The 1,153,433-nt window shown below is 49.2% G+C and overlaps 1 protein-coding gene across 3 annotated transcripts; it reads left to right on the forward strand.

Moving 5' to 3' along the window:
* The first annotated feature begins 193,082 nt into the window (after positions 1 to 193,082).
* On the forward strand, positions 193,083 to 904,404 carry LOC140385218 (coiled-coil domain-containing protein 102A-like). Of its 3 annotated transcripts, none has more exons than XM_072467126.1 (9): positions 193,083 to 193,181; positions 335,598 to 336,287; positions 339,117 to 339,340; positions 365,223 to 365,331; positions 453,711 to 453,827; positions 517,813 to 518,022; positions 602,757 to 602,927; positions 668,963 to 669,066; positions 899,279 to 904,404. In XM_072467126.1, the coding sequence occupies exons 2-9, from the start codon at positions 335,667 to 335,669 to the stop codon at positions 899,394 to 899,396; spliced, it is 1,674 nt and encodes a 557-aa protein (XP_072323227.1). In that variant the 5' UTR covers positions 193,083 to 193,181; positions 335,598 to 335,666; the 3' UTR covers positions 899,397 to 904,404. The 3 variants fall into 3 exon arrangements, with proteins under 3 accessions (XP_072323227.1, XP_072323226.1, XP_072323228.1); XM_072467125.1 differs by lacking the exon at positions 193,083 to 193,181 and adding an exon at positions 193,764 to 193,883; XM_072467127.1 differs by lacking the exons at positions 193,083 to 193,181; positions 899,279 to 904,404 and adding an exon at positions 193,764 to 193,883 and having other exon boundaries at positions 668,963 to 669,070.
* Positions 904,405 to 1,153,433: the final 249,029 nt, after the last annotated feature.

The following is a 1,153,433-nucleotide window of genomic DNA, read 5'->3' on the forward strand; positions in this document are numbered from 1 at the left end:
CGGTCGCTGTGGATATAAGCAGGGAAACCGAACAGGGTGAAGATGCTGTGCAGTGCCTTAATCACCGTGGCTGAGGTCATGTCGGTGCAGGGAATGGCGAATGGGAAACGGGAGAAATCATCGATCACGGTGAGGAAATAGGCATAACGGTTGGTGGACGGGAGGGGCCCCTTGAAGTCCATGCCCAGTCGCTCAAAGGGGTCCCAGGCCTTCACGAGCCGAACCTTGTCTGGCCGATAGAAGTGCGGTTTGCACTCTGCACAGACCTGGCAGGCCCTGACCATGGCCTTGACCTCCTTGGTTGAGTAAGGTAGGTTGCGGGACTTGATGAAATGGACGAGCCGGGTAACCCCCGGGTGGCAGAGGTCATTGTGGATGGCTTGCAGGCGGTCCTCCTGCGCGTTGGCGCATGTGCTGCGGGACAGGGCATCTGGGGGCTCGTTGAGCTCCCCTGGACGATACTTGATATCGTACGAGTAGGTGGAGAGTTCGATCCTCCACCTCAAAATTTTATCGTTTTTTATTTTGCCCCGTTGCGTGTTATCGAACATATAGACGACCGGCCGTTGGTCGGTGACCAGGGTAAACCTCCTACCGGCGAGGTAGTGTCTCCAGCACCGCACAGCCTCCACAATGGCTTGTGCCTCCTTTTCGACTGCAGAGTGTCGAATCTCGGAGGCGGTGAGGGTTCGGGAGAAGAACGCTACTGGTCTGCCTCCTTGATTGAGGGTAGCAGCCAGGGCGATGTCTGATGCATCGCTCTCTACCTGGAAAGGGATGGTTTCGTCCACTGCGTGCATGGCGGCCTTGGTGATGTCGGCCTTGATGCGGTTGAAGTCCAATTGAGCCTCAGCCGAGAGGGGAAAAGTGGTGGTCTTTAGGAGTGGGCGGGCTTTGTCCGCATACTTGGGGACCCACTGGGCGTAATAAGAGAAAAGCCCCAAGCACCGTTTGAGGGCCTTGAGGCTGCGGGGGAGACGGAATTCCTTAAGGGGGCGCATGCGGTCGGGGACGGGACCTAGGACCCCGTCTTCCACGACATAGCCGAGGATGGCCAGCCGGGTGGTGTGGAAAAAGCATTTGCCCTCGTTATAGGTCAGGTTAAGGGCTCGGGCGGTCTGAAGGAACCTTTTGAGGTTAGCGTCATGGTCCTGCTGATCATGGCCGCAGATGGTGACATTGTCCAAGTACGGGTATGTAGCCCGCAAACCGTACTGGTCCACCATTTGGTCCATCGCCCTTTGAAAGATGGAGACCCCATTTGTGACACCAAAGGGGACCCTGAGGAAGTGGAAGAGCCAGCCGGCTGCTTCGAAGGCAGTATAGGGGCGGTCTTTTGGTCGGATGGGGAGCTGGTGGTAGGCAGATTTGAGGTCGACCGTGGAAAAGTCTCGGTATTGGGCGATCCGATTTACCATTTCCGCGATGCGAGGAAGGGGGTACGCATCAAGCTGCGTGAATCGGTTTATGGTCTGGCTATAATCCACGACCATCCGTTTCTTCTCCCCGGACCGGACTACCACCACTTGCGCTCTCCAAGGGCTGTTGCTAGCCTCGATGACCCCCTCTCCCAGTAAACGCTGGACCTCTGACTTGATAAAAGCCATATCTTGGGCACTGTAGCGCCGGCTCCTGGTGGCGACGGGCTTACAGTCGGGAGTGAGGTTAGCGAATAGCGAGGGGGGTGCGACTTTCAGTGTCGCAAGGCAGCACACCGTGAGGGGGGGCAAGGGTCCGCCGAACTTCAGTGTCAGGCTTCGGTGGCTGCACTGGAAATCCAGTCCGAGCAGCAGGGGGGCACAGAGGTGAGGGAGGATATAAAATTTAAAATGGGTGTATTTGGCACCCTGGATCGAGAGATCCGCAATACAGTACCCCGTGATTTGTACCGAGTGGGACCCAGATGCGAGGGCTATGGTTTGGGATGCGGGATGGGTGCGTAGGGAGCAGCGCCTTACCGTTTCAGGGTGGATAAAGCTCTCCGTGCTCCCGGAGTCGAAGAGGCATGCAGTGTCGTGCCCGTTGACCTGGACCTGCATAATGGAGTTCTGCAGGTGTTTTGGCCGAGTTTGATCGAGGGTGATCGCACCCAGTCGCGGGTAGTCGGAGTCGTCAGCCGAGTCGGACTCGTAAAATGGCCGCTGCCGTCGGTCGCACGTGTCGGGTTGAGAAGATGGCCGTCGACCAGATGGCCGCTCCCATGATTCGCATGAGGCTGATGATGCGTCAGAAGAGGGCGTGTCAGGTCGGTGCGCAGCAGCATTGCGAGGCCTGCGGGCCTGAGAGCCTGATTTTCGGGCCGGCTGTTCTTTGTTTTTCTGGCCCCTGGGTCTGGCCAGGCAGACCCTCGCAAAGTGCCCTTTCTTCCCACAGACGCTGCAGATCGCGGAGCGGGCTGGGCAGCGTGGGCATGGGTGCTGGCCCTGCCCGCAGAAGTAGCAAGGTGTGCCCCCATGGTGAGCCGGTCGCCGCGTGGCGCAGGCCTGTAATACGGGTGAGTCTGAGGAAGTCCGGGCGGGGGTATGCAGAGTCCGCGGGGTACGTACCCAAGTTATGTCGGGCCACCTCCAGTGAGGAGGCGAGCGTTAGCATCTCCTGGAGGTCTTTTGCCCCGTTTTCGAGCAGCCGCTGCCGGGTGTAGGTCGAGCGGATTCCGGACACGAAAGCATCCCTGATGTGCAGGTTCATATGGACTTCCCCTGTCACATCCTGATGGTCACAGTCCCTGGAAAGCGCGGTGAGTTTCTCAACAAACTCGTCGAGCGATTCCCCCGAGCGCTGCCGGCAGGTAGAGAGCAGATGCCGGGCGTGCACCTCATTGACGGGTTTGACAAACCGCTTGCGGAGCAACTCAATCGCTTCCTCAAAGGTCGTCGCCTTTTCGAGCGTGGCGGAGATTCTGTGACTCACCCGGGCGTGGAGTAGACGCAGCTTGCGTGGCCCCAGGATGGGAGTCTCTGAGGAGTCCAGGTAGGCCTCGAAGCGCCGCAGCCAGTATTAAAAAATTTCCTTTGCCTCCGGCATTCGTGCTTCCAGATTGAGCTTCTCTGGTTTAGGCCTGCGTCCATCCTGAATCTAGTTTAGTCTAATAAATTGAGGTACCCTCAATAATGATACTTAGAGATTAAACTGTAAAGAAGGCTTTATTAGACTATTAACTATGCTACAGCTATGGACGAGAGTTGACTGCTATACAGACCATGAGGCAGGCCTTTATGTATGGCTCCCAGATGGGCGGAGCCAGAGGCGGAGTCCCCAGGGTTCCAAGCCCGGTCTTAAAGGGGACATCACCTTACATGATGATAAGGCAGTAACCGTTCATCACACCAATTTACATATAGGAGGGCAGTATGTTCAAAGGATGCATGTGACCGACTGATGGCTGGAGTGTGAGGGGCATGTCAGGTGATGAAACCTCCAAGAATACATTCAATCGCAGTTGGCAATCCTACTTGCTGTGCTGTTTTTCGCCAATGTTTTCAGGTTTAGAGGTGTTGACATTTGATACAGCAAACTTCCCACTGAAATTTTTGATCGGAAAATGAGTAACAAAGTTTACGGAAACAAAATATTGAGGATGTCGGAAATCTGAAATAAATACTGCAAATCAGCACTCCTGGCAGCATCTGTGGAGAGGGGAACAAAATTAACATTCGAGATCTTTCATCAGAGCTGGGAAAACTGAGCAAATGAAGTGAAGAAACCTTTTTGTCATTTAATCTCTGCAGCCCTCCGCTTTGTCAGACCTTTCCTTTTGTTTCTTCCCATCCTTCCACACAATTGCTTCACAGCTCAATTCCCGGCTTGGGTCACTGCACGTTCTCACTGTGTGTGCGTGGATTTCCTCCAGGTGCTCTGGTTTCCTCCCACAGTCCAAAGATGTGCAGGTTAGGTGGATTGGCCATGCTAAATTGCCCTCAGTGTCCAAAATTGCCCTTAGTGTTGGGTGGGGTTACTGGGTTGGGGGGACAGGATGGAGGTGTGGGCTTGGATGGGGTGCTCCTTCTAAGAGCCGGTGCAGACTCGATGGGCTGAATGACCTCCTTCTGCACTGTAAATTCTATGATTCTATACTCAAAACCTATTACATTTCTAACTTTTTCCAGTTCTGATGAAAGATGACATACCAGAAATGTTAACTCTGTTTTTCTGTCCACATATTCTGCCAGACTTATTGAGTGTTTCCAGCATTTTAAGTTATTGTCGGAATATGGAATGATTTACTATCTGGAACTCCTCATTCCAATCCAAGTCTGACCACATTTTTTGGAGATTTCAGCTAACACAGGGACATATACTGTTTTATTACCCTCTGATTTTTCTGCCTTCCCTCCTTTTTCAATTTCACCTCTACATTAACTTCTGCGAGGTTATTCATGAAGGCCCCGGCTTCTCAACCTTGACCCTCGCCTGAGGTGTGATGATCCTCAGGTTAAATCACCACCAGTCAGGGGAGAGCAGCCTATGGTCATCTGGGACTAAGGCGACTTCACTTTTACTTTATAAAGCCTTACAATGAGATGAGTATAAGTTACGACTTGGGAACAGACCATTTGGCCTAACTTGTTCATGGCAATATTTATCCTACACGTGAGCAAATACTTTGAATCACATTTAACTCATCTTGTTCCCTTATTCCTTCAACTTATTTTCCTTCATTCACCAAACTGACTCAACTTTGAAAGTTAATGAAATTTCTGCCTCAACCACAAATCCTGAAAGTAAATTTACATTCGTGAAAATGCATTACTGATACTTTCTGTACAAATATTCTTTTATGCACTACTTTATCCATTGCCTCTCGTTCTTGATCCCTCAAAGCACTAACCTCAGAAACTGGCACAAGCTGGTCAGCAACTCCAAAAAGCTGATACAACCCCAAAAAAGCTTTATATTTTAGGAATTACTGTTGGCCAGAATGTGAGAAGAATTGTTTGCTCTCCTTTGACTATTACATTTCACACTATTTCTGTAGTTCACTGAAATGTCAGCCTCCATTATGTCTTCTGTGGTGAGACTTGAATCAATAACCTAACCCAAATGTGAGGGTGCCACCAACTGAGCAAACTAAATAGAGATCAGTGAAGACAAATACCAAAAATGCGGTTGAACATGGGCTTACATTAATTAATCTAAGTATTCAACATTTATGTATTCTTAATAGTGGATTGCATTATTTTTACAACAGGAAAAAACCTAATGTTCATCAGTGGCAAACTTAAAATTCATTGAATGGAAGGTCTGATTGCAAAGGACAAGAGATTTACAATACTGGTGATTGTTACAAAGGACTGGTATCCCCAAAACATTTTAATTGCTGATGTTTTATTTGATGCATCTGACACTTTGGAAATTACTGTGCCTTTTAAAGCAGAAAATATTTTTTTCCTGGAAGGTTACAAATATCTTCGATATGAAAATAAAGCAGTTTCAGGAACTTCAATAGAACTTTTCAAAGTACAGTGAATCTGATCTCAGGTATATCATATTAATTTGTAAACTAAAACCTTATAATGACCCTGAACAACAATGCATTATATATTAACAAGCCAAAGCTGATTCACTGTGGCATCTGTCCTGGCCACAAGGCAGCCCAGAGGCAGGTGTGGGATTACATGTAATGAGACTGCTAATCTACCTATTTTAAATAAACAACTTTTATTTTTAAGTAGTTTATGAAGGATAAGAGTCTGTCAGTAATTGAAACAAATTTGTAGAATTGAGTTCCTAATGGGGCACATCTATACATAATCTTTATTATTGTCACAAGTAGGTTTACATCAACACTACAATGAAGTTACCGAAATTTGCCTGTCTTTTCCTTTTTTAGATGCTAATCATAATGCTGCACATTTCAAACAATTTCTGACATTTGAAGTTGTAGATGATAGCAGATGAATATTTAATATAGTCATCTGACATTATGCTGTCTGCAATTGTGAGAGGGGGTTCATCAATTTAAAATAAATGCCTTAATTTATTCCATTAAAATAGCAGAAAGGGGTCACTTGAACATGTTAAGCATTTGTTTGCTATTATTAGCAATACTGAATGCGATTTAACATTAAAAAAACAGTTCTGTTTTGGGCACGAAGAGCCTGCAGCGCCGAGAATGCCCTTGCTATGAAACGGGACTTTGGGTTTTTTGGCCTCAATCGGGAATGCACCACCAAGGCTGCACTAACCTCACTTCCCATCAGTGCAGGAAGAGATTGGGGCACCATTTTTAAATGCCTCCCCGATATCTCCAGCCCCTCAGCCACCCCACCATAGCCTCCGGACCCCCACCAACCTACCTCTTAGGGGGTCCCCATGCCGCTCTCACCCCACCTCTTAAGGGCAGGGCACCCCTAGGTCCGATCCCTGGCAGGGGAAATTTGACACCTGAGCACCTTGGCACTGCCAGCCTTGTACCCTGGCAGTGACATATAGGCACCCAGGCAAGGTGGCACTGCCAGTGTGCCCGGGTGGCAATAGGAGTGCCAGAGTATGACCCTGCCCAGAGCTCGACCAACCTGTGGCCTATGATTGCCTGGGAGACTCCCCAGGTGCCATTACATCTAGTTGATTTTTGTGTAGACCAGTGCTAAATGGCGTCTCGGAGAGGTCTCCCAGGCTTGGGCGATCAGTCCTGGGCCTCGGGGGATAATTGGTGAAGATATACTTAAATGAGCCATTTAAATATGTTAATCTGGATCTCGCCCAGCGAGGGCAAGATTCAGATCACAATTTCTCGCGCAATCTCATTAGATCTCACGAGGCGCTCCGAGCGTTGCAAATCTTGCGAGTGGCCTTTCACGAGATTTAACGGCCTTGACGTGTCACCGGGTCGGGCGCGACATGGCCATTCGATCGTGCCCACTATGTTTTGGTGTATATTCCTATTTTGACTCTGGAAAAGAGTTATTTTCTTGTTTGAGAAATCACTTCAAAAGTACCCGATAATAATACCAGACATAATTTGTTAAACATTAAAATATGATTTTGAGGAGTAGGAGGGGCTGAACCTTGTCCCCAAGTGGACTTGATTGGTTGTTTCCAATTGATTGTTCATTACGTGCCTCAAGGATGCTGACCACTCTTATATGGCTCTTTCTATGATTTCCAAAAAGCATTCCATAAGGTTCCACAGTCCACAAATGAAATTCTTATTAATGGAATTGGAGGTAACTTAATTGATATGGGGAGAGAATTAATATAGTAATTGGCAGTATGTGACTTTAGGTATCCCCCAGGGATGGAATCCATCAAATTTCTACGGTGCAGGATGATGCCATTTGGCCCATCGAGTCTGCACGAACCATTCGAAAGAGCACTCTACCTAGGCTCACTCCCCCGCCCTATCTCCATAATCCCACGCCAATCCACCTAACCTGCACATCCTTGGACTGTGGAAGGAAACCGGAGCACCCGGAGGAAATCCATGTGGACACGGGGAGAACGTGCAAGCTCCCCACAGACAGTCACCCAAGCCCTGAATCGATCCCAGGTCTCTGGTGCTGTGGGGCAGCAGTACTCACCACTGTGCAACCCTGGATCTGGACTAGTGGCTCAGTTTTTTACTATATTTATCAATGACTTAGATGAAGGAAAAACAGGTCCATACATTCAAGTTTGCTTACAATATTAAGTTAGGTGGCACAGTAAGTAATGTAGAAAGGAGCAGAAAATTGGAAAGGGACATTGACCGAATAAGTGAGTGGGGAAAACTATGGCAGGTCTGGAAGTGTGAGGTCGTCCACTTTAGACCCAGAAAGGTATTTGTTATAACCTGCCTACTTACCATTGGCTGGGGACTAATGACAATCCCACAATCCTGTGGGAGTATGAGCTTCCCCAATGAGGGGGGCGGAGAAACCATTAGTAAACTCCTAGTATAAATAAAGCTGGCCAGTTTAGGAACCAGCAGGAAGGAGTGTGCAGCAAGGGAAGTTGCTGCTGCTGCTGTTATATATATATATATATATAGGCCCGCATACGTTTGGGGTGATTAGGAGCCTTACGTACCCAGCTGCGCCGGACACCAAAACCTTTGATGAACTTGTGAATATAGTGGGGCAACCCCGTCCATGATAGTCCAGTGTTACCGGTTTAATACCGCTGAGAGGACCCCTGGAGAATCCCTTGCCGATTTTCTATCCAGGCTACGCAGGAATGCGGAGTACTGTGACTATGGTGAGACCTTGTCAGAAATGTTACGCGACAACTTCCGGGTGCGGCGATGACCAGCTGAGTCGCACGTTTCAGCAGCTCCCGGTGAAACGGACTTTTGGGCTCTTGATAGGAGCCCCAACGGCAATTTTGACGGCTAAAAACACTGTGCGGTAAACCAGAAGGGAATCCCCCCTGGATACGGATGAAAAAAGGAGGAGAAAGTGGCCGGATTGCAGTGGATCCTTTAGAACAGCGGCAAGGAAGGCAAGCAAAAACCAAGATGGCGTCGGAAGGTGGCAGTTTAACATGGGGCCCTGAACAACAAGAGTTCTTGAAATGCTGTGTGGAAGAGCTCAAAAAGGAAATGAAGAAAGAGCTGTTGGCCCCGATACTACAGGCGATCGAAGGGCTAAAGGAGGAACAAAAGACCCAGGAGCGGGAGCTTCGGGTCGTGAAGGCAAAGGCAGCCGAGAATGAGGACGACATACAGGGCCTGGTGGTGAAGACGGAGACGCATGAGGCACATCAGAAACGATGTGTGGAAAGGTTGGAGGCACTGGAGAACAACGCAAGGAGGAACAACCTGAGGATTCTTGGTCTTCCTGAAGGTGCGGAGGGAGCGGACGTCGGGGCATATGTGAGCACGATGCTGCACTCGTTAATGGGAGCGGAGGCCCCGGCGGGTTCGTTGGAGGTGGAGGGAGCATACCGAGTGATGGCGCGAGGACCGAGAGCAGGAGAAATTCCCAGAGCCATAGTGGTGAGATTCCTCCGTTTTAAGGATAGAGAAATGGTCCTTAGATGGGCAAAGAAAACTCGGAGCAGTAAATGGGAGAACGCGGTGATCCGCGTTTATCAAGACTGGAGTGCGGAGGTGGCGAGAAGGAGGGCGAGCTTTAATCGGGCCAAGGCGGTGCTTCATAAAAAGAAGATAAAATTTGGAATGCTGCAACCGGCAAGACTGTGGGTCACATATCGAGGGAGGCACCACTACTTTGAGACGGCGGATGAAGCGTGGACTTTTATTGTGGAAGAAAAACTGGAATGAGCGGGTTATTAAAAAGAACGTTTGAACAAAGTGGTGGGGCGAATGTGGGGGGCGAAGAGGGGGGTTAAAAAGGGGGGAAAGAGGAGTTTTATGTACTAATCCTGCGATGTGGTAACTTTTCTCTCTTCCACAGATGGTGATGGGGGGAGGAGGGGAGGTGGAGGAGATGGGGCGTTGGCCATTGGGGGCGGGGCCAAGGGAGAAGTGCGGGCTTGGTTCCCGCGCTATGATAATCATGGCGGGAATAGAGAAGCAGGAAGGAGGGGGCGTCGCACGGTGCGAGCCGAGGTCACGGGGGGAAGCCGAGGTCGGCCAGAGTTTGCTGACTTCTGGGAGCAACATGGGGGGAGTAATTATGCTAGCGGGGGATCTAGCGGGGGGGGGGGGTGGGAGGGGGGAATTACTGGGTTGCTGCTGCTGGGGAGAGGGGGGAGCTGGTATGGGAGGGGATGGACGGGGGGGCACCGCCTGGGGGAGATACAGCTGCGTGGGAACCGGGTGAGGAGCTGGAAAAAGGGGATGGCTAATCGACAAGGGGGTGGGGGGTAGGAAGCCCCCCAACCCGGCTGATCACGTGGAACGTGAGAGGGCTGTACGGGCCGATAAAGAGGGCACGGGTACTCGCACACCTTAAGAAACTTAAGGCAGATGTGGTTATGTTACAGGAAACGCACCTGAAACTGATAGACCAGGTTAGGCTACGCAAAGGATGGGTGGGGCAGGTGTTCCATTCGGGGCTAGATGCGAAAAACAGGGGGGTGGCTATATTAGTGGGGAAGCGGGTAATGTTCGAGGCAAAGACTATAGTGGCGGATAACGGGGGCAGATACGTGATGGTGAGTGGCAAACTACAGGGGGAGACGGTGGTTTTGGTAAACGTATATGCCCCGAACTGGGATGATGCCAATTTTATGAGGCGGATGCTAGGACGCATTCCGGACCTAGAGATGGGAAAGCTGATAATGGGGGGAGATTTTAATACGGTGTTGGAACCAGGGCTGGATAGGTCGAAGTCCAGGACTGGAAGGAGGCCGGCAGCAGCCAAGGTACTTAAAGATTTTATGGAGCAGATGGGAGGTGTAGACCCGTGGAGATTTAGCAGACCTAGGAGTAAGGAGTTCTCGTTTTTCTCCTATGTCCATAAAGTCTACTCGCGAATAGACTTTTTTGTGCTGGGAAGGGCGTTGATCCCGAAGGTGAGGGGAACGGAGTATACGGCTATAGCCATTTCGGATCACGCTCCACACTGGGTAGACTTGGAGATAGGGGAGGAAACAGGAGGGCGCCCACCCTGGAGAATGGACATGGGACTAATGGCAGATGAGGGGGTGTGTCTAAGGGTGAGGGGGTGCATTGAAAAGTACTTGGAACTCAATGATAATGGGGAGGTCCAGGTGGGAGTGGTCTGGGAGGCGTTGAAGGCGGTGGTTAGAGGGGATCTGATATCAATAAGGGCACATAAAGGGAAGCAGGAGAGTAAGGAACGGGAGCGGTTGCTGCAAGAACTTTTGAGGGTGGACAGACAATATGCGGAAGCACTGGAGGAGGGACTGTACAGGGAAAGGCAAAGGCTACATGTAGAATTTGACTTGCTGACTACGGGCACTGCAGAGGCACAATGGAGGAAGGCACAGGGTGTACAGTACGAATATGGGGAGAAGGCGAGCAGGTTGCTGGCACACCAATTGAGGAAAAGGGGAGCAGCGAGGGAAATAGGGGGAGTGAGGGATGAGGAAGGAGAGATGGAGCGGGGTGCGGAGAGAGTGAATGGAGTGTTCAAGACATTTTATAAAAAATTATATGAAGCGCAACCCCCGGATGGGAGGGAGAGAATGATGGGCTTTTTGGATCGGCTGGAATTTCCCAAGGTGGAAGAGCAGGAAAGGGTGGGACTGGGAGCACAGATCGAGGTAGAAGAAGTGGTGAAAGGAATTAGGAGCATGCAGGCGGGAAAGGCCCCGGGACCGGATGGATTCCCAGTCGAATTCTATAGAAAATATGTGGACTTGCTCGCCCCGGTATTGACGAGGACCTTTAATGAGGCAAAGGAAAGGGGACAACTGCCCCCGACTATGTCTGAAGCAACGATATCGCTTCTCTTAAAGAAGGAAAAGGACCCGCTACAATGCGGGTCCTATAGACCTATTTCCCTCCTAAATGTAAATGCCAAGATCCTGGCCAAGGTAATGGCAATGAGAATAGAGGAATGTGTCCCGGGGGTGGTCCACGAGGACCAAACTGGGTTTGTGAAGGGGAGACAGCTGAACACGAATATACGGAGGCTGTTAGGGGTAATGATGATGGCCCCACCAGAGGGGGAAACGGAGATAGTAGTGGCGATGGATGCCGAGAAATCATTTGATAGAGTGGAGTGGGATTATTTGTGGGAGGTGTTGAGGAGATTTGGTTTTGGAGAGGGGTATGTTAGATGGGTGCAGCTGTTGTATAGGGCCCCGATGGCGAGCGTGGTCACGAATGGACGGGGATCTGCATATTTTCGGCTCCATAGAGGGACAAGGCAGGGATGCCCTCTGTCCCCATTATTGTTTGCACTGGCGATTGAGCCCCTGGCGATAGCGTTGAGGGGTTCCAAGAAGTGGAGGGGAGTACTTAGAGGAGGAGAAGAACACCGGGTATCTTTGTATGCGGACGATTTGCTACTATACGTGGCAGACCCGGCGGAGGGGATGCCAGAAATAATGCGGATACTTGGGGAGTTTGGGGATTTTTCAGGGTATAAATTGAACATGGGGAAAAGTGAGTTGTTTGTGGTGCATCCAGGGGAGCAGAGTAGAGAAATAGAGGACCTACCGTTGAGGAAGGTAACAAGGGACTTTCGTTACCTGGGGATCCAGATAGCCAAGAATTGGGGCACATTGCATAGGTTAAATTTAACGCGGTTGGTGGAACAAATGGAGGAGGATTTCAAGAGATGGGATATGGTATCCCTGTCACTGGCAGGGAGGGTGCAGGCGGTTAAGATGGTGGTCCTCCCGAGATTCCTCTTTGTGTTTCAGTGCCTCCCGGTGGTGATCACGAAGGCTTTTTTTAAAAGGATTGAAAAGAGCATCATGGGTTTTGTATGGGCCGGGAAGACCCCGAGAGTGAGGAAGGGATTCTTACAGCGTAGCAGGGATAGGGGGGGGCTGGCACTACCGAGCCTAAGTGAGTATTATTGGGCCGCTAATATTTCAATGGTGAGTAAGTGGATGGGAGAGGAGGAGGGAGCGGCGTGGAAGAGATTAGAGAGGGCGTCCTGTAGGGGGACTAGCCTACAGGCTATGGTGACAGCCCCATTGCCGTTCTCACCGAGGAACTACACCACAAGCCCGGTGGTGGTGGCTACACTGAAGATTTGGGGACAGTGGAGACGGCATAGGGGAAAGACTGGAGCCTTGGGGGGGTCCCCGATAAGAAACAACCATAGGTTTGCCCCGGGGGGAATGGATTGGGGATATGGAATGTGGCAAAGAGCAGGAATAACGCAACTGAAAGATCTGTTTGTGGATGGGAAGTTCGCGAGTCTGGGAGCGCTGACCGAGAAATATGGGTTGCCCCAAGGGAATGCATTCAGGTATATACAACTGAGGGCTTTTGCGAGGCAACAGGTGAGGGAATTTCCGCAGCTCCCGACACAAGAGGTGCAGGACAGAGTGATCTCAAAGACATGGGTGGGGGATGGTAAGGTGCCAGATATGTATAGGGAAATGAGGGACGAAGGGGAGACTATGGTAGATGAACTAAAAGGGAAATGGGAAGAAGAGCTGGGGGAGGAGATCGAGGAGGGGCTGTGGGCAGATGCCCTAAGCAGGGTAAACTCGTCGTCCTCGTGTGCCAGGCTAAGCCTGATTCAGTTTAAGGTATTACACAGGGCGCATATAACTGGAGCACGGCTCAGTAAATTTTTTGGGGTGGAGGATAGGTGTGCGAGGTGCTCGAGAAGCCCAGCGAATCATACCCATATGTTTTGGTCATGCCCGGCACTACAGGGGTTTTGGATGGGGGTGACAAAGGTGTTTTCAAAAGTAGTGGGGGTCCGGGTCGAACCAAGCTGGGGGTTGGCTATATTTGGGGTTGCACAAGAGCCGGGAGTGCAGGAGGCGAGAGAGGCCGATGTTTTGGCCTTTGCGTCCCTAGTAGCCCGACGCAGGATATTGTTAATGTGGAAAGAAGCCAAGCCCCCGGGGGTGGAGACCTGGATAAATGACATGGCAGGGTTTATAAAGCTGGAGCGGATTAAGTTCGTTCTAAGGGGGTCGGCTCAAGGGTTCACCAGGCGGTGGCAACCGTTCGTCGAATACCTCGCAGAAAGATAGATGGAATGGAAGAAAGAAGGCAGCAGCAGCAGCCCAGGATCGGGGGGGGGGGGGGGGGGGGCGGGGGGGGGGGGGAGGAGGAACCAGAAGGACTCTCAGGGTTGTTAATATATACTGTATAATATGTATAGGTCGTTGCTACAGGTAATTATATATTGGACTGTTAAATTATATTTTTGGAGAGTGTTACTTGTGATAAGGCAGTTGCCAATTAGGGTTAGTTTTCATTTTTGTTATTTATTATTTATTCATTTTTTTTGTTTTTTTTTGTTTATAAAATAGGTCATTGTTATTTGTGTTGTTATAATATTGTGTAAAGGATGCACAATGTACTGTGTTGGTTGACCAAAAATTTTCAATAAAATATTTATTAAAAAAAAAGAAATGTTACGCGACCGTTTGGTTTGCGGTATTAACAATGCGGCCACCCAGAGAAAGCTGTCAGCTGAGCCAACATTGACTTTTCAACAGGCCATTCAAATAGTATTGTTCCGAGAGAGCGCAGAACGAGGAGTGCAGGAGCTACAGGGAATGGAAGTGCATGTCTTGGGGCGCAACCCCTTCCGTCCGAAAACGTCCCCCCGCACTCCTGCGGTACCTTGGGCGAGGCAACGTCCGGACCGACGCCAGTGGCCGTCGGACATTCCTCCCCGAAGGGAGCCTTCTCCAGAACCAATGGATGAGGATCCATGTCCGTGTCAGACTTGTAGGCGCCGACCCCGTCGCGGACGGCGGTCCTGGGAGCGCCAGAGGCGCCGTCGTTCTGACCAAAACTGGGACCAGCCCAGGGGCCGTAACTGGGAACAGCCCAGGGGCCGTACATTCCATGTGGATGAACCTGCGGCGACTACTCCTGAGGACGTGGAGACGGAGGACGACTGCCTGCAGTTGCATTGTGTGGCAGCTCCCCGTGTGGCCCCCATTAAGGTGACAGTACGGGTCAATGGCCACCCGCTTGAGTTGGAGTTGGACACTGGTGCAGCGGTCTCCGTGATCGCCCAGAGGACATTCGATCGCATCAAGCAGGGTATACAGATCCTCACATTAACCGACTCACAGGCCAGGTTGGCCACCTACACGGGGGAACCATTGGACATTGCAGGAACTACAATGACCCCTGTTGTTTATGGACGCCAGGAGGGGCGTTTCCCACTTATCGTGGTGCGCGGACATGGGCCCAGCCTGTTGGGTCGGGACTGGTTGCGCCATTTGTGGTTGCAATGGCAGCACATCCTCCAAACAGTTTCTGAAGGGTTGACTGTGGTGCTAGGACGATACCCAGATGTATTCCAGCCTGGTATTCCAGCCCGTATCCAAGTCGAACCAGGAGCCACGCCGCACTATTTCCGGGCGCGCCCGGTGCCTTACGCCTTGCTCGAGAAGCTAGAAGGGGAGCTCACTCGTTTGGAGAGTTTGGGTATTATCAGGCCCGTCCGTTTTGCTGACTGGGCAGCACCAATTGTACCTGTAATGAAGCCAGATGCCACAGTTCGCTTGTGTGGCGACTATAAACTTACAGTGAATACGGCTTCCCGACTCGACCGATATCCAATGCCTCGCATAGAGGATCTCTACGCGAAGCTTGCAGGTGGACTCTCGTTCACAAAATTAGATATGAGTCACGCTTAGCTGCAGTTGGAGCTGGACCCTGCCTCCCGACCAGAATATACACGGTTGCCCTTTGGAGTATCCTCTGCCTGCGCAATTTTTCAACGTGTTATGGAGGGCATTTTGAGAGGTTTACCACGTGTTACTGTCTACTTAGATGACGTTTTGATTACAGGGACGTCGGAGCAGGAACATTTGGAAAATCTGGAGGCTGTCCTTATACGCCTTTCGGAGGCTGGAGTCCGTTTACGTCGCACAAAGTGCGTATTTCAGGCAAAGGAAGTAGTCTACCTAGGTTATCGGGTGGACCGCGAAGGTTTGCACCCCGTCGCAGAGAAGGTGCGTGCAATTCAACAGGCCCCCGCCCCGACTGACACTTCGCATCTTCGTTCTTTTCTCGGTCTCGTAAACTATTACGGGAAGTTCCTCCCCAATCTGGCAACTACGCTGGCCCCTTTGCACCTTCTGCTAAAGAAAAATCACACCTGGGTTTGGGGTCAGCCGCAAGAAACCGCTTTCCGGCGGGTAAAGCAACAATTGTCGTCGTCTGGGTTACTAACCCACTATGAACCTGGAAAGCCTTTGCTCGTCACATGTGATGCATCCCCGTATGGTATTGGGGCCGTCCTGTCCCACAAGATGGCGAACAGGGCCGAGCGACCGATAGCTTTCTCCTCCTGCACATTGACTGCAGCGGAGAAAAAGTACGCGCAGATCGAGAAGGAGGGCCTGGCAGTGGTTTTTGCGGTGAAACGCTTCCACCAGTACGTGTATGGCCGCCATTTCACTATCGTGACTGATCATAAGCCTCTGCTGGGACTTTTCAGAGAGGATAAGCCAATACCGCCATTGCTTCCGCACGGATCCAGCGCTGGGCTTTGTTGCTTGCTGCATACGAGTATTCTCTGGAGCACAAACCAGGTACGCAGCTAGCAAATGCCGACGCACTGAGCCGATTGCCTTTATCGACCGGCCCCATGTCGACCCCCACGACCGGTGAGGTGGTTGCAACCCTAAATTTTATGGACACCTTGCCTGTCACGGTATCACAGATCCGTGAGTGGACCCAGACGGAGCCAGTCCTGTCAAAGGTTCGGCACATAGTCCTGTATGGTGGGCAGCATAGACAGCTCCCAGGCGAGTTGCGGGCATTTTCCTCCAAGCTGTCAGAATTCAGCGTGGAAGATGGCATCCTCTTGTGGGGGACACGTGTGATTGTCCCGGAAAAAGGCCAGGAGCTGATACTAACAGACTTGCACAATGGGCATCCAGGTGTAACCAAAATGACAATGTTGGCCCGGAGTTATGTCTGGTGGCCAGGCCTCGACACCGACATTGAGAAGGTGGCCCAAAACTGCTCCATTTGCCAACAGCATCAGAAGCTTCCGCCGGCCGCACCCCTACATCACTGGGAATGGCCAGGGCGGCCTTGGGCACGCTTGCATGCAGATTTCGCAGGCCCTTTTCAAGGATCCATGTTCCTTCTATTAATTGACGCCCAGTCTAAATGGCTAGAGGTGCATAAGATGCAGGGGACAACGCCCTGCGCAACAATTGAAAAGATGCGTTTGTCGTTTAGTACGCATGGCCTCCCCAAGGTGCTGGTCACAGATAACGGCACTCCATTCTCGAGCGAGGAGTTTGCGAGGTTCACGAAGATGAACGGCATATGCCATATCCGCACTGCCCCTTACCACCCGGCTTCAAATGGGTTGGCAGAGCGTGCAGTGCAGACATTCAAAAGAGGCCTAAAGAAGCAGTCGTCCGGATCAATGGACACGAGACTGGCTCGCTTTTTGTTTACGTATAGGACCACCCCCCATGCGGTGACTGGGGTAGCTCCCGCAAAACTCCTAATGGGCCGGAGACTTCGCAGCCGCCTTAGTATGGTTTTCCCGGACATTGGCACAAAAGTACGCCGCACACAAGAACGGCAGGGACAGGAATTTTCTCGGCATCGGCCGATTCGGCAGTTTGCGCCCGGTGACCCAGTGTTCGTTCGGAATTTTGATGGTGGTGTCCAGTGGGTTCCTGGTGTAATGTTTCACCAAACGGGCCCTATATCTTACCAGGTGCAAGCCCAGGGTCGTCTCCAGCGCAAACATGTAGACCAAGTTCGGTCCAGAAGACTATCCCCTCAAACGATTCCCCGCCCCTGGAGCTCATTTCTACAGCCGCAGAGACCAGAGACAAGGGAAGGTAGTCCTCACAATCTTCCACTGGTGCCTCACTCTAAGCCTGCGCAGGTCGTTACAGAACCGAATGGAGACAGAGACGCTGACATGACGGAGGCAGCAGACTCTGACTCCGAGATGGAGACACAGGATGCATCAGAGGGGGAATCCTCGGGTCCACGGGCCGTGGATGTACAACCGTTGCGCCGTTCATCACGGAAGTGCCGGTCTCCGTCTCGTTACACGCCGCCTGATCCAGCGCCGCGTGCAAATGGTGTCCGGCCTGCAGCAAAACGAGTCCGACGCCCTCCTTCGCCAGGGTCTTCGGTGGATTCCTTGAACTTTCGGGGGGAGGGATGTTATAACCTGCCTACTTACCATTGGCTGGGGACTAATGACAATCCCACAATCCTGTGGGAGTATGAGCTTCCCAAATGAGGGGGGCGGAGAAACCATTAGTAAACTCCTAGTATAAATAAAGCTGCCCAGTTTAGGAACCAGCAGGAAGGAGTGTGCAGCAAGGGAAGTTGCTGCTGCTGTTATATATATATATGTTATTGTAAATAAATGTTATTACTTTGTATCCTTAAAACTCGTGCTGGATTCTTCGTGGCCCTCACAAAAGTATTTTTCTAAATGGTGAGAAGCTAGGAACTGTGGAGGGGCAGAATGATTTGGGGGCCCCTGTACAAATATTGGTGGACAGGTGCAAATAATAAGCAGAACAACTAATGGTATGTTAGCTTTATCTCAATGGCGCTCAAATGCAAATGGTAGCAGTTGTGCTACAGCTCCCTAAAGTTCTGGTGAAACTGCATCTGTGGTACTGCCATCAGTTCTGGGTGTTGCACTTCAGGAAGGATGCCCTGGCCGTGGAAGCATAGATACGGCAGAATGATACTGGGCCTAGAAGGGTTCAATTAAGAGAACAGGTTGCATAGACGCGGCTTGTATTCTCTTGAGTATATAAGATTAATGGTCTAATCCTGTGCTAGTGATGATTTAAAGATTTCATAGAATAGGTAAAAATAAACTATTTCAAAACTGAGAATTTTGTCTGACAATTGTATTAAATGATATGGAACCAAGGCAAGTCCATAGTCTTGAGATCAGCCATTATCTAATCAAATGGAAGAACAAGCTTGAGGGATTGAATTGCCTACATTCCTGGTTGCTGTATAGTGACTAAGGGACCTCCATCACTGGTGCATAAACACATTGCCCACAAAATGCTTTCTAGGATACTCAAGGCCAAGTACTACAGTTAACTTAAAAACAAACTGATGGTCCACATCACATAACATAGTTGTTAACTGTGATAAAATGCAAAATTAAGGAATCTCAGTGTAATTCTTTTAAATAAAACGCACCACACTTCATTCTAACTATTTTATTTTCCTGGCAGTTCATACTCAAATAAAGCTGGGAACTGTATGCACAGCAGGAATAACTTCCTTATTACAAGAACGCATCTGGAACTATTCTTGAAGAAACCTTCTCATTGGCCCTGCTTGAGAAAGTTCCCTTGAGAATGTTTTTTTTAAAATTACGTAACAGGCTACTTATATATAACCGCCTTGGGGACACGCAAAATAGTAGAACACTTGCAATTTGAACTTTCAGAAACCATTAAATCATCTGAAAACATTTCTCTCTCATGCTCATATGCTGCTAACAGTGGGAAACATTTGATGAGTTTTCAGTCCCACCATCCAACCAATCGGATATTAGCAATCTCCTATTCCAATGAAGAAAAGCTGAAAAATGCTGACAAACTGACATATGGGCAAAATAACTTAATTGCCCAACATCCCCAATACAATTATTTACTCACCTCTTCCTCATTCATATATTCTACCCTGCTCAAGCCCTACCACTCCTACGTTTTGCCCCTGGAAAATACTAACGCGGATAGCAAAGAACTGATTTAAATATCACCATGGGACTGACTGGATTGTTCTACAGAGGCCTGGCATGGACTCAATAGACTAAATTGACCATTCCCTTGCAGTTAATGGCTCCCAAGACCTTACACGTAATAAACGTTCCAAGATGCTTCACTAAGACGTAAGGGAGGGGGGGTGGGGGGGGGGGTGGGGGGGGGGGGAGCTGCAGTGGTGTTATTGAAATATAAATGTTGCATTTGAATGATCTAATAATCTCTTGTGAGTGGGCTGGTTTAGCACAGGGCTAAATAGCTGGCTTTGAAACCAGACCAAGGCAGGCCAGCAGCACGGTTCAATTCCTGTACCAGCCTCCCCGAACAGGAGCCGGAATGTGGCGACTGGGGGCTTTTCACAGTAACTTCATTTGAAGCCTACTTGTGACAATAAGCGATTTTCATAATTTTCGCTCAAAATTGGTGAAACGCCACCCAATTTTGGACCTCCCAGCGAAAACCTGGCATGAGAGTGTGTGAGAGTTACTAAAACTGGATAAACAGGGATCTTAGATACATCACCCTAGATTGGGTGCCTTGGTTTGCAAGGAGATGATCCAGCACATTTTATTTGGTCTTATCATCTTATTATGAGGTTTTATATAACTTTATCCTGGATGGAGGAACTAGGGGGAGGTGCAGTGAAACAACAACCACAGGGGTCTTAGTAATTACCAGTAAGTAGGCCTCTCGGAAGACAGCGGGCAAGTTGGGCTGTTTCTGGAAGCCCATACCCAGCACAGAACGTCTACAGCCAAAGTCTAACCTTTTTAAAATTAACACTACTGGATCCTTTCAGTCAGTTACAGGGGACATCGGACAAATCTTACATTCTGCAGTACACTACTATGCTAAGAAGATGCCAGATTAGTCTTGGAAGAACAGTAACTCACCTTGTCAATGACCATAACAATCAACAGAACCAAGAGAGTTTAAGACTATTAGCAGTGGCTGATTTCCCGTACTTCTAGGATATCATCAACAGTACATATATTGCCATCAGGGTACGGGAACAGCAATGAGTGGCATATGTGAAGAGGAAAGGATACCACTTCATCAGTGTACCTATAGTGGCCAGTCATCCAGGATTTGAATACAGAGCAAGGATGTCTTACTGCACCTGTACTACACCTTGAAGAGACCACACCTGGACTATTGTGTGCAGTTTTACCTAAGGAAGGATATGCTTGCCTTAGAGGAAGTGCAGCAAAGGTTCACCAGGCTAATTCCTAGGATGGCAGAATTGTCATATGAGGAGAGATTGGGTCAACCGGGCCTATATTCCCTGGAGTTTGGAAGAACGAGAAAGGATCTTATTGACATGTATAAAATTCTGAAAAGGTTGGACAAACTGGATGTAGGGATGATGCTTCCTTTGGCTGGGGAGTTCAGGAACAAGGGGTCACCGTCACAGGATACAGGTTAGGCCATTTAGGACTGAATTGAGGAGAAAACTCTTCACTCACTGGGTGGTGGACCTGTGGACTTCTCTACCACATCAGGCTGCGGAGGCTAAGCCACTGAATATAAGTAGGAAATAGATAGATTTCTGTCAAGGTCTCTATAGCATAGGGCAGCATGATAGCACAATGGTTAGCACAGCTGCTTCACAGCTCCAGGGTCCCAGGATCGATTCCCGGCTTGATCACTGTCTGTGCGGAGTCTGCACGTTCTCCCCGTGTCTGCTTGGGTTTCCTCCAGGTGCTCTGGTTTCCTCCCTCAGTCCAAAGATGTGCGGGTTAGGTAGATTGGCCATGCTAAATTGTCCTTGGTGTACCAAAAGGTTAAGTGGGGTTACTGGGTTACGGGGATAGGGTGGAGGCATGGGCTTGAGTAGGGTGTTCTTTCCAAGGGCCTGTGCAGACTCGATGGGCCAAATGGCCTCCTTCATAGACTATGTAAATTCTATGAGAAGTTTGGGTCTGCGGAGAGCGAAGGAGTATGGCGTTGAGATGGAGGATCAACCATGGTGATATAGAATGGCGGAGCAGGCTCGAGGGGCCGAATTCCCTACTCGCTCCTATTTTTTATGTTTCTATGTCTGTGTAAGATAACCAGGGAATTGCCTCAGTGCATTTTCTGTAAAATCTGCCATCACACTGATACTTGACCCTGTGTGGTAGTACCAGGTATTGCGGTACCTAAGAGGCTGATGACCATTGGTTAGACCCAGGAGTCTACCATTGACTGTTATATGTAGCTCCGTCCTGACAGGCGGAGTATAAGAAACGGTGCCATCCCAGGAGCCTTCACTTACTGTATCGATGCTGCTGGGGAAAGAGTTCTAGTGGATTGAAGCCTTCAGTTATGAAATCACTTTGTCTTGAGTGTAATTGATTGCGCATCACCCTGTGAGGAATGTTATAGGGTGGCTGCGGGATACAAGGGGATCTCTACACAGAAATAAAACAGAAAATGCTCAACAGGTCAGGTAGCATCTGCAAAGAGAGAATCAGGGTCAGCATTTCAGGTCCCTGACTCTTTTGTATGAATTCTGAATATCACCAGCATTTCCTGTTTACATAGCATGTTCCGAGCATCTGCAGTATTTTGGTTTTGTAATCCCTCTTCAGACCTGGCTAATGATGCCTGCACAACCCCACTTTTCCCCAGCAACACAGGTATAACTAAAGACAAGGAACCAGCAAGATCATTGTATCATCCACCACAAATATGCTGAAGTAGATCTTCAAGGTTCTCAATGGGTTGTTGGGAGGAGGGGGGCTGATGGACCCTGCAATTTGTCTTGGAGAGAGTCTCCTGCAATTTTGTGGTGTGCTACATAACATTGCATTACAGAGAGGTCTGCATTTCGATTAGGCAGAGCAATACCAGGTACCCTCATTAAATATGGAAAACCAGAGTGAAATGAGAAGCAGCAAAATAGGGAGGACCTGCTCATTACCTTGCAGCATGAAACAAGAAAGATCAGCTCACTGCTCAGCTATTTTTCTGAGATAGCCTTAAAACTTAGAGTGCCCCTGCCTTTCACTCCTTGATACATTCTTGACTACCCCCTTAATCCTGCATAAATAAAACAAACTACTCAACCAACTTCTGTAGCAATGACATGCCAATGAAGAGCTCAGAAGCTGCTATTAAACCACTCCAGCCAAAAGTGATAAAGGTGATTGATGGCAAATATAATAATTGCTATTCAGTCAATTCTTGGGGCAGACATAGAAAAAAAGTGCTTGGTATGGGGAAGGGAAATATACATAGAGAACAAAAAAGGGAAATGATCCGGGACTATCTCAGTTGTGATATTAAGGAAGGGGGTAGAGAGGCCATGTAAGTTGACAACATAAGGGGGTGACTGTGCATGTGGATAGGAATGTTTATGGGCGGGATTCTCCAATCCCACGGCAGAGTGTCCAAGGCGTCGTAAACGCCGTTGCATTTTACGACGGCGTGAACGGGCCGCTCCGATGTCTAATTCTGGCCCCTATAGGGGACCAGCACGGGGCTGGAGCGGTTTGTGCAGCTCCAGCTGCAGATCCCGGAGTGAACTGGGCGCCGCGGGATCCGCGAATGCGCAGTTGCGCCGGCGCCAATGTGTGCATGCACAGTGGCCTCCTTCAACGCGCTGGCCCCAACGTAACATGGCGCAGGGCCACAGGGGCCGGCGCGTAGGAAAGGAGGACCCAGCTACAGAGGCCGGCCCGCCGATCGGTGGGTCCCGATCGGCCGAGGTGGGATGCACTTTCAGAGGGTCAGTGGAGACTCGATGGGCAAAATGGTTTCCTTCCGCACTGTAGGGATTCTATGAGAGAGCAGCAAAGCCAGAGTCTCTGCTGATTTTACTTAATAGCAGTTGGATCTCAGTGATGATGGCCTGGCTGCAAAGGGGCCTGTGGGCTCCCGTCTATCTCAGTGTTGCCATAATTGGAAAGGTTGGGTGGCTGAGTGAGTATTGTTAGAGTCCACTATGCTGATGTAGCAACTGTACCAACTGAACAAATGCAACATACTGGTACCCAGAGATTAAGCTATTTTTTGAATTACAAATGACCTGCTACTGCTTCCTTAATATATGGATTCCAGACCCTTTGATGCTCTAGTTACCCATAAAACCATTCCAACCTCCCACCTTGGTGCGTCCCTCAGCTTTTCTCCTTTAAGTTGAAGGGACATGGATTTGAACAGATATAGTGGAAAATTGGTTTAGCCATTCAACACTAGCTCTGCCTGGAGCACATAAAGTACAACTGGATTCTGCTCACAATTCAACAATTATCCTATAATGTAAAAATAAACCCAGTTTCCTTCTGTAATGCAAATCGACTTGAACCCACTTTTCCTCTATTTCCTCTGCTTTTACTCCAACAAGAAGCTCAAGGAGCTCATTCTTTGTCACCAAAATTGAGATCATTTGTTCAGATGCCTCTCTTGGAGAGACATCTTCCTGATAAGATTATCATAGAATTTACAGTGCAGAAGGAGGCCATTCAGCCCATCGAGTCTGCACCGGCTCTTGGAAAGAGCACCCTACCCAAGGTCAACACCGCCACCCTATCCCCATAACCCAGTAACCCCACCCAACACTAAGGGCAATTTTGGACACTAAGGGCAATTTATCATGGCCAATCCACCTAACCCGCACATCTTTGGACTGTGGGAGGAAACCGGAGCACCCGGAGGAAACCCACGCACACACGGGGAGGATGTGCAGACTCCGCACAGACAGTGACCCAAGCCAGAATCGAACCTGGGACCCTGGAGCTGTGAAGCAATTGTGCTATCCACAAGGCTACCGTGCTAGTGGATGCAGATTCATCAGCTTTCAAAATAATTGGATAAATACTTGGAGAATACACATGTAGAGATATAAGGAAAGAGCAGGGAATTGGGACTAATTGTGTAGCTGCTTGAAAGAGCTGGCACAGGCCTGATGGACGAAATGGCTTTCTTCTGTGCCATACTAATCTATGATTCTTTGGGTTTCCAGGTCTGTTTTTGGTTGGTTTGCAATGGAAATGTTATCCATTGTGTTATAAAGTCTGCATCCCTGCTATATTTGGGGACAAATGTTGACAAAACCTGGACAAACTTCTTGATCTTTTCTTCTTCATCACCAAAAACGTATCTGCCAGTGGGGAAGAGGTGTTGGGAAGAAGGCCACCAAGTTAGTGAGTAAGGGAGGGGGTTTGAGAAGAGAATGTATTGACTAAGTGAATTGGAGGGGGATGGGAAGAGGAGCTGCTGAGATTGGATTTGTATTCAGTTATATGCAAGTGAGGGACTTTGCGCGTAAGGTATGGAGAGGTGTAGCCATCTAAAATGGCCACCTGCAAAGGACCATGGGAATTGTGGTCAATTTGGACACAGACAAGTTCACAGCCTCTGTGTATTGTGCAAGGAAGCCAGACCTGACCGAAACTTGCACCCATTAAAAGTCAATCACCATTTCCCCCAGGACAATAGAGTTTGAATCAAGGAGCTACAACAGTAGCAGACTAACCGCCGCCACTTCCCCTTATTTGGAAAGGCCTACGTGCCTGGAACAATAACAGCTATGACTCGCCCAGCCACCGAGGTATCCGCCCCTTAAGTGGCCAGGATCAATGAGGGTGATCGAAGCCCTATTGATCCATTGGATCTGGAGTTAGGACCGCCCAAAAAGGCCCGGAAGAGAAGAAGGATAAGAGGCCCTGCGCACTAGGACCTCTTTTGGACCGGCCTGTGTGTGATCAATTGCAGCGTATCAACCAGCCAAGTTCAAGGACCCGCGATCGCTACCTGAAGGATGAGCCCAGCCGAGGCGGACCTAAAGACTTCCAACCGACCCACGTGGACACGGATAAAGGCCTTATCTCCCGCACAGAGCCGGTCACCCCGAAGTTAAGTAAAGGTCATCTTAGTTATTAGGTTTAGTTTAGGGCGTAGCCGTGTGTTTGTTAATAAACTGTCTTTTGAACTAATATACTGGTTGTGTGGTCATTCGGTCAATATAAGAAACAGCTTGTGGTTCACATAGAAATAAAGAAGTCAACCGACGGTTTCCCAAGCTGCCGAAATATCCAGACACGAAGGGGAAGGTAGGATCGGGGACATATATGTGTGGCTGGGGGAGGGGAGGGGGGGGGGGGCGGTGATCGTCAGTAGTGATGCCACTGATGGACAATGAAGGTCCCTGTCTCCAGAATATTTTATATGCCCTTGGTTAATGCTTCTTCCACGCGGTGTTTGACATGAAAGGAGTACTGAAACCTCAGCTGAGGGTGTTAAAGAAGCAGAGACAGAAATATTTAGGGATTTAGGCGAATGAAGGCATCTGGTGATCATTGTTTAGATCATGTTTGAATTGATAGCCTGAGAACTTCATGGGGTCTGCAGAAGGTAATTTCTTCCTGACTGTGTACCACCGTGTACCCCCCCCCCCCCACCGTGTACCCCCCCCCCCCCCCGCTCAGGACACACTCAGAGATGGCAGTGAAGAGTTTCAGGAACCCTGATTAGTAGGTGTTATTCTGTGAGGATGACTAGGTCACAAAGCCACTCGATTGGTTTATGGAAAAGCTCTCCCAGGTTTGGTGCAAGGGGCAGCATGGTGGTGCAGTGGTTAGCGTTGCTGCCTCATGGCGCCGAGGACCCGGGTTTGATCCCGGCCCCGGGTTACTGTCCATGTGGAGTTTGCACATTTTCCCCATGCCTGCGTGGGTTTCACCCCCACAAGCCATAGATGTGCAGGCTAGGTGGATTGGCTGCTCTAAATTGCCCTTAATTGGAAAAAAATAATTGGATACTCTAAATTTATTTTAAAAAAGGTTTGGTGCAAGTGCCCAGAGATTTGTCAGGAAGACCTTTCAAATTGACTGGACTTGCGTGAGTCTTTATCATGTTCAAATCCAATACCTAGGACAATATCAACCTGACCGAAAGGAGATCCTCCTTCAGAGAGGCCGGCCCACCGATTGGTGGGCACCGATCGCGGGCCAGACTCTTTTTGAGCCCCCCCCCCCCCCGGTGCAGGAACCGCCCTCGCCCCCCCCACCGGCCGCCCCCCCCCCCCCCCCAGCGTTCCCGCACTGTTCCTGCCGGCAGCAACCAGGTGTGGATGGCGCCGGCGGGAACCTGTCGTGTTGGGCAGGCCGCTCGGCCCATCCGGGCCGGAGAATCGCCGCTCGTCCATTACCAACGGCAAGCGGCGATTCTCCCAGCGGCCAGCCGTGATTCGCACCGCGCCGGTTTGGGGGGGGTGGGAGAATTGCGTGCGGGAGTCGGGGCGGCGTGGCGGGACTCGTGCGTCGCCCGGGCGATTCTCCCACCCGGCGTGGGGGGGGGGGAGAATTCCGCCCATGGTCTCAAGAGTAAACTAAACGCAACAAAGGAGGTTCTGACACCACTGGCAGAGCTCAGTTTGGAGGGCAATCTCATAGAAAACTGGAAGACATTCCGTCAGCGTATCGGCCTGTACCTGACAAATAGTATTCTTCTGGTACTTTTTTGAAGGCATTTTGATACAATTTTGTGGCTTGCTAGGTCATTCAGAATGGATCCAGAGTCATATATGTCATGATAATAGGGCGATCACGGTAGTGGATTCCAGCATGTATTCATGTTCTGAAAATGCATTAGTAATGAAGTTAATTTGGTGATGGTCATCCTGTATCATAAAAACAAGACATGGGGGGCAATTCTCCCATCGGGAGCCTAAGTCCCGACGCCGGAGTGAAAACCGGAGTGTTTCACTCCGGCGTCGGAGGCTGTTCCCAGCCCCCTATTCTCCCGCCCCCGGGGGGCTAGGATCGGCGCCGCGTCATTTACGCGCGCCGGGCCTTGGCGCCGTGTAAAAGCGGTGCCGCGTAAGACGTGACTGGTGCCGCGTAAATGACGTCACTCGCGCATGCGCGGTTGCCGTCCACCCCGAGGCTGCCCCGTAAGACTATGTCGGATGAATCTTGCGGGGCAGCGGAGGAAAGGAGATCCTCCTTCAGAGAGGCCGGCCCACCGATTGGTGGGCACCGATCGCGGGCCAGACTCTTTTTGAGCCCCCCCCCCGGTGCAGGAACCGCCCTCGCCCCCCCCCACCGGCCGCCCCCCCCCCCCCCCCCCCAGCGTTCCCGCACTGTTCCTGCCGGCAGCAACCAGGTGTGGATGGCGCCGGCGGGAACCTGTCGTGTTGGGCAGGCCGCTCGGCCCATCCGGGCCGGAGAATCGCCGCTCGTCCATTACCAACGGCAAGCGGTGATTCTCCCAGCGGCCAGCCGTGATTCGCACCGCGCCGGTTTGGGGGGGGTGGGAGAATCGCGTGCGGGAGTCGGGGCGGCGTGGCGGGACTCGTGCGTCGCCCGGGCGATTCTCCCACCCGGCGTGGGGGGGGGGGGAGAATTCCGCCCATGGTCTCAAGAGTAAACTAAACGCAACAAAGGAGGTTCTGACACCACTGGCAGAGCTCAGTTTGGAGGGCAATCTCATAGAAAACTGGAAGACATTCCGTCAGCGTATCGGCCTGTACCTCACAGCGACTGGCAGTGATAAGAAAGACCTATAGGTGTAATGTCTTCCACCTTTCTTCAGGCATGATGTGGAGATGCCGGCGTTAGACTGGGATGAGCATATTAAGAAGTCTTACAACGCCAGGTTAAAATCCAACAGGTTTGTTTCAAACACTAGCTTTCGGAGCACTGCTCCTTCCTCAGGTGAATGAAGAGGTATGTTCCAGAAACAAACATATAGACAAATTCAAAGATGCAAGACAATACCTAGAATGCGAGCATTTGCAGGTAATTAAGTCTTTACAGATCCAGAGATAGGGGTAACCCCAGGTTAAAGAGGTGTGAATTGTCTCAAGCCACGGTAGGCACAGGAGCAATAGAAGGTGAGAGCATTGAGGGAGAACTAGGGAATAGGGACAGTGTGGCTCTGAGGCAGAGCAGACAGGGAGAAGTTGCTGAACACAGCGGGTCTGGTGGCCTGAAGTGCATATGTTTTAATGCAAGAAGTATTACGGGGAAGGCAGATGAACTTAGAGCTTGGATTAATACTTGGAACTATGATGTTGTTGCCATTACAGAGACCTGGTTGAGGGAAGGGCAGGATTGGCAGCGAAACGTTCCAGGATTTAAATGTTTCAGGCGGGATAGAGGGGGATGTAAAAGGGGTGGCGGAGTTGCGCTTCTGGTTAGGGAGAATATCACAGCTGTACTACGGGAGGACACCTCAGAGGGCAGTGAGGCTATATGGGTAGAGATAAGGAATAAGAAAGGTGCAGTCACAATGTTGGGGGTTTACTACAGGCCTCCCAACAGCCAGCGGGAGCTAGAGGAGCAGATAGGTAGACAGATTTTGGAAAAGAGTCAAAACAACAGGGTTGTGGTGATGGGAGACTTCAACTTCCCCAATATTGACTGGGACTCACTTAGTGCCAGGGGCTTAGAGGGGGCAGAGTTTGTAAGGAGCATCCAGGAGGGCTTCTTAAAACAATATGTAGACAGTCGAATTAGGGAAGGGGCAGTACTGGACCTGGTATTGGGGTATGAGCCCAGCCAGGTGGTAGAAGTTTCAGTTGGGGACCATTTCGGGAACAGTGACCACAATTCAGTAAGTTTTAAAGTGCTGGTGGACAAGGATAAGAGTGGTCCTAGGATGAATGTGCTAAATTGAGGGAAGGCTAATTATAACAATATTAGGCGGGAACTGAAGAACCTAGATTGGGGGCGGATGTTTGAGGGCAAATCAACGTCTGACATAGAACATAGAACGATACAGCGCAGTACAGGCCCTTCGGCCCACGATGTTGCACCGAAACAAAAGCCATCTAACCTACACTATGCCATTATCATCCATATGTTTATCCAATAAACTTTTAAATGCCCTCAATGTTGGCGAGTTCACTACTGTTGCAGGTAGGGCATTCCACGGCCTCACTACTCTTTGCGTAAAGAACCTACCTCTGACCTCTGTCCTATACCTATTACCCCTCAGTTTAAAGCTATGTCCCCTCGTGCCAGCCATTTCCATCCGCGGGAGAAGGCTCTCACTGTCCACCCTATCTAACCCCCTGATCATTTTGTATGCCTCTATTAAGTCTCCTCTTAACCTTCTTCTCTCCAACGAAAACAACCTCAAGTCCATCAGCCTTTCCTCATAAGATTTTCCCCCCATACCAGGCAACATCCTGGTAAATCTCCTCTGCACCCGCTCCAAAGCCTCCACGTCCTTCCTATAATGCGGTGACCAGAACTGCACGCAATACTCCAAATGCGGCCGCACCAGAGTTTTGTACAGCTGCAACATGACCTCCTGACTCCGGAACTCAATCCCTCTACCAATAAAGGCCAACACTCCATAGGCCTTCTTCACAACCCTATCAACCTGGGTGGCAACTTTCAGGGATCTATGTACATGGACACCTAGATCCCTCTGCTCATCCACACTTCCAAGAACTTTACCATTAGCCAAATATTCCGCATTCCTGTTATTCCTTCCAAAGTGAATCACCTCACACTTCTCCACATTAAACTCCATTTGCCACCTCTCAGCCCAGCTCTGCAGCTTATCTATATCCCTCTGTAACCTGCTACATCCTTCCACACTGTCAACAACACCACCGACTTTAGTGGCGTCTGCAAATTTACTCACCCACCCTTCTGCGCCTTCCTCTAGGTCATTGATAAAAATGACAAACAGCAACGGCCCCAGAATAGATCCTTGTGGTACTCCACTTGTAACTGAACTCCATTCTGAACATTTCCCATCAACCACCACCCTCTGTCTTCTTTCAGCTAGCCAATTTCTGATCCACATCTCTAAATCACCCTCAATCCCCAGCCTCCGTATTTTCTGCAATAGCCTACCGTGGGGAACCTTATCAAACGCTTTACTGAAATCCATATACACCACATCAACTGCTCTACCCTCGTCTACCTGTTCAGTCACCTTCTTAAAGAACTCGATAAGGTTTGTGAGGCATGACCTACCCTTCACAAAGCCATGCTGACTATCCCTGATCATATTATTCCTATCTAGATGATTATAAATCTTGTCTCTTATAATCCCCTCCAAGACTTTACCCACTACAGACGTGAGGCTCACTGGTCTATAGTTGCTGGGGTTGTCTCTGTTCCCCTTTTTGAACAAAGGGACCACATTTGCTATCCTCCAGTCCTCTGGCACTATTTCTGTAGCCAATGATGACATAAAAATCAAAGCCAAAGGTCCAGCAATCTCTTCCCTGGCCTCCCAGAGAATCCTAGGATAAATCCCATCAGGCCCCGGGGACTTATCCATTTTCAGTCTGTCCAGAATTGCCAACACCTCTTCCCTACGTACCTCAATGCCATCTATTCTAATAGCCTGGGTCTCAGCATTCTCCTCCACAACATTATCTTTTTCCTTATGTGACACTTAAGCCATGTGGGAGGCTTTCAAGTGTCAGTTGAAAGGAATTCAGGACCGGCATGTTCCTGTGAGGAAGAAGGATAAATACGGCAATTTTCAGGAACCTTGGATAACGAGAGATATTGTAGGCCTCGTCAAAAAGAAAAAGGAGGCATTTGTCAGGGCTAAAAGGCTGGGAACAGACGAAGCCTGTGTGGAATATAAGGAAAGTAGGAAGGAACTTAAGCAAGGAGTCAGGAGGGCTAAAAGGGGTCACGAAAAGTCATTGGCAAATAGGATTAAGGAAAATCCCAAGGCTTTTTACACGGACATAAAAAGCAAGAGGGTAGCCAGGGAAAGGGTTGGCCCACTGAAGAATAGGCAAGGGGATCTATGTGTGGAGCCAGAGGAAATGGGCGAGGTACTAAATGAATACTTTGCATCAGTATTCACCAAAGAGAAGGAATTGGTAGATGTTGAGTATGGAGAAGGGTGTGTAGATAGCCTGGGTCACATTGAGATCCAAAAAGACGAGGTGTTGGGTGTCTTAAAAAATATTAAGGTAGATAGGTCCTCAGGGCCTGATGGGATCTACCCCAGAATACTGAAGGAGGCTGGAGAGGAAATTGCTGAGGCCTTGACGGAAACCTTTGGATCCTCACTGTCGGAGAACTGGAGAATAGCCAATGTTGTTCCTCTGTTTAAGAAGGGTAGCAAGGATAATCCAGGGAACTACAGGCCGGTGAGCCTTACTTCAGTGGTAGGGAAATTACTGGAGAGAATTCTTCGAGACAGGATCTACTCCCATTTGGAAGCAAATGGACGTATTAGTGAGAGGCAGCATGGTTTTGTGAAGGGGAGGTCATGTCTCACTAAATTGAGTTTTTCGAGGAGGTCACAAAGATGATTGATGCAGGTAGGGCAGTGGATGTTGTCTATATGGACTTCAGTAAGGCCTTTGACAAGGTCCCTCATGGTAGACTAGTACAAAAGGTGAAGTCACACGGAATCAGGGGTGAGCTGGCAAGGTGGATACAGAACTGGCTAGGTCATAGAAGGCAGAGAGTAGCAATGGAAGGATGCTTTTCTAATTGGAGGGCTGTGACCAGTGGTGTTCCACAGGGATCAGTGTTGGGACCTTTGCTGTTTGTAGTATATATAAATGATTTGGAGGAAAATGTAACTGGTCTGATTAATAAGTTTGCAGACGACACAAAGGTTGGTGGAATTGCGGATAGCGATGAGGACTGTCAGAGGATACAGCAGGATTTAGATTGTTTGGAGACTTGGGCGGAGTTTAATCAGGACAAATGTGACGTAATGCATTTTGGAAGGTCTAATGCAGGTAGGGAATCTACAATGAATGGTAGAACCCTCAAGAGTATTGAAAGTCAGAGAGACCTAGGAGTACAGGTCCACAGGTCACTGAAAGGTGCAACACAGGTGGAGAAGGTAGTCAAGAATTCATACGGCATGCTTGCCTTCATTGGCCGGGGCATTGAGTATAAGAATTGGCAAGTCATGTTGTAGCTGTATAGAACCTTAGTTAGGCCACACATGGAGTATAGTGTTCAATTCTGGTCGCCACACTACCAGAAGGATGTGGAGGCTTTAGAGAGGGTGCAGAAGAGATTTACCAGAATGTTGCCTGGTATGGAGGGCATTAGCTATGAGGAGCGGTTGAATAAACTCGGTTTGTTCTCACTGGAACGAAGGAGGTTGAGGGGCGACCTGATAGAGGTCTACAAAATTTCGAGGGGCATAGACAGAGTGGATAGTCAGAGGCTATTCCCCGGGGTAGAGGGGTCAATTACTAGGGGGCATAGGTTTAAGGTGAGAGGGGCAAGGTTTAGAGTAGATGTACTGTAGCGCACAAAGACTCCATGAGACGAATAGCGTGAAGTCGATGAGGCTTTATTAAGCGTGTCTGTTCTCCCGCAGCTCGATAGTAAACTGGCCTGCGGGGGAAGACTCCGGCGTCTTATACTCCGCCTTCAGGGCGGAGCTTGAGGTCAACGGCCAACCAAGACCCGGGATCTGTCAGCCAATGACATTAGGGCTTCCAGTCCCACATGACCCCCAATACATACTACCACATTCACCCCTTGTCAAAAATGAACCCGGCGGGGTGATGCTTCGTATGGTGGTAAGGGTTTACAGGACTGGTCCTGGGAGGACAAAACATTCACATGGCAATACAGTATTGGACAATTTTGTCCTGTTGCAACTATTTACAGAGGGTATAGGAAGAAAAGCAAAATGTTCTTGTGAACAGTCCATATTTGTTTTACATTGACGCCACGAGTCGGTCGGGCGGTCTGGTCGTCCGTGTCGATCGCCTCGGCCCCGGCGGTGGTGGTGGTGCTTGTACCAGTGTTGTCGCCTCCAGGAGCCGTACGGTTTCAGCTTGGGCTTGATTCTTGGTCGGAGCTGAGGGGAGGGGGACCGATCCTCCTGGGAAAGGGGCGGTCGCGGGGTGCGGCGGTGGCAGGAAGGGGGGGGTTGGGTTGATGTTGTCGGGGGGGTGTGCGTGTTGCCGGCGGGCGCCAGATCCCGCAGGGAGACCGTGTCCTGTCGGCCGTCGGGGTACTCCACGTAGGCGTACTGGGGGTTCGCGTGGAGGAGGTGAACCCTTTCGACCAACGGGTCCGCCTTATGTGCCCGCACATGCTTTCGGAGCAGGATGGGTCCTGGGGCCGCCAGCCAGGTCGGCAGCGATGTTCCAGAGGAGGACCTCCTAGGGAAGACAAGGAGACGCTCATGTGGCGTTTGATTAGTGCTCGTACATAATAACGACCGGATGGAATGGAGAGCGTCCGGGAGGACCTCCTGCCACCGTGAAACTGGGAGGTCCCTGGACCGTAGGGCCAGTAGGACGGCCTTCCAGACCGTGCCGTTCTCCATTTCTACTTGCCCGTTCCTCCGGGGGTTGTAGCTGGTCGTCCTGCTTGAGGCTATGCCCTTGCTGAGCAGGAACTGGCGCAGCTCGTCACTCATGAAAGAGGACCCCCTGTCGCTGTGGACGTATGCGGGGTAACCGAACAGTGTGAAGATGCTGTTCAGGGCTCTAATGACTGTGGCCGCGGTCATGTCAGAACAGGGAATGGCAAAAGGGAAGCGGGAGTATTCGTCCACTACATTATGAAAATATGCGTTGCGGTCGGTGGAGGGGAGGGGCCCTTTGAAATCGAGACTGAGGCGTTCAAAGGGGCGGGAAGCCTTAATCAGGTGCGCTCCATCTGGCCTGAAGAAATGCGGCTTGCATTCTGCGCAGATGTGGCAGTCCCTTGTGACTGTACGGACCTCCTCTAAAGAGTATGGGAGATTGCGGGACTTGATGAAGTGGTAAAACCGAGTGACCCCCGGGTGGCAGAGGTCCTCGTGGAGGGTTTGGAGGCGGTTAATTTGTGCGTTGGCACATGTGCCGCGGGATAGGGCATCGGACGGCTCGTTCAGCTTTCCGGGACGATACAAAATCTCATAGTTGAAGGTGGAGAGCTCGATGCTCCACCTTAAGATTTTGTCGTTTTTGATTTTGCCCCGCTGTGCATTATCGAGCATGAAGGCTACCGACCGTTGGTCCGTGAGGAGAGTGAATCTCCTGCCAGCCAGGTAATGCCTCCAATGTCGCACAGCTTCCACTATGGCTTGGGCTTCCTTTTCTACTGAAGAGTGGCGGATTTCTGAGGCGTGGAGGGTCTGGGAGAAAAAGGCCACGGGTCTGCCCGCTTGGTTAAGGGTGGCCGCTAGAGCTACGTCGGAGGCGTCGCTCTCGACCTGGAAGGGGAGGGACTCGTCGATGGCGCGCATCGTGGCCTTTGCGATATCCGCTTTGATGCGGCTGAAGGCCTGGCAAGCCTCTGTCGACAGAGGGAAGGTCGTGGTCTGTATTAGGGGGCGGGCCTTGTCTGCGTACTGGGGGACCCACTGGGCGTAGTATGAAAAGAACCCCAAGCAGCGTTTCAGGGCTTTTGGGCAGTGCGGGAGGGGAAATTCCATGAGTGCGCGCATACGTTCGGGGTCGGGGCCTATTATCCCATTGCGCACTACGTAGCCCAGAATGGCTAGCCGGTCGGTGCTAAAAACGCACTTGTCCTCGTTGTACGTGAGGTTCAAGGCTTTGGCGGTCTGGAGGAATTTTTGGAGGTTGGCGTCGTGGTCCTGCTGATCGTGGCCGTAGATGGTTACATTGTCGAGGTACGGGAACGTGGCCCGCAACCCATGTTGATCAACCATTCGGTCCATCTCCCGTTGGAAGACCGAGACCCCGTTTGTGACGCCAAAAGGGACCCATAGGAAATGGTATAATCGCCCGTCTGCCTCGAAGGCTGTGTACTTGCGGTCACTTGGGCGGATGGGGAGCTGATGGTAGGCGGACTTGAGGTCCACGGTGGAGAAGACTTTATACTGGGCAATCCGATTGACCATGTCGGATATGCGGGGGAGAGGGTACGCGTCTAGTTGTGTGTACCTGTTGATGGTCTGGCTATAGTCTATGACCATCCTTTGTTTCTCCCCTGTCTTCACTACTACCACCTGCGCTCTCCAGGGACTATTGCTGGCTTGGATTATGCCCTCCTTTAGTAGCCGCTGGACTTCGGACCGAATGAAGGTCCGGCCTGGGCGCTGTGCCGTCTGCTCCTAGTGGCGATGGGTTTGCAATCCGGGGTGAGGTTCGCAAACAAGGACGGGGGTTGCACCTTGAGCGTAGCGAGGCCGCAGATAGTGAGTGGGGGTATGGGGCCGCCGAATTTGAACGTAAGGCTCTGTAGATTGCATTGGAAATCTAATCCCAGCAAGGTGGGGGCACAGAGTTGGGGAAGGACGTTTAGTTTGTAGTTTTTGAACTCCCTCCCCTGCACCGTTAGGGGAACTATTCAGAATCCCTGGATCTGTACGGAGTGGGATCCTGCAGCTAGGCAAATCTTTTGTGCGCTGGGATAGGTGGTTAAGGAACAGCGTCTTACCGTGTCGGGGTGTATAAAGCTTTCCGTGCTCCCGGAGTCGACTAGGCATGGCGTCTCGTGGCCGTTTATTAGTACCCTTGTCGTCGTCGTCTGGAGTGTCCGGGGCTGAGCTTGATCGAGCGTAATTGAAGCGAGCCGTGGTTGTAGTAGTGGAGTGGGGTCCGTTGTTGCCGTCCAAGATGGCGTCGGGGATGAACAAAATGGCCGCCCCCATACATTGCACGTGGCTGGGGGGTCACAAGATGGCGGCAGGGGTGGACAAAATGGCCACCCCCACGCGTCGTACAGGTCTGGGGCGGTCCAAGATGGCGGCGCCCCTCCTCCCCTCGTGGTGGCCGGGACCCAAAATGGCGGCGTCTGCGGGTCGCACATCGGCGCCCCTCCTCCCCTCGTGGTGGCCGGGACCCAAAATGGCGGCGTCTGCGCGTCTGCATGGTGTGCTGGGGGGGCTGGGGAGCGCTAGGACCGCGAGCGCTAGGACCGCGAGCGCTAGGACCGCGCGGAGCTCCCTCACCGCGAGCGCTAGGACCGCGAGCGCTAGGACCGCGCGGAGCTCCCTCACCGGGGACAGCGGTGGTCGGGGCCCAAGTCGGCGGCGCCGGCGGGTCAGGCGTGGGGCCGCGAGCGCTAGGACCGCGCGGAGCTCCCTCACCGGGGACAGCGGTGGTCGGGGCCCAGGTCGGCGGCGCTGGCGGGTCAGGCGTGGGGCCGCGAGCGCTAGGACCGCGCGGAGCTCCCTCACCGGGGACAGCGGTGGTCGGGGCCCAAGTAGGTGGCGCCAGCGGGTCAGGCGTGGGGCGCGCGGTGGGGGTTAGGGTGGCGTTAGGGACGTGGAAAACTCCCTCCTCTCCGTGGAGAGTGTTGGCCGGGACCCAAAGCGGTAGCGCCGGCGGCGGGTCATACACGGGCTGCGGGGAGGGGGGTTGGGGGGGCGTCGGCGGCGTGCAGAGCTCCCAGTTCTCCCGGGACCGCGGTGGTCGGGACCCAGAGCGGCTGCGGCTGCGGGTCGCACATGGCGTGCTGGGGGGGTTAGGGCATGTAAACTGCTTGCAGGGCTCCCTGTGCTCCCGGGACGGCGGCGACCTCGCGGGACCGGCACACAACCGCATAATGGCCCTTTTTCCCGCAGCTTTTGCAGATTGCTGCGCGGGCTGGGCAGCGCTGCCGGGGGTGTTTCGCCTGGCCGCAGAAATAACAGCGGGTGCCCCCGGTGCGACTCGGCGTTTGGACCGCGCAAGCATGTGGGGGGGGTTAGGGGGTTTGCCGCGACGGGTACGTACGGGGCCCAATGGGTTGCCGCGCGGTCGGGGCCGTAGGCGCGGGTATTACGCGCGGCCACGTCTAGGGAGGCTGCTAGGGCCCGTGCCTCTGAGAGTCCTAGCGACTCTTTTTCTAGAAGTCTTTGGCGGATTTGGGAGGATTGCATACCTGCCACAAAAGCATCGCGCATTAACATGTCTGTGTGTTCGTTTGCGTTCACCGACGGGCAGCTGCAGGCTCGTCCCAAAATCAGCAGCGCGGCATAGAACTCGTCCATCGATTCTCCGGGAGCTTGCCGTCTCGTCGCGAGCTGGTAGCGAGCGTAGATTTGGTAAACTGGGCGAACGTAGAGACTTTTCAGTGCTGCGAACGCCGTCTGGAAATCGTCCGAGTCTTCGATGAGGGAGAAAATCTCCGTGCTCACCCTCGAGTGCAGGACCTGCAGTTTTTGGTCTTCTGAGACTCGGCCGGTGGTCGTTCTGAGGTAGGCCTCGAAGCAAGTCTGCCAGTGCTTGAAGGCTGCTGCCGCGTTCACTGCGTGGGGGCTGATCCTCAGGCATTCCGGAATGATCCTGAGCTCCATAGTCCTTTTTTTTTAGGCACGCTTAATAAATTGTAGCGCACAAAGACTCCATGAGACGAATAGAGTGAAGTCAATGAGGCTTTATTAACCGTGTCTGTTCCCCCGCAGCTCGATAGTAAACTGGCCTGCGGGGGAAGACTCTGGCTTCTTATACTCCGCCTTCAGGGCGGAGCTTGAGGTCAACGGCCAACCAGGACGCGGGATCTGTCAGCCAATGACATTAGGGCTTCCAGTCCCACATGACCCCCAATACATACTACCACATGTACGAGGCAAGTTTTTTACACAGAGTGTAGTGGGTGCCTGGAACTCGCTACCGGAGGAGGTGGTGGAAGCAGGGACGATAGTGACATTTAAGGGACATCTTGACAAACACATGAATAGGATGGGAATAGAGGGATACGGACCCAGGAAGTGTAGAAGATTGTAGTTTAGTCGGGCAGCATGGTCGGCACGGGCTTGGAGGGCCGTAGGGCCTGTTCCTGTGCTGTACATTTCTTTGTTCTTTGTTCTAGGACAGTTGGTAGGATTTTGCAAGCCCAGGCCAGATGGTGGGGGATGAATGTCATGCGACATGAATCCCAGGTCCCGGTTGAGGCCTACCAACTGTCCTGGCTTGAGACAATTCACACACACCTCTTTAACCTGGGGTTACCCCTATCTCTGGATATGTAAACACTTAATTAACTGCAAATGCCCGCATTCTAAGCATTGTCTTGAATCTCTGAATTTGTCTCTATATATGTTTCTGGAACATACCTCTTCATTCACCTGAGGAAGCTCCGAAAGCTAGTGTTTGAAACAAACCTGTTGGACTTTAACCTGGTGTTGTAAGACTTCTTACTGTACTTTCTGCAGGCAGCAAGGGAAGAAACCCGAGAGGTTTCTAACACATTCATGTTTTAAAGTGATGAGAAACAAAATGACTTGAAAGAAATGAACAGAAAAATTTGAAGCTTACTGCAGTCCTGAGAAAAGCATCATGCATGAAAGGGCATCATTGTTTTATGTGCACACAGGGCAGTGTGACAACATTAGTCAGTACATAACTGATCTAAGGAAATGAGTTAAATCATGTGAAGTTTGAGAACTTGAAGAATCACTGATCTGAGATAAAATAATTTGCGGGATTGCAAATGATTCTCTGAGCGATCACGCGGATCACGCGCAGGAAAAAGCAAATATCTACAGAGCGAAATAGCTACACAACAAAATGCCAGATTAAACAGGTGACAGAAGGTGCAATGCTGCACATGCTCAAGCAGTTAAGATACAGTTAAACAAGCGGTTTGCTGGGGAAAAACAAATAGACAGCCTAAAGGTAAAATGATTACAACTGGTATTAAAATATTAAAATACAGTCAATGCGAAACAAAGCACTTACTACATGGTTGTCCAGCATTAAAAAGCAGTGTAACCACTGTGATTAACTAAATCACTTTGCTAAGATGTGTAAATGGAAGAAAGTGCACGATGGTGCAGACATTGAATCTGAACTTTTCATTGGTGCAGTAACAGCAAATTCAAAAGCAGATGAATGGAAATTTGGTTTAAAAGTTGCCAATGTGAAGGTGAATTTCAAGCTTAATACGGGTGTTCACAAGTAAATGTCATTCCCATAAGCCTGTGTCGTACGATAAGAAAAGGAAAACAGCTCACTGAAACCAAAAGTGAATGTGCCTTCTTACACGTTGAAGAAATTGCTGTAGAAAGCCAATGCACAGTTAAAGTGAGCTACAATAAACCGCCTCAAGCACTTCCATCGATCGTGGTGAAAAATGAAGCACCACCCATTCTTGGAATCAAAGCTCGTGGAAATCTGAAGTTAATCAAAAGAATGATGACTCACCTTTGATGACATCCTGAGTGAGTATAAAGATGTGTTCAAAGGGAGAACAAGATTGACGAAACCGTGACACCCAAAATACGCCCGCCCAGGAAAGTACCAGTAATGCTGAGAGGCCGACTGAAAGGAGAGCTGGACAGAACGGAGAAACTTCACGTCATCATGAAAATTGAAGAGCCGACAAAGTGGGCTAATCCCATTGTAATTGTCGAAAAATCAGATGGGAATCTGCAAGTCTGTCTGGATCCCAGACGGACAAAAGTAGCATTATCAGTTGTCCACAGTAGAAAGGAATCATGTGTAAAGCTGGCTGATGTTAAATATTATTCACTCTTGGATGCGAGTTCAGGCTTCTGACAGGTCAAGCTGGATGAACACAGCTCCCGTCTCTGCACCTTCAATACACCATTTTAGCCTTACAGGTTTTTATCTTTACATTTTGGTATTAATTCAGCTCCTGAGGTGATCCACAGAACAGTGAAGCAGCTATTTTAAGGGCTAGGGGGTGTGGAAACCAGTGTCACCGATGTGCTGGTCTGGGGAGCCACACGAGAAGAACATGGCCACAGACTGAGGCAGGTGCTGGCAGTAGCTAGAGACAGGAACTTCAAGCTGAAGAAGGAAAAGTGCAAGATAGGTCTTTATGAAATCAAATACTTGGGACATGTGCTAAGAAGTGAGGGACTTGAAGCCAGACCAAGAGTAAAATAGAAGCAGTCGTGAACATGCCACCCCCAGAATGTAAGAAAGACTTGGAGAGGTTGTTTGGATTTGGAGATTCACCTTGGGAAATTCATTTCCAACGTGGCAGACCTGATTAGTACATTCAGAGAACTTCTACAAAATGATGTGGAATGGTTCGGGGAACAATGTCACCAAGAAACATTGACCAGTCTAGCAATTGTGTTTCGCCTAGAAAGCTTCTACCAATTTGTCTATGGCAAAGACATGGGGGTGGAGCCTGATCATCAGACATATGAAGCTACACTTTAAAAGCACCTGAACTCTGCACTATCAGGAATCCAAATATTTAAAAAAAAAATTTGGTGATAGGATTTGGGCATCGCAGGCTGTGCCAGCATTTATTGCCCATCCCTAATTACCCTTGAGGGGGCAGTTAAGAGTCGACCATGTGGTCTGGAGTCACATGTAGGTCAGGCCAGGTAAGGAGGGCAGACTTCCTTCCCTAAAGGACATTAGTGAACAACCGACAATGGTTTCATGGTCATCATTAGACTTTAAAAAAATTCTAGATAGTTTAAAAAAAATATATATTTATTAAAGTTTTTTAACACAATTTTTCTCCCTGACAAACAAACCCTCGTAACAAAAAAGAACAAAAACTGCAGTCGGTCAAAATGGTGGTCTTTCCGAGGTTTCTGTTTATGTTTCAGTGCCTTCCCATCGTGATCACGAAGGCCTTTTTTAAGAGAGTAGGCAGGAGTATTATGGGGTTTGTGTGGGCGAATAAGACCCCGAGAGTAAGGAGAGGGTTCCTGGAACGCAGTAGGGACCGAGGAGGGTTGGCGCTGCCAAACCTGGGGACTACTACTGGGCAGCAAATGTGGTGATGATCCGCAAGTGGGTTATGGAGGGAGAGGGGGCGGCATGGAAGAGGATGGAGTGGCGTCCTGTAAACGAACGAGCCTGGGGGCGTTGGTGACGGCACCGCTGCCGCTCTTGCCGACAAAGTATACCACGAGCGCGGTGGTGGCGGCAACGCTAAGGATCTGGGGCCAGTGGAGACGGCACCGGGGTGCATTGGGAGCATCTGTGTGGTCCCCGATCAGGGGTAACCACCGGTTTGTCCCGGGGAAGATGGACGGGGGGTTCCAGAGCTGGCATCGGGCGGGGATTGGAAGAATGGGGGACCTGTTCATCGACGGGACATTTGCGAGCCTAGGGGCACTGGAGGGGAAGTTCGAGTTACCCCCGGGAAATGCCTTTAGATATATGCAGGTGAGGGCTTTTGTGAGGCGACAGGTGAGGGAATTCCCGTTACTCCCGGCACAAGAAGTTCAAGATAGGGTGATCTCGGGTGTATGGGTCGGGGAGGGCAAGGTGTCGGAAATACACCAGGAGTGGAAAGAAAAGGGGGAAGCGCTGGGAGAAGAGTTGAAGGGTAAATGGGAGGAGAAGCTGGGGGAGGAGATCGAGGAAGGTCTGTGGGCTGATGCCCTAGGTAGAGTTAATTCCTCCTCCTCGCTCCCGCCACTCCTCTCCAGAACCCCTCTCCTTACTCTCGGGGTCTTATGCGCCCACACAAACCCCATAATACTCCTGCCTACTCTCTTAAAAAAGGCCTTAGTGATCACGATGGGAAGGCACTGAAACACAAACAGAAACCTCGGAAGGACCACCATTTTGACCGACTGCACTCTACCCGCCAGCGAGAGCGGTAACATGTCCCATCTTTTGAAATCCTCCTCCATTTGCTCCACCAACCTCATCAGATTCAGTTTATGTAGGGTCCCCCAACTCCTGGCTATCTGGATCCCCAGATACCGAAAGCTCCCCTCCGCCCTCCTCAGCGGTAGGTCCCCTATCCCTCTTTCTTGGTCCCCCGCCTGTAATACAAAGAGCTCACTCTTCCCTACATGGGCTTATAGCCCGAAAACTCCCCAAACTCCCTTAGAGTCTGCATGACCTCCACCATCCCCTCCATTGGATCCGCCACGTACAGCAACAGGTCATCTGCATATAGCGACACCCGATGCTCTTCTCCCCCTCGGACCACCCCCCTCCATTTATTAGACTCCCTCAATGACATGGCCAATGGTTCGATCGCCAATGCGAACAACAGGGGGGACAGGGGGCACCCCTGCCTCATCCCTCGGTACAGTCGAAAGTACTCCGACCTCCGCCGGTTCGTCACTACACTCGCCATCGGGGCTCTGTAAAGGAGCTTAACCCAATTGATAAACCCTACCCCGAACCCAAACCTACGCAGCACCTCCCAGAGGTACTCCCACTCTACTCGGTCAAAGGCCTTCTCCGCGTCCATAGCTGCCACTATCTCCGCCTCTCCCTCCTCCGATGGCATCATTATCACGTTTAAGAGCCGCCGCACATTGGTGTTTAGTTGCCTGCCCTTTACAAATCCCGTCTGGTCCTCGTGGATTACTCCCGGGACACAGTCCTCGATCCTCGTGGCCAGCACTTTTGCCAGCAACTTAGCATCCACATTGAGGAGCGAGATCGGCCTGTACGATCCACATTGCAGTGGATCCTTGTCCCGCTTTAGGATCAAAGAAATTGTCGCTTCCGACATTGTCGGGGGCAGGGGCCCCTCCTCTCTTGCCTCATTAAACGTCCTCACCAGTAGCGGGGCCAACAGGTCTGCGTACTTCCTGTAGAACTCCACCGGGAATCCGTCAGGTCCCAGGGCCTTCCCCGCCTGCATGCTCCCCAAACCCTTGCTCAGATCCTCCAACCCAATTGGTGCCCCCAAACCAGCCACCTCTTGCTCCTCCACCCTCGGGAATCTTAGCTGATCTAGGAATCGTCTCATCCCCTCTTCCCCCCTGGGGGCTGGGATCTATACAGCTCTTCCTAAAAGGCCTTGAATACCTCGTTTATTTTCGTCGCACTCCGAACCGTGGCTCCCCTTCCATCTTTGGCTCCCCCTATTTCCCTCGCTGCCATCCTCTTACGGAGCTGGTGTGCCAGCATCCAACTAGCCTTTTCCCCATACTCGTAGGTCGCCCCCTGCGCTTTCCTCCACTGTGCCTCCGCCTTCCCTGTGGTGAACAGGTCAAACTCCGTCTGGAGCCGTCGTCTTTCCCCAAGTAATCTTTCCTCCGGGGCCTCTGCGTATCTCCTGTCCACTCTCAAAATCTCCCCCACTAATCTCTCCCTTTCCATACCCTCTGTCTTCTCCCTATGAGCCCTAATGGAAATCAGCTCTCCCCTGATCACCGCCTTCAACGCCTCCCATACCACCCCCACCCGCACATTCCCGTTGTCGTTGGCCTCCAAGTACCTTTCGATACATCCCTCTCCTCTCCCAGCTCCAGTGCGGGGCATGGTCCGAAACGGCTATAGCCGAATACTCCGTCCCCTCCACCCTAGGGATGAGCGCCCTACCCAGAACAAAGAAATCTATCCGGGAGTAGGCTTTGGTTACATGGGAGAAGAAAGAAAATTCCCTGGCCTGCGGCCTTGCAAACCGCCATGGGTCCACTCCCCCCATCTGATCCATAAACCCCCTAAGTACCTTGGCCGCCGCCGGCCTCTTTCCAGTCCTTGATTTGGAGCGGTCCAGTGCTGGATCCAACACTGTATTGAAGTCCCCTCCCGTTATCAGGCCTCCTATCTCCAGGTCCGGAACGCGCCCCAACATGCGCTTCATGAATCCTGCATCATCCCAGTTTGGGGCGTATACGTTTACCAACACCACCCACGTCCCTTGCAGCCTACCGCTCACCATTACATATCGCCCTCCATTGTCCGCTATAATAGTCTTGGCCTCAAATGACACCTGCTTTCCCACCAATATTGCCACCCCTCTATTCTTCGTGTCCAGTCCCGAGTGGAATACCTATCCTACCCATCCCTTTCTTAGCCTGACCTGGTCCGCCACCTTCAGGTGTGTCTCTTGGAGCATGGCCACGTCCGCCTTCAGTCCCTTTAAGTGCGTGAACACTCGAGCCCTCTTCACCTGCCCATTCAGGCCCCTGACATTCCACGTTATCAGCCGGATTGGAGGGGCTCTCACCCCCCCCACGCCCCGCCGACTAGCCATCACCTTTTCTGGGCCATTCCCGTGTCCACGCCTCCCTCACCCTCCAGTCCCCCCGACCACCTCTTCTGTGTCCCATTCCCTTTCGGCCAGTGCAGCAGCAACCCTTCCCCCCCCCTCCCCCCCCCTCCTTTCCCCCTCCCCTCCCCCCCGCTAGACCCCTGTCTAGCTTTTTTGCTCCCCCCATGTCACTCCCGTAAGTCAGCTGACGCCTGCTGACCCCGGCTTCCCCCGCCGTCCCATTGACCTCTCCGCGTGGGAGTCTTCCAATCCATATGCATTCCTTTGTTCCCCTTCCCGCCTTTCCAAAGCCCGCTCCGCCCCCTCTGGCGCAGCTCCTGTCGCGGCCTTGTCTCTCTCCCCCAGCCCATGTAACATTTCCTGCGCGTGATTGACCCCCTATAAACCATCACACATCAAACCCCAAAACATCCCCCCCACCCTCACAAACCCTCAGTTAGAGTCCAACTTTTCGGCTTGTACAAAGGTCCACGCCTCTTCAGGCGTTTCGAAGTAATCGTGTTGGCCCTTGTATGTGACCCACAGTCGCGCTGGCTGCAGCATTCCGAATTTCACTTCTTTCTGGTACAACGCCACTTTGGCCCGGTTGAAACCCGCTCTCCGCTTTGCAATCTCCGTGCTCCAGTCCGGGTATATTCGGATCTCTGCATTGTCCCACTTACTGCTCCGCTCCTTCTTGGCCCATCTCAGGACCCACTCTCTGTCCGTGAACCGGTGGAACCTCACCACCATCGCCCTTGGCGGCTCATTTGCCTGGGGCTTCTTCGCCAGCACCCGATGTGCCCCGTCCAACTCAAGCGGCCTCGAAGGGGCCTTCGTGCCCATCATCGCCTCGAGCATCGTGCTCGCGTATGCCCCGGCATCAGCCCCCTCCACTCCCTCAGGGAGACCCAGGATTCGCAGATTCTTTCTCCTCGACCTGTTCTCCAGGTCTTCGAGTCTGCCCGCCCACCTCTTGTGTAGCGCCTCGTTCTGCTCCACTCTCACCGCCAGGCCCACGAGCTCGTCCTCGTTCTGACTGACTCTTTTCTGTACCTCCTGGATCTTAGCTTCGTGGGCCTTCTGGGTGATCCCGAGTCCTTCAATTGCCAAAAGCATAGGCACCAACATCTCCTTGCGCATCTCCTCGCGCTGCTCCTCGAAGCAGCGCTTGATGAACGCCTGCAGCTCCCCTTTGTCCCTGGCCACCGCCATTTTGTTTTCTTCCCCTCGCTTCTCCTGTTGCTCCAGTGCCGCTCCTTTGGCCGTTACACTTCAGGTCCGTTTCATAGAAGTTGGAGGGGGGCCTCTCTCTTCCCTTCCCCACGGGCTGCGTCAAAAAAAACAAAAAAAGTTCAGTTGGGGCTCCTCTAACGAGCCCGATAGTCCGTGGTAGCGGGAGCTGCCGAATTGTGTGGCTTAGCGCCGCATAGCCGCAACCGGAAGTCGAGAGGGAATCCTTTTGCCAGTGTTTGCTTCACCAGTCTGCCCCAAAAAGTCTATGGAAACTCCTGAAAAAGGTCTGGGAGTCCATTCCAGACGGGAGCTGCCGAATGTGCGACCTACTCCTCCATGGCCGCCACCGGAAGCCTCGTCCCTGCTTCTTCAATGGCCTTGGTAGATCTTTTCACAGTTGTTCCCTCTGCTGCTAGAATTCACCTTTGATAGAGTCAAGTCAAATTGCACCTTTAAGCTTGCCCTTCCCCGCCTGCATGCTGGAATGCTGCAGCCAAATCTTTTACTGTTTCTGCCGGGTCTGGCAGCCAGAAGACACAACATTCCTGGGGGACACCGTCAGGGGAATGCTGCAGTCTTCTTCCCACACCGGGAAATGTCAAACAAATGCCGTGGGGGCCCTGTAAAAGAGCCCAAAAGTCCGTTCCAAGCGGGAGCTATCGAATATGCGACCTAGCTCTGCATAGCCGCACCCCAAAGTCAAAATTCTAGATAGTTTATTGAGTTTAAATTCCATTACCTGCCGTGGTGGGATTCAAACCCGGGTCTCCAGATCATTAGCCTGGGTTTCTGGATTATTAGTCCAACGACAATACCACTGTGCGCCCGCCTCCCCAATGTGTCTGCAGAAGTACCAGGTCAGAGTTAAATACAAACATCGCAAACATTCTGTCACATACAAACCTACCCATCAGGGAAAAAATCGACAAAGAAACAGAAGCGCGGTTTCACATGCTGATAAAGAACTTCCTGTGGCTGTAACCAAACTGGATAAGATCAAGGAAGTGACCAAGAACAATGTCATCCTGAGGAAACTGCAGCAAATTGTGCAAAATGGCTGGGCCCCCAGGTCAGCGAGGAGACCCTTCTGCTGTCCAGGAGTCCAGGAACTATTGTGAGGAACTTCATGTAGTAGAGGGGATACTTTTCAAGTGAGAAAAGATAATGGGTAAAATTTAGCGGACTTGAGTTAAAGTCCGCTGAACGGCCCGTTTAGCATTTCTTGGCGCTTGCAATGCCGAGAAAGACCCTGCTATTCAACGCACTTTGCCATTATTTTTGACCATGGTGAGGAACTCCCCGTCGTCGAGGCCACTCTTTAAGTCATTTCCTACACTGGCAAGCTCAACTCGCTAGTGCGGATTGGGGCGCCTTTGTTAAAGGCAGCCCCGATATTTTGATTCCCGCACCGCGGTCTTCGGACTCGCCCACTTCACCCAACGTACCTTTGCCTGCGTCCTCGAGACCTCACTCACTCCACCTCTTATGAGCAAGGCCACCCGCCTGGGCCGACCTTTGGCACTGGCACCTGGGCACTGCCATCATTACACCCAGGCAGTGTCCCTGCCAGCCTGGCACCACCATGGTGCCTGGGTGGCAGTGGCAAGATGCCAGGCTGGCAGTACCAAGATGCCCAGCTGCCAGAGGGGGTGCCACCCTGCCCTGTCCCCAACCACCCATGGGTCTCCAATGGCTTGGGAGACCCCCTCAGGTGGCGTTATGACTGGTCCACCTATGTGCGGAGACCAGTGCCAAACGGCACCCTGGCGAGGTCATCCAGGAGAGGCTGGTGAATCCAGGGTGCCAGGTGATTCCGGTGAACATATATTTAAATGAATCTAATGGCTCATTTGCACCTGGATGTCGCCTAGCAAGAGCATTGCAAGATTCCATTGAATCTGGCAAGATGTTTTGAGAGTCGCGAATCTTGATCCAGGCCTCCCGCGAGATTCAAAGGCCTCATCCCAACACCAAGTCGGGTGCGACGAGGCTGCTGAATCGCAGCCAATAATTCCTGCAACTCCGAGCAAAGAAATGTTGCAACACAGACATGAAAGTCACCTTGGGGGGGGGGGGGGGGGGCAGCACGGTGGCGCAATGGTAGCGCTGCAGTCTCACGGCGCCGAGGTCCCTGGTTCGATCCCGGCTCTGGGTCACTGTCCGTGTGGAGTTTGCACATTCTCCCCGTGTTTGCGTGGGTTTCACCCCCACAACCCAAAGATGTGCAAGGTAGGTGGATTGGACATGCTAAATTGCCCCTGAATTGGAAAAATTGGATTGGGTACTCTAAATTTATTTTTAAGAAATGAAAGTCACCTTGGCACAGAAGCATGCAGGGGAGGAGCTGGAGGTGTAATTTATTTACTTGGAATGGGAGCACAAATGGGTGAAATCGTGACTGCGTGTACAATGTGCCAAATGTACAGCAAATCACAACAGAATGAACCGTCTCAACCACACAGTGTTCCAGAGAGGCCCTGTCAAAGAATCGGAGTGGACTTGTTCACATTTGGCAACAGTACTTACTAGCAGTCGATTATTACTCAAAGCTTTTTTGAGTCTGTTTCTGAGAAAGAATAGTAAGAGCATCACTGTAGTAAATAATTTGAAATCAATTTTTGCGGGTAGGTGATTTGGTCACGCTAAATCGCCCCTTAATTGGAAAAAAAGAATTGGAAAATCTAAATGTATAAAAAAAAGAAATCAGTTTTTGCTCACCTTGGCGTACCTGAAGTTCTCATCTCAGACAGCGGTCCACAATTCGCTGGCACTGAGTTTCACAAATTACACGGGACTGGGTGATTTGCCAAACTGCGTCAAGTCCCAAATATCCACAGTCTAACGGAATGGTGGAACGTACCGTGCAGACCTTACAAAACCCGTGGAAGAAGGCCAAAGGTGAACAGAAGAGACTCCAACCTGGCCCTGGTGGATTTCAGGATCATCTCCAGCACAGCTCCTGATGGGGAGGAGACTAGAAGAACAAAGCTTCCAAATGCGCCCCAACTATTTCCACAGTCAGTGAGTGACATGGTGCAGCACTGCTCAAATTGACACGCAGGAGCAGAAACAGTACTGCGATCAAGAAGCCCGACCTCTGTCTGAAATGAACGTGGGAGAGATAATGAGGATTCAGCAGGAAGGTATCAGGAATCCTGCTGTGGTCACAGGAATCACAGGAGAACCAAGGTCTTACAAAGTGCAGACTTCAAACGGACAACAGTAGAAGAGAAACTGGAAATTCCTACGGAAAACAAATAAAACGCAGCCCTGCTCTTAAACAGAAAGTGTAGCTGAAGATCAAGAACCAGAATCCGCCAGCGAGGCAATTGACAAGCAGACAAAACCTGAGATCCCAAAAACCGGCCAAGAAGAGAAAGTGGCACAGAGCCGGAGAAAGCCACTTGTCCTTCAAAATCACCTCTGTCACCAATCAGCACATCTAGTGTAATAATTGTGAAAAACAACAGAGGTATAGAGATGAGTAAAAGACAAAACATAGTGTGAAAGAATAAATAAGAGACTGTGTACTTGAGTCGGCTATGCTCACAGCCTATTTTTTTCTAAAATAAACTCGTCTGAAGTTTATTGTTCAAAAAAAGGAAATGTCATGATAATAAGGTGATTGTGGTAGTGGCCTCCAGTATTATATACAATATGATACACGCTGTGATGTGTTGGGTGTTCTGGATCACAAACAGGTCACCAACACTGGAAGTGGTGCAACTCTATTTTATTATAAGGTTAACAATATTAACATACTTGAACTGTGGATAAATGCAATACCAGCTTTAACTGTTGACCCTTGCCTAGTCCGAACCAGGTGATGCACTCAGCACATGGCGAATGTCTGTGTTGCAGGCTGTGAGCTCTGTGCTCCAAGCTGGCTGCTACTAGAATGAGTGGGAACTCTCCTGTCCCCTGTCTTTATAGTGCGTGTGCTCTCACTGGTGATTGGCTGCGGTGTTGTGTATGCTGATTGGTCCCACTGCATGTCCATCAGTGTGTGTGTGTGTGTCTGCACCATGATATACTGGTGTATATTATGACATCCCCCCTTTTATATAAAGAACATGTGCCTGCGGGACAATAAATATCGTGTAGTGAATGTACCTGACTATGTGTGTGCGTGTTATTTACATGACTCTGTACATGAGGCTAATCTATTTACACAGGAAGGTGCCTGGTGCAGAGAAATAGGGTGCCAACAACGAAATTAACATTATATCCAACCTACTGGAACAATGAAACAAGATAACAGAACAGATCAAAGAGTCCAACATTGTAAAACTCATAAGTCAAGTCTCTGAGGTGGGCGACGAATTCTGGTTGACCGCCTCAAGGGTGGGTCAGGAGCCACCGGCTGAGGAACGGGCTGGGCCACGGCAGAGTGAGGAGGATGCAGAGTATTTGGAATCTCCACATAGTCCAGGTTGGGGACAACAGGAGGGCGTGGCACCGGTGGAGGATCACGTAGTGAGCGTGGAACTGATTGCGGCGGCGAATGGAACTATTGGCAGACGAACCTGGAACGAGCGGGGAGACACCTGCCGAAGAACCACAGCAGTTGCAGACTAGCCATCTTCCGGAAGATGGATGCGGACGTTGTCATCCGGCGCCAGAGCAGGGAGATCAGTCGCCCGAGCGTCATGCGCCGCCTTGTGTTGTGCACGAGACTGTTGCATCCGCTGAAGGACCGGAACGTGGTCGAGGTCTGGGATGTGAATGGACGGTACCATGGTCCTGAGGGTGCGACCCATGAGCAGCTGGGCTGGCGACAGGCCCGTGGAGAGTGGGGCTGAACGATAGGCCAGCAAGGCGAGGTAGAAGTCGGATCCTTCATCGGCAGCCTTGCAGAGGAGTCGTTTGACGATGTGGATTCCCTTTTCCACTTTGCCGTTGGATTGCGGGCGCAGGGTACTGGATGTCACATGCACAAAGTTGTACCCGCTGGCAAAGTTGGACCATTCCTGGCTCGCGAAGCAGGGGCCAGTGTCCGACATCACAGTGAGTGGGATGCCGTGACGAGCAAAGGTCTCCTTGCAGGCACGGATGACCGCCTATGATGTGATGTCGTGCAGGCGTACGACCTCCGGGTAGTTCGAAAAATAGTCTACATAGTCCCTGCCGAGCGCATGGAACAGGTCAACGTCTATCTTAGACCAAGGGGACGTGACAAACTCATGGGGCTGTAGGGTCTCACGTGGTTGGGCCGGCTGGAACCGCTGACAGGTGGGGCAGTTGAGCACTGTGTTGGCGATGTCCTCATTGATGCCAGGCCAGTACACAGCCTCTTGGGCCCTCCGTCAGCACTTCTCCACGCCAAGATGGCCCTCGTGTAGCTGTTCCAAAACGAGCTAGCGCATGCTGTACGGGATCACGATGCGGTCCAGCTTCAGGACCATCGACTACTGCCAGATCGTCCCTGATATTGTAGAACTGCGGGCATTGGCCCTTGAGCCACCCGTCCGTCATGTGGCGCATGACACGCTGTAGTAGGGGGTCAGCCGCAGTCTTGCGGCGAATGTGGATACGGCGTTCATCCGTGGCCGGCAGATTGGAGGCCGTGAAGGCCACATGGGCGTCAACCTGGCAGACGAACCCCTCTGGGTCACAAGGGTTGTTGACTGCCCTGGACAGAGCGTCAGCTATGATCAGGTCCTTGCCCGGGGTGTATAGGAGCCGGAAATCGTACCGCCGGAGTTTAAGCAGAATGCGCTGGAGGCGAGGGGTCATATCATTCAGGTCTTTTTGTATAATGTTGACAAGCGGGTGATAGTCAGTCTTGACAGTGAATTGGGGGAGGCCGTACACGTAATCATGAAATTTGTCGACCCCAGTCAACAGGCCCAGGCACTCCTTTTCGATCTGCGCGTAGCGCTGTTCTGTGGGGGTCATGGCACGTGACGCATATGCAACGGGGGCCCATGATGAGGCCTCATTGCGTTGCAGGAGCACCGCCCCAATGCCGGATTGGCTGGCATCCGTTGAAATTTTTGTTTCCTTCGTGGGATCAAAAAATGCCAATACCAGGGCCGTGGTAAGCTTGGTCTTAAGCGCCTCCCATTCGTGCTCGTGAGCGGGAAGCCATTGAAAGTCTGTTAGTCTTCCTGACCAGGTTCCGGAGAGCTGAGCTATGGGAGGCAAGGTTGGGAATGAACTTCCCCAGGAAGTTGACCATGCCCATAAATCGGAGGACTGCCTTCTTATCCGCTGGCTTCTGCATGGCCGTGATGGCTGCCACCTTGTCCGCATCCGGCCGCACATCCAACCGGGAGATGTGGTCCCCTAGGAACTTGAGTTCCGTCTGGCTGAAGGAACATTTGGCTCTGTTGAGGCGAAGGCCTTGGTCCCGTATTCGTTTGAAAACGCGCTGGAGGCGACTGATATGCTCCTGCGGGGTGGTGGACCAAATGATGATGACGTCAACATAGACGCGCACACCCTCAATGCCCTCCATCATTTGCTCCATGATCCGGTGGAATACTTCTGATGCCGATATAATCCCAAACGGCATCCTGTTGTAGCAGTATCTGCCAAACGGGGTATTAAAGGTACACAGCTTTCTGCTGGACCCGTCTAGTTGAATTTGCCAGAATCCTTTCGAGGCATCAAGTTTGGTGAAGATGTTGGCCCGAGCCATCTCGCACGTGATCTCCTCGCGCTTGGGGATAGGGTAATGCTCCCTCATTATGTTGCAATTCAGATCCTTTGGGTCAATGCAGATCCGGAGCTCGCCGGAAGGCATCTTTACGCACACCATGGAACTGACCCAGTCAGTTGGTTCCGTCACTCTGGAGAGAACTCCTTAGTCCTGGAGGTCCTGCAGCTGCTGCTTGAGGCGGTCCTTGAGGGGTGCTGGGACTCTGCGAGGTGCATGAACCACAGGCGTGGCGTCTTGTTTGAGCAGGATTTTGTAAGTGTATGGAAGCGTGCCCATGCCTTCAAAAACGTTGCGGTGCTGGTCGATGATGGCATTGAGTTGCGCCCTGAAGTCCGCATCCTGGAAGGCAGACGTGTTCTCTGGAGAGAGAGAGTGTACTCGTTGAATGAGGTTTAGGAGTTTGCACGCCTGTGCGCCTAGCAGAGAGTCCTTTGAGGAGCCCACGATCTTGAAGGGAAGGATGGCTTTTCGCGAGTTGTGCGTCACTTCGAGTTGGCATGAACCGGTAGCAGGAATGACGTTGCCATTGTAGTCCACTAGTTGGCAGGTCGACGGAAGAATGGTTGGTTTCACCCCAAGGGTCTGAAAGTCTGACCACGCTATGAGATTAGCGGAAGCACCAGTGTCCAGGCGGAATCGTATCTGGGATCGGTTGACCGTCAGGGTGGCACACCACTCGTCATCTGGATCAATGCTGTGCACCGACAGCGGCTGGTGGTTTTGATTCGGGGACAGCCTGTTCTTTGTTATAACAGTGACTCGAAAAGGCTCCCTCGGGTCCTCGGTGTCATTGATCTGCGGGAAGTCGGAATCAGACTCGGTGAACGTGGGTTGAATTGCCCGAACGTTCCTGCGAGGCTGGCTGAAGCGATGCGAATTGGCAGGCTGGGCTGCTCGACAGCAGGCAGCATAGTGGCCAAGTCTGCCACATCGTAGGCATTGTCGTGATTTTGCAGGACATTGCCGCCTTAAATGGGCGGAGCCACAGTTGCCGCACGTCGTGACGTCAGTATGCTCGTTGCGCCACCGCGCATGCGCGGTGCAGTCCTGCGTGGTCCTGCGCATCACGTTCCTCCACATCACTGTCCCCTCGTTTGGCGCGTACAAGCGCGGGAGGCCGCAAAAAGCACGCAAAACGGCCTTGGAGGTGTTCAATTGTTTGGACCCGTTCCGCCTCGTGGGGACCTTGTCGCGCCGTTTCAGCCGCCTGTATGTGGGAGTACCCGCTGGTGGCATTTTCATGCAGGACACATGTCTCAATGGCAGTCGCTAGGGTGAGTTGCTTAATTTTGAGGAGCTGCTGACACAGGGGGTCCGACAGAACACCAAATACAATCTGGTCGCGTATCATGGAGTCGGAGGTGGGCCCGTAGCGGCAGGACTGCGCAAGGATGCGGAGGTGTGTTGAAAAGGAATGGAAAGGCTTGACATTACCCTGCAAGTGCTGCTGGAATAGGTATCTTTCGAAGCTTTCATTGACCTCTATGCTGAAGTGGGTATCGAATTTGAGGAGAACCGTCTTGTACTTTGTCTTGTCCTCGTCGTCTGCGAATGTGAGGGAGTTGAAGATGTGGATGGTGTGTTGCCCGGCCGTGGAGAGGAGCAGAGCAATCTTCCTGGTGTCCGAGGCGTTCTCCCTGTCCGTGGCTTTGAGGAAGAGCTGGAAGCGCTGTTTAAAAATCTTCCAATTGACCCCGAGATTGCCGGCGATGCGGAGCGGCGGCGGCGGGTTGATGTTCTCCATACTTCAGGATGCCGGAATGCTGATTAGTTACAGGTGGCTCTCAGAAGTGCTAGTATGCAACCACTCCTTGTACCATGATGTGTTGGGTGTTCTGGATCACAAACAGGTCACCAACACTGGAAGTGGTGCAACTCTATTTTATTATCAGGTTAACAATATTAACATACTTGAACTGCGGGTAAATGCGATACCAGCTTTAACTGTTGACCCTTGCCTAGTCCTAACCAGGTGATGCACTCAGCACATGGTGAATGTCTGTGTTGCAGGCTGTGAGCTCTGTGCTCCGAGCTGGCTGCTACTAGAATGAGCGGGAACTCTCCTGTCCCCTGTCTTTATAGTGCGTGTGCTCTCACTGGTGATTGGCTGCGGTGTTGTGTATGCTGATTGGTCCCACTGCATGTCCATCAGTGTGTGTGTGTCTGCACCATAATATACTGGTGTATATTATGACACACTGCACAACACAGGGTCACCTGACCTGAACGTGTAAGGGAAGATTGTAACAAGGCTGCAGATGCCTTGCAGTTGTGTGTTCATGATCTAAAAATATATTTGTAATAAAGTTAGTTTACGGCAATGGTGTCAGTCATTCTGCATCATTAAAAACAAGATAACATAAAGACCAGATTGGTCGAAGAATGGCAAATTTCCGAAACAATATTGGTTATGTTTATACGACAATCTGATTAGTTTCATGGTCACCATTACTGATAATTTACACCAGGTTTTCAGAGTTTTATTTAGCTTGGTTTTTGACCTATTGTTTCGCCTCTCCCAGGAAATAAGACAATTTTGGGTTGAGCTGGAGAAGTCGATATATTTTGGTGCACAACGAACATATTGCTGTTATTAGGGACAGACTGGATGACAGGCAGGATCATTTTCTGGCCATAATTTTTTTGGATGTTCCTCTGTTTTATTTCAAAGACTTCATGTGGGAAGTTTAAGATCTGGAAATAAACATGGAAGAATATTGACTAACTTTTGTGTGGTCTGATTTGTGCACAGATCCAAGTGAGAAACAAATAGGGGAAGAGTTGAATTCTCGAATGGGGAAATACAGTCTAGGTATTGTGGGTTCAGACACTAACTGGGCAAACTCTGAGTCACACACCCAGAAAGGGCCCAGATAAAATGCACAGTCTGCACATGGGGCTGGGTTTTTATCCTCAAAGAGGGTAGCGTGAGTTGGGAAGACTCCTGGCTCAGGCTACTTGTCTCAGGCAAAAGAGCCCACCAGGACAGGGTTTTTATTGGAGAGGGGGGGGGGGGAGGTGTGTGTGTGTGTGGGGGGGGGGGGGGGGCTGTTGTCGAGCAAATCAACCCAGGAAAGTGTTTGGAAACACCATACAGAGCCCGCTGAGTATCAAGGTGGGCTGTTTTAAAGGCTCACCTCAGTGCTGCGGGACCTCATCCGAGTTAACAAAAAGGCCTTCTAGCCCTCACTCTGCCATGGCATCTCATGCACCCTGCCCATCCCCTGTGGCACTCCATGCCCCCCATGCCAAACTCCATGGCACCTCAATGCTCATTCTTGCACTGTACAACATATAAAATGACAGTGCGATGTGTAAAAATATAAAAGCAAATTACTGCGGATGCTGGAATCTGAATCAAAACCAAAGAAAACTGGACAATCTCAACAGGAAAACTGGCGTCAAAAGGCCACAGATTTACAGCCCTGCAAGGGGCGAGCAGGGAGCCATCATGAAGCTCCCAGCTCCAGCTGCGTCCGGGTCAGAGGCCACGCATGCGCACGGCGGCGGCCTCCAGCGGCCGCGCCATGCCACATGTCGGAATCAGACCGTGGAGCTGGACCACAGCTAACGCTCCCGCGCCGCCCGGAGATGTAATTTCCACGCCAGCTGGCGGGGCACCAAAGGCCTTTTCCGCCAGCTGGCGGGGCGGAAATTCGTCCGGCACGGGCCTAGCCCCTTAAGGTTGGGGCTCGGCCCCCAAAGATGCAGAGCATTCCGCACCTTTGAGGCGGCGCGATGCCCGACTGATTTGCGCCGTTTTGGGCGCCAGTCGGCGGACATCGCGCTGATACCGGAGAATTTCGCCCCTTATGTTGGGAGGAAGGTCATTGATGAAGCAGCTGAAGGTGGTTGGGCTTAGGATACTACCCTGAGGAACTTCTGCAGTGATATCCAGGGACTGAGGTCACTGACCTCCAGACATACAAAGAAAAGAGAAGCAGGGGTAGATCATTCGGCCTTTTGAGCCGTTTTAATACCCTGATCTCGCTTTCCACCTGTATCCATTGATCCCTTTAACCCCAAGAGCAATATTGAATTCCTTCTTGAAATCACACAACGTTTTGGCTTCAACTACTTCCTATGGTAGTGAATTCCACGGATTCACCACTCTCTGGGTGAAGAAAGTTCTCCTCACCTCAGTCCTAAAAGGTTACCCCTTATCCTCAAACTATGACCCCTAGTTCTGGACTCCCCCACCATCGGGTACATTCTTTCTGAATGTACCCCGTGTAATCCTGTTAGAATTTTATGAGTTTCTATGCCCCTCTCACTCTTCTAAACTCCAATGAACATAATCCCAACCGATTTAGTCTCTCCTCATATGACAGTCATGTCATCCCAGGAATCAGCCTGGTAAATCTTTGCTGCACTCCCTCCACAGTAAGAACATTCTTCCTCAGATAAGGACACCAAACCTGCACACACTACTCCAGGTGTGGCCTCACCAATGCCCTAGACAATTGCAGTAACACATCTCTATTCCTATATTCAAATCCTCTCGCTATGAAGGCCAACATATCATTTGTCTTCTTTCCTGCTGCCTGTACCTGTGCCCTTACTTTCAGCGACTGATGCACGAGGATACTAAGAGTATCCACCTCTCTCAATTTACACCCATTCACACGATAATCTGCCTTCCTATTTTTGCTACCAATGCGGATAACCTCACATTTATTCACATTATACTGCATATGCCCACTCACTCACTCAACCCGTCCAAATCCTGCTGAAGCATCTCTGCATCCTCCTCACAGTTCACCCACTCCCCCAACTTTGTATCTTCTGCAAATTTGGAGACAATACATTTAGTTCCCTCATCCAAATCATTAATATATAATGTGAATGGTTGGGGGTCCTAGCACAGAGCCCTGTGGTATCCCTCTAGTCACTACCTGCCAATTTAATTTGCCACTGCCAAAAGACCCATTTATTCCAACTCTTTGCTTCCTCTCTGCTAACCAGCTTTCTATCTCAAGACACTACCCACAATTTCATGCACATTAACTTTACATGGTAATCTGCTTTGTGAGCCAGTGTCAAAAGCATTCTGAAAGTCTAAATAAACCACATCCACCGGTTCTAGTTGGTCAACTCTACTAGTTACATCTTCAAAGAATTCCAGTAGATTTTCGGTATAAAGGTGGCTGTCCTCCGGCCCTGCCCCAGTTCGGGATCAGTGGCCAGGAGGCTTTCTGTTTAGCTTATTAAAGCCACAGTTTCGTTCACACTCGTCTTGTGATTAATTGATGGCACATCAAAATGTAAATTGCAGGTATCTCCTTGGGGTCCACCATAACTCTGTTGCAATTATGCCTTGGATTAGTATAGGGTAAGTTCACAAAACTATTCCTCATAATGTGAGTTGCTAATCTCAGCTGTGGGAAGCTGAAATGTTTGTCCGAAGGGCTAGAGTGTTGGTACATCTTGCCTGTCCTTGCACATCTCTTGGTGACTGGCTAGTAAATTAATTTGACATAAGTATTAGATCAGGATCTTTGACCTAACTTTTAGTCAGGCAATGGGGTCATTGTGAGAGTGGAAGTAGACAATAATTAAATATAATTTCTTACTGTTTCTCTTTCTCTTGATCTTTTGTTTTGGTTCAGGTTTATTTTGCTTTTGAAGTAATCTTTGTTATTTTTCATTTCATTCCATTTTCCAGTCTTCTACCTACATACTACGTACAAATTAGGAGCAAATTAGGACCTTTTCAAATGTTGTTTTTTAACATCGTTTATCTCTCTCCACTCCACTCCACTCCAATTCAGTAACAATCACTGTCAGCACTTTTCTCCACTGTGTCTCTTATACTGTGCCTCAACTCTAGTTATTCTGTTGCTGTGCACTCAATGAAAAGATACATGGACGAGCCCTTCTATCAGCTTGTGACATTGCAACTTAATCGCGGAGACATTGGGTGGAATTTACTGCCCTCTCCCGTGGTGGGTTTGGTGGCAGGGAATTGGTTAAGCAGGTAGAAAGATGGCGTGGGGATCTTTGCGCCTCCACCCCGACTAAATCCGTGGTGGAAAGGCCTTGGATGACTTCCTGCCCTGCGACCAATTAAGGCCCTTAACTGGGCAATTAATGCCCACTTAAAGACGTCGCCCCACTACCATTGGTATTTAGCCTGGGGAGGGTCGGATGTTGGCCTGGAGCACTACAAGCGAACCCATGTGAGGTTGCTTGCCGACTCCTGGACGGAGAGGAGGAGCAATTGTTCAAAGGCACTCAGTACCTGAACATCAGGGAACCTGAAATTGGACAGGGGTGAGAACTAACCCCTGCCTTTGCTGTTGATCCCTCCTTCCACGCAACCCCCCTCTCCCCCAATCACTCACCTTTGGCCTGGAATCCAATGATTCTGTCTCCCTGGTGTTATTGGGCGGCATGGTAGCATAGTGGTTAGCACAATTGCTTCAGACGGCCATGGACCTGGGTTCGATTCCCGGCTTGGGTCACTGTCTGTGCGGAGTCTGCGCGTTCTCCCCATGCCGGCATGGGTTTCCTACGGGTGCTCCGGTTTCCTCCCACAAGTCCTGAAAGATGTTCGGTGAATTGGACATTCTGAATTCTCCCTCAGTGTACCCGAACAGGCATCGGAGTGTGGCGACCAGGGTTTCTTCACAGTAACTCCATTGCAGCGTTAATGTAAGCCTACTTGTGACACTAATAAATATTATTTTTATTGTTGTTCAATAGATCTGCTGGCTTCTGCCTGGCAGCTCTCAGTGTTATGTTCGTCTTTTCAAAATGATACTGATTGGTAAACACTTATATGTGTTCTTTATTTGAAGATAAATCTATACACAAGTGATGCATTTGGCTCTACAGTTGTTGCTTGCTGACTGACTAAAAGCCAGGCACTAATACATCACATCTTGTTGAGGTGGTAATAATTGACAGCAATCTGAGATACGCCATCGTAAAGGTACATGAAGTTCATAGCGCAGCATCTACCTTTTTTCTAAATTAAGTGTTTACCTTCAAAGAATGAAACTATTTACATGAAAGCGAAAGAGGGTAACGTTGGGTGGGATTTTCTGGCCCTACCGTGGCGTGTTTTCTGGCAGTGGAGGTGGCTCACCATTGGCTGCCGACAGGATCTTCCAGTCCCGGTGATGTCTACAGTGTTTTCTTAAATCCATCGAATCCCTGTAGTGCACAAGGAGGCCTTTTGGCCCATCGGGTCTACACTGACCCTCTGAAAGACTATCTAGGCTCACTCCCCCGCACTATCCCTGTCACCTCACCCAACGTGCACATCTTTGAACTGCAGGAGGAAACTGAAGCACCCGGAGGAAACCCACGCAGGCACGGGGAAAAAGTGCACACTCCACCCAGACAGTCACTGAAGGTCGGGATTGAACCCAGGTCCCTGGTGCTGCGAGGCAGCGGTACGAACCACTGTGCCACCGTGCCGCCCATTTTGTGTGGCTCACCCGTCCTGCTGCTGGGGAACCTGCCATGGGGAGTCATCTCAGGCGGGAATGGCTGGAATATCCCGCCCATTGCGTCGAAATGAACCATTATATAAAGCAAACATTTACAAGTCTCTGAAACATGTCAGTGGTTGGCTTATCCGTCCAGACCTAGTTATGGTTATTTTTGCTGGTGACTGTTGTACATTTCCAGAATGCTGGTTCAGCTACTTTGTTTATGTTGCGTTTTAGGCTATGTTATGTTAGCAGTAGGATTTCTCGGCATTTCTGCTTGTGGTATTATGAATTTGCCGTCTGTTTCGTCTCATGCCATTTGAAGTTCTTTGTTGATACGATCATGGTTCACAACCTCTGCTGGATTCCACATTACATCAGTTGGATGTTGTACTCAAACCTGTTGTCTGATCTTCATATTGGGTACTTTGTTACCCACATGTCAGTCGTGGGCATTTTCCATCTTCCCCTGTTTTTCAAGCAATACTGGGAGCATTGATGTGTGACAACTGGGGAGGGTTCTCCACCCTTGTCTGCTAAATAGCAATTCTACATTGGTTATAGTGACAATTGACTATAATGGATCCCAAGGATGCAATTTCTTACATGATGAGTAGTTGGTTGGATCATCACGTGCCACTTCTGCAGGAACATATATTCCAGTGTGGAAAGTAAAGGGATGTTTGCACCTGCACTAATATCCAGTTTTGCATATAGGCTATGCTGACCCTTTATCAATGGGCATGTAGTATTGAATGCTTCTGTTGATACCACTGTGCCAATACATTCACCGTGCTGAATATCAGTTCACATTTTTGTGTCGATTGTCTGGCCATTCTCTTTTTAAAAAAATAGATATTTTATTCAAATTTTTTGGCCAAACAAAACAATACAAAGGTTTTCCTTTTTACAACAGTAAAACAGTATAAATAACAGTGGCCGTTTTTAACAAATAAATAAATAATATATAAACTAAATGGCAACTGCCATATCAAAAATAATAACTCTCCAAAAATAAAATCAAACAATCCAATATACATAGCCTAAGACAGATATCTATACAAAAACACCCCTGAGGACCCGCCCCCCCCCCCCCCGCCCCCCCCCCGCCCCCCCCCCCCCCCCCCCGGTTGCTGCTGTTACCTTCCCATTTCCTTTATCGTTCTGCGAGGTAGTCAATGAACGGTTGCCACCGCCTGGTGAACCCTTGAGCCGAACCCCTTAGTGCGAACTTTATCCGTTCTAGTTTTATAAACCCTGCCATGTCGTTTATCCGGGTCTCCACGCCCGGGGGTTTGGCTTCCTTCCACGTCAGCAATATCCTTCGCCGGGCTACTAGGGACGCAAAGGCCAAGACATCAGCCTCTTTCGCCTCCTGCACTCCCGGCTCTTCTGCAACCCCGAATATAGCCAACCCCCAGCCTGGCTCGACCCGGACCCCCACCACCTTCGAAAGCACCTTTGCCACCCCCACCCAGAACCCCTGTAGTGCCGGACATAACCAAAACATGTGGGTGTGGTTTGCTGGGCTTCTCGAGCATCTCCCACACCTATCCTCTATCCCGGAAAATTTACTGAGCCGTGCTCCAGTCATATGCGCCCTGTGTAAAACCTTGAATTGTATCAGGCTTAGCCTGGCGCACGAGGACGACGAGTTTACCCTACGTAGGGCATCAGCCCACAGCCCCTCCTCAATCTCTTCCCCCAGCTCTTCTTCCCATTTCCCCTTCAGCTCATCCACCATGATCTCCCCCTCATCCCTCATTTCCCTGTATATAGCTGACACCCTACCATCCCCCACCCATGTCCCTGAGATCACTCTATCCTGAACCTCCTGCGTCGGGAGCTGCCGGAATTCCCTCACCTGTTGCCTCACAAAAGCCCTCAGTTGCATGTACCGAAATGCATTCCCTTGGGGCAACCCATATTTTTCCGTCAGCACTCCCAGACTCGCAAACGTCCCGTCTACGAACAGATCTCTCAGTTGCACAACCCCAGCTCTTTGCCATGCTCCAAATCCCCCATCCATTCTCCCCGGGACAAACCTATGGTTATTTCTTATCGGGGACCGCACCGAGGCTCCCGTCCTTCCCCTATGTCGTCTCCACTGCCCCCAAATTTTTAGTGTTGCCACCACCACTGGACTTGTGGTGTATTTTTTCGGGGAGAACGGCAACGGCGCCGTCACCATTGCTTGTAGGCTGGTTCCCATGCAGGACGCCATCTCCAATCTCTTCCATGCCGCTCCCTCCCCTTCTCCCATCCACTTACACACCATTGAGATATTGGCGGCCCAGTAATATTCACTTAGGCTCGGTAGTGTCAGCCCCTCCCTATCCCTGCTACGCTGCAAGAACCCCCTCCTCACTCTTGGGGTCTTCCCGGCCCACACAAAACTCATGACACTTTTCTCAATTCTCTTGAAAAAAGCCTTCATGACCATCACCGGAAGGCACTGAAACACAAAGAGGAATCTCGGAAGGACTACCATTTTGACCGCTTGCACCCTACCCACCAGTGACAGGGGCACCATGTCCCATCTCTTAAAATCCTCTTCCATCTGTTCCACCAATCTTGTTAAATTAAGTCGGTGTAAGGTTCCCCAACTCCTGGCTATTTTAATCCCTAAGTACCGGAAATCTTCCTCAGCGGTATGTCATCTATTCCCCTGCTCTGCTCCCCCGGATGCACCACAAACAACTCACTCTTACCCATGTTCAATTTGTACCCCGAAAATTCCCCAAACTCCCTGAGTGTCTGCATTATCTCAGGCATCCCCTCCACTGGGTCCGCAACATACAGCAATAAATCATCTGCAGACAAGGATACCCGGTGTTCTTCTCCTCCCCTGAGCACTCCCCTCCACTTCCTGCAGCCCCTCAGTGCTATGGCCAGGGGCTCAATCGCCAATGCAAACAGTAACGGAGACAGGGGACACCCCTGCCTCGTCCCTCTATGAAGACGGAAGTAATCAGACCTCGGTCTGTTCGTGACCACGCTCGCCACCGGGGCCCTATACAGCAGCTGTACCCATCCGATATACCCTTCTCCAAAACCAAATCTCCTCAGCACCTCCCACAGATAATCCCACTCCACTCTGTCGAATGCTTTCTCGGCATCCATAGCCACCACTATCTCCGCCTCCCCCTCTGGTGGGGGCATCATCATTACCCCTAGCAACCTCCGTATGTTCATGTTCAGCTGTCTCCCCTTAACGAACCCAGTTTGATCCTCGTGGACCACCCCCGGGACACAGTCCTCTATCCTCGTCGCCATCACCTTGGCCAGGATCTTAGCATCTACATTTAAAAGGGAATTGGGCCTGTAGGACCCACACTGCAGCGGGTCTATTTCCTTCTTCAAAAGGAGCGATATCGTTGCCTCCGACATAGTCGGGGGCAGCTGCCCCCTTTCCCTAGCCTCATTAAAGGTTCTCGTCAAAAGCGGGGCCAGTAAGTCCATATACTTCCTATAAAATTCCACCGGGAATCCGTCCGGTCCCGGGGCCTTCCCCGCATGCTCCCAATCCCTTTTACCACCTCCTCTATCTCAATCTGTGCTCCCAGTCCTGCCCTCTCCTGCTCCTCCACCTTAGGGAATTCCAGCTGATCCAAGAAACACATCATTCCCTCCTTCTGGGGGCTGAGCCTTATATAACCTCTCATGAAATGCCTTGAACACCCCGTTCACTCTCTCCGCTCCCCGTTCCATTTCTCCCTCCTCATCTCTCACCCCACCTATCTCCCTCGCTGCTCCCCTCTTCCTCAATTGGTGGGCCAGTAGCCGACTCGCCTTCTCTCCATACTCATACTGTACACCCTGTGCCCTCCTCCACTGTGCCTCTGCCTTACCCGTGGTCAGCAGGTCAAATTCCACATGTAGCCTTTGTCTTTCCCTGCACAGTCCCTCCTCCGGTGCCTCCGCATATTGCCTGTCCACCCTCAAAAGTTCTTTCAGCAATCGCTCCCTTTCTTTACCCTCTAGCTTCCCTTTATGTGCCCTTATGGATATCAGTTCCCTCTAACCACCGCCTTCAACGCCTCCCAGACCACTCCCACCTGAACCTCTCCATTGTCATTAAGCTCCAAGTATCTTTCGATGCACCCCCTCACCCTTAAACATACCCCCTCATCCGCCAATAAGCCCATATCCATTCTCCAGAGTGGGTGCTGTTCTTTTTCCTCTCCTACCTCCAGGTCTACCCAATGTGGAGCGTGGTCCGAAATAGCTATGGCCGTATATTCCGTCCCTGTCACCTTCGGAATCAGTGCCCTTCCCAAGACAAAAAAGTCTATCCGTGAGTATACTTTGTGGACATGGGAGAAAAATGAGAACTCCTTACTCCTAGGCCTACTAAATCTCCAGGGGTCTACCCCTCCCATCTGCTCCATGAAGTCCTTGAGCACCCTGGCCGCTCCCGGCCTCCACCCGGTCCTGGACCTCGATCGATCCAGCCCTGGATCAAGCACCGTATTGAAGTCTCCCCCCATTACCAACTTTCCCGCCTCCAGGTCCGGGATACATCCCAACATACGCCTCATAAAATTTGCATCATCCCAGTTCGGGGCATATACGTTCATCAGAACCACCGCCTCCCCTTGCAATCTGCCACTCACCATCACGTATCTACCCCCACTATCCGCCACTATGGTCTTTGCCTCAAACAGTACCCGTTTCCCCACTAAGATAGCCACCCCCCTGTTCTTCGCATCCAAACCCGAATGAAACACCTGCCCCATCCATCCTTTACGTAGTCTGACCTGGTCTATCAGTTTCAGATGCGTCTCCTGCAACATAACCACATCTGCCTTTAATTTCTTTAGGTGTGCGAGTACCCGTGCCCTTTTAATCGGCCCGTTCAGCCCTCTCACGTTCCACGTGATCAGCCGGGTTGAGGGGCTCTTTACCCCCCCCTGTCGACTAGCCATCCCCTTTTTTAACCCAGCTCCTCACCCGGTTCCCACGTACCCGTGTATCCCCCCGACGGCGCCCTCCCGCCTCGACCACCCCATCCCATAACAGCTCCCCCTTCTCCTTAGCAGCAGCAACCCAGTTAACCCCCCCCCTCCCCCCCCTCCGCTAGATCCCTTTCTAGCGTAGTTGCACACCCCATGTTGCTCCCAGAAGTCAGCGAACTCTGGCTGACCTCGGCTTCCCCCCTTGTCCTCGGCCCCCACTGTGCGAGGCCCCCTCCTTCCTGCGTCCCTGTTCCCGCCATAATTACCATAGCGCGGGAACAATGCCCGCGTTTCCCACTCGGCCCCGCCCTTAATGGCCGGCGCCCACAGTTCCTCATACTCCCCCCCCCTCCCCCCCCCCCCCCACATGGGGAAGAGAGAAAACTTACAGGATCGCAAGATTAACAAATTGAAAAATCACCCTCCGCCCCCCTTTTTCCTCGCCCCACATAATCACCCCACCACTTTGTCCCAAAAGTTCTTTCTCTCGCCAGACTATTCCAGCTTCTCGTCCACAATGAATGTCCACTCCTCTTCTGCCGTCTCAAAGTAGTGGTGCTTCCCTTGGTGTGTGACCCACAATCTCGCCGGTTGTAACATTCCAAACTGGATCTTCTTTTTGTGAAGCACCGCCTTAGCCCGATTAAAACTTGCCCTCCTTCTCGCCACCTCCGCACTCCAATCCTGGTATATGCGGATCACCGCGTTCTCCCACCTGCAGCTCCGAGTTTTCTTCGCCCATCTGAGGACCGTCTCTCTGTCATTATAGTGGAGAAACCTCACCACTATAGCTCGGGGTATTTCTCCAGCCCTCGGTCTTCGCGCCAAAACTCGATAAGCTCCCTCCACCTCCAAAGGGCCCGTCGGGGCCTCCGATCCCATTAGCGAGTGAAGCATCGTGCTCACATATGTCCTGACGTCCGCCCATCTGCGCCTTCGGGAAGACCCAGAACCCTTAAATTCTTCCTCCTCGAATTATTCTCAAGTACTTCCAGCCTTTCCACACACCTTTTGTGCTGTGCCTCTTGCGTCTCTGTCTTCACCACCAGGCCCTGTATTTCGTCTTCATTTTCAGCAGCCTTTGCCTTCATGACCCGAAGCTCCTGCTCTTGGGTTGTCTGCTCCTCCTTTAGCCCTTCAATCGCCTGTAATATCGGGACCAACAGCTCCTTCTTCAACTCCTTTTTCAGCTCTTCCACACAGCGCCGCAGGAACTCTTGTTGGTCTGGGCCCCATAACAAACGGCCACCTTCCGACGCCATCTTGCTTTGAGCTTGCCTTCCTTGCCGCTGCTCCAGAGGATCCTCCGCAATCCGGCCGCTATCCTCTCCCTTATCCATGCGTGTCCGGGGGGATTCCCTTCTGGTTTACCGCACAGTGTTTTTGGCCATTTAAATTGCCGTTGGGGCTCCTATTAAGAGCCCAAAAGTCCGTTCCACCGGGAGCTGCCGAAACGTGCGACTTAGCTGGTCATCGCCGCACCCGGACCTCTCTGGCCATTCTCATCAGCCGACCATATATCTTGGCTATACATTGTGGATTGTGTACTGACTTTATTTGCTACATGCTTTGCGTTGTTTAGAATGCCGTGCCTGTGTGGAGTTTGGTTGTGGCTTCTCATAATGTTGAACCTATAGTTCCAGCCTTTCCTTTCTACACTGGCGCTTCCAGTGTCCTCTGGTGTCACTTGCCTTGCATATAGTGTTGAAAGCTGGGCTATTTCTGAGTGCATGCACGAGGCTTCACTGTCCCCATTGCACACTCGGCTTGCCTGTATTGACTATCGTGCCAATAGTGGATGAATTACGCAAAGCCCGTAGACTCTGTCTACCCAGCAGTATAGCTTTGTCCTTATGTCCGCTTTGTAATAGCGCTTCCATGGTGTAGCACCTGAGTTGGTCCAAGAGGACATTTTGGAATGCTTCCACTGGGGTAAATGTTTGATTATGATGTCTACTAGCTCTGCTGCATTAAAGTTGCAATATGTCCCTTCCCTCTGCATGAATTGGCCAATGGTCTCCGTTGGTTATTGCTTAAAGAACATGAATTGGAGATGGCATATTCTGAAGTTGAGCTTCACGAGTAATTGATATTCGACTATTAACTTTATTTTTCTCTGGATTTTGAAGACGCCCGTCAGACAGACCTGACGCGTTCAGCCTGAGGCCTTCATTACCCATAGCAATTTTAATGGCTTGTTTTATCTAGTTTGGAAACAGTGAGGTCCAGAAAAGATAGCTTTACGCATTGTGGGAACAAACTAAACTAAGATCGGAGGTCTGCTGCCTTCCAACTGAGTGTTGGAATTTCAATATAAACTCTTAGCTTGCTGCAAGGTTGTTAGGATCTTGTTTGAAACTGGACAGCTATCCAGATTTTCTTTCATAGCTCTGCCAAGCTGATGTTTACTTAGTTGCAGTACCTTTAGCAGCCATTGTTTTAGCTGGCCAGAGGTTACTGCTTGACTGCAATTGTGATGCTGTTGGAATCTCTGGGGCGAAATTCTCCGGAAACGGCGCGATGTCCGCCGACTGGCGCCCAAAACGGCGCAAATCAGTCGGGCATCGCGCCGCCCCAAAGGTGTGGAATGCTCCGCATCTTGGGGGGCTGAGCCCCAACCTTAAGGGGCTAGGCCCGCGCCGGACTAATTTCTGCCCCGCCAGCTGGCGGAAAAGGCCTTTGGTGCCCCGCCAGCTGGCGCGGAAATGACATCTCCGGGCGGCGCATGCGCGGGAGCGTCAGCGGCCGCTCACAGCATCCCCACGCATGCGCAGTGGAGGGAGTCTCTTCCGCCTCCGCCATGGTGGAGACCGTGGCGAAGGCAGAAGGAATAGAGTGCCCCCACGGCACAAGCCCGCCCGCGGATTGGTGGGCCCCGATCGCGGGCCAGGCACCCCCCGGGGCCCGCCCGCGCCACCTTGTCCCGCCAGTAAGAGAGGTTGTTTAATCCATGCCGACGGGACAGGCATTTTAGCGACAGGACTTCGGCCCATTCGGGCCGGAGAATCGCGGGGGTGGGCCCGCCAACCGGCGTGGCGCGCTTCCCGCCCCCGCCGAATATCCGGTGGTGGAGAATTCGGCAACCGGCGGGGGCGGGATTCACGCCAGCCCCCGGCGATTCTCCGACCCGGCGGGGGGTCGGAGAATCTCGCCCCTGATTCCCCCACCCTTCCAGGCATTATTAAAGTCCATCCACAAAGCAATGGCTTAGGCCTGAATAGGAACTGCAGTCTTCAAAAGTGAAATAAAACAGTGAAAATGCTTTTTTTTTGAAAGGCTTCTTCTGGTAGCTAGGAGCTGTTACTGGATAGATGCTCCTTCCTAGCTGACTCTGCAGTAATTTAACTTCTAAAGACCTCCTGTAGGAGCAGTATGCAGCAGTAATGGAAAGTCCCCTGTCTGTGAGTTTTGAATAAAGTTAGAACTTCCAGAGTCGGGGACTTCCAGTGGCACAATGTAAGGGGAAGACCCGCAAGAGGTGACGCCCGCTAGAGCACTGATTTTCTTTTTGCCCTTTTTCTTGGTGCTCGTGAAAGCTATCATGGTAGAGTTCTCTATTTGCTGAGGTGCAAGAAGAAAACAAATCCAAGAATGTTTTGAGCAGAAACTTGTCGACAGAGTCTGAAGCCTCTCGGGACTCAACGAGAGGTCCGATGGCGGAGTCGGAGTCTTCCTCTTTGCTCCACTAACGACCGAGGCTCTCACTAATATTTTGGCCAAAGGGTTTGAGAAACACCGAAAAAGCGTGTGCGAGGATCTTAAAAGAGCAATTGAAGAGGCCTTGGCCCAATTTGTGAGGTTCTGGAAAATACTAGTAAGACCGTCAAAGTCCATGGAGTCACAATTAAGAGCATGGAGGTGGCTTTATCGGATCAGTGATTGGGTTGCTACGCTGGAGTCCGATCTGACTTCGGTGGCTGAAACATATAAGTCGTTCAGAACCAAGCTGAAGGACCTGGAAGACAGATCTAGGAGGCAGAACATCTGGACTATGGGGTTGCCAGAGGGAATCGAGGGTCATAACCCCAAGGAATATTTCTCATACATGTTCCTCAAAATGTTGGGCGAGTGTGGATTTGCATCTCCACCTGAATTAGACTTAGCCCATCGCTCACTTCGACCGACGACTTGTTCTGAAGATCCACTGCGATTTACAGAAAAGGAAAGGGCTCTGCGATGGGCAAGGGAGCACTGTGATCTCAAGTGGGAAGGCCATTCCATTAGGCTGTGGCAGGACAGAGTGCGGAGTTCGCGAAAAAAACGAGCCATGTTTAATGGAGGGAAGGCCGCCCATTACAAGAGTGGAGTCTGGTTCGGGATGGTTTATCCAGCTCGCCTTAGAGTCACGTTTGAGGAAAAAGACTATTTTTCTGATATGCCGGGCGATATGAATTCTTTTGTTAAAAGCCAGAAGTTGTGCGTTGTGTAATCTGGTCTATGGCTCTATTGATGGGCATGTGGTATTGTTTGTATTTTTGTGTTTTGTTGTTCTTGGTTGGGTTGTGTTCTTAATGCCTTTGATTAGATTTGAGGTTCTCTCCCACTTGTTTTTTTGTTACATTAATACATGATTCCCTTTTTTAAATGTTGTTTGGCGTGATGTTTAGTCACTAGTGGGGCATTACAAGTTAAATGGGGCTTTGTTAATTCAACAAAAATTATCTGCAATTGGGAGTCTCCCTGCTAACTAGAGAGTGAATCAACGGGAGTGGTTTGGAGGGTTCACTGTGCTCATTATATTAGTTTTTTAGAAAATGAGCTTAGAGTTTTTGTTTTGTTTTGTTTTGTTAAATGTTGTTTTTAGCTTTGGGATAAGTGTTTGTTTGCCACACTTTTATTTTCTTTTGCGTATGGTTACATTCAACAGTGATGCCGTTTTTGGGATGGGGAGGGGGAGGGTAGGGTGGGTGTTGGGGTTAGTCTGTTGACGGTGTCTGCTGGTTTTCATAGAATCTACAGTGCAGAAGGAGGCCATTTGGCCCATTGAGTCTGCACCAGCCGACCTAAACCCTATCCCCGTAACCCATTTACCCCACCTAACCTTTTTGGACACTAAGGGCAATTTATCATGGCCAATCCACCTAACCCGCACATCTTTGGAAGGAAATCGGAGCACCCGGAGGAAACCGACGCAGACACAGAGAGAACGTGCAGACTCCACACGGCCAGTGACCCAAGCCGGGAATTGAACCTGGGACCCTGGAGCGGTGAAGCAATTGTGCTAACCACTGTGCTACCGTGCCCCCCTTTGTCCAGCCTTCTGGCTTGGCTTTGTGGCCATCTTGGATGGATCTTTTTGCTTTATCTTTTCGGTGGCCCTTGGTTGATTCCTCTTTGGTGGGAATGGTTGACTCTGGATTGAGGGTAGGTGGGAGACCTCCAATCCGTTTGGTCACCTGGAATGTTAGAGGTTTGAATTGCCCAGTAAAAAGGTTGAGGGCCTTTGCCCATCTTAAGAGTTTCAACGCTGAAGTTATTTTCTTGTAGGAGACCCCTCAGGGATCAGACCAGACTGCGCCAGCGGTGGATTGGGCAGGTTTTTCATTCCGGTTTCAATGGCAGGGCCAGGGGGGCGGCGATTTTAATCAATAAAAGAGTTCAGTTTTCCTCCTCTCAGATTATAGCCTACCCCAATAGTTGATATGTTATTGTTTGTGGTTTCTTGTTGAACATCTCGGTAGTCATGGTAAATGCTTATGCCCACAAACCGGGATGATACAAATTTTATTGACCTCCTTGACTCACGTCAGCTTAATTTAGGTGTGACCTGAACTGTGTTTTGGACCCTAGATGGGGCTGTTCCAAACATAAATCTCTTATTCTATCAGGAAATCCAGGGTTTTGTCTTCTTTTTTGACTCAGATGGGAGGGGGGGGGGGGAATTTGCGGAGGTGGGGGTGGGGGTGGGGGTGGGGGTGGGGGGGGGGGTGGGGGGCGGTGAATCCTTCGTACTTTTTGCACCGGGACTTTTTTTTCACATGTCCACCATGTGTATCCCCGTATTGATCTTTTTATTTTGGATAGGACTCTTCACCCTTCAGTGATGGTGGCTGAGTACTAGACAATTGTTATTTCTGACCATGCCCTGCGCTTTACTGATTTGTCTGGACCCACCCGACGTCCACCCTGGAGATTAGATACTACATCATTGGCTGGTAAAAAAACTTTGTGAGAGTGTGTCCACCTACATAGGTGACTATATAAAATCGAACTAGTCCGATTCAATCTCACCTTCCACCCTGCGGGAGGCTCCTAAGGCAGTCCTTAAGGGGGTAATTATCTTTTACGGAGCATTTGTGTTGAAGACAGAGTTGGAGCAGCAGAGGCTGGGGGATTCCATTCTGGAGATGAATCACCAGTACTTGCTGGATCCTACTCCAGAGCTATTAGAACATACGGTGCGGAAGGAGGCCATTCGGCCCATTGAGTCTGCACCGACCCACTTAAACCCTCACTTCCACCTTAGCCCCATAACCCGATAACCCCTCCTCGCCTTTTTGGTCACTAAGGGAAATTTATCATGGCCAATCCACCTAACCTGCACATCTTTGGACTGTGGGAGGAGGCCGCAGCACCCGGAGGAAACTCATGCAGACACGGGGAGAACGTGCAGACTCCGCACAGACAGTGACCCAGCAGGGAATCGAACCTGGGACCCTGGCACTGTGAAGCAACTGCGCTAACCACTGTGCTACCGTGCTTCCAATAATGTTATTAAAATGTTGTATGTTATCAAGGTGGTAATGACTGACAGCAGTGTGAGATATGCCCTCTTAAGGGTTCATGAGTATCACAGCACTTGGTGGACAGGACCTTTGCCCCCCACCATCCCCGAATTACATGATCCTGGGTAAGGCCCGCCACTGTCCAGTTAAGTGCTTGAATGCTACTTAATTTGGAGGCACTTCATTAAAAGAGGCGACTCGGGATTTTTGCCGGTTCCCCAGCCAGCGGGTGAGGCCCCGTCACCTCCAAATGCCGCCCGCTGAAACAGCTTTGCATTGACATTTTCTCAGCTGGTTGCTCCTAGAATCTATGGCCATTGCTATTCTGGTCTAACTGATAGCAACTTGTGCCGAAATTCCCTTACTATATGGCGGAGCTGAAATATGCATAGCAAAACTGAGCAGAAATCGGAAACAAGAGAAGCACAGAACATATGACGTCTTCCGCGAAGTCCCTCTTTATCTTATTTATGTAATCAAATTATATTTTGAAGCCATCAAATCAGTTTTGCACATTCAGCACAAAATATTTCAGAAATTGCAAACCCTACATTTCACTTTTTAATATAACATATTCCGATACAATAAAACATTAATAAATATACATAATATAGTGCAGGTCTCAGTGAAGAGATATGAAGAACAATTGCTCAAAAATGTGCTATAAAACACCAGGAATAGTCATGTCTCCTGCGGTGCTTAACATCGTCAGCATAAATTTATTCATTCAGGCGTACATTCAGGAATCTTGATCTCTCTGTTTGTTATTTTGCATGGTGGCGGTGGATATATGTTAATGAACTAAGTGGGATTTCAACAGACTCAGAAGCAGTGTGAATGATTGAGAAAATTCACAGGTCGTGGAGTTTGGATATAAAAACCAAGGAAATTCACTAAAATGGAAACTTCCTCCGATCAAAATGGTACGTTATGGCTCCTACCCTGCTGCAGCGCCAGAGATTATGAGGAAATTCCGGGATGTGGCTGGGGCGAATAATATTTAAATAAACAGTTACTATAAAAGTATGCATTGTAATTGTACATTAATGAATTGATTGCATTAGATTCAAAGTAGGGACATCTACTATCAATGGCCAACAGGGGGCACTTTTACACTATGGTTGTTGAAGGTGGAAGAGGCAGATGACACATGTGATGCGAAGCATTGTAGTACGGCATGGCTTATAATATTACATGTTAACTGGTTGTATCCATCTACTTTCAAAATGCTTTTTTTGTTTCACAATTATTATCTCAAATGCTTGAACATGAAAGGGGAAAATCCAAGATGTGCTGCGGATGTCTGTCCTGTATTAGAGATGGAAAATACTGCTATTATATTTACTGAGCTGGGGCTGTGCAACATATTGGCCGTTCAGCCACCTGCTGTGTCCGCCCCCGTCATAAGATATATATATACCCATATAAAAGCAAAATAGTGCGGATGCTGGAGGTCTGAAATATAAACAGAAAATTGGTGGAAAGACCATGGAGAGAGAAACAGGATTAATGTTTGGTGTTCGATAGGACTCTTCTTTGGAACTTCTGCCAGACCAGCTGGGTTTTCCAGCACTTTCTGTTTTTATTTCAGATATGTATGGCGCATGTTCTGCAAAAAAAAAATAGTGGTGTGTGACAGTTAACTCAGAGAGTCTGAGTTAATTAATTAATTTAAAAAAATATTTCGAGTACCCAATTATTTTTTGTTCCAATTAAGGGTCAATTTAGCCTGGCCAATCCACCTCACCCGCACATCTTTGGGTTGTAGGGGTGACACGGGGAGAATGTGCAAACTCCACACGGACAGTGACCCAGGGCCAGGGGGGGATTCAAACCCTGGTCCTCAGCGCCACAGGCAGCAGTGCTAACCACTGTGCCACATGCCGCCCCCAGAGAGTCTGAGTTACTGTGGGGCAACATGCAGACTGTCGTCTCAAGTCACAGATAGGTAGAGGATAGCAACACTCGTTCCATCACAACACAGCTGGCCAGGAATCTCTCTCACTCTTAGTGCCTGCCATTGCCGTGTTGATACATTTGCAGGTTGATACTCAACCCTTTTGTCTACATTACGAACGCACCCATGGTTGGTGTGGTGGTATGTATTAGGGGTAATACGGTACACCATGATGCCGACAGGCTATTGGTAGATAGATACTGGGTCCTGATTGGATCTGCCGTCTACTGGGCTCCACCCAGAAATGCGGGTATAAGAACCCAGGTTTCTCCCAGCAGCTGCATTCTGTAACCGAGCTGCTGGGGAACAAGTTCTGCTCAATAAAGCCTTGATTGATGTTACCTCAACCTGCCTTGCGTCATATTGATGGTCCTACAATTTATTGAGCAGACTTTAAAAACCAAAAAGTAGGAATATGGAGCTCCGGATCACCCCAGAGTGCCTGCGAATCGTGCCCCAAGCAGCTAACTCTACCTCTATTTTTAAACACTGGCTGGCGTGTTTTGAGGGCTCCCTCCGAACGGCCCCTGGCAAACCAACGGACAAACAGAAGTTGCAAGTCCTCCATTCCAGGGTGAGTCCCGACGTCTACTCACTCATTGAGGACGAGAACGATTTCCCCGCGGCCATCGCCACGCTGAAAGACATCTACATCCTGCCCGCCAACCAGGTCTTTGCACGCTACCAGCTCGCGACACGACGACAACTTCCCGGAGAATCACTGGACGAGTTCTACAATGCTCTGCAGATCCTGGGAAGAAGCTGCAACTGCCCGGCGGTAACGGCGAACGAATACACGGAGCTCCTGGTCCGCGATGTGTATGTGGCAGGTTTGTCTTCATCCCACAGCCGCCAGAGACTTTTGGAGAAAGAATATCTGGGACTCACAGAAGCTCGGGCCCTGGCGGCATCCCTCGATGTGGCCTCGCGAAACGCCCATGCCTACGCCCCCGACAGCACTGCAGCCCCTTGGGCTCCGTGGACCCCTGCTGCGATCGACTCTCCGGCACCACCCCCCAGCCCCGCAAACCTGCGCGGCCAGAACCCCAGACAACCCGGGGGGGGCCCCGCTGCTATTGTTGCGGCCAACCGAAACACCCCCGGCAGCGCTGCCCGGCCCGCTCGGCTACCTGTAAAAGCTGCGGGAAAAAGGGCCACTACGCCGCGGTGTGCCAGTCCCGGGGGGTCGCTGCGATCTCCGGGGAAGAAACGGGACCACCGACTCAGCCCCCCCCAGCGAGCCACGTGTGGCCAATGAACGCCGCCATTTTGGGCCCCGGACGCCACGAGGAAGAGATGGGCGCCTCAATTTTGTCCATCCCAGACCGCGTGCGATCCGTGGATGCCGCCATCTTGGTTGACAGGAAAGGACCCCGACACAGACGGCCCCATACTACCTGACAACAATGATCTGCTGCAACAACCACACTTGGCATCGATGACCCTGGACCAGTCACGGCCCCGGACACTCCAGACAGCAACGACTAGAGTGCTGGTGAATGGGTATGAGACGCCGTGTTTAATCGACTCTGGGAGCACGGAGCGTTTTATTCATCCGGACACGGTAAGACGCTGTTCCCTTGTAATTCGTCCAAGCACCCAGAAAATGTTCCTGGCGGCGGGGTCCCACTCCGTGGGAATCAAAGGGTTCTGCATCGCAAACCTAACGGTGCAGGGGAGGGAGTTCAAAAATTACCGGCTGTATGTCCTCCCCCATCTCTGCGCGCCCACACTCCTGGGGTTGGACTTCCAATGCAACCTCCAGAGCTTAACATTTAAATTTGGCAGCCCTTTACCCCCACTGACTGTCTGCGGCCTCGCGACCCTCAAGGTTGAACCATCTTCCTTGTTTGCGAACCTTACCCCGGATTGCAAGCCCGTCGCCACCAGGAGCAGACGGTACAGCGCCCAGGACCGGACCTTCATTCAGTCTGAATTCCAGAGGCTGCTGAAGGAAGGCATCATCCAGGCTAGCAACAGTCCCTGGAGAGTCCAGGTGGTAGTCGTAAAGACCGGGGAGAAGCAGAGGATGGTCATCGACTATAGTCAGACCATCAACAGGTACACTCAGCTAGATGCGTACCCTCTCCCCCGCATATCCGACATGGTCAATCGGATTGCACAGTACAAGGTTCTTTCCACCGTGGACCTCAAGTCCGCATACCACCAGCTCCCCATCCGCCCCAGTGACCGCAAGTACACTGCCTTCGAAGCAGATGGGCGGCTATACCACTTTTTAAGGGTTCCATTCGGCGTCACGAACGGAGTCTCGGTCTTCCAACGAGAGATGGACCGAATGGTTGACCAGCACGGTTTACGGGCCAGGTTCCTGTACCTCAACAACGTCACCATCTGCGGCCACGACCAGCAGGACCACGACGCCAACCTCCGCAAATTCCTCCAGACCGCTAACGCCCACGACCTCACCTACAACAGGGAAAAATGCGTGTTCAGCACCGACCGTCTAGCCATCCTGGGCTACGTAGTGCGTAATGGAGTGATAGACCCCGACCCTGAACGCATGCGCCCCCTCATGGAGTTCCCTCTCCCCCACTGTGCCAAAGCCCTGAAACGCTGCCTGGGCTTCTTTTCTTACTACGCCCAGTGGGTTCCCCAATACGCCGACAAGGCCCGTTCACTAATCCAGTCCACTACTTTTCCCCTGTCGACAGAGGCATGCCAGGCCTTCAGCCGCATCAAGGCGGATATCGCAAAGGCCACGATGCGCGCCATCGACGAGTCCCTCCCCTTCCAAGTCGAGAGCGACGCATCAGATGTAGCTCTGGCGGCCACCCTCAACCAAGCGGGCAGACCCGTGGCTTTCTTCTCCCGAACCCTCCACGCTTCAGAAATTCGCCACTTCTCAGTGGAAAAGGAGGCACAAGCCATAGTGGATGCTGTGATACATTGGAGGCATTACCTGGCCGGTAGGAGATTCACTCTCCTCACTGACGAATGGTTGGTTGCCTTCATGTTCGATAATGCACAGCGGGGCAAGATCAAAGACGTCAAGATCTTGCGGTGGAGGATCGAACTCTCCACCTATAATTATGAGATCTTGTACCGTCCCGGAAAGCTGAACGAGCTGTCCGATGCCACCGCACAAGTGGACCTTCTACAAGCCCTCCACGAGGACCTCTGCCACCCGGGGGTCACTCGTTTCTACCATTTCCTCAAGGCCCGCAACCCCCTTTACTCCGTCGAGGACGTCCGAACAGTCACCAGGAACTGCCAGATCTGAGCAGAGTGCAAACCGCACTTTTTCAGGCCAGATAGAGCACACCTGATAAAGGCCTCCCGACCCTTTGAACGCCTCAGTTTGGATTTCAAAGGCCCCCTCCCCTCCACCGATCGCAACACGTACTTTCTGAACGTCGTTGACGAATACTCCCGTTTCCCCTTCGCCATTCCCTGCCCCGACATGACCGCGGCCACGGTCATTAAAGCCCTCTGCACCATTTTTACACTGTTCTGTTTCCCCGCCTACATCCATAGCGATAGGGGGTCCTCCTTCATGAGTGACGAACTGCGTCAATTCCTGCTCAGCAAGGGCATAGCGTCGAGCAGGACAACCAGTTACAACCCCCGGGGGAATGGGCAGGTAGAAAGGGAGAATGGAACGGCCTGGAAGGCCATCCTACTGGCCCTCCGGTCTAGGAGTCTCCCAATTTCTCGCTGGCAAGAAGTCCTCCCGGATGCCCTTCACTCTATCCGGTCCCTGCTGTGCACCACGACGAACCAAACGCCTCACGAGCGCCTCCTTGTTTTCCCTAGGAAGTCCTCCTCTGGAACGCCACTTCCGACCTGGCTGGCAGCCCCGGGACCCATCCTGCTCCGGAAACATGTGCGGGCGCACAAACCAGACCCATTGGTGGAAAGGGTGCATCTCCTCCACGCGAACCCGCAATATGCCTACATGGCGTACCCCGATGGCCGACAGGACACGGTCTCCCTGCGGGACCTGGCGCCCGCCGGAGCTCCCCACACCCCCCAACACCAATCACCCCGTCACACCCGCCGGCGCATCCCGCAGCCACTCCCTTCCCGGGGGGATCGGTTCTCCTCAGGAGTAAGGAAACAGGGGACAGCGCTACGCTCCCAGAGACGACAGGACTCGAGCCAGCACCATCACCACCACCTGGCCTGAGACGATCGGAAAGGACGACCAGGGCATCCACCCGGCTCATCGAATCGCTTTAAGTCATGTCAATGTTTCAGTAGCCCAGTAAAAGCGGCATTATTGTACATAGTTTATAGTTATGGCACAATGCCGACCCTGTTTGGCCCAGTTAAAGCGGCATTCTTGTATATAGTTCATAGTTACGGCACAACACCGACCCTGTAAACCCCTACCACCATGCGACCCACCATCCCACCGGGTTCCTTTTTACCAAGGGGTGAATGTGGTGGTATGTATTAGGGGTAATACGGTACACCATGATGCCGACAGGCTATTTGTAGATAGATACTGGGTCCTGATAGGATCTGCCGTCTACTGGGCTCCACCCAGAAATGCCGGTATAAGAACCCAGGTTTCTCCCAGCAGCTGCATTCTGTAACCGAGCTGCTGGGGAACAGGTTCTGCTCAATAAAGCCTTGATTGATGTTACCTCAACCTGCCTTGCGTCATATTGATGGTCCTACAGTTGGCAAGTCCTGGAGTCCTGGAGCGGGACCCGGACCTGGAGTTTCTGGATCAAGAGGCCAAGATGCTACCCACTGCACCATAAATCACTGAGGGCCTAATCTCAATTGTGGACCAGAAGCATGTATATGATTGCAAGTGTTTTGGAGGGAAAAGAAACAGAAGTATCCTATGCCGCTCTCAATCACCGGGGGAATAGATGGTTATGAGTAAAATTGTGGGGCCTTCTGGGTAGGTCACCTACTTCACGTTGGAACCAGGGTTGGTATGTTGTGAAGAATGACTACAGAAGGAAAAATATAAAGAAAATGACATTTTAAAAAACATTAGTGGGATTCAGAACTCACAAGATACAATCTCAAAATACTTTTGACCGCTTATGATTTTAATTACACAAGCAATTTATATCACCCCAGTGTAAAATGTTTATTTTAAAACTGGCGTTCAGGTGCAGCAAGGGAAATTGTTATTACCACGACCACACATTTAAGTCGCTCATGGTGTGACAGTGAAGGCTGACTTAAGAATGCGTATCAAAGGACAGAGCTAAAACCACATTATAGCTGCATTACTCAGTGCTGAGAAATTCAGTTGTTCTGAATTCTGCTGGCTCTCCGAATTCCATTCTCCTTCCTCACAAAAGCGATTACCAAGATGTTCGCCATTCATTTCCAGAGAGAGAGGCGACTTGCCTAATCCGCTGGGAGGTATTGAATTGCCCTCCGTATTTGTTGAACTAGGTGAGTGTTACATTCCCACTGCACCTCGGGCCTTTTGCATCTGCTATTGCTCGGTGATGGCGAGGAATTGGTGGAAACCTGGGGCAAGTCACCCAGCTTCCCTTCCCCGGCAGAGATGGTTCTGGCACAGGAGAACTGGAACAAGAAAGGCAGGGAAATAAGAGATCTTGGACAGAGAGAAAATACATAATGGGGATTACCAGATCTCTTCATTGTGGCACAAGTGATTTATTCCTCAAGTTCCATGTTTATATATAATAAACGTGAACTGAAATGTGAATCACCATCATTCAGATGATCTGAGAAGATGAATTACTGACATGTGTAAGGCCTAGTGCTGATTTTGGCGTTGTTTTCAGTTAACTGTGCCCAAAAGGATACTAAACAAAATACTGAGGTGACATTTCTCGGGTTGGGGGGGGGGGGGGGGGTGGAATTTGTCAATGGTTGTCCCCTGAGTTTCACAAGTGTTCCCAGACTTTGGCTTTGTGCTTTAGAACATATGCTCCCAAGTGAGAACAACATGTTCTGTGAAAACAGAGAGCTCAAGTAGTTTTTTCCTCTTGTGCTGATTGACAGGCATTAGTACTATAGAAACATACATCCCAGAAATATGAAAAATGAAAATTGCTTATTGTCACAAGTAGGCTTCAAATGAAGTTACTGTAAAACGCCTCTAGTTGTCACATCCCGGCGCCTGTTTGGGGAGGCTGGTACGGGAATTGAACCCGGGCTACTGGCCTTGGTCTGCCTTCCAAGCCAGCTATTGAGCCCACTGTGCTAAACCAGCCATTCAGCTCATCTTTACTTTGGACCCATGGCGAAGAATCACTGAAACGACTACACGATGACATTAATAAGTTCCATCCAACCGTCAGACTCACCATGGACTACTCTCCAAAATCAGTTGCATTCTTGGACACACTCATCTCCATCAAAGACGGTCACCTCAGCACTTCGCTTTACCGCAAACCCACGGATAACCTCACGATGCTCCACTTCTCCAGCTTCCACCCTAAACACATTAACACCTATGGACAAGCTCTCCGTATACACAGCATCTGCTCAGACGAGGAGGAGCGTAACAGACATCTACAGACGTTGAAAGATGCCCTCGTACGAACGGGATATGGCACTCGACTCATCGATCGACAGTTCCAATGCGCCACAGCGAAAAACCGCACCGACCTCCTCAGAAGACAAACATGGGACACAACCGACAGAATGCCCTTCGTCGTCCAGTACTTCCCCGGAGCGGAGAAACTACGACATCTTCTTCACAGCCTTCAACACGTCATTGATGAAGATGAACATCTTGCCAAGGTCATCCCCACACCCCCACTACTTGCCTTCAAACAACCGCGCAACCTCAAACAAACCATTGTTTGCAACAAACTACCCAGTCTTCAGAACAGTGACCACGACACCACACAACCCTGCCATGGCAATCTCTGCAAGACGTGCCAGATCATCGACATGGATACCACCATTACACGTGAGAACACCACCCACCAGGTACGCAGTACATACTCGTGCGACTCGGCCAACGTTGTCTACCTCATACGCTGCAGGAAAGGATGTCCCGAAGCGTGGTACATTGGCGAGACCATGCAGACGCTGCGACAACGAATGAATGGACATCATGCGACAATCACCAGGCAGGAATGTTCCCTTCCAGTCGGGGAACACTTCAGCAATCAAGGGCATTCAGCCTCTGATCTCTGGGTAAGCGTTCTCCAAGGCGGCCTTCAGGACACGCGACAACGCAGAATCGCCGAGCAGAAACTTATAGCCAAGTTCTGCACACATGAGTCCGGCCTCAACCGGGACCTGGGATTCATGTCGCATTACATTCATCCCCCACCATCTGGCCTGCGAAATCCTACCAACTGTCCTGGCTTGACACGATTCACACCTCTTTAACCTGAGGTTACCCCATCTCTGGATCTGTAAAGATTTAACCACCTGCTAATGCTCGCATTCCAAGCATTGTCTCGCATCTTTGAATTTGTCTATACATTTGTTTCTGGAACATACCTCTTCATTCACCTGAGGAAGGAGCAGCGCTCTGAAAGCTTGTGACATCGAAACAAACCTGTTGGACTTTAACCTGGTGTTATAAGACTTCGTACTCATCTTTACTGGCTCAGCGATCCAAAACAAACCCCAGTGCATTGCATCTCCACATATCCCAGGCTGTATAATTCTCTATTTTAGATATTCATCCAATTCTTCCTCTTTACACATGCGCTGGTGTGTGATTCAAGCAAAATCTCTCTCCTCACTCTCTTGGTGACAATTTTAAATGATAACCCCTCATCATGGATGAGCAATCGGGAAAACCTTTTGTTCCCATCGGAACTGTGGCATTAGGGAGCCCGAGCAAAACTGAAGACAATAGGAATCGGGGAAGACTCTCTGCTGGTTGGAGTCATACCTTGCATAAAGGAAGATGGGTGTGGTTGCTGGAGGTCAGTCATCTCAGCTCCAGGTCATCACTGCAGCAGTTCTTCAGTGTAATATCCTAGGTCCTACTATCTTCAGCTGCTTCGTCAATGATCTTCCTTCCATCATGTCAGAGGTTTGATATTCGCAAATGTTCAGCACCACTCGATACTGAAGTGGTCCATGTCAATATGCAGCAATATGGACAATATCCAGGCCTGTCTGAAGTGTTGTAGGTTATATTCATGCCATAAGACCATAAGACATAGGAGCAGAATTAGGCCACACGGCCCATCGAGTCTGCTCCGCCATTCAATCATGGCTGATGTGTTTCTCATCCCCATTCACCTGCCTTCTCCCCATTACCCCTGGTCTCCTTAGTCATCAAGAACCTATCTATCTCTGTCTTAATGTCACTCAGTGATTTGGCCTCCACAGCCTCCTGCGGCAAAGGGTTTCACAGATTGAGCACCAACTGGCTGAAGAAATTCCTCCTCGTCTCAGTTTTTAAGGATCGTCCCTTCAGTCTGAGGCTGTGTCTAGTTTCTTCTACTGGTGGAAACATCCTCTCCATGTTCACTCTATCTAGGCCTCTCAGTATCCTGTATCCTGCCAAACAATGACCATCTCCGACAAGAGCAAATTCAACCATTTCCCCTTCACATTGAATGGCATTACCATCGCTGAATCCTCCACTGTGATAACCTGAGGCAGGAGCCAGTTTGTTGCAAACAAACGTAAACTTTATTTGGAACACACATGGAGATGTTTACAGGCTTGTCACCATCTTATTAGCCAGAGGCACAGGACTGGTGCTGCCCACCGGTTGATTGGCAGGACAGAGGGGCGACCACTCCCAATACCACATCCATTGTCAACATCCTACCGTTGACCTAGAAATTGAACTGGATTAGCTATACAAATACTGTGGCAACAAGAGCAGGTTAGAGACTTGGAATTCCAAGGTGAGTAACTCACATCCTGGCTCCCCAAAGCCTGTCTACCATCCACAAAGCACAAGTCAGGAGAGTGATGGAATTCTCTCCACTTACCTGGCTGAATGCACCAACAACACTCAAGCAGCACGATACCATCCGGGACAAAGCAGCCCACTTGATTGACACCCCATCTACCACCTTCAACATTCACTTCCTCCATCACCAATGCACACAATGGCAGCAGTGTGTAGCAACTCCAAGATGCACTGCAGCAATCTATCAAGGCTCTCTTGACAACACCTTCCAAACCTGTGACCTCTGCCACCTAGAAGAACAAGGGGAGAAGATGCATGGTAATACTGGCACCTGTAAGTTCCTCTCCAAGCAACACACCATTCTGACTTCGGAACTATATTGTCCTTCCTTCATTGTCATTGAGCCAAAATCCTGAAATTTTCTTCCCATCAGCTTTGTGGATGTGTCTACACCAAATGGACAGCAGTAGTTCAAGAAGGCGGCTCACAACCAACATAAGAGCAACTACGAATGGTTAATAAATGCTGGCCTAACCAGCAACTCTCACATCCCGTGAAAGGGCGGCACGGTAACACTGTGGTTAGCACTGTTGCTTCACAGCTCCAGGGACCTGGGTTCGATTCCTGGCTGGGTCACTGTCTGTGCGGAGTCTGCACGTTCTCCCCGTGTCTGCGTGGGTTTCCTCCGGGTGCACCGGTTTCCTCCCACAAGTCACGAAAAGATGTGCTTGTTAGGCGAATTAGACATTCTGAATTCTCCCTCAGTGTACCCAAACAGGGACCAGAGTGTGGCGACTAGAGGCTTTCCACGATAACTTCATTGCAGTGTTAATGTAAGCCCACTTGTGACATCAATAAAGATTATTATTATTAGAACAAAGTAAACTCTTGTTAAGGTAAAAAAACCTCCATATGGTAAATGTATCTTTTGCAGCATTTGAAAGGGTTGTCGTAAACAGCAGCGGGATTCTCCGACCCACCGCCGGGTAGGAGAATACCCGGGGGGCGGTGCGAATCGTGCACCGCCGCCCCGACACCAGCTGCCCTATTCTCCGGTGCTGGTTTTCGGGCGGGGGCGGAGTTCACGCCACACCGATCGGGGGCCGTTGGCAGCCGTCTATTTCTGGCCAATTCTCTGGGCCCAGATGGGCCGAGCAGCCGTCTATTTCTGGCCAGTCCCACCAGCGTGGATTAGACATGGTCCCACACGGCGGGACCTGGCAGGTAAGTCGGCTGGGGCGGTCCTCGGGGGGGGGGTGGGGGCGCGGGTGGATACGACCCCAGGGGGGCCCCCAAGGAGGCCTGGGCCCACGATTGAGGCCCACCGATCTGCGGGCGGGCCTGTGCCATGGGGGTACTTCTTCCTTCCGCGCCGGCCCCTGTAGGGCCCCGCCATGGCCGGCGCGGAGAAGACAACGGCGCCAACCCCTCCGGTGTCCACCTAGCCCCCGGAAGTGAGGAGAATTCTGCACTTTCGGGGGGCTGTGGACGCTGGAGTGGTTCGCGCCGGTTTTCCCACCGGCGTGTGGACTTAGTCCCGTGAAAGGAGAATCCCGCCCCTGGGTCAGACTCTTTACTCATCTCAATTGGATGATCACTCCCCAGAATTTGTTGGAAATTGGTAAAGCAGGTGGTGGGCCTGCTACACTTAGGATTCTTCAGTGGTTGCCAATGTAAAGGAAATGGATTTTCTTTTAAAATCTATCAATAATCGCTGCAATGGAGTTAGGAAGGCCAGGGACGTTCCCCGTCCTCCATTGGATTGGACTGGATTAGTTTATTGTCACGTGTACCGCGGTACAGTGAAAAGTATTTTTCTGCGAGCAGCTCAACAGATCATTAAGTACATGGAAAGAAAAGGGAATAAAAGAAAATACATAATAGGGCAACACAACATATACAATGTAACTACATAAGCACTGGCATCGGATGAAGCATACAGGGTGTAATGTTAATGAGGTCAGTCCATAAGAGGGTCATTTAGGAGTCTTGTAACAGCGGGGAAGAAGCTGTTTTTGAGTCTGTTCGTGCGTGTTCTCAGACTTCTGTATCTCCTGCCCGATGGAAGAAGTTGGAAGAGTGAGTAATCCGGGTGGGAGGGGTCTTTGATTATACTGCCCGCTTTCCCCAGGCAGCGGGAGGTGTAGATGGAGTCAATGGATGGGAGGCAGGTTTGTGTGATGGACTGGGCGGTGTTCACGACTTTCTGAAGTTTCTTGCGGTCCTGGGCCGAGCAGTTGCCACACCAGGCTGTGATGCAGCCCGATAGGATGCTTTCTATGGTGCATCTATAAAAGTTGGTAAGGGTTAATGTGGACATGCCGAATTTCTTTAGTTTCCTGAGGAATTATAGGCGCTGTTGTGCTTTCTTGGTGGTAGCGTCGACGTGGGTGGACCAGGACAGATTTTTGGAGATGTGCACCCCTAGGAATTTGAAACTGCTAACCATCTCCACCTCGGCCCCGTTGATGCTGACAGGGGTGTGTACAGTACTTTGCTTCCTGAAGTCAATGACCAGCTCTTTAGTTTTGCTGGCATTGAGGGAGATTGTTGTCGCTACACCACTCCACTAGGTTCTCTATCTCCCTCCTGTATTCTGACTCGTCGTTATTCGAGATCCGGCCCACTATGGTCGTATCATCAGCAAACCTGTAGACGGAGTTGGAATCATGTTTTGCCACGCAGTCGTGTGTGTACAGGGAGTAGAGTAGGGGGCTAAGTACGCAGCCTTGCGGGCCCCGGTGTTGAGGACTATTGTGGAGGAGGTGTTGTTATTCATTCTTACTGATTGTGGTCTGTTGGTCAGAAAATCGAGGATCCAGTTGCAGAGTGGGGAGCCAAGTCCTAGGTTTTGGAGCTTTGATATGAGCTTGGCTGGGATTATGGTGTTGAAGGCGGAGCTTTAGTCAATAAATAGGAGTCTGATGTAGGAGTGCTTGTTTTCGAGATGCTCTAGGGATGAGTGTAGGGCCAGGGAAATGGCGTCTGACCGGTTGCAACGGTATGCGAATTGCATGGATCAAGGCGTTCTGGGAGTATGGAGGTGATGCGCTTCATGATCAACCTCTCGAAGCACTTCATTACGACTGAAGTCAGGGCCACCGGATGATAGTCATTGAGGCATGTTGTCTGGTTCTTCTTTGGTACCAGTATGATGGTGGTCTTCTTGAAGCAGGTGGGACCTCTGAGTGGAGTAGGGACAGGTTAAAGAAGTCCGCGGATACCTCTGCCAGCTGGTCCACGCAGGCTCTGAGTGCACGACCAGGGGTCCCATCTGGGCCCGTCGCCTTTCGAGGGTTCACTTTCAGGAAGGCCGATCTGACTTCGGAAGCTGTGATGGTGGGTATGGGTGAATTATGGGCTGCTGGGGCACTCGACAGCGGATTGTTGGTTACCTGCTCGAACCGAGCATAGAATGCATTGAGTTCATCGGGGAGTGGTGCGCTGCTGCCAAAGATACTATTCGGCTTCGCTTTGTAGCCCTTTATGTTGTTTAGTCCTTGCCACAACTGCCGAGAATCTGTCTGTGACTCTAGCTTGGTTTGATATTCTCTCTTGGCATCTCGGATGGCTTTGCGGAGGTCGTACCTGGATTTCCTATATGGGTCAGGGTCGTCTGTCTTGAACGCCTCAGATCTGTCCTTCAGTAGGGAGTCAATCTCGCGATTGAGCCATGGTTTCCGGTTGGGGAACATACGTACTGCTTTCTTTGGCACGCAGTCGTCCACACATTTGCTGATGAAGTCTATGATGGTGGTGGCATACTCATTTAAGTTGGTCGCTGAGTTCTTAAATATGGACCAGTCCACTGTCTCTAAGCAGTCATGTAAGAGCTCTTCTGTCTCCTCGGACCAGCACTGCACAAACTTCTTAGCTGGATTCTCCCGCTTGGGCTTCTGCTTGTATGCCGGAAGAAGGAGCACTGTCTTATGGTCTGATTTCCCAAAGTGCGGTCAGGGGATGGAACGCTAGGCGCCCTTCATTTTTGAATAGCAGTGGTCAAGAGTGTTGTCGCCCCTGGTGGGACAGGAGATGTGCTGGTGGAATTTTGGCAGCACACTCTTGAGGTTGGCCTTGTTGAAGTCTCCAGCCACAATGAACAAGGCTTCCGGATGTTCTGTTTCGTAGTTGTTTATAACTGTGTATAGTTCGTCCAGTGCCTTCCTCACTTCTGCCTGGGGTGGGATGTAGACCGCTGTGATAATGGCTGAAGTGAACTCACGTGGAAGATAATATGGGCGGCACTTCACGGTCAGGTATTCCAGGTCTGGGAGCAGTAGGTCGCCAGGGTCGCCACATCCAAGCACCAGGAGGAGTTGATGAGGAGGCAAACCCCTCCACCCGTCGCTTTGCCTGATGATGCCGTGCGGTCCGCCCGGTGAATTGAGAAGCCTTCAGGTTGTACGGCGCAGTCCGGTGAGGCGGGGGTGAGCCATGTCTCTGTGAAACAGAGCACACAGCAGTCTCTTACTTCCCTCTGAGAGGTAAGTCTGGCGTTAAGTTCATCCAGCTTGTTTTCGATCGCTTGGACATTTGCCAAGAGTATGCTGGGGAGAGGGGTCTTGAAGCAGCGTTGCTTCAGTCTAACCTGCAGACCACCGCGTTTCCCTCGCTTCCTCCATCGGCGGCTGCTGCTGGATGATCCGATGGAGATGTCAGCCCTTGTGGAAGGTAGTTAGTTGCGTCTGACGGGGTCCAGGGCGCTGGCAGGGACCAGGGCGCTGTTTACGTATCCGGGGTCATGTCTGGCAGGGTCCCGGGCGCTGGTTGAGGTACAGGGGTTGCGAGGGGGGCATGTTTGCGATCTGGATGGGTCCCGTCCCGGCATTCTGCGGGCGTGGGAATACCTTGCAGCACGTTCGGGTCCTCGCGCGGGGTCTTCGCCGTTTCGGGGGTCCTGGGTCATGGGCAGGGGCTTCCTGAGGCAGGTTGGGCTGGGTCCCATGGTCTGTTCCCTCCCTGGGCGCTCCTGGGGTCGGATCTTGAAGTATGCCCGGTCGGGCCTCCAAGTGGATTTTTCTTTCTTCCATCACCAGGTAGGTCGGGTTGTTGGGCGGGCCTCTCCGGGTCGGGGCTCTCAGGGTCGTGTTGGGCCGGGTCTTGCCGTCGGAGGTCGGGTCAGGAGCTCCGGGGACTGGGCCAGGCGATCCGGGGGCTGGCGTCGGTAGTTAGGCCGGGTTGGGAGCTCCGAGGTCCGGATCGCCTCCAAATCAAGGTCGGGGCTTCACTTCCGGTTTGGGTCCGATCTTCTTCCAGGTCGCGGAGGTCAGGTCGGGTCGGGTCAAAAGGTCTCCAAGGGCCTCGGAGGATATTCAAGCGTGCAAGAGAAGATAAAAGAGATAAAAGATAAAAGAGAGAGGTTAGTAATAATGTTAGTTTTAGAATTAATTTTTAAAAGATTAGAACGAGTATAAGTTAAGTAAAAAGTGGATTTGTTGGGGAGAGCGCGCAGAGAGTCGCATCGCTCCGGCGCCATCTTGGATGCATGTTTGTGCCCACAGCTTTAATTGGCAGCAAATCCAATTGCTGTTTAATTTCACCCACCAACCCCATCTCACCAACTCAAACTCAAACCCGGGACTTCATTTCATCAAATGGTCGAGTTGCCTGGAGGTGCAGCAGGTCAGTGAATGAGCCTAATTGATGAAAACGAGGCTCAAAGCTCAATCTTCGGCCAACCTCCTTAACCTGCCGTGTAGCTGTGATTCTGGGCTCCAAAAAGGTCCCATGAGAGTTTGTATCTCCTCAGATCACTCTTCATAACTCTAGTTTCCATCATAGAAAACAATACAGAAAGTAGTAATAGCTGCTGTGGTATTATCATAACTGTAAGAACTGCAAGCATTAATGAAGTGTATAGAGTGGCTACTAGAGGGAGCTACAGTTACAACTATATAAGGCAGTGATGCTAAGCCTTGGGGGAGAGGGTGTGCAGGAGTTAGCTAGAAAGAGTCAGGAGTACAAATAAAGTAAGTGAGAGCAGATCATAATTTATATCAGTATTAAGATTAGCTGTAGATGAGAGTAGTTTAAATGTTATTAATCAACTGTGCATTCTTTAGGCGTACGTGTCGAATCCAAATTAGTAGTGTTAATAAATTTATAGCTTTATTTAAGCTCAGGCTATTTTGCAGATGAAGACGCAAACACAATGGTGGAACACTGGCTAGAATTGGAGAAACTCAAAGATCTTGGAAGGTAATAGGGCTGGATGAGGTAACAGAGGCAGGGAGAGGCGAAGGCACTCATTACCGCAAACTGCCTTTAACAGATTGTTTACAGTCTACTAAAGTTTTGTTTACAGAATGTAATACACCTTTGTACTCTGGAGATTAACATTGTTCAGAATCGTGGGCGGCACGGTGGCGCAGTGGTTAGCACTGCTGCTTCACGGCGCTGAGGACCCGGGTTCGATCCCGGGCCCGGGCCACTGTCCGTGTGGAGTTGGCACATTCCTCCCCGTGTCTGCGTGGGGTCTCACCCCCACAACCCAAAAAAGATGTGCCGGGTAGGTGAATTGGCCACGCTAAATTGTCCCTTAATTGAAAAATAAATAATTGGGTACTCTAAATTTATATTAAAAAAATCATTGTCCAGAATCCCCTTGTCCCTCAGTGCCCGGTGCAGACATGGCCACTTTTGAACCTGTATGTCTCCCACACTTGGATTGACCTTATTGATTTTTGGTCACCAGGGTCATCTTGAAAGTGTTGAGTCCAGCAGGTTGTTGGCACTTGTTTCCTCTGTTCGTCTGAGGATCTCTCTGACCAACACTGACTGCTCCTAGGCTTCTCTCTTACTTGTTGCTCTCCCTCTCCAGGTGCCTTCAAGGCTCTGCTATCTCTCCTGGCTGCTCCAATGCAGCACTGGCTTCTCTGCAGTCCTCTGTAGCTCAGCACTCCAGTCTTCATGCCATTTCCCCAGATATGTCTCACTTTGGATTTTGAATCTCCTACTTCAAATAGGTCTCCTACCAATTCATGCAGCACTACTTCTGCTCAGCAATCTCTTCGACTCCTCCCCCAACTTTGACGTTCCTGCTTTCATTCTCCCACATAATAATAATAATCTTTATTGTCACAAGTAGGCTGAAATTAACACTGCAATGAAGTTACTGTGAAAAGCCCCTTGTCGCCACATTCCGGTGCCCGTAGGGAGAATTAAGAATGTTCAAATTATCTAACAGCACGTCTTTTGGGACTTGTGGGAGGAAACCGGAGCACCCGGAAGGGGGGGGGGGGGGGGTGGAATCCGTAGTCCCAAACTCAGATCTAAATAATTATCACTCAGAAATGAAATTGTTCTTCATTCTCCTCAGCTACAAGTGTTGGTCCTTTGGAATTAAAACCAGTGGGTTATGAAAAATAAAATCTTAACCACGAACAAATGGATGCCTTTATTGTCGCATTGTAAATCGTCCACTTCTGCAGGAAAAAAAATGATAATCACTGTGTTTGTAAATGAAGGTCTTTTTGCTTAATCTGCTATATTTTGGTTGTGCACGCAAATGCACCAAAGCCCCTGAGCTCTTTTTTTCATCTGATAAAATCATTATCAAGCAACTATCTTGCTGCGGTCCCAAGCTGCAGTTCTCAGCCACATTGCTGTTCCAAAAGGGCATCCAGCTTTGTCGAATATCTAAGTCTCTGTCTGCGGTGTCTCTACTTCCTTGCTGTCTGTTATTACGCTTATCTTGGCAAAGCGGATATTCGTTAAGAAAAGGGATTCAATCGGGAAAGTTATTTATTTGTTTATTTTAGCTTTTTGAAACTAAAGGAATCCCAGTTTGTAATTGTTGGCATAAGGTTATTTTGAGCATTGCAAAGATTCCATATGGCTGGTGGCCAGAGGCTAAAACGCGAATACATCTGTTCCTCATCAGAGCTTCCTGGATCCATCAGCAATCGGACAGTGAGGAATACAAGGGAAATTGTTGTAACTGTCTATCATTGTATCCTCATTGGGGATGCAATGCAGGCAAGTGTCCTTTCTGCTGCCAGTCAGACACCTCACCCAGCACTCAGCTCCATTGAAGTTGATGAGAATATTGGGTGGGGTGGAAGATGTGATACCGTCTGTTTTTACAACCTTCCCACAATAAAGAATTTCACTCCAGCAGAGCCTTTTAAATATTTAAACCATTAATAAATTTAATAGACTAATTTCTACTCCCACAAAGTATAATCTCAGTCAGCAGTGTGAAATAGTCGTGCTGTGAATTGGCAGCTTATTTTACCCTGTGTTAATTTTCTTCCCGCTGAAGTTCTCAGAGCGATTATTTCAAGCTCCTTTTAAGAGACTCGTTTCCTCGTGTCGATGTCACTTCTTACTTTGAGTGAAAGTAAAGCCCTTGCCAATGTTTTCCAAGACAATGGAGCATTAAAGCAGGTACTGTGGAAGAGACTGTTTGCCAATTTGTTATGAGGCTGTTTATCTGGCTGAGGTTAGCCCAGTTTCGTCCGGGGGCGGATTTACAATGAAACACACCGTGCCTTGGCACATGGTCCTTACCAACAGGGTGGGTGGGGGTGAGGGTGGTGGGGGGGGGGGGGGGGGGGGGGTGGAGAGTGGGCTCTCCGTCAGACACCCTGTTGTTCCGCCAGACCTGGGAAGAGCCAACTCAGCTGGGACCAGAGAGTTAGGGCATCCAATCAGCAGCAAATGCAGTGCGAAATCAGACTCTGATTGGATGAGAACCAAAGAGCGGGAAGGTAGGTAATGGTTGGCGGAAGGCGCGTGGGCACGTGTGGTCACGCGATAAGGGAGAGGCATGGCGGCTGGCCATGATGAGGGAAGCTGAGGTTTGCGCTGGCAGAAGAGAGGACCCCATGCCCCAGGCCAGCAACAGGCGGGCAAGCAGTGAGAAACAGAGTGGAGGTTTCAGGTCCATAGCCCTTCACCAGGCTCTTTGATTCGGTGGTTTGCTCAGTTCTTTCTGGAAAGACGTTGTTCCGGCCTCTTTTGGTATTTGATATGAATTTGCTCAGATGTGTTTGTGCGTAACATTGGAGAGACACAAGGCGGCTGGTGCCCTACCTGCTTGTTGAACATATTGTGTGATATGAAAATGAAATTCATGTTGGGCTGTTTTCAAAGCAGTGCAAGCCCACTCCCCTGACTTTGTCGCCACAATGTTGGGCACGGCAGGCGGGTTAGCACAGCTGTAACACTGGATGTTCTAACATAACACTCGAAGACAAACCGTGATCCATTTCAGTGCCAGTTGCTTTATAAGGTAATATTGTGAATGTTTCCAGACAGTTCATGCATCCTCCAGTTTAAGGCGTACAAATGCCTTGTTTGCAGAAACCGTCTTGTTTGGATACTGCACCTCATCCTGGCCTCTTGAATGTCCCCAATTTCGACCCATCACAAGAGCTCGCCATGCCTTCAGCTTCCTGGGACCGAGCTCTTGAATTCTCTCTCAACCTCTTTGCATCTCTCTGCCTCACTTTTATTCTTTAAAATATTCCCTAAATCATATTCCAATAGCCACTGTTTTTTCCATCTGATACATTTCCTCACATATCTCGGTGACATATTTCATTTCATAAAGTTTCATTGAGGCTCCTTGGGATGATTCTGTTTGTTAAGGACTTATTTAAATATAAGTTATTGTTGTCTTGTCATAATTGGGTAGATTTTTCCATCCAGATCTTTCATTCCCAGCATGGTTTATGTGGAGTGCCAATGACCCTGTCATCTAACTACAGGGCACCAAGGGAAAGGCTCTGCTTAATAGATGGGTGGTTGGCACTCATCATTCGTGTATGATGGTCCTGGTCTTTCTACGGGCGCGATTTAACAGAAAGATTTCTAAGTGTCATTTTGGGTGCGATAGCCAGGGTGTTTCTCAACGGGCGGGTTGGTGAGATCGTGGCCATATTTAGTGTCACTTAATGTCGAAAATGAGCCCCTCGCAAGCGTCTCCCCATTACTGGCTCTCTCGCCGTCTCATTCGCGAGACTCGCACCTCAGTGTCTTACCACGAACAAGGGGGAGCTGCTTTTAAACGCTCCCTCACCACTCACTCCCAGTCAACACACAAGCCTGCATCACACACACCTGCTCCTTGTTTTGGGGATGCCGACATGGACAGGCTTCTGGATGTCGTTGATGTGAGACTATCATAGATTATCATAGAATTTACAGTGCAGAAGGAGGCCATTCGGCCCAGCGAGTCTGCACCGGCTCTTGGAAAGAGCACCCTACCCAAGGTCCATACCTCCACCCTATCCCCATAACCCAGTAACCCCACCCAACACTAAGGGCAATTTATCATGGCCAATCTACCGAATTAGAACATCCTGTTCCCCTGAGGGGGTTGGAGGGCCAACAGCAGGGTCACCAATACACCTGGGAGACAGTCAGTGCGGGCATCTTGACCAGGACGACCAGCGTCCAATGTCATAAGAAGACCAACAACCTCCAGCGAGCTGCAAGGGCAAGTTACCACCTCTCTCCTGGCATCAGGTCCAGCTGCCACTCTTCAAATTCTGACCCCCCCCCCCCCCCAAATCACTGACTGACACCTTGCACCCTCCCTACATCCGATCTTCGTGCTTCTTCCTCAGCACTTCCTGGCACCTACTAGAAAACCCCTTCATGTCCACATGAGCTGCCCACACAGGCCACCTTCTATAGGCCCCCTGACCCATCAAGCGCCAGGCTCACAAAGCCCTCTATTTGTCCCTGCGGGAGAAGATAGCCCATAATAAGTGGGACAGGGCCAAGACGGGGGACAGATACCAGAGAACTGAGTCCTCACTCTTAATGAGGGACGGGCTCTGGAACGCGCAGGGTTGTCCGAGGAGAGAGCAGTCACCGATGCTGAGGTTGACCTGCAATGTTGAGGTGAGGATCCACTGCCTCCTCAGCCAGATGACCTGTCATATCAGACAAAATGATCCTTCCCTCTCACTGACCACATATCCATACTGTTGAAGATCACCATCTGATGGGGCTGGGCCATCCGGAGTCGCCCCCCCCCCACCCCCCGCCACCCAAGAGACCACCTTGGAAGAGAGCTCTGAGGGGACCACCATTGATGCATCACAGCTATCACCCCCACCTTCCACCAGCGCAGTGACGCACACCTCGGTTGGCGACAATGGTGGACAAGCTTCTGGGGCACAATCTGGTGAGCACCGCTCAGCTGCTGTTGCACATCGGTGGAGGCAGGAACATCCAAGAGAGTCAGCAGTCAAAGGTCTGCTGGATTCCAGGACACACTTGCCTCCCAGTCAGATGCCGAGCCTCTGGGCAAGGATATTCCTCAAAGGGGAAAGTAAGCTACGGACTATGGCGACTTTACTTACTTACTTTAGTCCTGTGTTGTGGCTTCAGTAGATTGACATCTCATTTATCGGCATGCCTACCTCTGCCCCTGGCATGCTCTTTTACACTCCTCAATGAACCAGGACTAATCCCCTGGCTTGATGGCAACGGTTGAATGAGGATTACGTTCAACCCTGAGGTAACAGGTTGTGGTGAAATACAATTTTGCTGCTGTTCGCTCACCACACCTCCTGGATGCCCATGTTTGAGCTGTTATATCTGCTCTGAACCGCATCCGTTTGGCAGGATGGTTAGGCCGCCTAACACATTGGAGGATGTCCTCAGTGTGAAGATGGGACTTGGTTTTGTTGAGAATTGTGCGGAGGTTAATCCAACCAAAACTATGGTGAATGGTTGCACCTGCAACAAGTAGATTGGTGAATATGTGGTCAGAGTTTCTCATGTTTATTCTCTAACCATCTGCCGTAGACCTGGCCTCTCAACAATGTACTTCCAGATTCTGCCAGATCAGTCACAAATGGAGCTACTGAGTCACTTTTGACATTGCAGTTCCTGACCCAGAGTGGTTTCTGGTGCCTTTCCTGCCCTTAGTGCTTCTCCTAATACTCCTACATCGAGTACTGATTCATCAGCTGGCAATGGTGGTGGTGGTGGTGGTGGTGGTGGTGGGGGGGGGGATTATGATGGACACGTTTGAGACATTGGGTGAAAGACCTGATTCTGGAGTATGACTTAGTCAAGCGTTTGCGTGACTATTCTGTGCACTGCTCTCCCAATTTCATCACAAGCTCCCACGCTTTAATGAGGTGGACCTTGTAGGGTTGACTGGGCAGATATGTATCCCGTGCCGAGGTCGATGCTGGGTGATTTGTTCAGTTTTATTCTTCTTTCATCTTTTCGTGGTTGGTATGATACAACTGAGTGACGTTCAAGGTCATTTCCGAGGGGGGTTAAGAGTCAACCGCATTCCTGTGGGTCTGGAGTCACATGTAGACCACACCAGGTAAGGACACGAGTGAACCAGATGGTTTTTTATGACAATTCCTGACTTGCATGGTCAGCATTACAGAACCCAGCTTTTTTATTCTAGAGTTATTTAATTTTATTGAATATAAATTCACAGCTTCCATGATGGGTTTTGAGCTCATATTTCTGGAGTACTAGTCCAGGCCTTTGAATTACTAGCCCAGTAACATAAACACTTTGTTATTGTTTCCATCAGCCTCGTTGTTCAGCTGACTGGCAGGACCATTGAGTTGGAGATTTGGGCAGTCCAACCTATGGCCAGGGAGGTGCCAAGAGTTTTGGCCGGCATGGATTGGTGAGTATGAAAAATGCATCCAACGTGGAGATTGTGCTTGCTTGACCTGATTAAGTAAAGTGCCTTCCCATTCATTCCACAAATTCTAACAGGGTCGGTGTTGGAGGACACCTGAATGTAATGACTGGAAGCAGGATTGTAAGGAAAATTTGTAATTTCTTTAAAATGTCTGTGGAATCTGTAAATGTTTATAAGAATGTTTATCTGAAGAGGACTTTTAAATGTTTGCATCAATTGTAAAAGAGATCAGTTGTCATTTTCTTGGATAATAGGAAATACTGGTCCATGTGCTCTGGCAATCCTTGACAAAGAAGCAGCTTCAAACAGGGAAGAGGTTAAGAAAGAAGCCACATAGCTGACAAACACAAAGGAGAGCTGCAGACGGAAAGGGAAGCTACATGCAGGAGAGCTGGAGGATGAATGCGATCAGCACTTCTGGTGCAGACATGCAGAGAAAGCAGACAGAGGCAGAACGAAGAACACAATTCTTGTGAGGGAAAGAAGTAAATCATTCTCAGCCAGTTCTCTGTTTGGCAGGAAAGAAGACGGCTGCTTGTGGAGCTACTGTGCTTGCTGGCTTAAAAAGATCTAAAACCCAGAAAGTGGTGTAAATAGCTCGGAAGTGCTAGAGCTGGGCATTTTCCATGAAGAAGGCTAAACCGTGAGCCAGGGTGACATAGGTGCTTCAGTTGAAAAAGAACTACAGATAGCTACATGTCAGAACCGTCATGACCCAAGGAAAAGAGGGTTTTTAGAAGTGCGCTTTGCTGATGATAACTGAACCTGTGAAACGTGGCGGTGAAAACTGTTGTCAGATAGAAATCCAGACCTACCCTGCACGTATAAAGAGTAGCGCATTGTGGAACCGTGTAGCTACGTAGTACCAGATGTCCGTGGGGAGTGATATGATGACACGTGGTTGTGTAATGTGTACCTTTGTGTCCTGCGTTCGTTCCGACTCTTGTTAATGTAAAAGTTACAAAAAGTGAAATCATGTTGGTAATTTCTTCATTTGGGGTTCAGTTTCCAGTTTCCCCACTCATAGCAAGATAGCCAGGATAACAGCGGAAATGTCAAAATCATGACCTGACGGATTTTGGGTCCATTATATAGAGTGTTGAAATGAGCCAATGTACATAGTTTTAATGAAAGATCCCAATCAACTTTCTGGTTGTTGCAATTTTCTTCCTTAACTGCAATCTTTCACCATGGTTGAATTCAGAGCAGCCCTGGCCTTAATTGTAAATGCATAGGCCATGTGATGGAATTCTTCTTACATGTATTATTGCTAGTGAACCTCTCGAGTTGTTCCTGTCGGGAAATCAAACACCACTCTAGAAGGGCAGGAGTAATGTTTAATTTGTTAAAAGTCCCCCTAAAAGTCTGACAGCTGATTTGATTGCTGATCCTGAAGGAGCTAGACAGATAATGAGACCATGAGAAGTTATTCCACCTGGCCTAGAACAGTAGAAGCCTAAGGTGCTTGATTGGGGTGGGGCGTGTTAATTCAAAACTGTGCAAGTAATATGGAGAATTTTGACTCTTTTCCCCCAACCACCCTCACCCAGGGAGCAGGATAAGGTTATTCCCAAATGTGAGAATCTGCTATCAATTTGCCTGGCTGCTAGGTGATCATGGAACAAATTATGGTCAGGCTGCTTAATTCTTCGGGAGCTCCATGTCAATGTCCCTCTAATCTGCATGGGCGCGTAGCTGCACAGCAAATGGGATTGCGCCACACACAGGGGAGACCATGATGTAGTGGTATTGTGGCTGGACGGGTAATCCAGAGATCCAGGATAATGCTCTGGAGACCCGGGTTCGAATCCCATCACGGCAGATGGTGAAATTTGAATTCAATAAAAATCTGCTAGATGGTCTGAGGGACGTCTTTGATGAGTGGAGTGGAGAGCCTTAAAACAGGCATGGAGGGAGCAGGGATAGTGATAGACATGGGTGGCTGACTAGGTGTGCTAAAAATCCATACTAGGCTGGAGTAGGTGATAAACAAATTGTAACAACTGAAAGCTTGTGCGGAGATCATTTGTGCACATAATTCTTTCACTGGACAGCACGGTAGCATTGTGGATAGCACAATTGCTTCACAGCTCCAGGGTCCCAGGTTCGGTTCCGGCTTGGGTCACTCTCTGTGCGGAGTCCGCACATCCTCCCCTTGTGTGCATGGGTTTCCTCCCACAGTCCAAAGATGTGCAGGTTAGGTGGATTGGCCATGCTAAATTGCCCTTCGTGTCCCAAATTGCCCATAGTGTTGGGTGGGGTTGCTGGGTTATGGGGATAGGGTGGAGGTGTGAACCTTGAGTAGGGTGCTCTTTCCAAGAGCTGGTGCAGATGCGATGGGCCGAATGGCCTCCTTCTGCACTGTAAATTCTATGATTTAATGATAGGGGGTGACAACATTCCATCTATGTAAGAGGTATCCTGGGGGAGCACTCTTGAATGCATCTTGTCGGCTCCAATGAAAGTTCTCATGACAGAAACCTTCTGTGGTGGAGAGCAGGTACAGGTGCCCACGCGGTGTGGGCTGGCTGGAAAGATATCCTGGGACCAAATCATCCATTCCAGAATGGTTGTAGTCTTAGTGCAGATAACAGTTTTCGGGGCAGAAACGCACAGGTCGTATCGTGTCAGAGCAGGTAATGCATGCCGCCAGTTGTGAAGAAGCTCTTCAGGATTTGAACCAACACAGTTGGTCATCTTCAAGTTTGACAACTATGCTCTCCGCTTGAAGATCACCTAGGATACAGCATTTCAATTACTCCAAAGGCAATTTCAGATCCAGGCATGTCCATGGCAGATCGAGTTTATACACAAACACACTTGTTGGATGTGACCACTCCTCAGTATTTCATGGGAGATTGCGTTCATGAAATCTGGTGAAAGGTATTGGTCAGATCTGTTGCACTGATGCATTTCCAACAGGCAATCTTGCATAGGGCTGAGCCAATATCTGGCATGAGTGAAGGTTGAGACTTACTGTCGCGCCCAACATTGGCGAATGCTGGGACAAGTCAAAGACCCTCATTTGACTTCTTAATGAGAAATGATGGGTTAAGGTACTCCACGGTGACCCCACATCTTCAAGTTGAGCAAAGACTCCAAGGCTTTCAGTGTCATCAAATTATTGTTGCGACTCAACATGTTTGTCTCTGGTATACTGGGGGAGGTCATTTTTTTCATTGTGGAGGTTGTATGGGCCCCATGTCACTCTAGCCTTGAAGGGTCTGGCCTTGCCATTGGAAGCTGAGAATGCTGGATCAAAGATATCGTCATTCTCCTGAAGGAGGCAGTGGAAGTGAGAATGTGGATTCTGAGGCAGGGTGTGATCCAGATCCAGAGGAACAGATTCTGAAAACAACCGATGGCGCTTACATTTAAGTTGCTTGGGAAGCGGTTGTGCTATGTCATCCTGAGAAAGTTGAGAATCTTAGTTGCTGGAGGTGAAGACAGGACGTGACCGAGCAAAATGTTTATTGCGAGACAGGACTTGCAATTCAAGGGAAATGTTTGTGATGCAAAACTTGTCAGCAACACTCATCCAAATATTTGGTGGAGGCCACGTGGTGGGTGGCTTTGTACTGAAGGTCCAATTGCAAATGTCTGCGGTCTAAAAGATCAGCAGGGAGGATCATCTCGGTCAAATCCCCTGGCCACCTTGTTGTTGACCTTGAGGGTGCACAAAGTACATGGGCTTGTCACCCTCTGCATGGCTGGTGGATGGATGAATTGGAGTCTCCAACTAACACTCAGTGTTTGGCCAGTTGAATTGACATGTCACAGATTTTTTTAAAAACAAGAACCTAAACATTAAGGTTCTCCATGATCAGGCCTTCAAAGGCAAGGTTGTGATGTCTCTGGAGAGAGAGAAGTGAATTTCACTACCGCATGTAATGGTGACAAACTACCTGTCTGGTGAGCAGATTGGGATGAATTCTAGCTTGGGACACTGAGTCTCTTGGCTGTGGAAACACAAATCACATTGCCAGTGGATCCATTGCCAATGATGACTTGAATAGCACGGTGCTCAATAAATGTGCCTACATAGGTTGATTGATGGATATGTACATAGAGTACAGCTGATTCTAACCAGACGTTAGCAGGTTCCTCACCCCCTTCTTCTAAAGGAACGTCCATGACAAAAGCATTATCATCCAAGACAGCAGCAGCTTTAATCAGCTTTTAACCGTGTACATGTCGGTTTTGATCTGGCAGAAAATTACATCTGAGAAAATGTTTATCCGGTCAGTCTGCTTTCTTACATACTGGGCTAGACACCCGGTATTTACGTGTGGAAGGGCAGTCATGGAATCTGATCTTGTTAGGTGAAGGTGAAACAGCCTGATGCTCCTGGAGGGAGGAGGCAGCCTTGCGGAGATCATTGGACTTCAGAGGGTGCGTGAAACACATCCAACAGTGAATCCAAGGTTGGAGATCTCAGACTTGATGGATGCCAGGGTGAGTGTTATAACCTGCCTGCTTACCATTGGCTGGGGACTAATGACAATCCCACAATCCTGTGGGAGTATGAGCTTCCCCAATGAGGGGGGTGGAGAAATCATTAGCAGACTCCCTGTATAAATAACGCCGGCCAGTTTGGAACCAGCAGGAAGGAGTAAGCAGTAAGAGAGGTTGCTGCTGTTGTGTATAGATATGTTATTGTAAATAAATGTTATTTCTTTGTATCCTTGAAACTTGTGCTGGATTCTTCGTGGCCCTCACAAAAGTGAGTGATCTGAGCTTACTGCCACATCTCTGCTTCACAGGATGTGGTAGGCTAGGGTGAAAGAGTTAAAAAAAAAACCTTCCCAATTACGGAGCAATTTAGCGTGGCCAATCCACCTATCCTGCACATCTGTGGATTGTGGGAGGGTGAGACACACGCAGACACGGGGAGAATGTGCAAACTACACAGGGGCAGTGACCCAAGGCCGGGATAGAACCTGGGTCCTCAGCACCGTGAGGCAGCAGTGCTAACCACTGCACCATTGTGCCGCCCCCTAGGGTGAATGATTTGTCGCCAAGGTGGATCCATTATGTTTTCCAGTGAATGTGATATTTCCTCATCCTCATTGTGATACCTGAGCCCCCCATTTCAACGAGATATTATCTTCAAAGAAGGCCAGCAGACATTGTGATCTGATGAAAAACACGAGGATCTGAATCAATCTGAAACCAGCCAATTGTAAGAGGTGGACGCCCATATCCTGGAAACAATAATGCAGGTGGATACTCTGCTATGTTGAAGCAATTGATGAAGATGCTTTAATAATAGAGTTGTATCAGAGAATCATAGAATTTACAGTGCAGAAGGAGGCCATTCAGCCCATCGAGTCTGCACCGGACCTTGGAAAGAGCACCCCACTTAAGCCCACGCCTCAACCCTATCCCCGTAACCCAGTAACCCCACCTAACCTCTTTGGCCACTAAGGTCAATTTATCATGGCCAATCCACCTAACCTGCACATCTTTGGATTGTGGGAGGAAACCGGAGCACCCGGAGGAAACCTGGGAGGGGGGGGAGGGAGGGTAAATCATGGTCAACCCTTTGTCTTCTGTGTCACTGAATTCTTGGTTCTCTCTCAAGTGAAACCATCAATGAGCATGTGGACAATGTTCGGGTCTGACAGCAATGTTCCAATGAATTGTCTTGGCTCGATCTTAAGCACCATTCGGTGCCGTATGCACGGCCACTAGAGTTTGGCTGTTACATTACTGTAATATTCTGGACTAAATAAAGGTCAATATCCAAGGATAAGTGCTAAATAATTACTTTGAAGAGGGGCGTGAAAATGATCTGATGCTGCTACCACGCCAGTGGACAATGTTTGTCTTCAGCTGGGAACATATACAGGATCACAATAGCAACAGCGTTGAGGTGAAAATGTTGAACTTTAATGCAGCCACAAAACAGCAGTACACAGCAATGGGACAAGATGGCCACCTCCTCAAGGGAACCCGGGTTCTTAGTTACCAGAGGACAATAACATATAGCGGCACTCCAAACTGCCATTTTCTTCACATCCTGTGTGGGACCGTTGTGGACTAATTGATTGAGATTGCTTGCTATGATTATTAAACAACTCCATAATCTTTGTATCTTGCAACAAGCAGAATGTTAGAAGGGAAACTAAATGGACCTTGGATTATTTTGTCTAGCAATTTCTGTGTTCCTGTGTCTAATGGTTAAGTAAACAGAGCCTCAGATAAATTGGAGTTTAACTATTGTTTGGTTTGGCAGATTGGAAAGCCAATTGTAAATTTCAGGCTCAAGGCCAAAAAGCCTGGCATTAAGTGACCGGCTTGCCTTTGTTAAAGGTTGCTTTATAACTCTAACAAAAGGTGACATTTGGGAATGTGAATTCCGGAGGCCGATTTCAATTTACCGTGGTCATTGGGCTCCCTCTGCCATGCTCAAACATGATGGAAAGGCCTGATGGTCAGGCCTCATTGCGAAATGGCCATTGGGTGTTGTTAGGGGAGGCATTGCACATACCTGATAATAGGCAGGAGATTTTTGTTTTGTCATGGTTAGGAAGGACAATCTTGCTCCTTCTAAAAATAAAAGAGACACCTCAGGCGGTCAGTGATGAGGACTTTTTTGTTTGAAGTTTGTTTGTCCACCGCCCCATTTTCAATCACAATGGGTCAAATCTTCCAATCTTCAGATCATCGGGGACGGGATATATAACTGAAGGTATGTGTCAATGCCCTGTGGAGGTCCTGGGCCATTGACCATCGAGGACGGGATATATAACTGAAGATATGTGTCAATGCCCTGTGGAGGTCCTGGGCCATTGACCTATGTGTGAGTTGCCTGGGATGTTTGAACTTCCAATGGGCATCACTTCTGCTCTCCGAGACTCCCCACCCCCGACAAATGTGTTTGAGTTAAAATCGGAAACCTTGGACAGTTCTGCGGTGCTTGCATGAATTGTTACACAGGACATGTTAAATTAAAACCAAGGCTAACATATAACGCTCCAATCACTCATACTGACCACCTCCCCTCCCCACCAACCGAACTACCCCATCCTGAGTCGAATACCCCGTTAATCCAACTCCAACTCACCTTTGTAGCCACCCACCAACTTCACTTATTAATTACCTACCTAATCAGCATCCTACCACCTAATTCACTCACCCATCTCACCAACCTTACCCACTTGCCCACTTACCTCACACATCTCACCCATCCTGCTGACCCTACCACTTACTCAGCAACCTGACCACCCACTGACACAGAACCGGATTACGCTTCACCTTCACAATATTGTCCATTTTCCCATTCCCCATTCAGCCCATCAGCCTCTTTGGCCTGTCATCTTCTACCACTCTTTGCAAACTCTGCTCAAACAACGACCCCAGGTTCCCAGTTTACATCTGTAACCAGCTCATTTCGCAAATTGAAAAAAGAAGTTAACCCACGAACCGAAATTCGGCACAAACTGCTGCAATCAATTAGCTGAAGAAATGATTGCGTAAAATAAGTTCCCCCTGACAGAGCAAGGAACTAGTTAGCTAAGAACTAATTGTTATGTGTGAGTGTTCCAGGGGGCTACCTTTCACAGCTACACGTGAGTCATGGGATGTGCAACAGCCAATTCAAACTGGCTCATTTATTGTGCAAGGCAGCATGCACTGAAAACCAAAACAAAACAAATTAAAGCTTACGAGAGTGACTCCAACAGCTGAGGCTGAGGAAGGCCTCGTGAGGAAGTACACGTTATGGTCAGCGGAGGGGAGGGGCCCTTTGAAGTCCATGCTGAGGCGCTCAAAAGGGCGGTAGGCCTTTGCCGGATGTGCTCTGTCTGGCCGATAGAAGTGCGGTTTGCACTCCGCACAGACCTGGCAGTCCCTGGTCACGGACCTGACCTCCTCGATGGAGGAGGGCAGGTTGCGAACCTTGATGAAGAGGCCTTCTTAACCTTGTGATACACCATCAAATATAGACGACGAGTGATAAACGTAACTGAGGCTTTAATACACTAAACAGCAAGCCTCCTGTCTCTGGACCTGAACTGGGTCCGGAGGCGGAGACTTGTCATTTTTATACAGAAGCCCTGAGGGGAGGAGCCACAGGTGGAGCCAGCCTGGATAAGCCCAGGCATGTACAACACAGCACAGTGAATATAATACAATGAACACAATAACGTGGTTTACCACATTCACCCCCTGTTTTAAAAAAAGTCTGGCGGGGATGAAGTGGTGTTAAAGGTCAAGTCTGTCCGGGGGCCTTGACCTTCCGCTGTGACTGCCTCAGTCCCGGCTGTGGTGTTGGCGCCGGCATCGAGACCTGCGCGTCCGGGAGCGTGTTGTCATCTTCTTCACCCAGATGTTGAGTCGGCGAAGGGGGGGGGGGGCGGTGTATGGGCGGGGGTGGTGGTGCTTGTCCTTGGTGGGCCTGCGGGAGTCAGTTTGTGAGGGAGGTGGGCGGAGGTGGGGGAGGCGGTGAAGGGTGGGGTGTGGTGGTGATTACCGCCGGGGAGCCTGCAGGAGCCAAATCCCTAAGGGAGACCGTGTCTTGCCGCCCGTCCTGGTGTGTCACGTAGGCATATTGGGGGTTTGTATGGAGCAGCAGGACCTTCTCGACGAGGGGGTCGGTTTTATGGCTCCTCGCATGCTTGCGGAGAAGAACGGGCCCCGGGACTGTCAGCCAGGACGGAAGCGTGACCCTGGAGGTGGACTTCCTGGGGAAGGCAAACATACGCTCATGAGGAGTCTGGTAAGTGGCCATACATAGAAGCGACCGGATGGAGTGGAGCGCATTGGGGAGGACCTCCTGCCAACGGGAGACTGGGAGACGTTTCGACCGCAGGGTCAGGAGGACGGCCTTCCAGACTGACGTGTTCTCCCTCTCCACCTGTCTGTTTCCCCGGGGGTTATAGCTGGTCGTCCTGCTGGAGGCGATGCCTTTGCTGAGCAGGAACTGACGCAACACGTCGCTCATAAAGGAGGAGCCCCGATCACTGTGGATATAGGCAGGGAACCCGAACAGGGTGAAAAGGCTGTGCAGGGCCTTGATAATGGAGGCAGAGGTCATGTCAGAGCAAGGGATGGCAAAGGGGAATCTGGAGTACTCATCAACGATGTTGAGGAAGTACGCGTTACGGTCAGTGCAGGGGAGGGGCCCTTTGAAGTCCATGCTGAGGCGCTCAAAAGTGCGGGAGGCCTTTACCAGATGTGCTCTGTCTGGCCAATAGAAGTGCGGTTTGCACTCCGCGCAGACTTGGCAGTCCCTGGTCAAGGACCTGACCTCCTTGATGGAGTCGGGCAGGTTGCGAGCCTTGATAAAGTGGAAAAAGCGGGTGACAGAGGTCGTTGTGGAGGGCCCTGAGTCGGTCTACTTGTGCGCTGGCACATGTACCACGGGAGAGGGCATCTGGGGGCTCATTGAGCTTCCCGGGCCAGGTGTCATAGCTGTAGGTGGAGAGCTCGATCCTCCACCTCAGGATCTTGTCGTTCTTGATTTTGCCCCGCTGTGTATTGTTAAACATGAAGGCAACCGACCATTGGTCAGTGAGGAGAATGAATCGCCTGCCGGCCAGGTAATGCCTCCAATGTCTCACAGCTTCTACTATGGCTTGGGCCTCTTTTTCGATGGAGGAGTGTCAAATTCCAGAGGCATGGAGAGTACGGGAGAAGAAAGCCACGGGCCTGCCCGCCTGGTTGAGTGTAGCGGCCAGAGCAAAGTCCGACGCATCGCTCTCCACTTGGAAAGGGATGGACTCGTCCACAGCGTTCATCGCGGCTTTGGCGATGTCTGCTTTGATGCGATCGAAGGCCAGTCGGGCCTCAGTCGCCAGGGGAAACGTGGTGGACTTGATCAGTGGGTGGGCCTTGTCCACGTAGTTGGGGACCCACTGGGCATAGTAAGAGAAGAACCCCAGGCATCTCTTCAGGGCCTTGGGACAGTGGGGAAGGGGGCGTTCCAGGTGGGGGCACATGCGGTCGGGGTCGGGCCCTAGGACTCCGTGTTCCATGACGTAGCCGAGGATGGCCAGGCGGGTTGTGCGAAAGACGCATTTCTCTCTATTAGAAGTGAGGTTCAGGAGTTTCGCGGTGTGGAGGAATCGCCGGAGGTTCTCGTCATGGTCCTGCTGGTCACGGCCGCAGATGGTGATGTTTTCTAGGTACGGGAACATGGCCCGCAGCCCATACTTGTCAACCATTCGGTCCATTTCCCTTTGGAAGACCGAGACCCCGTTGGTGACGCTGAAGGGAACCCTGAGGAAGTGATAGAGGTGGCCATCTGCCTCGAAGACAGTATATTGGCGGTCCTCCGGGCGGATAGGGAGCTGGTGGTACGCAGACTTCAAGTCGACTGTAGAGAAGACTCGATACTGCGCAATCTGATTGACCATGTCAGATATGGGGCAGCACGGTAGCCTTGTGGATAGCACAATTGCTTCACAGCTCCAGGGTCCCAGGTTCGATTCTGGCTTGGGTCACTGTCTGTGCGGAGTCTGCACATCCTCCCCGTGTGTGCGTGGGTTACCTCCGGGTGCTCCGGTTTCCTCCCACAGTCCAAAGATGTGCGGGTTAGGTGGATTGGCCATGATAAATTGCCCTTCGTGTCCAAAATTGCCCTTAATGTTGGGTGGGGTTACTGGGTTATGGGGATAGGGTGGCGGTGTTGACCTTGGGTAGGGTGCTCTTTCCAAGAGCCGGTGCAGACTCGATGGGCCGAATGGCCTCCTTCTGCTCTGTAAATTCTATGATATGCGGGGGTGGGGGTACGCATCGAGCTGCGTGTACCGGTTGATGGTCTGGCTATAATCGATGATCATCCGGTGCTTCTCCCCAGTCTTGACGACCACCACTTGGGCTCTCCAGGGACTGTTACTAGCCTCAATGATCCCCTCTCGCAGGAGTCGCTGGACCTCTGACCTGACGAAGGCCCTGTCATGGGCACTGTATCGTCTGCTTCTGGTAGCGACGGGCTTACAGTCCGGGGTGAGGTTTGCGAAGGGGGAGGGTGGGGCGACCTTAAGGATCGCGAGGCTACAGATGGTGAGGGGCGGGGGCAGAGGTCCGTTGAACTTTACGGTAAGGCTCTGGAGGTGGCACTGGAAATCGAGCCCCAGTAATAGGGCAGCGCAGAGACGGGGGAGAATGTAGAGCCTAAAGTTGGTGTACTCTACGCCTTGCACAGTGAGGGTCGCGACACAGTACCCCCGGATCTCCACCGCGTGGGATCCGGAAGCCAGGGAGATTTTGTGGGTCGCGGGTAGAATGGGGAGGGAGCAGCGCCTTACCGTATCTGGGTGTATGAAGCTATCCGTGCTCCCGGAGTCGAAAAGGCAGGCCGTCTCGAAACCGTTGATCCGGACGGTCATCGTAGACTTCGCGAGGTGGTTACGGCCGGGACTGGTCCAATGTGACGGAGGCGAGTGTCGGAAGATGGTTGGCGGACCGGTTGGCAGTAGCGGCAGCCAGCTGGGTTCCTGGGAGGCAGCAGAGGGGTCCCAAGATGGCGGCCCCCATGGGTCGCACGTGGCGGGCGAGGTGTAAGGTGGTGTCCAAGATGGCGGCCCCCGTGGGTCGCACGTGTCGGCTGAGATTAAAGATGGCAGCGCCCACAGGTCGCACATGGCGGGTGGCGTGGTGGCTGGGGGTGGCCCTGACTGGCAGCAGGCAGCGCTGCTGGGCCTAGAAGATTTAGGGGGGGGGTCGGGCCTGGCAGGCTTTTGCGAAGTGGCCCTTCTTCCCACAGCCGTTACAAGTAGCGTTCCGTGCCGGGCAGCATTGTCGGGGGTGAGTATCCTGGCAACAGAAGTAGCACTTCGGGCCTCTGGCGTTGCCGGGCTGCTGCGCAGCGGAGGCTTGCATCGCACCTGGGTTGGTTGATGGCTGCGTCCACGAGGCCCACGAGGGTGCCGCGCGGTCGGAGGTGTACGCCCCCATGTTCTGGGAGGCCACCTCCAGTGAGTTGGAGAGCTGGACTGTCTCTGCGAGGCCGAGTGTCCCCCCTTCTAATAAACGCTGGCGGATATAGTTTGAGTGCATGCCCGCGACATAGACGGTGTAGGCCCCCATGTAGGCCTCCCTCCCCATCCTACCTGTGACCCAGATACGGTAAGGCGCTGCTTCTTCTGGAGGTCCGTGAAGTCTTCGTTGAAAGATGCGAGGTAGGCCTCGAAGCAGCTTAGCCAGTGTTCAAAAGTCTCAGTAGCGTCAGCTGCTTGTGGGTCCAGGTGCAAGCGATCAGGCTTGAGTGAGGAGTTCATCTTGAGTGAAGAGTCCATCTTTAGAAGTTTAGTGTATTAAATTGATACACCATCAATAATAGACGACGAGTGATAAACGCAACTGAGGCTTTAATACACTAAACAGCAAGCCTCCTGCCACTGGACCCGAACTGGGTCTGGAGGCGGAGACTTGTCATTTTTATACAGAAGCCCTGAGGGGAGGAGCCACAGGCGGAGCCAGCCTGGACAAGCCCAGGCATGTACAACACAGCACAGTGAATATAATACAATGAACACAATAACGTGGTTTACCACACCTTGTTCCCCACCTGAGGTGTGGCGATCTTCAGGTTAAATCACTGCCAGTTAGCTCTCTCTCTCTCTCAAAGAGCAGGGCAACCTATGGGACTATGGTGACTTTCTTTCTATTCACTTAAAACTTGTCAACTCTTCAATTTTAAGCATTTTCTCTTTTTATTTAAAGTTTGAGAACTTTAATTAGAACCTCCCATCAAACCTGAAAAACAAGCAATCCTTCCCAGAATTCTTTGGATTGGTCATTTTTAAGTTCTTTCTGAGGTAAGTATGAATCAAATAGATTTGCGACTGATCATTTAAGAGTACGCTACAAAATATAAATAATCGGAGGAGGAGGCTGAGAAAGAGCGTGCACTTGGCACTTCTGGCTGAAGATGGCCGTAAACAATCCAGTCTAATCTTTCGCACTCACGGGCCAGGCGCTGCCACCATTGAGGATAGCAATGTTCAAGGAGGCTCCCCCATCCATCTCCCTCAATAGTTGCTTCATTCTCACCACCGGTTAGAGCATAGAGCTGCTACTCTCAATTTGACAGGCATGTAGGAGGGGTACGACAGCATTCTAAACAGTTCGTGTCTCCGGACCAGGGCGGAGGGATGGGGGGGGGGACGGGATGGTGGGGGGGGGGGGGAGTGATGGGATGGTGGGTGGGGGGGAGATAAACCAATCACTTGTAGGCAGCACGGTTGCACAAGTGGCTAGCACTGTGGCTTCACAGTGCCAGGGTCCAAGTTCGATTCCCCGCTGGGTCACTATCTGTGCGGAGTCTGCACGTTCTCCCCGTGTCTGCGTGGGTTTCCTCCGGGTGCTCCGGTTTCCTCCCACCTTCCATAGACGTGCAGGTTAGGTGGATTGGCCGTGATGAATTGCCCCTAGTGACCAAAAACGTTAGGAGGGGTTACAGGGATAGGGTGGAAGTGAGGGCTTAAGTGGTTCGGTGCAGACTCGATGGGCTGAATGGCCTCCTTCTGCACAGGATGTTCTATGTTCTATGTACAGCAAAGAGACCCAAAACAGAGTTAGCAATCACCGAAAGATATTGAGCTCTAACTTGCATTTGATGAAGGAACAGCCAGGAGCTTGAACAGTTCAAATGGGAAAAGACATAACTCCAACAGCTCATCTTGAAGAGTGTAGCGATCTGTTTCATGCTCTCACTTGCACGTGAAACCTACACTGTACAGAAAACAAACGTATCAATGAATTCCAACGAAAAATAATCTTTCTAGTGATTACCATGTACATGTAATGCAGTAACTTAATACAAGTTCAAAATACTGTGGCTGCTAGAAATCTGAAATAAAAACAGACAATGCTGGAAATTCTCAGCAGGTCAATGGCTTCCGTGGAGAGAAAATCAGAGTTAGCATCTCAGATTAACAACCTTTGGTTCAGAAGTGCCTGACCTGCTGAATGTTTCTGAATTTTCCACTGTTCATGCAGTAACTTGTCAGATCCAAAAAGATTCCACTGTTGGGTCCTTTAATGAAAGAAAATATCCTGACATTCACACACTTTAAATAAATCCAGAGTTTCCAATGTCTTCAGGCACCATAATATTGCCTCGCTTTCGGTTGAGTGACATGAATGGGATGAATCAGAGGGGAATTTGATTGAATGGAAAGAGAAATTAATATCCATTGTTTTATTCTTTCAAGGGATGTGGGCAGGCTTGAGGCCAACATTTGTTGCCCACCTCTAATTACCCTTGAGAAGGTGGTGGTGGTGAACTTTCTTCTTAGGTTACTCCAGTCAATTCCAGTGCTGTTGGGGAAGGAGTTTCAGGATTTTGACCCAGTGAAGGGATTGTAGTGATCTCTATATGTGCATGTACACAAGAGATTAATGTGTAATCAGTAGCACCACATGATCACTAGAGGGCCAGACCAACAGGGGTATAAAAGGCAACCACATTGGGTCTCTCTCTCTCTCTCTCTTGGGTGCACTGTGACCAGAGCAATAGCAGACTAGTTCAGACGGCTAGTGGAGTTACGTATAGTTACCGTAGATAGATTTTGTTAACCTTATCACTAGTATCAAAGTTAAAGTAAAGAACCCATGCAATTATTGTTGTAGTTACTCAATAAACCTTTTGTTACTACTGGACGAGTTTGAATCTTCTTCATCGAGATTCGGAATACCTCATCACTAACCAAGGATTGAGTAGCACGTGCTACCTACCACACAGGTAACAAAACATGGTACCAGGTGAATGGCTTTAACATGACTAGTTAGATTTGGTCAGACAAAAAGAGAAGAAAAAGGGAAGATTGGACACTCAACTGTGGAAGACTTCGCAGCAAATGGATCCTCGATGACTAACTATGTGATTCATTGGACCTCTAGGGCAGCGGGAAACAACCGGTAATTTAAGTTATGACTGGAAAAGATTTGAACAGATATTCCAAATATTTATCGCAGTTAATGATTTAAGCAAAGTCTCTGATGCAACAAAAATAGCATTACTACTCTCAATAGGAGGGCATGAAGCTAGAGAAATCTATAATTGCTTTAATTACTTAGAAGGTGAAGACAAAACCAAAATAGAAGCAATACTCAAAAAATTTGATGAACACTGTAAGAGTCAGTCTGGTGAGATGCTGGAAAGATTTAACAATTATCATAAATGGCAGAGAAACGGAGGCCCATCACTGATTTTATTACAAATCTCAAGTTAATACCACAAGGCTGTGATTATGCTGATTACAGAGACACTGTGATAATGAATCAATTAATTTCTGGACTGTCTGATAACAATTTGAGGGAAGAACTTTCCCAAAATAAATATCTAACTCTTGATATCGTTATGCAAAAATGCCTTGCTTATGAACAAAAACAAAATCAAAAAGAAGGAAAACAGCAAAATACACTTGCGCGCATATACGAAAAGCCACGTATGCGCAGTTGCGCAAAGAGTGCACAGTTAAGGAAACTCGAATTGCGCATGCGCATTCAATTCCTACGCATGACGTCACAAGCATCATGACGTCAGAGGACCCCCATGCCCACTTAAAAGTGAAATGCACGAAAATGAACAAAAATAAATTTAAAGCTGCAAAACCCAATTTTCTCACCTCAAAAGACAGAACAATGACCGAACTTACACCAGCAGTTGAAAATAACTTTCACAACACCCTGGAACAAGCAGTCTGAACCATCCAAAGTGAAGAGCACAATGCCAACTCCGAAACAAAAGAGATGACTTGTCTACCGAACAATACACACAATACTTCTCAGACGTGGCTGAGTTATTCGGATATGCTGATCACAGCATCAGCAACACGATTGAAAAGCTCAATACGACTCTTCTCATGGTAGATGAATCCAATACCATGGTGCCATGGCAGATCGTCGATACATTGGATGACAGCAATACCCAAGAAGAAGACGATGCCACACAGAGAGCACAGAACGACTCCATTGAGAGAGCACAGATCGACTCTACAGCGAGAACACTGCACAACTCCACTGAGAGCGCGATGACAGACTCCACAGAGAGAGCGATGAAGGACTCCACAGAGCAAGCGATGAAAGACTCCACAGCAAGAGCGATGAAAGACTCCAGAGAGAGAGCGACGAAAGACTCCACAGAGAGAGCGACATAAGCCTCCACAGACAGCTCGGTGACAGACTCAAAAATGGAAGCAAGCAAACATTCCATAGCGAACGCCATGCATGAACAAGACTATGAAAGTCTACCAAGCTCACGTGAACACCAAAAAGACTATGACAGTCTACCCAACTTATTTGAGCCATCAGAACCCAGCTCATTTAACCAACAAGCAGACAGTCTACCTAGTTTATTTGACCCACCAGAAGAAGACTATGAAAGTCTACCCAGCTCATTTAACCAACAAGAAGACACTGAATGTCTACTCACTGTATTTGAGCCAAGTGACAAAGAAATCACAATTCCCATACAGGATGTGTAGGATCACAGCGAGACTGACAGATCGCAGCTCGTCTGCACAGAAGCACTCAATAATCAGAGGAGGGCTACTCATGAGTCCAGAAAGACCACGTCAAATGAAATCGTGAAGATTTTGACTCCAGAAGAGGAGCACCAAGAGTCCAGAGAGGCCACGTCAATTGAAATCTTGAAGATTTTGAATCCAGAAGAGGAGCACCAAGAAACCAAAGATGATTCAAGTGAGCCAGAAATGACTCTAGAAGAGGAGTACCAAGGAAGCAAAGAAGAGGAATCAAATCCACCACAAATGACTGATGTCACCAACATCAATGCAACATCAGATCATTCTCACAATTCTCAAGAAGAAACGCTCAATCTAACAGATACCACAAAGGACACTGACACCAATAACTGTGACAATGACTCACATCATCAACACGGAACACTCATTGAACACAACAGGAACAACAAAAACCGCAAGAAGCACAGCAGAAACAGGAACAACAAAAACCGCAAGAAACACAGCAGAAACAAGAACAACAACAGCAATACCAAAAGCAACATGCAGCGCAACAAGAGCAACAACAAGAAGAAGCACTGCAGAAACAAGAACAACGACAGCAACATCAAAAACTACAAGAACAACAACAAAAACAACAAGAAGCATAACAAAAAACAGAAACAACAAGCACGACAAAAACAACAACAAGAACGACAACAACAAGAATGACAACAAAAACGATCAAGACAGAAACGACAACAATGAAACAATGACCTGTACAACGTGGTACAACTCTGCACATGAAGGACAATGCCACAGCACACTGCAAAAAAGGGCAAGAGTACAAACATGCCATGGCATGGCAACAAATCTCACAAATTCACATTTGCTCCACAACAAACAAGCAAACCAGCTTTCAAGAAAGATGACATACAGAATCAATACCAAAAACACAGGAAAAAGTCCAAGTCAGACAACAAAGATGACATACAGAATCAATACCACAAACACAGGAAAAGGTACAGGCCAGACAACAACGATGTAACACAGAATCGCTACCGCAAGCAGAAAAAAAAGCATAAATCAGACAATAAAGTGATTCGACCATTCAAATACCTCATTGATGACTTCTTGGTTACTTAAACACTGGAACACTGACGACGTTTACAAAGAAATAACACCATCAACATCACCACTTCAACAACAGAAGAAGAAAGCAACTCGACCGAACAAACTCATAAAGTATGCACTCACAAATTTTAAAAAAAAATTAAGATTGGACTCATAAATATTAATTGGCTTGGTATAATCATCATCACAACTTGTACATAACATCATTTGTCTACCTATTTCATGCAAGCAAAAAAAGCTAAGAGACTAAATGTATTCACATTTGACGGACTAACTCATTGATTTTATGTAATGCATTTGCAAACTGCATCCATTATGTTTGTTTAATTTTCTTTACAACATACAGAAAATATGTAACACAAAAAAAAGGTGGATGTAGTGATCCCTATATGAAATGAAAATGAAATGAAAATCGCTTATTGTCACAAGTAGGCTTCAATGAAGTTACTGTGAAAAGCCCCTAGTCACCACATTCCGGCGCCTGGTTCGGGAATTGAACCGTGCTGCTGGCCTGCTTGGTCTGCTTTAAAAGCCAGCGATTTAGCCCAATGTGCTAAACCAGCCCCTGTGCATGTACACAAGGGGTTAATGTGTAATCAGTAGCACTACATGATCACTAGAGGGTCGGACCAACAGGGGTATAAAAGGCAGGCACATTGGGTCTCTCTCTCTCTCTTGGGTGCACTGTGACCAGGGCAACAGCAGACTAATCAGATGGCTAGTGGAGTTATGGCTAGTGGAGTTATGTATAGTTACCGTAGTTAGATCTTGTTAACCTTATTACTAGTATCAAAGTTAAAGTAAAGAACTCATGCAATTATTGTTGTAGTTACTCAATAAACCATTTGTTACTACTGGACAAGTTCGAATCTTCTTCATCGAGATTCAGAATATCTCATCACTAAGCAAGGATTGAGGAGCACATGTTACCTACCACACAGGTAACAAAACAGGGATAGCAATATAATTCCAAGCCAGGATGGTGTGTGGCTTGGAGGGGAATTTATGGTGTTCCCATGTACCTGCTGCCCTTGTCCTTCCAAGTGGTAGAGATTTCTGGTTCAGAAGGCTCAGCTGAGGGCACATTGGTGAGTCTGTGCTTTGGTGGTGGAGGGCGTGAATGTTGAAGTTGGCTCGGGGGATGCCGATCAAGCGGACTGCTTTGCCCTGGATGGCGTTAACCTTTTTGTTGGAGCTTTACTCATCCTGGCAAGCGGAGAGGCACTCTCTTGACTTGTTCCTTGTAGATAATTAACAGGCTTTAGGAAGCTGCAGAATTCCCAGCCTCTGGCATGCTATTTTGGCTACAGTGTTTATGTGGCTGGTCCAGTTTAGTTTCTGGTCAACGGCAACACTCAGGATGTTGGTAGTGGGGGATTCAGCGATCGTAATTGTCATAGCCCACATGGGGTCTACGGGTTTTTTTTAACATACATAGCACTTACAGTGCAGAAGGAGGCCATTCGGCCCATCGAGACTGCACCGGCTCTTGGAAAGAGCACCCTACCCAATTTTGGACACTAAGGGCAATTTAGCGTGGCCAATCCACCTAACCTGCACATCTTTGGACTGTGGGAGGAAACCGGAGCACCCGGAGGAAACCCACGCACACACGGGGAGGATGTGCAGACTCCGCACAGTGACCCAAGCCGGAATCGAACCTGGGACCCTGGAGCTGTGAAGCAATTGTGCTAACCGTGCTGGGTTGAAATGAATATTTTCCCCGTGGCCCTTGTGGAAAACGAGCTCCCTCGCTCCTAGGGCGGGGTGGGGGGGGGGGGGGGTTGGGTGTTGGGGGGGGTGGCATCTCTGTTAACCTCTGTATAAAAGGTGAACCAGTAAGGTACCAACCAAAGAAGGAATTTGGTAGGAATCTACTGGGCTATGTATATATTGCACTGTAAATAAAACCTTTGAGCTGGATCCTGCGCCGTCGGGATTCTCCGTTGTGTCGGCAGTGCACTCACGTCCGAGGGTTTCCCAGCAGCGTGGGGTGGCCACAATAGTAAATCCCATTGGAAGGTGGCGGGAATGGAGAATCCCGCTGCCGGCGAGGGTGCGCCGTCCAGGAAAACATGACTCGGGGACCGGAGAATTCCGGCCTTTGTTTCTTCATTTTCATGGGGTGGGATTCTCCGACCCCCCGCCGGGTCAGAGAATTGCCGGGGGCTGGAGTGCATTCCGCCTCCGCCAGTTGCCGAATTCTCCGGCACCGGATAGTTGGCGGGGGTGGGAATCACGCTGCACCGGTCGGCGAGCCCCCCCCGCCCCGGCGATACTCCGGCCCGCGATGGGCCGAAGTCCCGCTGCTGGAAAGTCTGTTCCGCCGGCGAGAATCAAACCACCTCTCTTCCCAGCGGGACTAGGCGGCGTGGGCGGGCTCCGGGGTCCTGGGGGGGGGGGGCGCAGGGCGATCTGGCCCGCGATCGGGGCCCACCGATCTGTGGGAGGGCCTGTGCGTGGGGGCACTCTTTTCCCTCCACCTCGGCCACAGTCTTCACCATGGCCGACGCGGAAGAGACACCCCCCCTTGCGCATGCGCGGGGATGACGTCAGCAGCCACTTACGCTTCCGCGCATGCGCAGAATTCCACCGCCCGGCGCAGTCCTTTCGGCCCCGGCTGGCGTGGCGCCAAAGGCCTTCCACGCCGGTTGGCGGCACGCCAACCACTCCGCCGCGCGGCGAGCCCCTCATGGTGAGGGCTTGGCCCCTAAATGTGCGGAGAAATCCGCACCTTTGGGGCGTCCAGACGCCGGAGTGGTTCACGCCACTCCATCCTGCCGGCCCCCCCCCCCCACCCCGCCGGGTAGGGGAGAACCCCGGCCATGGTGTGAACTTATTAAACGACCAAGGAGAATGGGATTCAGTTGAAGAAGGACATGGGGAGTCGACACCAAGTAAAATAATGAAACGCCGTTTTTATTTACAGTACCATATATCCACTGCCCGGTAGATCCCTACTGGGTTCCTTTTTTGGTCGATGATTTACTGGCCGACTTTTATGCAGAGGTTAATAGAGATCCCCTGCCCCTAGCGGGGGAGCTCATACTTCGTACGGGCCACGGGGAAGATAATCATCCCCACCCCAGAGAACCTTTGCGGACTATAACAGTGATGCCATTGAATGTCAAGGAACGATGGGTTAGATTCCCTCTTGTCGGAGATGGTCATTGCCTGGCACTTGTGTGGTGCAAATGTTACTTGCCATTTATCAGCCCAAGCCTGAATGTTGACTAGGTCTTGTTGCGTATGGACATGGGTGTCTGATGTGACCATCAATTCATGCGAGGCAGAGAGTTGAAGTGAACAGTGGCTTTAATCGACTAGAACAATGCCTGCCTGCGACTGCTCTGCTAGTGAGAGCCGCCTGCAGGGCAGCTGCTCTTTATACCTCCCCTCAGGGGGGCGGAGTCCACAGGGGCACCAACATGACACATTCCGTGTAGTACAGTGCAATGGTCCATAGGTGGAGCCCACATGGGCAACAGCGTGATACAATGTAATACAGTGGTGATTGGTTAGTACAATACGTTCACCAGTGTCTTCAGTATCCGAGGAGTTGCAGACGGTGCTGAATATTGAACAGGGAGTTAGCAGCTATGATCTATGTATTGACCTGCAGCACAAGCGTAAAGCAAGGATGAATTGAGGAATGTATAAAGGAATATAATTCAAAACGATCAGAGATTCTGAGTTCCTTTCACTCACAAGGGGGCTGCCAGTCTATAACAGGCATACTTAAACTTCAGTATTTTCCAGGAAAACCCACATCAAATTTCCAGCTACAGGGCCGTGGCACAATAATGTACGCAAAGGCTGTCTGCAGAAGTGTTCTGCTATTCTCATTGTCACTGCCGTCAGATTTTAAAAGTGCAGTTGTAGATGTGCTGGAATGCATGATTGTGCTTTGCGCCATTCACTAGATCAGGAAAGCAGAGTATTAAGCCAAGCCAGAGACCATTATCCGGTTCTGGGATTCTGGATTCCCAGTTGATGTCAAGGATGAGAGCAATCCAAGGAAACACACGGAACAGTTAAAGGAAGTCATCGGTGAATGCATATCTGTTGTCTGCATCTCATACAATCGAAGCACTGAAAAACCTTCTGGTGGAGAAAAATGACGTTGAAATGTTGATAACCGAAACAAAGGTTTCTGCTCAATTCACTGGCAAACAAATGAATGTGTATCAGCTTGAAGCTATGAACATGAGGTTGATTATAGTCAGGACATTTCTCATGAAGCCATGATGGCTTTTTAAAGCTCTTCAGTTAAAGCATAACGGTATTGCAGTGACAAATATTAGCCATTGTTTTGTAAATTCACTCACGGTACTTAGGGAGTTAAGAAACAGCTATCCTCACAAAAACCATTGCCCTGAATTTAACTTCAGGCTAGTTTCCACTGGATGAGTAGCAGCGTGAATTAGAAACTCACCCGCTGCTTCAGAAATTAGCTTGCAATACTTTAAATCCTGGGCCTCATTTCATTTCCGCTGGCTGAGCTCCCATCCACTTCAGACGGGGAGTCGATGCGAAGTGGCATTAAAATCACACAGCCTGGAAGCTGTCCGCTGACACCCGGTAAGGCTGTCATGGGTACGCCGTGGCGGCCTGGTGAAGGGATGGGTCCTCGGAAGAGGAGGCCTGAAGCTTCCTCTGTGTCCCGGAGGAGCAGTGTTGCGATTCTCACCACTGCAAGGAAAGGAAGAACAAACAAAATTCTTCCTGGCCTCTTCTGGCCTTGTTCAGCTTTCCTGCTGAATTGACCTTGGGGGGGGGCTCACTGAGATTTCGCACTAAGGCCACAGAGTTAAATTGGACTCATACTCCGGTTACATCATTTTGACTAGACATGTGTACGTAAAAAAGGAACTTGCTGATATTGGATTGGTGTCCTTGCTGACTGATCAGTTGAGCAGGTTAAAATCCCAATTGCGGTTGGCATCAAGGCAAGCAAGTAACCTGTCCGATTTTAACTGCTCGCTGCCTGGTTTCTGCTGGGTGTGTCATGTTAAAATCACTTCCCTGGCACTGCACTGTCTTTATCGCTGGTCGTGGGGAAGTTTGCTTTGAGGGAGGGGAGCCTAGCCATGCAGTTCAAACACAAACGTGGGGCTGAATTTTCCATGCAGGGTGTAGCGCACAATGACTTACGAGAGAGATGAGTAGAGATGAAGTCGATGAGGCTTTATTGAGCGAGACTTGTCCCAGCAGTTCAGCAACAGAATGGAGCGGCGGGGAGAAGCTCGGGTTCTTATACTCCGCCTTCAGGGTGGAGCCAGGAGTCAACAGCCAACCAGGACCCGGGATCTGTCAGCCAATAGCATCACGGCTTCACAGTCCCACATGACCCCTAATACATACTACCACATTCACCCCTTGTTAAAAATGAACCCGGCGGGGTGGTGGTTCGCATGGTGGTAGGGGTTTACAAGGCTGGTCCTGGGAGGAAAATTTCGGGCATGTCATTACAGTTTTCGCCCTACACTGGGCTATGTACACGGTTTGTGAAACTATTTACAATATTAGTAAGAGAAAAATGTTTTTGTTACAGTCCAACAACATTCTTGGTGTCACGCCGATGCCACGAGTCGAGCGGGCGGTCTGGTCTTCCTTGTCGATCGCCTCAACCCCCGTGGTGGTGCAGGTGCTTGTTCCGGCGTTGTCGTCTCCGGGAGCGTTTCGGTGTTTGTTCCTGTTTCACTCCTGGGCGGACACGGGAGGAGGACCGATCCTCCCGGGAAGGGGGTGGTCGCGGGGTGCGCCGGTGGCAGGGAGGGGATGATCGGTGTCGGGGGGGGTGTGTGTGTTGCCGGTGGGCGCCAGGTCTCGCAGGGAGACCGTGTCCTGTCGGCCGTCAGGGTACGCCACGTAGGCGTACTGCGGGTTCGCGTGGAGGAGGTGAACCCTCTCGACCAACGGGTCCGACTTGTGCACCCGCACATGTTTCCGGAGCAAGATGGGTCCTGGGGCCGCCAGCCAGGTCGGCAGCGACGTTCCGGAGGAGGACTTCCTGGGGAAGACAAGGAGGCGCTCATGAGGCGTTTGGTTAGTGGTGGTACACAGCAGCGACCGGATGGAGTGGAGAGCGTCCGGGAGGACCTCCTGCCACCGGGAAACTGGGAGATCCCTGGACCGTAGGGCCAGTAGGACGGTCTTCCAGACCGTGCCGTTCTCCCTCTCTACTTGCCCGTTCCCCCGGGGGTTGTAGCTGGTCGTCCTGCTCGAGGCTATGCCCTTGCTGAGCAGGAACTGGCGCAGCTCGTCACTCATGAACGAGGACCCCCTGTCGCTATGGATATATGCAGGGCAACCGAACAGTGTGAATATGGTGCCAAGGGTTTTAATGACTGTGGCCGCTGTCATGGCGGGGCAGGGGATGGCGAAGGGGAAACGGGAGTACTCGTCCACGTTCAGGAAGTATGTGTTGCGGTTGGTGGAGGGGAGGGGCCCTTTGAAATCGAGACTGAGGCGTTCAAAGGGGCGGGAAGCCTTGATCAGGTGCGCTCTATCCGGCCTGAAAAAGTGCGGTTTGCACTCCGCGCAGATGTGGCAGTTCCTGGTGACTGTACGGACCTCCTCCACAGAGTAGGGGAGGTTGCGGGACTTTATAAAATGGTAGAACCGAGTGACCCCCGGGTGGCAGAGGTCCTCGTGGAGGGTTTGGAGACGGTCTATTTGTGCGTTGGCACATGTGCCGCGGGATAGGGCATCGGACGGCTCGTTCAGCTTTCCGGGACGGTACAAGATCTCGTAGTTGAAGGTGGAGAGCTCGATCCTCCACCTTAAGACCTTGTCATTTTAAATTTTGCCCCGCTGTGCATTATCGAACATGAAGGCTACCGACCGTTGGTCGGTGAGGAGAGTGAATCTCCTGCCGGCCAGGTAATGCCTCCAATGTCGCACAGCTTCCACTATGGCTTGGGCTTCCTTTTCCACTGAGGAGTGGCGGATTTCTGAGGCGTGGAGGGTTCGGGAGAAAAAGGCCACGTGTCTGCCCGCTTGGTTAAGGGTGGCCGCCAGAGCTACGTCGGATGCATCGCTCTCGACCTGGAAGGGGAGGGACTCGTCGATGGCGCGCATCGTGGCCTTTGCGATATCCGCTTTGATGCGGCTGAAGGCCTGGCGAGCCTCTGTCGACAGGGGGAAGGTAGTGGTCTGTATTAGCGGGCGGGCCTTTTCTGCATACTGGGGGACCCACTGGGCGTAATATGAAAAGAACCCCGGGCAACATTTCAGGGCTTTGGAGCAGTGGGGGAGGGGAAATTCCATGAGGGGGCGCATGCGTTCGGGGTCGGGGCCTATTATCCCATTGCGCACTACGTATGCCAGGATGGCCAACTGGTTTGTGCTAAAGACGCACTTTTCCTCGTTGTATGTGAGGTTCAAGGCGTTAGCGGTCTGGAGGAATTTTTGGAGGTTGGCGTCGTGGTCCTGCTGATCGTGGCTGCAGATGGTTACGTTATCGAGATACGGGAACGTGGCCTGCAACCCGTGCTGGTCAACCATTCGGTCCATCTCCCGTTGGAAGACCGAGACCCCGTTCGTGACACCAAATGGGACCCTTAGGAAGTGGTATAGACGCCCGTCTGCCTTGAAGGCTGTGTACTTGCGGTCACCTGGGCGGATGGGGAGCTGGTGGTAGGCGGACTTGAGGTCCACGGTGGCGAAAACCTTATACTGGGCAATCCGATTTACCATGTCGGATATGCGGGGGAGAGGGTACGCATCTAGCTGTGTGTACCTGTTGATGGTCTGGCGATAGTCTATGACCATCCTTTGCTTCTTCCCAGTCTTTACTACTACCACCTGGGCTCTCCAGGGACTATTGCTGGCCTGGATTATGCCTTCCTTCAGCAACCGCTGGACTTCAGACCGAATAAATATCCGGTCCTGGGCACTGTACCGTCTGCTCCTAGTGACGACGGGTTTGCAATCCGGGGTGAGGTTTGCAAACAAGGACGGCGGTTCAACCTTGAGGGTTGCGAGGCCGCAGATAGTGAGTGGGGGTATTGGGCCGCCGAATTGAAATGTTAGGCTCTGAAGGTTACACTGGAAATCTAATCCCAGTAATGTGGGCGCGCAGAGTTGGGGAAGGACGTAGAGCCTGTAGTTTTTAAACTCCCTTCCTTGCACCGTTAGGTTCGCGATGCAGAACCCTTTGATCTCTACGGAGTGGGATCCTGCAGCTAGGGAAATCTTTTGCGTACTTGGATGGATGGTCAGAAAACAGCGTCTTACCGTGTCGGGGTGAATGAAACTTTCGGTGCTCCCGGAGTCGATCAGGCATGATGTCTCATGTCCGTTGATCAGCTCCGTTGTTGTCGTCGTCTGGAGCGTCCGGGGCCGTGGTTGATCCAGCGTCACCGAAGCCAGTCGTGGTCGTAGTGTCTCGGCGTCTTCTTCGGACCCCGTGGAGCTGTCATGCTGGGGTCCTTTGTTGTCATCCAAGATGGCGGCGTCCATGAATCGCACGCGGCCGGGGGTGGACAAAATGGCCGCCCCCATGGATCGCACGTGGTCAGGGGTGGACAAAATGGCCGTCCCCATGAATCGCACGTGGCTGGGGAGTCACAAGATGGCGGCGCCCATCCCCCCCTCGTGGTGGCCGGGACCCAAAATGGCGGCGCCCGCGGGTCGCACATGGGGTGCTGGGGGGGTTGGGGAGCGTTTGGGATGCTCTGGGCTCGTTCTTCTCCGGGGATTGCGGCGACCCCCCGGGACCGGCACACAGCCGCGTAATGGCCCTTCTTGCCGCAGCTTTTGCAAATAGCTGCGCTTGCCGGGCAGCGCTGCCGGGGGTGTTTCACGTGCCCGCAGAAATAGCAGCGGGCCCCCCTGGGATGATCTGGCGCTTTAACCGCGCAAGCCTGTGAGGGAGGGGGGGGGTTTGTCGCGACGGGGGTCCACGGAGCCCAAGGGGCTGCCGCGCGGTCGGGGCCGTAGATGCGGGCGTTTTGCGAGGCCACATCTAGGGAAGCTGCAATGGCCCGTGCCTCTGAGAGTCCTAGCGACTCTTTTTCTAAAAGTCTTTGGCGGATTTGGGGAGAGTTCATACCTGCCACAAACGCATCGCGAATTAGCATGTCCGTGTGTTCAATCGCGTTCACCGGCGGGCAACTGCAGCCCCGTCCCAAAATTAGCAGCGCGGCGTAGAATTCCTCTAACGATTCTCCGGGACTTTGCCGTCTCGTTGCGAGTTGGTAGCGTGCGTAGACCTGGTTCACGGGGCAAACGTAAATGCTCTTCAGTGCTGCGAGCGCCGTCGGGAAATCCTCTGCGTCTTCTATGAGAGGGTAAATTTCCGGGCTTACCCTCGAATGCAGGACCTGCATTTTCTGGTCTTCTGTGATCCGGCCGGGGGCCGTTCGGAGGTAGCCTTCGAAACAAGCTTGCTAGTGTTTAAAAACTGCTGCCGAGTTCGCTGCGTGGGGGCTGATCCGCAGGCATTCCGGGGCGATCCAGAGTTCCATAGTCCTTTAAACTCGCTCAATAAATTGTAGCGCACAATGACTTACGAGAGAGACGAGTAGAGATGAAGTCGATGAGGCTTTATTGAGCGAGACTTGTCCCCAGCAGTTCAGCAACAGAATGGAGCGGCGGGGAGAAGCTCGGGTTCTTATACTCCGCCTTCAGGGCGGAGCCAGGAGTCAACAGACAACCAGGACCCGGGATCTGTCAGCCAATAGCTTTACGGCTTCACAGTGCCACATGACCCCTAATACATACTACCACACAGGGTTTGAGTGCTGGTAGCGGCCCTGGTACCAGGCGGCACTGCTGCACGAGTGGAATGTGGCTGGCTGACTGTAATCACATGGCGGCTGGCCAATTAATGGCCCGGAGCTGCGGGGTCCATCCAATGGGAAAGCAACGGCGGACAAAGAGGCATCAATCTTGGCGACATCTGCTGGGGATTTGGTACCATGGGCTGTCAGCTTTGCAGGCGGTGTTGTCTTCTTCCTCAGGATTGCCTCAGCAAACAGTGCTGAAGACCCCTTTGTCCCCAGTCTGGAAGCCCCCACTGCTGTGACTGCGCCAAAGATCCCTGAACCCTAGAGGTCAACCGAGGGCCCAGGAGTGGGCTAACAGCCAAGATGACAGAGGAAAGACACCTGTGTGTGGCCGCACAGTTTAATGATGCAGGTTCACCTCCATTCCACAAGAAAAAGGTGGGAGGCCCTGGGCGAAATTCTCCGGTATCGACGCGATGTCCGCCGACTGGCGCCCAAAACGGCGCAAATCAGTCGGGCATCGTGCCGCCCAAAGGTCGCCAGCTGGCGGAAAAGGCCTTTGGTGCCCCGCCAGCTGGCACGGAAATGACATCTCCGGGTGGCGCATGCGCGGGAGCGTTAGCGGCCACTGACGGCATTCCCGCGCATGCGCAGTGGACGGAGTCTCTTCCGCCTCCGCCATGGTGGAGACCGTGGCGAAGGCAGAAGGAAACGAGTGCCCCCACGGCACAGGCCTGCCTGTGGATCGGTGGGCCCCGATTGCGGGCCAGGCCACCGTGGGGGCACTCCCCGGGGCCAGATAGCCCCGCGGCCCCCCCAAGGACTCTGGAGCCCGCCCGCGTCGCCTTGTTCCGCTGGTAAGGTAGGTGGTTTAATCTACGCCGGTGGGACAGGCATTTTAGCAGCGGGACTTCGGCCCATCCGGGCCGGAGAATCGCGGGGGGGGGCTCGCCAATCGGTGCGGCACGATTCCCGCCCCCGCCGAATATCCGGCGCCGGAGAATTCGGCAACCGGCGGGGACGGGATTCACGCCAGCCCCTGGCGATTCTCCGACCCGGCGGGGGGCCGGAGAATCTCGCCCCCTGTTCCCAAAGGACGGCAGGAGCAGATCCTACAACTTGATGAAGCAGCAAGCCTGGTCAGAGATTGTACAGAGGACCAGCAGCTGTGGGGTCACCTCCCTGTCCTGGGTGCAATGGCACAAGTGGGTCAATGAAGGACTGACATTATATTCTCAAGTAAGGTTGGTGTGGAAATGCCAGCTGAATTCCAGAGATGAGGTGAAAGGAGACTTCAAGGTTGCATTTGACTGGCGCGATGAGAGTGTCCTCTGTGTGAAGACAAGACTTTTTCTCATACGCCGTGGCAATACTGCTACGTGTAGTTTGATGAGGAAGAGATCAAGTAGACTATTCTCTCGTGTTGATGCACTCACCAATTGTTGCAGGCCCAAACTGGAGCCAGGCCCTTCAGGATTCGGTCAGCAGTGGAGCTACCAAGTCATTCTTGGCAATGGGCATTGAAGTCCCCCATGTCGAGTATATTCCAAGCCCTTGTTACCCTTAGCGCTTTTTCCAAGTGGTGCTCAACATGGAGGAGTACCTCTTCATCAGCTGAGCGATGACAATAGGTGGTAATCAGCAAGGGGTTTCTTTGGTCATGTTTGGCCTGAGACCATTGGGTGAAGTGGGGTCCAGAAACAAAGTTGAGGGCTCCATGGACCATTCCTTCCTAATTATCACCACCTCTGGTGAGTGTGTCCTGCCGCTGGGATATGTCATAGCCCGGGATAGTAATGGATGAATCTGGCACACTGGGCTGGATTCTCCGGTCCCACAGCCACGTGTTTCTCGGAGGCGCGGTGTTCGCCGGTTGCGGAATTGTGCCTTCCCTCCGCTTGCAGATATCCCACTGAAGCCACCCCACACTGCCAGGAAACCCGTGGGTGGCGATGCACTGCCGGTGGGAAAAGTGAATCGCAACAGCTGGGGAATTCCGGCCATTGTCTGCAAGCTCAGTGAGTAGGCCGATGTCAGGCTGTTCTCCCAATTTTGTCACAAGTCCCCAGATATTAATGAGGAGGGCTTTGCAGGGTGGGCTGGGTTTGGTTCTGTTGCATCCAAATCGAGTGCCTGCGTCCAATATCCTTCTTCTTATAGATTTTCATAGCTGTTGGATACAAACGTGTGGCTTGTGAGATCATTTTGGAGTCAGTCTCAGTGCACTGTGTCTGGAGTCACAAATCAGCGAGCAGATTTCTTTCCCCTTTTAAAGGATATGAGTGAATCAGATGGGTTTAATAATTCGGTAGTTTCATTGTCACCATTTTATAGCTTTTTATTCCAAAATTATTTAATTAACTGAATTTAAATTCCCCAGCTGCTGTGGTAGGTGTCATGATATGCAGACATGCACATAATGAGTTACAGACAGGCAGCTAATGAACACAGAGAACAGGACATAACCAATCAACAGGCAGCACACTTGCGGGTGGTTGTCCACTATAAAAGGCACGAGGCACTCACACTCCGCCTCTTTCCACTGGGGACATCTACAGAGTGAATCCGGTGTATATATCACATAACACCTACAGCACGTGGCTAAGAGCTAGTCTGGTTCAGTCAGACAGAGTAATCACACTTAGGTTAGCAGAGAGTCGAACTCACAGAGAACTGAGCTAACTGTGTGACAGGTTCAATAAATCAAATTGAACTAACTTCAAGGTCTGGAGTATCTTTCAGTTAAAGCTGCATCCAGTTGCAGCCCGTGTTATCTCAGTGTGCTTAACATGACATGGTACCAGAAGACTGCTATCCCTAGGTGGTTTACCTCAATCTGTTCCGTGATGACCAGCAAATGTATCCCGGCACCATGGAGAAGATCCAGGGTCCTCAACAGCTGCGGACCTCCGGCAATCTCAGTGCCAGCTGGCGGAATTTCAAGCAAAGGTTTCTGCTGTACATCGAAGCCTCAGACCTCGAGGGTGCGTCTGATACAAGAAAGATTGTGCTTATCCTCTCAACTGCGGGGGATCAAGCCATCCAACTCTTCAACTCATTTAACTTCACCGAAGGCCAGGCCAAGCCAAAGTTTCAGACCATCCTGGACAAGTTTGATAGTCATTGTGAAGTGGACACCAATGAAATCTTCGAGCGCTACATATTCAAACAACGTCTTCAAGGTAAAGATGAATCTTTCAACTCCTTCTTAACTAATCTCCGTCTACTAACGCTGTCCTGCAACTTTGGTGATATTGCTGACTCCATGATCAGAGACCAAATCGTTTTTGGCGTGCGCTCTAATCCTCTGAGAGAGCAGCTTTTAAAAATCAAGCATATGACCCTATCAGTCGCGATTGAAACATGTACTGTGCATGAGCACGGCAAAAATCGGTATTCCCAATACAAACCGGCTGAAAATGAGAAACTTGCCTCCCACGAGGCAGAGTGTGTGCAGGCCATCGCCCGGATGCAGCGCCTCAGCATTGATGAAAGCTGCCATTTTGTGCGCTCTTCCCGGAGCCCCACGCATACGCGATGAGAATGGGATAACGAAGCGGCAGAGCACCACACTGCGCAGGTGCGAATGTCTGCCGACCGCACTGCGCATGTGCTACGACGCACGGAGCATAACAACATCATGACGTGCCCGAACTGCGGCACCGCCCACTTAAAGAAACACCGCCCTGCAAGATGCAGGCGATGTTTACATTGCGGAAAGCCTGGACACTATGCAGCCCTGTGCAGGTCTGCACCACCAGTCAAGGGCCAGCGTTCCCACCTCCAATGCAGGCACGTTCGGAGTGTACAACAAGGTTTACAGGATTCTGATCCTGGCAGTATAACGGATCCAGAGGACGATTGCCTGGAGTTCCCCTGCCATGTGGGCATTATTACCACATGTGAACATGCCTCACCGACATCATCACAAAGCCTGTCCATCCTCACTGTGGATTCTCCGGACGAATGGCGTGCGGTGGTACAAGTAAATCAATGCTCTATCCAGTTCAAGTTGGTGCTTCTGCCAATCTCCTTTCACAGGCAGATTTCAACCGCATCAGGAAGCCACCCAAGCTCCTTCCAGCAGCCTGCCAGCTCCTGGACTATAATGCCAATGCCATCACAGCACTGGGATCCTGCCATCTGCTCGTCTCCAACAAGGGCATTCGTGCAAGGCTAAAGTTTGAAATCGTCAAGCCAGACAGGGCCTCCCTGCTCGGCGCACGTGCATGCAAGCAGCTAAGCCTTGTGCTGCGGGTCTACACGATGACCTCCCCCAACGTGGATCTTCAAGCCAGCATTGACGACATCCTCTCTCAGTATCCGGATGTGTTTGGGCACTCTGCCATATCGGTACAAGATCCTGCTACGGCCTGATGCCACGCCTGTGGTCCACGCATCACGCCGGGTCCCGGCTCTACTGAAGAAGCGCCTGAAGACACAGCTCAAGGATCTTCAGGACCAGGGCATCATTTCCAAAGTTACAGAACCGACTGACTGGGTCAGCTCGATGGTATGCATAAAAAAGCCTTCGGGAAAGCTGCGCATCTGCATTGATCCCAAGGATCTCAACCAGAATGTAATGTGGGAACACTAACCCATCCCGAAGCGGGAGGAACTCACAAGTGAGATGGCACACACCCGGTTTTTCACAACGTTAGATGCGTCACATGGATTCTGGCAAATCCTGCTAGATGAGTCCAGCAGAAGGCTCTGCACCTTCAACACACCGTTTGGCAGGTACTGCTATAATCGTATGCTGTTCGGCATTGTCACGGCCTCGGAGATCTTCCATAGAATCATGGAGCAGATGATGGAGGGGATTGAAGGGGTTCGTGTGTATGTGGACGACGTTATAATATGGTCCATGACCCCCGAAGAGCACATCTCTCGTCTCCAGCAGGTATTCCGCCGTGTCCATGCCAATGGCCTCAAGCTGAACAGGGCCAAGTGTTGCTTTGGCATGTCAACACTTAAGTTCTTAGGTGACCAGATATCTTAGTAGGATGTGCGCTTGGACACAGACAAGGTCAAGGCCATCGAAGCCATGAAGACCCCTGAAGACAAGAAGGCGGTGCTGCGCTTCCTGGGCATGGTTAACTTTTGGGCAAGTTTATCCCAAACCAGGCCTCACACACCACGGCCCTCAGACACCTGGTGAAAAAGTCCAGTGCCTTTAAGTGGCAGGCAGCTCATCAAGCAGAGTGGTTGGAGCTGAAAGCCAAGCTCACCACTGCATCTGTATTGGCATTTTCTGACCTGACAGGGAAACGGAAATCTCGACAGATGCGAGCCAGGATGGCATTGGTATGGTGTTGCTCCAGCGCGATGACATCTCATCCTGGGCACCGGTTGCCTACGCATCACGGGCGATGACACCCACCGAGCAGCGGTGCGCCCAAATGGAAAAGGAATGCCTGGGCCTTCTCACTGGAATTGCCAAGTTCCACGACTATGTCTACGGCCTGCCGACGTTCACTGTCGAGACGGACCACAGGCCTCTGGTCCACATTATCCACAGGGACCTGAACAACATGACGCCCCGGCTGCAGCGCATCCTCCTCAGACTCAGAAGGTACAAGTTTGAACTAGTGTACACGCCGGGCAAGGAGCTCATTATTGCAGATGCCTGTCCCGCTCCATAACCTTGCCTGCCAACCCGCCGGCATTCATCCAACAGATTGAATCACAGGTACAGCTGTGGGCCAGCAACCTCCCGGTGTCGGATGAACAGATGATTCGCATTCGTGACGAGACAGCCAAAGACCCTATTCTGCAGCGTGTCATGCACCACCTCGCCAATGGCTGGCAAAAAGGACAGTGCCCTCAATTCTTCAATGTGAAGGACAACATGCCGGTGGTTGATGGTATCCTCCTCAAGTGGGACTGCATTGTCATTCCACTCAGTCTCCAGAGCTTGGTGCTCCGGCAAATCCACAAGGGACATCTGGGTGTCGAGAAGGGCAGGCGCAGAGCCAGGCAACCTGTCTACTGGCTTGGGATTAGTCAGGACATCTCGAATATGGTCCTCAACTGTCCGACCTGTCAACGCTTCCAGCCAGCACAGAGCAAGGAGACGCTTCAGCAGCACGGAATCGTGACCTCCCCGTGGTCCAAGGTAGGCATCCACCTCTTTCACGCCAATGGTCGTGATTATGTGTTAATCATTGATTATTTTTCCAACTACCCAGAAGTCGTGAAGCTCTCGGACCTCACATCCAAGACCGTCATCAAGGCCTGTAAGGAGACGTTCTCCAGGCAGGGTGTTCCACTCACTGTCATGAGTGACAACTGTCCTTGCTTCAGCAGCCAAAAGTGGTCAAGATTTGCCCAGTCATATCAGTTGAACCACGTTACTTCCAGCCCACATTACCTGCAGTCCAACGGGAAGGTTGAGAAAGGGGTGCACATAGTGAAGCAGCTCATCTGCAAGGCCACGGATTCTGCTTCTGACGTCAACCTTGCGCTGCTTGCGTACAGGGCAACCCCTCTGTCTACCGGCAGTCACTGGCTCAACTCCTAATGAACAGGGACCTGCGGACGACTCTTCCAGCCATACACTTGCCTGATCTGGATCACCTCCCGGTGCTGCAGAAGTTGCAGAAACTCAGGGACCAGCAAAAACAGGGCTCTGATGCTCATGCCACCGATTTGCCTGTGCTATCCCCGGCGGATGCTGTTCGGATCAAGTTACCAGATGGAGACTGGTCAGCTCCAGCTGTTGTTGTTCGACCGGCTGCTCCTCGATCGTATGTTGTGCGTAGGGCTGATGGTTCTGTTGTGCGGCGAAACAGACGGGCACTGCGCACAGTTGCCCGCCCGCAACCATATTCTTCGTTGTTTCCATCTGTTATTGTGTCACCTCCTCATACCTCAACCCACGAGGCCACCAGTCAGGCTTCGATCCCGCCTGTCAAGGCGCCGTCGTCCCCACCACCACCTCTCCGGCGGTCGACCAGGATCAGACGCAAGCCCCAGAGACTGGACTTATGAACATTTGTTTTGTTTGCTATGTTCTGTTTCGCACATTAGACACCTGTTTTCACATGTACATATGTTCTCATCTGCCATAGTATGTAAATAGTTAGTTTTTCGGCCTACACATGTAAAACTTTCACATATGCTGCAGAAAAACATATCAAAAGGGGAGATGTCATGATATGCAGACATGCACATAACGAGATACAGGCAGCGAATGAACACAGAGAACAGGACATAACCAATCAGCAGGCAGAACACTTGGGCGTGGTTTCCACTATAAAAGACAAGAGGCACACACACACCACCTCTTTCCACTGGGGACATCCACAGAGTGAGTCAGGTGTATATATCACATAACACCTCCAGCACGTGGCTAAGAGCTAGTCTGGTTCAGTCAGACAGAGTAATCACACTTAGGTTAGCAGAGAGTCGAACTCACAGAGAACTGTGCTAACTGTGTGACAGGTTCAATAAATCAAACTGAACGAACTTCAAGGTCTGGAGTATCTTTCAGTTAAAGATGCATCCAGTTGCAGCCTGTGTTATCTCAGTGTGCTGAAAACGACTGTAGGTCGTAAAGTTATGACTCTGAGTTATCAGTCCAGGCCTCTGGATTACCAATACGGCCACATAACCACCAAACTACTGGACGCCAAGCGAAACTACTGTACCTCAAGGTAAACTACTATACCCCATGTAAATTACTGTACCCCATGCTAAACTACTGTACCTCAAGCTAAACTACTGTACCCCAAGGTAAACTACTATACCCCATGTAAATTACTGTACCCCATGCTAAACTACTGTACCTCAAGCTAAACTACTGTACCTCAAGGTAAACTACTGTACCTCAAGGTAAACTACTGCACCCATGCTAAACTACTGCACCCATGCTAAACTACTGTACCTCAAGGTAAACTACTGTACCCCAAGATAAACTACTGTACCCCAAGGTAGACTACTGTACCCCAAGCTAAAGTACTGTACCCCAAGCTAAACTACTGTATGCCATGCTGAACTACTGAACCCCAAGGTAAACTACTGTACCCCATGGTAAACTACTGTACCCCAAGGTAAACTACTGTATCCCAAGAAAAACTACTGTACCCCAAGATAAACTACTGTATCCCCAAGCTAACCTACTGTACCCAAGGTAAATTACTGTACCCAAGATAAACTACTGTGCCCCATGCTAAACTACGGGACCCCAAGGTAAACTACTGCACACCAAGATAAACTGCTGTATCCCAAGATAAACTACTGTATCCCAAGGTAAACTACTGCACCCCAAGGTAAACTACTGTACCCCAAGATAATCTACTGTACCCCCAAGCTAAACTACTGTACCCCAAGGTAAACTACTGTATCCCAAGATAAACTACGGTACCCCATGCCAGACTACTGTACCCCTTGGTAAACTACTGTACCCCAAGGTAAAACATCTGTACCCCAAGCTAAACTACTGTACCCCCAGGTAAACTACTCTACCCCATGCTAAACTATTGTACCCCATGATAAACTACTGTACCCTAAGGTAAATAATTGTACCCCAAGATAAACTACTGTATCCCATGCTAAACTACTGTACCCCAAGTTAACTGCTGTACACCCAAGCTAAACTACTGTACCCCAAGCTAAACTACTGTATCCCATGCAAAACTACTGTACCCCTAGGTAAACTACTGTACCCCAAGATAAATTACTGTACCCCAAGCTAAACTACTGTATCCCAAGTTAAACTACTGTACCCCAAGATAAACTACTGTACCCCAAGATAATTTACTGTACCCAATGCTAAACTACTATGCCCCAAGGGAAACTACTGTATCCCAAGAAAAGCTACTGTACCTCCCAAGCTAAACTACGGTACCCCAAGGTAAAACTTCTGTACCCCATGCTAAAGTACTGTAACCCAGGTAACCTATTGTACATCAAGGTAAAGTACTGTACCTCAAGATAAACTACTGCACCCCAAGGTAAACTACTGTACCCCAAGCTAAACTATTGTACCCCATGCTAAACTACTGTACCCAAAGGTAAGCTACTGTACCCCATGCTAAAATACTGTACCCCAAGTTAACAACTGTAACCCAAAGCTAAACTACTGTACCCCTGCTAAACTACTGTAACCCAAGGTAAACGACTGTACACCAAGGTGAATTACTGTACACCAAGCTAAATTACTGTACCCCAAAGTAAACTACAGTACCCCATGCTAAGCTACTATTCCCCAAGGTAAGCTACTGCACCCAATGCTAAACTACTGTACCCCCAAGATAAACTACCATACCCCCAAGCTAATCTACTGAACCCCAAGGAAAACTACTGTACCCCAAGATAAACTATTGTACCCCCAAGCTAAACTACTGTACCCTAAGGTAAACTATTGTACCACATGCTAGACTACTGTACCCCAAGGTAAACTACTGCACTCAAAGATAAACTACTGTACCTCAAGGTAAACTACTGTACCTAAAGGTAAACTACTGTACCCCAGGCTAACCTACTGTACACCAAGCTAAACTACTGTGCACCAAAATAAGCTACTGTACCCCAAGGAAAGCTATTGCACACCAAAATAAACTACTGTACCCCCTAACCAAACTACTGTACACCAAGGTAAACTATTGCATCCCATGCTAAACTACTGTACCCCAAGATAAACTACTGTATCCCAAGCAAACTACTGTACACCAAGCTAAACTACTGTACCCCAAGCTAAACCATTGTACCCAAAGGTAAACTACTGTACCCCAAGATAAACTACGGTACCCCAAGATAAACTACTGTCCCCAAGCTAAACTATTGTATCCCAAGGAAAACTACAGTACACCAAGATAACCAACTGTACCCCCAAGCTAAACTACTGTATCCCAAGGCAAACCACTGTACCCCAATATCAACTACTGTACCCCAAGCTAACCTACTGTACCCCAAGATAAACTTCTGTACCCCAAGATAACCAACTGTACCCCATGCTGAACTACTGTACCCTAAGATAAACTACTGTACCCCAACCTAAAGTACTGTTCCCCAAGGTAAACTATTGTGCCCCATGCTAAACTACTGTATCCAAGATAAACTACTGTACCCCAAGGTAACCAACTGTACCCCATGCTGAACTACTGTACCCATGATAAACTACTGTACCCCAACCTAAACTGCTGTTCCCCAAGGTAAACTATTGTACCCCATGCTAAACTACTGCATCCCAAGATAAACTACTGTACCTCATTGTAACCACTGTACCCCAAGGAAAACTATTTGATCCCAAGTCAAACTACTGTACCCCAAGGCAAACTACTGTACCCCAAGGTAAACTACTGTACCCCATGCTAAACTACTGTACCCCAAGATAAACTACTATACCCCAAGATAAACTACTGTACCCCAAGATAAACTACTGTACCCCCAAGCTAAACTACTATACACCAAGCTAAACTACTGTGCCCCAAGATAAACTACTGTAACCCAAGGCAAACTATTGCACACCAAGTTAAACTACTGTACCTCCAAGCTAAACTACTGTACACCAAGCTAAACTACTGTACCCCAAGGTAAACTACTATACCCCAAGCTAAACTATTGTCCCCCAAGGTAAACTACTATACCCCAAGGTAAACTACCATACCCCAAGATAAACTACTGTACCCCCAAAAAACAACTGTAACCCCAAGCTAAACTACTGAACCCCAGCTAAACTACTGTACCCCAAGGTAAACTACTGTACCCTATGCTAAATTACTGTACCACAAGGTAAACTACTGTACCCCAAGGTAAACTACTGTACCCCAAGCTAAACTATTGTCCCCTAAGGTAAACTACTATACCCCAAGGTAAACTACCATACCCCAAGATAAACTACTGTACCACAAGATAAACTACTGTAACCCCAAGCTAAACTACTGAACCCCAGCTAAACTACTGTACCCCAAGGTAAACTACTGTACCCTATGCTAAATTACTGTACCCCAAGGTAAACTACTGTACCCTATGCTAAATTACTGTACCCCAAGATAAACTACTGTTCCCTAAGATAAACTACTGTACCCCCAAGTTAAACAACTGTACCCCAAGATAAACTACTGTACCACAAGATAAACATCTGTACCCCCAAGCTAAACTACTGTACCCCAAGCTAAACTACTGTACCCCGAGCTAAACTATTGTACCCTAAGGTAAACTACTGTACCCCATGCTAAATTACTGTACTCCAAGGTAAACTACTGTACCCCCAAGCTAATCTACTGTACCCAAAGCTAAACTACTGTACCCCAAGGTAAACGACTGTACCCCAACCTAAACTACTGTACCCCAAGGTAAGCCACTGTACCCCAAGATAACCAACTGTACCCCATGCTGAACTACTGTACCCTAAGGTAAACTACTGTACCCCAACCTAAACTACTGTACCCCAAGGTAAACTATTGTACTCAATGCTAATCTACTGTATCCAAAGGTAAACTACTGTACCCCATGCTAATCTACCTTACCTCAAGGAAAACTATTTGATCCCAAGTCAAACTACTGTACCCCAATGCAAACTATTGTACCCCAAGTTAAACTCCTGTACCACATGCTAGACTACTGTACACCAAGCGAAACTATTGTACCCCATGCTAAACTACTGTACCCCAAGGTAAACTATTTGATCCGGAGTCAAACTACTGTACCCCAAGGAAAATTACTTTACTCCAAGGTAAACAACTGTGCCCCATGCTAGACTACTGTACACCAAGCTAAACTATTATATCCTAAGCTTAACGATTGTACCCCAAGGTAAATTACTGTACTCCAAGGGAAATTACTGTATCCGAAGCTAAACTATTGTACCCCAAGCTAAACTACTGTACCCCAAGTTAACTACTGTAACCCAAAGCTAAACTACTTTCCCCCAAGGTAAACTACTGTACCACTGCTAAACTACTGTAACCCAAGCTAAACTACTGTACACCAAGGCAAATTACTGTACCCCAAGCTCAATTACAGTACCCCAAGTTAACTACTGTACCCCATGCTAAGGTACTCTACCCCAAGGTAAACTAGTGTATCCCAAGGTAAACTACTGTACCCCACGATAAACTACTGTACCCCCAAGCTAAAGTACTGTACCCCAAGCTATACTACTGTATGCCATGCTGAACTACTGAACCCCAAGGTAAACTACTGTACCCCATGGTAAACTACTGTCCCCCAAGGTAAACTACTGTATCCCAAGAAAAACTACTGTACCCCAAGATAAACTACTGTATCCCCAAGCTAAACTACTGTACCCGAGGTAAACTACTGTACCCAAGATAAACTACTGTGCCCCATGCTAAACTATGGTACCCCAAGGTAAATTACTGCACACCAAGGTAAACTGCTGTACCCCATGGTAAACTACTGTACCCCAAGGGAAACTACTGTATCCCAAGAAATACTACTGTACCCCAAGATAAACTACTGTACCCCCAAGCTAAACTACTGTACCCCTTGGTAATCTACTGTACCCCAAGGTAAAACTTCTGTACCCCAAGCTAAACTACTGTACCCCCAGGTAAACTACTCTACCCCATGCTAAACTATTGTACCCCAAGATAAACTACTGTACCCTAAGGTAAACTACTGTACCCCAAGATAAACTACTGTATCCCATGCTAAGCTACTGTACCCCAAGTTAACTACTGTACCCCCAAGCTAAACTACTGTACCCCAAGCTAAACTACTGTATCCATGCAAAACTACTGTACCCCTAGGTAAACTACTGTACCCCACGATAAATTACTGTACCCCAAGCTAAACTACTGTTTCCCAAGGTAAACTACTGTACTCCAAGATAAACTTCTGTACCCCAAGATAATTTACTGTACCCAATGCTAAACTACTATGCCCCAAGGGAAACTACTGTATCCCAAGATAAACTACTGTACCTCCCAAGCTAAACTACGGTACCCCAAGATAAAATACTGTACCCCATGCAAGACTACTGTACACCAAGGTAAACTACTGGACCCCAAGGTAAAACTTCTGTACCCCATGCTAAAGTAATGTAACCCAGGTAACCTACTATACATCAAGGTAAAGTACTGTACCTCAAGATAAACTACTGCACCCCAAGGTAAACTACAGTACCCCAAGCTAAACTATTGTACCCCATGCTAAACTACTGTACCCAAAGGTAAGCTACTGTATCCCATGCTAAAATACTGTACCCCAAGTTAACAACTGTAACCCAAAGCTAAACTACTGTACCCCTGCTAAACTACTGTAACCCAAGGTAAACTACTGTACACCAAGGTGAATTACTGTACACCAAGCTAAATTACTGTACCTCATGCTAAGCTACTATACTCCATGCTAAGCTACTATACCCCAAGGTAAACGACTGCACCCAATGCTAAACTACTGTACCCCCAAGATAAACTACCATACCCCCAAGCTAATCTACTGAACCCCAAGGAAAACGACTGTACCCCAAGATAAACTACTGTCTCCCCAAGCTAAACTACTGTACCCTAAGGTAAACTATTGTACCACATGCTAGACTACTGTACCCCAAGGTAAACTACTGCACTCAAAGATAAACTACTGTACCTCAAGGTAAACTACTGTACCTCAAGGTAAACTACTGTACCTAAAGGTAAACTACTGTACCCCAGGCTAAACTAATGTACACCAAGCTAAACTACTGTGCACCAAAATAAGCTACTGTACCCCAAGGAAAGCTATTGCACACCAAAATAAACTACTGTACCCCCAAACTAAACTACTGTACACCAAGGTAAACTATTGCATCCCATGCTAAACTACTGTACCCCAAGATAAACTACTGTATCCCAAGCAAACTACTGTACACCAAGCTAAACTACTGTACCGCAAGCTAAACTATTGTACCCCAAGGTAAACTACTGTACCCCAAGATAAACTACGGCACCCCAAGATAAACTACTGTACCCCAAGATAAACTATTGTACCCCCAAGCTAAACTACTGTACCCCAAGGTAAACTACTGTATCCCAAGATGAACTACGGTACCCCATGCCAGACTACTGTACTCCTTGGTAAACTACTGTAACCCAAGGTAAAACTTCTGTACGCCAAGCTAAACTACTGTACCCCCAGGTAAACTACTCTACCCCATGCTAAACTATTGTACCCCAAGATAAACTACTGTACTCTAAGGTAAACTACTGTACCCCAAGATAAACTACTGCATCCCATGCTAAACTACTGTACCCCAAGTTAACTACTGTACCCAAAGGGTAATTACTGTACCCAAAAGTAAACTAACATACCCGAAGAAAAACTACTATACCCCAAGATAAACGTCTGTACCCCAAGCTAAACTACTGTACCCCAGGTAAACCACTGTACTCCAAGATAAACTACTGAGCCCCAAGATAAACTACTGTACCCCAAGGAAAACTACTGTACACCAAGATAACCTACTGTATCCCCAAGCTAAACTACTGTATCCCAAGACAAACCACTGTACCCCAAGATCAACTACTGTACCCCAAGCTAACCTATAGTACCCCAAGATAAACTTCTGTACCCCAAGCTAAACTACTGCACCTCAAGGTAAATGACTGTACCCCAAGGTAAACTACTGTACCCCAAGATAACCAACTGTACCCCATGCTGAACTACTGTACCCTAAGATAAATTACTGTACCTCATTGTAACCACTGTACCCCAAGAAAACTATTTGATCCCAAGTCAAACTACTGTACCCCAAGGCAAACTACTGTACCCCAAGGTAAACTACTGTACCCCATGCTAAACTACTGTACCCCAAGATAAACTACTGTACCCCAAGATAAACTACTGTAACCCAAGGCAAACTATTGCACACCAAGAAAAATTACTGTTCCTCCAAGCTAAACTACTGTACCCCAAGTAAACTACTGTACCCCAAGATAAACATCTGTCCCACAAGCTAACCTTCTGTACCCCAAGATAAACTACTGTACCTGAAGCTAAACTACTGTACCCCAAGGTAAACAACAGTACCCCAAGCTAAACTACGGTACCCCAAGGTGAGCCACTGTACCCCAAGATAACCAACTGTACCCCATGCTGAACTACTGTACCCTAAGGTAAACTACTGTACCCCAACCTAAACTGCTGTACCCCAAGGTAAACTATTGTACCCCATGCTAAACTACTGTATCCCAAGGTCAACTACTGTACCCCATGCTAAACTACCATACCTCAAGGAAAACTATTTGATCCCAAGTCAAACTAAAGTACCCCAAGGCAAACTATTGTACCCCAAGGTAAACTCCTGTACCACATGCTAGACTACTGTACACCAAGCTAAACTACTGTATGCCAGGCTAAACTACTGAACCCCAAGGTAAACTACTGTACCCCATGGTAAACTAATGTACCCCAAGGTAAACTACTGTACCCCAAGGTAAACTACTGTATCCCAACATAAACTACTGTACCCTAAGATAAACTAATGTACCCCCATGCTAAACAACTGTACCCCAAGATAAACTTCTGTACCCCAAGATAAACATCTGTACCCTCAAGCTAAACTACTGTACCCCAAGCTAAACTACTGTACCCCAAGCTAAACTATTGTCCCCCAAGGTAAACTACCATACCCCAAGATAAACTACTGTACCCCAAGATAAACTACTGTAACCCCAAGCTAAACTACTGAACCCCAGCTAAACTACTGTACCCTGAGCTAAACTATTGTACCCCAAGGAAAACCACTGTACCCATGCTAAATTACTGTACTACAAGGTAAACGACTGTACCCCAAGGTAAACTACCATACCCCAAGATAAACTACTGTACCCTAAGATAAACTACTGTACCCCCAAGCTAAACAACTGTGCCCCAAGATAAACTATTGTACCCCAAGATAAATTACTGTACCCCATGCTAAATTACTGTACCCCAAGGTAAACTACTGGACCCCAAGGTAAACTACTATACCCCAAGATAAACTACTGTACCCCAAGATAAACTACTGTACTCCAAGCTAAACTACTGTACCCGAAGCTAAACTACTGTACCCCAAGGTAAGCCACTGTACCCCAAGATAACCAACTGTACCCCATGCTGAACTACTGTACCCTAAGATAACCAACTGTACCCCAACCTAAACTACTGTACCCCAAGGTAAACTACTATACCCCAAAATAAACTACTGTACCCCAAGATAAACTACTATACCCCCAAGCTAAACTACTGTACCCCAAGTAAACTACTGTACCCCAAGATAAACGTCTGTCCCACGAGCTAACCTACTGTACCCCAAGCTAAACTACTGTACCCCAAGGTAAGCCACTGTACCCCAAGATAACCAACTGTACCCCATGCTGAACTACTGTACCCTAAGATAACCAACTGTACCCCAACCTAAACTACTGTACCCCAAGGTAAACTATTGTACCCCATGCTAAACTACTGTATCGCAAGGTAAACTGTTGTACCCCATGCTAAACTACTGAACCCCAAGGTAAACTACTGTACCCCATGGTAAACTACTGTACCCCAAGGTAAACTACTGTATCCCAACATAAACTACTGTACCCTAAGATAAACTACTGTACCCCCAAGCTAAACAACTGTACCCCAAGATAAACTTCTGTACCCCAAGATAAACATCTGTACCCTCAAGCTAAACTACTGTACCCCAAGCTAAACTACTGTACCCCAAGATAAACTATTGTAGCCCAAGGAAAACTACTGTACCCCATGCTAAATTACTGTACCCCAAGGTAAACTCCTGTACCCCAAGGTAAACTACTATACCCCAAGATAAACTACTGTACCCCAAGATAAACTACTATACCCCCAAGCTAAACTACTGTACCCCAAGTAAACTACTGTACCCCAAGATAAACGTCTGTCCCACGAGCTAACCTACTGTACCCCAAGATAAACTACTGTACCTGAAGCTAAACTACTGTACCACAAGGTAAACGACTGTACCCCAAGCAAAACTACTGTACCCCAAGCTGAGCCACTGTACCCCAAGATAACCAACTGTATCCCATGCTGAACTACTGTACCCTAAGGTAAACTACTGTACCCCAACCTAAACTACTGTACCCCAAGGTAAACTATTGTACCCCATGCTTAACTACTGTATCCCAAGGTCAACTACTGTACCCCATGCTAAACTACCATACCTCAAGGAAAACTATTTGATCCCAAGTCAAACTACTTTACCCCAAGGCAAACTATTGTACCCCAAGGTAAACTCCTGTACCACATGCTAGGCTACTGTACACCAAGCGAAACTATTGTACCCCATGCTAAACTACTGTACCCCAAGGTAAACCTGCTGTACCCCAAGCCAAACTACTGTACCCCAAGGTAAACTACTGTACCCCATGTGAACGACTGTAACCCAAGTAAATTACTGTACCCGAAGGTAAACGACTGTACCCCAAGCTAAATTACTGTACCGCAAGCTAAACTACTGTATGCCAGGCTAATCTACTGAACCCCAAGGTAAACTACTGTACCCCATGGTAAACTACTGTACCCCAAGGTAAACTACTGTACCCCATGGTAAACTACTGTACCCCAAGGTAAACTACTGCATCCCAACATAAACTACTGTACCCTAAGATAAACTACTGTACCCCCAAGCTAAACAACTGTACCCCAAGATAAACTTCTGTACCCCAAGATAAACATCTGTAACCTCAAGCTAAACTATTGTACCCCAAGCTAAACTACTGTACCCCGAGCTAAACTATTGTACCCCAAGGTAAACTACTGTACCCCATGCTAAATTACTGTACCACAAGGTAAACTACTGTACCCCAAGGTAAACTACCATACCCCAAGATAAACTACTGTACCCTAAGATAAACTACTGTACCTCCAAGCTAAACAACTGTACCCCAAGATAAACTACTGTACCACAAGATAAACATCTGTACCCCCAAGCTAAACTACTGTACCCCAAGCTAAACTACTGTACCCCAAGCTAAACTATTGTACCCCAATGTAAACTACTGTACCCCATGCTAAATTACTGTACTCCAAGGTAAACTACTGGACCCCAAGGTAAACTACTATACCCCAAGATAAACTACTGTACCCCAAGTTAAACTAATGTACCCCAAGCTAAACTATTGTACCCCAATGTAAACTACTGTACCCCATGCTAAATTACTGTACTCCAAGGTAAACTACTGTACCCCCAAGCTAAACTACTGTACCCGAAGCTAAACTACTGCACCCCAAGGTAAACGACTGTACCCCAAGCTAAACTACTGTACCCCAAGGTAAGCCACTGTACCCCAAGATAACTAACTGTACCCCATGCTGAACTACTGTACCCTAAGATAACCAACTGTATCCCAACCTAAACTACTGTACCCCAAGGTAAACTATTGTACCTCATGCTAAACTACTGTATCCCAAGGTAAACTACTGTACCCCATTCTAAACTACCATACCTCAAGGAAAACAATTTGATCCCAAGTCAAACTACTGTACCCCAATGCAAACTATTGTACCCCAAGTTAAACTCCTGTACCACATGCTAGACTACTGTACACCAAGGTAAACTATTGTACCCAATGCTAAACTACTGTACCCCACGGTAAACCTGCTGTACCCCAAGCTAAACTACTGTACCCCAAGGTAAACTATTTGATCCGAAGTCAAACTACTGTACCCCAAGGAAAACTACTTTACCCCAAGGTAAACAACTGTACCCCATGCTAGACTACTGTACACCAAGCTAAACTATTGTATCCTAAACTGAACGATTGTACCCCAAGATAAACTACTATACCCCCAAGCTCAATTACTGTACCCCAAGGTACAGTACTACTGTACCACATGCTAGACTACTGTACTCCAAGATAAACTACTGTACCCGAAGGTAAACTACTGCACCCCAAGCTAAACTACTGTACCCCAAGCTAAACTACTGTGCCCCAAGATAAACTACTGTACCCCAAGGAAAACTATTGCACACCAAGTTAAACTACAGTACCCCACGTTAACTACTATATCCGCAAACTAAACTACTGTACCCCAAGGTAAACTACTGTACCCCATGTGAACGACTGTAATGCAAGGTAAATTACTGTACCCCAAGGTAAACTACTGTACCCTAAGCTAAATTACTGTACCGCAAGCTAAACTACTGTATGCCATGCTAAGCTACTGTACCCCAAGGTAAACTACTGCATCCCAAGAAAAACTACTGTACCCAAGGTAAGCTGCTGTACCCAAGATAAGCTACTGTACCCCATGCTAGACTACGGTACCCCAAGGTAAACTACAGTACACCAAGATAAACGACTGTATCCCAAGATAAACTACTGTACCCCAAGATAAACTACTGTATGCCAAGGTAAACTACTACACCCCAAGGTAAACTACTGGACTGCAAGATAAACTACTGTACCCCCAAGCTAAACTACTGTACCCCAAGATAAACTACTGTACCCCAAGCTAAACTATTGTCCCCCAAGGTACACTACCATACCCCAAGATAAACTACTGTACCCCAAGATAAACTACTGTAACCCCAAGCTAAACTACTGAACCCCAGCTAAACTACTGTACCCTGAGCTAAACTATTGTACCCCAAGGAAAACCACTGTACCCCATGCTAAATTACTGTACCACAAGGTAAACGACTGTACCCCAAGGTAAACTACCATACCCCAAGATAAACTACTGTACCCTAAGATAAACTACTGTACCCCCAAGCTAAACAACTGTGCCCCAAGATAAACATCTGTACCCCCAAGCTAAACTACTGTACCCCAAGCTAAACTACTGTACCCCAAGCTAAACTATTGTACCCCAAGATAAATTACTGTACCCCATGCTAAATTACTGTACCCCAAGGTAAACTACTGGACCCCAAGGTAAACTACTATACCCCAAGATAAACTACTGTACCCCAAGATGAACTACTGTACCCCAAGCTAAACTACTGTACCCGAAGCTAAACTACTGTACCCCAAGGTAAGCCACTGTACCCCAAGATAACCAACTGTACCCCATGCTGAACTACTGTACCCTAAGATAACCAACTGTACCCCAACCTAAACTACTGTACCCCAAGGTAAACTATTGTACCCCATGCTAAACTACTGTATCGCAAGGTAAACTGTTGTACCCCATGCTAAACTACTGAACCCCAAGGTAAACTACTGTACCCCATGGTAAACTACTGTACCCCAAGGTAAACTACTGTATCCCAACATAAACTACTGTACCCTAAGATAAACTACTGTACCCCCAAGCTAAACAACTGTACCCCAAGATAAACTTCTGTACCCCAAGATTAACATCTGTACCCTCAAGCTAAACTACTGTACCCCAAGCTCAACTACTGTACCCCAAGCTAAACTATTGTAGCCCAAGGAAAACTACTGTACCCCATGCTAAATTACTGTACCCCAAGGTAAACCACTGTACCCCAAGGTAAACTACTATACCCCAAGATAAACTACTGTACCCCAAGATAAACGACTATACCCCCAAGCTAAACTACTGTACCCCAAGTAAACTACTGTACCCCAAGATAAACGTCTGTCCCACGAGCTAACCTACTGTACCCCAAGATAAACTACTGTCCCTGAAGCTAAACTATTGTACCACAAGGTAAACGACTGTACCCCAAGCTAAACTACTGTACCCCAAGGTGAGCCACTGTACCCCAAGATAACCAACTGTACCCCATGCTGAACTACTGTACCCTAAGGTAAACTACTGTACCCCAACCTAAACTACTGTACCCCAAGGTAAACTATTGTACCCCATGCTAAACTACTGTATCCCAAGGTCAACTACTGTACCCCATGCTAAACTACCATACCTCAAGGAAAACTATTTGATCCCAAGTCAAACTAAAGTACCCCAAGGCAAACTATTGTAACCCAAGGTAAACTCCTGTACCACATGCTAGACTACTGTACACCAAGCTAAACTACTGTATGCCAGGCTAAACTACTGAACCCCAAGGTAAACTACTGTACCCCATGGTAAACTAATGTACCCCAAGGTAAACTACTGTACCCCAAGGTAAACTACTGTATCCCAACATAAACTACTGTACCCTAAGATAAACTAATGTACCCCCATGCTAAACAACTGTACCCCAAGATAAACTTCTGTACCCCAAGATAAACATCTGTACCGTCAAGCTAAACTACTGTACCCCAAGCTAAACTATTGTCCCCCAAGGTAAACTACCATACCCCAAGATAAACTACTGTACCCCAAGATAAACTACTGTAACCCCAAACTTAACTACTGAACCCCAGCTAAACTACTGTACCCTGAGCTAAACTATTGTACCCCAAGGAAAACCACTGTACCCATGCTAAATTACTGTACCACAAGGTAAACGACTGTACCCCAAGGTAAACTACCATACCCCAAGATAAACTACTGTACCCTAAGATAAACTACTGTACCCCCAAGCTAAACAACTGTGCCCCAAGATAAACTACTGTACCACAAGATAAACATCTGTACCCCCAAGCTAAGCTACTGTACCCCAAGCTAAACTACTGTACCCCAAGCTAAACTATTGTACCCCAAGATAAATTACTGTACCCCATGCTAAATTACTGTACCCCAAGGTAAACTACTGGACCCCAAGGTAAACTACTATACCCCAAGATAAACTACTGTACCCCAAGATAAACTACTGTACTCCAAGCTAAACTACTGTACCCGAAGCTAAACTACTGTACCCCAAGGTAAGCCACTGTACCCCAAGATAACCAACTGTACCCCATGCTGAACTACTGTACCCTAAGATAACCAACTGTACCCCAACCTAAACTACTGTACCCCAAGGTAAACTACTATACCCCAAGATAAACTACTGTACCCCAAGATAAACTACTATACCCCCAAGCTAAACTACTGTACCCCAAGTAAACTACTGTACCCCAAGATAAACGTCTGTCCCACGAGCTAACCTACTGTACCCCAAGCTAAACTACTGTACCCCAAGGTAAGCCACTGTACCCCAATATAACCAACTGTACCCCATGCTGAGCTACTGTACCCTAAGCTAACCAACTGTACCCCAACCTAAACTACTGTACCCCAAGGTAAACTATTGTACCCCATGCTAAACTACTGTATCGCAAGGTAAACTGTTGTACCCCATGCTAAACTACTGAACCCCAAGGTAAACTACTGTACCCCATGGTAAACTACTGTACCCCAAGGTAAACTACTGTTTCCCAACATAAACTACTGTACCCTAAGATAAACTACTGTACCCCCAAGCTAAACAACTGTACCCCAAGATAAACTTCTGTACCCCAAGATAAACATCTGTACCCTCAAGCTAAACTACTGTACCCCAAGCTAAACTACTGTACCCCAAGATAAACTATTGTAGCCCAAGGAAAACTACTGTACCCCATGCTAAATTACTGTACCCCAAGGTAAACTCCTGTACCCCAAGGTAAACTACTATACCCCAAGATAAACTACTGTACCCCAAGATAAACTACTATACCCCCAAGCTAAACTACTGTACCCCAAGTAAACTACTGTACCCCAAGATAGACGTCTGTCCCACGAGCTAACCTACTGTACCCCAAGATAAACTACTGTACCTGAAGCTAAACTACTGTACCACAAGGTAAACGACTGTACCCCAAGCAAAACTACTGTACCCCAAGGTGAGCCACTGTACCCCAAGATAACCAACTGTACCCCATGCTGAACTACTGTACCCTAAGGTAAACTACTGTACCCCAACCTAAACTACTGTACCCCAAGGTAAACTATTGTACCCCATGCTTAACTACTGTATCCCAAGGTCAACTACTGTACCCCATGCTAAACTACCATACCTCAAGGAAAACTATTTGATCCCAAGTCAAACTACTTTACCCCAAGGCAAACTATTGTACCCCAAGGTAAACTCCTGTACCACATGCTAGACTACTGTACACCAAGCGAAACTATTGTACCCCATGCTAAACTACTGTACCCCAAGGTAAACCTGCTGTACCCCAAGCCAAACTACTGTACCCCAAGGTAAACTACTGTACCCCATGTGAACGACTGTAACCCAAGTAAATTACTGTACCCGAAGGTAAACGACTGTACCCCAAGCTAAATTACTGTACCGCAAGCTAAACTACTGTATGCCAGGCTAATCTACTGAACCCCAAGGTAAACTACTGTACCCCATGGTAAACTACTGTACCCCAAGGTAAACTACTGTACCCCATGGTAAACTACTGTACCCCAAGGTAAACTACTGCATCCCAACATAAACTACTGTACCCTAAGATAAACTACTGTACCCCCAAGCTAAACAACTGTACCCCAAGATAAACTTCTGTACCCCAAGATAAACATCTGTACCCTCAAGCTAAACTATTGTACCCCAAGCTAAACTACTGTACCCCGAGCTAAACTATTGTACCCCAAGGTAAACTACTGTACCCCATGCTAAATTACTGTACCACAAGGTAAACTACTGTACCCCAAGGTAAACTACCATACCCCAAGATAAACTACTGTACCCTAAGATAAACTACTGTACCTCCAAGCTAAACAACTGTACCCCAAGATAAACTACTGTACCACAAGATAAACATCTGTACCCCCAAGCTAAACTACTGTACCCCAAGCTAAACTACTGTACCCCAAGCTAAACTATTGTACCCCAATGTAAACTACTGTACCCCATGCTAAATTACTGTACTCCAAGGTAAACTACTGGACCCCAAGGTAAACTACTATACCCCAAGATAAACTACTGTACCCCAAGTTAAACTACTGTACCCCCAAGCTAAACTACTGTACCCGAAGCTAAACTACTGTACCCCAAGGTAAACGACTGTACCCCAAGCTAAACTACTGTACCCCAATGTAAGCCACTGTACCCCAAGATAACTAACTGTACCCCATGCTGAACTACTGTACCCTAAGATAACCAACTGTATCCCAACCTAAACTACTGTACCCCAAGGTAAACTATTGTACCTCATGCTAAATTACTGTACTCCAAGGTAAACTATTGTACCCCATGCTAAACTACTGTATCCCAAGGTCAACTACTGTACCCCATGCTAAACTACCATACCTCAAGGAAAACTATTTGATCCCAAGTCAAACTAAAGTACCCCAAGGCAAACTATTGTACCCCAAGGTAAACTCCTGTACCACATGCTAGACTACTGTACACCAAGCTAAACTACTGTATGCCAGGCTAAACTACTGAACCCCAAGGTAAACTACTGTACCCCATGGTAAACTAATGTACCCCAAGGTAAACTACTGTACCCCAAGGTAAACTACTGTATCCCAACATAAATTACTGTACCCTAAGATAAACTAATGTACCCCCATGCTAAACAACTGTACCCCAAGATAAACTTCTGTACCCCAAGATAAACATCTGTACCGTCAAGCTAAACTACTGTACCCCAAGCTAAACTACTGTACCCCAAGCTAAACTATTGTCCCCCAAGGTAAACTACCATACCCCAAGATAAACTACTGTACCCCAAGATAAACTACTGTAACCCCAAGCTAAACTACTGAACCCCAGCTAAACTACTGTACCCTGAGCTAAACTATTGTACCCCAAGGAAAACCACTGTACCCATGCTAAATTACTGTACCACAAGGTAAACGACTGTACCACAAGGTAAACTACCATACCCCAAGATAAACTACTGTACCCTAAGATAAACTACTGTACCCCCAAGCTAAACAACTGTGCCCCAAGATAAACTACTGTACCACAAGATAAACATCTGTACCCCCAAGCTAAGCTACTGTACCCCAAGCTAAACTACTGTACCCCAAGCTAAACTATTGTACCCCAAGATAAATTACTGTACCCCATGCTAAATTACTGTACCCCAAGGTAAACTACTGGACCCCAAGGTAAACTACTATACCCCAAGATAAACTACTGTACCCCAAGATAAACTACTGTACTCCAAGCTAAACTACTGTACCCGAAGCTAAACTACTGTACCCCAAGGTAAGCCACTGTACCCCAAGATAACCAACTGTACCCCATGCTGAACTACTGTACCCTAAGATAACCAACTGTACCCCAACCTAAACTACTGTACCCCAAGGTAAACTACTATACCCCAAGATAAACTACTGTACCCCAAGATAAACTACTATACCCCCAAGCTAAACTACTGTACCCCAAGTAAACTACTGTACCCCAAGATAAACGTCTGTCCCACGAGCTAACCTACTGTACCCCAAGCTAAACTACTGTACCCCAAGGTAAGCCACTGTACCCCAAGATAACCAACTGTACCCCATGCTGAGCTACTGTACCCTAAGCTAACCAACTGTACCCCAACCTAAACTACTGTACCCCAAGGTAAACTATTGTACCCCATGCTAAACTACTGTATCGCAAGGTAAACTGTTGTACCCCATGCTAAACTACTGAACCCCAAGGTAAACTACTGTACCCCATGGTAAACTACTGTACCCCAAGGTAAACTACTGTTTCCCAACATAAACTACTGTACCCTAAGATAAACTACTGTACCCCCAAGCTAAACAACTGTACCCCAAGATAAACCTCTGTACCCCAAGATAAACATCTGTACCCTCAAGCTAAACTACTGTACCCCAAGCTAAACTACTGTACCCCAAGATAAACTATTGTAGCCCAAGGAAAACTACTGTACCCCATGCTAAATTACTGTACCCCAAGGTAAACTCCTGTACCCCAAGGTAAACTACTATACCCCAAGATAAACTACTGTACCCCAAGATAAACTACTATACCCCCAAGCTAAACTACTGTACCCCAAGTAAACTACTGTACCCCAAGATAAACGTCTGTCCCACGAGCTAACCTACTGTACCCCAAGATAAACTACTGTACCTGAAGCTAAACTACTGTACCACAAGGTAAACGACTGTACCCCAAGCAAAACTACTGTACCCCAAGGTGAGCCACTGTACCCCAAGATAACCAACTGTACCCCATGCTGAACTACTGTACCCTAAGGTAAACTACTGTACCCCAACCTAAACTACTGTACCCCAAGGTAAACTATTGTACCCCATGCTTAACTACTGTATCCCAAGGTCAACTACTGTACCCCATGCTAAACTACCATACCTCAAGGAAAACTATTTGATCCCAAGTCAAACTACTTTACCCCAAGGCAAACTATTGTACCCCAAGGTAAACTCCTGTACCACATGCTAGACTACTGTACACCAAGCGAAACTATTGTACCCCATGCTAAACTACTGTACCCCAAGGTAAACCTGCTGTACCCCAAGCCAAACTACTGTACCCCAAGGTAAACTACTGTACCCCATGTGAACGACTGTAACCCAAGTAAATTACTGTACCCGAAGGTAAACGACTGTACCCCAAGCTAAATTACTGTACCGCAAGCTAAACTACTGTATGCCAGGCTAATCTACTGAACCCCAAGGTAAACTACTGTACCCCATGGTAAACTACTGTACCCCAAGGTAAACTACTGTACCCCATGGTAAACTACTGTACCCCAAGGTAAACTACTGCATCCCAACATAAACTACTGTACCCTAAGATAAACTATTGTACCCCCAAGCTAAACAACTGTACCCCAAGATAAACTTCTGTACCCCAAGATAAACATCTGTACCCTCAAGCTAAACTATTGTACCCCAAGCTAAACTACTGTACCCCGAGCTAAACTATTGTACCCCAAGGTAAACTACTGTACCCATGCTAAATTACTGTACCACAAGGTAAACTACTGTACCCCAAGGTAAACTACCATACCCCAAGATAAACTACTGTACCCTAAGATAAACTACTGTACCTCCAAGCTAAACAACTGTACCCCAAGATAAACTACTGTACCACAAGATAAACATCTGTACCCCCAAGCTAAACTACTGTACCCCAAGCTAAACTACTGTACCCCAAGCTAAACTATTGTACCCCAATGTAAACTACTGTACCCCATGCTAAATTACTGTACTCCAAGGTAAACTACTGGACCCCAAGGTAAACTACTATACCCCAAGATAAACTACTGTACCCCAAGTTAAACTACTGTACCCCCAAGCTAAACTACTGTACCCGAAGCTAAACTACTGTACCCCAAGGTAAACGACTGTACCCCAAGTAAACTACTGTACCCCAAGATAAACGTCTGTCCCACGAGCTAACCTACTGTACCCCAAGATAAACTACTGTCCCTGAAGCTAAACTATTGTACCACAAGGTAAACGACTGTACCCCAAGCTAAACTACTGTACCCCAAGGTGAGCCACTGTACCCCAAGATAACCAACTGTACCCCATGCTGAACTACTGTACCCTAAGGTAAACTACTGTACCCCAACCTAAACTACTGTACCCCAAGGTAAACTATTGTACCCCATGCTAAACTACTGTATCCCAAGGTCAACTACTGTACCCCATGCTAAACTACCATACCTCAAGGAAAACTATTTGATCCCAAGTCAAACTAAAGTACCCCAAGGCAAACTATTGTAACCCAAGGTAAACTCCTGTACCACATGCTAGACTACTGTACACCAAGCTAAACTACTGTATGCCAGGCTAAACTACTGAACCCCAAGGTAAACTACTGTACCCCATGGTAAACTAATGTACCCCAAGGTAAACTACTGTACCCCAAGGTAAACTACTGTATCCCAACATAAACTACTGTACCCTAAGATAAACTAATGTACCCCCATGCTAAACAACTGTACCCCAAGATAAACTTCTGTACCCCAAGATAAACATCTGTACCGTCAAGCTAAACTACTGTACCCCAAGCTAAACTACTGTACCCCAAGCTAAACTATTGTCCCCCAAGGTAAACTACCATACCCCAAGATAAACTACTGTACCCCAAGATAAACTACTGTAACCCCAAGCTAAACTACTGAACCCCAGCTAAACTACTGTACCCTGAGCTAAACTATTGTACCCCAAGGAAAACCACTGTACCCATGCTAAATTACTGTACCACAAGGTAAACGACTGTACCCCAAGGTAAACTACCATACCCCAAGATAAACTACTGTACCCTAAGATAAACTACTGTACCCCCAAGCTAAACAACTGTGCCCCAAGATAAACTACTGTACCACAAGATAAACATCTGTACCCCCAAGCTAAGCTACTGTACCCCAAGCTAAACTACTGTACCCCAAGCTAAACTATTGTACCCCAAGATAAATTACTGTACCCCATGCTAAATTACTGTACCCCAAGGTAAACTACTGGACCCCAAGGTAAACTACTATACCCCAAGATAAACTACTGTACCCCAAGATAAACTACTGTACTCCAAGCTAAACTACTGTACCCGAAGCTAAACTACTGTACCCCAAGGTAAGCCACTGTACCCCAAGATAACCAACTGTACCCCATGCTGAACTACTGTACCCTAAGATAACCAACTGTACCCCAACCTAAACTACTGTACCCCAAGGTAAACTACTATACCCCAAGATAAACTACTGTACCCCAAGATAAACTACTATACCCCCAAGCTAAACTACTGTACCCCAAGTAAACTACTGTACCCCAAGATAAACGTCTGTCCCACGAGCTAACCTACTGTACCCCAAGCTAAACTACTGTACCCCAAGGTAAGCCACTGTACCCCAATATAACCAACTGTACCCCATGCTGAGCTACTGTACCCTAAGCTAACCAACTGTACCCCAACCTAAACTACTGTACCCCAAGGTAAACTATTGTACCCCATGCTAAACTACTGTATCGCAAGGTAAACTGTTGTACCCCATGCTAAACTACTGAACCCCAAGGTAAACTACTGTACCCCATGGTAAACTACTGTACCCCAAGGTAAACTACTGTTTCCCAACATAAACTACTGTACCCTAAGATAAACTACTGTACCCCCAAGCTAAACAACTGTACCCCAAGATAAACTTCTGTACCCCAAGATAAACATCTGTACCCTCAAGCTAAACTACTGTACCCCAAGCTAAACTACTGTACCCCAAGATAAACTATTGTAGCCCAAGGAAAACTACTGTACCCCATGCTAAATTACTGTACCCCAAGGTAAACTCCTGTACCCCAAGGTAAACTACTATACCCCAAGATAAACTACTGTACCCCAAGATAAACTACTATACCCCCAAGCTAAACTACTGTACCCCAAGTAAACTACTGTACCCCAAGATAGACGTCTGTCCCACGAGCTAACCTACTGTACCCCAAGATAAACTACTGTACCTGAAGCTAAACTACTGTACCACAAGGTAAACGACTGTACCCCAAGCAAAACTACTGTACCCCAAGGTGAGCCACTGTACCCCAAGATAACCAACTGTACCCCATGCTGAACTACTGTACCCTAAGGTAAACTACTGTACCCCAACCTAAACTACTGTACCCCAAGGTAAACTATTGTACCCCATGCTTAACTACTGTATCCCAAGGTCAACTACTGTACCCCATGCTAAACTACCATACCTCAAGGAAAACTATTTGATCCCAAGTCAAACTACTTTACCCCAAGGCAAACTATTGTACCCCAAGGTAAACTCCTGTACCACATGCTAGACTACTGTACACCAAGCGAAACTATTGTACCCCATGCTAAACTACTGTACCCCAAGGTAAACCTGCTGTACCCCAAGCCAAACTACTGTACCCCAAGGTAAACTACTGTACCCCATGTGAACGACTGTAACCCAAGTAAATTACTGTACCCGAAGGTAAACGACTGTACCCCAAGCTAAATTACTGTACCGCAAGCTAAACTACTGTATGCCAGGCTAATCTACTGAACCCCAAGGTAAACTACTGTACCCCATGGTAAACTACTGTACCCCAAGGTAAACTACTGTACCCCATGGTAAACTACTGTACCCCAAGGTAAACTACTGCATCCCAACATAAACTACTGTACCCTAAGATAAACTACTGTACCCCCAAGCTAAACAACTGTACCCCAAGATAAACTTCTGTACCCCAAGATAAACATCTGTACCCTCAAGCTAAACTATTGTACCCCAAGCTAAACTACTGTACCCCGAGCTAAACTATTGTACCCCAAGGTAAACTACTGTACCCCATGCTAAATTACTGTACCACAAGGTAAACTACTGTACCCCAAGGTAAACTACCATACCCCAAGATAAACTACTGTACCCTAAGATAAACTACTGTACCTCCAAGCTAAACAACTGTACCCCAAGATAAACTACTGTACCACAAGATAAACATCTGTACCCCCAAGCTAAACTACTGTACCCCAAGCTAAACTACTGTACCCCAAGCTAAACTATTGTACCCCAATGTAAACTACTGTACCCCATGCTAAATTACTGTACTCCAAGGTAAACTACTGGACCCCAAGGTAAACTACTATACCCCAAGATAAACTACTGTACCCCAAGTTAAACTACTGTACCCCCAAGCTAAACTACTGTACCCGAAGCTAAACTACTGTACCCCAAGGTAAACGACTGTACCCCAAGCTAAACTACTGTACCCCAATGTAAGCCACTGTACCCCAAGATAACTAACTGTACCCCATGCTGAACTACTGTACCCTAAGATAACCAACTGTATCCCAACCTAAACTACTGTACCCCAAGGTAAACTATTGTACCTCATGCTAAATTACTGTACTCCAAGGTAAACTATTGTACCCCATGCTAAACTACTGTATCCCAAGGTCAACTACTGTACCCCATGCTAAACTACCATACCTCAAGGAAAACTATTTGATCCCAAGTCAAACTAAAGTACCCCAAGGCAAACTATTGTACCCCAAGGTAAACTCCTGTACCACATGCTAGACTACTGTACACCAAGCTAAACTACTGTATGCCAGGCTAAACTACTGAACCCCAAGGTAAACTACTGTACCCCATGGTAAACTAATGTACCCCAAGGTAAACTACTGTACCCCAAGGTAAACTACTGTATCCCAACATAAATTACTGTACCCTAAGATAAACTAATGTACCCCCATGCTAAACAACTGTACCCCAAGATAAACTTCTGTACCCCAAGATAAACATCTGTACCGTCAAGCTAAACTACTGTACCCCAAGCTAAACTACTGTACCCCAAGCTAAACTATTGTCCCCCAAGGTAAACTACCATACCCCAAGATAAACTACTGTACCCCAAGATAAACTACTGTAACCCCAAGCTAAACTACTGAACCCCAGCTAAACTACTGTACCCTGAGCTAAACTATTGTACCCCAAGGAAAACCACTGTACCCATGCTAAATTACTGTACCACAAGGTAAACGACTGTACCCCAAGGTAAACTACCATACCCCAAGATAAACTACTGTACCCTAAGATAAACTACTGTACCCCCAAGCTAAACAACTGTGCCCCAAGATAAACTACTGTACCACAAGATAAACATCTGTACCCCCAAGCTAAGCTACTGTACCCCAAGCTAAACTACTGTACCCCAAGCTAAACTATTGTACCCCAAGATAAATTACTGTACCCCATGCTAAATTACTGTACCCCAAGGTAAACTACTGGACCCCAAGGTAAACTACTATACCCCAAGATAAACTACTGTACCCCAAGATAAACTACTGTACTCCAAGCTAAACTACTGTACCCGAAGCTAAACTACTGTACCCCAAGGTAAGCCACTGTACCCCAAGATAACCAACTGTACCCCATGCTGAACTACTGTACCCTAAGATAACCAACTGTACCCCAACCTAAACTACTGTACCCCAAGGTAAACTACTATACCCCAAGATAAACTACTGTACCCCAAGATAAACTACTATACCCCCAAGCTAAACTACTGTACCCCAAGTAAACTACTGTACCCCAAGATAAACGTCTGTCCCACGAGCTAACCTACTGTACCCCAAGCTAAACTACTGTACCCCAAGGTAAGCCACTGTACCCCAAGATAACCAACTGTACCCCATGCTGAGCTACTGTACCCTAAGCTAACCAACTGTTCCCCAACCTAAACTACTGTACCCCAAGGTAAACTATTGTACCCCATGCTAAACTACTGTATCGCAAGGTAAACTGTTGTACCCCATGCTAAACTACTGAACCCCAAGGTAAACTACTGTACCCCATGGTAAACTACTGTACCCCAAGGTAAACTACTGTTTCCCAACATAAACTACTGTACCCTAAGATAAACTACTGTACCCCCAAGCTAAACAACTGTACCCCAAGATAAACCTCTGTACCCCAAGATAAACATCTGTACCCTCAAGCTAAACTACTGTACCCCAAGCTAAACTACTGTACCCCAAGATAAACTATTGTAGCCCAAGGAAAACTACTGTACCCCATGCTAAATTACTGTACCCCAAGGTAAACTCCTGTACCCCAAGGTAAACTACTATACCCCAAGATAAACTACTGTACCCCAAGATAAACTACTATACCCCCAAGCTAAACTACTGTACCCCAAGTAAACTACTGTACCCCAAGATAAACGTCTGTCCCACGAGCTAACCTACTGTACCCCAAGATAAACTACTGTACCTGAAGCTAAACTACTGTACCACAAGGTAAACGACTGTACCCCAAGCAAAACTACTGTACCCCAAGGTGAGCCACTGTACCCCAAGATAACCAACTGTACCCCATGCTGAACTACTGTACCCTAAGGTAAACTACTGTACCCCAACCTAAACTACTGTACCCCAAGGTAAACTATTGTACCCCATGCTTAACTACTGTATCCCAAGGTCAACTACTGTACCCCATGCTAAACTACCATACCTCAAGGAAAACTATTTGATCCCAAGTCAAACTACTTTACCCCAAGGCAAACTATTGTACCCCAAGGTAAACTCCTGTACCACATGCTAGACTACTGTACACCAAGCGAAACTATTGTACCCCATGCTAAACTACTGTACCCCAAGGTAAACCTGCTGTACCCCAAGCCAAACTACTGTACCCCAAGGTAAACTACTGTACCCCATGTGAACGACTGTAACCCAAGTAAATTACTGTACCCGAAGGTAAACGACTGTACCCCAAGCTAAATTACTGTACCGCAAGCTAAACTACTGTATGCCAGGCTAATCTACTGAACCCCAAGGTAAACTACTGTACCCCATGGTAAACTACTGTACCCCAAGGTAAACTACTGTACCCCATGGTAAACTACTGTACCCCAAGGTAAACTACTGCATCCCAACATAAACTACTGTACCCTAAGATAAACTATTGTACCCCCAAGCTAAACAACTGTACCCCAAGATAAACTTCTGTACCCCAAGATAAACATCTGTACCCTCAAGCTAAACTATTGTACCCCAAGCTAAACTACTGTACCCCGAGCTAAACTATTGTACCCCAAGGTAAACTACTGTACCCATGCTAAATTACTGTACCACAAGGTAAACTACTGTACCCCAAGATAAACTACCATACCCCAAGATAAACTACTGTACCCTAAGATAAACTACTGTACCTCCAAGCTAAACAACTGTACCCCAAGATAAACTACTGTACCACAAGATAAACATCTGTACCCCCAAGCTAAACTACTGTACCCCAAGCTAAACTACTGTACCCCAAGCTAAACTATTGTACCCCAATGTAAACTACTGTACCCCATGCTAAATTACTGTACTCCAAGGTAAACTACTGGACCCCAAGGTAAACTACTATACCCCAAGATAAACTACTGTACCCCAAGTTAAACTACTGTACCCCCAAGCTAAACTACTGTACCCGAAGCTAAACTACTGTACCCCAAGGTAAACGACTGTACCCCAAGCTAAACTACTGTACCCCAAGGTAAGCCACTGTACCCCAAGATAACTAACTGTACCCCATGCTGAACTACTGTACCCTAAGATAACCAACTGTATCCCAACCTAAACTACTGTACCCCAAGGTAAACTATTGTACCTCATGCTAAACTACTGTATCCCAAGGTAAACTACTGTACCCCATTCTAAACTACCATACCTCAAGGAAAACAATTTGATCCCAAGTCAAACTACTGTACCCCAATGCAAACTATTGTACCCCAAGTTAAACTCCTGTACCACATGCTAGACTACTGTACACCAAGGTAAACTATTGTACCCAATGCTAAACTACTGTACCCCACGGTAAACCTGCTGTACCCCAAGCTAAACTACTGTACCCCAAGGTAAACTATTTGATCCGAAGTCAAACTACTGTACCCCAAGGAAAACTACTTTACCCCAAGGTAAACAACTGTACCCCATGCTAGACTACTGTACACCAAGCTAAACTATTGTATCCTAAACTGAACGATTGTACCCCAAGATAAACTACTATACCCCCAAGCTCAATTACTGTACCCCAAGGTACAGTACTACTGTACCACATGCTAGACTACTGTACTCCAAGATAAACTACTGTACCCGAAGGTAAACTACTGCACCCCAAGCTAAACTACTGTACCCCAAGCTAAACTACTGTGCCCCAAGATAAACTACTGTACCCCAAGGAAAACTATTGCACACCAAGTTAAACTACAGTACCCCACGTTAACTACTATATCCGCAAACTAAACTACTGTACCCCAAGGTAAACTACTGTACCCCATGTGAACGACTGTAATGCAAGGTAAATTACTGTACCCCAAGGTAAACTACTGTACCCTAAGCTAAATTACTGTACCGCAAGCTAAACTACTGTATGCCATGCTAAGCTACTGTACCCCAAGGTAAACTACTGCATCCCAAGAAAAACTACTGTACCCAAGGTAAGCTGCTGTACCCAAGATAAGCTACTGTACCCCATGCTGGACTACGGTACCCCAAGGTAAACTACTGTACACCAAGATAAACGACTGTATCCCAAGATAAACTACTGTACCCCAAGATAAACTACTGTATGCCAAGGTAAACTACTACACCCCAAGGTAAACTACTGGACTGCAAGATAAACTACTGTACCCCCAAGCTAAACTACTGTACCCCAAGATAAACTACTGTACCCCAAGCTAAACTATTGTCCCCCAAGGTAAACTACCATACCCCAAGATAAACTACTGTACACCAAGATAAACTACTGTAACCCCAAGCTAAACTAGTGAACCCCAGCTAAACTACTGTACCCTGAGCTAAACTATTGTACCCCAAGGAAAACCACTGTACCCCATGCTAAATTACTGTACCACAAGGTAAACGACTGTACCCCAAGGTAAACTACCATACCCCAAGATAAACTACTGTACCCTAAGATAAACTACTGTACCCCCAAGCTAAACAACTGTGCCCCAAGATAAACTACTGTACCACAAGATAAACATCTGTACCCCCAAGCTAAACTACTGTACCCCAAGCTAAACTACTGTACCCCAAGCTAAACTATTGTACCCCAAGATAAATTACTGTACCCCATGCTAAATTACTGTACCCCAAGGTAAACTACTGGACCCCAAGGTAAACTACTATACCCCAAGATAAACTACTGTACCCCAAGATGAACTACTGTACCCCAAGCTAAACTACTGTACCCGAAGCTAAACTACTGTACCCCAAGGTAAGCCACTGTACCCCAAGATAACCAACTGTACCCCATGCTGAACTACTGTACCCTAAGATAACCAACTGTACCCCAACCTAAACTACTGTACCCCAAGGTAAACTATTGTACCCCATGCTAAACTACTGTATCGCAAGGTAAACTGTTGTACCCCATGCTAAACTACTGAACCCCAAGGTAAACTACTGTACCCCATGGTAAACTACTGTACCCCAAGGTAAACTACTGTATCCCAACATAAACTACTGTACCCTAAGATAAACTACTGTACCCCCAAGCTAAACAACTGTACCCCAAGATAAACTTCTGTACCCCAAGATTAACATCTGTACCCTCAAGCTAAACTACTGTACCCCAAGCTCAACTACTGTACCCCAAGCTAAACTATTGTAGCCCAAGGAAAACTACTGTACCCCATGCTAAATTACTGTACCCCAAGGTAAACCACTGTACCCCAAGGTAAACTACTATACCCCAAGATAAACTACTGTACCCCAAGATAAACGACTATACCCCCAAGCTAAACTACTGTACCCCAAGTAAACTACTGTACCCCAAGATAAACGTCTGTCCCACGAGCTAACCTACTGTACCCCAAGATAAACTACTGTCCCTGAAGCTAAACTATTGTACCACAAGGTAAACGACTGTACCCCAAGCTAAACTACTGTACCCCAAGGTGAGCCACTGTACCCCAAGATAACCAACTGTACCCCATGCTGAACTACTGTACCCTAAGGTAAACTACTGTACCCCAACCTAAACTACTGTACCCCAAGGTAAACTATTGTACCCCATGCTTAACTACTGTATCCCAAGGTCAACTACTGTACCCCATGCTAAACTACCATACCTCAAGGAAAACTATTTGATCCCAAGTCAAACTACTTTACCCCAAGGCAAACTATTGTACCCCAAGGTGAACTCCTGTACCACATGCTAAACTACTGTACACCAAGCTAAAGTATTGTACCCCATGCTAAACTACTGTACACCAAGGTAAACCTGCTGTACCCCAAGCTAAACTACTGTACCCCAAGGTAAACTACTGTACCCCATGTGAACGACTGTAACCCAAGTAAATTACTGTACCCGAAGGTAAACGACTGTACCCCAAGCAAAATTACTGTACCGCAAGCTAAACTACTGTATGCCAGGCTAAACTACTGAACCCCAAGGTAAACTACTGTACCCCATGGTAAACTACTGTACCCCAAGGTAAACTACTGCATCCCAACATAAACTACTGTACCCTAAGATAAACTACTGTACCCCCAAGCTAAACAACTGTACCCCAAGATAAACTTCTGTACCCCAAGATAAACATCTGTACCCTCAAGCTAAACTATTGTACCCCAAGCTAAACTACTGTACCCCGAGCTAAACTATTGTACCCCAAGGTAAACTACTGTACCCCATGCTAAATTACTGTACCACAAGTTCAACTACTGTACCCCAAGGTAAACTACCATACCCCAAGATAAACTACTGTACCCTAAGATAAACTACTGTACCTCCAAGCTAAACAACTGTACCCCAAGATAAACTACTGTACCACAAGATAAACATCTGTACCCCCAAGCTAAACTACTGTACCCCAAGCTAAACTACTGTACCCCAAGCTAAACTATTGTACCCCAAGCTAAACTACTGTACCCGAAGCTAAACTACTGTACCCCAAGGTAAACGACTGTACCCCAAGCTAAACTACTGTACCCCAAGGTAAACTACTGGACCCCAAGGTAAACTACTATACCCCAAGATAAATTACTGTACCCCAAGTTAAACTACTGTACCCCCAAGCTAAACTACTGTACCCGAAGCTAAACTACTGTACCCCAAGGTAAACGACTGTACCCCAAGCTAAACTACTGTACCCCAAGGTAAGCTACTGTACCCCAAGATAACTAACTGTACCCCATGCTGAACTACTGTACCCTAAGATAACCAACTGTACCCCAACCTAAACTACTGTACCCCAAGGTAAACTATTGTACCTCATGCTAAACTACTGTATCCCAAGGTAAACTACTGTACCCCATGCTAAACTACCATACCTCAAGGAAAACAATTTGATCCAAGTCAAACTACTGTACCCCAATGCAAACTATTGTACCCCAAGTTAAACTCCTGTACCACATGCTAGACTACTGTACACCAAGCTAAACTATTGTACCCAATGCTAAACTACTGTACCCCACGGAAAACCTGCTGGACCCCAAGCTAAACTACTGTACCCCAAGGTAAACTATTTGATCCGAAGTCAAACTACTGTACCCCAAGGAAAACTACTTTACCCCAAGGTAAACAACTGTACCCCATGCTAGACTACTGTACACCAAGCTAAACTATTGTATCCTAAACTGAACGATTGTACCCCAAGATAAACTACTATACCCCCAAGCTCAAATACTGTACCCCAAGGTAAACTACTGTACCACATGCTAGACTACTGTACACCAAGATAAACTACTGTACCCGAAGGTAAACTACTGCACCCCAAGCTAAACTACTGTACCCCAAGCTGAACTACTGTGCCCCAAGATAAACTACTGTACCCCAAGGAAAACTATTGCACACCAAGTTAAACTACAGTACCCCACGTTAACTACTATATCCGCAAACTAAACTACTGTACCCCAAGGTAAACTACTGTACCCCATGTGAACGACTGTAATGCAAGGTAAATTACTGTACCCCAAGGTAAACAACTGTACCCCATGCTAGACTACTGTACACCAAGCTAAACTATTGTATCCTAAACTGAACGATTGTACCCCAAGATAAACTACTATACCCCCAAGCTCAATTACTGTACCCCAAGGTAAACTACTGTACCACATGCTAGACTACTGTACACCAAGATAAACTACTGTACCCGAAGGTAAACTACTGCACCCCAAGCTAAACTACTGTACCCCAAGCTGAACTACTGTGCCCCAAGATAAACTACTGTACCCCAAGGAAAACTATTGCACACCAAGTTAAACTACAGTACCCCACGTTAACTACTATATCCGCAAACTAAACTACTGTACCCCAAGGTAAACTACTGTACCCCATGTGAACGACTGTAATGCAAGGTAAATTACTGTACCCCAAGGGAAACTACTGTACCCTAAGCTAAATTACTGTACCGCAAGCTAAACTACTGTATGCCATGCTAAGCTACTGTACCCCAAGGTAAACTACTGCATCCCAAGAAAAACTACTGTACCCAAGGTAAGCTGCTGTACCCAAGATAAGCTACTGTACCCCATGTTAGACTACGGTACCCCAAGGTAAACTACTGTACACCAAGATAAACTACTCTATCCCAAGATAAACTACTGTACCCCAAGATAAACTACTGTATGCCAAGGTAAACTACTACACCCCAAGGTAAACTACTGGACCGCAAGATAAACTACTGTATCCCCAAGCTAAACTACTGTACCCCAAGATAAACTACTGTACCCCATGCAAGAATACTCTACTCCATGCTAAAATACAGTACCCCAAGATAAACTACTGTATCCCAAGATATACTACGGTACCCCATGCCAGACAACCGTACGCCTTGGTAAACTACTGTACCCCAAGGTAAAACTTCTGTACCCCATACTAAACTACTGTACCCCCAGGTAAACTACTCTGCCCCATGTTAAACTATTGTACCCCAAGATAAACTACTGTACCCTAAGGTAAACTACTGTACACCAAGATAAACTACTGTATCCCATGCTAAACTACTGTACCCCAAGTTAACTACAGTACCCCCAAGCTAAACTACTGTACCCCAAGCTAAACTACTGTATCCCATGTAAAACTACTGTACCCCAAGGTAAACTACTGCGCCCCAAGGCAAACTTCTGTACCCCATGGTAAACTCCTGTACCACATGCTATACTACTGTACACCAAGCTAAACTATTTCCCCCCAAGGTAAACTTCTGTATCCCAAGGTAAACTACCATACCCCAAGATAAACTACTGTACCCCAAGCTAAACTACTGTTCCCCGAGCTAAACTATTGTACCCCAAGGTAAATTACTGTACCCCATGCTAAATTACTGTACCCCAAGGTAAATTACCATACCCCAAGATAAACTACTGTACCCCAAGATAAACTACTCTACCCCCAAGCTAAACTACTGTACCCCACGGTAAACCTGCTGTACCCCAAGCTAAACTACTGTACCCCAAGGTAAACTACTTGATCCGAAGTCAAACTACTGTACCCCAAGGAAAACTACTTTACCCCAAGGTAAACAACTGTACCCCATGCTAGACTACTGTACACCAAGCTAAACTATTGTATCCTAAACTGAACGATTGTACCCCAAGATAAACTACTATACCCCCAAGCTCAATTACTGTACCCCAAGGTAAACTACTGTACCACATGCTAGACTACTGTACACCAAGATAAACTACTGTACCCGAAGGTAAACTACTGCACCCCAAGCTAAACTACTGTACCCCAAGCTGAACTACTGTGCCCCAAGATAAACTACTGTACCCCAAGGAAAACTATTGCACACCAAGTTAAACTACAGTACCCCACGTTAACTACTATATCCGCAAACTAAACTACTGTACCCCAAGGTAAACTACTGTACCCCATGTGAACGACTGTAATGCAAGGTAAATTACTGTACCCCAAGGTAAACTACTGTACCCTAAGCTAAATTACTGTACCGCAAGCTAAACTACTGTATGCCATGCTAAGCTACTGTACCCCAAGGTAAACTACTGCATCCCAAGAAAAACTACTGTACCCAAGGTAAGCTGCTGTACCCAAGATAAGCTACTGTACCCCATGTTAGACTACGGTACCCCAAGGTAAACTACTGTACACCAAGATAAACTACTCTATCCCAAGATAAACTACTGTACCCCAAGATAAACTACTGTATGCCAAGGTAAACTACTACACCCCAAGGTAAACTACTGGACCGCAAGATAAACTACTGTATCCCCAAGCTAAACTACTGTACCCCAAGATAAACTACTGTACCCCATGCAAGAATACTCTACCCCATGCTAAAATACAGTACCCCAAGATAAACTACTGTATCCCAAGATATACTACGGTACCCCATGCCAGACAACCGTACGCCTTGGTAAACTACTGTACCCCAAGGTAAAACTTCTGTACCCCATACTAAACTACTGTACCCCCAGGTAAACTACTCTACCCCATGTTAAACTATTGTACCCCAAGATAAACTACTGTACCCTAAGGTAAACTACTGTACACCAAGATAAACTACTGTATCCCATGCTAAACTACTGTACCCCAAGTTAACTACAGTACCCCCAAGCTAAACTACTGTACCCCAAGCTAAACTACTGTATCCCATGCAAAACTACTGTACCCCAAGGTAAACTACTGCGCCCCAAGGCAAACTTCTGTACCCCATGGTAAACTCCTGTACCACATGCTATACTACTGTACACCAAGCTAAACTATTTCCCCCCAAGGTAAACTTCTGTACCCCAAGGTAAACTACCATACCCCAAGATAAACTACTGTACCCCAAGCTAAACTACTGTTCCCCGAGCTAAACTATTGTACCCCAAGGTAAATTACTGTACCCCATGCTAAATTACTGTACCCCAAGGTAAATTACCACACCCCAAGATAAACTACTGTACCCCAAGATAAACTACTCTACCCCCAAGCTAAACAACTGTACCCCAAGATAAACTACTGTACCCCAAGATAAACACCTGTACACCCAAGCTATACTACTGTGCCCTGAGCTAAACTATTGAACTCCAAGGTAAACTACTTTACCTCATGCTAAATTACTGTACCCCAAGGTAAACTACCATACCCCAAGATAAACTATTGTAACCAAAATAAATGTCTGTACACTGAGCTAACCTACTGTACCCCAAGATAAACTACTGTACCCCAAGCTAAAGTACTGTACCCCAACGTAAACGACTGTACCCCAAGCTAAACTACTGTACCCCAAGGCAAACCACTGTACCCCAAGATAACCAACTGTACCAAAAAAACTACTGTACCCAAGGTAAGCTGCTGTACCCAAGATAAGCTACTGTACCCCATGTTAGACTACGGTACCCCAAGGTACCGTATGCTGAACTACTGTACCCTAAGGTAAACTACTGTACCCAACCTACACTACTGTACCCCAAGGTAAACTATTGTACCACATGCTAAACTACTGTATCCCAAGGTAAACTACTGTACCCCATGCTAATCTACCGTACCCCAAGGAAAACTATTTGATCCCAAGTCAAACTACTCTACCCCAAGGCAAACTTCTGTACCCCAAGGTAAACTCCTGTACCACATGCTATACTACTGTACACCAAGCTAAACTATTGTACCCCAAGGTAAACTACTGTACTCCAAGGAAAATTATTTGATCCCAAGTCAAACTACTGTACCCCAAGGTAAACCCCTGTACGCCATGCTAGACTACTGTACACCAAGCTAAATTACTGTACCCCAAGGTAAACTACTGTACCTGAAGCTAAACTACTGTACCCCAAGGTAAACTATTTGATCCCAAGTCAAACTACTGCACCCCAAGGAAAACTACTTTACCCCAAGGTAAGCTACTGTACCCCATGCTAGACTATTGTACCCCAAGGTAAACTATTGTACCCCAAGGTAAACTACTGCATACCAATGGATAAAACTGTACCCTAAGGCAAACTACTGCACCCCAAGGTAAATTACTGTACCCCATAGGGAAACTACAGTATCCGAAGCTAAACTGTAACCCAAGCTAAACTACTGTGCACCAAGGTAAATTACTGTACCCCAAGGTAAATTACTGTACCCCATGCTAAGCTACTCTACCCCAAGGTAAACTATTGTTCCACATGGTAGACTACTGTACGCCAAGAAAAACTACTGTACCTGATGGTAATGTACCCCAAGCTAAACTACTTTACCCTAAGCTAAACTACTGTACACCAAGCTAAACTACTGTGCCCCAAGATAAACTACTGTACCCCAAGGGAAACTGTTGCACACCAAGATAAACTACTGTACACCAAGCTAAACTACTGTACCCCAAGGTAAACTACTGTACCCCAAGGTAAACCATTGTATCCCATGCTAAGCTACTGTACCCCAAGATAAACTACTGTATCCCAAGGCAAACTATTGTACCCCAAGCTAAACTACTGTACCCAAAGCTAAACTAGTGTACCCCAAGTTAAACTATTGTCCCCCAAGGTAAACTACTGTACCCCAAGGTAAACTACCCTATACCAAGATAAACTACTGTACCCCAAGCTAAACTACTGTACCCCACATTAAACTATTGTACCCCAAGGTAAACTACTGTACCCTATGCTAAGTTACTGTACCCCAAGGTAAACTACTGTACCCAAGGTAGACTAACATACCCGAAGATAAACTACTGTACCCCAAGATAAACTACTGTACCCCCAAGCTAAACTACTGTACCCCAAGCTAAACTACTGTACCCCAAGGTAAACTACTGTACCCCAAGATAACCCTCTGTACTCCCAAGCTAACCTACTGTACCTCAAGGTAAACGACTGTACCCCGAGCTAAACTACTGTACCCCAACCTAAACTACTGTACCCCAAGGTAAACAATTTACCCCATGCTAAACTACTGAATCCCAAGGTAAACTACTGTACCCCATGCTAAACTACTGTACCCCAAGGAAAACTATTTGATCCCAAGTCAAACTACTGTACCCCAAGGCAAACTATTGTACCCCAAGGTAAACTCCTGTACCACATGCTAGACTACTGAAACCCAAGCTAAACTATTGTACCCCATGCTAAACTACTGTACTCCAAGGTAAACTACTGTACACCCAAGGTAAACTACTGTACCCCAAGGTAAACTATTTAATCTCAAGTCAAGCTACTGTACCCCAAGGAAAACTACTTTACCCCAAGGTAAACCACTGTACCCCAAGGTAACCAACTGTACCCCATTCTGAACTACTGTACCCTAAGGTAAACTATTGTACCCCAACCTAAACTACTGTACCCCAAGGTAAACAATTTACCCCATGCTAAACTACTGAATCCCAAGGTAAACTACTGTACCCCATGCTAAACTACTGTACCCCAAGGAAAACTATTTGATCCCAAGTCAAACTACTGTACCCCAAGGCAAACTATTGTACCCCAAGGTAAACTCCTGTACCACATGCTAGACTACTGAAACCCAAGCTAAACTATTGTACCCCATGCTAAACTACTGTACTCCAAGGTAAACTACTGTACACCCAAGGTAAACTACTGTACCCCAAGGTAAACTATTTAATCTCAAGTCAAGCTACTGTACCCCAAGGAAAACTACTTTACCCCAAGGTAAGCTACTGTACCCTATGCTAAATTACTGTACCCCAAGCTAAACAATTGTAGCCGAAGGTAAACTATTGTACCCCAAGCTAAACTATTGTATCCCAAGGGTAAACTACTGCATACCAAGGGATAATACTATACCCTAAGGCAAACTACTGTACCCCAAGGTAAATTACTGTACCCCAAGGGAAACTCCTGTATCCACAGCTAAACTACTGTACCCCAAAGTAAACTATTGTACCCCAAGCTAAACTATTATACCCCATGCTAAACTATTGTACCCCACGATAAACTACTGTACCCCAAGATAAACGACCGTACCCCAAGATAAACTACTGTACTCCAAGATAAACTACTGTACCCCATGGTAAACAACTGTGCACCAAGGGAAACTACTGTACCCCAAGTTTAAGTAAAATCTGGGACACAAGTCTGGACCTTTCCCAGAAGATGACTAAGGGCTGGATTCTCGTGCCCCGTCCGCCGCAAGAAATTGACGGGCGAGCCGCGTACAATGGAGAACTCCATTTACCTCAGGCGGGATTCTCCGGTTTTCGATCGGGGGTGGTCGGAGAATCCCATCAAGTGTCATTTTAGGTGTGCAATTCGGTGCGAGTCACACTTGCACTGGCAGAGCGATCGAGATCTTCAGGCGTTTAGTCAAATGTTTTTCTCCCACGTGAACCCGCCAGGCGTCTCACTCGATCACCGCGGGCATCAGCTGAGCATTGCAATCATTGCATTTAAACGGATCCTCAGCACTCACTTTCAGTCAAGCCGGGAGCCTGGCAGCAAGAAGACCCAGACTTAGGTTCTCACCAGACGTCTCGATAACGTGGAAGAGTGGCGGGCCACGATATACCCATGTGTTGGTAGGAGACCCCCGAACAAGGTCACCAATCCCGCCTGGGACACAGTGGCAACGATAGTGAGTACAAGCATGATGACCAGGAGGACAGGGGACTAATGCCGAAAGACGGTGAATGACCTCTTAACCACTGCAAGCGTGGGTCCCCAACCCTCTCCCCCTGGCATTATTACTGTCCATCACCCACGAATGTCAACGCTAACCTATTTGCTGCCACCTTGCGGCCCCCCAGCATCATCCTCAAATGCCCACCCACAGTCCCCCACATCACAACACCTTTGTGCCGAGGTACAGTGCTCACACATGCCAGCTGTCCTCCACCCCAGACCTGCCAGGGTCTGGCTCACAATGTCCCCTTTGTGTTCCCACAGGAGAAGATAGTGTCGCCACCTGGGATGGCCACTTTCAGTATATAAAATGGACACTCGCAGAGCATACAGGGAAAAATGGACAATGCAAAGCAACAAGCAGGTGCAGAGCCTAAATGTATATTTGGAAGGCAGTCTGCAGATGGAACCAAAACTCTGGGTCGATTTACATATTGATGACCCATCTCCGAGGAACAAAGAACTAGTGCTCAGGTAGCCGATACTGTCCCAGACATTCCGGCGCCACTACCCCAACCAGAAGACACAAACAAAGTAAGGCCAACGGCCACTTAGGACATGCCCAGCCATCTAAGCACCTGCCCCTTTATTGGCTTAGAGCAATGGCAGTGATCAAGAAGCTGCCCAAATAATTGGGACCAAGTTTAAGGCCCGCGAGGCGGAACGGGTGCAGGCCATTGCACAAATGCAGGGCCTAAGCATCGAGAAGAGTGGCCGTTTCGCGCGCTTTTCCCTGCGCATGCGTGCCACGACCGAGTGGACGACGAGCCCGACAACCCGACTGCGCAGGTGCGTACATCGACCGACCGCACTGCGCATGCGCGATGGTGCACGGAATGCGCTGACGACGGCGTCATGCCATGTCCAAATTGTGGCTCCGCCCATTTAAAGCGGCAATGTCCGGCAAAAGGACGGCGGTGTCTACAGTGTGGCAAGTTTGACCACTACCAGCCCTTTGCCGATCTGCTCCACCGCTCAGCAGCCACCGATCCCAGCTGCGGCGCAGAAGTGTCTGCTCAATACAATAAGGCATGCCAGATTCCGATCCCGACAGTCCAACAGACCCTGATGCTGAGTGCCTCAAGTCCCCATACCGGGTGGGCATCATAACTACACATGCGCTGCTTTCCACCACAACGGTGAAACGCCTCTCGATCCTCAATGTGGATCCCGACGACGTGTAGTGTGCTGTCCTCACAGTTAACAAGTCTCGCATCCGATTTAAACTGGACACCGGCGCATCAGCGAATCTCATCTCAAAATCCAACCTGCGCCAGACCAAGCATTCTTCCACCAGCCTGCCAGCTCCTTGACTACAATGGCAATGCCATAGCTGCCAGTGGCTCCTGTCAACTAGGGGTATCCAACAAGGTGATCAAGGCAACACTGCGGTTTGAGATCGTCGGGCCTGACAGAGCGTCCCTGCTCGGTGCTCGCGTCTGCAAGCTCCTGAACCTGGTTCAGCGAGTCCACACCATGTCATCACCACCGGCGACGGCCTCGCCTGATGGAAACTTGTAAGCCGACATAGATGACATTATCACGCAGTACCACAGCGTATTCGATGGAATGGGCACGCTCCCATACCTATATAAAGTCCTGCTCAAGCCGAACGCCACCCCTGTAATTCATGCACCACGCCGGGTGCCGGCACCCCTCAAGGGTCATCTGAAGAAACAACTACAGGACCTCCAAGACAAGGGCATCATATCGAAGGTCACAGAGCCAACAGACTGGGTCAGCTCCATGGTCTGCATTAAGAAGCCGTCAGGGGAGCTTCGCATTTGCATTGATCCTAAGGATCTAAACCGCAACATCATGCGGGAGCATTACCCGATACCAAAACAGGAAGAGTTGACCAGTGAGATGGCTCATGCCGGATTCTTTACTAAGCTGGACGCCTCCAAGGGTTTTTGGCAAATACAGCTGGACACGTCCAGTCGCAAGCTGCGCACATTCAACACCCCGTTCGGTCGCTACTGCTACAACCGGATGCCTTTTGGGATCATATCTGCCTCCGAAGTATTTCACCGCATCATGGAGCAGATGATGGAGGGCATTGAGGGGGTGCGAGTATACGTTGACGATGTAATTATCTGGTCCACAATGCCCCAGGAACACATCGCTCGCCTCAAGAAGGTATTCCAGAGAATTCATGAACATGGTCTCCAGCTCAACAGGGCCAAGTGCTCATTTGGTCAATCGGATATTAAGTTCCTGAGTGACCACATCTCTCAGCAGGGCGTGTGCCAGATGCCGACAAGGTCTCGGCAATCAACGCCATGAAGACCCAGGAGGACAAGAAGGCCGCTTCCTCGGGATGGTCAACTTCCTCGGGAAATTCATTCCCAATATGGCATCCCACACCACGGCCCTCCGCCAAGAGCTGATCGTTGCAGATGCCCTATTCAGGTCCATTACCACGCCGTGTGAACAAAGTGACTTCATCTGCCACATAGTAGCGCAAGTGCAGTTGTGTGCCACCAACCTTCCGGCCTCTGACGAACGGGTGGCCAAGGATCCTCTGCTGCAACATGTGATGCAGCACCTTACCAATGGCTGGCAGAAGGGACAATGTCTCCAGTTCTATAACGTAAAAGGCGACCTGACGGTGGTGGAGGGAATCCTTCTGAAACTCGACAGGATCGTAATTCCTCAGAGCATGCGGGCTATGTGCTGGGCCAACTCCATGAGGGTTACCTTGGGGTTGAGAAATGCCGACGCAGAGCTCGGAAGGCGGTCTATTGTCGGGGCATCAGCCAGGACATTGCCGACACAGTCCTCAACTGCCCTACCTGTCAGAAGTTTCAACCAGCTCAACCCAAGGAAACGCTGCAACAGTATGAGATCGTGATGGCTCCGTGGTCCAAAGTAGGTATAGACCTTTTCCACGCCAAGGGGCGTGACTACGTACTCCTGGTCGACTACTTCTCCAGTTACCCAGAAGTGTGAAACTGTCCGACCTCACGTCGAAGGCGGTAATCAAAGCCTGCAAAGAAACGTTCGCCAGGCATGGGATTCGGCTCACGGTAATGAGCGACAACAGTCCTTGTCTTTACAGCCAGGAATGGTCTGATTTTGCACAGTCCTACAACTTCCGTCACGTAACCTCCAGTCCCCACTACCCGCAGTCAAATGGAAGGCCGAGAAAGGGGTCCATATTGTCAAGCGGTTGCTGTGCAAAGCTGCAGACTCAGGTTCCAATTTCAACCTGGCACTGCTGGCATGCAGGGCAACCCCACTGTCCACCGGGTTGTCTCCAGCGCAGATGCTCATGAATCGCACTCTGAGGACCACAGTTCCAGCCATCGATGTTCCAGACCTTGACCACCTCACGGTCTTACAGAAAATGCAGCAGTCACGGGCCCAACAGAAGTCTACATACTATGCTCATGCCACGGATCTACCCGAGCTGGCCCCAACTGATCATGTTCGTGTCCAGTTGCCTGAGGGAGGCTGGTCAGCCACAGCTGTTGTGATAAAACAAGTGGCCCACAAGATCGTTCCTTGTCCGCATGGCTGATGGCTCCCTGCTAAGGCGCAACAGACGGGCACTGCGAAGAGTTCCACGCCCGCTACCTGACCGAAGTGCCCCGCCGCCTACGATGCTTCCTCCGGATGTACCTTGCCACGAGGCCACCGATTTACCAGCAATCCTGCCGGCCCATGCGAATACCGCGATGGCAGCGATCCCGCCTAACCACGTGCAGCCGGCTCCTGATCCACCTCTGCGGCGATCGACAAGAATTCGTCGCCCACCACAAAGACTGAATCTGTAGACTGAACTTTTGTACATTTTGTGACTTCATCGATTTAACCTCTGTAAATATTGTTTTGTTTGCCATGTATCTGCACCATCGACACCTTCCTATGTATATACATTCATTTAGACACCTTTTGTATATAGTCAGGCATATATATATATATATATATATATATGCACGCAAACCTTAGTATTTATTTATCTAAAAAACAAAAAAAAGTGAGATGTCACAATATCCACTCATGTATATAATGAGATGCAGACAGGCAGTGATTGACACACAGGATGACCAGTAAGCACACAACACAGTGCAGCCAATCACCAGACAGGACACTACCACTATAAAGCCAGAGGGCACTAGGTTTCCTGTTCTCTCGGGACCCAGCCACTGAGACAGTCAGAGTCCACGAGCTAGCAAGTGCAAACACCATGCGGTAGCTAGTAAGTCTGGTCAGGCTACTACAAGGTCTCCAGTCAGTTCAGTATAGTGTCGACCCACAGCTGAATATGTATATCAGTTCTATCGTTGAATAAAACAGTGTTGGATCTTCTCCAGTGTTAGACGTCTGTTTCTATCTTCCCTGCATTGAGTGCAGTCCACATCGAACCTGCCTGCCTAACATATCAGGGCAGACATTGTAAAACATTTGTACGTGTGTAAAACTCTTATTTACCATATCTCGAGTTTGCTGTGGAGTTATTAATAGAAGATTGGATCTCTCCTAAACAGACGTCTTGGGGAAAATAAACCACCACTTATAAAGTGGGAAATCAAAAAGACCTTTTTGTTTACGGCTGGTGTTGAGAGGGGAAATCAGGGCTGTTTAAATTAACCCCCCTACTGTCTGTAACACTAGCCTAATTGCACCTCTTTAAACATTTATTATGGCCCAGCCGTCTATATTATGGTCAGTCAGGGTGGTATCACGGATGTCCATAATGGACGGGTAGCATGGTATATGTAAACAAAGTGTCAGTGAAGTTTAATTTCAATGTAAAACAATCTCCCCATAGAGATGTATAATTTCATTCATTCGGGGTAGATATCTGAACTTATTTTATGATTAGTGCAAAATGGAGCAGAAAGTTCAAATAAAATATTTAAAATAAAAATCTAAGAAAACTAAAGTGCAACTGAAAAAGATGAAAATATTTTACAGATACTGATGCTTAGTGTCATCACTATAATTGTGAATTTGGTGGGTTCGCACCTGCAAGTTTAGCCGGTTAGCTCAGTTGGGTGGGCGGCTGGTTCGCGATGCAGAGCGAGGCCAGCAGTGTGGGTTCAATTCCCCGCACCGGCAGCGGTTATTGATGAAGGCTCCACCTTCTCAACCTTGCTCCTCGTCTGAGATGTGGTGACCCTCAGGCTAAATCACCACCAGTCAGCTCTCTGCCTCAAAGGGGAAAGCAGCCCATGCTCATCTGAGGCTATAGCGACTTACTTACTTCTTACAGTTGCAAGTCAGGTACAATTTCTCCAAATCATGAAGTGTTTCTGACATTATAATTAAAATTAGATCTGGATACAGAGGTAATGAGAAGATTCCACATTAACATTAGCCTGATAGAATGAACTGTGACCTCATATAGCTAGCAGAACACATACATTCAAATAAAATGAGAACGCTCACCTTTTTGACTTCCAGAAAGGGCTACAGGGTAATAATTTGGAGTAGGAATCATGGCCAATATTCCTCTCCTGTAAAACAGTGCATTAAAGTCAATTGTAGGATCCTAAATATTATTTCAACTGCGCTCAACTAATTTAGCAGAGTTTGGAGACTGAGTGTGAGACTTTTTGGCTCAAATCATAGAATCGACAGTGCAGAAGGAGGCCATTTGGCCCATCGAGTCTGCACCGGCCATTGGAAATAGCACCCACTTAAGCTCACACCTCTAACCCAGTAACCCCACCTAACCTTTTTTGGACACTAAGGGAAATTTAGCGCGGTCAATCCAGCTAACCTGCACATCTTTGGACTGTGGGAGGAAAACGGAGCACCCGGAGGAAACCCACGCAGACACGGGGAGAACGTGCAAACTCCACACAGACAGTTACCCAAGGCTGGAATTGAACCCGGGATCCTGGCACTGTGAGGCAGCAGTGCCAACCACTGTGCCACAAAGTAGAAGGAACCAATTTTTACCTGTGATTTCTTTCAGTTAACAATTGCAGTTTTATAATCATGGCCAAATAATATGCTGCGGCTCGGTTTTACCCATCAGGATGGGGGGAACTAGATCAGACACTGGGTTAACTGAAAGTCCTGGAACTCCTAGTGACCTTTTACATGATGGCAAAATCTTTGGTTTGGGTGTGGGGAGTTCGGTCTGCGTCGTTTGGCCTCGTTTGGGTGATATATGTGCCAGGGAAACAACGAAAAGGGGGAAAAAAACTCAAGAATTGGTTGCCAATTGAACAATCCTTTTATACTGGTGACACCCCAAACTTGGTGAAAACCACAAATAGTACAATTGGAATCACTTTAATTAGACGACCATAAGACATATGAACAGAATTAGGCCACTCAGCCCATCGAATCTGCTCCGCCGTTCAATCATGGCTGATATAATTATAATAATTGCTTATTGTCTCAAGTAGGCTTCAATGAAGTTACTGTGAAAAGCCCCTAGTCGCCACATTCAGGCGCCTGTTCGGGGAGGCCGGTACGGGAATTGAACCCGTGCTGCTGGCATTATTTTGCATTACAAGCCAGCTATTTAGCCCACTGTGCTAAACCAGCCCATTTTTCTCACCCCCATTCTCCTGCCTTCTCCCCATAACCGCTGATTCCCTTATTGATCAAAACCGTATCTATCTCTGTCTTAAAGACACTCAGTGATTTGGCCTCCACAGCCTTCTGCGGCAAAGGGTTCCACAGATTCACCATCCTCTGACTGAAGAAATTCCTCCTCATCTCCGTTTTAAAGGATCGTCTTAGACTAGTCTGGGATTGTGTCCTCTGCTTCTAGTTTTTCCTACAAGTGGAAACATCCTCTCCACGTCCACTCTATCCAGGCCACGCAGTATCCTGTAATTATAGTATATTACTAATATGATTTCCCCCCAGGTTTGACCATTTTCAGTAATCCAATTATCAGAATAAAACAACAAGCTACCTTTAATGAAACCATGATTTCATGTCATTTGGCCACAAATAACCTTAACAGGTTAAAATTTCATCCACATCAGAACTTCTCAAGTTGGTCTGCCATAGTTAATGAGACAAGTGAAAAGAGTGTTTCAGCTCTGAGCTTTCGAGGGGACAAAGAAGTCTGGCTTTTTACAAGAAATTGGAGCAGAACTAATTAAAGTTTCTTGTTGTTTGGCCTAATTGAGGCCATAAAATTGTGGCTGCAACCAATTTCTCTGCCCAGTGCTGCAGTTGCGTGCAATTTGAAGTGTTAGAGGCCCGATTTTCAGCAAGAAGAATCCTGTTAATTCGTTAATTTGATTAACCCTTGAGGACTCGAGTCGGTCTTTCTTTCCTGTAAATCAAAGATGGGAGTATTTTTGTGGGAGATTCCTATGTATTGATAGCTTTATTGAAATCTACTGGAGATTGCGGAGGGGGAGTTAATAGGGTTCAAATTGGGAAAATAACCAGGAAGTAACAGAGGAACAGGAGAAAGCCATTCAGCCCATCCAGTTGCTTCGTTATTTAATGAGATGATCTGTGTCTGGTCACTGCAAAACTTTCAGGTTACTTTTTCGTATAAATGCCATCTTTGGGAACTCTGATGCAGAAGAATAAAAGGAAAATTACAGCTTTGAAACTTAAAATAATAAGGTTAGAATAGGCAGAAAATAGTCTTTTTTTAATGAAATTGTCAATGAAAGTTAATATAAAAATATAGACAAGAGGAAAAAGGAAATTAGTTTTGCTTAATAATGGAATTACAATATTAGTGTTACTAATTGTGTGAACTGATGGAACAAGCAGTGGTTTCACCGAGCTGAGTTAAGGGTTAATATGTTTTATACACAGGGCAGCAGTTTGCATGTCAGTACAACTTTATAGGTCTGTGTGTGAGCATAATATTTTGGCATTATCTAAATTCTAACTATATATTGTTATTGCCAAATGTAGGAATGTTAAAATTGAGAAATCTTTAATGGAGGCTTACTTTGAGGGTAAAATAAGTCATCAAATTAAGGTATTTTTGCAGTGGTGGTGTGGTGGCATGCAGTGCTGATAGATAGTGTGATTGATCAGTGGGTTGAAGATGGATACTTTTTACATCCACAAAGTGACAACAGAAACCATATTGTTCACCTATTAAAAAAAGGCTTCTGGGAGACAGCAATGCAAGTTAGCAGCTCTGTGCCACTGTTGGCAATTTACAAAAGGTCAGACATCCAACTTGTCGTGTTGGGTGTTCTGGTGTACAAACGACCCAACACGGCTGGAGATGGTGTAACTCAATTTTATTTATTTTATTTTATTTTTTTAATAAATATTTTATTGAAAATTTTTGGTCAACCAACACAGTACATTGTGCATCCTTTACACAACATTATAACAATACAGATAATAATGACCTTTTTTATTTAAACAAGAAAAAAAAAAAACCAACAACAAATAAATAAATATTAAATAACAAAAATAAAAACTAGCCCTAATTGGCAACTGCCTTGTCTCAGGCCACCCCCCCCCCCCCACACCCCCCCCCCCCCCATCCCTCCCCCCCCCAAGTCCTGGGCTGCTGCTGCTGCCTTCTTTTTCCCCCATCTATCTTTCCGCAAGATATTCGACGAACGGTTGCCACCGCCTGGTGAACCCTTGAGCCGACCCCCTTAGGACGAACTTAATCCGCTCTAACTTTATGAACCCCGCCATATCATTTATCCAGGTCTCCACCCCCGGGGGCTTGGCTTCTTTCCACATTAGCAATATCCTGCGCCGGGCTACTAGGGACGCAAAGGCCAAAACATCGGCCTCTCTCGCCTCCTGCACTCCCGGCTCTTGTGCAACCCCAAATATAGCCAACCCCCAGCTTGGTTCGACCCGGACTCCTACTACTTTCGAAAGCACCTTTGTCACCCCCATCCAAAACCCCTGTAGTGCCGGGCATGACCAAAACATATGGGTATGATTCGCTGGGCTTCTCGAGCACCTCGCACACCTATCCTCCACCCCAAAAAATTTACTGAGCCGTGTTCCAGTCATATGTGCTCTGTGTAATACCTTAAACTGAATCAGGCTTAGCCTGGCGCACGAGGACGACGAGTTTACCCTGTTTAGGGCATCTGCCCACAGCCCCTCCTCGATCTCCTCCCCTAGCTCTTCTTCCCATTTCCCTTTTAGTTCGTCCACCATAGTCTCCCCTTCGTCCCTCATTTCCCTATATATATCCGACACCTTACCATCCCCCACCCATTTCTTTGAGATGACTCTGTCCTGCACCTCTTGTGTCGGGAGCTGCGGGAATTCCCTCACCTGTTGCCTCGCAAAAGCCCTCAATTGCATGTACCTGAATGCATTCCCTTGGGGCAACCCATATTTCTCGGTCAGCGCTCCCAGACTCGCGAACTTCCCATCCACAAATAGATCTTTCAATTGCGTTATTCCTGCTCTTTGCCACATTCCATATCCCCCATCCATTCCCCCCGGGGCAAACCTATGGTTGTTTCTTATCGGGGACCTCCCCAATGCTCCGGTCTTTCCCCTATGTCGTCTCCACTGTCCCCAAATCTTCAGTGTAGCTACCACCACCGGACTCGTGGTATAGTTCCTCGGTGAGAACGGCAATGGGGCTGTCACCATAGCCTGCAGGCTGGTCCCCCTACAGGGCGCCCTCTCTAATCTCTTCCACGCCGCTCCTTCCTCCTCTCCCATCCACTTACTCACCATTGAAATATTAGCGGCCCAATAATACTCACTTAGGCTCGGTAGTGCCAGCCCCCCCCTATCCCTACTACGCTGTAAGAATCCCTTCCTCACTCTCGGAGTCTTCCCGGCCCAAACAAAACCCATGATGCTCTTTTCTATCCTTTTGAAAAAAGCCTTCGTGATCACCACCGGGAGGCACTGAAACACAAAGAGGAATCTCGGGAGGACCACCATCTTAACCGCCTGCACCTTCCCTGCCATTGACAGTGCTACCGTATCCCATCTCTTGAAATCTTCCTCCATCTGTTCCACCAACCGCGTCAAATTTAGCCTGTGCAATGTGCCCCAATTCTTAGCTATCTGGATCCCCAGATAACGAAAGTCTCTTGTTACCTTCCTCAACGGTAGGTCTTCTATTTCTCTACTCTGCTCCCCTGGATGCACCACAAATAGCTCACTCTTCCCCATGTTCAATTTATACCCTGAAAAATCCCCAAACTCCCCAAGTATCCGCATTATTTCTGGCATCCCCTCCGCTGGATCCGCCACATATAGTAGCAGATCATCCGCATATAAAGATACCCGGTGTTCTTCTCCTCCCCTAAGTATTCCCCTCCATCTCTTGGAACCTCTCAGCGCTATCGCCAGGGGCTCAATCGCCAGTGCAAACAGTAATGGGGACAGAGGACATCCCTGCCTTGTCCCTCTATGGAGCCGAAAATATGCCGATCCCCGTCCATTCGTGACCACACTTGCCACTGGGGCCCTATACAACAGCTGCACCCATCTAACATACGCCTCTCCAAAACCAAATCTCCTCAACACCTCCCACAGATAATCCCATTCCACTCTATCAAATGCTTTCTCGGCATCCATCGCCACTACTATCTCCGTTTCACCCTCTGGTGGGGCCATCATCATTACCCCTAACAGCCTCCGTATATTCGTGTTCAGCTGTCTCCCCTTCACAAACCCAGTTTGGTCCTCATGAACCACCCCCGGGACACATTCCTCTATTCTCATTGCCATTACCTTGGCCAGGACCTTGGCATCCACATTTAGGAGGGAAATTGGTCTGTAGGACCCGCATTGTAGCGGATCCTTTTCCTTCTTTAAGAGAAGCGATATCGTTGCTTCTGACATAGTCGGGGGCAGTTGTCCCCTTTCCTTTGCCTCGTTAAAGGTCCTCGTCAGTAGCGGGGCGAGCAAGTCCAAATATTTTCTGTAAAATTCAACTGGGAATCCGTCCGGTCCCGGGGCCTTTCCCGTCTGCATGTTCCTAATTCCTTTCACCACTTCTTCTACCGTGATCTGTGCTCCCAGTCCCACCCTTTCCTGCTCTTCCACCTTGGGAATTTCCAGCCGATCCAAAAAATCCATCATTCTCTCCCTCCCATCCGGGGGTTGAGCTTCATACAATTTTTTATAAAATGTCTTGAACACTTCATTCACTCTCTCCGCTCCCCGCTCCGTCTCTCCTTCCTCGTCCCTCACCCCCCCTATTTCCCTCGCTGCTCCCCTTTTCCTCAATTGGTGTGCCAGCAATCTGCTCGCCTTCTCTCCATATTCATACTGTACACCCTGCGCCTTCCTCCATTGTGCCTCTGCAGTGCCTGTAGTCAGCAAGTCAAATTCCACATGCAGCCTTTGCCTTTCCCTGTACAGTCCCTCCTCCGGTGCTTCCGCATATTGTCTGTCCACCCTCAAAAGTTCTTGCAGCAACCGCTCCCGTTCCTTACTCTCCTGCTTCCCTTTATGTGTCCTTATTGATATCAGCTCCCCCCTCACCACCGCCTTCAACGCCTCCCAGACCACTCCCACCTGAACCTCCCCATTGTCATTGAGTTCCAAGTACTTTTCAATGCATCCCCTCACCCTTAGGCACACCCCCTCATCCGCCATTAGTCCCATGTCCATTCTCCAGGGTGGGCGCCCTCTTGTTTCCTCCCCTATCTCCAAGTCTACCCAGTGTGGGGCATGATCCGAAATGGCTATAGCCGTATATTCCGTTCCCCTCACCCTCGGGATCAATGCCCTACCCAACACAAAAAAGTCTATGCGCGAATAGACTTTATGGACATAGGAGAAAAACGAGAACTCCTTACTCCTAGGTCTACTGAATCGCCACGGGTCCACCCCTCCCATCTGCTCCATAAAATCCTTAAGCACCTTGGCTGCTGCCGGCCTCCTACCAGTCCTGGACTTCGACCTATCCAGCCTTGGTTCCAGCACCGTGTTAAAGTCTCCCCCCATTATCAGCTTTCCCGTCTCTAGGTCCGGGATGCGTCCTAGCATTCGCCTCATAAAGTTGGCATCGTCCCAGTTCGGGGCATACACGTTTACCAAAACCACCATCTCTCCCTGTAATTTGCCACTCACCATCACGTATCTGCCCCCGTTATCCGCCACTATAGTCTTTGCCTCGAACATTACCCGCTTCCCCACTAGTATAGCCACCCCCCTGTTTTTCGCATCCAGCCCCGAATGGAACACCTGCCCCACCCATCCTTTGCGCAGCCTAACCTGGTCTATCAGTTTCAGGTGCGTTTCCTGTAACATAACCACATCTGCTTTAAGTTTCTTAAGGTGTGCGAGTACTCGTGCCCTCTTTATCGGCCCGTTAAGCCCTCTCACGTTCCACGTGATCAGCCGAGTTGGGGGGCTTCCCACCCCCCCCCCCCCTTGCCGGTTAGCCATCATCTTTTTCCAGCTTCTCACCCAGTTCCCACGCAGCTGTATCTCCCCCAGGCGGTGCCCCCCCGCCCATCCTTTCCCGTACCCACTCCCCCCTTTCCCCAGCAGCAGCAACCCAGTAATTCCCCCCTCCCACCCCCCCCGCTAGACCCCCCGCTAGCGTAATTACTCCCCCCATGTTGCTCCCAGAAGTCAGCAAACTCTGGCTGACCTCGGCTTCCCCCCGTGATCACGGCTCGCACCGTGCGACGCCCCCTCCTTCCTGCTTCTCTATTCCCGCCATAATTATCATAGCGCGGGAACCAAGCCCGCGCCTCTCCCTCGGCCCCGCCTCCCATGGCCAACGCCCCATCTCCTCTCCCTCCCCACCTCCCCCCCTCACCACCTGTGGGAGAAAGAAAAGTTACCATACCGCAGGATTAAAACATAAAACCCCTCTTCGCCCCCCCCCATTCGCCCCACCACTGTGTCCAAACGTTCATTTTCATAATCCACTCATTCCAATTTTTCTTCTACAATAAAAGTCCACGCTTCATCCGCCGTCTCAAAGTAGTGGTGCCTCCCTTGATATGTGACCCACAGTCTTGCCGGTTGCAGCATTCCAAATTTTATCTTCCTTTTGTGAAGTACCGCCTTGGCCCGATTAAAGCTCGCCCTCCTTCTCGCCACCTCCGCACTCCAATCTTGATAAACGCGGATCACCGCGTTCTCCCATTTACTGCACCGAGTTTTCTTCGCCCATCTAAGGACCATTTCTCTATCCTTAAAACGGAGGAATCTCACCACTATGGCTCTGGGAGTTTCTCCTGCTCTCGATCCTCGCACCATAACTCGATATGCTCCCTCCACCTCCAACGGACCCGTCGGGGCCTCCGCTCCCATTAACGAGTGCAGCATCGTGCTCACATATGCCCCGACGTCCGCCCCCTCCACACCTTCAGGAAGGCCAAGAATCCTCAAGTTGTTCCTCCTTGCGTTGTTTTCCAGTGCCTCCAACCTCTCCACGCATCGTTTCTGGTGTGCCTCCTGTATCTCCGACTTCACCACCAGGTGTATATCGTTCTCATTCTCGGCTGCTTTCGCCTTCACGACCCGAAGCTCCTGCTCCTGGGTCTTTTGTTCCTCTTTCAGCCCTTCAATCGCCTGTAATATCGGGGCCAACAACTCTTTCTTCATTTCCTTTTTTATCTCCTCCACGCAGCATTTCAAGAACTCTTGTTGTTCAGGGCCCCATATGAAACTGCCACCTTCCGACGCCATCTTGGTTTCTGCTTGCCTTCCTTGCCGTTGTTCCAAAGGATCCGCTGCAATCCGGCACTTTCCTCTCCTTTTTCCATCCGTGTCCAGGGGGAACACCCTTCTGGTTTACCGCACGGTGTTTTTAGCCATTAAAATTGCCGTTGGGGCTCCTATCAAGAGCCCAAAAGTCCGTTCCACCGGGAGCTGCCGAAACGTGCGACTTAGCTGGTCATCGCCGCACCCGGAAGTCTAACTCAATTTTATTAACTACTCAACTGTAACAGCACACTGCTAACTTGGGTACGTGCATAACCACCTAATCTGTGGACCCTGTCCTATTACTATCTGGGTGAGGCACTCAGCACATGGTGAATGTCTGAGTGGTAGGCTCTGAGCTCGGTGCTCTGAGCTGGCTGCTGCTGGAATGAACGGGAACTGTAGTGTCCCCTATTTTTATAGTGCGTGTGCTCTCACTGGTGATTGGCTGCGATGTTGTGTGTGTGTTGGTTGGTCCTACTGCATGTCCATCAGTGTGTGTGTGATTGCACCATGATATGCTGATCTAAATTTCATGACATCCCTCCTTTTCGCAAAGAATATGTGCCTACATGATAATAAATAAAGAAGTGTGGTGAGTGCATCTAATCATGTGTGTGCAATATTTACAACAATATGTGCATGTGGCTATACTCTATACACAGGAAGGTGCCAGGTGCAGAAACTAATTATATTACACCAAGAACGAAATCAATGTAATTAACAAACAATAACAAAATCTTAAACAGTATGGCAAAAAGTCTGAAACAGTATGTCAGAACAAGTCAGTGAGTCCAATATGAAAAGGTTCATAAATTAAGTCTCTCAGGTGGGTGACGAATTCGGGTTGACCGCCTCAAGGGTGGGTCAGGATCCACCGGCTGAGGAGCGGGCCGGGCGACGGACGAGTGAGGAGGATGCAGGGTGTCCCGAAGGTCAACAAAGTCCATTGCAGGGACAACAGGAGGGTGTGGCACCGGTGCAGGATCACTTAGCGAGCGTGGAACCAGACGAAGGGCGCGCCGATTGCGGCGGCGAATAGAGCCATCAGGCAGACGAACCAGGAACGAGCGGGGAGCTATCTGTCGGAGAACATCAGCGGTTATTGACCAGCAGCCCTCCGGTGTATGCGAACATTATCTCCAGGTGCCAGGGCAGGAAGATCAGTCGCCCGAGCATCATGTGTTGTAGCCACCTGGGTTGGCCACTTCCCGACTTAAGATAGAGATCCGCAAAGAATGCAGGGAAATTCAGTCAAGCCAGGAAAAACTAGCAGGTGCAAATTTTCCTGTGTATTAGAACTTGCAGAAACCCAGTCAGCACTGAAACTAGCAACCATCCGCATATTAATGAGTGATCCCCGGGAACAATTGGAACATTTAAGGTAAACAAGGCCAAGCCAGACTCCTCGGCGCCAGCAGGAGCCAAGACAAAGGAAGGCCAACGGACACTTAGGAACCGCCCAGTGATCAGGGAACAACTCCAGTATTGGAGAAATCGATCCAAGTGATCAGAACATTTAGTCCAATCACTTGGAACAGGTACGGGGTCCGCCCCGAATGGTGCAAAGTCCCTGGGGACTATAAAGTAGAGTCCCCAAGTTCAATTCGTCCTTCTTGGCAGGGTCACTCAGCAGCTTGAAACAATCCTTGACAGTGACCTGCCTAGCCGCTCCATCAACCAAGTAAGTCTCCAGTCAACGCACGCTGCGAGATAGGCGCTCCTAGCTACCAGACTATATCAGCTTTGGATCCTGCAGACTCAGAATCGAGCGAAAGGCCATTTGTTCCCCTGACCTGGTGGGCCAGTTCCAAAGCTAAGTATAGGCCTTTTAGTGTGAGAGATAGTCTAGTAAGTAGAGTTTTATGCATGAGTAGTGATTGACTGTGTATAATAAATGTGTTTTGATTTGAATCTTACTAAATGGTGTATTGAGTTATTGATCAGCACTTGAACTTGAACCTCGTGGTGGTATCATAAAGATACCTGGCGACTCTAGAGCAAAGGTTATAGAAACAGAGCAAATTAAGTAAAGACACAACGAGCAACATTTAAGAGCCAACCAAAAGTTAGCAACAGTGTCACCTTTTGTTTCTCACGCTGCTGCTGCATCCGCCGAAGTACTCCGGAGCATGGTCGAGGTCTGGGACGTGAATGGATGGCACAGTGTTCCTGGGGGTGCGACCCATAAGAAGCTGGGCCGGCGATAGGCCCGTGGACAGTGGGGCCGAGCGATAGGTCAGCAAGGCAAGGGAGAAGTCAGATCCTGCATCAGCAGCCTTGTAGAGGAGCTTTTTAACGATATGGACGCCCTTTTCTGCTTTGCCATTCGACTGAGGATGCAAAGGACTGGACGTCACGTGTGTGAAGTTGCTTGAGCTGGCGAAGGAAGACCATTCCTGACTCGCAAAGCAGGGGCCACTGTCTGACATCACGGTGAGCGGAATGCCGTGGCGAGCAAAGGTCTCTTTGCAGGCCCGGATGACAGCCGATTACGTGGTGTCGTGCAGGCGTATGACCCCTGGATAGCTGGAAAAGTAGTCGATGATGATGATGTAGTCCCTGTCGAGTGCATGGAACAGGTCCACGTCCACCTTCGACCAGGGGGACGTGACCAACTCATGGGGCTGAAAGGTCTCACGGGGTTGTGCCGGCTGGAACCGCTGACAGGTGGGGCAATTGAGCACAGTGTTAGCAATGTCCCGGCCAGTACACAGCCTCTCGGGCCCTCTGCCGGCACTTCTCAACGCCGAGATGGCCTTCGTGCAGTTGTTCTAAGACAAGCCGGTGCATGCTGTGTGGGATCACGATGCGGTCCAGCTTCAGGAGGACACCATCAACGACTGCCAAGTCGTCCCGAACATTGTAAAACTGTGGGCATTGTCCAATGAGCCACCTGTCCATCATGTGGCACATCACACGTTGCAGAAGGGGGTCGGCTGCAGTCACACGTCGAATGTGGGCCAGGAGTGCATCAGTGGCCGGCAGATTGGCAGAAGTGAAGGCTACATGTGCATCGACTTGGCAAACAAACCCCTCAGGGTCGGACGGTGTGTTGACTGCCCTGGACAGAGCGTCTGCTATGAGGAGGTCCTTACCCTGGGTGTAGACAAGTTGAAAGTCATACCTCCGGAGTTTGAGCAGAATGCGCTGGAGGCGAGGGGTCATATCATTGAGGGTCCTTTTGAATGATGCCAACCAGCGGGCGATGGTCAGTCTCCACGGTGAACTGGGGAAGGCCATATACATAGTCGTGGAACTTGTCAACGGCAGTCAACAGGCCTAGGCACTCCTTTTCAATCTGCGCATAACGCTGCTCTGTGGGGGTCATGGCCCGTGACGCATCGGCGACTGGGGCCCATGATGAGGCGTCATCCTGTTGCAGGAGGACCGCCCCAATGCCGGATTGGCTGGCGTCAGTCGAGATCTTCGTCTCCCTTGCAGGATCGAAGAACGCCAGTACCGGGGTGGTGGTGAGCTTGACCTTGAGGTCCTCCCATTCACGCTGGTGGGTGGGAAGCCACTGGAATTCAGTTGTCTTCCTGACAAGGTGCCGGAGAGCTGTAGTGTGGGAAGCAAGGTTGGGAATGAACTTCCCTAGGAAGTTGACCATTCCGAGAAAGCGTAGCACCGCCTTCTTGTCTGTAGGCTTCTGCATGGCCATGATGGCTGCCACCTTATCGGCATCCGGCCGCACCCCCAACTGGGGGTCCCCCAGGAACTTCAGCTCGGTTTGTCCAAAAGAGCATTTGGCTCGGTTAAGACGCAGGCCCTGGTCCCGTATCTGTTTAAAGACACGCTGGAGGCGACTGATGTGCTCCTGCGGAGCGGTGGACCAAATAATGACGTCGTCTACATAGACGCGCACCCCTTCGATGCCCTCCATCATCTGTTCCATGATGCGATGGAACACTTCAGAGGCCGATATGATGCCAAATGGCATCCTATTGTAGCAGTATCAGCCAAATGGCGTGTTGAAGGTGCACAGCTTCCTGCTGGACTGATCCAATTGAATTTGCCAGAAGCCCTTTGAGGTATCAAGTTTGGTGAATATTTTTGCCCGAGCCATCTCGCACGTGATCTCCTCACGTTTGGGTATGGGGTAGTGTTCCCTCATTATGTTGTGATTTAAGTCTTTTGGGTCTATACAGATCCGAAGCTCGCCGGAAGGCTTCTTGACGCACACCATGGAGCTGACCCATGGAGTCGGCTCCGTTACCCGGGAAAGCACTCCTTGGTCCTGAAGGTCCTGCAGCTGCTGCTTGAGGCGGTCCTTGAGGGGTGCTGGGACCCTGCGAGGTGCGTGAACTACCGGGGTGGCATCCTGTTTAAGCCGGATTTTGTACGTGTAGGGCAGTGTGCCCATGCCCTCGAAAACATCCTGGTTGTGCGTGAGGATTGAGTTGAGTTGTGCCCTAAAGTCCGCATCTGGGAAATCGGACGTGCCTTCTGGAGAGAGTGTACACGCCGAATGAGGTGGAGGATTTTGCACGCCTGCGCGCCAAGCAGAGTGTCCTTTGAGGAGCCCACGATTTTGAATGGTAGTGTGGCTTTACGTGATTTGTGTGTCACTTCGAGCTGGCACGACCCCGTGGCGGGGATGATGTTGCCATTATAGTCAGTTGGATGGCAGAATAGGTGGTTTAACCTTCAAGGTCTGGAATGCTGACCATGCGAGGAGATTGGCGGAGGCACCAGTGTCCAGGCGGAATCTGATCTGGGATCGGTTGACCGTCAGGGTGGCACACCACTCGTCGCCCGGATCAATGCTGTGCACTGACAGCGGCTGGTGCATTCGACTCGGGGACAGCTTGTTCTTGTTGATGACAGCAACGCGGAAGGGCTCCCTGTCCTCAGTGTCATTGGTCTGTGTGACGTCGGGATCGGACTCGGTGAACGTGGGTTGAATTGCCCGAACGTTTCTGCGGGTTAAACGGGTACGAGTTGGCAGGCTGAGGCGCTTGACAGCAGGCAGTGTAGTGGCCCAACCTGCCACAGCGTAGGCATTGTCGCACTTTGGCAGGACATTGCCGCTTTAAATGGGCGGAGCCACAGTTGCCGCACGTCGTGACGTCAGTGCGTTCGTTGTGCCACCGCGCATGAGTGGTGCAGTCTTGCATAGTGCGCGCCTGCGCATCGTGTTCCTCTGCGTCAGCATCCCCTCTTTTGGCGCGTACAAGCGCGGGAGTCCTCGGAAAGCGCGTGAAATGGCCGGCCTCCTCCAGGCTGCGGCCCGAGAGGCACTCGATCGTCTGGACCCGCTCCGCCTCGTGGGGCCCGTGCTGCGCCGTTTCAGCCGCCTGGATGTGTGAGTACCGGCTGGTGGCGTTCTCATGCAGGACGCAGGTCTCGATGGCAATCGCCAGGGTGAGTTGCTTGACCCGAAGGAGCTGCTGGCGTAGGGTGTCCGACATGACTCCGAAAACTATCTGGTCGCTATCATGGAGTCAGAGGTGGTCCCATAGCCGCAGGACTGCGCGAGGATGCGGAGGTGTGTTAAGTAAGACTGGAAAGGTTCATCCTTACCCTGCAGGTTCTGCTGGAACAGGTACCTCTCGAAGCTCTCGTTTACTTCAACACTGAAGTGTTCGTCGAACTTCAGGAGCACCGTCTTGTGTTTGGTTTTGTCCTTGCCATCCGCAAATGTAAGGGAGTTAAAGATGTGGATGGCGTGTTGCCCCGCCATGGAGAGGAGAAGGGCAATCTTCCTGGTGTTCGATGCATTCTCCCTGTCTGTGGCCTCGAGGGAGAGCTGGAAACGTTGCTTGAACAGTTTCCAATTGACCCCGAGATTGCCAGCGATTCGGAGCGGCGGCGGCGGGTTGATGTTCTCCATGGTGCAGGATGGCGGATTGCTGATACGTTGCAGGTAGGTCTCACAGGCGCTGGCTTACGTCCACTTCTGGTATCATGTCGTGTTGGGTATTCTGATCTACAAACGATCCAACACGGCTGGAGATGGTATAACTCAATTTTATTTACTACTTAACTATAACAGCACACTGCTAACTTGGGTACGTGCATTACCAGCTAATCTGTGGACCCTGTCCTATCACTATCTGGGTGAGGCACTCAGCACATGGTGAATGTCTGAGTGGCAGGCTCTGAGCTCGGTGCTCTGAGCTGGCTGCTGCTGGGATGAATGGGAACTGTAGTGTCCCCTGTTTTTATAGTGCGTGTGCTCTTACTGGTGATTGGCTGCGATGTGGTGTGTGTGTTGGTTGGTTCTACTGCATGTCCATCAGTGTGTGTGTGATTGCACCATGATATGCTGATCTAAATATCATGACATAACTGTTCACTCAATAGAAAGAACACAGATCTCATGGAGTGACTTTCTTTAATAGAATTAGAGGCTGAAATTTCACTTTTACTAGAAAATGAAGAAAAATATTTCCCTCTGCCTCATTGAAGTGTTTGGAACACATATTTTTGAAATAGGTGATATTAATATGCGTTGTTAATTGTGAATATGATTTTTTGCCATTCATAAGACCATAAGACATAGGAGCAGAATTAGGCCATTCGGCCCATAATAATAATCTTTATTGTCACAAGTAAGTTTACATAAACACTGCAATGAAGTTACTGTGAAAAGCCCCTAGTCGGCACATTCCGACGCCTGTTTGTGTACACGGAGGGAGAATTCAGAATGTCCAAATTGCCTAACAGCACATCTTTCGGGCCGTGTGGGAGGAAACCAGAGCACTCGCAGGAAACCCACACAGACACAGAGAGAATGTGCAGACGCCACAGACAGTGACCCAAGCCGGGAATTGAACCCGGGACCCTGGGGTTGTGAAGCAACAGTGCTAACCACTGTGCTACTGTGCCGCCCATTGAGTCGGCTCCACCATTCGACCATGGCTGAAATGTTTCTCATCCCCATTCTCCTGTCTTCTCCATGTAACCCCTGATCCCCGTATTAATCAAGAACCTATCTATCTCTGTCTTAAAGACACTCAGTGATTTAGCCTTCTGCGGCAATGAGTTCCACAGACGCACCACCCTCTGGCTGAAGAAATTCCTCCTCATCTCTGTTTTAAAGGATCGTCCCTTTCAGTTTGAGGCTATGCCCCCGGATTCTAGTTTAAAGAGGAGTCTCACTCTCTGTTGAGCACACACGATGTTTATCAAGAAACTATAGTTTGTTTCTTTTAAGTTATATTGGTTTCCGATGATATTGTTCACTGGTAACCTAAGGTCTGGAGCACAGATGAGACCTTAAGTTGAAATATGGAGCTGTACTTAGCTGGCTGCTGCTAGATGCTCAATCTGGGAAAGTGGTTTAATTGGGCACATCTAGAGGTCGAGAGTGAGAAATTTCTGAAATGATTAGCTTATGGACAATCCTCAGCTGTTGCCTCTGCAAAAAGACCAGGCTATCAAAACCAAACTATCATTCTGTTTTTCCTTTCACATTTGACAGGTTGAGCTGTGGTATCTCGAGTTTTAATCCAGTATTAGTACAGCAGACATTTTTCCTGTATCAATAAATTTGAAAAGCAAAAGACATGAGCTTGACGCACAGCAAAGGTTATTTGAAATTTGATGGATTAAGATGGGAGCCTTTTAACTTTCCCTTTACATATTCCTTTTACACATGGAACCAACCAAAGGGAACAGCTGGCAAACCTATTTGGTCTCATATTTGAGATTTTTAACGAGCGCTTAATCCAAAATAGTTTTAACTTCCACTTCTCAACTTGTGATCCCATTCTTAGCTCTATATGGCTAGGCTTGGCAATTCTTAGACTTGCCTTAAAAGGGCTGTTTGCACCTTTTTAAAAGGAAAATGTCAGTAATTCCTCAAGGAACCACAAAGACCGGAAGCACCAGCTGACCAGCTATCTGAATTCCGCCAAAGCTTCACGGCCACATTATTCGTCTGCTTCGTCTTGTTCCTTTTAGATACTTGCTTCAAATTAATCAACTTTTGTGCTCAAAGTAATCAAATTAGTGTGGGGTGGGGTTACTGGGTTATGGGGATAGGATGGAGGTGTTGACCTTGGGTAGGGTGCTCTTTCCAAGAGCCGGTGCAGACTCGATGGGCCGAATGGCCTCCTTCTGCACTGTAAATTCTATAATTCTAGGAAATTTGGGGTCAAAGCCAAATCGAATACCCTCCCAGTACCTGTAGCCTTCAACATAACAAGAAACCAGTTTACTTGCTCCGCAAAGAGACAGATTAAAGAATTTTCAACGTTGAGAATTTTCATAAACCCCGCAATTCATTTTCAGTCTTTGTAAACCAATTGGAGAACGAGAAACGACTGCAGCAACTGTGAATGGAGTGGCTTCATTGATTTGTTTCACACGCATCTCTAAATTTAATGGGTTATATAAGAATGAAAACGCTGGAAAATAAAATGCATCCCGGCTTGCTTCTGCTGGAAAGTGAGGCAAAATACTTCACACTTTATCAGCTAGAGTTTTTCAAACCGTCCACTGATTTCACTTCAACCCGTCTCCACGTTACTAAGTTTTGTCTCATGGCATCTGTTCATATAATGAAAAGGCTGCTTTTAAATAAATGCCGTGGAGATAAATAATATTTTTTGCCCCACCGCAAATTTCTGAGATAAATGAAAGAAAACGTGTGAGCCGCATTATAGCGCTCAGTGTCCAGCCGAAGCCAAAGTTGATTCCAGTAAGATACCTCATGATTCCAACCCACTAATTATATTGCATGTGACAGTCTGGAAGTTTAAATTGACAACAGTCATAGTTTCTACGAATGATTCCCATTAAGGGAGATGACGGCTGTTATGATATTTCTGTCAGTCTTCATCCTCCAGGGTAGCTCAATTTTCTGTCTTCAATTTATTAAATGAAATGTTCTCAATTAAGTTCCTCCTAATTTTGCCTGCAGGAAGCTGTTACAACTGCGTATTATATATTCAGGATATGCACAAAGTCTTCACACAGACATGGTTTATATGTCTCTGCATTACTGAATTGTACAAGGCTCAGCAAGCGAGAAGCATCTGTTCTACTTTTTTGTGGCGATTACTGCAAGATAATTCAGAATCTTTTGAGACGACAGAATCAAAGGGGATAAACTTCAACCCTATCCTCACAGCAGGAAACTATAACAAGATCAGATGGGGCTTTCACACTGCCTGACTTTACCAAGTCAATACTTTCCCATTGGGCGGGTTAGATTAACGTTACCCTTTAAACAAGCACCATCATACCGCATATTCTCACTTTTGTTTTCGCTGCTGAGTGAGGTGCTCCATGGCACCAGTGCTGTGGAAGGCTTTGCAGATTCTAGGTCGACATCACGAGCCAAAATCAATCAGTCAAGAGCTAGCCACGAACCCCATCACCCACGGCAAATGCAGATATCCCAGTTCTGATAAAGCATTCACGTTTTAGAGTGGTTTGAAAATAAGGGAACTTTACTGAAAAGGCGCTGCCATGCAGCCATGATCTTGATTTTCTATTTAGTGTGGTTATCGTGCATGCGCCAGCTGTTAGGCACGTGTTTTGGTGGTCACAGCATCCCGTAATTCTTCATCTGAGCTTTGGTATTCAGTGCACTTTTAGTCAGTTATGACTTGCAGCACGGTGGCACAATGGTTAGCACTGCTTGCCTCACAGCACCAGGGACTGGGTTCAATTCTGACCTCTGCTCACTGTCTGTGTGGAGTTTGTACCTTCCCCCCCCTGTCTGGGTGGGTTTCCTCCGGGTGCTCCGGTTTCCTCCCACAATCCAAAGATGTTCAGGTTAGGTGGATCAGCCGTACTAAATTGCCTCTTAGTGTCCAGGGATGTGTAGGTTAGGATGCAGGGTTGGGGGTATAGGGTGGAGTGGATAGGTGCAGACTTGATGGGCTGAATGGCCTCCTTCTGCACTGGAGGGATTCTATGATTATATGATACTTATTTGTGTGTTTCTTTGTTTAGTAAATACATAAATTACATTAAGTGCATAAACTTAATGCATGAAAATAGGTGTTTAATCCAAACATTACAGGTCAAAAACTTAGCTTGCCCTTGTTATATACTTTCTTATGGAAAAGTTATTTTCATTTAGCACATTATTGTTTTGCATGCCCCTTTTTCGGAACACATTGGCCATGCTGAATGAGGAATAGCAGCGAGGAATGGCACTTAGTCCTGACATGTAAATGATTGTCTTGGCCAGTGGTTCCCACCATGCCATGAAGACCTCCCGAAAGTGCTGCGAAAAAAGATTCAAAATTCATGTAATTAAACTAAAACTGACCTTCGTCTTCAGCGCTGCGGTTGGCATCTCCAAGACCTGACAAATCTTGGGCTTCCTGGGAATGCACCGGCTGGGAAGAGCCGCACGTGCTTGGTTTAGATTTCTTATGTTGCTCAGGCCCATGTTCATGACCAACGGGACTTGGAGCTGGAGAATAAGGTCCCATTTGCACTTGCACAAAAAGCGAAAACTCAAAAAAGGGTGCACAAACCCTGGGAGTAGCAAAAGAAACAGGGAGAGGCAAAAAAAAGAGAGGACAGGGAGAAGTAAAGTTCCCAGTCAGGGAAGATGGCAGAGAAAATACAAGGTGTTCCTCAAAGTTATTTTTGTAGTATAGAGGTGTGCCATGACATATAAGAGATTGTGAACCACTGCTCTAGCCATGGTCTTCTCTTTCTGGTATTGCTGTTTTACTGACCTGATATTAAATAATAACGTGGTAATCAAAATGTTCCACATTGCCGAATATTAAAGCTGTATTTGGGCTGAGATCGGAAGTAGTGGAGCAAGAGACAGAAACTGGCGTAGGTGTGTTTTTATGTGCCATATAGACGTGCTTGGAGACCCCAAATCAGTAGAGGAGGTTGGCAAAAGGAGGGAGAAATTGTGGTGTAGGAAGATATCTAGGAAAGCTGGAAAGAGGCAGTGGCAAAGTGGTAATGTCACCAGACTAGTAATCCAGTGACCCAGGATAAAGATCTATGGTCCCCAGTTCAAATCCGCCATGGCAGATGCCGAAATTTGTATTCAATAAAAATTAGAACCCTAATGATGACCATGAAACCGTTGTTGATTGTCAGAAAAAAGCATCTGTTTAACTAATGCCCTTTAGCGTAGACTTTACTGCAGGTTTCCTACCCAAAGCATCTGTTCAACTAGTGCCTTCCTTACCTGGTCTGGTCGACTCCAGACCCACATCTGGTTGATGCTTAACTGTCCCTTCAAGGGCAATTAGGGATGGGCAATAAATGCTGGGCCAGCTGGTGCCGCCCACATCCCATGAATGAATACATTTTTAAAAAGGATTGGGCAAAATGGTCTTCTTCGGGAGGAGGGCCGAGCAACAACAATGGGAGCCGGGAGGTCGAAGAGAGAGGGGAAAACAGGCGGGGATTGATACACAGGGGACCACACGGCTACAGCAAAGGATGCGAGGAAAAGACAAAAGAACGGAAAGAAGAAACAGTGAAACATCCATGTAAATAGTTGTCATGATATCCACATTAGCATATCATGGTGCAATCACACACACACTGATGGACAGGTAGTAGGACCAACCAACACACACACAACATCGCAGCCAATCACCAGTGAGAGCACACGCACTATAAAACAGGGAACACCACAGTTCCCGCTCATTTCTACGAGGAGATAGCTCAGAGCACAGAGCTCACAACGTGCCACTCAGACATACACCATGTGCTGAGTGCCTCACCAAGATAGTGAAAGGGCTGGGTCCACAGGTTAGCTGGTGAAGTACGAACCTCAGCCAGCAGTTATTAGTTCTTATTGTTTAAGACAAAAAAACATAGTTGTACCATCTACAACCGTGTTGGATCATTTGTGTATCGGAACACCCAACACGACATGGTACCAGGAGTGGGGTGATCTTTCTGGTGCATTCTCCCTGTCTGTGGCTTCTAGGAAGAGCTGGAAGCGCTGTTTAAACAGCTTCCAGTTGACGCCAAGATTTCCAGCGATTCGGAGCGGCTGGCTGATGTTCTCCATGGAGCAGGATGGCGGCTGTCTGAAAGGGTGCAGGTAGGTCTCACAATCGCTGGCTAGCTTCCACTACTGCTTCCATAATTCTTTTTATAAATAGCAGAGGTAACTCCCCCTTCTACCTCCAAGACCATCAACAGTTCCCCCTGCAAATGAGAAGGGTATAACATTGGGAACGTAGGTTCTTAAAGCGACATCCTTTGGTAAAACCTCTGAGCGGGTCCCCCTGCTGGCAAGTGCCTGCTTGGGACCTGCCCTGAAATCAAGGTCTTGAAAGCCTTGTAAAACCCAGGCCTAGTTTTCAATCTCTATCTGAATGAAAGAGCTTGTTAATTATTTGCCGCAGTTTATTTATCCAGCAAGCTGATTTAAAAAAATAAATTTAGAGTACCCAATTGTTTTTTTCCCCAATTAAGGGGCAATTTAGCGTGGCTAATCCCCCTACCCTGCACATCTTTGGGTTATAGGGGTGAGACCCATGCAGACACGGGGAGAATGTGCAAACTCCACACGGACAGTGACTCGGGGCCGGATCAAACCCGGGTCTTTGGCGCCGTGAGGCAGCAGTGCTAACCACTGCGCCACCATGCCGCCCCATCCAGCAGGCTGATTAAAAAAGAAATTAAAAAGCAGCATTGTGGAGATAAATGTTTAAAAATGACAACTTCGAATTTTATGGAGCAAGCTTATCGATCAATCAGTACTCGCTGAGCTATGGTTCCATTCGAATATTAGAGAGATGTTTTTGCAGTACTGGAACAACATTATCAGTTACAGCATATACATTCTATGCATTTTAAAATGTACATCAGATATGCAGATATTAAAGAAGGACTGGTGAAAGATGCACGCTGGTTGGAAGCTATTGCTGTGAAACACACATTCTCAACACTAAATAGAAAGGAATGGGTAAAAGTTAGGTTGCTCTCTGCTGCGGTGATCATTCCACGGCCCAGGTCAAATAGGTTCTGCAAAATGGTAAATCTTTGATCCACTAAATGCTTCAATTTCAAAATGGTGTCATCTAATTAAATACATCTGTGACACTGTGAATAATAGGAAGAGTGCATGGAAATAATTAGTGCTTCCTGTGCCCTGATGTTTTATGTGCCATCTGACTCTTTTCCTGCTGACTTTATGAAGTGGCTGTCCCTACTTTTCAGCCAGATGTTAGTATGTGAAAGTCTTAACAGAGTAAGGCCGTGCAGAAGTGTCTGTGCAGCTGGCTCATCCTTAACCGGTGACCAATGTAGTATTTTGCAGAGGTAAGCTGATATTGGAATACAAGATGCAATTTATTGTTTGTAATTGCACTTTATCACTACATTAGTACAGTGTGCTTGATTGGATCCGTAGCAATGATGAATTGTATCAAGCATAATTCCCTATGCAGACGGAGTGCTGGTATAGATTCAACTCCCTCTTCCGCACTTTGACCGGTGATGATAATTTGAAACATAACTGGGAAATATTATTTACTGTTGTCGGAAGTTCAAATTCACTGTAGACTAAAGATTGCTCGAGTGCAAGATGACGTCAGGATGTTTGCGTTAAGACTTTGGGGGAGAAAGTCTTTCCATGGTTCGGAAAAGAGCTGCAGGAAGCTCTTTACATTTGCCGTTTGCCTGTTTACTGAATGAGGCTGGGTAACAACATTTTGTTGTCAATGAGTCTGGGCGATAATCCTTGCTTTTGGCAGCAAAATGTGCTTACAACTTAGTTTAAAAGCGAAACAAACAGAATGATTTGGAGCAAACTGCATTCACAAAAGCGGCTTATTGTATAGTTTTTTTTTTGTGTCCACAATTGTACATCATTGTTTTCAGGCAGTAACAGGAAGGATGCAGTATTCCTGCCTCGTTGGCTGACTTGCAGCTGTAGCGATGGAATGTATTGCTAAAGTCAAGCTGTGGGTGAGGAGAAACAGAAGCTCTTCAGGAAATAAAAAGACCGGGAAATTGACCCACGTAAGCTGTTTAACTAGTTGTTTCGAGTCAAATTGAAAGTTGCCTCGCTGATCTAGTTAGCCATATGTTTTGGGTGGATTTTACACTGCCGGTCAAGAAATAGGGATACAATGCAGTAAGTTTTGGAATGGACTGTGTATGATTCTGCAGTAGGATGATCAGCTTGTGAAATAGCATTGATTGGTTTAACTGGGCTAGTCTGGCTAGTCTAAGAAGAAAGTGGTCTGTCGTGACTAAAGCAATCATACGTATATTTGAGTGCACAGATATGTTTTTATTAAAACCGAGGCGTGTGTGCACAAGGCAATATCAGTTTTAGAACTGTATTGGATATTGACCATTTTGTGAAGGTACAGCAGAAATTCAGCTACAAGTCTATCTTTGTCGTCTGTATGTGCTCAGCTTCGCTTAGTTGGTAGGATTCTCACCATAGAATCGAAATGTTCCGAATTGAATCCTTGAGTATACATCCGTGCTTATAGTTGAGTGGAGTACTGTGATTACCTTGCACTGCCAGTGACTACATGTTCTGGTTTGTCTGGACGTCAAAAATCCTATGACACGGTAGCACAGTGGTTAGCACTGTTGCTTCAGAGCGCTAGGGTCCCAGGTTCGATTCCCGGCTGGGTCACTGTCTGTGCGGAGCCTGCACGTTCTCCCCGTGTCTGCGTGGGTTTCCTCCGGGTGCTCCGGTTTCCTCCCACAAGTCCCTAAAGACGTGCTTGTTAGGTGAATTGGACTTTCTGAATTCTCCCTCTGCGTACCCGAACAGGCGCCGGAGTGTGGCGACCAGGGGATTTTCACAGTAACTTCATTGCAGGGTTAATGTAAGCCTACTTGTGGCAATAATAAAGATTATTATTATTGAGGAAGGTCGGGGAGTCACTCCGATGCTCTGACCAACAATCCAATCTCAGATCAACATGAGCAAAATAGATTACTCAGCTCACTGCTGCTTCAGCGTGGGAGGCCAGAAAAGTTTCGGTTTGTGTGCGGTTGACCTGAAAAGGGACAGCAAGTCAGCTGTTTGATACAAAACTGCGTTCCCCTCCTCAACAGAAATGTCTGCGTTTCTAAATGGCAAATAGGATGCGATAACATGAACACTATTGTAGGTACATAGGAGTTTTGACAATGGAATGATAGCTACATTTAAACAATCAATGCTTTTGAATTAACTTATGGTTTATAAAGCATTTGGAGATATTCTGAGAGGTGTTACATGGCACTAAATAAATGCAAATCTCTGACTGCGTTTGAGTTGCGGTGGAAATGTATGTTTTATGATTTGGTAGATCTGCCGTTGCGAGAGGCCAAACTATCCGGATAGTTCATCAGCTTTCCAGGACTGGTTAATATTTATTTCACTTCTGGTGCTTTTTTGTGATGTAAAGGCAGCGCTACAGATTGTGCAATTCTCAAATTGAGTTGCTGACAGAACTACAGGTTCTCACAGCAATGCACTATTCATTGTCCTTTTATTGTATACAAATCACAGCTGTCAACAGTGGGAATTGAGAATAACATGTCTGATCCAAAAGATCTGGACAAGTTAAAAACATATGGAGCTGTCCTTTAAAACATCTTTATAATCATCCAATTCTGACTGAGCGTATACTGGCTGATCGTAAATCAGTAAAGTGAAGCCCAGGTAATTACCGATAAATGGTTTGCTGAAATGTTTAAAACCTAGCAACATAAATGACTTCCTCATGGCTACCCAATAACATTAAGATAGGTACAATTTTAAAACTGCAAATTATCCCTTTCACACTAAGCGAGAGAAATTTCACCGGCGGGATTCTCCGTGAGCCGACAGCAAAATCGAGAAAGCCGATTGGGCGGAGAATCGGTTCTGGTGCCGAAATCGCGGCAGGCATCAATTTGACGGCAAATCGCAATGCTCCAGCACCTCGAACGTGGCGTCAATTAATTTCGGAACACACGTACAGTAGACATCGTTGGCATATCATTAACGAGCCCGACCCGGTATTCTCCGAGCACTCAGTGATTCTCCACTTCCGATATGCCGACGGCATGGTTCACTAGTATTTTGTACAATCGTGAAACCGACTTGGCGGCTGCTGAGGGTGAGAGGGGGGACGGAAAGTGCCCAACATCACCATAGTTTGCTGACAGTTGTGCCGCTGGCTGGTGGGCTTCTGCCATGGCCGGGGGGGCGGGGGAGGGGGTGGGGGGAGTAGTGGGGGATGGCCAGGAGGTGGGCTGTGGGGTCGGGATCGATGGACACGGAACACCATTGCCGCAGCCGGCAAGGCAGCCATGCAGCTGCGCACACCGCTAACAGCCCACTTTGAACTTAGTGGCACGGGCCGTATAGATGTCCCCCCAGGAGGACTTCAAGAGGTGGGACATGCAGCCTCTATCGCTGGCGGGCAGGGTGCAAGCAATTAAGATGATGGTCCTCCCGAGGTTCTTATTTGTATTTCAATGTCTCCCTATACTAATCACCAAGACCTTTTTTAATAAAATAGACAGGAGCATCACGAGCTTCGTGTGGGCAGGGAAAGTTCCGAGAGTAAGGAGGGGGTTCCTTCAGCGTAGTAGGGACAGAGGAGGATTGGCACTACCGAACTTGGGCGATTACTATTGGGCCGCCAATGTGGCAATGATACGTAAATGGATGATGGAGGGTGAGGGAGCGGCGTGGAAAAGACTGGAGAGAAAGTCCTGTAAAGGGACGAGTTTAGAGGTGCTGGTGACAGCGCCGCTACCGATCTCACCTAAAACGTTTACCACGAACCCGGTGGTGGCGGCAACATTGAATATCTGGGGACAGTGGAGGCGACAGAGAGGGGTGCGGGGAGCCCTGGTGGGGTCCTCAATCAGGAACAACCATAGGTTCGCCCCAGGAAGAATGGATGGAGGATTTCAGAGCTGGTACCAGTTGGGAATTAGGAGGGTGGGAGATTTATTTATAGATGGGACTTTTGCGAGCTTGGGAGCATTGGAGGAAAAGTATAAGTTGCCCCGGGGAAATTTCTTGAGATATATGCAGGGGAGGGCGTTTACTAGACAACAGGTGAGGGAATTTCCGTTGCTCCCGACACAGGGGATACAGGACAGGGAGCTTTCAGGGGTGTGGGTCGGAGAGGGCAAGGTGTCAGAGATTTACCGAGAGATGAGGGAAGAGGCGGAGGAGTCGGTGGGCGAACTAAAAGTAAAGTGGGAAGAAGAACTAGGGGAGGAGATAGAGGAGGGTATGTGGGCTGATGCCCTAAGCAGGGTAAATTCCTCTTCCTCATGCGCCAGGCTTAGCCTGATTCAATTTAAGGTGCTACATAGAGCACACATAACGGGAGCAAGATTGAGCAGGTTCTTTGGAGTGGAGGACAAATGTGGGAGGTGTGGCAGGAGCCCGGCAAACCACGCACATATGTTTTGGGCGTGCTCGGCACTGGAACGGTATTGGAAGGGAGTGACGGGAGTGATTTCGCGGGTGGTGAAGGCCCGGGTCAAACCAGGCTGGGGGTTAGCTCTATTTGGAGTTGCGGAAGAGCCGGGAGTGCAGGAGGCGAAAGAGGCCGACGTTGTGGCCTTTGCGTCCCTAGTAGCCCGGCGCAGGATCCTACTCATGTGGAAGGAGGCGAAACCCCCCGGACTGGAGGCCTGGGTAAATGATATGGCGGGGTTCATTAAACTGGAGCAGATAAAGTTTGCCCTGAGAGGATCGGCTCAAGGGTTCACCAGGCGGTGGCAGCCATTTCTCGACTACCTAGGGGAACGTTAGAGGGAAGACAGATGACCAGCAGCAGCAACCCAGGGGGAAGGGGGGGAGGGGGGAGGGGGGGGGTTAGTTTAGTTTAGGTCAAAGATAAAGGGGTTTTGTTACTTGTGTATTGTTAAAAATTTCTGTATTGTTATTTTTGCGTTTGCTTTGTAAGAGGGGAAAAATTGTTGTTTGGGAAAAAAGTTTCAATAAAACATATAAAAAAAAAAAAATAGATGTCCCCCCAGGCCACCTCCCCTGGGTACCATTTGGCCCCAGCTGACCCATCAGCTGTATGGGCACACTCCAGTGCAACCAGTGCTAACTTGTTGGCTGGGATGAGTGTGTGTGGGGAGTGTGTTGGCTGGGATGAGTGTGTGTGGGGAGTGTGTTGGCTGGGATGAGTATGTGTGGGGAGTGTGTTGGCTGGGATGAGTGTGTGTGGGGAGTGTGATGGCTGGGATGAGTGTGTGTGGGGAGTGTGATGGCTGGGATGAGTGTGTGTGGGGAGTGTGTTGGCTGGGATGAGTGTGTGTGGGGAGTGTGATGGCTGGGATGAGTGTGTGTGGGGAGTGTGTTGGCTGGGATGAGTGTGTGTGGGGAGTGTGATGGCTGGGATGTGTGTGTGTGGGGAGTGTGTTGGCTGGGATGTGTGTGTGTGGGGAGTGTGTTGGCTGGGATGAGTGTGTGTGGGGAGCGTGTTGGCTGGGATGAGTGTGTGTGGGGAGTGTGTTGGCTGGGATGAGTGTGTGGGGGGAGCGTGTTGGCTGGGATATGTGTGTGTGGGGAGTGTGTTGGCTGGGATGAGTGTGTGTGGGGAGTGTGTTGGCTGGGATGAGTGTGTGTGGGGAGTGTGTTGGCTGGGATGAGTGTGTGTGGGGAATGTGTTGGCTGGGATGAGTGTGTGTGGGGAGTGTGTTGGCTGGGTTGAGTGTGTGTGGGGAGTGTGTTGGCTGGGATGAGTGTGTGTGGGGACTGTGTTGGCTGCGATGTGTGTGTGTGGGGAGTGTGTTGGCTGGGATGAGTGTGTGTGGGGAGTGTGTTGGCTGGGATGTGTGTGTGTGGGGAGTGTGTTGGCTGGGATGTGTGTGTGTGGGGAGTGTGTTGGCTGGGATGAGTGTGCGTGGGGAGTGTAATGGCTGGGATGAGTGTGTGTGGGGAGTATGTTGGCTGGGATGTGCGTGTGTGGGGAGTGTGTTGGCTGGGATGAGTGTGTGTGGGGAGTGTAATGGCTGGGAGGAGTGTGTGTGGGGAGTGTGTTGGCTGGGATGAGTGTGTGTGGGGAGTGTAATGGCTGGGATGAGTGTGTGTGGGGAGTATGTTGGCTGGGATGAGTGTGTGTGGGGAGCGTGTTGGCTGGGATGTGTGTGTGTGGGGAGCATGTTGGCTGGGATGTGTGTGTGGGGAGTGTGATGGCTGGGATGAGTGTGTGTGGGGAGTATGTTGGCTGGGATGAGTGTGTGTGGGGAGCGTGTTGGCTGGGATGTGTGTGTGTGGGGAGTGTGTTGGCTGGGATGAGTGTGTGTGGGGAGTGTGTTGGCTGGGATGAGTGTGTGTGGGGAGTGTGTTGGCTGGGATGAGTGTGTGTGGGGAGTGTGTTGGCTGGGATGAGTGTGTGTGGGGAGTGTGTTGGCTGGGATGAGTGTGTGTGGGGAGTGTGTTGGCTGGGATGAGTGTGTGTGTGGAGTGTGTTGGCTGGGATGAGTGTGTGTGGGGAGTGTGTTGGCTGGGATGAGTGTGTGTGGGGAGTGTGATGGCTGGGATGAGTGTGTGTGGGGAGTGTGTTGGCTGGGATGAGTGTGTGTGGGGAGTGTGTTGGCTGGGATGAGTGTGTGTGGGGAGTGTGTTGGCTGGGATGAGTGTGTGTGGGGAGTGTGTTGGCTGGGATGAGTGTGTGTGGGGAGTGTGATGGCTGGGATGAGTGTGTGTGGGGAGTGTGTTGGCTGGGATGAGTGTGTGTGGGGAGTGTGTTGGCTGGGATGAGTGTGTGTGGGGAGTGTGATGGCTGGGATGAGTGTGTGTGGGGAGTGTGTTGGCTGGGATGAGTGTGTGTGGGGAGCGTGTTGGCTGGGATGAGTGTGTGTGGGGAGTGTGTTGGCTGGGATGTGTGTCTGTGGGGAGTGTGTTGGCTGGGATGAGTGTGTGTGGGGAGTGTGTTGGCTGGGATGTGTGTGTGTGGGGAGCGTGTTGGCTGGGATGTGTGTGTGTGGGGAGTGTGTTGGCTGGGATGAGTGTCTGTGGGGAGTGTGTTGGCTGGGATGAGTGTGTGTGGGGAGTGTGTTGGCTGGGATGAGTGTGTGTGGGGAGTGTGTTGGCTGGGATGAGTGTGTGTGGGGAGTGTGTTGGCTGGGATGAGTGTGTGTGGGGAGTGTGATGGCTGGGATGAGTGTGTGTGGGGAGTGGGATGGCTGGGATGAGTGTGTGTGGGGAGTGTGTTGGCTGGGATGAGTGTGTGTGGGGAGTGTGATGGCTGGGATGAGTGTGTGTGGGGAGTGTGTTGGCTGGGATGAGTGTGTGTGGGGAGTGTGTTGGCTGGAATGAGTGTGTGTGGGGAGTGTGTTGGCTGGGATGAGTGTGTGTGGGGAGTGTGTTGGCTGGGATGAGTGTGTGTGGGGAGTGTGATGGCTGGGATGAGTGTGTGTGGGGAGTGTGTTGGCTGGGATGAGTGTGTGTGGGGAGTGTGTTGGCTGGGATGAGTGTGTGTGGGGAGTGTGATGGCTGGGATGAGTGTGTGTGGGGAGTGTGTTGGCTGGGATGAGTGTGTGTGGGGAGTGTGTTGGCTGGGATGAGTGTGTGTGGGGAGTGTGTTGGCTGGAATGAGTGTGTGTGGGGAGTGTGTTGGCTGGGATGTGTGTGTGTGGGGAGCGTGTTGGCTGGGATGAGTGTGTGTGGGGAGTGTGTTGGCTGGGATGAGTGTGTGTGGGGAGTGTGTAGGCTGGAATAAGTGTGTGTGGGGAGTGTGTTGGCTGGGATGAGTGTGTGTGGGGAGTGTGATGGCTGGGATGAGTGTGTGTGGGGAGTGTGTTGGCTGGGATGAGTGTGTGTGGGGAGTGTGTTGGCTGGGATGAGTGTGTGTGGGGAGTGTGTTGGCTGGGATGTGTGTGTGTGGGGAGTGTGTTGGCTGGGATGAGTGTGTGTGGGGAGTGTGTTGGCTGGGATGAGTGTGTGTGGGGAGTGTGTTGGCTGGGATGTGTGTGTGTGGGGAGTGTGTTGGCTGGGATGAGTGTGTGTGGGGAGTGTGTTGGCTGGGATGTGTGTGTGTGGGGAGTGTGTTGGCTGGGATGAGTGTGTGTGGGGAGTGTGTTGGCTGGGATGAGTGTGTGTGGGGAGTGTGTTGGCTGGGATGTGTGTGTGTGGGGAGTGTGTTGGCTGGGATGTGTGTGTGTGGGGAGTGTGTTGGCTGGGATGAGTGTGTGTGGGGAGTGTGTTGGCTGGGATGTGTGTGTGTGGGGAGTGTGTTGGCTGGGATGTGTGTGTGTGGGGAGTGTGTTGGCTGGGATGAGTGTGTGTGGGGAGTGTGTTGGCTGGGATGAGTGTGTGTGGGGAGTGTGTTGGCTGGGATGTGTGTGTGTGGGGAGTGTGTTTGCTGGGATGAGTGTGTGTGGGGAGTGTGTTGGCTGGGATGAGTGTGTGTGGGGAGTGTGTTGGCTGGGATGAGTGTGTGTGGGGAGTGTGTTGGCTGGGATGTGTGTGTGTGGGGAGTGTGTTGGCTGGGATGAGTGTGTGTGGGGAGTGTGTTGGCTGGGATGTGTGTGTGTGGGGAGTGTGTTGGCTGGGATGTGTGTGTGTGGGGAGTGTGTTGGCTGGGATGAGTGTGTGTGGGGAGTGTGTTGGCTGGGATGTGTGTGTGTGGGGAGTGTGTTGGCTGGGATGAGTGTGTGTGGGGAGTGTGTTGGCTGGGATGAGTGTGTGTGGGGAGTGTGTTGGCTGGGATGTGTGTGTGTGGGGAGTGTGATGGCTGGGATGAGTGTGTGTGGGGAGTGTGTTGGCTGGGATGAGTGTGTGTGGGGAGTGTGTTGGCTGGGATGAGTGTGTGTGGGGAGTGTGTTGGCTGGGATGAGTGTGTGTGGGGAGTGTGTTGGCTGGGATGAGTGTGTGTGGGGAGTGTGTTGGCTGGGATGAGTGTGTGTGGGGAGTGTGTTGGCTGGGATGAGTGTGTGTGGGGAGTGTGTTGGCTGGGATGAGTGTGTGTGGGGAGTGTGATGTGCATATGCGCTGGAGCTTGCCAGCCTCCCGAGTGTCAATCACGGACCCGGCGAATACCGCACTGTTTTACATTGGAATCGATTGTGTTCCACGCGGCACCGGTGCTAGCCCCTCAACGGTGGCGGAATCAGTCTAGGTGCATCGCCGGTCTTTCTGCCGTAAAAGTCCACGGATTCTGAGTTGACGTCAACTCTTCGTCTCAGAAATGGAGAATCCTGCCCCAGAGATCTGGATAATCAGCAAGCACCTGGTGGCTGCATGGCAGAGGCTAATAAAACCCAATGCAGGTTGATTGACAGTGTGAACGCCGGTGACATTAGTGTTTGCACTATCGAATGCCAATTGAGCAGGTAGGCCTACAAATGACCAATATGTAAACCCATGTGAAACCACGAATGGTGTACGGCAGCGGAGGTACAGTCATGACCCGCAGGCCTACTATTTTTATAGAGGTCACATGGGGAGGCTGGGAAAGCAATGTACATGCAGCCTATCCCATACACTCCACATGTAACTATTCCATTCTAACGTAATGTTTCAACCCATGAGGCAGCATGTCAATGTTACATAAGGAAATTCAACTTTTCTCACTGGAACTGTACTTGCCAGTATCAGCCAAGGAAATGAATCTGTAGCTCATTGGAAGAAATGGTGTCAGTTAAGAGGTGTAAGTGAAACCTCTTAGAACTAATGAATAATAGCTAATTCAGTGTTGATTTCTCCGACTGTTGGCTGTACTCAAGGTGTGGTGAATGTATTCTCCTGAATATGAGCTGTCTGTACTGTGACCTATGGCCAGGAAATGGTAATACGATCTACTTCCAGGTATTGTACTAGAAGCCCAGTGGGCTCCGCCCCCCCAGGGCGATATATAGACTTGCCACCTGTGGGAGGCACTCATTTGTACAGCATACACTGACAGGCAAGTTCCTGGATAATAAAGCCTTATGTTCACTCGTTCTCGTAGTCTCGCAGTGAATTGATGGTATATCACAAGGGAAGGTTTAAGATGAGCTGATGGTTTCAGCGAGTTGAAGATGTGGGTTTATTTGTGGTGGCGTTTGTCTCTCAATAGGTTATATCCTGAAAATGAGCTACTAAAATACAACTTTAAATATGCTATAAGTGATGTTCTTTGGAGCACGCCTAGCTGTTGATTAATATAGAGTGAAACTTTCTGAACAACTGCACTTTAGAGAAAAAGAAGATAATTTTTTGGCACAATATATTTCATCTGAACATTGCTGCTACTGTATTTGCAATGCAACGTTTGGGAAATAAAATAGTGATCAGTTTTAATTAATTACAAAAAGTACACCTTTTAGACCTTGCAAGAGTTTACTGTTATGATATGTGTGCCTATTCACGTTCTATAATTTTGGTGACGCATTTTCTGTCTGCATGCTTGTGGTAGGGGTGCTTTTGTTCGTCAGACAGAACTAGGGGAAAACCCACACTCTTCATATTAGAATGGTCAAGATCCACAGGGAAACAGGAGTGAACAAATTAATAAACAAGAGTTGCGGGGCCTCTGGCAGCAGGTGGTGATGTTAGGGAGAGCACCGAGCAGGGGAACTGGTCGACCCTGCAGGCAGCATTGTATGTTAAAAAAATAGGGGCAGCGCCAAATGTCATGAGGTAAGGGTGAAAGCAGCAACGACTCATTCAGGGTTTGTGAGTGGCAGCGTGGCAGGAGTTTAGGGCAGCTTGAATCCCCCGTGGGTGACTCAGGAGCCAGGAAGGGGATTAGAAACCTAGTCAAACCCCCCAGTGTGGGCCACGTGATGAGGGCAAGAATGAGACCGGGCAGGACTGCAGCCAGGAGCTGGGCAGCGGACAAAGCCTGAACAAGCCCGGTGAATGACTCGGCTGTGGAGCCGAGGCCCTGAATTAGACAGCGATCTGGGGCATCGGCAGTGAATATTCTCTGTAAGTTACTACTGGGAGTTACACTTTCACTCGAGGGTGATGACCACTTTGGTGGCAGTGAAATAAGCAAACCTTGCTTTGTAACCTTTGTGCAGCCCACGTGCTTAAATCGCATGTTACCTGTGATGAACGGTTACTGTACTACTGTACCCTTGTCATCATGTAAGGTGATATCCCCTTTAAGACTGGGCTTGGAACCCTGGGGGACTCCGCCTCCGGCTCCGCCCACCTGGGAGCCGTATATAAGGGGCCGCCTTGTGGGCGTCACCCAGTTAGCACCCGTCTCGGCACCAGGCTAGTTCTTAGCTTATTAAAGCCTTCTTTACCGTTTTACTCTCTAAGCGTCATTATTGAGGGTACAACATTGCCTAAGGCTACATTCAGGCCCCAATCCCACTTTGCATTTGTGTTGTGGTGTAAATCAGTCTGAATTGGAGTCAGGGCCCAACCCATCCGTACCTGAAAGGAAGCAGACTTAGGGCAGCATTTTCTGGCCCTTCCCTCTGTTGGGATCTTTCTATCCCGCCGAAGGTGACCTCCCGTGAAAGGTCTCCCGGCGGCGTGGCCGGTGGGCAATGCAAACGGCCATGGATTTATGCAGAAGTGGTAGATCCTGCCGGCGGCCAATGGTGAACTGCTTTCGCCACGAGAAAACCTGCTACGAGGAAGCCAGAAAAATCCCAGCATTGGTCTCACTGGAGGAGGTTGTCTCACTCTGCTTTGCTTCAATTCAGACCTTGGCACCTATTGACACTTGGCAAATTCAGTGTGACTACAAATCCATTGGAAATTTTACCTCATAGTGACAGTGTGCAATAAAGGTTATAACATAGAACCATTGAATTCTTACAGTGCAGAAGGAAGCCATTCGGCCACACCGAGTCTGCGCGGACCCTCTGAAAGAGCACCCGACCCTGGTCCACTCCCCTGCCCTATCTCCGTAACCTAACCTGAACTTCCCCGGACACTAAGGGACAATTTTAGCATGGCCAATCCACCTAACCTGCACATCCTTGGACTGTGGGAGGAAACCGGAGCACCCGGAAGAAACCCACACAGACACAGGGAGAAAGTGCAATAGTCCCCCGAGGCCGGAATTGAACGAGGCTTCCAGGTACTGTGAGGCAGCAGTGCTAACCACTGCGCCGCCATGCTGCCCTTGGAAATAACATCTTGGAAACGCAAGATTATGTGATGTGTATCGGATAGCATTCAGCATGCAATATAGAGATTCTTTTTGCCTGCAAATCATATTATTTGGACTTAAGTTTTAAAAAAAATGAAATGCAATGTGAGCTGATTTTTATTTCCAGTACAATAAAACTAACCCTTTTGACAGAGTAAAAACAATTACATATGCAAGCAATTGGTGTTGTCATAATAAACTTTAATATGTTTGTAAAACATTTCTCTGTCTACTGTTTTAGTGGAGGCTTAATCATTGCATTTTGAATGGGGTTAACCACTGTTAAATTAGCAGGTAGATTATATACGCTGAACATTACATATATCACAAATGTATTGAAGCACCTTAAGAGTGCAAGTTGATCTCTATGGAAAACTTGAATATCATTGCACTTGTGATGGCCCTCTAGGAGTACTTGTAATCTTCTTTCAGATATGTTCCGAATAAAGCATATTTTTGCAGCAAAAAGGAAGCAGCTAGATTATTATCACCAGCAGTCATTAATAGGATTAGGGGTAGCAAATTTAAATCAGAGATGTGGAAAAGCTACTTCTCCCAAAGGGTCGTGAATCTGTGGAATTCGCTACCCCAGAGTGTGGTGGATGCATGGGGCAAATGAGGTGTTGGACAGATTTTTAATTAGTAATGGGATGAAGAGTTATGGAGAACGGGCAGGATGGTGGAGATGAGGCCTTGATGCGATTAGCCATGATTGTATTGGACAGTGGAGCAGGCTCGAGAGGCTAAATTGCCTACTCCTGCTTCTAGTCCTTATGTTCTAAGAAAGGTCTATTCTGTTTAATTCCACCTTCCAGCTCTTGGTCTGCAGCCCTGTAGGTAACAGCAGCTCTAGCACAAATCTGGGGCGGGATTCTCCGACCCCCCGCCGGGTCTGAGAATCGCCGGGAGCTGGCGTGAATCCCGCCCCCGCCGGTTGGCGAATTCTCCGGCACCGGATATTCGGCGGGGGGTGGGAATCGTGCCGCGCCGGTTGACGGGCCCCCACCTGGCGATTCTCCAGCCCGCGATGGGCCGAAGTCCCGCTGCTGGAATGCCTGTCCCGCCGGCGAAAATCAAACCACCTCTCTTACCGGCGGGACAAGGCAGCGCGGGTGGGCTCCGGGGTCCTGGAGGGGGGGGGGGGGCGTGGGGCGATCAGGCCCCGGGGGGTGCCCCCACGGTGGCCTGGCCCGCGATCGGGGCCCACCGATCCGCGGGCGGGCCTGTGCCGTGGGGGCACTCTTTTCCTTCCGCCTTCGCCACGGTCTCCACTATGGCAGAGGCAGAAGAGACCCCCTCCACTGCGCATGCGCGGGGATGCCGTGAGCGGCCGCTGACGCTCCCGCGCATGCGCCGCACGGCAAAGTCATTTCCGTGCCAGCTGGCGGGGCACCAAAGGCCTTTGCCGCCAGCTGGCGGGGCGGAAATCAGTCCGGCGCGGGCCTAGCCCCTTAAGGTTGGGGCTCAGCCCCCAAAGATGCATTCCGCACCTTTGGGGCGGCGCGATGCCGGACTGATTCGCGCCGTTTTTGTCGCCGGTCGGCAGACATCGCGCCGATTGCGGAGAATCCCGCCCATGGTGTTCTTGATTAATAAGGGGATTTTCTGATTAATAAGCGGATCAGGAAGAAGGCAGGAAAATGGGGATGAGAAACATATCAGCCGTGATTGAAAGGCGGAACCGACTCAATGGGTCGAATGGCCTCATTCTGCTCCGATATCTTATGGTCTCAATAGTCATACATTTTAAGAATTTAAAAATGGGGCATGTTTGATGTGAAAAATAGGTTGGTTGATAGCTGATAATTGGATCCGAGGTTTAACCGGAACTCCAACGTTTTGTTTCAATAATGGTTACTTCCCTCTTATCCTTCCTGAAACTGGCATAAAGCTACATTTAAAATTAACACACACTTGAAACAAGCAATGTCTTCCTTGACTCAAAGTGGATTTCCCAGAACAGGCTGCTAGTCTGTCACTAGCAGGTAGCTTGAGGGGCGCCACTCCACATCCGGCATGGCTGGCCAGGAGTCTCTCCCGCTCTTACCATCAGCCATTACCTTGTTTGGAAGGATTTTTCAGGTTGACATTCAAACTGTTTGACTGCGCTACGAACATAACTTCCACTGTCATCAGGTCCTGGGGTGAGACTCAAACCCAGAGCTTCCAGCTCAGAGACAGGAACTCGACCCACTGCGCCACACGGCCTCCCATATTGCAGTAGGTGCTTATTGTAAAAAGTTTAATTTCACAATTTAGTGTGATGCATCCGGGTTAGTTCCCCAGTGAAAGGAACTGGGTCCTGAAATTATTACTGAAGTCCCTCCAACTACTTTTGACATTTAACACATCCTTGACAGGAGGTCTTTTGGCAATTTGGGATTCTGGTGGACAACAGGACAAACAGCTGACCTCCTTAACCAATGAGATCCAAGGAATGTGACATAAACAGAGGAGGGTGGGTGAATTCAATTTCAAATCAGGTACAGGAAAATAAATCAAGTGAGGAAAAGAAAGACAAGATTTTTTTTAATTAAAATTTTTTTTTTTAAATTCTCCTCCTTTTTCACATTTTCTCCCACATTTACATCCATCAACAATAAACAATAATCAGCAAGATATGTCAGTCCCCATAATAACAACGATCCCATCTACCCACCAACCCCCAAACCTCAACCCGCATGTTTACATAAACAAATGGCAAAAAGGAATCAGGGATTACCCGTAGTCACCCTTAATCTTACACAGCTCCCCCCCCCCCCCCACCCCCCCCCCCCACCCCCCCCCCCCCCCCCCCCCCCCCCCCCCCACCCCCCAACCGCAGGTCTCCAGCTCCTCCTGTCCACTGCCTCTTGTAAAACTCCTCCTCCCAACCTCGGTTCCTTCCCCCCAACTTTCCACCCCGGCTAGACCACTCGGACCCTGTTCTGCCAGGCTCCGATGGCCGCAGCCCCTCCCCCCACCTCACTCCCGTTCACTGGCCGGCACAAACCGGCCAGCGTGGAGGCCCCCGCCCGGGTCCCTTTCCCACTTGCCCGGCCCTAGGAAAGCCCAAAGATCCCCTTTTAGCACACAAACCCCGCATATCCACCTACACCCCAAAGAACTCTCATTTCGAGTGAAAGTCCCGTCCCTTCCCTTGTCCAAATATATACCACATTGGCTCCTTTAGTCTCTACACCCGCGCACAGTGATACAAAAAAGAAGAAAATACAGTCATGAGGTTAAATCGGCACATGGCCATTCCTCAATTTGTCAGTTCTGCCACAGTCCTTCTGCTTTCGCAAATTCCTCCCCTGCTTCCGCCGTTCCAAAATAAAAGTCCGTGCGCTTGTAAGTCACCCTCAGCTTCGCTGGATATACAATGCCGCACCGCACCTTGCTAATGTACAGTGCCCTCTTCACCCGGTTGAAGGCAGCCCGCCTCCTTGTCAGCTCCACCATAAAGTCCTGGTATACACGTATACCAGCTCCAGCCCACTGCACCACCCGCTTCTGCTTGGCCCAGCTCAGGACCTTCTCCTTCACCCTGTACCTACAGAAGCACAGAGTCACTGCCCTTGGCGGCTCACTCGCCTTTGGTACAGGCCTCCACGACCGATGAGCCCGATCCAGTTCATATCGGGAGGGATCCTCCCCCTCCCCCAATAATTTTGCCAGCATCGCGGCAAAATACTCAGTCGGCCTCGGTCCTTCAACTCCTTCGGGCATCCCCACAATCCTCAAATTCTGTCGCCTGGATCTGTTTTCCAGCACTTCCATTTTTCCTCGCAGATCCTTGTTAATATCCATCACCTTCCGCATCTCTTTCCCCATTGAGGCAAGTTGATCACCGTGCTGCGATAACGTCTCCTCCACTTCCTTCTGCGCCTCCCCTTGCTCTCGCACCTCCACCACTGCGCTCGCCACTTCCGTCCTCACCGGGGAAACCGCCTCCTCCACCAGCACACTCAAAACCTCCCTCATCTCCTTCCTCACCGTCTCCATGCATTTCGCAATCTGCGCCAACTGCTTTTCAAGAAAGACAAGATTAAGAGACAGCGAGAGGGAGAAAGAAGAGCCAGAAAGGAAATGGAAGTTCAGTAAAATGTGAAAGAAAATTAGCAGGTTAAAATCTCGAATAACAATTCACAACCCGAAATTCACAACATCGGTGGAATTTTACCATAAAATGACCAAGTGTCTGTTCCGGTGACAAAAGTGGGGCAAATAGTCGACGGGATTGCTCACGGAATTCTGTCCCTCTTTGCCAAAAACGAATGGGTAGGTGAGATGAACGGTTACTGTAACACTGTACCCTTGTCATCATGTAAGGTGATGTCCCCTTTAAGACCGGGCTTGGAACCCTGGGGAACTCCGCCTCCGGCTCCGCCCATCTGGGAGCCGTATATAAGGAGCCGCCTTGTGGGCAGTGCAGCAGTCAGCACACGTCTCAGCTCTAGTCTAGTTCTTAGTTTATTAAAGCCTTCTTTACTGTTTACACTCTAAGCATCGTTATTGAGGGTACCACAATTTAATAAACTAAACTACAGCAGGATGGACGCAGGCCTAAAACCCGAGAAGCTCAACCTGGAAGCACGGACACCGGAGGCAAAGGAAATTTTTAAATACTGGCTTCGAAGCTTCGAGGCTTACCTGGACTCCTCAGAGACTCCCATTCTGGGGCCACGCAAGCTGCGCCTACTCAACGGCCGGGTGAGTCACAGAATATCCACTACGCTTGAGAAGGCGATGACTTATGAAGAGGCGGTCGAGCTACTCCGCAAGCGGTTCGTTAAGCCTATCAACGAGGTGCACGCCAGGCATCTGCTCTCTACCTGCCGGCAGCGCTCGGGGGAATCGCTGGACGAATTTGTCGAGAAACTCACCGTGCTTGCCAGGGACTGTGACCACCAGGATGTGACAGGGGAGGTCCATATGAACCTGCACATCAGAGACGCTTTCGTGTCCGGCATCCGCTCGACCTATATTCGGCAGCGGCTGCTCGAAAAGGGGGAAAAAGACCTCCAGGACACGCTGACGCTCGCCTCCTCGCTGGAGGTGGCCCAACATAACTTGGGTACGTACCCCGCGGACTCTGCGAGCCCCCCCCCTCGGACCTCCTCAGACTCAGCCATATTACAGGCCTGCACCACGCGGCGACCCGCTCATCATGGGGGCACACCGTGCTACTTCTGCAGGCAGGGCCAGCACCCACGCCCACGCTGCCCAGCCTGCTCCGCGATCTGCAGCGACTGCGGGAAGAAGGGGTATTTTGCGAGGGTCTGCCTGGCCAGGCCCAGGGACAAGAAGAACAAAGAACAGCCGGCCTGAAAATCAGGCTCTCAGGCCCGCAGGCCTCGCAATGCGGCTGCGCACCGACCCGACATGCCCCCTTCTGATGCGTCATCAGCCTCGTGCGAATCATGGGAGCGGCCATCTTGTCGGCGGCCATCTTCTCGACCCGACACACGCAGCCGGTGGCGGCCATTTTACGAGTCCGACTCGGCTGAGGACTCCGACTACCCACCAGTGGGAGCGATCAAACTCGGCCAAAACACCTGCAGAACTCTATGATGCAGGTCCAGGTCAACGGGCGTGACACTGCATGCCTCTTCGACTCCGGGAGCACGGAGAGCTTTTTCCATCCTGAAACGGTAAGGCGCTGCTCCCTGCGCACCCATCCCACGTCCCAAACCATAGCCCTCGCATCCGGGGCCCACTCGGTACAAATCATGGGGTACTGTATCGCGGATCTCTCGATCCAGGGCGCCAAGTACACCCGTTTCAAATTTTAGATCCTTCCCCACCTCTGTGCCCCCCTGCTGCTCGGACTGGATTTCCAGATCAGCCACCGAAGCCTGACACTGAAGTTCGGCGGACCCTTGCCCCCCCTCACGGTATGCTGCCTTGCGACACTGAAAGTCGCACCCCCCTCGCTATTCGCGAACCTCACCCCCGACTGTAAGACAGTTGCCACCAGGACCAGGCGCTACAGTGCCCAAGATATGACTTTTATCAAGTCAGTGGTCCAGCGTTTACTGGGAGAGGGGGTCATCGAGGCTAGCAACAGCCCTTGGAGAGCACAAGTGGTGGTAGTCCGGTCTGGGGATAAGAAACGGATGGTCGTGGATTATAGCCAGACCATAAACCGATTCACGCAGCTTGATGCGTACTCCCTTCCCCGCATCGCGTAAATGGTAAATCGGATCGCCCAATACCGAGTGTTTTCCACGGTCGACCTCCAATCCGCCTACCACCAGCTCCCCATCCGACCAAAAGACCGCCCCTATACTGCCTTCGAAGCAGCCGGCCGGCTCTTCCACTTCCTCAGGGTGCCCTTCGGCGTCACGAATGGGGTCTCCGTCTTTCAAAGGGCGATGGATCAAATGGTGGACCAGTACGGTTTGCGGGCTACATACCCGTAATTGGACAATGTCACCATCTGCGGCCATGATCAGCAGGACCATGACGCAAACCTCAAAGTTCCTCCGTATTGCCCGAGCCCTTAACCTGACCTATAATGAGGAAAAATGCGTTTTACACACAACCCGGCTAGCCATCCTCAGCTATGTCGTGGAATGTGGGGTTCTAGGTCCCGACCCCGACTGCATGCACCCCCTTAAGGAACTCCCCCTCCCTGCAGCCTCAAGGCCCTCAAACGGTGCTTGGGGCTCTTCTCCTACTACGCCCAGTGGGTCCCCAAGTATGCGGACAAAGCCCGCCCACTCCTAAAGACCACCACTTTTCCCCTCTCGGCTGAGGCTCAATTGGCCTTCAACCGCATCAAGGCCGACACCATCAAGGCCGCCATGCACGAGGTGGACGAAACCATCCCTTTCCAGGTAGAGAGCGATGCATCAGACATCGCCCTGGCTGCTACCCTCAATCAAGGAGGCAGACCAGTAGCGTTCTTCTCCCGAACCCTCACCGCCTCCGAGATTCGACACTCTGCAGTCGAAAAGGAGGCACAAGCCATTGTGGAGGCTGTGCGGCGCTGGTGGCACTACCTAGCCGGTAGGAGGTTCACCCTCGTCACCGACCAACGGTCAGTCGCCTATATGTTTGATAACACGCAATGGGGCAAAATAAAAAATGACAAAGGATCGAACTCTCCACCTACACGTACGATATCAAGTATCGTCCAGGGGAGCTCAATGAGCCCCAGATGCCCTGTCCCGCGGCACATGCGCCAACGCGCAGGACGACCGCCTGCAAGCCATCCACAATGACCTCTTCCACCCGGGGGTTACCCGGCTCGTCCATTTTATCAAGTCCCTCAACCTTCCTTACTCAACCAAGGAGGTCAAGGCCATGATCAGGGCCTGCCAGATCTGTGCGTAGTGCAAACCGCACTTCTTCCGGCCGGACAAGGTTCGGCTCGTGAAGGCCTCAGGGCCCTTTGAGCGACTGAGCGTGGACTTCAAGGGGCCCCTCCTGTCCACCAATCGTAATACCTATTTTCTCACCGTGATCGACGAGTTCTCCCGTTTCCCATTCGCCATTCCCTGCCCCGACATGACCTCAGCCACCGTGATTGAGGCACTGCACAGCATCTTCACTCTGTTCGGTTTCCCCGCTTATATCCACAGCGATCGGGGTACATCGTTCATGAGCGATGAACTGCGTCAGTATCTGCTCAGCAAAGGCATCGCCTCGAGCAGAACGACCAGTTATAACCCGCGGGGAAACGGGCAAGTGGAGAGGGAGAACGCGACAGTGTGGAAGGCTGTCCTTCTGGCCCTACGGTCGAGAAATCTCCCACCTACCCTCTGGCAGGAGGTACTGCACGGCCTCCTCTGCACGGCCACGAATGAGACCCCTCACAACCGATTGTTTGTCTTCCCCAGGAAGTCTACCTCCGGGGTCTCGCTTCCACCTTGGCTGATGGCTCCGGGACCTGTTCTTCTCCTCACTACAACACACCCCCTCCCGGCCCCACCCCCCCATTGGTGAGTACCTACCACGCGCCCCCCCTAGCGCCCCCCCCTTTACACATCCCGCCGGCGCCGGCACCGCTACCCCCGGCCCCGCCTATTCTCCCTGCGCCCTGTACCCCTGCCCCGACCTGGACCGAAGCTCCGACCGCCGTGCTCCCGGACGTACCCTCAACCAGGATGTCCGTGTCCGCCGCACCACCGGCAGCCGCACCACCACCCGAACTGAGGAGGTCAATGAGGACGATCCGGCCACCAAGACGGATGGACCTATGATGGCACTTCACTCCCGCCGGACTCTTTTTTTAAACAGGGGGTGAATGTGATGAACGGTTACTGTTACACTGTACCCTTTTCATCATGTAAGGTGATGTCCCCTTTAAGACCGGGCTTGGAACCCTGGGGAACTCCGCCTCCAGCTCCACCCATCTGGGAGCCGTATATAAGGAGCCCGCCTTGTGGGCAGTGCAGCAGTTAGCACACGTCTCAGCTCTAGTCTAGTTCTTAGTTTATTAAAGCCTTCTTTACTGTTTACACTCTAAGCGTCATTATTGAGGGTACCACAGTAGGCATGGTTTTCGCCGTCACTCTTAGAGCTGTGAACCAACTCCAAACAGAGCGGGGAGCCATCTTTGAAGGGCGCTCTGACTAGCGCTGCAGCCGAACGGTCCCCAGTCCACATCCAAAAGGTCTTGGGGACGCCTCCCCCCTGACATTCAGCCCCCCCCCCGCCTCCCAGGACCCTTGACACTGCTGCCCGGCACAGGGCAATCTACCACAAATTTGCTAGCATTGGGAAACTATGGAAACTGAAGCAAGAGCAGACTAAGAGATGTATTTTAAAAAATTATTATTAAGAGCTTTGATGAAGATGAAGAGAGAAAGATGACTTCCTTTGGTTGGGATGTCCGTGCCATGGGTCATCAAATTAAAGTAGTAAAAAAAAAGAGCAAGGAATATTTTTGTGCAAGGGTTTGTTGAGCTTGGCATGGTTTGAGGAAATAGTTGAGGCAGAGACCATTGGGTCTTTTGAGAGGAAATGGCTAAATAATTGAGGCAGAGGATATAGGGCTATGGGGAGAGAGCAGAGAAGTGCGGTTAGGTTTAGATTACTCTGGCTAACAGCATGGATGCAATAGACCAAATGACCTCCCCCTGCTCTGTAAACCTCTATTATTCTATGGAAATAACCTCCACCTTCGATGCAATGCAATTTAGATTAACACCCACTGATTGTCGCTAATTTGAAGGCACGTTGGGATAGATTTTCCGCTACGTTGTGTGGGTCACAATCTGGTGGAGTGGATTGCCTGCCTTTTACAGAACTCGCTTGAATTTTATTCCAGGGCTTTCATTAGAATGAAAATTGGACAGCTTCTTCAATGGGTGGGTGGTCGTTTCACCAGATAACTGTTCATGCGGCAAAAATGAAAATTGACCCCATTACATGAGAAGCAAAAAATGGTTGTAAATATGTTAGAAATCTGTAACACTCTGAGGGGGTTTGGTGAGGTCATAAACCATAGCAACAAGTGTCAACTAGTTTACAGAGTTACTGGGTCCCAAGTGTGTATTAAATCCTTAGTCATACCCCTAAGTGGCGTTTTATTTTCAAATTGTATCCGAGTTTATATTTTTTTACCCTTTTTGTAATTTCCCATTGGAATTTTCATTTTTAAATACACATCTCTCATTACCAATGTTATCTGCTGCTATTATATTTTCTGTGCATCATGTGACAGGAAAAGGGCGTTTTACATTGTAATGCTAGAATGGGGTTAAATGACAGGAAGACTTTTTACTAAGAACAAATGTGCCCTGTTTTATAGAGACTTAGCACTTCTCTGTTATACACCATAAAGCCACTTTCTTTTACATATGAATGATACTTTTCAGCATGTGACTTAATGAGACAGTCTAGTAAAGAATCGAGTTACATAGAGCTACACAGGGTATTAAATTAGTTAAGACCCGAAAACAGGCACGGGGATTGTGGTGTGTGATTAACCCTGCCTGATCATTGTGCTGCAGGCAATCCTGTAAATTCAAATTGGCTGCTGTTTAACAGGATTACTGCCTGTAGCTAATGCTGCCCAGGTTGTTCATTGCCTGCAAACATTGGCAGGGGGGCCCTGACCTTGGAAGTGGTTATGATACTTAAAGGCAGCTTCCACCTCTTAAAGAAGAGCTTCATTGTGCTTACGAGAAGTAATGGAAGTTAGTCAAAAACTGATTCTGTGCTTTGATACTTTGAGCAGTGGCTAACTTGAGAGAGCAGGCACCAACCTTTTCAGATATTGCACTTGGTCTTGGTAGAAGAGGTGAAATGGAAGACAGATATCTTGTCTGAGGGGGCAAGGTAGCCTCCAGAGAAATGGACAGGGGCAGGGGGAAGAAGTAGTAACAGAGATCAATGTCAGCAGTGTTAATCCAAGAACACGTGGAGTGCAGGAAGAAGTTTAATGATCTCATATGAGTTGTCAAGGTCATTGAGTTCAGATTCAAATTCCATGACCATGCTCCACTGCTGTATTTGCCACACATCCAAGACCCACCTATCAACGGTCTTTATCAATCAGTTCTTAACCCTAAAATTCATGGGCGGAATTCTCTGTTCCTGAGACTAAGTGTTGACGCCGGTGCACCTGGACCGGTTAAGCGACCGTTGAGGGGCTAGCACCGGTGCCACGTGGAACACAAACGATTCCAATGCAAAATAGTGTGGAATTCACCGGATTCGTGATTGACACTCAGGAGGCCGACAAGCTGCAGCCGCATATACACACTTCACTCCCCACAGACCCTCATCCCAGCCAACAAGATGGCACTGGTTGTGCTGGAGTGCACCCATTCTGCTGATGGGTTGGCCGTGGCCCGTGGGCACCTAGGGGAGTGGCCTGGGGGACACACCCATACGCCCCATGGCCCTAAGTTCACAGTGTGCAGTCAGCGGTGTGCACAGCTGAATGGCTGCTGTTAAGGCTGCTGCATTGGTGTTCCGTGCCCGTCCACACTGACCCCGCAGCACACCTCCTGGCCACCCCTTGCTACTTCCCCTGGCCCTGGCAGAAGCCCCCCGGCACGACTGTCAGCAAACTATAGCAATGTTGGACTCTTTCCGTACCCCCTCTCTTTCCCTCAGAAGCCACGGCGCCTGTTTCCTGATTTTTAAAAGCACAAGTGAACCGCGCCACGGGAAACTCCCCCCAGTGGAGGTGGAGAATCGCGGAGGCCCTGGTGAATACCAGGTCAGACCCGCTAATGATATGTCAATGGCGTTTACTGTACGTATGGAGTGGGACGCATTGACACTGCTGTTGAGGCACTGGAGAATTGGGATTTGTAGTGAAACCGGCGCCTGCCATAATTTTGCAGTTAAAACTGATTCTCTGCCCAATTGCGTTTCCCAATTCCGGCGGCAGCCAACGGAGAATTTTGCCCCCCGTGCTTTACATCGTATCAAATAAATCTCGATCCATGTTGGGATGAAACAATATAAAGTTCTATAAAATGAAGTTCCAAGTGTCTATTGCAGAGCTTAAAAAACACACTCTTTCACAAAAAACACATTTACTCCACTCACATTCCTGTAACTACATAATCCCATATAAACACAACCATTTATTTCAAGTGCATGATCCCTTATAAAAACAAGCATGGGAATACGTAGCCCACTTCATAGAGTCTATAATCATTTGGAGTTGTTAAGTAAAACTGTGAAATGGCAGGCATAATGGTACATTGCAAAATCAGTCATGCAGAACCTTTGACAGTTCATCTTGACAATGGCATTTGATACTTTTGACAGCTCCTCGACTGTTTTGCTAGACAGCTCTCTCAACAGTTCCAATTAGTTTATGCACTTTTTTTTAACCACATTCATGTCCATTGTTAACAATCCCAAAGGGCACCTTACCTCTCCCAAAGGTGTCCTAGGAACATATCCTACTTTTCCAAAAGGGCACCCACCTCTCCAAAGAACTCTGCAAAGTTTAGATCTGCTCCACCACTCCTGGATGATGAAAATCAGACTTGGCTGGAGGCAGCCAAAGTTTTATATGGACAGGTACTGCGTTTAATAGGCATATGCAAATCCCACTGAAATGGTAGGTGCTGAGTTCGAGGGTGGAACTTTCGGATTTCAGCCCGTCCTCCCGTTGCCACAGTGATGAAGAGGTTCTCGTTCGTTGCGAATGTTCAGATCTTATTTGCCCATTTTTATTTTTATTTGATTAAGAAAGTCATGGAGCAAGTGCAATGGTACATCACTGAGATTTTCAACTCTATTTTGTACCTTTGGTGAACTCTTGCACTCTCTGGAGACCTAGAGTTGCAATATGTTTTCCACAGATGAGAGGACCTTGAACTTGCTTTATACCTATAATTCACGACCTGATTATTGCTGAAAAAAATATATTTTGTTGAAGATTTTCATCTTACACTGATCAGGACAATCACAAGAATACCAATGTTGGGGGAAATAACAACTTTATACATATGAGAAGAGAGTGCTGATTGGTTGGCAAGCAGAGTGATTGGTAGAGATGCTGCCATGGAGAATGCACCAGTTAATGATGACTGACAGTCAACTGCCAAGCATTGTTTTAAAAGCAGGTAACTTAACCCTGGTCAAGATGGTGCTCTGTGGAATGAACCAACAAATGGTTATTGCTTATTTTGTTTAGCTGAAGCAGGTGCAATGTATGTACATGTTCCTTCTGCCTGCAAAGGACAGGACCCTGAATGTTGATCTATGTAGCTACTAGTGCACACAAATGCGCTTCCCTGTGAGCCTGACTGACAATCTTAAATTGAATGTTAGCGTAATTTTTAGCACACTCAGGATTATTTAGCAATGTTGTCTAATTGTAGAATCACAACTAGTGTTGGACACTGTTTTGAGTTTTGCAAGCACTGGCTGGTTCGGTACCCACCTACCCAATTACGCTAACAACCAATTTAAGATTGTCAGTCAGGCTCATAGTGTGGCACATTTGCATTTACTGGAAGTTACATTGTTAATAAACAAGGCCCCATTCTTTGCAAACAGAAAGAACATGTACACACATTGCACCTGTTTCAGCTAAACAAAATAAGTGATTACAATTCACTGGTTCATTCCACAGGAAAATGTCGTGACCAATCAAAGTCAAGTTTTCTGCTTTAAATTTTCAAACAATGCTTGGCAGTTAACTGTCAGTCACCATTAACTGGTGAATTTGCCATGGCAACACCTCTACCAACCAGAGACCACTTGCCAACTAATCAGTATTTTGTTCTCATATGGTATAAAGTTGTCGTTTCCGCTGATATTGGAATTCTTGTGACTATCTTGATAGGTGCAGGATGAAATGTTTTGACAAAATTTCTTTTTCAGCAATACATAAATTCAATACTACCAAACAACTATCGTGTCATTAATTTCCACCAGTTCTGATGAAAACTCATTAACCTAAAATGCTAACAACGGGAGTGGATTTTCCACCCTTGACTTGGTTGGTGGGAAGGTCGGAGGGGACGGAGAATCAATATGTTTTTTACACCGGCGGGACTTCCTATTGAGATTGTCCCCATACCCCCGTCAATGATGTAATAGAGTTCCTGACCTGGGATTCCTGATGTTAGCATACATCATCTTCCACTTAGCGGGTCTCCACACTTGGCGGGTTTTACTATAGGTCTTGATTAGCAGATACATAGCGAATACCTGCTGGGGGGGCACAGATAAGTACAGCTCCCAAGGAGGAGCTGGTTATGCCCTGGCAGTACCTCCTGCAGTGTCAGGGGACAGTACAGGTGGCCTTCCATTGGGGTGTGTTGATGCCCAATGTGGGGCATCGACTATGACAGACAAATATAAATGCTCATTACAAATTTTATTTAATGCTGCTTTTTTTCTTTAACTCAGACTTTAACGATGTGTTTACTTAAACAGTTTCATAAGTTTCAAGACTCACAACTTGAACAAAATTACTACCCGCTAGAGAGAATTACTACCCGCTAGAGCTAGCCAGGCTCACTCTGGAGGGTGAGCACTTGTGAGCTTCCAATCTCAGGTCCTGTCTCACGAATGTTGATCCTGGAGTTATCGCCCGTGAAATCTCAAAACTGCTGCTTTTTATAAGGTTTAAGTTAAACAGTCCTGTCGCATATCGGCATCATTCGACCTTGTGAGAATCTTGTTCTCGAAGTTCCAAAACAAAGTGTTTTCAGTTAAATGTCCAGCTACAAGTCGCCATTCTGTCTGTTCCCATAAAAACCATTCTGCTTAAGCTGCAATTTCCACACACACACTGTGGGGAGAATGGCCAGGTCCCGGGCCGCCCCCCACTACTCCCCCCAGCCCTATCAGAATCCCCCCGGCCAGCGGCACAGAACTCGGTCGAGTGTGGTGACGCCGGACATCGTCCGCAGTCGGCACACCAGGCTCACGACCACTGGGACGACACGTGGCCCACACCATCGGGAAATCGGCCTATCGGAGGTGGAGCATCGTGGGTGCGGCGGCTGATGACGTGCCAACAGCGTTGCGACTGCGCGCATCCTGATGACACCAATTGGGAGGGGGTGGAGAATCGCCAACCAGTGTCAAACCGGCACCTGCCCTGATTTTAGCATCGGGAGCCATTCTCCGCCCGATCGCTGTTCTCGATTTTGGCGTCGGGCTACGGAGAATCCTGCCCATTACGTCCATTCATGATCCCGATTGCATTCATTCTTCATTCTGATTTGTTGGTTCTCGATCCTGACCTCACTTACTCTTTACAATAATTGGATCGCTGTTCCACCAGCTCTAATCAACTTCTGCTAGACTTTTACCTCTGTCTCAAGCATAAATCTCACTAACTACCTTAACTTGCGAACCAAAATCAGAATTACGCTTAAGGATGTTGGTCACGTTGCATAGATTGTTTGGATTATCCCAAACATTAATTTTCCATTGTGCTGCTTTGAATACATAACTATAGAATTGTAGTATTGATTAAATCACCAAGAAATAATATGCCACAGTAATGTGAAATGCCCTGTCCTGGATTTTATGTTGCATTATTTGGTGTCCTGATTATGATCAGAGTCCCGTGATTGGGACAATAAAAGGATATTCTTTCTCTTCTGTCCTTCAGCCACTTCTAATTAATCTCTGAATATCAAATGTAATTCCCTTCGCTGTTCAAGCACAGTTGTGAGTGTAACATAGAATCAGCCATACTTGCAAGCCATGGAGCAGAATGTTTATGTAGCAATTAGTTCTGTAAACTTAGTGAATTGTGGAGCAAAGTGTACCATAACATAATTGAAATCTTCATTAAGAGCATAACTGGGGAAAAATGTACCGTTTACAAATGGGCTCATGTCTTGTTGAATTGTTAACGGCAGCTGGATGAAAGGGGGGCTGTCTACTCATGCTCAGTGTGAGGGTTGTCAGGGACAATGGGGGAGAAAGTAACTTTGGGTGTTCTGTGCTATTGGCTGATTATAGAATGGCTACAGTAGACAAAAGGAGACAAGTTGATCCACCGTTTCCGTACAAAATACAAATATTACTCTTCAGCGACATGTCGAGCTCATAAAATGTTTTTTTTTACTGATCTGCAAAGTGGAGGCAGCAGTTTCTTGCAAAGCAGATACAAGGAGAAAACGTGCTGCGGAACCCTGAGATACTGCGTTACAGTGTGGGAAAAAGTAAGAGTCTTCGGAGACTTAATGACAGAGTATAAGTAAAGTTGGATAAATGGTTTGTTTTGTGTGAGGCATTCTGTGGTTTATTATAAAAGAGTCATGGGTGATTTAATCTCAACAGTTGAGCTCTTCCATTGAAACGCTACAGATAATTTGAGGCTGAGAATGTTACTGTTGGCCAAGGCCGCAAATCCATGCAAATCATAAAAAGGTGCAAGGAATTTGCATGTTTCTATGCGTACATATGTCTGATTTATTCATAGGAACAACCTTGGCACCAGTCTGAAGGTTAATTATATGCAACAGATTTGCGGTTTATATCCTATACACTTTGACCGATTTTTGGTAGTCCACCTCTTTTTATAGGTGTAAGATTTACATTGGCTGTATTCGGATAGACAGGCATTTGGAATCAACAGCAAAAAGGAACCAATTTTGCAAATAGTTTGCCATTGCTATTCAGCTGTAATATAGGCCAGTAACCATTGTGCATTTGGGGATCTACTTCTTCCTTTGCTAGCATGAAGATGAGTGTTTAATGAAGCAAGCTAGATAGCTGTTGATGGAATACAAGCCTCTAATGGAACCTAACTGCTGGGAAAATGTTGTATAATTCTAATGCATAGTCATTAAACTATAAGGCCTCCAACCCTCTTGTCATACAGAAGTATGAAGCATCAAAGGGGGCTAAATCGGACAACCCTCAAAAACAAGCACGGGAATTGTGATGTGTGATTAACCTGCAGGCAGCATAAAAAACATCACACTGCCTGCTAATTTGCAGATTTTCTGCCTGAAGCGAACGCTAAGCATATTGTTGGATGGCTGCACGTCTCAGCACGGCGCCCAGGTTCGTGTGAAGCTAGCACCACTTAAAGCTAGCCTGTACTGCTTAAAGCAAGCCTGCCCTTCTTAAAGGGAAGGTGCGTTTGGGTGGGGTAGGAGCAGGAATTGCAAAAGAGTCTGAGAAGGAAGATGAGTGAACAACAGCACAGTGGGGGAGAGAACGTGTTCCAAGGTTCGCTGCACCGAACACCTTGGTAGAAGAGGTGTGACCTTTCCACAGGAGGCCAGCAGGCCCACCAGAACAACCATGTGAAACAGTGGAACCAGATAGTTGCCGAGGTCAATACCAAGCTTCTAGCTGTGGACACGTAGGTATGCAATACCACAAAAAGTTCAATGAGCTCACATAAATGGCCAATATCAGTGAATGTATCTTCAAATACCAAATCCCATCAATTGGACTTCTTGCCTCGTATATTACACTCCCCATCACTCACCTACCAACAATTTCTGTCAGTATCGACTCATACTTAACATTCATAGCATCAGCTGAGCCTCATACACTTGGCACTGCTGTAAGCCTCACTGCCACCATCTCACAGCTTGCACACCACCATGACAACCGCTCAACATGGCATCCACATCAGCCAAACGCGCGACACCACATTCACTGACACACTTCGCTCTGCCTCGAAGGACAAGTAGATGCATACCTGAGGGCAGGAGGACCTAACTGGTGGGTGAAAGACAGGGCTTTGTTTCATTGCTTCGATGGAGTGGCCATGGCTATGGCTGTGATCAGCATTGGGGCACAAATGATAGAAGGATGAGGCGACTGGGTTGAAACATATAAGATCCTGAGAGGTCTTGACAGGGTGGATGGGGAGAGGTTGCTATCTCTTGTGGGAGAATCTAGAATTAGGGATCACTATTTAAAAATAAGGGTTCACCCATTTAAAATGGAAATGAGGTGAAATTATTTTCTATCGTGAGTCTTTGCAACTCTCTTCCTGAAAATTTGGTGGAAGCAGGGTCTGTGAATATTTTTATATTCCTTTTGGAGGGGGTTCTATTTTGCTTTTATCACCTTCACCTTTGAAGATGGCCTTGAATTTTAAGCAGTTTGCTGTATTGTCATGTGAGAGTACCCTTAAGAAATGGATGTTTAAGCAATGTACCTTTAAGAAAGGCAGTGATGTCAGAGTGTGGATGGAGCTGGGCTTCAGCTCAGCCATTTTGAAGTTTTAGTTTCAGTTTTGAGAGAGAGCAGCTAAAAAGTGCCTGGCTGTTTTGCTGTGAGCTGCTTGAAAGGAGAAAGCCAGTTTGAAGAACGCTTGGGTGTGGCTGTGAGGTGCATTGCTGGTGATCACTGCCATGAAGGACTATCTCTTAATCCTTTGGTGAAATCGGATTTGTAAAAAGGTTTCAGTATTGAATATAAATCTAATGTGCTTCTGTTTGAAGGATTTGTTAAGTCTTTTGGATTTGTAAAGGAACAGTTTGCAGGATTAGGCAGTGTTGTATTATTTTTGGGGTTATCTTTGAAGTAAGGGGTGTTAAGAGATCCAATGTTTATTTAAAAGGTTAATTTGAGTTAATGGAATAAACATTGTTTTGTTTTAAAAACCACTCGTCCATAATTGTAATACTACACCTGGGGAACAAGTCGTGTGCTTCAAAAGCAACAATCCATTAAAGGTGGGAGTTGGGTGAACTCCATGATACATTTTGGGGTTTTGAAAACACCTCTCCCATAACGGTATCATTGGTTAAAGTACCAAATTTCCAGTCAGTTAATAGTTAAAAATTTTTTTTTTCGAAAATAAAGAGGCATTGCCGTGACAATATGTCATAAGTCATTGAAGGTGGCAGGAAAGGTTGAGAGAGCAGTAATGCATACAATACCCTGACTCTATTAATAGGGGCATAGAGTACAAGAGGCAGGAGATTATGTTGAACTTGTACAACATGCTAGTTCAGCCTCACTTGGAGTATTGAGTCCACATCCGGGTGCCCTGCTTTAGGTAAGTTGTGATGGCATTGGAGGGAATGAATTCACGTGTATCGTTCCCAGGACGAGGAACGTCGATGATGAATATATATGGGAGAAGGTTGCACTGTTTTCCTTGGAGGAAAGAAACCTGAGAGGGGATTTGAGAGGCGTATTCAAAATCCTGAGGAGTCTGGGCAGAGAAGAGTGGGAGAAACTGCCCGCACTCGTGCAAGGATTGAGAACAAGGGCGGTCACAGATTGAAGATAATTTGCAAAGGCGACGTTAGAAAAACCTTTTCCTACAGTGAGTGTCGAGGGTTTGGAATGCGCTGCCTGAGGTGTAGTGTCCGTTCAATTGAGGCAGCCAAAATGGAATTACAGTTGTATTTGAGAAGGGAGAAAGTGCAGGATTACTGGGAGAAGCCTGAGGAATGACACCAAGTAAATTGCCCATTTGGAGAGCTGGTGCAGACTCGATGGGCCGAATTCCTCCTTCTGCCTCATAAAATGTCTGTGGTTCTGTGAGATCACATAGTGTACATTAAGATCTATCAATCACTCAGCCTCTTTCACCCAGCAGACAGTAAAACTGATCATTAAAGCATCAAAACTTTGGATAGAACAATAATGTTAAGATATAATGTAACACTATTTAATTCTGGAATTCACAACCCTCATAATTTAATAACAGATGTGTTCAAGATGTCAACCCAGCCACCAGTCTGCGTCTCCTGCCAGAAATGTGAAGAAGGAATGATTGCTGCCTCAGGGATAACTAATGCCCAGAGCAAACCAATAATTACTTGGTGCAATAAACAGGCAGCGTCAGTAATAGCTTCAAAGACTATGGGTGCAATTCTTTGGCCGTGTTGTGTCCTGCGCCGATCCTGCAATTCCCAGTGGATAGCGGGAGAGCCCCAAGCGGATTTTGTGCCGGATGCCAAAGCGAGCGTGATGCTACTGACCCGTGGCGCCCAACGCGATCCGCATCACACCCTCTCTGGGCGTGCTCCAGATCAGCACATTTAAATGAGTTTTAAAACTCATTTGAATATGCGCAGCCCGGTGGAGGCTCGAGTCTCCCGGCCCCCCTGGATTCATCGGCCCCACCGACACAGCATGAGGCTGATGCGAATCAGTACTGGTCTCCATCAAGGGAGACCAAACGTGGTGACCACGCCAGGGGGCCGGAAGGCCATTGGAGCCCCTGCGTGGTCAGGGACAGGGCACTGTCCCTGGCATCCAGGCAGTGCCAATGTGTCACCCTGGCACTGCCGAGGCACTGTGGTGCTGCAGGCTGTCAAGAGGCACTGCCAGGGTGCCAAGGGGCACCGCCAAGCAACGGGGCCTGAGGGGGCCATGGCCATACAATGGGTACATAAAGGGAGGGACTTAAGGGGGAGGTCTGAAGAGGTTTCTGAAGGGTGGGGGCATGAAAGGGGGAATGAAGGCTGGGTGATGAATTGGGGCCTGAGGCAGGCGCATGAGTGGTCTGAAAAGGGGGTTCGCCTTAAAGATGGGTCCCTCAGCGGCCCCCGCAGCAGGGTATGCTCACTTGAGGGAGGGTGGGCGATGTCCCGATGTCAATGACGATGAATGGCATGGGGCCAGGTCACCCTCATGCCTGGGTAGTGTGAGGGGGGGGGTGGTGTGACGCAGATATTTAGTGATGGGTGAGGACGTGGCCACTCCAGGGTAGTGTGTTGGGGGTGTTGCCCATGTCTGCGAGGGGTTGCGATGTCTTTGGGGCGGGTGGAGAGTGCGGGGTGGGCAGGGATCGGGTGTGAGGGACCGTCAACTTAACTTTGAGATCTGGGCACCTTTAAATGGGCACCCCGATTTCTGAGGAGCCGATCTTGCCGGCAATTTTAGTTTCCCGATGTAGAAAAAATTCTGTCCGGGATTCTCCGAGCCTCCATGCCACAATCATGCTCGGCGCAGGGGCAGAGAATGGGGTATCAGACCCGCGATCGGGTCCGACGCCTTTGCGCGATTCTCCGGGATCAAGGATCAGAGGCCAGTTGTGGCCCCTAAACCGCAGCTCAAACTCCTAACTCAGCGCAGAGCAATAACTGATCTGGAGCTGATCATCTTTTTTGCTCAATGAATTTAGTAGCACCGTTACCCGCTTAGTTTAGCATGGAGCAGCCTCACCGACATGCAGTGCTTCACTAATCAATCTATCTGAACTTTGACAACATTAATTGAAGCTGAATAGTTAAACTGGACTGACAGTTAACCAAAAGGATAACGACCATTCGGGCTGGGGCAATTAAGTACACAGAATAATGTAAGAGATCGCCATGGTTTCTGGACACTCTGGCAGGAAATTGGGAGAACGCTGCAGATATTCTCCCTCAACATACATAACCACTTGATCCACCCCAAATCTGCAGAGAACAATTGCTGTCGTAATGGTTGGTAACAGGGTAATTAACCTAACAACCGAGGAGCTCAGTGATTAGGCCTCAGCATTTGGCTGGAGAGTTCAGAGGTTTTCTTCGGAGCGGATTGTACTGAGGTAACAGCCACACGTCATTAGGCATAACATTCAACTTTTGACTGAGGTGAGCGGACTGTGGCGGTTTGGTTGCCTGTTATAGATCCTGCCATTAGAGTCAATCAGTGTGAAATTGGGCTGGATGTATAATGGGCAGTCTATCCTCTATTTTTAGTTTTATATTCCTGGTTAAGTTGAAAGTGCCACCTTCACAGGTTGCTGTGCAAGAAAACCACCTAGTTGGATGGATACTGGTTTCATACCCAATCTAATCTCTAATGACTTCAGTGGAGAGTAAAATTAAACAGGATGGAAAACCAACATTTAGCCATATCCTGTTGGTTTTCCCAATGGTTAGCTTAAAATTGTTCCCATCATGTTTTAGGGGAGCACCTGGAGGAAACCCCACGCTGACACAGGAAGGAAGTGAGAACTCCACACATGCAGTCATCCAAGGCCGGACTGTGAGGCAGCAGTGCCACTGTGCCACCTTCCACTGTGCCACCATGCTGCCCTGCGTTCTGGCACTACTGGGATTGCTAGAGCTGCCAGCCAATCGGATTGCCAGCAGCTGCTCGAAGTTGGGCCGTTCTGCAACTCCTGGCGTGCTATCGCTGCTGTTTGAAAGTCAATCTGTTTGAAGCCGACTTTTTTTCTTCGAGTGCGAGTAGTACACCCACACCCCCTCCCCTAAATCTGAGCCCCGTGTGTTTATATAGTTATAGAGCATCTGTGCTCATCATCTGAAATACTCCTTGTGGTAATGAGGTCTGCATTCTCAGCAATTGATGTTCCCTCATGGAATTACTTGTGACTATCTTATATTTATGGCACTGGTTCTGATCGCTCCAGCAGAAGCATTTTCTCTACCCCACAAAACACTTCATTATCTTGAAATCGTCTATCAGGTCACCTCTCCGTCTTCTCTTTCTTTCAAAAAAGAGTTCTGGCCTGTTCAAACTTTCTCATTTCTGGTATCATTCTGGTGAATAATCTGTGGACCTTGTCCTGTGGCTCTATTTCATCTTTACAATAGGGGGATTGAGCTATGGAGATCAACAACTTCTGACTGTGAACTCTCACCTTCACCTAATTTTTCTTTACATCAATTCAGTTTCATTTCTTCCATCAATCCGCTTTTCCCTCACCATTGTCCCCTCCACGTCGCCCCCCCCCCCCCCCCCCCCCCCCCCCCCCACACGACCCCACTAGGGCCATCTGTTCCCTGTTCCAGGCTGTCCTTTGACACACTGCTGACCTTCATTCTGCCATTAGCACATTCTGATCTCTTAATGTGCCACTATCAGCACCCTTCTTGGTCATTATCTCCACCATTTACATTCCTTTTGTCTTTCTGTCCACCATGTGGGGGGGGAAGCACAGCAGCACAGTGGTTAGCACAGTTGCTTCACAGCTCCAGGATCCCAGGTTCGATTCCCGGCTTGGGTCACTGTCTGTGCGGAGTCTGCACATCCTCCCCGTGTGTGCGTGGGTTTCCTCCCACAGTCCAAAGATGTGCAGGTTAGGTGGATTGGCCATGCTAAATTGCCCTTAGTGTCCAAAAAGGTTAAGTGGGGTTACTGGGTTACGGGGATAGGGTGGAGGCATGGGCTGAAGTAGAGTGCTCTTTCCAAGAGCTGGTGCAGACTCGATGGGCCGAATAGCCTTCTTCTGCACTGTAACATCTGTGATGTCTTTGTCATTCTCCACCAATTGCTGGTTCTCTATCCAGCCCCACAGCTCCACCTCCCCCACCCCCCCCCCCCCCCCCCCCCCCCGCCCGCCCTCACACACAACTGTATAAATCCATCCTATTTCCAGTCCCCTCCAGCTTTGACAATGAGTCATTCGGACTTGAAACATTGGCTCCCTTCTCTCTCCACAGATGCTGTCAGAACTGCTGCGATTGTCCAATATTTTGTGTTTTTGTTTCAGAACTGTTCACAGTACTCCTACTATGGTCAAACCAAGGTTCTATACAAGTTCAAAATCTCTCTCCTCTGCTTTTCATTTCTAACTGTCTCGAAATAAACCCCAGTGCTTTGTTTGCTTTTTTATAGCATTATTAACCTGTGTTGCTACTTTTAGTGATTGAGTAACTGTACTCCCAGTTCCCTCTGGGGCTGCTTTAACCCCCTCCACCCAAAACAGGTGGGCTGAAGTTGGGTGAAATGTAAAAATCTTCAAAGTCACAAAAGCGACCCAGACCAGCCTACGATTGAGGTGACACACAGGGCAAGAAAGCAACTTACTCCCAGGAGGTGCGTTGGGTATCTAAATATTATAATCAGCCTTTGTGCCTCAGATTGAATTTATCTCCCAAGTCTGCTTGAGACAATTCACACCTCTTTAACCTGGGGTTGCCCCTATCTCTGGATCTGTAAAGACTTAATTACCTGCAAATGCTCACATTCTAAGCATTGTCTTGCATCTTTGAATTTGTCTATATATATGTTTCTGGAACATACCTCTTCATTCACCTGAGGAAGGTGCAGTGCTCCGAAAGCTAGTGACATCGAAACAAACCTGTTGGACTTTAACCTGGTGTTGTAAGACTTCTTACTGGGCTCACCCCAGTCCGACGCCGGCATCTCCACATCTTATCTTCCAAGGTTAACCATGGTTTGCAGGTTTCACAGGCTGCAGGTTGCTAGGTAAAGGGAGGCGAGGACTGCTTCATGGAAGTAACTTTGCAACAGGCAGCCCCTGAGGTTGGGCCTTTATGTCGCCTGAGCGTGTTAATGCTGCGGGACTGGCGGTCTATAAATCAGTGCCTGGGGGACCAAGTTTTCTTCTGGGGGTTGGGTGTGGGGGTAGTGACAGAAAATACGGTCCCATCTACACAATGTTTATTTGCTATCCCCTTAAATGCATCTGTGTGACTTGCGTCATCTTCAAATTCAGAAATTGTGCTTCCAATTCCAAATCCAAATTGTTTATTTAAGTGTTGAACAACGCGATGATCCCAACATTGATCACACAACACCACTTCTCATCTTTTGCCAGTCTGAATAACAACCATTAACCTTTACTCTGTCTGTTGTTTGTAGTCAGCTTACTATCCATTCTGCTACTGGTCCCCCTGACGGGCACATGTTCTTACCTTCGTCACACATCTACTATTTGGGGGGCAAGGTTTAAAAATAGGAGGTTTCCCTTTTATGACGGAGAATTTTCTTTTTCCCTGAGGCTCGTTAATCGGTGGAATTCTGTTCCTCAGGAAACAATGGAGACAGGGCCATTGAATTTATTCAAGGCTGTGCTAAGCAGATTTTGGATGGGCAAGAGAGTCAAGGGTCATGGCTGGCAGACAGGAAAATGGAGTGAGGACCACAATCCGATCGGTCATGGTCTTATCGAATGGCAGAGCGGGCTCAAAAGGTCAAATGACCTACTCTTGTTCTTACGTCCTACGCTCTTAATATGCAGTGTCTCACTGAAAGCCCTTTGAAAATCCAACTGTTCGGATCAGCTGATTACTCTTATTTCCCCTTTCCGATAATCCTTCAAGAGATTCAATATGTATGGTCAAACATGACCTTCCCTTCTGAAATTCGTGCTGACTGCTCTTTATTATATTTTCAGTTTCTAGATATTTTCCATCTTTATGGAGGATTCTATGAGAGGTCAAACATGAGACAGTCATCAGTAAGCATCTTGAGTCAGTTAGGTTTCAGTCATCCACAGGAACAATCCGTCGGGCTGATTTTTACTGCCGGTGTATATGTTTTTTAGTCCGTAGTATTTGTAGTTTTAAAATTAATTGGCAAAGTTAAAAACAATGGTTTTCGTAACTGGCTGTTTGAGAAGTAATAGTTTTGGACACAAACCCTAAAGTTTGGCGAGCTCAGTAATGTGTGAACCACGTTTGAGGAAATGTCTGGCGCTTTTCCCGGATTGAGATTAATTAAAGAAAATTAAGCGAATGGCAGAGGTGCGAGCTACATTATGTTACACTATTAAATGCCACTGGTCCACGTTTATACATGCAGTGCTCTTTTAACTTAGGTCACCCGTTTGGTAAACAAGATTCTAATTCCCACAAACAATGACTGGCAAGCTTATCTTTAACTTGATAAACAAATTGAACCTCTGTATGGTAATGTAGGGCTGGAAATGATGAGAGTGACTATACTTTACTGGTGATTTGTGTGGCAGGGCTTTCTGCCCATGAGCAGGGAGAGTCTGGGACTGCAGCAGGCCAGACTTTTATTGCAGGCTCTGGAGAAGGACTTTTTTTCTAGGCCCCGTAGAAATACCTGTCACATTTACCTGAGGAGATGTGCACGGACATTCTAGATTTTACTGACTTGAGCACCAGAGAGGGTGCTCCTCTCAGTAGGCTGTTAGGTTTGCTTGGCGGTCCTCATAGGACTTCAGTTTAAACTTAACTGGACAGATCCCGAACTACCCACAAAAACAGGGAACTAAATTTGACGCGGGACAATAAAAGAGTTGGAAATGTAGCACTTGGATTTTAACTTCCCTTCCACCCAGTTCTCACTGGGTGGATTAGAGATGAATTCCACACATGCAGTGCGATGTTAGCATCGACATGAAGTTCCTTTATTTGTTATTTTAGCGAAATCATGTTGTTTAAACTAAAGCAGGACAAAAATAATTGTCTACAAATGTTCGTATTCTAATATTGCACAGATGTTACGTTGTTGAATTGAGGCTTTAGTACGTGTCCTTGGCGAATAATGAAGACATCTTGGACAAGTCACACTACCAAATGAAGGGGTGCTAGTAACATTTGAGAGCCTAAGAATGTTGCTGGTCCACTTCAGGGGGAGACAGTTGGTTCCTTGGGGACATAATTCAGGGAATCTAATATGATTCAGGGAGTATAATGCTGATGGGAAAGATCGATGGTGAACGAGATCAAGGTAGACAAAGAATGACTCTTTTAAAGAACCTTGCCAACTGGATGTAAGTACTACCAGCGAAGATGATTCCCACCTCAAGAGCAAGGTTAACATGGAGGTCCGTGGTCGCCAACACTCTCTCAAGACGTGGTTTCTGAAGAGAGGGAACGTGTGTTTATTTGGAGTTGTTTGAGACATGACCCTGGCATGTCATTTCTCATTTTGCAAAAATATATATTTTTCTGAGAGTTTTATAAATTTTTTCTCACAGAAAACACAATAAATTTTCAAAATACAACTAATACAGTACAGAACAAATATTTCTGCAGATGTAAGAACAGAGAGAGACAGACCATCAGTCCTTAAGAACTAGTGTCTCTTTCGATTGGATCATTCAGAGAATGGGTGGGGCATGGTTCATAGAGTCGTAGAACCATACAGCACAGAACAGGCCCTTCTGCCCATCGCATCTGCTCCATTTAAAAACAACCACCTAACCACTCTAATCTCATTTTCCAGCACTTGGTCCCTAGCCTTGTATGCCCTCGGATCGCAAGTGCCCATCTAAATGCTTCTTAAATGCTATCAGGGTCTCTGTCTCCACAACCCTTTCAGGCAGTGAGTTCCAAACCCCCTCCGGGTAAAAAAAAAATTCCTCACATCTCCTCTAAACCTCCTGTCCCTTACCTATGCCCCCTGGTCATTGACCCCTCCACCAAAAGGGAAAGTTTGTTCCTGTCTACTCTAACTATGCCCCTCATAATTTTATATATCCCAATCATGTCTCCCCTCAGTCTCCTCTGCTCCAAGGAAAACAATCCAAGTGTATCCATTCTCTTTTCATAACTAACACTCTCCAGTTCAGGCAACACCCTGGTAAATCTCCTCTGCGCCCTTTGCAGTGCTATCACTGGAAGAGGATAAGGGCAAATAAACATGATAGGCTAACATATCAAGATGCACAACTTTATGTAAAGTGAGATCACGACTTGCAATATAGTGCATGGGAAACCTGGCAGGAGTAGGGCAGACAAAGCGGAGACTATTAATTTGAGATAGGGATCCCACATTTTACGGAACGTATCAGACTTAGAACAGATCACAGACATCAGGAATTCCATAGGGATACACTCCATGACTATTTTACGCCAGTTTTGAATTGAAGACTACTTGTCACTGATCCAGGAGCAGAGGATATTTTACAACCTGCAAAAGTTAGGGTGTTGTACAGACTTTTTTCATTAACATTAATAATTCTCCTTTCTGGAAGAGCCATAATTAGGAACAAGGGATCATATTCTAAGGCCCCTTCAAATATCCTTGCAAGCTCATTAACTACACTAGACAAATTGGATTGAATCTTGATGGAGGTCCATATGCAGAGTATATAATTACCTTCGACTACCAGGCACTTTAGGCACATCGGTGACATAGCAGGATCAAACCTGTGTCTCAAACTCAGAGCACTATGCAAACAATGCAGTATCTTGAACTGAATCCCCTTCATTCCATTGCATACCAAAATTCTATTGGCGTAATCCCATATTCTACCCCATGTCTCCTCATCAGCATTAGTTGTCAAGTCTCTTTCCCAAGACTGTAGGCATCCAATGTACTAACACAGGACCTAGAACACAGAGTATCATAAAATGTGCTAATTAACTGTCTAGGCTCTGGAGAAATCAGGATTTTTTTCCAGCAGGGAAATAGCAGTCAAGACGCAAAGTTTTCTTGTTAAGGATAAAGTCTTTAAGTTGCAGATATTTAATAAAGGAGTGTTGCCAGATGTTAAAATGTTGGCAAAGCTGCTCAAAGGATGACAAGGAAGGACCACTAAACATATGTCCTAGCCTAAAAATGCCTCTATATCTCCAAGTATCAAACCCATGGCCCATAAGAGCTGGTGGGAAGTCCAGGTGCCATGGATGAGCGAGTGAGCGGAAGTCAGTTTAGATCTCCCTTCCAATTGACAGGACATCCTCCACGCTTTAAGAGTATTAATAATAATAGGATTTTTGCACTGAGTAGATCACAACCTAAAGCCACCATAAAATAACTACACCTGCAAAGGGAAAGCTGAATTGTTTGTTTCAATATCAAGCCAAATGGAGGTGGGGTCCTTTTGAACCCAGTCTCTTGTAAATCTAAGATGAGAGGCCAATTTCAGTCTAATATTTGGGACCCCCCAGACCTCCAGACCCCCTGGGAGGCTGATAGCTGCTGCTTGGTGAACATTAGACAGGGCTGCTTTTAATTTCAAATAAATGAGCTAATCATTCCATTGATCTCCTTTAAGGCTCCAGCATGTTGCCTTTTTTACCTGCTATAAATATGGCAGTCAATAAGGTTGCTCTTCTTTCTTTAGATATCGATATTACATTGCTCAGAGTCGCCAGGTATCAAATGATACCACCACAAGGTTCAACCGGATATCGATCAAAGAGCCAAACACCAGTTAGTTAGTTCAAGATCAATTTATTTACACACAAGATTAATCATGCAACATAAACACCACTAGTTAAACTATACCTATCAACTATGACAACCTGTACTTAACTTCAGACACCCGGCTTGGGTAAGAGGAACAGTGGGCTTTGATCTACTGGGTCTGGAGAAGTAACTGCTGCTCAGCTGGGCTCATCCGTCTGGTAGCGAGCGTTGAACTTGAACTTGCTTCTGGTGGTGCTGCAGTTGGAGGTGGACGTTGCCGGAGCGCCAGGTTCAAGAGAGATCAAACACATGGCAGTGTCTCTCGATCCTTGGGGAATTTTGCGCTCTTTTGGGCGGTCCTTAGGTTTGGACCCCATTAATTGGGTAGTTCTCGATCACTGTATTCGATTTGAGCCAATAAAGGGGCGGGTGCCTTGATGGCCGGGCGTGCCCTAAGCTGTCATTAACCCTGTTGTTGCTGCTTCCTGAGTACAGGGAGTGGTGCCGAAATGTCTGGGATTGTATCGGTTACTCAAGTATCAGTCCTTTGTCTTACGGAGATGGGCCATCAAAATACTAATCGGTTGGGGGTTTCGATGCTGTCTGGATTCGTTGCTCACAAATATACATTCAGGCTCTGAGCCTGCCTGAAACTTGTCCATATTTCCCATTAGGCTTTGTGAACGTCCATGTTTCTTGTTGTAAGTGGCCATCCCAGATGGCTACAAGCAGAGAACACGATTGACAACATCTGTAAGGGATATAGTAATCTAGATAACACATTAATCTTAATCGAAGCAATCCTACCCAGCCACAATACCGGCAGGGAGGATCAACGAGTCGAGCCCCATCTAATAGATGCAATTAATTAAGGAAAATTGGCCCCATATCGTTGTTTGAAAAATGGGGTAATTGCAACACCCAGATAAGTGAACCCTGATGGAGACTACCTAAAAGGAAAATTAACAAGGAGAGGGGGGGGTTTACCCCTCAACCCTCCCACTGGCATAGCTCCTGGCTTTGTGAAATTAATCTTATAACTGGAGAATGCATTTAATTTATCTACCACGTCAATGATAGCAGAAACTGAAACATCCGGCTTTGACACAAACAGCAGCACATCGTCAGCATAAATGCTGCTTCCCCCCACAACACAGCCCAGATATCAAGGGATCTTGCCTAATAGCCTCCACCAAAGGCTCTATAGCCAGGGTGAACAACAAGGGGACAGGGGGAAGCCCTGTCTAGTTCCTTTCTGAAGATCAAAATTCTCACAAATATAACTATTTCTGAGCACTGCCACCAAAGGCCTATGGTACAACATCTGAATCCAGTTAACATGTTCCTCGCCCAGCCCACATCGCCACACTGTATAAATTAAGCCATTCCACTCCACCCTGTCAAAAGCTTTCTCTGCATCCAAGGAGATCACTAACCCTTCGAACGCCCACTTCTGGAAAACTTGGATCACATTCAGTAACCTTCTGACATTACTGGTAGAAAACCGACCCTCTGTGAGCACCACCTGGTCCTCCTGAATGATCATCGGGAGAATTCCCTCCAACGTGTTGAGGTACCCTCAATAATGATGCTTAGAGATTAAACTGTAAAGAAGGCTTTATTAGGCTAATAACTATGCTACAGATTTGGACGAGAGCTGACTGCTATACAGACCATGAGGCAGGCCTTTATGTATGGCTCCCAGATGGGCGGAGCCAGAGGCGGAGTCCCCAGGGCTCCAAGCCTGGTCTTAAAGGGGACATCACCTTACATGATGATAAGGCAGTAACCGTTCATCACATTCACCCCCTGTTTAAAAAGGAGTCCGGCGGGGGTGAAGTGACATCATAGGTCCATCCATCTCGGCGGCCGGATCGTCCTCCTCGATCTCCTCAGTTCGGGCGGTGGTGCGGCGGGCACGGACGTCCCGGTTGAGGGCACATCCGGGAGCACAGCGGTCGGAGCTTCGGTCCGGGTCGGGGCAGAGGAACTAGGCAGGGCCGGGGGTAGCGGAGCCGGCGCCAGCGGGGTGTGTAAAGGGGGCGACGGGTCCTGCAGGGGAGCGGCGCGGGAAGGGGCGTCTGTGGTGGAGGATCCAGCGGGCGCCAGATCCCGGAGGGAAACCGTATCTTGCCTGCCGTCGGAGTACTCCACGTAGGCGTAACTGGGGTTGGCGTGGAGCAGTCGGACCTTTTCAACTAGGGGGTCCGTTTTATGGCTCCTCGCGTGCCTCCAGAGAAAAACAGGTCCCGGAGCCGTCAGCCAAGGTGGAAGCGAGACCCCGGAGGTAGACGTCCTGGGGAAGAGAAACAATCGCTCATGAGGGGTCTCATTTGTAGCCGTGCAGAGGAGTGACCTAATGGAGTGTAGGGCATCGGGTAGGACCTCCTGCCAGCGGGTGGTTGGGAGATTTCTCGACCGCAGGGCCAGAAGGACAGCCCTCCACACGGTCGCGTTCTCCCTCTCCACCTGCCCGTTTCCCCGTGGGTTATAGCTGGTCGTTCTGCTCGAGGCGATGCCTTTGCTGAGCAGATACTGACGCAGTTCATCGCTCATGAATGATGTACCCCGGTCGCTGTGGATATAAGCAGGGAAACCGAACAGGGTGAAGATGCTGTGCAGTGCCTTAATCACCGTGGCTGAGGTCATGTCGGTGCAGGGAATGGCGAATGGGAAACGGGAGAACTCATCGATCACGGTGAGGAAATAGGCATAACGGTTGGTGGACGGGAGGGGCCCCTTGAAGTCCACGCTCAGTCGCTCAAAGGGTCCTGAGGCCTTCACGAGCCGAACCTTGTCTGGCCGATAGAAGTGCGGTTTTCACGCCGCACAGACCTGGCAGGCCCTGACCATGGCCTTGACCTCCTTGGTTGAGTAAGGTAGGTTGCGGGACTTGATGAAATGGACGAGCCGGGTAACCCCCGGGTGGCAGAGGTCATTGTGGATGGCTTGCAGGCGGTCCTCCTGCGCGTTGGCGCATGTGCCGCGGGACAGGGCATCTGGGGGCTCGTTGAGCTCCCCTGGACGATACTTGATATCGTACATGTAGGTGGAGAGTTCGATCCTTTGTCATTTTTTATTTTGCCCCATTGCGTGTTATCAAACATATAGGCGACTGACCGTTGGTCGGTGACGAGGGTGAACCTCCTACCGGCTAGGTAGTGCCACCAGCGCCGCACAGCCTCCACAATGGCTTGTGCCTCCTTTTCGACTGCAGAGTGTCGAATCTCGGAGGCGGTGAGGGTTCGGGAGAAGAACGCTACTGGTCTGCCTCCTTGATTGAGGGGAGCAGCCAGGGCGATGTCTGATGCATCGCTCTCTACCTGGAAAGGGATGGTTTCGTCCACCGCGTGCATGGCGGCCTTGATGGTGTCGGCCTTGATGCGGTTGAAGGCCAATTGAGCCTCAGCCGAGAGGGGAAAAGTGGTGGTCTTTAGGAGTGGGCGGGCTTTGTCCGCATACTTGGGGACCCACTGGGCGTAATAGGAGAAAAGCCCCAAGCACCGTTTGAGGGCCTTGAGGCTGCGGGGGAGAGGGAGTTCCTTAAGGGGGCGCATGCGGTCGGGGTCGGGACCTAGGACCCCGTCTTCCACGACATAGCCAAGGATGGCCAGCCGGGTGGTGTGGAAAGCGCATTTGCCCTCGTTATAGGTCAGGTTAAGGGCTCGGGCGGTCTGGAGGAACTTTTTGAGGTTAGCGTCATGGTCCTGCTGATCATGGCCGCAGATGGTGACATTGTCCAAGTACGGGTATGTAGCCCGCAAACCGTACTGGTCCACCGTTTGGTCCGTCGCCCTTTGAAAGACGGAGACCCCATTTGTGACACCAAAGGGGACCCTGAGGAAGTGGAAGAGCCGGCCGGCTGCTTCGAAGGCAGTATAGAGGCGGTCTTTTGGTCGGATGGGGAGCTGGTGGTAGGCAGATTTGAGGTCGACCGTGGAAAAGACTCGGTATTGGGCGATCCGATTTACCATTTCCGCGATGCGAGGAAGGGGGTACGCATCAAGCTGCGTGAATCGGTTTATGGTCTGGCTATAATCCACGACCATCTGTTTCTTCTCCCCGGACCGGACTACCACCACTTGCGCTCTCCAAGGGCTGTTGCTAGCCTCGATGACCCCCTCTCCCAGTAAACGCTGGACCTCTGACTTGATAAAAGCCATATCTTGGGCACTGTAGCGCCAGCTCCTGGTGGCGACGGGCTTACAGTCGGGAGTGAGGTTAGCGAATAGCGAGGGGGGTGCGACTTTCAGTGTCGCAAGGCAGCACACTGTGAGGGGGGGGCAAGGGTCCGCCGAACTTCAGTGTCAGGCTTCGGTGGCTGCACTGGAAATCCAGTCCGAGCAGCAGGGGGGCACAGAGGTGAGGGAGGATATAAAATTTGAAACGGGTGTATTTGGCACCCTGGATCGAGAGATCCGCAATACAGTACCCCGTGATTTGTACCGAGTTGGACCCAGATGCGAGGGCTATGGTTTGGGATGTGGGATGGGTGCGTAGGGAGCAGCGCCTTACCGTTTCAGGGTGGATAAAGCTCTCCGTGCTCCCGGAGTCGAAGAGGCATGCAGTGTCGTGCCCGTTGACCTGGACCTGCATCATGGAGTTCTGCAGGTGTTTTGGCCGAGTTTGATCGAGGGTGATCGCACCCAGTCGCAGGTAGTCGGAGTCGTAAAATGGCCGCTGCCGTTGGTCGCACGTGTCGGGTCGAGAAGATGGCCGCCGACCAGATGGCTGCTCCCATGATTCGCACGAGGCTGATGACGCGTCAGAAGAGGACGTGTCGGGTTGGTGCGCAGCAGCATTGCGAGGCCTGCGGGCCTGAGAGCCTGATTTTTGGGCCGGCTGTTCTTTGTTTTTCTGGCCCCTGGGTCTGGCCAGGCAGACCCTCGCAAAGTGCCCTTTCTTCCCGCAGTCGCTGCAGATCGCGGAGTGGGCTGGGCAGCATGGGCGTGGGTGCTGGCCCTGCCCGCAGAAGTAGCAAGGTGTGCCCCCATGGTGAGCGGGTCGCCGCGTGGCACAGGCCTGTAATACGGGCGAGTCTGAGGAAGTCCGGGGGGGGGGCTGGCAGAGTCTGCGGGGTACGTACCCAAGTTATGTCGGGCCACCTCCAGCGAGGAGGCGAGCGTTAGCGTCTCCTGGAGGTCTTTTGCCCCGTTTCCGAGCAATCGCTGCCGGATGTAGGTTGAGCGGATGCCGGACACGAAAGAATCTCTGATGTGCAGGTTCATATGGACTTCCCCTGTCACATCCTGATGGTCACAGTCCCTGGCCAGCGCGGAGAGTTTCTCAACAAACTCGTCGAGCGATTCCCCCGAGCGCTGCCGGCAGGTAGAGAGCAGATGCCGGGCGTGCACTTCATTGACGGGTTTGACAAACCGCTTGCGGAGCAACTCAATCGCTTCCTCATAAATCATCGCCTTTTCGAGCGTGGCGGAGATTCTGTGACTCACCCGGGCGTGGAGTAGACGCAGCTTGCGTGGCCCCAGGTTGGGAGTCTCTGCGGAATCCAGGTAGGCCTCGAAGCGCCGCAGCCAGTATTTAAAAATTTCCTTTGCCTCCGGCGTTCGTGCTTCCAGATTGAGCTTCTCTGGTTTTAGGCCTGCTTCCATCCTGAATCTAGTTTAGCCTAATAAATTGAGGTACCCTCAATAATGATGCTTAGAGATTAAACTGTAAAGAAGGCTTTATTAGGCTAATAACTATGCTACAGATGTGGACGAGAGCTGACTGCTATACAGACCATGAGGCAGGCCTTTATGTATGGCTCCCAGATGGGCGGAGCCAGAGGTGGAGTCCCCAGGGTTCCAAGCCTGGTCTTAAAGGGGACATCACCTTACATGATGATAAGGCAGTAACCATTCATCACACGTGTCATCAAGACCCCTCTCCCCAGCATACTCCTGGCAAAAGTCCAAGCGATCGAAAACAAGCTGTATGAACTTAATGCTAGACTTACCTCTCAGGGGGAAGTAAGAGACTGCTGTGTGCTCTGTTTCACAGAGACATGGCTCACCCCCGCCTCACCGGACTGTGCCATACAACCTGAAGGCTTCTCAATTCACCGGGTGGACCTCACCGCGTCATCAGGCAAAGCGAAGGGTGGAAGGGTTTGCCTCCTCATCAACTCCTCTTGGTGCTTGGGTGTGGCGACCCTGGCAACCTACTGCTCCCCAGACCTGGAATACCTGACCGTGAAGTGCCGCCCATACTATCTTCCACGTGAGTTCACTTCAGCCATTATCACAGCGGTCTACATCCCACCCCAGGCAGAAGTGAGGAAGGCACTGGCCGAACTATACACAGTTATAAACAACAATGAAACAGAACACCCGGAGGCCTTGTTCATTGTGGCCGGAGACTTCAACAAGGCCAACCTCAAGAGTGTACTGCCAAAATTCCACCAGCACATCTCCTGTCCCACCAGGGGAGACAACACTCTTGACCACTGCTACTCAAAAATGAAGGGCGCCTACCGTTCCATCCCCCGACCGCACTTTGGGAAATCAGACCATAAGACGGTGCTCCTTCTCTCAGCATACAAGCAGAAACTCAAGCGGGAGAATCCAGCTAAGAAGGTTGTGCAGTGCTGGTCCGAGGAAACTGAAGAGCTCTTACGTGACTGCTTAGAGACAGTGGACTGGTCCATACTTAAGAACTCAGCGACCAACTTAAATGAGTATGCCACCACCGTCACAGACTTCATCAGCAAATGTGTGGACGGCTACGTGCCAAAGAAAGCAGTACGTACGTTCCCCAACCGGAAACCATGGCTCAATCGCGAGATTGACTCCCTACTGAAAGACAGATCTGAGGCATTCAAGTCAGACGATCCTGACCTATACAAGAAATCCAGGTACGACCTCCGTAAAGCCATCCCGAGATGCCAAGAGAGAATATCAGACCAAGCTAGAGTCACAGACAGACTCTCGGCGGTTGTGGCAAGGACTAAACAACATAACGAGCTACAAAGCGAAGCCGAGCAGTATCTCCGGCAGCAGCCCCTCCCCGATGAACTCAATACATTCTATGCTCGGTTTGAGCAGGTAACCAACAATCTGCTGTCGAGTGCCCCAGCAGCCCATAACTCGCCCATACCCACCATCACAGCTACCGAAGTCAGGTCGGGCTTCCTGAAAGTGAACCCTTGGAAGGCGACGGGCCCGGACAGGATCCCTGGTCATGCACTCAGAGCCTGCGCAGACCAGCTGGCAGAGGTGTTCGCAGACATCTTTAACCTGTCCCTACTCCACTCCGAGGTCCCCACCTGCTTCAAGACGACCACCTCATATCGGTGCCAAGGAAGAACCAGGCAACGTGCCTCAATAACTACCGTCCGGTGGCTCTGACTTCAGTCGTAATGAAGTGCTTCGAGAGGTTGATCATGAAGCGCATCACCTCCATACTCCCAGAACGCCTTGATCCACTGCAATTCGCATACCGTCGCAACCGGTCCACAGCAGACGCCATTTCCCTGGCCCTACACTCATCCTAGAGCATCTCGACAACAAGGACTCCTACATCAGACTCCTATTTATTGACTCCAGCTCCGCCTTCAACATCATAATCCCAGCCAAGCTCATATCAAAGCTCCAAAACCTAGGACTTGGCTCCCCACTCTGCAACTGGATCCTCGATTTTCTGACCAACAGACCACAATCAGTAAGAATGAACAACACCACCTCCTCCACAATAGTCCTTATACCGGGGCCCCACAAGGCTGCATACTTAACCCCCTACTCTACTCCCTGTACACACACGACTGCGTGGCAAAATTTGGTTCCAACTCCATCTACATGTTTGCTGACGATACGACCATAGTGGGCTGGATCTCGAATAACGACGAGTCAGAATACAAGAGGGAGATAGAGAACCTAGTGGAATGGTGCAGCGACAACAATCTCTCCCTCAATGCCAGCAAAACTAAAGAGCTGGTAATTGACTTCAGGAAGCAAAGTACTGTACACACCCCTGTCAACATCAACGGGGCCGAGGTGGAGATGGTTAGCAGTTTCAAATTCCTAGGGGTGCACATCTCCAAAAATCTGTCCTGGTCCACCCACGCCGACGCCACCACCAAGAAAGCACAACAGCGCTTAGACTTCCTCAGGAAACTAAGGAAATTCGGCATTTCCACATTAACTCTTACCAACTTTTACAGATGTACCACAGAAAGCATCCTATCTGGCTGCATCACAGCCTGGCATGGCAACTGCTCGGCCCAGGACCGCAAGAAACTTCAGAGAGTCGTGAACACCGCCCAGTCCATCACACAAACCTGCCTCCCATCCATTGACTCCATCTACACCACCCGCTGCCTGGGGAAAGCGGGCAGCATAATCAAAGACCCCTCCCACCTGGCTTACTCACTCTTCCAACTTCTTCCATCGGACAGGAGATACAGAAGTCTGAGAACATGCACGAACAGACTCAAAAACAGCTTTTTCCCTGCTGTTACCAGACTCCTAAATGACCCTCTTATGTACTGACCTCATTAACACTACACCCCTGTATGCTTCATCTGTGCCGGTGCTTATGTAGTTACATTGTATACCTTGTGTTGCCCTATTATGTATTTTCTTTTATTCACGTTTTTTTCCCATGTACTTAATGATCTGTTGAGCTTCTTGCAGAAAAATACTTTTCACTGTACCTCGGTACACGTGACAATAAACAAATCCAAATCCACATCCAAATCCAACCGGCCGGCCAACATCTTAGACAACAATTTAAAATCAACATTCAAAAGTGAGATTGGCCTATAGGAAGCACACTCCTCCGGGTTCTTGCCTGCCATCAAAATCAGAGAAATATTTGCTTCGCGGAACATGGGTGGTAGCAGACCTGCCTCAAAGGAATGACAGTACATACCAACTAATAGATCTGTTAATAGGTCTTTAAATTCTCTGTAAAACTCATACCCCAAAACCACCTGGTCCAGGGGCCTTGGTGCTCTCTAATGGCCACAGCCATCTCACAGTTAGAGATAGGAGCATTAAGAGCCGAACGTTGATCCTCTGAAGCCACAGGAAGCTCAAGGGGAGAGAAGATGCGCTCCATACATGTCAACACATCGCCAGGCTAGCCCGGCAATTCAACATAAAAATCCCTAAATGCCCGATTAATATCTTCAGTTTTAATTAATCTATTGCCGCGTGAATCACGCACAGAGGGATTACCCTCTTCTTAGTCACAAAAGCCAAGTAGTTACTCAACTTGGTCCCAAATTCATACAATTTAGTCTCCTCACGGCCCGCTGGGTCAGCAGGGAATCAAAATCCACCCGAGCTGCGTTAACCTCCCTCCACAGTTGCTCCTTGGACTCCTCCTATACTCTTCCTCCACTTTAGCCAATCTAGCCTCCAAGCGGCATGGGGGCTTTCCAGGATTTGATGCCTTTCGTTAACTGTATAAGGAGTAACCAACACCCGAGCGTAAGCCTTACGGGTCTCCCACAACATAGAGTGGGTCACATCAGAAAGGGAATGGACTGAGTAAAAGAGCTCAAACTCTTAAGGTATGCAGTAAAGGATTTATCCCTAAACAGAGACACATCAAATGACACAACCTAGATCGAAGGGGTAAGGTCTTGAGTAAAAAAGTCAAGAAAGGCAGGAGCATAATCAGAGATCACGATCCTACCTATAGAACAGGAGGATATCAAATTGCATTAGGCATAAAGAAATAGTCCACACTAGTATGACATTGATGAGGGGCTGATACCCCTAGGATATTAGGTTTTCCATACGTCCAAGAATCCCACCTCCTCACACACTGACGCCGACGCCTTTGCCTGCAGGGTGCGGGAATTTCTGAGAGCTTATCCATCAAAGGATTCAAATTACAATTAAAGTCCCCACTCTCAAAAGAATTGGTCAAAGCCAGGCCCGTGAAGATTTTGGAACAAACTCCGGGGAGTGATTAGGAGGGCCATACATTCATTATCAAGATTCTCCGTGTACAAGTCCCTTAATAAACAAGTCCCTTAATAAACAAATATCTCCTTCCCTTATCCTTCACACAATTTTCCACTTTATAGGAAACATTTTTGTTGACCAAAATTGCTACTCCCCTGTTGCTAGTTGAGAACGAAGCAAAAAAGACCTGCCCCACCCAGTCGCGCTTTACCTTTAAGTGCTCCTTATCATCCAAATGAGTCTCCTGTAACAAGGCTACATCCACTGTCTCCTTTTTAAGAAAAGTAAGCAGGCGGGATTCTCCATCCAGCGAGACCAGGGGCGTCATTCTCCGACCCCCCGCCGGGTCGGAGAATGGCCGTTGGCCGCCGTGAATCCCGCCCCCGCCCCCGCCGAAGTCTCCGCTCCCGGAGATTGGGCGGGGGCGGGAATCCAGCCGCGCCGGTTGGCGGGACCCCCCGCTGGATTCTCCGGCCCGAATGGGCCGAAGTCCCGCCCAGGAATTGCCTGTCCCGCCGACGTAAATCAAACCTGGTATTTACCGGCGGGACCAGGCAGCGTGGGCGGGCTCCGGGGTCCTGGGGGGGGGCGCGGGGCGATCTGACCCCGGGGGGTGCCCCCACGGTGGCCTGGCCCGCGATCGGGGCCCACCGATCCGCGGGCGGGCCTGTGCCGTGGGGGCACTCTTTCCCTTCCGCCTCCGCTACGGCCTCCACCATGGCGGAGGCGGAAGAGACTCTCCCCACTGCGCATGCGCGGGAAACGTTCGGCGGCCGCTGATGCTCCCGCGCATGCGCGGGGAAACTGACAGCGGCCGCTGACGCTCCCGCGCATGCGCCGCATTTCCGCGCCAGCTGGCGGGGCAACAAACGCCATTTCCGCCAGCTGGCGGGGCGGAAATCCCTCCGGCGTCGGCCTAGCCCCTCAATGTTGGGGCTAGGCCGCCAAAGATGCGGAGACTTCCGCACCTTTTTGCCGGCGCGATGCCCGTCTGATTTGCGCCGGCTTTGGCGCCAGTCGGCGGGCATCCCGCCGTTGGGGGAGAATTTCGCCCCAGAATCGGGAAACGCGATTGGGGGGAGAATATATCAGCCGAATATAGAGGCTGGCAGCGGGTGCCCGACAGAATGCCACGCTCCGGTACTTCAACAGTGGCAGGAATGCATTCCACACCACACGCTGGCGTGGGCATGCAAATTGTACAGTAAACGCTGTTGGTATATCATTAACGGGCCCGACCCGGCAATTTCTGGGCCCCCACGATGCTCTGCATCCGTCAGGAGGAATTCCCGAGAGCAAGGTTCGCTTGTGGTATTTAAAACTGGAAACTGACACCATGGCTGCTGAGGGAGAGAGAGGGGGCATGAAAAGTGTCCAACATCACCATAGTGTGCTGACCAGTTGTGCCGCTGGCTGGGGTGGCGTCTGCCAGGGCCGAGGGAGTAGCAGGGGGCGGCCAGGAGGTAGACCATGGAGTCGGGGTGGGCTGGCACGGACCACCTTTGCCATAGCTTGCAAGGCAGCTATATGGCTGCGCATGCTGCTGACTGCCCACTGGGAACTTAACGGTATGGGTCATATAGGTGCTTCCCCAGGTCACCCCCCTAGGTGCCCTTTGGCCCCAGCTGACCCATCAACTGGATGGGCCCGCTCCAACGTAACCAGTGCCTTCTTCCTGGTTGGGGAGTGGAGTGCCTACATGCATCTCCTCCTTGCCAGGCTCTCGAGTGCCGACCCTGACTCCGGCGAATCACATCCCAGTGCTCGGTGGAATTGCACTAGCTTCACGTGGTGCTAGCCCATTAAGATGTCCTGACTCGCTCGGGGACCGGCGCCGCTTTCAGGGTCGTAAAACGCACGCGATTCAGTCAGCACTTAGTCTCTGATACGGAGAATTCTGGCCAGGATCTTTTACTTTTTGATAGGATGATAAATTCCCCGTATATTCCAGGAACGTAGTTTAAAATTAACTACCACCACTGCACGGCTCACCAGAAGAAAAATAAAATAGAATTTCCAGGCCACATTCGGGTGTGCACCAAAACACACCTCCCCTATCTCAATTTACACCAGAGGCGGGGCAGCAAGGTGGCGCAGTGGGTTAGCCCTGTTGCCTCACGGCACCGAAGTCCCAGGTTCGATCCCGGCTCTGGGTCACTGTCCGTGTGGAGTTTGCACATTCTCCCCGTGTTTGCGTGGGTTTTGCCCCCACAACCCAAAGATGTGCAGGGTAGGTGGGTTGGCCATGCTAAAATTGCCCCTTAATTGGAAAAAATGAATTGGGAACTCTAAATTTATTTTAAAAGAAAAAAAAAAAATTTACACTAGAGGCATCAAACATCCTTATAGTATTATTTTTGCGGGTAAGAGACCAGTCTGTACAAATACAGGATTCACTTCAGCAACATACAAACCCCAACACAACAAAAATACAAACAAATCACAACCGTAGTAGTTCTAAGAGGATAATCTTCAACACAAGCAAGGATCTGTCAGGCTAACCCTCCAACCATACCATTATTACCATCCTCGTCAGAGAGGTGATGAAAAGAGTCAACAAGGCAATGGGAACCAAATGCCCCTCCTGCATTTTGGAGCCAACCATGAAGACCTAAACCCTTCAACCACCTCCCAGCGATGGTGACACTCAATTCTGTCATGATTAAAGGAAGGATACCAAACAACCAGTGGTACCATCATAAAGAGAAAACAACAGATAATTAGCATACGGCACAGTTAGCGTGAATAAAAGTCCCTAAGATTCTTCAGGGTATGCTCAAACTTTAATACCTCCCAATAACAGGATATGTGACAAAATAAAATCAGACAAAAAACAGTATAGCAGGGAGAAAGTCAAAAATTCAAATTTCAATGAGTTGCAGATCGTCAGTCCAAGTGTTCGCCTTCTATAAACTTTACAAAGGCCAAGGCACTCATTGGATTATCAAAAGACTCAACGGAGTCGTCGGATATTGCCCTCAGGGTCGCAGGATAAAGAGGGGTGTAATTCACTCCAGCTGCCTTGAGCTGTTTTCTAACTTCATCAAAGCCGCCACCTTTTAGTTGTGTCACCGCTGAAGTGTCCTGGGAAAACGAGATCCTCGCTCCCTCATGAAGCCAGGTCACACCACGCCTCACCACTTGCAGAGTTTTGGGCGATCTTTGAAGTTATGAAAGCGAATGATTACGGGCCTAGGACATCGATTGTTCAATGACAGGATACGATGTGCGCTTTCCAACTTGAAACGCACAGCCTTCACACCCAGCTTAACGAAACGTGGTAGCCAGCTCTCAAAGAACTTAACAAGAGTCTTACCGTTCACTCCTTCTGGCAGACCGACGACACGGACTGTCTTCCTCCGGTCTCAGTTCTCCCAGATCTTCCAGGATTTCTGACATACCACATAGCTTGATTTCCGAGGATTGAGTGCGCTCTTCAGCTGAGGAAGCAACTTTTTCAACATTTAGGATTCTTTCCTCCGTTTCATTTGTATTCTGCCGCTTGGTCTCATGAGCATGTTGATTCTGTGCCAACAAGCCGTTTTTGCCATCAAGCACCCTGGTATTAGAGTTGGGAGAGGATATGGAGGAAGGGCTCTGGTGTGAGGTGTTCCGGAGAGTGAATGCCTCCACCTCATGCGTGAGGTTGGAGCTGATACAGCTGAAGGTGGTATACAGAGCACACCTCACGAGGGCGAGGATGAGCCGATTCTTTGAAGGAGTAGAAGATGTGTGTGAACGTTGTGCGGGAGGTGGGGGGGGGGGGGGGGGGGGGGCGAGGGGGCGCTAATCACGTTCATATGTTTTGGGCCTGTCCAAAGCTGGAGGATTACTGGAAGGAGGTTTTTAGGATAATTTCTAAAGTGGTGCATGTGAAACTGGACCCGGGCCCCCGGGAGGCCATACTCGGGGTGTCGGACCAGCCAGGGTTGGAAAAGGGTGTGGAGGCAGATGTTGTAGCCTTCGCCTCATTGATCGCCCGAAGGCGGATCCTGATAGGTTGGAGAGCAACCTCTTCACCCTGTGCCCTGGCGTGGCGGGGTGGGGGGGCTGTTGGAATTCTTGACTCTTGAGAAGGTGAAGTTTGAACTGAGGGGAAGGATCGAGGGGTTCTACAATTCATGGGCATTATTCATTATGCACTTTCAAGAACTGGATAACATCGAACATTAGTTGTAGCGTGTGGGTGGGAGAGTTGGGGGGAGGGGGGCTGTGTGTGTTAATGGCGACTATAGGTGATCCCTAATTCCTTTTTGTCATTTGTTTGTGTGAACATGTGGGCTAATGTTTGGGGTTTGGTGGGAGGATGGGATTGTTGTTATTGATATGGGGATTGACATATTTGTTACTGATTATTGTTTATTGTTGGTGGGTGTAAATTTGGGAGAAAATGTGAAAAAGGAGGAGAATAAAAATATTTATTTTTAAAAAAGTACTCTGGTATTGGTGATAATGTTTGCAGTCATTGTTTTCAGCGCATTACCTAGCGCCGAGTAAAGAGCCCACTCGTGGATCAGATCGCCAGTTAGGAAAGGCAGCTCCAGCCCCATTGCACCCGACTGCTCCCTTTTATCACCAGATTTCTTGGGATTCCTCGTCACTTTTTTCTCCAATCCTAATCTAAAAATCTTCCAAGGACATACTACAGAGTATTAACGCCTGGATCTGTCAAGTATATGCCGTGCAAACAGGATAAAAGAAGGATTGCAAAAAGAATGCCCCAGATCCCACGGAAATGCTGTTATTCCCGCACCCACATCACGTGGTCCCTGTTTCTCATCATTTTTAGTTGCACAAACATGCTTCTGTTTTTGCCTTTCCAGTTTTGAGTTTATTTAGAATTTCTGTTTATTGTTAGCTTGTTCTGCTACGACCCCCCCCTCCGAGACAAATAGGGTTTGGTACTTGCTTCATCCTACAATCCAATTTCGCACAAAACTACATTTCATGGCCCAGTATTACTGATCTGCATATTGTTATGTAAGGAAGTATATTTAACCTTCAGTTGTTGTCTTCGGTATCTTTTCATTGAAGAAGATAGAGACCTCAGGATGGAGGATGTGATAGTGGAGTGAATGAGAGTGGAGGAACAGAGTTGAAAAGAGGGGCTCTAGATGAGAGTTTGCGATGAAGCAGAAGAGGTTTAAGAAGAATCACGCGAGCTGGGTATCGCGGGCAAGGCCAACACTTATTCTCTTTGAAGAGATGGTGGTAAGCCACATGTTGGAATTCAATTAAGTGGTTTGCTCGGCCATGGAAGATAGTTAACAGACTGCGTAGTTCAAAAAATTTCCTTTGCTAAAAATATTAGTGAATCGGTGGTTTCAGGGTCACTATTATTAACACTATGGGCGCGTGTCAACAGTCTCGTCGCGCATGTCGTGGTGTGGGGACAAGGCCATCGAACCTTGTGCTAGGCCTCATGCATGATTCGCGATGCTTGAAACGTCTTGCGTGATTCAACGGAATCTTGCGAGTTGTCGTGATCTGGATCTTGCTCTCGCTATTAGACTCATTTAACTTTGCATTTGGCAGATTCTCTTGGGGCCTGGGATTCACCAGCTGCGACCTGGAGATCTCACCAGGGCGCAGTTTAGTACTGGTCCATACAAAATGGACCAGTCACAGCAGCAACCCGGCACATAGCGGGTCTTTCGCGGCGCTGCAGGTGCGGAGAAACACCCCGGGAAATGCACCCAAAACCTGACATAGAAATGTGTTGTTTGAATTGTGCCCTCTGACTTTACCGAGTGGTCGGGCATTGGGCAGTGTAGCACCCTGGCACTCCCGCTGGCACCTGGGCACCCTGGCACTGCCACTCTGACATCCTGGCAGTGCCACCTTGGCATTGCCAAGGTGGCACTGCCAGGCTGCTGGGGGCACTGCCTCGGGTGCCAGGTGCCAGGTTACCCACATCAGGGGTAGGGCCCGGGGTGCCTTTCCCAGGAGAGATGGGGTGAAGAGGGCTCGAGGACCCCGAAAGAGGTACATTGGATGAGGTTGGAGGGCGGTCTGGAGACTGCAGCGGGGTTACTGAGGGAGGGGCGGCGAATGCGGTGACCAGATCAGCAAGTAGTTTTCCTGCGATTGCCAGTGCGGTAAATGATTTAAGTGCAGCCTCGACGGGATGTTCCTCGCCGATGCCAAAAAAGGGCAAAGTGCCGTTGGATAGCAGGTCTTTCTCTGCGCTGCAGGCGCGGAAAACACCCTGCTAAATGCACCCAAAACCTGACACAGTTATGTTTCGGTTGAATTGTGCCCTCTGGCTTTATATTCCATGTGGTGAATGTATAATTACTGATGATTCACCAGTGCACTGTGTTATGTTATTAACCCTGTGGGCTCTACCTATGGGCCATTGTGTGGCTTCACCCACGGGGGATATGTTGGGCATGTACGGGCTCCGCCCATGGCTCCATCCCCTTTACAGGAAGTATAAGAGCTGCTGACCTGCGGGGCCGCCTTCAGTGTTGTACCGGTCACAGGCAGGCTCAGTTCTAAGCTGATTAAAACCACGGTTTAATTCTCCACGTGTCTTCGAGTGAATTGATGGTTGCATCATTTCAGATTTATTTAATGAATTGAATTTGAATTCCCCAGCTACCATGATAAGATTCAAACTCCTATCTCCCGATTAGCAGCCTCGGCTTCACTAGTCCAGTAACCTAACCATGGTGCTTTCATAATCTCTTGGGATGGTAAAATGGTAAAGCCACGAACATAGAAAATAAAATTCCTCTTTCAGAACAGACAGCAGCATTAGTCTAGCACAGAAATGGACACAGAACTTCCCAATGGGTAGGTTGAAGAACGCCTCCCTTACCACAAAGGAGTACAAGAGCAACCTCCGCTGGCTGGCCATCTGATTTCCCCACTGATCTTGACGGTTATGTGCCTAACCTCCCCTTGCCACCATCTCACTGTGACAGAATTGAGGTCAGGGGCTTGCTGTATGGAAGGTTGCAAGGTGCAGTTAACAGCCACATTTCTGAGCTGGAAAATCGGCAGATTGTAAAAATGGACTGCTAATTTGTTGGCGCCTTTTCTGTGCTACTGCACAACACCAATTTCAACCCCATGTTGTTTCATTCGAGAAACTCAAGCTCTATATGCAAAATTTAAAAAAATATTTATTTTTCTATTCGGGGGCAATTTAGTGCAGCCAATCCACCTACCTGCATATCTTCAGGTTGACAAATATTGTGTCCTGCGATGTAACAGTCTTTAATAACAATTATCTGATGAAGATCCCATTGCTGAAACCACACCGCCGGGGCTGGCGGGGGTGGGGGGGGTGGGGCGGGGGTGGGGGGAGTGGGAATGGGGGAGGTGGAATGACAGGCGGGGTGGAAAATCCCACCCTGTCCCTTTAACAGGACTTGAACATTGTGCTTTATCAGTCAAAAACAACTTGTAAAATAAAGAAAACTGATTTTCTAATCATCCTGCCATCCAATGCTTACTCTCCTGCAAATATACATTTCAACTCGTATTCTCAGGGTTACATTCCTGGGGTGAAGAGGCCATAAAAAAAATCCAAATGTCACTAAGAATTTCCTACAATGTAACATCTGTGATTCCAATTTAGAATAAATCCAGCCTTTGAATTCAATTGTCTTTGGTTCAATTTATTTAAGTAAATGCTTTCTTGTATGTTACCCTTGTCTGACAAGACATCTGCAACGAATTAGCTGAAGCCATTTGCGTAGTTTCTGTCTTTGCCACGTTGAGAGGGGGTAAATTGGATTTCTATCTATTTAAACAATTAAAATGTTTCCTTTGAAGTATCCCGAGACTTATAGTCACTGAAATTGTCTATAGACTGGGGTGCCCTCAGTGTAACCTCAAAAGGTCAGGAGTAAAAGAGTGGATGGATGTATTTTGTAGAAAGGGGCAATTTTGACAAAGTTATTAGCATGCTAAATGGCTAACTGTCTTTAAAAGGACATGAGGCGGGCAAAACAGTTTATATGTTTGAAGAGGAATAGCTACAAGACTTTATTTATTGCTGGCAACAGTAGGAACAGTACACACTAATTTGACACCATGTGGAAAAAGTGAGTATTTAAAACTTTCCTGGACGTTGGTGTTTTAAAATAGAAGTTAAATAAAATATGCTTTAGGAATGGAAAATACCCAGTTGCAAGCCTAATTTTTGTGGCTAGTATAATTGTTTCTACTTAAATGCATATTTAATATATTTCTAGAAAGCCCAAAATAGCGTTCTGTTTTAAAATCTAAGGAATTCTGTTGTGTAAGCTGTATATTAAATACATTTTTTTTTTTACCAACCTCACCTTTTTACTTCTTCAAATCTTAAGTTGCCATCTACTTTTCATTGATTCAGCGTTTGACTTTTTGCCATCTGCCAGAGTTTTCCTGGTGCAGGTATGTTTGAAAATCTTATTCAATTAATTTTCAAAATGCTATATATGACTTAATCTGTTTCAGTTCGCCTCTGATGTAAACCCTTACTATATGGCTGCGAAATTGGACTCGTACTATGGATGCAATTTTTGTCTTCTTCTTCGGTGATCACTCCCTAATGAGTATGATTGCCCACCTAAGATACTCCATACTAGTCGTGGGTTCTGTGGGTCCATGCGTGGCTGATGAGCCCGACCCTAGGGCTGCATCTTTGACCGCACACTTGGCAGGTGTTTCTGGAATCGATCCTTGAATTCTTGAGTCCTACTCTTGCCGTCAGGTGTCCTCGAGGAATTGTGCCCCTTCAATCAGGAGGTTCCTCCAAGTAGGACTCTTCTGAGCAAGGGTCTCTCAGGCATTGACTCGGTGTTACATTTCTTGAGGTAAGCCTTCAGGGTGTCTTTGAAGCACTTCCTTTGTCCTCCTCTTGTTCGGGAACCTTCCAAGAGCTTGGCGAAGAAGATTTACTTTGGCAGTCGGGACTCTGACATCCTAAGCACGTGGCCGGTCAGCAGAGTTGGTTGTGGATGATCATGGCCTCGATGCTGGTGCTCTTGGCTCCTTCAAAGACACTGGTTAGTACGCCTGTCCTCCCAGTTGATCTGAAGAATTCGCCTCAGACAGCGTTGATGGTACCTCTCCAGGGCTTTGAGGTGGTGTCTGTATATAGTGCATGTTCTGAGCCGTATCGATGAGTTGGGAGGACGACAGCCTTGTACACGAGGATTTTGGGATCAGCACGGATGTCACGGTTGTGGAAGACTCTCGTCCTTAGGCATCCAAAGGTGGTGCTCATGGATTGTATACGATGTTGGATCGCCGTATCGATGTTAGCCTTAGATGAGAGTTGGTTCTGGGTAGAGGGAACATTCCATGTTTTGGAGAGTTTCTCCATTGAGCTTGGGGCCTTCTACTTTGTGGCACGCTGGCACTGTGGTTAGCACTGTTGCTTCATAGCTTCAGGGTACCAGGTTCGAATCCCAGCTTAGGTCACTGTCTGTGCGGAGTCTGCGTGTTCTCCCCATGTCTGCTAGGATGTCCTCTGGGTGTTCCAGTTTCCTCCCAGAGTCCAAGATGTGCAGGTTAGGTGGATTGGCCCTTAGGGACCAAAAAGGTCAGGCAGGGTTACTCGGTTACAGGGATAGGGTGGAAGTGTGGGCTTACGTAGGGCGCTCTTTCCAAGGGCCGGGGTAGTTTTAATGGGCCAAATGGCCTCCTTCTGCACTGTAAATTCTATGATCTTGATAGAGGGAGACCGGGGGATGGGGGGGGGGGGGATTCTCCGGTTGCCAAAGTCAAAATCGCGTTTGCCGATCGGCTTAAGAACCAAAGATTCCGACCAAATCGGCGGTGGCGCCGCTTTCGCGATGCTCTGCCACCTTCAAAGCGACGTATCGACGGCCTCAGGACGTTGCCTGCGGCCCGTGCCCCGACGCTCCGCCCCCGACCGGCCGAGTTTTTGACGGCATGGATCTCTCATGGTCCCATCCGCCAGGAACTCAGCATGGCGGCTGCGGACTTAATCCAGCGCCGCCACAGTCGGGGAGGGCCGATCTGCGGGCAGTGGGGACTTTATCAGGGGCTGGGGGCACTGTTGGGGGGTGGTCTGGGGCACGTGAGCCGGCCAAAGGGAGGGGGGGGGGCACTATTTCGCAGGCCAGGTCGGCGAGCAGTCAGGGCCATGTTGCGCGGTGCGGCTGCTGCAGGCCGTCACCGTGCACATGTGCAGCCACGGACACGGCAATTCTCTGGGCCGTATTGGCAGCTAGAGCCGGGGGCTCTATGCTACTCAGCTGCTAGCCCCCAGCCAAACGGAGGATCGGTGGTCGTTTTACGTCTTTTTGTCTGTCGAAAACGTCACCGTTGCCACGCCGGCGTGGGGACATAGCCTCAAAATCAGAGAATCCAGCCCCGGATCTTTCTCTGGGGTGAGTTGGTAAAGGACTTAAGTCTACTTGAGGTTGAGGCTGAGACTAATTCTTTGGTAAGTATCCGCAAAGGTGTCAAGTATGGCTTAGGGGTTCTCTTCTGAGACCGCGAAGGTGCCAATGTTATTCATATATTGAAGTTCACTGGCGATGTCGTTTTCTTGTTGGATTTCAACCTGTTGAGGTCAAAAAGGTTTCCATCCATCTTGAGGACGCTTGTTTTTGATAAGGTGAAGGATGGTGGCGATGAAGATGGAGAAAAGGGTGGGGGCAATGACACAGACCTGCTTTGTAAAAAAAACTTAGAGTACCCAATTATTTTTTTTCCAATTAAAGGACAATTTAGCGTGGCCTACCCTGCACATCTTTGGGTTGTAGGGGTGAGACCCATGCAGTCACGGCGAGAATGTGCAAACTCCACACGGACAGTGATCCGGGGTCAAACCCAGGTCCTTGGCGCAGTGAGGCAGCAGTGCTAACCACTACACCACTGTGCTGCCGACGCAGCCCAGCTTGATTCCAGTCCTGACCTTGAAGGTTTCCGTCTTATTTCCGTTGGTGAGGATGGCCGCCGACATCTTGGGCGCGATTCTCCGACCTCCCGCCGGGTCGGAGAATTGCCGGGGGCTGGCGTGAATTCCGCCCCCGCCGTGTCCCGAATTCTCCACTACCAGAGAATCGGCGGGGGCGGGAATCGCGCCGCGCCGGTCGGCGGGCTCCCCCCGGCGATTCTCCGGCCCGCGATGGGCCGAAGTCCCGCCGCTGTCAACCCTCGCCAGCCGGCGTGGATTGAACCACCTACCTTACCGGCGGGAGCAGATGGCGTGGGCGGGCTCCGGGGTCCTGGGGGGGCGCGCGAGGTGATCTGGCCCCGGGGGGTGCCCCCACAGTGGCCTGGCCCACGATCGGGGCCCACCGTTCCGCGCGCGGGCCTGTGCCGTGGGGGCACTCTTTTTCTTCACTATGGCGGAGGCGGAAGAGACCCCCTCCACTGTGCATGCGCGGGGATGCCGTGAGCAGCTGCTGACGCACCCGCGCATGCGTCGCCCGGCGAAGTCCTTTCGGCGCCGGCTGGCGTGGCGCCAAAGGCCTTTCCCGCCAGCCGGCGGGGCGGAAATCACTCCGGCGCGGGCCTAGCCCCTCAAGGTGAGGGCTTGGCCCCTAAAGGTGCGGAATTCTGCGCACCTTTGGGGCGGCCCGACACCGGACTGGTTCCCGCCACTCCATCACGCCGGAACCCCCCGCCCCGCCGGGTAGGGGAGAATCCCGGCCCTTGTCATGGAGGAGAAGGAGGATGTTGATGAACTTCTTTGGACAGCCGGACTTTTACAGGGGCTTCCCGATTGAATGAGTTAAAAGTCTTGGTCAGATCGATGAAGACCATGGAGGGTGGTTGATGTTGCTCCTGGCAATCAGGTGCAATCATTGATGGAGATTGTTGGCAAGCAAGTACATGAGCAAACTGAATTAAGCATTGTGTGAGGCAGAGCGTTCCATTGTAAGGATATGACATTTGAAAATGAATTCACTGACCTTGGCTACTCCTATGAGGTCATTAAACATCTTGGGGCACTGCAGCCATGTCCTTAGTGGTGACATAGTTTCCATTCACCTGGGTGGCTGGCTGCTCCCATTCCCTTTTAAGTGCTTGACCAGACAGTCTCCTATCGCTTGTAGACACAGGGCACCTCTTTCCTGTGCACCTCACGCATCATGGCACAAGTGTTGCACCAGAAAATCTAGAAGCCATGTTGCACCATCTTCACTCTTCCACCAGGACTTGCTGCAACCTGAATGCACCTCCCCTTTAAGAGGGGCAGGCCGGCTTTAAGTAGCGTCAGCTAGATTTAAGTGGCGCCAGCCTTTCCGCAAACTTGGACCTCCTGCTGAGCCCTGCACATTGAGCGCTGGATAGCATGCCACCATCATTTAAATTATGAGGCAGCTCGAAGTTTATGGCCAGGGGTTTAGGGCCCCTCCTGCCCAGTGGGATATTACGGCTCCACCGAAGCTAACGGCAATTTAAAGGGCCTGCCGCATCCACTGGTGGAGCGTGGGTGGGACTCGTGCCATGGCGGGACTCTGAAATCCTGGCCCACGTGCTGCCCGCTTTACTTTACATGGTCACGGGCTAATTGCAGAACACTTGTGTCCGTATTCGGGAGCAGTCGACCTTTTAGTCCGAGGCATCTGAAAAAAGTCACAGAATATCAGCTTTGTTAACTTTGCCTCACGTACAGATTGTTTACTACTTAAACATTGCATGCTCTAATGAGGTAGAAAGAAATAATCACTAAACAATGGCCAGGGCAGGAGAGGAAAGGTGCCAGGACAATGTCTAACCATCATAAATTTGGCCAGTGCCATCAGGGAAAACAGAAATGTGCTTTCCTTTCCCCCATTTAAGTTTGGAATGATTCGGAAATTTTCCACTTACAACATGGAAATAAACTTAAGCTGAAGAATAGTTAAGTGCAGTTTTCACATTGTCATCGAGTTAGTGGAAAGAAGGAGTATTGGGTATTAAATTGGATCCGACTCAAGTTTTAAAGGCTTGTCTGAGTTCAGATCAAACCAAAGGGACTGAAAGCTTGTAGACTGATTAACCTTTCCTGACATCATCTGGTGACCTAATAAAGAAATAGACAAAAGATTCTAAAAGTCTCTTTGTGTAATCCTTTAATAGAGAAGGTAACTTTATTGGAAAAGCTGTTATTGAAATGTACTTATCATAGAGAGAAGTTCCTAGTTTTTTTTATATTTCTGCATAAAACTGCCCTTGTGTGTTCCTCTGATGGCTCGCTGTATAAATGTGTCACAGTTTATTTTTATTCATTCAAGGGATAGGGGCGTCACTGGCGAGGCCAGCATTTATTGCCCATCCCTAATTGCCCTTGAGAAGGTAGTGGTGAGCTGCCTTCTTGAACCGCTGCATAGAATCATAGAATTTACCGTGCAGAGGAGGCCATTCGGCCCATCGAGTCTGCACCGGCCCTTGTAAAGTGGACCCTACTGAAGCCCACACCTCCACCCTATCCCCGTAACCCAGTAACGCCACCTAACCTTTTTTGGACACTAAGGGCAATTTAGCCTGGCCCAATCCACCTAACCTGCACGTCTTTGGACTGTGGGAGGAAACCGGAGCGCCCGGAGGAAACCCACGCAGACACGGGGAGAACGTGCAGAGTCCGCACAGACAGCGACCCAAGCGGGAATTGAACCTGGGACCCTGGCGCTGTGAAGCAATAGTGCTAACCACTGTGTTACCGTGCAGTCCATGTAGTGTAGGTATACCTACAGTGCTGTTGGGGAGAGAGTTCCAGGTCTTTGGCTCAGCGACAGTGAAGGAACGGCGAGATATTTCCAAGTCAGGATGGTGAGTGGCAAAATTCCACCCCATATTATAGAAGCTTAGCAAATTCTTTTGGTGCAAATATATATCCATTAGCAAAGCTGGGAGGAGAAATCAATGTTGTCATGATTTTGACCATTGAATGAAAGGGTCCTGTGTTACGCCACTTTGCTGGTCCTCCCTGCCTGCTTGGTGTTATTTGTAGCCACCCTGAAGTGACCCCCCACCCCCCCCCCACCCACCCACCCCCCCCCCCCCCCCTCCAAAATGGTGCCCCGGCTGGTGTGGCGGGTTTTTTTATTTTAAAGGTTAATAAAAGTTGGAGGGAAGGCACCACAAAATGGAGGTGCTCTTTCTGTTTACCTGGAAAGGTAGCCTGCTGTTTTTATTGTCCCTCCAGATTTGAGAGTGTTCCCACAATCTGTTAATTTGGGGCAAATACACAGCCGGCTGACTGTTTCCCCATGTCGCAGGCTTCTGACTCCCATTTGCCCATGATGGTTGGATTCCAAAGCCTGCAGAGAAAGCCCTACCCCCATCTTGACCATCATGAAGGCTCTTTCGTACCTGAACTAACTGGGAAAAATTTGCCCCTTTAGACAACAGAATTTATCCTCAGTTGAGAAATAGATGGAATGAAAGATGCCTCAGGTCTTTAAAACGTTGAAAAGGATGAATAATTTAGACAAAAACATGCTCTCTGCAAATGTAGAACTGGAGATTCTAAGTTCAAAGTAACAAGCGTCAAACAGTTTTACAGGCCTCTAAATTGACACAGGTTGGTTTTACAATTGTCTGAAAACTGCTACTATTCCCAAATTATGGGTGTGATATTCAGTTTATACCCCTGTGCTTACGCAATTTGACAGTTGAAATGTCTGAACAAATTCTGGGTATCATTGTTGCAATTCCATCAGCAAGCTAAGGGCACCACATGGGGCAGGTTATCAGCTGGTTGGGGTTGGGGGTTAGGTAGGGGTGGGTACTGGTGGTTGCAAGAATGGAACGGTAGCATTCCTTAGCTCTTTGGAAAAGCCGCAAGTGGTCCTTACAGGATGTACAATTAGGCCTCTCAAAGGCCTGGAGAAATGGAAGTGTTCAATGGTTTAATTGCTCTGTGTTTGATTATGTGAGTCTGGTAACTGATCTATGTTCACTGTGCTTGATTGGCTAAGCCTGGGTGTTGACTCAGAGCTTGAGTAAACCGAGAAGCTGCACAAGGCTAAAGTTGGGAACAGCATGATTGCACATATTTTGTGATTACACAGATATTTTCAAACATTGTAAATCAGTTGTAGTCTTAGAAATTCAGAGATGACACTAGTTTCTGAGGTAAACTAAGTAAATAAAATAGACAAAAAACTGACAAAATACACCACTGGCGATATTTATTTGAACTTTAGTTTTTAGTGGCAGGGAAGATTGAATGAAGGTAGATAGAATGTGATTTCTGTTTTCCCTAAACCCAATTCAGTGTTACCTGTGTCAATACATGTGATACATTTCTGTCAATGGATGTTCACTGAATAAGGTTCCCCCCAAACTATAGCAATGCTGTTAAATATGAAAGAAAAGAAAAACACTTCAACATTTATCAAAGCAATGTATCGCTTGATGGTTTGTTCTTATTCATTTATTTTTCTTTATTACTTCATTGTTCAATTCAGATATATTTAATGCTATTATACAAGATATACATAGGTCGCGATTATAGTTGAAATGCTAGATCTTGGCCGGCATTCTCTGGCCTTTGCCATTCTCTTTTCCTACCGGCAGCGCACCACTACCCATGACGTTCCCAGGAAATCCCATTTACAAGGGGTAGGAGTAGAAACCTCACCGCCAGCGAACAGCGCGCCGCTAAGAAACATGCAGCTGGGGAATGGATAAGTCTATCTTGCACCATTGGCTGTTCTGCAGGTTTGAAGTATAACTTTAAGAATGACAGAGGAAACCAATTTAAGATGATTCGTCGGGCATGGCTGGAAGCCACATATGGGGCCCTGTCCTTTGCAGACAGAAGGAGAATGCCCATGTTGAAGACCTTTTCCTATGAAGCAAAGGTTTGGGGGACAACCATTCCCTGGTTCATTCCTCATAGCAATGCCCTGGCCAATCAGCGTCGACCTTCCTGGTTTGATTTTGAAACAAAAACTTGGCAGTTAACTGCTCTCTGTTGCAATCTCCATGACAGCGTCTCAACCAGTCAGTGTCCACTTACCAACCAGTCAGCACTCTCTTCTTATGCAGCATAAATTGTTGTTCTCTTTACTGTTGCTATAACTTGTGTAGCTGTCCTGATAAGTGCAAGACAAAAAACTTCCACAGTGTGTCTCTTTTTCCCCAGAAATATTCAAATATAACTTTAGGCAGATCAAGAGACTGGATAGTCTTTCACATAATTGGAATATAGTATATGTAGAAATAGCTTGTCAGATAAAGCAAAGGATTGGAGAAATATGCTTCATAATGGGATAAAAAATTACAAGAATAGACACAGATAATGAATTCCTGCATGGAACACAGTTGCTGCAGCAGTTGACTAATCATCTGTGGAATGCAATTGGTTAGAGTCGTGTGATCTGTAAGAATCTGAAGTATCACTCAATTGCCTCCGGGGTTGGTGGAGAAATTACACACATTTAATTTTGTGAGGTTTGCCTTCTCTCTCAAGGGGTTGAGTGCATCTGGAAAAGTCCGTGAGTGTGAAGACTAAGAGTCAAGACTCTACATGGCTCATCAAAATCGTTTCGTTTGCAAAGTAAAAGATCTTTTCTTGTTCCAAATATTCTTGTGCAGCAATTATTTAAAAAGATATTTATTGTTGAAGTAAGGCAATCAAAATACTATAAAAACGCAGCAGTAATTCTAATGTGGATAACTTGCGATTCTGGCATTTTAAGCGAACATTATTTATAATCTTTGAGTGCAAATTGGTATGAATATAGCCTTGTCAGGAAATATGAAAAAGTTGTTCAATAACAGCTATCAATTAATATTATTGAACGGCATATTTTATATGCTCATATCATGGGTGGGATTCTCCGTGGGACGAAGGCGAAATCGGGGAAGGCGATTGGGTGGAGAATCGGCCGTGAATCCAAAATTGTGCCGGGCGCCTGGCACATGTCAATTTTCAATGCCCCGGTGCCTTGACAGCGGCGTTTTTCTCTGCACATACAGTAAACTCCATTTGCATATCATTAGCAGGCCTGACCCGGTATTCTCCGGGGCCTCCGCTATACTGCGCCTCCGCGGAGGGAATTCCCAGCGGCGAGTGTCATTTGTGCTTTCACAAATTGGGAAACAGGTGCCGTGGCAGATGAGGGAGCGATAAGAGGTAGGACACGCAGAGGCTGCCAGTCCTGGCGCTGGCAGGGCAGGCGGAAGGTAGGTGGAAGGCAGGGGGCCTCCATCAAGCCTGGGGGGAAGTGGGGAGTAATGGGAGAGGTGGGCCTTGGGGTCTAGGTGACCCTCCAAGGGACCGGAGTGTCTCAGCATGGACCGCCATTGCTGCGGCCTGCAAGGCAGCCACCTTTCTGCGCACCCCACTGACTGCACACTGTGGCCCCTGGTTGTGCAGAATGATACCGGCTGTATGGGTGCCCACACCCGACCACTCCCGCACCCCAGCTCCCTTAAATTCATCCCTAACCTCGCCTCTCATACCACGGCTCTCAGGAACCTGGTCAGGAAGACGACAGACTTCCAATGGCTCCCTGCCCACGAGCGCAAATGGAGGGAACTCAAGGCAAAACTGACCACGGCCCCAGTCTTAGCTTTCTTTGATCCAGCAAAGGAGACCAAATTTCAACCGATGCCAGTCAATTCGGCATTGTGGCGGTGCTCCTGCAACGTGATGATGCCTCATCATGGGCCCCCGTTGCATATGCGTCACGTGCGATGACTCCCACGGAACAGCGCTACGCGCAGATAGAGAAGGAGTGCCTGGGCCTTCTGACCGGTGTTGTTAAGTTTCACGATTATGTCTACGGACTTCCTCAATTCACTGTCGAGACCGACCATCGCCCGCTGGTCAATATAATACAGAAAGACTTGAACGACATGATGCCTCGCCTCCAGTGTATTCTTCTCAAGCTCCGGTGATACGACTTCCAGCTGGTATACACCCCAAGCAAGGACCTCATCATTGCTAACGCTCTCTCCAGGGCAGTCAACACTCCATGTGACCCAGCGGGATTTGTCTGCCAGGTTGACGCCCTGTGGCATTCGCGGCCTCCAATCTACCTGCCTCGGATGAACGCCTCGTCCAAATTCGCCGCGAGACGGTGGCTAACCCCTTGCTACAGCGTGTCATGCGCCACCTAATGGATGGGTGGCTCAAGGGCCAATGCCCTCAATTCTATAATGTCAGAGATGATCTGGCGGTAGTAGACGGGGTTCTTCTAAAACTGGACCGCATTGTCATCCCGCATAGCATGCGCCAGCTTGTCCTGGAACAACTACATGAGGGCAACCTTGGCATGGAAAAGTGCCGCCAACGGGCCCGAGAGGCAGTGTACTGGCCCGGCATTAATGAGGACATAGCCAACACAGTGCTCAACTGCCCCACTTGTCAATGCTTCCAGCCGGCCCAACCACGTGAGATCCTGCACCCCATGAGTTGGTCACGTCACCATGGACCAAGGTGGGCATCGACCTGTTCCACGTGCTGGGTAGAGACTATGTCCTGATTGTGGACTACTTTTCGAATTACCCGGAGGTGATGCGGTTGCACGACCTCACCTCGTCTGCAGTCATTCGTGCATGTAAAGAAACCTTTGCTCGACACGGCATCCCGCTCACGGTTATGTCAGACAATGGCCCCTGCTTTGTCAGCCAAGAATGGTCCAACTTTGCCAGGCGGTACAATTTTGCCCATGTGACGTCCAGTCCCCTGTACCCCCAATGCAATGGCAAAGCAGAGAATGAAGTACATATCGTCAAACGGCTCCTATGCAAGGCGGCCGATGCTGGGTCTGATTTCTACCTTGCCTTGCTGGCCTATCGCTCTGCCCCACTGTCCACTGGCCTGTCGCCAGCCCAGTTACTCATAAGTCACACCCTGAGGACAACGGTGCCGTCCATCCATGTCCCAGACCTCGACCACGTTCCGGTCCTTCGCCGGATGCAGCTGTCTCGTGCACAGCAGAAGGCGGCTCATGACTCCCGTGCAGCTGATCTCTCTGCTTTGGCTCCAGATGACAACGTCCACGTCCATCTTCCGGATGATGTCTGGTCTGCAATCTCTGGTGTCCTTCGGCAGGTGGCCCCCCGCTCGTTCCTGGTTCGTCTACCGGATGGCTCTATTCTGCGCCGCAATTGACGCGCCCTTTGTCTCGTTCCACGCTCGCCACGTGATCCTCCAGTGTCACCTCGCCCTCCTGCTGACCCTGCCATGGACTATACAGAGCTCCCTGTCACTCTGCCTCCCCCTAACTTTGACGCAGTCCAGCCCGCTCCTGAACCAGCGGCTCTCGACCCACCCTTGAGGCGGTCAACCAGAATTCGTCGCCCACCTCAGAGACAAAATTTATGAACTATTCGAATTTATGGGCTTTCTGAATTGTTTTGTTGCTTTCTTTGATCGTTTCCCTGGTTTGTATATAGTGTTGATCTCGTTACTCTTGTTGCACACTGCTTCTCTGCACCAGGAACCTTCCCATGTAAATAGCTTGGTTCTCATGTACGTAGTCCTGTAAATATGTCTTCGCACCCCACACGTAATTAGGAACATTCTCACCACACATTATTTATTGCCACACACATATATTTTTTTGTAAAAGGGGGGAATGTCATAATATAGACCAGTATATCATGGTGCAGACACACAAACTGATGAACACACAGCAAGACCGATCAACACACACAACACCGCAGCCAATCACCAGTTAGAGCACGCTCACTATAAGGACAGAGGGCATCAGAGTTCCCGCTCATTCGGGATGCAGCCTCTCAGAAGGACAGAGCTGACAGCTTACAGCACAGATCTTCACCATGTGCTGAGTGCATAGACTGGTTAGGACAGGCATAGGTCTTTAGTTTAATCTAACATCGTGTTAGCCCACAGTGAAAGTATGTTCAACAGTTTCTAGCTTAATAAAATAGTGTTGTACTATTTTAAGTGTTGGTGGCTTGTATGTCTTCCACGGATCCAGAGCACCCAATACATCACCCCCCCCCCCCCCCCCCCCCCCTGCAACCCCCTCTGTGGAACCTACCTGCCTCACTATGGGGTGTGCAGGTCTGGCCCATGGGGTGGAGGATGATGACAACAGCACTGGGATGAGCTCTGGTGCTCTGCATTATTCCACGATGTCTGACTTCTGCCCACCGTAGCACTTTCCATCGTCCACCTGAGTGATCCCTGCATGCGAACTGCTCTTTCCATCTCATGGTCCCATCCAATCCCTGGGGTGGCAGAGATAGGGACGGTGAGGTGGGGGTTGGGGGGGGGGGGGGGGGATGGAGTGGGACACTAGAATCCAACCTGCCATGATTCCCGCCCTGTGACCTGGGTCCCCGTTGGTGGCCGTCTTCTGGGGCAATTGGACCTGGATGAGCCCGGCTGCTGCCTGAGTGTCCCAGGTGACATGGTGCCAATCTGTCCTGCCTGCTGCCCACCTGATGTGCCAGGGAAAGGACGGAGGCAGTCCGAGGTGCTGTGCTGTTCTGGTACCACCCTTGCGGGAGTCACTGGCACGGGCCCAGCACCTCCTCCGCCCTCCGAGTGCCATGGGATGGGGGTGTGAGGGGAGCTACTCCTGAGTCTCCCCTGCCACCTGCGCTGCCAGTCCTGAAGCCCATGCCCACCCCAACCAGGGTCTTGATGCTCGCAGTCATAGAGACAGGGAGTGGACCACCTCCCTCTGGGACTGCGCCTCATAACGCTGCGACTGCAGACACCGCCTTTCAGGTCTGTGCCACATCACTCAGTGACTACACCACCTCCCTCTGGGTCTGTGCCACGTCAGCCAGAACATAGAACATAGAACATTACAGCGCAGTACAGGCCCTTTGGCCCTCAATGTTGCGCCGACCTGTGAAACCACTCTAAAGCCCATCTACACTATTCCCTTATCGTCCATATGTCTATCCAATGACCATTTGAATGTCCTTAGTGTTGGCGAATCCACTACTGTTGCAGGCAGGGCATTCCACACCCTTACTACTCTCTGAGTAAAGAACCTACCTCTGACATCTGTCTTATATCTATCGCCCCTCAATTTAAAGCTATGCCCCCTCATGCTAGACATTACCATCCGAGGAAGAAGGCTCTCACAGTCCACCCTATCCAATTCTCTGATCATCTTGTATGCCTCAATTAAGTCACCTTTAACCTTCTTCTCTCTAATGAAAACAGCCTCAAGTCCCTCAGCCTTTCCTCATAAGATCTTCCCTCCATAACAGGCAACATTCTGGTAAATCTCCTCTGCACCCTTTCCAATGTTTCCACATCCTTCCTATAATTCGGCGACCAGAATTGCACGCAATACTCCAAATGCGGCCTCACCAGAGATTTGTACAGCTGCAACATGACCTCATGGCTCCGAAACTCAATCCTAACAAAGCTAACACACCGTACCCCTTCTTAACAACCCTCTCAACCTGGGTGGCAACTTTCAGGGATCTATGTACATGGACACCGAGATCTCTCTGCTCCTCCACACTGCCAAGAATCTTACCATTAGCCCAGTACTCTGTCTTCCTGTTGTTCCTTCCAAAATGAATCACCTCACACTTTTGTGCATTAAACTCCATTTGCCACCTCTCAGCCCAGCGCTGCAGCTTACCTATGTCCCTCTGTAACTTGTAACATCCGTCCGCACTGTCCACAACTCCACCGACTTTAGTGTCATCTGCAAATTTACTCACCCATCCTTCTACGCCCTCCTCCAGGTCATTTATAAAAATGACAAACAGCAGTGGCCCCAAAACAGATCCTTGTGGTACACCACTAGTAACTGGACTCCAGTCTGAACATTTCCCATCAACCACCACCCTTTGTCTTCTTCCAGCTAGACAATTTCTGATCCAAACTGCTCAATCACTCTGAATCCCATGCCTCCGTATTTTCTGCAGTAGCCTACCGTGTGGACAATGTCGCCGGTGCCCTCAGCCATGGCCCGTTGTGACTGGGCCATGCTCAGGTGCGCCGCTGCAATGTCCAGGTGGTCCTGGCACATGGCTGATAGGGTAGCCCTGTCCTGAGCCTTGGCCACTGCCAGCACAGAGCACTCAGGGCCTTGGACATCTTGACCCATGTCTGAAATCTTAGCCCCAAGGCCTCCACTGCAGATGCCACCCATGTGGAGTTGGCTGGGTGGCACGCATGGTCGGAATCATCTCCTGTTCCTTCAGGCGATTGAACTCTACCAGGTAGAGTGCTCGTGCTCGATGGTCGCCGACATCCCCTCATGTGGTCCCTGGCTTTGCGACTGCATCTCAACAATAGATGGGACAGCCCTTTCCAGAAGCCCAAAACCCATCAGGACAGCAGCTAGTCCCTGGGGTCGGGCCGCCCTTCGACCGTTCCCCCCCTCAGAGGTTCCTACCTCCACCTGCTGCACCACAGTTGCACCAGATAGTGCCCCAGGAGCCTCTTCACTAAGGCGTCCAACCGAGGTGAGTGTGTCTGGGATGGTGGAGGGTGTTGGGGACAGCTGGGACGGAACGTCAGTGTCGTCTCCGACTGGTGCTCCGGGATGTCTCTGGCTGCGGGTCGAGGACTCCTGTTCATGTCTGTGTCCTCCTGCTCCTCGCTACTCTCCTCATGGGGTTGTGGTTCTGGTTGGGGTGCGGGGACACCAGAAGGGCCCACCTCATCGCCAGGTGACCCTGCAAGGCGCAAGATAAGACGCATGATTGGACTGCAGGCTGGTGTGGCGGGTGGTGCTGGAGGGGGCCTGGGTGGCACGGTAGCACAGTGGTTAACACTGTTGTTTCATAGCTCCAGGGTCCCAGGTTCGATTCCTGGCTTGAGTCACTGTCTGTGCGGAGTTTGCACGTTCTCCCCGTATCCACGTGGATTTCTTCCGTGTGCTCCGGTTTCTCCCCACAATCCAAAGATGTGCGGGTTAGGTGGATTGGCCACGCTAAATTGCCCTTAGTGTCCAAAAAGGTTAGGTGGGGTCACTGGGTTATGGTGATAGGGTGGAGATGTCAGGGTGTGTGTGAGGGTGAGTGTGTCTGAGTGTGTGAGAGAGTGTGTGTGAGGGTGTGTGTGTGTGTGTGAGGGTGTGTGTGTGTGTGTGAGGGGGTGTATGATGGCATGTATATGAGAGAGTGTGTGTGTGAGTGTGTCTGAGTGTGTGAGAGAGTGTGTGTGAGAAAGTGTGTGAGGGTGTGTGTGTGAGGGTGTGTGTGTGTGTGTGAGGGGGTGTATGAGGGCATGTGTATGAGAGAGGGTGTGTGTGAGGGTGTCTGTGTGTGTGAGGGTGTGTGTATGTGAACGTGTGTGTGAGGGTGTGTGTATGTGAACGTGTGTGTGAGGGTGTGTGTGAACATGTGTGTGAGGGTGGCTGTGTGTGAGGGTGTGTGTATGAGGGTGTGTGTGTGAACGTGTCTGTGTGAATGTGTGTATGAGGGTGTGTATGAGGGTGTGTGTGTGAACGGGTGTGTGTGAACGTGTGTGTGAGGGTGTGTGTGAGGGTGTGTGTGAGGGTGTGTGTGCCTTTGTGTAAAATAACCAGTTTCCAGCTGTGCAATTTTATTTCTTACTTTTTTCTGGGTGGGGACGTGGATTAATGATTCATCCTTTATTAAATCCTTTTAGTGTTTTGTTTTCTAAATTTAAAACATAAGGACCTTTGTTGGAAAAATAAATCTCACATGGAATTTAACAGAAGTGAAAAGTTGATCTGGAAAGATTTATTCAAAGACCTGTATCTCTGTTGGATGCTTTAAGGGTAGTTTATCTTTCACATTCTTTTCCGATAAATAAATTTGAAAAGGACTAAAATTCTTAGTTTCTCAAACTTAAACCTTCCTTCTTCCTGGATTTGGTCTGCTTCCAAGTAGTTCAGAGGTGGAATTCGAAGTTTGGGATTAATTGTACAGCTCCTGGAAACCTAAATAAAATTGCCAAAGGCTGCTACAGATTTTGAGCGTCTTAAGAATTATTAGGGATAGGAAGACGGGATAACTGCATTCCCGTATTTTGGGCAAAAGCAAAAGATCCCACCCTTCCTAAATTTATTCTGACTGTTGACTTAACCTTTGCAGCTCAATTGTGTGGGAAAGGAAACAAAATCTCTACAAATCATGTGCACATGTATACCGTCACACACACACATAGATACACAAGACATTATGGTTCTCAACAATACCCAGCTACACCATCTCCACAAATTCAAGATTGTTAATGAAATGCATTGCTCCCTCATTGTTCAAACAATATGCTGGTGACATTTCTCCATTGGAAAAGTTTATTGTAAAAATACACATTTCTAAAAAGCACTAAAATCTGAGGACAAAGTAGCAATGAAATATTCATCCATGTTTAACGATAATGTAACTTCTCCTACTATTTAAAAAAAATTAAGTTGTGAATCTTAATGGAAACATTGATGGAATAACTGAGTTTTTTGGTTAGGTGGTGGTATGTTACAGATCACTCAGCGGATACCAGTTGCTATGGCAACGTGTACATGTTGCAGGCTGTCATAATATCCACTCGTGTATATAGTGAGATGACAGATAGGATGACCAGTAAGCACACAACACAGCACGGCCAATCACCAGACAGGACACTACCACCATAAAGCCAGAGTGCACCAGGTTTCCCGCTCTCTCTGGACCCAGCCACTGAGACAGTCAGAGTCCACGAGCTAGCACAGTGCAAACACCATGCGGCAGCTGGTAAGTCTGTCAGGCTACTACAACGTCACTAGTCAGATCAGTATAGTGTTGACCCACAGTTGAATATGTACAGCAGTTCATCTAGTTGAATAAAACAGTGTTGGATCTTCTCCTGTGTTAGACATCTGTTTCTAACTTCCCTGCATCGAGTGCAGTCCACATCGAACCACCCTGCCTAACACATCATGGTACCAGAGTGATACTGATCTTGACGGACCTGCCTCGAGTGAATCAGCATCGACCAGCAAGTAGCCATCCAGCGAAATGGAAAACATCCAGCCTCCTCCGCAGCTCCGCATCTCCGGCAACCTCGGCGCCAATTGGAAAATCTTCAAGCAAAAGTTCCTCTTGTACATCGAGGCCTCCGACCTTGAAGCAGCATCGGATGCCAGGAAGATCGCGCTATTTCTCTCCAGCATGGGGGACCATGCCATCCACATCTACAACTCCCTTACGTTCGCTGATGGCGAAGACAAAACAAAATTCAAAACAGTCCTGCTGAAGTTCGACAGCCACTGCAACATTGAGGTGAATGAGAGCTTTGAATGGTACATCTTCCAGCAGAGGCTTCAGGGTAAGGATGAACCTTTTCAGTCCTTCTTGACCCATCTCCGCATCCTAGCGCAGTCATGTAACTATGACTCGACGGCTGATTCCATGATCCGGGATCAGATCGTTTTCGGGGTCCACTCCGACTCCCGGCGGCAGCAGCTCCTTAAAATCAAACAGTTGACCCTCTCTGTCGTTATCGAGACGTGCGTTGTCCATGAGCATGCCAAGAATCGTTACTCCCACATCAGGGCGGCAGAAACTGCAAAGCTGGCCTCCCACGAGGCAGAATGGGTGCAGGCCATTGCACAGATGCAGGGCCTGAGCATCGAGGAGAGTGGCCGTTTCGCGCACTTTTCTCGGATCCCTGTGCAACAGTCGACCGAGTGGACGACGAGACCGAAAACCCGACTGCGCAGGTGCAAGGGTCCCGCTGATGTCAGCGCCATGACGTGTCTGAATTGTGGCTCCGCTCACTTAAAGTGGCAATGTATGGCAAGAGGACGCCGATGTCTCCAGTGTGGCAAGTTTGGCCACTACGCAGCCCTCTGCAGATCTGCTCCACCGCTCAGCAGCCAGCGATCCCAGCTGCGGCGCAGAAGAATCCGCTCAATACACCAAGGCATTCCAGATTCTGACCCCACCACCCAACGGACCCTGATGCTGACTACCTCAAGTCTCCATATCGGTTGGGCATCATAACCACACATGAGCTGGCCTCCATCACACCTGCGCAATGCCTCTCGATCCTCAGTGTGGATCCCGATGACGAGTGGTGTGCTGTCCTCACAGTTAACAAGGCTCGCATCAGATTTAAACTGGACACCGGTGCGACTGCGAACCTCATCTCACAATCCGACCTCGACACCATCCGGGCCCGACCAAACATTCTTCCACCGGCCTGCCAGCTCCTTGACTACAATGGCAATGCCATAGCTGCCAGTGGCTCGTGTCAACTAGGGGTATCCAACAAGGTGGTCAAGGCAACACTGCGGTTTTAAATCGTCGGGCCTGACAGAGCGTCCCTGCTCGGTGCTCGCGTCTGCAAGCTCCTGAACCTGGTTCAGCGAGTCCACACCATGTCATCGTCACTGGCGACGGCCTCGACCGATGGAAATTTTCAAGCCGACATAGACAACATTATCACGCAGTACCACAGTGTATTTGATGGGATGGGAACGCTCCCGTACCGATACAAAATACTGCTCAAGCCGGCCGCCATCCTTATAATTCATGCGCCACGCCGGGTGCCGGCGCGCCTCAAGGATCATCTGAAAAAGCAACTACAGGACCTCCAAGACCAGGGCATCATCTCGAAGGTCACAGAGCCAACAGACTGGGTCAGCTCCATGGTCTGTGTAAAGAAGCCATCAGGGGAGCTCCGCATTTGCATTGATGCCAAGGATCTAAACCGTAACATCATGCGGGAGCACTACCCGATCCCGAAGCGTGAAGAGTTAACCAGTGAGATGGCTCATGCCAAATTCTTCACTAAGCTGGATGCCTCCCGGGTTTTTTGGCAAATACAGCTGGACGCATCCAGTCGCAAGCTGTGCACGTTCAACACCCCATTCGGCCGCTACTGTTACAACCGCATGCCTTTCGGTATCATATCTGCCTCCGAAGTGTTTCATCTCATCATGAAGCAGATGATGGAGGGCATCGAGGGGGCACGAGTATACGTGGACGACGTGATCATCTGGTCCACAACACCCCAGGAACACATCGCCCCCCTCAAGCAGGTCTTCCAGCGAATTCATGAATATGGTCTCCAGCTCAACAGGGCCAAGTGCTCATTTGGTCAATCTGATATAAAGTTTCTAGGCGACCACATCTCGCGGCAGGGTGTGCAGCCAGACGTCGACAAGGTCTTGGCGATCACCGCCATGAAGACCCCGGAGGACAAGAAGGCGGTCCTCCGCTTCCTCGGAATGGTCAACCTTCTCTGGAAATTCATTCCCAATATGGCATCCCACACCACGGCCCTCCGCCATCTCGTCAAGAAGTCAATGGAATTCCAGTGGCTGCCCACACATGAAGCGGAATGGCGTGAGCTGAAGGCAAAGCTCAACACTGCCGCAGTTCTAGTGTTCTTTGCCCAACCAAGGAAACCAAGATATCAACTGATGCAAGCCAGGACGGCATTGGGGCGGTGCTCCTCCAGCGAGATGACTCCTCGTCCTGGGCTCCAGTGGCATATGCCACCAGGGCCATGATGCCCACTGAGCAATTGTATGCCCAGATCGAAAAGGAGTGTCTGGGTCTCCTGACAGGAATAGTCAAGTTTCATGACTACGTTTATGGCCTGCCGAAATTCACGGTGGAAACGGACCACAGGCCTCTAGTCCAAATAACCCAGAAGGATTTAAATGACGTGACACCTCGGTTACAGCGAATTCTTCTTCGACTCCACCGCTATGACTTCGAACTTGTCTACACGCCAGGCAAAGAGCTGATCATTGCAGATGCCCTATCCCGGTCCATCACCACACCATGTAAACAAGGTGACTTCATCTGCCACATAGAACCGCAAGTGCAATTGTGTGCCACCAACCTCCCAGCCTCTGAAGAACGGGTGGTCCAAATCCGTGAGGAAATGGCCAAGGATCCTTTACTGTAGCGTGTGATGCCGCACCTTATCCATGGATGGCAGAAGGGACAATGTCCCCAATTCTTTAATGTTAAAGACGAGCTGATGGTTGTGGAGGGAATTCTTCTGAAACTCGACAGGATCGTTAGTCCTCAAAGCATGCAGGCTATGGTGCTGGGTCAACTCCATGAGGGTCACCTTGGAGTCGAGAAATGCCGACGCAGAGCTCGGGAGGCGGTTTACTGGCCGGCATTAACCAGGATATTGCCAACACGGTCCTCAACTGCCCCACCTGTCAGAAGTTTCAACTGGCTCAACCCAAGGAAACACTGCAACAGCACGAGATCGTGATCTCTCCGTGATCCAAAGTAGGTGTAGACCTTTTTCACGCCAAGGGGCATGACTACATACTCCTGATCGACTACTTCTCCAGTTACCCAGAAGTGGTGAAACTGTCCGACCTCACGTCGAATGCGGTAATCAAAGCCTGCAAAGAAACGTTTGCCAGGCACGGGATACTGCTCACGGTAATGAGCAACAACGGTCCATGCTTTTACAGCCAAGATTGGTCTGATTTTGCACAGTCCTCCAACTTCCGTCATGTTACCTCCAGTCCCCAATACCCGCAATCAAACGGGAAGGCTGTGAATGGGGTCCATATTGTCAAGCGGCTGCTGTGCAAAGCTGCAGCCTCAGACTCCGACTTCAACCTGGCGATGCTGACATACAGGGCAATCCCACTGTCCACTGGGTTGTCTCCAGCGCAGATGCTCATGAATCACACTCTGAGGACCACAGTTCCAGCCATCCATGTTCCAGACCTTGACCATCTCACGGTACTACAAAAAGTGCAGCAGTCCCGGGCCCAACAGAAGGCCACTTGTGATGCTCATGCCATGGATTTACCTGAGCTGGCTCCAGCCGATCATGTTCGCGTCCAGTTTCCTGAGGGCAGTTGGTCAGCAACAGCTGTTGTTGTCAAACAAGTTGCCCTGGGGTCTTTCATTGTTCGCATGGCTGATGGCTCCCTGCTACGGCGTAACAAACGGGCATTGCGAAGAGTTCCACGCCCACCACCTGACCGCAGTGCTCCGCCGGCTATCATGCTTCCTCCGGACGTACCCTGCCACGATGCCACTGATCTGCCAGCGATCTTGCCGGCCCTCGCGACCATTGCAATGGCAGCGATCCCACCTCTCCACGTGCAGGCGGCTCCTGATCCACCTCTGCGGCAATCGACAAGAATTCATCGCCCGCCACAAAGATTGAACCTGTAGACTTAACTTTTATAAATTTTTGTGACTGAATCCATCGACTTAACTCTTGTAAATATTGCTTAGTTTGCCATGTATCTGCACTATTGACACCTTCCCATTTTTATACGTTTGTTCAATCACCGTTTGTATATAGTCAGGCATATATATATATATATATATACACCTCAGTATTTATTTAACTCAAAACAAAAAAGGGGGGGAGATGTCATAATATCCACTCATGTATATAGTGAGATGCAGACAGGCAGCGATTGACACACAGGATGACCAGTAAGCATACAACACAGCACAGCCAATCACCAGACAGGACACCACCACTACAAAGCCAGAGGGCACCAGGTTTCCCGCTCTCTCGGGACCCAGGTACCGAGACAGTCAGAGTTCACGAGCTAGCAAGGACAAACACCATGCGGCAGCTGGTAAGTCTGGTCAGGCTACTACAAGGTCACGAGTCAGATCAGTATCGTGTCGACCTATGTACAGCAGTTCATCTAGTTGAATAAAGCAGTGTTGGATCTTCTCCTGTGTTAGACGTCTGTTTCTAACTTCCCTGCATCAAGTGCAGTCCACATCGAACCAACCTGCCTAACACATCACAGGCTGGAGCTTTAGATAGCGATGGTAGCGTCTTTACATCTTTCTTTCCATCACATGGCTGACCAGGAATCTCTGTCCCGCTCATACCACCTGCCATTGGCAGGTTTTAATCAGATAGCATTCTGCAAGTGTGCATTCGGATCAAAGAGTGAACATTTTTCGACCATCTCAGGCCTGGCATTAAATGAGCAACTTATCAGTCAACCCTGTACATTAGAATGTGCAGAAGGTGGCAAAGAGTATTGAATGTTAGCAATTAAACTATCTGGCAACTTGTTGGTTCTTTTATTAAACTTCAACAACTGACCCTAGTGGCAGGTGCAGACATTTCTGAAGATGCAAGAATTATTTTACAGAGGTGTATGTTGCATATGTCCCTCAAGTTGGAAATTATGATATTGTTTTGAAGATGAGTTGGGGATTTTCGTTGTAACCATAGAAACAAAGTATTCCTGCAGCACAGAAGGAGCACATTCGGCCCATCGAATCCACACGACCATCCTAAAATGCACTCTACCTAGGCGCAATCCACAGCCCTATCCCCATAGCGCGTTAACTCCACCTAACCTTTGGCCACTGAGGGGCAATTTACCATGGCCAATCTACCTAACCTGCACATCTTTGGACTGTGGATGGAAACCACAGCCTTTGGAGGAAACCCACGCAGACATGGAGCGAACGTGCAAACTCCACACACAGTCACCCGAGGTCGTAATCGATCCTAGGTCCCTGGCGCTGTGAAGCAGCAGTGGTAACCGCTGTGCCACCGTGCCGCCCAGTTGAGTAGCAATTCATTGCCCTAAGTTTGGACACCATTTTGGGAATCAGTGGCTGTTACATTATATCATTGTGGATTCTACATGCATTGCAGGTGACACCTATCTTCGCTCTTGCTCTTGAGCTGTGGATTCTGCTGGACCTATTGGTAACATACCTGGTCAAAGTAGTTCTGAAGCACCTTAACACTGCAGTCACAACTTAGAGATTGAAGAAGAAGTGCCACACTGTTCTTGTTTGGAACTTAGTACATCCTTTGTCAAGGAACAAAATCCATGTTTTGCCCACATTGCAGTGTTCCCTTCTCTACTGCATCCAAGTTCCATTACTAAAGAGCTGCAGCTTAAAGTCAAAAGTGAACGCATGTTTTTGTGTTGTTGGAGAATGTAGGTCAGATGAAAGAAGAGCGGGAATGCTATTTGAGAATGTTACCCGTGAGATGTTTCCCCAAGAGGTACAGCAAAGGAGGTGCCTTATATTTGTGTTTTTTTACAGAGGTCTTCATTCATTACGTGGAGATGCCGTCATTGGACTGGGGTGAGCACAGTAAGAAGTCTTACAACACCAGGTTAAAGTCCAACATGTTTGTTTCAAACACTAGCTTTCGGAGCACTGCTCCTTCACCTGAGGAAGGAGCAGTGCTCCGAAAGCTAGTGCTTGAAACAAACCTGTTGGACTTTAACCTGGTGTTGTAAGACTTCTTACTTCATTCATTACAATAAGCCTTTACCTCCCCAATACTTCAGTAAATGCAGGGAGACCGAAGGGCCAATTAGAGAACACACTGTCTTGAATTTAGAGTTAGGATTAATGGTAAGGTGCTACAACCAGTGCTCACAGTTATTGGACTGCAATGTCTAGAGTCTATAAGGGCAGAAATCAGGGATGTTGGTTTCTGTGTTGCCCTGTGTTTACACAAACGTTGCTGTGCTTTTTCCTTGTCAAGAAACCTGAGCTTGAAACACACAAAGGGTGTGTTGAAGTACTTATCCAATAGATAACCACCAAACATCCCAGAAAATGTTAGGGCTGGTCCTGGAGCACTGAAATGACTTAGGATGTTCGTTGTATGTTAGGGGTTTTATACAAATTTCAGTCATTGTTGTTCAACAGTTCGTTCCCTGTAGCTTATGGTTGGCTATAATGCTTATTTTTCACTACATAGTTTCCTTGTGTTTTAATTTCATCTTCCTTTTGCATTTGCCCAATATTTTGGGTGCTGTAGAGCCCAGAGTTTATGTCCGTGACTTGCCGACAACTACAGTCGATGTTGCTGCGGACATAGCTCCAAAGATGGCGAACCACTCCCGTACGATTTTCTCTTTGTTAGTTTTGACGAAGGCCATGGAGGAATTTGAACACAGGAATAAGAACCTTAAAATCAAGCAGCCGGTGGGCCGGGGGCTAATGTAGGTCAGCGAGCTGAGGGCTGATGGGCGACTGGGGCTTAAGGGTAGCAGAATTTTAGGTAAGCTTCGGGTTTATCGGTCATGAAGTGTGGGAAGTCGGTTAAGAGAAAACTGGAATAGTCGAGTCTGGAGGTAACAAATGCAAAAGTATTAAAGGCACTCACTTTTGATTGTGCACTCCTCAAAGTTGACTGGTCCGGGTCTCCAGCACTCATTTAAAATAGGTACTTAATGACAGTAAGTAAGTAAAGTCACCCTCGTCCCAGATGACCATAGGCTGCTTTCCCCTATGAGGGGAAGAGCTGACTGGTGGTGATTTAACCTGAGGGCCACCACACCTCAGACGAGGGGGCAAGGTTGAGAGAGTGGGTCCTTCACGAATAACCTCAGCCGGTATGGGAATCAAACCTGCACTTTTGGCCTACGCTCTGCTTCACAAACCAGTTGTCCAGCCAACTGAGCTAAACAGGCCACCAGTATATTCCTGCTGAGGTACCCTGGGCAGCATGGTAGCACAGTGGTTAGCACAGTTGCTTCACAGCTCCAGGGTCCCAGGCTCGATTCTCGGCTTGGGTCACTGTCTGTGCGGAGTCTGCACGTTCTCCTCATGTGTGCGTGGGTTTCCTCCGGGTGCTCCGGTTTCCTCCCACAGTCCAAGATGTGCAAGTTAGGTGGATTGGCCATGATAAATTGCCTTAGTGTCCAAAAAGGTTAGGTGGGGTTACTGGATTACGGGGATAGGGTGGGGACATGGGCTTAAGTCGGGTGTTCTTTCCAAGGTCCGGTGCAGACTCGATGGGCCGAATGACCTCCTTCCGCACTGTACATTTTATGAAAAAATAAACCAGGAAATTATGCCACCAGTTATTTTGCATGCACTGTAAGTCTCTCTTTGGGCAATAGTTAGGGCTGGGCATGAAACACAAAATACCTCTCTAAGCACAAAATGGCCACTCAGCAAAAATTGACGCTCTCAGGAAAATGTGCATTTGAGGGGAAAATCCACGCTGATGTCACACCATCTGCAAGATCGACCTTTCAACAGTGAAAGGTTATTGTCCTGAAACTTCAGTTTCAGTGTCCACCGATGCAGCCTGACCTGCTACTTTTATCCTGCATTTCCTGTTTTATTTCAGATTCTCAACGTCCATAGTATTTTGTTTTTCTATCTATGTGTCTTAACTGACTTGTTTACGCAACAGCAATTGCTGCACTGCAAGACTAGTTAACTCGGCAAAATATTGGGCGGGATTTCCCGGTCCCCCCAGCAGAGGGCATCATCGTGGGAGTTACTTGAAAATTTTGAGAGCGACTGAAAGGCAACTGACTGGAAAATCACAACCGTTGACATGTTTTATTCGTGGGATTAGATTGCGTGAAAGTAAAAAGAAATATGTATTTTTTATTTCTATTATATTATGTTCTATTGTTTGCGCTGACAACCAGGATGGGGGCAACATCATGACATTGTGGTTGGCACTGCTGCCTCACAGCGCCAGGGACCTGGCCTCAATTCCGGCCTTGGGCGACTGTATAAAATTTGCACTTTCTCCCTGTGTCTGTGCCGGTTTCCTCCGGGTGCTCCGGTTTCCTCCTGCAGTCCAAAGGTGTGCAGGTTAGGTGGATCGGCCATTCTAAATTGCCCCTTAGTGTCCCCGAAGATGTGTAGGTTAGGTGGGAATAGGGCGGGGAGGTGGGACTAGGTAGCAGAGGGTCAGTGCAGACCTGATGGGCCGAATGGCCTCCTTCTGCACTGTAGAGGTTCTATGGCAACGGGACCTAAGTGATTGGACTGCTGGCTGTCTTACTGTCGAGTTCTCGTCCACCCCTATGCGACCACCATGCTGGTGGGTGGTGCACATTCAGGAACGGGTGGGGGAGGACGGGGGCTCTCAAACATGTGCTCATGAAGTAATTAAAACCCCTGACAGCATTCCTGACTCCGCCCACAAAACCATGGCGGTAGGAATTAGGGGGTGAGCTGGATGGAGGTCTGGAAAACATTTCTTTGACAGGCAGTTCTGGGCTTTGAGCTTTTAATGACTAATAAATTCAGGGAATTAACGTCTGTGAATTCTGCCCGTGAGCTGCTGCTTCTTTTCATTTCTAACACAATTCCCCCTCCACTTTAATCTGCTGCTGATGTTTTCACATCTGGTCACCCCACCTGAATTTTTTTCCAAGATCCGGATCACCTGTCTCCATATTGAGCAGACGCTTTGCACTGGAAACGCGCTGACTGTATTCTATTTAGAACACCGGCTCAGCGTTATTTGATTCCCACGTCGACTGCTCCTGGCAGCTGCCACGTTTGCTTTTCCCACTCTCTCTCGCTCGGTTTAATTCTGCAGGGAATGGCTGAATTGAAACCCCTGTTTAGTAATGTGCTGGTGGGTGGGCCCTGGTTGCTCATATAGCGAAGGCCTTGAAGTTAGCCACCAATTTTCAATAAATACGACTTCTGAATTATTTAGCATTATATTTACTGCAAAATGTGAAGTTGCCCCAAATCTCTGTGAACCTTGTGAATAATTAATTTAACATAAAATTGTCAGGGGCTCGACTGCATTGCCGGTGTGTTAGCTGTGTTGATCCGTATGCAACCCTCTGACACAAAGCATCCAATTTGTGCCCGATTCCTTCATGGCCATAGCAAAGCACCCTTAGCTTTAGCAATCTGCTAGTAGAGAACATGAGTATTGCTGAAAAAAGAGACATGCTGTCAAAACTTTCCACTTTGCACTCATCAGGACAGATTCACAAGAATATCAAGTGGAAAGGGAACAACAATTTATCTTGCATGAAAAGAGACTGATGATTAGTTGGCTTTCTTCAGCAATACCTTTAGTGTTATATCATCCACATGTCATGGAAACGCTCAATGTTCTCTCAAAAATGTATTCCTCAAATCACTTCATTTTTAAAAGCTATCTTAGCCTTGACTTTCACCACTGTTTTGGTGGAACATTCTTTGCTTCAACGACCCCTTGCCACTCTTCGTAACTGATACGCGGGCAAACTTTCCACTTTATCAAAGCTCCCCTTAATTTTGGAAAGCTCAATCGGATCTGCCCTCAATCTTCCATCATCCAACATAAAGAGGCCCATTGTAAGAGGTACATGCTCCTGTTTACTCTTACTGTCGGTTTTTGACATTACAAATTTATAAAGGACAAACTTACACAGACACAGACTTTTAGCCTCAACCACAAACATTTTTATTAACAGAAAAAACCCTCTTAATTCCTCATACAAGAACATTAGACTAGTGTAATAGCATTGCACAACACTCGAAATGACTTATTAATAAAAGCCTCCACGAAAAGAAACGCAGGAAAAAACCCACATTTCTGCCCAAAACCTTAACTCAAATTCTCTCAGGATTTAAGCAAATTACTGTGGTTGCTGAAACAAAAACAGAAAATACAGGACCATCTCAGCAGGTCTGCCAGCATCTGTGGAGAGAGAAAGGAGCTAATGTTTGGAGTCTGGATGAGTTAACGTCTCCCTTCACTCTCCACAGATGCTGTCAGCCCTGCTGAGATTGCTCAGTATTTTCTGTCTTTTTTTGTTCCTCTCAGGATTTAGTTGCTACCTTTAAACTATTTTTAAAGCTCAGCCCCAATATCCCTCAGATATGGCTGATACTTACAACTCTATACAGGGTTGGCCCTTCCGGTAGGAACCATAGACTATGATGACTGTTACTGGCCATCCTTCGTGACTGCAGCCCAAGAATCAAACTTCTTGCCCTTTTTGTTCCGAAAACTTTATCAAAGCATGTTCTGCAGACATCCGGTTTGGATAGTCAGCACTTCGCACACTTAAAATCTATTTTAGTCTGGCTCTTGCCTTAGTCCAGACAAACCATTCATCACAATGTTGTTTGCACGACCAAAACAATGGAACTCATTCAGATCTAATGTCTCCGGCTCCCAAATTGATAAGTATGTGATACTGTCCATTTCTCCTTGAGCTGTTGTTGATGCTTGTCGTGGCCATTGTCTGAGGCCAGCAGCTTTGATGGTCTCCCAGTTTCTTTAATTGCATTATCTGATAGCCACTGTCTTGTCTTTGAGATGGGAATGTACCAGTGCCTTGGTTTCGGTATTGGCTTGTTTTGAAGATTAACCCCTGAAAGTACAGCTGTGGGATTCTCTGCCAGCAGGATCCTCCACTTTGGCGGCAGTGCATCCCGCCCATGGGTTTCCCAATGGTGTGGGGTGGCCACAATAGGAAACCCCATTGGCCGGCTGCGGGAACAGTTGTTTGCAATATTAGGGCCTCGCGAATCGCGCCACGCCGCCCGACCCCCGCGCGCGCTTCTCCCACCCCCCCAAAACCAGCGCGCGCGAATCGCGCTGGGCCGCTTGGAGAATCACCGCAAACAGCGAGCGCCGATTCTCCGGCCCAGATGGGCCGAGCGGCCGGCGAAAGAAATGACGGCCCCGCCGGCGCCATTCTAACCTGCTCTCGGGCCGGCGGGACCTGGGGCTTCAAGGGTCGGGAGCGGGGTTCCGACCCCGCGATTGGGACCCACCGATCGGCGGGCCGGCCTCTCTGTCGGCGGGCCTCCTTTCTTCCGCCGGCAAGCCTGGATCCATGCGCCATTTTTGTGCGGGGCGGCCTGGGGGAGGACGGCCACCGCGCATGCGCTAGTTGGCGCCGGCCCAACTACGCATGCGCGGGACCAAAGGCCAAAGGTCTTTTACTCCGCGCCGGGTCTCTGACGCCGCGCCGAAGCCCCGCCCCTGTAAACCGCGCAACGCCCCTGCTAGTCCCACGGAGGGCAGAGAATAGGGGTCTGGGAACGGGTGCCGACGCCGGAGCAAAACACTCCGGTTTTTACTCCGGCGTCGGCACTTAGACTCCCGTTGGGAGAATCCCGCCCTTTATGTCCATGAAGCTTTGGGGGTTTTATATTTAATAAAAGCCCAGTTGAGGGAGATTCTTATCTACTCATTTTCTCTCTCACTGCAAATAAAATGTCTCATTTCCAGGCATCATTCCAGTAAATCTCTTTGTTAGCTCCTCCATAGCACTGACATCTCTTCTACAGTCTGATGCACATAGCTGGGTGTCAAGAACCCCATTGATGATAAATGCAAAGGTATCCTAAAACCCAAATGGTAACTTGGAACCCTGGTTCCCCGTGGTGTATATTTTCAGTTCGGTATACTATGAGAAAAATATGCGAATCAGGGAGGAATAGTCCAGTTGTAGTGTGATCAATTAATAAAGAATATTTATTAACTTAAAAAGAAAACAAAAACAAAAGAAGGACTGTAATACATCACTTAATTACATTGATGTCTATACACACACAGTATTACATGAAGTTACCCATGGTCCCAACTACCTATATTTCGTAAACTCTGAGACAGTCCTTTAGTCCCAATTAACACTCAATAGCATACAACTCTATGAGCTACATCCAGCAGATAGTTACCACACACAGGTTATTTGCCAAGTTGGGGAAAACCATCTTCAGTTTCAACGAAGCTGAAATCTGTTACTTCTTTTTGGGAGTCCCTTTCTGCAGCTGGGTGTGGCTGTGATGGTAGCTATGTCTATGTCCCTTTCCCCAGTCACCATGCTATGGATATATCATTCTTTCCCTTTGATGTTCTCCCGCCTGTGGAGTTGGCTTTAAGCATATACACATCAATTTCCTTATCTCCCAACTTTGAAGTTACCTCTTCTACACCCCATTGTTTTCCTCCAGTCACATAGGTAAGCATTTGCTTTTCTCTCTGATGTGTCAATTTGCATTTCAAAATCTCTTCAGAGAGTTACCCATATCAACTCCCTGTTTATTTGATTTATTGGATTTGATTTATTGTCACATGTACCTAGGTACAGTGAAAAGTATTGTTCTGCATACAGTTCAGACAGATTGTTCTGGACTGTAGCATAGTGGTTAGCACAGTTGCTTCACAGCTCCAGGGTCCCAGGTTCGATTCTCAGCTTGGGTCACTGTTTGTGTGAAAATGAACTGAAATGAAATGAAAACCGCTTATTGTCACAAATAGGCTTCAAATGAAGTTACTGTGAAAAGCCCCTAGTCCCCATATTCTGGCGCCTGTTCGGGGAGGCTGGTACGGGAATTGAACCGTGCTGCTGGCCTGCCTTGGTCTGCTTTCAAAGCCAGCGATTTAGCCCTGTGCTAAACCAGCCCCTAACGTGGAGGCTGCACGTTCTCCTTGAGCATGCATGGCTTTCCTCTGGGTGCTCCGGTTTCCTCCCACAGTTCAAAGATGTGCAGATTAGGTGGATTGGCCATTCTAGATTGCCCTTAGTGTCCAAAAAGGTTAGCCTGTGTTACGGGGTTAAAGAGGATAGGGTAAAGGTGAGGCGTGGGACTTACGTGGGGTCCTCTTTCCAAGGGCCGGTGCAGACTCGATGGGCTGAATGGCCTCTTTTTGCACTGTAAATTCTATGATTCTATTCTATGATTCCATACATGAAAACACATGGGACATACATGGTACACAATGTAAATGCATAGACACAGGCATCGGGTGAAGCATGCAGAGTGTAGATCTACTCAGTAAAGAAGATGTGTGAAGAATAGAATAGAATAGAATAGAACAATACAGCGCAGTACAGGCCCTTCGGCCCACGATGTTGCACCGAAACAAAAGCCATCTAACCTACACTATGCCATTATCATCCATATGTTTATGAGGTCAGTTCAGTTCATAAGAGGGTCATTCAGGAGTCTTGTAACAGCGGGGAAGATGCTATTTTTGAACCTGATAGTGCGTGTTCTCAGACTTTTGTACCTCCTGCCCGATGGAAGACGTATTTTATTCCAATTCCATTTTTAAATCTTAATCTTCTGCAATTCTCAAATATTTCAAACGTAATATTGCAGATTTAGCATTACCTCAATGCTTCTTTACGCATTTATGAAATCTAGGGTTCATCAACCATATTTTCATCTTTATGTTTAATTTGCTCCCCTGTCTATAAAGAATTCTGAACCCCTAAGACACCTTGTTCTTTAGTGCTTACATCCGCTCATTGTTGTACCTCCCAAAATATACTACGTCATACTTCACCTCCATAAAATCCATCTGACATTTTATTGGCACACTCTATTAACTGGTATATGTTCTACCAAAGTCATCTACAGTCCTCCTCTCAAGCGAACCACCTTGCCATGTTTGTGCCTCCAAATGTGGATATTGTGCCCCCATCTGCAGATATATATAGTATATATATATATATATATATAATGAGCAATAGTGCTAACATTTCTCCCTGGTAGCCACTACTGTTTCCCTTTTCCCAATCTGAAAAATATCCAGCTCTGTTTGCTTTCTTTCATGTAGCCAACCTTCTATCCATGGTGCCAGATTTCTCTCTTCGCATAAGACCATAAGACATTGGAGCAAAATTAGGCCACACGGCCCATCGAGTCTGCTCCGCCATTCAATCATGACTGATATTTTTCTCATCCCCATTATCCTGCCTTCTCCCCATAACCCCTGATCACCTTATTAATCAAGAACCTATCTATCTCTGACTTAAAGACCCTCAGTGATTTGGCCTCCACAGCCTTCTGTGGCAAAGAGTTCCACAGATTCACCACCCTCTGGCTGCAGAAATTCGTCCTCATCTCTGTTTTAAAGGATCGTCCCTTTAGTCTGAGATTGCGTCTTCTGGCTCTAGTTTTTCCTACAAGTGGAAACATCCTCTCCACGTCTACTCTAGGCCTCGCAGTATCCTGTACGTAAGATCCCCCCTCATCCTTCTAAACTCCAATGAGTACAGACCCAGAGTCCCCAACCATTCCTCATACGACAAGCTCTTCATTTGAGCGATCATTCTTGTGAACCTCCTCTGGACCTTTTCCATGCTCCTCAACCATCAACAAACTTGCTGTGCACCTCATTGATAATCACAGTATCCACTGCATTGGCTTTACCCAGTATTCTTTGTTGCTTAACATGACCTCATGTCAGTCATAGGGAAAATAGCGATGACCCACTGACCTTTAACTGAGTGTTCATTCTGAGAGACCAATCCATGAACTTCGAGTGTCAGTTTGAACATTGAAAAGGACATTTGAAATTCTGTGTTGTTCCGACCTCCTGGGCAGGTGCTCGGTCAGTTCCAGCCCCACTCCACCCAGAGTCGCAACACAATTGAAATTGGTAACTAATTCTGAGAAAAACACCCAAAGTCTTAGGTGCTTAGCTGCCCAATAACTGCAGTCACCAGGTTTGTAACTTTAAACACAATTAAGTTTATTGATGACAATAACTTCAATTAAATATGCAGCAAATACAACAGGTTAATTATTATCTAATTCATTACCATCCCTCCCCCCCTTGCTTAAGCTCGTCCCACCCTCCACACACACACACACACACAAGGCAGACAAATGCAAGTTGGAAGAGAGAAGGGTAAAATAATGATGAAAGTGAAAAAATAAATCTTTGTTTCAGATGGTTGTTTTTAGCACACCTTGCTTCAATGGGGGCAGTCGGTTTGAGATTTCTGTTTCCAGTCTGCAATGGTTTCCCCTGGAGATTAATTCAGGTCTCTGCATTTTTCAGAAATACCGCAGGTTTGCAGCTTTCCTGGGGAGAAACAAGGGAGAAAGAGTGAGCAGGTCATGTCCTCTGAACATCCAGCTCTCCAACTGCTTTTCCCCTGGCTCTCTGAAAATGATTCCGCTCAAGCAGGACCCAGTCACCGCTTGTTGCTGGGCAGAGTACAGCCTTTTGGCCAATTCATTGGCCACCAGTCAACCGATCTCTCAGGTGCTGAAAAGTCTGAGTTCTGCTGTCCAAAGCCAGCACAGTGAACTAGGCTGTAACTTTTGAGGTGCTCATTTCCCCCGCTTGATTTAAAGACATATGTCCGTTATGCATCAAAATGAAAACCGCAAAAGTAAAGATTGGAATAAAAGGGAATCAACAGGGAGGGCCCTTACAATGTAAAAATGCCATTGATCTGGACATTTGAGATTTTGTGTAAAAATGGTTAACTGTGTCACAGGATCCAATTTGCAGGTAATCACGAGGCCCCCATCCGTCTCTGTTGGGTGCCCTGGTAACTCCGAAAACTGCACAGTCAAGGTGCAAGCCATAAATACTCTATCACTATTTTAACCATTAGCCTATCTTAGTCTCCTCATGGGCAGGTTTAAATCAGCTCTAGAGAATTTTAAGGATTAAGAGGAAGAATTTCCATGGGGGTTTCTTGACCACTATAATGTCAATGATGGATCAGCACACTTAACTCCACCCTTTCAATTAAAAGCTAAAAACGATTGCTAACAATTAACACTTGAACTTGTATATCAAAATATTATGCATTTAGATTTACACCTTTCTAAACTTAATCATTTCATAGATTTCATAGAATTTGCAGTGCAGGAGGCCATTCGGCCCATCGAGTCTGCACTGGCTCTTGGAAAGAGCGCCCTACCCAAGGTCCACACCTCCACCCTATCCCCATAACCCAGTAACCCCACCCAACACTAAGGGCAATTTTGGACACTAAGGACAATTTATCATGGCCAATCCACCTAACCTGCACATCTTTGGACTGTGGGCGGAAACCGGTGCACCCGGAGGAAGCCCACGCACACACGGGGAGGATGTGCAGACTCCGCACAGACAGTGACCCAAGCCGGAATCGAACCTGGGACCCTGGAGCTGTGAAGCAATTGTGCTATCCACAATGCTACCGTGCTGCCCACAATCACACTCATGTCTCAGTACAGGTTCTTCAAAGTTGTTAAATGTTTGGAGGAAAGTATCGGCGCTGGTACCTGTTAAAATGTTATACATGGCAACACCATTTTGGTTTAAAAACCTTTTAAAATCAGCTGCCAGAATTCTCCGTCATCGGGATTCTCTTTTCCCACTGGCAGCGCATCCCAGCCAGTGGGTTTCCGGGTGGCGTGGGGTAGTTTCAATGGGAAATGCCATTGACGAGCGGTGGGAAGTTAGAATGCTGTCGCCAATGAACGGCGTGCTGCCAACGAACACGTGGCTGCAGGGTTGGAGACTCAAGCCCAACATTTCCCCTTAGTTCACCACCAGATACCACAAAATGTCACTATTCTGGGAACTATGTTGATGGTAACTAAGGTTTGTGATCTTTAAGAGTTCAGATACCATAAACCTCAGAGTCTCTTAAAGCCAATGTTATGTAATTTCTAGCTTTCCAGGAACACAGATGTTAACGCAGAATTGGAAAAATAAGTTTGAAGGTGTAGCATGGTCAAGCGAGTTTGGAACCCATTTATTGGTGACATCATTTCTGCAATTCTAGTAAAATAAACTTTTATAGTTTAGCAGGAAGTTGGCAGGAGCTTACCAAGGCACGGGATGCAGATCAGAGAGCCTTGAATTAAGTTTGTGTCTTGTGCAAATATAGATGTTGGAATGGGGAAGGTTGTTGAAAGCTTCCCATGGCTGGGAACAACGGAGGCTGAGACAGCAGGCTGTCCTGTTGCTCTGAACCCCCTGAAGGAAAAAAATATTTTAAATTTATCGTACGAGGCCCCGCTGCCTTAATGACTGGTTTGCCTGGCTGTGATGGGTGTTCAAAGCGGAATCTCATGTATGCCATGGGACCCCAATTTGCAATAGGGGAGCTATCCCCAGTGCCCTGCTGCTGTGGCGACTTCTCAAGTTGGACAAGTGAACTTCATTTACAAGGTTGCCTCATTGGCTGCATGCTTCGAGCTAGCCCATAGTACACTCTTTCTCACCAGCAAACCTTCTCCCCTTAGCGAGATTCCCCTCGCTCGATGTTGATTGGTTGTTCAGACCACGTGCGCCTTATTTCAGCAAGGCTGGTCTTAAAAATGACAATCTGTCCAATATTTATCGCTCCATTAACAATCACAAATATGGCCGCTATTCTGTTCTCCTTGGAGAGGTGAAGGCTAAGAGGGGATTTGAGAGAGATGTTCAAAATCATGAGGGGACTGGACAGAGTAGACGGGGAGAAAAAGGACCGAGAACGAGAGGGCGCAGATTTGAAATGATTTGCAAAAGAAGCAAATGTGACGTGAGAAGAAAACTTCTTCCCGCAATGAATGGTTCGGGTCTGGAGTGCACTGCCTGGAAGTTCGATGGAGGCAGGTTTATGCAAGGCATTAAAGAGGGCATGAGATGATTATCTGAATAAAAACAATGTTCAGGGGCACGGGGAAGAGGCAGGGGGAGTGGCACCAAGCCAGGATCCTCATTTAGAGAGCTGGTGTAGACATGATCGGCCAAATGGCCTCTGTCAACGCTGTAACAATTCAGTGATTCTGCGATTATTGCATTGTGGTATGTGGGAGTTTGCTGTGCGCAAACTGGCTGCCAATTTTCCTACATTCCAACAGTGGCTACGCTTGAAAAAGTACTTCAGGCTGCACTTCAAAAATACTTTGTGACTGTAAAGTGTTTTGAGAAGTCCAGTGACCATCACTACAGTACAGTGTTAACGTTTGAGCACATTATGAGCTTTAGTCCCACAGAAATGATAGCATCTTCCGAGCTTTAATTTAGCATGTCCACTTCAGTTGACTAAAATCGTTGTTAGATTGGACACAACAATTGCACATCCTATCAGCAACTTCGATGAGTCGGACGTTCCCGGTGCTCTTAGTCACATTTTTCTTTCTTTCATCGTTTTTCCCTTTTTTCACATTAAAAAAAAACTCTACATCACAACTTAAAGTTTCATTCGCCACATGAAAAGCCATTTCTTCTTCAAACAGAGGGAATTACAGCATGCCAGTGTGCCCAGAATTCTCATTCACCTGGCTGAAAGAAAGCAAAGATGCTTTTCAGAAGTCTGAATAAAGGTCATTTTGTTGAATAATGGTCCACAGTTTAACTTTTAAATCTACAAAATGTATCTCGCTGCAAAATAGTTTAAAGTGTGGTTTACATTAGCTTTAGGCTAGGTTTAAATTTGATCCAGATTGAAATTCCGGATACAGCCAGCTATTTGCAGAAAAATTAGAGGAAATACATTGGACTTATAGCCATTCTTTGTTGTATGTACAAAAGTGAAGTTTTCAATTGGTGTCGTCGTGAATCCTGGTAGCTGCAGAGAGGACCACTTACCTGAGTCTCTCCGAGCAATCTCGCTTCCGACAGTCAAGGTTCAATCATTTTAATTTTGAGCTATTTAGACTAGAATTGTTTTGTGCAATGAAAACATTGTGCAAAATTTACCGTGCTCCTTATCTATTTCATGCTTGTGGGGGAGACTAGTCGATTCAGTTATATGGTAAAAATATCCTTTTATTTCATATCACTCTCCCTCCCTATGGGATTGTGCAAAACTGCCATTATTTCCATCGACAGACCCGAACCTGTAAGTGCTTTAAGGCGTTGAAGCTCGTCTGTGTTATTGCTCTGATGCAAATTGTAATTCCATGTGACTTGAGCCAAAACAAAGGATCCCATTCATCCACGGGATGTAAAGAAATGCAAAACATTAGTAACAATTAATTGAGTAATTTCGATACACTTCCGGTCCGCATTTGCAAACTGCCGTTCTGCAATACCTTGAGGAAGAGATGGTCCTCCATGTGACAAAGGGAGCAATGTCTGTTGGCTTTTTTACTCCAGAGGAGATGCTGTTTCAGGTAATGGTCTTTCCTTCAAAACTTGTATCTACATAGCTAACTATTTACAAGTGTCGAGAACGTTAGGACATGGCTACAGCTCCTCTCTTAGGTGCTTCTCACTCTTCCTCTCTCAGAGGAGAACATCACTATGACATAGCTCCTTACGCACATGCTCAGTAGTGATCATTAGAGTTAACCCCTTCCTCTACATCGCCCCCCAAATCTATATACACATCCTGTATTATTATATACACATCCTCCTGAACCACCTCCTCCTCCACTCCCAAGTATCTGCTTTAAATGGATAATTCCCTTGGTTGTTTCACTAGTCTCCCGAAACAAGCACGGAGTTCTTTCTGAGGGTGTCGAGGGTCTGTTCACCCTGAACACATTCCCTGAGGGTTCTCACTCCTTGTTTCTCTTTCTTTTGTGGCTCTGTATGTGTGACATTTTCCTGAGGATCACGGTATTCAGCCCATCCTGCTAATGGTTCCTGCCCATTGAAATCAAGGCACTGCTGTTCCTCCAGATGCATAGGACATAGAACATAGAACACACAGTGCAGAAGGAGGCCACCCAGCCCATCGAGTCTGCACCGACCCACCCAAGCCCCCACTTCCACCCCATCCCCGTAACCCAACAACCCCCCAACCCTTTTGGACACTAAGGGCAATTTAGCATGGCCAATCCACCTAACCTGAACGACTTTGGACTGTGGGAAGAAACCGGAGCACCCGGAGGAAACCCACGCAGACATGGGGAGAACATGCAGACTCCGCACAGACAGTGACCCAGCAGGGAATCGAACCTGGGACCCTGGCGCTGTGAAGCCACAGTGCTATTTACTTGTGCTACCGTGCGGCCTGTTAGTGTCTGGACCATATACGATCTCGGTTGTCTTTGCTTCTCTATTACCATACCTTCTAGTAGCTGGTCTGTGATGCGCACCAGCTCTCCCCTTTCAAGTGTGGGCAGGTTGTGAGTCCTGTGTCGTTGGTTGAAAGTACGGGCTTGATTTGCCCTGTAACGTTCTACTGGCTGGACCATGGTCTTCTACTGTAATATTTAATATCAATGTGTGGAGAAGGAAAGGACATTGTGTTCTTATCTGTGGCCTTTCAAAAGCTCAAATGGGATGACGCTATTCTACACTGTAGGGCAATAATTGAGCAAGGCTAGCTCAAAGTCTTTCATTTTTTTTCCTAGCCGGTCTTTTATAGTATAGACTCCTCTCTCCGTCACTTTGTTGGACCGAGAGTACTTTGGTGAACCTGTGACGGACAAATTCACATGATGCTGCAATGGACAGGAAACAACCATTGGCAAATTGTGGCCCATTGTCAGAGATGATAATGTCTGGAATGCTGTGTATGGAAAACACACTCTTCAGAGAGGTAATAATGGCCTCAGTCCTTTGCAATAATAGTCTACTACTATGAGAAATACTTTCCCTTTGAATCCAAATAGGTTCATACCAAGGTATTCTCAAGGCCTGGATGGGTAGGAAAAGGTCAGGATTGGCTCTTTCTGCACCTGTCTGTAAATGGCGCAATTGGAGACTATGGGCGTGATTTAATGGAAACGTTTCTAAGTGTGGCAGTGAGTGGCCGACCTGGTGAGGCCGCCACCGGCTCCTAACGTTAATTAGGGCGCTTAATGATGTCCCACGGGCTTCACGTTGGAAAAGACTGACCTGCCAGCTGATTCACCTGGATCGTGCTCGGCAGCTCCCCGTTAACGCGGGGGAGCAGCTCTTAAGCAAACCCCAGACAGCACGCAACCATGACACCGCGCAGTCCGGCACCATCATTCGTAGATGCCGACCTGGCCAGGCTACTGGACTACTGGACACGGTGGAGTCCAGGTGGGATAGCAGGGGCTCGGAGGGTTAGCCACAGGGCAGCCGATGCCGTCAGGGAGACAGTGGCAGCAGCCGTCAGCGCATTGAATGTTACCAGGAGGACCCCCACCCAGTGCTGCAAGAAGCTAAATGACCTCTAGCGAGCCGGCCGGGTGAGTTGGCATCGTTCCCAGTCACCGGTCCCTCCTGCCAACCCCACCCGACCCTATGGTTGGCACCGCACTACCTCCGCCCCAGCACAATATCGTGCCTGTTCCCCAGCACACACTGGCACCCACCTGCGCACTCCACCCATGTCCAGCGTTGCCCAAGCTTGACCATGCCATAGACCCCCCACCCCACGATGCATGAAGCGTGCGGTTCACGATGCCTTCGCTCTGTCCACACAGAAGAAGTTGGCACATAACAGACGGGAAAGAGCCCAGATGGGCAGCGGGATGCCAGGCATCAGAGTCCTCACCTCCTATGAGGAACTGGCTCTGTGATTGTGGGGGTGGCAGAGGACAGATCGGTCTCTGATGTCGAGATTGGCCTGGGCTGCAGAGGTGAAAATTCATTGGCCCCCACCCAGATGACCTGTGTGTTGTTCATGCCAGACAGAATGATCCTTCCCTCCCACTGACCACAACGTCCATTCTCCCGCAGGATACCCATCCAATGGTGCTAGCCCATCCAGGATGGGTCCCGCACCCGCCTCCTATGAGGACACCTTGGAGGAGAGCTCCGAGGATGCCACCATCGATGCATCATGGCTGTTTACCAGTGCTGTGACATAGACCTTGGTGGGCGAAAGTAGTAGACAGGCTTCTGGGGTACAATCTGGTGATCACTATACAGTTGCTGATGCACATCTGGCGAAGGCAGGAACATCCAGAGTGAAACAGCAGTCAGAGGTCTGCTGGATCCCAGGACTCAGCTGGGTCCCAGTCAGTTGCTGAGCCTCTGGACCAGGTTATACCAGTGCTGATGCAGACACTAAGGTGCGGATGTGATATACAGAAGAGGAAGTCAGTGACCTCCAGTGGGTTCATAGCCAATTGGAGGAGTCTCCAAGGCTACGGGCTCAGGAGATGGCGCTGGAAATGCGTGGCACCGAGGCCAACATTGCTCGGGAGGCGACCGCAGTGGAGAGCCTGGACACGACATCAGCACCATTAGTGAAGGTGTCCAAGGCGTTGCTCAGTCAATGACGGCCATGGCTGAGGGCCTCGACTGCGTGTTCCGCTCGCTGGGGGATGCCTGCGACATGGCACACCAGCCCAGGGGTATCCACTTGGGAGCTGTGAAGTACTAACATTACTAACATTGCCAATTTCCAATTAGCGATAGCCTTCAGCTGAGCAGCCATACGCTGTCACGATCAGGGCGGTTAAAGTGACCTGCACCATAAGACCATGGACAGGTAGACAGGGCTCTGCCCAGGGGTGTTTGGTGGGACGGACAGGCAGACGCTGTAGTCGCTCTGATATGGATATGCACAATCCGGGGGATGGCAAGTCTGTGGCCTCTGCCCCCCCCCCCCCCGCCCCCCCCTGCCGAAGTCCATGGGCGACCCTCCCACCGGTGACAACCAACATTCCTGACCGGGCCCGACCACCCCCTAGGGGCTACCCCCTCGCTTCCTCTCCACCCTCCCGAGCAATGGGGCGGTAGCCCCAGTGCCCCTGGGCTGACTGTCCGTTTACCAAGATGGCTACTCACCTCCTCCGACCCCCACAGCAGCCATTTTGCTAGTTCACGTTTTTAATTAGGTGTGTTAAACAACCCCTGCGTGACCGCTCACTGGGATGCTGCTTAGATCACTGCAGGCCATTAGATAGGGGGTCTTGTATTATTCCTTGTGTCTGAATAAAGCTTGTAGTCCTACAGTTGAAGTAGATGCTTTATTGTGTGAGTTTGTTGTCTCTCCAACGCTTATACTAGATGTTACATCTGAGCTGTCTGTCTGTGTCCTGCTCACTAGCTGCCGTTCCTGTGAAGAGTGCCCCTTGACTTCCTGTTTGTTGATTATATACATCTCTGGTGCTCCCTCTAGTGGTTACTTAGTTGTAGTGTATTTACATTAACCCCTTGTGTATATACAGTGATGCATATCACTACATCCTCCCTTTTTGCTTTTTACATATTTTCTCTACTTTGTTAAAGAAAATTGTGCAAAACAGATAGATAAATGATGATATGTATAAGTTGTGATGATATTGATGATTATACAAAGCCAATTAATATTTACCAGTCCAACCTTAACAAACAAATTTGAGTCCAACTTTATGAATTTATTCGGTTGAGTTTTTTTTTCTTCTTCTGTTGTTGACATGGTGATGTTGATATTGTAATTTCTTTGGGCATAGAGGGGCATATGAGGGGCATAGACAGAGTGGATAGTCAGAGGCTTTTCCCCAGGGTAGAGGGGTCAATTACTAGGGGGCATAGGTTTAAGGTGCGAGGGGCAAGGTTTAGTGTAGATGTACGAGGCAAGTTTTTTACACAGAGGGTAGTGGGTGCCTGGAACTCGCTACCGGAGGAGGTGGTGGAGGCAGGGACGATAGTGACATTTAAGGGGCATCTTGACAAATACATGAATAGGATGGGAATAGAGGGATACGGACCCAGGAAGTGTAGAAGATTGTAGTTTAGTCGGGCAGCATGGTCGGCACGGGCTTGGAGGGCCGAAGGGCCTGTTCCTGTGCTGTACTTTTCTTTGTTCTTTGTTCTTTGTGAATGTCGTCAGTGTTCTTGTGTTTAAGTAACCAACAAGTCATCATGAGGTGTTTGAATGGTCAAACCACTGCTGTTGACTGACGTGGACTTCTTTCTGTGCTTGTGGTATAGATGTAGTGTGTCATCTGCCTTGAAAGCTGGTGTACTAAATGTGAATTTGTGAGATTTGTTGCCATGCCATGGTATGTTTGTACTCTTGTCATTGTTTTGGAGTGTGCTGTTGCATTGTCCTTCATGTGCAGAGTTGTACAATGTTGTATAGGTCGTTGTTTCATTGTTGTTGTTTCTGTCGTTTCTGTCTTTGTTGTTTTCTTTGTTGTTCTTGTTGTTGTTTTTGTCGTGCTTGTTGGTTCTGTTTTTGTTGTTTTTGTTGTGGTTCTTGTTATTTTTGTCAAGCTTGTTGTTGCTGGTGTTGTCTTTGTTATGCTTCTTGCTGTCGGTCTTGTAGTTTTTGTTGTTGTGCTTGTTGTGCTTCTTGTTGTTTTTGTTGTTGCTGTTGTTGTTCTTGTTTCTGTTGTGCTTCTTGTGGTTTTTGTTGTTCTTGTTGTGCTCAATGACTGTTCTGTGTGGATAATTTGAGTCATTCTCAAAGTTATTGGTGTCAGTGTCCTTTGTGGTATCTGATGTTTCATTGAGCGTTTCTTCTTGAGGATTGTGAGAATGATCTGATGTTGCATTGATCTTGGTGACATCAGTCATTTGTGGTTGATTTTATTCCTCTTTGCTTCCTTGGTGCACCTCTTCTGGAGTCATTTTTGGTTCATTTGAATGGTATCATGTATTATTCCTTGTGTCTGAATAAAGCTCGTAGTCTTACAGTTGAAGTAGACGCTTTATTGGGTGAGCTTGTTCTCTCTCCAGCGCTTATACTAGATGTTACATCTGAGCTGTCTGTCTGTGTCCTGCTCACTCGCTGTCATTCCTGTGAAGAGTGCCCCTTGACTTCCTGTTTGTCTATCATATACATCTCTGGTGCTCCCTCTAATGGTTACTTAGTTGTAGTGTATTTACATTAACCCCTTGTGCATATACACTGATGCAGATCACTACAGGTCTTTCTTGTTAACGGGACGGAGATTGCCTAAATTGGTGATTATCGATTTCTTGCCACGCTGCAGCACGATCGCGATCTCAAATGGGAGCAGGCCGGTTAGATCAGAAACCAATACGGTGCCTGGCGCACTTCCCGATTTCGGAATTTCCCATAATCCAACCAGCCTGCTCGAATTTGGCTCTGGCGCACCATATGGCTTTGAGAGAGTGTGAGATACCTGGCCACCATATGGACTGTTGTGCTCTGTCCCGACACTTGGGAATGCCGAGGTGTCCTTGGTGAATCTTCTGGAAGACTGTCAGATCGAGAGCTCATGGTATCACCAATCATTCGTCACAGATCCATAGGTTCTCTGTGAAGCTAATATGGTGACGTTGTTCAAAGTACTGCCTTAGCACGGGATTACTCAGAAAGTACTGTGGCCGTCCATCAAAGCAATACATTCAAATCTACATACATTCTTCATCTTGCCTTTGAGTATCTCGAAATTCTGGCAACTTCCGCTCTGTTGCTGGCAGGTATTGAATGGTTAAGGTTGTGAAGACCTTAACTTCCTCAATGAAGACTTTAGCTCCCTATTCTGGATAGTTAGTGGGTATCCATGACAATATGTTGGCAGTAGCCTTGTATTTGCCCTACACATATCCTGCAGTAGCTTCGTGTCGCATGAACCTCAATCTAAATCCCTGGGTTTGGGGTAGCATCTTTGCAATTTCTTTCATGCTCAACAAGGTTGCCAGCAGCTTGTGGGCTGTTTCAATCTAAAACTGTAGGCCCAAGACACAATTAGAAAATATCTCACATGCCCAAGTCACCGTGAGGGCTTCCTTTTCTATGACAACATAGTCAGTCCTGCTTAAGGACCATGATACCTAACAGTCAGGCCTTCTTGTCCCATTACTTTAAACCTGGAATATTACTGCTCCCAGTCCTTTTGCTGGTGCATCCGCGGCTAAAATACTTGGAAATTTGGGATCATTGTGAGCTAAGGGGCACGATCCAACCACTGCGGTGGGCTCGGCGTGGATCAAGGCCAAAATCGAGAATTACGCCAGGCGCGAACCAGTGTGCAATTCACCTGGCCCGCTCTCGATCACGAGTTCCGGGTCTCGACCAGAGGCGGTGAGAATATCATTAACCCTCATTTGCATTCATTTCAATCTCATTCGTGAGATTGAAGTCGAATGCAGTGGCCTCCTGGGAATTACCCGACCCGCCAGCGAGAAGCCACGTGGGCGATGTTTAGTACTTCTTTTTAAAAGTGTGAAGCGGGCGCAAGAGGAAGTGAGGAGGTGAGTGTCCATTTCCATTTTCTGGTATAGAAACACAGAAACATAGGCCGGGATTCTCCGCTGGGGGCGATTCTCCGTTATGCTGGCGCTCGGGAGTTCCCCGACGGCGTGGGACTGCCCCACAATGGGAAACCCCATTGACCGGCTGCGTAACGGAGCATCGGCGGAACCAAGCTGTGCTCACTTAAGTAGGTCTTAAACCTACAAAGGCCTACTCGCCCAGGATCTACCGGCATTCCGGCATCCTCAGCCGGGTGCAGTTTTGTTCGGTCCCACACAAACGTTGACCAGGCGGAACGACATTTGGGGGGTCTTGCAAGCCATCAGAGGCCCGTGCGTTGTCAGGGTGAGTGCAGGGTGGCCCCCTGGCCCTCTCCCTGGAGTGTGGGCAGCTTGGCACCGCCACCTTGACACTGCTACACTAGCACCCATGCCCATGAAAGGAGGGTAGAGGGGAGTATGAAGGGTGGGGGGATGCCGAGCAGGGAGCAGGTAAGAAGGGGCCTCTGGGAGGTTGGGGGGGGGGATTGCGGGTGGGGATCCTGGAAGGGGGGGCCTGTAAGTGGGCTTGGGGGAAGCCTGAAATGGGGGGGCTCCCAGGGACCCCATGGCGGGGTGTCCTCAATTGGAGGGGGTAATGCCGATATGTGTGGGGGTAACATTGACCATGGGTGGGGGCTGTGGGGGACCCACAAGCTCCCTTAGAGATCAGGGCACCATTTCAAAATAGCAGCCCAAACTCTAAGTTCTGAGGAACAAGCTTGTGTTGGGGGCGGGGCGGGGGGGGGGGGGGGGGGGGGGGGGGGGTGGGAGGGGGGCGAGGGGGGGGTGCAGGGTGACAATCAGTGATCATTTGGGGTGGGGTTTGGGAACCTGAGGCACGGCAGGCGAATTGATGCCAGGACAGAGGTGGTAACTTGCCCGAGCAGCTCATTGGTCTTCTTCTGACATTGGAAGGAGGTCCTCCTGGTCATGCTGCCAACACTGCCAACCGTTGCCACTGCCTCCCGGGCAGCATTACTCGAGGGACCACGATGTCCCCCCTCGCATCCACAGCATCGAGAAGCTTGGCCAGGTCGCCATCACCAAGGCGAGGGGCTGGTCTGCGTGCTGCCATACTTGTGTGTTGACTGGGAATGAGTGGGGTGGGGGCGTTTAAAAGCAGCCCTGTCTTGAGGCTCTGAGGCATAAGTCAGGCATAACAGACGGCCAGCCAGCCAGGAATGGCCAGGAGCTCTTGGGGGCTCATTTGTGGTACAAAGTGCCTTTGAATATGGGCCGCGATCTTGCCAATGCGGCCATCGAGAAACACCCCGCCAAACACGCCCAAAGTGACAAAATGTTTTTGTTGAATTGCACCCGGGACCTCCAAAAATGTTAACATTGTTTTCAATTGTTCAAATGATTGCTGCTAAAGCTCTGCCCAGCCTCGTCTTGTTGCAGAAGTTGTCTTAGAGGTTTATTTACTTGAGCGAAATGAGATAGGAATTTTCCCAGTTGGTGCACCATCCCCGGAGTTCGGGGATATTCCTGGGAATTCTTTTTTGGCTTTTGCCTTCTCTGGGTCTGCGTGGTTCCTGATGCCTGAATAATGGCCAAGGAATTTTATTGTGGGTTTGGAAACCTGAGTGTCAAGCCAGCATTTTGCAATGTTCCTAAGACTTCTCTTACCCTCTTGTCATGTTGTTCCTTTGTTGAACCATGGTTTAAAACATCGTCCATATGACATAAGATGCCATCAATGCCCTCCAGTATGTTGCACATCGTCTGTTGGAACATTTCCAGCACAGACGTGATGCCAAAAGGCAAATGATTTAAACAGTAATGTCCGAAGGGAGTTCTGAAGGTGAGGGGTGGCATAGTAGTGCAATGGTTATCACTTTGCTTCACAAATTTGACTCCCAGATTTGACTCCCGCTTGGGCCACCGTCTGTGCGGAGTCTGCACATTCTCTCCTTGTCTGCGTGGGTTTCCTCCGGGTTCTCCTGTTTCCTCCCACAAGTCCTGAAAGACGTGCTTGTTCGGTGAATTGGACATTCTGAATTCTCCCTCAGTGTACCCGAACAGGCGCCGGAGTGTGGCGAGGTGAGCGTGTGTGTGAGGGAGAAATGTGTGTGTGAGGGAGAGAGAGGTGAGTATGTTTGTGAGGGAGAGAGAGATATGTGTGTGTGTGTGTGTGAGAGAGAGAGAGGTGAGTCTGTGTGTGAGGGAGAGGTGAGTGTGTGTGTGTGTGAGGGAGGTGAGTGTGTGTGAGGGAGAATGAGGTAAGTGTGTGTGTGTGAGAGAGAGAGAGAGAGAGGTGAGTGTGTGTGTGTGTGAGGGAGAGGGAGGTGATTGTGTGTGAGGGAGAATGAGGTAAGTGTGTGTGTGAGAGAGAGAGAGGTGAGTCTGTGTGTGAGGGAGAGAGGTGAACGTATGTGTGTGAGAGAGAGGTGAGTGTGTGTATGTGTGAGGGAGAGAGGTGAGTGTGTGTATGTGAGAGATGGGTCTGTGTGAGGGAACGAGGTGAGTGTGTGAGGGAGAGTGAGGTGAGTGTGTGTGTGAGGGAGAGAGGTGAGTGTGTGAGAGGGAGAGAGAGGTGAGTATGTGTGTGAGGGAGAGAGGTGAATGTATGTGTGTGAGAGAGAGGTGAGTGTGTGTATGTGAGAGATGGGTCTGTGTGAGGGAACGAGGTGAGTGTGTGAGGGAGAGTGAGGTGAGTGTGTGTGTGAGGGAGAGAGGTGAGTGTGTGAGGGAGATAGGTGAGTGTGTGAGGGGGAGAGAGAGGTGAGTATGTGTGTGAGGGAGAGAGGTGAATATATGTGTGTGAGAGAGAGGTGTGTGTGTGTATGTGTGAGGGAGAGAGGTGAGTGTGTATGTGGGAGGTGAGTATGTGTGAGGGAGAGAGTGTGCGAGGCTTAAATATCTTTTTAATATGGAAACGTTTTAGATGACCTATCCCTAAAGTGGGTACAACTCCAGGATTTAATGTTAAGGAGCCATGGGAAGGTAACTTGGCCAGGGGTTAATGTGAAGGGGGCCATGTAGCTGGTGAATGTATTTGTTACTGTGTCCCTCTTCCTAATTCCTAATATCTCTACAGATATAGCTAAAAAAGACTTGTTCACATTTGATTTCTGTATTTGCACTTATTTTGCAGCAAAAATGAGCGTCAACATTATGAGAATGCTTGGGGTTCCCCGATGCACTTGGGAGGTCACTATGGTCTGCAGCTCAAAACGTTTGGAAACTCTGGGTGGAAACAATCAACAACAGTCCAAATAAAACAACCCACAGCATCCTTAAAAAAAAGTCAATTTGCCCTCCCTCCCAATGTTAATGGGCTCTTAAAAATGCCAAGATCTGAATTCACAGTTCCATGAAAAGCTAATTAGTTCTTCCTTGGACCATTCCCAATCTGTACATCAAGTTTTATTCAAATCTGCCCATTTGTTTTTGAGATATTTGGGGTGGGATTCAACGGGACAAAAACAGAGTCCTGATTTGGTTGTGTCTAGCGGGGTATGCCGAGAAACATCGCACTATTTAATGGGATTTTGCCGGGGGGGTTTTTTTGGCCTCGCTGAGGCCACACTGACCTCATTTTCTGCACTGATGAGCTCATGTGTCATTACGACTGGCCCACGTTTGTGGAAACCAGTGCTAAACGGTGCCATGGTCTCCCAGGCGCTTGGGTCACTGTCTGTGCAGAGTCTGCACGTTCTCCCCGTGTCTGCGTGGGTTTCCTCCGGGTGCTCCGGTTTCTTCCTCCAGATCCTGAAAGACGTGCTTGTTAGGTGAATTGGACATTCTGAATTCTCCCTCTGTGTACCCGAGCAGGCGCCGGAGTGTGTGTGTGTATGTGTGAGGGAGAGAGGTGAGTGTGTGTATGTGAGAGATGGGTCTGTGTGAGGGAACGAGGTGAGTGTGTGAGGGAGAGTGAGGTGAGTGTGTGTGTGAGGGAGAGAGGTGAGTGTGTGAGAGGGAGAGAGAGGTGAGTATGTGTGTGAGGGAGAGAGGTGAATGTATGTGTGTGAGAGAGAGGTGTGTGTGTGTATGTGTCACACATACATACACAGCGAGGGCGAGATCCAGATCCCGACGTCTCAGGAGATCTTGTTAAATCCTGCGAGGTGTTTTGAGCATCGCAAATCTTGTCAGAGGTCTCTCACAAAGTTCAACAGCCTCGTTGCTTGGCCAAGACGCGTGCAACGAGGCTGTTAAATCGCGCCCATTGTTTACAGGCAAAGAGACTAATAAATGGGGGTACAGACCTTGGGCGGGATTCTCCGCCGGCGGGATGCCTGGATTTTGCCGGCAATTCGGAGGTTTCCCGACGGCGTGGGGCTGCCTCACAATGGGAAACCCCATTGACCGGCCGGCGTAACGGAGCATCCCGCTGGCTGGGTGAAGCAGAAATGTGGAGCGGCGGGGCTGGGAATCCCGTCCATTAACTCTGCCCACCATCAGTGGCTTCTTTAAAGAAACGTAGAGATCCAGCTGAAAGCCAAGGGCCCTGGAGCACATGACACCTAATAGGATGCAAAAATACATAAGAGCATCCTGCATAAATCGGATAGCGATAAGGGTATGCCAAACTTGAGTTTAGAAATTCCTTAGATTGGAGGGGTAAGGAAAGGCTATTTTAGAGAGTTGCACACAGAGGAATTCTGGAAAAGAGTAAATTAGAGTAACTGGAGTGAAGCTTGTACAACCCAAATGTAAGTTTATGCTCAGAAAATGGTCACAGAGAACTGCTTTACATTTGTGCCACCTGCCATGCTGCACCACATTATGGTGCTGGAATTTGATTGTTTGGAAGTGTGCATTGTTAGGTATGCTGGCTGGCTACTAGTACAATATGGTTTCATGCGCTGAACACAGATGATGAGAGAGATGATGAAAACTGTAATCATTATCATTATCCTGTGATCATTCCTTGGCATGTCATGTCATGGAGAGCATTTCAGGAAAGGCTATACTTTCTGTGCAGTTCAAAGATTTTTTAAAAACGCGACTGCTTAATAATCCTAGAACCTGGAATCCCTACAGTGCAGAAGGAGGCCATTCGAGTGGGCCCATCGAGTCTGCACCGACTCTCTGAAAAAGCACCCTATCTAGGCCCACTCCCCTGCCCTTTCCCCGTAACCCCACCTAACCTTTGGGCACTAAGGGGCAATTCAGCATGGCCAAAACCACCTGACCTGCACATCTTTGGACTGTGGGAGGAAAGTGGAGCACCCGGAGGAAACCCACGCAGACACGGGGAGAAAGTGCAAACTCCACCCAAAGCGGAATTGAACCCAGTCCCTTGCGCTTTGAGGCAGTGTGCTAACCACTGTGTCACTGTGCACCTGTTGTGTTATGGACTCTGGGATAACACGGGCTGCAACTGGATGCAGCTTTAACCAAAAGACACTCCAGACCTTGAAGTTAGTTCAATCTGATTTATTGAACCAGTAGCACAATTAGCACAGTTCTCTATGAGTTTGACTCTCTGCTAACCTAAGTGTGGTTACTCTGTCTGATTGAACCAGACTAGCCCTTAGCCACATGCTGGAGGTGTGATACTGTACATACACCCTGACTCACTCTGTAGATGTTCATCAGTGGAAAGAGGCAGAGTGTAGGTGCCTCGTGCCTTTTATAGTGAGATACTATCCCTGAGTGTCGTGCCTGCCCATTGGTCATGTCCTGTTCTCTGTGTTCATTAGCTGCCTGTCTGTGCCTTTCTGGATATCATTATCTGCATGTCTGCATATCATGACACCACCCTGTTAATTTACTAATCTGAATATGGAGCTTAGCTGGATGAGAAGATGATTTCGAGCAGTCATTATGCTTTTCTCTTAGCATAAAACTTGCTATAAAATTGGGCTTGTATAAATATCAGACAATGAAAAGTCTCAGAATGCAATGCCCGTTAGCACTTTCCACTCTTGTGCAATCCAAGAAATACTTCTTCATACATGTTTTAGAGCTTTTATGACCCAACAACGCATATGCCAACATTTCATTATTAATGTTTTGAAAATTTTGCCAAAGATCATTAGCTCCATGGTCGTAAACCTACAGAGGCTAAAACCACAGCCTAGTAGAATACATCTTTTCTGTTCACATTAGGAATTCCTGAGCACAGTGGGCCATGGGAGGAAATAAATTGTGGAAATCGGCCATGTTTCCTAAGGAAGGGGGATACCATCACACGGAAACACAGCCCATTCCACTTTCGTATGGCCCTTGAGAAATGCACTGCCCTTTCCTGGGCACTGGATGTAAATCCAATGCGGTTTGTTAGAGAATTGCTTAAAATTTTGCTGGAAAAATAGTGGTTTGTTCATCACGTGCTCCACTTAATCTGCAACGCGACCAGCAAATCCAGGGGATTAAGACAGCTGCTGTGAGGTGCGAATATCCGGAACATCATGGCTGATTTAGTTGCCATGCTCCGCCATTTGCTTTGAATAAATTGCACCTTGGCCTTACCCTCCTCATTAGTTTTAAGGATTTTCTGGACTCACATATTAATTGTCCATTGTGCACATCGCTTAAGGTTAGGGTAATGATTACAGTTGTGAGTAACCTTTTAACAACGTGGCAAGTGTGAATGCAATGCCTGTCAATCTCACTGGGCCAGATAGGGACCAATTCAAGCAGTTGAATCTCATTCCTGCAGGCTGCAAATTCATCTTAGGGCTTTTAAAAAAAGGCAAATGTGTTTTATTTTTTTCTAAGTCTTCCTTTCTCTCTTTTAATCCAATATTTATTTCCCTCTCTTTATTTCTCTTCCTGTATTTGACTGGACATTGGATTCAACCTCCATCTCTGTTTCTTTCTCTATCCTTACATTTTATTGGTTAAGAAGATACATTTTTGGGTCCATCATTCCTTAAGGTTCCTGATGGCTGCTGTTGCCCTCATTATGCCATTGTCAGCTCTCACTGCCAGCAAGTTACCTGCAATTTTTTTAAAAGCTGAATGACGGTAAACATTCTGATTATTGGTTACACTATGAAATGCGGTACTGCAGCAAGATTCAATCCATTTGTCCTTCTACAGTGGTAGAGGTCACAGGTTCGTAAGGCGCTGTTGAAGTACCCTTGGTGAGTTGCTGCAGTGCATCTTATAGATGGCGCACACTGCTGCATGTCGGTGGCCGATGGAGTGAATGCTTAAGGTTGTGGATGGTGTGCCAGTAAAGTGGGCTGTTTTGTCCTGAATGGTGTTCTTGTGTTTTGTTGGAGCTGCACTTATCCGGGCAAGTGGAGAGTATTCTATCACACCCCTGACTTGTATCTTGTAAATGATGGACAGGCCTTGGGAAGTCAGGAGGGGAGTTACGCCCCACAGAATTCTGAATCTCCGACCAGCTCTTGTAGCCACAATATGTCTGGTCCAGTTCACGTTCTGGTTAATGTTCAAAGCGATACCCATGTCATTGATGGTTAGATTCTCTTTTGCTGGAGATCATTGCTCACCACTTGTGTGGTGTGAATGTTATTTGTCACTTATCAGCCTAAGTCTGAATGTTGCCCAAGTCTTGCTGCATTTGGACGCAGGCTTCTTTCGCACCTGAGGAGTTGTGAATGGTGCAGAATTTTGGGGAACCGTCAGTAGCAACAAAATGATGTGCTGAAACCCAGGGTGAATTGGCAAGAGATCAGTAAGAAAATAAACAGCTAAAAGAACAGTTGAGTGTCTTTCAAGATCAAATGCGAAAGGAATGCGTAACCATTCAGCCACATGGGGAAATGAAAACTGTCTTAAACAGCAAAATGGAAGCGGAGCAGGACAAACCTGAAAAGACTCTACCGAATTGCAGGAAAGTCCAAGATGAAGCAAGCGAGCTTCACAAAGAAAAGGAAAACCCGTTGGAAGATCTTCACTCGTCACGAGAATCCCTCCGGCCAACATCTTTTCCACTGGAAAATTACAAGGAGAAGGAAAATGAACATAACGTCACTGTGAACAAACTGATAATGGCAGAGAAGACTCAGCAATGTACCACATCCCAGGAGGAAGCCAAATGATACAAGGAGAAGACTGAAGAGTCCGCTGAATGAATAAAAGGACAAAGTTCTGCTGCAGACAGAGGAAGAAAAGATCAAAATAAGATTGGAAAAAGTAAATCCAACACTGAAGCGCAAGGAACTGGAAGATGAAAAAGCACTGGATGTTTCAAATGTGCTGAACGATAAGATTCATAAGTTTGCAAAACGATTTGAAAGTAAAACAGCAAACACATGTCTGGCTAAAAGTGTGAAACAAGTGGAAACAAAGGTTCCATTAATGACACTTAATCATTCAACAAGAACATGGCGGACATCATGGGGAAAGAGAATTCCAGTCGGCCCAAAGAATGAATGGAGTGCACGTCCCCTTCGGAAGGAACGGGATGAACCCATAGGCCGGGGTTCTCCGGTATCCGGCGGGGCGGGCTGTACCGGCGCCAAAGAGTGGTGTGAACCACTCCGGTGTCGGGCCGCTCGGAAGGTACGGAATCCTCTGCACCTTCGGGGGCTAGGCCGGCGCTGGAGTGGTCGGACGGCACGAGTTGGCGCATGCGCGGGAGCGGCAGCGTGTTCTGGCGCATGCGCAGGGGGTTTCTTCTCCGCCACGGCCATAGCGGAGCTTTACAGCAGCCGGTGCGAAGGGAAAGAATGCCCCCACAGCACAGACCTTCCCGCAGATCGGTCTGCCCCGATCGCGGGCCAGGCCACCGTGGGGGCCCCCCCTGGGGTCGGATCCCCATGTGCCCCCCCGAGGACTCCGTAGGCCGCCCTCAGAGCCAGGTCCCGCTGGTATGGACTGGGTCTAATCCACGCCGGTGGGACAGGCCGAAAACGGGTGGCCTCGGCCCATCGCGGAGCGGAGAATCGCTGGGGGGGGGGGCGCTGCCAACAGCTACCGACCGGCGCAACGCGATTCCCGCCTCCTCCAAAAAAACCAGCGCTGGAGAATTCGTCAGCCGGCGTCGGGGCGGCGGAGCAGGATTCACGCCGCCCCCCGGCGATTCTCCGACCCAGCGGGAGGTCGGAGAATCCTGCCCCCAATCTCTGGAAAATGTCAGAGAGTTTTTAATAAAAAGAAACACAATTTGAAGGTGCGCAGAAAACAAATTGAATGGAGATAACCGAGTATCGGAAACACAACGTATTAGTACCATTCCTCCGAATGTGACAGTTGTCAATGTATTGCTAATCAGTGTAGCAATCTCCTAGTTAAGAGATTTACCAGCACAACCTGTGGCATTGAGTGTATTCTAAATAGAGACCGCTCCTTGTAAGCCAACAGCTCTGTGGAAGAGAGTCTGCAATAAAAGAGCTTGAACCGAAAGACCAGTCCAGAGTGATTCTTATACCACACTCGCCCATTGTGAGTAAGAATGGTAACAGAGGATGGACTTTAAGCTTAGTGATTGACTGCTGTGTGTGAAGCCTGGGCTTCAGACACAATGGGCTTAAATGGCCTCCTTCTGTGCCTTAACAAATCTCTTTTTCTGTGATTCAATTTGGTCTCATTGGCAGGTTGGTCAGTAAAATATTTTAAGGAAGCTGCGAGCCTTTGTTTTTACAGAGGTTTTATTTGTTCCCCATTTTGGTTCAGTTTCTTTGGACTTGGAAAACTCAGCAGGTAAAAGGAGGTAAGCAGGGCCAGATCCTTAAAGGTAAATGCATTTGCAGCACAGCTTGTGGGCTAGGAGGAGAAGGTAAGTTCACTCCAGGTCCAACAAGCTTACTTGCTCCCCTTCCAACAATTGGCTGACCTCTCACTGTCATGATGACCAAACCTGACGTGACCAACTTGATGATCTACAACTCCCGTGTTCTCCTCTCGAACATGATCACTCCGCTGTCCTGGGTGATCCCCCCGATTCACGGGTACTGGGCTGCCGAAACTGCGCTCGGCGCAGGGGCGGAGAATCCAACTTCACGCCGGAATTGGGCCCGGCGTTGGTCCCGTGATTCTCCGGGACTCGGGAATCGGTGTGATCGTGGAGTACTCCGCGTTGCTGGGTGCCCATTGCCAGAGGCCAGCCCAGCGATCCTCCGCTCCCGACCGGCCGAGTTCCCGACGGTGTGGAACGAACCTGGTATTGTTGGTCCGGATGCTCACGTGGCGGCTGCGGACTCAGTCCGCGGCCACCCTGGTGGGGGGGGGGCCGGGTGTTCGGACACCCGGGGGGGGGGGGGGGCCTTATAGGCGGCCGTCGGACAGATCGGCGTGGTCAGATCTTCGGACACGCGGCTGATCGGGAGGCTCTGATGTCTGTGTCTGCCTCCGCGGTCTGAGTCCACCATGCGTTCGTCGCGGCTGCTGGGGGACGCTACCGTGTGTATGTGCAGACTCAAAACCGGAAGTGCGGGGGCCCGTATCCGCAGCTAAAGCCGCGTGAATCACTCTGGGGCCCTGCTAGCCCCCTGCAGGTCATTGAATCGGCTCCACTTTTTCCCAGGAATCTTCAGAGTAAAACACTAGCGTTCTAACACCAGCGTGGGGACATGGTCCCATTTTGGGAGAATCAAGCCCACCATCTCTCTCCCTGACCAGAAAGTTCCCTGACCAAAATACCCCAAACCATGGTTTCTCTCCCCTTAGCCAGAAACCGTTCTTTAACTATGTCTATTTTCATGACCAGAAGTCTCCTCCGTTACCACCTGCCTGTGACATTTATTGCTCTTGTATCTGCTGCCTGATGCGACCATCAATTCACACGAGACGGAGAGTTGAAGTGAACAGTGGCTTTAATCAGCTAGAACTGTGCCTGCCTGCGACTGCTCTGCACTGAGAGCCGCCTGCAGGGCAGCAGCTCTATATACCTCCCCCAAGGGGGGCGGAGCCAGGGGCAGAGCCCACAAGGGCACCAACATGATACAATGCGGTGTAATACAATACCATGGTCCATAGGTAGAGCCCACAAGGGCAACAACATAGTACAATGCAATACAGTGGTGGATGGCACATAATACATTCACCACATTCACCCCCTGTTAAAAATCTGAAGTCCAGCGGGGGTGAAGTGGCTCACAGGTTGAGTCTGTCTGGCGCCCTGATCGTGCGCTGCGATTGCCTGAGCTTTGGTTTCGCTGCGGGCACGGGTGTTGAACTCGTCGGTGCTGGCACGGGTGTGGAGTCCGGGAGCGTGTCTTCTAGAGCTTCATCCATGTAGGTCGGCGATGGGGGGAGAGGGTATAGGAGGGGTGGGGGGGGGGGGTGGAGGCCATGTAGGGGCGGGGGCGCTGTTCGGTGTAGTTTGGTGGGGTAGGTGATGGTCATAGGGGATCCTGCGGGTGCCAGGTCCCGGAGTGGGACTGTATCTTGTCGGCCGTCGTGGTGCGCCATGTAGACATACTGGGAGTTGGCGTGAAGGAGCTGGACCCTCTCGACCAGGGGGTCGGACTTATGGCTCCTCACGTGTTTTCGGAGCAGGACGGGCCCCGGTGTCGTCAGCCAGGCTGGAAGCGGGGCCCCGGAGGTGGATTTCCTGGGGAAAACAATTAGGCGGTCATGAGGGGTCTCGTTCGTGGCTGTGCAAAGAAGTGACCTAATGGAGTGGAGCGCGTCAGGCAGGACCTCCTGCCAGTGGGAAACTGGGAGACTCCTAGACCGTAGGGCCAGGAAGACGGCCTTCCATAACCGTCGCATTCTCCCTCTCCACCTGTTTGTTTCCCCAGGGGTTATAACTGGTAGTCCTGCTCGAGGTGATGCCCTTACCGAGCAGGTACTGACGCAGTTCGTCGCTCATAAACGAGGAGCCCCGGTTACTGTGGACATAAGTGGGGAAACCGAACAAGGTGAAGATACTATGCAGGGCCTTAATGACGGTGGCCGCGGTCATGTCGGGGCAGGGGTTGCAAAGGGGAAGAGGAAGTACGCGTCAACAAAGTTGAGGAAATACATGTTGCGGTTGGTAGAGGGGAGGTGCCCTTTGAAGTCGATGCTGAGGCGCTCGAAGGGCCGGGATGCCTTCACCAGATGGGCCTTATCTGGTCGATAGAAGTGCGGCTTACATTCCGCGCAGATTTGGCAGTCCCTGGTCATGGCCCTGACCTCCTCGGTGGAGTAGAGCAAGTTGCGGGCCTTGATGTAGTGGAGAAGCCGGGTGACCCCCCGGGTGGCAGAGGTTGTTGTGGATGGCCCGGAGTCGGACATCTTGCCGCGGGACGGGGCATCTGGGGGCTCATTGAGCTTCCCAGGACGATACACGATATCGTAATTATAGGTGGAGAGTTCGATCCTCCACCTCAAGATTTTATCGTTCTTGATCTTGCCCCGCTGTGTGTTGTCGAACATTGTGATGAATAGTTACTCTGTTACTGTTGCCTTATCATCATGTAAGGTGATGTCACCTTTAAGACCAGGCTTGGAACCTTGGGGGACTCCGCCTCTGGCTCCGCCCACCAGGGAGTTGTATATAAAGGGCCGCCCTGTAGGCGGCACCAAGTAAGCACCCGTCTCGGCATCAGGCTAGTTCTCAGCTTATTAAAGCCTTCTTTACCGTTCTACTCTCTTGCGTCGTTATTGAGGGTACTACAATTTAATAAGCTGAACTACGTTAGGATGGACGCAGGGCTCAAGCCAGAGAAGCTCAACCTGGAAGCATGGACACCGGAGGCAAAATACATTTTTAAGTACTGGCTCTGCTGCTTCGAGGCCTACCTAGACTCCTCGGAGACTCCCGTCCTAGGGCCACGCAAGCTGCGCCTACTCCACGCCCGGGTGAGCCACAGAATCTACGCCACGATCAAGAAGGCGACTACTTATGATGAGGCGATCGAGAACCTACGCATGCTGTTCGTCAAACCCATAAACGAGGTACATGCCCGGCATCTGCTCTCTACCTGCCGGCAGCACTCAGGGGAAACGCTAGACGAATTCGTGGAAAAGCTCACCGAGCTCGCCAGGAACTGCAATCAACAGGATGTGACGGGAGAAGTCCATGTGAACCTGCACATCCGAGATGCTTTCGTGTCCGGCATCCGGTCGACCTATATCCGGCAGCGACTCCTCGAAAATGGAGCAAAAGACCTCCAGGACACGGTAACGCTCGCCACCTCGCTGGAAGTGGCCCGCCACAATCTAGGCACGTACCCCGCGGACCCTGCGAGCCCCCCCTCGGACCTCCCCAGACTTGGCCACGCTACGGGCCTGCGGCGCGCAGCGATCCGCCCAGACCGGGGGCACACCGTGTTATTTCTCTGGGCAGGGCCAGCACCCATGTCCACGTTGCCCAGCCCACTCTAGCATCTGCAGCGACTGCGGGAAGAAGGGGCATTTCGCGAAGGTCTGCCTGTCCAGGCCCAAGGCCCAGAAACAAAAAGATCATCAGTCCCGAAAATCAGGCTCACAGGCCCGCAGGCCTCGCAACGCGGCTGCGCACCGACCGGACACGCCCCCTTCTGATGCGTCACCTGCCTCGTGCGAATCATGGGGGCGGCCATCTTGGTGGCGGCCATCTTCTCGACCCGACACGTGTGACCGACGGCGGCGGCCGTTTTGTGAATCCGACTCGGCTGAGGACTCGGACTACCCGCAACTGGGAGCGATCACCATCGACCAAACGCGGCCAAAGCACCTGCAGAATTCCATGATGCAGATCCAGGTCAACGGGCGCGACACTCCCTGCCTCTTCGACTCTGGGAGCACGGAGAGCTTTATCCACCCAGAAACAGTAAGGCGCTGCTCCTTGTGCACCCATCCCGCGTCCCAAACCATAGCCTCTGGGTCCCACTCAGTCCAAATCACAGGGTATTGTATTGTGGACCTCTCAATCCAGGGCGCCGAATACACTCGTTTCAAACTGTATACCTCCCTCACATCTGCGCCCCCCTGATGCTCAGGATGGATTTCCAATGCAGCCACCGAAGCCTGACACTGAAGTTCGACGGACCCTTGCCCCCCTCACGGTATGCAGCCTTGCGACACTGAATGTCGCACCCCCCTCTCTATTCGTGAATCTCACTCCCGACTGTAAGCCCGTCGCCACCAGGAGCCGGCGGTACAGTGCCCAAGACATGACTTTTATCATGTCAGAGGTCCAGCGTTTACTGGGAGAGCGGGTCATCTAGGCTAGCAACAGCTCTTGGAGAACGCAAGTGGTGGCAGTACGGTCAGGGGATAAGAAATGGATGGTCGTGGACTATAGCCAGACTATAAACCGCTTCACGCAACTCGATGCGTACCCCCTTCCTCCGCATAGCAGAAATGGTCAATCGGATCGCTCAATACCGGGTATTTTCCACTGTCGATCTTAAATCCGCCTACCTCCAGCTCCCTATCCAACCGAAAGACCGCCCCTATACTGCTTTTGAAGCAGCCGGCTGGCTCTTCCACTTCCTCAGGGTCCCCTTCGACGTCACAAATGGGGTCTTCGTCTTCCAGAGGGCGATGGACCAAATGGTGGACCAGTACGGCTTGCGGGCTACATACCCGTATTTGGACAATGTCACCATCTACGGCCATGACCAGCAGAACCATGACGCGAACCTTGAAAAGTTCCTCCAGACCGCCCGAGCCGTTAACCTGACCTATAACAAGGAAAAATACGTTTTCCACATCCTCGGCTACGTCGTGGAAAACGGGGTCTTAGGTCCCGACCCCGACCGCATGCGCCCTTAAGGACCTTCCCACCCCTCGTAGCTTCAAGGCCCTCAAATGGTGCTTGTGGCTTTTCTCCTATTCTCCTATCTCTGCCTTTCCAGGTAGAGAGCGATGCGTCAGACATCGCCCTGGCTGCTACCCTCAACCCTCGTCAAACATGAAGGCTATCGACCGATGGTTGGTGACTAGGGTGAACCTCCTTCCAGCGAGGTAGTGCCTCCAATGCCGTCCAGCTGCCGCCATGGCTTGAGCTTCTTTTTCCACTGAGGAATGTCGAATCTCGGAGGCGTTGAGGGTACGGGAGACAGCCAATCACAGACAAGAGCAGACACAGTATAAGACAAGAAACACGACACTTCCTGGGCAGTCCATCTGGAGACAGGACAAGGCCAGGACCTCATTAACAAGACACTCACACAGTCACTACGTGCTGAGTACCAAGTCAGATGTGTAAATAACTAGTTGGAATAAAACTGCGTTGTACCAATCGCAACCGTGTTGGTTCGTCTGTACCTCAGAGCACCCAACACCACATGGTACCAGTGAGTGAATCGATACTTACCGGCAAATCTGCCATCCTGAGCCATGGACACCCACAACAAACCGCAGCTGTTGCAAGTCGCTGGGAACCTGGGCACCAATTGGAAGCTCTTCAAGCAGCGATTCGAACTGTTCATGCAAGCCAACGAAAAACACGGCGCCTCAGACGAAACAAAGATTGCCATGCTCCTCACTACCGCAGGTCAGCACGCCATCGATGTATACAACTCCTTGGTGTTCGCGGAAGGCGACAACAAATCTAAATATGACACGGTCCTCCTCAAGCTCGACCAGCACTTCAACGTTGAGGTCAATGAAAGCTTTGAGAGTTATATCTTTCAGCAGCGCCTACAAGATAAGGATGAGCTCTTTCAGCCCTTCCTGACGCACCTCCGCACACTTACGCAGTCCTGCGGTTACGGCACCACCTCAGAGTCCATGATCCGGGACCAGATCGTTTTTGGCGTTGCCTCCAGTGGCCTACGCCAGCAGCTTCTAAAAATTAAAGGCCTGACCTTAGCATCTGCAGTTGAAGCCTGTGTCCTGCATGAAAATGCGACCAGCCGTTATGCCCAATTTCAGGCGACCGAATCAGCACGGAGGGGGTCCCAAGCGATCGAATCGGCAAGCCAGGCCGCCCACGAGGCCGAACGCATCCAGGCAATCGAGTTTCTCCCGGCCCGCGGCCCGGACGAGGGCGGCCGTTTCGCGCGCTTTTTGAGGCCTCCCGCGTTTGTGCGCGTCAAAACCTACGGCAACACTGAGGGACGTGCTGCGCAGGCGCGCCCGACGCAAGACCGAACTGCGCATGCGCAGTGGCGTAACGAACACCATGACGTCATGACGTGCGGCAACTGTGGAGCTGCACATTTAAAAGGGCAATGTCCTGCAAAAACCCGACAATGCCTACGCTGTGGCAAGATGGGCCACTACGCTGCCTACTGTCGAGCGGCTCAACCTGTGGATCTTCCACATCTCCGACAACCTCGCAGACACGTGCGGACCATCCAGCCTCCACATCACGACTTCCAAACCGAGGACACAGATGACCAAGACGCCTTCCGGGTTGCGGTCATTGATGTGAACCGGGTCAACACCATCAATCCGGCCGATGAATGGAGTGCCACCCTGACGGTCAACCGATCGCCGATCACTTTCCGCCTGGACACTGGCGCCTCCGCCAACCTCATTGCATGGTCAGAATTCTATGCCATGAAGGTCAGACCACCAATCCAGCCATCCCGGTGCAAGATGGTCGACTACAACGGGAACGTTATCCCGGCCATGGGATCCTGCCAGCTCCAGGTGACACACAAAACACACACGGCCACACTCTCGTTCGAGATAGTTGGCTCATCGAAGGACTCCCTGCTGGGCGCACAGGCATGTAAGGCTATCCACCTTGTGCAACAAATTCTCTCTCTCTCTCTCCAGACGGCACGTCTGACTTCCCGGATGAAGAGTTCAACGCACAGCTCCAATCGCTCCTCGCCCACAACCAGGAGGCATTCGAAGGCATGGGAACACTGCCATACACCTACCGAATTCGCCTCAAACCGGACGCCATCCCAGTCGTTCACGCACCTCGCAGGGTTCCTGCGCCACTTAAAGACCGCCTCAAGCTGCAGCTGCAGGATCTCCAGGACCAAGGGGTCCTATCCAGGGTCACGGAGCCCATGCCATGGGTCAGCTCCATGGTGTGTGTCAAGAAGCCCTCTGGCGAGCTCCGCATCTGTCTTGACCCCAAAGACCTCAATAATAATATTATGAGGGAACATTATCCCATACCCAAACAGGAGGAGATCACCAGTGAAATGGCCCAAGCGAAGATATTCACGAAACTGGATGCTTCTAAAGGATTTTGGCAGATCCAACTGGACCCGTCCAGCCGAAAGCTATGTACCTTCAACACCCCTTTCGGCAGATTCTGTTACAACCGGATGCCATTTGGCATCATCTCGGCATCCGAGGTCTTCCACAGAATCATGGAGCCGATGATAGAACACCACAGTGACGTTGTCCAAGTACGGAAATGTGGCCCGCAGCCTGTACTGGTCCACCATTCGGTCCATCGGTCTTTGGAAGACCGTGACCCCGTTGGTGACGCCGAAGAAGACCCAGTGGAAGTGGAAGAGACGACTGTCTGCCTCAAAGGCCGTGTAGTGGCAGTCCTCCGGGCGGATGGGGAGCTGGTGGTATGGGGACTTCAGATGTACCGTGGAGAACACCCGGTAGTGTGCAATCTGATTCACCATGTCCGCTATCCGGGGGAGGGGGTACGCATCGAGGTGCGTGTACCGGTTTATGGTTTGGCTGTAGTCCACAACCATCCGGTTCTTTTCCCCGGTCCTGACGACCACCACCTGGGCTCTCCGGGGGCTATTGCTGCCTCGATGATCCCCTCCCTCAAGAGCCGCTGGACCTCGGACTTGATAAAAGTCCTGTCCTGGAAACTGTACTGCCTGCTCCTGGTGGCGACGGGTTTACAGTCAGCGGTGAGGTTCGCGAAGAGCGAGGGAGGGGTGACCTTAAGAGTCGCGTGGCTACATACGGTGAGGGGGGGTTGGGGCCCGCCGAACTTCAGGGTTAGACTCCTGAAGTTGCACTGGAAGTCCAGTCCCAACAGGACAGAGGCGCAGAGATTGGGACGTACATACAGTTTGAAATTTGTGTACTCGGCGCGAGATTCACGACACAGCACCCCCGGATCAGCACCGAATGCGATCCGGAAGCGAGGGAGATTGTTTGAGATGCTGGGGAGATTTGGAGAGAACAGCACCTTACCATGTCTGGGTGTACGAAGCTCTCCGTGCTCCCGGAGTCAAACAGGCAGGGCGTTTCGTGCCCATTGACCCGGACGGTCATCTTCGAGTTCCTGAGGTGCTTTGGGCGTGACTGGTTGAGGGTGACCGTGCCGAGTTGCGGGTAGCCAGTGTGGTCAGATGTGGTCCCAAGATGGCTGCCCCTGTCGGTCGCACGTGTCGGGCGGCGGCCAAGTTGGCGGCCCCCATGAGTTGTACATGTCGGGCCGTGTGGGGGACGGTGGCCAAGATGGTGGCCTCCGTGAGTCGCACGTGTTAGGTAGAGTCAAAGATGGCTGCCCCCACGGACAGCACGAGCCAGATGACGCGTCTGAAGGGGGTGCCACGCTGCGGGGTCTGCGGGCCTGTGAGTCTGAGACTCGGGCCTGTGATTTGGAGGCCTTGGACCTGGCCAGGCAAGCTTTGGCAAAGTGTCCTTTCTTGCCGCAGTCGCTACAGGTCGCGTTCCGAGCCGGGCAACGGTGCCTGGGGTGTTGGTGCTGGCCGCAGAAATAGCAGGGTAGCCTCCCCGGGCAGCCGCGCGGCACAGGCCTGGGGTACTCTCTGGTCGGGTGTCCATGAGGGGGTTGCGTGGTCGGAGGGGAAAGCGTTGAGGCTCTGGAACGCTACTTCTAGGGAGGTGGCTAGTTTTACCGTCTCTTCTAGGTCAAGGGCGCCCTTCTCGAGCAGGCGCTGTCTGACGTGGTTGGACCGGACCCCAGCCACATAGGCGTCCCGGACGGCGAGTTCCATATGGTGCGAGGCCGTGATGTCCTTGCAGTTGCAGTTTCGCGCTAGTACCTTCTTCCAGCGATTCCCCGGGGAATTGACGACGAGTGGTGAGGAGATGCCGCGCGAACATTTCGTTCAACGGCCTCACATATTGCCGCTTCAGGGTCGCGACCGCGTCTGCGTATGTGGTCGCTTCCTCAATTTGCACGGAGATTCGATGGCTCACCCGGGCGTGGAGGAGACTCAGCTTCTGTTCGTCGGTGACGGAGGCCGAGGAGGAGGCGGCGAGGTAGGCCTCAAAACAGCAGAGCCAGTGTGAAAAAATCCCTTTGGCTTCAGCGGCCTGTGGATCGAGTTCCAGTCGGTCAGGTTTGAGGGCTGCTTCCATCGCGATGTTGTAGCTGATTAAATTGATGCGACCATCAATTCACACGAGATGGAGAGTTGAAGTGAACAGTGGCTTTAATCAGCTAGAACTGTGCCTGCCTGCGACTGCTCTGCACTGAGAGCCGCCTGCAGGGCAGCAGCTCTATATACCTCCCCCAAGGAGGGCAGAGCCCACAAGGACCCCAACATGATACAATGCGGTGTAATACAATACCACGGTCCATAGGTGGAGCCCACAAGGGCAACAACATAGTACAATGCAATACAGTGGTGAATGGCTGCCATTATATATTCACCACACTGCCCAACTTTGGCCTTGTGCCACAGGCTTTCTTGCCTCACAGACCTGGTCAATTTGCTGAAAATTTTAAAATGTGTCTGGGCTTAAGAGGACAGCCGAGAAACGTGCACTTTTGGGTTTCCCGTTCTTTCCACGTAAACACTGGAGCCTTTGATTCATGCAGAACACACAGCTTTTTATTTCACAGTGAAAGCTGCGATCTGTAAATTATAGAATGCCTTCTCAGTCACCATGAAAACAGATTCTGCTGATATAACGATACCCTGAATAAATATTTTGCTGGCTCAGCAACCTTCTACTGCAATATTACAAAATCAACTATTTCCAAGTGGTTTCAAGGACGGCAACATAAAATGATTTCTCTTGTAATACCTTCCGATCGGAAAGTCAAACAGATGCCATGTAGCATCGCAGATGTGCTTGGATATCATTAACTATGGGTAATAATGAAATTAGTCTAACAAATATGTTTGAACCAATTGAAAGAAAACTGCTTCAAAATGAAACGTTAGCCTGGAGTTAAGATTCACTGTTTCACTGTTAATCAAAATGTTATCAAAAAAATTCATGTTCCTAATCTTTTATTTAAATTTAGAGTACCCAAATTAATTTTTTCCAATTAAGGGGCAGTTTAGCGTGGCCAATCCACCTACCCTGCACATCTTTGGGTTGTGGGGGAGAAACCCTTGCAGACACGGGGAGAATGTGCAAACTCCACACGGACAGTGACCCAGAGCCGGGATCGAACCTGGGACCTCGGCGCCGTGAGACAACAGGGCTAACCCACTGCACCACCGTGCTGCCTGTTCCTAATCTTTTGTAGCACACCTTGGGCTGGATTCTCAAAAAATGCGGCTATGTCCCCACGCCAGCGTCAATGGCCCCCTACCCGCGCCGCGTAGATCGCGCACGAGGAAATCCTGAGCGATTCTCCAGGGACTGGAGAATCGTTTCAGCGGCGCCAGACCCGATGTCCGGGTAAACGGCCATTCTCCGCCCCCGCGGTTTCGGCACGGAGGCTCAGAGAATCCAGCCCCATGACTCTGCGTTAACAATCAGCTTTTGCCAATGGCTTCAGATCAGCAGACCTCTACAAATACTTGTAGTTCTTTTTTGAGATAATAGGAACAGGAGTAGGCCATACAGCCCATCGAGCCTGCCCACCATTCAGTACGATCAATACTGATCGCACACTTCAATGACTTCTACCCACATTACCCTCATAACCCTTTACGTTATTGTTAATTATTGTTAATCAGAAATCTTCCAATCTCTGCTTTAAATATACTCAATGACTGATTCTGTGGACTCACAATCCTTTGCATAAAGAAATTACTCCTCATCTCGCTCCTAAGAGGCACCCCACCCCTTATTTTGAAATTATGCCCCCTGGTTCTAGACTCCCCAACCAAGGGAAATATCTTACCTGCAGCTACCTGTCTATTCCTTTAGCTATTTTGTAGTTTTCATAGAACTCCTACAGTGCAGAAGGAGGCCATTCAGCCCATTGAGTCTGCAGTGACCCTGCAAAGGAGCATTCTATCCAGACCCACGTTCCCACGCTGTGTGTGGGCAGCACGGTAGCATAATGGTTAGCACTATGGCTTCACAGCGCCAGGGTCCCAGGTTCGATTCTTGGCTTGGGTCACTGTCTGTGTGGAGTCCGCATATTCTTCCTGTGCCTGCGTGGGTTTCCTCCAGGTGCTCCGGTTTCCTCCCACAAGTCCCGAAAGATGTGCTATTAGGTAATTTGGACATTCTGAATTCTCCCTCCGCGTACCCAAACATGCGGCGGAATATGGCGACGAGAGGCTTTTCACAGTAACTTCATTGCAGTGTTAATGAAAGTCTACTTGTGACAATAAAGATTATTATCCCCGTAACCCAGCGACGCCACCTATGGGACAATTTAGCAATCCACCTACCTGCACATCTTTGGACTGTGGGAGGAAACCGGAGCACCAGATGGAAACTCCACACAGACATTCGACCGAAGCCGGAATTGAACCCTGGTCCCTGGCTCTGTGAAGCAGCCGTGCTAACCGCTGTGCCACCATGCTGCCCCCTTTCAATGAGATCACCTCTTGTTCTTCGAAACGCCAGAGAAAACAGGCCCAGTTTGCCCAACCTCGCTTCATGAGACAGTCCTGCCATCCCTAGAACAAGTCAAAAGACAACATCAAATGGTGCTGGTATTCGGACGAAGAAGGTAAAGGATTTCCTCTTATCAGCTTGGAGAAATGAATGTGAGTACCGACAGTCTGATCAGCAGTAGATTGGGAATATCTGGCATAGTCACACCTACATAGCAATAGTGGGCGGGATTTACTGACCTTGCCCGCTGGCAGGGCCTTCCAATGGTCTTTTGGCTGGCTTGCCACGTCCACCACAGCGTGATGTGCCATCCCGTGGCCGGGAAATCCCGGCTAGCATTTGGGGATGGGTAAAGATTGGGTGAAGGGGTGGGGAGGTGGCAATTTTACCAGACACTTGTAGATGGGTTTGAAGGCAGGGGTGGAGGAAAATGAAAAAAAGAAAAGACATGTCCTCCTGCTTTTTCCAGAGGTGGCTTCTGTGCTTTGAAGGCAACCGAGCCGGCAGTGGCCGAATCCGATTGAGGCTGTTAAAGAGGACAATGGAATTTTACAGGTGGCGCACAGGCTCCCTCCAGTGCCTGCGGCTTGGTCACTGATGCACAATAAATTGAACAAAGACTAGAGTTGGATACAACTGAGGCTTTATTGCTCTAAGATGTGTGGCCTCCCACAGCAGCTGCCGAAATGGCTGCTGAATGGAGGACACGCATATATATACTCCGCCTACTGGGCGGAGCCAGCAGGCAGGGACTACCGGCGAACGTGTAGTACAGGTCCTACCTTATATCACCTAATAAAGGTGTAACAGTGGTTTACCACATTCACCCCCTGTTAAAATTGAGTCCGGTGGGGGTGGTGGAGAACTATATACAGCAATGAATCTATATTTACAGTATTTGAGCAGAAAAAAATGTCTTTTGAAGTCCGGCGGACCAGTTAGAGGTTTAACCGATCCGGTGCCTTCATGTTCCGCTGGGAGCGACGTAGTGGTGGCGGCGATGTCGATGCTGGCCTGATGTTCGGTGTCTCTGGGAGCGTGACGAAATCCTCTTCATCCTCGGGCGTGGGCAGGGGAAGGACGAATGGTCCTGGTGGGGTTAATGCTGGGAGCGTCGGGGGAGGGGAGGGTGGCGCCGGGTCGGAGGGGTGTGTGTGTGTGGAACCTGCTGGTGCCAGGTCCCTGAGGGAGACAGTATCCTGGTGGCCGCCAGGGTACGCCACGTAGGCATACTTGGGGTTTGCATGGAGCAATTGCACCCTCTCCACCAACGGGTCACCTTGTGGAGTCGGACGTGCCTACGGAGCAGGACTGGTCCTGGAGCTGCGAGCCAAGTCGGGAGCGATACCCCGGATGTGGGCTTCCTGGGGAAGGTAAAAAGACGTTCATGGGGTGTGTTGTTAGTGGCGTTGCACAGCAGTGACCGAATGAAGTGGAGTGCATCAGGGAGGACCTCCTGCCAGCGAGATGCTGGGAGGTTCCTGGACCGTAGGGCCAGTTGGATTGCCCTCCATACCGTCCCATTCTCCCTCTCTACCTGCCCATTTCCCCAGGGGTGAAAGCTGGTCATCCTGCTGGAGGCGATACCCCTGCTGAGCAGGAACTGACGCAGCTCATCGCTCATGAATGAGGATCCCCTATCACTGTGGATGTAGGCGGGGAAACCGAACCGAGCGAAGATAGTGTTTAGGGCTTTGATGACGGTGGCAGACGTCATATCGGGCCATGGGATGGGAAAGGGGAATCTGGAGTACTCATCGACCACACTGAGAATATACGTGTTTCGGTCGGTGGAGGGGAGGGGCCCTTTGAAATCCACGCTGAGGCGTTCAAAGGGGTGGGAGGCCTTCACCAGGCATGCACGGTCAGGCCGCTAGAAGTGCGGCTTGCACTCCGCACAGACCTGGCAGTCCCTGGTGATTGTCCGTACTTCCTCGACGGAGTAAGGCAGATTGCGAGCCTTGACAAAATGGTACAACCGTGTGACTCCCGGGTGACAAAGGCTGTCGTGCAGCCTTAATGTTCAGTGGCCGTATCGGCCTGACAGTCACAGTCCCTGACGAGTGGGATTAGGGCCCGCCAGAAGTCTTCTATAGACTCACCAGGGAGTTGAGATGATTTTCGCAAGCTGCTGTGGGAGGCCACACATCTTAGAGCAATAAATTGATGCACGATCAATTGAACAAAGACTAGAGTTGGATACAACTGAGGCTTTATTGCTCTAAGATGTGTGGCCTCCCACAGCAGCTGGTGAAATGGCTGCTGAATGGAGGACACACATAGTTATACTCCGCCTACTGGGCAGAGCCAGCAGACAGGGACTACCGGCGAACCTGTAGTACAGGTCCTACCTTATATCACCTAATTAAGGTGTAACAGTGATTTACCACAGTAACTCACAGGCAGGAAGTGCACTGCTGGAGGTTGCGTCATCATGAAAATAACATGCAATCAGCGTCTTGAAGTGACAAGTCAGCCAGTCTGAGGCTTGCCATTGCATAATTATCACTTGCAGACCGGCGTCACGGATGGTACTGGACCCGAAAATGGTTCCTCCATCCACAAAAAACCCGAGGTGGAAAAATTCAGGTCCCTATCTCTGACATTCACTGCGGCAGTAAGAGTCTCAGATTGACGAAGACGTATGATCACAATGCAAACAGTTTTACGGCAATGCAGCCACCTAGACGACAGTGTAAAGCAATGGGTCAAGATGGCAGCACCCGTGAAGAAACACATGGCTCCCAGCCACCAGAGGGCGATACCTATAGTGGTGCTGGAGATTTTACCGGACTTCTGCCATAACTCTGACTAAACCCAAAGAAAAACACCATACACAACCATCCATAGCCATTTACACTTTTTCCCTGGCAGGAGACAGATAGAACTTGTAATTTTCACGATCCCCGTGGCATCTTTTGAAGGACAACAAAGAGTTTTAGTGTCCTGCTCAACCCATCATATTTGATACTGCAGAGGTCACTGTTGTGTTATGCTGCTTCGGATAACACAGGCTGCTACTTGATGCAGTCTTAACTAAAGGATGCTCCAGACTCTGAAATGAGTTCAACGTGTTTATTGAACTATTAACACAGTTCTCAGATGAGTTCGACTCTGCTAATCTAACTGCAGTAACTCAGTCTAACTGTACCAGCTTGCTCTAAGCCACGTGCTGGGGTGTGATGCTGCTGATCAACCCTGTCCAACTCTCTAGATGTCTGTCTGTGGAAAGAGGCAGGGTGTGAGTGCCTCATCCCTTTTATAGTGTTTATGTTATGCCCCATTGTGCCACCTCTGAGTGTCCTGACTGCCCATTGGTTGTGTCCTATTCTGAGTGTTCATTGGTTGCATGTTTGCATATCATGACAGTCACTGCACAATTATGTTAACCAGCTCAACAGAAGCAAGATACCCAGGGTGGTGAATACGATTGCTTTCATGTAGCGCTATGCACCCCCAGGTGACGGACAGGCCTCCTCACTTCAGTTACAGAAAGAGTTTTCACTCCCACTAGTGCGCAACTAATCTGTGATTCACAGCATCAGTTTGATGTACCATCAATGACCACGAGACGAATGGTGAACTATTGAGGCTTTGTTGTGCTAGATGTAAAGCCTCCTGCAGCTGGACCCATGCATGGGGGCAGCGCAGGAGAGCGTACACTTTTATACAGAGCCTGCTGGGTGGAGCCAGCAGGCCGGGATTTACCGTATTAACTGGAGTACAATGACAGTGTACCGTAATACATGTAATGTATGATCAGTGGTTTACCACATTCACCCCCTGTTTAAAAAAGAGTCCAGCGGGGGTGAAACGAAGTTACAGGTCGAGTCTGTCGGGGGCTCTGACCTTCCGCCGTGACCGCCACAGCCCCGGCTGTGGTTCGGGCGCCAATGTGGGTACCTGCGACTCCAGGAGCGTGTTGTCCTCTCCTTCTTCACCCAGTAGTTGAGCCGGTGGGGGGACGGGCGCTGCCGGGGCGGGGGTGGCGGTGGTAGTCGCTGGTGGGGGCGGGGGGGGAACGGCGCCGGGGTGGGAGTGGCGGTGGTCGCCACCGGAGGGGGAGGAGGCGGTACCAGGTCGGGGGTGGTGGTGATGGTGGATGGGGAACCAGCGGGTGCCAGGTCCCGGAGGGAGACTGTGTCCTGCCGCCCGTCATGGTGTGCCACGTAGGCGTACTGTGGGTTCGCATGGAGGAGGAAGACTTTTTCGACGAGGGGGTCTGTTTTATGGCTCCTCGCATGCTTCCGGAGGAGGACGGGCCCAGGAAATGTTAGCCAGGTCAGGAGCGAGACCCTGGCGATGGATTTTCTGAGGAAGGCAAACACACGTTCGTGAGAGGTCTCATTGGTGGCAGTGCACAGGAGTGACTGGATGGAGTGGAGCGCATCGTGGAGGACCTCTTGCCAGCGGGAGACTGGGAGACTTCTAGACCAAAGGGCCAGCAGGACGGCATTCCAGACCGTCGTGTTCTCCCTCTCCACCTGTCCGTTTCCCCGGAGGTTGTAGCTGGTCGCCCTGCTCGAGGCGATGCCTTTGCTGAGCAGGAACTGACGCAGCTCATCGCTCATGAAGGAGGAGCCCCGATCACTGTGGATGTAGGTGGGGAAACCGTGCAAGGTGAAGAGACTGTGTAGGGCCTTGATGACCGTGGCAGAAGTCATGTCAGGGCATGGGATGGCGAAAGGGAACCGGGAGTACTCATCAATGATGTTGAGGAAGTACACGTTGCGGTCAGTGGAGGGGAGGGGCCTCTTTGAAATCGATGCTGAGCCGCTCAAAGGGTGGGAGGCCTTCACCAGATGTGCTCTGTCCGGCCGGTAGAAACGCGGTTTGGACTCCGCACAGACCTGGTAGTCCCTGGTCACGGTCTTGACCTCCTCGATGGAGTAAGGCAGGTTGCGGGCCTTGATAAAGTGGAAGAACCAGATGACTGATGCACGATCAATTACACAAAGATGAGAGTAGGATGTAATCGAGGCTTTATTACACTGAGATGTGTGGCCTCCTACAGCAGCTGACGAAATGGCTGCTGTACTGGGAGCACACATATTTATACTCCGCCTGGGCGGAGCTAGCAGGTAGAGATCAACCCCCGTACCTGTAGTACAGGGGCCTTACCGTAAAGCACCTATATCAACATCCTATATATACAATATACACATTAGTGGTGACTACCACATTCACCCCCTGTTAAAAAAAATGACTCCGGTGGGGATGGTGAAGAACTATATACAGAAAGTTGTGTTTTAAAAGTACAGATAATATTACAAATTCAGCTGGTCTGGTGCCTTGATCTGTCGTTGAGAGCGCCGCAGTGCTGGTGGTGACTCCGGCGGCGGCTTGGTCTTCGGTGACTCCTGGAGCGTGTCGAAAACTTCTTCTTCCCCGTGTGTGAGCAAGGGGAGGATGGATTGTCCTGGAGTGGGGGCTGCGGTGGGGTGTGCTGGGGGGTGGAGGGTGGAGCCGGGTCGGAGCGGGGTGTGTGTGTGGAACCAGCTGGTGCCAGATCCCTGAGGGAGACTGTGTCTTGGCGGCCGTCGGGGTACACTATGTAGGCATACTGCGGGTTAGCGTGAAGTAGCTGTACCCTCTCAACCAACAGGTCCGCCTTGTGGAGTCGAACGTGTCTATGGAGGAGAACGGGTCCCGGAGCTGCCAGCCATGTCGGGAGCGAAACCCCGGAGGTGGACCTCCTAGGGAAGGCAAAGAGACGTTCATGGAGGGTTTCATTAGTCGCGGTGCACAGGAGCGACCGAATGGAGTGAAGTGCGTCGGAGGGACCTCCTGCCAGCTGGAGGCCGGGAGATTTCTGGACCGTAGGGCCAGCTGGACGGCCCTCCAGACCGTCCCATTCTCCCTCTCCACCTGCCCGTTTCCTCTGGGGTTGTAGCTGGTCATCCTGCTCGAGGCAATGCCCCTGTTGAGCAGGTACTGGCGCAGCTCATCGCTCATGAATGAGGATCCCCAGTCGCTGTGGACGTAGGCGGGGAAGCCGAACAGAGCAAAGATTGTGTTGAGGGCTTTGATGACGGTGGCAGACGTTATATCGGGGCTTGGGATGGCGAAGTGGAATCTGGAATATTCATCGACCATAGTGAGGAAGTACGTGTTGCGGTCGGTGGAGGGGAGGGGCCCTTTGAAGTCCACGCTGAAGCGTTCAAAGGGGCGGGAGGCCTTCACCAGGCGCGCACGGTCTGGCCGGTAGAAGTGAGGTTTACACTCTGCACAGACCTGGCAGTCACTGGTGATCGCCCTGACTTCCTCGATGGAGTAGGGCAGGTTGCGGGCCTTGATGAAATGGTAAAAACGTGTGACCCCTGGGTGCCAGAGGTTGTCGTGCAGGGTCCGGAGTCGGTCCACTTGTGTGCTGGCAAATGTACCTCGGGACAGGGCATCGGGAGGCATGTTGAGCTTACTGGGACGATACAAAATCCCGTAAGTGTAGGTGGAGAGCTCGATCCTTCACCTCAAGATTTTATCGTTTTTGATCTTGCCCCGCTGTGTGTTATTAAACATGAAGGCAACCGACCATTGGTCAGTGAGAAGAGTGAATCTCCTGCCGGCCAGGTAATGCCTCCAATGCCGCACAGCTTTAACGATGGCTTGGGCCTCTCTTTCGACGGAGGAGTGCCAAATTTCGAAGGCATGGAGGGTGCGGGAAAAGAATGCTATGGGCCTGCCTGCCTGGTCGAGGGTGGCGGCCAGAGCGACGTTTGATGCATCGCTCTCGACTTGGAAGGGGAGTGTCTCGTCGACCGCGTGCATCGCGGCCTTGGCGATATCGGCCTTGATACAGTTAAAGGCCTGGTGAGCCTCGGCCGTCAGAGGAAAAACAGTGGATTGAATGAGTGGGCGTGCCTTGTCCGCATAGTTTGGGACCCACTGGGCGTAATACGAAAAGAACCCCAGGCAACGTTTGAGGGCTTTGGGGCAGTAGGGGAGGGGGAGTTCCATGAGGGGGCGCATGTGATCGGGGTCGGGCCCCAGAACTCTGTTCTGGACCACATAGCCGAGGATGGCTAAGCGGTTCATGCTGAACACGCACTTTTCCTTGTTATACGTGAGGTTGAGGAGAGTGGCGGTGTGGAGAAATTTGGCAAGGTTGGCGTCACGATCCTGCTGATCGTGGCTGCAGATGATGACATTTTCCAGGTAAGGGAAAGTGGCCCGCAGCCCGTACCGGTCAACCATTTGGTCCATCTCCCATTGGAAGACCGAGACCCGGTTGGTGAAGCCGAAGGGAACCCTAAGAAAGTGGTAAAGGTGGCCGTCTGCCTCGAACGCAGTGTATGGGCGGTCCGCCTTGCGGATGGGGAACTAGTGGTAGGCGGATTTCAGGTCTACTGTCGAGAAGACCCAGTACTGTGCAATCTGATTGACCATATCAGACATCCGTGGGAGGGGGTACTCGTCGAGCTGCGTGTACCGATTGATGGTCTGACTGTAGTCAATGACCATCCTGTGTTTCTCCCCAGTTTTGACCACTACCACTTGGGCTCTCCAGGGGCTGTTGCTGGCCTCGATGATGCCTTCCCGAAGCAGCCGCTGGACTTCAGACCTGATGAAGGTCCTGTCCTGGGCGCTGTACCATCTGCTCCTGGTGGCGACGGGTTTGCAATCCAGGGTGAGGTTTGCAAAAAGGGAAAGTGGGTCGGCCTTAAGGGCTGTGAGGCTGCACACAGTAAGGGGTGGTAGGGGCCTGCCGAATTTCAGGGTTAGGCTCTGGAGGTTGCACTGGAAGTCCAGGCCGAGTAGCAAGGCCGCGCAGAGGTTGGGAAGGACGTAGAGATGGAAGCCACTGAACTCCACGCCCTGGACAGTGAGAGTGGTGATGCAGTACCCCTGGATCACCACGGAGTGGGACCCAGAGGCCAGGGAGATTCTCTAGTTAGCGGGGTGTACCGCGAGGGAGCAGCGCCTTACCGTATCGGGGTGAATGAAGCTCTCAGTGTTCCCGGAGTCCAGCAGGCAGGAGATCTCGTGCCCATTGACCTTCACTTTAGTTGAAGCAGTCGCGAGGTTGTGTGGTCGAGACTGGTCAATCGTGACCGAGGCGAGACGTGGCTGGTCGTTGGCGGTTCCAGACGATGAGCGGCCGGATGAGGTGGGGAAAGCAAGATGGCAGCGCCCGTTGGTTCTGGGAGGAACACGATGGCGGCGCCCATGGGCTGCACTTGTTGCGAGTTGAGCAAGATGGCGCCGTCCACTGGCCGCACGTGGTCCTAGGAGGGGACGATTGCGGCGCCCACTGGCTGCACGTGGGGGGTGCCGGGACAATGGCGGCGATTGAGCAGGCCTGGCACACTGCAGCGAAATGTCCCTTCTTGCCACAGGCTTTGCAGAGGGCGCTCCGCGCCAGGCAGCGCTGTCGGGGGTGCTTGGACTGCCCACAGAAGTATCATTTGGCCCCCCGGGGTTGGTTGGCTGCTGCGCGGCACAGGCATGGGATTAGCTGAGGGCGGTCGCTAATGGGGTCCATGACGGCGTGGCCGTCTGTGGAGTCCACGATGCACAGGGGGGGAGGGCTGCGTGGTCGGGGGCATAGGCCTGAATGTTGCGTGATGCAACCGTAAGTGAAAGCGCTTGTTCTTTGGTCGCCGCGAGCTCGAGCGTGGCCCCCTCTAAGAGGCGCTGGCGGATGTAGTCAGACCCTATGCTCGTAACAAATGCGTCTCTCATTAGCAAATTCGAGTGTTCCGTGGCCGAAACGGCCTGACAGTCACAGTCTCTAACCAGGGGGAGCAGGGTGCGCCAGGAATCTTCCACCGACTCACCGGGAAGTTGATGCGCGTGGAGAGGAGGTGCCTGGCGTAGAGTGTGTAAGTCCACTGAGCGTAGTTTTCCTTCAGTAGCGCCATGGCCTCTGCGTAGGTCGGCGCGTCCTGGACAAGTGGAAAGACGTTGGAGCTCAGCCGCGTGGAAAGGATCTGGAGCTTCTGTGCTTCTGGAATTCCGTCTGCCGCAGACCCGATGTGCGCTTCAAAACAGGCTCGCCAATGTTCAAAGTCCTTTTTGGCGTTATCTGCTTGTGAATGCAGCTGCAGGAGATCCGGCTTGATGCGGAGGTCCATCTTCTGAAAAACTAAGTGTAATAAATTGATGCACCATCAATTACACGAAGACGAGAGTAAGATGTAATTGAGGCTTTATTACACTGAGATGTGTGGCCTCCTACAGCAGCTGACAAAATGTCTGCTGTACTGGGAGCACACATGGTTATACTCCGCCTACTGGGCGGAGCCAGCAGGCAGCGATCTACCCCCGTACCTGTAGTACAGGGGCCTTACCGTAAAGCACCTATATCAACATCCTGTATATACAATATATACATCAGTGGTGACTACCACAGTGACCCCCGGGTGACAGAGGTCGTGTGGAGAGTCCGAAGTCGGTCTACTTGTGCGCTGGCACATGTACCACTGGACAGGGCATCTGGGGGCTCATTGAGCTTCCCAGGGTGATACAAGATCTCGTAGTTATAGGTGGAGAGTTCGATCCTCCACCTCAAGATCTTGTTCTTAATCTTGCCCCGCTGTGTGTTACTAAACATGAAGGCAACCGACCGTTGGTCAGTAAGGAGAGTGAATCGCCTGCCGGCCAGGTAATGCCTCCAATGCTGCACAGCTTCCACAATGGCTTGGGCTTCCTTTTCGACAGAGGAGTCCCGAATTTCAAAGGCATGAAGGGTATGGGAGGAGAAAGCCACGGGCCTGCCCGCCTGGTTGAGGGTGGCGGCCAGAGCCACGTCTGATGCGTCGCTCTCCACCTGAAATGGAAGGGGCTCGTCGACTGCGTGCATCGTGGCTTTGGCATTGTCCGCCTTGGTGTGGATGAAGACCCAGCGGGCCTCAGCTGCCGGGGCGAAATGGTGGACTTGATGAGTGGGCGGGCCTTGTCCGCATAATTAGGGACCCACTGAGCATAATATGAGAAGAACCCCAGGCATCGCTTCAGAGCCTTGGGACAGTGAGGGAGGTGGAGTTCCAGGAGGGGGCGGATGTGGCCTGGGTCGGGCCCTAGGACTCCATTTTCCACAATGTAGCCAAGAATGGCTAGGCGGGTTGTGCGGAAAACGCATTTCTCCTCATCATAGTTAAGGTTAAGGAGATTAGCGGTGCGGAGGAATTTCTGGAGATTCGCGTCATGGTCCTGCTGGTCGTGGCCGCAGATGGTGACGTTATCCAGATATGGGAATGTGGCCCGCAGCCCGTACTGGTCAACCATTCGGTCCATTTCTCGCTGGAAGACCGAGACTCCATTGGTGACGCCGAAGGGAACCCTAAGGAAATGGTAGAGGCGGCCTCTGCTTCGAATGCAGTGGATTGGCGGTTCTCTGGAGCTGGTGGTACGCGGGTTTCAAGTCAACAGTGGAGAAGACTCGATATTGCGCAATCTGGTTGACCATGTCAGATATGCGTAGGAGGGGGTACGCATCGAGCTGCGTGTACCGGTTGATCGTCTGACTGTAGTCGATGACCATCCGGTGCTTCTCCCCAGTTTTAACGACCACCACTTGAGCTCTCCAGGGGCTGTTACTGGCCTCAATGACCCCCTCCCGCAGAGGTCATTGGTCCTTCGACCTGATAAAGGTCTTGTTCTGGGCACTGCATTGTCTGCTCCTCGTGGCGACGGGCTTACAGTCCGGGGTGAAATTCGCAAAGAGTGAGGGTGCATCGACCTTAAGGGTCGTGAGGCCACAGGCGGTGAGGGGGGGGCAGGGGTCCGCCGAACTTTAGGATAAGGCTTGGAGGTGGCACTGGAAGTCGAGACCCAGTAACAGGGCAGCGCAGAGATGGGGGAGGACGTAGAGTCTGAAGTTACTGTGCTCTACGCCCTGTACTGAGAGGGTCACGACGCAGTAGCCCCGGATCTGTACGGAATGGGATCCGGAGGCCAGGGAGATTTTCTGGGTCACAGGGAGAACCGGGAGGGAGCAGTGCTTTACCGTAGCTGGGTGTATGAAACTCTCTGTGCTCCCGGAATCGAAGAGGCAGGCCGTCTCGTGCCCGTTGATCCGTACGGTTGTTGTAGCGGTCGCGAGGTTGCGAGGCCGAAACTGGTCAAGGGTGATGGAGGCGAGCTGCGGAAGGTGGTGGGAGGGCCGGTCGGCGGTGGCGGAGGTATCGGCAGCCAGCGTACGGCGAGGCGAGCAGGAGTCCTGGGGTGCGTTCCAAGATAGCGCCGAAGATGGCGCCGCCCACTGGGCGCACATGGTGGGCGACATCCAAGATGGCGGCACCCACGGGCTGCACGTGGCGGGTGGTGACGAAGACGGCGGTGCCCCTGGATTGCACATGGGGGATGTTGTGGTAGCGATGCTGGGCCTAGAAACGGCCGATCGGGCCTGGCAAACGGTGACAAAGTGGCCCTTTTTGCCACACCCGTTGCAGTTCGCGCTCCGTGCAAGGCAGCGTTGTCTAGGGTGCTTGTTCTGGCCACAAAAGTAGCATTTGGGGCCTCCGGAGTTAGCTGGCTGCACATGCGTGCGGTGCACCCGGGTTGGATGATGGAGGGATCCATGACGCCCACGAGGGTGCCGTGTGGTCGGAGGTGTAGGACTCCGGGTTGCGGGAGGCCACTTCTAAGGAGTTCGCGAGCTGTACTGTCTCTGTGAGGCTGAGTGTACCCCCTTCTAATATGCGCTGGCGGACGTAGTTGGACTTAATGCCCGTGACATAGGCGTCCCTGATCAGCAGCTCTGTGTTTTGGACTGTCGACACCGCCTGGCAACCACAGTTTCTGTCAAGTATCTGCAAGGCACGCAGGAAATCGTCCTGAGACTCCCCCGGGAGTTGCTGTCTCGTGGCCAGGTGGTGCCTGGCGAACACCTGATTAACAGTCCTGATATATTGTCCTTTCAGTAGTTCTGTCGCCTCCGTGTAGGTGGGAGCGTACCGAATGAGGAGGAAGACTTGTGGGCTCACCTGTGCATAGAGTAGTTGGAGCTTCTGTGGGTCTGAGATGACTTCGGTGGATGCTTCGAGATATCCTTCAAAGCAGGCTAGCCAGTGCTCAAAAGTCGCTGTGGCGTCGGCTGCGTGAGGGTTCAGCTCCAGGCGACCCGGCTTGAGTAAGACGTTCATCTTCAAAATTCTAGCACAATAAATTGATGCACCATCAATGACTACGAGATGAATGTGGCTTTATTGTGCTAGATGTAAAGCCTCCTGCAGCTGGACCCAAGAATGGGGGCAGTGCTGGAGAGCGTACACTTTTATACAGAGCCTGCTGGGTGGAGCCAGCAGGCTAGGATTTACCATAAGAACTGGAGTACAATGGCAGTGTACCGTAATACATGTAATGTATGATCAGTGGTTTACCACACAGTTCCTTGACACCTTCCAAGCATAAAGGCTGCCGTTCTGCTGCATTTATAGTCCAGCAGTCAGGCATTTGTGCGATGCTTTCGAGTGAAGCACAAATGGCAGGAAGGCTGCTTTGAGCCGAATGATAACTGAGGTACCCTCAATAATGATGCTTAGAGATTAAACTGTAAGAAGGCTTTATTAGGCTAATAACTATGCTACAGATTTGGACGAGAGCTGACTGCTATACAGACCATGAGGCAGGCCTTTATGTATGGCTCCCAGATGGGCGGAGCCAGAGGCGGAGTCCCCAGGGTTCCAAGCCTGGTCTTAAAGGGGACATCACCTTACATGATGATAAGGCAGTAACCGTTCATCACATTCACCCCCTGTTTAAAAAGGAGTCCGGCGGGGGTGAAGTGCCATCATAGGTCCATCCGTCTCGGCGGCCGGATCGTCCTCCTCGATCTCCTCAGTTCGGGTGGTGGTGCGGCGGGCATGGACGTCCCGGTTGAGGGCACATCCGGGAGCACAGCGGTCGGAGCTTCGGTCCGGGTCGGGGCAGAGGAACTAGGCAGGGCCGGGGATAGTGGAGCCGGGGCAGAGGAACTAGGCAGGGCCGGGGGTAGCGGAGCCGCGCCGGCGGGGTGTGTAAAGGGGGGGCGCACGGTAGGAGCTCACCAACGGGTGGTAGGGCCGGAAGGGGGTGTGTTGTAGGGGGCGATGGGTCCTGCAGGGGAGCGGCGCGGGAAGGGGCGTCTGTGGTGGAGGATCCAGCGGGCGCCAGATCCCGGAGGGAAACCGTATCTTGCCTGCCGTCGGAGTACTCCACGTAGGCGTAACTGGGGTTGGCGTGGAGCAGTCGGACCTTTTCAACTAGGGGGTCCGTTTTATGGCTCCTCGCGTGCCTCCAGAGAAAAACAGGTCCCGGAGCCGTCAGCCAGGGTGGAAGCGGGACCCCGGAGGTAGACTTCCTGGGGAAGCGAAACAATCGCTCATGAGGGGTCTCATTTGTGGCCGTGCAGAGGAGTGACCTAATGGAGTGTAGGGCATCGGGTAGGAACTCCTGCCAGCGGGTGGTTGGGAGATTTCTCGACCGCAGGGCCAGAAGGACAGCCTTCCACACGGTCCCGTTCTCCCTCTCCATCTGCCCGTTTTCCCGTGGGTTATAGCTGGTCGTTCTGCTCGAGGCGATGCCTTTGCTGAGCAGATACTGACGCAGTTCATCGCTCATGAACGATGTACCCCGGTCGCTGTGGATATAAGCAGGGAAACCGAACAGGGTGAAGATGCTGTGCAGTGCCTTAATCACCGTGGCTAAGGTCATGTTGGTGCAGGGAATGGTGAATGGGAAACGGGAGAAATCATCGATCACGGTGATGAAATAGGCATAACGGTTGGTGGACGGGAGGGGCCCCTTGAAGTCCACGCTCAGTCGCTCAAAGGGGCCCGAGGCCTTCACGAGCCGAACCTTGTCTGGCCGATAGAAGTGCGGTTTGCACTCCGCACAGACCTGGCAGGCCCTGACCATGGCCTTGACCTCCTTGGTTGAGTAAGGTAGGTTGCGGGACTTGATGAACTGGACGAGCCGGGTAACCCCCGGGTGGCAGAGGTCATTGTGGATGGCTTGCAGGCGGTCCTCCTGCGCGTTGGCGCATGTGCCGCGGGACAGGGCATCTGGGGGCTCGTTGAGCTCCCCTGGACGATACTTGATATCGTACGAGTAGGTGGAGAGTTCGATCCTCCACCTCAAAATTTTATCGTTCTTTATTTTGCCCCGTTGCGTGTTATCGAACATATAGGCGACCGACCGTTGGTCGGTGACGAGGGTAAACCTCCTACCGGCGAGGTAGTGTCTCCAGCGCCGCACAGCCTCCACAATGGCTTGTGCCTCCTTTTCGACTGCAGAGTGTCGAATCTCGGAGGCGGTGAGGGTTCGGGAGAAGAACGCTACTGGTCTGCCTCCTTGATTGAGGGTAGCAGCCAGGGCGATGTCTGATGCATCGCTCTCTACCTGGAAAGGGATGGTTTCGTCCTCCGCGTGCATGGCGGCCTTGATGATGTCGGCCTTGCTGCGGTTGAAGGCCAATTGGGCCTCAGCCGAGAGGGGAAAAGTGGTGGTCTTTAGGAGTGGGCGGGCTTTGTCCGCATACTTGGGGACCCACTGGGCGTAATAGGAGAAAAGCCCCAAGCACCGTTTGAGGGCCTTGAGGCTGCGGGGGAGAGGGAGTTCCTTAAGGGGGCGCATGCGGTCGGGGTCGGGACCTAGGACCCCGTCTTCCACGACATAGCCGAGGATGGCCAGCCGGGTGGTGTGGAAAACGCATTTGCCCTCGTTATAGGTCAGGTTAAGGGCTCGGGCGGTCTGGAGGAACTTTTTGAGGTTAGTGTCATGGTCCTGCTGATCATGGCCGCAGATGGTGACATTGTCCAAGTACGGGTATGTAGCCCGCAAACCATACTGGTCCACCATTTGGTCCATCGCCCTTTGAAAGACGGAGACCCCATTTGTGACACCAAAGGGGACCCTGAGGAAGTGGAAGAGCCGGCCGGCTGCTTCGAAGGCAGTATAGGGGCGGTCTTTTGGTCGGATGGGGAGCTGGTGGTAGGCAGATTTGAGGTCGACCGTGGAAAAGACTCGGTATTGGGCGATCCGATTTACCATTTCCGCGATGCGAGGAAGGGGGTACGCATCAAGCTGCGTGAATCGGTTTATGGTCTGGCTATAATCCACGACCATCCGTTTCTTCTCCCTGGACCGGACTACCACCACTTGCGCTCTCCAAGGGCTGTTGCTAGCCTCGATGACCCCCTCTCCCAGTAAACGCTGGACCTCTGACTTGATAAAAGCCATATCTTGGGCACTGTAGCGCCGGCTCCTGGTGGCGACGGGCTTACAGTCAGGTGTGAGGTTAGCGAATAGCGAGGGGGGTGCGACTTTCAGTGTCGCAAGGCAGCACACCGTAAGGGGGGGGCAAGGGTCCGCCGAACTTCAGTGTCAGGCTTCGGTGGCTGCACTGGAAATCCAGTCCGAGCAGCAGGGGGGCACAGAGGTGAGGGAGGATATAAAATTTGAAACGGGTGTATTTGGCACCCTGGATCGAGAGATCCGCAATACAGTACCCCGTGATTTGTACCGAGTGGGACCCAGATGCGAGGGCTATGGTTTGGGATGTGGGATGGGTGCGTCGGGAGCAGCGCCTTACCGTTTCAGGGTGGATAAAGCTCTCCGTGCTCCCGGAGTCGAAGAGGCATGCAGTGTCGTGCCCGTTGACCTGGACCTGCATCATGGAGTCCTGCAGGTGTTTTAGCCGAGTTTGATCGAGGGTGATCGCACCCAGTCGCGAGTAGTCGGAGTAGTAAAATGGCCGCTGCCGTTGGTCGCACGTGTCGGGTCGAGAAGATGGCCGCTCCCATGATTCGCACAAGGCTGATGACGCGTCAGAAGAGGACGTGTCGGGTCGGTGCGCAGCAGCATTGCGAGGCCTGCGGGCCTGGGAGCCTGATTTTCGGGCCGGCTGTTCTTTGTTTTTCTGGCCCCTGGGTCTGGCCAGGCAGACCCTCGCAAAGTGCCCTTTCTTCCCGCAGTCGCTGCAGATCGCGGAGCGGGCTGGGCAGCGTGGGCGTGGGTGCTGGCCCTGCCCGCAGAAGTAGCACGGTGTGCCCCCATGGTGAGCGGGTCGCCGCGTGGCGCAGGCCTGTAATACGGGCGAGTCTGAGGAAGTCCGGGGGGGCTGGCAGAGTCCGCGGGGTACGTACCCAAGTTGTGTCGGGCCACCTCCAGCGAGGAGGTGAGCGTTAGCGTCTCCTGGAGGTCTTTTGCCCCATTTTCGAGCAGTCGCTGCCGGATGTAGGTCGAGCGGATGCCGGACACGAAAGAATCTCTGATGTGCAGGTTCATATGGACTTCCCCTGTCACACCCTGATGGTCACAGTCCCTGGCCAGCGCGGTGAGTTTCTCAACAAACTCGTTGAGCGATTCCCCCGAGCGCTGCCGGCAGGTAGAGAGCAGATGCCGGGCGTGCACCTCATTGACGGGTTTGACAAACCGCTTGCGGAGCAACTCAATCGCTTCCTCATAAATCGTCGCCTTTTCGAGCGTGGCGGAGATTCTGTGACTCACCCGGGCGTGGAGTAGGCGCAGCTTGCGTGGCCCCAGGATGGGAGTCTCTGAGGAGTCCAGGTAGGCCTCGAAGCACCGCAGCCAGTATTTAAAAATTTCCTTTGCCTCCGGCGTTCGTGCTTCCAGATTGAGCTTCTCTGGTTTTAGGCCTGCGTCCATCCTGAATCTAGTTTAGCCTAATAAATTGAGGTACCCTCAATAATGATGCTTAGAGATTAAACTGTAAGAAGGCTTTATTAGGCTAATAACTATGCTACAGATTTGGACGAGAGCTGACTGCTATACAGACCATGAGGCAGGCCTTTATGTATGGCTCCCAGATGGGCGGAGCCAGAGGCGGAGTCCCCAGGGTTCCAAGCCTGGTCTTAAAGGGGACATCACCTTACATGATGATAAGGCAGTAACCGTTCATCACAATAACCTCTTCTGTCATGACTACTAATAATACTACGCAGGCCCACCAGTGGAGCTGAGCAGTATAGAATTGTCATTTGAGAATAGGTAATCAGGAATCAAACGGGAAGATGCAGAGCTCTGGTTAGGGCTCGGGGTGATATTTGTATATGCTCCGGGGCTTCCGTCAAGAATTGTGACGTCTTCTTGTGTCTCCAAAATCTTTTGATTTGATGGATATACTGGAGGAAGGAGGGGAGAGGAAGAACTTGCAGGTTAAAGATCACTCCACAAGAAGATGGCACAGCAGAGGCCCTGAGTTACAGCAGCAAGAGTGTTGCAATTGAGACATTCCTGTCACAATCAGCCAGACCTAAGCCCCTCTTTGCTAGCGGTGTCTGCCTGCCGATACTTTTTGAATGCAACCTTGTCTGGGAAGCAACAAAAAAAAAAACCAACACATTAGCGCAATCAAAAGGAGACAAAAACATGCCAAACTTTCCAAAGATGTTCATCCAGCATCACCATAAGGCAGTGCCACAGAGAAACAAGCTCAGGAGACACGGTCTCACTCCTGCAGTGCTTTTAGTATACATGGCTGCCACTTTCACTTTGGATCCACGCGATTATTGGGGCTGCTGTTCTGTGAAGCGGAGCGACGCCAATGGTGCGGGTTATTAGCTGAGGTTATTTATGAAGGCCCCTCCTTCCCTACCTTGCCCCCCGCCAGAGGTGCAGTGACCCTCAGGTTAAATCACCACCAGTCAACTCTCAAAGGGGAGAGAAGCCTATGGTTGTCTGGGACAATGGCGGCATTTACTTTTTTACAATGAATGACGGAGTGCCACACGCATACAGAGACCGCAGGGAATGGTCCTAGAGTTTACCTTTGTTGTTACTGGTATGTTAAATTTATTCCTGCATTGAAAACTAATCCTGGCCTTCAAGGAGTCAGAAATCATTGGCTCCCCTTGTCACAGACTGACCATCTATATCCTTCCATTCTGGCCTCTCCAATCGGATATAATCACGGTCTGGCTCTTCACTTCGATCTGTCTGATTTTCTTGTCACCGAGGTTTCCAGCTTCCTTCACTGCTATTGTAGACACTTTAAGCAGCAGCCGGTTTTGCATAATTCTGCCGCCCAGGTTTCTGATTGTCCTCTAAGTATTTTTCAGTTTCATCTCCTCCCTCCTCCTCCCACATCTGCTTGTGAACCTTCTGTGGTAGTCACCACTGTTTGTATATATGACGTATATGAGAAGTAATACGGTAAGGCTCCTGTACTACAGGTACGGGGGTAGATCCCATCCTGCTGGCTCCGTCGTAATTGAGTGCATCGCCTTCCGTCCTCCTATCCTCTCCTGTTACTGTCTCCTGACAGTCCTCCAGCTTCCTCTTCCTCTGTCCAGCCAGCAGACCCCAGCCACCTACCATCCTGCCCAGCTCCACCCTAAATCCCACTCCCGGCCTTTCAACTTAATACTCCATCCCTATACTGTTTTAAAAAAGAGGCTGGACGGGAATAAACAGTCACTCAGGCAGCATCGGTTGAAGACTGAAATAAAGTTAATGGACTGGATATTCCATTTGGGATCGGGACACCAATATCGGGATCAAATGAGGTCCCAGCCCAACACCTATCCACTCTTCCCCCCCCCACATCCACCCACCCCATGCCCCTCACCTGCTCAGGTACCCCTGTTTCCTGCCTGTACTCCCACAGGCTGTGTTTGGCCGCAGTGTGGGACCCTCCTGATTCCAATTGGTATGGAAGAGGGGCTTTAATATGTCCCCCAGTTGGCTACCTCCCTCTTGCCTTTCAATCCCTGACCCAGATCTCTTGTAAATGGTGCCAGCAAACCGGCATGCCAGCCGGCAATGGGCAATTCCGGATCTGCCCACATCTGGTCATGCCGCCATTGTCTTTCGAAAATCCTGTCCAATGTCGCAGCTCATTGATCTTTAACCAGAATTTGCAAAAATCAAGAAATGTAATGGGGCTTAAAAAAAGTTCAGAGCAAAGGGATTGCGGGAGGATGACAAAGAACAGAGGGAAGTTCTGTGATGGGGGTGGGGGAAAGGCAGGAGGGATTAAATGGCAGAAGGATTGAGGCTACAAGGTGAAAGGTGGTGGTAACGGGAAAAATAAATTTAAGCAATAGGTGAGCCCAGAATTGCCTTAAATTTAGAAAGACTCCCTCTCTCTCACTCCAGAAGATGTCTGGCAACAACTTTGAAAATCACAACCTGTCAAAGTTTGAAACTTGTTTTGCATTTACAATTTAGATTTGCAGAGGAAATTAACAGTGCGGGAAGGAGCTCATTCAGAAAATACTGTGCATGAAACTTATTTTGGTGATGGAAGATGGAACTGATCAGTCCGTATACTGAGATTTCATATTTGCTCAGTGTGGTGCTATGCATCACTGTAAATACACAAGGGGGTTATGTAAATAGACTAAGACTAAATAAACACTAGAGGGAGCACCAGAGACATCATGACACACAGACATTCAACCAATAGGTCAGTAAGATAGGACACGACCAATGGGCAGTCAAGACACTCAGAGGTGACACTGCCACAAGGGGCAACCCATATAAATGGACAGGGCACAAAAGCTCTTCCTCTTTTCCACAGGCGACATCAAGAGTGAAGGACAGGGGCAGATCGGAAGCATCACACCCACCGCATGGCTTAGAGCAGACTGGTTAGTTAGACTGAGTTACTATAGCAAGATTAGCAGGAGAATCAAACTCAAGTAGGAGAATTGTTAACTGTTCAATAAATGTGTTGAACCTATCTCCAAGTCTGAATCTTCCTTTGTCAGAGCATACATCAAGGAAGCAGCTTATGCTACATGACAAAGCATAACACAACAGTCAATTGTGATTAAAGTCTACTCTACTGAGGGTGGTGCTCAAATGATCACAAAAAGCATAGCATCTTAAAGGCTTCATTGAAAATGGAGTTAGAGTCTATTCTCTCTTTTTAATGTCATCAATCATTTGCTTCTTTTTGCAGGGAATCGAAGATGGAAAGATTTAGCAAGTGGAAAAGGAGTTGAGGAGATTTACTTTTGAGAAAGTGATCATGAGTTCGAACCCCATTGCCAAGCGAGGAGAAGGGGCGCAGAACCCAAATGTTCAACAGTCTCCTGCGAGGGAACTCTACGGTCAGTTTGGGCAAGGAAACCAGTCCGAGGGAGTGTTGAGCGCCGATTCATCCGTTCACAGGTTCCAGGCCCCATCGCAATCTGCGTTACCGCAGCAACTGAGCCAGCATGCGGGCATTTGCAGTGACTGGGATAGCATTGAAGGGCTGTACCATCGGGAGTTGGAAGAGGTCCGGGCCAGGGCGGCTCAGATGGAAAAGACCATGCGCTGGTGGTCCGACTGCACGGCCAACTGGCGAGAGAAATGGAGCAAAGTGAGGGCGGAGAGAAACAAGGCCCGCGAGGAAGTGCGACAGATGCGGCAGAAGCTGGAGTCGGTCATGAAGGAGCTAGCTGCCCTGAAAAGAGAAAAGCAGGAATTATTGAACGAAAACGAGAAAGTGAGAAGAGAAGCCAAACCGACAGAAGGTCAGTCAGAGGCCTCCGTGGTCAGGCCGGAGGAATATGAACTCAATGCTCTGGAACAGGAACCTGTCAAAGATGTGGAAAGTAAAGACGATCCCCCATCTCCAAATCAATTAACTTGCTCGCCAAAGAAGGTAAGTGAGACAAAAATCCCTTTTTAGGCATAAAATGGCGATGCAAAAGTCATGTGTGAATAACAATACTGTAGAATGTTGTGAACTACTTTTTCTCCCCCCACCTCCCATTCCCTTCCACACGAAAGCACCCCCAGTTTACTCTCTTCCCCCCTCCCCCGTGAGCACTAACATACCTGAGCATGAGCACTGATTACCCTGGGCTGTGAGTGCTGATCACACTTGATCCATGGGGACATCCGAGACAAGTCATGTATGTGCCTGATTTTGTTCCCCTTGGCTCAGGGGATTCAGACAGTTATGCATGTGACTCAGCACAAACCTGAATCTGAACCTGGAACCTCAACCTCACAGTGTGAGCACTGGAAGCAATTTTCCCGAAATGTAACCGGTGATAAACTAAAGCTTAGAGTGCACAAGAGTCAGAGGATGCTGGGATTTCTCTATCAAGCAGAACCATCTAACTATGCGGGAGATATATGGGGCGGCATCGGGGCACCCTGGGACTGCCAGCCTGACAGGGTGGCAGTCCCAGGGTGCCAGGCTGGTAATTCCAAGGTGTCTAGATGCCAGAGGGAGTGCCAGGAGTCCTGCCCAGTCCCCAGCCACCTGGAGGGCTCCAATGTCCTGGGGGTCTCCAATGTCCTGGGGGGTCTCCAATGACCTTGGAGACCCCCCCCCCACACTCCACCAGGTGCCATTACTCCTGGTTCACGTTTGTGTGGCCCAGTACGAAACATTGCCCTGGCGAGGTCTCCCAGGCGCCGGGTGAATCCGGCTTTTGGGTATTTAAATGAGCCGGGAGGATCTGGGCGAAATCCAGATTGCGGCAGGTGGAGTGATTTGGGCTCTCGTGTGATTCACCCGTTGATTCTGGATCCACGCCGGGCACAACAGGGCGCTGAATCGCGCCTAGGTTTTCTCATTACACAGTCTAATTGGCACTTGAATTATTCAGAGTGTATGCTTCATGACCCAATAGTCTTCAATTCAATGGTGATTTAGTAATTTCACTTCGTCTCTTTCCTGTATTCTCAGCGCTCGGTGGCCATCCCAGCAATGTGATCCTCCAAACTATGTAAAAAATCTTTGCCCGATTTTCACTGTCATTATTATTTCAGCGACCCAGTTTATGAAAAGTAGTTATTAGTTTAATGTGAACTTTAATATTCTTTCAGATATTTGTAGATTCTTAAACATATAATGATATATCCAAATATATGTGAACATGATCAAGTAGATACTAATTAAGTCACATTGTAATGTACAGGGTTCAATATTTGCCACCATATTAGAGATAAGGTGTAGAATTCTTAACGGATGTTTAGAGAAGAACAATTCTGAGCTATGTAGAAAGGTTGTCTATACTGGAACTTCATTCTCTCCAATGGAGCTATGACAGGATACTATATGGGGACAAACATCAAAGTCCTGCATAAATGCTGGAATCGGAAATGAACACTGGGAACACTCGGCAGGACTGGTAGTGCATTGGGGTCAATTTGAACCAAATCCGTTGGAAGCTGATTGAATTGGGTGCAGTGGTTTTATCTTCCACCCAATTTAGCTCCCCATTTAAGTAATGTTGAGTGAGGTGTAAAAGCTGCCTTTTAACCCTGGTTTCACAATGGGTGGGTTAGGGTAACATTACCCCCAATCTTTTGAGTCAATACCTTATTGGGCGGCACGGTAGCACAGTGGTTAGCACCGTTGCTTCACAACATCAGGGTCCCAGGTTTGATTCCCGGCTTGGGTGACTGTCTGTGGGGAGTCTGCACGTTCTCCCCGTGTCTGCGTGGGTTTCCTCCGGGCGCACCGGTTTCCTCCCACAAGTCCCGAAAGACGTGCTGTTAGGTGAATTGGACATTCTGAATTCTTTCTGAGTGCATCCGAACAGGCGCCGGAATGTGGCGACTAGGGGCTTTCCACAGTAACTTAATTGCAGTGTTAATGTAAGCCTACGTGTGACAATAAAGATTATTATTATTTAATCAGAACTCAACACGAAAGAGGTTTTTAAGATGTATATGGAATAGAGGGATAAAATAAGAACCTCTTCTTTTTAGCAGAGAATTTGTAGGCCAAGGGTCCTGGTTTACAATTGAGGGGGTAAATCGGAAATTTAAGCAACATTTTCTTTCGCATGGAAGTAATAGAATTGGTGCAACATGTACATAACCAGTGGGTGAGGTGGTACGAGGGCCAGGGTAAAGAACAAACATTGGAATTTCTGTTCGTAAAAGGCATACAAAACCTGCTGATTCTTATATTTGATTTTTGAATTAATTTGATTACATAATCAAGTCTATGTTTTTGTAAATTTGCCAGAATTATTGTAGAAGTACGAAGCTAAATGTGGACATCTGACACAGGGTAAAGAGCCCCTCAGAAGTTTCACCTTGTTTCTCCAGTCTCCAAGTCTGTCATTCTAAGTGACACCACATTAAGGTCTTGTTTGCCGTGCTCATTCTCCTCAGCTTTCTCTTCCTCAAAGTGAACATTTGGCAACAGGCAAATATTTTTTGCAGTCGTTTCTCATTCTGACGCGGTAATCGCAAGGGACCGTGGCGGACATTTTGAGGACCATAATTTAGCGGAGGCTGAATTATTGACAAGGTCCCTCAAACAATGGGACACACATGGTGCACTTTATGAAGTCATTTCCTGAGCCTAAACAAAATCAAAGTGTAACAAGTTCTTGGAAATGTTCCTTTGCAGTACTTGGGAAAACGTCCAGCAAAGCTGTATTATTTAAAAATACAGATGTCTGCATTACTCATGTCACATGTGTCTTTAACATTTTAAAGATTTGATGTGGTCTATCCCCAGGGTTTTGACATTATTGAAAATATGCTGAGAGATAAGCAACGTGGAGGAGGACGAAGTCTGGAGTCTTCTGCCACCTTGAGTTTGTGTAACTCTGCCGTTTGTTCTGAAAGATCCAAGCTTCTGTTGGAAGATACCATGCAAGCCTTTGAAAACGATTCCATGAAATCCGTGGCCTTACAGTTTCGCCTGGATGAGTCGCAAAAAATACTTCAGAAGGAAAGAGAGTAGGTGAAATATTTAGTAATATTATTACTGTGTATTCTCAGCTTTCTGACTGTGTGGTGAGAATTGAACCTCCACGAAACTCCAGGCAAAGGGACAACATTTCAATTTTTGCACATCAGATTGAGAACTCCTGGATAAAAAATAAGTGGAGGTAGGGTGAGTTAGTCAACCGAATAACCAGAGAATCCAAACCTGGGACCAGAATGTCATGGCTGGGTTGCTTTTATAGCTCCACGATCGGATTGGACCGTGTTAAGCATGTGATGGATGATATCCATTGTTAAGCCTGAACTAATCAAAAAGTCAGAAGAACCTGTATATTTGATTGGATAAAGGCAAAGGGCCGGTTTCCCACAGAGTCAGGTGGACTCTGCGGATCCAGATGTGTAAGTCCTGCTCCTACTTCTGACAGATCCCGCTTTTACCATTCGGGGAAAAGGGGTGATTCACATGGGAAGGAGGCCCAAACTCAGAAGGGCCATTCAAACAGGCCCCAATTTAGCTTTGAAAAGATCTCAATCTGCAGTGTGGGAGACACAAATTAACAGAGGAGATGTAAATGCTCTTAAAGAGGTTTGTCTACCTGACGGGATCTGAGGTTCTTTTTAAAATCCCCTGCTCTTTAAACTATGAAAGAAAATTGGCTCCAGCTGTGAGTGATAGCTTAAGAAAATCTCTTTTGGGCTGATTTGATTGACAGACCAACTAGTGTAGTAGCAGTTCAAGTTTCAATAGAGTTATTTATTGACAGTTCCCCAATGCCTATTTTGTATGAATGCTTTGCTGAGTTTCAAAAGCTTCAATTATCTCAGCAGGGGACTTCTGAGTTCACAGTTTTATTGACAGCTTAAAGAAGCTAGTTAAGGATTAACAATATGATTGGAAATCTGTTTTTATAGGAGATTAACCACTTGAGGAAGTTTAAAAGCATTGAAGCTTTCATGCATGGGAGTTTTTTTTAACTATGAAGTCTTTATGATAGTGAGAGCTGCGTTAGATTTTTAGAAGTTCTTTTCCAACTTTACGTGGCTCTGAAAGTCTGCCCATGGTGAAAACTGATTGAGTGCGGGCATTGAGTTGGCAAGGGGAATATGAGGGGCTAAGGTGGGTGAGAGGCAGATGTGTGGTGAGGACTAGAAAGCTTGAAATTGTCAAAAACAACTACCTCCCCTTGACATTCAATGGTATTACCATTGCTGAATCCTCCCATTATCAAAATCCAGGTAGTGACCTTTGACCAGAAATTGAACCTGACCAGCCACATAAATACTGTGGCTACAAGAACAGGTCAGTGGTTTGCAATTCTGTGGCACGTAACTCATCACCTGACCCCCCCGAAGCCTATCCACCATCTACAAGACACAAGATGGAATACTCTTCGCTTGCCTGGATGAGTGCGGTTTCAACAGGACTCAAGAAGCTCACCACCATCCAAGACAGAACAACCAGCATGATTGGCACTCCATCCACCACCTTCAACATTTTTTGCCTCCACCACCAGTGGGCAGTAACAGCAGTGTGCACTATATACACTGCTGTTACTGCGCACGGCTGGAGCTCCCTTGTTGACACCTTCAACAGCACCTTCAAAACCCATGACGTCTACAGTCCAGAAGGGCAAGGGAATACTACCACCTGCAAGTTACACTCCAGGCCTCATACCATCCTGACTTGGAAATATATCACCATTCCTTCACTGTTGCTGGGGCAAGATCTTGGAAATCCCTCCCTAACTGCACTGTGAATACACCTACAACACATGGACAGTAGTGGTTCAAGCTACCCTCTCAAGGGCAATTATGGATGTGAAATAAATGCTGGCCTAGCCAGGGATGCCTGTGAAAGAATAAAATTAATATTAAATTGAGCTACATGATGACTTTCCTCAGATTTGCCTTTATGTGTGCAATATACGTGTGAGTTGGGAGGTTCATCTATGCTCAGGGGGCAGATTAAATTAATTATACGTGCATGAGAGAGACTTTACAAAGCTTATAGGACGCAATCTACTGGCTGCGTCCCGCTGGAATCAGACCGGGACACGGGCGGTAAATGCCGGGAGAGGCCTCCCCTGGGATCCCCTATGGCTGCAAGGCCTCGCAAGACCTAACCAGATTTTGCGAGATGTTGCGATCTGGGTCCCGCCCAATGGGACCCAGTCTCGCACAGGTAAATGGTTTTAAGAAACCACTTAACTGTGCTGACGCCAGATCTAACCGACTCCCGACATCCATCAGCCTCCCCAAAGAGATCCCAGCTGGCCGCCAATTAGTACTGGTACACACAAACATGGACCAGGCAGAATGGCACCTGGCTGGGTGGGGGGGTCTCCCAGGCCATTGGAGGCCCCTGGGTGGTCAGGGACAAGGTAGGGTGGCACCCTGGCTCTTGCCCTGGCATTAGGACAACTTGGCACTGCCATGCTGGCACATTTTCACTACCACCCCCAAGGTGCCCGGGTGGCAGCGCCAGGCTGGCAGGAGGGACAGGTAGTATTGAGAAAGCAGGGGGTTGAAGAAGGACTTAGACAGGCTAGAAGAGTGGGCAAAGAAGTGGCAGATGGAATACAATGTGGAGAAGTATAGGGTAGTGTAAGGTCACTTTTGAAGGAGGAATGGAGGCATGGACTATTTTCTCAATGGGGAAATGCTTAGGAAATCAGGAGCACAGAGGGACTTGGGAGTCCTTGTTCACGATTCTCTTGAGGTTAACGTGCAGGTTCAGTCGGCAGTGAAGAAGACAATGTTAGCATTCATGTCCAGAGGGGTAGAATACAAGAGCAGGGGTGTACTTCTGAGGCTGTATAAGGCTTTGGTCAGACTCCATTTGGAATATTGATTCAGAATCTATTCCGATGACGGAAATGGGGCCAGCGCCGGTTTGATGCCAGTTTGCGAGTCTCCGCCCCCACCAAACCAGCAGCGTCGTGAGGCGCACCGTGCGCAGTCGCAATGCCGTTGGTGCCTCATCGGCTGGCCCACTCGCGATGCCCCGCCCCCGCTGGGCTGAATTCCCAATTGCGTGGGACACGTGTCCTCGCACAAATCGTGAACCCGGCATGGCGGCTGCCGACCATGTCCAGCGTTGCCACACTGGGTTCCGTGCCGTTGGCTGGAGAGGGGGCTACAGCGAGGACTGGGGGACTGGTGGGGGGTGGCCAGGGGGTGGGTTGTGGGGTCACAGTTTGCGGGTAGGGTCCGCGCACGGCCAGAGCCATGTTGCACGGTGCGACCACTGCAGGCTGTCAGCTGTGCGCAAGCGCGGCCCGTGACCCGGCAATTCTCCGGCCGTTTTCGGCGTGGGAGGCAGGTGTTTTGGTCGGTGCCGGTACTTGCCCCTCATCGGTACCGGAATCGGTGAGAGGTTCGCGCCGGTATTTTACGCATAGACCTTCCGCGGATTCTCCATTCGAGCCATCACTTAGACACAGGAACGGATAATCCCGCCCATTGAATCTCCACAGCACAGAGGAGGCCATTCAGCCCATCGAGTCTGCACCGGAAGAGCACTCTACCTAGGCCCACTCCCCCGCCCTATCCCGGTTACCTCATAACTCTACTTAATCTGCACATCATTTGGCCACTAAGAGGCAATTTAGCAAGTCCTGAGGTGGGACTGGAAGCTGGAGCTCCTGCCCCTGGAGGCAGGAACATGGTCCATTGCACCACAACACCTCCTATAATAAAACATTGTGAGATAGAAAAGCATAGCATAGCTCCTGGTGAGAAATTAAAAAGACAGCCAAGAAAATCACTGTCCAACGTCAGAAATAAAGACTGAGACCTGTTCCAAGAAGGAATCTGCTGATAAACTATAAATATACTCATGGATTCACACTTATGTCAGTTCAGAAATGAAGTAAATTCAGAAAACCTGCATCCCCTAGCCTTTCGGATGGGAAGCAGAGGTTTGTAAATGAGCTTGACGGAGTTTCCCGGGAGCGGCTCAAATGATCCAAGAAGTTCGATTATCGCGAGTCTTCAGAGAAAAATCATTGCAAGTTGCTTGCACACAGACTTTCTTGGAAATAATTGGGAGAAACATGGCTCTTTTGCTGTTGCTGGTTGTGGTGAGCCACGTATGGCCACGTAAGGCTGTTGTATTTATATGTTCACTATTGTTCTACTGTTCTATTAGTATCGTTATCTCCACTGTTTTATATACTTATTGTTATTGCTGTTCTGTTATTGCTTGTTGCTGTTGTACTGTTGGAATGTTATTATTGGTGCTGCTGTTGGCTCCGCCTGTGGCTCCGCCCCTCTGTGGAGGTATAAAGCCTGTTGACCTGGGTCATCCCTGCAGTGCGGGAGGAGCTACAGGCCGGCACATATTTAGCTTATTAAAGCATCGGTTCACTGCTTCTCAGCGTCTCGTCTGAATTGATGTCTATCGCTGATATGAATATCACAAGAATATTCACTGGCAGTAGCTTAATCAAAAGTGGATTAATTGCCCGGAATTTATTGTCCTTCTGGTGGTGAGTTTAATCAGGTGGGAGGGTAACAAGCTGGAACCCCACCACCATCCTGCCAATACCCTGATTAAGTCTATGGCTTGAAGGTCCATGGACGATCTTCTCACCTGGTAGTCAATTGATCCCACTGCCCCTTTTATTCACCAAGGCAGGAGACTCGCCATGCGATGAGCCCAAAAACCAAACCCTGGCATGTTTGCTTGCAGGCTTCCATGGGTCCCTCATTTAAAAGCATTTAACCAAAGGGCCCCCAGTATTGGGAATGGGTGGCCCCAATGAGAGGCAACCTCTTGCCCTTTCTCCCAATCCCCCTCCCACCCTTCGCCCCGTCATTCTCCCTTCCGCCATTGCCCACTTGAGCAGAGGTGCATCGGCGATCCTAGGCCTCAGGTGGGTGAGGTGTTGGCGGCATCCTCTGCCTCCCCTGGTGGCGCTGCTGATCAGTGAAGGACTGTGAACCTCTGATTTGCCAGTAGCTCCTGGTGAGCGAGACGTACACCCCTAGTGTTCCTTGATCCCGGGAGAGGCCTGTCGCTGCCCAGTTAAGTGCCTGGCTAGCGCTTAATGCAGTTGGGCCTTCCCTAAAGGAGGTGATCTAGAACTCACACTGGCTCGCCAGCTAGTGGGTGAGTCCCCCATCATCTACATTAAATACTAACCATTGAGTGTATTGCACCACAGAGAAATGTGTAGGGGAAAATATCAATATTAATGGGGAAAAGAATATAAATAAAGAATATGAATATAACTAGATCATTTGTATTCACTTATGCTTTGAACTAAATTTAATCATCCCAGACTTCATGATCCAGCCCACAAAAGGTTTCTCCCCTGCATATTATCACCAAATTCATTGGCTTTGTGCCTGTTAAATTTTGTGTGGGTTTGTCCTGAAGAAGAGAGAAATAACACAAGAATGAATTATGCAGCACCTACTAACATAGCTGAGGGGTTTTCAGCCCCCCAGCCTGTGAAGCCCATCTTTGTGGCCGCTGGTTTTCAAAATGCCCGTCAAACAGGGAATGGAAGCTTCTGTGTGGAGCATCAGTGAACCTATCAGCAGCAAATATAGGAGAGACGCGCGGAGCAGCGAATACTAGTAGTGCTGAGTTTGGTATTCAGGAAGCTGAGGCCCAGGATCCGAGGGCCAGGGGGCCAAGAAACAGGGCCCAGGGAGCTGAGGCCTGGGAAGTCAAAGGCTGGGGAACCGAGATGCGGAGCCCTGAGGGCCAAGGAGCAGAGCCTGGGGTGCCGAAACCCTGGGAGCTGAGGAGTGTGGCCCATGTAGCAATGGACTGGGAAGCCAAGGAGCAGGCCCAGGGACCTTAAGACTGGTGGGAGAGGCCCAGGGAGCGGGGTGCCGGAGAGCAGGGTCCAAGCTTCAGGAAAGGGACCCAGATGGGCCAGAGTGGGGCTCAGGCACGCCAGAGCACAACACTTGGCAGCAGTAGCGGGGCCCACTGGTGTCTGAGTAAGGAAGTGACTGGGGATTGTGTGAATGAAAGAGAGAGATTGTGAGGTTGGTAGAGAGTGTCAGGGGAGAGACTATGCGGTGGAGGAGAGGGTGTGAGGGGGAGAGAGTGTGGGGAGGAGGGAGCTTGTGTACGGGGACTGTGTGTGCAGGGTCAGAGTTTGTCCATTAGCCTGACTTACTCCCAGTATCAGGGTTCTCACTCATTATATTGAGTGAGGATGAGTGAGTGAACACACGCACTCTCACCCTATGACACTCTAATACTCGTCTTTAATTACTCCTTTTTTTCGCCCAGCAAGTTGTTTTTTTTCAAACCTGTTTTTAAAAAAATCATGTTTAATGTTGTGCCAAACTTTATCCAGCTGAAATTTGCTCATCAGCCCCTTGAGTGAGAAGAAATTGAAACGTGGGCCCCGCCACTCGGGAATCTCAAACAAGCTTGATTGAAACAATGTGGTCTTTAAAAATAAATGTCAGAAAGCTACCGCAAACAGCTTGTGCGACATTTCGATGGAGGTCCAAATGCATTTTATTTGATTTCTATCAGACATCTAGCCCACAGAGAGATGGAATCTTGTGTTTTGGGATTTTCTTTCGTCATGTTACTCCGGGCAATCAAGAAATTTCCCAAATTGAAGTACCTGTCTCAGAAACAAAATCCAACCTTTATTTTCTGTTAGAACTGTCAGGTTTTGTAAATGGCTATTTTTGAAACTATCTATTTCATTCCAAAGTAGAATGGAGTTGGAGGTCTAGAAGATACCTAATTAGCATTCCTACATGGGCACTAGGCGCATGTGCCCTGGAGATGGGCTTTGGGAAGGGAAGATTCCATAGCAAGCCATTGTAGTATAATGAGGGTTTCATAAGATATCATCACAACCACAAGTCAGTTTGCAAGAACCTGAGAGAGCAAGAGATAAAAGCAACTAGTCCTGCACCTGAAACCAGAGAAAATGCTGACCCTATTGTTCACCATGTGGAATGTGGGTGGGAGCTTATGTTCAGATGGAAGATACCAAGTCCATAAGGAGTTAAAGGAGTTAAAGGAGGCTGGAAGATTCACCTGGCTTGGGCTTGAAGGAAGGAATCTGCAGCATAGACCTCACAGTGAAAGTCAGTTCTGGAATTGGAAGATATCGGCTGAGAAATAAAAGAGGGAGCAGACCATAGAGAACAGAGAATAGCTTTGGACTGGCTCCAGAAAAATAAACTGTCCACTTAAGGGGCAGTGAATGTATAACTGTGGCAGGGCATTGTCAGTTGTGTGAACAGTCACATGGGAGATCTATCTGTACTTTCAAGTTATAAGTTGCCGAGTAAATACTGGTTAATTAATGTTATTTTCAGTTGCTTGTTACAGTTAAGGTCTTAAAACTTGAAATGTTGCTGTGTGACCCTTTCCGACAGTCACTGGGAATTCAAATATCTTTTAAAAAGTTAATAGCCTTTACAGAGATTGTAACACATTGGGCAGGAGTTTAACTCATTCAAAGCCTACACATTTGTATTGATTTAAAATTGAGCCCTTGAACTCTATAACTCTCCCTGCATAGGTTGCCAGACCTGCTGAGAATTTCCAGTTATTGCTTTTCTAACTCCTGATCTTAGTTTTGCTGTGTGGCATGTGGGTGAAGTCTGTGAACTTTGAAATTTCTGTTTTATAAAGGGAAACATTTTGTTCCTTTAATATTCATCACTCACAAAGTTGCTTTTCATGTTTTCTTACCAAGTGCACTGGAAGTCAGAAGCAGGCATGGACTATAAGTTAAATAGTGTTTTTTCTTATTCATTCTTGAGATGTTGATGTTGCTGACTAGCCCAGCATTTATTGCCCATTCCTAATTGTCCTTGGCCAGAATTTTGCACTCCCCCTGATGGGTTCTGAGGTGGGGCGGAGCGCAAAATTGCAAAGTCAGGATTCCCTCTGGGTTCCTGCCCTCCCTAACCCTGCGATTTTGCGCTGGGGCGGGGAGGGCCTTCGATGGGAAGCTCGCCCTTTCCTCAATTAAGGCTCTTAAATTATTGGCCAATCAAAGGCCTTTTCCCATCCAGCCTCAATGTTTGGGAAAATGATGGACATTTCCAACTAGATGCTTTGACCAATAAGAAGTTTAGCATCCATGGCCAAAATTTTCAGGCCTTTCCCGGCATAGGGATCTTACAATGCCACCGATGGCGCCCCTCGCGTCGTGATCCCTGTCGGCGGAGGGTGTGGGGCACACAAAATTAAAATTGTTTGTTTCACACATACATAGAGATCAGGAAAAATCAAATCAATCGAAAAAATGTTCCTCCCTGTCATATTCTGGGCTTATCCTTGATAGGTCATCCTCTCCCAAACATGTTTTGAGATCTGAGCACTGATGAATGAACTTGTCACAATTTTTAAACAAGTATTTAATTCACACAATTAGTGAGCAGGAAAGTGCAGCAAAGGTTTGACATTTTTTATTTTTTTTACAGCACCTCACAGCACCAGGGACCCGGGTTCAAATCCAGACTTGGGTGACTGTGTAGAGTTTGCACATTCTCCCCGTGTCTGCACGGGTTTCCTCCGGGTGCTCCGGATTCCTCCTAGAATCCAAAGATGTGCAGGTTAGGTGGAGATAGGGCGGGGGAGTGGGCCATGTAGGGTGCTCTTTCACAGGGTCGGTGCAGTCTCGATGGGCCAAATGGCCTCCTTCTCCACTGTAGGGGTCGAATGATCCTATGATTCTTATTTTTCTAATAAAATGAATAATAAAAGCTCGGGAAAAAGGTCTCAATAAGAGGACACTAATTGGAAATGTTAACTCTGTTTCTCTCTTCACAGGTGCTGCCAGATTTGTGGCACATCTCCGGTGTTTTCTGTTTTTGTTTCAGATTTCCAGTGTTTTCAAGTATTGACTATTCTTTGAACAAATTCTCAAGGACAATGTCAACGTGGTTTTCCTCAAATAACATTTGTTTGACAGTTCAATGGCGTCACTATTGACGTCACTTGATTGATTGTAGGCACCCATGATCAATAACGTGGGGAATGGTGCAATTAGCGGCTGGTGACTATGTCCTTATTCCAGAATTCAAATAAGAGCTGATTTCAGTCAAAGAGACTGATGACTTTCACAATGTCTCATCACTTGAAAGGAGCAACCATCACCATGAGCAATAATATTCCAGACTGCTTCTGGATATCTGTGCTAAATAAGTGGCACTGTATTATTGTCTGGGCGGCACACATCCTGCCCAGGTCAAAGTTCATACAGCTGAACCATGTGACCATGATGTCCTGTTGAAAAAAGGACATTTTTTTCAATGGCCTATTAGTGACAAAATGAAGCATATTAAAAATGAATCTTTAATTTGGAGCATACAAAATATGGAGTAAGTGTCCCTCTCAAATTGGTGTATTTATATTACCTCAGATTAATATCTTGGGATGGACATGGACTACAATAAATTGGGAGTCCAGCTACATTATTAAGGGAAGCACAATCGTGTGCTGATCCTCACAGGGCTCAATGTGGCTTCATTCCAGGCATATCACACAAAGCAATTTCCTGATTTCCGCTATTTCTTCAGGCGTGGCGCCAAATGCATGTCAGGTTCCCCAGCACAGGTGAAGAGAGCAAATTAGCAGGGGGATTTGCCCCAAATTGCACTGGATTTCCTCCTGGTGGCTGCTGGCGGTAATGTGGGCAGAGCCCTGCAAGCCAGGCTGGAGTTGTGGAATACTGGCTGCACTGTCATAAGCGGAACGAATGAACGAAAGGAAGGGACAAAAGGAGTGGTTGAACGACGCATCACAGACCAGGAAGGTCTCTGTTAGTTCAATTCCCAGTCTCTGCTGTTTTCGTTAATCTCAGCCAATGAGGCGCGAGAGAAGCTCACATTGGCACCAGTGTCGCTGGGCTAAGGAAAGAGAAAATAATAAAATAATAATCTTTATTGTCACAAGTAGGCTTACATAAACACTGCAATGAAGTTACTGTGAAAAGCCCCTAGTCGCCACATTGCGGCGCCTGTCCGGGTAAACGGAGGGAGAATTCAGAATGTCCAAACTACCTAATAGCACGTCTTTCAGGACTTGTGGAAGGAAACCGGAGCACCCGGAAGAAACCCATGCAGACACTGGGAGAACGTGCAGACTCCGCACAGACAGTGACCCAAGACAAAATCAAACCTGGGACTCTGGCGCTGTGAAGCCATAGTGCTAACCACTATGCTACCGTGCCGCCCTTATGTGGACCGGCCTTCGCACCCCTAAGTAGCCTTTGTTGCATGAGGCAAATCGCCATGGAAAAACCTGTGGGTTAAGTAAGACAAAGAGTCGTTTAATTAAACATCGTAAGAGTCAAAATTTGTGGATCACAGAATATTCATCTCCTTTTATGGATGATGGATAGTTCTGCACTCCCTGTGGGAAACAATTCTTGAAAAGAGAATGTCTCAGGTTTCCTTAATGAATAGAAACTCACCAGGGGTATAAATCCGTGATTTTCTGAAATTACATTGGATCATGGCATCACCCGTATCATCTCAGATTAGGGATATTACTGATTCCTGTCATTAGCAGTAGAAAGGTGGTCCATAAACGGAATAAAAACATCCATCAATATGTCAGCCAGGATTTGCATGTGAAAAGAATTGACCTCGGTGAATGAGTTTGAGGCTGTGCCGAATTTTAGTCTTTATCAGTTTACAAATTGCCTCAGCTCTGTTTTAATAGTGTGTTATGACATCCAAATCCCTGCAAGAGATGTTTTATAATCGCTCTGAGGCAGCCACTCTTCCCGGTAAACCTTTTTGCTGCACAATGCACCAGATGTGGATTTCCAGTCATGTAGCTGTGAAAATACTAGTCACTCTTTCAATGTGTCGGTCAGTCTGATTTCTTGAGTCCGTTAAGCACTGCTTGTTCAGGCCTGAGGGACGCACTCCAATTCCTCCGTTGAGAGTTGTGATGCAAAGTGTCATGGTAACAGCTTAAGTACCACTTCTTGCAATGCTAACATCAAAAATGCAGCGACAGAGGGTTTCCAAAAGCTGCAGACCATTATCATACTGAAGGTGGTGTTTAACGCTTTTATATCATGTTTTCTCTTTCAGTTAAAATAGCAGGCAAGGGAATGCATTTTGTATTATTCATTATTAGTCATTTATGGGGAAGTACTCCTGAGTTTAATGTGGAAGCTCCTAGACAAAATTCACAGTAATTTGAGATGATTGGAAGGTGGAAAGTGTCATTTTCTGACTTGATGTTACTGACCGGGAGACGGTAATGTATTACGGAATGACCCCTGTGCATCACTTGCCAACTATTCAAATCAATGGTCAGCCAATCAGGTTCAGTGTTTGCCTGAAATACTTAAAAAAACTTTTTTTTAAGAGTATCTAATTCCTTTTTTTTCCAAATACGGGGCAATTTAGCTTGGCCTATCCAACTACCCTGCACATCTCTGGGCTGTGGGGGTGAGACCCATGGAATCACGGGAAGAATGTGCAAATTCCACACGGACAGTGACCCGGGGCTGGAACCGAACCCCAGTCCTTGGTGCAGTCAGGCAGCAGTGCTAACCACTGTGCCACCGTGCCACTCTTGCCGGAAATACTTACATATACTTACATGGTAGGTTTGCAAAATTAGCAAGTAACATCGCTTGTGTATTTGCCCTGTGTATTTGTTGGGCATAGTCTGAAGTGAGATTTTAATCTCGTAACATCTGCTGGCCACGCGTTTGGAGTGACATTGAGTTTTCTGTTTCAAACAAAATTTTTTATTAAGGAATTTATGATTTTTTAACAACAAATACAAATGTAAACATAATTCCGTAAATAACTCCCCCCCCCCCCCCAATCAACAATCATACACAGCCAACATGGCTTATACACACAATTCCCCAGTCCCTCCTCCTCTCGATGATCCTGCCTGAACTAAACTATCTCCCCCTACCCCCCCTCGTTCCCTAACCCCCCTTCCCACCTATTGTATCTGCTAACAGCTTAATTTTCCCCAAAGAAATCGGTAAATGGCTGCCACCTCTGGACAAACACTAATGTTGATCCTCTCAGGGCGAACTTGACGTTCTCAAGCCTGAGAAACCCAGCCATGTCACTAACCCATACCCCTGATTTGGCAAAGGCCAAAACGTCAGCCTCTCTCGCCCCCTGGACTCCCGGGTCTTCCAACACTCCAAAAATCGTCACCTCTGGACTCGGTGCCACCCTTGTGGCATTGACTTTTCTGCCTAACAGCACAGTGAACCAACATTTATACCCTGTGAAGTTGAATTAACCCTATTACCTAGCAACTAGTTTCTTGTGCTTATTGTTTCCACATTTTGATCTCTTCTCATGGCCGAACCAGCAAGTGCTCACCAGGGGCATATCACTGGTCTGGCGATTAGGGCGGCATGCTGGCACAGTGGTTAGCACTGCTGCCTCACAGCTCCAGGGACCTGGGTTCAATTCAGACCTCGGGTGATTGTCTGTGTGGAGTTTGCAACTTTCCCTCCGTGTCTGCGTGGGTTTCCTCCGGGTGCTCCGGTTTCTTCCCACAGTCCAGAGATGTGCAGGTTAGGTGGATTGACCAAGGTAAATTGCCCCTTAGTGTCCAAAAGGTTAGGTAGGGTTACGGGGAATAGGGTGGAGGTATGGGCTTAAGCAGGGTGCTCTTTCCAAGGGCCGGTGCAGAATTGATGGGCCGAATTGCCTCAGTCTTCATTGTAGGGATTCTTTGATTGCCTGTTTTGCAGTGCTACTAAAGCTCAATTTCTCCGGCGTCGTATCCTAATTTTGCCCCTGGGTTCTCATTGGACTAAAACACCAACACTGTTTTGTTTTCAGCAGTAATTGAGAGGCACTCGCTGTCCAGTATGCTTACAACTGCCTACAGACTTTTTGCATGGCAACTTATGGGCATCCTGAGTCTGAAAGAGCAGCTCGATATCGGATCCGGGATCTATGTGAACAGGGAAGCACCAGCATGTATTTCTACCCATTTGACCGAAGAATCCTTACTGAGGCACGCAGAGTCTAAACTAGCAAGTGTAAATTCTACTTAAAATAATGAGCGGGAAGCAAAATAAAAAGATAAATGCAAGGTACTCTACTTTGCAAGCAGAAAGAATAAGCGGGATTCTCCGAGCCCCGCGCCGGGCCGGAGAATCGCCGCAACCGCGTCACACCGCCCTGATGATGGCACGTGATTCTCCGGAGCGGAGAATCCGCGCCATTTGCGCCGGCGTGTTTGGCGCGGCGCCGGTCGCGGGCTGCTGTCTGCGGCCGGGCCGCTGATTCTCCGGCCTTGATGGGCCAAGTGGCCGCGTGGAAAGGCCAGAGTCCCGCCGGCGCCATCCACACCTGCTCGCAGCCGGCGGGAAATCTGCGTGCAGGGTCGGGGGGCGGCCTGTGGGGGGGGGCCCTTCGATGGGGCCTGGCCTGCGATTGGGGCGCACCGATCGGCGGGCCGGCCTCTCCAGCCCCAGCCCTATTTTGTTACGTGGTCGGCCCCTGAACCCCCGTGCCATGTTGCGTCGGGGCCGGCGCGTTGAGGAAGTCCCCCGCGCATGCGCAGGTTGGCGCGGCGCCCAGTTGGCACCGGAAGGGAGGCTGGAGCAGCGTGAACTGCTCCAGCGTCGTGCTGGCCCCCTATGGGGGCCAGAATCGGTAGTGCCCGCGTCGTCATGAAACGCGATGGTGTTCACGACGGCACGAACACTCTGCCTCCATTTCGGAGAATCCCGCCCCATATGTCCAGGCCCTGCGTATTTTTCAATTCAACATTTTGGGGGACAGCTGTTCCCTGGTGAATTTCCCCATGGCAATGTCTCAATGAATCAGAGTTGACTTGCCTGGTTTGAATTTAAACAAAAGCTTGGGGGATAACAGTTCCCTGTGTATTCTCCATGGAAAAAAACTATACCAATCAATGCCCACTTGCCAACCAATCAGCACCTTTTTCTCATTGTTATACCTCTGTTCTACAGATATCAAAGCTCATAACTTGGACCCAAATATCACCCATTAAGAGGTGAGGTGATCAGACTCCCTCTTGGTGGGTCCCGATGTCCTCTCTGGGTCCCGGACTTAGGGCATGGATTCTTATGATGATTATTCCTGCAGTTTTTGCTTCAGAAGTCTCTTTGTCTCTCCTTTGTATCTAGATCTTGCTTCCAGTCACACACTGACAGGACAGCACTAATTAATGGATGTCCTTGAGTCACGAATGCTCAAAGAGTCGTGACTCTCTCAGGGGTCATAATTCTCTCAGGAGCATGATACACAGGGATCTGTGATTAATTACTGTCTGTCCAAGGCACAGCAACAGCCATTGTCCAATCAGCTCTTGTGCTCACTCCCTGACTGTACATCATGTTCTTTACTGTTTATGCTGATACAGAGTTAGCCTTTTCAACCATCAGGCTTTGCTGGTGTCTTCACCTTGCTGGTGTCTTTATGAATACCCATCAGGCTACATGCAGTATGAATTGTTGATCGCTTTGAAATTTGATATTGAGCAATACTCAAAATAAAAGAGGAAGAGTTAAAAGAGAGGGATAAAAGAGACAGCAAGGAAAAGTTTTAAAACATTTTAAAAAACTTTTTCAATATCTCCAACAACGGTTAAGATCTGAAGGAATGAGACCCCATAATTTAAAAAGGACACTTTCAGTGCCAGAGAAGATTTTTTTGGCTGATTAAAATTTCACCTTATGCTTGAATGGACAAGCTCTAACCTGTTCTGGCGTGTCTAGTGGGTGTCTATTGGGTAAGCAGCACAACTTCACCACCTTAATGTATTTGAATGCTGAGGCGCAGCATTTCACCAATGGGACAAAGCTTGTGGAGGAACGGGACAAACTTGATTTTCGCATTCAACTACTCATCTGTGCCATCCAGATTGCCCAATTTACTCCGTAGGTAATGGTGACGCTCGTAACCTCGTCACAAAATCCGGGGCAGCATGCCAAGTACATCAGTGAAGGTTGTCAGTTTAAGTTCCACTGGTGGAGTGAGTTCATGTTCTGGACTGGCACTCTCGCCTTGTCCTGAGGCAGTGCTGCTTTATTACATTCTGCTTTACACCAACCCCTATCTGCTTCAATCAGTGAGTTTGGTTGACACTCCTTAAAGACGATGTGGGCCGGTTTAGCTCAGTTGGCTAGGCAGCTGGTTCATGATGCAGAGCGAGGCCAGCAACGTGGTTTCAATTCCCGTAGCGGCTGAGCTTATTCATGAAGGTGCTCTTCCTAATCCACCTTCCTGCACCCGGTCTGTAGCACATCTGCCCACTGCTTTTGAAAATGACTTGTGGCGCTGAAGCCCTTTGAAACATTTCAGGGAAACACTAAAATGTTATCGAAATTCATGTCTTTCTTTTAAGTTCTGCCCTTTAAGTTGCCTTGTGGTAATCTCAACTATGAGCAGGTTGTGAGCATTGGTTATGTTGCATTACGCAAATGTTTTTGTGTGACATGTTTGGGCAGTGTAATGCCTGTGGTAATGGTAGCATCAAGTGGAACAAATGTTCCTGTGTTTAGACGATGGATTCGAAAACATTAAAAAAAATCACAAATGATAAAGTTCCGCGTGAAAGAATTTATAGAATCATAGAATCCCTACAGTGCATAAGGAGGCCATTCAGCCCATCGAGTAAGCACCAGCCCTTGGAAAAAACACCCTACTTAAGCCCACACCTCCACACTATCCCTGTAACCCACCTAACCTTTTGGAAACTAAGGGGCAATTTACCATGGCCAATCCACCTAACCTGCACATCTATGGACTGTGGGAGGAAACTGGAGCAACCAGAGGAAACCCACGCAGACACGGGGGAAAAGTGCAAACTGCACACAGACAGTCACCCAAGGCTGGAATTGAACCTGGGACTCTGGAACTGCGAGGCAGCACTGCTAACCACTGTGCTACCGTGCTTCCCAAGTGTCAAATATTAATCATAGTAAAAGGATTGTCATGGTATATTCTGATTGCAATATGCATTAAAAGTGCAAATCTGACAGCTTGACCAGTTAATTGGAAAATCTAACAGGTGGAAGTTGAATAATTGGATGAAGTGATGTACTTTGTGAACTGTAATGTAACACATAAACATTATATTAACTCTTAGTTTGCCAATATGTTTGTCAAATTTCCTTCTCCTGGAATCAATTTTTATAGGAAAATTTAGTCCTTATATCTAGATGCTAAATTCCTTACGTCTTCGAAAAGTCAGCTTATATGCTGTGTATCAAACTGCAACGTTCAAACAAAGAGAAATCTATAGAATCAATAGAATCTCTACCCGTGGAGCTGCGTGAGTTAAGTGCCTCTCTACCTCTGGTCCTGCCCTGGTTTGGTAGTCAGCAGAGATCTCTTCAGTTGCTTACCGTCAATGGGCACCTGTGCTACCGGAGACATATCTCGGCTTCCGCCATTTCAGCAATGCCAGAATTTCTGGAGTAGATGGTCCAGATGGTGGTGTTGGGGCCCATCTAGAATTTACCGGGGGATTTCCCTGGCCTGTTCTCTGCGGGTGAAAATCCCGTGAGAGGGCCATAGCAGGATTTGCACCGGGCAGATTACAGAATGAGACCTTCCCCGCCTCCTGCTGGTGACATAATCAGTTTCATGCACATTGAGGGTGTGAATCTGATTACCACCAATTTGCATGAATTTAATTATACCTTTTAAAAAAAATTTAGCATACCCAATTATTTTTTTTTCAATTAAGGGACAATTTAGAGTGGCCAATCTACCTAACCTGCACATCTTTGGGTTGTGGGGGTGAAACCCACGCAGACTTGGGGAGAATGTGCAAACTCCACACGGACAGTGACCCAGGGCCGGGATTTGAACCCGGGTCTTCAGCGGCGCAGTCCCAGTGCTAACCACTGCGCCACATGTTGCCCATGAATTTAATTATACCTAAATGGCATAATGCCATATCTTCCGGGGGCATCAGAAGTCCCCTCCCCGCCAGCATGATGTCACGGCGATGGGAATCACTACTGCTCTCCAGCAGGGAGATGACTACCCAGTGCCAACCTGGCAGTGCCCTGAAATGTTGTTGCTGCTACGTCGGTACTGCCAGGTTGGCAGTGCCGGAGCGGGTCCAGTGTCAGGGCCTCCAGAGAACTCCATCGGGGGATGTGCCCACTATGGAGGTATGCCGCCAATGGCGATGATGGTGGGGGGGGGGAGGCACTGAACCCCAATTCTGCCGATGGTGGAGGGGGCTTTACTTTCACTTTGAGAGGTCGCCTGATCTCTGCAGAACCAGGTTTGCTGGATCTCAGAGGCCCCGCCTCACCTGGCTGTTTCTCTGGGGAGCAACGCGCCGTTTTTTTTGCCAAACCTGACACTTTGCCATTTCTGGGGGAAAGGAGGGTGTTTTAAAATGTTCAAATTAAAACCAAATCATTGAGCACCCCTCGTGCATCAGGAATGAATTAGGGACTCAGTATATATGCTGAGTGTGGTATTATAGGTATTCCGGTACCTGATAGGCTAAAGCACCATTGGTGGAAACTGTATGCTTTCTATTGGTTAGAGTGTATGATAGCTCCGCCCTGATAGGCGGGGTATAAGAGCCCGTGCCGCCCCAGCAGCCTTCATTCTGTACCTGAGCTGCTGGGGGAAACATCTAGCTGATTAAAGCCTTCAGTTGGACTACAACCTGGCTGTTGTGGTCATTGATCGTGCATCACTGAGCTTTGTTGCCAATGTTGCTCAATTCACAAACTTCTAGAGATTATTATTTAATGAAATCCTGTATTTTTCGTCATTTAATAACGGAAACAAATTCAGTGCCGGAAGATAAAAGCAAATAACTGCAGATGCTGGAATCTGAAACAAAAATGGAAAATGCTGCACACTCTCAGCAGGTCTTACAGCCTCTGTGGAGAGCGAATAGAGCGAACGTTTCGAATCTGGATGACACTTCGTCAAAGTGGATGACAGCTTTGACACAGAGTCATCCAAACTCAAAACGTCAGCTCCATTCTCTCCCCGCAGATGCTGTCAGACCTGCTAAGACTGTCCAGTGTTTTCTGTTTCTGTTTCAGTGCCTCAAGAAGCCTTCTAAGTCTAGAGGAAGCAGAGTTTGGCATCAGTGATGGAATATTAACACACCTGCTTCAGAGAGCACTGACAAAGGATTTGAGCAGCATCGGGTTTGGATCCCAAGTTGAGGAGAATGAAGAAGGTGGTAGTCCTCATTGTGCAAGGCTAGATGAAGCACGGGAACAGCAGGAGCACAAAGAGGGGAAAGATGGTATTACGATCCTGGACCAGACCCCAATAAGATCCAGGACAGAAACCCCAACATTTAATTTTAATTTTATAAGACTGTGAGGAAAGTATACTTCATTCCAGGAGCGATTCATGAATAAATAGGGATATGGTATTTTAAAACAAACTTTATCACTAACACATTATTAAAATATCTTTTACATCACGCAAGAAAATAGCTTACAATTACCCCTTAAACAATGACAATCAATTCAGTGACACAATACCCCTTAACTGCTATCTTTACTTCAACTCAAACAACAGAATCCACTTTTAAATACAGTTTGCAGACCCAGGCATACTTGCTTAAGAGATGTTCTTTGAGACTGTTTTAAGTGATAGACCTGAATCCTGTGAGAACCAGGCAGGATCTCGAGCTGAAGTCTTCATGGTTTGACTTCCATCTCTAAACTGCCCGGCCTGCTTGTCTGCAAAATGCCTGGTCATCTCCCATCATCTTACCAAGTTGAAACACAATGGGGCAAATTCTCCACTGGCAGGTTTCTTCATTTCGCCAGCTGCGCACCCCTGCCCGTGGGTTTCCTGGCAGCGAGGAATGGCCACAATGGAAAATCCCATTGGGCGGCTGCTGCAATGGAGAAACATTTGGTTTTGAAGGCGGAGATTTTACTGCAACGTCTCTAATTAAATACAGAGACTTCTCTTCATCCAAACAAAAGTCCATCAGCCCAAGCTTTTACAATGCTTTAATTACACCCAAAAAAAGGCTAGCCATCTTCAAAACCTGGATTTTTAGAAACATTACTGCAGCAGTCTAGCACACAGTAATCCAGGCTTTTAACCCTTACTGCACCAAATATAGTACAATATATCACAGATGGACTACCTAATTTCTCTGTCGAGAATGTTTTTCAAATGCGGAATTATCCAGCCATTCCTGCCAGCAGGGTCATCCGATCCCACCGATGGAAACCCCTGCTGTGGGTTCCCTGGTGGCGGAGGGTGTGAACAATGAGGATTCCTGTTGTCAGCGGCAGGAGGAGAAGGTCCCACCATCGGCGAATGGGTGGGTGCCTCCACTGCTGGGTAGGGGCGGGGGTGGGGGAAAATCCTGCCCTTGGATTTCATAACTGGAACCAAGATTTCACCCCAAACTGTTTCCCTGTGCTCTTCCCTCCTCCACTCTTGCTAACAGAGAGAAAATTTAAGCTGATGGAGCACCCGAGTGGCAGCAGGCTGTTTATTGCAATCCATGTGGAATATTTCTGCCAGATGCAGCAACCGATGCGCGGGATCACCCGCCCACCGGAAGTCAATAGACTTTAGGATTGGTCACCGCATCCGCTTCACGCAGGACCCGCCATGGCGTTGTCGGAAGTCCCGGTTGTGGTTTTCCTCCAACTTTACTCATGCGAATTGGATCAAGAGTAACAGACACAAGGAGCGGAATTTTACCAAAGATTGTCAGAGAACCATCTCTCCAGATGTACAGCCGGGTTTTCAGACCAGATTTTCTGGCACTCAGTGAACTGAGTGGTTTGCGCCGTCACTCTGGTGGAGTGGGGCCTGATAGAGCTGGATATGTCGTCTCCGCAGGAGGGCGCCCCGATCTGCGCTGAAAATATACTTCCCCCCTCACTACCCCACGGACACTGAGGATCCCCCCAACAAGACACTGAGGGACCCCTCACCACGGCAGAATCAGGAACACTCTTCTGCCCCCCCCCCCCCACCCCCGCCAATCCAGCAAGAATCGAGGGAACGCTCCAGCCCCATGACAGGTATCAGCCCTCCCCCCAAAACAAAGCCCTCCCCCATGTGCTCCCCAGAGGGCTCATCCCTGGTACTGCCCCCAGGCACAGGCTGGCACTGCCAGGTTGACACTACCAGCAGCACAGCCATAGCACAGTCTGTGAATGTCTTTCCCCCCCCCCCTCCTCCTCACCTCCCAGGGGGCTATGCCTACCTTGGCGCTCCTGGCAGGTTCCCTTCGACTGATTTGTATTATTATATAGCTGTTGTAAACCTCACCAACGTGACATCACATCAGGTAGGAATATTTAGTGAGAGGGGAATCACATGGGCTGGATGATCTTTAGTAACATGTATCAAAATTTATTGAAATGAGGTTCCTGCCCGAACCAGCATGGGGCGGGGAAAATCGGGAAATGGATTCTCGCTGGCGAGAATCAGGGGCGCGATTCTCCGACCCCCCACCAGGTCGGAGAATCGCCGGGGGCCGGCGTGAATCCCGCCCCAGCCATGTCCCGAATTCTCCGCCACCGGAAATTCGGCGGGGGCGGGAATCGCGGCGTGCCGGTCGGCGGAAATTGCGCCGATCGGCGGGCCCATCCCCGGCGATTCTCCGGTCCGCGATGGGCCGAAGTCCCGCCGCTGTCAACCGACTCCGGCGTGGATTAAACCACCTTTCGAACGGCGGGACAAGGCGGCGCGGGCGGGCTCCGGGGTCCTGGGGGGGGGCACGGGGCGATCTGGCCCCGGGGGGGTGCCCCCACGGGGGCCTGGCCTGCGACCGGGGCCCACCAATCCGTGGGCGGGCCTGTGCTGTGGGGGCACTCTTTTCCTTCCGCCTTCGCCATGGTCTTCACTATGGCGGAGGCGGAAGAGACCCCCTCCACTGCGCATGCGCGGGGATGCCGTGAGCGTCCGCTGACGCTCCCGGCATGCGTCGCACGGCAAAGGCCTTTCCCGCCAGCCGGCGGGCGGAAATCACTCCGGCGCGGGCCTAGCCCCTCAAGGTGAGGGCTCAGCCCCGCAAGATGCGGAGAATTCCGCACCTTTGGGGCGGTGCGATGCCGGACTGATTCGCGCCGTTTTTGGCGCTGGTTGGCGGACATCGCGCCGATTGCGGAGAATCCCGCCCCATGTTTCCCGGCTTTCGCAGGACTTTGGGCCTGTGTCGTCATTTCTGCTGACGGCTAACGCGGGCTGAAAATCACCAAGCCTACCGATAACAATTGAAATAATCTACCCTCTGTATCCTTAATACATTCAATTTAGTCATTGACCAGAGTCATCTAATTTGCTTTTTGAGTTATCCAAGGTAACTTTCGCTGCTTGTGATAGGATTATATACCATTGAAGATATTGTACAGATTGCTGGTGTTAAAATGATTATTTTCTTGCTTTTCAAACTTTGTCCTTATTCAGAGACCTGCGGTGTGTTAATCTACAGAATTATGGAGTGTTATCACACATTTCATCGAGCTTGATCGTGATTTATTTCGGAAATGATCATTTACGTATTATTTTCGAAAGCATACTGCGATAGTTTAATCCGACTTGCAGAGGTGGCACCATAACTAACATTCATTGCTTGAAAAGTGCTATCAAGACCTGGCATTTATTAGTTATTCATAAACCGCTGCAGACCTTTGGAATTGAGTATTGAGCCGAGACTGCCTGCAGGCTGTGACTTCTACACGGTGCAACGGAGTTGCAAATCTTTCTGCCTCAAGGTGGGAGGTGGCTTCACACATTTGCCGAGAAAGGCCGGAGGACCTGTCTGTTAACGCGGGGCTACCTTCTAGAAATGAAAAGACCATCTCGTTAGGAGGTTGATGAAACAGGCAGTGCCAAACTCCCCTAATGAGCTCAGGAGGGACCGCAAGATCATCACGGCTGCTGGAAGTCGTTTGTGCCTCGATGCTTAAAGGTCACGCTGGCAATGAGCATTATTGGTTCCGGCTGATTTCCTTCGCCTGCAGGAGCCACATCCAGATGTCCACACAACGTTGGTTGTCTCAGGTCATTGCATCTATTGTCGAGTTAGGGCACCTTGATATTTGCTCACTTGGACAGTATGTCAGAGAGGCAGGTGAAGCATGACTTCTACCAATTAGTTTGCTTTTGAAATGCCATCAGGTCAGTGTAGCTTCGTATGAAACTCACAGTACAGCTTGCAGAAGAGTTGTCTATACCATTAGTTAAAAAGGAAGGTAGACTGGGAGACAAATGCAGAATTACATTTTCAAGTCCATCTGATTTTTCTTTCTCCATATTAGAATGTGGTGACCCATGCTGCGTCGGTTTGCCTGACAATATTCCCAGTAACTGCAGCTTTGATTAATTGCCTGGGCGGTGCTGGGCGTCTACACTTCAGATTTGGAAAATTATGCTGCTGTCTTCCCACCCCAGGGTCAGATTTGCAGTCAGGAATATTTGATATAGATTTAGATATAGCTTTAGATTATTTCTTTCCCTTTCTCATTTTATTTAATCTTTCAAATCCCCCAAAAAACAACCCAAACTGTATGAAATGTGAGAGAGGATGGTTCGTTCACAGATCACCAATGAAATAGATGTTCTTTTATTCGCTTGGTAGCACAGTATTGCTGAAAAAAAAGACATTTTTGGTCGAAGCTTTTCATCTTGCACTCATCAGAACAAATGCAAGAAAACCAAATTTCAAAGGGAACAACAACTTATACTACATGAGAAAAGAATGCTGACTGGTTGGCCAAGATGTTGCTATGCGGATAGACAAGTGGGCTATTGTTCTGTTCCCCCATGCTTTTGTTTATCCAAAAACGCAGCAATGCTTGGATATATTTTCTTTGCCTTCAAAGGAAAGGTCCCTGCATATGAATACATGTTGCTTCTCGCAAGCGCAAGCGTTCTACATTGTGAGCCCAACCAATAAGTCCCGAAAGACGTGCTGTTAGGTGAATTGGACATTCTGAATTCTCCCTCCGTGTACCCGAACAGGCGCCAGAGTGTGGCGACTAGCGGATTTTCACAGTAACTTCATTGCAGTGTTAACGTAAGCTGACTTGTGACAATAATAACGATTATTATTATCTTAAATTGCTTGTTGGTGTAATTCTTAGCACACTCGGGATTGCTCAGCAAGTTCGCTCCAATTGCGGAATCACACCTAACGTGAGACGTTATGTTCTAGGTTTTGCAAGCACGGGTTGTTTGAGTCAGCACTGTGCCTATTGCGAACAGCTGAAGGGGCACTTTGTTTGATACAATCTGCCTGTCATTGGGATGCGCATCCCGTGTACCTAGCATTACTCCAGCACTGAAATTCATATACCACACTGCTCATTTGTGCGGGAGGCAGAATATCTTTATTGGGTTGGTTGCAGCACCCTGTTAGTGGAAAACACCACTCGTGTTGCTGCTGCAAAGTAACAGCGTGAAATGGCGAGTTTGATCGGTTACATAAATGTTTGAGATACTTTAGCCGTACAAAATTCTAACAGGATTAGACATAATAGATTCAGAAAGAATGTACGCGATGGTGGGGGAATTCAGAACTATGGGTCAGAGTTTGAGGATAAGGGGTAAACCTTTTAGGACTGAGGTGAGGAGAAATTTCTTCACCCAGAGAGTGGTGAATCGGTGGAATTCGCTACCACAGAAAGTAGTTGAGGCTAAAACGGTGTGTAATTTCAAGAAGGAATTAGATATAGCTCTTGGGGCTAAAGGAATCAAGGGATATGGGGGGAAGGCGGGATCAGGGTATTGAACTTGATGACCAGCCATGATCATAATGAATGGTGGAGCAGCTTGAAGGGCCGAATGGCCTCCAACAGCTTCTATTTTCTATGCTTCTATTTTTTTGTTAAAACCAACTACATAAGTATGAGACGACAGCTGGCTAATGTTGATTGGGTAAATCGACTAAAAGGTCTGGCAGTAAACAAACAGTGAAAAATATTTAAAGAAGCAGCTCAAAATGTTCAACAAAAAGTATTAGAATCTTTTTTTTTAAAACTCAGTGAGAAAGATCCAACTGTGTCTTAGAATGTTGTGAAGAATACCAGTAATTCTGAGGATTGGGAGAGTTTTAGCGAAGGGAATCCAAGAAGTTTGTAATACAGGAAACAATTAGAATATGAAAGTAAACCAGCAAGGAATATAAAAAGCAAATTATATGAGCTTTTGAAAGGGTATGAAAAGCAGAATGGTTAAAGTAAATGTTGGTCTCTTGGAGGCAGAGACAAGAGGAATTATCATGGGAAAGAAGGGAGTAGCAGATATGTTTGACAAATGTTTTGTATCGGTCTTCAAAGTTTTTAAAGTCTGGGGAGACATACATCTGCTTAAAACTGTCAATAGCGATAACTGAGCAGTTTGCTGCTGTCTTCTGTATAAGCAGAAGAGGATGACAGAACTTGTTACAGTCAGCATGCAGGAATGTATTATCCCCAAAGGTTTCATGGACTTTGGGATTAACACATTAGATGCAGCATTGGATAATGGACAGGAAGCAAAGAGTCAAATTAAACAGATCAGTTGGCAGGCTCTAACTGGTCGACTACTGCAAGTACCAGTGCTGGGCCCGAAGCCATTTACAATCTGCTTTCAGGTAGAGTGACTCAAAACTAGTAGCCTTGGGAATGAGTCTGAGCTGGATTTTAGGTCTTGCCAGATTTCAGATCAGGCGGTCTGGACCAGGTTGAGTCGGGCAGAACGGGTTAAGCCGGTTTAGTTGTTGTCAAGGGTTGTTTGAAATCTCAAAGCGCAGGAAACGGCGGCATGCAGAGCTGGTAACTGGTCGGGTGTGCCACTGTGTTGATGCAATACCTAGCTGAACATGGCAATAAGTTATTTTACTCATTTATTAAGATGGAAATTTCATGCATGGCAGTTTATGAGAATGTCAGACATCCTCAGTTTTGGGGTAAGTGGATTTGAGACATTGTACCTGTAATGACTTAGATGACAAGATCTAGAGTAAGTTTGCTGATGATAAAAGCTAGGTGGAATGTGAGATGTAAGGAGGACAAAAAGAGACTGCAAAGAAAGTAGGCAGCAAGGTTGCAGATGGATTAGAATATGGGGAGGTCTGAGGTTATTCAATTTGGTAGCAAGTCGAGAAAAATACAATATTTTTTAAAAGGCGTGAATCTTTGAAATATTGATGTCCAGAGAGATTGGGGCGTGCTTGTAAAGGGCCGATCATTTCGGACTTGTTCCCTCAGAAGATTGTGAAACTTTGGAATTCTGTATTGGGCTCTATTTAGAATTGGGACCTATTGCATTGTGGAAATGAAATGAAAATCGCTTATTGTCACGAGTAGGCTTCAATGAAGTTACTGTGAAAAGCCCCTAGTCGCCACATTCCGGCGCCTGTTCGGGATGATCCACCATTGAGTATACTAAGGCAAGGATAGACCGATAGTTGATCTCTCAAGGGATATAAGAAAAGTGAAGTTGAGGCCGCAGATGAGCCACGATTGTTTTGAATGGTGAGGAAGGCTCAAGGGGCCATATGTCCTCCCCATGATCCTATTCCTTATGTTCTTAATCAGCCCACTGTACCTGAGCCAACACTTTGAGTTATCCAGTTAATCCCACTCATCAGCTCGTCCAGTTACAGTGTTCCAAATGATTTAATGTGTTGTCAAGTGTTTTGGAACTGCCTAAAATTGTGAAAGGCCCCATGCAAAAGCAAGCCCTTTGTATATTCAGCACCGTGTCAAATTGGTTGGTTAATTGATGCATGGAAAATATAGTTCATAAGAGGAGCCTTTCTAAATGGCAAATAGTGAAATATTGACACTGAGTGAAATACTAGGCCAGCTACAAGTTGCTCATACCATATCGTTACCTGGTAACTTCATCAGTGCGCTAAGATTCGTTTTGAACATTCCTTTCCCAATTGTTTGTGAATTGTAAGTACATCACCTTCAACCAATGGACATTTATTGTGTTTTTCACACAGGGACAAAGCCACGCTTGGAAGGCAGATTGAAAAACTGGAAGCGGATGTGTCTCAGTGGAAAGTTAAATATGAAGACCTGAGCAAATCCAAGCAGGAAATCCTTAAACAGGTGTGAAACCGGGAAAAAAATGAATATAAAGTGCAGTTAGCCTGTTTCCCAGGTCACTGGGTATTTTTGTTGGCTTGGTTAATTTCCTGGGACTTTTGAGGGTCATTACGTCTCAAGAAATTGTGATACAAAATTCAGGTAAGATGGCAGGATTTTCCGTCCCCGCGCACCCCCGAAACCAGAAATTCCCGCCCGAACTGAACAAACCTTTCGATGGTCTATCAAATTGTCCGTCCCTGCTATGGGTGGAACTGGAAAATCTATCCCAATATCTTATTTTCTGGCTTAAACCTGAGGACACGTGACAAACTCGTATAATGGCAACATTCACATCAAATGTTTATGAGGAGATTGTGTTTCCATCATTCCTAGTTAATTGAGGAGTAATATATCTGTACCGAACTTGAGCTAAGTTTCTTGTCAGGCTCTCATTACATGTACCAGTTGGTTTAGCTCAGTTGGCTAGGCGGTTGGTTGTGAGGCAGAGCAAGACCAACAGCGCGGGTTCAATCCCCGCACTGGCTGAGTCTATTCAGGAAGGCCTCGTCCCTCCTCAACCTTGCCCCTCGCTTGAGGTGCGGTGGCCCTCAGGTTAAATCACCATCAGTCAGTCAGCTCTCCCCCTGAAAGGGGAAAGCAGTCTATGGTCATCTGGGACTATGGTGACTTTACTTACTTTACCAGCCTTTCATGGCAATGCCTTTGGAAGGTGTCCTCTTCAGTGAATGTGAAAAGGGAGCTGACAGGGTGTAGAGACAGGTGACATTATCTTGAGAAATAAGGACACGGCAGAGACATTGAACAACAGCTTTTGCGTTGGTCTCCATGGTGAAGACACAAAGAAAATGTCAGAAATAATAGGGTCTAGGAAGAATGAGGAACTTAGAAAGAAATCTGTATAAATAATGAAATAGAGTGGAGAAATTAACAGGGACGAAGGACAACAAATCTCCTGGATCTGCCAACCATTGTAAAGAGGTAACTGCAGAGATAGTGGGATTTTCCATGCATTTCACCACGTGTTCGTGGTGGCAAAGTGGCCCACCATTGGCTGGCAGCGGAATCTTCTGGTCCCACCATTGGCACGGGGTTTTCTTTTGAATGATCCTCTCACCGTCGGGAAACCCGCGGTGGTAGCTCGCCATCGACGGGACCGGAAGATCCTGATGGCGTGAACTGTTGGAAAATTCCAGTCAGCGAATCTATTTTTTGATCTTCTGGAATTCCTTAAATTCAAGAGCAGTTCCCAAGGATTAGAAGGTAGCAAACACAACCCTCCTATTTAAGAAAGGAGGGAAATGGGCAACTATTGGCCAGTTAGCCTAACACCAGTAATAGGCAAAATGATAGAATCTATTATAAGGGAAACAGTAACAGAGCATTTCGAAATTTATCAAGCAATTATGCTGAATCAATATCAATTTATGGATGGGATATCATATTTGACAAGTTTATTAGAGCTTTTAAGGGTATATCTCCAGGATGAATAAAAGTGAACCAGTGGATGTAGTGGATTTGGATTTTCAAAGACGATTTATTAATGTTCTGTACAAGAGGTTATTACAAAAAGCTAGGACTCATTGGACTGGAGGTGATATCTTAGCATGGAATGAGATTTAGCTGATGGACAGAAACCAGAGATTTGTAATAAATGGGACATTTTCTGGTTTGCAGGCTGTAACTAGCAGGGTACCTCAAGGCTTACTACTTAGGCCTCAGTTATTTACAATGTGCCATTACGTCTGAATATCACTGGAAATGGTGGTGGTGGGCTTTGGAGGTCGGGGTCGGAGGTGAGGGGAGTCCATGGGTCGGGGGCGGGGGGATGGAGGAGGGATCCGGTCAGGTCTGCGGGTCGTGTTGAGAAAGGGTGTTGGGTCATCTCCACAGTCGAGTCCGCGCATCAAGGAGGGGGGTCACGTCAGTGGAGGAAACCTTGAGAGGAGGTAGTCAGTGGTGCAGGGGGAGTCCTGTGTTGTTCGGAGGTTGTGGGTTGAGTGCTGTGAGGGGAGTGATCTGTGTGTTTACAATACTAAATTGGTGGGGTCCAAGAGACTGGGAAGATTGGGCGGCATTTTAAAATGGTGCGGGGGTCTCGTCCTCGAGCTGAGCTCGTCAGTGCAGGAAATTACGGTAAGTGCAGCCTCGATGGGGCGTTCCTCGCCGAGGCTAATGAGATAATAGCGGGGTTGTTTTTGGCACAGCAGGCGCTAAGAAACACTGCACTAAACGCACCAAATGGAGTCCCATTAAATTGTACCCAATGTTTCCAAGTTTGCTGACAATAGAGAAGCTAGGTGGTGAAATAAGTGATCAGGAGGATGCAAAGAACCTGCAGAAGATACTGACAGGTTAAGTGATTGGGCAAGAACATGGCAGATGGAATACTTTGTAGCCACATGTGAAATTATCTACTTCAATCGGTAAATTTTGTGAAAGACTGGAAACATTTGCATTGAAGCGACTTTGGTATTTTTGTACATGAATCCACAGCATGTTGGCATGTAGGTATAGCGCGTAATTGAAAAGCCAAATACAATGTTAGCTTTTGTTAGAAAGCGATTGGAATCAAAGACTAAAGAAGTACTCCAAGAAGTACATTGCCGAGGCTACATCTGGAGTATTGGATCAGATTTGGTCTCCCTCCCAAAGGAAGACCCTTCATGTCCGAGAGGGAGTGCTATGAAGATTCATCAGTCTGTTCCCTGGGATGAGAAGATTGCCCCTGATCTCATTGGTAAAGCAGTTTGACAGGATAGACGCTGAGGAAATGTTTCCCTTGGTTGGGGAATCTAGAACACACGGTCCCAGTGTCAGAATATGGGGTCGGCCATTTAGGACTGAGGTAATGAGAAATTTCTTCAGTCAAAGGTTGTGAAGTGTTAGAATTCTCTGCAACAGAGAGCTGTGTATGCTCAGTTGTCGAGTATACTCGTGGGCACTAAGGAATTAAGAAACATGGAGATCATTTGGGAAGGTGGAGTTGAGGCAGAAGATGGGTCAATGAATTTGTTAAATGGCGGAGAAGGCTTGGAGGGTCAAATGGGCTACGCCAGCTCTGATTTCTTATGTGCTTATGTTTCTTGAAGCGAACATTTCAAGCTGGGGCCAATGTCAAGGCTGGCCTCTATTTGTGTTAACCACCTGTTTGAGCCGGCAAGGTTGGATGCTATGTTTGGGGTGTGGAAGGGAAAGGAACTGGAGAGAGTGTCTGATCTATTCCTGGAGGGGCAGTTTGTCAGCCTGGAAGAATTGAAAGAGAAATTTGGGCGCTTGGGCTCAGACCTGTTTAGGTACCTCCAAGAACGAAATTTAGTTAAACAGATATTTCTGGCAATCCCGGTGGCGCCGCCATCTTCCTTGCTGGAGGGGATCATTTCCTGTTCAGGGTTGGAAGAGGGGAGTACTTCCAGCATATATAGACGGATTTTGGGGGAGGATTCGGTCTTGGTGGAGCGGGTAAAGGCCAAATGGAGGAGGAGCTGGGGCCTATATTGGAGGGAGAGGTGTGTAGTGAGACCCTTCATGGGGTGAACCCTATGTCCTCGTGTGCGAGGCGGAGCCTGATCCAGCTCAAGGTGGTTTTTGGGGTGAACCTACTAAAGCCAGAATGAGTTGTTTCCTTGCGGGGGTTGAGGATAGGTGCGAGCACTGTTCGAGGGAGGTTGCTAATCACGGACATACGTTCTGGTCCTATCCCAGGCTTGTCGGATTTTGGGTCTCTTTCAGCACCGTGTCGGTGATCCTGAACATTGAGCTGGAGTCCTGACCTTTAGCAGTTATAATTAGGGTCTTGGATGTGCCGGAGCCGGGAAGGGTGCGGGGGCAGATGTCCTGACCTTCACATCGTTGGTTTCTCGGAGACCCGTTCTGTTGAGTTGGAGGACGCCACCTAGTCACTCGGTGTGGCTAGGGGACTTAATGGAGTTTTTGCACCATGAGGGGTCAATTGAAGGGTTTTACCAGAGATGGCAACCGTTTATACTATATTTCAAGGAATTGATGCTGTTAGCTGCTAGAGGGGGCTTGGAGGGAGGTGGGGGGGGGGGGGGGGGGGGGGAGGGTGTGCATGTTTATGGAAGGGTCTTGGTGTAGATTAGTTTATTGTTCCTTTTAGTTTACGGTTACTGTTGTTGGTTGTATTTTTGTATAAAGTGACAAAAGCTTAATAAAAATATTTTTACACAGATGTTCCCTGAAGCTGATGATACGGCTCCGCATCTCCCTCCCTTCTGAGCTAGGCCCTGAAAAGAAAGATCATTACTCTCCTTTCTAAGATATGTGTGCTTGGTGGAATCTTGGTAAACGCCGTGATGAATGAATGCTTCCTTTCATGCAATGCAACATGAGGCTTGACAGAAAATAATAGTTGCCTGGGCATTCGCACAGCAATGCGATGGCGTGTGACGTCTGCTGGTACAGCTGTCTTTGCGAGGAGGTGCCTACACCAACACAACATCTACCAAAGTGGGATCACTTGGTTCCACTGGTCCCAGTAGAAGGACATGGACCACCTCTCGAGCTGCTCGATATCCTTCTGTAGTTCCTTTGTTTCTTCCAAGCAGTTTTGAGTATTAGAACCCATTTGGAAATCCTGTTTTAAAAAATTAATATATGTAGCCTGGAAGTGACGTGAAGCACTCCCCTTTTCACCCGCTACCCTCTTAAGTTCCTCAGAAATGTTCCTATTGAAATCCTATGGTTGACCCATGTCTAAATTCCCCTCAATCTCACCATGTATTCCACTGCCAGGTCTGCCCGAGCAACTCTGCAAGCCAGGTTTTTCCAGTGTGAGTTATACTTGGGTGTCCTACACCTCTGTATGTCAGGGAATTACATGCATGATATGCCTAACCCGCCTTAACATGTATGTAAAGCTCCTGCCTGCTTTGAACAGAAACATTTACTATTTACCCCTCGTGTGACCAGGAAAGCCACAGGGCCAGTAGTAAGTGGAGATCGGGTGGAACAGTTTTCTGTCTGATTTATTGCTCTGCTGGTTCCCATCTGTGCCTGTTTGCAGGGTAAATGGAGATGAAAATCTGCTCATTGACTCATACCCAAGAACAGTTCCACAGGCAAACTGTGAACTTGGGCAAATGGCTGTTCTTTCCCTGTCAGTTGAGGCAATGAAAGTCAGCGAGCTATGTTATCATCCCGTTTGTACAGACCATTGGCAAATGCACACTTTCTAAACAGAAGGGAAACCTCTGGCGAGTTAGTTCCTCATTCTATTCTGGAGGTGTTGAGGCTACTTGCAGAATTCCCACTGGAACTCCAATTGATATTATCTAACACAGCACAGATTGTGGACTCAGTTTGGCAGCTCCCTAATCTGTATGGCTGCGATATTGTTGCAAATCTTATTCATTCTGGTTGAACCTTTTTTTTGACTTTCAGTATAACTGTAGCTGTGCGAATGTATTCCGCTGCTTTTCCATTAGATCCAGAATTATACCCAAGAATATAATCCACCTGCATGGATAGCTTAGCCCCGTTATCCCCAGATAACAGCCAATAGAGGTTAGGGAGAGTGAGGGGTAGGGGGTCAGGGTGGTGGGGTGCAAAAGGGAGATTTAAAGAAACGTATGGGGAACATGCCACCAAGCTTCTATGTGAGGATCCTTTGCCATTTTGCACTAGCAGATTTTGTGCTGTTCACGTGCGCCAACTCATGGGAATTCAATTGAGAGCCTATTTGATTTTAAACATTTCCATGCACACCAGGGATTGGGAATCCCAGCAGGGAAAAGGGGGCGGTAGCATCTGGCTGAAGAAGGTACGTGCCGTTTATTGCACAACCTTGTGGGCGGGGAAGAGCAAGGCACTGTTGCTTCACAGCGCCAGGGTCCCAGGTTCGATTCCTGGCTTGGGTCACTGTCTGTGCGGAGTCTGCACATTCTCCCTATGTCTCCGTGGGTTCCCCCCCCGGGTGCTCCGGTTTCCTCCTGCAAGTCCTGAAAGACGTGCTCGCGAGGTGAATTGGACATTCTGAATTCTCCCTCAGTGTACCCGAACAGGCGCCGGAGTGTGGCTACGAGGGGCTTTTCACAGTAACTTCATTGCAGTGTTAATGTAAGCTTACTTGCTGATGGCGCTGTGGTGGGGGCTGAGAGCCCCGATGCTGATGGTGATGGGTGGGGATGGAGGGAGAGCCGCTGATGCTTTTGGGGAGTCCCTTGTATCCATGGCGGGAGGGGGGGGGGGGTCAGGTGCTGGGGGTTGCTATGCTGATCAGGGCATCCTGACCTCTGTGGAGCTGGCCTTGCTGGATCCATCAGGCCCACCCCCGCCCTGCCACAGTGACGGTGTAAACCACACCTCCGAATTTTATCAGCGAGGCTCAAAATCCTGACTTAAAAACCCGGCTGTGCAACTGACACTCTGGAAAAAATCTGGGAAAATTCCGCCCTCAGACTCCAGCAGCCATCTCACCTCTTTTCCAAAACCCTTATCATCTACTACATTTTCAAGTTCCCCGCCTTTCTCCTTGAGGTAACCTGTGCTATTCTTCCGATTTTAACCTTTACGTACGTTTTTTTCATCTCCTCTGCTTTGATTTCTTAAATCAATCTCGACACCATTAAGAATTTGTATATTTAGTGTTTTTTGTTCACAACCAGTTTAAAATACGTATCAGTGTGAGCTAAGCGAAGCACTTATTGCTGCTCATCTGCTGATTTTGCTTCTGTGTAGATGTATTTATTGGAATAAACCACAACTGTAATTTTAGCCTGTATTGCTGATATTACAGAGTTGTTTTGGTCATCTATTAAAAATGCTATGAATGATTGGTGATCATCCCATACACCTACAGTGAACATTATTAGCAGATGAAGTATTCTATTCAAGTACATGCTCTAAAGATGTTGATTTTGGCTCATAGAGAATGTGGATCTACCTATTGACACTTTGATTCACCATTGAGATAAACAGGGCTGCAAATTGTAACACATCAGCCCTATACATTTCCCTCTTTAGTCACTGTTTTGTTTGTAATTGTTTGTCTTGGTTGCTTAAAATCAAGCGGATGTACAGGGTGACAACCTGGTTGAGTTATTTACCTCATTGAAAGATCTTCTGCATTTTGTTAAATACTTGAGCATTTTCAACGCTTCACATTGATAGTCTTAGTTTCTTCTCCTATTTCAAGCTCCCATGTTTCATTCATATGTGATGTGGAGATGCCGGCGTTGGACTGGGGTGAGCACAGTAAGAAGTCTTACAAAACCAGGTTAAAGTCCAACAGGTTTGTTTCAAATCACTAGCTTTCGGAGCACTGCTCCTTCCTCAGGTGAATGAAGAGGTAGGTTCCAGAAACATATAGAAAGACAAAGTCAAAGGTGCAAGACAATACTTCGAATGCGAGCCTTTGCAGGTAATTAAGTCTTTACAGAGCCAGAGAGAGAGGTAACCCCAGGTTAAAGAGGTGAGAATTGTCTCAAGCCAGGACAGTTGGTAGGATTTTGCAAGCACAGGCCAGATGGTGGGGGATGAATGTAATGTGACATGAATCCAAGGTCCCGGTAGAGACCGTACTCATGTGTGCGTAACTTGGCTATAAGTTTCTGCTCGGCGATTCTGCGTTATCGCGTGTCCTGAAGGCCGCCTTGGAGAACGCTTACCTGAAGATCAGAGGCTGAATGCCCTTGATTGCTGAAGTGTTCCCCGACTGGAAGGGAACATTCCTGCCTAGCGTCTGCATGGTCTCGCTATGTGTGGCAGCGGTGAAATCCTTTGAAGAATAAAACTGTTTTATTTTGAAAGTATGTTTTAGACAAAATACAATGGCCTTATCTGGATCATTCTGACTGAACCTGATCTCTTTCACAGTTTGAGATGATGACTCGTTTAAAAACCTTACAATTTGATTTTTCTGCATGACTTAACCCGATCTCTTCAACTAACATCTTTTACAAATGAGTTCCTGCATTTATCTGCAACAATGGCTGGTGAAATGTCAAATGATATGTTAAATGATCATGACATTTACAGGAAATTTAAAATTGCATCAATGCAATCTGTTGCAAAAGTTCTGTTTTGACATCAGATTTAATTGCACCTCAAATTTAAACACTCCAATATAAATTGAGGTTCCCTGAGGTTCTGAACTGTAGGGATTCTATGCTTCTACAGTATGTGGAGGTGTTTTTTTTCCCACTGCTTTGCAAAAGCTGCTGGTTTTTGAAGAAATTAGAATTGTGAAATGCCATAGAAACAGGCCTTTTGGCCCATCAAGACTCTCCTAGTGCATTCTCCCCATGAGCTACCTAGTCAAATCCAAATCTTCCTTCTGCTTCCTATGGCCTTTCAGACTTTTTTTCAGCGACAATCTAATTACCTTTTTCATGGTTAATTCGAGCCGAGTATTGAAAAAGCAGCGCCAGTCTTACACGTCGACCGGACGCCATTAAATGATGATTTGAAATTATATTGTTATGTTAATTGACGATTCCAAACCTTCTCCCACACCTCGCGGTGCACTAAGGCAGACTTTCGTCTGTTCCCATAGCTAATAGCTCTTGTAACAGGTCATTAGCCTGTTGCCAGGGCGACATAGCTTGTGGGGGTATCACTCCACATCAAGCGTGGAGTCTCTCCCGCTCTTACCGCCAGCCATTGGCGTGTTTGGAAGGATTTGCAGGTTGACACACTCAACCTGTTTGGCCGTGTTATGAACGTGTCTTTCCTTGGCCATCAAGTCCTGGGGTGGGACTCGAACCCGAAGCTTCTGGCTCAGAGGCAGGGACGCTACCCACTGCGCCACAAGACTTCCTAAACTCCAGAGTAGGAAAGTTATTGTTCACTGTGTTCTATTACATTCACTATGTACTCTCTGATGGGAGTGTACTGTCTGTTCGAAGCCGCCATATTTGTTTAAATGAGCATGTGCAATGCCCGGCTTGCAAAATCGAACGGTCAGGAGGTTGTTCCGGCAGCGGAGTGCGCTCCTGAGTCTGTTCCGAATGAGCAATTGACATCTGGCACTGGAGGAATTTTTATTTGGAGCAGCCAGTGGGTCAGGGAGTACGATGGGGGCGTGAACTGGTCAACGTGCCAGGAAACTGGGCTGAGCCACTGGTTCCTTTTTAACACGGGTTTTGGGGTTTATCTGTGGGTGCGTGGGTTGCTCGAGCTTCCCGGAACTTGCCAATGAACGCAAGGTTGGATTGGATTGGATTTGTTTATTGTCACGTGTACCGCGGTACAGTGAAAAGTATTTTTCTGCGAGCAGCTCAACAGATCATTAAGTACATGGGAAGAAAAGAAAATACATAATAGGGCAACACAACATATACAATGTAACTACATAAGCACCGGCATCGGATGAAGCATACAGGGTGTAGTGTTAATGAGGTCAGTCCATAAGAGGGTCATTTAGGAGTCTGGTGACAGTGGGGAAGAAGCTGTTTTTGAGTCTGTTCGTGCGTGTTCTCAGACTTCTGTATCTCCTGCCCGATGGAAGAAGTGGGAAGGTGGGAAAAGAGCTGCAGTTTGAGTGGCCTGCAGGAACGACAGGAAGGAATTCTCACAGGTACTGAAACATCGCACTTCGCCTCACTGTGTGAAAAGCTGTTGTTCTCAGCACTTGTTCCAACAATTTGCTTCCACCACTTTACAGATTACTCTCATTGTTTGGGGAGGTATTTTGCGTTTTATCCCTCCCCCCACTTTGCAGCTGTGATCCATCATGATCAGCATGTCTGCTGCCCAGGCGGACCAACTCCCAGATGGAAAATAAATAAGAAATAAGAACGCTGGTCTGAACTGTTTTTTTTCCTCCTGGGCTTGGACCTCCGATGAGGAATAGGATGACCAGCAGCGTCAACAGAACCAGCAACAGCAGCAATAGCACCAGCAGGAGCATCAACGGTCGCCTTCTCGCAGACCAGCTGCTCTACAGGAGAGAGGGGATGAGCACGGAGGTGCAGTCTGCAGGCGGTAATCCATTTGGAAAGGCAGAGATTCTGCTTCATGAATGTGTCGCCATGCCAGTGCCCTGGGAGGCTCAGGGTCACCATTCATCGCAAGTGGAAAAGTCAGGAAACGGCCAACGTGAGTAAATAAATATTTATGTCAGCCAAAAAATGAAGCGGAAACTGATCAATTGAGCATTATGTAACACTCGAGTTATAAACCCTTGAGTGACTCCAAATCCTTACTCTTCCTTGTTCCAATCACTTCTGCATGTTACAACCCTTGTGGTTTCAACAGAGGTAGAGGCACATTACTCACACCCCTCTGACTGCTGAGATGCTCTTGGCTGGCGTCCTCTGGGTTTTGGAGCTCACGAGAGCCTCCCCAAAGATTGTTCCATCTGGCCACCGGGCCACGAGGTGACGTGGAGTATTGTTTGAGCGAGTATGGCAACAGGCGGGACTCCCGTTGAAGCATTTCAAGCTGAGTTCCTACTTACAGGCCCCCCTTTCACATCATCTATCTCATGGCCAACCCACACTGCCCTGCTGGCAATGTGCTGGAGATCACGTCGCTGCTTATCCATAAGGCAATGAATGGACAAGCGCTGGATTCTCCGATTTTGAGGCCATGTCCGGAGGAAGTGTCTAGTTTTACGATAGTTGAATAATCCACCATACTCACCTTTCCTGCATTGATTGGGCCACTAAATCGCTTTGGCACCACACTCCTGCTGCTCACCTCTTGCTTTCAATAGTGTACTTCTCCCTCCCATCGATAGGGGATAGCATCTTCCTGCGGCCCTTCACAGCCCCCCCCCCCCCCCCCGGATCACAGCCCCCAGGATCACATCCAGGGAAGCACCAGCAAAGTGAGGTGTCAAACTAGGAACGTTCATTCGGGCAAATTCTTTATTCTGTGCTCCCACCTCCAGAATCCATCGGCTGCTGACTTTGCGGTATCCCTTTAAGCACTGAAGTTGAAATCCACTAATGTGGGTGTCATCCCGCCAGCTTAATCTAATTGGTCAGGAAATCCGGAGGACGCAAAAGCGATGACTGGGAATATTGTGCATGCATCCCTGGTGTAGGTTGACTTCCCAGCAACCGGAAATGTGGGAAGAAAATCAGATTCTGTGACCTGTGTCAGCAGTAATCTGAATCTGTGGAATTCACGACCCCAAAGTGTGGTGGATGCTGGGACAGTGAGTAAATTTAAGGGGAGTTTGACAGATTTTGAAATGGTAAGGAGTTGAAGGGTTATGGAGAAGGGTGGGACGGCGAGGTCAAAGCCAGGGTGAGATCTGCCATGAACGAATGGCGGAGCAGACTTGATGGGCAAAATGGCCCAATTCTGCTCCTATATCTTCTGAATTTATAATCGCCAAAGCAGTTTCCACTTGCTGTCTAAAAACAGCAGCCACAAAGCTTCCGGCTACAATACGGGGAAGGGAGGCCACTTAACTCTTCCTTGGTCTGGTTAGCTGATCCTGTCAGACTCTCTGGCCTGTGGGACGCCAGTCGCAAACGTTAGTGTCCACTTCTTTCATCCCTGGTCAAATGGACCTCCAACTGGCAAATCCAGTGGAAAAGGAAGCAGCAAGTATTGTCCGAAACACCCCTCCTCATTGCTGTACAATTTCAATGCCTATTTGAAAGTGCAAGTGCTCCACACCATCCATCAGCCAAGCGCATGCTCTGTAAATCTTGGGCAACATAGACGTCTGGCACCACAGGCCTCTGTCTCTTGCTCCATTGGAGCTGAGATTTGAGTGTCCCCCAGGCAGATAATGCAGGGATAGTGGGTTTTCTACTCAAAGTCAGTCTTCATCAGTATCTCCAATTCTGTTGACCCTCCCTCAATCTTCTTACCATTCTTCAGGCTTTTTAAATATGGTGTCATCCACTTGCTGCTACCTGATCTACCTTTTTACCCTCTGTGGCATTGAAAGGCACTGGGTATATCCCGATTTTGGCCGTTCCCCTTTTGCATCTGCAGAAGCGGCAAACAGCTGCAGCGTCAGACTGATGGGGTTTTCTTTTTGTATCTGCCTGTCGACCTATGCATACGCACAAAGGAGAGTATGGGGCCGTTTAGACATCTCTAGAATATTCCTGATAGCCTCTGGGAAAGCCTGAGTCAATGGACTTTTTTTTTTGGTCACTAAGGGCAATTTATCATGGCCAATCTACCTAACCTGCACGTCTGTGGACTGTGGGAGGAAACCGGAGCACCCGGAGGAAACCCACGCAGACACGGGGAGAACGTGCAGACTCCGCACAGACAGTGACCCAAGCCGGGAATCGAACCTGGGACCCTGGTGCTGTGAAGCCACAGTGCTATCCACTTGTGCTACCATGCTGCCCGAACGAATACATTTAAAAAAAACTACCTCACGAAGTTGATAGGACTGAACACCCTTATGAGGGTCCACATTAAAACACTCCCCAAAATGGAAATGGGAGAGTGCTGGAGGGGTTTAAATCGGGGAATGCACCTCTAAGTCATTGCTTCCAGGCCGGATCTGATTTAAATTTAACAGCTGCGGTCTGGCTTCCCAGGACTCAGGGAAACTGGGACCTGATGGGAGATAGGAGATACAAGAGTTACTAAGCGGAGCAAACATCTTACAAAGCCGAGTCATTTGCTCCAAAAAATGATTTCAACGGCAGCAATGCACTCTTGGTTAACAGATTGAGTAATATTTTTGACAGAATATTTAGGGCCGATTTTGTGTTATCTCCTGATACCGCCTGTCGAAGCTGATCTGCCATTCAATATGATCGCGGCTGATCTTGGGTGTCAACCCGATTTTCCTGCCCATTCCCCATTTGTCTATCCCAGCCATAATTAAACTCAACAATGGAGAATCTACAGCTATCTGAGGCAGAAAATTCCAGAGATTCCCAACCCTTTGGGTAGAGGAACTTCTCCTCAACTCAGTCCTAAATGATTGCTTCACTGTGGTAGTCGGTATTAGGGGTATTGCGGTACCCAGGTTGATGCTGTAAGACCATTGGTGTGGGAGGTACCTGAGACGGCAATGTCATTGGTGAAGCCTGCCTGCTGGTTCCGCCTAGTAAGGCGGAGTATAAGAGCCTGTGTCACCCTAGCAGCTGCATTCTGTACCTGCGCTGCTGGGGGAAACATCTAGTCCAATAAAGCCTTCAATTGTCATCCAATCTCGCTTCTGGAGTTATTGATCGAGCATCATCCACCCCCCCCATGTTTGTGACTCCCCAGCCAGTGGACACAACTCATCAGAATCACAGACTGGTACAGGAGGCCATTTGGCCCATCGTGTCTGTACCAGCTCTCAGAATTTACTTGGCGCCATTCCCCCACCTTCTCTCCTTAACCCTGTGTACTGCTCCTCTTCACATAACAGTTTAGTTCGCTTTTAAATGCCTTGATTGAATCTGCCTCCACCATACTCTCCAGAAGGCCATGTTAAGCCCCTTTAGAATCTCCTATGTTTCCATGTGATCACCTCTCAACCTTCTAAAGTCCAGTCGAGGCCCAACCTATTCAGCCTCCCATCAGAGGACAACCCTGTCATCCCCGGGACTAATCTAGCAAAGTTCACTGCACCGTCTCCAATGCAAGTATACCCTTTCCTAAATACGTATACCAAAATTATACACGGTATTCCAGGGTGTGGTCTCACCAAAGCCCTGTACAGTTGTAGCAAGACTTCTTTATTCATGTACTCCAATTCCCTTTACATAATGGCCAACTTATCCTTCGCCTTCTGGATTCTTGCTTGCTAACCTTGACTTTCTAGTACAAGTCCGCCCAGATCTCTCTGAACATCAACACTTGCAAGTTTCATGACTTTAAAAAAGTATTCTGCTTAACTATTGTTAGAAATAAAGTGACTAACCTCACATTTCCCCACATTGTACTCCATCTGCCAACCTGTTGTCCTCTCTCTTAACCAAAGGTAGCCAGAGCAACCAGCTAAGTGCTTTATAGAGCACAGTTTGCCAGGCAGGGGTAGCAGTAGAGCTTCCTGCACCCCTCAAGCACACCTTCGGCCTCCATTTTGCCGATCACGACTTGCTGCAATTATTGAGCCTTCCTCCTACAGCCCCTTGCCACGGCATCGCCCTCCCCTGCCAACCAAGCTCTGATTTCCCTGTCCTCTGTTTACTCAGTTCCTATCTCCTCTTCCCTTCCTCCCGCCAACCAAAACCTTGTCAAACGTCAATCTGCTGGAACCGCCTGGCCCGCGGTGGTTCTGACGCATCCCGCCCCCGATGGTGAACTCTAACCTTTTGCTCCCCATTGCAGACCCCAGTGACCCCCGTATACATCCTCCCTGTTTTGCACCTTCCAAACCAGTGTGTATACGATGGACAAATGACCACAAGTTGTTTAATACAATAATATTTTATTGCACACACAAAGTTAATATTAGTCAATCACACACACATACAAGTTGAACTCTAAACTAATGCACGAGAAATACCTTAACTTAACTTCCAGGTGACTAGCAAGTACAGAGCAGACATGGCCTCATCTGGAATCCTGTTGTCTGGCAGTGCTGGATGTCTGTTGCTGGTCGTCTGTCTCCTTGGCTGAGGTCCCTCTGTGGATGGCGTAGATGGTCTTCCTCTTGGCCGGTGAAGGGTTCACCGTTGTTGTTGGCTGTTGAAAGCTGCAGTCGAGAGATCGAGTGCTGGGCTGCGCAGCACCTTTTACCCCTTGGGCATTTTGCTCGCTTTTGGGTGGTCCCAAGTGAAGGTCCAATGGATCGATCAGGGCTCGATCACCCCGATTGATCTCAACCAATTGGGGGCGGACACTTTGATGGCTGGGCGGGTCCCGTTCGGCCATGGTAGTCGGTGTCCGAAGCCCGTAGGCCTTCCCAAATAAGGAAAGCAGGCGCTGCCGAGTCTGACACTTATTGTCAGTTTCTACCTGGAACCCATTGTCTCAGTGTCAGTTTCTGCATAAGTCTGAGCTGCCGCTTTTGTATATTTGCAGGCTGCAGCCTGGCTGTGCTGTAACCTTGGCTAAATTTCCCATCGGTCCCTGCGGGCGGCCATTTTAGGTGGCCACACTGTCTGGTAGCCAGTTAGGCTCTGCATCTGGCTGCCTGCTGGGTGGGATGTGGAAAGAGAGAATGATAATGACATCCCGGCTAGATTTGGCAGGATTTCTACATCTCCCAGATTTCTGGGCTGTCCCCCCCCCCCCCCCCCCCCCCACCCCACCATCCCTTCTCCACCGCCCCGAAAGCCTTTGTCCTCAACTACACCCTGTAAATATTGGAAGGTATCGCAGCTTCAGCACTCCAATCCCTTTTGCACCATGGTGACTGTCCACGGTGAATGTTACCCCATGTTGTATCAGGATTCCTGAAAATGCCTTGCAAATAAATATATATATGAAACTGTGTAACATAAAGTTGGCATTATATTAACCACTGTAAAATTTGTTGAGCATATTTAAAATGTGCGAATGCACGCGTGGAAGGAAATAACCCATTTCTTTTGTAATATATAAAATAAAACTGTGCTGCAGTGATGTGTTGCCTGCAGAGGGCAGTGTAGACACACTTTTACGTAATCTGACCAGCATAAGAACATCAGAACAAGGAACAGGATTAGGCCATCGAGCTCCTCGAGCCTTCACCGTTCAGTATGGTCATGACCGACCTCACCTCGGCTTCAACTCCACTTTCCTGACTATTCTGCATAACCCTTCAACCCATTACTAGTTAAAAATCTGTCCATCGCTTCCTTAAATTTACTCAGTGTCCCAGCATCCACCGCACTCTGGGGTAGTGAATTCCACAGATTAACGATCATTTGAGAGAAGTAATTTCTCCTCATCTCTGTTTTAAATCTGCTGCCCTTTATCCTAAAACTATGACCACATGTTCTAGATTGCTCCACAAGAGGAAACATCCGCCCTTTGTCTACTTTATCCATACTTTTATACCTCATCTTATATACCTCAATTAGATCTCCTCGCATTGTTCTAAACTCGAGAGAGTATGGGCCTAAACTGTTCAATTTCTCTTCATAAAACAAACCCTTCACCTCTGGAATCAACCTATGTGGGTTTCCTCCAGTTTCCTCCCACAGTTCAAAGATGTGCAGGTTAGGTAGATTGGCCGTGCTAAATTGCCACTTAGTGTGTCCAAAAGGTTAGGTGGGGTTACGGGGTTGCAGGGGAGTGGGCCTAGGTAAGGTGCTCTTTCAGAGGGTCGGTGCAGACTCGATGGGCTGAATGGCCTCCTTCTGCAATGTAGTGATTCTATGATTCTATGAATCTATGTAACCTCCTCTGAACTGCCTTCAATGTAACTACATTCCTCCTCAGATAGGGGGATCAAAACTGCACACAGTACTCTAGGTGCGGTCTCATCAATGCCTTGTACAGTTGCAGCAACACTTCCCTACTTTTATATTCTATTCCTTTAGTTATAATGGCCAAAATTCCATTTGTCTTCCTTATTACCTGCTGTACCTGCATACTTATCAAATGCCTTTTGGAAGTCCAGATATACTACATCTACAGGACCCCCCATTATCCACTTTGCTTGTTACATCTTTGAAGAATCTAGCTAATCAGTCAAACGTGACTTACACTTCATAAAAACTTCTGACTCTGAGAGATTGTGTTTTGACTTTCCAAATGTCCTGTTATTCCTTCCTTAATTATGGATTCTCATAATTTCTCAACAGCAGATGTTAAACTAACCGGTCTATAGTTTCCTATTTTTTTCCCCTCCCTCTCTTTTTGAAAAAGTTGCTACATTAATATTTTCCAAACCACTAGAACCTTTCCCACATCCAGGGAATTTTGGAATATTATTACCCCAATGGATCCACTATCTCCACCGCCACTTCCTTTAATGCCCTAGGATGTAGGCCATCAGGCCCTGGGGTCTTGTCTGCTTTCAATCCCAATAGTTTTTAAAAATACATTTTCCCTTTCTATTACCTCTGCATTACTTGTTACTATTGGGATGGTACTACCGTCCTCCACTATGAAAACTGAGGCAAAATATTGATTGAGTGTCTCTGCAATTTCCATTTTCCCCACTATTAACTCCCCGGTCTCATCCTCCAAGGAACCAACATTCACTTTAGCTACTCTCTTCCCTTTTGTATACTTCTAGAAGCTTTTGCTATCCTTTTTTATATTCTGTGCTAATTTTTGTTCATAACTTACCTTTGCTCTTTTTATTACTTTTTTAGTAACTTTTTGATCATCTTCAAATGTTTCCCAATCTTCCAGCCTGCCACTGACCTTTGCAATAGGTCTGCTTTTGGCTTTATGTTGTTACAATCCCTTGGGCTAGTGCGTGGTCAATTACAGCTCCACTTGACCCAGGTTCACAACACAAGTGAATTAATCAATAATACTTAGCAAAATACCCAATGTATTACAGTCACCTGGTTTGTAAATGTAAATACAATTTATTAATAACAAGAACTGGAATGAAATATGTAGCAAATATAACTGGTCAACAATGACCTAATTCCCAACTTTAACTTTCCCCCCACCCTTTACACACACACAAGACAGACAAACACAGAGGGGAAGAAAGGGGTAAAAATATCATAAGCAAAAGGGGAAAAGATCCCTTATTTCAGGTTGTTTCCAACATCTTACTCCTCTTCAAACTCTGCTTCCAATCCAAGGCTTTACTGTTGATTCATTCAGGTTCTCTGCAGTTCCCAAAATACAGCACTCGCAGCCTTTCTGGAGAAAACACAGAGGAGAGAGAAACAGTCCTCGTCCCTGTGCTTCCCGACGTCAAGCTGAGCTCTTTGGGACTCTGAAAATAATTCCACTGGGCTAGGTTCCAATCATCACCTGCTAGCAGCCAGAGTACGGCCTTTTGGGCCAAATCGCTAGCCAATCAATCAAACCGAGTCCCACCCCATCTCTTTCTCTCTGGTGTCAAAATGTCTGAAGCTTCTGTTCAAACTAGCAGAAAATAGCAGAGTGTTCTCCCCTGCAACTTCTGAATTCCTCATTTTCTCTGCTGCTTGATGTAAAGATACATGTCCATCAATCACCCACGGATCAAAAATGCTAACGGCAAAATAAAAGAAAGAGGAAATAAGGGAACAAACAAGAACCACCCTCACAACTTTATCTTGAACTTTCTTTCTTAGCCATGGCTGTTTTTCCCCCCTCTGACAATCTTTCTTCCTCTCTGGAATATATTTTAGTTGGGCAGAGTAGAATAGCTCCTTGAACATCTGCCAGTGCCCATCAACAGCCCCACCTTTTTGTCTTCCAGCCCGATCCACGAGGGCCAAGTCTGTTGCACGTTGTGTTTTCACAGTGTTTTCGTGTTCCTTCACAAGCAGCCTTGTAACAACAGGGGCACTTTAGGAGAAAGATTGCATGGTGTCGTCAGCCGTTTCATGGGCAAACAGGCACTCTGTAACATCTTAACCTGTAGTGTTAATGCCGTCTAAATAGAGCCCACACTTCTGTTGTTGCTAACTTTTGGTTGGCTCTTAATTTGGCTCTATTTAATCACGTTTTGTCAAGAGTCGCCAGGTATCTTTCGACACCGCCACAAGGTTCAGAACCGAATACTGATCAATGACTCGATACACCAGTTAGTAATTTCAAAAGCAATGCTTATTTATTTACACACAGTCAAATCTACTCATGCATAAACTCTACAAATTAAACTACTACTATTACTAAGGCCTATACTTAGCTTCAGCCGCCCACTCAGTCAGAGGAACAATGGCCGTTGCTCGGTTCTGAGGCTGCTGGGTTGAGCTGTTTACAGGGTAGCAACGAGGAGCATCTATCTCATAGCGTGCGTTGACTTGGGACTTACTTGGTCTGATGCAGCCGCTAGGCAGGCCTCTCTCTTCGGTGAGAGCCAAAACCAAAGGAGAGCGTTTCTCCCTTGGGGGATACCTTTTATACGGAAAAGGGCTTCGCACGCTTTTGGGCAGGCCTTGAACTTGGCCTCAACTAATTGGGTCTTTCCCAATCATCTGTATCAATTTTCCTCCAATAGAGGGGTGGTTCCCTGATCGCTGGGCGTGTCCTGGTGACTGTCAGTCTGTTTCATTAGTATATAGATTGTTTGGTAGTTTCTGTCCTGTCTGAGAGTTGAAGGTTCTAATCAACAGACAGAGCTTGCACCTGCTTGTTTCTTAGCATTGTCCAATTTTCCCTGCATTCTTTGCGGGTGTCCATTTGTAATTGGACCGTGCCCATCCCAGATGGCTACACTGTTGAACCTCCAAAGCCTGCAGAGGCAAACTACAATCCATTACACCGCAAAATTGCCTCCCAAATGCTAACGATTTGGGGCTGGATTCTCCCAAAATGGGACTATGTCTCCACGTCGGCGTAAAAACGGTGGAGTTTTACTCCAGAAATACCAATAAAGAAGTTGAGCTAATTCAACTGCCCTGCAGGAGCTGGCAGGGACCCAGAGTAAATCTCGTAACTTTAGCTGCGGTTGCGGGACCCCGCACTTCTGGTTTGGAGTCCGTGCATGCGCACGGCGGCCGAGCTCCATGCCGAACTCGGACCACTGAGCCACACACAGAAAGGAGACACCCCGATCGGCCGTGCGCCCGGAAAGCTAACTGCATGGATCTAATCCCCGGTCGCCTATAAGGCCCCCCCCGGTGTCCGATCCCCCCGTCCCCGGCCAGGGCGGCCGCGGACTGAGTCCGCAGACGCCATGCCAACATCCCGACTGGCAGTACCTGGTTAATTCCACGCCTTCGGGAACTCGGCTGGTCGGGAGCGGAGGATCACTGGGTGGACCTCTGTCAACGGGCCCTCAACCACGCGGTGCACTCCGCGATCACGCCGATTTTCGGGTCCCGGAGAATCGGCGAACCGGCGCCAGACCTGATTACGGTGTGAAAGTGGATTCTCCGGACCCGCGTCGGCCACGATTCCGGCGCGGGGCTACGGAGAATCCAGCCCTTGCTCTATCTTTAGAGGGCTGCTTTAACATATCACTGAGTTTCAACTGTGATTTAATTAATCTGTGTTTTCCGGACTGTCATGATATTCAAGTGAACATCACAACACATACATGATGATAGACAGAGCAACGGACCAATTAGCACACATAACACGACAGCCAATCACAGACAAGAGCAGACACAGTACAAAACAAGAAACACGACACTTCCTGGGCAGTCCATCAGGAGACAGCACAGGGCCAGGACCTCAAAGCCAGACACTCACACAGTCGCCATGTGCTGAGTACCAAGTTAATTGTATAAATAGTTTAACAGAATAAAACTGCGTTGTAACAATCGCAACCGTGTTGGTTCGTCTGTATCTCAGAGCACCCAACACTTCATGGTACCAGGAGTGAATCGAGACCTATCCGCAAATCTGCCATCCTGTGCCATGGACACCCTCAACAAACCACAGCCGTTGCAAGTCGCTGGGAACCTGGGCATAAATTGGACGCTCTTCAAGCAGCGCTTCGAACTCTTCATGCAAGCCAATGAAAAACAGGGCGCCTCGGACAAAACGAAGATTGCCATCCTCCTCACTACCGCAGGTCAGCACGCCATCCATGTATACAACTCCCTGGTGTTCGCGGAAGACGAGGACAAAGCTAAGTATGACACGGTCCTCCTCAAGCTCGACCAACACTTCAACATTGAGGTCAACGAGAGCTTTGAGAGGTATGTCTTCCAGCAGCACCTGCAAGGTAAGGATGAGCTCTTTCAGTCCTTCCTGCCGCATCTCCGCATACTCGCGCAGTCCTGCGGTTACGACACCATCTCAGAGTCCATGATCCAAGACCAGATCATTTTTGGGGTTGCCTCCGGCAGCCTACGCCAGCAGCTTCTAAAAATAAAAGGCCTGACCTTAGCATCTGCAGTTGAAGCCTGTGTCCTGCATGAGAACGCGACTAGCCGCTATGCCCAATTTCAGGCGACCGAATCGACGGGGAGGGTGTCCTACGTGACCGGATCGGCGAGCCAGGCGACCCACGAGGCCGAATGGGTCCAGGCGATCGAGTTTCTCCCGGCCCGCGGCCCGGACGAGGGCGTCCGTTTTGCGTGCTTTTCGAGGCCTCCCGCGTTTGTGCGCGCCAAAACCTACGGCAACACTGAGGGACGTGATGCGCAGGCGTGCCTGACGCAAGACCGAACTGCGCATGCGCAGTGGCGTAACGAACGCCATGATGTCACGACGTGCGGCAACTGTGGAGCTGCACATTTAAAAGGGCAATGTCCTGCAAAAACCCGACAATGCCTACGCTGAGGCAAGGTGGGCCGCTACGCTGCTTACTGTCGAGCGGCTCAACCTGTTGATCTTCTGCATCTCCGACAACCTCGCAGGAACGTGCGGACCATTCAGCTTCCACATCACGGCATCCAAACCGATGACACAGATGACCAAGACGCCTTCCGGGTTGCGGTCATTGATGGGAACCGGGTCAACACCATCAATCCGGGTGATGAATGGTGGGCCACCCTGACGGTCAACCGATCGCCGATCACTTTCCGCCTGGACACTGGCGCCTCCGCCAACCTCATAGCATGGTCAGCCTTCTACGCCATGAAGGTCAGACCACCAATCCGGCCGTCCCGGTGCAGGATGGTCGACTACAACGGGAACGTTATCCCGGCCATGGGATCCTGCCAGCTCCAGGTGACACACAACACACACACGGCCACACTATCGTTCGAGATAGTCGGCTCATCGAAGGACTCCCTGCTGGGCGCACAGGCATACAAGGCTCTCCACCTCGTGCAACGAGTCCACTCTCTCTCTCCAGAAGGCACATCTGACTTCCCGGATGCAGAGTTCAACACACAGCTCCAATCGCTCCTCGCCCACAACCAGGAGGCATTCGAGGGCATGGGAACACTGCCATACACCTACCGAATTCGCCTCAAACCGGACGCCATCCCGGTCGTTCACGCACCTCGCAGGGTTCCGGCGCCACTTAAAGACCGCCTCAAGCAGCAGCTGCAGGATCTCCAGGACCAAGGGGTCCTATCCAGGGTCACGGAGCCCACGCCGTGGGTCAGCTCCATGGTGTGTGTCAAGAAGCCCTCCGGCAAGCTCCGTATCTGTATTGACCCCAAAGACCTCAATAATAATATCATGAGGGAACATTATCCCATACCCAAACGGGAGGAGATCACCAGTGAAATGGCCCAGGCGAAGATATTCACGAAACTGGATGCTTCTGAGGGGTTTTGGCAGATCCAACCCGATCCCTCCAGCCGAAAGCTATGCCCCTTCAACACCCCTTTCGGCAGGTTCTGCTACAACCAGATGCCATTTGGCATCATCTCGGCATCCAAGGTCTTTCATAGGATCATGGAGCAGATGATGGAATGCATCAAAGGGGTGCGCGTATATGTGGACGACGTCATCATCTGGTCCACCACACCGCAGGAGCACATATATCGTCTCCAACGCGTTTTTGCACGCTTATGGGAAAACGGCCTGCGCCTCAATCGAGCCAAGTGTTCCTTTGGCCAGACCGAGTTGAAGTTCCTGGGGGACCATATCTCCGGGTCAGGGGTCCGTCCGGATGCAGACAAGGTGAGCGCCATCACAGCTATGCCGCAGCCGGCCGACAAGAAAGCAGTGCTACGCTTCCTTGGCATGGTCAACTTCCTGGGGAAGTTCATTCCCAACCTTGCCTCCCACACGACGACTCTCCGCCACCTCGTCAGAAAATCCACAGAGTTCCAGTGGCAACACACACACCAGCTGGAATGGGAGGAGCTCAAACTCAAACTCACCACTGCACCGGTATTGGCGTTTTTTGACACGTCTCGTGCCACCAAAATCTCAACTGATGCCAGCCAATCCGGCATTGGAGCAGTGCTCCTGCAGCGGGATGACACGGTATCATGGGCCCCAGTTGCCTATGCATCGCGGGCCATGACCCCCACAGAGCAGCGCTACGCGCAGATCGAAAAAGAGTGCCTGGGCTTGCTAACCGGTTTAGACAAGTTCCATGATTACGTATATGGTCTTCCCCGGTTCACGGTCGAAACTGACCACCACCCCCTGGTCAGCATAATAAACAAGGACCTGAACGAGATGACCCCTCGCCTCCAGCGCATCCTACTTAAACTCAGGAGGTACGACTTCCAACTGGTCTACACTCCAGGGAAGGAACTCATTGTTGCGGATGCCCTATCCAGAGCAGTGAGCACGCCGCCAGATTCGGAGGGGTTCGTATGTCAGGTCGAGGCACAGGTGGCTTTCACATCGGCAAATCTGCTGGCTGACGACTCCAGTCTGGCCCGTATGCGCCGAGAGACTGCGGCCGACCCCCTTCTGCAGCGTGTGATGCGCCACATGATGGGAGGGTGGCTCAAAGGGCAGTGCCCGCAGTTCTACAATGTCCGAGACGACCTGGCCGTCATTGATGGTGTTCTTCTGAAGCTGGACCGGATTGTGATTCCGCACAGCATGCGCCAGCTGGTTCTCGATCAACTACACGAAGGCCACTTGGGGGTCGAGAAGTGAAGACAGAGGGCCCGAGGGGCGGTATATTGGCCGGGCATCAGTGACGATATTGCCAACATGGTGCTCAACTGTACAACCTGCCAAAGGTTTCAGCCGGCGCAACCTCCTGAAACGCTTCTGCCCCATGAGCTGGTGACGTCCCCCTGGGCGAAGGTGGGTGTAGACCTGTTTCACGCGCTCGGCAGGGACTATGTCATCATAGTTGACTACTTCTCAAACTACCCTGAAGTCATACGCCTGCACAATTTGACGTCATCTGCTGTCATCAGGGCCGGCAAAGACACCTTTGCTCGCGACGGCATTCCGATGACTGTCATGTCGGACAATGGGCCCTGTTTCGCCAGCCAGGAATGGTCATTGTTTGCTGCCTCGTATGGCTTCACACACGTGACGTCCAGCCCTCTGCATCCCCAGTCCAATGGAAAGGCGGAGAAGGGCGTTCACATTGCCAAGCGGCTCCTCTGCAAGGCTGCTGCTGCCGGGTCGGACTTCTGCCTCGCCCTGCTGGCCTATCGCTCGGCCCCACTAGCCACTGGTCTCTCACCAGCACAGCTGCTGATGGGTCGCGCCCTCAGAACCACTGTGCCTTCCATCCTGGCACCAACAATAGACCATGCTCCGGTACTGCATAGGATGCAACTGCAGTGCGGTCGCCAGAAGAGATCGTATGACACACGGGCAACTGAGCTTCCCGCACTGGCCCCTGGAGACGACGTCCGCATCCACCTACCAGAAGGTGGCTGGTCAGCACCTGCCGAAGTTTTCCGACGCGTGGCTCCCCGCTCGTTCCTGGTACGCATGCCTGATGGATCCGTGCGTAGGCGCAATCGCCAGGCTCTTCGCCTGCTTCCACGCTCGCAACGGGACCTTCCACTAACGCCGTGTCCTCCACTGGTTCCTGATAGCGACTTCGTGGAGCTGCCTTCTACCATGCCCCTTCCGTCGCCGCCCGTGGCCAGGCCCGCACCTCAGCCGGTGGTTCCCGACCCACCCTTGAGGCGGGAAACCCAAATTCGTCGCCCACCTACTAGACTGGACTTATGAGACTGTTTACACGTTGAACCTTTGCAACCACTGTTTTAACATGTCTATGTTTTTCTCGTTACAGGCATTCGTTTTATCATTCCAAATTTCCACGTTGTTTTTCTTTTTGTTATGGTACAACCTCGTTAGCATGTCACACCCGACATCGCCCCTTGTATATAGTTAAGCCCCATGTACATGCTGTAAATATTACGCACACACACACATTTAGCTGCACTCAGGACACATTTATATTTATAACCACGTAGGCACATAATCTTGTAAAAAAGGGGGGATGTCATAATATTCAAGTGAACATCACAACACATACATAATGATAGACAGAGCAATGGACCAATTAGCACACATAACACGACAGCCAATCACAGACAAGAGCAGACATAGTACAAAACAAGAAACACAACACTTCCTGGCCAGTCCATCAGGAGACGGCACAGGGCCAGGATCTCAAAGCAAGACACTCACACAGTCACCATGTGCTGAGTACCAAGTTCATTGTATAAATAGTTTAACAGAATAAAACTGAGTTGTACCAATCGCAACCGTATTAGTTCGTCTGTATCTCAGAGCACCCAACACTTCACGGACTTGTGTCCATCGTGTAACACAATGTAGCAAAAGTTGTGTCTTTTACCAAAGCTTTTGACCACATCTGCCAGCTAGACAGTTTCAGTCTGAAATTATGGCAGAATTATCTTAAAAAGAATGTCTCGGAAATTCAATGCGGTTTCTCCTCACTTGCTCTGAATTTACTCGGAATGGCTGTTCGAACTCTCAACAAAGCTATTACAACCGGACTCCCTGAGTATTTCCCCGGGGCCATCGGGAGCGGTGCTGTTGCTAGCGCCGTCAATCCCGACCCCCTACACAAACTCTCCTCCATTCTGACCCACTGGGAATCAACCCCTCTGACCCAGCTCCATACCTTCTCCACATTCGCCGCCCAGTAGTAATACATCAGGTTCGGAAGACCCAAACCCCCTGCCTGCCATCCCCTCTAGCAGCACCTTTCTAACTCTGGCCACCTTCCCTCCCCATATGAACAAGGTAATCATTCCTTCAATCTCTCTAAAAAATGCCTTTGGCAGCAAGATTGGCAGGCATTGGAAAATAAACAGCAATCGCGGCAACACGTTCATTTTAATCACCTCTACCCGACCCGCCAGCGACAGAGGGAGACCATCCCACCTTGCCAGATCAGCTTTCACTCTCCCCACCAATCTAGAAATGCTGTACCTACGGAGCCCCCGCCCCCCCAATCCCGAGCAACCTGCACCCCCAGATATCTAAAGTGAGTCCCTACCCTACGGAATGGCAGCCCCCCCACCCCTGCCTCCACCCCCGGCCGAGTTACCACAAAATACTCACTCTTGTCTGGATTTAATTTGCACCCAAACACCCGAAGCAGCTTCAATATTCCCCCTATTGACATACTAGGTTCCGACATATATAACCTCAAATCATCCGCATCTAACAACACCCTATGCTCTAAGCCCCCCCCCCTCCCCTCCCCACCCCGACACTATCCCTTTCCATACCCCCGAACGTCTTAATGTGATGGCCAACGGCTCAATGCAAGACAAGACAGAGTACAGGAATGAGATAGAGAATCTGGTGAACTGGTGCGACGACAATAATCTCTCCCTCAATGTCAACAAAACGAAGGAGATTGTCATCGACTTCAGGAAACGTAGTGGAGAACATGCTCCTGTCTCCATCAATGGGAACGAAGTAGAAAGGGTCGAGAACTTCAAGTTTTCAGGTGTACAGATCACCAATAATCTGTCCTGGTCCCCCAATGCCGACACTATAGTTAAGGAAGCCCACCAACGACTCTACTTTCTCAGGAGACAAAGGAAATTTGGCATGTCAGCTACGACTCTCACCAACTTTTACAGATACACCATCGAAGGCATTCTTTCTGGTTGTATCACAGCTTGGTATGGAGCCTGCTCTGTCCAAGACCGCAGGAAACTACAAAAGGTCGTGAATGTAGCCCAGTTCATCATGCAAACCAGCCTCCCGTCCATTGACTCGGAAAGGCAGCCAGCATAATTAAGGACCCCATGCACCCCGGACATACTCTCTTCCACCTTCTTCCGTCAGGAAAAAGATACCAAAGTTTGAGGTCACCGACTCAAGAACAGCTTTTTCCCTGCTGCCATCAGACTTTTGAATGGACCTACCTCGTATTAAGTTGATCTTTTCTCGACACCTTGCTATAACTGAAACATTATATTCTGCAGGCTCTCCTTCCTTCTCTATGTACGGTATGCATTGTTTGTACAGCATGCAAGAAACAATACCTTTCACTGTATACTAATACATGTGACAATAAATCAAATCAAATCAAAGTGCAAACAACAGGGGGGGACATAGGACATCCCTGTCTAGTCCCATGGTGGAGAGAAAAATACCCTGTGCGGCCACTCACCGTCGGCTCCTTATACAGTAGCTTTACCCAGTCCACAAATCGTGGTCCAATCCCAAACCGCTTCAGAACTGGGATCAAGTACCCCATTATACCCGGTCAAACGCTTTCTCGGTGTCCAATGCCACAACCACCACAATCCCCCCCCCCCAACCACCACAATCCCCCCCCCCCCCCCCCCGCCGGTGCCATAACCATGTTCAATACCGTCCTAGTTTGAAAAGAGCTGCCTCCCTCTCACAAACCCCATCTGATCCTCACCTTTCACCTTTGGGAGGCACTCCTCCAACCTGCCTGCCAGTACCTTCGGCAACACCTTTGCGTCCACATTTGAAAGTGATATGAGCCTATACGACCCACACTTCGTTGGATCCTTATCCTTCTTAAGCAACAGGGAAATCGATGTCTGCCCCAAACCTTGTGGTAACACCCCCTTCCCTATCGCCTCCTCAAATATCCCCCACCATCAGCGGTGCCAGCTGATCCTTGAATTTTTTATAATATTCCACTGGAAATCTATCCGGCCCTGCCACCTTCCCCGACTGCATCCTCCCAATCGCATCTTTTATCTCCTGCTCCACTATCGCCCCTTCCAATGTAGCCCTGTCTCCCCTCCCCTAACCTCGGGTACTCCAGCCCATCTAGAAATTCCTGCATCTCCCGATAATATTCATTATTAACATCCAAAAGAAAAACAGGTTTCTGATTGGCGATTAAACAGTTTAAAAAAATAAAGAAAGGTCTTTGAGCTTACTTTCCCATCTGCTTCTCGAATTCCATTTACTAATAAAGTTAACACTCAGTGGCTTACACATTTATTCACAAAGTCCTTGGGAGAGAAGCTTTCAGAAGGCAGTCTGAGAGACACACCTCCTCTCCTCAGAAAACAGAGCAGAACTCTAAAAATTTAATTAAAAACAACAGACAGAGGGCAGGGCTAAAAACAAAACTAAAAACAGACCCAACCTCTCCCGTGAGTGACATCACAGCCGACTGAGCTGTTAATTCCTTAATCACAGCTTCAGCAGACATATAATCTGGATAACTTCATCTAAGTTATTTTAATAACACGACTGTAACAGACATGTGGTGGCAGGTTACATAATTACTCTGGAGACACAAGGGGATTGATTCTCCGTTTCAGGGACAATGTCCCCACGCTGTCGTGAAAACTGTGGCCTTTTACTCCAGAAAAACTGGTGTCCAAAGGCCACATATTCACAGCCCTGCAGAGGGTGAGCAGGGAGCCGTCATGAGGCACGCAGCTCCAGCTGCAGATATGGCCCCCCCGCACGTCCGGGTCAGAGGCTGCGCAGGCGCACAGCGGTGGCCTCCAGCGGCCGCGCCGTGCTCCATAACCGTAGAGCTGGACCGCGCAAATAGTGCCCCCGATCGGCCGCGCTCCTGATCGGGACAGCCCGCTCGAAAATACCCCGGTCCTGTATAAGCCCCCCACTGCCCCCTGATGGGCACGCTCCGGTCATGGCGGCCGTGGACTGAGTCCGCAGCCGCCAGGCGAGGATCCCGAATGGCAGGACCATGAGTGGTCCACGCCGTCGGGACTTCGGCCGGTCATGGGCGGGGAATAGCGGGGTGGGCATCTGGCAATGGCCGCAGGTAGGGGTTACTCCCCGAGTACGCCGCTTCCCGGGGGCCGGAGAATCGAGGAACTGGTGCACGCCCCGGCACCGGACGTGACTTTGGTGTTGGGGCGTGGAGAATCCAGCCTAAGATGTTCACAGACCTTGAAAGGAAGGATTGCATCAGAGGTTATATTATGCACTTTACTAAGAGCAGGCTCAATTATTTTGAAATCAATTGCCATGATGTGGGCGTGGCTGGTTAGGCCAGCATTTATTGCCCATCCCCAGTTGACCCTCAGAAGATCGTAGTGATCGTAATTGAAATGTTTCCAATTAAGGGGCAATTTTGCGTGGCCAATCCAACTACCCAACAACATCTTTGGGTTGTGGGGTTGAGACCTACGCAAACACGGGGAGAATGTGCAAACTCCACAAGCACAGTGACCCGGGATTGAACCTGGGACCTCTGCGCCGTGAGGCCGCAATGCTAACCTCTGCGCCACCGTGCTGCCCGGTGAGTTGCCTTCTTGGACTGCCTAATGTCCCTGGAAACTCTATGGGGGGGGGGGGGATTTTCTGACCCCAGTTTTCCATGGGCGTGAAGGCCAGTGGGGGCGGAGCACCCAGCAGGCATGAAAAACTGTTTTTACGCAAGCAGGATTTCCGTTGAAATTCTCCCCGAACATCCCCCACTTCCCCTCTATCAATGACAGAATGGGGCTCCTGCCATAAAAGATCGGGAAGCTGATTAGCATGCAGTATCATCCCCCATGTGGGAATGTCCCTGCACATCGATGAGGTTTATGACAGGTGTTGACAAACGGGGAACTGGTGAACAGTACCTGCTGGGGCGCACAGGTAAGTACAGCCCCCAGATGGGAGAGGATCATGCCTGTGTAGTACTCTGCAGTGCCCAAGCTGCCTGGCAATTCCCCTTGCAGGGCCCGGGCACTATCTCCAGCACTGTGGGCCTGACCAGGGGATCTACTGGGGGGGGGGGCTTCCATTGTGGAGGTTCGGGGTGGGCACGGTTCCCTGCTGGGGTGGTGGGGGGCGGTGTCCGTGGGAAGGAAGGCTCCATGTCTACGGTTGGCAGGCTTTCTTATTTTTATTTTTTGATCGGGTGCCCTGATCCGTCGGGAGCTGTGGTTCCTGAGCCCGCCCTGCCAGCATGACGTTGTGCCTCTTCCATTTCTTCACCAAGTGTTTAAAAATGCAGTTGGAAAACCCGGCAAGGAAGCGGGCGGACCGCGTTCCGCTTTTCCCTCCCGAGACAACACTTCGAAACAAAATCGAAAAATTCCACTCAATTAGTCATCTCTTCTACCCTTCTCCAATCTCAGCAAAAAAAAAAAGGTTGCCGTGCATAAACACCAACTGACAGTAAATAGAAACTGGTAGAGGATTGATCTTAACCAAAAATGGCGTGACAGAAATTCGCACAAAGTGGGAGAAAAGCAGCTCTTGTAAAGGTGTTGTTAAAGATCAAGCAGGAATTATTCCATGCACAGCTGTGACAGGAGTCAATAGCACAGATGAGCTTTGTGCTCCAGAGGATGAGTAAAATCCTTGTTGGTAAATTCTGCGCATAGCAGCAGAGATCAGCAACTCAGGACGCGCATAAAGTTCAGCTGGCATTAACCCAGGCAATACGTCTAGCATAACAATAGACTCTCAGCAATCTAGGCACAGCAAAGCAGGGGCTGTTACTGCTAGGCGTCACAGAATTATGGGATGGTTGCAGCGCAGAAGGAGGCCATTCTGCCCGTCATGTCTGTGCCAACTCTCTGCAAGAGCAACTATGCCAGTCCCACACCAGCAGCCCCCCCCCCCGTCCCGCCTCCCCCTTGCCCTTTCCAATGTGACCGTTTCTCTTTTCAGGAAATGTTTCCAATTCCCGTGTGAAAATCCAAAATGAAATCTTCCCCCCCACATTCTTAGACAGTGCATCCCAGGTCCTAACCGCTTGCTAAATGAAACAGTTTTTGCTCATGTCGCGACTGTTTCTTTTCCAGGACCATAAACCAATGCCCTCTGGTCCTCAACACTTCTGTCAGTGATAACAGTTCCTTCCCATCTGACCCGTTTAGACCCTGCATCATTTTGAATACCTCTGTCAAATATCCCAGATGAGAACATAAGAGATAAGAGCAGGAGGAGGCATTTGTAGGAATATCTGGAGGAGGTCACTTGGAGGAGGATCGGCAGTGTTATAACCTGCCCGAATCCTATTGGCTGGGGACAATTGGTTACCCCATGATTGGGGAGTGTGAGCACCCCCAATGAGGGGGACGGGGCAATCACTAGTAGTTGTAGCTGTATAAATAGAGCTGGCCAGTGTTGTACCGGTTAGAGAAGGAACCAGTAGTGAACTACTGCTGCTGTGTACATATTGTCGTAAATAAAGTTACTTTCTGCTTGACTCTCCAAACTCGTGCTGAATTCTTCGTGGCCCTCTGTAGCGCACAATGACTTACGAGAGAGACGAGTAGTGACGAAGTCGATGAGGCTTTATTAAGCGAGACTTGTCCCCAGCAGTTCAGCAACAGAATGAAGCGGCGGGGAGAAGCTTGGGTTCTTATACTCCGCCTTCAGGGCGGAGCCAGGAGTCAACAGCCAACCAGGACCCGGGATCTGTCAGCCAATAGCATCACGGCTTCACAGTCCCACATGACCCCTATTACATACCACCACATTCACCCCTTGTTAAAAAGGATCCCGGCGGGGTGGTGGTTCACATGGTGGTAGGGGTTTACAAGGCTGGTCCTGGGAGGAAAGTTTTGGGCATGTTACTACAGTTTTAGCCCTACACTGGGCGATGTACAAAGTTTGTGAAACTATTTACAATATTAGTAAGAGAAAATTTTTTTTGTTACAGTCCGACAACATTCTTGGTGTCACGCCGATGCCACGAGTCGAGCGGGCGGTCTGGTCTTCCTCGTCGATCGCCTGAGCCCCGGTGGTGGTGCAGGTGCTTGCTTGGGCGTTGTCGTCTCCGGGAGCGTTTTGGTGTTCGTTCCTGTTTCACTCCTGGGCGGGCACGGGAGGAGGACCGATCCTCCCGGGAAGGGGGCGGTCGCGGGGTGCGCCGGTGGTAGGGAGGGGATGATCGGTGTCGGGAGGGGGGGGGGGGGGTGTGTGTTGCCAGCGGGCGCCAGGTCCCGCAGGGAGACCGTGTCCTGTAGGCGTACTGCGGGTTCGCGTGGAGAAGGTGAACCCTCTCGACCAACGGGTCCGACTTGTGCGCCCGCACATGTTTCCGGAGCAAGATGGGTCCTGGGGCCGCCAGCCAGGTCGGCAGCGACGTTCCGGAGGAGGACTTCCTGGGGAAGACAAGGAGGCGCTCATGAGGCGTTTGGTTAGTGGTGGTACACAGCAGCGACCGGATGGAGTGGAGAGCATCCGGGAGTATCTCCTGCCACCGGGAAACTGGGAGATCCCTGGACCGTAGGGCCAGCAGGACGATCTTCCAGACCGTGCCGTTCTCCCTCTCTACTTGCCCGTTCCCCCGGGGGTTGTAGCTGGTCGTCCTGCTCGAGGCTATGCCCTTGCTGAGCAGGAACTGGCGCAGCTCGTCACTCATGAAGGAGGACCCCCTGTCGCTATGGATATATGCGGGGCAACCGAACAGTGTGAATATGGTGCCAAGGGCTTTAATGACTGTGGCCGCTGTCATGTCGGGGCAGGGGATGGCGAAGGGGAAACGAGAGTACTCGTCCACCACGTTCAGGAAGTATGCGTTGCGGTCGGTGGAGGGGAGGGGCCCTTTGAAATCCAGACTGAGGCGTTCAAAGGGGCGGGAAGCCTTGATCAGGTGCGCTCTATCCGGCCTGAAAAAGTGCGGTTTGCACTCCGCGCAGATGTGGCAGTTCCTGGTGACTGTACGGACCTCCTCCACAGAGTAGGGGAGGTTGCGGGACTTTATGAAATGGTAGAACCGAATGACTCCCGGGTGGCAGAGGTCCTCGTGGAGGGCTTGGAGACGGTCTATTTGTGCGTTGGCACATGTGCCGCGGGATAGGGCATCGGACGGCTCGTTCAGCTTTCCGGGACGGTACAAGATCTCGTAGTTAAAGGTGGAGAGCTCGATCCTCCACCTTAAGATCTTGTCATTTTTAATTTTGCCCCGCTGTGCATTATCGAACATGAAGGCTACCGACCGTTGGTCAGTGAGGAGAGTGAATCTCCTGCCGGCCAGGTAATGCCTCCAATGTCGCACAGCTTCCACTATGGCTTGGGCTTCCTTTTCCACTGAGGAGTGGCGGATTTCTGAGGCGTGGAGGGTTCGGGAGAAAAAGGCCACGGGTCTGCCCGCTTGGTTAAGGGTGGCCGCCAGAGCTACGTCGGATGCGTCGCTCTCGACCTGGAAGGGGAGGGACTCGTCGATGGCGCGCATCGTGGCCTTTGCGATATCCGCTTTGATGTGGCTGAAGGCCTGGCGAGCCTCTGTCGACAGGGGGAAGGTAGTGGTCTGTATTAGCGGGCGGGCCTTGTCTGCATACTGGGGGACCCACTGGGCGTAATATGAAAAGAACCCCAGGCAACGTTTCAGGGCTTTTGGGCAGTGGGGGAGGGGAAATTCCATAAGGGGGCGCATACGTTCGGGGTCGGGGCCTATTATCCCATTGCGCACTACGTATCCCAGGATGGCCAACCAGTTTGTGCTAAAAACGCACTTTTCCTCGTTGTATGTGAGGTTCAAGGCGTTAGCGGTCTGGAGGAATTTTTGGAGGTTGGCGTCGTGGTCCTGCTGATCGTGGCCGCAGATGGTTACGTTGTCGAGATACGGGAACGTGGCCTGCAACCCGTGCTGGTCAACCATTCGGTCCATCTCCCGTTGGAAGACTGAGACCCCGTTCGTGACACCAAATGGGACCCTTAGGAAGTGGTATAGACGCCTGTCTGCCTCAAAGGCTGTGTACTTGCGGTCACCCGGGCGGATGGGGAGCTGGTGGTAGGCGGACTTGAGGTCCACGGTGGAGAAAACCTTATACTGGGCAATCCGATTTACCATGTCGGATATGCGGGGGAGAGGGTACGCATCTAGCTGTGTGTACCTGTTGATGGTCTGGCTATAGTCTATGACCATCCTTTGCTTCTCCCCGGTCTTTACTACTACCACCTGGGATCTCCAGGGACTATTGCTGGCCTGGATTATGCCTTCCTTCAGCAACCGCTGGACTTCAGACCGAATAAATATCCGGTCCTGGGCGCTGTACCGTCTGCTCCTAGTGGCAACGGGTTTGCAATCCAGGGTGAGGTTTGCACGTCCTCCCCGTGTCTGCGTGGGTTTCCTCCGGGTGCTCCGGTTTCCTCCCACAATCCAAAGATGTGCGGGTTAGGTGAATTGGCCAATGATAAATTGCCCTTAATGTCCAAATTGCCCTTGGTGTTGGGTGGAGGTGTTGAGTTTGGGTAGGGTGCTCTTTCCAAGAGCCGGTGCAGACTCAAAGGGCCGAATGGCCTCCTTCTGCACTGTAAATTCAATGATAATCTATGATTAATCTAGGACAAAGGTTCGGCACAACATCGTGGGCCGAAGGGCCTGTTCTGTGCTGTATTTTCTATGTTCTATGTCCTATGTTCAAACAAGGACGGCGGTTCAACCTTGAGAGTTGCGAGGCCGCAGATAGTGAGTGGGGGTTTTGGGCCGCCGAATTGAAATGTTAGGCTCTGCAGGTTACACTGGAAATCTAATCCCAGTAATGTGGGCGCGCAGAGCTGGGGAAGGACGTAGAGCCTATAGTTTTTAAACTCCCTCCCTTGCACCATTAGGTTCGCGATGCAGAACCCTTTGATCTCTACGGAGTGGGATCCTGCAGCTAGGGAAATCTTTTGCGTACTTGGATGGATGGTCAGAAAACAGCGTCTTACTGTGTCGGGGTGAATGAAACTTTTGGTGCTCCCGGAGTCGATCAAGCATGATGTCTCGTGTCCGTTGATCAGCACCGTTGTTGTCGTCGTCTGGAGCGTCCGGGGCAGTGATTGATCCAGAGTCACCGAAGCCAGTCGTGGTCGTAGTGTCTCGGCGTCTTCTTCGGACCCCGTGGAGCCGTCGATGCTGGGGTCCTTTGTTGTCATCCAAGATGGCGGCGTCCATGAATTGCACGCGGCCGGGGTTGGACAAAATAGCCGCCCCCATGGATCGCACGTGGTCGGGGGTGGACAAAATGGCCGCCCCCATGAATCGCACGTGGCTGGGGGGGTCACAAGATGGCGGCGCCCATCCTCCCCTTGTGGTGTCCGGTACCCAAAATGGCGGCGCCCGCGGGTCGCACATGGGGCGCTGGGGGGGTTGGGGGGCGTTTGGGATGCGCTGGGCTCGTTCTTCTCCGGGGATTGCGGCGACCCCCTGGGTCCGGCACACAGCCGCGTAATGGCCCTTCTTGCCGCAGCTTTTGCAAATAGCTGCGCGGGCCGGGCAGCGCTGCCGGGGGTGTTTCGCTTGCCCGCAGAAATCGCAGCGGGCCCCCCCGGGATGGTCTGGCGCTTTAACCGTGCAAGCCTGTGAGGGAGGGGGGGGGTTTGTCGCGATGGGGGTCCACGGAGCCCAAGGGGCTGCCGCGCGGTCGGGACCGTAGGCGCGGGCGTTTTGCGAGGCCACATCTAGGGAAGCTGCAATGGTCCGTGCCTCTGAGAGTCCTAGCGACTCTCTTTCTAAAAGTCTTTGGCGGATTTGGGGAGAGTTCATACCTGCCACAAACGCATCGCGAATTAGCATGTCCGTGTGTTCGATCGCGTTCACCGGCGGGCAGCTGCAGCCCCGTCCCAAAATTAGCAGCGCGGCGTAGAATTCTTCTAGCGATTTTCCGGGACTTTGCCCTCTCGTTGCGAGTTGGTAGCGCGCGTAGACCTGGTTCACGGGGCGAACGTAGATGCTCTTCAGTAATGTGAGCGCCGTCGGGAAATCCTCTGCGTCTTCTATGAGAGGGTAAATTTCCGGGCTTACCCTTGAATGCAGGACCTGCATTTTCTGGTCTTCTGTGATCCGGCCGGGGGCCCTTCGGAGGTAGCCTTCAAAACATGCTTGCCAGTGTTTAAATACTGCTGCCGAGTTCGCTGCGTGGGGGTCTGATCCGCAGGCATTCCGGGGCGATCCGGTGCTCCATAGTCCTTTAAGCTCGCTTAATAAATTGTAGCGCACAATGACTTACGAGAGAGACGAGTAGTGACGAAGTCGATGAGGCTTTATTAAGCGAGACTTGTCCCCAGCAGTTCAGCAACAGAATGAAGCGGCGGGGAGAAGCTCGGGTTCTTATACTCCGCCTTCAGGGCGGAGCCAGGAGTCAACAGCCAACCAGGACCCGGGATCTGTCAGCCAATAGCATCACGGCTTCACAGTCCCACATGACCCCTAATACATACCACCACACCCTCACAAAAGGGAGGAGGCCGTTTGGAGGATGAGCTGGAGGAGGCCGTTTGGAGGACGAGCTGGTGGTGGCCATTTGGAGGATGAGCTGGAGGAGGCCGTTTGGAGGATGAGCTGGAGGAGGCCGTTTGGTGGAAGATCTGGAGGAGGCCGTTTGGAGGAAGATCTGGAGGAGGCCGTTTGGAGGAAGAGCTGGAGGAGGCCGTTTGGAAGAAGAGCTGGAGGAGGCCGTTTGGAGGACGAGCTGGAGGAGGCCGTTTGGAAGAAGAGCTGGAGGAGGCCGTTTGGAGGAAGATCTGGAGGAGGCCGTTTGGAGGATGAGCTGGAGGAGGTCGTTTGGAGGATGAGTTGGAGGAGGCCGTTTGGGGGAAGAGCTGGAGGAGGCCGTTTGGAGGAAGAGGCGGAGGAGGCCGTTTGGAGGAAGGGCTGGAGGAGGCCGTTTGGAGGAAGAGCTGGAGGAGGCCGTTTGGAGGAAGAGCTGGAGGAGGCCGTTTGGAGGATGAGCTGGAGGAGGCCGTTTGGAAGAAGAGCTGGAGGAGGCCGTTTGGAGGAAGGGCTGGAGGAGGCCGCTTGGAAGAAGAGCTGGAGGAGGCCGTTTGGAGGATGAGCTGGAGGAGGCCGTTTGGAGGAAGATCTGGAGGAGGCCGTTTGGAGGAAGAGCTCGAGGAGGCCGTTTGGAGGAAGAGCTGGAGGAGGCCGTTTGGAGGAAGGGCTGGAGGAGGCCGTTTGGAGGAAGAGCTGGAGGAGGCCGTTTGGAGGAGGAGCTGGAGGAGGCCGTTTGGAGGATGAGCTGGAGGAGGCCGTTTGGAAGAAGAGCTGGAGGAGGCCGTTTGGAAGAAGAGCTGGAGGAGGCCATTTGGAGGAAGAGCTGGAGGAGGCCGTTTGGAAGAAGAGCTGGAGGAGGCCGTTTGGAAGAAGAGCTGGAGGAGGCCGTTTGGAGGAAGGGCTGGAGGAGGCCGCTTGGAGGAGGCCGTTTGGAGGAAGAGCTGGAGGAGGCCGTTTGGAAGAAGAGCTGGAGGAGGCCGTTTGGAGGAAGAGCTGGACGAGGCCGTTTGGGGGAAGAGCTGGAGGAGGCCGTTTGGCGGAAGAGCTGGAGGAGGCCGTTTGGAGGAAGAGCTGGAGGAGGCCGTTTGGAGGAAGGGCTGGAGGAGGCTGTTTGGAGGAAGGGCTGGAGGAGGCCATTTGGAGGAAGAGCTGGAGGAGGCCGTTTGGAAGAAGATCTGGAGGAGGCCGTTTGGAGGAAGGGCTGGAGAAGGCCGTTTGGAAGAAGAGCGGGAGGAGGCCAGTTGGAGGAGGCCGTTTGGAGGAAGAGATGGGGGTGGCCATTTGGAGGAAGAGCTGGAGGAGGCCGTTTGGTGGAAGAGCTGGAGGAGGCCGTTTGGAAGAAGAGCGGGAGGAGGCGGAGCCTGCTCTGCTAATCAGCATGGTCATGGCTGATCTGATCTTGGCCTCAATTGCACATTCCTACCTGCTCCTGTCAGTCTTAATTACCCAAGAGTTCAACAGTCTTTCTATCCCTGCCTTGAAAATATTAGCCATGATGTGGAGATGCCGGTGTTGGACTGGGGTGGGCACAGCAAGAAGTCTTACAACAGCAGGTTAAAGTCCAACAGGTTTGTTTCAAATCACTAGCTTTCGGAGCACTGCTCCTTCCTCAGGTGAATGCTTACCCGAAGATCAGAGGCTGAATGCCCTTGACTGCTGAAGGGCGTTCAGCCTCTGATCTCCGGGTAAGCGTTCTCCAAGGCAGCCTTCAAGACGCGCGACAACGCAAAATCTCCGAGCAGAAACTTATAGCCAAGTTCCGCACACATGAATACGGCCTCAACCGGGACCTTGGATTCATGTCGCATTACATTCACCCCCCACCATCTGGCCTGGGCTTGCAAAATCCTACCAACTGTCCTGGCTTGAGACAATTCACACCTCTTTTACCTGGGGTTTCCCCTCTCTCTGGCTCTGTAAAGACTTAATTACCTGCAAATGCTCACATTCAAAGTATCGTCTTGCATCTTTGGCTAAATATATGTTTCTGGAACCTACCTCTTCATTCACCTGAGGAAGGAGCAGTGCTCCGAAAGCTACTCACAACCATTTGAGAGAAGAAATTCCTTCTCACTTTCATCTTTCTGATTCCTCCACCAGGGCAAAGCATCCTGTCGGCCCTACCCTCTCAAGCTCACTCAGAATTGTTAATGTGTCAAAAAAATCACCTCTCATTATTCTGAACTCCAATAAGTATCGCCCCTACTTTCTCAATCATTCCTCATAAGACATCCCTTCACAGGAATTACCCAAATGAATCTGCGCTAAACCGCTTCCAAGGCAGGTATGTCCTTCGTTAATTTCAAGAAACCGAAACTGTACACAGTAGTTGAGGGTATCCCAGGCCATTATTGACCCCCAGGTGGTGGGAGATATGTGGCAGCGTGGCACTCCCTCTCGCACTCGAGCACCGTGGCATTGCCAATCCGGCACCTTGAAAGTGCCAGTCTGCCACTGCCAGGTTGTCTGGGTAGCACTGCCAAGCTGGCAGGGGCACTTCACGGTGCCAGGATGGCAGTGCCAGGGTCCCCAGGTGCCAGGTTGCTAGGGATTTCGCTGCGGGGGACGGCCTTACCAAATGGAGGAGGGGGCGGTGAGTGAGAGTTCCCGGGGGCCTCCCTGACATTAGAGCGGGGGGGGGGGGATGAAGGGGGGTGGGGTAAAAATCAGGGAGGGGGTGCTGAAAGGGAGTGGGGGAAGATCGTCAACCAGAAAAAATGGTGCCCTGATCTGCGAGGAGCATTGAAGCTCGCCAGCAGGAAATGACTGAGTCGGCCACGACGGACTGCAACTCCCCAAGGCCAAATATATCGCCAAAGTGCCGTTAAATGGCAGTGTGTTTCTTGGCACTGTAGCCCCTGAGAAACACCCCGCTAAATGCACTCAAAACCAGACATAGACTTTTTCCAGTTAAATCGCGCCCAATATCTCTTTACAGCCTTTGGGCTAGATTTGCTCTTTGGAGGCGGGAAACGGAAATTGAGACTGTTTCCAGGTCCTGAATCTGTTCACAGTGGGAAGCAAGTTACTCGTTAGTTGTCAGCACAATTTGCTTTTCCAACTATGCTTGTATTGTCAGCATATTTTGCTGCGATACACTTGGACCCTGCCTCCGAGTCACTCGTAAAAAATAGTGATGGAATTTTGGAAGATCACAGTCGATGGATCCACTAGGCCGGATTTCTCCAGCCGTTCCTGCCAGCAGGATCTTCAGGTTCCGCTGGCCGCGAACCCCCGGCCCCAGCAGTTGGAGGCGTGTGCAACAGGAAACTCCACTGACGGCGACAAGACCAGAAGGTCCCGCTGCCGGCAATGGTGGGCCGTCTTCTCCACAGCGAAATGAGCCACTATCTCTGCCGCCAGTTCCTTTAAGAGCCTAGACCACCAGTCCCCGGGAGAGGGGGGGGGAGGGGTGGAGGGCGGTGGTTTAGCCTTCTGATCCATATGTTTCCTTGTATATTTCCTCTGGTGATAGTGATTGTTTGAAGTTCCTCCCTCCCTGATTGTCTACCGTCATTGGGATGCCTTTTGCGTTCCCTATCAGGAAGACAAAATATTTGTTGAAAGTCTCATTCATTTCATTGTTTACCATTCGTAATTCCCTCGTCTCATCCTCCAGAAGATCAATGCTGACTTTAGCTTTCAATTCCTTTTTGTATACCAGCAGAAACACTGACTGTCTGTTTTATGTTCCTTGCTATTTAATTCTCTTCATATTCTTTCTTTTACAGACAACCTGTGCTGATTTCTCAGATTTTCTCCACCTCCTGGGCTACCGCTAATCTTCACAATATTGTATGTCTTTCCCCTCAATGTGATGCCATCCTTAATTTCTTCAGTTAGCCGCAGGTTGTTATCTTCACGTCCTTCTCGTAGAGTTCGCTTTGTAAATGAAATCAATCGTCTCACACTTCTCTTGCCTAAGGAGGGGAGGGGGAGGGGGTGCAGGAACTGAGGGAGGCATGGGTAATATGTGATGCGCTATCAATTACGACGAGACAAGAGTAGAGAGTAATCGAGGCTTTATTACACAGAGATGTGTGGCCTCCTATAGCTGCTGCCGAAATGGCTGCAGTTCGGAGAGCACACACATTTATACTCTGCCTACTGGGCGGAGCCAGCAGCCAGGGATCTACCCCCGTGCCTGTAGTACAGGGGCCTTACCGTAATACCCTCGTATGCAGTGCAGTATATACAATATAATACAACAGTGGTGACTACCACATTCACCCCCTGTTAAAAATGAGTCCAGCGGGAGCGGGTGAAAACTATTTACATACAGGTTGTCATTAAAATTTCAGAGAAGGTTACAAATTTAGACGGTCGGGCGCCTTGATCCGTCGTTGAGAGCGCCGCAGTGCTGGTGGCGAGTCAGGCGTCGGTTCGCTCATCGGTGACTCCGGGAGCGTGTCGACATTCTCTTCATCCCTGGGTGGGACCAAGGGGAGGACGGATTGTCCTGGAGCGGGGGCTGTGGTGGGGTGCGCTGGGGGAAGGGAGGGTGGCGCCGGGGCAGAGGGGGGGGGGTTGTGGGGATCCAGCTGGTGCCAGGTCCCTGAAGGAGACTGTGTCTTGGCGGCCGTCGGGGTAGAAGTGCGGTTTACACTCCGCGCAGACCTGGCAGTCTCTGGTGACAGCCCTGACTTCCTCGATGGAGTAGGGCAGATTTTGGGCCTTAATGAAGTGATAAAAGCGGGTGACCCCTGGGTGACAGAGATCATCGTGCAGGGTCCGGAGTCGGTCCACTTGTGCGCTGGCACATGTACGTTGGGATAGGGAAGCCACTGAACTCTACGCCCTGGATGGTAAGGGTGGCGATGCAGTACCCCCGGATCGCCACGGAGTGGGATCTGGAGGCCAGGGAGATTCTTTGGTGAATGGGGTGTACCGCGAGGGACCAGCGCCTTACCGTATTGAGGTGGATGAAACTCTGCGTGCTCCCAGAGTCCAGAAGGCAGGATATCTCATGCCCGTCGACCTTCACCTTTGTCGACGCGGTCGCGAGGTTGTGCGGTCGGGAGGTTGTGCGGTCGGGACTGGTCGATCGCGATGGAGGCGAGATGCGGCTGGTCATCGACGGTTGCAGGCGAGGAGTGGCCCGATGTGGTGCCCGACGGGCAGGGGTCCTGAGGCGGGGAAGATGGCGGCGCCCCCGGGCTGCAGGTCCAGGTCCGCGGGGCTGAGTCCGCCATGGAGCACAGCTGCAGGCCACCGGCGTGCACATGCGCGCCCTCTGAACCGGAAGTGCTGAGGGCCGTATCGGCAGCTGGAGCTGCGAGCTCTACGCTGCCTCCTTACTAGTCCCCAGCAAAATGGGGAATCGGTGGCCGTTTAATGCCAGTTTCCTGGCTTAAAGGACCTCCGTTTTCACGCCGGCGTGGGGACCTGTTTCTGAGTCAGAAGCTCCGGGTTCGAATCCCACCCCAGGACTTGATGGCCAAGTAAGGAGCGTTCAAAACGCGGCCAAACAGGTTGAGCGTGTCAACCTGCAAATCCTTCCAACAAGACAGCAGGCAGTAAGATTGGGAGAATTTCCTTGTCAGCCATGATTGGTGCAGAGTTGCGCCCCTCAAGCTATGAGCCTCTAGTGACAGGCAAATGACCTATTCCAGGAAGAAATGTCACTATGGGAACAGGGGAAAGTCTGCCCAGTGCATCATTAGGTGAGGGAAGTGAGTAAAAAAAAAATGAAAGAAGTTATGATGAGCTTTTATGATGAACCTCAACTGAATATTCTGCCCAATTCTGGGCCCCAACGTTTGTGAAGGATACAGAAAAGATCTCTGCGATTGGTTCCAAGAATGAGCGACGTCAGGTCCACAGGTAGACTGGAGAAGCTGGAGCTGTTTTCCTGAGAGAGGGGAAGGTTGGGAGGAGAGTTGATGGAGAGGTTTACGATGAAGAGTCAAGTAGCCTGATAAGATTGCAATAAACAGGAGTGGATGTGGGCCATTCAGCCCATCAATCTTGCTCCACCATTTGATAAAATCATGGCTGGTCTGATCGTGGCCTTAACCCCACCTTTCTGTCTTTCCCCCATAGCCCTTGTCTCCCTTGTCAATCAGAAATCCCTCTAACTCAGCCTGGAACATATTCAATGACCCAGCCTCCACTACTCTCTGGGAAAGAGAATTCCAAAGATTAATGCCCCGCTGAGAGAAGAGATTGCTCCTCATCTCCGTCTTAACTGGGAGGTCCTTTATTTTTAAACAGTGCCCCCTAGTTCTAGACTCCTCCACAACCTCCCAGCATCCACCCTGTCGAGCCCCCTCAGAGCTTGACATGTTTCAATAAGGCCGCCTCTCATTCTTTTAAACCCCAATTCTGATTGGCTCAACCTGCTCAACCTTTCCTCATGAGGTAATGCATCGTCCCAGGAATGAACCTCATGGACCTTCTCTGAACTGCTTCCAATGCAAGAACATGCTCCTTGAATAAGGAGACCAAAACAGTACCCAGTAATCGAAGCCCTGTACAGTTCAACACATGCTCCATGGCGGACTCGGATCGCGGAGCTGGACCCTAAAAAGAAACCCCCCCGATCGGCCGCATGCCTGACCCTCAACGCCCCGCACAAGCATTTACAGGCCACCTGTAAGCCCCCCCGGGCCCTGCGATCGGCCTGTCCCTGACCAGGGCGGCCGTGGACTGAGTCCACAGCCACCATGCGAATTTCCCGACCGGCTGGAGCACATTTGTTCCACGCCATCGGGACTTCAGCCGGTCGGGGATGGAGAAAATGCAGAGCAGGCCTCCGGCAATGGTCCAGGTAGGTCCCAGGCAGCGCGGTGGCCTGCAGAATCGGGGGACCTGCGGCAGTACCGATTTCTTGCGGGAAAATGGATTCACCACCCCCCCCCGTGCCGGCCGTGATTTCGGCGTCGGGGTGCGGAGGATCCAGCCCAAGATTCAGAAACCAGTCGAATATCTTTGCTACACCTCTTCAGTTTGGGAATGTTGAAGATACTTGCAGAGAGCCGACTGCAGCCTTGGCTGACATCGACTAATTCAGCATCAGGTTGGTTGGTGACTGAACCATGGGGCACTTGTGGCCTGCATTGCTCTGCTCTCCTCTAGGCGGTGAGGTGGCGAGGGGATTAAAGCTCGTTATTCTAAAGCTATTTTAAAACCTGGTCATTCAGAAATTCAGGAGGCGCGTTTGTTCCGCGTGGGACTGAAAGTTTTATAAACAAAACCTTTATCTCTAATCTACCGGGCAATCGCTGCAAATTGCCGATTACCAAACCTCTGGCTGCAGGGGGATTATTATCTCGATGCTGTGATTCTTTGCAAGCTGAAATGTCAGTCGGGAAAATTAAAAAAAAGAATGAAAAGACACAATTTGCTTGCAATCTTGCTTGCAGTGCCGGGCCTCGGTGAGTTGAATTTGAATTGCAAAGCAAAACCCTGACCTATTCTGCTGTTCAAAAATAAACTCGTCCAATTACATTGGCGGCAGCCTTTTCTTTTTACAATGATTGAGACACGAGATTACATCTTTTGTGGTTGTTTTGTCATTCGATATTCCACAGCAGAATACATGCTTGGGCCTGATTTAGCGGTCTCGTCGCGCCCGACTTGGTGTCAGGATGAGGCCGTTGAATCTCGCAAGAGGTGGCGCTGCGGCACAGTAGTTAGCAGTGCTGCCTCTCAGCGCCAGGGACCCGGGTTCGATTCCAACCTCGGGTGACTGTGTGGAGTTTGCACATTCTCCCCGTGCCTGCCTCGGTTTTCTCCAGATACTCCGGTTTCCCCCCCGAAGATGTGCAGGTGAGGTGGATCGGTCATGTTAAACTTCCCCTTAGGGTGGAGTTAAAGGACGGGGGATTGGGCCTAGGTAGGGTGGTCCTTCGAAGGGTTGGTGCAGAATCGATGGGTTGAATGGCCTCTTTTTGCACTGCAGGGATTCTACGATTCTATTCTACTATTCAAGGCTTCTCGTGAGATTTGCAACGCTCAAAATGTCTCGGGAGATTCACCAGAATTTGGTGAGACGTCGCGACCTGGAGCTCGCTCTTACTGGGTGCGACCCAGAGCAGCATATTTAAATGAGCCATACGTGAATGCCGTGATCCACCCGGCGGCGGTACTCATCGCAGCCCCTGCAAGGCCTCTCCAGGGTGCCATTTAGTACCGATCCACACGAATATGGCCAGACATAACAGTACCTTGGGGGTGGGGGGTCTACCAGGGCCTTAGAGACTCCCAGGTGGTAGAGGACAGGGCAGGGTGGCACCTTGGCTCTCCCTCTGGCACCCGAGCACCTTGACACTGCCGGCCTGGCACCCTGGCAGTGCCACCCTGGCACTACCAGGGTGCCTGGGTGGCAGTGCCAGGCTGACAAGTGTACAGCCAGGTTGCCAGGCTAGCAATGCCAGGTGCCCAGGTGCCAGGTTGGCAATGCCAGGGTTTGGGCCAGGGGGGTCTTACCAGGTAGAGGGGGTGAGGGGCAGTTCCTGGGGGACTCTCAAGGTTTGGGGGGAAGGGGGGACGAGGGATTAAAAATAGGGGACGTGAAAGAGGGGGGGGGGGGGAGATTGGGCCAGCTTTCCAAAATGTCGGCCCGATATGTGAGGAGGCTTTCATGCTCTCGCCAGTGTTTTGTTATGCTCTTGACGTAGCATAAGCTGCTTCCTTGATGTGCACTCTGACAAATGTTCAATCAACCCTGTGTCTGTACTCACTGAGAATCTCCACTGAAAAGAGACTGAGCATGTGTGATGTGTCCTTTTATATGGGTTGGTGTAATGCCCTCCTGTGGTAGTGTCACCTCTGTGTGTATCGTGAATGTCCATTGGTCATGTCCTATCTTACTGACCTATTGGTTGACTGTCTGTGTGTCATGTCTCTGGTGTTGCCTCTAGTGTCTAGCTAGGTGTAGTGTATGTACATTAACCCTTTGTGTACTTACAGTGATGTATATCACCACAGCCAGCAGGAAATCACTCTAAGTGTGGCCTCGGCACAGGGAATCTCCCCGAGCTCAGAAAAACCGGCAAAGTGCCGTTGAACAACGAGATGTTTCTTGTTGCTGCCGCCGACAAGAAACACCCTGCCAAACATGCCCGAAACCAGACATAGAACATTTTCAGGTGAATTGCGCCCACAATCTTTCTCAGAGAAGTGCGTTTTTTTTAAGGAGGTAGATATTAAGCCGCTAACGGTAACGGGCTCTGTCTACACTTCATCCTGTTAAAGATCTGTCTTAAGAACAAAGAACAAAGAAAATTACAGCACAGGAACAGGCCCTTCGGCCCTCCCAGCCTGCGCCGATCCAGATCCTTTATCTAAACCTGTCTTCTATTTTCCAAGGATCTACTTCCCTCTGTTCCCCGCACGTTCATATATCTGTCTAGATGCATCTTAAATGATGCTATCGTGCCCGCCTCTACCACCTCCGCTGGCAAAGCGTTCCAGGCACCCACCAGCCTCTGCGAAAAAACGTTCCACGCACATCTCCCTTAAACCTTCTCCCTCTCACCTTGAAATTGTGACCCCTTGTAATTGACACCCCCACTCTTGGAAAAAGCTTGTTGCTATCCACCCTGTCCATACCTCTCATAATTTTGTAGACCTCAATCAGGTCCTCCTTCAACCTCCGTCTTTCCAACGAAACCATTCCTAATCTACTCAAACTTTCTTCATAGCTAGCACCCTCCATACCAGGCAACATCCTGGTGAACCTCCTCTGCACCCTCTCTAAAGCATCCACATCTTTCTGGTAATGTGGCGACAAGAACTGCACGCAGTATTCCAAATGTGGCCGAACCAAAGTCATATACAACTGTAACATGACCTGCCAACTCTTGTACTCAATACCCCGTCCGATGAAGGCAAGCATGCTGTATGCATTCTTGACCACTCTATCGACCTGCGTTGCCACCTTCAGGGTACAATGGACCTGAACTCCCAGATCTCTCTGTACATCAATTTTCCCCAGGACTCTTCCATTGACTGTATAGTCCGCTCTTGAATTAGATCTTCCAAAATGCATCACCTCGCATTTGCCTGGATTGAACTCCATCTGCCATTTCTCTGCCCAACTTTCCAATCTATCTATATTTTGCTGTATTCTCTGACAGTCCTCCTCGCTATCTGCAACTCCACCAATCTTAGTATCATCTTCAAACTTGCTAATCAGACCACCTATACCTTCGTCCAGATCATTTATGTATATCACAAACAACAGTGGTCCGAGCACGTATCCCTGTGGAACACCACTAGTCACCTTTCTCCATTTTGAGACACTCCCTTCCACCCCTACTCTCTGCCTCCTGTTGCCCAGCCAGTTCTTTATCCATCTAGCTAGTACACCCTGAACCCCATACAACTTCACCTTTTCCATCAACCTGCCATGGGAAACTTTATCAAACGCCTTACTGAAGTCCATGTATATGACATCTACAGCCCTTCCCTCATCAATTAACTTTGTCACTTCCTCAAAGAATTCTATTAGGTTTGTAAGACATGACCTTCCCTGCACAAAACCATGCTGCCTATCACTGATAAGCCCATTTTCTTCCAAATGGGAATAGATCCTATCCCTCAGTATCTTCTCCAACAGTTTGCATGCCACTGACGTCAAGCTCACAGGTCTATAATTCCCTGGATTATCCCTGCTACCCTTCTTAAACAAAGGGACAACATTAGCAATTATCCAGTTCTCCGGGACCTCACCCGTGTCAAGGATGCTGCAGATATCTGTTAAGGCCCCAGCTATTTCGTCCCTCGCTTCCCTCAGTAACCTGGGATAGATCCAATCCCGACCTGGGGACTTGTCCACCTTAATGCCTTTTAGAATACCCAAAACTTCCCCCTTCCTTATGCCGACTTGACCTAGAGTATTTAAACATCCATTCCTAGCCTCAACATCCGTCATGTCCCTCTCCTTGGTGAATACAGATGCAAAGTACTCATTAAGAATCTCACCCATTTCCTCTGACTCCACGCATAAATTCCCTCTTTTGTCTTTGAGTGGGCCAATCCTTTCTCTAGTTACCCTCTTGCTCCTTATATACGAATAAAAGGCTTTGGGATTTTCCTTAACCCTGTTGGCCAAAGATATTTCATGACCCCTTTTAGCCCTCTTTATTGCGCGTTTGAGATTTGTCCTACTTTCCCAATATTGCTCCAAAGCTTCATCAGTTTTAAGTCGCCTAGATCTTATGTATGCTTCCTTTTTCATCGTAGCTAGTCTCACAATTTCACCCGTCATCCATGGTTCCCTAATCTTGCCTTTTCTATCCCTCATTTTCACAGGGACATGTCTGTCCTGCACTCTAATCAACCTTTCCTTAAAAGACTCCCACATTTCAAATTTGGATTTACCCTTAAACAGCTGCTCCCAATCCACATTCCCCAGCTCCTGCCGAATTTTGTTATACTTGGTCTTTCCCCAATTTAGCACTCTTCCTTTAGGACCATTCCACGAGTATTTTAAAACTTACGGAATTGTGATCGCTATTCCCAAAGTAATCACCGACTGAAACTTCAACTACCTGGCCGGGATCATTCCCCAATACCAGGTCCAGTATGGCCCCTTCCCGAGTTGGACTGTTTACATACTGCTCTAAAAAACTCTCCTGGATGCTCCTTACAAATTCTGCTCCATCTGGGCCTCCAACGCTACATGAGTCCCATTCAATGTTGGGGAAGTTAAAATCTCCCATCATGACCACCCTATTGCTCCTACACTTTTCTATAATCTGTCTACATATTTGTACTTCCACTTCACGTTCGCTTTTGGGAGGCCTGTAGTAAAGTCCCAACAATGTTACTGCACCCTTCCTATTTCTTAGCTCTACCCATATTGCCTCAGTGCTCGAATCCTCCATCGTGCCCTCCTTAATCACAGCTGTGATATCATCTCTGACCAGTAATCCAACTCCTCCACCCCTTTTACCTCCCTCTCTATCCCCCTGAAGCATCTATACCCTGGGATATTTAGTTGACAGTCTTGCCCTTCCCTCAACCAAGTCTCAGTCATACCAATAACATCATATTCCCAGGTACTAATCCAAGCCCTAAGTTCATCTGCCTTACCTGCTACACTTCTCGCATTGAACCAAATGCACCTCAGACCAGAAGCTGGAAGTCTTCCCTATCATATACATAATATTTCACTTTGGATTTTCTAACTTCCCCAGAAATGACAGCAGCAATTTTCCTGAACTGAATGCACCCCCGGCGCTGTATAAAAGGCCCTGCCACTTACCCTCAATATGTGGGTGACCCTTGCCCCCCCCCATCGCCTGAAAACTTTCAGAAGCAAAATCCTGCAGATATCGGGAAACTGAAATAAAATGGGAAAAAGCTGGAAATACTCAGTGGGTCAGACAGCAGCTGTGCAAGCGAGAAACGGGCAGGTGTGGAAGTGGATGAATAGAGGGAAGCCACTCCGATTTAGCATTCCTGTCGGTATGTTTGCTTCCTTGAGGCACGACCTTTGCCCCTATCTCGGAATGAAGTCCTGACTCTCGGGGCTGCCAGCCAGTTGGAACACTGGCAACACTTTAGGCCCAACAGCGCCACCAGGGGCAGTGGTCGCTAACTGGGACTGCATCCAGTCCCTCGCCATGTTCGCCACTGAAGTTGGATATAAGGTAAATGGTGGTCACTGGGGGCAGGTCGCCTAGCCCTGGAGAGGGGACAAGGGGGAATCAGGAGTCAGAGTGGATAGGGGACAGACGGAGGGGAAATGTGGGGGTGTCTGGAATTAGGGGGATGGCACCTCCGACTGAAAAGCTGACCGTAAAGCAGACACCCTCCCTTTCCGGCCCGAAGCTGGATCAGTGTTACCTGCTGGGTTTCTAACCTGCCACCAGTCTCGGCCTGCCGACTGTGAACGAGTGCCGGTGGGGTTACTGGTTTCTTAAGGGCCTCAACTGGCATAAGACCATAAGACATAGGAGCAAAATTAGGCCACTTGGCCCATCGAGTCTGCTCCGCCATTCAATCATGGCTGATATTTTTCTCATCCCCATTCTCCTGCCTTTTCCCGATAACCCCCGATCCCCTTATTAATCAAGAAGCTATCTACCTCGGTCTTAAAGACACTCAGTGATTTGGGCTCCACAGCCTTCTGTGGCAAAGAGTTCCACAGATTCACCACCCTCTGGCTGAAGAAATTCCTCCTCATCTCTGTTTTAAAGGATCGTCCCTTTAGTCTGAGATTGTGTCCTCTGTTTCCTGTTTTTCTGACAAGTGGAAACATCCTCTCCACGTCCACTCTATCCAGGCCTCGCAGTATCCTGTAAGTTTCAATAAGATCCCCCCTCATCCTTCTAAACTCCAATTCAGTAAGTTTTAAAGTGATGGTGGACAAGGATAAGAGTGGTCCTAGGGTGAATGTGCTAAATTGGGGGAAGGCTAATTATAGCAATATTAGGCGGGAACTGAAGAACCTAGATTGGGGGCGGATGTTTGAGGGCAAATCAACATCTGACATGTGGGAGGCTTTCAAGTGTCAGTTGAAAGGAATTCAGGACCGGCATGTTCCTGTGAGGAAGAAGGATAAATACGGCAATTTTCGGGAACCTTGGACAATGAGAGATATTGTAAGCCTCGTCAAAAAGAAAAAGGAGGCATTTGTCAGGGGTAAAAGGCTGGGAACAGATGAAGCCTGTGTGGAATATAAGGAAAGTAGGAAGGAACTTAAGCAAGGAGTCAGGATGGCTAGAAGGGGTCACGAAAAGTAATTGGCAAATAGGGTTAAGGAAAATTCCAATGCTTTTTACACGTACATAAAAAGCAAGAGGGTAGCCAGGGAAAGGGTTGGCCCACTGAAGGATAGGCAAGGGAACCTATCTGTGGAGCCAGAGGAAATGGGCGAGGTACTAAATGAATACTTTGCATCAGTATTCACCAAAGAGAAGGAATTGGTAGATGTTGAGTCTGGAGAAGGGTGTGTAGATCGCCTGGGTCACATTGAGATCCAAAAAGACGAGGTGTTGGGCGTCTTAAAAAATATTAAGGTAGATAAGTCCCCAGGGCCTGATGGGATCTACCCCAGAATACTGAAGGAGGCTGGAGAGGAAATTTCTGAGGCCTTGACAGAAATCTTTGGATCCTCACTGTCTTCAGGTGATGTCCCGGAGGACTGGAGAATAGCCAATGTTGTTCCTCTGATTAAGAAGGGTAGCAAGGATAATCCAGGGAACTACAGGCCGGTGAGCCTTACTTCAGTGGTAGGGAAATTACTGGAGAGAATTCTTCGAGACAGGATCTCCTCCCATTTGGAAGCAAATGGACGTATTAGTGAGAGGCAGCATGGTTTTGTGAAGGGGAGGTCGTGTCTCACTAACTTGATAGAGTTTTTCGAGGAGGTCACAAAGATGATTGATGCAGGTAGGGCAGTGGATGTTGTCTATATGGACTTCAGTAAGGCCTTTGACAAGGTCCCTCATGGTAGACTAGTACAAAAGGTGAAGTCACACGGGATCAGGGGTGAGCTGGCAAGGTGGATACAGAACTGGCTAGGTCATAGAAGGCAGAAAGTAGCAATGGAAGGATGCTTTTCTAATTGGAGGGCTGTGACCAGTGGTGTTCCGCAGGGATCAGTGCTGGGACCTTTGCTGTTTGTAGTATATATAAATGATTTGGAGGAAAATGTAACTGGTCTGATTAGTAAGTTTGCAGACGACACAAAGATTAGTGGAATTGCGGATAGCGATGAGGACTGTCAGAGGATACAGCAGGATTTAGATTGTTTGGAGACTTTGGGCGGAGAGATGGCAGATGGAGTTTAATCCAGACAAATGTGAGGTAATGCATTTTTGAAGGTCTAATGCAGGTAGGGAATATACAGTGAATGGTAGAACCCTCAAGAGTATTGAAAGTCAGAGAGATCTAGGTGTACAGATCCACAGGTCACTGAAAGGGGCAACACAGGTGGAGAAGGTAGTCAAGACGGCATACGGCATGCTTGCCTTCATTGGCCAGGGCATTGAGTATAAGAATTGGCAAGTCATGTTGCAACTGTATAGAACCTTAGTTAGGCCACACTTGGAGTATAGTGTTCAATTCTGGTCGCCACACTACCAGAAGGATGTGGAGGCTTTAGAGAGGGTGCAGAAGAGATTTACCAGAATGTTGCCTGGTATGGAGGGCATTAGCTATGAGGAACGGTTGAATAAACTCGGTTTGTTCTCACTGGAACGACGGAGGTTGAGGGGCGACCTGATAGAGGTCTACAAAATTATGAGGGGCATAGACAGAGTGGATAGTCAGAGGCTTTTCCCCAGGGTAGAGGGGTCAATTACTAGGAGGCATAGGTTTAAGGTGAGAGGGGCAAGGTTTAGAGTAGATGTACGAGGCAAGTTTTTTTACACAGAGAGTAGTGGGTGCCTGGAACTTGCTACCGGAGGAGGTGGTGGAAGCAGGGACGATAGTGACATTTAAGGGGCATCTTGACAAATACATGAATAGGATGGAAATAGAGGGATACGGACCCAGGAAGTGTAGAAGATTGTAGTTTAGTCGGGCAGCATGGTCGGCACGGGCTTGGCGGGCCGAAGGGCCTGTTCCTGTGCTGTACATTTCTTTGTTCTTTGTTCTTTGAGTATAGGCCCAGAATCCTCAACTGTTCCGACAAGCTATTCATTCCAGGGATCATTCTTGTGAACATCCTAGGTGTGCTCAAGACACTAGAGTAGGACTCAAAACTCACAACCTTCTGACTCAGAAGAGAGTACTCCCATTGAGCCCTGGCTGAAACGATGGACATTTCAGCCTTCAGAATGGCGGAGGAACCTATGCAAGATAGCTTATATCAGAACAGCCCCTTGATGTTCTAGACATCCCACTCCAACTTTGGACACCTTGATTATTCATTATTTGTTGATTAATCTAGGTTCTTATGGGGGGGATCTTGTGTCTATCGTATGTGGGGGGGGTTGGTGTTTACTCACTCACGCAGCCCAATGTAGGTCGTTGACCTTTTATTGGCACTGGAGGCCAGTCCTCCTGATCACACTCCCGGAGCTTCCAGCCACCTCCACCGCCACCTCATCCCAGGCAGCACTGGCTGCCCTGTGGCTCACTCTCTGGGACCCTTGGGGAAACAGGACATTCATCCTGGCCTCAACCTCATCGAGGAGCCTCCCCAGGTCTGTATCCCTGAATCTTGGGGCCGGTCTCCTCGACGCCAATGCTATGAGCTGGTTGGGGTTGGCTGAGCAAGTGCTGTTTAAGTGCTGCTCGACCTTGTTAGCGGGGGGGGGCTGGCGAGCGAGGTGCTGGCGAATCGGCTGGCAAGCCTTCATTTGTGGCGAGAAGCCCGTGGGGTCTCATTAAGTGGACCAATTAACAATGAATAGTGTTGCCGGCCTTGCTGAGCCAAGCGCCGGGAGGCCTGCGGCAGTTCACGCTCGCTATCACACTTTCCGGAGAATCGGCCCGATATTTATTCTCCTGGAATGAGCCCAGTGTATCTGCATAGTGGGGCAAAGCTTTCTGTGATTCTGTTCTGTTAAATTTGTTGTTGCTTCTGTTTTATAATTAAATATCTGTAAATAATCTGTAAAACAAATATTATTATGATTTAATTGGCTCTTCACAGGCTCACATTCAGCGGTGTGTAAAAATGTATGCATATGAATCTTACATTTCTATCCGCTTGTTATGCACCACATAAAACATTGAATCATTTATGTGGAATTGGATGCATGAAATTTGTGCTTGAAAAACACATCCAGGGCTGGCATTCAGTGTGCTCCTTCTGGGCCTCTTTTCAGTGGGTGGATGGGCAGTGCGGATAAAATAGGTTGGGGTGGTGGTCCCCCACCTTCCCAATCTGATTGGCCAGCAGCTCTCAAGGGCGAGACTTCCTCCCACTGAGGGGCGTGCAAGTCCCATTCTCAAGCGATTTAGCGCATCCCTCAGCTACGGGACGGGCTTGCTCAGGTTGTGTTCACTTCTGTCTGCATTTCCTTCCCAAGGTGGGGGGTGTTGGGGGAATGGGGCGGGGGTTTGGGGGAAGGGTGTGTGTGCAGGAGTGGAGCACTCTACCTCAGTGAAATCGGACCCCAGACCCCTGTTTGTGAACTTTATCTAGCCAAGTTTTCTTTTCAGTTGTCTTATCTCACAGAGAACGTTTTGTGCTATAGAGAGCAAAATATTTCTCCAACTCCACCTCAGATACATATTTTAAAACATTTGTTTTGGATTTGCTGTCAACATTGGATCTTTTTAAATCCACTTTGATGTTTGCTGTGATCTTCAACTAATTCAGGGCAGAGTTTTCACAGAAATAGGTAGAGTGGCACAACGGGCAGGGAAAACGGCGATGAAGCCGTTGGCCCCAAAGGGGACTTTCCCCGCTGTACCGTTCGGTTCATCGCTGAAAAATAATGAAGGGGTGGATTCCAGTAGGTCACGCTGGCGGAGCGGACTCTGATTGAGTCTGCCCCACTTGCAACTTTGGTTTTAAAAGCTGATGAGAGTAGGTTGAAGGACGTGTTGGATTTTACATCAATGAAGGTGTGCATCTCAGCATTCTAAATTAGCTGAGCTTTGCAAAAGCTGAATGTTGAAAGGCTGCCAAGGCGCACATTTAAAAGGCCAATTCTTGAAATCATGGAGGCATGAATGAGGATTCCAGCAGCAAAGTGGGCTACAAGCAGATATAGTACTGACAGTTCAAATGTGAAGCATATAACTCAGTTCGGAATCAAGGTTGCACACTATTGAGCAAGAAGAAAGGGGATGGTGAGCATGAAGTCAAAGGCATGGAGCTTTGACTTGAGAACCAAACAGAACAGGTCACATTTTGCTGATGTTGAACTCGAGGACGTTTTGACTTATTCGGTCTTGCTGTTGGACAGACATTAGTACAGAAACAACTTGGCCAATGGAGGTAGCAGAGAGGCCAAGTTGGCAATCATGGAGAACCTCACCGTAGGCGGGTGATAACTCTCTGCGGGGTGGCACGAGTTACAATTAAAAGAGGCATATGAGAGTTTGGCAGACCTGCATGGGGGAAGAAAACATTGGAAGAGACAGTTAAGAGAGATGACCACATAGGAGGAATGTTGGAGGAAAATGAAATGGTCAGAAATGTTGAAAGAGCGATCAAGCAGAACAGAGAGGATAGAGAGCTAAGATAGTCATAGAATATCATCATAGAATATCATAGAATTTACAGTCAGAAGGAAGCCATTTGGCCCATCGAGTCTGCACTGGCCCTTGGAAAGAGCACCCTACCCAAGCCCACACCTCCACCCTATCCCCGTAACCCAGTTACCCCACCCTTTTTTGGACACTAGGGCCAATTTAGCATGGACAATCCACCTAACCTGCACATCTTTGGACTGTGGGAGGAAACCGGAGCACCCGGACGAAACCCACGCAGGCACGGGGAGAACGTGCAGACTCCGCACAGACAGTGAATCGAACCTGGGACCCTGGAGCTGTGAAGCAACAGTGCTAACCACGGTGCTACCATGCCATGTGACACATTACTGTTGAATACATGTAGAGGAGGGAGGTTATTTAACTTACCCTACCATAACCAGCCACTGTGCCCCCCCAGGATTAAGCCAGGACAGCCAATGTTCTTAATTTTTTTTCTCTAAAATTGGCCTTTGCAGGAAGCTTGATGCCAATGTAAGGGTCGTATCTAAGACGAGAGTTCCACTGAAATCAGAAAGGTTAGTCTTCATGATCCTAGTGTTGGAAGAGTGCATTACACTGCCCTGCCAAAACATACTAATCCTTAACTTTTTCACAACTAACCACCTAAAATTAAAACTATTAAATTGAAGAATGCCTGGGAAAATTCTTAATTAAAATACAGTATTATAAAATTACAGGTGGCATGGTGGCATTATAAGGTCAGAAGTGAAAATGTTTGTTGACGATTGCATGGTGTTGAGTTACATTTGTAGTTCCTCAGATAATGACACATCCATACCCACAGGTAATAATACAACATTCAGGCACATCTAAGGTGGATTGCAGATTATACACAGGTTAGAGCTGTTGCCAGTTCTGCTAATCTTTTATTTCAGATCCCTTCCTGATAATGACTCCACGTAGATCCCTCTCTTGATCAAAGACATTCTCACTTCATCCATCGGTTTTACAAACTGACCATATTTATTTGATAGATTGGCTGTAGCTTTATAATCCACAACGACAGATCTCCCCTTGACTGTCTGTGTGGAGTTTGCACTTTCTCCCCGTGTCTGCGTGGGTTTCCTCCGGATGCTCCGGTTTCCTCCCACAGTCCAAATATGTGCAGGTTAGGTGGATTGGCCATGATAAATTGACCCTGAGGGTCCAAAAGGTTAGGTGGGGTTTGGGGTTTGCGGGGGTGTTGGCCTAGGTAGGGTGCTCTTTCAGTGGGTCACTGCAGACTCGATGGGCCGAATGGCTTCCTTCTGCACTGTAGGGATTCTATGAAAAGATATCTTCCATAAATAGGAAAACTGATCCATATAAGTTGAGCCACTTGGAAAGCCTGCATCTTATCTGCATCAAATAACAAGTTAGAACTTTAGTTAATAAATTTGCTGAATTGCAGGTACAACTGCTCCCAGACTATTTATAACATATATTGTACACAATTTTATATTTGCCCATTTATATGCTGTGCTCTGGTGGGACATCAAATTGCCAGGAAATAAAAGTGCTATCACCCAAGTACCAATTAATTCTGCTGGAACGGTGTGATATTAATACTCACCTCGAACATGTCATGATATTCAGGTAAACATCATGGTACAAACATACATACATACTGATGGACAGATCAACGGACCAATCAACACACACACAACACCACAGCCAATCACAGGCAAAAGCATACACACTACAAAACAGGGAACACGACACTTCCCGGGCACTCCAGCAGGAGACAGCTCAGGGCACAGAGCTCACAGCAAGCCACTTAGACACCCACCATGTGCTGAGTGCCTCTCCAAGATAGTATTAGGAATAGGTCCACAGATTCTAGGGTTATGATCGAACCTCAGTAACCAGTTTACCACTGTAAATACATGTTAGTAATAAAACTGAGTTGTACCATTCGCAACCGTGTTGGTTCGTCTGTGTAGCAGAGTACCCAACACATCAGAACATAGACATACCTTGAGGGGGACATGGGGGGGGGGACATGGGGGGAACATGGGGGGACATTTCACTGGCTTTATAAATAGAGGCACAGAGTATTTAAGCAAGAAAGTTATTCTAAATCTTTGCATAACATCGGTTTGGCCTCAACTGGAATTTTTCCAATCCTGCCAGCGACAGATTACATAGCAAGGCGGGAGTGGAAAACTCAGCAGGGAAATCAGCGGCGGAATTTTCTCTTTTATGCACAGAGTGCTGGCTGAGACGGGAAAACCGGTGCTCAGCTCGCCATCTGCACAGCTGGCTTTTCTCGCCATCCTGTGCAGAACTCTGTGCAAAGAAAAATAAGGGGGTGGCCCGCGCCATCAAGCTGGCGGGGCGGGAATGGAAAAAACCGGCAATGACGGAAATCCCGAGATTGAAGAGCGCCCCGATCTCCAATTGAAAAATAAACAGGGAGCCTCCCCACGCACAACGGGGACCCCACTGGCCCAGCAGCGCACTAACATGTGGAAACCCCCCCAATGGAGCTCCTAGAGGGCTCCAGGCATTGCCCCTTGCCCCTGCCCCCTGGCATTACCACTGTCACTGCCAGGGGACAGTGCTAGGGGCAGTGTCGGGGGATGGAGACAGAGGGTCAATGGGCTATGGTGCATTTGGAGAGGGCTCCGTGGAAGACAGAGGGCAGGCCAAGACCTGGGAAGCTGAAGCCTGACATGCAAGACTAGGACACAGACATAGAAGGGGGTGGATGGTAAGTGAACTGTATGAATGGGAAAGGATACACACAGACTCCGGATACGAAGGAGGGGTGGTTTTGTAGTGTGACGCAGGATAGATGGATTTCACAGAAACTCATGGAGCAAGTCTCTGTTGTCATCAGTAAATAGAATTAATTGTCCCTGGTCTGGGACAAAGAGGTCGGGACGAAAGGTTAAAGGTCTGGGGCTTTGAGGCCCATTTTACAGCGGCTTGTCATAGTCCCACACCAGGGAGGGGCAAGGCGTTTGTGCTCAATATGGATCAGACACAACTTGGCACGCAGAGCATAGCCCTGGGGGACGATTTTGAGCCCGTCAGCGCCAATGGAGACACAGGCCCGAAATCCCACGAATATTGGGAAACAAGAACCTTGCCAGCAAAATCTCATTTTCCGATTTCCCACGCCCCTCACCGGTGAGGTAATGAGATTACAGAGTGCCAGAGATTCTGGAGAGAAAGCTCATCTGTGCAGCTGGAGAGATACACGCTGGTTTTCACACTGAAACTGACACTGAAAAAATATCAGGAGATTTTTCCCACAGTCAGTAGCCATGGGGTTGTCTGGCTGTTACTCAGTTGCAGTTGGGATGGTCATGGGATAGGGAAGGCATCGGCAACCTGTAAATGGGAATAAAGAGATGGGTATTCAAACTCTCTTGGGGGGCGGGGGGGGGGACTTCTCCTCTTTACGTGACTGTGCACACAGTCTCAATTCGGGAGGGGTGACGTCCACATGGGGCATGGGGACGTCAACAGTGATGGGTTCACCGGTGAGGACTGGAGTGTCCACAAAGATGACCATAAGATCCTGGATTACTGGGGGAGGTTGGAGAATAACCTAAGAGAAATCGACCTGGTGACATTCTAGGAAAATTAGATGGACCCGAACACTAACACACAAGGGTCAAAGCTTGTCCCAAAACAAAAATGCAGCACGACCATCCTGAAACCCTAAAGTTGTTGTGCAGTTTGAAATTGAAACTGGAATAGAATCTGCATGGGAGGAGTCTGAATCAGTGTGGACTCAGGGACCCTGTCAGGGGGCACCCTCAAACTGGTTGGAGTCCCAAGATTGAAGTAGAATCAGAGCTGAGGGAAAAGAGGAAGACTTTCTTGAGAAGGTGCAACCAATGCCTTTTGTTGCGCTTTCATGAGAAACTGCAGAAGTCATCGGCTTCATAGTTGCTCATTTGAGCGTTAATGGAAATTTTGTGTGAAACTATGTGAGAATGGAAAATGTAGGCAACCGTTAACGCAGCACAACTGTTGCATATCTGCTATCTGCAAATCATCAGTGAAAGCCTTTAATGAGCATTATCCAATCGGAATGGATCACAGGCCAAAGGGCACCCAATCATTGTTCATGTGTAAGCTGAGCTCAATCAATATATGAGATCATAGATTGCAGACGTGCCTGTGTTAAGGTGGTGTATTTTATCAATGTGTCCAAACCTCTTCCAAAATCTGTGGGATCTTGGGTTGGCATTTGGTCAGCTCCATCTTTTAGCCCAGTATTCATTAATCTGTCGCATTTGTCAGTCCAAAGGGAGAGGATGAGAAGGAATAATGGAACCTCTGCTCAATGCTGCATTCTTGCTGGCAATGGCCTAGTTGAGGAGCTGGGCTGGAGAGAGGCACTATGTGTGTACAGGTGGCATTTAAATATGGTGGGCAGACGTATGACCCCCCCATTAGTTAATGGCAGGGAGGATGAATCAGTTCCCACCCTGCCGTGTGATTCGGAAAGGTACTCGCCCATTGATAGTTAATGAGCTTCAGAGCGTGAAATAAGATACGAGCTCCTGCCATGATGCCCAGCGGAAAAAGGTCTGCGAAACCCGTCCGCAACTGCATTTCACCTCCAAATTGGAAAAGTCCATCAATTATGTCGCCTTCTGGTCAACCACACTATAGGAGATACATCAAGATCTTGGAGAGGGTACAAAGAACATTTATTGGAATTGTAGGAAGAATGCAGGGCTTCAGTTACCTGGTGGGACTAGAGAAGCTGTGATTCACCTTGGAATAGAGGAAATTAAGGATATTTAAATTGATGTTTGAATTGATGGCGAGTTTTGAGTTAATAATTATGGGGAGCACCCGTAACCCCGGTAGCATGGTTGTTAGCACTGTGGCTTCACAGCACCAGGGTCCCAGGTTCGATTCCTGGCTTGGGTCACTGTCTGTGCGGAGTATGCACGTTCTCCCTGTGTCTGTGTGGGTTTCCTCCGGGTGCTCCGGTTTCCTCCCACAAGTCCCAAAAGACGTGCTGTTAGGTAATTTGGGCATTCTGAATTCCCCCTCCGTGTACCCGAACAAGCGCCGGAATGTGGTGACTAGGGGCTTTTCCCAGTAACTTCATTGCAGTGTTAAAGTAAGCCTTCTTGTGACAATAAAGATTATTATTATAACCAAAGCGCACAGATTTAAGGTAACTGCAAAAACACCCCGAGTGATTGTGAGAATTATTTTTATGGAGAGGGTTGCTATGGACAAAAAATTACTGCCTGAAAAGTTGGTGGAAGCAGATTCAGGGGTAACTTTCGCTAGAAAATTGGAAATGAAGTTGAAATGGAAACATTTGCAGAGTGATAAGGAAGAGTAAAGGAGGTCTTTCAAAATGTTGTGACAAGCTGCCTTCTTCTGTGCTGCATGATTCTATGATTCCTTTCCAAATTTTTTATTGTGGAAAAATGGCCAAAATCCTGAACTTCTATTTGAAATGAATGCTTGGATTTTCTGCACCCCCTCCCCCCCCCCTCCCTCCCGGCCTACCGCACTCCGCTATGGCATGTTTTCCAGTGGTAGAGGTGTCTCACCATTGGCAGGCTGCAGAATCTTCCGGGTCCCACCAATGTCAACAGCGTATTGCGTGGTTTGCCGCTTGGGCAGCTGGGAAACCTGCAGGGGGGGGGTCACCATCGGTGGGACCTGAAGATCCTGTCGGCAGGAAGGGATGGAAAATTCTGCCCTTTCCCTTTAAATTGCTACCAAAAATGGGTGTAAGGAATGGAAAGCTGAGAATGGATTGGAAGGGGTTTAAAAATGAAAACATGAGTATTTGTGACGTCAAGACAGGACAGAGTTCCTGAGCCTAGTACACCACATAATATTCTGCATTCAAATTCATTGATTATTTATTTTAAATATTATCCTTGCACCATTATTACATCCTAAGCTTGCTAATCTATCATGTTAATTATTCGCCAATCACGCTCGGAAAGAACAGCTTATTTTTTTGCTATTGACTTCTTGTCATATGAGTCTTCAAACATTCTATTTGAAGCCACCAGCGGCAGGGCTAAATTTAGTTACTATCCTGCTGGGAAGTGTGCATTGCTATCTGCACTTACTAAAAGTATGAAAGTATTTAAATTGTTGAGAGTAATGGATTTTTATTCCCAATTACTGTCCTTGCATGGTGATGGACTGCTGGTTGAATGAAAATTTTATCTTGGTAAGTTTCCATATGTTTTAATGTCTGAAAATTCATCAGCGAATCTGGATGTATTTCCGCTAGTTTCTTCAGAGATATTTAATTTAATTTATTTATTGCCATGTGAACTAAGGTACACTGAAACGTATTGTTCTGCATACAGTCCAGACAGATCATTTCATACATGATTACATCGAACATATTATAACAATTAATAATTATAGAACATACTATAATAACGGTTAATAAAGATGTAGGACGAGAATCTATAGAGGACAGCTCGCAGAGTCGCCACTCTCCGGCGCCATCTTGGAAAAAAATTACAAACATTTTTGAAATCCAGCTGCAGCTTGTTGTTTTTTGTTATGTCCGATGTCAGTCAGGAAGAGGAAGGTCCAATTCCTTTGTATTTGGCCTCCTTGGCTCAGGGACTGGTGTTTGGAGAAATGCTCGATCAGCTCTCCGATCTCTTCACCCCTGCTTCCCAGTCCAGGCCCGGTCAGGCTGCCCTGCTGTCACATTGCGCAGACCTCACTCCACTCCATGATCCGCACCACTCCTCAGAAGCCAGGGGACTCCACTTCCCCGGTTGACCCGCCTGGGCCCGGCATCTGGGCCCCACACCGCCGCACCTGCTGCCTCAGCTGGGACTTGCTGCTCTGGCTACCACGCCTGTACCCCGCACAGTCACTCCAGCTGCCTCCTCTGCGCCCTGCATCTGGGTCCTGCACCGCTGGTCTGTTTTCCTTAGCTGGGCCGTGCTGCTCTCTCTGTCTCACCTGGGCACATAATGCACCTTAAGGTTTTTTGTATCTAGCTGCCAGCACCAGACACCATGGTGCATAAACAAAAGAGGTAGATTAAAGATTATCGTGGTTTTATATTATTTTTAAAGTTTTTTGGGTACTGCTTTGAAAACAATATGAAAGAATATGCAAAAGGACGGTCTGGGAAATGAACCTTTGACCTGTACATTTTCCCTTATGAAATACTGTGAATTGGAATTCACCATGTAAGGAATTATGATCACAAAACCATTTATCTGGTAAAAGCTTCACCACTAACCACTGCATTGCTGCATCTTGCCCCCATTGTTGGGAATTGGGCTCAAAGTGAACAATTGCTCAAATATCAGGAATCAGAGCAAGGGAATAACACCAATCACTCATCTAATCGTTTTGCACATTAGGTATTCCTGGTTCCCAAAAAGGCCCGAGGAAACAGACACGGGGTCGCGGAGATGGAGGAAAATTGAACTTCCTCCAAAAATAAATCAATGTGTGGCCATTCACACGCCAGACCGGTTCTCCGCGCCCAGCTAAAGATTCGGCCTGAGGTCTTGAGAATGAATCAACTATCTGCTAAATTTTACAATTGCTGGGGGATGCAAGATGCGCAAGGGAATAAAATCAACCAGTCTGAGTCCTTGATTGTGACAGTCATCTTATTAGAGTGGTCACTTCTCCATATATTTCACCTGGGAGAGGGAACCAAATCCAAGGAACTACAGACCAATCAATGGTGCCGGTGGGGAAAACAATGGAATCCTTACTCAAAAATGTAACATACAAAATCTAGAAACTGAAACTGTAATAAAAAGCAGTTAGTACAGACTTCAAAAGAGGAAATCATGCTTGATCAACCTTATTCAATTCTTTGAAGAAGTAACAGCAAGGTGGGAACAAGTGTAATGTAACCAATGACTTTCGAAAAGCCTTTGTAAAGATACCACATTGTAAACATATGACTAAATACAAAACATATAAATAAACCGAAGTACAAAACAGTCCAAAGACGTGCAGGTTAGGTGGATTGGCCATGCCAAATTGACCCTCAGTGGCCAAAAGGTTAAGCGGGGTTACGGGATACGGCGTGGGAGTGGACCTAGGTAGAGTGCTCTTTGGGAGGGTCGGTACAGAATCGATGGGCCGAATGGTCTCCTTCTGCACTGTAGGGATTCTATGATTCCTGCATGGAGCTACCCTTCCTTTACTTGTTTACAATGTTAGAGATTAAAGTTGAGAAATAGACAGGACTGTTTACCAGTTAGATTCACTTTATCACCTCCAACCTGAGACTCAATTCTCTTTCCCTGCTTTTCCAATCCAAATATTGATGTTTTCTATGCAATTTTGGTGCCATAATATTAAGCAATCCTAGGTCATCGTGATAGGAGATGTTATCGGAGGTGGGTAAAGCGTTATGGAAGCAAAAGACATAATTTATTACAGCATAAATGAGGTTGTCATAAAAACAAGGGGGGAGACATCGTAAGGAGTAAATAGACATGAACTGGCAATAAAATCTTGTATTTTCTTAACGTTGGCCATGAGTACATGAGCCAATCAGCCTTACTTTCTGCTTATTTAAATTGACTTTGTTGGACCAAAAACATGGCTGCTAAGGGTCACATGGAGCGGGATTCTCCGCAATTGGCGCAATTTCCGCCGACAGGCGCCGAAAACGGCGCGAATCAGTCCTGCATCGCGCCGCCCCAAAGGTGCGGAATCCTCCGCATCTTGAGGGGCCGAGCCCTCACCTTGAGGGGCTAGGCCCGCGCCGGACTGATTTCCGCCCCGCCAGCTGGCGGGAAAGTCCTTTGGTGCCCCGCCAGCTGGCGCGGAAATGACTTTGCCGTGTGGCGCATGCGTGGGAGGGTCAGCGCCGCTCACGGCATCCCCGCGCATGCGCAGTGGAGGGGGTCTCTTCCGCCTCCGCCACAGTGGAGACCATGGCGAAGGCGGAAGGAAAAGAGCGCCCCCACGGCACAGGCCTGCCCGTGGATCGGTGGGCCGTGATCGCGGGCCAGGCCACCGTGGGGGTACCCCCCGGGGCCAGATCGCCCCACGCCCCCCCCCCCCCCCCCAGGACCCCGGAGCCTGCCCGCGCCGCCTTGTCCCGTCGGTAAGAGAGGTGGTTTGATTCTCGCCGGCAGGACAGGTATTCCAGCAGCGGGACTTCAGCCCATCACGGGCCGGAGAATCGCCGGGGGGGGGGGGGGGTCCGCCAACCGGCGCGGCGCGATTCCCACCCCTGCCGAATATCCGGTGCCGGAGAATTCGGCAACTGGCGGGGGCGGGATTCACGTCAGCCCCCGGCGATTCTCCGACCCAGTGGGGGGTCGGAGAATCCCGCCCATGATTTGCAAGTTGCCCACAATCCTGAAAAGGTCCAATAGTTCAACCCTCATCCTGCCGGAATCTCGCACCTGTCATTGTGGGCATCCATTACAATCAACGAAACAAGGGAACGGCAGATTTGTGTCTTTTCACCCTAGACTTATAACAAAGAAAGAGCCATTGGAACTTGTTTTGCCAGTAGAGTCGGCAATAGCCACCATTTAAACCTAAGGTGGGTGTGAGGGTGGTGTGCTGGACTCAGGCCGCCGGCCCAGAAAGCGTTCGGAGGCAGGCACAAGGGGAGGGAATTCTCCACTTCTTGCCGTGAAGATCGGGAATGTCGATCGGATGGAGAATTCTACTTCAACACAAAAATGGGATCAGCGCCGAGAGACAGACCCATCTCCAGTCTCTGTTCCCGCCCACGGGCCATAGCGGGCGTCCTGCCCCGCATTGGCGGGAACATGTAAGCAGCTCACATGCATTCATTTGAATGTGATTTACGGGCTGGAAGCCCGAAACTCCACCCCTGTTATGCTCCACCCCTCCCAGCCGGGAGTCACACGGGTGTGACTTGGTGCAAATATTTCCAAGTGGGGTCCTGATGCCTTAGCCTTTGAGGGGGAGCAAGGAGGTAAATACATTTGCCATTCTCTTTGGGCAAACTGGCGGTGCATGCCTGGAGCTCTGGGTCTAGTGGGGACTGACTTGGTGGCAAGGGTGTGGACGTGGGTGACACCCTCAGGATTGGGGTGCCGTGGCTGAACCTCCCATTGATGGTTTGAGTGTTTAAATCTCACGCCCACCCCGGGGAACTGGAACAACCCAGGCTCCATCACGCTACAGCCAAGCTCCCAGCAAAGGCACTGTTATAACCCCCACGAGAACCACGCAGAAACCATTGTTGATCTCCCCTTCGGACTCTTGGAGTACGAGCTTCCCAGATAGGGGGCGGAGGTCACAAAGCTGGAGCTTGTTGCAAACGAACACAAAAGCCGGCCCAAAGCAGGGCCTGGTGTGGTTAGTTCCCCCAGCAAGAACTGTACTGGGAGCGAGTTGCTGCCTTGAGCAGAATAGTGTATGAAGTTAAATAAACCTCTGTTCTCTTACCGATGGCTTCCTCAACTTACTAAACAGGCGACAAAGAAAAAAAGAAACCTTGTCTTGCTCGTGGATCGCCTAGCCGCCCAGTAATTTGCTATCCCGGAGCGTAGGGATGTAACAGTTCAGGATGCCGCTATTACGGCAATTGGAAACCTTTGATGCCGGCCTCGAAGACTGGAATCAGTATTCGTAGCGCATGAGGTATTTCCTCGAAGCGTATGGGATTTTGGGGGAAGACCATCAGAAAGTCCCCTTCCCCCAGGCTAAGTATGTTCTACTACATCCATGCCAATGTATGTGTCATCGAACTTCCTGATTTTCAGTTGCCTCCTGTTGCTTCTCGGTGTCCGCCAGACTGCACATAGGAGTGGAGGCGGCCTGCTGCTTGCCTCACCCTCTGCCCTGTGATGTCCTTGGCATTCGTGATCTGGAGGACCTGGACCTCGATGCACCTGGCTTACTTTTGGGCGTATCACCCTGTTCTGCCCGCAACCCAGCAGATGCATCAGTGTCAGGAGAGGAGAATTCAGAAGGGCTGCAGTGTTCTAAGGTCTCCCTTGAGGGAGGCCTTTGGATGGGCCCAATGCCTTCCTCAACCCTTGGTGTGCTCTCTGGCCCCTGGGCTACTCCATCGGATGGTGGGGCAACCGGAGTGAGCTCCAGAGGTCTGAGTGTCATCTGGCACTGCCAGTCCAGGAGGCCCGCCCTTGTCTGAACCATGGCATCTAGTCCCTTACCTATGGTGCCCTGTGACTGGGACCTGTCCCTCAGCGAGTGCGCCAACTGCCTCATTGCCTTGGTCATGTCCCTCTGTGGCTGTCCAAGGTGAGCCAGCGACCAACCAATTCTCCTAATGCCCTCAGCCATGACCCTTTGTGAGTGGGCCAAGCTCTGGAGCACCGCAGCAATGTCCATCTGCACCTGGGACATGTCCGTCTGTGACTGGGCCCTCCTGTCCTGCACCTCAGCTGTGGACAGCACAGTGTGCCCCAGGTCTTGGACGTCCTGACACGTGGCTCTGATGTTTCACCCCAAGCCTTCCACTGTGGATGCCACCCTTTCAGTGTTGGCCTGAGTGCAATGCTTTTTCGGCACCCTCTCCTGCACCTGAAGGTGGTTAAACCCGCCCAGCCCGACCTGCAGGCACTGGAATGTAGCTGACACCCCTCCTGTAAATTCTGCCCCTGAATCTGCATCTGCACCAGTGATGGGATCATCTTTTCCAGAGGTGTGACATCTGTCTTGGGGGTGCTATTCTCTGGGATCGGGCAGCCCTCCGACCGGCCACTCCCTCGGGAGGCACTGCCTCCACCTGATGTGCTGAATCATGTGTATGACCCAGGAGCCTGACTGCTAACATTTCCCACCGAGGTGCTCGTCTCTGTTCTGGTTGATGGTGTTGGTGAAAGCAGTGCCGAGAGGTTGATGTATTCCCAGAGTTCTGCTCCGGGTATTCTGAGGGTCTGGAGGGCGGGGCTGCGACCTTAGACAGCCAGGCCTCTACTGGTGGGGAGCCTGGAAGACAAAGAACATGGGGTTAGCTGTTGGGAAGGACAGGACTGTGGGAGAAGAACGACTCACTTGAGATAGAACATCTGGATAAAGTTGCATTGAACTCTCACTTACCCGCCGCATAATGTTGCCAATCAGAATACTATAATAATGTTGCTCTTCAGAGTCACCAATATGATACTGAGGCTTCTTTTATGATATGATGTTATGTCCCAACAGCGTCCCCAGTACTGTGGGTGTTTCTATTTCTCTTACTGTGATGAACGGTTATTGTATTACTGTACCCTTATCATCATGTAAGGTGATGTCCTCTTTAAGACCGGGCATTGAACACTGGGGGACTCCGCCTCCTGCTCCGCCCACCTGGGAGTCGTTATATAAGGGGCCGCCTTGCAGGCGGCACCCAGTAAGCACCCGTCTCGGCACAAGGCTAGTTCTTAGCTTATTAAAGCCTTCTTGACCGTTTTATTCTCTTGCGTTGTTATTGAGGGTACATCAATTTAATAAGCTAAACTACATCAGGATGGACACAGGCCTAAAACCAGAGAAGCTCAATCTGGAAGCACGGACACTGGAGGCAAAGGAAATTTTTAAATACTGGCTCCAATGCTTCGAGGCCTACCTGGACTCCTCAGAGACTCCCATCCTGGGGCCACACAAGCTGCGCCTACTCCACGCCCGGGTGAGTTAAAAAAACTCTGCCACGCTCGACAAGGTGACTACCTACGAAGAGGCGGTCGAGATACTTTGCAAGCGGTTTGTCAAACCCATCAACGAGGCACATGCCCGGCATCTGCTCTCCACCTGCCGGCAGGGCTCGGGGGAAACGCTAGACGAATTCGTAGAAAAACTCACCGCGCTTGCCAGGAACTGTGACCATCAGGATATGACGGGGGAAATCCATATGAACCTGCATATCAGAGACGCTTTCATGTCCGGCATCCGCCCGACCTACATCCGGCAGCGACTACTTGAAAACAGGCAAAAGACCTCCAGGACACGCTAACGCTCGCCACCTCGCTGGAAGTGGCCCAACATAATTTAGGCACGTACCCCGCGGACCCTGCAAGCCCCCCTCGGACTTCCCCAGACTCAGCCACGTTACGGGCCTGTGCCACGCGGCGATCCGCCCAGACCAGAGGCACGCCGTGCTATTTCTGTGGGCAGGGCCAGCACGCACGCCCACGCTGCCCAGCCTGCTCCGCCATCTGCAGCGACTGCGGGAAGAAGGGGCATTTTGCGAGGGTCTGCCTGGCCAGGCCCAAGGGCCAGAAACACAAAGAACAGCAGGCCTGAAAATCAGGCTCACTGGCCCGCAGGCCTCGCAATGCGGCTGTGCATCGACCTGGCACGCCCCCTTTCTGACGCGTTAACTGCCTCGTGTGAATCATGGGGACGGCCATCTTGGCGGTGGCCAGCTTCTCAACCCGTCAAGTGCGACCGACGGCGGCGGCCATTTTACGAATCCGACTCGGCTGGTGACTCGGACTACCCGCAACTGGGAGCGATCACCCTCGAGTAAACGCGGCCAAAACACCTGCAGAACTCAATGATGCAGGTCCAGGTCAACGGGCGCGACACTCCCTGCCTCTTCGACTCTGGGAGCACGGAGAGCTTTATCCACCCAGAAACAGTAAGGCGCTGCTCCTTGCGCACCCTTCCCGTGTCCCAAACCATTGCCCTCGCATCCGGGTCCCACTCAGTCCAAATCAAGGGGTATTGTATTGCGGATCTCTCGATCCAGGGCGCCGAATACACCCGTTTCAAACTGTATATCCTCCCTCACCTCTGCGACCCCCTGCTGCTCGGACTGGATTTCCAGTGCAGCCATCGAAGCCTGACACTGAAGTGCGGCGGACCCTTGCCCCCCCTCACGGTATGCAGCCTTGTGACACTGAAAGTCGCACCCCCCTCTCTATTCGTGAATCTCACTCCCGACTGTAAGCCCGTCGACACCAGGAGCCGGCGGTACAGTGCCCAAGATATGACTTTATCAAGTCAGATGTCCAGCGTTTACTGGGAGAGGGGGTCATCGAGGCTAGAACCAACCCCTAGAGAGCACAAGTGGTGGTAGTCCGGTCCAGGGAAAAGAAACGGATGGTCGTGGATTATAGCCAGACCATAAACCGCTTCACGCAGCTCGATGCGTACCCCCCTTCCTCGCATCGCGGAAATGGTAAATCGGATCGGCCAATACCGGGTATTTTCCACGGTCGATCTCAAATCCGCCTACCCCCAGGTCCCTATCCGACCAAAAGACTGCCCCTATACAGCCTTCGAAACGGTAAAGAAGGTTTTACCGTTTTATTCTATAGCGTCGTTATTGAGGGTCCAACACTTACTGAACCACAAAGCTTGCCTGTTTAATGGTCAAATGACCACACAACCAGTTAGTCAGTTCAAGTTCAAAGATGGTTTATTTACACACAAGGGTTACTTCGACATGCAAGCACAATATACTACGAGTTGAACTACACTTATCAACTACAATAACCTATACTTAACTTCAGGCGACCGATAAGGCCTTTATCTTGATTACGTGGCTGGTTTGAAGAAGTGGTTCTGTCTCTGCCGGGCTCATCCATCAGGTTGCGGTCGTTGGTCTTGAACTTGGCTGTCTGGTCATTATGCTGCAGTTGGGCTGGCACAGGCCGGATCCAAAAGAGGCCGAACACATGGCTGTGTCCCCTTTTATCCCTCTCGGATTTCGTGCTCTTTGGGGCGGTCCTTGATCTTGGACCCAATAATTCGACAGGCTTCGATCACTGCCTTCGATTTTGGCCAATAAAGGGGCGACTGCCTTCGATTTTGGCCAATAAAGGGGCGGGTGCCTGGTGGCTGGGCGGGGTCCTTAGCGGTCATTGACCTTGGCGGTTGGGCTCTCTGAGTAAAGGGGGGTGGCGCCGATCAGTCTGTGGCTGTATCGGTTTCTTGAGTGCAGTCCTATTGGTCTGGGGAATGGGCCATTAGAATGCAAACGAGCGGGGTTTTCCATCAGGTCTAGCTATCTGCGTTTCAAATGCACAGAAGCTCTGTATCTGTCTGAGTCCTGGGTTGGCCATAATTCCCATGGTCCTTTGCAGGTGGCCATCTCAGATGGTTACATCGCTGAACTCTACGTCAGCCACAGCTCACTCCTTGGCCTCCCCTGCGAGTTCCACGGCCCTTTCTTCAAAGGGGATGTGGACCCGTATGACAGGCATGTCGCCACCTGTCCTTCTGACGCTCCCTTCCATTATGGACTGCTTTATCCTTGGGGACATAGAATGGACATAACAAGACGCCACCTCGCAGTTTTGTGGAGGAGTTTCTAGCTGGTGGCATATGTGGGCAAAGCGCCAGGCCTAAGAGGGTAGAGCATGTGTTGGGGGTTCCTGGATGGGGGTTGTGAGGGTCATGCTGGTAGATAGTGTGTTACTGGTATATAAGGGTTTAAGTTCTGATATCAGGGGTTAAGAACCTGAGTGATGCCAGGGTCACACAGGTGGTTACTCACCCAAGCTGCTCGAAGAAAGTCATTCATCTTCTGCTTACATTGCATGCCGGCCCTCTTGGTGAGGCTGCCAGCATCCACTGCGCCTGCTGTTGTCTCTGCCCCTCTCTGGGAAAGAGGATGTCCCTCCTCTCCTCAACAACTTCAACATACCGTGGATGTCTGCATCAAGGAAGCGAGGTGCAGGTCTTCTTGCAGCCCTCTTCTTGGCTGGACTGAGCGTCTGGGGTGAGTGGAGCGCTGAAATGATGTTCCAGTTTTTCAGCCTGTCAATGGGATTCCCGGCCCCAGCGAATCACACCGCTGGGGAATCGGGACTGGGGCAGGAAGCATGTCGGCAGCATGCAGGTCCCTTTGCACAGATGGAATCGTGCTTCCATAGCACTCCTAGCCGCACTGCATAAATGTTCCGCTACTCCGCTGGCAGGAGCACTTAGGGCGGGGATCCTCCGTTGCCCGATGCTGATATCGTAATCGGCGATTGGGCGGAGAATCCCTGTTTACAACCGAATTGGAGGCGGCGCCTGTTTTTGGATGCTCCACCCCCTCCAAAATCATCGATAAGTACGCCGCGCTCCGTTGGGACGGCCTCAGGAGGCTCCCCCCAATGCTCCGCCCCCGATGGGCCGAGTCCCGTGTGCTCTCAGTTTTCGTTGACCCGGCGTGGCGGCTGCGGACTGTGTCGGGGGGGGGGGGGGGGGGTAGCTGTGCTGCTGGCCAGGGCTGGAGGGCACTGGTGGGGGGGGTGGCAAGGGGGTGTCCAGGGGAGCACTATCTGGCAGGTCGGCTCTGCGTGCGCCCGGCGCCATGTTGTACGGCACGACCGCTGCAGATTGTCGCCATGCGCATGCGCGGCCATGGGCCCAGCAATTCTCCAGGCATTTATATCGGGAAGGCCATGCATTTTACGTGGCGCGGCGTCTAGCCCCTCACCGGTTGGAGGATTGGTGCTGGTGCCTCGCCGGTTTTTCCGTTGTAAAACCAGATACTTCCTCCGGTCATAGCCTCAAAATTGGAGAATCCAGCCCTTAGACTCTGGAAGGGAGAATCCTGCCCAAGATCTGCCAAGTGTGGAGCCAGGTTGATTAAATTACCCATGTCCACTCCTTGCGTACCAATGTCCCTTCACCCACCCGCCATGGCCCCACATACCCTTCATGCTAATCTGTGCTGTAGTTCTCTCATTTTATTTCTCTCCGAAACTGGCCGCACCAATTGACAAAATAAATAAGGGATTTTTAAATATTCATTTATGGGACGTGTCACTGGCAAAGCCGGAGTTTACTGCCCATCCCTAGTGCCCATCCCTAGTGCCCATCCCTAGTGCCCGTCCCTCGTGCCCATCCCTCGTTGCTCTTGAGAAGGTGGTGGTGAGCTGCCTTCTTGAACCACGGCAGTCCCTGAGGTGTAGGTACATCCATAGTGCTGTTAGGGAGGGAGTTCCAGGATTTTGACCCAGCGACAGCGACAACCCCCACAAAGCCCATGTGCTCATTCCTCCTGCTTCCCTGGCGAGAGAGGGGAATGTATTCGCCGGCTCACTTTGGAATATTGAGCTGCAATGACTTTCCTTCGGAAAGCGCGGACAGCAAACTGGGAGATGTTGGAAATATTACCTGGTCCAGCATGGAACAAACCCTAATTATAAAAGTTCATGGCCACATTCATTGTCCACTGGCAATGTGATCCTTGGCCTGCTCTGAGGCTGCAGTTGTGGCTGCAACAAATGGGAGGTTTCGGTGAGGCCATCATCGCAGAAGCAGAGACATCTCACACACTGCTCCTCACTGGCGCTCAGGTCAGAGAATTGCCCTCTGAGCTGTCTGGACAGCTATGTCCTCCCACTGAGAGCCCTCCTCCCCCTATTCACTCTTTCTCTTCCAACAGCTTGTTTTGTTCTGTATTCCCACTGCTCATTCCCCCTGTTCTGCTGTAACCCAAGGGGAAAATGTTCGAGAGCATGTGGTTTGTGTAGAATCCATGAAGTTAGGACCACGCCTTTCAGCGCACACCACGCCACTCGCTGGAGGATAGCGCAACTTTAGAAATTATCGAACACTTCTACAATCGCAACCCAAACCAGTGAAAATCAATGAGCAGTTAACCTGGAAGTCCCTTTAACCAGTGCAGGTAGGAATTCTTTATTCTTTCCCATGGCTGAAGACATATTCAGCTCTGAGTGTATAAGAGTTGACATTAGCTGAAGTGCTGAGCTCCAAAATAACAGCTCTTGTGTCAAATCATACCAAGATTTACCTACTTTGCATACTTCCTATGAACGGTCCCCAAACATGCATTAATGCTTTCACCAAAACCTGCCTGCCATGGCTCACCACAAAAGTGTGCATGGGCACTGTGGATGCCATTTTTGGTGGCCAAACTATACTCATAGTGCCAAAAAAGGATCTATATTTTACAGCCAAGGATAGAGCAGCATTGGTAGCTGGTAGGATAACAGACAGAGAACAGGCTGTTAAGGTTAATTTGGGTTTCTCAGACTGGAGAAAGTTTGGAAGGGGTGAACCACTGGGATCAGTGCTTGGTTCACCATTGTCCCTGATGTACGTAAATTTTATATTGGCCCATGAAGCCATAATGAGAATGTGCCTTTGAGCAGCCCGCTTTCCCGGGTTTTGGTTTTGGAAAGGAAAAATCAGAGATTCCTCAATACCGTGGGTATCTTAGGAACCAGGGGCGTTATTCTCCGACCCCCCAGAGGGGCGGAGAATGGCCGTTGGCCGCCGTGAATCCCGCCCCCGCCGGTTGCCGAAGTCTCCGAAGGGAGAAAAGTCGGCGGGGCGTTAATGTCGCCGCTGCCGCGGAGAATGTCACGGGTCTGCGCAAGGCAGCCGATTTTCGGCCTGCCGATATTCTCCCTTCCGGATGGGCCGAAGTCCCGTCGACGTGATGACCGTTCACGTCGACGTAAATTAAACCTCCTTTTCATCGGCGTGACCCTGGAGCACAGGGTGGAGGTGAGTGACGGCCTGGGGGGTTGGCTCTGGGCAGGCGATGGCGTGGCCGCAGTCTGAATGCGTGAGGAGAGGTGTGTCTCGGGTTGTGTGTGTGTGTGCGGCGGGGGGGGGGGGGTGGTTAGAGTGGGCTGGGCTCCGGGGGAGTGCCGGGAGGGGGGTCCGTGCCGGGGAGGGGGATTGGGGGGGTCCGTGCCGGGGAGGGGGATGGGGGGTCCGTGCCGGGGTGGAGGTTGGGGGTCCGTGCCGGGGTGGAGGTTGGGGGGGGGGTCCGTGCCGGGGAGGGGGATGGGGGGGGTCCGTGCTGGGGAGGGCGATGGGGGGGTCCGTGCCAGGGTGGAGATTGGGGGGGGGGGGTCCGTGCCGGGGAGGGGGATGGGGGGGGGGGTCCGGGCTGGGGAGGGGGATGGGGGGGTCTGTGCCGGGGTGGAGGTTGGGGGGGGGGGGGGTCCGTGCCGGGGAGGGGGATGGGGGGGTGGGTCCGTGCTGGGGAGGGGGATGGGGGGGTCTGTGCCGGGGTGGAGGTTGGGGGGGGTCCGTGCCGGGGAGGGGGAGGGGGATGGGGGGGGGTGTCCGTGCTGGGGAGGGGGATGGGGGTTCCGTGCCGGGGTGGAGGTTGGGGGGGGTCCGTGCCGGGGAGGGGGATGAAGGGGTTCGTGCCGGGGTGGAGGTTGGGGGGGGTGGGGGGGGGGTCCGTGCCGGGGAGTGGGATGGGGGGGTCCGTGCCGGGGTGAAGGTTGGGGGAGGTCCGTGCCGGGGAGGGGGATGGGGGGGGGTCCGTGCTGGGGAGGGGGATGGGGGAGTCCGTGCCGGGGTGGAGGTTGGGGGGGGTCCGTGCCGGGGAGGGGGATGGGGGGGGTCCGTGCTGGGTAGGGGGATGGGGTGTCCGTGCCGGGGTGAGGTTGGGGGGGGTCCGTGCCGGGGAGGGGGATGGGGGGGGGTCCGTGCTGGGGAGGGGGAATGGGGGGGTCCGTGCCGGGGTGGGGGATGGGGGTTCCGTGCCGGGGTGGAGGTTGGGGGGGGGGTCAGTGCCAGGGTGGAGGTTGCGGGGGGGGGCGTGCTGGGGAGGGGGATGGGAGGGCAAGTGAGTTGGTCCACCTGCGCAGGTGCCAGCCTCAACAGTTGGACCCATGCGGTCCATGCCATCTGGGCTGGGGGGAGGAGGGGATATGGGCAATGATGACATGCTCGTCGTTCCCTCCCCCCACCAGGCCGTCATGTTTTCAGATCATCCAGCGATATTGGCCGCCGTGGCGGCAGCCGCTCATGTCTATGTTGCCCTGGATGAGGAGGAGGAGGAGGAGGAGAAGCGTGCCAGAGAGGCGGCGCAGGGCTGCTGCAGAGGGGCAGGCGGCAGCCCGCCAGGCTGGAGGGACACCTGACCGACAGGACGAGGAGGGGGGAGGAGGACGTCGCGGCCCCACGGCAACGGAGGCACCCGAGGGCGCCCCCGTGTGTACCCGGCCCAGGCAGTCATACCAGGACCTCGCGGACCGGGAATGCAGGAGGAGACTCCGGATGAGCCGGGAAACCGTGGCACACATCTGCCAACCTGCTGGCACACCTGGTCACCGCGTGGCACTGGCGGGGGACACCCTCTCCCCGTGTCCGTCAAGGTTACGGTGGCCCTGAGCTTTTATGCAACGGGGGTCATTCCAGGCACCGAGTGGGGACCTGTCCGGCATATCGCAGACATCGGTGCACCGGTGCATCCGGGCAGTGACAGATGCCCTATATGCCATGGCGCACCGCTACATCCGCTTCCCCGTGGACCGGGCCAGCCAAGATGCCCGGGCCGTGGGCTTCTCTGCCGTGGCCGGGTTCCCCATGGTCCAGGGCGCGATCGATGGGATGCACGTCGCCGTGCAGCCACCTGCAGATAACAGGGCCGTGTTCACTAATAGGAAGGGGGACCTATTCGATGAACGTACAGGTGGTCTGCGACCACCGCATTATGATCCTGCACGTCTGCGCCCGTCACCCAGGCAGTGTACACGACTCATTCGTGTTGTCGCGGTCATCCATCCCCGGCATGTACGAGGGACGCCATCCCGGCTGAGGGGCTGGTTGCTGGGCGACAGGGGCTACCCATTGCGATCGTGGCTGATGACGCCTATACGGAGGCCACGCAATGAGGCGGAGAACCGCTACAATGATGCCCAAGTAGCGACAAGGGGAGTGATAGAGAGGTGCTTTGGCGTGCTGAAGATGCGTTTCAGGTGCCTGGACCTCTCTGGGGGCGCCCTCCAGTATCGGTCAGATAGGGTCGGCCGCATCATTGTGGTGTGCTGCGTCCTGCACAACATAGCCCAACAGAGGGGCGATGTGCCGCAGGCAGAGGAGGGCGGAGTGGAGGGGCAGCAGGAAGAGGCGCAGTCCTCCCCAGATGAGGGGGATGGGGGGTAATGGTCAGGGCAGACGGGGTAGACACAGGCGGGGTGGCTGTCCACCGTTACCGGCTGGCCCAGCGGGCATGGGACAGACTGATAGACGCCCACTTCACTGACTAGATGGGCGTGGGAATCGGGTAGTATGGCCACAGACCGCACACCATGGCAACAGCCGACCACCCACACCCCCCACCCATCCACCCACCCAGCACCCTCACCCCCCTCCCCAACCCCACCCACCCCACCCGCATGCACACCACCCCCCCCCATTGCCGATCCACCTGCGGCACAACGGGCCGGGCTCACACAGTTGCGGGTGGACGCGTGTCTATCGCAGGCCATGGAGGATGATGACAACCCGCCCTGCGGTGAGCTCCTGGCTCTACATCGTTGGACTATGTCTGACCCATGGCCACAGTACCACCATCCACCCAGACCATCCCTGCATGCGGCTGTGACACTGCAGCGCACGGTCCCGTCCTCTGCCCGGGGGATGTTGATGGCGGCCCATGGGGGAAGGGGGCAGACTCACCTGGGGCTGAGGTAAGACCACCCCTCACACACACACTTGCGCTCAACGTACATGACACCCCCGCACACTTTAGACAGAGCACAAAGGCAGCTTCTGTAGGTGTAACATTGACTTTAATAACCAAAGGAGTTCATGCACGTGCCCTAGCCCCTAAAACTCATCTGTGCACTGCAACCGTGCCAACTTACTCAGTGTCTAATTGTTTGGCCTTCTGGGCCCTTTGACTACGTCTACGTGGTCCCCAGACGGTACAGCAGAACTGGAGGTGGACTCCTGTGATTCCTGCCCTCTGACACTGGATCCCTTTGGCGGCCGTTTCCTGGGGCGTCCTGGCCTAGATGGGCCAGGCTGCGGCCCGGGCGACTGGGATGGCGAGCTGCCAGCCTGTCCTGCCCGTTGCCACCCGATGCACCTGGGACGGAAGGGGGGGGAGTCCGAGGTGTCGCGGTGTACCGGGACCTCCCACAGAGGGAGCCGGGACGGACCACACCACCTCCTCCTCCCTCGGGGTGCCCGATGGCCCCCAGGCCTCTACATGGGTGGGGGGATGCGAACGGACTGGCCATCCGACGCCCCCCCGACATCTGGCGCTGCCAGTCCTGGAGGCCCGTGCTGGTATCGACAGGGGTCTGCAGGTTTGCAGCCATGGAGCCCAGGGGGTTGGCAAACCCTGTCTGTGACAGTGCGACGCCGGCTCGCACATGGCCACTGGCGCCGATGCCCTCAGCGATGGCCTGCAGAGACTGGGCCATGGCCTGCTGAGACTGGGCCATGGCCTGCAGAGACTGGGCCATGGCCTGCTGAGACTGGGCCATGGCCTGCTGAGACTGGGCTAAGACGTTGAGCGCCTCTGCCATCTGCCGCTGGCACTGGCTCATGGCCTCTGTGAGAGGGCAGCCATTTCCTGGGCCACAGACGCCGCCTGCACGGAAAGCCCCAGGCATCGCAAAACCGTTCCTCATGTCTGACACCGTCGCACCCATTGCCTCCACCGCGGATGCCACCCGTGCAGTGTCGGCCTGGGTGGCACGCATGACCGGCACCCACTCCCAGCTGCTGACGCGGGTGGACTCCTCCACCTGCGACCGCAGCCGCTGCAAGCTGCCCGTCACCCTCTTCGCTCGTCTCCGGTCGGTGGTTGCATCGGATCTATGTGTGGGTGTGGTAACTCCAGGAACCCGGGATCCATCTGGGCGGCAGATGTTCGCTTGGGCTGGGCTGCCCTCCGACCGCCCGGCCCCTCTGCTGCTCCTACCTCCACCTGCTGTACCGGGACGGCTGTGTTGTGCGCACCAGTGAGTGTACCAGACGCCTCATCACTAAAGTGCCCAACTGTGGTGAGTGTTCTGCGATGGTGGAGGGTGTTGGTGACAGCAGTGGCGTTGTTTCGTGCTCTTCGTCCCACTCTGAGTCCATGGCACTTTGGGGTGGGGGTTCGTCTCCACCCATCCACTCTGAGTCACTGTCCGGTATTTCGTCTTCCTGGGTAGTGCTGTCCCGGGTAGGGTTGTCCTGGCAGTGCTGTCCCGGGTAGTGGTGTCCCGGGTAGTGGTGTCCTGGGTAGTGGTGTCCTGGGTAGTGGTGTCCTGGGTAGTGGGTGTCCTGGGTAGTGCTGTCCCGGGTAGTGGTGTCCCGGGTAGTGGTGGTCCTGGGTAGTGGTGTCCCGGGTAGTGGTGCCCTGGGTAGTGGAGTCCTGGGTAGTGGTGTCCTGGGTAGTGGTGTCCTGGCTCAGATGTGACGGGGGCCTGTGGCTGCCCCCCTCGTCGCTGGGTGGTCCCTCTCGCACGTGACGGGGGTGTCGTCTCCCTGTTGCTCCAGGTCTCTCCGTCTCCCGTGGTGTGCGAGGGGCATCCTGCGGGCGTCGCATGCTGGAGGGTGCGGGTCTCTCTGTCTCCCGTGGTGTGCGAGGGGCATCCTGCGGGCGTCGCATGCTGGAGGGTGCGGGTCTCTCCGTCTCCCGTGGTCTCCGAGGGGCATCCTGCGGGCGTCGCATGCTGGAGGGTGCGGGTCTCTCCGTCTCCCGTGGCCTCCGAGGGGCATCCTGCGGGCGGTCTGCATCTGCGGGGATGGGTGCCTGGACGTTTGATCCTGCGATACACAATGAAGCATGCATGGTTAGACATCAGGCAGTGATCAGGTGATACGGGGAGGGGGATATGGGGGAGGGGGGATATGGGGACGGGCTGTCGGTGGCTCACTTGCTACTACGCCCCCGACCTCTGCATCAGCAACCTCCCGGTCCTCAGGTCCGCCAGCCAGTTCCAGGGCCCTTTCCTGGTGTTCGGTCAGTGGCCTCTCATCAGCGGGGCCTCCTCCAGTCCTCACATGCTCCCTATTGTTGTGTGCGCGCTTCTCCTGTGGGGGTGGGGGTGGCAGGGGTAAAAGGCAACACTGTTAGGCAGGTATATGAATGCAAGCCATCGGTTGCGCGTGCATTGCAGAGGTTAAGGTTAGGGCTGGATTCACTTGGGGATATGGGAGATATGGGGGAGGGGGGATATGGGGGAGCGGGGATATGGGGGAGGGGGATATGGGGGAGGGGGATATGGGGGAGGGGGGATATGGGGGAGGGGGGGAGGGGGGATATGGGGGATGGGGAATATGGGGGAGGGGGGATATGGGGGGGATATGGGGGAGGGGGGATATGGGGGATATGGAGGAGGGGGGATATGGGGGAGGGGGGATATGGGGGAGGGGGATATGGGGAGGGGGATATGGGGAGGGGGGATATGGGGAGGGGGGATGTGGGGGAGGGGGGATATGGGGGATATGGAGGAGGGGGGATATGGGGGATATGGAGGAGGGGGGATATGGGGGAGGGGGGAGGGGGGATATGGGGGAGGGGGGATATGGGGGAGGGGGGATATGGGGGAGGGGGGCATATGGGGAGGGGGGGTATGGGGGAGGGGGGATATGGAGAATATGGGGGAGGGGGGATATGGGGAGGGGGGTATGGGGGAGGGGGGGATATGGGGGAGGGCGAGATATGGGGAGGGGGGATATGGGGGAGGGGGGATATGGGGAGGGGGGGATATGGGGGAGGGGGGATATGGGGGAGGGGGGATATGGGGGAGGGGGGGATATGGGGAGGGGGATATGGGGGAGGGGGGATATGGGGGATGGGGGGATATGGGGGAGGGGTAGCCTCAGTAGCCATGGCGCCTGCTTCACAATTTTTAAAAGCTCAAGTGAACCTCGCCGTCAGGAATTACCCCCATTGGAGGGGGTGAATCGCTGATGCCCTGGAGAATACCGGGTCAGGCCCGATATTGATATGCAAATGCCGTTTATTGTACGTGCGTTCTAGAACGCATTGACAGCACTGTTGAGGCACCGGAGAATTGCGATTTGGTGTGAAACTGGCGGCGGCCACGATTTCAGCGTCAAAGCCGATTCTCCGCCCTATTGCGTTTTGTGATTCCGGCGTTGGCTGACGGTGAATCCCTTCCATGACGTTCCAAACGTCAGTGTGTAAATGCTTCCTGAGGCATTTTTCTAATAAATTTCTGTGGTCCGAGCCGATGCAGTGGTACACATCACTTGGCTTCTTCTGGTTTACCCTCTGGTCCGTGGTTACCCTGTCAATCTGGCAGCAACAATCTAACCCCAAAATACAACAGTAGCACAGACCAAAAACAATGCTGACAGAAGCGAGACCCAGAGCTAGACCGCGTTAGAACTGTTCCTTCTGGTTTGGATCACAATAAATAGAGATCTCTGCTGGTTCTCAATAGAAAGCCTGAAGGACGTATTATCCACTACAATCAGGACGTACTTCACCCTTTCCAGCCATTTATTTAGAAATAGTCAGAGCTGCCAAGGGCTTCGGGCATTGAAGTTCCTTTTGTTATTATTATTTACACTGATAAAATCATTTTATTGTTGTTTACACTGATACCAATTAAATTCCTTCCAGCATCGATTAACGTTGATATTTAGTTGTTGCATCTTTGTGTTAAAGTCTATATATGACTGGATGGAGTCATAGCTGAGATGTAGTGAACTGCCTTTGTTATATAATCAACTGACCTTCTCTGCACAGATCAGTGATGGTGTTAACAGGCCTTTTTGCAATGATTGGAGAGCAGTCTGGCAGGATTGTTGGTGCCATAGTATGGCACTTATAGCTGCTGTTGTACCTCGAGTTAGAATCTGGCTCTATTCCTTCCTATGGTTTAATAATAATCTTTATTATTGCCACAAGTAGGCTTACATTGACACTGCAATGAAGTTACTGTGCAAATCCTCATAGTCGCCACACTCATGCGCCTGTTCGGGTACACTGAGGGAGAATTCAGAATGCCCAATTCACCTAACAGTACGTCTTTCGGGACTTGTGGGGTGAAACCGGAGCACCCGGAGGAAACCCACACAGACACAAGGAGAACATGCAGACTCCGCACAGACAGTGACCCAAGCGGGAGTCGAACCTGGGTCCCTGGCGCTGTGAAGCAACAGTGCTACCCACTGTGCTGCCTTGACGCTAGTTTCCATCTCAAGTGTTAATGATCCTTGTAAGTTTTCTATGAAAGTAACGGCAATAACTTATATTTGTACAGCGCCTTCACATAATAAAACAGCCCGGGGTGCTTCACAGGAGCAGTATAAAACAAAATATGACACCGGGTCATATCAGGAGTGCTGAATCTTAATAAAGGGAACTATGAAGATATGAGGCGTGAGTTGGCCTTGATAGATTGGGGAGAGTTACTTAAAGGGATGACAGTGGATAGGCAATGGCAAACATTCAAGGAAGGCATGGGGGAACTACAGCAACTGTTCATTCCTGTCTGGCACAATAGCAAAGAGGGTAAGAGGGCCAATCCAGGGCTTACAAAGGAAATTAGAAATAGTATCCGATCCACGGAAGAAGCATACAGATTGGCCAAGAAAAATAATAGGTCTGAGGATTGGGAGCAGTTTAGAATTCAGCAAGGAAGGACGAAGGGATTGATTAAGAAGGGGAAAGTACAGTACGAAAGAAAGCTTGCAGGGAACATAAAGACTGACACTAAGGGCGCGATTCTCTGATCGCGGGACAGAGTGTCCGCGCCGTCGTGAACGCCGTTGTATTTCACGACGGCGTGAAACGGGCGCGGGCACTAGTGATTCTGTCCCCCACAGGGGGCCAGCATGGCGCTGGAGTGGTTCACGCTGCTCCAGCCTCACTTCCTGGCGCACACTGGGGGCGGCGCCAACCCACGCATGCGCAGTGGCAATGTGCCAACCCGCGCGGTGGCTTTATGGAAGGCGCCGGCCCCGACGCAACATGGCGCGGGGGTTCTGGGGCCTGACGCCCAACAAAGTAGGCCCGAGGGGGAGGGGGGAGAGGCCGGCCCGCTGATCGGTGGGCCCCGATCGTGGGCCAGACCCCATTGGAGGCCCCCCCCGGGGACGGAGCCCCTATCCCCCCCCACAGGCCGTCCTCCGACCCTTGGCACAGAGTTCCCGCCGGCAACGACCAGGTGTGCATGGCGCTGGTGGGGCTCTGCTTTTTCCGCACGGCCGCTCGGCCCATGCGGGCCGGAGAATCGGCGGCCCGGCCTCGTATTGCGGGCCGCGATCAGCGCCACGCCAAACGCGCCGGCGCGTTGGGGCGGTGTGGCGCGGTTGCGGCGATTCTCCGGCCCGCCCAGTGAGTTTCTATAGATATGTGAAGAGAAAGAGAAATGTAGGCCCCCTACAGACAGAAACAGGGGAATGCAGAATACGGGACAAAGAAATGGCTGAGCAATTGAATACATACTTTGGTTCTGTCTTCACAAAAGCCGACACAAATCAGATACCAGAAATGTTGGAGAAAGGTTTAGTGAGAGGGAAGAACTGTGAGAAATCAACATTAGTCGAGAAATGTTGCTGGGAAAATAGATGGGATTGAAGACGGATAAATCCCTGAGAATCTGCATCCCAGAGTGCTTAAGGAGGTGGCTCTGGAAATAGTGGATGCATTGGTGGTCATCTTCCGGGATTCTATAGACTCTGGAACTGTCCCTGCAGATTGGAGGGTAGCTCACGTCACTCCGATATTCAAAAAGGGAGAAAGCAGGGAATTATAGACCAGTAAGCCTGACATCGGTAGTGGGGAAAATTCTTGAATCCATTATCAAGGACTTTATAGTAGAACATTTAGAAAGCAGTGGCAGGATCAGTCAGAGTCAGCATGGATTTATGACGGGAAAATCATGCTTGACAAATCTGTTGGAATTCTTTGAAGATGTAACCAGTACAGTTCACAAGGGGGAGCCAGTCGATGTGGTATATTTGGACTTTCGGAAGGCAGTTGACAAAGTCCCGCATAAGAGATTATTGTGCAAAATTAAAGCACATGGGATTGGGGGAAATGTATTGAGGTGGATAGAAAACTGGTTGGCAAAGACTAGGGATTAATGGGTCCTTTTCAGAATTGGCAGGCAGTAACTAGTGGGGTACCACAGGGATCGGTGCTGGGACCCCAGCTATTCACAATATATATTAATGATTTGGATGAGGGAAGAAAATGTAACATCTCAAAGTTTGCAGACGATACCAAGTTGGGTGGGAGGGTGAACTGTGATGAGGATGCAAGGATCCGGAGCATGATCTGGACAGGTTGGGCAAGTGGGCAAATCAATGGCAGATGCAGTATAATTTGGATAAGTGTGAGGTTATTCACTTTGGAAGCAAAAACAGGGAGACAGATTATTACCTGAATGGTTGTAAATTGGGAGAGGGGCGTGTGCAGCGGGACCTGGGTGTCCTTATGCACCAGTCACTGAAGGTAAGCATGCAGGTGCATTTGGCGGTAAAGAAGGCTAATGTTATGTTGCCCTTCATTGCGAGAGATTTTGAGTATAGAAGCAGGGATGTGTTGCTGCAATTATCCAGGGCCTTGGTGAGGCCACACCTGGAGTACTGTGTGCAGTTTTGGTCTCCGTCTCTGAGGAAGGATGTTCTTGCTCTCGAGAAGTGCAGCGAAGGTTTACCAGACTGATTCCAGGGATGGCGGGACTGTCATATGAGGAAAGATTGACTAGGTTGGGATTGTTCTCGCTGGAGTTCAGAAGAATGAGGGGGGGTCTCATAGAGACTTATAAAATTCTAACGGGACTAGACAGTGTAGCTGGAGGGAAGATGTTACCAATGATAGGTGTGTCCAGAACCAGGGGTCACAGTTTGAGGATTCAGGGTAAACCATTTCGGACAGAGATAAGGAGACATTTCTTCACACAAAGAGTGGTGAGCCTGTGGAATTCATTACCACAGGAAGTAGTTGATGCTAAATCATTGAATATGTTTAAGAGGCAGCTAGATATAGCACTTGGGGAGAATGGGATCAAAGGCTATGGGGAGAAAGCAGGATTAGGCTATTGAGTTGGATGATCAGCCATGATTGTGATGAATCGATCCTATCTTCTATGTATCTATATATAATGGTTAGGATTTTCCTGGCCCTCTGGGATGGTGGGTAGGGAGAGGGATGGGGACAGGGAGTTAGCTGGGAGTTGAGAGCGCTGCAGTGCCCACCTATGAAATTGCCCAGCAGGAGGACTGGACACAGCAGGTTTCAAATAATTGAAGGCCATTATTCGGGCGAATTTTCCTGGAGTCACTCCCCCAACTTCGTGGAGATGGCCTCCCTGAAGTCACCGTGGGGGCCATCGAAGGCAGAGGTTTCATGCCCCTCAGGCAGGGAAAGCCACTCCCACAGCCCTGTTGGGCCATCCAGAGGAACTCATCTGCCTACTTTATCCCGCTAATTTTAAATATTTACCTACCTCTCTATAGGCTGTAAAAATGGAGAATGTTCTAAATTCCCAAGCTGTTCCAGCAGTGCCCTCTGCTCCTGGCAAAGAAACATGTACAGTGAGGGACTCCCTAAAGAGCCAACTGCCCAGGAGCCATCTTGCAGTCAGTTCTATGCGTTTCTTATAAGACAGATCTAGTGTATCTGGAACTAGGGATCACTGTTTCAAAATAAGGGATCGCTCATTTTAAGACAGAGATGATGAGAATATTTTGCTCTCAGAGGGTCACGATTCTCTGGAACTCCCTTCTTCAAAAGGCAGTGGAATAATAATAATAGTCATTATTGTCACAAGTAGGCTTCCATGAAGTTACTGTGAAAAGCCCCTAGTCGCCACATTCCAGCGCCTGTTCGGGGAGGCCAGGAATTGAACCCGCGCTGCTGGCCTTGTTGTGCATTAGAAGCCAGCTGTTTAGCCAACTGTGCTGAACCAGCCCCAGGGTCTTTGAATATTTTTAAGGCAGAACTAGATAGATTCTTGATCAACAAGGTGGTTAGCGGGGGTAGGCAGGAATGTGGGGTTGAGAAGACAATCAGATCGGCCACGATCTGATTGAATGGCGTAGCAGGCTCAAAGGGCCTTTCTGCTCCTAATTTGTGCGTTTGTATGAGATCCATTATTATTCCTATTAAAATCTCCTTGGCAATAAAATCCAGTTTCTTTCCATCTGTGATCATTCACTTCTTTTCCTCAGTGACAGAAAACTGGTGACTGTTTCGAAATAAAATTTGAAAAATGTGGCGCAAGTGCTTCTTTTGTGTATTTTAATTTCTGGCCTAGCTCCTGCATTCCTCTGTTCATTGTTGCATCAGCATAATTGGTTTATGCCAGATCCTTTTTGAGGGTATGTGGATGAAGCAAGTTTTGCTTTGTCACATTTGATGAGTCCGTTGTGACTGAGTTTTGACAGGAGACTGACTGGGAGAATTCCTTGTGAAAATTATGGGGTGACGTCTTTAAGTTGACTGTACGTGCAACATATCCACTGCAGTTAGTTTCTAGGAAGAAAATTGGGGAAAACATTATAAAGGTTTTCAGTACTTGTTGGCAAGGTGAATGTTAATGACTCCTAATAGTTACCAAATCACAATGGCATCACATGTTTTAAAATGTCGGTGATACTTTCTGACTGGATATTTGCCGAGCAGAGCATTAAATACTATTTCAGATTTGTCTTCATTTGCACAAAAATACAATATGCAACAAATACATTGGATTGTTTGTCATGTCTGTCCTTTGATGGGCAGTTCAGTTGGTATTTTAATTTTGGCAGTATTTTATTTATTGCAATCAACATTATTGCAGTGATAACAATTTAGGATGCAGCTTTTTTATGGTCAGAACAAGGCAGATGTTTTTGTTGTTGGATAATTAATCGTCCAATTTAAGATCATATTTCTTTGCATTGACTTCATTCCTTAATCACTCCACTTGCCTCATTAGATGGTCTCTCCAGTAAACAGTGGCTATGGAACCCTACCGCCCTTTCTGGCAGCGTATTCCAGGTCATAAAATAATTTCTCCTCACTTGCCCCTGAAGAGTCCTCATTCAGACGCCATGACTTTTGCTTTGTAGTCTTGAGTATATTAACAGCTGGTCTTTATTATGTTTGGAAAACAAAGGTAGTTTTAAGGGATTTATGTCTGTACTGGGAAACATTAGAAATAAGAATCACAGAAAAATACAGTGCAGTCTGCATTACCACATGAAAGGCACCTGATCTGCCAATCATAATCCCATTTGCCAGCACTGGTCATCCATGGTTCTCTGGGCTTGTTACACCTTCCTATTACCCTAGAGGGAACATATTGGGCCTGTACCCTCCCATTTTCTCTTTGAACACCCCCCCCCCCCCCCCCCCCCCACTGCTCTTCTATAGATCTCACCACCAGTAACTTGTTCCAATCTACCTTGGCCAGATCCTGCCTTATTTTACTAAAGTCTGCTCTCCCCCCAGTCCAAGACCTTTTTCTGCAATTTGTCTATTTCCTTGTCCATAACAATCTTAAATTGCACCATGTTGTGGTCGCTATCACTAAAATGCTCCCCCACCATCAGATCAACCACCTGTCCGGCTTCATTCCCCCGAATTAGGTCCAGCACTGCACCATCCCTTGTTGGACCCTCCATGTGTTGAGCTAAAAAGTTCTCTTGTATATATTTTATGAACTCTGATCCATCTAAGCACTGAACACAATGACTATCCCTGTTAATGTTGGGAAGGTTGAAATCACCCACAATAACTATCCTATTATTATTTTTATACACTTCTGCAAATTGCTCCTCAATTACACGCTGATTATCTGGGGGTCTGTAATAAACGCCTAGCAATGTGGCTGTCCCTATTTTATTCCTAAGCTCTACCCACAAAACTTCATTTAATGCCTCCCCAAGATATCATCTCTCCTTTGTGCAGTAATTGATTCCTTAACTAGTAGTGCAATGCCTACCCCACTTTTGCCCCCTTCCTTGTCCCTCCTGAAGATTGTACCCCGGGATGTTAAGCTGCCAATCCTAACCCTCCCTCAACCACATCTCCATGACGGTTACTATATCATAATTCCACGTGTCAAACCTCACCCTTAACTCATCCATTTTACTGTAATACTCCGGCATTAAAGTAGAGGCCATTCAGCCTTGTCTTACTCTCCTGAAACCTACTACCAGTGTATTCCCTCTGACCTGATTACTTTTCTATGTTATACTGTGTCCCTATTCTGCTTAAAAATTACATGGTCAAGATAGCTTATTATGACTGGGAAAATTAGTATTTCTCTCTCTTGATGCGAAGATTGTCGGCTGGTTTCTCCGTTCCTGGGACAAAATGTTGACGCAGGGACGGTATTCGTGGACTTCCATGACAGAAAAACTGGCGCAGTACCTGGACCGATTCAGTGACTGTTAAGGTGGAACACAATTGATTCCAATGAGAAACGGTGCCAGATTTGCTGGATTCGCAAGTAACACTGACAAGCTGCAGCCTCATACACACGCTTCACTCCCCACATACATCATCCCAGCCAACAAGATAGCACTGTTTGTGCTGGTTGGTTGGCTGGGGCAAGAGGGCACCTGTTGGCTTGGGCAGGACACCCATACTACCCGTGGCCCTAAGTTCCCAGTGGGCAGTCAGCGGCGTGCGCAAATACATGGCTGCCTTGCCGGCTGCGGTAATAGTGTTCATCCCGTGCAGTTATAACATCAACTGGGATCGTAACAATTAACAACACATAACTATATACATATATATAGTCGGGGGTGCAAGAATAGAGCTGACTTCATCTAGCTCCTTACATACCTCTATCCATCTCTAGATTGACCTTGGCTCTGTGTCATGTGCCTTCTTACCTCACTGGGCGGTAATGTACTCAGTCCCATATTAACCCTGTATGTACCAGACCCCACTATTACAACTCCAGCCCTTTGGCCAATTGCCTTAAAACTATGACCTCTGATTATTGGCCCACCCGCCAGAGGAAACAGCCTTACTCTGATCTACATTATCAAAATGATAATAATTTTGAACAACTCTGTTTACTCGCTCCTCACCGTTCCCTGCTCCAAGGGGAACAATTCCAGCCTCCCTAGTCTCTCCGCTGAAGACTCTCATCCATGGTACCTTTCTTTCAATCGCCCCTGGACCATTTCCAAGGCATTGACACCTTTTCTAAAGTCTGATGGCCACAATTAGTCTCAATCCTCCAGCTGAGGCTTAGCCTGCATTTTATAAAAGTTCAGCATAGCTTCGGGGTCTCTACACGCTGTTATTTACAAAGCCAAAGATCCTTCCCATATGCTTTATTGACAGTCGGGTCATCTTATTATGTCTCCTTCCAAAATCTGTGGAAACAACCCCCCCCAAGGTCTCTGCTCCTTCATCAGCTTTAAAATTGCACCATTTGGTTTATATTACCTCCCCTCATCATTCTTTCCAAAATGCTTCTCCCAGGGATAATAATAATCTTTATTAGTGTCACAAGTAGGCTTACATTAACACTGCAATGAAGTTACTGTGAAAAGCCCATTGTCGCCACATTCCGGCGCCTGTTCGGGTACACGGAGGGAGAATTCAGAATGTCCAATTCACCTATCAGCACGTCTTACGAGACATTGTGGGAGGAAACCGGAGCACCCGGAGGAAACCCCCGCAGACACAGGGAGAACGTGAAGACTCCGCTCAGACAGTGACCAAGCCGGGCCCTGGCGCTGTGAAGCAACAGTGCTAGGAACTGTGCTACCGTGCCACTTCACCCCTCACCCTTCCTTTTCTCCTCCCCCTCTCATTACCCATCACATCTCTAATTCCTTTCTACTCCCTCAAACCCACCGCACCATTTCCTAATATCCAACCACTACCCCCATGCCCCCCCCCCCACCACCTTATTGGACAGCAGTATCAGTAGGTGACCAAATAGAGAGTTGAATGGTAACTTTGATGTGTGGTGGGTTATTCAGGCGTTATTATATTTTCTCATACCTTTCAGGAGTTTCATAATGTCCTTGACAGGTTTTCTCATTTAAACTTCCAGCTGCGTGACAAAAATAACTTGGTTAATTAAAAGCATTTTTATTTTCTCAATTTTTGTTTATATTGTGATTTCCATCTGATGGAATAGGTAAGAAGCAGCAAAATAGTTCAGTGGCCAAGTTAAAAAAAAATTAATTCATTAACACTCCCTCGTCGAAACAGTTCAAAATGGTTGGTGTGTTCTGTTGGCAGGCAGTGTCACGCCCCCCCCCCCCCCCCAAAAAAAAAAACCCCGAATGATCTAGAGTCGGAATGCCTGTTAATTGTCTCATCATCATTGGCTGGGTGCCTCGTCTCTGGCCAGTGTCAAGTCAAGTCTGACAGCTTGAAGTTAATCCGAATCCAATCAACTTCGGCAACTTGCTGGTTAGAGGAAACCTGAGTGTTCCTGTTAATCAGGGCTGTGATCGCCCATGCACGAAGACACTATGGGGCGGCCACTGCAAAACTTACATTCCTTTCTTCCCTTGTGATATTTGTTTTCACATTGTTATCTCCTTTCAATATAGATCTCGCGCCGTTATTGCACTTTTACCCATTGCCAATTGTAACAAAAAAAGAAAATCACAAAATGTCTGATTTTAATCACAATTGAAAAGCTGTATTTTGCAAAAGTAGGAAAGTTGAATGTTTTACATATTTGGGTAGGGAAAACTCAATGTGTGTGCAGGAAACCATCTGCGATTGCTTTGGGGAATTGTATGATAAATGTTCAGAAAATTCTCCTCCAAAACGTAATTAATTGAGGCAAACTCCGGTCACTGTATTAACAAGTATGTTGTCATTATTTCTGCAACTCAGTTGACTCTCCTCCGTGATGTTCATCAGAATGAGCTTGGGAGGATCTCGGAAGATCTGGAAGATGAAGTTGGTGCTCGATCGAATATGGATAGAAAATTGGCTGACCTACGCACTGAGGTAATGCTACAGATTTGTCTTCATGCCTTGTCTGGTGCCTTGGGATAGGGGCTGGTGACAGAACACATTTTTTACATCAGCATGTGATATCCGTCTGCAAATAAGCCTTGCTTTCTATTGCCACATTTGTGTTAACTTTTCCCAAACACAAATTCCTCTCTCCCTATAATGGAAACTGTGTATAAATTTGTCACGCTGAAATCATAAACTCCCAATAGCGGTGGGACTGTAGCGGGTCAGTTTGGCACATCCTAGATCCTCAACCTGTCTGACCACCGGTCTGTGGTGTTCTTTGTGTTTCTTGTACTCAGGATGGATTTCGTGGTGTTCACAAAAACCACACAAGCTAAGTTCAATAACAAAGCTAACATTTATTACCCTACTTAATATACAGCTCGACCACTTACTCCTATAGCAAGCAATAATCTAGTAAGTTACAATCTACACTATACCAATACTTGTCTCATGCACTCTGTCTTAAATGGTACTCTGCTTTCTCCTACACTCTCTCCCAGAAGCCCGAGAGTCAGTCATTTTTATAGGTCTGTTCCCAGCTCCATCTAGTGGTTAGATATGATATTACATTAACACTTTATTTCCTAGATATTCTACATAATGTCACATGGTTAACCCATTGCTTTCATGGTTCCTGCTTCTTTTCTTCTTTCAACAAAAAGGGTAAAAGGCGACACAATGAGTAGTCCTCCCACCAGTAGTTATTGTTCTGAGATTGTCCTCCTTACCGGAAGATTCTAGGCGTGTTACTTGGTTACGGGACAGACTGCCATCTTTCTCTGATACTTGCCGAACACTTATTTATGACTATTGCATCGACATATGAGACAGAGCAGGTATGTTGCTCCTGAGCATGGTGTTATGACCTCTCCCGCTCTCTCTCTCTCTCTCGATCGAGAGTCTACGTGCAGAGGTGTGGGGAAAGGGCAGGGAAATGGCACTTCGCCATGAGGCTCGTTTGGAGAGTCGGTGTAGACTCAATGGGCCAAATAGCCTCCTTAAGCGTTGTAACAGTTCTGTGATTCTGTGAACACAATACTGACTGATGTCAATGATGCATGATCATCTAAATTATACATTAGCATATGCGTTCTGTTAACCATTTACACCAGTCATTTTTAAACCCAGCGTTGCAACACGTGGGTGGGTCACGGACAGGTGTCGGGAGGGTTGTGTGGCCACGCGTCGTGGCATTGACCTCTCAACTCTCTGCTGGGCTGTAAAATCTTGGCCTATGCCTTTAACGATTTACATCGCATTTTTATAACTCCTGTTTACAAGTACAGAAACTACTCAATCCAAATCCTACTCTTCCCCCTCTCCAAGTCAAAGTTGTGAAAGATTCCGTCCCCCACAGTATTATTGGCTCTTAGGGAAGACATCTTGAAGACATGCGGGGTTCCTTCTTTGTCTTCGTGGACATCCCCATCAGCAGAATGGGGCCGCCATTTTGCGGCATTCCTGGGAAGACGAGTGTCGGTTTCAGGACTACTGAACTGCAAGGAGAACAAGGACTTTTCAGTGAAAGACTGATCCAGGAGAGAAGACTGAAGGGCATCAACGTTTGGACTCTGGGACTAGACGAGAAGAAATCAAGGACCCACGAAGCACACAGGGAAAGACTTTCAGAAGAGGAACAATCTTCAACGCCAGGGAGGACCCGCACAGATGTATCATTCATCACTGCATTGAAGACTGAAAAGGTATTGAAGATCGAAAATTCCAAGAATCTGGACAAAAAGGGAAAATTGACAAAATTGCTGACTGCCTTTCAGGAAAAGAAAAGAGGATTTCCTGATGACATTTCGGGAGGACCGTCTACCTTCTGTGGGCAGTGGTAAGAGAGCTACACTTCTCCCTGTGTGCAGCTCCTCTCTGGGCAATGGAAGGAAATGCTGAGGATACAGAGACATAACAGTCCAATGTTCTGCAATGGGATGAATTTCGATGACAAAATAAAGACAGATTTCCTATAGATGAATAATTTGGTGATAAGATTACTGTACAGGATTTTGCAGCTTTGGAAGTGCTAAAGGTACTTGCCCAGTTTCTGCGCTGTCCTCCTGCTCTGGGGGGTGAGGGGACTTTCAGGTGGGACTGTCACTTGACTTTCACCTTGGAAAAGTTCCAGTTCTTTAGCTGTGTGATCCTTAGATAATTTACCCCATTGCTACGTAATGCATTGGTAAGTCCAGTGGAACAAATATTTGAATGCTGCCCAGCTGCTAGACACATCTGACTCCTCAGAAAAAGCCGTCCGAGATTAATGTAGTGCGACTATTAATTGGAAAGACGGACCAACCTCGAGGACCTCCGCCATCCATTGATCAATCAATGGCAATAGCTTCTTCCTCATTATTTTCTTCTGGAAATTCAGGTCCAGAAGGTTTTCATGCGGATGGTCACTGTCTGCCACAGTGTCTTCTGTTTCTGCAATCTCAGGCCTAACTTACTAAAGAACTGAGGGATTCGTAACTTCAATCTCTGCCCGTGGTGCAAGAAATAAGTGATTGAATAAACTTCCTCAGCTTCTGAAGGCTGACGTTTCACTGCTTCGAAATAAAAGCTTGAAGATTGTTATATGAACAACATTGAGTTGTTCAAATGCTGGGTTTGCATCTTCCTTTTTCCATAACTCCCAGAAGTATGCCAACATCACCACTCAATAAGCATGTGCATTGATTGTGGACAACAATCAACAGTGGAGAGAATCAACAATCTGTCTTCCCTTGTATCGAAGAGGAGCAATAATCCTATCTTTAATTGGAAGGTCTGGACCTTGTAATTTGATATCCGATGGATGAGGAGGTATTGACTGAAGCCAGTCGAGATCATCTGCTCGTATCGCCAGCTTCAGCATTAATTGTAAAGATGGTATCAAAGCCTTTAACTTGCACTGCAACTAACCAATAGTCTCAACTAAGATTGTTAACTTGTCCTTGGAATGCTGTCATTTCGGCCGATTTCTCCATTCCGGAGTCTAAGTGCTCCAGCCAGCAGAGAATTGGGACTTGTCCCCACTGCCATGAGGAGCCATGCCAGATGTGCCATTCTATGGCACTTGGAAATATTTCCCTGTAAATCGGGCTTTCTGTGCCACGCCATGGCACGCCGGGATCCGCACTACAACTGAGAGGGACGGGACATAACCTCTCGGACAGATCCCTTACCTCTGAGATCAGAGCACCAATTTAAATTATGCTCCGATCTCCATTGGCTCCTGCAGATGTCCCCACCCCTCCCATCCCCCTTTCCCACCTCCCCAGACAGGGAACCAAGCCACCCTAATTACTGGCAAGACCCCTCCCTCAGAACTCCTCTTCAGCCCATCCAGACTCCCCATTCAGCCCCCACCTCACCGCCCCCCGGACCGCTCTTCAGCCTCCTTTTCCCCCTTTTAGGCCCCACCCCTTGACAGTGCCAACCTGGCACCTTGCAGTCCAAGGATTAGCAAGGCGGCAAGTAACTGCCAGGGTGCCGAGGAGGGTCTTTCCTGGGAGGTGTGTTTCGGGGGGGCTTGTGCTTGGCTGGAGGGGCTCAGGTTTGGGTTATTCCCTGGGGTGGGGCTCCTTTGGCTGATCTCCCCAACTGCAGCCCTTAAAACCCATTCAACAGTCGGCCAGTTTGTAAAAGTTAAACTTTTCCCATAATAAAGTGAAAATGTGCTCACCTGCACCCCTAAACCTCCTTGTTCTCGTGGAACGAATAGGGGGGTGGGGGTGCTCCTTCACTTTCTGTGAAGCACTCGAGAGCAAAGAGATAGACTCATATAAAATATTGCGACTGTGTGGAAACCACTTCAAAGGTTTCCACCACTTTAGACCAGCATTTATTGCCCATCCTAAGTTGCCCTTCAGAAGGTGGGGGCGAGTTGTCTTCTTGAACTGCTGCAGTCCTTCAGGTGTACACCCACTGTGTTGTGAGGGAGGGAGTTCCAGGATTTTGTCCCAGTGACAGCAAAGGAACGGCGATATATTTCCATGTCAGGATGGTGAGTGACTTGGAGGGGAACCTCCAGGTGGTGGGGTTCCCAGGTGTCTGCTGCTCTTGTCCTTTTAGATGGTATTGCTCGTGGGTTTGGAAGGTACTGTCGAAGGAACCTTTGTGAGTTACTGCCGTGCATCTTGTGGATGGTACACATGGATGCCACTGTTCGTCGGTGGTGGAGGGTTCGAATGTTTGTGGAAAGAGGAGCAATCAAGCGGGCTTCTTTGTCCGGGATAGTGTCGAGCTTCTTGAGTGTTGTTGGAGCTGCACTCATCCAGGCAAGTGGAGAGTATTCCATTACACTCCTGACTTGTGCCTTGTAGATGGTGGACAGGCTTTGGGGGGTCAGGAGGTGAGTTACTCGCCGTAGGACTCCTAGCCTTTGACCTGCCCTGGTAGTCACAGCATTAATGTGGCTAGTCCAGTTCGGTTTCTGATCAATGGTAACCCCTAGCATGTTTATTCTTTATTATTAGTGATGTGTATTCATGAGATGATGAGTGACTGTGTGAATGGTATCGGTTTGCAGGTTAGGTTTACGTGATACCTTTTGGAGGGTTAAGAGAGTTACAACGGTAACTGAATAGCCAGACACATTACAGATTCTTATAACTGAGGAGACGTCTTGGGCGGGATTCCCTGTTGGCCTTTGCTGAAATCGCAAAGCGTGATTGAGTAGAGAGTCGGTCCAGACTGGGGCGGGCGCTGATTTAATGCCAAATGGCAATTCTCCGTCACCTCGACAGCGGCGCCAATGCGTTCCGGAATGCACATTCAGTAGACACCGTTTGCATGTCATTAGCGGGCCTGACCCGGTGTTCTCCGGGGCCTCCGCCATTCTCCGTCTCCGATGGGCTGAGTTCCTGACGGCACGGTTCACTTGTGCTTAAAAAAATCATGAAACCGAAATTGTGGCTGATGAGGGAGAGAGAGAGGAGGGAGGACACAGAGAGATGCGACCAGGGGCTGCCGGGCTGGACACTGGCCGGGCTAGCTGGAAGGGGGGAGGGCCCAGCCAGGGCGTTGGTGGGGGGGGGGGGGGGTGACGGGACGAAAGGGCCCATTGGCCGGGGTGACCCCCCTCCCCCCCATGGGTCTGGGGCGGTGTCCAGTCACGGACCGCAATTGCCGCGGCCTGCAAAGCAGCCATCCTGCTGCACATCCCACTGACCATCCACCTTAGCCCCTGGTTCTGCAGAGTGACACCACCACCCCCACAACCCCCGCCCCCACCATCCTAACCCAAAGGCCCCCTCCGAAGGGGCATCAGTTGGCCCACCCAGGGCAATGCCCACTGTGGCCCCTATAGACTAGTAGACTATTCTAACACTGCTGGAGAAAACATGCATACTCACAGTGCATTCTGAATGTTTCAATAAGAGAAAAATCACTTTGTAAAAAACACCACAGGCATCTAACCTATCTTTATCATTTAATATTTAGCACTTTTAAGTACTCCCCTCACTTTCTATTACAAGTAACCTATCCTGCCACCTATACAGAACCTATTCCTTCCATTATATTGAAATCACAATCGCGTCACCTCAAGGTTTATGCCTCTCCATTAAAAAAAAAGGCCCAGTTCCCTGAGCCAATGCTGAGAACTGGGACTGAGAATTATCCTGGTATCTGTCCAGATTTGTTGCAGTTTTGACCCTGAGTCACAAGGTTGTGAGTTCAAGCCCTGCTACAGAGGCATGAGCATGAAATCTAGGCTGAAACTCCAGCACAATACTGAAAGAATGCCGTACTGCCATTAAGACATGTTAAACTGAGGTCCCATCTTCTCTGACAGATGGACTTAAAAGATGTAGGTTGAAGAGGAACAAGCAAGTTGACCCCAGTGTTCATACTTACCCCTCAACCAACATCAAGAGTAGGAAATGCGGCCATTTCCTTATTGTTGTGCATGACCTTGCTGATCATAGACTTAGGATAAGAGGTAGCAAATTTTAAACGGAGTTGAGGAGAAACTACTTCTCCCAAAGGGTTGTGAATCTGTGGAATTTGCTACTCCAGAGTGTGGAGGATTGCCCGTGATTGGGGCCCACCGATCTGCGGGCGGGCCTGTGCCGTGGGCGCACTCTTTCCCTCCGTGCCAGCCTCTGTAAGGCTCCGCCTTGGCCAGCGCGGAGAAGAAACCCCCTGCGCATGTGCAGGAAACACGCCAGCGGTTCTGCGCATGCGCCAACTCGCGCCGGCCCACGGTGGCCCTTCGGCGCCGGTTGGAGCGGCGCCAACCTCACCGGCGCTGGCCTAGCCCCTGGAAATGCGGAGGATTCCGCAACTTCTGGGCGGCCCGACGCCGGAGTGGTTGGCGTCAGGCCGTCCCGCCAATTGCGGGAGGATCCCGGCCCATATCTCCAAATCTGCAGATGACACTCAGTGTGTGCTGTGAGGAGGATGCAAAGAGGCTGCAGGGTGACTTGGACAGGCTGGTTGAATGGGCAAATACTTGGCAAATGCAATATAATGTGGGTAACTGTGAGGTTATCCACTTTGGTGGCAAAAATAGGAAGGCAGATTATTATCTGAATGGTGGCAGTCTAGGAGACTGGGAAGTGCAACGAGGCCTGGGTGCCCTGGTGGAACAGTCGCTGAAGGTTGGCACGCAGGTACAGCAGGCAGTGAGGAAAGCTAATGGCATGCTGGCCTTCATAGCGAGACGATTTGAGTTTCGGAGTAGGGATAACTTGCTGCTGTTATCTTTTCATTGGTATATATATATATTTTTTTTTTCTTCATTGTTTATTTATTTAGTTAAATTTTGGGGGGGGAAATTGAAATTGTTCAAGTTAACCGAAGGTTTAAGACATGGCAGGAGATCTCAGACCCTTGTCATGCTCCTCGTGTGCGATGTGGGAGCTCAGGGTCACGTCCACTGTCCCTGGCTCCTTCACGTGCAAGAAGTGTGTCCAGTTGCAGCTCCTGTTAGACCGCTTGACGGTTCTGGAGCTGCGGATGGACTCACTTTGGAGCATTCGCGATGCTGAGGACGTCGTGGATAGCACGTTTAGCGAGTTGGTCACACCGCAGGTGAAAGGTACTGAGGGAAATAGTAAATGGGTGACCAAAAGACAGAGCAAGAGTAGGAAGGCAGTGCAGGTGTCCTCTGCGGTCATCTCCCTGCAAAACAGATATACCGCTTTGGATACTGTTGAGGGAGATGGCTCACCAGGGGAAGGCGGCAGCAGCCAGGTTCATGGCACCGTGGCTGGCTCTGCTGCGCAGCTGGGCAGGAAGAAGAATGGCAGGGCTATAGTGATAGGGGACTCAATTGTAAGGGGAATAGACAGGCGGTTCTGCGGACGAAATCGAGACTCCAGGATGGTATGTTGCCTCCCTGGTGCAAGGGTCAAGGATGTCTCGGAGCGGCTGCAGGACATTCTGGGGGGGGGGGGAGGGTGAACAGCCAGCTGTCGTGGTGCACGTAGGCACCAACGATATAGGTAAAAAACGGGACGAGGTCCTACAAGCTGAATTTACGGGGCTAGGAGTTAAAATAAAAAGTAGGACCTCAAAGGTAGTAATCTCAGGATTGCTACCAGTGCCACGAGCTAGTCAGAGTAGGAATGTCAGGATAGAGAGGATGAATACGTGGCTCGAGAGATGGTGCAAGAGGGAGGGATTCAAATTCCTGGGACATTGGAACCGATTCTGGGGGAGGTGGGACCAGTACAAACCGGACGGTCTGCACCTGGGCAGGACTGGAACCGATGTCCTAGGGGGGGTGTTTGCTAGAGCTGTTGGGGAGAGTTTAAACTAAGGTGGCAGGGGGATGGGAACCGATGCAGGAAGTTGGAAGGTAGTAAAACAGGGACAGAAATAAAAGGCAGTAAGGGGGAAAGTGTAAGGCAGAGAAGCCATAGTCAAAAATCAAAAAGGGCGACAGTACAAGGTACAGTGACTGAGGGGAGCTCAGTGAATAGGACCAGGAATACTAAAAGAAATAAAACGGGAAGTGAAAACAATAATGGTAAGCGATGCGGCAGGTTGTTACAGGAAGATGTGGGTTCGACGACAAGGAAAATTAGGAGAAAGGTTAAGAGGAAATATAACTTAGGAGAGGTTACTGATCGAGGTGTTAAGATTAAGAACAGAGGTAAAAAAGCCAACATAAGTGTACTTTACCTGAATGCTCGTAGTATTCGGAATAAGGTAAATGAGTTGATGGCGCAAATCATCGTGAATGACTATGATTTAGTGGCCATTACTGAAACATGGTTAAAGGATGGTCACGACTGGGAGTTAAATATCCAAGGGTATCAAACTTTTCGGAAGGACAGAGTGGATGGTAAGGGAGGTGGTGTAGCTCTGTTATTTAAGGATGACATCCGGGCAACAGTAAGGGATGACATCGGCGCTATGGAGGATAAGGTTGAATCCATTTGGGTGGAAATCAGGAATAGTAAGGCGAAAAAGTCACTGATAGGAGTAATCTATAGGCCACCAAATAGTAACATTATGGTGGGGCAGGCTATAAACAAAGAAATAACAGATGCATGTAGAAATGGTACAGCAGTTATCATGGGGGATTTTAATCTACATGTTGATTGGTTTAACCAGGTCGGTCAAGGCAGCCTTGAGGAGGAGTTTATAGAATGTATCCGCGATAGTTTCCTCGAACAGTATGTAATGGAACCTACGAGGGAACAAGCGGTCCTAGATCTGGTCCTGTGTAATGAGACAGGATTGATTCAGGATCTCATAGTTAGGGATCCTCTCGGAAGGAGCGATCACAATATGGTGGAATTTAAAATACAGGTGGAGGGTGAGAAGGTAAAATCAAGCACTAGTGTTTTGTGCATAAACAAAGGAGATTACAATGGGATGAGAGAAGAACTAGCTAAGGTAGACTGGGAGCAAAGACTTTATGGTGAAACAGTTGAGGAACAGTGGAGAACCTTCCAAGTGATATCCAATCAACCGTGGATATCTAAGGAAATAAGGGAGAGTATCAAATTGAAGGAAAAAACATACAAAGTAGCAAAGATCAGTGGGAGACTAGAGGACTGGGAAATCTTTAGGGGGCAACAGAAAGCTACTAAAAAAGCTATAAAGAAGAGTAACATAGATTATGAGAGTAAACTTGCTCAGAATATAAAAACAGATAGTAAAAGTTTCTACAAATACATAAAACAAAAAAGAGTGGCTCAGGTAAATATTGGTCCTTTAGAGGATGAGAAGGGAGATTTAATAATGGGAGATGAGGAAATGGCTGAGGAACTGAACAGGTTTTTTGGGTCGGTCTTCACAGTGGAAGACACAAATAACATGCCAGTGACTGATGGAAATGAGGCTATGACAGGTGAGGACCTTGAGAGGATTGATATCACCAAGGAGGTAGTGATGGGCAAGCTAATGGGGCTAAAGGTAGACAAGTCTCCTGGCCCTGATGGAATGCATCCCAGAGTGCTAAAAGAGATGGCTAGGGAAATTGCAAATGCACTAGTGATAATTTACCAAAATTCACTAGACTCTGGGGTGGTCCCGGCGGATTGGAAATTAGCAAACGTGACACCACTGTTTAAAAAAGGAGGTAGGCAGAAAGTGGGTAATTATAGGCCAGTGAGCTTAACTTCGGTAGTAGGGAAGATGCTGGAATCTATCATCAAGGAAGAAATAGCGAGGCATCTGGATGGAAATTGTCCCATTGGACAGACGCAGCATGGGTTCATAAAGGGCAGGTCGTGCCTAACTAATTTAGTGGAATTTTTTGAGGACATTAACAGTGCGGTAGATAACGGGGAGCCAATGGATGTGGTATATCTGGATTTCCAGAAAGCCTTTGACAAGGTGCCACACAAAAGGTTGTTGCATAAGATAAAGATGCATGGCATTAAGGGGAAAGTAGGAGCATGGATAGAGGATTGGTTAATTAATAGAAAGCAAAGAGTGGGGATTAATGGGTGTTTCTCTGGTTGGCAATCAGTAGCTAGTGGTGTCCCTCAGGGATCAGTGTTGGGCCCACAACTGTTCACAATTTACATAGATGATTTGGAGTTGGGGACCAAGGGCAATGTGTCCAAGTTTGCAGACGACACTAAGATAAGTGGTAAAGCAAAAAGTGCAGAGGATACTGGAAGTCTGCAGAGGGATTTGGACAGGCTAAGTGAATGGGCTAGGGTCTGGCAGATGGAATACAATGTTGAAAAATGTGAGGTTATCCATTTTGGTAAGAATAACGGCAAAAGGGATTATTATTTAAATGATAAAATATTAAAACATGCTGCTGTGCAGAGAGACCTGGGTGTGCTCGTGCATGAGTCGCAGAAAGTTGGTTTTCAGGTGCAACAGGTGATTAAGAAGGCAAATGGAATTTTGTCCTTCATTGCTAGGGGGATGGAGTTTAAGACTAGGGAGGTTATGCTGCAATTGTATAAGGTGTTAGTGAGGCCACACCTGGAGTATTGTGTTCAGTTTTGGTCTCCTTACTTGAGAAAGGACGTGCTGGCACTGGAGGGTGTGCAGAGGAGATTCACTCGGTTAATCCCAGAGCTGAAGGGGTTGGATTACGAGGAGAGGTTGAGTAGACTGGGACTGTACTCGTTGGAATTTAGAAGGATGAGGGGGGATCTTATGGAAACATATAAAATTATGAAGGGAATCGATAGGATAGATGCGGGCAGGTTGTTTCCACTGGCGGGTGAAAGCAGAACTAGGGGGCATAGCCTCAAAATAAGGGGAAGTAGATTTAGGACTGAGTTTAGGAGGAACGTCTTCACCCAAAGGGTTGTGAATCTATGGAATTCCTTGCCCAGTGAAGCAGTAGAGGCTCCTTCATTAAATGTTTTTACGATAAAGATAGATCGTTTTTTGAAGAATAAAGGGATTAAGGTTTATGGTGTTCGGGTCAGAAAGTGGAGCTGAGTCCACAAAAGATCAGCCATGATCTCATTGAATGGCGGAGCAGGCTCGAGGGGCCAGATGGCCTACTCCTGCTCCTAGTTCTTATGTTATACAGGGCCTTGGTGAGGCCACACCTTGAGTATTGTGTGCAGTTTTGGTCTCCTAGTTTGAGGAAGAACATTCTCGCTATTAAGGGTGCCTGTGAAGGTTCACCAGACTAATTCCTGGGATGGCAGGACTGACATATGAAAAAAGACTGGACCGATTGGGCTTGTACTCACTGGAGTTTAGAAGAATGAGTGGGGATCTCGTAGAAACACATAAAATCCTGATGGGACTGGACAGGCTAGATGCGGGAAGAATGTTCCTGATGTTGGTACGTACAGAACTTGGGGTCGCTGCCTAAGAATAAGGGGTAAACCATTCAGGACTGCGATGAGGAAGAACTTTTTCTCTCAGAGAGTTGTGAACTTGTGGAATTCTCTCCCACAGAAAGCTATTGGGCCCAGTTTGTTGGATATATCCAAGAGGGAGCTGGACGTGGCCCTTGCGGCTAAAGGGATCAAGGGATATGGAGAGAACGCGGGAGTGGGATACTGAATTTGCATGATCAGCCATGATCATACTGAATGGTGATACAGGCTCGATGGGCCGAATGGCCTACTCCTGCACCTATTTTCTATGATTCTATGTTAACCCTGGTCCAAACTACCAAGCCTGCTTCATTTACCACACATCATGTCTCAAATTACTTATACACTGTATTCCGAAAAATTATTTCCTGAAATGAATCTATCTAATTTGCATTGAATGAATCAACACTGCCTGCTTCCACAATCTCCCTCGGGAGCTTATTCCATTGATTTACCATTTGCTCACAGCAGCCTATTTATTTGATCTAATATCCCAACTCCCCCATACAACTTTGCGTCATAAGAATACTTAATTGTTCACCTGACTCTTTTATCTAAATATTGACAAATGCGGTGAAGAGCAATGGCTCTAATGTGGATCCCTAAGGGATTCCAGTGGCAATCAGAAGCCGTGCAGAGCTGTTACCACTGATTGCTATGTTCTGTCTATTCGAATGCTACACAGCACAAAGTGTTTCTGCCAATCCTACAGGATGCAATCTTTCCTCATACAAAAGTTCCTGTCTAACATCTGAGGGAGGCGCGGTGGCACAGTGGTTAGCACTGCTGCCTCACAGCACCAGGGACCCGGGTTCGATTCCGACCTTAGATGACTGTGTGGAGTTTGCACTTTCTCCCCGCGGCTGTTTGGGTTTCCTCCGGATGTTCCGGTTTCCTTCCACAGCGCATTGGCCCTGCTAAATTGGCCATTCGCGTCCAAAGGTTACGGGGATAGGTTGGGGGAGTGGTCTAGGTTAGGGTGCTCTTTCAGAGGGTGGGCGCACACTCGATGGGCCAAATGGCCTCCTTCAGCACTGTAGGGATTCTATGATCTTAAAATAGTTTTTTGTGACAAATCAGGATGAACACTAATTTCCTGGCTACCATCATCCTCTTCCAAAGACTGAACCAAATTTGACACGGCATCAGTTTCCAAAGCCGAAAATTGTGTTTTTCAAGTGACCATACGGTGCAGCTCCACAAATTTTCGTTTGATCCTGAGAAAGAATTGAACTCAAACTACCGGTAATTCCGTATTCTCACCCATCATCCTTCCTAAAAGAGGACATCATATGGGCCTCTCCTAGTCCATGGAAACATTCCCAACCGAAATGAGTTTGTAAATATATCAATCGGCAGCTCACGTGACACAGTAATTGTTTGTCAGGATGCATGTGATAGTTGATCCCATCGCTCCTGTTAACATTGCCGAGGGATAGTGTGGAAATGAGGAGGAGGAGGGGGGGCTATTGGTTACGGTACTGGTGATTAAGCAGACATGGAAAGAATCCACTGGAGATGATGTCCTATTGGAGTGCAATAGGTAGGAGTGGAACCAAGAAAGAATCATATCACGGTGTCCTTACCTGAGGAAGGATGTTCTTGCTATGGAGAGAGGACAGCAAAGGTTTACCAGGCTGATTCCTGAGATGGCGGGACTGTCATATGAGGAGAGACTAAGTCAATTATATTATACTCCAATTATACTTAATGGAGTTTAGAAGAATGAGAGGGGATCTCACAAAAACTTATAACAGGATTAGACTGGGTAGATTCAGAAAGAATGTTCCCGATGGTGGGGGAGTCCAGAACTAGTTTGAGGATAAGGTGTAACTATTCCAGGACTGAGGTGAGGAGAAATTTCTCCACCTAGAGAGTGGTGAATCTGTGCAATTCGCTACCACTGAAAGTAATTCAGGCCAAAACTTTGCATAATTTCAAGAAGAAATTAGATATAGCTCTTGGGGGCTAAAGGGATCAAGGGATATGGGGGGAATGCGGAATCAGTGCATTGAACTTGATGATCAGCCATGATCATAATGAATGGCAGAGCAGGCTCGAAGGGCCGAATGGCCTCCTCCTGCTTGTATTTTCTATGTATGTTTCTATGGGTTTCTTCCATCCTTACCTGGTCGGGTCTACAATGTGGTTGACTCTTAACCATCACCTGAAATGGTCCCGCAAGCAGCTCAGTTCAAGGGTAACTGGGGATGGGCAACAATGAATGGGCAAAGAATGCTGGTCTTATTGCCAGTGGCACCCATATTCCAGGAAAGAATGAGACAAAAAGAAAAACGATTAATTTGTAAAACGTCACCTAAATGAGCTGGTTCACCATGCGAGATTTACGTTTGTGATATTGCCTATTTTAAATACCCCGAATTCCTTAGGATCACTACAGTACAGGTTTTATGCATCTGCAGTATTTTACTTTCGGATCCATTTTAGGTGTTTTATCTCTCCATGTGCCAATTAAATTCCTGCCTATGTCCAATGGGATTATATGAACTACTCAAAGTACATGAAGGATAATATCATCCAAAGAACGAAGTGACCCTATAGTTGTGTAATCAACCTTTGTCGGAGATTAGGCAAAGGTATTAGGAGGGTACACACTGTCAATTAATTTTTTGCAGTTCATCTTTAAGATGTTAGTCTATTAAAAAAATAACTTCACTGAAAAAGTACATGATGAATTAATTCATTCTACTTTGGAATTAATGGAAATTGCTTTCTAGATGTGAATTATAAAACATCTATTACTCAAGAGATTTTCCGCATAAATTATTTGCCCCTTGAAATTTAGTGTGGTGCCACTTGAATTTAAGCAATTAATAAAGTGTTTTAATATTGTTGGATATTTAGGTTCACAGGGAGCTTCCTTCCTCACTTATGATGACCAATCTTTCATGTATACCTAACCAGAATCCAGAGACTTATGTACAACCGCCCCTGATATTTATACAATAATATACTAAGGGGAAATAGTTATTTCTGAAGCTTTGTAAAAAGGTTAGGTATGAAGGATGGCATAATAATGGAGAAAATGTCAACAGTTCAATCGTGCATGAGGTAGTCATTCCTGTCCTTCACAAAAGGATTCAGCATGTTACGAAAAGTCGAAAGAAAGGACTTTTTGACTTAAAATCACTGGTCTGGATTTTGCCGTCCCAAAACTTTTAAAGCTGCCCATTGATGTTTTGTGGGCTTTATAGCAGCAGCTTGTGGTTAGGGGTGATCCGTCTCTCCAGATAGAATCATATAATCCACAGTGCAGAAGGAGGCCATTCAGCCCATTGATTCTGTACCGGCCCTTGGAAAGAGCACCCTACTTCGGGTTTCAATGAGCAGGACGGCGTGTCTCTTCGACCTATCAGATTGAAGAATCCTCACTGAGCCATGCAGCGCTTAAACCTGAAAGCACCAATTAGAAAACACGACATAGGGGAGCTGTCTGTAAATCCAAATCTACAACACTACCTGCCGATCGTTTTTATCTTTTGATTGGAGTACGTTGGCATCTTGTAAACTGGCCACTCTACAGCTCAGAATCAGGTCACCTCACATGATATGAAATTCTATTTATTTTGACCGCCAAGCCCACATTCCTGATGTTTTTGTCTCTCCTTTAATTGGAGGAGGGTGAAATCCGTTGCTTTACCAACCTTCATTTTGCTCAGGAATGTTTTTTGGGGGCGATCAGATGTAAACTTCACCACTGATTACAGGGGAGAATATCCTCACAGGACTTGAGTTTACTTAAGAAGGATGTGTACGTGGCAGGTGTATGAAAGGGGCAGATGTGTGAAAAGGGCAGGTGTGTGTGAAAGGGGCAGGTGTGTGAAAAGGGCAGATGTGTGAAAGGGGAAAGTGTGTGAATGGGACAGGTGTGTGAAAGGGGCAGGTGTGTGGAAAGGGCAGGTGTGTGGAAAGGGCAGGTGTGTGAAAAGTGCAAGTGTGTGAATGGGGCAGGTGCGTGAAAGGGGCAGGTGTGTGAAAGGGGAAGGTGCTTGAAAGGGAACGGTGTGTGACAATGGCAGATGTGTGAAGGGGCAGGTGTGTGAATGGGACAGGTGTGTGAAAAGTGCAGGTGTGTGAAAGAGGCAGGTGTGTGAAAGAGGCAGGTGTGTCAAAAGAACAGATGTGTGAATAGGACAGGTGTGTGAAAGGGGCAGGCACATGAAAGGGGCAGGAATGTGAAAAGGGCAGATGTGTGAAAGGGGGAAGTGTGTGAATGGGACAGGTGTGTGAAAGGGGCAGGTGTGTGAAAGGGGCAGGTGTGTGAAAGGGGCAGGTGTGTGAAAGGGGCAGGTGTGTGAAAAGTGCAGGTGTGTGAAAGAGGCAGGTGTGTCAAAAGAACAGATGTGTGAATAGGACAGGTGTGTGAAAGGGGCAGGTACATGAAAGGGGCAGGAATGTGAAAAGAGCAGACGTGTGAAAGGGGGAAATGTGTGAATGGGACAGGTGTGTGAAAGGGGCAGGTGTGTGAAAGGGGCAGGTGTGTGAAAGGGGCAGTTGTGTGAAAGGGGCAGGTGTGTGAAAGGGACAGATGTGTGAAAGGGGCAGGTGTGTGAAAGGGGGAGGTGTGTGAAAGGGGGAGGTGTGTGAAAAGGGGCCTAGCCTAGGCCCAGCAATAATACTGCAAGGTCGGGGAAGGTGGGAAAGACACTTGCAGCATTTTACACCCACCCCCCTCCTCACCTCTAAATCCACATGAGGGGGACTGTAAAATTCTGCAGAATGTGCATAGTTGAAGACCCATCGCAGAGGCCTTTTGGATACCACTAGTCACGTCCTGCCAAGTTTTGGGTTTTCTGTTACTCTGACCGGAAATTTCCGTCCGTCCACTTGGTGGGACCTTTCATTCCCGGCAACGTTACGCCACCGCAGCAGGTTTCCTGGCAGCGGGAGGTTCATTCAATGAGAAACCCTGTTGACAACGGCGGGCCCGGAAGTTCCCGCTACCGCCAATGGTGGGCCGCCTCTGCTGCCACAAAACACGTGGCGGATTGCGTGGAAAACTCCGCCCTCTATCTTTAATCATGGACTCTGGCAATTTCTCGACAGTGGACGTCAGGGCAGGAAGGCCCATCAGAAGACTAGAAAATCAGCTAATTTCGAGTAATTGTGGCTGAGGAATGGATTGCTGAATTTGGAGCTGGAAGTGACTGAGATTCCAGGAGCCGGTGTCATGGGACAATGATGACTTTTCCTCTAATGTTAATGAGCCTGGTCCAGGACCTGCACTGGAACACGGTAGTCGATGGTGATTTCAGCTTGGCCTACTATCTCGTAGCTCTGTGGCTGGTGAGATATTTCCAGCACCTATTCTCGGACCATGTTTCAACGTAAATGAAAGAAAACACAAGCGGTCAAATCATTGCCCTTCTGAATCTATCTCCCTGGGCTTCTCCTCTCTGAAGTAAAAACTGAGGGTTGGATATCACTGCGAATCTGACATCCCACCTGATAAACTCGTTAAACTGCATCTGCAATTTTATTTGGAGAAGTAAAGACACTCAGGAATCTACTTGCTTTGTGAGGGAAAGTTCACTCACATTTGTGCTGAGAGAATCACACTGAGGTCTCTGGAAAATTCTTCACATTTCAGCCACTTAGCCGGTTGATTCATGCGAAGTGCAGGGGCAGAATTTGACGCTCCTCCGCCGGTGGCTTTGCAGATTTTTGGGGGGAGGGGCCATAAGATTCTTCGGACGGCCTCCCCACCAGGCCCCTGCCCCGATCGCTCCACACTTTGAAGGTGGGACGGGCGAGGCCTAGGCTAGCCCACTCATCCTTTGCCCCAATTGGGGAGCTAATTAATGAGCACTTCACCCTCCCAGCCTCAATTTTCAGACTGAAGGAGGTGGTCGGGGCAGGGGTACAGCTCGAAAATTGCTCCTGCCAACGGGTCAGGTGGGAAGTGAGGGGAGTCTCCTTTCAACATCGGATGCCACCCCTTTGTGGGTGCTCCTCCCCGCCCAAACCATCACCCCCCCAGCCTCTCGGCCACCCCCATGGCCTCCCTCCCTTCATCGATCCGAGACCTCTGCACGGGGGAATGCTTGCAGTCCCAGTCCTGTCCACAGCAGCTTCCGGCACTACTGGGACCAGAGAGCTGCCAGTCAATTAGATTGGATTTCCTCCCGACTGAAGAGCAGAAGTCCTGGCTGGGATTCTCCAAAATCCCGGCCAAATGCTGACGCCGGAGTAAACACCGGAGTGGTGTTCGCCGGCTTCAATGAACCTCCTTACCCAGCAATTCTCCAGTACTTAGGGGGCTAGCATGGCGCCGGAGTACCGCGCTGCTCCGACACTGAAAGACGGCCCTGCACGGCCGGCACGGGTCCGCGCATGCGCGCCACAGCCGGTGCGGGTCCGCGAAAGCATACGCCGGCCGTCACCGCGCCGGCGCATGCGTGTGGTTTCCGTCTCCACGCTGGCGCGGAGCAACATGTTGGGGACTGAGCAGCGGGCCCGCGCGGAAAGAGGTAGGCCACCTCCAGATCGCGGCCGCCCGCCGATCGGAAGCTCCCGATGGCAGGCCTTGACCCCGTGGAGGCCCCCCCCGGAGTCAGATCCCCCCGTCCCCTCCACCAGGATGTCCACAGCGGCCATGGGTCCGAGCTCCCGCCTGGTGGTACCAGGTTTGAACCACGCCGGCTGGACTCGGCGTGAGTTCGGCCCGTTGTCCGCGGAGAATCGCTGCGGGGGGCCTATTTCAGCGGCCCCCGACCGGCGCTGCGGTGACTGTGAGGGCACGACCGGAGAATCGGCGGCCCAGTGTCGGAGCGGCGTGGCAGGAATCTCGCGTGCCCTCGACGATTCTGCGACTCGGCGTGGGCTCGGAGAATCCTGTCCCCCATCTCTATTCAATGAATGCTTGTTGGAGCGTTAAATGTCTGTGGGGTAGCCATTATCAGTGGGGATGCATTTACTGTCTACTCCTAAATGGCTGGAAGGGAAAGCCCGCCATCCTAAAAATCCTGCCCAAGGTTAGCACAAGTGGAATTGGTAACTACATTCGGACATGGTTTCATCTCCTGTGTAACTGCCTGGGATGCCTGCCCTTTCAACTGACGTGCTCTTTCAACAGACCTTTGAATTATAGAACATAGAAAGATACAGCACAGAACAGGCCCTTCGGCCCACGATGTTGTGCCGAACTTTTGTCCTAGATTAAGAACAAATTAATCTACACTCCATGATTCTACCATAATCCATGTACCTATCCAATAGCCGCTTTAAGGTTCCGAATGTTTCTGACTCAACTACTTCCACAGGCAGTGCACTCCATGCCCCCACTACTCTCTGGGTAAAGAACCTACCTCTGGCATCCCCCCTATATCTTCCACCATTCACCCTAAATTTATGCCCCCTTGTAATGGTTTGTTCCACCTGGGGAAAAAGTCTCTGACTGTCTACTCTATCTATTCCCCTGATCATCTTATAAACCTCTATCAAGTCGCCCCTCATCCTTCTCCGTTCTAATGAGAAAAGGCCTAGCATCCTCAACCTTTCCTCATAAGGCCTACTCTCCATTCCAGGCAACATCCTGATAAATCTCCTTTGCACCTTTTCCAAAGCTTCCACATCCTTCCTAAAATGAGGCGACCAGAACTGTACACAGTACTCCAAATGTGGCCTCACCAAGGTTTTGTACAGTTGCGTCATCACCTCTCGGCTCTTAAATTCAATCCCTTTGCTAATGAACGCTAGCACACCGTAGGCCTTCTTCACAGTTCTATTCACTTGAGTAGCAACTTTCAAAGATCTATGAACATAGACCCCAAGATCTCTCTGCTCCTCCACATTGCCAAGAACCCTACTGTTAACCCTGTATCCATATTCATATTTGTCCTTCCAAAATGGACAACCTCACACTTTTCAGGGTTAAAATCCATCTGCCACTTCTCAGCCCAGCTCTGCATCCTATCTGTCTCTTTGCAGCCAACAACAGCCCTCCTCACTATCCACAACTCCACCAATCTTCGTATTGTCTGCACATTTACTGACCCACCCTTCAACTCCCTCATCCAAGTCATTAATGAAAATCACAAACAGCAGAGGGCCCAGAAATTATCCCTGCAATACGCCACTGGTATCTGGGCTCCAGGCTGAATATTTGCCATCCACCACCTCTTTGACTTCTATCGGTTAGCCAGTTCGTTATCCAATTGGCCAAATTTCCCACTATCCCATGCCTCCTTACTTTCTGCATAAGCCTACCACGGGGAACCTGATCAAATGCCTTACTAAAATCCATGTACACTACAACCACTGCTTTACCTTCATCCACGTGCTTGGTCACCTCCTCAAAGAATTCAATAAGACTTGTGAGGCAAGACCTACCCCATACAAATCCATGATGACTATCCCTAATTAAGCAGTATCTTTCCAGATGCTCAGAAACCCTATCCCTCAGTACCCTTTCCATTACTTTGCCTACTACCAAAGTAAGACTAACTGGCCTGTAATTCTCAGGGTTATCCCTATTCCCTTTTTTGAACAGGGGCATGACATTTGCCACTTTCCAATCCCCTGGTACCACCCCTGTTGACAGTGAGGACGAAAAGATCATTGCCAATGACTCTGCAATTTCATCTCTTGCTTCCCATAGAATCCTTGGATATATCCCGTCAGGCCCGGGGGACTTGTCTATCGTCAAGTTTTTCAAAATGTCCAACACATCTTCCTTCCGAACAAGTTTTCCTCGAGCTTACCAGTCTGTTTCACACTGTCCTCTCCAACAATATGGCCCTCTCATTCGTAAATGCTGAAGAAAAGTACTTGTTCAAGACCTGTCCTATCTCTTCAGACTCAATACACAATCTCTCGCTACTGTCCTTGATCGGACTTACCCTCGCTCTAGTCACTCTCATATTTCTCACATATGTGTAAAAGGCCTTGGGATTTTCCTTGATCTGGGTTCTGAGGAATGTGGAGGAACAGAGAGATCTTGGGGTTCATGTCCACAGATCTCTGAAGGTTGCCACTCAAGAGGATAGAGCCGTGAAGAAGGCTTATAGTGTGTTTGAGTTTATTAACAGGGGGCTTGAGTTTAAGAGCCGCGGGGTTATGCTGCAACTATACATGACCCTGGTGAGACCACATTTGGAGTATTGTGTGCAGTTCTGGTCACCTCATTATAGGAAGGATGTGGAAGCATTGGAAAGGGTGCAAAGGAGATTTATCAGGATGCTGCCTGGTTTGCAGGATAGGTCTTATGAGGAAAGATTGAGGGAGCTAGGGCTTTTCTCTTTGGAGCGGAGGAGGATGAGAGGCGACTTAATAGAAGTTTATAAGATAATGAGGGGGATAGATAGAGTGGACGTTCAGAGACTATTTTCTCGGGTTGATGTAGCTGTTACAAGGGGGCATAACTATAAGATTCAGGGTGGGAGACATAGGAGGGATGTCCGAGGTAGGTTCTTTACTCAGAGAGTAGTTCGGGTATGGAATGTACTGCCTGCTGTGATAGTGGAGTCGGACACTTTAGGAACTTTCAAGCGGTTATTGGATAGGCACACGGAGCACACCAGAATGACAGGGAGTGGGATAGCTTGATCTTGGTTTCGGCAATGCTCGGCACAACATCGAGGGCCGAAGGGCCTGTTCTGTGCTGTACTGTTCTATGTTCCATGTATCCACCAAAGATTTTTCATGCCCTCTCTTAGCTCTCCTAATCCCTTTCTTCAGTTCCCTCCTGGCTATCTTGTATAGCTCCACTGTCTCAATTATGTAGTTGCTTATCTATTTATACATGCTGAATGATTACAATATGCTTTTGTGCAGTATCCATATAATAGACTTTGGCCCCAGGCTTGCCACACAACTTTAAGCTTGAATTTTGCAAGTTTTAGTTGAGAGAACAATTGAACCTAATGATTTTGATGGAGAAGGTGGGGGTTAAGCAAGCCTCACAGAGAGTAACTTGACTCAGCCAAGGGAGACAGGTCGTTTGACACAGATGAATTAGCTTCCGTCCAGAATTTTGGATGGGGACTAGCTTGGGTACCCAGGAAGGTTATTGCGAGGACCGGTCAAGTGTTTCTAATGTCGTTGACCTCCAGGGCCTCCAAGTGCGGAAGCATGTAGACCTTATGAGAAGGCGGAAAGCTGCTGCCCCCACAGAGAGGCGTGTGGACCCAGTAGTAGTTACCAGTGTATGAGCCGCAGAGTCGGCGGTGGTAGAACCAAGGGTTTCCCAAGTGGAATCTTGTGCGTCAGCAGGAGAAGCAGAGGAGGGTGTCAGCTCCTGCCCATCTTCAGAATCTGTAAAATTGCCCGTCACTGATGTGGACTTTGAGTCCCCTGATAGGCTGACCTTATGAACTTTGCCCATTGGGCTCCCGTACTGAGAACTCTGTTTAACTGTACACAGTTTTGTAATTGTGAGGTTTATTTGTGTAATTGTAAGGGAATTTAAGGGGGGAGGAATGTGATAGCATGGCCCCTTTAAGGGGCGATCCGTTGTGGGCTACGTGACCCACCAGGAACCTAATAGGACAGAGCGCACAAACCTGGGCCTATCGGGTGCCAGGGCATGGGCCCGGGGAGTAGGGAATCATCAGAGATAGCCCTGGTGGGACGAGACTTGTGTTGGAGTTGTGTTGATCTGGATAAAGTTCTTCAGTTGCTAATAAATCACCGTTGTGATTTAATTCTGCCTCGTTATAATACCTTGCACGATAAGGGAAGGATAGCTGAGTAGTGATGTACATTGTGTGTTGACCTCTCAGGGGGACATCTCAGTTCAAATTCCAGGCTTATTCTCACATTCACTGTGAGGCCTTCCCTGACGTTTCAGTCGAAGTAAAAATCACTGTAAAAGGGGGCCTCTGCCCCAGTTGCTCAAGTCGAACATTCACAACTCATCACCAAAGATAATGGGCCAAATCCTGCTGTCAATATAATAATGTGTTAATAATGTACGCTGTTAATAATGTGCAGATAGGTCTGTAAACTCAGGGGATTAAGTTGCGCTATGAGAATTTGCTGGTTGATTTCAGCTTCTCTATGGTTTACTTTGCAAAAATTGCATTTTTAAACAACCCTTTTAAAGATAGTGATCATTGTTAATGATCAAAACCCACCAAATTATCTGGCCCAGAAAAGGAACAATTTAAACTGTTCAGTCTCATTCCCTCTGGTAGTCAATTCTTTTTAGAGCTTATAAACATTTCAAATTTTTCCTTTCAGTCTCTTTTCTCTCCCTTAATCCAGTCTTTCTATCCCCTTTCTTATCTCTCTGCCCGAACCTGTAATTCACCCCATCTAATTCATTTACGCATGAAATTACAATAGAATTCTGGGGCGAAATTCTCCCCCAACGGCGCAATATCCGCCGACTAGCGCCAAACACGGCGCCAATCAGACGGGCATCGCGCCGGCCCAAAGGTGCGGAATGCTCCGCATCTTTGGCGGCCTAGCCCCAACATTGAGGGGCTAGGCTGACGGCGGAGGGATTTCCGCCCCGCCAGCTGGCGGAAATGGCGTTTGTTGTCCTGCCAGCTGGCGCGGAAATGCGGCGCATGCGCGGGAGCGTCAGCGGCCACTGACAGTTTCCCGGCGCATGCGCGGGAGCGTCAGCGGCCGCTGTCAGTTTCCCGCGCATGCGCAGTGGGGCGAGTCTCTTCCGCCTCCGCCATGGTGGAGGCCGCAGCGGAGGCGGAAGGGAAAGAGTGCCCCCACGGCACAGGCCCGCCCGCGGATCGGTGGGCCCCGATCGCTGGCCAGGCCACCGTGGGGGCACCCCCCGGGGTCAGATCGCCCCGCGCCCCCCCAGGACCCCGGAGCCCACCCACGGCGCCTAGTCCTGCCGGTAAATACCAGGTTTGATTTACGCCGGCGGGACAGGCAATTCCTGGGCGGGACTTCGGCCCATCCGGGCCGGAGAATCCAGCGGGGGGTCCCGCCAACCGGCGCGGCCCGATTCCCGCCCCCGCCCAATCTCCGGTGCCGGAGACTTCGGCGGGGGCGGGGCGGGATTCACGGCGGCCTACGGCCATTCTCCGACCCGGCGGGGGGGTCGGAGAATGACGCCCCTGAAATCTCAGGACATTTCGCAGGGATTCTAAACAACCGATGATAAAGAGGCGGCTCATTCACAAGTATACGCACTTCGGTCTGGAATTTCATCTTCAAGTTGCTAATCGCAAATTGAGTCTTTTCCTAACTTTGTGATACTGGGCTGGATTCTCCGTTTCTGAGGCTATGTGTCGATGTCAATGGAGAACCCGTGGTGTTTCACGATGGGAAAATCGGCGCGAACCCCTCACCGATACCAGTGAGGGACTAGCACCGGTGCCGTGTGAAACACCCGCAGATCGCGCGGAGAATGGCCGAGAATCGCTGGGTCCCGGGCCGCGCATACGCAGGGCTGACACGTTGTAGCCGTGCGTGCCTACACCCCCACTGGTTGCGCCAGAAAACATGGCGCCGGCCGTGCTGGACTGCGTACCCGCCCACCCCCAACCCCCACCACTCCTCCCCCAGCCCTAGCAGAAGTCCTCCGGCCAGCGGCATGGACCGCAGATGAGTGTGGCGATGCTGGACACTGTCCACTGCCAGCATGCCAGGTTCCTGACCGTTGGGACCACACCTGGCCCGCACCATCAGGAACCCAGCCCACCGGAGTTGGGCATCACAGGTGGGGCGGTTGATGACATACCAACGGGGTTGCGACTGCGTGTGGTGTGCATCCCGATGACGCTGAATTGGAGGGAGCGGAGCATCACGAACCGGCATCGAACTGGCGCCTGCACCGATTCCAGTGTCGGGAGCCATTCTTCGCCTGATCGGCGTTCACGATTTTGCTGTCGGGCAACGGAGAATTCCGCCCATTGTCTCCTATCTGGCAGCGCCTGCCCATGCTATTTTCATGATGGGGTGGTGGGATGGGGTGGAGTTGGTGCTGCTGCCTCTAGAAGTAAACCTCAGGTGGCATCAGAGGCGGGAAGATGCTGCGGCAGGCTGGATAATAGGACTACTTCTCTTTACTGGGTTATCCACCCATTTCTGTACATGCACCTTAGCCCTCATCCCAATCAGGTCTTCTCTTAACCAATCATATCCCCCATATTCCCATGCCCCCTCAGAGCGTCCCATGCCAAATTAGGACCTTATAAAGCTGTCGAACAAAACAAATCTCACAGTCCTCTAGGCAGCTGCATTAAAACCCCTGCTGAGAAGAATCAATTAGTTGATTTTCGGAACTCATGAAACATTATAACTTGGTCAGCCATCTCTTCAGCTACTTCAAAGGCACAACAGATGGCTGGGCTGTCAATCAATGTAAAAGTCAAAGAACGGTGTCCAATTGATGCATTGAAATTTGAATCTCAAGACTGTTGAATGCAGAGGAGTACTTTATTTACTGGATAAATTAATCTAACTCATGTCGTGGTGTTTCCACCCTCACGATGCTGGGCAATTTAACAGTCACTTAACTTTACTAAAAAAAGCCCTATTATCAATCATTGTATTGAAAACATACCCAAAATATCATACAGCATCTACTTATGACATGCAAATTAGTCAACACCTTTCGATCTTATTTGCCAAAAGGTTCCTGACTCTAGACTAGGGTTACCTCATGGTTCATGACACCCCTGAGATGCTGTGAACCGCGTTGCCTACCAAGATGGGCCTGACTTCATGAAAATAGCAGAGTTGGGTTGGTTTAAAATGGCCACTCCCACAATGGAGTAGCAAGGATGGGATTGTGGTGTGCGAGCTTGTTCCCCATGCCCTAAAAATCCCACACAAAGAGAATCCACATAGACGGATACATGGAAATCCAGCCCTGAGTTATAAATTATTGGCTCCAGTTCCTGCATGCGCTTTGCTGTACATTTCAGGAAATACATTTGTGGGGTGAAATTACTTAATACTGACTGGTAGCGAATTGGCATCATACTTCAACCATTTTCTTTTTATTTAAAGTCAACAGGGAACAAAATGAGCTGCAGTGTAAGGTATGCTGATTTTCTATCAGTCCAGTTCATACCAGTTGTGGTTATCAATTTCATTGCTTATATTTTTTCCTGGTCTACACACTATATGTTATTTCTTGACAGCAGTAAAATTGAAATTTACTTGGGCCCATATCAATAAACACTTTCTTGACAGCAGGGATAAATGAGTGCTATTGGCACTGTCTTAATTTGTTTATCTTATCCAAAAAATTCCATTTAGCAAGGCAAGTATTGATCAAAATATCAGAATTGTTTGGATTATCTCCTGAAATAATGTGACACAATTGAAGCTTGATACTCGTGTTGGAATGCTTAAGGCAAGAGGGATGATTTTAGCTTCTGACGAAAAGTGGATGGCAAGCAGCGCACCTGTGATTGAGAGCGCTGGCAGATTTGAACTCCCTGACCTTGCTCAAATCCCATCGGTCGGCTGATGGCCTACTTTTGGTGGAAAGTGGCAACTGGTTAATGTGACCAAAAGTACACCATGTGATTTTTGCCAGCAGCAAGTGAAGCTTGTGGGTGAGGGATGTTGGTCGGGGGATGTTCTGAGGGCCCTGTGGCTAGGAAGAGTTGGAGCGGGCAGGAGGGGAGTGAGGGGTGGGGAAAACCCACAGAAGCACAGACTCGAGATTTCCTAGTGTGCTTGGATGGGGGAAACATTTCCAGGCTCCTTTGAGGCAAGTCGCATGTTTTGAAAGGTTCCCCTGTAGGGGACAGCCAATTAACACTCTTTTTTTAATCATGCAGTGTAAATGATTGTGTCCTTTACAGTTGATACAATCGGTATTCTTGCAGCTGTCCTGATGAGTCTAAGATAAAAAGCTTCAACAACATGTCCTTTTTTCTCAGGAATACTCAAGTCCTGTCATGCCAAATGATTAACTGAGAAAATTAATGGAACTAAGGTCTGACAAATCCCCAGGACCTGATGGCTTGCATCTTAGGGTCTTAAAAGAAGTGGCTGCTGAGAACTAGATTTTGGAAAGGTCCCGTCAAATTGGAAAATAGTGAATGTAACTCCTCTCTTCAAGCAAGAGGAGGTTGGGAAGAGGGGGTGGACAAAAAGCTGGAAACTACAGGCCAGTTAGCTTAACATTAGTTATAGGGAAAATGCTTAAACCTAATATTAAGGTTGTAGAAGGGCACTGAGAAAGTCAGGATGAAATCAGGCAGAGTCAACATGGTTTTGTGAAGGGGAAATTGTGTTTGACTAATATATTAGAGTTCTTTCAGACAGTAGCAAGCAACATGGATAAAGGGAAACCTGTAGATGTAATTTAGTTGGATTTCGAAGAAGAATTTGATATGGTGCCAGATCAAAGGTTACTATGCAAAATAAGAGTTCATGGTGTAGGGGGTTAATACAGTAGCATGGATAGACGATTAGTTAGCTAACAGAAAGCAAAGGATAGGGACAATAGGTCATTTTTGGGCTTGCAAGCTGTAACTAGTGTTAGGATGCCAGACCAGACCCAAAATGTGTAAAACTGATACTAAAAAGGATACTTCATCCCAGGACTGATGACTCTGACCAATAGGTACCTTTTATGTAAAAACAAACTTTAATTTAAACACAGAATTAACATCAAAGAAATAGATTTGCAATTAGCGGTTAAACATTTCTTAAATATAAGGAAAGAAAATAATTAATGCCCTACACCTTCACTATAAATATTCCAACCAAGGAACCCCAATATAGTTCAAATGCCACTTATAAATAAAGTGAACACAACAGGTTTACTTGCAGTCTTCTGTGTAGAGAATTTCCGAAGGAGACCCTTTCAAGAACAGATCCAGTACACTGCTGTCTTGTCAGACCGTTCGGCTCAACCTAACATATGACAAAAGTGCAAACTACTGCACTGGATCCTCCCATTAATTACATTATCTGCATATGACAAAGATGTCCCATCACCTGCTAAGCTAGAACTAAATACAGACCTCAAATTATCCATACCCCAGGGAAGCTCCTGTAATCAAAACAATGTTTCATTAGCCACCTCTGTATAAACAAGTAAATGGTTGGAATGAATGATTATCTCACATTTTGCGACACCTTTGTAGCTTTAGTAGACACACTGCATGTATCTATTATAAAGCTGGGTTTTTGATAACATTACTGCCACAAATAGGAAATACAATATATACCAATTTCTACATTTACCATGCTAGTGGAGCGCCACAGGGATCAGTGCTGGAAGCATCGGTGGAGAGAGATATAGAGTTAACGTTTCAAGTCCAATGTGACTCTTCTTTGGAACTGATGAGAGGTAGACATGTGTTAGGTTTTAAATTGTTGAAAAAGGGAGCAGGTGTGTCAGGTGGAACAAAGGGATGGTCAGGGATGGGGGTAAAGGTTTGTGAGATTATATACCAAAGAGTCATGGAGCAAAAGGCAAAGGAGAGGCAATGGTAGTTGTAAAGAAACAAAGCATTGGTCCAGTGTAGGTGTTAAAGGCAGAATAAAGGTCAGGGGCGAGATTCTCCCCTACCCGGTGGGGCGGGGGGTCCCGGCGGGATGGAGTGGCGTGAACCACTCCGACGTCGGGCCGCCCCAAAGGTGCGGATTTCTCCTCACCTTTAGGGGCCAAGCCCTCACCTTTAGGAGCTAGGCCTGCGTCGGAGTGGTTGCCGTCCCGCCGGCTGGTGTGGAAGGCCTTTGGCGCCACGCCAGCCGGGGCCGGGGAGGGTCACCTACGCATCGGCCATCGCGGAGACCTACACGGCCGACGCATAGTAAAAGAATGTCCCTACGGCACAGGCCCGCCCGTGGATTGGTGGGCTCCGATCGCGGGCCCGGTCACCATTGGGGCACCCCCTTAGGCCCGATCGCTCCGTGCCCCCCCTAAGACCCCGGAGTCCACTCGCGCCGTCTGGTCCCGCCGGTAAGGGAGGTGGTTTAATTCATGCTGGTGGGATCAGCATTACAGCAGTGGGACTTCAGCCCATCGTGGGCCGGAGAATCGCCGGGGGGGGGCCCGCCGACCGGCGTGGCACGATTCCCGCCCACGCTGAATCTCCGGTGCCCCAGCTCTGAAAGAAAAATCATGAAAACAATTTTTAAAACTGGCACTTGTGGTGACACTAAAATCAAAATGGAGGGCAGAGTTCATGGGCGTCATTCTCCGACCCCCCAGCGGGTCGGAGAATGGCCGTTGGCCGCCGTGAATCCCGCCCCCGCCGAAGTCTCCGGTACCGGAGATTGGGCGGGGGCGGGAATCGGGCCGCGCCGGTTGGCGGGACCCCCCGCTCAATTCTCCGGCCCGGATGGGCCGAAGTCCCGCCCAGAAATTGCCTGTCCCGCCGGCGTAAATTAAAGTTGGTATTTACCGGCGGGACCAGGCGGCGTGGGCGGGCTCCGGGGTCCTGAGGGGGGCGCGGGGCGATCTGACCCCGGGGGTGCCCCCACGGTGGCCTGGCCCGCGATCGGGGCCCACCGATCCGCGGGCGGGCCTGTGCCGTGGGGGCACTCTTTCCCTTCCGCCTCCGCCACGGTCTCCACCATGGCGGAGGCGGAAGTGACTCTCCCCACTGCGCATGCGCGGGGAACTGTCAGCGGCCGCTGACGCTCCCGCGCATGCGCCGCCCGGAGATGTCATTTCCGCGCCAGCTGGCGGGGCAACAAACGCCATTTCCGCCAGCTGGCGGGGCGGAAATCCCTCCGGCGCCGGCCTAGCCCCTCAATGTTGGGGCTCGGCCCCCAAAGGTGCGGAGCATTCCGCACCTTTGAGGCGGCGCGATGCCCGTCTGGCGCCGTTTTGGGCGCCAGTCGACGGACATCGCGCCGTTGGGGGAGAATGTCGCCCCATGTTCTGAAGTGGCTGAACACAGTGTTGAGTCCAGAAGGTTGTAAAGTGTCGAAGCGGAAGGTGAACTTCTGCTCCTCCATCTTGCGTTAGGCTTCACTAGGATGTTGCAGCAGGCCGAGGACGGGATTGTGAGGCCGAGAGCAAGATGGTGAATTGAAACTGTAAGTGACTGGAAGCCAGGAGTCATGCTTGCGGACTGAGTGGAAGGTGTTCTGCAAAGTGATCACCCAGCCTGTGTTTAGTCTCCCCAATGTAGAGAAGACCGCATTGTGACCAATGAATATAGTAGATTAAATTGAAAGAAGTACAAGTAAATTGCTGCTTCTCCTGGGAGGAGTGTTTGGGGCCTTGGGCTGTGAGGAGTGAGGAGGTGTAGGGGCAGCCGCTACACCTCCTGCTATTGCATGAGACGTTGCAGGGGCAAGGGGATGAGGCTTGGAGGGTGACAGAGGAGTAGGACCATTGTGTCGCAGAGGGAGCAGTTCCTTCAGAATGCTGACCATGGAGGGGAAGGGAAGATGGTGACATGACGCTGGAGATGGCAAAAGTGGTCGAGGATGATCCTTTGAATAGGGAAAAATTAGGACAGTGAGCCCGATCATGGTTCTGGAGGGAGGGGAAGTGATGAGGGCAGAAGTATGGGAAATGGGTTTTTAAAAATGAATTTTTATAGGATGTGGGCTTCTCTGACAAGGCCAGAATTTGTTGCCCATCCCTAATTGCCCTTGAGAAGGTGGGGGTGAGCTGCCTTCTTGAACCGCTGCAGTCCATGTGGTGTAGGTACACCCACTGTGATATTAGGGAGGGAGTTCCAGGATTTTGTCCCAGCGACAGTGAAGGAACGGCAATATATTTCCAAGTCAGGATGGTGATGCCTTGAAGGGAACTTCCAGGTGGTGGGATACCCAGGTTTCTGCTGCTCTTGTCCTTCCAGAAGGTAGTGGTCGTGGGTTTGGAATGTGCTGCCTAAGGATGCCCCTCTCCCTTTTTTCAACAGTATAAAACCAACCACATTTATACCCCTCATTAGTTCCTGTAGAGCATTTTGTAGATGGTGCATGCTGCTGCTACTGTGCATCGGTGGTGGAGGGAGTGAATGTTTGTGGAAGTGGTGCCAATCAGGTGAGCTGCTTTGTCCTGGATGATATCGAGCTTCTTGAGCGTTGTTGGCGCTGCACTCATCCAGGCAAGTGGAGAGTATTCCATTACACTCCTGACCTGTGCCTTGTAGGTGGCGGACAGGCTTTGGGGAGTGAGGAGATGAGTTACTCGCACATGATTCCAAGCCTCTGACCTGCTCTTATAGCCACTGTAGTGATCTCTGTATTTGTATGTACATAAAGGGTTAATGTGCAGTCAGTACAGTCAGATGATCACTAGAGGGCAACACTAGCAGGGGGTATAAATATAAGCTCAATCTGGTTTCCCGCTCTCTTCGGGTGTGTTGTGACTAGTGAACAGAAGTGTAGAGTTAGCTCAGAGTGCAAGTATAATATTTATAGCTTAATCTAATTCCATCTGTTTTAATTTAATTGCTAGTAAAAGTATTAAAGAATCAAACTCACAAGTTAATTGATTAGTTACTCAATAAATTATTTGTTATCACTGGACGACTTCGAGTATTTATCATCATCAAAGATAAGAACTTCTCGGCATAAACAAATGAGTAACACATATTACTTCAAGCAATATAACAGCCACAGTATTTATTTCGAGAGTTCAATTCAGTTTCTGGTCAATGGTAACCCTCAGGATGTTGACGATTCAGCGATGATAATGCCATTGAATGTCAATAAGGTTCTCTCTTATTGGAGATGGTCATTGCCTGGCACTTGTGTGGCATGAATATTACTTGCCACTTGCCAGCCCAAGTATTGGTAATGTCAAGGTCCTGCTGCAGTTGCACATGGACTACTTCAGTGTCCGAGGAGTCATGAGTGGTGCTGAAAATTGTGCAATCATCAGCGAGTATCCCCACATCTGCCCTTATGTTGGAAGGAAGGTCATTGATGAAGCAGCCGAAGATGGTTGACCACATCAGAAGCAGTAAAGTATTTTGAGAGCACTTAACTGCATTTGATGAGGTAAGAGCTGTCAATCATTGCTAGATGTTTATAAACATTATGGTTCCTTCACAGAAGCCTACTTGAAATCCATTCGAGCTTAAAGACAGCTGACTGTGTGGAAGCTGTCAATCACAACCCAGTACAAGCAATTTACTATTGATGTGAATGAAAGCCTTGCAGATCAAAGATCCGAGGGAGTTTAAACCCTAAAGATGTGGGGCTGCTGGCGGGATTCTCTGTTGCGCCAGCAGCACACCCATGACTGGGAATTTCCCAATGGCGGGGGCTACCCATAATGGGAAACCCCATTGTCTGGCTGGAGGGATGGAGAATCCCGCTGCCGGCGGGGGTTTGCCACACCAGAAAACTGGTGCGGCGGGATGGAGAATTCCGCCTGTGGTTTTGGCATTTGAGGAATTTGCAGCTGTTGCCTTCTCTTCCTGAGGCAGCAGGTGTAAGTCACAGGTATGTATAAAAGCAGTGAGTTTTTACACTGTCCCTGTCTGGAGTCCTTTCTGGCATCCAGGCAGGGGTCTCTGTTATGGGGATCGTCTTTGGTGGGGGGTTTATTATGGGGGTCTCTGGTGTGGGTCTCTGCAATGGGGGTCTCTAATGGGGGGTTGGGTCACCCTCTTACTGTGGGGGGGTGACCAAGCAAATCCCATTGCAGGCGGATGGAATTGTGTTGTGGAGGGGGCCAGCCACTGGGCCTTGTTATCAGGCCACCTACTCAAATGGTGGCCCGATGGCGGGATTCATGCCGAAATCCGCCATGGATACATTTGCATGGAAAGGGATAGTGAATCGCCTCTAGGCACTGGTCCCGGCGCAAGCGCGAATCAGTCTCCCAAATGAAGAATCCTGCCCAAGAAGTCATGCAGGAGGAAATTAGCGCATGTATGTACAAGCGAGGACTGGGCGCCATGGCTGTTGAAGGGGAGCGAGAGGCTAATAAAACTCTCACAAATGCCAGACTTCCTGGGGACTGGCTGCCTGGACTGGGGGCAGTAGTGGGGAATGACCTGGTGCCAAATCCATGAACTGGGGTGTCCCCCTTGGGCTCAGACCGCCATTGCTGCAGTCTGTGATTTGATTTATTTATTGTAACGTGTACCGAGGTACAGTGAAAAGTATTGTTCTGCGTACAGTCCAGACAGATCGTTCCATATATGAAAAAACATAGGACATCCATAAATACACAATGTAAATACAGAGACACAGGCATCGGGTGAAGCATTCAGAGTGTAGTACTATTCAGCAGAGAAGATCCCCTCTGCTGCTACTTACAGGCTCATGGCTGCTCAGTGTGTCCTGTAAATGTTCAGGGAGCCTCTGGTCATGTGGGAGCCCACCCAGGCCGCACTACTGGAGATCTACAAACCCTAGCTGTATCATCAAGGCGATAGACGTGGCCAAGCTCAATCACCAGCCCACCAGGTGTTGTCACTCCTCAGAAGTGCTGCCCCACTGCAGAGGAAGCAGAGCTCACCCCAACCAGAGGACATCTGCACCGTGGCCTCTGGAACTCTCTCAGGCACACTGCCCATTTCAGGGCAGAGGCCTCACCAGTGGCACTCACCCCTCAGGACCATGAGCTGCCTCCTCCTGGTGAGGCTGGCAGCACTGACTGACTGCCTCTGCAACCTTCTCCCAGGTGCTGTTCAGCTGCACGGGTTTGAATCTTCTGCCCACTCTGGGGAAGAGGGCATTGCTGCTCTCCTCATTGGCATCGAGCAGTGGGTCCACTTCAGGCTTCTGAAATCGTAGGACAAGTCTTCCCTGAACCATCTTTGAGGTTACAATGAGTGTGTGGTGAGTGGAGTGTTTAAAAACGAGCTTGTCAAGCTCTTTAATATAGAAACAGAAAATGCTGGATCAATCAGCAGGTCTGCAGCATCTATGGAGAGAGAAACATAGTAAACGCCCGGAATTCACCAGCATTTTGCCGACGACAGGATTCTCCTGTCCGCTGGTGGTGGGATTCTTTCGTGTCACCAGCAGCGCACTCCCGCCCGTGGATTTTCCGACGGCATGATGTGGTTTCAATGGGAAATCTCATTGACCGCGACGGGATCAGAGAATCCCGCCGACCGTGAACGGCGCGTCGCCTCCCGGCGCCGAGAAACACGTGGCTGGGAGGCTGGGGAATCCCGCCCAGCGTTTTGAGTCCACATGACTCATCTTCACACCTTATATAATCTTACACTTATCTACTTTTCCTGTCAAAGTCACCTCAGATAAAGCTCAGGCGTTTGTGCTTTGCGTTATTTTGATGTCACTATGAGAAATCTAATTGACTACACACCTTTGTGCTTTTGATGTTTTCTATTGTGAGCCAGCTGAAAACGAGGGGCGTGGAGTACAAAGAGCAAGTCCGATATTCTGCGCGAATGTCAGGTCCCAGGCCTGGAGCTGAGAAAGAACAAGTTCTGGCATGCTTTGCAAATGATTAGTCTTTCTGCGATTTCAAACATGACCTTCTGCAAGTCCCCAGGCGGATTCATTCATCTGCGCACAGTATGCTGTGAGGTATTAAGACCTACTATCGCCAGTGCCTGTTCCCCATGTCAGATGAGCAGCTGAAGGAAAGGTGCCTGAAAGGATATGGAAAGACTTGTGAAAGAGGGACTGCTTCTTGTGGGACTGGGTGGGGGGGGTGTTGTTGAGGAAGGACGTGGGGAGGGTTCAGTGGGAAAGGAGGGGGGGGCTGCTTGAGCCAAATAGCCTGTAGCTGTGCTGCAATTTCTGTGTAACTCTGAGACTGGGTACCTTAAAAAAGAAGAAGATAGAGAAGTTTATTTTTAAGTTCCTGTGAAGAGATTGCTGATGCAGTTAGAAAATCCACCGATACTTTTTTCTAAATAGGAATGAAGCCATCCAGTACTTGCCCAGCACTTGTGGGCGGATTTCTAGCCATTTTAAAACGCTGCATCAAAAATAAAAAAACACATTAGTGACTAATGTGCAACTATTAGAAAAATATTGAAATAAAATAAATGCTAACATTTTAACAACTTGCTGCTAAAAGGCTGTTGATGCAACATGTTTTAGGTTAACCTTCCTGGAATTTGCTGAATGCAGTTTTGAGCTGTTTTGCTTTTAAGCTAATTGAGAAAGAGAATTGTAGAATGAACAATGTGTTGTTCATGCCCAAAGTCATTTTGGAATGCATTAATTTTTCTGAGTAGTCTTTTCAGCTGAATATATCCGCCCTTGGCAATGAGCGGAGCGAAGTACAATCTAATTACACTGAGTCTCCTTGTCATGCAGAAGCACCTTTCTACATTTGGCCCAATTTGTTTTGCACAGCCACCAGACAAAGATGTTAATGACTTTCTGTGGGACTTCATCCCCTTATCATCATATTCACATGCTTTAAGCACCCCAGTATTTTTCTTTAGCCTTCCAAAGCACTGAAGCCATTTTATCTGAAGATAATCGTCGAAAGGGAACCTGTTTGAAAATTTGTTTGAGAAACTTTAACGTAACTTCTTACAATTAGTCTGAAGCGCAATGCCTTGGATGCTGGTGATCTGAACTAAAAACAGAAAATATTGGCAGAAAGCAGCAGGTCAGGCAACATCTGTGGAGGCAGGAAGAGGAGTAATGGGTAGAATTTTGCATTGCAGTGGGTGTGGAATTTCAGACAGGACATCCATAAGACAACTTGGTTTTCGGAACTGGCCCTCCGGTCAAGTCGGGAGAATCTAGGATGAGCCACAGGAGGAACTGGGGTCTGATTCATAATCCAGATGGGGGCAGAGAGTTGTGATCCGAGGGGGAGTTGTGATCCCACCCACGGGATGGGAGCAAGCACTATCCCTGTGATTCTCGCTGAATACGAGCTCCCCCGCTCAGGGGGCGGGGAGCTGGCATCAATCATGGTTAAGTTCAATACAAAGTCGGCCAGCGATGGAACCGACAGGACAAGCCCGGCTGCGAGCTCATATATATTGTAAATACCTTTAAGTTGCAATAAACCAAAACTGCTTTTGTATCAACTTGGTTCGGAATAATCTGTGGTCTCCAAAAGATCTCCGATGAGGGGTGAGAGGAGGTTTTGGGGGAAGAGGGTAGGTGGGACCTAACCTTGGGTATTGGCCGAACCCCTGACCCTTGAGTGTAGCTGTGCCCTGATTTCCTGACCTGGGAATTTCTAGACAGGGAGGCATCTTTTGGGGATGGAGCGTACCGGGCAAGGAGGGGTGGGATGGTGCGAGAAACACTCCTGCTCCCTGACCCACGAGCAGCGCCTTAAAGGGATTTTCCGTCTCCCCAAAGCTGTCCTCCGTTTTCTTCTGTTGCTGGTTTTCCTGAGTCTGGAAAACCAGGCTGGCCACAGTTAAATATGCTAGGTAAGTTTGATTTGAGGGCTGCCTGGCTCATTAAAATATTTAATTTGCCAAACCACCACCTGGGAGCTCTGAGCATGTGGGATGGCTTTGCACCCTGTGTCCTACCACCAATAAACGAGGAAGTTGGGGGGGTTAGGGTCATGTTAGAGATTTGAAATCCCTAGCTTCTGCCCAGTCTGATGAAAGGTCATCAATCTGAATTATTAGCTCTGTTTCTCTTTCCACAGATGCTACCTACCTAATAGCATTTTCAACATGATATAAAGAAGCACCTTGATGTTTCACAGGAGTGTCTTTTAAGTTCCTTTTACAAATTTTAATTTGAGTTTGTCGGATGAAGCAAAATATTTCCAGATTTAGTGACCCTTTGTTTAACTGAGAAATTAGAAGCAATTCAATTATATGAATAAACTTCCATCAGTTACAGTCTACCTTTTTAATAAGGGGCGGGATTCTCCGCAATCGGCGCGACGTCCGCCGACCGGCGCCCAAAACGGTCCGTCATCAGAATCATCGCGCCGCCCCAAAGGTGTGGAATTCTCCGCATCTTGAGGGGCCGAGCCCTCACCTTGAGGGGCTACGCCCGCGCCGGACTGATTTCAGCCCCGCTAGCTGGCGTGAAAGGCCTTTGGTGCCCCGCCAGCTGGTGCGGAAATGGCTTTGCCGTGTGGCGCATGCGCGGGACGTCAGCGGGCGTTCACGGCATCCCCGCGCATGCGCAGTGGAGGGGGTCTCTTCCGCCTCCGCCATAGGGGAGACCATGGCGAAGGCGGAAGGAAAAGAATGCCCCCACGGCACAGGCCCGCCCGCAGATCGTGGTCCCCAATCACGGGCTAGGCCACCATGGGGGCACCCCCCGGGGCCAGTTCGCCCCGCGCCCCCCCCCAGGACCCCGGAGCCCGCCCGCGCCACCTTGTCCCGCTGGTAAGAGAGGTGGTTTGATTCTCGCCGGCGGGACAGGCATTCCAGCAGCGGGACTTCGGCCCATCGTGGGCCGGAGAATCGCCGGGGGGCACCCGCCAAGTGGCGCGCCACGATTCCCACCCCCGCTGAGTATCCGGTGCCGGAGAATTCGGCAACGGGCGGGGGCGGGATTCACGCCAGCCCCCGGCGATTCTCCGACCCGGCGGGGGGTCGGAGAATCCCGCCCAAGGTTTCATATTATTTTCCCATTTCTTATATGTAAAAATGCAACAGGTTTGCGGAATAAATAACTCATTTCGTGGACCAAAGTTATGAAAAGAACCTGTAATTTTACAGGTCTTATCAAGTGTGTCAGTTGTCAGGTTGACTGTCACTTCTGGCTCTTGAGTCTGGAGGTTCAAGCCTTACTTCAGGACTGTAGAACAAATGTCAATGCTGTCACTACAGTGCTGAGGGAATGTCATACTGTGGGAGGTGCTGCCACATTGTTGATCCTTGAGGGAGTCAAGGGTGATGGGACAGGCAGATAGGTAGGTGGAGCTAAGGCCATAAGCAGATGAGCCATGATCCTATTGGCTGATGGAGCAGGTTTGAAGGGCCGAATGGCCCACTCCTCTTTCCTATGATCCGATGGTCATTTGATTATATGGCGGCATGGTAGCACAGTGGTTAGCACCGTTGCTTCACAGCGCCAGGGTACCAGGTTCGATTCCCGGCTTGGGTCACTGTCTGCATGTTCTCCCCGTGGCTGCGTGGTTTCCTCCGAGTGCTCCGGTCTCCTCCCACAAGTCCAAAAAGACATGCTTGTTAAGTGAATTGGGCATTTCGAATTCTCCCTCTGTGTACCCGAACATGCGCTGGAGTGTGGTGACTAGGGGATTGTTACAGTAACTTCATTGCAATGTTAATGTAAGCTTACTTGTGACAATAATATAGATTATTATATTCACCACTTTGAAAGTGAAGAAACATTGTTCAGGCTGTGAGACTGGTTTTAGAATCATAGAGAGACACAGCACTGAAGGAGGCCATTCAGCCCATCATATGTGTGCCAGCTCTCTGAAAGAACTACCCAATTAGTCTGACAATATGCATATCCTTGGATCTTTTTGTTCCTACACGCTCATTAAAATTTTACTGTTTCTTTTAATTTGTCTCTCCTAATTTATCCTACCAAAGTTGCATCAATTACATCTTCCCTGTCTCACCACTTGTTACGTATTGCAACCGATGCCCGCTGTGCAGTGTGTCACATGATTACATGGTGACATCATCAAAGGCACTTGGGAGATTTTCCTTCTCTTCCATCTTAGACTGTGAGTAAGCAACACCTCTGTAAGTAAAGTCTGACAACTGATTAAGTAATCTGAAGTGTGGCAATCTGGTTATATTTTGTTCTTTCGGAAGTAAAAGTAATGCCCTTTAAAATATAACAGTAAAAGGAAAATCTGGCGATGAGGATATTTTGTGTGGCAAAACTGCTCATCGGGAACTGGGTTTTTCGACTTGCTAAGAATACATTTTAATTTTAGAAGTGATCGGAAGCCCTCAGGAATGTTCCTTAAATTCTTACTATGCGATCGCAACCCAGGAGCGCTCGGAGGGTTAGAGGCAGGAAAAGAAAAATTATTTTCAGCCAGAGTGTCAACTGGTGCCAGTCGATTTGTACAATCGGAGGGCTCAGAAAAAAAACCTCTCCTAGATAAGACAAAGTCTGGAAATAAGGAGGTAGGCTGTAAAAGAATGAGTTATGCAGCAAGCTGGAGAGTTTTTCAATCTGTGCACCTTCGCATGTGGTGGGCTACAGCGTCCGATCCTCAAACTAGGAGAGAGGGAGAGAGAGAGACAGACTTGCTATTGGGAAGTAACTGCCCAAAAGGAAAAATACAGCGATAGTCATCAACATTAAACTGGATTAAAGTTGAAATATACATTTTTAAAAAGATTGGTGTTTTTTTCAGTCCTATCAAGAAAATAATTTTCTTTAAAGAAACAACAAAAGGAGTAATACAGCTTAAATTTGAAAAAAGAAATTAGAGGGGAGGAAAATTTAAAGGAAGAACAGGTAACTGTGATGGCGGGAAATGGTGGCGCTATGGAATAATTCAATGTGAATTCGGATTCATGGAGTTCCTATTTAGAGAGATTTCAATATTACCCTGCTGCAAACAGGCTACCAGGTGGGGAATTGGTGTAGAGAAAACAAATGTCATAACTGTGGCAAGAAAAGTCACATAACAAAGGCAAGTTGGGCCAGACAAAATTCTCAAACCTTGAAATGGGTAAATGCAAGAATGCACCAAAATCCATACAAAGAGTCTACAGAATGACTGATGTTGGTGAAAATTGCCAGGAAAACATGAAGATTAAAGATCTAAAACTTGGTGATACACAGAGATTTTGGATCTATCCAAAACTAAAGGGGAACTAAATTAAAATGGAAGTAGGAGTCACTGTCTCTCTCATCTCAGAATATGTATATCAACAAAATCTCAATAAAATACCATTAAAACCGCCTGATATAATCTTGAGGACATACAAGGACGACGTGTTACAGTTAAGCATTATATCTTGGTGCAAGTCAAAGTAAATGGTCAGTCTGAAAAATTGCCATTACATGCGATAAAAGGACATTTTCCTGCACTTTTCGGAAGAACATGGTACATCAAAATCAAACCAAATTGAAAACTGTGAATCAACTGGTTGATGGTAAGGACACATTACAGAAACTCCTAGAAGTACAAGAAGATATTTGAAAAACTTTCAGGAGAAATGACCGTAGTCGAGGCACGACTTAAGGTAAAATATGATAACACCGTTAACTGCTTAACGGCAAGAACTGTACCACATACTATCAAGCCAAAAGTCAAAGTGGAACTTGAAAATTGATCAAATGTGGAGTGATCGAGAGTGTGACGACAAGCGATTGGGCAACTCCAATTGTTCCAGTTATCAAGCCAAATTGCTCACTAAGAATCTGCAGCGGCTTTAAAATGATGATCAATCCAGTGTTGTGTGTTGACCAGTACCCTTACCATTATTAATAGAGGACTTATTTGCTGGATTATCAGATGGACAACGGTTCAGTAAGATAGATTTGTCCCAAGCATACCTGCAAATGAAGGTAGCAGCTGAGTCGCAACCTCTTCAAACAATTGTGACAAACAAAGGACTGTTCGGGAAAGAGCACCTACCATTCAGAATAACATCAGCATTGGCCCTAGTCCAAAAGTCCATGGACCAAATCCTTAGTGCCTCAACAGTGTGCAATGTCATTTGAACGTAATTTAATCTTGAAAGACCCGGTGTGGGATTCTCTGCCAGCCGACGGCAGAATCAGGAAATGCGATTGGGCGGAGAATCGGTCCCGACGCCGAAATCCCAGCGGGCGCCGATTTCACAACAAATCGCAATTCTCCGTCGCCTAAACAGCAGCGTCAATGCAATCAAGAACGCACGTACATTAAACGCCATTGGCATATAATTACCGGGTCTGACCCGGTATTCTCCATGGCCTTCGCAATTCTTCACCTCCAATGGGCTGAATTCTCAATGGCGAGGTTCACTTGTGCTTTAAAAATCGTGAAACAGGCACCGTGGCTGCAGAGGGAGAGAGAGTGTCCACATCATCATAGTTTGCTGACAGTTGTGATGCTGGCCGGGTGCTTCTGCCAGGGCCGGGGGTAGTAGCGAGGGGTGGCCAAGAGGTGGGTTGTGGGGTCGGAGTGGACGGGGATGGAACACCATTGCCGCAGCCTGCAAGGCTGCCATACAGTTGCGCATGCCACTGACTGCCCACTGCCACTGTGAACTTAGGGCCGGGTCGTATGGGTGTCCCTCGAGGCCACCCCACTAGGTGCCCTCTGGCTCCAGCTGACCCATCAGCGGGATGGGTTACTCCAGTGCAACCAGGGCCATCTTGTTGGCTGGGATGGTGTGTGTGGGGAGTGAAGTGTGTGTATGAGGCTGCAGCTTGTCATCCTCCTGAGTGTTGATCGTGTATACGGCGAATCCGGCATCATTTCCCATTGGAATCAATTGTGTTCCATGTGGCGTTGGTGCTAGCACCTTAACAGTCACTGAATTGATCCAGGTACGATGCCAATTTTGCTGTCATGGAAGTCCACGAATCTGCCCTGGCGTCAACACTTAATCTCAGGAATGTAGACACCAGCTGACAATCTTCGTGTCAAGAGGCAGAAATGCTAATTTTCCCAATCATAAATAAGCTGTCTTGACCATGTAATTGATAAGGACAGGCTGCACAAGGAACCTAAGAAGTTGACTGCCATTTTAGATGCACCAAGGCCGCAGAATATATCGCAACTGAAATCTTTTTGGGGACTCATCAATTACTATGCAAAATACATTCCAAATCTCGCTACCATATGAAAACCACATCATACATTATTATGTGTGAACCAACAACAGATTTGGACAGGAGACTGCAAAAAGGCATAGACTGAAATCAAGAATGTGCTGAAGAAATGGGAAGCCTTAGTTCATTTCGATCCTGAGGCACAATCAATTTGGCTGGAGACGAAGTTGAATTCAAACTGAGGCTTTATTAGTATCAGATGTGTGGCCTCCTACAGCAGCTGACGAAATGGCTGTGAGCTGGAGGCCACGCATATTTATAACCCGGCTCCTGGGCGGAGCTAGCATGCAGGGGCCTAGGCGAACCTGTAGTGCAAGTTCTACCGTACAACCCTTAATATAAGGACACAGTGGTATAACACAGACCCTAAGTTAAAATTACAACTTGCTCGTGACGCATCGCCCTATGGGGTAGGTGCAGCTGTCTCTCATGAAATGGCAAATGGAGACGAAAGGCCAATAGCTTTTGCTTCGGGAAGGCTGACAAGTATTGAGCAGAATTCTGCTCAGTTGGAAAATGAAGGCTTGAGTGTAATATTTGGAGTCAAACAATTTAATCATGACTTGTATGGAAGAGATTTTACCTTGTCAACTACCACAGACCTTTGATAATGATTTTTGGTCCATTTCAAGGAATAACATCTCTAGCTGAGAGTCGTTTTCAGATGGTCCCTCATCTTATCAGTGTATACTTATGAGATTAAATACAGAAGTTCGGAATATCATGCGGATGTCAATTCTCTATCACATTTATAAATGCGGGCAAAGCTGAATCACAGGAGAACTATATAAACTATGTGTACTTTTCCCAGGTGGATAGTGTATCTATTACTGCATCTCAAGTGCAAAGACACACGGGGTCGGATCCGGTGATGGGGAAGGTCATGGGCATCATTTTGAAGGTAAACCACCGGATAAACAGGAGGAATCCGGAATTCAAGCCATACTGCACAAAGGAACTTGAGTTAATGGTACAAAATGTTATACTTATATGGGGGTTTCGAGTCATCATTCCTCCATGCTTGCAGAGTCGTTTGCTGGATCAACTCCATGAAGGACATCCAGGAATTGTATGAATGAAAGCATTCGCAAGGAGTTATTTCCGATGACTGGGAGTAGACTCACAGATTGAAGAAAGAGGAGGTTGTTGTCAGTCCTGTGCTAGGATACGAAATACTCCACCTTTTCAACCACTTCACTCTTGGGGTTGGCCAAGCAATCATGAAAAAGAGTACATATCGATTTTGAGGGACCAATTAAAGGATATGTGTTTCTTGTCCTGGTGGATGCACATTCTAAATGGCCCAAAATAATGATAATGAAGTCAAAGCTATGGAAAAGACAATCGAGCGATTGGACAAAGTATTTGCATGGTTTGGCAAACCGGAACAATTAGTTAGCGATAACGGGACTCAGTTCATGTCAAAGAAATTTGTGGACTACCTTAGGAACAATGGCAGACAACATATAAAAATTGTGCCTTAATATCATTCCACAAACAGATTGGTGGAGAGGTTGGTACAGCCATTGAAGAATGTCACCAATTTATTCAAAGGACGAAGGACCGTTTGCTAAAAGTGTAAACAATTTCCTCATATCCAAAACAAACAATGCCCAGGCGACAACCCAAACTCGCCGGCAATATTGTTTTTAAAAAGGAAGTTGAGAACCCAAGTTTGATTTGCTCTTACCGCCTGACACTTCTACCATTGTAGAGCAGCAACAACAAACCAAAATTAGTTGTCATGAACAGACATCAAAAGCAATCAGTTTTGATCAAGGATAATGAGTTTTAACAAGAAACTACTCTTCACCTGAGAAGTGGGTGCCTCCCACAATACTGGCGAAGACGGGGCCTATTTCTTATATAGCGCAAACAGATGACAAGCGAGTTTGGAGGAGACACACCAATCAAATCCTCGCTTCAAAAAGAGAGTTTGTGGAGTCGGTATCTAAAAGGCCAACGTCTGATACTCAAGGTTTGGAAATCCCTGATCACAACTGACTCGAATTCAGATTCTACAACAGTTGAACCAACAGCATCTGTAGAAACTGAAGAAGAACCAACTTTATCAGATGATGCGCCTGAGCCAAATGTGGAACAGACTCCCGAGAGTGTGAAAACAAAGGCTCCCTAATGACGGATTCTGCCTAAGCGGAACCGATGTCCACTGCAAAGATTCTCATACTGTATAATTCTATAATAATAATGCTTGGTTAAATATTCACTGTTCACCACGATTAAAATTATTATTAGTTGTTGCACTATGTGAGGAAAGGGGGAGGGGTGTTATGTATTGGAACCAATGCCCTTCTGTATAGTGTGTCACATGGTTATGTGGTGACATCATCAGAGGCACGAGGGAGATTTTTCCTCTTTCCATCTTAGACTGTGAGCAAGGAATACCTCTGCAATAAACTCAGGCATCTGGTTAAGTAACCTCCTGTGTGGCAACCTGGTTATCCTTTGTCTCTCTGGGAGGCAAAAGCAAAATCCCTTAAAACATAACATCACTTCACCAAACTTTCTATGTCTTGTTGAAGTCTGCTCCTATTCTCCTCAATGTTTACTACATTTCTAAGTTTTGCCTCAACTGCAAACAGTGCAACTGTGCCCTGTGCACTCAAGTCCGGGTCATTAAGTATAAAAAAAGAGCAAAGGTCCTAATACTGCCCTCTGGCTACAATTCCCTGCCGCCTAAAAAAACAATCATTCACCTCTTTGCTTTCTCTCTGCCCATCAACATCTGTCCTTTTAATCGCACGAGCTTCAGTTTTGATACCAGCTTTATTATGTGGTACTGTACCAAACACCTTTTGAAAGTCAATCTTATTTCTTAACTTACTAATGCGAGGCACATGATGAGGCATTACACGGGAGCGACAGGACCGGGAAAACAAACAGAGGTAGAATAAAGAGGGTTCAGAAATAGAATGGATCAGATAGCGAAGAAATGAAAAACAGCCAAAGTCCCCATGTGAAATTGCATAGATCATGGTAAATTAGGTTGGTGAACCACATGGGATTATGATACAGTGGCAATAATTCAGGCCTGGTTCAAAACAAGAAGGGGATTGGGAACTTATTATTCCTGGCTACAAGGTATTCAGGAAAGATGGGGAAAATATAAAGTAGGAAGTGGAGTCGCATGGCTACTACAGCACAGGAATTGGATCATATATTTGAGAGCTCAAAGACTTAGGCTAGGATTTTCGTGGAGTCATGATTACTCCAGGGATCTTTAAAAATGGCAGGGGGTGACCTAGATCTGGAAGTCCTGCCCCTATTTCTGACAGGTCCTGTTTTCACTGGGGGGTGGGGGAGGGAGAGGGGAGGAAACCAGAGCAGGAATTGACTCCCACATGTAGGAAACTTGAACTCAGCAGGATCATTTGAACTCCGTATTTAGTCCAAAACATTTCTCTCTCTCATTGGAGCAAGAACCATATCCCACAGTGTGTGAGTTATGAATTTTTAGAGTAGACACAAATGTTCTGGAGGGGCGGATGGGTTCTATAGAACTGTCAAATTGTCAGGTTATTTAAAAAGTCCTTTAGAAATTGAAAAACAAACCTGCCTGCCTGAGGTGATAAAATATGTTTCATCATTTTCAATAGCTGGTTGTTGACATAACCCGGAGTGGAATCATTATATCATAATTGGTGTTTGACTGCTTTCCACAACCTATCATTATAATATGGGAGATTTGAAATTCACAATTTGATTGACAGCATAAATGAGTTTATTAAATTATTAGCTGTAATTGATGTGAGGTTATGAGTACAACTGTTTGTTTTTAAAGGGATTGGGTACTTGTTTGGATTTAAATATATTAATTGGGCTTTTATCAATAAGTGTTTTTTTTATGTAGTGTTGTCTGTAATCGATATTTAGAACTTTATCTCACCTCAGCATGGGTCCTGAGTCTGCCCATTGTAGATACTGGCTGATTCTGCATGGGAGGTGTAAGGGCAAAGGATGGAGGGTGATGAGTTGGCATAGGGGCGATAAGGAGCCCGGGGCTTTGGTTGGGGAATGGGTTGGTGCAAAGTAGGTGGAGGGGCTGTAAGGAGTGGGTGGGGGGGGGGGGGGGGAGGTGGGGGCATGATTGGCATACATTGACATGGGGAATGGTTTTAATGGTGTGAATTAGAGAGCTGCATGTTAAAGAAAACAACTGGGACAAAGTCCCAGAAAGCTGAGATGTGCTTTTTACCAGCCTACCTTGGCACTTGGCATCCCCTCTGGCTGCCTCGGATCTGAATCCAGGGGTGGTGGGCCTGACTCCACGCCAGACCATCCCCCAGAATGAAGATCCCACCATTCAGAACATTTTTTCATGAGGCAAATGCAGTGGGTTGGGGTTCAGTCCAGGGGAGGGACTTGAACCTGGAGCTTTTGGCCTGCAAGTTAGAATGCTACCACTGCACCAAGGGATTTGCCCACTGGATATATACTCGTGACCACCAAATTGTTAAATATGGATAGTGAAGCAGATTTTCAATTGCCGAAAGATGCAGGAACAATAGAGTTGTGTTAATGGAATATTTTCAGTATGCCACTATTGACTGGGAAAGTAACAATGTAAAAAGCAGTAAGTATGTGGAACTCCTGAATTGCTTACGCGTTAAGCTTTGTGATCAGTGCCGCGTCTAGTTCTGGCGAATGAAGTGGAGCATGTCACCATGGGAAAACATTTGGGAAATAATGATCACAATGTCATTAAGTTTAGAGTTTTTATGAGTCTGTAGAAAGAGGGGTTTTGGACCAATCAGGTTCAAGGCAACAATAGGTTTTAACTGTAAAGGAAACAAGAAAGGAATCAAACCCATCCTTCTTATATGCTTTTTTATGGGGAATGGATTTTCATTCAGCACTCCAATTCTTTAGGAACACATTAGGAGTGCTAAACGAGGGTAGCTGTATATCAAAGCAATTATGTTATTCTAAACCTTTGTAAAATACGAGCCTTAGCTGAAATATTGGCCAGGTTTCTCCGAGCCTCCACTCAGGTTTTCTCTGAGTCATCTTGGTGGCTGCAGTGAGTGTGTGGTACGTGGAGCACTTAAAAACACCTCCAGTTGTCAGGCTCTTTGGCACGAGAATGCCCTCTGGGCAGGAATTGCTTGGAATTCGTGCCAGCGGAGTGCTGGCTCATTAGCAGGTTCTGAATTTCTTCACAAATAGCGCCCCCAGTGGGAAAGCGAACTACATGCAATTCAGTCCCGGCGTCAGCATTTAGTTTCACAAATGGAGAATTTCACTCAACTCGTCAACTTCAAGACCTTCACCTCAGACAACACAACATCTCAACCTCAAAACATATCAGGACTGCAATGAGTGCAAAGTAAACCTGATTCACATTTGTAAGTATTGTATTGCCTTCATTTGTAACTAATGTTTGTGTGTGTATGTGTTAGTAACTACCTTTTCTTCAACAATTTCCAGAGCAATAGTGTGAAATAAACTAACTGTGGTGATGTGCATCAATGTAAATGCATGTAGGCTAGCTAGACACTAGAGGGAGCACAAGTGACATCACACACACACACAACCAATGGATCAAGTAGATAGGACACGACCAATAGACATTCACGATACACACGGAGGTGACACGACCACAGGGGGGCATTACACCAACCCATATATAAAGGACACCACACACATGATCTGGCTCTTTCCAGTGGAGACAGTCAGTGAGTACAGACACAGGGTTGATTCAATATTACACCCACCACGTGATTGCAGCTGCTGGTTAGTCAGTCTGGGTAGCTGTAGTAGGATTAGCAGTAGTGTCGAACCCGAGTAATAGAAGTGTAAATAGTTTAATAAACGTGTTGAAGTTATCTCCACGTCTGAACCTTCCTTTGTCAATGCACCACAAGGAAGCCGCTTATGTTATACCTACAACATAACAAATCACTAACCTTGTCATTTTTAGGTGAAATAAAAGGCTTTGCCACAGAGTTATTTTAAATTGAATTACACACTTCAAGGGTAAAATATGCACACACACACACACAAAAACAAACACAATATTCATGAGTGACTTTGGGGAAGCACCTTTTACAGCATCCATGACAGATTTTTCTGAACAAACTTGCCAGTACAATGTTAGAGGTTGTTCCTTCCCATAAAAGCACTCTTTTAATTGCGAGGTAAGTCTTAATTATTGCCAGACAACCTCTCTGGCAGTGAAAATAAATTTAAAAAGAATGGAGTTTCATTCTTTTAGGTTTTAATTATTGTGAGAGATTTAAGGCAATTACAAAAGTTAACTGACTTCTTTTACTTTCCATTTCTGTTTTTTTCTGTCCCTCTCTCTCTTTATTCCAATCTTTTCTCTCTCTCACTGAACATTGAATTTTGTACCTGATTTGAAACTTGTTTAATTATTTTAACTGACAACTGTTTGCTGAGATTTTATGATGTCCATTCACAATTATTCAACCTGACCGGTTCAGGAGATGCACAGTTGCTTGCCCCGGTCACACAGGTTGCTGTGGAGGGCAACCGTCATGGCTGACAAGGTCCTCCAGTACAAGAGCCCATAATTAGCTGGTGAGCAAGTGCAATAAAATGCTGCCACTGTTTCTTTTGATTGCAAAACCTGGCCTCATGTCAATTAGGATCCTGTGATAGCTCCTCACAAAATAACCTGGTTGGCAAGAAGCAGGGGGCTTCAGAGGGATACGTAGACATTATTGCGGTGAGCTGCGCAAGAACTTAGGATTACTGGCACGCCATGCTGTTACGCGTTCTCTGCTTGCAAAACCCTACCAAAGGGTCAGCACGGTAGCATAGTGGTTAGCACAATTGCTCCACAGATCCAGGGTCCCAGGTTCGATTCCCGGCTTGGGTCACTGTCTGTGCGGAGTCTGCACATCCTCCCAGTGTGTGCGTGGGTTTCCTCCAGGTGCTCCGGTTTCCTCCCACAGTCCAAAGATGTGCAGGTTAGGTGGATTGGTCATGATAAATTGCCCTTAGTGACCAAAATTGGCTTTAGTGTTGGGTTGGGTTACTGGGTTATGGGGATAGGGTGAAGGTGTGGGCTTGGGTAGGGCGCTCTTTCCAAGAGCCGGTGCAGACCCGATGGGCTGAATGGCCTCCTTCTGCACTGTAAATTCTATGATAAATGACTTGACCTGAGCTGCAGCCGCTTGGTATTTGTTAGCCAGGGCACTGCCAGGGCATGTCCCTCACCCATCAGAGGCTGTACCTACCTGTGTGACCCCGGCGGGTTCCCTTTACCTGGTTGACGTTTTTGAAAACCTGGTCTACGTGACGTCACATCGGCGAGGGGGGAGGCCTTAATGTGGGGGAGAATGATACGACGTGGATGCCCTATAACGATGTCTTAATGCATTTAAAAGAGATTACCAACCTTCCTGGGTGGGAACCTCATTATATCAATGACAGGGGAGCAGTGGTAGGGGGATGGGGGGGGGGGGACGCCTGCGAGATTCTCATTTTTTGACTCTCGTGGGATTTTGCATCCACATCGCCGTTTGCGCCCATGTTTCCGGCCATATCCTTTCCCAGCGATGCAGACAAATGAAACGTGCAGTTCTTCACTTCTGGAGTTTATTTAAATGATATATGATGCCCAAAAGAGTTTTCCGCAATTAACATCGCAGCATATTTGCAACTGACAGAAAAACTGGCAGCACAGTGGAACAGGAAACCCAGTAAAGGGCACAGTTGTGCATCGCCTTCCTGCGAACATTGCTGCAAATGAATAAATTCATTTGGCCGATTGTAATCTGAACAAGTTTGGCCCCGAATCCCACAGAATTAACAATTGTTTCAAATCAATTCCAGTTAAATCAATGTGTGCAATCTCCTCCTACACTTTCTCAAGAATCTAGACAACTGAATTTATCTATGTTGCATTAACAAGCCTTAATAGCTCGGCAGATTTGTTAATTAAATGTTTCTGATTTATTAAGGCGTTGGAAAACCTCCCAAAATAAGGAAATTCTGAAGTTTAAAAAAATGTGAGGATGCTTCGTTTCACTCTGACTGCCAACACCAATTGCACTGACAATGTATCAAGTGCAGATATTAAGAAATTAAATTGACAGTTGAAGGTCTTTCGCAGGCCAGGGGGTCTCTTCAAACTCAGTGGGAAAGAAAACTCATTAGCTACCAGACAAGCAACCTGAACTCCTAAATGAGTGCAATATATTTAACTCGGTTCTCACGCACAGATTATTTTACATTCCTTTTCCTTTCTCCTGTTCTAGAGTTCAGGGTAGACGGATACCCTTGTGCATATCCCTGAAGAGACAGGAGAGGGGAGGCTGTAGAGGCACCTGACAGCAAACATAAGAATTTTGTCATAATATCCACTCATGTAGTCAGTCAGAGTCCACGAGCTAGCAAACACCATGCGGTAGCTAGTAAGTCTGGTCAGGCTACTACAAGGTCTCCAGTCAGTTCAGTATAGTGTTGACCCACAGCTGAATATGTATATCAGTTCTATCATTGAATAAAACAGTGTTGGATCTTCTCCAGTGTTAGACGTCTATTTCTTGCTTCCCCGCATCGAGTGCAGTCCACATCGAACCTACCTACCTAACACATCATGGTACCAGAGTGATACTGATCTTGATGGACCTACCTCGAGTGAATCAGCATTGACCAGCAAGCAGCCATCCGGTGAAATGGAAAACGTCCAGCCTCCTCCGCAGCTCCGCATCTCTGGCAACCTCGCCGCCAATTGGAAAATCTTCAAGCAAAAGTTCCTCTTGTACATCGAGGCCTCCGACCTCGAAGCAGCATCGGATGCCAGGAAGATCGCGCTATTTCTCTCCACCGCGGGGGACCACGCCATCCACATCTACAACTCCCTTACGTTCGCTGATGGCGAAGACAAAACAAAATTCAAAACAGTCCTGCTGAAGTTTGACAACCACTGCAACATTGAGATGAATGAGAGCTCTGAACGGTACGTTTTCCAGCAGAGGCTTCAGGGTAAGGATGAACCTTTTCAGTCCTTCTTGATCCATCTCTGCATCCTAGCGCAGTCATGTAACTATGACTCGACGGCTGATTCCATGATCCGGGATTAGATCGTTTTCGGGGTCCACTCTGACTCCCTTTGGCAGCAGCTCCTGAAAGTCAAACAGTTGACCCATCCTGTCGCTATCGAGACCTGCGTTGTCCATGAGCATGCTAAGAATCGTTACTCCCACATCAGGGCGGAAGAAACTGCAAAGCTGGCCTCCCATGAGGCGGAACGGGTGCAGGCCTTGCACAGATGCAGGGCCTGAGCATCGAGGAGAGTGGCCGTTTCACATGCTTTTCCCAGGTCCCTGCGCACGCGCGCCACAACCGAGTGGACGACGAGCCCGACAACCTGACTGCGCAGGTGCGTACGTCAACCGACCGTACTGCGCATGCGCGATGGTGCACGGAACGCGCTGACGTAGGCGTCATGACGTGTCCAAATTGTGGCTCCGCCCATTTAAAGCGGTAATGTCCGGCAAAAGGACGCCGGTGTCTACAGTGTGGCAAGCTTGGCCACTGCGCAGCCCTTTGCAGATCTGCTTTACCGCTCAGCAGCCAGCGATCCCAGCTGCGGCGCAGAAGTGTCCGTTCAATACAACAAGGCATGCCAGATTCAGATCCTGACAGCCCAACAGACCCTGATGCTGAGTGCCTCAAGTCCCCATACCGGGTGGGCATCATAACTACACACGCGCTGCCTTCCACCACAATGACGAAACACCTCTCGATCCTCAGTGTGGATCCCGATGACGAGTGGTGTGCTGTCCTCACAGTTAACAAGGCTCACATCCGATTTAAACTGGATACCGGCGCATCAGCGAACCTCATCTCAAAATCCGACCTCGACACCATCCGTGCCAGACCAAGCATTCTTCCACCGGCCTGCCAGCTCCTTGACTACAATGGCAATGCCATAGCTGCCAGTGGCTCCTGTTAACTAGGGGTATCCAACAAGGTGGTCAAGGCAACACTGCGGTTTGAGATCGTCGGGCCTGACAGAGCGTCCCTGCTCGGTGCTCGAGCCTGCAAGCTCCTGAACCTGGTTCAGCGAGTCCACACCATGTCATCATCAGGCCTCGCCTGATAGAAACTTGCAAGCCGACATAGATTTTTAAAAAAAAATTTAGAGTACCCAATTAATTTATTCCAATTAAGGGGCAATTTAGCATGTTCAATCCACCTACTCTGCACATCTTTGGGTTGTGGGGGCGAAACCCACGCAAACACGGGGAGAATGTGCAAACTCCACACGGACAGTGACCCAGGGCCGGGATCGAACCTGGGACCTCGGCGCCGTGAGACTGCAGTGCTACCACTGCGCCACCGTGCTGCTTTTCAAGCCGACATAGATGACATTATCACGCAGTACCACAGTGTATTCGATGGAATGGGCACACTCCCGTACCGATATAAAATCCTGCTCAAGCCGAACGCCACCCTTGTAATCCATGCACCACGTCGGGTGCCGGCACCCCTCAAGGATCGTCTGAAGAAGCAATAACAGGACATCCAAGACCAGGGTATCATATCGAAGGTCACAGAGCCAACAGACTGGGTCAGCTCCATGGTCTGCGTGAAGAAGCCATCAGGGGAGCTTCGCATTTGCATTGACCCTAAGGATCTAAACCGCAACATCATGCGGGAGCATTGCCCGATACCAAAACGTGAAGAGTTGACCAGTGAGATGGCTCATGCCAGATTCTTTACTAAGCTGGACGCCGCCAAGGGTTTTTGGCAAATACAGCTGGACGTATCCAGTCGCAAGCTGCGCACGTTCAACACCCCGTTCGGTCGCTACTGCTACAACCGGATGCCTTTTGGGATCATATCTGCCTCCGAAGTATTTCACCGCATCATGGAGCAGATGATGGAGGGCATCGAGGGGGTGCGTGTATATGTTGACGACGTAATTATCTGGTCCACAGCGCCCCAGGAACACATCGCTCGCCTCAAGAAGGTATTCCAGAGAATTCATGAACATGGTCTCCAGCTCAACAGGGAAAAGTGCTAATTTGGTCAATCGGATATTAAGTTCCTGGGTGACCACGTCTCACAGCAGGGCGTGCGGCCAGATGCCGACAAGGTCTCGGCGATCAATGCCATGAAGATCCCGAAGTCAAGAAGGCGGTTCTCTGCTTCCTCGGGATGGTCAACTTCCTGGGGAAATTCAATCCTAATATGGCATCCCACACCACGGCCCTCCGCCATATCGTTAAGAAGTCAACGGAATTCCAATGGCTGTCCACGCATGAAGAGGAGTGGCTTGAGCTGAAAGCAAAGCTCACCACAGCCCCGGTTCTAGCATTCTTCGACCCAGCCAAGGAAACCAAGATACCGACTGATATAAGCCAGGACGGCATTGGGCGGTGCTCCTTCAGCGAGATGATTCCTCGTCCTGGGCTCCAGCGGCGTATGTCTCCAGGGCCATGATGCCCACTGAGCAACTGTACGCTCAGATTGAGAAGGAGTGTCCGGGCCTCCTGACAGGGATAGTCAAGTTTCACGACTACATTTACGGCCTGCCAAAATTCACTGTAGAAACGGACCACAGGCCTCTAGTCCATATAATCCAGAAGGATTTAAATGACGTGACACCTCGGTTACAGTGAATTCTTCTTAAACTACGCCGCTACGACTTCAAACTTGTCTACACGCCAGGCAAAGAGCTGATCGTTGCAGATGCCCTATCCAGGTCCATTACTACACCGTGTGAACAAAGTGACTTCATTGCCACATAGAAGCGCAAGTGTAGTTGTGTGCCACCAACCTTCCGGCCTCTGACGAACGGGTGGTCCAAATTTGTGAGGAGCCAGCCAAGGATCCTTTACTGCAGCGTGTGATGCAGCACCTTACCAATGGCTGGCAGAAGGGACAATGTCCCCAGTTCTATGACGTAAAAGACGACCTGACGGTGGTGGAGGGAATCCTTCTGAAACTCTACTGGATCGTAATTACTCAGAGCATGCGGGCTATGGTGCTGGGCCAACTCCATGAGGGTTACCTTGGGGTCAAGAAATGCCGACGCAGAGCTCGGGAGGCGGTCTATTGGCCGGGCATCAGCCAGGACATTGCTGACACAGTCCTCAACTGCCCTACCTGTCAGAAGTTTCAACCAGCTCAACCCAAGGAAATGCTGCAACAGCACGAGATCATGACCTCTCCGTGGTCCAAAATAGGTGTAGACCTTTTCCACGCCAAGGGGCGTGACTACGTACTCTTGGTCGACTACTTCTCCAGTTACCCAGAAGTGGTGAAACTGTCCGACCTCACGTCAAAGGCGGTAATCAAAGCCTGCAAAGAAACGTTTGCCTGGCATGGGATTCCGCTCACGGTAATGAGCGACAACGGTCCGTGCTTTTACAGCCAGGAATGGTCTGATTTTGCACAGTCCTACAACTTCCGTCACATAACCTCCAGTCCCCACCACCCACAGTCGAATGGGAAGGCCGAGAAAGGGGTCCATATTGTAAAGCGGTTGCTGTGCAAAGCTGCAGACTCAGGCTCCGACTTCAACCTGGCGATGCTGGCATACAGGGCAACCCCACTGTCCATTGGGTTGTCTCCAGCGCAGATGCTCATGAATCGCACTCTGAGGACCACAGTTCCAGCCATCCATGTTCCAGACCTTGACCACCTCACGGTCTTACGGTAAATGCAGCAGTCACGGGCCCAACAGAAGGCTACATACGATGCTCATGCCACGGATCTACCCGAGCTGGCCCCAGCTGATCATGTTCGTGTCCAGTTGCCTGAGGGCGGCTGGTCAGCCACAGTTGTTGTGATCAAACAAGTGGCCCCGAGATCATTCCTTGTCCGCATGGCTGATGGCTCCCTGCTACGGCACAACAGACGGGCACTGCGAAGAGTTCCACGCCCGCTACCTGACCGAAGTGGCCCGCCGCCTACGATGCTTCCTCCGGATATACCCTGCCACGAGGCCACCGATCTACCAGCAATCCTGCTGGCCCATGCGACCACTGCGATGGCATCGATCCCGCCTATCCACGCGCAGGCGGCACCTGATCCACCTCTGCGGCGATCGACAAGAACTCGTCGCCTACCACAAAGACTGAATCTGTAGACTGAACTTTTGTACATTTTGTGACTTCATCGATTTAACCTCTGTAAATACTGTTTTGTTTGCCATGTATCTGCACTATCGACACCTTCCTATGTATATACGTTCATTTAGACACCAGGGGCCCCCCACCAGGTCGGAGAATCGCCGGGGGCCGGCATGAATCCCGCCCCCGCCGAATCCCGAATTCTCCGCCACCGGGGTTTCGGCAGGGGTGGGAATCGCGCTGCGCCGGTCGGTAGAAATCGCACCGGTTGGCGGGCCCACCCCCGGCGATTCTCCGGTCCGTAATGGGCCAAAGTCCCGCCGCTGTCAACCCACGCCAGCCAGCGTGGACTGAACCACCTTTCTTATCGGCGGGAGCAGGCGGTGGCCTGGCCTGCGATCGGTGCCCACCGATCCGCGGGCGGGCCTGTGCTGTGGGGGCACTATTTTCCTTCCGCCTTCGCCATGGTCTTCACTATGGCGGAGGCGGAAGAGACCCCCTTTACTGCGCATGCGGGGGATGCCGTGAGCGGCCCCTGACGCTCCCGCGCATGCGTTGCCCGGCGAAGTCATTTCCACACCAGCTAGCGGGGTGAAATCAGTCCAGCTCGGGCCTAGCCCCTCAAGGTGAGGGCTCGGCCCCTCAAGATGCGGAGAATTCCACACCTTTGGACTGATTCGCGCTGTTTTTGGCGCCGGTCGGCGGACATCGCGCCGATTGCAGAGAATCCCGCCCCTTTTGTATATCGTCAGGCATACATATATATATATACGCACGCACACCTTAGTATTTATTTATCTTAAAAAAAAAAGGGGAGATGTCATAATATCCACTCATGTATATAATTAGATGCAGACAGGCAGTGATTGACACACAGGATGACCAGTAAGCACACAGAACAGAGCAGCCAATCACCAGACAGAACACTAGCACTATAAAGCCAGAGGGCACTAGGTTTCCTGCTCTCTCTGGACCCAGCCACTGAGAGAGTCAGAGTCCACGACCTAGCAAGTGCAAACACCATGCGGTAACTAGTAAGTCTGGTCAGGCTACTACAAGGTCTCCAATCAGTTCAGTATAGTGTCGACCCATATCGAACCTACCTGCCTAACACATCAAATTTAAAGCCAAATGCACTGATGAACAGAAAACAAGCAATAATAGGCACTTCAGATATCACACAGGATAGAAGTCAGTTCAAAGATTTCTGACTGAGTCGGGACTTCGTAGCGGTGGAACCAGCAGAGGCCCTGCAGAGAGTACCTGCAGAGAGTATGTTAGAGAAATTAATTCTCAAGTCAGGCACTAAAGTTGGCCACCCGTGGGTTGAATCTAAGCGAATTACCGAGAGAGGTGGATTTGCCCCCCAATGCACACTGCCGAGGTTGGGATGGTTTATTCTCTGCCCAGACGGCATTCTCGTGCCAAAGAGCCTGACAACTGGAGCTGTTTTTAAGTGCTCCACTTACCACACACTCACTGCAGCCACCAAGATGACTCACAGAAAACCTGGCCCCCCGAGGTCGGCGGTCCAAGGTGGACCCGCATGTAGGGATTTGAAAACAAGGTTGAGAATTTTAAAGTCACGATGTTGCTTGACTGGGAGCCAGTGTAAGCCAACAAACACAGGAGTGATACAGGAACTGAACCTTCTGTGAGTTAAGGCTTGTGCCTCTGTGTTCTGTATGACCTCCTGTGTCACCAAAGTGGAAAACAGACTTGCTTAACCTCAGCCTGCTGCTAGGGATAGGGATGGAGTTTGTGAACGCTAGAGAACGGTGTTTGCAGCCAGGACAGGAAACAATGACTTCAGTCTTCCCTATACTTAAATGGAGGGAATTTCATTTCATCCAGTACTGGGTGTCGGGTAGGCAACCTGATAATTTAGCAACGATGAAGGAACTGAGAGAGGTGGAGCTGGGCGTTGTTAGGGAACATGAGAACACCAATGCTTTCCCTTTGTAGTTTGTTGTTGAGGAGCAAATATGTTGATGAGAGATAGGAGGGAACCATGGATAGGTCTTTGGGCAACTCCAGAGGTAGTGGTCTTAGAGCAGGAAGGGAAGCCATTGCAAGTGAGTCTCTGGTTACAGTTAGATAAATAAGAATGGAATGCGGTGATAGCAGTTCCACCCAGCTGGATGATAGTGGATACGTGTTGGAGGGCGGTGCGGTCAACTGTGTCAAAGCTGCCGGCAGGACGAGAAGGACGAGGAGGGCAAGTGTAGAGAATAACAGAATCAGAAAAGTACAGTGCAGAGGAGGCCCTTCGGCCCATCGAGTCTGCACCGACACCTTTGCTACAGTCACATGGAATGCCAATCATGAACTTGATAAGAATTTTCAATACTGAGGCGATTCGAAATCTGATTGGAGGAATTCAGACATGGAGAGCGAGATTCTGTGATCCTGAGGCTAAGTGTGGACGCCGTCGGAAACGTCGTCGCGTTTCTCGACGGCATCAACCCGGCCTCAGGATCAGTCACGGCACTGGGGCGGTTCACGCCACTCCAGCTGCTGATCCCGGTGCGAACTGGGCGCTGCGGGATCCACGTATGCGCAATGGCGCCGGCGCCAACCCGCGCATGCGCAGTGGCTTCCTTCAATGTGCCGGCCCTGACACAACATGGCGCAGGACTACAGGGGCTGGCGCAGAAGAAAGGAGGCCGCCAGCCAGAGTGGCCAGTGGGCCACGATCGCGGGCCATGCCACATGGGCGGGTCGTACCCCCCCTCCCCCCCCACAGGCCACCCCCTGACACTTCCACGCCGATTTCCCACCGGGGATTCGCGGGGATTCTTCGGCCCAGCCCCGGGCTGAGAGAATCCCACCTGGAGTTCCGGGCAACTTGAGTTTGAATTTGGGAGGCGATTACATTGTCATGGACTTTGGATTGGAAGGGAGGTTGGAGATTGGACAGTGGTTTGCAGGGATGGTGTTTTAATGAGAGGAGGGATGGCGGCTGATTTACAGGCGAGAGGGACAACACTGATGTGAGAAGAACAATTTAAAATATTGGCTCACACAGGGCCAGGAGGAGAGGTTGGTTGATTGGCAGGTTAGCGGGAATGGGATCAAAGAAAAAGAGGAGATGCGAGTCCAGGACTAAGGCCATTTGGTCAGGTGGGCTAGAGAAATGGTGGGACATGCCAGAGGCAGCTGCTCTGATTGACTCAATCTTAGTGTCAAAGATGCCCATGAGTCCTTTGCAAGGATGTGAGGGTGAAGGGGACAAGGGAGAAGAGTTTAAGAATATGGGGCGGGATGCCCTGTTTTGCCGTCAGCTCGGGGGTTTCCCAACAGCCTGGGGTTGCCCCACAATGGGAAACCCCATTGACCAGCCGGCGTAACGTGGCATCCTGCCGGCGGGGTGAAACAGAAATGCGGGATGGTGGGGTGGAGAATCCCGCCCCATGGTTTGCAATAAAGAGTCCAGGGGTTATCCTTGCCCCCAGGATGATCCTGGAATATTGAACAGCTTTTGCGGAGGAGAGTAAGACCTGATAATGTTTCAAGTTATTCAGACAGACCTGGCAGTGGATAGACAAACAAATTCTCTGCCATATCCTTTCAAATCTGCATCCCCTTGGGCTTAAAGGAGTGGAGAAGGGAGCTGTGCAAGGGGGAACAGGCAGGATGAGAGAGGATAATGGGTTTACTGGTGACAATTAAAGTAAGTAAAGTCTGCATAGTCCCAGATGCCAATCAGCTGCTTTCCCTTTTGAGGGGGAGAGCTGACTGGTGGCGATTTAACCTGAGGATCACCACAGGCGAGGGACAAGGTTGAGAAGGCGGGGCCTTCTGGAATACCCTCAGCCAGTACGGGAATCATACCCCTTCTTTTGACCTCGCTCTGCGTCACAAAGGAGCAGTCCAGCCAACTGAGCGAAACAGGCCCCCATGTCAAGGACATCAGTGGTGACGCTAAGCGTTCAGTTGTCCGAGCCTCTGTATTACTAGACTAAGAATACAATCATTCTGCTATTCGGCAATCTGTATGCATTTATACCTCCATTCCAGCACTGTCAAACCAATGAAATAAACAAATTATTTTCCAAAAACGTAATTATTTGTGATGTTGTTGAATTATGGTGATGAATTTGGACTCAAGTCTATTTGCAATAAAATCATCCTGTGGAAGAAAGTGACAACCACAATTTCTGGTACAAAAGCCAATGATGAACTGATATTTCATTCAACTGCATTATTGCTGATTTGATTTTTGTCAAGTGTATTTTGAATTAATTATTAAGAAAATATCATACAAACTTTTACATTAAAAGGAAGAATTGGTTGCAGTGTAGCCTTTCTTCAAAGTCAATGAGTATAAACATGCTCCAGCAGATTCATCTAACAAATATATATGATATATTGTGTTCCAGTTATATCACTGAGTGCGATCGACATATTTTGAATCATTTTGCTTAGTTATAGTTTGGTTGGTGTGCTGTACCCATCATTATATTTTTACTGTAGCATTGTTCAGGGTGAAAATATTCTTAAAGGGGAAGCTCGGTAAGTATGCAAGGGAGGAAGGGGAAGAAGGAAAAGTCATAGAAACATCACATCCCTGCTGGTTGAGGAAGTGTTGAATCCCACTTTCCAGCTCTAGGTTATGGCATCTTAAGTGCTTATCCAACTGTTTTTTTTTAATGTATGAGAGAGGTCAAGACACTCACCACCCTCTGGAGAAAAGATTACCCTTCAGCTCCTCTATATCCTCACACTGGCCTCTTATCCACCCTCTTATTCTCCCTCGGTCTTTCTCTCTATGCGAGAGAGCCTACCCATATTCTCGAGCACCCCTTTGACCTGCCATCTCATGTGGCCTTTCTAGTCCCATTGTACCAAGCACGGACAAGGCTATCTATGATCACTTCCTTTTATCACTGCTTACCCACATCCCCCTTCCACACCCCGACCCTCCTTCCTTCTGTACTCGTCCTTCGAACGATTGTACCCCAATTCACTTATAATTACACTTGCAAAATCCCAACTATCTCGAGTCTGCGGGCCTCTGTTCATCGCAACATTTCTGCAGCTACTGATTTACTCAACTGCACCCTCAAAGCTGCCTTTGATGTCCTCATTCCCAATAAAACCATTATTTTCCCTCACCCCAAACATTCCTCCTGGTATAGGCCTCTTCTCTGCCCCCGTAAATCCATGTGATCTCATAGGATCACATAAAGCACTATTGGGTCTTGCTCTCATCTGCTAATACCGCTCGCCATTCCAGGATTATTCTGGAATGCAAAGATAACTCTCGGCTTCTTTTTCCCATGTTCATAAAAACCCTCTCCACCTTTCCCCTGTCTCCACCAACCTCACCTCTAACAAGACGTGTGAGGAGATTGTAGATTTCTTTGTCACTCGGATTGAGGCCATCTGATCAGCGGAAGAACTGAACACCAGGGAAGAGGTGAAAGTGACTGGCCTTGACATCAAGGCAGCATTTGATCGAGTGTGACATCAAGGAGCCCCAGCAAAACTGGAGTCAATGGGAATCGGGGGAAAACTCCCCTCCCGGCCAGAGTCATAGCTAGCACAAAGGAAGATGATTGTAATTTCTGGAGGTCAATCATCCCAGTCACAGGACATCGCTGCAGGAGTTCCTCAGGATAGTGTCCTCGGCCCAACCACCTTCAGCTGCTTCATCAGTGACCTTTTCCTCCACCATAAGTTCAGATTGGGAATGCTCACGGATGATTGCACAATGTCCAACACAATTCGTGACTCCTCGGATGCTAAAGCAGCTCGTGTCCATATGCACCAAGATCTGCACAATATCAAGGCTTGGGCTGACAAGTGGCAAGGAACATTTGTACCACACAAATGCCAGGCAATGGCCAACTCCTACAAAAGAGGATCTAACCACCGCCCCTTGACATTCAATGGCATTACCATCGCTGAATACCCCACAATCAACATCCTGGGGTTTACCATGACCAGAAGCTGAGCTGAACTAGCCATATAAATACTGTGACCAAGAGAGCAGTTCACAGATTCAGACTTCTGTGCAGAGTAACTCATCTACTGTCTTCTCAACGTCTACCATCTGCAAGGTACAAGTCAGGAGTGTGGTGGAATACTCTCAACTTGCCTGGATGAATGTGACTTAAACAACACTCATGAAGCTCAATACCATTCAGGGAAAAGCAGCCCATTTGGCACCCCATCTACCATCTTCAACATTCACTCCCTCCACCACCGATGCATAGTAGCAGCCTAGTGTACCATCTACAAGGTGCACTGCAGCAATTCAGCAAGGCTGCTTTGACAGCACCTTCCAAACCCATGGCTTCTACCACCCAGAAGGACAAGGGCAGCAGATTTACGTTAACACCACCACCTGGAAGTTCCCATCCAAGCCATATACCATTCTGACTTGGAAATATATCATCGTTCCTTCACTGTTACTGGGTCAAAATCCTGGAACTCCTTCGCTAACAGCACTATGGGTGTACCTACACCACATGGACTGCAGCGGTTCACGAGTGCAGCTCACCACTACCTTCTCATGGGCAATTAGGGTTGGGCAATAAATGCTGACATAGCCAGCGACACCAACATCCTGTGAGAGAATGAGTTTTAAAAGTACAAATTTCCCTCCTGGTTCCCATGTTAAACAATATTGTTCACAATTCTCTCTCTTCGTGTGTTATCCTGCTCGTTTTAAAATCCGCTGTCATCGCCCTCTCCTCAGAAAACTAACCCTCGATCCCACCGTCTTGGTAACAATTGCCCACCTCCAACCTCCCCTTCCAAAGTCCCGAAAGTTGTCACCTTCCAAATCTGCACTCTTCTTTCCCGGAATGTGATTCTTTAATTCCTCCAGTTGGGATTCTGACATTTTCACAGTATCCAAGTCACAAATGACAGCCTATGTGACAGTAACAAAGGTTAGCTATCCCTCCTCACCCTTCTCGACCAGTCTGTAGCTTTGACGTAGTTGATCACACCATCCTTCTGTCCAGCTGGGTGGTGCTACCCTTGCCTTGTTCCATTCTTATCTATCCAATCCTAGCCAGAGTATCACTTGCAATGGCTTTTTTTCCTGTTCCCCGACAATAAATCTGGCGGCCCCCAGGGATCCATCCTGGGTCTCCTCCTTGATGATAATCATTCGAAAGTACAGCCTCAGTTTTCACTTGTACACTTGACACCCAGTTTTATTTCTCCAGGATGTCTCTTGACTCCGCCATTGTTGCTAATACTCATCTGATATCCAGCGCTGCATGAGCAGATATTTCCTCCGCTCAGTGCACTGGGAAAACCGAAGCCGTTGTTTTTGGTGCCCGCTCCAACTCCAGTTGCTAGCTACTGACTCTATCCCTCTCCCTGCCAACCGCCTTGAGCCCAAACCCGCCTGTTCACCACATTGCTATGATATTTGACCCAAGGTGAGCTTCCAATCCCAGATTTGTGCCACCACTAGGGCTGCCTATTTCCAGCTCCATACTGTTGCTTAAGTTCATCCATATTTGAGCTTATCTACTGCTGAAACCCTCATTTGTGCCTCTTTTACCTCTAGATTTGACTATTACGATGCTCTCCTAGCTGGCCTCCAGCAATCAACCCACTGTAAACTTGACGTTATCTGAAACTAAGTAGCCTGTGTCTCAACTCCCACCAAATATCACGCACCCATCACCACTGTGCTCACTGACCTACGTTGGCTAGCTGGGCAAGCAACGTCTTGATCTTTAAAATTCACATCCTTGTTTTCCAATCGCTCCATCTCTCTCTCTCCCCCCCCCCATGCCCCCCACCCGCCGCGCCCCCCACCCCGTGCCCCCCACCCACCCCGCAATCTTTTTTCAGCCTCACATCCTTCTGAGATGTCTGTGCTCTTCTAATTCTGGCCTCTTGAACATTCCTGATTTCAATTGCTCCACCATTGGTTGCCAGGCCTTCAGTTACCTTGACCCTAAACTCTGGGATTCACTACTTAAATCTCTCCATCCCCTCTACCTTGCTTTCCTTCTTTGCCCGCTCTGACAAAGGCATTCATCATCTGACCTAATATCTCCTTGTGTTTCTGTCGGCATCATATTTTCCTTACGGTGATCCTGTGAAGCACCTTAGGATATTATAAGCAGTATATTAATATTAGTTGCTGCTGTGGTTCTAATCCTTCTACCAATTACTTTAAATCAATGGCCCCTGGTTATTAGCCTCTCTGCTGAGGAAAATAAGGGAAATAGATCCTATCCACTCTGCCCAAGCCACTCAATTTTGTACATCTCAATTAAATTTTCCTGCCGCCTCCTCCACTCCAGAGAAAACAATCTCAGCCTCTCCAATCTTCCCTAATTGCTAAAATTCTCTATTCCTGGCAACATCCTGGCAGCACGGTAGCATAGTGGCTAGCACAGTTGCATCACAGCTCCAGGGTCCCAGGTTCGATTCCCGGCTTGGGTCATTGTCAGTGCGGAGTTTACACGTTCTCCCCGTGTGTGCGTGGGTTTCCTCCGGGTGCTTTGGTTTCCTCCCACAGTCCAAAGATGTGCAGGTTAGGTGGATTGGCCATGCTAAATTGCCCCTCGTTTCCAAAAGAGTTGGGTTGGGTGGGTGGGGTCACTGGGTTACAGGGATAGGGTGGAGGTGTGGACTTGGGTAGGGTGCTCTTTCCAAGGGCCGGTGCAGACTCGATGGGCTGAATGGCCTCCTTCTGCACTGTACATTCTATGATAACTATGATGATATCCTCATAAACCTCCTGTTCACCTTCTCTGGTGCTCTCCCATAATGAGGTGACCAGAATTGTAAGCACTACCCTAACAGGGGTCTACTTAGTTTTTTTTTCACAGTTCTAGCATTACCTCTGGTTCTTATATTCTAAGCATCGGTCAATAAAGGAAAGTATCCCGTATGCCTTCCTAACCAGTTTATCTGCCTGTCCTGCTACCTTCAGTGATCTGTGAACAGGTACTCCAAGGCCCCTCTGTTCCTCTACATGTATACTGCCTTATTTGCTCTCGCCAGTTGCAAATAGTTTTGCTAAAATCTGGGCAAGCAGAGGCTTATGTGGAGCGTGCTCACCAGCATGGATCAGTAGGGCTGAATGGCCTGTTTCTGTACTCGAAATTGGATCGAAAAATTCTAAAGGTGGCCTAATCTGTGTCAATAATGTTCTTGCAGAGATGTCGGAATGGATTTTAACTTCCCAAAATTTATGGATTATTGGGGCTGGTTCTGATGTTAAACCCAGTCCCAACCCAACATTTCTGTATTCATTAGGAACAGGTCAGGGGAGAGGCAACCAATCAACTCCCAGGAGGCAGGTTGCCAATTTAAATATTTTAATGAGGTTAGGCGCCTCAGATTTAACCATCTTTGCTGTTATAACTGTGACCAGCAAGATTTCCTGGACCTTGGGAAAGTTGACAGCTGAAAGGAGGCAAAGATAGCCTCAGGGAGAAGGTAAGCGCCTTTACAGCACTGCTTGTGGGCCAGGGCAGAAGGAGTGCTTTCCCCCAATTCAGACTGTATCCCATACAAAGGCCCCCCTGGCCATGCACCCCTCCCTTTAAGAATTCCATTTCCCAGGAAAGGTAGTATATCTTTAAGAAAGTGTTAAAGGTTGTTAAGGTCAATCAGGAATGGCTCCCCCTCCAGTGTGTTCGAAGGCAGCTTGATAAAAGGTTGGAGAGGAAGTAGTTGAGACTGCCAAGGTGTATACTGGAAGGTAATCCCTGGTACTGCTTTGTTAGACGCTACACTTAAAGACATCCTTCCTTGGTTGAATAAACTTGACTTGTAAGATGCTGGTTTTAGTGTCTAATTGATCACATGGCCTGCTTTGGTCTGTCCCAATGTGGAATAAGGTCAGGAGAGAAGCTTGGCAATGAGATCTCCATGGTTAGTAACCTGCTAGCCATAGCTGTCCAGAGTCACACATGAAAAGTTAACACTGGGTAAGACACCAGAGCTACTGACATTCGGTGAGCATGACCTCAGAAATGGTTTGTGCCTTCAAGCGAGGTGGGGAGGGGAAGACCCCGGCAAAAAAAAGCAAGCAAAGACCAACTTATTCTAAATGAGGAATAACAGATCTATATCTGTTGTCAACTTTGATTTCTTCATGTTCTGCTCAGTGACTAACTGCTGGATTCTTTTTGTTTGCAGTTGGAGAGACTTCAGGCTGAAAACACTGCTGAATGGGGGAAACGAGAACGGTTAGAAACAGAGAAACTTGGGCTGGAGAGGGACAACAAAAAGTTAAAAGCCCAGATTGAAGAGCTGGAGAAACTGCTGGCAAAGAGGAGTCAACACAGCACAAACGTCATCGACTCAGACTTCAAGGCAATGCAGTGTGAGCTCTTTGAGAAAAATAAGGTAAGGTTCGCCTGGACTGTAAACTTTCGCTGATTACATTAAAGTGGTAGAATTTGTAATATGCGGTTGAACAAATGAAGGGGAGACAATCTATGCGACGAGCAAGCCTGGAAATCATCATGATTTACGAACAGGCTACATATGAGATACAATAAGGTCGGGTTATAATATCAATACTGCACCTTCAGCTGAAAAAACTACTGTCCAGTTCAAGGAAATTTCAAGTGTTTCTGGTGGGTAAGATACTGTTGAGCAAGTAACTGCATATCGGACAATGGAACAAAATTGGAATGTCTGCCTAAGTAATATCTATATTTATAGCAACCTGTACATCTGCTGGAAACATGTTGCACCACCTGCTGAACAATTTGACAGCGAAGTTATTTCTCCAAGGACCAGTTGCAATACTTTGTGCAAGTGCATTAATCAGATCATCGTGTGCAGTTCGCACGAGGGAGAAGTTAATAGCTGACTTGAGTTTCCTACTGCCTTACTTCTGTTCCCAACATCTAATGCAGGGAGAGCATCCATTCGGTTACATATTTCTCATAAAATTGGAAGGTATCTCCAGCCAAGCAGTGTCAAATTTCGTATGCACGTACGACAGGCAAAGTGTTTACTTTTACTTTATTTTAAAAAAGTTTTTATTTAAAAATTCTTTTTTACGAGTACCCAATTCATTTTTCCAATTAAGGGGCAATTTAGTGTGGCCAATCCACGTACCCTGCACATCTTTGGGTTGTGGGGAGAAACCCACGCAAACACGGGGAGAATGTGCAAACTCCACACGGACAGTGACCCAGAACCGGGATTGAACCTTGGACCTCGGCGCCGTGAGGCAGCAGTGCTAACCACTGCACCACCATGCTGCCCATTCGCTTTTAGTTCATGCGTTGTGTTCGGCAGTCATTGACTATCTCCACGACTATCATGCTTGACAAATCTATTAGGGTGGAGTTTTACACAGACGGGACTTTACGTTCCAGCCGAAGTCAGTCGACTTTTGTCACGTTTGCTGCATTTTGTGGCCCTGCCCCCACCGCATTGGGGCCATGAAATTCCGGCCTTTTTAAGAGTTTTTTAAGGATGCAACTCGTAAGTTAGACAAAAGGAAGTAAGCTGATGTGACATGCTTGCACTTCCAATAGGCATTTGATAAGGTGCCACGCAAAACATTAACACTCAAGACAAGGGCTGCAATGAATCATGGAATCTTAGAATCCCTACATTGCAGAAGGAGGTCAATCGGCCCATCAGGTCTATACCAGCCCTCCGAAAGAGCACCCTACCTAGGCTAAGAAATAGGGAAAGGTCACGTTTGGCAGCAAGGTGGCAGATGGAGTATGATATGGCTACATGTGAGGTTATTCACTTTTGTAATCGGAATAGAAAAGCAGAATTTCTTTAAAAGGCGTGTCATTTTTACATGTTGCCGCCCATGTGGGTGTACTCGTGCCAGAAAGTTGGCATTCAGGTAGGTACAGCAAACAACTTGGCAAGTCAATGGTGTGGCCATTTTATTGCCAGGGCTCTAAAGTACAAGAACAAGGAAGTCTTGCTGCAATTGCATTGGACTTTTGGGAGACCACAACTGGAGCACTGCACAGTTTTGGTCTCCGCACCTAAGGCTGGTGAAGGATCTCTTATTTTTAAAATAAGAGATGAGTGCATGGTGGTAGTTCAAGATTGAGTTTTATTGCAGAAATCTAGTTAGTACACTTCAAAAACGACAAGAATACAAAACAAAAGAAGCAAAAGTCTAGCAGGGCATAAGGAGGAAAACAACTGGCAAAAGAACAAATGCGAAGAAAGAGAGCAACACGTATGCCAGTAACCTTATACCTCTTTGCCACCTATTGGTTTACAAGTGTTGTGACTTCTGAATAGGTCTTTACCATCACTCACATTGATGTCTAACATACTGGCCGTACACCCTTTGCAGTCTAGCTGGGAGGCTGGTGTAAGGTTTCACCGCCAATCTGCAAATCTATAATCTGACCTTGACTCAAAACACTACAAGCTTGTGTTTCAACTGCAGTTACAATATTTAAAAAACTTGATTGTTAGCTATTTCCCTACAGCTGTATATAGTTGCCTTGGAAGCAGTACAGTCAAAGTTTTCCAAACTGGTACCTGGGATGAGAGGGTTGTCCTCTGTTGCGACAAAATTAAGTAAAAGTAAAATGAAGCCGATGCTCTCGGGAGTTCAGAAGAATGAGAGGCGATCCCGTTGAAACGTACAAGATTGTGAAGGGGAATGACATGGTGGATACCGATGTTGTTTCCCCTGGCTGGGGAAGCTACAGTCTCAGGGTCAGGGTCAGTTTAGGACTGAGACGAGGGGAAGTATCTTCACTCCGAGGTCGACGAATATTTATAATTCTCCAGCCCGGAGAGTTTTGGATGCTCCATCATTGAATATACTCAAGGCTAGGTTAGGAATATGTTTGATCTCTCTGGGAATCGAGATATATGGGGAGTGGGCAGGAAAGTGGATCTGAAGCAAAAGATCAGCCATTATTGTATTTAATAGCAGAGGAGTCTCAAGGCCTCATGTGGCCTACTCTTCCTCCTACTTCTGATGTTTGTACTTCACCCAAACCATGTTGCTCAATTTTTCCCTCTCTTGACCCAATTTTGCACAACCCATAGCCTGGTCCTTCATTCATTAAATTAAGGTGCTGAATACAGAGTTATCGTGGAGTCTTGCGATCAAAACTCAATTACTGCTAAGAATACGGAAACTGAAAACAAAGAGATTTGAAATCACAATTACATTCTGGTTTAAGTTCCAGTTTTGGTGGGCTAGCTGTAGACACTCGCTTACCATATTACTAAAGAACCTCCATAACTGCTCAATGCGTGGAGTGAGAGGTTTCTCTCTGTCCACTATAGGGATGAAAATTCTTTGCTGTAGGGACACCCATCACTTTCCTAAGCCAAGCCAGCCTGAGTGCAGGTTGGTAGGTGTTGAAAGGTCTTTTGGTTTAGCACACTGGGCTAAATCGCTGGCTTTTAAAGCAGACCAAGCAGGCCAGCAGCACGGTTCAAATCCCGTACCAGCCTCCCCGAGCAGGCGCCGGAATGTGGCGACTAGGGGCTTTTCACAGTAACTTCATTGAAGCCTACTTGTGACAATAAGCGATTTCCATTTCATTTTAATTTCATTTCGGTGTGTTTGGGGTGTTTCTAGATGTTAATCAGCTGAATTCGCACTGCAAATTACTTGTGCATTTAAACCCGCAAAGCAACTTTCCATTAATGAAACCTATATGGTGGCAGTGTGTTAGTTAGTTTGCTTAGGACATCTGAATTGCCATGGGAACATGCATTTTTACATGCATGGTGTAGTCCGGAGCTATAGGTAGTGATGGTCACGGCTCCAACTCTCTATCCATCACATGGCTGAACAGAAATCTCTCCCGCCCTTACTGCCAGCCATTGGTGTGTGTTGGAAGGATTTTGCAGGTTGACACGAAACCTGTTTGGTCACATCATGGACGCACCTCCCTTGGTCATCAAGCCCTGGGGTGGGACTTGAACCCAGAGATTCTGGCCTAGAGGCAGAGATGCTACCCACCATACCAGAAGAGATCCTTGAAGTATAGATAACATATTCAGAAATACAACTGCATTATCTGAAGCAAAGTAAGGGCCAGGAAGAAACATACATAGTGGGCGCCATCTACTGGGCACATTGCGCCCGAAAGGCAGCGCAGCCAGTTGATGCCGGGAGATCCCTCTTCTGGGATCTACCTGGCTTGCCACGCCGCCCGAGATCTAATACAATCTTGCAAGATGTCGTGATCTGTATCCCGCCCATTGCACATCTGCATATTAGAATGAGAGGGTACTTTGGGGGAGGCCCCCAGGTGCTTGCCCTCTGGGCAGGGTAGCACCCTGGCATTACTGATGCCACCCGGGTACCTTAGTACTGCCATCCTGGAACCTTGGCATTGCCATCTGGATGCCAGCCTGGCATTGCCAAGGTGCCCAGGTGGAAATGTCAGCTGGCAGGGACGTGACCAGGGTGCCAGGATAGGAGTGCCAAGCTGGCATTTTTCCCGTGACGGGATTGAGCCCGGGGGTGCTGTGCGGTGGGGTGCGGGGTGGGGGGGGGGGGCGGGGGTGACGAGGACCCCCTTATAGGTGAGTTGGGGGTTCAGGGGTTGGGCCAATGGGTCGAGAGAGACCGGGACGCGATTTAAAAATGGTGTCCCGACCTCCTCCTACACTGAGGAGTTCCGGCGAGCAGAGCTCCTCAGTGCAGGAAATGGGACTAATAGCGGCCTCGTCGGAGCATTCTCCACTGTGGCCCCGAATAGAACCAGAGTCCCAATAGCGTGGTGTTTCTCGGAATGCGAGCGCCAGGAAACTCCCGACTAAACGCGCTCATTTTGGAATCTGTTCCCATTAGGTTAGATCGGCCCATTGTCTCACGGTGGACTAAACATCCTTTTGCACATCCCAGAAACTGCTCATCCCAGAAACCAATACCCACTTCCGTTCTGTGCTGGAACAAAAGATATAGCATCTGGCTTTCACAGCCTTTCCCAACCCATGTGCAGCCAGGAAGAGTAACCCTTGCCCTTTCCCACTCTCTGTGGCCCTCGGAACTGAGCTTTGTGTGTCCTGCTACAGATAAGGTCTAAAAGGGCTGTCAGAATGTGGTACAAATTACGTAGCGTGCTTGTTGTTTGTAACTGTGTTGATCTTTGGAGTTGTGCATATGATGCTGGTGTCCTTAAAAGTTTTTATTTCTACTGAGGTGGACAGGCAGGCTCCGAAGAATTGTCTGTCGGTGATCTCTGCCACCCTCCTGGATTTCCATGGCAGGTTTACCCTCCCACCCAGGATATTGTCTCAAAGGCAATGAGCCAAATCTTTTGCTGGGGCAGGGTATTCTGCCAGTCATTAGTCTTGTCTTTGATGATTTCGATTTTCTTTCTATTTTGGGCTAGCTGTGTGAGCTGATAATGTCACAGTGTGGGAAATGGGGTAATTGGAACCTGAATGAACAGAACAAGCAGCTGTATATCTCCTTAACCCTTCAGATTGAAGGATTGTGAAATAAACAGGGAAGACTGAAAGGGAAGAATACATTAGAGTAGGTGAATTCAGAGTAATAGAGAATCGAAAAAAGATTGGATTAAGTAGGGAAAAAAGAGAGGGCTTGATTTAACGACTGTGTTACACGTTTCGCGGATCGGGGCAAGCCGGTTAGATCGCGGGAGAGGCTTAAATCAGGAGCCTTGCCTGGTGCTGAATGGTTTGCGATCTAACCGGCTCACTCCTGTTGGCAGATTCAGGATCCTGCCTAGATGTGGCGAGAAAACAATAATCACCAATTAAGAACAATGTCCACCTCATTAATGAGACTCGCGCCCTATCTAACTGCTTCCTGGGATCTCCAGTGTATTTGGATACAGAATTGGCTGGGGCACAGAAGACAGAGGGTAGCAGTAGAAGGGTGCTTTTCTGAATGGAAGGCTGTGACTAGCAGCGTCCACAGGGATCAGTTCTGGGGCCTTTGTTGTCCGCGGTGTATATAAATGATTTAGAAGAAAATGTAGCTGGTCTGATTAGTAAGTTCACAGACAACACAAAAATTGGTGGAGTTGCGGATAGTGAAGAGGATTGTCAGAGGATACAGTAGGATATAAACTGGTTGGAGTCTTGGGCGGAGAAATGGCAGATGGAGTTTAATCAGGACAAGTGTGAGGTAATGCACTTTAGAAGGTCCATCGTATGTAGGAATTACACAATAAATGGTAGAACTCTTGCGAGTACTGACAGGCAGAGAGATCTGGGCGTGCATGTCCACCGATCACTGAAAGTGGCAACGCCTGTGGATAAGGTGGTCAAGAAGGCATACGGCATGCTGGCCTTCATCGGTCAGGGCATTGAATATAAGAATTGGCAAGTCATGTTGCAACAACTAAGTTAGGCCTCATTTGGAATATTGTGTACAATTCTGGTCGCCACACTACCAGAAGGATGTGGATGCTTTGGAGAGGGTACAGAAGCGGTTTACTAGGATGTTTCCTTGTATGGAGGCATTAGCTATGAGGAGAGGTTAGATAAACTCAGTCTGTTCTCACTGAAACGACGGAGGTTCATCACGGCGAGATCACGTTCCCTTTTTTCCAGACCCCTCGCCGAAGATGTGACGAAAATCCTGCCACCGAAGGTCGGGAATCTCATTTAAATACATCAGCATCTTGTTAGCGAGCCCTCCCGCCGGGACTTCCCCCCCTGCCCCCTTCACTGAATAGTCATCGGTTGCCGATGTGACATCATACCACGCCATTTACAACAGTTGTATAAAAACGCGAACCTGGTAACCTCACCTCTGAAGGGGACATCAGAGGTGAGCACTTGGATCGCTATCACTCTCCAAGGTGCCAATTGTCGAGGGGGCACCAAAGAGGACGCAGGGGACCCAGATAAGTGTAACTCAGAGCTGGGTAGGGGGGGTTTCCAGCCTTGGCATCTTGGCACACAGATCTTTGCAGCCGTTCATGGCTGTGGGCCTCTTGGTTTAAAGGGGTCTGGCGGCTGGTTTGTAGGCAGCGCTTCCAGTGTCCTCCACTCTGAGCTTGTGTGGTATCACCACAGAGGGGTTGCCCTTCCAGAGTGGCAGCTGGAAAACGGGTGGGAGCAGGTGAATCTGCAGCGTCAGCACTGGGGGTTGAGTAGGGACCTCTGACCAGGGTAGTTCCCACCTCATGAAGGCTGAAGACCCTCACACAGTGGGGAGGACGAGTACAGTCAGAATTAACACCCATATCCAGGCTGAACTGAAGCCTGAGGGCATGTGTTATCTGGAAGTTCAAGACTCCTGGTTAGGGAGGCCAGGCTGTCAGGGATTGTGCCTGGGCGGCTGGCTGTTCAAGTTGGAAGGTTTGTTTCAGCTGCAGCCCATGAGAACTGGAGGAATGGGGGTGCCACCTGAGGGTGAAGCTGACTGTAAATTACAGTCTTCACATGCCACAAGGGGGAGCCAGTTGCCTAATCAATTCCCTGACCCTTCCTTGATGAGTCAATTGTGCCAATTTAGTCAGCATTGCAATGCATGAATGTACATCCAATAGTCAGGGAATGAAAGGAAATTACTGTGGATGCTGGAATCTGAAACCAAAAGGGAAAATGCTGGAAAATCTCAGCAGGTCTGGCAGCATCTGTAAGGAGAGAAAAGAGCTAACATTTCAAGTCCAAAGGGTCATCTGGACTCGAAACGCTAGTTCGTTTCTCTCCCTACAGATGCTGCCAGATCTGCTGAGATTTTCTAGCATTTTCTCTTTTGGTGTCAGGGAATGAAGGTTTGTGGCTATCCACCAAACTATTAAATTATTTAAATGAATTCCTAATGGAAACAGTGGAGTGAGAGTTGCCAATCAAAATAGTTGGAAGCCGAACCCCAAGCATTGACCTCCAAGGCTAATACTCACATGTCCATAACAGAGAGGTAACACAGATGTGGCCTTCAATGCAAGGCATTCTGGTGAAGGCTCTAATCAGCCACCCTGTTCAGGTGATGATGGGTGGCAGTGTCTCGTACCCCCGTGAGGTGAGAATGTAGCTCCATTAAATGCAATCAATTGCCTTCCTTCTTCACCCTCTCAAGTGTCGAAGCTCTTCATTCAGATGGAGTTGAGTGGGGACGTGGCAATTGTTGGACAGGGGAGGGAGTGAGGCTCATTGGAAAGGCACTTTCCAACTCGGGGTAAGTGCATGGGTGGATGTCCCAGATCCTGAGAGCGCTGAGGGTCAGCGCATTGTCAGGACTCTTCATCGCTCAATTTGATGTTCTTTTCCTTTCAGTTTTTGATTCATGGAGCCAGTTAAACTGGCAATTCTTTTGAGCAGCAGCAGTGACTTGGATGTGCTGCTGCATACGGCCAGGACTAGCGCCCCGCAGATGAGGCGGAAGCAGAGCCTGTTGATCTTCCAAGAGCAGTGCCACAGATGGTGGAGCCTTGGAGGAGACACTATCAGCCACGGATATACTGCCGTAGAATTTCCTACCTCCAGATGCCAGAGTAAGACTGCGTCTGTCCCAGGGGGGACAGCGGACCAACTCTGCCAGGTGTTGCAAGAGTTGGCACCACATGGACCGGGGGGTTACCCTTTACCTGTGGCCGTGAAAGTTACTGCCGCTCTGAACCTCTATGCCAGTGGCTCATTTCAGGCTGCACAGGTGATCTGTGCGGCATTTCCCAGTCAGCGGAACACAAGTGCATTAGGGAGATTACAGATGCGCTACTTGCGAGAGTTGACATGTCGATCAACTTGGACCATGACCAGGTGAACCAGGACGTCATGGCCAAGAGCTTCACCCGCATGGCGGGCCTGCCCCAGGTTCAGGGTGCCATCTACCGAACCCATGTGGCTCTGCATGGCAGCATGGGGCACTATTTGTGAACCTCATGTGATACCACTTCCTCAACATGCAGATGGTTTGTGACCATGCAATGTGCATCATGTAGATGTGTGCCCGTTTCCAGGGGACCCTTCATGACAGTTACCTTTTGGAATGCTGCAAGTCCCAGTGTTTTTGAGGGAAAGCAGCGGCTGGAGTGGTGACTCCTCAGGGAGAAAGGGTACCCCCTCAAAAGGTGGCTGATGATGTCAGTGCAGAGGCCCCAAACACCCGCAGAGACTTGCTGCAGCGCGCACATGTGTCAATCCGTGTGCTGGTCGAGCGGGTGATTGGACTGCTTAAAATGTGGTTCCGGGAACCCTCCAATACAGCCCCCAGAGGGAGCCCCACACCATTGTGGTCTGCTGCACTCCACACAGCCTGGAACTGTAGCGGAGCGAGCAGCTGGACCAGGAGGAGATGGGAGTGCAACGTGTCTCCTAAGATGGGAATGAGATTGAGGAGCGCTGCGAGGGGCAACCCCTGGAGGCGGTGGAGGAAGGACCTCGGGCGATGGCCAGAGCCCGCATGGGGCACAGGGCTAGAGACACCCTCATAGTCTCTTGGTTTGGGGACCACTAGGACGAGGGTGTCATGACCTCTCCCACCATGAGATGTTACATCATCTCATCACTGTGCAGCCTGCAGGAGGTCATCATGATGGTGGTCACATTCATGGGCAGGGTGCAAAAGTGGCAGACTAGGTGTTGCAGGAGAATGATGGTGACTTGCAGTGAGGACGGAGCGATGCTCCTCTTATCCTCCGTGAAATGTCTGACACCTGCCTGACAGAGAGCTGAACGTGACCTGCCAATGAGTGGGGTGCTCAGAGAGGCTGAATGACGCACATCAACTGCCACTGCAAGTAAGTTATTAGAATGGAGACTTATCTCTTCTCGAGCCAGGGTTAACCCGTGCCCACTCGGGCCTATCGTTTCTTACTTTTGCTCGCCCTCCCACTACTTCCAGATATTTCCTCAGGATCCATAGCTGAGGTTGAGGTGGCCTGCTGACTTCCACACCCTGTTCTCTGAGACGGCCATGGCGGGCGTTCCCTGGGGGACGGGCCTGCTTTCGGGCAGCATGGATGTTGCAGTGCTTCCCTCCTCACTGTGCGCGGCTGGAGGTGTGCCGCTCACAGGCACAGGGATGTCAGGTGGCTGGGCACCACCGGGGTTCTGTGGGCGGAAGGCCCCAGGTTGAGATCCTACTGATCCAGTTCCCTTTGGGTGCACGGGGAGGCCCAGAGCTCCTCTATGGGATGGAGGGGCAGCTGGAGTGAGATTCAGAAGCTCCACCGTCCTCTGGCGCTAACACTTGTAGATTCCCACCAGTGCCTGCACCATGCAATTGAAGCCTGGCATCATGGAGCTCATGCCCTCAGCCATGGAGGTCATGAGCTGAATCATGCTGCGAATATCCCCGCAACAGAGTGCAGGTCCTGCACCAAGGTCTCCAGCGCGTACCCCACCCTCGCAGTGTTGGCCTCATTGTGTCAGAGTAACGGCACCATCTCGCAGGGCGGATGGAGATGGGACTCCTCCAGTTGGCCTTGCAGTCCAAGGAGGGACTTTTCCTGATGCTCGCAACTCTGCCTTTGTAACTCCAGTAGCTCTGGGACCACCGTACCCAGGGGGTATCTGCACTGTTGCAGGATGCAAGTGACAGGTGTGACACCTCTTCAGTGCTGGTCTCTGAGATGTCTCCCTTAGAGCTGCTTGGATCTGTGGTGTCCAGCAGCAACCAGGATGGTCTGGGTTGGTCTGTTGACTGACCTGCAATGGAAGGGAGGTGACATTTGTGCGAGACAGAGGAACATTGATCGGAGAAAGGTTGTTCACCATGGCTGGATGTATTGAGGGTTCTCACTTGTATCTTTAGCCCCTCACCTCACCATCAGCACAGGAGAGATGCTGCTCCTCACCAGCAAGCTCAAGCGCTCATTGCTGAAATGAGGTTAGGGTCTTGAACTTTGACATCACTCCGGCTGGCTGTGCCCGCTCACACCTGTTGTGCTGGAGTTTGTCCTGCAATGAGACAGATGGGAAGAGTGTAAGCGGGAGTCGTACCGCGTCCGATGGGAATGTGTGGGAGGTGAGTAGGAGTGGGTATGTGAGGGACATCAGAGCTACTGGGGGGATTATGGGGAGGGGAGGAGGGGGGGAGAGACACAGAACAAGTGCTGAGACCCCACGAGCTGGGTAGGAGTGAGATCACCGTGGAGATGTGAGGGGTGGTGCGGAAGACATAAAGAGGCAGACTTACATTGGCTGCATGAAGAAGGTTACTGACCACCTTCCGGCACTGTTGCCCTGTCCTAGTATAGAGTGAGCTGGTGCTGACTATCGTGGCCACAGCCTTCCCAGTTGGGGTTGGTCACTTTGCTGCCCGATCGTGGGTAGATTGTTTCCCACATCTGTTCGACCCCCATCGAGAGGTTTGTTGAGGCCTTTGCCTGTAAAACATGATGCAATATTCTGGCAGCCACCCCCACCCCCCCCCCCCCCCCTCCTCCCCATCCCCCACCTCTCTTGTAAAAGTGTTGGAAAATTCCACCCTGTGTGTTTTTGATGACAGCTGCACAGAAAATGGCGCTGGTCAAATGCTGCTGAGGTCACGACCTTTTTCTCAGGCGTGGCAAATGCAGCAGCCGATCGATAGTAACTGCGTCGGAAATTACCTACTAAATACCCCATCTAATATTGCTGCTGATTCGAGAACATTGTGCTGTGGGTAACATTAATTACTGGCTGATCAATACAAGTGGGATGAATTATTTAAATGCATTCATCACAAAATACTTTGCCTTTCAAATTCGGAGGGAACATTGCTCGCCTTTACATTCATGTGTAAACCAGTGACTATTAAAACACTGCTATTTAGAATTTTTCCCCCTTTTAAATCCATATAATCTACCTCATGGTGATATGATGAACCCCCATCTTATGTACTATACTGTCCAGTACAATATCCTTTTTCAACCCTGCCCTCAATGGGGCTGAGAGGGTGAGGTAATATATTCTGGATTGATGTTATCAATCTTTTAACCACAATGGAAATAGCTTTTTAAATTGATTTGGTATTAATTGCTTTCATCTTTTTGGTCTCCCCAGGAGACATAGTCAGTCCATCTCGGCCAAGCAATCTGATTTTAGGTTGTGGCAATGATGTGTGGTGGTTGGCTGCTAATCTGCATTATATTAGCTGGAAAGCCAGCTAAAACTGGCCAACAGCTTCAGAATAATGGACAGAACCACAGCAAGAATGGTCCGAGTTATAATCATTGACATTGGAAAACAAGTAATGACACGGGTTTTGTCACTGAAGGTGCAGGTCTGGGCACGGCTCCTTTATTATACGAGGGGGAAACGGAATTTGAGAACAAAATGTTGCTGTCCTGATGAGGGGAAAACTCATATCGGGCAGGGCAAAAGGAAGCAGGGGGGAGGGTCACAATTCCAGGATTCTTGACCACATTCCTTCCCTCTGATATTTTCTTTTTTTTAATAAACATTTTATTGAGGTATTTATGATTTTCTAACAATAACAGAAGAAACAGTGTACATACAAATACAAACATAGTGCAAAGGCCGTCTACCTCCCTCACAGGTCCCACCTTTCTTACACACTAATGTAAGCTAAACTAAACCCCACCCCCCCCTCTGCTGGCGGTTGTTTTCCCCAAAGAAGTCGACGAACGGCTACCACCTCTGGACGAACCCTAACATTGACCCTCTCAGTGCGAACTTGATTTTCTCCAGACAGAGAGAGCTAGCCATGTCAGTCAGCCAGGTCTCTGACTTCGGGGACTTTGAGTCCCTCCAAGCTAATGATATCCGTCTCCGGGCTACCAGGGAAGCAAAGGCCAGAACGTCTGCCTCTTTCTCCTCCTGGATTCCCGGATCTTCCGACACCCCAAAAATCGCCACCTCTGGACTCGGTGCCACCCTTGTTTTTAACACCTTGGACATGATATCTGCAAACCCCTGCTAGAATCCCCTAAGCTTCGGGCATGTCCAGAACATATGAACATGGTTCGCTGGTCCTCCTGCACGCCTTGCGCAGCTGTCTTTTATCCCAAAGAACCTGCTCATCCGGGCCACTGTCACGTGAGGCCGGTGAACGACCTTAAACTGTATCAGGCAGAGCCTGGCACATGTTGCGGATGCGTTGACTCTACTCAACACATCCGCCCAGAGACTATCCTCTATCTCTCCACCTAACACCTCTTCCCACTTGCGTTTCAACTCCTCGGTCTGCGTTTCCTCTGACCCCATTACTTCTTTATAAATGTCTGAAACCCTCCCATCTCCCACCCACATTCTGGAAACTACCCTGTCCTGTATCCCCCCAGGCGGTAAGAGCGGGAAGGTTGAGACCTGCCTGCGTAGGAAATCTCACACCTGCAGGTACCTGCACACATTTTCACCCGTCAATTCAAATTTCTCCTCCAGCTCCCTCAGGCTGGGAAAGCTCCCCTCTATAAGCAGATCTCCCATCCTCTCGATCCCTGTTCTTTGCCATCCCCGAAACCCTCCATCCAGCCTCCCCGGGGCAAACCCACGGTTATTGCAGATTGGAGACCAGGCCGATGCTCCCTCCGCTCCCACATGTTTCCTCCATTGCCCCCAGACTCTCAGGGCCGCCACCACCACGGGGCTGGTGGAGTACCGTGCCGGCGGGAACGTCAGAGGCGCCGTTACCAATGCCCCAAACCCGTGCCCTTACATGATGCTGCGTCTACTCGCTCCCACACCGACACCCCCCCGCCCCCCCCACTTCCTAATCATGGCTATATTTGAGGCCCACTAATAATTACTAAAGTTTGGCAGCACTAGCCTGCCCTCCCCCCCGGCTACATCATCCCCTTTTGTACTCGTGGGGCCTTACCCGTCCATACAAAGCCAGAAATCATCTTGTTGACCCGTTTAAAGAAGGTCCATGGAATAAAAATGGGGAGACACTGAAACACAAACAGGAATCTCGGGAGGACCGTCACTTTCACTGTCTGTACCCTCCCAGCCAGTGACAGCGGGAGCACGTCCCACCTTCGGAAATATTCCTTCATTTGGTCTATTCGTCGGGTCAAATTTAACTTATGTAGCCGTTCCCATTCCCGTGCCACCTGGATGCCTAGGTACCGAAAGCTACCCCTTTCCACTCTAAACGGCAGCTCCCCCAGTCGCCTCTCCTGCACCCTTGCCTAGATCGCGAACATCTCACTTTTCTCCATGTTCAATTTATAACCCGAAAACCGTCCAAATTCCCCCAGAATCCTCATAATTTCTTCCATCCCTTCTAGTGGGTCCCAAACATATAGGAGCAGGTCATCTGTGTCTAGCGAGATTCTGTGTTCCACCCCTCCTCGAACCAGCCCCTTCCAGCCCCTTGAGGCTCTCAGCGCAATTGCCAGCGGTTCCATGGCCAACGCAAACAGCAGTGGGAAGAGGGGGCATCCCTGCGTCGTCCCCCGGTGCAGCCTAAAATAGCCCAATGTCAACCTGTTCTCCGTACAAGCACCACGGGAGCCTGATACAGCAGTCTAACCCAGTCGATGAAGCCCCGTCCAAATCCAAACCGCTCAGCACCTCCCACAGATAGGTCCATTCTACCCGATTCATTGAATTTACAGTGCAGAAGGAGGCCATTCGGCCCATCGAGTCTGCACCGGCTCTTGGAGAGAGCACCCTACCCAAGGTCAACACCTCCACCCTATCCCCATAACCCAGTAACCCCACCCAACACTAAGGGCAATTTTGGTCACTAAGGGCAATTTACCATGGCCAATCCACCTACCCTGCACATCTTTGGACTGTGGGAGGAAACCGGAGCACCCGGAGGAAACCCACGCAGACACGGGGAGGATGTGCAGACTCCGCACAGGCAGTGACCCAAGTCGGAATCGAACCTGGGACCCTGGAGCTGTGAAGCAATTGTGCTAACCACCATGCTGCCGTGCTGCCCGATTAAATGCCTTCTCTGCGTCCATTGCGACCACTACATCTACGTCCCTATGCTATGGGTGCATCATATGATCACATTCAGCAACATTCATACATTGGCCGCCAACTGCCTGTCATAATATCCACTCATGTATATAATGAGATGCAGACAGGCAGCGATTGACACACAGGATAACCAATGAACACACACGACACATAACAACCAATCACCAGACAGGACACCACCACTATAAAGCCCACAGGGCATTAAGACTCTCCCTTTCTCACAGGACACAGCTACTGAGATAGTAAGAGTGCACAAGCCAGTGAGCACTATCACCATGAGGTAGAGAGTTAGTCTGGTCAAGCCAGTAGGAGGTTATCAGTTAGATTGATAGAGTGTCAACTCACAGCAGACTATGTACAGCAATCAGCAAGTTCAATAAAACAGTGTTGGACCATCTCCTGTGTCGGAAGCCTGTTTCTTGTTTCACTGCATCCAGTTGCAGTCAACGTTGAACCAACTCACATAACACATCATGGTACCAGGGAGCTATTAATCCTAACAAACCTACCTCGAGTGAATCTGCAAAGACCAGCAAGCAACCATCCAGCGGCATGGAAAAGATCCAACCTCCTCCGCAACTCCGGATCCCCGGCAACCTTGGTGCCAATGGGAAAGTCTTCAAACAGAAGTTCCTCCTGTATATCGAGGCCTCCGACCTCGAGGCTGCATCAGATGCCAGAAAGATCGTGCTGTTCCTGTCGACTGCGGGGGATCAAGCCATCTACATCTATAACTCGCTCACGTTTGCTGATGGCGAAGACAAGGCGAAGTTCAAGACAGTTATGCTGAAATTCGACAGCCACTGCAAAATTGAATGAGAGCTTTGAACGGTACATCTTCCAGCAGAGGCTTCAGGGTAAGGATGAACCTTTTCAGTCCTTCTTGACCCATCTCCGCATCCTAGCGCAGTCATGTAACTATGACTCGACGGCTGATTCCATGATCCGAGATCAGATCGTTTTTGGGGTCCAGTCCGACTCCCTGCAGGAGCAGCTCCTCAAAATCAAACAGTTGACCCTCTCCGTCGCCATCGAAACATGCGTTGTCCATGAGCATGCCAAAAATCGTTACTCCCACATCAGGGCGGCAGAAACTGCAAAACTGGCCTCCCACGAGACAGAAAGGGTGCAGGCCATCGCAAAAATGCAAGGCCTGAGCATCGAGGAGAGTGGCCGTTTTGTGCGCTTTTCCCAGGTCCCTACGCATGCGCGCCATGACCTGGTGGACGATGAGGCCGAAGACCCTAATACGTATGTGCGAACGTCGGCTGACCGCACTGCGCAAGCGCGATGGTGCACAGAACGCGCTGACGTCAGCGTCCTGACGTGTCCAAATTGTGGTTCCGCCCATTTAAAGCGGCCATGTCCAGCCAAAGGAAGACGATGTCTGAAGTGCGGAAAGCCTGGGCATTACGTGGCCTTCTGCAGGTCCGCTCCACTGAGCAACAGCCAGCGATCCCAGCTGCAGCGCAGACGTGTCCGCTGCGTACAACAAGGCATGCAGGATTCTGATCCAGACAGCCCAATGGACCCCGATGCTGACTGCCTCAAGTCTCCATATCGGGTGGGCATCATCACCACACGCGAGCTGGTCTCCACCGCGCCTGCAAACCGCCTTTCGACCCTCAGTGTGGATCCTGACGACGAGTGGTGTGCTGTCATCACGGTCAACCAGTCTCGCATCCGATTTAAATTGGACACTGGCGCGTCTGCAAACGTCATATCACAGTCGGACCTCGACAGCATCCGAGACCAACCTAGCATTCTTCCACCAGCCTGCCAGCTCCTTGACTACAATGGTAATGCCATAGCTGCCAGTGGATCGTGTCAGCTAGATTTATCTCACAAGGCAATCAAGGCGACGTTGAGATTCGAGATCGTCCGGCCTGACAAGGCATCCCTGCTCGGTGCTCGCGCATGCAAACTCCTAAATCTGGTCCAGCGAGTCCATGCCATGTCCTCGACACCGGCGACGTCCTCGCCCAATGCGAATCTCCAGGCTGAGTTGGACGACGTTCTCACACAATACCACCATGTGTTTGATGGGATGGGCATGCTCCCATATCGCTACAAGATATTGCTCAAGCCGAATGCCACCCCAGTCATCCATGCACCATGCCGGGTGCCGGCTCCCCTCAAGGATCGTCTGGAAACGCAGCTACAAGAGCTACAAGTCCAGGGCATCATCTCAAAGGCCACGGAACCCACAGACTGGGTCAGCTCCATGGTCTGCGTCAAGAAACCCTCTGGTGAACTCCGCATTTGCATTGATCCCAAAGACCTGAATCGCAACATAATGCGAGAGCACTACCCGATCCCGAAGCGTGAAGAATTAACCTGTGAGATGGCTCATGCCAAATTCTTTACCAAGCTGGACGCCTCCCGCGGTTTCTGGCGGATACAGCTGGATGAGTCCAGTCAGAAGCTGTGCACATTTAACACTCCGTTTGGCAGGTATTGCTACAATCGCATGCCTTTTGGTATCATCTCAGCTTCCGAAGTATTTCATCGCATAATGGAGCAAATGATGGAGGGCATCGAGGGGGTGCGAGTCTATGTGGATGACGTGATCATCTGGTCCACAACGCCCAAGGATCACATCGCTCGCCTCAAACAGATTTTCCAGAGGATTCATGAAAATGGCCTCCAGCTCAACAGGGCCAAATGCTCATTTGGTCGGTCCGCTATCAAGTTTCTGGGTGACCACATTTCACAGCAAGGTGTGCAACCTGACGCCGACAAGGTGCTGGCAATCAATGCCATGAAGACCCCAGAGGACAAAAAGGCGGTCCTCCGTTTCCTCAGGATGCTAAATTTTCTCAGAAAATTCATTCCCAACATGGCATCCCACACCACGGCCCTCCGGCATCTCGTTAAAAAGTTGACAGTGTTCCAGTGGCTTCCCGCACATCAAGCGGAGTGGCTTGAGCTGAAGGCGAAGCTCACCACAGCCCCAGTATTGGTGTTCTTTGACCCGACCAAAGATACCAAGATATCCACAGACGCAAGCCAGAACGGCATTGGGGTGGTGCTCCTCCAGCGAGACAACTCCCCGTCCTGGTCTCCAGTGGCATATGCATCCTGGGCCATGACCCCGACCGAACAACGGTATGCCCAGATCGAAAAGGAGTGCTTGGGTCTCCTGACAGGAATAGTCAAGTTTCATGACTACGTATACGGTCTGCCAAAGTTCACGGTGGAAACAGACCACAGGCCTCTAGTCCACATAATCCAGGAGGATTTAAATGACATGACACCTTGGCTGCAGCGAATTCTTCTTCGGCTCCGCCGATATGACTTCGAACTCATCTACACACCGGGATAAGGAGCTGATCATCGCGGATGCCCTATCCCGATCCATCACCACGCCGTGTGAACAGGGCGACTTCATTCGCCACATTGAGGCACAGGTGCAGTTGTGTGCCAGAAACCTCCCAGCCACTGATGAATGAGTTGTCCAGATACGCGAAGAAACTGCCAAAGATCCTCTACTGCAGCGCGTGATGCAACACCTCGCCCATGGCTGGCAAAAGGGGCAGTGCCCCCAGTTCTTCAACGTTAAGAATGAGTTAACGGTTGTTGAGGGGATCCTTCTTAAATTAGATAGAATCGTCATTCCCCAAAGCATGCAAGCCATGGTGCTCAGAAAGATCCATGAGGGTCACCTTGGGGTCGAGAAATATTGACGCAGAGCTCGGCAGGCAGTTCACTGGCCTGGCATCAGCCAGGACATTGCCAACACGGTCCTCAACTGCACAACATGCCAGAAATTTCAACCAGCTCAGCCCAAGGAAACACTGCAACAGCACGAGATTGTGACTTCTCCGTGGTCCAAGGTGGGGATAGACTGCTTTCACGCAAATGGGTGTGATTACATGCTCTTGGTCGACTACTTCTCCAGCTACCCGAGAGTGGTGAAACTGTCGGACCTCATGTCCAAGTCAGTCATCAAAGCCTGCAAAGAGACGTTTGCCAGGCACAGGATAACAACAGTCCATGTTTCTACAGCCAAGAGTGGTCCGACTTTGCACGATCCTACCACTTCAGGCATATCACATCCAGTCCTCATTACCGCAATCAAACGGGAAGGCCAAAAAAGGGATCCATATTGTCAAGCGGTTGCTGTGCAAGGCTGCAGGCTCAGCCTCGGATTTCAACCTGGCGCTGTTGGCATACAGGGCAACCCCTCTGTCGACTGGTTTGTCTCTGGCGCAGCTGCTCATGAACCGCAACCTGAGGATGGCTGTTCCAGCCATCCATGTTCCAGACCTTGACCACCTCACGGCGCTGCAGAATGTGCAGCGATCCAGGGACCAGCAGAAGATCACGTATGATGCTCATGCCACGGATCTGCCTGCGCTGGCTCCAGAAGATGTTATTCGCGTCCAGTTGCCTGAGGGAGGCTGGTCAGCCCCAGATGTTGTCGTCAGACAGGCCGCCCCCAGGACTTTCATTGTTCAACTTGCTGATTGCTCCATTTTACGGCGCAACAGGAGGGCGCTGCGCAAAGTTGCCTGCCCACCACCTGATCGCACTTCTCCACATGTCATCATGTTGCCTCAGGACATCTCGCCCCACATGGCCACCGATCTGGCAGCGATCCCGCCTGTCCACGAGGCCACCGAAATGGCAGCAATCCCGCCTGTACAGGTGCCGGCGATTCCCCTCCACCTCTGAGGCGATCGACAAGAATTTGTCGCCCGCCACAAAGACTGAATCTATAGACTTAAATCTTGTAAATTTTGTTCAGTTTGCTCTGTATCTGCACGATAGACATCTTCCCATGTACATATGTTCATTCATTCACCACTTGTACATAGCCATGCATGTATATACCGCCACGTTCCAAAATTTATTTTAAAAAGGGGAGATGTCATAATATCCACTCATGTACATAATGAGATGCAGACAGGCAGTGATTGGCACACAGGATAACCAATGAACACACACGACACAGAACAACCAATCACCAGACAGGACACCACCACTATAAAGCCCACAGGGCATTAAGACTCTCCCTTTCTCACAGGACACAGCTACTGAGATAGTTAGAGTGCACAAGCCAGTGAGCACTATCACCATGAGGTAGAGAGCTAGTCTGGTCAAGCCAGTAGGAGGTTATCAGTTTAGATTAATAGAGTGTCATCCCACAGCAGATTATGTACAGCAAACAGCAAGTTCAATAAAACAGTGTTGGACCACCTCCTGTGTCGGAAGCCTGTTTATAGTTTCACTGCATCCAGTTGCAGTCAACGTTGAACCAACTCACATAACACATCACTGCCTACCCTTAACGAATCCCATTTGGTCCTCCCCAATCATGTCCGGAACGCAGTCTTCAATCCTAGAGGACAAGATTTTGGCCAACAGTTTGCGTCCACATTTAATAAGGAGATCGGTCTGTAGGACCCGCGTAGCTTCGGGTCCTTATCCCGCTTCAAGATCAGTGAGATCATGGCCTGTGATATCGTCGGGGGAAGCACCCCTCTCTCCCTTGCCTCATTAAGCAGTGACCCCAGCATCCCAGAGAACATTTTATAAAACACCACAGGGTACCCATCCAGTCCCGGGGCTTTACCCGACTGCATGGCCTTCAGCCCTTCTGCTATTTCTCCCATCCCGATCGGGGCCCCCAGCCCTTCGACCAACCCTTCATCCACCTTCGGGAACCACAGCCCCCCTAAGAATTGCCTCATCCCCTCCGGCCCAGCTGGGGGTTCCAACTCATACAGCCTGCTATAAAACTCCTTAAATGCCTTATTAACCCGTGCTGAATCTCTGACCAGGTTCCCATCCGTGTCCCGTACTTTCCAGAGCTCCCTGGCTGCCTCCATCTTTCTTAGCTGCTGCGCAAACATTCTGCTGGCCTTCTCTCCATATTCATAAATCGCCCCCCTCGCCTTCCTCAGCTGATCCACTGCATTCCCTGTAGTTAACAAGCCAAACTCCGCCTGTAGCCTCCGTCGTTCTCTTAAAAGCCCTGCCTCTGGGATCTCCGCATATCTCCTGTCGACCTGAAGTATTCCCCTTATCAGTCGGTTCGTCTCTGCTCTGTCTCCCTTCTCCCTGTGGGCCCGTATCGAGATCAGCTCCCCTCTGACCACTGCCTTCAGCACCTCCCAGACCACTGCAGCGGAGACTTCCCCCTTGTCATTAACTTCCAGATAGTTCTGGATACATTTCCTCACCCGCCCACACACCTCCTCATCCGCTAACAGTCTGACATCCAATCTCCAATGCGGGCGTTGGCTACCCTCCTTACTCACCTGTAGATCCACCCAGTGCTGGGCATGATTCGAGACCGTGATCGCTGAATACTCAGTGTCCACTACCCCTGTCAGTAAAGCCCTGTTCAAGATGAAAAACTCGATCCGGGAGTACACTTTATGCACGTGTGAGTAGAAGGAGAACTCCTTCACTCTCGGCCGCCCAAACCTCCATGGGTCTGCCCCCCACATCTGCTCCATAAACCCCTTTAGCTCCTTTGCCATTGCTGGCACTCTGCCTGTCCTTGAGCTCGACCGGTCTAGCCTTGGGTCAGTGACTGTGTTGAAGACCCCCCCATGACCAACGTATGCAAATCCAGGTCCGGGATCTTCCTCAATATCCTCGTAATGAACTTCACATCATCCCAATTTGGCGCATACACATTCACGAGTACCACCGGCAGCCCTTCCAGCTTCCCACTCACCATGATGTAACGGCCTCCCACATTCGCAACTATTCTTCCCGCCTCCAATGACACTCGCTTATCAATCAGGATTGCGACCCCTCTAGTCTTAGAGTCCAGCTCCGAGTGAAATACCCGTCCGACCCATCCCTTCCTTAATCTAATCTGATCGATTACCCTGATCGGTCTCCTGCAACATTGCCACGTCCGTCTTCAATCCCCTCAAATGCTCGAACACGCGTGTCCTCTTAACCGGCCCATTTAGCCTTATAACATTCCATGTGATCAGCCTGGTTGGGGGGCTTCTTGTCACCCCCCCCACACCCACCGCCAATCAGCCATCACCATTCTTGGGCCAGTCTCCAGCTGGTGCCCCGCGCATCTACATGCCCACCCCCAGGCAGCCTCTGTCCCTGACCTCCTTTTTGTCCCCCATCAGCAGAACAGTTCCCCCCTTCCCCCCCCCAATAACAGCACTGTGCAAACCGCTCCCTTCAACAAGCACAACATCTGCTCACCCCCCACTGCGCTTCCGTGTGCCAGCCCACCCAGCTAGCTTGGTAGCCCCCGCCCATGGCGCCAGACATTTTCCCACCTATTGTATCCCTCTCCCTCCCCTGCTCGGCCACACATATGCAAAAGAAAACAATCCCAGGTCAGTTGACTAAAAGAAACACAAAGAAAAGCAAAAACCCCACATTGAAAATTCACACCTCCATCCCCCATCAGAACAAATGCAAACTTTAACTTACACAAATATGCGGCAGCCCCAACATCAATACAGAAGGCATTACAGATATAGTCCAAAAGCAAAAACTTTTTTAACATGAACGCTGCTTCAAACCAGGCCTTCTCTGTTCACCTATTTCTTCGGACTCCTGGTCCGCCACTCCATGCACTGATGTAGGATTCTTCCTCACAATTACGTCCACCATCAATTTTCCGAGTAAAATCTGAGAAAAAATCGGGTAAAAGGTCCAAAAGTCCGACCTGAGCGGGAGCCACCAAAAGTGCGACCTACTCCTTCATGGTCGCCACCGGAAGTCCCCTCTGTTATTTTCAGGGGCTCGGAATAAGGGTTTGGGTTGCGAACCCCTTACTGAGTCATCCTAGCATGGATTTGTGTGGCTTGGGAACGCTTCAAAAGGCATTATAGTTCACGATAGGTCAGAGGGGTTTCTAGCTAGTTGGGTACCCTGTTCTAGAATCGGAAACTTTGATGCTGGATGATAATTTAGGTATATTTTTAACGCAGTGATTGATGGTTGGGCCTTGTTCGTAGAATCATAGAATCATAAAATCATAGAGTAACTACAGTGCGTAAGGAGGCCATTTGGCCCATGGAGTTAAGAAACAGCAAAGGGTAGCGGACATTAGTTGGAGTCACTTATAGGCCACCTAATACTAATGGTAATGTCGGGCATGGTATTGATCAGGAGATGAGAGAAGCATATAGCATGGGCAATACAGTAATCATGGGTGACTTCAATCTGCACATAGACTGGTTAAACACTTTCAAACATAATGGCAGAGGCTGTGGAAGACGGATTTCTGAAGTGTGTTAGGGATGGGTTTCTAGAGCAGTATGTTGAGGAGCCAACTAGAGCTCAGGCAATTCTAGATCTCAGGGGCGAGATTCTCCGAACCCCCGCTGGGTCGGAGAATCGCCGGGGCCTGGCGTGAATCCCGCCCCCGCCGGTTGCCGAATTCTCCTGCACCGGAGATTCGGCGGGGGCGGGAATCGCGCCGCACCGGTTGGCGGGCCCCCCCCTCGGCGATTCTCCGACCCGGATGGGCCGAAGTCCCGCTGCTGGAATGCCTGTCCCGCCGGCGTGGATTAAACCACCTCTCTTACCGGCGGGACAAGGAGGCGCGGGTGGGTTCCGGGGCCCTGGGGGGGGGGGGGGCGTGGGGCGATCTGGCCCCGGGGGGTGCCCCCACGGTGGCCTGGCCCGCGATCGGGGCCCACCGATCCGCGGGCGGGCCTGTGCCGTGGGGGCACTCTTTTCCTTCCGCCTTCTCCATGGTTTCCACCATGGCGGAGGCGGAAGAGACCCCCTCCACTGCACATGCGCGGGGATGCCGTGAGCGGCCGCTAACGCTCCCGCGCATGCGCCGCCCGGCAATGTCATTTCTGCGCCAGCTGGCGGGGCACCAAAGGCCTTTCCCGCCAGCTGGCGGGGCGGAAATCAGTCCGGCGCGGGCCTAGCCCCTCAAGGTTAGGGCTCGGCCGGTCAAGATGAGGAGGATTCCGCACCTTTGGGGCGGCGCGATGCCGGACTGTTTTGCGCCGTTTTTGGCGCTGGTCGGCGGACATGGCGCCGATTATGGAGAATTTTGCCTCAGATCATGTAATTAAAAAGGGCCAATTAATAATCGAGTTTCAAAAAAACCTTTAGGGAAGAGTGAACACAATATTATAGAATGTTACATCGGCCGGAATTCCCCAGCCATTGCAACCCTCCCGTGGGTATCCCGGTGGCATGGGTTGCCTCGATGGGAATTTTCATTGACAGCGGCAGGAGCAGAGAATCCCGCCACCAGTGAGCAGTGAGTCACCTTCTGCTGCCGAGAAGCACGTGGCTGGGAGGCCGGAGAATCCCACCCATTATATTTGAAAGTGAAAAGTTTCAGTGTGAAGCCAAAGTGTTAAAGTTCAATAAAGAAAATTATGAGAGCATGAGAACAAATTGACAGAGATGGATTAGGATGACACATTGAAAGTTATGGCTGTGTTTCAGCAATGGGCAGTCTTCAAAGAACTATACATTCCTTCAACCATGGCTGACAAAGCAAGTTAAGGGGCTGGATTCCCCGCCGGCGGGATGCTCTGTTTAGCCGGCATCCCGGAGGTTTCCCGATGGCGTGAGGCTGCCCAACAATGGGTAACCCCATTGACCAGCCGGCGAAACGGAGCATCCCGCCGACGGGGTAAAAACGAAATGTGGCCACTGGAGAATGCAGCCCAAAGACTGTATAAGATTAAAAGGCTCATAAAGTTGCCAGAAATAGGAGCAAACCTGAGGGTTGGGAGGTTTTTAGAATACAGCGAAGGAAGGCTAAGAAACTGATAAAGAAAGGGAGATCAGAATATGAAATGTAATGAAATGAAAATGAAATGAAATGAAATGAAAATTGCTTATTGTCACAAGTAGGCTTCAAATGAAGTTACTGAATGCAATCTAGAATATAACATAAAAATGGACCCTGATAGCCTCTATATGTATGTAAAAAGGAAATGTTTGGCTAAGACAAGTGGGGTCCATTAAAGGCAACGTCAGAAGAATTCATAATGGAGTGTAGAGAAATGACAGCAAAGCTAAATGATTACTTTGTGTCTGTTTTCACTACGGAATATACAAGAAATCTTCCAGATTTAGAGAGCCAAGGGACTAGCTTGGGGAAGATGTAAAGTAGCGGCACAGTGGTTAGCACTGCTGCCTCACAGTGCCAGGGAGCTGGCTTCAATTCCAGCCTTGGGTGACTATCTGTGTGGAGTTTGCACTTTCTCCCCGTGTCTGCGTGGGTTTCCTCCGGGTGCTCGAGTTTCCTCCCAGAGTCCAAAGATGTGCGGGTTAGGTGGATTGGCTGTGATAAATTGCCCCTTAGTGTACAAAGATGTTCAAGTTAGGTAGGGTTACAGAGATAGGGCGGGGGTGTGGGCTTAGGTAGAGTGCTTTATCGCAAGAGAATTTTAGTACAGGAGTAGTAAGGGCTTGCTTCAATTGTATAAAAGCTTGGTTAGACCGCACCTGGAGGCCTATGTCTCTTACCTCAGAAAGGATATTATTGCCATAGAGGGAGTGCAACAAAGGTTTACCAGACCTATTCCAGAGATGGCGGGGCTGTCTTGTGAAGAGTGCTTGGGCTATCTGGACTGGTATTCTCTCGCGTTTTGAAAAATCAGAGCTGATATAATTGAAACTGACAAAATAGTTCAAGGAGTAAACAGGATGCAGGTAAGATGTTTCCTTTGTTTGGGGAGTCTAGAATCAGAGGCACAGCTTCAAAAAAAGGGGGATGCCACCTGGACTGAGATGAGGAGCAATTGCTTTACACAGAGTGTTGTAAATCTTTGGAATTATCTACCCCAGAGGGCTGTGGAAGCTCAGTCATTGAGTATGTTTAAAGCAGAGATTGATAGATTTCTGATTCACAGTAACATAAAGGGCCATGGGGCTAAAGTGTAAAAGGCATTGAAATGCCCAATCAGCTATGATCATAATGAATGACTGAGCAAGCTCGACGGGCTGAATGGCCTCCTCCTGTTCCTATGTTCCTATGATAGCACAGCTCAGCTTGATTAGTTTTTCTACATTAGGAATCACAACCCAGTCACCACTTCAGCATTACACCCCTAATCTGCAGCTGGTGACTAACGCTGACAAGTTTTATTCTGGGCGTGAGTAATTTTCTCATGCCTCACTAGAACATTTATTCTGATTGGGATTTTCCAGACGCCCGCTGTGGGACTAGAAATTCTCAGCCAAAGTCAACTGACCTTTGGCTGGTCCGTCTGTTTTTCCCTCCCCACCCGTAGGCTTTACCAGAAAACCATAGTCTCTTTATGTGTGATCCTAGTCAATAAACGTTACTGGGCTATATAACAACGGGGATCTTCATAGACTAGGTCAACGATGTTTCCCTTCACATCTGTGCGATGCACGTTTACCAGCAATGGCGAAGAGTATCAGGAACTGGGTGACTGGTTTATTTTTTCTCTTGTCACTTGGAAAGACCTACCATTGTACTTTCAATGATTTTATACAGAGTCACTGATAAATTCCAAAGGGAATTATGGAGAATCTTAGTTGACTAGAGTGTGGTTAAAATGTCCATGTACACAATATCAACTATATTGCCTTCAACCTACCTCTGTGTTCCTTTATCAGATAACACAAACACAATTTGCCTTCAACAAACCTATACTGTTTTTTTTTTATTGACTGCTATTTCCAAATACCAGTTACTTTCACCCCAAATTAATGGAGCGGATTTTGGTGGATTTGGAAAGACTCCACGGACGTTATAAAATGCACCTAGATGAGGAAGTCCATCTCCTTTATTCGATAAATCCAATTTTTACCAGCCGGGGAAAGAGATAGTGAAATCTCATAGCCTGAAAACCAAAACACAGCAGGGTAATTTGTCTCGTTGCTTAGTTCAAATACACCCTATTTTGACTGGTGCAATGCCTCAAGCTGCAGTGTCGGAATCATAAATTGATGGAGAAGATGTAAATGCTCATGAAGTGTGGGTAGGATCTGTTTGCCATGATCTGAAGTTTTACAAATGTCCTGATTTTATGAAAAGATAGGCTGCAAATGTTAATGGGAGTTAACCTCTGCTGGACTGATTTGATTAACAGGCCATCAGCTATAAGTTAGTAAAAACATTAGCATGCGTTCATGTAGTTTGAATAGGGTTCTATGTTGGCATTTCCCCAAGGGTTATTATTATGTCATTATGAATACTTGGCTGAGTTTCAAAAGCTACAGTTATTTCAGCAAGAGGTTCTGAATTCACCATTTGACTGTCAGTTTAAGAATCATAGACTATAATCACTACACCGGAGAAGGAGGCTCTTTGGCCCATCGAGTCTGCACCAACCCACTGAAAGAGAACCCTATCTAGGCCCATGCCCCCACTCTATCCCTGTAACCCAGTAGCCCGCTTAACCTTTTGGACATTAAGGGTCAATTTACCAAGGGTAATCCACCTAACCTGCACACCTTTGGACTGTGGCAGGAAGCCAGAGAACCTGGAGGAAATCCATGTAGACACGGGGAGAAAGTGCAGACTCCACACAGACAGTCACCCAAGGTCCAAATTGAACCTAGGTCCCTGGTGCTGTGAGGCAGCATTTCTTGCCACTGTGTTGCCCTAAAGAAGCTATTACAGGATTAGCTGCCTTTGATGTGGTATCTGAATAAAAGTATATTTAGATTTAAAATAAATTAGCCCAGTTAAGGGGATATAAAAGCTTTGAATCAACTTCATGAATGGGAGATTTTTAAGTATCCTGTGTGCATAAGTGAGAGCTGTATTAGATGTTTCAAAGTTTATTTTTTCTCAACTCTATTTGGCCCCTGAGCTTTGTCCATGCTTTATACTGTCTGAGTGACTAGGGAGGAGCCGTGGGAGCTATGAGAGAGGCATGATTTGGCATTGAGTTGGCATGGGGCTGTTGATGGGGGTCCTTGTGGGTGGTTGTGGTCATGAGTAGGCATTCAGTTGGCATAGAGGGTATGAGGGATCTTGGAGGGGGTTGAGGAGATGTGAGAAATGAGAGCTAAAGAGTCTAATAACTTGTAAAACAGCTAGAATGAAGTTCCAGAGAATGGAGATGGGCCTTCTATCAGACCCACCTCGGAACTCACCTGCCCCCTTGGTCGCCTACACTCTGCTTCTGGGGTTGGAGGATTAGAAGATTGTGACCAGATTCTCCTCAAATACCGCCCCTTACTTCCCTCAGTAACCTACAAAGCAGTCCCCCCCTGGACTGGCTGACTTTTCTGCTTCGAGCACTGCCACCATTGCTCATCCTTCCTGATCATCTATTCTTACGTAACCCATTTTCTCCACTATTTCCTGTCCTGATGCATTGACAGAATCCTTTTCATCAGTGAACAAACAAACAAAGAACAAAGAAAAGTACAGCACAGGAACAGGCCCTTCGGCCCTCCAAGCCTGCGCCAACCATGCTGCCCGACTAAACTAAAATCTTCTACACTTCCGAGGTCCGTATCCCTCCATTCCCATCCTATTCATGTATTTGTCAAGATGCCCCTTAAACGTCACTATCGTCCCTGCTTCCACCACCTCCTCCGGCAGCGAGTTCCAGGCACCCACTACTCTCTGTGTAAAATACTTGCCTTGTACATCTCCTCTGAACCTTGCCCCTCGCACCTTAAACCTATGTCCCCTAGTAATTGACCCCTCTACCCTGGAAAAAAGTCTCTGACTATCCACCCTATCTATGCCCCTCATAATTTTGTAGACAGCTGTAAGTATAATACTCTAAATTTGGTACCCTGAGCAGATTGCACCTTGATGACGATGTTAAGTTCTATTTCCAAGGCACAAAGAAGATTGTTAAACCAGGATTTTTCTATAGTTACCCTCCAAGGCACTATTCTTCCCCACTTACTGGCATTTCCCAGAGCTGCCATGAGTAACATGGTGGTAGGCTCCAGGAGATGTCTGTAAACACCCACCATGGTGAAAGACAGACTTATAGCGGCCTCCCTTAATCTCAGTAAGACTGCGATTGAGATCTTTTGCAGTGCCTCAGACACTTTACGGTCTGTTGCCAGTTCATCGACAGTAGCAGTTGCATGCGCAAGACCCAAGATCATCGTACTTTTCCCTCTTTCACCTGCCTGCCTGACTCTTAAATAAAACAAGTTCCACAGGTATCAACACAAGTGCATAACACAGAACTGTCCATAATCCAACAGTGTTTGAAAAACTCATAAGAATGCAGCAACACAAGGCTGGCTTTATATCTGAACTCTATAGATGGGCTATGATTTGTCTGGGGTTAAAATCATTCAAGCTCATGGTAATCATCAAATTTAGGTTGAAGCACATGAATCCCAAAGTCAGCTCCTTTTGACCTGAACAAAAGTCAGGGTTTGACAGACATCGTACCTGCCCATTGAGGGAATAATGATGCACTGTTTATCAAACAGCAGATAAAATTCACTTTTTGCTTCTGAATACAGGTAAAATACCAAAAGACTGGATGAAATGAAAATCTCTTATTGTCACAAGTAGGCTTCAAATGAAGTTACTGTGAAAAGCCCCTAGTCGCCACATTCAGGCACCTGTTCGGGTAGGCTGGAATGGGAATTGAACCATGCTGCTGGCCTGTCTTGGTCTGCTTTCAAAGCCAGCGATTTAGCCCTGTGCTAAACCAGGCCCTAGTTGAAGTTGGACTATTCTGTGCCAATTCTATTCTCCACAAATATAAACGAGATATGACTGCGCGTGCTAGCCTCAGCAAAATTATGTTAATAGCAGCACTGTAGGAGTTCAATGGCTGAAGGAAACCCTCCATGTTGATGGAGTAACACAAGGCAGATTCTCCCATCTGACGAATAGGTCCTGCGGTGGGAATGGGAACGTGGAGTGTTTCCCGCTGCAGAGGCCGGTGGGAAAACACACCAAATCATCCGGACCCCGACCTCATTAATTATGCATCTGGATGTTTTGTACCATATTCCATGACCTGTTGGTGCATAGACCGCCTTCCTATCTGGGCACCATCTTAAAAAGGGCACCCGACATCACTGACTCACTATTTAAGAAAGAACGTGGTCCTCCTGAAAACGAAAATGGGTCACCGGGAGCACCCTGAGACCAAACGATGGACCTCCTGAGAAAGATGATGGAATTCCAGGAACATTCTGAGGCTGGAAGATGGACCCCCCCTCCAGGACACCGGATCTGGAAATTCCACCTGTAGATGCCGCCCCCCCCCCCCCCCCCCCCCCACCCCCGACCCCCCGACCCAATGCTGTGGTGTTCCAGGGTCCAGAGTTGCTGGCGACGTCCATCTTAAACTCTGGATGCCGGTCCAGGCATTGCCCAGATGAGTCCTGAAACCTGCGTGCCGCATCGTTCCAGATGTATTTCTCACCATCCTGTTTTCCTGCCAGCGCCATGGAGAATCGTGCGTGGGAGGTCAAGGCCTTCATCCACATTTCATTAGCAGGATGCAAGTGAGTTTCACACCGTTCTACAGCGAGTTTCCCGATCCGCTATGGTGGGCACCAACAGAGGACATATAAAATTATGAAGGGAATAGATAGGATAGATGCGGGCAGGTTGTTTCCACTGGTCGGGGAAAGCAGAACTAGGGGGCATAGCCTCAAAATAAGGGGAGGTAGATTTAGGACGGAGTGTAGGAGGAACTTCTTCACCCAAAGGGTTGTGAATCTCTGGAATTCCTTGCCCAGTGAAGCAGTTGAGGCTCCTTCTTTAAACGTTTTTAAGAAAAAGATAGATGCCTTTCTAAAGAATAAAGGGATTTGGGGATATGGTGTAAGGGCCGGAGAGTGGAGCTGAGCCCACAAAGATCAGCCATGATCTCATTAAATGGCGGAGCAGGCTCGAGGGGCCAGATGGCCTACTCCTGTTCCTAGTTCTTATGTTCTTATGATCCCACTGTAAATTCATACTGGTGCAAAACCAGTATCTTGAGGCCCCTGCCGAATTCTTCCCTCTGCTTGCCCTTTAACCCGCCAATGGAGACCTAGGGGAATTCCACCCACGGTCGATACTTAAAGAATAGTTTAGCTCAGTTGGCTAGACAGCTGGTTTGTGTTGCAGAACAAGCCAGCAGCGTGGGTTCAATTCCCGTACCAGCTTACCCGAACAGGCGCTGTAATGTGGCGACTCGGGGCTTTTCACTGTAACTTCATATTTGTGGCAATAAAAGGTTATTATTATTATACTTTCCATGAATCAAAACAGATTGGAGGGATTGTCAATGGAAAACCTTTCTTCAGCCCTATCAGGTTTTCTATTGAAACAAGAACAGAGGATGCTGGAAAAACTCAGCAGGTCTGGCAGCATCTGTAAGGAGAGAAAGCAGACTTAATGCTTAGAGTCCTTAGGCTCTTCATCAGAACTGAAGGGAGGGAGAAGTGTTAGAGCTGTGAGAGATTGCAACGAAAAGTAGCAAATTCAAGAACAAAAGACAGATGGCAGTATGGGAGTTGTGGGGGGTTGGCATTGAGGCAATAAATATATGGGATATTTTTTAAAAGGGGTTTAAGATGGAGGAGAAAGGTCATAATCTAAAGCTGCCGAACCCAACGTTCAGTCCCTGCGGGCTGCAATGTGCCCAACCAGAAGATGATGCGCTGCTCCTCCAGCTTGCGCTAGGCTTTATTGAGCATTGCAGCAGGCCAAGGATGGACATGTGGGCATGTGAGCAAGATGTTGAGTTAAAATGGCGAGTAACAGGAAGGTTGGGGCCATGGTTACACACTGAGTGAAGGTGTCCCGCAAAGCGATCCCCCAGTCTGCATTTAGTCTCCCTACTCTAGAAGAGACTGCATAATCTGACCTAATGTTAACAGAAATCATTATTTGATTTACTTTTGACATGCTCTATCTTTATAATTCTATTCATAGATATCATAGAATTTACAGTGCAGAATGAGGTCATTCAGCCCATCGAGTCTGCACCGGCCCTTGGAAAGAGCACCCTTCTTAATCCCACGCCTCCCCGTAACCCAGTAACCCCACGTAACCGTTTTGGACACTAAGAGCAATTTAGCATGGCCAGTCCACCTAACCTGCACATCTTTGGACTGTGGGAGGCAACCGGAGCACCCGGAGGAAACCCACGCAGACACGGGAAGAACGCGCAGACTCTGCACAGACCCTGGAGCGGTGAAGCGACTGTGCTAACCACTGTGCTACCGTGCTGCCCAATTGAACATCACTCTCGTAGACATTAAACATAAATAAAGATGTATCTTGTTGCTTATTGAGTTTAGTGGTCTCTGATGTAACCCTTCCTACTTTAAGTGACAGATGGAGGCACTTGCTTCCAGTTATTCATCAGCGTGAATCAAATTATAGGCTTGACAGCTTAATGATGTTTTCCTCAAACTTTTTTTGACAATTACTTATAATCTAAAAAATGTAGCTATTGTGTCTGTTTTGTAAAGAGAGAGGAACGAGGTTCTCATCAGTCACAATAGCAGACGTCTGCCTCGTTACTGATCCGTGGCTCCTCTGGGGTGTGGTCCTTGGATCAGGAGGATAGAAATTACTGTCATGTCGTGTCCATGCTCAGTGATTCACTCTGTTATGGAATCTGACAATGTAAGCCCCTGAGGTCATTCTGAGATGCTTTGCACCAGTGAATGTCAAGGTTGCACAAATGCCCCCGACATCCAGCCTGAATAAGCCCTAATCATCATAGAATCATAGAATTTACAGCGCAGAAGGAGGCTATTCGGCCATTCGAGTCTGCACTGGCCCTTGGAAGGTGCATCCTACTTAAGCCCACGCCTCCACCCTATCCCCGGAACTCAGTAAACCCCAGCTAACCTTTTGGACACTGAGGGGCAATTTAGCAGGGCCAATCCACCTAACCTGCACATCTTTGGACTGTGGGAGGAAACCGGAGCACCCGGAGGAAACCCACGCAGACACGGGGAGAAAGTGCAAACTCCACAGACAGTCACCCGAGGCCGGAACTGAACCTGGGACCCTGGTGCTGTGAAGCAACAGTGCTAACCACTGTGCCACCGTGCCGCCCCTAAATATGGAAAAGATGCCTTTTGCACATGCAACAAACCTTTGTGGGAAAAATAAATGTGAACAGTGTGACAGTGGAAGGGTGAGGACGCCGGCTGAAACTCTTCTCGAGCAATGTATCTCCCCAACTTAGCCTGTGGAGAAATTGGGCCTGGCATGCCTTCATGGATGATTATTATAGAGAAGGTATGCATGCATCAAACATTTTTATTGGAAATGCATCATTGGCTTCAATATTTACTGAGCTAGGCATTTGGAGCAGGACCAGAAGTTACGGATGGAAGAACTGCAAGCATATTTTTCCCCCAGTATATTGGTCACCAACATCCTCTCCCTCGTCTTGTCCTGCTGGTCTATTTCCATTGAAACTAATAAGTAGGCAGGTTCAAGGCGCATTCGGTGTTGTTTGAAACTTTGCTAAATTTCAACTTTCTTACCCAACTCAGCGGTTTTAGGAGGGGTAAAATTACTTCCATTTGTGTCAGATGCTTGCGATGTTGCTGTGTGCACGGTGCCTCTTACCTCCTCCACACACAAGCGGATTTATTGAACGGCACCAGTAAAACACGTGTCCTTTTTATATTTGTCTTTGCAGAATTTGTTTAGTAATCAGCCTTGGGTTGTACTTATTTCTGTGGGTGAAATTATAATGTTGTGCAGAGGAATACGCATGAAGCTGCACCCCATGGACGCATTACATCTTATTATTTTTTACCAAGAGCTTTTCAGTGTCACACTGGATGACTTTTGTTGCACTGTCAGCTGAACCGTGACAAAACTAATGAATAATTATGAAGGCCAAAAGTACTATAAACCCCATTGTTGGCATCAGATATGGGTTTCTGACAACCTTCTGTGCAAAAAATGAACATTCCTTTCCAATATAAATGAAATCTTGTAATAGCTATTGTCATGATATTTAGATCAGCATATCATGGTGCAATCACACACACACTGATGGACATGCAGTAGGAGCAACCAACACACACACAATTGTAGCCAATCACCAGTGAGAGCACACGCACTATAAAAACAGGGGACACTACAGTTCCCGCTCATTCCAGCAGCAGCCAGCTCAGAGCACCTTGCTCAGAGCCTGCCACTCAGACATTCACCATGTGCTGAGTGCCTCACCCAGATAGTGATAGGACAGGGTCCACAGATTAGCTGGTAATGCACGTACCCAAGTTAGCAGTGTGCTGTTACAGTTGAGTAGTTAATAAAATTGAGTTATACCATCTCCAGCTGTGTTGGATCGTTTGTACATCAGAACACCCAATACAACATGATACCAAAAGTGGAAGCAAACCAGCACCTGTGAGACATACCTGCAACGTATCAGCAATCCGCCATCCTGCACCATGGGGAACATCAACCCGCCGCCGCCGCTCCGAATCGCTGGCAATCTCGGGGTCAATTGGAATCTGTTCAAGCAACGTTTCCAGCTCTTCCTCGAGGCCACAGACAGGGAGAATGCATCAGACACCAGGAAGATTGCCCTTCTTCTCTCCACGGCGGGGCAACACGCCATCCACATCTTTAACACCCTTACATTTGCGGATGGAGAGGACAAAACCAAATACAAGACGGTGCTCCTGAAGTTTGACGAACACTTCAGCGTTGAAGTAAACGAAAGCTTCGAAGGGTACCTGTTCCAGCAGCACCTGCAGGTTAAGGACAAACCTTTCCAGTCTTATTTAACACACCTCCGCATCCTCGCGCAGTCCTGCGGCTATGGGACCACCTCTGCCTCCATGATACGCGACCAGATAGTTTTCGGAGTCATGTCGGACACCCTGCGCCAGCAGCTCCTTCGGGTCAAGCAACTCACCCTGGCAACTGCCATCGAGACCTGCGTCCTGCATGAGAACGCCACCAGCCAGTACTCACACATCGAGGCGGCCGAAACGGCACGGCACGGGCCCCACGAGGCGGAGCGGGTCCAGACGATCGAGTGCCTCTCGGGCCGCGGCCTGGAGGAGGCCGGCCATTTCGCGCACTTTCCAAGGACTCCCGCGCTTGTACGTGCCACAAGAGGGGACGCTGACGCAGAGGAACACGATGCGCAGGCGCGCACTATGCAAGACCGCACCGCGCATGCACGGTGGCGCAACGAACGCACTGACGTCATGACATGCGGCAACTGTGGCTCCGCCCATTTAAAGCGGCAATGTCCTGTCAAAGCGCTACAATGCCTACGCTGTGGCAGGTTGGGCCACTATGCTGCCTGCTATCGAGCAGCTCAGCTCGTACGAACCAACTCGTACCCGTTTAACAAGCCTCGCAGAAACGTTCGGGCAATTCAACCCACGTTCACCGAGTCCGATTCCGACATCACACAGACCAGTTACACTGAGGACAGGGAGCCCTTCCGCGTTGCTGTCATCAACAAGAACATCCCCGAGTCGAAAGCACCAGCCGCTGTCAGTGCACAGCATTGATCCGGACGACGAGTGCTGTGCCACCCTGACGGTCAACCCGAATTCATCGCCCACCTGAAAGACTTAATTTATGAACCTTTTCATATTGGACTCACTGACTTGTTCTGACATACTGTTTCAGACATTTTTCCATACTGTTTAAGATTTTGTTATTGTTTGTTAATGACATTGGTTTCGTTCTTGGTGTAACATAGTTAGATTCTGCACCTGGCACCTTCCTGTGTATATAGTATAGCCACATGTACATATTGTTGTAAATATTGCACACACATGATTAGATGCACTAACCACACTTCTTTATTTATTATCATGTAGGCACAAATTCTTTGCGAAAAGGGGGGAATGTCATGATATTTAGATCAGCATATCATGGTGCAATCATACACACACTGATGGACATGCAGTAGGACCAACCAACACACACACACACAACATCGCAGCCAATCACCAGTGAGAGCACACGCACTATTAAAACAGGGGACACTACAGTTCCCGCTCATTCCAGCAGCAGCCAGCTCAGAGCACCGAGCTCAGAGCCTGCCACTCAGACATTCACCATGTGCTGAGTGCCTCACCCAGATAGTGATAGGACAGGGTCCACAGATTAGCTGGTAATGCACGTACCCAAGTTAGCAGTGTGCTGTTACAGTTGAGTAGTTAATAAAATTGAGTTACACCATCTCCAGCCGTGTTGGATCATTTGTACATTGGAACACCCAACACGACAGCTATTGCCAATGTTATACCAAAGAGCCAAAAAGATTCCCAGAATTCTTTGTGGAGGTCATGATATCAGAAAGGAAATCCTACATTTGTATGATCGCTGATGGAGTAAAATTGAATTTCAGAGTACTTGAGGAGCTGACCCAATAGCCATTGTAGTATAAGGCTCTACTTCTTCACTTCTTTGTCCAAAGGCAGGTCGTCAGCTATTGTTCAGAAAACCACATCACCATTATTTCAGATACCTCAGCCAGAACAGCGACAGTTCTTTTAGTGTTAATCTGGTTCACCCATAAGCCAACAGGGCTCGCCAGTCGCCCAATAGTTGAACATGGGGCTCCAACCTGAAGGTTCAAATTTCCATTTATTGAGAACGAATTTGCAATAGCCCCATGCCATGTTATCATTAAGATGTTCCAAAACACTTTATTGGCAATTAATTACTTTTGAAGTTCCTTCACATGTTGTTCCATCAGAAAATATGCAGCCCCACGGTGCTCCTGCAAGCAGTAGGAAATGGCCAATACATTTAGTTTTACTGATTTGCTCTTGAAAGGTACATTGGTGAACACAACTCATCCATCTTCAATAGCTACCTTGGGACTTTTCACATCTGCTTGAACTGTCAGGGTGTCAGTTGTCATCTGAAAGGCAGCACTTCTGACAATGCGCTATTCTCTCAGCACTACACTGACGTGTCAGCTTGTAGATATATTCAAGTGTTGGAATGGGATTTGAACCCAAGAATGTTTGCTTTGGAAGTGAGAATGCTACGAATTAATCCAAGTTTGCACTCTGTAGTTCTCCTAAGAACTCTCTTCTCGCTAGCTGGATGACTAGAATGGAGCATTTTGTCATTTGAAAGTGCTCCTCTTGTGAGGAGAGGAAAACCAGTGAGACTGGGGCCATTAGAATCATAGAATCCCTACAGCGCAGAAGGAGGCCATTCAGCCCATCAAACCTGCACCGACCCTCCAAGATCACCCCACCCAAGTCTGCTCTAACCCAATAATCCCTTAACATTTTTGGACATTAAGGGGCAAATTTAGCATGGCCAATCCACCTGACTTGCAAATCTTTGGGCAGTAGGAGGAAACCGGAGCCACCCGGGCGAAACCCACGCAGGGACAGGGAGAAAGTGCAAACCCCACACAGACAGTCACTCGAGGCCGGAATTGAACCCGGGTCTCTGGCGCTATGAGGCAGCAGTGATAACCACTGTGCCACCGCACCACCACCGTGATTAGATCATGAAGTCATGGACTGTGGGAGGTGCTCGTGTTCCAAACTATCTTCACTACCAACAAATCAGGGGCTACAGCAGAGGAAAAAGTAGGATTATTTTTTTCCCTGTGGATTTAGCAATTCATGACTTATCTAATAATTTATTTTAAATCTAAAGAATGTTTAAACTCAATTTCCATGATTCCATTTCTAATTTATCCTAGTTTGATTTCCTACTTATCAAATAGAAAGATCAGCTAGATTGGGACTGTTCAAACACAGTTGCATATCATCACAGCTGGTTGCACATGCTGTATTTGTAACATACCACAATGAACGATATTTGGTAGACACGCTCAGATATATAGATCCAAAAGGATTAATTCTCCACACCCTGGGTCTGTAAGTTAGCATTTGCTAATTATTGAATTTCTGGATAAGGGAATGGCCAAGGCACTTGAAGATATATTCTGGCGACAAGGTGTCCTGCAGTGGGATTTTTATTCAGGTTGTTTTCAAATCATTAGGTGTTTCGGCACCAAATCTATTATGACAGTCTGTTAACCTGCGGGTTGATCTTAATCAATAAGTGTGTGTTTTAAATATTTTATTAGCCTTCACTGCTCTGCTGCTTACATTTACAGATAACAGGAGATCAGTAATCCCTTTGCACACGTTAAGTTTTTTTAAAAAATTCACCATATTTCCGATACTGAAATCTCTGTGTCATTCCAGTCAACGCGCAAAGTTTCACTTCAAGAAAATGGCAACGGCAAAATACTTACTCATTTTAAAAAAATGTAACAGTTTTATGTTATCGACTAATTATTTCCTAGAATAGTAAGTATAAGCATTTTTTTAAAATGAAGCCAATGTTTATCGCTTATCCAAAATGGATGGTGAGCATTGGTGAAGTGTGTTTCCAGGGATAAATTGTAATTGTACCTCAGTACCACCAAGGCGTCTGTGAATTTGTACCACCAGAGCTGTACTTGAAAATAGTTTCTGATTAAACTATATTTTATCATGACTACTGCATTCAAATTTTTTTGACATATGCAGGGTGGCACGGTAGAAAAGTTGTTTCAAGCTCCAGGGTCCCAAGTTCGATTCCCAGCTTGGGTCACTGTCTGTGTGGAGTCTGCATGTTCTCCCCGTGTCTGCGTGGGTTTCCTCTGGGTGCTCCGGTTTCCTCCCACAATCCAAAACTGTGCAGGTTAGGTGGACAGGCCATGCTAAATTGCCCTTAGTGTCCAAAAAGGTTACGTGGGGTTACTGGTTTACGGGCATAGGGTGGAGGCTTAAGTTTCCAAGGGCTGGTGCAAACTCAGTGGGCCGAATAGCCTACTTCTGCACTGTAATTTCTAGGATTTCTATGATGAGTCTGATTTAAATGACACCAGTGAGGTGTATCTTTGTCAGGGATGAGGATACAGTCTCAGGTTAGGACATTTAATTCAATTTGAACCAACCAAAACTCATTAAATTTGCGACCAAACACTCCTAAACTAGGACTACAATTTCAAAAGGGCTGAGTGGTTCTGGCGACGTAACAATCTTGGCAAAGGACAATGCTGTACAACACCATAATAAATCATGCCACAAAACGTACAGCTACACAACACTTGAAGACAGGTTGCACAATAAAATAAAATATGCCACTGGTAGCTTTAACAGGCCTACAATGATAAATGTATCCCTAATTTAGTGCAAACTTTAGCAGTTGCTACTTTTAATCCATGGCCATTGGTTCTTGTTCAGCTCATTTGTTTCAATTACTTAATTTTGGCAGTGGGTAACATTGACCCAAAATCCCTTTTTTTGTAACTTGTTAATAAAGCACTCTGACTAAACTGATATTTCATATTTGCCTCTCACTGTTACTGGCGAAGTACCTACCGTAATGGCCCGTGAGCCTTTGGGGGAAAACCTATATTTGATGGTGGGTGATGATCCTTTTAAGGACTAGATGATTCCTCGTGAAGCGCGCGGCTTCCAGTAGCTGATCATGTGACCACGTTGCCTGGGAATTAAACGGTCAAAAAAAACTAAACCAGAAGTTAATTATGGGGGTGAGTAGGTGCCTGGCCATTGTTCTGTATTCAAGCAGTTTGGAATTTTGTTATAGTTTGGAACAAGTTGGCTAGTGGGAACATTTGTTCCAAGTAGGATCCGGTTGAAATGATGGCTGGAAATCTGTTTAACTGAAGGACTCAGTAGAGTTCAACTTCTGGGATAGCCGTGCTGAGGATATAGACTGGAAGAGGGGGAGTTTGATATGCAAACTGCCTAGTTAAAGAATACTAGCACAAGGAGAGTTCTCACCGCAGGGGCTACGCTTAAAATGCTAGCAACATCTGTGGTGAATGGAGAGTATACAATGGTGGGATGATTGAATACAATTTGAAGGTATAAGCTTGGCTAAAGTAGGCCGTAGGCCCAATAAATCTCATCCCTTATATGAATCATTAAAGCAGTACTCAAACCAAGTGGTTAATCTTCTAATTTCTGATAAGTATCTGGGGGTGTAGGCCAAATGGGTAGAGAAGGAAAGTTGAGTTAAGAGTTTTAGTTTAAAGTACAAGCCTCTGTGTTCATTACACTTTTAATATCTTTAACATAACTGACTACCAAAGGTAGAGTGTAATTATTCATGTTCTTTGATTTTTGCGGAGTATGCTTTTGATTTAAAACATGAACCTGTGGCTTCATTCTTTTAATAATTTGCTGGGTTTCGGATTCTTAAAAAAAATGAAAAGAGGTTAATGGTGTTTCCTGAGATCATAACACTCCTGCGAAGCCAAAGCAACATCATGAATTCACCCAAGTCCATCTTGTAGTGATCTGCATATCTGTATGTACACAAGGGATTAATGTGTAGACATAACAGCCAAGTAGTCACGAGAGGGCAGCACCAGAGGTGGGTATAAAAGACAGACTCAAGCCAAGATCCGCCTCTTCGTAAGGACAGGGACTAGTGACCAGTGGTAGACAAAGACAGGTATAGCTAATCATAAGTATTTCTTATTTAATCTTGTTCATGTAACGTCTAGCTTAAGCATTGGAGAGGGAACAAACTCACAGTTAATTTGTCAACGTTACTCAATAAAGTATTTGCTCTAATTGGAAGACTACGGGTGAGTAACAAATGATGCACAAAGCAATATAACATTACTATCAGAAGTAGTATATAATACATCTATTGCTATTTTGTAGTAATGCAAGCACCAATATTCTCTGTTCCAAACAATCCTTTCCCCTATGGTAGCATTACAGCATCTGAGGAAAGTATCAGTTTATTCTTGTTTTAGGTTGAATAAGCCTGACAATGATTCAAGGTCATTTATCGGAACAAAATGACTTTTGAAAAGCAAGTTACTGCAATTCTGTCTTCTGACTATACTGCCCATCATGGAGTCATCAAATCTGATCGGTATAGAATTCATACATTGCAGAAGGAGGCCATTCGGAGAGTCCGCACGACCCTCTGAAAGAGCACTCACCTAGGCCATACGCCCATTCCCCTGCCCTATCCCCTTAACTCCACCTGCACATCTTTGGACTGCGGGAGGAAACCGGGGCATCTGGGAAAAATTCCGCAATCACGGGAAGAACATACAAACTTCATACAGATGGTCATCCAAGGTTGGAATTGAATCCGGGTCCCTGGCACTGAGAGGCTACAGTGCTAACCACTGTGCCACCATACCGCCAGTATGACAAGAAACATTTAATGAGATATACTTGCCCGAAACACTAGTATAAATAACGTAGTAGTTGGCATGGAATTTTAACGGACGTTATCAAATAACAATAATCATGCATTTATTTAAAGAGATCAAAGTGGTAAGTGAAGTCAGAGTTGTGGGAACAGAAGGAGGCTATTCAGCCTTTCGAGTCTGTTGAATGAGATCATGGTTGATCGTGGCAGGGGGTCTGCATATGAATGGCTCGCAAAAATCTGTTTTCGTCCCATTGAAATTGATTCATTGAGCCAGAATATACTGCTTTTTGTAGGAGTAAATTCCGCAGTAAGTATCTTTCTCCTCATGCTCAAATCCACACCCAAAACCTGCAAATGCAGATTAATCACTCGATAAAGGCACTGGGGCTGCTAGTCCCGTGAAGCCATATTCAAAAATAAATGATCACCTTCAGGAGAAGAGGCACAAAAGTCAAGAAAAGAGCACAGAAAGGGCAAGAGCTTCAGAAAATGACAAAATGGTAACTTTCTATGGCATCTACCATCCATTAATGTTTGGTATTGAAGATGATTTTTCAGATGCGACATGTAAAGAAGAGAATTACTTTCTAGCACTGAAAATGAACTCTATTCCTTTATATTATTTTGATGTCTGTATAGACTGTTGAAGGGACTAGCTGGCATAGCTATAGTTTGTGTGTGTAAAGGTCCGGGGGAATATTTTATCGGTTTTGTTTGCAGTAACTGTAAATACCAATCATTTTAGGACGGGTAGAGTATATGTCAAATGCTCATTAGTCTTCAATTAATCAATCTCCAAAATGTGTCTCAGACATATTTTCAGAAGCACAACTTTGACTGCATCAGTTTCCATTTCATATAACAACCAACCTAACGGTCTCAAACAAAGAACAAAGAACAAAGAAATGTACAGCACAGGAACAGGCCCTTCGGCCCTCCAAGCCCGTGCCGACCATGCTGCCCGACTAAACTACAATCTTAAATTGTCTCCTTGATTGCTTGTTCTTGAAAATGAATGAGAATGAAAATCGCTTATTGTCACAAGTAGGCTTCAAATGAAGTTTCTGTGAAAAGCCCCTAGTCGCCACATTCCGGCACCTGTTCGGGGAGGCTGGTACGGGAATTGAACCGTGCTGCTGGCCTGCCTTGGTCTGCTTTCAAAGCCAGCGATTTAGCCCTGTGCTGAACCAGCTTTGTGGTTTGTTTTGTGCTACGGGTCAATGCCTGGAAGGAACTGCCTTAAGACATGTCGCACCAGTCAATCCTGCCTTAAAAACATTTGTAAGGACTTGTAACTTTGACGAACAATAAAATCAACTTACTGTGCAGATTGGTATCTTGCCCCTTGCATTGCAATGTGAAATGACTTCCAATCGTGTCATCTTTCTTACCGTTGTTCATCATTCACCCCACCAGAAATGGCTGAGGCTTTGTCATGATAGAATCATCCATTTGTCGAAACTAGTTTTTACTGTGTTGTTACAAAATTCAGTCAATGACCTTGTATATTACTGTCACACTGAGGGGTTACACGATCAGTCAGGAGGAAGAATCTCTGATGGAGAAGGAAGTTTTTTTAAAAGTGAAATGGAGGGTTATTGGACAATTTGGAATTCCAGAGGGAGGGGTCTGGGTAGCCAGGCGCATCAATGATTGTGAAAAGTGCTGAATGCTGTTCTGCATATGCTTACAAACTGAGAAAGTCCAACATACGGGTAGCCTGATCTCTTGAGCTGGAATAGTCTCTGCAATCTTGGCAGAGAAGAAGAAAACTCTGCTGTTCGCCCTCTGTCCTTATCACCTGTACACCATTTCCTCCAGGGGGAGTTGTGATTTATGTGTGTGTGTATTTTTCATCCAACTTAGACTATTCTGGGTGGAAGCACTATTAGCTACCAGCATTCATTGACCTTTTTGGCCTGTAGAACCACGATACTGAAGGCCATCGATGTACCTGTGAACCTTGTAAAATCTGCCCTTGCTTTCCTGGCATGAGTCCAACAATGAAACCAATGAGGAGAGTAGATAGGGAGAAATTGTTCCTGCTTCTAAAAGGATCGAGAACAAGAGCGTAAAGTTGCTGGGTTGTGTAGGAATGATGACCAAGGACTACAACCTAAATGGTTTACTGTAAGATCTTTAGCAGCGCTTACACACTATGCCTGTAGCCACACTGGTGAGATCTCCCACGCTACCGAAACGTCCCTTGCTGTGTACAGGTCATGGAAATACAGACGCATTCTACAAAGAGGGCATAGATCTAAAGTGATTTTCAAAAGATTGCAGAGACTATTCCAGCTCAGGAGACCTGGCTGTCCTTGTGTTAGACTTTCTCAGTTTGTAAGCATATACAGAACAGCATTCAGCAGCGGAGTACACTGGGAGTGTGGTGGAGGCAGGTTCCACTGAGGCATTCAGGAGGGCATGAGGTGACGATTTGAATTGAAACAATGTGCAAGATTACAGGGAAAAAGCAGGAGAATGGCACAAGTCGTAATGCTCATTCGGAGAGCAGATGCCGACACGATGGACCGAATTGCCGTCTTTTGGCGAAGTAACAACCCTGTGATTCTGTGAATATGCTTGGAGGGGTCTGACTTGAGCACCATTAATACGCCAGATGTTACAAACATTCTTCTGCTGATCGTTCCATGACTGGAAGTCTTCCTTTCTGGAGTGTTTATAGGATAAGTCACAGTTGTTACCATTAGTAGCAATGAAACTGCTTGTAGTGCTGCAAATGCAGAGCAGGAGGTGGAGCAAGGAAAGGGGGAGGGCCGATAAAAGGGGTACATGTACAATTGTACATAAGAAACATCCTATTCTGTAAATATTATGTGTTTTATATGTCTAATTGTTAAATTGTTAAAATTGGAAAATGCCAATAAAAATACTTTAAAAATAAATCAATGTTGACTACATCTGATGCGCTACCCTCAACTCGTTTCCTGGTTAAATTTTCAAAAAAATTCAATTGAGTTAGTCAGGTGCAACTTTCCCTTGATTAGCAAATCAATGCAGACTGCCCTTGATTAAGCTGCGCTTCTCGAAATGCCAATTAATGCTGTCCCTCAGAATTCCTTTCAACAATTTTCCCACCACTGTGGTGAGGCTGACTGGCCTCGTCAGCTTACTTGAAGTGACTGGTGTGAATGGCCACCAAAGAAATAACTTTTGAAATAAAATAGTTCCTCCTAGCAGTGTTCCTCCCAGCCCTACAATAGCCACTCAGGAAATGGCTGCAGTCAGCTTGGCTCGGATCCAACTGGATCCCTGCCGTACCGCCCCCCCCCCCCTCCCCCCGCACTCTCCACCGCCCCCCCCCCCCCAGGTCAGTACCTCCCCTTCTTCATGATCACCTGCCTCCCTTCCCCCACTACCCTGACTCATCTGAGGCTCACAGCCAGCGGACAGCCAATGACTATGTGCCGCGATCAAATCAGTGAGCTGCCTCTGCATTCCCGACCGGCATCCACAGCTCACCAGAAATGTACTGATTCCCCCAGGCCCACATTTGGGGGGGTATCCAACTTTTGCTTTCTGCATTCCCAGCGCAATGCCTCAATCAAGCCCGAAGGTCGGACGTAAAGGCTTTCCGTTCTATGACAGGGCGGCATGGCGGCACAGTGGTTAGCACTGCTGCCTCACAGCGCCAGGGACTGGGATTCAATTCCGGCCTCGGGTGACTGTCTGTGTGGCGTTTGCACTTTCTCCCCATGTCTGCGTGGGTTTCCTGCGGGTGCTCCGGTTTCCTCCCACAGTCGCAAAGATGCGCAGGTTCGGTGGATTGGCCATGATAAATTGCCCCTCAGTGTCCCAAAGGTTTGGTGGGGATAAAGTGGGAATTTGGGCCTAGGTAGGATGCTCTTTCAGAGTGTTGGTGCAGACTCCATGGGCCGAATGGCCTCCTTCTGCACTGTAGGGATTCTATGGCACCAAAATTAAATTTCAAACAGAGTTTATACAGGCAATAATTGAACAAATCCCAAAAGACTGCGCCTCTTTGATAATCCACACATTTAAGTGGCTTTCAGAGAAAAATAAATTACCATATTAGAACACTGAAGAAGCTTTAAACCATCTTGTTGCTTTGATATCTTTATTCATTTGTCACGAATTTTTGCATTCGTTAGCCCTTTTGTGTGTGCAAACCACTTCATTCAAAATTGTGTTTTTCCAACGCGTATTATTATACTGATGCTTGAAACATTCATTTGCCAACAAAGCACTTTGAGCTTCAATAAAAAGTAGAATGTATAATATGAACATCAATTTGTATGTTTGAAGCCCCTCTTTCACGTGCAGAATGTATGAAGACACATTGCAGAGTAATAGTAAGAAGAACAAAAAAGCTCAGTTTACTAACGCTGATTGGTACATAAGTGAAAAGCTCGATTTTTAAGAGGTTGTAAAAGACTGATCTGGCGTGGAGACATGGAAGGTTTAGGAAGGCACTCCAGAGAACAAGGCTTAGCCAACTTAAAGCAGACACACGGGAACACAACCACCATGGAGGTTCCCGTCCAAATCACTGGCTTGGAAATATGTCGTCGTTCCTCACTGCCGCTGGGTCAAATTCCTGGAACTCCACCTCTAACAGCAATGTGAGTGTCCCCACAAAACATGGACGGCAGCAGCTCAAGAAGGCAGCTTGCAACCACCTTCTCAAGGGCAATTAGGGATGGGCAATGAATGATGGGTCCAGCCCGCGAAACCCACATCTCGTAAATGAAAAAAAGAAATCAAAATATTGAGATTCCATTGGGTTTGATGATCTACAAAGGCAAAGGGTTTGATGATGGAAGGTATTTTCTGTGAAGAGGCTTCAACAAGAAGAGGGCTGTGTCTCAACATTCCTTTCAATTGCTCTGTCTGTGACTAGTACAATTCTTGTACAGACTCCAACAGATTTTAATGTCATATGGGAAATCACCAGGTTAAGTCTTCTCTAGTTTTAGAAAGTGTCTTAGAAATCTGCAGCTTGGATTTATTTTATGCATGGTTTTAATATGCGCTGGGTCAAAGGGAACCTGTGTTGTCGGGGCTTTTCACCCCTTTCTGTTCTGGGTGCTAAACTTTTATTACGATCCCAGGCCAGCCCCCAACAGTGGCCAGGATACTACACCAAAATCCCAATATTTCATTTTAATTTTCTAAGACTGTGAGGAAAGGATACTTCTCCCCCCCCCTCCCCCAGGAGTGATTGGAAGAAGAAATAGGGATTTGATATTTTAAAACAAAACTTTAATACCAACACAATATTAAAATCTTTAATAGCCCAATGGAATAGAAGGATACTTGCTTTACAGAGTTATTCTTTGAGAGAGAGATCTCTTGATGCTGCATTATAGAACAGATCTGACACCAGTCCGAACCCCTGCAGAAACTCTGGCTACATGTCTTCAAAAGCTGTTTTCAACTGGCTTGGCTTCAGCTCCCCCTTGTCCTTGGACAAGTCGGCACTGCTTTAAATACAGTTACTCGCTTCTAACTAACCTAGAGTGAGAACAAACTGTCTAAATTGGTCTCAGCTTCAGCCAGAATCAGAACTTTCTCAAAATGCCTGATGCTTTAGCTTCACCCAGCAATGACATCATCTCACCAAGCTGCAAATAAATTAACTCTCCAGGAATCCCCTCAATCAAAACAAAATTGCTTTAGCCCAAGCTTTTAAGGTGGTGTTAATTGCACCTCAGGCTCCTAAAAACGTTGTTGTCTTTCAAAAAACATGAGTGCAGCAGTCAGGCACACTCTGAACTAGGCTTTTAACTCTTATTTCACCAAATACTTATAATCCAATATATCTAAAATTTGATATTCATCATACTTGGGTCAGGGAGAGGGTCTTCCTTGACATACCTACACTCCATTCTGATGCTATATTTGGAGGTAGACTGCATAATGTCAAATTCCCCAGGAATTTGCAGGACTCCTGTCCAGTTTTTGGCCATTAAGCAGACAGAGTGACTGTAATTGGTGTCATGGCAGCATATATCATCAATCTGAGAGTTAGATTGTCAGCATTGAACAGTACAAAAGCTATGAATTAGACAGATTTTGAAATCATTACAGTTAAGCCAGGCAGAGCAGCATGTTGACACAGTGCTAGGGATCAGGATTCGATTCTAGTCTTGGGTGGCTGCCGGTGTGAGCCTAAAAGCTTTGAACTGCATTGTTTACATTCAATTTCATGGTCCATTACCTTTTACAAGCCTCTTGATTGACAGGACCAGGCTTTTTCATGAAAGATTAGCTTTGTTTGTTTTTATAGCTCTTCACCATCCATTAACTCTGAAGTACTTCCTAAGGATTAGGGTTAGGGATCGTGGATGAGTAAACACACTGGCAGGGCCTAAATACACCGGCAATGCAGTTCAAAGCTTTTAGGCTTTCTAGCATGGAAGAGCCTTGAAAAAGTTAAAAGGGAAAGATATTAACTGTGAAACAAATCATTTCAAAGATTTCCTACACATCAATGGGAAGATTTTCACCATCATCTGACAGATCAATAAACTTGAAATGCTGGGAGAGAAAGACTACCAAGGGTTATAACAAATCAGAGGGAAGACTTTTAACTACGACTTCATATGCTGAATGATTTTCAAAGCTACAGAGGGGAGACCTGCTACATGACCCCCTCCCCCCTCCTGTGAATAACTGTTGACCTGAGCCCCTCTAACCCAGCCCAAGCATCCCCGACTTCCACCTTCCCGAAGGACCCCTTCGGCACCCTGGAGGTACATGTAGAAGGTACTCATACCTTTGCTCCCCCTTGGTGTCCATGGGGATTCCGGAATTGGCCCTCACTCCTAATTCAACAGGCCATCGGGACAGAATTGCACCCCCTATATCTTGGATCTCAGTAGCATTTATCATGAACTCTGAACTTTGCAAGATGTTTGTGTTTGAAATATACCTTTCACTTAACCGTATAATAGAGAATTCTGGATCAACTTCTCAGCCCAATGACATGCCTATGTGATCCGTTTGCCATGGGAAGAGACATTCAAATAGAACCGCATTAAAATGTGATGGCCTTTGACCCAGGAGCATAACAGTAAGGCAACATTTAATGACTCTAAAATGTTTGGGAATTTGGAATTGTTTCCCGCTCGAGCGCAAACCTCTGCGGCATTTCCAAAGTGACAGCCCTCAAGTGCAGCCTTGAGGTCACGGATGCCCTGTATGACCGGGCAGCTGACGATATCAAATTTGATCTGGACCAAGCCGACCAAGATGCCTGGGTTGCAGGATTCTCCGCCATCACCGGGATGCCCAGGTCCAAGGGGTAATTCATGGCACGCACATTGCCTTGCGCGCACCAGGGCATCAGGGAGTGCCCTTCATTAACAGGGAGAGGTTTCATTCCTTGAATGTTCAACTCTTGTGCAACCACTGCCTCCGGATCATGTACCTGTCTGCATGCTTCCCAGGGAGCGTGCATGACAGCTACATCCTGGGAAACCCGGAGATTCCCAGCTTCTTCGAGGACCACCTCAGGATGCCGGGTTGGCTCTTGGGGGATAAGGGATAACCGCTGAGGTCCTGGCTAATGAGGCTTGTGCAGAGGCCAGAGACTGAGGCCTATGTTGCCACCCGTGCTATCATTGTGCTGTTTATTGGACTGCTCAAAATGTGACTCCGATGCCTGGACCACCCTGGGTGTGCACTGCAGTACACTCCCCAGAGGGTTTCTTGCTTTGTGGTGGTCTGCTGTACCCTCCACAACCTGGCATAGCAGTGGGGCAACATACTGGAGGAAGAGGAGGAGGGACATGCGGCCTCGTCTGAGGAGGAGAAGACGGTGAGTAAATTTGCAGATGACACTAAAGTCGGTGGAGTTGTGGACAGTGCGGAAGGATGTTACAAGTTACAGAGGGACATAGATAAGCTGCAGCGCTGGGCTGAGAGGTGGCAAATGGAGTTTAATGCAGAAAAGTGTGAGGTGATTCATTTTGGAAGGAATAACAGGAAGACTGAGTACTGGGCTAATGGTAAGATTCTTGGCAGTGTGGATGAGCAGAGTGATCTCTGTGTCCATGTACATAGATCCCTGAAAGTTGCCACCCAGGTTGAGAGGCATGTTAAGAAGGCGTATGGTATGTTAGCTTTTATTGGTAGAGGGATTGAGATTAGGAGCCATGAGGTCATGTTGCAGCTATACAAAACTCTGGTGCGGCCGCATTTGGAATATTGCGTGCAATTCTGGTCGCCGCATTATAGGAAGGATGTGGAAGCATTGGAAAGGGTGCAGAGGAGATTTACCAGAATGTGCCTGGTATGGAGGGAAGATCTTATGAGGAAAGGCTGAGGGACTTAAGGCTGTTTTCGTTAGAGAGAAGAAGGTTAAGAGGTGACTTAATTGAGGCATACAAGATGATCAGAGGATTGGATAGGGTGGACAGTGAGAGCCTTTTTCCTCGGATGGTTATGTCTAGCATATGAGGGGACATACCTCTAAATTAAGGGGAGATAGATATAAGACAGGTGTCAGAGATAGGTTCTTTACTCAGAGAGTAGTAAGGGTGTGGAATGCCCTGCCTGCAACAGTAGTGGACTCGCCAACACTAAGGACATTCAAATGGTCATTGGGTAGACATATGGACAATAAGGGAATAGTGTAGATTGGCTTTAGAGTGGTTTCACAGGTCGGCGCAACATCGAGGGCCGAAGGGTCTGTACTGCACTGTAATGTTCTATGTTCTATGTACCAGAGAGGATGGTGGACGAGCCTGGGAAGGGGATCACAGGAGGAGCTTGAGGATGGAGGCCAGGTGGCGACGAGGGTCCGGCATGCCTGGAGGACTAGAGAGGCCATCATCCTCATCCATTCTCATAGGATGAGGCTTTGACTGGCATCTTAACCTCTCCCATGCCTCGCCCCCATTCCCCTCCTTCCTACCGCCCACGCCCCCAAACCCTCGACTATGCCGTTTCACCCTCCCAGGTTTTATTTAACATCAGTTCAGGGTGATGGGCCTGTGTTGGCCCTGTCTGCCGGTCAAAATACAAGGCAGGAGAGTGATGATAACTCACTGTGAGGTAAGCTCTGGTGCTCTTCAGTTTATGCCAAAGTCTGACTCCAGTCTTTCTTCTCACGGAGTGCTCACACCCATCCTCTGAACGGGATCTGCAGCGGTGGGTGGGGGTGGGGGGGGGTAATTGGAGGTCAACAGGGGCTGGAGGTTCAGGCAGGCACGCTGTGAAGATTAACGTGAGAGGCTTCACATCTATCAGATGTAACATGTTTTAATTGTGAATATTGGACATTTCCATTCCCCCTGGCTACAGATAGTGACACCTTCCAGTGGCCAGTGATCCTCAGTCTTCTTGATTTTACATGGTCTACTGTTGGGTATAGGTCTGCCCCCAGGATGCACGTCAGAGGTAGAGCCTGCTGCTTTTCAAAGCTTGTTGCCTTTGATGCCATAAGCGGACGTCTTATGGGCAGCACGGTAGCACAAGTTACTAGCACTGTGACTTCACAGCGCCAGGGTCCCAGGTTCGATTCCCCGCTGGGTCACTGTCTGTGAAGAGGCTGCACGTTCTCCCTGTGTCTGCGTGGGTTTCGTCCGGGTGCTCCGGTTTCCTCCCACAGTCCAAAGACGTGTAGATTAGGTGGATTGACCATGCTAAATTGCCCTTAGTGACCAAAAAGGTTAGGAGGAGTTATTGGGTTACGGGGATAGGGTGGAAGTGAGGACTTAAGTGGGTTGGTGCAGACTCGATGGGCCAAATGGTCTCCTTCTGCACTGTATGTTGTATGTTCTATGTCCTCTGGATGGCCTGGAGCCAGAGAGCCCCCCTGACTTACCGGTGTCACTGGCTTTGCCGTGCCGCCCTATTCTGCCCGCTGCCCTTGAGATGCGCTGGTGTCAGGAGGGGGAATTCGGAAGAACTGGAGACCGCCATTGTCTCCTTGGTGGCAGGCCTCGGGTTGGCCTCCAGCACTTCCTCCTCCCTGACTGTGCCTGTATGGCTCTGAGGGTCTCCATGGGATGGAGGGACAGCTGGAGTGCGCTCCAGAGGCCTCTGCGCCATCTGGCTCTGCCAGTCCTGGTGCCTTCCTGTTGTCTGCACCATGGTGTCGACGCCCTCGGCGATGCTCCTCAGTGACTGGGCTGCACTCTGCAGTGACTCAGCAATGTCCACCTGCATATAGAATCATAGACTTTACAGTGCAGAAGGAGACCATTCGGTCCATTGAATCTGCACCGGCCCTTGGAAAGAGCACCCTACTTAAGCCCACATCTCTAGCCTATCCCAGTAACCCAGTAACCCCACCTAACCTTTTTGACACTAAGGGGCAATTTAGCATGGCCAATCCATCTAACCTGCACATCTTTGGACTGTGGGGGGAAACCGGAGCACCCGGAGGAAACCCAAGGCAGTCACGGGGTGAAAGTGCAAACTACACATAGACAGTCACTCGAGGCCGGAAATGAACCCGGGACCCTGGAGCTGTGAGGCAGCAGTGCGAAGCACTATGCCACCGTGCCACCATGGGACATGTCCCTCAGTGACTGGGACATAATGTTGAGGCCCTCAGCCACAGCCAGACTGAGCCATGCTGTGGACACCACCACTCAAGATGCTTACCTCATGCTCCAAGCTTTCCACTGCGGTCGCCAACCTAGCAGTGTTGGTCTGGGTACCATGCATTGTGAGCATCTTCTCCTGCGCCTGTCGCCTTTGGGATTCCTCCAATCAGCTATGCACTTGCTGGAATCCCCATCTGAATCTCACGGCCGTATCCTAGCATCTGCATCAGCTCTGGGATAACCTTGTCCAGAGGCTCGGCATCTGACTGGGACTCAGCTGAGCCCTGGGGTCCAGCAGGACCTCCGACTGCTGTCTCCCTTGGATGTTCTTGACTACACCTTATGTGCATCAGCAACTGTGTGGAGCTCACCTGATTGTGCCCCAGAGGCCTGTCCACTAATGTTGCCAGCCGAGCTGTGTGTCTCTGTGCTGGTGGAAGGTGGGGATGATTGCCGTGGCTCAATGGTGCTCTCCTCCGAGCTCTCCTCCAAGCTGGTCTCTTGGGTGGCGGGGAGAGGATGACTCTGGATGAACCGGCCCCGTCAGATGGGGATCCTGTGAGAGAATGGACATGTGGTCAGTGAGAGAGAAGGATCATTTTGTCATGACATGGACAACTCACTGGAGGCAGGTCACCTGGGAGAAGGGGCGGAGGATCCTCACCTCTGTGGCACAGACCAACCTCGCTGTCAGTGATTCTGCTCTCCTCGCTCAAGCCCGCGATTTCCAGAGCCCGTTCCTCATCGGGGGTGAAAACTCGGATCTCTGGTACTATCCGTCACCTACCCCCCCGCCCCGGTTTTGGCCCATTCCCCTTATTATGGGCTATTTTCTCCTGCGGAGACAAAAAGAGGGCATTATGAGCCACGAGACTGATGGATCATATAGCAGGTTGCATGTGTGGGCACCGTCACTGGACATGAACGGGTTCTGCATGTGTATACCAGGGGGTTATGAGAAACAAGCAGGAAGATCAGATGTGGGGAGGGTCGATTTGTCAACCTGAGATTTGTGGGGATGGGGGTTGGAAATTTGAGGGGTGTCAGGTGGAACTGATGCCAGGAGAGAGGTCGTTGGCCTACTTCTGACATTGGCTGCTGGTCCTCCTGGTCATGCCGCCCGCACTGACAGCTGCTGCCACTGCCTTCCAGGCGGTATTGGTGGCCCTGCTGCTGTCCCTCCAACCCCCTCGGGGGAACAGGATGCCCCGTCTCTCATTGAGAGGGTCGAGAACCCTGTTCAGGTCGGCATTCCCAAATCGAGGAGGAGGTCTACGCGCTGCCATGCTTGTGTGTTGACTGGGAGTGGGTGGTGAGGGAGTGCTTAAAAGCTGCTCCACCTTGTTAGTGGCAGGACGCTGAGGCGTGAGTCTGGTGCATGAGATGGCGAGATAGCCAGTAATGGCAAGATGCTCGTGCAGGCTCTTTTTTGGCACTAAGTGCCGTTACACACGAGCCACGATCTCGCCAACCCGATCGGTGAGATACACCCCACCAATCGCGCCCAAAATGACGCTTAAAAATGTTCCCACTAAATCGCGCCCAGAATCTTTACAAAGCAGAGGGAGGCTATTCTGCCCATCAAGTCTGTACTGACTCACTGAACCAGCATTCTACCTAATCTCAGTCCCCTGCCTTATCCCCATAGCCTTGCACATAATTTATTTGCAGATAGCAATCCACTTCATTTCTCATTGAGGAGCCATTTGGTAAGTTTGGTTATTTTGCATTCTGGGTCACCACGGGCGATCGTAATGATGGGAGAGATGGATGTTGAAAAATAAGCTGAAATCATCAGCATTTTTATATTCCTTCTGCATAATTCAATGTCTTCTGCACAACAGAGTAATTGAAATTGGTAACTAAATTGTTTTGTGGGAGGGGGGGGCGGGGTCTACCGTTATTTGTTCAAGCCTCTTAAAGCATTGTTAATGAGTTTTCAGGGAGAGATACAGCAGTTACTGCTGGGCAAAATTAAAATGAGCAGGTAGTGTAATAGCCCACCCACTGAACAATGGGTAATTAAATTCTCTGATTTTGTCTTCAATCTGGAGTTTATTGCAGTTGTTATATCAGTGTACAGGAGTAGAGGCAGCGCATGAGTATAAACAACCACCTCCAATTGCAATTCAAACTGCTATGTTGCAGTTCACCAACAATTCAATCAATTTAACTGGCTGGAGGTACAGGAACAATAAGCCATTACAAATCTCTGATACAATCGCTCAGTTGCATATTTAATATTCCCTCACACCAAATCAAAAATTTCAAAGTTTGGACAATGAAATCATTGCAAGGTGCTGCAGCTGATCTTTATGAATGGGAATTTTGAGCACTTTCCACTTACTCTCCTCTCCCCCCCCCACCCCAACCCCACACACCCTTTCTTGATAAGCTATCCATTCAAATAAATTAATAGAAAATCACAGGGCCGCATCTATAATGCCGGTGATTTGCTTCCAGCGCACACAGCAATTTGCTCGGAATACCAGAGCCAAAAGCCTACCCCCGGTTTAAAATAGAAGTTACACCAGTAAATGATGCTCACAATTTAAATACCCAGCGCTTCCCATCTTATCTGGAGTCTGTCTGGGGGTTTGCGCTTGCGTGATTCGCGGAGGCAACTTTAAACTAAGAGCTGCCTCCGCTGAAAAGGGGCTTCGGAAGAACAGGAGTGTGGTTTCTGGAGTGTGCAGATTTGAACAGCTAAGAAGAGAATCAATGGATCATTAGGGTACCCTTTTGGAGAGATAAGATGGCCCTTTGTGCACCTTTAGGAGGGGTACAGCACCCTTTGGGAGAGGCAAAGCACTCTTTGTGATTGTTGAAAGCGAACATAATTATACACTTCTTAGCGCACAAACTCATTGGAATTGTTAAGGTGTAAAAAATCTGTCCAGCAGTTGGGGAGCTATTCAGGAGCTATCCAACTAACAAGGAAATGTCCAGTGTTAAAGAAATGTTAACAGCTGTCCAGTAGTCAAGGGAATGTTAAAGAGCTGTCAAAACTATTCTAGCTATCCAGGAAGCGTCTACGTGGTCAAATATACCCATGAAGTGTCAAAGCTGTCAAGGAACAGCCCAAGCAAACTAAGTGAGTTGGCATGGGGGGGGGGGGGTAAGGAAAAGAGTTGGTGGGGCATGGGTTGGCGTGAGTTGGCACAAAGTTGGCATGGAGGTAAAGAGGCCATAGGGGTGGGTGGAAGGTAACTAGATTGGCATGAGGAGGGGAGCCCAGGGTTGGTATAAATTAGCATGGATGGGGCACGGGGAGTGTACAGCACTGGTGAAAGAGGTGAAGGGTGTGGTCGGGAGGGACTTTATTTGTATTAACATTATTTTCTATTCAATTCATTGTAGAGGCAGGCCTCATGCCTAGCCTGCATCCACACACCCAAATTCAGCAACTGTGCATTCATTTTGGGGTCATTTGTCCAAACTCATTTTGCAGCCACCCCCCACCCCCCCCCCCCCGACTGAAACTCCCTCTTTGGGTGGCCATTTTTAAAGGTCCGATTTGCCAAGCCATTAAATCTACCAACTCTGTTACCAACTCTGTGCACCAATCCTGGGGAGGAACATCTGGGCTGCTGAATAACATTCTACAATTTTCTACTCACTGGAACTGCATTGACAGTCCTGACTATTTACTCAACTAATTAAATGGCTGTTAAACAACTTGATACGGATAAAATTATTATTACAGGAAAGTTCTTATTGACCAAATGGCTGTTGGTAAGGCTAGTAAAGTTCTACTGAAGATTTCATCTGACAGAAGTGTTTAAAGCACTCAGAGGTGCATGATGGAGTAGGGCCCACCAACCCTGGAAATAGATCCTAGGCAGCCACAGGGGTGAGTTTTAAGGTGGACATGTTACAAGGCCCATCTAGTTTCTCTTGGGCTTCATCCCGGTTGTCATAAAAGCTATTCGGCCTTACAGCCATCACCCCTCAAACCACCTCATTCCCCCACCAGCTGCTCACCATGCCCTTCATACCCTACATGCCAACACAATGCCAACTCATGTCTCCAGCAATTCCTCATGGTGCATCATAGTCTCCATGCCAACACGACTCCAATTCATGTCCCTACCATGATCATTCACTCACTATACACCCTGTACACCCATCTAGATGGCCTTTCCACCTGTCCACTTTGTGCATGCTTAGCTGAGAGCCCAGGCCGAAAAATGCATTAGCTCAGAAAGCAATCTGGTTTGACAAGGAATGAGAATTGTTGACTTTGCTTGATTGACACATTTAAATGGTTGTAATAATTTGCTTTTTCAGTGGTCTCTTTTGTCACTGTCTCAATGTTCATTTTGATAAGATTATGAGGTATGATGTGTTTGAAGCCTCTGTTATTGGTGCCTTAATGGTCTGCCTGATTAATACTTTTATAAGGTTGAAGGAACAGCAGCACTCCTTTCAATAAATATTTCTGAATGGGTGTATTTCCACCACATTTGCCTTTGGTATTATACAGCTCATTGGCTATGTACATGGTGTTATACTGGATGAATGGGCATGAGTTGTGATTGAGTTGGCATGCAGCTATATGGGTCCATTGCGAGTGACTCGGGGCACGAGTTGGAATTGAGTTGACATGGAGGGTAAAGGAGCCATGGGGAGTGACTGGGGGCATGGGTGAGACCTTATAAACTTATCTTCCAAAAGGTTGCTGGATCTAGACCCTGAATCACAACTCTTTGGGGGGCCATGAACTATGATTCATGGAGAAGCTGGCCTGCTGCCCTGAAAAATGCGGGGTTCCAGTAGATGCCTATCTCCACAATGGAGGCGGCCAGATCGAGGGTTCTGGGTGTGGTCTCACTATCCTCACCCTTGCCCTACACTGACAAAAATTGCCGGTGCCGAGATTGGGGAGGCGGTATTTCTGGAACCTGGCCACCCCCCCCCCATCATTTATAAATTGTTCCTGAGTCATCCTGACTGCATGGAAACTCAGGCCTATCTCTTTACTAGAATGTCTTTTTGTCTACTTGTGTCACACTTTTTCCATTCATTCTCATGTGGTAAATATTTCTTAACTCAGGCATCTTGTGCTCCCAGCAATGAGGTACCCAAAGCATCAATTCTCCAATACGTGTCTCTTCGGGCCCCTCTCAAAACTTCAGTAGATCTGCCTACGAATGTTAGGTAAGTGGGCTCCCCAGCATGACTGATTCTTTAATTAATTTTCGTCATTGCCTCTTATTAAGGTGGCTGAGACTGGAAGCTCACTCTGTGGGGAACCTTGATTGCTAATCCAAATATTGAATCTGTGTCATCCTAACTTGCTACATAAGCGTGTACTCTGATCATGTAATTCTCCTTTCTCTGCTTCCTCAATCAGTCCATTACTCCATCTTCAAATTCCCCAAACTTAACTCTTCCCAGGTACCTTCCCCGTCCATCATTTTACTCGCAAGTGCATTCTGATTATCTCTCCAGGCCGGAAAGCTTAAATGTGATACTTGCCAACAACAAACCCGTGCTCAAAGCTGTATGTTTGAACAGAAGAGTAGAGGGAATCGGAGCAGGAGGCTACCATATGGCCCATCGGGCCTCCTCCACTACTCAATACGATTATATTTAATATTCAGTTTCAACTCTCCGTATCCCTTGATTACATGAGAGACCAAGGGCGGGATTCTCCGACCCCCCGCCGGGTCGGAGAATCGCCGGGGGCCGACGTGAATCCCGCCCCTGCCGGTTGCCAAATTCTCCGGCACCGGATATTCGGCGGGGGGTGGGAATCGGGCCCCTCCCCCGGCGATTCTCCGGCCCGCGATGGGCCGAAGTCCCGCTGCTGGAATGCCTGTCCCGCCGGTGAGAATCAAACCACCTCTCTTACCGGCGGGACAAGGCGGTGCGGGCGGGCTCCAGGGTCCTGGGGGGGGGCGCGGGGCGATCTGGCCCTGGGGGGTGCCCCCACGGTGGCCTGGCCCACGATCGGGACCCGCCGATCCGCGGGCGGGCCTGTGCCGTGGGGGCACTCTTTTCCTTCTCCCTTCGCTGTGGTCTCCGCTATGGCAGAGGCGGAAGAGACCCCCTCCACTGCGCATGCGTGGGGATGCGGTGAGTGGCCGCTGACGCTCCCGCGCATGCGCCGCACGGCAAAGTCATTTCCGCACCAGCTGGCACGGCACCAAAGGCCTTTCCCGCCAGCTGGCGGGGTGGAAATCAGTCTGGCGCGGGCCTAGCCCCTCAAGGTGAGGGCTCGGCCACTCAAGGTGCGGAGGATTCCGCACCTTTGGGGCGGCGCGATGCCGGACTGATTCGCGCCGTTTCTGGCGCCGGTCGGCGGACATCGCGCCGATTGCGGAGAATCCCGCCCCAAAGATCTGTCCATCTCAGCCTTAAATATATTCAATGATGGAGCATCAAAAGACCTCTGAAATAGAATTTCAAATACTTAACAACCCTTTTAGTGAAGAAGGAAATTTCTCCGCATCGCACTTCTAAATGATTGCCCACTTATCCTGAGATCGTACGCCCCTGGGTTCCAGTTTTACCAGACAGGGGAAACAACCCCTTAGTGTGTCAAGCCCCTTCAAGATCTTGTGGGCGGGATTCTCTGTTGGCTGACAGCGAATTCGCGAATCGCAGTTGGACAACGAATAGGTTCCGATGCCCAAATCGCGGCATACGCCATTTTGACGCCAAATCGCAATTCTCCGGAAACAGTGTGGAGGCAGCCACAGGGGCTCCCGGGTGCTGAGGTGGGCTGGTTAACAGGCACATCTCTGTGCTCTGGGATGTTGCCCTACTTATGATAAAAACAAGAAACCTCCCCCCCTGCAATGCACTCCTCGTACCACCTCTACGCACACCCGTGAACATTTGTACCCTCCAGGCCAACCTATGGCATGGTGGCCCTTTATAGCCCATATGTCCAGGTAGTGCCAACTCATTCCCCCTCCCCCCCCCTCCCCCCGCCCCACTACCACCACCAATTTCATCTGCGTGGTCCTTTCTGACACCATTGTCAGAAGAATTCTCCCTGGGTGTCACTGGCTAGGCCAACACCAATTTCCCATACTTAAATACCCTCGAGAAGTTGGTAGTGAATCACCGCCTTGAACCGTTGCAGTCCATGTAGTGTAGGTACAAGCATATTGCTGTTAGGAAGGTAGTTCCAGGATATTGACCCTGTGACAGCGGAGGGGTGTTGCTCTTGTTCCAAGTCAGGATAGTATGTGGCTTGGAGGGGAACCTGCAGCTGGTGTCCCCACAAATTTGTCGACTATGTCCTTCTAAGTTATAGAGGCATTGGTTTGGAGGGTGCTTTTGAAGGAGCCTTGGTGAGTTGCTGCAGTGCATCTTTGTAGATGGAAACACAGTGCTGCCACTGTGTGTTGTTGATGGAGGGAGGGAATGTTTAAGTTGGTGGATAGGGTGCCAATCAAGCAGCTGCTTTGCTCTCCATGGCTTCAAGCTTTGAACGTTTTTAGAGCTGTACTCATCCAGGTAAGAGAATATTCCATCACACTCCTGCCTTGTGCCTTGAAGTTGGTGGACAGGCTTTGGGGAGTCAGGAGGTGAGTTACTGGCCACAGGATTCCTTGCCTCTGAGTTACTCTTGCAGCCATAGTATTTATATGGTGGGCCCAGTCCAGTTTCTGGTCAATGGTATGATGCCAATGTCACTTCCCACTTGTCAGTCCAAGCATGCCTGTTGTCCAGGACTTGCTATATATGGACACAGATTCCTCAGTACCTAAGGAGTCATGAATGGTGCTGGGCATTTTGCAATCATCAATGAACTTTCCCACTTCTGACCTTATGGTGGAGGGAAGGCCGGTGATGAAGCAGCTGTGGGAGGTCGGGCCTAGGACGCTATCCTGAGGAACTCCTGCGACCCCCATGATCCCATGGCAATTTATAACCCCATGCAAACCTCATGTCAACTTGTGCCCCCATACACCAACCTTTGCTTTTACACCCTCCTAGTATCCACCATGGATAGACCTCAGGAGCCATGTTGAGATTAAATAAAATCAAAGTTTTAATTGCCTATTGTAGACCTCGCACTTTAAAAAAAAAATACGACTTAAGATGGCATATGCTATACTTGCCTTTATTAGCCGAAGCATAGAGTTTAAGAGCAGGAAGGTTATGCTGAACTGTATAAAATGTTGGTTAGGCTACAGTTAGAGTATTGTGTGCAGTTCTGGAATCTACATTATAGGAGGGAACATCCTGGCAAATCTCCTTTGCACTGGAAAGGGTGCAGAGGATATTTACCAGGATGTTCCTGGGCTGTAGCGTTTTAGTTATAAAGAGAGGTTGTTTTCCTTGGTAAGATTTAAGGGAAAGAGGTTTAGAGGGGATGTGAGGAAAAACATTTTTACCCAGATGGTGGTAGGAGTTTTGAACTCGCTGCCTGAAAGGGTGGTGGAGGAAGAAGCACTCATAACATTTAAGAAATATTTAGATATGCACTTGCGATCCCAAGGCATACAAGGCAATGAGCTGGAAAATGGGTCAGAAGGGCCTATTCTGTGCTGTAGGGCTCAATGACTCTTCTAAAAACCCATTCACAGAATTTAATTTCTATCAAGTAATTAATCGCCTATGAAAATAAAAATTTCCTTCAAGCACTTAATCCTTGATGAAAAAAAAAATTGTATTCATTGTCCCACATCAAAGGTTTTATAACCAGTTGGAGCTGTCAATCAAACTGCGAATTTACAAGATCCTCACTGAGAATGATGGTTTGGGCATGAGTTATGCAGTCTGCATCCTAAAACGAAAGCCCCCATGCTTATGCCAACAGGCAGTTAGTCAAATTGCAAGCAGCCATGGCAGGCAGTGTTTTCTTAAATTAAAGGGCTTGGAGATTTAAATAACTTGACAGCTTGACACTTTGGCTGAACTTATCCACTTTTCAACGCACATTTATGTCTACACTTAACAATACCAAAGGGCCACCGAACTTCTCCCAAACGACACCTCGCCTATAAAAAAGGATATTGTACTTCTCCAAATAACTCTGGCAGCTTCAGACCAATCCTTCAATCGTCTAAAGTCCATGAGTTGAGTTTTAGATATCCTAGTTACCAAAAAGTCATCATTTTACATGTGCAATTGCCTACATGAACTATGGATATACAAGCTACAATCCGCCTCTGTTGTCCCTCCAGTGAAAATGGTGGCTGCCGGGTTTGGGGATGCGGCATCTGGAATTGGGGATCGGGTGCCATTTTGACTATGGCGCAGAGCAGATTGGAATTTGTGAAAATTCCGGCCTGAGTCTAAGCCAAGCCATTTTACAAAACGTATTAGAAAAAGAAATATCTTGACCATTGAGCATTTACCCTCTAAAATGAGCAAGTAAATTTAACTTGAACCAAATCATTTGCAATAATTGAAAAGTAGTTTAAAAAAATCATTACAAATAAAACATTAAAATCTGAAATGACTTTGAGAAGTCATTGGGAATGTATAAGCCGCACAGTTATAATGGCTTTATAATCATTGCTGTGGAAGTAATTACATTTTCTAAAATGTCATAATAAATTTTCCAGCAATATCTGAGTCATGAGTATTTCATAATCGCATTAGTGAGCTGACCAGCTGTTCTATATATTTCATTGTCAAATGAATAATAAATACAACTTTCTATAATACCAATCCTATTTCACCTTTTGAATGCACTTTGCTCATATGATATTTATGGAGAATTTCTTTTCAATCAGGTGGTACGAGTTGATGTCAAGTATGTTTAAAATCCGTAACTAAGTTGCATGCATTTTCACTGATTACTTTTAATATTTAATTCTCTAAGAATGGCATTCAGGCAGCCGAGGAAAGTATGTCTTCATTTTTCTCCTAGTCATTTCAACAGAAAGATTACTATTGAAAGGAAATGTATTGTTTCTGTTGCCTGTGTTTGCCGATTAGGAGAATAAAAAGGCAATGCAGTGGGACTGCTTTGCAATAGTAACAAATAGGAAAGGGTTTCAAAGGGGTGGAACAGTGATTGGCCATAGATGATGAAGCCGCTCATTAAAACTGTGCCTCATAACAACATGGGTCGCAGCTCGGTGAATCTCAAGATCCATAACTAATAATTTAATAATTTTTATTGTCACAAGTAAGCTTATATTAACACTGCAATGAAGTTACTGTGAAAAGCCCCTAGTCGTCACATTCCGGCGCCTGTTCGGGTACACGGAGGGAGAATTCAGAATGTCCAAATTACCTAACGGCACGTCTTTCGGGACTTGTGGAAGGAAACCGGAGCACCCGGAGGAAACCCACGCAGACAGGGGGGAGACTGTGCGGACTCCGCACCGACAGTGACCCAGGCTGGGAATTGAACCTGGGATCCTGGAACTGTGAAGCAACAGTGCTAACCACTGTGCTACCGTGCCGCCCACACTGGGTCAATACAAGTCATTTTATATTAAAAAAAGATTTTGATCTGATTGGTTGACATGCAGGGTCCCCCGAGTAAATCTAGTACATGCACAGCCCCACTATTTGCAGTTTTCTTTCTTCTGTCATACAAACTGTGATATTAATGGCAGTTCACTGAAAGGGTACACTTGAACAAGACCTGGAGGACTGATTTTAACTCCTGACAAGAGTGAGTAGGCATCCTGCATGGTAGCATGAATTGCAAGCCCATCAGATAAAAGATGTCCAGCCTCATTAAAAATTCTGGTGTCAGCTACTCACCCTTCAGCAGAAATAGGAAAGCAGATTATTATCTGAATGCGTGTAAATTGAGAGAGGTGGATACTCAGCAAGACCTCAGTGTCCTCATGCATCAGTCGCTGAAAGTAAGCGTGCACATGCAGCAGGCAGTAAAGAAGGCAAATGGTATGCTGGCCTTCATAGCGAGAAGATTTGAGTATAGAAATAAGGGGGCGGGATTCTCCGATAATGGGGATAAGTGTTGACTCCGTCGTAAACGCCGGAGCGTTTAGTCATCGCCGAGGCATAGTAGGCTTTGGACCAAGTGCTGGTAAATGGGATTAGTATAGATTGGCATTTGATGGCCAGCATAGACATGGTGGGTTGAAGGGTCTGTTTCTATGCTGGATGACTATGACTCTATCCATGGGCGGGATTTTCCCCTACCCGGCGGGGCGGGGGGGGCCGGCAGGATGGAGTGGCGTGAACCACTCCGGCGTCGGGCCGCCCCAAAGGTGCGGATTTCTCCACACCTTTAGGGGCCAAGCCCTCACCTTTAGGGGCGAGGCCCGCGCCGGAGTGGTTGCCGTCCCGCCGGCTGGCATGGAAGGCCTTTGGCGCCACGCCAGCCGGGGTCAAAGGGACTCCACCGGCCGGCGGAATCGGCGCATGCGCGGGGGTGTCAGCGGCTGCTGACGTTATCCCCGCGCATGCGCAGGGGAGGTCACCTACGCGTCGGCCATCGCGGAGACCTACACGGCTGACGCGTAGTAAAAGAGTGCCCCCACGGCACAGGCCCGCCCGCGGATCGGTGGGCCCCGATCGCGGGCCAGGCCACCGTGGGGGCACCCCCCTGGGGACAGATCACCCCGCGCCCCCCCAGGACCCCGGAGCCCGCTCACGCCACCAGGTCCCGCCGGTAAATACCTGGTTCAATTCACGCCGGCGGGACTGGCATAGCAGCAGTGGGACTTCGGCCCATCGTGGGCCGGAGAATCGGGGGGGGGGGGGGGGGGGGTGGGGGCCGCCGACCGGCGCGGCGCGATTCCCGCCCCCGCCGAATATCCGGTGCCGGAGAATTCGGCGGCCGGCGGGGGCGGGATTCACGCCAGCCGCCCTCTGACCCGGCGGGGGGTCGGAGAATCCCGCCCCTGATATCTAGGTGTTTATTCTGTGTTTTGAATCAGCGAAAAATTGTACAGCCAGGGATTTAAAACTTCAATTAAAATTAAAAACTGTTCCTGTTGTATTATGCTGATATAACCGACAGCCCACCACTGCCACCATGTTATAACATAGCTTCATTGGATGTCTCAGTGAGGATATCGTGTGACTTGTATGTTCAAATAGGAACCATTTTTTGGTAGTCTTTAACTATTTGCAGATCCCAGGTTGCTGCCATGCATGGAGCGTCTTCCATGCAGGTTGGCTGTTTCTTACAGTGCTCTCTCTAGACTGTTCTCTCAGAGTCTATTACCATGTGACTCTGTACATCATACTGTGGGCAGGTTCTCCAGTCCCACATTAACCCTTGTTCTGCCAAGCACTCTTACATTACAATAGCATGCAAACACATAACACAAGAGTTTTATCATAATGGAAAGATGCACTATTACATGCACATTGTATTCTGGAGCTATGAATGATGATGTAGAGGCTTCAACTTTCTCACCATGAATTGGCTGACCAGGAATCTCTCCCACTCTTACCACTTGCCATTGTTGTATGTTGGATACTCAACCTGTTCGGCCAAGTCATGAATGAACTTTCCTTGGCCATCAAGTCATGTGCCTGGATTTTATGCAGAGTCGAGATAACTCAGGATCACTTTAAAAATGGTGGACAGGTCCTGACACTGATATTCTTGATCCCATTTCTGGGTGTGCAATTTTCAGGAGTGCCTTTTAATGGTGCTGGATGATTCAGATCACCGGCTCACACCCAGCACTCCAGACCTGCCCATTGAACCGCTGTACACTGTATAAAAACAATGAACCCTATAGTGACAATAGGATGTGTAAAATAAAGATTTTAAAAGTGTTTTCACTCTAGCCGAATAATAGTGTCAATCATTCAAAACCTTTAAAGCATCAATAACAGAACCCACAGTTACTTGAAACCTCTTAACCCTTGTGTAAATAAACATTGTGCAATTGACTGCAGAGATCAGAGAACTAGGGATGTCAATCAAGCAGTGTTTTCTCATGGGATCAGGTGTTTTAGTAGTCTAATTGATGTCTGGACTCTTGGCCAAGAATGCATAATGAGGCTTAGTTAAGAGCCCAGATATCCATTATTCTGTTGAACCAAAGCTTTTCATGTTTCTACAGTCATATGTTCTTGGCGGTGGTGGTGCCACAAACAAACTTGATGCTATCTCCTCACTCAACACTGAGATATATCTTCTACCAGCAAGGATATCTAGATTTTGATTTGGCACAGGAGTTTTCTTTTTCCTGAGGGCTGATATAGTGTTCTTACTGCTGCTTTAGGCGAATTCAATGTCCATGTTAAACGTGCTGTGATGTTGCCAGTGGCTGGAGATTGCAATAGGTGAGTTGGACTTCTCTCAGTTCAATAACTCACAGTTGTTCAGATACAACATGAAGGTGAATGTTTCTCTACAGGTCTTAAAACACTCATTAAAACAGAAAGAGGGAAATAAACACCGAGCTCTTCCTTGATCTGAGCTTCACAGACAGTTCTGCATGCAGCCTGTCTCTCCACTCTGCAAGACAGCCTCCTCTCATGATGTCTAGCATTTTGAATATCGTTCAGCTTACCTTTATAAAGAGCAACAGTAATATTAAGTTTGACATCCAATAACCCAACTCTCGAGAAGCACCATACTATGACTCCTGGGTTACATCTGTTGGGATTTACCTTTATCAATCTTTTATTGCATTCAGTATTTTGTGATAAGAAATGTAAAGCAGGTTCGTCCCTTTCCTTTTGTACTATTGTCACTGGAAAATGTGCAGACTTTCAAAATCACGGTATGACTTTCAATTAATCAAAAAGCACCTACAGTAATTAGTCACAGAGACTTAAAACAATTGAAAAGCGGTTCATGCAAATCAAGGGGCGTGACGGTAGCACAGCGGTTAGCACTGTTGCTTCACAGCGCCAGGGACCTGGGTTTGATTTCCTGCTTGGGTCACTGTCGGTGCGGAGTGTGCACGTCATCCCCATGTCTGCGTGGGCTTCCTCCGGGTGCTCCGGTTTCCTCCCACAGTCCAAAGGTGTGCCGGTTAGGTGGATTGGTCAGGCTAAATTATCCTGCAGTGTCCTAAAGTTAAGTGGGGTTGCTGGATTACAGGGATAGGGTGGAGGTGTGGGCTTAGGTAGAGTGCTCTTTCAGGGGCCGGTGTAGACTCGATGGGCCGAATGGCCGCCTTCTGCACCGTAAATTCTATGACTAATTCTGATGCATGGAGAGAACGTTCGCTATCAAACTGTGTCCTATTTTGAACCAATCACATCCTTCTAATTGTGTTTGCTCACTTGTGATGGCTTAGCGCTATCATATTTGAATAGCCTTCTGTTTTTTGCTCTTCCCACCAAGGTCAATCACTGTCAATTGATGCTGTGGAAATGGGAGCTGGCAGCTTGGTTGTGCAGTTGTCAGGTTAGCTCCTCAAGCAGCGGAGCAACTGTACAAAGCTCCGAGGAGCGTGTGGTGTCAGGTAGTCCATTTCCACTTGTCAGCTTTGCTTTCTCTCGCTTTATTTGGTTGCACATCTGGGAGCCAAAGGTCAAAGCAAATAGGCTTCCTGTTGAGGCACCTGGGAAGAATAACCATATTTGCAACGCGGCTCCAATCAAGGCCAAATGGGAGCACAACAGAACGAGAAAACACAATAATATCGGCAACAAAATGATTTTGAGAAAACCCAACCGCACTAAAATATTTGTTGACGCACATCTGTCCCAAACATTGCCTTCATCAGTAATTTCTTGTTTATTCTCTGTTGCAAACATTTAAAAAGCAAATGGTCCAATTCACTAGCAGTGCAATAGGTCAGAAGCACAAAAATTGAGACCCATGCAATACTGAAATGATGTTACAGAGGGAAGTATTATGGCATTTCTTCTCTTCACAAAGTACATTCCATTATTCTACTTGTGTGGAATGATGTGAATTACAAGAATTGCTCATATTGCCAAACAGTGCCCGAGGCTGAACATTAACCACCTTTGAATGGAGTCTCTTTAATATCTGCCTGGAAGGGCTGCAATGTAATAGTCAAATTCAACATTTGCCTCTCGATAAGATGACCCAAATCGATTGCAAGTCAGCAATTCGGTGAATGTATGATGTATCAGCTGTGACAAGAGTTAGATTGAAATTTTGATTTTTTTTTTTATTCAGCAGATTGGAAAGTACATTCAGCTGAAGGTTATCTCATAGAATTGAGTTTAACCCCTTAACTATCAAATATTGTTGTGCTGCCGACAATTGTTGTTTATGCCAGCCTGGAGTATGCGCTCAAATATTTTTGTTCTCCTTTAATTATTATTTTTAAAAAAATATATATTTTATTCAAAAATTTTTGGCCAAACAAAACAATACAAAGGTTTCCCTTTTTTCGACAATAAAACAGTATAAATAACAGTGGCCATTTTAACAAATAAATAAATAATATGTAAACTAAGTGGCAACTGCCAGATCAAAAATAATAACTCTCCAAAAATAAAATCGAGCAATCCAATATACATAACCTGGTACAAATATCTATACACAAACATCCCTGAGGACCCGCCCGGGCCCCCCCCCCCCCCCCGCCCCCCCCCCGGGTTGCTGCTGCTACCTTCCCATTTCCTTTATCGTTCTGCGAGGTAGTCAATGAACGGTTGCCACCGCCTGGTGAACCCTTGAGCCAAACCCCTTAGTGCAAACTTTATCCGTTCTAGTTTTATAAACACTGCCATGTCATTTGTCCAGGTCTCCACGCCCGGGGGTTTGGCTTCCTTCCACATAAGCAATATCCTTCGCCGGGCTACTAGGGACGCAAAGGCCAAGGCATCAGCCTCTTCCGCCTCCTGCACTCCCGGCTCTTCTGCAACCCCGAATATAGCCAACCCCCAGCCCGGCTCGACCCGGACCCCCACCACCTTCGAAAGCACCTTTGCCACCCCCACCCAGAACCCCTGCAGTACTGGACATGACCAAAACATGTGGGTGTGGTTTGCTGGGCTTCTCGAGCATCTCCCACACCTATCCTCTACCCCAAAAAATTTACTGAGCCTTGCTCCGGTTATATGCGCCCTGTGTAAAACCTTGAATTGTATCAGGCTTAGCCTGGCGCACGAGGACGAAGAGTTTACCCTACGTAGGGCATCTGCCCACAGCCCCTCTTCAATCTCTTCCCCCAGCTCTTCTTCCCATTTTCCCTTCAGCTCATCCACCATGATCTCCCCCTCGTCCCTCATTTCCCTGTATATATCCGACACCCTACCATCCCCCACCCATGTCCCTGAGATCACTCTATCCTGAACCTCCTTCGTCGGGAGCTGCGGGAATTCCCTCACATGTTGCCTCGCAAAAGCCCTCAGTTGCATGTACCGAAATGCATTCCCTTGGGGCAACCAATATTTTTCCGTCAGCGCTCCCAGACTCGCAAACGTCCCGTCTACGAACAGATCTCTCAGTTGCACAACCCCAGCTCTCCGCCATGCTCCAAATCCCCCATCTATTCTCCCCGGGACAAACCTATGATTATTTCTTATCGGGGACCACACCGAGTCTCCCGTCCTTCCCCTATGTCATCTCCACTGCCCCCAAATTTTTAGTGTTGCCACCACCACTGGACTTGTGGTGTATTTCTTCGGGGAGAACGGCAACGGCGCCGTCACCATTGCCTGTAGGCTGGTTCCCTTGCAGGATGCCATCTCCAATCTCTTCCACGCCTCTCCCTCCCCTTCTCCCATCCACTTACACACCGTTGAGATATTGGCGGCCCAGTAGTATTCACTTAGGCTCGGTAGTGCCAGCCCCCCCCCTATCCCTGCTACGCTGCAAGAACCCCCTCCTCACTCTCGGGGTCTTCAGGCCCACACAAAACTCATGACACTTTTCTCAATTCTCTTGAAAAAAGCCTTCGTGACCATCACCGGAAGGCACTGAAACACAAAGAGGAATCTCGGGAGGACTACCATTTTGACCGCCTGCACCGTACCCACCAGTGACAGGGGCACCATGTTCCATCTCTTAAAATCCTCCTCCATCTGTTCCACCAATCTTGTTAAATTAAGCCGGTGTAAGGTTCCCCAACTCCTGGCTATCTGAATCCCTAAGTACCGGAAATCTCTTGTTACCTTCCTCAGCGGTAAGTCATCTATTCCCCTGCTCTGCTCCCCCGGATGCACCACAAACAACTCACTCTTACCCATATTCAATTTGTACCCCGAAAATTCCCCAAACTCCCTAGGTGTCTGCATTATCTCAGGCATCCCCTCCACTGGGTCCGTAACATACAGCAATAAATCATCTGCATACAAGGATACCCGGTATTCTTCTCCTCCCCTGAGCACTCCCCTCCACTTCCTGGAGCCCCTCAGTGCTATGGCCAGGGGCTCAATCACCAATGCAAACAGTAACGGAGACAGGGGACACCCCTGCCTCATCCCTCTATGAAGACGGAAGTAATCAGACCTCTGTCTGTTCGTGGCCACGCTCGCCACCAGGGCCCTATTCAGCAGCTGTACCCATCCGATATACCCTTCTCCAAAACCAAATCTCCTCAGCACCTCCCACAGATAATCCCACTCCACTCTGTCGAATGCTTTCTCGGCGTCCATCGCCACCACTATCTCCGCCTCCCCCTCTGGTGGGGGCATCATCATTACCCCTAGCAACCTCCGTATGTTCGTGTTCAGCTGTCTCCCCTTAACGAACCCAGTTTGATCCTCGTGGACCACCCCTGGGACACAGTCCTCTATCCTCGTCGCCATCACCTTGGCCAGGAGCTTAGCATCTACATTTAAAAGGGAAATGGGCCTGTAGGACCCACACTGCAGCGGGTCTTTTTCCTTCTTCAAAAGGAGCGATATCGTTGCCTCCGACATAGTCGGGGGCAGCTGCCCCCTTTCCCTAGCCTCATTAAAGGTTCTCGTCAAAAGCGGGGCCAGTAAGTCCATATACTTCCTATAAAATTCCACCGGGAATCCATCCGGTCCCGGGGCCTTCCCCGCCTGCATGCTCCCAATCCCTTTTACCACCTCCTCCATCTCAATCTGTGCTCCCAGTCCCGCCCTCTCCTGCTCCTCCACCTTAGGGAATTCCAGCTGATCCAAGAAACACATCATTCCCTCCTTCCCTTCCGGGGGCTGAGCCTTATATAACCTCTCATAAAATGCCTTGAACACCCCGTTCACTCTCTCCGCTCCCCGTTCCATCTCTCCCTCCTCATCTCTCACCCCACCTATCTCCCTCGCTGCTCCCCTCTTCCTCAATTGGTGGGCCAGTAGCCGACTCGCCTTCTCTCCATACTCATACTGTACACCCTGTGCCCTCCTCCACTGTGCCTCTGCCTTACCCGTGGTCAGCAGGTCAAATTCTACATGTAACCTTTGTCTTTCCCTGTACAGTCCCTCCTCCGGTGCCTCCGCATATTGCCTGTCCACCCTCAAAAGTTCTTTCAGCAATCGCTCCCTTTCTTTACCTTCTTGCTTCCCTTTATGTGCCCTTATGGATATCAGTTCCCCTCTAACCACCGTCTTCAACGCCCCCCAGACCACTCCCACCTGAACCTCTCCATTGTCATTAAGCTCCAAGTACCTTTCGATGCACCCCCTCACCCTTAAACATACCCCCTCATCCGCCAATAAGCCCATATCCATTCTCCAGAGTGGGTGCTGTTCTTTTTCCTCTCCTACCTCCAGGTCTACCCAATGTGGAGCGTGGTCCGAAATAGCTATGGCCGTATATTCCGTCCCTGTCACCTTCGGAATCAGTGCCCTTCCCAAGACAAAAAAGTCTATCCGTGAGTATACTTTGTGGACATGGGAGAAAAATGAGAACTCCTTACTCCTAGGCCTACTAAATCTCCAGGGGTCTACCCCTCCCATCTGCTCCATGAAGTCCTTGAGCACCCTGGCCGCTGCCGGCCTCCTCCCGGTCCTGGACCTCGATCGGTCCAGCCCTGGATCAAGCACCATATTGAAGTCTCCCCCCATTACCAACTTTCCCGCCACCAGGTCCAGGATACGTCCCAACATACGCCTCATAAAAGTTGCATCATCCCAGTTCGGGGCATATACGTTCACCAGAACCACTGCCTCCCCTTGCAATCTGCCACTCACCATCACATATCTACCCCCACTATCCGCCACTATGGTCTTTGCCTCAAACAGTACCCGTTTCCCCACTAAGATAGCCACCCCCCTGTTCTTCGCATCCAAACCCGAATGAAACATCTGCCCCACCCATCCTTTACGTAGTCTGACCTGGTCTATCAGCTTCAGATGCGTCTCCTGCAACATAACCACATCTGCCTTTAATTTCTTTAGGTGTGCGAGTACCCGTGCCCTTTTAATCGGCCCGTTCAGCCCTCTCACGTTCCACGTGATCAGCCGGGTTGGGGGGCTCTTTACCACCACCCCCCCTTGTCGACTAGCCATCCCCTTTTTTAACCCAGCTCCTCACCCGGTTCCCACGTACCCGTGTATCCCCCCGACGGCGCCCTCCCGCCTCGACCACCCCATCCCATAACAGCTCCCCCTTCTCCTTAGCAGCAGCAACCCAGTTAACCCCCCCCCCTCCGCTAGATCCCCCTCTAGCGTAGTTGCACCCCCCATGTTGCTCCCAGAAGTCAGCGAACTCTGGCTGACCTGGGCTTCCCCCCTTGTCCTCGGCCCCCACTGTGCGAGGCCCCCTCCTTCCTGCGTCCCTGTTCCCGCCATAATTACCATAGCGCGGGAACAAGGCCCGCGTTTCCCACTCGACCCCGCCCCTAATGGCCGGCGCCCACAGTTCCTCATACTCCCCCCCCCCCACCCCCAACATGAGGAAGAGAGAAAAGTTACAGGATCGCAAGATTAACAAATTGAAAAATCATCCCCCCCCCTTTTTTCCTCGCCCCACATAATCACCCCACCACTTTGTCCCAAAAGTTCTTTCTCTCGCCAGACTATTCCAGCTTCTCGTCCACAATTAATGTCCACGCCTCTTCTGCCGTCTCAAAGTAGTGGTGCTTCCCTTGGTGTGTGACCCACAATCTCGCCGGTTGTAACATTCCAAACTGGATCTTCTTTTTGTGAAGCACCGCCTTAGCCCGATTAAAACTTGCCCTCCTTCTCACCACCTCCGCACTCCAATCCTGGTATACACAGATCACCGCGTTCTCCCACCTACAGCTCCGAATTTTCTTCGCCCATCTGAGGACCGTCTCTCTGTCATTATAGCGGAGAAACCTCACCACTATAGCTCGAGGTATTTCTCCAGCCCTCGGTCTTCGCGCCAAAACTCGATAAGCTCCCTCCACCTCCAAAGGCCCGTCAGGGCCTCCGATCCCATTAGCGAGTGAAGCATCGTGCTCACATATGTCCTGACGTCCGCCTCTTCAGCGCCTTCGGGAAGACCCAGAACCCTTAAATTCTTCCTCCTCGAATTATTCTCCAGTACTTCCAGCCTTTCCACACACCTTTTGTGCTGTGCCTCTTGCGTCTCTGTCTTCACCACCCGGCCCTGTATTTCGTCTTCATTTTCAGCAGCTTTTGCCTTCACGACCCGAAGCTCCTGCTCCTGGGTCTTCTGCTCCTCCTTTAGCCCTTCAATCGCCTGTAATATCGGGGCCAACAGCTCCTTCTTCAACTCCTTTCTCAGCTCTTCCACACAGCGCCGCAGGAACTCCTGTTGGTCCGGGCCCCATAACAAACGGCCACCTTCCGACGCCATCTTGCTTTGAGCTTGCCTTCCTTGCCGCTGCTCCAGAGGATCCTGCACAATCCGGCCGCTATCCTCTCCCTTATCCATGCGTGTCCGGGGGGATTCCCTTCTGGTTTACCGCACATGTTTTTGGCCGTTTAAATTGCCGTTGGGGCTCCTATTAAGAGCCCAAAAGTCCGTTCAACCGGGAGCTGCCGAAACGTGCGACTTAGCTGGTCATCGCCGCACCCGGAAGTGTTCTCCTTTAATTATTAACACGGCACAGTGGTTACCACACAGTTGGCCATGCTAAATTGCCCCTCAGTGTCCAAAGTTCGGGTGGGGTTACGGGGATAGGGCAGGGGAGTGGGCCGAGGTAGGGTGCTCTTTCAGGGGGTTGGTGCAGACTCAATGGGCCGAATGGCCTCCTTCTGCATTGAACGAATTTTAACAGCAGTCATTATAGTTGTTCTTAAGTCACTTGAATGTCCTACTTATTCAGGATAATGCTTAAAGTAGAATAGAGTAAACAAATGTACTGTGCAGTTTCACTTCTGGAAAAAATACCAAATTCTTTCACGAATTCGCCAGAACGTGTTGTTTTGGAATATGGTGACACCAAAAATTCAAAGTGATCATGCCAAGAAAATATTTCACAGATCAAATGACAATTCCTATCTCTTTCAAAGTCTTTACCGAATATATGTCTTAGTTGGCATTAAAAAAAACCATTAATTTCAATACAGGGACTGCAGTCTAAGGAATTTGGTCAGTGTTGTAAGCTATGTAATTACTTTCAGGTCCATTCACGAGGCAGCAAAATAGGAAAAGGCGAATTTCACCAAATTTGCAGATGACACTAAAATAGGTGGGATAGTAAGTTACAATGCGGAAATAAGAAATTTACAAATGGATATAGACAGGTCAGGTGAGTGGGCCAAAATCTGGCAGTTGGAGTTTAGCATGCATAAGTGTGAGGTTGTCTATTTTGGTTGGAAAAATGGAAAGGCAACTTATTACCTAAATGCAGAGAAACTTCAGAGTGCAGAGGGATCTGCGTGTCTTTATGCATGAATCGCAGAAAACGAGTATGCAGGTACAGCAGCTAATAAGGAAGATTTTGTAAGGGCCACGAAGAATCCAGCACGAGTTTTAAGGATACAAAGTAATAACATTTATTTACTATAACATATATACATAACAGTGGCAGTAACCTCCCTTGCTACATACTCCTTCCTGCTGGTTCCTGAACTGGCCAGCTTTATTTATACGAGGAGTTTACTAACGGTTTCTCCGCCCCCCTCATTGGGGAAGCTCATACTCCCACAGGATTGTGGGATAGTCATTAGTCCCCAGCCAATGGTAAGTAGGCAGGTTATAACATCCCTCCCCCCCAAAGTCCAAGGAATCCACCGAAGACCCTGGCGAAGGAGGGCGTCGGACTCGTTTGGCCGCAGGCCGGGCACCATTTGCACGCGGCGCTGGATCAGGCGGCGTGTAACGAGATGGAGACCGGCGCTTCCGTGATGAACGGCGCAACGGTTGTACATCCACGGCCCGTGGACCCGAGGATTCCCCCTCTGATGTGTCTCCATCTCGGAGTCAGAGTCTGCTGCCTCCGTCATGTCAGCGTCTCTGTCTCCATTTGGTCCCGTAACGACCTGCGCAGGCTTCGAGCGAGGCACCAATGGAAGATTGTGAGGACTACCTTCCCTTGTCTCTGGTCTCTGCGGCTGTTGAAATGAGCTCCGGGGGTGGGGAATCTTTTGAGGGGATGGTCTTCTGGACCGAACGTGGTCTACATGTTTTCGCTGGAGACGACCCTGGGCTTGCACCTGGTAAGATATAGGGCCCGTTTGGCGAATGATTACACCAGGAACCCATTGGGCACCACCAGCAAAATTTCGAACAAACACTGGGTCACCGGGCGCAAACTGCCGAATCGGCCGATGCCGAGAAAATCCCTGTCCCTGCCGTTCTTGTGTGCGGCGTACTTTTGCGCCAATGTCCGGGAAAACCATACTAAGGCGGGTACGAAGTCTCCGGCCCATTAGGAGTTCTGTGGGAGCTACCCCAGTCACTGCATGGGGGGTGGTCCTGTACGTAAACAAAAAGCGAGCCAGTCTCGTGTCCATTGATCCGGAAGACTGCTTCTTTAGGCCTCTTTTGAATGTCTGCACTGCGCGCTCTGTCAACCCATTTGAAGCCGGGTGGTAAGGGGCAGTGCGGATATGGCGGATGCCGTTCATCTTCGTGAACCTCGCAGACTCCTCACTCGTGAATGGAGTGCCGTTATCCGTGACCAGCACCTCGGGGAGGCCATGCGTACTAAACGATAAACGCATCTTTTCAATTGTTGCGCAGGACGTTGTCCCCTGCATCTTATGCACCTCTAGCCATTTAGACTGGGCGTCAATTAGTAGAAGGAACATGGATCCTTGAAAAGGGCCTGCGAAATCTGCATGCAAGCGTGCCCAAGGCCGCCCTGGCCATTCCCAGTGATGTAGGGGCGCGGCCGGCGGAAGCTTCTGATGCTCCTGGCAAATGGAGCAGTTTTGGGCCACCTTCTCAATGTCGGTGTCGAGGCCTGGCCACCAGACATAACTCCGGGCCAACATTTTCATTTTGGTCGCGCCTGGATGCCCATTGTGCAAGTCTGATAATATCAGCTCCTGGCCTTTTTCCGGGACAATCCCACGCATCCCCCACAAGAGGATGCCGTCTTCCACGCTGAATTCTGACAGCTTGGAGGAAAATGCCCGCAACTCGCCTGGGAGCTGTCTATGCTGCCCACCATACAGGACTATGTGCCGAACCTTTGACAGGACTGGCTCCGTCTGGGTCCACTCACGGATCTGTGATGCCGTGACAGGCAAGGTGTCCATAAAATTTAGGGTTGCAACCACCTCACCGGTCGTGGGGGTCGACATGGGGCCGGTCGATAAAGGCAATCGGCTCAGTGCGTCGGCATTTGCTATCTGCGTACCTGGTTTGTGCTCCAGAGAATACTCGTATGCAGCAAGCAACAAAGCCCAGCGCTGGATCCGTGCAGAAGCAATGGGCGGTATTGGCTTATCCTCTCTGAAAAGTCCCAGCAGGGGCTTATGATCAGTCACAATAGTGAAATGGCGGCTGTACACGTACTGGTGGAAGCGTTTCACCGCAAAAACCACTGCCAGGCCCTCCTTCTCGATCTGCGCGTACTTTTTCTCCACTGCAGTCAATGTGCGGGAGGCGAAAGCTATCGGTCGTTCGGCCCCGTTCTCCATCTTGTGGGACAGGACGGCCCCAATACCATACGGGGATGCATCACATGTGACGAGCAAAGGCTTTCCAGGATCATAGTGGGTTAGTAACCCAGACGACGACAATTGTTGCTTTACCTGCCGGAAAGCGGTTTCTTGCGGCTGACCCCAAACCCAGGTGTGATTTTTCTTTAGCAGAAGGTGCAAAGCGGCCAGCGTAGTTGCCAGATTGGGGAGGAACTTCCCGTAATAGTTTACGAGACCGAGAAAAGAACGAAGATGCGAAGTGTCAGTCGGGGCGGGGGCATGTTGAATTGCACGCACTTTCTCTGCGACGGGGTGCAGACCTTCGTGGTCCACCCGATAACCTAGGTAGACTACTTCCTTTGCCTGAAATACGCACTTTGTGCGACGTAAACAGACTCCAGCCTCCGAAAGGCGTCTAAGGACAGACTCCAGATTTTCCAAATGTTCCTGCTCCGACGTCCCTGTAATCAAAACGTCATCTAGGTAGACAGCCACACGTGGTAAACCTCTCAAAATGCCCTCCATAACACGTTGAAAAATTGCGCAGGCAGAGGATACTCCAAAGGGCAACCGTGTATATTCATACAGGCCCCGGTACCAGTGTATTAATCGTTACATATGGTCGGGAGGCAGGGTCCAGCTCCAACTGCAGGCAGGCGTGACTCATATCTAATTTTGTGAACGAGAGTCCACCTGCAAGTTTCGCGTAGAGATCCTCTATGTGAGACATTGGATATCGGTCGAGTCGGGAAACCATATTCACTGTAAGTTTATAGTCGCCACACAAGCGAACTGTGGCATCTGGCTTCATTACAGGTACAATTGGTGCTGCCCAGTCAGCAAAACGGACGGGCCTGATAATATCCAAACTCTCCAAACGGGTTAGCTCCCCTTCTACCTTCTCGAGCAAGGCGTAAGGCACTGGGCGCGCCCGGAAATAGCGCGGCGTGGCTCCTGGTTCAATTTGGATACGGGCTACGGCCCCTTTTATTTTCCCCAAACCAGGCTGGAATACATCTGGGTATCGTCCTAGCACCTCAGTCAACCCTTCAGAAACTGTTTGGAGGATGTGCTGCCATTGCAACCGCAAATGGCGCAACCAGTCCCGACCCAACAGGCTGGGCCCATGGCCGCGCACCACGATAAGTGGGAAACGCCCCTCCTGGCGTCCATAGACAACAGGGGTCATTGTAGTTCCTGCAATGTCCAGTGGTTCCCCCGTGTAGGTGGCCAACCTGGCCTGTGAGTCGGTTAATGTAAGGGTCTGTATACCCTGCTTGATGCGGTCGAATGTCTTCTGGGCGATCACGGAGACCACTGCACCAGTATCCAACTCCATCTCAAGCGGGTGGCCATTGACCCGTACTGTCACCTTAATGGGGGCCACACGGGGAGCTGCCACACAATGCAGCTGCAGGCAGTCGTCCTCCGTCTCCACGTCCTCAGGAGTAGTCGCCGCAGGTTCATCCACATGGAAGGTACGGCCTCTGGGCTGGTCCCAGTTACGGCCCCTGGGCTGGTCCCAGTTTCGGTCGGAACGACAGCACCTCTGGCGCCCCCAGGACCGGCGTCCGCGACGGGGTCGGCCCCTACAAGTCTGACACGGACATGGCTCCTCATCCATTGGCTCTGGAGAAGGCGCCCTTCGGGGAGGAATGTCCGACGGCCACTGGCGTCGGTCCGGACGTTGCCTCGCCCAAGGTACCACAGGAGTGCGGGGGGACATTTTCGGACGGAAGGGATTGCGCCCCAAGGCATGCACTTCCATTCCCTGTAGCTCCTGTACTCCTCGCTCTGCGCTCTCTCGGGACAATACTATTTGAATGGCCTGTTGAAAAGTCAATGTTGGCTCCGCTAACAACTTTCTCTGGGTGGCCGCATTGTTAGTACCGCAAACCAAACGGTCGCGTAACATTTCTGACAAGGTCTCACCATAGTCACAGTACTCCGCAATCCTGCGTAGCCTGGATAGAAAATCGGCAAGGGATTCTCCAGGGGTCCTCTCAGCAGTATTAAACCGGTAACGCTGGACTATCGTGGACGGGGTTGGGTTAAAATGTTGCCCCACTATATTCACAAGTTCATCAAACGTTTTGGTGTCCGGCACAGCTGGGTACGTAAGGCTCCTAATCACCCCAAACGTATACGGGCCGCAGGCGGTGAGCAATATGACCACCTGGCGCTCGTTTTCGGTGATATTGTTTGCCCGGAAATAGTAACGCATCCGTTGTGTGTACTGGTTCCAGCTTTCCAGTGCAGCATCAAAAACATCCAAACGTCCGTACAGAGGCATGGTATAATAGGAAACAACTTCCAACCTGTGTCCATCAAAAATCCAGGGAGGTGGCTTCAGCAGTGTAGACAGCTATTCACTTTAACCTTTGTCGCCAGTTTTGTAAGGGCCACGAAGAATCCAGCACGAGTTTTAAGGATACAAAGTAATAACATTTATTTACTATAACATATATACATAACAGTAGCAGTAACTTCCCTTGCTACATACTCCTTCCTGCTGGTTCCTGAACTGGCCAGCTTTATTTATACCAGGAGTTTACTAGTGGTTTCTCCGCCCCCCTCATTGGGGAAGCTCATACTCCCACAGGATTGTGGGATAGTCATTCGTGCCCAGCCAATGGTAAGTAGGCAGGTTATAACAGAAGACAAATGGAATTTTGGCCATTATAACTAAAGGAATAGAATATAAAAGTAGGGAAGTGTTTATGTAACTGTACAAGGCATTGGTGAGACCGCACCTGGAGTGCTGTGTACAGTTTTGGTGAGGGATGTTGTTGCATTAGGAGGTGCACTGGATCAGCCTGGTATGGCAACTGCTCAGCCAAGACCGCAAGAAATTTCAGAGAGTCGTGAACACAGCTCACTCCATCACACGAACCTGCCTCCCATCCATTGACTCCATCTACACCTCCCACTGCCTGGGGAAAGCAGGCAGCATAATCAAAGACCCCTCCCACCCAGCTTACTCACTCTTCCAACTTCTTCCATCGGGCAGGAGATACAGAAGTCTGAGAACACGCACAAATAGACTCAAAAACAGTTTCTTCCCCGCTGTTACCAAACTCCTAAACGACCCTCTTATGGACTGACCTCATTAACACTCCACCCCTGTATGCTTCACCCGATGCCGGTGTTTATATAGTTACATTGTGTACCTTGTGTTGCCCTATTATGTGTTTTCTTTTCTATTATTTTATCTTCATGTACTTAATGAGCTGCTCGCGGAAAAATACTTTTCACTGTACCTCGGTACACATGACAATAAACAAATCCAATCCAATCCAAGATTGATTCCTGAGATTGTCTTATGAAGAGAAATCAAGCAATTTAGGCCTACACCCTCCTGAGGTATATCAGATGATTATCATAGATTATCATAGAATTTACAGTGCAGAAGGAGGCCATTCGGCCCATCGAGTCTGCACCGGCTCTTGGAAAGAGCACCCTACCCAAGGTCAACACCTCCACCCTATCCCCATAACCCAGTAACCCCACCCAACACTAAGGGCAATTTTGGACACTAAGGGCAATTTATCATGGCCAATCCACCTAACCTGCACATCTTTGGACTGTGGGAGGAAACCGGAGCACCCGGAGGAAACCCACGCACACATGGGGAGGATGTGCAGACTCCGCACAGACAGTGACCCAAGCCGGAATCGAACCTGAGACCCTGGAGCTGTGAAGCAATTGTGCTATCCACAATGCTACCGTGCTGATAAAAGGCATTGACCAAGTAGGCATAGAGCGGATGTTTCCCCTTGTGGGGCAATCTAGAACAAGAGATCATGGGTGGGAATCTCCGTCAGATTTGGCACACAGATTTCTGGTGCGCGCACCCCCGGGATTCTCCGTCTCGTTAGTCGGCCAATGAGATTCCCCATTGTGGGCAGCCCCATGCCGTCGGGAAATCCCCGGGATGCCAGCGCAAAAGAGAATCCCGACAGCGGAAAATCCAGCCCCATAGTTTCAGGATAAGGGTTGGCAGATTTAAAACAGAGATGAGGAAAATTACTTCTCTCAAAGGGTCAAGAATCTGTGGAATTCACTACCCCAGTTGCAGTGAATGCGGGACATTGAGTAAATTTAAGGAGGAGATGGGAAGATTTTTTATTAGTAATGAGTTGAAGGGTTATGGAGAACAACAGGAAAGTGGAGTTGTAGCCAAGAGGAAATGAGCCATTATTGTATTGAGCGGGTTGGATGGGGATGAATTGTCTAATCCTACTCCCAGTTCTATGTTCTCAGAATGAGCCAGGGCAGCAGCTGAGAAGTTACAGGAGGCTGCCATGCCCCTGGGTGGGGTGAAGGAAGCCAGTCAGAATTCCCACTTCTGATCATTATCCTGTGCATGTTTACCACAATGATGCAATGTGTTGTCATACAATGTGCAGTGCTGCATTTAGGATAAAAGTGCAATTTCTAAACAGCAAGCTATTAACCTTGTCAGGCCTTTAGAGGGTTGAGGGAGAGAAAAGCAACGCATTTTGCACTTTTGCATTCCAAGTAATCAATTATGAGATGGACGTCAATAGCAAGAGTAGGGATTCTGAGTCAGGAAATTAGGTTAAAGGCACGCTGGAGGGAATCTAAACAGGAGTATAAAGATTATCAAACGAGGAGAAACATGGTCCCTTTGCTCTTCACAAGATTATGATATAAATAGCCTGAGCCCTATGTTTGGAATCAACACAAGAAGTGTTGTGAAAAGAAACTCATACAGTAAAGAACCAAATGAGAATATAGTCAATGTAAACAAGGTGTAACTGTATGCACTTCTTAACCAGAGAACAGTGAGCATTGTGTACTTTATTGAAGTATGGAACATGCTAAATATTAATCATCTTGACTTTACAGTAGGTTGTAAATCCATATGAATGTTATTGTGATTTGGATGATATGCATGGCTAGTTAAGCAACCTGATTTGTATTTTTGGAAAACAGAATCACAGAATTGTTACAACGCGGAGAGTGGCCATTTGGTCAATCGTGTCTACGTTGACTCTCCAAATTTAGTGTCATTCCCCTGCCTTTTCCAGTACCTCTGCACATTTTATTCAAACAATCATCCAATTCCCACTTGAATGCCTCGATTGAAACTGCCTCCACCACACTTCAAGGCAGTGCATTCCAGACCAAGCCACTCACTGATCTTTTTATTCCTTGACACTCTTTCTTTTTCTCTCGCTCTGATTTCAATATGCCATGCACCAAACCAGATTGAAAGACAGACGTTGGGTGACTCGCTGCCGGCTCCGCCATCCGTCTCACTCTTTGATGAGACACCAAGAGATCTACGAGGTTGGTCTGGAAATGTCTTCCTCCGATTGGGGGACACTCGTATAATTGATAACCGCAATGGAGGAATGAAACTGTTGTTTTCTTCACTCTGATTTGTTGTGGCGGAAATCCTGGAAATGACTGAAAATTTAAATTCCACCTTGGAACCTGTATTTCCCACCCTTGCAGGGGAAGAACTACTGCCAGGCCAGATTCACACATGCACAGTTTGCGGGGGCAGCTGGTCATTTAAATCACCAGCTGCTTCCATTGAGGGCGAACTTTGGAAGGCCTGGCGTTTAGAGATTAGAACTGGTAAAAGGAGGTGTAAACTTGGTGAATTCATTTTGATATCCCAAGTAGTTCTTTATAGAGGTAAGGCACCCATTGGGATTGTTAAAATGAAATATCATTATGTGCTTTTCATGCATAGCCCAATTGGAACTATACAGCTGTCAAGGAATTGTCCAGCTTTCAAGAAACTGTGCAGCTGTCAAGGAACTGTGCAGCTGTCAAGGAATTGTCCAGTTGACAATTAATTGCCCAGGAACTGCCCGGCTGTCAAGAAACTGTCCCACTGTCAAGGAATTGTCCAGCTGTCAAGGAACTGGCAACATAATGTCCAGCTGTGAAAGAACTGTCAAAGCTGTTAAGGAGTTAGCATGCAGGTTGTAAGGGCAAAGGTGAGCAAAGGAGCATGGGTTGGCATAGGCTGACATGGATGGGGCATAGGAAATGTGTTGGGGATGAGGGCTGGAAGGCTATGGCTTGTTTTCAACTGTTTTTATTTATTTAAATGGTGCACATAAACAGGCCTCTGCCCAGCCAAGCTCCTCACCCAGCAGCCCACATACCTTTTCCGGGATCATCTGTCTTGACCTTGATTTCAGCCCACACCCTGCGCCTGCACCCGCCCCACCCCAGCCCTATATGCACACACACAAACTAAGCTGCGACAGTTTCTATCATTACTCTGGTTTGAGAAGATTCATCAGAAGCAATCATATTCCATCATATGGAACAGGCGAATGTAAAAATAGTGTGCAGCTGTGCATGCTTCAATGTAGCCCATAAACAATGGCAGCCAGTCTCTTATGCCTCACATTAATCTATCACATATAGTTCAGCTGTCCTTTGCGGATAGTTTGTGGGATATTATACACCTTTGAGAAAGTTGTTTTAGCACTGCGCTCTAAAAATATGGGCAACATTTTAAAATAGCAAATGCTTTCTGAAGACTAGCAGATGTGAAAGAAAGTTGACCTATTTCTTTGCTTGTTATACCTGGGAATACTTTCTTAAAGATTTAATCTGACTAACTTAATGCACTAAGTATAAAAGAAAGGAGAGGGCCTGTGTATATACAGGAGTCAATCAAATCCTTAAGATATCCCAAAGTGCTTTCTTAAACGTGCCATCACTATTTTTACGCAGGTGAACATGACATCCAGTTTGTACACAGCAAAAATTTATAAACGGCAAATGAGAATGTGTACTTCAGTTAATTTGGTTTTTCATAGTATTGATTCAGGGAGCAATGTTGGCCAGGACATCAATAGAACTCTCTTCAACTCGAAATGGTATCCTGACATCTTTACCATTCACCTGAATGGTGAAACAGAGCCTAGTCTAATATCTCCCCAAAAACATCCAGCATCCCTGACAATGCTGAGTTCCTCAGTGTAGCACTGAAATAGTGAGCTGGATTCTCCGATTCTGGGGCTATGTCCCCACGCCGGCGTGGAAACGGTCAGAACAATTGGCCCAAAACGTCCACTGATGCCCGTTTTGCAGGGGGCTAGCATCGACGGCAGCGTAGAGCACCCGGCTCTAGCTGCCGACAAGGCCCGGAAAATTGCCGGGTCCATGGCTGCGCCATGCTCTAGCTGCCGACACGCCCCGGAAAATTGCCGGGTCCATGGCTGCGCCATGCGGAACCGGCCCGCAAAATAGTCCCCCTCCCACCGCCCGCGGATCGGCCCTCCCCTGACTGTGGCACCGCCGGAGTGAGTCCGCAGCTAGCAACGCCGAGTTCCAGACGGCTGAGACCACACGTGTCCCACGCCGTCGGGACCTCGGCCGGCCGGGGGCGGAGCATCGGGGAGTGGACCTCAGGCAATGTTCTGAGGCTGTTGATATGCTATGGAGGGGGCGGGGCATTGCAGAAACGGCGCCACCCCTGATTTGGTCGGGAACTCGGATTCTCCGGCTGGTCGGCGAATGCGACCAGATAATCCAGCTCAGGAACCCGAAGGGCGTGGTCTACAGACCACGTCGCACCCAACCGAGAACACAATTTGGCCGGTAGATGCCAGGAGAAGCCGCTCACAGGCTTCCCAGCAGCCACGATGCCTCTCGGGATCTACCCAAGACCTGTGAGGCGATGGAACTAGAATCCCGCCCACAGTGAGCAGGACCAGACCGCACGTACTTAGGTAGGTTTTAAACCTTCGTGCCATGCCCATGAAGGGAGGGTGGTGGGGTGCAGCGACGGTAAGAAGGAGCCTCTGGGATGTGGGAGGGAGTGACAAGTGGGATCCTGGAAGGGGGGTTAGGGTTAGGCTCAGGGACTGGAGGGTCCCGGGATGGAACACATTGCTGGTTGTCAGTCCCACACACTCTCCCAATTATTTATAGATATTGAATGCTATGGACGACACTTTGGACTCTGGGGAACTTGCTATAGTGATGCTGATGGCAGGCCAGGTGGCCAGATGCCAGAGAAGGCGGTGGCAGCAATGTCGACATGTGCAGGGCCCAGCCCCACAGCCTGAGCACCCGACCACCCATCAGGCCAGGAGGGACCCAAAGGGGGAAGCCGCCAATGACCCAATGTGTTCAGGCTTCGCTGGTCCTTCGAATGGATGACGGATAGCGCATGCCGCAGGATGCTGCGCCTCAACAAAGGTACGGTGCGGCTCCTGTGCCATGTCCTTGTGGACTTGGCACCACGTGGAGGAGGAGGATACCCGCTCCTGGTGGCCGTCAAGGTCACCGCAGACCTGAACCTCTATGGCTCAGGATCATCCCAGTGTTCGAGCGGGGTGTCAGCTGGCAATGCCAGGGTACCCAGGTGGCGCTGGAAGTGCCAGGGTAGCATCCTGCACAGAGGGCATGCACCTGGGTGCCTCCTATCTGCTGGGAGATCCCCACGAGTGCCGTACCATCTCCTCCCGCTTTGTGGAGCCCAGTGCTGAATGGCGCCCGAGTCTCCAAGACGAAGGGGATAAACCGCAACACCTTGGTTACCTCAGCGAACTGCATATTAAAGTGAGATTAGCTGTCTCACTCTAATATGCAGATTTGCCAAAAAGTGATCCTGCCCACAATGGGCAGGCTTCACATAGTGGTGTCTCGCAATATCACTATAGAGCTTGCGAGGCGTGGCAAGCCGCAGCGAGCAAGGTAGATCCTGGGAGCGGAATCCCCCATCATTTACCGGCCATGTTACGCCATGACACATTGCTTTTCGGGCGCTGTGCGGCCGGTAGATCGCACCCAGTGACTAAGTGTCGTTAGATAGCGGTGGGGAACTCGCTGGCAAGAGCTGGCGGGAAACTCCCAGTGAAACCCGCCACAAATAACACTTACAAACATTTGCATTAGATTGTGCCCTGGATTATGTACTCAACTCCTGAAATCAGTCATGAAGCCACAGCATTCAGGCTCAGAGATACAATGCTACCAACTGAACCAAACTCAAATGAACTAATCAAACGATAAAGGGTAGATTCCTGATCAAGGTGGTGGAAGAAGGGTGACTTAAAATGATCCATTTGGGTACATGATTTTGTCAATATTTGTTCTTGTGACATGGGACGTGCAGGCATTTACTGTCCATTCCTCATTGATCTGACTGCTGAGTGATTAACTGGATGAGCTCAGAGTGCGTTAAAAGTCACACATAGGTCAGATTAGGAAGGAGTGACAAAGTTATTCTCCCTGAAAGTCTGTTGTGAGCCAGTCAATTTTGATGGCAATCTCTCTACTTTGTGGTGACATAAATAACCAGATTTATTGAACCCAATGTTACAATTTATGAGTGTGGGAATTAAAGTAACACTGACTACGTTTCTTTTCCATTATCATAACTACTTTACTATGGTAACAGGCAGGGCACTGAGCATTGGATAAAACAAGTGTAATTCATTCAAGAACATCAAGGCTATAGAATGACTTACTTCCATTAGTCAGCACTTTGTTTTACAACCAGCAGATTTGTTTTAAGTTCAAGCTTAACATTATTAAAGCATTGCTCGGGCAGCACGGTGGCGCAGTGGGCCGCCGAGGTCCCAGGTTCGATCCCGGCTCTGGGTCACTGTCCGTGTGGAGTTTGCACATTCTCCCCGTGTTTGCGTGGGTTTCGCCCCCACAACCCAAAGATGTGCAGGTAGGTGGATTGGCCACGCTAAATTGCGCCTAAATTGGAAAAAATAAATTGGGTACTCTAAATTTATTTTTTAAAATTAAAGCATTGTTCGTTGATTTCCCTTGTATTCTATTATTCTCTTAGTGGTGTCTGGGGTCATGGACCTTAGCATGGATTTAATGAGCAAAACAAAACTAAATATACTTCAGAAAATAACTTGATTTTTAAAAAAATTTTGGAACCGTAGGAACTTTCTGACCTTCGACATGCCCACAATAAACTAAAGAAGCAGCACCAAGACAAGATGGCAGAACTCACGCATTCCAGTCGAAGAATTGAACAACATGAAGCGGAGGTGAAGAAGTTAAGACTGCGAGTGGAAGAACTGAAGAAGGAACTGGCACAAGCAGAAGATGAGGTATGTATTTACAAATGAAAATATATATTTTTTTATGATCCCCGCAGAGACTGATAATTTTTAAGAAGAGGTATGAATTTCCCAATGACCGATGGAAAGATTCATACAACACAATTGCAAGTATTAAGACTTTAACTGCAGCAACCAACTAAAAGCAACACAGACTAAACATTACTTACTAGACGCCTAATGTACCAAATAACAGAAAAGGTACTTCCCCATTAATTAATTAACTCAACCAAAAATACTTTGTGACTCATTTGCCCATTACGCTATTTTCTCAGTAAATACATAGTCTAGTAGATTAACTCCCACACCCCTCCAAGCCTTTTGGCAGGATCCCTTCTCCCTGCTACAAAAGGGTGAGTCTTCCAGTGTCCTTTAAAAGTCCCATCATTCTTCTCAGTATCCTCGAACTGACTTCCAGCAGCAAGGCCTATTCTGACTATTCCTTAGCCCTTAAATCAACCAAGTGCTGCCCCTTTGAACATAACATTAGTTCTCCTCAACATTCTGCTTGGTGGCTAACACCAAACAGTCTTTTCCTTTGCTTTGCACAGAAGCAGCAGTTTCTGGTTTCCCTCTCCTGGTCTCTTGAGCCTGAGAGTCTGAGTCCAGAAAGACTAGTTGCCCATCATTTTGCCCATCATTTGAACACAATGCCAAGGTCAAACCGATCCCAGTTTCCTTGGAGTGAGGGCCTGATCCTGCAGTGTGATATGGTTTTTTGGGGGGTAGATGTAAATGCTCATACATTTCAAATAGGGTCTGTGAAACTGTCAAGCTGTCAAGTTATTTAAATAGCTAGCTATTTAAATTTTCAAAACAAAACAGTCTGCTTGTGTCTGTGAGTCGAAAGAAATGGTTCTTGCAGTTTCCATAGAATGTTTTTGACAGAACTCTAAGTGGCATTATAACATTATTACTGCTTGACTGCTTCCACTGCGAGGTTGGAGACTGTATGTTCACGGATTTATTGACCGCACCAAGGAGTTATTAAAGGATTAGTTGTCTTTGATGTGGAGTTATAAATACAACTCTTTGTTCTTATCATGTAGTTGCAAGGATTTAAGTACACCAAATGAGCTTTTATCAATGAAATAACGAAACTGTAATAGTTACTTAGAACTTTATTTTCATTCATCTCAGCATGGCTCCAGAGGTCTGCCGATGGTGGATACTGTGTGAGTTGGCATAGAGGGTATAAGGGCAAAAAGCAGTGGGTGTGCGTCATAGGTTGGGATGAGATGACACCAAGTTGGAAGAGGGCTATAAAGGGCCATGGGGTGGGCGGAGAGACATGGGCTGGCAAGGATAGGGAATGGGTACAGGCTGGAGAGGTGTGAAAGGTGAGGACTAGAGAGCCAAATATCTAACGATACAAGTGGCAAGAAATTCCAGAACACCGGGACAGACCTTCTAACCAGCATGCCTTGAAACTCGTCAGTATCTGAGGCTGCCTTCAATCTGTATTTGACGCTGGTGTGCCTGACTCCATCTTGCACCCGGTCTCACCCCATCCTAAAAAAGGAAGATCCTGCCATTTGGAACATTAGTCCCAAGATGGGTGCAGTGAGCTGGAACATTACCCGACTCTGCGTACCTTCCTTGGGAGCCAAAATCTGGACTTTTGTGTCAAGTGTAAAAATTGGCATTTGATTTTCTATGGGTTTCAGCTGGGCCATGACAACCAAATCACATCAGCCCTTTTCTGGTAGGAGTCTAGTATTATTTCACCATCCCTCATTCCAGGACATTCCACTTTATCTTAAATTTGAAGAGACAGTTTAAAACACAACCATCTTATAAAGTTGAGCATTAGTTACAATTAATTTATGATGGGTGATCAAGGATGAATTTTTAATGTGACTGTCATTATATTTCAGTTTTTATGCATAAGCATTCCTACAGTTATGGCTAAAACCAGTAATTGACCTTAATTAATACCTTGACTTTACATATTCATATGAGACTGAAAAAGACCATTTGAACTATCAAGCCTATGCCAGCTCTTTGAAGGAGCTATTTCCTTAAGTGGAATTTACACCCCCTCTGATCCAGACAGTACATTTTTCCTGCTTTAATTACATTAGAATCAAACAGCTATTCATCAATATTACTAGGATTTGGCAATGATGAAGATGTAATGCTTCCAGATCAATTGAACAATAACTACTTTAGATAACTCATTGTGTTCATCCAGAATCCTACGCCATGTCAAAGCCTCACCAGCCATTTGCCTCGTTTGATATTTACTTTTGATAAATATCTACGTGGCTTTGCATGTTCTCTTCTGTGCTATTTCTGGAAGTACAAATTATCAGTTGCCGAAATGTCACATTAAAAGTAGACTTATGGCACATATAATATTTTGCATTCACTTCCCATTTAATGGACCATTGGAGGAATTCTGGGAGGTGTGAGAGCTGACAACATGGTGGGGGGAGAGATTGGGAGGGGAGACTGATGTTTTTCCACTGCTATGGCATAGAGCCAGTGGTGGGAATCTCAGCAGGCCAGCTGTCCACTGGAAAGCCAATTTAGTCAATTGGTGGCCCAATTAAAGGTGGTCTCCATTGGTTTTCCGGGGGGATGGGGGACTCTCCTTAATGGGGCTCCATGGCTCATGAAGATTCCCCCTGGCAGAAATGGCTTCCTGAAGTTTTCCTAGCCCCAGCTACCCTAAACAAGACCCACCAGTCTTCAAGGGAGCCTCAGCATCGAGGTACCCACATCTTCGAGCTACAAGATCATCAGTGGCCTGTGCTAGCTGCGGCGTCGCAGAACTTGCTGAGGTGCCAACTCTCAGATTAGGCAGCAGTTCTTGGGCATGTGATGCCATTTCAAATTGGGTCCCGCCACCCACTAAAAGAGGGTCAATTCCTGATTTCAGCCCTGGTGCTTCCAATGAAAAATCCAACCCCCAAAAGTCATCCCTGTCCCACGGGCTTTTCTTAATATCAGTTTTTTAATGCGCTACACCAAAGGTTATTAATTTCTTGCTGGGATTCAGTTGAGAGGTATTGGTTGTTCTCTGCTTGAATAAGTGGCCATTTCATATGTGTGAATGTTGGTCGGATATTTGAACACATAAGGCATTAGAGTTAAGCAGAGTCAGTCATGTCCTCACTGGATACCCACAGGTGCAAACCTCCAGCAGAGTCACTGCATACTCAACAGGGATGCAAACCCCATCTAATTTTCCTTTCTCTAATCTGAATCTGCTGTGATCAAATGTGGTTTTCTGACTATCACAGTGTTGCAGGTCACCTAGCTCAGTATGGACCAGGGAGTGGATCCTCCTTCGAGAGGCAGAACATTGCATTAACAGGTTTGAATCTCACTGTGCGATCAATTTAGCCAGCAACCAAGAGGAAATTGAAAGAAAAAGATATGATAATGAGGCATTGCAGTTATATTATGTCCTGACCTCCACACGTTCTCCAGCAGTCTTCATCATTTCCTCATTCCCCCAAAATATCAAGGTCTTACATATTAGAATATGAAAATAAATAAAATGCAAAGAGAAGGAGGAAAGAATTGACTCAATTTGAAGCCTGAAGCAGGCCTTAACAGCCCCTGATTAGTGATGCGCAACATCCTCTAAAAATCGCCTGATTTACTCTGATATGACCCATTCCTTGAATGTGTTTGTCCTAACTTTCTCTACCTAACTTTGATACACTAACAGTTCAAATTGAAATATTAGAAGGGTCCAAATATAATTGGAAATTTTAATTGCCACACATCACCTTCTTCACATTGATTTCCTTGTAGTTGACACAGCCCCATTAAACCCTATATCCTGAAGGTGTTTGCTTTTCAATAGGCCATCATCACAAAACCTACCCATCTATCTGCACTGCCTGACATTTTTAACTGCAAGATAATGACGCCTTTGAAATAGTGTCACCATAATCCTATGACACAGACTTTTTAACATCTCTTTAATAGTGAGATTTTGGTTTTGAAAGCCGAAAGTTGAGATAAGAGAAGGTAATAACCACTGTTCCCTGTAAACTGCACTGTGCAGCAACCCAGTAGGTACCCACACGCTGAACATAAGTTGTCCCCTTTAATGCGACTGCACAATACAAGTAAGAGTACAGTACATTCAAATTAAGAGGCTGTGCACAATATAATAAAAAGAGCAACATTGGCAATAGTTCTTCTTTTAACTCCGGCATCAATGCAACATATATGGAATAAAGCAAGTGACAAAGGATCTTTATCTCCAATTGTCGCTTGAATGATTGAAATTGGGAAGCACTCCGAGTAGGAGCAGGATTCTGGACCTCACAAGGCCACTGCTGAGGATCTGAGGGAACGGTTATGGGCGTGAGAAATGTGTTCAGGGAAGGGGTTAGAACCATAGAACCAGAAAAGTTACAGCACAGAAGGAGGCCATTCGGCCTAACTCGTCCATGCCAGCCTGAGGCCCCCAGGTGCCCTTTCTAATCACACCATCCTGCACCCGGTCATAGCCATGTAGCTTACAACACTTCAGGTGCAGATCCAGGTACTTTTTAAAAGAGTTGAGGGTCTTTGCCTCCACCACCAACTCAGGCAGCGAATTCCAGACTCCCACTACCTTTTGCATAAAAAAGTTATGTCCCCCCTACACCTTCTGCCACTTATCTTGAATCTATGTCCCCTGGTTCTAGAATTCTCCACCAAGGGAAACTATTTTATTCTGTCCGCTCTATCACTTCCCCTCATAATTTTGTACACCTCGATTAAGGCACCCCTCAGCCTTCGTTGTTCCAAAGAAAATAACCCCAACCTATCCAATCTCTCCTCGTAGCTACACTTTTCTAGCCCTGGCAACGTTCTTGTAAACCTCCTCTGCACTCTCTCCAGAGCAATTACTTCCTTCCTGCAATGTGGTGACCAGAGCAGCACACAATACATCAGTTGTGACCTCACCCAGTGATTTATACAATTCCAACATTATATCCTTACATTTATATTCTCCTCCTCTGCCAATGAAGGAGAGCATTCCATGTGCGTTCTTTCCAATTTTGTCTCCATGAACTGCTGCCTGAAGGGACCTGTGTACCTGTACGCCAAGATCTCTCACTTTATCTACCTCTCTTGGTATATTCCCATTTGTTGCAGCTGGTTTAGCACAGTGGGCTGCTGACTTGTAAAGCAGAACAATGCCAGCAGCGCAGGTTCAGTTCCCGTACCGGCCTCCCCGAACAGGCGCCGGACTGTGACGACTAGGGGCTTTTCACAGTAACTTCATTTGAAGCCTACTTGTGACAATAAGCAATTATTATTATTATTGTGTACTCCTTATGACTTTTTGACCTCTCTAAATGCATGACCACACACTTCTCTGGTGTTAAATTCCATCTACCACTTTATCGCCCGCTCCACCAATCCATCTACATGTCCACCACTCGGCCAATCTTTGTGTCATCTGCAAATTCCTGGGGAAGGAGCAGGAAGCCCAGGGCTGTCGAGCCCAAGATTACCTCGTGGGGTTCTGCGGCCCATAATTAAGCATTCAAAAAAGAAATAAAACATGAAACTTGCATTGATCTGTTCTGGCCACAATGAAGCCTGCCACCAGGCTAGGCACAGAGTATCATTGCCACGTCTAACAGTTAAGGTTGCTTCAGCATCCGCATGATGCCATCAGTCCTTAACTTTTACAATTTATCAGGTTTCCACCTGGGCAGTCCCAAGTTGTTGTAAATCTGACGGTAATAATGGCAACAGGCACGAACAACTTCGAGCACAAAGATTTCCAGTAGCTATTCGATTAAGTTCCCTCTTAGAAGCTGTTGGTTAAAATTAAATCTGAGAACAAATTATGGACCTGGTCAGGAGATTGACTACCTAGTGGGAGAAAGAGAGTAGGCATAATGAGAACGAAGCGACTAGTATTCCCCTTGCATACCGGGGCTCACTATTTACTATATGTATTATTGAATTGGATAACACAATGGAGAACCATACATTCAAGTTTGCTGCTGACACAATGATTGATGGCATAGTAGGAAGTGTAGACAGAAGCATGAAATTGTAAAGACATTGATAGATTAAGTGAGTGGGCAAAACTGTGGCAGATGAATTTCAGTGCTGGTAAGTGTGAGGTCATTCATTGTGGGCCAGAATTTTTTTTTTAAATGATGAAAAGCCAGGAACAGTGGCGGTCCAAGAGATTGATGTAGTCAAGTACAAAATAAAAATCAAAAAGATTAATGGGATGTTAACCTTTATAAGTAGAGCCCTAGATTATTAAGGGGCGGAGGTTTTCCTACAGTTGTGTACATTTCTGGATGCTGCGTCTATAAAAAAATAGCAGTCATGCAGTGCAGATTCACCAGGATGCGAAGGGTGAGATTATGCGGAAGGTTCACACGAACGTTATAGTCCAGGAAACACTGGTTAAGGGGTGATTTGACTAAGGAGATTTCAGCCCAGTGTCAGGAAGCTATTCCCTCGTTTTACACATCACAAACTGGCGATATGAGGTGACACGCACTTCTCACCATCCTTCTTGAAGTGAGCAATGCCATGGGAGATTGATTTTCTTTAAGGGGAATTTACTCTGACGCAGATCCATAAGATCTGTGACAGCACGGTAGCACAGTGGTTAGCACTGCTGCCTCATGGCACCAGCGACCCGGGTTCAATTCTGGCTTCGGGTGACTGTCTGTGTGGAGTATGTACGTCCTCCCCGTGTCTGCGTGGGTTTCCTCCGGGTGATCCGGTTTCCTCTCACGGTCCAAATCTGTGCAGGTCAGGTGGATTGGCCATGCTAAGATTTCTCCTTAGTGTCCAAAAGGTTAGGTGGGATTACGGGGATAGGGTGGGGGAGTGGGCCTAGCTCTTTCGGAGCAGATTATTTGGGCCAAATGGCCTCCTTCTGCATTATAGGGATTCTATGATCTGTTTGAATGTGTTCTTGTTTAGAAAAACCTAAAAATGTATTATTTTGCTATGTAGTGGTCACTATCTGATAATATATCATATCAGGCAACTTTTAGGTGTTTTTGACTTGCCACCTGACAGGAGTGGGGGCTGAATTACAGTATTTAAATAAAGAACTTAATTTGGAATTTTGCTCCAAAGTCTGGTGTGCAGAGTCAGGTAATTTCCCCACTCCGTGAACCCGATTCGGGAGAAATTGCCCCAAACTGCCAGATATTTGCTCTGGGGGGATGGATATGTACTGACGTAGAGCCAGCCAACCCCAGAAACAATGTGTCATACCCAATTAGTGCCACCTCATGCCCTGCCCATCCGCTCCCGACCCCTCATATCCTCCATGCCAACTTTACCCATTCCTATGGCCTCTTACTGCCCCTATGACAACTTAGTGCCAACTCATGCCCCCACCCACCATCCTTTGCCCTCAATATCCCACATGGGCATACCTCAGGAGCCCTGCTGAGATGAAATAAAATATAGTCCTAAGTATCAATTAAAGACTTTACTATATTTATAAACAAAGTACTCAAATTGATAAATGCCCATAAAATATATTTAAACCCATTAAATACTTAGTCCCTTATAAACACAAACAGATATAATCATAGCCCCACATCAAAGACAGCTAATCCATGTTTAACGACTTGGAGCTATCAATTTATGCATGTCCTATGTTTTTTCATGTATGGAATGATCTGTTTGGGCTGTACGCAGAATAATACTTTTCACTGTACCTTGGAACACGGGACAATAAATCACACTCAATTCAATTCAATTCAATCAAACTGTGAACATAGTGGACCCCCCACTGTGATAATGATAGGTTATGGAAGCAGTCAAGCAGTAAAAATACTGTCATGATATCTCTTAGGCAGGTGTCAACAAATGACCATTGAAATTTTCCACATTGATGAGGGTCACAGATTCTTTTCAAAATTTAAAGGACAGCTGATTTAAATAGCTTGACAGTTCTGCAGACCTGTGTCCCCTTTTTAGACATATCCAAGCCTACTCTCAACAGAGTTTGAACTCAGAACTGAGTTTAAATGCCCTGTCTAGGTTTGAGTTCACCATATCTGTGAATCACACTCCATCCCTTTTCCCACAAACTTAATGAAAATAGCATCCGTCAAAATGGAAATGTGACACCTGGATCCGGGGTACCAGTGCAATTTTGGCTAGGCATGAAGCCTTTCCATCTCCTAATATCTGGGCACTTATGCCTGTTTAATGACCTTCTTGAGATATTATTGTGCAGCAGCACCAAGTTGGTTCATTCTTAGGTTTGCCCAGATAACCATGGCAGGAATAGTTTCAAACAGGGTGATTTGGTGATATTTAAAGGGATGCCGACCTCCATTCAATTAAGAACAATGAACAAGACAGTACAGGAACAGGCCCTTTGGCCCTTCAAGCCTGCGCTGACCACGGTACCTGCCTAAACTAAAACCATATGCACTTACGGAGCCCGTCATCCTCCCATTCCCACCCTATTAGTATATTTTTTTTAATGCCCCCTAAATGCTGCTTTCATACCTGCTCCCACCACCTCACCAGGTGAGCCTTTATCGGCTGCTGAAGTGCTCATTGGGCAATCTTATGGCACTCAGGAGGTGGGGAGAAGGAGGGGGAGTGGGCTAGGGGGGAGTGGGTGCAATCCTGCCTGACTGGATGTTTAGCTACGTGGAAGATGTGCAGAGTTATGGGAATTGAGGAGATGAGAATCTGACCACTCTGACATCACTGAATTTATGCCAATCCTTGGATTTCCAGTGGAAAGAGAGAGATTGCGGGAAATATTCCAGATGCTCAAGATTTTCTCTGAGTCGCTTCTCAGATGCAAATTCAGTCGTGGAGCAAGCTGCTCTGTTGGGATAGAGGGTCATCTGTTGGAGATGCACATTAGTAACAATGAGCAAGCCAGCATGTTCAAATGATATGCATGCTGTGGAAATAATGGAAGAAAATCAGTGACCATATGAGGGAATTACTTGACATCAGTAAATATTCAGGGTAGTTCTGTTAGAGGTTCCACAGCGGATGCCGGCGAAATGCAAAAAGCTGACTCATCAGGTGAAAATTTCCAATTTTTATCAAAAATTTGATATTTTTGTAAAAAGTGCCCAGATTTCAGAGAACGTCTTCACAATGGTTGACTGGACCCGTTCCCTTAAACAATCAGCTTTGCATTCAGGAGAATGCAGTTCGAAGAGCTACACAGCAACATCAATTCTGCTGCCACCTACAGGCAGAACAGATACTGCAGGCAAATGTGGACACTTCAAACTTTCCTAATAGGTATGGGATGGGATTCTCTGTCCTGCAGCACCCGTTTTCTGGTGTGGTGCACCCACTCCGGCGGTGGGATCATCCGTCCCGCCAGCCGGCCAATGGGGTTTCCCATTGTGAGCACCTGCGGGCGCGGGTCTGCTGCCGGCGAAGTGGATGATCCCGCTGACGGAGAATCGAGCCCATGGTCTCGCAATTCTGGTATCATGCTAATAAATCTTCTTTGCAATTTCTCCATCCCTTTATGTCCTGTTTCAATGAAGACCAAAACTATTCGCAGTATTCCAAATGTAGTTTAAACAAGCTTAACCTAGCTTCTCTGCTTTTCATTTTTGTCCCTTCAGAAATGAAGCACACTGCTTTTGTCCAAACTCTTTTTATGGTCTAATTAATCTCCACCGATACTTTTCTTCAACAATGCCCACCTCTCTGTGGCCTCCATCTTTGAACAAACATCAGTAACCTCCAAGTTCCTCCTCATTTCTCACGCCATGCTGGTTTGGCTATATTTGGCCGTTCTTTATCATTGGGTCGATCAATAGTCTGGAATTTCTCAATCAATCAGCATCATTGGCACAAGCACTGGTGCCTCAAACCGCCAGGGACCCGGGTTCTATTCCGGCCTTGGGTGACTGCCTGTGTGGAATTTACGCTTTCTCCCCATGTCTGCGTGGGTTTGCTCTGGATGCTCCCGTTTCCTCCCGCAGTCCAAAGCTGTGCAGGTTAGGTGGATTGGCCATGCTAAAATTGCCCCTTAGTGTCCAAAAGATGTGCAGGTTAGGTGGGGTTACGGGGATAGGACGGGGGAGTGGGCCTAGGTAGGGTTCTCTTTCAGTGGGTCTGTGCAGACTTGATGTGCCGAATGGCCTCTTTCTGCAATGTAGGGATTCTATGGAAGAGAGTACAAGGAGTGCAAGGACTATGCTGCATACAGGGAGGTGGCCCAACATCGGTACATCAGGATAGCTGAGCTTGGCAGCAAGTACAACCTCTCTCAGCAGTGTCCACATCTGCAGAGCAAAGAGTAAAAGCACAAAAATGCAAAGGAAAAATCAACTCATAATAATGCCTAAGATCATTTAATTTCAAATACCCATGCACTACGGAATACAGCAAAGCACAACTTGGGAATTTATTATTAAATAATTGCCAAGAGAGCATAAGGCTTTGGTATGAGCCAATACTTCCTCACCAACTAAGTTTTTGGTACAGGACGATAATGCAGAGAAGCCTAAATAACCAGTCCCAGCATTGTGGCTTCACACAGCACAAATAGAAATAAATAAGAACATATTTATCCCCCTTCACTAACATTAATGAAAGTCCCTTGGTTTTTTTTCTGCGTGCTCAGGGAAGATTAATACGCCAAGTTAATCTCTGGATACCTAGGTCATGTAATATTGCTGAAAAGAGAGACATGTTGCTGAAGCTTTTCATCCTGCACTCATCAGGCCAAACCCGAGAATGTCAAATTTCAAACGATCCAAACAATTTATACTGCAGGAGAAAAGGCTGTTGATTAGTTGGCAGGTCAACTCTGATTGGCTGAGGTGTTGCCATGGAGAAAGCAATGGGGAACTGTAGGCTCCTCAAGCTCCTGGGTAATCTAAGCAAAGCACATGGCTTGAACATATTCCTTTTGTTTGCAGGGGACAGCTTCTTGCATGTGAATATATGTCACTTCCAAACCTATGAGTTTGTTCTGATAAGAATGCGAGGCAAAAAAGCGTTGGCAACATGCCTCTCTTTTCAGTGATATTCAAGTTCCCAAGTGACTAATGCAATATCTTTCAAAGCAGGGGATGGGTCAGCCTTTGCCGATGCTTATAAGGGAAACAATAATCTTTAGCTGATACAGTATAACCTCTGTCGACCCTGAGGAAAAATGTGTTTAATTTACTTGATTGCTTTCCCAAGGTTCTGACGTGGGTGGAAGAGTTAGCATTTCAATCAATAATTAAAATCAATATTATTTATTTGGAAGAAAAACACGTTTCTCCCACTTCTGCCCTTCCTTCAAGAGGTTATGAACCATTATATATTTGAATAGCTATTCAGACACCAGCTTTAAAAACAATAAATTGATCCTGGAAGGACTTGGTCCAAAAAAGTGCCACGGGAGAATCCTCCAGTAAATAATTGCAAAAAGACTTCAGCCTGTTAATTTGCTTGCTGGATCTTTTTTTTTGACACACAGATTTTATTGAGAGGTTGAATCACATCCATCACTGTGAGACCTGATGGCACTGTGCTTATTCAGCAGTGGAGAACAATGTATTGATGTTTTATTCTGGCACTGAAGTAAGGTTCTTCGCACTTTTCTGACAGGTTCTGCTTGTTAGATTTAGATCCCAGCCAAACTCAAATTTAGTTGGTAAATAGGTAGCCTCTCCAAGATCTGCACAATATAAGTAATATTACTTTGGATTGCTGGTGTTTGGACAGATTCCTAAAGGTAATATATGCCACATAAAAAGCTGTGCTGCACTTTGGGTTTTTTTGTGTGTTTCAGACTCTATCCCTAATAATAGCCATAACACATGGTAAATATAACACTGTTTTGTTGAGCTGTGTTGCTTGGAGATTAATGGCCTTTCATGCTTGCCATAAATCAGTGCTCTACTCTTCACTGATCAATCTTGTCGGACCATGAAAAGGCCAGCATTGGCACTCAACAAGATGGTGTCACGTTTCAGGGGCAACTCGGACTAATCGATCAGTGTTCAGTTATGATGCTGGAAATATTGAAGGGCCTGGGGCTTTCCGTTTACTTGCCTTAGTGTCTTGTCGCGATTCACCAACCACCAGCAATACCGTCACCCAAGACCGCGGAGCTGTGAACGCCAAGTAAATTCACCGTAAATTGAGATTCCGCAATCTTTAGCCCTAATTTGAGATACATTCTCCCAGAACCGACCCACAAAGCCAACATTCCCCCAGATCAAACTGACCACTGGGGATATTTCCACCAATTGTGCCTGTTTGAGTGCCTTTGAAGATCAAGCTTCCTTTGGCGGTGCGTACAAGGGCATTAGGCAGCTTTTGAATATTATTTTCTGTTGTTTGCTAAGAATCTGAGAAGTGCTGAATTCTCTGGCCCTTCCCGTTGGCTGGATCTTCCGGTCCCCCCGAAGGCAACCCCCCCGCTCCCCCCTGCGTGGCAGGTTCCCCGGTGCCGCGGCCAGCCGGCAACGCAAATGGCGATTGGCTTCGGCGGGAGCGGAGGATCGCAGCCAAATGCTACAATAACTAGTAGATGGTTCTGTCTCGAAGTTTTAAAAGCATTTTCAGTTCCTTAACCAAAACAGAGAATACTGGACAATCTCAGCAGGTCTGACAGCATCTGTGGGGAGAGAAGGGAGCCAACGTTTCGAGGCTGTGTGACTCTTTGCCAAAGCTTAATGTTGTGTTAATCCTAGGTGGCGGACTATGGGCACTGATTAAAGTGCTTATTTTTTATGATTATCATATTTTAAAAATCATTTTCAGCTGTATTGAGCAAACTGCACAAGGTTACCAATTAAAAATATATAAAGGAATAATTTTAAAGCAAAATTTGTTTTTAGAAATTACATTCCAAAATGTTGCCTGATTGCAATGCTTCACAGCAGGTTTTACATTCCTGGATAGCAAATGAGTTTGAGTGGAAACTCACGGGAAAATAATACTTGTCAAAACTGTTGCGTTCTTTTTATTGCAAATGTATCAATTATACAACAAGATCTGGTAAAACAATAACGTGGGTTCTTTATTTGAAGATAACGCTGTATATAGACAATGGTAACTGGGGCACATCAGACCTGTAGCACTGCTGCTTTGTTCTGTCCATAGAGTCGTGGGATTAGATATCATCCTGTCTTGGAGTGGATAGTGATTGACAGCAGTTTCAGGTATGCTCCCTTAAAAGGTACAAGAATATCACACCGCAATAAAAATGTGTCAGAATTAATGCAATTTTGGCCACAATTCATACCTGGAATACTAATTGTACCCAAAACTGTAGCCCTCCCCACCCCCCTCCCAACGCCCCCGATCTTTAACTTTCTTTTGCGTCCTTGTCCTCAATTCAACCTTCCCACCTTGAAGCTGTTCGCTTCTGTCGCATTGTAGTTCTACGGGGAGAGGTTCTCTTGAATAGTGAATATCTTCATGCTGAAATCAGTGAGCAGGGCAGACTGGCAATTGAACTGTGACCCCTCTGCTGTTCATGCCTCAGTCACAACCTGTGATTACCAAATGAACAATCAGGGAGCCAGTTATGATATTTTCTGACACCATGTGGAGGCACTTAACCCTTAACACATCCTTGGTCAGGGATCCTCCACAGTCCAGTCCAATCAAACCAAAGGATGATCAGTTCTAGAAGGCGCAGTTAAGTTTTTAAAATTTTTTAGAGTATCCAATTATTTTTTTCCAATTACGGGGCAATTTAGCGTGGCCAATCAACCTACCCTGCACATCTTTGAATTGTGGGGGTGAAACCCACGTAGACACGGGGAGAATGTGCAAACTCCACATGGACAGTGACCTGGGGCCGGGATCGAACCCTGGTTGGATTGGATTTGTTTATTGTCACGTGTACCGAGGTACAGTGAAAAGTATTTTTCTGCGAGCAGCTCAAACAGATCATTTAGTACATGAATATAAAAATAAAACAAAACGAAAATACATAAAAGGGCAACACATGGTCCACAATGTAAATGCATAGACACCGGCATCGGGTGAAGCATACAGGAGTGTAGTATTAATCAGGTCAGTCCATAAGATGGTCGTTTAGGAGTCTGGTAACAGCAGGAAAGAAGCTGTTTTTGAATCTGTTCGTGTGTGTTCTCAGACTTTTGTATCTCCGGCCCGATGGAAGAATTTGGAAGAGTGAGTAAGCCGGGTGGGAGAGATCTTTGATTATGTTGCCCGCTTTCCCCAGGCAATGGGTGGTGTAGACAGAGTCAATGGATGGGAGGCAGGTTTGTGTGATAGACTGGGCTGTGTTCGCGACTCTCTGAAGTTTCTTGCGGTATTTGGCCGAGCAGTTGCCATACCAGGCTGTGATGCAGCCAGATAGGATGCTTTCTATGGGTCCTGAGCACCGGAGCCAGCCGTGCTATCCACTGCATCGCCGTGCCACCTTAGGTGCAGTTAAGTTGAGAGAAAGCGCTGCCAATCCAAAGAGAAGTTTGATTTATCAATCGTTTGAAAGTTAAGTTATAAAAAATGAACTATTCTCACTAAGTTGAAAGTCGCTTCACCATGGAGGTATTGCAGTCTTCAGCTCAAAGCATATATTCCCATGTATTACAAGGCATTAATTATTGAGAGTATTATTTGAGGTTGGGCAATGAATCTTCTATTTGTTAGAGTGGCAGCGATAATTTACAATTTCCCTGACATATTTCCCTGAATTTGTGAAGAGTTTAAACATAAAGACGAGTTCTTGACCTCCTGCAGTGATGAAGCTGCTTGATAGTCGCTCTGGTAATTACTCAAAAAGGTACCGACTGCCTACATCCCCCGGAAACCCAGATTAAAGAGATGCCAGAGTTAATGAAGGGTAACATATGGATTCTTGTCGAGGACCTTTGGGGGTGTCTTTATCAATGATACAAGCCAGCTTTGATGAAATAATTTGCATTTGAAATTAGGGAAACTTGTGGTGTGGTTAAAATTTTTAGCCAGAACAAAATGATATAATTCAAAGACAATTGGGCGGCTGGAATATGAGATGAGAGAAATTAAGGTCATAAATTGTTGCGTCAAAGATCTGAAGTACGTGGAAATACAGACTAATTGCTGCCGTTTTAAATATGAGGACAAGTAATTAGCTGCTTCAGCTCGTTATTTTGCATCTCAGTTTATTGTGAACAACCCAGTTCAGTGACTGCAGTCTGCAAAATTATTTCATTGCCAGACTGATCCAAGGGCAGAAAGCAAAGCAACAGCACTTAAGTTAATGTCTTCAAATGTCTCTTTCACTTTCCCTTCAAACTTAAGCTAAAGGAATAGTTCAAATTAGCCATTTTTCCCCAAATACTGAAATTTAATTGCTGTCTGTAGTTTTTTTTCCTAATTGCTGTCTCCAGGCTTTTTACTTAGGAGAGAAATGATTGGATTTGTTTCAAATTTAAAATGATTTGTTTCAGCGCTCCATCGAATGGCAGGATCAGCTCAGGCTCTAAGCCGTTGCAATCCATAGAACCCGCACGGTGCAGAAGGAGGCCGTTCGGCCCATTGTGATTGCAACCTCCCTCTGAAAGAGTACCCTACCTCGGCCCTATCCCCGTAACCCCACCCTATCTCCTCACCTAAAAGGCAATTTAGCATCGCTAATCCACCTAACCCGCACATCTTTGGACTGGGGGGGGGGAACTGGAGCACCTGGGGGGAAACTCACGCAGACATGGGGAAAACGTACAAACTTCGCACAGCCAGTCACCCAAGGCCGGAACCGAACCTGGGTCCCTGGTGCTGTGAGGCAGCAGTATTAACCACCATGCCGTCATTTGATGTTTTTAGTTAATTTGAGTAAAGGAAATGTTAATGCGTTTTAATGCTCTACTCGCCGCCTAACATCTTCCATAAACCTGTGCTCAATCAAATCACTGCCGCCCATCATCCTACCTTGTGCCAGATTCCATTCATCCCTCACTGCTGAACTGCCTGATCGACATGGACTCCCAGATTTTTAAGTGATCATCCTTTTGTTCAAATATCTCCTCTGACCAGGGGCGTCATTCTCCGACCCCCCAGCGGGTCGGAGAATGGCCGTTGGCCACCGTGAATCCCGCCCCCGCCGGTTGCCGAAGTCTCCGGTACCGGATATTCGGCGGGGGCGGGAATCGGGCCCCCCCGCTCGATTCTCCGGCCCGGATGGGCCGAAGTCCCGCCGATAAATTGCCTGTCCCGCCGCCGTAAATTAGAGCACCTATTTACCGGCGGGACAAGGCGGTGTGGGTGGGCTCCGGGGTCCTGGGGTGGGCACGGGGCGATCTGACCCCGGGGGGTGCCCCCACGGTGGCCTGGCCCGCGATCGGGGCCCACCGATCTGTGGACGGGCCTGTGCCATGGGGGCACTCTTTCCCTTCTGCCTCCGCAACTGTCTCCACCATGGCGGAGGCGGAAGAGACTCTCCCCACTGCGCATGCGCGGGAAACTGTCAGCGGCCGCTGACTCTCCCGCGCATGCGCCGCCCCAAAATGTCATTTCCGCGCCAGCTGGCGGGGCAACAAAGGCCGTTTCCGCCAGCTGGCGGGGCGGAAATCCCTCCGGTGCCGGCATAGCCCCTCAATGTTGGGGCTCGGCCCCCAAAGATGCGGAGCATTCTGCACCTTTGGGGCGGCGCGATGCCCGTCTGATTGGCGCCGTTTCGGGTGCCAGTCAGCGGACATCGCGCCGTTTGGGGAGAATTTCACCTTGGCCTTTCCTGGGTGCAATTCTCCCATTGGGAGACTAAGTCCCGATGCCACAGTGAAAACCGGAGTGTTTCACTCCGGCGTCGGAGGTCGTTCCCAGCCTCCTATTCTCCCGCCCCCGGGGGGCTAGGAGCGGCACCGCATCATTTACGCGCAGCGGGCCTTGGCGCCGCGTAAAAGCGGCGCCGCGCAAATGATGTCACCCGCGCATGCGTGGTTGCCGTCCTCCCCGTGGCTGCCCCGCAAGAAGGTGGCGGATCAATCTTGCGGGGCAGCGGAGGAAAGGATGTCCTCCTTCAGAGATGCTGGCCCACCAATCGGTGGGCACCAATCGCGGGCCAGACCCCTTTTGAGCCCCCCCGGTCCAGCAGGAACCACCCTCGCCCCCCCCACAGGCCGCCCCCCCCCCCCCGCGTTCCCACGCTGTTCCCGCCGGCAGCGACCAGGTGTGGATGGCGCCGGTGGGAACCTGTCGTGTTGGGCAGGCCGCTCGGCCCATTCGGGCCGAAGAATCGACACTCGCCCATTACCAACAGCAAGCGGCGATTCTCCCAGCGGCCAGCCATGATTCGCGCCACGCCAGTTTGGGGGGGGGGAGAATCGCGTGCGGGCTTCGGGACGGGACTCGCGCGGCGCCTTCTGCCGATTCTCCCACCCGGCATGGGGGGGGGAGAATTCCGCTCCCTGTTTCTGCAACCACCTCAACCCTCACCCTCTGAGAGCTCTGGCCCGGATTTTACGCACCGTCCCCCAGCGTGGTTTTCAGTAGCAGAGGCAGCTTGCCATCGGCCAGCGGTGAGATCTTTCTGTCGTACCGAAGTCTATGGCATTTTGGATGGCTTGCCTGCTCCTGCTGTCTGGAAACCAGCTGCAGGGATGGGGCGGGGGTGGAGAGGGGGAGGGGACCTTCGGCGGGACCAGATGATCTCTCTATCTGTGTTACTTCAACTCTGCTCTCTTTGTGCACTCCCGATTTCCTTTGTCCATCCATTGACCGCCGTGCCTCAGCACTAAGCTGTGAAATTCTATCTCTAAATATCATTGTTCCTCTATCCTCTCCCTGCTGCTATAAGACATGCCTTAAAACCTGTCTCCTTGATCGTATTGTGGAAGGCTGATTTCCTAATGTGGCTCCCACAGCCGCAAAATATAATATGTTCTGTCTGTGATTATATATATTGGTGTCTCCCTCAAATGATTTTGTTCAAATCATCAAAGGGAATATCTGGAAGCTTAACATTGAAAGATTTGGCTAGTTCGAGTGTGTGGTGTGAATAGCAGTTCTGCGAAGTGCACACCAGAGGAGCACTTGGATTATGTTATCCAGAGCTTACTGAACATCCTGCTCTATTGATACTGAGACAATCCTATCTGCAGGCACTTCCAAAGTTATCCTCTGTATATTAGCATGACTCTGCAACTGGTTCCTTTTTGCAAGACAAGAGAGAGATTTTGATTCACGCATGAGAGGCCTTTGCAGTTTCATATCTAGAGAAATGTTTCGTTATTTATAAAACCACGTAAAATTCCAGCCTTGTAGATTTTTTTTAAAACTTGGAGGCAGTAGCCCCGCCTTTCAATTGAAAGGTCAGAGGGCAAGCCTCCGCCAGCCCTGGAAGCCATGAGCGGATTTTACGGTGGCCAGGCAATTCGTTGTCCGAGATTGGGACTTCCGCACCCATGAGGCAGGAATTCGCATCTCGAAGAGCTGATGGCCAATAAGGTGGCTGACAGCACTTCAGTCCCAGCAGTGACACTGCTGTGTCTGCAGTCAGTACACAACCAGGGGAAGAGGGTGAGTGGGGTGGCCTTGTCAGGGCCAATCAGGTAGGTGAGTGCGTTGGGGGGGGGGGGTTGGATGGGCGGAGGGGTGGGGGGTTGCGTGAATGGTGTTCAAGAGGATGATGGCCATATCTGCTGAGGGGGCCCTCTGTAGGTCACAGCGTGAACAATACCATCGGTGGTGTGAAGAGGCCGTTAAGGGCCCATTAATTAATTATTTAAGGGTCCAAATTGGCCCAAGTTTGGCTCAGCCACACAACACCTCACCTGCCACTGGTATAATTCCAGCAGAACAGGGTAAGCAAATGGCATGACGACCAACCAGCCCCAGCCCACCTCCCTGTCGTCCCACCCAATTTGACGCCTGTCACTGCTTTCACAGGAGGGTGGTGCTAAATTCTTGCACATGTATGTTGACAAAAGATAAAGACTAGAAACCTCAGGCGGGATTTTCCTGTGCGTGGACCAAGGCCCCACGCCGGCAGGAAAACCGGCGCGAACCACTCCGGAGCCAAAGGGTTAGCGCATGCGCCGAAGGGCCGGTGTGATCTCACGCATGCGCAGAACCGCCGGCCTGTTTCCGCGCATGCGCAGACCGGCCGGCATATTCTGGTGCATGCGCAGGGGGTTCTCTTCTCTGCGCCGGCCAAGGCGGAGCTCTCCTGGGGCCGGCGCGGAAGGAAGGAGTGCCCGCACGGCACAGGCCCGCCCACAGATTGGTGAGCCCTGATCGCGGGGCCAGGCTACCGTGGGGGCCCTCCGGGGTCGGATCCCCCCCGCGCCCCCCCCCCGAGGACCGCACCAGCCGACTTACCTGCCAGGTCCCGCCATGTGGGACCATGTCTAATCCACGCCGGTGGGACTGGCCAGAAACGGACGGCCGCTCGGCCCATCGGGGCCCGAAGAATTGCCGGGGGGGGGGGCCACTGCCAATGGCCCCCGACCGGCGTGGCATGATCCCCGCCCCCGCCCAAAAACCGGCCCTGGAGAATACGTCGGGGCAGGATTCGCACCGCCCCCCGGGGATTTTCCGACCCAGCGGGGGCTGGAGAATCCCGCCCCTCATGTCAAGGCATATTTTAGGAAAGCCTCCTTTGGCCATTGGTCACAGGTTCAGCAAAATATTCATCTGTGCCTGTCAAGTAACATCTGTCATGATATTCAAACACACACATCATGATAGACACACCAACAGACAAATCAGAACACACAACACCACAACCAATGACAGAAAGATATAAAAGCACAGACACGACCCCCGGTGGTCAGTATTAGCTGCAGAGGAGAACCAGGACACATCTATTGCCAAACACACTCAGGGAGACAGCACGTGCAGAGTATCCAGAACGAACTATTATAAGAGTTATAATAAAATAGAGTTGTACCACATACAACTGTGTTGGCTCATCTGTGCACCAGAGCACCCAACACCACATGGTACAGGAGTGGATCGATACCTGCCGGCATACCTCAGTGTACACAGACAACCAGCAGTGCCCAGGCATGGTGTACGAGCTCCCGGTTCCGCAGGCGCTCCAGTGCCACGGCGACCTCCGCGAAAACTGGCGGCGATTCCGGCAAATGTTCGAATTGTTCCTGGTGGCAGCTGAACTCAAAGACCTGGATGATAGGGAAAAAATTGAATTTCTCCTCACCATCGCCGGTGCAAGGGCAAGAGAAATATTCAGAAGGTTCAGGTTCTTCAGGAGGCAGCAAAGGTACGATTACCAGGCAGTCCTGGGCAAATTCTCCAAGTACTGTGAAGAAAACGCAATCCAATCGGCACATAAAGGTAAGAAAAGCTGCAGTACTCACCTCGTGGCTGGGATCCCGGAGCCCGAATTCCCAGAGGCCGAAATGCCGGGCCTGAGAGAAGGCTGGGTCGAGGTCGGCGGCCATCTTGCTAAAGGTATAACGCTAGCACAGTTGCGCGAGCAGTGCGCAGAACCGGAAGTTTCGTTTGCGCATGCGCGAGATGCTGCGCATGCGCAGTCAAGAAAACGGCCATCGGTAAAGGAACAGCGATCTGAGCATGCGCAGTCGCTTCCTACGTGCTACATACCGAGCGTCAGGATGTCAGAGGCCCCAGACTGCACCAATTTAAAAGGGAAACGTCCCAAATCCAATTTAAAAGGGAAACGTCCCAAATCAAAAAAACAAAAATCTGTTAAAGCTGTAAAACAACCTTCCCTCACCTGGAATGACAGCACAGTGCCGCAAATTGACCCAGGAGATGAATTTGACCTCCGAAGAACCCTCCGACAAGCAGTTACCTACGCACAAGCCGATGATTCCGACCTTGAATACTTCGATGATGATCTTTACAGTGTTTCCGGACCTCGCGAGCCCAATGATAGCTCCGTGGTCCTATATGACTATGACTCGGACGAACCTTTCGTGTTGCACATTGGCGGCCCCCACATTGAATCCGACGCAGATGCGGATTCATTTTTCGGATTTGAGGATCTTCAATCCAGCAGATATGACGTTCCAACTTATCAGTACCGGATGATGCTGCAGCCTGACATTAACAGACAGGGAGCGGTGCAAGCACACGGAGAGTGCCCTGCTGCCACACAGAGCGTGGTCCACGTCCCGCTCAACGTTCCCGACTCTATGAAAGAAGACATGCAAGACTCCAGAGTGCAGTCCTCGCATGAACCAGAAGTGACTCCAGTGTCACAAGCTTCCACAGCAAGCTCGTGGACAGACTCCACAATTGCAGAAATGCAAGACTCCAGAGCGCAGTCCTTGCACGAACAAGAAGTGACTCCAGTGTCACAAGCCTCCACAGAGAGCTCGTGGACAGCCTCCACGATAGAAGCAACGCAAGACTCCAGAGCGCAGTCCTTGCACGAACAAGAAGTGACTCCAGTGTCACAAGCCTCCACAGAGAGCTCGTGGACAGCCTCCACGATAGAAGCAACGCAAGACTCCAGAGCGCAGTCCTTGCACGAACAAGAAGTGACTCCAGTGTCACAAGCCTCCACAGAGAGCTCGTGGACGGACTCCACGATGGAAGGAACGCAAGACTCCAGAGCGCAGTCCTTGCAGGAACAAGACCATGAGGGTCTAGCAACCTCTCCTGACCAACCAGCGGCAGACGATGCAAGTCTGCCATGCTCACATGAACAGCAAGAAGGCTATAACAGCCTACCATGCTCCACTACACAGCAGCATGAACATGACGGTCTCTCATGCTACAATGAAGGGCACAGCGCTGAAGACTGTTCAAGCCCAACTGAAGACAAGCCAAAGGAATCGCCTCGTCCAAGCCCGAAGAAAAAAGGTTTATGCGCTGACCTTCAGGATCATTATAGCCGAACAGAGATTAATAATGCTGCACGGCCACAGAAGGATGCTGAGGATTTGCTAACAAAATTAATTGAATGTTTAACTTGCAAGGAGCAGACTGAGAATTGCCAGTGTTTTAGTACGGATCGAAAAAATGGACAAGACATTGATCCTCAGGTAATGGAAATAACACAACCTGAATCATATCTACAGCAGGGACAAATGTCTCCCTTCAACACAACACCGCAAAATCCCAACTTCGGAGACCAGCAGTTAGTCAGTAATGACTCTTCAAACCTTGAGGGGAACATTAATTGCATTGAACCTATACACGCTCCACTGATTGTTGAGCAGAACATTGGAGCAAGAATCCTGAGGACACCGACATCGAGTAGCCAGATAACGAATTTAAAACCCACAGCAATGTCAAGTGAACCAAGTGTGCTTTCCACTAATGGTGAAGATGCAGATAAGGTCGACCCGATTATCCATTGTACCACACTAACCCCAGTGATTAAGCAGTTATGTATGGGGAGTATAAGGTGGGCAATTGAGAACAGTAAAAGAGAGACTGTGACCATGCCAGTCCCAGCAAAATCAGACCCAGAGACCATGAAGGCATGTACATTAGACAAAGATACACATGAGGCACCTGAGAAGAAAAGTGAAACGGAATGTTCTTTGGAAAATAGTACAATGTCGATAGAAACATTGGATCCTATATTCGAGACCATACCTATGGGAGAATTTGGGGGTAATAAACAAGGTTCTGCAATGTCTGGGGGAAGATTTAAAATTCCAAAGAAGAAAAGCCCAAATGAAGGACAACGGCAAGACAATGACAGTCCACCGACATGGTGTGCACCACCAGATGAAAACTCTGACAATTTACCCAACCCTAGTGAACAGCAAGCTGCTAATGAGGATCTATCCACGGGATGTGAGACGAGTGACGACAGCATCCCACTTCCCATGCAAAAGGTGCAAGGTGACAGACCTCGCCTAGTGCGTACCGAGGCACTCGACGATCACGGTGGGACCACTGACGACTGCGGTGGCGGCGCACCGCTTCCACCCTCGATGGCTCGACCCTCTCCACTGGTTGGTGCATTCCTGCATGTTCCGACTCCAGAAGTGCAGCTTCAGGGAATCTCGGCTGCCTCCAGTGAACCTGTTGGGACTCCGGACGGAGGGCATCGACGGAAGGCAGACCGGACTCCAGATGGGGAGCAGCCAAGCGCCGACTCTGATTCGCGCACGCCTGACCTTGCTCCGGACGGGCGGTGTCGCGGCCTCGGTGATGGCACGCTCAGGGTGACGGCGGATGCCACGGCGACAGGGAATGGATCGCGTGGCAGTCCCACTGGGTCGGCAGTGGCAACCAGCACCGGCGGTCCAAGATGGACACACCAATTCGCGCCATCGCCAGACGTTGATGCGAGCAACAATTCTCTCTCCAAGGCGACATGCTTCGACGTTTCTCTGCGGAGTCGCCCTTCCGGCACAGCAGGTGGCCGGAACCAGCGTACACGGTCTCGGCCAACTTCCACATCTGGCACAGTCATCGCCTTGCATGATATTAGTGCTGGTGCTACTTCGATGGCAACGACCCATCGGCTACAAGATGCCGTCCACCACAAACATAAAAAGAAAAAGACTCCACCTTGTTCCTGGCATGCAGGGCGGATGGATTGGTGCGTAGGCGCAATCAGCGAGCTTTGCGCCGCCTTCCACGCTCGCAACTGAACCGTACGCACACGCCGGATCCTCCACTGGTTCCCAAGGATGACTTCGTGGAGATGCCACGGATCATGCCCCTTCCATCGCCACCAGAACCAAATCTCCACAGCTGAACCGGCTTGAGGACCAGCCCATTCTTGAGGCGGTCACCCATTAGACTGGACTTATAACGCTGTTCATACGTTCAAAAAGTCAAACACTTCTGTATTATAACCTGTTGTTGTTTATTGTTCCAGATATCGTCTGACCAGACCAATGTTCAAGTTTTTTTTTTCCTCTCGCATCCAAGTTTTGTTATGGTACAACCTTGTTAGTGTGACGCACCCAACATCGCCCCATGTAAATAGTTACGTCATATACACACGCTGTACATAACACACACACACACTCTTCGATGCACTCACGACACAATTATATTTATAACCACGTAGGCACATATCTTTGTAAAAAGGGGGGATGTCATGATATTCAAACACACACATCATGATAGACACACCAACAGACAAATCAGAACACACAACACCACAACCAATGACAGAAAGATATAAAAGCACAGACACGACCCCCGGTGGTCAGTATTAGCTGCAGAGGAGAACCAGGACACATCTATTGCCAAACACACTCAGGGAGACAGCACGTGCAGAGTATCCAGAACGAACTGTATTATAAGAGTTATAATAAAATAGAGTTGTACCACATACAACTGTGTTGGCTCATCTGTGCAGCAGAGCACCCAACACCACAACATCATCATCACAGACCATTGGATTTCCAAACGTTGAAAGGCATTTGCAGCCAAAGCCAATGCTGGATCTGTATTGTGTACAATCAACATTAACAAACTACTGGAGGCACAACAACAGTATATTCCTGCTTATAAAAATTACCTGCTTTACTAAAAAGTATAAAGACAGCTGTCGGTGATTTAACAAAAAAAAGACATAGTCCCGTTTTGGGAGCGAACAGTGGGGTGTTTCCTGTCACTGAACGACCCCGCTATCAAACGGGACTTTGTTTGTTGGGGCCTCAGCAAGGAAAGCCCCATCGAACTGCACTTACCTCGCTTCCTAAATCGGAAAGGCATCGAGGCACCATTTTTAAATGCCACACTGATCTCTTGACCCCTCAGCTACCCCACCATAGCGGCCAGAGCTTCCCCAACTTACATCTCAGGGGGTCCTTGAGACACCCCCCCCTCCCCCCCACCTCAGCCCACCTCTTAAGGGCAGGGCACCCCTGGGCCTGATCCTCGGCATGGGTAACCTGGCACCTGGGCACCTTTGCACTGTCAGCCTGGCACCCAGTGTCAGGCTGGCACTACCAGGGTGCCTGGGTAGCACTGCTGGCTGTACCAAAATGCCCAGGTGGCAGCAGGAGTGCCAGGGCACCACCCTGCCCAGAATCCAACCAGCCGGTGCCCTCCGATAGCTTGGGAGACCTCCCCCCCAGTGCTGTTACACCTGGTCCACCTTTGTGTGGACCAGTGCTAAACAGCGCCATGGTGAACTCTGCCAGGCGCGGGTGTCATTCCCAGTCCTTGGGATAATCAGGCGGGGACATATTTAAATGGGCGATTGGCTCATTATATCTGTTGACATGGATCTCGCCCAGCGAGAGCGAGACCTATATTGCGACATCTCATCAGATTGCGCGAGGCGTTCCGAGTGTCGCAATTCTCGCGAGTGGTATCTCTCAAGATTTAACGGCCTCGCCGCGTCACCGAGTCGGATGCGACGATGCCTCATTTTGTGCAATTTTATCCAGCAAATATTTTTCATTATTTGATGGTGCCATTAAGTGATTGAGTGTTGGAATTGAAGTCTTGGCTCTCTTTTCTTTTATTGAAAGAAGAGGAATAATTTTTGACTTCTATTGCCTGGTGAAAAACAAACGGCTGGATTCTCCGTTCCTGAGACGAAGTGTTGATGCCAGGGCAGGATTCGTGGAGTTCTTTAATAATCTTTATTGTCACAAGTAGGCTTACATTAACACTGCAATGAAGTTACTGTGAAAAGCCCCGAGTCGCCACATTCCGGCGCCTGTTCGGGTACACGGAGGGAGAATTCAGAATGTCCAATTCACCTAACAGCACGTCTTTAGCAAAACTGGCGTTGCAGCTGGACTGATTCAGCGACCGTTGAGGGGCTCACACTGGCGCCACGCGGAACATGATCGATTCCAATGGAAAATGGTGTTGGATTCGTCGGGGTCGGTATTGACACTCAAGAGACTGACAAGCTGCAGCCGCATATTAGCACTCCATTCCCTACACACACTCATCCCAGCCAACAAGATGGCACTGGTTGCGCTGAAGCGCCCATCATGTTGATGGTTTGGCTGGGGCCAGAGGGTACTTAGGAGGAGTGGCTTGGGAGGTGACATATACGACCTATGGCGCGAGGTTCAGAGTGGGCAGTCAGCGGTGTGCGCAGCTGCATGGTTGCCTGGCAGGCTGCAGCAATTCTGTTCCAAGCCCGACCACCCCAACCCCGTGGCCCACCTCATGGACGACCCCTGCTACTCCCCCCAGCCTTGGCAGATGCCCCCAGGCCAGCGGCATGCTACGGCGATGTTAGACACTTTCTGGACCCCCTGTCTCACCCTCAACAGCCACGGCGGCTGTATCACGATTTTTAAAGCACAAGTGAACCTCGTCATTGGTAATTCCCCCAGTGGGGGCGGAGCATCATGGGGTCAGACTCGCTAATGATAGGCGAACAGCGTTTCCTGTACGTGCGGAGTGGAACGCATTGACGACGCTGTCGAGGCACCGGAGAGTTGCGATTTGGCGTGAAATCATAGCTGGCCACGATTTCGGCATCAAACCCAATCGCCTTCCCGATTTTGGCGTTGCCCGACAGAGAAACCAGCCCAAAGTGTTAGAGACCACCCATTTAATGGTGGTCTCATTTTCATTTCCTTTGAGTTTAGCCCACTGTAACTAAAGTGGAAAATTTCCTGTACTCTTGAGTTTCTTCTCAATGTTGCTCCTCTTAATTCGCAAACTGTCTTTTTAAAGAAAGTACCACGGATCGCGTGCTGAAAAATTGACTTCTAATCCTTTGGCTCTGGGTGAAATATATTGGAAAGAACCCAGTCTACTCCATGCATCTGACATTTTTATTCTGGATGAATGCATTTGTTTAAAGTCATTGCTTAGGGCAAAAAGAAGACTAGAGGGCATACTACAAAGGATAAAGCACCAGTCAGGGCCAACGACAGGACAGACAGCAGAGGCTGACTGGCCAAATAAAATACACAAACAACAAAGAGAGACGAAGCAGGCAACTGTAACTATGTACAGCGGACCTAGACTGTCCGCACTCGGGTGAACCTGTTAGACTTTCTTCTTTTTTCTCTTTATTTTCAATGTTAAATTTCTTTGTTTTCTTGTGACTTATATCTCTTTTATTGTTTTTCCTTCTCTTGTATAAACTGGAACCACAGCCTAATTACTTTCTGTAATATACCACTCGCGGGTACGACACCCATAACTTAAAGCTCAAGCTAAAAATATGTAAATGAAGACGAATTGTCAAATATAAAACGTGAAAATCCAATAAAAACATTTTTAAAAAAATCGTTGCTTCCAGAATGTGGATGTAATCAATGAGTACTAGATCATGTCATAATCTAATCAGAATAGCGTGGATGGCCCTTTTCTGATGCTGTTATGTATGCGTTGTGAAACGTGAAGTTCATTGTTAAAGTGAAGTGTTTCTGCCTTTCAAATTGCCTGCTTGGGCTGAATGAATACGCACTGTCACAGTTGGCAGACTGTTTTCAAGTTAAACACCACCATGAAAGTTAATGACTGCATGTGCGGCCAAGGTCCAATGCTAACTTGAATTGCCATTGTGCTATCATAACCTCGATCTTGTTTTCCAGTTGTTTCTTTTCTCCTTTTACACAAACCGTGCCCCCGAATAGCAGTTTGTTTCCTTAGTGATTTCTCTAAATCGTCACACTGCATCTATACTTTCCCTGTCCTTGGTTCAATATTGATTTCCTTGGGATGTCTGGCAAGTTGATCGCCACCTCCGCGGTAAATGCAAATGCAGGATTCAGCATGCCCACCATTTCCTCTTTTATTGAGGTCATCACTGTTATCAATTTTCAAGCGGTTGGCTTTGCCCCGATCCACCCTTCCCAAAGGTGTGCGCTCTTTTGGAGAGTCGGTGCTGACTAGATGGGCCGAATGGCCTCCCCCTCTACCATAGGGATTCTATGGTCCTCTTTTTAAGATATATTTTGGCTTGGTATTGATATCCAAGGTTCTGTCAGTTTTGGACCACTTACTATCTGTTTCGTCATCCATTGTTTTCCTGTTATCTTTCCAGTTTGCCAGCATCGATGCTATTTTTTTCGATTTTATATGCTTGCTTTCTTAGTTTTACCGTACCTCTTGAGTTGTTCATGGCAGGTTTTCCCCCTTACTCCTGCGAGGAATAAACTGACTCTGTGCGTTATGGAATTCATTTTTCTGAAAACCTCCCACTGATCACCTGTTGGTTTATCCAATCGCAGATTTGTCTAATCCCATTGAAATCTTTGGTTCCCAAATTTACCAAAATCTAAAATATTAGCTGCTGTTTGACATTCCATTACATCACTGGCTGTCAGACACACCATTAGATTGTTATCTAAATGTGGCTCATTACTAAATACAATGTGGAATGACCCCTTTTTGGTTCTGGTAAATATCGCTGAGGAAACTCTCCCAGACAGACTCAAGGGCCATGACTTTCACCCCCCGCGCCCCCCCCTCCTTCCCCCACCTCCATGATGGCTTTACCCACAGCAGAGGTGACTTGCCATTGGCCACTGGAGGGATCTTTCAGTCCTGCTGGATCAATGGGCCGTTTGGGGGGGGGGGGGGGGGGGGTGATCGACCTTGACTGGAAAGAATGGAAAATCATGGTGAATCACCTCCACAGCTGGAAATTCTCGGCCTATATTGTATATGTGTATACAATCTACTACTCCACAGCTGTTCTCTGGTAGCACACGCATAACTCCCACTACAGTTGTGAACTATTTTCTATTTTGTAATTCTACCCATTAAGTCTCCATTGCCTTCTGATGTACAGAGAGGCCTTCTCTAAATATATAAATATCCACATCAGTGGTTAGCACTAATGCATCACAGTTCCAGGAACCCCGGTTCAATGTTGGCTTCGGGTAACTTAGTGGAGTTTGCACGTTCTCCCCGTGTCTGCATGGGTCTCCGCCGGGTGCTCCAGTTTCCTCCCACGGTCCAAAGATATGCAGGTTAGGTGGATTGGCTGTGCTAAATTGCCCCTTAGTGTCCAAAGATGTACAGGTTAGGTGGATTGGCCATGATCAATGCGCAGGGTTACGGGCAAAGGGTGTGCGAGTCAACCATTATCGATGATTTTCCCCTTGATGAACTAAGTGATAGTGTATGGCAGACGCACTGTGGAACCCCTCAGAAGTCCCAACGCAAAGGCTCTGTGGGAATTTCTAAGGATATAACTTCCAATGGGCAACTCCCCACTCCCCAAAACTCTAAACAAAAGTCTCAACTCTGAGTTAGACATTAGATGGTTCCCATTTATTTATCTGGATAGTTACCCAATAAACGTTGGACTGAAAAATTGTAATCTAACTCCTGTGTGACTATAGGACTGACCCCTGAATCACTCAAACTGACCCCCGACTACAGCCCCCAAATCCCCGACTACCACCTCTGATCCCCCGAATATTCATCCTAAACCTCCTATTACTCCGACCCGGCCTCACTAGCCTCCCCGAGCTGATTATCCCCCAACTCCCTCCCAATCAGTCCTGACCAGCCCGTGCTTTGAAAACCCCTCCTGTCCTGACTCTGCCACGTGACCAGACCCCACCACCCAACACCTCCCTTAGTTTCCCTGACCAGAGCTGACTACCCCCACCCAAACTGACTAGCCTCTATCATCCGAATACCCCTGACACCAAACCCAACCGCACTAGCCCCCACCATCTCAGATCATTCCCCCCCACTCTATTTGAATACCCTCGGAGCTGACCCGACTTCCCCAATTCAACCTGACTACCCCCAATCCACCTGACACCCATCCCCTTCACACACATACCCATCTCGCCTACCTACCACCTTACCCCTTACCCACTCTAGCCCCTTAACTACGTACCTTACCTACCCAACCTACCTTACCCCTCAGATCTTCCACCCTCCACCTTTACCCATCTTACCCCAATGCCCACTTACCTTACCCACCCTACCTCATTACCCACACTACACCCATTATCCATTTACGTTCCCTCCCGAACTTTACAAAGCAACTTTGGGACATATAAACTCTCTACTTACTGAAATATGACCGCTAATTTGTGGATTCTGCTCAAATTCTCTCCAAGGTTTGCTGTACTGAGTCGGTTCTGAAGAATCCGCCATCAGAAAATAGCTCAGAAAAATTGGAAGAAGACGAGTGTGATCTTTCGTCTGATCAGGGTTTCCAATCCTGATCGGAAGGTCAGGACCCAGCTTCACAATACAGCTGATGATGCAGAAATGCTAGCTTCAGATGATTTGCTTCTCACAGGAGGGTGTCATGTCTTCGTGTTCCCAGAGTTTGAAATAATCCAGTGTATTTCTCGCTGCTCTCCATGTGGCCGGCAGACCGCTGGATTGTTCCATGACTGCAGTACGACAGTGAATGTGGCACCCCGGGATACACATTCACCCGTCAATTAGTTCCTAGCCCTTTAGGAATGATACAATAATAATCTTTATTATTGTCACAAGTAGGCTTACATTAACACTGCAATAAAGTTACTGTGAAAATCCCCTAGTCGCCACACTACGGCGCCTGTTCGGGTACACGGAAGGAGAATTCAGAATGTCGAAATAACCTAACAGCACGTCTTTCGGTGCTTGTGGGAGGAAACCGGAGCCCCCGCAGGAAACCCACGAAGACACGGGGAGAATGTGCAGACTCCACACAGACAGTGACCCAGCAGGGAATCGAACCTGGGACCCTGGCGCTGTGAAGCAACAGTGCTAACCACTGTGCTACCGTGCCGCCCACACCATATTAGCGTGTAACAAGCGGGAATTCTATTTTATGTGGGAGTTGAACAAATTCAGTTAGCTCGAATTGTGACTTACAAACTTCCAAACTGGTCATTTATCTCAGCCAGGCGTTTTGCCAACTTAGTTTTTCTTAAGCGGATTGCTAGCTCTGTACACTTCGCCTCCCCCTTTCATATTGATTGCAATAGCTGAGAATGAAACCTGCTGGAACATTCACTATAGCCCTTTTAATTACTGATTTCCATTGCCACGTCTCACGACAAGACGCTTGCTATCAAACAGGGGGTGTTGTGAGTGCAGGCCGAAGACTGGTTGGGATGGAATCTTCTGTTAAGTGGTTCAGGGTAAGCTATCAATGTGGGACTCATTAATGGCCAGAGCTTCCTTCAGAATTCCTTCTGATCAGGTTATTTTCCTGCCGCAAAGTGAATAGAGGAAAAGAAACGCCTGTGAAAAGTTTGGATCAAACTCTGAAACATGTGCAGTATTCCAATTGTGAAAGAAGTATTTTTTCAGATCGCAAATGACAGCCCCGCCTGCTCTCATTATAAATTACCTCTGTTTGTTCCAGACATATTCAGGCCACGAGTGCATGGCTCACTCGCTACATATTTTATCGCGGAAACTTGATATTAAAAAAAAGTCAAGTAGCTGCTTCCATTTAGCAGTTCAAATTTCGATTGTTGCCAGTGGGTGAACAATTAAAATGAGATGGATGCAAATGGCACAGTCATGTCACTTAGCTCTAATTGATGTATTACTTACCAGCATTGAAGCCAAGCCTCAGGTGCCTGAAAGCTTGACATGTGTTGTGCTGCAAACATTAGGACTGAAATTGATCTCAAGGTAGATTTGTGTGAAATGCAAATGTTTGAGATGAGGGACGGGATTCTCCAACCCCCCGCGATGGGTCGGCCCCCCCCCCCCCGGCGATTCTCCGCCCCGCGATGGGCCGAAGTCCCGCCGCTGTCAACCCTCTCCAGCCGGCGTGGATTAAACCACTTACCTTACCGGCGGGAGCAGGCGGCGGGAGCGGGCTCCGGGGTCCTGGGGGGGGGGCGCAGGGCGATCTGGCCCCGGGGGGGTGCCCCCACGGTGGCCTGGCCCACGATCGGGGCCCACCGATCGGCGGGCATGCCTGCGCCGTGGGGGCACTCTTTTTCTTCCACCTTCACCATGGTCTTCACCATGGCGGAGGCGGAAGAGACCCCCTCCCCTGCGCATGCGCGGGGATGATGTCAGCAGCCGCTGACGCTCCCGCACATGCGCGAACTTCCGCCGACCGGCGAGGTCCCTTCGGCCCCGGCTGGCGTGGCGCCAAAGGCCGTACACGCCAGCCAGCGGAGCGCCAACCACTCCGGCGCGAGCCTAGTCCCTCAAGGTGAGGGCTTGGCCCCTAAATGTGCGGGACCCCCGCCCCGTCGGGTAGGGGAGAATCCTGCCCGAGGATTCAGTGACTTGAGGGATTGAGAGGTGCGTACTGATGCGCAATCAATTACTCTCAAGGCAAAGTGATTCATAACTGAAGGCTTTAATCTGCTAGAACTCTTCCCCAGCAGCTTTGACACAGAAAGTGAAGGCTGCTGGGACGGCACCATTTCTTATACTCCGCCTCTCAGGGCGGAGCTATGTACATCAGCCAATGGTAGACTCCTGGGTCTAACCAATGGTCATCCACCTCTCAGGTACCACAATACCTGGTATTACCGCATTCACCCCCTGTTAAAAAAGAGCCCGGTGGGGTGATGGCCAGCGTTAATAGTCGCCTTTCGCATGGTATGACCAGGTATGGAAGTACCGTGATATTGAGGGTATTAACAAAGTGTTCATAGTGCAGCAATCAGTCGATCGGGTGGCCTGATCGTCCTTCTGGAGCATCTGGGCCTCGTTGGTGATTTTGATGAGGGTCCCGGCGGTTGTGACTCCGGGAGCGTGATGTCGTCCTCCCTGGCAGCTTCGTCACCCCTGGGCGGCGTTGTTGGGGCAAAAGGTGGACAGGGGGGGAAAGCGCCTGTAGGGGGCGTCGGTGTGTGTTCGGGCCGAGGCAGGAGCGGCGGGAGTACTGACCCTCCAGTTAGGTGCTGTGGGGAGTGTGCGGGTGGGGGCAATGGTTCGGGTGCGCGTGGGGATCCGGCGGGCGGCAGGTCCCGAAGGGAGACTGTGCCTTGGCGGCCGTCAGGGAACGCTATGTAGGCGTACTTGGGATTGGCGTGCAGCAGGTGGACCTTCTGAACCAACGGGTCCGACTTGTGCGCCCTCACATGTTTCCGAAGCAGGATGGGTCCGGGTGTCGCTAGCCAAGTACATTCTTGCAATTCTCTAATTTCTTTTTGATTCTTTATTGGGATGTGAACGTCGCTGGCTTGGCCGGCATTTATTGCCCATCCCTAATTGCCCTTGAGAAGGTGGTGGTGAGCTGCCTTCAAGAACCGCTGTGGCCAATGTGGTGTAGGTTCACCCGCTATTCTGTTAGGGAGGGAATTGCAGGATTTTAACCCAGCGACAGTGATGGAACAGCAATATTGTTCCAAGTCAGGATGGTGTGTGGCTCGGAGGGGAACTGGCAGGAGATGGTATCCTCATATAGGCTGCTCTTGTCCTTCTAGATGATAGAAGTAATGGGTTTGATATTCGGGGTTGCAGAAGAGCCGGGAGTACAGGAGGCGAGAGAGGCTGATGTTTTGGCCTTTGCGTCCCTAGTAGCCCGACGCAGGATACTGCTTATGTGGAAGGAAGCCAAACCCCCGGGTGTGGAGACCTGGATAAACGACATGGCAGGGTTTATAAAGTTAGAACAGATCAAGTTCGTATTAAGGGGTTCGGCTCAAGGGTTCACCAGGCGGTGGCAACCGTTCGTCGACTACCTCACAGAAAGATAGAGGGAATGGAAAAGAAGAAGACAACAGCAGCAACCCAGCCGGGGGGGGGGGGGGGGGGGGGGGAGGAACCGGACGGGATGTCATTGTATATGTATAGACACTTGTTATAAGTAATGTATATTGGATTGTTGGATTGTATCTTTGGAGAGTAACTATTTTTGACAAGGCAGTTGCCACTCAGTTTTGTTTTTGTTTATAGATTATTTATTTATTTGTTTAAAACTGGCCACGGGTATTTATATTGTTTTGTTGTTCAAAAGAAAAACTATGTACTGTTATGTTTGGCCACAAAATTTTGAATAAAATATATTTTAAAAAAAAAAGAAGTAATGGGTTTGGAAGGTGCTGTTGAAGAAGGCCTGGTGTGTTGCTGCAGTGCATCATGTATTTGGCAAATATTGCTGCCACTGTGTGTCTGTGCTGGAGGGAATGAATGACTGTGGATGCTGGCCAAGTGGGTTGCTTTGTCCTGGCTGGTGTTGAGCTTCTTGAGTGTTGTTAGTGCTATATTCATCCATACAAGAGGAGAGAGTGTGCCATCATACTCTTGACGTATGCCTTGTAGATGGTGGACAGGTTTTGGGGCGGACAAGAATGAGTTAATCACTGCAGAATTGCTGGCTTTTGACCAGCTCTTGTAACCACGTTATTTCTATAGCCCAGCTATGTTTTTGGTCAATGGCAACCCACCAGGATGTTGATGGTGGGAGTTCACCAATATTGAGTAGCAAGGGGAGATGGTTAGATTTTCTCTTCTTGGAGATGGTCATTGCCTGGCATTTGAGTGGCATTTATGTTATGTTATGACATAACATAACAGGCAAGGTTCCCCACATTTGTTGGCCCAGACGAGATCCCTCAGTTTGTTAACATCTGGCTAGGATACTCATCTATTGTTATGCCCCGGGTGGGGAGGGATGAACTGACTCCCTTTCTTTAATCAACCCCCGCCCTGCTGCAGCCAACAATATTAGTCTTAACAAACCATCCCTCCATTCTCGGATCCTTTTTCCCAATCCCAATATTGATGTTTTAAAAGGAGCCATTTAACCAGGCTTTCTTCAGTTAAAGATACCTTGAGCGGGATTCGCCGGTCTCCGACGGCGAAATTGCATTTGGCGATCGGCCGGAGAATCTCCGTTGGTGCCGAAATCGGGGGCAGCGCCGCTTTTGCAATGCACCGGCCCCTCCAAAATGGTGTACTCGCGCCACATGCTGTTGGGATGGCCTCAGAACATTACCGGGGGCCATCCCCCAATGCTCCACCCCCGATGGGTTCCCGACGCCGTGGGGAGCATGTGCTATTTTTTTTCCGGAACCCAGATGGCGGCTGGCGGGGGTGGAGGGGGGGGGGCACACTCGACTGGCGGGGGGGGCTTTGGCGGGATCTGGCGGCGGGGTGGTCCAGGGGTGGCGAGCTCGGCCAAAAGGGGGCACTCCAGCCCAGTGAGTTCATTAACTACTAAAGGCAAGACAATGATAAAACGCAAGCATATATATTCATTCAGGTTATAAATGAGAATGGAGTCCAAAGTAAGAAAGTAAAAAAAATATACAAAACAGTGAGTGGAGCTCTCCAGTGTACAAAACGGGGCTAGGGGCTATGTGCGGTCTCGGCTGTGCGTTCCCCGCTGAGGCGCCTTATACATCGCGAGTTGCGTTGAATAGCCATTTGTTTCTCAGTACTGCGAGTGCCGGGAAGCATGCAGCTAAATGCACTCGCTATGGGACATTGTTCCCAATTACTTGAATCGAGTCAACTGTTTCGAGCCGAATATCACTGCTCTTCAGAACTGAAGAAGAATCCTGCTAGACTTGAAGCACTAGCCGGAATTTTCCAGCCATTCCCACCGCGGGTTTCCCGGCTGCGAGGCGGCAAACCCGTTGACAGCAGCGGGACCAGAAGATCCCGGCGCTGGCCAATGGCGGGCTGCCTTTGAGGCGGGTTGCATGAAAGATCCTGCCCACTAACTCTGTTTCTCTCTCCAAAGATTCCACCAGACCGGCTGAGAAATATTACTCGCCTCTCCTATTCAATAGGTGATTGATGGACTCTTAGGGCAGGATTCTCCCATTCGGCGGCAGAGTGTCCACGCAGTCGGAAATGCAGTCGGATTTCACGACGCGTGAATGGGCCACTGGAAGTACTGATTCTGGCCCCTACAGGGGGCCAGCACAGCGCTGGAGCGGTTCACGCCGCTGCAGCCTCCCATCCCGGTGCGAACTGTGCGCCACAGGATCCGTGCATGCACAGTGGCGCCGGCGCCAATCGGCGCATGCGCGGTGGCCTCCCTCAACGCGCCGGCCCGGACGGAACATGGCGCGGGGGTTCGGGGGCTGGCACGGATGAAAATAGGCCCGGGGAGCGAGAGGCCGGCCCGCTGGTCGGCGAGCCCCGAAAGCGGGCCAGGCCCCATCGGAGGCCCCCCACCGGGTTCGGAGCCCCCCTCTCCCGACCCACAGGCCACCCCCCGACCCTGCGCGCAGAGATCCCGCCGGCTGCGACCAGGTGTGGACGGCGCTGGCGGGCCTCTGCCTTTTTAGAGCGGCTGCTCAGCCCATCTGTACAGCGGCCCCCGACCGGCGCCGCGCCAAACGCGCCGGCGCCAATGACGCCGATTCTCCGCTCCGTGGAGAATGGCGTGCCGGCGTTGGTGCGCCGTGGCCCGGTAGCGGGGATTCTCCGGCCCAGCCCCGGGCTGGGACAATCCCGCCCTTAATCTTTTTACTCCACTCGCCTCCCCATGCCCGTTCTGCATGTTTTATGTGAAGGAGTTCTCTGTGCTGCCTGCTGTGTGTTCTTGCTGTCTTTTGGATCCCACATGTTGATGATAATCACATTTTAAGCTTGGAAAGATCACAACTCTTTATCTTTAACGTGCCATGCTGCCTTGTTCAATAGAAGAGTGGTTTCAACCGGTTCTGGTGCACGTCACATCCGTCTCTAGTGCCTTTGTGAAAATGTGGCCCGGAACACTAAGACATAACAACGAGTTCCTAGCTAATTCGTTCCTATATTTACAGATAATACACCACCCTGTTCTACTTTTGCCAGGTTGAGCCTACGCTTCCCTGTCCTATGCCATCAATATCTTTCATACTACATACACACAAACAGATCAATTAGGATCTTATTGATTCGCAGAGCAGGATCGAGGGACACGATGGCCTACTTCTGCTCCTATGTCTCACGTTCATACGTTCTCTCAGGTCCACCCTGAATGACCATCTTTCAAAGCCAGGGAGCCACATTTTCTCGCCTCTAACCTTTCTGATTAGTCCTCTGATTCAGAGATTATGTTGGTGGCTCTGCACACTGCGAACCATTTCTTCAGCATTCTGAGGGTACGTTCTGACTTTCCTTTCCAGTATCTGCATCTTTCTGCACTTGTTGCTGCTAACTAAGTGGTGAGATGACTTATTAAGTTACACTTGTAAAATGAGTCAGCGTTTGACGCAGAACATTTCATAATGCATTGAATGCGTGGATGTCTTATAGTTTTAATGAAATATTCATGGCATGGCATTGTGCGTGCATGCAATAAATTGTACGTTAATTGTTATCTGACGGTAGCCTGGAGGAAAATAAAGCAACAATTCTACATTATTTTCAAGAAAGCAAGAGACTTGCATTTACATATCGCACTTCACAACCTTAGACTTTTCGGTGTCCTGAAGCATTTTACAGCCAATAAGTATTTTTGAAGTGTAGCTACTGTTGCAATGGGTGACATTTTAAGCCCTCCCAAGTGGCAAGTTTGGAGATAGGAGGGCATTTAAATCGAATAGGATAGTAGTGAGTGGGGATTTAATGGTGGGCAGGTGGGCTGGTCACTACATGGGGAAGAAACAAGCAATCCTGTTGGGGGGTAGGGGGGGGGGTCCCTTGTTAAAAGCCACTCAGTGCCTGATCAGGGACCCGACATCAGGAGGAAGGGGGTGAGCCAACTGAGAGCTATCCTCTTTTCCCTTCTGCCGACCCCTTGCACCCTGTGAAACTGCTCCTGCCATCACTTACCTCTCGCCTGAGTCAATCCGTGATCCTGGACAGCCAATGGAACTCATTCCAGCAACAGTCACCGCCTCCCCAGTGGGCACTGTTGAGCAGCTCTTTTCAGGTAGGACTTCCTGCCCCCGGGGCCTTGATGCCAGCAAAGGCCTGTGTTAATGTCTTGTCAATTACATTGCTGAGGTTTTCAAATGTTATTGTTAGGGTTGAGAGAAGCAGGTGATAGGTATTAATTGTCTTTGAGCACATGTCCTTCCATGGCCGCAGGACTGGGGTGCATCTTCACTCTCGGGAATGATATTTTAGTTTGATTAATTAAGCTTCCTTTGATATTTTTGATTTACGTTACACTGCTCCACCACAGGCTCTCGCCCCTAGTCAGTTTTTTTTTGTTTAATATACTGATTTTTAGTTCTATTGAAAAGGAGCATAAATAGGGATGCCCGTTTAAAAAAAAAAAATTTAGAGTACCCAATTATTATTTTTGCCCCAATTAAGGGGCAATTTGGCATGGCCAATCCACCTAAACCTGCACGTCTCTGGGTTGTGGGAATGAGACCCACGCAGACATGGGGAGAATGTGCAATCCACACGGACAGTGACCCAGAGCCGGGATTCGAACCTGGGACCTCAGCGCCGCAGTCCCAGTGCTAACCACTGCGCCACATGCCGCCCGGGGATGCCCGTTTAAGGGGTTGTTCTCCCCCTCCCTGATTGATTTTATTTTGGTTAATTCTGTTAATTATGGGTTAAAAGGCAGCACGGTGGTGCAGTGGGTTAGCCCTGCTGCCTCACGGCGCCGAGGTTGCAGGTTCGATCCCGGCTCTGGGTCACTGTCCGTGTGGAGTTTGCACATTTTCCCCGTGTTTGCGTGGGTTTCACCTGCACAACACAAAGATGTGCAGGATAGGTGGATTGGCCACGCTAAATTGCCCCTTAATTGGAAAAAAATGAATTGGGTACTCTAAATTTATTTTACAAAATAAAAAAATTATGGGTTAAAACAGAATAAATAGGGGAGGACTGTACCAGGAGTTGTCAATTTTCTAACTAGTTCAGTTATTTGCTAAAGAGTATTAATAGAGGATATCTGGGACACTGGGCTGAGTGGGTGAAGAGCTGTGAGACTGAACAAGTCAATCAACTCTCTCAATTAAAGAGAATCTCTGTGTCTTGGCTCCAACACTCGTCTTGGATCCCACAAACTGCACTAAAGTGGCCGGTTAATTGGCTGATCAGCTCATAATTCAGCAGGCTTTCACAGAAGAGGTGATGTGGGTCTCTTGCCAGCTCCCCAGTCGACAGCTGAGACCCCCATTGCCCTGATTAAAATACCTCTCAATATAGTAAATGGGGCAGTCAATCAGGATATAGCAAGTTCCACCAACAACAATGTCACATTAACCTGAAAATCTCTCTTCGTGAGGTGAATTTAAATGTTTGTTGAGAGATTAGCATTGGTGAGGAAACCGGGGAAATCTCCCTGCTCTTCACCATATGATGATTTTTTTGCTGATGATTGTGATGTGTATCCGCTCAGAATGTAGATGCGTACTGAAGCGTTTCTACATTTCCGTATTATTCATTGTTACAAAAAGTGTGGGCCAAATCAAGAGGGGCTCCCGCCGGTGGCCACTATTTGCAGCGCTTTCGGGGGTTTCCCCGATTCTTCGCGCTCCCCCCCCCCCCCCCCGATTATTGTCGGGCTTTGGGGTCATCCCGGGCATCAAGCAGGGCCGGTTCGAAAACCGGCGAGGAACCCCGCGCAGGTGTCGGCCGGCTGGTGCTGAGGCGCCGGGCCCAGCGCGCGCGGAGGTCGGAGCAGCGGGGGCGGAGCCAAACGGAGGTCGAGGCAGCAGGCCCGAAGCCAGGGACTTGGCGGTGGAGTTGGCAAAAAGGCGAGCGGTGTTCGGACGAGTGAAGGGGGCACTGTACAAAAAGGGGGTGCGATTTGGTATGGTATACCCAGCGAAGCTGAGGGTGACGTATGGTGCCAAAGACTTTTATTTCGAGACAGCGAAGGGGGCTGAGGCGTTCGTGAGGGCAGAAGGCTTGGGACAGACGTGAGGAGCGGAGCTGGAAGAGAGACTGTGGACTGTGATTGGGGAGCTGGAAAATGTATAAATGCTATAGCTTTCTTTTTTACTGACGTGTATTGGAATTCACTTCTCTTCACATTGTTACAGAGTTCAAGTTATTGGTTGGGTTGATTGGCATTCTGTACTGCGATGGTTATATCTTATTTTAGTGAACTGTATGGGTTGGATTGTTGTTTTTGTTTCTTCTTTCTCTGGGACTGGGTGGGAGGGGACGGTATACCTTGGCGGGGGGAGCCACCCGCGCTAGCTAACTAAAGTCGGCTCGTGAACGGAGGTGAGGTGAGAGGAGGGCTGCAGACATTGGAGCCTGGTTAGCAGGTTTCGATGGGCCTACGAGGTGAGCGTGGGGGGGAAAGGATTGATGCTGGGAGATGTTTCTTCGAGAGGAAATGTAGGGGGGGGTTTTGGGATGGGGGGGAAGGGGTTCGATGTTAATAATGGATAGGGGCAGGTCAGGCTCATGGGACAGGGCCTGGTGGTGTGATGATGGTGGATAAGAAGGGTGGGGGGGGGGGGGGCGAGTGACCCCCAGTTAGGATAATCACGTGGAACGTGAGGGGTTAGGAGGTCTGGTCAAGAGGTCAAGGGTGCTTGCGCATCTTAAAAGTTTGAAAGCCGATGTAGCAATGCTGCAGGAGACTCACTTGAGGGTGAAGGACCAGGTGAGACTTAAAAAGGGCTGGGTTAGCCAAGTGTTTCACTCCGGATTTGACGGAAGGGCTCGAGAGGAGCGGTAATGGTCAGCAAAAGAGTACGCTTCCAGATGGAGAAGGTGGTGGCAGATCAGGGGGGGTAGATATGTGATTGTGACAGGGGTGCTGGAGGGGAGATTAGTGGCGCTGTTAAGTGTATATGGTCCCAATTGGGACGATGTGGGATTCGCAAAGAAGGTGTTTGGGGCCATCCCCGACTTGGACACACACGAACTGATAGTGGGGGGCGACTGGAAATTGGTGCAGGAGCCAAGGTTGGACAGGTCACAGCCGCGCTCGCTGGTCCCATCAGGGGGGGGCGAAGGCGTTGGCTGGGCTAATGGTGGAAATGGGAGGGGTGGACCCTTGGAGGTTTCTGCACCCGAGGGAACGGGAATACTCGTTTTTCTCAGCAGTTCATAAGGTATACTCGCGGGTCGACTTTTTCGTGGTGGGGAAGGCTTTGCTGGCTGGGGTTAAGGGGTTGGAATACTCGGCAATTGCAGTGTCAGATCATGCTCTGCATTGGGTGGATATGGTACTGGAGAAGGGGGTAGCGCAGAGGCCGGAGTGGAAATTAGATGTGGGACTTTTGGGGTACCAAGGGTTCTGTAACAAAATTTAAAAGGTAATTGAGGAATATGTAGGTTTCAACTGTACGGGTGAGGTGTTGAAGGCAGTTGTCTGGGAGGCTCTAAAGGCGGTGGTGAGGGGTGAGGTGATTTTATTTAAGGCCAGGGTGGACAAAGAGGAGAGGTTGGAGCGGCAGTGGGTAATAGATGAGATGTTGGAGGTAGATAGGAGTTATGCAGAAGATGGGGACCCAGCGAACCTGGAAAAGAGGAAGGAACTACAGGCGAGCTTTGACCGACTATCTACCAGGAAGGCGGTGCGCCAACTGAGACGAGCACGGGGTACAGTTTACGAACATGGAGATAAGGCAGGTCATGCCAGGGAGGCAGCGGTAAGGAAAATTGTTCAGGTGAGGGATAGGGCAGGGAAGCTGGTGGTGGCTCCGGATCTGATTAACAAGGTTTTTGAGGAATTTTATGGGAGGTTGTACAGGTCAGAGCCACATGGGGGAGAAAGTGGGATGCAGGAATTTCCAGATGGGTTGTGTCGTAATATACACCAGTATATCATGGTGCAGACACACGCTGATGAGACACACAGTTGGACCAATCAACATACACAACACAGCAACCAATCACCAGTGAGAGCACACGCACTATAAACACAGGGGACATCAGAGTTCCCGCTCATTCGAGTAGCAGCTAGCTAGGAGCACAGAGCTCACAGCCTGCAACACAGACATTCACCATGTGCTGAGTGCATCAACTGGTTAGGACAAGGCAAAGGTCTTTAGTTAAAGCTGGTATCGTATTTACCTGCAGTTCAAGTATGTTTAAATAGTTAATCTTTTAATAAAATAATGTTGCACTACTTCAAGTGTTGGTGACCTGTATGTGATCATGAACACCCAACAAATCATGCTACCAGGTGTGGTTGCATACTAGCACTTCTTAGACCTCCCTGCAAGTGTTCTGCCTTCCGCCAGCATTCCGTCATCCTGCAACATGGACAACATCAGCCCGCCACCGCCGCTCCGCATCGCCGGCAACCTCGGGGCCAACTGGAAGATTTTCAAACTGCGCTTCCAGCTCTTCCTCGAAGCCATGGACAGGGAGGGTGCCTCGGACACCAGAAAGATTGCTCTTCTCCTCTCCACGGCCGGGGTCCATGCCATCCACATTTTCAACTCTCTCACCTTTGCAGATGACGCAGACAAGACGAAGTTCAAGACGGTTTTCCTCAAATTTGACACTCACTGCAGTGTAGAGGTGAATGAAAGTTTTAAACGCTACGTGTTCCAGCAGCGTTTGCTGGGTAAGGACGAACCTTTCCAATCCTTTCTTACGCACCTCCGCATCCTTGCTCAATCTTGCAGCTACGGGCCCACCTCCGACTCCATGATACGCGACCAGATCGTTTTCAGTGTTCAGTCGGACCCCCTACGTCTGCAGCTCCTCAAAGTAAAGCAACTCACCCTAGCGACCGCCATCGAGACCTGTGTCCTACATGAAAACGCCACGAGTCGGGATTCCCATATACAAGTGGCTGAAACGGCGCGGCAAGGTCACCACGAGGCAGAATGGGTCCAAGTGATTGATCACCTCCAGGGCCTCAGCCTGGATGAGGGCAGCCATTTTGCGCGCTTTTCGTGGACTCCCGCGCTTGTACGCACCAAACGAGGGGACGGCGACGTGGAAGAACGTAATGCGCAGGCGCGCACCATGCATGACCGCACCACGCATGCGCGGTGGCGCAGCGAACGTGCTGATGTCACGACGTGCGGCAACTGTGGCTCCTCCCATTTAAAGCGGCAATGCACCGCAAAATCTCAACAATGCCTACAATGTGGAAGACTTGGCCACTATGCTGCCTGATCTCGAGCAGCTCAGCCTACCAATTCATATCGCTTCAGCCAGCCTCGCAGGAATGTTCGGGCTATTCGACCTACGGTCACCGAGTCCGATTCGGACCTCCCACACAGCAGTGTGGTCCTGAAGGCGCCTTTTCGAGTCGGTGTTGTAACGAAAAGCAGGCTGTCCCCGAAGCAAAGACACCAGCCGCTGTCGGTATACAGCATCGATCCAGACGATGAGTGGTGTGCCACCCTGTCTCTCAACCGGTCCCAAATACGATTCCGCCTGGACACTGGTGCCTCCGCCAATCTCATGGCGTGGTCTTTCCAAAGCCTTCGTGTCAAACCAACCATTCTTCCATTGGCCTGCCAGCTATTGGACTACAATGGCAACATCATTCCTGCTACCGGCTCATGCCAACTCGAAGTGACGCACAAGTCACGAAAAGCCATCCTTCCTTTTGAGATCGTGGGCTCCTCAAAGGACTCTCTGCTTGGCGCACAGGCTTGCAAGCTGCTAAACCTCGTTCAAAGAGTTCACTCTCTCTCTCCGGATGACACGTCTGCCTTCCAGGATGCTGACTTCAGGGCGCAACTCAACGCCATCATCGACCAGCACCTCGACGTCTTCGAAGGCATGGGCACGCTCCCATATACTTACAAGATCCTACTCAAATAGAACGCCATGCCTGTGGTGCCCCTCGCAGAGTCCCAGCACCCCTCAAGGACCGCTTCAAGCAGCAGCTGCAGGACCTCCAAGACCAAGGAGTGATCTCCAGAGTTACGGAACCAACCGACTGGGTCAGTTCCATGGTGTGCATAGAAAAGCCTTCCGGCGAGCTCAGAATCTGCATTGATCCCAAAGGATCTGAATCGCAACATAATGAGGGAGCATTATCCGATTCCCAAGCGCGAAGAGATCACATGCACGATGGCTCGCTCCAAGCTCTTCACCAAACTTGACGCTTCGAAAGGATTCTGGCAAATCCAACTAGACAGATCCAGCAGGAAACTGTGTACCTTTAACACCCCTTTTGGCAGATATTGTTACAACAGGATGCCGTTTGGGATCATATCAGCTTCATAAGTGTTCCACAGGATCATGGAACAAATGATGGAAGGCATTGAAGGTGTTTGCGTCAATGTCGACGACATAATAATTTGGTCCACCACCCCGCAGGAGCATGTCAGTCGACTCCAGCGCGTGTTCAAAAGCATACGGGAGCAGGGCCTACGCCTCAACAGAGCCAAATGCTCCTTCGGCCAGACGGAACTCAAGTTCCTGGGGGACCACATCTCCCAGTTGGGTGTGCGGCCGGATGCGGACAAGGTGGCTGCCATCACAGCCATGAAAAAGCTAGAGGACAAGAAGGTGGTCCTCCGATTTCTGGGCATGATCAACGTCCTAGGGAAGTTCATCCCTAACCTCGCCTCTCATACCACAGCTCTCAGGAACCTGGTCAGGAAGACGACAGACTTCCAATGGCTTCCTGCCCACGAGTGCGAATGGAGAGAACTTAAAACCAAACTTACCACGGCCCCGGTATTTTGCCTTTTTTGATCCAGCGAAAGAGACAAAAATTTCGACCGATGCCAGCCAATCTGGCATTGGGGCAGTGCTCCTGCAACGCGATGAGGCCTCATCATGGGCCCCCGTATCATATGCGTCACGCGCCATGACCCCAACGGAACAGCGCTACGTGCAGATAGAAAAGGTGTGCCTGGGCCTTTTGACCGGTGTCGTCAAGTTTCATGATTATGTGTACGGCCTTCCCCAATTCACCGTCGAGACTGACCATCGCCCGCTGGTCAATATAAATACAGAAAGACTTGAACGACATGATGTTCCTCCAGCACGTTCTGCTCAAATTCCGGCGATACGACTTCCAGCTCGTATGCACCCCGGGCAAAGACCTGATCATAGCCAACGCTCTGTCCAGGGCAGTCAACACCCCGTGTGACCCAGCGGGATTCGTCTGCCAGGTTAACGCCCATGTGGCCTTCATGGCCTCCAATCTACCTGCCACGGATGAACGCCTCGTCCAAATTCGCCGCGAGACAGCGGCTGACCCCCTGCTACAGCGTGTCATGTGCCACCTAACAGACGGGTGGCTCAAGGGCCAATGCCCACAGTTCTACAACATCAGAGACGATCTGGCGGTAGTTGAATGTGTTCTCCTGAAGCTGGACCGCATTGTTATCCCGCACAGCATGCGCCAGCTCGTCTTGGAACAGCTACACGAGGACCATTTTGGCGTGGAGAAGTGCCGCCGACGGGCCCGGGAGGCAGTGTACTGGCCCGGCATCAATGACAACACCGCCAACACAGTGCTCAACTGCCCCACCTGTCAGTGGTTCCAGCCGGCCCAACCATGTGAGACCCTGCAGCCCCATGAGTTGGTCACGTCCCCTTGGTCCCAGGTCGGCATTGACCTGTTCCACGCGCTGGGCAGGGACTATGTTTTGATTGTAGACTATTTTTCTAACTACCCGGAGGTGGTACGTTTGCACGACATCACATCGTCTGCAGTCATCCGTGCCTGTAAGGACACCTTTGCTCGTCACGGCATCCCACTCACTGTGATGTCGGACAATGGTCCCTGCTTTGCAAGCCAGGAATGGTCCAACTTTGCCAGGAGGTACAACTTTGTGCATGTGACACCCAGTCCCCTGTACCCCCAATCCAATGGCAAAGCGGAGAAGGGCGTCCACATAGTCAAACGGCTCCTCTGCAAGGCTGCCGATGCGGGATCCGACTTCTACCTCAGCCTGCTAGCCTACCGCTCGGCCCCACTGTCCACTGGCCTGTCGCAAGCCCAGCTGCTCATGGGTCGCATCCTGATTGCTTCATTGAGAATTTGGAGTCAGTTTCGCCAACACTTCGGGTTGGGGGCAGGGTGAAGGGAAATGCCGATTCGGGGGAACCACAAATTTGAGCCAGGGAGGTGGGATGGAAATTTTCGGAAATGGGAGGAGAAGGGGATTAAGACGCTAAAAGATTTGTTTCTTAGGGGTCGGTTTGCAGGATTGAAGGAGCTGGAACGAAGCGTGGGCTAGAGCAAGGGGACATTTTTAGATACATGCAGGTTTGAGATTTTGCCAGAAAAGGATAAAGAGCTTCCCGGTGGAGCCGGCCTCCAGATTGCTGGAGGAGCTGCTGACGACAAGGAGACTGGAGAAGGGGGTAGTGTCAGCGGTTTACGGGGCTATTTTGGAAGAGGAGAAGGCACCACTGGAAGGGATCAAAGCAAAGTGGGAGGAAGAGTTGGGAGAGGATATGGAGGAGGGGTTCTGGTGTGAGGTGCTCCAGAGAGTGAATGCCTCCACCTCGTGCGCGAGGTTGGGGTTGATACAGCTGAAGGTGGTACATAGAGCACACCTCATGAGGGTGAGGATGAGCCGATTCTTTGAAGGAGTAGAAGATATGTGTGAACGTTGCGGGAGGGGACCCGCTAATCACGTTCATATGTTTTGGTCCTGTCCAAAGCTAGAGGATTACTGGAAGGAGGTTTTTAGGGTAATTTCTAAAGTGGTGCACGTGAAACTGGACCCGGACCCCCGGGAGGCCACATTCGGGGTGTCGGACCAGCCAGGGTTGGAAACGGGAGCGGAGGCAGATGTTGTAGCCTTCGCCTCGTTGATTGCCCAAAGGCGGATCCTGATAGGTTGGAGAGCAACCTCTCCACCCTGTGCCCTGGCGTGGCGGGGTGGGGGGGCTGTTGGAATTCTTGACTCTTGAGAAGGTTAAGTTTGAACTGAGGGGAAGGACGAAGGGGTTCTACAATTCAAGAGCATTATTCATTATGCACTTTCAAGAACTGGATAACATCGAACATTAGTTGTGGCATGTGGGTGGGAGGGTTGGGGGGAGGGGGGGCTGTGTGTGTTAATGGCGACTATGGGTGATCCCTAATTCCTTTTTGTCATTTGTTTGTGTGAACATGCAGGCTAATGTTTGGGGTTTGGTGGGAGGATGAGATCGTTGTTATTGATATGGGGATTGACATATTTGTTACTGATTATTGTTTATTGTTGGTGGGTTAAATTTGGAAGTAAATGTGAAAAAGGAGAATAAAAAAATATTTTTTTAAAAATGTTACAAAAAGTGTGGCGTACAAGCAGCTAACATTTATTGCATGCATGCACAATGCCATTCCTCGAAAAAGTGATATATATTTAAAGAAGATTCCCATCTGTTACTTAAAGGAATGCTGGCTGTCCATGCTGAGGCTCACTCAAATATCACATCATCCATCTCTCAGTTGCAAACTAGGCGGGGATTTATTATTCGAATGTAACCAATGTTAATGGGGCAGTAGGCAGGCAGAAATGTGCTCCATTATCTCCTTTCCTTTCCACTGCAGTGAATCAATACGCTCCTCACAGTTAGGAGTGGACGACCTGTATATATCTCTATGAGCAATGAATTGAAACCAGCTACTGGGAGGTATGCAAGGGCAAATTGGGATGACTCTTCCTTGGTTCACACTGCTTCTTGGAAATGATTGACCTCTGCTCAGTAACTATCTATGGTGTAGAGGAGTGTGGTTATTAATGTGTGTTTTACCACACTCCAGTACGGCTAACATTGGGACTTAAGTGATTTGCAAAAGAAGCAAATGTGGGGCGAAATTCTCCGGTATCGGCGCGATGTCCGCCGACTGGCGCCCAAAGCGGCGCAAATCAGTCGGGCATCGCGCCGCCCCAAAGGTGGGGTCGGAGAATCTCATCCGTGATGTGAGAATTTGTTTTTCACGCAATGCGTGGTTGGGGTCTGAAATGCGTTGCTTGGGAGTTTGGTGGAGGCAGGTTCAATCAAGGCATTCAAGAGAGCATTGGATGAGTACTTGAATAAAAATAATATGCAGGGGTACGAGGAAATGGCAGAAGGATGGCATTAAGCCATGATGTTCATTTGGAAGTGATGCAGAGGCAAATGGCCTCCTGCGCGGTAATGATTCTGCGATTGTGATACTGTGGCAATGGAAATTATTGCAAACAGATAGGAGACAGATCATCTTCCCTTTGTCCCAATCATATATGAAAAATTAGAACATTAATATTGTTGAATACCAGCCAACTCCGCTCCCTTCACCCACAACAAGAAAAAGAAAACAACGTCAAATTTTCTGTTATAGAAATGAAACATCTGTAGTTCCATGATTTTGGCTCCAGTCGAGGTGAAATCTCGATCAGTGCACCTTCCAAACTGGAGCACGCACCTCGCTTACTGAAACTAGTCAATCTTCATTTTTTCCCTCATGTTTTAAGTTCACACTAAGTAGATTTTTATGCCAGTAGATGAGACTTACGTCTGAGTAAATGCATTTGTTGTTATAGTCACATTTGTCATAATGTTTTGTATTGTTCAATGCAAAAACCATTCTCTAAGAATATATCTGAGAGGCCTGACATTATTAAGGATTGAGCCACAGAGGAAAAACCTTACCAGAGGAAAATTAATCACATTATAACTAAGAGTTTCAATTATTTACATAAGAATTACATTCTTCTGAATAAGATCACAGAAAAAAAAGAATGTTGTTGATGACTAGAATGCAAAATTATCACCTAATAAAATGCAAATGTACATTGTCAAGTTTAAATCATAGTTCAGTCATCCACAGTGCAAATGATTTTAATTTGTCCCTTTTTTCAGTAAATATGCAGATTTGTACAGAATGTCCTGAATGGCTCAGCTGTTAAAGGCAGGTTGTATCTAAGCTGTACCAAGCAAGAACATCTGAGATTCAATGCCCAGTTTGTGTTAATGTGGTTTAGCAATGCTACAATTACACTCAGTGCCCTGCAGTTGTAGAGGAAAGTGTGCCCTGGTCTGCGATATTAGTCAGTCACCCTTGCTGGGACGTTTGCAGGTGTGACTACCTTGTGGACAGATCCGATTCAGTTTGGATATCGTAAAGTAAAGCCACCATAGTCCCAGATGACCAGAGGCTGCTTTCCCCATTCAGGGAGGAGAGCTGATTGGTGGTGATTTAACCCGAGGATCACCACACCTCAGGCGAGCGACAAGATTGAGAAGGTGGGGCCTTCATGAATAACCTCAGCCGATACGGGAATTGAACCTGTGCTGTTGGCCTTGCCCTACATCACAAACCAGCCGTTCAGCCAACTAAGCTAAACCAACCCCAGGGTTTGGATATGCATTGCAGTCAAATAAATGGACCAATACTCACCGTCCATGGTTACACATGCAGAATGTTCACCTGAGTAGACATTGGACCATGACTGACATCTGAGGTTATTAGCAGAGGTGCTCATGTCCTACACTCTTTATTTTATCATATATACTGTGCTGAATCAGAGTTTGTTAATAAAACACCTTACCTATCCCTTCCTTACACATTGTTGCTGTTGTTTTCGGTCTTAATGCTGAGTGTCATACCTTTGATTTTGCACGTACGATGTCTACCCTTCCTATTGGATCCAATTCTTTTATCACACCGCTCTCATCACCATTGTTCTTGTGTCTTTTTCTCTTTCTCTTCTTGACTCATCATTCAAATGTCTGCATTTCAGCTTGCCACCTTCAGAAATGGAGAGTTAGAAAGGTGCTTTATCAATAAATCTAGATGAAAGAAGAAAATAAATGGAGGGAGCATGTTGAAGAGTTACACACAAAAAAATGAAAACCCGAAATGATTGATCTACAAGAAGAGAATAATGCTGACATTGAATTCATTGGATCAGGAATACTAGAGTTTGAGATAAGAGCAGCAAAATATGAGCTAAATCTGGAAAATCAGCTGTAATGATGAAATGCCTACATGGTTGATTAAAATAATGGGCAATAACTTAATATCCAAATGTACGAAGCTGTTCAAATATATTTACTTATCAGGGGAATGGCTGGAGAGCTTCATGCAGACAATAATGATCACTCGAAGAAAGAAGACAAAGACATGCTGATGTTTTGACTTTTGTACAATTAATCTGATTGTCCATGCAGTTTGTGATGAGAATTGTAGCAAAGGGAGTGAGTGGGAAAGTGCAGAACTACATCAGAGGTAACCAGCTTCGATTCCAGGGAGGAAGAAGGACAAGAGAAGCAATCGACTGAAAAGATTAATGAGTGAATGCAGTTTGGAGTTCTCAGGGTGTATATGTTTGTTTTGTGGATTGTGAAAAATCGTTCGATTGGATTACCTGGATTAAGCTCTTGACAGAGCTGAAAGAGATTGGAGGAGGCTGGACAGATAGAGGACTGATAAGGAAACTGTACATGGCATAAACAGCAACTGTGGGACTGATCGATGGGGTGTCGGAACTATGTGTAATTGGAAGAGGAGTTCGGCGAGTGTTTATCACCAGTGCCCCCCAATCTCTATGCAGAAGCAATGATTAAATAAGCATTTAAAGACATGGCATTAAATTTGCGGGTGGGGGTGGGGGTTCGGATGATATCATCAGATTTGCAGATTAGTCTTGCACTTGTAGCAATCACAGAAGAAGCAACAGAAGAACCGGTTTCCTCCCACAATCCAAAGATGTGCAGGTTAAGTGGATTGGCCATGATCAATTTCCCTTAGGTTAGGTGGGGTTGCTGGGTTACGGGATAGGGTGGAGGTGTGACCTTAAGTAGGGTGCTCTTTCTAAGAACCGGTGCAGACTCAATGGGCCGAATGGCCTCCTTCTGCACTGTAAATTCTATGATTCTATTTGACTAGTGACGACAGGCATGAACTTTGGAATGGAAGTGAACATCATCAAAACCAAGAAATATTCATAAGGAAAGAAAATTGAACAGGTGCAACAAATCAAATATTTGGAAGCATAACATCTGCAGATATTTATCAAAGATTATGGGCGCAATTCTCCCATCGGGAGACTAAGTCTCGACGCTGGAGTGAAAACCGGAGTGTTTCACTCCGGCGTCGGAGGCCGTTCCCAGCCCCCTATTCGCTCGCCCCCGGGGGGCTAGGAGCGGCGCCGCGTCATTTACGGGTGCCGGGCCTTGGCGCCGTGTGAAAGCGGCGCCGCGTAAATGACGTCACCCGCGCATGCGCGGATTGGCCGGCGTCAACCCGCACATGCGCGGTTGCCGTCCTCCCCGCGGCTGCCCCGCAAGAAGATCGCGGATCGATCTTGCGGGGCTGCGGAGGAAAGGAGGTCCTCCTTCAGAGAGGCCGGCCTGCCGATCGGTGGGCACCGATTGCGGGCCAGACCCCTTTTGAGCCGCCCCCCGGTGCAGGAACCCCCCTCGCCCCCCCCAGCGTTCCCGCGCTGTTCCCACCGGCAGCGACCTGGTGTGGATGGCGCCGGCGGGAACCTGTTGTGTTGGGCAGGCCGCTGGGCCCATCCGGGCCGGAGAATCACCGCTCGTCCATTACCAACGGCAAGCGGCGATTCTCCCAGCGGCCAGCCGTGATTCGCGCCGCGCCGGTTTGGGGGGGTGGGAGAATCGCGTGCGGGCGTCAGGACGGTGTGGCGGGACTCGCGTGGCGCCGAGGCGATTCTCCCTCCCAGCGTGGGGGGGGGGAGAATTCCGCCCTATATACCTGCTGGTGAAGTGTCACGAGATCTGTAGTGATGTCAGCAGAGTGTGTTTACGTGGGTTTCAGTTCTGGTAGCACATCCGCCATCAGATCAAATGTCAAACGCTCGTCTAAACAGGAGGCATTGAACCAGTTGCTTGGGCAACACCAATATTCCCTGTTATGATATTGGAGCTGTCTTTGCAGGTCCCAATTTCCCATTGGTGGTGTAGCTTCTGGCTAGCCCTCACTCTCCATGAATGAACACTCACTTTTTTAGAGTTTTGTTCCTTCCTAGCAATCTGTGCTTGTTGGTTTGGCAATCTCTAAAGTATCAGGTGGCAGAAATAAATCAAACGGTGTTCTCAGTTTCCTCTGGAAGAGCAGCACTGTTGGGGAATTCTGCGTTGTTTCGTGTGCGGTGTTCTGTTAAGCTAGAAAGAACTTGTTTACTCTTCTTGCCAATGTACCTTGGTCGTTCGATGCCTTGATGGAATGTTTCAATGGTTGAACAAATCATTCGGCCAACCCATTCACTGCAGGGTGGTACGGAGCTGACTTTATGGGCTGTATACTGTTCCCTCTTAAGCACCTTTGAAGTAACTTGAGTGCCATTGTCACTAATGACCAGTGTACCAAACCCTGCGAATATTTCATCTTGCCTCAACCATCTTCAGCTGCTTCATCAAGACTTTCCATCCAAAAAAAAGTTAGATGTGGAGATGCCCGCTGGCTGCTGATTGCACAATGCTCAGCACCATTCGTGACTCCTCAGGCATTGAAAGAGTCCACGTGCAAATCTAGCAAGACTTGGAACATATCCAGGCTTGTACTGACAAGTGGCAAGTAACATTTGCGCCACACAAGTGCCAGGCAATGACCATCTCCGATAAGAGACAACCAAATCATTGCCCCTTGACATTCAATGGCATTACCATCACTGAATCCCCCACTATCAACATCCAGGGCATCACCATTGACTAGAAATTGAACTGGACTAGCCATATAAATACTGTGGCTACAAGAGCAAGTCAGAGGCTAGGAATCCTGTAGCGAGTAACTCACCTCCTGACTCCCCAAAACCTATCCATCATTAGGATTAGGGTTAGGGCACAAGTCAGAAGTGTGATGGAATACAACCCACTTGCCTGGATGAGTATAGCTCCAACAACACTTAAGAAGCTCGACACCATCCAAGACAAAGCAGCCCGCTTAATTGGCACTCCTACCACTAACATTCACTCCTTCCACCCCCAATGAGGTGCTCACTCCTTCCAACCCCAATGAGGTGTGTACCATCTACAAGCTGTACCACAGGAACTCATCAAGGTTCTTTAGGTAGCACCATCCAAATCCATGATCACTATCATCTAGGAGGACAAGAGCAGCAGATACCTGGGAACTCCACCACCTGGAGGTTCCCCATCCAAGCTGCTCACCATCCTGACTCATAGAACCTACAGTGCAGAAGAAGGCCATTCGGCCCATCGAGTCTGCACCGACCCACTTAAGCCCTCACTTCCACCCTATCTCCATACCCCAATAACCCCTCCTAACCTTTTTGGACACTAAGAGCAATTTAGCATGGCCAATCCACCTAACCTGCACATCTTTGGACTGTGGGAGGAAACCGGAGCACCCGGAGGAAACCCACGCACACACGGGGAGAACGTGCAGACTCCGCATTGACAGTGTCCCAGCGGGGAATCGAACCTGGGACCCTGGCGCTGTGAAGCCACAGTGCTAACCACTTGTGCAACCGTGCTGCCCACTCGGAAATATATCGCCGTTCCTTCACTGTTGCTGGGTCAAAATCCTGGAGCTCCCTCCCTAATAGCACAGTGGGTGTACCTACACCCCATGGGCTGCAGTGATTCAAGAAGGCAGCCCACCACCATCTTCTCAAGGGCAATTAGGGATGGACAACAAATGCTGTCCCAGCCAGCACAGCCCACATCCTGTAAAAATGAATGAAAAATAAATGAATAAAAAACAGTAAGATTGGCATTCTGGCTTGCACTTAATTTAGAAGAGGCCACAGTGCTCCTGATATCCTTTTCGTATAAATATTCAATCGGAATTATGCCTTCATTTGACATTGTTGAATTGCTACTATTGTCAAAACATGCAAAATAAAAGGTACATAATTTAACAAATTCGATTCCAAGAGGTTTGATCTATCTACAGCCTAACGCTCAATGTTAGCACGCACACCACCCCACCCCCACCACATTCCTCCCCCCCCCCCCCCCCCCCCCACAACCATTCCATTTTTTTCTCATAATATAATTATCATTATTGCCACACGTAGGCTTACATTAACACTGCAATGAAGTTACTTGTGAAAATCCTGCGATGAAGATCAATACAGTCATCTCACTGGAGATTCTTGGTCTTTAAGCAATTTTTAAAGACAAACTTTCAATTATATAGCACCTTTCACATCCACCTGACGTCCTAAAGTGCCAATTTTGGAGATGTCGGAAATGCAGCGGCTAATCTGCCTCAAACTCTCACAAGAGCAATATAACAATGACCAGTGTGGTATTATCAGGTATTGCAGTACCCAAGAGGCCGAAGACCATTGGTTAAACCTAGGAGTTTACCATTGGCTGTTGGTATGTAGCTCCGCCTTGACAGGCGGGGTATAAGAACCGGTGCCGTCCCAGCAGCCCTCACTTTCTGTACCGAAGCTGCTGGGGAACAGTTCTAGCCGATTAAAGCCTTCAGTTATGTTACAACCTCGTCTTTGAGTGTAATTGATCGTGCATCAACCAGGTAATTTGTTTCTGTGACGTTGGTTAAGGGGTAAATATTAGCTAGTGTGTCAGGAATAGGTCCCCTGCTCTCTGTTCAGTTAATGCCATGGGATCTTTGTACATCCACCCAAGGAGGCGGATGGGGCTTTTGTTTACCGTCTCATTTGGACGCTGGCACTGCCCAAGCACTGCAGTGCCCCCTCAGCACTGGAGTGTCAACCTTGACTTTCGTGCTCAAGCGCTGGAATGAGGCCTGAACCGGGAACCTTACGATTCAAGGGCAAGTGCACTGCCAACTGAGTCACAACTGAAATGGTAGGATGTGGAGGGCTAGGGTGCTTTGCCAACTTTAATCAAAGCAGAACTGAGAAACGTCTCTAAGCATGGGGTAAACAATGATAATATGGAACAAAGACCAGTAATTCAGTCTGCAGGGGGTGCATCAGCATGGGATCTGTCTGTTAATTATTCCTAATGTGTTCAGCAAGCTTCTATAAAACTTAAAGCAGAAGTGTTTCTCCGGGCACAGCCTTCAGCAGTCACAATAGCTGGAGTTTTCTGCTGTCAGAGTTAATAGTCTTTATAATTAACAGATAAATCAATATAAAGTGTGTGCAGATACTGCTAACCTGTGCACCCATCAAAAGGTCTTATTGTTTCAAAAATAAAGTTCAATTGCAACCAAAAGGAATCTTTTTTGTGACAGAAGATGACCACTGACCAATCCTGATTGCTCATCGAATTAACCCCTTTCTTGCTGTAGCTTTAGCTCTATAATTTATGAAACTTAATAACCAACTTATTGTTTGCTTTTCAGCATATCCCTGACCCAAATATATAAAATCAACTTTAATTTTGGTTTGAATTTACATCTACCTGACATTGTTCCTATTGCAGGTTCACAATCCCTTCTGCTATGTAAACGTGCAGCTAATAAACATGAGCACTGCCATCCCAACCGTTCCTCAGTTAGCTTGCTATCCCGCGAGGTTTATATTTATCAAGATAACTTCGTTGTTCTGCTGCTTGTTTTTGTACTGGTGGGAAAATAGCGAGGTGGTGATGGAGGAGGGAGGTGGTGTTGGGGAGGGTGGAGGGGTAGCGACTCCATCTCCCCATTTACACCACATGTCGCGATGCTGGCCCAGGTCGCACCCCAAAGGTGGATCTGAGTTTGAGGATTTGAAGCAGTTCAGCATCTGAAGCTGTTTGAATTGGTTTGTGAATTCTGCATTCCCTTTGGATAGCATATAACGTGTGGGTTGGTACAGTACTTAGATGAGCATTTGAAATGCCATTCCATACAAGGCTACGGAACAAGTGTTGGAAAATGGGATTAGAATAGATAGGTGCGTGATGGCCGACACAGACACGATGGGCTGAAGGGCCTCCTTCTGTGCTGTAAAACTCTCTGGGCCTGATCTAAAGGCCTTGTCGTTCCCGGCTCAGGATGCTCGATACACCTCGCAAGATCTAACGAGATCTAACGAGGCGTGGCGATCTGAATCCTGCCCTCAATGTGTGGGATCCAGATTTTCATATTAAAGTGTGAGGAGTTAGTCTCACTTAATATGTCTATGCCGGAGTCACCCAAGGCACGGGATCGAATGGCCTCACCTCGGAGACCCAGAGCGGGCCCCTTTTAGCACTGGTTTCCACAATTACCAGCACTTGGGAAGGGAGGGTCGGATCTCCCAGGCAAATGGGGTCCCCGTGTGGTCAGGCTCTGGGCAGGGTGGTACCCTGGCACTCCCAAAGCCACTGGGTACCAAGGCGCTGGCACCCTGGCAGTGCCACCCAGGCACCCTGGCTGTGCCTCCTGGGTGCCATCCTGGCACTACCAGGCTGGCAGGGGCACTGTCAGGATGCCAGGCTGACAGTGCCAAGGTGCCCAGGCGGCATCTTGCCCGTGCTGGGGATTGGGCCCTGGGTGCCCTTTGAGGAGGGGGGGGGGGTGCGGGAGGCTTGAAGACCCCCAATTGGTAAGTTAGGATGTTCCTGCACTGGCAAGCTGAGCTCGTTAGTGCAGGAAATGAGCCAAAGTGTGGCCTTGGTGGGGCATGCTTCACTGAGGCCCGAAAATAAAGCAGAGTCCCGTTTAATAGTGGGGTCTTCTCGGCGCTGCAAGCAAAACACCCCACTAAAAACGCCCAAAGCGGGACTCTTTCATTTCCGTTAAATCGCGCCGTTTGACTCTGATGTCAGAGCAGGATTATTACAAGTTGAGCTATGTCAAGCATAGGAGGCTCCATACAATAAAAAATACTTTATTATTCTCATAGAAAGAACATCGAAAATATAAATATGAAAACTTCATGGGCGTCATTCTCCGACCCCCCAGAGGGTCGGAGAATGGCCGTTGGCCGCCGTGAATCCCGCCCCCGCCGGTTGCCGAAGTCTCCGAAGGGAGAAAAGTCGGCGGGGCGTTAATGTCGCCGCTGCCGCGGAGAATGTCACGGGTCTGCGCAAGGCAGCCGATTTTCGGCCTGCCAATATTCTCCCTTCCGGATGGGCCGAAGTCCCGTCGACGTGATGACCGTTCACGTCGACGTAAATTAAACCTCCTTTTCATCGGCGTGACCCTGTGCTCCAGGTTCACGTCGACCAGCGTGGAGGTGAGTGACGGCCTGGGGGGTTGGCTCTGGGCAGGCGATGGCGTGGCCGCAGTCTGAATGCGTGAGGAGAGGTGTGTCTCGGGTTGTGTGTGTGTGTGTGTGGCGGGGGGGGGGGGTGGGGGGGTGGTTAGAGTAGGCTGGGTTCCGGGGGAGTGCCGGGAGGGGGTCCGTGCCGGGGAGGGGGGTGGGGGTGTCCGTGCCGGGGTGGAGGTTGGGGGGGGGGTCCGTGCCGGGGAGGGGGATGGGGGTGTCCGTGCCGGGGTGGAGGTTGGGGGGGTTGTCCGTGCCGGGGTGGAGGTTGGGGGGGGTCCCTGCTGGGGAGGGGGATGGGAGGGCAAGTGAGTTGGTCCACCTGGCCAGGTGCCAGCCTCCAACAGTTGGACCCATGCGGTCCATGCCACCTGGCTGGGGGGAGGAGGGGATATGGGCAATGATGACATGTCGTCGTTCCCCTCCCCCCACCAGGCCGTCATGTTTTCAGATCATCCAGCGATGCTGGCCGCCGTGGCGGCAGCTGCTCATGTCTATGTTGCCCTGGATGAGGAGGAGGAGGAGGAGGAGGAGGAGCGTGCCAGAGAGGCGGCGCAGGCTGCTGCAGAGGGGCAGGCGGCGTCCGCCCAGGCTGGAGGGACACCCGACCGACAGGACGAGGAGGGGGAGGAGGACGTCGCGGCCCCACGGCAACGGAGGCACCCAAGGGCGCCCCGTGTGTACCGGCCCAGGCAGTCATACCAGGACCTCACGGACCGGGAATGCAGGAGGAGACTCCGGATGAGCTGGGAAACCGTGGCACACATCTGCCACCTGCTGGCACACCTGTCACTGCGTGGCACTGGCGGGGGACACCCTCTCCCCGTGTCCGTCAAGGTTACGGTGGCCCTGAACTTTTATGCAACGGGGTCATTCCAGGCACCGAGTGGGGACCTGTCCGGCATATCGCAGACATCGGTGCACCGGTGCATCCGGGCAGTGACAGATGCCCTATATGCCATGGCGCACCGCTACATCCGCTTCCCCGTGGACCGGGCCAGCCAAGATGCCCGGGCCGTAGGCTTCTCTGCCGTGGCCGGGTTCCCCATGGTCCAGGGCGCGATCGATGGGATGCACGTCGCCGTGTGGCCACCTGCAGATAACAGGGCCATGTTCACTAATAGGAAGGGGACCTATTCGATGAACGTACAGGTGGTCTGCGACCACCGCATGATGATCCTGCACGTCTGCGCCCGTCACCCAGGCAGTGTACACGACTCATTCGTGTTGTCGAGGTCATCCATCCCCGGCATGTACGAGGGACGCCATCCCCAGCTGAGGGGCTGGTTGCTGGGCGACAGGGGCTACCCATTGCGATCGTGGCTGATGACGCCTGTACGGAGGCCACGCAATGAGGCGGAGAACCGCTACAATGATGCCCATGTAGCGACAAGGGGAGTGATAGAGAGGTGCTTTGGCGTGCTGAAGATGCGTTTCAGGTGCCTGGACCTCTCTGGGGGCGCCCTCCAGTATCGGTCAGATAGGGTCGGCCGCATCATTGTGGTGTGCTGCGTCCTGCACAACATAGCCCAACAGAGGGGCGATGTGCCGCAGGCAGAGGAGGGCGGAGTGGAGGAGCAGCAGGAAGAGGCGCAGTCCTCCCCAGATGAGGGGATGGGGGTAATGGTCAGGGCAGACGGGGTATACACAGGCGGGTGGCTGTCCACCGTTACCGGCTGGCCCAGCGGGCACGGGACAGACTGATGGACGCCTGCTTCACTGACTAGATGGGCGTGGGAATCGGGTAGTATGGCCACAGACCGCACACCATGGCAACAGCCGACCACACCCCCCCCCCACCCATCCACCCACCCAGCACCCTCACCCCCCTCCCCAACCCCACCCACCCCACCCGCAAGGCACACCACCCCCCCCCTCATTGCCGATCCACCTGCGGCACAACGGGCCGGGCTCACACAGTTGCGGGTGGACGCGTGTCTATCGCAGGCCATGGAGGATGATGACAACCCGCCCTGCGGTGAGCTCCTGGCTCTACATCGTTGGACTATGTCTGACCCATGGCCACAGTACCACCATCCACCCGGACCATCCCTGCATGCGGCTGTGACACTGCAGCGCACGGTCCCGTCCTCTGCCCGGGGGATGTTGATGGCGGCCCAGGGGGAAGGGGGCAGGCTCACTTGGGGCTGAAGTAAGACCACCCCTCACACACACACTTGCGCTCAACGTACATGACACTCCCGCACACTTTGGACAGAGCACAAAGGCAGCTTCTGTAGGTGTAACATTGACTTTAATAACCAAAGGAGTTCATGCACGTGCCCTAGCCCCTAAAACTCATCTGTGCCCTGCAACCGAGCCAACTTACTCAGTGTCTAATTGTTTGGCCTTACGGGCCCTTTGACTACGTCTACGTGGTTCCCCAGATGGTACAGCAGAACTGGAGGTGGACTCCTGTGATTCCTGCCCTCTGACACTGGATCCCTTTGGCGGCCGTTTCCTGGGGCGTCCTGGCCTAGATGGGCCAGGCTGCGGCCCGGGCGACTGGGATGGCGAGCTGCCAGCCTGTCCTGCCCGTTGCCCACCCGATGCACCTGGGACGGAAGGGGGGGAGTCCGAGGTGTCGCGGTGTACCGGGACCTCCCCTACAGAGGGAGCCGGGACGGACCACACCACCTCCTCCTCCCTCGGGGTGCCCGACGGCCCCCAGGCCTCTCCATGGGTGGGGGATGCGAACGGACTGGCCATCCGACGCCCCCCCCGACATCTGGCGCTGCCAGTCCTGGAGGCCCGTGCTGGTATCGACAGGGGTCTGCAGGTTTGCAGCCATGGAGTCCAGGGGGTTGGCAAACCCTGTCTGTGACAGTGTGATGCCGGCTCGCACATGGCCACTGGCGCCGATGCCCTCAGCGATGGCCTGCAGAGACTGGGCTATGGCGTTGAGCGCCTCTGCCATCTGGTGCTGGCACTGGCTCATGGCCTCGTGTGAGAGGGCAGCCATTTCCTGGGCCACAGACGCTGCCTGCACGGAAAGCCCCAGGTCTCGCAAACCGTTCCCCATGTCTGACACCGTCGCACCCATTGCCTCCACCGCGGACGCCACCCGTGCGGTGTCGGCCTGGGTGGCACGCATGACCGGCACCACTTCCAGCTCCTGGACGTGGGTGGACTCCTCCACCTGCGACCGCAGCCGCCGCAAGCCGCCCGTCACCCTCTTCGCTTGTCTCCGGGTCGGTGGTTGCATCGGATCTATGTGTGGGTGTGGTAACTCCAGGAACCCGGGATCCATCTGGGCGGCAGATGTTCGCTTGGGCTGGGCTGCCCTCCGACCGCCCGGCCCCTCTGCTGCTCCTACCTCCACCTGCTGTACCGGGACGGCTGTGTTGTGCGCACCAGTGAGTGTACCAGATGCCTCATCACTAAAGTGGCCAACCGAGGTGAGTGTTTCTGCGATGGTGGAGGGTGTTGGTGACAGCAGTGGCGTTGTGTCGTGCTCTTCGTCCCACTCTGAGTCCATGGCACTTTGGGGTGGGGGTTCGTCTCCACCCATCCACTCTGAGTCACTGTCCGGTATTTCGTCTTCCTGGGTAGTGCTGTCCCGGGTAGTGGTGTCCCGGGTAGTGGTGTCCCGGGTAGTGGTGTCCCGGGTAGTGGTGTCCTGGGTAGTGGTGTCCTGGGTAGTGGTGTCCTGGCTCAGATGTGACGGGGGCCTGTGGCTGCCCCCCTCATCGCTGGGTGGTCGCTCCCGCACGTGACGGGGGTGTCGTCTCCCTGTTGCTCCAGGTCTCTCCGTCTCCCGTGGTGTGCGAGAGGCATCCTGCGGGCGTCACATGCTGGAGGGTGCGGGTCTCTCCGTCTCCCGTGGTCTCCGAGGGGCATCCTGCGGGCGTCGCATGCCGGAGGGTGCGGGTCTCTCCGTCTCCCGTGGCCTCCGAGGGGCATCCTGCGGGCGTCGAATGCCGGAGGGTCCGGGTCTCTCCGTCTCCCGTGGCCTCCGAGGGGCATCCTGCGGGCGGTCTGCATCTGTGGGGATGGGTGTCTGGACATTTGGTCCTGCGATACACAATGAAGCATGCATGGTTAGACATCAGGCAGTGATCAGGTGATACGGGGGAGGGGGATATAGGGGAGGGGGGATATGGGGACGGGCTGTCGGTGGCTCACTTGCTACTAAGCCCCCGACCTCTGCATCAGCAACCTCCCGGTCCTCAGGTCCACCAGCCAGTTCCAGGGCCCTTTCCTGGTGTTCGGTCAGTGGCCTCTCATCAGCGGGGCCTCCTCCAGTCCTCACATGCTCCCTATTGTTGTGTGCGCGCTTCTTCTGTGGGGGGGGGGGGGGTGGTAGGGGTAAAAGGCAAGACTGTTAGGCAGGTATATGAATGCACGCCATCGGTTGCGCGTGCATTGCAGAGGTTATGGGGGAGGGGTGATATGGGGGAGGGGGGGATATGAGGGAGGGGGGATATGGGGGAGGGGGGATATGGGGGAGGGGGGATATGGGGGAGGGGGGATATGGGGGAGGGGGGGATATGGGGGAGGGGGAGATATGGGGGGGGGGAGATATGGGGGAGGCTCACCCTGCCTGCTCTGACGAGGTCGTTCACCTTCTTGTGGCACTGGGTGCCTGTCCGTGGTGTCAGGGCCACAGCGGTGACGGCCTCTGCCACCTCCCTCCACAGACGCCGGCTGTGGCGTGGGGCAATTCTGCGGCTGTGCCCGGGATACAGGGCGTCCCTCCTTTGCTCCACCGCGTCCAGGAGCGCCTCCACATCGCGTGACTCGAACCTCGGGGCTGAGCGGCGGCCAGCCATCCAGTCGGGTGTTGCGGTCGGGTGGGGGGGAGCAGCGCGGCCTTATGAGCCGTCACGCCGTGCGGCGTGTATGACATTGCACGGCGTGAACCACTGCGCAAGCACGGATCCCGTTACGTCGCTGCTAGCCCATTTCGGGCCGGAGACTTTCGACCCATTTTTCCGACGTGACGCAAGTCGGATTTGCGCCGTTTTTTGCGCCGATCGGCGGACTTTCCGCCGATAACGGAGAATTTCGCCCCATGTTTGCAGATATACAAAGGCACAAAGAAAAAATTATAACCTAACCAAAATACATCTGACAAAACACCTGTTTGCATTGTACAATACTGACAAATTAAAATACTTTCATGATTTTATTATATATGAAAACGTTTTTCTCAACACCAACAGAAAAACTGTTCGACAAATCTTTCGTTTACTAGATGGAGGTAGTGATACAAGGTGCAGCATGTCTTTCTGCACAGCACATATAGTTAAAAATTTAAAACATTTTCTTTCACAATATTGTAGAGCAAAGTCATTGATGATGTCCTCAAATGATAAGCGATGAAGTTTATCACTTTTGCTGCACATAATGCTTCGGGCAGATAGCTTTCCTTGCAACAATGTTGTTCGCAGTTCATTCTTGATGTTTTTCAGTCGTGAAAACGACCTTTCCCCTGAGCAGTTTGTCACCATTAGACTCGGAAATAGCCACAATGTTGTTTCTACATTAGGGGATACCAACTGAATGATGATGATTGGTTGACAACTTGATACGGATCCTGGTGGCTTAAGTGTCCTTTAACTACACAATTTTCCTCAATATAAGCATGGAATGTTGTGTTTGGTCTTCTATATCTGACGAAGGAATCCACCAAACACCTCGATTTGTCCAAACCAGAATCTTTTATTGAGTCTCGTGTGGTAAGATAACAATATGTTACAGAGCACGTTATCATGGAGTCTGCTTATTACTCCTCTGGACTCTGCACCTAGCACCGACCATTCACTTGTATGTCTTATCACCCTCTCGATCTTCTTCTGAAGATGGCCGGATGTGTCTCCCCTTATAAGTGAGCCACTGGTCACATGACCTTGGCCTTGAGACCGCATGGTGTGTCTGCACTGCCACCTGCTGGTTGGAGGTCGCACCCCATCAATCTGTGATGTAGCCCAGAGGCATATCACCACATGGCTATCCTTCATTCCCCCCCCGCAATGAGGTTAGCATCAACATCTTCAGGATAACCATTCATCAGACGTTTTACATTTCCACATCGCCCTGTCTGCAAGAAATCTAAATCAACCAAAAAAGGAAAATTGTTTCCAACATTCTTGTGCACAATTTATCTTTTCTTCAACATATGAACTTGGAGCAGAGGGAGGCTATTTGATCCTTCGAGCCTGCTCTGCTTTGGTAAGATATCTGGCTCACCCAATTGTGGTTTCTACTTTCCTAACTACCCCTTAGACCCTTCGACTCCCCGTCAATCAATAATCTAACTAATTCAGCCTTAAAAATGTCCAATGAACCTGCCTCCGCCGAAATGAACGCTCAGAATGACAACCATGGGCGTCATTCTCCGACCCCCCGCCGGGTTGGAGAATCGCCGGGGGCTGCCGTGAATCCCGCCCCCGCCGGTTGCCGAAGTGTCCGGTACCGGATATTCGGCGGGGGGCGGGAATCGGGCCGCGCCGGTTGGCGGGCCCCCCCGCTGGATTCTCCGGCCCGAATGGGCCGAAGTCCCGCCGATAAATTGCCTGTCCCGCCGGCGTGGATTAAACCACCTTTTGAATGGCGGGACAAGGCGGCGTGGGCGGGCTCCGGGGTCCTGGGGGGCGGTGCTGGGCGATCTGGCCCCAGGGGGTGCCCCCACAGTGGCCTGGCCCGCGATCGGGGCCCACCGATCCGTGGGCGGGCCTGTGCCGTGGGGGCACTCTTTCCCTTCCGCCTCCACCATGGCGGAGGCGGAAGAGACTCCCTCCACTGCGCATGCGTGGGAAACTTTCAGCGGCCGCTGACGCTCCCGCGCATGCGCCGCCCCGACATGTCATTTCCGCGCCAGCTGGCGGGGCAACAAAGGCCATTTCCGCCAGTTGGCGGGGCGGAAATTCCTCCGGCGTCGGCCTAACCCCTCAATGTTGTGGCTCGGCCCCCAAAGATGCGGAGCAGTCCGCACCTTTGGGGCGGCGCGATGCCCGTCTGATTGGCGCCGTTTTGGACGCCAGTCGGCGGACATTGCGCCGTTTCGGGAGAATTTCGCCCCAAATCTCAAGCAGTTCATACAAGTCAACCTGGGGCACAACAGTAATTAGTCGGGGAGATAGATGATAAATTTGGACTCACAGGTGAGTGCACTAGTCAATCCCAGGGCAAATTTAACAATGCGTTGGCCTATGTTTAAAAGAAAAAGCCAGGACCCAGTTTACCAAAACCATTGCCAAAGAGTTTTGCATTATTTATTTTTGCAAACTGCCAAGACCAGCCAGCGTGAGTATAGAGCGACTTTCAAAAACGGTTTTGCACTTTTGAACTTCTGGAGCAATCACTATTTCAGAACAGAAATCGGAAAGGTAGAAAAGCATGCTTACAAACATCTGGGGCGAGATTCTCCGACCCCCCGCTGGGTCGGAGAATCGCCGGGGGCTGGCGTGAATCCCGCCCCCGCCGGTTGCCGAAGCCTCCGGCACCGGATATTCGGCGGGGGTGGGAATCGCGGCGGTTGGTGGGCCCCCCCGCGCGATTCTCCGGCCCGGATGGGCCGAAGTCCCGCCGCTAAAATGCCTGCCCCGCCGGCGTAGATTAAACCACCTACCTTACCGGCGGGACAAGGCGGCGCGGGCGGGCTCCGGGGTCCTGGGGGGGGGGCGCGGGGCGATCTGGCCCCGGGGGTGCCCCCACGGTGGCCTGGCCCGCGATCGGGGCCCACTGATCCACGGGCGGGCCTGTGCCGTGGGGGCACTCTTCCCCTTCTGCCTCTGCCGCGGTCTCCACCATGGCGGAGGCAGAAGACACTCCCTCCACTGCGCATGCGCGGGAATGTCGTCAGCACCCGCGCATGGGCCGCCCGGAGATGTCATTTCCACGCCAGCTGGCGGGGCCCCAAAGGCCTTTTCCGTCAGCTGGCGGGGCGGAAATCCGTCCGGCGCCGACCTAGACTCTTAAGGTTGGGGCTCGGCCCCCAAAGATGCAGAGCATTCCGCACCTTTGGGGCGGCGCGATGCCCGACTGATTTGCGCCGTTTTGGGCGCCAGTCGGCGGACATCGCGCCGTTTCCGGAGAATTTCGCCCCTGTTTCTCTAGGTAGTTTTGGTTTCAATAACTCACCGTATCAGGTAATTCTCAAATAAACACATCCATCACAAGATTACATGACCAGGTTTAAACAGCATCTTAAATCCCACTGGTGGCATACAATACATTTTGAAGTGAAGCCATCAATATGCAACAGCCATTTTGACGAATTAGCGATAACAGAGATGAATGACCAGTCACATTTCCGGCAATGAAAATGGTTGAACAAGAACTCCCGCTTTAAAATACCAGTCTGAACCTATGGGTGGCACGGTAGCACAGTGGTTAGCACTGTGGCTTCACAGCGCCAGGGTCCCTGCTTTGATTCCCGTTTTGCGTCACTGCCTGTGTGGAGTCTGCGCGTTCTCCCTGTGTCTGCGTGGGTTTCCTCCCGGGTTCCTCCCACAGGTCCCGAAAGACATGCTTGTCAGGTGAATTGGACATTTGACAAACCAGCCACAGATCCATTAACTTCAGCCAGGAATTTCCAGCCTCGCAGTGAGTGGGATTGAAAAACCCCGGCCAATAATTCTGTGGCTCACAGTCAGGAGTAACTGAACAAAATATTTCACTTTATCTGACTTCAATATTTTCCAATAAACTTTCGTGAAATTTTGAGATGTATTATTGTTATATCTGTATAAATCTATGAACTCAAAATGACTAATAACTGTGTTATCATTTATATGAATATTATTGTCATATTAGAATGAAAAGTTCATATTAAGAGAGTAATTTTCTCATTATCTTATTTAGCAATCAATAGTGGTCAAATTTGATATTTGAGTCCGATTGTTTGCTTATTTAGTGACCCCTCATTTTGTGAGGCCTTTAGCAGTAGCTTAATTAATTTAAGCTTAAATCTGGTACCAGTGCACCTCGAGTTTTAATTAATAAAAGGAACATTATTATCTTCAGAAAAGATACCTGTCAAGTCATTTTGGTTGACTGCCAGATTGTTCAGCACTGTAAAGGTTCTGGGTGAAAGATAGTACTTGATAGGACCCATTTTATAAGTGCCCTATGATGCCCTTGGAGTTCCAAAATGACTTCCACAGTAGACGGGCATCTTTCTGATGTGAAGCATGCCAGATGCCATCTTGGTAAAGAGGTTGGTGCAAAGATGCACTTAACCTTTCCCAGAAATATGCAGAGCAGGCAGATCCGTGCTCCAGTTCTGCCAGTTTTACCCTGAAAGAGTCAGAAGGAATAAAGAATCGCTTCTACCTCCAGAGTAACTGTTTAAAAACCCAGACTAAGCCTCGCACGAGACATCTTGCACGCACATGACCCTCCCAGCGGGTGCCCCACACCCCACCCCACCCGACCCCTCCTCTCCTGACCTGGAGATTGTCACTCTGTGGAAGTCACGGGCATATTTGCTTCGTGACATATGTCCTTGTGCCTCAGTTTCTGTTCCAAACACACAAATGCTCCTTTCTTATGCTTTTTATTTCTATTATTCAGCTGGATGACTCACTGAACCAGATCAGGAAATTGCAGCGTTCCTTAGATGAACAGACGGAATTGAATGACAACCTTCAAGTGCAATTTGATCACTTGCAGACCAGGTAGGTCATCAAGAGCAAACAAGGGCTAAAGGACTGATAGCTTCAGCCACTCAGCGTCATTAGATCAATTAAGCCTGTGCAGTCGAGGTTAAGGGTCATGGGGAAGAAATTGTGGCTTTTGTCACTGAACATGTTGGGTGACAAGACTGTAATGTGCAAAGAAAGGACAGCAGAGCCAAAGGCCGATGACCAAGCTATTTAGCACCTTGATAGGAAGTTGAATGTAATCCAACATACTCAGTCACTGAGAAGGTTTCATGTAATATTTTTAATGCATTAATATTTTAATGCATTGTTTCCCAAGTTCCCTGTTGCGATACAAATGTATACCCACAATCCAATGCCATTGAGTTCCTGATCGCAGTCATCCCACTGTGGGGAAATAGCACCTTTTCGCTATGGGAAGAACACAAAATGGAAGATTTGCCTCACATTGTACCATACTCTGAATGGCCTAGGCTGGATATGTACACTTTGTGATTGTGACACAGCTCAGGAACTAACTGGAGGCAAAAGTTTAGTGAAAAAGGGGAACTACTTCAATATTTTGTCAGGTAAATTGTAATCAGAAAAGCTTTAACTTATAGATATTTATCTCAGATGGTTAAAATTGGGCATAATATTGAGGGTTACTGCTTTACTAAAAGAGACTATGATTTGAGTTTGGATCAAACTTCAGTGATTGATCAAAATCATAGAACAAAATCCTGTTACTCGTCATGGCAGAAAGAGAAAATATGTTTAGTTCCCAATCTGCAGATCTTACACAAGTCGGGAACAACACATCGGAAGGTACTTTTAACTCTCTGGGGTGAGGCTTGGAGCAGAGCCTTGCCGAAGGCTGTGCTCTTAAATTAACGCCAGAATATTGGGAACACCTTGACCTGGATGCCTGACATCAATATCCGACAGTCCGCTCTGCACTTATGTTTTGTGAGGCTCTGCTTTAGGCATTTCCATCTCTCACACTTATCACGTCGGCCAACATTTCAAAAGTTGGGGCATGCTCTCAACCCAGCAGTGCGTAAAATTGCGTGAGAAGATGTCGAACATTATTCGTGGATGTGGTAACGTTATGAATGGATTCAAAATGCCAGAGATTATTGTGGGTGAAATTCTCCATCTGGCCCCACCGGTGGCAGCTACCGAAAAGGCAGAGACCCCCTAAATAAAGAGACCACCCAGAGCCCCCCTAAATAAAGAGACCCCCTAAATAAGGACCCCCCACCGAGACCTCCTAAATAAATACACCTCCAGAAACCCGAGACCCCTAAATGAATTACTCCCCACAGACCCCCCCCAGAAAATTAAGCCCTGTCAGGAAGCCGCCTAGAAAAGAGATCCCTGTCAGGAAGTCACCCAGAAAACAGACCCCTGTTTGGAAGCTAGAGAGCAGTCCAGACAGAGGCACTGAAAAAGAATCTCTGCTTTGACACTCACCTAGGCAATACACCTACTGGTTCTGACACAGAAAGCAGCACCTGTCAATTCCTGGAAAGAGAGCCAGTCAGCTGGGTTCAAACCCTTTCTGTTCTTTGATCTGCAAACCAATCATTCATTTCTCTTTGACATTAATTTTACTAGGCTGTGATTGACAGCTTCCACCCCCACCCCCCAGCTGTCAGCATTGTTCCAATCACCTCCCTTCACAGTTGAGTGATTTTGAAGTGGTCAGCTAGAAATTGACAAAGCGGTCCAGGAGCTGTCAGTTAAACATTGCAAAGAGGAGCTAAAAATGCATTTCCTTCAGGAAGTGCATGACTCACTACATTTAAAAAAAATGTTTTGGCCTGATTGGTTTGAGGAAAAATGTGTTTTGAAACTTGATGTACTTTGACAGGTTAATCAGCGATCCACATATTCCCTGCTCACATCACTGCAGGTAGACCTTTACTTCAGAATGAATTGAATATTCCAATTTATTCACCACAAGGGAAATGACAATGTTTTTACCGACAGTGCATGTGACTTAATGGATACCCAAATTAATAGGTGAGATATGAAAGGTCACATTTCATATCTTGCTTTGATGACTTTGCAGTAGTGGTAAATAGCATGGGCACATTTTGCTCCAGCGTAATGTAACTTAAAACTAGCTACAATTGCATTGTGCTGTGATATATTTTAGCCCTTAAAACAGGAAGGAATGTTTGATTGCATACACACACCAGAAATCTAGGATTCATTTTGTATAGCATTGCATTTTACCTTATTAAACATTACTGATTTCAAAAGAAAATATGTCTTTTGGAAATTGATCCATTTCTCATTTGTTTTCAAAAATGCAAAATTGAGCTCCTCTTTCAGCACAGGAAGCTAATGAACTGAACCGTAGAGATGCAGAAGGCCTTAGGTTAAAATTGTGGACCTGAATTTGTTGAAAAATTAACGGCTGAAGAACGACGTACAGAGTTATTAATATGCAAATCAGTCATTAACTTATGGTAAGGAAGAGATATCTTGCGAATCGCTTTGTGAAACAGGCATCTCATCCTTAACCTCATCGTGGTTGTCATGTGGCTGTGCAGTTATCCATTTATTTTCTGTTAAACCCTCAACAGGATGTCCAAAAACTAATCGATATTCCTTTAAGCTGATATATGTTAATAACTATGAATCAATCGTTCTGGCCCTGAATGTGTACAATCCAAAGTTTTGAATCTCAATCCTACATGTGTAATTTTTTGGAACTATTAAATATGCCAAATTTTATTTTATTTTTCTCACTTTCCATGGGGTATTTCAACTGGTCGCTGCGGGCGGAAATGGCAGTGCCGGTGGAAAGTGCCCCTAGACCGCAGGCGGGACCCTCCTTTAAATGCATTGGGAGGTGCCAGATGGGCAGTGCCCGGGCACTGCCAGGGTACTGCCTGGGAATGACCCTCTCCTGCCTGGGGGCTGTACATATCTGTGCACTACCCTGGCAGATTATGCTCCCCTCTTCCCCATTATACAAATCCTGACGTCAACACTGCCGATATGACGTCACGCCGGCAGGAGTGGGAATCCCTTTCTTGGGATGATACAGCGGTGAGGCCCGCTAAGTATATGGCAGCATATCATAACGGGACTCCCGTCATCACTTGGCGGGAACCCCGTTACATCGCTGGTGGAGGGGGGCAGGGACTATCGATCGGGGAAATCCCGCCAGCGTAAAAGCCCTTTTCGGACTCCCCTTCAATTCTCTGCCCCTGCCTCCATTCTCGCCTGCCAAAATCATGAGCAGAAATTCCCCTCCATAATTAAGATGCAGAAATGCTGAATTGCAGCAGTTAATAAAAATTCTGAACTATAAGCATTATTTACATTTACACGTTGAATAATTCACTGGATATTTGTCCTGAACCTTCTCAGATATTATTTGCCTTTTCAAGCTCTCTCTGAAAGCTGCATCCCCCTAGGTCTAAGGGTGGAGGGTCAAACATGCCGTAAAGTAAAATAAAAAGTTTAAGATTGGAATTACTCAGGGACTTCCAAATCAGGTGACAAGAAGCCATCTTCTTGCAGTTGCATCTTCCATATCGCCTGCAATAAAACAGACTGTTAGTCCATCGGACCTGCAGATGCCAGGAGCCAAAGCCTTAATGAATGATGAATTTATCCTTTAGCTGTGAGCCTTATTCCACAGTCGCTCTGGTATCTCAATACCATCTGGCAGTTTTACCTATAAGTACGTAAGACGTAGGAGCAGAAGTAGGCCATTCGGCCCATCATGGCTGATCTCAACTGATCATCCTCAAATCCACTTCCCTGCTTCCACAATTATCCCGATAACTCTTGATTCCTTTACTGATTACAAATCAGCCAATCTCAGCCTTGAGATTACTTAACGACCCAGCTTTTGCATCCCTCTGCGGTAAAGAATTCCTCAGATTCACTACCCTCTGAGAGAAGAAATTTCTCCTCATCTCTGACTCACATGGGTGTCCCCTTACTCTGAGATTAGTCCCCCTGATTCTAGACTATCCCACAAGGGGAAACAACCTCCCAACATCTACCCTGTCACGCCCCCTGAGAATCCTAAATGCCTCAAAAGTTTGCCTCTCATTCTTCTAAACTCTAATGATTACAGGCCCAACGCACTTAACCTCTCCTCATAAAAAAATCCCTCCATACCTGGGATCAACCCAGTGAACCTTCTCTGGACCGCCTCCAATGCCAGTATATCTTTCCTGAGATAAAGGGACCAAAACTGTTCACAGTATTCCAGGTGTGACCTATCTAGGACGTTAGCTGGACTTCCCTATTTTTATACTCCGTTCCCTTTGAAATAAAGTCCAACATTCCATTTGCCTTCCCTGTTACAAAGAAAGAACAAAGAAAAATTACAGCACAGGAACAAGTCCTTCGGCCCTCCAAGCCTGTGCCGATCCAGATCCTCTATCTAAAACTGTCGCCTATTTTCTAAGGATCTGTATCCCTCTGCTCCCTGCCCATTCACGTATCTGTCTAGATACATCTTAAATGACTCTATCGTGCCCGCCTTACCTGCTGAACTTGCTTGCTAGCTTTTTGTGATATATGCACGTGGACCCCCGAATCCATCTTTCTGCACGCTTTCTCCATTTAAATAATATTCAGCTCCTTTATTCTTCCTACCTGAGTACAATCAGGAACATGTTCTGTATCCTACATGTAAAAGATAATACAGAACCAGATTAACGACAGACTCCATGTGAAGTTATTCAACAGTTCACTATTGTGGATGACAAATTTACCACTGTGCCTTCTGTCATAATGGTTCGTCACTTTTTGCTGGAACCTGTCAATTACAGTGTACAACTGCTCACCGGTCTCTTCATGCTCCTTATAAGGGGCTTGCTGATTCTACCTGGATGGTGTTGGGGGTGCCAATGAGTATGTTCAACATTCATTCCTTGTATGGTAGTCAAGGAGGAGTCTGGAAAGGAGAATCAAGAGAAGGTTGATTTCCAACCCGTGGTTTAGGAAATGTATATACAAGCAACAGTCCAAGTGCCAGCTAAGACTATTCTAGAACCCCGACTCCTACCTGGGGAGCTCATACTCCACGAGGCCCATGGGAAGATGACATCGGAGTGGTGGATGACATCAGATGGACGTCCAGCCACTTGGAGTGGGTGTCTACCACGAGTGAAAATATGGAACCATGGAAAGGCCCGGCAAAATCGACGTGCAGGCGCACCGAGGCCCGGCCGTTCCCATGGCTGTAATGGAGAGATTGGTGAAAGTCTCTGTCTCGCCATTCAGGCCTGGCCACCATACGTCCACCATTCTGTCCAGCATCTTCATTTTCGACACCCCTGGGTGTCCATTGTGCAAGTCCTGGCATATGGCCCATCTGCCCTGGCTTGGGATCACGACGCAAGCCCCCCATAGGAGGATGCCATCTTCCACATTGAGCTCTTCCATCTTGGTGTCAAAGGCCTGTAGTCCTTGGGCAGCTTCCCTTGCTGGCCCCCATGCAAGAAAATGTGGCACAGTTTAGCCAATACACAGTCCTTTTCAGTCACGTATCTGGGCGTGGCGGTGACTGACCAGCTGTCTATAAAGTCCAGCTTTGAATCAACCTCATCAACCATTGGTGGGGTTGGGAGGGGATGGGGCCGGCACGTGTGTTGGTAATGGGAGCCGGCACAGCACGTCCGCATTCGTGATCAGTATGCCTGAGCAATGCTCGAATACGCACTCGTTAGCAATAGGGGCCATTGCTGTAGCCGGGCAGACTCTATTGGCAGGATCGTCTGTCCTCTTTAAAAGCCTGTAACAATGGCTCGTGGCCCGACACAATGGTGAATCGATGCCCATATACGTATTGATGAAATTTCTTCACCGCAAAGATGGTGGCTTTCCTTCTTTTTCGATTTGGGTGTAATTGCGTTACCCTGCAGCCAAAGTCCATGATGCGAATACTATTGGCCTCTCTCATCCATCCTCCATGCGGTGGGATAATACTGCCCCAATGCCATAAGGCGAGGGGCGCATGTCACCAAAAGGGCTCGGCGGTATCGTAATGGGTCAACAACTCCGACAATGATAGCAGCAGCTTCACCCTGGCAAAGGCTTCCTCCTGAGGTGCTCTCCACACACATTCTTGGTGCTTCTTTATCAATGCTTGTAGCGGTGCGACCATGGCTATCAGGTTAGGAATAAATTTCCCGTAGTAGTTTTCGAGACCTATGATCAACCGCAACTCTGTCACATTTTCTGGAGTGGGGCTTGTCTTATCGCCCGCACCTTCTCCTCAACCGGGTGTAGGCCGTCACGATCAAATAAATACCCGAAGTACATGACTTGCCTGGTGTGGAAAATGCATTTTCCCCTCTTGAGATGGCCCATCTCAGAAAACCGATGGAGGCATTCCTCCAGGTTGCTCAGGCGCCCCCTTTGCATGGCTCCTGTGACCATGACATTGTCCAAGTGGACCTCTACATGTGGTAGCTCTCTGCGATGTTCTCCATGATGCACTGGAAAATTGGGCATGCCAATGATACTCCAAATGGCAACCTCATATATTCATAGAGGTCCCTGTGGGTATTGTTGGTCACGTAACATCTGGAATCACAATCCAACTTTAATTGGAGGTAGGTGTGACTTATATCAAGATTGGAAAAGGAATGACCCACAGCTAGTTTCGCATAAAGGTCTTCTATCCATGGCATTGGGTACCTGCCCAGATGAGAGGTCCTGTTTACAGTCAAGCAATAGCTTGGCCAACAATGTCTGTTGGGCCGCCATATTATTTATCCCACATACAAGGCGATCCCATAGCATTTCGGGCAGAGAACCATGGTCGCAATACTCTGCCAGTTTGCACAATCACGCCAGAAATTCCTGAACTACCTGGGGTTCTCTTGGCCATGTTAAATTGGTGTCTTCACACAATTACCATTGGCTTGGGGTCGTAGTGGTTTGCCACGAGCTCCACTAACTCTTTGAACGTCTTGGAGTCTGGGGCTGCAGGGTATGTTAGGCTCATTATGACGCTGAAGGTGGGGGCCCCACAGGTGGTCAGAAGAATTACCATCTGGTGATAATCCCCAATGATAGTGTTCGCCTGAAGAAAATAACGGATACGTTTTGTGTCTTAAGCCCAGTCATCAACCCCGCATTGAATACATTGGCCGGGATTCTCCGATCCAGCGCCCCGCGGCCCCGCGCTGGCTTCCCTATTCTCGGGCACCGTTGTTCGGGCCCCCTGTGGGATCGTAACCACGCCAGTTGGGGACAGCAGCCCTCCCGGCGATTCTCCGGGCGCCGATGGGCCGAGTTGCCGACGAGTTTGGCCGAGTCCCGCAGGCGTGGATTACTCAGCTCCCACAAGGCGGGACCTGGAAGGTGAGTGTGCGGGTCCCGTCCTGGAGAGGGGGCGGTGGAATCCGACCCTGGATGGAGGGGGGGGGTGGCCCACACGGTGGCCTGGTCCACGATCGGGGCCTACCAATCGGCTGGTGGGCTGGTTCCGTGGGGTCTTCTGTAGGGCTCCGCCACATTGCCCGGGGGCCGGCGCGGAGAAGGGACCCCCCGCGTATGCGTGGAAGTACGCCGGCAGTTCCGCACCGGCTGCAGCTGCGGGGACCACTCCGGCGCCAACCTAGCTCCCTAGGAAGGTGACAATTCCTAACCTTCGGGGGCCATTGACCCCGGAGTCGGTGACGCCGGTTTTCACGCCGGAGTGGGGACATGGCCCCATTATTAGAGAATCCCGCCCCTGAGTCTGCCAAAGAGCAGCATTTTCAAAATGGTGCAAACGTTGGGCGGGTTTCTGCGACCCTTCGCGTGGAAATCCGGTTCACGCCGGAAATCCGGTGCGACGGTCCTTCCGCGGAGCCACCAGGCACGAGCGCGCGGAAGACGAGGCACCAGCCGGGGCCGTTGAAAGCGGCCCCCACGGCGATTCTCCGCGCTCGAGGGGCCGAGTGCCCGCCGAGTATAGCCGGCGTGGTTCACCTGTGGTCCCACCCGGCGGGATCTCAGCGTTCTGGCTGCGGGGGCCGTCCTGATGGGGGGATGGGGGGATCTGACTCCTGAGGGGGCCTCCGCGATCTGGCTACCAATCGGCGGGCACGTTCATTCCGTGGGGGGCCTATGTTCCTCTGCGTATGGCGGCCGGCCTCGGGCCCACTCATGGGCGCGGCGGCCGTCTTCATGCTGGCCCCTGCGCAACATAGTGGAGCCCTACAGGGGCCCGGCGCGAAGTCGGCGCTGTGCCCATGCGTGGGCCCGAGGCCTGCCGCCATGCGCATTCACGGACACGCGTACGGCCGCCTGCTAGTCCGATTGAAGACGGAGAATCACCCCGGACTTTCTAAGAAAAAGACTTCGTCCCCAGAAGGGAGAATTCCGCCCAAGCTTCCTTCGCAAAGAGAGGTGGCTGTACCTCCAAGTGGCTAGCAGCGCCAACCCTGGTTCCGCTTTAACCTCAACACCAATATGCGAGTCAAAGAGGAGTCCGGAATGTGGAGTCCAAAAAGGTTTATTTCCAACCTTGGTTTAGGAAAAGTATATACAAGCAATAGTCCAAGTCCCAGTTGGGATTATTCTGAAAACGCGGCTCCTGCCTAGGTGGGGTTTGGTCCTGTGGAATTAATGAGCCCGCTGATGAAACTCCGCCCCTCAGCGAGGGAGCTCGAACTCCACGAGGCTCACAGGGAGATTAATCGGGTCATCCCTGTAGGTTTCCTGGAGATTATAATACCTTGCATGGTGCAGGTAGTGCATCAACACCATGGTAAAAAATAACTTGTATCATTAATATATTAGAGTTGGGAGGCCATTGCATAAATCCAACTCACTATCGTTTGTTTCCAATTCGACAGAGCTTCGTGAGTCAGGAATGGGTGTAGTAAGAGGTGTGCTGTGGCAAAAGATTGAAACCCCTCGCGTCTGTAAATTCAGTAATAAAGATTCTTTATTCAAGCATGCTCGGGAGACGCAGCCTGACTCTTCAGGGTGTCTCTCAGATACAAAGGCTACGTAACATAGTTATATTTTCGGGCTATCATATTTCACAAGATGAGCAGGATTATACAGGTTGCAGATGCTCCCTGTTATCTCACTGGGTGGGGGGGGGGGGGGTTGTACACTGTCACCACTCACTGCTGCTCTCCTCGACTGTGCTGTCCACAATCTTGGGCAGCCTGAACCGGGGGCTGTTCTGTACCTTCCATCTTGGGCTGGATTCGCCATCGCTCACCACTGATAGCGGAGTTCCCGATGCAGCGGAGAATCCAGTGTCGAGCCAGAGGGTGTATTGTACAGGTGAGTTTTAAAGCAATGATTTTTTTTTTCACTGTCTCTGTCTCGACTGTTTTCTAGCTTCCAGACAGGGGTTTGTTTAATGGGGGGGGGGGGAGGATCTCTGGTGGGGGTCCCTGTAATAGGGGTGGGGGTTTTTATGGTGGGGTATCTCCAATGGGTGTCTCTCTTTGGGAGAGAGGGTTTTGGTGGGTGTCTCTCTTCTGGGGGTCTCTGGTGGGGCTCTCTTTTATAGAGGGTGGTCTCTTTTGGGGAGTATATCTGCTGGGGGATCGGTTGGGATCTTGGCCACCAACACACTGTCGGGAGGGAGAGGTGACCCAGCAAATCCCATGGTGGGGGCGGGATTGCGTTGTGAGGGTGGTCAGCCGCCAGAGCTTGCTATCGAGCCGACCGCTCAAAATGGCAACCCAATAGAAGGATTCGTGGCGGAATCCCTCGCAATCCCTGCCATGCATAAATGTGCATGGCAAGGCATAATGACTCCCCTCCGGATTCCCGCTCCCAGTGTGACTGCAAAGCCGAGGCTCTTCATCTCCGGCGGGATAGCCTCCCAAAAGGAGAATTGAGCCCATTATCTCGTCACAGGTGTCTAAGGATCAAGAGCAATTTAACAGTGTTCCACGGCACATTTTAAATTCACCTGCCTTGTTGTTTGGGGCATTCTAACAGAAAAATGGTTTCCAAGTGCTGTAAGATTCACCAATGTTCTCACCTGTTTTGGTGAAAAGGAAATTTCCTCATATCTTCGAAATCTACCTGAGAGCATGCGGTGAGCTTAGAACGCGGAACTGACTTTCTACACTCCCACTTGTCGTCCACTGCTGTTTAATGATCAGTCGCTGAAGTGATGCGGCACAATTTGATGGGCGTCCTGTTTGATTCCTGTTGAGGAATTGATTCAGGGAAACTCAGACAGTTGCTGAAGAATTAGTGAACAAGATGTTCAGCTTGTGAAGAAAAGAGCAACGATGTTATGCAAGTGTTTAAAGAAATTATATTAAAGCAGCTCCTTAGCTTCAGACCGATATGCAATACTGCTGTCAAGCAAAAATATTTTCTTGCCCCATCCTCACAGAGAAAATTATCTTCTTCACCCAGATTGCAACACCTTAGGGGGTGGTATACATGTTGCTGATTGACAAGCACTGTGACCAATCAGCAAGCAATTATTTACTCAAGCCGATCAATCAACTCCATTCTCTTTCTCCCCTCTGCGTGTCACCCTGCTGCCTTCACAGCCTCCCAGCCTCATTGGCACTGCCTCTAACTGTCTCCCTCCCAGTACTTGACCCCACTTCCTGGTAACAGCTGCCTCACTTCCGTTCCCTGATAATGGCCGCTACCACCCTCCTCAATACTCATCTCTCCCATTCGCTGCCTTCCTTCATAGAATCCCTACAGTACAAAAGGAGACCTGCTCCGGTCCTTGGAAAGAGCACCCAACTTAAGCCCACGCCTCAACCCTATCCCCGTAACCCAGTAACCCTATCTAACCTTTTAGACACTAAGGGGCAATTTAACATGGCCAATCCACCCAACCCGCACATCTTTGAACTGTGGTACGAATCTGGAGCACCCCGAGGAAACCCACACAGATACGGGGAGAAAGTGCAAACTCCGCACAGACAGTCACCCGAGGCCGGAATTGAACCCAGGTCCTTGGAGCGGTGAGGCAGCAGTGCTACCCACTGTGCCACCGTGCCACCAATTGTCCAGCAATGGAGATTTTCCTCCATCTCCTCACTATTGCTGCTCCTACCCTCCCTGGCACTGGCCCCACCCTCCCTGGTGCTCGGTGCCCCCTTCCCGTTGTTTCCTGACCTCCTCCCGATCACCAAATCCCTGTTTGGGTCGCCCCCCGTCCTTCCAACCGTACCTCACCAGGGGCTCGGGTGCTGTGGTCAGAAGGGTAGCAGGCGACCCGACAGGAATTCAGCGGTCGGGTGGGAGCAGGAGGAGTGAGGCATCGAGGATCGGGGAGCAAGACAAGAGTATTGGGCAGGCAGGAGCGGCTGTAACAGGCAGCAGGAGGAAGGCAGGCATTACTGGCGAGTGGGAAGGAAGTGTTGAGTACTTGGGAGGGCAGGATTGGCCATAATGGGGAGCAGGAGAAAGGCAGCCATTATTAGTGAATGGAAGGGAAATAGCGAGAGGAAACCATCGAGTACTGGGGAGGATGAGAGTATTAGTGGAAACAACGAGGATGGTTCACAGAGGGTCAGATATTTGGGCAGCAAAAAGGTATCTTCTCCTTTTGCATTTGTACGTTAATTTCTCTATGTTTTGTTTCATTTCAATCTGCCGCTTTTTCTCCCTTGCACTCAATTGACGTCCATGTGGGTGTTTCTTATACTATCCAGTCCTCACAGGGGTTACCAGAGAACATGAGGTTATTTCCTCGACACTTTCAAGTGGGCGTAAGGAATGCTCACATTGAGTTATACTTGACATTATATCATGGCAACTAAGATATTTATAAGAACAATGATTAACCCTCTAATGTTTTCTTTACCCATTTCTCAATGAGAAAACATCTTTTGATCATTTCTTCTACCCTAAGAGGTTTGCACATTTTAAGTTTTGCCATTTTTTGATTGTTTAGATGTAGCTGTACTCAAAAATCAGAATAATTTTGAAGTTATATACGGAGCATTAATAACTGTGTTCCTGTGGAATGTATTCATTTAATGCAACGTGAGGAGATAAATACCATTATGCTCTTTGTCAAACAGTACAAACTTGTTGTGAATGTGTGTGCTAATGTGCAAATGTCTTTTTGCTGTGTATGTTCACTCAAGTCAGTCTGTGGACTTAAGTCAATCAAGGCGGCACGTGGCACAGTGATTAGCGCTGCTGCCTCAGACCCGCCAGAGACCCAGGTTCGATTCCGACCTTGGGTGAGGTCTGAGTGGAGTTTGCACGTTCTCCCCGAATCTGCGTGGGTTTCCTCCGGGTGCTCCGGTTTCCTCTCACAGTCCAAAGATGTGCAGGATCGGTGGATTGACCATCATAAAATTACCCTGAGTGTCCAGGTGTGTGCAGGTTAGGTGGGGCGATGGGTGTTACGGTGGGGAGTGGGCCTAGATAGGGTGCTCTTTCAAAGGGTTGGTGCAGGCCAAGTAAGCAGAGCAGTTAAAGGTGGAGAGCACAAACATATCTACAACACAGCGGGCGGAACTCTCATTCACCATTTTAATCACCCACTTGCCTTGTTACCGCTGGCTGAACAATATTAAAACCTGAAATAGGGAGCAGCACCAAAGTTGACCATTACCAAATGGCAACCAGACAAAAAAACATGGTCACTGTGACTTTGTGCGGCTAAGGCGCCACTACATATTCAAGATATTGGTTAGTATCTGCTAAAGGAAGTCATGGCAACCAGAGCCTTTTAAAATATTTATGCTCAGTATAAGCATATAAGCTGCTGTTGCAACTCTCCTACAATAAACACAAGACTGTTTCCATAGCAGCAGGACTGGGAGTCAGCCCTGGAGAAACAATTCTTCAATTTAAATGGATCAATGACCTAATGAATTCAAACTGAGGCACAGCGCTAAAAAATTCATTGCAGAACAAGAAATTAGGGAATAATGAGGTGATAGCATCCTGTTTTTATCAACAATCACAACTTCACATTGTACCTGAATACAGACTAATTTTCATGTACATACAATACACTCTAATCTGTGGGAGGAACACATTTAAGAAGGATTGCTGATCTCTCATTGTTTTATTTCTACTTCATTTATGGTCATCTCTGATTTTTGAGACAGATCAGTAGAACAGCATTGTGGCTCGGCCTGTGAGGTGCTATTGATTAACACTCCAGGTGGGATTTTCCGGCCCTCCCTTCCAGGAGCATAAGCTCCGGTGGCAGAGGCGGCCTGCCATTGGCTGGCAGCAGGATCATCTGGTCCTGACGATGTCGACAGGGATTTGAATTCCTCATACCCTCCGCTGCGGGTCAACGGGCCACGGGGAGGGCGGGGGGGGGGGGGGGGGGGGGGAGTGGTGTTGAAAGAGGCGTGATCACCATTGCCAGGACCAGAAGATCCCGCTGGCAGGAATTTTGGCCTCTGGCCTTTCACCTCTTTGAATCCAACATGGAATCATGGGGCTATAGTCGCTACTGCATGGGTGGCACAGTGGTTAGCACTGCTGCCTCACAGCACCAGGAACCCAGGTTCAATCCAACCTTGGGCCACTGTCTGTGTGGAATTTGTACATTCTCCCCATGTCTGCGTGGGTCTCCTCCGGGTGCTCCGGTTTCCTCCCACAGCCCAAGGATGTACGGGTTAGGTAGATTGGCTGTGATAAATTGTCCATTAGTGATATCCAGGTTAGGTTCTGGGGTTCTGGGCTTAGGACAGAGTGGACATGGGTAAAGTGCCTTTTCGATGGGTCCGTGGAGACTCGATGGGCCGAATGGCCTTCTTCTGCAGTGCAGGGATTCTATGATTCCATGCAGCAAATTTGAGCAGATTAATCCAAGATATTGGATTAATCCAAAATAATCCAGATTAGGTGGGCGTGAGTCCGCAGTGCAAAGCTAACAGGGCTGTTCCGTGCAGTGGCTGTGGATTCCCTGAGAATGGAAAATGTTGAGTCAGTGCAGGAGGAAGATACCTTCTGCCTGGATGAATTATTCAGGAAAAGTCAAAGGAACTTTAACGTTCAACCTATGGTATATCTGACTTGTGTGTGTCCATTTTAATGTTGGGGCAAAATACCGGGACGATTATCAATGCCTCATAACGCTGGCATGCGTCACTTCGTTTTAACGATAAAAACTTTGAATTAAATAGATTTATAATTGAGAAAATGGTGCTCTGTACATGTTAGATTTCCATCTATAGATTGATGTAATTCACCGCCGTGTGTTATCTTTTGCATTTAACTCCAACTCACAGCGAACGGAATCTCATTTAGTCTCGGGACAGAATTAATAATACTTGCAATGCACAATTGTGTGAATGTCCATGTGCCTCTTCACACAGACCCACCTTGACATAATGCATACACAATGTGCTGTTGTTTAAATACATTGGCCAAAAATTCAGACTCGTGATGATTATGGTTTGGATGTGCACCATTACCGCATTTGTATGTGGTACAAGTGTGGTATTCTTATATGGATTGACAGCTCTTCAGCCCTATGTTGGCCTTTACGCTTCACATAAGCCTCCTTCCCTCCCGACTTCACCCCATCCTATCAGCGTATCTTTTTACTCTCCATTGCGCACGTATCCAGCTTACCCTGAAGTACATCTTTGTTACTGGCCCCAGTTCCTTCGTGTGGTAGCAGGTGCCACGTCCGATGGATTTCTGCAGGAAATGCACTGTGCATGTGGACTGCAAATGGGGTCGGAATGAAGCTGGTGGGATGGCTTGTCAACATTTACTGCCTTGGCTTACATTTGTGTGGCCGTTTGGATGAGCTACTGCAGGATAATCAACACCTGTGGAAAAACCTCAGCCAGATATAACACCTTCAGGGTGAGGGGGGACAGCAATATTTTATTGATAAAATATGCAGGCCGTCGGATGAAAATGCAGATGGAATTCTGTGATTTATTTTATGATTTCCCCTGCAGGGGGCATAAGCATCACACCAAGCTAGCCCTCTTCGCAGGAACCTATTCTCAATACTAATTGCTCACTTTTTTTTGATTTGTTCTTGGGATGTGGGCATTGCTGTCAAGGCCAGCATTTATTGCCCATTGCTAATTGCCCTTCAGCAATTCCACATAACCTGAACATCTTTGGACTGGGACAAAACCGGAGCACCCGGTGGGCTACCCACAAACGAGCAATGTTGCACGGCCGTTTTGGAGGTTCAGTGTCATGGTTCTGGATTCCCCCCTCGGCCAGTACAGATAAGGATGGAAGAGTCCTTCCTCCTTGGGCGGCACGGTGGCACAGTGATTAGCACTGCTGCCTCACAGCGCCAGGGACCCGGATTCGATTCCGACCTCGGGTGACTGTCTGTGTGGAGTTTGCACGTTCTCCTCGAGTCTGCGTGGGGTTCCTCCGGGTGCTCCAGTTTCGTCCCAGTCCAAAGATGTTCAGGTTACGTGGATTGGCCTTACGGCGGATTGGGCCTCGGGAGTGTGGTCGTCCAAAGGGTCGGTGCAAATTCGATGGGCCAAATGGCCTCCTTCTGCATTGTAGGGATTCTATGATTCTGAAGGGGGTTTAGCAATCCAGATGTGTTTATATAACAGTCTGGCAGGATTATGATCATTATTATTCAGGCTTTGTTTAATTGATTAATTGAACTTGAATTCCTCAGCCACCTTGGCGGGCCGTGATCTCATGTCCACGGAGCATACGAGGGGGTCTGGATTGCTAGTCCAGTAACATTACCAATTTACTCTTCCTAATGTCAGCGATGCGCTGAGCTCAGAGTCACAACTGATACTTGCAAACACAAATTGGCACCGACGCCATTAGGTTTATACATGCTGTGAGTGATTGTAACTGAGGATTCTTCTTGCTCGCTCACCTCCAGAGTGGAGGGGGGGGGGGGGGGGGGGGTTGTACAGTGAACCAAATTTCTCCCCCTATCTACAACTCCCCATTGGACATGTCACTACCCGATTCCTCGCAGTCATAGGCCAGTTCCCAGTGGACAAGAGTTCACAGTAGCAAATTGCACTCCAATTTAACACAGCTGCTACCAGATTGAGATTTTCATGCTGAGAGAGCCCGTGGGCCATAAAGAAGCATAGTGTGTGAAATGGAAATGTCATGCTGCTGCTCTTGTGAGGCTGCCAGTTAGGTAATGTCACTGTGGACAGATCTCCACGCTGCATCTTGCCGGAGAGGAACTGGATGTTGGCACTCTGCAGTAAAGTGGAAATCTGTTCGACCGTATTATTGTTCAACCTCCCTTCGAAGCTCCGAAGTAGCATAAGAGTTGCAAACATGATGAGAAATCAATGAGATAAGGGAAATAATTTGAAACTAAAATATTCTCTTCGTCTTACAAATGAAAACCGCCATTTGCTTAAAAACCATCTTGTTTGCGTTCTATGGGGGCAAATTTGACCTTTACACTTGTTACCAGGGTGCTTAATAGAGCCAAAAATCACCAATTGTGGCGTACTAAGACCCTTGCTTTAACATCACCAAAACTGGAAGTCCCGTTCTCCTTATGTGCCTCTGCTCACTGATCTGCATTATTTCCTGCTCAAGTTTATTTAAAAATTCTCATCTTTGTTTCCCAATCCCTCCATGGCCTTGCCAATCCCTATCCCTGTAATCTCCTCCAGCCCCAAAACCCTCTGAGATATCTTTCCTCCTCAATTCTTGGCTCCTTGAGCATCGCTGAATTTAATTGCCCCACCATTAGGGGCTAAGTCTTCTGTTGCCTTGGCTCCATGCTCAGGAAATACCCTCCTGGCACTGCTCTGCCTCTCTATCTCACTTTCCTCCTTTGAGACACCCCTTACAATCTAGCTCTTTGGGCGGGCTTTTGACCATCTGACCTAATATTGCCGTTTGTAGCTGATTGTCACACTTTGTTTCATAGTGCCCCTGCGAAGTGCCTTGTGATCTTTTCTTACATTAAAGTTCCTATATGAATATGATTTGTTGTTAACGTGTCGTAGGGCTGAATTTTCAACTTCTGATTCCCTGACTCTGCAAACCCTACTTGGGAGAAAATGGCCCAATTCTTCAGATTTCCGTTCCAAGAGCAAGGGTGCTGATAGGAGTCAGGCAAGCCGTCCCCCTACCCCCCCCCCCCCACCCCCACCCTGCAATATTCTGCCCTTAATTCCTTATAAAAACAAACATTTGTACTCATAGCCCCACATCAGAGAGAGCTAATCTCTTTATAACCGCTTGGAGCTGTCACTCAATCTGTGAATTTACAGGTCCCCAACTGTGATAATGATAGATTGTGGAAGCAGGCAAGCAGCACTAATCCTATAATAACCCTCAGGTTTCTGTCAAAAGATAGTGAAATAGCAAGCCCCAATTTCTTTTCAACCGTGGGCTGGATTTTATTTTTTATTTAAAAGGCTTGGGGCTTGAAATGATTCGCCAGATTAACAGTTCTACAGAGCTTATACATTTATTATGCACGTTCATGTCTGTTCTTAGCAATCTCAAAGTGGTACCTGACCTCTCCCAAAGGGCACTTGATCTCTCCCATATGGCCCCTCACCTCTCTAAAAGGGTATCTTACCTGTCCAAGCAACTCAGCAGTTCAGACATTTTCTTGCAATGTTTTCAATTACTAATTATGTCCTAAAAATCCCAGAATTGAAAATTGCTTCTGTTTGAAGCAGCTGCAATTTTATATGTGCAGCCGCCACTGTGAACCGTGGAAGTGCAAAGAAATTAAAAGTTTAATGGTGACTATGGCACTTGAGTAAAGGACACAAAGAGCCCACACCGAGTTCGTCGAAACAAAAACGTAGGGCTGGATTCTCCGTCGGCGGGATCCTTCATTTCGCCGGCAGCGCACTCATGCCCGCTGATTTCCCGACAAGCGTGGGGGTGCCCACAATGGGAAACCCTATTGGCCGGCTACCGGGACGGAGAATCCCCCTGAAAGCAGGGCCCTGCCGCACCAGAAAACGGGTGCGGTGGGACGGAGGATCTCACCCTTACTTTACGTTACAATTACAATTACATGCAGATCCAGTAGTTCCCCACTGGGTCTTCTCTAGCCGGTGCCTTACTGGTTGACTCAATTTATACATAGCCGAGTATTGTTAAGAGTTCCTCACCCCCTTATTGAGGGAGCGCGTATTCATCAAGATCCACGGGATAGTTAATCATTCCTACCCCCTAAGACCCGTGCGGGTTATGACAGGTACCATTGTCGATTGTCGTAAAAATCCATCTGGTTCAGTAATGTGCTTTGGGGGAAGGAAATCTGCCATCCTTACCTGGCCTGGCTGACGTGATCCACAGCCATGTGATTGACGCTGAAATGGCCCAGCAAGCCACTCAGTTGAAGGCAATTAAGTCTGGGCAATAAATGTTGGGCCAGCCAACAAGACCCATATCTCTTGAAATAATTATTAAAGGTTCAACCTGCCACCATCCCCCCACCACTGGCAAAACTGGTGATTGCCAGCTTTGGTATCGGGATTTCCGGAATTGGGGGCTCAATTTTGGGACACGGCCCTTTCAACCGTATACAAGATTCAGGCCTTAATGTGGATGGAGGAGGGGCAGGGTGCTCCTTCCAGTCCTACAGCAGTGCTACAGTGATTGACTTGCACTTACAGTCCTTCCCCTTTGCCCACCCTCCCCCCTCCGCCACACTCCCATCCCCACCCCCTCTTACCCACCCGCATCCCAAAACTACCTAATGGCCACCTTAACCGGCACATATTGGTGTGGAGCTAACAGTCCAGCTTCCATCGGATGTTCAATTAGCGTCCATAGCTCGCTGGAGCGATTAAGACAGGACCCAAGACTCAATTTGAGCTGGGCCATGGGCCCCAGTCTTCTGGTATACCTATTGAACTAGTTGCTGAGCTCACGCTCACAAAAAGGCCTCAACCAATTGCTCCCAGCTGAATTGAGTAAAACATTCAGAAATACAAAACTGTTTGATTCTGTGCCTGTCAAAGCACTCCTGAAGTAGGTGTTCTGAGAGCAAATCTGTTGCTAACAAGATTGCGACATGGTGATCTATCTTAATGTCCTTTCTTAATACTTCAGAACACACATTACATCTTTTACACTGTTGGATTCCACAACAAGGGACAAAAAACTGCCCCAAACGATTTTTCAATTGGATAAGGTCACATAAACCATAAATGCATTACCGATACCCTTGTGGGAGATTTGCCTAAAGCGAAGTTACTGCATTCACATCTCTCAGCAAGGTCAGACTGTATACATTTCACTGAAGTCTTTATCCTACCTCAAGATTGATGCTCCCTATAAATCATATCTAAATCAGCATGCAGTTAGCTGTGCTTCCAAGTGTTGTGCCACTAGCTGGGTGTCGATGACATAAATGAGCAGCTCTGTGCTTTATGATTGGCAATAACTAGTTTACAAATTAACTGAGAAATATAGTGACTGTTTGGAGCAACCCTTTCACTCAGATATTATGGAGAGTGCAAATGGTGTTCCGTCTGCATTTCGCAACGTTTTATGATTTTATCTGCAATGCAATTTGCCATTAACTCAGAAGTAAGATTTCATAGAATCGTGTTATTATTTTTTTTGTTGTCGCACTGGACGCTTGTGACATTTTACGCTCCATTTTACATTTGCAAATGACAGCTCTGCCAAACTCATTGTCACGCTCTTCCACGTAAAGAAGTCATCCCCATAAGTCTGCTGGAGCTTCGCTGCTGACTTGCTCCTGTTTTTTGTGCAACATTAGGGATGATCACTTTAGCCCCCACTTTGTTATAATGCACAGAATGTTCAATTGCCAAGGGCAACACCATTATGAGATTGTTCTTTTTTTTTACCGATTATTAACCTTCATTGTAAAAAGTCTGGAAACAAATAATTGCCATCACAAAATTGCAAATTTAACCAAATTGTGACATTGCACAGGAATATCAGACATGAAAACGTGTAAAGGATTGGTAATATTAGATTGACCACAAGGTTACTGGCTGAGATTGTTATTATTATTTTAAAAACATGTTTTTATGAACTTTTTCAGTTATATTTTTACATAAATTACATTATACAGATTTAACTAACATTTAACAATCTCTTCCTCAACCCGAAAACAATTAATTAACTAACAAACTACCCCCCTTTTAGTTGCTGACCGAGGTTAATTCCTTAAAGTGAGATATGAACGGACGCCATATTTTATGAAACCCCTCCTCATTCCCTCTTAAACTAAATTTAACCTTCTCTCGGCTTAGAAACTTCATTAAATCTCCCAGCCTTATTGAGGCACAGGGTGTAGAAACTGACTTCCAACCCAATAGGATCTGCCTCCTCGCCACCAGCAACACCTGTCCCAGTCTGGAGCTCCGGCAAGTCCGACTCCCCGAATATGGCTCCCAGGGGACTGGGTTCTAAGTCCAACTGTAACACTGCCGACATGGTGCTAACGAAGGTGTTCCAGAATTTCATCAGTGTCCGGCATGACCAAAACATGTGCACGTGATTGGCCGGTCCCCTCCCGTATCTGACACAAATGTCCTCAACCCCTTCAAGCAGGCGGCTCATTCTCGACCTCGTCAAATGTGTTCTGTGAATTAACTTCAATTGTATCAGTGCCAACCTCATGCACGAGGTCGGTGCAATAATCCTCCATAAAAGTTCACACCAAAGCCCTTCTTCCAATGCCTCCACCAATTCCTGTATGGGATCTCCCAGACCTCTGTGCACAGGCACAATCGTGCCGTCACGGTGGCCCTATATGCCCTGTTGGCGCAGTACATCAAATGAAATGTGGACCAAGTCCCCCAGGATGCCTGGGCAATGAAGTTTGCTGTCATCGCCGAGATGCCCCAGGTCCAGGGGATGATCGATGGGATGCATGTCGCTCTACGAGCACTGGCCCTTGACAGGCCCATCTTCACAAGCCGAAAGAGGTTCTACTCGATGAACATGCAGCTGTGTCCATGAGATGCACATCATGCATGTCTGCACCCGATACCAAGGCAGTGTGCACCCGCCTTCATCCGGGAACATCGACGGTTTCTGATTTCTTTGTGGCGCACCCCCCGGCTGAGGGGTTTGCTCCGGGGCAACAGGGTTATCCGCCGCGGTCATGCCTGATGACGCCTATCTGGAGGTCACAGACCGACGAGGAGACCCGCTACAATGACGCCCATGCTGCAACCAGGGACGTGTTCAAGCGGTACTTCAGCATCCTGAAGATGCGGGTCAGGTGCCTGGCCCACTCTGGAGGGGTTCTCCAGTATAACGCTAGGAGAGGCCTGCTGCATCCTCCACAATATGCGCAGCAGAGGGGCAATGAACTGGAGGAGGAGGATGAACACCAAGCCTCATGCCTCATCCGATGAGGAGGATGCGGAGTAGGGCGAGGTTGGGCAGGACATGAAGCCCACACAGGCACAGGAGGTCGCACAACTCATGCGCCTGGGCCAGCACGCACAGGACGCTTTAATTTCCTCCAGGAACACCGGCTAGGGGGCTGGCCAGGGGCCCTCCCATGAATACCCTCCCTCCGCCACCTCCCCCCCCCCTTCCCCCCAACGTGCAACCTCCTCTGTGATTCCTCACTGCCTCACTTCAGGATGCAGGCCCTGGGTTGTCACTAACAGTGCGTCTAATCCATGGGATGGAGGACAACTTGCTCTGGGATGAGCTCTGGTACTTCGCACTGTTTGACAACATCTGACTTCTGCCCACAGTAGCACTTTCCACCATCCACCTGGGCCATCCCTGCATTCGAGCTGACAATTCCATCACACGGTCCCATCGAATTATTGGGGTGGCGGAGGTGGGGTCGGCGGAGGGGCTGAAGGAGGGATGGGGATGCGACAGCAGAGTGATGAGCACTGGCTGAACTGGGGTCTTTGACCCATGCCCTCCCCCAATGTCTGCCCATTACCCGCCACCCTCCTTGCACCCTCTGCGGCTAGCCCAGAAGCTAACTGTCTCCCGTCTGGTATTCCCCTACTATCCACGGCAGGCACTTCTCTGATCTAAGAGCCAACACCTTCGGCAATATCTTTTTAAAAATAAATTTAGAGTATCCAAATTTTTTTTCCAATTTAAGGGGCAATTTAGTGTGGCCGATCCACCTACCCTGCACATCTGGGTTGTGGGGGCGAGACCCACGCAACTACGGGGAGAATGTGCAAACCCCACACGGACAGTGACCCAGGGCCGGGACCGAACCTGGGACCTCGGCGCTGTGAGGCAGCAGTGCTAACCACCGTGCCGCCCTGCCTTCGTCAATATCTTAATGTACACGTTTAATAACGATGTTGGCTGATATGACTCACACACCATCGGTTCTTATCTTTTTTCAACAATCGTGAAATTGAAGATTGCCTCATCGTCTCTGGGAGCATCCTCCCGTTTACTGCATCTTCAAACATCATTACCAGTAGGGAAGCCAGGTTATCCATAGATTTCTTATAGAACTCCGCCGGGAATCCATCCGGATCTGCTGCCTCCCCTATCTGCATCTCCCCTGTTGCAATATGCATTTCCCCTACCCCGATGGGCTCCTCCAGTCCGGCCTTACCTTCTTCCCCTAGAATAGGAAATTTCAATTCCTCAAAGAAGTTTTGCTTTTCCCACTCATCCCCCGGGCGCTCTGATCTATACAAATTCCTGTAAAACTCCTCGAGCACCTTCTTCACCTGCTCCAGGACCGACACCAACCTCCCCGTTTCAACCTAGACCTGTATAATCTTCCTCAAGGCCGCCTGATGCCTAGGTTGGCTCACCAACATCTAACTAGCATTTAAAAAAATAAATTTAGAGTACCCAATTCTTTTTTTCCAATTAAGGGGCAATTTAGCGTGGCCAATCCACCTACCCTGAACATCTTTGGCTTGTGGGGGTGAAACCCACGCAGACACGGGGAGAATGTGCAAACTCCACACGGACAGTGACCCGGGGCAGGAAACGAACCTGGGACCTCGCCACTGTGAGACAGCAGTGCTCACCACTGCTCCACCATGCTGACCTACCATCTGACTAACCTTATCCCCATATTCATACACCGCTCCTCTAGCCCGTCTTAACTGACGTACCACTTTCCTAGTCAATAGTAAATTAAACTTAATTTGAAGCTCCTTTCTGCTGATCAATAACTCCAGTTTTCTCCACATACTTCCCATCCACCTCCAAAATTTTATCCACTAGTCATTGGGGTTCCTCCCTTACTTCCCTACCCATCATGCCTTGTATGACAGCATTTCCCCCCCGCACTATTGCCTTGAGAGCTTCACAAACCATTGAGGGCGAGCCTTCCCCATTATTATTATGCAGAATACATTCATCGATAACTTCACTCATCCTTCCTCAAAGGCCCAAATCCTCCAACAATCCCACATCCATCTGCCACACTAGTCTTTGAATCGGACCCTTATCCAAGACGACTTCTACCAAATGTGGGACATGGGGCGTCATTCTCCGACCCCCCGCCGGGTCGGAGAATGGCCGTTGGCCGCCGTGAATCCCGCCCTCGCCCCCGCCGATGTCTCCGGTACCGGAGATTGGGCGGGGGCGGGAATCCGGCCGCACCGGTTGGCGGGACCCCCCGCTGGATTCTCCGGCCCGGATGGGCCGAAGTCCCGCCCAGAAATTGCCTGTCCCGCCGGCGTAAATCAAACCTGGTATTTACCGGCGGGACCAGGCGGCGTGGGCGGGCTCCGGGGTCCTGGGGGGGGCACGGGGCGATCTGACCCCGGGGGGTGCCCCCACGGTGGCCTGGCCCGCGATCGGGGCCCACCGATCCGCGGGCGGGCCTGTGCCGTGGGGGCACTATTTCCCTTCCGCCTCCGCTACGGCCTCCACCATGGCGGAGGCGGAAGAGACTCTCCCCACTGCGCATGCGCGGGAAACTGACAGCGGCCGCTGACGCTCCCGCGCATGCGCCGCATTTCCGCGCCAGCTGGCGGGGCAACAAACGCCATTTCCGCCAGCTGGCGGGGCAACAAACGCCATTTCCGCCAGCTGGCGGGGCGGAAATCCCTCCGGCGCCGGCCTAGCCCCTCAATGTTGGGGCTAGGCCGCCAAAGATGCGGAGCATTCCGCACCTTTGGGCCGGCGCGATGCCCGTCTGATTGGCGCCGTGTTTGGCGCCAGTCGGCGGACATCCCGCCGTTGGGGGAGAATTTCGCCCATGATCTCCAATAACAATGGAGGAATTATCTGCTTTCCTCACCCTCAGTAATACCGCCCTCCCTATGATGAAAAAATCAATCCTTGAATATACATTTGTGTACTGGAGCGAAGAAGAAAAATTCTCTTTCCTCCGGGTGGAAAAACAGCCATGGGTCTACGCTTCCCCCATCTCCTTTATAAATGCTGCCAACACTTTTGCCTCACCTGAAGGAGTAAATATTCGTGGATTCAAACGATCTACCTTCGGGTTCAGCACAGTGTTCAAATCTCCGCCTGAAACCAACTGATGTGTATCTGGATTTGGAATGGCTAACACCAGCCTTTTCGTAAATCCGACATCATCCCAGCTCGGGGCACATACACTGACCAGTACCGCTGATCTTCCCTCCAATACACCTTTGACGATGACGTACCTGCCCCCTTGATCTACTATTGCTTGCTCCATCTGAAATTAACATAGATTAACATAGAATTTACAGTGCAGAAGGAGGCCATTCGGCCCATCGAGACTGCACCGGCTCTTGGAAAGAGCACCCTACCCAAGGTCAACACCTCCATCCGATCCCCATAACCCAGTAACCCCACCCAACACCAAGGGCAATTTTGAACACTAAGGGCAATTTATCATGGCCAATCCACCTAACCTGCACATCTTTGGACTGTGGGAGGAAACCGGAGCACCCGGAGGAAACCCCGCAGACACGGGGAGAACGTGCAGACTCCACACAGACAGTGACCCAAGCCGGGAATCGAACCTGGGACCCTGGAGCTGTGAAGCAATTGTGCTATCCACAATGCTACCGTGCTGCCCCTTTTGTAACCCTTTTGCTCACCAATATTCAGCCCTTACAGATGCCTCTGCCTTCTCTGCAGAATCAAAAAAAAGGTCCTTGTAGATTATGAGATTGTAATCTGACGAACATCTAACTAACCTGGTAATCATTTGTTCTGGGGGAAGGAACATGTCAAATGGAATAGAAATGTCCACTTTGCAAAATTATCTAATGGACAACTGGGAGTGATTAAAAAGAGAATAAACACAGTTAGAGCTTCTGGTGCTCTTCACTGTCAGGGATTATAACCATCACCTGAATTTTCAGTTGAGATTAAATCCGTCCAATTATTCTGTGACATCTATAATTTTTGACATCTAGATAGCAGGTGAAGTCCATATACATCATTTTTATTCAGCTTTAAGTGTGGGAGAGCTTCTTGACAAAAATAGCTTCTTAATGGGCGCTATCAGACAGAATAATTTACTGCGATGTACGATGACACCGTCTACAGCTCAAGTGGTTGTCAATAATTGATTATTGATGAATAATATGGCCAGTCTATTTCATATTCACATGATCATGGCAGCGAGTACGGAAATCAGGGGCGAAATTCTCCCCCAACGGCGCGATGTCCGCCGACTGGCGCCAAAAACGGCGCCAATCAGACGGGCATCGCGCCGGCCCAAAGGTGCGGAATGCTCCGCATCTTTGGGGGCCGAGCCCCAACATTGAGGGGCTAGGCCGACGCCGGAGGGATTTCCGCCCCGCCAGCTGGCGGAAATGGCGTTTGGTGCCCCACCAGCTGGCGCGGAAATGCGGCGCATGCGCGGGAGCCCAATCTCCGGTACCGGAGACTTCGGCGGGGGCGGGATTCACGGCAGCCAACGGCCATTCTCCGACCCGGCGGGGGGAGGCCGGAGAATGACGCCCCAGCTTCTTTTCTGGTGCTCAACTTGACAAAATCTCAGTTCATGGTTCATGTTAATATGTTAGAGGTAACGTTTAGTTCTGGGAAGATTGCAGTTGTGAAGGTAAGGTAGGTAAAATGCTGGGCTTCTGAGACAGCTAGAGCAACGAAAATAAAATGACACTTCAGAAGGTTATCCATGTTTGTTTGATGGAGTCAAAATAGAAGCGATGGAACCATAAAATAGCAGGTGGGTTTACCTCGCTGGAGACTTGGAGTGTTGATATTTACACTGCTTGCAAAGATGTGCAGTCCAGAGAGATGTTTTGTTTTGGGAGTTGGACCTAAATTAGCTTAAAATAATTTGGTACACCCTGAAAGCCAAGGTCATCAGAAAGGGCTGGCACTTCAGAGGTTTCTCTCGTTCCAGTTTATCTTTGGGTTTGCCGGGAGAGGGGATTGGTTGCAATTTGCAAACCTCATGAGGTTTGAAACTCGCAGAGAATCATAGAGTTTACAGTGCAGAAGGAGGACATTCGGCCTCTCAAGTCTGCACCGGCCCTTGGAAAGAGTATCCCATTTAAGCCTACAATTTCAACCTATCCCAGTAATCCCACCTAACCTTTTTGGACACTAAGGGCAATTTAGCAAGGCCAAGCCACCTAACCCGTACACTTTTGGACTGTGGGAGGAAACCGGAGCACCCAGAGTAAACCCACGCAGACGCGGGGAGAACGTGCAGACTCCGCACAGACAGTGACCCAAGCTGGGAATCGAACCTGGGATCGTGGAGCTGTGAAGCAACTGTACTAAAGACTGTGCTACCGTGCTGCCCTGGGAGCTGTTAGCAGGCTCTAAGCAGTTAGGCATCAGAGAAGCTCTGGGGACATGAGAAGTTGTGGAAGGTCATTGGTTCAGTGTCGGGAAATTAGGGCTCGGAGAAGCTCTGGGAACCATGTAGAGCTTCGTGCAGCCAGGAGACTGGAGTTCGGAGAAGTCCAGAGGTGGTGTCAACTTAGTGAAGCTAGCGGTTTGTGAAAAATTCGGAATTGTGCCAGTAAATAGAAGGGGGAGTGCAGCTTTGTGAATCCATAGCGATTGAACCATCCAGAGGAGAGCAGTCATTGAGACACTCTGAGCAGCTTTTAAGGGAATTCAGAAGCTAGACCTTTGAAGTGAGGAGATGAAAATTTTAATGAGATTATGTGACTCACAGTGGTCACTGACATCTGGGTGGGTGGGTGACTGAGCAATCAATGGGATCTGTCTTGGTCACATCTGCCATTTAATGTGCTGTGTGGTGTGTTCCATCACACTTCTCCTCTTGATTCATATCGGCCACATGTTAATTCTGAATCGTGATAGATATTGTGGATTGTTCTCCTTTTCTGACTTTGTTTCTTTATTTAGTTTCTTTAAAACTGTGGACACGTGTGGCTTTAATCTTTGGTGAATAATTGGGATTTCAAACTTTGTTTACTTCAATCAAAAAGTTGCTGGTCCTACCGGATCGTAACATTAGATATTCCGAGAAGATCTGTTCAAAATGTTGAGTTTCTTCAGAAAGAATGTATTGCTAAGATTATCCTCCTACCAGAGTTGTTCTGAGAGGACATGATTGGAGCCACATGCAGTTTTCTAGGTTGCAAAGTGATGCGACCATCAATTCACACGAATCAGAGAATAGGAGTGAACAGTGGCTTTAATCAACTATAACAGTGCCTGCCTGCGATTGCTCTGCAATGAGAGCTGCCTACATGGCAGCTGTTCTTTATACCTCCCCTCAAGGGGGTGGAGCCAGGGGTGGAGCCCAGAAGGGCATCAACATGATACAATCAGTGTAGTACAGTACAATGGTCCATAGGTGGCGTCCACATGGGCAACAGCAGGGTACAATGTAGTACAGTGGTAAATGGTTACCATAATATGTTCACCACATTCACCCCCTGTTAAAAAATTGAAGTCCGGCGGGGGTGTAGGGCTCACAGGTTCAGTCTGTCCGGCGCCCTGATCGTGCGCTGCGATCGCCGGAGCTCTGGTTTCACAGCAGGCACGGGTGTCAAACTCGTCGGTGCGGGCATGGGTGGTGAACTCGTCGACGCGGGCACAGGTGTGGACTCCGGGAGCGTGTCTTCAGGAGCTTCATTCCTGTAGGTCGGCGAAGGGGGGAGGGGGTATAGGAGGGGGTGTGGAGGCCATGTAGGGGCGGGGGCGCTGTTCGGTGAAGGTCGGGTGGGGGGTAGGTTGGGGTGATGGTAGGAGATCCTGCGGGTGCCAGGTCCCGGAGGGAGACCGGATCCTGTTGGTCGCCGGGGTGCTCTATGCACGCGTACCGGGGGTTGCTGTGAAGGAGCTGGACCCTCTCGACCAGGGGGTCGGACTTATGGCTCCTTATGTGTTTGTGGAGTAGGACGGGCCCCGCTGTCTTCAGCCAGGACGGAAGCGAGACCCCGGAGGTGGATTTCCGTGTCTGGGTGAACAAAGCTCTCCGTGCTCCCGGAGTCAAACAGGCAAGGTGTTTCGTGTCCATTGACCCGGACGGTCATCATGGAGTTCCGGAGGTGCTTTGGGCGTGACTGGTCGAGGGTGACCGCGTCGGGTTGCGGGTAGCTGGCGTGGTCAGAGGTGGTAGTGTGGTCCCAAGATGGCTGACCCCGTCGGTCGCACGTGTCGGGCGGCGTTGTGGATGGCGGCCAAGATGGCGGCACCCGTCGGTCGCACGTGTCGGGCGGCGAGGAAGATGGCGTCCAAGATGGCGGCCCCCATGAGTCGCACACGGTGGGCCGCGTGGGAGACTTTGGCCAAGATGGCGGCTCCCGTGAGTCGCACGTGTTGTGAAGAGTCGAAGATGGCTGCCCCCACGGACAGCACGAGGCAGGTGACGCGTCCGGAGTGGACGGAGCCGGCAGGCACACAGCCACGCTACGGGGGGGTCTGCGGGCCTGTGAGTCTGAGAGTCGGGCCGGTGATTTGGAGGACTTGGACCTGGCCAGGCAAACTCTGGCATCGTGTCATTTTTTGCGGCAGTCGCTTCAGTTCACGTTCCGAGCCGGGCATCGCTGCCTGGGGTGCTGGTGCTGGCCGTAGAAATAGCAGGGTAGCCCCCCGGGTTGGATGGGCAGCCGCGCGGCACAGACCTGGGGTACTCTCTGGTCGGGTGTCCATGAGGGGGTTGCGTGGTCGGAGGGGAAAGCGTTGAGGTTTGAAACGCTACTTCTAGGGAGGTGGCTAGTTTTACCGTCTCTTCTAGGTCGAGGGCAGCCTTCTTGAGCAGGCGCTGTCTGATGGAGTTGGACCGGACCCCAGCCAGGTAGGTGTCCCGGACGGCGAGTTCCATGTGTTGGGAGGCCGTGACGGCCTTGTAGTTGCAGCTTAGCGTGAGGACTTTGAGGTCGCGTAGGTATTCCTCCAGCGATTCCCCGGGGCGTTGGCGGCGAGTGGTGAGGAGATGCCGCGCGTACACTTCGTTCACCGGCCTCACGTATAGGCGCTTCAGCATTGCGAGGGCGTCTGCATATGTGGTCGCTCCCTCGAGTTGTACGGAGTTTGGATGGCTCACCCAGCGTGGAGGAGGCTCAGCTTCTGTTCGTCGGTGACAGACGGCAAGGAGGAGGCGGCGAGGTAGGCCTCGAAATATCAGAGCCAGTGTGAAAAAAACCCTTTGGCTTCCGCGGCCTGTGAGTCGAGTTCCAGTCGGTCAGGTTTGAGGGCTGCTTCCATCGCGATGTTGTAGTTGATTAAATTGATGCGACCATCAATTCACACGAGACAGAGAATAGAAGTGAACAGTGGCTTTAATTAACTAGAACAGTGCCTGCCTGCGACTGCTCTGCAATGAGAGCCGCCTACAGGGCAGCTGATCTTTATAACTCCCCTCAAGGGCTCCCACAGGAGGGCACTTTTCTCAAATTGCCTCTGCACTGTCATCACCCTGACACCAGTGACGTAGCCATTTACAGTGCTGAAGGAGGCCATTCAGCCCATCTAGTCCGCACCAGCGCTTGGAAAGAGCACCCTACTTAAGCCCATGCCTCCACCCTAACCCCGTAACCCCACCTCACCTTTTTGGACACTAAGGGCAATTTATCATGGCCAATCCAGCTAACCTGCACATCTTTGGACTGTGGGAGAAAACCGGAGCACCCGGAGGAAACCCACGCAGACACGGGGAGAACGTGCAGACTCCGCACTGACAGTGACCCAAGCTGGGAATCGAACCTGGGACCCTGGAGCTGTGAAGCAACTGTGTTAACCACTGTGCTACCGTGCTGCCCTCTGCCATTTCTCTGTGGCAGTGTGGAAGGAGCAGCTAGCAGAAGTACGAATAGAGTAAGAGGGAGCAAATACTGGTTGGGTCAGTGCAACTGCTACCGATTGCCCTGTCCACGTTTACAGTGGTTGCCCACGGAGATAGCTTCCAATTTCGGGTGCGATCCCATCAGAAAACCTCGCCCTGTGATTCTAACTATACTAAAAACGCTTTCTTATTACAACTTGTAAGCAATTAGAATCATAGAAGTTTACAGCATGGAAACAGGCCCTTCGGCCCAACCAGTCCATGCCGCCCAGTTTTTTACCATTAAGCTAGTCCCAGTTGCCCGCACTTGGCCCATAACCCTCTATACCCATCTTACCCATGTAACCATCTAAATGCTTTTTGAAAGACACAATTGTACCCGCTTCTACTACTACCTCTGGCAGCCCATTCCAGACACTCACTACCCTCTGAGTGAAGAAATTGCCCCTCTGGGCCCTTCTGAATCTCTCCCCTCTCACCTTAAACCTATGCCCTCTAGTTTTAGACTCCCCTACCTTTGGGAAAAGATGTTGACTATCTACCTTATCTATGCCCCTCATTATTTTATAGACCTCTATAAGATCACCCCTAAGCCTCCTACGCTCCAGGGAAAAAAGTCCCAGTCTATCCAGCCTCTCCTTATAACTCAAATTCAGATCTTTTTTTAAAAATAGCCCTTTCAGTTCCTGCTAACTGCTACCACCTGCGCAAGCGTGATGTTTGTGATAGGGAATAAAACCATGCAGCTGTCAGAGTTTTAAAAAGATCCCTTGGGTAGACAGCTATTCCAGACCGACTGCCTTTCATTTCACATTTCTGAGTGTCACTGGGGGTGAGGTTGATTGCACGTTTGCTAGAGAGTCATTTCACAGCAGCAGAGTTCACTCTATCTTCATTAGAATGTCCAGATTTGAGGCGTCCACTCACAGCCGCGGCTCGCACAGGAGGGCACTTTTCTCAAATTGCCTCTACACTGTCTTCATCCTGACACCAGTGACGTAGCCGCCATCTTGTGCATCAGAAGCAGCCTCTCGAGCTCCTTCGTGTTGGATGAACTGGTTGTGGACAGCAAAATTAAAACGTTTGCGTAACTGAAACTGTTTCCCCCTTTCTGTTTGAGGTTAATTATTGCTGCCTCAGTTGAGACTGGTGAACATAGCTCCCAGGTGGTCCGTCTCCTTTACCTCACATCGTGCATCAATGTATTCACCCAGTGATCATTGAAAAATGCCAAGCTTCAGGTCTCATACATTAGTAACTCCAGAATTGACGTTCAGTCAGTCCCATATCGGGACCAAATGCAGGTCCTGAGCCCACTCGGGCAAACGGCAAGATGGTAGTAGCCCATTAAGGTTGGAACCTATGTTATTCTCTAATTCTGAATAACGACTGTAGACTTCCAGTTAACACAAACACTTTGTTCAAAGGGTTCATTCTGCTTCCAGAGCTCAACTAGATGTAAAACAGTCAAGAGGTATCACCAGTGAGACTAAGGTAAACTGCCTATGCTAAGCTCTCTCTGTGTGCTGCTGCTCACTAGCTCTGTGCTTCTAAAAGAGGCGGATCCTGTCTTGGGCTCTGTGGTGATATACAGCACTGTAAGTACACAAAGGGTTAATGTACATACACTACACCTAGCTAGACACTAGAGGGAACACCAGAGACATGACACACAGACAGTCAACCAATAGGTCAGTAAGATAGGACACGACCAATAGGCAGTCACGATACACACAGAGATGACACTACCACAGGAGGGCATTGCACCAACCCATATAAAAGGACACATCACACATGCTCAGTCTCTTTCCAGTGGAGACACTCAGTGTGTACACAGAGTTGATTGAAACACATCACTCCCACCACGTGGATTGTAGCAGACTGGTTAGTAAGTCTGAGTAGCTATAGCAGGATTAACAGTAGCGTCGAATCCAAGTAGGAGAATTGTCAATAGTTTAATAAAAGTGTTAAAGCTATCTCCAAGTCTGAACCTTCCTTTTTCAGAGTGCACATCAAGGAAGCAGCCTATGCTACAACAAGAGCATAACAAAACATGGTTCCAGGAGTTAACTGTTTCAATCCATATATTTTCAACTCAGCGACCAGTGACAACCAGCAACAGCAGCCAGGCAAGATGATGTTCAAGATTCCGGTTCCACAACCGCTCCGGTACCAAGGCAATCTCAGTGAAAACTGGTGTTGGTTCAGGCAGAGATTTGAGATCTACCTGGTAGCGTCCGACCTAGATGGCGTGGCGGATGCAGAAAAAAATAAAGCTTCTACTTACCATCGCGGGTCCAGAAGCAGCTGAAATCTTCCAGACTTTCAAATACTCAAAGGGGCAAAACAAGAGCGACCTCCAGGCAGTCCTGGACAAATTCCAAGAATTCTGCAAGGAACATACAAGAAGAAAAGGTAAAAGAGGCACCAAAACTCACCGCGAGGTAGACTTGCAGCAACGAACGGCAGTTTTGAATTGTAGCCATCTTGGAAAAGGTGCTGCACATGCGCAATACGCGAAGAGCGCACAGAACGGGAAGGTCCATTTGCGGATGCACGAGAAGCCGCGCATGCGCAATTGCGAAAAAGGCCCCAAGTAAAGGACCAGCGATCTGCGCATGCGCAATCGCTTCCTACGCACTACGTCACAAGCGCAATGACGTCAGAGGCCACGGACCACTCCCACTTAAAGGGGAAATGTCCCAAAACACGGAAAAAAAAATTAAAGCTTCAAAACCAGATTCTTTCACCTGGAACGACAGCACAATGCCTGAAATTCGACCAGTAGCTGAACGTAACCTCCGCAGAATCCTGCAACAAGCAGTTATCACCGCCCAAAGAGATCATACAGTCCTTGAAGACTATGACTCAGACCTTGAATTCTTCTTTGGACATCGCATGCCCAATGCCAGCTCCGACACAAAACGTGATAATATGGTCTTGGAAGACAACGACTCAGACAAAGCTTTCACCTTGGGAGGCTATCCCAGTACCAAATTGTAGCGCACAAAGAATCCCGAGAGACGAATAGAGGTGAAGTCGATGAGGCTTTATTAAGCGTGACTTGTTCCCCGCAGTTCAGTAACAGACTGGCCTGCGGGGGAGAACTCCTGGTTCTTATACTCCGCCTTCAGGGCGGAGCTAGAGGTCAACAGCCAACCAGGACCCGGGATCTGTCAGCCAATGACATCATGGCTTCACAGTCCCGCATGACCCCTAATGCATACTACCACATTCACCCCTTGTTAAAAATGAACCCGGCGGGGTGGTGCTTCGCATGGTGGTAGAGGTTTACAAGGCTGGTCTTGGGAGGAAAAACTTTTGCATGTCATCACAGTATGTACAGGGTATTTTTTTGTTTTGAACTATTTACAGTATTCGTAAGAGGGAAAAAGGTAAAAAAATTCTCGTTAAAGTCCACAACATTCTAGTGTTACACCGATGCCACAGGTCGGTCGGGTGGTCTGGTCGTCCTTGTCGATCGCCTCAACCCTGGTGGTGGTGGTGCTTGTTCCAGTGTTGTCGCCTCCGGGAGCTTTACGGTTTCTGCTTCAGCTTCACTTCTGGTCGGACCTGGGAGGAGGACCGATCCTCCCGGGAAGGGGGCTGTCGCGGGGTGCGCCGGTGGCAGGGAGGGGGTGATAGGTGTCGGGGGGGTGTGCGTGTTGCCGGCGGGTGCCAGATCTCGCAGGGAGACCGTGTCCTGTCGGCCGTCGGTGTATTCCACGTAGGCGTACTGCGGGTTCGCGTGGAGGAGGTGAACCCTCTCGACCAACGGGTCCGACTTGTGCGCCCGCACATGTTTCCGGAGCAAGATGGGTCCTGGGGCTGCCAGCCAGGTCGGCAGCGACGTTCCAGAGGAGGACTTCCTGGGGAAGACAAGGAGGCGCTCATGAGGCGTTTGGTTAGTAGTGGTACACAGTAGCGACCGGATGGAGTGGAGGGCATCCGGGAGGACCTCCTGCCACCGTGAAACTGGGAGATCCCTGGACCGTAGGGCCAGTAGGACGGTCTTCCAGACCGTGCCGTTCTCCCTCTCTACTTGCCCGTTCCCCCGGGGGTTGTAGCTGGTCGTCCTGCTCGAGGCTATCCCCTTGCTGAGCAGGAACTGGCGCAGCTCGTCACTCATGAAGGAGGACCCCCTGTCGCTATGGACGTATGCGGGGCAACCGAACAGTGTGAATATGGTGTTAAGGGCTTTAATGACTGTGGCCGCTGTCATGTCAGAGCAGGGGATGGCGAAGGGGAAACGGGAGTACTCGTCCACCACGTTCAGGAAGTATGCGTTGCGGTCGGTGGAGGGGAGGGGCCCTTTGAAATCCAGACTGAGGCGTTCAAAGGGACGGGAAGCCTTGATCAGGTGCGCTCTATCTGGCCTGAAAAAGTGCGGTTTGCACTCTGCGCAGATGTGGCAGTTCCTGGTGACTGTACGGACCTCCTCCACAGAGTAGGGGAGGTTGCGGGACTTTATAAAATGGTAGAACCGAGTGACCCCCGGGTGGCAGAGGTCCTCGTGGAGGGCTTGGAGACGGTCTATTTGTGTGTTGGCACATGTGCCGCGGGATAGGGCATCGGACGGCTCGTTCAGCTTTCCGGGACGGTACAAGATCTCGTAGTTGAAGGTGGAGAGCTCGATCCTCCACCTTATGATCTTGTCATTTTTAATTTTGCCCCGCTGTGCATTATCGAACATGAAAGCTACCGACCGTTGGTCAGTGAGGAGAGTGAATCTCCTGCCGGCCAGGTAATGCCTCCAATGTCGCACAGCTTCCACTATGGCTTGGGCTTCCTTTTCCACTGATGAGTGGCGGATTTCTGAGGCGTGGAGGGTTCGGGAGAAGAAGGCCATGGGTCTGCCCGCTTGGTTAAGGGTGGCCGCTAGAGCTACGTCGGAGGCGTCGCTCTCGACCTGGAAGGGGAGGGACTCGTCGATGGCACGCATCGTGGCCTTTGCGATATCCGCTTTGATGCTGCTGAAGGCCTGGCAAGCCTCTGTCGACAGAGGGAAGGTCGTGGTCTGTATTAAGGGGCGGGCCTTGTCTGCGTACTGGGGGAACCCACTGGGCGTAATATGAAAAGAACCCCAGGCAGCGTTTTAGGGCTTTTGAGCAGTGAGGGAGGGGAAATCCCATGAGGGGGCGCATACGTTCGGGGTCGGGGCCTATTATCCCATTGCGCACTACATATCCCAAAATGGCTAGCCGGTTTGTGCTAAAAACGCACTTGTCCTCGTTGTATGTGAGGTTCAAGGCTTTAGCGGTCTGGAGGAATTTTTGGAGGTTGGCGTCGTGGTCCTGCTGATCGTGGCCGCAGATGGTTACATTGTCGAGATACGGGAACGTGGCCTGCAACCCGTGTTGATCAACCATTCGGTCCATCTCTCGTTGGAAGACCGAGACCCCGTTTGTGATGCCAAATGGGACCCTTAGGAAGTGGTATAATCGCCCGTCTGCCTTGAAGGCTGTGTACTTGCGGTCACTTGGGCGGATGGGGAGCTGATGGTAGGCGGACTTGAGGTCCACGGTGGAGAAGACCTTATATTGGGCAATCCGATTGACCATGTCGGATATGCGGGGGAGAGGGTACGCATCTAGCTGTGTGTACCTGTTGATGGTCTGGCTATAGTCTATGACCATCCTTTGCTTCTCCCCTGTCTTTACTACTACCACCTGTGCTCTCCAGGGACTAATGCTGGCCTGGATTATGCCTTCCTTCAGTAGCCGCTGGACTTCGGACCGAATGAATGTCCGGTCCTGGGCGCTGTACCGTCTGCTCCTAGTGGCGACGGGTTTGCAATCCGGGGTGAGGTTTGCAAACAAGGATGGGGGCTCAACCTTGAGGGTTGCGAGGCCGCAGATAGTGAGTGGGGGTATTGGGCCGCCGAATTTGAAAGTTAGGCTCTGCAGGTTGCACTGGAAGACTAATCCCAGTAATGTGGGCGCGCAGAGTTGGGGAAGGACGTAGAGCCTGTAGTTTTTAAACTCCCTCCCTTGCACCGTTAGGGTCACTATGCAGTAGCCTTTGATCTGTACGGAGTGGGATCCTGCAGCTAGGGAAATCTTTTGCGCACTGGGACGGATGGTCAAAAAACAGCGTCTTACCGTGTCGGGGTGGATGAAGCTTTCTGTGCTCCCGGAGTCGACCAGGCATGGTGTCTCGTGCCCGTTGATCAGCACCGTTGTTGTCGTCGTCTGGAGCATCCGGGGCCGTCCTTGGTCCAGCATCATTGAGGCCAGACGTGGTCGTAGTGCTTCAGCGTCTTCCTCGAACCCCGTTGAAGCGTTGATGCTGGGGTCCATTGTTGCCGTCCAAGATGGCGGCGGGGGTGAACAAAATGGCCACCCCCATGCATCGCACATGGCTGGGGGGTCACAAGATGGCGGAGGGGGTGGACAAAATGGCCGCCCCCATGCGTCGCACAGGGCTGGGGGGTCCCAAGATTGCGGCGCCCCTCCTCCCCTCGTGGTGGCCGGGACCCAAAATGGCGGCACCTGCGGGTCGCACATGGGGCGCTGGGGGGTTGGGGAGCGTTTGAAACGCGCAGGACTCCTTGTTCTCCGGGGACAGCGGTGGTCGGGACCCAAAATTGCTGCGCCTGCGGGTCGTACATAGGGCGCTGGGGGGGGGTTGGGAGCGTTAGAAACGCGCAGGACTGCTTCTTCTCCTGGGACAGCGGCGACCTCCCGGGACCGGCACACAGCCGCGAAATGGCCCTTTTTCCCGCAGCTCTTGCAAATCGCTGTGCGGGCCGGGCAGCGCTGACGGGGGTGTTTCGCCTGGCCACAGAAATAGCAGCGGGCCCCCCCCGGGACGACTTGGAGTCTGAACCGCGCAAGCCTGTTGGGTGGGGGGGGGGGGGTTGTCGCAACGGGGGTCCACGGAGCCCAAGGGGCTGCCGCGCGGTCGGGGCCTTACGCGCGGGCGTATCGCGCGGCTACATCCAGGTAGGCTGCAAGGGCCCTTCCTCTGTGAGTCCCAGCGACTCTTTTTCCAAAAGTCTTTGGCGGACTTGGGGAGAGTTCATACCTGCGACAAAAGCATCGCGCATCAACATGTCCATGTGTTCAATCGCGTTTACCGGCGGGCAGCTGCAGGCCCGTCCCAAAATTAGCAGCGCGGCATAGAATTCGTCCAGCGATTCTCCGGGACTTTGCCGTCTCATTGCGAGTTGGTAGCGTGCGTAGATCTGGTTCACTGGGCGAACATAGATGCTCCTTAGTGCTGCGAACGCCGTCTGGAAATCCTCTGCGTCTTCGATGAGAGGGAAAATTTCCGGGCTTACCCTCGAGTGCAGGACCTGTAGTTTCTGGTCTTCTGTGACCCGGCTGGCGGCCGTTCGGAGGTATGCTTCGAAACAAGTCTGCCAGTGTTTAAAAACTGCTGCTGAGTTCACTGCGTGGGGGCTGATCCTCAGGCATTCCGGGATGATCCTGAGCTCCATAGTCCTTTAAGCACGCTTAATAAATTGTAGCGCACAAAGACTCCCGAGAGACGAATAGAGGTGAAGTCGATGAGGCTTTATTAAGCGTGACTTGTTCCCCGCAGTTCAGTAACAGACTGGCCTGCGGGGGAGAACACCTGGTTCTTATACTCTGCCTTCAGGGCGGAGCTAGAGGTCAACAGCCAACCAGGACCCGGGATCTGTCAGCCAATGACATCACGGCTTCACAGTCCCACATGACCCCTAATGCATACTACCACACAAATCCAATCTGCAACTAGACATGTTACACATTGGCGACTCCGACGACGAGTTCTTCGGATTTGAGGGTCTTCAGCCCAGCACATATGACATCCCGACTCGTGAGTGCAGGATTATGCTGCGGCCTGATGCCAAGAGACAGAGAGCGGTACAAGCCCACAGAGAGCGGCCTGCTGCCACACAGAGAGTGGTCCACGCACCGCGAAGGGTCCCCGACTCCACACAGAGACCACAAAGGGTCCAATCCTCCACCGCGAGCTCGTGGACAGCCTCCACGATAGAAGCAATGCAAGAGTCCACAGCGCAGTCCTTGCATGAATAAGAAGTGACTCGAGTGACACAAGCCTCCACAGAGAGCTTGTGGACAGACTCCACGATAGAAGCAACGCAAGACTCCAGAGCGCAGTCCTTGTATGAACAAGACCGTGAGGGTCTAGCAACCTCCTCTGAGCAACCAGCAGCAGACACTGCAAGTCTGCCGCGCTCAAGTGAACAACAGAAAGACTATGACAGTCTACCATGCTCCATTGAACAAGAAGAAGACCCTGACAGTCTGACAGTCTACCCAGCTCAAGTGAACGACAAGAAGACACTGAGGCTCTACCCACTGTATGTGCGACCAGTGACGACGGCATCCCACTTCCCATACCAGATGTGCAACGTGACAGACCTCAGCTGGAATGTACAGAGGCACGCGACAATCACAGTGAGACTACTGGTGACACCGGTGACACCACGTTAATTCAAACCTCACTTGCTCAAGCCTCTCCGCAAGCGAATGCATTCCTGACTGTTTTGATCCCGGATGGAGAGCATCACGAAAGCTCAGAAGATTCAAGTGAACCTAAAATAACTCCGGACGTGGAGCATCAAGATGCCAAAACTGACTCCGGTGAAACAGACCAGCCAAAGCTGATTCAAGTAAGCCGGACATGACTCCTGACGGGGAGCGCCGCAAACTCAGTGACGGCACACTCAAGGAAACAGCAGATGCCACAAAGCACGCTGACACGAGTAACTGTGTGAAGGACTTATATTATCCACAGAGTGTGGTCCTTGAGCGCAGCAAACACAACAACAACACCAACCAACACAACAACAACATCAAAGACAATACTAAGAAGTGTACCAAAGGTAACAATGTCGACAACAAGCACGACAAAAACAACACCAATGGAACTACGGTGGGACTCTCTGATCCTGAGGCTAAGTGTTTACGCCATCGTAAACGCCGTTGTGTTTCCCGGCGGCGTCAACATGGCTCCAGGAGCAGCAATTCTGACCCCTACAGGGGCCAGCACGGCACTGGAGCGACCCACGACGTTCGGGCGCCGCGGGTCTGTGCATGCGCAGTGGGACCGGCGCGATTTCCGTGCATGCGCGGTGTCTCCCTTCTCTGTGCCGGCCCCAACGCAACATGGCGTAGGGCTACAGGGGTCGGCGCGGAGCAAAAGAGGCCCCCAGCCCGAGAGGCCGGCCCGCCGATCGGTAGGCCCCATTCGCGGGCCAGGCTACTGTGGAGGCCCCACCCCGGGGTCGGACGCCCCCCTTCCCCCCCACCAGGCCACCCCCGGATCCATCCACGGCGAGGTCCCGCTGGATAAGACCAGGTTAGAACGGCACCGGCGGGACTCGGGTTTTTTTGTACAGCCGCTCGGCCCATCACGGGTGGGGAATCGCCGGGGGGGCCCCATAGAGCGGAGCCCGATCAGCGCTGCACAGACCGCGGCAGCGCCAATGGCACCAATTATCCGCTCTGCGGAGAATCGCATCCCGGCGAAGTGGCGCGAGTCGCGCCGGTCGCAACGATTCTCTGGCCTGGCCCCGGGGGTGAGAGAATCCCACCCACAATTCCTTCATGAGCTCCTTACTGAACCATTACTTTCTGAAGCACATTTTTTCTAACACATGTTACGATCCTGGACCAGACCCCAACGTTCGTTAGGATACCGGACAAGAACCCCACACACTTTTATAAATCTGTAAAACTGTGAGTGATTCCACTGACCAATAGGTATATTTTATATCAAAACAAACTTGGGGCGAGATTCTCCGACCCCCCGCTGGGTCGGAGAATCGTCGGGGGCTGGCGTGAATCCCGCCCCCGCCGGTTGGCGAATTCTCCAGCACCGGATATTCGGTGGGGGCGGGAATCGCGCCGCGCCGGTTGCCGGGCCCCCCCCCCCGTGATTCTCCGGCCCGGATGGGCCGAAGTCCCGCCGCTAAAATGCCTGTCCCGCCGGCGTAGATTAAACCACCTACCTTACCGGCGGGACAAGGCGGCGCGGGCGGGCTCCGGGGTCCTGGGGGGGGCGCGGGGCGATCTGGCCCCGGGGGGTGCCCCTCGGTGGCCTGGCCCGCGATCGGGGCCCACCGATCCGCGGGCGGGCCTGTGCCATGGGGGCACTCTTTTCCTTCCGCCTTCGCCACGGTCTCCACCATGGCGGAGGCGGAAGAGACTCCCTCCACTGCGCATGCGCGGGAATGACGTCAGCGGCCGCTAATGCTCCCGTGCATGCGCTGCCCGGAGATGTCATTTCCGCGCTAGCTGGCGGGGCACCAAAGGCCTTTTCCGCCAGCTGGCGGGGCGTAAATCCGTCCGGCGCGGGCATAGCCCCTTAAGGTTGGGGCTCGGCCCCCCAAGATGCGGAGCATTCCGCACGTTTGGGGCGGCGCGATGCCCGACTGATTTGCGCGATTTTGGGTGCCAGTCAGCGGACATCGCGCCGATACCGGAGAATTTCGCCCTTCATTCTTACACAGGATTAAACACATTGACATCACAGAAAATAGCTTTTCAATTAACAGTTAAACAATTCTTAACAATAAAAGGAAACACTTAAACATCTAACTGATATCTTCTCTGTCTCTAATTAAGCAAAGCCCATTACAACTCAAAAGTCACTTATGAATAAAGTTTGCAAACATAGGGATACTTGCTGTCCTCTGAATGGAAGTTTCTGGAAAGATTGCTTGGAGAGAAACGCTTTCAGACCAGCTGCAAGTTTTGCTGTCTTTGAGAGTCTAAGGGCACGATTTAACGGAAATGAAACAGAGTCCCGTGTCAGGTGGGTGTTTAGCCGGGTGTTTTCCGGCACCGGCAGCGCCAAGAACGACCCCGCTATTAAACGGGACTCTGCTTCATTTCTGAGCCTCGGTAAGGAAAACCCCGGCGAAGCAGCTTTAGTCTCATGTCCTGCACTAATGAGTTCCGCATGCCAGTGGAGGATGAGATCGGGGCGCCATTTTTAAATGGTGCCCCAATCTATAGACCCCCCCCCCCCCACTGTCTTCTCCGATCACCTCACACCAACTCACCAATATGGGGGTCATCAAGGCCACCCCGCACCCCTTGGCCCAATCCCGGCATGGGCAAGATGCCACCTGGTCAGCCTGGCACTGACAGCTTGGTACCCTGGCTGTTCCCTTGCTAGCCTGGCAGTACTACATGGGCACCCTGACAGTGGGTGACCCAACCAGGCGCCGTTTAGCACTGGTCTCCACAAATGTGGACCAGGTATACTGGCACTTGCGGGGGGGGGGGAAGTCTCCCAGGTGATTGGAAGCCCTTGGGTGGTCAGTCTCTGGGCAGGGTGCCACCCTTGCACTGCTTATACCACCCATTCACCCGGGCAGTGCCACCTGCCTCGCAGCTCCAGGAACCCAGGTTCAGTTCTGGCCTTGGTTGACTGCCTTGGTGGAGTTTGAACATTCCCCTGTGTCTGCGTGAGTTTCCTCCGGGTGCTCTGTTTTCCTCCCACAGTTCAAAGATGTGCAGGTTAGGTGGATTGGTCATGTTAAAATTGCCCCTTAGTGTCCAAAAGGTTAGGTAGGGTTCCTAGGCTATGGGGATAGGGTGGATGCATGGGCTTAAGTAGGGTGCTATTTCCAAGGGCCAGTGCAGACTCGATGGGCTGAATGGCCTCCTTCTGCACTGTAGGGATTCTATAATTCTAGACCATGAAATAACTGCTGTTCTGGACTACAATAACGCTTAATCACTAATGCAGCTGAACATTTGTTAGAATAGGTTATGCTTGTACTGGAGCTTTTATAAAATCGAAATGAAAATAAATTAAGAAATCATTGTGCCCCAGACCATATAAATGTTCAAAATGACAGTAAATACTTGCCAACCTTATACATTTTACACACCAGCGATTGGTTCCTGTGTCTCGCGATGGTGGACCTCCCACTCCAGCCTCCTTCATCATGGGTTACTGATCTTAGTCTGAGGAACAGCTGAGAGGTCCATGCCAGTGACGGAGGAGACAATTACAGAGCAAACACCAATGTTAGCATTCCTCGTAAACGACTCCTCATAGTTACTTCAGGGTGATGGTGTCCAGCGAATGGGCGAGGGTGTGGGGAGGAATGAGGAAAAGGAGAGAAAATAAACCTCAGAATTGACATGAAGGCCGTGCAATTTCCAGGGGGCTACAAGTCCACGGGGCTAAACATTCCGTCAGGTTAATATTATTCAAAACTAAATTCATAGTCTTATTCAGAACAACCATTAAGATGATTTATGAACAGTTTGCAGTCAATCTGCTCAGGAAGAGCTGCTCTCTGATCAGTGCATGCTGGTTGGGCAGAGCAAAAGAAGCTTTACTCAACCTCCAAAACATTTATGGGCAGCACAGTAGCACAAGTGGATAGCACTGTGGCTTCACAGCGCCAGAGTCCCAGGTTCGATTCCCCGCTGCCTGTGCGGAGTCTGCACGTTCTCCCCGTCTCTGCGTGGGTTTCCTCCGGGTGCTCCGGTTTCCTCCCACAGTCCAAAGACGTGCAGGTTAGGTAGATTGGCCGTGATGAATTGCCCTCAGTGTCCAAAAAGGTTAGGAGGGGTTAATGGGTGACGGGGATAGGGTGGAAGTGAGGGCTTAATGTGGGTCGGTGCAGACTCGATGGGCTGAATGGCCTCCTTTGGCACTGTATGTTCTATGGTGCTGGATAATTTTGACCTGGTGCAATGATATGAAAGTAATAGCGAATCAGGGCCCTGTTTTTCATCTCTCCTGATACTTATTGAGTTCAGAAAGTTAAAATTTACATTGGGAAGAATGTAAACTGGACTGACAACTTGCTATAACCTATTTCACACTATCGCACTAAATGACCCCCACTGTGTTCAACTTGGGGCATATTTGAGGCTTGCGCTTGATGCTAAGAGTAGAAAAATGTCCCACTCTCCAGTAAGATGTACATCACTTCAGGCACAATAAAAGTGATCATGGCTTACAGATCATTGTGACATGTGTATTCTTTTGTCTAAATAAAACACACAGGTCTGAATCTTTCGGATGGCGAGGGGTCGAGGGGGAACGGGAAACACATCGGCGCCAACTGGCACAGAACGGCTGACATTTTACGCTGTAATGAACGTTGATGAGGGTCGGTGCCGACTCGATGGGCCAAATGGCCTCCTTCTGCACTGTAGAGATTCTATGATTTCTCTGACAAGTTCATAAGCTCATAGGATAGAAGGAGCAGAATTAGGCCATTTGGCCCATCGAGTCTGCTCCGCCATTCGATCATCGCTGATCCCATCCTGGCCTTCACACCACCGTCTCACCCGTTCTCCATAACTCTTCCCATTACCAATTAAATATCTGTCTCACACCTCCTTCAATTTACTCACTGTCCCAACATCCACGGTAGTCTCGGGTAGCCAATTCCACAGAATCACAACCCTTTGGGTGAAGCAGTTTCTCCTCAACTCAGTTTTAAGTCTGCTACCTCTTATCCTAAGCCTATGACTGTGGTTGACAGCTCCCCGGCCCATCTGGGAGCAGCACTGCAATGGCTGGAAGAGGAACTTCTGCGCTGTGCCTGGGACTAAGTGTTGGGACACGGAGGCCAGCTGAGTGGTGGAGGAGGTTCCGAGGAGGTAGGGTTGGGGACTCTTGGGGTTTCTCGAAGGGGGCGATTGGGTTATCGGGGGATAGGCCGATGGTGGAGTGGGAGGGGAGCAAAGATTGGACGTGTCTAATCTCTGAGGGGATGGCACCCCTAGTCAGAAGGGGGCTTCTTGTAGAAATGTTCCTACATTCCCACCTGTGATTGACGTTTTAAAATATTTCTATTTCATATCCTGAGCTTTCTGTCACTTGCCAGGCTATAATTGAGGTTAGGCTGGAAAAGGCCTTCAAAAGGCCCTTAAATGGCCATTCAGGCCACTCAGGGGAGGTGGTGGCGTGTCACTAGATTGGTGATCCAGAGACCCACAGTAATGCTCTGGGAACCCAGGTTCCCGCCACGGCAGATGGTGTAAATTGAATCCAATAAATATGGAAATAAAAGTCTAACAATGACCATGAAAACATTGTCGATTATTGAAAAAAAAACAGCTGGTTCACTAATGTCATGTAGGGAAGGAAATCTTCAGGTCTTACCTGGTCTGGCCTCCATGTGACCCCAGGTCCACAGCAATGTGGTTGACTCTGAAATGACCCAGCAAGCCCCTTAGTTGTACCAAACCGTTACAAAGTGTAAAAGGAAAGAAATTGGACGGTCCACCCGGCATCAACCTAGGCACTATAAACGACAACGGCAAATCCAGCCCTGTTGAACCTGCAAAGTCTTTTTTAGTAACATCTGGGGGCTTGTGCCAAAGTTTGGATTGCTGTCTCACAGATTAGTTAAGCAGCAGCCTGAGATAGTCATACTCACGGAATCATACCTTACAGATAACATCCCAGGCAGCACTATCACCATCCCTGGGTAAGTCCTGCCCCACCAGTAGGGATGGCAGTACACTAATATACAGATGGGAGGGATTTGCCCCGGGAGTCCTCAACATCAGCTCCGGACCCCATGAAGTCTCATGGCTTCAGACCAAACATGGGCATGGAAACCTCCTGCCGGGTTCAATTCCTGGCTTGGGCCACTGTCTGTGCGGAGTCTGCACGTTCTCCCCGCGTCTGCGTAGGTTTCCTCCAGGTGCTCGTGTTTCCTCCCACAGTCCAAAGATGTGCGGGTTAGGTGAATTGCCCTTAGTGTATAAAAAGGTTAAGTGGGGTTACTGGGTTACAGGAATAGGGTGGAGGCATGGGCTTGAGTAGGGCGCTCTTTCCAAGGGCCGGTGCAGACTCAATGGGCCAAATGGCCTCCTTCTGCACTGTAAATTCTATGATTCTATGGTTACCATCCACCCTCAGCTGATGAATCAGTTCACCACCACCTTCTCAGGAGCAATTATGGATGGGCAACAAATGCTGGGCTAGCCAACAAAGCCCACATCTGTAAAAATGAATAAAAAATATTAAATTAATAAATAAATGGGGCAAGGGCGGGCTTCCCGGCCAAGGCCCTGTCAGTCCTGACATGAAATCGGCAGCAGATCGGGGCGGGCGGAGATATTCCCGTCTACGCAATTTCACGCCCCCACCCCACCTTCAAACGCGCCAGGGAGGGAACGTTAAATTTAGGGCACAGGATCCAGTTTGGTTATCAAAACCTCTGTAATTATCTAGGAAAGCGGAATCTTTGTTTTTATTTTGTTCCCCACCATCTGCTTGATTATGTAAAGGAGCATTGAAGTTCTATGCTGTTGAACTGTTCTGTCTATCAACAAGCTTACATCAAGGTGGGTGAGAAGAAGTGTAAGTAGAATATCATTGTTCGATGATGGAGAAACTTAAGCTTTCATGCTGCAAAATAAGGATGAAGACAACCTTGTGCCAATTGGGGGAGGTTTAAGAACCTGACAGTGCTTCATCCTTGTACAATTAACTGTGGTAAGGTTATGGAGAGAGCTGAGTGCCCACCTTTCACGTAGAAACATTGCACAGATAAATATGGAAAAAGTGTTTGAAATTGACACATGGAAGGGCACCATGATTGTTGTCAGTTCTAAACTTTCAAAATAGCAAGAAGGAACAATTTGTTCACTTTCAAAAAAAACACTTGACTCAGAGAATGCATGCAAAATATTATGAATTATTGATTTTCAAATGGGCAATTTTCAACTCGACATCTAGTCATTTCGTAGTGCGGAATATTACTAAAAATGTGGCACTTTTGTTGCAGTTTTTCTTCTTGCACTCATCAAGGCACACATTGCACTGGTTTCAGCTAAACAAAATATTTGACAGCCATTCGCTGGTTCACTCCTTAGGGCAATGCCTGGTTTCAATTTTAAACAGTGCTCGGCAGTTAACTGCCAGTCACCATCAACTGTTGCATTCTCGATGGCACCACCTCTACTAATCAGGGGCGAGATTCTCCGACCCCCCGCCAGGTCAGAGAATCGCCGGGGGCTGGCGTGAATCCCGCCCCCGCTGGTTGCCGAAGTCTCCGGCACCAGAGATTCGGCGGGGGCGGGAATCGCGCCGCGCCGGTTGGCGGGCCCCCCCGCTCGATTCTCCGGCCCGGATGGGCCGAAGTCCCGCCGCTAAAATGCCTGTCCCGCCGGCGTAAATTAAACCACCTAACTTACCGGCGGGACAAGGCGGTCCGGGGTCCTGGGGGGGGGGGGGGGGGGGGGCGCGGGGCGATCTGGCCCCGGGGGGGTGCCCCCATGGTGGCCTGGCCCGCGATTGGGGCCCACCGATCCGCGGGCGGGCCTGTGCCGTGGGGGCACTCTTTCCCTTCCGCCTCCGCCACGGTCTCCGCCATGGCAGAGGCGGAAGAGACTCCCTCCACTGCGCATGCTCCCGCGTATGCGCCGCCTGGAGATGTCATTTCCGCGCCAGCTGGCGGGGCACCAAAGGCCTTTTCCGCCAGCTGGCGGGGCGGAAATTCATCCGGCGCCGACCTAGCCCCTCAAGGTTGGGGCTCGGCTCAGCCCCCAAAGATGCGGAGCATTCTGCACCTTTGGGGCGGCGCGATGCGCGTTTTGGGCACCAGTCGGCGGACATCACGCCGTTTCCGGAGAATGTCGCCCCTGAGTACACTTGCCAACCAATCAGCACGCTCTTCCCATACACATAAATTTACGTTAGGCTCTTAATTTTCTTATTCTGCTTTCCAACTTGAAATAATGTGCACCTATTCAGATGTCTATGTAAGTAGGTTATTGCGCAATCTTGCAACAATTAATAGAGCCATTTGTTGTTAATGAGACTATCACATCTTAGGTATTCAAACTGGGCGCAGTTGGCCCTTGAACCTCATTAACATCAAGTCAGTGAGCTGCAAATACTTGCTGGGCTCCTCCAGCTAACTCGCTGCTGTCCACACAAGCCTTCTCCCATTATTCTTCAACTAACCCTATCAACATACTCTTTTATTTATTTTCCCTCACATGTACGGATCTAACTCCCCCTTACATGCCTCTACACTATTTCCCACTATGGTCCCAACGACTCCTTGTGATAGCGCATTCCCGAACCACTTTCTGGGTAAATTCTTCAGAATTCCTTATTGCATTTATCAATGACTATATTATATTTTAGTTTTGGTCTCTCTCACGAGTGTGCAAACATCTTCCACACTATCATCCTCTCCATAGTTTAAGAACCTTTATAAGGCCACCACTCAGCCTTCACTTTTCTTAAAGAAAACACCCTGTCAAGCCTTTCCTTTCCATTTGGGTACATGCCTGCTAATTCTCTATTGCAAGTCCTCCAGTGCCTCTATGCCTTTTGCTGTAGCATGGAAAACAGAGATACGCGCAAGTGCGATCTAACCAACATACGACTGTACACGTTCTCCGGCCATTGGGAATCTCTGTTTGCGCCGGCAGCAAACCCTGATCCGTGGGTCTCCCGCCGGCGTGCGGTGGTTTCAATGGGAATTCTCATTGACAAGCAGTGGGAGGAGAGAATCCCACCGCCAGCGAAAGGCGGACCGCTGAGTAACATGAGGCTGAGGGAAGGGAGAATCCAGCCCGTTATTGTTGTAATATGGGAACATAGGAATAAGTCAGCCATTCAACCTGTTGGGCATGTCTGCCATTCAATTAGGCAATGCATCTCAACCCCATTTTCCTGCCCCTGTTCCATATTCCTCAATACATTAACCAAACAAAATTCTATTGATCTTCATCTAGGGAATTTCAATTGACCTGCATCCTAAGCCTTTGAGGAGAGAGTTCTCAGTTTTCATTACTCTTTGGCTAAAAAGGAGACTCCTAATTTTACTCCTGAATGGTCTACAATGTAATTTTAAGATCATACCCAAGTGCCCCGGATTCTCCGCATAGTTTCTCTGCATCTACTCCATTGAATCCCTTTATCATTTTAAAGACCTCCATTAGAATACGCTTTAACCTTCAAAAACAAGTATAAAAATCATGGGCGCGGTTCTTCGACCCCCCCCGGCGGGTCGGAGAATGGCCGGGGGGTGGCATGAATCCCGCCCCCGCTGGCTGCCGAATTCTCCGGCACCGGAGATTCGGCGTGGGTGGAAATCGCGCCGTGCCGGTCGGCGGGCCAGCCCAGGCGATTCTCTGGCCCGCGATGGGCCGAAGTCCCGCTGCTTCTATGCCAGTCCCGCTGGCATAAATTGAACCAGGTCCCTTACCGGCGGGACAAGGCAGCGCTGGCAGGCTCTGGGGTCCAGGGGGGGGCGCAGGGCGATCTGGCCCAGGGTGGTGCCCCCACGGCGGCCTGGCCCGCGATCGGGGCCAACCGATCCGCGGGCGGGCCTGTGCCGTGGGGGCACTCTTTTCCTACACGCCGACCATCAGCCTCCGCCATGGCCGACGCGTAGGTGACCCCCCCCCGCGCATACGCGGAGATGGCGTCAGCAGCAGCTGATGCTCCCGTGCATGCGCGGACTCGCGCTGGCCGTCGGAGTCCCTTCGGCCCCAGCTGGCATGGCGCCAAAGGCCTTCCACGCCAGCCGATGGGGCGCCAACCACTCCGGGGCGTGCCTAGCCCCTAAAGGTGCGGGCCTAGCCCCTAAAGGTGCGGAGGATTCCCGCACCTTTGGGGCGGCCCGAGGCCGGAGTGGTTCACGCCATTCCGTCCCGCCGGGACCCCCGCCCCGCCGGGTAGGGGAGAATCCCGCCCCATGTGTTTGCAACTTGACCAAATAATTTAACCCTTTAAGCCCTGGTATTATCCTGGTAAATCTGTGTTGCATCCACTTCCCGGTCAATATAGCATTGCTGACGTTCTTTAAACTGGATGCTTTGCTACAGGTGAGGTCTGACCAAGGTGTTAGGTTTCTGATTTTGAATCATGGTAACTTCCCCCTAACTACTGTTAAAACTGACAAATCTACAATTATAATGAGGTGAAACTTGCAGCAGATAGAACATATGTGTTTCTCATGACATATTCATGTGTACATGTGAAAATGAAATGAAAATCACTTATTGTCACGAGTAGGCGTCAATGAAGTTGCTGTGAAAAGCCCCTAGTCGCCATATTCCGGCGCCTGTCCGGGAGGCTGGTACGGGAATCGAACCGTGCTGCTGGCTTGCCTTGGTCTGCTTTAAAAGCCAGCGATTTAGCCTAGTGTGCTAAACCAGCCCCATGTTTGTGCGCCTTTATTGAATATAAATATGGGGGCTCAGTTGGCTGGCAGCTGGTTTGTGATACAGAGCGAGGCCAGCAGCGCGGGTTCAATTCCCGTACCGGCTGAGATTTTGATGAAGGCCTCACCTTCTCAACTTTACCCCTCGCCTGAGGTGTGGTGATCCTCAGGTTAAATCACCATCACTCAACTCTTCCCCCTCAAAGGGAAAACTCTCCGCCCTCAAATGGCCCATCTGGGACTCTGGCGACTTTACTTACCATGCAAACTCTACGTCATGGTACAGAATGTGCTTGGGTTCTCCCATCAGCAGTAGATCTGGGAAAGTCCCGAAGGAGTGGCATGAATGCTTTTCCCGACCCAAGGAATTCCGAAGATTGCATTAGAACATCGCTCTTCAAATTAGCAGGGCATCTGGTGTGTTGTTTCCAACCCAAAACACCATGTTGTCTGCTTAACAACTTGTAAAAAAATCTGAAGTTAATTTACTTCAGCACCAAGATGGTTAATAACCTGATGGCTGATTTATCATTCAGTTAGTCATAACTTGTTTTGATTCCATTAATGTCACAAGCTGCCAATTACAATGCAGCATTCAGTTTATAAAAATTCTTACATTGCCAAAAGTTAATTCAAGCTTATTGATCTGATGAGAGATGATTTTATTAAAACAAACTGATGCATAGCATTTATTTACAGTTATTTAAAGATGTCTATTTATCATAATCATGAGTTATATGTACTAATGTAGCTGTCAAATAATATTTCTTGTAAGGGTGCAGGGAGAGTGGGTCCACCTTGTTAATTGCAGACTTTAGTAAGAGCTGTTCTCTGCAAGCTCTTTGATTAGCGTTTGTGTGTTCCGGAGGCCGCACTATGGGGTGGTGCATTGTTTTTCTTTTGCCTGCTGACCTACTTCCAGTGAAATAACTGGTGTCAGTCACAGAGTGAATTATACTCCTAACCAAAGTGACGGGCGGAAATAAATATCCAGTTTCACAGAGACTTTAATTACCAACTGGCAGAAATAACAAAGTGATATCTGGCATGGAAAGGCTGTTTGGTGATCGACATTACCAAAACATAAGTAATTCAGGAAAGCTGTGGCCAAATTGCCCCTTGTTGAGGCTGGTGGTTTGATTGATTGATTGATTGATTAATTTATTGTCACATGTACCATTGTACAGTGAAAAGTATTTTTCTGCGGCTAAGGGAACGCACACAGTACATACACAGCAGACAAAAAGAATAATCAACAAAATACATTGACAAATAGTGATTGGTTACAGTGCGCAACAAGGGCCAAACAAAGCAAATACATGAGCAAGAGCAGCATAAGGCATCGTGAACATCTTCTTGCATGGAACAGATCAATCCGTGGGAGAGTCGTTGAGGAGTCTAGTAGCTGTGGGGGTAGATGCTGTTCCTATGTCTGGATGTGCGGGTCTAAAGACTGCCCCACAATAGTAAACCCCCATTGGCTGGCGTAACGGAGCATCCCGTCACCGGGATGAGGCAGAAATGTGGCGCAGCGGAACGCAGTATCCCGCCCATGGGTTCCGCTCAAAAACACTCCCATTCATATTCTTCACCAGCTTTGGCACCAATTCAGGATTGCATTTTCCCAGATCAACCCCCCCCCCGGCAAAACTAGCCTCGCCCTCAGATAAAACAACAAGATTACGCTGGCCGGAGAAGGCTCAATAACCTGCGGTCATTTACTAAGGCACGTCGGCAGCAGTGGGCACGTTTTAAACATTTTTTCTCTTTAAAAGATTTAACTTACCAAGACACTGACCAATAATAAATGGTGCAAAATAGTTTTTCAAGGTTTTTTTGGGGTGATTTTAAGTGGGGTTATTTACCGGTGAATGACTGGATATCCTTACTGAAATGCTTATTTTTGCTTACAAATCATTTTTCCTGTATTAATAAAACTGCACCAGGTACTAACTCTTAAATACATCCACGAAGCGTTTTAATGAAAAAGGGGATAAGCTGACGGTGTTCTGTTTTGCTGCCAAGGTGCAGTGGTTCCTGGAAGACTGGGCACATTGGTTGGCCTGGAGAGCTTGGGCCTTTCAGGGCATTTATTCAGTGTGGGACAAAAACTGCATTTCAATTTAACAGAAGAAATTTCCATTGGAGTTGCTGAGAGGGACAATTTGAAAGAAAAAGAACCTCAATTTCAATCTGGAACAATGAAGTAAAATTTGCGATACAATTATGGTCCATATAAATAATCCCAAAGTGGACAAATTAAATAATATGTCAGCAGATAATGATTCAGCATTTGTAAGTGTTCACTTTCAACATGCCAAATGTTGAGAGGTGGTGGCGTAGTGGTGGTGTAGTGGTATTGTCGTTGGTATTAGTAATCCAGAGACTCAGAGTCGTGCTCTGGGGATCAGGGTTCAAATCCCGTCATGGCAGATGGTAAAATTTGAATTCAATAAAAATCTGGATTTAGAAGTCTAAAGGCAACCATTGTCGATTGTCATAAAAACCATCTGCTTCACTAATGCTCTTTAGTGAAGGAAATCTGCCATCCTGGTCTGGCCTAATCAAGTGATCTCTGGGGCCCTCAGCTGCACAGTAGAACTTTAGGGCAGCACGGTAGCATAGTGGTTAGAACAGTCGCTTCACAGCTCCAGGGGTCCCAGGTTCGATTCCCGGCTTGGGTCACTGTCTGTGCGGAGTCTGCACGTTCTCCCCGTGTCTGCGTGGGTTTCCTCCGGGTGCTCAGGTTTCCTCCCACAGTCCAAAGATGCGCGGGTTAGGTGGATTGGTCATGCTATTTTGCCCCTTAGTGTCCAAAAAGGTTACGTGGGGTGACGGGGATAGGGTTGAGGTGTGGGCTTGGGTCGGGTGCTCTTTCCAAGGGCCAGTGCAGACTCGATGGGTCGAATGGCCTCCTTCAGCACTGTAAATTCTATGATTCTATGAAATATGCGTTGCATAGGTCTGTGTTAATTCCGGGTTCGGTTTTATGCCCAGCCACCGTAAGGTGTCATTAACCTCCACCGGTTGCACAGTTCACAATCCAGGTATATTGATACCTGCAGGCAAATGATTGAACACCAGGCCCAGGTGCTTATACGACTATATTTGAAATTAAAATGTTTGCACCATAAGTGAGCAAGCATTTTTAATTATGATTTTTATCGGTGGCGGGAAGCTGTGATTGGGAAGTCAGGAGGGGCAGCAAATCACCGGATGGCCAGGATTTTGCATTGATTTTATATTGGCAATATCCTAACATACTTTCAAAACAGCACTACTGGAAGCCCGACCTTTGTTTTGGACACATTGCTGCTAATGTGAAACTAATAGTTCAGGTAATTGCATCGCGACAACAGCGTAACGTTTCATTATGATACAGTCTAGTGAATACGTATGTTTCTCCTTTTCAGGGGGGAATCTTGCTTCAACAAAATACCTCGTCTCCTGTCTGCTATTTCTGAGCCAGGTCAAAGCAGGTCCCTGCACCGTTCTGCTTGAAGATGTGATTGACTGAGCAACGTTTGCTGGGCCTGACTGACTGCCTGCATCTCTCTCTATGCATTTCAATCATCTATAGTCTATAAGTGTTCTTTTTAGCTTGCATCATGACATTGTTTTAAAACAAATGCATAAAAAATAACGGGTGCGATCGAACGGAAAAGTTACCGGGCGCGATCTATCGGCTGCGTTATGTCCGTAAGGCAGCACAGCACGGCCAGTAGATGCCAGGAGATCTCTCTTCTGGGATCTACCCAACTCGTCATGCCTCTGGAGATCTAACGCGATCTCGTGAAATGTCGTGATGTGATTCCCACCCATTGTGGGCGAATCACATTTTGGCAAATCTGCATATTAGAGTGAGACAGCGAGTCTCACTCTAATATTCGTACCCATGATCTACCCGAGGCGTGGGATCTAACCCCCTCGCCTTGGAGATCTTGGGCAAGCGCCATTCAGTGCTGGTCTCCACAAATGGATCTGCACTCATGGGTGTCTCCCAGGGGACCGGAGATCCCCAGGTGCTTTCCCTCTGGGCAGGGTGGCACCCTGGCACTGCTGATGCCACCAAGATACCCTGGCAGTGCCAAAGTGGAACCCTCGGGTAGAAATGATCTAGAATCTTGGCTTCATTCACCTTTAGTTTATCCAGATCAATGTTTTTTGTTTACACTCAATAGGTGGGCTTTAAAAATTTGCACATCCCTGGTTGGACTTTCAAGCAACAGAAATCAAGATGAATACCTCCGTAGACCCTATTCGCATTTATCTCTTTGATCTGGAGGCCTCATTTGTCTTCACACCAGAATTTGAGATGTGCAATGAGATTGCAAATTTGTCAAATCTATTTATAATATCTGTGAGTTTCTCCCTTTCATGAACTTCAACACTGTCCTTCCACAGCCTCCTTTTCCGTTGTAAACAAAAAAATATTGTTTGTTGTTTCACCATGTTTACTGTCATAATCCATTATCACTGTCATACTTGGAACTGTTACCTAGTGCAGTGTTCTTCAAACTTTTTTTTTCCAGGGACCCATTTTTACCAACCGGCCAACCTTCGGGACCTACGCTGGCCGACCTTCGCGATCCCTACCGGCCTACCTTCGTGATCCACCATTTTCTTATACCTTAAATGAGAGACGCGAGCCTGCTTGGCCCTCACGATCACACTCCAATCAGGTTCACAGAAGGAGGGCTGTGAACATATCGGGTGCAGGATTCAGCCGGTTCCTTTGTGCCATCTTCATCTTTGTGCGGACGGAAAATCCAATCTTGCACGTGTAGGTCGTTGTGAAGGACAAAAGCAACAAAATGCTTGTTTTACTCAGCTCCGGATACTCCTCGGAGACGCTACTCCAGAATGCGGATAGTGTCATTGACTTGTGCCGTGTTTCTAATGTGCTGTCAAAGCTGAGGTGCAGAAGTTCAGTCAGCTGCATTTGGAGTCAGGTTTGCCAGTCTATTTACAGTTTCCTTGCTAACGCTGTCTTCTTCGATGTGTCATAGCAGTGTGGGGAACATGTAGTAATTTTGGCTTTGCACTTGCAATTGCCAAACTTTCAATGAGTTTTGGAAAGCTGCGGGGCTGAATTTTCCGATGTTATTTTCTGAGGCTATATCCCCACGACAACATGGGAACGGTGGCATTTTACGCCAGAGAAAATGGCGTAAAAACAGCGACCGATCCTTCGTTTGGCAGGGGGCCAGCATGCCGGCAGCATAGAGCACCTGGCTCTAGCTGCCGATATGGCCCGGAGAATTGCCGGGTCCGTGGCCACGCATGCACACAGCGTCAGCCTGCAGCGGCGTGCTACATGGCGGAGGCCGCTCGTGGGCCGGCCCACAAAATAGTGCCCCCCTTTGGCCAGCTTGCGTGCCCGGACCACTCCCCCCACAGTGCCCCCAGCCCCTGAAGGTTCCCCCCCCCCTCCTGCCCGCGGATCGGCCCTCCCCCGACTGTGGCGGCATTGGACTGAGTCCGCAGCCACCACGCTGAGTTCCCGACGGATGACACCACATGCGACTGACGTTGTTGGGAAGTCGGCCGATCGGGGACGGAGCATCGGGGGGCGGGCCTCAGGCAAATGTCCTGAGGCCGTTTGGGGGGGGGAGGGCGCGGAGCATCGCGAGAGCAGCACCGCCCCCGATTAGGTCGGGAACTTTGATTCTCTGGCCGATCGCCGAACGCCATTTCAGCGCAGAGACCGGTGAATCCAGCCCGCGATTTCTTCACAGTGCCGAAAGTGATCATCATTCTTCCCTTGCAATTTGAGGTTCAGTTCATTTAGAATTGAAAAGATGTCTGCAAGATAAGACATAGTTAGCATCCAAGATTCATCAGGAAACAATCAGCCAGAGAGGACAATTTCTCGAGGAAGAAAGCGTGGATTTCGTACCTCAGTTTGGAAACTCTGAGTAGCTCCCCGGTTGACTGATCATTGTAGCAACTCTTCAAGCGGATGAAGTCCACCATCATAGGGATTGACTGGTCACTGTTTCGATTCAGTGCTTTAATGTGGCCTAAAAGGTCAGCAAATAACTTATAGCCACCCTTCAGTACACAGAGGGCAACAATATAATGATTTCCCATGGCTTTCATTATATCCCTTGCCAAATGTTCAGTTCTGTCCATGATTAAACCATGAGGAATATATGCTCTTTCCAGGTCATTTGAGTAATGTTTAGGGGTGCAAAGCAGATTGAGGTCATAGTCTTGTTCATCATCGGTGATTACCACGCAGTCAGCTGACTGCATGCCGCGATTGCACTTTGACCCCGGGTTCAGTTGCCAACTCTCCGGCCCGCATTTTTTTAGCTGGTTGTGTGCGCCATTTTTAAAGCGTCTCGCAGCCGGCATTGTTGTGGTAGTCTGTGTAGAGGTATTACGGTACCTGGTAATGCTGGAACACCATTGGTAGATGTTGTATGTTTCCTATTGGTCAAGCTGTATGGTAGCTCCACCCTGCAAGGCGGGGTATAAGAGCCCGTGCTGCCCCAGCAGCCTTCACTCTGTACCTGAGCTGCTGGGGGAAACATCTAGCTTATTAAAGTCTTCAATTGGACTACAACCTCGCTTTAGTGGTCATTGATCATGCATCAATTTAATAAGCTAGATTTAAAAGGATGGAGCTCCAAATCAAGCCGGACTGTCTGCAACTCAGCCCCCACGCGGCAAACTCAGCGGCAATCTTCAAGCACTGGCTGGCGTGTTTTAAAGGATATCTCGGTACGGCCGAAAACACACCAATGGGAGAACAGAAAATGCAAGTCCTGCACTCGAGGCTGAGCCCGGAGATTTACACCCTCATCGAGGAAATGGAAGACTTCGATGCAGCAATAGAGCTGCTAAAAGGACATTATATTCGCCCGGTAAACCAGGTCTAGGCCCGACATCTGCTAGCAATGAGGCGACAAATCCCTGGGGAATCGCTGGAAGAATTCTACCGTGCGCTCCTGGTGTTGGGGAGAAACTGCAGCTACCCGCAAGTTTCGGCGAGCGACTACACAGAACTCTTGATCCGGGACGCTTTCGTGGCAGGTATGCTGTCCTCACTAATCCGCCAGCGATTGCTGGAAAAAGACAACCTAGGCCTCAAGGAGGCACGGGCCCTTGCAGGCTCCCTGGATGTGGTCTCCAGAAACGCCTGGGCTTACGATCCCGACCATGTGGCAGCCCCCTGGGCAGCGTGGAACACCTCCGCAGCCGACCCCGAGACATCCCCCCACAAGCTTGTGCTGCAAGGCGGCCTGACAACCCCGGGGGGCCCCGCTGCTACTTTTGCGGGCAGGCCAAGCACCCCCGGGAGTGCTGCCCGGCCCGTGCATCCACCTGCAAGGGATGCGGTAAAAAGGGCCACTTTGTGGTGGTATGCCAGGCCCGTGGGGTGGCCACGGTCTCCGGCGGAGAATGCGGACCGCCACCACAAACCTCTCCACGGTCCCCATGCGGCCAGCGGCCACCGCCATTTTCCGACCCCAGGGCCACGTGCGGCCCCCGGGCGCCGCCATCTTGTCCCGCGGATGCCACATTTGATGGATGGGTGCCGCCATTTTGTGCACCCCCAGCCATGTGCGACCAATGGGAGCCCCCATCTTGGATGGACTCCCAGGACCCCAGCTCGGCTGACCGCACACTGCCCGAAGAGAACACTCAACTGCTGAGATTAGCCTCGGTGACTGGATCAATCCCGGCCTCGAACACTCTCAACTGCTACAACAATACTAATCAACGGGCACGAGACGTCCTGCTTAATCGACTCTGGGAGCACGGAGAGCTTCATACACCCCAACATGGTAAGGCTCTGTTCTCTCCTCGTCCACCCCGTTAATCAAAAAATCGCCCTGGCCTCCGGTTCCCATTCAGTAGAGATAAAGGGGTTTTGTGTAGGAAACCTCACGGTCCAGGGAAGGGAGTTTAAAAATTACCGGCTCTACGTCCTTCCCCACCTCTGCGCGGCCACACTCCTGGGGTTAGACTTCCAGTGTAATCTAAAAAGTCTAACTTTCAAATTTGGCGGCCCTATACCCCCCCTCACTGTCTGCGGCCTCGCGACCCTCAAGGTCGATCCGTCTTCCCTGATTGCGAACCTCACCCCGGATTGCAAACCCGTCGCCACCAGGAGCAGACAGTACAGTGCCCAGGATCGGATCTTTATTAGGTCAGAGATCCAAAGGCTACAGAGGGAAGGAGTCATTGAAGCTAGCAACAGTCCCTGGAGAGCTCAAGTAGTGGTGGTAAAGATTGGGGAGAAGCATAGGCTTGTCATCGACTACAGTCAGACCATCAACATGTTTTCGCAGCTGGACGCGCACCCTCTCCCCCGCACATCCGACCTGGTAAACAGGATCGCGCATGACAAGGTCTTCTCCACGGTGGATCTTAAGTCCGCCTACCACCAGCTCCCCATCCGCACTAGTGACCGCAAATACACTGCTTTCGTGGCAGATGGGCGGCTCTACCACTTCTTAAGGGTTCCCTTTGGTGTCACCAATGGGGTCTCGGTCTTCCAGCGCGAGATGGAGCGAATGGTTGACCGGTACGGTTTACGGCAAAAATTCCTATATCTCGATAATGTCACCATCTGTGGCCACGACCAGCAGGACGACGACACCAACCTCTGAAAATTCCTCCAGACCGCAAAGATCCTTAACTTTACATATAACAAGGATAAATGCGTGTTTAGCACCGACCACCTAGCCATCCTCGGCTACGTAGTGCGAAATGGAGTTATAGGCCCCGACCCTGAGCGCATGCGCCCCATTATGGAGTTCCCCCTCCCTCACTGCTCCAAGGCCCTGAAGCACTGCCTAGGGTTTTTCAGTTACTACGCCCAGTGGGTCCCCAACTATGCAGACAAGGTCCGTCCCCTGAACCAATCCACAGCTTTTCCCCTGTCGATAGAGGCCCGCCAGGCCTTCAACCGCATCAAAACAGACATTGCAAAGGCGACGATGCACGCCATTGATGAGTCCCTCCCCTTCCAGGTCGAGAGCGACGCGTCTGACGTAGCTCTGGCGGCCACCCTCAACCATGCGGGCAGACCCGTGGCCTTCTTCTCACGTACCCTCCATGCTTCCGAAATCCGCCACTCCTCAGTCGAAAAGGAGGCCCAGGCCATAGTGGAAGCTGTGCGACATTGGAGGCATTACCTGGCCGGCAGTAGATTCACTCTCCTCGCTGACCAACGGTCAGATGCTTTCATGTTCGATAATGCACAGCGGGGCAAGATAAAAAACGATAAGATCTTGCGGTGGAGGATCGAACTCTCCACCTACAACTACGAGATCTTGTATCGTCCCGGGAAGCTAAACGAGCCTCCTGATGCCCTGTCCCGTGGCACGCACAAGTGGACCGCCTCCGAGCCCTCCACGAGGACCTCTGACACCTGGGGGTCACTCACTTTTTCCACTTTATCAAGACCCGCAACCTGCCCTACTCCATCGAGGAGGTCAGGACAGCCACCAGGGACTGCCAAATCTGCGCGGAGTGCAAACCGCACTTCTATCGGCCAGAGAAAGCGCACCTGATAAAGGCTTTCCGTCCCTTTGAACGCCTCAGCATGGACTTCAAAGGCCCCCTCCCCTCCACCGACCGCAACATGTACTTCCTGAACGTGATTGACGAGTACTCTCGGATCCCATTCGCCATCCCCTGCCCCGACATGACCGCAACCACCGTCATCAAGGCCCTCCATAGCATCTTTGCACTGTTCGGGTTCCCCGCTTACATACATAGTGATGGGGGGGTCCTCCGTTATGAGCGACGAACTGCGTCAATTCCTGCTCAGCAAGGGCATCGCCTCGAGCAGGATGACCAGTTACAACCCCCAGGGTAATGGACAGGTAGAGAGGGAGAACGGAACGGTCTGGAAAACCGTCCTTCTGGCCCTACGGTTCAGGAATCTCCCAGTCTCCCGCTGGCAGGAAGTCCTCCCGGATGCCCTCCACTCCATCCGGTCACTGCTTTGTACCACAACCAACCAAACCCCTCACAAACGTCTCCTTATCTTCCCCAGGAAGTCCTCCTCTGGGACCTCGCTCCCGACCTGGCCGGCAGCTCCCGGACCCATCCTGCTCCAAAAACACGTGCGGGCACACAAGTCGGACCCGTTGGTCGAGAGGGTCCATCTTCTCCACGCCAACCCCCAATACGCCTACGTGGCGTACCCCGACGGCCGACAAGATACGGTTTAACTACTTGACCCGGCACCCACCGGAGCCCCACGCACACCCCAGCCACCAGTCCCACCCTCCCTCCCACCAGTGCACCTTACAGGAGGATCGGTCCTTCCGCCGGCCCTGTCTAGGCCCCCCCACCCACCTACGCACCCCGCAGAAGCGCCCTTCCCATGTCAACCGTTTTCCCCACCAGCGCCGTCTAGGGGTGTCAAAGCTGCCACAGAGATTGAGGCCACGCCCCCGGAGTCACAGATGTCCGAGCCTCCACCGGAGTCACCACCGAAGCTTCGACGATCACAGAGGACTCCCAGGGCCCCCGGATCGACTGATTGCTTCATTTTAAAGTGTATAGTTAATTAAGAATCATAAAATGTAAATAGCAAATAGAATTGTAAATAGTTACAAAACGCTGTATGGAGGTATTACGGTACCTCCATAACTATAATTTCTACCACGTTACCATGTTGTAATGTCAGGCCACCACCCCCGCCGGACTAATTTTTAACAGGGGGTGAATGTGGTAGTCTGCGTAGAGGTATTACGGTACCTGGTACTGCTGGAACACCATTGGTAGACATTGTATGTTTCCTATTGGTCAAGCTGTATGGTAGCTCTGCCCTGCAAGGCGGTGTATAAGAGCCTGTGCCGCCCCAGCAGCCTTCATTCTGTACCTGAGCTGCTGGGGGAAACATATAGCTTATTAAAGCCTTCAGTTGGACTAAAACCTCGCTTTAGTGGTCATTGATCGTGCATCAATTGTAAAACGTCCGTCGTCACTCAGGTGGAGAATACTGTGTCAACGTCCTCTGGGACCGTGCCACATCTCTCAGTGCCTGTGCCACCTCCCTCATGGTCTGGCACAGGTCAGCCAGCGGCAAAGCAATGCCAATGATGCCCTCAGCCATAACCCATTGTGACTGGGACAACCTCGAGAGCAGTGTTTGTCAAACTTTTTTTCCGGGGACCCATTTTCACCAACTGGCCAACGTTCGGACCCACGCCAGCCGACCTTCACGACCCACGCCAGCCGACCTTCACGACCCACGCCAGCCGACCTTCACGACCCAAGCCGGCCGACCTACACGACCCACGCCAGCCGACCTTCACGACCCACGCCGGCCGACCTTCACGACCCACGCCAGCCGACATTCACGACCCACGCCAGCCGACCTTCACGACCCAAGCCGGCCGACCTTCACGACCCACGCCAGCCGACATTCACGACCCACGCCGGCCGACCTTCACGGCCCACGCCGGCCGACATTCACGACCCACGCCGGCCGACATTCACGACCCACGCCGGCCGACCTTCACGACCCAAGCCGGCCGACCTTCACGACCCACGCCAGCCGACATTCACGACCCACGCCGGCCGACCTTCACGGCCCACGCCGGCCGACATTCACGACCCACGCCGGCCGACATTCACGACCCACGCCGGCCGACCTTCACGACCCACGCCAGCCGACCTTCACGACCCAAGCCGGCCGACCTTCACGACCCACGCCAGCCGACATTCACGACCCACGCCGGCCGACCTTCACGACCCACGCCGGCCGACATTCACGACCCACGCCGGCCGACCTTCACGACCCACGCCGGCCGACCTTCACGGTCCACGCCGGCCGACATTCACGACCCACGCCGGCCGACCTTCACGGCCCACGCCGGCTGACCTTTGCGACCCACGCCGGCCGACCTTCGCGGCCCACGCCGGCCGACATTCACGGCCCACGCCGGCCGACCTTCACGACCCACGCCGGCCGACCTTCACGGCCCACGCCGGCCAACCTTCGCGGCCCACGCCGGCCGACATTCACGACCCATGCCGGCCGACCTTCACGGCCCACGCCGGCCGACATTCACGACCCACGCCGGCTGACCTTCACGGGCCACGCCGGCCGACCTTTGCGACCCACGCCGGCCGACCTTCACGGCCCACGCCGGCCGACCTTTGCGACCCACGCCGGCTGACCTTTGCGACCCACGCCAGCCGGCCTACGCCGGCTGACCTGCACGACCCAGCCTTTTCTCTTACCTTGTTTGCTGCTGACAAGAATGGAGGAAATGGTTTTGGGTCCCTTTGGCCCTCGTCCATGCTCCTCCAATGGAACCTGTTGGATGAAGGTGAAGCCTTCCGGTGTCGGAAAGTATGCAGTCTCCATCTGTCCAAAGTTCTGCAATTTTTCCTGTAAAATGTTATCAAATAAACCCCCCCCGAACTTGTAAAAAAAAATTTTTTTAAATGAATAAAATAAATGAACAAAATAAAATGAATAAACCCCCACTGAACTTGTAAAAAAAAAGCTGCGACCGTTTAAAAAAAGAAGCGGCCGCACATGCGCGTAGTTTTGCGGATGCACACCGATGATATGGCATGCATGCGCAGTAGGCCCGCATTTTTAATATATGTTCGTGGCCATTTTGAAGGCCGCTTCCAGCCGGCGCTATTAAAAGCCGGCTTCTGCGGCTGTTGCGCGCGGATTTGCACGATCGGGAGCGCAGCGGCGGACGGCTCCGCGACCCTCTCGACAGCTGCCCGTGACCCACCTGCGGGTCGCGCCCCCGAGTTTGACAATGTCTGCCCTGGAGCACCGCTGTAGTGTCCAGGTTGCACAGATAACATGGTTGTATTGTAATTCACTGACTGACCACTTGGGGTCTCATTAGTATATAAGTGAATGTAGAGTCAGGTGACCCCCTCAGACTGGTTGGAGGAAGCTGGAGAGAGAGGTTGCTTGTGCTTGATCTTACTGTTATTCATATGTTGTTTTGTTCACAGTTTACCCACAGTTAATGTTAATAAATCATTTATAGCAGTAGCTACAAGTGGCTCTTGTAATATAAATCAGGTCATTCGACAAGGACATTATACAGGTGGCCCTGGTACATAGCTGCCTGTGACAGGGCAGCCCTGTCCTGAGCCTCAGCCACCCCCCGCATAGATTTCTCCCAGGCCTTGCGCATCCTGAGGGGATAGTGTGGGGATGGTAAGGGAGTGCTGTGGGACTGGTGTTGGGGGGGGGGGGGGGCGCGTGCCACGCATGCCATGAGCAACCGCAACGCAGCAGGGTCTCACTGACCTCTGCCTCATCAACTGCCCTCTCCCTGGGCCCTCCGACCAGGTCCAATGCCCACCGCTCTGCGGACAGAAGCTGCAGGTTCAACGGTCCCCTTCCGGTCTTCCCTTTCTCCCTGCAGTTGTGCGCCGCCTTCACCTGGGGGGAGGGGGCGGGGGGAGAATCAGAGAGCGCACAGTGTTAGGCATTTGGACGCAAAGAGCACAGGGGGTGGGTAGCTGGTAGTCTTCTTGGCCAGGGCACCCAGCCATGGCTGCCAGTATGGATGCTGGTATGTGGTTCACTGTGGGGGACGCGCACACTGCTGGTGGGTGGGGTTCAGTCTCCCTCAGGGTGTGGAGTGGGGGGGGGGGTTATGGGTGTGGGGGACAGGATTTGGTGCCAGAGGCTGCCTACTCACCCTGGCCGCCCTAAGGAGGTTGTGCAGCTTCTTGCAGCACTGCTGGCCGGTCCTGGCGGTGGGGCTCAAGGGACTCACTGCCTCGGCCACCTGCACCCAGGCCCGGTGTACGGCAGCGGGTGGCAGCCTCCTTCCCACCCCTGGTACAGGGTGGCCTGCCCTGTGGAGTGGAGTGCTGATTTGTGGCTGCAGCTTGTCAGTATCTCGAGTGGCAATCCTGACTCCGGCGAATTGGACACTGCTTTTCACTGGAATCGACAGCACCGGTGCTAGCCCATTAATGGATCCTGAATTGCTCCAGGCCCGGCACCAATTTAGTTGTTGTAGAAGTCCACCAATTCAGTCCCAGTGTCAACGCTTAGTTTCTGAAACAGAAAATCCCGCCCGGGATTTTGGGTTCGGCTTTCATAGAATCATAGAATCATTACAGTGCAGTAGGAGGCCATTCGGCCCATCGAGTCTGCACCGACCCTCCGATGTAGCAAAATTACTGGGGTTCGATATTCAGAACGAAATGGTTAAACAGTTGTAAAAATACAACCTGTTTAGTTGGTTAGTCAGCATCGCTGTGTGAAAGCTAGATCACTTCTAAGTAATCTGAGAGAGTTCTTTGGTATTAGAGAGTCAATGGATATCGCATGCATTGATTTTCAGAAGGAATTCCACAGTGACATTCAAAAAGGTTTGCTAGCTGAAGCTAAAGCCAGGGAATTAAAGATAGCCTGAAGCACAGAATAGGAAATACGTTGGGAAACTTTGGGACAGAGGTTTGTGTTGAGCGATGCATTTTCAGACCAGCATGAAGGAACAAGTGTTTTTCCCCCAGGAAAATGTGCCAAGGTCTTTATGTTAAAAGTAAACTTACTTATATTTAGGAGGGAGAAAATTGGTAAACTGGAGAAAAGTAGTGAAATGTGAAGAATTTAACTGAAAATGGCAAGAAATAACAACAACAACTTGCATTTCTGTAACGCCAGGCAAATATCCCAATGCACCTCACAAATGATTCTCAAATAAAATCTGACCCCGAGTTATGTGAGGGGATTGCTGGAAAAGTGGCAAAATGGTTGCTCAAAGAGATAGTGCATCGTAAACCGATAAAATAGTGATCAATGTAAAGGTCAGTTTACACTTGCAGGACAGATCCCTATGATAAAACACTGTGTCTAAAACACATCTACATTATAAGACAGCATTTAATAGTGACAGTCTAAGGTATCTGAACATTTTACACTGGGCTGATTCTTTCAATGTTGTACCATGGCATGGAGGCATGCATAGACTATTCCCAAGCATGTTTTACCACTCAATCAAACCATAGCTTATTTGAATCTTTGGGGGAATATTGGTAGAAAGGGAGGTGGTGGTGTAATGGTATTATCACTGGACTATTAATCCAGGGACACAGGATCTGAGGACCTGAGTTTGAATCTCACCATGGATGTGGAACTTGAGTTCACTAAAAATCTGGAATTGAAATTCCAGTGATGGCCATGAAAACATTGTCATGTCGTAAAAACTCATCTGGTTCACTAATGTCATTTAGGGAAGGAAATCTGCCATTCTTACCTAGTCTGGCTTACATGTGACTCTTAATTGCAATATGTTGACTCTTAACTGCCCTATGAAGTAGCTTAGCAAGCCAGTCCGCTCAAGGGCAATCGGGGTTGGGCAATAAATGCTGGTCCAGCCAACGACACCCACACCAATGATTTTTTGGAAAACAGCAGAAATAGCTTACATGATCATTTAGACCATTTCTCTGGGGTTTCTGCTAATCCAGTGGTTGGAGGTCATTTTACCAGAGGAGCTGTGGGTGTTTGGGGGATGCTTGAGATTAATAATTCACAAAACCACAGACCGAATGGTTACACTGGCAATTTGTGTTATGCTTAGCATTCATACCACGGAACACATCAACCAATTCCTTTGAGATGAACAACAACCTTCATTGGCATAAAGTACCTTCAATGAAGTAAAACCTCCAAAGGGACTTGGGAGTATAATCAGGCAGAAATTGGCGCCAAAACAAAAACAACGACCGATGAACAAATGATTGTCAAAATATGATTTTAAGCAGCACCTTAAAGGAGGAGGATGGTGAGAGGCGAATTACAGATTCTACTCAAAACGGAGTGGATGGCTGGAGACACTGTCACCGACGATGGAGCAAAGGAAGTAGGAGAGGCACAAGAGGCCAGTGTTGGCAAAACAGGGACTGGATCCTCCATTTTGGAGACTAAGTCCACACGCCGACGTGAAAACGGTGGTCTTTTACGCCAGGAAAACTGGCGTAAAACGGCCACCGATTCCCTGTTTTGCTGGAGGCTAACAGGGAAGCAGCGTAGAGTTCGCAGCTCTAGCTGCTGATACGGCCCTGAGCACTTCCGGTTCTGTGGCTGCGCGGCGGAGGCCTCCAGCGGCCGCGCCATGCTCCATGGTGGACTCAGCCCGCGGACCCGGACCTCAAACGTAGTGCCCCCCCTTCGGCCACTCATGTGCCCCTGAATGAAGCCCCCCCTGCCCGCGGGTCGGCCCTCCCCCGACTGAGGCGGCCCCGGACTGCATCCGCGGCCACCATGCGAGATTCCCGGATGGTGTGAGCACACGTAACCCACGCCGTCGGGACCAATATTGGCATCAAAACGGATTCTCTGCCCCGTCACCGAACACGATTGCAGCGTTGGGGAGCGGAGAATCCAGCCCCAGAGCTTTCAAAGGATTCTAGGGCTGCAGGAGGTGACAGCGATAGGGGTCGGCAAGCCCGTGAAGGGATTTGATCATGATGTTCAGCATTTTGAAATTGGTTCATCGGTGGACCAGGTGCAGAAGGCTGATGGGTGAATGGATCTTGGTGCAAGTTTGGATGCAAGCTTAGTTACAGGGGCCGGGATTATCTAGCTGTTGGGATTCCCTGTTCCCGCTGGCAGCTCACCCCTGCCCGTGTTTTTTCCGGCGGCGTGGGGTGGCCTCAATGGAAAATCCCATTGATACGCGGTTGGGAGCAGTGATTCCCACGGTCAGCAAGTGGCATGACCGAGAAACATGCGGCTGTGGACCGGAGAATCCAGCCCGAGTATATACTTTGTTCAAACTGCCATTCTGATGTGGCTATCTTACCTGCTGAGGCCTTGTGGCGCTGTGGTAACACCCCTACCACCGGAGCAGAAGTTCAAGTCCAATGCTAGGACCTGTTGGGCACGGAAGAATCCATTAAGCAGTTCAATCCGCTCAGAGATCCTTCCACTACTTCCCCCATTATTCTCCCAAAGGGTAACAGAGTGTGTGGGTGTGAAGCTATGCTTAAAAAAAAAATTAGTTCCTGCAATTTTCCAGTTTTTTAAACATTTGCACAAGCGATGTGTCATACGGAAGGATTTTGGCTGTCAATACAATTTTAGGAATACAATCTTGTGGGCTTACAAAGGCGTTCAGTTGTCCTTATATGTGGATATGAAGTGCTCTGTGAGTGAATGAAATACTAACCGAGGCTGACGTTTGAATATTCCAACAGTCTTAGCATCACTGCATTGTAATGCCTCAGTCATTAGACCATTCAGTCACAAAATCCACGTTCTTGACACAGTTCAGGTGCTGCAAGAAAATAGAACATTAAAAAGATGCTGTTGGGTGAAGTCCCTGATTGTGTGCTATTAAGTTTGAAATTTGAAGTTATATCTCTAATGCTGTTCTGGCTGTACTCAATCTCTGAACAGTGGTGGCCAAGGGATATAAATGATTACACTACCTCAGAAAATTCAAATATTCTCCAGTCGATTCTACAAGCATGAATATCTCCTCCTCGGCTGGATTTGAGAGTCCTATCCTTTCCCGATGTCTCGCCTCGGCGCTGTTGTCTTAGGGAAGCAGACACGTCAAGGGTTCAGAGAGTATTGAACCTAGGCAGGAAGAATATTTGATGAGCAGATCTTTCTCATTGCAATCTGCTTCCGAAGAATTTTAATGAAAGTAAAAAGTGGTGTGAACTGCTGGTTGCATTCAGAGAAAAAGGATACAATCCTTCAGGTGCAGGGCAAATCGGTCCCTGAACCCCTTTGTGCCCTCCTCTATCAGAACCTTTAACAGAGGTTTGACGTATGATTGAGAATATGCACTCAGGGTGGGATTCACTGACTGATTATCTTAATGCATTGGATTAGCTTTTGTAAAATACATATTTAATTAAGGTTAGATCTCTGTGATAGGATAGTTAGCCTTCTTTTATTGATATTATACATTTTTAATGAATGTTACCCAAACTGAATTTCCATATGGATAATAAAGCAAAATTGAATTAATATAACATGCAACAACGAGTAAAATAATAATAATAATCTTTTATTGTCACAAGTATGAAGTTACTGTGAAAAGCCCCTAGTCGCCACATTCCAGCGCCTGTTCGGGTAAGCCGGTACAGGAATTGAACCCGCGCTGCTGGCCTTGTTCTGCATTACAAACCAGCTGTCTAGCCCACTGAGCTAAACCGGCTCACCAAGGAGCTTCCTTCAGTAATTATAAGTGAAAGTGATACATGCGGAGTATCTATTTGTTTTATGATGTACATAAATGCTGGCTCTTGAGAGCAATGATTTATTATTATCCTTGCTTGACTTATCACTAGAGATATCAATATTTTCAAAATATGGGTCCCTACTTGCGATGTTTACTATATTTATAAAGCTGGCTATGGATTACTTTTTTAACTGTTATGGTATGGATTTAATAAGATGGAAATAGCAATGTAAGCATTATTCTATTAAGAAAACACGAGGCTGTGCAAGGGAAAGTAGTACTTTATACGATCTCAAAGAAATAGCAGGCGTAGTCCATTTGGCACATCCGGCTTGCGCCGCCATTCAATAAGTTTGTAGCTGATCTGATTGTGGCCTCAACTGAATTTTCCTGCCTGTCCTCCATAAACCTTGGCTTGCCACGTAGATCAACTATCTGTCCAACTCAGCCTTGAATGTATTCACTGGCCGAGCCTCTGCTGCTCTCTATGGAAGAGAATTTCAATGATTAATGTGCCTCTTGGAGAGAAGAAATTCCTCCTCATCTCCATCTGAAATGAGAGACCCCTTATTCTGAGACTAGTTCTAGATTCCCCCGCAAAAGAAAAGACCCTCTCACCATCCACCTTGTCAAACTCTCAGAATTGTATTGGTAAGATCACCTTCCATTCTCCTAAACTCTAATGAGTAGAGGCCTAAACTGCTCAACCTTTCCTTGAAAGCCAAACCTTTCATCCCAGAAATGAGCCGAGTGAACCCTCTCTGAAACTGCTTCCAAAGCAAATATTTTGTTCCTCAAGTAAGGGCACAAGAAATGTACAAAGTATATTTTAGGTGTAATATCATCAGCACATTATACAGTTGTAGCAAGCCTTCCCTACTTTTATGCTCCATCCCCCTTGCAATAAAGGCCAATGATTCATTTGCCTTCCTAATTACTTGCTGTACAGGATATCCAGCAGCCCGGGACTGGACAGTGGGCGAGGACAGAAATTCCCACCCTCGGGAATTTGACATCTTTTGCCTTTGTGGAGAAAAGAAAGGCATTGGTCCCCCCCCAAAATGGCTGTGAATGACTTGTTACCTTGTTCCTGCCATGACTGCGATTGCTGTAATCCTCCCTTGGGCAGATTGCTAGGTGCGTGCAACATCCATTTGTGTAAGGTGGTAAGTACTTTTAATGTGAAATGCAGGGTTGACTGAGGTTCAGAGGATAGTTTGTTCGCTGTTGAATCCCACATCTATGCCTTTGTTATCTGCTGACCTATCTATTGTTACATATTCCTGGTTGGTTCCAACACTTTACCCTTTGTGAGCTTGAACTCATCCAATCTTGTTGCCTATGTCCTAACTCGCACCAAGTCTCGTTCACACATCACCCCTATGCTCCCTGACCCTGCCTTGGCTCCTGGTTAAGCAATGCCTCCATTGTTGAATTCTTATCCCTGTTTTCAAATTTCCCTGTGGCCTGGGACTTCCCGATCTCTGCAACCTCCTCCAGTCCTACAGTCCTTGAGATATCTGAGCTCCTCTAATTCAGCCCTCTTGAACATCCTGGATTGTAACCATAGTATCACTGGTAACCATGCCTACAGCTGCCTGGGCCTAAAACTTTGGAACTCCCTCTCTGTCTCTCTCCCTCACTTTCCTCTTTTGAGACACTTCTTGTACCCACCTCTTTGACCAAACTCTGGTCATCTACACAATTTCTCCTTATGTGATTTGGTGTCAAATTTTGTTTCATTACTCTGTGCATCACATTGGGGCATTTTATACAATATACAGACATTTTGCACTGCATACATGCAAATTGTTGTTCCTGGATCCTGTTTCCAATTTGAGAACTGTACTATGTCTGGGAGGCGATCGAATGGCCTTGTCAATCCATTCGGTTACGTGATGTCTAAAGAGATCTGTACGAGACGTTGCGATCTGGATCTGGCCCTTACTGAGTGCCAGGCTGGCAGTGCCAGGGATCGGGCCCCGGGGTGCCCTGCCCTTAAGAGGTGGGGTTCACCTAAGAGATAAGTTGGGGCAATGGGGGGGGTACCGGACGCCGCAGTGGAGTATCCAAGGGCGGGGGGGGGGTCGAGTGATGAGGGTGGCATTTAAAAATGGCAACCCCGATCTCTTCCTTCACTCAATGCAGGAAGTGAGGTAAATTCAGCCTCGGCAGGGCGTTCCCGACTAAGGCCAGAAAAAACAACAGAGTCCCGTTTATAGTGGGGCCGTTCTTGGCGTTGCAGGCGCCGAGAAAGCCCCCGCTATACGTGATCAAAACAGGACTCTGCTTTTTGTGTGTTAAATCGCACTTGTAATGTGCGCTTTGTACCTTCCACCCAGTATTCACTCGCAGTTCAGTCAAAGAGGATACTAGAGGTAGGAATGTTACATCAGCGACAGAGGAGGCAGATTATGTTTCAGACTTGTCCAATGTTTTAAATCATTGGAGATGACATTGGTCTTGGGAAATAATGTAAAACATGCAATAGCTAATTGGCTTCCTGTTTTACACACGTCGCCTGGTATTCTTTCCCAGAGAATTCATGGATACATTACTTACTTTGCACTAATGCTCATTAGCAATTTCATCCTTTGTGATTTACGACCCACAGAGTACAAACTGATCAATCCAAAAATGTTGGCTGTCTAATTTGCAGTCTTTACAAGTAAATATAATCACATTTAAAAAATATTTGAACTATACCCCAACACTCTTTGCACATGTTCACCATAAAAGTCAGCTTCCCAGTCTGGTGGGTACTGCAGAGACTGGGGTATTTTATTAATAACCTTTTGTTTTGATTTAATTTTGCTTTGAGATTTGTTTTTGATTGATGCAGTATTCCTTTAAGGGGTTGCAAACAGTATTACCGAGAGCCTTGGAAGAATGAGAGGTGATCTCATTGAAACCTACAAAAATGCCGAAAGGAATGGACAGGGTAGATGCAGATATGGGGTGGAATTCTCCCCCCCCCCCCACGCCAGGTGGGAGAATTGCCGGGGCGCCACACGAGTCCCGCCACGCCGCCCCGGCACCCGCACGCGATTCTCCCACCCTCCCCCCAAACCGGCGCGGCGAGAATCACGGGTGGCCGCTCGGAGAATCGCCGCTCGCCCGTTCCAGCACCGGGGGGGGCCCTTAAATGGGGTGTGGCCCACGATCGGTGCCCACCGATTGGCGGGCCGGCCTCTCTGAAGGAGGACCTCCTTTCCTCCGCCGCCCCGCAAGATCCATCCGACATCTTCTTGCGGGGCGGCCGTGGAGTGGACGGCAACCGCGCATGCGCGGATGACATCATTTACACGGTGCCGGCCGCGTCATTTGCGCGGTGCCGCTTTTATGCGGCGGCAAGGCCCGGCGCGCGTAAATGACGCGGCGCCGCTCCTAGCCCCCGGGGACAGGAGAATAGGGGTCTGGGAGCGGCCTCCGACGCCGGAGTGAACTATTCCAGTTTTCACTCGGGCGTCGGGACTTAGTCTCCCGATGGGAGAATTGCGCCCAAGATGTTTCCCTTGGCTGGGGAGTCTAGAACCAGGGGGCACAATTTCAAAGTAAGGGGGGTTTCACTTAGGACCGAGATGAGGATAAATTTCTTTACACAGAGGGTTATGAACCTTTAGAATTCTCTACCCAGAGGGCAGTGGAAGCTCAGTTAATAGCTGGAATTTTCCAGCCCTTCCCGCTGGTGTGAGCTTCCAGTTCCGCCGAAGGCGAACCCTCGCCGGGGGTTTCTCGACGGTGGGTGGGGTGGGGGGGGTCTTAAAACGGGAAGTCCCGTTGAGAGCGGTGGGACCAGACCAACCCCCGCCAACCAATGACGGGATGTCTCCGCCACCACGAAACAAGCAGCGGGGAGGCATGGAAAACCACCTCCATTGTGTCCGCTTAAAGCAGAGATTGTTGGATTTGTGAGTAACAATAACGTAAGGGTGATGGGAACAGGGGGTGCAAAAGGCATTGAAGTGTCCAATCAGCCGTGATCCTATGAAATGGCGGAATAAGCTCGATGGGCAGAATGGCTGACTGCAGTTCCTATGTGTGTCCCTTAATTTATTGATTTAGTTTAATTGGTTTGTCCAGAATAGGATAAAAGTGCTTGCAGAGACAAATCCGTGCTTCCATTAAACAGAAGCATTACGCTATTCTGCAGCAGGGTGAATAAGGAGTTCTTCCATCTTGGGTCGCATATTGGAAATGATACCAGCTGTCACCAAATATCACACGGATAGACCACGTAGCCCAGGCCAAAAACAATTGCCTCATATTTGTCAAAAAGCAAAGCTAGACAAATTCAGCAGCTCAATGTGCCTGGAGGATACATTAATGTGTCCCCCGCTTCCAGTGGGGACCCACACTTGAAAGGAACAGGAACAAGATTGTAGCCCGAGCTCTGACTCACACTCAGCGAGGCAATGCTTCCCACTGAGAATGTGGGGGTCGATGAATTTATTTGGTTTAATACTTAAATTTACAGATTATTTCCCAATAAGGAAAGCTAACAAGTCTAGTCATCCACTTCAACCACTTTTGAATGTGAGTCCGTGATGAAAAAACATTAGGAAAGTTCACGGATCTAGTTAGTCCTCAATTTATATTATGGCGCAGAAAAAAATAGGAAAATTGTGGAACATGCACACCAATCTGGTTAAATCAGTCCCTTTTTTTTAATGCCCAAGCTCACACAATGGAAGATTAGAAAGGTATCCTTTATAGTTTATCACTTTGATCTACCTCTGCTAGTAATAGATCAGAGGCAAAAGGGACTTCAGAACGAAGCAGCTTCAGATAAATAAATCCTAAACAAAATAGGATTTGACTTAATCTACGCAGAACCTTCCTTCTTTCTTCATTAGAGTCAGGCCCCACGATGGCCATAACAAATAGTGGCTCTGATTCCAAATAATCAAACCATTTTGTTCTGTGGAATACTATCGGCAACAATAAATGTAAGTCGAGGTAAATGATCAATCCCCCTTCGATGTGAGTGCATGCACTTTGGGCAAGGATTGTGCATATCTCATCTCTTTCACACAAAGACATGTTGCTCACAGAAAATAAACTGTTAATTTTGTATTTGGCCCTAACTAAAAATTCATATGAACAGCTAAAATACCCAGCATCTGTATTCTGCCAATCCAAATCCCTGAGTTGGACAATGTGGCATCTTCTACCTGTGGTGTTCGTGTTCCTTACTTCAGGATGATTGGCATAGTATTCGCAAAGACCACAAATGAGCTTGAACTTAAACAAAGCTATAAATATATTAACACTACTAATTTGGATTTGACGCTTACTCCTAAAGAAAACACAGTTGATTAACAACATTTAAACAGCACTCATCTACAGCTAATTTTAACACTGATATAAACTATGATCTGCTCTCACTTACACTATTTGTACTTCTGACTCTCTCTAGCTAACTCCCGCACACATTCTCCCACATCGCTTAGCATCACTGCCTTTTCTACTTGTAACTGTCGCTCCCTCCAGTGGCTACTCGAGACACTTCATTACCCCTTGCAGTTCTTACAGTTATGACAATACCACACTACCCACACCTCTGATCCGGCAGTGACCCAAGTTTATTGTACTGTGTGGAGATGGCTGAGGGCTGGAGTTGGAATTCACTGAACAAGCATGGCAATCTCCTGGTAAGAATTGTGCCACCAAAAAAGAGCACACCGCTGCTAGGAGGAAACCACTAGGAGGTTTGACTGCCAGTGCAGCACCCACAGAGGCAGAGACACTGCTGCAGTATGACTGCCAGTGCAGCACCCACAGAGGCAGAGACACCGCTGCTGTATGACTGCCAGTGCAGCACCCCCAGAGCAGAGACACTGCTGCTGTATGACTGCCAGTGCAGCACCCACAGAAGCAGAGACACTGCTGCTGTATGACTGCCCGTGCAGTGCCCCCAGAGTAGGGACGCTTCTACTGTGTGACTGCCAGTGCAGCTCGCTCAGAGGTGGGACACCGCTACTGTTTGGCTGCCAGTGCAGCACCCCCAGAGGCAGGGACACTGCTGCCCTTGACTGCCAGTGCTGCACCCCCAGAGACAGGGACACTGCTGCCCCTGACTGCCAGTGCAACACCCCCAGATGCAGGGACAGCTCTACTGTATGTCTGCCAGTGCAGCACCCACAGAGGCAGGGACACAGCTACTGTTCAACAGCCTGTGCAGCACCCCCAGAGGCAGGGACATCGCACTATATGACTGCCATTAGGGGCTGGTTTAGCACAGGGCTAAATTGCAGGCTTTGAAAGCAGACCAAGGCAGGCCAGCAGTACGGTTCAATTCCCGTACCAGACTCCCCGAACAGACTCCGGAATGTGGCGACTAGGGGCTTTTCACAGTAACTTCATTTGAAGCCTACTTGTGACAATAATCGATTTTCATTTCATTTCAGTGCAGCACCCCCAAAGGTCGGGTCTCCGCTGCTGTATGGCCGCCAGTGCAACACCCCCAGAGGCAGAGACACTGCTGCTGTATGACTGCCAGAACATCACCCACAGATTTGTTTCGATGTCACTAGCTTTCGGAGCGCTGCTCCTTCCTCAGGTGAATGAAGAGGTATGTTCCAGAAACACATATATAAACAAATTCAAAGATGCCAAACAATGCTTGGAATGCGAGCATTAGCAGGTGATTAAATCTTTACAGATCCAGAGATGGGGTAACCCCAGGTTAAAGAGGTGTGAATTGTACCAAGCCAGGACAGTTGGTAGGATTTTGCAGGCCAGATGGTGGGGGATGAATGTAATGCGACATGAATCCCAGGTCCCGGTTGAGGCCGGACTCATGTGTGCGGAACTTGGCTATAAGTTTCTGCTCGGCGATTCTGCGTTGTCGCGGGTCCTGAAGGCCGCCTTGGAGAACGCTTACCCGGAGATCAGAGGCTGAATGCCCTTGACTGCTGAAGTGTTCCCCGACTGGAAGGGAACATTCCTGCCTGGTGATTGTTGCGCGATGTCCGTTCATTCGTTGTCGCAGCGTCTGCATGGTCTCGCCAATGTACCACGCTTCGGGACATCCTTTCCTGCAGCGTATGTCCCGAAAGGATGTCCCGAAGCGTGGTACATTGGCGAGACCATGCAGACGCTGCGACAACGAATGAACGGACATCGCGCAACAATCACCAGGCAGGGATGTTCCCTTCCAGTCGGGGAACACTTCAGCAGTCAAGGGCATTCAGCCTCTGATCTCCGGGTAAGCGTTCTCCAAGGCGGCCTTCAGGACCCGCGACAACGCAGAATCGCCGAGCAGAAACTTATAGCCAAGTTCCGCACACATGAGTGCGGCCTCAACCGGGACCTGGGATTCATGTCGCATTACATTCATCCCCCACCATCTGGCCTGCGAAATCCTACCAACTGTCCTGGCTTGGTACAATTCACACCTCTTTAACCTGGGGTTACCCCATCTCTGGATCTGTAAAGATTTAATCACCTGCTAATGCTCGCATTCCAAGCATTGTTTGGCATCTTTGAATTTGTCTATATATGTGTTTCTGGAACAGACCCCTTCATTCACCTGAGGAAGGAGCAGCGCTCCGAAAGCTAGTGACATCGAAACAAACCTGTTGGACTTTAACCTGGTGTTGTAAGACTTCGTACTGTGCTCACCCCAGTCCAAAGCCAGCATCTCCACATCGTCACCCACAGAGGCAGGGACTCCGCTGCTGTATGACTGCCAGTGCAACACCCCCAGAGGCAGAGACACTGCTGCTGTATGACTGCCAGTGCAACACCCCCAGAGGCAGGGACACTGCTGATGTATGACTGCCAGAGCAGCACCCCTAGAGGCAGGGACTCCGCTGCTGTATGACTGCCAGAGCAGCACCCCCAGAGGCAGGGACTCCGCTGCTGTATGACTGCAAGAGCAGCACCCACAGAGGCAGGGACTCCACTGCCGTATGACTGCCAGAGCAGCACCCACAGAGGCAGGGACTCCGCTGCTGTATGACTGCCAGTGCAGCACCCACAGAGGCAGGGACTCCGCTGCTGTATGACTGCCAGTGCAGCACCCCCAGAGCAGAGACACTGCTGCTGTATGACTGCCAGTGCAGCACCCACAGAGCAGAGACACTGCTGCTGTATGACTGCCAGAGCAGCACCCCCAGAGGCAGGGACTCCGCTGCTGTATGACTGCCAGCGCAGCACCCCCAGAGGCAGGGACTCCGCTGCTGTGTGACTGCCAGAGCAGCACCCACAGAGGCAGGGACTCCACTGCTATATGACTGCCAGAGCAGCACCCACAGAGGCAGGGACTCCGCTGCTGTATGACTGCCAGTGCAGCACCCACAGAGGCAGGGACTCCGCTGCTGTATGACTGCCAGAGCATCACCCACAGAGGCAGGGACTCCGCTGCTGTATGACTGCCAGTGCAGCACCCCCAGAGCAGAGACACTGCTGCTGTATGACTGCCAGTGCAGCACCCCCAGAGCAGAGACTCCGCTGCTGTGTGACTGCCAGTGCAGCACCCCCAGACCAGAGACACTGCTGCTGTATGACTGCCAGAGCATCACCCACAGAGGCAGGGACTCCACTGCTGTATGACTGCCAGAGCATCACCCACAGAGGCAGGGACTCCGCTGCTGTATGACTGCCAGTGCAGCACCCCCAGAGCAGAGACACTGCTGCTGTATGACTGCCAGTGCAGCACCCCCAGAGCAGAGACACTGCTGCTGTATGACTGCCAGAGCATCACCCACAGAGGCAGGGACTCCGCTGCTGTGTGACTGCCAGTGCAGCACCCCCAGAGGCAGGGACTCCGCTGCTGTATGACTGCCAGTGCAGCACCCCCAGAGGCAGGGACTCCGCTGCTGTATGACTGCCAGTGCAGCACCCCCAGAGCAGAGACACTGCTGCTGTATGACTGCCAGTGCAGCACCCCCAGAGCAGAGACACTGCTGCTGTATGACTGCCAGAGCATCACCCACAGAGGCAGGGACTCCGCTGCTGTGTGACTGCCAGAGCAGCACCCACAGAGGCAGGGACTCCGCTGCTGTATGACTGCCAGAGCAGCACCCACAGAGGCAGGGACTCCGCTGCTGTATGACTGCCAGAGCATCACCCACAGAGGCAGGGACTCCGCTGCTGTATGACTGCCAGAGCATCACCCACAGAGGCAGGGACTCCGCTGCTGTGTGACTGCCAGAGCAGCACCCCCAGAGCAGAGACACTGCTGCTGTATGACTGCCAGTGCAGCACCCACAGAGGCAGGGACTCCGCTGCTGTATGACTGCCAGAGCAGCACCCACAGAGGCAGGGACTCCGCTGCTGTATGACTGCCAGAGCAGCACCCCCAGAGGCAGGGACTCCGCTGCTGTATGACTGCCAGAGCAGCACCCACAGAGGCAGGGACTCCGCTGCTGTGTGACTGCCAGAGCAGCACCCCCAGAGCAGAGACACTGCTGCTGTATGACTGCCAGTGCAGCACCCCCAGAGGCAGGGACTCCGCTGCTGTATGACTGCCAGAGCAGCACCCACAGAGGCAGGGACTCCGCTGCTGTATGACTGCCAGAGCAGCACCCCCAGAGGCAGGGACTCCGCTGCTGTATGACTGCCAGAGCAGCACCCACAGGGGCAGGGACTCCGCTGCTGTATGACTGCCAGAGCATCACCCACAGAGGCAGGGACTCCGCTGCTGTATGACTGCCAGTGCAGCACCCACAGAGGCAGAGACTCTGCTAAAAGGGGAAAAAGACCACAGAATATGGTAGATGAACATTTTGTAGCCCTTAGCCAGGACCAAAAACTGCAAAGTTAAATATCTGTTGCCTATTTTGAAGGAGTGGTCAAATTTGTAGGTCCTTTTCTGCATTCTGGAACCTGGAATTACTCAGAGCAGTGATGCTCCCCCATGCCAGGTTTTATCCTTTAACCAACATCACCAGAACAGATATTGCAAATGAAGGAAATCTGAACTGAAACAGAGCATGCTGGCGATGTCTAGACACCCAGGCAGTAATAACCCAATGGCCGGTTGATCGTACAGTAGGTCTTTGGGTTTATGGCTGCCATCCTCCTAATGACCATGGCTGATCCAGCACAGATGCCATTGGCTTAGCTATGAGTGTATGCTGATGGAATTGGAACGCTCCAGGTCCTCCAAGTTGGTGACTTTGTCCTGCCATGAGGTGCTGAGGGTATGCCTGAGACAGTGAAGTTGGAAAGCTCCCTTCTTCCTCCCACCTATTCCCCCTCCTCCACCCTCCACTCTGGAGGTTGTGTCTCCAACCCCACCATGCCCCCCCCCCCCACCATCCCTACCCCCGGGTCGCGGACGAGAGAATATTCAATGAACAATCAAATGGCCCCTCTGAATGAGAGGAGATTCCATCTCATGAAAAAGATGTCCAAAATGTCAACTCTGCAGAGTCAATTGAGCAATTGAGGCAGGCGATGGAGTTTGAACTCTGTCATTACCCCCATGAGAACCAAGAGGAAACCATCATCGATCTCCCCGCGGTACGCCTGGAGTACGAGCTTTCCAGATGGAGGGCGGAGGCCAGCCACCTGGGGCTCGTTATGAGCTCAGGGAAAAGCAGGGCCAAAGCAGAGTTTTGCGAGGACGGAATTGGACATATTCAGACCGCCATTTACCATCCCTCCTCCAACAGTTCAGTGGAAAGAGCTAATGAGGGTTAAAGTAGCAATCCACTGATTCCATGGACACGTGGCTGGCACAGTTACTTTTTCGCTATCACACGGCGCCACATGTGACGACGGGAATCGTCCCTGCGGAGCTGTTCATGGGCCGAAGGCTCAGGACCCAGCTGAGTCTGACATTTCCAAGTCTCGGCAGGAAATTGGCGGTGCAGCACGCGACGCAGAGTAGGCACCATGATTTGAGGATGCCAGGGTGGACATTTCACGCCGGGGATGGGGGTCTACGTTCAGAATTTTGGTGATGGAGAGTTATGGTTCCCAGGGTTATTGCTGAAACAAAAGGGTACGGTTTGGTTTAAAGTCTGGGTTCAGGTGAACGTCCACAGGAAGCACTTGGGCCACCTGCAGAAGCGACGACCCGTACTTCAGGACACTCAACCAGCAGTAGTGGCACCTCCACTGCACGAGGAACCACCCTGCAGCCTGGGGACCCAGCCGTCCGGGTCACAACATCCGGTTCAACAAGAGGAGGATGACTCCAGATCTGAGATGGACGCAGAAGAATTGTTACTGGCGGGCGAGGGCGTGTCCAGAACCAAGGTACCGGTGGTGACTCTTCGATGGTTGGCCTGGAAACCGCGGTCGACAACAGGAACATTCCTCCCGATGCAGAGCTGCCACAGGTGGAAACGTAGCCGCAAGCAAAGCGCCACAGGAAGCCCCCACCATTGGCGGCTGAAGGGGACTTTGGTGGGGTGAGGAGTGTCATAACCCACAGGGGAATCAAGAGGAAACCATCATTGATCTCCCCGTGGGACCTGTGGAGTACAAACCTCCCAGGTAAGAGGCAGTGGCCACCCATCTGGGGCTCGTTATGAATTGTGGTAGTCACCACTGTTGTATTATATTGTATATATGGGTATTACAGTAAGGCCCCTGTACTACAGGTACGGGAGTAGATCCCTACCTTCTGGCTCCGCCCAGGAGGCGGAGCATAAATGTGTGTGCTCTCCGAACAGCAGCCATTTCGTCAGCTGCTGTAGGAGGCCACACATCTCTGTGTAATAAAGCCTCCATTACATTCTACTCTCGTCTCGTCGTAATTGATAGTGCATCAATTTATTAAACAGAGATTTTTCAGAGCTGGACCTCCGCATCAAGCCGGATCGCCTGCAGCTGCATCCTCAAGCAGACAACGCCAAAAAGGACGACAACATTGGCGAGCTTGCTTTGAAGCATACATCGGGTCTGCGGCAGACCCAATCCCAGAAGCACAGAAGCTCCAGATTCTGTACACACGGCTGAGCTCCGATGTCTTTCCCCTCATCCAGGACGTGCCTACCTACGCAGAGGCCATGGCGCTACTGAAGGAGAATTACGCTCAGCAGACCAACAAGATCTACATCAGGCACCTCCTGTCCACGTGGCACCAACTTCCCGGTGAGTCTGTGGAAGGTTTCTGGCGTGCTCTGCTCGCCCTGGTGAGAGACTGTGATTGCCAGGCCGTTTCGGCCGCTGAACATTCTAACCTGCTAATGAGAGACGCGTTCATTACGGGCATAGGGTCTGACTACATCCGCCAGCGCCTCAGAGAAGGGGCCACACTTGACCTCGCGGCGACCAGGAAACTAGCGCTCTCGCTCACGGTCACCTCACGCAACGTACAGGCATACGCCTCCGATCGCACGGCCCACCCCACCTGTGCATCGTGGACCCCGCCAGCGGCCACCCCATCGTGGACCTCATCAGCGACCATCCTCAGCCAACCCACGCCTGCGCCACGCAGCAGCCAACCAACCCCGGGGAACCCAAGTGCTACTTCTGCGGACAGGCAAAACACCCCTGGCACCACTGCCCGGCGCAGAGCACACTCTGCAAGGCCTGTGGCACGAAGGGACATTTTGTTGCAGTGTGCCAGGCCCGCTCAATCGCTGCTATTGTCCCGGCACCCCCAATGTGCGGCCAGTGGGCACCACCATCTTCCCCTCCTCAGAACACGTGCGGCCCGTGAGCGCCGCCATCTTGCTTGCCTCAGAACCAATGGGCACCGCCATCTTGCCTGCCCCAGGACACGTGCAGCCCGAGGGCGCCGCCATCTTGCCTGCCCTAGGCCATGTGCGGCCCATGGGTGCCGCCATCTTACCCACCTCAGGACCCCTGCCCGTCGGGCACCTCATCGGGCCGCTCATCGCCTGCAACCGCCGACGACCAGCCGCATCTCGCCTCGGTCACGATCAACCAGTCTCGACCGCACAACCTCGCGACCGCTTCGACAAAGGTGAAGGTAGATGGGCACGAGATATCCTGCCTTCTGGACTCTGGGAGCACTGAGAGCTTCATCCACCCCAATACGGTAAGGCGCTGCTCCCTCGCGGTGCACCCCGCGAACCAAAGAGTCTCCCTGGCCCCCGGATCCCACTCTGTGGCGATCCGGGGGTACTGCATCACCACCCTCACCATCCAGGGTGTAGGGTTCAGCGGCTTCTGGCTCTCCGTCCTCCCCAACCTCTGCGATGCCTTGCTACTCGGCCTGGACTTCCAGTGCAACCTCCAGAGCCTAACCCTGAAATTTGGCGGGCCCCTACCACCCCTTACTGTTTGCGGCCTCGCGACCCTTAAGGTCGACCCGCGTTCCCTGTTTGCAAACCTCACCCCGGATTGCTAACCCGTCGCCACCAGGAGCAGACGGTACAGCGCCCAGATCAGGACCTTCATCAGGTCTGAGGTCCAGCGGCTGCTGCGGGAAGGTACCATCAAGGTCAGCAACAGCCCCTGGAGAGCCCAAGTGGTAGTGGTGAAAACCGGGGAGAAAAACAGGATGGTCGTAGACTACAGTCAGGCCACAATCGGTACACGCAGCTCGACGCGTACCCCCTCCCACGCATGTCTGATATGGTCAATCAGATTGCACAGTACCGGGACTTCTCGACAGTGGACCTGAAATCTGTCCACCACCAGCTCCCCATTCGCAAGGCGGACCGCTCATACATTGCGTTCGAGGCAGACAGCCACCTTTACCACTTCCTTAGGGTTCCCTTCGGCATCACCAACGGGGTCTCGGTCTTCCGACGAGAGATGGACCGAATGGTTGACCGGTACGGGCTGCGGGCCACTTTCTCGTACCTGGACAATGTCACCATCTGCGGCCACGACCAGCAGGACCACGACGCTAACCTTTCCAAATTTCTCCACACCGCCACACTCTTCAACCTAACTTACAACAAAGAGAAGTGTGTGTTCCGCACGAACCGATTAGCCATCCTCAGCTATGTGGTTCAGAACAGAGTTCTAGGGCCCGACCCTGATCGCATGCGCACCCTCATGGAACTCTCCCTTCCCCACTGCCCCAAGGTCCTCAAACGATGCCTGGGGTTCTTTTCGTATTACACCCAGTGGGTCCCAAACATGCGGACAAGGCCCACCCACTCATTCAATCCACCGCTTTCCCACTGACGGCCGAGGCTCACCAGGCCTTCAAGCGTATCAAGGTCGACATCGCCAAGGCCGCGATTCACGCGGTCGACGAGACACTCCCCTTCCAAGTCGAGAGCGATGCATCAGACGTCGCTCTGGCCGCCACCCTCAACCAGGCAGGCAGTCCTGTGGCATTCTTTTCCCGCACCCTCCATGCCTTCGAAATTCGGCACTCCTCCGTCGAAAAGGAGGCCCAAACGATCGTTGCAACAATGCGACATTGGAGTCAATACCTAGCCGGCAGGAGATTCTCACTCCTCACTGACCAACGGTTGGTTGCCTTCATGTTCAACAACACACAGCGGGGTAAGATCAAAAACAATAAAATCTTGAGGTGAAGGATCGAGCTCTCCACCTACAATTATGAGATTTTGTATCGCCCCGGGAAGCTCAACGAACCCCCCTATGCCCTGTCCCGAGGTACATGTGCCAGCGCACAAGTGGACCGACTCCGGACCCTGCACGACGATCTCTGTCACCCAGGGGTCACCCAGTTCTTTCACTTCATTAAGGCCCGCAACCTGCTCTACTCCATCGAGGAAGTCAGGGCTATCACCAGTGACTGCCAGGTCTGCGCGGAGTGTAAACCGCACTTCTACCGGCCAGACCATGCGTGCCTGGTGAAGGCCTCCCACACCTTTGAACGCCTCAGCGTGGACTTCAAAGGGCCCCTCCCCTCCACCGACCGCAACACGTACTTTCTCAGTGTGGTCGATGAATATTCCCGATTCCCCTTCGCCGTCCCATGCCCCGATATGACGTTTACCACCATCATCAAAGCCCTCAACACCATCTTCGCTCTGTTCTGTTTCCCCGCCTACGTCCACAGCGACTGGGGGTCCTCATTTATGAGCGCGGAGTTGCGCCAGTACCTGCTCAACAGAGGCATTGCCTCGAGCAGGACGACCAGCTACAACCCCAGGGGAAACGGGCAGGTGGAGCTGGAGAATGGGACGGTCTGGAGGGCCGTCCAGCTGGCCCTACGGTCCAGAAATCTCCCGGCCTCCCGCTGGCAGCAGGTCCTCACCGACGCACTTCACTCCATTCGGTCGCTCCTGTGCACCGCGAGCAACGAAACCCCCCATGAACGTCTCTTTGCCTTCTCCAGGAAGTCCACCTCCGGGGTTTCGCTCCCAACGTGGCTGGCAGCTCCAGGACCCATTCTCCTCCGCAAGCACGTGCAGCTCCACAAGGCGGACCCGTTGGTTGTAGAGTACAGCTATTCCGTGCGAACCCGCAGTACGCCAACATAGCGTACCCCGACGTCCGACAAGACACAGTCTCCCTCATGGGTCTGGCACCAGCTGGATCCCCCCCCACTGCCCCGGCGCCACCCTCCCCTCCCCCGGCGCAACCCAACATTGCCCCCGCTCCAGGACAACCCATCCTCCCCTTGCTCCCACCCGGGGATGAAGAGGATTTTGACACGCTCCCGGAGTCACCAAAGACCAATCTGACGCCTGAGTTGCCACCAGCACTGCGCCGCTCTCAACGACAGATCAAGGCGCCCGATCGTCTAAATTTGTAACCTTCTCTGTAATTTTAAAACCAACCTGTATGCATATAGTTTTCCACCCCCCCCGCTGGACTCATTTTTAACAGGGGGTGAATGTGGTAGTCACCATTGTTGTATTATATTGTATTTATGGGTATTACGGTAAGGCCCCTGTACTACAGGTACGGGGGTAGATCCCTGCCTGCTGGCTCCGCCCAGGAGGCGGAGTATAAATGTGTGTGCTCTCCGAACAGCAGCCATTTCGTAAGCTGCTGTAGGAGGACACACATCTCTGTGTAACAAAGCCTCGATTACATTCTACTCTCGTCTCGTCGTAATTGATAGTGCACCATGAATTAAGATTAAAGCAGGGCCTGGTGAGTTTAGTCCTCCCAGCAAAGACTGTACTGGGAGTTGTGGTGATATGCCTGTAAGCAATATCATAGATGGACGGTGTGCAACCTCCAACCAGTAGGTGGCTGTGCAGACACACCATGCGCTCTCAAGACCATGATCATGTGACCATGGACTCCCATATAGGTGGAGACACATCCAGCTCACAGCCTTTTGACCCGTACGCGCATTATCTGAAAGTGGCGTGATGGACATTATCACACCCCAAAATCCCCTCCGCAAAGCGGGAAACGGCCCCGATCGCCGAGCAGACTATTCAGCCCCTTTGAGGTGACGAGTGGCAACTTAAATCCCTGTTTGTCTTCGGAAACGTAAGGAGTGGCTCGGTGGCCAAGACTGCAGGTACCCTTGGGTCTACTGAAGTGTTTTTGTTTGTGTTAATGCACAAGGTAGCTGTTCACTATCTGAGTGTGCGATTTGAATATATTGAATGGTGTTCCTGCTGTTTGCGAGAGTGTGCAGCTGTTAGGGAAAATTGAGTTGTCTGCGCTTTGTTTCTGATATTCTCCCTAAAATTTAAATGATAAACAACCTCTGGCGACTGGGTCATTATTCACTCCACGACCTGGAATGAAGGCATTGTTGTAGGTACTCAGGAACAGCTGCAGATTGAATATTATTAAAGACACAAATAACGTCTATTATTTGCAATGGTTTTGTATTATTATTTTTTGATCTTTACTCTCTGACTAAACCATTGAAGTGACTCATTGTCATTGTCCCGCGATGTTTTCTGATTTTTAAAAAACCTTTATAGTGTTTGGACATTTGCATTTCAATATTAAAAAGCTCTGCCCCCATGCATGAAAGAGAATACGCAACATCAATTCAAAATTTGGAAGCCTTTGGAAGGAAAATTGATTTGTGTAAATAATTATGTAGCTTTAATGATTGTGCATAATTCAGATCAGTAAAATAGAGCATGTTATTCTGCAGTATATAGCCTGGGGACTCTTAATAGTGTAAAGATCTTATTGCAACAACGTGTAACATCCATAAATACCAAAGGTTTTAATTCATTGACCTTTGCTGAAATGGTTGGTAGAGGCACCATAATTAAAACTTGGTGACTTGGGTTGGTGGGGAGGATATCAGCCAGGTGCCGTAGTCCAGAGAGCCATCCAGTGATCCCTGCTGCAAAGTGATATCTAAACATCGGTTGAGCTCAGGATTAAGTCTGGCTGTGCTCCCTTACCATGGTTAAAAAGCTTGCTGACATGCATTGTTTAGGCTCTGACATGAAGAATGGTCAGTTGTGTTTTCACGTTGGTGAGTGACAGAGACCATGGAACTGTACCTCAGAGGAGGTTCCACTTCTCCTTTGGGTGAAAAATAAACTGCCCCAAATAAAACGGGCAAAGCCTTTGACTCCAGCAGGGACATAGACCGACACCTAATTGATCAACCACCTGATGTCGAGCTGCCCAATTTTCCTTTCCCTTGACGTCACATTTTGGCCACAGCCAATCATTTTGCCTAATACGTTAAGCAACACGTACAAAGAGAACTGTGGGGGCGATTCTCCAATATGGAGCCCAAGTGTTCGCGCCATCGTGAACACCGTCGCGTTTCACGACGGCGCAAACCGAGACCGGGTCCGACCGTTCCGGCCCCCACAGGGGGCCAGCACAGCGCTGGAGCGGTTCACGCCGCTCCAGCCTCCCTTCCCGGCGCCGCACCAACGCGCACATGCGCAGTTGGACCGCGCCAACTTGTGCATGCGTGGGGGACTTCTTTAGCGTGCCTGCCCCAACTCAACATGGCGTCGGTGTTTAGGGGCCGGCTGCACCAGAACGTAGGCCCGGGGTGGGGGAGAGGCTGGTCTGCCGATCGGTGGGCCCCGATCGCAGGCCAGACCCCATAGGAGGCCCCCCCCCCCCCCCCCGGTGAAGGAGCCCCCCTCCCACCCCCCCAGGCCTGCCCCCCCCCCCCCCCGACCGTTCGCGCAGAGTTCCCGCCGGCAGCGACCAGGGGTGAACGGCGCCGGCGGGACTCTGTCGGATCCGCGCGGCCGCTCGGCCCGTCGGGACCGGAGAATCGGCTGCCCCGCCGATTCCAGCGGCCCGCAGCCAGTGCCGCATCAAATGCGGTGGCACAAATGGCGCCGATTCTCCACACCTCGGGGCGTCGTGGCGTGGTTGCGGCGACTCTCCGTCCCGGTGCGGGGCTCGGAGAATCGCCGCCTGTATCTGTGGAATAGGTTATATAAGTGAGTGTTTCATCCTTTTGTAAGCAATGTGGGCATGATCTACCTGAAGGGGGCAGAGTACTGTGGGACGCAAGGTTAGCCAGCTAAGGAACACCCCGCTATCTAACACCCATCCAGCTAGGTCAGTGGCCTCAGCGGGGAACTCCCCAACGCAGCACTTAGCCTCGTGGTCAAATGGTGTCCCAATCTCTCGAGCCCCCAAAGTGACCCCTGAACTCCCCGAGCCCAAACTCACTATAAGGGGATGCCCTGCCTCCCCCCGCATGCCCCCCACACCTGCGCAGGACTGTCCCGAGCCCAATCACTGCCACGCAAAAAATGCCATCTTGGCACCCTGGCAGTACCCTTGAACTGAGTGGCTTGTTAATCTATTTCCGAGGCAGCTGAGAAGCAACCACATTGCTGTGGGTCTGAAGTCATATGTAGGCCAGACCAGGTAAGGATGGCAGATTTCCTTCCCTAAAGAACATTCGCGAAATAGGTTGTTTTTTTACAACAACCGACAGTGGTTCCATGGTCGCTATTAGCTTTCAGTTCCAGATTTTATGAATTGAAGTTAAATCCCACCAGCTGCCGTGGTGAGATTTGAACCCATGTTCTCTAAGCATTACCCTGGGTCTCTCTGGATTGCTATCCCAGTGATATGACCCACTCCACCATCATCTCTCCAATTGGAATAGTTGAAAGCAAAATGTGGATGTGGAAAATATGAAACAAAAGACAGGCATTATTGTCCTTGAGGCCTTCAAGCCAACTTTAAATATTGTGGATACCCATAACAGGGGTAACTGCAGCTGATGCTTGCCATCTACCAAATTCTTCCAGGGCAGAGCCCTGCTCTTGGTTATATGCTGAAGGTCACTTTAACTCCCTTTGACTGTGAGCAGCCTCAAACGTCACAGCTGAAGGCTATTGCTAATAATGACTTGGCCTTGTAGGTTGCGAGAGCACTTCACAGCTACAGGTTCTGTTTGCTGATTGCTCCTGCTGGTGGCTGCAAATGCCTGGAGGCTGCTGTTGCTGTTTCCTTCCTTTTCTGCAGCCATAAAGAAGGACATCTGGGTGAAGGGGCAGTGGATCCTCACCTCTGCAGCACAGCCAACCTCGCTGTCAGTGACAGCTCCCTCCTCACTCAACCCCGCGGTTGCCAGGGCCCGTTCCCCTTAGTGGGTGAGGACTTGGATCTCGGGTACTCTGTCCCCACCTTGGCACTTTCCCGCTTATTATGGGCTATCTTCCCCTGTGGGGACAAAGAGGAGGCTTTGTGAGCTGTGTGCTTGATGGATCAGCTTGGGTCAATGCTGATGCCCTCTATGGCAGGTGGCATGCGTGGGCACAACTGAACATGAAGGGGCTGCACTGGCCTCAGTGTCTCGCCTCCACAACATCGAGAATCCTGGTCAGGTCGTCACGCAGAGGAGCAGGTCTGCGTGCTGCCATACTTGTGTGCTGACTGGGAGGGAGTGGTGAGGGAGTACTTAAAAGCAACTCCCACTTGTTTGCAGCGATATGCTGAGGCACGAGTCTAGCAAATCAGACAGCGAGAGATCCAGTAATGGGAGGCTCATTTCTGGCACTAAATACCCTTAAATATGGGCCATGATCTCGCCAACGCGGCTCTGGAGAAACACCCACCCATTGCGCCCAAAATGACACTTCGAAATGTCTCTGTTAAATCGCGCCTGATATACCATCTATTCACTGCGAGACTGTGAGAACGAGTGAACATAAGACTTTATTATCCAGGAACTTGCCTGCCAGTGTCTGCTGTACAATTGAGTGCCGCCCACAGGTGGCCGGTCTATCTATCACCCATGGAGGGCGGAACCAGCGACGGAGCCCACCCGGTTCCAGTATAATACCTGGAAGTAGATTGTCTTATCATTTCCTGGTCATAGGTCACAGTACTATACAGACAGTTCATATTCAGGTGAATACATTCACCACAGCGCCCATTAACTCTGACTTTCTCTGCACTGCCGCTACCTGACATGCTGGAATTTTCCAGCATGTTCTCTTTTTCTATTGGAATATAGGTTGGAGGCAGACAACCTTCAGCGGTGACAGTATGCTGTCCTTGTGAAGGAACAAATATAGGTTTGGAAACTCAGCTCAGGATTGAATAGGGTGTCAAGGTTACAAATTGTAATTTCAGAATAACACACTGGCTGTGAAGGGAAATGGATTGATGTCAAGGTTATGGAAATTGTAGTGGGGACAGAAGATGATGGCTTCAGTCCTCCCAATCTTTAACTGGAAGAATTTGCAGCTCATCTCAGACTAGATGTGAAACCAGTAATCTGATAGCAGAGACACTGAGGCAGCCAAGAAAGCTGGCAGAAAGGTAGAACTGAATATTGCAATTTTCACGTGAAAACATATCTTGCATATTGATTGTTTTAATGGAACATGGACGTCGCTGGCAAAGCCAGCATTTGTTATCCATCTTCCTTTATGTTAGGTATGACTCCAAACAGTGGAGATCTTGCCCCCTAATTCCCATTGGCATGAATCCTGCCCGGGCTCCTTCATGTTGTAGCACCGTCAATATGACGCGAGGCAGGTTGAGGTAATGTCAATTGAAGGCTTTATTAAGCAGAACTTTATCCCCAGCAGCGTGGTTACAGAATGCAGCTGCTGAGGGAAATGGAGGGAAAAACTGGGTTCTTATACCGGCATTTCTGGGTGGAGTCCAGTAGGTGGCAGATCCTATCAGGACCTGGCATCCCTCCACCAATAGCCTGTCGACACGTGGTGTACCGTATTACCCCTAATACATACCACCACACATGTCACACTTAGTAAAATGCTGCCTTGATATCAAGGGCAGTCACTCTCGCCTCACCTCTGGAGTTCAGCTTTTCTGTGTTTTGACCATGTCAGGATCCTGAGTGTTAGTGAGCAGGTTATTGCTGAGTAACTGCCGCTTGATAGCCCTGTCAACACCTTGCATCACTTTGCTGATGATCAAGATGGAGTGGCGATTAGCTGGATTGGAATTGTGCCACTTTCTGTGGGCAGGACATGCCTCAGTAATTTTCACCATTGTCAAGTAGATGGCAGTGTACTGGAACATCATGGCTCGGGGAGCACAGGCTCTGGAGCACAAATCTACAGTACTATTGCCGGAATATTGGCAGGGCCCAAAACCTTTGCGGTATCCAGTGCATTCAGCCATTTTTTGATATCACAAGGAGCGAATCAAATGGTGTGAAGACTGGCATCTGTGACGCTGGGGACGTCAGAGAGAGGCCAGAAGTGTGAACTTCCTGTGGACTATTGCACTGGGCTGAGACCCAGCTGGCAGAAGCAATTTAAATCATTAACTTTGGATAATTCTGCCAGTTTTTTCCTGATAGAGGTAGAGGAAAGGAAATCACTTCTAATTTCAGAATAACGATATTAAAAACCCAAACCCAGCCTCGCATGGGACACCCCCCCCCCCCCCCCCCCCGACACACACACACAACCCCCCAGTGGACCCATTACCCGACCCCACTACTGGGCAACCCCCGCACTGCACCTGGTTTGACCCGCCCAGCCATCCCTCCTGCGCTCTTGACTTCCCCCAGCTCTCATGACCCCTTCCCGACCCGACTCCCGCCTTCTGGCCTGACCCGGAACCCTACTCCCAGTGCGACCCGATTCCCCCTGACCCGACACCCCCCTTCCCCATTTAAAGTACCCTGGTCAGACCCCACCCCTCTCACACTGACCTCCACCTCCCCACTACCGACCTCCCGGACTGACCGCCTGCCCCATCCAAACCAATCGCCCTCCCCCCCCCCGCTTCCTGGACTGACCGCCCCTCCTCCCCCCTTGCAGACTGACCCTGCCACTCCAGGACTGACACACCTCCTCCCGGACTGACTGCCTCCCCTCCCCCCTTCGCCCAGTCCGAACACCACACCTCCCCCCCCCCCCCCCCCCCACCCACTCTGGGTTAAACCCCTCCGCTCCGGGTTGACACCCCCTCCTCCCAGACTGGCCCCCCCAGGACTAGTCCACCCCCTCCGCAGTCCGAATGCCTCTCCCCTACATTCCGGTCTCTCCCCTCTTTGATCCGACTCCCCTCTCTCCAGCCGACCCGACCCCCGCCACCTCCCCGGTTCGGCCGTACTCCCCGCTCCTCTCTGGTCTAACTCGACACCCCCACCCACGAACTCCGACCTGACCCACCCACCTCCAGTCCGACCCCACCCCCCCCCTCCACTGTCTGAACCATTCACATTTTAATTGTGCTCTTAAACATCTGCTTTATGGCAGTTAGTGCTGTAAAATGGGAATATCTCGTACCTCTCTGTGCCCCAGTTACTCCACACTGATACTGCCGGGGGCGCACTTCGCTGCTCCCATCTCACCCAGTACTGAGTGAGGAAGCATGGGCGAGACAGGGGCTTTGGATTCCCAGCGTAGATACTTCTGTCAAGAGTAGCAATCCGCCGGAGAATGCAATTCTGCGGAAGTTATTGTCATAATATACACCAGTATATCATGGTGCAGACACACACACACACACACACTGATGGACATGCAGTGGGACCAATCAGCATACACAACACCGCAGCCAATCACCAGTGAGAGCACACGCACTATAAAGACAGGGGACAGGAGAGTTCCCGCTCATTCTAGTAGCAGCCAGCTTGGAGCACAGAGCTCACAGCCTGCAACACAGACATTCACCATGTGCTGAGTGCATCACCTGGTTAGGACTAGGCAAGGGTCAATAGTTAAAGCTGGTATTGCATTTACCCACAGTTCAAGTATGTTAATACAGTTGACCTTATAATAAAATAGAGTTGCACCACTTCCAGTGTTGGTGACCTGTTTGTGATCCAGAACACCCAACACATCATGGTACAAGGAGTGGTTGCATACTAGCACTTCTGAGACCCACCTGCAACTAATCAGCATTCCGGCATCCTGAAGTATGGAGAACATCAACCCGCCGCAGCCTCTCCGCATCGCCGGCACCTCAGCGTACAGTGACAACCAGCAACGATACCCAGGCAAGATGCTCAAGATCCGGGTTCTGCAGCAGCTCCAGTGCCACGGCGATCTCCGCGAAAACTGGCGGGCATTCCGGCAAAAGTTTGAAATCTTCCTGCTGGCAGCCGAACTAGAAGACCTGGCCGATCCTGAAAAAACAGAGCTTCTCCTCACCATCGCCGGTGCCAGAGCAGAAGAAACCTTAAAAAAATTCAAGTTCTCCAAAGGGGCAAAACATGAGCAACTTCCAGGCAGTCCTGGACAAATTCGGCAAATACTGTGAGGAAAACACACTCCAACCAGCAAGGAAAGGTAAGAGAATCGCCAGTACTCACCTCGAGGCCGAAATCCCGGAGCAGAGAACTATTTTGGTCGGCGGCCACCTTTCTAAAGGGACTGCACTTGCGCAGTTGCGTGACGCCGTGCATGCGCAATCACGAAAACGGCCATCAGTAAAGGAACCATGATCTGCACATGTGCAAACGCCTCCTACGTGCTACGTCATGCGCGTCATGACGTCAGAGGCCCCGGACCATGCCCATTTAAAGGGGAAACGTCCCAAATCAAAGAAAAAATCTTTTAAAGCTGTAAAACAACCTTCCTTCACATGGAATGACAGCACAATGCCTCAAATTGAACCAGGAAATGAAATAAACCTCCGAAGAACCCTGCAACAAGCAGTTACCTACCCCCAAACCGAGTCCGATTCCGACTCCCTGCAGACCAGTGACATCGAGGACCCGAGGGAGCCTTTTTGAGTCGCTGTTATAACAAAGAACAGGCTGTCCCCGAATCAAAATCACCCGCCACTGTCGGTGCACAGCATTGATCCAGACGACGAGTGGTGCGCCACACTGACGGTCAACCAGAATTCGTCGCCCGCCTCAAAGACTTGACTTATGAGTTTTACGATGTTGGACTCTTTGATCTGTTCTGTTATCCTGTTTCATCGTTCCAGTAGTTTGTATCTAATGTTCATTTCGTTGTTGGTGTGACACCCTATTTCTCGGCACCAGGCACCTTCCCGTGTAAATAGATTAGCCTCATGTACATAGTCATGTAAATAACATGCACACACATAGTCAGGTACATTCACTGCACGACATTTATTGTCATGCAGGCACATATTCTTTATATAAAAGGGGGGATGTCATAATATACACCAGTATATCATGGTGCAGACACACACACACACACTGATGGACATGCAGTGGGACCAATCAGCGTTCACAACACCGCAGCCAATCACCAGTGAGAGCACACGCACTATAAAGACAGGGGACAGGAGAGTTCCCGCTCATTCTAGTAGCAGCCAGCTCGGAGCACAGAGCTCACAGCCCACAACACAGACATTCACCATGTGCTGAGTGCATCACCTGGTTAGGACAAGGCAAGGGTCAACAGTAAAAGCTGGTATTGCATTTACCCACAGTTCAAGTATGTTAATATAGTTAACCTTATAATAAAATAGAGTTGCACCACTTCCAGTGTTGGTGACCTGTTTGTGATCCAGAACACCCAACACATCAGTTATGGGATAGCACCTGAAGGCAGGGAACTGTTAACAAAGTCAACTTCTGTCTACAATATTGAAATGTCCTTAGTCTCAGAACCCAGATGTTATTCCAACTGTAAAGTTCTTTGTGTGATTATACTCATTGCAAAATGTTATCAAATTATCTTCCATTATGTTGTATGATGTCATTGCAATTCAGTCAATTAATGCTAAGGGACTGCGTGGACTTTGCAATCAATGGGACATGTCAGCAAATAGTTATCACATGTAAATTGCAACACATGACCAGCTGATGCCTCATAAACAGAGGCAGCATCTGCTGCGCTGTCTCCACTTTAACAACATTTTAACACTTCTTAATGAAGGATAGCTGAAAAGGAAGGAAAAGTGATCAAGTTAAAGAAGGGAAATCAGTTTTTGAAGGGGTGGATAATAGATCTGATCAGTGTTTTGGGGGCCTGGCACATCATGTGCACATGTTCCGGTCGTGCTCAAAGCTGGCGGACATCTGGCGGTCCTTTTTTGAGACTAAGTCGGCAACCCTGATCTTTGGGTTGGAACCTTGCTCATTGGTGGCGATTTGGGGGGTTTCGTTTGTGTCAGAACTCTGGATGGAAGTGGGGCCTTTGGCTCATTGGTGGCAAGGAGGCAGATCCTCCTGGGTTGAAGGTCAAATACACTTCCAAGCGCCCTGGTACGGCTGGGTGACTTGATGGGAGTTTTTACACCTCGAGAAAGTTAAGTTTACCATGAGAGGGTCAGTGGAAGAGATTCACCTCAGGTGGCAGCCATTTATATTGCACTTTAAAGAGCTGGTCACTCTTCGTTATTAGGAGGTGGGGAGGGGGGGAGATTGGGCGGGGGGACAACTTCGTAACTGAGTTTTACTGTTGTAAGGGAAGGTGGGGGGTGGGGTAAGGGGCTCTTACTGTTTAATTGTTACTCTGTGTTTTTGTATGTATTAAAATTGTTTAAAATTATAATTAAAATTTTCCAACAAAAAAAAGGGAAATCAATTTTCACAGCATTTATAACCAAATTAAATTCCTTGTCCAGTGACCTTGTACATTTGGAAAGTTATAATAAGTTCCTTCACAGTATTAATAGAAATAGCCATGTCAGAGGAACTGTATCACTTTATAACACCTGTCGAGTTATCACTAAGTGAACCAAATGTTTTTTTGTACAGAGGGTGAAGAGTGAAGGGAGTTGTGTTTTATCTGTGTGCAGGTTTTATGTGAATCAAAGTGAGCGATAGTGCAGGGAATTGAAATAACTCATTTGAGGTACTCACTGTCGTCATCAAGATTAGATGTGGCATTATTAAATATTAATAATGAATGAAATGAAGAGGTAAGATTGGGCAAAGTCCGATAACAGGCATGGGGATCACAATCCATTATTAACCTGTACCCCTTAGCGCCAATGCAGGCAGGCGTGAGATCAGATTTAATTAAATGATGAAGGTGTGCAGCCAGAACAAAGTTGAGCAGTTAAGCACCTGATTACGGACGGAGATGATCGTGAAAGATTACCATGGGTTCAAGATACCTTGTGCTACTTAAAACAAGCATTCAGCTCTTAAAGAGTAGTGCATTTTGGCGAGAGTAGATTCTGGAATTCATTGCACAATTGAGTTTGATCAGGAATGACTCAGGGATGGCACAACATGGCAGGGTGTGGGCTCCAACAGTACTGGAGTTCTTAGTGTTGGAGGTCAGAAAGAAGAGAGAGGCCCTCTATCCTTGGGGGCAGGAGGCCCTTGAAACAAACTCTGAGAAGACAGAGGGAGCAGATAGCTGTGCAAGTCAATGCCAAGAATGTTGCCTCAAGAACTTGGATGCAGTGCCGAAAGAAGTTCAATGATCTGACTGTCATGATATTCAAACACACACATCATGATAGACACACCAACAGACAAATCAGAACACACAACACCACAACCAACGACAGAAAGATATAAAAGCACAGACACGACCCCCGGTGGTCAGTATTAGCTGCAGAGGAGAACCAGGACACATCTGTTACCAAACACACTCAGGGAGACAGCACGTGCAGAGTATCCAGAACGAACTGTATTATAAGAGTTATAATAAAATAGAGTTGTACCACATACAACTGTGTTGGCTCATCTGTGCACCAGAGCACCCAACACCACATGGTACAGGAGTGGATCGATACCTGCCGGCATACCTCAGTGTACAGAGACAACCAGCAGTGCCCAGGCAAAATGATAGAGCTCCCGGTTCCGCAGCCGCTCCAGTGCTACGGCGATCTCCGCGAAAACTGGCGGCGATTCCGGCAAATGTTCGAATTGTTCCTGGTGGCAGCTGAACTCCAAGACCTGGATGATAGCGAAAAAATTGAATTTCTCCTCACCATCGCCGGTGCAAGGGCAAGAGAAATATTCACAAGGTTCAGGTTCTTCAGGAGGCAGCAAAGGTACGATTACCAGGCAGTCCTGGACAAATTCTCCAAGTACTGTGAAGAAAACGCAATCCAATCGGCAAATAAAGGTAAGAAAAGCTGCAGTACTCACCTCGTGGCTGGGATCCCGGAGCCCGAATTCCCAGAAGCCAAAATCCCGGGCCTGAGAGAAGGCTGGGTCGAGGTCGGTGGCCATCTTGCTAAAGGTATAACGCTAGCACAGTTGCGCGAGCAGTGCGCAGAACCGGAAGTTTCGTTTGCGCATGCGCGAGATGCTGCGCATGCGCAGTCAAGAAAACGGCCATCGGTAAAGGAACAGCGATCTGAGCATGCGCAGTCGCTTCCTACGTGCTACATACCGAACGTCAGGATGTCAGAGGCCCCAGACTGCACCAATTTAAAAGGGAAATGTCCCAAATCCAATTTAAAAGGGAAACGTCCCAAATCAAAAAAACAAAAATCTGTTAAAGCTGTAAAACAACCTTCCCTCACCTGGAATGACAGCACAGTGCCGCAAATTGACCCAGGAGATGAATTTGACCTCCGAAGAACCCTCCGACAAGCAGTTACCTACGCACAAGCCGATGATTCCGACCTTGAATACTTCGATGACGATCTTTACAGTGTTTCCGGACCTCGCGAGCCCAATGATAGCTCCGTGGTCCTATATGACTATGACTCGGACGAACCTTTCGTGTTGCACATTGGCGGCCCCCACATTGAATCCGACGCAGATGCGGATTCATTTTTCGGATTTGAGGATCTTCAATCCAGCAGATATGACGTTCCAACTTATCAGTACCGGATGATGCTGCAGCCTGACATTAACAGACAGGGAGCGGTGCAAGCACACGGAGAGTGCCCTGCTGCCACACAGAGCGTGGTCCACGTCCCGCTCAACGTTCCCGACTCTATGAAAGAAGACATGCAAGACTCCAGAGTGCAGTCCTCGCATGAACCAGAAGTGACTCCAGTGTCACAAGCTTCCACAGCAAGCTCGTGGACAGACTCCACAATTGCAGAAATGCAAGACTCCAGAGCGCAGTCCTTGCACGGACAAGAAGTGACTCCAGTGTCACAAGCCTCCACAGAGAGCTCGTGGACAGCCTCCACGATAGAAGCAACGCAAGACTCCAGAGCGCAGTCCTTGCACGAACAAGAAGTGACTCCAGTGTCACAAGCCTCCACAGAGAGCTCGTGGACAGCCTCCACGATAGAAGCAACGCAAGACTCCAGAGCGCAGTCCTTGCACGAACAAGAAGTGACTCCAGTGTCACAAGCCTCCACAGAGAGCTCGTGGACGGACTCCACGATGGAAGGAACGCAAGACTCCAGAGCGCAGTCCTTGCAGGAACAAGACCATGAGGGTCTAGCAACCTCTCCTGACCAACCAGCGGCAGACGATGCAAGTCTGCCATGCTCACGTGAACAGCAAGAAGGCTATAACAGCCCACCATGCTCCACTACACAGCAGCATGAACATGACGGTCTCTCATGCTACAATGAAGGGCACAGCGCTGAAGACTGTTCAAGCCCAACTGAAGACAAGCCAAAGGAATCGCCTCGTCCAAGCCCGAAGAAAAAAGGTTTATGCGCTGACCTTCAGGATCATTATAGCCGAACAGAGATTAATAATGCTGCACGGCCACAGAAGGATGCTGAGGATTTGCAAACGAAATTAATTGAATGTTTAACTTGCAAGGAGCAGACTGAGAATTGCCAGTGTTTTAGTACGGATCGAAAAAATGAACAAGACATTGATCCTCAGGTAATGGAAATAACACAACCTGAATCATATCTACAGCAGGGACAAATGTCTCCCTTCAACACAACACCGCAAAATCCCAACTTCGGAGACCAGCAGTTAGTCAGTAATGACTCTTCAAACCTTGAGGGGAACATTAATTGCATTGAACCTATACACGCTCCACTGATTATTGAGCAGAACATTGGAGCAAGAATCCTGAGGACACCGACATCGAGTAGCCAGATAACGAATTTAAAACCCACAGCAGTTTCAAGTGAACCAAGTGTGCTTTCCACTAATGGTGAAGATGCAGATAAGGTCGACCCGATTATCCATTGTACCACACTAACCCCAGTGATTAAGCAGTTATGTATGGGGAGTATAATGTGGGCAATTGAGAACAGTAAAAGAGAGACTGTGACCATGCCAGTCCCAGCAAAATCAGACCCAGAGACCATGAAGGCATGTACATTAGACAAAGATACATATGAGGCACCTGAGAAGAAAAGTGAAACGGAATGTTCTTTGGAAAATAGTACAATGTCGATAGAAACATTGGATCCTATATTCGAGACCATACCTATGGGAGAATTTGGGGGTAATAAACAAGGTTCTGCAATGTCTGGGGGAAGATTTAAAATTCCAAAGAAGAAAAGCCCAAATGAAGGACAACGGCAAGACAATGACAGTCCACCGACATGGTGTGCACCACCAGATGAAAACTCTGACAATTTACCCAACCCTAGTGAACAGCAAGCTGCTAATGAGGATCTATCCACGGGATGTGAGACGAGTGACGACAGCATCCCACTTCCCATGCAAAAGGTGCAAGGTGACAGACCTCGCCTAGTGCGTACCGAGGCACTCGACGATCACGGTGGGACCACTGACGACTGCGGTGGCAGCGCACCGCTTCCACCCTCGATGGCTCGACCCTCTCCACTGGTTGGTGCATTCCTGCATGTTCCGACTCCAGAAGTGCAGCTTCAGGGAATCTCGGCTGCCTCCAGTGAACCTGTCGGGACTCCGGACGGGGGGCATCGACGGAAGGCAGACCGGACTCCAGATGGGGAGCAGCCAAGCGCCGACTCTGATTCGCGCACGCCAGACCTTGCTCCGGACGGGCGGTGTCGCGGCCTCGGTGATGGCACGCTCAGGGTGACGGCGGATGCCACGGCGACAGGGAATGGATCGCGTGGCAGTCCCACTGGGTCGGCAGTGGCAACCAGCACCGGCGGTCCAAGATGGACACACCAATTCGCGCCATCGCCAGACGTTGATGCGAGCAACAATTCTCTCTCCAAGGCGACATGCTTCGACGTTTCTCTGCGGAGTCGCCCTTCCGGCACAGCAGGTGGCCGGAACCAGCGTACACGGTCTCGGCCAACTTCCACATCTGGCACAGTCATCGCCTTGCATGATATTAGTGATGGTGCTACTTCGATGGCAACGACCCATCGGCTACAAGATGCCGTCCACCACAAACATAAAAAGAAAAAGACTCCACCTTGTTCCTGGCATGCAGGGCGGATGGATTGGTGCGTAGGCGCAATCAGCGAGCTTTGCGCCGCCTTCCACGCTCGCAACTGAACCGTACGCACACGCCGGATCCTCCACTGGTTCCCAAGGATGACTTCGTGGAGATGCCACGGATCATGCCCCTTCCATCGCCACCAGAACCAAACCACAGCCAAGGCACCACTAACAAAGATGTTGAATGTTATATTTGCACGAATGAAAAAACCAAGCACTGCACGAAGTACAACAAATGGTAAAGTAGAGACTTCGGCAACAGCATCACCTCCAACAGTCCAAGGTGAACCAGTGTGACCCCAAATCTCCACAGCTGAACCGGCTTGAGGACCAGCCCATTCTTGAGGCGGTCACCCATTAGACTGGACTTATAACGCTGTTCATACGTTCAAAAAGTCAAACACTTCTGTATTATAACCTGTTGTTGTTTATTGTTCCAGATATCGTCTGACCAGACCAATGTTCAAGTTTTTTTTTTTTTTTTTTCTCTCGCATTCAAGTTTTGTTATGGTACAACCTTGTTAGTGTGACGCACCCGACATCGCCCCATGTAAATAGTTACGTCATATACACACGCTGTACATAACACACACTCTTCGATGCACTCACGACACAATTATATTTATAACCACGTAGGCACTTATCTTTGTAAAAAGGGGGGATGTCATGATATTCAAACACACACATCATGATAGACACACCAACAGACAAATCAGAACACACAACACCACAACCAATGACAGAAAGATATAAAAGCACAGACACGACCCCCGGTGGTCAGTATTAGCTGCAGAGGAGAACCAGGACACATCTGTTACCAAACACACTCAGGGAGACAGCACGTGCAGAGTATCCAGAACGAACTGTATTATAAGAGTTATAATAAAATAGAGTTGTACCACATACAACTGTGTTGGCTCATCTGTGCACCAGAGCACCCAACACCACACTGACATGTATGGGTCAGGTAAGTGAATGCATCTTCAAATCTCCCAGCAACCGGACCACCATCGTCACAAACTGCTCAGTACACAATACCCCTTCTCTCAGAAAGGTTGAAACCGATGGAATAAAAGCTACAGTGGTAGTTTGGTGCATAATTTGCTGAGTGACATGAAACAGAGGTGGGTGGTGAAGAGTTGTTTGTTTGGACTGGAGGAAGATACACAGTGAGGTTCATCAGGGGCTGGCTGATACTAGGACCACTTTTCTTGATATATATTAATAATCAAGACTCGGGTGCACAGGGCACTCAATTTGCAGTTGACAGCACGGTAGCACAGTGGTTATCATAATTGCTTCACAGCTCCAGGGTCCCAAGTTCGATTCCCGGCTTGGGTCACTGTCTGTGCGGAGTCTGCACGTTCTCCCCGTGTCTGCGTGGGTTTCCTCCGGGTGCTCCGGTTTCCTCCCACAGTCCAAAGATGTGCGGGTTAGTTAGATTGGCCATGCTAAATTGTCCTTCGTGTCCAGAAAGGTTAGGTTGGGTTACTGGGTTACGGGGATAGGGAGGGGACATGGGCTTAAGTTGGAGGCTCTTTCCAAGGGCCAGTGCAGACTCATAGGCTGAATAGCCTCCTTCGGCACTATAAATTCTATGATTCTATGACTCAAAACATGGAATCATTGTAAACTGCGACAAGGATAGTGATAGACTTCAAGACGACTTTGGCTGGTGGAATGAGTTGACACATAGCCGATGGAATTTAATGCTGAGTAGCGTGAGATTATTCATTTTAGTTTGGAGAATGAAAAGAGACAATGGCCAGAATTCTCCGGCCTTTGCGATTCGCTTCTCTCGCCGACAGCGCATCCCAGCCCGTGGATTTCCTGGCGGCGTGGGGTGGCTGAAATGGGAAATCCTGCTGAAGGCGGGGACATGAAATCCCGCCTCCAGCGAACGACGCGCAGCCGAGAACCACACAGCTGGGGAACCGGAGAATCCAAACCAATATTAAAATAAGAGACTATTATTCTAAAGGGGGTCCAGGGACAAATAGACTTGGGGGCTTGGTGCATACAAATCATTGAAAGTGTCAGGGCAGGTTGAGAAAGTGGTTCAAAAAACAAATGTGATCCTGGGCTTTGTAAATAGAGCCCAAAGTGCAAAAGCAAGGGAGTTATTATGAACCTTTATATAACAGTGCACAGCATCCATTGACAAACTTACTTCTCTCTTGCTGGACAAGGGGCACGCAATCAAAGACTGAAGGGGCTATCCGGTGGGGACTGGGATGGCTGCATGTTCGTGCAACAACCAGCTCGGGTGCCGGCACTATCTGTACCTTAACGTGTACCGTAGAGGTGGGACCTACAAGCAATGAGGCTCAGGGCACAAGTGGGCAAGCCAGTATAGGAGGAAAGGGGAGCACAGTTGCCAGCTCATTGGAAGACAAGGTCGCACATGAGTTTTTCAGATTACTGGCATTGGTGAGGTGCCACTCTGAGGGAGTGCAGTGGTTCCATAAACCTGCTGTGCACCCTCCGGCTGGCTGCATCTCATCCTCCCACCACTGTCACTCCCCTCGCTGTTGCCTCGCTGTTGCCTATCAGCCAACTGCAGCTTTGCAATCGGGAATACTGACCTTGTGTGCAACAGTGATAAATCTGGGATGTGCCACATATATTCTCGGATATTTTCTCCGAGTTACGCTCTTTGCCGGGAGTCACTATATTGTCTGCTGAGGTGATGCAGTGTGTGGCCTTCTCGGATTGGAGCTGTTCAATGACATCCTACAAGGCTATCGACAGTCACCCTGTTTTGCTTTAGATATTGTGGATCCACTGCCCTTATCTTCACCAATCTCCATTGGCTCCCCCCTACTTTGCAGTCCTCATTTTTACTGTTCCTCTACTTATCTTGTCATCACACTTAAATCTCTCCCAAAGATTCCAGCATGCAACCACTGCACATCAAACTATTATCTGTCGTGTGCAGTCCTCTGCTCCGCTGTTGGTGGCGGAGTCCTGCCTCACTATATCCACGTACTCTGGAATTCGCTTTCAAACACCCTTAAATACTTTCTCACCCTTTTGCCTCTTCAACCAATTTTGGTCATCTTCCTGATAATAATAAACCTTAATAATCATCTTTATTGTCACAAGTAGGCTTACATTCACACTGCAATGAAGTTACTGTGAAAATCCCCTAGTCGCCACATTCCGGCGCCTGTTCGGGTACATGGAGGGAGAATTCGGAATGTCCAAATTACCTAACAGCACGTCTTTTGGGACTTGTGGGAGGAAATCAGAGGAAACCCACGCAGACACGGGGAGAACGTGCAGACTCCACACAGACAGTGACCCAAGCCGGGAATCGAACCTGGGACCTGGTGCTGTGCAGCCATAGTGCTAACCACTATGCTACTATACCCCACTTCCAATTTGATGTCTTATGTGTTTATGAAATATTCAGAGACATTTTATTGTATGAGGAACACGCTATAAGTACAAGTTGTTGTCATTGTGTCTGTGTTACACTGGGACAAACTGAGATAAAATAAATATTCAAAGTAACTTGGTACTATTGCCATTAACGACCAAAGTGTCTGATTGACTACCTGTGCGGTGATTAAAAATAGTAGTCCTATCAGATGATGCAGCAGCCCCTCTGTGGTCTCTGGTCTCTGTGTAGCCCAGCCCTGTGCAGCAATGAAATTAATGTGGCTCCCATACTGCATTTATGAATAAATTCTTTGCAGCAATAAAGTGAGAGAGCCAGGCTGACAGTCATGTCTAACTTTGCACTGGGAGCAACACAGCAAAGAGTTTGAGTGTCGCATAATATCAGAAATGATAGAGCTCCTCTTCGATGGGGCCTCGCACTCTACAAAGTCAAAGCAGCACGTTAGTAGCATAACTTTCTCAAAGGCAATTTTGTGATCGGGAATACTGGCCTTGTAAGCAGCAGTGATAAATCTGTGATGTGCCACATATATTCTCGTGTACTTTCACCAAGTTACTGTTGCTTTCTGCCTGGAGCCTCCTGTTATGCCAAGCATTATTCGAAGATGCTTATCCATGTTCGATTCCATCTGCTGTTTTCCCTTCCTCATCTATTTAATTATCAAAAAAAAAAGAAAGGCAAGGGGAATGAGAAAAGCTTTAAAGAGGTGTGATCTGCATCTGGTACTCTTTATATCACTTAAGGTGAAGGGCATTTCTGTAAATGGCGGAGAAAGAGTTGATGCGCCGGGTTACCTGTATAGGGGGGGATTGATAGCGTTCAAAAGGCACCTCAGTGATTAAGTTGACACGGCAAAGAATGCCAGCTGGAATCGAATGTGGATAAACATAACCTAATAACTTCCTGAATCGAGTGAGCAGATGGGCGAGGAAATGCCAGATGAATTTGTGTTGATCAGTGTAAGATTGTGTGCATTTGCTCAAGAAACATCAAATGTGGGTGCGCATGAATGTGTCCTATTTTTCAGTGGATTGCAAGATTTGACAGAGCATGGCCTCAAATGCAGATAAATGGAAATGAAATAGGTCGATTTTTGCTGTGCTACTCGGAGATTTCAGGAGAAAAACACTTAGGTTCAAAGAACTGGGACGTTTGATCAACAATACTTTTCAGAAAAGTGTAGAGTTCTCACAGAATCGGTTCGGACAGCATCTTGCCACCTTGGCAGGGAAACTATTTTCTTTCTCTCTCTGGAAAAATACATGAGCAGTCCCAAGAAATGGCCTGATTCCGTCTTCCATGTTGGCATTCCTAAGTTGGCAGGATGGCTTGTTGGTCCCTGTTATTTATACAAGTGCCTGGTAAGTTATTTATACAAGTGCCCCCCCCAGCATGAGGTAAACTAAAAGGTGACCTTGAGCTAAAGTGCGAGACAGGGGGAGAGGTGACCACCCTGACATCTCGGGTACCTGTGCTGCATTCACTGGTCAGGCGGGTTCGAACCAGTGATGGGCACAGGGTTGGCTACCAGCCTGGGAAATGAAGTGTATTAATGGAATGATCAAAGGCAGGGGGAAAGACTTCTGCAAGGAGGACTCAGCTGCAGTGTCCATTATATCCCATGGTCGACTGCAGTGTTGATGCTACATACCAGGCCAGAATGACTGCTCCTAACCTGCAGCAATTAAACTGGAACGAGCTGGGTGATTATTGGTGGTTTGGGGCTGGGTCTCAAGATGTTACCAATTTAACCCCCTGATTCTCCAATCATGGCAGATTGGGGAAGTGTTAAAATTCTCCTTTTTACAATACATTGGACCAAACCAATAACAATTACATTTCTGGATTTAATTGAGATTGCTGTAGCAAAAAGCTGACACTGACGTGCACCTAATAGCTTCCTTCAATTCTGTAAATATCCGTGTTCTATATATATTTTTTTAATAAACAGTTTATTGAAGTATTTTTTGCTTTTATAACAACACAATAAACAATGTACATGAAACTATAAACATAGTGCAAAAACCATCTCCCTCCCTTACAGGTCCCACCTTTATTAACCCCCTACTCTAAGCTAAACTAACCCACCCCCCCTCCTTCTGCTGATGATTAATTTTCCGCAAAGAAGTCAATGAATGGTTGCCACCTCCGGGTGAACCCTAACAGTGACCCTCTCAATGCGAACTTGATTTTCTCCAAACAGAGAAAGCTAGCCATGTCCGATAGCCAGGTCTCCGACTTCGGGGGCTTTGAGTCCCTCCAAGCTAATAGTATCCGTCTCCGGGCTACCAGGGAAGCAAAGGCCAGAACGTCTGCCTCTTTCTCCTCCTGGATTCCCGGGTCTTCTGATACCCCGAAAATCGCCACCTCTGGACTCAGCGCCACCCTTGCTTTTAACACCGTGGACATGACATCTGCAAACCCCTGCCAAAATCCCCTAAGCTTTGGACATGCCCAGAACATGTGGACATGGTTCGCTGGTCCTCCCGCACATTTTGCACACCTGTCTTCCACCCCAAAGAATCTGCTCATCCGGGCCACTGTCATGTGAGCCCGCTGAACAACCTTAAATTGTAACAGGCTGAGCCTGGCACATGTTGCGGATGCATTGACTCTACTCAACGCGTCCGCCCATAGACCATCCTCTATCTCTTCTCCCAGCTCCTCCTCCCACTTGCGCTTCAGCTCCTCGGTCTGCGTCTCCTCTGACCCCATAAGTTCCTTGTAAATGTCAGAGACGCTCCCTTCTCCTACCCACTCTCTGGAAACTACCCTGTCCTGAATCCCCCTTAGCGGTAGGAGCGGGAAGGTTGACACCTGTTTACGTAGGAAGTCCCGCACCTGCAGATACCTGAATTTGTTTCCCCTCGCCAACCCAAACTTCTCCTCCAGCGCCCTCATACTTGGAAAGCTCCCCTCTATAAACATATCCCCATCCTCTCAATCCCTGCTCTCCGCCATACCGGAATCCCTCATCCATACTTCCTGGGGCAAAACGGTGATTATTACAGATTGGGGACCAGACCAATGCTCCCACATGTCTCCTCCATTGCCCCCAGTCTCTCAGGGCCGCAACCACCACGGAGCTGGTGGAGTACCGTGCCGGCGGGAATGGCAGAGGCGCAGTTACCAACGCCCCCAAACTGGTGCCCTTGCATGAAGCCGCCTCCATACGCACCCATGCCGACCCCTCCCCCACCACCCACTTCCTGATCATGGCTATATTCGCCGCCCTGTAATAGTTACTAAAATTTGGCAGCGCCAGCCCGCCCTTTCCCCGACTCCGCTCAAGCATTACCTTCCTTACCCGCTGGGTCTTGCCCGCCCAGACAAAGCCAAAGATCACTTTGTTGACCTGTTTAAAAAATGGACAGCGGAATAAAGATGGGGAGACATTGAAACACGAACAAGAATCTCGGGAAGACCGTCACCTTCACCGTCTGCGTCCTCCCAGCTAATGACATCGGGAGCGCGTCCCATCTCCGAAAATCGTCCTTCATTTGGTCTACTAGCCGGGCCAGATTTAATTTATACAGCCGGTCCCATTCCCGCGCCACTTGAATGCCTAGGTACCTAAAGCTTCCCCCTACTAATCTAAACGGCAGCTCCCCCAAGCGCCTCTCCTGTCCCCTCGCCTGGACCGCAAACACCTCACTTTTCCCCATATTTAGCTTATACCCCGGAAAACGGCCAAATTCCCCTAGAATCCTCATGATTTCTTCCATCCCCTCTAATGGGTCCGATACATACAGAAGCAGGTCGTCTGCATAGAACGAGACTCTGTGCTCCACCCCCCCTGGACCAGCCCCTGCCAGCCCCTTGAGGCTCTCAGAGCAATTGACAACAGCTCTATAGCTAGTGTGAACAACAGTGAGGAGAGGTGGCATCCCTATCTCGTCCCCCGGTGCAGTCTAAAATAGTCCAATGTTGTGCTATTCGTCCGTACACTTGCCACCGGAGCCTGATACAGCAACCTGACCCAGCCAATAAAGCCCCACCCAAATCTGAAGCGTCCCAGTACCTCCCACAGATATTCCCATTCTACCCGCATCCATTGCGATCACTACCTCCACCTCCCTACCTTCCGGGGGCATCATGATCACATTTAACAACCTTCTTACATTGGCCGCCAACTACCTACCCTTAACAAATCCCGTCTGGTCCTCCCCAATAACGTCCGGAACACAGTCCTCAATCCTGGAGGACAAAATTTTGGCCAGCATTTTGGCGTCCACATTCAACAGGGATATCGGCCTGTGGGACCCACACAGCTTCGGGTTCTTGTCCCGCTTCACAATCAGCGAAATCGTGGCCTGTGACATCGTCGGGAGCAGCACCCCTCTTTCCCTTGCCTCATTGAACATCCTCATCAACACCGGCCCCAATATCCCAGAGAACTTTTTAGTAAAATCCACTGGGTACCCATCCGCCCTCGGGGTTTTACCCGCCTGCATGGCCTTCAGACCCTCCACTATCTCTTCCAACCTGATCGGGGCCCCCAGCCCTTCTACCAGCTCCCCGTCCACCTTTGGGAAATTCAGCCCCCCCCCAAGAAGTGCCTCATCCCCTCCGGCCCCGTAGTGGGTTCCGACCTACACAGCCTACTGTAGAAATCCCTAAACACCTTATTCACCCCTGCTGAATCTCCAACCAGTTCCCATCTCCATCATTTACTTTCCCTATCTCCCTGGCTGCCACCCTCTTTCTAAACTGCTGTGCAAGCATTCTGCTGGCCTTGTTTCTATACTCATAGATCGCCCCCCTCGCCTTTCTCAGCTGCTCCACCGCCCTCCCTGAGGTTAACAAGCCGAACTCCGCCTGCAGCCTCCGCCGTTCCCTTAATAGCCCTGCCTCTGGGGTCTCCGCATACCTCCTATCGATCTGTAGTATCTCCTTTACCAGTCAGTCTGTCTCGGCGCTGTCCACCTTCTCCCTATGGGCCCGTATCGAGATCAGCTCCCCTCCGACCACCACCTTTATTGCTTCCATCGCTGCTGAAATTTCCCCCGTGTTGTTGACCTGCAGGTAGTTCTGAATACATTTCCTCAGCCGCTCGCACACCCCTTCATCAGCCAAAAGTCCCACATCTAACCTCCAATGCAGGCGCTGGTTACTGTCTTTACTAACCTGCAGGTCAACCCAGTGCGGAGCATGGTCTGAGATTGTGATCGCCGAGTACCTCGTGTCCACCACCCCAGTCAGCAAGGCCCTACTCAAAATGAAGAAATCGATCCTGGAGTACACTTTATGCACGTGTGAGTAGAAGGAGAACTCCTTCACCCTCGGCTGCCCAAATCTCCATGGATCCACCCACCCCATGTGCTCCATGAACCCTTTTAGTTCCTTTGCCATTTCTGGCACCCTGCACGTTTTCGAGCTTGTCCGGTCCAAGTAGGGTCAATAACTGTGTTGAAGTCCCCTCCCATGACCAGCTTATGTGAATCCAGGTCTGGTATCTTCCCCAGCATCCTCTTTATAAACTCCACATCATCCCAATTTGGCGCATACACATTTACTAATACCACCTGCACCACTTGCAGTTTCCCACTGACCATAATGTACCAACCTCCCACGTCCGAGACTATTCTACCTGCCTCAAACACCACCCGCTTATTGATCAGGATCACAACCCCTCTAGTCTTTGAATCCAGTCCCGAGTGAAAGACCTGACTGACCCAGCCTTTCCTCAATCTAATCTGGTCAGTTATTCTAAGGTGCGTCTCCTGCAACATTACCACGTTCGCCTTCAGTCCCCTAAGATGCACAAACTCACGTGCCCTCATGACTGGCCCATTTAACACTCGAACATTCCAGGTGATCAGCCTAGTTGGGGGGCTCATTTCCCCCACCCCCCCTTTGCCGATCGATCAGCCATCCCCTTTTTGAGGCTTTTTTACCTCACCACCATTGCCCTCGGGGGATCCCCCGTTCGCGGCTTCCTCGTGAGTGGTCTGTGAACCCTGTCCACCTCCAAGGTCGGGAGAATGTCCCATCCCCCAGAAGCTTCTCAAACATATCTGCGATGTATGCCCCAGCGTCTGCTCCTTCGGACACCTACGGGAGCCCAATGATTCTCAAGTTCTGCCGGCGGGACCTATTCTCTAGGTCCTCCACCTTCTCCAGGAGCTTCTTCTGCTGGTATCTCAGCATCCCCACCTCCAACTCCACCGTAGTTTGATGTTCCTCCTGCTCAGCCAGCACCTTCTCCACCTTCTGGATTGTCTGATCTTGGTCGTCCAATGTAAGCTCCAGCCGCTCAATCGACTCTTTTATCGGGTCCAAGCAATCCTGTTTCTGCTTAGCAAAGCCTTCCTGAATAACTTGCGTCAGCTGCTCCATTGCCCGCTGGGTCGACAAACCAGAGGTCCGATCCTCCGCCATGCTGTCTCCCGCTGCAGCTTCAGCCCAAGCCTTCTCTGTCTTTCTGTTTCTGCCTTTACGAGCATTTCTAGTCCTTCTCTCCATGCACCGATGTGGGAATTCAGTGCACAATTGCCTCTGTCTTCAATTTTACAATTCAAGTCCGGTAGAAAATCGGGGGAAAAGGTCGAAAAGTCCGACCCTAGCGGGAGCCACCAAATGTGCGACTTACTCTTTCATAACCGCCACCGGAGAATTCATCCGTGTTCTGTATTAATATATCCGTTCTGTTAAGGGCTACAAAGGATCACCTGCATTTGGATTTTTGAGTTTGCCGCAACTACAGGAATGGGCAGGAACCCTAAAGTGTTTGCTTCCCAGGTCCCTCTCTCTCTCTCACTGATGGCCACGCTGTGAGATCTGAGGGGTGAGAGTGAGGTGAGCTCACCCAGAGACAGGAGGAAGAGGGAAACCTCTCCAACCATGCAGACGTGACGAAGTGGCTGAGGAAGTCAGCAGCAGACATGTGCTCCCTCCAACCTAGTGACAACGCACCAAGAGGACCCAGGACGGCAGGAGGACAAGAATGGTGAAAGGAATGATATTTGCAGGTGCCAAGCTCCACACTCAACATTCTCCTATCCAACGTTCCTCAGATTAACCCACCTTGCAGCTCCATTCATTCCTTCACCTCTTCAGGCATCTCACATCCCCATCTGAACAGGTAACTCTCACATTCGCCCTCATCCTATTTCCCTCACACACACAGGCTGGTAGCCCTCCACAAATGGTGTATTTACCTACACTCTACTCCACAGAAGCCTTTATGAATGCTCACATCTTTCTGCACTCTTTCCTTGCAGGATGAGAGAATGCATTGCTTAGTGAGAGACGTAGATCCAGAGGTTGGGGTCTCCTTGCCGGTCACTGGCAGCGCGTGAGCACTAGGCCCACTGGGACAAAGGTTTTGTTCCAGAAGATGTCATGAGAACCTCAATCTCCTGAAGCACAGCTGCTTAGACATGTAGTGAAAGCTGATCCTCTACCTGTGGATCCTGTGTTGGGTGACTTGAACTGGATCTCGGTGTCCCTCCTCTCTGCCCTGTGGAGGGGCTGAGACGAAGGATGATGGTCCTGTTACTGGACTTGCTCCTGCCAGAGCTGATGGGAGCATTGTGAGAGCTCTTACCTCTCAACGATGGTGAAAGATGGAGCTGCAGACACTGCTCCCCATGCCATGTTGAAGACTGGCATAAGGGAAATGCAGCTGAGGGTGAGTGAAGTGCCAGACAGTTGAATTAATTGCCTTCCAAGATGTTGCCGATTGTCACCCAAGCTTTGAGACTGATCCCTGAGAGAAGAAGTGTTTTAATCAGCAGTTCATCACCTGGCCATGACTGAAACTCTGCAGTGTAATTGATTAAAGCCTTCCTAGATTATCTTTGTGACTGAAGAAGTTTGTCCTGCTGTGCTGTCGCCGCTGTGATCCCGTTCAGGCACAAAGACAGGGTGGGAGATATATTCTGTTCGGGGAGAAGGGATTTATTGCTAGAAAGGCTCACAATGAACTTTTCCGTCACCAGGCTAAATACTCTGGCCTCCCCGCGGCGTGTTTCTCAGTGGCGGAAGGCCATCTGGTCCCGCATCTGCCAGTGGGATTTCCCATCGAATCCACCCCACGCCCCCGGGAAACCCACGGCAGGGATGCTCCATCGTCGGGACAGGAAGATCCTGCAGGGGTGTGAGCGGCTGGAAGATCTCGCCCACCTTTATTGTTTTCCTGTCAGCCTGACTGGAGCTCCCCACAGGATTTGGATCAAGCATCCTGGGAAAGCTAGAAGAATTCAAACGGGATGATGTCGATTTCGTGACCCAATGCCATTTTCTGGGATGTTCCCCCCCCCCCTCTGAACGTAGAGGAACCCACCCCCCACCTGGCTGGGAACATTCTGCCCGATGTTGTGGGTTGATTACCTTTTTTCCAGAAGTGGAAACATTTAGAGAGGTGACAGGATTTACGTAAGTGCTGAGGCAGGGAAATGTGGACGGGATGAAAGAGCAAAAGGCAGTTGTGTGGTCAGGTGGCAGAGGAGATCAAATTACAAAAGTGACAATGGTGCACGGCAAAAGGAGATGGTAATAGGACAAATAAAGAAACAAAATATGGATGCAGTTAGCAAATGCATTACATAAAATCAGTGAGTTAGTCCGTCAAATGTGAATACATTTAGTTTCTAAGGTTTTTTTCGCTTGCGTGAAATAGGTAGACAAATGATGTTATGTACAAGTTGTGATGATCTTGATGATTATACCAAGCCAGTTAATATTTATGAGTCCAATCTTAATAAAAACATTTGTGAGTCCAAACTTTATGAATTTGTTCGGTTGAGTTGCTTTCGTCTTCTGTTGTTGAAGTGGTGATGTTGTTGTCATTATTTTTTTGAGAACGTTGTCAGTGTTCTTGTGTTTAAGTGACCATCAAGTCATCATGAGGTGTTCGAATGGTCGAATCACTTTGTTGTCTGATTTAGACTTTCTTTTTTTTCTCTATACTTGTGGTAGCGATTCTGTGTTACACCATTGTCTGACCTGGACTTCTTTCTGTGCTTGCGGTATTGATTCTGTATGTCATCTTTGTCGTCTGACGTGGACTTTTTCCTGTGCTTGCAGTATTGATCTAGTGTGTCATCTGCCTTGAAAGCGGGCGCCCTTGCTTGTTCTGGAGCAGGTGTGAATTTGTGAGATTCTTTGTCATGCCTTGGCATGTTTGTACTCTTGCCCTTGTTTTGCAGTGTGCTGTGGCATTATCCTTCATCTGCAGAGTTGTACCATGTTGTACAGGTCATTGTTTCATTGTCGTTGTTTCTGTCGTGTTTCTCTTTGTTGTTTTTGTTGTCGTTTTTTGTCATTTCTGCCTTGGTCGTTTTCGTTGTCGTTCTTCTTGGTGTCATTCTTGTTGTTGTTTATGTTGTGCTTGTTGTTTCTGTTTTTGTTATGATTCTTGTTGGTTTTGTTGTTGTTCTTGTAGTTTTTGTTGTTGCTGTTGTTGTTCTTGTTTCTGCTGTGCTTCTTGTGGTTTTTGTTGTTCCTGTTGCACTCAATGAGTGCTCCATGTGGATGATGCGAGTCATTGTCACAGTTATTGGTGTCAGTGTCCTTTGTGGTATCTGTTACATTGAGCATTTCTTCTTGAGAATTGTGAGAATGATCTGATGTTGCATTGATGTTGGTGACATCAGTCATTTGTGGTGGATTTGATTCCTCTTCTTTGCTTCCTTGGTACTCCTCTTCCAGAGTCATTTCTGGTTCACTTGAATCATCTGTGATCTCTTTGTGCTCCTCTTCTGGAGTTATTTCTGGTTCATTTGAATCACCTTTAGTTTCTTGGTGCTCCTCTTCTGGAGCCAAAATCTTCAAGATTTAATTCTCTTGTGGGTCTTGGTGCTCCTCTATGGAGTCGAAATCGTCACAATTTCATTCTCTTGTGGGCCTTGGTGCTCCTCTTCTGGAGTCAGAATCTTCAAGATTTCAATTGACATGGTCTCTCTGGAATCATGAGTAGCCCTCCTCTGATTGTTGAGTGCTTCTGTGCAGACGAGCTGAGATATGTCAGTCTCGCTGTGATCCTGTACAGGAATTGTGATTTCTTCGTCACTTGTCTCACATACAGTGGGTAGACATTCAGTGTCCTCTTGTTGGTTAAATGAGCTGGGTAGACTTTCATAGTCTTCTTCTGATGGCTCAAATAAGCTGGGTAGACTGTCATAGTCTTTTTGTTGTTCACGTGAGCTTGGTAGACTTTCATAGTCTTGTTCATGCATGGCGTTCGCTACGGAGTGTTTGCTTGCTTCCATTTTTGAGTCTGTCACCGAGCTGTCTGTGGAGGCTTGCGTCGCTCTCTTAGTGGAGGCTTGCGTCGCTCTCTTTGTGGAGGCCTGTGTCACTCTCTCTGTGGAGTCTTACATTGCTCTCTCTGTGGAGTCCTTCATCGCTCTCTCTGTGGAGTCTTTCATCGCTCTCTCTGTGGAGTCTTTCATTGTTCGCTCTGTGAAATCCTTCATCGCTCTCTCTGTGGAGTCTTTCATCGCTCTCTCTGTGGAGTCTTTCATTGCTCGCTCTGTGAAATCCTTCATCGCTCTCTCTGTGGAGTCTTTCATCGCTCTCTCTGAGGAATCTGTCATTGCTCTGTCTGTGGAGTCTGTCATCGCTCTCTGTGTGGAGTCATGCAGTGTTCTCGCTGTAGAGTTGATCTGTGCTCTCTGTGTGCCATCACCTTCTTCTTGGGTATTGCTGTCATCCAATGTATCGAAGATCTGCCATGGCACCATGGTATTGGAATCATCTACCATGAGTAGAGTCGTGTTGAGCTTTGCAACCGTGTTGTTGATGCTGTGATCAGCATATCCGAATAACTCAGCCATGTCTGTGCAGTATTGTGTGTATTGTTCGGTAGACAAGTCATCTCTTTTTGTTTCGGAGTTGTTATCATTCTCTTCATGTTCAATGAACAAATCATCTTCTTGGGTTTCGGATTTGTCTTGTGCTCTTCACTTTGGGTGGTGCAGACTGCTTGTTCCAGAGTGTTGTGAAAGTTATTTTCAACTGCTGGCGTAAGTTCGGGTATTGTTCTGTCTTTTGAGGTCAGAAAATTGCGTTTTGCAGCTTTACATTTCTTTTTATTCATTTCTGTGCATTTCCCTTTTAAGTGGGCGTGTCCGGGTCATCTGATGTCATGACACTCGTGACGTCATGCGTATGAATCGATTGCACATGTGCAATCTGTCTTTCCTTTAATGTGCGCTCTTTTCGCATCTGCGCATGCGCAGCTTCTCGCGCATGCGCGCAAGTGTATATTTGCCGTTTTCCTTCTTTTTGAGAAGTGCGTGTGTGCGTACTGGCCGGAACGCTTTCGCTCAAGATGGCTGCCAATCAAAAAGTGCTGTTGCATCGAGTGAGATCTACCTCTGCCTCGTGGTGAGTGTTCACGCCATTTTTACCGATTTTTTTTTTTTCCTAGATACTGAGTCTGTGTTTGTAAAGACTCACAGTATTGATTTTGTTTTTGTTCATAAGCAAGGCATTTTTGTATAGCAGTTTCTTGAGTTAGATACCTATCTTGTGAAAGTTCTTCCTTCAAATTTTTGTCAGATAGTCCATAAATTAATTGATCCATGATCATAATGTCTCTGAAATCAGCATAATCACAGCCTTGTGGTATTAACTTGAGATTTTTAATAAAATCAGTGATGGGCCCTCTGTTTCTCTGGCATTTATGACAAGAGTTAAATCTTTCCAGCATCTCACCAGACTGACTCTTACAGTGTTCATCAAATTTTTTGAGTATTACTTCGAATTTGATGTTGCCTTCACCTTCTAAGTAATTAAAGCAATTATAGATTTCTCTAACTTCATGCCCTCCTATTGAGAGTGGTAGTGCTATTTTTGTTGCATCAGAGACCATGCTTAAATCATTAGCTGCGATAAATATTTGGAATATCTGTTCAAATCTTTTCCAGTCATAACTTAAATTACCGGTTGTTTCCAGCTGCCCGAGAGGTCCCATGAGTCCCATAGTTAGTCGTCGAGGATCCATTTGCTGCGAAGTCTTCCACAGTCGAATACCGGTCTGAATTTTCTTCTCTTTTTGTCTAACCTAATCTAACTAGTTCTGTTAAAGCCAACACGCCTGGTACCATGTTTTGTTACCTGTGTGGTAGGTAACATGTGCTACTAAAACCTTGGTTAGTGATGAGGTCTTCTGAATCTCGATGAAGAAGACTCAAACTTGTCCAGTAGTAACAAAAGGTTTATTGAGTAACTATAACAATAATTGCATGAGTTCTTTACTTTCACTTTGATACTAGCGATAAGGTTAACCTTATCTAATACGGTAACTATACGTAACTCCACTAGCCACCTGAACTAGTCTGCTATTGCCCTGGTCACAGTGCACCCAAGAGAGGGCGCGAGACCCAATGTGGTTGCCTTTTATACCCCTGTTGGTCTGGCCCTCTAGTGATCATGTGGTGCTACTGATTACACACTAACCCCTTGTGTGCATGCACATATAGAGATCAATACAAGGGGGTGGGGGTTGGGGGGGGGGGCGACGGCAGGGCCGGAAGATCCCGCCTGTGGGAAGGTACGGAGACTGTACATCACTATTGAATCCAGAAGTTGTAAAGTGGCTGATTGTTAGCCGAGGTGCTGTTCTCCTGAGCTTATGTTGACCATTATTGGGACATTGTAGGAGGCTGAGGACAGAGGGGTCAAAGTGGGACTGGCAAATGGAAACTTGGGGGTTACACTTGAGGACTGAATGGAGGCGCTCCACAAAGTGGCCTTCCAATCTGTGCCTGGTCTCGCTTTAAGGGAGTCTGCAACGTGTGCACTGTACACAGGTCACTAAGCTGAACGAGGTAGCAATAAATTACAGTTACACATGAAAGGAGTGTCCATGCCCCCACCCCCCAAACAGTAAACAGGGGGGGGGGGGGAGGGGTGAAAGGACAGGTGCTGCATCCATTCTACTCGCATGAACAGACACATTGGGAAGGGTGAGTGTTGCGGGGGTGGGGGTTGGGTGCTGTGAGAGGGAAGTGAATCAGGTTGTCGTGGAGGGAACGGTGCCTTTGGAATGCTGAAAGGGAAGTGGGAGGCAGATGTGTTATAATAATGATAATCTTTACTATTGTCACAAGGTTTAGCACAGTGGGCCAAACAACTGGCTTGTAATGCAGAACAAGGCCAGCAGCGCGGGTTCAATTCCCGTACCGGCCTCCCCAAACAGGCGCCAGAATGTGGCGACTAGGGGCTTTTCACAGTAACTTTATTAAAGCCTACTTGTGACAATAAGTGATTAAAATTATTATTATTATTAAGTAGGCTTACATTTGATGCAGGCATCATGCTGGAGTTGGTGGAAGTGGCAGAGAATGTGGAGGCTGGTCGAGTGTGGAACAAGGAAACCCTATTTTGGTTCTAGAAGAGCCTAGATCAAAAATACAAGGATTTTGTATTAAGTCTAAGAGGGTATTTAGTCAAGTTTTTTTTAAATTCTGAAGGTTTTTGGTGGAGTGAATAAGAAAAGGCCTATTCCACTGACTGTGAAACCAGTGATATGACATTATCGATTTCAAATTATCATCTGAATGTTTTATACAGATATTCCGAGTGAGTAAAGGAAGTTACTTACCACTAACTTCAAGACGGATAGAGATTAAAGTAATGTTCTCGACAGAATAGTAATGTGTAATAGACACATCAACAACAATTTAATAAACTTCCGAGTAACCTTCATTATTCATCTAGATCAATAAATTACAATTTATCAGGATGAGCATTGATACAGCTGATGAAACATTCTTTGGAGGAATATTGTTGCAGTCTTGAATTCTCTGTTGATCTCAGAACTCTCTTCCAACACCTCTCCACTCTTGGGCAGTCAGGTGGGACAGCACTCACCTCATTCCGTTCGTATCCATGTAATAGTAGCTAGAGTATCATTTGCAATGGATTCTCTTCCCAATCCCACACCATTATTTCTGATCATCAATTCTTGTGCCCCTTCTATTCCCCACCTCCATGCCGCCCCGCAGCAACATCTGAAAGTGCAGCATTCGTTTTTTCCTGTACACTTATGAGACCCAACTCTACCTCCCCAGTAGCTTTCTCAGTTTCTCCACTGTTGTCAAATTATCAGTTTGCTTACCTGAATGAGCAGAGTTAGCCAAATGGGAACCATGGTGAGCTCATTTCGCCATGTGTTTCCAGTCAGTCGCAGCACCGAGAAACACAAGGCTATCTAATGCAATTACAGTTAGATATAGGGACACAGCAGCGAACATGCGGTAGAGGCCGCACTTAGTCACATTTTAAACACCAAGGAGCCACTTTTGCTGAAACTCCTCAGTGCAGGGAGAGGTTGGGACTCCTTTTTAAAAAGGTGTCCCGATTACTCGAGCCCTTGATGCGGCCCCTCAATCCCCCCAAGCCCCACCTCACTGTAAGGGGCTGCCTGGGGCCATCCGCCCGATCACCGCTGCACAGTAAATGCCAGCTTGGCACCTTGGCAATGCCAGTCTGGCATTCTAGAAATGCCCCTGCCAGTGTCACTTAGGCACCTGTCAGTGCCAGGCTGGCACCCAAGTGGCAATGCCAGGGTGCCAGTTTGTCAGAGCCAAGGTGCCAGGCTGGCAGTGCCAGGGTACCAACCTGCCCAGAAGACATGCACCGAGGTTGGTCCCAATCCTCTGAGAGACTCCCAGGAGTGCCGTCCATCTGGTCCCCAATTGTGGAGGCCAGTACTGAACAATGCTCACCTGAGGTCTCCACGTTAAAGGGAATAGATCCCAACACTTTGGTTACCTCAGGGAACTACATATTAAAGTGAGACTAGCTACCTCGCTCTAACATACAGATTCTCCAGAAAGTGATCCTGCCCACAATGGGAGGGCTTCACATTGCGACGTCTCATGAGATTGTATTAGATCTCGCGAGGTGTGGTGAGCCAGGTAGATCTCGGGAGCGGGGGCTGGCAGGGGCACTGTCAGGGTGCCATGCTGGCAGTGTCAAGGTGCCCGGGTGCCAGGTTTCCCATGCCAGGGATCGTGCCCATGGGTGCCATGCCCTTAGAGGTGGGGTGAGGGCTGGCCTGAGGACCCTCGAAGACGTACATTGGGGCAGTGTGGGGGGGGGAGAGGGGGCAGGGGGACTTTGGAGGCCACAGTGGGGTGCCCGAAGGAGGTTGAAAGATCTGGACGGCATTTAAAAATGGCTGGCACCTTGGCACTGCCAAGAGGTAGGTTGGGTGCAGTGAGGGGGGCAGATCCGGTGGCAGTGGTTGGGTCACTTAGGAGGGGGGTTGAAACTACGGGGCTGCTTTTAAAAATGGCACCCCGATCCGCGAGCATTGGCGAGCTGAGCAGGAAATGAGGTAAGTGCAAACTCAGTGGAGCGTACCCCGCGAGGCCAAAAAAAGGCAGCGTCCCATTAGATATCAGGGTCATTCACAGCATTGCCATTGCCGAGAAACACCCCACTGTATGTGCCCAAAACGGGACCCTGTCTTTTTGATAAATTGCACCCTACATTTCGAGTCTGTAGTTACCTTATTGAGATAATAATAATTTTGCAAACATGCCATCAGGGTCAGAGACCAAGAGAGCAAGATGCAGAAAAGACTGTGTCTGTAAACCATCTACTTACCCTGAGGTCTTTGTAAATAGTTCCTAATAAATAATTTCAAGAAAAACGTCATACTGTCGACCTACAAGTCACTTGTGGAGTAAGGGAAACCTGATCAAGACATGATAACAGCACAAAACTTCCAAATTGATAATTCCTGTTTACACTTTAGAACCCGATTTACATTTTGAACAGGACCCAATCCGAGATCCTGGCATGATGTGTACCGGTATAATGGGATGAACCCACATAATTTTCAGGCTACCTCGCATTAAGTGACCTCCGATTTGGCCACAGTGAATGTGTAAGCAATTCAACTACATCGCACGCCGCACTCATATCGTGTGTTTGGATTCCTGGAAGGGAAAAGAAAACACAAGGATGCGATTGACTAATCCTGTGCTCCTAGGTGGATTCCAGGCTTGAAGGGAGCATGCGGGAAGAAAATCGGTGATGTTTCCCCACCGTCGAGCCAAGTGCCTTTTGAATGCAGTTACCCAGCATGAGCGTGGGGGTCTGTAAATCTACAATACACAGTGCATCCGTACAGTAATACACAAAATACTGGACCGGATGCTCCGTCGGCAAGATCCTCTGTTTCTCCGGCAGTCCACTCACGCTTGGGGATTTCCCAATGGCATGGGTTGCCCCCAATGGGAAACCTCATTGGCTGGCTGGCAGGATGGAGGATCCCGCCGCTGGCGGACACACACACACACACACCAGAAAACCCGCACCTGTCTCTGCACCATAATAATCATCTTTATTATTGTCACAAGTAGGCTTAAATTAACACTGCAATGAAGTTACTGTGAAAATCCCCTCATCGCTACACTCCGGCGCCTGTTCGGGTACACAGAGGGAGAATTCAGAATGTCCAAATTACCTAACAGCACGTCTTTCGGGACTTGTGGGAGGAAACCGGAGCACCCGGAGGAAACCCACTCAGGCACGGGGAGAATGCGCAGACTCCGCACAGACAGTGACCCAGCGGGGAATCGAACCTGGGACCCCGGCGCTGTGAAGCCACAGTGCTAACCACTGTGCTACCCTGCCACCCCCCAATACATGTTTGCTGTTCATGCACTATGTCCTTAGCCAATCATGTAGGGCATTCTAGGCTAAAAAAAAAAGATTCAATTCCTCAAGCTTGAGTATCTTTACAATTCACCAGAAGTAACGGATATTGGAGGAGTCCTAAGGGTCAAAAACTGAAAGTAACAGGGAAATGGATTTGCTACAGACGAGGCCTATAGCCCATGTTTATATCAATACATGTGAGCTTACTGCAAATGAACAAACTCAGAAAGTGATAGATATTATTTTTCTTCGGGTAATTGCATTCTTTAAGAAGGACTTCAATCCGTCTTTTAGTGTCAGCAGTTCACCATAATCATTGCTCGTGAGTGACAGATCTTCCTTCGATGCTCTGTCATGTCTATTTTTCTTCTTTCAGTGTCACCCCCATGCCTGATCTGAGGTGACTGTGTGCATACTACTGCACAAATATTGGCTGCGAACGTGCTGTTGCAGCTGCCAGTTTGATTGGCATTCCTGTGCAGTTCCTAATATTGTCCAACTGGAGACTGTTGCGGCAGCCTCTGCCAGAGTTCCTGCCTTGAGTAAACCAAAATTAACCCCACTGCCCTGCTTTCTCCCCAAAGCCTGTAACTTCCTTGTTTTCAATTTATCTACCATTCCCCGAGTAAACACAACTCTGCCGCAACTCCTCCCTGTGGAGATGAATTCTGCGCGCTAACAGCATAAGGACATTTCTTCTCAGTAATAATTTTAAATTGATGGTTTATTGTCATTGACTTCCCAACTGGGAAAAGAAAATTATCTCTCCCTATTAATTCAGTCAAAACACTTCATGATTTTTTTAAAAACTGTCTTCGTTCTCGTAGCCTCCCCTGTCCCTCTTTTCAACCATAGTTTGTTACTCTTAACCCGATTTAGGTAAATTTAAATTTCTTTAGCTCACTCAGGGAGTTGTGAATCTTATTGAAGTTCTCCACCCTGGAGAGCTGTGGATGCTCGGTCATGGAGTTTGTTCAAGACTGAGATTGATAGACTTTGGGCTCTGAGGAAATCAAAAGGGATGGGCATCAGGTGGGAAAGTGGAGATGCGGTCATGGATCAGCCATGATCTTATTGAATGGCAGCTGCAGGCTCGAGGGGCCGAGTGGCCTTTTCCCGCCCCAATTTCCTATCGCTGGGTTTTTCCATTCCAGGCCGAAGTCCTGGGGCGGGGACCAGGAGTGTCCTCCGTGCCGACTCGCGCGATGCAGGGCTTATTAATTATGCATTTGGGGGTTTCCCGACGTATTGCACAGTGGGGCGAGCTGGATGAAGCACGCCCTGCCATTATGTCAAGGCGCCATATTTAAAAAGCATCCGGACATCAACTTCTTTGACTCAAACCCAATGTGTAAGGAGGTTAAGGCTTGGCGTTGTCAGGGAGCTCCGGCCCCCAGATTCAGCGACACTTCCCTTGAAGTGCTGCTCAATGCCATGGAGGTCAGGAGGAATGCCCTCTACCCCGAGGATGGAAGGAGGAGGCTGAGCCATGTGACCAACCCTGCATGGGAGGAAGTCTCCCGGGTGACCAGTGCCCATGGCCGCCACAGGAGACCTATACTGATGTGCCAGAAACAGGCGAATGATCTCACCTGTGCCACCAGAGTAAGTGAATCCTCAACTGCTCACACTCACCTCACTAAATGGTAGAGGGGACATGGGCCTCAGTGACCCATGCATAAAAGAGCTAGTCAACGTGGTAAGATGATGCGTCATAGCCCCACTGTGGTCCATCAAATCTGTCGTTGGAAAGGTCCCTGACTCTTCCACATCGAGAGTTTAGATGCTGTCTTGGAGGGAGCTGGGGCGGAAGCTCTGACGCTGAGGTCACCAGCTAATGACATGTCTCGGTGAGCCTTATCCTTCAATCACCACTCTGGAGGAAGCTTTCTGGACAATCTGCAGTGCATCAATCACATGGCGCACAATCCAGTGGTTTATTTCTAAGACTGGAAGCATGAGAAAGATCGCTTAAATGCAATTCCTCTCAACCTCCTCCTCCCTCTCTCTGGGCGGGCAGCCCAGCTGGCAGGAGAGGAACTAGACTGTGCCTCTGTGCAGTTGGATAGGTCGGGCGGCAGCCTCCATCCAGTAAGGATACATGAACAATGCAGTCACATAGGAACCTAAGGGTCATGCGTTCATCCATGTTGGGGCAACTCATGCAGTCACTGGCACTCTCCTCGCTAACTTAAATTTGCCAGCACGAGGCGGGCAAGGGAAGAAGAGGAGGCCCTGTCCACCTGGCCCCCAACCCACAGAGGACCAATGGCATTGGTGGCGGGGGGGGGGGGCGGGGGGGTAGAAAGTGCACCTATAGAGCCACCACAGCAGCCACTGAACCCACCCACCAGTCCAGGGACACACCTCAGTGGGTATCTCACATTCTGGTGGCTGCTGTATGGGCATGTGTCCACAGCGGGAGGAGACAGGGTCAGCCAAGCTCACCAGCATTCAGAGAACTGCTGGAGAAGAGGCCTCTGCGACGTCTGAGTTGGATGATGAGCCTCTGGGATTGGCCTTGCCAAGAGAAGCTTTAGATGCGGTATGGAACATCAGACGGAGGTGGCGGAGGCCCTCAACAAGGTGTCACATGAAGCAGAGGAGACCGTCTGACTGCTCTCTGATGAAGTGGTTCTAACCTATGCGCTCAAGTCCTCAAGGGGTCAGGCAGGAGCTCATGGGCAACCAAAGGGAGGAGGAGAGCCTGTTGAACACACCTGACATTGCCATTTACGACTCTCTGAATGTGTCCTGTCCTTCAGAACCCCATTGACCCCTTTAGCATTGGGCTATGTCCCCATGCTGGCGTGGGAACTGTGGCGTTTTACGCCAGAAAAAATAGTCCCACCCTTCGGCCGGCTTGCGTGCCCTGGACCATCCCCCCACAGTGCCACCAGCTCCTGATGAAGTCCTCCCTGCCCGCGGATCAGCCCTCCCCAGAATGTAGTTTAGATTCTGTGTCCCCACCAACAACTCTCCCTTCACTGGTCATCACCGGACACTCACTCTCCCACCCCACCAGCTCCCACTGTCCAGTTAACCTTCACCACCCCTTCCTATCAGCGGTTCCTTCAGTATGCCCCCTGGACACATCAGTAGACGCCGCAGATCCAGATCACTCCGTCAGAACCCCTCTCCCTGCAAGCCCATTCACATCTGCACACTCCTCAATGCCAGGTCGCACCTGCACCTCTCCCCATGCCCATTCATCCTTGCACACCCAACCCAACCATACTCTCCATGGCCCATCCCATTGTCCCACTACATAAACCACCCCACCCGTTGAATGAGTCCTGAAGCATCTCCCTCTTTCTCTTACCATCTCCAACCTCCCTGCTCCCTTCTGGTCCTCCATAGCAATCCTATCTTTCAATCCTCTCCACTCTGTGTAATCCGCACCCCCCCCCGCCCACCCTCAGCTCAGACCATCACTGCCCAACCATACCACATGCAGCCAACCAACTGCCGTGAGAAGATCCACGTCCTGGAATTTCCTGCAGGGTGAAGATCAAAATCCTGGAATCTGCTGCAGTGTGAAGATCCACATCCTGGAATCTCCTGCAGTGTGAAGATCCACATCCTGGAATCTGCTGCAGTGTGAAGATCCACATCCTGGAATCTGCTGCAGTGAGAAGATCCACATCCTTGAATCTGCTGCTGTGTGAAGATCAAAATCCTGGAATCTGCTGCAGTGTGAAGATCAAAATCCTGGAATCTGCTGCAGTGTGAAGATCCACATCCTGGAATCTCCTGCAGTGTGAAGATCCACATCCTGGAATCTGCTGCAGTGTGAAGATCCACATCCTGGAATCTCCTGCAGTGTGAAGATCCACATCCTGGAATCTGCTGCAGTGTGAAGATCCACATCCTGGAATCTGCTGCAGTGTGAAGATCCACATCCTGGAATCTGCTGCAGTGAGAAGATCCACATCCTTGAATCTGCTGCTGTGTGAAGATCAAAATCCTGGAATCTGCTGCAGTGTGAAGATCAAAATCCTGGAATCTGCTGCAGTGTGAAGATGCACATCCTGGAATCTGCTGCAGTGTGAAGATCCACATCCTAGAATCTGCTGCAGTGAGAAGATCCACATCCTGGAATCTGCTGCAGTGTGAAGATCCACATCCTGGAATCTGCTGCAGTGTGAAGATCCACATCCTGGAATCTGCTGCAGTGTGAAGATCCACATCCTGGAATCTGCTGCAGTGTGAAGATCCACATCCTGGAATCTGCTGCAGTGTGAAGATCAAAATCCTGGAATCTGCTGCAGTGTGAAGATCAAAATCCTGGAATCTGCTGCAGTGTGAAGATCCACATCCTGGAATCTGCTGCAGTGTGAAGATCCACATTCTGGAATCTGCTGCAATGTGAAGATCCACATCCTGGAATCTGCTGCAGTGTGAAGGTCCACATCCTGGAACCTGCTGCAGTGTGAAGATCCACATCCTGGAATCTGTTGCAGCGTGAAGATCCACATCCTGGAATCTGCTGCAGTGTGAAGATCCACATCCTGGAATCTGCTGCAGTGAGAAGATCCACATCCTGGAATCTGCTGCAGTGTGAAGATCCACATCCTGGAATCTGCTGCAGTGTGAAGATCCACATCCTGGAATCTGCTGCAGTGTGAAGATCAAAATCCTGGAATCTGCTGCAGTGTGAAGATCCACATCCTGGAATTTGCTGCAGTGTGAAGATCCACATCCTGCAATCTGCTGCAGTGTGAAGATCCACATCCTGGAATCTCCTGCAGTGAGAAGATCCACATCCTGGAATCTGCTGCAGTGTGAAGATCCACATCCTCGAATCTGCTGCAGTGTGAAGATCCACATCCTGGAATCTGCTGCAGTGTGAAGATCAAAATCCTGGAATCTGCTGAAGTGTGAAGATCCACATCCTGGAATTTGCTGCAGTGTGAAGATCCACATCCTGCAATCTGCTGCAGTGTGAAGATCCACATCCTGGAATCTCCTGCAGTGAGAAGATCCACATCCTGGAATCTGCTGCAGTGTGAAGATCCACATCCTGGAATCTGCTGCAGTGAGAAGATCCACATCCTGGAATCTGCTGCAGTGAGAAGATCCACATCCTGGAATCTGCTGCAGTGTGAAGATCCACATCCTGGAATCTGCTGCAGTGTGAAGATCCACACCCTGGAATCTGTTGCAGTGAGAAGATCCACATCCTGGAATCTGCTGCAGTGAGAAGATCCACATCCTGGAATCTGCTGCAGTGTGAAGATGCACATCCTGGAATCTCCTGCAGTGAGAAGATCCACATCCTGGAATCTGCTGCAGTGAGAAGATCCACATCCTGGAATCTCCTGCAGTGAGAAGATCCACATCCTGGAATCTGCTGCAGTGAGAAGATCCACATCCTGGAATCTGCTGCAGTGAGAAGATCCACATCCTGGAATCTGCTGCAGTGTGAAGATGCACATCCTGGAATCTGCTGCAGTGAGAAGATGCACATCCTGGAATCTGCTGCAGTGTGAAGATGCACATCCTGGAATCTGCTGCAGTATGAAGATCCACATCCTGGAATCTGCTGCTGTGTGAAGATCAAAATCCTGGAATCTGCTGCTGTGTGAAGATCCACATCCTGGAATCTGCTGCTGTGTGAAGATCCACATCCTGGAATCTGCTGCAGTGAGAAGATCCACATCCTGGAATGAGCTGCAGTGAGAAGATCCACATCCTGGAATCAGCTGCAGTGTGAAGATCCACATCCTGGAATGAGCTGCAGTGAGAAGATCCACATCCTGGAATCAGCTGCAGTGAGAAGATCCACATCCTGGAATGAGCTGCAGTGAGAAGATCCACATCCTGGAATCAGCTGCAGTGTGAAGATCCACATCCTGGAATCTCCTGCAGTGAGAAGATCCACATCCTGGAATCTGCTGCAGTGAGAAGATCCACATCCTGGAATGAGCTGCAGTGAGAAGATCCACATCCTGGAATCAGCTGCAGTGTGAAGATCCACATCCTGGAATCTCCTGCAGTGAGAAGATCCACATCCTGGAATCTGCTGCAGTGAGAAGATCCACATCCTGGAATCTGCTGCAGTGAGAAGATCCACATCCTGGAATCTGCTGCAGTGTGAAGATCCACATCCTGGAATCTGCTGCAGTGTGAAGATCCACATCCTGGAATCTGCTGCAGTGTGAAGATCAAAATCCTGGAATCTGCTGCAGTGTGAAGATCCACATCCTGGAATCTGCTGCAGTGTGAAGATCAAAATCCTGGAAGCTGCTGCAGTGTGAAGATCCACATCCTGGAATCTGCTGCAGTGTGAAGATCCACATCCTGGAATCTCCTGCAGTGTGAAGATCCACATCCTGGAATCTGCTGCAGTGTGAAGATCCACATCCTGGAATCTGCTGCAGTTTGAAGATCCACATCCTGGAATCTGCTGCAGTGAGAAGATCCACATCCTGGAATCTGCTGCAGTGTGAAGATCCACATCCTGGAATCTGCTGCAGTGAGAAGATCCACATCCTGGAATCTGCTGCAGTGTGAAGATCCACATCCTGGAATCTGCTGCAGTGTGAAGATCCACATCCTGGAATCTGCTGCAGTGAGAAGATCCACATCCTGGAATCTGCTGCAGTGTGAAGATCCACATCCTGGAATCTGCTGCAGTGAGAAGATCCACATCCTGGAATCTGCTGCAGTGTGAAGATCCACATCCTGGAATCTGCTGCAGTGTGAAGATCCACATCCTGGAATCTGTTGCAGTGTGAAGATCCACATCCTGGGATCTGCTGCAGTGAGAAGATCCACATCCTGGAATCTGCTGCAGTGTGAAGATCCACATCCTGGAATCTGCTGCAGTGTGAAGATCCACATCCTGGAATCTGCTGCAGTGAGAAGATCCACATCCTGGAATCTGCTGCAGTGAGAAGATCCACATCCTGGAATCAGCTGCAGTGAGAAGATCCACATCCTGGAATCTGCTGCAGTGTGAAGATCCACATCCTGGAATCTGCTGCAGTGAGAAGATCCACATCCTGGAATTTGCTGCAGTGTGAAGATCCACATCCTGCAATCTGCTGCAGTGTGAAGATCCACATCCTGGAATCTCCTGCAGTGAGAAGATCCACATCCTGGAATCTGCTGCAGTGAGAAGATCCACATCCTGGAATCAGCTGCAGTGAGAAGATCCACATCCTGGAATCTGCTGCAGTGTGAAGATCCACATCCTGGAATCTGCTGCAGTGTGAAGATCCACATCCTGGAATCTGCTGCAGTGAGAAGATCCACATCCTGGAATCTGCTGCAGTGTGAAGATCAAAATCCTGGAATCTGCTGCAGTGTGAAGATCAAAATCCTGGAATCTGCTGCAGTGTGAAGATCCACATCCTGGAATCTGCTGCAGTGTGAAGATCCACATCCTGGAATCTGCTGCAGTGAGAAGATCCACATCCTGGAATCAGCTGCAGTGAGAAGATCCACATCCTGGAATCTGCTGCAGTGTGAAGATCAAAATCCTGGAATCTGCTGCAGTGTGAAGATCCACATCCTGGAAGCTGCTGCAGTGTGAAGATCCACATCCTGGAATCAGCTGCAGTGAGAAGATCCACATCCTGGAATCTGCTGCAGTGAGAAGATCCACATCCTGGAATCTACTGCAGTGTGAAGATCCACATCCTGGAAGCTGCTGCAGTGTGAAGATCCACATCCTGGAATCTGCTGCAGTGTGAAGATCCACATCCTGGAATCTGCTGCAGTGAGAAGATCCACATCCTGGAATCTGCTGCAGTGTGAAGATCCACATCCTGGAATCTGCTGCAGTGTGAAGATCCACATCCTGGAATCTGCTGCAGTGTGAAGATCCACATCCTGGAATCTGCTGCAGTGTGAAGATCCACATCCTGGAATCAGCTGCAGTGAGAAGATCCACATCCTGGAATCTGCTGCAGTGAGAAGATCCACATCCTGGAATCAGCTGCAGTGAGAAGATCCACATCCTGGAATCTGCTGCAGTGTGAAGATCCACACCCTGGAATCTGCTGCAGTGTGAAGATCCACATCCTGGAATCTGCTGCAGTGTAAAGATCCACATCCTGGAATCTGCTGCAGTGAGAAGATCCACATCCTGGAAGCTGCTGCAGTGTGAAGATCCACATCCTGGAATCTGCTGCAGTGTAAAGATCCACATCCTGGAATCTGCTGCAGTGAGAAGATCCACATCCTGGAAGCTGCTGCAGTGTGAAGATCCACATCCTGGAATCTGCTGCAGTGTAAAGATCCACATCCTGGAATCTGCTGCAGTGAGAAGATCCACATCCTGGAATCTGCTGCAGTGAGAAGATCCACATCCTGGAATCTGCTGCAGTGTGAAAATCCACATCCTGGAATCTGCTGCAGTGAGAAGATCCACATCCTGGAATCAGCTGCAGTGTGAAGATCCACATCCTGGAATCTGCTGCAGTGTGAAGATCCACATCCTGGAAGCTGCTGCAGTGAGAAGATCCACATCCTGGAATCTGCTGCAGTGTGAAGATCCACATCCTGGAATCTGCTGCAGTGTGAAGATCCACATCCTGGAATCTGCTGCAGTGAGAAGATCCACATCCTGGAATCTGCTGCAGTGAGAAGATCCACATCCTGGAATCTGCTGCAGTGTGAAGATCAGAATCCTGGAATCTGCTGCAGTGTGAAGATCCACATCCTGGAATCTGCTGCAGTGTGAAGATCAGAATCCTGGAATCTGCTGCAGTGTGAAGATCCACATCCTGGAATCTGCTGCAGTGTGAAGATCAAAATCCTGGAATCTGCTGCAGTGAGAAGATCCACATCCTGGAATCTGCTGCAGTGAGAAGATCCACATCCTGGAATCTGCTGCAGTGTGAAGATCCACATCCTGGAGTCTCCTGCAGTGTGAAGATCAAAATCCTGGAATCTGCTGCAGTGTGAAGATCCACATCCTGGAATCTGCTGCAGTGTGAAGATCCACATCCTGGAATCTGCTGCAGTGTGAAGATCAAAATCCTGGAATCTGCTGCAGTGTGAAGATCAAAATCCTGGAATCTGCTGCAGTGTGAAGATCCACATCCTGGAATCTGCTGCAGTGAGAAGATCCACATCCTGGAATCTGCTGCAGTGAGAAGATCCACATCCTGGAATCTGCTGCAGTGTGAAGATCCACACCCTGGAATCTGCTGCAGTGTGAAGATCCACATCCTGGAATCTGCTGCAGTGTAAAGATCCACATCCTGGAATCTGCTGCAGTGAGAAGATCCACATCCTGGAAGCTGCTGCAGTGTGAAGATCCACATCCTGTAATCTGCTGCAGTGTAAAGATCCACATCCTGGAATCTGCTGCAGTGAGAAGATCCACATCCTGGAAGCTGCTGCAGTGTGAAGATCCACATCCTGGAATCTGCTGCAGTGTAAAGATCCACATCCTGGAATCTGCTGCAGTGAGAAGATCCACATCCTGGAATCTGCTGCAGTGTGAAGATCCACATCCTGGAATCTGCTGCAGTGAGAAGATACACATCCTGGAATCAGCTGCAGTGAGAAGATCCACATCCTGGAATCTGCTGCAGTGTGAAGATCCACATCCTGGAATCTGCTGCAGTGTGAAGATCCACATCCTGGAATCTGCTGCAGTGAGAAGATCCACATCCTGGAATCTGCTGCAGTGAGAAGATCCACATCCTGGAATCTGCTGCAGTGTGAAGATCAGAATCCTGGAATCTGCTGCAGTGTGAAGATCCACATCCTGGAATCTGCTGCAGTGTGAAGATCAGAATCCTGGAATCTGCTGCAGTGTGAAGATCCACATCCTGGAATCTGCTGCAGTGTGAAGATCAAAATCCTGGAATCTGCTGCAGTGAGAAGATCCACATCCTGGAATCTGCTGCAGTGAGAAGATCCACATCCTGGAATCTGCTGCAGTGTGAAGATCCACATCCTGGAGTCTCCTGCAGTGTGAAGATCAAAATCCTGGAATCTGCTGCAGTGTGAAGATCCACATCCTGGAATCTGCTGCAGTGTGAAGATCCACATCCTGGAATCTGCTGCAGTGTGAAGATCAAAATCCTGGAATCTGCTGCAGTGTGAAGATCAAAATCATGGAATCTGCTGCAGTGTGAAGATCCACATCCTGGAATCTGCTGCAGTGTGAAGATCCACATCCTGGAATCTGCTGCAGTGTGAAGATCCACATCCTGGAATCTGCTGCAGTGTGAAGATCCACATCCTGGAATCTGCTGCAGTGTGAAGATCCACATCCTGGTATCTGCTGCAGTGTGAAGATCAAAATCCTGGAATCTGCTGCAGTGTGAAGATCAAAATCCTGGAATCTCCTGCAGTGTGAAGATCCACATCCTGGAATCTGCTGCAGTGAGAAGATCCACATCCTGGAATCTGCTGCAGTGTGAAGATCCACATCCTGGAATCTGCTGCAGTGAGAAGATCCACATCCTGGAATCTGCTGCAGTGTGAAGATCCACATCCTGGAATCTGCTGCAGTGAGAAGATCCACATCCTGGAATCTGCTGCAGTGTGAAGATCCACATCCTGGAATCTGCTGCAGTGAGAAGATCGACATCCTGGAATCTGCTGCAGTGAGAAGATCCACATCCTGGAGTCTCCTGCAGTGTGAAGATCCACATCCTGGAATCTGCTGCAGTGTGAAGCTCCACATCCTGGAATCTGCTGCAGTGTGAAGATCCACATCCTGGAATCTGCTGCAGTGAGAAGATCCACATCCTGGAATCTGCTGCAGTGTGAAGATCCACATCCTGGAATCTGCTGCAGTGTGAAGATCCACATCCTGGAATCTGCTGCAGTGTGAAGATCCACATCCTGGAATCTGCTGCAGTGAGAAGATCCACATCCTGGAATCTGCTGCAGTGAGAAGATCCACATCCTGGAATCTGCTGCAGTGAGAAGATCCACATCCTGGAGTCTCCTGCAGTGTGAAGATCCACATCCTGGAATCTGCTGCAGTGTGAAGATCCACATCCTGGAATCTGCTGCAGTGTGAAGATCAAAATCCTGGAATCTGCTGCAGTGTGAAGATCCACATCCTGGAATCTGCTGCAGTGTGAAGATCCACATCCTGGAATCTGCTGCAGTGTGAAGATCCACATCCTGGAATCTGCTGCAGTGTGAAGATCCACATCCTGGAATCTGCTGCAGTGTGAAGATCCACATCCTGGAATCTGCTGCAGTGTGAAGATCCACATCCTGGAATCTGCTGCAGTGTGAAGATCCACATCCTGGAATCTGCTGCAGTGTGAAGATCCACATCCTGGAATCTGCTGCAGTGTGAAGATCCACATCCTGGCATCTGCTGCAGTGAGAAGATCCACATCCTGGAATCTGCTGCAGTGTGAAGATCCACATCCTGGAGTCTCCTGCAGTGTGAAGATGCACATCCTGGAATCTGCTGCAGTGTGAAGATCCACATCCTGGAATCTACTGCAGTGAGAAGATCCACATCCTGGAATCTGCTGCAGTGTGAAGATCCACATCCTGGAATCTGCTGCAGTGAGAAGATCCACATCCTGGAATCTACTGCAGTGAGAAGATCCACATCCAGGAATCTGCTGCAGTGTGAAAATCCACATCCTGGAATCTGCTGCAGTGTGAAGATCCACATCCTGGAATCTGCTGCAGTGTGAAGATCAAAATCCTGGAATCTGCTGCAGTGTGAAGATCCACATCCTGGAATCTGCTGCAGTGAGAAGATCCACATCCTGGAATCTGCTGCAGTGTGAAGATCCACATCCTGGAATCTGCTGCAGTGTGAAGATCCACATCCTGGAAGCTGCTGCAGTGAGAAGATCCACATCCTGGAATCTGCTGCAGTGTGAAGATCCACATCCTGGAATCTGCTGCAGTGTGAAGATCCACATCCTGGAATCTGCTGCAGTGTGAAGATCCACATCCTGGAATCTGCTGCAGTGAGAAGATCCACATCCTGGAATCTGCTGCAGTGTGAAGATCCACATCCTGGAATCTGCTGCAGTGTGATGAATCACGTGGTTTATGGTTTACCCACCCACTGCTGCAGGTTTTTCCCACAGTCCACAGTCGCTGGAGGCCTCCATCATCCACTCTCCGCAAGCTGCCGTAGGCCTTCTTCCAGGTGAGCTCCGACATATTCACACCACGGTGGTCTGAACATGTTCCGGACCGGTGTGATATCCCACTGGCAGTGGGAATAATTAGACCATGGGGACAATTCCAGCCAGGGCTTTATCTGCATCTGTTTAATGATATTCAAAATACCAGTAAGCTGGTCTCTGGCACGATTGGGACCCACCAGGGCGGGTGGGAGTGCATGTTCCCACTGTGAGGTCACACCGGCAACCCACTGCATTCTCTCCCCCCCCCCCCCCCCACCACCCCACACCCCCACCCACCATTACACCTGCCTCTGCATGGACTACAAAATCCCAGCTGATATTCTTACAGCTAAAATCCTCCTTCTATTATGTTTAGCCCTCACCTTCACATTGCTGAAACCGTAGCCTAATCATTATACATACAAACTTATCAATATGCTCAGGACTGGAGTGCTTTGATCTTGTCTTCATCACACTTTGAAGAAACCATGCTTGATCACTCTTTAAGATCTTTCTGTTGGGTTCATAAGACATATTCATTGATTTTCCTATCGCTCCACATTGCTTTGCGTTGCACAATAAATTAATCTGCCATCCTCTATCCATTGCTCTTAACGATCCATCTCCTCCTGAAATTCTTTACAGTTCTCCTCACCCGTTGCCACTTTTACTTCATTGGCAGGTTTTTATCTCAAGCTCTTTCTGCACAAGTCCAAATAATCAATATATACCAAGAACAAAGTCGGACTCAGCGCTCACCCACATTGTACGCCATTTTGAAATTGCCTCCAGTCTGAGCACTCATTAACTCCACTTCCTTCTAGTCTGTCAAACAATATCCTGACTGTTTTTTCAGCGCTTGTTTTTACGAAAATGTTCGTCTTGCTTCAGTGCTCTCTTATTTTCCTTGCTCTATGTTCTGTGTAATAGAATCTTCTCTGTTCTTGATAGACTTTATTCTCAAGGTTCAAGCGCCTGCCAGTCTCCGGTGATGAATTCTGAGCCCTGCGCTAAAGTTGGCTTGTTTGCTGGCAATTATTTTAGTTCTGTTTCTGATGCCTTCCAGCGGCATCCTGTTGCCATTTGGCATGAATGTTGTGCTTCTGTATTTTATGCCTGCCCTGCCAGAGAGTTGAGATAAGAGCAGTGTTTTCAGGATGGCAACCTATAATTAGTGGAGTGCCACAAGGATCTGCACTGGGGCCACAATTATTTCCGACATATATTAATGACTCGGATGAGGGAAGTGAATGTACTATTGCCAAGTTTGCGGAAAACACAAAAAAACTCGGGAAGGCAAGTGGTTAGGATGACACAATGACTCTACAGCAGGATTTAAAGAGGTTAAATTTGTTCCTGACTGAGATGGTCAGATTTTTAATCAGTAAGGGAATCAAGGGTAATGGGGATAAGGCAGGTAAGTGGAGGTGACGATTATCATATCAGATCAGTAATGATCTTATTGAATGGTGGAGTAGACTCAATGGGCCGATTAGCTTACTTCTGCTCCTATGCCTGCTCCTATGGCCTTATGGTTAAGTGAGCAATGGGCAAAAACCTGGTAGATGGAATATAATGCCGAAAAATGTGCAGTTATGCACTTTGGTAGGAAGAATAAAGGAGCTGAATATTATTTAAATAGGGAAAGACTCCAGAGAGCTTCAGCACAGAGGGATTTAGGAGTCCTTGTGCATAAGTCACAAAAAGCTAGCATGCAAGTTCAGCAAGTTATAGGGAAAGCAAATGGAATGTTGGACTCTCTTTCTAAGGGAGTGGAATACAAAAATAGGGAAGTCTTGTTAAAACTATACATGGTACTCCTTAGACCCCACCTGGAATAATGTGGACAGTTTTGGTCCCATTATCAGGGGAAGCAGTCTGGAGAAGGTTCACTAGGTTGATCCTGGGTACGGAGGGATTTTCTTATGAGGAAAGGTTGACTAGATTTGGCCTGTACACATTGGAGTTTAGAAGAATGAGAGGCGAACTTATTGAGACATATAGGATTCTCATATTTACAAGGTAGATGGTGCGAGGTTGTTCCTCTTGTGGGAAAGTCTAGGACCAGAGAGCATGATCTCAGAGTAAAGGGTTGCCCATTTAAGACAGAGATGAGGAGGAATTTCTTCTCTCAGAGAGTAATGAATCTTTACTGCAGAGGAGCTGATTTGTTAGGTATGTTCCAGGTTGCAATAGACAGATTTCTGATCAGCAAGGGAATCGAGGATTATGACGGGAAAGTGGAGTTGAGGATTATCATTATCAGCTCAGTCATGATCTCATTGAATGGCAGAGCGGACACGATGGGCTGAGAGCCTCTTTCTGCTCCTACATCTTATGATCTTATGGTGTGGGATTCTCCGACCCTCCGTGCCGGAATTGCGAGGGCGGCGAATAGAGGACCCACCAATCCCACGCGCGCGGTCGGCGAGGCGCAGTTGGGGGCTGTTGCAACAGGCCCCCGCGGTGATCCTCCGAGGTCGACCGGCCGAACTCCCCCGCCGCAGTTTACATGCGGTACCACCTGGTGGGAGCTGGGACCCGCGGCCACGGTGGCGGTCCTGGTCAGGGGCGGAGGGTATCTGACTCCAGGGGGGCCTCAGCAGTGGCCAGGCCCGCGATTGGGGGCCACCGATCGGTGGGCCATCGCAATCTGAAGTGGGCCGCCGCGTGCATGCACGGATCCGCTTGCGGCCGCGATGTGCATGCGCGGCCTTGCGGCCTGGCTAGCAGGGCCCCGCCGGCAGCCAGAGCTGCGGTTCGCACGCCGGGGCTCTGCCAGCCCCCTGGAAAACAGAGAATCACCCCGGACCTTCGAGGGAAAAATCCAGAGTGATTCTCGCCCGTTTTCCGGCGGGCGTGGGGATTTAGTCCTCAGAAGGGAGAATCCCGCCCATGGACTTTATCTTCCTTTGGGGCTATTGGAGTGAACAGTAACCATTTCCATTGTTCTGGCTATTTCTATTTCGCCTTGTGCTTCTACAGATCTTAATCATCCCTCCCCTGATTGTTTGATTTCTTCCTCTTGTCAACAGTTTGCTTGAGGTAAATATTTTTTCCCTGCAGAGGGTCGTTAGTCTTGTTGGATTATTTTCCCCAGAATGTAGTGGACGCTGCGTCATTGACTTTATTCAAAACTGATTTAGATCATTTTTCGATGGCCGTCAAGGGTTACGGTTGTGTAGAGTTGAGACCACGGCCAGATCAGCCATGATCTTATTGAATGGTGGAGCAGGGTGGAAGGGATGAACAGATTCTCTATATTCCTACACCCAATGCTCCATGTACTTCAGTGGTTAGCACTGTGGCTTCACAGCGCCAGGGTTCCAGGTTTATTTCCGGCAGGGTCACTGTCTGCACGTTCGCCCCGGGTCTGGGTGGGTTTCCTCCGGTTGCTCCGGTTTCCTCTCATTAGTCCTGAAAGATGTGCTGTTAGGTAATTTGGACATTCTGAATTCTCCCTCCGTGTAACCAAACAGGCGCCGGAATGTGGCGACTAGGGGCTTTTCATAGTAACTTCATTGCAATGTAAGCCGACTTGTGACAATAAAGATTATTATTATTATACTGGATTGCAGCTTCAAGCTCTGCTGTGACAGGTGTCTCTACTGTGCAGCCTGACCGATATTCCTGGGATGAAGGATGGGGGAGTTAGTATTCAGGTACAGATTATAGCAGTACAGAGATTGGGTTTAACCTCAGTGAAGATTATGTCCCTTCCAGTCCTTGTCATGTATTTGTGGCTCCAAGCTTAGAGTTCTTTTAGGATCTGGACATTATGGGCGGGATTCTCTGTTGCCCGACGCCGAAATCGGGAATGCCGATCGGGCAGAGATTGGCTCCCGACGCCGAAATTGGGGCAGGTGGCGGTTTGACGTCAGGTCGCGATGCTCCGCTCCCTCCTAATCGGCGTCATCAGCGTGTGCAGTCACAACCCCAATTGACATGTCATTAGCCGACTCACCCGCAATACCCCGCCTCCAATGGGCCGAGTGTGGTCCCAGCGGTCGCGAGCCTGGCATGCCGGCTGCAGAGAGAGAGAGAGGGCGTGCGGACAGTGTCCAGCACCGCCACACTCTGCCGAGATCCGTGCCCATGGCCGGGGGGCCTCTGCCAGGGCTGTGGGGAGAGGTGGGGGATGGCCAGGAGGTGGGCTGTGGGGTGAGGTTGGGCGGGAACGTGGTCCAGCACTGCCGGCGCCATCTTTTCCGCCTGCGCGTGTGGGGGTGCACGTGTGGGGTGGGCGTAGGCGTATGCGTGGCTGCAGCTTTTCAGTCCTGCGCATGTGCAGCACAGGACCCGCCGATTCTCCAACTGTTTTCCGCGCATTCTGCGGGTGTTTCACGTGGCGGCATTGCTAGCTCTTCACCAGTCGCGGAATCGGTAGAGGTTTTGTCCCAATTTTCCCTTCGTGAAACTCCACTGATCCTCCATTGGCATCGGCGCTTATCCTCAAATACGGAGAATCCAGCCCTTTGGCTTTCTGTAGGCAGTGAAAGTACATCAATATAAGAAATTCAATTAGTTCCTCAAACAATCATCTCTGATTTAATAATATTGTGTAGGTAGATGGCTAACTCACTGCTTTTACTTCATACGCAAGTTATTTTAAATTATTTCGGAAGCTAGGATATGTCGCCAAATGAACAGACTGACAGTGAATCTTTTTAACTCTTACCCAAAACTAACAATATTATAGAGTTTTTTTGGTCATGAACGTGATTAATTAATATGAAAGTGTGGCCAGAGTGCATTATTGAAACAGACCTTATTCCCCGAGTAATTATGTTTCCTCAAGTTGTTTCCTTGCTAATTTGTTCATTGCAGTTAACAAGTGAAGAGGGTACTTAGTTAGAGGACGTATCTCTGCCATTCTGTGTTAACTCAGCATTCTTACAATTGTGCAAGTCTTCCTTGAGGCTTTTCCCTGTGTGGTTGATGTTTAATAATTAAAACGCTGAAAAAAAGAAATATTTTTATTCAGAGGCCAATCCACACCCAACGACCTGCTCTAAAAACTCTGCTCACATGTTGACAGCTTTGACAAAATCCACTGCAGCAACTGAGACAGTCGACAACATTCTGAATAAAACCACCCACAACATTTTTGGAAAGAAAAGTCACTACTCCCTATCTCCCAATGTTAATGGATCCTTAAAAAAAAATCCAGGGTTTAGATTTGCAGCTCTATCAAAAATTATGGTTTTTATTCCTTCATGGGATGTCCCTGGCTGGGCCAGCATTTATTGCCCATCCCTAATTGCCCTTGAACTGAGTGGCTTGCTATGCCATTTTAGAGTTTTCTTTTAAGAGTCAGTCACACTGCTGTGGGTCTGGAGTCACATGTCGCCAGACCAGGTAAGGAGGGAAGATTTCCTTCCCTAAAGGACATTAGTGAAACAGATGGACTTTTACAACATCATTAGACTTCTCATTTCGGATTGAATTCAAATTTCACCATCTGCTATGGTAGGATTCGAACCCAGGTCTCCAGAGCATTACCCTGGGTCTGTGGATTACTAGTCCAGTGACAATACCACCACACCACTGCCTTTCCATAAGTAATTCCTCCTCGGGATATACCTGATCAGTGTACCGCATTTCATTGAAATCTGTCCAATAATTTCTGACATGTTGTTTATAGACAGACAGACCAACAAACAAGGGTGAAAACATTAGTGAGCAAGGGTAATCAATCCCTGCATCTCTTTAATTTTAATAGGTAATCTAGCCTTGACTGTTCTGCTGAGAAATGCATTGACAACTTTAATAGAGTAGGAGTATATAAAATCTAGTTATCCACTGCACAATAACATTGTCAGCAACCTATCACTCCAATTCTTGTCTAACTTAATTTAAACAGATGTTCCAAGTTTGAAACAATTTGCATCCATTATATACACTCCAATATGCAGAATCATAGAATACCTACAGGAGGCCATTCCGCCCATCAAGTCTGCACCGACCCTCCAAAAGAGCACCCTCCCTAGATCCCCGATCCCTCACCCTATCCCTGTAATCCCACCTAGGGGCAATTTTGTTCTTTCTTTTTCTTTCGCATGGCCAATCCACTTAACCCGCACATCTTTGGACTGTGGGCGGAAACCGGAGCACACGGAGGAAACCCATACAGACACGGGAAGAATGTGCAGACTCCGCACAGTCACCCGAGGCCAGAATTGAACCCGGATCTCTGGCGTTGTGAGGCATCAGTGCAAACCACTGTGCCACCGTTTCGTCCCAGAATGGAGTTTTATTCCCCTAGAGTGGAGTTGGATGGCGAATTAAGATGACAGGCGACCAGAAACCCAGGATCACGCTTTCAGACTGAACGGAGCTGTCCCACAAACTGCATTAGGTCTCCCCATTGTAGAATAGAATGCATTATGAGCAGCAAATACAGTACACACAAAATTGAAAGCAGTACATATAAATCACTGATTTCCCATGATGGACCCTGACCTCACACTGAATCATCTGTCCTCTGCCATACAATAGATGCAAAATGTTTACAACTGGGAACATCTCTTTAGATTAGGTTATACAAGAACTGGAATGGCAAGTTGCTGATGATGTTATTGTCCAGGGGATAACTATCTTTTACATCCCAACTTAGCGTGTAGAAGATGTCAATGCTTTTCTAGGTAGGAGGACTGTCAGTATCCCAATGAAACTCAATGTAATCTCGAGAAACAGCAGTCATCTTTTGATAAGGCACTTTACAGTCTTCCGGACTCAATACTAGAACAAAGACAAAGAACAAAGAAAATTAGAAAATAGGAACAGGCCCTTCGGCCCTCCAAGCCTGTGTCGATCATGATGCCCTAACTAAAAAATGAACCTTCTGCCCTTACTCAATCCATATCCCTCTATTTCATCCCTATTCATGTACCCATCCAATGCCACTTAAATGTTGCTAATGTGCCTGTTTCCACCACATCCTCTGGCAGTGCGTTCTAGGCACCCACCACTCTCTGCGTGAAACACTTACCCTGCACATCTCCCTTAAACGTTCCCCTCTCACCTTGAACCTGTGCCCCCTTGTAATCCACACTTCCACCCTTGGAAAAAGTCTCTGACTATCCCCCTGTCTATGCCTCTCATAATTTTGTGGACTTCGATCAGGTCTCCCGTTGACCTCTGTTTTTCCAGTGAAAACAATCCTAGTTTATTCAACCTCTCCTCCTAGCCAACACCCTTGAGACCAGGAAACATCCTGGTGAACCTTTTTTGCACTCTCTCCAAAGCTTCCACGTCCTTCTGATAATGTGGTGACCTGAGCTGCACGCAATACTCCAAATGCAGCCTAAACAAGGTTTTATATAGTTGCAACATGATTTCCCAACTCCTGTACTTAATGCCCCGGCTGATGAATGCAAGCATGCCCTTTGCATTCTTAATCACCTTCGCCACCTGTGTTGCCAGCTGTAGGGAACTGTGGACCTGCACGCCCAGATCCCTATGGATGTTAATGTTCCTAAGGGTTCTGCCATTTACAGTATATTCGTACCTAGATTTGATCCTCCAAAATGCAACACCTCGCATGTCTGAAATTGTTGAACTTTTTATGCATAAGTTAGGAGCAAGAGGGTAGCAAAAGAAAGAGGCGGCCCTCTCAAGGACAATGGAGGGACGTTATGCATGGAATCACGGGAAGTGGGTGAAGGAAGGGTGGTGCACTGCTGAGAGCCATTCCTTACCTTTGCTGCTGACCCTCCTACCTGCCCAGACAAGTGCTCAATTCGCACTGAAAGTCAATAAAGATAAACATTGACAGAAATTGCAAAAATAGTCACAATAGAACCATTAAATTGTGTTGACAAAGTCGGAAATGCTGGACAAATAAGCGTGCAATTATGAAGGCAATATAAAGGTTTTATAAACCTGCCGAGAGCTGAGGTTCTGGGCCATTGGAAAAAGATGGCTGGGCAGTAGAAAATGGGTACATTTATACTGATGTTTTTGTACTGGAGCTATTTTAACCAAAAGAAAATGCTGTGGTAACAGTTGTACTTGTTATGTGACAACCTTTGACCCAAAACCAATACAGTAAGACATTTAAAAAAAAATCTTTAGATGATCTGTTTTTCAGAGTGTTTAAAAGGGAGCTATAAAGAGTTGGCACCGATTGTAGTTTTCTTGGACAATAAGAGGTTTGTAGAACTGTGCCTCGATGATGACAATCATACTCGTGAAGCTCAAAGGTGAACTCTGCTGTCGGGTGGTGTTCCTGAACTACCCTGTGTGGATAAAGAACAGCTGATTGTGAAACTGTGTACCCACATAGTGCGGCATTTGGATGGAGAGGGACAGGGGTGTTTATGGTTGTATGAGACAGATTTTTGTTGTATCAGCTACTTAAAATGAAATTTACCTTTTTTATTTAATAATAATCGCTTATTGTCACAAGTAGGCTTCAAAGCTCCTAGTCGCCACATTCCATCACCTGTTCGGGGAGGCCAGTACGGCAATTGAACCCGCGCTGCTGGCCTTGTTCTGCATTACAAGCCAGCTGTTTAGCCCACTGTGCTGTATCATCTGCCTGTCAATTCATGTGCAATTTACGTTGGTTCTAATTTGTGCTGAAGTACAAAAGTGGGATCTTGTTGGTAATTTCTTCATTTGTGGGTCATTCAATAAATTTGATTATTTTACTTCATTAATTGATTTCCCCCTGAGGATCGTAACAGCTCCAACAGTATTTCTCTGAGATTTATTTGATTGGGGCAGTAGCAGTGCTGGACCTCAGTCCGTCTGCCAGAAAGTTACTCCAGGCAGGAGCATAGGCACAGGAATGGGCCATTCAGGCCCATCGAGCCTGCTCCGCCATTCAATACGATCATGGCTGATAGGACACTTCAATGTCTTTTGCACCCATTATCCCCACAACCATTTACAATAATGTTACGCAGAAATCTATGCCTCACTTCATCTTTTTGATGCCCATGCTTTTCCCCAAACATTTGTAGTTTCAGTTACCTTTGAGAGCATTGATGATCTTTCATTTGGACCTCATTTTATTCATGGTGTTTTTCAGCTGTTATTAGACCTTAATTTTACCATCTCCAGGCTTGATTAGTGGGAGTAGCACGCACCATTAACAGATTGATTTGCTGTCATTTTCAATGAGTAAATGATTGCACCAATAAAACAACATGGTTCTCTACTTCCCCAACGTGCTGGAGTTTGACTTTGAGCCATCTTGCTTAGGCTCCTCGAAACTGAAGTTAATTATTCTCACTGCTGCTCTTAATCCTTGCCAACTGGTTCATTTTCTCACTCTTTGTTTTCAAATCAATTGTGTAAGTTCCTGAACATAAACGCAGCACACCGCAGGTGCTGTTCATCTGAAATAAAAACAGAACATGCTGGAAAGACTCGGCAAGTCTGGTAGCATCTTTGGAGCGAGAGAGCGACAAAGGGCGGGACTCTGCATGCCGCCAGCCCCGTGTTTCTCAGTGGCGCGCCATTCGCTGGTGGCGGGATTCTACCTTCCCGTCGCTTGCCAATGGGATTTCCCATTGGAACCACCCTGCACCGCCGGGAAACCGGTGGGTGGGGGTGCACTGCCAACGGGAAAAGTGAATCGCAATGGCCTGAGAATTCCAGCCAGAGGTAATGTTGAAGAAGAGTTATCATACGGACTCGAAACGTGTTAATTCTGTTTCTCTCCCCACTGATGCGGCCAAACCTGCCGAAACTTTCCAGCATTTTCTGTTTTTACTGTATAAATTCCTTGCTGGTTTCCAGACAAGTCCCATGCTCTGAATTCCCCCAGCCTTCATAACGCTCGCACACTTCTCGGAGGTATTTAGTGGGAACGGAGCTATGTAGAAGTCCGTCTCTCTCATAAGTTGTGTGATTTGTAGCGGAGGAGACAAACATGTATCTTCCAGTGAACAAGATGAATAAAGGACAGCGAGGTTTATCACTGACAAGAGAGACTACTGAAAAGTGAAGGGTGAAGAATGATGAGGCAAATAACTTGGAAGCTTTTGAGTCAACCAGAGAAGCAGCAAAAATGATAAACAGGGAATAAATTTGTTTTATAGTCACAGGACAATTTGGCTTGCACTTTTTGACATTTAGAACAGCTTACTGATTTTTGTATTGATTTGTATCACGTAAATCCTTGATATATTTACTTGTTCTTTGCCAATCAGTACAGGTCAGACTGGATATTTTTTCCTTGAGAATTTATCCTTTATTACTTTGATAATATAAGTACCTATCTTCAGCACTATCAAAGCAATTTCCTTATTCGGAATTTGCTGCAATCAAATTTGGATAATTTCTTCATGGTTTACACAAATCACTTGAGCTCAATTGTTGTATAGATGCAGTAAAGTGCTCTTCTTCCTACCTCCCATAATATGTAGGAGCAGATGTAGGCCTTCCGGCCCATCAAGGCTGCTCCATAACTTTCTCCTTTTCCCAGCCTGATTGTATCAGACAACATGCACAGTGGTGTATTTTGCATCGGTATTCACAAAGGAGAGAGACATGCTGATTGCTGGTGCTTCAGAGGGATGTGTAAACACTTTAGAAAAGGTCGTTATTATGAGGGAGGAAGTGTTAGGTATGTTGAAAAGCATTAAGATAGACAAGTCCCCAGGGCCAGATGGCATCTATCCCAGATTTTTGAGGGAGGCAAGAGATGAAATCGCTGGGCCTCTGACAGAAATCTTTGTGTCCTGATTGGCCGCAGGTAAGATCCCAAAGGATTGGAGGACAGCCAATATTGTACCGTTATTTAAGGAGGGTTGCAAGGATAATCAAGGTAATTATAAGCCAGTGGGTTGGACGTCAGTGATAATGATTGTTGGAAAAGATTCTCAACGATAGGGGGCCGGATTCTCCGCAACCCCGTGCCGAAATTGCGTTCAGTGCGGTGGCGGAGAATCCACTTTTATGACAGGATCGGACCCGGTGCCGTTCCCGTGATTCTCTGGTCCCCGGAGAATCTCTCGCGCGCGATTTACGTGGCGCGGCTGGGGGCCATGGCCAGAGGCCCTCCCAGCGATGCTCCGGTCCCGACTGGCCGAATTTCTGACGGCGTTGTTCGAACAACGTCTGGCCGGTCGGGACTCTCGCGTGGCAGTTGTGGATTCAGTCCGGGGCAGATCGTTGGGACCCTCTTTGGTGACGATTCTCCAAAATGGAGCCCAAGTGATCGCGCCGTCGTGAACGCCGTCGTGTTTCACGACGGCGTGAACAGGGCCCAGGTACGACCGATGGGGGGCAGCACGGCGCTGGAGCGGTTCATGCGCCAAATGGGCGGCGCCAACCCGCACATGCGAAGTTGGGCCGCGCCAACCTGCGCATGCGTGGGGGACTTCTTTACCGCACCGGCCCCGACTCAACATGGGGTTAGTGTTCAGGGGCCGGCCACACCAGGAGGTAGGCCCGGGGGGGAAGAGGCCAGCTCACCAATCGGTTAGCCCCGATCGCGGGCCAGACACCACCTGAGGCCCCCCCCGGGGACGGAGCCCCCCTTCCGCCCCCCCCTCACAGGCTGCCCCCCGACCGTTCCCACAGAGTTGCCGCCGGCAGCGACCGGGGGGAACGGCGCCGGTGTGACTCTGTCGTATACGCATGGCCCCACCGATTCCAGCGGCCGGCGCCGCGTCTACCGCACAGGCGCAAATGGCGCCGATTCTCCGCACCCCAGTGAATCACGCGCCAGGATCGGGGGGTCGGGGCGTGGTTGCGGTGATTCTCCGGCCCGGCGCGGGTCTCGGAGAATCGCTCCCTCTTTGTCGGTACAGGTCCTCCGGCTGAGTCCACCATCGCGTTCGGCCCGGCCGCTGCAGGCTGCCGCCGTGCGCATGTGCGGACCCGCAACCGGATGTGAAAGGGCCCGTATCCACAGCTGAAGCTGCAAGAAGTACTCCAGGGCCCTGCCAGCCCCTTCAAGGTAGATGAATAGCTCTGAATTCTTTTAAGGAAAGTCTGGCGTGAAACTCCAGCGTTTCTACGCCGGCGTGGGCACATAGCCCCATTTTTGGAGAATCCAGCCCAGGATCTATGCACATTTGGAAGTAAATGGTCTTATTAGCGACAGACAGCATGGTTTTGTACCAGGGAGGTCATGTCTCACTAATTTGATTAAATTTTTTGAGGAGATGACAAAAATGATTGACGAGGGAAAGGCTGTGGATGTTGTCTATATGGACTTTAGTAAAGCATTTGATAAGGTCCCTCATGGCAGGCTGCTGCAAAAGATTAGGTCACATGGGATCAGGGGTGCAATAGCTGGATGGATCCAGAACTGGCTTGGCCATAGAAGACAGAGCGTAGCAGTGGAAGGATGTTTTTCTGAATTTGATTCTTTATTCCTAATTCTGGGCCTCCCAGATGGGAGAATTATTTACGCCAATGATAAAATCCTAAATAGCATAGAACACCCTTTGCTCCTGGTTTTGTGATAAATGTCCTTCAATTCAGAATTGGCATAAAATTAACATGGAATGTATCCAAGGAGATCCTAACTTGTATATTCCATTCTAAATTGAATGGATTCCAAAAGGTATGGGATGCCTATCTCAGATTTATAGGTTCTGCCATGTCTGACTTGCTCCACCTAGGTTTTCCATAATTTATACAGCACCGCCTTGAACTCGCTTATACGTGATGGTGTGCATGACATGGCCATGTTTACATGGCCTGATCCTTTTCTCGCCCATCCTCTGTTCGTTGAGTTTTTTATTGTATAATCAGAGGCACCAAGCTTCATGATTAATCTGAACCAACTGTATTGGTGTTCTCCTGTCTTTTGCTGTATTCATGAATGTAGAAACATTGAGGGTTTGGAGCATTATTTGTAAAAATGAGAGAACTCTAATCAAAATCTTTGTTTAAAAAAAAAGATATATTTGCTTAAAAAGTGAGAATACCTGCAGAGACACACCTTTGCCACCTGTGAGGAGGCAGAGCAGGTCATGTCCCCTCCGCTGCCATTGTCGTGGCACCTGTTTAGAGCCTAGGCCCTTCATCCGACTCGACTTCAGAGTCACTGGTCTCTAGTGGCTGAATAAACCGAGCTCCATTTTGAATACATGGGATTCTGCAAACTGTGCTGCTGTTTTCAGAATGGCGTGGCATAATTCATTTACTTTTCCACACAATAATAATCTTTATTGTCACAAGTAGGCTTACATTAACACTGCAATGAAGTTACTGTGAAAAGCCCCTAGTAGCCACATTCCGGCGCCTGTTCGGTTACACAGAGGGAGAATTCTGAATGTCCAAATTACCTAACAGCACGTCTTTCGGGACTTGTGGGAGGAAACCGGAGCAACCTGAGGAAAGCCACGCAGACACGGGGAGAACGTGCAGACTCCGCACAGGCAGTGACCCAAGCCATGTTTTAACCTCCCTGACCTAGAGGCACTGGGCTAATTACAGCAACCCGATTGCCATTATAGATGGATCCTGCCAACTCACCAAGGCTCCTTCAACAGCACCTTCCAAACCTACAACTTCTACCGCCTAGAAGGACAAGGGCAGCAGCTGCATCATCAAACATCGCCCACTGACCTTCCCTTTATCATAAGGTCAGAAGAGAAGATGTTCGCTGATGATTGCACAGTATTCAGCAGCGTTTACAACCCCTCGGGAACAGAGCTGTCCTTGCCTGATTGCAGCAAGTCCTGGACAACATCCCAGCTTTGGCTGGTAAGTGGCAAGTGACATTTACGCTGCACAAGTGCCAGGCAATGTCCAGGCATCTCAAAGAGAGACTCTAACTATCTTCACTTGGTATTCAATGGCATTACGATTACTGAATCCACCACGATCCACATCCTGGGGGTTCCCATAGACTAGAAACTGAACTGGATGAGGCATATGAATACTAGAGCTACGAGAGGCGGTCAGAGGCTAGGAATGGTGCAGCAAGTTACTCACCAATGTCTGTCCACCACCTACAAGGCACAAGTCATGAGTGTGATGGAATACTTTCTGTTTGCCTGGATGAGTGCAGCTCCAACAACACCCAAGAAGCTCAACACCATCCAGGACAAAGCAGCCCGATTGATTGGTATCCCATCCACTTTCGCTATTCACTCCCTCAACCACTGATGCACAGTCGAGCAGTGTGTACCATCTAGAATACGCACTGCAGCGACTTAGCAACGCTCCTTTAAACAGCATCTTCCAAACCCACGACCTCTACCACCTAGAAGGACAAATGTAGCAGGTGCATGGGAACACCACCACCTGCGAGTTCCCCTCCAAGCCACACACCGTCCTGCCTTGGAATTCCTCCACGCTTGCTGGGTCAAAATCCTGGAACTCACTTCCTAACAGCACCATGGGTGTGGGAACTTCACGTAGACCGCAGCGGTTCAACAGCGCCTTCTCCTACTCGAGTGTTATTGCGGATGGGTAATAAATGCTGGCTTTGCCAGTGATGCCCACATCCCGTGAAAGAGGTTTTAAAAAAGCCATGGGGTGAGCACTCCTCACAGACGATCAGGGTGAAATATCAATGAATTTAAATAGGGAATTCCGAAGAAAACTTCTCCTTACAGACAGAGGTGAGAATGTGCAACTCGCTATCACGGGGGAGTATGAATGGTTTAGAATGGGGCCGCATTTAAGGGGTAACTATGATGATAACGTTAGATAAGGAAGTATGGGTGAATGTTCAAGTGGAGCATAAATGCTGGCATAGACTGCTTGACTGAATGGCCTGTTTCTGCCTCTGTATTTGATATAATAATTGAAGAAAACATTATTCAGTGTGCTTTGATCCTATTTTCCATTCTTGGAGTTGGAACCCATATGTCAACTGTGCAAAATATTCAAATGCTGTCACGCTGATTCCAGCTGCATTTTTTCCGTTGCTCTTGTGTTTACATGTTGTACATCCTCTCTAGACAATTGGAAAAAGCTATGGGTGTGCACTCATTTGCAGGAAAGCTAATCCCTTCTTGCCTTCTATAAAACTGTCGGGGGGCTGTAGAAAGTGCAGGCTATAAAGAAGATGTTTTCAATGTCTTTGCTGGCATTATGAATTATGTCAGAAGGGATGGTCCATTAGAGCAAGGGTATCCAAGCTTCTGTTACCATTACTGCATGTAAAGTTTAAATTCATGTAGATTAATGTGAGCGTATCTGAAGTTGCTAACACTAGCAGATGTTGGTGCTCTGATTTGGGATTTATTCACTGCAGTAACAGTTGTGGTGATATACATCACTGTAAGTACACAAAGGGTTAATGTACATACACTACACCTAGCTAGACACGAGAGGGAACACCAGAGACATGACACACAGACAGTCAACCAATAGGTCAGTAAGAAAGGACACGACCAATGGGCAGTCATAATACACACAGAGGTGACACTACGACAGGAGGGCATTACACCAACCCATAAATAAGGACACTGCACACATGATCTTCCTCTTTCCAGTGGAGACTCTCAGTGAGCACAGACACAGGGTTGATTGAACATCACTCCCACCACATGGATTGTAGCAGACTGGTTCATCGGTCTGAGTAGGTATAGCAGGATTAACAGTAGCGTTGAATCCAAGTCGGAGAATTGTTAATAGTTTAATAAATGTGTTAAAGCTATCTCCAAGTCTGAACCTTCCTTTGTCAGAGTGCACATCAAGGAAGCAGCTTATGCTACGACAAGAGCATGACAAAACAACAGTATCATATCCAACCCTTTCCAAACTTCCAGAATCAGGAATCAAGGAGGGAAAATCCAACAAATATGTGGTGCGAGTGCAGATCCCTGGGTTTGGAGACAGATATGCTTTGGGTCAAGGGATGTAGGTGGGACACCACTGTGTCGGAATATCCTACAAGTGGCTAAAGCTCTTGAAACATGTATAATGGTCAGAAAATGCTCTCATGCTATCAAATATTTGGTAAAAAATACAACCAGGACAACATTTTTTCGGCGAGTCTTCATTTATTTGCATAATCATCACAACGCGCAAACATGAAGATTGATTAAAAGATTTTAATCCATATTACTTTGTTTTAGAATTGAATAAAAAAGATGGACATATGGATCTTACATGAGGGCTGCATGTCCCAACTAACGCCAATTTTATTTGCATAATACCTGAAGGGGGGGGTTCAGCGATGATACCTCTTAAAACTGAATAGTTAGCATGCCACTAGAGTAGTTTTACATAAGTTACTTTATTAAGGATTGAGATGAATTATAGGACTGAGTAATCATTGTTAACCATTAAAGAGTTATTTTTAGGACATAGCAGTAATAAGCAATTGAATGGGATTTAGGATAGCTAACTTGTTCGGAAGGGCATCACTTCTGATATCTTGTCTTTGTGAAACAAATGCAGGATGTGGGTTTTGCTGTCCTGCTTCTCACAGACAATGAATGCACAGCAAATTACTGGTAAGCACAGCTGTTAGGATGAGGATCAATCATGCGCTGCTTGCAATTCTATTGGTGAAGTTTAAACACTGCTTGCAATTCTATTGGATAAGTTTAAACGTAGCAGCTTCAGGGATTGGATCGCCTCCAACTGGGATGGGCTATTGATTTATGAGCGATGTATAAGTACTGTGCTCTGGTCTTTGTTCGGCAGCACAGATCTTGGCAGATATACGGTCTGTTCTCCATGTACACGTAACAAACTTGATTAAATAGCTATCTTGTCCAGGTTGTCGTTGTGTTTTTTTCCTCTCTGTACTGAGTTGAGCCACAGGGAATAACTCCATGTGGAAGCTGACTCAATACACAGGCCTTGAAACCGCTCCAACAATACCAAAGCAAGCTTCTGCTTAATGAAGTATAACAGCAGCATACAGTCTGAAATAGAAACAGGAAATGCTGGAGAAATTCAGCAGGGCTGGCAGCATGCGAAGAGAAGGAAAGAGAGTTTGCATTTGGAGTCTGCATGATTCTTCTTCACAGCTCAAAAGAGGGAGAACTATGATGGATGATATCCTTGACATTCTTTTTTGTTCCAACTGCTGCAGCTCCTCGTAATAATATCCGTCACATTTCTCCCTTTATTTAGCTTTGAATAAGAGTCATACAGCCTCAAAACACTAACTTTGTTTCTCTCTCCACAGATGCTGCCAGACCTATTGAGCTTTGCCCCGGCATTTTTTGTTTTTGTACCAGTCGCATGACTGTCTAGATCCAGGTTCCAAAACCACTAACACCGTTTGGGCACAGAAGACCAGAGACTGGATTCTCTGTTTTTGGGACTATGTCCCCACGCCTTCGTAAAAACTGTGGACTGAATCCGCAGCTGCCACACAAGTAATCCAACTGGCAGGACCAAGAGTGGTCCATGCCGTCGGGACTTCGGCCGGTCGGGGGTGCAGAATGGCGGGGCGAGCATCCAGCAGGTAGGTGATATGCGGTGTGGCATATTTAGCTTTTCAGGGCCCGGAGAATCGGGGACCCGGCGCCGGTCCCAATTCCATGTGGGGAAATGGATTCTCCGCCCCGGCGTTGGCCGGGATTTCGGCATTGGGGTACAGAGAATCCGGCCCCAGATATTGCTCTGGCAGAACCTCTAACAACACCTGACGTTCTTTAGACTGGCACCGGAATCTTACAGCTCAAAGGAATTTTTGTGCTCAAAAGTGCGAGTTGGCAGTGACACACTGAGGACATGAGTGACCAGGGTATCCCCTCAACCAATGAGATTTAAGGATTGGGAAATAAAGACAGGAAGGGTTATGGAGGCAGTCGGATCATTGGGGGTGACATTGCATTTAGAGAGGCAAAATAAAATAAATAGAAAGATTAAAAAAGTGACATTTTAAAGTTCAGTGTTCAGGGGCGAAATTCTCCCCAAACGGCACGATGTCCGCCGACTGGCGCCCAAAACGGCGCCAATCAGATGGGCATCGCGCCGCCCTAAAGGTGCGGAATGCTCCGCATCTTTGGGGGCCGAGCCCCAACATTGAGGGGCTAGGCCGACGCCGGAGGGATTTCCGCCCCGCCAGCTGGCGGAAACAGCCTTTGTTGCCCCGCCAGCTGGCGCGGAAATGACATATCGGGGCGGCGCATGCGCGGGAGTGTCAGCGGCTGCTGACAGTTTCCCGCGCATGCGCAGTGGAGGGAGTCTCTTCTGTCTCCGCCATGGTGGAGACCGTGGCCGAGGCGGAAGGGAAAGAGTGCCGCCACGGCACAGGCCCCCCCGCGGATCGGTGGGCCCCGATCGCGGGCCAGGCCCCCCCGGGGCCAGATCGCCCCGCGCCCCCCCAGGACCCCGGAGCCCGCCCACGCCACCCTGTCCCGCCGTTCAAAAGGTGGTTTAATCCACGCAGGCGGGACAGGCAATTTATCGGTGGGACTTCGGCCCACCCGGGCCGGAGAATCCAGCGGGGGGGCCCGCCAACCGGCGCGGCCCGATTCCCGCCCCCGCCGAATATCCGGTACCGAAGACTTCGGCAACCGGTGGGGGTGGGATTCACGGCAGCCCCCGGCGATTCTCCAACCCGGCGGGGGGTCGGAGAATGACGCCCCAGAAGCTGAACGGTTGAGACTCCACACTTTTAATTGTTGATGTTTGGTGACAAAGGGGTTGACTGGCAGTAATTAACACTTATCATATTGTCAAAAAGGTACTTGCGATTGTAATGACAAGACTTAGCTTTATGCAGTGTTTTTATTGCCAATTAAATGCAAAATGCAGCAAGCTCCTGACAAAAAGGGATGCGAAAGACCCGCTGCTGTTTTCTCAAACTTCCCAGCAGAACAGCACAACTTAGACAACAACCTTTGGATGTTCACAGTTAACCAAGCATCTGCTCCTCATTTGAAGTTGCGATAAAATTTACACAGAAATAACGGAGAGCACAATTAGCCTCACCATTATCTTGACAGCAAATTCTGGCCCACCATGATTTCACTCCTCTCACATTTGATGTTACACATGTAGAAATCAAGGCAGGTTAAAATGGACGTGATTCGCTATTCACTTCAAGTTGTGCAAGATCCATACGAAAGAAGTTGTCCTGCACAATGAATCCAGCCTGTGATCGACATTTTACACCGGTAAATGTCCATTTTATCAATAGGGTCCGTGGGTTATGCGTCTTTCAAATTCCGAGCAGACCTGCAATAACTGAGCTTCATCTGGTTTCATTATGATATTAAATTAATCTTATTGAAACAGCGATGCTTGCCATGTTCATTGGACTGCTGCTTATGAGCCAGATATGCAAAGAGTTATCAACAAGTGTCTGTTTACAGTACAAAAACGTGGTCTTTCCAAATCTATAATCATTGCTGAAAATTCTCAAGGTCAATTTGCCTTTGGAACATTAAATTAGCTGTTTGGCGAGATTCCATTTTACACCCCAATCAAAACCTCAAATAAACTTACAGCCAGAAGGCTGCTTAAAATGCAATTCAATGTAAGAGTACCAGATTTTCATCATTCCAAATATCATTTTTAACCTTTAGCCTCCAGGCTTGTGTTGCCTTCTCAAATCATAGAATCCCTACAGTGCAGAAGGAGGCCATTTGGCCCATCGGGTCTGCACCGACCCTCAGGAAGAGCACTCTACCCAGGTTAACTGCCCCGCCCCACCCTATCCCCGCAACTCGGTAACCTAACCTGCACATCCTTGGACACTAAGGGGCAATTGAACGTGGCCAATCCACCTGACCTGCACATCTTTGGACTGTAGGAGGAAACCGGAGCACCCGGAGGAAACCCACGCAGACACAGGGAGAAGGTGCAAACTCTACACAGAGAGATAGTTAAAAATGTATTTTTAGTTCTGCTAAAGGTTAAGAAATCCATACATTTGGAAGAGTTGATATCCCCTATTCTTCCACTGTTCAATGTTATATGGGATGTTCAAGGTTTTAACTTTCTCCTTCGCTGCTCTTTTGCAGTTCTAACATTGGAACATTTTTTGGTTTGCGTCTGCTACTTTTTTTCTCTGGTGGTTCTCATCACATTCCTAAATCTCTTTTTGGGCCCTGTTTCTCTATAATTCTGCATAATCGTCCTTTCTTCCCAGATAGCTTTGTAAAAACTCAAATTCTTCCTGCTAATTTTTCCCAAGGATTCATTCTGGACAATTTGTTTAAATGATTTTTCCTTCACGGCTTCACAGATTTACTTAAGGAAAATGCTCAAGCAGTCCTTTCTCAGGGCAACTAGTTTGAGAGGGTAATTGCAACTTGGTCACCTTCACGCATATCGCCAGGACCTGCACCTCGCTGCATGGACTCAGCTTCCTTCCCAAAACCTACTGGCTCCTTGGCTGAGGAACGCTGATCTTCCTCATGCTCGTCCCCTTGCAACATCTGTCCATGTTGCAGCATCAGGTTGCGCAGTGCACAGCAGAGCACTACTATGGGTGACATTGTCTGGGGTGTGTACTGCAGTGATCCTCTATACTGGTCAAGGCAGTAGGAGCACAATTTAAGTAGTCCAGTGGTGTGCTCGATGGTGACTCTGGTAGACACAAGGGTTTTTATGCCTTGCTCTGGGGTTGCCTCACTGGTGTCATCAGGCATTTAGGCTGGGTGAGTTGCACAAGATGTCTGCATCGTGACAGGTCCCTGGGAAAGATGCACAGGCTTGCATCATTGGTTCTCCTGCGGTCACACACCAGCTCATGGAGTGAACCCCTTTACGATTGAAAAATGCAGCTGGTCATTCATTTCATAGAATTTACAGTGCAGAAGGAGGCCATTCGGCCCATCAAATCTGCACCGGCTCTTGGAAAGAGCACCCTACCCAAGGCCAATACCTCCACCCTATCCCCATAACCCAGTAACCCCACCCAACACTAAGAACAATTTTGGATCTAAGGGCAATTTATCATGGCCAATCCACCTAACCTGCACATCTTTGGACTGTGGGAGGAAACCGGAGCACCCGGAGGAAACCCATGCACACACGGGGAGGATGTGCAGACTCCGCACAGACAGTGACCCAAGCCGGAATCGAACCTGGGACCCTGGAGCTGTAAAGCAATTGTGCTATTCACAATGCTACCATGCTGCCCAGGGTGCTTTTACACCCACATGAATGCAGTTGATGACAGCTTGAACTCAAGCAAACCCAGCAATGACACTGAATGTAGCTGATTTTGCAGCCTGGCTGTCTTTATGAGCGACGAAACGTATAATATCAATGGCATGACTAAATAGGGCATTAGTTCCCTCCTTTTATACACCTATGTGTGGCAACCTGTAAGATGTCATGTATGCCCTGAAAGCTACCACTGCCATAGGCTCGGAACGCCATTGTAACCTTGATAGCCTTTGGTATGGAGCTCCCACCAAATTCACTGGATAAAAGCAAATTACTGCGGATGCTGGAAGCTGAAACGAAAGAGAAAATGCTGGAAAATCTCAGCAGGTCTGGCAGCATCTGTAGGGAGAGAAAAGAGCTAACGTTTCGAGTCCAATGACTCTTTGTCAAAGCTAACAGACAGAGAAAGTGGGGAATATTTTATGAAAGATGAGTCATAGCCACAGAAACTGAGGTAAACGGGGTGCTAATCGCCGGAATGTGGCGACTAGGGACTTTTCACAGGAACTTCATTTGAAGCCTACTTGTGACAATAAGCGATTTTCATTTCATTTTCATTTCAATAGCCACAGAGACCAAGGGAAAAGAGTGCTAATGGCAGTCCCCAGAGAGGACAAAAGGTGTGAAACGCCGAGAAACTAACATCAGAAGGTGAACTGTGACAGGTGGAGTTGTGGGGGGAGGAGAAGGGTGAAGCAAAGGGGAGAAGGGGTAAGGAAAGGTGGATACGATTGGGGGGGTTAAATATATATTAAGAAAGACGAGAAAGAAAGAAATGGTAAGAGACAGGTGAAATGAAATGGGATGAAAGCAAATGGGTCGAGGTGGGATAGAGCTAATCATCTGAAGTTGTTGAATTCAATGTTGTGACCGTAATGCTGTAGCGTGTCTAACTGGAAGATGAGATGCTGTTCCTCCAGTTTGCGTTGAGATTCACTGGAACATTGCACAGGCCAAGGACAGACATGTGGGCATGGGAGCAGAGACTTGTGTTAAAATAGCAAGCAGCGGGAAGGTCCGAGTCCTGAATGCCTACAGATCGAAGGTGCTCAGCAAAGCGATCACCCAGTCTGCATTTGGTCTCTCCGATATAAAGGAGACCACATTGGGAGCAGCGAATGCAATAGACCAGATTGGAAGAGGTGCAAGTTAAACACTGCTTAACCTGGAATAAGTGTTTTGGGCCTGGGATGTTAAGCACGGAAGAGGTGAAGGGGCAGCTGTTACACCTTCTGCGATTGCATGGGAAAGTGCCATGTGTGATGGGAGAGGTACTGGGTATGGTGGAGGAGTGGACTAGATTGTCTCGGAGGGAACGGTCTCTGCGGAATGCTGACAGAGGGAGTGAAGGGAAGATGTGTTTGGTGGTGGCATCACGCTGAAGTTGGCGAAAATGGCGGAGGATTATGCTTTGCATACGGAGTCTGGTGGGATGAAATGTGAGGACGAGGGGGACTCTATACCTGTTTTGGGAGGGAGGGGAGGGGGCGAGGATAGTGGCGCGGGAGATGGACCACACACTGTTGAGGGCCCTGTCAACAACTGTAGGTGGGAAATCACGGTTGAGGAAGAAGGAACACATTTACGAAGCACCATTTTGGAAAGTGGTGAATAGAATGCAGTTAGGGCCCGCGAACTGGAGGCTAGCAATATGATGCATGCTATTCACCATGGATGTGCAATTTCTCTACACCTCCATCCCACACCAGGAGGGCCTGAGAGCTCTTCGCTTCTTTCTCGAAAAGAGGCTTGGACAATTCCCATCCACCACCACTCTCCTCCGCCTGGCTGAACACGTTCTATCTCTCAACAACTTCTCCTTTAACTCATCCCATTTTCTCCAAATCAAAGGTGTAGCAATGGGTACCTGCGTGGGTCCTATCTACGCTTGTCTTTTTATGGGGTATGTGGAACATTCCTTGTTCCAGGCCTACCCGGGCCCTTCCCACAATTCCTTTACCGATACATTGGTGACTATTTTGGTGTCGCTTCATGCTCTCGCCGGACCCGGAAAAATTCATCAACTTCGCTTCCAGTTTCCACCCCTCCATCACTTTCACCTGGTCCATCTCAGACACTTCCCTTCCCTTCCTTGATCTTTCTGTCTCCATTTCCGGCAATAGACTATCTACTAATATCCACTACAAGCCCACTGACTCCCACAGTTATCTGGACAACAGCTCTTCGCACCCAACACCCTGTAAGGACTCCATTCCTTTCTCTCAACTCCTTCGCCTCCGTCTCATTTGTTCCGATGATGCCACTTTCCAAAATGGTGCTTCGAAAATGTGTTCCTTCTTCCTCAACCGTGATTTCCCACCTACAGTTGTTGACAGGGCCCTCAACAACGTGCAGTCCATCTCCCGCGCCACTATCCTCGCCCCCTCCCCTCCCTCCCAAAACAGGTATAGAGTCCCCCTCGTCCTCACATTTCATCCCACCAGACTCCGTATGCAAAGCATAATCCTCCGCCATTTTCGCCAACTTCAGCGTGATGCCACCACCAAACACATCTTCCCTTCACTCCCTCTTTCAGCATTCCGCAGAGACCGTTCCCTCCGAGACAATCTAGTCCACTCCTCTCCCATCACTGCTGGCACCTTCCCATGCAATCACAGAAGGTGTAACACCTGCCCCTTTACCTCTTCCATGCTTAACATCCCAGGCCCAAAACACACATTCCAGGTTAAGCGGTGTTTCACTTACACCTCTTCCAATCTGGTCTATTGCATTCGCTACTCCCAATGTGGTCTCCTCTATATCGGAGAGACCAAATGCAGACTGGGTGATCGCTTTGCTGAGCACCTTCGGTCTGTGCGCATTCAGGACCCGGACCTTCCCGTTGCTTGCCATTTTTAAACAAGACCCTGCTCCCATGCCCACATGTCTGTCCTTGGCCTGTGCAATGTTCCAATGAAGCTCAACGCAAACTGGAGGAACAACATCTCATCTTCCGGTTAGGCACGTACAGCCTTCCAGTCTCAACATCGAATTCAACAACTTCAGAACCCCTCCTAGACCTATTTGTTTTCATCCCATTTCATTTCAACTGTCTCTTACCATTTCTTTCTTTCTTGGCTTTCTTAATATATATTTAACCCCCCACCAATCTTATCCACCTTTCCTTACCCCTTCGCCCCTTTGCTTCTCCCTTCCCCTCCCCCCACATCTCCACCTGTCACAGTTTAGCCTCTGATGTTAGTTTCTCTGCTGTTTACCCTCTCACACCTTTTGTTCTCTCTGGGGACTGCCATTAGCACTCTTTCCCCTTGGTTTCTGTGGCTATTAGCACCCCGTTTCCCTGGGTTTCTGTGGCTATGACTCATCGTTCATTCTCACTCCACATATAAATATTCCCCACATTCTCTGACTGTTAGCTTTGACAAAGGATCATTTGGACTCAAAACGTTAGCTCTTTTACTCTCCCTACAGATGCTGCCAGACCTGCTGAGATTTCCCAACATTTTCTCTTTCGTCCCACCAAATTCACGTGGCTGCACATCTTGATGAACCTATCTCAGTGACCATTTCCCAAGACGTCCTCTGATGTCTCTGACATTGCCTCTCTGACATCTGGAGCTCGTCTGTTCTTCTCCTCTGAGTAAGAAGTCTTAAAACATCAGGTTAAAGTCCAACAGGTTTGTCTCGATGTCAGTAGCTTTCGGAGCGCTGCTCCTTCCTCAGGATTCACCTGAGGAAGGAGCAGCGCTCCGAAAGCTAGTGACATCGAAACAAACCTGTTGGACTTTAACCTGGTCTTGTAAGACTTCTTACTGTGCTCACCCCAGTCCAACGCCGGCATCTCCACATCATGGCTACCTTCTCCTCTGAGTACGATATCTTGCCAGTGCTGATGCTATCCTTGGATATCTGCATCTGGACCAGCCTCCACCTTTGATACTGTCCACTGCTGGCCTTGAAGCCTCTGCTGTTGGACAGCAAGAGCTCTACTTCTTCGCATCCTTTCCTCCTGCTCCTCAGGTTTCATGAATGAGATCGATGGTTATGGCAGTAATTGAACTGTGGCCGGACATGAATATGAGAGCATACTCACCCATGGTTCTTATCCATTTAACTACTTATCAGGGAGTCCTTTTAATCATGAAGTTGTGTCCAACTTGAACTACATTCACCCAAAATGTCTCTCCTCTCACTTCAATCGATCTTATGTTCAGAAAAGCTGCACTTGAAAGAATATGTTAAAATTGGAGTAGGTGTTCCATTCTAAACCTGAGCCCATATCCCCCACCCACCCCGCCACCCTTACATTTGCCCCGTCATCTTTGACCGACCCAACATGGCCTTTCCTCTCCCCTCTGTTGCTCTGAACCTCTCCACCCCCTCACCTTACCCTGGAACCGCTTACCATTTCTCTGCACATGCCATCTCCCCTGTCTGTGCCGACACCGGTGACCTTATTAATGTGCACTCTGACCCTGCATCCTCCCGGTATCCTCCTCCATGCTTTTTTCTGCTCCCATGATTCCCCCCGCATAGCACCTTCCAACACCCGACCCTGACTCAAGACCTGTCCCCACACTGAGTACAATCTCCCCCTTTGATTGTAACTGTTCCCACCAACCCTCAGTGCCCTCAATTCGACTCTCAGGTTAATGACGATTCATGGCCGTTCAAATGTATTACAAATAGGAGCCTGCCAACAGGCTGGCGCATGAGGAAATGCCACAAGCATGCCACTGACTATAGCGCTGTGTCTCAAACAATCGTCAAGAAATCAAAATTTTGCATTCCATCTAATGAAGTCACATTTCCCACTTTTGAGGGTCCCAGAGAATACTCCCTGTGGGGGGGGGGGGGGGGGGGGTCAGATTTGAGAGGCTGATGAGCTTTAGTGAATACTGTGAAGGTACCATAAGACCGTAAGACATAGGAGCAGAATTAGGCCACTTGGCCCATCGAGTCTGCTCCGCCATTCAATCATGGCTGATACTTTACTCATCCCCATTCTCCTGCCTTCTCCCCATAACCCCTGATACCCTTATTAATCAAGAACCTATCTATCTCTGTCTTAAAGACACTCCAGTGATTTGGCCTCCACAGCCTTCTGCGGCAAAGAGTTGCACAGATTCACCACCCTCTGGCTGAAGAAATTCCTCCTCATCTCTGTTTTAAAGGATCGTCCCTTTAGTCTGAGATTGTGTCCTCTAGTTCCAGTTTTTCCTACCAGTAGAAACATCCTCTCCACGCCAATTCTATCCAGGCGTCGCAGTATCCTGTAAGTTTCAATAAGATCCCCCCTCATCCTTCTAAACTCCAACGAGTACAGACCCAGAGTCCTCAACTGTTCCTCATACGACAAGCTGTTCATTCCAGAGATAATTCTTGTGAACCTCCTCTGGACCCTTTCAAAGGTACCATTAGATTAGAAACGAGAAATTGTAATTTCATATCCAAGAAAGGTGACAGTGTCGTTCGGGATAACTACGTACCCCATTTATCCTAACTTGTAGATTAAGTGAAGCAATGTGGATGACACTAAGTTGGAAATCAGTGTGCCATGCATATTTATGATTAGCACTTCACTTGGAATAGTTCTTTCATGGGTGTTTATTACGGAAATGTGAGAGTTGAGAAACTAGCTCATGTGTTGCATTAATTTTTCTCATCAGTCATCATGAATGAAACATTTGAACAAATTCCAGAGCTAATGAAATATTTTAGACAGCAGAAGTTAGTAAAGTACGCAACCTAAATAAACACAACATCTAAGTGTATATAGGGCACCGGAAACACAATGGGAGGCAGCCTTAGGGAAATGAGGGACAAAATCACTGATATTCTGGTTGATATTTGAGGAGTTCTTTAAGTACAGAGATGAGAGCTGTGGACTGGATGATAAATCACACAATCCTACTAGTCAGAACAACAAACGTTCCAGGATCTGGGAACCAGTGATAATTTGGCTTTACTTCAATAGTGGAAAAATGCTTGAGCATTTAACAGGTCGATGCCATGGTTCTTCTAAACAGCCTAGGGAAAATCAGCATGCCTTTTGAAACAGCAGGGTACAGTCTGAGCTCAACTCCCATCCTTAACTGAAGGTAAATGGAGCTGAAGACTGAGCCATCGTCTTTTCACAGTTACATGGTGTTATCTCCAATGACCACAGCAATCTTTAATGTTCATAAATGATACTTCTTTGGAAAGTAATCCCGTGGTTCTGGATCCATATTCTGATCTCCCGCGTAGCCAGTTCATGCCACCACCATTTGTTCCCACTCTGTACCTCTGGGTGACTATGAAAAGTAAATAATACGTTTTGTGCGAACTCTGAATGAAGGATAGCCCTCTTGCCTTCCCTTCGCTTAGTGCACAGGATCCATTGGTCCACAGCTTCCCGAGGAGGGAATGAGGACCAACGTAATGCGTTGGGCTTTCCCCACGTGAGTTCATTTCCTTTTGTGACGTGCAGGTTTCTCCTGCAGACCGAAGGGAAGAGGTGAGAAACTGCAAAGAGGACTTGGCCATTTGCAGCGCGGTGTGTGTGATTGTGACAGTATTTGCCATAAGCTGGAGCAGATCGAGGAAAGCGCAGAGGCAAGAGATGTTTAAATCCCACAAGGTCAAACTACCTTCAGCCTGAACCCTCAATCTGTGCCGTCAGCTTCGTGTCCCAAATGCTGTTCCATAAATTCTGCCTTAGCATGAATATTTGATTATGGTGGAAATTTCAAATACAATTGGGAAAATATAAATATTATTGAGTTAACACTTCCGGAACACTGGTTGCAGTTTACATGGGGCCATGGAGATATCACCAGATTAATGTAAACAGTAGAAGATAATAGACTGGTATTTGAGCAATTTTATGTCGGTGAAATATATGGGTTTGGATTCACCGATTTTGGGACGAAGTGCGATTTACTGGAGATTTATGACAAAAAAATCAGCGCCGACTCCTGATCTATCCTGCAACCGGTGAGGGGCTAGCAGCCACACCGAGTAGAACTCCCGGCTCTTACGATATAAATGCCGGGAGAATGGCCGTGTTGTGGCCGTGCATGCGCACGGCGACGACCTGCAGCGATCGCGCCGTAAAACATGGCGCCGGCCGTGCGCGGACCTGTCCTTCCAGATAGTGCCCCCCGGCAACTCACACCAGTCCCCCCCAGCCCTCGCGTAAGATCCTCCGGCCAGCAGCACATCTCTGGCCCGACTGTGGCACCGCTGGACACAGTCCGCAGTCGCTACGCAGGTTCCCAACCGCTGAGACCCCACGTCAACCGCGCAGTCGTGAACCCAGCCCATCAGGGGCGGAGCATTGGGGGAGGGCCTTCAGTTCCAACGGCGCGCGGCGCGCGACATAATGATGCCATTTCAGAGGGGGTGGAGGATACAAAACCTGTGTCAAACAGGCGCCACTCCCAATTTTAGCATCAGAGGGGATTCTCCGCCCGATCGCCGATTAGAAAACTGGGGCGAAATTCTCTGTTATCGGCGGAAAGTCCACCGATCGGCGCAAAAAACGGCGCAAATCCGACTTGCGTCACATCGGAAAAATGGGTCGATAGTCTCCGGCCCAAAATGGGCTAGCAGCGACGTAACGGGATCCGCGCTTGCGCAGTGGTTCACGCCGTGCAGCGTCATATGCGCTGCACAGCGTGACGGCTCATAAGGCCGCGCTGCTCCCCCCCCACCCGACCGGAAAACCCGACCGCAACACCCGACTGGATGGCTGGCCGTTGCTCAGCCCCGAGGTTCGAGTCACGCGATGTGGAGGCGCTCCTGGATGCGGTGGAGCAGAGGAGGGACGCCCTGTATCCCGGGCACGGCCGCAGAGTTGCCCTACGCCACAGCCGGCGCCTGTGGAGGGAAGTGGCAGAGGCCGTCAACGCTGTGGCCCTGACACCACGGACAGGCACCCAGTGCCACAAGAAGGTGAACGACCTCGTCAGAGCAGGCAGAGTGAGCCTCCCCCATATCCCCCCCACCCCCATATCCCCCTCCCCCATATCCCCCCTCCCCCATATCCCCCCTCCCCCATATCCCCCATATCCCCCATATCCCCCCTTCCCCATATCCCCCCTCCCCCATATCCTCCCCATATCCCCCATATCCCCCCTTCCCCATATCCCCCCTCCCCATATCCCCCCTCCCCCATATCCCCCATATCCCCCCTCCCCCATACCTCCCCCATATCCCGCCCTCCCCATATCCCCCCTCCCCCATATCCCCCCTCCCCCATATACCCCCTCCCCCATATCCCCCATATCACCCCCTCCCCCATATCCCCCATCCCCCATATCCCCCCTCCCCCATATCCCCCTCCCCATATCCCCCATATCCCCCCTCCCCCATATCCCCCCTCCCCCATATCCCCCTCCCCCATATCCCCCCTCCCCCATATCCCCCCCCATATCCCCCCTCCCCCATATCCCCCCATATCCCCCATATCCACCCTCCCCATATCCCCCCTCCCCCATATCCCCCCTCCCCCATATCCCCCCCTCCCCCATATCCCCCTCCCCCATATCCCCCCTCCCCCATATCCCCCTCCCCATATCCCCCCTCCCCCATATCCCCCATATCCCCCTCCGCCATATCCCCCCTCCCCCATATCCCCCCTCCCCATATCCCCCCTCCCCCATATCCCCCCTCCCCCATACCCCCCATATCCCCCCTCCCCGATATCCCCCCTCCCCATATCCCCCCTCCCCCATATCCCCCCTCCCCCATATCCCCCCCTCCCCCATATCCCCCATGTGGCGCACAAAGACTCCGTGAGACAAATAGAGTGAAGTCGATGAGGCTTTATTAAGCGTGTCTGTTCCCCAGCAGCCTGATAGTAAACTGGCCTGCGGGGGAAGGCACCGGCTTCTTATACTTCGCCTTCAGGGCGGAGTATGAGGTCAACGGCCAACCAGGACCCGGGATCTGTCAGCCAATGACATTAGGGCTTCCAGTCCCACATGACCCCCAATACATACTACCACATTCACCCCTTGTCAAAAATGAACCCGGCGGGGTGATGCTTCATATGGTGGTAAGGGTTTACAGTACTGGTCCTGGGAGGATAGAACAGTTACATGGTAGTACAGTATTGGACAGTATCGTCCTGTTACAACTATTTACAGAGGATATAGGAAAAACAAAATGTTCATTGGACAGTCCATCTTTGTTTTACATCGATGCCACGAGTCGGTCGGGCGGTCTGGTCGTCCGTGTCGATCGCCTCGTCCCCGGCGGTGGTAGTGGTGCTTGTACCAGCGTTGTCGCCTCCGGGAGCCGCACGGTTTCAGCTGTCGGTGCAAAGGGGAGGGGGACTGATCCTCCTGGGAAGGGGGCGGTCGCGGGGTGCGGCGGTGGCAGGAAGGGGGGCGGTTGGGTTGATGGTGCCGGGGGGGTGTGCGTGGTGCCGGCGGGCGCCAGATCCCGCAGGGAGACCGTGTCCTGTCGGCCGTCGGGGTACTCCACGTAGGCGTACTGGGGGTTTGCGTGGAGGAGGTGAACCCTTTCGACCAACGGGTCCGCCTTATGTGCCCGCACGTGCTTTCGGAGCAGGATGGGTCCTGGGGCCGCCAGCCAGGTCGGCAGCGACGTTCCAGAGGAGGACCTCCTAGGGAAGACAAGGAGACGCTCGTGAGGCGTTTGATTAGTGCTCGTACATAATAACGACCGGATGGAATGGAGAGCGTCCGGGATGACCTCCTGCCACAGTGAAACTGGGAGATCCCTGGACCGTAGGGCCAGTAGGACGGCCTTCCAGACCGTGCCGTTCTCCCTTTCTACTTGCCCGTTGCCCCGGGGGTTGTAGCTGGTCGTCCTGCTTGAAGCTATGCCCTTGCTGAGCAGGAACTGGCGCAGCTCGTCACTCATGAAAGAGGACCCACTGTCGCTGTGGACGTATGCGGGGTAACCGAACAGCGTGAAGATGCTGTTCAGGGCTTTAATGACTGTGGCCGCGGTCATGTCCGAGCAGGGAATGGCAAAAGGGAAGCGGGAGTATTCGTCCACTACATTAAGGAAATACGCGTTGCGGTCGGTGGAGGGGAGGGGCCCTTTGAAATCGAGACTGAGGCGTTCAAAGGGACGGGAAGCCTTAATCAGGTGCGCTCCATCTGGCCTGAAAAAATGCGGTTTGCATTCTGCGCAGATGTGGCAGTCTCTTGTGACTGTATGGACCTCCTCTAAGGAGTATGGGAGATTGCGGGACTTGATGAAGTGGTAAAACCGAGTGACCCCCGGGTGGCAGAGGTCCTCGTGGAGGGCTTGGAGGCGGTCAATTTGTGCGTTGGCACATGTCCCGCGGGATAGGGCATCAGACGGCTCGTTCAGCTTTCCGGGCCGGTACAAGATCTCATAGTTGAAAGTGGAGAGTTCGATCCTCCACCGCAAGATCTTGTCGTTCTTGATCTTGCCCCGCTGTGCATTATCGAACATGAAGGCTACCGACCGTTGGTCTGTGAGGAGAGTGAATCTCCTGCCGGCTAGGTAATGCCTCCAATGTCGCACAGCTTCCACTATGGCTTGGGCTTCCTTTTCCACTGAGGAGTGGCGGATTTCTGAGGCGTGGAGGGTTCGGGAGAAGAAGACCACGGGTCTGCCTGCTTGGTTAAGGGTAGCCGCTAGAGCTACGTCAGAGGCGTCGCTCTCGACCTGGAAGGGGAGGGACTCGTCGATGGCGCGCATCGTGGCCTTTGCGATGTCCGCTTTGATGCGGCTGAAAGCCTGGCAAGCCTCTGTCGACAGCGGGAAAGTTGTGGTCTGTATTAGGGGGCGGGCCTTGTCTGCGTACTGGGGGACCCACTGGGCGTAGTATGAAAAGAACCCCAGGCAGCGTTTCAGGGCTTTTGGGCAGTGCGGGAGGGGAAATTCCATGAGTGCGCGCATACGTTCGGGGTCGGGGCCTATTATCCCATTGCGCACTATGTAGCCCAGAATGGCTAGCCGATCGGTGCTAAAAACGCACTTGTCCTCGTTGTACGTGAGGTTCAAGGCTTTGGCAGTCTGGAGGAATTTTTGGAGGTTGGCGTCGTGGTCCTGCTGATCGTGGCCGCAGATGGTTACATTGTCGAGGTACGGGAACGTGGCCCGTAACCCATGTTGATCAACCATTCGGTCCATTTCCCGTTGGAAGACCGAGACGCCGTTTGTGACGCCAAAAGGGACCCGTAGGAAATGGTATAACCGCCCGTCTGCCTCGAAGGCTGTGTACTTGCGGTCACTTGGGCGGATGGGGAGCTGATGGTAGGCGGACTTGAGGTCCACGGTGGAGAAGACTTTATACTGGGCAATCCGATTGACCATGTCGGATATGCGGGGGAGAGGGTACGCGTCTAGTTGTGTGTACCTGTTGATGGTCTGGCTATAGTCAATGACCATCCTTTGTTTCTCCCCTGTCTTCACTACTACCACCTGCGCTCTCCAGGGACTATTGCTGGCCTGGATTATGCCCTCCTTTAGTAGCCGCTGGACTTCGGAGCAAATGAAGGTCCGGTCCTGGGCGCTGTACCGTCTGCTCCTCGTGGCGACGGGTTTGCAATCCAGGGTGAGGTTCGCAAACAAGGACGGGGGTTGCACCTTGAGGGTGGCGAGGCCGCAGATAGTGAGTGGGGGTATGGGGCCGCCGAATTTAAACGTAAGGCTCTGTAGGTTACATTGAAAATCTAAGCCCAGCAAGGTGGGGGCACAGAGTTGGGGAAGGACGTTAAGTTTGTAGTTTTTGAATTCCCTCCCCTGTACCGTTAGGGTAACTATGCAGAATCCCTGGATCTGTACGGAGTGGGATCCTGCAGCTAGGCAAATCTTTTGTGCGCTGGGGAAGGTAGTTAAGGAACAGCGTCTTACCGTGTCGGGATGTATAAAACTTTCCGTGCTCCCGGAGTCGACTAGGCATGGCGTCTCGTGGCCGTTAATTAGGACCGTTGTCGTCGTCGTCTGGAGAGTCCGGGGCCGAGCCTGATCGAGTGTAACCGAAGCGAGCCGTGGTTGTAGTAGTGGGGTGGGGTCCGTTGTTGCCGTCCAAGATGGCGTCGGGGATGGACAAAATGGCCACCCCCATACCTCGCCCGTGGCTGAGGGGTCACAAGATGGCGTCGGGGGTGGACAAAATGGCCGCCCCCATGCGTCGTACAGGTCGGGGGCGGTCCAAGATGGCGGGGCCCCTCCTCTCCTCGTGGTGGTCGGGACCCAAAATGGCGGCGTCTGCGGGTCGCACATTGAGTGCTGGGGGGTCTGGGGGGCGCTAGGACCGCGCGGAGTTCCTGCATTGCGAACGCCCGGGCCGCGGGCGCTAGGACCGCGCGGAGTTCCTTGGCTGCGAGCGCCAGGGCCGAGGGCGCTAGGACCGCGCGGAGCTCCCTCGCCGGGGACAGCAGTGGTCGGGGCCAAGGCCGGCGGGTCAGTACTGCGAGCGCTGGGACCGTGAGGAGCTCCCGGGGTCCAGGTAAGTTGTATTGCCGGCGGGTCAGGCGTGGGGCGCGGGACGGGGGTGAGGGCCCAGGTCGGCGGCGCTGGCGGGTCAGGCGTGGGGCGCGGGACGGGGTGAGGGCCCAGGTCGGCGGCGCTGGCGGGTCAGGTGTGGGGCGCGGGACGGGGGTGAGGGCCCAGGTCGGCGGCGCTGGCGGGTCAGGCGTGGGGCGCGGGACGGGGGTGAGGGCCCAGGTCGGCGGCGCTGGCGGGTCAGGCGTGGGGCGCGGGACGGGGGTGAGGGCCCAGGTCGGCGGCGCTGGCGGGTCAGGCGTGGGGCGCGGGACGGGGGTGAGGGCCCAGGTCGGCGGCTCCGGCGGGTCAGTCGTGGGGCCGCGAGCGCTGGCACCGTGCGGAGCTCCCTCGCCGGGGACAGCGGTGGTCGGGGTCAAGGTAGGTGGCGCCGGCGGGTCAGGCGTGGGGCGCGGGACGGGGGTGAGGGTGGCGTTCGGGATGCGAAAAAACCCCTCCTCTCCGTGGAGAGTGTTGGCCGGCACCCAAATCGGGAGCGCCGGCGGCGGGTCGTACATGGACTGCGGGGAGGGGGGTTGGGGAGCGTAGGCGGCGTGCAGGGCTCCCAGTTCTCCCGGGGCCGCGGTGGTCAGGACCCAAAATGGCGGCGCCTGCGGGTCGCACATGGCGTGCTGGGGGGGTTGGGAGGCATAGACTGCCTGTAGGGCTCCCTGTTCTCCCGGGACGGCGGCGACCACGCGGGATCGACACACCACCGCATAGTGGCCCTTTTTCCCGCAGCTTTTGCTGATGGCTGCGCGGGCCGGACAGCGTTGTCGGGGGTGCTTCGCCTGGCCGCAGAAATAACAGCGGGCGCCCCCGGTGCGACTCGGCGTTTGGACTGCGCAAGCCTGTGGGGTGTCCGGGGGGGGGGGGGGTAGGGGGTTTGCCGCGGCGGGTACGTACGGGGCCCAATGGCCTGCCGCGCGGTCGGGGCCGTAGGCGCGGGTATTACGCGCGGCTACGTCCAGCGAGGCTGCCAGGGCCCGTGCCTCTGAGAGTCCTAGTGACTCTTTTTCTAGAAGTCTTTGGCGGATTTGGGAGGATTGCATACCTGCAACAAAAGCATCGCGCATTAACATGTCCGTGTGTTCGTTTGCGTTCACCGACGGGCAGCTGCAGGCTCGTCCCAAAATCAGCAGCGCGGCGTAGAACTCGTCCATCGATTCTCCGGGAGCTTGCCGTCTTGTCGCGAACTGGTAGCGAGCGTAGATTTGGTTAACTGGGCGAACGTAGAGACTTCTCAGTGCTGTGAAGGCCGTCTGGAAATCGCGGGTGTCTTCAATGAGGGTGAAAATCTCCGTGCTCACCCTCGAGTGCAGGACCTGCAGTTTTTGTTCGTCTGAGACTCGGCCGGTGGTCGTCCTGATGTAGGCCTCGAAGCAAGTCTGCCAGTGTTTGAAGGCTGCTGCGGCATTCACTGCGTGGGGGCTGATCCTCAGGCATTCTGGAATGATCCTGAGCTCCATAGTCCTTTTTAGGCACGCTTAATAAATTGTGGCGCACAAAGACTCCGTGAGACAAATAGAGTGAAGTCGATGAGGCTTTATTAAGCGTGTCTGTTCCCCAGCAGCCCGATAGTAAACTGGCCTGCGGGGGAAGGCACCGGCTTCTTATACTTCGCCTTCAGGGCGGAGTATGAGGTCAACGGCCAACCAGGACCCGGGATCTGTCAGCCAATGACATTAGGGCTTCCAGTCCCACATGACCCCCAATACATACTACCACACCCCATATCCCCCCTCCCCCATATCCCCCCTCCCCCATATCCCCCATATCCCCAAGTGAATCCAGCCCTAACCTTAACCTCTGCAATGCACGCGCAACCGATAGCGTGCATTCATATACCTGCCTAACACTGTTGCCTTTTACCCCTGCCACCTCCCCCCCCACAGGAGAAGCGCGCACACAACAATAGGGAGCATGTGAGGACTGGAGGAGGGCCCGCTGATGAGAGGCCACTGACCGTACACGAGGAAAGGGCCCTGGAACTGGCTGGTGGACCTGAGGACCGGGAGGTTGCTGATGCAGAGGTCGGGGGCGTACTAGCGAGTGAGCCACCGACAGCCCGTCCCCATATCCCCCCTCCCCTATATCCCCCTCCCCCATATCATCTGATCACTGCCTGATGTCTAACCATGCATGCTTCATTGTGTATCGCAGGACCAAACGTCCAGGCACCCATCCCCGCAGATGCAGACCGCCCGCAGGATGACCCTCGGAGACCACAGGAGACGGAGAGACCCGGACCCTCCAGCATGCGACGCCTGCAGGATGCCCCTCGGAGACCACGGGAGACGGAGAGACCCGGACCCTCCAGCATGCGACGCCCGCAGGATGCCCCTCGGAGACCACGGGAGACGGAGAGACCCGGACCCTCCAGCATGCGACGCCCGCAGGATGCCCCTCGCACACCACGGGAGACAGAGAGACCTGGAGCAACAGGGAGACGACACCCCCGTCACGTGCGGGAGCGACCACCCAGCGACGGGGGCAGCCACAGGCCCCCGTCACATTCGAGCCAGGACACCACTACCCAGGACACCACTACCCAGGACACCCCTACCCGGGACAGCACTACCCAGGAAGACGAAATACCGGACACTGACTCAGAGTGGATGGGTGGAGACGAACCCCCACCCCAAAGTGCCATGGACTCAGAGTGGGACGAAGAGCACGACACAACGCCACTGCTGTCACCAACACCCTCCACCATCGCAGAAACACTCACCACGGTTGGGCACTTTAGTGATGAGGCGTCTGGTACACTCACTGGTGCGCACAACACAGCCGTCCCGGTACAGCAGGTGGAGGTAGGAGCAGCAGAGGGACCGGGCGGTCGGAGGGCAGCCCAGCCCAAGCGAACATCTGCCGCCCAGATGGATCCCGGGTTCCTGCAGTTACCACACCCACACATAGATCCGATGCAACCACCGACCCGGAGACGAGCGAAGAGGGTGACGGGCGGCTTGCGGCGGCTGCGGTTGCAGGTGGAGGAGTCCACCCGCGTCCAGGAGCTGGGAGTGGTGCCGGTCATGCGTGCCACCCAGGCTGACACCGCACGGGTGGCGTCCGCGGTGGAGGCAATGGGTGCGACGGTGTCAGACATGGGGAACGGTTTGCGAGGCCTGGGGCCTTCCGTGCAGGCGGCGTCTGTGGCCCAGGACATGGCTGCCCTCTCACAGGAGGCCATGAGCCAGTGCCAGCGCCAGATGGCAGAGGCGCTCAACGCCATAGCCCAGTCTCTGCAGGCCATGGCCCAGTCTCAGCAGGCCATGGCCCAGTCTCTGCAGGCCATCGCTGAGGGCATCGGCGTCAGTGGCCATGTGCGAGCCGGCGTCGCACTGTCACAGACAGGGTTTGCCAACCCCCTGGGCTCCATGGCTGCAAACCTGCAGACCCCTGTCGATACCAGCACGGGCCTCCAGGACTGGCAGCGCCAGATGTCGGGGGGGCGTCGGATGGCCAGTCCGTTCGCATCCCCCACCCATGTAGAGGCCTGGGGGCCATCGGGCACCCCGAGGGAGGAGGAGGTGGTGTGGTCCGTCCCGGCTCCCTCTGTAGGGGAGGTCCCGGTACACCGCGACACCTCGGACTCCCCCCCCCCCTTCCGTCCCAGGTGCATCGGGTGGGCAACGGGCAGGACAGGCTGGCAGCTCGCCATCCCAGTCACCCGGGCCGCAGCCTGGCCCATCTAGGCCAGGACGCCCCAGGAAACGGCCGCCAAAGGGATCCAGTGTCAGAGGGCAGGAATCACAGGAGTCCACCTCCAGTTCTGCTGTACCATCTGGGGAACCACGTAGACGTAGTCAAAGGGCCCGTAAGGCCAAACAATTAGACACTGAGTTAGTTGGCACGGGTGCAGGGCACAGATGAGTTTTAGGGGCTAGGGCACGTGCATGAACTCCTTTGGTTATTAAAGTCAATGTTACATCTACCGAAGCTGCCTTTGTGCTCTGTCCAAAGTGTGCGGGGATGTCATGTACGTTGAGCGCAAGTGTGTGTGTGAGGGGTGGTCTTACCTCAGCCCCAGGTGAGTCTGCCCCCTTCCCCCTGGGCCGCCATCAACATCCCCCGGGCAGAGGACGGGACCGTGCGCTGCAGTGTCACAGCCGCATGCAGGGATGGTCCGGGTGGATGGTGGTACTGTGGCCATGGGTCAGACATAGTCCAACGATGTAGAGCCAGGAGCTCATCGCAGGGCGGGTTGTCATCATCCTCCATGGCCTGCGATAGACACGCGTCCACCCGCAACTGTGTGAGCCCGGCCCGTTGTGCCGCAGGTGGATCAGCAATGGGGGAGGGGGTGGTGTGCATGCGGGTGGGGTGGGTGGGGTTGGGGAGGGGGGTGAGGGTGCTGGGTGGGTGGATGGGTAGGGGGTGTGGGTGGTCGGCTGTTGCCATGGTGTGCGGTCTGTGGCCATACTACCCGATTCCCACTCCCATCTAGTCAGTGAAGCGGGCGTCTATCAGTCTGTCCCGTGCCCGCTGGGCCAGCCGGTAACGGTGGACAGCCACCCGCCTGTGTCTACCCCGTCTGCCCTGACCATTGCCCCCATCCCCCTCATCTGGGGAGGACTGGGCCTCTTCCTGCTGCTCCTCCACTCCGCCCTCCTCTGCCTGCGGCACATCGCCCCTCTGCTGGGCTATGTTGTGCAGGACTCAGCACACCACAATGATGCGGCCGACCCTATCTGACCGATACTGGAGGGCGCCCCCAGAGAGGTCCAGTCACCTGAAACGCATCTTCAGCACACCAAAGCGCCTCTCAATCACTCCCCTTGTCGCTACATGGGCATCATTGTAGCGGTTCTCCGCCTCATTGCGTGGTCCCCGTATAGGCGTCATCAGCCACGATCGCAATGGGTAGCCCCTGTCGCCCAGCAACCAGCCCCTCAGCCGGGGATGGCGTCCCTCGTACATGCCGGGGATGGATGACCGCGACAACACGAATGAGTCGTGTACACTGCCTGGGTGACGGGCACAGACGTGCAGGATCATCATGCGGTGGTCGCAGACCACCTGTACGTTCATCGAATAGGTCCCCTTCCTATTAGTGAACACGGCCCTGTTATCTGCAGGTGGCCGCACGGCGACGTGCATCCCATCGATCGCGCCCTGGACCATGGGGAACCCGGCAACGGCAGAGAAGCCCACGGCCCGGGCATCTTGGCTGGCCCGGTCCACGGGGAAGCGGATGTAGCGGTGCGCCATGGCATCTAGGGCATCTGTCACTGCCCGGATGCACCGGTGCACCGATGTCTGCGATATGCCGGACAGGTCCCCACTCGGTGCCTGGAATGACCCCGTTGCATAAAAGTTCAGGGCCACCGTAACCTTGACGGACACGGGGAGAGGGTGTCCCCCGCCAGTGCCACGCGGTGACAGGTGTGCCAACAGGTGGCAGATATGTGCCACGGTTTCCCGGCTCATTCGGAGTCTCCTCCTGCATTCCCGGTCCGTGAGGTCCTGGTATGACTGCCGGGGCCGGTACACACGGGGCACCCTCGGGTGCCTCCGTTGCCGTGGGGCCGCGACGTCCTCCTCCCCCTCCTCGTCCTGTCGGTCAGGTGTCCCTCCAGCCTGGGCGGCTGCCACCTGCCCCTCTGCGGCAGCCTGCGCCGCCTCTCTGGCACGCTCCTCCTCCTCCTCCTCCTCCTCCTCCTCCTCCTCCTCCTCCTCCTCCTCCTCATCCAGGGCAACATAGACATGAGCGGCTGCCACCACGGCGGCCAACATCGCTGGATGATCTGAAAACATGACGGCCTGGTGGGGGGGAGGGGAACGACGACATGTCATCATTGCCCATATCCCCTCCTCCCACCAGCCAGGTGGCATGGACCACATGGGTCCAACTGTTGGAGGCTGGCACCTGGCCAGGTGGACCAACTCACTTGCCCTCCCATCCCCCTCCTCGGCACGGACCCCCCCCCAACCTCCACCCCAGCACGGACCAACCCCCAACCTCCACCCCGGCACGGACCCCCCCAAACCTCCACCCCAGCACGGCCACCCCCCCCCCAACCTCCACCCCAGCACGGACCCCCCCCAACCTCCACCCCAGCACGGACCCCCCCCAACCTCCACGCCAGCACGGACCCCCCCCAACCTCCACCCCAGCACGGACCCCCCCCCCCAACCTCCACCCCAGCACGGACCCCCCCCCCAACCTCCACCTGAGCACGGACCCCCCCCCAACCTCCACCCCAGCACGGACCCCCCCCCAACCTCTACCCCGGCACGGCACGGACCCCCCCCCAACCTTCACTCCAGCACGGACCCCCCCCAACCTCCACCCCAGCACGGACCCCCCCCCAACCCCCAACCTCCACCCCGGCACGGCACGGACCCCCCCCCCCAACCTCCACCCCAGCACGGACCCCCCCCAACCTCCACCCCAGCACGGACCCCCCCCAACCTCCACACCAGCACGGACCCCCCCCAACCCCCAACCTCCACCCCGGCACGGACCCCCCCCCCAACATCCACCCCGGCACGGACCCCCCCCCCAACCTCCACCCCAGCACGGACCCCGCCCCAACCTCCACCCCGGCACGGACCCCCCCCAACCTCCACCCCGGCACGGACTCCCCCCAACCCCCAACCTCCACCCCAGCACGGACCCCCCCCCCAACCTCCACCCCAGCACGGACCCCCCCCCAACCCCCAACCTCCACCCCGGCACGGACCCCCCCCCCCCAACCTCCACCCCGGCACGGACCCCCTCCCGGCACTCCCCAGGAGCCCAGCCTACTCTAACCACCCCCCCCCCCCCCCCCCCCCCCCCCGCCGCACACACACACACACAAGCCGAGACACACCTCACCTCACGCAATCAGACTGCGGCCACGCCATCGCCTGCCCAGTGCCAACCCCCCAGGCCGTCACTCACCTCCACGCTGGTCGGCGTGAGCCTGGAGCACCGGGTCACGCCGATGAAAAGGAGGTTTGATTCACGTCGACGTGAACGGTCATCACGTCGACGGGACTTCGGCCCATCCGGAAGGGAGAATATCGGCAGGCCGAAAATCGGCTGCCTTGCACATACCCGTGACATTCTCCGCAGCAGCGGCGCCATTAACGCCCCGCCGACCTTTCTCCCTTCGGCGACTTCGGCAACCGGCGGGGGCGGGATTCACGGCGGCCAACGGCCATTCTCCGCCCCTCTGGGGGGTCGGAGAATGACGCCCCTGGTGTCGGGGAACGGTGAATCCCGCCGGTGGATTTTATATGTATTTATATTCATTTCCATCAAGCCAATTCATAATGGCATTAATTATATGTGACTGAAACAGTGGGTTTGGGTGGGCTAAGCAGCCTTTCTCATTTGTTGCAGGTTCTCAGAAACTTCAATCGGTGGACAAACACAATTTTGCGTCTGCCTTGGTCACAAAGGTTTACATGCGAAACAAGCACGTGCAAAAGGGCAAATTAAGTCGGTTCCACCTGTTTAAACAACTGCACTCTGCCTGCAGTTTTTATTAGCAAAGAAATGTAATCATTTTTAACCTGAAGCCTTGTCATTTTATTTGTGCTCAGCATGTGTGAGTTGATAAAAACAGTTCAGTTTATAATGTTCAGCAACATCTGCCAAGACACATTGCAGCAAAGTCTGCCGAATGCAGTCAGCTCGAGGATGTGGGAGCAGTCAAGCGTGGAATGGAATCTTTTCCTTTTCAAGGAATTTGTTTTTTTTTACCCCTTTGAGAAATGTCAAATGTGTCAAAGCAATCTATCTCTCGCTGATTGGGAGGTTTGACCAGCTCGGGTCTGAACTGCTTTTAAAGGTTAATCTCAAAAACTTAACAGTACCTCAACAAGGAAGTTCTTCAGTCCAATTTTGACAAAGCATAGAGTAATTATGGACCCTATGTTTGGGCTATTAGGTGTGAAGCTTTTCAGGTGAAAGCAGTTTTCAATTACTGTCGAGCTATTCCACTGCAATATGAGCACCATTGTCTCCGCTTGTAGGTCGAGACCTCGGAGGCATCATTCAGGTGCTGTATTTATGGGCAGAAAAATACCAGTCAACTAATATTAATATAATTGCTTAATACGCTGATTATGGTAAAAGACTGAAAGTAATAACACCGAAGAATGTGTGTGAGCGTCGGAACACTGTGCATTGGTTACAGGATAGAGAACAATCCGGGGGCTTGTTTAGCTCGGTTGGCTGGACAGCTGGTTCATGATGCAGAGCGAGACCAACAGCACGGGTTCAATTCCCGCACCCGCTGAGGGTATTCATGAAGGCCCCGCCTTCTCAATCTTGCCCCTCGCCTGCCAGCCAGCTCTATGGCGACTGAAAGTAATAACACAGAAGGATGTGTGTGTGAGTCGGAACACTGTGCATTGTCCACCAGCCAGCTCTATGGCGAATTTACAACATAAAAAACGTCCATTTGCAAAATTCTCAGGAACTGCAGAGGTCAGCAGGTTGAATGAAAAAAGTGCCAAGTGCTTGTCTCAGGATATCACAAACATTTCATCGCCAATGAATTGAAGTCATTATTGTGAAACATGGCAGCCATTGTGCGTACAGCAATATCCCACCGACAGTAATAACGTCGGATGATTGGCATTGATTGTGGGGTGAATGTTCTCCAAGAGAACCAGGAAAGCTTCCCCTATTCCCCTTTGAATTTGACAAGGGATGTGACACGGCCACGTGAAAGGAAAAGCAGTTTAATGTCCCCCTTCTGGCAGTGTAGTACTACATCCGTAGTACTGAGCTCTATGTTAGCCTAGGTTACTGTCTCCAGAGAGGGAATGAAAGCCTCAGACACGGGTGAGCCACCATTGAGCCTTAGCTGACACCTAAGGTAGATGATTTAATACCTTAAAAATGGATGTAAGAGCTCGACGACAGCACTGAGAAATGCAAATCATTTGCAGCGGATAGCAAAGCACCAGGGAAGTGTCACTCACAGCCTGTGAAGTCGGTCGCCCAATCGCTCAAACTGCAAAGCCACCCTGACAGCTCTTCAACATCAGAGTCTACTGCTGGGCCCGGTAAGCGATATAAATAATAACTGCTGTCTGTTATAGATGTGGTGAAACATTAGCATAGCAATACCCTTAAAATCTTCTCTGATCCGCAAACCACAGCAGCATTTCAGTTTAGTTATACTCCATTTGGGTCTGATGGTCTGCTGCAACTACAGTAAATTAACTGGCAAATGATTGCACATACTCTGCAACATTATTGCGGTAAAAACATCTACAGTTGATGCAAAATACAACATAATCGCTCATGCCAAGGGCGGCACGGTGGCACAGTGGTTAGCACTGCTGACTCGTGGCGGCAGGGACCCAGACTGGTATTCCGACCTCAGGTGACTGCCTGTGTGGAGTTTGCACTTTCTCCCCGAGTCTGCGTGGGTTTACTCCGCGTGCTCCCACAATCCAAAGATGTGCAGGGTAGGTGGATTGGCCATACCAAATTGCCCCTAAAGGTTAAGTGGGGTTACGGGGATAGGGCAGGGGATTGAGCCCAGGTAGGGTGTCCTTTCGGAGGGTCGGTGCAGACTCAATGAGCCAAATGTCTTCCCTTTGCATTGTAGACATTCTATGTCAACAGAGAGGAGAGCACTGTGTTCACCACTGGGTTCCTGCAGTTTATATCAGCAGGATACATTTGCTGGAAGCAAGGGCCATCTGACCTAAGGATCACGGCCTCAAGATAAAGAACATAGAAATTCCGTTCCTCTTGAGCAATCGCAGGAGGCTGGATAGTGTAAAGTACTCATAGAATTGTAGAATCCCTACAGTGCAGTAGGAGACCCTTCAGCCCACCGAGTCTACACCAACCCTCTGAAAGAGCACCCTACCTAGGTTCATTCCCTTGCCCTATCCCTGGAACCTCACCTAACCTTTGGGAAATGTGGGCAACCTTTGGACCCCTAGGGGCAATTTAGCATGGCCAATCCACCTAATCTGCACAGCTTTGGACTGTGGGAGGAAACCGGAGCACCCGGAGGAAACCCACACAGACACGGGGAGAACGTGCAGACTCTACACAGTCACCCGAGGCTGGAATTGAACCTGGGTCCCTTGCGCTGTGAGACAGCAGTGCTAACCACTGTGCCACCGAGCTGCCCCATGTTAGAAGGATAAAAGAATCTTTACCTTTTAATTTTGACTTTGGACATTAAACGCTTTGGCCACAAAATTCTCATCTGAATATTGCTCAGTGGCTCAAAATATGAGCAATCCTGCCAGCAATTTGTGCCTGAGGATGGCCCCACAGTTCAAAGGGGAAGCTGTGAGCGCTCAACAACTGCAGGGATGTAACTTCACTGTCCGTGACGGAGAACCATCAGGCAGACAAGTGAGTAAATATCTCCAGCAGCACCGAGTAAAAGTAGCACATGTACTTCTCGAGAGGGACCCGTTTTCTTAACTAAAACTTGGCACAGGAAGTATCTAATTGTGGCTGAGGGTGGCGGCCGAACTGGAAGCCAGAGGCATGTGGAAAGGAGGTGGCATAGACGGAGGCAGGAAACCTAAAGCTCTCCCCAGATCCTGTCTCGGATGCAGGAAGAAATGGCCTGACAGAATGTCGCCATTCACCTATATATTAACCATTGCCTGTCTTGCATTCTCCTCTCACGCTTTCTTTTTAATCCTCCAAAATCCGTGTAAACTGAGGACTAACAAACAAATTCACATGTTCAGATTTTTAATTGCAGCAATAAGCACGTTCATTTCTAAAGGTTCAGCAAAAAACAAAATGAAACCAAAATAAGAAACGGCAAAAAGAAAAATGCTGCCTGCACAATCAAAAAGTGGTGTTCTGAAAAATCCAGCCTTCAAAACTGGGTTGCTCAAAGTCACGGGGAACCTAATGGTCTTTACCCATTTTACATGAGCACAAGGTATACATTGAACGGTGATTCCCTATTCTCCCATTGTTACCTTCAGCGGAAATGCAGCAGAATTGGTGCCGCTAATCATTTAAGCCATTTCTTTGGCCTTTTCACTGATCTTCCACTGAAGTCAGGGGTACACTTTTCATGGTGGTTATGTTGTTGGGTGAGTTCAGATCCAACCACAACAGGAGATGGGAGAATTTAAATTCAATGCATAAATATGGACTAAAATGCTGTTATGGGCCAGGGTTTAAAAACTCCAAAGTATATTATGGAGTTCACCTGACCTGTAACTGTTTTTTGATTTTGATTACGATGAACACAAGAGCCTGCCTTTCAGGTATTATTCAACAAAGTTCTTTGGCGCTTTTAATCAAAAAATAAGCTTTATTCTACAAATTTAGTTAACATTTGTATAAACACACACAGAAAGAATTTTTTATCAACTATAGACATAAAGACCCCACACAGCTACAGTAATCTATGTATAATCCTTAATGAATTCCCCCTTAACTGTTCCAATTTAATAACAAAATCCAAGTAAAACAAGAAACCCCTTTGCAAAGGTTTTCACATGGCATTCTTACTGGTATAAGACTGTTATTGATGCTCTGTTCCCCTTTTCAAACAGCAGATTTCAATTCCTTCCAGAAAGCAATTATCTATTTTAGGTTATCAAGCAGTCTGGAAACAGCTTTTAAAATGAAGATGGAGAAACACTTCTTTCAACCTGTGCAGTTCCAAACCAGTCCAAAACTCACAGCGGAAGTAAAAACTCACAGAGCCACACAATAACATCACTGAAGCCATGTGATAAGACAAAAACCTTTCTTAAAGGGACACTCACATGACAATGCCAGTCTCATAACGATCATGAAACTCTCTGGCGGTTGTGCAAACCCATCTGACTCACTCATGTCCTTTAGGGAAGGATAGTTGCCATCCTTTCCTGGTCTGGTCTACATGCGACTCCAGATTCCCAGCAATATTCTTGACTCTTAGTTGCCCTCTGAAATAGCCTAGCAAGTCACTTAGAGAAAATAAATGTGAATGTATCGAAACCACATGCGCTGAAGTGATTCAAGGGGCACAATTTTACCAAAAGGGAACAAAGTTCCATAGCGAGCGTGTTTGGCCGCGTGTTTCCCGGCGCTCGCAGTGCCGGGTGCTGGGAGTCCCCCACGAGTGCTGCTTTGCCTGGTCCCTGTGTGTGGGGACCAGTGCTGAACAGCACTCACCCGAGGTCTCTTAGGTGAAGGGGATGAATCCCAAAGCCTCAGGTACCTCAGGAATCTGCACATTAGAGGGAGGCTAGCTGTCTCACTCTAATATGCGAATTTGCCAAAAGATAACCCTGCGCCCAATGGATGGGATTTACATTGTAACGTCTCGCGGGATCGCGTTGAATGTGGCGAGGCATGGTGAGTTTGGTAGATCCTGGGAGCTGAGCCTCCTGGCTTTTGTTGGCCATTCTGTGCCACATCAAGCAGCTTTTATGGCACAGCCTGGCCATTGGATCGCGCCCAAGATGGTTCGTCACTGGTCTTGCTGGTGACACTCTCATCCTATGAACAAAATAAACAAACGCTGGTTGAAAAAAGCCTTGTGGAAATCACTGTCGTGAGAGCAGCCATGCAGTAAAATCAGAGCCTGCTAATAAGCATTAATATTCAGTTCCTACTCATTTTAAAATTTTACTTGGGCATTTTGACATTCTGCTTAAATCTTACGGAAATCAGATGGGCCTCAAGAACCCTCCCAGCCAGAAAACATGTTCCAATGAAATGTCTGTGATGGAAACCAATTGTGACATTTCGGAGTAACTTTATATTGGTGGTGGTGGTGGGGCGGGTCCCAACTAATGAGCATTGTAGTGGACACAAGAGACACTTGGAAGGGCAGACACCCACCCGCCAATTACTGCGGGCGAATTATGCCGTTTGTAACATTAAAACAGAAGGACACAGCATGGCACCTACTTATAAAACATTCAAATTGCAAACTGTATCCGAGTCTGACGATTGCGGGCACTGGATTGTCACTGGATTCCTTTTTCGTCCCCGCCAGTATCTGGGCTTGCATCGACCCTCTCGCAGTCCCTGTCAATACACACAAGGACTACATTGAAAATAATTGGCAGCAGCAAACAAAAGGCAGCTGGAGTCAGTCCCGAAGGTGTCCATAATTTACTGGAGTCACTGTGCTTAAATGCCAGCAGTCACCCATTTATTTCCAACGGTTTGCCACTGATGTTAAAATAACATTGTTTAGGTTGCCTTGGCTTAAATTTGAGGAAATGACAAACTCAGGTTGACAGTGTCTGCTCATTAATAATTGGTTGAATTGACGTTTTAGTGCACTTTTCCTGCACGGTCAAACCTTTATCGCTGAATGAATTTATTCTTTTCCAGCTGCCAAAAAATACAAGAGTGCTATTCTCAGTGGCTGTACATTTTTCATGGAGTAATCTTTGTTCTCAGAGTGCCTGAAACGTCACCAAAATGGTGGGTCTTGACCCATTCCGGCTGAAGCTATTCTGTGGAAATGTATCGGGTGTCCGCAGCCTTTAAACTCCTGGCTACACGGAAATCAAACACTTGGCATGACACACGTACAGCTGTAGTTTTCCAGCCGGCAATTGGGAAGCTGGAACCTTGGACGTCTCAACAAAATGACATTTTTATTGTAAAATGATTGATAAATTAAAAAGAAAACCTGCTCTTCAATTTTTAATGAAAATGTCTCTGCCAATCCTGAGCTTGGAAGCAATTTCACAACTTTGACTTTTTGCACATTTTCGAACAACCCTGACTGAATTTAGGACCCCTCATGTAGGGAAATCACGCTCGCCAGCTTGAATCTTATGCTCTGTCTTACACGGTGCCGGAACAGCTGGGTGGTAGGATATCAGTTTCCAGCATAATTCCCTGCATGAAAGCACAGCTGTGGTTGTTGCATGCAGTGAATGATTCTTTTGACATGTATGCGCAAAGTACTTCTCCTGGTTGTAGTAACAGAAATGATTGGAGAATTTGGGTGATGATCTTAGCGGTTTGAAACATTTCCCTTCAGTTCCAACCTGCGAGAGAACCCTCTGGCCCCTTCTGATCCTCCTCCTCCTTCAGGTGCCAGGCCCTAAGATGGCGGCCCTGGACTTGCTTTGGATTCTTGGCAAAGCACTGCAGTGGTTTGGCGTTGCCTTCTGCGGCATGGCTGACCAGGAAACTTTCCTGCTCTTGCTGCCTGCCATCAGGCATGTTGGAAGGATTTACAGGCTTGATAATCAACTTGTTTGGCCACCTTTCACAGCCATTGAGACCTGAAGTGGGATTTGAACCCGGCACTTCTGGCCTACAGGTAGCGTAGCTCCCATTGTACCCCAAGACCGTACCTATCTCCTCGTGCCTTTTTTTTCTAATTAAAGGGCAATTGGCATGGCCAATTCACCTACCCTGCACATCTTTGGGTTGTGGGGGTGGGGCCCACACAGACATGGGGAGAATGTGCAAACTCCACACGGAAGGTGACCGGGGCCGAGATCGAACCCGTGTCCTTGGCACCGTGAGGAAGCAGTTCTAACCACTGTGTCACCGTGCCACCCATCCTCGCGCCTATTAGCTGAACACTTTTAAGGCCAGATCCAAAAGCTATATACTCTGATTTTCACTCCATAGAAGCTGGCTGATCCTCTGTGTATTTCCAGCATTTTTTGATTTTACTTAACGCCATTTGAAAGCAGCTGTGAGGGACAGTCCAGCGCAATATCAAATCCAAACATTGTGAGTCAATCTCCCACAGGAAGGTGGGGTTTACTGAGTTACAGGGGTAGGAGGGAGAGTGGTCATAGATAGGGTGCTCTTTCAGAGGGTCGGTGCAGACTCGATGGGCCGAATGGCCTCCTTCTGCACTGTAGGAATTCTATGATTCTGTGAACCGTAGGTGTTTGCAGCACAGAGGCTCGTCATTCTGTCCATCACGATCGTGCTGACTTATTATTCGAGGAATCCTCATGCAACTCTCCTAAGTGACAATAATACGGGGTAAAAAATCCCTCCTTTTCTTTCTCGATCCGTCTGCACAGTTGATCACAACATCAACCCCTCTCCACTGTCATCCAGCTGGGGAGGACTGCACTCTCCTCATTCAATTCTTATCCATCTAATCATAATCAGAGAGTGGCTTCTCATCCCATCCCCACTCTCCTATCTCTGGTGACTCCCATGGATCCATCCTTGCCCCGTCTTAATTTTTCATCTACTTGCTGCCCCTTGCCGATATTATCCCAAAACACAGAATAATTCTCCACATCACAGATGACACTCAGCTCTACTTCACCGCCACCTCTCTTAACTCGTCCTCTGTCTCAAACTTGTCACGCTTCTTGACCAACATCCAGTACTGGTTGAACAGAAATCCTCCCCAACTATATATTGGGAAGATCGAAACCATTGTCTGCCAAGGCCACCAGCTCCATTCTTCTGTCTGCCAGCCGTCTGAGTCTATTTGGCGGACTATTTGTGTCATAGTTGATCCTGAGTGAGCCAAGGAAAATCTGCCTATTTTCACCCTCATAACATTGCTTGACTTTGCCCGTTTCAACTTATCTCCTGTCTCATGCAATCTTTTGCTACCTCCAGATTTGACTAAAGTACTCTCAGCTGGCCTCACACTTCCCACCCTCCTTAAACTCTGGTGCCCATGTCCTGCCCTCACCACGTTCCAGTTACCTATCACCCTGTTTCGTTGACCTACATTGGCTCCAGGTCAAACAATGCCTCAGTTGAAAAGGTTGCACCCTTGATTTCAAATCCATTCGGGATCTCACCACCCACACTTGTCTCTGTAATCTCCTCCAGTCCTACAATCCTCTGAGATATCTGCACTCCTTCAATTCTATTCTCTTGAGCATACCCAGTTTTAATTTCTTGACCGTTGGCAGCCATGCCTTCAGATGCTAAGTTCCCTAAGGCCTTGGAATAGCTTCCCCAAACCTCTCTGCTGCTTTACCTCTCTTTCCTAATTCAAATCACTCCTGTAAACCCATCTCTTTAACTGAGCTTTTGGTCATCTGCCCTCATGTCTCCTCACGCAGTACAATACTAAATTTTATTTTATCAGAATGTTCACATAGCAGAGAATCCCCACTGTGCAGAAGGAGGTCATGTGGCCCATCGAGTCTGCACCGACCCTCTGAAAGAACGCCCCACCTCGGTCCATACCCCCCGCCCTATTTCCATAACCCCACCCAACCTGCATATCCTTGGACACTAAGGGGCAATTTTTCATGGCCAATACACCTAAGCTGCATGTCTTTGGAGTGTGGGAGGAAACCGGAGCACCCGGAGGAAACCCACGCAGACACGGGGAGAACGTGCAAACTCCACACCGACAGTCACCCAAGACCAGAATTGAACCCAGGTCCCTGGCGTCGTGGGGCAGCAGTGTTAGTCACTGTGCCACCGTGTTTGATAACACTCCTGAGAAATACCTTTGTGATATTTTACCATGTTAAAGGTGTTATATAAATACCAGTTTTTGTTGTGACAATTTTAAATTGATGATCTCTCATCATCAATCACACAATCAAGGTGAAGGGTATCCCTATTTATTCTGTCAAAACCTTCCACAATTTAAACTTTTTATTGAAGCTCCTTTCATCTCTCTCTGCTTGAGAAAGAAAACAGACTCAACAGAATTTTCGCAGAGTCAGGATGATTTGGGAGCCCTTTACAAATGGTGGGTGGCTTCCAATTCTGGGATTCTCAATCCCATTCTCAAGATTTCCAATTTTCAGGGGCGCCTTTTAAGGATGCGGCAGGATCGGTTCACAAGCCCGCACCCGGCATTCCCAGTCTGGTCTGCTCCATTATGAGGATAGGCATGTCCTAGACCTCCATAATTTTCATGCAGTCGGGCCAGCTTTTCAAAGAGTCGTGATTAATGTCACCTCAGCATTGTTGTAAACTATAGACTGCCTGAAGAAACCTTTTGAAAGGTAAGCTCAAAAATTCCTCCTCATGCCCCCAATGCCAAGCTATGGCACTTCTATGCCATTCACCCCCTATATACTCTATTGAATCAATAAACCCTATAGTGACAGTAGGATGTGTTCAAAAAGTTTTAAAACAAAAACTGCCATTCAAAATAGAAACTTTCCACTTTCTTAAAGAAAAACGTTTTATTGAAGCTGTCAATGAAGCTGTGAATCAGTCATGTAGCAGAATAAACAACAGCCCTCAGACTTAGGTCAACAGGCAGCAACAAAATTGTAAGTAGTCACGGCAGGTTTTTTGGGGGGGATTTAAATGCCTTTAAAGCTTGACAGTTCCAATGAATCTATTCATTACACACATTCATGCCTACTTTTAACAATCCCAAAGGAGGGTGCCTTTCACCTCCTGAAGGACACTTGACCTTTCCCAAAGGGCACCCTACCTCTTCAAATGAGTCCGGCAGCTGTAGACATTTTGCTCAACTGCCTAATGTCCATGAGTCATGTTTTGCACTGATGAAAATTAGATGCATTTGAAGGCAGCTGCACAGATGTTGCAAACTACAATCTACCCCCATTCCCCCCCCCTCGCCCCCCCACCCTCCACCTCCCCTCCCGCCATTGTCGAAAATGGCGGGTGCTGGGTTTGGGACTTCTGGAATCAGGGCTCCTGCGCCAATTTGGATAAATCGGAGACCCCATCTATCTCCAGGAAAATCCGGTCCTCAGAGTCAACCAGACAGGGTGATTTGGGAAAGAAAACCCACACCAGGCACTGCTATGCCAGGCAGAAGAAAAGGACTGGTTTCCACATCAATCTGCTGAGTCGGGGCTGGAAAATCTCACCCTACATTTCTGCAGAGAGTGTGCTTTAATGTACAAACATGGGGCGTGGTCGTCAGTTGTGTCAGGAATTTAATGGGCAATACCTTTTCTGTAGTTTAGAGTATTAGTTGCCTACTAAGTAATGTTTAGGAGGTTTTGTGACACAGTGGGGAGAGTCCCTGCCTCCGAGCCAAAAGCTTAGGCTTCGGGTCTCACCCCAGAACTTGACGGCCAAGGAATAATGCGGCCAAATAAGGTTGAGAGTCTCAACCTGAAAATCCATCCAACGCGTCAATGGCTGGTGGTAAAAGCAGAGAGACTTCTGGGGCGAAGTTCTCCTACCCGCCCCGCCACATTTCTGCCCCGACCGGCCGGCGGGAGTCTCCGTTACACCGGCCGGTCAATGGGGTTTCCCATTGTGGGGCAGCCCCACGCCGCCGGGAAACCCCCGGGCGCCGGCAAAACGGAGACTCCCGCCGGCGGAGAATGACGCCCCTGGTCAGCCAAACTAAATGCGGAGTGGCTCCCCTCCAACTACAAGCCAGTGGCAGAAGACTAGCGACTGTTCTGGAATTACCAGCGATGAAACCATATGAAAGTCTGCATTAGTGCACTACTATGTTTGGGAAGAGAATTGTTCAGTCAATGTTGATTTTAGTACTGCGAAAGCCTTAAAATGTGAAACATTGTCCTGCAATCGTTTGCTCCGGTAACTGGGAAATTCACATCTCTTTTTAAAAGTTATCAATCTTTACAGTAACTGTAACAATTATTAATAGATAATATTAATTTTCAGTACCATTAAGAGTGTGATAATTGTAATGAGTGAAGCTACCTGCTTAATGAGCCTGGGTGAAAGCCATCATTTCAGCGCCATAAATGTATTGTCATCGTCATCATTGTCAACAGGAGCTGGTGTCTGTTTTACTCAAGTATTGTTGCTCATTGGGTGGAACGGTGGCACAGTGGTTAGCACTGCTGCCGAGGGCGCTGAGAACCCAGGTTTGATCCCGGCCCTGGGTCACTGTCTGTGTGGAGTTTGCACATTCTCCCCGTGTCTGCGTGGGTTTCATCCCCACAACCCCAAGATGTGGATTGGCCACACTAAATTGCTCTTCAAAATAAAAAAAAGTATTTTTGCTCATACTATTAGTTTTGCCAATGTTAAATCTGATGGAGTCACTGTCTAAGTTGGCGTGAACAGAAAGGACCAAATGAATACGGGTGACCTTCCAGTAGCTTATGATGGGCACAATGGGAGGGGGAAGGGAACAGTGAGTTGTGCGTTGGCCTTCCCTCGTGATCATGTTTATGACTGTGTGTCTGCCTATAAACTTTGCTAGTCCTATTGATATATGGGGCGGGATTCTCCCCTACCCGGCTGGGCGGGGGGTCCCGGCGGGATGGAGCGGCATGAACCACTCCGGCGTCGGGCAGCCCCAAAGGTGCGGAGAGGGGCCAAGCCCTCACCTTAAGGGGCTAGGCCCGTGCCGGAGTGGTTGACGTCCCACCGGCTGGCATGGAAGGCCTTTGGCGCCACGCCAGCCGGGGCCGAAGGGACTCCGCCGGCCGGCGGAAGCCCGCGCATGCGCGGGAGCGTCAGCAGCTGCTGACATTATCCCCGCGCATGCGTGGGGCGGGGGGGGGGTCACCTATGCGTCTGCCATGGCGGAGGCTGATGGCCGTGCTTAGGAAAAGAGTGCCCCCACGGCACAGGCCCACCCGCTAATCGGTGGGCCCCGATCGCGGGCCAGGCCACCGTGGGGGCACCCCCCGGGGCCGGATCATCCTGCGCCCCACCCAGGACCCCGGAGCCCACACGCGCAGCTAGGTCCCGCCGGTAAGGGTCGTGGCTCAATTCACACCGGCGGGACCAGGATAAAACCAGCGGGACTTCGGCCCATCGCGGGCCGGAGAATCGGCGGGGGGGGGGCGGGGGGGGGGGGGCCTCCGACCGGCGCGGCACGATTCCCACACCCGGCGAATTCTCCGGCACCGGAGATTCGGCGGGGGTGGGAATCATGCCGCGCCGGTTGGCGGGGGCGGGATTCACGCCACCCCCTGGCGATTCTCTGACCCGGCGGGGGGTCGGAGAATCCCGCCCATCCTAGTGGTCTGGAGTTACATTGATTTGTGTATTTGACATTGCGATTAACCCAAGGTTTTTGAAGTAACAACTGAGCAAGTGTGAACATTTATTTTTGTGAGTCAGAGAGTGACCACAGATTGCCGTTGAAGAGTACTTCTTGACATTAGGATTTTGGCCTCCCGCTGGCAAAACCAACCTGTTTATAAAGTTGGACGGTCTGAGCAGCAGGGCACCGTAGTGTTGTGGATTCTTTTAATCAGACTCAAGTACAAGGAGTACTAAACAAGTGAGTTTTAATTAACACAAACTCATCCTATTTCAAAACACACGCAGTTCATGGCTGACTGCCATCTTTTTCCTACTGTTGGAACAAGACAACCGATCTAGCCTCTGGACTCATAAACATGTATTTTTCTATCCTGGGAACTTGAATAACCTTCCACATCAACAAAGCAGTGGCTGAGAAACATAACCATTGGCAAATTCAGTCACCAAGGCCCTCCTACTCCCCAGTACTGGTAACATGTTGTTTCTTTCCTCAGATAGTAAGGCTAAGAGTGATCATGGGGCGGGATTCTGCGTCCCGCCGCACCAGATTTCTGGTGCGGCACGCTCCCGGGGTTCTCCGTCTTGCCAGCCGGCCAATGGAGTTTCCCATTGTGGGTAGCCCCATACCATTGGGAAATCCCTGGGCTGCCGCTGCAACAGAGAAGCCAGACAGCGGAGAATCCAGCCCATGATTTTTGACCTTCTTTTTCTTCAGCACCCCCATTATTTGTGGCGATTTGAAGGTGAAGATGCTTCTGTTTATATTTCCAAAAAGACGGGTTTCTGAACAGACTAATAATAATAATCTTTATTAGTGTCACAAGTAGGCTTACATTAACACCGCAATGAGGTTACTGTGAAAATCCTCTAGTAGCCATACTCCCGCGCCTGTTCGGGTACACTGAGAGAGAATTCAGAACGGCCAATTCACCTAACAAGCATGTCTTTGGGGACTTGTGGGAGGAAACCGGAGCGCCCGGAGGAAACCATCGCAGACACGGGAAGAACGTGCAGACTCCGCACAGACAGTGACCCAAACCAGGAATCGAACCTGGGTCCCTGGTGTGTGATGCAACTGTGCTAACCACTGTGCTACCATGCCATCTGGTACTGTACAGAATTATATCATTATGTAGCCTATACAGAATCATACCATTAATTATTCAGTTTATATTGTGATAAATGTAGAAATTGTAACATATTACATTTCATATTTGTGGCAGTAATGTTATTAAAATCCCAGATTTAAAATACATACAGACAGTGTGTCTACTCAAGCTGCAATTAAGAAGTCAAAAAAGTGAGGTACCATGGTTTCTAACCATTTACCTGCTTACATATAGATGGCAAATGGGATATTATTTTGATTTCTTGGGATTCCCTGGGGTACAGATAATTTGCCGGGTTGTGTTTAGATCTAGATAAGCAGGTCATGGGACAGCTTTTTGGGCTACAGATGCTATAATTAATGGGAGGAGCCAGGTCTGTCAGTAGTTTGCAGTTTTGCCATATGCCATATGCTGTTAGGTTGAGCAGAAGGGTCCGACAAGACAGACGTACACTGGGTCTGCTCTGGAAAGGGTCTCTGTCCAAAAGATTTACACAGAGATTAGCAACTAGACCATTTTGTTAACTTTATTTATTAGTGGCATTTGAATTGTATTGTGTTGCTTGGATGGAATATTTATACTGAAGGTGTTGGGCGTAAGTTAATGTTTCCTTTTATTTAAGAACGGTTTACTTGTTAATTGTAAAGCTATTTATTTTATGTCACTGTGGTTCATTCTGTGTTTAAATTAAAGATTGTTTGAATATAAAAGATACCTATTGGTCAGAGGCATCACTCCTGGGCTTAAGTATCCTTTCCTCACAGTTTTACAAATTGTAAATTGTTTGGGGCTTGTCGTCCGGTATTCTAACATAAATTGGGGTTTGGTCCAATATCTTCCTTTTTATTTATTGGTTTTATTTGTTCAGGAAATGTTGGCTTTGCTGGCTGGGCTGATCCCTAATTGCCCTTGATTTGCTTGAGCATTGCTGTGAGTCTGGAATCACATGTAGATAAGGCCAGACCACGTCAGAATGGCAGATTTCCTTCCCTGAAGAGCACTATTGAACCAGATTTTTTTTTAAATATAGTCGACCGTGGTTTCACGGTCGTCATTCGACCTATAATTCCAGATTTCTTATTGAGATCAAGTTTCACCATCTGCCATGGTGAGATTCAAACCCAGGTCCCCAGAACATTAATCTGGATCTTTGGATTACTAGTCAGGTGACAATACCACTATGACTCCACGTTCCCCTGCTTCAGGCAAAGGACTGCTGACGGGGAACATGAACAGCCACCAGTGGCTGGATGTGAAGCGGGGTCTTCTTAGTCTGTCCATGGTAGTTTTAACAGGCAGAATCAGTGGGATTTGACACTACTAGTCTTTCCTGAAAAGACCTGCGGCCAGGATTGTAAAATCATGATGGGGTTTTAGGTGTTTTGCACATACTTTGTTGTGGCAGCCTTGCCACCATGCTTCACGCTGCTGTGTAAGCCAGGCAAATCCAGAACATAGCCACCCTTGCCATTCTCAAACAACTACTTTCAATGGGACTGACCCACAATGTACCTCACAAACCCGGCGCTGGTGTCCCAAAGCACTTTACAGCTAATGACGTCTTTCTGAAATGTAGGGGGGTGATTTACTGACTGTTCTCGCCAGCGGGATCTCCAGGTCCCGCTGACGGGGAACCCACCCACTCGGGATTTCCCGGTGGTGGAGGGGTAGATTCAATGGGAAATTCCATTGACAGCGGCAGGACCGGATGATGGTGCCGACCAAAACGGGACGCCTTCCACCACCGAGAAATATATCGCAGGGGTGCACGGATACCCCCCTCATTGTCAGCTTTGTAGTGCAGGAATCACAGTAGCCAATTTACATACAGCAAGTTCCCATAACCAGCCTTCAGATAATGACCAGATATTGGGGTTTATTGCTGTTGACTGAAAGATAATTATTGACCAGGACGCTGTTGAGTAACCCTCTGTCCTTCTTCGAGATAATGACATGTGACCTGTTCCCCTCACCTGAAAGGGCAGATGAGGCCTCAGTTTGACGTACCATTCGAAAGACAGGACATGTGACAATGCAGCACTCCCTCAGCTTTACATCGAATCAGCACTCTCCGCTTTTATTCCTGGTTTCCAGCATCTGCAGTTTGTTGTCTTTATGCTTGAGAGCCCACCCTCCTGATTAGGGGCAAGGGTGCCACCACTAAGCCAAGACAGAACAAAATGATCCTTGACACTCGGAATGGTGACAAGCTCAATAAATGCCAACCATGAATACACCCACCATTTGGAATAATATCTTAAATTGTAACATAACACTGCAAAGGTATTCCTTGAAACAAGAAGACCCATTTATTTTCTGCTTCAGGCATTCTTCTGTGGTGCTAATATATTCTCTTTAAAGCGCTCTGAGAAAAATATAATTCTGACAGGAAAATAAAAGATACCAGCAGGAAAAGAATATTTCCCAATTATATAGAACATAGAACATTACAGCGCAATACAGGCCCTTCGGCCCTCGATGTTGCGCCCTGTGAATTGGGTATATTATTTAAGCATAAATATAGTCCTACAGGCTAATCACAAAATCTGATCAAATAATGGGCACAATCTTTGCAAAAGGGAACAAAGTCCCCTAGTGAGCGCGTTTAGCCGCAGTGCCAAGAAACACGTGGCTAATCAACGCTACTTGTGTTGAATAAGGGACCTGAATGGGGAACGCACGGCCGAGACCGAGCATTGCCCTGTTTTTTACAACGTGGAGCTCCCAAACCCCACCAACATTGGGTGGGTCCCTTGCACCTCCAAACATCCACAGTAGGCAACCCCAGCCCAATCGTGCCTATGCAAAAAATGCCATCACCAACCTGGTGCCATGGCAGTGCCCCCTGGGAAGTGCCAGAATGGCACTCAGGTGGCACTGCTAGGGTGCAAGACTGACACTGACACTGCCAGGGTACCCAGGTGGCACCAGCAGTGCCAAGGCATCATCCTGCTCAAAGGGCATGCAGCTGGGGGCCTTTGATCCCCTTGCAGAGCTCCACAAGTGCCATTCCGTCTGGTCCCGTTTGTGGGGGACCAGTACCAAATGGCACTCTCCCAAGGTTCTCCAAGGCAAAAGGCTTGAATCCCAAAGCCTCCTGTACCTTGAGAATCTGCACATTAGAGTAAGGCTTACTGCCTCGCTCGAATATGCAGATTTGCCAAAAGTTGATCCTTCCCATTGTGGGCGGGATTGTCCTTGCAACGTCTTGCGAGACTGTGTTGAACCACGCGAGGCGTTGCGAGCCGGGTGGATCATGGAAGCGGGGTCTCCAGGTTTTCACCGACCATGCTGCGATACGCAGCGAGATTTAAGATGTATCATATATGATAAACCACTAACTAATCAAGAATAGCCAAGGTAGGCTAATAATTCTGCTGAAATATTTAATACATTTTTGAGTAAGAAGGCTTCATTTCGGAATAAAATAGCTTCCATTTCACTACAGTACGACTTAAGTTTCTCTGCATCAACAATAAAACAGATTACCGTAATGCTCAATTCAGGGTTATAATAACCCTGAATAAGCTTGTTTCCATTTTTAACTCGAATAAGAATCCACAAATTGGATTTCTTCAATAATATCCTACGGCTGATAGCTAATTAAACTATGGGATGTCAACCTTCACATAAATTTAATTGCAGCATCCTTTTCTTGCTATGCTCTGCTATGAACTTGGATTAAAATTCTCCATAACAAACCTTGTTTACCTTCCAGCGGTTTCTTCAACCTAATTTTCGCTTGAAAATGTATTTAGGATTAATGATGTGGCCCGGCCACTGATATATTGTCTTCTAAATCACTCCCAACTTTGTGCAAAGGTCACTAGTTGATACTAAATAAATGACACTGACAGGAAAATTGTCAGAGAAGGATCATCATCGCAGAGAGATTTGGTGTGGCGTTCATTCAATAAGATAAAATAGCTTTCTATTTTTAATAATCTTTATTGTCACAAGTCGGCTTAAATTAACACTGCAATGACGTTACTGTGAAAACCCCCCAGTCGCCACATTCCAGCGCCTGTTCGGGTACACAGAGGGAGAATTCAGAATGTCCAAATTTCCTAATACCACGTCTTTCGGGACTTGTGGGAGGAAACCGGAGCACCCGGAGGAAACCCATGCAGACTTATGGAGAACGTGCAAACTTCGCACAGACAGTGACCCAAGCCGTGAATCGAACCTGGGACCCTGCCGCTGTGAAGCAGCAGTGCTAGCCACTGTGCTACCATGCCGCCATTCACTCATAATCAAATTTCAAATTTTCCTTTAACTTGGTCTAGGTTCCAAATGGTGAGTCAGCACTGTAGGAAGCCCACTGACCTGCACACAGGGGCTGAATTTGGGGGCAGAAATGTTTGCAGGCCATGCGAAAGGAATTGTATGTAAATTAGTCGTTAATAGAATCATAGAATGTACAGTGCAGAAGGAGGCCATTCAGCCCACCGAGTCTGCACCGGCCCTTTGAAAGAGCACCCTACTTAAGCCCATGTCTCCACCCTATCCCTGTAACCCAGTAACCCCACCTAACCTTTGTGGACACTAAGGGCAATTTAGCATGGCCAATCCACCTAACCTGCACATCTTTGGACTGTAGGCGGAAACTGGAGCACCCGGAGGAAACCCACACGCACGCGGGGAGAACGTGCAGACTCTGCACAGACCATGACCCAAGCCGGGAATCGAACCTGGGACCCTGGAGCTGTGAAGCAACTGTGCTAACCACTATGCTACCATGCTGCCCTTCAATAGGAACAGAGGATTATTAGGCCATGGCCCATCGAGCCTGCTCCACAATTTAATGGCTGATCTATGACCTTGGTGCTCTTTTCCCCCACTGTCCCTATATCCTTTGATGTCATTAGCATCCAGAAATCTACAGGTTGCTGACTTGACCATTCTCACTGATTGAGCTTCCACAGCCCTCTGGAGTTGGGAATTCCAAAGACTTACCCCCCTCTGAGAAAAGAAATGACTTATTAGCTTAGTCTTAAACTGCCTTTATTCTGAGACCATATCCTCTGGCTCTCGACTCATTGGCAAGTGGAAACATACGTCCGACTTGCCCTTGCACAATTTTGCAAGTTTCAATGAGCTCACCGTCGCAAGCTGCCATTTATTGGTCTTTCCATGCAGAGGTTCCTGCAGTATTTTTGCATCACATTTATTTTGCTGCATTTTTGCGTCCTGAAGCACTCTTTGCAGAGGCAATTTCCCACAGTACTGACAGCTGCTTCCTTAGCAGGAGGCATTCCACTGGGCCTTTTAATGTTGCATCCGCCAGTCTTCATTCCACAGATGCAATCAAATGGTGACAGATATTTTGTTTGCTCGAGAAAATACTTCTCAGTGCTTCCTTTACGGAATGGAAGGAACGATAAAGCTTACAGCAGGGCAGGGCCTCACCGTCACATGTATCTAGTCACCAGTGTTCTTAGCAATAACGCCTATTAATGGAAATAGGCAATCCACTGTACCGCTACAGCGCGAGGCAATTTCAGGACCATTATTGAGCCTGAAAAGTGCGGGTCAAGTGGGCTACAGACCTTTATCATTTTGAGCTCCAGGACTGGCAGCTGCAGCGCCACCACAGGCAGCTCATCCACTCCAAGAAGCTAAATGTCAGGCTTTGCTTCGCCGTCAAGGCCCAGGATGTGGGTTGGCATGGCAACCAGGGAAGACGACGGGAAGTACTGCAAAGACAGGGTTGATTCCTGCTTTGCTCATCGGCACCCAATTTCCCAGAGGGAGGTCAGAACAGGTGTCAGCACCACCATTTACGCAAATAAGAGGCCTGACATCTGTTTTGAGCAACTGCTAATGTCAGGCCAGATGGCTTTCCAACACGCTTTGAGTGCGGGATATTGGTCCTGAAATTGATCCTCGTTGCATCATTTTTTATGCCTGTGAAAATGGCCGCAATAAGGTCCAATTTCTATCCTTATGAAGGAATTGGCAAACTGGACAGGGAGCTGCTTGGAACCAAGACTCCCACCGAGCTCTGGTTAATGAGACAACTTCCAACAAAGACAACATTTAGTTAAAACCCAGTTTCTGCATCCAGCTAAATTCTGGCAAATATATCAATGGCATTCAGGGATGCCAATCTTCCATTAGACTGGTGAGAAAATGCAGCTTTATGATGATGAGAAGTTATTGCACGTTACATATGTTAGCTGCGTACTACAGTCACTTTGTTGTTTATCCAGCAGTAGTATTGTGGATTGTGGTTATTGCATTCTGATCTTTGCCTATCCTTACAACCACATTTGGGCAGGTAGATTGAACTGAGGCAATGATGTTGGAATGTTACCATATATTGCACACAACATCATTATTGCCTTGATAATACTGGATGCCTTATTCAACAGACAATCTAGCGTGGTGGGGCTATCAACTTACCAGGGTATACTGAAGTTGCAGTTGTGTGCTGGTAGATTTTGCTATTGAAACAAGTCAATGTTTTTTTGCTTTTGAGCCTCTTTTGAGACGCACGTGTCTCCTTCAACAGCAGGCGTTAAAGGTTTAGCTCCACCATTACCATAGTCTATAGCTCAGTGGTGTCAGTCATTTCCATAAACCATCTGAATAGCTTCTCTGGGAGTTGACTCATTCTGCTTTATGGCTACTTACACTGTATCGTAATTCAACGTACAACAGTGTTGGATGAATCAGATATCTCTGACTTCCTCATGTATACAAATGCAATCACTGAAACCGTAAATGGCTACTTCACAATAAGATAATCATATAGAATAGTAATGATTGGACACACTTAATTCAAACAGTGTGACTTCACAAAATAACTCAAAATAAGGAACTTGTCACATTTCCTGTACATCAGTGAATAATCTTATGTCTTTTGAGAAAAGACCTGGGGCGGGATTCTCCTCTCCCGCGCCAAAGTGCCCACGCCTTCGTGAACGCCGTTGAGGTTCACGACGGCGCGAAACGGTCCCTATCCCGACCGATTCAGGGCCCGATAATGGGCTAGGATCAGCACGCGTCATCTACACGCACCAGGCCTTGTCGCCGCGTAAAGGCGGCGCCGCATAACTTGCGTCACCGCGTATGCGTGGTTGCTGTCCTCTCCGAGTCCGCTCCGCAAGAAGATGGCGGACGGATCTTGCGGGGCCGCGGAAAGAAGGAGGTCCTCCTTCAGAGAGGACAGCCCGACGATCGGTGGGCACCGATCGCGGGCCATCCCACATTTGAGGTACCCCCCGGTGCAGGATCCCTCCCCACCCCCCGCAGGCCGCCTCCCCAGCTTTCCCACGCTGATCCCGATGGCAGCGACCAGGTGTGGACGGCGCCGGGGGGAACCCGCCGTTTTGGCCTGGCCGCTCAGCCCATCCGGGTCTGAGAATAGCGGGGGTGCCGGAGAATCGCCATTTTGGGTGTCTCCGGTGATTCTCCGGCCTGCGGCCCGCGGAACTCGACGGGGCTGTTCCCGCCACTTGGGAGAATCACGGGAGGGCGTCGGACCGGCGTCCCGGGAAATTTTGGCGGCCCAGGCGATTCTCCCAACCGGCGCGGGAGTGGAGAATCTCGCCCCTGGATTTTGAGAACAACGGAAAGTCACTCTGTCATTATGAAAATGGCGGAAGAGGCCAAAATCCGGACATCCCGTCCCCGAACAGGACATCTACCAATTTTGCTGTGTCAGGAATGAGGCCGGGTCAGGATTTGCATGCATGTGCATTTCACGGGGGCAGCTGCCCATAGAAAACAGAAGCTGCCTCCAGTCACGTCTGATTTGCATTAGGTAGGAGTGCAAAACATTGCATGTACATGTTAGATCTTGTAGGAACAGGCCTAAACTTTGCGGTGTCCTTTTGAGAGGTGGAGAATACCTTTGGGTATGGTCGTAGAATGCCTTGGGGGTCAGATGCCCTTTGGAAGAGGTAAAGTGCCCTTTGGAATTGTTAAAAGTGGGTGTGAATGTGCATAAAAAGTTCATGAACTCATTTGAGTACATTTTCTGGTCCCACCCGCAGCAGGAATCATTACAGGTGGAAGAGACAATTTTACAGACCGTTTAAAGGTCTATTACGTTATGTGGAAATTTCCAGTCTTGGGAGAGTGTGACCAGAAAGTCCCGCCCATTGAAACTGCCAAGAGAACTGTCAAAAGCAATTGTCAGAAGGAGATCTCAAAAGAGAACTGTCAAGTTATCAAGGCATTTAAAACTCCTGCATTTAAATCTTGGGGGGTCACAACTGTGTGGAGTGTTTTAAACAATTACTTGTTATTTCACTATGTCTATTGACAAGTCAGAGGGCTTTCATTACTGGTTAATGTTGCATTACTGATTTCACCGCCTTTTATCACAGTGGGGTACCTGCCATTTTACAATTTGACTGATAGCTAGAAGTGGTGATAGGCACTTTGAAATAAAAACTCTTTGAAGTCAGCTATGAAGTCAGCTATGAATGTCAATATTTTATAAGGGATTAAGAACTTGAATGAAATGTGATGTTTTATAACAGATGATGTAGTTGAATGGATGTAAATATGCATAGGTTCTTATGAATGATTCTCTTTTTTAAGAAGGTCTGAAGTAGACACTTTCAAGTTTATTTTGTTGTATCTCAGCATGGGTCTCGAGGTCTGCCCAGGATGGATACTGGGTGCGTTGGCATGGAGGGTGTAAGGTGGGGGAACGTGTATTGGCATGACTTGGCACTAAGTTGAGATAGGGGCTATAAAGGGTCATTTGAGTGAGTAGAGGAGCTAAAGTTGGCACAGGAGGTAAGAGGATCCATGGGGTGGGTGGAGGGACATAATTTCTCATGGAGGCAATTAGGAGCCATTTGGGGTGGCTAGAGGGGCATAGGTTAGCATGGAGGCATGAGGGGCCATGGGATGTAGGTAGAAGAGCATAATTTGGCATGGAGGGTGTGGGGAAATGGGGGTAGGTAGGGATAAATGTTGGCATGGAGGGCATGAGGGGCCATGAAGTAGGTAGAAGGCATGAGGTGACACGGCTACCATGTATCGGGCATGACGAATGTGAGGTGGTATGAAGGGTTGGCTGTTTTTTGTGTTATTCATGGAATCGTAGAATCCCTACAGTGCAGAAGAAGGTCATTCAGCCCATTTAGTCTGCACTGACCCTCTGAAGGAACACCCTAACTGACCCCATGCCTCCACTCTATCCACGTAATCCAACCTAACCTTTAGGACACTAAGGGGCAGCCAGGCGGTGGCACAGTGGTTAGCACTGCTTTCTCACAGCGCCACGGACCCATGTTCAATTGCGGCCTCAGGTGACTGTGTGTGGAGCTTGCACGTTCTTCCTGTGTATACGTGGGTTTCCTCCGGGTGCTCCGGTTTCCTCCTACAGTCTAAAGATGTGAAGGTTAGGTGGATTGGCCATGCTAAATTGCCCGTAGTGCAGTTACGGTGATAGGGCAGGGGAGTGCTCTTTTGGAGGTAGAGTTCTCTTTTGGAAGGTCGGTGCAGACTCGAAGGGCCAAATCGCTTCCTTCTGCACTGTAGGAATTCTATGATTCTAAGGTGGATGGAGGAAGGATGTTCCCCCTGACTTTGGGGGTGGGGAGTGCAGGAGGGGTGTGGATGGTCTCGGACTAGGGGACATAGACCTCGAGTAAGTGGTAGACCATTAGTACTAAGATGAAGAGGGATTTCTTCATACAGAGCTTGGTAACTCTTTGGAATTCTCTATCCCAGAGGGCAGCAGAGGCTCAATCATTGCGTATGTTGAAGACAGAGATCGATAGATTTCAAGTTGGTAAATACATCAAGGGATATGGAGGTAGTGTGGGAAAATGCCATTGAGCAATCAACCATGATCCAATTGAACGGCAGAGTAGGATCGAGGGGCCAAAAGGCCTACTCCCAACTGAATGGAGGTCTGTAACTAGTGGTGTTCTGGGATGATATTAAGATTGCACGGTTTTATACGAGGGAGGTCATGTCTCACTAATTTAATTGAATTTTTTGAGGAGGTGACAAAAATGATTGTTGAGGGTAGGGCTGTGGATGTTGTCTATATGGACTTTAGTAAAGCATTTGATAAGGTCCTTCATGGCAGGCTGGTGCAAAAGGTTAACTCACATGGGGTCAGGGGTGAACTAGCTGGATGGATCCAGAACTGGCTTGGCCATAGAAGACAGAGGGTAGCAGTGGAAGAGCGTTTTTCTGAATGGAGGTCTGTAACTAGTGGTGTTCTGGGATGATATTAAGATTGCAGGAGTTGCGGATAGTGATGAAGATTGTCAGAGCATACAACAGGCTATAGATAGGCTGCAAAACTGGGTAGAGAAATGGCAGACGGAATTTAACAAATGCGAAGTGATGCATTTTGGTAGATCCAATTCAGGTGGGAGCTATAAAATAAATGGCAGAACCATCAGGAGCATAGAAACACAGAGAGATCTGGGCGTGTAGGTCCACAGATCCTTAAAAGTGGCAGCACAGGTGGAAATGGTGGTAAAGAAAGCATCTGGCATGCTTGCCTTCACGGGACGGGGTACCGAGTATAAAAGCTTTAAAATAATGTTACAGTTATTTAGGCCGCATTTGGAGTCCTGGCCGGGATTCTCCGCTATCCGGCGGGGCGGGCCGTACCAGTGCCAAGGAGTGGCGTGAACCATTCTGGCGTCGGGCCGCCCGGAAGGTGCGAAATCCTCCGCACCTTCAGGGGCTAGGCCAGCGGCGGCGGGGTTGGCTTCGTGCCAACCGGCGCCGAAGGTACTCCGCCGGCTGGCGCATGCGCGGGAGCGCCAGCGTGTTCTGGCATGATCCCAGCGCATGCGCAGGAGGGGTACTTCTCCACGCCGGCCATGGCGGACCGTTACAGCAGCCGGCGCGGAGGGAAAGAGTGCCCCCACGGCACAGGCCCCCCGCAGATCGGTGGGCCCCGATCGCGGGCCAGGCCACCGCGGGGATCGCGGGCCAGGCCACCGGGGCCAGATCCCACCCACCCCCCGACTATTCCACAGGCCGCCCGCAGAGCCAGGTCCCGCCAGTAAGGACCTTGTTTGATTTACGCCGGCGGGACTGGCCAAAAACGGGCGGCCACTCGGCCCATCGCGGAGCGGAGGATCGCCGGGGGGGCCACTGCCAACGGCCCCAAACTGGCGCGACGCGATTCCCTTCCCTGCCGAAAAACCGGCGCCGGAAAATCCGCCGCCCTACGGCGATTCTCCGGTCCGGCGGGGGGTCAGAGAATCCCTCCCACTGAGTCCAATTCTGGTCACCGCACTACCAGAAGGACGTGGAGGCTTTGGAGAGAGTGCAGAAAAGGCTTACCAGGATGTTGCCTGGTATGGAGGGTATTAGCTGAGAGGAGAGATTGAATAAACTGACATTGTTCTCCTTAGAGAGACAGAGGCTGAGGGGTCACCTGATAGAAGTTTATAAAATTATGAGGGGTATCGATAGGGTGAACAGATGGAGGTTTTTGCCAGTGCGGATTACAATTACAAGGGGGCACAAGTTCAAGGTGAGGGGGGGAAAGGTTCAGCCGGGAATGCACTGCCAAGTGAGGTCGTTGAGGCAGATATGTTAGCGACCTTTAAGGCTTATATGGATAGGCACATGGACAGACGGGGTATAGAAGGATACAGGCGGTTGGTCTAGATAGGACACGTAATCAGCGCAGGCTTGGAGGGCCGAAGGGCCTGTTCCTGTGCTGTATTGTTCTTTGTTCTTTATTCCCAAGGCTCCTATGTATTGCTTAGCTAAGACATCGTTGACCAGGTGAGTATTTAGTTGAACATTAGAGGACAGCAAGAAGTCTTACAACACCAGGTTAAAGTGCAACAGGTTTGTTTCAAATCACTAGCTTTCGGAGCACTTCTCCTTCTTCAGGTGAATCAGCAGTGAAAGAGCAGTGCTCCGAAAGCTAGTGATTTGAAACAAACCTGTTGGACTTTAACCTGGTGTTGTAAGACTTCTTACTGTGCTCACCCCAGTCCAACGCCGGCATCTCCACATCATGAACATTAGAGGGACATTATAGGGACATTTGCATTCTAAGAAATATTGACACCACTTTAAGGTTAAGTAGATGTCTATGACAAGGCGAATAAAATTTATGCAAGGTGACACATTTCGTTAACAAAGGAACCCAGCGACAATCCTAGGCCTCGGTGGGTGTAGTGCCTTAAGCAGCCACCGCCTCCCAGGTACCGCTGCTGTTCAACAAAGCCGGTGGCCTCCGGTTGGTCGGCAGCTCTCAGCTGGCGGAATTCCCCCCTGCCCCCACCGAGTGTCTGACTGACATGTGATGCAGCCGGCCTTCAAGAAAAGAGGTGACACGGGAGTCTCGCTGGCTCGTCAGCTGGAGGCCGAGACCTCCCTTTGCCTCCAAAAGATTCTACCTTTTGTGCGGAGACAGTTGGATGTAAATCCAGTGATTTGATAATCATGGGCGGGATTCTCCGCAATCGGCGCGATGTCCGCCGACCGGTGCCAAAAACGGCGCGAATCAGTCCAGCATCGCGCCGCCCCAAAGGTGCGGAAGTCTCCGCATCTTGAGCGGCCGAGCCCTCACCTTGAGGGGCTAGGCCCGAGCCGGACTGATTTCCGCCTCGCCAGCTGGCGGGAAAGGCCTTTGGTGCCCCGCCAGCTGGCACGAAACTGACTTTGCCGGGCGGCGCATGCGCGGGAGCGTCAGCCGCCGCTCACGGCATCCCCGCGCATGCGCAGTGAAGGGGGAAGGAAAAGCGTGCCCCCACGGCACAGGCCCGCCCGCGAATCGGTGGGCCCCGATTGCGGGCCAGGCCACCGTGGGGGCACCCCCCCGGGCCAGATCGCCCCGCGCCCTCCCCAGGACCCCAGAGCCCGCCCGCGCCGCCGACCCCGCCGTCCCAAAGGTGGTTCAATCCACGCCGGCTGGCGTGGGTTGACAGCGGCGGGACTTCGGCCCATCGCGGACCGGATAATCGCCGGGGGATTCCCGCAGACCGGCGCGGCGCGATTCCCGCCCCAGCCGAATCACCGGTGGCAGAGAATTCGCGACACGGCGGGGGCGGGATTCAGCCCGGCTCCCGCCGATTCTCCGACCCGGTGGGGGGTCGGAGAATCGCGCCCCATATCCTGGACTCAATTCGACGGGCTCTCTGGAGGGGAGCTGAAACCCTTCTCCTTTTGGCTTTCGGAGGATAATCCTTGCAATCTGCCACAGTATCCCTCCGAACCAGCGATGGGTGAACACAAAGCTTAAGCATGCAGGGTAATTTTGGCGCAACAGCCACAGAATTCAAATCTGGGGAAAATGTTCAGCTTAACCTCCGTAAAAACCTAAGCTTCTGAATCTGCTGAGCTCGCTCCAAACCAAGTCCCTTTGATTCTGTCCCAATATTTACTCGCATCTGAGTTTCAGGTTTCTGGAAACCATGAGTCATGGAGCTCATTCCATTTTTGAAAGTATCGCTGAAAATTAAATAATAAAAATCTGTTTTAAAATGAAATAAAAATCTTTATTCGGCCGTAATTATGCAGGATATCAGCTTTATTTTCATTTCACATTTTTATTATGCATTAGGTCTCAAATTAACGAAAGTACTTTACATACAGCAGCGGGATACAAGCACATTCTGCAGCAAAGCATTACTTATTCCAAGCAGGTGGCACCCAACTACGAGATGTATTCGTCTCACCTGCTTCGTAAAAAGAAAACTCATTAACCATGCTAATTTAATACTGATGGGAGTAATAAACACGGAGCATAAACTTATCATTATAAAGACTGTTGTTGTGATTCTTCATGGCAAGACATACAGTTTTAGACACCCTGCATCTTTCCTGCTTGGCCATATTGAATGAAAAGGACGTTTCTCAGTATTTGACGCATCCTTATGTTAGCCATATTCAGGTGCAGTTAGCGCATCGGTGACACCTGGGGATCAACTGTTTTCTTTCAATCAGGATAATTCCAGGTGCAACAAAGGTGATTCATTTTAATGCCATTTGAGAAACCTGCTGCATATTGGTAATGTTGCATTGAGAATGCTCTGGGTGGGCACCTTCTTGTATAGATGGCAGATTGGTGACCTGCTGGCTTTGCTTAAATACAGAAGGAGAGGTAACCAATATTTTAACCAGTCGCACAAGTGGCACCGAAAGCATGCAGTGACGGATCCAACACTCCCATTCCCCCCACCAATGGCTTTTAAAACATTCATCTCTATAACAGATACGCACAAACCATTGCAGTTGGCCTTGTTCAAATGTGTACATTTGTACATTCCTGTGGAGGCCAAATCACTGAGAGTCTTTAAGACCGAGATAGATAGGTTTTTGACTAATAAGTGGATCAGGGATTATGGGGAGGAGGCAGGAGAATGGGGATGAGAAACATATCAGCCATGGGTGTGGCACGATGGCTGCTGCCTCACAGCTCCAGGGTCCTGGGTTCAATTCCGGCCTCGGGTGACTGTCTGTGTGGAGTTTGCACTTTCTCCCCGTGTCTGCGTGGGTTTCCTCCGGGTGCTACGGTTTCCTTCCACGGTGCAGGTTAGGTGGATTGGCTATGCTAAATTGCCCCTTAGTGTCCAAAAGGTTCGGTGAGGTTACGGGGATAAGGTGGAGATGTGGGCTTAAGTAAGGTGCTCATCCCAATGCCGGTGCAGACTTACTGGGCCGAATGACCTCCTTCTGCACTGACAATTCTATGATGATTGAATGGCGCAGCAGACTCGATGGGCCAAGTGGCCTAATTCTGCTCCTATATCTTGTGGTCTTGTTCCCTTCATACTAAACTTTAAAATATTGTGCTGCATCCTTGAAGCTTGTTCCATCAAGCTACCAGAAGCTCTTGAAGGGTAGAGTGGAGCGCTAACCGGCACGATTTTGATTCTTATTGAGATGTTATGCTACAATTTTGAGTGGAGCGTAATTGTGATAAATGGAAAGTCAACTTTCTTGGCTTCATCTTGTTTGACCTATGTCCTAGTTGTCCAATGGATTGAACATCTCTGCCTGCATGCCCAGCATTCCTCATGTTTTGAATTGAAAGTGCTGAGTGCCGTTTGTAAGGCAGTGAAGATAACAAATCAAGAATGACTAAATCACGTGACTTCATTACGTAATCACACAACGATTACAGCACAGAAAAAAGGACATAGAGCTTGTTGTGTCTGTACATGCTCTCCAAAGGAGCAACTTACCTAGTGCCACTGCTCAGTAACGCTACAGGTAACCCTGCACATTCTTCCTTTTCAGATTATAATCTAATTCTCCCCCGGAATGCATCAACTGGGCAGCACGGTAGCCTTGTGGATAGCACAATTGCTTCACAGCTCCAGGGTCCCAGGTTCGATTCCAGCTTGGGTCTGCACATCCTCCCCGTGTGTGCGTGGGTTTCCTCCGGGTGCTCCGGTTTCCTCCCACAGTCCAAAGTTGTGCGGGTTAGGTGGATTGGCCATGATAAATTGCCCTTAGTGTCCAAAATTGCCCTTAGTGTTGAGTGGGGTGACTGGGTTATGGGGATAGGGTGGCGGTGTTGACCTTGGGTAGGGTGCTCTTTCCAAGAGCCGGTGCAGACTCGATGGGCCGAATGGCCTCCTTCTGCACTGTAAATTCTATGATTCTATGAACTGAGACCCCCCCCCCCCCCCCTCAGAGTCTCAGGCAGTGCACTCCAGAACCTGGTTCTTTCGCTGCATGAAATAGGCCTTCCTGTCTCCATCACTTCTTTTAACAATTAGCTTAAATCTGCACCCTCCCGTCTCGATCCTTCCGCCAATGGGAGCAGTTTTTCTCGATCTACTCTTGTCCAGACCCCTCATGATTTTGTCAACCTCTATCAAATTTTCTCTCAACCTCTCTTCGAGGAACACAGTCTCAACCTCTGTACCTGGAGCTTTTCATCGCTGGAATCAGTTTTGTGAAGTGGGCACAAATACTTCAGTTGAGGCTGAACCAGTGTTCTATGCAAATTTAACGTAACCTTCCTGCTTTTGTATTCTATACCCTTATTAATAAAGCCTAGGATGCTGTGCATTTTATTAACCACTCTCTCAACCTGTCCTGTAAGTCAATGTCGTATGTGCATTTAAAAAAATTAATCTTTCCTGGGATATGGGCTTCAGTGGCGAGGCCAGCATTTGTTGCCCATCCCTAATTGTCCTTCAGAAGGTGGTGGAGATCTGTCTTCTTGAATCGCTACAGTCCATGCGGTGTAGGTACACCCAGGGTGCTATTAGGGATGAGTTCCAGGATTTTGACTCACCAACAGTGAAGGAACAACGATTTGGATTTGATTTATTGTCACGTGTACCGAGTTACAGTGAAAAGTATTGTTTTGCATACAGTCCAGACAGATAGTTCTATATATGAAAAAACATAGGACATACATAAATACACAATGTAAATACATAGACACCGGCATCGGGTGAGCATGTGGAGTGTAGTACTATTCAATGGAGAAGATGTGTGAAGAGATCAGTGATGAACAATCAATGACCACTAAAACGAGGTTGTAGTACAATTGAAGGCTTTAATAAGCTAGATGTTTCCCCCAGCAGCTCAAGTACAGAATGAGGGCTGCTGGGACGGCACGGGTTCTTATACCCCGCCTATCAAGGCGGAGCTATTATACTGTCTAGCCAATAGCAAGCATATAGGTTCTACCAATGGAACTTCAGCCTCTCAGGTACCGTAATTCCTACAATACCACATTCACCCCCTGTTAAAAAAAAGGTCCGGCGGGGCTGGTGGCCAGCAACTACAAAACATAACAACATGGAATAATTTGTTCTGGAGGTACCGTAATACCTCCGCACAGTGTTTAGTAACTGCTTACAAGTCTGGTAGCTATGTACATTCGGTGTTTTATATTTACAGATTACGGTTAAAATGAAGCAATCAGTCGATCGGGGGCCCTGGTCGTCCTCTGTGATCGTCGGAGAATCGGTGGGTGACTCCGGTGGAGGCTCGGGCGTCTGTGACTCCGGGAGCGTGGCTTCGATCTCCATGGCAGCTTCGTCACCCCTAGACGGCGCTGGTGGGGAAAACGGCTGACCTGGGGAGGGAGCGCCTGCGGGGGGCGTCGGTGGGTGGGGGGGCCTAGGCAGGGGCGGCGGAAGGACCGATCCTCCTGTAAGGTGCTGCGGTGGAGGGGAGGGTGGGACTGGTGGCTGGAATGAGCGTGGAGTTCCGGCGGGCGGCAGGTCCCGTAGGGAGACCGTATCTTGTTGGCCGTCGGGGTACGCCACGTAGGCATACTGGGGGTTAGCATGGAGCAGATGGACCCTCTCGCCCAACGGGTCCGACTTGTGCACCCGCAGGTATTTTCGGAGCAGGATGGGTTCGGGCGCTGCCAGCCAGGTCGGGAGCGAGGTCCCGGAGGAGCACTTCCTAGGGAAGACAAGGAGACGTTCGTGAGGTGTCTGATTGGTGGTTGTACAAAGTAGTGACCGGATGGAGTGGAGGGCATCTGGGAGGACCTCTTGCCAGCGGGAGACTGGGAGGTTCCTGGACCATAGGGCCAGTAGGACGGTCTTCCAGACCGTTCCGTTCTCCCTCTCTACCTGTCTGTTACCCCGGGGGTTGTAACTGGTCGTCCTGCTCCAGGCGATGCCCTTGCTGAGCAGGAATTGACACAGTTCGTCGCTCATAAAGGAGGACTCCCTATCACTGTGTATGTAAGCGGGGAACCCGAACAGTGTAAAGATGCTATGGAGAGCCTTGATGACGGTGGAGGCGGTCATGTCGGGGCAGGGGATGGCGAATGGGAACCTGGAGTACTCGCCAATCACGCTCAGGAAGTACGTGTTGCGGTCGGTGGAGGGGAGGGGGCCTATGAAGTCCATGCTGAGGCGTTCAAAGGGACGGGAAGCCTTTATCAGGTGCGCTTTCTCTGGTTGGTAGAAGTGCGGTTTGCACTCTGTGCAGATTTGGCAGTCCCTGGTGGCTGTCTTGACCTCCTCGATGGAGTAGGGCAGGTTGCAGGTCTTGACGAAATGGAAAAAGCGAGTGACCCCCGGGTGGCAGAGGTCCTCATGGAGGGCTCAGAGGCGGTCCACTTGTGCTGTGGCACATGTGCCGCGGGACCGGGCGTCAGGAGGCTCATTTAGCTTCCCGGGACGATACAAGATCTCATAGTTGTAGGTGGAGAGTTCGATCCTCCACCTCAAGATCTTGCCGCTTATTATCTTGCCCCGCTGTGCATTATCGAACATGAAAGCCACCGACCTTTGGTCCATGAGGAGAGTGAATCCCCTGCCAGCCAGGTAATGCCTCCAATGTTGCACAGCTTCTACTATGACCTGGGCCTCCTTTTCGACCGAGGAGAGGCGGATTTCGGAAGCATGGAGGGTACGGGAGAAGAAGGCCACGGGCCTGCCAGCTTGGTTGAGGGTGGCCACCAGAGCTACGTCGGACGCATCGCTCTCGATCTGGAAGGGGAGGGACTCGTCGATGGCGTGCATCGTGGCTTTGCAATGTCTGCTTTGATGCGGCTGAAGGCTTGGCGGGCCTCTATCGACAGGGGGAAACACTGTGGTTTGGATCAGGGGACGGGCCTTGTCCACATAGTTGGGCACCCACTGTGCTTAGTAGCTAAAAAACCCTAAGCAGCGCTTCAGGGCCTTGGGGCAGTGAGGGAGGGGATCTGCATAAGGGTGTGCATGCGTTCAGGGTCGGGGCCTATAACTCCATTTCGCACTACGTAGCCGAGAATGGCTCGACAGTCGGTGCTAAACACACATTTATCCTTATTGTACGTTAGGTTAAGGATTTTAGCGGTCTGGAAGAATTTCCGGAGGTTGGTGTCGTGGTCGTGCTGGTGTGGCTGCAGATGGTGACATTATCGAGATACGGGAATGTTGCCCGTAAACCGTACCGGTCAACCATTCGGTCCATCTTGCGCTGGAAGACCAAGACCCCGTTAGTGACACCAAAGGGAACCCTTTAGAAGTGATAGAGCCACCCATCTGCCTCGAAGGCAGTGTATTTGCGGTCACTAGTGTGGATGGGGAGCTGGTGGTAGGCGGACTAGAGATCCACCATGGAGAAGACCTTATAATGCGCGATCCTGTTTACCAGGTTGGATATGCGGGGGAGGGGGTACGCGTCCAGCTGCGTAAACCTGTTGATGGTCTGACTGTAGTCGATGACCATCCTATGCTTCTCCCCGGTCTTTACCACCACTACTTGAGCTCTCCAGGGGCTGTTACTGGCTTCAATGACCTTTCCCTCAGCAGCCTTTGGACCTCTGATCTAATCAAGCTCCGGTCCTGGGCACTGTAGCGTCTGCTCCTGGTGGCGACGGGTTTGCAATCCAGGGTGAGGTTCGCAAACAGGGAAGGCAGGTCGACCTTAAGGGTCGCGAGGCCGCAGACAGTAAGGGTGTAGGGCCGCCAAATTTGAAGGTCAGACTTTGAAGGTTACACTGGAAGTCTAAACCCAGGAATGTAGCCGTGCAGAGGTGGGGAAGGACGTAGAGATGGAAATTTTTGAACTCCCTTCCCTGGACTGTGAGGTTTGCTAAACAAAACTCCTTTATCTCCACTGAATGGGAACCGGAGGCCAGTGAGATTTTTTGATTAACAGGGTGGATGAGGAGGGAACAGCGCCTTACCGTGTCGGGGTGTATGAAGCTCTCCGTGCTCCCAGAGTCAATTAGGCAGGACGTCTCATGCCCGTTGATGAAATCGGTCGTCGTAGCGGTTGAGAGTGTTCGAGGTCGAGATTGATCTAGAGTCACCGAGGCCAATCGCAGTAGTTGAGAATTTTGTTCAGGCAGTGTGTGGTCGGCCGAGCTGGGGTCCTGGGGCCCATCCAAGATGGCGTCTCCCATTGGTCGCACATGGCCGGGGGCGCACAAAATGGCGGCGCCCATCCCTCAAGCGTGGCGTCCGTGGAACAAGATGGCGGTGCCTGGGGTCCGCACGTGGCCCTGGGATATGGGGGTGGCGGCGACCGCTGGCCACACGGGGCCCGTGGAGAAGTTTGTGGTGGCGGTCCGGATTCGCCGCTGGAGACCGCTCGGGCCTGACATACCCCCACGAAATGGCCCATTTTGCCGCATCCCCTGCAGGTGGATGTGCGGGACGGGCAGCGCTAGCGGGGGTGCTTGGCCTGCCCGCAAAAGTAGCAGCGGGGCCCCTCGGGGTTGGAAGGCCGCCTTGCAGCGCAGGCCTGCGGGGGAACGGGGGAAGTCTCTGGGTCGGCCGCTGCGGGGTTCCACGCTGCCCATGGGGCTGCCACGCGGTCGGAACATAGGTGCGGGCGTTGCTGGAGGCCATGTCCAGGGGGCCTGCCAGGGCCCGTGACTCCCTAAGACGCAGGGTGTCTTTCTCTAACAGGCGCTGGCGGATTTGAGATGAAAGCATACCTGCCACGAAAGCGTCCCGGACTAAGAATTCCGTGTGTTCGCTCGCCGAAACTTGCGGGCTGCCGCAGCTTCTGCCCAGCACCAGGCGTGCGCGGTAGAATTCCTTCAACGATTCCCCAGGGGTTTGCTGTCTTGTTGCAAGCAGATGCCGGGCGTAGACCTGGTTTACCGGGCGAATATAGTGTCCTTTTAGCAGCTCGATTGCTGCATCGAAGTCTTCCGCTTCCTCGATGAGGGTGTAGATCTCTGGACTCACCCTTGAGTGCAGGACGTGCAGTTTCTGCTCTCCCGTGGGTGCGTTTTCTGCCATCTCGAGATACCCTTTAAAACACGCCAGCCAGTGCTTAAAGATCACCGCTGAGTTCGCCGCGTGGGGGCTAAGTTGCAGACACTCCGGCTTGATTCGGAGCTCCATCCTTTCTTCTTAAAATCTAGCTTATTAAATTGATGCACGATCAATGACCACTAAAGCGAGGTTGTACTCCAACTGAAGGCTTTAATAAACTAGATGTTTCTCCCAGCAGCTCAGGGCAAGAATGAGGGCTGCTGGGTCGGAACGGGTTCTTATACCCCGCCTATCAAGGCGGAGCTATTATACTCTCTAGCCAATAGCAAGCATATAGGTTCTACCAATGGTACTTTAGCCTCTCAGGTACCGTAATACCTTTAATACCACAATGAGTTCAGCCCATAAGAGGGTAATTCAGGAGTTTGGAACAGTGGGGAAGAAGGAAGATGAGTGACTTGGAGAGCAACCTCCAGGTGGTGATTTTCCCAAGTATCTGCTGCTCTTGTCCTTCTAGATGGTGGTGGTCATGGGTTGGAAGATGCTGCCTAAGGAACGTTGGTGAGCTCCTGCAGTACATCTTGTAGTTGGGACACATTGCTGCTACGATGCATTGGTAGTGGAGGGATTGCATGTTTGTTGAAGGCCTGCCAATCAAGCGGGCAGCTTTGTCCTGGATGGTGTTGAGCTTCTTGAGAGTTGTTGGAGCTGCACTCATCCAGGCAAGTAGAGAGTATTCCATTACACACCTGACTTGTGCCTTGTAAGTGGTGGGCAGGCTTTTGGGGGTCAGGAGGTGAGATACCCACTGCAGGATTCCTGGCCTCTGACCTACTTTTGTAGCCACAGTATTTATATGGCTAGTTTGTGGTCAATGGTAACCCCCAGGATGCTGATTGTGGGGATCCAATGATGGTAATGCCCTTGAATGTCAAGGGGCAATTGTTTGATTTGCTCTTCTAGGCGATGGTCATTGCCTGGCACTTGTATGGCATAAATGTAACTTGCCAATTGTCAGCCCAAGCCTGGATATTGTCCAAGTCTTGCTGCATTTGCACATGGACTGCTTCAGAGTCTGAGGAGTCACGAATGATCATAGAATCATAGAATTTACAGTGCAGAAGGGGCCATTCGGCCCATCGAATCTGCACCGGCCCTTACAAAGAGCACCCTACTGAAGCCCCATAACCCAGTTACCCCCACTTAACATTTTTTGGGGGGGACACTAAGGGTAATTTAGCATGGCCAATCCACCTAACCCGCACATCTTTGGACTGTGGGAGGAAACCGGAGCACCCGGAGGAAACCCCACGCAGACACGGGGAGAACGTGCAGACTCCGCACAGGCAGTGACCCAGACGGGAATCGAACCTGGGACCCTGGAGCTGTGAGGCAACTGTGCTAACCACTATGCTACCGTGCTGTTGAACATTGTCCGATCATCAGCGAACATCCTCAAATCTGACCCTCTGATGGAAGGGAGGTAATTGATAAAGCAGTTGAAGATGGTTGGGCCTAGGACACTACCCTGAGGAACTCCTGTTGTGATGTCCCGGACCCGAGATGACTGAATTCCCACCACTACAACCATCTTCCTTTGTGCCAGGTATGACTCCAACTAGTGGAGAGTTTCCCCCTTGATTCCCATTCCAGTTTCGCTAGGGCTCCTTGATGCCATACTTGGTCAAATGCTGCCTTGATGTCAGGGGCAGTCATTTTTAACCACACCCAGATCTCTCCGTTCCTGCAGCCCCTTTAGAACTGTATTTAATTTTAAATTGTCTCGTCGTGTTCTTTCTACCAAAATAGATCACTTCACATTTCTCTTACACTGAACTTAATCTGCAGCTTGTCCACCCTTGCAATCAACTTGTTTACGTTCATTTGAAACTCTACATTATCCTCCTCATTGTCCATAATGCTTCAAAGTTTTGTATCATCTGCAAATTTTGAAATTGCACCCGAACACCAAGGTCTAGGTTATTAACATATGTCAGGAAGAGCAAGTGTGCTAACACTGACCCCTGAGGATCTTTTTTCAAAATTCATCTATGGGATGCAAGCCTGGATATTGTCCAGGTCTTGCTGCATTTGGACATATAAACATTCCTCAGTCTGAAAAACTAGTGAACTGAGATGTGAAGCGGGATTCTCCCATTCCGGCGCGATGGCCGGACGCCAGGCGTAAAAGATGGCGCGAACCACTCCGGCGTCGGGCCGACCAGAAGTTGTGGAATTCTCCGCACTTCCAGGGGCTAGGCCGGCGGTGGAGGGGTTGGTGCCACGCCCCCCCGCCCCCCCCCCCCCCCCCCCCCCCCGGGTCAGAACCCCCCCCCCCCTCCCAAGGACCGCACCAGCCAACATACCGGTCAGGTCCCGCCGCGTGGGACCATGTCTAATCCACGCCGGCGGGAGTGGTCAGAAACCGACGGCCGCTCAGCCCATCGGGGCCCAGAGAATTGCCGGAGGGGGGGGCCACTGCCAACGGTCCCCAACCGGCGTGGCGTGGTCCCCGCCCCCCCAAAAAAACAGCGCCGGAGAATACGGCTGCCAGCGTCGGAGCGGTGGGGCGGGATTCACGCCGCCCCCCGGGGATTCTCCGACGCGGCGGGGGGTCGGAGAATCCCACCCGTGGTGTCCAAGGAGGTGTCGAGAGATCGGGGAAGCATGTAAAAATGGCTGAGCTCGTCAGTGCAGGGAGTGAGGTAAATGCGGCCTCGGCGGGGCATTCCCGAAGAGGCCAAAACCCCCACCCCGGCTATACACGCCCAAAACAGGACTCTATATTACATGTGAAATCGACCCCTTAATCTCTGTAATCAGTGGCGTGTTCCTTTTAACCATCTTACCAGCACTCCCCAGCTACTGTTGCTCGATAGCTACCAAAAGAATTGCCAGCTCAACTGGCTCCATGATTCTCTTGAATCAAAACCTGGAAGGAAGAGAACATCAAACTGAGCGCTGAGGAGTCCTGACAATGCTCTGACCCACAGCCCTCTCAGGATCTGTGATATCCACCCATGCACATCCCCCTATGTGAGCGTCTTTACAATAATCTTCACTCCTTCCCCTGTCACACAATCTCCAATTCCCCTCAGTTGCCTCTCTCAACTCCATCTGAATGAAACGCTTTGATCCTTGAGAGCCTCAGCCGGCCGCGTGATTCCCCCAAGGGTGAGGAGTGAGGGCAGTTGAGTGCATTCAATGCACATGTGCACTAACCTTATGGGGGCACGAGACCCTGCTACCCATCATATCCCAAACGGCCTTGCATTGGGGGCAACATCTGTGTCACTTCTCTGTTCTAGAGTCGTGAATATTAGCCTTGCAGTTCAACACTTGGCGGCTAAGCTTCCAACTATTCTGATCAACATAAATGACCAAGTAAACTAAATCAAATAAACTGAGTGACAAATTAAAGAGACAGTCCCTTCAAGGGAAACGGTCTTAAACAAAAAAAAATCACTCATGCGTTGCAATGATGACTAAATTGGCATAATTGACTCGTCAAGGAAGAGCCAGGGAGCAGATGAGGCAACTGGCTCCCCCTTGTGGCAGGCGAGGCACACCTGATGCAAGTGAAAGATGGCAATATCCAGTCAGCATCCTTAGAGGGTACCCTTATTCCCCCAGCTCTTGTGGGCTGTGGATTAAACAATCCTTCCAACTTGAACAGCCAGCCACCCATACATGAACCCCTGACAGTCTGGCATCCGTAACCAGTGACCTTGCACTTAATAATCTTTATTATTGTCACAAGTAGGGAAAATCTCCTAGTTGCCACACTCTGGCACCTGTTCGGGTACACGGAGGGAGAATTCAGAATGTCCAATTCACCTTAACAGCACCTTAACAAGTCCGATATCCCTCCTATTCAGGACTTGTGGGAGGAAACTGGAGCACCCGGAGGAAACCCACGCAGACACGGGGGGAACATGCAGACTCCCTACAGACAATCACTCAAGCCGGGAATCGAACCTGGGACCCTGGCGCTGCGGAGAAACCGTGCTAACCACTGTGCTACCGTGTCAGATAGTCCATGCCCTCAGGCTGCAAAAATGTAGCCTGAGGGTGGGGGTTCATTCTGACTGCACGCCTCCCTCCCGGTTTGTGGGTCTCCTGACCTCATGAATCTGTGAATGACACCTTGAGAGAGGCCCCCCACCCTGCCCATGCAGCCTGACATCGAACGGGGCCCCACCCAGGCACCTCACAGTCGCCCCCTGTGCTCACCCTGTGAATTCACCTGTTCCCACCCGAGTTTCTAGCCGCCACTCCAGAAGGGCAATCCCTCAGCAGGTGGTATTGTCACAAATCCAGAAAGAAATGCATGGGAATCGCTGCCAGACCCCTTTAAACCGAGAAGGTCACAGCCATGAATGACCACTGAGGCCTGCGACCTACCCCCACCCTCGGAGGTGCCGAGACTGACCTACTGACCACCGTCCCCTGCACCCCTCCTCACGCCTGGGGCCCAGGTTGCTCTTATCTGGATCCCCACATCCTCTCTGGTGCCCCCTCTGCAATTGGCACCCCGGAGGGTGCTGGAGGCCTGAGCACCCACCTCCGATATCCCTCGTTTTCATACAGCTGTTATAAATCGTGTCAGTGTGATGCCGTAGCGGATTAGTATTCAGTGAGGAGGGGGAAGGGGGGAAGTCCCGGCGGGAGGGCTCGCGAGTAAGATGCTGATGTATTTAAATGAGGTTTCCGACCTTCCGTGCCAGGATTCTCGTTACGTCACCAGCGAGGGGCCTGGAAAATCGGGAATCGTGACCCCGCCATTCTTGCTGACGGCCGCCATTCTTGCTGACGGCTAGCACCGGCTCAAAAGCTCCCCATCATGAAACCATTGCCGATTGTTGTAAAATCCCATCTCGTTCGCTCATGTCCTTTTGGGAGTTAAATCTACTGACATTACCTGGTCTGGCCTATCATGACTCCAGACCCACAGCAATGCGGTTGACTCTTAAATGCCCTCTGAAAGCCACGCAATTCAAGGGCAATTAGGGGTGGGCAATAAATTCTGGCCCAGCCAGCGGTGCCCACATCCCTGGAATGAATAAAAATATGAGTAACATCCATTTTCTGATTATCTTAGGTTTAATTAATTGAAAGGTATCTACAGAAATAATACTTTTATTTTATGTAAGTCAGGTGATTGTATATAAGAGTGAAGCAAAGGCTTTATTTCCAGTTTTCTCATATCAGCACCATAACAGAGACATAATTATTTACCCGTTTAAGACGTTCAATATAACACTAGAGATTTGCTCACAGCAAAGATGGAAACAACGGCTAGGCTGATTGATACTTATTGAGCATTAAGTGTCAAGTAAATGGAAATAATAAAGACCTTAACTGATTCAACTAACAGTTGCTGGGATGGTGCAATGCCTGTTCCATCTTGGTGGTTCAGCTCTCATTTCTTCCCATCCTGATTTAGCTCTCTAAGTTTCCCCATCTCTCTAATATTGATGTTATCACATGCTAATTTCAAGAAAAGGAAAGTCCCAGGCAGCCTCAATGCCCCATGTGAATAGAAAAATCACAGTGTGAAGGCAAATATAATTTTACTTTTTACATGGTCACGCTGCCAAATTTGAGGTTGTGAATCACGCACCCCTGTATCCAGCACACAGGAGAGGTTACATTTCAGTATAACACAGGTGTTATATTACATTCCGTGCAAATTTTGGTCCCTCGGTGGTGCTTAAGTGTCTCAGATTTTCTCTTCATGAGGCAGGAACAAATCACAACTGAACAGGTAGGGCCCATAGCAACCAGCAAATAGCAAGCGGGAATGAAGAGAGCTAATCATGAAGTTCAAGAAAGTACATAATCAAAATGGATGGTCAGCAGGGACAAGCAATAAAGTACAACGGGAAACCAATTAAATTGATCGGAAAGCTTTGTTGAAAATCCATTTGGTGTCCATTTGGGTTTCCTCATTAAATAGATCACTTACTGTTGTAACATAATAAAAGTATAAAAATGACAAGTAAATTATAAACACATTCCTGTACAATAATAATTTGTTATTGTTGCAGTAGCCTTTATCGATGTTTTCCAGCTGAATTCTGTATCCATGTGGGCAACCTGAGCTTTGAGCTTATGCAGTTTCCCAGGTAAACCACCACTGACAATAATAATAATTGCTTATTGTCACAAGTAGGCTTCAATGAAGATACTGTGTAAAGCCCCTAGTCGCCACATTCCGGCGCCTGTTCGGGGAGGTCGATACGGGAATTGAACCCGCGCTGCTAGCATTGTTCTGCATTACAAGCCAGCTGTTTAGCCCAGTGTGCTAAACTAGCCCCAACCTTAACAGATTTAAGGAGCCAGACAAAAGCTCTCTGGATACTGACGCCTCCTTTGAGGAAGGTTCGCTGTATTAAGTGCGGAACAGCGGTGGGCCACCCTCAGGATGAAGGACCTCCTGGGCAGTATTAGGGATTGGCAACTGTCTATTTACAGGTAGTGCCAGTGAGAGCAGTGGCAATATGCCCAGGGAGAGGCCCAGGCTTTCCAAGGGACCCAGGCCACAAGTGAGTGTGGGAGGATGGTAGTTATGGAGGGGTGGGTTGATGGGCACAGAATCATGCCTGCATGTTCATCTTAAAAACTACCTCCAATAGGAATTCCACGTTCAGTAGACAGTGCCCAAAACAAACAGAGTTCTTAGATTTAAGGAATCTTTGGTATTGCAACAAAACTATCCAAGTGAGAACTTACTGTTATAACCCTACAACTAATCTGCAACCTCAGAATTCCTGCGCCCTCACCCGAGTACGATCTCCACCCGAGTGGACCTGCGTAAGTTGCTCTTTCAGAGGATTGGTGCAGAATCGAGGGGCCAAATGGTCTCCTTCTGCTCTGTAGGGATTCTATGACTGTGAGACGTCAGAAGGATTAAAACCACCTCCATCTCCTGGGGAACTATAGTACTGACCCCCCCCCCCCACCCCGCCCCACCGCACCCCACCACACGATCCCTCCTTCCCCCACGATCCATCTCCCTGATGCTCCCCTGACAACCTCCCATGACTACCCTCTGGCCTCCAAATACCCTCTGAACTACTCCACCACCCTTGTGAGCCCAAACTACACCTTCCCCCCGCCCCGTATTCTTCTGAACTACTCTCCCGAACCCCTGGTTACCCCACACCCCAGAATACCATCTCCCACACCTGTGACTACCGTTGCAATCTCCCGGCTACTGCACAATGTCTTCCACCACCACCCCAACCCCCCACTGCCCTTCCGAACCCCTCTCCCCCACTGCCCTCCTCAGTTACCAACCCTCCCATCTCCCAAATACAGCCCTGTCCCACCCTCAGGTGCTCTGCTGACCCCTGACTAGGCCCTACCCCATCCGATTATGCTCTCGACCACCTGCCATCACCCTCCCAGACCTCCAACTAGTCCCCAACCCCTCTGAGTACCCACCCGACCCACCGCCACCGACTAACCGCCCACTTCAGGTTAGACCACAACTGAAGACAGAATCGAAAAGCTGTATAATTGAAATAATTTCAACAGCTCAAAACCACCCAACGGCCTCACGATCATCCTTTCACCCACCTTTCCACCAACCCATCCTGCCCACTTAACTAATACCTTCCTCCCTGGCTTCTCAAAGTGGCAGGGACCTTTAAGCTCACCTGCTGTGTGGGAGCTAGTGCCATAAAAAAGGTGTGTATGATTTCCTTTCCTCTGACTGTGCTGCACTCGACTAAAGGCTTTGGGGGTCTGCTGCTCTGTACATTTCCGAGAAGGCCTGAGTCGGACAATTGGGCACAAAATATTCAGCTACATTCCAGTGTAAGCAGAAAGGAGCAGAGTGGCAGACAAACTGTGATCACCACTCCTCAAGTGATTCCGGCCCACTGGGTTTTGGACAGCTTAGTCGATGCCACCCACCTATCAAGCTTCTCAGCTCACTCTCAAATGACGGGTATTGAGTGCTCATGTTTCACTTGTTAGGATACTGTTGTAAAAAGATTTTCTGTTCCGTGTTTCCTTCTTAACCCCTGTCCTGCAGACTCTCTTTAATCTACAATCTTCTTGCTAGCTACTGCAAAACAAAACACCCCTGGTCTAATGAACTTGCCGAGGACTTCCCTTTTAGGCTTTGTGGCAGAGACCGTGTTGTCAGTTTCATAGACTTGGCAATCAGCCAATCGGAGAAACTGAAATTCTGGACGATTTCCTGTTGTTACTTGCGATTGGTGGAGCCATTCAGAATCTTCCGGAAGAAAGGGAGGCCAGCTGGAGAGCTCCATTTTGTCCTCAGTTTTGTGAGGAGTTCAGCCTGGATGCAGCTGGAAGGCACTCTCTCCCTGCTGTCTCTCTCTTTCAGGTGATTTTAAAAGCTCCTGGTCAGATCTGTGAAGGCACGCCTCTTTAAAAGACAGAAAGCAATCAGAACCGTGAAGGGAAACCTCTGGAATAGAAAATTGCAAGCAGTGTCTCAACCAGGTCTGTGAGTCTTTAATCCTCTGTTTGAATGGCTGGCAAGGACCCAATCTGAGAACACTCTTTATAATACAGCTCAGTTTCTATATAGAGATCAGGCAAATGGAAGCCACTGTAAAATTCTCAGGTATAAACTTCCAGTAATATCTCAAGGGGGCCGGGGCTCCATCCGGTCATCAGAGGGTGGAATTGCACTGACCGAATCTCCTGTGTAAGCGCCATCCGGTTGTCGGAGGTTAGCATAGCACTGACCTGAATCTCTTGTAAAAACCAAATCCTCAGAGGGTTGTGTTTGGAGAAGACCAGCGACTACAGAGGCCACGACTACAGCAGCGAAGATTCACCTCAAATATTTTGCTTCAACTCCCGTTGTTTTAGTTCTACCCCTCCCCTTACCGTGTGCCTATCTTGTGTGTGTCTAGGGGGAGGGTGGGACTGTGTTTTGGGAATAGGTAGACTAGTAGACCATCATTCCAATTATTTTCATGCTATGTTCATCTTTTACTCTTGTTATAAATAATGTTAATGTTTTACTTAGAAATCTGGTGCCTGTAACTCATTGGAGCAATCAAGGGTTAAAGATCTCAGGAGAACACCAATTATTGGTTGATACACTCCGGGGTCTGTGGGGCTGAAACTGACCGCACACTCCCTCAGGGTGTCATAACGCACTCGCAAAGTTTCTTTGCAGGCCGGCCATGTGAGGGCTGAGTTCCCATACAGCAAGGCCCATTCTTGTATCTAAACGTTCAGCTCCATTTCACTCACTGGCACTAGTCAAAATTGGAACATGCATTAAAGTGCTAGTGGGCGGAATGGAGTTCAGCACATGGCTACTAAGAGCAACTACTACATTTGGAGTCCGGAAACTTTGTTTGACGTCAGGGTGAGGAAAGATGGAGCAAACATAAGAATTTAATAAAATACTGCTGATTTAGATTTATTGTCACGTGTACCCAGGTACAACGGAATGTATTATTCAGCGTACAGTCCAGGCAGATCGATCCTTACATGAAAACATAGAACATACGATAAATACATGAGGATGCATAATGAAAATACATAAACATAGACGTGGGTGAAGTATACGGTATGTAGTGCCACAACTGTAGAGAAGATGCGTAGAAAGATCAGTTCAGTCCATAAGATCAGTTCAGACCCTAAGAGGGCCACTCAGGAGTCTGGCAGCAGCAGGGAAGAATCTGTTTTTGAATCAAATAATAATAATAATCGCTTATTGTCAAAAGTAGGCTTTAATGAAGTTACTGTGAAAAGCCCCTAGTCGACACATTCCGGCGCCTGTTTGGGGAGGCTGGTACGGGAATTGAACCCGCGCTGCTGGTCTTGTTTTGCATTACAAGCCAGCTGTTTAGCCCACTATGCTAAACCAGCCCCTACTATCTATTGGTACGTGTTCTCAAACTTTTATATCTTCTGCCCGATGGAAGAGGTTGGAAGAGAGAATAACCCGGGTGGGAGGGGATCTTTGATTATGATTGGACTTGAACTGCTGGTCAGAGAAGAAGCTGGACAAATACCACTCGAAGGTAAAAGTTGTGAGATTCATCATGCAGCATAATCTACAACAGTTTTCTTGCTCTCAGTGAGAGGTTTGACAGGTTGAGGATCTCCTCAGAAAAAATGCCCATCAACAGCAAATATATCATCCCGTACTTTCTGCTCAGGTATCTTATAAGGCTGGTTGGCTTAGTAACAGGGAAGGTCTTGTGGCGTAGTGGACAGCGTCCCTGCCTTGAAGCCCATAGTTTCAGGTTCAATCATGCTCCAGGACTCGATGGTCAAGGAAGGTGCATTTATAACGCGGTCAAACAGGTCGAGTGTCAGTCTGCAGAATCCTACCAACTAACGTCTATGGCAGGCGGCACAAGCCGGAGAGACTCCTGGTCAGCCCGTTGATGGAAATAAGTTAGAGCCTTTATCATCATTGTCTGTAGCTCCCGGCTACAGCATGCATATAAAAGTGTATGTTGCCACAACAACCCAGACTCCCGAGGGGACTGGTTGGCTCAGTCGGCTGAACAGCCAGTGTGGCTTAGGTTGGTGTCACTTGTGTGGTGTTCTTTGTGTTGCTTATTTCAGGATGGTTGGCGTAGTGTTCACAAAGACCACTTTAACTTAAACAAAGCTATGATTGTATGTACACTACTAACTTGGATTCGACACGTACTCCTTAAGAATACACAATTGATCTATAACATCTAACTACACTCATCTACTGCTAATCTCACTACTGGTTTAAACTATAATGTAACCTTACCTGCACTATCTGCTCTTGACACCTTCACTAGCTATCTCCTGCATACACTCCTCCCCTAAGGTCTAGCATCAATGCCTGATATAGTTGTAACTGTAGCTCCCTCTAGTGGCTACATCTGACACTACAGTTAACCCTTGCAATGCTGATAGTTATGACAATACCACAACCTGCATGGGGTTCGATACACATTCTGACTGGGGTGGATTTAGGACCTGGCTTCTTGTCCTAGCTGTGGCGTGTGAGTCGAACCTGTCTTCGGGGCAAAGAACAGAAAATGTATAAGTTTAGTAAAGCCGAATCCAAATGAAAGCACCCAATGGCAAACCCCAATTAAATAAGTATAGTATTCCGAACATTCCTCCAAAATCAAAATACTGCTGACAGTACCTCAAATATTCTCTGTGAATTCTACTTCACGCTCAGCTCTTCAAGTGTTAGGACATGATTTAACAAATATATATCAAATAAGAAAACATCAACCTCACACAGAGTTCGACCCACACCACCCACCCCTTCCTTGAGTATATTCTGCTATTTTTACACAAAACGAAATGTTACTTGAATGCATATTCCTCTGCACTTTGAGCTCCACTGGTTTGAACGTAAATTGAGGGGAAAAGATCAAACAACAGTCTATCTCATCCTTGCAGTTGACTGTGTGTTTAACCTTTGCCTATTTGCTAAGTGCTTCAGTATTTTAATTTCCAGCACTGTCAATATCTTGAATTTTCATTTTGTCATATAATGGATTTATAAGTGCTGGCGCGGTGACATTTTTGGTGACGAGCTTTCCCCTATTAAAATGTGGAGATCGTCATTGTCTGTTGTCTCTCACATGTTAATGCAAATGGAGTTTGAAAAGGTAAATAAGACCCAGCAAGCATGTTTAAACTATGGGATGAATTTGATGTTGAGTGCCTCGGTGCACACACAACCACTGAATTCCTTTCAGTACCTTAGAGCAATGATTTATCTGTTTTGCCTGGCAGTGATTGTCATTTTGCGCTGTGAAATAAATGTTTGCGAAGCTGTTTCCATCTATTTTGGACACAATTATATTAGAGTGTTTTGGAGTCAAAGGAGCGTCTGCTACAACTTATTTTGAAAACGAGGATAGTTCATCGTGGGGTGGAAGAGGTCCATAACTGTACGAGCTGCAATAACTATTAAAAGCATCTTTTTAAATAAGCATAATTTGCAGCTATGTGGGATTGCGTAGGATGTACAGCACAGAATGGCACACACCTGGAATGGACAGGTTGTCTTCTGTAGAAAGGGTGGAAATGCTAGGAGTTCAGAAGAGTAAGAGGCGACTCGATTGAAACGTAAGATCCTGAGGGGTAATGACAGGGTGGACGTGGAGAGGATGTTTCCTCTTGTGGGAGAATCTGGGACTAGGGGGGTCACTGTTTAAAAATAAGGGGTCGCCCATTTAAAACGGAAATGAGGCGAAATGTTTTTTCGCAGAGGGTCGTGAGACTTTGGAACTCTCTTCCTCAAAAGGCGTGCAAGCAGAGCCTCTGACTATTTTTAAGGCAGATGCAGATAGATTCGTGATTAACAAGGGGGTGAAAGGTTATCAGGGGTAGGCAGGAATGTGGGGTTCATTCCAGTCAGATCAGCCATGATCTTATTGAATGGTGGAGCAGGCTCGAGGGTCCGAGTGCAGAGACAGATTTACGCTTTGTGAGGCTCTGCACTCACCTTAATTTCTGGACCCCACCCCCCATGACATCACACATTACCTGACCCCGCCCACCCTTGGCCCAGAACACAGAGACGCAAGCCACAAAAATACACGAATATACAAAATGACAATGTGCTTACACACTTAGCAATTAGTAAATTTCTACTTTTTATGATGTTTTGTGATGCTTAGTCCCACCTTTCGTCTGTAGGCCATCATTCACTGCAGGGTTGATCAACAAGGGGGCTCACACATGGGAAAAATATCACCTTGACGTCAATGTTTTTTCAAAGATGTGATTGCCTGAAGAATATCATTTTTGTTAAATAAAGCATCAGTTTTGTAAAAGGCTTAAGTATTTTCAAAATGCTAGTTTTTCTTTTCTCACTAACCTCGCTCGTCTGGGGTCTTCAAGGCAGCCTCCTGACTCACTCGTCGTTTCCTCATGCAAGGCTTGATCTGGCGTCTTGCGCCTCGCTGTTGCTGGCTGGCCTGCCATCTTCAACCCTGACTGGGTTGAGTCGCCCCTCGCCTGCTCCCCTCGCCTGCTCGACACCTGTTGACTGGCCGGCTCACTTTGGTTTGTGACAAATGCAGAGTTATCAGGTTCTGATTGGTGCCCATACACACCGGCCAGCACTGGGCTCCCCCATTGCTCAGGACCCTGTGCCTAGGCAGGGTGTGTTCTATTGGTAAATCCGCCTCTGGACGAGTGACTGACTTCTGCTCCTAATTTGTGCATGTGTATGTAGAAACAGGTACTGAAACAGACCATTCAGCCCAATCAGACCATGCTGTATGCTCCCCCAGAGCCTCCTTGCATCCTTCCTTATCTAACTCCATCAGCATTACCCTCGATTCCCTTCTCCGTCATATGCATCTCCAGCCAGCTTCCCCTTGTATGTATCTATACCATTCACCTCAACCATTCCCTCCGTTAGTGAGTTCCACATTCTCACCACTCTAAAGGGGGGGGTGCATGAAGAAGTTTATCCTGAATTCCATATTTGATTTCTTGGTGAACACTTTTCTAGCCTCCAGTTTTTAATAGAAACAGTGAACTGGACTTCCAGCCATCACTGGGACCAACATGGGAGGTGGCAGGCACTGTGGAATATAGCCCCACTGGCTAGTTCCATCCCGACCTGGATCATTTTTGCAGTGGCGGCAGACCAGAGGAGCCAGTTTAGCAACGAACCAGGGCATGAGCAATCTAGGCAGGCTTAGAGGCCTTCCCCTCTCCCCGCCTGTCTGTGTGGGAGCAGCCACAGGCCTCTCTATGGAGAAGGTTCCCTGCCCTCCAACAGTCATGGGCCAGCTGGAAGATCCATTATTCAGTTTAAACTTTGAAAACAGTGGAGAGAGCGTGCGACTATTTTGATGTACCCTCTCCCTCCATTGCAGCTGCCTGCTCCTTTTGAGCTGGAATGCCTCTGATTGGCCCTCCAACCTTGAGAGCCCGCCCATTGTCCTGAATTGGATGGCAAGCCCGTCTCCAGGCCAACCCAAGGAGCAAGCCCCTGCTAAGGTTTGGGGTGATGACAGTCTTCCCCCGGGAATAGCTTCGGTACCGGGAAAGTGTCTGACCTCTGTTTCTCACCCAACACCTCCCACCCCCCGCACCCCCGGAGTGAAAATCCTGCCGATTACTCCATCAAAACTTCTCTTCATAATTTTAAATGACATCACCCCTCAACCTTTTCTTTTCTTGAGAAAAAAGATTCAGTCTGTCATCATTTCCTGATGGGTATAAATTTGCAGTTCTTGTATCATCCTGACAGATCTTTATTGAGCCCTTCCCTGTGCCTCCATATCATTTTGATAATATATCAACCAGGACTTCGAATGCGGTGTAACTAATGGTGGATACAAGTTCAGCCCAAATTTTCAACTTCTAAATTCTATCCCTCTAGAAATAAACCCCCGAGTGTTTGTTTGCTTGGGTTATGTGTTTATTGACCTGTTTATTTGTACCATCACCTGTTTTTTCCTATACTCCATTTAGAGTCCGAGTAATATGTGACATTCCTATTTTGCCTTTACAAAATGGAACATTCAACACTTCTGTTGTAATTTATTTGCCAACTGCAAGTTTATTAATGGATATTCATGAAGGCCCCACCTTCTCAACCTTGCCCCTTGCCTGAGATGTGGTGACCCTCAGGTTAAATCACCACTAGTCAGCTCCCTCTCAAAGGGGAAAGCAGTCTACGGTCATCTGGGGCTATGGTGACTACTTCACTTTTACTTTAATGTATTGTAGTTTGCTGCAGTCCTCCTCAACATTGAGTGGGGATTGTAAGGAGCAGGGGCAGGATGTTTGGTGCTTACTGTGGGGCTTTGACTTCACAGTCTGCATCTTTTTAATCAAACAAACTCTCTGCCCAGACACCAGGCTTGGCTTCCTGGTAGGCAGGGTTGCTTTCAAAGGTGCTGCAGGCCTGCAGCACGTAAGGAGCTTGCAGCTGGATTAGTGGCGGTACAGGAGGGTGGTCTGGATCTTGGGTGAGGTTACTGAATCCAGTAGGGGAGAGGGAGATCCAACAATCCAACATTTAGGGTGGGGGCAGGGGGGAATATAGGTGCCGGTCCCTGGCGGAGTAGGGGGACCGTCTGATACCACGGATGAATGGTCATCTATCTGAGGTTGTACTGACCAATCCCGGAGCTAAAGAAGTTTGCCTGCAGGGGTGGGTGGGGTTGGGTGTCCCACAACAGATAGGGAAGAAGGTAAGCTTGAAGTGTTGGGAGAGAATTATCCGAGTTTCTCTTGACCCACAAGCAGTGCCACAAAGCATTCCTCACCCTCCTGAGGTCTGGTAGACCCAACTGGTCAGGATTAAACATGGAAGACAAGGGACGTATGAATGAGGCAACCTCATTATAATATTTAAATCTGCAACCCATCCCCTGGGACTATGATGATGCCTGCCTCCCCCCATCCAATCACACCTTTTCCCATTCCCCATCTTGTTTCAATTAAAAATTACCAGGGTGGATAAATATGGGTGTTGAATTTCAATTTTTGAAACTTTAAAATCCCACCCAACCCTGACCTACCCGTTTCTACTGGTTAACATTCCTCCATCATCTTTTTTTGATACAATTTTTAAAAAAAGTAGTGTCCCCAATTAATTTTTTCCAATTAAGGGGTAATTTAGCGTGGCCAATCAACCTACCCTGCACATCTTTGGGTTGTGGGGATGAAACCCATGCAGACTCGGGGAGAACGTGCAAACTCCACACGGACAGTGACCCGGGGCCGGGATCGAACCCGGGTCCTCAGCGCCGTAGGCAGCAATGCTAACCACTGTGCCACCGTGCTGCCCTTGATACAACTTTTACTGGCAGGATGAATATTTACCCGTTTTATTTGTACAGGATTTTTTATTGATATATGCTGTTGGCATTCAGCACAGGTGGAACTTTACAATTATAGCGACAGTCCTTTAGTGGTGAAAGGTGCAAAACGCATTTCAGTGACCTTTTCAAACTTGTAAATGTATTTCGTCATTCATGCTGCCGACTTTCCGAAAGAAAATGGGTGGGAAGCATGTGCCCCAGTGTCACTAGGTGAGGAGACCAGGCGAGTCTGGTGTCTTGTCTATTGTCGATTTATTACAAACCAGGAGATGACAGTTTTCGCACCGGAATGACTTTGGATCGTGCAGTACTGACTTCAGTTTGAAAATTCTCACACATATTTAACTTGACAATTCTGCTCTGATGATGACACTTCCGACAACTACCGAGAAAGTCCACATCCAGTTAACGTTGGTTATGCCGCAACATCTGTATAGCTGACAAATGGGGTGAAAAGGGATAGAGGTTTCTAAAAGGAGGGCAATCACTTAAGAGGATTAAGTCGCCTCTGCATTCTCAAGTATATGTGAATTCAGGTTTTCTAGAGAAACCTTACTGGAGGCACATGTAATGGTTTCTTCCCCATACCAAAATGTTTCTTATCAGAGTTGCTCATGATATCCACTGTGACTGGGACAATGATAACCTATCCCTCCTTGTCTCTCTCGACCTGTCTGCAGCCATTGAAATGGTTGACCACAATGCCTTCATTCAGCTGAATGACACCGCACTTGCGAGCTCCCAATTGTACCTTGCCAGAGAATCACTCGCAATGGCTCCCCCCCCGGCAGCTGGCTGAGGTTCACCTAGACTGTTTGCAACCTTGGTGTGATATTTGATTCCAAGATGTGCCATCAATAAGACCACCTATTCCCAACTCCTTAACATTGTCCCACTCTGCCACTGACTCAGCTGGGGTGCTGCTGAAACCCTCAGCCATGCATTTGTTACCCCTGGACTTGACTATTCCAATGCGCTCCAAAATGGCCTCCCACATTCAACCCTCCATCAACATGAGGTCATCCAAAAATTTGCTTCCCGTGTCCTAACTTGCGTCAATACCCATCATCCACATCTCCACAGACCGGCATTGGCTCTCAGTTAATCAGCACCTTGTCAGTGTTTCCAAATTCCTCCATTCCCTCGCCCTAACCATTTTTGTAATCTCTTCCAGATTCAGAACCCTCGAAGATATTTTCACTCCTCTAATCCTGGCCTCTTGAGCCCCCCGATTTAAATCGCTCCACTACGGGTGGCCTTGTCTTCAGCCCCCAAGCTAAGGAATTCCTTTCCGAACTCTCTCCGCCTCTCAACTTCTTTCCCCTCCTTTAGGATGCTGCCCAATATTGGAGAAATAAGACCCCTGGCCACCTGCCCTAATATCTCTGCCTCAGTGTCAAATGTTCATAGAATCCCTAGAGTGTGGAAGGAGGCCATTCAGCCCATCGTGTCTGCACCAACCCTCTGAAAAATCACTCTACGCAGGTCTACGCCCCAGTCCACTCTGCCCTATCCCCTTAACCTAACCTGCACATCTCTGAATACTAAGGGGGCAATTTAGCATGGCCAATCCACTGACCCGCACATCTGTGGGAGGAAACCGGAGCACCCAGGGGAAACCCACGCAAACATGGGGAGAAAGTGCAAACTCCACACAGACAGTCACCCGAGACCGGAATTGAACCTGGGTCCCTGGCGCTGTGAGGCAGCAGTGCTAACCACTGCGCCACCATGCCACCCTTTTATAATGCTCCTGTGAAGCGCTTCGGGACTTGTTAAAATTACGCTTGTGGTGCTATATGAGGGCAAATTTTTGTTATTGTTGTACACATGGACTAAACTATTCATCAGTGGCTGCAGCTGCTCTGCTGGTGACAGTGAAAGTGATGGCAGCAATTAACTTTCCAGCTACTTGGTCATTTGGAATCACAAGCTGTGAATTAGATAAATGAAGGCTTGCATCATGAAATGCAGCCTTGCTTGCCATTGCCTTTTACATAATGAGGGTCACCTCTGTCTCAGAAACGTAAGCGCTCCTGAATCATAGCAAGAAATCCTTCTAACAGCTTTGTCATAGTAATTATTGCCCCAGTGATTTATAGTAGTCAATTAACGCATTAACTGCTTTTTTAAGGCTACCTATTGAGTGAGTGATATGGTACTGCAACTTGTATTGACAAGAACTTGAAATGTTGCATTTAAGAAATTGGGGCCTATCAGAAAATAAATGTGGCATAACTGCCTTAAACTACTTTGACAGCTCAAGTCAAGACTTAAAGGCCATCCGAGTGGCACTAAATTTGCATTAAATCGTTTGAGTGCCAATATTTATAAAAACTCAAATAAAGAAAGGTTTCATCATTAAACATGCAAATCTTTTTGTTTATACTACCTTTGGTTTTGGAATTTTCTTACTTGCCTTCTCAGGGTTAGCCAGGGATGCCAGACACGATTGAACGGGACAAGTTCTAAGTGCTGTAGTGAGCGAGGTTTCCCGGGAGCTCCTCACGGTCGCGTTGGTGAGCTTCTGGCCGCTTTCAAACAGCACTTTGTGCAGGAAATGATCCCCCACGAGCTCCATCTTTTAAATGAGGCATTAAACTAAAGGCACCTTCTGTGTGTCACAGTGGTTCAACTCAGTATGACAGGGTCCTAGGCACTATTTGGTGACAAATGGGGACTGCTCCAGGTATAATGACGGCAATCATTCTTCAACTAATATCATTAAAAACTCAATAAGTGACAGCCTAAGGAACTAGCTAATGGTGAAGGAAAGCTTCAAAGTAAACCTGAAATAGTCCCCAAAACAGCTGACATACTAGAAGGCAACTCAAAACTAGCTCAAAATAAGCATTTATAGTCAGGGCCACGAATATATGGAGTCTGCACATGTGCAGAGTAACACAGAAATTACTATCCTTGATTCTACACTCCTTCAGAGGGGGCGCTGTTGAGGGTGGACCAGAGTATAATCCCTGATCAATCAGTAAATTAACAAAATCTATGGGCGTGATTCTCTGCTCCCGCGCCGTTTCAGAGAATCGCCTGGGTCGCCAAATTTTCCCGCAACGCCGGTCCGACGCCCTCCCGCGAGTCACAGAATCGGCCAGATCAGCACAATCGCGTTTTGCGCGGCGCGGTCCAGTGAATCGCCCGAGACAGCCAAAATGGCGATTCACTGGTACCCCCGCGATTCTCAGTGCCGGACAGGCCGAGCGGCCTGCCCAAAACGGCGGGTTCCCCCCGGCGCCGTCCACACCTGGTCGCTGCCGGCGGGAACAGCGCGGGAACGCTGGGGAGGCGGCCTGCGTGGGGGGGGGGGGGATCCTGCACCTTGGGGGGCCTCAAATGGGGTCTGGCCCGCGATCGGTGCCCACCGATCGTCGGGCCGGCCTCTCTGAAGGAGGACCTCCTTTCTTCCGCAGCCCCGCAAGATCCGTCGGACATCTTCTTGTGAGGCGGACTCGGGGAGGACGGCAACCACGCATGCGCGGGTGACGCCAGTTATGCGGCGCCGGCCGCGTCATGTATGCGGCGCCGCCTTTACGCGGCGCCAAGGCCTGGCATGCGTAAGTGACGTGGTGCCGCACCTAGCCCATTTTCGGGCCCTGAATCGGTCGGGGTAGGGGCCGTTTCGCGCCGTCGTGAATCTCGACGGCGTTCACGACGGCGCAAACACTCTGTCTCCATTTCAGAGAATCGTGTCTCCATTTCAGAGAATCGTGCCCCGTATGTTTTACAGTTCATCTCGCTGTCAGAACCCTTGTTGAATGAGATGTAACCTGGTCTTGCTATAAAAGCCCTGGTCAAATAAGGTGTGACTGGGTTTTTAACAACATTCTGGGTTCATGATTACTGCAAAACACTCTCTCGAACCCCGAAAATGTAATTTTATATTTGTAGAATGTCAAATGTCTCCATTATGAAAGAAAATCCAATTCTTTGATATTTTAAGTCCGTTTATCATTAATTTAGCCTCTATTTTAATCCAATCTTAATCATTTATTTCACTATCTAAAAATGTAAATCAAAAAGGGATTGTGATTTTTCTCCACTGAAAACAAGACTCATATTAGTTCCACACTACAGGAGATACATAAGCAATTGGATATGTTGTGTACATCTGCTCCCACCCAATATGCCTGTATATGATGCAACATATGTTTCTTGTTCATAATAAAGTGGTCAAAAGTAGATCTTTGTAATGGCAGATTCAAATAATTCTGAAGAGGGTTGTGAGTTCCATACGGTTGAGTCTTACTTCCTAGGATGGTAGAAACATATGTTAATTAAGTTTCAAGCCAATTGTGAAGCAGGCACTAATACTTTCTTCATAATAGTTTCATTTACAGAATGTAGCACTACATATATCTGCTTCCGACATGCACCCACACCCCTTGTCACAGCAATCTCTCTTTATAAGTGTTCTGGGTACTTACTTAATGCTCTTCACCTGTGTACCTTAGCAATATAATTAACATGCCATTAACAGCATACACCCCCAACCTAATTGAATTTGTGACACCCTCAAGAGCAATTAGGAATGGACAATACTTGCTGACCTTGCCAGCGAAGCCCACGTCCCTTGAATGAATACAAAAGTACTTAATTGGTGAATTTTACATTGTTCTGGAGTCTGCTGTAGTTTTGCTTGCTTTAGGTAATGACATGGAGTCTGACGGGTGTTGCCGAGATTGATGTTACATTAGAAAAGTGTGTCGAGTGGCCCAGGTCCCAAAAACACAGCAAATAACTCTGACCAGTGCCATTATTCAACAGCATGATTCCCATTGCAAAATGTTGGGATCGCAGCTGCTGGCACGAACAGAAGTGTCTGGTCAGCATGGGAGAAAAGACAGTGATAAAAACTTACACCTTTTCTCGAAACATGTCTACTGGTCAAGAGGTGGAGCTGCCCTGGAAGGCAGCTGCACATGCACAAAGCATCGCTACATTTGCAGACCAGCTGATGTTGCTTGAATCTCACGCTGATATTTTGCCACAGGAAAGATCAGACCAGGTAACTGACTGACTGCATAAAACACAAGCTGCAGGCACATCTATTTGCACCAGCTGCTGCAAGCAGATGCTGTAATCCACTCTTCTTTCAACATGTGAAAATGTTAATTAGAATTTTAGTGTAACTGGTGTGGATTTTCTGTGAATGCACGCTTCAGAAAGCTCCCTGTGTAATTTAAATCTGAATTGTCAAATGACGATTCCTTTTTAACATTTGTGAAGGGCTAGTTTACAAAGTAGAGAGCACAAACAAATGCACTAATATTTTCATATCTACCTTCTTCAGAAATCCAAATAGTTCAAAATCAATTTATAATACTAATAATCTTTATTGTCACAAGTAGGCTTACATTAACACTGCATTGAAGTGTGGTATTATAGGTATTACGGTACCTGATAAGCTAAAGCACCATTGGTGGAAACTGTATGCTTTCTATTGGTTAGAGTGTATGATAGCTCCGCCCTGATAGGCGGGGTATAAGAACCCGTGCCGCCCCAGCAGCCCTCATTCTGTACCTGAGCTGCTGGGAGAAACATATAGCTTATTAAAGCCTTCAGTTGGACTACAACCTCGCTTTAGTGGTGTTTGATCATGCATCATGAAGTTACTGTGAAGAGCCCCTAGATGCCACACTACAGCACCTGTTCGGTACACTGTGGGAGAAACCAGAATGTCCACTTCACCTAACCACAAGTCTTTCGGGACTTGTGGGAGGAAACCGGAGCACCCGGAGGAAACCCACGCAGACACGGGGAGAACGTGCAGACTCCGCACAGACAGTGACCCAAGCCGGGAATCGAACCTGGGACCCTGGCATTGTGAAGCAACAGTGCTAACTACTGTGCTACCGTGCCACCCACATTTAACTCAGAAGTTGGTTATACCTTGCTTGTTTTCATAATAACATCTGTCAACCGACATCCCTCCCATTGACTGTTACTCTACAAGAACTGGAACCTCCTGATGCAGTAATGCATATGCAGAGGAAGAGGTATATTGTGGAGCAACAGAGAAAGTGACATCATGCAATAGCCCTTTTCAGCGAATGTGGCAAAGCACATGCTGATTGTGACGCACTGACTGTGTAAACTGTGGACCGAAGTCTGTGGGCGCGATCTTCCAGCCTCATTACACCCACTCTCAAGCGTAACGGAGCCGGTGAATAACGGGAGAGACCAAAAACGGGAACCACGCCAGGCACCAGTGTGCAATGTAACCGGCCCACGCCCATAGGTAAAATCAGGATCTCACCGTTGCGTGGCGAGAAACCAATTAACATAGAACATAGAGTAGTACAGCACAGAACAGGTCCTTCAGCCCTCGATGTTGTGCCGAGCATTGTCTGAAACCAAGATCAAGCTATCCCACTCCCTGTCATTCTGGTGCGCTCTGTGTGCCTATCCAATAACCGCTTGAAAGTTCCTAAAGTGTCCGACTCCCTATCACAGCAGGCAGTCCATTCCACACGCTAACCACTCTCTCAGTGAAGAACCTACCTCGGACATCCCTCCGACATCTCCCACCCTGAATCTTATTGTTATGCCCCCTTGTAACAGCTGCATCCACCCGAGGAAATAGTCTCTGAACGTCCACTCTATCTATCTCCCTCATTATCTTATAAACCTCTATTAAGTCGCCTCTCATCCTCCTCTGCTCCATAGAGAAAAGCCCTAGCTCCCTCAATCTTTCCTCATAAGACCTACCCTCCAATCCAGGCAGCATCCTGGTAAATTTCCTTTGCACCCTTTCCAATGCTTCCACATCCTTCCTATAATGAGGTGACCAGAACTGCATACAATACTCCAAATTTGGTCTCACCAGGGTCCTGTACAGTTGCAGCATAACCCCAAGGCTCTTAAACTCAAGCCCCCTGTTAATAAACACTAACACACTATAGGCCTTCTTCACGGCTCTATCCACTTGAGTGGCAACCTTCAGAGATCTGTGGCCATGAACCCCAAGATCTCTCTGTTCCTCCACATTCCTCAGAACCCTGCCGTTATCACCACTTAAACTCCATCTCCTTTTTAAAAACGTGAACCTGACAGAAGGGCTCCTGTGGGGAGCCGAGGAGGTGAATTGCCATCTTTGCTCGCAGGCAAAGAGCCCAGGGGCTCTGGGCTTGCTGCCTCTGTGCTCGCTGGGGGATGAGGGAGCCTTGGTTGGGGGTGGGAGGACCCTCTGCAGGGGTAGGCTGCCTTGGGAGGGTGGGGGGGGGGGGTGCAACAGGGGGCAACCGCTCTCTGCACCACCATGCCAACCCCTGGATCATGTGTACTCATTCCGGGGGCAGCCCTTGTCCCTGCCCATCTGCCCCACTGACCACCCATAACCCCCACAGACTGCAGAGGCCCACGGCTGTGTAGCTGAACGTTATTGCGAATAAGGAATTGGCAATTGTGTTTAAGTGAGCACTTCACACATGCCAAGTGGCGGGCCATGTAGCATGTGGGAGTCATTGCCTAGCATTCCAATCAGACCATGATGCCTGGACAGTGTACCTGAACACTGCGGGAGGCAACACAACGCATGCATCAACCAACATCTGAACACCCAGGAGATGGGACACTGCTCGGGGGGACATGTCCACACCGGAGGGTGTGTGAGTGCCATGGGGGGGGGGGGGGGGGGGGTGTTGGCCAGCGCCCTGTCTGGTTGATGTTGTGAGCGGGTGTCCGGGGTACAGGATCTGGGGCCTGGTGAGGGGGGCCCGCAGCGGCCTGGAGTACGTGGGGAGGGCGTTCTGGGTAGGATGGTGGGGGAGGGGAATGAATGGGGGAGTGGAGGGCCCCGGGGTGGGAGCCACTGCTGTTTGTCGGCCTAACACCCTCACCCAATGCCTTACAGATATTGAACGCTATGGCAGGGATATTGGACGCAGAGGTTGCCTTAGTGGTGCTGGTGCTATGCGATGTGGCCAGACACCGGAGAAAGCGGCAGCAGGAGCAGTAATTACATATGCTTGAGGCAGCGGGCCATGCGCTGGGCCCCGCCCCATACCCTGAGGCCCCGGCCGTCAACCAGGCCAGGGAAGGATCCAGAGTGGGAGTCCAGCGATGGCCCAGGGTGTGCACGCGCCGCTGGTCATTCGAACAAATGACGGACAGCGTGTGCCGCAGGAGGCTCCGTCTCAACAAGGAGACGGTGCGACACCTGTGCCATTTTCTCGCTGACTTGGCACCACGTGGAGGAGGAGGACACCTGCTCTCGGTGGCCGTCAAGGTCACTGCAGCCCTGAACTTTTATGCCACAGGATCCTTCCAGGGCTCGAGTGGGGACCTGTGTGGTATCTCACAGGCCACAGCCCATAGGTGCCTCCGACAGGTTATGAATGCCCTGTTTTCCCAGGCGGAAGACTACATCATTTTTGACATGGACCAGGCCCAACTGGATGCCCGGGCAGCAGGTTTCTCCGCCATTGACAGGATGCCCCTGGCCCAGGGAGTCATAGATGTCGCACATGTTGCCCTGCGCTCACCGGGCCATCTCGGGGTGCTCTATGTTAACCGAAAGGGGTGTAGGGGTGCGATTGGAAAATCCTGCCCATAAACTTGCTTTTACACAGCGCCTTTGAAGAAGTAAAATGCCCCAAGGGAGTCTCTGGGAGCGATTATCAAGCAGAATTTGGCACTTAACCACATAAAGAGATATTTAGACCACCGGGTCAAAGCAATAGGCTTTAAAGAGCAACTTAAAGCAGAAAAGTGAGATAAATAGATGGGGCGGTTTAGGGAGGAAATTCCAGAGCTTAGAGCCTAGGTAGCTGAAGGCACAATCAACATGGGTGGAACAATAACATTTGGGGATGGGTAAGAGGCCTGAACTGGAAGAGTCATTGGAAAGTTGCGGAGATGGAGGTGGTTACAGAGTTGGGGAGGGTAAGACCAGGAGGGATTGGAAAACAAGGGTTAGTACATTTAAATTGAGGTGCTGCCAGCCCGCTGTTGCCCAGGTGGGTCAACAGTGCCTGCTGCAAGTTAAGACACAGGCAGCAGAGTTTTGGATGAACTCAAGTATCCAGTGGCTGCAAGTTGGCATGCTGACCAGGACAGCAATGGAATATTTGAGTCTAGATATAAGAAAAAAGTGTGGGAGGGTTCCAGCAGCATATGAGCTGTGGCAGGTCAGATATGGGCATTGTTTGGAGGAGGAAATTGACTGTCTTGATGAAATGGTGAATATGGGACTCCAAGGTTGCAAATAGTCTGGTTCAACCTCAAACTATGGCCAGGGGGGGGATAGATTCAGTGGCTAAACTACAATAGATTTCAAGCTGAGTGGTTTTACTTGGTTAAATTTCCATCAGTATTCCTGTGGACACTTTAGAGAGTTCCTCATCCGAGGTGCTGATAAGTCCAGAGAGTTTAAGCAAAGGTTAAATGAATGAGGTATATCTCCACGGGGACAGGTTGTGAACTATGTATTGGGCAAATATAAACTCCACCAATATTAATTTCAGGATATCTCAGCGGTACGTCTTCACCTGGTTGAACAAATCAAGTTACTGCTTGAAATATTAAACCAAAACATTGTACTGACTGTCATCCCTTTTTCACATAGGTTAAGAAGACAGCAGACGAGTTCACTGTTTGGAATGAAGCGAAGCTCGGTGTACAGCCCTGACGACTCTGCAGAAGCGATCAGTGAAGAAGATGACCTGGATCTCGAAGTGAAGTAAGATAATGGATTGAGTGCAACCATTGTGAAAACAGGAGAACTAGCAAAAGAGAAAATGAACGACTTCTCTTCAGGGTCAAACGCCAAAGAAACAGCTTCTGTCAAGGAAAAGAATGAAATGAAATGGCAAAACATTTGGGATGAATTAAATCAAAGCTCTGAGATCCATCAGAGATTTAAGCTACCTTTCAGCAGGAAGACATGATAATTATATGAAACATTGGGTTCTACAATCCATCAGCCGTGTGGAATATGACAATATATTTTGAACCATAGAGTCAGAAACTTTTTTATTCATTGGTACTGGAGGTGTGCTCTGTCAATTGGTCTGAAAACCCTAATACTCGAGACTTGAGGGGTAAATTGATGATCCTGACCTTACTCTTTTAAGGGGTAAATGTGTCCGTCCTTTGCTACTGTGTGAGTGTTTGGTTGAGAGTGAAGGGCGCGGATGGCCCTCAATTCATGTCAGGAAGTGCCTGGATTCTGGTCAGCATCCAACACTTTAACAGCTGGTTTTGATCAAGAGTGCACTGTGAGGGAATCATCCACAGAACTGCTTCGAGACGAAGCCCCAGCCCACAATGCCAACTCACTCATTGGCTTTACCAATCAGTACAAACCATTCCCTGATAATGCCAGCTACAACAGCCTTACGCGCAGAGTATATGCATTGTCGAGTCAAGCAGGAAGGCCTCAGCATCGGCACCTCTGTCCTCCCACGTTTGAATTGTTGCCGCAATGAGTTCTTTTGGATCCTCACTCTTTTTGCTCTTCCACCTGATTGAAACAGGGAGCTTATCCGTTTCCGTGCTGTTTAACATTAGGATATAAACCTTTTCATTGCAGGTTTGGACTTTGCTTTCTTATCATTTTGCTGGGCAGGACTTTGGGTTGAGTCCCCGCTGCTGGTGTCAAATGGGGTCATAACCCCATAGAGTATGGGAAACAGCTTTCCCCAAATTGGCCAATTAGTGGCCCGAGGACGGGCTCCCACCTAATGGAGGACGGTGCACAGGCTCTTGAAGCTGGAGGGAACAGTAGCAAACAGTTCGAGAGGCCACCTCCATTTTGACTGAGCCACCTCTCTCCAACTTTAAACATTTAAATTTCAATGTGCCCTCAGGTGCGCCTCCCCCCAGCCTCCACAGGGCGGCCTGTGGCTACAGCTGTGCCCAGCCAAGAGGGGAGGGCCTTAACGTCTGCCTGGATTGTTGCACACACACCCATTTCAGCTGTTCCTGCAGTAACAGCATTTTCTGCTGTTTGTCACTGAATTCTTGCAACAACACAGGGTTCCTTCTATAAAATCGTCAACACACAGCATTTATGGTAACGGCGCTGCCACCCTCTGCTCTCAGCCTCCTATAGAGTGTGGACTTTCCATCAGTTCGGTCAGTGCGGCCACGGATTCAGGAGAGGGGAGGATGCTCAGCAGAATGAGGAAAGATAATTGTGCCTGCACCTTGATCACCCGGTGCTGAATATAGGAATGGGCCCAGGAGCCTTGTTTCCAGAAACAGCTACTTTACCATGTCTCCTGTCTTCACCATCTCCACTTGATTCAGGGACATTTTAGCACCGAGCTGCACATTGACGGACATGTTGCTCTAAAAGTCACCACAGAATTCAACTTGTTTTGTGATTGATCTATTTAAACCAACATTTGGTGATATTTAAGATGCATTGAAGTGACATGGAAGGCTTATGTGGCATTGAAAACCAAAGGAGAACTATACGGCACACTTGAATAAAGCGGAGCCTTTAATTCCATCACCATGCTCTTGTCGCACTAGAGAAACAGGAAAATATAGGTGAACTGTCAGTAGCCACGATGCTCTCATTTTGCAGTGCCACCACTGTACCAACACCATTACACCTGGGCAGAAAGGCCCAACTGGTTGCTGCAGGGATAGAGTTACTTCCTGGAGCACTGCCTGTTGACACCTGTGAAGAATTCCTGAACTGACGCTAGCAGGAATTAACATATTCATGTTCCACATGAATCCAGATCAAACGCGGTTGGCAGGTTGAGCAAGATTCTGCTGCCTTGATGTTGTCCAGAGTCGATCACTAAAGTTATTATCCTCTGCCACACCTTACAACCAAATGAGTAGGAGGGAGAGAAGGTGGGAAAAGCTGATGTACAGCCAAGAAAACTGCTGTAGTAATTCAGAACGGGAAATGCTGGGGAAAAGAATTAGCCGGTCTGGCAGCATCTGTGGAGATACAGAGTTAACATTTTGAGCCCAATATGACTCTTCCAGTTTCTCCAGCATTTTCTATTTTTATTTCACGTTTCCAGAATTTGCAGTATCTACCTTTTATTTCGATGTCTTAATTGTTTGATATACAGGACTTTCACACAGAAGCAGCACGGTAGCATTGTGGATAGCACAATTGCTTCACTGCTCCAGGGTCCCAGGTTCGATTCCGGCTTGGGTCACTGTCTGTGCGGAGTCTGCACATCCTCCCCGTGTGTGCGTGGGTTTCCTCCGGGTGCTCCGGTTTCCTCCCACAGTCCAAAGATGTGCAGGTTAGGTGGATTGGCCATGATAAATTGCCCTTAGTGTCCAAAATTGCCCATAGGGTTGGGTGGGGTTACTGGGTTATGGGGATAGGGTGGAGGTGTGGACCTTGGGTAGGGTGCTCTTTCCAAGAGCCGGTGCAGACTCGATGGGCCGAATGGCCTCCTTCTGCACTGTAAATTCTATGATAATCTATGAAGTTCCATTTTAAGGCCCTGCCTATCATAGTCCTTTATTAAAGTTAGGGGCTAATTCACAGTGCTACAATCTTTTGCATAAAAAGGTGACCACATTTGGTTTATTCATTCATGAGATGTGGGCACCTAGCTAGGCCAGCATTTATTATCCATCTCTAATTGCCCTTAAGAATGTGGTGGTGAGCTGCCTTCTTGAACCACTGCAGGCCATGAGGTGTAGGTACACCCACAGCTAGATAGGAATGTTCAGGTTTTTGACCCAGGGACAGTAGAGTGATATAGTTCAAACTCAGGATGATAGGCGTCCTGGAGGGGCATTTGCAGCTGATGTGGTTCCTTTTTCGTGGGTAGAAGGTGTGGGATTGGAAGGTGCTATTGAAGGAGCCTTATCGAGTTTCTGCAGTGCCTCTCATAGATGTGTCTGTGGCGGTGGGAGTGAATGTTTAAGGTGGTGGATGTGGTGTCAATAAAACAGGTAGCCTTGACCTGGATGCTGATGAGCTTCTTGAGTGTTGTTGGAGCTGCACTCATCCAGGAATTAACAATCTGTTTTCCCTATTTACAACATCCTTCCCTATTATATCAGCCTGTATCCCAGTGTTTGCAAGAATCATACGTGCTTGCTGAATATAAAGGACTAATTCTACCCCTGTCCTCCTGGCCAAAATCCTGGAACTCCCTCCCTAACAGCACGGTGGGTATACCTACACTACACGAACTGCAGCGGTTCAAGAAGACAACTCATCACCACCTTCTCAATGCAACTAGGGATGGGCAATAAATGCTGACCTAGCCAGAAGTGCCGACATCCCCTAAATGAATTTTAAAAAACATGGAAAAAACATGAAGTACCAAATGGACTTGTTAATACAACAACAATTTATATTTATATAGTGCCATTAATGTAATAAAGTTTCATAGGAGCTAAATAAAACAAATTATGACACCTAGTCACCCAAGGATATATTAGGTCAGATGACCAAAAGCTTGTCCGAAGTGTTAGGTTTTAAGGAGCGTCTTAAAGAATAAAAGCAAGACAGTGAGGTGGAGAAGTGTAGGGAGAGTATTCCAGAGCTTGGGCTGAGGCAACTGATGGTGGAGTGATTAAAAATCTGGTATGTTCAAAGGGCAGAATTAGAGGAGCACAGATATCTGAAGAGGGTTGTGAGGCTGGAGGAGATAGGCGAGGCCTTGGAGCGATTGGAAAATATAGATGAGAATTTTAAGATCAAGGTATTCTCTATAACATCAAATAGATAAGAAGCTTGTCTCCATCAGCTGGAATTGCCTGCCTTCACTCTACCGACATGGTAGCCAGTGGGTGTATAATATAAGGATGAGACCAGTTTTTTCATGGTATGTGGCCGATTTGATGCCGAGTTGTGGGTCATAGAAGATAAGATTTACAGCATAACAGACCTCATATCTGTTTCAGCTCATTGCCAGCACAATTTACAACTAAATTAACTATCCTCCTTATCCCCATAGTAGCTTTGTTTATGATTGGTGGACATGCAGTGAAATCACTCTTCTTATTTGAATTAGCAAGTTTTATTAAACTGTCCCTTGATTATCTTCCTTAATGCAGTGAATTACTTGATTTCTTGCATGGTCTATTAATGCGATAAACAATGTTGACCCTGTTGGCCACTTCCTTTGCTGCTCATTGATGTGGTTTGGAAAATTCACTTTAGCCCTGTGGTAGCCGCCACTAACTGTATATTAGATGTAGTACGGTAAGGCTCCTGTACTAGAGGTACATGGGTAAATCCCTGCCTGCTGGCTCCGCCTAGTAGGCGGCGTATAAATGTGTGTGCTCACCGGAGCTGCTCCCACTCTGATAACAGCTACAGGAGGCCACACATCTTTGCTCAATTATGCCTCGATTATTCACTACTCTCGTCTTTGTAGTAATTGATAGTGCATCAAGCCCCAGAATGTGTCGCCTTCCTCTGGCCCACTCTCCAACAGTGCATGCAGAGTCTCCCTCTTACAGGAAATGTTTCTGGGCTTTGGCCCTGGGTGCATAGCTGTTCCCTTGAGTGAAATTAAGAGCTTCTGTATGAGCTATACCCCATCCACCAAACATGCAAGGTACGTAACTTGGCCTTCCTGGTCAAATCTGACCAATCCACCCACAGCAACATCAAGACTTGCAATTATATAGTTCATTTGTTTTGTGGAAAGATGGTGATTCACGGAGACAGATCAGAAAATGAAGGGACAATGAGGAATTTGGGCAAAACAAAAATTAAAAACACATGGATTTAAAAGGAGGACCTTAAAGGAGAAGGGGAAGGTGGGGAGACCGAGGGGGTGGTGGAGGGGCGGAGGGAGGGTGGTTGGAATTGCAGAGCGTTGGGCTTAAGCAGCTGACAGCTCAGCAACCAATGGTGGGACAATGGGCTGGAGTTTGACTAACAGTTTTTTTGGGGGGGGGTCGGGGGGCAAGTTGTGAAGCTGGAGGAATTAAAGAAACCAAGGACATGAAGTGATTTAAACAGAGAGAAGCAACTTTGAACTTTCGGGAACCTGGGAGCCAATTTAAGTCAAAGAGAACAGGACTAATGGGTGAGTGGAATACAATACAGGCAGCAGAGTCTGTATGATCGAAAGCTTATGGAGGATGGAGATCAGCAGGCCTATCAGCAGAGCATTGCAGAAGTCAAAACTGCAGGTGACAAAGGGCAGACAGGTTTCCGCAGAAGGTGGGTCAATGTAGACAATGGGTGGGATTTGACGAGAAAAAACAGTCCCATTTTGGGTGCATTTAGCAAGGTATTTCTCGGTGCCTGCAGTGCTGTGAACGGCCCTGTTAATCAATGGGGCTCTGTATTTCCTCGAGGCGGCAGTTGCCTTCATTTCCCGCACTGATGAGCTGAGATGGCCTCGTCAGTGCAGGAAGAGATCGGGACACCATTTGTAAATGCCGCCCCGATCTCTCAACCCCCCCCTCCCCCCACCGTGGCTTCCGGAACCCCCCTCCCCTCCCACCCCGGTGCCCCAACTTACCGATTGGGGAGTCATCGAGCCCCCCTTGGCCCATCTCAGAAGGGCAGGGCACACCCAGGCCCGATCCCCAGCATGGGCAAACTGGCACAGGGCACCTTGGCACGCCCAGCCTGGCACCTTGACAGTGCCAGGGTGACTTCAGGGGTGCCTTGATTCCACCCTGCCCAGAGCCCGACCGCCCGGAGACCTCGATCGCCTGGGAGACTCACCCCAGTTGCCGTTATGTTTGGTCCGCGTTTGTGTGGACCAGTGCTAAATGGCACCATGGTGAGGTTTGCCAGGTGCAGTTGTTCTATCCCGCACCATGAGATACTCTGGCGCAGACATATTCAAATGAGGCTAACTGCTCCCTTGAATGTGCAAATCTGGATCTCCAGTGCAAGCGACATCCAGATTGCGATGTCTTACGAGATCTCATTAGAACTCACATGGCATCCCTGTAAATCTCATGAGAGGCCTCTCGCAAGGTTAACCGGCCTTGTCGCGTCACCGAGTCGGGCCGTATGATCTTGCAGATTGATTCCGAGGCGGTCTTTATGATGGACAAGGTATGGGAAGCTCAACCCTCAAATGCCAGGGTGGCAAACCACCTGTGACAATGGTCACGGAGAGAGATGGAATTGTGGAAAGGACATGGAATTAGTGACAACTTCAGTCTTCCCAATTTTAACTGGTTGGATTTTCAGCTGATTCAAGATGGATGTTTGACAAGCAAACACAGAAGGAGCAAAGAGCTTGAGGGAGGTGGAGCTGGGTGCTGTCAGCATACATTTTGAAGCTGACCTCTTAAACTATGGGTGATGCTGCCAAGTGGCAGCACGTAGATGAGGAAGTGATAGGGACTAAGGATCCGAGGAGGACTCGAGGTGTAAGAATTGAGGGGGTAAGAAAGTAATTGCTACAGATGCACTGGCAATGACTAGAGATGGGTGTGGCGCACAAAGACTCCGTGAGACAAATAGAGTGAAGTCGATGAGGCTTTATTAAGCGTGTCTGTTCCCCAGCAGCCCGATAGTAAACTGGCATGCGGGGGAAGGCACCGGCTTCTTATACTTCGCCTTCAGGGTGGAGTATGAGGTCAACGGCCAACCAGGACCCGGGATCTGTCAGCCAATGACATTAGGGTTCCAGTCCCACATGACCCCCAATACATACTACCACAATGGGTAAGAATGAAACCAGAAATAAGTACAGTAATGTATAGCTGGGCAATGATGGAAAGGCATCAGAAAAGGATGATATGATTGGTCAAGTCAAAGACTGCCGAGTGGTCAAGGAGGAAGGGGAATGGTTAATAGACATTGGTCACAATCACAAGAGGATGTTATTTGTGACTTAGTTTGGGCTATTTCTGTACTGTGACAACCAAAAAGGGGAGATTCACCAACCAATTGTTGGAAAATAGGCATGAATCTAAAAGGCAACAACATGTTCAAGTACTCCGGAAAGACAAGGCAGGTTAGAGATGAGGTGATAGTATGCAATGATACAGGAATCAAAGTTTTATTTTGTGCGGGTACTGACAATGAAGGAGAGAGATGTGGCCCCTAGGCAGGGGCTGCCCCTAGGGAGGGGCTATGTTAGCTCACAGAGATGCCTGGAAACCAAACTGGGTGATCAGCAATTTGGTGACAATGGGCTCAAGGGAGCAGAGAGTGGGGCTCATGAATGAAGCAAGTTTAGAGAAAGTATGGGAGGGGGAGAGAAACTAGATGCTTCAGAGGTTCTGGGCTGGGACAAAGTTAACCTGGGGAGAGGCCTTACCTTGACAGGCAAGAAGAATGAGGCGGAAGAAGCGGAGGCAATTATCAATTTTAAAAAAAACTTAAAGTACCCAATTAATTTTTTTCCCAATTAAGGGGCAATTTAGTGTGGCCAATCCACCTACCCTGCACATCTTTGGGTAGTGGGGGACAGACCTATGCAGACATGGGGAGAATGTGCATACTCCACATGGACAGTGACCTGGGACTGGGATCGAACCAGCGTCCTCAGCGCTGGGAGGCAACAGTGCTAACCACTGTGCCACCTTGCTGCCCTTCAATGTTTGATGTTAGTGACACAGAAGCCCCTGACCTCCTTGCACTTTGAAATCTCGAGGGTGACTTTGCTCGCTGGAATGGTCGAGTGCCAGCACACAAACTCACCTGCAGCATTTCCCACAGTCGGGTGATTAGTCCTTAGGTATAAACTCCTATTACTCAGACACCTTGCTACTTCATCAAAAGTCGTTATTAAAATCATCTGAATTAGCAAATGAATACCATGTATACAGCGAATGGACACATCTGTACCCAGTTTAAGTATGTGTGGGTCAGCACACTTTAATTAGTGCACATTTTCTTTGTGCTCTGTATTATAATGTATTGAAGAAAGTTGCTAGACTGATGCAGGCTACACTGTAATCCATGCTGCTTAATCATTGTAACTCAAGCCCGCGCAAGTACCTGTTTTGTTAAAATCAATTGACCATTTTTGGCTGTGTTACAAATTTTTTTTAAAATGGGAACTCAGTTGTGTTGATTGGTCGCTCCATCTTACTGGAAAGCACTATAATTAGTTTCATTAATCTCACATTCAGAGTGGACTATAAGAATGATTGGATAATTTTATATACTCTGCAAGGAGAATACAAGGACAGTCAGGTGAAAAGTACACAGGTAAGATGCCCTTCACCTGTATATCAAGTATGGATTCATCCAACTTAATTTTATTGCTGTTGCGGTGTCCTAACCTAGGATTTTTTTACAGCTAGCGCAAACTTTTTATAAAACATTTGGCTCTTGAGGCAGGAGCTGTTTGAAATTGAACCAGCAGGAACAGGGAGAGCAAGCAATTGAACTCGCTGCAGATGTACACACTGTTCGTGTGTACTATTTTAACTGTTTAACTTTCAGACTCAGCCAAGTTGCCCACCAGAGGCAGGTATGAGCCTCATGAATGCATGAAAATCAGGATCCCGTGCCACATTTAGGAGCCCATTGCAAGCCAGCACTCACTCCACAGTAAAGTTTGAAGCAGTATTTAAAGGGGGGCTTACCTGTAGCTAATTAGATCACAGGACCTATTGTGCTGTCAGGATTGTCACCCGAGCTTGCTTCCTTTTCTTTTACCAAGGCTGGTATTCTCTAGCTGTTGGGATTCTGCTTTCCCACTGGTAGCGACCTCCGCCGGGGCTTTCCCGGTAGCATGGGGTGGCTGAAATAATAAACCCCGTTGACAAACGGTGGGAAGAGAAAATCCCGCCGCCAGCGAATAGTGCGCCACCAAGCAACACGTGGCTGGGTGACTGGGGCAGCACAATGGTTAGCACTGTTGCTTCACAGCGCCAAGATCCCAGGTTCGATTCCCGGCTTGGGTCACTCTCTGTGCGCAGTCTCCATGTTCTCCCTGTGTCTGCGGGGGTTTCCTCCGGGTGCTCCGGGTTTCCTCCCAAAGTCCAAATGTGTGCAGGTTAGGTGCATTGGCTATGCTAAATTGCCCTTAGTATCCGAAAGGTTAGGTTGGGTTACTGGGATAAGGTGGAGATGTGGGCTTAGGTAGGGTGCCTTTCCAAGGGCCGGGGCAGACTCGATGAGCTGAATGGCCTCCTTCTGCACTGTAAATTCTATGATAACCTATGATTGGAGAATCTCGCCCCATTTTACAGTAACCTTTTGCTGATTATCACGGGTGTTATTATGAGCAATTTTATTGGAATGGGGGGAAAAGCTGGAAGAAGAGGACCAGGAACAGCAACATAGTCAGCAGCAGCCAAGGCAGGAGGTCAGATGAGGCTTTGTGTGTACAGGTCAAAGGTCAGCTTCTTGGCCACATCCCAATCAGCTCATTATGATGTTGTGCTTTTCTACATAAGCTGCAGTGGAGCTTCACAACCTCCAGCAACTAACACCTCCTGCCTGCTGGCCATACGTTGGTCAGCTGCTGCCAAAGGGCTGAATTTTATAGGCGCCTGGGTGGTAGAAACCGAGATGGCGTGGGGTGGGGAGGGGTGTTGCTGGTCCAATAGCTGGAAGCCACATTGGAATGTCTCCCTCCACTGTTCTGACACCGGGACTGTTTCCTAGTGGTGGGCAGGAGACGGGTCTCATTGCAAATTGGCTGTCTTCTCTAAGGAGGTTGGCAGACAATTTGCATAATTAAAGGTCCTATTAGGGTCCATTAAGTGGTTGGTGGGAGAACAGGCATTTGGCTGGAGTTGTGGCATCACCCTGTCCCTCCCTGGTGTCGGGAGGCCTCCATCTTCATGAGACCTCCTCCCCGCAGCAGCTAATAAGGACGTTTCCCACGTCTCCCATTTTGCAGCTAGCCGCTGTATTTAGCAGCTCAATGACGTTTCAGCGGCAAGTTCCTCCCACACACCGATGTCAGTTTGTCCCCTTTTAAGTGAGGCTGTCACAGTGCCCTGAAAATGCTTTCTCTGTCCTCCTTGAGATTGTGTCCCATTCTTAAACTGTGAAAAAAACTTCTGCTTCCGAGGCTGATTACTTGGCGTGTGGACGCAATGTCCAGTTCAGCAAAACCAATGTTGCATGACCATAGCTGTGATGCTGGAGAAATTGGCTGCAGTAAGAATGCTGTAGCTTGTTCACCTGTCTTCCCACTTGACATTTGAATATCGTGTGGGGATACTGCTGGTGGGAAATCCTCCAGCACCCAGAGCTGCCTTTGGAAGGTGACCCAAGTCTGACGCCATATAGAAGGGTAGTGTCGACTGAAACCTTTCTCTTCTTATGGGGATTGCTGTTGTCAAAGACCTGGTTGCACAATATTTGGAAGCCTGCACATGGACAGCTGATTCTTTTGAGAAAAATAGCTACTGAGATATGAGAAATGTTCAATGACTTCCAAAGTTTCCCCATCAATCCAACCGCTATTGCCATAGGTGTGTGTCCAAGGGAGAGCTGTGGAGGATTTTGTACTCATTGATGTTAAGTGATGGACCAGCCCTTTTGTATGTGGAGCTGAAGAGATTGAGGGTGGTCTGAATGTCACTTGCAGTGGGGGCTACAATTGCCCAACCGCCTGCATATTGTAAGACATGGATGTGCTGGAGGGCTACCTTAGACTTGACTCTTGGCCTGTTGAGGTCGAAACGCTTCCCATCGAGCTGAAACTGAATCATAACCCCTTGTGGAAGTTGTTGACAAATGAGTTCCATGAGCAGGCTGAGGTGGATGGTGAAGAGCTTTGGTGCCTTATCACAGCCTTGCTTGATGTCCATATGGGCATGTAAGGATCTTCAATCCGTTGCAAAGGACAGTTGCTGTCATACCATCATCCAGGAGTCACAGAATAGGAATACATTTTGCTGGTCATCCAGGCTCCTGGAAGACTTTCCAAAGGGTTTTGCAGTTGATGGAGTCAAAGGCTTTTGACGGATCAATAAAGGCCAAGCGTTGTTCCAGGTAGTTCTCTTTGGTTTATCGAAAACCTATCTGTGGTTCCTCAGAATGGCTGGAAACCACATTTGGAAGGATGTCTTCATTGATGGGTAGGAGGTGGTTCAAGAGGACCTTCCCCACAGTGGATGGAAGGACTGTATTTTCATAAATTGATTTTTCACCCTTGCTGACAAGTGAAAGAGGTCAGAAAGTAGTACCTCGTCTTCACAGAGTTTTGTAAAACGTTCTGAGAGTTTTGAGTGACATTTCATGGCCTTCAGCTTTATAGATCTCAATTGTTTTCCGGACCACACACCTTCATCTGTCAGATAGCCTTCTGTATCTCAGTGACTGATGGCTGCATACCCAAATTTGGTCTCTCAAGCATTGGGGAATTTTTTGATTGCTTTTTCTGATAATATTAACTTCCAATTAAGAGGTTGCGATTGGGGTCCTAGAAATCTCCTCAGACAGCTGCACCGTCTTTGAGTATGGTCAACATCAGCTCAGGACTGGGGTGGGAGGGGGGACCATTTGTTTTTAGCCCATGGGTGGACTTGGTAGTCTGGAAGAAGACGGTGCATGTGGTGCAGATCTGAATAGTGTTAGATTTTATACACCTTCTTTCCCCACAATTTATTCTTGATGACGTGTTATCATTCTCTGAGCTTCAAATCTGAGTATTAAATGTTCTTCGCCATTTGCTGTCACGTAGGGTGAACCTGAAACGTAATGAAGACTTGGCGTTTCCAATCGACAAATTTTCATACTTTGTCATTCTGGTGCAACCAGTCTTGGTGCCCAGGAGATTCAACGCCAACAATCCAGGTGCAGGATCTTGGATTTGATCCTGGCTCATACCGGAATCATTGAAGACAGGAATAAAGTTGCATCCGGAATTGATATCTTATTTTTATATTCTGGAGAATGTGGGTGTTATATTTTCTCTTGGATTTCTTTGAGGAGCTTTTGGTATTTAGGTGCCAGGTGTATGCTCATGACGGGGCGTTCACATGGTGATGCCTCGTGAGATGACGTTGCACAGACCATAACAGACACATCCATACTTTTAACCGGGATGTTGAAATGACTTGACATATTTCCAATAGCTTATTTAACTATCTTTTTTAAAATTGTTCCATGGGTTGTGGGCGTTGTCATAATATACACCAGTATATTATGGTGCAGACACACACACACACACTGATGGACATGCAGTGGGACCAATCAGCATACACAACACCGCAGCCAATCACCAGTGAGAGAACACGCACTATAAAGACAGGGGAGAGGAGAGTTCCCGCTCATTCTGAGACCCACCTGCAACTAATCAGCATTCCGGCATCCTGAAGTATGGAGAACATCAACCCGCCGCCGCCGCTCCCCATCACCGGCAATCTCGCGGTCAATTGGAAGATTTTTAAACAGCGCTTCCAGCTCTTCCTCGAAGCCACGGACAGGGAGAATGCCTCGGACACCAGGAAGATTGCTCTGCTCCTCTCCACGGCCGGGCAACACGCCATCCACATCTTCAACTCCCTCACATTCGCAGACGACGAGGACAAGACAAAGTACAAGACGGTTCTCCTCAAATTCGATACCCACTTCAGCATAGAGGTCAATGAAAGCTTCGAAAGATACCTGTTCCAGCAGCGCTTGCAGGGTAAGGACGAGCCTTTCCAATCCTTTTTAACACATCTCCGCATCCTTGCGCAGTCCTGCGGCTACGGGCCCACCTCTGACTCCATGATACGCGACCAGAGCGTATTTGGTGTTCTGTCGGACCCCCTGCGTTAGCAGCTCCTCAAAATTAAGAAACACACCCTAGCGACTGCCATCGAGACCTGTGTCCTGCATGAAAATGCCACCAGCCGGTACTCCCACATACAGGCGGCTGAAACAGTGCGGCAAGGTCCCCACGAGGCGGAACGGGTCCAAACAATGGAACACCTCCAGGGCTGCGGCCTGGATGAGGGCGGCCATTTCGCGCGCTTTTCACGGCCTCCCGCGCTTGTACGCGCCAAACGAGGAGACGGTGACATGGGGGAACGTGATGCGCAGGCGCACATGCGCGGTGGCGCAACATGCGTACTGACATCACGACATGTGGCAACTGTGGCTCCGCCCATTTAAAGCGGCAATGTCCTGCAAAATCGCGCCAATGCCTACGATGTGGCAGACTTGGCCACTATGCTGCCTGCTGTCGAGCAGCTCAGCCTGCCAATTCGCATTGCTTCAGCCAGCCTCGCAGGAACGTTCGGGCAATTCAACCCACGTTCACCGAGTCTGATTCCGACTTCCGAGGACAGTCAGTGACACCGAGGACCCGAGGGAGCCTTATCGAGTCGCTGTTATAACAAAGAACAGGCTGTCCCCGAATCAAAACCACCAGCCGCTGTTGGTGCACAGCATTGATCCAGACGACGAGTGGTGTGCCACCCAGACGGTCAATCAGAATTCGTCGCCCACCTCAGGAGCTTGACTTATGAGTTTTACAATGTTGGACTCTTTGGTCTGTTCTGTTATCCTGATTCATCGTTCCAGTAGTTTGTATATAATGTTCATTTCGTTGTTGGTGTGACACCCTATTTCTCTGCACCAGGGCCTTCCCGTGTAAATAGATTAGCCTCATGTACATAGTCATGTAAATAACACGCACACACATAGTCAGGTACATTCACTACACAATATTTATTGTCACGCAGGCACATGTTCTTTATATAAAAGGGGGGATGTCATAATAGACACCAGTATATTATGGTGCAGACACACACACACACACACACTGATGGACATGCAGTGGGACCAATCAGCATACACAACACCGCAGCCAATCACCAGTGAGAGCACACGCACGATAAAGACAGGGTACAGGAGAGTTCCCGCTCATTCTAGTAGCAGCCAGCTCGGAGTACAGAGCTCACAGCCTGCAACACAGACATTCACCATGTGCTGAGTGCATCACCTGGTTAGGACTAGGCAAGGGTCAACAGTTAAAGCTGGTATTGCATTTACCCACAGTTCAAGTATGTTAATATAGTTAACCTTATAATAAAATAGAGTTGCACCACTTCCAATGTTGGTGACCTGTTTGTGATCCAGAACACCCAACACATCAGGTGTCTCTGGCAAGGTCTAAGGCCAGCTCATCCCTAATTGCCCTTGAATTGAGTGGCTCGTTGAGCCATTCCATAGGGCATTTAAGAGTCAACCACATTACTGTGGGTCTAGAGTCACATGTAGATCAGACCGGAGAAGGATGACAGATTTCCTTCCCTAAAGTGAACCAGATGGGTTTTTACGACATTGGTGATAATTTCATAGTCGCCATAACTGAGACTAATTTTCAATTCCTGTTTTATTAACTGAAGTTAAATTCCAGCTTGGTGGGATTTGAACCCTTGTCTCCAGACATTAACCTGGGCCTCTTGATTGTGAGCCCAGTGACATTGCCACTACACTACCGTCTTTCCCTGTCTGTCAGAGGGAAACCGTTTTCTTGCCATGGTTAACTTTGTCCTGTTAGGCAAGGCTGGGCGTGATCCTTGTCCTTTGCTGAACTTCCTTCAGGGTTATCCCTGTCACCTCTTCCTACTGCCCCCTTACTCATTCCGAATGTTTCACAATGAGCAGATCCCACTACCTCACTGTCAAACACATGCGGAATCTTTGTCTGTAATTCCATTTGGCATAGAATGCATGAAAGTGTCTTCGTCTGCAGCTTCCTGCTGTGGAGGATCAATAAAAGAAGAGCTAAGAATTAGGGTGACCATGAGCACGTGACAGTGTCTTCAGAAGACAGCTCAAAGTTGTGAAAACTGGCTGCGATAAACCAAGGGCTATAATATGCAGAGACCCTGCTGGGATAAGCCACCAGCCTTAATTTTTCTCGTGCTTATGGTTCTAGCTGCACCATTAATCTCTGGAGTGTCTTGCTCCAATTGAGTGACAGTGCGACTGTTGTTTATTTCATATCTCAGAGCTATGCAGGGATGACACACCAGCATATATGTGTGTAAGAGGAATTTATTCACAATGCTTTAAAATGTCTGCTTTCTCATGCTTCTAGTAGTTAGCTTCCAGTTTTTATTATTTCTCGATGAGTCCACACACAAGCTTAACTAATCAAGCGCAGTGAGCATCAATAATAAACAGATGCACATAATTAAACCCAGAACAATTGAGCACCACGGGCTGGATTCTCCATCGGCGGGATTCTCCGGTTCGCCAGCAGCGCCCTCACGCCCGCAGATTTCCTGACGGTGTGGGGAGGTCCACAATGGGAAACCCCAATGGCTGGCTGTCGGGATGCAGGATACTGTTGCCGGCGGGGGGGGGGGGGGGGGGGGGGGCCGCACCAGAAAACAGCTGCGGCGGGATGGAGAAACCCACCCAACATCTTTTCACCTTTGTAAAAGTAAAGATTTATTTTAAATTAAATCATTCCAAACAGATTTACATTGAGTCATTCCTTAGAGTTCAGCTTGTCTGTTTTTTCCTAAATAGTTTTCTACGAACAGATAGTCTTTGAGAAATGGAGGTCTTTGATGACGAAGTTGAGGTCCACAAATTTGAGGTTGTGTTTCTCTGTGTGCATCGATCACCAAGCACTGACTACATTGTGAGCCACATCAGTTTCTGGTCATCAACCTTACGCATCTATATATGATCAGATTGCTTTCACCAGTACTACATCAAGGCTGAATACCTTGTGAGTTCAACTGTTTCGATCCAGGTGTAAATGTTCACAAGTGTAGGTTCAGGCTAGTTCTTCCCCTTCTCCAGTAGAATATTTGTGTTCAGTCTGACAACACATAACCGATAAGTAATTCATTACATCAATGCACTGTCAGAGTATAGCTCCTATCAAATTTCCTGATGCATTTCCTGTATATAGTTTCTGCATAGAGCGGCCCCTGACCGGCAGCGCGCCGACCGCACCGGTGCCAATGCCGCCGATTCTCCGCGCTCCAGAGAATCGGCGGACCGGCGTCGAGGCGGAGTGGTACGATTCGCGCCAGTCCCGGCGATTCTCCGGCTGGGCCCCGGGGTGAGAGAATCCCGGCCCCTGTGTCTGCGTGGGTTTCCTCCAGTGTGAAAAGTCCAAAGATATGCAGGTTAGGTGGATTGGCCTTGCTAAATTGCCCCTTAGGATGGGGTTGCAGGAATAGAGTGGAGGATTTGACCAAGGTAAGGAGGTCTTTCGAAGGGTCGGTGCAGACTCGATGGGCTGAATGGCCTACTTATGCACTGTAGAATTCTATGACTCTATGAACATGAACCCATGTAGGGTGACAATTTTGTGATGCACTGGAACTGTGACCATTCCAAAAACCCAAACAATAAACCTGAAGACATGCAGGAGTGAGTGAATAAATTATAAAAAATACCGATGGTAAAGTTTGTCACGCAGACGTTTTCACATTGACAGCTCAGTGACATTGAGGCGGCTGCAATCTCGACTGAGCGTTCCTTAAAATGACCTGGTGCTTTATTGTTCATGACGGGATACACATATTGCACTTCACACCCCAGCAGAGAGTCCTCCATGTGTCAAACCAATTATGTTTTCTTCTGTAATTTCGACTGAAAAGCTTGAAATGGCGATGTAGCTGATTAATTTCAGCTCCACATTTTGAATGCACTTTGGCTCTGAGAATGTACAAAAGACGCGATAGGATTGAGCCAAATTGGCCACTGTCGAATTTGCCGGCTTTATGTTTGTGGGAACGCAAGAGTGATAAATAGTAATGATCAGTTCACCTCTGCAAGCAAACACTTAAACAGAAATGGATGTCTTAAAGAGAACGTAGGCCATAAAACAAACAAGAAGCCTCCAACTATAAGGTCGAGTATAGGTTGGTTTGTATTGTAGTCATTTCTAATGGTGCCAAAACCTGCGATTATCAAGATACTGTCAGGGAGAATCTCATCAACAGAATCTTAAAACGACTTCTGATTTTATGAGGCTTATCATTGTGATTGGGGGAGTGAGAAGCCTTGAAACAATGCGGAGGTGCATCTGTGTGATGCTCACTATGCTTATGGAATATTTGGGGAGTCTTGTAGCCGTCCAAAAGGCATTTTGAAACAGCCCATGAGGGCTAACATTGTCCTTGACCACTCTGACCATGCAGGGAATAATCAACCCTTAATTGCTACAGGTTTTGAGCCCATGAACAGAGGGGTATAAGAACGGCACACCTTTGTCCTTTGCTATACAGCCAGATGTGGGTCAACATATCAGAAGCTTTCCCCTTCGCAGTACTCCCATATGTAAACATGGACCAGGCCATTGTTCATGAGACGTGTAACCCTCTTATTCTCCTGGTTGAACTAAAGTAGAGAGCTGGAGGAAAGTGTCAGTCTTTCTGTGGGTTAAAGGTCTGGGTGAAAGTAACCAGTGTTTTTTGTATGTTAAAGTAAAGATTGAAGGGCAAGGCTGAGAATCGTGTGGGCTATTCAGCAGCAGAGGGCTCGTTCAGGCAACTGGATGTGCAAACTTTTGATCGCATAATTTAAACTAAGACAAGGAGCTGGATGAAAGAGGCCAGTTTGATAAGACATGAACTGAATTTGGGAGGATTCAGCTTCTGAACAATATTTATAGAATTATGACATGATTGAATTGAAATAAATCTGCTTGTAAGTTTTGACATTAATAGGTTCCACATTATATTATTTGCCTGCTCATCAGGCTGTCAGTGTTTTATTCTATTCATATTCTTGTGATTTTTGAAATAAAATTAGTTCAAGAATTTTATAATCCTACAGCTTTGCCAGTGTTGTCATTTAAGCGAACCAGGTATGAACCCCATTGTAAATGTTAAAGTTTTACACTTCTTTGACCTATACGCCATTACAAAGTGGTTCTGCCCTCAGTACGAGTTGCACTCTACCCCCCGAGCCAGACATGGGGACAGGATTCGCCGGTCGCCGCGCCGAAATCGCGTTCGCCGATCGGACAGAGATTCCCGTTTGCGCCGAAGTCGGGGCGGCATTGATTTTGCGATGCTCCTCCCCGTCGAAAATGGCATACTCGGGCAGCACGGTGGTGCAGTGGGTTAGCCCTGCTGCCTCACGGCGCCGAGGTCCCAGGTTTGATCCCGGCTCTGGGTCACTGTCCGTGTGGAGTTTGCACATTCTCCCTATGTTTGCGTGGGTTTCACCCCCACAACCCAAAGATGTGCAAGGTAGGTGGATTGGCCACGCTAAATTGGCCCTTAATTGGAAAAAATTAATTGGGTACTCTAAATTAATATTTTTTTTAAATGAAAATGGCGTACCAAAGAGGGGGCCGAGTTCAGGACGGCGTGGAACACTTATCCTTTATTTTTTCGTGAACTCGGCGTAGCGGCTGCGGACTGAGTTCAGCGGCGCCACAGTCGTTTGGGGGGGGGGCAGCCGTTCCGCAGGCAGGGGAGGCTTTGGCAGGGGCTGGAGAAACTGGTGGGTGGTGGTCTTGGGGTGGCGTGTGGGGTTTCTGGGGAACAGTATATGTGGCAGGCCAGGACCGTGCGCGGCCACGCCATGTTGCACAGCGGCTTTACGCTGTGTGGCTGCTAGTCCCCACCAGACGGAGGATCGGTGCAGCTTTTGCGCCATTTTTTCTGGAGTAATACACCACTGTTCCCACGCTGGCACAGCACATAGTCTTCAAATCGTAGAATCCAGCCCATGGTGTTGTGAATCAATGAGCACACTACAATTTGGGTTCCAGTTTTGAGGTTATCCAACAATGACAGCTACCGATGTGTGCCAAAGATATATGCTGCCATGTATTGTTTTCCTTGTCATCTCTGGCGAAATGTACACTTTTCTTTGGCCCAAGTATTTATCAAGAGCATTTACCACCTTCTCAATCATAGATGTAACTTCTGTGAACTACTTGGATATTGACTGGGCTTCTCCTCTGAGACAGTATGTGAGATCACGGCTACATCGAAACTGTTCGTCCCTGTAGCGAGCAAGAAGGTCTTGAAACCTGAAATCTATCCATCCCACGGCATGGGTGACAAACCCTTCTGAATTAAAATAAAGGATACATTGCCCGAGTGGGAATGTTGCTGGTGACTAAGAGATGAGGGGGAGAGAGTCCTCAACCAGATTCCACCATTTCTCTAATATATTAAGATAATACATCTCACAAATTGGAAAAGTAGTTTGTAAATCAGTTATTTCATCTATATGTATCTTGATTACAGCCAGGTTCTCCATGCTCCCATTGACAGAAGACTTGCAAAGCCCCTCTCATCCAATTTCCTGGCCCAGCATGGCTGCACATGCTCCCTGCTGCATTGTCCTTTGGAACGATAACAGGTTTCTCTGAGGGTTGGGTGGGGGTGGGGGGGTTGGGGGAGGTGGGGGGGGGGGGGGGGCTCCAATCCAGTGCCACCTTTAAGCTAACAGCAAGATTGCAGCTGGGTAAATAACTTTACAAATACATGATAATTATAGTCCCAGGAAGAAAGAAGAAGGGACATGGGACAGTGGATGAAATTACAGAGCGGTCACATCAAAAAATAGAACATACAATGCAGAAGGAGGCCATTCCGCCCATCGAGACTGCACCGACCCACTTAAGCCCTCACTTCCACCCTATTCCCGTAACCCAATAACCCCTCCTAACCTTTTTGGACACTAAGGGCAATTTAGCATGGCCAATCTACCTAACCTGCACAGCTTTGGACTGTGGGAGGAAACCGGAGCACCCGGAGGAAACCCACGCAGACACAGGGAGAACATGCAGACTCCGCACAGTCAGTGACTCAGCGGGGAATCGAACCTGGGACCCTGGCGCTGTGAAGCCACAGTGCTATCCACTTGTGCTGCCAAAATGGGACAGTTGTTCGCTTTGCTCCCGGCATGGTGGATATCTCAGTGAAAAAAGAAAAAAAGGTGGAAGCCAGTCAATTTGAACAATCCTCCACTATCCTTGTCGCCATTTTGTATCTCAGAGCTGGCAAACCAGCTGATATGTGTGTAACAGGAATTAATTCATGGTCATTTAAAATGTATTTTTTCTCTCTTGCTTCCAGCAGCTCCGAGCACATAGCCTCCAGCTTTGTTCTCTTTTTTTCTGAGTCTACACCCAGGCTTAACTGATCAAGCACAGTGATTATCAATTGTAACCAGACTCACATTATCAAACGCAGAACAATTGAACACTACAGCAACCTTGGCTAATTATTCCCCATCCTGTAACTGGAGATGTTGTCGGGTGTAATAACCCTCATGAGTCCCACGGGGATGACCAATTGATCTCCCTGTGGAATTCGAGTTCCCCCGCTTAGCGGTGGAGGCCTAACAGCTGGGACTTAAAAGCCAGCTGGGGTTGGGACTGGCATAAGACCATAAGACAGAGGAGAGGGCGTAAGGCCATTCGGCCCATCGAGTCCACTCCACCATTCGATCATAGCTGATTTCAACTCCATTTACCCGCTCTCTCTCCGTAGCCCTTAATTCCTCGAGAAATCAAGAATTTATCAACTTCTGTCTTAAAGACACTCAACGTCCCGGCCTCCACCGCCCTCTGTGGCAATGAATTCCACAGACCCACCACTCTCTGGCTGAAGAAATTTCTCCTCATCTCTGTCCTAAAGTGACTCCCTTTTATTCCAAGGCTGTGCCCCCGGGTCCTAGTCTCCCCTGCTAATGGAAACAACTTCCCTACCTCCACCCTATCTAAGCCATTCATTATCTTGTAAGTTTCTATTAGATCTCCCCTCAATCTCCTAAACTCCAATGAATATAATCCCAGGATCCTCAGACGTTCATCGTATGTTAGGCCTACCATTCCTGGGATCACCCGTGTGAATCTCCGCTGGACCCGCTCCAGTGCCAGTATGTCCTTCCTGAGGTGTGGGGCCCAAAATTGCTCACAGTATTCTAAATGGGGCCTAACTAATGCTTTATAAAGCTTCAGAAGTACATCCCTGCTTTTATATTCCAAGCCTCTTGAGATGAATGACAACATTGCATTTGCTTTCTTAATTACGGACTCAACCTGCAAGTTTACCTTTAGAGAATCCTGGACTAGGACTCCCAAGTCCCTTTGCACTTCAGCATTATGAATTTTGTCACCGTTTAGAAAATAGTCCATGCCTCTATTCTTTTTCCCAAAGTGCAAGACCTCGCACTTGCCCACGTTGAATTTCATCAGCCATTTCTTGGACCACTCTCCTAAACTGTCTTAATCTTTCTGCAGCCTCCCCACCTCCTCCATACTACCTGCCCCTCCACCTATCTTTGTATCATCGGCAAACTTAGCCAGAATGCCCCCAGTCCCGTCATCTAGATCGTTAATATATAAAGAGAACAGCTGTGGCCCCAACACTGAACCCTGCGGGACACCACTCGTCACCGGTTGCCATTCCGAAAAAGACCCTTTTATCCCAACTCTCTGCCTTCTGCCTGACAGCCAATTGTCAATCCATGTTAGTACCTTGCCTCGAATACCATGGGCCCTTATTTTACTCAGCAGTCTCCCGTGAGGCACCTTATCAAAGGCCTTTTGGAAGTCAAGATAGATAACATCCATTGGCTCTCCTTGGTCTAACCTATTTGTTATCCCTTCAAAGAACTCTAACAGGTTTGTCAGGCACAACCTCCCCTTACTAAATCCATGCTGACTTGTCCTAATCCGACCCTGCACTTCCAAGAATTTAGAAATCTCATCCTTAACAATGGATTCTAGAATCTTGCCAACAACCGAGGTTAGGCTAATTGGCCTATAATTTTCCATCTTTTTCCTTGTTCCCTCCTTGAACAGGGGGGTTACAACAGCGATTTTCGAATTCTCTGGGACTTTCCCTGACTCCAGTGACTTTTGAAAGATCATAACTAACACCTCCACTATTTCTTCAGCTATCTCCTTTAGAACTCTAGGATGTAGCCCATCTGGGCCCGGAGATTTATCAATTTTTAGACCTCTTAGTTTCTCTAGCACTTTCTCCTTTGTGATGGCTACCATATTCAACTCTGCCCCCTGACTCTCCTGAATTGTTGGGATATTACTCATGTCTTCTACTGGGAAGACTGACGCAAAGTACTTATTTAGTTCCTCAGCTCTTTCCTTGTCTCCCATCACTAGAATACCTGCGTCATTTTGGAACGGCCCAATGTCTACTTTTGTCTCCCGTTTGTTTTTAATGTATTTTAAAAAACTTTTACTATCATTCCTAATGTTACTGGCTAGCCTACCTTCATAATTGATCCTCTCTTTCCTTATTTCTCTCTTTGTTATCCTCTGTTTGTTTTTGTAGCCTTCCCAATCTTCTGACTTCCCACTACTCTTTGCCACATTATAGGCTTTCTCTTTTGCTTTGATGCATTCCCTAACTTCCTTTGTCAGCCATGGCTGCCTAATCCCCCCTCTGATAACCTTTCTTTTCTTTGGGATGAACCTCTGTACTGTGTCCTCAAGTACTCCCAGAAACTCCTGCCATTGCTGTTCTACTGTCTTTCCCACTAGGCTCTGCTCCCAGTCGATTTTCGTCAGTTCCTCCCTCATGCCCCTGTAGTTACCTTTATTTAACTGTAGCACCTTTACATCTGATTCTACCTTCTTTCTTTCAAATTGGAGATTGAATTCTACCATATTATGATCACTGCCTCCTAAGTGTTCCCTTACTTTAAGATCTTTTATCAAGTCTGGCTCATTACATAACACTAAGTCCAGAATGGCCTGTCCCCTCGTGGGCTCCATCACAAGCTGTTCCAAAAAGCCCTCCTGTAAACATTCAATGAATTCCCTTTCTTTGGGTCCACTGGCAGCATTATTTACCCAGTCCACCTGCATATTGAAGTCCCCCATGATCACTGTGACCTTGCCTCTCTGACATGCACTTTCTATTTCGTGGTGCATTTTGTGCCCCTGGTCCTGACCACTGTTAGGAGGCCTGTACATAACTCCCATTATGGTTTTTTTGCCTTTGTGGTTCCTCAACTCTACCCACACAGACTCCACATCATCTGACCCTATGTCGTTTAGTGCTATTGATTTAATTTCATTCCTAATTAACAAGGCAACCCCGCCCCCTCTGCCCACCTCTCTGTCTTTTCGATAGGTTGTGAATCCCTGGATGTTTAAATGCCAGTCCTGAACCCCCTGCAACCACGTCTCTGTGATGCCTACCACATCATACCTGCCAGTCACAATCCGGGCCACAAGCTCATCTACCTTGTCCCGTACACTGCGCGCATTTAAATATAGCACCTTTAATTCTCTATTGACCGTCCCTTTTTGTTTACTTAGTGTGGTGGACCTTGGTTTACTGAGCCTTTCCATACACTGTGTCATATTTTGTGGGATGGGGACTATCGTAACCTCTCCTGAGTTTTGTCTTTTCATGCTTTTTTGTATTCCTAAGCAGCTACGCTTCCCACTGATTACTTCACCTCTTGGTTCCCTGACTTTCCCTCCTCCCCCCAATCTCTAGTTTAAAGTCCTATTGACCACCCTATTTACTCTTTTCGCAAGAACACTGGTCCCAGCTGGGACCTTTGTGCATGATCGGTGATCCCAGCTGGGACCTTTGTGCATGATCGGTGATCCCAGCTGGGACCTTTGTGCTTTATGCCACATTGTGGCCTTTACTTTTGTTTGCCCAAATAAATCTTTGTTGTTTAACCTTCCGGGGACTCCTGAAAGTATTATACTGGCGATGAGGAAAAACTACAGCCGCGATTCTGGATGTCCGGACCATGTTTGAATTCCTCAGCACAAGAGCAAGGTCGAGCAAGTTTAAGAATGCTGCTTTTTGGGGGACTTGAGGCAGGTGTAGCAGATTGGGCCCAGTACGTTGAATGGATGCGGTAGAACTTTCAGGCAAATGCAATTGCAGGAGATGACCAATAAAAGATAATACTCCAGACCGTTTGCAGAGCCACACCTTTAATGTGATCAAATCTCTTACCTAACAGGTGGCCCCAGATTCAAAGACCTTTGATGAGCTGGCAGACCATTACGACCCCAAGCTGTCGGTGATAGTGCAGAGATACAGATTCAACATGTCCGAGCGAACCCCGGGGGACTCGGGCACTGAATTCCTGACATGCCGGCACAAGCTGGCCAAGCATTGCGAATATGGGTCATTCCTTCCAAAGATGCTGTGGGACGACTTCATGTGTGGCATAAACAACATGGTGGTCAACGTACGTTCTTAGCAGAACCTTCTTTAGACTTAAAGAAGGCCATAGAATTACCCCTCTCGCCTGAAAATGCAGAGAAAGGAGTTGAGGGCTCCAAGGACCTGGAGGTAAGTAGCATTGGGCATCCACCATTCTGGCAAATAACGCCCTCCAAGAGCAGAGCCGATGGGACCCAGCCGCCATCCAAGCAATGTCATTGTCAGACCCATTGATCAAAAGCCACTGCAGCCCAGCCAGACATCTCCCCTGAGCTCCAGGAGGATGATTCATAACTGGTCACAGGAACCATGGGGGCCGGGTACGACAGAACCGTCAGCGAGCAAGGACATGTCTACCCAGAGCCAGGGCTGTACACTTAGCACAACCCAAGGAGGGTTACTGCATGCAAATAAACTGTGTTACTGCACCAAAGGTAGCCCCCCATCAAGATCACCATCCAGGTAAATGGCCGCCCACTAGTGGTGGAAATAGACACAGCGGCTGCAGTCTCGATCATTGGAGAACAAACGACCGGAAGGTCTGCATAGGGATCCAGCACCTCGACATAAAGGACACTAAGGCATGATTGCGACATATAAAGGAGAGCCATTGTCCATCATTTGAACAACGGCGAACCCAGTTGATAAGGGCAGCAATCCAGCGCCTGCCACTGATCGTAGTTCAGGGGCCGAGACCCAGTCTGGTGGGCAGAGAGTCCGCCGAGATTGGCAGCAGATATTTAAAATGGATACAGGCAACTTGTATACGGTACTGGGAAAATACTTGGAAGTTCTCCAAGATGGATTTGTGAAAATAAAGGGAGCCATGGCCAAAATCTATGTGGACCCAGAAGCCCAACCCAAGTATTTTAGGGCCCGCACGGTTCCATATGCCCTGCTGTCGAAATTGGACGTCAAGCTCAGCCAGCTGGAAAACTTTGAGCATCATTCGCATTGCGGCCTTTACTTTTGTTTGCCTAAATAAACCTTCATTGTTTAACCTTCTCGGGACTCCTGAAGATATAATATAGGGCTAGTGCATGTTTTTGCATGCGGGGAGAGCTGGAGGAGAAGCAAGAGAGGATGAGAATGTCAATCAAATGGAAAAGAGGCCCATGAGTTAAAACTGCTTATTCCGGGCTCAGATATACATCACCAAGGCAATTTCTTGTCTTCCTGATCCATGCTGTGAATTAAAATCAGGTTTAACATTCCTCACCTCTGATAGACAGTCATATGTCTGTGGCCAACAGACTGAGTTGCCATCAAGACCTGGCCATTATACTAGAAAGTGCTGCAGATATGGTTAGGAAAGAGATGGAGGTGCGACAATTTGAAGATTATGTATGCAGAGTAAAGTATTGGAATCATTAATGCTGGCCACAGTCTTGAAAGTTGATCATCTTGCATCCTAAAGGATAATCGGACTGGCATAAACCTGATTGGTTGTGTATTCCAAAGAGACCTCGACACAGACATAGTTCTGAAATTGTACGTCAAATCGAGCACCGTGCAAGACAAACCTGGTTGGCTTGCTGACAATGAATGGGGGAAATAAATCAGTCAGATTTTTGAGTTACAGTATGTTGGAAAGAAATGATTGCAGTGCAGTAAGCTGAATTATAATTTAGCTTCACAAAACTGAGACTTGGAGCCCTAAGGAATTGTTACCCATGTATTCCGAACCTGCTGCTGTAAAATTTAACTGCAATACTTACAGGCACCCCAGCCAGCCTGGCCTGAATTATCTGGAGTTGAGAGATTATTTTAAGCGTGTCAATGGGACTTTTGATTTCACATTGCCGGGTTAACAGCGAGGTCATTAACATGCCACTTGCTGTTGCAGAGAGCCAGTTGGGAGGCTGTGCCAAATAATTCATGAACAGCGGAGGGCAATTCGAATAAATCATTGCTCCATGCTTTGCATTCAGTGTACACACCTCCTTACTCATGAGTCAGCTGCAAACTGAGTTTGTTTGAGATTGCATGCAGTGGGCAAAAAAAGAAAGAGGCAGAAAATATCAATTTGCATCAACATGTACGCATGCAAGATTGCGAGTGACAGCCAGGTTTGGACATTCACAAGCTCGTTGTAAGGTTTAGGCCATCTGAAGCAGCATCCGGAGGATCTTTTCCATTGATATTCTTGCCAATAAACGCTCACCTCACCAGAGCTCAGCTGCTCTAACGGCCTGATTTTAACTTGAGTTGTAAATCAGAGGGACATGCCTGAGGGATGAACCCACAATAGGCAGGCAGAAAGAGGCCTGAGCAATTTTAATTTCAGGCCCTATTTACATAAGCCTGATTAGTTGCCAAACCAATTGGATTAAGAAATGGGCAACCGGCCCGTTTTCATCATTGCAATTTCTGAGGAAGGCTTCCAGATGCCTTTAAAATAAGATTTTCATATCCTGCTTTCAGATTTCAAAGTTGTTATATTGATATATTATTCCTAAACTATTTTGTTACGCATGCATACGTGTATATCCGTATCACTCACGACAGCACGACATTTTGTGGACCAAGCAACAATGTATCCTTCCGCAGCACATGGAAAGCTGCAAGGAATACTTAATCTTGATCGTAGTGCCAATATCTGTGTCTAAAAGTGTGATTATTTTGAAAGTTTGCTTATTTTGAACAGGACATAACAGATGTTGTCCTACTGCATGGAGCTGGGAGTTGAAGTGCTGCATCCAATTGCCTCCCTGAAGGACCTAGTGAAGGAAGTGAATTCAAGTCGGTAGGTGCATGAGTATTACTGCAAAAAGAGACACGTCGAAGCTTTTCGTCCTGCACTCATCAGGGCACATCTCAAGAATACCGAGACAAGGGGAAGACAACAATTTATACTGCATAAGAAGAGAATGTTGATTGTGCTTTATCTTTTGAGTTTTCCGCAAAGAGCGTAGGTTATGGAGGTGCCACATTCTCTGGATTCTTATAAACACGATGAGAGGTTATATTAGGGATGTTGCTCATACAATCTAAGATGGAGAACTGAAGCCAGCACAGACACTCACTGCTGATGTCACTACAGATCATGTGACGCTTCACCAGTAAGGATGTATTCTCTGAAACATAACACCCCTCCCCCTTTACTTCTTTAGTGCAGTGGCAACTGCTTAACATTTTTACAACAAACTTAGTTATGTACTACCTCTATATATATATATAAAACGTAATAAGACAGTCTCTCAGGTGGACATGTATTTATTTTTGTTTATATTCAACGTTCCGGAATCTGGCTACTCAAGACTTTGGAAGTGTCTATTTTCCTTCAATAGGTGGTACTTTCTGGAGGTTTCTCCAGTGTCTGTCTCTATAGGTATTGGGAAGACCTCAGAAACAATATCTGACTTGCCTCTGCATCTGGCCTCTGTTCCGAAGTATCGCTGTTAACATTTTCCAAGGAAAATAACGTCTTGGGAAGTTCCCACGATTTCACTTTGGGAAGCTAGTCGCTGGGCAGCATGAAGTCGCCAAACTTGCTCATCATCCATTTGTATGCTGCATGATATTGAACTCATCTTTGCCTGGATCACAGCAGGTACCCATTTCTCATTGGTGGTTTAGCTTCTCGCTAACATTTCATCTCCTTGATTGAATATTCATTTTTGAAAGTTTTGTTCTCTGCTTCTGTCGTTTGACAATCTCTGAAGTATTAGGTCGTAGTAACAAATCAAACTGTGTTCGCAGTTGCCTGCTGAACAACAGCATTGCTGGCGAACGCTATGTCGCTGTGTGTGCGGATTTCCGGTAAAACATTAAGAATCTATTCCCTCTTCTTGCCAATGTACCTTGGTCGTTCGTTGCCTTGATGGAATGTTTCAATGATTTGTCAAAACATTCGGCCAACCCATTCATTGCAGCATGGTACAGAGCTGACACTATGTGCTGCATGCTGTTTCCTCTTGGGTGGTCCACGGACTTGTTTGAAGTGAACCAAGTAGCATTGTCACTCATATCCTGCTCTGGTGCATAAAATCTTATGGATATTTTGTCTAGCTTCTCAAAGATTTGTTCAATCATCATGGATTTCATGATAACGACTTCTGGCCATTTAGAGTGTGCATCCACAATCACTAGGAACATGTGACCCTCCGCTGGACCAGCTTAGTCTATGTGTATTCTCTGCCATGGCTGTGTCGGCCATTCCCATGGAAGCAATGGTTTCTCAGTTTTCAACAGGACTGCATTGCCCCACTTTCTCTTTAATTTGAGCATCTAATTCTGGCCAACAAAAATAACTGCGTGCCAGCTCTTTCATCCTCACCATGCCAGGATGTCCCTCATGCAGTTGGTCATGGATTTACTACGCAGACAGGGAGAAATAATTACTCGGATTCTCCATAATAAAACTTCATTCTGAACTGTCAACTCAAGTCTTCATGTGATGTAGGGCGCGAGGTCTGGATTTTTATGATGAATATCTTTTCGGAGTATGTCCATCACCTTCCCCATCACTGGATTGGTTCTTGTATGCCTCTGATGCATGAGATGGAGTCACAGGTATCCACGAGTGAGAAATACAGGGCGGGATTCTCCACTCCCGCGCCAAAGTGGCCGCGCCGTCGTGAACGCCGTCGAGGTTCACGACGGCGCGAAACGGCCCCGATCCTGACCGATTCAGGCCCTGACAATGGGCCAGGATCGGGGCCGCGTCATCTACACGCGCCAGGCCTTGACGCCTGCGTAAAGGCGGCACCGCATAGATGACGCGGCCGGCGCCGCATAATGGGCATCATCCGCGCATGCGCGGGTTGGCCAGCGCCAACCCGCGCATGCGTGGTTGCCGTCCTCTCTAAGTCTGCCCGCAAGAAGATGGGGGACAGATCTTGCGGGGCCGTGGAAGGAAGGAGGTCCTCCTTCAGAGAGGACAGCCCGATGATCGGTGGGCACCGATCGCGGGCCACCCCACATTTGAGGATCCCCCCATGCCCCCCCGCAGACCGCCCCCCCCAGCGTTCACGCACCGTTCACGATGGCAGGGACCAGGTGTGGACGGCGCCGGGGGGAACCTGCCGTTTTGGCCTGGCCGCTCGGCCCATCCGGGCCTGAGAATAGCGGGTTGCCGGAGAATCGCCATTTTGGGTGTCTCCGGCGATTCTCCGGCCTGCGGCCCGCGGAACTCGACCGGGCCATTCCCGCCGCTTGGGAGAATCGCGGGAGGGCGTCGGACTGGCGTCCTGGGAAATTTTGACGGCCCAGGCGATTCTCCCAACCGGCGCGGGAGTGGAGAATCTCGCCACAGGATGTTGATTAAACGCATTTCAGGTTCTTATTTGACTTGTAACCACAATCTGAACAAAGCATCATCGTTTGCATGTTGCTCTGACTTATGATATTGGATGTTGTATGTGTGTGCCAACAATTGTTAGGATACCGCACGAGACCCCAAACAATTATTTCAAATCTGTAAAACAGTGAGGAAAGGAGATTTCACCCTAGGAGTGATGACTCTTGCCAATAGGTATCTTTTATGTTCAAACAAACTTTAATTTAAGCACGGAATTAACCACATTAACAGCAAAGAAATAGCTTTACAATTGTCAGTTAAACAGTTTTTAAATAAAAGGAAAAATGTAAACTTACTATCTACACCTGCCGCTAATTCCAATGAAGCAACCCGATACAGTTCAATTGCCACTTATAAATAAAGTTAACCAAACAGGTTACTTGCTTAGCTGAGTAGAGACTTCTAGAGAGAGATCCTTTCAAGAACAGATCCAGTACACTTCTGCTTAACCTGGCAACATTTGAGAAAACTGCTGTTCAATTTAAAATCCTGCAACAGACTGCAAAACTACAAACATACCTGGCTCCTCTCATTAATTACATCATCTGTATTCCACTAAATTCCATTACCTGCGTAGCTAGGATGAAATGCAATGCCTCAAAAATCATCTACACTCCAGGAACCATCGAAAATATAAACAATGTTCCATTAGCCCATTACCTGTAACCAAGGAAGTGGTGGGAATGAATGATTACCTCACCTTTTACAACTCTTTAATTACCGCTTTAGTAGACACATTGCCTACATGTGTTTTAGTTTCTTCTAAATAAATTTAGAGTACCCAATTCCTTTTTTTAAATTAAGGAGAAATTTAGAGTGGCCAATCCACCTACCCTGTACATCTTTTTGGATTGTGGGGGTGAGACCCATGTAGACATTCTCCACAGGGAGAATGTGCAACCTTCACCCAGACAGTGACCCGGGGTCGAGTTCGAACCTGGGTCCTCAGCGCAGTGAGGCAGCAGTGCTAACCACTGTGCCACCCCGCCGGCCTTACCTGCATTATTTTAACCCAGGGGTTTTAATAACTTTACTGCCACAAATATTATATATAATGTATAACAATTTCTACGTTCATCACAAAAGATAGTGGTGGAACCTTCTTACCCCAAAATTTATGCTCAAAGCTTCTTTTTCTAGCTGAGTGTAATTAATTTCAGTGCTCGTAAGAGTTATCAAGCAAATGCTAGTGTCCGTTCCTCTCCCGGAGGCATTATGTGTGAGACAACTACACCAACCCCATAGGGTGATGCTTTGTAAGCAAGTTGTAACTTCAGCTTGGGTTGCAGTGAACCACCAACTTTGATTTCTGTGAGACATCTTTTACCTTATTATATGCACTTTCACATTCCTCTGACCAGTGCCATACCTGTTTGGCACATAATAAAATATGGGTAAAGGCTTCAATCGTGTTGCTACATTCGGCATGAATTTACCATAATAATTGATCAATCCTAAAAATGACCTTAGTTGTGTCGCAGTTTGAGGACATGGTGATTCTAAGATTACTGCCATCTTCTTCAGCAAGTTGTATAAGCCATCTTCCTCGATGATGTGGCCAAGATAATTTATGTATGTTTCAAAATAGTTGCACCTTTTCTTTTTAGCTCGGAGATTATAGTTTTGTAAACATTTCAGAGCGGCTTCCAAGTTCTTCAAGTGTTCCTGTTCATTTGAACCAGTGATGAGAATGTCATCTAAATATCATTGCATCCCATTTATCCCACTCAGAATTTGATCCATGGACCTCTGAAAAAGCAGGAGTAGGTGCTATTCCAAAAGGAAGTCTTCTGTAACAAAACAGACCTTTGTGCATCGTGGTTGTGATTTGCAGCCACATTTATTTGTAAATATGCCTGTGATAAATCAATTTTACTGAATTTCTATCCTCCACACAGTCCAGCAATCAAGTCTTCAATCAGTTGCAGTGGATAGCGATCTGCGGATAGGGTTAATAATTGTTTTAAAATCTCCACATATTGTCACTGAGCCATCATGTTTCAGTACAGGAACTATTGATGTTGCCCAATCACTCATAGCAACTGGTCCAATGACTCCTGTTGCACTACCCTTTCTAGTTCTTCTTTGACATTTGGCATGATGGCATGTGGTACGGTTCTAGATTTGAGACAATTTGGTGCACTGTTTGGCTTGACCTTTAATTGAACTTCAACTCTGGTCATGGAGCCTAATGAATCTACCAAATAAAGCAGGACAATCTCCATGCAGAATGTGAAGACACAACTCCGTTGTCTTTCCATTTACTTCTACTTTCACCATAATCCTTTTAATGGTACCACCTCTTCTTTGTATGTCCTTAGAGAATCACATACAATGGTTTTAAAGGCAGATGTTTCAACTTTTGACTATAAGTTGGCTCAGCTAGTAATGATACAGCTGCGGCTGTATCCACGTCCATCTTAATTTGATGACCTTCAAGTTTTGTAAATGCCCAGACACATTATTGATCGTCCACATCGACATGACACTTAGTTTCAGCTCCTGAGGTTCCTCGGGTCTGTCGTCTTCTGTGTGGTCTTGAACTCCATCTACTAATTTATAGACAGGACTAGTCTATTTAGGTGTATTTCTTTTCTTACACGTCCTTGCTGCTGGTGATGTTTTCTGAGCCCAGCGTGCTTTGGCAATATGGCCTTTTTTTCCACAGTCCTTGCACTTATTTTCTTTACTCCAACATTCCCCGCTGAGTTTCCAACCTGTGTACTTTAGCGGCATGGTTGTCCCCTTGTCTTGTTCCTTGTGGAATCCATTTTGTGGATTTTTATTCCAGCTCCTATCTGTGAAGCTTGTTTCATTGCTAGCTCCATAGATCTGGCAACTTCCACACCAGCTTTGAGAGTTAGATCACTTACAGTAAGCAGCTTCCTCTGAATAGCTTCACTGCAATATCCACAAACCAGACTATCATGAAGAGTGTCATCAAGTGTTGCACCAAATTCACAGTACTTTGCTCACTTTCTTAAAGTCACTGTGAATTTTAAAATGTTTTCACTTTCTGCCTGACTACTGCGGTGGAACTAAAATGTTTCAGCAATTAACAATGGTCCAAGTGCAAAATGCCCTTTTAAAACCTTCATTAGTTCACTATTGGACTTATCTCCTGTTTTGCTGGATGAAGCCGATTTTGCAACAGCCTAAAGGCTTTACACTCTTTAGCTCCTCCAGTGTTTAACTCGCCATGAGATACAATTGAAATCTTTCCTCAAATGAGTTCCAAGTTTCACAGTCTTCATTAAATGCATCCATTACCCCTGTTTTTCCCACCATTCCAGATGCCGACTCATGTCGTCTATACTTCAACTAAGTTCCTTCCTTCCAATTCTTTTGGTTGTTTGGCACAAGTTTCAGAGCTGTCGTTCTTCTTTACTCACGACGGTAGTCATTTTTTTTTAAACCTACAGCATCGGTGACTTGCTTCGCTCGATGTGTGTGCGTGATTCCAGTCCTGAGAATCTTCTCCAATGTCGATGGTGGCACCACCGATTCAGTTGACAATTTTTCTTTGTTTAGCAATTCTATTTTCTTGCCTCAATCCTCATCGCCAGTTTTCTCTTTTGTTATAACTTTGAGTTTGCAGCCAAGAGAAAAATTATGGATGTGCCCACACTCTTGATTCTCACAAACACGATGAGAGGTTTTGTCAGGGATGTTGCTCGTACAATCTAAGATGGAGAACTGAAGCCCCCGCAAACACTCACTCCTGATGTCACTACAGATCACGTGATGCCTCACCAGCAGGGATGTATTCTCTGACATATAATCGATTGGTAGAGGTGTTGCCATTGAGAATGCACCAGTTGATGGTGACTGGCAGATAACTGCCAAGCATAATTAGAAATTTAAACCAGTCAGCGTGACCCTGATTGGTAAAGGCATTGCCCTGGGGAATGAATCAGTGAATGACTGTCACTTAGTTTGTGAGCCTTTTCAACCATATTCTTTTCATGGTTCTTACAGTTAGCTGAAAGAGGAGTATTTCATCGCATGCTTTCACCAATCCTTTGCTGTAGCTCTGACAGGAGAATGCTACACATTCCTAGTGTGTACCAGATCTGCGCCATTTCTCCAGGTTTCTTAGTCTCCTGGTAAGAGGGACAACCTCTGCCCATGTCCTGCAACACATGAGACGGCAAATGGCCAGAGCCAGGCGTTGAGCCTCCCTGAGCCAGATGTTGCCGCTCCCATAGCTCAACTGCTGTTATTGGAGGTCAGTTTACCAGTGATTTGGTGTGAAATGTGGAGCCACCGTGCTGGAAAGTTTGTGGAATATAATTTGTTTAGAGATACTTTCTGAAGCTTAGTTTTACACAGGGAACCTATCTGAGGAAATGTCATCAGCCCCCGGACTCCCTTCATGAGGTTCCGTCCTCTGTGGGCATAAGGATTGTGGGGCACATTTCAGCGGACTTGAGGTAAAGTCTGCTGAAAGGCATGTAACAGGGGTATTTCTCTGATCCTGCAGTGCCGCGAAAGACACTCCTATTTTTGGCATCAATGAGAAATTCTCCGTCAAGGCCACTCTTTAAGCCATTTCCTGCACTGAAGAGGTCAGCTCGCCAGTGCAGGAAGACTACTCGCGGATCGGGGTGCCATTTGTAAAGACAGCCCCAATCTTTCAACGCCACCCCCTCACTGCAGTTTCCAGACCTCCCCACTTCACCCAACCTTCACCCTCTTCCGGGGTCCTCAATCTCCGCCTGACCCCACAACTTATGGGCAAGGCACCCCCGGGCCTGACCCCTGGCAGGGGCAACCTGATACCCTGGCAGTGTCCCTGCCAGTTGGCAGTGCCACCTGGGAGCCTGGCAGTGCCAGGCTGCCAGCACCAATGTGACAGACCAGCAGTGCTATGGTGCTCAGATGCCGGGGTGCCATCCTGCCCAGTGCCCGACCGTACAGGGACCTCAACTCCCCAGCAAGAGGGCAGCACGGTGGCGCAGTGGGTTAGCCCTGCAGCCTCATGGCACCGAGGTCCCAGGTTCGATCCCGGCTCTGGGTCACTGTCTGTGTGGAGTTTGCACATTCTCCCCGTGTTTGCGTGGGTTTCACCCCCACAACCCAAAGATGTGCAGGTTAGGTGGATTGGCCATGCTAAATTGCCCCTTAATTGGAAAAACCTAATTGGGTACACTAAATTTATTTTAAAAAACACAAAAAAAAACCTCCCCAGCAAGACCCCCCCCCCGGTGCCATCACGACTTTGTGAACCATACCAATCGGTGCCCTGTTGAGGTCTTGCTGACAAGGCTGGTGAACCCCAGGCCCCGGGTGAATCTGGCAAATGCATTTTTAACTGAGCCGACTGAGCATTTCAACGTTGCACTAACAGATTTAAAAACAGCTTCTTCCCTGCTGTTACCAGACTCCTGAATGACTCTTATGGACGAACTGATCTCACTACTCATCTTCTTTTCTGTGGTAACAATAAATTCCTTATGTTTCACCCGATGTGTATGTTTATGTATTTACATCGTGTATTTATCGTATGTCCTATGTTTTTCATGCATGGAGCAATCTGGCTGAAGTTTACGCAGAACAATACTTTTCACTGTACCTCAGTACACGTGACAATAAATCTAAATCTAATGTGGTGTAAGTACACCTACAGTGCTATCGGAGAGGGAGTTCCACGATTTTGACCCAGCTACAGTGAAGGAACATTATCACGTTGCCTTTGTGGGAGCTGGTTGTGCAAAAGTTGGCTGTTGCATTTCCTAGATTATGACAGTAATTACACATCAAAAAGTACAGAATCAGCTGCAAAGCACTCTGGGACATCCTGAGGCTGGGACATCCTGAGCCCTGTATAAATGTGAGTCTTGCTTTTTCTTTGCTCCTCGTTCGGTGTGTGCCCAGTCAAAATTTCATCCCACTAAATGTTAACTCTAATCTGGTCAGTGTATCTCTTGAGGATCTAAACATAATTTAGAAGCCTCTGTGATAGATTTCAGTTTTGTTCTGAAGAAAACAACTTCTCTGAAATATATTCAGAATTTATGGAAATTATTGCTCTGCCAGGGATTGCAGTGGATATCATACCCGGCGATGTAGGTGTTGAAGAATAAATTAATTTCTATTTTCTGTACCGCACTTGAGTTGTTTAACACTGTTGACAATTTCACATTTATTCTCCTACTCCCGCAGTGCTTATCTAATTAAGGTAGCGAAAATGTAGCCTTTGTAAAAAAAATACAATCATGCATACAAACATACATAGACAATAGAAGCAGGAGGAGGCCATTTGGCCCTTCGAGCCTATTCTGCCATTCATCATGAGGGCAGCACGGTAGCATTGTGGATAGCACAATTGCTTCACAGCTCCGGGGTCCCAGGTTCGATTCCTGGCTTGGGTCACTGTCTGTGCGGAGTCTGCACATTCTCCCCGTGTCTGCGTGGGTTTCCTCCGGGTGCTCCGGTTTCCTCCCACAGTCCAAAGATGTGCAGGTTAGGTGGATTGATCATGCTAAATTGCCCTTAGTGTCCAAAATTGCCCTTAGTGTTGGATGGGGTTACTGGGTTATGGGGATAGGGTGGAGGTGTGGACCAGGTAGGGTGCTCTTTCCAAGAGCTGGTGCAGACTCGATGGGCTGAATGGCCTCCTTCTGCACTGTAAATTTTATGATAATTCTATGATAATTCTATGATCATCGTTGATCATCGAGTTCAATACCCTGATCCCGCCTTCCTTCCATATCCCTTTAGCTCCAAGAGATAAATCTAATTCTTTCTTGAAATTACACAACGTTTTGGCCTCAACTACTTTCTGTGGTAGTGAATTCCACAGATTCACCACTCTCTGGGTGAAGAAATTTCTCCTTACGTCAGTCCTAAAAGGTTTACCCCTTGTCCTCAAACTATGACCCCTAGTTCTGGACTCCCCCACCATCGGGAACATTCAATCTGAATCTACCCAGTCTAATCCTGTTAGAATTTTATAGGTTTCTATGAGGCCCTCTCTCACTCTTCACTCCAATTAATATAATCCTAACCAATTTAGTCCCTCCTCGTCTGACAGTCCCGCTACCCGAGGAATCAGCCTGGTAAATCTTCGGTGCACTCCCTCCACAACAAGAACATCCTTCCTCAGATAAGGACACCAAAACTGAACACAATACTCCAGGTGTGGCCTTGCCAATGCCTGATACAATTGCAGTAAAACATCCCTGTTTCTACACTCAAATCCTCTCGCTATGAAGACCAACATACCATTTGCCTTCTTTACTGCTTGCTGTACCTGCGCGCTTGCTTTTAGCGACTGATGCACGAGGACACCAAGGTCTTGTTGAGTATCCACCTCTCTCAATTTACACCCATTCAAATAATAATCTGCCTTCCTATTTTTGCTACCGAAGTGGATGACCTCACATTTATTCACGTTATTCTGCATCTGCCATGCATACGCCCACTCACTCAGCCTGTCCAAATCCCGCAGAAGCATCTCTAAACCCACCCCACAGCTCAACCGCCCCGCAATCATGACATTATTACACAGTGTGTAAAGTACAGACTCCCCAGTGTTCTGGAAAGTGTCAGCTTTCAAAGTGGGAACTTGGTGCCTCATAGGTAAACATGCTGCCCTTGCATTTTAAAATTCAGCCCCGGAGAAAGAGGTTACATTTCCTTGTTGATATTAAGAACCCCACTTTAAATTGTTCACCTTCGTTCTCAGCGATCTTGAATCGACAGCATCAAGGTGCCCAAATGTTGATACCTTATCAGTAATTGGATAATTCCACAAGGTAAGTAAATACCTTTCAAGAGACTGTAAGCAATAAAAGACAAAACAATCTGGTCTATCTGTCACCAAAGGAAAATAACATATAGCAGCAGAGAGCATTGCATTAATATTAAACTTTCACATCCATGGCCTTCAATTTGTCATTGAGGTGTACTACGGTTGCAGAATGGACAATATCTTGGGAGATTTGCTGCAACTCACCAAGTTTACTTTGGCACCACCTCCCTTTCCCCGCAAGATCTGTCACCAGGAAAGACAAGAGCACCCATGTTATTCAAAACAACATCATCTCCTCCAAATTACGCACCATTCTGACCACGCACAGAGGTTGCTCTTCCTTCATTATTGCTGACTCAAAACCCTGGAATTTCCTAAACCAACACCACCATTGGGAGCAACATTACAAGGCATGTGATGATTCAAGGTGACATACATCAGCGCCTTCTCAAGGCAACTGGTGATGGGTAATAAATGCAAACTTGCCACTGGGCCTTATCATCCTTCCACAAATGGATTGGCGAAGAGGTAGGTACAGTCATTGAAGAATGACATGAAAGCACCAAAAGGACGAAAGACCGTTAAAGACCAAGCAAAGCTCAGAATATTTCTGACTACGCAGGGGCACGAGAAAGAGATGCCCGCTGTCTCCACTATTGTTCTCGCTAGCGATTGAACCTTGGGCCATTGCGCTTAGATCTTCAGGGGAATGGAAAGGTATGGCGAGGCGTTAGGTGGATTGGCCAAGATAAATTGCCCTTAGAGACCAAAAAGGTTAGGAGAGGTTATTGGGTTACGGGGATAGAGTGGAAGTGAGGGCTTTAAGTGGGTCGGTGATGACTCGATGGGCCGAATGGCCTCCTTCTGCACTGTATGTTCTGTGTTCTATGAGGCAGAGAATCATAGGTTTTCACTACCAGGGTTGGGGGAGCTGTGAATCACTCATACATGTTCTGGTCCTGCCCCAAGCTAGTTGGGTTCTGGGTCTCATTTTTTTAGATCATGTCAGAGATTGTTGGGGTCAAACTGAAGCACTGAAGCTGTGTCCGAAGGTGGCGACCTTTAGGATGTCAGACTCCCCAGAGCTCCTTGAGGGGGGGGAATGGCAGATGTCTTGGCTTTGCCTCCTTGGTGCCATGGAGGTGAGCCCTGCTTGGATGGAAGTCGGCGGTGCCACCCAGGGCCTCCTATGGTTGAGTGATCTGGCACAATTCCTGCAATTGGAAAAGATCAAATACACCCTGAGAGGGTTGGAAGAAACGTTCTATTCCAGGCGGATGCTGTTCATCGCTTTCTTTAAGGACCTGTACGAAGCTAGCAGTTGGGGGGATGGTTGGCGGGGGGGTTAGGAGGGAGCGGGTAAGGGAGTGATAATAGTCGGACTGAGGGGGAATATGGTATTTATTGTTGTTGTTGTTACTTCATTAAAATAAAAATGACAAACTGTTTGTATGATATAGTTTGTATGTAAGAATTTGATAATGGTTGGAATAAAATACATTTTTTTAAAAATAAACTACTCGTCTAATGATAAGTGGGTACCTGCCACAATTTTTGCAAAGACGGGGCCTATTTCTTATGCAGCGCCACCCGATGATGAGTGAGTTTAGAGGAGACACACCAACCAAATCCTCGCTCCAAAGGTTCATTTGCGGAGTCGGTATCTAAAAGGCCAACATCCAACACTCAAGATTTGGAAATTCCTGGACCGATGATCACGACTGAGTCAAATTCAGATTCTACAACAGTTGAACCAACAGCATCTGTAGAAACTGAAGAAGAACTAACTTTATCAGATGATGTGCCTGAGCCAAATGTGGAACAGACTACTGAGAGTGTTAAAACAAAGGCTCCCTAATGACGGATTCTGCCTAAGCAGAACTGACGTCCACCTCAGAGATTCTCACACTGAAGATATATAATTATACAATAATAACATTTGGTTAAATCATCTCTGTTCACCATGAATAAAGGTTAAGTTAATATTTGTTAATAATTGTTGTCACACTACAGGAGTAAAGGGGGAGGGATGTTATGTATTGGAACCAATGCCCTTCTGTATAGTGTGTCACATGATTATGTGGCGGCATCATCAGAGGCACTTGGGAGATTTTCCCCCATTTCCATCTTAGTCTGTGAGCAAGCAACGGCTCTGCAACAAACTCCGACAAATGGTTTAAGTAGCCTATGACATGGCAATCTGGTTATCCTTTGTCTATACCGGGAAGTAAAAGCAAAACCCCAAAAGCATAACAGGAACAGAGTGATAGACATCAATTCAGACGAGACGCTGAGAAGCAGTGAACCGATGCTTTAATAAGCTAAATATGTGCCGACCTGTAGCTCCTCCCGCACTGCAGGGCTGACCCAGATCAACAGGCTTTATACCTCCACAGAGGGGCGGAGCCACAGGCGGAGCCAACAGCAGCACCAATAATAACATTCCAACAGTACAACAGCAACAACCAATAACAGAACAGCAAGAACAATAAGTATATACAACAGTGGAGATAACAATACTAATAGAACAATAGAACATATATACAACAGCCTTACGTAGCCATACGTGGCTCACCACATTCACCCCCTATTAAAAAACGGTCCGGCGGGGGTGAAGGGACTCATAAGTTCAGTCTCACAGGAGGATGAATTGTTCGCTGCGAATGCCTCAGCTCCGGCTGTGGTGTGGACACTGGTGTCAAAATCTTCGGCTCCGGGAGCACATCATCCACACAACAGGGCCCCGGATAGGGTGACGACGCAGAGGCAGGGCTAAAGGACCCTGTGGAAGATGTTGGTGAAGGTGTAGGTGGGGAAGTGGGTGGGGAGGTGGCTGGGAGGGGCGCGGTGATAATGTGCACAGGGGTACCCGCGGGAGCAAGGTCCCGGAGGGAGACTGTGTTCTGTCGTCCATCGCGGTGTGCCACATACGCGTACTGAGGAACCCTGCGTGGAGAAGCTGAACCCGCTCGACCAGGGGATCGGCCTTATGGCTCCTCACGTGTTTCCGTAGGAGGACCGGCCCAGGTTTCGTTAACCAGGCCAGGAGCGAGACCCCGGAGATCGATGTCCTGGGAAAGACAAATATTCGGTTGTGAGGGGTCTCGTTTGTGGCAGTACACAGAATCGACTGGATGGAGTGGAGTGCGTCAGGGAGGACCTCCTGCCAGCGGGACACTTCTAGACCGTACAGCCAGCAGGACGGCCTTCCAGACCGTAGCATTCTCCCTCTCCACATGCCCGTTCCCCCGGGGGTTGTAGCTGGTAGTCCTGCTCGAGGCCACGCCCTTACTGAGCAGGTACTGACGCAACTCCTCACTCATAAAAGAGGAGCCCCGATCGCTATGTATATAGGCGGGGAAACCAAACAGGGAGAAAATGCTGCGCAGGGCCTTGATGACAGTGGCAGAGGACATATCAGGACAAGGGGTTGCACATGGGAAGCGGGAGTACTCATCAACAACGCTGAGAAAGTACACATTACGGTCAGTGGAGGGGAGTGGCCCTTTCAAGTCCAGGCTGAGGCGTTCAAAAGGGCGGGAGGCCTTCACCAGGTGAGCCTTGTCCGGCCGATAGAAGTGCGGCTTGCACTCTGCACAGATTTGGCAATCCCTGGTCACAGCCCTGACATCGTCAATGGAGTAAGGCAGGTTGCGGGCTTTGACGAAGTGAAGAAGCCGGGTGACCCCCGGGTGACAGAGGTCGTTGTGGATGGCCCGTAACCGGTCTGTTTGCACGCTGGCGCATATACCGCGGGACAGGGCATCTGGGGGCTCATTGCGCTTCCCAGGGCGATACAAGATGTCGTAGTTATTGGTGGAGAGATCGATTCTCCACTGCAAAATCTTGTCATTCTTAATCTTTCCCCGTTGAATGTTATTAAACATGAAGGCAACTGACCGCTGGTCTGTGAGGAGAGTGAATCTCCTGCCGGCCAGGTAATGCCTCCAGTGTCGCACAGCTTCCACAATGGCTTGTGCCTCCTTCTCGACGGAGGAGTGTTGAATCTCGGAGGCATGGAGGGTACGGGAAAAAAAGGTGACAGGCCTTCCTGCCTGGTTGAGGGTAGCGGCCAGAGCAAAGTCAGACGCATCGCTCTCCACCTGGAATGGAAGCGATTCATCCACAGCGTGCATCGTGGCCTTGGCAATGTCGGCTCTAATGTGGCTGAAAGCCAAGCGGGCCTCAGCCATCAGGGGAAAAATGGTGGACTTAATGAGTGGGCGGGCCTTGTCCGCGTAGTTGGGGACCCACTGGGCATAATACGAGAAAAACCCCCGGCATCGTTTCAGGGCCTTGGGGCAGTGGGGAAGGGGGAGCTGGAGAAGGGGGCGCATGCGGTCGGGGTCGGGCCCTAGGACACCGTTTCCCACGACATAGCCGAGGATGGCTAGCCAGGTTGTGCGGAAAACACATTTCTCCTTATTGTAGGTTAAATTAAGGAGTCGCGCAATGCGGAGGAATTTGTCTAGGTTCGCGTCATGGTCCTGCAGGTCATGGCCGCAGATGGTGACATTATCCAAATACGGGAACGTGGCCCGCAGCCCGTAATGGTCCACCATTCGGTCCATTGTTCGTTGGAAGACCGAAACCCCGTTGGTGACACCGAAGGGGACCCTGAGGAAATGGAAGAGGTGGCCATCTACCTTAAAGGCAGTGTACTGGTGGTCTTCCGACCGGATAGGGAGCTGGTGGTACACAGACTTCAAGTCTACCGTAGAGAAGACTCGATACTGCGCAATCTGATTGATCATATCAGATATACGTGGGAGGGGGTACGCATCGAGCTGCGTGTACCGGTTGATCGTCTGACTGTAGTCGACTACCATCCGGTTCTTTTCCCCAGTCCGGACGACCACCACTTGCGCTCTCCAGGGGCTGTTGCTGGCCTCGATGATCCCTTCCTCCAGGAGCCGCTGAACCTCTGACCTGATGAAGGCCCTGTCCTGAGCACTGTACCGTCTGCTCCGGGTGGCGACGGGCTTACAGTCTGAGGTGAGGTTCTCGAAGAGCGAAGGAGGGGCAACCTTCAGGGTTGCGAGGCTACAGATCGTGAGAGAGGGCAGGGGTCCCCCGAATTTTAGTGTTAGGCTTCTGAGGTTGCACTGGAAATCTAACCCGAGCAGGAGGGGAGCGCAAAGATGAGGGAGGACGTAGAGCTTAAAGTTAGTGTACTCTACGCCTTGTATTGACAGGTTTGCGACGCAATGCCCCCGGATCTGTACAAAGTGCGAATCGGACACGAGGGATGTAGTCTGCGAGACGAGGAGGACCTGGAGGGTGCAGCGCCTTACCATATCCGGGTGGACAAAACTATCTGTGCTCCTGGAGTCGAAGAGGCAGGACGCCTCCTACCCGTTGAGTTTGACAGCCATCATCGAATTTCGCAGATGGTAAGGCCGGGACTGGTCGAGCTGGACCGAGCTGTGGTAATGCGAAGGGCTATCTGTGGCAGGAGCGTGATCACAACATGGCAGCGTCGACGATGTTGGCCAAGGTGGTGGCGCCCATTGGTCGCACGTGGCGGGCCGCGTCGGTGACGACTGCCAAGGTGGCGTCCTCCACGGGTTGCACACGGCGGATGACGCATCGGAAGGGGGCGGTCCTGGCAGGCACGATGCCACGTTGTGGGGTCTGTGAGCCTCAGGCCGACCGGCATTTGATTTGGGGGCTTTAGAGCGGCTCAGACATACCTTCGCAAAATGACCTTTCTTGCAGCACTCATTACACACAGCGTTGCCGGGGATACTGGCCCTGCCCGCAGAAATAACAGCAAGGTCCTCCGGAGCTGGCCGGCAGCCGTGCGGCGCTGGAGTGAGATACGCCTGGATCGGGTGATGGCTTCGCCTCTGACGTCCCCGAGGATGCCGCGTGGTCGGACGGGAAGGCCTCAAGGCTCTGGAAAGCCACTTCTAATGAGGTCACCACCTTCACTGTCGCCTCGAGGGCGAGAGTCTTTTCTCGAGGAGGTGCTGCCGGACATAGCTGGACCGGACTCCAGCCACATAATTGTCCCGAATCATTAGCTTCGAATGCCCCGATGCAGAGACCGCCCGGCAGTTACAACTGCGGGCGAGTACCCTCAACTCACGAAGATACTCTGCGAGTGACTCACCTTGGCGCTGACGTTGCGTGGTGAGGAGGTGTCGGGCGAGGACCTCATTGACCGGCCTCACAAACTGTCCCTACAGCCTCCGTATACGAGCCCGCATCTCGGATTATCTAGCAGATCCGGTGGCTCACCCGGGCATTGAGGAGACGTTGCTTGAGTGCCGGGGAAACCGCAGCAGTCGAGGATTTGAGGTAGGCCTCGAAGCAGCTGAGCCAATGCTCAAAGATAGCTGGCGCTTCAGCGGCCTGTGGGTTCAGTTCGAGACGTTCAGGTTTGAGGGCAGCATACATTATCAAAATTTTAGCTTTTAAATTGATAGACATCAATTCAGACAAGACGCTGAGAAGCAGTGAGCCGATGCTTTAATAAGCTAAATATGTGCTGGCCTGTAGCTCCTCCCGCACTGTAGGGCTGACCCAGGTCAACAGGCTTTATACCTCCACAGAGGGGCGGAGCCACAGGCGGAGCCATCAGCAGCACCAATAATAACATTCCAACAGTACAACAGCAACAACCAATAACAGAACAGCAATAACAATGAGTATATACAACAGTGGAGATAACAATACTAATAGAACAGTAGAACATATATACAACAGCCTTACGTAGCCATACGTGGCTCACCACACAGAGGTGCTGATGCTTTCCTGTATGAATCCATTTGAAAACGATTGACCTGCAATAAATTCCCCCTGCTGTTTCTTGTTCTTATTCAGTCTTGTGCGAGCACAGAAAAAGTCAGAACGAAACACAAAGGAAAAGCATGATTGTGATCTCGATGTCGGTGCAGTGTTTAGTGTTACGGATCGGAATAGATTTAGAGAAACTGAAAGGCCAGGAGATGGGCTTTGTGGAATGGAAATTATGATTATTAGCTAGAGTTTAGATTTGATGACACAGGTGAACAAAAAAGCAGTTTGTACTAAAATGAAAAAATGTCGTAATCAAAAATACTTTGCAATTTCTCTATAATGGGCAACAACATCAACGCGAGATCAATATAAGTGGGCCGGTTTAGGCTATTAGCTATTACCTACAAGGGTCACAGACTTCAAATGGAATCAACGGAGTGGAAGATTAACTGCAACTCACTATTTGGCCATGAGCTGAGGGCGGTGGGGGGCGGTGGAGAGGAAGCAAAAGGTGATTAGCTTGTTGTTAAGATTCGCTATTTGAATTGCTGAAGGGTGCAGAGGACAATAATGTGATTAAATTCATACGGAGAAAACTCAGTTGCTTGAATGCCTGAGAGATGACAGGTTTTTTTTGTGTGATCTTGGAAACATATGGTCCAATGGTGTTGAAACCAGTAGGTCTCCATGCCAGCCTGAAGATATATTAGTGCAGTCTCTGTACATCAGAGATAAAGATGAAATGTCTAACAGCAACAACACAGGAGATATCACCTGCAACAGTCAGACAATATCACGTTCCAGCGATCTCTCCACGGAACCCAAGAGACACAGGAGGGATTTTATTGCAGTTAGTTAGCGGATTCCCCCACAGCCTAATTTATCCTGTTTTGATGCCGGCTGACGTTTGCTGGAAGACTCCTCACTTTTCACAACTGGGAGGGCTTAAAGACAAAAAAACTCTCTGCCATCGCCACTGTCAGAGATTGATATCATAGAATTTACAGCGCAGAAGGAGGCCATTCGGCCCATCGAGTCTGCACCGACTCTTGGAAAGAGCACGCTACCCACAGTCAACACCTTCACCTTATCCCCATAACCCAGTAACCCCACCCAACACTAAGGGCAATTTTGGACACTAAGGGCAATTTAGCATGGCCAATCCACTTAACCTGCACATCTTTGGACTGTGGGAGGAAACCGGAGCACCCAGAGGAAACCCACGCACACACGGGGAGGATGTGCAGACTCCGCACAGACAGTGACCCAAGCCGGAATCGAACCTAGGACCCTGGAGCTGTGAAGCAATTGTGCAATCCACAATGCTACCGTGCTGCCCGGTATCACCTTGATAGGAGATGTCTCAGTTTGCCCGTCTTAACCAGAGTGTCGGAAAAGTGTTAGAGAAACTTAATGGTGTTGTTTTGTTCCTTTATACATGCCAGGTCAAATGGCTTTGCCACAATGAACTTATGTCACTGGTTTGAACTATTTTAATGTCAATATATGACTGTGCGCACAATGTATATCTCCATTGATTTTATTCCTTATTTAAGTCAACTGGACAATCGTTGTTTCAGTTGAAGATTTTGACTTGATTCAGCCAATCCGTGATCTTGAGCCCACCCCCAATCAAAACAGGCAGGAGCGAGGTTGTATGGTGTCCAACTGCATCATGCAGGAGAGACAGGATGCTTAATTAGCATATTGAAATTGATCTGCAATTCAGTGCTGCAAAAATTTGCTGGGGTCAGGAAATTCAGCAGTGTTTTGGTGGTGGGAGCCGCCAGCTCATCAAAGTAAGTGCCTCTTCCAGCACTCCCAGTGCCTCTCTTCCAGCTCTCCCAGTATCTCTTCCAGCACTCCCAGTGCCTCTTCCAGCACTCCCAGTGCCTCTCTTCCAACTCTCCCAGTACCTCTTCCAGCTCTCCCAGTGCCTCTTCCAGCACTCCCAGTGCCTCTCTTCCAGCTCTCCCAGTGCCTCTCTTCCAGCTCTCCCAGTGCCTCTTCCAGCACTCCCAGTGCCTCTCTTCCAGCTCTCCCAGTATCTCTTCCAGCACTCCCAGTGCCTCTTCCAGCACTCCAAGTGCCTCTCTTCCAGCACTCGCAGTACCTCTTCCAGCTCTCCCAGTACCTCTTCCAGCACTCCCAGTGCCTCTCTTCCAGCTCTCCCAGTACCTCTTCCAGCACTCCCAGTGCCTCTTCCAGCTCTCCCAGTGCCTCTTCCAACTCTCCAAGTGCCTCTTCCAGCTCTCCCAGTACCTCTTCCAGCACTTTCAGTGCCTCTTCCAGCTCTCCAATTGCCTCTTCCAGCTCTTCCAGTACCTCTTCCAGCACTTTCAGTGCCTCTTCCAGCACTCCAAGTGGCTCCTTCAGCACTCTGTGTGGGTCAAGAGGAGCAGTGCTGCCTCCAGGACCGACAAAGTAACCTTTGACATCTTGCCATTGCATCAAAGGGCTTCAAAAACCTCCAAAACTTACTAAAAGCATTGCTTCCTCTTTTTAGCAGATTGAGCTATGAATTTCATCACCCTGCGATCAATTACATTGTAACGTCGCCCTCGAATTTCCAAACTCCCAATTCAGCAATGCCACATTCCCGCGATCCGCAAGCACTCAATGTTGCTAAGGGTGTAAATATGACAAATATGTCAGGTGATGCATTTCATTATGAGCCCTACCTCTGGAAGTGCTGGGGATTTGCAACAAGTCCCAGGAAGATTGAAACTCTGGCAGACCCAGGTTCAGGTCCAAATTCCAGACAGGAGGTCCACTGCAAAATTGCCCACCAGGCTTCTGGAGTTTCAGGGCCAATGTTTGCAATATAATTAATCTAATCCTGTTTTGTTTCCTTCCATCTATCTGACTGAGGTTTCTTGGATTGAATGACATCTGTGATGACAGTGGGTTACTCTTGCCCGCTCATTCCAAGTGTCATTTTCAGGTCTGGAAGAGAGTTGATGCTGCTCGAGATTGCAAACCGGGGATGATAATTATGCCGTCACGTGCAAGGCCATCAGTCAGCGTCAAAACGCGACAACTGCAAAGTCACTAGCTGTTAAAAAAAGTAATGTTACACGTGATCCTGCACTTAGACTGCTGTAAAAACCAATATAAAACCAGCAGCTAAATAGGAAAATCATACAGGTATAAAAGAGATGTGTATTTGATAGAAAGGGTGGAAATATTTACTATACACTGCAATCTGAATTAAAGTTCATACTAGAGATTCTGCTTAATGTCTGCTACAAATGTTGCGGGGAGCGCATCCATAATTTCCTGGTATGCATTCTCAGAGAGTGAGGCTAGCCCATTCGCAATCCTTTTGATGTAATTCCACTTAGAATAATGAATGTGGAAAATGGCTGAGAATGGAGAACTGGGGAGTGAAGAAGGGAAGGGAGCATATTGATGGCTGACTCCCCCCTCCCTCCAGAAGACGACTAACATTAGTTCCCTGCGCCCCATCAAAACAGAAATGAATGTTTATTTTCCTTTTTGTTGAATTTTCATGTTTTTTTATAGTCCTGCACTAATTTCCTCACCCGCAAAGCAACGATAATCCCTGGATCGAGCCCTGGATTCCTGCTACCCAAACAGCAAAGTTACACACATGGGGCGAAATTCTCCCCAAACGGCGCGATGTCCGCTGACTGGCGCCCAAAACGGCGCCAATCAGACGGGCATCGCGCCGCCCCAAAGTTGCGGAATGCTCCGCATCTTTGGGGGCCGAGCCCCAACATTGAGGGGCTAGGCCGACGCCGGAGGGATTTCCGCCCCGCCAGCTGGCGGAAACGGCCTTTGTTGCCCCGCCAGCTGGCGCGGAAATGACATATCGGGGCGGCGCATGCGCGGGAGCGTCAGCGGCCGCAGACAGTTTCCCGCGCATGCGCAGTGGAGGGAGTCTCTTCCGCCTCCGCCATGGTGGAGACCGTGGCGGAGGCGGAAGGGAAAGAGTGCCCCCACGGCACAGGCCCGCCCGCGGATCGGTGGGCCCGATCGCGGGCCAGGCCACCGTGGGGGCATCCCCCGGGGCCAGATCGCCCCGCGCCCCCCCCAGGACCCCGGAGCCCGCCCTGTCCCACCGTTCAAAAGGTGGTTTAATCCACGCCGGCAGGACAGGCAATTTATTGGCGGGACTTCGGCCCATTCGGGCCGGAGAATCCAGCGGGGGGGGCCCGCCAACCGGCGCGGCCCGATTCCCGCCCCCGCCGAATATCCGGTACCGGAGACTTCGGCAACTGGCAGGGGGCGGGATTTACGGCAGCCCCCGGCGATTCTCCAACCCGGCGGGGTGTCGGAGAATGACGCCCATGATATCGGGTATCCTTACCCTGCCCATGGTTCAGAGAAAACATTTACTGATGCCATACTGGGTATTAACGCAAGCCCTTTCACAATCCTAAGCGTCAGGATGGCAGAAGAATTCTAGTAGTTGATGTTTTAGACTATAAATTCCAAAATAAATGTATTAAAACCAGATGAAGATAAAAAACAGATAAGCAGCCACATTAGAGAATACAGTCGCTGACGCTATTTTTTTAATAGGACTTTTAATTCACACTGTTTTCTGTAAACCTTTCTTCTGTTTCACATTCGACTGCCGACACTTATTAGGCCGTTCACTGGGTCCCCGCTATCATATCCCACAGTGGTTATCACTGCTGCCTTCATTTGTTCCAGCTACATTTTGGGGATCGGGCAAGGCAGAGCATATTGTTCGGCTTAGGCACATTACGATGGGTTTGGCATACTCCAGGTCACCTAATCCATTTAAGACCCTCTGTTGACTGGTGTTTTCAAAGAAAGCATTTCGCTCCCTGGTTGGGGGTCCCCACCCCCACCCATTATCAGGGTCAACATACTCGCAGGCTTCCTCCTCTACCTCTTCCCACTCTGCCCTGGGGTCACTATCCCCGGATTCTGTTGTAAATGCGCACATTAGTCCCCTCTTTATGATCAATTGAGAGTTTAACTTTTTGATGTCCGCAGGCACTTTGAATGGTCTGCCTTGCGGGCTCTATTCTCTTTCCCTGCCTGGTGCAGGACTTTTACTGCGGCCCGCAGGCCGCTGCATTTCCTTTTGAACCCCTCTACCTTTTGGAGGGCGGCATCCCGACCCTGGATCACGCGCTGTTCGTTTTGACAAGCCCTCTCGCACAGAGCCAGAAACGGACTCATATTCAATCGGCTGGCTTTGTTCCGCTCCTCTCTCAGTCCGACCTCGTTTTCTAGTATTTCTATACGCTATGAAGTGTCACCTAACTCTTGTTTAACTTTTGTAATCTCCGCCTCTTTCCCGTGGAGCTGCTCCAAACAACTAGCGATGGTAATCATAGAATCGTAGAATCCCTACGGTACAGAAAGAGGCCATTCGACCCATTGAGTCTACACCGACCTTTTGAAAGACCACCCTACCAGGGCCCAATCCCCTGCCCTGTAATCTCACCCTCAGGGGCAATTTAGCATGTCCAATCCACCTAACATCCTTAGAACCATAGAATCATAGAATTTACAGTACAGAAGGAGGCCATTTGGCATCAAATATGCACCGGCCCTTGGAAAGAGCATCCTACCCAAGCCCACACCTTCACCCTATCCCCATAACCCAGTAACCCCACCTAACCATTTTGGACACTAAGGGCAATTTAGCATGGCCAATCCACCTAACCCGCACATCTTTGACTGTGGGAGGAAACTGGAGCACCCGGAGGAAACCCACGCACACACGGGGAGAACGTGCAGACTCCACACAAACAGTACCTTTGACCATCTAAGCCCATGAAGGCAGTCTTGATGTAATGAATCTGTAACAAAGGCCATTGGTAATTGGCATCAAGTTTATGAATGCCGAGTTGAATCGTCAGCAATAGAGCTGGATGTTCAGTGTATAGGGTCATTGATAAGACAGAGCAAGAACAGATCAGAGAAGCAAAATAAATCCTGGAGAGTAACTGAGTTGACTGGGAAAGTGTCTGGATAAGCCATTACTAATGCCATGGAATGACTGATTTGAAGATGAAACTAGATAACCATAAAGAAAGCATTGGTCGAAGATGATATGTTGGCAACTCACTTAAATATGTGGCCTTGTCAGGGACTTTGAAGACGGCCAAGTCAATGACAAATGAATCACTGACATGTGCAGCAGCAGTTTTCCAGAAATGTGTGACACAGGCAAGAAGATTACAAATGGAGCAACCACACTAAAAATGCGCTTCCAATCATGGCTTAGATCTTTCCACATGATGGATAATTTGAAAGTGAACAGCACATTCAACATCGCCAAGCCATACAAAGGAACATAAAAACAATCACCTGGCTTTTTTTTCCCTGTGTAGGTGCCTTCCTTGATCCTTTTCTATGTTGCTTACATTGTGATGGAAAGCTTGCGATCTTTATTGGCTTGCAGGCACGCACTCTGTCCGAGATTATTCATTCTGTTTTTCCATGCTGACTCTCAGAAATGTGATAATCATACGGCCAATCTGTTACCATTAAATATTTAACCAATCACATTGCCCCTGATGTCCCATATTCTTTTCTGAAGACTGTCTTATTTGCCAAGGTATTGATTTATAAAAAGAAAGAGACCTGCGTTTATATAGCTCCTTTCATGATCACTGGGCTGTCAAAGTGCTTTAGTCAATGAACTTACTTTTGAAGTGTAGTCACTGCTGTAACGTGGAGGAAAATGGGGCAGCACAGCAAGAACTCACAGGCTCCCCCCATCCCAGGCCGGGCGTCAGTCACTGATGGGGACAGTGCTGACTACATCATCTCAAAGGGACTGGGGAGGATTGGGGGGACATATTGAGGAAGGCACATCAGCACAACTCAGCGTGACCATGTAATCTGATGATGTGGAGATGCCGGGCGTTGGACTGGGGTGAGCACAGTAAGAGGTCTTACTGCACCAGGTTAAAGTCCAACAGGTTTGTTTCAAATCACTAGCTTTCGGAGCACTGCTCCTTCCTCAGGTGAATCACTCATTCACCTGAAGAAGGAGCAGTGCTCTGAAAGCTAGTGATTTGAAACAAATCTGTTGGACTTTAATCTGGTGTTGTAAGACTTCTTATGTAATCTGATGGCATTGGATAGTCAAGTGAATCCTCGGGTGACATTCTCGGTTTGGGAGAATGAATTGTGTATGGGCCATCTTCCCGTTGGGGCGCCATTTCTGGAGCAATTCAGGACATGCTAATCGGCCAGTATTCTGCCCATATGAATATAAAGCAATTCTCATTCCCACCAGCGTCGGATATGCTGGGGCCAGAATTGGCGCTGGAGTCAAGCTGGAGTGCTCCACTCCCCACGCACTCTCATTTCAGCTAAGAAGCTGGCTCCACGAAAAGCAGCACCAAGCTTCGTGGACGTGGAGCTTGAGAGGATGTTGCATGCTGGAGTGGGGAGGGCAGGCAGGAAGCTACCGCTCGCGGTCGTTAACTGGGTCTGGGCTGAGTTGGCCGAGGTGCTCAGTGCAGTGAACCTAACCTGGTGGATGGGCGTGCAGTGCTACAAGCAGATGGACGACCTCCTTCGGGAAGCTCGGGTGAGTCACCACTTCTGTTCTCCTGGCATCACTCATTTCCTCACATCACCCCCCCACTCCCATAGAGGCCAATCAAACCCCTACTGCCCGCATCTCCCTCACATCCCACCCGGCATCAAACCCCAACACATGTATTGTCCTCTTTGGCCAGGTGCCTTGCACCCCACATGCTACCAGCTACAGACCCATGTAACTCACCTCCATGCATCTCACCAAGTCCTTTATGTGTCCTCAAGAAAAAGAGGGCCCATATCAGAAGGGAACGGGAGAAGACCGGAGCGGGGAGGGCGGGGGGTGGGGGGGCATCCTGAGCAGATGGCGATGACATTATCCAGGGAACTGCAGGAGAGGACCATCTCTGAGTCGGAGGCTTGCATGTGAAAACCAAGTGATCCCCTCATGCAAAAAGATGTCCTGATAGCAGGTGAGTCACCCCTCTCCCCCAGACCACTCCTTCCCATGATGTCACCATGTGTCTTGTTTTTTGTCTAGAAGGATCACCATCACACCAAGCCCGCCCGTCTGGGGTACCTCGCCCCCAGCTACATCTCCACACACCTCGGAGGACCAGTCTGGGGACCACACGGACTTCTCGCCACTGCTTTCACCTCCACCATCGCATAGACTATCACCTCAGGAAGTGAAGAGGTTCCTGGGTCACCATCTTATGCGCATGTCACACATACTGCGGCACTTCAGGTGGAGGTAGGAACTCCCGAGGGAGTGGGCAGCCGGAGGGCTGCCCCGGCCCCATGAACCAGCTGTAGTCCCAAAAAAAAGATATCACGCTCTGGAAAGTATGATCCCATCACTGGTGGAGATGCAGAGCCAGGATCTACAGGAGGGGGTGTCAGCAACTTTCCAGCACCTGCAGGTGCAGTTGGAGAAGTCGAACTGTCTTCAGGTGCAGGGGTTCGTGCTGACAGTGCGTGGTACTCAGGCCAACACTGAATGAATGGCGTCCACAGAGGTAGCCTTGGGTCAGAAAGTCATAGCCATGGGTCAAGAAGTCCAAGGCTTGGGATACACTGTGCAGTCGATGGCTGAGGTTCAAGACAGGGAGCCCAGTCACAGGCAGCCATGTATCAGCCCACGTGGACATTACTGTGGCACCCCAGGGCTTGGCCCACTCACAATGGGTCATGGCTGAGGGTGTCAAGAGCATTGGCTGGGCACTGACTGACCTAAGCCAGTCACAGAGGGACATGACCGAAGCGCAGAGGGACAGGATTCACTCATTGAGGTACGTGGCCCATTCTCTTTTCTCCATGGCTGAGGGCATCGAGACCCTGGTTGAGATGAGAATGGGTGTCCCACGGGGGTAGTCCGGGGTCCATTGAGCACCCTGAGACAGGAGGAAGCTTTGGGACCTGTGCTGCTGCCTCCCACAGGGCAGGCGCTGAAACACCTCAGTGCTTCTGAACCCTCCCGCCTGACACTGGTACATCTGATGGACAGCGGGTAGAACAAGGTGGCACCTCATCACCTGTGACACCTGAAAGTGGGCCAGGCCCTCCAGAGGATGGTTGTAACCCACCACCGCTCATCATCTCCATAACCGCCGCCCCACTCTACCACCCCCCCAAAGAATATATTGGCTTGTCAGGTGGAATGGCCAGCACATATGCATGCAGGGATTGCCCGGGCAGAGAGTGGAATGTGATCCTGAAGGCAGGAGCCCGACTTTGTCAAACAATGAGCAGCGCCAGAGCTCACTTCACAGCGAGTCTTCATCATCTTATGTCCCATGGTCTAGACCCGCTGATACTCCCGGCCCAGGCCCAACACACTGTAGTGATGCTGGTAGGACCTTCGGAGCAGGGGGTGGGGGAGCTGGGGTCGTGGGGTGGAGGGAAGGGAGGGAGACACAGTGAAGGATATGAGTGGCTTTGGGGAAGGGGGCACTACTTGGAAGGGGGTGGGGTGGGAAGAGTATGGAGAGGTGGGACAGGGTGGTGGAGCTGCCATTGGCAACGCCTCTTAGTTGGCAAGCCTGCAGGTGATGAGGTGTCCCATGTGCGGCAGCACTGGAGCACACGTTGGTAGCCTGCTGTGCCCGAGCTTCATGACCAGTTCTTCCTTGCTATCCTCCTCGTCAGATGAAGCCCGGCATTCTTCCTCCTCCTCCAGCATGTCCGCCCTCTGCTGCACGATATTGTGCAGGACGCAGCAGGCCAGCACGATGTTCGAGATGCTCCTGAATCTATATTGGAGCCCCCCTATCTGAGCGGTCCAGGATTGGAAGCGCATCTTGAGGACACTGATGCAACATTCAATGATGCTCCTGGTTGCTGCATGGGTGTCATTATTGCGGTTCTCTGCGTTGGTCTGGGGTCAAAACCTCAGCGGGTAAACCCGAGAGCCGAAGGGGTGCCACAAAGGTGCCAGGAACAGATGATTTCCTGACCTGATGGCATCTATCCCAAAATACTGAAGGAGGCAAGGAAGGAAATTGCTGGGACCTTGACATAAATCTTTGTATCCTCATTGGCTACAGGTGAGGTCCCAGAGGACTGGAGAATAGCCAGTGAAGTTCCTTTGTTTAAGAAGGGTAGCAGGGATAATCCAGGAAATAATAGGCCGGTGAGCCTTACGTCAATGGTCGGGAAATTATTGGAGAAGATTCTTTGGGACAGTATTTACTCACATTTGGAAACAAATGGACTTATTGGCAATAGGTAGCATGGTTTTGTGAAGGGGAGGTTGTGTCTCACTAACTTGATCAAATTTATTGAAAAAGTGACTAAGATGATTGATGAAGCAAGGGCAGTGGATGTTGAATTCAGTAAAGCCTTTGACAAGGTCCCTCATAGTAGACTGGTATAAAAGGTGACGTCACATGGGATCAGAGGTGAGCTGGCAAGATGATTAGAGACTGGCTCAGCTATTGAAGACAGAGGGTAGCAGTGGAAGGCTGCTTTTCTGAATGGAAGGCTGTGACTAATGGTGTTCCACAGGGATCAGTTCTGGGACCTTTGTGCTTGTCGCATATATAAATGATTTGGAGGAAAATATAGCTGGTCGGATTAGTAAGTTTGTGGATGACACAAAGATTGGTGAAGTTGCAGACAAAGAGGATTGTCAGAGAATACAAAGATTGGTTGGGGACTTGGGCGGAGAAATGGCAGATGGAGTTTAATCTGGACAAATGAGAGGTGATGCATTTTGGAAGGTCCAATGCAGGGGGGAATTATACAGTAAATAGCAGAACCCTTAGGAGTATTGACAGGCAGAGAGATCTGGGCATACAGGTCCACAGGTCACTGAAACTGGCAATGCAGATGGATAAGGTAGCCTAGAAGGCATAGGGATCCTTGCCTTCATCGTTCGGGGCATTTTGATCCCTGGTGGAGATCCCACAGAGAACCTTTAGCTGCCTGGTGAAGGTCATCCCCATTCTGGTTTGGAAACCAAGAATTAGAGGGCGGCATTCTCTGACCCTGAGGCTAAGTGTTGACGCCATCGTAAACGGCGTCGCGTTTTACGGTGGCTCCCAGAAGTAGCCATCCTGAGCCCTACAGGAGGTCAGCACGGCACTGGAGAGACCTACGCCGCTCCAGCTGCTGATACCGGCGTCAAATGGGCGCCGCGGGTCTGCGCATGCACGCTGCAACTGACGGGCATGTGCACTGCGACGGCGCGATTGCGCGCATGCGCGGTAGCTCCCTTCTCCGCAACCTGCCCCGACGCAACATGGCGTAGGGCTACAGGGGCCAGTGTGGATCCAAAGAGGCCCTCACCACGAGAGGCCGGCCCGCTGATCAGTAGATCCCAATTGTGGGTCAGGCCACGGTGGAGGCTCCCCCCCCCCCCCCGCCGGGGTCGGAGCCCCCCACCCCCTGACCGTCCCCACAAGGCCCCCTGCAGGATGGATGCTGAGGTCCCACAGGGTAAAACCAGATGTGAACAGTGCCGGCGGGACTTGGGCTTTTTTGGGCGGCCACCCGACCCATTCCGGGCAGAGAATCGCCGGGGGGGGCCGCGCTACCGGGCAATGGTGCTGATTCTCCGCTCACCGGAGAATGGCGGACCAGCGTCGGGGCATCGTCGCGCGATTCGCGTCCGCCGGCGTGGCAATTCTCCGATCCGGCATGGGCTGAGAGAATCCCGCCCAGAATACCTATTGCTGCAGTCAAGCTAGACACAACGGCAGGACAACCGGGTGCAGCAACCTGTCTTCAGCCTCCCGTCACTCCGAACGAGCCTGAGTTTTAAAAAACTAACCAAGGACATGATAGGCAGAGTGTGTAGCATTTACCAGCCCAGGATAGCACAAATCAATTGAAAGACCGCTGACTCTAGCAGAATCCTATTTCAGTCTGTCGGTTGGAGAAAGAGAATAGACATTAAAACACAGTGAACATGCAGGGCCAATAAACGGGGCTGCACTCCCAGTGTAATTTTCCAGAAAGTAACATTGAAAATGAAATTTGGTAATAAAACGTCTGCAGAATGCCAAGTGACTGAACCTGCTCCTTCGTGTGAGATTTCCACAACCCACATTAATGGAACTCAGGATATCTGTGTCTGACTGCAGTGACAAGGAAATGATAATAAAGTGTTTATATACATGTGGACATTGCGCGCAGAGGGAAGCAATAGAGGGCAATTGACAATGAAGAGACATTATCAGATAAATCAGGATGGTGCTCTGAATTCATACGGTGTACCAAAGGTCTTGTTTGACAGAGTGATGTGTTCACGTTAGTGCATGCAGTAAGTTAGGGCTGATGCAAGTCTGGAAACGTGTATTTTTATATAGAACATGACAGACCACCATTCCCCTGTTGTACTGGATCAGGGCATTTGCGCTGTCTGTGCTTTGTTACGTCATGGTAGCTTTCCTTTTGATTTCAGCCTGTGCTGAATGGAATCCTACAAGATTGAAACGCACCCCAAATAGGAACACAGGAACAGGAGGAGGCCTTTCAGCCCCTTGAGCCTGTCCCACATTCAGTGAGATCATTACTGATCTGTGGACTTGGCTGCATTGTCCTGAGCACGCGCCCCCGGAAGATCCCGTCGATGGAAAATTCCGCAATATATACCTGCCTTTGGCCCATATCCCTCAATATATTTGCTGAACAAAAACTTATCTATCTCAGATCACATCTCCATTGTACACCCACCCCATCTTATGGCGGCCCCTATCACCCAATACTGCAGCAAGTCTAAAGCCAATACGGGTTCTCAGTTAGCAAGAAGTAAGGGCATATTTGTTTTGCATTTGGTTCTCAGCAGATATGTTCAAAACCTTCTGCATGTGGGTTAGAGGGAAAGTGTATGGTCTAAGTAATCAATCTAGTATAGGTAAATTTAGTGCAATAAGCTAAATGTAATAAGCAATATCTCCTCAAGCTCCCTCGATTTATGATTTTCAAGGGAATGGGAAAAATACTTTGATGGTAATTAATTTCACATCCTATACTTTGCCCTATTAGGCAGACAGAGCAGAAATTAAACAAACAAAAAAGCTGCCTCAATACAGAGCAGACTCAATAGATGCTGGGACAGTGAGTAAATTTAAGGAGGAGTTAGAGAAATGTTTCATTGGTAATGGGCTGAAGGGTTATGGAGAACAGGCAAGATGGTGGAGTTAAGGCCAGGATGTGATCAGCCCTGATCGAATGCCGGAGCAGACTCGATGAGCCAAATGGTCTAATTCTGCTCCTATATCTTACGAATTTATGAATAGGTTTGCAAGGACAAATAATGTTAGTGTCATTCAACCCTTATTTTGGAAGATCAGCTAATTGCTCTATGTATTATACAGCATGGACAAAGCCAATCAGCCCAATTAGTCCAAGGCTGGAGTTTAAGCTCCGTATGAGCCTCTTCTCACTTGGATCCATTTAGCCTGATCGACTCTATCTAACCTTATAGAAAATGAAAGATACCAAGGAGAGCCTGAGAATAGGGGAAAGGGTGATAGCTTGTACAGCAGTCATGACCTGGACAGAGGACAGATAGAGAGTGAAGACAAACCAACAGCAAAACTGGAAGAGAGAAACCAGAGAGGGGAAAGATAATCCGGAGAGGGAAAGGATAAACCAGAAAAACACTTCGGGAAATCAGATTCCAAGGAAGCTAGCGATAACTAATCTAAATGAAGGACAAAGTGAGAGATATCAAATAAGAAAGTTAACATGAGATAGGATATTGCCAGCTCCTCAAGTCAGAAGCACATTAGAATGGCAACCATACATTATTACTGCTTGACTGCTTTATAGTGAAATTAGAGGAAGAATGTAATAGAAATGTATGGTCCAGCAGTTGGTTCCAGAAGTTATTTCAAGAGAGGAGCCATTGGCCATAGGGGCTGGTTTAGCACAGGGCTAAATCACTGGCTTTGAAAGCAGATCAAGGCAGGCCAGCAGCACGGTTCAATTCCCGTAACAGCCTCCCCGAACAGGTGCCGGAATGTGGCGACGAGGGGCTTTTCACAGTAACTTCATTTGAAGCCTACTTGTGACAATAAGCGATTTTCATTTCGTTTCATTTTGGTGGCTGCAATGTCAAAAGCTTTAAAACACAAATTAATAAATTGCTTTAAATGCTGTACAGTGAAGTCCCGTCATTCGTGACTTCCACTTTCGCAAATTCGCCTATCCACGCAAAAGACTTTCTACATCAGATCGTCCATCGTGAGCCCAAATGTTCGCCTATCCATGTTTTTAAAAGTAAAGTAGAAAGTGTGGGTGTGAACGAGGGAGGCTTAAACATCGCTGAGGCAGCTCCCTGAGATCTGCCAGGCGTTCCTGAGGATCCCCGGGGAGCTGGGCAGGAGAAAACGTAAACATTGCACGAAGTTATGGCCCGAGCACCTGATCGACATTGGCAGGCGGGAGAGCAATGCCGGTGGTCACCCTGCACCACCAATTCTGGGATGTGTGCCTGCCCACTCTCCTGGAGGCAGTGAGTGAGTGCCAGCTGAGACATCGTAATGCCACGGGATGGCAAGAGGAGGTCACTGCACCAGACGAGGTAGGCCTGGTCAGAAGTGGCAGCCCACATCAGCGGACATGGCGTGGTGCACCACCATGGAGCCAGTGCCACCAAAGGTTTCTGCGTTTGGCATGGGTGAGTACTGAATTGGCATTGTACTTGTGTGGAGAAGTCTTGAAGGTGGATGTCCTTCATGGCGCTCAGGTGTGGTAAGACTGAGAGTAACAGAAGGCACATATACCTGTGCCAGATGAGAAGCCGTAATACTATTGAGCACGCACAATTGGTGTTGAAGTGCCCAACCTGCTCATCCTTAGCAACTTTGAGATGGACACTCTAGAGTTTGAGTGTAAGCGCATACCAACATCTCTGTGACAGAGTTAGCAATCCAATTACCTACAATGCCTCTGCCAGTGGGAGGGCGGCGGGGGGTTGTGGGCACCAAGACATAGCCCTCGCAAATGTAAGTCTAAGGCACCGTGAGCACAGGATGGATTTTCACGATGACGTTTGTTTATGTCATCAAAGTTATGTTTTGTTTCTGTGTAACTGTGTCAGCCATTTTACGTTCTGTTTCTTGTTTGCAAGTCTGCTAAATAAATAAATAAGTATTGTGTTGCAATGAACTGTGTTCCCTTCATGTTTTCTGTAGGTGCAGGCCTCATCAGTGACTTAAATTGGATGGCAGGGGCAGCAAACTTTATTACAGAGTTTGTGAGATGACATTGGGGTCATGGCACTGCCTCCTCAGAGATGTGTGTGAAGGAGTCGGTGCCCTTACATGGAGCTGAAAGGCAAGCCTTCGCACCCGAGCTGAAGGAGGGTTGAATCAACGCGTCCCTGGCGGCCCTGCTTCCCTGTAGGTTCATCAAGGCGGTCTCTTCATTCTCACCCTCTTCCTGCCTGGGCTCCTCATCAGATCCATTGTGGAGTCTTCCTCTGAGGCATGTGGAGCTGCCTCGGTATCCTCATCCTCAAATTCAACCCCTCCTCCCCACAAGGCTGTGCTGAGCACAGTAGACCATGATAAAACGCAACACTCACCCTGTCCCTGTCCCTCCCCCCGGGAACGGTCCAGGCATCGGGACCTCATCTTCAGTGGCCCTATTGTCTTCTTAACCACCAGCCTTGTGGAGGCATGGCACCCAGGAGCCACCTTTTCAACAGATACACTTTGTCACCCAGTAACCAACCATCCAACCGAGCTGGAGACACAAACAATCTTGACGTCTCCTATGAGAAGTGCCAGGGTACTGTCATGTGAGAGTACCTTTAAGACATGGATGTTTAAGCAATGTACCTTTAAGAAAACAGTGATGTCAGAGAGTGGGTGGAGCTGAGGCCAGGTCAGACATTTTGCAGTTTAGTTTTGAGTTTGGCAGTTTTGAAAAGAGCTGGGTGTGTGTCTGTGTTTTGCAGTGAGCTGGATTTGCTGTGCTCTCTGCCATGAAAGACTATCTCAGGATCATTTGGGTGATTTAAACTTATAATAGTGAAGCCTTTAACCTGATGTGATTCTGTTTAAAGGTGTTAAGTCTCTTGGGAGTTTGAAGGAACATTTTAAGGAATTATTTACTGTTGCAATATTTTCTGAGTTATCTTTGAAGTAAGGGGTGTTGAGAGATCCAATGTTTATTTTAGATGTTAAGTTGAGTTCATGGAATAAACAGTGTTTTGTGTTTAAACCCCCACGTGTCCACAATTGTAACCCCACACCTAGGCAAAAAGTCGTGTGCTAGGAAAAGCAACAAATCCATTAAAGGGAGAGGTTGGCTGAACTCCATGATACATTTTGGGGTTCTGAAAACGCCTCGCCCATAACAGTACCTTGCACAGACTTAAAATCATAGAATCATAGAATTTACAGTGCAGAAGGAGGCCACTTGGCCCAGTGAATCTGCACCGGCCCTTGGAAAGAGCACGGTACCCGAGTCCACACATCCACCCTATCCCCGTAACCCTTGCTGAACCTGGGTCCTGTGGTGGCGTACCATCTGCACAATCATGGCACGATAACCTTATCTATTCACAAATATGCTCGGCTGGCCCATTGATGCTTAGATAGCCACATGAGTCCATGGTGCCCTAGAAGTGGGGGAAGCCTGCAATAGCTGTGAAGCCTCTGGCTCACTCACCCTAGCTGGCTTGGCCGATCTGGTAAGGGATGAATGTGTGGACCCATCTAACAGAGCGGCAGATATGAGTTTGACACAGCTATGGAGAGCGGATTGGGACACTCCGCTCAGATCCTCCACTGGTGGGGGTGGGGGGTGGTGGTGGGGTGGGGGGGGGGGTGTCCAGGCAGAGATCTCTCTTGTGGGGGGGCTCCCAGGTAGGGGTCTCTCATGATGAGCTTCCAGGCACGTGTTTCTCTTGTAGGGGGCTTCCAGGCAGGGATGTCTCCCACAGGGGTCTCCCAGCCATGGGTCTCTCATGAAGGGCTTCCAGGCAGGGGTCTCTCTTATGGGGGGCTACCAGGTTATGTTCTCTTTTATGGGAGACCTCTAGGCAGGGGTCTCTCTTATGCAGGCTCTCAGGTGGGGGTCTCTGTCATGGGTGATCTTTGGTGGGGGGTCCCTGTAATTGGGTGGTCACTGGTGGAGGTCGATGTAATTAGGTGGTCTCTGGTGAGGTCTCTGTAATTGGGGGGGGGGGTCTGGTGAGTTTGGGCAGGGTTCGCATTGCGGGGGGAGGGTGGCCCTCCTATGGACTTTGGGGGCAACTCCCTTAAAGAGTTACCCTCTTGGCCCACCCTGAAATCCATCGCACCAGTGACACATTTGTAAATACCTGCACCAATGCTCACCCACGTGAATTCCAGCCCAGAGAGCCAGAGAATCATGCGGGCTTGGAGAATATGGCACCCAGCACCTTAGTAGGATGCAAATTGGTCTCAATGACAAACATCCATGACTAGCTTTATTAGTCTGTCAAAATTGCAGAGGAACTTTCTACAATTGTGTCCCCTTATTGGCCTCCATTGTTATGTCTTTTAGCCTCACCTACAGGATTAAATGGATTTAAGTTAACGCTTGAAATTGTATATACTGTGGCACACAAGGGATCAAAGTCATACAGGACAATCAGGAGGTCCTTTCCTGTCCAGCAATGTTCGCCTGATTTATCAGACGGGATAAAGGGGTTAGGAAGGATTTCTAATGTCAATTGGATCAAAAATTGAATGGATTAATGAGAAGGTTTCATTGATTGGATGCAATCCCACAATCACACTGAAATAAATGCATTTTTTAAAATGACCTAAATTTAACAACAAAGTTGTCTGTAAAATAATCTGGTTGTGGTGACTGTGAATTAACTGCCCTCAGAATTAGTATCAACTGCAACACAAAATACCACACAAACTGCAATGGCTTAAGGTGAAAGTGACTGGTCTTGACATCAAGGCAGCATTTGACCGAGTGTGGCACTAAGGTCCTTAGCAAAATTGGAGTCAATGGGAATCCGGGGGGAAACTCTCTGCTGGTTGGAGTCATACCTTGCTCAATGGAGGATAGTTGTCGCGGTTGGAGGTCAATCATCTCAGTTCCAGATCATCACTGCAGGAGTTCCTCAGGGTAATGCCCTCGGCCCAACCATCCTCATTAATGACCTTCCTTCTATCTGATGATTGCAAAATATTCATCACAATTTGTATCTTATCAGATTCTGAAACAGTTCATGTCCAAATGCAGCAAGACTGGGACAATATCCAGGTTTGCAGTGACAAATGACAAGTAACATTTGAACTATACAAGTGCCAGGCAATGACCATCTTTAATAAGAGAGGATCTAATCTTTGCCCCATGATATTCAATGGCATTACCATGGCTGAATCCCCCACTATCAACATCCTGGGAGTTAGCATGAACCATAAGTTGAATGGATGAGCCATATAAATACTGTGGCGACAAGAGCAGGTCAGAGGCTAGGAATCCTGCAGCAAGTAAATCACTTCCTGATTCCCCAAAGCCTGTCCGTCATCTACAGGACACAAATCAAGAGTGTGATGAACTTGCCTGGATGAGTGCAGTTTCAACAACACTCAAGAAGCTCAACCCCATCCAGGACATAGGAGCCCACTTGATTGACACCCTTCCACAAGCATTCACTTCTTCCACCCCCGATGAGCCATGGTGGCAGTGTACCATCTACAAAATGCACTGCAGGAACTCACCAAGGCTCTTTAGGCAGCCTCTTCCAAACCCACGACCACTACCATCTGGAAGGTCAAGGGTAGTAGACGCATGGGAACGCCACCACCTGGAGGTTCCCCTCCAAGCCACTCACCAGCCTGACTTGGAAACATATCACCATTCCTTCACTGTCGCTGGGTCCAAATCCTGGAACGCCCTCCCTAATATCACTGAGGGTTGACCTACACCACAGGTACTTCAGCAGTTCAAGAAGGCAGATCACCACCACTTTCTCAAGGGTAATTAAGGATGGACAATAAATGCTGGCCTGGCCAGCAATCCCCGCACAACCACCTCCCTCCCCTTGGCCATCCCTTCGGTTAGAACCTCACACTTTGCCTCACGGCTGAGTGGCTGAGACTGCTCAGTGCTGAGGTGGAGGTGGAGATTTTATCAGAGTCCTCACTGACTATAGAACACAGAGGATGATGGCCAAGAGCATTTCAGCAGCCAGGGTAGGGCTCTGAGCGGCCTGCCTCCACCACTGTTGAAGCCACAGGAGTTATGTTGCGTAGGATTAGCAGAGATAGGAAGAATAAGACTTTTTAATTACACAATGGTATCCACATGGGTAAATGGGGGTCTGTTGGCTCAGCTGGTTGAACAGCTGGTTTGTGATGCGGAGCAACTCCAACCGTGCAGGTTCAATTCCCATAGTGGCTGAGGTTATCCATGAAGGTTATCCATGAAGATTATCCATGAAGGCTCAATCCTGCCCCCTGAGCTGTGGTGACATTGAGGTTAAATCAGCACCAGTCAGCTCTTTCTCAAAAGGGGAGAGCAGCCTATGGTCCTTGGGGACTATGGCAACTTTCATCCTGACGGATGTCTTTGTAGATGTTGTCTTGGTAAGTTGCTGTTGTTTTTTTGGGCGAACAGAGATCTCAACTTCACCACTTTCCCATCTTGTCTCTTCATGGATGCTGGACAGTAACTTACAGTCTAAACTTATCCGATGATGATCAGAAAGACATGAATTGATGGGGTGTTGTTGGTTGGCAATTGCAGTAGAGGTAGGAAGAATATTTGTTGCATTTCCTGATGACATGGATGTACTAGTACAACCCAGGGGAACTTTGCATTCATAAAGGCACTGCTGAAGGGTGGCATGTGGTGCAGTGGTTAGCACTGGGACTACGGCACTGAGGACCCGTGTTTGAATCCCGGCCCTGGGTCACTGTCTGTGTGGAGTTTCACCCCCACAAACCCAAAGGGTGTGCAGGTTAGGTGGATTGTTCATGCTAAATTGCCCCTTAATTGGAAAAAAAAAATTGGGTACTCTAAATCTATTTTTTAAAAATAAATGGGCAGCATGGTAGCATTGTGGATAGCGCAATTGCTTCACAGCTCCAGGGTCCCAGGTTCGATTCCGGCTTGGGTCACTGTCTGTGCGGAGTCTGCACATCCTCCCCGTGTGTGCGTGGGTTTCCTCCGGGTGCTCCGGTTTCCTCCCACAGTCCAAAGATGTGCAGGTTAGGTGGATTGGCCATGATAAATTGCCCTTAGTGTCCAAAATGACCCTTAGTGTTGGGTGGGGTTACTGGGTTATGGGGATAGGGTGGAGGTGTTGACCTTGGGTGGGGTGCTCTTTCCAAGAGCCAGTGCAGACTCGATGGGCCGAATGGCCTCCTTCTGCACTGTAAATTCTATGATCTATGATAAATAAAGGCACTGCTGAATCATCCAAGCAGGATCTGAGCTCTTCACCTTGTTCCTCCTGCAGGTTTGAGCATTATTGCTGTGCAGAGTGCAGCAAACCATGACTATTCTGCAGACCCTGGCTGGTGCATTCAGTAGGGCACCCCCAGATCTGCCGAGGCATACTGGTGACATGTCCCGTCACACATCTGGTGGTGATATGGCATTCGCTGTAGCCCTATTGGAGAATTCCTGACGGGTGTCATGAACCATGTTTGAAATGGGGGTCACTTGTCACCCAGCAGCCACACTTTAAGCCTGCTTCCCAGGTTTGAAGAGGTTTGGGAGCTTGGAATATTGCAGGTTGAATATCTGCTCTGGAATCTTGCACAACATTGACATTATGATCTTGTTGTGGCTGCATGCCAGCTGCTCATTGATGCGGTGAAAGCCCTTGCGGTTGATAAACACTCCTAGTTGCCTCAAGGTACTTCAATTGCCACATGTTTTCAGACAATGACAATGTGCGCCTCTGGGAAGCCAGTCAGAGAATCCCAAGAATCCACCCATTCTGACTGACAACATTGCAGGAAAAGATGGCATACTTGCCATCTCTGGGAAATAAGCCACTATAATAATAATTTTATTAGTGTCACAGGTTAGCTTACATTAACACCGTGATGAAGTTACTGTGAAAATCCCCTAGGCGCCACTTCCGGCTCCTGTTCGGCTACACTGAGGTAGAATTCAGAATGTTCAAATGACCTAACAAGTTGTCTTTCGGAACTTGTGGGAGGAAAACGGAGCACCCGGAGGAAACCCACACAGACACGGGGAGAACGTGCAGACTCCGCACAGACAGTGACCCAAGCCGGGAATCAAACCTGGGACCCTGGCGCTCAATCTCATGCATTTGTGGACCTCTGACTTGGAAATCCTGTGTGTCTGCAACAAAGGAAGACACGAGGATAGACAATTGGAGGCAGTGGTGGTAACTTTTGTACTTGCTGGTAACACATGACTAGCGGGTCCAGCAGGTAAGTCTTTATCTGTAAGGTTGCCGATGTCTTCCACTGCCTGATGTGATAGTATGGTTCAGGTTTGATATTCAGGCACATCAAGGAAACTCAGCCTCGGCTTGTACAGCCTGTTTTGCGGCTAGTGCCTCCTGTAAGGCGCACCTCTCTGCTGGTCATCTGTCCCACGCTCTCTCTGCTGGTTCACTCACTGCTATGTAGCTACAGGTCCGTGACCAGCAGGGTGCTGGTTTGCTGCTGTTCGTATTCCTCATCACCTTGGGTGGCATGGTGGCGTAGTGGTTAGCACTTCTGCCTCACGGCGCCGAGAACCCCAGGTCACTGTCCGTGTGGAGTTTGCATATTCTCCCTGTGTCTGCGTGGGTTTCACCCCCACAACCCAAAGATGGGCAGGGTAGCTGGATTGGCCCTGAATTGGAAAAAATAATTGGCTACTCTAAATCTTTTTTTTTAATGTTCCTCATCACCTGAAATCCAATCAAAGGTAGTATTAGCAGCATCAATCCTGATGTGAAAGTCCAAATCTCCAAAGCATTGATCGAGCCTCCAACGTGTGGGGGAAACCACTTAGAAAAAGTGCCCTGTATCCTCTTTCCCAGCAATAGGTAAGAAAGTAGCTGTGAGCACGGTGCTTCTCGCCATATTTCCATGAGATACATTGAGCCCCTTATTAACTATGCATTTGCTTCACAGTCAAGTTTCAGGAAGAAGTCTTACAACACCTGGTTAAAGTCCAACAGGTCTGTTTGGAATCACTAGCATTCGGAGTGTAGCTCCTTCATCAGACTTATTACTGTGCCCACCCCAGTCCAACGCCGTCATCTCCACCTCAAGTTTCAGGAAGCCTCGGAAATGCCTGGTCCCAGATTAGTCAAACATCGAATTGAGAAATTAATACATTGATTGATAATCTGCCTTTCCTGAGGGTACTGCATGCACGTAGCCTAATGGCCGGAGCGAAAAACGGAAATTGGGTATTTGGAACGGCTCCTTGTCACGGTGTCAATTTACCTAGTCCCCCCTATCCCCACACATATTCAAAAATCCCACGTTCTCCGCTATGTTAAAATTCAGCCATCGGAAACAAAATTTGACCATCTAATAAATAAGAGAAAGATCTCGGTTTAGAATGAAGGCAAAATTAGAGGCGAACGTATGGGAGAACGTCCAGGATGATTGACTAGTGAAAAATACAGGAAAAGTGTGCAAGCAATACAATAGTGGCTGGAAAGAACATTCGAATAAATACCCCTTAATGCAGCCGATACATAGACATGACTTCACAAAGCATGGGGTTTCCACTTATTTCCATTAGTTTGGCACCCTGATTCCATCACATAACCCAATCAGCCAAAACATTCATGGAATTTTTACTGAGTTACACCTCAAACGATTTACTCTCATGTTTTCCGTAGCCTTTTACGCTGCTTCAAGTTTCAATTTGTCTGAGTAAGACACCATCCGCAAAACCTATTCCTCCCCTGATTCATAAATGTGATTTATTTTATAAAGCACTCGGGCAAAATACCTGTAACATCAACTATGATGGATTGGACACGGTGTCCAGGTGGTCAAAAAGCATCTCTCCCACTGTCAGGTCCTGTTTTCTCAACTCTCAAATTGCCGGCGCTACAGAGAGGATAAATAAAACACTCTGGAACTGTCCTTGAAGCATTGCAGCATTGACATTAATGGCTGGGAGGGGCTTTCTACGAATCGTTTAAAATGGTGACAGCTTGTCCGAAAAGGCTCATCACGCTTCATGTCCAAATACCTTAACGATGGAATGGGAAAGAAAGAAAAGGATGGACATCCCACACTCCAACCCACTACCCATAGGACGCCCTGCCTTAGCTGCCCAAAGATCTGCTTGTGGGTCGGGAATGGACCCGCTCAGTCACCTGAAGACCCACCGCAGAAAGTCATAACTCTGAGTAGGCGTCATCCTCAAATCGAGGGACAGCCGATGATGGTTGTGAGATTGTGCCAATTGTACCTATTCAGGAGATTCGTCAAATTGTATTTAATCTCTGTAGTAGTCGCAGTTGAAAGTATTTTCATATTCAAATATGTTTTAGATATTTGGAAACAGCAATTAATTGAGTAAATGTTTCAGTATTTGTTTTTAGAGTCATTTAGTGATTTTAAATCAGATTACTCACAGGAAAAGACCATAAGACATTGGAGCAGAATTAGGCCAATTGGCCCATTGAGTCCCATTTGATCATGGCTGATATGTTTCTCACCCCGATTCTCCGATCTATCTATCTCCGTCTTAAAGACACTCAGTGATTTGGCTTCCACAACCTTCAGTGGCAAAGAGTTCCACAAATTCACCACCCTCTGGCTGAAGAACTTCCTCCACATCTCAGTTTTTAAGGATCGTCGCTTCAGTCTGAGGTTGTGGCCTTGGGTTCTAAGTTGTCCTACTAGTAGAAGCACCCTCTCCACGTCCACTGTATCTAGGCCTCACAGTATCTTGTAAGTTTCAATAAGATCCTCCCTCATCCTTCTAAATTGAAATGAGTACATGGGCAGCATGGTAGCATAGTGGTTAGCACTATGGCTTCACAGCGCCAGGGTCCCAGTTCGATTACCGGCTTGGGTCACTGTCTGTGCGGAGTCTATACGTTCTCTCTGTGTCTGCGTGGGTTTCCTCCGGGTGCTCCGGTTTCCTCCCACAGTCCAAAGATATGCAAGTTAGGTGGATTGGCCATGCTAAATTGCCCTTAGTGACCAAAAAGGTTAGGAGGGGTTATTGGGTTACGGGGATAAGGTGGAAGTGAGGGCTTAAGTGGGTCGGTGCAGACTTGATGGGCCGAATGGCCTCCTTCTGCACTGTATGTTCTATGTTCATTAGGTTCCCCGTGGCATCACCTGAATATGATCTGCCCCGATGAGGGGCCAGTGCTAAATCCTTAACCGGGAAGCTTGATGGACATAAAGACCCCCAACCCCAGTGTAGGCCGGGTATGGGAGACCCTCCAGGGAGTGGTGAGTGTATGTAGCTATTGGATATTAAACCTTTTATTCCACATTCAATATCGCTTCCCCGTGATTGCTTACCCGGATCCTTACACCAAACAAAGTTCAAAGCCAAGTCGCCCAACAAATTTCCTCTCAGGTTGCTCACCCTCCATGTCTGTTTAACTTTGGAGGCATGCAGTCAGACGACTCTCTTTTTAAAAAATAAACTTAGAGTACCCAATTATTTTTTTTTTCTAATTAAGGGGCAATTTAGCGTGGCCAATCCACCTAACCTGCACATCTTTGGGTCGTGGGGGTGAAACCCACGCAGACATGAGGAGAATGTGCAAACTCCACACGGACAGTGACCCAGGGCCGAGATTCGAACCCGGTCCTCAGCGCCGCCGATCCAGTGCTAACCATTACGCCACATGCCGCCTAGATGACTCTGCTTAATTCCCTTGGGCGGGATTCTCCATCAGCCGACGGTGGAATCGGAAAACCCGATTGGGCAGAGAATCGATTTTGACGCCAAAATCGTGGCGGGCACCGGTTTCACGCCAAATCATAATTCTCCGGTGTCTTGACGGCTTCTGAGGGCCTGGGGGAGTAGGGGGGTGGCCTGAGATGGGCTGTGGGGCCGGGGTGGACAGGCACGGAACATCATTGCCGCGGCCAACAAGGCAACCATGCAGCTGCGCACGCAGCTGACTGCCCACTGTGATGATAGGGCAAAGATCGTATTGGTGTCCCCCCAGGCCACCCCACTAGTTGGCCTCTGGTCCCAGCCGACCCATCAGCGGGATGGGTGTGCTCCAGCACATCCAGTACCACCTTGTTGGCTGGGATGAGTGTGACTGGGGAGTGCAATGTGTATATGCGGCTGCAGCGTGTCAGCCTCCCGAGTGTCAATCACGGACCCGGCGAATCCCGTACCGTTTCTCATTGGAATTGTTCCACGTGGTGTTGGAGCTAGCCCCTCAATGGTGGCTAAATCATCCAGGTGCGGCGCCAGTTTTGCTGTCGTGGAAGTCTGTGAATCCTGTCCCTGCGTCAACACTTAGTCTCAGGAATGGAGAATGCCACCCCCTGTTTTTATGTGTGCCTGTTTTTATTTCAATTCTGGGGAATGTAGTATGTGTGAGCTGCTGTGTAGTTCTGGCTGAGAGAAAATTACACATACATGCAGTGAGGTATCGCCTTTCCACAACATGGCCTAATGCTGTGTTACAATATGTCATTTTTGAAGCACTATGGCATGGCTTGACTCCTTTTCTCTGCCCAAGTCTTGTCCAAGCCTGTTATTTATGGCTTAGTTGCCTGAAATCTGCCAGTGAGAGGAACGAGAGAGAAGAACCCACTGGCCTTTTTTTTAACCAAAGTATATTGTGTTAGTGCACCCACAGTGAAAGCATAAGCCCACTCCCCAAATCTGCCACCCCTTCCCCAACTCACAACGCATTGCTTTATTTTCCAACCACACCAGGGGCGAGATTCTCTGACCCCCCTCCAGGTCGGAGAATCGCCGGGGGCTGGCGTGAATCCCGCCCCCGCCGGTTGCCGAATTCTCCGGCACCGGATATTCGGCGGGGGCGGGAATCGCGCTGCGCCGGTTGGCGGGCCCCCCCGCTGCGATTCTCCGGCCCGGATGGGCCGAAGTCCCGCCGCTAAAATACCTGTCCCGCCGGCGTAGATTAAACCACCTACCTTACCGGCGGGACAAGGCGGCGCGGGCGGGCTCCGGGGTCTTGGGGGGGGGGGCGCGGGGTGATCTGGCCCCGGTGGGTGCCCCCACGGTGGCCTGGCCCGCGATCGGGGCCCACTGATCCACGGGCGGGCCTGTGCCATGGGGGCACACTTTCCCTTCCTCCTTCGCCACGGCCTCCACCATGGCGGAGGCGGAAGAGACTCCCTCCACTGCGCATGCGCGGGAAACTGTCAGCGGCCGCTAACGCTCCCGCGCATGCGCCGCCCGGAGATGTCATTTCCACGCCAGCTGGCGGGGCACCAAAGGCCTTTTCCGCCAGCTGGCGGGGCGGAAATTCGTCCGGCGCGGGCCTAGCCCCTTAAGGTTGGGGCTCGGCCCCCCAAGATGCGGAGCATTCCGCACCTTTGGGGCGGCGCGATGCCCGACTGATTTGCGCCATTTTGGGCGCCAGTCGGCGGACATCGCGCCGATACCGGAGAATTTCACCCCAGTTCATCACTTACCATGAACAGAATAAATAATGTATGTATAACATGAGTGATGTAGTTTCTTGGTAAACCTTAAACACCTAATTTATCATGTGGCAATATATCTCTTGTGATTGAATACAGCTCTGCTGCCAGTATCATATAGATTTCTGGACTGACTCGACTCAATGAGAGAACCTGTCTGTCCAATACACCAGTAGGAGACGATTTGATCTTCTGTAACTCTGTCTCTTGTTCAACAGAAATCTCATGCTTCTTGTAAAATGAGCTCTGACAGCTAATGATAAAGAAGCTGAATCCACAAAATCAGCCTCACTACTTCTAAAGCTCACACTGCCTGTGACTGTAGATGTAGGTAATTAGATCACCATCACCGCTTGATACAGTTCTGTGGCTTTCTAGTTGTTAAAGGTCTACTAGTTGATCTCTCATTGCATTGTTCACAGAACATAGTGTAGGTTAGATGGCTTTTGTTTTTTGACTTCCCATGTCGGTGCAACATCGTGGGCCGAAGGGCCTGTACTGCGCTGTATCGTTCTATGTCTATGTCTATGTAACCCCAGTGCTTCCCAATGTAGGTGTGTCAAATACCAATGCCTATCTCCCTTCCTGGGGTGATGGAGTACTGGGAGAAGAAGGGGAATACTGGGACACTTAACTCAAGACTTCCTTCCTATCCTTTGGGAGAGCAAACATAAATTGCCCTGCTCATTCTTATTGGGTGAACTGCACGGTAGCAAAGTGGTTAGTACTGTGGCTTCACAGCGCCAGAGTCCCAGGTTCGATTCCCGGCTTGGGTCACTATCTGTGCGGAGTCTGCACGTTCTCCCTGTGTCTGCGTGGGTTTCCTCCGGGTCCTCCGGTTTCCTCCCACAAGTCCCGAAAGACGTGTTTGTTAGGTGAATTGGACATTCTGAATTCTCCCTCAGTGTACCCGAACAGGCGCCGGATAGTGGCGACTAGGAGATTTTCGCAGTAACTTCATTGCAGTGTTAATGTAAGCCTACTTGTGACAATAATAAAGATTATTATTATTATTGTAAGATTTTGTGGGAAACTGATTGGTGCTCCCCTTCTGTCAGATCCAGATAAATGCAGTTTGATGGCTGAGGCAGGAGCTACACAGAATATACTTCACTCAGCAGGTCTTACCTTGTACTTACCTTTTAAAGGGAAGAATACTGAAAGCAGCTGAGAAATAAAAAGATCTAGGGTTCATGACCACTGGAAACCATAGCCAAAACAAAGACAGTGTTGGAGGACTGTTCAATACAAGTTAAAGGATACCTATCTGGCCTTTGCTGATCCTTTGTCAGACTGTACCTCGAGTGCTGTGTCATGTTTTGGTGCCTTTACTTGATAGAGTCATCTTGAAAGATGTTGAAAGGAGAACCACAAGAAAGATTCCGAGTTAAAATAACCTCAGTCACCGACGCTCAAAGAGCTGGATCTATTTATATTCAACCTTACAGAATTGAATTGTGATTCTATTGATAGATTGTTTCAATTTACCACTTTAGGGAGGACCCCCACCCGTGGGTTTCACGGCAACGTGGGGTGGTTACTATGGGAAATCCGATTGTCAAGTAGCAGACAGGAAGGATCCTGCCGCCAGCGAATGGCATGCTGCCGAGGAACAACCGGCTGAGGAACCGGAGAATCCAGCACAGAGTGGGTCAAGGTTATCGAAAGGTCATATTTCATCCTCGTTCTGTTTCAGTGACTGAAGCAAAAAACTGAATTTGAAACCTCTCTGAGCCCACTTTAATTTAAAAGGTACCACTTCAATGTAATTTAGTTGGAAAGTTATTTTTGAGAAAACAGGAATAGAAAAGCATGAGAGACATTTTTAAGTTGCTCAATACAGTCTTGTCACCTGTCTGTGGACTGGGCCCATACATGCAGTACAAAATAGCTGGCTGTGCAGCCTGACAAGAGATAGCAGAGAAGAATTAAAAACAGGCTACTTCTACCATCAGATTCCTTGATTGCCCTTAGAAAAAAAGGCCCTTAATTGGCCATTAAGTGACCACTTAAGGGCCTTAATTGGCGCAAAGGCGGGCTTTCCGTTCGAGGTCCTGCCCTCCCCGGCATACAATTGTGACCAGGTTGTGCTGGGCGGGATGCCAGAGGGTATCCCGTCCATGCAGTTTCACACAATCTGTCAAATGCACCCAAGCAGATCATCAAATTTCATTGACTGAACCCTGAATCGTAACACCAATGATTCCAGCCACTGAATCCTGATTTTAACATTGATCCTTAAACCAATAGCATGTTGCAGCAGCACCAGTGAGGTCTGATCGATGTGAACATAACAATATTTGCTGCTCAGGTTTGTGTATTGAGGTACTTACTGAATGTGCAATTAGTACAGGATATTATATATCAGAGATTAATGGGCAGTTTGCCAGGGAAGAAATATTAATATTAATATCATTAATATTGCGGTGATAGAATTAAGCTTCACTGTGTAAATAAATAACTGTGCAGCACAAACACCAGTGTGAACCTGTTTGTTCGAGTGACCTGTTTCTGCGATGTTAATACTTTTTAAACTCATTTTGTTACTGCCAATGATGATTCTTCAGAGTTTTATTCAGGATGGCAGTTCTATTAATAATGCCTTTACAACTTTAACATTATGAGGTTATGTTAAATATTTATTGCATTGGTTAAGGGATCAAATTGATTCTCATTTTCTAAACTACAGGGGAGATGCTGTTTAAACTGTTTAACTTTGAAGTCTTCTGTTGATCTACATTTTTTGTTAGTAGCTAATTGTCTTGAAAGCTCTGCGATTAATTAGGTCAGCCGAGACAGAACAGAGTGAATAGCAAGTGATTAGTCAGCCTCAATCTTTGAAGTCAATCGGAAATAAAATCAGAAAAGGCATACATGCCAGGCATCCAAGTCAATCCGACTGCCTCAATTCCGTTGCATAATGTTTTATTCTGAATTCTCCCTCGGTGTACTCGAACAGGCGCCGGAGTGTGGCGACTGGGGCCTTTTCGCAGTCACTTCATTGCAGTGTTAAAGTAAGCCGACGTGACAATAAAAATGATTACAACTGACTTTTGAGTACGTTCAATGATAATCATGTAAATCACAAGCACATGATGCAACTTGCTTCCAAGAGTATGGGTGATCATTCCTGACTCTGTAGGCCGCCTGTCCAGCTGTGGACTTTTGACCATCCTGAGAATTGTAAAAATCACTGACCACTAATCCTGTAATTATACCCAAGATGACTTGCCCATAATTGTACCCTGTTGTTAACCAAATTTTACGTGTAACTACAAGTGCTGACAGTTCCTGAACCATGTAAGCTCAGTCAGCATGGCAAGTGCCAGCACGTCACAGGGATATTTCAACTTGTCACACACAGAGGAAAGGTCTGAGGGAACAATAGCCAACATGACAATCCAACAACCTTCGACATTCAAGGGAATACAAGCCACGTTTATGAAACCTTTCCTCATAATTTAACCCTCCTAGTCCTGGTATTATTCTGGTGAACCTGCACTGTGATCTTTCTGCTTACAAACTATTTTTGTTGACACATTGAAGACTTTGATCTGCACCCACCAGTCAGCTGCCCCCCTCCCCACTGTGATGATAGATAGACTATCATCTGTACATAATATGAATACTTCATCATCATTGTAAATTCTATGATCTATGATGTGCATGTGCCTTATAGGTTATATGTTTTACTGTTGTAGTTCTACCATCCGACCAGCAGGTGGGGAGAGTACGGAGTCCCGGGACCTGGGCTGTATCATGTGTTGCTTCAGAAGGTGTTTGTCAGGAGTCGATAGCAGTCAAAGTTTAAAGTAGCTCTGTTGTATCTTAGTGTAAGTTAATGATCAATGTTTATTTCCAGCTTTATTCATCTTAGACATTTTAGTTATTAGTTAATGTAGAGTTCGAAATAAATTGCTTTGTTTATAAAGTCTAATGTCTTTGTTCACATCAACCCAATCAAAGAACATTACACCCACTACCTGCCAAGATTCTCCCACTTGTAAATCCCTTGACTATTAAGATTTATAACATATTATTAGAATATTCTAACAATTAATAAATAAAGTATCTCTGCAGCCAGCAAGATGACACAGACTTCCTTCTCTAGAACGGCAATGACTGCATATGTATACCCATGAGGAGCCTGGCCTTTATGGAGAGTTGACAGAATATGTCAAGAAGTGAAGAAGTGTGCAGCATGTGATAGAAGAAATGAAATGAGAGGTGTGATTGTTAGAATGGAGGGACATGTTTTGGGGTTACACAAAGCAGTTTTTGTGTTTATGAGGTGTGTAGCCATGTTGCAACTCGTAATTTAATGGAGTACAGGATGAAGGGTCAGTAAGTGTGAATGTCACAGGGTGAAGACTCTGACGATGCCCAGGATGGTAAAGGATAAAAGGAGATGGCATATCTTGCCAGCTCTGTGATGAGATTGTTGTTTTCTTTCCTTCCTGCACTCCTCGTGCGCAAGCACCACTTGCCTCTAGTGAGCATGGCTGATTGCGCTAGCATGCTTAGAGGAGCGATGTTCCAAAGGATCCTTTCCTCCACCTTGTACAACGGAACCTTGTGGCCCTCCTCTGAGAAGTTCACTTTCCTTATTCCCCTGTGTCTTCTCCCTGTATGCCAGCTTTGCCATCCTGCTGCTAACATAGAGTGAAGCTGTGGCAAGATTTGAGCAGGAATATGAGAGAAAACATTCCCAGGATTGTGCTGAAAACTGGGCTGTGGGGATGTGGGGTTTGCGCGGGGGGCCGGGGGGGGAGCGGAATGGGGGGGCAAGGCTGCATACTACCAGCATAATTGGCATCAAGGTAATTCAGGGCCGTTTATATTTTCCAAATCTTTGTCTATGAGCAATGCCACCACTGACAGACTCCAATTGGAGCAAATAGTTTGATGGGAAGATGGTTTAAATCTCAGGGTAGCCGCAGGAGACCTTTTTCTCGTAATGGCAGTCAGCTGTCCCCTTTGCCAATACTTTGATACTTAATCTTTGCCTCCGCCAGCCTGACAAAATTGAAGGAAAATTCCAACTATTCAGTGCAACAGCTGGTCAGAGGATTGGCAATCAGCCAGCTCACTGGCCCAGTGCAAAATTAAGATTTGAGTTAAGTTACAGGGTCGCACCTCAAGCTTCATCAATTTTTAGAGCAATCAGTTGGAGAGGCACTGAAATGTCCCACTAATTACAATTAAAGTGGTGGTGGTAATGCCAGGGAACAGACCAAGGGAAAGTTGAAGGTGAATGTTTGGGATATTTCATGAGATATTGCATTGGAGCAAGTCACTTGCCTTTATTATAATGATGTATTCTAAGTTTGAGGTACCCTCAATAATGATGCTTAGAGATTAAACTGTAAAGAAGGCTTTATTAGACTAATAACTATACTACAGCTAGAGACGAGAGCTGACTGTTACACAGACAATGAGGCAGGCCTTTATGTATAGCTCCCAGATGGGCGGAGCCAGAGGCGGAGTCCCCAGGGTTCCAAGCCCGGTCTTAAAGGGGACATCACCTTACATGATGATAAGGCAGTAAACGTTCATCACATTCACCCCCTGTTTAAAAAGGAGTCCGGCGGGGGTGAAGTGCCATCATAGGTCCATCCGTCTCGGTGGCCGGATCGTCCTCCTCGACCTCCTCAATTCGGGCGGTGGTGCGGCGGGCACGGACGTCCCGGTTGAGGGCACATCCGGGAGCTTCGGTCCGGGTCGGGGCAGAGGAACTAGGCACGGCCGGGGGTAGCGGAGCTGGCGCCGGCGGGGTGTGTAAAGGGGGGGCGCAAGGGGGGGCGCACGGTAGGAGCTCACGAATGGGTGGTAGGGCCGGAAGGGGGTGTGTTGTAGGGGGCGACGGGTCCTGCAGGGGCGCGGCGCGGGAAGGGGCGTCTGTGGTGGAGGATCCAGCGGGTGCCAGATCCCGGAGGGAAACCGTATCTTGCCTGCCGTCGGAGTACTCCACGTAGGCGTAACTGGGGTTGGCGTGGAGCAGTCGGACCTTTTCAACTAGGGGGTCCGTTTTATGGCTCCTCGCGTGCCTCTGGAGAAGAACAGGTCCCGGAGCCATCAGCCAAGGTGGAAGCGAGACCCCGGAGGTAGACTTCCTGGGGAAGAGAAACAATCGGTCGTGAGGGGTCTCATTCGTGGCCGTGCAGAGGAGTGACCTAATGGAGTGTAGGGCATCGGGTAGGACCTCCTGCCAGCGGGTGGTTGGGAGATTTCTCGACCGCAGGGCCAGAAGGACAGCCTTCCACACGGTCGTGTTCTCCCTCTCCACCTGCCCGTTTCCCTGTGGGTTATAACTGGTCATTCTGCTCGAGGCAATGCCTTTGCTGAGCAGATACTGATGCAGTTCATCGCTCATGAACGATGTACCCCGGTCGCTGTGGATATAAGCAGGGAAACCGAACTGGGTGAAGATGCTGTGCAGTGCCTTAATCACCGTGGCTGAGGTCATGTCGGTGCAGGGAATGGCAAATGGGAGAACTCATCGATCACGGTGAGGAAATAGGCATAACGGTTGGTGGATGTGAGGGGCCCCTTAAAGTCCACACTCAGTCACTCAAAGGGGCCCGAGGCCTTCACGAGCTGAACCTTGTCTGGCCAATAGAAGTGTGGTTTGCACTCCGCACAGACCTGGCAGGTCCTGACCATGGCCTTGACCTCCTTGGTTGAGTAAGGTAGGTTGCGGGACTTGATGAAATGGACGAGCCGGGTAACCCCCGGGTGGCAGAGGTCATTGTGGATGGCTTGCAGGCGGTCCTCCTGCGCGTTGGCGCATGTGCCGCGGGACAGGGCATCTGGGGGCTCGTTGAGCTCCCTGGACGATACTTGATATCGTACGAGTAGGTGGAGAGATCGATCCTCCACCTCAAAATTTTATCGTTTTTTATTTTGCCCCGTTGCGTGTTATCGAACATGTAGGCGACCGACCGTTGGTCGGTGACGAGGGTAAACCTCCTACCAGCGAGGTAGTGTCTCCAGCACCGCACAGCCTCCACAATGGCTTGTGCCTCCTTTTCGACTGCAGAGTGTCGAACTTCGGACTCGGTGAGGGTTCGGGAGAAGAACGCTACTGGTCTGCCTCCTTGATTGAGGGTAGCAGCCAGGGCGATGTCTGATGCATCGCTCTCTACCTGGAAAGGGATGGTTTCGTCCACCGCGTACATGGCGGCCTTGATGATGTCAGCCTTGATGCGGTTGAAGGCCAATTGAGCCTCAGCCGAGAGGGGAAAAGTGGTGGTCTTTAGGAGTGGGCGGGCTTTGTCCGCATACTTGGGGACCCACTGGGCGTAATAGGAGAAAAGCCCCAAGCACCGTTTGAGGGCCTTGAGGCTGCGGGGGAGAGGGAGTTCCTTAAGGGGGCGCATGCGGTCGGGGTCGGGACCTAGGACCCCGTCTTCCACGACATAGCCGAGGATGGCCAGCCGGGTGGTGTGGAAAACGCATTTGCCCTCGTTATAGGTCAGGTTAAGGGCTTGGGCGGTCTGGAGGAACTTTTTGAGGTTAGCGTCATGGTCCTGCTGATCATGGCCGCAGATGGTGACATTGTCCAAGTACGGGTATGTAGCCCGCAAACCGTACTGGTCCACCATTTGGTCCATCGCCCTTTGAAAGACGGAGACCCCATTTGTGACACCAAACGAGACCCTGAGGAAGTGGAAGAGCCGGCCGGCTGCTTCAAAGGCAGTATAGGGGCGGTCTTTTGGTCGGAAGGGGAGCTGGTGGTAGGCAGATTTGAGGTCGACCGTGGAAAAGACTCGGTATTGGGCGATCCGATTTACCATTTCCGCGATGCGAGGAAGAGGGTACGCATCAAGCTGCGTGAATCGGTTTATGGTCTGGCTATAATCCACGACCATCCGTTTCTTCTCCCCGGACCGGACTACCACCACTTGCGCTCTCCAAGGGCTGTTGCTAGCCTCGATGACCCCCTCTCCCAGTAAACGCTGGACCTCTGACTTGATAAAAGCCATATCTTGGGCACTGTAGCGCCGGCTCCTGGTGGCGACGGGCTTACAGTCAGGAGTGAGGTTAGCGAATAGCGAGGGGGGTGCGACTTTCAGTGTTGCAAGGCAGCACACCGTGAGAGGGGGCAAGGGTCCGCCGAACTTCAGTGTCAGGCTTCGGTGGCTGCACTGGAAATCCAGTCCGAGCAGCAGGGGGGCACAGAGGTGAGGGAGGATATAAAATTTGAAACGGGTGTATTTGGCACCCTGGGTCGAGAGATCCGCAATACAGTACCCCGTGATTTGTACCGAGTGGGACCCAGATCGAGGGCTATGGTTTGGGATGCGGGATGGGTGCGTAGGGAGCAGCGCCTTACCGTTTCAGGGTGGATAAAGCTCTCCGTGCTCCTGGAGTCAAAGAGGCATGCAGTGTCGTGCCCGTTGACCTGGACCTGCATCATGGAGTTCTGCAGGTGTTTTGGCCGAGTTTGATCGAGGGTGATCGCACCCAGTCGCGGGTAGTCTGAGTCGTCAGCCGAGTCGGACTCATAAAATGGCCGCTGCCGTCGGTCGCACGTGTCGGGTCGAGAAGATGGCCGCCGACCAGATGGCCACTCCCATGATTCGCACGAGGCTGATGAAGCGTCAGAAGAGGGTGTGTCGGGTCGGTGTGCAGCAGCATTGAGAGGCCTGCGGGCCTGAAAGCCTGATTTTCGGGCCGGCTGTTATTTGTTTTTCTGGCCCCTGGGTCTGGCCAGGCAGACCCTCGCAAAGTGCCCTTTCTTCCCGCAGTCGCTGCAGATCGCGGAGCGGGCTGGGCAGCATGGGCGTGGGTGCTGGCCCTGCCCGCAGAAGTAGCATGGTGTGCCCCCATGGTGAGCGGGTCGCCGCATGGCGCAGGCCTGCAATACGGTTGAGTCTGAGGAAGTCTGGGGGGGGCTGGCAGAGTCCGCGGGGTACGTACCCAAGTTATGTCGGGCCACCTCCAGCGAGGAGGCGAGCGTTAGCGTCTCCTGGAGGTTTTTTGCCCCTTTTTCGAGCAGCCGCTGCCGGATGTAGGTCGAGCGGATGCCGGACACGAAAGCATCCCTGATGTGCAGGTTCATATGGACTTCCCCTGTCACATCCTGATGGTCACAGTCCCTGGCAAGCGCGGTGAGTTTTTCAACAAACTCGTCGAGCGATTCCCCTGAGCGCTGCCGGCAGGTAGAGAGCAGATGCCGGGCGTGCACCTCATTGACGGGTTTGACAAACCGCTTGCGGAGCAACTCAATTGCTTCCTCATAAGTCGTCGCCTTTTCGAGCGTGATGGAGATTCTGTGACTCACCCGGGCGTGGAATAGACGCAGCTTGCGTGGCCCCAGGATGGGAGTCTCTGCGGAGTCCAGGTAGGCCTCGAAGCACCGCAGCCAGTATTTAAAAATTTCCTTTGCCTCCGGCGTTCGTGCTTCCAGATTGAGCTTCTCTGGTTTTAGGCCTGCGTCCATCCTGAATCTAGTTTAGTCTAATAAATCAGCCAGCTCACTGGCCCAGTGCAAAATTAAGATTTGAGTTAAGTTACAGGGTCGCACATCCAGCTTCATCAATTTTTAGACCAATCAGTTGGAGAGGCACTGAAATGTCCCACTAATTACAATTAAAGTGGTGGTGGTAATGCCAGGGAACAGACCAAGGGAAAGTTGAAGGTGAATGTTTGGGATATTTCATGAGATATTGCATTGGAGCAAGTCACTTGCCTTTATTATAATGATGTATTCTAAGTTTGAGGTACCCTCAATAATGACGCTTAGAGATTAAACTGTAAAGAAGGCTTTATTAGACTAATAACTATACTACAGCTAGAGACGAGAGCTGACTGTTACACAGACCATGAGGCAGCCTTTATGTATGGCTCCCAGATGGGCGGAGCAAGAGGCGGAGTCCCCAGGGTTCCAAGCCCGGTCTTAAAGGGGACATCACCTTACATGATGATAAGGCAGTAACCGTTCATCACAAAGTTTCAAAGTATAATGCTCATATAATTTTCAAACAACATATCAGATTTATCATGTCCATATTCGGGGCCATTCACTGGTACTCCCGGAAAATTCCAAGGGATGTGTTAGCCCCCTCTCACCTTGGTCTCATCTTCCGCTTCACCAGCCTTCACATTCAAAAGTTCATCCTCCATCATTACTGCCACCTCCAGCGTGATGCCACCACCAAACGCATCTTTCCCTCTCCACCTTCTCCAGCATTCTGTGAGGACTGTTCCTTCTGCAATAAACTGATTCACTCTTCAATCGCCCCCTCAGCATCTCTTTGCACCACACCTTCGCATGAAAGCTGAAAAGATGCAACACCTGCCCTTTTATCTCCACTCTTCCAAATTTCTGCAATTTACTTGTTCTTCTTTCCATTCCGTTTCCTGTATTTGCTTCTCAGAATGTTGCTCCTCTGGGTTGAGAACACCAGACACTGATTGTGTGGCTGCTTGACTGTAATTGTAACAGGACTAGACAGGGTAGATGCAAGAAGGATGTTCCCAATGATGGGGGTGTCCAGAACCATGGGTCACAGTCCAAGGATACGGGGTAGACCATTTAGGACAGAGATGAGGAGAGATTTCTTCATCCAGAGAGTGGCGAGCCAGTGAAATTCGTTACCACAGGAGGTAGTTGAGACAGTTAGATATAGCACTTGACGCGAAGGGGATCAAACAATATGGGGGTAGAGGTATTACGGTACCTGGTATGCTGGAGCACCATTGGTGGAAACTGTATGCCTTCTATTGGTTAAGATGTGTGGCAGCTCCGCCCTGCTAGGCGGGGTATAAGAGCCCGTGCCGCCCCAGCAGCCTTCATTCTGTACCTGAGCTGCTGGGGGAAACATCTAGCTTATTAAAGCCTTCAGTTGGACTACAACCTCGCTTTAGTGGTCATTGCTCATGCATCAGGGGGAAGATGGTATCATGCTATTGAGTTGGATGATCAGCCATGATCATAGTGAATAGCGGAGCAGGCTTGAAGGGCCAAATGGCCTGCTGCACCGATTTTCTATGTTTTTCTGAGCGCGATTTAACTGGTTAAAAAAAATCTGTGTCCGGTTTTGGGTGGTTTATCAGGGTATTTCTCGGCGGCTACAAGGCTGAGAAACAATCTGCAATTCAGCAGCACTTTGCCAGGTTTTATTGGCCTCAGGGAGTTTCTCTCTGCCAAGGCCGCAATTAGAATCATTTATTGCTGGCGAGCCCAGCAGAAAAAAGGGTCCACGCAGATCGGGGCATCATTTTGTCCAGTTTCCCCAATCTCCTAACCCACCCTGCCTTTCAGCTCCACCCCCCTCCCTGTTTTAGATCACCCCTCCACCCCCCCCCCCCCCAACCTCAGGGAGGCCCCCGCGAACACTCCCTCTCCCCCCTCCACATGTTAAGGTCCCCCGTTACACCCGGGCCTAATCCATGGCAGTACCAACCTAGCACCCGGGCACTCTGGCACTGCCACCTCCACCAACTTGGTAGTGCTCCATGCCAGCCTGGCAGTGCCACCCTGGGTGCCAGACGGAGCACCATGGTGCCACCCTGCCCTGTCCCCGACCACCCAGGAGCCTCTAATGGCATGGGTAAGCCCTGAGGTGCCATTACGATTGGTCCACGTTTGTGGAAGTCAGTAATTTTGCCCCAATGATAGTGAAGGAACGACGATATATTTCCAAGTCGGGGTGATGGCTGACTTGGAGGGAATCCCCCAGATGGCGGGGCTCCCAGGTATCTGCTACTCTTGTCCTTCTCGATCAGTGCTTTTCAAACTTCTTTTCCGGGGACCCATTTTTACCAACCGGCCAACCTTCGCGATCCACGTCGGCCAACCTTCGCGATCCACGCCGGCCGACCTTCGCGACCCATGCGGGCTGACCTTCACGATAACATGCCGGCTGACATTCGTGACCCACGCCGTCTGATATTGACACAATTATCGTACCTTAAAAAATCATCTTTATACTGCTTTGTGCCTGATTTCAGCTTCTTCTTAATAGGCTTTTCACCAGCACTGCTTTGTCATATTGTGAACCCTCCTGAACAGCTCACACCAGCACTGCTTTATCCTGATGTGGACTCTCCTGAACATCTGTGACCATCCCCCCTTCTGACTTTATGATGGAAGGGAGGTTATTGATAAAATAGTCACTACCCTGTGGAACATCTGCAGTGATGTCCTAAAGATGTGATGATTGACCTCAAACCACTGCAATATTCTTCCTTTGTGCCAGGTATGACTCCAACCAGCAGAGAGTTTCCCCCCTGATTCCCATTGATTCCTGCAACAGCTCTCAACACCATCTACAACTCCACCAACCTTTGTGTCATCGGCAAACTTACTAATTCACCCTTCAACTTCCTCATCCAAGTCATTTATAAAAACCACAAAGAGCAGAGGTCCCAGAACAGATCACTGCGGGACACCACTGCTCACCGACCTCCAAGCGGAATACTTTCCATCCACTACCACTCGCTGTCTTCATTCGGCCAGCCAATTCTGTATCCAGACAGCCAAATTTCCCTGTATCCCATGCCCCCTGGCTTTCTGAATGAGCCTACCATGGAGCACCTTATCAAATACCTTGCTGAAATCCATATACACCACATCCACTGCCTGACCTTCATGAATGTGTTTCGTCACATCCTCAAAGAATTCAATGAGGCTTGTGAGGCATGACCTGCCCCTCACATAGCCATGCTGACTGTCTTTAATCAAACTATGTTTTCTAATAATCATAAATCCTATCTCTCAGAATCATTTCCAGTATTTTGTTCACCACAGACGTAAGACTGACTGGTCTGTAATTCCCAGGGATTTCCCTTTCCCCTTTCTTGAACAGGGGAACAACATTCGCCTCCCTCCAATCATCCGGTACTACTCCAGTGGAGAGTGAGGATGCAAAGATCATCGCCAACGTCGCAGCAATCTCCTCCCTCGCTTCCCGTAGTAACCTTGGGTGTATCCCGTCTGGCCCAGGGGACTTATCTATCCTGATACTTTTCAGAATTTCCAGCACTTCCTCCTTCTTAATATCAACCTGTTTGAGCCTATTAACTTGGTTCACGCTGTTTTCATGAGCAACAAGGTCCCTCTCTCTAGTGAATACTGAAGCAAAATATTGAGTTAGGGCCTCCCCTATGTCCTCAGACTCTAGGCACAAGCTCCGTCCATTATCCCTGATCGGCCCTACGCTCACTCTGATCATCCTCTTATTTCTCACATAAGTGTAGAACGCCTTGAGGTTTTCCCCAATCCTTCCCACCAGGGCTTTTCATGCCCCCTTCTAGCTCTCCTAAGTCCATGTGATGTCATGTAAACGTACCACCTCCGGGTAGTTTGAAAAATAGTCTACAATCAGGACATAGTACCTGCCCAGCGCGTGGAACAGGTCGATGCCGACCTTGGACCAAGGGGACGTGACCAACCGTGGTTGGGCCGGCTGGAAGCACTGACAAGTGGGGCAGTTGAGCACTGTGTTGGCGATGTCATCATTGATGCCGGGCCAGTACATTGCCTCTCGGGGCCCGTCGGCGGCACTTCTCCACGCCAAGATGGCCCTCGTGTAGCTGTTCCAAGATGAGCTGGCGCATGCTGTGCGGGATGACAATGCGGTCCAGTTTCAGGAGAACACCATCAACTACCGCCAGATCATCTCTGATGTTGTAGAACTGCGGGCATTGGCCCTTGAGCCACCCGTCTGTTAGGTGGCGCATGACACGCTGTAGCAAAGGGTCAGCCGCTGTCTCGCGGCGAATTTGGACGAGGCGTTCATCCGTGGCAGGTAGATTGGAGGCCACGAAGACCACATGGGCGTCAACCTGGCAGACGAATCCCGCTGGGTCACACAGGGTGTTGGCTGCCCTGGACAGAGCGTTGGCTATGATCAGGTCTTTGCCCGGGGTGTATCCAAGCTGGAAGTCGTATCACCGGAGTTTGAGCAGAATGCGCTGGAGCCGAGGCATCATGTCGTTCAAGTCTTTCTGTATTATATTGACCAGCGGGCGATGGTCGGTCTCGACGGTGAATTGGGGAAGGCCGTACACATAATCATGAAGCTTGACAACACCGGTCAAAAGGCCCAGGCACTCCTTTTCTATCTGCACGTAGCGCTGTTCCATGGGGGTCATGGCGCTTGATGCATATGCAACGAGGGCCCATGATGAGGCCTCATCGCGTTGCAGGAGCACTGCCCCAATGCCAGATTGGCTGGCATCGGTCGAAATTTTTGTCTCTTTTGCTGGATCAAAAAACGCTCAGACCGGGGCCGTGGTGAGTTTGGTTTTGAGTTCTCTCCATTCGCGCTCGTGGGCAGGAAGCCATTGGAACTCTATTGTGTTCCTGACCAGGTTCCTGAGAGCCGTGGTATGAGAGGCGAGGTTAGGGATGAACTTCCCTAGGAAGTTGACCATGCCCAGAAATCGGAGGACCGCCTTCTTGTCCTCTGGCGTTTTCATGGCTGTGGTAGCAGCTACCTTGTCCGCATCCGGCCACACACCCAACTGGGAGATGTGGTCCCCTAGGAACTTGAGTTCCGTCTGACCAAAGGAGCATTTGGCTCTGTTGAGGCGTAGGCCCTGCTCCCGTATGCATTTGAAAACGGGCTGCAGGCGACTGATATGCTCCTGCGGGGTGGTGGACCAAATGATTATGTCGTCGACATAAGCATTCACCTTCAATGCCTTCCATCATTTGTCCCATGAGCCCAAACGGCATCCTGTTGTAACAATATCTGCCAAAGGGGGTGTTAAAGGTACACAGTTTCCTGCTGGATTTGTCGAGCTGGATTTGCCAGAACCCTTTCGAGGCGTCAAGTTTGGTGAAGAGCTTGGTGCGAGCCGTCTCGCATGTGATTTCTTCGCGCTTGGGAATTGGATAATGCTCCCTCATGATATTGCGATTCAGATCCTTGGGATCAATGCAAATTCCCAGCTCGCCGGAAGGCTTTTTTACGCACACCATGGAAGTGACCCAGTCGGTTGGTTCCGTAACTCTGGAAATCACTCCTTGGTCTTGGAGGTCCTGCAGATGCTGCTTGAGGCGGTCCGTGAGGGGTGCTGGGACTCTGCGAGGTGCATGCACCACAGGCATGGCGTTCTTTTTGAGCAGGATCTTGTAAGTATATGGGAGCGTGCCCATGCCTTCGAAGACGTCGCGGTGCTAGTCGATGATAGCGTCAAGTTGCGCCCTGAAGTCAGCGTCCTGGAAGGCGGGCGTGTCATCAGGCGAGAGAGAGTGAACTCTTTGAACAAGGTTCAACAGCTTGCACGCCTGTGTGCCAAGCAGGGAGTCCTTCGAGGAGCCCACAATCTCGAAAGGAAGGATGGCTTTCCGTGACTTGTGCGTCACTTCAAGTTGGCACGTGCTGGTAGCAGGAATGATGTTGCCATTGTAGTCCAATAGCTGGCAGGCCGATGGAAGGATGGCTGGTTTGACACAAAGGCTTTGGAAAGCAGACCACGCCGTGAGATTGATGGAGGCACCAGTGTCCAGGCGGAATCGTATTTGGGACCGGTTGACCGTCAGGGTGGCACACCACTCATCGTCTGGATCGATGCTGTATACTGACAGTGGCTGGTGTCTTTGCTTCGGGGACAGCCTGTTTTTCGTTACGACACCGACTCGAAAAGGTGCCTTTCGGTCCTCGGTGTCACTGCTGTGTGGGAGGTCCGCATCGGACTCGGTGACGGTGGGTTGAATTGCCCGAACATTCCTGCGTGGCTAGCTGAAGCGATATGAATTGGAAGGCTGAGCTGCTCGACAGAAGGCAGCATAGTGGACAAGTCTTCCACATTGTAGACATTGTCGAGATTTTGCGGGGCATTGCCGCTTTAAATGGGCGGAGCCACAGTTGCCGCACGTCGTGACGTCAGCACGTTCGCTGCGCCACCGCGCATGCGCGGTGCGGTCGTGCGTGGTGAGTGCCTGCGCATTAAGTTCCTCAACGTCGCCGTCCCCTTGTTTGGTGCGTACAAGTGAAGGAGTCCGCGAAAAGCACGCGAATTGGCCGCCCTCATCCAGGCTGAGGCCCTGCAGGTGCTCAATCACTTGAACCCGTTCCACCTCGTGGGGACCTTGCCGCGCCGTTTCAGCCGCTTGTGTATGGGAATACCAACTCGTGGCGTTTTCATGTAAGACACAGGTCTCGATGGCGGTCGCTAGGGTGAGTTGCTTTACTTTGAGGAGCTGCTGACGTAGGGGGCCCGACTGAACACCGAAAACGATCTGGTCGCGTATCATGGAGTCGGAGGTGGGCCCATAGCTGCAAGATTGCGCAAGGATGCGGAGGTGCGTAAGAAAGGATTGAAAAGGTTCATCCTTACCCTGCAAACGCTGCTGGAACACGTAGCATTCAAATCTTTCATTCACCTCTACGCTGCAGTGACTGTCAAACTTGAGGAGGACCGTCTTGAACTTCGTCTTGTCTTCATCATCTGCAAAGGTGAGAAAGTTGAAAAAGTGGATGGCATGGAGAGGAGAGGAGAGGAGAGGAGAAGAGCAATCTATCTGGTGTCCGAGGCGCCCTCCCTGTCCGTGGCTTCGAGGAAGAGCTGGAAGAGCTGTTTGAAAATCTTCCAGTTGGCCCCGAGGTTGCCGGCGATGCGGAGCGGCGGCGGGCTGATGTTGTCCATGTTGCAGGATGGTGGAATGCTGCCGGAAGGCAGATCACTTGCAAGTAGGTCTAAGAAGTGCTAGTATCCCACCACTCCTGGTATCATGATGTGTTGGGTGCTCTGGATCACATACAGGTCACCAACATTTGAAAAAGTGCAACACTATTTTATTGAATCATTAACTGTTTAAACATACTTAGGCTGTGGGTTAATACGATACTAGCTTTAACTAAAAACCTTTGCCTTGTCCTAACCAGTCGATGCACTCAGCACATGGTGAATGTCTGTGTTGCAGGCTGTGAGCTCTGTCCTCTAGCTAGCTGCAACTCGAATGAGCGGGAACTCTGATGCCCCCTGTCTTTATAGTGCATGTGCTCTCACTGGTGATTGGCTGTGGTATTGTGTGTGCTGATTGGTCCCACTGTGTGTACATCAGTGTGTGTCTGCACCATGATATACTGGTGTATATTATGACACTGATGTTAATAAAGGGAGAGGGAGATGACGTAGTTTTCTGAACTTCTTTTATCTCTGAACAGTGCAGCCAGGAAGCTAGGGCTTGTATGATGGATAGGCTGGCTTGAGATGAGCCAGGCCTTAACATCACTTCCATCAAATAATTATTTCCCTGCATCAAAGGAGATGTGATGGTAGTCTTAAGTCCTGTCCTCCATGTGGTATCTGATCGTGCGTACGTTTTAAAATTACACACCAATCGATACTGCTTTTTATTTACTCCATTATCAAAATGACTACAAAACATGGAGCCCACCGGATACCAGCACGGTAGCCTTGTGGATAGCACAATTGCTTCACAGCTCCAGGGTCCCAGGTTTGATTCCAGCTTGGGTCACTGTCTGTGCGGAGTCTGCACATCCTCCCCGTGTGTGCGTGGGTTTCCTCCGGGTGCTCCGGTTTCCTCCCACAGTCCAAAGATGTGCAGGTTAGGTGGATTGGCCATGATAAATTGCCCTTAGTGTCCAAAATTGCCCTTAGTGTTGGGTGGGGTTACTGGGTTATGGGGATAGGGTGGCGGTGTTGACCTTGGGTAGGGTGCTCTTTCCAAGAGCCGGTGCAGACTTGATGGGCCGAATGGCCTCCTTCTGCACTGTAAATTCTATGATAATCTATGATACTGCCTTATTTAAAACTTGACATTCCCCTGCTATTTATAATGACTAACACTATCGGTCAGAATATTGGCTCCTGGTGCCCTGACCTTTCACAGCTTGGCATGTTAGGCTAATGCATGTTGCTGCTGTTATGTGCATCATTAATACAACTAATCCTGTGCTATCGTGTTGCTGAAGGTAATTATTTCTGATCTGAAATATAAATTGTGCTGTGAAGGCTTGACACAGGGGATTTCTTTTCTCAAGTAGACATTTCATTTGGCTTCCTCTGCAGAGATAGAACTATTGGGACTGAGTGAGCTGGAGCGCTCAGCTCACAGCGTTTAATTGTTCATCAGGTTCAGCACAGTAAGAGGCCGTTTCACCCTGGGTCATGATGTGACTCTTTAGTCTCCAGATAAGGCAAACAGTGACTGTCGCTGTTGGGCAATCCTGACATTTTGGTGTTAACATTGCCCTGAGTGCCTGCTCCAACTGGGTCTCCAACAAGGAGATGGTGGCCTTCAGAGGAAACTAGTTGTGTTTTCATTCATAATAAAGCAGCTGTTCCGTGTTTTAGTGTTGTTTGGCACTTAAAAAGATGTGTAGCACCATTTGACTTTGTCACTACTTGTTAAGTATAAAAAGGTACCGTCAAGTCAATAGATGCACACACACTAGTTGCTGGTAATTGTGGAACATAAAAAGCTGTATCTGTTGAGAACTTTGTCATAGTCCCATATTCCCATGAAGGGTGTAAGAAATCTTTAAATGATAGGACATAAAATTATTTATGCATTATTATACTCTGAAGACATGCTATTCGGAGAGTGTTACTGCAAGATAATCTTCCTACAGCCAGATGTTCATTACAATGTGACTCAATACTGTGTCGGGTTGTTCAGCAGTGAGGGATCAAAGGGTTTTATCTCTGATTCTGCGGAGGGGTGATGATTGGTCAGTAATAATGTGAGCGATATGTATTTTCTCCAAAAAAACCCCAATCTAATTATGACTGGACCAATCCAATAATAACTGAGATAACTCAGTTAATAGCACTCTCTGAGCCTGAAGTTCGTGGGTTCGAGCACCACTCCAGGAGTTACAGCAGCCTCAGCTTGCTGAGTGCTAATTGGCTATCACAATTGCTGACAGAACAGAGACCCGTGGCTAATTCACCACAAAGCATAATGGGACATCCTAAGGATGCAAATGACACAATATCACCACAAGTTATTTCTTTGAAGTTCAGGAATCATCATGGATCAACAATAATGTGGATTGATAAAGAAAGTGGGGATAATGGTTGCCATTGTCCATTCCAGTAACATATCTATGATTTCTGTGGCAAAGAAAACTTAAAGACATGGATATCAAAATGGAGCGTGAAATCTTGTGGACAGTGGATGTGGGGTGTTGGGGGGGGGGGGGGGGGGAAGCGGGAAGTGGGGATGCTCAGCCACTGGTTGGAGAGCCGGCATGACCCCCTCATTTCAGGAAGGCCTACCAGATCTTGTGCCACTCAGGCACTTATCAGACCAGCGACAGTCTTGCCCCTGATTCAAGGATCCCGGCGTTCTAAGTCCTACCCGTCAAGAGCGGCCAGCTCCTGATTGGCTGCCTGCTGTTTGGTACACAGCAGCGCCACAGGGGAGGCAGTGGCTGCTGCGGGTACTGCATCCACTGTGGCCTCGGATTGAGGAGGGAGCCAGGCATGGCTGAGTGCTGACAGGAAGGGGGTCGAAGGGCGAGTGTCGTGGGGAAGGAGGGCTGGGAGCGACAGATTTAATTGCGATGGAGGCAGTAAGGTGACGGGAACCACATTTGTCACCCTCCTGCCCAATTAAATGGCCTCCCCAGCAACAAACTCGTCCAAGGGTGAGGGGACAAGATTCCACCCATAATGTGTTTTGAATTTATAGTAATATGTTATCTGTTGATAACTATGTGGATAAACAAGAGCGTTTGCACTTGCATCTTCTGGTGAACTCCCATGTTAGACTTGGTGGGAATGAGATTTTTTTTTAGATCTTGGAGAAATGAGGGTCATTTTGGTTTCAACTGAGCCCATGATTGACCGTTCATTATTCATCCCCTACTAAATTACATTTCCATTGACCTGAGCTCAAAACCCCCACTTCCCTAAGATCTGCCAACTCAGCATAAAGCAGGTGTTGACCTTGAGATACTGTTGGGTATTATGGTTCAGTACCTGACCAGATCATTCACTTAGCCACTCTGCTGGTTCTCTGACCTAAAATGAAGTTCCCTTAAATATTTTACAACTTCTGAGTAGCTAAAGTAGATTTTGAACCATTAAAAACATACCATGAAAAATGTAGGAAATGGCAAACAAGCTTGCATCAATTATTTCTGAACATCATTTGTGCCTAGTGTGGTGAACCACTGTATTAGGGGATGTAAGGTAGGACCTGCACTACAGGTTCGCCGGTAGCCCCTGCTGGCTGGCTCCGCCCACTAAGAACTGTATAAATATGCATGACCTCCATTGCCCTGCCATTTCGCCAGCTGCAGCAGGAGGCCACGCATCTGACTGCAATAAAGCCACAGTTGTACCCAATCTGCGTCTTTGTGCAATTGATCGTGCATCAATTTATTGCAGTCAGATTTTTCCACAGAATGGATATTAGAATCAAACCAGATCGCCTGCAGCTGGATCTGCACTCGCCCGACGCCAGAAAAGACTTTACTCACTGGCTAGTATGTTTTGAGGCCTACATCAACGCTGCGGACCCCACGCCAACGGAGGCTCAGAAGATAAACGTTCTGTACTCCAGACTGAGCTACAGCGTGTTCCCGTTGATCCAAGATGCCTCGAATTACGCGAAAGCAATAGCACACCTTATAGAACACTATGCTCAGAAGACGAACACGCTCTTCGCCAGGCATGTACTCGCCACCCGCTCGCAACTACCTGGTGAGTCCATCGAAGATTTCTGATGCGCCCTAATTCCACTCGTCCGGGACTGGGACTGTCAGGCCGTTACAGCCGTTGAAAACGCGAACATCCTCATGCGCGATGCTTTCGTGACGGGGATTGCGTCGGACGGCATCCGAGAACGATTACTGGAAGGCGCCACGCTCGAACTGGCGGAGAAGAAAACCTTGGCGCTCTCCATGACGGTCGCATCCCGTAATGTACAGTCCTACCCCTACCGCTGCGCTGCCCACCCTTCTACCCCTTCCTACCCCTCTTGGACTCTGCCGATGACCTCCTCAGCTGGGGCCCTGCCTTCCCAATACGCCTGCGCTGCACGCCAATCCGCGCACCCCGGGGGTCCCCGCTGCTACTTCTGCGGTCAGCAGAAGCACTCCCGCCAACACTGCCTGGCCCGCACTGCCGTTTGTAAATCCTGCAGTAAGAAGGGCCACTTCGCGGCTGTGTGCCAGGCCCGCGCAGTCGCTGCGATCGCGCCCGCTATCGCCCCCTCCCCCACGCCAAATGCACAATGGGAGCCGCCATCTTCTCCTCCCGGGGCCATGTGTGACCAATGGGCGCCACCATCTTGTCCCCCTTCGGCCACATGCGCCCCATGGGTGCTGCCATCTTGTCTCCACCCCGCAATGTGCGCACCATGGGCACCGCCATCTTGTCTCCACCCCGCAATGTGCGCACCATGGCGCCGCCATCTTGTCTCCACCCCGCAATGTGCACACGATGGGCACCGCCATCTTGTTCCCCACAGGGTCTTCGGACATCCCGAGATCAGAACCGCACACGCTCGCCATCCGAAGCATCCGACGACTACCTGCAGCTCGCTTCGATGACACTGGACCAATCTTGCCCGCACAACCTGGCCACCGCGTCGATGACGGTGAAAATCAACGGCCACGCGACCTCGTGCCTGCTGGACTCCAGGAGCACCGAAAGCTTCGTACACCCAGATACGGTAAGGCGCTGCTCCCTCGCGGTCCATCCTGCCAATCAAAGGATCTCCCTAGCCTCCGGATCACACTCCGTCCCGATCCGAGGCTTCTGGACAGTCACCCTCACTGTCCAGGGCGTAGAATTTAGTAACTTCCACCTCTATGTCCTTCCTAATCTCTGCGCTGCAATCCTGTTGGGCCTGGACTTCCAGTGCAATCTCCAGAGCCTCACCCTCAAATTCGGCAGGCCCCTACCCCTCCTTACCGTTTGCGGCCTCGCGACCCTCAAGGTCGATCCCCCCTCCCTTTTTGCCAATCTAACTGTGGATTGCAAGCCGGTTGCCACTAGGAGCAGACGGTACAGCACCCAGGCCAAGACCTTCATCAGGTCCAAAGTCCAGCGGCTGCTTAAGGAGGGTATTATCGAGGCCAGCAACAGCCCCTGGAGAGCCCAAGTGGTAGTGGTTAAAACTGGGGAGAAACACAGGATGGTCGTGGACTACAGCCAGACCATCAATTGGTACACGCAGCTCGACGCGTACCCCCTCCCACGCATATCTGATATGGTCAATCAGATTGCGCAGTACCGGGTCTTCTCACCAATTGACCTGAAATCCGCCTACCACCAGCTCCCCATCCGGAAGTCGGACCGTCCATACACTGCCTTCGAGGCGGACAGTCACCTCTACCACTTCCTTAGGGTTCCTTTCGGTGTCACAAATGGGGTCTCGGTCTTCCAAAGAGAAATGGACCGAATGGTCGACCAGTACGATTTGCGGGCCACCTTTCCGTACTTAGATAATGTCACCATCTGCGGCCATGACCAGCAGGACCACGATGCCGACCTCGATAAATTCCTCCACGCTGCCACTCTTCTCAACCTGACCTATAACACAGAGAAGTGTGTGTTCAGCACGACCCGGTTAGCTATTCTCGGCTATGTAGTCCAAAAAAGACTTCTCGGGCCCGATCCCGACCGCATGTGCCCCCTCATGGAACTTCCCCTCCCCCACTGCCCCAAGGCCCTCAAATGCTGCCTGGGGTTCTTTTCCTACTACACCATGTGGGTTCCAAACTATGCGGACAAGGCCCGCCCACTCATTCAGTCCACCCAATTCCCTCTCGCGGCCGAGTCATAACACGCTTTCGCCCGCATCAGAGCAGAAATCGCCAAGGTCGGGATGCACGCAGTGGACGAGTCACTGCCTTTCCAAGTAGAAAGCGATGCTTCAGACGTTGCCCTTGCTGCCACTCTTATCCAGGCAGGCAGACCAGTGGCATTCTTTTCCCGCACCCTTCATGCCTCTGAAATTCGACATTCATCCGTCGAAAAGGAGGCCCAAGCTATCGTTGAAGCTGTGCGGCATTGGAGGCATTACCTGGCCGATAAGAGATTCACTCTCCTCACTGACCAACGGTCGGTAGCCTTCATGTTTAATAACACACAGCGGGACAAGATCAAAAATGATAAAATCTTGTGGTGGCGAATCGAGCACTCCACCTTTAATTACGAGATTTGGTATCACCCTGGTAAACTGAACGAGCCCCCAGACGCCCGATCCCGAGGTACATGTGCCAGCGCACAAGTGGACCAACTCCGGGCCCTACATGACAGCGTTTGTCACCCGGGGGTCACTCGATTGTACCATCTGGTCAAAGCTCGCAATCTGTCCTACTCCGTCGAGGAAGTAAGGACAGTCACCAGGGACTGCCAGGTCTGTGCGGAGTGCAAGCCGCGCTTCTACCGGCCGGACCATGCGTGCCTGGTGAAGGCTTCCCGCCCCTTTGAACGCCTCAGCGTGGATTTCAAAGGGCCCCTCCCCTCCACCGACCGTAACACGTACATTCTCAGTGTGGTCGATGAGTACTCCAGATTCACCTTCGCCAGCCCATGGCCCGATATGACGTCTGCCACCGTCATCAAGGCCTTCAACACCATCTTCGCTCTGTTTGGTTTCCCCGCTTACATCCACAGTGACAGGGGATCCTCATTCATGAGCGATGAGCTGCGTCAGTTCCTGCTCAGCAGAGATATAGCCTCCAGCAGGACGACCAGCTACAACCCCCGGGGAAACGGGCAAGTAGAACGAGAGAATGGGACGGTTTGGAGGGCCGTCCAGCTGGCCTTACAGTCCAGGAACTTCCCAGCCTCTCGCTGGCAGGAGGTCCTCCCTGACGTTCTACACTCTATCCGGTCACTATTGTGCACCGCCATTAATACCACACCCCATGAACGTGTTTTTACCTTCCCCAGGAAATCCACATCCGGGGTGTTGCTCCCGACTTGGCTCGCAGCTCCAGGACCGGTCCTTCTCCGTAGGCACGTCCGACTCCACAAGGCGGACCCCTTGGTGGACAGGGTTCACCTGCTCCACGCCAACCTTTAATATGCCTACGTGGAGTTCCCCGACGGCCGCCAATATACTGTCTCACTCAGGGACCTGGCACCGTCAGGTTCCACCCCAACACACTCCCCCTCCCACCGCGCCGCCAACACTGACCCCACAAAAGGACAAAGAGGATTTCGGCACGCTCCCGGAGTTCCCTGATGACTGGCCAGCATCAGCACCGCCACCACCGCCATCGGTGCCACCTCCACCACTGCCAGCACCGACTTCGCTGCCACCGTTACGCCGCTCCCAACGAAGCACCAAAGCACCGGATCGGCTGAACCTTTGACGGACTCCAGAGAGAGGGTCCTGAAATGGGCCAAGAAGGAGTGGAGCAGTAAGTGGGACAATGCAGAGATCCGAATATACCCGGACTGGAGTACGGAGGTTGCAAAGCAGAGAGCGGGTTTCAACCGGGCCAAAGCGGTGTTGCACCGGAAAGGAGTGAAATTCGGAATGCTGCAGCCAGCGCGACTGTGGGTCACATACAAGGACCAACACTATTACTTTGAAACGCCTGAAGAGGTGTGGACCTTCATGCAAACCGAAAAGTTGGACTCTAACTGAGGGTTTGTGAGGGTGGGGGGGGGGGTGTTTGAGGTCTGATGTGTGATGGTTGTTGTATATAGGGGGTCAATCACGCACAGGAAATGTTACATGGCCAGGGGGAGAGAGACAAGGCCGCGACAGGAGCGGCGCCAGAGGGGGCGGAGCGGGCTTTTGAAAGCGCCGGCTTTTTCCCGCGCGCGGGAAGAAAGGCGGGAAGGGGAACGAAGGAATGCATATTGATTGGGAGACTCCCACACGGGGAGGTCAATGGGACAGCGGGGGAAGCCGGGGTCAGCAGGTGTCAGCTGACTTACGGGAGTGACATGGGGGGAGCAAAAAAGCTAGACAGGGGTCTAGGGGGGGAGGGGAGGAGGGGAAGGGGGGGGGAAAAGTTGCTGCTGCACTGGCCGAAAGGGAATGGGACACAGAAGAGGTGGACACAGGACTGGCCCAGAAAAGGAGATGGCTAGTCGGCGGGGGTGGGGGAGGGGGGGAGGGCAGGGGGGGGGGGGGAGAGAGCCCCTCCAATCCAGCTGATAACGTGGAACGTGAGGGGCCTGAATGGGCCGGTGAAGAGGGCTCGAGTGTTCGTGCACTTAAAGGGACTGAAGGCAGACGTGGTCATGCTCCAAGGGACACACCTGAAGGTGGTGGACCAGGTCAGGTTAAGAAAGGGATGGGTAAGACAGGTATTCCACTCGGGGCTGGACGCGAATTATAGAGGGGTGGCAATATTGGTGGGAAAGCGGGTGTCATTTGAGGCCAAGACTATCGTAGTGCACAATGGAGGGCGATATGTGATGGTGAGCGGTAGGTTGCAAGGGACGTGGGTGGTGTTGGTAAACGTATACGCCCCGAACTGTGATGATGCAGGATTCATGAAGCGGATGAGACGATTCCTAGACCAACTGAGATTCCCGGGGGTGGAGGAGCAAGAGGTGGCTGGTTTGGGGGCACCAATTGGGTTGGAGGAGCTGAGCAAGCGTTTGGGGAGTATGCAGGCGGGGAAGTTCCCGGGACCGGACGGGTTCCCCGTGGAGTTCTACAGGAGGTACGTAGACCTGTTGGCCCCGCTACTAGTGAGGACCTTTAATGAGGCAAGAGAGGAGGGGACCCTGCCCCCGACAATGTCGGAAGCGACAATTTCTTTGATCCTAAAGCGGGACAAGGACCCACTGCAATGTGGATCATACAGGCCGATCTCGCTCCTCAATGTGGATGCTAAGTTGCTGGCAAAAGTGCTGGCCACGAGGATCGAGGACTGTGTCCCGGGGGTGATCCACGAGGACCAGGCGGGATTCGTAAAGGGCAGGCAATTAAACACTAACGTGCGGCGGCTCTTAAACGTGATGATGATGCCATCGGAGGAGGGAGAGGCGGAGATAGTGGCAGCTATGGACACGGAGAAGGCCTTTGACCGAGTAGAGTGGGAGTACCTCTGGGAGGTGCTGCGTAGGTTTGGGTTCGGGGGAGGGTTTATCAGTTGGGTTAAGCTCCTTTACAGAGCCCCGGTGGCGAGTGTAGTGACGAACCGGCGGAGGTCAGAGTACTTTCGACTGTGTCATGATATTCAAACACACACATCATGATGGACACACCAACAGGCAAATCAGAGCACACAACACCACAACCAATCACACACAAGAACACCAACCACATAAAAAGCACGAGCACGACACCTGGTGGTCAGTAGGTCTGGGGACAAAGACACGGAGAAGAGCTGTTACAAAATCACAAACAGGGAATCCCCACGTGCAGAGTGTCAAGACAAAACTGTACATAGTAAGTTTAAATAAAATAGCGTTGTACCATATACAACCGTGTTGGCTCATCTGTGTGTCAGAACACCCAACACCACATGGTACAGGAGTGGATCGATACCTGCCAACTAACCTGCCATTCTGGACATGGACCGCACCGACAAACCGCAGCCGTTGCAAGTCGCGGGGAACCTAGGTACCAATTGGAAGCTCTTCAGGCAGCGATTTGACCTGTACATCCGAGCCACCGAAAAACAAAGTGCCTCGGATGAAACGAAGATTGCAATGCTCCTCTTCTACGCAGGTCAGCACGCCCTCGACGTCTTCAACTCACTGGTGTTCGAAGAAGGCGAAAACCAATCCAAATATGACACGGTCATCCTCAAACTGGACCAGCACTTTAAAGTTGAAGTAAATGAAAGTTTTGAAAGATACCTCTTTCAGCAACGCCTGCAAGGTAAGGAGGAGCTTTTTCAACCCTTTTTGACGCACCCGACATCGCCCCATGTAAATAGTTCCGTCATATGCACATGCTGTACACGACACACACACACTCTTAGATGCACTCACGACACGATCATATTTATTACCACGTAGGCACATATCTTTGTAAAAAGGGGGGATGTCATGATATTCAAACACACACATCATGATGGACACACCAACAGGCAAATCAGAGCACACAACACCACAACCAATCACACACAAGAACACCAACCACATAAAAAGCACGAGCACGACACCTGGTGGTCAGTAGGTCTGGGGACAAAGACACGGAGAAGAGCTGTTATAAAATCACAAACAGGGAATCCCCACGTGCAGAGTGTCAAGACAAAACTGTACATAGTAAGTTTAAATAAAATAGCGTTGTACCATATACAACTGTGTTGGCTCATCTGTGTGTCAGAACACCCAACACCACAGACTGTACCGAGGGACGAGGCAGGGGTGCCCCCTGTCCCCCCTGTTGTTTGCATTGGCGATCGAACCATTGGCCATGTCATTGAGGGAGTCTAATAAATGGAGGGGGGTGGTCCGAGGGGGAGAAGAGCATCGGGTGTCGCTATATGCGGATGACCTGTTGCTGTACGTGACGGATCCAATGGAGGGGATGGTGGAGGTCATGTAGACTCTAAGGGTGTTTGGGGAGTTTTCGGGCTATAAGCTCAATGTAGGGAAGAGTGAGCTCTTTGTATTACAGGCAGGGGACCAAGAAAGAGGGATAGGGGACCTACCGCTGAGGAGGGCGGAGGGGAGCTTTCAGTATCTGGGGATCCAGATAGCCAGGAGTTGGGGGGCCCTACATAAACTGAATCTGATGAGGTTGGTGGAGCAAATGGAGGAGGACTTCAAAAGATGGGACATGTTACCGCTCTCGCTGGCGGGTAGAGTGCAGTCGGTCAAAATGGTGGTCCTTCCGAGGTTTCTGTTTGTGTTTCAGTGCCTTCCCATCGTGATCACCAAGGCCTTTTTTAAGAGAGTAGGTAGGAGTATTATGGGGTTTGTGTGGGCGAATAAGACCCTGAGGGTAAGGAGAGGGTTCCTGGAACGCAGTAGGGACCGAGGAGGGTTGGCACTGCCAAACCTAGGGAGCTACTACTGGGCAGCAAATGTGGCGATGATCCGCAAGTGGGTTATGGAGGGAGAGGGGGCGGCATGGAAGAGGATGGAGATGGCGTCCTGTAAAGGAACGAGCCTGGGGGCGTTGGTGACGGCACCGCTGCCGCTCTCGCCGTCAAAATATACCACGAGCCCGGTGGTGGCGGCAACGCTAAGGATCTGGGGCCAGTGGAGACGGCACCGGGGTGCAATGGGAGCATCGGTGTGGTCCCCGATCAGGGGTAACCACTGGTTTGTCCCGGGGAAGATGGACAGGGGGTTCCAGAGCTGGCATCGGGCGGGGACTGGAAGAATGGGGGACCTGTTCATCGACGGGACATTTGCGAGCCTAGGGGCACTGGAGGAGAAGTTTGAGTTACCCCCGGGAAATGCCTTTAGATATATGCAGGGGAGGGCTTTTGTGAGGCGACAGGTGAGGGAATTCTCGTTGCTCCCGGCACAAGAAGTTCAAGATAGGGTGATCTCGGGTGTATGGGTCGGGGAGGGCAAGGTGTCGGAAATACACCAGGAGTTGAAAGAAGAGGGGGAAGCGCTGGTAGAAGAGTTGAAGGGTAAATGGGAGGAGGAGCTGGGGGAGGAGATCGAGGAAGGTCTGTGGGCTGATGCCCTAGGTAGGGTTAATTCCTCCTCCTCGTGTGCCAGGCTCAGCCTGATGGAATTTAAGGTGGTCATGCCCGGCACTGGAGGGGTTCTTGAGAGGAGTGGTGGAAGCAATATCTCAGGTGGTGAAAGTCCGGGTCAAGCCAAGCTGGGGGCAATATTTGGAGTAGTGGACGAACCGGGAGTGCAGGAGGCGAAAGAGGCCGGCATTCTGGCCCGTGCGTCCCTAGTAGCCCGGCGAAGGATCTTGCTAATGTGGAAGGAGGCGAAGGCCCCCAGCGTGGAGGCCTGGATAAACGATATGGCTGGGTTCATAAAGCTGGAGAGGATTAAGTTTGCCTTGAGAGGGTCTGCGCAGGGGTTCTACAGGTGGTGGCAACCGTTCCTAGACTATCTCGCGGAGCGTTAGAGGAAGGTCGGTCAGCAGCAGCAACCGGCGGGGGGGGGGACGTCCTGGGAGGGGGGGGGGGGGAATGGGGGACTGCCTGGGAGGGTGGATGAGCAAGAGATAACATGAAGGGTTGGGGAAACTGGCACGGACGGGAGAGAGCCAGTGTACAAAGCTATGTAAACATATCATTTTGCCATGTATATATCTTGCTCTGTGCGATTTCTCGTTATTTTGTTACGGGGGCGGGGGGGGGTTATTGTTTGTAAGGGAGAAAAACGTTGTTAAAAAACTTTAATAAATATATATTTTTTTAAAAAGAACTGTATAGATATGCATGACCTCCATTGCCCTGCCATTTTGCCAGCTGCAGCAGGAGACAATGCGTCTGACTGTAATAAAGCCACAGTTGTACCCAATCTGCGTCTTTGTGCAATTGATTGCGCATCACCTCGATCAAAATTGTCATAATAAGTGGCACTTGACCAGGGTGTTGCAGCCTCAATGCAAAAAGCATAAGTGTTAGTACCTTACCCATAAAATGTTTCAGAAACTGTTTGAGATCTGAGCGAATAATAATAATCAATTTTTAAAAATTAATTTATGGGACATGGACATCATTAGTTGGGCCAGCTTTTATTACTGATATTGCTCCTGAGGAGATGGTTTTGAGATTCTTTCTTGAACCGCTGCAGTCCGTGTGGTGTAGGTACTCCCACAGTGCTGTTAGAAAGGGAGTTCCAGGATTTTGACCCAGCGACAGTGAAGGAGTGACTATCTATTTCCAAATCAGGATGGTGAGTGACTTGGAGGGGAACTTCCAGGTGATGGGGTTCCATTCTGTCTGTTGAATTTGTCTTTCTAGATGTAGAGGTTATAGGTTTGGAACGTGCTGCCTAGTGAATATTAGTGAGTTCCTGCGGTGCATCTTGTAGATGGTACACACTGCTGCTGCTGTGCGTCAGAGGTGGAGGGATGGAATGTTTGTGGATGATGTGTCAATCAAGTAGGTTGCTTTGTTCTGGATGGTGTTGAGCTTCTTGAGTGTTGTTGGAGCTGCATTTATTCAGGCAAATGCAGAGTATTCCATCACACTCCTGACTTGTGCCTTGTAGATGGTGGACAGGCTTTGGGGAGTTCGAAAGTGTGTTACTCACCCCACGATTCCTAGCCTTTGACCTGCTCTTGTAGCCACAGTATTTATATAGCTAGTGCAGTTCAGTGTCTGGTCAATGGTAACCCCCAGGGTGTTGACAGTGGGAGATTCAGCGATGGTAGTAGTGTCGGGGCTGGTTTAGCTCAGTGGGCTAGACAGCTGATTTGTAATGCAGAACAAGGCCAGCAGCGCGGATTCAATTCCCGTACCAGCTTACCCGAACAGACGCCGGAATGTAGCGACTAGGGGCTTTTCACAGTAACTTCATACTTGTGACAATAAAAGATTATTATTATTATTATTGTTATTGTTTAATGTCAAGGGGTAATGGTTAGATTCTCTCTTCTTGGAGATGGGCACTGCCTGGCACTAGTGTGGCATGAATGTTACTTGCTGCTTATCAGCCCATGCCTGGATTCTGTCTGGATCTTGATGCATTTGGACATGGACTGCTTCAGTATCTGAGGAGTCATGAATGATGCTGAACATTGTACAAAGATCAGTGAATATCCCCACTTCTGACCTTATGATGGAAGGAAAGTCGTTGATGATGCAGCTGAAGATAGTTGGGCCTAGGACACTGCCCCAAGGAACTCTTGTAGTGATGTATGGAGAGATGTTTGACCTCCAAATACCCCCACCATCTTTCTTTGTGCTAGGTATGCCTCCAGCCAGCGGAAGTTAATTCCCATTGACCTTTTTGTTCATCTTTGAATTAAGTCTGTAATGAGTTCAGCTGTGAGTTCTCCTGGCAGAATCCAAACTGAGCATCAGTGAGCAGGTTATTGCTAAACAAATGCCACTTGATAGCACTGTTGATGACCCCTTCCATCAATTTACTGATCGAGAGCAGACTGATAGACAACATAAATGGTGCAGTTGGCACTTGAGCAGGTAAGATTTGTCCTGAATTTTATATACACGGCATACTTGGGCAATTTTCCACATTGCCGGGTAGATGCCAGTGTTGGAGCTGTACTGGAGCTTGGCAAGGGGTGCAGCAAGTTCTGGAGCACAGGTCTTCAGCACTATTGCTGGAATATTGTCAGGCCTTTAGTCTTTGCAGTATCAACCGTTTCTTAATATCATATGTGATGTGTTGGGTGTTCTGGATCACATACAGGTCACCAACACTTGAAGTAGTGCAACACTATTTTATTAAAAGGTTAATGATTTAAACATACTTGAACTGTGGGTAAATACAATACCAGCTTTAACTAAAGACCTTTGCCTTTGTCCTAACCAGTTGATGCACTCAGCACATGGTGAATGTCTGTGTTGCAGGCTGTGAGCTCTGTGCTCCTAGCTAGCTGCTACTCGAATGAGCGGGAACTCTGATGTCCCCTGTCTTTATAGTGCCTGTGCTCTCACTGGTGATTGGCTGCGGTGTTGTGTATGTTGATTGGTCCCACTGTGTGTCCATCAGTGTGTGTGTCTGCACCATGATACACTGGTGTATATTATGACATCCCCCCTTTTATATAAGAAAATGTGCCTGCGTGACAATAAATAGTGTGTTGTGAATGTTCTTGACTACGTGTGTGCGAAATATTTACAGGACTATGTGCATAAAACTAAGCTATTTACATGGGAAGGTGCCTGGTGCAGAAAAAAACAGCGTGTCACACAAATAACGAGATGAACACTATATACAAACCACTTGAACGATTAAACGGAAGAGCAGAACAGACCAGAGAGTCCATTAGTGCACAAAGTTCACAAATTAAGTCTCTGAGGTGGGCGGCGAATTCTGGTTGACCGCCTCAAGGGTGGGTCAGGAGCCACCAGCTGAGGAGCGGGCTGGACTGCGTCAGAGTGAGGAGGATGCAGAGTAACCGGAATCTCTGCATAGTCCAGGTCAGGGACAACAGGAAGGCGTGGCACTGGCGGAGGATCACGTAGCAAGCGCGGAACAAGTCGAAGGGCACGCCGGTTACGGCGCAGAATGGAACCATCCGGTAGACAAACCAGGAACGAGCTGGGAGCCACCTGCCGAAGAACCACAGCAGTTGCAGACCAGCCACTGTCGTGTTGGGTGTTCCGATACACAAACGAACCAACACGGTTGTAGATGGTACAACGCTGTTTTATTATTCTGTACAATAATAACTATTAACTTCTGGCTGCGGTTCGTACTTCACCAGCTAACCTGTGGACCCAGACCTAGCACTATCTTAGTGAGGCACTCAGCACATGGTGTATGTCTGAGTGGCACGCTGTGAGCTCTGTGCTCTGAGCTATCTCCTGGTAGAATGAGCGGGATCTGTGGTGTTCCCTGTTTTATAGTGTGTGTGCTCTCACTGGTGATTGGCTGCGATGTGTGTGTGTTGGTTGGTCCAACTACCTGTCCATCGGTGTGTGTGTCTGATTGCACCATGATATGTTAATGTGGATATCATGACAGTCACCATCCGGAAGATGGATGCAGACATTGTCATCTGGAGTCAGAGCAGGGAGATCAGCTGCACGGGCGTCATGAGCTGCCTTGTGCTGTGCACGAGACAGTTGCATCTGTTGAAGGACCGGAACGTGGTCGAGGTCTGGGACGTGAATGGACGGCACCGTCATCCTCAGGGTGCGACCCATGAGCAGCTGGGCTGGTGTCAGACCAGTGGACAGTGGGGCCGAGCGATAGGCCAGCAGGGCAAGGTAGAAGTCGGATCCCGCATCGGCAGCCTTGCAGAGGAGCCGTTTGACTATGTGGACTCCCTTCTCCGCTTTGCCATTGGATTGGGGGTACAGGGGACTAGATGTCACATGCACAAAGTTGTGCCTCCTGGAAAAGTTGGACCATTCCTGGCTTGCGAAGCAGGGGCCATTGTCCGACATCACAGTGAGTGGGATGCCGTGACCAGCAAAGGTGTCCTTACAGGTACGGATGACTGCAGACGATGTGATGTCGTGCAAACGTGCCACCTCCGGGTAGTTAGAAAAATAGTCTACAATCAGAACATAGTCCCTGCCCAGCGCGTGGAACAGGTCGATGCTGACCTTGGACCAAGGGGACGTGACCAACTCATGGGGCTGTAGGGTCTCACGTGGCTGGGCCGGCTGGAACCGCTGACAGGTGGGGCAGTTGAGCACTGTGTTGGCTATGTCGTCATTGATGCCGGGCCAGTACACTGCCTCTCAGGCCCGTCGGCGGCACTTCTCCAGGCCAAGATGGCCCTCGTGTAGCTGTTCCAAGACGAGCTGGCGCATGCTGTGTGGGATAACAATGCGGTCCAGCTTCAGGAGGACACCATTGACTACCGCCAGATCGTCTCTGATGCTGTAGAACTGCGGGCATTGGCCCTTGAGCCACCCGTCTGTTAGGTAGCGCATGACACGATGTAGCAGGGGGTCAGCCGCTGTCTCGCATCGAATTTGGACGAGGCGTTCATCCGTGGCCGGTAGATTGGAGGCCACGAAGGCCACATGGGCGTCAACCTGGCAGACGAATCCCGCTGGGTCACATGGGGTGTTGACTGCCCTGGACAGAGCGTTGGCTATGATCAGGTCTTTGCTTGGGGTGTATAAGAGCTGAAAGTCGTATCGCCGGAGTTTGAGCAGAATGCGCTGGAGGCGAGGCGTCATGTTGTTCAAGTCTTTCTGTATTATATTGAGCAGCGGGCGATGGTCGGTCTCGACGATGAATTGGGGAAGGCCGTACACATAATCATGACATTTGGCGACACCGGTCAACAGGCCCAGGCACTCCTTTTCTATCTGCGTGTAGCGCTGTTCCGTGGGGGTCATGGCATATGCAACGGGGGCCCATGATGAGGCCTCATCGCGTTGCAGGAGCACTGCCCCAATGCCAGATTGGCTGGCATCGGTCAAAATCTTTGTCTCTTTCGCTGGATCAAAAAAGGCCAATACCGGGGCCGTGGTAAGTTTTGTTTTAAGTTCTCTCCATTCGCGCTTGTGGGCAGGAAGCCATTGGAGTCTGTCGTCTTCCTGACCAGGTTCCTGAGAGCTGTGGTATGAGAGGTGAGGTTAGGATGAACTTCCCTAGGAAGTTGACCATGCCCAGAAATCGGAGGACCGTCTTCTTGTCCTCTGGCTTTTTCATGGCTGTGATGGCAGCCACCTTGTCCACATCCGGCCGCACACCCAACTGGGAGATGTGGTCCCCTAGGAACTTGAGTTCCGTCTGGCCTAAGGAGCATTTGGCTTGGTTGTGGCGTAGGCCCTGCTCCCCTATGCGTTTGAACACGCACTGGAGGCGACTGATATGCTCCTGCAGGGTGGTGGACCAAATGATTATGTCATCAACATAGACGCGAACACCTTCAATGCCTTCCATCATTTGTTCCATGATCCTTTGGAATACTTCTGACACCGATATAATCCCAAACGGCATCCTGTTGTAACAATATCTGCCAAAAGTGGTGTTAAAGGTACACAGTTTCCTGCTGGATCTGTCTAGTTGAATTTGCCAGAATCCTTTTGAGGCGTCAAGTTTGGTGAAGAGCTTGGCCCCAGCCATCTCGCATGTGATCTCTTCGCGCTTGGGGATAGGGTAATGCTCCCTCATTATGTTGCGATTCAGATCCTTTGGATCAATGCAGATTCTGAGCTCGCTGGAAGGCTTCTTTACGCACACCATGGAACTGACCCAGTCGGTTGGTTCCGTAACTCTGGAAATCACTCCTTGGTCTTGGAGGTCCTGCAGCTGCTGCTTGAGGCGGTCCTTGAGGGGTGCTGGGACTCTGCGAGGTGCATGCACCACAGACGTGGCGTTCTATTTGAGTATGATCTTGTAAGTATATGGGAGCGTGCCCATGCCTTCGAAGATGTCGCTGTGCTGTTTGATGATGGCGTTGAGTTGCGCCCTGAAGTCAGCATCCTGGAAGGCAGACATGTCATCAGGAGAGAGAGAGTGAACTCTTTGAACGAGGTTTAGCAATTTACACACCTGTGCGCCAAGCAGAGAGTCCTTCGAGGAGCCCACGATCTTGAAAGGAAGGATGGCTTTTCGTGACCTGTCCGTCACTTCGAGTTGGCATGAGCCGGTAGCAGGAATGATGTTGCCATTGTAGTCCAATAGCTGGCAGGCCGATGGAACAATGGTTGGATTGACACGAAGGCTTTGGAAAGCAGACCACGCTATGAGATTGTCGGAGGCACCAGTGTCCAGGCGGAATCGTATTTGGGACCGGTTGACCATCAGGGTGGCACACCACTCATCGTCTGGATCGATGCTGTATACCGGCAGCGGCTGGTGTCTTTGCTTCTGGGACAGCCTGTTTTTCGTTACGACACCGACTCGAAAAGGCGCCTTCAGGTCCTCGGTGTCACTGCTGTGCGGGAGGTCGGAATCGGACTCGGTGACCGTGGGTTGAATTGCCCAAACATTTCTGCGATGCTGGCTGAAGCGATATGAATTGGAAGGCTGAGCTGCTCGACAGCAGGCAGCACAGTGGCCAAGTCTTCCACATCGTAGGCATTGTCGAGATTTTGCGGGGCATTGCCGCTTTAAATGGGCGGAGTCACAGTTGCCGCACGTCGTGACGTCAGCACGTTTGCTGCGCCACCGCGCATTCGCAGTGCGGTCCTGCGTGGAGCCTGCCCATTACGTTCCTCCATGCTGCCGTCCCCACGTTTGGTGCGTACAAGCGCGGGTGTCCGCGAAAAGCGTGCACAATTGCCGCCCTCATCCAGGCTGAGGCCCTGGAGGTGTTCAATCACTTGGACCTGTTCTGCCTCGTGAGGACCTTGCCGCGCCGTTTCAGCCGCTTGTATATGGGAGTACCGACTGGTGGTATTTTCATGGTGGACTCGGGTTACTTTGAGGAGCTGCTGACGTAGGGGGTCCGACTGAACACCGAAAACAATCTGGTCGCGTATCATAGAGTCGGAGGTGGGCCCGTAGCTGCAAGATTCCGCAAGGATGCAGAGGTACGTTAAAAATGATTGGAAAGGTTCGTCCTTACCCTGAAAACGCTGCTGGAACACGTAGCGTTCAAAACTTTCATTCACCTCTACACTGCAGTGAGTGTCAAATTTGAGGAAAACCGTCTTGAACTTCGTCTTGTCTTCGTCATCTGCAAAGGTGAGAGAGTTGAAAATATGGATGGCATGGTCCCCAGCCGTGGAGAGGAGAAGAGCAATCTTTCTGGTGTCCAAGACGCCCTCCCTGTCCGTGGCTTCGAGGTAGAGCTGGAAGCGCTGTTTGAAAATTTTATTAAAAGGTTTACTATTTAAACATACTTGAACTGTGGGTAAATACGATACTAGCTTTAACTAAAGACCTTTGCCTTGTCCTCACCAGTTGATGCACTCAGCACATGGTGAATGTCTGTGTGCAGGCTGTGAGCTCTGTCCTCCTAGCTGGCTGTTACTCGAATGAGCGGGAACTCTGATGTCCCCTGTCTTTATGTGTGCTCTCACTGGTGATTGGCTGCGGTGTTGTGTATGTTGATTGGTCCCACTGTGTGTCCATCAGTGTGTGTCTGCACCATGATATACTGGAGTATATTATGACAATATGGAGTGAATTGATTCGGCTGAAAACTGGCATCTGTGATGCAGGAGACCTCCAGAGGAGACCAAGATGAATCATCGACTCGGCACTCCTGGCTGAAGACTGTTGGACTGATCTTTCAGCCTTATATTTTATACTGATGTTATCGGCTCCTCCATCATTGAGGATGGAGCCTCCTCCTCCAGTTAGTTGTTCAATTGTCCGCCTCATTCAAGGTTTATTATGTTAGAACCGCAGAGCTTAGGTATGATCCATTGGTTATGGAGTAGCTTGGCTCTGTGTCTTACTGGCTGCTTATACTGTTTGGCATACAAGTAGTCCTGTGTTATGGTTTAGCAGGTTGATACCTCATTGTTAGATTTACCTAGGATTACTCTTGGCATGCCCTCCTGCACTCTTCATTTAACCAGGGTTGATCCCGACTTGGTGATAATGGTAGAGGTGGTGAAGTGCCGGGCCATGAGGTTGCAGATTGTGGCTGAGTACAATTCTGCTGCTGCTGATTGCCCACAGCGCCTCATGAGTCTTGAGCTGCTAGATCTGTTCTGAATCAATCCCATTTAGCAAGGTGATAGTGCCACACAACATGATGGATGGTATCCTCAATGTTAAGATTGGCCTTTGTCTCCACAAGGACTGTGCATTGATCACTCCTACTGTCAGGCGCAGATACATCTGGGGCAGTAGATTGATGAGGATGAGGTCAAGCATGTTTTCCCCTCTTGCTGGTCCCCTCACTACCTGTCTCAGACAGCTATGTCCTTCAGGACTCGGCCAGCTCGGTCAGTCGTGGTACTACTGAGCCACTCTTGGTGATACACATTGAAGTCCCCACTCAGAGCACATTCTACACCCTTGCCTCCCTCAGTGCTTCCTCCAAGTGGCGATCAACATGGAGGAGTACTGATTCATCAGCTGACCAAGGTGGGTGGGGCTGGAGGTGGTGGGTGTTGCAGTACGTGATAATTAGCAGGAGGTTTCCTTGCTCATGTTTCACCTGAAGCCATGAGACCTCATGGGCCCCAGAGTCGATGTTAAGGACTCCCAGGGCAACTACCTCCCACTGTGCCACCACCTCTACTGGGTCGGTCCTGCTGGTGGGGCAGGACATAGCTAGGGATGATGATAGTGGCATTATCTGTCAGGTAGTGATTGTGTGAATAATTGTAATCATTCTCCATTTTATTGGTCTTCTGTGCCAGTTCGTGACATTGTCCTTCGTTCCCTTTGTATTTCGATGACAACAAGTTGTTTGGTAAATTTGAGTTAACTGCGCCGTGATACCCAAGAAAACTTTCCGACCACAAAACTGCTTCGTTATAAGTCTACATTTATTCACATATATTCACACCTTGGCTTGTCCCCCCCTCCCCCAAGTCTGATACCTATTTCCCAATTTCCTTCCCAACACTTCTTGATTTGTGACCAAGGGTAATTTGTACCTAGTTCTGTGGAGACCCAAGTTCTTTCTGCCCTCAAACATTCGATTGCCATCTGGGGGTTGTAATCTGTAAATCTCGCTTAATGCCTTCAGTGCTGTGTACCTTAATTTCTCAGAGGAATTGCACACTGTACACTTGGATTAGTCCACAACATACTACAACTGGACCTTGAAAGATTACTTAGCCAGTTCAACAGTATTGTTCGAGATTTCTAATCGACTATTTAATTATTGCACCATACAGATCTAAGTTTCTAGAATGTACACACAATAAGCGCGAGCGAGCGTGCTTAAAAATGAAATGGCCAAAAACGTATGCCCATTTAACCTGCTCACCGCACATTGAGAGTAAATTGATGCCCAAAAGGTTAAAAACTATGCTTGCTAGAAATTAATGCAGGCATGAAGAATTTTCATTTTAAAAGTTGAATCAAGCTTCACTAATAGATTTCACTGTTAATAATGACTTCGCAATAGGGGCTCACAGCAATTTCATTTTCAAAGCTTACAGCCTGTGTTTTTCCTTTCATAATTCAGATCTTTTCAGGAAATATCCAGGCTTTTGCAATATTTAATTATGTGGTGACTTTTAAGCATTGTTGGAAGGTGCGAATTAATTAATAACACACTTAAACCCTTCTAAGAACCAGTATCCTTCTCTTAGTGTTTTCATGGTTCTTACATCCTGTGCCTTGTGTTTCAAATCTCTGCCCGACTCCAACGTGGGGTGGATTCTCCCGTCCCCCCAGCCCTCTTTTCTCTCGGCAGCGGGCCGTTCGCCGGCGGTGGGATTCTATACTCCCGTCGCTTGTCAATGGGATTTCCCATTGAAGCCATCACACGCCGCCGGGAAACCGCGGGGAGGAGTGCGCTGCCGACGGGAACAGAGATTCCCCACAGCCGGAGAATTCCGGCTCATGTTTTTGTTCACGTTCTGTACTTCCGGTGTTGGAAAGGTAACATTTCCAAGGGAAGCTCAGCACATAGTCCTATCTTGGCACTGATATATGGGGAGGAGAGGCTGTGCAATGTTTATCTTACATGAATAAGTTTTATTTGGAGATAGCTCAAATACATTCCTTACATTTCTCAGTTCGGGGAAAGTAAATCACTTCTGGACTTGATGCTGCTTTGATTATCTGATATTTTCAAAAGCAATCAAGGGTGGCAGGAGTCTCTATCTTGCTAATCCAAAATTTATTTGGATGTCTTGTTGTTTGATGTCATGGTCTCATTTTGCCATTGAAGATGATGTGCAAAATGAGTAAGTAATTCCGGCAAACCCGGTCCTCTTTGCTATCTCAGATTGAATCCAGAGAATTTTGTCGTCATAAAAGTGATTTGAATCAACTCCAGGTCAGTAACAAAAAGATGGCAACTGGAAAGCAAGAACTGATGTGAATTTTCAAAATAATTCCTTGCCAAAGTTCAAAACCTTGATCAGCGCGAAGATGCAGTGAAACAAAATAATGGCATCAGGCTGTCACCTGAATATATTTGACTTGTTAGCACAGAAGCTCGATTGTCAAATATCTGTCTGCATTTTGCTACAGTTTCTGTAACAAATTTAGCCCGAGGTTTGAACCAAAAGCAAATGTCATTCTTGCAATTTTACTTCGGCTGCTTTATTATACTTCGCAACATAGGCGTAGGTCACTTAGTTCCTCAAGCCTGTTCTGCCATTTAATTAGATCATGGCTGATCTATGCCATTAATTCCGTTTACTCACATTTGAGTCATGGATCTCAATACACTTATCAGGTAAATATCTATCCAACTCAGCAGAGCAGGGGGTAGCACGGTAACGCCAAGGACCAGGGTTCGATCCCGGCCCTGGGTCACTGTCCGTGCGGAGTTTGCACACTTTCCCCGTGTCTGCGTGGGTCTCACCCCCACAATCCAAAACAATGTTCATGGTAGGTGAATTGGCCACGCTAAATTACCCCTTCCTTGGTAAAAAAGAATTGGGTACTCTAAATTTATATTAAAAATTAAATTCAGCATAGAAAATTTCAGCATTCGTAACTTTATGGCGGGGGGAGGGGGGAGCCAATTTCAGATCTTCGCTATCCTTTGTAGGAAAAAGTATTCCCCGAGATCCTGATCATCTGACTTCTCTGACTTCTCGTTTTACAATATTGTGTCCTTTTTTTCCCTAGGTTCTAAGACAAAAAAAGCCTTCGCTGCACTGGTCTGGTCAAATCCTTTTATCTTTGAGAATATCTCAATTAGATCACCCCCTCATCCTTCTCAACTGAAAGTCCATAATTTCACAGGCTCCTGAACCTGAAGGGTGTAAAATCGAGGAGATTGTTGTACGTTTTAGTTACCGGTGTATGAAGAGTCAAAAGTCCTGTTCATTTTCACCAAACACCATTTATTTCACTTCCACAGCCTCTGCACAAAACTTTATCAACACCCCACCTGACACAAGGGCCACCTGAAGTCCCTTTACATAATCAGTGTCAATCATTGGATACTTAACATAAATGAGACAACTAATTGCAATGTCTCTTAATGCATTACTTAACTCTTAACCCATGACTTAACAGAGAAGATTGTACCATCTAGACACTCATGGCACACCTTTTCCGCTGATATTTATGTTTTACAGGTCCGCTGCTCCCCCAGACCGCTCTGCCGTGACTGCCCCCCCGCCCCTCCCCCCCACCTTCCCGAGAGAGCACATTGGAACTGCCAGCCCACACATTCCATTTTCTTGGCGGCCGCCAGTCTGCCCACCCTCCCTGCCAGTGCTCAGCCTTTCACAGAGCTGGATGGCCATTAGTCGGCCTCTAGGCCCGCGAACCCAACCACCATCTTTGCTTGAATTGTGAGCCTGCTTCCTGCCGGAAAATGGCTCTTTAGAAGTCCGGGTAGGTGTATCTGACTGTCTGACCCAGAACAGAACCGACGGCTGGGTTCCCTCGCCAGAATTGAAAATCCCCGCCTTAGTGCCATCTGCAAACTTGGGCAAACAATTTTCATAGAACCCCTATAGTGCAGAAGGAGGCCATTCGGCTCATTGAGTCCGCACCGACTCTCCGAAAGAGCACCCCACCCATGTACACTCCCCCGCCCACCTACCCTTTCCCCGTAACGTAACCAGCACATCTTTGGACTGTGGGAGGAAACCGGAGCACCCGGAGGAAACCCACGCAGACATGGGGAGAACGTGCAGACTCCGCACAGTCACACAAGGCCAGAATTGAACCAGGGTCCATGGCACTGTGAGGCAGCAGTGTTAACCACTGTGGCACCGTGCCACCGATTCTCTATTGCTTCATTTAAATTATTAATAAAACTGGTGGAAAGCTCAAATCCCATTACAGATCCTCAGCAACACATTCTGTCACAGTCTGCCAGTCTGTCATTACCCTTGTTCCTGCTCTTTGTCTCCTACCTTCCAGCCAAATTTCAGTCTACATAGAATCATAGAATCACAGTGCAGAAGGAGACCATTTGGCCCATTGAGTCAAACACCGACCCTCTGAAAGAGCACCCTGATGCACTATCAATTACGACGAGACGAGAGTAGAATGTAATCAAGGCTTTATTACACAGGGATGTGTGGCCTCCTACAGCAGCTTACAAAATGGCTGCTGTTCGGAGAGCACACACATTTATACTCCGCCTCCTGGGCGGAGCCAGCAGGCAGGGATCTACCCCCGTACCTGTAGTACATGGGCCTTACCGTAATACCCATATATACAATATAATACAACAGTGGTGACTACCACACACCTCACTTAGGCCTACGTGCCCACCCCATCCCCATAACTCTACCTAAACCTTTGGACACTAAGGGACAATTGATCATGGCTAATCCACCTAACCTGCACATCTTTGGACTGTGGGAGGAAACCGGAGCACCCGGAGGAAACCCACGCACACACGGGGAGGACGTTCAAACTCCACACAGACAGTGACCCAAGGCTGGAAATGCACCCAGATCCCTGGTGCTGTGAGGCAGAAGTGCTAACCACTGTGCCACCATGCCACCCATCCCCAAGTAACCTCTGCTTCCATGCACTCTTATTTTTTATGAATAATCTCTGCATTTATTACCCCCACTGAATGACCAGCACCTCAGTTTTTCTACCAATTTCTTCCAGAAATTCAACATTCGTTAGGCATGATCTACCCTTCATTAATCCATATTAACTCTCTTTGATCAGTTCAGACTTTGTTCAAATGCTCAGTCACTCTATCCCTGAAGACCGATTCCAGTAGCTTCCCTGTAACTAATGCTGAATTGTCGTAACGGCACAGAAAAGTTACAGGTTAAAGTGCAGTGTTTGATCACAGTCACGTGATTCGAAAGGAGCGATTGAACAGCAAGGTTTAACCTCATCGATTTGATGCAGATTAGTTACTTTGAGAAATAGATCAGAAAAATAAAACAAAAAACTAAACACAGAATTGGAAAAAAACAACATTTTGGCAACGAGCGGTATGCTTAAAAATTCCTTGAATGTTTCTGGACTGAACGAACTTTGTTTTCACAGAATTACGTTCATAGCAATATGTCATGATATTCAAACACACACATCATGATAGACACACCAACAGACAAATCAGAACACACAACACCACAACCAATGACAGAAAGATATAAAAGCACAGACACGACCCCCGGTGGTCAGTATTAGCTGCAGAGGAGAACCAGGACACATCTATTGCCAAACACACTCAGGGAGACAGCACGTGCAGAGTATCCAGAACGAACTGTATTATAAGAGTTATAATAAAATAGAGTTGTACCACAGACAACTGTGTTGGCTCATCTGTGCACCAGAGCACCCAACACCACATGGTACAGGAGTGGATCGATACCTGCCGGCATACCTCAGTGTACACAGACAACCAGCAGTGCCCAGGCATGATGTACGAGCTCCCGGTTCCGCAGGCGCTCCAGTGCCACGGCGACCTCCGCGAAAACTGGCGGCGATTCCGGCAAATGTTCGAATTGTTCCTGGTGGCAGCTGAACTCAAAGACCTGGATGATAGGGAAAAAATTGAATTTCTCCTCACCATCGCCGGTGCAAGGGCAAGAGAAATATTCAGAAGGTTCAGGTTCTTCAGGAGGCAGCAAAGGTACGATTACCAGGCAGTCCTGGGCAAATTCTCCAAGTACTGTGAAGAAAACGCAATCCAATCGGCACATAAAGGTAAGAAAAGCTGCAGTACTCACCTCGTGGCTGGGATCCCGGAGCCCGAATTCCCAGAGGCCGAAATCCCGGGCCTGAGAGAAGGCTGGGTCGAGGTCGGCGGCCATCTTGCTAAAGGTATAACGCTAGCACAGTTGCGCGAGAAGTGCGCAGAACCGGAAGTTTCGTTTGCGCATGCGCGAGATGCTGCGCATGCGCAGTCAAGAAAACGGCCATCGGTAAAGGAACAGCGATCTGAGCATGCGCAGTCGCTTCCTACGTGCTACATACCGAGCGTCAGGATGTCAGAGGCCCCAGACTGCACCAATTTAAAAGGGAAATGTCCCAAATCCAATTTAAAAGGGAAACGTCCCAAATCAAAAAAACAAAAATCTGTTAAAGCTGTAAAACAACCTTCCCTCACCTGGAATGACAGCACAGTGCCGCAAATTGACCCAGGAGATGAATTTGACCTCCGAAGAACCCTCCGACAAGCAGTTACCTACGCACAAGCCGATGATTCCGACCTTGAATACTTCGATGACGATCTTTACAGTGTTTCCGGACCTCGCGAGCCCAATGATAGCTCCGTGGTCCTATATGACTATGACTCGGACGAACCTTTCGTGTTGCACATTGGCGGCCCCCACATTGAATCCGACGCAGATGCGGATTCATTTTTCGGATTTGAGGATCTTCAATCCAGCAGATATGACGTTCCAACTTATCAGTACCGGATGATGCTGCAGCCTGACATTAACAGACAGGGAGCGGTGCAAGCACACGGAGAGTGCCCTGCTGCCACACAGAGCGTGGTCCACGTCCCGCTCAACGTTCCCGACTCTATGAAAGAAGACATGCAAGACTCCAGAGTGCAGTCCTCGCATGAACCAGAAGTGACTCCAGTGTCACAAGCTTCCACAGCAAGCTCGTGGACAGACTCCACAATTGCAGAAATGCAAGACTCCAGAGCGCAGTCCTTGCACGAACAAGAAGTGACTCCAGTGTCACAAGCCTCCACAGAGAGCTCGTGGACAGCCTCCACGATAGAAGCAACGCAAGACTCCAGAGCGCAGTCCTTGCACGAACAAGAAGTGACTCCAGTGTCACAAGCCTCCACAGAGAGCTCGTGGACAGCCTCCACGATAGAAGCAACGCAAGACTCCAGAGCGCAGTCCTTGCACGAACAAGAAGTGACTCCAGTGTCACAAGCCTCCACAGAGAGCTCGTGGACGGACTCCACGATGGAAGGAACGCAAGACTCCAGAGCGCAGTCCTTGCAGGAACAAGACCATGAGGGTCTAGCAACCTCTCCTGACCAACCAGCGGCAGACGATGCAAGTCTGCCATGCTCACGTGAACAGCAAGAAGGCTATAACAGCCTACCATGCTCCACTACACAGCAGCATGAACATGACGGTCTCTCATGCTACAATGAAGGGCACAGCGATGAAGACTGTTCAAGCCCAACTGAAGACAAGCCAAAGGAATCGCCTCGTCCAAGCCCGAAGAAAAAAGGTTTATGCGCTGACCTTCAGGATCATTATAGCCGAACAGAGATTAATAATGCTGCACGGCCACAGAAGGATGCTGAGGATTTGCTAACGAAATTAATTGAATGTTTAACTTGCAAGGAGCAGACTGAGAATTGCCAGTGTTTTAGTACGGATCGAAAAAATGGACAAGACATTGATCCTCAGGTAATGGAAATAACACAACCTGAATCATATCTACAGCAGGGACAAATGTCTCCCTTCAACACAACACCGCAAAATCCCAACTTCGGAGGCCAGCAGTTAGTCAGTAATGACTCTTCAAACCTTGAGGGGAACATTAATTGCATTGAACCTATACACGCTCCACTGATTATTGAGCAGAACATTGGAGCAAGAATCCTGAGGACACCGACATCGAGTAGCCAGATAACGAATTTAAAACCCACAGCAGTGTCAAGTGAACCAAGTGTGCTTCCCACTAATGGTGAAGATGCAGATAAGGTCGACCCGATTATCCATTGTACCACACTAACCCCAGTGATTAAGCAGTTATGTATGGGGAGTATAAGGTGGGCAATTGAGAACAGTAAAAGAGAGACTGTGACCATGCCAGTCCCAGCAAAATCAGACCCAGAGACCATGAAGGCATGTACATTAGACAAAGATACACATGAGGCACCTGAGAAGAAAAGTGAAACGGAATGTTCTTTGGAAAATAGTACAATGTCGATAGAAACATTGGATCCTATATTCGAGACCATACCTATGGGAGAATTTGGGGGTAATAAACAAGGTTCTGCAATGTCTGGGGGAAGATTTAAAATTCCAAAGAAGAAAAGCCCAAATGAAGGACAACGGCAAGACAATGACAGTCCACCGACATGGTGTGCACCACCAGATGAAAACTCTGACAATTTACCCAACCCTAGTGAACAGCAAGCTGCTAATGAGGATCAATCCACGGGATGTGAGACGAGTGACGACAGCATCCCACTTCCCATGCAAAAGGTGCAAGGTGACAGACCTCGCCTAGTGCGTACCGAGGCACTCGACGATCACGGTGGGACCACTGACGACTGCGGTGGCAGCGCACCGCTTCCACCCTCGATGGCTCGACCCTCTCCACTGGTTGGTGCATTCCTGCATGTTCCGACTCCAGAAGTGCAGCTTCAGGGAATCTCGGCTGCCTCCAGTGAACCTGTTGGGACTCCGGACGGGGGGCATCGACGGAAGGCAGACCGGACTCCAGATGGGGAGCAGCCAAGCGCCGACTCTGATTCGCGCACGCCAGACCTTGCTCCGGACGGGCGGTGTCGCGGCCTCGGTGATGGCACGCTCAGGGTGACGGCGGATGCCACGGCGACAGGGAATGGATCGCGTGGCAGTCCCACTGGGTCGGCAGTGGCAACCAGCACCGGCGGTCCAAGATGGACACACCAATTCGCGCAATCGCCAGACGTTGATGCGAGCAACAATTCTCTCTCCAAGGCGACATGCTTCGACGTTTCTCTGCGGAGTCGCCCTTCCGGCACAGCAGGTGGCCGGAACCAGCGTACACGGTCTCGGCCAACTTCCACATCTGGCACAGTCATCGCCTTGCATGATATTAGTGATGGTGCTACTTCGATGGCAACGACCCATCGGCTACAAGATGCCGTCCACCACAAACATAAAAAGAAAAAGACTCCACCTTGTTCCTGGCATGCAGGGCGGATGGATTGGTGCGTAGGCGCAATCAGCGAGCTTTGCGCCGCCTTCCACGCACGCAACTGAACCGTACGCACACGCCGGATCCTCCACTGGTTCCCAAGGATGACTTCGTGGAGATGCCACGGATCATGCCCCTTCCATCGCCACCAGGACCAAATCTCCACAGCTGAACCGGCTTGAGGACCAGCCCATTCTTGAGGCGGTCACCCATTAGACTGGACTTATAACGCTGTTCATACGTTCAAAAAGTCAAACACTTCTGTATTATAACCTGTTGTTGTTTATTGTTCCAGATATCGTCTGACCAGACCAATGTTCAAGTTTTTTTTTTTTTTCTCTCGCATCCAAGTTTTGTTATGGTACAACCTTGTTAGTGTGACGCACCCGACATCGCCCCATGTAAATAGTTACGTCATATACACACGCTGTACATAACACACACACACACTCTTCGATGCACTCACGACACAATTATATTTATAACCACGTAGGCACATATCTTTGTAAAAAGGGGGGATGTCATGATATTCAAACACACACATCATGATAGACACACCAACAGACAAATCAGAACACACAACACCACAACCAATGACAGAAAGATATAAAAGCACAGACACGACCCCCGGTGGTCAGTATTAGCTGCAGAGGAGAACCAGGACACATCTATTGCCAAACACACTCAGGGAGACAGCACGTGCAGAGTATCCAGAACGAACTGTATTATAAGAGTTATAATAAAATAGAGTTGTACCACATACAACTGTGTTGGCTCATCTGTGCACCAGAGCACCCAACACCACACAATAGTAAGCAGATTTATCGAAAATTGGTAACGGAGCAGGATTAAATGCAGAGACTAATAAATTTGACTGTGCAACACTGATAGATTCAGCATTACCAGCCTCCCCGAACCGGCGCCGGAATGTGGCGACTAGGGGCTTTTCACAGTAACTTCATTGAAGCCTACTTGTGACAATAAGCAATTTTCATATAGTTGTCATTTTAGTGTCAAAATGGCGTTTGTGCCACTTTCACTCACTGTTTGTCACGGCTTTCCTGGTGAGATCGTTAGTAGGAGCTTTATGAAGATGCAGTGATAATATTCAGAGTACACAATTCATGATGTCAGTCAGTGTCTAACTCTGATTTAATGTTAGTGCCGCCATTTTGAACATCTCTGCCGATTTAACGCTGGACAAGGTTTTCCTCCCGCACGCACCCTGCGCGCGGCCTGTTTCCCAGTGGCGGAGGTAGCTCGCCATTAGCTGCCGGCGGGATCTTCCAGTCCCGCTGACGTCTACAGCGGTTTGCCCGGTCCACCCGTCCTGCTGCTGGGAAACCGGCCGGGGAGGGAGGTCACCTCTGGCGGGACTGGAAGATCCCGCTGGCAGGAAGGGCTGGAAAATCTCACCCACTCTCTCTGAGGTAGGCACAGCGGGTGGAACGTACATTCAGCGCCGTGAAAGTCTCCCCCTCCCTCATCCATCCCCAGCTCCATTCAAAGGAAGCATCAACAAACTGCGGTTGAGTTGCTGACATGTATCTGTGTAGGTTCTGGATGGTCTGAGGAATTGGTTACAGTTAATGAAGTCTTCAGGGACTGGTGTTGCAACAGTGGGGAGGCATAAGTTATGGCTGTGAAAGCTTTAGAATCATAGAATTTATCATAGAATTTACAGTGCAGAAGGAGGCCATTCAGCCCATTGAGTCCGCATCGGCCCTTGGAAAGAGCACCCCACTTAAGCCCACACCTCCACCCTATCCCAGTAACCCCCACCTAACTTTTTTAGACACTAAGGACAATTTATCATGGCCAATCCACCTAACCTGCACATCTTTGGACTGTGGGGGGAAACCGGAGCACCTGGAGGAATCCATGCAGTCACAGGGAGAACGTGCAGACACCGCACAGACCCAAGCCAGGAAGCAAACCTGGGACCCTGGAGCTCTGAAGCAACAGTGCTACCCACTGTGCTCCTGTGCCGTCTGTAGTTATGTGATTTTCTCCCACTCTTGGAGGCCATAGCTACAATTCCCCTTAGGCTGTGGAATGAGAAGGAGAGAGTGCAATAAGAACATAAGAACAGAAGAACTAGGAGCAGGAGTAGGCCATCTGGCCCCTTGAGCCTGCTCCACCATTCAATGAGATCATGGCTGATCTTTTGTGGACTCAGCTCCACTTTCCGGCCCGAATACCATAACCCTTAATCCCTTTATTCTTCAAAAACCTATCTATCTTTATCTTAAAAACATTTAATGAAGGAGCCTCTACTGCTTCACTGGGCAAGGAGTTCCATAGATTCACAACCCTTTGGGTGAAGAAGTTCCTCCTAAACTCAGTCCTAAATCTACTTCCCCTTATTTTGAGGCTATGCCCCCTAGTTCTGCTTTCACCTGCCAGTGGAAACAACCTGCCCTCATCTATCCTATCTATTCCCTTCATAATCTTATATGTTTCTATAAGATCCCCCTTTATCCTTCTAAGTTCCAACGAGTACAGTCCCAGTCTACTCAACCTCGCCTCGTAATCCAACCCCTTCAGCTCTGGGATCAACCTAGTGAATCTCCTCTGCACACCCTCCAGTGCCAGCACGTCCTTTCTCAAGTAAGGAGACCAAAACTGAACACAATACTCCAGGTGTGGCCTCACTAACACCTTATACAATTGCAGCATAAGGGACAGACAGCTCACGGAAGGAGTGGGAGAAGGCTTTCAGTAGGAGCGCTTATTCACCTAGGGCTGAAGTCGGCAAACTTCAAAAGTAAAAACTATTTGGAGCTTCAATTTGTAATTTCCAAATCAAATACTTGGCAAATTGCCATATGTCTCTGGAAGATATCAACATTTGCACATAGAATACATACATTACATATATTGAATTCATGAAAAAATAGAAAATTAAAACAGACCTTAAATCTGAATTTAAAAAAAAAACATTTTTTTACATTAAAAATGTTTTTCTTTCTGAAAAATGTTCAGGGGTTGTACCATAATTTAATATGGCATAAATTATATATAAGAGAGTCAAAAGGAAAATGTAAAAATGGTGAACTATATTTATTCAATGGAAAAACAGCGTGTCTCCACTTTGAATCAATAGTTAATAAGAAATTTACATATAAAACTGAAAGAAGATGCGCTAGTTTGGTGGATTGGCCATGCTGAATTTTACCTTTGTGTCCAAGGTTACGTGGGGTTACAGGGATAGGGCAGGAGCGTGGGCCGAGGTAGAGTGCTCGTTTGAAGGATCGATGCAGACTCAATGGGCCGAATGGCCTCCTTCTGCTCTGTAGGGATTCTATGAATGTTGTTTGGTTTGGTGTTTCTATAACATATCTTTTAATAAATACACTTTTTTTTTAACTATAGTTCCATCAGTAAAATTATTTTTAAAACAAACTTTAACTGAAGAATTAAGACAATTTTGGGGCAACTGATAATCGTGATTAGTTCAATTTGACAGTCCAAAGTTCTGCATTGCTTGTAAAAGCTCATGCAGAACAATTTATTACATCAGCTTTATTAGAAACAATGATGGTCTTAACCATAATACCTGTTCCTGAACCAAAGATATACGCAGCGATTTAATGGGCGTGTTGCGCTTAAGCGAGAGTGTGACAAGGCCATTAAACCGTGGGAGGGGCCAAAAATGAGAACCGCGCCGGGTGCCGATCCGTTTGCAATTTGACTGCTTGCTCCAGTGGCGAGAAACCAATACCTAATAATCATCATTAAGCCCAATCTCCATACAACTAACGGGAGCGACTCCCTATCCAAAGGCCTCCCGTGAACTAACAGCCTTCACAGCAAATGCTCACGTGGGCACCGATTAGTACTGCCTTTAAAAATGTGAAGCTGGTGGCAGGGGAGCCAAGGAGGTGAGTAGCCATCTTCGCTCCCAAGCAAAGAGCCTGGGGGCACTGGGGTTGCTGCCTCGGTGCTCTGTAAGGGGAGGGGAAGCCACCGGAGGATATGGAGCAAGCCCAGCAAGATGCCCAGGCAGCAGGATTTTCTGCCATCGACTGAATGCCCAGGTCCAGGGGGTGAAGGATGGCATGCATGCTGCCCTGCGCGCACCAGGCCATCTGGGAGTGCGCAACATTAACGGGAAGGGGTTCCACTCCCTGAACATCCAACTCGTGTGCGACTACCACATGAAGATCATGCAGGGCGTTTGCACGACAGCTACATCCTAGGGTAAACAGACATCCTTGGCCTCTTTGAGGACCACCCCAGGAAGGCCAGTTGGCTCTTGGAGGATAAATGGATACCTGCTCAGGACCTGCCAAATGACACCATTACGGAGGCCAGTGACCGATGCAGTGACCCGATATAACAAGGCTGTCATTGACAGTGCTTCGGACTCCTCAAATGCGATTCTGATGCCTCGACCACTCTGGTGGTGCCCTGAAGTACACCCCCACTTTGCGGTGGTCTGCTGTGTCCTCCACAACCTGGCACAGCAGCGGAGCGACTTGCTGCAGGTGGAGGGCGAGGAATATGTGGCTGCCTTCGAGGAGTAGGACAAGGAAGATGACACGCCGGACCAGGGAAGAACCCACAGGACCCGCCGGAGGATAGCAAGTGCCCGGCAAGACCGGAGTACCCGGGAAGCCCACATCCTCACCCGCTTCACTTAGGACGTGGCCTCGTCTGCCATTTCCCCTATCCATCCGCCCCCAGTGCCCTCTCAGTGATCCTCGAAGTGCCCTACTGCAGCACCTAGGTCTTTCCCCAGGTTGCACATCAGAGGTGGAGGTAGCCTGCTGCTTACCGAGTCATGTGGCCTTCGATGTCTCTGGCGGGCATTCTTTGGGGATCCTGGTGCCAGAGTGTCCGGCACACTTGCGGCGGGCGGCACATGCCCCACCGTGCCGCACTGTTCCGGGTGCTGATTGTGAGACACGCCATTGTCAGCGTGGTGGAACTTGGGGGAGCTGGTGGCCGCTGTTGCCACTCTGTAGGATGGATCCGGTTTGACACCCAGTGTCCCCCCTCCTCTCGGTCGATGCCCATAGGGCCCTTAGGTTCACCTCGGGATGGAGGAGCAGCTGGATCGAACTCCGACTACCCCTGCATCATCTGGCTCTGCCAGCCCTGGTGGCTCCCCGATGGTTGCAGCATGGTGTTGATGCCCTCAGCGATGCTCGTCAGTGACTGGGACAAGCTCTGCAGTGCCGCCGCAATGCCCACCTGAGACTGGAGACTGGGGCATGTTCCGCAGCGCCTTCGCTTGTATATCAAGTCTCTGAGACAGGCTGTCGAGGCGACTGAGTCACGCGTTGGACACCTCCACTCATGCTGCCGACATTCGTGCACCAGGCTCTCCTCTGCGGTGTCATCTCCTGTGCCTGTAGCCTCTGGGACTCCTCCAATCTGCTATGGACATGCTGGAGTGTCGCTGAAACTCACGGCCGCACCCTATCGCCTGCATCAGCTCTGGATAAACCTGTTCCAGAGGCTCAGCATCTGACTGAGACCCAGCTGGGTCCTGGGATCCAGAAGCCCTCCGACTGCTGTCTCACCTGGGGGTTCCTGCCTCCACCTGATGCACATCATCAACTATGAGGTGCTCACCAGAATGTGCTCCAGAAACCTGACCACTACCGTTGCCCACTGACATGTGTATCTGCACTGGTGGAGGATGGGCATGACAGCTGTGCCACAAAAATGGTGGCATCCTCGGAGTTCTCCTCTGAGGTGTCCGCTTGAAGGTGAGGGTTCACCCCATGTGGGCTGCGTCGTCGGCTGCAGGTTATGCAGGAGAATAACACGTGGTCAGTAGGAGGGATGGGTCAGTCTATATGGCAATAACAACTCATGTTTGACAGTTCAGCTGGGTGGGGGCCTGTCGATCCTCACCTCTGCGCCGCGTGCCGACCTCTGCGGTGGTCACTTGTCCACCCTCGCAATCTCCAAGGCCCGTTCGTCAGAGGGGGTGAGGACTCTGATTTCCGACACCCGTCGTTGGGACCTCTCCCGCCGGTTGTGGGCCAACTCCTTCTGTGGGGACACAGAGGGCCGCGATGCGTGGTTCATCACGAGGGGGGGGGGGGCTTGGGGATTGGAGGAAATGGGCTGTATGGGGGCGGGGGGATGGGGAGTATGGGGGGGTTGAGATTATGAATGAGGGAAATGGTGCGGCGTGGGTGGCACTGCTGGACATGGGTGGGCCGGGGCACAGAATGGTGCTGGGCGGTGCCAGGCACATTCACCGGGGTCCGGTGCCAACTTATCCAAGTGGCCCATTGGAGGTTGATGACCTTCTTGCGGTATTGAGTGCCGGTCTTCCGTGTCACACTCTCCGAGCTGACCGCCGCTGCTACTTACCCCAGGCGACACTGGCTGACCTGTGGCTGAGCCTCTGAGACCTCAGGGGAACAGAGCATCCTGTCTGGCCTCGACCGCTTCCAGTAGTCTGCCCAGAACTGCGTCCCTGAATCGTGGAGCTGGTTGACTCGGCGGCATGGCTGCGAGATGAGTGTGGTTGGCTGTGCAGGAACGGTTTCAATACTGCCCACCCTTGTTAGCAGCGGACTGGCAAGCACGGTCCTGGCGAATCAGCCGGCGGGACCATCATTTGCGGCGTGAAGCCCATGGGGCCTCGTTAAGTGGTCCAATTAACATTTTATAGCGGTGACGGCCTCGCTGAGCCGAGCATCAGGAAGCATGCGGCATTTCCCGCTCGCTACCACACTTAGAAACCTTTTTGTAAAATCATGCCCATAATCTCTAAGCATGGTGCAGTTATACCACTGAAATAGGTCAATTTACAGCATAATGTTTCTTGTTTAAATGGTTATTTGAAGGCATAAAATTGAGGCTGTTTTGATACAATAAAACCACGGCTCTTACTTTTCTTGACTTGACTATTTTAAGCTTATTTCACGATAATGTGATCCAATTGGAAAAGGTCGGGAGCCACAAATGAGATATTGAAGAGTTGCACGGGGGCTGCAGTTTAACGACCCCTGGGGTCTCCTGGGAGATCTTTCCGTAGCTCCGTAAGCCAGAATCATTCTATGCACAATCTGTGATTTGTGAAGGAAAGAATTCTGCCACTTTTTGCAACCAGTCCTGCAGCCTCAGAATAGGGCAATGATGGCGGTGCCAATGATTATAAAAAGCCTTACAACACCAGGTTAAAGTGCAACAGGTTTGTTTCGAATCACTAGCTTTCGGAGCACAGCTCCTTTCTCAGATTCACCGGAGGAAGGAGCTGTGCTCTGAAAGCTAGTGATTCGAAACAAACCTGTTGGACTTTAACCTGGTGTTGTAAGACTTCTTACTGTGCTCACCCCAGACCAGCGCCGCCATCTCCACATAATGACTATAAAGATGATTGTGTCCAGGATGGAATGGGTGGACTATCTAACCAACAGCATTTAATCTTGCTAAAACAATACAAGGCACATATTAGACCACACTTGGAATACTGTGAACAGTTTTGGTCCCATCATCTAAGGAAAGATACACTGGCATTGGGGGCAGTCCAGAGAAGCTTCACATGATTGATCTGGGTATGGAGGGATGTTCTTATTAGGAGGGGTTAAGTAGGTTGGACCTCTACTCATTGGAGTTTAGAAGAATGAGAGGCAACCTTATTGAGACATTTAGGATTCTCAGGGGCTTGATCGGGTTGATGCTGAGAGGTTGATTCCCCTTGTGGGAGTGTTGAAGGCCAGAGGGAATAATCTCAAAGTCAGAGGTCACCATTTCAGATAGGGATGAGGTGGAACTTTCTCTTTCAGAGGGTCGTGAATCTGTGGAATCATTTACCTCAGAGAGCTGTAGAGGCTGGGTCTTTCAGTATGTTCAGCGCTGAGATAGACAGATTTTTAATCAATAAGAGGTTCAAGGGTTATGGCGATGAGGTGGGAAAGTAGGGTTGAGGATTATCAGATCAGATCAGTCATGGTCTCATTGAAAGGTGGAGCAGAATCAATGGGCTAAATGGTCTACTTCTGAACATACGCCTTTTGGTTTAATCCCAGTTTGCAGCATCAGAGAGCTGATGGAAGCTTTGTTCCAGGCAAGGGGATGTTATTATGTTCCCTCTAACTCAGATGCAATGCTCATGTGGCTTTGCCGGGGCACATGCTTCCCCACGGTATAGGGTACCATCGCCTCTCACACACGTGGTTTTGTGGCACTGCATATCAATGTGAGATGCACCATAACTCCAAAGGCTATTGTTGTGTTATGCTGCTTCGTGGAGCATAAGCTGCTTCCTTGATGTATGCTTTGACAGAGGAAGCTCCAGCATATGAAATGAGTTCAACTTGTTTATTGAACTATTAACACAGTTCTTAAATGAGTTCGACTCTCTGCTAATCTAGCTTGTAGTAACTCAGTCTATCTTTACCAGCCTGCTCTAAGCTACGTGCTGGGTGTGATGCTGTTGATCAACCCTGATGTACACTCTAGGGAGCGCAATTCTCCCCCAACGGCGCGATGTCCGCCGACTGGCGCCCAAATCGGCACCAATCAGACGGGCATCGCGCCGCCCCAAAGGTGCGGAATGCTCCGCATCTTTGGGGGCCGAGCCCCGACATTGAGGGGCTAGGCCGGCGCCGGAGGGATTTCCGCCCCGCCAGCTGGCGGAAACGGCGTTTGCTGCACTGCCAGCATACCCCCATGACTGAGCCACAACGCAAACTCTAGCGACAGCACACATCCTTTTTTCTCAGTATCCCTTGGCCTGGTATGTAGCAATTTCCCAAAAACTACTATTCTTACCCACTTAGTCTCTTCCATGTTGATGTTTCAATTTTCACCCCCTCTCCCCACCGTCCCTTTGCACGCAAGTCAATATCACATTTGGTTCCTGATGCATGATCAATGACCACTAAAGCGAGGTTGTAGTCCAACTGAAGGCTTTAATAAGCTAGATGTTTCCCCCAGCAGCTCAGGTACAGAATGAGGGCTGCTGGGGCGGCACGGGCTCTTATACCCCGCCTATCAGGGCGGAGCTATTATACACTCTAGCCAATAAAAAGCACACAGTTTCCACCAATGGTGCTTTAGCCTATCAGGTACCGTAATACCTATAATACCACAGTTCCCAATTTGCAATCAGTACAACACAGCATTTACGCTTTGGCAATGGTGTAATTACAATGTTTTGGCTGAATTCACTGTAACCCTTAGTGTGCCACTGGAGAGTAAAGACAGATGCTATTTGTTAAAAGTACATAAGCTGTCTTACACTGCTGACAAAATTACCAAGTAACTCAAAGGTTTTTTTTCTCTCTATCGCTTGTTACATCACAGAACGAAGGAACGTAGACCAATATTTTGCATGGGTTCCTCACTCCCTTTGAATGTAATGTTAAACTTCTGCTCAAAGGTTTGACCACCATTAATGAAAGGTTTAGAAATCACACACGCTGCTAGCTGCTAAGCCTTCAAAGACAGAAAACTAGTGATGAGTAAACAGGGGCGGGATTCTCTGACCCCCGCCGGGTCGGAGAATCCCCAGTGGGCGGCGCGAATCCCGCCCCGCCACCCTGACACCGGCTGCCGTATTCTCCGGCGCCGTTTTTTGGGTGGGGGTAGAAATCACGCCACGCCGGTCAGGGACCATTGGCAGCGACCCCCTCGGCGATTCTTCGGGCCCAGATGGGCCGAGCGGCCGTCCGTTTTTGGCCAGTCCCACCGCCGTGGGAGAAGAGAACCCCCCGCGCAAGCGGCAAAATACGATGGCCGGTCCCGCGCATGTGCGAGATCGCGACGGCCGTTCCGCGCATGCACAAACTTGCGCGGTCCCTTCACCGCCAGCTGGAGCGGCGTCAACCCCTCCGGTGTCCACCTAGCCCCCGAAAGTGCAGAGAATTCTGCACTTTTGGGGGCGTTTGGCGCCGGAGTGGTTGGCGCCGGTTCTCCCGCCGCTGTGGGGACTTAGTCCCCCAGAAGGGAGAATCCCGCTGCAGTTGTTTGAGCTCAGGCTGTCTACAGTTATTGTTCAACATACCATTGCTATATTAATTATAGGGAGGCTGCCGTCACACAACCCGCACACAAAAGGTCGATTGACCATTATGCAGCTCCAGCCCATGTGTGTCCATCAAAACAAAGAACAATAGGCCTCTTGGATAGCACACAAAACCACATATCACTGCTGTTAAGGTAAAAGCTCGGGACGGTCAAATGGGTCTGGATGAAGGCAATGGGCTGGATTCTGCTGCCTGCAACGCCAGACTCGGGAATTGGGTTTGGGCGGAGAATCGCGCGTCAGCCGCAAATCGAGGCCTGAGCCGGGACCCGATGGAATGCCATGCTTGGTGTCTCAACAGCGGCATGAATGCATTCCCCGCCAGCATGGGTGTACAAATTGTACTGTAAATGCTATTGGCTCAATCATTAATAGGCTCAACCTGGCAATTTCCAGGTCCCTAGCGATGCTCCACCTCTGCCAGGAGGGAATTCCCGTTGGCGAGGTTCACTTGTGGTATTTAAAATCGGGAAACAAGCTCCGTGGCTGCTGAGGGAGAGAGAGGGGCTACGAAAAGTGTCCAACATCCCTATAGTGTGCTGACAGTTGTGCCACTGGCTGGGGGGCTTTTGCCAGGGCTGGGGGGAGTAGCGGGGGGCGGCCAGGAGGTGGGCCATGGGGTCAGCGTGGAAGGGCACAGATCACCATTTCCCCAGCCTGCAAGGCTGCCATGTGGCTGGGCACGTCGGTGACTGCCCACTGTGACCTTAGCACCACAAGTTGTATGTATGCCTCCCAGGCCACCCCCCTCGGTACCATCTGGCCGCAGCCGACCCATCAACGGAATGAGCATGCTCTATTGCAACCAATGCCATATTCCTGGCTGGGATGAGGGTGTGTGGGGAGTGGAGTGCCCATATGCGGCTCCTGCTCGTCAGGCTCCCCAGTGCCGATCCCGACCCTGGCGAATCACACACCAGCATTTATTGGAATTGCACTCGTTCCATGCGGTGCCGGTGCTATCCAATTAGGATGTCCTGAATCTCTCTGGGACTGTCGCCGCTTTCGGGGCTGCAGATCTCACACGATTCAGTCCCGACGTCAGCATTTAGTCTCTGAAATGGAGAATGTGGCCCAATAACTCACTCTGTGGGGAATCAGATACTCAAGGACTATCAACATGTGTTTATTGATAGTGTAGCAATGTGTGTGGGCCTGCTGACCATTGGATATTGTAATTAGGCATGCGTAGTATTTTCTGTAATTGGTCAGATCCTCCTGTGAGAAACTGATGAAGTAATTGAAACTATTAGTTAGGATTGGATACTGATTATCTACAAATAAATGTACAAATTTGATAGGTATATGTTGCTCACTTGGAAGATAAGCAAATGTATAATTTCTCTGTATTTCCTTTGTTCGGGGAACTGGTAAGTTACATGATGGATGATTAACTTCCCTGCTACAACTTGAATCGAGTTTTTTGAACTGAAACTGGAATGTTGTCTGGTCAGTTGGGGAGTGAGGAACATTATAGTTGAATAGCTATGAAAATACCACACAGATAATGACAGTAAAATCATGCAATTTAGTTCTAATTGTACAATATTTTGCCAACTTATGGCAGACAATTATTGATGGAGGTAGAGACGTTTGGGACACACTTTGCTCTCTACTCTTAAGAAATCCAAAGGTGCTAAGTTTGCAACATAACGTTTTAAGGAAGCAAGACTCCATCTGGAGTATTGCATTCAGTCTTGGTTATGGAGCCAGATAGTCCTTGAGTAACTGACTCCCCAGATCTAAGGGGCTCTTTGAAAAGGGTACAGCGTAGACTCCCCCAAATGATACCGGGACATAAGAAACCAGGTTGCATGAACTTGGCTTGCTTTAGCTCGAGAGAAGGATGAGGGATGCACTAAAGGAGGTGTTTGGGGTAATTAAGAAATCCATTCGGGTAGATGCAGTGAAACTATTTCCTCTGGTGGGGAAATTGATAATGAGGTGTCATAACCGGAAGATTACATTTTGGCCATTCAGGGGGGTGATGAGGAAGCAACTCAAGGATAGAGGAAATTTGGAGCTCACTAACCCAGAAAGCTCTGGATGCCAGATGAATGGAAATTTAAATTAAGATCAATGGAATTTTCTTATGTGAAGGGACCAAGGGATATGGATCAAAGTCAAGTCAATGGGATTGCGGTACCGACGTAATGGGATGGTAGAACAGATCTGAGGGGCTGAGTAACCTAACCCTGTTTCTTTTTCCCCATATTATATAAATAAAGCATTATTGTTGTTCCCAAGAATTCAGTGTATTCCGTCATCTTATAATAACCCTCACTAAACAGAAGCTTGAATGCTTTGATTTGATCAAAACAAAATTGGTCCTTCTTTCTTAGAGTATTTCATTGACCTTTTGAAACATCATTTACAATATTATGTTTTTCCAGTTCTCCCTTTTTTTCTTTCTTCCTCACTTCTGAAGGCAATGATCTGGTGAGTTTCACAGGCATCTTCGTCCTAGTTCATTCTATTTGATGCTGTGTATCAAGCCTCGACGGACGTTTGAACCATTTGGGTTGTCACTGACACCCAATGTCTGCCTTTTCCAACATTCACACACGTGCGCTTTCCAGCAGGATCAGGAGCAAGGACCTAGCCTAATATTGAGAAAAAGCTTTTTCATTCAATGTGTGATTCGGGCCTGTGAATGTGTTGCCTGGAAGTGTGGTGGAGCAGGTTCAACTGAGGCATTCAAGAGGGCAATAGATTTTTTGAAAAAGAGGGCATTAGATGATTACTTGAATAGAAGCAATGTGTAGGGGTGTGGGGATGGGGGGGGGGGGAAGGCAGGGGAATGGCACTAAGACATGATGCTCGATTGGAGAGCTGCTACAGACGCAATGGGCCGAATGGCCTCCTGCGGGCTGTAACAATTCTGTGATTGTGTGATATCTGCTCATCTTTTAGTCCATTGAAATTGAGGGTCATTATAGTGCACCATTCCTGCTGAAATTAGCTAACTCAGCACAGGTTAGCGCTCTATTTAAACTGTAACCTGCATGCCCCTGAACTGTATAATAGAAACCATGGACCTGAGATAGTTAGGGGTAGACAATCAACCAGCCGCCTGAACTGCATAAAATTGAAACTGAAAATTGGATGTTTCTACTGGAAGTTATAAACCCACAATGTTATTTGTATATACCTAGTGGAAAGTTGAAGACCTACCCATTATCCTTCACAGCTCAAGTGAACTACATAAAATAAACAATTCATAATGTCAGTACCTTGGTAGTAACTGGAATATTGCTGAATATTAACCTTTTTTTAATTACCTGCGAGATTGGGGAGCCGGTAGTTACCCGTTGGTTTCTCCTTGACAACATCTTAGCCAATCAGAGCTGGCGTGCCAACCAATCAGCATGCTTTTCTCCTGTAGTATAAATTGTTGCGATTGTTTGAAATTTGGCATTCTTGTGTTTGTCCCGATGAGTGCAAGACAAAATGCTTCGGCAACATGTTTCTCTTTTCAGCAATATTCATAATTTGATACTTAAGCAGCCTTTCATAACGGTATAGTTTATTTTCGACAATGCATGACTTCCTGGCATGTACCTTGCCTTCATGTACTTACTGTAATGTTAAGCCCCTCCAGAAATGCCTTTCTTAGCAAATTTGCCTCAGTTGTTCTGCTATTACATTTGTTCTCCAAACTGTCTATTCTTTCCACAAGCTAGAAATTCCTGGAGACTTTTAGCCTTTAAAAGAATAAATGTTGTCATGCCAACCACAGGCTTTTAAGAAGTTAGTTGTGTGATCATTAATGATGAGCAACAAATGCTGACCTTGCCAGCGACGCTCACATCTCATGAAAGAATAAAAGAAATCAAAGTATCAGACTAAATGTAAAGTCAAATTGGTAAAGAGAAGAAAATCATCAGTGAAGAAATGCCCAATAAAAGTACTCGGACATCACACAACGTACACTCTCTGGCCGCTTCTTATGGTGAATTAAAGACAAAAGTCAACATATTTCTGTTTTAAAAAGGAAAGAAATGGGCTGAATTTTCAGGCTGGAGTAATGACAAGGTTAACAGTGTTTACCTATGTTCACCAGGAATTCGAAAAACAACTTCCAGCAATCTGATGTACACAATTAAAATGGAAATTCAGAAGTTGCTGTACAATTAGCCCTGTTCATAGATACATAGAAGATAGGAACAGGAGTAGGCCTTTTGGCCCTTCGAGCCTGCTCTGCCCTTCATCACGAACATGGCTGATCATCCAACTCAATAGCCTAATCCCCTGCTTTCTCCCCATAGCCTTTGATCCCATTCTCCCCAAGTGCTATATCCAGCCGCCTCTTGAATATATTCAAAGTTTTAGCATCAACTAATTCCTGTGGCAATGAATTCCACAGGCTCACCACTCTTGTATGAAGAAATGTTTCCTTATCTCTGTCCGAAATGGTTTACCCTGAATCCTCAGATTGGGACCCCTGGTTCTGGACATACCGATCATTGGTAACACCTTCCCTGCATCTACCCAGTCTGGTCCTGTTAGAACTTTATAAGTCTCTATGAGATCCCCCTCATTCTTCTGAACTCTAGCGAGAACAATCCCAATCTAGTCAATCTCTCCTCATATGACAGTCCCGCCATCCCTGGAATCAGTCTGGTAAACCTTCACACACTCCCTCGAGAGCAAGAACAACCTTCCTCAGAGAAGGAGACCAAAACTGCCCACAATACTCCACGTGTGGCCTCACCAAGGCCCTGTACAATTGCAGCAACACATCCCTGCTTCTGTACTCGAAACCTCTCGCAATGAAGGCCAACATACCATTAGCCTTCTTTATCTACTGCTGCACCTGCATGCTTACCTTCACAAGGACACCCAGGTCCCACTGCACACTCCCCTCTCCCAATTTAGCACACTGGGCTAAATAGCTGGCTTTTAAAGCAGACCAAGGCAGGTCAGCAGCACGGTTCAATTCCTGTACCAGCCTCCCCGAACAGGCGCCGGAATGTGACGACTAGGAGCTTTTCACAGTAACTTCATTTGAAGCCTACTTGTGACAATAAGCGATTTTCATTTCATTTCATTTTCAATTTACAACCATTCAGGTAGTAATCTGCCTTCCTGTTTTTCATTCCAAAGTGAATAACCTCACACTTATCCAAATTACACTGCATCTGCCATTGATTTGCCCACTCGCCCAACCTGTCCAGATCATGCTGTAGGATCCCTGCATCCTCGTCACAATTCACCCTCCCACCTAACTTGGTATCATCTGAGATGTTACATTTTGTTCCCTCATCCAAATCATTCATATATATTGTGAATAGCTGGGGTCCCAGCACCGATCCCTGTGGTACCCACTAGTTACTGCCTGCCAATTTGAAAAGGACCCATTAATCCCTACTCTTTGCCAACCAGCTTTCTATCCACCTTAATACATTCCCCCAATCCCATGCGCTTTAATTTTGCACAATAATCTCTTATGCGGGACTTTGTCAAATGCCTTCCGAAAGTCCAAATATATCACATCGACTGGCTCCCCCTTGTCAACTGCACTGGTTACATCGTCAAAGAATTCTAACAGATTTGTCAAGCATGATTTTCCCTTCATAAATCCATGCTGACTCTGACTGATCCTGCCACTGCTTTCTTTATGTTCCGCTATAAAGTCCTTGATAATGGAGTCAAGCATTTTCCCCACTACTGATGTTAGGCTTACTGGTCTATAATTCCCTGCTTTCTCTCTGCCTCCCTTTTTGAATATTGGAGTGATGAGAGCGACCCTCCAATCTGCAGGGACAGTTCCAGAGTCTATGACCACCAATGCATCCACTATTTCCAGAGCCACCTCAAGCACTCTGGGATGCAGACTCTCAGGCCCTGCGGATTTATCCACCTTCAATCCCAGCAATTTTCCCAGCATCATTTCTCTCCTAATGTTGATTTCCGTCAGTTCTTCCCTCTCACTAAACCTTTCATTCTCCAACATTTCTGGTATCTCATTTGTGTCCTCTTTTGTGAAGGCAGAACCAAGATATGTATTCAATTGCTCAGCCATTCCTTTGTCCCTTATTATGCATTCCCCTGTTTCTGTCTGTAGGGGGCCTACATTTCTCTTTACCAATCTCTTTCTCTTCACATATCTATAGAAACTCTTAGTTTTAGTCTTTCCTTGCAAGCTTCCTTTTGTATTGTACTTTCCCCTTCTTAATCAATCCCTTTGTCCTTCTTTGCTGAATTCTAAACTGCTCCCAATCCTCAGACCTATTATTTTTCTTGGCCAATCTGTATGCTTCTTCCTTGTATCGGATTCTATTTCTAATTTTGTTTGTAAGCAATGGATTAGCCCTCTTACCCCCTTTGCTTTTGTGCCAGACAGGAATGAACAGTTGCTGTAGTTCTCCCATGCATTCCTTGAAAGTTTGCCATTGTCTATCCACTGTCATCCCTTTAAGTAACTCTCCCCAATCTATCAAGGCCAACTCACGCCTCATATCTTCATAGTTCCCTTTATTAAGATTCAGCACTCTAGTCTCCGAATCAACTACTTCACGCTCCATCTCGATAAAAAATTCTATCATGCTATGGTCGCCACTCCCCAAGGGGTCTCGTACAGCCAGATTGGCAATGACTCCCTTCTCATTACACAGTACCCAGTCTAAGATGGTCTGCTCTCTAGTTGGTTCCTCCACATATTAGTCAAGAAAACCATCCCGTATACATTCCAGGAATCCCTCCTCCATGGCATTATGGCTAATTTGATTTGCCCAATCTATGTGAAGATTAAAATCACCCACAATCACGTTCTTCGAAATGTTGTGTGATAACAGTATCTTGTCACGTCGCTCACCACTCAAACGTATTGAACGGTGCCAAGGTGCTGCACTTACCTCAAAAATATGGATTAAACTCACCAAAAATGTTTGGCAAATGCAAACTCTAGTCCAGGTTCTTATGACGGTGAGATACATCTGAATTATTACAAAATTACATCCCTGACAACGAAAATAAACCTTACAAGTGAGGGGTATAATTCCTTCAGATTTGAATCATTGTTGGGGATATAAATGAATCAACATTTTTTTCTCTTTCTTTCTGTCTCGGTTGTCTCCCTTTCTCTCTGTTCAATCTTTCTTTCCCGCTCTTTATTTTATTTTCTGTACCTGATTTGACATGGAATTCAAAGCCCACCTTCCTAATTTGTAAATTACCTAGCTTAATAGTGGTTCACCAATCTGATCTATTTACCTTGTTTGCAGGAGGCTCCCCTTTCTGGATAGTTGGCTGACATGAGCTTTCCATGCAGAAGGTTGCAGAAAGTTTGTGGGCAAGTGGTAAATGGCTGGTGCTGTTCTTTTGCTGCTTATTCAATAATCTGGGCCATTAATATTGTGCTGTCTGCATCAAAACCTTTGGCCAGATGCTTTAAGCTCCCAGTCTACTCTAAACTCTTCCCTGTTTCATTGACCTGACTGCATCCATGGCACAATGTGGGACTGGGACAAACTAAAGCTGATATCATCAGTGTCTGTCTCATGTGAGAGAACCTTTAAGAACTGTGTGTTTAGTAAATAGCTGCAGTGATGGCAGAGGGTGGGTGGAGCTGGGCTGTGTCTTTCACTTTCGTTTTTGAGCAGGCAGCTACAGGGTGTGTTTAGTTTAGTTTTGAGTGCTGGATACCTGCAGGCAAAACAAGCAGCTGTTTAAGGATCTCTCTGCAATCTAAAGACTGCGTCCAGATCATTTGAGGATTTCAAAATGATAACTGCTCTCAGTAGAGAATTTAAATCTGACCTCTGTGTTGAAGAGGGTATTTGTCTTATGGATATTGAAAGGAAAAATTAAGAGTCACTTATAGAATATTGTATCTGTAGGGATGATTGGTGTTGATAGTTGTTAGGATGTTTACTGTAGGTTCATAAAGTTTTAACTGGTTTCATAAATAAACATTGTTTTAATTTAAAAGTACTTTAGCTCTCTGTTGCACCACATCTGTAAAGTAGGCCCGTGTGCTCCCCATAACCACAATCTATTAAAGGGTGTGGGTCAGGTGAACTCCTTGATACACTGGAGTTCCCGTAACAGTTTGTCACAAAAATATGGGTCTGGTTCTCTAGCCCCCAGTTGCGTGTTTCTTGGCTGCGGGAGAAAATGGGATTTCTCATTGAAGCCACCCCCACTCCGCCGGGAAACCTGCGGGTGGGGGTGCGCAGCCGGCAGCACCAGAGAATCCTGTCCCCCAGTGAAAGGCCGGAGAATTCCAGCCACGGAATTGAAATGGCCACTGTATTAACCTTTTCAACTCAATGAAGAGGACATTGTGAGATCTGATGTTGTTCACTTCGATTGTTATTTTATTCATTTCAAAGATATGTCTGGCAGATGAATCAGAAGCTCAGAGCAAATGTGGGGTTTGCCTTTGTCAGTTCCACACCCACTGCTAAGTCAGGTTGTCAAGGATACAAGCTGCACTCTAGGATGCAAGCACTGTATTGCAGACCTGAAGGAGTGCTGCAGTGCCGGAGTTGCTGAGGCTTGGCCTGCCGGTTCAATGAACGTGCAAGGTCTCGCGGCACCATTCAAAGAGTGACAGGAAGTTCAGCTAACCATTTGCTGTTTGTGGGATCTGCCTGTTCGTAAATTGGCTACGGTGAAGTATAGTGTGTGATTGTACTTCAACATAGAGCATAGAACATACAATGCAGAAGGAGGCCATTCGGCCCATCGAGTCTGCACCGACCCACTCAAGCCCTCACTTCCACCCTAGCCCCGTAACCCAATCACCCCTCCAAACCTTTTTGGTCACTAAGGGCAATTTATCATGGCCAATCCACCTAACCTGCACATCTTTGGACCGTGGGAGGAAACCGGAGCACCCGGAGGAAACCCACGCAGACACTGGGAGAACGTGCAGACTCCGCACAGCCAGTGACCCAGCGGGGAATCGAACCTGGGACCCTGGTGCTGTGAAGCCACAGTGCTATCCACTTGTGCTACCGTGCTGCCCCACGTATAATTAATTGGGTGAAAATTACTCTGAGGTATCCCGAGCACATGATAAAGTGCTATAAAAATGCAAGTTGTTTAATGAACTCCCTCCTTCCCTTTATAGGACAGCGTTGCCATGGAAACCACTCGACCTCCTTTCGACCTAATTGTTATCAGATGTGTTTGACATTGCCTCTTCCATCCTGATTTTTAAAAAAAATTATTCTCAAACTGCATCGTATCACCATGCCATTGATTCACTGGTATCAAGAGGAATGAAACGTTTGCAAACATTTGTTTTTTATATAGTTGGATCCATTAATATTGATCATAATAATGGGAGTGACTGAGTTTATTTTTTAAGTTTCCCCTGGTCCCACTTAACTACACATTTCAGCACAGGTCATAGAGGAAAGTGAAGTCTTCAGTAGAACTTGAATTATTTTTTTTGTTTATTTATAGGAAGTCCAAAAATCAATATTAATTTTGCTGGGATATAGAGATAAATATGTAACAGTTCAAATAAATCACCAAGAGGAAATTACAGAAAATATCATTATATTCTTTGGACAGACTATTTCCCCCACCAACATGCCCATTACTTTCAGATGCCGGTAATATGATTATGGCTCATCTAAAATCCTTCATTTCCTCGGCAGAAGGAAATTACATTCTAACCGTGGTCAACCCGAAATTGGCATCTTCCATTATACACTGATATTGGCGACCTTGTCTGAACCTGCAAGTAGGAATCAGACATCTTATGTAGACCAAACCAACCCACCATCTGTATGACGCAATCCTTTGCAATGCCACGCTTGTAGGAAAGGGGTTTTCAGAGTTTTGACCTGAACATCTGGACTCAAGGTCTGCCTTAGAGTTTATCCGTTTTCATCAGTGTGCATATTGCGTAGCGCTGCAAGATTTCACTGTTTAGGCTTCGGAGCTTCTTAAAACCTCAAAGGGAATATTGCAGTGTATCCACTGTAACACAGTATTTCTGTGACTGGTGAAGTGCAGGAGTTTTGTTCCAGACCATGAAATGCGAACATCTGGCGAAGTCCGTCTTGCTAGGTGGGAAATCTGCCTCAGTGATTTTCAATTGATGGGAGTCGTGCACAAAATGATTAAAGGAATCCACCATCTGCGTGAAGTAAAATGATGGACAATCGGATATTAATTTGTTCACGAAGGCGTCCTGAAACAAGGCAAATCGCACTGAAGCACAAAATCGCATCAGTTAAATATCTTGGTGATAATCTGGTGGACTCTTAACTGCCCTCTGAAATGGCCGTGCAAGGCATTTAGTTCAAGGGAAATTAGAGATGGGCAATAAATGCTGGCCATGGCAGCGACACCCACATCACAGGAATTAATTTTTTAAAAAGGATCCAAAGGTATTTATTATAAGGTCTGGAAGGAAGCCCTCACTGACCCAAACAGGTTGAGTCAAAACAAAAAGGTTTAATGCAACAGAACAAGAGTACAGAGCAGTTATTCTATTACAGCCCACAGTTCATGGCCTTCTAGTTTTATACAGGATGTAGAAGGGGGCACCCTGCCCTCATTGGGGGAGTGCGTATCCCCATAATCCTTTGGGAATATCAATTCCCCTGTCTCATAAATGTGCTTGACCTGCTCAACCCCAGGTGATAACAGCATTTTGGTTCTGATGAAAGGTTACTGATATAAACCTCGGTCTGTCTTATGGCCCCATTTCGGTAGGCAGAGAAGGCTGTCATTTTGGGCGCCATGCCATGGGTGCCCCTTCTGGTGCCTACCTGTGCATCACCCACCCACCCCTGCCACAATTTTAGCAATGGTAGGGGAGGTAATGGGAAGCCTGCCTCCCATGGGTCAACTGAAGCTTTTAAATGACCAATTAATGAGAAGGACCGTCACACCAATGGTATGGGGTGGGGGGGGGGGGGGGGCGGGGGGGGGGGGTTCTTTGGCCAAGGAAAGAGGAAGGAATATCCAAAATGCTGCTGTGGATAGATGCATCATCAGAGCAGATGTAATAGAGACAGAGAAACTGGGAGAATGAAATGGAGTCCTTAGAACAAGCAGGCTGTGAGGAAGTGTAGTTGAGATTGTTGTAATATGCCTTTAAGGGATAGTAGCCACCCACTGGGATATGAGCTAAGACGGCCGTTTGCCCAATTCGTTGGCCACTAGCCAATCCTACCAACCGAGTCCCACCCTATCTTTCTCTCTGATGTCAAAACGTCTGAATCTCCCATGGATCAAAAATGATAACGACAAACTAAAAGAAAGGGTAAATAAGGGAATAAACAGGAAGGACCCTCACATCAGGTAGGACATTTAATAACAATTGCATTTTGAAACTCAAACATCATCCTTTCTGTCTCAGACTTTCCACTCAACGGGGTAGAGTGCGGACATGATGCATAGTGTTGAATGTCCCAATCCTTTGTGAAGGGGCTGAATTCTTCACCTGTGAATTGAGGGCTGTCATAATATACACACAGGTATATGATGGTGCACAGGCAGGCAGTGATTGACACACAGGATGACCAATGAACACACAGAACACAGCAGCCAATCACCAGACAGGACATGACCACTATAAAGCCAGAGGGCACTAGTTTTCCCGCTCTCTTGGGATCCAGCCTCTGAGATAGTCGGAGCCCGTGAGCAGCAACTAGAACATACACCATGTGGTAGTAAGATAGTCTGGTCTGGTTAGCCTCGGGTCTCCAGTCAAGTCATCATAGTGTCAACCCACAGTTAAAGTATGTATGATAGTTAAGAGTTCAATAAAATTGAGTTGTATTTCTTCAAGTGTTGGAAGCCTGTCTCTCTCACTGATTCTCTGGGAAGCCAGGGAAGAGATTGCTGGGCCTTTGGCTTTGGTTTTTATGTCATCATTGGCTACAGGAATAGTGCCAGAGGACTGGAGGATAGCAAATGTGGTCCCTTTGTTCAAAAAGGGGAGTAGAGACAACCCCGGCAACTATAGACCGGTGAGCCTCACGTCTGTTGTGGGTAAAGTCTTGGAGGGGATTATAAGAGACAAGATTTATAATCATCTAGATAGGAATAATATGATCAGGGATAGTCAGCATGGCTTTGTGAAGGGTAGGTCATGCCTCACAAACCTTATCGAGTTCTTTGAGAAGGTGACTGAACAGGTAGACGAGCGTAGAGCAGTTGATGTGGTGTATATGGATTTCTGTAAAGGGTTTGATAAGGTTCCCCACGGTAGGCTATTGCAGAAAATACGGAGGCTGGGGATTGAGGGTGATTTAGAGATGTGGATCAGAAATTGGCTAGCTGAAAGAAGACAGAGGGTGGTGGTTGATGGGAAATGTTCAGAATGGAGTTCAGTTGCAAGTGGCGTACCACAAGGATCTGTTCTGGGGCCGTTGCTGTTTGTCATTTTTATCAACGACCTAGAGGAAGGCGCAGAAGGGTGGGTGAGTAAATTTGCAGACGACACTAAAGTCGGTGGTGTTGTCGACAGTGCGGAAGGATGTAGCAGGTTACAGAGGGACATAGATAAGCTGCAGAGCTGGGCTGAGAGGTGGCAAATGGAGTTTAATGTAGAGAAGTGTGAGGTGATTCACTTTGGAAGGAATAACAGGAATGCGGAATATTTGGCTAATGGTAAAGTTCTTGGAAGTGTGGATGAGCAGAGGGATCTAGGTGTCCATGTACATAGATCCCTGAAAGTTGCCACCCAGGTTGATAGGGTTGTGAAGAAGGCCTATGGAGTGTTGGCCTTTATTGGTAGAGGGATTGAGTTCCGGAGTCATGAGGTCATGTTGCAGCTGTACAAAACTCTGGTACGGCCGCATTTGGAGTATTGCATACAGTTCTGGTCATCGCATTATAGGAAGGACGTGGAAGCTTTGGAGCGGGTGCAGAGGAGATTTACCAGGATGTTGCCTGGTTTGGAGGGAAAACCTTATGAGGAAAGGCTGATGGACGATGTTTTCGTTAGAGAGAAGAAGGTTAAGGGGAGACTTAATAGAGGCATACAAAATGATCAGGGGGTTAGATAGGGTGGACAGTGAGAGCCTTCTCCCGCGGATGGAAATGGCTAGCACGAGGAGACATAGCTTTAAACTGAGGGGTAACAGATATAGGACAGAGGTCAGAGGTAGGTTCTTTACGCAAAGAGTGGTGAGGCCGTGGAATGCCCTACCTGCAACAGTAGTGAACTCGCCAACATTGAGGGCATTTAAAAGTTTATTGGGTAAGCATATGGATGATAATGGCATAGTGTAGGTTAGATGGCTTTTGTTTTGGTGCAACATCGTGGGCCGAAGGGCCTGTACTGCGCTGTATCGTTCTATGTTCTAATTCTTTGAGGAAGAGACAAAGTTATTTGATGAGGGAAGGGCTGCAGATGTCATATACATGGACGTCAGTAAGGCGTTTGATAAAGTTTCCCATGGCAGGTTGATGGAAAAAGTGAAGTCGTATGGGGTTCGGGGTGTACTAGCTAGATGGATAAAGAACTGGCTGGGCAACAGGAGACAGAGAGTAGTGGTGGAAGGGAGTGTATCAAAATGGATAAAGGCGACTAGTGGTGTTCCACAGGGATCCGTGCTCGGACCACTGTTGTTTGTGATATACATAAATGATCTGGACGAAGTATAGGTGGTCTGATTAGCAAGTTTGAAGATGATACTAAGATTGGTGGAGTTGCAGATAGCGAGGAGGACTGTCAGAGAATACAGCAAAATATAGACAGATTGGAGAGTTGAGTAGAGAAATGGCAGATGGAGTCCAACCAGGCAAATGCGAGGTGATGCATTTTGGAAGATCAAATTCAAGAACGGACTATATGGTCAATGGAAGAGTCCTGGGGAAAATTGATGTACAGAGAGATCTGGGAGTTCAGGTCCATTGTACCCTGAAGGTGGCAACGCAGGTCGATAGAGAGGTCAAGAAGGCATACAGCATGCTTGCCTTCATCGAACGGGGTATTGAGTACAAGAGTCGGCAGGTCATGTTACAGCTGTGTAGGACTTTGGTTAGGCCACATTTGGAATATTGCATGCAGTTCTGGTCACCACATTACCAGAAGGATGTGGATACTTTAGAGAGGGTGCAGAGGAGGTTCACCAAGATGTTGCCTGGTATGGAGGGTGCTAGCTATGAAGAAAGGTTGAGTAGATTAGGATTGTTTTCATTGGAAAGATGGAGGTTGAGGGGGGACCTGATTGAGGTCTACAAAATTATGAGAGGTATGGACAGGGTGGATAGCAACAAGCTTTTTCCAAGAGTGGGGGTGTCAATTACAAGGGGTCATGATTTCAAGGTGAGAGGGGGAAAGTTTAAGGGAGATGTGCGTGGAAAGTTATTTACGCAGAGGGTGGTGGGTGCCTGGAACGCTTTGCCAGCGGAGATGGTCGAGGCGGGCACGATAGCATCATTTAAGATGCATCTAGACAGATATATGAACGTGCGGGGAACAGAGGGAAGTAGATCCTTGGAAAATAGAAGACAGGTTTAGATAAATGATCTGGATCGGCGCAGGCTGGGAGGGCCAAAGGGCCTGTTCCGGTGCTGTAATTTTCTTTGTTCTTTGTTCTTTTATCGTATTGTCCCTAGCTCCATCTAGTGGCTAATTGTAACATGACATTAAGTCTTCACATGCTGTACACTTCTATAGTGTCACAGGTAGTACAGAGAGTGCAGCTGACGACGTCGAGGATGAGCCAGCTGTTTGAGGGGGTGGAGGGGTATTTGTGAGTGGGTGGGATGGGTCCAGCCAATCACGCACACATGCTCTAGTCCTGCCTGAAGTTGGAGAAAGTTTGGAGGTCATTCTTCAGCAGCACGTCACGATCCTGTACGTGGATTTAGAGCCCAGTTCCCTTGGAGCCATATTCGGGGTGGCAGACTTGCTGGAGTTGCCGACGGAAGCGCGGGCAGATGTTTTAGCCTTCGCTTCGTTGATTGCTCGCAGGTGGATCCTGTTGGGGTGGAGGTCAGTTTCTTCACCCTGTGCAGCAGTGTGGCTGGGGGGATCTAATGGAATTCTTGCACTTAGAAAAGGTGAAATTCACTTTAAGAGGGGTGAGTGAGGGGTCCCATAAAAGATGATGGGGGGGGGGGGGATTCTCCATCGCAACAGCCCCGCTTTCTGATGCGGTTCGCAGGCAAAGGGGTCCTCTGTTCAAGCAATAGTATTTACCACTGTGGCCATCCGACACCATTGGGCAACCCTCGGGCATGGGTACACTGCTGGCGAAGCGGAGAATCCCGTTGGGGGTTTGTTGCTGGTTACCGTCAACTGCTGGGGGGGTGGGGAGGAGGCGGGGTGGGGAGGTCGGTTGGGGTGTTGGGGGCAGAAGATGGGTTCAGGGGTGGGTGTTGGGTTTAATTTGTTTTGTAATGTGTGTGTTAAATGTAAAAATGTTAAAAGTTGAATAAAAATACTTTTTATTAACTTTAAAAAATATAACTAATTTTATTTGTTCTCAACAAGCGTCGCATTGGAAATATATGAAAGATTAGCATTTGGAGGTTGTGATGATCTTTGTGAAGGGTTCCAGGATGGAAGGCGTAGTGATCACAAAGATACACAAAACTCTTTTGAAGAACTAAACTAATTTATTAACACTACTAAATTTGAGTTCAACATTTATCCTGAATAGCAAACATACATGTAAGAATTAAACTGCACTCACTAAAACTATCTCTATCTATTAACTATAACAATTATATCTTAACTAACTCTGCAATACGCTATGAGTTTTATCATTGTCAGCTCCAGATCCAGGGCTGGATTCTCCCCCGGCGGGATGCTCCGTTTTGCCGGCACCCCGGGGTTTCCCGACGGCCTGGGTTGCCCCACAATGGGAAACCCCATTGACCAGCTGGCGCAAGGGAGCATCCCACCGGCGGGGTGAAACAGAAATGTGACGCGGCGGGGTAAAACAGAAATGTGATGCGGCGGGGTGGAGAATCCAGCCCACAGTCTTCTCCCCGAGCCCAAGAGCCAGTGTTATTTATAATACTATCCCTTAGCTCCCTCTAGTGGCTAGGCTTAACATAACATTAACTCTTCACATGAGGGACTTCCGGTTGCGGCGTTGCGGAGCTAAGCCGCACATTTCGGCAGCTCCCGCGATCACGGACTTTTGGGCTCTCCAGAGAGCCCCAACAGAATTTTTTTGATTGAATCCCGCGTGGGAAGGTGAAGTAAGGTCCCCCTTACGTTGTATGGCAGGGATTACCAGTGGAGCGTCGGAGAAAAAGGCTTTGGAGCAGCGGCAAAAACGAGAGGGAAAAAACAAGGTGGCAGAGGGCGGAGATCGAGCAGCATGGGGGCCGGACCAGCAGGAATTCCTCAGGCGCTGTGTGGAGGAGCTTAAAAAGGAGGTGCTGGCGCCAATGCTGTTAGCGATCGAGGGACTGAAGGAGACCCAGAAGGCCCAGGAGGTGGAGCTCCCTGGGGTGATGGATAAAAATAATGAGAACGAGGACGAGATCCTGGGCCTGGCGGTAAGGATGGAGGCGCACGAGGCGGTGCACAGGAGGTGGGCCGAGAGACTCGAGGTCCTGGAGAACAGGTCGAGGAGGAAGAATCTCCGGATTCTGGGTCTCCCCGAAGGAATGGAGGGAGCTGATGCCGGGGAGTACGTGAGCACGGTGCTCCATTCGCTGATGGGTGCGGAGGTCTCTCCGAGCCCCCTGGAGCTGGAAGGAGCTCACCGGGTCCTGGCGAGAGTTCTTGTTAAATTTTTTTTTCTGTTGACGAGATAGTAGGAAATGTGGGCGTCGGTGCTGGAGGGAGGTGAGACTCGGGGATGGGGGAACTGGGATAAGGCCGCAGCAGGAGCTGCGCCACAGGGGGCAGGGCTGGCTCAGGAAAGTGCAGGCTTTTTCCCGCGCTAGGGAGGGAGGGGATGTGGGAAGGTAAGGATGAGGAGAGACTCCCACACGGGGAGATCAATGGGAAGGCGGGGGAAGCCGGGGTCAGCAGAAGTCAGCTGACTCACGGAAGTAGTATGGGGGGAGCAAAAGAGCTAGATGCGGATCTAGCGGGGAGGGGGGGAGGGAAGGGGGGGACAATAGGGTTGCTGCTGCATTGGCCGAGGGGGAACTGAAAATGGAAGAGGTGGTCGGGGCGGGGGTTCCCCGGGGGACTGGAGGGTGCGGGAGGCGCGGGCACGGGACTGGCCTAGGATAGGAGATGGCTAGTCGGCAGGGGGGGGCGGGGGGCGTAGCCCCCCAATCCGGCTGATCACGTTGAATGTGAGAGGCCTAAATGGGCCGGTTAAGAGGGCCCGAGTGTTTGCGCACCTAAAGGGACTAAAGGCAGACGTGGTCATGCTTCAGGAGACACATCTGAAGGTGGCAGATCAGGTCAGGTTAAGGATGGGATGGGTAGGACAGGTGTTCCATTCGGGGCTGGATGCGAAGAATAGAGGGGTGGCAATACTGGTGGGGAAGAGAATGTCGTTTGAGGCCAAGAACATAGTAGCGGACAATGGAGGCCGATACGTGATGGTGAGCGGTAGGTTGCAGGGGACGGAGGTGGTACTGGTAAATGTATACGCCCCGAACTGGGACGATGCTGGATTCATGAAACGGATGTTGGGGCGTATTCCAGACTTGGAGGTAGGGAGCTTGATAATGGGTGGGGATTTCAACACGGTGTTGGACCCAGCATTAGATCGTTCCAGATCTCGGACGGGGAAGAGGCCGACGGCAGCCAAGGTGCTCAGAGGGTTTATGGATCAGATGGGGGGAGTAGATTGGTGGAGATTTGCCAGGCCTTTGGCCAGAGAATTTTCTTTTTTCTCCCATTTACATAAGACCTACTCCCGGATAGATTTTTTTGTTTTGGGCAGGGCATTGATCCCGAAAGTGTAGGGAACGGAGTGTTCGGCCATAGCCATTTCAGACCACGCCCCGCATTGGGTGGAGCTAGAGCTGGGGGAGGAGAGGGACCAACGCCCGTTGTGGCGGTTGGATGTGGGACTGCTGGCAGACGAGGAAGTGCGTGGGAGGGTGTGGGGGTGCATCGAAAGGTACCTGGAGGCCAACGACAATGGGGAGGTGCAGGTGGGAGTAGTATGGGAGGCGCTGAAGGCGGTGGTCAGGGGAGAGCTCATCTCCATCAGGGCTCATAGGATGAAGAGAGAGGGCAGGGAAAGGGAGAGGTTAGTGGGGGAGATTTTAAGGGTGGGCAGGAGATAGGCAGAGGCCCCTGATGAGGGACTACTTAGGGAGAGACGAAGTCTCCAGACGGAGTTCGACCTGTTGACCACAGGGAAGGCAGAGGCACAGTGGAGGAAGGCACAGGGGGCGATATATGAATATGGGGAGAAGGCGAGTCGGATGCTGGCACATCAGCTCCGTAAGAGGATGGCAGCGAGGGAAACAGGTGGAGTCAAGGATGGCAGGGGAACTACGGTGCGGAGTGCGGTGAAAGTGAATGAGGCATTTAAGGCCTTTTACGAGGAGCTGTATAGGTCCCAGCCCCCAGGGGGAAAAGAGGGGATGCGACGATTCTTGGACCAACTGGGGTTCCCGAGGGTGGAGGAGCAGGAGGTGGCTGGTTTGGGGGCACCCATTGGGGTGGAGGAGCTGGTTAAAGGACTGGGGAGCATGCAGGCGGGGAAGGCCCCGGGGCTGGATGGGTTCCCGGTGGAGTTTTATAGGAAGTATGCAAACCTGATAGCCCCGTTGCTGGTAAGGACCTTCAATGAAGCAAGGGAGGGGGGGACTCTGCCCCCGACAATGTCGGAGGCGACGATCTCTTTGATCTTGAAGCAGGATAAAGACCCACTGCAATGCGGGTCGTATAGACCGATCTTGCTCCTCAACGTAGATGCTAAGTTGCTGGCAAAAATGTTGGCTACGAGGATTGAGGACTGTGTCCCGGGGGTGATTCACGAGGACCAGACGGGATTCGTAAAGGGTAGGCAGCTAAATACCAATGTGCAAAGGCTCCTAAACGTGATAATGATGCCATCGGTGGAGGGAGAGGCAGAGATTGTGGCAGCTATGGACGCGGAGAAGGCCTTTGACCGAGTAGAGTGGGAGTATCTCTGGGAAGTGTTGAGGAGGTTTGGGTTCGGGGGAGGGTTTATTAGTTGGGTTAAGCTCCTGTACAGAGCCCCGGTGGCGAGTGTGGTCACGAACCGGCGGAGGTCGGAGTATTTCCGGCTGTATCGACGGACGAGGCAAGGGTGCCCCCTGTCCCCTCTGCTGTTTGCATTAGCAATTGAACCTTTGGCCATGGCATTAAGAGAGTCGGGGAAATGGAAGGGGGTGGTCCGAGGGGGAGAGGAACATCGAGTGTCGCTGTACGCAGACGACTTGTTGCTGTATGTGGCTGATCCAGTAGAGGGGATGGTTGAGGTCATGCAGATCCTAAGGGAGTTTGGAGACTTCTCGGGCTATAAGCTCAATGTGGGAAAGAGTGAGCTCTTTGTGGTGCAGCCGGGGGATCAGGGAAGAGGGATAGACGACCTACCGTTGAGGAGGGCGGAAAGGAGCTTTCAATACTTGGGGATTTAGGTAGCTAGGAGCTGGGAGGCACTGCACAAACTTAATTTGACGCGGCTGGTGGAACAGATGGAGGAGGACTTTAAAAGGTGGGACATGTTGCCACTCTCGCTGGCGGGCAGGGTACAGTCGATTAAAATGGTGGTTCTCCCGAGGTTTCTTTTTGTATTCCAATGCCTCCCAATTGTGATCATCAAGGCCTTCTTTAAGAGGGTAAGCAGGAGCATTATTGGATTTGTGTGGGCGAGCAAGACCCCGAGGGTAAGGAGGGGGTTCCTGGAGCGTTGCAGAGATAGAGGAGGGTTGGCGTTGCCGAATCTGGGTGGCTACTACTGGGCAGCCAGCGTGGCGATGGTCCGTAAGTGGGTGATGGAGGGAGAGGGGGCGGCATGGAAGAGGTTGGAGATGGCGTCCTGCAAAGGAACAAGCCTGGGGGCGCTGGTGACGGCACCGCTGCCGCTCTCGCCGACAAGGTACACCACGAGCCCGGTGGTGGCGGCAACGTTAAAGATCTGGGGGCAGTGGAGACGACATAGGGGAGCGATGGGAGCCTCGGTGTGGTCCCCGATCAGGGATAACCATCGGTTTGTCCCAGGAAGGATGGACGGGGGGTTTCAGAGCTGGCATCGGGCAGGGATTAGAAGAATGGAGGACCTGTTCATCGACGGGACGTTTGCGAGCTTAGGGGCGCTGGAGGAGAAATTTGGACTACCCCCGGGAAATGCTTTCAGGTATATGCAAGTGAGGGCGTTTGTGAGGCGGCAGGTGAGGGAATTCCCGCTGCTCCCGGCACAGGGGATTCAAGACAGGGTGATTTCGGGCGTATGGGTCGGGGAGGGCAAGGTGTCGGCGATATACCAGGTGATGAAAGAAGAGGGGGAGGCTTTGGTAGAGGAGCGAAAAGGTAAATGGGAAGAGGAGCTAGGGGAGGAGATTGAGGAGGGGCTGTGGGCTGATGCCCTAAGTAGGGTTGATTCCTCTTCGTCGTGTGCCAGGATTAGCCTGATACAGTTTAAGGTAGTTCACAGAGCGCATATGACGGGGGCGAGGCTGAGTAGGTTCTTTGGGGTGGAGGACAGATGTGGGAGGTGCTCAGGAAGTCCAGCAAACCATGTCCATATGTTTTGGTCATGTCCGGCACTGGAGGGGTTCTGGAGGGGAGTTGCGGAAACAGTATCTAAGGTGGCGAAAGTCCGGGTCAAGCCAAGCTGGGGGCTAGCAATATTTGGAGTAGTGGATGAGCCGGGAGTGCAGGAGGCGAAAGAGGCCGGCATTCTGGCCTTTGCGTCCCTAGTAGCCCGGCGTAGGATCTTGTTAATGTGGAAAGAGGCGAAGCCCCCCAGCGTGGAGGCTTGGCTAAATGATATGGCAGGGTTTATCAAGTTGGAGAGGATAAAGTTTGCCTTGAGGGGGTCTGCGCAGGGGTTCTCCAGGCGGTGGCAACCGTTCCTAGACTATCTCGCGGAGCGTTAGAGGAAGGTCGGACAGTAGCAGCAGCAACCCAGGGGGGGAGAGGAGGGGGGGGAGACGGACATCTTTCTTGGGGGGGGGGGGGCGGGGAGGAGGGGGAGGGGGAAGGGGGGCCTTTCTGGGGGGCATTTGAGCAAGAAAACACATGAATGATCCGGAAAACTGATATGTACGGGAGGAATCCAATGTACAAAGCTTTGTATCATATTGACTTGCCATGTTCATGTCTTGCTATGCAAGCTTTCTTTCATTTGCGTTACGGGGGCGGGGAGGGGGGGGGGGGGCGGGGGTTGTTTTGTATGGTTGAAAATTCTGTTCAAAATTTTTTTTCAAAACTCTTCACATGCTGTACAGTTATATAATGTCACAGGGGTTGCCGGGGCACGAGGGGTAGAAACCAAAAAACTCTGTTAAAGTCGCATGATTCTTTGCAACATCAAACCAATTAAAATGAATGCAAGACCCCGATATGAATATATCATCAACAACCAGGTAGCCAGAAGGATTTATCTGATCCCATTATCGTAATTCCTCTTTTCTGTTTAATTAAAAAATTCACCCAAGGACCTTTCAACACAGTCCAATATGCTTCAATTCAAGTTACATTAGATTAACCATCGGATTCAACCCCCTCATTAATCAGATATTTTTTATAATCATAGAACAGATTTAAACGATAATGGCATTCTATAATTTTGATTAAGAATGGCAATGAGAGACACAAACTTGAAATAGCTGTGAAGCATGGACATTTTTCCATTTGGAATGCTGAACAGTGCAGTATGGACCAGTCTACTCGAGTCACTAATCCAGTGATCCAATCAACTGGTCGCACTGCTATGATTTATAAAGCACATCAGACATGCTATTTGCTGAAGGTAAGTAGATGTCACAAGCAGGAATCCTGCGAAGCGTAGGAATTTTAAAGAGGGATCGTTATTGCCAGGAGGGAATTTCTACCACTGTTTCGTGTTGGGATATTCATCTTCGTCATTGCTATCTTTAATTAACACATTCCACAAATGTAATCAAAATTACCCTCTCCCCTTTACCAACGGATAGTTACTTTTCAATCCCTGAGCTGACAGAAATCAATTTATAAAGATCACTGATAACCTCCCTCATTTCACTCTGCAGCGCTGAATTTCCAATGTTTCTATGGGTATGAAGGGCACAAGTTTAATAAATCCGCAAACCATTTAGCAGGTGTCTTTAATTCATTTGAAATTTAAAAGCAAACAGCAAATTTCCCCATCTGCTTTCAGCTTCTTTCCATCCAGGCTTCTCACTTTTGGCTTTTCCTTTATCTTTTTTGTATCTTTCTACCCATCTCCCTCTTTTTCTTAATTCTTTTTCTTCGCGCCGTTTGTCAGTCTTATTTCTGCTATCTTCTCTCCTTTCTATTCAACATGGTACAGTCGCTGTCATTCGACCTTTCTCTCTCTCTCGTTCCCATCGTGTTATGAACTCCTTCTTAAATTCTGTCATCCTGGGAAATAGCCAGGAAATGGACTTGGGCCCAACAGCTTCTGTGTCTTTTCAAACTCCACACTGAAATTGTGCCATGTTACTTTCAAACCCATGTTTCTGGAGCATACCTCTTCATTCACCTGAGGAAGGAGCAGCGCTCCGAAAGCTAGTGACATCAAAACAACCTGTTGGACTTTAACCTGGTGTTGTAAGACTTCTTACGATGATTGTTTAATTACTGTCAGGGCGCTATTCTTCATCATCAACAATATATACCTCAAAGATTGAGCAGCAAATACAAGCCACCCATGCAAATAGCCAAATTCTGTGATGGCTGAACAGGTAGATGTGCTATTTTGTGTTACACTATGAGCTGGTGTGGACTGGAAGGGTCTTAGTCTTGGCCCACAGTCTCTCCAGAGTTAGATTGACTCAGTCAGGGTAAAAGCAATGACTATTTTAATTGGTATTAGCAATCACTGGCAGGGACAGTGTTTTAACCTGCCTGGATCCTATTGGCTGGGGACAATTGGTTACCCCATGCTGTTGTATTTTAGGGCCCAATCAACTAAATAGAACAACAGAAATTAACTGAGGGAATTAAAAGTGCCGCTCCTAAAAGACAAACGGAGCACAGCCCAAAAAGAACAAAGAGGAACGGAAACTTAAAAACATTAAATCAAAATGTGAAAACTGGGGTCAATGAAACAGTCCAACCCCTGCGGTGCCCACCGAGCACGGGAGGCCTCGAGTGTGCCCGTGGACACCGCATGCTCCCTCTCCAGGGACACCCGGCCACGCATGAAGCCATGGAAGAGATGCCAGTCAGATAACATCCTCGGTTGTCCGCTGCCTGGGCTTGTTTATGGCAAGGTTCGCCAGGCCCTGGAGCAAGTTTATGAGGAGGTCCTTCTCCTTCCCTGCCCCCATCTGCACCAGCTGCCCATAGATCAGGAGTGTGGGGCTGAAATGCAAACAGAACTTTAACAATAACGTTGTTAAGAAACCAAAAAGGGAGTGCAACCTAGGACATTCAACCATTTGCACGTGGCGCTGGATCAGGCGGCGTGTAACGAGACGGAGACCGGCGCTTCCGTGATGAACGGCGCAACGGTTGTACATCCACGGCCCGTGGACCCGAGGATTCCCACTCTGATGCATCCTGTGTCTCCATCTCGGAGTCAGAGTCTGCTGCCTCTGTCATGTCAGCGTCTCTACCTCCATTCAGTTCTGTAACGACCTGCGCGGGCTTCGAGTGAGGCACCAGTGGAAGATTGTGAGGACTACCTTCCCTTGTCTCTGCGGCTGTAGAAATGAGCTCCGGGGGCGGGGAATCTTTTGAGGGGAAACTCTTTTGGACCGAACATGGTCTACATGTTTGCGCTGGAGACCACCCTGGGCTTGCACCTGGTAAGATATAGGGCCCGTTTGGCGAAAGATTACGCCAGGTACCCACTGGGCACCACCAGCAAAATTCCGAATGAACACTGGGTCACCGGGTGCAAACTGCCGAATCGGCCGATGCCGAGAAAATCCCTGTCCCTGCCGTGCTTGTGTGCGGCGTACTTTTGCGCCAATGTCCGGGAAAACCATACTAAGGCGGGTGCGAAGTCTCCGGCCCATTAGGAGTTCTGCGGGAGCTACCCCAGTCACCGCACGGGGGGGTGGTCCTATACGTAAACAAAAAGCGAGCCAGTCTCGTGTCCATTGATCCGGAAGACTGCTTCTTTAGGCCTCTTTTGAATGTCTGCCCTGCGTGCTCTGCCAACCCATTTGAAGCCGGGTGGTAAGGGGCAGTGCGGATATGGCGTATGCCGTTCATCTTCGTGAACCTCGCAAACTCCTCACTCGTGAATGGAGTGCCGTTATCCGTGACCAGCACCTTGGGGAGGCCATGCGTACTAAACGACAAACGCATCTTTTCAATTGTTGCGCAGGACATTGTCCCCTGCATCATATGCACCTCTAGCCATTTAGACTGGGCGTCAATTAATAGAAGGAACATGGATCCTTGAAAAGGGCCTGCAAAATCTGCATGCAAGCGTGCCCAAGGCCGCCCTGGCCATTCCCAGTGATGTAGGGGCGCAGCCGGCAGAAGCTTCTAATGTTCCTGGCAAATGGAGCAGTTTTGGGCCACCTTCTCAATGTCGGTGTCGAGGCCTGGCCACCAGACATAACTCTGGGCCAACATTTTCATTTTGGTCACACCTGGATGCCCATTGTGCAAGTCTGTTAGTATCAGCTCCTGGCCTTTTTCCGGGACAATCACACCCGTCCCCCACAAGAGGATGCTGTCTTCCATGCTGAATTCTGGCAGCTTGGAGGAAAATGCCCGCAACTCGCCTGGGAGCTGTCTATGCTGCCCACCATATGCCGCCAAACCTTTGACAGGACTGGCTCCGTCTGGGTCCACTCACGGATCTGTGATGCCGTGACAGGCAAGGTGTCCATAAAATTTAGGGTTGCGACCACCTCACCGGTCGTGGGGGTCGACATGGGGCCGGTCGATAAAGGCAATCGGCTCAGTGCGTCGGCATTTGCTATCTGCGTTCCTGGTTTGTGCTCCAGAGAATACTCGTATGCAGCAAGCAACAAAGCCCAGTGCTGGATCCGTGCGGAAGCAATGGGCGGTATTGGCTTATCCTCTCTGAAAAGTCCCAGCAGAGGCTTATGATCAGTCACAATAGTGAAATGGCGGCCATACACGTACTGGTGGAAGCGTTTCACCGCAAAACCCACTGCCAGGCCCTCCTTCTCGATCTGCGCGTACCTTTTCTCCGCTGCAGTCAATGTGCGGGAGGCGAAAGCTATCGGTCGCTCTGCACCGTTCTCCATCTTGTGGGACAGGACGGCCCCAATACCATACGGGGGTGCATCACATGTGACGAGCAAAGGCTTTCCAGGATCATAGTGGGTTAGTAACCCAGACGACGACAATTGTTGCTTTACCCGCCGGAAAGCGGTTTCTTGCGGCTGACCCCAAACCCAGGTGTGATTTTTCTTTAGCAGCAGGTGCAAAGGGGCCAGCGTAGTTGCCAGATTGGGGAGGAACTTCCCGTAATAGTTTACGAGACCGAGAAAAGAACGAAGATGCAAAGTGTCAGTCGGGGCGGGGGCCTGTTGAATTGCACGCACCTTCTCTGCGAAGGGGTTCAAACCTTCGCGGTCCACCCGATAACCTAGGTAGACTACTTCCTTTGCCTGAAATACGCACTTTGTGCGACGTAAACGGAATCCAGCCTCTGAAAAGCGTCTTCGGACAGCCTCCAGATTTTCCAAATGTTCCTGCTCCGACGTCCCTGTAATCAAAACTTCATCAAAGTAGACAGCAACACGTGGTAAACCTCTCAAAATGCCCTCCATAACACGTTGAAAAATAGCGCAGGCAGAGGATACTCCAAAGAGCAACCGTGTATATTCATACAGGCCCCGGTGTGTATTAATCGTTACATATGGTCGGGAGGCAGGGTCCAGCTACAACTGCAGGTAGGCGTGACTCATATATAATTTTGTGAACGAGAGTCCACCTGCAAGCTTCGCGTAGAGATCCTCTATGCGAGGCATTGGATATCGGTCGAGTCGGGAAGCCGTATTCACTATAAGTTTATAGTCGCCACACAAGCGAACTGTGGCATCTGGCTTCATTACAGGTACAATTGGTGCTGCCCAGTCAGCAAAACGGACGGGCCTGATAATACCCAAACTCTCCAAACGAGTGAGCTCCCCTTCTACCTTCTCGAGCAAGGCGTAAGGCACCCGGTGTGCACGGAAATAGCGCGGCGTGGCTCCTGGTTCGACTTGGATATGGGCAATGTCCCCTTTTATTTTCCCCAAACCAGGCTGGAATACATCTGGGTATCGTCCTAGCACCTCAGTCAACCATTCAGAAACTGTTTGGAGGATGTGCTGCCATTGCAACCGCAAATGGCGCAACCAGTCCCGACCCAACAGGCTGGGCCCATGGCCGCGCACCACGATAAGTGGGAAACGCCCCTCCTGGCGTCCATAAACAACAGGGGTCATTGTAGTTCCTGCAATGTCCAGTGGTTCCCCCGTGTAGGTGGCCAACCTGGCCTGTGAGTCGGTTAATGTAAGAGTCTGTATACACTGCTTGATGCGGTCGAATGTCCTCTGGGCGATCACGGAGACCGCTGCGCCAGTGTCCAGCTCCATCTCAAGCGGGTGGCCATTGACCCGTACTGTCACCTTAATGGGGGCCACACGGGGAGCTGCCACACAATGCAGCTGCAGGCAGTCGTCCTCCGTCTCCACGTCCTCAGGAGTAGTCACCGCAGGTTCTTCCACATGGAAGGTACGGCCCCTGGGCTAGTCCCAGTTACGGCCCCTGGGCTGGTCCCAGTTTCGGTCGGAACGACGGTGCCTCTGGTGCCCCCAGGACCGCCGTCCGCGACGGGGTCGGCGCCTACAAGTCTGACACGGACATGTCTCCTCATCCATTGGTTCTGGAGAAGGCTCCCTTCGTGGAGGAATGTCCGACGGCCATTGGCGTCGGTCCGGATGTTGCCTCGCCCAAGGTACCGCAGGAGTACGGGGGGACGTTTTCGGACAGAACGGGTTGCGCCCCAAGGCATGCTCTTCCATTCCCTGTAGCTCCTGCACTCCTCGTTCTGCGTTCTCTCGGGACAATACTATTTGAATGGCCTGTTGAAAGGTCAATGTTGGCTCAGCTAACAACTTTCTCTGGGTGGCCTCATTGTTAATACCGCAAACCAAACGGTTGCGTAACATTTCTGACAAGGTCTCACCATAGTCACAGTACTCTGCAATCCTGCGTAGCCTGGATAGTAAATCGGCAAGGGATTCTCCAGGGGTCCTCTCAGCGGTATTAAACCGGTAATGCGGGACTATCGTGGACGGGGTTGGGTTAAAATGTTGCCCCACTATATTCACAAGTTCATCAAACGTTTTGGTGTCCGGCGCAGCTGGGTACATAAGGCTCCTAATTACCCCAAACGTATGCGGGCCGCAGGTGGTGAGCAATATGACCACCTGGCGCTCGTTTTTGGTGATATTGTTTGCCCGGAAATAGTAATGCATCCGTTGTGTGTACTGGTTCCAGCTTTCTAGCGCAGCATCAAAAACATCCAAACGTCCATACAGAGGCATGGTATAATAGAAAACAACTTCCAACCTGTATCCAACAAAAATCCAGGGAGGTGGCTTTAGCAGTGTAGACAGCTATTCACTTTAACCCTCGTCGCCAGTTTTGTGAGGGCCACGAAGAATCCAGCACGAGTTTTAAGGATACAAAGTAACAACATTTATTTACAATAACATATATATATAACAGCAGCAGCAACTTCCCTTGCTGCACACTCCTCCCTGCTGTTTCCAAACTGGCCAGCTTTATTTATACTTGGAGTATACTAATGGTTTCTCCGCCCCACTCATTGGGGAAGCTCATACTCCCACAGGATTGTGGGATTGTCATTAGTCCCCAGCCAATGGTAAGCAGGCAGGTTATAACAGTTACCCATGTTACTTGGGGCATATGAGATTCCCCCATTGAGGGGGTGTGCAATCATTAGCAGTACAGCTGTATAAATAGAGCTGGCCAGTGTGGTACCGGCTAGAGAGGGAACCAGGAGTGAACGGCTGGTCTGGGCACATATTGTTGTAAATAAAGTTACTTTCTGTTTGACTCTACAAGCTTGTGCTGGATTCTTCATGGCCCCTGTGGTGTTGGGTGGTCTGATGTACAGATGAGCCAACACGGTTGTATTTGGTACAACGCTGTTTTATTCTAACATGCAATTTACAGTTCTGTCTTGATACTCTGCACGTGGTGACTCCCTGAGTGTGTTGTTAATCAGGTCCTGTCCTTGTCCTGGTCTCTAGATGGACTGGCCACCAGGTGTCGTGTTTCTTCTCTTATACTGTCTCTGTCCTTGTCTGTGATTGGCTGTCGTGTTGTGTGTGTTGATTTGTCTGTTGGTCTGTCTATCATGATGTGTGTGTTTGAATATCATGACATCCCCCTTTTTTACAAGATTATGTGCCTACGTGGTTATAAATATGAATGTGTCCTGAGTGCAGCTAAAAGTGTGTGTGCGTGATATTTACAGCATGTACATGTGGCGTAACTATATACATGGGGCGATGGCGGGTGTGTCATGCTAACGAGGTTGTACCATAACAAAACAAGAAGAAAAAACTTTGAATTGCAGTCCGGTCAAACGAGATCTGGAATGATAAAACAGTAACATGTTACAATACAATAGTTTCTAAACTTTAACGTGTGAACAGTCTCATAAGTCCAGTCTAGTAGGTGTGCGACGAATTCGGGTTGACCGTCAGGGTGGCACTCCAATCATCGGCCGGATTGATGGTGTTGACCCTGTTCACATCAATGACCGCAACCCGGAAGGCATCTTGGTCATCTGTGTCATCGGGCTGGGTGTCCTGATGTGCGGGCTGGACGGTCCTTACGTGTCTGCGAGGTTGTCGGAGATGTGTAGGATCCATCGGTTGAACCGCTCAACAGTAGGCAGCGTAGTGGCCCATCTTGCTACAGCGAAGGCATTGTCGGTTTTTTGCAGGACATTGCCCTTTTAAATGTGCAGCTCCACAGTTGCCGCACGTCATGACATCACGGCGTTCGTTACGCCGCTGCGCATGCGCAGTTCGGTCTTGCATCGGGCGCGCCTGCGCAGTGCGTCCCTCGATGTTGCCGTTGGTTTTGGCGCGCACAAGCGCGGGAGACCTCGAAAAGCGCGCGAAACGGCCGCCCTCGTCCGGGCCGCGGGCCGGGAGATACTCGATTGCCTGGATGCGTTCAGCCTCTTGGGCGGCCTGGCTTGCCGATTCGATCGCTAGGGACCCCCTCCGTGCCGATTCGGTCGCCTGAAATTGGGCAAAGCGGCTGGTCGCATTTTCATGGAGGACACAGGCTTCCACCGCAGATGCTAAGGTCAGGCCTTTAATTTTAAGAAGCTGCTGGCGTAGGCCACTGGAGGCAACGCCAAAAACGATCTGGTCCCGGATCATGGACTCTGAGGTGTTGCCGTAACCGCAGGACTGCGCGAGTATGCGGAGGTGCGTCAGAAAGGGTTGAAAGAGCTCATGCTTACCTTGCAGGCGTTGCTGAAAGATATACCTTCCAAAGCTTTCGTTTACCTCAACGTTGAAGTGCTGGTCGAGCTTGAGGAGGACCGTGTCATACTTGGATTGGTTCTCGTCTTCCGCGAACACCAATGAGTTGTATACATCGATGGGGTGCTGACCTGCGGTAGTGAGGAGCATCGCAATCTTTGTCTCGTCCGAGGCACTCTGTTTTTCGTTGGCTCGCATGTACAGTTCAAATTGCTGCTTGAAGAGCTTCCAATTGGTGCCCAGGTTCTCAGCGACTTGCAACGGCTGCGGTTTGTTGGTGATGTCCATGGCTCAGGATGGCAGCTTTGCCGGCAGGTATCGATCCACTCACTAGGTACCATGTGGTGTTGGGTGCTCTGATGTACAGATGAGCCAACACGGTTGTATTTAGCACAACGCTATTTTATTCTAACATGCTATTTACAGTTCTGTCATGATACTCTGCACGTGGTGACTCCCTGAGTGTGTTGTTAATCAGGTCCTGTCCTTGTCCTGGTCTCTAGATGGACTGGCCACCAGGTGTCGTGTTTCTTCTCTTATACTGTCTCTGTCCTTGTCTGTGATTGGCTGTCGTGTTGTGTGTGCTGATTTGTCTGTTGGTCTGTCTATCATGATGTGTGTGTTTGAATATCATGACAGCCCCCACAAAGGAGAGTGTAAAGAACCAGCTGAGATTCTTGCTCCTGCTCGCTACCCACTGACCTCCACTGGGAAGTGCTGGACCGATTTAAGCTTGGTTCTGATGCCCCCGCCCATTGCAGCACTCACTTCACTGGCTGGCCTCACTCACACATGAAAGAATAGCAAACGGCCAAAGTATTGGCGGACAGTGTGTGCCCATGGAGCTTCAGGCAGCACCTTCAGCAGAGAAAAGAGGGAAGAGGTTTTTTTTCACAAAGGAAATGAACGCCATTAGTAATGTCATGCATTATCTCAGGGCCCAGAATCTCCTAGCCAGGTGCTGGGCTCATACTGACAGTCAAGGGGACAGAAAATGCAGTGAAATCGAGTTCCTGTGGAATTCCACCCCATAAAGAGGATGCCAGGAGTTTCTAGTGAAGGTGTGGAGGAGGCTGAGTGGATCTACCACCACAAATTTAAATTGAAGCAGAATTTTGCCCAATTCAGACAAACACCTTGGGCTGGATTCTCCGCGGGGGGATGCTCTGTTTTCCGGCAGCCCGGGGGTTTCCAGACAGCGTGTGGCTGCCTCACAATGGGAAACCCCGTAGACCAGCCGGCGTATCGGAGCATCCCGCCGCTGGCGTGCTGAAACAGAAATGTGGCGCGGCGGGGCGGAGAATCCTGTCCACTGTATTCATAAACGTTCACTTGTTGCACAATCAATCCACGTCCAAAAATAACAACGTCAAGCTTCTCGATATTCACAGGTGGCTGAGACAATCATGCTGTTGCTAGTTATGTCTTGAACAGCAATGAAAGAATTCAAAAGTTCAAGATTGTACAAATAAATAATAATCTAAATATCGGAAGTTGGAAACATGACTTGCAAAAGGAAGATGCAGCATTTTAAATTGCATAGCTTTTCAGGCCTTGCCAAGTTTGACAAGCTGAGTCTTGCGTTACCATGACACCTGATACATTTCCTGCTGCCTGTTTGATGTATTTTACAATTTTCTTCCGGGTTGCAGGTATTGATTTATGCATGCATTTGGGAGGGGGAAAGTGGGTCAAAATGTATACAACTTATAACTTATGCATGAGATTTGACAGGTCTGGCTGTCCTTTAATAGCCTTAGTAAGTTAGTTTGCACTATAATTTGGGTTCCTGGCCGGCATGAATCAGCAAATGCTGGTCTACACTGTCAATCATTGCTGATGAGTAGAACTGTGTTCCAAAGAGGGCACACAATGTGATCTCCCTGGGCCACGGAGGGAGACTTAACAATATGTCATCTAATAGCTATTATACGTCCATTAGGATAATGCTAATTTTGTCCTGTCCCTATTCCTCACTTTATCCAGTCCACCTGAATGCTTTTACAATCAAATTAAGTGCATCTAATGTAACTGAGAAGCTCCTATGGTTAGCGCATCTCAAGTGCTGTTGGAATTTATCAGCCAGACTGTCAAACTGTTGACACAGAGCTGCCATGCGCCAAGCTGCTATGGCATGTGCAGCTGAGCAATATGTGGGGAGTGAAAGATGGTTTGTGGGTGCCCTTTGAGACATGTTCTAAGCTTTTTAACTCTTTTTTTCTCTCCGGTAAATGGGAAATAAATGATTAAAGGTGCTTTTTCCAATACGGGCACGGTTGATTAACAAAGGAACTTGGGAACAGAACTGAGCTATTAAAATCCTTGACCCTGTTCAAATATTCAATCAGATTCTGACTGATCTGTGAACTAACTCCATATTCTCACTATTGCCATTATACCTTACCATCTTTGAATAACAAAAATCTATCAGTCTCAGATTTAAAATTTACAACTAATCCAGCATCAATTGCCATTTAGAGAAGAGGATTCCAAATTTCTTAATTACACCCCTGAACCATCATCTCTAATAGTTTTGACTATGCCACTCTTACCCGAAATTCCCCAGCTTGTGAAAATATAGACACAGTGTCTCAAAACTTGAATTTTGGGCACTCCTGGCACTCGTTAAATTCAGTGCGTTAAAACTCGTGGGCACACGTTTGGTGTGTGGTACTCTTTAAATCCAGTGTGTAGCCATCACATAACCTATCGACCCATTCCGACCCCCATCATTACTTTATCAGTGGGAAGTATGGCATTGGGGAACCTGTTCTCCAGTGGACCAGGACACTGTGATTGGAGAGGTCCATGCTGGGTGGATCGGGGGAGGGAGTTCCGTCCTGAGCTGGCCCCCTGAGCCCGTCGGAGGGCTCCTCCCAAAGGGTTAGCCCCCCTCAATGAATCCTGCCAGTCCACACCTGGCGAGTGTAGTGATCTCTGTGTGTAGTAATACATGATCAAGTAATATTTAGCAAGTACAGGCAAATGATCACTTGATGGCCACACTACCAAGACCTATAAAAAGGTTTTCCCACTCTTTCTTGAAGGAGAGTGTGTTAGGCGTGTGTAGAGTACAGAAGGGAAACAGCTAGAGAGAAGTTAACAGATCTTAGTATAAAGCATTATCTTATTTAATAGTTTAATCTACAGTTATTTGTTTGTTTACTAGTTCAGTATTAAAGTAAAAATAACTCACTAGTTTATTTCATATTACTCATTAAATTATTTTGACATCACTGGAAGACTACATCTATATTTCAACAACTCAGCCAGACAAAAAAAGAGTAATATATATATTACAAAATTGTAATATAACATGGTACAGGAGTGTAAGGATATTATAACATGGTACCAGGTCAGAATAAGCTTTAAGAAAGACTAGTAAGTAAATTCAAACAAAGAAGATAAAGTTCTGATACCAACTAATTCAACTGGTGAAGTCATCGCAGCAAACAAATCCTTGACAACAAATCGATTTTGATGGACTGAGTGCAGGCTCTCAGACATCTGAAGACAAACGGTAACCTTTATCTAAGTTTGAAGTTTTTTAAGCAAAAATTCCAGCTCTATCTAGAAGCTAACGATTTAAATACAGCCTCAGAAGCTAGACGAATCGCTTTGCGAGTCTCTAGCAGGTCAGCAAGCTATTGAAATCTACAATTCGTTTATTTTTGCTGCAGGCGAAGATAAACTAAATTTAAACAGATAATCGCTAAATTCGATGATCACTGCAAAATACAGAGAAACAAAATATTGGAGCGATTTAGATTTCATAAGCGAGTGCAAAAGAATGGAAAATCTGTTACTACCTTCATAACTGATCTTAAGCTACTAGCACACTCCTGCAATTTTTTAATGCTGCATGATTCTGAGATTCATGATCAGATAGTATTTGGAATAAGAGATGAAAGCGAAAGGCAAGAACTCTTAAGGCAAAATGATTTAATACTAAAAATAGCAATGGAAAAGTGTTTATATCACGAACATTCAAAGAATCAATATAATGAATACCTAGAGGATAGAATTTGTGAAAATGGCCGAAAAACGTGCCTCGAGGTAGAGGCAATTTCACACTCGATGAAGAAGCACATTTTGAATGGCATCCACCTTGAGCGAGAGCAGTACGCACATGCGCACTTCCAGAAAAGACGCAAACCGGCAAAATACCGTTCTGCGCATGCGCGAGAAGCTGCGCATGAACAGTTGAAAAAAAGAGCGCACTCAGGAACAGGATCGATTTGCGCATGCGCAATCGATGATTACGCATGACATCACGAGTGTCATGTCATCAGAAGACTCAGAACACGCCCAACTGAAGGGAAACTGCCCGAAAATTGTAAAAAAAAAACAGTTTTAAAGCTGCAAAACCCAGAATCTTGTCCTCGAAAGGCAGAACAATGCCGGAACGGCAACAAACAGTTGAAAATAACTTTTTCAGCACCCTGGAACAAGCAGTTTGCAGCATTCAACATGAAGAGCACAGTAACAAATCCAAAAATAAAGAAGATTATTTGTTCATAAAAAATGAAGATCACAAAAACAAATCAAAAACTGAAGATGATTTGTTTATTGATGAATACTACTCAGACATGGCTGAGTTATTCGGATATGATAATCATAGCATCAGCAACACGGTTGCAAAGCTCAATACGACTCTACTCTTCGTAGGTGAATCCAATACCATGATGGAATAGCAGATCGTTGGTACATTCGATGTGAGCAACCTGTCAAATAGCCGAGAAGAAAACAACGCCACACAGAGAGTACTGATCGACTCTGTAGAGAGAGCGCTGATCATCTCCACAGAGAGAATACTGCACGACTCCACACAGAGCGATGAAAGACTCCACAGAGAGAGCGATGGAAGCCTCCACAGAGAGATCATTGACAGACTCCAGAATGGAAGCAATTAAAGACTCCAGAGCGACAACCATGAATGAAGAAGACTATGAAGGTCTATCCACCTTATTTGAGCAACCAGAAGCAGACTATGAAAGTCTACCCAGCTTATTTAATCAACAACAAGACGATAATGAATGTCTACCCACTGTGTGTGAGAATAGTGACAAAGAGATCACAATTCGCATACAAGATGTGCAACACCACAGCGAGACTGACAGATCTCAACTCGACTATACAGAAGCACTCAACAATCAAAGTGAAACTACACATGAGTCCAGTGAGACCGCATCGATTGAAACCTCATCTACTCCAAATAACCTACAAGAAAATGAAATCTTGACGACGTTGACTCCAGAAGAGGAGCACCAAGAGATCAAAGAGGAATCAAATCAACCAGAAATGACTGATGTCACCAAGATCAATGCAACATCAGATCATTCACACAAGCCTCAAACCATAAAGCTCAAGGAAACATCAGATACCGCAAAGGACACTGATAATAATAATTTTGAGAATGACTCACATTATCCACAAGGAACAGCCAATGAGCATAACAAAAACAACAACAGAAACAACATAAACAACGACACAACAACCTGTACAAACTGGTACAACTCTGCAACTAAAGGACAATGTAACAGCACAGTCCAAAACGATGGTAAGAGTAGAAATATAACATGGACATTGTTCAGACAAACCAAATGTCATGCCAACAAATTGCATGAATTCATTTTTGCTCCAAGACAAAGAAACAAAACAGTTTTCAAGGCAAATGACATACAGAAGCAATACGACAAGCACCAGAAAAAGTCAAGGTCAGCCAACAAAAATGATTCGACCATTTAAATACCTCATGATGACTTGTTGGTACTTAAACAATGACTAATTCAGGCTCCAAGCTTGAACACTTTTTTGATACGACGAAGCCCATGAAAACAGAATAGACTCAATCTATGAACTTTAAAGTGATTCAAGTATTTGCTGCATTATGCATAAACCACTGCATTTCTAATGTACAATTTTCTTTTGTGTACACAAGAAAAATGTTTTAAAAAAGGAGGATGTAGTGATCTCTGTATGGAGTAATACATGATCAAGTAATATTTAGCAAGTGCAGGCAAATGATTACTAGATGGCCACACTACCAAGACCTATAAAATGGTTCCCCCGCTCTTTCCTGAAGGCCCATCATGTCTGCACCGACTCTCCAAACGAGCATCATGACTTAGTGCCATTCCCCTGCCTTGCCCTGTACGTACCCCTGTACATTGTCTATTTTCAGATAATCATCTAATACCCTCTTAAATGCCCCGATTGGCTCTGCCTCCACCACACTTCCAGACAGAGCACTCCAGACCCCAACCGCACGTAGTGTGAAAAATATTTTTCCTTCTTTTGCAAATCACTTTAAATCTATGCCCTCTCATTCTTGATCCTTTTACAACCATGCCGCTTCTTCCCATCTGCCTCTGTCCAGCCGCCTCATGATTTTGAGCATCTCTATCAAACCTCCTCTTAGCCCTCTTCTCTCCAAGGAGAACAATCCCAACCTCTCCAATCTAACCTCATAAATGACGTTTCCAATTCCTGGAACCGTTCTTGTAAACCTTTTCTGGGCCCTCTCCAATGCGTTTACATCCTTCCAAAAGTTTGGCACCCAGAACTAAACAATATTCCAGCTGTGGTCTAACTAGTGTCTTGTACAACTTCAGCTCAACCTTCTTGCTCTTGTGCTCCAAGCTCCTGTCAATGAAGTCCAGAATATCTTTTCTTTATTGCCATCATGTGGTTCATGTTAATTTTGCTGAGTTCCTGTCCCTCATTCATTATCAGTTCCCTTGGGATGTCCAGCATGTCAACCTCATCCTCTATCATAAATATTGATGCAAAGTATTTAATCAACAGGTCTACCATTTCATTATTAGAATGTTACCATTATCAGTTTTCAAAGACGTCACATTGCTCCATTGACCTTTCTCATTTTACTGATATAATTGTAGAAATGTTTTGTGTTGATTTTGAATTCTCTTACAATTTTATCTTGATATTCCCTTTTTGCAGCTTATATTATGGCTTTGTAACCCTCTATTTTCTTTGTATCATTGCCATTTGCCAGAATTTGTATTTTTCTTTGCATTTTGGTGGACATTTTCTTTTGTTTTTTTGTTGCCATTTACCTTTTTGGTAATCCATGGCATTTTGTTTTGGCAAATTTGTAATCTTGCCTCTTCGGGATACCAACTGGTTCTATTCCACATTAAAGAATTTTTTGAGCATTGAAGCCTCCTCTATCTTACCTGGGTTCCACATTGGAATACCCTGCACTTTAAATGTTACAATCTCAACAGACGGCTAACTTAGCACCCAGGGACCCAGGCACACACATTTCAGGACTCTCTGTTCACTGGCGAACACCCCAACGCATCCTGAACCTTCACCTCTCCACGAGATGTGATTCAGATACTGCTTCCCCTCTGTAATGTCCGATGTATCTCCAACTTGTAATCTCACTCAATGATATGAGCTGGAGAGGTTCAAGAGGGAGATAGTAAATACTACAAATATGTTTACTCTGTGTAATCTTGCTGTCCACAAACTTCCATATATTCCAGTCTAAACACACAACTAGCACTCAAATAAAAGCAGAATACTACAGATGCTGGAAATCAATATAAGCAGAAAATACTGGTTTTGTGAGGGCCACGAAGAATCCAGCACGGGTTTTAAGGATACAAAGTAAGAACATTTATTTACAATAACATATATATATATAACAGCAGCAGCAACTTCCCTTGCTGCACACTCCTTCCTGCTGGTTCCTAAACTGGCCAGCTTTATTTATACTTGGAGTTTACTAATGGTTTCTCCGCCACCCTCATTGGGAAAGCTCATACTCCCACAGGATTGTGGGATTGTCATTAGTCCCCAGCCAATGGTAAGCAGGCAGGTTATAACATTCCTCCCCCCCAAAGTCCAAGGAATCCACCGAAGACCCTGGCGAAAGAGGGCATTGGACTCATTTTGCCGCAGGCTGGACACCATTTGCACGCGGCGCTGGATCAGGTGGCGTGTAACGTGACGGAGGCCTGCGCTTCCGTGATGAACGGCGCAACGGTTGTACATCCACGGCCCGTGGACCCGAGGATTCCCCCTCTGATGCATCCTGTGTCTCCATCTCGGAGTCAGAGTCTGCTGCCTCCGTCATGTCAGCGTCTCTATCTCCATTCGGTTCTGTAACGACCTGCGCGGGCTTCGAGTGAGGCACCAGTGGAAGATTGTGAGGACTACCTTCCCTTGTCTCTGGTCTCTGCGGCTGTAGAAATGAGCTCCGGGGGCGGGGAATCTTTTGAGGGGAAACTCTTCTGGACCGAACGTGGTCTACATGTTTGCGCTGGAGACGACCCTGGGCTTGCACCTGGTAAGATATAGGGCCCGTTTGGCAAAAGATTATGCCAGGAACCCACTGGGTACCACCAGCAAAATTCCGAACGAACACTGGGTCTCCGGGCGCAAACTGCCGAATCGGCCGATGTCGAGAAAATCCCTGTCCCTGCCGTTCTTGTGTGCGACGTACTTTTGCGCCAATGTCCGGGAAAACCATACTAAGGCGGGTGCGAAGTCTCCGGCCCATTAGGAGTTCTGCGGGAGCTACCCCAGTCACCGCATGGGGGGTGGTCCTATACGGAAACAAAAAGCGAGCCAGTCTCGTGTCCATTGATCCGGAAGACTGCTTCTTTAGGCCTCTTTTGAATGTTTGCACTGCGCGCTCTGCCAACCCATTTGAAGCCGGGTGGTAAGGGGCAGTGCGGATATGGCGTATGCCGTTCATCTTCGTGAACCTCGCAAACTCCTCACTCGTGAATGGAGTGCCATTATCCGTGACCAGCACCTCGGGGAGGCCATGCGTACTAAAAGTCAAACCCATCTTTTCAATTGTTGCGCAGGACGTTGTCCCCTGCATCTTATGCACCTGTAGCCATTTAGACTGGGCGTCAATTAATAGAAGGAACATGGATTCTTGAAAAGGGCCTGCGAAATCTGCATGCAAGCGTGCCCAAGGCCGCCCTGGCCATTCCCAGTGATGTAGGGGCGTGGCCGACGGAAGCTTCTGATGCTCCTGGCAAATGGAGCAGTTTTGGGCCACCTTCTCAATGTCGGTGTCGAGGCCTGGCCACCAGACATAACTCCGGGCCAACATTTTCATTTTGGTCACACCTGGATGCCTATTGTGCAAGTCTGTTAGTATCAGCTCCTGGCCTTTTTCCGGGACAATCACACGTGTCCCCCACAAGAGGATGCCGTCTTCCACGCTGAATTCTGACAGCTTGGAGGAAAATGCCCGCAATTTGCCTGGGAGCTGTCTATGCTGCCCACCATACAGGACTATGTGCCGAACCTTTGACAGGACTGGCTCCGTCTGAGTCCACAACAACAGGGGTCATTGTAGTTCCTACAATGTCCAGTGGTTCCCCCATGTAGGTGGCCAACCTGGCCTGTGAGTCGGTTAATGTAAGGGTCTGTATACCCTGCTTGATACGGTCGAATGTCCTCTGGGTGATCACGGAGAGCGCTGCGCCAGTGTCCAACTCCATCTCAAGCGGGTGGCCATTGACCCGTACTGTCACCTTAATGGGGGCCACACGGGGAGCTGCCACACAATGCAGCTGCAGGCAGTCGTCTTCCGTCTCCACGTCCTCAGGAGTAGTCGCCGCAGGTACATCCACATGGAAGGTACGGCCCCTAGGCTGGTCCCAGTTACGGCCCCTGGGCTGGTCCATGTTTCGGTCGGAACGACGGTGCCTCTGGCGCCCCCAGGACCGCCGTCCGCGACGGGGTCGCGCCTACAAGTCTGACACGGACATGGCTCCTCATCCATTGGTTCTGGAGAAGGCTCCCTTCGGGGAGGAATGTCCGATGCCACTGGCGTCGGTCCGGGCGTTGCCTCGCCCAAGGTACCGCAGGAGTGCGGGGGGACGTTTTCGGACGGAAGGGCTTGCGCCCCAAGGCATGCACTTCCATTCCCTGTAGCTCCTGCACTCCCCGTTCTGCGCTCTCTCGGGACAATACTATTTGAATGGCCTGTTGAAAAGTCAATGTTGGCTCAGCTAACAACTTTCTCTGGGTGGCCGCATTGTTAATACCGCAAACCAAACGGTCGCGTAACATTTCTGACAACGTCTCACCATAGTCACAGTACTCTGCAATCCTGCGTAGCCTGGATAGAAAATTGGCAAGGGATTCTCCAGGGGTCCTCTCAGCGGTATTAAACCGGTAACGCTGGACTATCGTGGACGGGATTGTGTTAAAATGTTGCCCCACTATATTCACAAGTTCATCAAACGTTTTGGTGTCCGGCGCAGCTGGGTACGTAAGGCTCCTAATCACCCCAAACGTATGCGGGCCGCAGGCGGTGAGCAATATGACCACCTGGCGCTCGTTTTCAGTGATATTGTTTGCCCGGAAATAGTAACGCATCCGTTGTGTGTACTGGTTCCAGCTTTCCAGCGCAGCATCAAAAACGTCCAAACGTCCGTACAGAGGCATGGTATAATAGAAAACAACTTCCAACCTGTATCCAACAAAAATCCAGGGAGGTGGCTTCAGCAGTGTAGACAGCTATTCACTTTAACCCTCGTCGCCAGTTTTGTGAGGGCCACGAAGAATCCAGCACGAGTTTTAAGGATACAAAGTAATAACATTTATTTACAATAACATATATATGTAACAGCAGCAGCAACTTCCCTTGCTGCACACTTCTTCCTGCTGGTTCCTAAACTGGCCAGCTTTATTTATACTTGGAGTTTACGAATGGTTTCTCCGCCCCCCTCATTGGGGAAGCTCATACTCCCACAGGATTGTGGGATTGTCATTAGTCCCCAGCCAATGGTAAGCAGGCAGGTTATAACAACTGGATAAATACGAGAGATCTGGTAGCACAACTAACACTATGGCCTGAATTTTTACCACGATGGAGAAGCTCTCAGTTGTGACAAATCTCGCAGGAATGGCCAAAATTTCGAACACCCGTCATGAGCGTGGCATTTCCCATCTTTGCGGGGGTAGGACTGGAGTTGGGCCAATTTAATGCATGTGCAATTCGTGGAGGTAGCTGGCCATTTAAATCGCCCCAACTGCCTCCCCTTAAATGGGATTTTGGAAAAACAGGAATGTGGAATCCCGAGTGTGCAGATCAGAACAGATAAAGAGGGTCTGAACTTGGTGGATTTCTTTGGATAGCTAGGGTTTTCCTTTGGAAATGTAGAGTACCCCTTTGGACACAGTCCCAGGACACCTTTGGGAGTGGGAGGCACACTTTGGGACAGGTAATGCACTCTTTGGGATTGTTAAAAGTGAACGTGGTTATGCACTTTTTATGCACAAGCAACCTCATTGGAACTATCAAGCTCTCCAGGAACTATAAAATAGCTGTCCAGTTGTGAAGGAACTTTATGAGAGCTGCTGTCAAAGTTTTCAAACATGTCCAGGATGTGTCGAAGCTGTCACAGCCGTCACAACTGTCAAACCTGTCCAGGAAGTATTTAAGCTGTCAAACCTGTCCCGGAAGTGTGAAAGCAGTCAAGGAACTGTCCAAGGATACTGTATGAGTTGTCATAGAATGGATAAGGCAAAGAGTGGTTGGTAGGGTACATGAGTCAGCACTATGTTGACATGGGGTTATGGGACAATGTTTGGTTGGTAGAGGGGCATTAAGTTGGAATATGGATTTGGGTAAATGTGCATGGATTGGCATGGGGCATGAGAACTATGTTGTGGGTGGGGGGCATGGGTTGGCCATGTGTGACATGCACGGGGAGTGTGTGGGGGGGTAAGGGGAGGTTGAGGGATGAGGCTTGCAGGGCTGTTTTATGATTTATTATTATTTTTATTTATTTAAACCGGGGCACAGAGACTGCCTGGCACCAAGCCTATCTCTGTGCCCAGTAGGCCTACACATTCGTCCAGGATCCGCCTGCCCTGACTTGTCTTTAAGCCCCACCCTCCACCCGAAAATCCCACATGCGGACGGCTATTTTTCAAGGTTGTGAACCAGGACATCTCCTGACTCAGCGAACTTGACCCTGGGACAAATATCTGGGCCAATATCTTAGTCCAGGTTGTTTTTATCTTTTCTTTTTGTATGCTGGGAGGTTTTCTCTTTGCCTACACAGGCTTGCACTAAATACTAACACACTGGAGAGAAATGTTAAATCCTTATTGCCTCAAGTTTACAGAAAGCAATACAAGCAAGGAAGGTAAATCGCAGCACCTTCTTCCCTTTCTGCACCAAATTCCCACTTTTACCAAATTCCCAACTTTTGTGCTCTGTTTACAACACACATTTGTTTTGTGATCACTCGGTGTTGCCCATGAGGCATTTGGGCAACTTTAAACCCCGAGTACAGACGGACGGGGGGTGGATGGGTTTGAAAAAATATGCGGGTTCCCAAATGCTAATTCCTGACCCACCTACAACTCGCTCACTTCAAATTTTAACAGAGGTGGGGTGAGAGTAACCCAGAGGGTGTGGGTTAAACATTAAAATCTTTTAATGAGGTGGTATTTGTCCATTGTTTTGGAATCATAGAATTGTACAGCACAAGAAGAGACCATTTGCTCCATCCTTCACACGCCGGCTCTTTGAAGGAGCTATCAAATGGTCCACGGGCAGGATTTTACCATCCCCCGCTGGCAGGTTTGTAGGTGTGGTGGGAGGCACGTAGAATCCCCCAGGAGGCCTTCCTTCTGCCGACCTTTCACCTGCCCCCAACCTGAGCACACTTTTGCTCACCCTCGCCCCAATGGTATCCTTTAATCCGTCTCCCCTGCCCTCTCAACTTTCCGTACCAATGACAAATGTGCAGGGTCCATGAATTTCTGTTGGCACGAAGAGGGAAATCATCCATTCAGCTGTTGCTTTCTCCAACCCCTCCCCCTCAGATTGCTCAACAAATGCCCATCTTTCATTTCATTTCATTTTCATTTCATTTCATCTTTGGTCCATTCCTGACCATGGTTTTTTAAATGTTTTTCTCCCATCACCCCCCCCTATGTCTTCCCTGAGCTGATCAAACCCTTACGGTCTACTTCTAGCTCCTTTCATCAGTTTTCTGCTCAACTGTAGACCACGGGGGGATCTTATAGAGACTTATAAAATTATGAAGGGAATAGATAGGATAGATGCGGGCAGGTTGTTTCCACTGGCGGGTGAAAGCAGAACTAGGGGGCATAGCCTCAAAATAAGGGGAAGTAGATTTAGGACTGAGTTTAGGAGGAACTTCTTCACCCAAAGGGTTGTGAATCTATGGAATTCCTTGCCCAGTGAAGCAGTTGAGGCTCCTTCATTAAATGTTTTTAAGATAAAGATAGATAGTTGTTTGAAGAATAAAGGGATTAAGGGTTATGGTGTTCGGGCCGGAAAGTGGAGCTGAGTCCACAAAAGATCAGCCATGATCTCATTGAATGGCGGAGCAGGCTCGAGGGGCCTACTCCTGCTCCTAGTTCTTATGTTCTTATAACCTCCCTTCCTCGTCCATATTCTACTTGATATTGTTTAGAGAGTCATAGGGGTCTACAGCACAGAAAAGGCCCATCAAGTCTGGGACAGTCAAAAACAACCACTTAAGTATTTTAATCCCATTTTCTGGCAATTGGCCAATAGCCTTGCATGCCTTGACACCGTAAGTGTACATCTCAACATTTTTCAAATGTTATGATGTTCTTTGCCTCCACCTCCCTTTCAGGCAGCGAGTTCCAGACTCCCACCACTTTCTGGATGATAAAGCTTTTCCTCACATCCCCTCTAAACATTCCGCCCCTTGCCTTAAATCTATGCCCCCTGGTCATTGAACCCTCCTCCCAGGGGAAACACTTTTTCCTACCTACTCTATCTATGCCCCTCATAATTTTATACATCTCAATCATGGTCCCCCCTCAGCCTCCTCTGCTCCAAGGAAAACAGCCCCAGTCTATCCAATCTCTCTTTATAGCTAAAACTCTCCAGCCAGACAACATCCTGGTAAATCTCCTCTGCACCCTTTCCAGTGCTACCACATCCCTCCCATAATGTGTATTCCAGAGCTGCACACAATATTCTAGCAGTAGCCTAACCAAAGTTTTATACAGTTCCAGCATAACCTCCCTGCTCTTAAACTCTATGCCTTGACTAATAAAGGCAAGTACACCATATGCCTTCTTAACCACTGTATCCACCTGCTCTGCTACCTTAAGGGACCGGTGTACATGCACACCAAGGTCCCTCTAATCTTTGGTGCTCCCAGTGTCCTGCCGTTTATCATGTATTCCGTTGCCTTTTTTGTCATGCCCAAGTGCATCACCTCACACTTATCCGGATTAAATTCCATTTGACACTAATCAGCTCTCTGACCAGCCTGTCTATATATCCTCCTGTAATCTAAAGCTATCCTCCAAATTATTTACCACTCCACCAATTTTCATATCGTCCATGAACTTACTGATCATCCCTCCTACATTCATGTCTAAATCATTTATATAACCCACAAACAGCAAGGTCCCAGCACTGAATCCTGCGGGAGCCCACTGGACACAGGCTTCCAGTCAGAAAAACACCCCTCGATGATCACCTCTGCTTCCTGCCACTCGGCCAATTCTGGATCCAATTTGCCAAATGTCCTTGGATCCCATGGGCTCTCACCTTCACTATCAGCCTCCCATATGGGACCTTTTAAAAAGCCTTGCTAATATCCAAATAGACTATGTCAAATATATTTTCCTCATCAACACACCTGGTCACCTCTTTGAAAAATTCAATCAAGTTGGTCAGACATGACCTTCACTTACCAAAACTATGCTGTGGCCAGAGAGGATTTGGAAATTATTGCCAGCGTCCCTGTTAATACATAGAGAGAGAGGAGGTTCTGAGTGGTCTGTCATGGTTAAACCTTGACAAATCTCCAGGACCAGAAGAAATGTATCCCAGGCTGTTGAGTGAGGCAAGGGAGGACCCGCATACATGACGCAGCCAGCGCCGCATAACTGGCATCACCCGCACATGGTTGCCGTCCTCTCCGAGTCCGCCCCGCAAGAAGATGTCCGACGGATCTTGCAGGGCTGCGGAAGAAAGGAGGTTCTCCTTCAGAGAGGCCGGCCCGACGATCGGTGATCGTGGGCCAGACCCCATTTGAGGCCCCCCCCGGTGCAGGATCCCCCCTCCCCCCCACCCCCGCAGGCCGCCCCCCACCCCCCCCCCCCAGCGTTCCCACGCTGTTCCCGCCGGCAGCAACCAGGTGTGGCCGCGCCGGGGGGAACCCGCCATTTTGGGCAGGCCACTCGGCCCATCCGGCACTGAGAATCGTGGGGGTACCGGTGAATCACCATTTTGGCTGTCTCGGGCGATTCACTGGACCGCTCCGTGCAAAACGCGATTGTGCCGATCTGGCCGCTTCCGTGAATCGCGGGAGGGCGTCGGACCGGCGTGGCAGGAAAATTTGGCGATCCAGGCGATTCTCCCAACCGGCGCGGGAGCGGAGAATCGCGCCCAAGGTGTTCGGACGTGGGGCAAAATTCTCCCCCAACGGCGCGATGTCCGCCGACTGGCGCCAAAAATGGAGACTTCGGCGGGGGCGGTGGCGGGATTCACGGCGGCCAGCGGCCATTCTCCGACCTGGCGGGGGGTCAGAGAATGACGCCCCTGTAATATACACAAAGGTGGTTCATTTTTCTCACTCAGCCCACCATAACGTCAAAGGAAGAGCTGCAGAAACTACGAACTATTTACACATTCTCCAGGGGCTTCTGCGAAAGTGTGCCAAAATCACAGCAAGCAAGGAGAAGAACCACAATGCCGTTCACCCTCCAGGATTTTGGACCTCCCTTTTCAGGCAACAAGAAAGTTTGGTTTTGCAAAGTTAACCTGCACCTGAATGGAAATGTAACCGGACTCTTCTTCTTACGTCGGCTATTTCTTCCCCCCTCAAAGACTTAAACAACAACAGCCTGCATTTGTATCGCACCTTTGCTATATCAAACTGTTACAAGCCACTTCACAAGTGCATTATTAATCAATATTTGGCACAAAATCACCAGGGAGACATGAGGACCGCTAATCGAGAGCTCAGTCAAAGTTCAAAACTAGGTTCTGAAGAGCTTCGTAAAGGGGGAAGCGGTGGAACAGCCGATAGGTTCAGCAAGAGGATTCTCGATTTTAGGGCCCAGCAGCTGGAGGGCACTGCCACCAATGGTCGAGCATTTATAATTGGGGATGGACAAGAGGCGACAATTAAAGGAGCGCAGATATCTTAAAGGCGTGTCGGGCTAGGGGAATTTACAAAGATAACGAAAGGCAATGAATATTAGAGAACGATAGAAGAAATCTAATGAGTTCTCTATCTCTAGTCTGCTCAGAGTATAATCAAAATATTTCATGATGGGGGCCATTTGGCCGAACTTTAAGTCCTGGGAACTAGTCTGAACAGGATTCTCTGTCTCCCCCACCCACATCGGCCGAGTTGGCTTGTCATTGGCCAGCGGTGGGATCTGGTGGCCCCACCGATGTCTACAGCATTTGGCTCTCTTGTCCGGCTGCCAAGGAGGGATTACCATCGGTGGGACTGGAAGTCCCATCGGCAGGAAGGGCTCCGGAATGTCCCTCCCCATAAGTACATTCTTCAGAGGTCAGAAAAACGCCTATTTCAATTCATTCAGCTTTTGTACTCCATCCTCTGCATTGTTTTTTCCATTCCTCATTCACCTCCTTTACTGGGCCTCATCTACTATTTTCATCCCTCCTGCTTATCTTTCTGTCTATTATGTTTGCCTCCAGAAACAGTCTGGATAATAGACGTTTATTGTTGCTTGGTATTATTTTAATGGAATCCAAATGTCTCTCAGAATACTTACTGTTTCTCTGCAGCTGATTATTTTTCTTCTTCTAATGCATTTTCTCAATTAATTTTCTCCAGTATCTCCCTCATAACAATAACAATTGACTCCTGCTGCCTAGCACATTAACTTTAACACTCTTGGCATTAATGCTCTCGAGTGTCAAATTTAATATTATTATCGGTGCTTCCACCTAAATATTCTTCCAAGATGCAATTACTATATCCATTTTATGACTAAATCCTGAATCTAATGTGTTTTCCGTTACTTGCTACCCTGGGTTATTTGGTGAATCGAAACAAGCTCATTGGCTAGCCCCACTGATGGCCCTTGGTCTGGTCACTCTAATTAATTAAACGATCTAAGGAACTGGCAATAATACATCAGTTTGAGTACAAAAATTGATTGATTAAAGCAACTTTCTCACCTAGGTTGCTTACTGTAGATATTTAAAATTTTGATAGGTAAGGTTTAAAATCTTGGCCGCAAAAAATGAGGCTCCACAGCGCCTGTAGTTTTGGCGTTGCGGGCGCAGGTTTTGATTCCAAAATGTCATCCTCGCACCTTTGCACACACGTCCTGCGTGGCTTATACTGGATGCCATTTTGTTGAGGGCAAAAGCACGGGCATTAAGAACGTGCACCGGATGTATGCCCGTCCCCCAATGGTTAGGTTTTGCTGCCTCCGGTTATATGTCACCTCATCCTGCGAAAGAGGGGAAAGTGGGTCAATGAATGTGCTGCAAATGCATTTGGGTGATGTGCCTGTCATAGTTGAATAGCGGACGGTGTGTGTAAGCTGTGAGATGTGGATGTGAGGCGCGCAGTAGTGCTAAATGTGTGATGATGAGGTGAAGTTCTGAATGTGAGGTCTGGATCATGTGTGATAAAAACTGTTGATAGCTGACGGAAGGTGATCATGAATGGAATAATGATTCGTGGTTTATTTGTGAGGATGTGACCTTATGTGATCGGCTTTATTTGGTGACCATGCAACTTCCAGTTGCAGTGTCTGCATTAATGACGTAGCCCACAGACCTTAATAAACCACATGCTATATTTTATGCTTTGATCACCAATACTGGCCTCTCTCCATCCCAAACCAAAAACTCCCTGACCCCACGGAACCCAGACCTGGGAGACAGCGACCAGGAATTCATCCACCCACATTCTGGATCCATCCACACTGAACACAGAGCTGGTGCTCCTGCACGGATCAAGGGAAGGAACAGCAGTCATACACCCCTGATCGTAGCACCCTAATTCCCAATCTCATGGTGCCCATATCGAGTTTGCGCAGTCTATCTAGCTAGCAGCGATAGCGCAACCACAGCAAAGTGGTTAATCACGCAACAAGATCCCTGTGCCTGTTTTTGGCACTTATCCAACATTTCCTCCTTTAAGTTTGAATGACACCATAAAAATTGGCCTGTTTAGAAACGATGGAAGGGCACATAGGAGCTTAAATGCCAACATATGAATTAGGAGCAGGAGAAGACCATTCAACCCCTCGAGTCTGCTCTGTCATTCAATAAGATTGTGGCTGGCCTGATTGTAACTTTAACCCCACATTCCTGCCTACCCCCGATAACCTTTCACCCCCTTGTCAATCAAGAATCTATCCAGCTCAACCTTAAAAATATTCAGAAGACTCTACTTCCACTGCCTTTTGAGGACAAGAGTTCCAGAGACACACAATTCACGTCTTAAATGGCCGACCCATTATTTTCCAACAGTGATCCACCCTAGTTCTAGATTATCCCACAAGAGTGTGGTGGTATGTATTAAGGGTCATACGGTACACCATGAATGCCGAAGAGCCATTGGAGGACAGATGCTGGATCCCGATTGGATCCGCCGCCTACTGGGCTCCACCCAGATAGGCGGGGTATAAGAACCTGGGTTAATCCCCACAGCTGCATTGTGTGACTGAGCTGCTGGGGAACGAGTCTGAACAAGTCTGCTCAATAAAGCCTCGATTGAAGTTCTTTACGTCTCGCCTCGTGTGTGATCGATGGTGCTACAAAGAGGAAACATCTTCTCCACATTGACCCTGTCAAGGCCCCTTAGGATCTTAAAGGTAGAATGAGGTGAGGTCATCTGAACAACTATTAATTACCAACCAAAGGAAGAGACATATACAGAAGTAAGAACAAAATCCTCGTGGCCTTCCAGCGGGACAGGGGTGTCTTCTTTATGACTGCATGGCTGAAAGAGGGGTCCCCCAGGCCTCAGAGGCAATAGTTGCCTCCAAGGCAACAGCACTACCTGATCTCATTAACACCCCACCTCCTCCCTCTCTCCCACCGCCTCCACCTCACCGGGACCTGCCTGAGTGGCTGTAGAGGCCCAGACCTCACTTATCTAGCTTTGAACATGCATGGCCATTGATGTGCCCTTGTATTTTAGGTGCAGGTCCAGCCATTGATCAGCGCACCCTGTGTCACTGCCCTCTGTCTGGGGCGGGCTGCCATCCTGAATTACCAGCTGGCAAAATGCTGCCCACCAACGTGGGGTCACCTCCGAATTTCGGTCTGGTTGGCAGATCCCCCTTCTGCCCCTGTGAAATTGTTTCCGTCTCCACAGATGCTGCCAGACCTGCTGACTGTTTCCAATGTTTTCATTCTGTTTGTATTTCAGATTTCCATTACCTGAAGTATTTTATTCTTGCGTTGGAGTTTAAAGAAAAGGTTTTGCGGACCATTTACACAGGCATGGCACGAAGAGTAGGAATTATCGTTTGTCAGATGCGTGACTTGCGACTGTTTATTTTAGTTCATACATGGGCAAGAGGATCATGCTTGGAGACAAAGCAAAGATTTTCCAGCAGAAAAACACAAATTAAATTTACAAGTCAAACGGAAGGGATGTTAGAAGTGCTGTTAACATCTAACAGCATCCACAAGTGTCTTTAGAGGCAAGGATGGCATATCAACAAGGCAAATGGGCCCTCCTGCTGGTATATCTGTGAACAATAATAGAAGTGCGATTGTTGGTGCAAAGATGAGATTAATGGTGTGTAGATCAGGTGAATTACTGCAAGTCAGATTCCTACATTGTGCCCTACATTTCATAACTGATTAGATCTAATTTAATCGATCATAGTAGAAGGGCATGGGACATCCTGGAAATAATTTTGCTAAAATGTGATTAACACTGAAGTCGATAATGCAATTTGCAGCTCGCATTGTGTGGCTGCCTATCAGGGACAAGTGAGTCATCCTCAACCATACAGTATAATAGCCCAGGTTTCACAGCAAGTGACAACGTGAAAGAACTCACCACCGACTTCAAAGCAAGCTACCAACAAAGACCCTATGATCCATTCAGGTGCAGTTTGAATCTCAGTTTTCCGGGTTAGTGAAGTTGTTTGGCGGATAGCTGTGAACTCAGTCCACCAGTAAAAACAGCCAGAGCTGGATTTTCCTTCTGGGATCGGGAAATGGAGGTTGGGACTGTTTCCATGTTTCCTGGGGGATGTCGGTGGGTGGAGGGGGATGTAGCCATAGGCCCACCATTTAAGGAGGTGGGTGTTAATTGGCTGAAGGGTGGGTTGGGTGGCTCTCGTAGTGAAGGTGTGACTGAAAGAGAGCGAACCCAACTAAAACCATCGGTGTGAATGTCATTTAATAAAACTAACACCCCGCACGGGGCTTATGGGGTGGCAGAAGACACTGAGGAGTGTTATGTTCTTTGTTGTAGTCACAAAGAGAAAGAATCAGAGCAGACACACGTCGGGTTTGTATAACACAGTGCAAGGGGTTTATTTATAAGGTGCTGCTCAAACAGGGTACCATGGTGAACTAAACAAAAACCGTGAAACGCTCCAAATGGCATCATTCCGTAACACGTGGCTTTACACCAGCCAATGGTGTTACTCTGATATTTAACACCCCTCCCTCTTTATTCCTTTAGTGTCCCCGGCATTTTTACTTAATCAAACACTTTAACACAGATCCAACACATTGTGCCATAACTAACATTGTTATGTTACTAATGCATATGTACATTAGTGAGACAGTCTCTTCGGTGGACATCTATCTCGTTTTGGCAGAACATGGCGTTCAGGAACTCAGCTCATAACGATACTAGGAATATTCCTGTACACTGGTCATTGTTATATCTGATGAAACCAACTCAGGAACTGTCTCTGGTTGGCTGGATGATTCTGTTGGAACAGATTCAGGGCGCGATTCAGCGACTGGCAGTGGGGCGCGCCAGGTGAGAGGGCAAAATTGATATTCGCGCCGGGCGCGAACCACTTTGCGATGGCTTCTGAGGGGAAGTGAAGAGCCATTTCCATTTTCTGGCATGCAGCTTAAGGTAACTGGAACTACTGTCCCAGTGCTTGGCGGGGGAGGGGGAGGACCCTTCCGGGGGGGAGGGGGGGGGGGGGGGTGAGCTTGGGCTGGGGGCTGAAGCTTTCCAGGTTGGGGATCACCCCTGGGCAGGAGTGGGATGGGGTGGGGTGTGAGGGGCTTTACATTTGTGAGGCCTTTAGGCCATCTTTAAATATTGTGGAATCCCATAAATATTGTGGAGGGCAGCACGGTAGCACAGTGGCTATCACTGTGACTTCACAGCACCAGGGTCCCAGGTTCGATTCCCCGCTGGGTCACTGTCTGTGCGGAGTCTGCACATTCTCCCCGTGTCTGCGTGGGTTTCTTCCAGGTGCTCCGGTTTCCTCCCACAGTCCAAAGGCGTGCAGGTTAGGTGGATTAGCCATGATAAATTGCCGATAGTGACCAAAATGGTTCGGAGGGGTTATTGGGTTATGGGGATAGGGTGGAAGTGAGGGCTTAAATGGGTCGGTGCAGACTCGATGGGCCGAATGTTCTATATCAGAGGCAACCATTGCCTCAGCCTGTCTGTCCTAACAAACACCTCCAGGACAGAGCGTTGCTATGGCTTCTATCCTGAAATTAAATTTCACTATCTTTGACTGTGAGCAGTCTCTAGCTTCACAGCTGAAGGCTATTTCAAATGAAGAATTAGCCGTGTTAGTTGCGAGAGCGCTTCACGCTCCTGTACTCTCAAGTGTCTCCTTGAAGGCACAGGTGCCATCTCTCAGAGGATGATCAGCACTGTATGTCCAGCAACCTCGGCTACCTGAACAGGGTGCCTGTACTCGAGTAGTGTCAGCACCATAGAGGCAGCAGCCGACAATCAAACACTAAAGAGCAGGGCTTCAACACTGAGGATCTTCTTGCAGCAAAGAGTAAGTGTCTAGATGTCGGAGGAGAGCAGAGCATGGCCTCCCTAATGTTCACGGCAGAGGTCTGGGGTCCAGGTGCTCCGAAACTGGCTGGAGGCCAGCGTATAGAGCGAGGTTTGCCAGCACAACTGGTTCACTGGATGGCAATCTGAGAGAAGGCAGGACAGTCATGGTATGGGTGGGGGTGGCTTGGGGGATTTGAGGGTCCCGGGATGGAAGCCCGTCAGTATGTCTCCTTCTCCAATTATATAACTATGTTTGCTGGTGTCGAACCTGCGGAGACTGCCCTGGCATTGCATGTGGCAGCCAAGTCTGGGCGAGTCTGCAATCATTTCCTTAGTCTCTTTCTTTTCCTTGTCCCACCTTTATTGTATGAATGGAAAGGAGACCACATTGCTGCCCTCCTCTCAGGTTTGACTGGGTGTTTCCGGATAAGCTACCCTTCTGAGTTTACCCTACCTTGAATGTGATATGCAGTTTCATAGAAATTGAACCCGCCGCCATTTATAAAGGGGGAAATCAAAAATCACATTTTTCAGTGTACGTACGGGTTATGAGAGGGGAAATGAGGACTGTTTAAATTAAATCCCCTCCTGTCCGTAACACTAACCTTGACCACCCTGGTGAGGTCATTGAGCTTCTTGTAGTGCTGCATCTAAGGCCTTCCGACAAATAAAACTGGAAATCGAGTTTGGAACCTCTTGGGCGGGATAATCCCGCAATCGGCGGGGTGGCCCGTACCAGCGCCAAGAGCGGCGAGAACCACTCCGACGTCGGGCCGCCTGGAAGTTTCAAAATCCCCCGAAATTCCGGGGGCTAGGCCAGCGCTGGAGTGGTTGGCGCTGCGCCAACTGGCGCCGAAGGGCCTCCACAGGCCAGCGCGAGTTGGCGCATGCGCAGGACTGCCAGCGTGTTCTGGCGCATGCACAGTACCGCCGGCGTGTTTCCTGCGCATGCGCAGGGAGTTTCTTCTCCGCACCGGCCATGGCGGAGTCTTACAGAGGCCGGCGACGAGGGAAAGAGTGCCCCCACGGCACAGACCCGCCGGCAGATCGGTGGGCCCAAATCGCGGGCCAGGCCACCGTGGGGGCCTCTCCTGGGGCCCGATCCCCAAGCCCCCTCGAGGACCCCGCTAACCGCCCTCCAAGCCAGGTCCATCCGGGATGGACCATGTCTAACCCACGCCGGCGGGACTGGCTGAAAATGGGCGGCCGCTCGGCCCATCGGGGCCCGGAGAATTGCCAGGGGGCCGCTGCCAACGGCCCCCGACTGGCGCGGCGCGATCCCCGGCCCCGCCCGAAAACTGGCGCTAGAGTCGGAGCGGCAGGGCGGGATTCACGCCACCCCCCGCCGATTCTCCGGCCTGGCGTGGGGGTCGGAGAATCCCGCCCCTTGTGTTTCCAACTCTGTAATCTAGATCTTTTTCTGGTATCATTTGTTTGTATCAGAAGATTATTTTGAAGTAAACAATTGTTTCTGTTCTTCATGCATAATCTCAACGTTTTTCAATTGGGATTCAAAGTTTCGTAAATCTTTTATCGGTACCTTGCAAAAGCCAAGCTGTACTTCTGCTCTATGTAAAGAACTTGCATTTATATAGTGCCTTTCACAACCTCAGGAGGTTCCACCCCCGCATCTTTTAGTCAATGAGCTACTTTTGACATCTGGCCAGTATTGTCCTATAGTGCAGTTGTGGCGCACAGTGAGGCGGCGTTAAAACAGCAGAGATACGAGGGCGGGATACTCAAAGCCTCCGTACCGCGATCGCGCTCGGTGCGGGGGCAGAGAATGGGCGTCAGACCCGTGATCGGGTCCAACACCGTTCCTGCGATTCTCCGTCGACCGGAGAATTGCCGCCAATTGCGGCACGCGCGCGGTCAACGCGGCGCCGGTCGGGGGCCATTGAAAGAGGCCCCCGCAGCGAATCTCCGCCAGCAACTGGCCGCGTTCCCACTGGCGTGGTTCACTTGTGGTTCCACTAGGCGGGAACTTGGCCAGTTGCCGGCCGCTGCGGACTCAGTTCGCTGCCGCCCTGGTGGGGGGGGCGGGGGATCTGTCACTGGGAGGCCCTCCAGGATGGCCAGGCACGCGATCGGGCGCCACCGATCGGCGGGCGCGCGTGATATGGGGGGGGGGGGCTATTTTGTCGGGGCCAGTCCGCAGTGCGGGTTAGCCATGTCGCGCGGGGCGGCCGCCGCAGGCTTACACCGTGCGCATACCGACCGGAAGTGCAGGGCCCCATATCGGCAGCCGGAGCTGCGAGGAGCAATCCGGGGCCCAGCTTGCCCCCTGCAAAACGGAGAATCACTCTGGACTTATTCCAGGAAAGTCCAGAGTGATTTGCGCCCGTTTTCTCGTGGGCGTGGGGACATAGCCCCATTATCAGAGAATTCCGCCCCAGATATTTTGTTTTAGTGATCTTGGTTGAAGGATACATATTGGGGCCAGATCACCCACGGGAAACCGTAGAATTCCTACAGGGTAGAAGGAGGCCATTCAACCCATCGAGTCTGCACAGACCCCCTGACACATGCCCACTCCCCACCCTGTACCTGTAACCCCATAACCCCACCTAACCTACACATCCTTGGACACTAATGGGCAATTCAGCTTGGCCAATCCACCGACCCTGCACGTCTTTGGACTGTGGGAGAAAACCGGAGCACCCGGAGGAAACCCACGCAGACACGGGGAAAACGCGCGGACTCCACACAGACAGTCACCCAAGATCGGAATCAAACCCAGGTCCCTGGCGCTGTGAGGCAGCAGTGCTAACCACTGTGCCACCCTGCCGCCTACGCCTACCTTTGGTGCTACGGGATGTTTTACATACCTTAGAGGGCCTCAGTTTGGCATCTCTTTTAAAGGCTGCATCTTCGCAGTACAACCCGCTGCCTCAGAGTCGACGGTGCTGCCAGTGAGCCAAGCCTGCGACGATCTGTTCCAAATCTGTGAATTCCGAAGAGTCACATTGGGCTCGAAATGTTAACTCTGTTTCACTCTGCACAGACGCTGCCAGACTTGCTGAGTTCTTCCAGCACTTTCTGCCTTTATTTCTGACACATTCTGTGCGTTATGAATGAAATGAAGCTGGCAAAGTCTTTCTCTGATTGATCTTTCTAGCAATCCCATGCCTGATCATGCCGGGGCCGAGAAACCCGATGTAGTAAAGTTTATTCATTAAAATAGCGCTAAGGTTGTGCAGGTCAAGTAGATGAATGAGCAGCATTTCATTCATGAAAAGCTAAAATATATCTGAGGAGACGATGCTAGATTTCAGAAGAAAATGAATATCTGTGAGGGAATTACAAAGCTGCATTCAAACTGAAGGCTTCAAAAGCTACTATAAAACAAAACTCAAATGATCCTAATGCTTATCCTTGTATTTGGCATACGTGCAAATCTTTTGTGGCATTATTGGTGATGAATCAGAGCTGTGATGCCAGGTTGTATTGCCAGACCTATTAACATTGAGGTTTGCCCTTTAATTGTCCTTCAATGTGGAAACATTGGGAAGAGGGCTTAGGAAGGGGGCCTCCCAGAAGGAGGACATTTTTCCCTTCATGTCTGTGCCAACATTGAACGGGTTATTGAATTGCTCTCACTGCCTTGCTCAATAACCCTGCAAATTATTTCGCTATGTCAGTTAAACGCGGTTTGTTCTCATGGGAACGATGGAGGTTGAGGGGTGACCTGGTCAAAGTTTAAAAAACGATGTGGGGCATGGACAGAGTGGATAGTCAGAAGCCTTTTCGCAGGGTGGAATTACTGGGAGTCTTGGGTTTTAGGTGCGAGGGACGTTTAGGGGAGATGTGCAAGGGATGTTTTTTACACAGAGGGTAGTGGGTGCCTGGAACCCGCTGCCGGAGAGGTGGTGGAAGCAGGTACGATAGTGACGTTTAAGGGGCATCTTGACAAATACATGAATAGGATGGGAATAGAGGGATACGGGCCCCGGAAGTGTACAAGGTTTTAGGGTAGACGGATAGAGCATGGTTGATGCTGGCTTGTGCTGTACTTTTCTTTGTTCTTTGTTCTATGTCCAATTCTCTTTTGGAAGTTATTCAGCTCATGCACTGCAAATAATAACAATAACACACGGAGAATTATAGTCTGGAGATGCACAGGGACACAAAATTGCGGCAAATGTGTGTTTGTCAGCATATATATTTGAACAAGTCTGCATTTCAATAAACAAACAACTCCTGCCTCATAAATGCGTAAAGGTCCATCATCTGTGCTTTTTCCAAATATATATTCATATGTGTACAATTACTGAGTGGACACCAACACTCAATTTCAAAATATATTGAAAAGGCCCACGATCTCATTAAAAAGATAAAAAAACATTAATATTTAAATCCAGCACCAGACATGCCTGTAGGTGGAGCTGTGTTAGACTTTCTGAACATTGAATATTTCAGAATGTTATCTATTAAAATAACCCCAGTTGTATAGTATATCGAGAGAGTTTCAGGCGACTGACAATGGTGTACAGTAGTGTAATCTAGTTTTTGCCAGCAACTATTTTTGCATAATCAGGTAAACCAGTTATGTTTAAAACAATTCCCCATGAAGCACCCCCCCACCCCCCCCACCCTGAATAGCTTCTGACCTTACTCCCATGTTTTTTGTTGACCCCCACACATGCCACACGGCAACGCCAACCCTCCATTTTCAGCTGCTCACACCCTGAGCTGCATAACGTCACCGCAAATTTAAATGGCTGCTGAGCTCCTGGAATGAAGCCTCCCACTTTATCCCTGTGTGTGTACCCCCTGGAGGGGGTGCCCCGGCAACCTGTACAATCCTACACCTGGGGCAAAATTCTCCCCCAACGGCGCAATGTCCGCCGACTGGCGCCAGACGGGCATCGCGCCGGCCCAAAGGTGCGGAATGCTCTGCATCTTGGGGGGCCGAGCCCCAACATTGAGGGGCTAGGCCGGCGCCGGAGGGATTTCCGCCCCGCCAGCTGGCGGAAATGGCGTTTGTTGCCCCGCCAGCTGGCGCGGAAATGCGGCGCATGCGCGGGAGCGTCAGCGGCCGTCGACAGTTTCCCGCGCATGCGCAGTGGGGAGAGTCTCTTCCGCCTTCGCCATGGTGGAAGCCGTGGCGGAGGCGGAAGGGAAAGAGTGCCCCCACGGCACAGGCCCGCCCGCGGATTGGTGGGCCCCGATCGCGGGCCAGGCCACCGTGGGGGCACCCCCCGGGGTCAGATCGCCCCGTGTCCCCCTCAGGACCCCGGAGCCCGCCCACGCCGCCTGGTCCCGCCGGTAAATACCAGCTTTGATTTACGCCGGCGGGACAGGCAATTTCTGGGCGGGACTTCGGCCCATTCGGGCCGGAGAATTGAGCGGGGGGTCCCGCCAACCGGCGCGGCCCGATTCCCGCCCCCGCCCAATCTCCGGTACCGGAGACTTCGGCGGGGGCGGGGGCGGGATTCACAGCGGCCAACGGCCATTCTCGGACCCGGCGGGGGGTGGGAGAATGACGCCCCTGATGTCTAGCTGCCGTCTCTCCATTACATTTGCTAACTATGGGAACCTTCTAGATTTATCATTCGCTGCAATATAACCCTTAGGCATGAAGATAAAGAAATTAACAAAACTCTATGGACGCAATTTATCAACCAGGAGTTAAGACGGGATGTGGCTGGTAGATCCCGGGGGAGGCCTCTCTCGGGATTCCCGACGGTTGTTACGCCTCGCGCAATCTAACGAGGTGTTGCGATGCGGATCGCGCCCACAATGGGCAGAGTCTAGACCCGCAGAGTTAAGTGAGTTTTAAAACTCACTTAACTCTGCCGGCGCCAGGGTTGGTGGTGCTGTGGCTAGCACTGCTGCCTCACGGCGCCGAGAACCCGTGATCGATCCCGGCCCCGGGTCACTGTCCATTCTCCCCGTGTCTGTGTGGGTCTCACCCCCACAATGCAAAGATGTGCAGATAAGTGGATTGGCCACGCTAAATTGCCCCTTAATTGAAAAGTTTTAAATAAACTCCGCTGACGCCAGACCAAACCGGTTCCCGGGATATAGCAGCCTCACTGAGGAGACTACAGCCGGGCGTCGAGTAGCACTGGTCCCCACAAACAGGGGTCAGACTTACCAGCACTTGGGAAGTCTCCCAGGATCCGGGGGTCACGTTGGGGGGCGGTCAAGAGATCGTGGCACCATTTAAAAATTGCCCCCCCGATCTCTTCCTGCACTAAGTGCAGGAAATGCAGCTGAGTGTGTCCTTGACGGGGCGTCCCCCATCAAGTCCTGAAAGTGAACCAGCGTGCCATTAGAAAGCGAGTTGGTCCCAGGACGACAAGTGCCAGTAATGACTGCTCTAATCCCATCCAGAGCAGACTCTGTTTTTTTGGGGTTAGAGCGCACCCTATATCTAATAGAACCAGCAAATTGCCCTGCTCAGTTGGCGAACGTGGTTGTCTACGAAAAGCAGATGGGCTAACAGCAAAGGATGGTGTAGTAATACTCAGGGTGAATTTCCAAAGTTGGTTAGAGGCCCAGCAAAGCAGGAAACTGCAGCAGAAATTGAAATTTACTCATTACGCAGTGAGCCACTTGTTATTGCAGAAACACCATCCACTGGATCACGGGAGGAGTGATCTCTCTCTTCTATGAAGGCAGGCTCCAAGAGGCGGAAAGCGGCGGCACTGGAAAAAACAGCGAGCACCCAGTTGAAGAACTTCTAGACCTTGGTTGACTCTGTCAGGACAGAGTTCAAGTGAATGAAATCTTTGCAGAAGTAGATGATCTGTTGAAAAAAGAACTCGATCTTACGACACCCATTGACTCCGCCACCAATGCCTGTTGAGCAGAATCATCCTTTCATTGAAGAAGGTAATAAAGAGTTGAACTTGTCTATTTATATCACTGAACCCACATGCATCAACAAATGCCTGCAGCCAGAAGTATGTAATCTCGGGAAAATGTGATGCTTAACTCTCGGTTGGGTCAAACAAATAGGGGAAGTTCAGAGCCAGCTTGTATAAATGTAACTTGCAGCTCACACCTAAAACTCACAAGTCATTGATATATTCAAATCATATTTCAATAAAGAAGCAGAGGCCCAAACTTCAGAGCCTCTACAGTTGAAGAGTATTACACAGGAACTTCATATAGATCTAGGTCCAAAGGTTTATTCCATTGTTGATGGTGGTGTAATCCTATTTTCACAAGCTGACCCCATGACCCTAATGTCAGCAGTGGAGCAACCTCTCGCTGAAGTAAGTTTAAAAATGATCCCTCGCCCTACAGAAAGTCAAAATCGTACCCTAAGGGAGGGAAGTCCTCCTTCCTTTGTTTCCTGCAATGTCTTCATGATGTTCTCCATTCCTCTTTTCATCTACCAGATTCTTTAAAGTCTCAGGCACTGAATATTTCTCTTGACAGTGAATGATTTGGCTGCAAAAAGTTCTTCATAGGAGTTGAATATGCTTCATTTTCCCAACCTGGTGGTTTCACTTTCCCCAGCATGCAATACAGAATTGAAATGAAAATTAAAATCGCTTATTGTCACAAGTAGGCTTCAAATGAAGTTACTGTGAAAAGCCCCTAGTCGCCACATTCCGGAGCCTGTTCGGGGAGGCTGTTACAGGAATCGAACCGTGCTGCTGGCCTGCCTTGGTCTGCTTTCAAAGCCAGCGATTTAGCCCTGTGCTAAAGAAACTGACATCGATAATTTCAGTCTGTTGCCTTACTTGTCAAGGGATTGTGATTGTCCGACTCCTGAAGATTTCCCTCTTGAATCAGTTTTTCCTTTTTTGGGTTTTCCACAACCTTTACACTCTATTCATTGTAGGATTCACAGGCCCGGAAACCGCTGCCATGAGAAGCTGCCATCCCACTCTACCAACGTGTTTACCTTCCAGCGAGAAGATAAGGGAACACGCACATCCGACAGATCCTCCAGGAAAACCAAGAACATTATTGGGGATTGTTGCCTTTTGTGACAGTGACTTGGAGTCAGGGATCGGCAGGAGTTGGACGTACATGAGGTTTATAGATGCCAGGAATGTAATGTAAATAGTTTCACAAAAGAATGCAACAGTTTTTAGATTATACTTGGGGAAGGGGAGATGTAAAGTAACGTGTTAATGGTTACGTTTCATAGATTTCATAGAATTTACAATGCAGAAGGAGGCCATTCGGCCCATCGAGTCTGCACCGGCTCTAGGAAAGAGCACCCTACCCAAGGTCAACACCTCCACCCTGATCCTATAACCCAGTAACCCCACCCAACACTAAGGGCAATTTTGGACACTAAGGGCAATTTATTATGGCCAATCCACCGAACCTGCACATCTTTGGACTGTGGGAGGAAACCGGAGCACCCGGAGGAAACCCACGCACACACGGGGAGAACGTGCAGACTCCGCACAGACAGTGACCTAAGCTGGGAATCGAACCTGGGACCCTGGAGCTGTGAAGCAATTGTGCTATCCACAATACTACCGTACTTATGATTCATCTTGGCTTTTGGATTGACTGATAGTGTCTGTGTCTCTATTTGGTTACGGTCCATCCAACCTAAGATGCTGAGAAATCTTGTAAGAGCTGAAAACATTTGCCTTGTTGCTGATTGTTTCCCTTGGGGTTCCTGAAAGAAATAGATGACTTGCCAGCTATCACGGAGAGCGCATCAGTCATAAATGGAAAGGACACGGATGTGGCACAGTGACTAATGGCACTTTCAGCGCTCACAACAGATCCTTATGATTGTTGCTGTCAATTTCCCAGCCACAGGCAGAGCAGTCAGAGTCACTGAAGTCCCCTCAAAACCGGCTGCAATCAATTCTGCAGCTCGCCCATTATTTCTTCAGCAACACCAAGTTGTCATCATCTCTGCTGTTCTGACACTTGCAGGTAATTGATTCAGCATCTGGAGACCCTTTGCTCGAGATAACACTGGCTGGTGGCCCTCCTCCTCCTTCGTCATGTCATCTGTTGACAAGCCCATTGTGGCAACAATGTCAGCCAGGCATTTCATTATGCGGGGATCGACATGTTCGGTTTTCTCCCTCGTGGATGTTAGACTCCAAAGAAAGCAGACTTACTTTGAACCTGGAATTGGCCTTTTTAACCATAGTTCCAAATTACATATATCACCTTAGCTGTTTCAATGTTCCTCCTAATAAATGCATTAATATGCTGTTTTTATCCTATGTGGGCAAGGCGGGAACAAGGCTATTGAATTGGATGATCAGCCATGGACATAATGAATGACAGAGCAGGCTCAAAGGGCCGAATGGTCTACTCCTGCTCCTATTTTCTATGTTTCTATGTAGACCCAGTGGCTCTTCAACCAAACAGTATACAAGCAACTATGATTTAAGAAAGAAAGAAGTTGCAGATCTATTTTGCCTTTAACAACCACAGGATGTCTCGAATGCTATATAGCCCACAGATAACTTTTGAGTGTAGTCATTACTGTAATGGTACATCAAAAATAGATAAATATCCTTCTAATTTATACAGCCAGTATAAAGTTTGACGAACATTTGCAGAGAGAGGCTATTGTATATTTACCTATTGGATGTTCGTTCTGAGCACAGCATGCATGATGTTGTCAATAGATGTTTAAAAAAAAGTAGACAAAAGTTATTTCATTTGTAGCACATTAGCAATTCTGAATGGGACCTGATCCTCCTCTTTGGAGCAGCGGTTATGTCGGGTGAAACCCCCTTTCAAAGCTCCTCCAACTTCAGATCCCTTTCCCTGGCATAGGAAAATTTCAGATGCATAGCAGGCTCTTGGCAGTACTCCTTTCCACCAAGAGGGAACGCCAAGCCCGGACAGCAAATGCCCTGTATTATTGCAGTGGGGCCCAGTGATTACTCAATGAAAAAGGAATTACATGTGCCTGGGCAATTAAAGTGGGAAAAGTGCCCAATGGGGGCTGCAACCATTGCCTTCATCTCTCAGCAAAGACTAAAACCTACAAAAGAAAAGAAACCTAAGTGAGGTCAGATGTACATGGAGAGTAGGTCACGAGAAGGCTCTTTGTCTCCCTTGAGGTACACAGGCCCGTACTCCCTCTGGCACATGGAGCCGTGGTAATTGAGGAAGAAACTCTTCCAGGGGTCTGGGACCTGCAAACATAGCAACCCAATCCCCTTTGTCCTCTGTCGATGGGCGTGGGGATGGAAATTTGGTCAGGCCTGATAGGCCTTATTATGTGAACCCTCCCTTAAATTCCACTGCTATCCCATCTCATTTCAGGTGCATCTCATCTGGCTACATTTAGATGTGATTGCCTGAGCATATACCCAAAGGTGTGCAGATTAAGTGGATTGCCACGATCAATGCAAACGGGGTTATTGTGATAGGACAGAGGAGTGGGACTAGGTAACGTGCTCTTTCAGAGGGGCGGTGCAGACTCAATGGGCCAAATGGTCTCCTTCTGCACTGTCAGGATTCTATGGATTTAGATACTTTAATAGTAATAAGAAATACCTTGAACTGAGGGATCCATTTGACAGACTGAACAACTGCATCTGTGCAACCCCTTAATGTCAAAACATGCGAATAACAAATGTCTACAACAGCTTGACAGACTTTGGAGAGTGCTTAGTGTATTTACAAGTAACATCAATGGAATTCAGTGTTCCTTAAGGTTCAGCGAATGTGCATTTGCTTTGTTGGTTTTCAAATGTGTATTGACTAAACAATCTTTTCCCATTCTCTGCGTGTGATACTTTATGTGGAACAGCGTAAGAGAACTACGCTCACCAAATTCTGGCTCCCAAACAAAGGAGATAATTCCTGGTAGCTGCTTCACACCATTGATGTGATTCACGGGGCATCGTAGCTGCTTGGCCTCTTGGTCTCGGGAGACATTTGACGTGGAATATTTCAGGAAAATATATAAAGGAACAAAAATGATTGACAACAAAACGCACTTTGTTCATAAGTAAATTCTCCATTTGAGAGAGAACGTAAAAGTCCTTGTGAGATTTGTGTAAAATGTTGGCCGGAAAATTAGTGAAGATAAGGGTTGTAAATCCTGTTGTAAGAGGCTGTGCAGATCTGTAGTCTCATTGGGCAAGCAGTCTCCTGATGTATACCACTGAAAATTGGAAGTAAATTAGCCTTCACTTACAAACCGTATGGAAATCTCCTCATATGTAATGATCTTATTAGAGACCATTAATGTTGGAAGAGAAATATGAGCACCCAAGAATTAACTTACAGAACTATGCCATTTTTTGGAACAAAACCAAACTTTATTGTATAAGAACATTTAAACAAATCAAGCTACACTAACAACACGATAGTTTACAAAGCCTTACATTAAAAATTAAGTTTTTCACTTTCACTTTCCCACCAACCGTCAAGAGATCCCTGTACATTACAAAAAGACTTCAAGGTTCATTCACTTCCTTAGGGACCAATTCAATGGCATGCCACAGCCCTCCTGAATTTACTTTAAATTCCCTTAATATTCCAGCTATCCTCTGAGGTAAGATTTTAGCTTTTTAGCTAAGTGACACTCCAATTTCTATTTAGTGCCTCACAACTCTGGATGCCTCTGTTCCTCGTTCTGCTTTCCAGTAGATATCCAACTGCATTCCAAGCTAACCCCGCTGACTGCTTTCTGCCACATGACTCTGTGAGGACCATTGTCAATTTCCTCCTCTAGCTGCAAGCTTGGATGCTTTTCTCCTCACAAAATACAAACAGAGCTTGAGCACCACCTTCCTTCCCTGCAGTGAAAGATGAATTAGTATTTTGCCAGTATAAAAGCAGTCTTGACTAACAATCATCTTCACTTGGGTCTTTCAATATAATAAGATACAGTCCACACCAAAGCAATAGTACAAATGCCTTCTGTGAACACAATCCAGATAGTTAAACAATCGAATCTTCGAACCCCCACAGCCCATATCCATGACAACATAGCATGCTTTTGGGTATTCAAACAGAAACAGAAACTAATTTGTTTTACCTTCAACAAGCTCTTTGATTCTGCATCCTATGAGAATAATTTATATCCACAATGGCTTTTTACAACTATCTTTCCCAGAATTGCTAACTTTTAGCCTATTTTATGGAGGTAACGATAGACACCCTGGCTCCGCTAAGAGGTCCAGAAATGGTTCACCCAGTGTACTATGTTTATGCTTCTAACACTGTCCTGTAAGATAAACAAATGTTAGCTTTTAACTGTAATTAACTCCAAGCTTGTCTAAAGTGCATTCACCTGTGATGCATACCAGTTTATTCCATTCATCTTACATTCAACACTAATTCCGAGAATTAAAAGTTATATTCTAAAAAAAATAAGAATAATGAAATAGATTTTCACAACAGATTTTCGTGGCTCTGTCTAATTCCAGAAATCACTCTGAAATCTGTCCAAAATCCCTCTGAAATTGAGGCTTATGCTTTTTGAGGCTGGAGAAAGCGATTGAAAAGCAAAAACAATGGGAAGACTCCTGAACAAATACGGCCTGGAGAATTTCACCTAATAATATAGGGCTGTTGATTCCCAAATTTCTTTCTCCGTCAGTCTGGCCTCAATAAAAGTCGAGATGGATTCGCACGTAAAAAGAAGTTATTTTATTCAGCTTGCAAGCTTGATTCATTTCATAGAAACATAAGAGACATCCAGTCTCCTACATCCCAGAAAGCGAATGAACAAAGAGACAAAGGGATCTCTGCAAATCAATTCAAATGGTATCAAGTTTCACATACTCGACGCCCATAGGTCAGCCTATATCCTTCCTGACCTGTTTGATCTATTCTGATTGGCTCACTTCCAATCCCTTTCTCTGGCCCCTATCAATGCAGCATCACTCTCATAGACACACCTCTTCCTGCTTTTTCCATGCGGTCTCAAATCCCTTTGTCTCTATCTGCCAGAATCAAAGTGGCTTATTTCTACATTACATTAACTAATATCTCTAAAGTAACTATTTTATATCACATTCGCCAGGGCTTTGCAGATAAGTGCCCCTTAATATATTGGGGTTAACTGTAATTTCTACATGTACAATTTAACGAGACTGAGTAGATCCAGCACTACGTCTAGTTGATATATTAAAATGGTGTAGGTGTCTTATTGACTTCAAAGGGTTTGGATACTTGAATAGAGTTTCTGTCTGCTTCAGCAGGCCCATCAGCCGCCTTTATATAAGAACATAAGAAGTAGGAGCAGGTGTGGCCCAATTGGCCCATTCAATAAGATCATGGCTAATATGATCATGGCTCAACTTGACTTTCCTGCCTGCCACCTACAGACCTTGTCTCCCTTGAAGATCAAAAATCTGCCTAACCCAGCCTTGAGTATATTCAGTGATCCAGCTTTCACTAGTCTCGAGGGTAGATAATGCCATTTGACCCTCTGAGAGAATAAATTTCCCCTCATCTCTATTTTAAATGGAAGATACCTTATTCTGATACTATCCCCCTAGTTCTATACTCCTCCACTTGCGGGGTGGAAACATCCTCTAACTCTGTCAAATCCGCTCTAAATCCTGCTGTAGTATCTTGAAAGACTGGTGACCACCAAGTAGATTTACAAATAAACAGTTCATCAGATGAATCATAGAATCCCTACAGTGCACAAGGAAGCCATTTGGCCCATCAAGTCAATACCGACTCTCTGAAAGAGCACTCCCAACCAAGCTCACTCTCCCGCCCTATCCCAATAAGCCCTTCAGCTAACCTACACGTCTTTTATGGACACTAAGGGGAAATTTAGCATGGCCAATCCACTTGACCTCCACATCTTTGGACTGTGAGAGGAAATCAGCAGCCCAATCAGCAAAGAAAATACGAGGGAATATGGGGGATGCCCCCCACTCCCACACAAGCAACTACGGCTGGGGGCTCCCCCTCCCACTACCACCACCATCAGCATAGGGGCTCTTAGACCCCCTCCCCAAACCCCCACCACCATCGTACCCAGGGCTTTCATCCCACCCCCATCACCATCAGCATCGGGGGGGTGGGGGGGCTCCTCCATAACGTGAACCCCATCCCCTAATTGGTCTCCACAGTCAGAAGGAGGCTTCTGATGGAGGATACCCCTCCCTGCACCACCCTTCTTCCCACCCCAGATCCAACTTGGATTATTTCCGGCCTTCCTCCATGGATCTTCAAAATTGAGGTTTGGTGGGAAAGGGCTCTTAACGGCCATTAATTGGTCACTTAAATGCCTCAAGTGGGTCAAGGGCTGACTTCACATCTGAGGCCTTGGTCACCCCAGTGTGAAATCACTTCACAGTCAGGACAGGTGGGGACCCGGGGCGGGGGGGGAGGGATATATTCTGCCATTAACTTAATCTCTCCACGGATGTGGTGTAACCTGCTAAGTATTTCTGTTCGCATTTTCTGTTCCTGTTCCAGGTTTCCGACACCCACATCATTCCAGCTCATGTAACGTTAATCTTTGCCTGTGAAACCTAAAGGCACTTGCTTTCTGTCTTGAAGACAAACCGGATCAATAATGAGGCTCATTTTATTCTGTGATTCAATGTATTCTGTCTTAAATTCATCCACATTTAATGGATGCTCTCGGAAAATCGAGAAACAGCAGCTGCAACAAATAGGTGGCCAATTCCAACGGATTACAACTATGATGTCACCACTGATCATGGTTTAGTTTGCCTTTTTATCTCCCCTTCGCTACATAGATACAAACAGTTCAGCGTTCTCATTCTTAAGTATTTTTCCTTCAACAGAAATTAGAAAGGAAAAATATTTATCCCAGAGTTCATTTCTCGATGCAAGGTAACCATCATTTGTGACGAATACGGGCTACAGAGTGTCAATCAGTCACACAATACTTTAACAAAATGACTGGCGTTTCCCAACTTTACGTGATTTCCATTTCTCCCAGCTCCTGTCTGCCTCTTGCTGGCGAATAGTAATTATATGTTCACTCGTGTATCTTTTAGCTCTTGCTTATCATGACCATGCGTGTGTCATTTTGCTTCTAAAGTATAATGTTAAAATTCCAAATGAGCCAAACAATGGGGGTGATTTTGCGCGCATGTCCGCCATCAACAAGAACAGTAACATGGGTGCAAAATCTCCCAAGAATCAGGAAACGGGATTCTTTCCAGCGAGATCTCGTTCCCTGATTTTCACTGCCCCACGCTGGTGATGTAACGAGGATCACAGCCACAAAGGGCAAGAACCCCATTTTCATATATTCACATATATTTTGATCTCATTGCTGCCGCCCCTTAAACCCCCCCCTCCCCCCGACATGATGTCACAACGGCGAGGTTTACAACGTGTTTGGAAAAACGTGAATCAGCCAAGGCAGTGTGCCCAGGGGCACAAAGGGAGGTGCAGCACCCAGTGGAAGAGGGACATGCCCAGGAAATATCCTGACACTGCCCACTGACACTGTCCTGGCACAGGTTGGCACTGCCAGGTTGGCACTTCCAGGTTGGAGCTTTCATCCCCCCCCCACCTCCCCCACCCCCACACCCCCACCCCACCACCCCCCCTCACCTCCCCCCCACCCCCACCACCCCCCACCCCACCCCCACCCCCCCAACCCCCCACCCCACCCACCCCCCTCCCTCCATCACCTCCTGGGGAGGGGGGTGGGGGGTGAGGGGGAGGGAGGGGGGTGGGTGGGGGAGGGAGGGGGTGGGGGGGGTGGGGGAGGGAGGGGGGAGGGAAGGGGGTGAGGGGGGAGGGAGGGAGGGGGTGGGGGGAGGGTGGGGGGATGGGGTGTGGGGGGGGTGGGGGGGTGGGGGATGGGGCGGGGGGTGGGGGGGTTGGTGGGGGTGGGTGGTGGGGGGGTGGGTGGGGTGGGTGGGGTGGGGGCATGGGTGGGGGGGTGGGGGGGTGGGGGCGTGGGTGGGGGGGGTGGGGGGGTGGGGGGGTGGTGGTGGGGGTGGGGGGGTGGGGGTGAGGGGTGGGGGGTGGTGGGGGGGTGGGGGGTGGTGGGGGGGTGGGGGGGTAGGGGGTGGTGGGGGGAGGTGGGGGTGGGTGGTGGGGGTGGTGGTGGGGGGATGAAAGCTCCAATGCTGATGGTGGTGATGGAAGGGTGAGTCCCCTGTCTGGGGGGGGGGGGGGGGGGCAGGGATGAAAGCTCCAATGCTGATGGTGGTGATGGAAGGGTGAGTCCCCTGCCTGGGGGGGCGGGGGGGGGGGGCAGGGATGAAAGCTCCAATGCTGATGGTGGTGATGGAAGGGTGAGTCCCCTGTTGCAGGTGCTTGTGTGGGATTGGGGGACAGCCCTTTTATTTTCTTTCCTGATCGGGGCACCTTTTTTATTATTTTTATTATTTTTTAAATTTAGAGTACCCAATTATTTTTTTCCCATTAAGGGGCAATTAAGTGTGGCCAATCCACCTACGCAGCACATCTTTGGGATGTGGGGGTGTGACCCATGCAGGCACGAGAAGATATGGGCAGCACGGTGGCATAGTGGTTAGCACTATGGCTTCACAGCGCCAGGGTCCCACGTTTAATTCCCGGCTTGGGTCACTGTCTGTGCGGAGTCTGCATGCTCTCCTTGTGTCTGCGTGGGCTTCCTCCGGGTGCTCCGGTTTCCTCTCACAAGTCCCGAAAGACGTGCTGTTAGGTAATTTGTACCCGAACAGGCGCTGGAATGTGGCGACTAGGGGCTTTTCACAGTAACTTCATTGCAGTGTTAATGTAAGCCTACTTGTGACAATAAAGATTATTATTATGTGCAAACTGCTCACGGACAGTGACCCGGGCACGGGATCGAACCCGGTTCTCAGCGGCGTGAGGCAGCAATGCAAACCACTGCGCCACCCTGCTGCCCAAGGAGGTGCCTTTTTTAAATGATGCCTGGATCTCTTTGGAGCCAGCCGTGCCCGCTCTGTGAGGCCCTGCCACAGTGACAGCATATGCCACGACCCCAAGAATTTTATTTTTCAGCGAGGCTCAAAAGCTGCACTAATATCTCGACTCTGCAGCTGGAGAGTTGCACAGGTTTTCCGTGAGAGAGGGCAGCACGGTGGCGCAGTGGGTTAGCACTGCGGCCTCACATCGCTGAGGTCCCAGGTTCGATCCTGGCTCTGGGTCACTGTCCATGTGGAGTTTGCACATTCTCCCTGTGTTGCGTGGGTTTCCACAACCCAAAAATGTGGAAGCTGGGTGGATTGGCCACTCTAAATTGCCCCTTAATTGGAAAAAATGAATTGGGTAATCTCAATTTTTAAAAAAAGGTTTTACGTGAGAGCCTGACACTCTGACAAAATGTGGGGGAACCCCCCCGCCCCTCCTCCATTGAGATCTTTTCTTTTAAAATAAATTAGAGAAAGCAACCTTGCTTTTTACAATAAATTAGCACCAATCCTCCTGTTCTAAGGGGGTATATATGTGTTATTACTGAGTTCTGATGACAGCATTAAACTAATTGTATTACAATATTAAATGTTCATTTTGGAATTAGCTGGCTGCTCTCCCAAACATATGAAAGCGTCACTTAATATTTGTTTATATTTTGTGATGTCCTGCTGACATTAAACCCAAGATTTTCTTAATTTTCTTGCAGTATCCAAAATATCAAATTTAATATCAACCAAAGCAATCAGCACGTTAAAATAACGTATCAGTTAGGATCCAATAATTGATGGAAGTCAGCATAAAAGATCTAATGCATTATATAATGCAATTCGATAATATTTGATTACAGCGGTAGGAGCACATCAAGCAGGTTAAGGTCACATCAAATTATGATAGCAAGTTGCAAAGAAATTTGATCAATGCCACTTAAACTTGGAAGCCCATTTTTCTCAGTGAAACAGACTCTATCCATGTTATTCAGTATCAAATGTACAAATGGAAGTGGAGGCTTTGTTTTGCTGGCAGCCAGATACATGACGGCTGATAACAGAATGCACGCCCTCACACTCTTCGCATGCCACTGGCACTGACGTGCTACTGTGCCCCATGAGTCTGAACTCTCTCCCCTCCTTTCCAAACTGTACGTTCCTCACACTCAGCAACTTTAATTAATGGCTATTCTCACATAAACAAGTGAGCATTGTTTGGAAGAATAACTAAAGATGCAAAAAGTACTTTGAGGAAAGAATCGACCACGGTTCAGTCCAAACATTAATGTGTAAAATCAATCTGGGATTTCTTACTGCATTTTTGTGCCAATGAAAGACCCAACAGTGAAGCTTCTGTGGGTTAGCTCGTTGGCCTGGGATGATTCATCGACAGTGGGAGGGAGACCGTTTCTAAAAAGATACACAAATGCGATAATTGGAAAAGGGGAAACTTGGAAATTAATCACTTTTGGAAATATGAAGGAGAAGGGGTCAGAAAGAAAAGCTGCGCAACAGAACCAGTAACCAAGGAAGCCATCATTTCTCAATTCAGAAACAGCACCATGCAACAGCATGGAAAAGGAGTTCACTTTATGACTCAATGATTTGTCACTTCATAAAAATGAAACGATTGATGATTGCGCGCGATAGGAATTTGAGGTCCTAGCAATGATTAGTCTCTCTCTGCCCCTACAATTAAACAACTATTCTGTGTGATTAAATCCCTTCCCCCCCCCCCCCCCCCAATCCATACTTCACAATACCATTTAGTTTTCTCACATCCATAATTACCACAGTGCTGCTCAATCCTCTCTGAACAGTTTGTTCCACTCAGCCTGGTTTGCAGGGCGGCAGAACCGCAACAATAAATCGGCTCGAGGCCAATGGTTAAAAAAAAGTTCACCTGCCACACTGAGAATTTTACTTTCTTTATTTCAGCGTTTTGTATTCGCTCTTGTGATGAAAGGTTGTATTCCAGTTTTAAAAAAATAAATTTAGAGTTCCCAATTCTTTCTTTTTTCCAATTGAGGGGCAATTTAGCATGGCCAATTCACCTGCCCTGCACATCGTTTTGGGTTGTGGAGGTGAGACCCACGCAGACACAGGGAGAATGTCCAAACTCCACATGGACAGTGACCCGGGGCCGGAATCGAACTCAGGTCCTCGGCGCCGTGAGGCAGCAGTGCTAACCACTGCCCGACCGTGCAGCCCAAGGTTGCATTCAAGTTGCGCCGGATTGATACCTGGAGGTTTCTCTTTAATTTTCAGTTCAACATTGTGCGCCATTTTGAATGCTGATGGAGGTGCAATGGGAAGCCATTTTGGGGATCCCCGAGCAGTTTACATCAGGAGCTGGATTTCCGCCACTTTTCTGCCCCGACCCACCGGCGGGATTCTCCGTTACGCTGGCCGGCCAATGGATTTTCCCATTGTGGGGCAGCCCCACGCCGTCGGGAAACCCCCGGGCGCCGGCAAAATGGAGAATCCTGCCGGTGGAGAATCCCGCCCCAGGTTCCAGGATGGTTTTCCTTGTGCCAGCTGAAGACATAACAGGAAAGATTTAGATGTTCTAGAAGTTTCCTCACCAAGAGGATAGTGTTTCATTCAAAATGGCTAAATTTGCCATGCTCCCGAATCAATCCTCGATACCCAGTGGACCAAATATACGTTTGGTCTCCTCAGTGTAGAGTAGGCCGCACTGAGAGCAGCAGATACCGCAGATTAAATTGAAAGAAGTACATGTAAGTCAATGTTCACTTGGAAGGAGTGTTTGGGGCCTTGGATGGTGAAAAGGGGGACAGGTAATGGCCAGGTGTTGAATCTCCTGAGCTTTCGTGGAAAGGGGAGGGTTGTTGGGGGTGACTGAGGACGGGGCCAGGGTGTCACGGAGGGAATGGCTGCTTTGAGTTACTGAAAGAGGAAGGGCGGTGGGGTGGCCGGGGCCCTGTCACTCATGATGGGAACATTCCAGATTGAGGATTGGTTGAGGAACAAGCGGGGTTCACAGTTTAAAAATAAACGGTCGTCCATTTAAAACGGAGATGAGGCGAAATATTTTCTCTCATAGGGTCGTGAGTCTTTGGAACTTTCTTCCTGAAAAGGTGGTGGAAGCAGAGTCCTTAAATATTTTTAAGGCTGAGCAATATAGATTCTTAGTACGTAAGGTGGTGATAGGTTATCAGGGGTAGTCCAGTCCAGATTTGAGGTTATCAGATCGGTTTTGTTCTTGTTAAATAGCAGAGCAGGCTCAAGGGGCTGAAGGGCCTACTCCTGCACCTTGTTTGAAAAGAAATAGGAGAGGTAGGGTATATGACCCCTCAAACCTGTTCCACAATCAGTAAGATCATTGTGTTGATATGCCTGTAAGCAATATCATAGTTGGATGGTGAGCGACCTCCAATCAGCAGGTGGCGATGCAGAGACACCATGTGGTCGCAAGACCGTGGTCATGTGACCAGGGAGTCCCATATAAGTGGTTGCAGATGGTAGTAAGACAGACAGGTGAATAGTCGATGCTTGGTATAGTTCCAGAGGAGTATAAGCGGACTCCATGATAACGTGCTCTATAGCAGATTGCTATCCTACCACATGAGACTCAAAAAAGATGAAATGAAATGAAAATCACTTATTGTCACAAGTAGGCTTCAAATGAAGTTACTGTGAAAAGTCCCTAGTCGCCACATTCCGGCGCCTGTTCGGGGAGGCTGTTACAGGAATTGAACCGTGCTGCTGGCCTGTCTTGGTCTGCTTTACAAAGCCAGCGATTTAGCCCTGTGCTAAACAGCCCCTGCTAAACAGATCCTAGTTAGGACAAGTCAAGGTGTTTGGTGGATATCTTTGCAAGGTATAGAAGACTAAACACAACATAAGATCATGACTGGCCTTCAATATTAAATACACTTCATCCTCATTTCCTTTCATATCCTTAGTGTCCAGCAGTATAAATGATACTCAAACATTGAGTATCTACAGCCCTCTTGGCGAGAGAGTTTCAAAGATCGACAAACGGGCTGGTTTACCACAGTGGGCTAAACAGCTGGCTTGTAATGTAGAATAATGCCAGCAGCGCGGGTTCAATTCCCGTACCGGCCTCCCGAACAGGTGCCGGAATGTGGCGACTAGGGACTTTTCACAGTAACTTCGTTGAAGCTCACTTGTGACAATAAGTGATTTTTATTATTACCTATTGTGAAGACATTTCTCCTTATCTAAGTCCTACATTAACAACCTATTACACTATGCTCCATTGATCTAGCTCCCACATTTGCCTCAGCTTCCCCTACTCACACCTCAGCTCCTGTAAGTATTCCAGTTCATTCTTAAATTTTCTCCATCTGCACCTCATCTTTTCTGGTGATGTGACCTGTCATCTGAGCTCTTCCTTTTCCCTCAACCAAGGGTTTCCCCGATCATGGTTGACAGGGCCGTGCCTGTGCCACTTCCCAATCTTCTGTTCTTACCCTTTCCCCTCTTGCCCTCACCTCACCACCCCCCCCATCAGCCTTTGCATTCCGCCATTTCCACCACCCTCAACACAATGCCACCAAACATGTCTCCTCACCCCCTCCCCTTCCTCTTTCAGTAATTTCAAGAAACCATTCCCTTTGTGGCACCTTGATCCCATCCTCAATCACCCCCAACAACCCTCCCCTTTCTATGAAAGCTCAGGAGGTTCAACACCTGCCCACGGAGACACAGTGGAGGTCGGCACAATGGTACAGTGGTTAACGCTGCTGCCTCACAGACGCCAGGCCCCGGATTCACTTCCTGCCTTGGGTGACTGTGTGGAATTTGTACATTCCCCCATGTCTTCATGGGTTTCCTCCGGGAGCTCCGGTTTCTTCCCACAGTCCAAAGATGTGCAGGTTAGGTAGATTGGCCATGCTGAATTGCTCCTTAGTATCCAAAGGTTAGGTGGGTCTATGGGGATAGGGCGGGGGTGTAGGCCTAGGTAGGATGCTCTTTCGGAGGGTCGGTAAAGACACGATGGGCCGAATCGCCTCCTGTACAGTAGAAATTCTATGGTTACCTCCCCCCTTCTCACCATCCAATGCCCCAAACACTCCTTCCAAGGGAACACTTCTTTCAATTTAGTCTGCTATATTTGCTGCTTACAGTGCGACCTGCTCCATACTGAGGAGACCAAATGTGCATTGGATTATAATTAATATTTAATATATAATAATTATATTATACATGAATAATTAATTATTATGAACACCTCTGTTCAGTCAACCGGCGCGACTCCAAGTTTCAGGTCACTCTGTCCTTCTGGAACCTTCCTATGTAGCTCAACACAAAGCTTGAGGAACATCACCTCCTCTTTCAATTCGGTACTTCACTGTCTTCCAGATTCAACACTGAGTTCAATCCTATCGGACCACAATCTCTGACCTCATTTTGTTTTCCTTTTGTTTTCTTTCTGATCTTACTCTCCTGTTTACATTTTGTTTTTGTTTTCAGTCAGCAGCTGTCCATCATCCTGCCATTCGAACACATCTTTTGTTTCTTTCCTTGTTCTACTACAACTCCCTTCAGCCTTACGCGCCCAACCTTTTTTGATTATTTTCTCCCTCCTGTCTTCTGCTCCATCCACTTGAGTTTTTTTTAACCCACTCTCCCTTAATACCTGTTGCATACCGAACTTTTCTCAGCTCTGATGAAAAGTCATCTCTGTTGTTCCTTGTGTTGTTAATACTCAGGGTGGATTTGTAGTGTGCACAAAGTCCACAAATAGCTAAGTCAAATCAACAAAGCTAAAATTTATTACACTACTTAATATACAGTTCGAACACTATTCCTAAAGCTACCAATATTATAACTGTGACTACAATCCATACTATACTAACACTTGTCTCATGCACACCATCTCCAATTGTTCTCTGGTCTCCTCCTATTCTCGCTAGCCTTCTCCCGCCTTCTCTACACTTTCCCCGAAGTCTGAGAGGCATTGCTTTTTATAGGTCTGCTCCCCAGCTCCGTCTAGTGGTCAGATAGAATATTACATTAACCTTTAATGTGCTATACATTATACTGTCATGTGAGAGTACCTTGAAGAAATTGGGTGTTTAAGAAATGTACCTTTAAGAAATGGGTGTTTATCAGTGATGTCAGAGTGTGGGTGGAGCTGGGCTGTCTGTCAGCTTTTTACTTTTGTTTTAGGCTGTTTGCTGCAGGGTGTGTTTTAGTTTCGTTTTCAGAGCTGGATGGCTGCAGTCACAGCTAGAAGGGGTATTAGTCTCTCTCTCTGTAATCTAAAAACTGTAAATCGATCCTTTGGTGATTTAAAACTAATAACTGCTCTCAGTAGTGACTTTAACCTGATGTGCTTCTATTAAAGGTTTTGCTTTTTAAGTCTTATGCATGTTAAAAGGAAAGCTTAAAGGATTACTTAGTGTTGTAGACTTTGGGGGTTGTTTTTTAATTACTGGTTGCTAAGATGTTCACTGTATGTTTTAATAAGGTTAACTTGAGTTCATAGAATAAACATTGTTTTGCTTCTAAATATACTTTTCCATTTCTGCTGTACCACACCTGTAGAGTGGTCCGTGTGCTCCCCATACCACAATCTATTAAAAGTTGTGGGTCAGGTGAACTCCATGATACACTTTGGGGTTCTCCAAACCCTGGCCCATAACAGTACATAATGTAACATCATCCACCGGAAATATTAATTGCTTCTCCCCCACAGGTGCTGTCCGACCTGCTGAGTATTTCCATCAGCTTCTGCTTTTGTTGACCCCTTGTTTTGCTTTCTCCAGCAAGCAGAAATAGGCCCTCAGCATTCCACCTCGTCAATCCCTCTTAGGAACTTTAAATATTTCAACAAGATTGTCTCTCATCCTCCTAAACTCCAAATAATGGCGACTCATTCTGTTCCATCTCTGCTCACGGGACAGGTCTCCCATCCCAGGAACCAGCCTGGTGAACCTTTCACGCACCTCTCCTGAGATAAGTAAATGCTTCTTGAGGTATTATGAGACCAAACTTGCCATGTATGGAATGCGACGCTTCAGAGATGATGCCGCTGAGTTTATTGCTCCCAGTTTTGTTAGATTACCTTTGAGATCAGGGCTAACTTTAGAATTTTGTCAACGTGCAGTCTTTGGGCCGTGATTGATCACCTCTTTCAGAAGATTGAGTGGGTTGAGCAATTGCTGCAACAGGGAAAATTGTACATGGTATATGGGAAAGGAAGATTGATCGATCGAGCGGATTTTCGCCTCCCATCCTCTCTTGGGCTATTATATCCGAGCCGTTCGCAGAAAAGGGCGAAGAACCCTTTTCAAATCCGTTAACAAAATGGCTCCGCGCAAATTTTTAAATGCCCAATTTTATTGGAACCACTCCGTTCGCTGGTATAGCGAAATAACGGTCAACTAAAGGTGCCCTGTCATACTCTTCAAACATCTCCAATGGCATTTATGCTGTATAAATTCAACTGGCATATAAATGCACAATAAGAAACATTATCGAGCAAGGTGTGGAATTAAAATGCTCTGTTTCTTCTCTGTTCAGATCTTTGATAGTTTTCAGGCTCTACGTTAAATATTAAGCTCAGGTTCAGCACCTCTAACCAATCACAATCACAGATACATTCCCCATAATTTGAAATCTAATATCTAAATAAAAGGATAATTAAATCCTTGGAATCTCACAGTTTCCGCCACTATATCACATATGCCACATGATTCCCTTCATCTTTGGATTGAATATACATTCCAACAGACCAGGATCCAGCCAATAAACGAACAGGCTGTTTATTTTAATGTAATAATAATGATCTTTATTGTCACAAGTAGGCTTACATTAACATGCAATGAAGTTACTGTGGAAAGTCCCTCGTCGCCACATTCCGGCGCCTGTTCGGGTACACGGAGGGGGAATTCAGAATGTCCAAATTACCTAACAGCATGTCTTTCGGGACTTGTGGGAGGAAACCGGAGCACCCGGAGGAAACCCACGCAGGCACGGGGAAACCGTGTAGACTCCACACAGACAGTGGCTCAAGCCGGGAATGGAACCTGGGACCCTGGTGCTGTGAAGCAACAGTGCTAACCATTTTGCCACCGTGTCGCCCCATAAATAGAATAGGTGAATCGCATTCAGAAACAATTCATTTGTTTTATTTTCGAACATTAAGACCCTTTGCTACATCAAGAGCAATAACGATGTTTCCCCTGAGTTATATTTCAAGAATTAACTAAGATCTCTGAAAATGGCTGCTCAGTTTTGGTATGACTCGATGGACCCATAGTTGGCCTCAGCCTAGATTGATTGCTAAAGCCAGTGGCTGGAATTTAGTGGCCCTTCCCCCCAGCAGGGTCTCCCGGCAGCAAAGAACAAAGAAAGGTACAGCACAGGAACAGGCCCTTCGGCCCTCCAAGCCTGTGTCGACCATGCTGCCCGTCTAAACTAAAATCTTCCACACGTCCTGGGTCCGTATCCCTCTATTCCCATCCTATTCATGTATTTGTCAAGATGCCCTTAAATGTCACTATTGTCCCTGCTTCCACCACCTCCTCCGGCAGCGAGTTCCACGCACCACTACCCTCTGTGTAAAAAAACTTGCCTCGTACATCTCCTCTAAACCTTGCCCCTCGCACCTTAAACCTATGCCCCCTAATAATTGACCCCTCTACCCTGGGAAAAAGCAGGATGGTTAAGCCATGCAAAATGCCTTAGACATCACGGGACTGGAAAATCCCGCCAGCAGCCAATAACGCGCTGCCTCCACCCCCGGAAAACACATCGCGGGGCAGGATCGGAAAATCCCGCCCAGTATCTTCAGGAGTAAACCCATGCACAGGAATATTATTCCAAGCCCATTTATCAGCATTTGCATTTCCTTTAATTAAATTTGATGGTTACCGATTGATGATCGAACTCGATATCATTCGTGGGGCTAAAGGAATCAAAGGATATGAGGGAAAGGCAGGATCAGGGTATTGAACTTAATGATTAGCCATGATCATAATGAATGGTGGAGCAGGCTCGAAGGGCTGAATGGCCTCCAACAGCTTCTATTTTCTATGTATGTTCCTAGGTATGATTGACAATAGCATTAGATGTTGCCCTGTAGCTGAAATATCTGATTATTGGAAAGTAAAGTTTCACTCATTCAGCCATTGATTATTCTAATGGACCAAGTACGAGTCAAAGAATTTGCATTTTCTGAATATTTGCACCTTAAAATGTCCTTTCTCTTTCAACCAAGGAACCAATATGTAAATGCATATTTCATCATGTTTGCTCAGTGATCTGAAAATTTCTACATCTTGCAAAGGAAGCTAAAAAAACAAAATACCCGGTGTGTGTTGTTGTTGCTAATAACAAGAGAATGTGATACAGAGGGACAAACAATGACCACGTGGTCCATCAAACCCATTCCAACCAAATATGTGCATGCCAGGATGCACTAGCCTTCCCCCCCTTAGTCACACACTCCATTTAAAGAGGCAAAGGAAATACAGAGACAATTAGCAATAACCTGCTTCATGACACTCGGTTTGAGTGCCACCAGGGCCATTCAGCCCATTCACTCACTACAGCCTTGGTTGAACCATGGAAAAAAGAGCTGAGGTGAGAGTGGCCGCTCTTCACATTTAGGCAGCATTTGACCGAGTGTGGTCTCAAGGAACCCTAGCAATACTGGAGTCAATGGGAATCATGGATTTGTTGGTTGGAGTCATATCTAGCCTGAAGGAAGATTGTTGCGGTTGTTGGAGGTCAATCATCTCAGCCCCAGAACCCAACGGCAGGTATTTTTTAGGATAGTGCCTATTGTAAAAGTGGTTTGATGTCTCACTCAGAGACATAGGCTTCTATGGTTGAACATAAACATTTTGGTAACCCATAATTATGTACATATCCAAGGGACATTGGTACTATCTCCAAGACAGCTCCTTCCAGTCTCTACTTACTCCACAGTCTACTATCACGTAACTCTCAACATCGTATCATGGATGGTACTGTTCTCCAGTCCCACATTAACGTTGCTTTGCCGGATACCCTTATACTACAATGGTATGCTGTTATCCTTTAAGGGATAACAGTCCTTGGCTTTACCATCTTAACCTGCTTCACCAATCGCCTTCTCTCCATCTTAAGGCCAGAAGTGGGGACGCTCAGTGATGATTGCAAATGTTCAGAATTATTCACGGCTCCAATTCTTGCTCTGTTCTTTGCAAACGGAAAGAAAATGTACACTCATTGCGCCTGTTTCAGCTACACAAAATAAGTGACAGCCATTCGCTGGTTCATTCCTCAGAGCAATACGTTGACTAATCAGAGTCAAGTGACCTGGTTTAAATATTCAGACAAGGCTTGGGATTAACTATCAGTAACCGTTAACTGGTGCATTCTCCATGATAACGCCTCTACCAACCAGAGTTCACTTGCCAACCAATCAGCACGCTCTTCCCATACAGTATAAATTTGTTGCTTCCCCTGACATTGGTATTCTTGCGATTGTCCTGACGGGCGCATGATGAAAAGCTTTGACAAAATGTCTTTTCTCAACAATACTCAAGTTCTGTACTACCAGACTATATCACCATTCCTTCACTGTCGCTGGGTCAAAATACCAGAATTCCTTTCCTAACAGCACTGGGGATGTACCTGTACACCTTATGGACTGCAGTTCATGAAGGCAGCTCACCATCACCTTCTCAAAGGCAATTAATAATAATAATCTTTATCAGTCTCACAAGTAGGCTTACATTAACACTGCAATGAAGTTACTGTGAAAATCCCCGAGTTGCCACACTCCAGTACCTGTTCGGGTCCACTGATGAGGGATGGGCAATGAATGCCAGCCTAACGAGCAATGCACTCATCCCATTAAAGAATAAAAGTAACATTTAGGGGAAATATTTGGGAATTTTCTCTCTAACAACAGGCAGTCAAGCAAGATCTAGGATTTTGCAACAGCTCATATTAATAATCTCACACATCATTCAACTCCCTTGTTTATTCGAAGAGATTTCCCATACTTAGGAATTTCTCTAGTACCATTTTGAAGGATGGCAGGAACCCAAATTCTAGTCCTCCATTTCAGAGATTGCTGCCTCATTGTGAAAACACATAATTCCTGGCATCTGACCAAACTTTTCTTTTATATTTAGCATTCATTCCTGGAGGTCTCTTATTTCAATCTACCTCAAATAACCTACATACAGAAAACAAAATCTGTTCACTTTATTGTTGAGAATTCCCAATTGTTTGTGTCCATGTCTCCAAAGCCTACTCGGCAGTGAGGACGCCGCTTTAGCTCAGTTGGCTGGACAGCTGGTCCGTGATGCAGAGCGAGGCCAGCAGTGTGGGTTCAATCCTTGTACCGGCTGAGGTTATTCATGAAGGCCCTGACGTCTCAACCTTGCCCCTCGCCCAAGGTGTGGTGATCCTCATGTTAAATCACCACCACTCAGATCTCCACCTCAAAGCAGCCTATGCTTGTCTGGGTCTATGATAACTTTACCTTACTGCAGCTGCACCCAATGTGTTTGATCTGTATGTTTCTAAATCCCATGTATATTTTTGAGTCATCAGCAGAATTGAGAATATATTTGCTAATGCCCTTCATCCATGTCATTGATGAAGATATTGAAGAGCAATGGTACCATCTTGCATCTAGTTTTTGTAAAGCAGCCCCACACAATAAGATCTATCCCTAAGTGTCTTCCTTCTGGCAGCTCATCAAAAGGTTTCTGGAGATCAAGCTATACAACATCACTTGGGCTATCATCATCCACCAACTTCCTTATCTCTTTAAAGAATTGATCCAGCTTACCGAGGAAAGCCTTTGGATTTGAGGACCATCTAATAACTGTCAATCTCTCCAGATGATCATACAACGAGTCACTAATAATACCTTCCAACATCTTCCCTACAACTGATACCAAACTATCCAGGCTGTAATTTACAGTGTAAACTGGCTGAACATGATGAATCAGCTACAAAAGAAGTAACGTGTCGACAGCATGGGAGATATTTCCGGGAGCAGGATATGTATCCGCGGAATCGTGTGAATTATCCACGGGAGTTATCCACAGAAGCACAGGAGATATCCCCAGGAGTTATTCCCTGGAGCGAAGAAGTTCTTCCCCAGAGCGCATGAGTTCTCCCCCCAGAGTGCAGGAGTTCTCCCCCCAGAGTGCAGGAGTTCTCCCCTGAAACACAGGAGATCTCCCCCAGAGCACAGGAGTTCTCCTCCGGCACGCAGGAATTCTCCCTGGGAGTCCGGGCAGAGTGAATAAACTACCCTTCATTACAAGTCATTATTGTCTGTGTTTCGGGAACCCAACACATTTACCCCCAGAATAAGATGTTTTACTATTGGAGGTACAAGGACCCCCTGCCGATCCACTCAACTATACCTGACCTTTGTTGAGTATATAAACCATTGGCCCGCAATGCATGAAGCTCACTCGGATGATAGTCAATAATCATCACAGAATTTACAGTGCAGAAGGAGGCCATTCGGCCCATCGAGTCTGCACCGGCTCTTGGAAAGAGCACCCTACCCAAGGTCAACACCTCCACCCTATCCCCATAACCCAGTAACCCCACCCAACACTAAGGGCAATTTTGAACACTAAGACATATTTATCATGGCCAATCCACCTAACCTGCACATCTTTGGACTGTGGGAGGAAACCAGAGCACCCGGAGGAGGAGGATGTGCAGACTCCGCACAGACATTGACCCAAGCCGGAATCGAACCTAGGACCCTGGAGCTGTGAAACAATTGTGCTATCCACAATGCTACCGTGCTGTCCAGCAACAGAAACAATCTTGCAGTGCCTAATTCTCAGTCAAGACCATCGCCAAAATTCCTTCCAAGGAATTAACGTTGGAATCATTTAGATAATCATTTGGATTATAGGTCATAGATTATATTGGATTATAGGTCACCAGTCAAATTTACATCAGCTTTAATAGAGAAAACAGCAAAGTATCCATTTAGAACCTCGATCATATTTTGGTCTTCAATCATAAATAGCTTTGCATAATCTCTTTAATAAACCTAATAGCTTTCTGATTTACTGAACTAATCTGTCACTGTTATACCTATTCACAATTACCTTGTCTACTGCTCTTTTAACCTTTCCAAAGTAGCTCCAGTTAACCTCAACTGCACCCTGTACAAGAAGTTCAAATCTGAACAAATGCCATGAATAGGGCTTGAACATTAGGCAGATCTTAACAAATGCTATCTAATACAGATAATACATTTTATCCCAGCCTTTTACAAGGCGAAAAATATGCTGCTTCCACCACTCATGAGAACTCTTAATTTTTATTTGGCCCCCAGACAGCCTTTGGAGAACAGTTAATGTTGTGAAACATGGCAGTTCCCAACCAACTGCAGGATCATTAACCAAATAGGTTTACACTGGTTCTCTGATTTATCTGATCATGATACTATATCATCCTCCCAGACCAGACCTAACAGTGGTGAGGATACTGGATAGAAACCCCAATATTTTATTTAATTTTGTAAGATTGTGAGGAAAGGATGCCTCACTCCAGGACTGATTTCACACAAAATAGGGATATTGTATTTAAAATAAACTTTATTACTAACACAGTGTTAAAATATATTGAACATCACACAAGAAATATCTTACAATTATCCCTTAAACAATGCTAATCAATACAGTGACACAACGACCCTTAACTGCTATCTTTACTTCCACTCAAACAACAGAACCATCTCAGATCCCAATGCACTTTTGAATATAGTTAGCACTCAGGAATACTTGCTGTGCAGAGATGTCTGGACTGCAGAGATGTCTGAATACTCCACTTGGAAAAAGAGAAACCTTTTGAGACTGCTTTAAAGAAAGAGACCTGACCCTGTCAGGGTCTCCAACAGAAGTCTTCAGAAACTGCCTTCATAGCTTGACTTTCAGCTCCCAACTAAAACTCTGACCTTTAATACCTGATTGCTTCAACCCTTGGCTCCTCCCATTAACCACATCATTTTACTAACTGAATGCAATGCCTCAATTAACTACTCCCCACGGAACCATCTTAATTCAAACAAAAATCCATTAGCCCAAGCTTTTAAGGTGCCTTAATTGCATCTCTGGGTCTAAGAAAGCCTAGCTGTCTTGCACACCAGGATTTTTAAAACCACCGCTGCACCAGTCATGCACACACGATCCCGGACGTTTAACCCTTACTGCACCGAATACATACAACACAATATATCGGAAATTCCTACATTCATCACAATTGACAGTTTGTTTTTGGATTCATGTGGCAGACTGCATAAACCAGAAGAAAATACAGCTGAATCATTCATGGACTGCATCTTTATTAATTTCAAACCCTCACCTGAATGACAGTACAAGTGAGCACCCAATCCCCCAACGGTTCCAATGACAGTGATGCTGAAAGTCACTCAGATGAGACTCTGAACATTTTATTGCAAGGAGGGACAAAGGATTCTTTTTGTATTTGATCATGGGATGTCAATGTTTCTGGCAAGGACAACCTTTATTGCCCAACCCAGAATTACCTCTGAGGAGGAGGTGGCGATCTCCCTTCTTGAACAAGTCGAGTTTATGTGATGCAGACACACCCATAGCGTTGCAGGCCAGAGTTCTAGGATTTTGACCCAGTGACAGTGAGAGAATGATGTTCTAGTTCCAAGTGATGGAGTTGGATATGTTCGTAATTATATTACGGCTCCTATTTAGTCTGTCTGATTATTATAAGGCTAGTTCAACAACAATTTATATTTATATAGCATCTTTAACACAGTGAGACATCTCAAGGTGTTTCACAGGAATATTGGGCATGATTTGAGCACTGCGTTGTGTCCGGCGTGGATCTGTGCTGCCGGTCAGATAATGGGAAAGGCTACAATCAAGATTTGCGCTGGGCGCAAATCACTTTGCTATCTAACCAGCCCGATCCTGACGGTGAGTTCCGGATCACGCCCAAATGTGGCGAGCATATCATTTATCCTCATTCATATTAATTTCCATTTCATTAGCTAGATTGAAGTCGAATGCAACGGCCTCCCGTGAATTAACCAGTTCCCCAGCGAGAAATCACACTGCCGTTGCTTAATACTTAGCTTTAAAAACGTGAAGCTGGTGCAATGGCTGCTGAGGGGAACTGAGGAGGTGAGTAGGCATTTCCATTTTTGACATGCAGCTCAAGGGCACTGGAGCTCCTTCCCCAGTTCCCCAATTCTCTGGGGTCGGGGAGGTTGGGGGGCAGTCGGGGGGGGGAGGAAGGGAGTGTTGGACACCATACCCCCAAGCCGGGTTGGGCTTGGTTGAGGGGGGCGGAGGTGTTCCAGGTCGGGGGTTGGCCCTGGGCCCGGGACGGGGTGGTGAGGGGCTTTTCATCTGTGAGGCCTTCAAGCCATCTTTAAATACTGTGGAGACCCATAACGGGGGAAACTACAGCTGCGGCCTGTCTGTCCCACCAAACACTTCCAGGTCAGAGCCCTGCTCTTGGTTCTATGCTTAACTCTCTTTAACAGTGAGCAGCCTTGAGCTTCACAGCTGAAGGCTATTGCTCCATGAGAAATTGGTCTTGTTTGTTGTGAGAGCACTTCAGAGCTGCAGGTTGTGTTTGCTCCTGCTGGTGGCTGCAGGTGCCTGGAGGCTGCTGTTACTGCTTCCTTCCTTCTCTGTAGCCAGAAAAAAGGATAATTCTTTCGAAGATACCATGAGTCCTGGAACATCGGGTTCAAGGGGACGTATGAGTGCAGAAGGCAAGCTGGTTTGAAGCACGAAGACACTGCAAGACCTGATGTGCGACATTGTTCCAAATGGGTCGCCTGATGATGCTATCAATGAAATGTTTTTGCAGATTGCTGATGCTTTTGTTGCTGGTGTGGTGAGTGCTGCCTGTAACTGGCACATCACCGGGGGTTAAACACGCTGGAAGTCAAGATGTTCAACTGCACCTTGAACACCAGTGAAATATATGGTTTTGGTTCTGGTGAGGTTGAGCTGTGTGGGAGGGCATGCACAGCCGTTGCTCCTGGGTGGAGAATGGCACTGATACGTGGAACAAGTCACACATTGATGGACAGATCATTTCTATGACAAAGCTTTTGAAATTATAACACATTCTCAGGCTCCTCTGTTGAGGAACCTGTGAGGGTGCATTTGTTTTGTGAAAATGAGCTGTTATAGCTTTGCATTGGTCCCAATATGGATTGGTGATGTTTCCTTATTGTTTAATGGTTAGTGTGATATGTGTAATGTTCCGGTAGTTGATTCTCAAATCTTTGTTACTGTTGACCGTTTGATAAGCAAAATATTCGCAAGCCATGTCTCAGACGATGATTATTAAAACACATTTCAATCAAACTTTGAAGCCTGAGCAGTTTGCCTGACCGATAGAAGCGTCAGCACCATCGAGGCAGCAGCCAACAATCAAACACTAAAAAACTGGCTCCAGCACTGGGAATATACTCGTGACCAAAGGCTGAGTGTGTGAATCAGGGGAGGGTGCCTGAGTACAGCCTCCCTAATGTTCCCGGCAGGGCTCTGGGGTTTAGGGGTTCCTGATGTGGCCGTGGGTGAATGTGCAGAGCGAGGTTTTCCAGCACAACTGGCTCACCGGATGGCACTCTGAGAGAAAGCGGGACACCTAAAGGTGGGGCGATTTGGGGGATTTGAGAATCCCAGGATAAAAGCCCTAACTGATTGTCGGTCTCTTTCCTTCTCCAATGCCTCACAGATATGCAAAATATGGCTGGTTATGTCAGTTATGCAGAGTCTACCCTCGCAGTGCTGGTGACAGCCCAGGCGGCCTGATGGCGGAGAAGGCAGCAGCAGCGTCGACGCAGGCTGGAGGCGGCAACCAATGTGCAGGGGCCGCCGCGGACCACAAAACCCGTTCGCACATCAGGCCGAGGGGGAACCCAGAATTGAAGGCCAGCGGTGGCCCAAGGTGTACAGGCACTGTTTGTCTTTCGAGGAGATGATGGACAGCATGTACTGCAGCAGACAGGATGGCGCCTGTGCCATGTCCTCGTGGACTTGGCACTCCATGGAGGAGGAGGAGGACACCTGCTCCCAGTGGCCATGAAGGTCACTGCAGCTCTGAACAAAGAACAAAGAAAAGTACAGCACCGGAACAGGCCCTTCGGCCCTCCAAGCCTGCGCCGACCATGCTGCCCGACTAAACTAAAATCTTCTACACTTCCGGGGTCCGTATCCCTCTATTCCCATCCTATTCATGTATTTGTCAAGATGCCCCTTAAAACACTTATGCAAATGGTTCATTGCAGGGTTCGAGCAGGGACTTGTGCAGCATTTCCCAAGTAACGTGCCCACAAATGCATTCGGGAGAGTATCAGACTATATCAACTTTGAGCTGGACTAGGCCCACCATGATGCCCAGGCAACAGGATTCTTTGCCATCGGAGGGATGCCCCAGGTCCAGGGGGCAAGTGATGGCACGCATGTCGCCATGTGTGCACTGTGGCATATGGGAGTGCCCTTCATTAACAGGAAGGAGATCAACTCTCTGAATGTTCACGGCCACTCTCTGGTTATGCAACCATCACCTCCAGCACATGCACATGTGTGAGCACTTCCCAGGGAGCGTGCACGACAGCTGCATCCTGGGAAACTCAGAGGATCCCAGGCATCTTCAAGGACCACCCCAGGCTGATGTGTTGGCTCTTGGGGGAGAACGGGTACCCGCTGAGATCCTGGCTGATGACTCCTGTGCGGAGGCCAGAGACCAAAGTGTCCTGATATTATGAGGCCGATGTTGCCACCATGCTTTCATTGAGCAGTGCAGCGGACTGCTCACAATATGGTTCCAATGCCTGAACCACTCTGGTGGTGCATTGCAGTACACTCCCCTGAGGTTCTCCCGCTTTGTGGTGGTCTGCTGTGCCCTACACAACCTAGCACAGGGGTGGGGCGACATGTTAGAGGAGGAGGAGGAGGGACATGCGGCCTCGTCTAAGGAGAAGGAGCCGGACCAGGAGGGACTCAAAGACGGGCTTGGGGAAGTGCCAGAAGTTGAAGGACAGGAGACAGCAAGGGTGTCATGCCCAGAGGACCAGGGAGGCCCGCAACCTCGCCTAATTTTCATTGGACAAGGCTTTGTGTCGGCACTGGCAGCGTGTCAATATACAAGGCAGGAGAATGATAATAACTAGTTATGGTCTGGTGCTCCTCACCTAATGCCAAAATCTGAATCCTGTCTTTCTGCCCCGAATTGGCCTTCAGTGCTTCCTCCTCTCTGATGGTGCCCATAACGCCCAAGAGGTCTCCATGGGACAGAAGGACAGCTGGAGTAAGCTTCAGAGACCTCTGCATCATCTGGCTCTGCCAGTCCTGGCAGCTCCCCATTGTGTGACAGTTGAGGAGTATTTATCTAAGATCTGCCTGATTAGTCGAGGTTGTAAGCTACTAGACAAGGTCTTGTGAATATCTAAAGTAAGACTCGCTATATGGGAGATCTAATTATAGTATACACAATGTGCCTTGCGTTCACTACCTTCAGTGTACAGGATAGACTGTGACTTAGATGACTATCTTTTCCTTAACGTCGACTAAATATTTCTAATTCTTGAGAGCTAGGCATGGGCAAGTGACCCTCCAGATAGCCTCAAAGGGTGAGAATATGATAAGTCTTAGTTAAATGTCACTCTTATTTATTAAAATAAACACGGATCTGTATGGTAAAATATACATGCAATTTATTTAAAGAATAAAGAGAAATACAAGTGTTTTGATAAATGATACAGTTTGACAGATACAGGATACATGATGAGTTAGCCTCTGAGCTTCTTTAACTACATATTTGCTTAAACTATTAACATCTCATACTCACATCGACTGGTTGTCTTGGAGTTCCATACTCAATCAAAAGCAGAACTCAACGAGTCGAGATATGTCAGTTTACTCCAATAAACACCCAGTAATATCCTAAACAGCTCTCCAAGCGAAACTCTAACTTTTGTAGCTTTTGCTTGAATATTTATATTGTTTTTACACTCAGGGGGAGCTAGGGAGTTCGAGGGGAGGTTTAGCATAGCCCCTGCTTCTGAAGTTAACTCCCCACAGTTATTTCGAGACAAAGAACAGTCTCTCTCTTAGTCGGCAAGGCCTTAGTTTCAGGGAGGCCTAACAGGGCTCCTGTTCCTAAAGATACGAGGTTGATACCTCCGGTAGCTATCTCCAGAAAAACACCAGCCTCCCTTCTTGGCAGGGTCTCTTGCCAAGCAGTAGCGCCCATAGTAGCAAGGCCACTCTACAAAGGATATCCTCCCTTAGTTGGCAGAGCCTATTTCCAGACAAGGCCACAAGACTTAATGAGTTCACTGCATCTGGACTCTTACAGAGATAATACAGATTAAAAAACATTATTGTGATACGTAATGGTTTACATTGATAATGGACTCATTAGTCATCAGTTTTTAATATCGGGTTAAATACCTGATTTAATATAGCATCAGCTCTGATCAGTTTTTAATTTAAAGTGAATATATGATTTAATATAAAATCAGTTCTGATCAGCCTTTAATATAAGTGATATCGCCACAATTATTTGCACCATGGTGTTAACGCCCTCAGCGATGCTTCTCAGAGACTCGGCAATGTCCACCTGCATCTGGGCCATGTCCCTCAGTTACTGGAACATGGTGTTGAGGCCCTCAGCCATGGTCGTTGCAGACTGAGCCATGCCTTGGACACCACCACTCAAGATGCTGACGTTCTCCAGGCTTTCCACAGTGGGCGCCACCCTAGCCGTATTGGCCTCGGTGCCACACATTGTCAGCACCATCTTTGTCATGTCTGACAAATCTGTTCGGGTTTTTTGAGGAGGTAACAAGGAAGTTAGACAAAGGAGAACCCAGTGGACGTGATTTATTTAGATTTCCAGAAGACCTTTGACAAGGTGCCGCATAGGAGATTGTTAAATGAGTTAAGAGCCCATGGTGTTACGGGTAAGATCCTGGCATGGATAGAGGATTGGCTGACTGACAGAAGGCAGAGAGTGGGGATAAAGGGGTCTTTTTCAGGATGGCAGCCGGTGACTAGTGGTGTGCCTCAGGGGTCTGTGCTGGGACCACAACTTTTCGCAATATACATTAATGATGTGGAAGAAGGAACTGAAGGTACTGTTGCTAAGTTTGCAGATGATACAAAGATCTGTAGAGGGACAGGTAGTATTGAGGAAGCAAGGGGGCTGCAGAAGGATTCAGACAAGCTAGGAGAGTGGGCAATGAAGTGGCAGATGAAATACAATGTGGAAAAGTGTGAGGTTATGCACTTTGGAAGGAGGAATTTAGGCATAGGCTATTTTCTAAATGGAGAAATGCTTCAGAAATCAGAAGATCAAAGGGACTTGGGAGTCCTTGTTCACGATTCTCTTAAGTTTAACGTGCAGGTTCAGTCAGCAGTTGGGAAGGCAAATGCAATGTTAGTATTCATGTCAAGAGAGCTGGAATACAAGACTAGAGATGGACTTCTGAGGCTGTATAAGGCTCTGGTCAGACCCCATTTGGAGTATTGTGAGCATTTTTGTGCCCCGTATCTAAGGAAGGATGTGCTGGCCTTGGAAAGAGTCCAGAGGAGGTTCACAAGAATGATCCCTGGAATGAAGAGCTTGTCGTATGAGGAACAGTTGAGGACTCTGGGTCTGTACTTGTTGGAGTTTAGAAGGATGAGGGGGGATCTTATTGAAACTTACAGGATGCTGTGAGGCCTGGATAGAGTGGATGTAGAGAGGATGTTCCCACTTGTAGGAAAAACTAAAACCAGAGGACATAATCTCAGACTAAAGGGACGATCCTTTAAAACAGAGATAAGGAGGAATTTCTTCAGCCAGAGGGTGAGGAATCTGTGGAACTCTTTGCCGCAGAAGGCTGTGAAGGTCAAATCACTGAGTGTCTTTCAGACTGAGATAAGTTGTTGATCAATAAGGGGATCAGGGGTTATGGGGAGAAGGCAGGAGAATGGGGATGAGAAAAATATCAGCCATGATTGAAAGGTGGAGCAGACCCGATGGGCCGAGTGGCCTAATTCTGCTCCCATGTCTTTGGGTCTTATGGTCTTATCTCCTGCACCTATAGCCTTTGGGACTCCACCCACTCTCTGAAAAGTTGCTGGTATATCCTCATGAATGTCATGGCTGTGTCCTATCATCTGCATCAGCTCCGGGGTAACCTTGTCCAGAGGCTCGACATCTGACTGGACTCAGCTGAGTCCTGGGATCCAGCAGGCCTCCAGACGGCTGACTCCCTTCGATATTCCTGCGTGCACCTTATGTGCATCAGCAACTGTTCACCAGATTGTGCCCCAGAAGTCCACTCATGTCGCCCACTGAGGTGTGTGTCTCTGCACTGTTGGAAGATGAGGATCAGAGCTTTGCTCCTCCACAGTGGTCTCCACGGAGCTCTCCTCTGAGGCGGTCTCTTGGATGACGGAGGGGGAATGACTCCGGATGACCCCGCCCCATCAGATGGAGATCCTGCGAGAGAGTGGACTGATGGTCAGTGAGAGGGAAGGATCATTTTGTCTGACATGATCAACTCACTTGAGACAGGTCATGTGGGTGAAGGGGCCGTGAATCCTGTGCGGCGCAGGCCAACCTCACTGTTGGTGACTGCTCTCTCCTCAGACAACCCTGCAATTTCCAGAGTGAAGAGCAGGTCTGCGCACTGCCATGCTTGTGTGTTGACTGGGAGTGAGAGTTGAGGGAACGTTTAAAAGCAGCTCCCCCTTGTTAGCAGCGAGGCACTGAGGGACGAGCCTGGTAAATCAGATGGCGAGACAGCCAGTAATGGTGTGAATGTTGTAGGGGCTAATTTACGGCACTAAGTGACATTAAATACGGGCTGTGATCTCGCCGGCGTGGCCATCGACAAACACCCCGCCAATCGTGCCAAAAATAACACTCAGAAAATGTTCCGTTAAATCGTGCCCTTTAGAAACCAAAGTATGACACCGAGCTGCATGAGGAGGGACTATAGTAAATATTATTCCACTTAAAACTTGTTCAGCCTTTCACACAGGCCTGAACCGTGCAGAAGCTGTTGGAGTAGAAATCCTGTGATAGTTGAGGTATTTAAAAGCACTGTAACTAAACGTGTTGTGGACTCAGAACGAGTTGCAAGCTCTGGATTGCTCTGACCCTGTCAGAATGTTAATCAGCCTACGCAGGCATCCACTACCATTCCTCAACGAAAGAGTGGGAAGATCAAACTATTTAAGCAGCTGAGATGAACAATTTTGTTTCAGTTAGAGGGACATATGCTGGAAAGTAAAGTGAAAGAGACAATTCAATTTCAAAGAGGCTGCGCGCAAAATTGTTTTCTGTCCAGCATTATCAACATTAACCTCGGAGTCCTTCTTGGGAAGACCATAAGAATATAAACAAACTGCTTGAATGAACATTGACTGTAAAATCTGTCTTCTTGATGCCAGTAATTCCAGTTGTTTTGAGTGTAAAATGGCGCCTGTGCCCTGAGCTTGTGTTTTCTGTACGGCCCACACCAACGTCATTCGAGCAGGTACGAGGGGGGGCAGACTTTTCCCATCCTGCCCATGGTGGGTTACACTGCGGGCAGGTGTGGAGAATTAAGCGGGAGCCAAAAATACAAAATCCCACCAGCGTGAAAACAAGCTTTAATTCTCCCGATGGCTGGTCCCTGCCAGATCACGGGCCAGATTCTCCGATTCTGAGGCGAAGCACGGAGGACCTGCGGCTGGTGAGGGGCGAGAAGCCGCGCCACGTAAAACTCCCGGCCTCCACAAAATAAACGGCTGGGGAATGGCCGTGTCCGTGGCCGCCCATGTGCACGCGATGACCTGCAGTGGTCCCACCGTAAACATGGCGCCGGCTGTGCGCGGACCCGACGTGCCAGAGAGTGCTCCCCTGGCCACCCGCCACCAATCTTCCCAGGCCTTGTGAAACCCCCCGTCCAGCAGCGTGGCTCCCGCCCGACTGTGGACTCGGTCCGCAGTCGCCATGCCGGGTTCTTCACGGCTGAGAGCATGAGTGAACCGCGCAGGCGTGAAATCGACCCATCGGGGGCGGAGCGTCAGGGTAGGGTCTTCAGGTGAAGCGCTGAGCGCTGCGATGATGCCATTGTGGAGGGGGCTGAGCATCCGAAACCAGCGTCAAAAGGGATTCTCCGTCCGATCGCATATTACGAAATCGACGTCGGGGAACAAAGAATTCCGCCCCAGGTATCTCACTGACTACTGGTGTGAGCACCATTTGCATTCATTACCAGCTGCAGAATGCTCCCTAACCCTGCTGCTCATCAGAATCATGTGCTGCCTCTAATCTTACCGGGGGAGGAGGGTGGGGGAGGGGAATCAGGCCAGTCTGAATCACTTTTGAGAAAAGAGTAGTGTACGTGCGGTCAGACCTCACTTCGTTCACGATTCTGAAGTGAGTGCAACATTCATAGCCTACCTGCCTCAGCGCTGTGCTGGTCTGGTTGCAATATCAGATGAGCACCATCCTCCTTGGGGGACAGTGGGACAGCGGCGCTCAGCGATATTTAGACAGGGTGGAACATTCAGGCATCGACATTTTGACTTGGAGTGGGGAAAGGATAAAGGATACACAAGGGGCAAAGGGGCAGGAAGGCATTGCACGGGGGTGGCGGGGGGAGGAGGAGGAATGATGGAACGACGAGGGGCAGGAAGGCTTTGCCAGGGGTTGGAGAAGGAAGGAGACCAAGAGGTGGGAAGCTGGAGCCTGAGAAGGGAAATTGGGATGCTGACAAACAAGTTGGTGGATGGGATATCACATGCAGAAATGGAAGGGCAGGCATGGAGACTCCGGAATTAGAAAGTGGGGGGGGGGGGGGGGGGGGGAGCAGTGAGTGTAAGTATGCACAAGAGGAATACGCCGCACTGAGATTCTAAAGGGGGATGGTTGGGGATGTTGGGAAGGGAGACAGTGTAGAATAACACTCCTGAGGCTAATGGGGAACCACTCAATGAAAGTTAAAGACCTTGGTCTGGGACTTGCAGGCCTGATAGTGAGAGAGGTCAGACACGCCTTGTCTCACAGTCAGGAGTGAGAAAGATGAGACAGTCCTGGGATGCAGTAGGCCATGCTATAGGGCTATGCATGACATACACATTATAATCCCCCTCCAGGGAGGGGCAAAGGTCATATGCTCAATTGTAATCGGGTAATTGGGATAATGCCCAGCTCGATGCATGGGGCATTTTCAGTCAGTGTCTAATGGCTTCTCTGATTCTGTACTGGTGAGACGGTAATGATTATGGGAGACATCTTCAGCCGATATTTGGGGATAACATAAAGAAAAGAGGTGGTATGTGAAGCTTTCTTGGCAACCAAATGTGCCTTGACTGTAGGAGAAGCAGGCTGGAATTAAGTAGCATGGGCTACCTCAAACTCATGCTAGGCACTCACAATTCTGCCGCCCCTTACTCGGGTGTGCTGCCACTCAGCAGTGTAAGAGGCAGCCACATAAATCAGCAGGAAACATGTTTTCACCCTACTCCTATCAGGACAAATGGGGCTGGATTATCCGTTTCAGGAGTTATGTCCCTACTCCGTCGCAAAAACTGTGGCCTTTCACGCCAGAAAAACTGGCGTCAAAAGGTCACATATTCCTAGCCCTGCAGGGGGCTAGCAGGGACCTGTCATGAATCTAGCAGCTTTTGTTGCAGATACGGGCCCCTGCACTTCCGGGTCAGAGGCCACGCATGCGCACGGCAACGGCCTCCAGCGGCCGCACCGTGCTCCAAGGCGGACTTTGACCATGGAGCTGGACCTCTCAAATAGTGCCCCCGATCAGCCGTGCACCCGACCCGGACCGGCAGCCCAAAATTAGCTTGGTGCCTTATGAGGACCCCCCTGCCCCCTTGGCCCGCCCCGACCATGGCGGCTGCAGACTCAGCAAGTTTCCCAAACAGCAGGATCATTGGGAATTTGGCCAGTTAGGGACAGAGAATAGCGGGGCTTGCCTCAGGCAATGGCCTCAGGTGGTGGATACTCGGAAATGGATTCTCCGCCCCGTCGCCAAACGCGATTTCGGCGTCAGGCTGCGGAGAATCCAGCCCATGGACTGTAAAGATACACTTTCAAAGGCTTCATTCATGAAAACAAAAGATATTTATTAATAAGAATTGAACAAGAGCCTCATGGCTGTAGGGAGCGCCCAAAATGTCAACTTGCTACAGAGCCTGTCTGTCCATGGGATGATTCCCAATTGGTTGTATAGGCCATGTGACCTTTACTCTGCTGTGTTGCCCTTAAAGGAACAATCACCACATGGGCATTGTTTAATTATGTATCGTGAGCCTCTGGCCTATTCCAACTTTTGCCCCTTTGTCGGTATGAAGAACAAGAAACAAAGAACAAAGAAAAGTACAGCACAGGAATAGGCCCTTTGGCTTTCCAAGCCTGTGCCGATCATGATGCCCTATCTAAAAACTAAACTTTCTGCCCTTACTCGGTCTGTATAGCTCTATTTCCTCCCTATCCAGATGCCTCTTAAATGTTGCTATGGTGCCAGCTTCCACCACATCCTCTGGTAGCACGTTCCAGGCACCCACCACTCTCTGTGTGAAACGCTTATCTCTCACATCTCCCTTAAACAGAATAATAGCAGGGAGCCATGTTGAGATGGCTCCACAATACATTCCAATGGGCAAGGTGGCACACAGATCCGTTGGCCAGTCGATAGACGTGGGCAGCTAATTTAAATAATTAAGGTCCCGTTGAGGGATGATTTTTTTCCCCCACACCTTTCAGCAGCAGAGCAAACCCAACTGCATGCGGAGACTGCCACCCTCTCGGAGGAATTGCCCAGCGGCTGTCCGGGGAGGTCCATGGAGCCAATGGGTCCATTGCCCAAAGACAGGCCCAGGCAAGGAAGTCATAGCCCCAATGAACCAGGTGGAGGAGCTCCCCCCCCCCCCCCCCCCCATCTATTTGGCCCCTCGGAATGTATATTGTCATGTAAGAGTCCCTTTAAGAAATGTGTGTTTCTCAAATGGCAGCAGTGATGTCAGAGTGTGGGCGGAGCTGGGTTGTCTTTCACTTTCATTTTGAGCTGAAAAGTTGCTTTATGACTCTGTTTAGTTTCATTTTAGATTTGGAGAAGCCGCAGTCACAGCAAGATGTGTCTGAATCTCTGCAAGCTAAAGAATGTTCAGTTGGTGATTTCAAAGTGGTAACTGCTCTCAGTAGAGAATTTAAACCTGCTGTCCTTCTGTAAAAAAGGTTTTTGTCTTATGGATGTCTGATAGAGTACTGTATTCTTTGGGGGGGTGTATTTGAATTGATGGTTGCTAAGACGTTCACCGTATGTTTATAAAATGTTAACTGGGTTCATAGAATAAACATAGTTTTTGTTTAAAAACACTCTTAGTTCGCTGTTCCATCACACCTGTAAAGTGGGCTCTTGTGTTCCCATAAGCAAAATCTATTTAAAGTTGTGGGTCAGGTGAACTCAATGATACACTTTGGGGTTCTCTAAACCCTGGACCATGACAATATTTCATTCAGAGTGGCTCTGAATGTTTATTATTTAGCTTAAATCTTCCAGGACCCCTCCATGCTGAGGCACTCCCACCATCCTTCTGCTTGGCCTGGCAGCAACAGGAGCCCATTTAGTAGTACCCCTCTCTGTTTCCCAGGATGTGTGGACTCAGGACCCCATTTGGTTCCGGCATTCCAGTCCCAAAGCCTGCAGGAATATCTAGCCCAGTAAATTATAGAGATAGAGGAAGATGGAGACTGTTTAATATGACCAGCATCCCTGACAATAAGAACAAAAAAAATGAAATGTAAAGCACTTGAAGTATTATTCAATGAAGGTAATTTGATAAATACATAATTACAAAAACACAGGAAAAAAATGTGATGCTGAGGGCAGACTTAGATAAAATTCTCAGAATAATAAGTCATTCTTTTAAGATATCACCAAGCAAGAACAACCCTTTGCACATCTTCATCTTTAGATTCATCACAGACGCACAGTAAATCTATTCTCAATCACGTTTACTATTAATCTATTCCCAGAGTCAAGCACCAACAAGGTAAATATTAACTTAGCCTTCTCAAATTATGTTAAACTGCATTTTGATTTTTCATCTAATGCAAAAACAAGCTCCTTTTATAAAATTATGTTAAAAAGATTTCCAATTTTAACAGGACAGGAGTTTTTTACCCATATTTTTAAGTGTCTCATGATTTTGTCAAAGATAGAATTTAATAAGTGGGCTGGCTATGCTCCCGCTGCAGTTGGCACTTTAACCCGTCTTTCATGAGACTCAGATCGCTAGGCCTGAATAAAGTGGCATCAGGAATAGTAGCCAGTAGACAATTTGTGCCAATATAGGATGACTTGAACAATGAGACACCTGTCTCTTTTGTATTTGTCAGTGTTAGATCCAGGAAAAGTGACCATGAGGGAACGATGATGGATATGAACAAAGAGGATTTAATAACTTACTCAATACACTCTCTACTCCCCGAAGGGTCTCCCGCACTCAGTCTGAAGTATTTATGTCCCAGGGTACCCCTGATTAAGGGTGTAGCTCTGCCCACTCATCGGGGAATATCATACTCGGGTGAGGTCATGGGGAACCTTTTTTGTAAACTTTTTTAATTTTAAAATAAATTTTTAAAATTCCCATTAAGGGGCAATTTAGCGTGACCAAACCACCTACCCTGCACATCTTTGGGTTGTGGAGGTGAGACCCACGCAGACACGGGGAGAATGTGCAAACTCCACACGAACAGTTACCCGTGGCCAGGATCGAACCTGGGTCCTCAGCGGTGTAAGGCAGCAGCGCTAACCACTGCGCCACCTTGCAGCCACCACGGGGTACCTGATGGTACAAACCCCGTGGTCATGTGTTGGGTTATAACAGTCAGTTTTTTGTATATTTTACATATGTAATATCCCTCAGATCAATGCAGAGATGACACTACTTTTAAGTCTTTTTTTAATTAATTCATGGCATGTGGGCATTGCTAACATCTATTGCCCATTCCTTATTGCCCTTCAACTGAGTGGCTTTTAAAAGTGATCTAGAGTCACATGTACTCCAGACCAGGTAAGAATGGAAGATGTCCTTCCTTAATGGACATGACTGAAACAGATGGGTTCAATATTAGTCTCATGGTCATCATTCGACTTCAAATTTCAAATTTTTATTGAAGTCAAATTTTGCCACTTGCTAGTGTGGGATTTGAACCCCAGAAGGTTGCCCTATTTCTCTGGATTACTAGCCCAGTGATAATACCACTACATCACCGCCTCCCTGTCCACACCAGGTTTATTTACAGTACCTTAAAGTATCTCAGCAATCACAGGACTTCTACACACACGGTCACAGCTCTCGCTTCTCATGTTTTTATTGAAGATTCTGTTTACTTTAACTCTCAGAGGTTACACCCAGGCTTAATCAATCTAGAACGGTATAGGTCAATCAACAGACTAATATAATCGAACACAGACCATTGTACACAATTTTTTGTCCCCTTTTAACTAAAGACCTTGGACCCGATTTAATGGCGGTGAAACACATAAATGAGAGCGCAACAAGGCCGTTAAATCCAAGCGAGGCCAAAATCGAGAACTGCGCCAGCGCCGATCTGTTTGCGATTTAACCAGCCCGCTCCTGATGGCGAAATCAGGATCCTACCGTAGCGTGGCGAGAAACCAATAATCAACACTTCAGCCCAATCTCCATGCAATTAATGGAAGCGACCCCATAACTAACGGCCTCCCGTGATCTAATGTTCTCTCCAGCAGGTGATCACGTGGGCGTCTTTTTAAAAACATGAAGCTGGCGGAAGGGCAGCTGTGGGACTCGAGGAGGTGAGTAGCCATCTTCACTCCCGGGCAATGAGCCAGCGGGCACTGCGATTGCTGCCCCGGTGCTCAGAGAGGGATGGGGGAGCCACCGGAGGGCCAACCTCAGTCGGGGTGGGCTGCCATCGGGGAGTGGGGGGGGGGGGGGGTGCAGGGTTACAGAGCTGGGGGGATGGCGGCCCATGGCCTTGACTGGGCAGGCGAAGGGGGACGGAAATGGGTGTCTCAGCACCCGCAGGTCCACAATGCCAACCCCTGTAGTGTGTGGTCCCGTTCCAGGGACAACCCCAGCCCGCCTGCCCCACTGACCACCCATAACTCCCACTGACCACGGAGGCCTCTGCATGCATGGCTGAAGGCTATTGCTAATACAGAATTGGCAATCGTAGTTAAATGAGCACTTCACACATTGCAAATGGATCCCCGTGGGTAGGTGTGCTGAGTAGTATGTGGGGCCGAGCATCCCAATCAGACCATGATGCCTGCACACTGTGCCTGAACACTGCGGGTGGCAATATCCAGGATGCAGCAGCTAACATTCGAACACCCAGAGGCTGGGCCCAGAAGCGGGGACATTTCGGTGACCAGAGGGTGGGTGTGTACACCGAGGAGGGGACCAGTGCCTGGTCCAGGTAACGTTATGTGTGGGTGTCTGGGTACAGGGTCAGTGGAAGGAATGGGTTATTTTGTGTGGCATTTACAACTCAGGTGTGACAGTTCATTTGTGTGGAGGGCGGTCGACCCTCACCTTTGTGCCGTACGCCGACCTCTATGTTGGCTGGGTGTAGGGGCCTCCGGAAGGTTTGGGGAGGGTGAATGGTGGGGGTCTGGAAAGTGGGTGGGCTTGGAGGTGCATGTGGGAAGGCCTGAAAAGGGGGGGCCTTCAGCCGCCCCAGCGTGGTGTGCGCTCACTTCGGGGGGGGGGGGGGTAATGCCCATGTGTGTGGGGGTGACATTGCCCGTGGGTGTGGGGTGTGGGGGACCCGCAAACTCACTGAGAGATTGGGGTACCCTTTCAAAATGGTGGCTCGATCCCTGCGGAGCCAATCTGGCCGGCGGGTTCAGCTCCCCAGTGATCAAAAAATTCTAAGGGCACGATGTAACCAAATTGGAACAGAGTCTCACGGTGAGCGCATTTAGCTGGGTGTTTCCTGCCATTCACAGCGCTGAGAAACACCACGTTATCTTTGAGATTCTGCTGCAATTCGAGGCCTCAGCGGGGAACTCCCCACCGAGGCTGCACTTAGTCCTGTTTCTTACACCGAGGAGCTCCTCTCACCAGAACTCCTCAGTGCAAGAAGAGACCTCTCGACTCCCCAACATAACCCCCAATCGCCCCTTCCCCTACAAAGTTCCAACTCACCTATATGGAGTTCATCAGACCCCCCCCCCTCCCCGCACCCCACCGCAGACGGGCAGGGCTGGGCACCCCCAGGCCCGATCCCCAGGCTAGAGTGACACCTTGGCACTGCCAGCCTAGCACTGCCCTTGCCAGCTGGCAGTGTCACCATGGCACCTTGGCAGTGCCAGATGCCCAGGGATCTCGCCCCTCGTCTAAATTTGCCATTTTTTAATTGTGCAATGACTAGACCCCCATATCCATGGCGATGAGTCAATCTGCTCAATGATACTGTCTGCTTCTAGTTATCTTAGCTCCTGTGGCACTTCAACACAGATCGTAAATGGCAACTGTAACAAATTTTGTGAAACTGGCAGAATTGATGCGTCAATGTGAGGAACATGACAGTGTCCTTAAACTCCTCAAATCTGGTGAATAGCGAGGGATACTGCAGTGAATGCTCTGCATCATCAGTCACAATAATGTGTGTTCCAGTGGGGTCTTCAACTCTATTTCCAAACCTATCCAAGAGTACTGTCTCTAGCTATGTAGACAGAGACCTGACTGTGGTGATGTTTTTGATGTGACTGGGACTGTGATCGTTCGTAAAACCTGAACAACTGAGTCATCGTAAGTTTGAAGAGTTACTGTCACAAGAGTGAGAAAAAGTTGCGATAAATACCGATGGCAGCATTTTGTCGCTCAAAATACTTTTGCGCCGACATCGATGAGAAGTGACACTGAGATGCTTGCCTGAGACCATTCCTTAAAATGATCTGGTAGTTTTCCATTTGTGATGGTATATGCAAGTTGCACCTTATCTCGGAAGATACTCCTCCATGTGTCAAACCCATGTGTTAATCTTCGATGACATGGGCAGCAGGGTAGCACAAGTGGCTAGCACTGTGGCTTCACAGCGCCAGGGTCCCAGGTTCGATTCTCCGCTGGGTCACTGTCTGTGCGGAGTCTGCACGTTCTCCCTGTGTCTTTGTGGGTTTCCTCCGGGTGCTCCGGTTTCCTCCCACAGTACAAAGACGTGCAGGTTAGGTGGATTGGCCATGCTAAATTGCCCCTTAGGGTCCAAAAAGGTTAGGAGGGGCTATTGGGTTGCAGGAAGTGAGGGCTTAAGTGGGTCGGTGCAGACTCGATGGGCCGAATGGCCTCCTTCTGCACTGTATATGCTATGTTCTATGACACGCACACCTTTGCAAAATGATTCTACTTTAAGACGAGTTACACTTTTTCCCCTCAAGCTGGACACGGTGTCGTGTATCAATGATTCACACTTTGGGCACAGTTTTGAAGGTACTTGACTGTGATGGTGCAATGTTGATGAGACTGCTGAGGTGATATGCCATCAATAAACACACAACGAGTGATGAACGTAACTGAGGCTTTAATACACTAAACAGAAAGCCTCCTGGCCTCTGGTCCCGAACTGGGTCAGAGGTGGAGACCAGCCACCTTTATACATGAGCCCGAGGGGAGGAGCCACAGGCGGAGCCAGCCGGGCCAAGCCCAGGCATGTAACAACGCAACACAACACAATGCAATACAGTGGTTTACCACATTCACCCCCTGTTTAAAAAAAGAGTCCGGCGGGGGTGAAGTGGTCTTAAAGGTCAAGTCTGTCAGGAGTCTTGACCTTCCACCGTGATCGCCTCAGTCCCGGCTGTGGTGTGGGCACCGGTGTCGAGACCTGCGCGTCCTGGAGCGTGTTGTCCTCTTCTTCACCCAGTTGTTGAGTCCGTTAAGGGGGGGTGCGTTGTATGGGCTGAGGTGGTGGTGATTGTCGCCGGTGGGCCGGCGGGTGCTAGTTCGTGAGGTGGGTGGAGGAAGACGGTGTAGGGTCGGGGGTGGTGGTGATGGTCGCTGGGGAACCTGCAGGTGCCAAATCCCAAAGGGAGACTGTGTCCTGTCGCCCGTCTGTCGTGTTGGGTGTTCCGCTATACAGACGAACCAACACAGTTGCAGATGGTACAACTCTGTTTTATTACTATCAATAACAACATCTGTTAACTTGGACTGTGGTTCGTTCTTTACCCTTTAACCTGTGGACCCAGCCCTAACACTATCTTATAGAGGCACTCAGCACATGGTGTATGTCTGAGTGGCTTGCTGTGAGCTCTGTGCCCTGAGCTGTCTCCTGCTGGAATGAGCGGGAACTGTGGTGTTCCCCGTTTTATAGTGCGTGTGCTCTTGCTTGTGATTGGCTGTGATGTTGCGTGTGTGTTGATTGGTCCGTTGATCTGTCCATCAGTGTGTATGTGTGTTTGCACCATGATGTTTATCTGAATATCATAACATCCCCCCTTTTTTACAAGAATATGTGCCTATGTGGTAATAAATATAGATGTGTACTGAGTGCAGCTGAATGTGTGTGTGCAATATCTACAACATGTACATGAGGCTAAACTATATACATAGGAAGGTGTCAGGTGCAGCATAGCAACGGGGTTGTACCATAAACAAAACAAGTGTAATCATCAAACATCAAAAACGAACTCCTGTAATGACAAAAAGAGAAACATATTAACATTATGGCATAACACTTTAGTGAGTCTAATGTTCAAGCAGGCTCATAAGTCCAGCCTAGTAGGTGGACGACGAATTCAGGTTGACTACCTCAAGGGTGGGTCAGGATCCACCGGCTGAGGAATGGGCCTGGCCACAGGCGACAGAGGAATGGGCATGGTGGCAGGAAGCTCCACAAAGTCGACATCAGGAACAACAGGAGGGCGTGGCACCGGTGTATGGTCACGTAGCGAGCGCGGAAGCAGGCGAAGATCCCGGCGATTACGCCGGCGAATGGAGCCATCAGGCATGCGAACCAGGAACAAGCCTTTTTAGTCTTCAAAAAACTATCTATCTTCATCTTAAAATCATTTAATGAAGGAGCCTCAACTGCATCACTGGGCAAGGAATTCCATAGATTCACAACCCTTTGGGTGAAGAAGTTCCTCCTAAATTCAGTCCTAAATCTACTTCCCCTTATTTTGAGGCTATGCCCCCTAGTTCTGCTTTCACCCGCCAGTGGAAATAACCTGCCCGCATCTATGCTATCTATTCCCTTCATAATTTTATATGTTTCTATAAGATCCCCACTCATCCTTCTAAATTCCAACGAGTACAGTCCCAGTCTACTCAACCTCTCCTCGTAATCCAACCCCTTCAGCTCTGGGATTAACCTAGTGAATCTCCTCTGCACACCCTCCAGCGCCAGTACGGCCTTTCTCAGGTAAGGAGACCAAAACTGAACACAATATTCCAGGTGTGGCCAGGTGTGGCCTCACTAACACCTTATACAATTGCAGCATAACCTCCCTAGTCTTAAACTCCCTCAAGTGATGGTGTCGGGGCTGAAAGAGCTGCTGCGGTGGGGAGGGGGGTGGGCCTCTTTGGGTTCTAGAGCCTCAGGATGGGACGGCCTTATTCCTCTGGACGTTGATGGGAAACCACATCCATGCAGCTGACCAGCCCGGTCAGTTAGGGGGGGCACGCCACCTGGCAAAATACAAACATGTCCTTAGTTAGGCCTTTAATTGGCTGCCCACCTTCAGTTGGCTGGTGGCTGTTTCTGTCACTGGTAAAATAGCCGGATGGTGCAATTGTATCGGGGGGCCCACCACATCGTGGCTGGAATAATCTCTCGCATAGATTCAGTAAATATCAATGCTTGCATTACATCCGTGACGTGTCCTTTTCTGAATAAATGTGTATTTTCTATATCATCTGCCCATTTGATATTGTAACTTGCAATATCAGCTCGAGACTGATGCAGCCATTTCCTTGGTTGACTAGATGTAATTGTTTGAAGCATAAACTACTGATTTTCATTTCTAATTACGGGTTGCGAAGCAGAGAGCTAGAGGAAGAAGTGTCGATGTAGTTTTAAAAAAACAGCAATAGAACAATTGCAGTTCATCTGGGTAGAAGGCCCTGGGCCATTGTTTTAAGTTGCTCTGGTGAGCACGCCACCTGGTAGCACGTGAAATTGTGTGGGAAGACATTGTGATGTCATCGGGCACTTGCACGATATTTTGGTGGGCAGTCACGTGCCTCCAGCCAATCAAGGAGCACTGTCGCCCATTGAGGGGCCAACTGAACCAATTTTAGGCGATCGGTCAGCTTTCCCGGACGGCAGGCAGCCCGATTGGTCAGGTGACTTTGACACTTTAGCTGCTACCTCGATCCAGGGCAGGTTAAATGTCAGAACTGAAATAAAATTTTAAAATGCGTCTCTGGCCTTTGCGGCATTTCTCCATTTCTTCCAGGTCTTCAGCTCCCTGAGACAACTCTGCAGCGGCAACCCCCCCCCCCCCCCCCCCCCCTCCTCCAGCCCCCCTCCGAGGCAGCATGTTTAGATGCGCCAGCCGGCAGCCTCCTTTTTCCCCATGCCCGCTCACTCCCTGCTCTCCCCGCCAGCATTGAGCCCTTCCCAGGGTGCATTCCACACTGGCGTCCCGTTAATTGGCCGGCCACTGGGAAATTGGGTTGTAGGGCCGATCGCGGTTGGAAGCGCGTTTCGTGCCAGCTTCTGCTCCTGTCGGGCAGGGGTGCCTAACACGTGAAAAATCCAGGCCCTGGTTACTTGGTGAAAGTGAGAAGTGCTCTCCCTCCCCACTGAGCGACTTATAACGTTGTCTTCTTTTACTTTGGGCAGGAAAAAACAACATCGTTTCTTGAACAGTTGTCTGGCTGCCGTAAGCCGATTCATTTCCCAAGCCAATACTTTTAGTACTGCAAACACCACTGGGTCTCATCAATATATTTAAATCGCAAAATAAGAGCAGTAATTTTGATGCTTGCCTGATTTTTCCATTGTCTAAAAATCATGGAGATATTTTTTGGAAGCACGACACTTCTGATGCAAAAAGGCATGAAAACATACTCGAGTGAAAAGCTTTTGAGCTCAGTCTGATACCTGGAGGGCAGAGTCACAGCTTGGAATCTCAGCTGTGAAAAAGGTAAGTAATGATTATATTAGTACTGAGTCTCGACAAACCTATAATCCTATCTACACAGACCAACAACTGGGGCACTCACTCAATGGAGTGCATTTAATTAAATGCATTTGATGCATTGGGTTCAGCAGATCTGGATTATACAATTCACTTCATTATCAAACAAACCTCAACTATTTCAAATAGAATGCAGTGAATCTATTGAAAAAGATCGACCTTGAGGTTGATTCCCACCATGAAAAGGGATTAAGCTTCACTCTTAAGTCAAAACTGGGTAAACAAATGGTGAGTCAATATTGAAAAACTGGAAGAGTATAATTGCTCAAAAAAGTTTGACCCTGCTCATCACCATTAATAATTTCCACATTCTTCAAATGTGGAATAGAGAAACCCTTCACCTGCCGACTGAACTCAGTATCAAGGCAATGTAAAGTCATACATTGAAGAAATATGGCCTTGTGATCCTGAGTTTATTGTTCAAAACAATCAATACATTTAAAACATTTAATTCTCTAACTCACTTTCCTCCTTTAAGGGACTCTTTAGATCAAGCTTTTGTTTTTCTCACCTGAGGAGGCGGCACAGTGGCTAGTGTCGTGTTGGGTGTTCTGGTGCATAAACGATCCAACACGGCTGGAGATGGTGTAACTACTCAACTGTAACAGCACACTGCTAACTTGGGTCCGTGCATTACCAGCTAATCTGTGGTCCCTGTCCTATCACTATCTGGGTGAGGCACTCAGCACATGGTGAATGCCTGAGTGGCAGGCTCTGAGCTCGGTGCTCTGAGCTGGCTGCTGCTGGAATGAGCGGGAACTGTAGTGTCCCCCGTTTTTATAGTGCATGTGCTCTCACTGGTGATTGGCTGCGATGTGTGTGTGTTGGTTGGTCCTACTGCATGTCCATCAGTGTGTGTGTGATTGCACCATGATATGCTGATCTAAATATCATGACAGTTAGCACTGCTGCCTCACAGCGCCAAGGACCTTGGTTGATTTCTGACCTCGGGCGACTGCTTGTGTCGGTTTGAATATTCTCCCCATGTCTATGTGGGTTTCCTCCGTGTGCTCCAGTTTCTTCCCACAGTCCAAAGATGTGTATGTTAAGTAGATTAGCCATGATAAATTGCCCTTAGTGTGGGGTTGCAGGAATAGGGTGGGGGATTGGGGCTAGGTAGGCTGCTCTTTCGAAGGGTCGGTGCAGACAAAATGGATCGAATGGCTTCCTTCTGCACTGTAGGGATTCTTTGATTATATGATTCTGTGTGGCCTAGTTTCATATTTTGTTTTATAATTCTCTTGCAAAGCACCTTGGACATTTTATTACATCATAAAAATTGGGTGAGATTCTCCATTTGGGAGACTATGGGCAGGATTCACCGTCGGCCGATGCCAAAACCGCAATAGGCGCCGGTTTGACGTCAAATTGGGATCCCCCGGCACCCCGAAAATGCAGTAAATGTGTCGCTCGCCACATGGCGTTTGTGTACCATTGGCAAATCATTAGCGGGTCTAACCCTCTATTCTCCGGAGCCTCTGCGATTCACCGCCGCCGATGGCTGAGTTCCTGACAGCGCGGCTCACTTGTGGTCTGCAGACCGTGTCCAGCACCGCCACAGTTGGCCGGGAGCCATGCTGCTGGTCGGTGGGGGGGGGGGGGGGGGGGGCTTCGCGAGGGCTGGGGGGACTGGTAGGGGGTGGCCAGGGGAGCCATATTTGGCCCGCGCACAGTCAGCGCCATGTTTTACGGCACGACCGCCGCAGGTCATCGCCGTGCGCATGCGCGGCCATGGACCCGGCCATTCTCCAGCCGTGTATATCGTGGGAGCTGGGGGTTTTACACAGTGTGGCTGCCGACCCCTCACCAGTCGCAGGATCGGTGAGGGTTCGGCACCAATTCTTCCGTCGTAAAAAGCCACAGTTCCCACGCCGGCATCGGCACTTAACCTCCAAAACGGTGAATCCAGCCCTACGGAGCTGAATTATACATGATTGGTGCAAACCACAGAGCAATTCAGTATCCTTCACCATGCAAGTTTATGCATGGCGAGGAAGATGAGGGATTCCTGAGGTAATCCTACAATCAGGCCGCCATGTTGAGGCGGCCTGACAGAGAAGTCCCGCAGCTTGCCGCACCACCCCGCTCCGCAAATCACTCCCAGATTTGCTGGTTGCCTCCCTTTCCCCAAGTACAGGGGTGGCCAGGCCCCTCCCCATGACCTCCCAAGGGACCCCTTAAAAAAGGAGAACCACTCAGGGCCCCCCTAACTAGAGGGACTCCCCTTTCTTAATATAATCATTTAATTCAACTTGAATTCACAAGAGTCCGTGTACTAATAATTAATTTTCAGAGGTATTACCAGTTTAATGGATTCTATTTTTCCCCAGCTATTACAATCAGTTTTATTTGGGATACCTACTTATTGTTAAATAGCAGAAGTCCAAAACTTCAACATAACTGCACTATTCGGCCACCAACCAGCAAGTTTCGCGAGGCATCAATGAGATGTATTTTTAATGGGTGGCAACCCCCTGTGGTATGTTCTCTTGGTGAGGCCGTTTTACACCATAAAGAATCCCTACACAATGCTGAACATCACCAATATTGAAAAAAGATTAGGACAAAAGATAAATTGAAAAAGAGATCAGCTTCACCTCACTCCCATTTCTGGGAGAAAGGGAAGACTAAGTTAGGTAATAAACTTCATAGTTTTGAGATGTTGGAAACGAAGAATTGGAGTGACAGCCGCATGCATCCATTTAGCACCTTTAAAATAGTAAAACATCAACCAAATCAAAGAGTGTTTAGTGCTGTCAATTTCCAGCTCAGGACTGTTAGACATTTTAGCTGCTGTGATATGAAGAGTCTAAAGTGCTGTCCCTTTTTCACAAACACACATTTATTTCATTCCAACAGCCTTTGCACAAAACTCTAACTATACATCACCTGACAGAGGCCACCTGAAGCCCCTTTACATATCAGGGTCAATTAATGGATACTTAACATAAATGAGACAACTAATCGCAATGTCTCTTAACCCATTACTTAACAAGGACTTCAAAATCACTCAAGCGTGAAGGGAGATGCTTGGAATGCACTGAACTCTCTTTGATATGGTTAATGTTTGTAAAGGTTGTGGTTTCAGCACTTAGAATTACTCATCCATGAAAAAGGCGAATGAAGAAGGCTCACACTGTTTTGTGGCAGCTGTCAATTGCAGCCCACTACCAGAAATTAATGGATGGCTTTCCAAAAATGGATCTGAGGGGTTTAAGCATAGGTCACAGCTGTTCTCCTTCCAGGAATGGGCAAGTGGTGCTTCCAGGTAAGTGTTACAGCTGTATTTTCTTTTCACTGCACTGTCTGGACTGCTCTTTAGCTTCCAGACAGGGGTCATTTTCTGGGGATTTGAGGGGGTGTCCATCTAGTAAGGGGGTCTCTCTCTAGTTAGGGGGTCTCTGTGGGGTCTCCCTTTAGTTAGGGGGTACCTGTGCAGGGTCCCTTTAGTTAGGAGATCCCTGCGGGGGGCCTTTAGTTCGGGGTACCAGCGGCTTTTCCCAAGAAAGAGTCTCTGGGTGTGGTGTGGTGGAGGGGGGGGGCAGGGAGGCGGGGAGGGGAGGGGTGGGGATCTGGTAGGGGAGGGGTGGGCAGGACATGCATTGTGGGGAGAAGGGTTGCCCTCAGATGCACTTTGGAGGCAACTCCCCTGAGGAGTTACCCCCTTGGCTCACCGCGAGGACCAGCCCATCAGGTTGACGTTTGGTGATATGGTTGTAATCCCCGCCCACAAGGGCCTGGAGATTCTGGGCGTGATCTAATCAAATTGGAACAGTGCCCATGACAAGTAAATTTAGCTTGGTGTTTCCCGGCGCTTGCATCCTCTATCGGCTCTCTGTTTCAATTCAGGTCTTCAGTAGAGAGCGCCCCACCAAGGTCGCACTTAGTCCTGTTTCCTGCACTGAGAACCTTGCCTCCTCAGAAAAATGCCAGCATGACACCCTGGCAGTACCCTGCCAGCTGGCCTCTGTGCCATCTGGACACCTTGGCAGTGCCAGGCTGGCACCCAGGTGACACCACCAGTGTGCCAGGGTGCACCAGAGGGCAAATACATGGGGTCTCCAATCACCTGGGAGAAATCCACAAGTGTCATTCCATCTGGTCCCCACTTGTGGGGACGAGCACTGAAAGGCCCTCGCCCGAGATCTCCGGGGTGAAGTGTTTAGATCCCAATGCCTCGGGTAGATCAGAGGGGTGCATATTGGAGTGAGACTAGCTGTCTTGCTTTAATATGCAGATTTGCAAAATACTGATCCAGCCCACAATGGGCTGGATTCAGGTCGCGGCATCTTGCAAGATCACGTTAGATCTCATGAGGCGAAATGAACCGGGTAGATCCCAGTAAAGGGATCTCCCAGCATCTACCTGCCACGTGGCCTTTCGGGCGCAATGCGGCGGGTAGATTGCACCCATTGGTGCCAGGCCCACTGAGTGACCCATCCTAATGACCCACTTGCATCCATCAGCATCCTCTCGCGAGCACACAGGCATGAACCCTGATTCCTCCACCAGCGGCGGGACGGGGTGGAAGCATCGCGATCGGATTGGCTCCTGACCGTTTACCGGAAACCCGATTCTCTGCTGCATCTGAGACCCTGCTACCGGCAGCACGTGGCGGAGCATCCAGCCGCTATATAAATGAACACTGTTATTGTATTATCCCAAGGCTGTGAAACTATAAATTAAACATTGTACGATTGGCACAATAATACATTTGATCCTGATTTACATAGTTATATCTTGTCAACAAATTAGAAAGATGTTCCACCTACATACTTTGTTCACTATCACTTAATGAGCCAGGATTACTGGAGAGCACTTGCGGCAATGAGAAACGTGTCGCTTGCCCATTGGAACCCCGGTTCCATTCCTCCCATTCAAAGTAACCAACTGCATTACATTCCATGAGCCGTTTATCCTAATTTCAGCTGATTTCTTTTGAGCCTCCAAACATCAGTCTGCAGGGGCCAAAAAAGGAAAAGCTCTGGCCCAAATTGATGCTCCCACCGACAGTCAATACAAAAACAAATCAATCAGGAAAATTAGCGAGCTGCCAGTCTAATGCTCCATCCCCATGTGATTGCCGGCCATACTCACCCGCAGCAGTTTAATTCTCGACTCCAAATTACATCTGCACATTACAAAGGGAATTTAATTTCAGAAATTATCACAGTGGCATTAATTAATAACTCATAAGTGACATCTTCTTAATTCATTTTTGTTATTAAAACAATACAGTATTAGCTTTAATTGATTAATCAATTCACTACCTGCCAAGCCCATTATCTCTTATGATGAAAGCTCACTCAAGTTTACAATGCAGGGTCTGCTGTCTCAGTTTATGAGCTCCCATCAATTCTTTACTTTCATCTTTATTGCGGTTTTCCTGAATTTTCACAAGATGCACTCATTTTCTTTCCTCTGTCTAATATTTTCCTATGTTCCCTTTGTGCAGATGGACCTGCTCCTGTGTGTTCCTCCATGCTTTGGTCTATGAAGAAAATCTTTGATCCCATTCAGTATAAGACCATAAGACATAGGAGCAGAATTAGGACAATCGGCCCATCGAGCCTGCTCTGCCATTTAATCTTGGCTGATATGTTTCTCATTCCCATTCTCCTGCTTCTCCCCATGACCTCTTATTAATCAAGTATGACGAAAGATAGAATTGTTCTATGTGCAGAAGGATTTATTCCACTAGCCTTGATCCAAGACTTGGATTTTGGGCTCACAGTGAAGCTTAAACTCACAAATGGTGCTGAGACTTAACCAAAAGCAGCATCTTCATATACCGCCTTTAAATGTAGTTAAAACATCCCAAGGAGCTTTACAGAAATGTTATAAAATACATGTTGACACTGGGCCACATGATGGCCATGAAATGCCACAATGGTTTGACCAGACTGCAATATATTATTACATTAAAAACTTGGGGTAAATGTGTGAGGTGAGTGAAGGAAATGAAGGGCGAAGGATGCATGAGGGTCAGTATGGAGGGGAGGGGGGGAAGCATCCATAAACTTAAACTGGATTGTTTTATTTTTTACTTTGAACGACTAATGTTCTCACCTACGAAGGCTGACCTCAAAACTAGGCCGCATCAACATTGACCCACTTCCTTCCCTGGGTCCATTGCTATGATTTTTCAAACACGCAGCTAGCAGAAAGGATTATTGGGTTGGTGATCACATCCACTCCCATGGATTTATTCCATAGAATTCTGCTAGAAAGTCCAAAATATATAGCGTCAAATAGCTACTCAAGAATGGACGCAAGTACAAAGTGATCCTTGCAAGTCAATAAGGTTTATAGGTCCTAAATACGACCCCAATTATTGACACACTCACTAGAACATCCAAACCGAGCAAGACATATGAAAGATGTGGAGCGGAGTTCTCTGTCAGCGGGACCCTCCTGTCTGCTGGCAGCGAACCCACACCCATGGATTTCCCGACGGTGTGGGGTGTCCACAATGGGAAACCCCATTGGCCGGCTGCAAGCAAGGAGAATCCCGCTGCCGGCGGGGGTGCACCATGCCGGAAAACACGGCTAGCGGACTGGAGATTACTGCCCGTGGCATTCTACGTGCAAGAAGGACATATCCAGGCACCCATCAATTTTGAAAGGCCCCCAGACAGGGCCATTAGCAGAGGAGGTGCACCAGAGCAAATGTTGATGCAGCTACAAAGAGCTGTGCACTGATCCAAACATAACACACACAACGGATACATTCAAGCAGTAAGAATGACTATCCGATAGCCCATCGGGTGGCATGGTAGCACAGTGGTTAGCTCTGTTGCTGCACAGCTCCAAGATCCCAGGCTCGATTCCCAGCTTGGGTCACTGTCTGTGCGGAACCTGCACGCTCTCCCTGTGTCTGCGTGGGTTTCATCCAGGTGCTCCAGTTTCCTCCCACAGTCCAAAGATGTGCGGGTTAGGTGGATTGGTCATGCTAAATCGCCCTGTAGTGTCCAAAAGTTAGGTGGGGTTGCTGGGTTACGGGAATAGGGTGGATGTATGGGCTTAGATAGGGTGCTCGTTCAAGGAGCGCAGTTGACTCGATGGGCCGAATGGCCGCCTTCTGCAGTGTAAATTCTATGATCAGAAGCATATATATGAGATGATCGACAAACCAAAAAATGATGATGATGTGGACAACTAGATGAAGAGCAGTGAACACACATTTCACATTGTCAATCCTGTGGAAAACATAGATACCATCACATCATCTGAAATATTTGCCAAGATTTGAATTATCTGCCGAAGAAAATTGGTAACCATTTCAGTATTGAAAAGATTGACAAGGGGCAAGTACCAACATACCCACCCCTGCGAATCCTAAAAGGTATGTACCACAGACGTGGAAGGTCATAGCGACACCTACTACTCTGAAACTTTCAGTGTATAATGGTTCACTATTCCAGGTGCAGGATTAAAAGTCCTGGAGTGCAAGTACAATCGATCCATCTGTGTGCCACAGATCTTCTACATCGAGGAAAATAAAGGCCCAGCAATTGCAAGTCCATAGGCATGCTATGACCTCACACGAGACTCAATTCATGGAATGAGCTAACATTGCCAGGCAGATCAACCTTAGAAGCTGCTCCCGTTGCCTCAATGCCTGAACATTGAAATATCCAGAACGTCAAAGCATCAAAGGACCAGGGGACATTATCAAGAAAAGTACATACATTTCTAATATCTTACCAGTGCATTGTACATGCTACCACGCAAAGTTCACCCGCAGTGCTGTTGTTCAAGAGGAAACTACGAACACAATTTGGTTTGTTAACTTTACCTGATACTTCAGGGATTGTCAAACAACAGCATCAAGCACAAATTGCTAGGAGGGGAAGAAAAATCTCTAAAACATGAGTATTCAAATGGGGAAAGAGAGTGTTAGCTAGGAGCTAACTCAGACCTATTTTTTCATGCATTTTCAAGTACTCCGCAATTTCATCTTTAACAATGGACTCTAAAATCTTACCAATGACCGAAGTCAGGCTAACCAGCCTGTAGTTTCCCGTCTTCTGCCTCCCTGCCTTCTTTAACAGGGGTGTTACATTAGCCACTTTCCAGTCCTCTGGGACCCTTCCTGCCTCCAGTGAATCCTGAAAGATCATCACCAATGCCTCCACAATCTCCTCAGCTATCTCTTTCAGAACCCTGGGGTGTAGTCCATCCGGTCCAGGTGATTTATCCATCTTCAGACATTTCAGTTTCCCCAGAACCTTCTCCTTAGTGATGGCCACTGCAATCACCCCTGCCCCCTGATTCGCCTGGAGTTCTGGTGTCCCACAGATGTCTTCCACCATGGAGTCTGTACATCAACTGTACAGATGGATGATGAAAGAGTGTGGCGACGTCATGCTGATCAGTTACTTGCTTTATGAAGTGAGTTTTCAGAAACTTCTCAAGAGGTTCCACCTTTACAAGATCTATAATTCCATTTGTCCTTTTTATGGAAAATGAAATGAAAGTCGCTTATTGTCACAAGTAGGCTTCAAATGAAGTTACTGTGACATGCCTCTATTCACCACATTCCACCGCCTTTTCGGGGTGGCTGGTGCGGGAATTGAACCGCGCTGCTGGTCTGCCTTGGTCTGCTTTAAAAGCCGGCGATTTAGCCCTGTGCTAAACCAGCCCTTATTACATGCTGTATCTGCATACTGACTTTCTGCAATTCATGAGCAGAGATCCCTCTGCCCAGGTGCATTTTGAATCTCCTTTCCATGTAGATAATAATTTGCCTTTGTTATTTTGGCCAAAATGGTTAACCTCACACTTATCCCAGTAAACTCCATCTGCCAAATTTCAGCCCATTCTCTAAGCCTATAAATATCCATCTGTAAACGCTGTGGGCGGGATTCTCTAATAATGGGGCTATGTCCCCACGCCGGCATGAAAACCGGCGCCAACCACTCCGGCGTCAATAGCCCCCGAGAGTGAGGAGTTCTGCCCTTCCTCGGGGGATAGGTTGGCGCCGGAGTGGTCCCCGCAGCTCCAGCTGGCGCAGAACGGCCCGCGCGAGATCACGCATGCGCAGGACGGCCGGCATATTTCCCCGCATGCGCGGAACAGCTGGCATATTTTTGCACATGCGCGGAACGGCCGGATTATTTCCGCGCATTCGCGGGGGTTCTCTTCTCCGCGCCGGCCCCCGGGCAATATGGCAGAGCCCTACTGGGGCCCGGCATGGAGTAAAGTAAGCCCCCACGGAACCAGCCCGCCCGCCGATCAGTAGGCTCCGATCGCGGGCCAGGACACTGTGGGCCCCCCCCCCCACCCCGGGGTCGGATCCCCCGGCCCCCGCACACTCACCTTCCAGGCCCCCAACCGATCCCATGGGCGCCCAAAAATCGGCGCCGGAGGATGGGGAAGCCGGCGGCGGGGCGCGATTTCCTTGCCCCCCCCCCCCGAGGATTCTCCGACCCGGTGCCGGGTCGGAGAATCCCGATCAATATCTTCTCTTCACTGCCTACTTTCCCCCCTATTTTAGTACCTGCTGCAAATTTGGCTATGTTACACTCTGTCCCAGCTTGCAAATCATTTATGTAGATTGTAAACAGTTGAGGTGCTGAGGACTGACCCCTGCGGCACCCACACATTACAGCTTGCCAGCCAGAGAAGGACCCATTTATCCCGACCCTCTACTTTCTGTCAGTTAGCCAATCCTTAATTTAATCTAGTACTCTACCCCCAATCCCCTGCGATCTCCCCTATTGGATAAATCTTTTATGCGGCACCTTGTCAAACGCCTTCTGGAAGTCTAGATTTACCACATCAACAGTTTCCCCATTCGTCACCTTGCTGGTTAAATCCTCAAAGAACTCATCAAGTTTGTCAAGCATGACTTACCTTTATAGTGTCATAGAGGTTTACATCATGGAATCAGGCCCTTCGGCCCAACTTGTCCATGCCGTCTATTTTTACCACTAAACTCGTCCCAATTGCCCGCATTTGGCCCATATCCCTCTATACCCATCTTACTCAGAAAACTGTCTATAGGCTTTTTAAAAGACAAAATTGTAATTCTTAAAACCATACTGACAATAATGGATTGAGCTTTGTCTTTCCTTCTCTTACCTTTTCTCTTTGCGGTAACAAAGAAATATAATATTCTCAAAATTGATTTAGTACATTTAGCACAACAAGAATGCTTGCAACTGCAAGAAGAAACATTGAAATATTGCACTTTACAAAAAGCGTGGAAAACCATTACTGAAGGATGATTCAATTCAGCAGTTCATGAACACATGAGACCATTTTGGCCTTATAGGGACAATCTAGGCATTGCACAGGAGTAATTTTTAAAGGCAGGCAAATCATCATACTGGAATTTTTGTGACCAAATCTTCAAAAATGTTATCACTCACATATGGGCATAGATTGGATGAGAAGACTATCAAGAGAGGCAGTCTATTGGCCAGGCATGCACAAGGCATTGAAGTCACCATCAAGAAGTGGGAGACATGTCAAGGGTATATGCCAAGTCAGCACAAAGCACAATTTATACCCCATGAAGTTCCTATCCAACCTTGGTCAAAAATTGCATTTGATCTCTTTCATGTCCATGGCACTGATTTCATCATCAGTTACCAATTACCTCAATTTTTGACAATTACACAAAATGTCAAGACCAGCTGCCATGCACACGATAAGTACTATTTTCAGTTTATTTATGTATCTTGAGAGATCATTACAGTCTGCAATTTATTTTCAAGCCATTTTGCGTTATGTGTGGTAAGTGGAATATCGATTACACTACTTCTTCTCCTCATTACGCTAGACCTAATAGCATTGCTGAATGAATAATTTGCACAGTGAAATCCGTAATTCTCAAATATATAGACAGACCAATTAAGGTATTGAAATGTTATATCTGAGAGCCTTTAATTGCAATGATTACATCACGGCAAGCTCATGTTTGGCAGGCCAGTGCGCACCATTCTACTCTCTCAGAAACTAAAAAGCAATCTTTAACACTCCAACAAAGTTTACCAATGTGTTTGATAAAAATGCAGATACACAATTGGCAAGGTTGCAGCTGGGAAAACAGGTTTGCATCCAGGATGTCATGGAAGGTATATGGCAAACGGCCAAGGTGACACGGATGTGTCCAGTACCGAGATGCAAAAAGGCACAAAGGCACAATGGTGAGGTGTAACCAAAGACAAATCAGAATCATTCTAGTGTTTTGGGCCAGGGTTTAGAGAACCCCAAAGTGTATCCTGGAGTTCACCTGACCCACAACTTTTAATAGATTGTGTATGGGGAGCACACGGCCCACTCTACAGGTGTGGTACAGCAGAAATGGAAAAGTATTTTTTAAAGCAAAACAATGGTCACTCTATGAACTCAAGTTAACCTTTTTAAAACGTACAGTGAACATCTTAGCAACCAGTAATTCAAATACAACCCCCAAAGACTACAACACTAAGTAATCCTTTAAGCTTTCCTTTTAACATCCAGAAGACTTAAAAACAAAACCTTTAACAGAAGCACATCAGGTTAAAGTCACTACTGAAAACATTTATAATTCTGAATTCACCAAATAATCAAGAGATAGTCTTTTGATGGCAGAGAGAACAGCAGTACACCTGCTTGGTCTGGCTTCAGCTCCAACACTGAAAACGAAACTAAAACACACCCTGCAGCAAGCAGCCTAAAACAAAAGTAAAATGCTGACAGACAGCCCAGTTCCACCCACTCTCTGACATCATTGCAGTAGTAAACACCCATTTCTTAAAGGTACTCTCCCTACAGAAATTTATATACACACCCATTTATAAACACCCATTTCTTAAAGGTACTCTCACATGACACCAGCTCCTCAACCACCATCCAGTCCTACTGCAACTAGGACAAGATCCAAAATGCAACCATGAATAACATCCATGAATTAATATCCCACTGTCTGTGCGGAGTCTGCACGTTCTCCCCGTGTGTGCGTGGGTTTCCTCCGAGTGCTCCGGTTTCCTCCCACGGTCCAAAGATGTGAAGTTTAGGTGGATTGGCCATGCTAAATTGCCCTTAGTGTGCAAAATTGCCCTTAGTGTTAGGTGGGGTTACTGGGTAATGGGTATAGGGTGGAGGTGTGGACTTGGGTAGTGTGCTCTTTCCAAGACCCAGTGCAGGCTCGATGGGCCAAGTGGCCTCCTTCTGCACTGTAAAAATCTATAAAATTACCCTTATGCTATAGTCGCTCATAAACCCATCAGTTTAATGCACCTGTGCAATGGAAACTAAACATGAATGAGTTTTGTAAATAGTTATGTTTCTGTGGAACTGGGGAAAGTATCTTTGAAAGGAAAGGTGGTTATTGTAATAATCCTTACAGGGACATTAGCATGCCATCACTCAGAAGGGAAATATGTCACGTGAACCAGTCTCAGTTTCAATGTTGCTTTGAGCAGTGCACACACACATCTCTGATATTTTCAAGTCTTATATCTACATCCAACTGTTGTTCATGAATCTAGTCTTAATAAACAAACCCACAATATGTTTACCAAATCACTTGTTAGCAATTGGTGCCTTCTTTCTTGTGCTTTAAATAAGTCCAAGTTAATACATCATTATTTTAACACGATAATCTTAAGTCTACCCCTGCCTCTGTGACACAAAAGTAGGGAAGACTGGCAAAAATAGGGACAATGGGAAAATTCCTCAATTCCCAGTAACTGCCTCAACTATGAAAATTCAGGCCGATGTGCGTGGGTTGCTGTCATCGGAGTCGAATCTATAGATTTATAACCTTGGGTTAAGAGAACGACCATCAAATCAAGACTGATACAATGCATTTCTATTTCCATTGACAAACATCCAAATGCTGTCTTTTCTAGTAATAACTGCATAGTTTAATGTTGTACTAGTTCTGATTCTTCAATGGAGGCCTATCCACCTCTGAACATGTAAATGCTCAACTATGTAGCTCAACAGTAAACGTTTTGAATCCAGACAAAATTGAAAACAGTTTGACAATGCATTTTTCCTTCCCTATATCATTGAAGCATGGCACTTATCTTTGGCCCATTTCATATTAAGGTTCAAAGTCCACTAATGGAGTTTACAGAGGATGTGTTATATATTGCAAAATGTAACGCAATGAGTTGAACCATTTTGTACTGGTGCCTGTTTTATTCTTTTTTGAGTTAGATATTTTCACTTTCTGAATCTGTCTCTCATTATCCTGGCAGTGAGCCTGTATCTTAAATTTTTCATGGATCCACAACTATCGCTACGATAACAAAGTTCGAATTTAAAATCCTCCCGGAATCTGAAGATCAAGAGAATTATATGAGAATTGAGGAGAATGCTCTTTTACCAAGTGAGTCATTATGATCTTGAATGCACTATGCAGAAGGATGGAGGCAGCAGCTTCAATAGTAACTTTTGAAAAGATATATATGTGAAAAGTATGGGGAACAGCAGGGAGGACGGTGTTCATTCAATAGCCCTTTCGAAGAGCTAGCACAGACACAATGGGCTGAATGGCCAATTTTAGTGCTGTACAATTCTTTAGGCGGGATTCTTCCATCGGGCGGCTAAGTGCCGACGCCGGCGTAAAAACGGGAGTGTTTTACTCCGGAGTCGGCGCCCGTTCCGAGACCCAATTCTCCGGGCCATAGTGGGATAGCACAGTGCTGGAGCGGCCCATGCTGCTCCAGCTGCCGATCCCAGCGTGAACCCGGCGCCACGGGGTCCGTGCACGCGCAGTTGGGCAGGGCTAAAGGAGCTGGCGCGGAGGAAAGGAGCCCCCATTCAGAGAGGCCGGCCCGCCGATCAGTGGGCCCCAATCGCGGGCCAGGCCACTACGGAGGGGCCCCCCCCACACACGGGGTCGGCCACCCCTCCCCCCACAGGCCACCCCCGGACCCTTCAGCGCCGAGGTTCCGCCGGCTCAGAGGACGTTAGAACGGCGCCGGCGGGACTCGGCTTTTTGTTGACGGCCGCTCGGCCCATCCGGGCCGGAGAATCCGTGCGCCGGCCCGTGCCGGAGAGTCAGCGCATACCCCGACTGGCGCCGCGCCGACCACGCCGGCCCCAGTGGCGCCGATTCTCCGCTCTGGGGAGAATCGCGTCCCAGTAGGGGGTCAGAGAATTCCGCCCTATAATTCTGTGTATGCACCTTGATTGTTCTGTTGTTGCCCATTAACATAGTTATGTTCTAGTATCTTTATCTCAATATCTATCGATCCTAGTTAAAAGCCATCTTCTTCGGTGCATTTTCTTCATTGCAGCCAATTTCTGTTCGATTGTATTTTCACTTTAATTCTCCGGTCTGTTGCTCTTTGAATTCCCAACCCCATGGGAATGCTCCACATTGAATGGTTCAGACTTAATCACTTGGCCAACAAAGGTTAGAATAGCTTTCAGTGATCGAAATGCTTTGCCATGTCCTTGGATTAACATTGTCTTCCAAAAGTCTTGACTGTCAGACCAAGAGATAAGGAGGGCAAGTGTGCACTCATGGTGGAAGCAATCAGTTGCTGAATACCTCTTCTAAGCGTCCCGCCAGCACCGTTCTAACGTCCTCTGAGCCGGCGCTGTTCTGACTGACCTGGCAGTTGGAAACAAGAACTCAACTGAATGAGCTTCACTTCTTGGCTCTGGCCCCTATTGTTCAGGAGCCTCTGGTGCTGGAAATTCCAGGGTTGTCCAACTTGACCCTTCCTGCAAGGCCACATTTAATTTTGACACCCTCCCTGGTGCGTACTGCAGAATGTTCAGGCACCTGAAGAACGTCCACAGGCCCCCTGCACCATGTATCTGATTGTTGCATACGCACAATTGTAGCTCTCCTCTGTTGTGTCCCGCAACACCCAGAACAGTATCAGCACCAATGCCATCAGGATTTAGCCCTTGACCCCAATATTCAACTGGCAATTCACCTATCCTTGTCATACAGCTGGGCGATGGCAGAATAGTGAAGGATGAAGATGTTCTGGCAGTGGCCTACATTTTTCTGTGTTGGCTTGAGGTATCCATGGGCGGGCATCATAAACAATCTAGACATGAAGCAATTTGAAGCTTGTTATAAATTACAGGGGTCTGGACTGGCACTTAGGTCCAATTAATCGCTCTTAGCACCATGCCAGTGTGCCTTTAATACTGTACTGCCTGACACTTCTCTCCGTCTGCGACTTGTCAGGGGATGATATGTCACAACGGGTAGCTGTAATCTGGCCATTACGCACCCTATTACTCCCAGGCTGATGTTATATCAATTCTCCATGGTTTATTAAAAAAATCCAGAGCCATAGAAGTTTCAATGGGCAACGCCTGTGGGAAGTTGACCATGGCTTCAAGTCATCTTGTTGGACATCACAAAGATGAAAAATGCCCTTCTTTGTCAGACACAAGTACTGGACATGTAACTTTTCTGACAAGTCCTAGGACGACATGCACTGCCTGGGGCAGTAATCATGAGTAACACACTGTTTCCTTGTAGGGTCGTTCCCAGTGCTGGACAGCTTTGGAATCCATAGGTTTAAAGTCACCAGTTCATCCAAAGCGTGCTACCCTGATGGATCTCTGTGTCTATTCAGAACCCTGGATATCCGTTATCCCTTCTTAGTTCCCAAATAACAGAGGTCAAGTCAGTGCTTTTTGGCAAAGTTCCCCTGAGCTTTATTTGTCAGCTATGTTACTGGTAAACTTTATTTGTCAATACAAAATTAGGTCAGATTGATCGTCTTTAGCGAATACAATAGTTGAGTTTTCATTCAATTACACATCTAGGTTATTCTTCAAATCATAATACACAGTATAAAATGACTGAGTGATTTAAACAAAAGAAAGATAGCGATTTAGCAAAAGCGGCAGGGAAATAGGTTTCAGAAAAAGATAGATTGATTCCGGAATGAATTTTTCCATCCCAGCAAGTGATTCTTAAGGAGATTATTATCTTAAAGTCTCACCTTCTTTTCACATCTGATTGGCTTTAACTAATTTATAATTCACTCAATTCGGCCAAACTGTCTGTCCATCAATTTAAGAGATATACGTATTTAAATATATTGGTGCCAATTTCTCATTCCATCGCCTGCCAATTTTCCAACTTATCCGCACCTGCATCTAAATATTATTGGAGAAACACAGTTTTCACTAAGAAATTATCAGCCCTAGACTGGCTGTTACTATAGAGACGGAACTACCAGTTCTTTACTGTATAACAATGGGGCCTTTTAGCTAGTTGACATCACTGTTCTTACAATCTCAAGCAAGCCTCAAGCAACTTGCAAAATGTTCCCCGCTATTCGGCTTCCCTTACCCTCTTGGTTAATATGATTATAGTTAATTATTCCTAATGAGTTCTCATTCGAACCTCTTATATCTGACTGGAATAGTCAATTTCTATCATACCCCCACCAAATGTCAACTTTCAAATTGCTCACAACTGGATCCCAAAATATTACTTTCTGAAATAAATCTAATTTGTATGGTGATAACATCCCAAGAACCATTTTGTTCAAGTAAAATGACAAAATAGAACAATGACTGTTCATGTTCTTTTCTGGAAGTTTGAAACTACGCAGGGTAGAATTGCCATACCTGTGCAGTATCTGTGCATTTAAACACACGGCAGAAATCTGAGTTCTGGCTGTTAATTCAACTTTGAACCTAATTACCAATAATTAACATTTCTCACCATGAGTAAGTCACGAGCAGTAATTATTACCAGCAAAATAATCAGCAATTAAATCATTAATTAATGGATAGCACAGAATAAATTAGAGCCAATTAAAATCTTGCACTAGCATTATACATGAATGTTATTAAGGCTGAATTTTAACCAGTGTTACATAGCACTTGTACAAACAAATTGATAATCAGCGTCAGTGACTATTTGCACTGCATTCGAGTAGTAGAACATTGACTGAGGAAAAGAAGGAGAAAGAGGAGGTGGAAGGGAAGAATGAAGCACTGTTTCACCCCCAAAATATACCAGAATGAGATAGATTATCCGTGTCTATCCGATCAGCAATGACTCAAGAGATTTTGACTTGGTAGACAAGATTTCATCGACCTTTGACAAACGGTACAAATAGATTTACAATCATCTTTTATCATCTTAATCACTTTGCCAATAGCCGTGAAGTTCATTGCTACCGTTAATATCCTCTTTCCAGATGGTATGAAGAGATTATACACAACTCCAACAATATCAGAAAAGGTTACAAGATGCACAGTATGTTGTTTACTGTACAACATGGTCAGTGTAGTTTGGCTGTGGAATTACCTAAGGAAGGGTTGTAGTTCCTGTTCTCTGAACTAAATGTGGAATTGGTCAGAATATTGTAGCTGTGTGAGCTATGATGCATAGAACTGAAAAGGAAAAAAACCTGGGTAAAACCAGACTAATGGCACGGGGGACACATCTAGGGGATCTCATTATCCAGACATCTCGATGAACTCTGCAGTTAGACACAATTGTTTTCATTTGCACACATTTGCAATGATGAACTAAGTTAGTTGGCATGTTTCCTTCATTTTTGCTGAGGATTAGATGATATTTTAAATGTCCTGGCGTAGGATTCTCCGGCCCGCCAGCCCCATTTTTTGGTGCGGCGCACCCCCACCAACAACGGGATCCTCTGTTCTAGCTGTCAGCCAATGGGGTTTTCCATTGTGGCCATCCCACGCCACCGGGAAACCCATGGGCGCGGGTGCGCAGCCAGCGAAGCAGAGGATCCCGTTGGCGGAGAATCCCGCAGATGATATTTTTGACGCTATGTAATTCCATTAGTGAACCTGTACATGACACGTTGGCCCCGTATGTGTTGTGGAATTCTTCATGATGAAAGTATTTAATCTAAGCCTACTGTTAAGCTAGTGCAATAACCTACTGTTAAGTCTGTCCCTGCTGAAGAGGTAACATTGATGGATGGAGGGAACACTAGGAATTTGACCCAGCGACAGTGAAGGAAAGGTGATATAGTTGCAGGTTTTGGGGCTTGGAGGGAAACTTGCATTCAGTGATGTTCCCATGTGTCTGCCGCCCATATACTTCTTGGTGCCCTTCTACCTTGCCTGATTGATATGCCTGCCAACCGGATACTTCTGTGCAGGAGAGTATCTCTTCATAATATTTAGGGCCCTGCATTATCAAATCATGGACATCAGACTTTCTGCTCAATCACATTGGGTTTCTCATTGCAAGACGGGGAGGAATATCTGATTATTTAGACCTGCGCACAGTCATACCAACTAGAGAGCTAGAGAAAGCTGAGTGCATGACTGGCAGTCAGCAAGGTGAAAGGAACCCAGTGGAAACAGGAAAGGAAGAACCACCACAATCTGGTACTGTCCAACAGATATAGTATACTAGTTACCGTGGAGATAAGGATCATTTCTGTGGGGAGTATTACGAGAATGCTAATTATAGTCACCATGGAACTGAAATCAGCCTGAAGGAGAGGAACAGCAAAATGGAAATATCGTAGTTATAAGGGTTTCGGGTCAGAGCTTAAAGAGTATCTTCCAAAGTCACAATTGAGAGTTCAAGAGGGTGTGTCGCCGAACTAGCAAGCGGTGGCTCAAAGCAACTTGAAACGACAAAGAATCAATTGGTGTGACCCATGTCAGGACAAATGATTGGGGACAGAATGGGTAAGAAGACTGACCTAGTGAGTATCATGGAAAGAAGGATTCCCTGTATCCATTGAGGGGATATGTGGTGGTGGGGGGAGGGGGGGGGCGGAGTTGTGGAGCCTGTATGTGGGGCATTCCCTGTGTGCGTTGGGGCAGGACGGGCTCCTACAGGGCCAGCCCTGCCAGTGTGATGGTGTGGGCCCTGCCTCCAGCATTTTCTTTTCTCAAAGTGTTTTAAAGTATGTGGGGAAAAAGCTGGCAGTGCAGCCGGCGAGGTTTATACAGCTTTGCTTGCCTTAGACAGCACTTGGAAAGAAAAACAGAAAACTCAGTCCGCGGTGTTAGAGCATTAGTAGGAGGTGCCTTGAGAAGTGAATCTCTGAATGTCCAATCATTCATTGTTTCTCATTGGAACCTTGGGGAAAAGCCATGTATATCCCTGCAGAATGGGAGGAGTCAGGGTGAGTCAGCAACAGGCCCCTCGCATGCAGCTGGCAACCCATTCAGTGGGAAAAAAGACAGAACATGAAAAGGAGATTCATCCATCTGCTGTAATGAGGATACAACACAGGGAAAGGAGTAAATTGCTCATGTTGGGCATTGAGCTTGTGGGATTGATGAACTGCAGCTATTGTGCCTGACTGGGAATGTTAGAATGCTGAAATACAAACACAAAATAGTGAAAGTATCGGTTAATCCGTGAGAAATCTTTTGGTTAGGTGTTGATGGTTTCTGTTGCACAAAATGCGAGAGAACATTTTCTCTCCTTCCTATGCTATGACAGCTTGTAAAATTTGGCAATGGTGTCAGAATGTGATTACCTGCCTGTTTAGGGGAGGATCGCACTTCTAATCCATCTGAAGTGGCCAAAAAGAAGAGCTCCATGCATGCAGTAGCTGGTGGGGAGGAAGAGACCTTTTTATTTTTGCAAAACAGCCAAATGTTCTGTGGGAAGTCACCAGAAGACAGACTGTAGCATTTTCAAGAGCTGAGCAGAACAGGGAAAGGAAAGCAAATATGCCATCTTCAACTGCTCTGGCCGACTTGCGACTGAAGACCCACAGCAATCTCTTAACTGTCCTCTGAAATGGTCCAGCAAGCCACTTAGTTCGAGGGCAATGAGGGATGGGCAACAAATGCTGGCCTTGCCGGAAACACTCCCATCCCATGAAAGAATGCATTTTAGTAAAAAGGAGGTCTTAACTTACAAATTTGACAAATGCAATTCGGGATGCACCAAAGCACCCAAACGCAAATTCCAGAGAGCTAGGTCTGTCGGTTAAGTCAATTTAAAATTAATGCTGATGTGGTCATACAAGGTTAAAAATGCCTGGCAGGGAGATTAGCAGGCACCAAAACCAAATACTTGCCATTATACTGCCAAGCATGTTTGCGGTACAACTACCTTCACAAGCTTTGAGTCAGTGCAGAGCCAGCTGAAGAGGGATACCACCTGCTTTAGGGCCCCTGCAGCAATATAGGGATAGCGCTGCCAATGGCAGTACAGCTGAACACCATCCAGAACTTTGTTGCCTCTGCTTCATACCAGGCTAGCCCAGCTTCACCACTTGACTGCAATTCCCGAAGACGGGAGTTTCATTGATGGCAACATTGATTCTTACCTTTCCTTTGCCACTGTCATAACCCCCACGAGGCCCAGGGGGAAACCATTCGCCATCTCGTCACGAGCCCTGTGGAGTACGAGCTTCCCAGGTAGCGGGCGGAGACCCACCGAGCTGGAGCTTGTAGGAACCGACCATAAAAGCCGGCCTGAGCAGGGACTGAAACGTTGATTGTCCCAATGGGGAATGTGATTGTATATAGTTACTGTCGTGGGCAGCTTATTATTAAAAGTAAAGTGAATATTTTCCTTCCTACCGCTAGCTTCCTTAATCATTAAACTATCGCGACTTGGTTAGCCTTCGCTATATCTTATGAATGCCCTGGTCCTCCCCCCGCAGATTTATGAAGCAACTACGTTCTGCAATGGCACTTACCCAAGTCAGAATTTTCAGGGGACATAAAATCTAGGCGGACACTCCAATGCAGAACTGAGGGACCGCCGCCCTGCCAAATTTGCTGGTCTTCAAATGAAAGGTGAACTCTTCTCTGCTATCTCACATGATTTTAAAAGATCCCATGGCACTATTCAAAGGAGAGCAGGGGAGTTCTCCTGGTATTCGAAGCAATATTCATCCCACCAAAACACCACCAAAATGGATTATCTAGTCATTAACACATTGCTGTTTGTGGGTGTTTGCTGTGACAGAATAATTGCTGTGTCTCCTACATTACAGCAGCAACTAATCCTTAGAAAGTACTTAATTGGCTGCTTTGGGAAGTCCCAACATTCTGAAAGGCACTACACAAATAGAAGTCTTCCTTCCTTACCCTATGACATGAGTGACAAGGCTCAGCAAACAATTTAAAGATTTTTCAACCTCCCCAGTTTTCATCAGCCTCCAGCCCCTTCCACCTTGCTAAATGTATTTATTTATTCCCACATTAAATAACTTCTCCTTTCATTCATCTCACTTTCTCCAAATAAAGTATGTTTTTATGGATACCGTGACCGATAGACCCCACCCTGCATGTTGTTTTATAAAATATATATAGGGATATACTCATTGCTATCTCTAAAATTGTCAACCGTGACAAAGACTTAAGAAGACTCTTTCCTTCCCTTCCTTGATTTCTTTGTTTCCATTTCTAGGAATAAGCTATCAACAAATATTTGTTATAAGTCCGCTGGCTCCCACAGCTATCTGTCATATTTTACTAATGATATAAAAAGCACCAATCACTCACAAGGGAGTGATCTGGAAATACATTGTGGGTTCATTTATTTAGCAGCATGGTAGCATAGTGGTTAGCACAGTTGCTTCACAGCTCCAGGATCCCAGGTTTGATTCCCGGCTGGGTCACTGTCTGTGCGGAGTCTGCACGTTCTCTCTGTATCTGTGTGGGTTTCCTCCAGGTGTTCCAGTTTCCTCCCACAGCCCAAAGATGTGCGGGTTAGGTGGATTGGCCATGCTAAATTGCCCCTTAGTGTCCAAAAACAAATGTTACGTGGGGGTTACTGGGCTACGGGGATAGGGTAGATAAGTGGGGTTTAGTAGGGTGCTCTTCGTAAGGGCCGGTGCAGACTCGATGGGCTGAATGGCCTACTTCTGCACTGTAAATTCTATGAATCTCTGATTCTATAATTTAAACTGGACACATGAGAACATGTACAGATGGAATCGAAAGATCAAAGCCATTAACAGCAGAGCTGAGTGTGCTGTGTTCTGCTCAGACCAAAGTGAAACTGAGGCACACTGACCTTCTCGCGAAGGCAAGACCTGGTATCCTATCCAAGTGGGGGGGGTTTCAGAGACCTCAGGGAGCAGTTGAATCCTAGACACAGAAAGACAAGAACCTGCTTTTCTCTCCCTCTCCAGAAATGCCGTGAGAGTGCTGTCTTCCTGAAGCTGCAGAAAACCTGAATGAATGTATCTACAGGAAAACCATTACAGGCTGCAAACAACGGCCAGATCTCTCTCTCTCTGGAAAGGCTGTGAGTATTGTATTCCTGATACTACAGAGGTCTGATTGAATCTACAGTAAAAACCTTGAACGGAAAGCAAAGTCCTAAGAGAAGTAAGGTGCTGGAAATACCCATTTGAAACAAAGCCTCTCTTTCACTTATGTTTTTTTGTTACCCCCTGTTTTCCCCTCTGTGTTTGTCTGTCGTGTGTGTGTGTGTATGTATGGCGGGTGGGGACAGGTTAAAGTGGGGAATTGGGAATTGGATAATAGATAACCAATTGTTTTGTTGTGTATTTCATTATAGTTCTTGTTATAAATCAACAGTAATTTTGTTTACACTTACAATTATTGGGCAGGCAAGGGCCAAAGATTTCAGGCATTTTTCCAAGAATAAATGGTTAATTCACTTGTGTTGTGACTCCGGGTGAAGTGGGGAAGGAATTGACCACGCACTAGCACAGGGGGCCGTAACATTGCCTTGCCATAGCCATGTGACCTCTGCCACCAGGGAAGGTCTGGGGAAAGCCATGTTACATTCAGTTCAATGAAAACATTTCCCTGGAAAGACTGTGACAGACCCCTGAGCTCGTGACAGACCCTTTGGACCAAGATGCTGGTTTGTGAGTCCTGTCATCTCAGCATCTAGTATGGCTGTGAAACATGGGTGACTTACAGCTGTAAGTCCAGAAGGCACTCTTCCCTTCCCTTCCTCAACGTTTCTCTTTTCATTTCTGGGGAGAGATTTTCTGCCTCTTACCATGCCCTCCCCCACCACCACCATGGCGTGATTTTCAGTGGCGGAGGCATTGGCCGACAGTGTGATCTTCCAGTCCTGCCGGTGTCAAGGGCATTTTCTGCGGCTCACAACGTCCACTGCCAGGCAAAATCCCATGGTCGAAAAGGTTGAAAAATTTTGCCTCTGTGGATAGGCTATCAAGGAATATTCACTGCATGCCCATTGACTCCCAGAGCTACCTGGGCAGCACTTTCCTCAGCCTCCTCCTCCAGTAAAGACTCACTGCCATTTCACCAGCTTCTCTGTCGCATTGCTCTGATGATGCAACCATCCACAGCAGTGCCTCTGTAATGACTTCCTTTTTCCTCAACCAAAGATTCCCCTCACCTACCCATTCTGGTAGACACACCCTTTGGGCGTGTTGCTTCTTTTTGCTACATTTCTATTCTCAGCCCATCCCCACCTTCCCAGAATCATGACAGAGCATCCCTTATCGTCCCCTCCCACCCCACCAGCCTCTGTGTTCAACAGGTCATCCTCCGCCATTTCCACCATCTCCAGCTCGATGTCACCACCAAGCATATCTTCCCTTCCCCTCCCCTGTCAGTATTATGAAGGGACCATTCCCTCTGCGACACCCAGATCCACTCCTCAATCACCCCTAATGCCCCTTCCCCTTCGCCCGACAACATTCCACAAAAGGGCAACAGCTGCCCGTTTATCTACTCTCTCACCATCCTAGGCCCCAAACTTTCCCCATAGATGAAACAGAGATTTATTGTAGTTCTTTCAGTCTAATATACCATATTCCCT

Source organism: Scyliorhinus torazame, chromosome 11, assembly GCF_047496885.1.
Source record: "Scyliorhinus torazame isolate Kashiwa2021f chromosome 11, sScyTor2.1, whole genome shotgun sequence".
Classification (NCBI taxonomy): Eukaryota; Metazoa; Chordata; class Chondrichthyes; order Carcharhiniformes; family Scyliorhinidae; genus Scyliorhinus; species Scyliorhinus torazame.

Bases quoted from the DNA above. Each gene is read 5' to 3' on its own strand.
- LOC140385218 (XM_072467126.1), top strand. From the start codon at position 335,667: ATGAGTTCGAACCCCATTGCCAAGCGAGGAGAAGGGGCGCAGAACCCA. The intron at 518,023-602,756 runs GTAAGGTTCGCC...TTGGAACCGTAG, and splicing joins AGCTCTTTGAGAAAAATAAG to GAACTTTCTGACCTTCGACA. The intron at 602,928-668,962 runs GTATGTATTTAC...TCTATTATTCAG, and splicing joins TGGCACAAGCAGAAGATGAG to CTGGATGACTCACTGAACCA.